Source organism: Saccopteryx bilineata, chromosome 1 (assembly GCF_036850765.1).
Source record: "Saccopteryx bilineata isolate mSacBil1 chromosome 1, mSacBil1_pri_phased_curated, whole genome shotgun sequence".
Classification (NCBI taxonomy): domain Eukaryota; kingdom Metazoa; phylum Chordata; class Mammalia; order Chiroptera; family Emballonuridae; genus Saccopteryx; species Saccopteryx bilineata.
Window position 1 is genome coordinate 28,419,066 of NC_089490.1, and position 1,131,211 is coordinate 29,550,276.

Here is a 1,131,211-nt window from a genome sequence, read left to right on the forward strand (position 1 = left end):
ACATTGATACAGGGTGCTGGGTCACGTGGTATTGACAATATGGGCTTTAGTGAGGAAAACTTGAGTAATGTTTGCAAATACTTTTCCCATAGAAGTTCTGGGAGACAACTGCATCTGTTGGCCCGACGGGAGCGGTACTGCACCCAGAGGAAGCTTAAAGCAGTCCACGGATAAAAACAATTGAGAGAACTCGTTATTTCTCTTCCTCCCGTATCTGAAAACCCTTTATCTGAGTGGACTCAGTGTATTTAGAGGATGGATTCATGAGCAAAAGGAACAGAGCCGAGGATGAAACTCTGAGGGGTGGCCTTTCCTTTGGTTCTTAAACAACTGATATCCATCTATTACAAATGCATTCACACAGAGATTTCAAGGTATCAGTGTGATTTCTAATTTAATTCCGGCGTGTACCCTCTCCATGTCGGTCTTACTCACCTTTCTCTCTCTGACTCTTGAATTATTTAATGTTTTCCCTTAGTTAATCTAAATTAGAGTTGTTTCTTACGGGTGGGGGGAGAAGGAAGAAAACTAAAAATAGTCACTGAAGCCAGGATATATTACACCAACTGCTTTTGCCTCTGGTGGTTGCTGGAGTTTCCTTTGTTGTCTTGTTTGATTGTTTCATTTATATGGCAGGTTAGACAGCAACAGACTTCTGTTATTGCCTTTTTTCAGTGGTGGATTTTTTAAGCTCCGATCCCCCTGAGGCAGCCACTCCCCATCCGCAGCTGCTGACAAGAGGTGCTGTTGCTCTCAATATTTAACACCTACTGGAGAGAGATCAACAGAGATGCTATTATAAGTGGCAGAGGGTGTCTCCATTTTTAACTGTTCAGGACTTTGTTGAGAGACACAGAGAGTGTGTGTGTGTGTGTGCGCGTGCGCGCGCACACACACACACACACAGGGTGACTAAAAAAATGGATGAGAGAGAGAAGTCATTGAAGATGCCACACTGTATCGATTTTTTTCTGTACTCCTGATGCAGATGCTTGATTGTATTTGTTTCTAACTTCCCACCACCACCTCCCATCCTCTCCTTGAAGGATGTTCTGATTTGGCTGCCGTTCTTTAATAATCCCTCAATTTTTTTTAAATCAAATCACAATAGAAATGTGTTCAAACACTTGAAACCATGTTAACACAATAAATTAGAAACTTTAATACAAAATAAAATTTAAAAATACAAAAAAAGTCTAGCAAAGAAAGAAAGAAAGAAAGAAAGAGAGAAAGAAAGGAAGGAAGAAAGGTGTTCAAGAGGAGAAGACATTTGTAAGGGGGAGGGTTTCGCAACAGAGCCAGAGTGTGAGGAACAGAAATCCAATCCCTGGGGCAGGTTTTTAGAGTTCTCTCAGGACACTCTGGGTCAGGAGTGCCTTTCTAACTTTCCATTCCTCTTTTTGTTTAAAGCGCGGCAGAGCGTCATCCTTGGTGTAAAACTGGGGATGAGGAGATTTATGGATGGGGAGGGAGTGAGACTTTGTGAAGTTAAACAGATTCGATGGCTCCAGGCGATAAATTAGCACTGCGAATGGAGCAGGGACCCAAAGAATCTTGGTCATTAGGAGAGGGTTTCTGCCCTCCGGATCCTGTCTCTTGCTGGCTTCTCGGTGCCTTTCGTTTCCTGAAAGTCCATAGAGCAGCAAGCCAGGGAAAAGTTAAATATCCAGTGAAGGGTTTTGTTTGTGAAGGGCACTACGAGCCAGGTGGGGAAGTGTGAGGTGGAGGCATCTCCCCTAGCCTGCAGAGCAGCTGGAGACCAAGATAGCCTTAACCCCTGTGCACAGCGCGGAGGAGGCCTGCACTGCCATGCCCCAAAGAAACACTTTGTAAAAGCTTTTTATTTATTTATTTTTTATTTATTCATTTTAGAGAGGAGAGGGAGAGACAGAGAGAGAAAGAGAGAGGAGAGACAGAGAGAGAGAAGGGGGGAGGAGCAGGAAGCATCAACTGTTGTATGTGCCTTGCCCAGGCAAGCCCAGGGTTTCGAACCAGCGACCTCAGCATTTCCAGGTCGACGCTTTATCCACTGCGCCACCACAGGTCAGGCTAAAAGTTTTTTTTAAAAGAGGGAGGCCCTGGAGCCAGTTACCTGAATTTAAAATCATAACAAAGAGCATGGCAAAGGTCTTTAAGAAGACTACAAGGGAAAGGCAGGAGACCCTTTTGTTGATAACAATGCAAGCCACCAAGTGACTGGCAGCTCGCATTCACTCCTGAGGGTCAGGGAGCAGAGTTGATGCCCTGATGTGGAGATACTGGGAAATCATGAAAGGAGTAGGATTTGGAGAAGTACTCGTATTATAGATAGAAGAAGGCATTCTCAAATGTCTCCCTCCTTTGGAAACCACAAACTACAACCTAAATTTGGCTCCTTTTAGAAAATGGCCCTATATTCTTTCTGGTTGTTTTCTCTTTTGAACAAACCTGATACACTCCCATAAATATTCTGAGCTTCTCCATGAGCAAACAGAGTGAACATATAGCGATGTCTTACTACGGAACACCAGCAGGTTCAGATAGGCCTTTGACAGTCTGTGACTTCAGTCTCATTTCTAGTGTGCACTACCCTGTCATGGGGCTCAGGGAACCCCTGCTTCATTTGTAAATTATTTCATCAAGTGCATGGAAAGGATAAGGAAATTTAAAAAATAAAACATCAATATATTTCATGTAATATTATGTAAATGTAAAACTGTCCACAAAAGGATATTCCAACATAAATTTTAGAATATTTAGGACAAATAAAAGTAATATTTTACTTTTTTCTATTAAGCAAGTATGTGTTGTTTAAATTACTATATAACTATGTCAGAAAAAAAAACCAATACTTGTATATAAATAATTTTTCTTAAAATATGTTAAACTTGGTTTGGGGGCATCTGTATTAAAATGTGAATTGAAAATAAACCATATTTTACAATATCAAAATATTTTTTAATACTATTATAACTTCCTGTTTGGAATTTTTGCACTTTCCACTAAGGTTATTACTAGTTTTAAAACTTTTTTTTTTTCTGTTGCACTTTTAAAGAACAAGATAATATACTGCTCACAAGAATTAGGGGATATTTCAAAATGAATATGAAGCAATAAAGTATCCCCTGATTTTCGTGAGCAGAATAGAAAAGGGTTTGAGCCGCTGTTTTGCATTGCACCTCTGTAAATAATACATCTTAGATATGGATATTTATTCCCAAAAATGAGCGGTCAAACTGGTCATGATAAGAACTGGGTTTCTAATATTTGCTTTGAAGGACTGGAGGCAAGGTAATATAAGAACTCAGGTCAGATGAGAGTACTCTGCGGGTTCTGAGAAGCCTTTACAGAGAGCTAGCACGGTGTGATGGATGTTAGGAGGGGGACCCTGCAACCAGGCACCTGAAATAAATCCACCTTCCCCACATTATAGCTGTGTGTCCCTGAGCAAGTGATTTAATCTCTCTGTGCTTCAATGTCCTCATCTGTACAATTGAGATAATAATAGCGCCCACCCTATGAGATTGTTAGGATTGAATAAATGAGTATTTCTAAAGCAATTAGAATAGTACTTGGCATATAGTTAAGTACATACTATACAGATATTAAATAACCATAATACAGATATTAAGTAGTACATTAAATAGTACTAAAATCAAAACACCAGGAATTTTATATCCATTACTTGTATAAATTATATCCTCATGTCTGAGAATAAAAATGATTTTTAAATGTGTAACGGTTAATTTTACATTGAGTGCTTTCTGTTGTATGACCAATCCCCACTGGCTAGATGGCCTGTATGCTCAGAAAACCTATCAGCCAGCATGCAAATCCCATCCTTATTTGCGTATGTTCAAGCTCCTCCTTCTCTAAGGGAAAACATTTAGGTAATTACATTTTAATTGAAATTGGAATGAATATTATTAGTACCTTTTAAAACATATCCTTCCACTCCTTATGGTTTAGAAAAGCAGGAAGATAATATGTCTAGATCTAAAGGCAGCTCATAGATACTTTAAAAGTTTGATTTGAATTTGGCTTAATATAGAGAACAACTTTCCTTTTAATTTTACACACTCTCAGGGTTGCTTTGTACAGCTGTGCGGGCTGTACACTGCACATCTCCAGGGCTCCCAAGCTATTTCCTCGGTGAATGCTATACCAGAATTGTTCAGCGGGGCAGCCCTGGACGCACTATCCCCTGTGTAATCCCGTGCGATATTAGGACATGCCTCATCCCTCTGTCTCACGACTATCCTCTTTCAAATACTTGGAGACAGCGATCATGTTATTCCTACTCTTCTCTTTCCCAAGTTAAACGTCTTAATGTTCGTCAGTCTGCTTCACGAGACATGTCTCAAAGCCTAAATTTGTTCAACATTTATTGAGTTTCGACTCTGTCAGATGGTAGGCTAAGAGGTAGTGACACACCACACTGAATAAGGTACAACCTCTGCCCTCAAAGACCATGTGTTCCATGTTCCGTGACTCCATTGGTTGACTTTTCCTTATCTTCTGCCTAGGACTCAGCAATCTACTTGGATGATGAAGTCTGCATAGTATCTAGCTTTCTTGATGGCCACAGCCTAATGCTAAGTCGTGAGCACCCAAACACACATATTCTGTACTTAGGCATCTCTCAGTCTGCCCAGGTTTTGGTAGTTTTGTTTGTAAAGTTTTACATGTGGTCCTGCTGAATTTTATCTTCTATGATTTAGTCTGTCAAGTTCCAGTTATCCACATTTTAAAAATATTCATTATATTCATTCTCATTCCAAATGATAAAAAAAATATATATAGACAAAACAAAAATAGATTCATAGAAACAGAGATCAAACTCATGTTTGCTAGAGAGAGAGGATGGGGGTGAGTTCAGGAAAGGGGGCCTGACCTGTGGTGGCGCAGTGGATAAAGCATTGACCTGGAATGCTGAGGTCGCCAGTTCAAAACCCTGCACTTGTCTGGTCAAGGCACATATGGGAGTTGATGCTTCCTGCTCCTCCCCCAGTTCTCTCTCTCTCTCTCTCTCTCTCTCTCTCTCTCTCTCACACACACACACACACACACACACACATACAGTCTCTCTCCTCTCTAAAATGAATAAATAAAAAGAAAAAAAAAGAAAAAACCAAAAAGGAAAGGAGAATATAGTCAGTAATATTGTGGTGATAACTTTGTATAGGAACACTGTTACTAGACTCAGTGTGGTGATCTCATGGTGAGGTATAGAAGTGTTGAATCACTATATTATACACCTGAAACTAATATAATGTTGTACGTCAGCTAGACTTGAAAATATATAAGTAAGTTTAGAAAAAGAGAAAAGATACTGAACAAGGCCGACTCCTGCTGCCCAGCACTATTCCTGCCCCGTGGCCAGTGCTGAAGCTCTTCGCGAGCTGCACACTGCCTATTCCGGCATGTGGAAGCAGTGGCCCTGAAATTGGCTCACAAGGCCTCAAGAGGGTCTTTTCAAATGTTTACCCAAAGTCTCACTTCTATGTTGATAACATTTTCCTAATTCTTGGTCTCGGGATCTTATCGTAGGAACAACAGGAGACTGAAGAAATCACTTGGTTTTGGTGACTCTATGTGGATTCTTTTTGGTTTGTTTTTGTTGTTGGGTTTCTGTTTTGTTTTGTTTTGTTTTAGAGAAAGGCAGGGAGAGAGAGACAGAGAGGCAGGCACATTGAGCTATTCTTGTATGTGTCCTGACCAGGGATCAACCCGGCAGCAACCTCTGCGCTTCAGGACTGCGCTACCACCAGCTGAGCTATCTGGCCAGGGCTTCATTCTATACTTATTGATTGACTGATTTTTTTTTAGAGAGAGAGACAGAGAGAAGAAAGAAGAGGGAAAGGAGGGGGAAGGGAAGCACCCATTTGTTGTTCTATTCAGTCATGCGCTCATTGTTGCTTCCTGTGTGTACCCTGATCTGGGATCTATCGCATAACTTTATTGTTTCTGGACAACACTCTTAACAGATTGAGCTAACTGATCAGGGCTCCATGTTGATTCTTTTTAATTTTTTTATTTTTATTTTATTTATTCATTTTAGAAAGGAGAGAGAGAGGGAGGGAGAGAGAGAGAGAGAAGGGGGAGAAACAGAAAGCATCAACTCCCATATGTGCCTTGACCAGGCAAGCCCAAGGTTTTGAACCAGCGACCTCAGCATTTCCAGGTCGACCCTTTATCCACTGTGCCACCACAGGTCAGGCTCCATGTTGATTCTTAATAATCACTAGTACATTAGAGATTCTTAAGTCAGCCCTTTAATTAAATGTGCTATTTGGTGTGTGTGTGTGGGGGGGGGGAATACTAGAATGAGGGGCCCTAGTATGAGGTATGCAAAAATATTCCTTGATTTCTCTTAAAATCACCCCTGTATCTCCGGGCCGTCAGTTTTCTTGGCATCACGCTTGCTCTGAGATTTCCTAGCCACCTCCATTGCAAATCCTCTCTGCAGAGATAAGGCCGGGGTAGAACTCTCCAAAGCCAACAGGAAACATCCATTGCCTCCGACAGGATCATCCTAATTAATAATAATCACAATAATATTGTGCTTTGCATTTTATCCAGGGACAGCGAATGCTTTATGAACATTATTTAATTAAGCCTTCTGACAATCCCATGAGGGGACCTGGGAAACTGAAAGATCGGCTTCATCTCTGTGGAGGTAAGGAGACCTGTCGGGAGGAGCAGGGCGACAGTGCGGGAGCAGAGTGGGAGGGTGGGAGAGGGGGACACTTACATGGAGAAGGGAGACTGATGGCCACCTTTCCAGCCAGCCACCAGCCATGCACCTGAAGGAAGTCCAGGTATCGGAATCCTTCTGAGACGCTCCTATAGGGTTTCCTGTTTGTCACTCCAAAATTATAGTGATGCTCAACGTGATTCAGTATTCTAGATGTGATTTTTAAATTTGCTGAAGAAAATGCTGATAAGATTACATTTACATTTCCTTTCTCTTGCTGCCCAACCCCCTCTTTCCTTGGCCACCTCTCTGGGGCTCAAGTTTGTCAGCCACGGACTGAATGAGGCACAGTCAGGTAAAGCAAATGACTATGTTCACTGTCAATGCCACTCCCAGACCTTATTCCATCACAGCTGGTGCTCAGAGCCTCGATCAAGGTCTGGCCGGGAGAAAGCCGTTGTGGAGTCATCTGGGGTAGTTCTGTTCTTGCCCAAGAGGTGCATGCGTGTGTGCAGATGTACAGCCCAGGGCACGAACCCGTGTCTGCTCTGTCCCGGGGAATCCAGACTCTTTAAAGGACTTCCCTAATCACCTAGGACAAAAACAGAACAAACAGTTCAACTTCGTCTTTATTAAACTCCCTCAAGAAATAAACTCTGTGTGATATTGGATCATGGAAAAAAATCATCTGAAACTTGGCTCTACTTGACTGAACTATAACATGTAGAAACCACTTCTTTGTAATTGTGGGGACTTTTTAAAATAAAACTTTTACTTTCCCTGAGAAGTGTTTGCTAAGCAAATCGTCTTCACTTTAGCACCCAGCCACAACATCAAGGTGTGTTGCCTTGAATAAAAATAAATGGAATGGAATACTCTTTCCCAAAGGAGTTCCTTGTCTGTCTTCACACGTGACCACTGCCTCATGCTCACATACCCGAAGCCTCGTTTCCCTGGCCGTGGCTTTCCTCTCTAGTAAGACTTCTCCTGATCTGATCTCCCTGGGCCAAATGATGAAGGAGAAGAAATCAGGAAAGGGAACAACTGGTTATTTGGATTAGTAAACATCAACAACCACTCCCTGCTGTGTTGATGACCTTCACTTTGTGGGAAATTGCCATAATTTCTATGTTCACCTTTCCATCAGGGAATAATGCCCATACATCAGCCATCTCTGGATTGAGAACTGTTCATACCGATTTCTCTTTTAGGAAATTTTCATACATACTTTCAGCTGTGGAGAGAGAAAGTGTGCACACACTCAAGTACGTACATATAGGCGATATACAGACAGATAGAGATATCTGTATCTATCCATATACATTCTCATCCCCTCCATTCACTGCCAACGTCAGCCACTTCAGAGATGAGGAAATGAAGTGCTATTTTTGGAGAAAAGACTGATCTTTCATGCAGACTTTTCAGAAAATGACCCAGCCTGCCACCCATTCAGACCTCTAGGCATTGAAGCGCTGCTTTGTTCCCGCACTCGGCTCCACTCAAAGTTCATCCTCTGGGACGGAATGAGCCTCCCTCTGCCAGAGGATCAGGCTCCCCCAGCGTTGCTGCTGCACCCTCCCTGTGTCGGCTGGACATGTAGTGGGAGACAGAATGAACCTGGGCTTTTCAAAACTGGCTGCCCAATTATATTTTTAAAAAGATGTTTTGCTGACATCTAGAGGCATGTGGGTAATAACACTTATTAATAATGGTTCTCTGCACTGATCGGGTGCCTTGCTTCGCGTGCCCCAGCTCTGCACATACATTAATGAAATACCCATCACAGCACCACTGTGAGGTAGTGTAAGTAAGCATTATTATGTGCAAAGAATGTATTGATTTTTTTTTCAAAGCAATATATAGCTGAGGCATCGAGGGAAAACCCATAAGAGCATGAATTAAGGAAGAAAAGCAATACAGTGAATGTAAAAGAAAACAAAACTAAAAATTACCACCTTCCCCCCACCCGTGCTCTTTAGGAAGAAATGATTACTTCACAAGTTCCGAGGGCCTGAACTTTAACTAATTTGGTTGTTAGCCACTTATGCAAAAGCACCTAGGAAATCAAAGAGAGGGAGTCATCAATAAAATTCCAAGTCTTTTTTTCAACCCCATTCACAATGCTCCCTGCTATGGGCTTTCCTCCGCCCAGGCATTCCCAGTAGTTAGTATGGGGCTGGCATGGTAGACAGCGCTTAGATTTATGACAGAGGCATTTTGTTTATGGTGGGGTGGGGGCCTGCGGTGGGGCGCATAGAAAAGGGAGAAGAAACTGTAGCCAAGTTTGTCTGCAAAAATATGCTTGGAGGTTGCGGAATTTAAACTATGCCACTGAGTGTAGCTATTTAAAGCAACTATCTTTTGGAATTCTTCTAGCTTTGTTTTATGGTAGCGGCTCAGTGGCATTTTTATTTTTTATTTTTTTTTAAAGTGGTAACTATTCCAGGTTCTTATTTTCAGCATGCTTCTGATTTCTTTTCATGGAGCTAAAACTTCTGGGGCTTATAATTCATTTCTAAGCTGAAAGGTAACATTCTACTTAAAAAGAAGTGTCATAAAATCACTAGCTTGCAGAGATACCAGGACTTGATAGAGGACTCGAGAAGTGCTTCATATTCTTCCCCAAAGTTATTGCAATGCTTTGCTTTTATGAGGATAACAATAAGTTGCTTTTAAAACAACTTATTCTGCTCAAAACTCATATGCATTGGGTTTGAAAAGAAAATGTAACAGCAAAATAAAGTGAACATGAGTGAGTGAGCCCAAACGGCTGTTGGGGAATCAGGGGTGCTTATGTTTTGGAGTTGATACCGAAATTAAAAACTGCCACCTTGTGCTGCACCCGCCCCCTGCCACACACACACTATTACTTTGTTCCCATACTTCCGGCACATCAGAACCTGACTTTGTCACCATGAACACGGCTGCCTCCATTGAATTTGAAGGAGGGGGATCAAACTTTAGACCAAGGCTCAAAATCAGTGAAAGAAATGCTGAGCAAAGCTCGGCTCGAGTATTATAAGAGCTGCTCCCCGGCACCGTCCTGGGCGGCTCGCTTCTTCCGGTCTCTGCTCACGTGTGAGCGTGTACATTTATTTTCGCTTCCTATTGCCATACTGACAAAAACCCTACCAATTCTAAACTTATTAGCAAAAATATGTATTCTGTTGTTTTGTTTTGTTTTCTAGACTTGATCTATGACGGGTTGATCAAGGCATTTGATCGATTTTCTTGCCGACTTGTTAAGTCCAATCAGATGTCCTGAAGACAGTGGAATTTTGTTTGCGGTGGGGGTGAGAGGAGTCGCTGGGAACTGTGGCTCCTTCTGGGGAGAGGCAGGCCAGAGCGCGCCCTGCAGACACGGGAAGAGGGCCCCTGTGCAAGGGAGGAAGTGTCCACCGGAAGAAGGGCAGCAAATACGTGATACACCATCCATCTCTAAATGTGGCCTGGGTCTGCCTCAGTGATTCTGAAACAACGGAAGAAGCCCTTGCCTCTTCCTCGTCCCCTTCCTCCTCTCCTCCTCTCCTCCTCTCCTCCTCTCCTCCTCTCCTCCTCTCCTCCTGCCTCTGCCCTGCTGGGACCTGCTGTTCCCAGACCTCACGTCTTCACTACACTCCAACTGTATTCTGGGGTAAGGAGGCTTCAGGAGCTGGCCTGGAAACTCACACACCATCAATAATCTGTTTCTCGAGGGGAAATGCCTTTCAAGTTCCAAAGTATACGATAACAAGACAGTTTTGGAAACCACTGAAAAGTTGGAGGCTGCTTCGCCACCAAGCACGGAGTGTGAGAGGGCCGCGGACCCCACCTCCTCCCACACGGCTCTACGGTTCTTGCCGTTTCAGTTCCTGGTTCAGCTCATGGGCGTTGCAAGTTATGCTTGCTGTGATTTTAAGGAAAGATTTTATGATCACATTTTCTGTGTGCCTCCTTTTCCTGTAAACAGATATGCAGCCTCTCGTCCAAGACAGCAATTTATATACCAGGTGAATATTAACAAATTTGCATTTCACTTCTTTTTTAATGGTCATGTGCCCCCTTGGTGAAAAGCAAACTGGAAAGTTAAAATATGATCATGCACTAGTAATATGCACCCATTTGCAAAGTAGCTAGTGTTATAAAAATGTGTAGGTCCTAAAAATTAAGGCATTTGCTAATAAAAAAAAACAAAACGTGTTTTTGGGACTTGCAGCTTTGGAGGGTCATTATTCCAATAAAATATATAGAGTTAGTGGAATCAGTGAATGAAGATAAAAAGGACTTCTTTGCTGCTTGGTTTCATCTACATTTCAGGGATGAGTTAGGGAAAGAGTTGGGAGATACAGAGTGGAGACACGTTGTTGGTTTATACATGGGCATCAGTGTGGAATACAGAGACCAACAAGTTTCTTCCTCATTGTTGCTGCCTCTCACCACTCTTAGGACTCTCAGTTTCTTTTTTTTTTTAATTAAGTGAGATGTGGGGAGGCAGGGAGGTGGGAAGGCAGAGAGACAGACTGTTGCATGTGCTCTCATTCACCTTGCAAGCCCCTTATAGGGCGATGCTCTGCCTATCTGGAGCAGCTGCTCCGTTGCTCAGCAGCTGAGCTATTCCAGTTACTGAGGCAAGGCCATGGAGTTATCCTCAGTGCCTGGGCCAACTTGCTCAAACCATTCGAGCCATGGTTGCGGAGGACCAGGGTGGGGGAGGGGGGAGAAAAGGAGGAGGTGTAGAGAAGCAGATGGTCGCTCCTTCTGTGTGCCCTGACCTGAAATCGAACCCAGGACTTCCACATGCCAGGCCGTGGCTCTACTGCTGAGCCAACTGTCCAGGTGGACTCTCACTTTCTTTTCATGATCCCAGCAGCAACCAATTGGTTCACGAATCTGACTATGAACTGGTCTTTGGTTCAAAAAATTAAAAGATACTCTTAATATATGTCTATTCTTTGTCCAAAACCCTCTAATAACTTCTCTCCAACGTAGAGTAAAAGCCAAAGTCCTAATTGCACCTGACATGCTCCTTGCTGGTCTGTCCCCCTTACCCTTTTGACTTCAACTCCTAAGCTTTCCCAGTCATTCACTCCACTCAGGCTTCCTTGCTTTGCCTGAGGCACTTTAGCCATACTCTTGCCTCAGGGCCTTTGCACTTGCCATTTAAAAGATATCTGCCTGTCTTCCTGTCTCCATTTCTTCAGGTCTTGACTTAAGTGTCACCTTCTCAGGGAGGTCTTCCCAGGCCTTCATCTAATTTTTAACACTTTTCCCTTCTCCATCCTCCAACTCTGCTTTAATTTTCTTTTTGACATTTATATAAACATGATATTGTTTATACTTTACATCTTTATCTTGTTTTTTGTTGGTATTTCTCAAGTAAAACAAAAGCATAAGGTCAGGAATTATTACTGTGCTTACTGCAGTATCCTCAGGACCTAAAACAATATTTTGCAATTACTAGGTACTCAACAGATATGTGTTAAATGGATCTTGGGGATCAAAGGCAGATATTGTTCATAGAAAACTGATGTGTAAATGTGGGAGCACCAGGCACTGAGTTTAAGTATGCAGAGAAATTAACTTTCTTTAAAGTGGACAGTTGAACAAATTGAAATCACAGACCGAATTATGCCAACAAGCCTTTAATGAAACTGCCACAAGTTCATTCAAGGCTGCCCAGATGATTTCAGAAGCAATGTGGCAGTGTGTCTATTTCAGAGTGATATATGCATGTTCGCTGCTAATGTTTCTTTCAGAAATCTTGTGTAGCTTCAGTGAAGCTAATTTATAAACCTTAACTACTGTAGCTCATTTAACTCGCTAATTTTAGACATTGTGTTGAATTAAAATCTGCACTTTATTGTGTATTATTTTGTCTACTGCTAAAATTAATATGCATTCTTTAATGTTTGACTACAAATGTTTCAAATACATATTTAAGCTTTAAGAAGCATTTGTGTCAAGATTTTTTTTTCTTTTGTACATTTTAGAGGCTGCCTTGTGGAATCATACACCTACCAGGAAAAGTTTCTCATGCCTAAGGCCTGCATGGAGCAAGTCAGGAAAGATGCTAGCCTCATGCGCTAAGTCAGTAAACACTCACTTTCATTTCTCTCTCCTATTGAAACAGCAAGAAAATGAGGTTTAGAAAAGTATATGGAAAATACTAGCAATTGGTGTCAACATTCTGGCTAAAGAGATGAGAGCTTACATAGGCAGTAGGCTACATTGCCAAAAAAAAAAAAAGTGTCAAACTGACAAATGGACTCGAGTCAATCAAATCAATGTAACTTAGCCAATTTGTAAGCATGTTTGAAGAGCTAATATGATTATAATCTTTCGCCCTACCTCCATTTACATTTGATGACTGGTTAAAAGCCCTATCTATGTTGATAAAGTGTTTTCACATTTCCACCTGTGTTCAATGTATGTACATTTTTCTCCCCTGCATGGTTCTCACATTCAGGATGGAACTTTTTCTGTCAGTCTTGCCTTCTTCCACTCGCTCCCCATGCCCGACATGCCTTCCTTTCCCATCTTGACACATTCTGGTTCTTAATACAATGCTACACATGTAGAAATAATCTCAATAGATCATGGTTTACAAAAAACAACAACAAGAAAACCTCTTAGCTTTATGCCTATGTGTGTGTGCACACTTACGCTGGACCCTAGATAGAAACATAGTCGTATTACAAGGGATAGCTACATCCCCAGAGAGGTGCTCAGCTGTTACTTTTCAGGCTACTTCTACACATATCCAACTACCCATTTCTTCAGACAGGACCATGTCTTTGTACAACCTACTTCCCGCAATTGTGAGACTGCATGAACGCACTCGATGCTTAGTAGTTTGAGGACGTAGGTTATGTGATCCACAGAGAGGAAAAGACTTAGGCGCCGGGAAGAAGCAGCTCTGTTATTTACAGGGAAGAGTAGTTCCTCATTTTTGAAGCGCAGGTAGTATAAAGAATATTCTTTTTTTTTTCTTTTCTTAAACATAATTGGCATTTTCTTTGAGTTAAAATCTAAAACAACTTTTGAGGTATTGGGCCAAGTTTTAGTCAAAGTTATGACTATAGAAAAGAAAGAATAAATAAAAGGTATGGTTCACAATAGCCCTGGCTAGAAGACAGCGAGGGATGGTGGGAAGAGCATGACACTGGTCAGAACAGCATGGCTTTACGTCTTAGGTCCACCCCTGATGAACTAACTGCGTGTCATCTTTAGTAACTTAGCACTCTGACTTTTAAATGAGTGTTACCATATTTGTTTTATATGGAAGGAAGCAAAGGCTCAGAGGGTTTACAAAAAAACACAAAAATAACATGCAATAAGTGCTTAACACACAGTAGAAGTTTGACAGATGTTGACTCTCTAAAGATAACAATAAAAATGTTACCTGCATTTAGGAAGCTTTCACTGTGTTCTAGCACCGTGTAGAGTGGTTTATCTGTTGTTTCACTTAATTGTCAGAACCTTCTGCACCTTTTTTGCAGGTGGGGAAACTGAGACACAGGAGGCTAGCACAGCTCTGAGCACCATGCTCTTCCCTGGGAAGGACCACAGCAGCCTCACGTTTGCCAAGGACTTTGTCACAGTGCCAACATTGAGAGAGTTTTCCCACTTTTTTAAATTGAATTTATTAGGGTGACACTAGTTAACATAATGAAACACAGACCTAAACCCTTAAGCTCGCCTTACAGAGCAACGGGTAATTACACATCGAGTCAACTTTTTATATCTTCTGAAATAAATCCCATATTTTCCTGCGCTATCAAAACTTAATGAGGTTCATTTTGTTTTGGAGGATCCGATCATAGGTAGTTCCCTACATTTATAAGTTCATTTTCTGCAGCCAAGGACATTTTCCCTAAATTTCATCTTTCTATTAAGAGTAAAAAGAATAAGATCACTTGGCCGTGAGGAAGTGAACCATTTAGATGGTGAGCCATTTCTCATGTTTGGCTAAGACTACCTGGGTGACCCCCATGCCTCTCACGAATAAATCAATCCCCATCTGATGCTCTGTAGCAATTCTGATATCTTTATATCCCCAAATCATAATGTGGGGAAGGGGCTGGAACAAATAATCAGCGCTTTTGAAGGATTTCATAGTCTCTTCCTAGTCAGGACTAGGGCACTGAGAACGTCAGTAGGATATCCTGGAGAGTTACGAATTAGAAGCCCCATAACTTCTTGAAGTTTAAACAGCCCCAAATTCCTGAGTTCAGCACAGAGTCAAGATTAGAGCATGCATGCTTACAGGTGGGAGAATGAAGAGATGGGACTCAGTGGGGGTGTGAGTGACTGAGCGGTGATAGTCAGCATGGGGGGAGGGGAGGAGCAACTTCTACTTCAATTTGATGTAAAATGGCTACCCCACCCCCCCCCCCCCGCCCAAAGGCATCACATTAGAATCAACATGCTTCTCATAGGAACAAAAAGGGAGCACAAAACTGGTTATTGTGACTTTTACAGCAGCTAACAGTTGGTTAGTACTTTACAGTTGACACAGTATTTTTTCAATGAAGTAGCACTTTGAGCCTCCCCAGAACGCAGGGCGATATTATGGGTCATTGCTGTGCTTCACGGATGAGGAGACTGTGAGCTCAAAGGGAAGCGAGTCCTTGAGAAGGTTGGTGCCGCAGGCGGGCAGCATGCAAGCCTTGCCTCCAAACATCAGGACCACTTTGCAAGATCAAACTCCTCATTTTACCAATAAGGAGAAAGAAGTCAAGCAAACCGACTGAAAATGGAGCTGATGAATGACAGAAATGGAATCTGAACTCTGCCCTGCCCAGCTCCAATTGGATCATGACCACAACATTCCGCCATCTCTGGGTGTTTCCTTTCTTTCTTTATGGTCTATTAGCTTCTGTGCACTGTAAGCCAACCCCAGCAGAGCTGCATAAAGACCATGAATGGGAATAGGTAATTGAAGGTCCTTAGATGGGTATCAAGTTGGGTTCCTAGGAGGGTGAAAACTGTGCAGAAGCGAAGTGTCAGCAGAGCCCCTGGTGAGCGATTCCTCACCAAGAACAATGAAGTGGAATGTGTCTGCAACACATGGTCAATGTTCACACAATTACAAGGCACGGTGCAAAAGGTGTACATGCCTTATAAAAAATGTCAGCAAGACAGAAAAGGCACATATGTCAGAAGAGCTTTGGACTCACAGCCTCAGATGGCCACTACACTGTTTCTGTGCTTTGTGATTTCCTCTTACCTGTGTATAAAGTTCAGGGCTCCGGTCAAATCTGAACAACAGGTGTTTATTGGGAATCCACTGTGTATGAGTTACATGAAAATGAAGATATGACCATTAGGAAAAAGCCATGTCTTTCAGCTCCCCTTGAATCTTATCAATGATCTCAAATCACTTCAAAGCACTTTTTATTCCAATTTTCTTAGGCTTTCTAATTTAATAAAGAAATTTCATGAAAATCATCATTGGCTTATTATGACCCTTCTCCCTTAGAATGAGGTGAAATGTGGAATGTGAATATCCATATACCAACATAGGTATATACATCTATCTATGTATATTTATGTCCCTATGTATCTATTTATACAAAGGCACATATATATGCATAATTAAGACTTATTAAAGGTGATAATGGTTTCCATGAAAGTCATTGTTTTGTGAGAACTAGGGAAATATCCTCACAAGCCAAAGGTTTCATTTAATATATCAAAAGTACTCACACAGAGTGCTGTAATAAAGAATATAGTCAATGAGATGGTAATAACCATGTGTGGTATCAGACAGGTACTAAACTTATGGGGTAATCAAGTTATATAAATGTCTAACCACAATGTCACACACCTGAAACTAATATTATATTGTGTTAATTGTAATTGAAAAATTAAGACAGTTATCTTAAAACCTACAATTGTATCAGAAAAAAGATAGGGTACACATATACAAATAATCCTTGAATCCACTTTCTTATCCCTCTGTGTGCTCTGCCTCACACGACTCTTCCTTTTATTTCTCTGGTTCTTCCTCTCCCAAGTCTCTCCCTCTTTTTGCCTTTATTAGGGAGTCTTTGTCCTTTAGCCAGGAGCAAGCCTCCGGGCCATCCCCATGTTCTAATAAAGCAGTCCTTTTGTCAATGGTGGTAATGATTACCTCTTTTGCAGCTGCCCCTGGTGTTGCATTTTGTAACACAATTTGGCCTCTTTGGGCTCTGGTTAGTCCTATTAAACGTAAGGCAGGGGTTCCCTGTTTGATCTCTAATTGATATAATTGACTGGGAATAATTGGCAAGGCTTTATAGATGTTTATTGATAGCTAATTTTCCTTTATCCATTGTTTAATTCGATAAGAGCATAACCTAATTTATTGTCACTCCAATAGGGATCCATTATCCTTTTGATAAATGCTTCTGGGGCCAACTTGTCAGTAACTGATTTCAAAGAGCTGTTTAGTGCACAGAGTCCATCATTAGTTAATGGCAGTTTAGAAAGCTAATGATGTTATAAATTACAATCAATAAGAACATGGAAATTACAGTTGTTGAGCAAGATAATACCATATTATTAAACCAACAGTCAGCCATACCTTTGCTTACTATCTGTGTGGAGGGTTTGTGAATCTATTTAATGATCTTCGTGATTATCCCAGAAAGCCATCGATCAGGAGGGAGGCTGTGGGAATGCTGCACTCATACCGGAACCCCGTTTCAGAAGGACGGGTGAGTTGTGCTAGTAATGGAGGGAATCCGAAGGCCCGGCACACAAGCACAAACATGTTCACAGTCCTCCGTCTTCTCAGTCTGCAATCTGACCCCATCACGCTGGCTCAAAATTCACAACATAGGCACAGGAGCTCCTTGGGATTTATCAACATGCTTGCTTAACCTTGGAATTTCCAGATATCATCATCTAATTTATTCAAAATATCTTGTTGGCAAGCAGCATTGTTTGATTTTTCAGAAAACTTCCCTGTAGTACTTCATGTCACTGTGTTCATACACTTTACTGTATACATGGGAGGCGCGTGCGCACACACACACACACACACACACACACACAGAACACACCACATATGTGCATTGAATTTCTTCCATAAACGGCACCCTGACCAATCTTCTAGAACTTTTGGTGTTCAAGGTTGCCAGCTAGCATGGCACTCTGTCTTAGTGGACCCAGAATTGATTCAAGATACTACTTTGTATGTCTATCCTTACTGGGTGGTGGTTAGGTCTTTCTTAAGTTCTTAATTACTGAGACTGGTCAATTTTTTTGACATAGAACCTAAACAATGGCAGAGTCTTTTTATTTTATTCTCTGAGTCTCATGTGTTCCTGGAAGTCACTCATCTCCCTTGAACACTCATCTGAGTAATAGAGAAAGAAATTCTTCAAATTATGCATTATACTTTCAGCATATAGTTTCTCATCAATTCTTTTCTGATAAATATATATATTTCTCATCATTTCTCTTCTTCTCAACTAATAAGGCAGTGGGCATAGTGAGCCCAAGATGAGAATTAAGTCACCAGCCAAATCTTTTTTGGAGAGGAAACAAATACTTTGTTTTCTAATCCTTTTTCTAAAGCCTTAGTTGGTAGATCATAAAGCTAGAAAAACTAGGAAGGTGTATAAGACTCAGTTCAAAATAGAATTGTCAAATTGGAAGAAAATTAAAATACACATTCTGAAAATGATTCTCAAGAATCAGCTAAGATAAAGGACAAAACTTCTCTCCTAATAAGGATTTATTACCGAAGAATTAAAGCAAGATAAACTAACACAACTTGGGGCTATGTCATACTTATAAGTCCTTATTTACCAAGAGTCTGTAGAACCTGAAGCTACTAATTTCTGCCTTTTGAACTCCTCTTGTAACTCACTGAAATAAGTGAAGGAAGAACATACTAAATATAAAAAAACACTTTCTACTTCTCCTGTGTGAGTTGTTTTTATCGCCATATGGTCATTCTTATTTTCACAACATGCAGTAGTAATTTCTTTGTGAGGAAGAATACAATGTTCAGCTAAAGCAAAATTGATCTTCATAGATATGCTATTTAGATCTCAGTAAAGCATAAACACTCATCAAAAATGTTATCAATGTTTCAATGCTTAAAAGGCATATTTTCTAAGGGGAGAGTTACTGTTGAATGGGTGCAGAGTTTCCAATTGGTATAAAGAAAAAATTATGAAGATAGCGGTGTGGTTGCACAAAAGTGTGAGTGTACTTAATGTCACCGAAATGTACATTTAAAAATGGTTAACATGGCAAACTTAATTTTAGTGCATTTTACCGCCATATAAAAGTAATGCTTTCTAAAGCAATAGTTTTGATATATTAACATTCAATGATCAGAAATTTAACGTGGACAGAAAACAAGAAAAAAAAACCCTTATTGTTTTGAGAAGGCTTAAAATGCAGGTGATTTTATCTGCGTCTGTTCATCTATCCCATCCATACTGGATATTTGAGAGAATTTAGCAAATAACCTTCTTCTTCCTCTCATCTTTGGTTCTGAAGCAGAAATGAGAAGGTCAAAAGCAGAACTAAGACATGGTTGGTGGAGATAGAATGATATCAATTTAATGGTTAGTTTCCACAAGAAATTTTCAAAGAGGATGCAAACATTAGGATTTCCTTTATTTATACAATAAAATTTATTGAGTGATTCCCTGTCATGTGCGTTGTAATAAAGCATGCACTATGAAAAACACAAAAAATATTTCTTGTGAGATCAAATTCTGATTGGAGAGAGAACACACAAGGAGCAAAAAGCATATGAAAACAAATTGAGTTAATGATCTAAATTAACATTGTGCCAAGCAGAATGGGATTATTTGCCAGATGAGCTGTAAACCCAGAGCAATGGGAAGTTATCTGGTCCTGGGTTCAGAGACACCTTTGTGTGGCAGGTGGTGCACAAGGTGCACACTGATACATGAGTGAATTTGGAGAGAGGAGGAGAAACAGAGACGGGAAAGAGCATGAGCCAAGGTGAGGAGATGGCAATGAATGCATAATGTCTAGCAGCCAGGATGGACCCAGAGAGACACATAGTCAGACCACAGTAATTGTCCACATCTCATACAGTAAGTCCATGAACGCAGATAGTGTCAGAAAAAGAAGGGACTCTTAACACCATTTAGTGTGGAAGAATCCCAATTACAATATGGATGGGATAAGATAAAGGAAAAATACAATGCAGCTTTGAAATCTGAAGACCATTTATTAACTATGAAAATATGGTCTTCTAAAACTGTATATTTTACATATATGTGTGTGTGTGTGTGTGTGTGTGTGTAATTTTTTTATGCCTAGCATTACATTAAGAAAGATGAAATGGAATTATGGTTTTGGCTCCAAAAGAGATCAACATTTAATATAAAGTTTTATATAAAAATAAAACAAAATATCACTCATGATTCAAAATACCTTATTTTATCTACTCATTAAAAAATGTAAGTTTTGCAAAGGTAAGAGTTTTTGTCTATTTACTATATTCTCAGCACTTAGAACAACCTTAAAGATAATAGGTACTCATAAATAATTCTTGATTATTCTTGGCCATATTTGTTAAGTGATTTGTTCTACAATAGTACTGATTCAAAGCAATCTCCTACATTATCTCTGTTTCTACAGGGCTGTATAGTTCAATTTTTTTTTCATTTATTCCATTTTTATTTATTTAGCAGTTAGTATGTGCTCAATGAGGATACAATGATGAGAAAACCCAAAGAGTCTTGCTCTCATGGAGATCGTAGTCTAATTAGGAAGATAGATATGAAGAAAATAATCAGACAAATGAAATAGAATGGCAAATGATGTCCTAAGAACTATGGGGATGAGTACCAGGTTCTGTAGATGTGCAACAAGGTGAAGGTCACTGTTCACAGAATAAGCTAAAAGACTCTTAATTATTGTAAATTTTAAAATGCAAGACTTACTTATTTTTGTTTTTCGGCACAGCATTTAGCTTAGGGTTCTGTCCACAATAACTGATCAGTAGACATTATTGATGGAGTTATTTTGAAATTGGTAGTTCAAATATTCCACTCACTAATAAAAATAACCAATTAGCCAGAATACTTTATTACTAATAAATCTAAATAAACAGGTCATTACCCTCATTTATTTTTTTCTTAAAAAGAAAGAAAAATTAGATACACACTTTTCCTCATTATATAACTTTGCATAGTATAAAGTTAAATTCAAATCAAGAGTATAGCAGTGAGTTGTTTCCTGATCATGTTGGCCTATTCCTTAAATATACCAATTGAATCAATGCTGTTTCTAGGGAAAGGCTGAGGAGACTTTACTTAATGATCATGTGTGAAGAGGGTAAAATGTGTAATGTCTACCATTTCGAAATCTTGGGTTTTCACTGAACCACTGTATCTGAGAAATTCTTTTGAACACATTTTTGCTGCACAAAACATGAATATACTATTGTGCATATTTTATGTCTCCCTAAGGCTTTACATTGAGCCATATCTCACAGAATCTCCATTCAGGGGCATAAGGAGCAGTACCAGGAGGAGGAGGGATTTCCCACCAAACACCCGTCTCCCCCTCCCTCTCTGGTTCCTTGAACATCTCTACTTCTTCACTGTCAGGTAGCGTCAGAGTCATCTTCATGGAAACCATTTGTAATCTTGCAAAAACGGATTGTCATACTGGGACGGGGATAAACAGGAGAGCCGATGAAATCTTTAAAAAATAAATGAAATATTCTACATCCAGACATGGGCTGTTAACAATAAGGAAGGGACGACGCATGGCGCAAGTCTTGGGGAGGGAGCGGATTCCAGGAGACGCCCCATCTGTCTTCTGTGAGCCACTGGCTGCCCTTCCAGTGTGCTTTCTCTGTGACTTTGAAGACCCAGCAGAGAAGTGAGAAAGTGAAGGCAGCTGCTGGCAGATCGATTTCCTTGCTCCACTAGCTTCCTGACATGGCCAAGTTTGGCTCCATCCCATTTTCAAATTGAAAATGTATACAGAAATGAGAAAAGCCACCACACCCAACAATGAATTAATAATAGCTACCAACGAGCTGCGAGGGCCGTGATAGTCCCAATGCTCCCCGATTCGGTTGCCATTGCCTGAGAAAGGGAATTTGTCCTTAAGCTGCTTATTTTCAAACTACATGCGAGGACAACAAACTGTATGGCATGCTTATCCAATAAGGCATAGCAAGGGAACTACAGAACCGGATGGGAGGGAGTGAAAAGAAATCTAAATTTAACAGCGAGCCAGCCTGAAATAAAGCAGGCAGGCTTATGAGACACATGTACAATTCTCCACGGTCCCTAAAGTCTCTAGCGGAAAGGTAGAAATGAACTAATTTATTAGTAAAATCACATCAGGGGCAGTAATTTCATGTTAGTGAATTTACATGTAATAACATTAGGCTCCCCACCTCCATTTCACCAGTGTGGCCCTACCCGATGATGAATGAGGTGCCTAAAGAAAGATGATAGTTTGATTGTTTTCACAGCAAACAGATCAGCATTTTAATTTCTTGCCTCTGTGTTTATTGCTTATTTGGCCCCTTGCTCGGCTTGTACAAACTTGGCTAAATGGAAATGAATAAATGTAATTACTGCGGGTGACAGTGGTAATCTGTGTGGGTTTTTCATATTGGCTTTGCCAGCATTAATCTAATCACCAGAGAATGTGTCACTGCACAAATGCACTGACAGAAAGCAGAGTTCTCAGTCAGTGCCAAAGACACGCAGGCTGGGAAGCACAGATGCAGACGGCTGTTCTGCCCCCACGGCTTGCTCTCCCTCTGCTAGAGCCGCGGAAGCTACCCACATATCCTGGAAGGGGAATGTGTGTGTACAAATGGTTCGCAGTTTGTAGTATGGGGGGAACCCGAAAGGAGGCGCGCAGTTGACCCCGAAGCCAAAACAAATGATAACCAATGTTTCCCCTCCTTGTGGCGGACAAGGTGTCCCAGGGCATAGGGGCAATGAAGACTGAAATTTTCCACATCTCCCCAATAATAACTAGATGGCTGAGAGGGCTGTTAATAAGTGGCATCACCTTCCAGGGTTTTGTTTCCATCTAAAAGAGGGACGTGGGACAAGTCAGATTGCTTGATGTTTGCATTGCAGAAGGAGCAGCAGGGGGTGAACCAGGCAATCACTGTGGGGTAGGAAGGATGAAATCAGATAATGTATGTTCAAGTGTCTTGCAAACTACAAAGCAAAGCTAAATGGAGCAGAAGAGAGTCCTCTGTATACAGATTTTATTATATATGAGATTTATTTTTATCAAAGCAGCAGGGAAGCAAAAGATTATTCAGTAAATGGTAGTTGAATGGCTGGTTAGCATTTTGGAAAAAATAATACATCGTCTTTCTTGTGAGTCTGAATATTGGTCAAAAGCAATTCCAGATGGATAAAATAATTAAATGTGAAAAATAAAATGTTAGGGGAACCAGATGAGGGATTTAATAGTCACTGGATTTGGGAGGTTTTAATGGTTTTACACTAAAGAAAAGAAAAAGAAAACAGTAAAAGAAATAATGAAGAAAGAATAAACAAATTTGATGACATTAAAGCAATAAAATTCTTTGGTTAAAAGAAGGTAGCCCAAATGGGAAAGCAGATAATATTTTTAGCAAATAAGGCAAGGGCCAATGATTACATTATATAAAAAGCTCCAAAATATTATTTAAGTAAAATGAGGCCCCATAAATAAATTACAAAAGGAAATGATGAGAAATGTCCAAAGAGAAACTCAACTAATAAATGTATGAGGGGAAAAAAAGTTCAAACTTGCCAAGAATCAAAGAAAAGCATATTCAGACAAATTAGCAAAAAATGGATAATGTCTAGTGCTTTTAAAGGTGTGGACAGACTGGAAATTTATAAAGTGCCAATGGCAGCTTTTCAGAAAAGAAGATACATAAAAGTTATTTAATTTTTACCTAATAATTCCACTCTGGGAATATATACAATGTGAATAATATTTTAAAAGGAGGAAGTGACTAAATCTCTAAAATTATGTATAACAGTAAAAACTTAGAAATAATTAAATGATATAGCTCATTGCTTGACATTTCAATGATTCAGCAAACTGGCTACTTTTTGTACAAATAAATTTTTTGTTAATATTAATTATGAAGACTCAAACAGTGTGTGATTACTTGACAGGCAATAGGTCAAAAAAGAAAAAAAATTTGCGACATTGTGCTTTTTCAGAAACTCACAATGGATTTCTCAAATCTCACAAGCCAGTGTTAAGTCACGTACCTTTTTATAAGCCAATTGTTGACAAGACAAATGAAATAACCATGTTTGACTTACAACAGTAGTTTTGGGTAATGGATACTGGGCAATATTAAAGAGTATATAAAAATGAGGACCACCAAAAGATATTCTTAGGTACAGGGGAAGAGAAACTTAGTATATAACAAAGGTAACTAAAATTTTTATATTTAAAAAATGAAGAATTAGGGGAATAACTCTGGCTTCTTTTTTTATTATTTATTTTTTTTATTTATTTTTAGAGAGGAGAGAAACAGAGAGGGAGAGAGAGGAGAGAGAGAAGGGGGGAGGAGCTGGAAGCATCAACTTCCATACGTGCCTTGACCAGGTAAGCCCAGGGTTTCGAACCAGCGACCTCAGCATTTCCAGGTCGACGCTTTATCCACTGCACCACCACAGGTCAACTCTGGCTTCTTAAGTGAAATACCAAAAATAATATTTGTCCCAAATTTCAGAAAGAGAGAGAAAGAAAAGATAGAATAAATAAGATGAAGGAAAAAAAAAGAAATAAAAACAAAGGAAGAGAGAAAAATCACTTCTACAGAGCATCAATATTGGAAAAGAAACCCTAGTATCTAACCCTTCTATGTAAAACAAAGACTTTCATCATCATGCTTTTAACCTGTAGATGATACCAGGAATATAAGGCCTCAGGCAATCTACTAGGAAGGTGGTTGAAAGGTTTAGAACTTTTTTGTGAGGCCTAAAAAAGCATGACAAAACCAAAGCGAAGCCCTTTCTGAGGAAGGCAACACAAGGCCTAATCTGACCCAAAGTATAGTAGTAAGACCTCCACTCTTTTAAAATGCAGTGTGTGAACTAAGTCAGGATAAGAGGCAGGAACCCGGGAGATACAGCAGTCAGCCAGACTTCTCAACAACAAAAAATCTTCACTTTAGAGAATAAAAACTTAAACAAGAAAGAAAGAGGGGAAAAGGAAGGAAGGAAGGAAGGAAGGAAGGAAGGAAGGAAGGAAGGAAGGAAGGAAGGAAGGAAGGAAGGAAGGAAGGAAGGAAAAGAAGTTAGGAAGGAAAAGAAGGAAGGAAGAAAAGGGAAGGAAGGAAGGAAGGAAGGAAGGAAGGAAGGAAGGAAGGAAGGAAGGAAGGAAGGAAGGAAGGAAGGAAGGAGGGAAGGAAGGGAGGAAGGGAGGAAGGAAAGAAAGAAAGAAGGAAGGAAGGAAGGAAAGAAGGAAGGCAAAAGGAAAGGAAAGGAAAGGAAGAGAAGAGAAAGAGAAAGAAAGAGAGAGAGAGAGAGAAAGAAAGAAGAAAGAAAGAAAGAAAGAAAGAAAGAAAGAAAGAAAGAAAGAAAGAAAGAAAGAAAGAAAGAAAGAAAGAAAGAAAGAAAGAAAGAAAGAAAGAAAGGCTCAGGGAATAGCAAGTCAAAGCAGCTAATCTCCAGGGATGGAATTGAGGACCCCTGGGCAGACAATAGAGTGCCTTTTGCTGGCAGTTTATTTGCAGATGGGATGATAATCCATTTTGCAATCTTTCCACTAGGGCTACATTGCCTAACTGTGTTGTGGTGAGTTGAAATACAAGAGCACTACAGGATTTTTCATTGCTGGGAGAAGAGTCTAGGTCTAGGAACAGTCATAAAAGCTTTGTCCTTGGGCTCCAGGGAGGCTGTGGAGCCATATTTTCTGGAAGAGAGTTTACACTATTTTTATAAAATTTCTACACAATTCTCCCCAGATCAGAAAAATATATTCATTGACCCTCCCAGCAATCGGATTTTCTGGTTAAATCACTGATTTGGGTTACAGAAATGGTTTGCCTCCATTGACACCCAGGATGCTGGGACCAGTGGCCCCCAGGGCAGAGATTTCTGGGTTTTGTTTTCACATCAACAGCCTCCAAGTTGACTAGCAGTGAATGCAATTCACAAAGATTCACTGCCTCCAGTTTTGCATGTGAGAACTGAAATACAAACACAGGACTTGAATTCGACAAAAAATAAAGATGGGGAAAAGTTTCTTTTATGTTTCAGGAAATTATTACATTTTGGTGAAGCGCTTAGAGGTATAATATGAGCTGGATAATTTTCACAGCATTTGATGTAGCGAATGTTGTGGGGCTTTTCCATGACACATAATCAGTATTAAGCCAACATTTATAAAATAAAAAATGAAACCAAGTTTCTCACCAGGAAAATTGGTTTCCGTTCAACAAGATGTCCTACGGCATCTTTATAATTTTTAGGTTTCGTTTTCAGCACTCACTTTTTATCACAGGGAATGACATTTAGAAAATAAAGGATCCTAGGTGTCCCCTAAAAGGAAGTGTACCAAAATATTAGGAGAGTATCTGACCCCAAGAAAATTGATATTTAATTATAATGATCGGTGTGGACCTTTTTGCCCTCTTTCTATTATAAAAACCCCAATGTTGCTGTTAATTTTATTTTTATCTTTGAATAACTTTACAGATCAACCCTCTTCCTGATATTGTACTGAGTATAGAATATTGATTTGAATATATCATAGAACTACATAAATTAGTGCTATTAATATTATTTAAATTTAAGAAATTGAGTGAAATAAAGAGCAGTATAAAATATAATCCCTGCCCTTTAATAGCATATATTGAACAAGGGAAATCAAATATATACATTTGCGAAAGTAACAAGTATATAAAATGTTATGTTGAAACATCTCAAAATACGGTCTATACACAATCTATATTAGATACCATTAGTATGCGTGTTCAAGAATACATAAGTCTCACCCCAGATTTAGTTGAGTCAGAAATTCATGGGCATAGAGTGTAGGAAGCTACGTTTTACAGGCATTCCAATGTTTGCAAAAATTTGCATTTTATGAAACTACCAGAAAGTATTAAGGATTAGAAGTAAGCAGAAGAAAGGAAAGATTAGATAGCTAGTTGAGATGATCAGGAAAGGTAACTGCCTACACGGATGAGATCTGAACTTGGTTTTGAACAACGAGCAGTATTTTTTCAGTGAGGGGATGATGAAACAAAAGGTAAGAATGTAACAATAAAGAATGTGATGGAGAAGGAAAGCCAATTGGTTTGGCTAACAAGAAGTAGGTGTAGAAGAATCTGGAAGATCATTTGAAGAGCTCTTGAATGCCTAATTAAGACCCCCAGACCTTTTCAAACTTTTAAAAAACTAGTGAGGTGAATATTTTGTTATGAGTAATGCTGTCACACTAATGAAGTCTTGCCTAGTTTTAAGGTTATAGACATCTCTGAGCTGTTGGGATAGAGGTGGCCTTGCAGACCACCCGCTACATTAAAAGCAAAATACCGAAGTGAAAAATCTCTCCAAATGACCTTTCCCAAGTATTGTGCCAAGCCCAGAGAGAACGGGAGTTTGGTGGGATTTACAGAAATAATTTCTCATGCTCCTGTAACTGCCCCAGGGGTCAATTGATTCTCCATTTTCTATTTACAGTTCACGGAAGGCGATCTATGTTTTCAGTCCTTCTGTCTCAGATGCATTTTCTCTTTTTCATAAGTGGAATATAGGGAGTATGGTCCAAGAGACAGGGAAAGCAGTTGAAAAGTTAACTATGGGAAATCTGGCCCAGCGAACGCACTTCTTACTCTGGGTCTGTGTTCATAGGCGGAGCCATACTACTGCCTTTCGCTGAGAAGGTGAAACTGGTCCAAGCAGGAGCTCCTCTCTCTCCTGGGGAGTTACACCGCACTTAATTCACAACTGCCTGTCAGGTGGAGGGACAGCACAGCAAGCGCTGGTAAAAGTACGCCAAGCTGTTTGAGAGATCTGGTCCCCGCTGGGGATGCTGCACTAGCTCCGAGAAGGCGAGAAGGCAGAATTTCCTTTGGGGGGGTGGGGTGGGGCAGGGCAGGGCAGGGGGGAGGAGCAAGATTTAAGTAAATGAAGGAGGACAAAAAAATAAATAAAAAAGAGTGAGACTGCAAGACCCTAAAAGAACAAAACAGAAGACAGTAATTAAACTCAGAGAACGCTCTGAGTTGTAGATGAAAAGGACCATAATTAAAAATAGAACACGCCTAGTGAAGTCACAGGATGAGTTATGGTCCAACAGGCAAGATATACACGGGGGGGGGGGGGGTGAGGGGTGGGGCTTAATTTACAACCTGGGGAATATGTCTGTGAGACTTTTTTCTCCTACTAACACGAGAAGACAGAAAAACTCAAAAGGGATGTGGTGGAAGATAACCACAGCCAATGTTTTAAGATAGAGGTAAATGCAATAAAGAGGAAGAATGGCCAGGAACTTGGGCTTCCCAAGAAGATGGACTGGTAAGAATGAGAGTGGGGTGGGAAGGAGGGGGAGGAGCCAGGAGAGTCCTCAGCAACTGGGGAAGCACACCAGCTGGAAATACAAGAAAATGCAGATGAAGAAACAGCTTCTTGAGGTTGCCTCTCTCTCCATTTGTTTACGCTGTTTTCCCTGCACTAGAACATGTCCGCACCTTCATGGCCAAGTCTTTCCCGTCCCCAACTTCCATTATAGTCCAGTTCCACCACCTGCTGCCTTATCCTTTCCCCCTTCCCCTTAAATATTAAGACATACTTGCAATTCTTCTGCAGGTAATTCTCATCCTTAGTACCAGGGATGGGGGGAATAATGACTCTCCCAGGAAAGGTTCTGTACATTTGTTTTTCAGATATACATGCTCTGGATGGAGAGTGTTCATCATCATATATAAAAAAATATTTATTGATATATATTGGCCATATAACTTTGTATGAATTTGTGATATACAACATGTTAATTTGATACATTTATATAGTGCAGTACAATTAGCCTTGTAAAGATAATGAGCACCTCTATCACATTACATAATTATTATTTCAGGGATCAGAGAGCATCATACATTTCATTGAAATGTGTTGCCCACAAATACAGGACATGATGAGAATAATCTTGTCCCTTGATTTTTGTCCTGAACTTTTTTCTGCAGTTCTGTTCACCTACGTAGCCAAAGTGAACTTGAGTCTTCCTTCCCACTCTGGGAAGACATCTTCTTAGGTAAAACAAGCCAACAAAAACAACAGCAAACAACAACTTAAGCTTGTTCTAATTTTTTGTGTGTGTGACATATTGTATGTGAGAGACTTGTGGTATTAGTGAGTCACTGTATCCTGAATCTTAAAATACTAGAGCTGCTATTACTGTATTTCTCTATGCATAAGACACTCCTGTGTATAAAACGCACCTTAATTTGGGGGCCCGAAATTTGAAAAAAAATGTATTACATAAAGTTATTGAACTCAAGTTTTATTCATCATAAAATTCATTAAACTCCTCATCTGCACATATAAGCAGGAAATGCAAGTAAAAAAAAACTACAACCACTGTATAAGACACACCCAGTTTTTAGACCCCAAATTTTTCAAAAAAGGTGTGTTTTATACATGGGGAAATATGGTATATTATGTATCTATTATGCAAGTCAAGTGAAATGATTATGAAAACAATAAGCAACTGTTTTTTAAATCTTATTATGATCCAGGCCCTGTTATAGGTACTTCTCCGTGTTAACACATTTAATCATCAAAATAAAGCTGGAGGTGGCTCTAATAATTATCCTCATTTTAGAGATGTGAAAACTGAATCATAAAAGAGTTAAGTGGTTTGCCCAAGATTACACAACTAAGAAGAGGTAAAGCAATAATTCTAACTCCTGAGCTCACAGTTCTTAAATCCTAATAACTTCAATATTTTTAATTTTAAAAACTATATATATATAAATGAGATAAATTACACCTATATGCCCCAAACTCACAAGGCACATATACATAAAACTTTGTTTATGCAAAAGGAGCACTGTTTGTGTGTCCAAGTGAAAAGGTTAGAGAAAACAGCCATCATACATACGCATGAGGGACTTAACAATTAAGAGTTAGAGAGACTGCGTGCTAGAGTGACAATGCGGCTAAAAAAAGTCCTCCCCAAAGGGTCAGAGACCACATTCTTTTCAGTAGCTCTCATCTGGATGGATGCTCTGTGTGTTCATCATGTAGGCAAATTCATTGAACTGAGAAAATTAGCATTCCAAGAGAGTCCACTTGATGAAGGAGATGCAAGTTGGCCAGGCTTTTCTGCCTGAAATTCCTGGGCAAGGTCCATTGAGTAAGGCTGACTGTTGGGTTCCATGGAACCAGAACTGAGGCTGCGGTGTCTTTTGTTTCTTTAAAGCTTTCACTTTTTTTTTAAACATTGTATTTATTGATTTTTAGAGAGAGAAGAGAGAGAGTGAGAGAGAGAGAGAGAGAAGGGGGAGGAGCAGGAAGCATCAACTCCCATATGTACCTCGACCAGGCAAGCCAAAGATTTGGAACCGGCAACCTCAGTGTTCCAGGTCGACGCTTTATCCCACTGTGCCACCACAGGTCAGGCCAAAACACTGCCATTTTTTTTAATTTTTTTTTATTTATTCATTTTAGAGAGGAGAGGGAGAGACAGAGAAAGAGAGAAAGGAGAGACAGAGAGAGAGAAGGGGGGGAGGAGCTGGAAGCATCAACTCCCATATGTGCCTTGACCAGGCAAGCCCAGGGTTTCAAACTGGCGACCTCAGCATTTCCAGGTCAACGCTTTATCCACTGCACCACCACAGGTCAGGCCTGCGGTGTCTTTTGAATCCTTCTATGCATTAGGGCAGATCACTTCCTGCCCACCCCCACTGCCCAGGGTGAAGGTGCAAGAATAAACTCTTATCTGGGTACTCTATGTCCATGCGAAACTGTCTCCAGTCTTCCTCCCTAAGGTTTCATTGACCAGAAGATAGTGTTAACTGTTCATAGGTTTCAATTTAACATCTGTTCCTGCCAGGTTTATTTCATCTGGCCTGGGAGAAAAAACATAACGCGTCCCCTCTGTCCTGCTCTGCCCCGTGAAATGGGATATAAAACACAAAACCATGGCAAAGAGGGAAACATATTGGAGTTCCTCTACCTTTGTGGGAGCAAGTCTTCAGCCATCAAGGGCAGTATTAACAAAGATTTAATTAGTAGGTAGAGAAAAGTATAGCGGGTGTATCCCCACCTCTCATGGGTTAGAGAAATGGCTTATATGTCATTATGTAACTATCATCAGCCCCCTACTTTATAACTGTACTATAAAGACTACATGAAGGAGGCTTGAAACAAGAAATAAAAATAGTAATTAAAAATAGTAATTAAAAAAATAGTAAACAAGAAATACAAATAGTTATTAAAAATAAAATTAGTTACAAAAATTGTGAATGAAAAGGCAGAAACTATATAATATTTCATTAATCCTTATTCCTATTTCTAACAAATGTTATAGGAAGTGTTCATAGGAATCCTTTAGAGCAGCGATTTTTAGCCTTCGTTATCTCATAAACCAGTTACTAAAATTCTGCGGCGCATCAAAAAATATATTTTTGCCAATCCGACAAAAAATAAGTAAATATAATTTTGATTCATTCTCACTGGATGGTTATTATTGTGTTAAATGTCATCATTTTAATTTGATAATCTGAGGGAAAAAAGGTTAGTGCCCCTGACCAAATAGTTAGGTACTGCATGTTTTAAAAATTTTGGTGGCACACAGATCGAACATCGCTGCTTTAGAGATACAGGAGGACAGCCCCAGAGGTGTCAGACAGGGTACATGGATGGGGCTCTGGCTGACTCTCTGTTTAGATTAGGATTTACATTGACTAGTTTATAAAAACAATAAAAGGAACTGGCCATTAAAAACAGAATTACTTAAAGAAAGTCTTCTTGACCCAAATGCAATTCAAATATCCATAGATTTGGGAAAAGAAGAGAATAGGTTATTGGTTATCTAATTTTTTCTTGCCTGCTCATAAGTCATAGAAGACAGTTTGGGCTCATCTTCTGAGTTTAAACCATCAAGGTTTCACCCAAAAGTTATTTCTCAAACTGTACTTGTTGAGACCACAAACACACAGACACAAATTCTAGGCTGTCTATTTCCAGCTAGTGTACGGCTGGAAGAATAGAAAGAAAAAGGGGAAGTGATAAATTAAAATAGAATGTTTGACATCCTCTAGAAATTTTACCAGTTGGATCTTTCTAAAAATTTTTTTTTTTTTTAAATATGAGGAACAATAAAATTTCAGGTTAAGGAAGAACTTAACATTTTAAAGAAACGAACATGTTCCTCTAAGTCTAGACTCATTTCATACAATAAAAATATCAAACAAGAAAAATCACATTCTCTTGTGAAATTCGAGTACACTCCCTCTTAAGGAGAGGCTATGAGAAATATAATTAAGTGAGACGCTGACTTAAATTGTTATGTAAGTTAATAAAAGTACATACATGATTCAGTGAATTCATTCACAAAGGTTGTTTGAATATATTAGTAATAGGTTCTATATGTCACCATATATGACATCTATATAAGAACTTTGTTCTAAATAGGGATGTGGTCCCCACAAATTGAAAAGCGACTACTCTGTGAATGATTGCACTGGTGAAACTTATTCTAGATAAAAACAAAATTCTGATTCTTAATAGGATGATAAGCCTAACGAAGATCACCCAGAAGATGCAAGGGAATCTAACAGACTGAACATTATTTTTAAAGTAGATAATAAATACATAAAATTATAACAAAGTAAAACATGATTACTTTTTATATAATCAAGAGATCATAAGTGACAGATTGTCTTTCATACATATAGTACAGTCATGGGCCACATAATGATATTTCAGTCAATGACAGACCGCACATTTGATAGTGGTCCCATAAGATTATAATGGAGCCTGACCTGTGGTGGCGCAGTGGATAAAGCATCAACCTGGAAATGCTGAGGTCGCCAGTTCGAAACCCTGGGCTTGCCTGGTCAAGGCACATATGGGAGTTGATGTTTCCAGCTCCTCCCCCACTTCTCTCTCTCTGTCTCTCCTCTCTCTCTCTCTCTCTCTCTCTCTCTCTCTCCCTCTCCACTCTAAAATGAATAAATAAAAAATAAATAAAAATTTAATTAAAAAAAAGATTATAATGGAGCTGAAAAACGCCTACTGCCTAGTGCCTTGTAGCCATCATAACATCACAGCATAGTGCGTTACGCACATGTTTTTGGTGATGCTGCTGAAAACAAACCTAAGTCACTACCAGTCGTACAAAGGTACACTATATAGACTTGTGTATAGTGCATAATACTTGATAATGATAATTAATGACTATATTACTAATTCATGCATTTTTATACTATACCTTTAAACATTACTTTACAGGGTACTTTTTCTACTCATGAAAGAATGTCTGCTGTGAAACAGCATGCCATGGTACACCGGTGGCAGCCTCACACATCTCGTGCTCACTGTGTCTCTTGATTGCATCATATTCTCTTGTGCTTGATTTAATCTTGCGTTTCCTGTTTTGGGTTTTGTTTTTTGTTTTTGTACAGTAATGTACTGTGCAGGCCTCTATCCCAGGAACAATAGGCCTATCTCATAGAGCCTAGGTTTGTAGCAAATTGTACCGCCTCGCTCTATGTCACTGCACTCTGTGATGGTCACACAGGGACGAAACCAACTAATGACACATTTCCCAGGAAGCGTTCCCATTGTTAAGAGATGCCTGACTGTAATTACATTTCTCGGGATCAGCAACAGTTGGAAAAAATTAAATAGAAGTGACATCATAAGGAATGGTATTCTGAAACTGACATGTCTGGGAATAAATCTTTAAAAATATATGTTAGATATTTATGGAGAATGTTATAAACTTTATGGAAAAAAATTAAAGCATAATAAATGGAGACACTACTCTGTTCAAGAATAGTCTCAATATGATGAAGTCAGATTTTCCCCAATTTGACACACAAATTCAATAACATTGCAGCCAAAATAGTAGAAATTTTTCTTTTTTTTTTTTAATGAGAATTTATTGAATGCTTCTAAAATTTAAATAGAAGGGCAAAGTGTATTTAAAAAGTCAAGCACTCTGAAGAAGAAAACTCTAATGTACGGCATGAGGGGTACACGGCTGCCCTAATAATGAGAAACTATTTATTGTAAAGCTATTATAGCAGTGGCTTGGGGATATCTAACCAAGGGACCAAGAGGACAAAAGTTGAGCCACAGAACAGGCCCATATATGCAAGGGATCTTAACATATGACAATACTTTCATTGCATATCAGCGAGAATGGTTATTTAAAACTAGGTATGGGAAAAGAAAACACAACTATTTATTAGAAGAAAAATAAAATTAAATGCCTAGCTCATACTTATCACAAAAATAGATGAGAGATATTAAATCTAATTAGTAAGATTGCCTGTGTAGGCAACAAAATATTTGAAATACATATAACAAATGGATTAGTATAAAGAATATATCAATATAAAGAATTATAAATCAATAAAAAAAGAATGAATAATTACCAGAGCAGGCATTTTTCTTATAAGAAATCACAATTAAATAATAACCATATAAAGAGAGATAAATTTCATTAGTTATAAAATACAAACTAAAAAGCATCATCATTTTATATCCTTTTAAATTAGAAAACAAATAAAGTATAGCAATGACATAGCAAGAATTAATGCAATAAAAGTTCTCATCTTTTCTGGTGGTATTAATTCACTAAGTTAAATAATTACACTCTCTGACACCTGGAAACTTGATTCTGAGGTTTATACCTGGAAAAGCACAGGATGAATGTCCATGGCAACATTATTTATGATAGCAAAAAAACTGTAAGCAACCTAAATAATTGCCAGTGTAAAATGAATCAATTGGTTCTAGTATAATTTGTTCACCAAAATGTAACATCAATAAAAATGTTTCTCCAGAATATGAAATATTAATGAAAATTAATAAAATCAACTCTAATTTTTAAAATTAAGAAATGATAAAAATACGATGTTGTGAGGAAAAAGTAAGTCTAAATAGTAAGTCCAAGAACACCCTATAATGTTATTTATATAAAAACCAAAACAGGCAGAATTAAATAATACATTATCAAAGAATATATATAAATATATCAAAGAATGTAAATTAAAATCATATAAGTTATTAACACCAAAATCAGGATATTATTACCTGAGGAAGAGGCGGGTTCATGAGGAGTTAAGGAGGAGACGGTTATGGTGGGACCCATAGCAGGCTGAAAATGTTTTATTTATTTATTTTAGCTTTTTTTTTTTGACAGAGACAGAGAGAGGGACAGATAGGGACAGACACACAGGAAGGGAGAGAGATGAGAAGTATCAATTCTTTGTTGTTGCACCTTAGTTGTTCATTGATTGCTTTCTCATATGTGCCTTGACCAGGGGGTTACAACAGACCGAGTGACCCCTTGCTCAAGCCAACGACCTTGGGCTCAAGTTGGTGAACCTTGCTCAAACCAGATGAGCCCACGCTCAAGCTGGCGACCTCGGGGTTTAGAACCTGGATCCTCCTTGTCCCAGTCTGACACTTTATCCACTGAGCCACTGCCTGGTCAGGCTGTTTTATTTTTTAAGCTGAACTAAAAAGTTAATAATTTATATAAATTATATCTTTTTAAAAACTATTTTACATGTAGTAGAACTTCAGATTGAGTCTAAGATATATCTATGTCTGAGACTGAGGTAGTTAAGAGATTTCTGGTAAACCAATTTATAGGTGGTGCTGAGAAGATCCTAATGTAATCTTACAGAAAAGGGGGTAGATATGCTACCTTTATTACTGGGAAGAATTAGAAAACAGAGAGGGTAAGTCCTTAATTTTACAGAAGGCTGGAACTCCTTTTAGAGCAGAGAGTAAGAGGGTATTCTACAATACCTACATGTATCTCATTTAACCTCCTTGAAGCAGGTATAAATGTATCTGTTTTGGCAAAATGGACTTGTCATGGGTTCCATAAGGAGATAGATTCAATGATATAACTTATCCTAAGATCACATCAGAGTCAACAGATCTCAGTTCTAATCAGAGTGTCCAGTATTCTTTCCCTTACCCTAGAATTTTATAACTTCTGCACTATTGGCCTCTTGTGCTGGATAATTCTTTGTTGTGGGGTCTGTCCTGTGTACTGTAGGATGTACAGCTAGCTCTCTAGCCTCTACCACTAGATACTGGTAGCATCCGGTTTGTTTGTTTATTCATTTTGCCTCTGACTTGTGATAACTAAAAATGTCTCCAGACATTGCCAAATGTCTCTTGAGTGGCAAAAATTCCTCACTTTCAACCTCTGTGGGAAATCAATGGTCTACTCCATACTTCAAATGAGACCATGATTTTAAGTCTGTAAGCTTGCATCCTAAACATTCTTATAATACTGAGTTTCTGAAGGCAGTTTGTCTTAGTAAGTTCTGTGCCTCTGGAGCTCACACCAAAATTCTTTGTAGCAGATGTTTATTAATATTAAAAGTCTAAATAAACATGCATAGAGACATATCTTGAGAAATATATGTATGATTGTAGCCATCAAAAGAAATACAAAATCCCATCATTTTTAGATGTTGAAGTAGAGCCTTTTTTTTTTAATCTCAAAAAATTTAGATCAAATAAATCCAAATCAGTTGAAATAACTTTAGACAGTATCAAGGCAAAACTAAGGAATTAAAAGGGGTGGCTGATGCATATATTTAATAAATTAGTAAATTTATCACTTCTTGAAGATTTGGCTCATTATAGCAGTGATCATTTTCATACCAACCTGGAGATATTTTCATATCTGTACGCATGGCACCCATTAATTGATTCAAGGTGTTTTGTAATTTGTTAAACTGCAAATTGGAAAATGTACCTCCATGACGATCCACAGGAAGGGGACTTTATCTGAAAATTGATAATGTAGTCTTTTTTTTTTTTTTTAATTTTTATTTATTCATTTTAGAGAGGAGAGAGAGAGAGACAGAGAGGAGAGAGACAGGGGGGAGGAGCTGGAAGCATCAACTCCCATATGTGCCTTGACCAGGCAAGTCCAGGGTTTTGAACCGGCGACCTCAGCATTTCCAGGTCGACGCTTTATCCACTGCGCCACCACAGGTCAGGCCAGTCTTTTACTTATTAAAAAAAATTAGCACCTTTTTAATTTTAGGAACAATACTAGATATTGGCAGAAATGTGATGAATATATTTCAAGATTACTTCAGTGTCGTTTATGCCACTGTTCAATCTATGCATAGGAAGAATGGTTGGATTGGGCTAGTTTGGCTATGGAACAAAAAGCTGCTTCCTGGGGAATTATAATAGCGCACACGTATTTTGAAGCCTAGAGGAAAAGAGACGTTGAAATCTGTTCGTGATCTCCTTATACACTGTGCTTAATTAAAACCTGTTTGCCATTAAAAAACCGAGGCAATATTACCCCCTTTTCTCGTCTTCGCACCAGACCAGTTTTCATCCCACCAAAAGGGGAAGAAAACTGAGAAAGATACAAGCATCCTGCCGTTACTTCGAGGCAGGGACTCTTCCTCATCTGGCATGTCTCTAATGTTTTAGTTCTATTTCTGCTTTCTTAGTATACATATATGTGAACACATTCACAGAGTTTTCTGCAGGAGTCAGAAGATAAGCCTTTTATCTGAGGTTTTAAAAATATTACTAATTACTTTTATTTCCAGTGTAAACTTGAGCCAATGTACCCATGTCTTTCATAAACTTGTGACTGTGTGGACGAATATATGTGAAGAGAGAGGTGTTCTCCGCTACACAAACCGGTAGTTTAATAACAATCTTATTATCACCCACATGAATAGTTTTCTTCTAAAAAATATCAAACTCAGAAAGTGAGATAGGTTTCCCACTTTCCCTGTTTTCTAAAGATTTAAGGCATAACTTATTGTCAAAAATTATCATGGATCCTTTATGAATACTAATTTTATTTGAAGTGTATTAATTAGGCAAACGTAATTTTAAAAACTAAAGTTCTATGAATGAAGTAATGATTTAAATACATTTATATATTTTATTTGTCCTAACATCTACATAGATTTGAATAATAGTAACTATACATGAGAAACATTATTTAGTTCAATGAGAATGCCTGCTATGCAAAAGGAGCTCATAAGAACCCAAACGCATACTATTTATAACCTAGGTGTCAACCAGTCTTCTTGTCCTTTGAGAGCTAGGTAATGTTGGTTCCAACCTCATTCCTTTGCGCTGGATGATCAGAAAGGGTTCTGTACTTACTAGTGAATTTAATTATATTTCTCCCAGTGTTAGTTTATGTGTGTAGGTGAGTGTGTGCGTGCAGGGGTTGTGTGTCCATGCACACATACATGCTTGCGCTTCTGCATGATAGCCAATTCTCTAGTTTTTACAGAAGAATTCATTCACACAACATACGCATTGGTAAAGGCCTTTACAAGCAAGAAGCACAGGTGTAGAGAGAGACTAGAGCAGGGGCTCTATCACAACTATAAATAACTACAAATGGAATATTAGACATCATTGTCTTTATTTTATAACATCCTTTGGTCTCCCCATTAATAGGGAGGTTTCTTTTGGGTTTGTTTTTTTTGTTTTGTTGGGGTTTTTTTTGTTTTGTTTTTTTGTATTTTTCTGAAGCTGGAAACGGGGAGAGACAGTCAGACAGACTCCCGCATGCGCCCGACCGGGATCCACCCGGCACGCCCACCAGGGGGCGATGCTCTGCCCATCCGGGGCGTCGCTCTGTCGTGACCAGAGCCACTCTAGCACCTGGGGCAGAGGCCAAGGAGCCATCCCCAGCGCCTGGGCCATCTTTGCTCCAATGGAGCCTTGGCTGCGGGAGGGGAAGAGAGAGACAGAGAGGAAGGGGGGTGGAGAAGCAAATGGGCGCTTCTCCTATGTGCCCTGGCTGGGAATCGAACCCGGGTCCCCCGCACGCCAGGCCTACGCTCTACCGCTGAGCCAACCGGCCAGGGCCAATAGGGAGTTTTTAATGGCCCTTCACTGTCACCTTCCCAGCTTATTTCAGTTTGTGAATTCTTGGGTCCAATGACAGGTTCATGAAGGAGAGATAAAAACCTAGTCTCCTTGTCTCGACGTGGTCATCTCTCCAGGGCCATCTCAGGTGCGGAGTTCCTGTGAATTGCCTGAGCCCACTGTTGTCGTTGTGCCTGCACCAGAGCCCAACTTCTCTGCCAGCCCCTGCTGCCTTCCCTTCTCCCTCAGGCATTCATCCCGTGAGCGCTCTCCAGTAAACCTCCCACAGACACATTTCCAATGCACACTCTGCTTTCCTCACTTCTGGCTCAGGGTAGGGAGGCTTCACAAGGGACTAGGGCCATAGCAATGTGGAATGCAGGTGGGGCCTCTTCTCTTTTTCTTTCTCTTAGGCTGCTGAATCCTTAGTCTATGTTTTGTTGGTGGTGCTTGTTTGTTCCTATTTTTACTAACAGCTACACCCAACATCAATGGCGGCTGGTTCAGTGTCTATTCTCTGCATATGTTTCCCTTCCTCATTGTAAACAGAACTTCAGTTTTGTTCAGAGAGGCAATATATCTAGCTTTCCCAGGTACCTTTGCAACTGGATGGCTGTGTGACTTTGTCCAAGCAAGCAGAAGTAGAAGTCCCACGGTAGTGAACTCAGGAAGCTGATAAATAAAACAGACTCTGATGGTGTGAACCTTCTTCCTTTCTACTAGAATGCAGGCACCATGCCTGAGGATGGACTAAGTATCATGTGGCCAAGAGGATGAGAGCCACGTATTGGAACAGGACACTAGAGAATTACAGGTACTTTACCAGCCCAGGACTGCCTATCTCTGTACCTCTTATTACATGGAAGAATAAAAAGTAAGCCAAAATAGTTGAGATTCTTTTTCATGAAGCCAACACAACCCTTAATGAATACAACTTCTACTGGATCCTTCTTTTTGGATAAATGACACAGTCTCTTGTTCTAGTCATTGGAGAAAGATGGCTGCCCACATATTTCTAGTTTATATTATCTAAGTGGATGCTGACAGTGCAGCTTAAACTAGAATATCTCAGAAGGTGAACTTCATTAGAGAAAAATCTGCTTAGCCTGGCTGGTTCAAACAACTACATTCAGGGGCAGGATGACTTATACAATAGAGCTGCCAGGGCACTATCTCACAAGCTCTCAGAAAAAAAAGGTCTATCACGAACAGAGAAGATAACCTACCATGTGAATTTTGATCATCTTATTTCAGCACAGTGAATTTAACCATAGCATCTGACTTGCCTAATCACTTCTATTGTAATATACATTCATAGCAGGGAATATTTGTGAGTGGAAAGAACTCTTGGAAATTGAGTTGAGATCAAGTGTACATATAGGATGGCCCTTGACTGGGTATTCATTTCTTGGAATTTCTCTGTGTATGTGGGTGTGTTTTAGTTCATACGTAAGTGAGAACTGAATTCAGCCAGGATACTGTCTATATCATCTACCCTTCAGATGTGTACTACCTACATGCAAGGAGTCAAAGACATTAGCAATATGGGGCATGGCGTCTGCCCTTTGGTAGTTATAATTTACTGAGGGAGGTTGACCATAGACATAAAAGTAACTGATAATATAAATTTCCAGTTATACTGCCCCAAATACAAGATTTAGATTATTGTTCTTATAAGAGATCAGAGGAAGAAGAGAAATTAGCCTCTTGTCATTAAAATTAGTTACAAAAATGACAAATCAACATTTTTTTCCTCAATTTAAGCATAAATTATAATTAGGCAAAAAAAAATTAAATGTGAATTTTACCCATTCAGTTACCAAGTGAGTATCTGACAGGATACATATAAACACAGACGAAAAGAGGAATAATTCACCAATATCTTTTGTAACATGCCATGAAATGACACCTGGTACTCTACAACTGTTTGATAACATGACAGTATGTGAGCATAAACCTCACAACTTAAATTTGCCAATTGTCTGCGAGTATGTTAAGTGAAATAATATCGCATGTCAGATGTACTTCACAACACCAGAGTCTATGGAATTATTCTATAAAATATATCTTATATCATTAGTGTTTACAGAAACATTACAGCAGTGGCCACTCAACACCTTTCTGTAGAATCCAAAGACAGTGAACCCATTATCATCATCTTTCTTTAATCAAAATTTTGATGAGATTCTGTAAGTATCCTCAGCTAAAATTTGTATTATCTTTCTCGGTATAATCTCCAGGCACTTAGTCATAGTTTATTTACACATTCAGTAATTATTTATTGAGTGCTGAATAAAGACCAGGCATAGTACTAGGCACTAGCAATCAAGTAGTAAATAAGACAAATAAAGTTTTCCACCTTTTGAGATTGGTGGGGAAGGTTGACATCAATTAGTAATTACAAATGTAGAAAATGCTACTAAGGAGAAGGTATACAGACTATGATAGACTGACCTAAAGCTAGGCCTGTGGGAGGGAAATTATACTAAATATTTATACCCTTTCCCCATAATTCAAGTATGAAGTGTGAGATTATCAACCTTTGAAACTACCTCTGGCCAGAATGAGATAAAAAAAATAATAAAAGCTAAGTCTGAAGAGCATTTCCACTTTTTGGAATGGTAACTTGGGCCTTTGCTATCATTACAACAGAAATAAATAAATAAACAAACAAACAAATAAATAAGCAAGCAAGCAATGGGACCCATCTATATGCAGCTGTATTGAAAATTGTATTCCATATGTGACAACATATTATTAAAACAACAAAATCATAGCTCCCATCTGCCTGTTGAGATGCACAGCGTCACTCTCTCCCCTATAATATTAGACTTGATTGTGTTTGTTGGCTGCATATTCTATTTTAATATTTGATAAACAGATAGAGGAGAAATTGTTTCAAGCTACAATCCTGTACCGCTTCATCTGTTCACCTCCTTTCTGAAGCAAACTCTCTATCTTCAAACTAATATCTCCCCGAAAGAAAAATCAATTTAAAGTGACTGTGAAAATGTGTTTATTTTTCTACCCTCAGGATTAAAAAGCTGAGAAATGATTAATAATAATTTGTCTAGAAAGATAATGTAGGCATTTTAGGGTGGTTAGTGACTTTGCATCTTTAATTTTCATCGGTTCTAACATTTTATCATTAAAACTGCATGAATAGAGAGAGAGGGGGATAAAAGAAAAGCGGAGAGGTGGTAATACCTCATATCTCTTAGGCGGTATTTCCTATGTTTCAGATTTCTGTGTTGTCTGACCCCGTTTCAGTCAATTTTCCGTAGCCTGCCTGTCTCATATCGGCTGAGGGAACACACTAGTGCTGTGTTTATGCTAATTTTATGCTCTCTGAGTTGTGTCTGTTATTCAAAGCAGTTGAAGCAGTTATTGCCAGTAATCTTATTTCTGCGGGAGCCCCAGGGCAGACGAGGCCTCAAAATCAGGCGTGCAGACCGCGGCAAAGCCATCGCAGCCGGCTGGTAAATGGCAGTTCTTCCCCTCCGAATCTGATATCAGTTACTTCGCAAACACAGTAATAAAATGAAACAAATCAGATTTTCAAGTAAATAAACCAGACTTCAGTGGGAAGCAAGAATGGTCAGGGCAACAGGAGTTTCACAGATGATACGAAGGGGGACAGACAAAAGGACAGGGGCCTGCTTCTCCACCCTCTTTATATAAAACCTCCTCAACACAGAGAGGAGACGGCTGTTGTAACCCGACAGCGAGAACAGGGGGGAAAGTCATGGAAAGCAAGCAGCCAAGTTGATGTCGACTTGCTCTTATCTAAAATCCAGCAACAATCCTGGAAATTGGATTATCTGCTATTGAAGAGTGGACAGGGAGGCATAAACGCGAGATTCGCAAAGACAAATGGACTTGTCCCGTCTCTTCACCCATAAAAACTGACAGCCTTTAAAAAACATCAACAAAATGGAAAGCGGAGCTAACCAGTGTCATTTCCTGTGAAGGGACATTTGTCCTCCAGTAACACAAGGTAACTTGGAGGCTGGGATGTAGCAGGAGCAGTGACCAAGCTCTCTTTGTCAGATCAAAGGATCCCAACTCGCAATAAGTCATATCTGACAACTTTCTCTTTTCCATTATGTTCTTCACTGCCTCCATTCTAAGCGACTCCTCCGTTTCACTTCTCCATTGTTATTACTCATGGCAAGCAATTCAGATGACCTACCAATAACAAATGACGCAATGAGGGGTGTCTAAAACTGACTAAGCAGGGTGACTGAATTCTTCTAGAAACCAATGAGATAGATTCTTGATGAATCTGGATGCACTGCTATGTGGATGAACGTACATTCGTCATGTTTCTCTTTCATCTGCCACAATTTGTCCAGGTCCCGCTTAATTTTCTGTGCTGGTGACTGTGATAGAAACAAGGCACAGAGACTCCAGAGTCCAGAGGGGAGGGAATCACACGGTATTGTCAGTCTGCTTACTCACCTAAGTGGTTGAGTGGGGCGTGTAGAACAAACAGGCTGTGAAAACGCGCAGAGGCTCTGGTGGCAGGAGAGAGGCTCTCAGGAAGAGACTTCTGAGTTGAATTTTAGAAGAATAGAAAGAAAAATTCTAATTTTAGTTAAAAGAATAGAAGTGTACAGGTGATGAAAAAAAAGAAAAGTATTTTCTAGTTAGAGAACTGAATGAATTCATTTGGAAAATACAAAGGGAATTCAAGGAAAAAAAATGAGAAAAAAGCCTAGGAAATTAGATTCATGAAAAACCCAGTATGTCAATTGTACATAGTTTCTTGTGCTGGTGCACTTAAGGGTTTCAATCAGAGTAGAGGCATTTTCAGGATTTGGTTTTATAAAGATCACTTTTCCAAGCAATACAGAAGATGGAAAGGAGAGACTTGAGCTGGAAACAGAGAGGCTGATGGTAAACAGAAGGGGAGCGTAAAATACAATGGTGTCAGAGGAAAGAGGTAAGGAAGGCACAGATCGATGATGTGGTTATGGTGAAGATGTCTAGTTCACACGGCATATTGGACACTTTATCTCTATTCTTCCAGAAACACACACACACACACACACACACACACACACACATTAAAATGGCATAAAGAAGAAAAACTTAAGCCTCCTCATAGACAAAGAGAACAGAAAAAGATATAACAGATGAAAAATATCAAGAAAATGTTGAAGGGGAGAGCAGATGCATATGTGTGTACGAATTAGCAGAGCAAAGAAAGCTAACACCTAACTTCTGTGGGAAGGCAGCGAATTTGATACCTGCATCGAAACCCCAGAAAATCTAGGCGTTGGAGGCACCAGTATCTCTGAAGGATGAATTGTGGTGTGTAGATAAAAATGGGGAGGATTTCTTGATAGTGTATAAAGAAGTAGTCATGCCTTTAGATTCCTTCCCCAGTACCAACAGAATACAGAGAGTTTACTCTTTTTTTTTTTTTTTTTTTTCCATTTTTCTGAAGCTGGAAACAGGGAGAGACAGTCAGACAGACTCCCGCATGCGCCCGACCAGGATCCACCCAGCACGCCCACCAGGGGCGACGCTCTGCCCACCAGGGGGCGATGCTCTGCCCATCCTGGGCGTCGCCATATTGCGACCAGAGCCACTCTAGCGCCTGAGGCAGAGGCCACAGAGCCATCCCCAGCGCCCGGGCCATCTTTGCTCCAATGGAGCCTTGGCTGCGGGAGGGGAAGAGAGAGACAGAGAGGAAAGCGCGGCGGAGGGGTGGAGAAGCAAATGGGCACTTCTCCTGTGTGCCCTGGCCGGGAATCGAACCCGGGTCCTCCGCACGCTAGGCTGACGCTCTACCGCTGAGCCAACCGGCCAGGGCGGGAGTTTACTCTTTACAGAGGCTCAATCAAAGAAAGTTTGGATTCATGAATACAAGTGGATGAAGTAAAAAGCTGCATCTTAGATACTGACATTTCTAAGCATTTTTTCCCTCTTCAGCTCTCAGAAAAATAAAGAATCTATAAATATCAGTAGGATATCTTATAGACAAACTGACCTCATTCAAAAGGAAACAAAACCAGACAGAAGAACCATGCAGACAGAAATAGGTTAAGGTCTCCAATGCAATAGTTAAATCACAGACTAAGCTGATTAACCTATAATAAGCCTGCTGAGCTCAACTCTGCACACAGGGTTTCCAGTTACCTTTTAAATGCTCCACTTTAAATATAGGCAAAGATTACCAGTATTTTAAGGAAGACTTCTAATGTACCAAAAAAACTATAATATACAACTAAGAAGGAAAGAGAACTAGAGAAAAATATGCGTACATGTGAGTATGTGTGTCTGTGTATGTTATATATTAGTATCATAGAAGACATAAGAAAAAAAGACACTACTCTTAGGCTTTAACAAAACAGAACAGGATACTATAAGTAAGAATATTCTGTCCCTGGCAGGTGGCTCAGTGAATAGAGCATTGGCCCTGCATATAGACATCCTGGGTTCAATCCCTCATCAGGGCACACAAGAGAAGCAACCATCTGCTTCTCTCTCCTTCCCTTTCCCCTTCTCTACATCTTCCCCTTCCACAGCCAGTGGCTCAGTTGGTTTCAATATCAGCCCGAGGTGCGGAGAGAGCTTAGTTGGTCTGAGCATTGGTCCCAGACAGGTGTTGGTGGGTGAATCCCAGTTGGGGCACATGCAGGAATCTGTCTATCTCCCCTCCTCTCACTTGGAAAAAAATAAAAAGAATACTCTAAGAATAATGAGGAGGTCTTGGAAATTAAAAATAAGAGAGCAGAATTTTAAAAAAAGTTAATAATAGGAAAACTAAATAGTGTAATAGAAGAATATTCTTAGAAAATAGAAAGACAAAAAGGTTAGTCATTCAATATCTAATAGAAGTATCTAAAAGAAAGAACTGAAAAACAGAGGGATAGCAATCATCAAAGAAATTATTCAAGAAAAATTGTCAGATCTAAAATTCATGAGCTTTCAGACTGAAAGGATCCACTGAGTGTCAGGCATAATTAATGGGGGCAGGGGGAAGATGCACACTAATAAATATGAGAATAACATGGATAAAAAATAATTTTAAAACTTCCTGGAAAAGCGTGAGAATCAGAATAGCATTAGCTTTAAACTTTAATAACAAAAACTAGAAGGCAATTGTTTAACAACATTGAAATCCTGAAAAAAAAATGTGATTTCTAATCTAGAATTCTATACCCACTACAATTATATGTTAAGAGTGAATATAGAATAAATATCTTCAGATATGTAAGCAGTCATAAAACTGACATATGTACTCTGAAATTGATTTAAGAATGTGATCCACCAAAATAAAGAATAAACAAAGTAAGTGGAAGAAGAGGGATCCAGGAAACAGGAAGTCAAACACAAGAGAGGAAATAGATAGCATCATTTCAGAATATAGTGTAGATTGGTCCCAAGGATGGTAGCTGTGAAGATCTATGGAATAATTCAGATTGGAAAAGGGAACAAAGCTTCACAAATTATGGTTTTAAAGTAATGTAGAAATGAAAGATACCTGGTTCGTCAGAGTAAAGGTATTTTACAGTTTTATTAGAAAGTTCAGGGCTAAATTGGTAAGACAAATATAGAAAACTAAGCAAATAAAAATGGTCATTATTAATTTTTACATAAGTAAAAATAGTACAACAAATATTTACTACAAACTAGAATAGCAGTAACTATGTTAGGGTATTTGTTTGAAAACAGGAAGTAATATAACAAATAAGTACTATTTAAGTGCTTACTGTGTCCAACACTCTTCTAAATGCTTAACTGGGATTAGTACATTTAAACCTCAAAGTAATACAATGAAATGGGTACTATTACTGGCCTTATTTTACATTTTAAGGTAAAATGCCTTATCTAGATGCCTTTACAAATGAGGATCTGGCAGAAATTGACAAGATAAAATAAGAGAAAATCTGCAAGGATGATGACATTATAGACTCTTCAAAGATGACCAGTCTGCATTGCAAAATATTAAAAGGGTTACCTAAAAAAATTTACAAAACTTTCAATTATTATTTTGCAAAAATTACCTTCTTTGCCATCATGGCACAACAATCAAGTGTGGGGGATAGTGAATCATAATATTAAATAATTTAGAAATGAAATTAAAGGATCATCTTCTGATCTACAAGCCAGGAAACTGAGAGAATTTAAAATAATATGCCCAGGGTCTCAAATCCACTTTCAAGTAAAGCTACAGAAATAATTTCAAACTCAGTTCTCACTCCAGAGCCAACCAGCTTGACCAAAACCTCATACTTCCTTCCTAAAGAAAAGTAGCTTTATAAATTCCTAATTACTATGTTGTATACCTGAAACAAATCTGATATAATATTGTATGTTAACTGTAGTTGAAAATATTAAAAAAAAAATTTTAATAAAAGAAATAATGGGGAAATAGCCTCAATCAAGACCAAGCTCATTGAGCAAGCAAAAGATTCAGAGAGCAGCAAGTCTGAAATTGAGGACAGGGGAAGAACCCAAAGTGATTCCATGAGGTGCGGAAGTTCCTCTTGTTTCTTGATAATTCGAGTCTTGGCACAGCCTGAGTGGGAAAATCCTGGGCAAAATACAATAATGTCGGTCCTTGAGACTCCAGAGGGTGAGTCTGGAAGATATGGTGACTTACAGAGACCAGACAGAGGAGAGCCAAGGAATTTACTGTTGTCCCCATATTTTGTTCTAGGATTTTGTCTAGAGATAAGGAGCCACAGTCCTGGTCTCTGAAGACAGAAACCGCTGTCTGAGGTTTTCAACACACTTAACACACTGAGCAGGAGCAGAAATATACTTGATAAATAACATCCTTTACCTTATTCAAACAGGCAGAAGCTGGTGCACAGAGCATGCCGTTGTAGCGCTCACCTGCAATGGGCACAGCTGATGCTACTTAGTGGCCAGCAAGTATGTTGGTGGATGATCAGCATGTGAGCAGCACCAGCTGCAGGGACAGCATAGGGCTTAGAGCAGGGGTCCCCAAACTTTTTACACAGGGGGCCAGTTCACTGTCCCTCAGACTGCTGGAGGTTCAGACTATAAAAAAAAAAAACTATGAACAAATCCCTATGCACACTGCACATATCTTATTTTAAAGTAAAAAAAAAAAAAAAAAAAAAAAAAAAAAAAAAAAAACGGGAACAAATACAGTATTTAAAATAAAGAACAAGTAAATTTAAATCAACAAACTGACCACTATTTCAATAGGAACTATGGGCCTGCTTTTGGCTAATGAGATGGTCAATGTCCGGTTCCATATTTGTCACTGCTAGCCGTAACAAGTGATATGACGCACTTCCGGAGCCGTGCCGCGTGCGTCCCGCTTCACTGGAAGTAGTACTGTACGTGAGCGACGCCGTACTTTTCGGTGCCACCACATACAGTACTCTAGGAGCACAGGGTGCGGATGCATCCTGTGCTCTTCTCACTGACCACCAATGAAAGAGGTGGCCCTTCTGAAAGTGCAGCGGGGGGCCAGATAAATGGCCTCAGGGGGCCGCACGTGGCCCGCGGGCCGTAGTTTGGAGACCCCTGGCTTAGAGTCTGGTGCGGTGATTCCAGCCTGAGCCCTGTCACTGTGTGATTTGGGACAATTTATTTAAATTATTTGAGCTTTAATTTATTTAGTTAAAAAATAAAAAGGCAGTAATGACCCTGGCTTGGTGGCTCAGTTTGTTAGAGTCGTCCCCATATGCCAAAGTTGTGGGTTTGATCCCTGGTCAGGGCACTTACAAGAATCAACCAAAGAATGCATAAACAAATGGAACAACAAATCAATGTTTCTCTCTCTTTCTTCCTTTCTCTCTCTCTAAAACCAATCAATAAATCTAAAATAAAAGCAGTAATATATTCCAAGTAGGATTGTTGGTCTATCAAAGGAATATTATACATAAAACACTGTAAGCTATTGTGGGGCAGCTGTGTTAGGCTTGCTTGCTGGTTTACTGGCTGCAAGCCCTTTGCCTGATTAGTGCGTGAGCATGTGGCAGTGCCACGTGTGTATTGCCTATATAAAGCTATGCATGCTTGTGCTGGGGGAGAGGAGATTGCGGTTACACAGATTGCCTGCCCACCACTCTGAAGGGACACTTTGCTTTTTGTCTGCCTGAGAGGCAGTTTCCCTTGCCTGTGTGCTTGTCCGCCATTGTGAGACTTTATTAAATGGAATGGCCCAACCCTTTCTGGCTCTGCAGTTTTTCTACCATCTGCCCAAATTCAATGTGAGCTTGCCTGACCTCAGCCACTGGTATTGTTAGCTATAATACTCCTGAGTGTGTGTTAGATATTGGAAATAGGAAATTAAGACACAATCCTTGCTTTTGGGGAGTTCACAGTCTAATGATATGTAAATATTGGTTATCTTTATTATTCTAAGCCCTCTTTACTTCTAATTATTCTTCTAACCCCTCTATTTGGATATTGTCTTAGTTTGGTTTCTCTCAAAAGTAAATCCGAAGCAAAGATCTGAGTGCAAAGGTTAATAAAAAATATATAAAATAAGTAAAACAAATAATAATTTCTTTAGAAAAATTATGCCAAATTACAATTAATTTATTCATTATTTTAAGAATTAGTGCACTATTGCAATTATAACATTTTGTGATTTATAAGATAAACATTTTCATAAAATAACTGCATTAACTTAGTCCTAAATTAAGTCAACTTAAGTTTTATGTTAACTAAATCAAACTAACCTCTGTGTTCAGGTTTATTTTGCCAGATTGGTAGATTCCATATGTGGTGTTTTTTTAAAAATACATGTACAGTCATGCATCATATAATATTTCTGTCTAACAAGGAACCGCATATGCGAAGGTGTTCCCATTAGATTACTATAACGCAGCTGAAGAACGACTATTGCCTACTGACATCATCATAAGGTCTTTACGCACTACATTACGGTTCTGTGCTGGTCTTCGTCAGTCCAGGCTGCCCATAGTAATCTAACAGCTAGAAATACCTGGGAGATCTCACCGGGGCCCCATGACATCTCCTCTTTCCAAACCAATGTCACATCTGAACCAACCCTTGTGGTTCTTATTACTGTGATTGCAAGACACCCTTCATCAGTAATCATTAGGAAACTTTTAAGAAGAAGAGTTCATTACTTGCAAGTCCTGGAACCTGTAGTGCATGCCAGGGGGCACACAGCAGAGATTGTGGGTAGAGAGGGAGGGGGAGGGCACAGGCCCAGGGTTCTGCTTTTGTGGGTTGTCAAGGGTGGGGAGGCAGGGTTCTGAGGGCTCCCTCTTTTATCTGTGAATTTAAAATCTAAGAGCGAACATATAAAGCTGGGGCAAGAGAAAACAAGTAGCCTAAATGGTCCATTATTAAAATCACCCAGGATCTCTAAAACAAAGGAGCTTCAGTGGAGAGAGGCCTGGCTCTTTGTTCATCCCTGTGGCTGGCAATGTGTTTATTGGAGATAGACTTCCTCAAAGGCGCATGGCTCTTTGAAATGGATAGCTTGACAAACTGTTGGGCTTATATTACAATCACTCACATGTTTGTGGTGATACTGGTGTAAACAAACCTACTTTGTTGCCAGTCCTATAAAAGTATGGCACTGATAATTACAGTAATACGTTACACCATCTAGGTTTCTGTAAGTGCACTCCCTGAAGTTTGCACAATGAAATCCCCTAACCATGCATTTCTCAGAATGTTTCCCTGTTGTTAAGCCGCACATGACTATTACAGTCTTAGTGGTAGTACTCTTTTAAAACTAAGAGGGTCTTAGAAGTAGATATGAGCTGAGTTTGATGACATATGGTGCCAAAGACTCATCTCTGGCTCCCACACCCAAGCAGAGTGAAATAAAAGAAAACATGTTTAATACATACTGAATGTTGAAGAATGCCCAGTGTTATGCCATATGTGTCACATTCATTACCTTTGTCAACGGTGGACTTGAAGGGAGCAAGTGCAGGCTTCAGCAATTATGACTTACTTGTTTAATGGTGAGTGCTGTTGAGTGAGTTTTTATCAAAGAGTTTGTATGTGAGTGGTAAGCTTTTAATAAAAGTCATAAACCATCACGAAGTCCTCATTTTTGAAGCTGAAGTACCACATTATCTCAATTTAACTTTGAAAATAAACACAAGCTCATGTGCTAATGGTCTAAAACAGTGGTCCCCAGCCTTTTATGGGCCACGGACCAGTTTAATGTCAGAAAATATTTTCACGGACCGGCCTTTACAGTGCGATGGATAAATGCACAAAATAAAATTATGCAACCGGCGTAAAAACTGGTATTTTTAAATATAATTGTCGAACTTATGAGACAAGCATCAAGAGTGAGTCTTAGATGGATGTAACAGAGGGAATCTGGTCATTTTTTAAAAATAAAACATTGTTCAGACTTAAACATAAATAAAACAGAAATAATGTAAGTTATTTATTCTTTCTCTGTGGGCCGGTACCAAATGGCCCACAGACTGGTACCGGTCCGCAGCCCGGGAGTTAGGGACCACTGGTCTAAAAGACTGAAAAATAGGTATTTTTAGAAATTAAATACCTTTAAAAATAAAATTCTCTCTATTTTCTTTTAAAATTAATTCTAGTTTAAAATTTAGATAATAAAATTAGCCTCTTTGTACAGTTCAGTGAACTTTAACCCAAGTAGGTGTGTGTGAAACCACCATCACAACCAGGATGCCAAGAGTTCCAGCACCCCCCAAAAACCTTCTCTTGTTCCATCTTGAGAGTGGCATTCTCTCTCACGCTAACCTCTGGCAACTACTGATCTGTTCTCCATCACTGTTCTGTCCTTTTGAGAATGTCATATAAATGCAGTCCTATGGCAGGTAGCCTTTTGAGATAGGTTTCTTTTATTCAGCATAATGGCCTTGAGATTCTTCCTTCCATATTGCATGCATGAATAGTTATTTTCTTTTCATTCCTAAGCAGTATTCTGTTGTATGAATGCACCATAGTCTGCTTGTTCATTCATGGAAGGACATTTAATTTTTTATCCAATTTGGTGCAATTATGGACAGAGCTGCTATAAAAATTAATGTACAGATTTTTGTAGGAACATTAATTTTTATTTCTTTAAGGTAAATACTTAAGAAAAGAAATGCTAGATTATATGGGAAATGTATATGTATTTTTATTTTTATAAGAAACTGCCAAAACATTTCCATAGTAGATGAATGATTTTTTCTTTCCTCCAGTAATGTATAAGATCTTTATTTCCTCCACTTTTACCAACACTTGGTATTGTGCTAGTGTTTTTTATTTTAGCTCTCTGAATGGACCGATAGTAGTTTTAATTAGCATTTCACTAATGGCTAAGGAGGCTAAACATCTCATGTGTTTATTTACCATCCTTTTGCCCTTTTCCTTGAAGTGTCTAATCAAGCCCTTTGTGTCCATTTTTAAACTAGGTTGTTTTACTAATGTAGAGAGCTTTCTATTGTATTTTGAATACAAGTTATTTCTTGGCTATCTGACTGCAAGGCCTTTTTTTTTTTTTTTTTTTTTTTTTTTTTGTCAACCTGTAGCATATCTTTTAATTATGATAGTAAAGTCTTTCTTACAGCAATCTTTTAAAAATTTTGATGAAGTCTAACTTATCAATATTTTCTTTTATGGATTGTGCTTTTACTCTCAAGTCTAAGAAAATTTTCTGTAATTTAAGTCATAAAGATTTTCCCTTGTTTTATTCTAAAATTATTATAATTTTACATTTCACTTTGAGGTCTATGACTCATTTTGAGTTATTTGTAGAAGGAACAAGCTTCAGGTTAAAGTTTACTTTTTTAAAACTATTGATGCCCAATTATGCCAACATAATTTGTTGACAACTTTATTATTTCCTGATTGACTTATCTTTTTATATTTCATAAAAGTAAATGATTATATTTTTATGGATATATTTCTAGATTAGATCCTAGAGAGTCTAAATTGAACAATTTAGAGAATGAAGTCAATTAATTTAAGAATGTGTTTATATCTATATATAAGTTCTTCTGAAATTTTTGATTGATATTAATTTTATTGATCTTTTCAACAACCTAATTTTTGTGTTCATTGACTTTTCTCTATTGTTTTCTTTTTTTTTTTTTTTTTTTGCCATTTGCTGTCTTCTTTATTATTTCTTCCTACTATTTTATTTGGGTCTATCCTCTTTTTTTTTTCCAAATGTTTTCTTATGAAAGTTTAGATCACTGATTTGAGACTTTTTCTTAGTCTAATATAAGCATCTTAACACTATAAAATTCCCCTAAGCATATTTTTAGTTGTATCTCAGAAATTTTAATAAATTTAATATTCATTTTTTTCAGTTCAAAATAATTTATAATTTTCTTTGAGACTTTCTTCTTTGGTCCATGAATTATTTAGAAGTGTGCCATGTACTATCCAAATGTTTGACATTTTTTCTGTTATATTTGTATTTTTTACTTCCTAGTTAACTTGATTCTGATTAGAGAATTATACATTGATTTTGAGGAGCCACTGAGCCACTTCATCCGCAGGTGTTGTAAGGTACCAAAAACTACAGAATTAATATTTTAAGAGGTTTGGAGAACATTTTATTAATTTGGGTTAAGGTGTGCAGAGAAATTGTGAGAGTAGTCTCTGTACTGTGTGATTGGCATGACCAGGATGGCCCTTGGCATTGTATTGTAAATGCAAATGGGAGGAAAACATGGATTCCCAGACATTCCACCATGCCTGTGGGGAAAAGGGTGAATGGCTAGCCAGGTACAGGGAGAGAAAAGCCAAAATAAACCTTTTCTTATAGCAATGAGCCATTCGCGGGAATACCTCTCCCATGTAAATGCGTGTGTGACTCTGGACAGAGAGATAGCAGATAAACACTGGATAATATAGGAATGCCTTTAATATGTAAAGAGACATTTTTCTACCATTGTGTTGGCTTGTAAATTTTGTTTTCTCCAAAATGATGTATGACTTGCAAATTGAACATGGTCCTATCATGTTAAAGGACATATGACTATAACCAATAGTGGTAAAGGGCTCCTAATTACAATTTTTGCTTCTGTACTTCCCACTTACAAAACTATAAAAACTAAGTAGTACAAAGGGCCAGTGCGCTCTCCCTCACATTTCTGTTGGAGCTGCCACTGCTTGGCCAAGCTAGACAATAAAGCTTTGATGTGTAAACGACGGACCTTGTTCCTGTCTTTCATGTTTTGGGTCCCTTCAAGTTTGACTTAACAATTTCAATCCTTCTAAGATTTGTTTTATGACTCACACTGGTGAATATTCCATGTGTACTTAAAAGAGAATGCATGTTCTGCTGTTGCTGAAGTCAGCGTTCCATTAATATCAATTAGATCTCACTCGTTGATGACGTTGCTCAGTTCTATATTCTGTCCAATTTTCTGTTTACAAGTTCTATTATTGAGAGAAGAGTGTTGATGTTTTCTAATACAATGGTCAATTTGTATTATTTTTTTATTTTTGTCAAGTTTTGCTTTGTCCATTTTAAGATTCTGTTGTTAGGTACATAAATATTTAGGATTGCTGTGTCTTCTTCATGAATTAACCCTTTATTAAAATGTAATGTCTCTCTTTTCCCTGGGAAATATTTTTGCTCTGAAATCCATTTTATCTTATATTAAGATAGCCATTTCAGTTCTCTTTTGATTAATGTTTACATTGTATTTTTTCACACACACACTCTTTTTTTTTCTATATTTGACGTAAGTTTGCTTTAGACAGCACATTGTTTTGTCAGGCTCTGTTCATTTTTTTTCAATGTTTTTCTTATTATTATTTAGTAGGTAATTTTTATTGCTCTGTCTTCAAGTTCACTGACTCCTCTGCCATCTCCACTCTGCTCTGGCACCTTGGAGTGAGTTTTAGCTTGGTTATTTTATTTTTCAGTTCAAAAATTTTAGTATGGTAGTCCATTTTTACCTCTGTTTCTTTGCTGATGCTTATAATTGCAATATTTAATTCAAGTGTTTAAATTGCTCATCTGTATATTTTCGAGTCATTTTAAAATCTCTGCCAGAAAAATTCCAACATCTGTATTATCTCATTGTCTGTTGATGATGATTTTGAAGCTCATGGTGACCGGTTCTTTGTCGGCTGGGTAATTTTTTTTCTTTTTGTATATCCTGGACATTTTAAATGTTACATTATGGGACTCTGAATGTTTTATAAACCTGTTGGAGAATGTTGATGTTTTAATTTTTGTAGCAATTGACCTGCTTAGGTTTAGACCACAAGTTTCAGCCTGCTAGCCATGGGCTGTGGTTCCAATGTCTGTTCCATTATCAAAACATTTGCAGCACTACTGAGATTACTCTTGTGCATGTGCCACTATTGAACCTAGGTGAAGGTTTCCTCATTAGCTCAATTCTCAAAGTCTTTGTTCTGTTCATTAGGATCAGATTCAGCATGTGCAGGATGAGGTTGAGCCCTTGAGTTTATGAAATAGTTTATGGGGTTCCTTTTCTTAGCTCTAGACCGGTACTTTCCAGTTCCCTGGACCTCCCTTTTATTTTTGGACCTCTGACAAGAAACTGCTTCTCTGATTGCACCATATCTGGTGCCAATCTGTGGGAGGGCATACAGAGAAACCTCATAATATTATTATCACTTATTGAACAATTCAATGATTATAGCAATAACAATACTATTATAGGGCCTCTTAAATAAAGACCTCTTGTTGCACTTTCTCCCACGGCACTAACATAATAGATACAAGATCTTAGATTGAATGTGAGGAATTTACACACATGTAGAATTTACAGATAAAATGTATCATAACCAGTTCCATAACTCTTGGCCTCTTCTACCAGAAACCCCTGGCTTACAAGAAAATAAAAAGATAAGGAGAGATGTGTGAGTACTTTGCTATAGAGAAAGTTTTTGCTATTTATGAAGCCAAATTTAGGGAGAGATGAGGTTGCTAACTATGAAAATGGCTTATGGGACCACTTGGAGAGCTTGAACTATAAGCACTTCAGAGTAACATGGAGGATGGGAACCTGAGTCATGCCTAGGAGAGTTAGAATGATATATGTCAACATTAGAATTGGCTTGCATTTGCAAAATTTGACAACGTAAGCATTAGAATTTCATGTGCACCAGATGTTGGTCACATGGGAGAGAGAGCTAGTTTGGTGAATTCTTGTTCTATTCTTCCAAGAGTGAACCTGTTTTAACGGGGAGAACATGTGTAGCATAAATTTATGAAAAAACAGGCATTTAAGGGGAGATTAGGGAGTCACAGTGACTTCGTTACCCCCAGAAGAATAGAAATGTAGTATAGAGGTTTCCCAAAGCCGAGGGCTCTGAGGATCCAAAGACTATCCCCTTATTAAGAACTTTAAAGGGTCTGGGATTTTTACCCTTTTCGAAGCTAGTTAGTTTGCTTTCCACAGTTTTGTGTATGATAGCAAAAGATAGAAGATTCCTGGATCAGAGACCAAGGACTTTATACTCACATTAGCAATACTACACAGAAAATCAGCATTTTCTTGCACAGAAAAATCCTGTGGTCTGTCAAATTTTCAACTAATAATGGGAAGTTTTTTTCTGTTCCATATCTATCTATCTATCTATCTATCTATCTATCTATCTATCTATCTTCCACTGTTTGCAATAAAAAACCTCACATTATATAATTTAGGATTAATAGTAGGCACTCTATTAAATGGGTTTGATTTTCACAGTGGATTAGTTTTGATATTGTCAAAACCCCAGTTTGGACATTTGAGATTTCCCAAGCCCCAGTTTCCACAGAGAATTGCAAAAGAGGTCAGATGACAGCAACATGAACTATGGGCTGTAATACAGAAGAAGAACCCTGAGCTCGGGGAATCTAAATCTTTCTTATTTGACAGTAGCATGCTTATTGTTTTATCTGGAGGGAGACATTATTTCGATCTTCTGAGGCTGTTCATTATATTTATACAAACACCTTTGAAAAGGTAGTCTAGACCAAAGGCAGTCAGTGCCTCTGCTCAGAAACAGAAGAGACCCATGAAGAATTACCTTCCAACACCACAAAAAAAATCAGCTTTAAAAATCCACCCCAGGAGAGTGGCCAAGAAAGAGTCAAAGTCAACTTCCAATAGTACTGGGAGCTGTCGCTTGGCCACTAGGTATTTTCCTGTCTTCCTTTAATGTGTCACTTTGGCTCCAACCCCTCTTAAGAGGATTAAGGGATGAAACCTAAGAAAGGAATCTGAAGCCTGTCACCTAAAACATACTGGCCACCAATGCAAGCTAGCAGCGGGGGATGGGGGGTGGGTGCTGATTTCTCAATAGTTGACTGGAATCTTGAATAGAACATCTTTATGTCTTGAATAAAGACTGTTTCTGTATCATAAAGGGAAGATGGAACTATTTAATACTCTGGAAGGACAGAAAAATCCTGTGGTCTGTCAAATTTTCAACTAATAATGGGAAGAGTATTTTTCTGTTCCATAACTATCTATCTATCTATCTATCTATCTCTTCCACTGTTTGCAATAAAAAAATCTCACATTGTATAATTTAGGATTAATACTAGGCACTCTATTAAATGGGTTTGATTTTCACAGTAGATTAGTTTTGATATTGTCATTTATAAAGCTTTTTAAGATGATTATTATAATTATTGTTCTTTATAAAATATAAAATAATACTGTACTTTTAAAAAATCCATTTTCCTGAGTCAAAATGCCTGTATTTAAAAGAAAATATAAACTATCTGATGTCCTATTAAAAAACCCCCAAAAAACAGCAAAGTGAGTATCAGGCAACATTATCATCATAATTTTGTTCCTAAGGTGTTTGGCATTTAATTAACTCTGCCACCTTGCTCATGTGAAAACCTGGAATCAAACTATTTCATTACCATATTTTCATCATTGAAAAATATGTTTATCAAAAGTTGTAATTAGTATTTTTACAATTATTTATACAAAGTATTGTTTAAAAAAGTTATGAACTTGTCAAATTTTCTTTGACTTGAATATTTTGTTTCAAGAAACTTGATAAGTTTTTCTGTATTTATATAAACATTTAGAAAGAGTAACAAGAAAACAAAATCACAGGGGCAATCTAATTATCACCAGCAGCTGTAACCTGTTGCATTCGACGCTGGGACTACCATATAGGCTGCCTCAACCAAATGTTCAAGCATTTAAAAAGCTTCTTTTATCTTTCCTTGTGATTCAAAAGGAAATTACAGAATAAAAGAACTACTAGGATATAAATGTGTTTTCCTACCACATAGAAAAAAATCTTCTTAACCCATTGCCAGTTAGCTTTACCACTTGAATTATGAGGTCACTCCTCTATCAAAAAGTTAATTTCATCTCCTAGAGGTGTCAAGCATCGCATACCATGTAGTTTTCTTTTCTCTGCTCTATGATACAGCATTTTCAAGAAGGTATAATTGCAGGTTGTCTTACTCTACGATAACTGGAATAAATTGCTATAATGTTTCATGAGAGAATGATCTCATTTTAGCCAAACGTGACCAATGAAAAATTCAGATTTGGGTTGATTACAAGTTACATTAAAAATTCTATATATTTTTTCCATTTGAAAACCATAATTTAAAATGGCAAGTTGTCACAATCCATTTAGATATTTTGGTTTATACACATACGTACAGTTAGCATTGTGCTTCTTACAACAATTATTTTATGAAGTAATAGATCCTTTAATGAGAAGGAAATCAAGTTCTATTTCCCTCTCTGGTTGCAACAGGCTGTGTTTTTCTCCCTGAATATATCCCCTTCAATAAGCTTACTCATTGCATACAAGACTAAATGAGTTAATGCTCCTTACAAAAGGTGCTATGTATTATGATTCTCCATTTGCTTTAATAAGAAGAGTTTGCTTCTTTCCTCCAATGGGAAAGGCATGGAACTGAGAAACATAAGGAGGGAAAGGTGGGGAGAGGCCAAAATACTGAGGCTTCCACAGAGAATTCTCTTAGAGGTAATGCAGACAGAAGAAAACTCGTCTTCCTTTGTTTTCATTCAGGTCGTGATTTCTCTTTCTTTGGGCGGGAAAACCTTAATGATTTGTTTCATAGATTTTGAGAAGTAATATTTTTCTTTTCTGATTCCCTATGACTTTGTCAAGAGTGTGATAATGAAAAGTGGTTAGTCTGGAGACATTTTTTCTGTCCCTCCCTCCTTTCTTAAAATAAAGCTTGTCTTGCCTAAGTATCATAAAGCAGAACATGTATGAATGAATTTATTTATACTTTTTTTTAAAAAAGGAACCCTAAATATTTTGTGTGCAAACATTTCTCCCTTCACATGGAGGCTTGGGAAGAATTTAGTGCTAAATAAATGCTGCCTCCAACCCGGCATGATAAAACATAAATCATTGCATTAAAACCTCTAACAAGTCTATCTGCTTTTTGAAATGACTGGGAGATGAAAGCAAGGAGTCTTATTTGAGAAGGCTCAGCGGCTCAGTTCTGCATTTATAGCTGTTATCAAAAGCAATTCATTTGCAGATCAAATAGACTGACAGGACAAGCAGGGGATCACCACTGCCTTCAGGCAGACCAAAGCCAGGAAGCCTCCTCAGCACCATCACTAATACTGAGTCTAGTCAACGCTCCTGTTTATTACCACTTCTATACTCCGCCAGCTTCACGTAAACTCACCCTTCCTCCATCCCCTCTTAGCCAGACTACTGTAAGAATTGTAATAAAAATGACGTTTCCTCAATGGGGTCTGGTGGGAAAAACCCTTTGTTGTACTGTGAAGGAGTACCTTCAAATTTTGAACAAGGGTGACGATGGTGAAGATTATAAGCAGGAAATACGAGAGGCTTGCCGAGGGATGTTGGGCTCTATGACCTACCTCTTCGTGGTTGGCCCGTTCTCTGTGACTTCTATAGGCTGCGCATGATGCTCCCTTCTCTCCAGCTGATTCTCCGACAACGGGCAGGAGGGAGGCACGTCAGTGCAAAGGGAATTTGCACAAGTAGGCATTTGCAAGGTTGGCTCTCATCCCCTTTTAAGTAGAACTTACTATATTTTTATTTGATTAAAGTAAAGGTGTTAATTGTTGAAAGCTCAAATAAAACAAAAACAAAGGAGACAACGAAAATAAAAATAAAACCATCTTTCAGAGAGTACCCTGTTAACACAAACATATCTATGTATAAACATGGGCACAAATACACACACTAAGTTTTGTGAGATAATACTCTATTGGTATCCAAATGTTTAACTTCATATTTTAAAATAAGAATTTCTTATGCAATTATCATTTGAAAACATAATTCTTAATGACTCTAAACCTTTAATTATACTAACTCCCAATCCTGATTTAACTATTTCTCTTTTGTCAATAGTTTAAGGGACTTGTTCTTTTGGTATACGAGAGCAGTATGTATTTGCTTCAGATATTTTTCAATCAATTAGGTAAAACTTTTATTGCTGAATCACTTAAACAAATGTATGCATATTTTAAACTGCCCTTTCTAAAGTTTATACCAACCGATAGCCACAGCAATAATGTGTGAGAATGCTTATTAGGCTGTATTTAGACAGGGTAAAGAGCATACTGAGTATTATAATTTCTTTAAATATTTTCCAATTGGATAAGTGAAACCAGGCATCACCTTGCTCATTTAGATTTTATTTATTGACTTTTAGAGAGAGGGGAGAGAGGGAAAAAGAGAGAGTGGGGGGAGAAGTGGGAAGCATCAACCCGTAGTAGTTTCTTCCTATATGTGCCTTGACCCGGCAAGTCTAGGGAGTTGAACTAGCGACCTCAGCATTCCAGGTCGACGTTTTATCCACTGCGCCCCCACAGGTCAGGCTCACCTTGTTCTTTTAATTTGCATTACAGGAACACCTCATTTCATTACTCTTTGCTTTATTGAGCTTTGCATATACTGCTTTTTTACAAATTGAAGACCCTTCACCAGCAAAAGTATTATGACTCATTTCATTTGATGCTCACTTCACTGCCGTGATCTGGAACCTGGAACAGAACCCACAGTATCTCCGAGGAACGCCTCGATTTAATTACACTGAAAAACAAATAAACAACATTTTATGTGTTTATTTTTTATTGTAAGAATAATGTTTACCAGTTTGAGGGAGAGTTAATCATGATCAATATTTTCTAATTTTTTTTTTAAGTGAGAAGAGGGGAAGATAGAGAGACACTTCTGCAAGTGCCCCAACCAGGATCTACCCGGCAACCCCCATCTGGAACTGATGCTCGAATCAACTGAGCTGTCCTCCATGAAGGGAAGACAGACAAAAGGGAGAGGGGGAGGGGAAGAGAAGCAGATGGACGCTTCTCCTGTGTGCCCTGACTGGGTATCAAACCTGGGACTTCCACACACCAGGCTGATGCTCTATCTACTGAACCAACTGGCCAGGACCCAGTTTTTTCTAAAATTTTATGAGGCTTTTAATTATTCTTTGATTTATACATTAATAATATATTTATATAATGACCAGAGATTTGAGGTAGCATTAAACTGAAATTTTAAAAGACGTGATAATAAAATAGATCTATTATTGACTTTAAGCCATTGTATCTTTACCAATGATTTATAAAGAAATATATGATTATAAGCGCTAAGTTTTAAAACAGTAGTTACACATGGTATATGTATAAAGTACCTGCATTTAATCTGTAGTACTAAGGAGCAGAATAAAAAAGAAAAAGTATTATTGTAAGCATCTTTCTAAACTTGTTTTACATGTGAACTTCCAACCATTTTGGCATAGAATATTCAAGAATAATAAATATAATGCTAAATAATGCTGTTAGAGTGAACCCAGAATTATTATTTTTTCTATGGGACTTAAAGTAACAATCAATTAATAAATATTTACTAAACACTCATTGCCTAGGAGAATTATAAACATTTAGAAATATTTATTTATAAATATGTTAAAAGCACAGAACTTACCTTAAGTCTAACTTTTGAAGACAATTTTTTCCCATACTCATTCATTGAACATTCACATCCACTCTGTTGCTAAGTCACTGTGGTAGGGGTGTGGTGGAGAACTCAGTGACACGGGAGACATGGTCCCTGCTGTCACTGTGTTTATAACCTGATTGGGAAAACAGGCATATTCTCTAAACTGTCAGCAGTCACTTGTCACCAGGGTATGGCCTTGTGTTCTAATGAAGCATCACAGACAATCTCAGGTGAGGAAATGCTACTGGAGCCTGAGAAATCAGAGGTAAACTTGTCTGAGTCCCTGAAAATATATGGTACATGAATCATGGAAGTAAAGAAAGAAAAACTTGTACTCATAAAGAAAAACACAAATATTTTCTCTTGTATTTCTTGAGTTTGTCTTGAGATCCATAGGCTGCAATGCCTTTTACCTTTGTGTCTGTGGTACATTTTCTTAAGTTCTTATACCTCCACCCCAGCAATACGGAGAAGGGGTATTAGAGAGGAGTGGACAGATAGGCTATACTCTATGACTTCTCTATTCTCCCTGTGACAGGGACAGTAGCAGTATATGACGATGGTGGTGATCATCATGGAGGACACCATCCTAAATTATATGCTCAGCTGCTTGCAGCAGTAAGGTTTGTTGTCACCACAGCTTTTCACTCCTGTAGAACCAATCTCAGCCATAGACATAAACAGCCAGAAAGGATATTATTGTGGTAGGCTGAATAATGGCCACTCAAAGTTATCCTCATCCTAATCCCTGGAAACTGGGATGTTCCCTTCCACAGCTGTGATCAGGTTGAGGACCTCTGAATGAGGCCATTATCCAGAATTATCCAGGAGGGTCGTAAATATAACCACAGGGGTCCTTAGGGAGGCAGGAGATCAGAAAAATAATAGGAGATGTGAATCAAGAAGTTAGAGTGAAGTAAACATTGAGGATTCACTTTCAAGGTGGAGGAGGGGCCGCACCACAGGCAGCCACAGGCAGCAGAAAGAAAAGCCACAGAAATTTTACCCTAGAACCCGAAGGAATCAGACTTGACTACTTTTTTACTTTAGCCCAATAAAACTGTTCAGATATCCGACCTCCAAAACTTTAAGAGAATAAAGTTGTGTTGTCTTAAGGCACAAAGTTCGTGGTAATAACAATAGAACACTAATACTATATACAGGTGTCTGGAAAGTCATGGTGCACTTTTGACCGGTCACAGGAAAGCAACAAAAGACGATAGAAATGTGAAATCTGTACCAAATAAAAGGAAAACCCTCCCAGTTTCTGTAGGATGATGTGGCAGCATGTGCGCATGCGCAGATAATGATGTAACACCGTGTATACAGTGGAGCAGCCCACAGCCATGCCAGTCAAGATGTGGATGGTACAGAGGAAAGTTCAGTGTGTTCTGTGGCTCGCTAAATTCGAATCCGTGACCAAAGTGCAACGTGAATATTGGCGCGTTTATAATGAAGCGCCACCACATAGGAATAACATTACTCAGTGGGATAAGCAGTTGAAGGAAACTGGCAGTTTGGTGGAGAAACCCCATTCTGGTAGGCCATCAGTCAGTGATGAGTCTCTAGAGGCTATACGGGATAGCTACCTAAGGAGCCCTAAAAAATCTGTGCGTGAGCCCACATCGAACTGCACTGAATAGGTATGAAACTGGGAGAGTTTTCATTTTATTTGGTGCAAATTTCACATTTTTATCGTCTTTTGTTGCATTCCTGTGACCGGTCAAAAGTGCACCATGACTTTATGGACACACTGTATTATCAAAGATTCTTTTCCAAAATAGCCTTCAGCACTAGTTGGAAACTCATCTTTAGATCCATTCTAAAGGAATCCATTAGAATGAAAATATCCCCTAAGAGATATAATATTTTTAACATTATAACACTGGTGTGAATTATTTGAAGAAATTATTTGGAAATTCTGGAAGAAATGGGTCACTGGGCAGCTAAGTTTGATGGGAAGGTTATAGAAAAAATAGTTCCAGCAGTTCAAAATACTTCGGGGATGAGCTGGTTTCAGCATCAATGATTTGGAGACAAAGATCGGAAGAACTAAAATAGGACAAAGGTCAGGGCAAGCCCCAAATACAGATGTGGATAATTACACAATTTTAGTTTGAGTTAGTCCTGTTTTCATGCTCTTTACATATACAGGGTTGGTCAAAAGTAGGTTGAAAGTTTGTGTGAAAAAATAATATAAAAATTAATAAATAATTATTCAAGAGTAAACTGTGTTTCTCACACTCACCAACTGTAAACCTATATTGCCCCACCCTGTTTAATTTATATTCATTTCTAAAGCAAATTACTCTATATTAATTTACTAGTACATGAAACTACTCAAATTGGAAAAATAATTCAGAAATCAAATACATTTAATGAAGCAACCAGGGACTGTGGAAATATAAGAATTCAATCGATTGCTACTTTACCATATAAGCTCTCTTCTTATGTATAAGTGAGCGTGGCATTATTTTTGAATTCTAAATACAACGCCTTCTCTCTCTGGAGCCACGCTTTTGCTAAGTGAGGAATGATGTACCTCTTTTGGGAAATGATATCCTGTTTAGCTCAACACTTGGTTTACATTTTCGGATCTTAAATGCAGAAAGGCATCTAAGCAGGGTGCTATTTTGAATGAGAGACATTTGTTTAAGCAGTATCAGTTGTGTGCTTCCATCACATCCCTGAGTATCTGAAAAGCAGAACTCAAGTTCCCTTATATTGACCTTTTGTAGCCTTATCAGGAAGAATGTTTTTTAAGCTTAACCACAAGTCAAGGAAAGGAGAGAATAAGAAAGCCATTTTCTCAGATATCAGCAGTAATGCCTGGCTTGTGCCCTCACATATTCCGGAACCCTGAACTGTGTTGACCAGGTCTGACCAAACGAAGGAGATCACATCCAGACACAGCTGTGAGTTCACTCAGCTGAAGACCACGTTCAAAAATACAGTTGACAAAACTAATAAGTTATTGGAGTATGAGGAATTATAACTATATTATTTATAATGGTAATATGTTAGGGCGATTAATGCTCCTGGTTTGACTAGAACTATCTGAGATTTCCTGGGTTGGAGACTGACTGTCCCAAAAGCCAGGAAACTTCTCAGTTTCAGGTAAGTCGGGACAGGGGGTCCAAATACAAATATAATTTGAAACTGTGATTTCAAAAATGGTTTTAACTACTTAAAATGAGTGAATTAAAAATGCAGATGAAATAAATTAATTATTTTTTTAACATAAAGAAGTATTTACAGCTTTTATTTAAATGTATTAAGTGGAATATGGATAAAGGTGGTGTATATCTTAAGAAGTAGCGTTATTTTCAATGTGTTCATTATTGGCTCAGATTTTAATTTATTCTATTTTTTACCTTAATGTGTAAGCAAAATGGTTTTTTATTTTTTTTTACTTTTAAGTTAATCATACTTTTAAGTCCCCTAAGTAAGATGTTGTGGACCTGTCAACACCATCCGTGAAAACCACATACAAGCCAGGAATTGTCCTCATATTCACACCCAGAATGAAGCATCTACTGTATATTTCTAATGCTATTTCAAGGCAGTGTCTCAGATTTAAGATCTTTATTATCTCTGAGACAGGATGGCATGCAGATAAATGTCCTGATGGGCCAAGCTTTCAAAGAATGTTGCCATTTATTCTGTGGCTATGCATCCCTGAGTAGCCACCAGGCGGGACTGCATGTGACACAGCTAAATACAATTCTGTTTTCCCAGCCCCTTTAACTCCCCTTTGGCCCCCGAATCTCTCCTCTTCTCTCTGCTGCTCCCTCCTTCCAGTGTTCATTTTTGAAGATATACTTTTCTCTGGGATTAAAACAGGGTTTGCATTTAAAATTTTCATTTACCAAATAGCAAAATATTTGACTAGAAGGGAATGGTATTAAGGAGAAATGATTTTCCGTGTGCCCTGAGGCCTGGCATATACAGGATTTGATTTGCTGTGTTCGGCTGGAATCTGGGTTGATACGCAGAGATAAGAGAGGGTGTTTAATAAAATTTACATTTCATTTTCTCACTTGACACCAGTCTCTTGTCACTCACGGAACTGATGGGAATGCTGCAAACACCTTTTGTCAGCATCTAGTTGGGGAAACAGACTGGGAAATAAAAAGAAGAGAGAAGGAAAAAAAGAACGATCTGGTTTGTTTCCATCCATCCCGTGGTTCCAGCTGTGGAACAGACCCACTGCGGCTGGACCACCTGAGCACTGGTGCCTCTGCGTGGGAAGACGCGTGTCTGCAGGTGGGGACGCCGGGGGAGGCACCTGGGCACTGATGGGGTCTGGCTGCTTGCCGGGGGAAGTGGCGCTGTCTGAGGGGAACCTATGGGCTGAATGAGGAGTTTAAACTTCTGGAGGACTGGAAGTGATTCATGTCAGCTAAAAAAGAGACCAGAAGCGGTCCTGGCTGGTTGGCTCACTGGTAAAGCATCGGCCTGGCGTGTGGATGTCCCAGGTTCAATTACCAGTCAGGGCATGCACCCATCTGATTCTCCACCCTCCCCCTCTCCTTCCTCTCTATTTCTCTCTTCCCTTCCTGCAGCCAAGACTCCACTGGAGCAAAGTTGGCCCTGGGCGCTGAGGATGGCTCCATGGCTTCTGTCTCAGGTGCTAGAATGGCTCTGGCTGCAAAGTAGCAAACCCCAGATGGGCAGAGCATCTCCTTCTAGTGAGCATGCCGGGTGGATTCTGGCCAGGTGCTTGTGGGAGTCTTGTCTCTCTGCCTCCCCACTTCTCACTTCAGGAAAAAGAGAGAGAGAGAGAGAGAGAGAGAGAGAGAGACCAGAAGCCATGCAAAGACAGCACCATGACAAGAGAAAGGAACTAAACTCTCCACCCCCCTTTTCTTCCCCAGTGAAACCATAGTATTTGTATTAGTTTTTGTATTGCTGAATAACAAGTTACCAGAAACTCTGTGACATAAAACAATATTTATAATGGAATAGTATTTAATCTTTAAAAAGCAGGAAATCCTGCCATTTTCAACAACAAGGATGGACCTGGAGAAGAACATTATCTAAGTGACATTAAGCCAAACATAGAAAGACAAATGATGTATGATCTCACTTATATGTGCAATCTAAAATAGTCATAGTCACAAAAACAGAGGGTGGAATTGTGATTCCCAGAGGCCAGGGGGAGAAAAAAATGGGGAGATGATGGTCAAAGGGTACAGAGTTTCAATTATGCAAGGTAAATAAGTTCTGAAGAATTATTACATAGCATAGTACCTATAGCCCAGTGTTTTTCAACCAATGTGCCGTGGGGAAATTAAACATGGGTCCGCAAACTACGGCCCGCGTGCCAGATACGGCCCGCAGAGGCTATTTATCTGGCCCGCCGCCAGCCGCCTCCATCCGAACATAAACATTCCCCTCACAATCCCTCCAGCTATCAGCAACAGGAAGAGTGGAGGCACAGGGAACACTCACTGACCAATCACCTTCTAGGATTCATCCCAACCACTAGCAATGAACCAATAGTAGGCCGCCTCTCATCCACACCCAGGAAGGTCCCCACTCGGGCTGCCGCGCACTTGTCATTGTGTGGCCACGGCCAGTAGTTGAAGCTGCTACTCCTCCCCATGGTCCCGATTTCTAATCCTGGTCAGGACTGGATGTAAATGTTGCCACCACTAGATGAAGCCTCAGCCTCAGCTGGTTATGTCTATCCTGATGGTGTATATAGATATTTGACCTTTTTCTTTTTAAAAGAGGCCTCCGCAGAGGGTGATATACAATGCATCACAATGTTATCTAACTTTAAAGCTAAAGTTTGCTGATCTTCCTTTAGACAGTTTTTGGTTATCTGTTGCCAAGGAGTTCCCCATTCTGGCCAACAAAGCTATTTTGACATTGCTCCTGTTTTCAACCAGATATCTATGTGAGCTGAGCTTCTCAAGCTTGACTGCGATAAAAACTAAAAACAGAGAGAGACTGAGAACTATTGAGGAAGAGCTTCGTGTGTGTCTTTCTACCATTCCTGCCAGGATATCCCTTCTGTGTTCATCGAAACAGGCCCAGGTTTCACACTGAGTGAGTATAAATACATTTAGAAACTATATTATTAACTATATGTATAATATGTACTGTGTTAGAGTGTCATTTTGTGTCATTTTGGTAGGTGGTGTGCCCCAGGATTTTGTAAATGTAAAAAATGTGCCGCGGCTTAAAAAAGGTTGAAAATCACTGCTATAGCCAACAATACTATATTGTAAACTTAAAATTTTCTAAGGGGGATGATCTTATGTTAGTAGATGTTACTGCTGCTACTGCTACTACCACTAATAGTAATAATGAAGAAGAGGAGAAGAAGGTTGGAGAAAACTTTGGGGGGGGGGGGTGGATAAGTCTATATCCTCCATGGTAGTAATAGTTTCATGGGTGTATACTTTTCCATTAAACATGTAGCTTTTCACACATCAGTTACACTTCAATAAAGTGGTTAAAAAACAACAACAGGACACCACCTGTTTGTTAGCTTTCCGTTGACTAGGTCAAAAAACTAGGAAGGCTCAACGATTTTCTTCTTACGGTCTCACAAGATTTAGGGTGAAAAGCTGAAAATCTGCTTCTCTACTGCTTATTGGGAAGGTATATCCAGTGACATAAGAGGAAGTCAAGAAGTCATCACGAAAACCTAGAGAAAAAATGGTCCAAAAAGAGAGGAAGAGAGAGTCTCGACTAGATGCTCCCCAGATATCATGTAAGATGAAGCTAGAGAACTGTTCTCTGGAACTGGAATAATGGAGGTCACGAGGATTACCGTAAGAGGAGTCTCTGCTCCGCGGAAGGGAGAGAAGGCATAGTGAAGCACGTGGCAGAGTGCATGAAAATCGGGAAAGGAATGAAATGCGTGAACAAAAGTCTTCCAGACCATTTTGTCAGAATGGGTGTGGAAAAATGGGAAGAGATCTGAAGGGACCAATATAGAATCCAAGAACCAATCTTTCACATTACAGTAAATTCTAGAAAGTCCTACAAATGCGTTAAATGAATCTTCTGTCTCAAAACAGAGCAGATTGATGGGCAGAATCTACTTTTTCTTGAATTGTCCCAAGCAAAGAAAGCCCAGTCTTTTTGAAGTCTAAAAATAGCAAATGCTAGAGAAATATCTCTAACAGGCAGGTCTGGGTATTCTACAACTTAAACTTTATTTAACTTTATAAAAATGTTTTACCTTTTTCTAAAAATAAATTACATTCTGAAAATGTGACTTGTCTCTCAAATATATCTGTAATTAGTCACAGTGCTATAGCGTAGGTTGAAATCAACCATTCTACACTCAACAGAATAATTGCTTCTGCTTATAGCTCTTTCTAAGTTGACACTGATACATTATAAATCAGGGGTCAAACCCGCAGCCCGCGGGCCGCATGCGGCCCGCCGAACAATTTTGTGCGGCCCACAGACTAATCCACGTAAGTTCAAAATATTTTGGATAAAATTAAGTAAGCCTAGGGGCCTACTTGTATTTTTCATTTCTCTAGCATCCTAGCTAGATATTAGCTTAGTTAACAGCAGTTGTGATGCGAACTACAGTTCCTGGTCGTTTTGTGACACTGAGTAAACTGCATGTATGATTGTGCTTGTTGTACTGATTATTTTTGTTTTCAACTGCAGTGAGAAAAGTGTTGCGTAACAGTTGCCTTTTGTAGACCTAGTGCAGCCCGCCGAATGGCTGTGATCTTGCTCTCCGGCCCACATGCTGAGTTGAGTTTGAGACCCCTGTTATAAATTCTGGAAACAAAATATGGAATAAATGAGTAAACTTTAAAGACAGATTAATTAAGATCCTTTACTGTTACTGACATATACAGTTGTATAGATGCTTGATTGAGCAATATTTGCATGTGATTTACATTCAACTTCTCCATACTCATTTTTGCATAGAGTTTGCATACATTTCAATGCATATAATTTTATCATTTGTAGTTAGACTGCAAGACAGAAGGGAGTCATTCAACCAAGTAATTATTGAAGGATTGGACCCTGCGGGAGGTAAAGGCTTCTTATAATCTTATTCAGCAATAATATGGGCAAGTCTGCTGCAGGACACAACCTCAGATTGGCTCAGTCTCCCACTCCAAGAGAGACAATGTTCTGTCAAAGTCTGGTATCTTCCCTGAACACGATCCCAAGTGATGTGTAGAAACTACCCTAGTTCCCTTCACTCGCCTTCTCTCAATTTTAACATCTATAAACATTTACATTTTTTTTTACCTCTCTAGAATTTTAGTTTGTTCAGAATCTTGGAGGAAAAGAGTTCACCATACATAGAAAATCAGATATCAGATATGAGAGGCAGAAAGAGATTCTTTGAAATAACATAGAAGCAAGATATTTTTAAATTACTTATTTGAATAAAGGGTTGTTACCACTATGAAATATTTGCTAGGTTACCTATATTAATGGTCTTAATAAGTTTAGGATTGGCCTCGAGTGACACTTGATCTAATCAGCTCATCTCCAGACACTAGTGAGCCAAGAGCTGCTCTATTTGCTTCTAGCATTTACCCAATTCTCCCATTTTTTTTTTTTTTTTGAGAAGGGAAAAGAGGACAGATTTAACTATGCTTTGGGTGATTCTGGCCAGACTCTGAAATTCCATATTCCATACCACATGCTGGAATCCTACAAGTTACTCTGGATGTTTTTTTGGCTGTTGTTCAGGCCCAAAGAATCAATTCGGACCACAGGGATCCTGGGCTTGGCTAGGGGTAGAAGTTACAGTTAATTATAATTGTTCCTAAACAGAAGGATAGAATCAAACTTGCCTTACAGAATGGTGAGTCTTTTGGCACCTGGAGGATGGAAAACAAAGTAGTGAAACTTGGGAGAACGGGAAAGAAGGAGCAGAAATAACAGAGCTGGTAGCTGACCCTTTGGGAAGGGTAAAATAAAACATGGAGTGACAATGTATTTCTAGATTTCTGGGCTGAGCACAGGGATGTGGTGTACCGTGTTAGGGAAAATGTGAGGTGGGGTAGGCTTTAAGGCCATGTGAAGTCCTCGTGGCTGTGGCATAACTTAGTGGGAAGTTCTCAGCAGTCAGCTAACTCTGTGGTACAGAGTTCTGGAAAGAAATCTAAGCTGGAATGGGTGATGGGGAAAGAAGTCGCCAGGGTGAAAGGGAGAGTGTGTAGACAGCGCCTCAGTAGGTAATGCTAAGACTGCTCCCACTCTACAATCAGATGCCTTAACTTCTGAAATGTCTTTGTACAAAAAGATTATAGCTCTTCCAGGACCTAACATATGCCCTAAAGTAAAGACTGCAAACAAAATTACTTCACAGACTATGAAGCCACAAAAATGAGATAAAGAACAGGTTATGGCAGGGACTAGTTAAACCAGAGGAGGTATAGTCTACCTAAGCCGTTCAAGTTCGTCTTTCTGTTGTTATGATTTTAAATACCGTTAGTACCAAACAAACTATGTTTATAAAGGGATTTACCTTTCAGGCAGCCATCTTGTACCTCCAGAGTAAATGTCTACAGGACAATCCTCCTTAAGTACAGATAGTCAGGATTAAAATCTCTTGACATGGTATCTCCTTCAGTATTCAACACCATATCATAGAGAAAGCTGCCTACATCCTTCTGGGGAAATGTGCAAAGGTTTAAGATGTCCATAAGACACCAAAAGAATGGACAAAGAGACTGAGAAAGTTTCTGCCAACTCATGGCAGGGTGACACATTCTTTCCCATTGATACCCTGCTGTGATGACTCTTTGCCAGTATCTTCTATGGGGCTACTTTCAGGGCATCATTATTTAACACTTTGCAATAAAAATGTTTGTCTCCTTCCTCTGTTCTAATTCAAACATATGACAGCCCCTCAACCTTTCAGAGATTAGAAACATCCTGGTTTACATTTAAGAAAAAGGTGAGAGGAAGTTCTTGCTGGAAATGCTCCTCACACCTCTGCTGTTTTGTTTTTGGGTATTTATTTATTTATTTATTTAGCTTTACTCCTTTGGAGCATAAGGTCTTCTAGATTCAGAGCCAACGACACAGTCAGGTTTCTTAAAGTATTCTGTGCAAATGTATGAATTAAGTGAAATTGCCTTGAGTAGCCTTACCCAGCTTAACGCCCCTGGGCTCTCTACTGTGGTCTCCATTGGAGCCTCTATCCCAGCCTAGAAAGGCTTCACATGATAGAACCTCTTCCCCACCTTCTTGGGCAGCTCTATGAATTCTCTTCAAACAGCAGTTCTCTGATGAATGAGTCAGCTGATAATGCATCTGGCCACTTGGTTATCACTGGTCTCCCAATATGGTTTTTATACTCCAGCTGTAAATTTTACCCAGTTACTAACACTAAGAACTATAGAGAAATAACTTTGATTGATGGACAATTGCTTTCCCCAAACTTGCTCTTATTGTATATTTGTCCTTAACTAAAATCTCAGCAAATCCCATCAGAGTATCAATTTTCATGTATCAGTACTCATGAGGTACAACCTTGATATGTTTGCTTTACTTTGGACCCATTGAATTTAAGCCATAAAACGAAATCAGCTTGTACAAAACCAGGAAGTTGTCTTGTAAAGCAGTGGTCCCCAACCTTTTTTGGGCCACGGACCGGTTTAATGTTAGAAAATATTTTTATAGACCGACTTTTAGGGTAGGATGGATAAATGTGTCACGTGACCAAGACAAGCATCAAGAGTGAGTCTTAGACAAATGTAACAGAGGGAATCTGGTCATTAAAAAAAAATAAAACATTATTCAGACTTAAATATAAATAAAACGAAAATAATGTAAGTTATTTTTTCTTTCTCTGCGGACCGGTACTGGTCTGCAGCCCGGGGGTTGGGGACCACTGTTGTAAAGGGTATGTTCTGACAGATATTCTCCTATCATTCAATTGTTTCTATAAGATTAAAAAGAAAATTTTGTTGTTGTTGTTGTTGTAATGCAGAAATAATTGTAGCAGATCAGACCTTCTCATGATTTCATAATAAGAGAAGCCCAAAGCATCGGGGGTGATCATCCTAGAGGAAACCTAATAACAACCCCTACTGGTAAAATGTTATATCATTATTAAGACAGCAAAATCAGGCTTATGTTAAAAACAAGTAAAAAACTAACAAATATTTGGGAACCTATTATTTGATGGGCATTGGCTAGGGCAGTGGTCAGCAAACTCATTAGTCAACAGAGCCAAATATCAACAGTACAACAATTGAAATTTCTTTTGAGAGCCAAATTTTTTACACTTAAGCTATATAGGTAGGTACATTCTTTATCAAGGTAGTGCCCACACGTGGTATTTTGTGGAAGAGCCACACTCAAGGGGCCAGAGCCTCATGTGGCTCACGAGCCATGGTTTGCCGACCACTGGACTAGGGTCATGCTAAATACAAAAGATCTGTCTGACATTGTTTCAATCTACAAGCGTTTAGATGACTGTCTTCCATTTTAAAGTTGAAGAAAAGAGATCTCAGTGTCCATATTCTCTCTTCTTAGTGTCCAAACAGGTCAGCCCTCCCATCCCTTGATCATTTTCCAGAAATACGTTGAACATTCTGACTCTCAACCCGAACGTCCACACTGCCCCTTCGTCACAGCTGCTCGTGAATAGCCTCTGAATGCACCGAATGAAGGCAGAATTCCTCTCTGGCACCACAGACTGCTGTCTTCTCTTGGGAAAGCCCTGCGCTGCCACTGTCCCTGCCCAACCCACTCTGCTCCCACAGTGACTGTTGCGCTTGTCTGAGGTCTGCGCAGAGCAGCAGCCGCTGGTCTTGACCTGCCAGCTGGTATCTCAGCAGCTGCTCTTGGGCCTCCTTCCAGTTTCCAGTTTCCTGCATGTACAGCTGCTGAGCAGGAGGGCCTGGGGTGCAGGTGGGCCCAGGGGCTGTGACTCTGGGAACACTGGGAGCAGGGACAGTCGCCTCCTCTCGGACAGCCTGGCGGCTAACCTTCCTTCTGGACACCCCGTTTACTGACTGGTGGGGGAGCTGGTTCAGCTTGGCCAGCATGACCTTCATCCGCACATCTGTGGGGAAAAGAAGTAGAGAAAGAAATAAATATAGTTCTCCAGTTGATCATACATGTTGCATACTTAGTGTTCCTAAAATGATATTGTCAAATAATTAAAGATCGAGTTTTATCATCTTATCGATTTCCAAATAATTTTGGAAATACACTTGTCCTAAAAGAATCACTTTATCCCATGCCTAATTTATAATGAATATGAATTATCTAATCAAAGTTTGATAATAAATTCTTCCCAGAGAAACACTTTTTTTGATGCTGATGAGTCAACAAGGATTTTTCATGGTAAGCACAACAGGGTAAAACCACATTCTGCCTTGACACATGGGTTAACTAATGCTTGTATTGAGAACTGTAGGCGCTAAAAACATTCTTCTCTAATACTTTGGCTTTTATGACAAATTTATGATTTTATTGTCTTTGATCTTATAAAAAGATGAATATAAACATATGTAGAAATAACAAAAATATATAAATAAACATATATCCATATGAGTAGGGACATATGCGATTGTGTACGAGTACAAATGAGCATTGGATTGAAGTCAAGTTCAAGCTCCCCTTTCCCTGCTAACTGGCTCTGTGACTTTCATCTTGTTGCTTAGCCTCTCTGAGCTTCAGTTGTATAACTTTATATTACTCTCAGGTGCTACTCAACAATTTATTAACATACACATTTTTTTAACAGTCATGTTTTAATGACTGTTTTTTTTCTTTCAACATTTCATTTGCATTTGACTTTTCTATTCAGCAGAATTAATATTTGACTTGGAAGAGTACAACATTGATATTGACTGTGATAAACAGATCATCTGGGCATTTTTGTCTTCATCTGTCCCCAGTTCTTTGAAGGATGTATAATAAAAGCAATCCTACCTCTCGCTTTAACAAATACGATCATGCCATGTGTTAATGACTAACTAGCCTGTCCTGTTAGTTGAATAATAAATGATGATAAACTGAAATTACATAGAATTTTACTAATATAAATGAGGTTAATACCAAAACAGTTTATGATATGAAATATGTGAAAGTCCCTAGAAGCTAGATAGCATAGCAGCTAAGAATACAGACTTGGAATCAAACACACATGATTAGATGTGCTGCCTGATCCCTCACTGACTGAATAAATGTGTAGCGTGACTTACTCTCTGTGTGTTTCAGTTTCCTCATCTGTAACACAGTAATAATGAGAGCATTTACCTCATAGGATTGTTTGCAGGTGAAATAAGATGAATCATCCAAAGTGCTGCTTAGAGCCTGTGATATGGTATGAACTGGATAAATAATAACCACCATAATTCAAACCTCTAATGCTCAGATAGCACTTAACCCTGCCAGGCACTGTTTCTCATGCTTTACATCCACTCATTTAACCCTCAGAGTTACCTGTGATATGATTTATCACAAGAAATTCCTTTCTAGCACAAACTCTTAAAACCCTTGGAATTACCTAATTGAGAAGAGCAGTAAAGATGTCTTTTGTTATGTTACCAAGGTGACTTTTGGACCCCACCTAGGAAGAGGACTGGTAGCCAGGAGAATCAGTCATGTGATTAAAGGATTGATGTCTCCAGGGTGGTTAACTCTTTCCCAGACAGGCATGGTATTTCTGGCAGACTAATGGTTAAAAACTACTGCTTTAAAGTATTTTATATCTGTGTAGTGCCTTAGTCTCTGGCTGCATCCTACTCTAAACCCAAATGTTTTACTTCTTTCCTATAATTACCTTGTTTCCCACCTGTAAGAATGATCTTAAAACACACCCTAGTTCTGAGATATTTTTTAATCCTATCTTTCAAAACTCTCTACCTTCTTTTATTCATGTTGACATCAGGGAAAATGTGGTTCTTGTAGAGTTGCAGAAATGAATTTTACAGAACCCATGTTTAGAGAAACTTAGGCTGTTGCAGAAAGATTTATTCAGGGTTGAAAGACAAGGTTTCCCATAGGTCTTTAGTGTCTTATTTCTGTCTGTCCTGCCCAGGAAAAAGTCTAGTCTTGTCTTCGTTAAGCCCAGTTGTAAAGCCAGTAGCCACGGCCACCATCACAGCCGCCTGGCCCATGCAGGTTCGCATCTGAATTGGACAGACGGTAATCAAACAACAGAGCCAAGAACTGGTGGGCCATTACCTTTAATCCTAGCTTGCACCAGGCAGGCAAGTAAAAACACACACTGGGCTCCAAAACCCACTCACATTCAGTGCTCACAAAGCTACTGACTTATCCGTGTTTCCTAGAATCAAGGGTTTCTAGCTCACCAGCCTTATTCACCTCTGTTCCCATCTCCTTCCTTCTCCCTGCACAAACTCTGCACAAACTGGCTTCTCACTCAACACCCCGCCATCTTGGCTGCTTCTCCTAACCTCCTCCACGTGGCCTTTCTCTGCTCTCCTCTCTAATGCCAATATCAGGAACTAAGAGAGAGCAAGCTTCCGGCCTGCCCCACTTTATAGTGCAGAAATCAAAACCTTTTAATCCAATATACAAAATAGGGAAGTCTCTAATACAAAGTCACTTATCTGAGGCATGATGGGATTGTATCACCCCACATCAAAAAGGGTGGAAAAGGCTTAGTCCTAAAACCAAGCCCCAGGCTACAAGGATCCTGCCTGCCTACAGCCCTCCCCCAACACACGTTAATATCACCTGGGCAACGGGCTTCCATGTGGGCAGCACCATCTTTAACAAAGTGAGCATAATATATTTTATCTGCCCAACAGTCGGACTTTCACTAAGTTTGGCAGAATAAACTTTATAAAACAATTTACTATAGTTAAATCTATCTTTTTATTTATACTTTGGTTGCTCCATTACCGTCCACTATGAAAGCTGGAATGCCCACTAGTGGGCGGTAGGGATCAGGTTGACTACCACTGGTCTAGTCCAGTGGTCTCCAACCCCCGGGCTGTGGACCGGTACCGGTCCATGGACCATTTGGTACTGGTCTGCAGAGAAAGAATAAATAACTTACATTATTTCCGTTTTATTTATATTTAAGTCTAAATAATGTTTTATTTTTAAAAAATGACCAGATTCCCTTTGTTACATCAGTCTAAGACTCACTCTTGACACTTGTCTCAGTCACGTAATACATTTATCCATCCCACCCTAAAGGCCGGTCCGTAAAAATATTTTCTGAGATTAAACTGGCCCGTGGCCCAAAAAAGGTTGTGGACCACTGGTCTAGTCCATGTGTTACAGGGAGGGTGACAAGATCTCAATTCTTGTGTTCTTGAGAGAAAGAATCCAATCAAGAGACAAAGTGCAGCAAGAAAGTTAGAGAAAAGGGGACCCTGGAGACAGGTTCAGGGGGTCAGCCATGGCCGAGCTGTTGCTGCATACCGGTCCTCTGGTTGCAAGTCTCATGGGGACCCTCAGAGCTTGGAAAGAAGAGGGGGAAGCAGAGGGGAAGGTGCAGGATGTTCCCAAAGGGTAGGGAACCCTGGGACCTCTGTCCTAAGGCATTTTAAGGGAGGGAATTTTAGGCGAGGCCCCAGGCAGGATCTCAATAGAATATTCATCAGCTCTCCAGGTGTGTCCCCAAGGGTTGTGGTCTTCATTAATTGGTTGGCACCAAGGCAGTGGGTCATTATTCAATGTAGCTGGACTTAAGGTCAGCTGTGGCTTCCCTTTGTCTTGTTTTGCTGCTTTTCTGGGCCTGGAGCTGAAACACAGCTGAAGCCTAAATGTTATCCCTAGAGGTTAATGCTTAAGGCTATTTGCTGGCTTCTTTGCTTGTTCCTCCTCTAAGGGGATTTAAAACCACATGACCAGCAATGTGCCAGGGGAGGGTCCAACTTCTGTGACCAGAGATATAAAATCAGGGCATCTAAACTGCATGACCAGATATGGGAGGAAAGGTCACCTTAGGGACAAGGTCCGTGTTTTCCCAGTTTTGCCTGTTGGTAGGCACTTGGGGCTTTCTGTCCTGGTGACCTCCTATACCTGGCCTATATACAGTTCTTGCTCTGCTCGTGTCTAACTGCCTACCATATTAGCGCCATTTACCACTCAAAGCCTCTACTTGGGAGACCACTGGGCTACCAGCCCATTCAGAATGGGAGCAAAAGGGGTAAGCATGTGTCTCCAAGCAGAAAGGCAGAGAGATGGGCCAGATCTCTGTTAGGCCAGTGTTTATATTTTGGGGCTGGAAAAGACTACCTTTTCTTTAGGCCAATCTGTCAGTTTCTTCAAAATTTCATGGACTTGCATTGATTCCTCCCACCAGCCAATCAAATAAATACTTCTTGTAGGCTAGACTGACCCACCTCTATGGCCACCATTCTGGCTTCCACTACCCACGCCCAGTAGAAGAATTTTCCTCTTCATCCCCCAGCACTGTGACCTGCAGTGCCTTGTGGAGACCCCTCCCAACCTGCTGGGCATGGAGTCCAAAGGGCTATGAGAACAATGGAGTCCTAGAATGCGCAAGTGGGTCTGTGAACACTATAGTTTCCTAGCTAATTAATCTAAATGAATGCTGAGGCTTCTTACTTAAGCAGGCTTTCCAAGTTTTATTAAATATAGTGTCCAACTCCCTTCGCTTCCTTTCCCCATTGATTCCTAGCTACCTACCTATAGTAACAATCTCCCCAAATACTTTCTTCAGAGAGGATTTCCTAACTCATGAGTTCTTTTTTGTTTCATATTACATTGAGTGTTGAGGAATGAATCAATTTATTTGTTATAAAAAATGCAATTATAGTTTTATTTTAAAAATAATCTTATTCAATTACAGGTTATTTAACAAAATAAAAGAAATTCAAGAGTTTTCTGTTGATGAGTATGTTAACGTTCGCATTCCAATATGTGTTCTTTGGAAAGGCTAATAATAATTTAAAGTAATACACTAATCATAGCAATTATTGGGCACTATCGTCGCATGTTGGGCACTAAGTTTATATATAATTTAATTCTTACAACAACACTCTGGAGTGTTATTATTATCTCTCTTTAAGAAAAAAAATCCATTGCTTTTTTTCAATGGATGAGAGAGATTAAGTAATTTCCCAAGACCGTTTAGAAAGTAGTGACAGCTTGTACTTACAGAATTGTACTTTACAGAATTGAAGATTTTTGGCTTCACAGTCTATATTCTAAGCACCACATAGTATTGTGTTTAAAGACAACAAAGGGAGTTAAGAGGACTGGTTGGGTACATGCCTGGGAGTATTTCATGCATGTGAATGTTATCTTTGTGTATTTTATAGTGAAAAAAATATTGAGAACCACCTAAATGCCTAGAGGGTAGGTGGCAATACCAACTCTGACATTTCTTTATCCTTGCTTTTCTCATAGCTCATCACTAAATTCATTAACCACTGTTTTATATACATACTATGTAAATAATACTTTTTTAAACCTGTGTGTTATGCTTCTCACTTAGTTTACTGAGCCCAGTCTTGGTTTATGTTAGAAAACAGTAATTATGTCTATATCATACTGTACAGCACATTATTGAGTCCAAGTGTACTAATTTTCTATTCATTGTAATCTAACAATGAATAGAAACTGAGGTGAGAAAGAATGAAGAAGGTAACAGCAACAATATAAATATATGTGACACACTGACTTAAAGTAGTAAAATGAGACAAATTGTCATGCTGTTTATAGTTTCCATGGTACATCAATTAATATTCTGCTAAACCATGCTTCTCTTCTTTTCCACAGTCTTTTGCCTAGCATGTATCTGCCATAGCCCCCTAATGATAGGATTATTCTTTGGCTTAGATCTATGCAAACCTTCAGGTTATACCAGTTTCCCTATGGGATCTCAATTCCTCCCAGAACTGTTCCTTGACAGCCCAAAGGACATTGATTTATGCCTTAGTACTTGTTGACTAGAGTTTTTCATTTGACTAATGCAACGGCTTCTATTATTGGTCAACTTTCTTGTATTACAGTCTCGTTTTCCTCTTTGAATTCCCTCAGGGAAGGAACTTTTTGTGCCATCAGCTTTGTCTCCCTATTGTGCCCAGTTCTATGCCAAGTATTGAACTTAGTGTCATTTCCATAATTACTGTTCCCACCAGGAGGAAAAGACATAGTTTACTGAGATTAGCAAATAACCAAAGAACAAGAATAATAAATTGTCACATAGAAACAAGCTTTTAAGAAGAATAAAAGACTTTGAATCTTTATTCCCTAGTAAAAACCAATACCACTCCATATTAGGGGAATCAAACACCGCAAGTCACCTATTTTCAATCCATTGAAGATATTGTTACTCTGCTTTTGAAAGCTCATCATTAGGTATCTGTTACCCCCTGTTCTTCAACTCTGCATCTACTTATAACAGACTAACATCTGTGTAGCTTTCCTTTGCAGGCCTCTAAACATTAAAAAAAATCTCCCATGAATTATTTACATGGCAGCCCCAATCAGCAACATACCTGACAGAATCCCTAGCCGAAATGAAAGTGTGTTGTGTAAAGGTGCCCAGGGAGACTGGCGCCTCCCACTGTGAGGTTATAGACAGAACTAAGTCAGCACACATAATATGTCAGTGCCGACATCAGAAGGAATCAGATCCTTTGATCTCGGACCTCCATAGGAAGCTTAGATCTCAGACAAATTAGATAAAAAATGAATTTATAGCAGATATGTGTCCTAAGGCATTCAGCTGAATGTTTGGGTTTTAGGGAAGAAAGAATATTGAGTATCAAAACAGAGGAATAGGAATGCCTCCTTCCCACCTCCGCCTTGGTGAGTTCCCATTAAGATGGAAAGATGGGATTTCAAATTGCCCCTGTGTACCTCTTAGAGTCCCATGGTTTTGCTCAAGTTTTAGGAAGAATGGCATAAAATGTGGGAACATATATCCTGTCTCTATGAAAAGAAGGACTCAGTGCTTTGGGGGTCCATCCATGTCCTCCCACAGTCAGCTGTCACTTTTTCCATTGTCCTAACCCTCTTTTGTCTTCCAAATGTTTCTTGGGCAATAAATACACGATGCGCCTATGTTGTTTAGTTTGTGTGGGTACTAGTTACTGGCTTCTGTTGCAATGGAACATTAACAATGGCTCTCCCCCCAGTTCCCACCTCACCCCTACCATTCATATTTTCCTAGCTCCATCTCTGTGTTCCGCATTCAGTGTTGGATGACCTGGATTTAGTACAGAGGCCCAATATGATCACCTGCACCCTGGAACCTAAAAACTATCTAAAGCAAAGAGATGTACCAACATAAAGAATGATCAACCAATATAATCAAACAACATAAACAATGTACTCCAACTTGGTTTTTCCTTTGCAGTAAGGACAACACCCCTACCCATATATTGAAGAAAGTATAAGCAATAGTTAATAAATAGTATTAAATTACTAATTATAATTTATTAATTGATAAATACTAATAAACAGCATATTATACCTGCATCTTTTATTTTTGTAAAAATATTTTCTTTTTTATTCATTTTAGAGAGGGGGGAGAGAGAGAAAAAAGGGGGAGAGTAGGAAGTATCAACTCCCGTATGTGCCTTGACCAGGTAAGCCCAGGGTTTCGAACTAGCGACCTCAGCGTTCCAGGTCAACACTTTTACCACTACACCACCACAGGTCAGGCCACCTATGTCTTTTCTAGGTTATTTGTTGAAGTGAAAGATTATCATTTATTTTTAATAAGCAGTGCATGACAAATCAGGAAGGTGTAAAAAATCTAAATAGATAAAGAATAAAAAATGCCTTTGGTCTCTCATTATATCATCAGTGACCTCTATCTTATTGTTTTTGTAATCTCCTAGCAATGAAATGTTTTAGTAAACCTAATTTAACTCATTAATCCATGCAGAGTTTACTTGGATGTACTTTGGGTGAAGTGTGAATCTAGACTGATAAATATTCAAAGTAGTTGAATTTATTTGCTCCATTTATAGACTAATACTTTCATTTTCCTTTATTTTTATCACCTTGATCATTTATTAAATTTCTGGATCTATTTTTATATTTATATTTAATTGAGGTTATTTCCGCTAATGTGTCCATATTTTCTTGTGTTAGTATCACATTGTCTTAAGAATAGTAACCTAAATGTGACCTCTCTGGTTGAGCTCCCCATTCTCACTGCAATAAATCTATTTCTCATAAAAAATTAGCTTTGTATCACTGATCCATATTTTCTGAAGAACTTTACAATCATCTTATGCTGTTCTACTCTGTATAAGATAATTGAAATTGCAATAATCCAAAGTTAACTTAGAAATAACAGGTTTTTGCAATATTAGTAAATCTATATAATCAGAAATATGCTATAATTCTCTATGCAGCCGAGTCTTCTTCATGTTATTCAATAAAATATACTTTATTTTTATATAAGTCTAGTAGATCTTGTTAATTTTTTTCAAAAACAATGTATTCTTTGATCACTATTATATATTTTATTATGTTTCCTAACTGCATACCAGTAAGTTATACAATATTATTTTTGTATAGATTAACATTATATTTGAATAAGTTACTCAAGTTATTTATAAATTATTGCAGTTACTGATTTAGTCTTTTAAGTTATTATTGAATAATATCATCTGCAAATTGTTATGTATTTTATCTAACATTGTCTCTTACTTTTGCTTTATATCTGACTGTAGTTTTAGCATTTCAAAATACATGTGACTTTATTATGGTATGGGTGAATCATGCTTGTCTGAGGAAGAATTCTCCTACCAGCCCATCATTAATGGTGATGCTAGATCTTGGTTGTAAGTAGCATGGGGACTCTCCATCTTATTCAGAATGCAGGCTCTTCTCCCTGGTTATCTTTAAAATGTTTTCTTAAGAAATTAAGTGCTAGATTTTAGTCATATTTTCCAATAAGTTGGTGTTTATATTTTTATCATATAACAAGGACGTCCTATTTATCAGTAATTTCCAAATGTAATTTTACTTCCCACAAACATCTGACAGTTTTTACTCCTGAGATGTTTTTGCTCTTCCCTGATTCCAGACATCTTGTGGCACCCCTCTCTTCCTCTCTCCCTGTCATTTTCAGATGTGTACTTACAAAAGTACAGTGACAGTCCTTTTTATTTTACATTCACAAAACATACCATAGGTCATCAACAGGACTCTGAAGTGGTAGAGAAAAATCCCTGAAGTCGATGGTCATAGTCACACAGGAATAATATTGTGCCATTCTTTCATGCCAGTTTCCATTCCAAATACTGGGTACATGAATGTCACCAAAGGGGAAAAAAAAGGCCAATGGCTAAAGATCAGTGTGAAATTTAGGGAAGGAAGCACTGAGATCCATCTTGTAAAGACACAGGCAAAGTGGTGGCAGGAAGCTGGGAGATGGCACGATGGTGGCCAGCAGGCAGCGGCAGAAAGTATTGTCTGGAAGCAGGAAGTCATGGTATCTCCATTGTTAGGATCCAAAAGGTGTGTGGTCATATCCTGGTATTAATTTTGTAAACCTGAATACACTTCCTATGTCTCTTTTATTGTTTTTTTTTTTTTTCTGAAGCTGGAAATAGGGAGGCAGTCAGACTCCTGGATGCACCCGATCAGGATCCACCCGGCATGCCCATCGGGGGGTGATGCTCTGCTCATCTGGGGCACCGCTCTGTTGCAACCAGAGCCATTCTAGCGCCTGAGGCAGAGGCCATGGAGCCATCCTCAGCGCCCGGGCCAACTTTGCTCCAATGGAGCCTTGGCTGCGGGAGGGGAAGAGACAGAGAGAAAGGAGAGGGGGAGGGGTGGAGAAGCAGATACTTCTCCTGTGTGCCCTGGCCGGGAGTCAAACCCGGGACTCCTGCACGCCATGCTGACACTCTACCACTGATCCAATCTTTTAGAAAAGATAAATTTTGCTTTTTTCCAGCAGTTGACAGAATGGCTGGAACCCAGGGTTCTCTGGACAAGGAAAGAGAAAGAAGGGGGAGCATTTCATCTCTGTCTTCATCATTCACTCAACAATGGTTATTAGAAGTCTAATACTGCAATACTATATGATGAAAATGTAGGGATTAGAAAAGATATAGAATTTATATGAAAGGATCTGGACAAGGTGAATATAATAATTACCTTACATATAAAAGGTGTTAAGCAAATAAGAGGGAAGTGTTACAAAAATTGACAGAAGGTGACTCGTCCCTTTATGTAAGAGAATTTGAAAAAAAGGAATATATTTGACTGTGTTTGTAAAGAATGGGAGATTTTAGATATATAGATACAGAGGGTTTTATAATAATAGACTGTTGATAACTCTTGTTGAGTAAATGGTGAAGATTGAATTTTGAAATGGGAGACCTACGTTGTGTTTGGGCTGTATGCTCCTAGAGGGAAAAGAGAAAGGGTGTGGAGGAGTGGATAACTGTAAGGAGTGCATTAGCTGAGGCTGAATTGAAGATATGTCCGTGAAATGGTCCAGGGGTAGATGAAAACCAGACCTCACAAAGGTAGCATTGATCAAACTCATCAAGCAAAGGCACATAGTGGCAGAGGGAGAACAAAGAGTTAGAGATAACTATAAAGCATCTATCCTAGAAGATGTGGGGGCTCTTCACCAAATTAAGGGAGCAAGGGAAGAATTGAGAACAAAGGGTATAAAATTGATCTTCGACCGAACACAGCTGGACTCCCTTCCTGAGTCTGTGGAGAGTGGACAACCAAGGCCTTAGCAAATGAGATTTGAAACAGCGTGATATGATTTAGGAGCTGGAGGGGCTAAACCCGTAACTTAGGGTAAGGATATTCTGTCTTTCATGTAGTATTTTCTCTCATCTTTAAATTCTTCAAATACACGTTGTTGCTGTGATCGCAATATACTTAATTGTTTATTGCTTGGAATTGTTCTTTCTTTTTTACCTAAAATATTACTCTTGTGTTGCAACCATATTTGAAACTTACAAAGGACAGAAGACCTAATATCACCTCTTTATAATTACACAGAGAGGACCTTATAAGGTACTAAATAAATATCAGGAGGTAAATACTTATATAATATTTAGTGGTAAATAAAATCTAATTGCATCTACTAAGCCATTCCAGCACTCTCTCATCTAATTTGGGCAGCTTTGAAGTCTTGATATGTTTGTTTTCTTAACAGGTGATAGTCTTGTTTACTGATCTCAGCAGGGGGCTTCCTTGAAACTGTATCCAGGAATGCGATGGGTCTAACCTGAGACTCTGAAGGTCTCTTCCACCAACTAATCTCACTGGGGGCAGGGTTTTTTCTCAGCTTCAGTAGGGGGAGGTGTATCTCAGATCTCCATGGAGACCTGAGTTACTGCCCCTCCTCCCCACTTCTTGTTTTCAGCTGTGTCTTGTTGTGCTGATTGGAGCTGGAGAGATGTCCGGAGATCTCTGATCCGGAAGCACTTCAGCTCTGTTTTGTGAAAGGTTCAGTCCCTCCCCCAGCTATGGCCGCCTCCAGCACAGATGAGTCAGCTTTTTTAGTTCATTTCCTGCATTCCTTAGCCCCTCACAGTCTGTCCCTCTCCCTGTCCTTTCCACTTGGGAGATAAGCTAGTCTTTTCAACACACCTCACTCCCTGGTCACCAGGCAAGTGGCTGTGAGCAGTAGTTTCTGCTCTTTTCCCTGTATGAGATCCCTTCTGGGCTCTCAGCCTCACCCCCACCCCTCCGTTCCTGTAAGCAGAGGAGATTCAGTCGCTCCCTACCAGGATTGTTGTGGCTTCTTCTTTGCTCCTTGGTTTTTGAGAGCTGTTATTGCAGTTCAGAGTTGGTTTTTCATGCTGATTTTTCCTAAATTGATTTGTATTCCAGTTTGATGGTGAGAGCTGGGCGTCTGGGCATCTGCCTACTCTGCTGCCATCTTTTTCTCTCAGCACTCTCTCATCTAAATGTTACTAAGCTTTTGCTAGAGTTTCTCAACCTTAGTATAAATATTATTGACAATTTTAAGTCAAGTAATCTTTATTATGTGGGCAGTCCTGTGCATTGTGAGATGTTTGCTGTATCCCTGATAACATTAGATGCCAGGAACATCCCATCCCCCAAGCTGTGACACAAAAATGTCTTCAGACATTGTAAATGTCCTTTGAAGGTAGGATGGCCAACTGTCCCAATTTGCTTGGGACTGATTGAGTTCTTGGGACACAGGTTTTGAAGTTTAAAACTAATAAAGTTCTGGAAAAAATAGGATGAGGTGGCTACCCTACTTGGGGGACAAAATTGCCACTCATTGAGAACCACTGGCCTGGGGAAACAGAGAGCCATCCATGTACAATGAACTCTGAAAGTCATAAATACTACCATGGAGGCACACCTTTAGAATTCTTGGAACTCAAAGAGAAAATACTCATTTTCAATGAGGTGGAAGGGATTGGGGAAGACTTGATTTTCTTAGAAAGCACATTTCAGATGGCACATAAAAGCTTGAGGAGATTTTAACAGGTGAAGACAAATAATATGTTTGGCAACAACTGTTCAAACAAATGGGTGGGAAGGTGTTCAACACGTCCAGGATAAGTTAGCTAGTGTAGTGAGTATGAGCAAGGCGCAGGAAGGTACAATCCAAAATAAGATTAGGAAGATAGGGTGGAGTCAGGTCTTGAAGGGCTTTGAGTCTTAAATAACAGGAAAAGAAAACAACAATAAATAACACATATAACAAAGCAGAAATTTTCCTGCATTCTATCCTGATATTGACTCATTTCATCAGCATGACCACCCTAACTCTAGGCAGTATCATGTCAGCTTTACTGATGAGAAAACCAGAGGACATGGGGAAGACAGCTGACTAGCTGGAGGCAGCAAGGTAAGTCAACAGGAGATTCGAGATGAAACCCAGTCTCTCTACTCCCGAGTGTCATGTTCTGAACTGTCACATTCTCCTGTCTTTCTAATCGACCATGTAAATTCATTAAATCTTCTGAGTAGCAGAGTGACAAAAGCAGATATGAATTTTAAAAGCCAGCTCAGATGGCTCATTAATGTCAAAAATCTAGTTGGTAACAATAAAATATGAGGGCTATATGCTTCACTCCCTTATTACCCCATTGCAATTCGCTACCTCCCTTTCACCGCCCATTTTATCTATACAATTTTGGGTAAAAGCCATAATATGGTGAGTTTACAGTCTAAATAGGCTGGACACTAGTAATAATTCCATCAGCTAAATAATTTTAGTGCTGTGGTAGCACTTAGTGAATGCAAAGGGCTTATGAGAGAGATAGCCAATCACTTCAACAGCAAATCTGGAAGTTTAGAGACACAGAGGGAAAGGGAGACTAAAGTGTTATGGAAATAATAAAATAATACTAAATATCTTTAAGGCTAGCAATAATTAAGTGTTTGGTAGCTGGTAATAATTTCTAAAGAAAAGCAGGAGAAGCCTTATTAGTTGCCTTGGAAATAATGCTGTTCAGATTTGGCAAAGCTTAGAAGAGGAGGAAACAAATCTGCTATGATCCCCAGGGGAAGATTCATAAAAACACATCTTTCTATTTTTAACTTGGATGCCTTAATACAATGGCCTCTCAGATACTCCCATCTCTTCAATCTCAACTGTTCCACAGGAGCCCTGTCCCTTTTCTCATTCCTGATAATTTATTAATAAGCCACCACATAAAAAAAGTTCTCTAATAAAACACCCAGGCATTGTGGGCTGTCTAATATAGTTCCTTTAAGAAGGCAACTGAGATTTATGTAGAGGTGGCCATATTAGATTAGGGGAGAGATTAGCATCACTCCAGCCCTCCCAAAACACAGCCAAAGACACTATTCTTCATTCACAGAGCTGAGTTCATATGACCATTTTCAAATACCTCTCCTGAATTTCATGCAATAATATGAACTTCTAGAAACCAAAGTTAAAGTGGTATTAGATGAAATTTAGAAAAAAATCCTGTCTGCTTCTCTCTCCTTCCATTCTTCCGATTGTCACCCATTCCAAACCCCATATCGCCTTTTGGGGCAGGTATAGGAGCTGGAGTATAACTGGCTAATTCATTGGAAAATATTTTTAATTGTCATTTTCTCCATGGGAAAAGATACAAAAAGGCAAACAAACTGATACACACACACACAGACACACACGCTTGCCAGCATTCATCGAGCTAGTTAGACAGAGGCAGCACAACACTGGACTGCTATTTTTGATTAAGCCTGCACTCAGAACCATTAACATTCATATTCCTTTTCAAGCAGAAAAGATCAGGATAATCGGCTATTACTTAGAACAAATAGGAATATTCTTCTCTTTAAAGCATATGTTTCAGAGCCATGAAAATTATATGACTATTTTTCATATACCACGTCCATACTTGGCACATCCAACTTGTGCTGTGCCCACTACCTTTCACTTTTCTATGTCCTTCAAAGGACAAGGGCAAAGCACTGGCTTGAGGCAAATACCTATCTTTCCTCTGCTTGGCACCAATTCTAATGGCAATTTAACAATATAACAAGCAAAATCATTTGGCATAATGCACAATGTAAGCAAATAACACAGTTTGCTAAAAGAACGACTAAACAACAAAGCGGAGCTTAACAAAGCTGACTCATTTCTTGAGGGGTCTATATTCAATCTAATTTGCATAGTGGATATTTGGCAGATACACTCCCTTCTTTCCCAAATTCAATAATGTTGCCAAACCAGCAGCTCTGCAATAGCTGAGGGAAAGATTATGTGCCTCTGGTCTGGCTTTCCCTTTTTCTGTGTAACACATTCGAACATTAAACTAAGGATCTTCTACTAAGAAAATATAAATAGCAACTTGAGTAACTGGTTAATAGATGAGTGATCAGCTAGACTTGTGTGTTCCTATGTTGGGTGTCTAATTTCCTTGAGAAGTAACAAAGACTAAAAGAAAGGGCTACGAACCGAAATGATTCAGAAAGGGCCATTCAGGGGGAAAGGGCGGCTGTAATTCATCCCCACTTTGCTCCGTGGTAGGGATCACCCCGTGGTCCAAGCTTACCTTCTCCCATCATGGAATCTTCTTTCTTAGTCTCTACCTGTGATCCTTGGTGTTTGGATGAGACGTGGATTTGATTTTTTTGATCATTTGTCTGGGATTCAGAAATATCTTCACTTTTGACTTCTAAATTAATGAGAAAAAGAAGTGAATGTTTCTTGATTTTTTACAGAATAAAATAGCATTTTTATTTGTAAAAGAGCCCTACATGTTAAAATGTTCCTCTTGTATGCCTCCACAAAATGATTGTGAGTGCCATAGAATGCATGTAATGCATCTAGAGTTAATGAAATGAAATCCCATGTACTGACAACTAGCTTTAAGGTATAAAACTGTACTGTCCAACAGCATATGTAGTGAACATGTGAAATGTGACTAGTTCGAATTAAGAAGTGCTTAAGTGTAGAATATACAACTAAACTTTGAGAAAAATTTAAAATTAATATTCATTACATGTTGAAATAAATTTTAATATATTAGTATAAGTGGTTTCTGGAAAATTACATTATATGCCTCATATTTGTGGTTCATGTAGTATTTTTATTGGGCGGAGCTGGCATGGAATATGTCTAATAGTTTTGAACCTTTTATTTGAAAATAATTATAAACTCACAGGAAGGTGCAAAAATATGTATAGGGAAGACAATGTAGTTTTTTTTTTTAATTCTAAAGTAATGAATGTGCCCTCGCTGGTAGGATCAGAGATAGAATGTCAGCCTGGCATGTGGATGTCCTGGGTCCTATTCCCAGTCAGGGCACACAGGAAAAGTGATCATCTGCTTCTCCGCCTCTCTTTCTCTCTCTTTCTCTGTCTCTCTGTCTCTCTGTCTCTCTTTCCCTCCCCCCTCCCACACCCGTGGCTCATTTCAGCAAGTTGGCCAAAGGCACTGAGGATGGCTCCATGGCCTTGCCTCAGGCACTAAAATAGCTTGGTTGCCGAGCAACGGAGCAAAGGACCCAGATGGGCAGAGCATCGCTCCCTTGTGGATCCCAGTTGGGAAACATGCGAGAATCTGTCTTTCTGCCTCCCCGTCTCTTACTTAATAATAATAAGTAACAATAATGATAAAGTAATGAATGTTAATTTTAGCAGTTTGATAAGAAAAATATAAAAAAGATAATATATACAAATTACTTCTACATAATTGATTGCTGTATATAGTTTCTCCCAATTTCTTTACATTTTCTTTTATAGAAAGTTAGGTGTGTGTGTTCACACACACACACACACAAATACAATTAACTTTAGATTTGAAAACAATGACCAAAACCTATGGTTCAAAAAAATCACAGGCAACAATCCAAGGTGATGAGAAATCTCTTTCCTTGAAAGAGACAAGTGATCCTCAGTTTCCTTGTAGTTCATCCAGACCAATCATGACAGAGAAGTGGGGATGTCAGGCTGAAGCCCGATTCCAATACAGAATGAGTCTTTTGGTAGTGTCCCATGCTTCTCCCTTTCTCCTTTATTGTGACTTCCTCTCTTTGTCTCTCCTCATTTTGCCTCTCTGTATAGTCACTCTTATCACTGTGGTTTCACAGGTGTTTCAGTCACTCATTCGAGGGGGAGTGTCCGTGGGCAGAGTAAGAATTTAGCTTCTTTCTCATGTTCGAAGAACAGAGTAGAAAGATAGAAAGAAGCCTCTTTTACAAAACCTCTTTTCCTGATCTGCTTCTGGGAAACTGTCTAAGAACATAATTTCTATGTTCCTAGAGAAAATAAAAAAACAAAACACCAAGCACTCTCTTTTTTTTTTTTCTAAAGGAAAAGAGGACATTTCCCCCCGATTCCTGATCTTACCTTTTGGAGGGTGACCTGTGCAATGGAACATGGACTTCCAGAGTGTGAGATCTGGAGCCAAACTGCCTGGCTGCATGTGACCTTGGGGCAAGTTACTTAATCTTTCTGTGCCTTGTTCTCCACCTCCATAAATAGACATGGTGTTTAGTACCGACTTCATGGGTTGTTGTGAAGATTAGATAAATCCATGTATCTAAAGTACGTAGGACCTGGTCCATATTGAGTGTTCAATGAATTTTAGCTTTTATTATTATTACTATTACTATTTAAGATTAGGCAATCCCCCCCCCCAAAAAAAGATTAGGCAACCCTTGTCTCTACTACCTGAATTAAACAATTTATCTCTGTATGGCTTACTATGCTGTAACAGTTCATAGAAATTTCTCTTTGGGAGAAGAAAAAGAAACATCAATATATTATACATGCTGGCATTTTTCCTTCAAGATTTTCATTCAGAAGAAAAAGCTACATACTTTTGCTTTTGCTTTTCATAAACCAACAGCAAACCAGACAGCACAGAGCCAGCCACGAGGCCACAGAGCACAGGGAGGCAGACAGGATGATGGTCGACTTCTCCGACCTAGTCACAGGTAAGATGGAGAATGGCCTGGATCGAGCCGTAAAATTGGTTCCTGTTTGAAAAACAAAGTCTCAATAATAACTATTAATAATATGCTAATATAATACTGTGGGAAAATATGCTTACAAGACTTAGTAGGTTTAATAAATATTCATTGAATTAAACAAATATATGAACCAAAAATGAATTCAAGATTTGTATTACTGAAGAACTATAAGAATCCCATTCCAACAATAACACACAATTGTTCTTTCCAATTTGTCCAGTACAGATAAGGAATTCTTCCAACTATCCCCCTTTATTCTCTTGCCTTCTCTACCAATGCAAAATTTCAATTTCATTCTAATGTTTCACTAATTAGAACAGAAATGTTCTCAGTTCCAGAATGTGTGAAACTACTTGCTGTGACATATGTATTCTATTTAAAATATGGCATGTAACAACAAAACAGGGGCACAGAGACTCCTGCTACAAAGCCAAAAGAATGTTAATTTCCACGCAAACTTTGTTATCTGGAAAACTGAATGTAGAGCATGGTAGACAGATAGAGCCTCTTGTCTATGAAAGATGAAACAAAACAGGCGATTCTCTTTAAAGAGTTCATCTTTCTAAGATTTCATCTCAAACTCCTCCACTTTTAATAGACTAAACATTTTGGTCCTCATTCCACTATTATTTTTGAAACAAGGCATAAGAGAAAAATCTTGCCTATACACACAAAAAAAATTGTATGCTAATATTTCTAGCATCTTTATTCATAATCACCCAAACCTAGAAAAAAACCCAAATGTTCTTTAATAGGGGAATGAAAAACTCAACTGTAGTCTGTCCAGATGATGAAAAACTATTCATCCATAAAGAGAAAAAGAAGGAAGGAAGGAGAAATGAAGAAAGAGAGAGAGAAAGAGAGAGAGAAACTATTAATGTGAAACAACTGGGAAGAACATCAAAGGCATTATGTGTGAGAGCAGCCCATATCTGAATGGTACATACTGTATGACTCCATTTATATAACATTTTAGAAAAGATAAAACTATAGCAATGGAGACCAATCAGTGGTTTCCAGGAATTAGTGGTAGTGGGAGGGGAGAAAATGAGCACAGAGGAAAGCACAGGAAAATTTGGCAGGGAGCAGTGGGGTGTGTGTGTGGGGGGGTTTCTGTTTCCTGGTTTTGGTGGATTTCATGACTATATGCATGTATGTGAATTCATAAAAATATATACCACAAAAGATAAGCTTTACTCTACATTATTTTTTTGAAATACAAAACTTTTAAATTTGTCTATAATTTGGAAGCTGATAGATATGTTCATTATCTTAATTGTGGGGAGGGTTTCATGGGAGGAGACATTCATCAAAACTTATCACATGACATGCTTCAAGTATGTGTAGTTTATCATGTCAATTATACCTCACAAAAATAAAAGATTTTAAAAAAAAAGCTTGCTTATGAAAATGAGTTAGTGATAGCTGGCATTTTAAAAGTAGTTATTCAAAATTAAAAAATCGACCCCAAATCTCTGCTTTCATTTGAATCACTCAAGCAATAATTGTCTTTATTTTCTCTACTTAAGCAAACACAATGTTTTTCTTTACTGGGCTTTTCCTGGGTTGAACTGGACAATCTGACTGAAAGCCACAGTCAGATTTTTAATCTCTTGACTCCTGGCTGACTCAGTCCCAGTGCTACAATAATAAAATTAGCTAGAAATGGTTCTACTTGAGACAAACTTGGCTTGTGTCTTATCAATTAGTTTCTTTTTATGGGTATCTGAATAAAATAAATCTAGCCTGGATATGGGGAAACGGCTTTTACTAGGGATTTGCAGAAGTAAAAAATAAAATTCCTCATTTTTTAATTCATTTTCCAATGATTGCTCAGTGATTATTTACTTTGCTCAGTGGGTTATTGTTCTCATGCTTAAAATATTTATGAGCTAGTAAATGGAATGAGACACACATGCAAATGTCTGTAATACAAATCAGAATGTGACTCAAGCCACCAGAATGATGCAAATCAATTGCTTTGGAAGGATATTGTCTATTGATATGATAAAATATATATATATATATATATATATATATATACCAGAGAAGGGAAAGCTTAAGTGGGACTTTGAAGATTGAGTAAATAAAGATAGAAAGAAGAAAAGATAGATTGATGTTTAGGAAATTAATGCTGGAAAGTACTGATGGTTAACACTAGAAAGCATTTGAGACAAATTTTGGTGGGCATTAAATGTCAATCAAAAGGCCCTTGGCAATGCAGTGTTGCAGAAGAGAAAACTCTGAGAGCCTTAAATCAGAGAAACCAGCTTATAAGCACAGAGCAGTGACTTGGGTCTAAGGATAGAGACCACCAGCTTTCAAATATTTTGAGCAGCAGAACATTTTAATTTTAATGTTCTTGTATGTGTGTGTGTGTGTGTGTGTGTGTGTGTGTGTGAGTGTGTGTGTGTATGAGACAGAGAGAGAGAGAGAGAGAGAGAGAGAGAGGTGAGGGGGTAGGAGAGAGATGAGAAGCCTTAATTTAGAGTTGTGTCACTTTAGTTGTTCATTGATTACTTTCCATACATGCCTTGACTGGGGAGCTGAGGAGTTCAGGCTGAGCCAGTGACCCCTTGCTCAAGCCAGAGACCATGAGTTCAAGCAGTGTGACCTTGGGCTTCAAGCCATCTACCTTTGGCCTCAAGCCAGTGACCATGGGATTATGTCAATGATCTCACGCTCAAGCTGGCGACCCCACACTCAAGCTGGCAACCTCCAGGTTTCGAACCTGGGACCTCAGCATCCCAGGTTGATGCTCTATCCTCTGCACCACCACTGGTCAGACAGCAGCAGAACATTTTTAAAAAGTGCAATCTTAGACAAAATCTAAATAGACTTACTTATTCACAAACAAATATTTGTGCCTATGACATGCAAGGTTTTTCTACATCCTGAGAATGCAATGCTTAACTAATCAGGATTCCTGCGTCTTTTACAACTTAGGTACTGTAAGGTCGGTGGATGGAGGGATGGTCACGTGGGTAACTCAGACCTGCCCACTTTGGCTAGGACCACCCACAATCAAGCCCGCCAAAGGAAGCTTCCCAGGAACCATTTGGAAAGAAGCGATCGTCTGCCAGCCAGTGAAATTTCACCACGTCATAGTAGCTCCACTTCCCTAGAGGGACTCTTTAAATATCTCCCACGTGGTTTAATCCGTGCAACTTCCCTAGCCTCCATCTTGCACCTCCATCTCTCTCTTTCTTTCCTCGGGGCCAGGGAACCTTGCCGGGCGGGGTGTGCGCTCTGTACTCAACAAAGCTATTTACTTATTCCACACTTTGCCTCCGGCCCTCTTCCTTCCTTCTCGGTGGGGAAAAATACCTTACAGGTACTACTGGGGCACAGAGCATACAGGCAATAGACAAACAAGCCAATGCAGGGAAACTATGAAGCCAGGCAGTGGTTAAGTGCCATGAAGACTGAAGTGCAGGTAGAAGACAGAATGACTGGAAGTGGAAGAAGGGTTGTAGAGTATATGATGCCAAAAAGCCCTCTCTGAGGAGGTGACACTGGGAAGAAACCAGAGTTAAATGATGAGTGAGCCATGTGAATTTCTAGAGGAAGGGCATTTCAGTCATGGGCATGGCAACTGCAGTAGAGTTTCTCTGGGTCAGGTGGCGGGGAGCAGCTTTGATTCCCTCACTCTCTTCCCTGCCCAGAAGCCCCTGGGGACCCCCTACCAACTCTGTGGCTCCAAGAAATGGTTAGAAAAAGTACAGCTGAGACCTTAGTAATGACAGTGAATGTGGAAGGGCTGGGGGGAAGGTCAGTAGAACAAACTTACAGAAACCCTCTTTCCAGGTGGTGTCTTCTTAGGAAGTGAAGAAATGAATAAATGAGCTGGATTTGTCAGCAAAGTAGAAAGACTTGCGAGCATTCCATACACACTTGGTCAGAACCAACTTCTGAGTTCCTCAATGTCTGTGTTTCTAAAACAGGACTAATGATTTGTTCCTATCTCTATTTATTCCTCTCTTGAAAGAAAAGAGGAAAAATGGTAAAAATTATTGTAAGTTTTCTGCTTGATTCGTAGGTGAATGAACCAATAACAACAATATAAATCTTCTTACATTTATGACTTTGGAGCTTGTTATAAATAAAAAAAAATTGTTGATTGGCCTCTCAACATGGGAATGAGAGCTGTGTGCCCAAATGATTCTAGCACTAGAAATTGGTAGAGTTGGAAACAAGGAGTTACTTTCAGTATCTATACTGTTAATTAACAAGATGTCAAATTAAAACTACAATGAAATATCACTGTCCACCTATCAGAATGGCTATCATCAATAAATCAACAAGTAACAAGTGTTAGCGAGGATGTGGAGAAAGGGAACCCTTGTGCACTGTTGGTGGGATTGTATACTAGTGAAGCCGCCACTGAAAACAGTATGAAATTTCCTCAGAAAATTAAAAGATGAGCTTCTATATGATCCAGCAAGTCAAATTCTGGGTATTTGTCCAAAGAAAATGAGAAACACTAATTCAAAATGAAATATTCATCCCTATGTTCATTGCAGCATTCTTGACAACAGCCAAGATACGGAAGCAACTTAGGTGTACATCAATAAATGAATAGATAAGGAAACTGTGATACATATATATATATATATGTATACATATACATATATATATAAATATTAATCAGTAATATAAAAGAATGAAATCTTGACAACTGCAACAACATTGATAGACCTAGAGAGTATCATGCTAAGTGAAATAAGTCAGGCAGAGAAAGACCAATACCATATAATTTCACTTATATGAGGAATTTAAAAACACAAAACAAATAAGTGAACAAAAAAAACCAGAGACATATCTATAGATATAGAGAGCAAGCTGATGGTGCCAAAGGGGAGGTGCAGTGGGGATAGGAATAAAATTTAAACAAAATAAAACATGATGTCAATAAGGTGTCACAGAAATGCAGGCCTTTTAATGCCTTTTCTGATTATCTTCCTACTATTCTCTTCTAATTCAAACTTTTAAAAAAAATTTTATTTATTTATTTATTCATTTTTAGAGAGGAGAGAGAGAGACAAAGAGGGAGAGAGACAGAGAGAGAGAAGGGGGAGGAGCTGGAAGCATCAACTCCCATATGTGCGTTGACCAGGCAAGCCCAGGGTTTCAAACCGGGGACCTCAGCATTTCCAGGTCGACGCTTTATCCACTGTGCCACCACAGGTCAGGCCAAGTTTTGTAATCTAGTTCTGAAAGAACCCCATCTCATAGACTTGGTCTTGAAAATGATAAAGACTGATTTAAGGAAAATGGCTGAAGGAAACCCTCAATTCCTCAGTAGTCTATTTTACAACTTATAGGAGGAACCTAAAATAAAGCAGCGGTCTAGTCAATGTGAATACCAAGCTCCACTCAAAATTCAAGTGTTACTGAGAAGTCTGGTCTATACCACATTCTACATTTGACCTATAGCTTATTCCTTAAAATATCTCAGATAAAATATTCAGTCTTAGGTAACTACTGAGGAAGTTAAAGGACAAAAGTCCCTAGACAAAATATCCAACTCTGCATATGTTACCTTTCAAAATACATCCTTGGGAATCCAACGGTCAAGGACAATGAACATTTCTCCATGAACCTGTACTTAAATTGAGATACCTTCATAGATATTAAAAGAATATCTTCCCAACATAATTAATAATAATATTACTTTACCACAGAAGATAATTCCTTTGTGAAAAAAAAAAAGGGTCCAAAACTTGGAATTAAGGGGAAAAAAATAATTACAAATTCTATCAATGTCATACTGGAGAATTTTCAAATAGGCCCATCTAAGGTTTATCAACTTCTCTGGAACATACCTTTTTATTTACTTAATATTTAATATTCATTAAAGATCAGGCTTAATTAATACAAGTTTGGTAAACTGCAAATAATTTTTGTCCAGAAAAGATGCAAAGGACATCGGTAAACATCTAACTTCAAAGGTTAGTTTTATTGCCCTATATCCAACTTAACAAACTTAGGATAGCAGCTCCTTCCTGGCTTTAGGATCTGTATCTTTCATATGTTATTTAACAGCCTTGCCTTCCTTCTGGCTCCCTCATTATGAGTTCAATAACTTGTTGACAAGTTCTCTATATATTTTTATGAAAGCCATATTTTGAACTTTTTGTAAAGTATACTATGACAATTTGAATTTAAGTTTCCTAAGGGAAGACTAGTATCTGGCTTTAATTAAACATCTGCAGTTGAGCTTCAGATAACCCATATTAAAACATCTGATTTACTTTGCCATTTCCAGTATCTAAGAGTTTTAAATCCAGTAGTGATTGTTCTGATGCATTTTATAAAACTTGGCATTATCACACCTGTACCTAAACTGCTTCCCACAGTTCTATGTTTCAAGTATCAGACTAATTTCCCTGACCAAAATTAATAATTGGTTGTAATTTTCTCATTTTTAGTTCACATGTGATGTCAGGATTTTTAAAATTATTTTAGTTGGAGTTTTTCTTTTTTTGGCAAATCACAATAATGCATGCAATATTAAAATCATTTCTTTTTCCAGTGGTTAGCTTTGTGTTCTTATTGGAGTTCAATCCTTTAAAAGGATGATGTCAAAAATTGGGCATTCAGTTCTACCCTTCATGGAAATGAGAGAGTGGTATTTTACGTAGGCTCATCTGGCTTTGAAGTTTAATTAACATGTTACCCACTATAAAGTTGAATAGCCCTATGCTCTAACAAATCAAAAATTGTCAAGAATATTTCAGAAGAGACATGTCTTAAATTTTTTTTTCAAGAAGAACTTGATCATATAAGCAATTTACACATACTTTATACCTATACTTCTAAAGTACCAAGGTTTTAAATGGATTTGCCATTCATGCATTGGGGGGCAGTAGATGAGGGCAGGAATAAAAGATAAGAATTAATACTGAATTTCCCAGGATTCTCTTTTCTATAAATTAAATTTTTCTAATTGATATCTACTAAATGCTATCAAATATCACAGAAAAAAAATTTTAAAAAGTAGAAAACTCAAAGTAAATGTTAACAACCAGAGGAAAAAGGACATTTGGATTCTTGCTTACCAGGATTCTCCTGAGGCTTAATTTCTACAATGTGTTCCTGCTTCTCACACCTTAATAATATAATGAAGTGATATTTTCTCTGAACTTTGATGATTCCTTATTCATTATAGGAACTATACCCATTATAAAAGACAAGGAGCTATTTTTTAATAAAAGAAACAGATAATAAAAACACACTGTGCTGAAATTACCTGGAGGGAAAGTGACAGTAAAAATAAAGTGCCAATTTGACCCAGAGATCAAAACTGCCAAGTTGGAGAAGCTCACATAACCATCTTGAGTTTCAGCCTGAGTGTGCCCTACAAACAAACACAAAACCGAGAAGGAACTGTTAGTTTTCTACTTAAAAGCAATTTCTTCAAGTCTTCTCTAGAGAGAGGCAATTAGAAAAATAAAGAAAAAGTAGTTTTTTAACTAAAGAGGTTACTAAATTCATCAAGGTTCCCTTAAACAAATCTTGAAACCAAATAATCCAAAACAAAGTAATAATGACAACGAACATAAGTGAAAGCTTCACCAGACCCTCTGTGCTTTATACACATTATAAATAAGCTACCCAACAATCACATAAAATATGTCATTATCTATATTATCAAGAGATTAGGAAATAGGCTCATAAAAGGTAACATTGCTTAGTGCTGGGGTTATAGCCCAAATCTGCCTAATTTCTACATTAGTATTATTAACCACTACTATATCTTCACTATTTGATTATTAAATATCTCTGAGAAAGAAACATTATTGTCTTTCCAGGTGGTCAGTGCTCATCTCTGCCTTTATTCTATTCAAAGGCTCAGGGGACAGACTTAGGCCAAGTGATCAAGACTTTGGCAATGTGTCACAGCACGACTGTTAAAGATTTAGCAACTTGAATTGTTTGGGCTGTGGTTTCCCTGAATAAAATGCAAAATAAAGACGCTCCCATCTTCTAAAAACGAGGCCATCCATTTATAAGGTGAAGGAAGACAATTTAAGCAGGATCACATTCACAATGCCATTAATTAGTCTTCTGACTCTGCTATCCTCAAATTACTTTGCTAATTAACAGCTGCTACCTTCCACTCTGAAAAAGTCACTATGATTGGTATGATGGCCAATGAGTTAGGAGAGTGGTCTTAAAGTTTATAAATTGGTTGGATATCTTTAAGGCTGAAAGGTATCGTAAAGGAGTAACATGCTTTGTGCTACATTTTTCAATTCAATTGCTCAATCCTTTTTGTGAAAACATTGTCTTTCCTCATCAATTTTGCAGAGCTAACTAAACTTCCTTTTTTGGAAACATCTTTCTTTCATCTCTTTAGAGTCCCAAAATAAATAAAATGCCCAGAAAAAATGGAAATAAATAAGCCAAGACTAAAATATATGATAGGCACCCAAGATAAATGCAGTTTATACTCTTTAAAACCTATATGCATCAAAATTATGGTCAATAAACTCTGGCAAACAATGAACTGCATAGTACAGATGTTCAACATGAAATCGTTTGCTGCAGTTTTTCCTTTGACAAATGTCCTTATTGTTCCCAATTTTGGAGGAATACAAAGCAGCATTTAATCGAAATGTGTCCGTGGAGCACAGTGAGTCTGCCTCGTAGAACAGCCGCCAAACTGCCTAATGGAAAGTGCTTTAGCTCCAAATGGGTTTGCTTTTGTGTTAAATACCAGCTTGTCTCAGAGATCTCTACAAAGATGCCCATATATGTCTATGATATTCTCAGATTTGAAGCATATGCACGCAAAAGCTGAGGCCGTCGCTGCCAAGTACAGTGCATTACTCCAGGCTTCAGCATATCTCTGGAATGGTAATTGTAAAATATATAAATGCCATTGACAGGCCCCCTAATCAAGCTGGTCCCCCTGCACAAGCTGAGGGAACTTGGGACGAGACGGAGTGTGGAGCTTGTGTAAAACTGAAACTGATTATATGACTTACCGGGGAATGCTACCTGAGTATGTTTTTACAGGGTATATAGTTTGTTTTTGTTTGTTTGTATTTTTCTGAAGTTAGAAGTGGGGAGACAGTCAGACTCGTGCATGTGCTCCACCGGGATCCACCCGGCATGCCCATCAGGGGGCGATGCTCTGCCCATCTGGGGCTTTGCTCTGCTGCAACCAGAGCCATTCTAGCACCTGAGGTGGTGTCCATGGAGCCATCCTCAGTGCTCAGGCCAACTTTGCTCCCATGGAGCCTTGGCTGCAGGAGGAGAAGAGAGAGACAGAGAGGAAGGAGAGGGGGAGGGGTGGAGAAGCAGATGGGTGCTTCTCCTGTGTGCCCTGGCCGGGAATCGAACCCTGGACTCCTGCACACCAGGCCGCCGCTCTATCACAGAGTCAACCAACCAGGGCCGGCATATGGTTTCTAAAATATTTTTCACTCCCAATTCTCTACCACATTCTCTCTCTCACCCTTAGTTCTACACACTAGCAAAGTAGTGCATGATTAATGTTTAGATATTTATTAAAAATATTAAGATATTTTTCTATAATTAATTAGCATCTATGATTACCAAAGAACTTGAAGGGCTCTTAAATAATAGTCTTTGTATATATAAATCAGGGTTTTTTTGTTAATAACTTCTTTTTCCTGAGGGAAATCAACTGAGACAAAAGAACATAAGGTTAAATTATAGAATAAAAGATTTGGAATAGATACACAGGTATAGTTTTGTTGTTATTTTTCTTTTCCTGAGGAAATACTTAGAATAAGTTATATAATCCATTCCAAATGGATTTGGTTCCATTCTTTTTGAAGTTAAGGAGAGGTATTTCATAATGGTTTTAAAGGATACTTTTATGCTTAATAAATTCAAAAAAATAAAAGATACTTTCAATCATATGAAATAGTATGTTTCAGTAATGTGGGCATTCTAAAAACAGAAAACTATACAAGACTTTTTCTTTCCATAACACACATGCACATATACACACACATACATGCATACATACACACACACGTGTGTGTGCATAGAAGACAACCTTAGCCTGTTCCTCATATTTGATAATGGTAACAATAGTGATCCAAGTGAGTCATCTAAGTATGAGTTGGTGTTAATAGAATAAAATAGCAAATAGTTTCATGCCTTATATATTTTACATGATCACAGTATGATTCTGAGCTAGTCAGTGATCAGATACTTGGTATAACTGAAAGGAAAATAATGAAGTATGTGGGGTGCTAAGGGTCAGGAGTGGGTAAAGTCAAGTATGAGTAAGGTATGGTATGACAGTAAGGTATGGAGTCTTAGTAAGACAGTGGGTGTGGGTGATGTATTTATATAATGGACTGTGAGGGATGAAATGTGGATAAAGTACAGAGTATGAGTAAGGTATGAAGGATAGGCAAGGTAAAAATATGAGTAACTTTTATACATGGAAAAATGGTTAAGAGAGTAAGTTTTATGTTCTGTGTGTTTTACAATATATATTTTTTTAAAAGGAAGATAGGTAATGGGTGGAATATGAGTAAGGCCTAGGTGGGGTGATACGGTGGGAGTAAAGGCATGGAGTACGGGCACAGTGTAGAGTGTGAGTCCAGTAGGGAGTGTGACTCAGGACATGTGATGTGGGTACAGCACGGAGTACCAATGAGGGACTGGGTACAGGTAAGTCATAGAGTACAGGTAAGGTACTGCAATCGACTGAATGTTTGCATCCTTCCCAAATTCAAATGCTGAAAGCTAATCTCCAACGGGATGGGCTTTGGAGGAGAAGTCTTTGGGAGATAATTAGGTCATCAGGGCAGAGCTCTCATGAATTCAATTACGTACCTTTATGAAAGACAGCCCAGAGAGCTCTCTCCCCCATTCTGCCATAGGAGAATTTATTGAGAAGACGGCTACCTATGAACCAGGAGGTGGGCCCTTTCTAGACATAGAATGTGCTGGGGACTTGACCTTGGGTTTCGCAGGTTTCAGAACTGTGAGAAATGAATTCCTTCATTTATAAGCCCTCCAGTCTATGCTATGCTGTTATGAACCCTGAAAGGACAAAGACCAATAAGGATTGTGAACATGGCGTAGAATGTGGGTAAATGACAGGATACGGGGAATGTATGGAGTAGAGGATGGGACAGGTGAGTTTCAGCAGTCAGATGAGGATACTGATATATGTATATATTATTAGAACATGAAAAAAGCTGAAAACTGACATTTTTGATGCTGCTGTGTTAACATCAGTATTACTGCTCTATCTTATGCATTCCAGACCCAAATGCCAGCAACAGCTAAATTGAACTGAAGAATGCATAGAATGACATCATCAAAACAGGCAGTTTACAATGACCTAATAATGCAGTTTTGAATGTTTTAATTTTCACATTAGCTAATCTTGGATAGCTTTGCTTAATTACATTACTTTCTTAATAATGTGGCTTGTTTCTGTAAATTTGTATAGGAAACATCTTGAGATGTCCTCTTCCCCCTTAGGACTTTAAACCCAAGGAGTTTCAGATTTAATTGCTTGGTTTAAAGAAATCACCAAGAAGAGCAAAAATACAAATCAGCAATATGGGTGTTACTTTCACCAAAGTGAGTAAAATATCGACTACATTGAATGAAAGTATGGAAAATATGAAAAGTCTATTAGGTGATTCTCATAAAATAGCAACAACATCTGGGCTTTTTAAATTGGATTATACAAAGAGAAAGTACACAAGGTGATGAAAAGAGTAACAAGACTATGGAAGTTTGGGGGGAAATTATTTTTGTCCCCAGGCAGAAAAGCTTTGATTTCTTAATAAGTAAGTAGATAAAGTAGGAAGTTTATAGGTCAAGATAGTTGAAAGGCAACTTGAAAAGAGATAGCAGTCAAATTTACAACTCCAATAGGAAAACAACTGAATGAAACAAGCTTTAAACAATAAGAGTTTCGAAGTTATAAAATATTTAATCATGAAATGTCGACTGCCTCAAGAACATTTTCAGAAACGTCTGGTTCTATTGCTAGTTCTTTTTGCTTGAGGTATAGCTTAGCACAAAACAAAAACCCTAAGCTAAGTACTAAGTGATTTGTTAAAAAATCCTGGATTTAATTTAAGACTATGTTGAGTGAGAATTTATTATTATTATTATTTTAAAAACTTGATCATTACAATTTTATTGCTTTCCTTTTTTATTTTATTTATTTATTTATTTATTTATTTATTTTCATTTTTCTGAAGGTGGAAACAGGGAGAGACAGTCAGACAGACTCCCGCATGCGCCCGACCGGGATCCACCCGGCACGCCCACCAGGGGCGACGCTCTGCCCACCAGGGGGCGATGCTCTGCCCATCCTGGGTGTCGCCATGTTGCGACCAGAGCCACTCTAGCGCCTGAGGCAGAGGCCACAGAGCCATCCCCAGTGCCCGGGCCATCTTTGCTCTAATGGAGCCTTGGCTGCAGAAGGGGAAGAGAGAGACAGAGAGGAAAGCGCGGTGGAGGGGTGGAGAAGCAAATGGGTGCTTCTCCTGTGTGCCCTGGCCGGGAATCAAACCCGGGTCCTCCGCACGCTAGGCCGACGCTCTACCACTGAGCCAACCGGCCAGGGCTGCTTTCCTTTTTTAGAGACAAGTAACAAAGAATGAAAATACAATATCCTCAGCAGAAGCAGATATTATATACCAGACAACAGAAATAATTTATGCCAAATTAAATACAATTAGCAGTAGGGAATAGATTTAGCACTTCTACGCTGGAGTTATTCCTATACATTTTAGTATTTCATATAGTTTACAGGAGCCATGAGAATAAACTTTGATTCATTGCCTAGGTAGTACAGGAAGTAACTCTAAAGTCATGGCCTTTCTTGAAAACCAGCAATTTTGCAGACATGCTGCTGTTTAAACTGATAGGTGAGTATTTTACAAGTTTGGAAAAAAACATTACAAACAACCCCAAATCAATAAAAATGCCTCAACCAGTTCATGATGTACATAAGAAATAACCAGTTCATGATGTACATAAGAAATCTGATCAGCTAATTTTTAAAAGTTTTCAATACACCCTCTAATTTTGCTTTCATTGCCTGAGCCTTTGATGTCATATCTATGAAATCTTTGCCAAGACCAATGTCAAGAAGATTCCTTCTTTTTTCTTTTCAGAGTTTTATACTTTTAGCCCTGATATTTAAGACTTTAATCCACTTTGAGTTAATTTTTTCTATATAGTGTAAAACAATGGTCTAACTTTATTCTTTTACATGTGGATATCAAGTCTCCTCAATGCCATTTGTTAAAGAGACTATTTTCTCCATAGTGTGTATTCTTGGCTCCCTTGTTGAATACCAGTTGGCCACATATATATGGACTTATTTCTGTGCTCTCTATTGTGTTTCATTAGTCTACAGGTCTGCCATTATATAAGTGCCATACTGTTTTATTACTATAGTTTTGTAATATATTTTGAAATTTGGACTGTGATGGCTACAGCTTTGTTTTCCTTTTTCAAGACTGTTTTGGCTATTTGTAAATTTTCTTAGGTTCCATATGAATTTTATAATTGTTTTTAATTTATGTAAAAATGTTATTGATATTTTGTAGTAATCACATTGAATCTATAGATCGTTTGGGGGTAATATGACCATATTAAACAAAATTAGACAAGTGGGATAACATCAAATTAAATATATTCTGCATAGCAAACAAACAGAGAGGAAAGTAAACTACAAAATGGGAGAAAATATTTGTAAGCTATATTTCTGATAAGGGCTAATTTCCAAAATATATAAGAAACTCCTATAATTTAACAGTAAAACAAACAAATAACCTAATTTAAAAATACACTAAAGACGTGAATAGACATTTTTCCAAAGCAGATCTATGAGTAGCCAACAGGTATATGAAAAAATGCTCAACATCACTAATCATCAGGGAAGTGCAAATTGAAATCACAATAAGATCTTATCTTTCACATATTTTGATGGCCATTATCAAAATACCAAAAGATCACGAGTGCTGATGAGGACGTGGAGAAACGGGAACTCTCGTACACTGTTGGTGGACATGCAAAATGGTGCAGCTGTTATGAAAACACTGTGGAAGTTTCTCACAAAATTAAAAATAGAAATATGGTCCAGTGAATCCACTTCTGGGCACTTATGAAAAAAAATTGAAATCAGGATCTCAAAGATAGCTGCCCCTAGGCCTGACCTGTGGTGGCGCAGTGGATAAAGCATCGACCTGGAAATGCTGAGGTCGCTGGTTCGAAACCCTGGGCTTGCCTGGTCAAGGCACATATGGGAGTTGATGCTTCCAGCTCCTCCCCCCCTTCTCTCTCTGTCTCTCCCTCTCCTCTCTAAAATGAATGAATGAATAAATAAATAAATAAATAAAGATAGCTGCCCCTCGTGTTCACTAAAGAGCTATTCACACTTGCCAAGATATAGAAACCACCTAAATGTCAAGAAAATGTGGTATATACATACAATAGGATCTTATTCAGCCTTTAACAAAGGAAATTCTGAACTATGTGACAACTTGGATGAACCTTGAGAGCACTATGCCAAAGGAATGAGCCAGTCACAAAGAGACAAATAGTGTATGGTTCATCTATATGAGGTATCTAAAATATTCAAACTCATAGAAGCAAAGAATAAAATTTTGTTTTGTTTATTGTTTGTTTGTTTTTATTTTCCCATGCACATGGTCTAGGGAAAGTAAATGAAGCTACGCAATGATATTGAGACTGCACAGAAAGTTAATAGGAGATAAAGAAAGGTGGAGAGGGAATAATGAACTTGAGGGTATGCTCTGAGCTGGGTACATTGCATTTCCCATCGCCATTATTCTTCCAGTCTTTGAGACCCAGTGTTTCTCCATAGAAACCACCTTACGTGGTTGACTTGCTCCTTGGGCCAGTCCCTGGTACTGAACCAAAGAATTATTTGTCTTAGGGAACATGCCCTTCTCCTTACACCATATTGGGGATCTGGGTGTAATAAAAATGCTTTTCATCATGCAAAAGAAGGGAGAAGAGAAGGTGGTTCCTTAAGAATTTGCTACTAGCCAAAACTTTCTTTTCACAGACACTGGCCATGTAGACTGGGAATGAAGGGTGTTTCTTTCAACTCTCCAAAGGCACCGAGTATTACTGACCTTGCTGCGAATGCCTAATGCCTGCAGACGGGTTCTGTGCAAACGCAGCAGTAGCAGGTGTCTGAATGTCGTGGGTACCCACCTTTCAGCACTGAGTCTGATGTCCCTTCCAAGGAGACGGAAACGGCCCAAGGCTCTGACGGCAGCCCCAAAGACTCTACTCTCTGATTCTAAACATAGGGGAAAAAAAAGGAAAAGTTAGAGTCGGAAGAAAATTTTGTGAATTTATCTGAAAAATAAAAAAGAAATTTAGAATAAATTCTTTCATAAAGCACAAATTCAGTATAAATAAGCAAAAGAAGGAAAATGATAAATAAGCATTTTCTTTCTCATGTAAGGACTATATCATGATTATCATATTGAGAGAAGAGAAGGAACATTATTGCAGAAAAAGCTGGGGCAGAGCAGTGACGAGGAGAAAGGGAAGCTATGTTTATAGAAGAGGAGAGGGTGTCATGTGCTGATGGCTAATGACAAGGTGACCAATTTTTTTACAATGAAAAGGAGGACAAAAATAAATTGAAGAAAACAATATTGTAAATAAAAGAAACATTTTATTCATTGAAACAATAATATACTATAATATGATAAACGCATAATAAAAACATTTGTAATATTTTATATTGTAATTATGCTTACATGCCTATTAACTTTTAATAATAATTGTAAGAAAAAAGTACTCATTTAGATACAAATACGTCACATCACACACAATGAATCAACTCTGCATCCACTGAGTATGGACATTTACAGATTAGTCTTCCAATATCAAAAAGGAGGACATGTAGGGGGACACTTTTTGAGGGAGGACGGAACTTACAAAAGAAGGACTGTCCTCCCTAAAGGGGGATGATTGGTCACCTTACTAATAAGGAAGGCGAAGGATTGGGGAAGAAAGCAGGAAGAGAATTAATTGACTGAGAACCAGCCCAGATCACTGGTTTCCATGTATGGACTTCAGTCCTATGGCCTCTGTTCCACTGCAAACGTGTCAGCGGATGCATTTTAAAAACTAAAGAGTAGAAAGCAGATTTAATTATTCGATTTCACTTTGTTTTCCTCAATGACTTAAGTAAATACAGAAAAGTTAACACTGCATCAGAGGGTGTGACCACTGATATGAGAATTAAGCACTGAACCCTCCTTGTAAACGATTTACTTAACCACATCTGAGAGAAAACATTTAAAATAACATAAAACTATAATGCAGATGATGACAGGAGTGGGGGGAAGGTCTAAGGGCAGCAGATGTCACATTGAGGACTCTGTAAGTGTGTACCACAATGCTGGAATCCGCCCTGTGTGCAGGGGACGCGTTACCCAGTTTTTAAGATCGGTACCCATGAACAAGTTACCTGCTTATCTAGAAACACGAGTTGTGGCTGGACTGGAAGTTCTTTTCCCACTTCTCCGTCTGAAGGCTGGACTAGGACTGAAAGAGTGTAGGGTCGAACATATATCAAGTTCCCTGTTTTAAAATCGCTTGTATTTCTGGCACATATAAAACAAAACAGAATAGATTCGTAAGATTACAAATATCACTGAAGCAGATATTTCCCATCATACATTATTACCAGTGAAAATATTTGCTTTTGCATCTAGAAACTTAATAATAGACCCTATCGTGAACACTACTTTATAACTGGAGAATAGTTATATATTTATTTAACATGTTTGCTTAGCCATAATAAAAGATGGACTGGGTGTGCGGGGGTGGGGGAAGAAGCCCAAATTAGGAACCTAGATTTTTATCACAGTTTATTAATATCAGCCCCCAAAAACCCTCAGTGAGGGAACTTACCAGAGTATAATACTTAGACGGTGGAGATGTTTTCAGTAGCATATTAGTAAACCAGATCTCCCCCAAAAGACCCTGATTTGTAGTGGTTCCCAGTTCCCCTGGTATGACTACTTTCCCCATGGCTGACTCTGACACCAAGACGACATCACTGAGAATTGGGAGGAGGTGCTGAGAGCAAGCCCCAGCATGGCCCTGATGAGCATGGAGTTGCTCATTTAGTCCTCACGACAACTCTTCCATTCTTAGACTCTCCACAGTGTGCTTGCACTAAATAAGTTCAATGACTGTGGGATTAATTAATTGATTGATTGATTTTAATTGAATGAAACCCTTGGGGAGAATAATGCTTATAATTAATTTATGCCTAATACTAACTGTGTATCAGGTACTGTTCTAAGATTTCCATGTATAAACTCATTGCATCTCTAAGATGACATTAGAAGGTAGGTACTCTTACTTACACAGAGGTCCAAAAAGGCTAAAGTAACCTGCCAAAGGTCTTACAAATAGTAAGATATGACCAAGGTTTGAGCAGTTAACCAATGAGCTCTATTGTTTTTTACCCCTTTCGAGCACATTAATTGCTGATGTGACTTAGCAATAAAATGGAATAAAATAAAATAAGGTAAAATGGTTATATAATCCGTGACACCTTTAAGCATCTTTTTCCCAGAGCTTTGGAATTTTTGATGACCAGGATAGCTTTATTAAAAGAAAATTATAGATTGTATATCTATTTCCCCAATAAGCCTATTATGTGTTACATATCATAGGCATGTAATAGCTTTTTAGCAACTAAATGGGCATATATAGACAGACATCATATATACATATATTACCCTAATATGGAGTATCCTGTAGTGACACATCATCAGTACAACCTAGGTCAAGTTTAACAAAAAAAGATTTGACTAAAAAAAAAAAAAAAAAAAAAAGGGTAAACTATCCTACCCTCAATTAAATGCTTGTAAGTTAAATACTTTATTCCCCAACCTTTTATTATTTTTTGTGCGAAGAGAAAAGGATAAAATATTTATTTAACATAGATGGTATACAAAAAGTAACAATGAGTCCTAAAAAGAGTAAATAGTGGAGGAGCAAACACAATGGATCATGAACTACAAAGTTTCTGTAGGAAGCAGTTTCCCTCTCCCCCGGGAATCCTGGGAAATGGGGCAGAGTAGTCCTGGAATCCCCTGGGGCCATCTACCAGCTCAGGCTCTGACCCCCGCTTCAGCCGCTCCCTGGGAGTTTAACATGCACTAGCTAGCCGAATCATCACTTCTTAGTTTGCTTACCCTGAATGGATAAGGCTCCCTTTTAATGCTTGAAAGAGAATAATTTAAAACAGACTTTTCAAATCTATGCTATTAATTCTATTCTTCTGCAAGTCCCAGGTTGTTGGAAAATGCTCACATTGTTACCAGATCCTATTTCTCTCCTAACCTGCTTCTTAAATGCTTTCTGATGTGGAACAGGAGCGGGCTAGCAGCACGGGTTAAAGAAACTGAACTGCTCAATCAGAGATCCTGACATAAGTACCTTGCTGTCTAGAGACGAAGAGACGGGAACCAACTGCCCGGACACCCGCTGAAAGGCCTGTCCCCGACACACTTTAAAGTTTATTGTGAGCAAACATCTCTGATTAAATGTAAACAGCATCTCACTGGAGGTCAGACTTGCTGCTGCAGCATATCCCAGGGTAATACCACTTTAAGCTCCACATAAACTCTTAAGCAGTTTCTATCCTAAAACCTGACCGTAGGTGGTACAGTTTTTTACGATATGTTATAATAGTGCAATAAATCTGTTAGCTTAAAATCGAATCTCCGTGGCCTTTTAGAGAAATCATCATTAAATGCAGGGTCCTGTTAATGATGCCATCGAAGTGAAATTGTTTAATCTGCTCAGGGGGTGAAAGGTCACCAAATGAATTTTTTATAATACATCAACTTGACACGCAATAGGGAAAACTGTAATAGATAAAAGCAAAGGAAAAGGGCACTGTCTTCTTCTGATAGGTCGATAGCAGCCAAGAGAGTCACTCATCCACTTTCCTTTCACGATGGGGCTCCTTTTGCATTTAATATGGACACCCAATTAATACCTCAGCACCACAGACAACCTCATTTTAGGTGACTTATAGCAATTTCTCCCCCTTCCCTGAAATGAAAGTGATCACAATACATCATAGCATTGTGCGAATTAACGTTAATTGATTCAAGTTACCAAGCAATGATGGGCCACTTATATAATCTAGGCGTTATTGGGTGCTAGAAGGGATGGAGGGAAGATTAGATTCCAGTGTCCGTTGCTGTGACGACGGGAGTCACCTGACGCCTTGTTAGACAGTTGTAAGGTTCTATTGCTGGCCCCAGTGGGGTCGTCAGTAAACTGGAGTGATGTCCAAACATCATTATATGCTGCTCCAATATTAAAGCAAAGGGATTAGCAACTTATTGCAAGCAACCTGGATTTGTCATTGTGCTGTCCTTATCCAATTTCCAACCGCTAATGTGACTGTAGCCTGCGGGCAGAAAGACCTACAGCCAAACTTTAAAAAATGGGGGAGGAAAGTTCTCTCCAATCCTCCCAGTTCTAACTACTATTTAACAGCTTCCTATACCTAGGCAGGTATGTGAAAGAATTTTTTTCCCCTTCAATGCTTAAGTGAAAACTAAAATAAATAAATAAATAAATAAATAAAAAATAAGATAAAGAGAATACAGAAATTTCCCAGTTTAGAAATCACCACTATTCATCTCAACCCTTGCTTTTCAATTTTTTTTTCAGTGAGAGGAAGGGAGGCAGAGACAGATGCCTGCATGCTCCCTGATGGGGATCCACCTGGAAAGCCCACTAGGGGGCGATGCTCTGCCCATCTGGGGCATTGTTCCATTGCCCTGCAACCAAGCTCTTCTTTAGTGCCTGAGGCAGAGGCCATGGAGCCATCTTCAGTGCCCAGGGCCAACTTGCTCTAGTTGAGCCATGGCAGCAGTTGAAGAAGAGAGACAGAGAGAGAAGCAAGAGGGGGAGGGGTGGAGAAGCAGATGGGCGCTTCTCCTGTGTGCCCTGACCAGGAATCAAACCTGGGACATCCACATGCCAGGCTGATGCTCTACCACTGAGCCAACTGCCCAGAGACCCCTGCTTTCCAATTTGCCAGCTCTAAACTTTTACCTTATAAAGAGAAGGGTGGGGTTGTTTCTATTTGCACTGGCAAACCCAGGATACAAATAAACAAATAAATCTTATTGGTGAAAGCTGGCTCTGGTTAAGACCTACAGTGTGTGCATGGGGGGGGGGGGGGGTAAAGATGGGGGTGGGGTAAAGGTAGGGAGTTAGAAATACTTCCTCACTCAGTCTTTAACCTTTGTCTCCTCAAAGTTTTCAGGCTTCTAGAAAAGAGCTCCATGTTTTAATTAAATGTTTCAGGGTGTCCTGAGCATTTTCAACCATTTTTCATTTAAATTGGCTAGATAGGGCAGAATCTATATATGCCAGGAGGGGACTTTAATTCCAAAGTAGTTTGTAAGACTCTGTAGTGTGGATAAAGATAGTAAGTTCTTTAGTCAATTCAGTTTAACAAACATATGTCAACTTTTCCACTATGCACAAATATTGTCCTAGGCACTGTGAGATATGCAAAGATAAATAAACACCAGGACCTCTATCTTAGAGGAACGTTGTTTTATATGAATGACTTTACTGGCAAAATTTCAGAGTTTGTAAGGCATGAATAATTTTACCGGCTAACTTTCAGAATTGACACATAGCATTTTACTTAGACAACAGTCTCCCCATATCCACAGGGGATACATTCTAAGACCTCCAATGAATGCCTGAAACCAGGAGTAGTACCAAAATCTAGGTATACTATGCTTTAAACACACACACACATGCACGCATGCACGCACACATACATACCTCTTCACTGAAAGGAAGCACTTTATGGCTTCTCTTTGATATAGCTGAATTGCCAGCATCACTACTTTTGCCTCTGGGGCCATTTTTAAGTAAAATAAGAAGGGTGCCTTGAACCCAAGCACTACAGCACCAAGCCAGTCCATGGGATAACCTGGAAGGCTACAAAGTGACTAAAGGACAGGTAGTATACACACTATTGGACACACGGACAAAGGGATGAAGTGAGACAGCGTGAGGTGACATCACGCTACTCAAACAGCACACATTTAAAAGCTATGAATTGTTTACTTGTGGAATTTCCTATTAAACATTTCTGGACAGTAACTGACAGCAAGTAACTGAAATCTCAGAAAGCAAAACCATGACTAAGAGGGGACTGCTATTATTTCACAGTCCTTAAGCTCCTTCCCCATCAAACCTAGCCAGATACCCTTCGCTTCTGTGAACACATAAGAGAGAAGAAATGTCTTATGATATGACTGTTTCTTTCCTGTACGATAGAGCATAGTAGTCCCAGACGTGGCCCATAGTAAGCACCGAATACATGTTACTATAGCAACACTAAAACAAATCGGTATCCAACACGCACTACTGCGGCTCTTAGGTTATCAGATGCCTCTGTGAAGTCATCACCTCCCTCAACCTGGCTAACTTTAATTTGGAACACTCCTCAACTGGGGTGCTTACTGCTCTGCTCCAACACATACTCAACTCTGGAGGTTCTTTGGAAGTATTCGTTTCAAACTGAGATTTGAGGAACCCTAGGTGTGGGCTGCAGTGTCAGGAATACAGAGACACATCTGCCCAAAAGGTCAATACAAAGGTCAAAACCTAAGTATTGTAGTCGGTATATCTTTTAAAATAGTATTTATAATATTAAAATCTAGCATAGATATCTTATCTGGAATAATGGAAACTTTGAACACATTTTAAGGTCATACCCAAAATATTCAAAATTTCCCATTTGTACTGAGGTGTTGCCACAGTCAAAATCTGACCAGGGAAACAGAAATCACTCACGACTGCTCTGATGAAAGAGATTTAATACAAGATATTGATTACATAAGAGTACTGGAAAAGCAGAGAAGCCAAGGAGACTACATTTTAATATTTGCAACTAGTACTTAATGATCATTTATTGTGCATGGCACTGTGCTTCAGTACTCTTGGGAATATAAAAGTCTTGACCACCTAATAAATATTACAAAGATAAAAATATACTCAAGTCACCCTGGCTGGTTGGCTTGGTGGTAGAGCGTCAGCCCTGAGTGTGGATGTCCTGGATTCAATTCCTGGTCAGAGCACACAGGAGAAGCAACCGTCTGCTTCTCCACCCCTCCACCTCCTTTCTCTCTCTTTCTTTCTCTCTTGCAGCCATAGCTCAATTGGTTTAAGCTCATTGGCCCCAGGCACTGAGGATGAATGGTGGAGCCTCTGCCTCAGGTGCTAAAAATAGCTCAGTTCTGAGCATTGGCTCAAGAAAAGGGTTGGTATGTGGATCCCAGTCAGGGTGCATGCAGAAGTCTGTCTCTCTATCTCCCCTCTTCTCACTTGGAAAAGAAGGAATACACACACACACACACACACACATACACACATATATATTTTTTCAAGTCAATTTTACAAAAAACTAAATTAATGGTTAAGCAGATTAATACTGAATCAATTATATCTTTGTAATAGATATAGAATGAGATTTAATACATTTTTATTAAATAGTTGCATACATTTTTTTGCTATCCATTAGCATAAGAGCCATATAATTTTGGGACATAATAGCTGTTCAATTAATGTTTGGGAAATATAAAACATTGAAATGTAAACTTTCATAAGTCTTTATTATATTTACCTAAATGTCACCATCTGTACAAATAGTATAAAATTCTTGATTTTAAGGTAGCGTGTTTCAATTTTGGAATCAGAACTACATGTGTATGTGGGTGGGGAACTGCTGGATATCAACAGCAGCAATAGATTACCATAAACATCCCATTTATAAGGAACATAGTAGAAACAACACAAACTGTGGAAGTAGAATCAAAGAGTTAGTGATCTGGGGCCATTTAGCATAAGAACAGTCGTCCCCAGGGCATCACTGCAGAAATAGGGCTGTGAAATAAATGACAGCTTTGATAATGGCCAAGAATCATCAATAAAAATGTGAATGAGATACATTATTTCCCATTTAATAAGGCTTCATAATATTATTTTTAAGTTTAATAGATGAAAGCTTTTTAAAAGTGTAGCAATTAAAAGAGCAATTTTTAACTAAATGGAAAGTTTGCTCATGTAGAATATCTCATTTTCCCACGAAACCATATATATGAAATACCACTGTGACAATTTGGCCATCCACCCAACTCAACAACGTGGTGAATTTGTATTGTAGGAAAAAGAAAAAATGGTGCAGATACATTCTTCAGGAGCGAAGCCATGATTTTGCCATGAGGGAGGAAAGAAACAAGCTAGCAATTTAGAAATGCGAATTCTGCCAGTCTTGGGAAGAATATCCACCCTTGTTCAGAGAAAGATTTTGCTCCTGCATGCCCCAGACATTTGTCTCCTAGAGAGCAGGTGCTTATACAAGAGAAGGTGCTAAAGGAGGAGTGTCAATAGACTCGTCTCACCCACTATCTCTCCTCACTTTCTTCTCTGCTCCAGGTCAGCCTGAAGGGGTGCTCCGTACACAGAACAGGGAACTTAAAAGGCTGTTCATATGATGGGTACAAAAACATGCAGATGCACCCTTTCAAAGTTTCACGCTTGCCCTCTCAGTATATGTGCATTTAGGGCCCAAGGTTCATAACAATGCCATAGAAAGTGTGAGCATGTATTATTTTTCTTCTAAAAAATTATTTATTTATTATTTATTTATTTATTTATTTATTATTAAGTGAGAGGAGGGGAAGCAGAGAAGGACTCCCACATGCATCCTGACTGGGATCCACTTGAAAGCCCACTAGGGGGCGATGCTCTGCCCTGTTGGACCACAGCTCTGTTGCACTATTTCAGTTTCTGATGCTGAGGCCATGGAGCCATTCTTAGCACCCAGGGCCAACTTTGCTCCAACCATTCGAGTCATGGCTGCATGGCTGCGGGAGGGAAAGCAGAGGAGCAGGCGAGAAGCAGATGGTCGCTTCACCTGTGTACCCTGACTCGGAATTGAACCCAGGACTTCCACATGCCGGGCTGATGGTCTACCTCTGAGCCAACTGGACAGGGCTTGCATATTAATTTTCCATTGCTACATAACAAATTACCACAAACTCAGTGACCTAATATAACACAAATTTATTATCTCCAGGTTGTGGGTTAAGAGTCCAGACAGGCCTGGCTAAGTTCAACGTTTAGGTGGAGGTTTTCAGCAGAATTCACTTCTGAATGCATTCAGATTCCTATAGAGTTTATTTCCTTGTGGCTGTAGAACTGAGGTTCCCGTTTCCTTGCTGGCTGTCAGCCAATGTCCACCCTGTATTCATTTAGTCCACCATCTTTTTCTCAAGTGGTCCTTTCCATCTTAAAAGCAGTGACCTATCACATCCTCTCACATTGTGAATCTCTGCCTTCTTATTTTGCCACATCAAGAGAAAGTTCTCCTTTTAAGGGTTTATGTGCTTAATTAGGTCCACCTACAAAATTCTGGATATGTTTTCTAGTTTAAGGCAAACCGTGCCATATAACATAGTGTATTCATAAAATTGCTATCTGATCATATTCCTGGGTTCCTGGGATTAGAGCAGCACATTATTGGGAGGCCATTCTAGAAATTCTGCCAACCACTAATAGCTTTGGCCTTTCAATAGCTATAGCTAAACTTTCATTAAAAAAATAGATATCTTTCATTTTAGTATATGACAAAAGATATTATTATTATTTTTTAATGAAGCAGGAGAAGTGGGGGGAGGGAAAGAAATTTGAGAGCAAAAACAATCAAGTTTCTACTGAAAGAAAGGGAAGCAATCAATATAAAATATGTCCTCGCAGGATTCCAGACAACAAACAGAATTTAGAACTAAGACCTCCGTGGGGAAAACCCGGTTCACACGGAGCAGATTGGGCATGGGTTTATCTCTGTTCCCTCTACTCCACTGAAATTACTTAGAAGAATGAAAATGAATAAAAAGTGTTAAGTCAACAAGGAAAAAGAAGCCAGGAGAAAACTGAACAACTGACAAGTGAGGTCAACAAAGTTTCGAAAGATGGAGAACAGGTTCATGCAACTGACTTAGCCAAGCAAGGATGCTTAAATCCGGGTACCTCTGGAGGAGGATAAAGACCGGGAGAACCCAACTGACTGTGCATTGTTTAGTTAAAAAGTACACAGCACTACATTTGTCCCTGCAAAGCACGACTTAGTAGCTTTTTGAAAACAGGAAATACTCCCCTTGAAAAGTAGATATTCAAAATGGCCTCAATTTGTTGAGATGTATACAATCCCATTAAATTAATAAGAATAGCCCTGGCCAGATGGCTCAGCGGTAGAGTGTCGGCCTGGCGTGCGGGGGACCCGGGTTCGATTTCCGGCCAGGGCACATAGGAGAAGCGCCCATTTGCTTCTCCACCCCCCGCCCCCCTCCTTCCTCTCTGTCTCTCTCTTCCCCTCCCACAGCTAAGGCTCCATTGGAGCAAAGATGGCCCAGGCGCTGGGGATGGCTCCTTGGCCTCTGCCCCGAGTGCTGGAGTGGCTCTGGTCGCGGCAGAGCATCGCCCCCTGGTGGGCAGAGCGTCGCCCCCTGGTGGGCGTGCCGGGTGGATCCCGGTTTGGCGCATGCAGGAGTCTGTCTGACTATCTCTCCCCGTTTCCAGCTTCAGAAAAATATAAAACAAAAAACAAACAAACAAACAAAACACAAAGAATGAACTTCTCCAGGACATCCTCGGTGCTTTTCACTGAAAACCCTGTGTCCTGAGACTAACTTCTGCTGTCTCAAGGTCAATTCATTAGGTTGCTAATATCTGATCAAAGTTGAAAGACAGGACTGGCCTTCAGGCCTGTACAGGGGTTCAAGGTTGTCTACCATACTGCACGATTCCTAGGACCATGGGAAACCTTGCTAATGCTTGTTCAATCCCTGGGCACATGGCATTTCTCATTTCTGTGGAGATTTATTCAGATAAACTTAAGAAGTAGCTTTTCCCCATCTTCAGATTATTTGCTTTTTTGGCCTTATGTCTAGACAATTTTTCTTAAAATCTAGAGGAATAGTGAGAAATGGAGGATATCATACACCCCAACAGAAAATAATATACATAGTTTCTTATTAAATCAGACAATGGAGGGAAATAGTGGTAAGCTTCCTTCTGACTCTATCTCACTTTCTTATGTTAGAATGATACCCACACACATATGTTGATGTACCTAAACTTATGCTCGGTTGACCCTCTTTGCTGGGTTACTTCAATTATACCTTTATTATTTCTACTCTTTGACATTTCCCTCTTTCTAGTTAAAAGCTAAATATTCACTGACCTTTTTAACATATAATATGAAAGTCAGTCATTTTTAAGTAATGATCTATTAGGAAAGCTCAATACTATACAATATCTAAATAAAATATAGCAAAGGACTAGCTCTTTTTCTCTCAAGTCACCCATACTTATAACACACTTATAAGAACTGAGTGAGATCTCAAAGCAATTGGGCTAAAGGAGAGAAATCATATTTAAACATAAGCTAATATGCATTAGCATAATTTATTCAGTTTCCTGATTCTTATATTATCATGCATAATATCATAATAACATCAACATGGTGAAGCTTTGGTGGTTAGTAAAAATGTCTAAGATTTAATAGATTTTGTACAATTATGCAACCAGGAATATGTTCTAATTCTAAGCTAACAATTCCCCAACTCTGCAAATCAACCAGTATTTAGAAAGAATTGCTTGAATTTTCTTTTCATATCTTCTATACATATTACTATACTGTGGGAAAGAAGACTGCCTATCTCCATTGTAAAGATATAAAATATAATGTAAAAACACTTGCTAAGCTTCCACATGAATATGTTGCTCTGAGCATAAAAATGTAATTAATGTATTAGTTGAATATACCTCAAAATGTAAAGATACTACTTTTTGCTTTTGCTTTTTAAAGTAAATTACGCACTCATTGGAGATTATTGTACAGAAGTAACTAATACCCATTAAATAGTAATTGCTTATTTATTAGCATAGCACTACTCCATATAAGATAAAAAAGTAGTAACAACAGAATAATCTAGAAGGGTATGAATGCTCTAAAATCTTATTGAGTGAGTTAGCTCAGAACCTAAAGGAGTTTACCTATTTCATGGACCCAACATCACCTCAAAATGTGTATGGGTTTGAGCTTATTTTTCCCCTGGTAGTGACAAGTTTTAGGGAATATCCATGGAGCCCATTATGAGCCCTCTATAATCAACCAGCATGCATTTGTGAGGTGAGTAGTTTTATATATTTATTATTTTTTCTTTTTAAGTGAGAGGAAGGGAGAAAATGAAATAGATTCCCACATGCACCACAACCAGGATCCACCTGGCAACCCCCATCTGGCTCAGATGCTCGAATCAACCAAGCTATTTTTAGCACCTGAGACTGACTCACTCAGATCAACCAATTTATCCTCAGCGCCGGGGGCTAGCACTCAAACCAATTAAGCCTCTGCCTCTTGGAGAGGAAGAGGCAGAGAAGAAGGAAAAGGAGAGGGAGTGGAAAAGAAGTAGATGGGTGCTTCTCTTATGTACTCTGACTGGGAATTGAACCCAGGACATCCGTATGCCAGGCCAATGCTCTATCTACTGAGATACTGGCCAGGGCCTATACATTTATTCTAAGCATTATGCCAAGCTCGTATTGTCTATCCACCTGGAGAATCATTTTCGGTTCTTTTATATCTACTAAAAATTGGAGGGTGGGACTCCAACAGTCTTGACCTCATGGCAGATGCCTCATATGAACTTGGGTTTTATTCCTCAGCTAATGTAGTCTATAAATTTGAGAGCAATTTATCCCTGCCTTCCTTAACAGTGTGCTGTACATACTTCATTCACTAAGCTCAGGGAAACATTCAATACACTTATGAAATGTGTATTGAACAAAAATCTGGTGGAGAATTTCCAAATACAAGCTTGTAGAGTCAAAATAACATCGCACAAAAGATATTACAGATCCCACACAGGTCTGTGCCAGAAACATGCTTGGCACCAGTGATGCTCCTGCCTCACGTAATTTGATAAAAGTTTCCTCTCAGAGCTTTATAACCCTACGTTAACTAAAGCCCAACCATGGTCATCGCTTTAGCCTAGTAAACTCCTGGTCATCCCGTCAACATTTTCTAAAGTGCAAGTCCTTCCCCAGTCCCTATAGGCAGGATTATTATCTTCCCCAATGGTACTGAAGTTTTAGCTCAAAGCTCTATGGAATTGTGATGGGTCGTGTTTTTGGTTGTATCTGTTTTATCTTAGCAACCTCAGAATCAAGCGCACTGCCTAAAATTCATTACATGCATACGTAAATAATAAAATGAATTGAAAAATAAGTTGCTTTAGAAAAATATCTTCCTACTTGCTCTTCCCTTTAAGATACCAAAATGTAATGTCTTCAACCACCCAAGGCATAGAACAATCATAATAAAATATAAATTTAATAAAGAATTTTAGAATTGAGAATTTTAAGTCTTTAAAAATGGATCTAAGTTTTTATTCTTCTCTTACAGAGTGGAAAGGTTACGTGATTCAGTATAAATAGATTGACATCTTTATTATATGCAGCTTAAGTGTCTGTTGCCGATAGCTTATTGGTTGCTTGCGTAACTATACTAGCCAATGGGGTGAAGTTGCCACGACATTCAAATAGTCCCGCCTTCTGCCATGCCACCTCACAAACTGAGGTTAAAGATTGGAGCAATTACTATGCTGTTAAGAAATCTTAACACCAGAAGGGGTCTTTGCAATGGTACAAGACTAGAGGTTCTCCAATTGAAAAATAATGTCATAATAGCTAAGTCTTTGACTGGCTCCTCTAAAGGTGAAATACATGTCATTCCAAGAACTGATTTGGCTTCATCTCAAACAGGGTTGCGTTTCAATTGAGACGTAGACAATTTCCTGTAAAACTTGCCTTTGCTATGACCATCAATAAGTCTCAGGGCCAAACGCTTAAGCGTGTTGGCATTTTTTTTACCTGAGCCTGCATTTGGACACAGTCAACTTTATGTTGCCTGTTCAAGAGTTCATGAAAGAACAGACGTAAAATTAAAAATAATTGATGGTCCTCTGCAAGGCGAGCTTTAAAATGATGGACAGATTTACACAAGAAATGTTGTGTACAAAGAGATCTTTGACATGTGAATTAACATTTTATTATTTAAATCACCTTTATTTATTGAGCTAGTGGTGGCTCTTAAGAAATGTACCGCCAGTGGTTTCCTTCATTGCACTCTACTTTAAGCAATTAAGCAAGTAGAAGGGGGAAACCCCATGGGGCAGTAAGCAAAGGGGCGTCCTCGCCGCTTGACCTGGGTAATTCAGTTTGAATTAACAGACACCTTTGCACAAATCATTTTAATTACAATTTATAATATCTAGAACAGCGGTCATTTTGTATGACTGCCGGGCTTTCTAGTTTGCAATATACACCCAAGAAATCAGCCCTAATTTTAGTGTTATTACAATTAGTACTTACCCATAGCCATTGACTTCCTTTGAGTGAGTCACCAGTAAGGCACCAATAGTCACATTCAGAACATTCTCTAGTACTCCAGTCTGTTGAGCAGTGATAACTTGGTGAGCCAAGTTCTGTAATTTGTTACTTGATAAGGACGGAACCAGTCCAGTGCTCCTTCCTGTTGGCAGATCACCAACTTCAATAACCATTACTTTCGAGATAGCTTCCGTGGTGGTTGGTGATGGAATCCTATATGAGCTGATTTCCATCATAAGAGGTCTACGTTGACCCACTCTATAATGACTGGCACAAGTCACAGATGGGCAATTGCGCTTTCTTTTTGCTGTACGGTCAGCAATGGCCTTTAAGGTTGCTTCATTGCCAGGCATGTCATGAATAAATCTAATTTGGTCTTGGCTAACTTGCAAGAAGTCAGTTAGTCTTTCAAGGACCATAATTTCCCAGCCTTTTTCTAGGACTGAAAACATCACAGTGAAGGCCAAATGAATGGAAACACCTGAGCGTATTTCAATGGGCTCCTCTCCTTGTAGAACAACATACAAGAGGTTATCCATGATGTTGAAATAGTTGGAACCAACAGATTTATCCAGCAATGAGGAAGGTGATTGAACCAGAGTAGGTGAAATAAAACATTCGCCTAAGAAAACACGGGGGCTCTGAAGTTCATGGTAGAATACAGCCAACAGAAGCTTGGAAGTACTTTTGATACCCAATAGAAAAAAACGCAAAACTTGAGGAGTCTGATTCACAAAGCAGATCTTGGTAGTTTCCCCAATGGGTAAAACAGTATAGAAAGTAGATACAAACCCCAAAGTAGGGCAGGGAGTATCAGCATTTACACTGCTAAAGGTGTCAACGAAACCACTGGTCACAGACACAACAGGATATGACTTTCTCACTGGCCAGGTGGCATCAGCATTTTCAAGAATTATGATCACGTGGTCAGTCTGTTTGCAAATGTAGCCTTGAATCAGGGGTCGGTATGTGCATTTCTGTTCTTCTCTAAATGTACCTATAAAATGAAGGAAATTAAACAGATGACATATAAACCACAGTATATCAAAGACAATTTGTAGTCCAACACTTTCATCATCATCTGTAACCACATGAAACATTTATTGAACACTTAGGTGTGCTAGAAACTAAAAATGAAAAGAAATCTTAGGCAGAATTTGAAAGATACATCCATTCAATAACAGCTATTGAATATAATTTAAATGTATATGTTACATAATATGCTGCTCACAAAAATTAAGGATATTTTATCATTTTATATTTATTTTTAAATATCCTCTAATTTTTATAAGCAGTATATAGAGTATGTAATTGAATGTTAATCATGGTTGTAATAGTTAAGTGAAAAAACAGTGAATAAATAAAATAAGTAAAAAAGAATAATCACTATGAGCTCTATAATGAAAGAAAACCCAGGAGAGAATGAGGTAATATTTGAGTCAATGGGCAAAGAAGTAAATTAAAGGGTTGGACAGAGAATGTCTAGAGGTATATTAAAAATGAAGAGATATATTCTGACCAGATTATGAAAGAGTTTGACTGTCAAATAATATAATTTTCTCATACTTTCTTTTTCTCTAAGTATAAAGTAAAAATATAAAAAATGGAAAACTAATAAGTTGGGGAGAGTTGGGTATAAAAAACACTAATGAAAACATTGAAAGAAACAGCATTATCCATTAATCCCACCATTTCTAATCCTTCTGTCCATGAACCTAAAGAAGTTATTGTTCTGAATTCAAAAAGATATTTTATCTTCCAGCAAAGAATTTCTTTGATTTGAAACTGATATCTACAAAATTGTGTTGTATTGTTTTCTAGATAGTTAAACTTGCCTTATTGCAAGTTCATCAAAGTCACCTAAGAACTGAAACAACTGGTGCTGGCCAGTTGCTCAGTGGATCGAGTGTTGGCACAGTGCATGGACGTCTTAGGTTCAGTTCCCAGTCAGGGCACCACACAGGAGAAGTGACCATCTTCTCCTCTCTCCCTCCCTCTAGCCCCTCTCTACCTCTTCCTTTCCCACAGCTAGTGGTTCGATTGGTTCGAGGATCAGCCAGGGCACTAAGGATAGCTTGGTTGGTCCGAGCTTGTCAGCCTCGGGTGTTAAAAATAGCTCAGTTGGCCCTGGCTGGTTGGCTCAGCGGTAGAACGTCGGCCTGGCGTGCGGGGGACCCGGGTTCGATTCCCGGCCAGGGCACACAGGAGAAGCGCCCATTTGCTTCTCCACCTCTCCCCCTCTCCTTCCTCTCTGTCTCTCTCTTCCCCTCCCGCAGCCGAGGCTCCATTGGAGCAAAGATGGCCCGGGCGCTGGGGATGGCTCCTTGGCCTCTGCCCCAGGCGCTAGAGTGGCTCTGGTCGCGGCAGAGCGACGCCCCGGAGGGGCAGAGCATCGCCCCCTGGTGGACAGAGCATCGCCCCTGGTGGGCGTGCCGGGTGGATCCCGGTCGGGCACATGCGGGAGTCTGTCTGACTGTCTCTCCCCGTTTCCAGCTTCAGAAAAATACAAAAAAAAAAAAAAAAATAGCTCAGTTGATTTGAGCATTGACCCCAGACAGGGGTTGCCAGGTGGATCCCAGTTGGGGCACATATGGGAGTCTGTTTCACTATCTCTTTTCATCTCACTTAAAAAAAAATTGGAAGAACAACGAAAAGAAACTCAAGTTATTACTAATACATAATGTTTCAAGAGTAAGGCGCATGGTTTACTTGTGCTACACAATAGTATCAACAACAATAGGGTAAATTATAAAAATTGTAAAATATTTTAAACTAAATAACATTTTATCATATCAAAATTTGTGGGATTCAGTGAAAACAGTATTTTGAAGAAAATTTATAATATTAAATGCATATATTACAAAATAATTGTCTAAAAACAATGCCTTAGACCACTACCTTAAAAAAGTTAGATGCCGGCCCTGGCCGGTTGGCTCAGCGGTAGAGTGTCGGCCTAGCGTGCGGAGGACCTGGGTTCGATTCCCGGCCAGGGCACACAGGAGAAGCGCCCATTTGCTTCTCCACCCCTCCGCCGCGCTTTCCTCTCTGTCTATCTCTTCCCCTCCTGCAGCCAAGGCTCCATTGGAGCAAAGATGGCCCGGGCGCTGGGGATGGCTCTGTGGCCTCTGCCTCAGGCGCTAGAGTGGCTCTGGTCGCAATATGGCGACGCCCAGGATGGGCAGAGCATCGCCCCCTGGTGGGCAGAGCGTCACCCCTGGTGGGCGTGCCGGGTGGATCCCGGTCGGGCGCATGCGGGAGTCTGTCTGACTGTCTCTCCCTGTTTCCAGCTTCAGGAAAATGGAAAAAAAAAAAAAAAAAAAAAAAAAAAGTTAGATGCCTGACTGGTGGTGGCACAGTGGATAAAGCGTCAATCTGGGAAGCTGAGGTCCCAGGTTCAAAGCCCCGGGGTTGCCACCTTGAGCACAGGATCACCAGCTTGAGCATGGGGTTGCCTATTTGAGCATAGGATCATCGACATGATCCCATGGTCACTGGCTTGAGCCCAAAGGTTGCTGGTTTGAGCCCAAGGTTGCTGGCTCAAGCAAGAGGTCCTGGCTTGGGTGGAGTCCCCTAGTCAAGGCACGTATGAAAAGTAATCAATGAACAACTCAAGTGCTGCAACTATGAACTGATACTTCTCACTTCTCTCACTTTCTCCATCCTCGCTATAAAAAAAGAGCAAAGCAAACCCCAAATAAGTAATAATAAAAGAAACAAATATAACAGCAGAAATCAATAAAATAGAAAAGAAACAAAAAAACAAATAATATGAGTCTAGCTAAAATTTGTTTCTTAGAAAATATCAACAAATCTAATAATCCCTCACTATACTACTCAAGATAAAATAGAGACAAATCACCAATTTCAAGAATAAAAGAGGATTAATATTACAGAGTTTACAGACAAAGGTTAAGAGACTATTACAATCTTTATGCCAAAAATTTAACAACTTGGATAAAATAGACAAATTCCTTGAAAACTGACATAAGATAAAATATAAAATTTGAATTGTTCTATGTCTCTGAGAAAAATTGAATACTAAATTATTAATTTAAATAGAGATTTAATTATCAAATATAAAAGAATGGCCACTTTTACATAGTGTGTTTTTTTCCCTATGGTCTCATAATATGGAAATGCTGATATTAAATCAAGTATTGAATCATTGTCTTCAAAAGCATGGAACCAGTATGAAGGGAATTAATTGTACAATCTTAATAGCTCAATAACCATTGTGGTTTGAGACCCTAATGCATGAACCTCTACTACCAGCAGTATACCGTTTTCAAATGAGATAGTTCCCCTTTTCTAAACTCTACAGCTCACTCTCTCTTGCACACAATTTTTTCCAACCATGTTGATGACATTGATTAATCATACATATTCTATCTGATTTTATAGATCCCTGACTTGTTCTTCCTGCTTCTCATCCAAAAGATTTAACAATTTTTAAAGTGACTTCTACAGATTGCTAAATTCTTGGAACTGTCCCTTGATAAAATAATTATTCTTAGTCAATATTATTGTCAGTTATTCTCTAATACTAACTAACTATATCTACTTCAGCAAATTACATAAACTTAGTAGGCATCAGTGTCCTCACAGAATTATTTCTTAGAACCCGGGACTATATTCTGTATTTAAATTACTATGGGGCTTAACATACTACCTCAAACACAGTAGATGCTCCTTAAAATGCATTAATTGATATGTAATATCCTTTTCAAAACTCCTGCTTTTCAAGTAATTTTTAAGCTATTTTTGCCAAATGTCTGTCTAGTTGTAAGATTATTATTCTATGACTTAAATTTAAACTGACTCATCAGAACAATAACAGGGTATACTACAAAAGTTTATGAGAACTACCCCCTGAATTGATGCTAATATAACTCAATATTGTGAGAAATTGAGGTATTTCATATGAAATCATATGACTGAAATTACTGCTAACTATATTTATATAAATTTTCTTCTGTTCTTGAATTACATAACTAAAAAAATCACAAAAAATTCTGTTGTGACTTTTTATTCTTGATTAATTTGTTAATTCATTAAATAAATATACATGCAGGAATGTGGCCTTTTTGTTCTTTACTTCTTGTCCACATGTTAGGTGCTTCCAAGGTTAAAATAACAAAAATGGACAATTTATAATGTGAGTCAAACATTATTTAGGAACAATAATGCATAGGAGCTATTCTAGTAGAATGCAGACATTCAAAGTGGTCCAGTAACAGAGTTCTATCTATGTCTGTCTATCTATCTATTTATCTATCTATCTATCTATCTATCTATCTATCTATCTATTATCTTCATATATTCCTCCTATAAGCTAGTCTACTGAGAGGACTGGCCATCTCTGTCTTTAGAATCCAGGCCTTCCATTCTCTTATTTAGCTGACATTTGAGCAGGAGAGTGTGACTGACTACCCGGTATTGGAGGCAGGATATCAAGGGAAAGAATATAAGAAGGGAAGAGAGAAGGGTTTGAATCAGGAAGGATCAGAGACGGTTTGGATGTGAGAGTCTGAGACGGCACAGTGACTGCTGAATGTGTGGCAGAGCATATTTCCAAGAGCAAGCTTCCTTCCCTTCCTTCCTTCCTTCCTTCCTTCCTTCCTTCCTTCCTTCCTTCCTTCCTTCCTTCCTTCCTTCCTCTTTCCCTCCCTCCCTCCTTCCTCCCCCATTCCTTTCTCCCTTTTTTTCCTCTTTTTCATTTCCCTAATAGTCTTCACCTAAAACTTCTTAATGGCAAGTTTAATTATCCTTATTCATAGGTAGAAAAATTGACTCACAGAAATTTTGACTTACATAATTACTTAGTAATAGTAATGAGAAAGAAATAGAAGAGAAAAGCCAACTTTTAAACTTCTACTCATGCTCTGGAAAAATAAATTGTAATCTGAATTCCTTCCCTTTGAGGTTATATTTAGAGGTAGGGTCAGCTGCGGTGATTGACCCTGTGAGAGTGGGGTTCTGACAATCAGGAGTTCTCCTTACACAATCCAGTGAAAGGAACCCATAGAAAGTCTTTAGTTATTTGGCTAATCACATTTTTGATAAGTATGTCATCATATGGCCTTTTTAAAATTTTAGCATACTATCCCAGAAGTATACACGTAGAGCCACAAATTTAACATAGGCAATAGCCTAAAGATTATCAGCAAGTAACATTAGTTATTTAGTTTTAGAGACAAACTTGGAATCCTGTTGTTTATAAATAAGAAATTGTGTCTTTATTTTTCCAGAATTTACCAGCGACTAAGAGAGAGAATGGCTTATCAGTCTCCTACTAACCTTATTCCTGTTCATCTTCTGAGTTAATCAATTCTAGTATGTTAATTTTGCTGCGAAGCAAAAATAAAGCAACACTTTGGGATTCCAGAGTTGCTAATTGGGTCTAGTTTTGAACTGCAGGAGAGAATAGACATTAACTACTTAGGAGAGGGCTATGCACACAGCGAGACAGGTGGCACAGGTCACCCTCCAGCCACCGCTGACAGAAGCCCACAGTGGTGGTCCAGTTTCCTTTCTAAACAGAGTTCTATCTTCTCTTCCTCTGGACTTTGTTCATTTCTCTTTCTTCCAGTTGGGAAAGGTTTTATTTTGAGTAATGATTATCTTTTCTCACTTGTAGTTTGCCTTTTCTTTTCCCACGTCTCCAAATGGGTTTATCTGCCAGTCACAATTTTTGTGGTCTGCAATTCTGATCACTTTTAAATGAAACCCATGCTGGCTTTGGTAATCATAATGTCATTTACAATTTACCACTAAACACGTTTATTCAGTTAGTAGCACACTGGAGAGAGAACTCCGTATGAACTCACCGTGAAAAGCCTAATCTGATTATTTCCTCATGAAAATCCAGGCAGGGGTGCTTGTAAGAGGGGCTGAGAAAAGAAGGGGGGAAAAAAAAAAGAAAAAAGCAAGGTCTGGCCACAGCTGACTTTCATAATCAATGTGAATAGATAAGTGACACAGCCTGTCAGGGGCAGCCACCTAGTCACCCCGGGGCATTCATCTCAAAAAGGCAAGAGTGGACAGGACTTAATAATAAACGCTGAGTGACCAGCAAGTATTGGCTTGGCATACGCTATTGCATTCAAGATGGATAAGAACAGGGATCAAGTCCAGAAGCTCTGCCCTAAGTGGGGGAAATTAGATTAAGCAGGTTGTAGTTATGTGTGCATGTGTGACACATGAGTGCTTGCTTTGTGTATACTTCAACATCCTAAAATAGTAAAACAATGTGCCTTACCCACTGTTCCCCAGACTGGGAACCAGAGACCCTGAAAACTAAGAAAGCAGGCCAGTTAGGCACGTCTGATGGAGGAGGAGAGAGAGGAGACGGTGCACATGTGTGTGTGTGTGTGTGTGTGTGTGTGTGTGTAGACTCAGGTTCCTTCCAGGGTTCTAACACATATTAACTTTGTGTCGATATTTGTCCTTCCTGTCGTGAAATGAGGATTTTCCACCTCATTTCACGTTTGAAAGGAAAATATGCCAAAGGGGTCATCTTTGCTAGAAAAAAAAATTAAGAGAAAAGAAAAAAAAAAGAAACAACTTCTATCCTTTATTTAGAAAAATGGATCGGAAGGAAAGAAAAAAAGTATTTTTAAAATTAATGTTTTGACTCAAAGGCACATAGAATCCTTCCATCTTCCCCTTTCCAACAAAAGAGAAAATTTTATATGTTTAAAATTGAATGAAATCCATCAACATTAATGATTTTATTTTCCTCGAGGTTAACACTACCATTTCCCTCCATAGTTTTTTTAGCCAGTTGGTGATGACTTCACAATTCATGGTATGGTAAAGCATAAGAGATTTTGACAAAAACAAAATATATAATCATTCTTTTATTTTCAGGAAATGAAAAAAAAACCATTTACAATTCTTTTCTGTCAAACACATTTATACCTCATTATTTCTAATTTAACTAATATAAATGGCCATAGATCAAATAAAGTGAAGACAGGTTGAATTTATCCCCAATTCATATATGTTGTCATGGACCCTCAGGGTATGAGAAATGAAACTCCAAAATCTCAAAGCTATGTTCCTAAATATACAAGGGGAGTAACTAAAATCTCGGGGAAAACATTAACCCTTTGAGTAGTGAGTTTTTTGTTAACCCTTTGAGTGAGGACATACATGAACATTTATACTACTCAAAGGGTTAAAAATATTTTTTTTGTTCATATTAAAAATAATAGAGAAAAACAGTCTACTTTATTTAGAATGGGGAGTCAAAGCTAAAATTATTTTTTTTAAACTCCAAAAGTAAAGGAGCCTGACCAGGCAGTGGCGCAGTGGATAGAGCATGGAACTGGGATGTGGAGGACCCAGGTTCGAGACCCCGAGGTTGCCAGCTTGAGTGTGGGCTCATCTATTTTGAGCAAAAGCTCACCAGCTTGGACCCAAGGTTGCTGGCTTGAGCAAGGGGTTACTTGGTCTGCTGTAGCCCCACAGTCAAGGCACATATGAGAAAGCAATCAGTGAACAACTAAGGTGCCACAACGAAAAGCTAATGATTGATGCTTCTCAACTCTCTCTGTTCCTGTCTGTCCCTATCTATCCCTCTTTCTGACTCTCTCTTTCTCTCTGTCTCTGTAAAAAAAAAAAAAGTAAAGGACATGTATTATATTTGTAAGAGGAATTAAATTGAGATTGACATTCTTATGCATAATAGATTCAATACAGATGACAGAAAACACCACCTTGTTAATTTGGAGTCTGGAATTACAGGTTTATAAAGTCTGTTGAATGATCATAATCTGGTAGTTCTAGTCATTATAAGAGAGATAAGGTACATGTATTTGAACATATGCCTATATGCACATATAGTAGTATTATAAGGAAAGATAATTTGACAAACTTGAGTTTATTTAGTTGAAAAAGAACAGCACAGGTTCAAAGTTTAGGTCCTGGAGCTCCAAAATTAAGGCATTTCCAGGCTGGGTTCATAACTTGCTAGACAGTGGCACTTAGGAGAGTAGTCTCAGCTAGTATCATTCTTAACGAGGAAGACGGCACTCTAAGAGCTGGTGGCGGTACAACAGAGCTTGCCACAGGACCAGGGCGTCCTGGATGGATTCATTTTCAAACTAATCTGAGAAAAATGAAAAACCATATAAAACCATTTATTACTTGAAATAAGGATGCCTGTAGACCTTATGTGAAAAGCCTCCATGTCTTAATAACTTGTCTGGGTGAGTATTTTACAGTATCTTTTACCTTTTTCTAAAAGTATTACTTTGCCCTGGCTGAGTGGCTCAGTGGATAAAGCCTTGGACCAATGTGTGGATGTCCTGGGTTTGATTACTGGTCAGGGCACATAAGAGAAGTGATCATCTGCTTCTCTCCTCCTTCTCTCCCTCTTCCCTCCCTGCAGCCAGTGGCTCAGTTGGTTCAAGCATTGGTCCTGGGCACTGAGGATAGTTTAATCTGAGCACCAGCCTTGGGCACTAAAAATAGCTCAGTTGACTTGAGCATTGGCCCCAGTCAGGGCTTGCTGGGTAGATCCTGGTGGGAGTCCATGCAGGAGTATGTCTCACTATCTCCCCTCTGAGAGGAGAGGAGATAAAGTAAAGTAAAATAAAATAAATAACATAAAATAAGCCTGAGCAGGTAGTGGCATAGTGGATAGAGTATCGGACTGGGACACAGGGGATTCGGGTTTGAAACCCTGAGGTTGCCAGCTTGGGCGTGGGCTCATCAGGTTTGAGCAAGGCTAACCAGCTTGAGCCCAAGGTCGCTGGCTTGAGCAAGGGGTCAATAAGTCTGCTGTAGCCCCCCCCCCCAAGTCAAGGCACATATGAGAAAACAATCAATGAGAAACTAAGGTGCTGCAACAAAGAACTGATGCTTCTCATCTCTCTCCTGTTAGGTGTGTCTGTCCCTATCTGTCTCTCTCTCTGTCTGTCTCTGTCACAATAAATAAATAGAATAGAATAGAATAGAATAGAATAGAATAGAATAGAATAGAATAGAATAAATAGTGTTACTTTGAGGGGAAGAAATGATCAGGAGCCAAAGCAAAAATAACTGAGAAAATGACAATGAAGATTGGTGTGGGTGGTAGGGTCAGATATATATTAAATAAACCCTTCTTCTAAATCAACTAATTTTCATTTTTAGTTTTTCTTTTTCTTTCTTTCTTTTTTTTTTTTAGGTGAGAGGAGGGGAAATAGTAAAGCAGACTCCAGTATGTGCCTCGGCTAGGATCTACTCGTCAACCCTGTCTATGGCTGATGCTCAAGTACACAGCTATTTTTAGCACCGGAGACCAATCCACTTGGACCAATCAAGCTATCCTCAGTGCCAGGGGCCACACACGAACCAATCGAGCCACTGGTTGCAGGAGGAGAAGAAGGAGAGAAGAGGGGTTGGGGGGAAAAGCAGGCGGTCACTTCTACTATGAGCCCTGACAGGAATCGAACTCAGGACATCCATATGCTGGGCCGATGCTCTAGCCACTGAGCCACTAGCCAGGGCCCATTTTAGTTTTTTAAATTGCAAAAACTTACCTTTATTGATGAAAGTTTATTCATCAATAAAAGTTTATTTATCATTGAAAACTCCAGAACACTATTTTGTATACTTTTACTATGTTGCCACATCATTGTTTATGTTTTTCTTGACATAAGTGCCTTAGAAAAAAGTGTTTCTATATTTTTGTTGTTTTGTTGTATTATGATGTGACCTGTAAACATCAGTGGGTATGGTCTCAACTATAATTTTTATTCTCTGAAATACCACCTTGAAAACAGCCAAAGCCAATGCAAGTTCAGGAAGTATATAGCTTAGTGGGTGAGAGATCAAGTTTCGGAGTCAGAGAAGCTTGCATTGCATCCTGGTTCTCCTACTGTCCTGCTACTGTCTAGCTGCAGACTCATAGGCAAGTTATTTATCTTCTTTGAGTCAGTTAAACTATTTGTAGAAAGTATTGAGGGTAGTACCCAATTCATAGGCTGAAGAACAGGATTAAGTGAGATGACTGTATATGCAGAGTTAGGAACAAACACATGCTAATAAACACAGGCTATAATGTTTGGTGTAATCACAAAAGGAGTATTTTTTAAAAATGTTTCACACTCTCCTTTTATCTTTTTTGTCATCATCCCCATCTCAAACTAATAGCATTTGCCTTGGAGTTGGAAACAGCACCTGTAAGTACTGCAAGCAGTCATAATGACCAATGTTGAAAGAAGCAGGCTTCAGGTGAGGGAAATTCTGACCGGTGGCCACAAGACTCCTGTTGAAAATATGGCAGGAAATACATATAATACATACATGCATATGTACATGCACACATATGCACGTGTATCTATAAACAGGACAGCTATATTTTTCTACTGATCAAAAAATAAATTAATTAAAAACCTGCAAAATTACAGATGGTTTCCTTTTCCATTTAATCTTAACTTTTTCCTTTATTCCTTTTGTAATACTCTCCAGCCATACCTAACTCTTTCTTTCTACTCTATTTTCTTTTATTTCTTATTTTTTATTTTTATTCTTTTATTTTTTATTTTTGCTAGCCAACCTTACCTGTGAGATTTAAAGAAAGTCATGTTCATGGCTGAGATTAAAGGCAGGGCCAGCCAACAGCATTGCTTACAATACAATTCGGGTGCTCTCTTTCCCCAGAATGATAAACAGATCACCTCTCCAGCCCTCGGTTTGAAGCAGCGGCAGTAATTCTGTTGGATGCCACAACTAAAATGAATGTGTCTGTGCCATGCCCAGCTCTGAGCTGTGGCTGTAATGAGATTTGAATGGGAAGCCCCGGACACAATAAATCTGCGCCATATGTGACCATTTCCTGTGTCAGTTCCTTTCTCATAACCAGTGGAGACTTTTTTTTTTCCCTCTCATGACCCCACACCATGACTCTGAAATCTTTCATGGCTGCTTATGGGCCTCAGGCTTTTTACAGCAGTTGTATAAATAAATGAATTTGACAGCAAACATCATAACAGTTAGCAGTAATGTGTGTTTGCCACAAATGCCTATACTACTCACTGGAGAAATGGCAGAGGAAACAGCTTGTTTCGTTACCTAAACAAAAGGAGTTTCATTCGACAAGTGGTGAAAGAATTAGTCAAATAAACTTGAAATCCACTAGGACTATTTTTGCCAAGTCTCCCTGCCAGTGAAATGTTCCCAGCTCCTCAATGCCCGTGACTCACAAGAGATAAATTTCCCCTTTTAATTCTGAGATAAAGGGCTGGGCTGGGAATAGAAAACCTTTGACGGATATTTTATATTAATCTGCTTTTCAAAGAAACACTGGCTTTTATGGGAACTCAGATACGCAAAGAGTTTCCAGGGGAGCTTGTGGCAGGCAAGCCAAGAAGGATGGTTCTGGTGGGAAGGAGGGGAGGTGGCCATAATGGCCCAACTCGCTGACTACCTGCTGAAAACAAACTGGAGCTTCAAGTGCTTCCTTTTCCTTCATGTTTTCTCTAAGTCTAGAAAGAACGATCTCTACCCCAGTTACTGAAAGAAAGGGAGTTCACATGTTCCCTGGATCCCCCAGGAAAAATGAAGTTCAGCTGCCTATTCGGTGAGTTTGTGGTCATTTAGATAAGCACAAAAAGAGCACACATTTTCCTTAATTACATAGTTAGGTTGCTTTCTGCGTTCTCCCTGGCCTCTCAGTGCCAGTCCCATTGTCCGAGATATAAACAATGGAATAGCACAGCGGTTATTCTTATGTGTTGGTTACATATACATATATGGAAGCTGGTGCAAAGTACCTAGGTTCAAATCCTGGCTCAGCTAGTTACTTTGGGTGAGCTTGCACAAGTAACTTAACTTTACTGTGCCTCAGTTTCCTCCTTTGCAAAGTAGAAAAATGGAATGGTATCAAGCTCCTAAGGTGCCTGTGACAGTGATGTATTTAAAAGCCTCAGAACAGTGCCTGGGACACAGTAAGGGTAGTTGTTGTTATGATGATGATGATGATGATGATGATGATGCCAAACAAAGACAATTGGATAACAGTCTCTTTAAAAATGATAGAGGCTCCACCAGTGGTGGGGCAGTGGATTGGGCACCTACTTGGGACATTGAGGACCCAGTTCAAAACCCCAAGGTGCTGGCTAGGGCTTGGGCTCATTGGCTTTAGTGCAAGGTCACCAGCTTGAGTGTGGAATTGTCAACATAATCCCAAGGTCACTGGCTAGAGCCTGAAAGTTGCTGGTTAGAAGCTTTCAAGGTCGCTGGCTTGAGCCCAAGGATGTTGGCCTGCCACAAGTCCCCTCACCCTTGGTCAAGGTTATCAGAAGCAATCAATAAAAAACTAAAATGAAGCAACTACAAGTTATTGCTTCTCATATTCTCCCTCTCACTCTTCCTGTCTCTTTTCTTCTAAAAAGAATAAAATAAAAGATATTATCAAATTTAAATGAAAAAAAAATGATAGAGGCTCTTTTTTATGATAGCTTGATAGTGACAGCTAATCTGGGAAATGAGATTAAAAACATTTGAGGGAAAGCCATAATAGCACCTTCATAAGCCAATTACAATTAATTCCAAGGTATAGTGTAGCACTAATTTAAATAAAAGTATCATCTGTACCTTGACAATGCTTTTTTAGACGTAGGCCGTTTGCACTTTTTTTAAAGTGGTACTCTTTGTCCTGGTGGAGTAACCATGGTCTCTAGAATCTTCCCATATTCCAGAGAAATATCACTGATGCAGAAGAATGAAGGTTCAGAGCTACACCAACTACTGGCTCTTAGGCCAAGTACAGGTTCTGGCCTCTGTTTTTACCTCTTTCAATTTAATTACAGGCACACCTTGTTTGATTGTGCCTCACTTTATCACACTTCATAAATGTTGTATTTTTTACAAATTGAAGGCAAGACCCACCACCAGCCAAAAGATTACGACTTGTTTTATTGCAATGGTCTGGAATGAACCTGCAATATCTCTGAGGTGTGCCTGTGTTAAAGTGGTTCACTGAGGTGCTCTGTTTGTGTGATAATATGCAAGAGTACCTAAAAACTTTGGAAGGTATGAATTATAATCAATATGAACTGATATTTCAATTAATAGAGAGCCTATTCCTTACATAATAGATTCCTATTTTCTCTCTTTTAACTAACTGATAAATCCACTTGAGCACACATTTCCTTACATCTGGTCAACCTACTTCTACAGCGAAAATCAGAAATATTAATGAGTTGCACCGTGTAAAAATAAACAAACTATTTAGGTTTTGTTCTTAGAGTGGTATCAACAAAACCTGAAAAAGGTGTGTCAACTGAAGGTAAGGAACCATCTCACTTTATAAAACAATGATGAGCCAGGAGAGGGGAAGTGGGGTTGGTTGTAATTGGCGAAAGAGGTGGATTTGTTCAAAAACCAAATACATGAAGTGACATGGTCCCATATTAAAATGGTTTTGAGTAAGACTCCATTTCTGGTAAAATGAACTGAAAATCCCATCTTGTCCCTGCTCCCCGCTGCGCTGCTACCTCCAGGAAACGTCTCCGATTGTCCTGTGAGGAAACGATTTTGTCCCCTAGGCAACTTCACTATTGAGAAATGTCAATCTGACAAAATGCTCTTCTTGCTACTTCGAAATCCTTTCCCAAGATCTGTTTAGGATGCATATCCTGACTTAGGATTCCCAAAGGTGAAGATTTCAAGGAATAAATAACCCCAGCTATTCACACCCAGCTCGGCAACCTAGACAAAGCAGTACACACAGAGCTGAGTACTCTCTTCTCTGATGGACTGGCCACTCCTCCTGCCTCTTACATAGCAAATGAACACTGCCACCTCGTCTGTTTGCCTGCCTGGAAGTGAAAACTCAGGGGGGTGGAAAACCCCAGAAAGATCAATAAGCTTAATTAAGCACTGTGCCGCTGTAAAAACTGCTCGGCGATTTCTTCATTATTTTAGGGGATGTGTGTGGACACATGTAAGGTGAGCCTTACCTGAGGGAGTGACAGGCTTCTACGTCCCCATCTTCTCGTGGTCAAGTAGAATTATTATTTAGTCATTAATCATTGAGCAGAGGTCATAGGTGTCCCTTTTGGATCACACAACTTAATTGAAAAAGTAGGGAAACCACAGGGCATAGGCCAAATCTTGCCCATTGGCTATAGTTGCAAATAAAGTTTTATTGAGACATAGCCTGTATTCAGTTTACATATTGTGAACTAGTGTAAATTCTGCTTTTGCACTGCAATAGCAGAGTTGAGTAATTGTGGAAGAAACTCTACAGCCTGCCCAGCTGAAAATATAAACTATTGCCCTGGCTGGTTGGCTCAGCGGGAGTGTCAGGCCAGCATGTGGAAGTCCCGGGTTTGGTTCTCAGTCAGAGAAAACGGGAGAAGCCACCATCTGTTTCTCCACCCCTCCTACCCCTCTCTATCTCTTTCTCTCTCTTCCTCTCCCACAGCCATGGCTTGAATGGTTTGAGCAAAGTTGGCCCCCAGGGGTGCTGAGGATGGCTCCATGGCATTGCATCTGGCTCTAAAATAGCTTGGTTGCTGAGCAACAGAGAGTGGCCCAGACAAGCAGAGCATTGCCTGGTAGGGGGCTTGCAGGGTGGATCTCAGTGGGGGCATGTGCAGGAGTCTGTCTCTGCCTCCCTGCTTCTCAATAAAAAAATTTAAAAAATAAAAAAAATATATAAATAATCTGGCTGTTTATGGAAAATGTGTGCCGACTCTACAAACGTTAAATTTGTCTCTGAGACAGTGACTAGCAAAGGACAAGGTGAAGGCTGATCCCCTCTAACTAGCAATAGACAAGAAATATAATCAAGAAACAAACCTTTGTTGTTTTAAGCTACTGAGATTTGCAGGTGATCTTTTTGGCATTCTAACCCTGAATAATACAGAATATTTGCTATTCTCAGACATATCCTTTCCTCTGAACATATATCATATGTCCTACTTAAAGGAAGGAACAAAGATCATAAAAATAACTTTTTTTCTTTTGTCCTCTGGTGACAGGATGAGGACATGTAATATTTGAGTTCTCAGTCAACTTTTAGACTGGAATGTTTTCTCTCCTAACATAAATTTTTCTGTCTTTTCATAATTTATTCCAATATTTGCTTCACCTAGTACCTGAGAACCAATTTTTTCTGTTAAAGCTTTTTGAAAAACTAATCCGGTGAATCTCTGCAGATCTGCCTTCCTTGCCATTGTGAAATAAAGGTGACATTTCTTCAATATACTGAGCACAGAAGGTAGCTGAAGTAATTAGAAAAAAAATCCCATATGCCCAGAATTGGCATGCTGAAGTCTCTCCGAATGAGTTCTTGCATTCGGGCTTTGGCAGTTTTAATATGGGTGAAAAATGCATACAGCTAGCTCTGTTTGCTTATTTTGCTATATCCAGATATTTTCCTTTGGAGGAAAGAGAAACAAGTCCACTTTCTGGAGAAAACAACATGGTCACCCTTAGAGAAGGGCAAGTTGAGTGGACAGCCTGCCCTGCTGCTCTTTGAGAACAGGAAGTGAAGGAAACCATAATGAGAGCATCGTGTTCCTGGTATCAGCCAAGGAGAGGTAAGGGGAATCTCTCCAAGTACTATGGTCTAATGGATAGAGACACTAGTTTGATGATGTCCATTCCGATTTATTTTCTCCCTACTTATGGTGACCTTGGACAACAGAAGACTACCGTGTGGCTCAGTTTCCTTACACATACAAAGCAATATTCATGGATATTTATCTACAGGGACACCATTGTATAAAAGTTCATTGTACTAATTTCTAGGAAACATGGCAGGAGAAAATGGGTTGAAAGAGGAGGCAGCCACCCAAACAATCTGCTCACTGAAGGTAATAAACATGAGCTAGGATCATAATCAAGTTAACCAGATACTGCTCAGTCATTTGAACAAATACTTGGTTAGAATTCTTAAAAATAAGATCCTGGGCCAGAGGCTCCTAGGAAAACTAGTTTCAAGTCATCTTTAAGGTAAAGGGCTCAAGTTAAAAACAGGCACAACACAATTCAGCAAGGTGAAGGGGTTTTAAGGACATTTTGGAATTCAATTTTGAGCAATAAAACAACTAAATTACTGAGATGTACAACTGGCACCAAACATCCAAGACACAATGACTTATTATGGAATAGGCTTTATACAAGCTGGGAGGCAAAGCAGTGACTAATGCTATAAGAACAACAGGTACTGTTCTTATATCCACAGATGCCAACAAACAGTATATATAGGCTCAACATGAAAAATAATAACTGATTAAGAAAAATTTTACTTACTGTATTCAACCATATGCAAAATTTAAAAGTTATAAGCAGTTGTGTACTATGCTTTGCATATAAGCTGATCTCTTTATTTTGGATGAAGTCTGGTATAGATTCAGGAAATCCATAGTCACTTTAGGCATTACCGTACCATCTCAGATTTTTGTAAATTCTAGGTTAGGGTGGGTGACGAGGAGAGAAAATAGGAAACAAATTTTCCTATTCTAATCCCTTTATTGTATAATTCTTATACTTTAAGCATTGATTTAACACTATTTATTGAGCATTTATCATTATCCTGATAGTGATCTAGACTTTGGGACTATGATAGTGAAAACTAAAAGGAGAGGCACAGTAGTTGCCTTCACGGAACTTAGAGTTATGTCCCTAGTAACAAATTTGCCTTCTTTTTCAGAGACAGTGAGCTCACGAGCTATTTCAGTACAGATAGCAGCCTTCTTCATCTTGGCATGTCCCTCTCCTCTCCTGCACACTAGCTCCAGCCTGATACACACAATCAGAAGGAAGAAACAACAAAATGTCCTAAGTGTGTACTATGTACCTGGTCCTCTGAGAGTCATTCAATGTGTACTATTTAATTTAATTTAATCATCATGACACACTGAAAGGAGTTTCTTTTTACTTTCATTTCCCAAATAAGAAAACTGGCATTGAAGCTGGACTTAAAGGACCCCAAATGGCAAACCAGGCTTTAGAAGCAGCCTGGATCCCTGAGTCCCCACCAGGAGCTCAGCTGCTAGGGGAGCTACCTAGTTTTTATCAGGTTGAGATGTGAGTGAAAAAGTAATTTTCCTTTTCTTTTTCTATCTTGTCTTATCTTATCTTATCTTATCTTTTTCCTTCCTTCCTTCCTCCCTTCCTCCCTTCCTTCCTTCCTCCCTTCCTCCCTTCCTTCCCTTTCTTTTAATTAAGTGAGAGGCAGAAAGGCAGAGAGACAGACTTATGCATGTGTCCCAACTGTATCCACTCAGCAAGCCCCCTACCAGCTATGCTCTGCCCATCTGGGGCCATTGCTCTGTTGCACAGCAACCAAGCTATTTTTAGTGCCTGAGGCAAGGCCATGGAGCCACTCTCAGCACCCGGGGACAACTTGCTCCACCAAGCCTTGGCTGCTGGAGGAGAAAGAGAGAGAGAAGAGAATCAGATGGTTGCTTCTCCTGTGTACCCTGACAGGGAGTAAAACCTAGGACTTCCAAACACTTGGCAAATGCTCTACCACTGAGCAAACCAGCCAGGGCCTAATTTTCCTTTTCTTAAACAACTGAAATTTGGGGGCTTATGTTAACTGAAGTTAATCCTACTCTGCCTCACACAATATTCATGTTTTACTTTAAATGAAACAAATATAGTGAATAAGCACACAAAGGCAAAGAACAAACAAGGCTAAAGTCCCAGTTGGTTTAGAAGATTGAATGACAAGGTAACCTGGAGATGTTTTCTTTGAACATATGTACCCTGATTTATTGATGTCATCCCATTAAAATTAATAAAAATTTATTTTAAAAAAATTTAAAAATAGATAGAAAAAATGAAAAAAGCATATTTATAATTCTTAAGGGGTAGCTCATGTGCTTTCCATTGAGCCTACTTTGTGTCAAAGGCCAATTTCCATCCATTATGATGCACTACATTAGTCATATGAGTATTTAGTTTAGTGACATTCACACACCAGGTCAGAAGCAAAATTAGACTATATCCGTCATTGAGGAGTTTATCATTTCATCAACTACAAAATTCTTTTTGTTTGGATTCAAGGCTGATTTCCCCTGAAATACAGGGTTTCCAGATAAAACTAGCTACTGCTCTTTCAAGAATGGTTTTCCAGGTCTCCTGGGAAAATCTTACACCCCATAATGCATCTGGCCAATTTTTTGGTGCCATTCAATTGTTAGGGGTAAGAGTGAGAGAATTCCTTCCTGTCCTCTGAGACGATTATTTTATACCCAAAGCTTCCACCTCATTATTCTTATCTTAGGGCATAAGTACAATGTAATTATTGGTCATAAAATTTAACAGATTTTCTTCTCTTTTCTTTTCCTCTCCAGCATTTGACTCACTGACCTTCCTCAGCAGAAAATTCTATGGGTGATTATACAATAAATGTAGAAGTATTTCCTTTTATTTGTTTTGAGTTTTCCCACTGCTAATTTCATTGAGAGCATGCTTGTTCTCATATTATAAAATGGGGTAAAGAAAAAATAGAAGAAAAACTTTTACTATTCCCATGAAATGTGAAACTTTTTAGTCTTGTCTCCCAAAGCTTCTAAAACTGTTCATTTGTTATCTCATCAACCAGAGGTCCTGCTCTGCATTTATTCAACCTGTCAGTACATGGTTCACCTAATTACCCCAGATCCTTAGCCAATTGTTCCTGTGTATTCTATGCAAACTTCATTCACTCCTTTCCATAGCAACTTCTTTTTCTAACTAACTCAAAATGAAGAAAAAAAATGTTTCACTTCAAGGGCTGGTGCCCGTCTGTGGCAGTGGTGCCCAAGTCTTCATGTTTTTTGGGTTTTTTTTGTGTGTTTTTTTTTCTGAAGCTGGAAACGGAGAGGCAGTCAGACAGACTCCCTCATGCGCCCGACCGGGATCCACCCGGCACGCCCACCAGGGGGCGATGCTCTGCCCATCCGGGGCCTCACTCTGTCGCGACCAGAGCCACTCTAGTGCCTGGGGCAGAGGCCAAGGAGCCATCCCCAGCGCCCAGGCCATCTTTTGCTCCAATGGAGCCTATGCTGCGGGAGGGGAAGAGAGAGACAGAGAGGAAGGAGAGGGGGAGGGGTGGAGAAGCAGATGGGCACCTCTCCTGTGTGCCCTGGCTGGGAATCGAACCCAGGACTTCCGCACGCCAGGCCGATTCTCTACCACTGAGCCAACCAGCCAGGGCCTGGTACCCAAGTCTTAAGAAGGATTATGAGCATGTCTACAGACTCAGTTGGCAAAATATTATGGTGGATTAGCAGCCTATTGGGGTGTGGAGTGCTGTCTACAATGGAGCTTCAGTAAAACTTACGGTAAAAACAGACACCTTACACTACATCTGCTATGCAAACACCTTGTTCTATAGCACTTCTATGATCTTTTCATGTCCACATGACCAGTATGCCATTCATATTCCATTATCCGGAATTCCATCCAATTTCCCTCTCACCAATCCACATCTGATACTCTTTAAATTTCTAAGGAGATTTTACACTCCTGTGCTGATCATTGACTAACAAAATCCATCCCATAAATTACTCTAAAGATGAAAACTATAATCACTGAGTGACAAGAATCATTACGTAATTTACTCTAAAATTGTCCCAGATGGATGGATGGCATCTTTGTTTGGCTGACAACACCTAAATCTTACCTAGCCTGAAATTATAAAGATATTGGAGATTCAGGATGAAAAGCCATTTGAACCATTAATTATGCTTCTATTGTGAGAAGGATGATTGCTCTTTGACTTTATATGTTAAGAGAATTAGACTTGCTGACCTTCAAAACCACACCAAAATTTGGAGTTCTTTGCAAAGAACCAGGCTTTTCCTTTGATTTCATCTTTTGCTGCTTACCTCTGGGTCACTATGCTCGGACCACTCACGCCTTTGGGGGCCTCTGCCAAGGCAGAGTTCTCTACTCTTCTCCCTGATAGTCAAGTGGCTCCATTCCACAGCCTTTTACACTTTGTTCACATGTTTTCTCCTCACTGAGGCCCACCTTGACCAGCTTATTCACGCATATGCTCTTATTGCCTCTTTTAATGCTCTACATTTGAAAATTTTGTACATAGTACTCATCACTTTCTAACAGAGTGGATAATTTACTTATTTTTAGTATCCTTCTTCTCTTGAAGGTAAGCTCCAAGAGGCCAAGGATTTTGTCTAGTTTTTATATTTATGTATCCCGGCTAACCAGAAGAGGACCAGAAACACAGCAGATACTCAGTACGTATGTGTTAAATTTAGTAAAAACACATCCATTTATTTCAACTAATAACTCTAGGGTTTTTTGGTGTGTTTTTTTTAATCATTCACATTCATACTGAATGTTATGTTCTGCTTATCTGTAGTTAAATTTTCTTTGTGCATGAAATGTACATATTTGGACTCTACAAGAAAATATTTCTAAAAATGTTTTCAAAGGAGGATGGGATATAAAGTTTACCTAATATATCTTTCAGGTGTCAGACATAAACTTGTATTTTCTCTGATACTCCATTCTCCCTTGGTTTTCAGAGAAGCTGATGTTCTTGGCCTCCTGAGGTCCTAATACCACAAAGGAGCGTGTAAGATAGCTCATTGCTAGTAGTGAATGAGAAGGAAGGGACACACAGAAGCAGGGGGGAAATAGATGATTGTATTTCCAGTATTTACAGGGAGGAAGGAATTGAACATGAAGAAGGAGCCACTAAGTCAGGTGGATGAATTTCATCAGATTGCCTGATTGGCAACATGATTTCAACAGGAATCAGAAGGTAAAAGGAGAAAAAGAACACTACATTTGTGCCACACCTTTTAACATACAAATAATTTTAACTCCTGCAATTGTATGTTAACAACAGATCCTTTTGTGCAACAGATACAATATTTGTTAACATGAGAAATAATGGCTTTATATTTTAGAGGTGCTGAAACTGATGCTCAAAGAGGTTAAACAACCACAGAGGCCCAGCTACTTGGTGGCAGACTTAACATCTGAAGCCATGTTTCAGCCACCATTGCATTTACTTTGCCCCCACTTCACCAGCAATTGTTCACCTTTCAAATAACTATGAAAGGCAGGTATGGGAGGTTGTATTTATATTTGCCTAATGAGAGAATTGAGTTTGATGATTTCATATTAGCTCAAAGATAGACTGAATTGATCAATAATATTATTCTCCCGATATCTTAGTCCAGTGTGCCTGCTATAACATGATGCGCTTTCTGATGGCTATTAAACTATTGTTTCTCAAATAGTAGCCAGACTGATGAATGAATAAATCAGTCAAGGTTGGATCGCATAATCTCCAAAGTGATCCTGAAATTATTTTCATATTTTTCAAACCATGTGGATTAATACTCAAAACATTTCTAATTAGAACATGGAGGATAACTAAACGATTGGACTGAATTCTATAAATAATATTGCCTTGAGGTCCATCTACTTGAATTAACTGAAAAGTACCACTAATTAGCTAGACTTAAGCAAGGGCTGGTGCTAGGCAATGTGACCTTTTTATGTCTCATGTCGCTTGGATTACATTTTCTGTCTGATATATACAAGTCATTGGTCACAGTGGACTGCCAGGATTTGACACCATGAATTTATTTGATGAAGTATACACAACAAGATTGACTTGTTAATCTCTAAACACAATCTCAAATCATTTTATGATAGTGTGTTTCTACCATCACTGAGCAAATCAATACATCACTGTTTCCAATATAAGTATGGTTCACTTAACAGCCCCATGCTGGGGAAAAAAAGGACCTATGTTTTATTAGCAGTTCTGCCAAAATATACTGTTCTTAAACAAGCTGGTTTAGCTCTCAGAACTTCAAACTTACTATCTAAAAAATGAGATTAGACTAAATTATTTATTATTGAGGTCCCTTTCAACATTCACCATGAAAGAATTTTGTCACTTTAGAGATTGCCATGCTAGTATTCATTCTAATGGCCATTCCCAAGCCCTTTTTAATTCTCAAGACCCCTCATCTTAACAAGGAAACTCAGCTTTCAAACCAAACTTCCTACTTTAAAACGATAATATTAATCTCTGTGTATGTATATTCCTGCTAAACCTATTGATATGTCTTTACCTCACTGAAGCTTTAGTCTTGGTTCATCGGCCCTCACCTGACTTCCATTGTTTACCTAATGGCCGCTTTCATCCTCAGCACTCACTGACCATCTCATCAGCACCCGCAGTCCTCCCAATTTCTCACCCCTCATTCTTCTCAAATATCCACATATACAATCCCTCCCGTCCTTGACAAAGCTTTGTATCACCTTCCACCTCTTTAGCTCCTGGGAAGTTAAAAAATTCTGTAGAAAATCACAGAATTAAAAAGAGTTAAGATCACATTTATCAGAACTGTGCCATTTCATGCTATTATGTATACAAATTTTGATTGACTTACGACCTATGCAACTTACGACCATTTGACTTTACGACCACAATCACTAGCCACGACTGCTCTGCATCTGGCAGAGCAAGCGTTGCCCAGCTTGGTGTACGACAGTGCGGACCAGCTCCTGGCAGCACTACCATCTCCACATGCACCGTTTCAACTGTTATCCCAGACTCGGTACAGCAATTTGTGTTTACTGTCTTGGATATTTTTCATCAAACCCCTCCCAAGATGTCTACCAAGAGGAAATTGTCTTTGCAAATATTAAACCAGATGTACTGGTAATGAAGTGTTTTACTTAAACCTGACAAATGTAAAAAATAAGAAGCAAAATGGTGTAGAGATGATACAAATAGCATAAAATGAACAAAGAAAATTATGATATATAACAATAATGAAAGAAAATTATGATAAAATATGACTTAAAGATTTTTATAACATCATTTCACAGTACTGTATATATAGCCTACTCAAGTTGTGACCAAATCGTATTACGGCCAGTCTGTCGGAACCAATTGTGGTAGTAAGTCGAGCACTAGCTATACTTTATCTCCAGCCTTGACTGAGCTTTGAATATTAATCAATCCATCTTCCATTCACCTCGAGTTGAAATTCTCTTCTGTTCACGACCTTAGCTCTTCCAATCCTTCCACTCCCATGCCCAAGGCATTGACATTACAGATAAAATTGGGGACATGGGGAAAAAATTTTCTCAGTTTTACCCTTAACAATTTCAAATATCCACTCTTCATTATCTCCTTCTCATATGATTCAAAGAAATGGATATTTTCCCTTTTCCCAAGCTAACTTCTACAACTTCTGCACAGGTGACTTCGTCCCTGTCTCGCCTTAGCTTCACCAGTTACTGCCCGATCCTTAGATCTTCAAACTTCTTCCCGTCAGCTGAAGCATGTATAAGTTTCTCACATAACAAACAGCACTTTCCTTTCCATATATTCTCAAAGTCCTTGAAAACACAGGTTTTCTTTTTCTTTTGTTTATTGTTTCCATCTTTTAGACAGTTCTCAATCCACTGAAATCTACATTTTGCCCCAATTAATCTACAAATACTCTTCTCAGGGATGTTATTAGAAGCCTAAGTTTCAGTCTCAGTTCTAAGATCTCTTTTTTTTCTGATTTAAACATATTTCATTTAATTATAGCATTTGTTACTGATGTTCTTGAAATACTTTCATCTTAATTGCTAGGACTTCATTATCGCCTCATTCCTTCCTCCCTTACCTCTGTTTCTCTTTATCTGTTATTGTTTTGTTGTTATTGTTGTTCAGGAGACTTCCTTCCCCCAACCCTTTAAACTAAAGAAAGGTGTTGATCAGGAATAAATTTTGACTTCTTCTCAAAACACATATGCCCCCTGGGTAAGCACAAGTGATTGATTCATGTGCTAATGAACCCCAAATTCATCATCTCTCCTGAATGATAGAACTGTAATGTCAGCTATCCTATCAAATATACCCACTTTCCTGCAGCCCCTCTATGCCTCAATAGAAACTATAGATATATTACCTATTACTTCAGAATGATTAGACTTGAGACCCAGGAAAGTCAATAGCTTACTTACATCCTTTATCATATATGTAAGTATATAGGGAGAGGTTTTATATAACTTTACATTTAAGCACTGACTGTGTACCTGAAACAAGGATTGCAGCAGGTCTAATAATCATCACAATAAACCTAAAAATTCTATGCTATTTTTATGTCCATCTAAAGACTAAAGAGAACTTAAGAAATTTGCCAACCATATAAGCGATAGAGACGGGAATCCTATCCAGCCCATCTGGCTGCAGAGTTGATCAGTGTGTGATGTCTCCAGGAGACAAGTGTACAGCTTCATTTAAGACATTGTAGGACAGTACAGTCATAACCTCCTTTGAGCATTGAGAACAATGACAACAATAGCAACAATGCCAGACTACAGTATGTGTATCGAGTGCTTACAATGTGGTAAACACTATTTTAAGTGCTTTTTAAGCATTAAGTCGTTTAATCTTCATAATAGCCCTATGACATGAGTACTACTATTATCCCATTTTACAGAGAAATGAGACTTGAATGAATTTAAGCGTCTTTTTCCTTTTTAAATAGCTTGAGGAAAGTGCACGCTAACCAGTCTGTTGCAAAGTCTATGTCCTTGACCTCTCTATTGTCCTCTCTTGCTATTTAAGCTCTTCATTCTTAAAGGAACAATGAGTGCTGGTTCCTATGCATCCCCTCACTCTTAGCACCACCACCACACCACCTGGCTTTGCCCCAGTAATTAACAGTCCTGTTATGATGCTGATGTTTATTTTTCTTTACTCCCCCTCCCTGTCTTGGTTAGTTTATAACAATGTGTTCAAATGTTTTCATTCTCACCCCCCCCCCAATTCTGCCACATTCTCTTTCATCTTGGATAATCTACAGATCTTCTCCAAAAGCCACACATTCCCATTACCATCACAAGAAACAACCACTCGATACCACTACCCTTCTCTCCCTATAGCCTTCTAAGTTCAGGGCAACCAGACAATTTATTGTTTAAACGAAGATCTTTTTGAGAGGGGTGTATTACAATTATGCTGGGACAGCAAGTATGAACTTGGATTGTCTTAGCAAACCAGGGGCCATGGTCGCATCGCTTCTGACCCACAGAAGACACTGCAGCTGCACCACCACGTTGTTGACTGAAGAGATTTCTAGCTAAGAGCTTCCCTGTTGACAATGACATCATGGCTTCTTCCAACAACACTGACTACCACTTGACTGGAATTCTGCTGGGACCTCTGAATAATAACAAGCACAAAGAAAACAGTCTTGCCAAAATTTTAAAACAGAAAATGAAGAATAAGAGAATAAGAGTTTAGTTTCTGAGCCCATTATTACCAATGGCAAGTAGACAGAACTGAATAAAAAGGGACTTAAAAGTATTTAGTAATATTTCTTTAAATCAGCAGGGTTTAAAGAACAGAGACTTTACTGCTTAAAGTCTTTCCAATAAAATCCTCAGTTTAATCTCATTGAAAACACTCATTTCTTGTTAAATAAACACTATCTAATGAACAAAGGATTTTTACAAAATCCTTTCATATCTTGTTATTCTCAAGTATAAATTAAAGCTTTTAACTTATCTTTATAATGCAACCTCAATATCAACCCTCTAACCTTTCCTCATAGCATTTAATACTGTTATTTCTGAAACATAAACCAACTTGCCAAAAAAAAAAGAAATATAAAAGAAAATCTTAAAGTTCATAATATTAAATTGGTAGTGATAAAAAAATAATGTCCTTATTCAACCTATTTTTAGGGTTAATTTCTATAGTTCTTTACTTGAAATAATGTTGTTATTTACCCGAGTCTCAGAAATTGATACTTGAGAACATTCTTTTTCCATAGGTTGTGAAATTGATAACTGATGTCTACTTAATATCTATCATTGGTTTGAAATAATAACTATATGGGTAGATATGAATATCTCTGGAAGTATATTACTTATAAATTTCTAGGTTTTGTAGAGGCTGTGACATGTATAATGTTCTATTATGTAATGGTGAGTTCTAGACTGGAAATCTTAATCTTTTCTTTCCCCCACCCTACTGTCTGGAATCTGTTGTGCAACTGAATGCAATGAGCAGAAGAAAAAAAATAGCACTAGCCCAAAGTGAAATTTTAAAGTAGGAAAAGTCTGCCTTTGATGGCTTTTGGGTTCTTGGGTAAACAATCACTCTTACTTGTGGGCTCTCAAAACTTTATTCCTACAGAATCAAGAATCTGCTACCCTTACTTGAATTTTGGTGAAAACTTGTCCTAATAAGCTCACAGTCACAGATTGCATTTACAAATTTGAACTTTTAAACTCTCTAGTGGATTTAAAAGTCTATCTTCATGCAAAGAAACTATAAGCACCAAGTTTCAAGGAGTGCTTAAGTTTTAAAAAAGGGACTCCCCTTGTCTGCAAACCCCTCACACTCTGAAGGCTGGTCTAAAGCCAGTTCTGCTTAAGATTCTGGCAGTAGTAGCCTGACCAGGCAGTGGCACAGTAGATAGAGCATCGGACTGGAACGCAGAGGACCCAGGTTCGAAACCCCAAGGTCACCAGCTTGAGCGCAGGCTCATCTGGTTTGAGCAAGGCTCATGAGCTTAAGCCCAAGGACACCGGCTTGAGCAAGGGGTCACTTGCTCTGCTGTAGCTCCCTTGGTCAAGGCACATAAGAGAAAGCAATCAATGAAAAACTAAGGAGCAGCAATGAAGAATTGATGCTTCTCATCTCTCTCCCTTCCTGTCTGTCTGTCCCTATCTGTCCCTCTCTCTGTCTCTGTCACACAAAAAAGTGTCTGGCAGTAATGGAAAGACATTGATGCAGACAAGAATGGCATTACTGATCCCCAGGGAAGGGGAAAACAGGGCTGAAAATTGTAAAAGCCTAATTCTCAAGAGCAGCACGGCAAGGTTCATGAAAGCCATAATATGCACCATACAACTAAGCAAAAATCTGTCCAAATGTCCAGAAAGGGACTTTTTTCAGTCCAAACAAAGGACTGATTCTGTCCCCCATGCACTCTCCACTGGACAACCCACATATATAGTCATCTCCTGGTCCAAACACCCTATTACTTCCACTCTAACTATATAGAGATTATGTTCAAGATCCAGAATTATGCAAGAGAGAGAAGAGAAAAATTAACAGAATTCTTTTATTCCCAAACCTTTCAAGTTTAGAGATCACACAGCTAAAGAGAGGATTAGCAGATTAGAGGTGAAACAGAGCTGTACCCTGGAGACCATCACGGGAGCAAGAGAACCCCAGCTGGCGGGACGCAGCTCCAGACACTGTGTCACTGGCGGTGGGAAACCAGGAAAAACCGATCATTGAAAACTTAACTATAACAGACAAGAGAGCAAAGCAGTGCTCAGAGTCTCAGGTTAAAAATAGTAGTGCTCTTAATGAGGAGTGCATGTGTGCCTAATCAAACGTGCTGTGAAATAACTGCAATACATATCATAAAATTTATGTTAGATTAACATTGCTTTGCAATTTACTTGATTAGAATAATAAATACTCTTCCTCCCAGGGGTCCTCAAACTTTTTACACAGGGGGCCAGTTCACTGTCCCTCAGACCTATGGAGGGCCACCACATATAGTGCTCCTCTCACTGACCACCAATGAAAGAGGTGCCCCTTCTGGAAGTGTGGCAGGGGGCCAGATAAATGGCCTCGGGGCCGCATGCGGCCTGTGGGCTGTAGTTTGGGGATGCCTGCTCTTCACCCTGAGTCTGATTTGAGAAGTCCCTACTGAATAGCCTATCAATATATACTCTGCACCTACCGTGTTTAAGGCACTGTGCTCAATGCTAAAGCATATTTCCCTCACTTTACAGAGTGAGGATTTCTCAATCTGGGCACTATCAACATATTGAACTGGATAACCCTTTGTTGTAGGGGATGACCCATACATTGTAGGATGTTAAAGCAGCAACACTGGCTTCTGTCTACTAAATGCTAGTAAGTACACCCCTAGATCCTCAGTAGTAACAGTCAAATATGTCTCCAGATATTGCCAAATATCCCCTAAGGGGCAAAACCATCCCAGTTGAGGATACAGTGCCGTAGAAAAATTCTCTACTTATCCTATCCTTAGGTTAAAACAGCCCATGTGGCATGGTTGCCTTCCTGCCAATCAGAAACTTCAGCTAGATTCTGCTTTTAAATGACAACAAATAGTCTCATTGAGTACAGTGCCTGAATTCTAACTTCTGAGTGTTTGCAAAGGAATTGTTTCTCACTTGGTATTCACCTAATTTTTTTTTTTATTAAGAAGCTGTAAGTGTTAAATAGCTGTTGGCCCCCAAACTAGACCCATCTATATATTTAACATCTACCTAAGACTCAGGAAGGGAGAAAAGGATCACATTATATTAGCCGATTAAACTGCACCATTCTTAAGGAATTGAAGCAATATATTAGAAATTAAATGGTAAAAAGTAACTGTCTACAGAGTTACCAGTTGTCTACGATTTGGTAACAATTATCTTTGAGACCATAGCACATAGAGCACCGAACAGTCAGAGTACAAGTATGGTGAGGCTCATTTGCTTTTCTTCTTATAAAGTATAGGGCTTCCAGGAGTATAAAACCTTTCGGATTAGATGGGATTTTTATGCAGTCATTCTTGCAGCCTCATAGAGTAGGAAAATCAAGTCTTTAAGAACTAGACCAACTATATCACAGCATTCCTTGTCATTTGGGATCTAGCCAGCGTCATCAAAGTAAAATCAGATTTTAACAAAGGAACTTAGTTCTGCTACATTAGTCGCCTTTTGCCCAGGTTGCTCATCCACATCACAAGTGACACTATGACACAATGGTCAAAGGCTTCGTAAGGAAGATCTGAATGTCCCTCCAAAGCATCCGATAATCATCTAAGCCAGAAGCAAGGTGTCAGACGGGCAGACTAATGATTTGATCAGGATGGGAAGCCACGTGGTTTCTAAGGAGCACTAACAGCAATCATTTAATAAACACATAGTTTCCCCTGGACTTCAGACTGGGTGAAAAGAAATCTCAGTGGTGAGAAAATTGCCCAAGTTTTCCTGGCATATCAGTATACACGTCCCTTAAAGCTAGGTTATTTCTAACATAACACATTGCTAATCCTCCTTTCAAATTCTGTTATTTAATTAATGCCAGAATAAGCAGCCGGAGGGGGAAATCTACATAACTGGACAACAGAGTGATGGTTTCAAACAAGATCTCACAACTCTGCTTTTTGAATCATTATAGGAGTGTTTCCTTTTTGATACTACTATTTTAGTTCTTTTTTAAAAAATTATACTGTAGCTGACTTTTCTAAGCCTTCAACCTCCCAGATAACAATAGCATGGCTTTCAAAACCCCTGGTCGCTGGTTACGATGTACCTAAGAAGATAATTCAGGAGTGTAAGTAAGTCTTACTGGGTTAAACAATTACCTAAATCTTACACGCTGAGAGACTATTTTATTTTTTTTAATTATCATATAATGTTTCTTCTTTTGGTATACAGTTCTATAGAGTTCAACAGCATATGTATTTGTGTAACTACCTTCAGATTCAGATACAAAGTAGTTCCCTCATGCCCCCAGACTCTCTGGACAGTCACTCTCACTACACCACTCCGCTGGCAGCCACCAGCATTTTCACTGTCTTTACAGTTCCCCCTTTTCTAGAGCATCACATAATTGAAATCATACAGTATGCGGCCTTTCAATTGGTTCTTTTCACTCCCAAATGTCTTTGGGAATCATCCATTTTGCAAGTATCAACATCAATATGCATTAATATATAGTTTGTTTCTTTTCACTGCCAAGTAGTATTTTACTACATGGATATACCACAGCTTGTTTACCTACACTCCTGTTAAAGGACACTGGTTTTTTTTTTCAGATTTTGACTATCACAAATAAAGTTGCTCAGAACATTTTTCTACAGGTTTTAGTATGAACATAACTTTTCCTTTCTCTAGGGCAAATAACCAAGAGTAGGATTGCTAGAGCATATATTAAGTATATGTATAACTTAATGAGAAACTGCCAAACTGCTTTTCAAAGTAGCTGTACAATTTTTCAGCAATGTATGAGAGTTCCAAATGCTTCATCTCCTCACCAGTGCTGAGTGCTATAGGCTGACAATTTTTAACTAAGAATTTGAGAATGACTTTATTTAAAAAATATCTGTATCAACTGTTATAGTACATGCTTAGTATAAAGCAGCTAGTGCTCCATTTGGAAAATAATGCTTTTTGTAGAAAGTACTTTGACACTAAATATTAGAAACCATGCCTGACCAGGTAGCGATGCAATGGATAGAGCATTGGATTGGGATGTAGATGATGCAGGTTTGAAACCCCGATGACTTGAGCGCAGGCTCACCAGCCTGAGCCCAAAGGTTGCTGGCTTGAAGTTCAAGGTTGCCAGCTTGAACCCAAGGTGGTTGGCTTGAATAAGGGGTCACTCGCTCTGCTGTAGCCCCCCCACCAGTCAAGTTACACATGAGAAAGCAATCAATGAACAACTAAGGTGCCGCAACAAAGAATTGATGCTTCTCCTCCCTTTCACTTCCTGCCTGACTCTATCTCTGTCTCTGTCAAAAAAAAGAAAAAAAAAGAAAAGAAAAAGAAACCATAATAAAATATTTTATTCAATAATATAAGATCCTCTGAGATTATTTAGATAATTTGTCAGGGAAGCTATAATAGTCTTGAACTATTTGTTTAATTCTTTTTGTATCTATGGTAACCATAAAAGTGTGCTCCATAGGGCTGCTACAAGGACTAGAATCACAGTCATTCACTTAAAAAACTGGGGTTAGCTATTCTATACTAGGAATAGTGATAAATAGGACACATTTCACTTTTGTCCTTATAAGGCATATATAAAAAATAATTGACTTTATATAAGGCAAATATAAAAAAATAAAATACTTTTATTTTTTTTTGTATTTTTCTGAAGCTGGAAATGGGGAGAGACAGTCAGACAGACTCCCGCATGCGCCCGACCGGGATCCACCCGGCACGCCCACCAGGGGCGATGCTCTGCCCACCAGGGGGCGATGCTCTGTCCCTCCAGGGCATCGCTCTGTCATGACCAGAGCCACTCTAGCGCCTGGGGCAGAGGCCAAGGAGCCATCCCCAGCGCCCGGGCCATCTTTGCTCCAATGGAGCCTTGGCTGCAGGAGGGGAAGAGAGAGACAGAGAGGAAGGGGGGGTGTGGAGAAGCAAATGGGTGCTTCTCCTATGTGCCCTGGCCGGGAATCGAACCCAGGTCCCCTGCACGCCAGGCCAACGCTCTACCGCTGAGCCAACCAGCCAGGGCACAATAATTGACTATTATTAAGTGCACACTCATATATATAATAATAATCAATTGTATGAGTAATTATTCAATCTAAAGAGGTGTGTAGGGGTATATAAGCTGAGGATGTTTTAGTAAAAATTGGCCTTGGGTTGGACAATGCCAGTTTCTCATTCATAGGAAGCATAAATAGAAAATATTACCTGTACTTTAATTCTGATTTCATAGCAAATTACAAAACTATTAAGTGCATCTGAGAAATCTGTACAAATTAGAAACTATTCAATACAAATATTGATCGACTTACGACTTATGCAACTTACGACCATTCGACTTTACAACCACAATCGCTAGCCACGACTGCTCTGCGTCTGGCAGTGCAAGCGTTGCCCAGCTGGGCGTACGACAGTGCGGACCCGCTTCCGGCAGCACTACCATCTCCGCGTGCACCATTTCAACTGTTATCCCAGACTCGGTACAGCAATTTGTGTTTTGTGTCTTGGATATTTTTCATCAAACCCCTCCCAAAATGTCTACCAAGAGGAAATTGTCTTTGCAAATATCGATATTAAACCAGTTGTACTAGTAATGCAGTGTTTTATTTGCACCTGACAAATGGAAAAATAAACAAAATGGTGTAGAGATGATACGAATGGCATACAATGAACAAAGAAAATTATGATAAAATATGACTTAAAGATTTTTATAACATTATTCACAGTACTGTACATATAGCCTACTCAACTTATGACCAAATCGTGTTACGACCGGTCTGTTGGAACCAATCGTGGTCGTAAGTTGAGCACTACCTGCAGAGTATAATACAAATTGTGATAACTAAACACAACTCTCAAATTACAGATTTCAGAAAAAAAAGCTGAACTAGAATGCAAATAGAAACAAAACTATGAATGGTACCTTATAGTATCAAACCTCCATTAATAAATAGAGCATTCGAATTTCATCCATAGCTAAACCTCAGTTCTCCTCTCCGGCTGAGGAACATCACCAGGCCCCATCTCCAAACCCCTGTCTCTCTCTGCACGCTCGCTCTTGTCCAGATTCCCAGTTTACCTCTCATTATTACGGATCAGACCAGGGTTTTCAGTCTGTAATCCGTCTGGAGTGCTGTCTCTGGGTTCTCTCTGCAGCTGCCAGTGGGAGGCAACAGCCCATGAGGACATGGCTTTGTCCCCAGTTCAGACACCCTACTGCACTGCACGCAGCCCCTCGGCTGGTCCTCCAGAGAGGGAGTCAGATATTAACAGCCCATCTGTGATCCACTATGGAAAGACTAATATTGCAGAATTATTCTCCCTTCGTGCACTTGACACTGCTTCCTTCGGTAAAATGCCGTTTATTACCTGAACGCCCTGCGAAATTTGCCGGGAATCGAAAACCTCACGTTTATACGAAAGGCTGAGTTGCTTTTTAAAAGTTAGGCAAGTGACTGGAGATATAACTGCTAACAAGATTCTTCAGAAATGAAACTGACGGAACATAATCAGCTCACTCTAGTGATTCCAAACAGTTTTATTACATAACTGATTATTTTAAACCCTCAGCCAGTTAATTTGCCAAACAGAGGTTAAGTCCTTGACTGGTTTATTCAAAACAAATTTCGGCAGGACTTACAGTACAACCCACACTTTATCCAGGCCTCTGAAAAAATGCATTCTTTTAACAAGTGAAATGAATAAGGTCTTCCCTATAAATCAAAAGGGAAAAAAGATGTTTCACCAAATTGCTAATCTTAACTAACCGAGACATCTCCTGCTGGTTTATTTTACCTGATGTGAGTCTTTTTTCTATGCAGTTACCTGACTTAGAGGTCTTTTGAAAACACTTTTATGGTGTTATCACTGTAACGCTGCATTTGAAATTATTAAATTAAAATTGAGCAAAAGATCAGCCTGCTTGGCCTGACGTTTTAAATCAGAGATGTCCGTTAGGTTGTCAGAGTCATCGCTCAGAGTCCCTCATGGATTTTACCAACCCCTAGGGATGGGCAGAGGGCTAAGTCTGAGGGTTCCAGCATTTATTGCTGAGCTTTTTCCCTCAGGGTCCAGACCGGCCATTTAAAGGAATTCACATTGCATGTTTAGGTTTCCATTAATTAAAATTCTAATGGAATAGGGCGAAGTCTTTTCCTAAAACTGACCAGCTAGGAAAATAAGTCAATGACCCCCTTTTAATAAGCACCCTTGTGCATTCAGCCTTGTGCTAAGTCATATAAGGTACAAAGGAGAGTCAGACAGATACAGGTGAGAAGCAGAATTCATGATTTCAATGTCCAGGCTAGTGTTAAATGTTGCATTAGGAAAATTTTTACAACCTAACTGTTTCTTATACATATATGAAGTATTTTACAGGCAGAAGTCAGCAAAGTTTTCCTGTAAGAGATCATCAGATAATGAGTATTTTAAGCTTTTTAGGCAGAGAAAGAAAATCAAGGATATTATGCACATACTGACATAATACAAGAGAAAACAAATTTTCATCATTTTCTGTTGACAAAATTCAAACATATGAGATTCATCATATCTCAGACAATGAAATTAGCTGAAAGAGTTGTTATCTATTTTTTCTTCTAAGACGTCAATAAAAACTAGAGAATTTAAATGTACCAAATTTTCACTGGGACTTGGAATGACCAGAAATCTATTTTGGGCTTGGAGTTGCTTTAATTAGCAGGTATCAATTATTTACTGTGACACTCCTGGAATTTGTGTTGGTGATAAGAACACAAAGAGAAATGGTTCTCTGCCTTCAAAGCATGAAAATTCAAGAGAAGACAAACGAGGTACAATAATGGCATGTAGTGTGTGCTGTAATAACAGTGTGTACGCAGTGCTGCCCAAACATTTGTATAAACACAAATGGAGGACTCATGAAAACACTGCTCAAAGTTTTTCTAAAAATGTCTATTTCTCCCCCTGCAGTCCTAGTAATAAGAACATTGGATCTTCAGAACATTTAATTAAGAATCTCTGTTGCCTCTGAATACTCGTACTGATCCATTTTCATTGGATAACTTTACACAAGCCAGAAGAAAGAGGGGAGAAACTTCAATTTTTGTTTTATCTTTCCAACTAGTATGCCATACCACAGGCAATAAACCACCAAAGTCATACACTTATTTTATAAATTCAGAAAGAAACCCAAGTCTCATGTGTCTTTTCTCTCAGGGAGGCTTGTGTTGAACTGTGACCTAAAATGTGGTGACATGCCTGATTAAAGAAGTAGTGAGGACAGCCTTTTCCTTTTCAGAACTCAGTCGAGTGATGACTCAGCATTTCTCTATCATACACCAAAAGACCCGCCCTCAGTTTTAACCCCTGGAAAGTTTATCTGGCAATAAACATAAATACAAGGGTCTAGAGGTCAAGATGCTCTCCTGCTTCTGAGAAATGCAGGGTCTTTACAGCCCTGTTCTAATGATTCTGGTTTGTAGTGTGTCTGGTACATTTCTGAAAAGTTGTTTCTCCATAGACTCATGCTAGCTAGTCATGCCAATTCTGATGGGAGGCTGTGGTAACCAGATAAGAAATAATACATCCTCTACCTTTCTTTATCCTTCTCTTGACATTCACTTCAATCAACAACTGTAGAAAGAGAGTTTACTACACAATTCCTTCTAGCAGGGAGCCTATTTTCTAGGCAAGTATGTAAGACACAGACACTCATGAAACTAGAAGAGTAATCTAGACATGCTGTCCAAAGGTACAGAGACTTTGAGCAGCATGAAGTGTTTAGCTGTACTGGGAAGGGTCATAGTGGCTGAAGGAGACCAGCAGCTCGTGATGGAGGTTAGATCACAAAGCACATCTGCTGTTATGTTAATGAATTGAGATTTTATTCTGTGAAATCATAGGAAGTCAGTTAACAGCTTTATGCTGACACTTATGTGATCAGATTTGCATTTTAGTAAAAGCACTTCTTCCTGGTGCAGACTGAAGAAGTGTAGAGGCTTAAAGTAGTAAAAGGAATAGCATTTACTGCTATAGCACAAATAAAAGCTCACGCCAAAGCAAAAGTGAAAAAATGGAAAAAGAGGATACATTTAAGAGCTATTAAGAAGATGGATTTGTTAATGAATGCCATTCTGACTGCTGTGAGGTGATATCTCATTGTGGTTTTAATTTGCATTTCTCTAATGATTAGTCATGTTGAACATTTTTTCATCTGCCTATTAGTAACAAAACAACACAGAATAAGTGCTGGCGAGGATGTGGAGAAAGGGGAACCCTCCTGCACTGCTGGGCTGGTGCAGCCTTTGTGGAAAACAGTATGGAGATTCCTCAAAAAATTAAAAATGGAACTGCCTTTTGACCTAGCCATCCCACTTTTAGGAATACATCCTAAGAACACCAAATCACTGATTCAGAAGAAGAAATGCACCCCCATGTTTATGGCAGCATTGCTTACAATAGCCAAGATCTGGAAACAGCCCAAGTGTCCGTCAGTGGACAAGGTGATTAAAAAGCTGTGGTACATATACACAATGGAATACTATGCAGCTGTGAAAAAGAAGAAAATCTTACCTTTTGCAACAACATGGATGGACCTGGAAACTATTATGCTAAGTGAAATAAGCCAGACAGAGAAAGAAAAATATCATATGACCTCACTCATTTGAAGAATCCAATGAACAATGTGAACTGAGGAACAGACAGAGGCAGAGGTGGGTTAAAAGAGACCAGAGAGAAAGTGGACAGAGGGAAAGGGGATGAGAGGATGGGATCAGAGAAGGGAAAGAGATTGGTGAAATTATATATACATAACACAGTGTTATAGAGAGCAGGAAAGCAAATCCTGGAGGGAAGTGGGGAGGGCATTGGGGAGAGGGGGGCAAGGGGGATGTTGAGGGGAACATGGAGGGGGAGTATTTGTTGGGACACTTGAATCTATGTAAACATAATAAATTAAAATCAATTAAAAAAAAGAAGATGGATTTGGCAAATCCTTGTGACTTTATGAAAGAAAAGGCTCAGAAGACAAAGCAGCCAAGGGGGGCTATTCATTTGGGAGACTGGAAAGAGAGTGGAAGGCTAAAGGTAAACCATTCTAAAATAGGTAGAATGGAGATGTCTGAAAGGTACCTGGATATGCAGATATGGAAAGAGGGTGAGTTTAGAATAGAGGTAGAGATTTGTGGCCCAAGAGTCAAAGGTCAGGGCATTGATAAGGAGGGAAAAAAAGAAGAGAATAAATGGTTAATGACAAAACTTTAGAGCTCACTAACTCTGGAGGCAGGGGCAGAAGAGGGTTCAGGTGGAGAGTATGAAGAGGAAGCAAGAGCTGGGGCAGTGGCAGCTACATATTTTCTATTTTGCAAGGTCTCAGACCAGCCATTAGGTTAGTGTAGGGCTTGAACATTTGTTTGCATGGCACTTGATATAAAAATTAAGAAAATGAAACTGTCTTTATTAAAGAATGTGGAATGCTGCTGGACATGATATTCCAATCCCAGACCCACCTGTCAGTTACTCTACTACTAAGAGGGTGGAGAACCAGGGGCGTACATAGCCTTGGAAAGCAAAGGAGAACAGGATTGCAGGAATCAGGGAGCAGAATCAGCGTCAAATTCAGCAGAGATCATATAGATTAGGAGAAAATATTTAACTTACAGTTGCTGATGTTATCCAGTGGAATTTCAGCAAAGTAATGGGGGAAGAAGTCACAGTCCAGTAGGGGAGAGACTGAAGGAGAATCAAGGGTCAACGAGGGCAGAGTTTTCTTTAAAGGAGTCTGACTATGAAGAGATGAAGAAGGTTATGACAGCAGCCCCGGGGGGGTGCAGGGTCAAAGAGCCTCAAGAACAGTTTAAAGACACAAGTAGAGATCCTGTCTCAGAGTCACTCCTCAGAACCCCAGGTGATAGACCAGAAATGCCCACAGTGCAAATTGAAGGCTGCCCTTCCCCAGAAAACGTCTCCCCCAGAGAGACCTATTTCCATCTAAAAGTCCACCAGGAAGGATTCATTTATTCAGACCTTAAAGGCTTTCACTCCTAGCAATTTTCTATTAAAGTGCAAATACCCAAGTAACCACTGATAACAGAAGCCAGGAGAGATGTTTGAAGTAGAAAGTGAGATGGTTAATGCCAAAGGGACTGCCTTCCAATTTTGCCAAGTTGGCCCTCAATTTAATCACTAGGAATTACAGAAGATTATTTGTGTTCTCTATTGAGCCGTAAAGCACTGATCAATCACTGGTACTATTTAGCTGAAGAGACCCTTTATGCCCTACATACAGAGAAGCATCATACATAGGTCATCAATTTCTAGAAATAAAATTCAACTTTATAAATGCAATATTAATTTGGATCAAAATTAGTTTATTAGATGATACAGATGGCATGAAAAAAATGTTAAATGCCCAGGTCAAATTTATAGGGACCAATTATAATTTTTTTGGTTATAGTCACAGATGTAAGGATGTGGGAACTCTAAGTCTGATGGGGATTAGTAGGTAAATTTTAAAAGGGAGCAGAATAGTCCTTTCCAAAAAATTTCACTTTGGCATATTGATTATTTTGAGCTGAAGACAGTTGAGAAGTAGCAGACAAAAGAAAGGCTTTCTGTACTCTCCTATGTGTCTAAATAAAGGATATAAGAACTTGTCTCCCTTTTACTTCCGATCAGGAAAGACTGAAGTTAATCATCAAAGACTCTCGACCCAGATAAGCTCAGAGATAACACCAGATGGATCTATGTAACAACTTTACTATGTAATCATTATCCACTATTAGTTTCTTCTTATATATACCTTCCCACAATTTGTCACCTCTAGAAGCTCAAACTTCTTTCCTTTTGTCTGGTCACTTTTCTACATAATTATATTTTTTGCTAAGATGCTATACAAGCTCAAGTTCTAACCACCCCTTTGAGTTACTTGTCCCTGAGCATTCCCATGTGTATGTATGATGTGCACATTAATAAGTTCTATTGTTGATCTACTGTTAATCTGTCTTACATTGGTCTAATCTGCAGAACCCCAGACAATGAACCTAAAATGGGTAGAATTTTTCCCTCCTCTAGACATTCTCCTTTTGATATTTCTTCAACAACTGAAACAACTCACTGATGCTTTTATCTGTGGGTCTGCCTCTGTCACCATCCCAACTTTTTCTTTGCATCATAGATTTATAGGATCATATTATTCTCTCATATATGGAAGGCAGGTCATTCACAAATTATGTTATGTCCAATATTATATATATATATTCTTACATATATATATATGAGCAACCAGGAAAATGTACTCCTAACCTACATAAGGAGTACTGCAACCCAAGAAGGTACTTCCTTTATATTTCCAGTTGAATGTCCTTTCCCATCCTTATCAAGGACAACTTAATACACCATCTCTAATTCTCACTTCACTCCAAGATTGGTCTATCTTGATAGAAAATATGTAGCATAACCAGTAAAAGAGGGAGAAGAAACAGGAAGAGGAGCAGATGGAGGAGGAGGAGCAAGTGGAGTAGGTGGGAGGTGAGTCATCAAACATCAGATACCATCTCTCATTTGGTCACTGACACTCCTCCCTGGTCCCCAAACTCTGCCCATTTCATCACTTCCCCATTCACGCCTTTTCCCTGTAGTCCCATGCTATGCTAAACTCTTATCAGAAAATGCCTAAAAATTTTAAATTTGATTCTCCATTGAAATAAAAATAAATTTTACTTGCATTTATTGAAAGTCAAAGAATCCCGGTTAGCCTTTCTGTTATGTTACTTTCTCTAAAAGCAATAATTAAGCCCAGGACTTGGCTTTTAGGTCTGAGATGTGGATGAGCTGCTATATATTGAATCCTCAAAATTATTGTAAAGGATTTGAAGATACATATGCTAACCAAGCCTTGTGTAGATTGGAAAAATAGTATTTGGCACATATATGATTCCTACATTTTTTTCATTAACATAGCTGCATAATGATTACTAAAACATGATCATTTAAAAGCCTTGCTGAGTATATGGCAGCCTTATATTGACAAGTATTTTAACCTGTGATATCAATAATTAATAAATTATTACAATTGTGACAGTCTGATAAGTTGATTTTTTTTGTTTGTTTGTTTGTTTTTGCCATTAAAAGGGGAGACTGTCTCTCAATTAAAAAGTTTGGGAGTCACTCTAAGGATGCACGCTGAAATCGATCAGCCTTTTTATTCATTCTTTCTACCTTCTTCTGTCTCACTTGAGATGCTTTTATTCCTTTATAAGGCCAGTTCTGGCTAGGAGGGTACCTTTCTGCAAATGAGAACAGAGAACTCCTGTATGATGCGTCCCGTGCCAGCAAGCATGTCTCAGCAGAGCACCGGCTAGGTGCCGGTGAGCAGCCCTGGTTGGCCTCATTGGCAATCTTGTATTCTTTCACCTGTGTTGTGAATCCCACATCCTCTTAGTTTCTCTAGTAACCTTGCTTGTATCTTTACCTTATGTCTATTAAACTCGTCAGAAGCATTAAAACAGGTTCAAAACTTCCCTATCTTAGCAAATCCCTTCCCCAGTCCCACATCCCGATCTAGCTACTTTCTGTTTCCCTCTTTTTCCTCCAACCTTTCATACTTGCTAAACTTCTTGATAAAAGTTTTTACTTTACCGTCTCTATAGGCTCTCACTCCTCAACCAGTTGCTACATGCCTCCAGCCCTACCACTTCCCTGAAACTCTTTATATCGAGCCAATAATTTCCGCTCAACCTTTATTTTGTTTTCCCTAGTTGTAGTATTTAATACTGGTATCATCACACCCATTTTGAAACACTTTTCTTCCTTGAATTTAGTGACTCTACACTCTCCCAATGTTCCTCTAATATGTTTATCTACCATATTTTCCCATGTATAAGACACACCCTTTTATAAAAAATTTGGGGTCTAAAATCTGGTTGCATCTTATACAGTGGTTGTGACATTTCAAATGCCATAGATGGAACTGAGGACAAGGCAATATATGAAGACAGTGATTTGTTATCAGACACAGATGAGGACAAACTAATGGATGGGAGTTTTGACAGTGATGAGGAGTTGTATGAATTATATAATGAATAAAACTTGAGTTCAATCACTTTATGTAATACTTTTTTTTTCAAATTTTGGGCCCCAAAATTAAGGTGTGTCATATACATGTGGAAATATGGTATTCCTTCTCATATACTTTGTAAAATTCTCCTTGTCTTGCCATCCCTTTAACCTTGGTAGGCTCTTTTCATTCTATGCACATAAATATGATGATCAAACTCTTTAACACATATTGTAAGATATTCTGAGAACAGATCTCTAACCTCTCAATGCCACCCTCGGCCATTCTTGCTAGATTGGATTTCTTTTGATTCTTTAAAGATACGATACAGTCTCTGGTCTTTGTGTTTTTGTACATATTACTTTGCATCTCATATTCCTTTTCTTACAACTCTTTATGTTGCTTATTCTCTCTTTCAAATCTCAGTGTCATTCCAAAATGCTTTCCCTGATCTATTAGGTCAAGAGTTGACTAACTATATCCCTTGGGCCAAAACTACCTGTGTCTATTTGGGGACAGCCCTCAAACTAAGAATGGTTTAAAACTTTTAAGGGATTTGAAAAGAAGAAAAATGGAAGAATAAGACAAGAAAGAGGAAGTAAAACAGAGACCATAAATGCTCCTGAAAGTCTAGAACAATGAAAACCTAGAATACTTACAATTTGGCTCTTTACTGAAAAGTTTGTTAACCTCTGCCTTAGATCATCAGCTTAAGCGTCCCCTACTGTGGCTTCCTGATGCCCTGGAGTTCCTCAGTTATCACACTCATGCTTTATCACAACTAGCTATCTAATGTCTCCATTTCACACTAGACTCCACGCTCTGCAAATTTAGGTACCACGTGCATCTTTGTCACACTATCTCCCCAGCATCCAGTACATGGTAGGTTCTCAGTGAAAATGAAAACAAGTGACAGATTCCATATTGCTCTGTTCACTAATGGGTCCTGAGAGCCCTTTCACGGGCACATGCCTAAGATACTCCATTGCTCTCAGGACAATGATGACTTCTACTTCTCATTCCAGCAACATTATTAGTAGATACCCCTTTCTCTGTGGAAATTTTCCCACTTTGGAGGGAGTTAGGATACTTATAAAAAGTTCACATGTCCTGCTCCCTGGGCAGGGAGAGACTTCCTAAGCCCACTGGAGCAGAAACTATAGTGGCATTGGCACTAAGAGGCAGAACTCTTCCTAGGGGGAAAAAATCATTGTAACAGTATATAGAATCCAGAAAATTACTGGTAAAATACTCTAATTATAAAACTTTATGATTAAAATAGGTTTTTGTTTACTGAATTGTAAATTTGTCTACTATTTTTAACACAGTCATTGAGTAAAAACACATCCCATACTGTAAATTAGTAACTTTTGGAAATCAATCCATCTTAAATTTAGAATAGTCAAATGATATTTAATAATTACACTTATTTTTTTTCTTTTTTAAGTGAGAAGAGGAAAGATCGTGAGATAGATAGACTCTTCCATGTGCCCTGACCGTGATCCACCTGGTAACCCCTGTCTGGGGCCAATGCTCAAATCAATGGAGCTATTTTTTGTGCCTGAGGCTGATATGCTCGGACCAACTCAGCTATCACACTCAGCACCTGGAAAAGATGCTTGAACCAATTGAGCCACTGGCCTATGGGAGGAGAAGAAAGAGAGAAGGGGGACAGGGAGAGAGAATAGAAGCAGATGGTCCCTTCTCCTGAGTGCTCTGACCAGGAATCAAACCCAGGATGTCTTTACACCAGGCTGCTGTTCTATCCAGTGAGCCACTGGCCAGGGCCTAATGAATATATTTATAATAAGCTCTTTTTGTGTGGGTGTATGACACATACAGGTGACTCACTCTTTGTTCTTTTGGCATGACTGGGAAATTAGATATTCTAGCTAGTCAATATTCAGCAATGATAAAATAAGTTATTTCGGAATACAAAAGCTAAGATTTGAAATTAATGTTAGAAATCATCTAGTTCAATGCCCTTCCTTATGGGCATGGATATGGAGGGCAAGGGCAGCACGTGCCCTGCAGTGCATAAGGTTCTTCTGGAATAAGGGACAAGCCTGTATACATTTTTCAATAAATTTAAATAAAATATAAACATACCTGATAATACAATATTATATTTGTATTGTACTCCTTTTGGAATGATTTTGAAATCGCTTTGGAATCTTCATGCCTGAGAGTCATCTTAAAGAACAGCATGTGTACCGGAATCTTACCTATCCAATGAAAGGTAGAAAGCCTACACATTTTAAGCTGTCTTTTTTATCTCTTCTCTGAAGAGATTTTTGCCACCACTGGTCTGAGCTGCAGGTCAAATACATCAAATATATGCCTAATATTAATACTATTAATAATGGTGATAGGGTGCATTGAATATGAAAAATGTACCTGGCTCTAAGCTTATGTGATTGATTCATTTACTCATCACAAAAAACAGATGAGATAATGCCATTAATTTAAAAGTGAGAAAACTGGAGCTAGGAACAAATAATTTGCTCAGGATACACAGCTGGCAAGTAACACAGATGAAACCTCAATGCACAACTTTCTGAGCTGACTGTGAAACACCATCTTATCACCATTTCTTAAGGAGGCTGTGTGGGTACTTCTCTGTGCCACTTCAAATCCTCACAGTCCCATTTCTTCCTCCAGCCACTGATGTGACTCCCTGTTTTGTGTAGGAGAAATCTGACAACGTCTTGCCTTCTGCCCCTGGGCCTCCGATGCTACTGCATGAGATGAACCACTTTGCATTCCTACTTGTACCACCAGGAAGTGTTGGAGTTAGGGCTGCCTTTGACCTTGAACCTGTGTCTCCTTTTGCCCAGGGGCTGTATGGAGAAACATGTCATAAGGGTACTTAGACAGCCTCACGGCTCAAGCATCTCCTGTAGGCATTTTGAATTGCTTCCCTTCTTCCTTCGTTTCATTCATTACTGTTGTCTCCCGCTCCTGCTTTCTGGAACCATCTCTGAAATAAATAACCTAAGTGTAAGCCTTTGTCTCCAGCCCTGCTTTCAGTGCATCCAGGATAAGAAGAAGTCATTTCACCCACCATTTGAAACCATCCTGCCTTACTCCTGAGCTTTCTATCACTAACATGCAATAGCTAACATACTTTATCTGAAGAGGAAATCCCCTGTCTCTGATGGACCTGACTTCTTCATTTCCCTCTCTGCATCTGTAAGGTCTCGGGACAGCACTGAGAATATTTGTCTACCTCTGCTGGAAGCCCTGCTGATTAGTCAGGCTCTTTGAGTTGGAAACATAAGGAATTATAATGAAAAAGAATCACACAGTAAAAACAGAAAGAATGAAAAGAAAACAAACCAATAAAGAACCTATCCTATCATAACATTTGAGGTTCTGGTATTTGCTGGCTTTGGAGGGAGTTCAAAATAAATGAAAGAAATGTGTATTTTATTAAATGCTAATATTTAGAAGATGTGGGGTGGGGGAGGGGAGGAAAAATGCTTCCAATCATATTTGTATATATGAGAACTCTCCTCATCCCTTTAAAATGGTTAGCTGTTTTCCTTGCATTTGAGCCACCTACTCAGTTTTGGAAGTAACTGCAGGGACCAACCAGAAAATTGTGCAAGGAGTAGCCTGCACGTGGACCCAAGCAACAGAGATGGGCACCACCCCGTGTTCCCAGCCTGGACTGGAACACAATTACAGGTCATTTCTAGGCAAGTTGCAGCTGCCCATCTGACTTCCTCCACAGGAAGAGCCTATTGCTCCTGACCCCACATAGATCTGCCTGTAATAAACTCTATCCTCCCCTTGCAACATCTGCTATTGTTAACATGATCTCTGTTTGTCCTGAAGTATAAATAGGCTCGAAGTTTCAAGAGTTCAGAATACACTGAACCGTAACAGCCTAGCTTCTTCCTTTTCTTATTGGTAAGAGCCTTATCCCTCTCTTGGGTTTTGGAATTCATTTTAAGAACAACAATGAAATAAAGTGGAGAGGAAGAAGATTTGAGAGGATCAGGAGTGCTCCAGGGGTTCTGAAATGAAGAGTCACCCTTGCTTTTGTTTGTCCTATATTCGGAGTAATACACGTTGACTATCACTATGAGCCACTTTCTGTTCTCGTTTAGCCATGCTAACGTTAAGTCTTTGGGTAAGAGGGAAAAAAAAACTAATTTTCTGATTAATTAGGATCAAAAGTGTTTTTGTCATGTTCAAATTTACCAATTTTTAAATTTTGCTTGACCAAGACACTTTCTTTTTCCTTATAATGAAGGTACTGGTTTTCAAGAAGAGAAAAAAGGTGAGCATCTGTCCTTTCCTCTGACGGAGAGTATGGTACAGAGCCGCCCGCTGACCCTGACCGCCCCCCCATTGCCAGCCCAGATCTGCCACTGGGCGAACTGACTTCGTTCCTCTGAACCTCAACTGACCCATCTGTAAAATGGAAGAAATGAGTAATTATTCCAAAGTCTTGTTAAAGTAGTAAATGAAATGATGCATGTGAAATGCTTTAGGGCATTTAATAACTAATACATGATAATAATTTTCCAGTAAGTGTGACTTTATCTAACAGAGCAACTGAGAAAGACCTAGGATCCACTTCTCTGAATGCCAGGTAGAGGGGACTCTGTTCCACAGATTTCTCCTGCTGAGGAGTTAAAATAGATAGAAGAGTGTCTAGCAGCTGTAAACGCTCGATCAATGTTAGCTGTTCATCACCATCATTACTAATGTATCATTAATAATGGATAGTTATCCTTATTATTGTAATCAATTCACTGATTGAGCTGGATGCAGCAGGTGCAAGAGAGGAAATTTAGTCTTTCTAACCAATTCTCGTTTAAACTCCTGCTGTCCAAAGATTTTTCTCAAATCCTGATCCTGGATGAAGGCCGAGGTGGCTGACAGCTCTCCTGAGTACTTTCACAGACGCACAGTTCCAGTGCGACCCACTGAGGTCTCAGACCCTTTGGACAGAAGAGCACTTTCTCCCCTCAGCTGGGGTCTGCCGCAGGCTGGGAATCCAGTGCTGGGAAAACCTGCGGTTGACTTTGCACAACTTCCCCACCTGGGTTCCTCTTCCCTCCCTCATTTTGAAGCCCCTGCTTCTCTGGGATTGAACTTGGGCCTGAAGTTGAGGGAAGGAAGAGCAACCTTGGACAGAGAGGACCGCTGTGAGGAAGGACACCTATATTTCAGCATTGATGTCTCTGAGGACTGCGTGTGTCTAAACCTGATTCTTCCCGAGTTAGGTCCTCCTGTGGGTTCCACAGGGAAATACACAAGGATTTTGCACTTGCCTGCCTGACATGGGCGATGCCAGTTCCTCCCCTGTTGCCCAGTTTCCACCTCTTTCTTGAGGTTGCCTCCCACTTCCTAGGTGAGTCTCTGTTAAAATTCTCCATGATATGATCCCCTGGTCTACTGTCAGCCAGGCATTGTTGCTCAGCAAGCTGGGAAGTGGAGCCCTCTTCGGCACAAGTCATTTCAGCCGGTCTCCCACCTGTAGCCTCCTCTTCAGTGTGGCAGACAACAGTCTCTGTCTTAAACCTCTCCTAGTGCTGCTGTAAAAACCAACGCATTTGGAGGGGGGGGGGGGGCAAACACTATGCTCTGCCCCCTGTGAGGAGAGATGGAGAATTCATAGCACATAAAAAATGATCTACAATGAGATCCTTAGAACAGTCTTATTCCACCTTCCAATTAATTCGCATCTTCCTTACACCCCCTGGATGGTCGTGAATGGCTAGCAGAGGTCCCCAAACTTTTTACACAGAGGGCCAGTTCACTGTCCCTCAGACTGTTGGAGGGCCGCCACATACAGTGCTCCTCTCACTGACCACCAATGAAAGAGGTGGCCCTTCCGGAAGTGCGGTGGGGGGCCGGATAAATGGCTTCAGGGGGCTGCATGCGGCCCGTGGGCCGTAGTTTGGGGACGCCTGGACCATTGGTAGTGAACCTGGTCCCTACCGCCCACTAGTGGACGTTCCAGTTTTCATGGAGGGTGGTAGCGGAGCAACCAAAGTATAAATAAAAAGATAGATTTAACTATAGTAAGTTGTTTTATAAAGATTTATTCTGCCAAACTTAGCGAAAATCCAACATAACGTGCTTGGTAAGTAATTATTATTATATGCTTTAACTTGCTGTAACTCTGCTTTGTAAATTTTATAAAGTAAAGTTACTTCCCCACTTTATAAATCACCATTACTGTGGAACCGGTGGGCAGTTAGAAAATTTTACTAACAGAGATACAAAAGTGGGCGGTAGGTATAAAAAAGTTGACTCCCCCTGGGCCAGACAGACAGATGTTGTGCTGGGTTTCAGCTACCTTTTTTCACAAGATCAGCACAGACTGTCTCAGGCTTCACAGTCCAACAAAGTCATCACTTACCACATAGGGTTTATGTAAGTTTACATTTTAATTAATCATAATAAAATAAAATAAAATTTAGCTTCAAAACCTCACTAGTCACATTTCAAGTGATTCATACCCACAGGTGCAGTGGCTCCCACACTGGACAGCACAGACACAGAAAAATTCCCATCCCTGGGGACAGTTCCAAGGACGTCTGGAACTTCACATTAGGTGAAGTTTTGTCATCTATTATTTTGGTTTTAGGCCTTGGAGCCTCTTCTGAAGCTACCATACAAGAGAAAATTCACATTTTCTAGGTTTTTACAGAATCAGTAAGTAAAAAGATTTTGGCCTCTGTGTTCTAGAATGAGAATGTGTCAAAGCAAACAAATTTAAGGCCATTTTTCACAATGTAAAAATCTTATCTAAAATGGAAATAATTAGAGTTTTTTACAAATGGGCCTGAAGTCTAAAAAAATACCTACTCAGGTAGAATAAACCACTCTTGTTTCTGCCCCTGTGATGGAACAATGCCCATCAAAGCTATTATCCTTTACACTTACAGTTCATATATATATTTATGGTTCATGAGCCCCATGAATCATATCATTTTTTTCTAAAAGCAACTGAAAAATAGGCAGAGCAGGTACTGCTGTACATATTTTACAGATGAAGAAATAGGCTAAGGAAGCATAAATGACTTGCTCAAGATCAAGAGCCACTAACTGGGAAAGCCACGTGTACCGAGCTCCTACTTCCATCAGGATTTTTCCTGAAAGGCAGCAAACACTCTACAAACCAATGCTCACTAACACAGAGAGAAAGCAGAAACTTAGAATTGAATCCCTTTAAAAGCTCTCCACATTTTTTCTTTATTAATCTTGTATTTTCCTCTAGATCCCTGCAATGTCTAGAACCAAAGGCACTTCCATCAGCAAGGTGTTGAGACACACCTGGTCTGAGGAGGAGCAGAAAGGACACACAGGGGGTATCTATTCCCTCCACAACCTTGGGAACTGAGCTTTGCTTTTCTTAAGTACATTGCAACTTTGCCTCTTCTCATCCTCTTGTCATTTCCTCAACAATGCCAACAGAGTCAATGCCAAACCTCTTGAAAAGACAGCAGAAGAAATGTATCATCCGACATGGAGAGAGAGCTGAACCCAGATCACAGACAATGGTATGCTGTTATGCAGGGCAGAAGTTTGTTCATTCATTTTTTTTTTTTTTTTTTTTTTTGTAATCAGACTTAATCAGTACGAAAAAGTATGAAGAAATGCTTAGGAATGAGAATCACCAATCCGAAGACCGTTATCTCTGAAAGAGGGCAGAGGAGCGAATTCACCTGAAATCGGGACGGCACCTGATGGGGCTTCACCGGTCTTTGCAAATCTGTGGTATACTACTTCCAAAGGTAAACTGGGTACCTGGGTGTTCATGCAACCTGTGGTATACTACTTCCAAAGGTGGACTGGGTACCTGGGTGTTCATGCAACCTGTGGTATACTACTTCCAAAGGTGGACTGGGTACCTGGGTGTTCATGCAACCTGTGGTATACTACTTCCAAAGGTGGACTGGGTACCTGGGTGTTCATGCAACCTGTGGTATACTACTTCCAAAGGTGGACTGGGTACCTGGGTGTTCATGCAACCTGTGGTATACTACTTCCAAAGGTGGACTGGGTACCTGGGTGTTCATGCAATCTGTGGTATACTACTTCCAAAGGTGGACTGGGTACCTGGGTGTTCATGCAATCTGTGGTATACTACTTCCAAAGGTAAACTGGGTACCTGGGTGTTCATGCAACCTGTGGTATACTACTTCCAAAGGTGGACTGGGTACCTGGGTGTTCATGCAACCTGTGGTATACTACTTCCAAAGGTGGACAGTGCGTACCTGGGTGTTCATGCAATCTGTGGTATACTACTTCCAAAGGTGGACTGGGCACCTGGGTGTTCACGCAATCTGTGGTATACTACTTCCAAAGGTGGACTGGGTACCTGGGTGTTCATGCAATCTGTGGTATACTACTTCCAAAGGTGGACAGTGCGTACCTGGGTGTTCATGCAATCTGTGGTATACTACTTCCAAAGGTGGACAGTGCGTACCTGGGTGTTCATGCAATCTGTGGTATACTACTTCCAAAGGTGGACTGGGTACCTGGGTGTTCACGCAATCTGTGGTATACTACTTCCAAAGGTGGACTGGGTACCTGGGTGTTCATGCAACCTGTGGTATACTACTTCCAAAGGTGGACTGGGCACCTGGGTGTTCACGCAATCTGTGGTATACTACTTCCAAAGGTGGACTGGGTACCTGGGTGTTCATGCAATCTGTGGTATACTACTTCCAAAGGTGGACTGGGCACCTGGGTGTTCACGCAATCTGTGGTATACTACTTCCAAAGGTGGACTGGGTACCTGGGTGTTCATGCAACCTGTGGTATACTACTTCCAAAGGTGGACAGTGCGTACCTGGGTGTTCATGCAATCTGTGGTATACTACTTCCAAAGGTGGACTGGGCACCTGGGTGTTCACGCAATCTGTGGTATACTACTTCCAAAGGTGGACTGGGTACCTGGGTGTTCATGCAATCTGTGGTATACTACTTCCAAAGGTGGACTGGGCACCTGGGTGTTCATGCAATCTGTGGTATACTACTTCCAAGGTGGACAGTGCGTACCTGGGTGTTCATGCAATCTGTGGTATACTACTTCCAAAGGTGGACTGGGTACCTGGGTGTTCACGCAATCTGTGGTATACTACTTCCAAAGGTGGACTGGGTACCTGGGTGTTCACGCAATCTGTGGTATACTACTTCCAAAGGTGGACTGGGTACCTGGGTGTTCATGCAACCTGTGGTATACTACTTCCAAAGGTGGACTGGGTACCTGGGTGTTCATGCAATCTGTGGTATACTACTTCCAAAGGTGGATTGGGTACCTGGGTGTTCATGCAATCTGTGGTATACTACTTCCAAGGTGGACAGTGCGTACCTGGGTGTTCATGCAATCTGTGGTATACTACTTCCAAAGGTGGACTGGGTACCTGGGTGTTCATGCAATCTGTGGTATACTACTTCCAAAGGTGGACTGGGTACCTGGGTGTTCATGCAATCTGTGGTATACTACTTCCAAGGTGGACAGTGCGTACCTGGGTGTTCATGCAATCTGTGGTATACTACTTCCAAAGGTGGACTGGGTACCTGGGTGTTCACGCAACCTGTGGTATACTACTTCCAAAGGTGGACTGGGTACCTGGGTGTTCATGCAATCTGTGGTATACTACTTCCAAAGGTGGATTGGGTACCTGGGTGTTCATGCAACCTGTGGTATACTACTTCCAAGGTGGACAGTGCGTACCTGGGTGTTCATGCAATCTGTGGTATACTACTTCCAAAGGTGGACTGGGTACCTGGGTGTTCATGTAATCTGTGGTATACTACTTCCAAAGGTGGACAGTGGGCACCTGGGTGTTCATGCAACCTGTGGTATACTACTTCCAAAGGTGGACTGGGTACCTGGGTGTTCATGCAATCTGTGGTATACTACTTCCAAAGGTGGACTGGGTACCTGGGTGTTCATGTAATCTGTGGTATACTACTTCCAAAGGTGGACAGTGGGCACCTGGGTGTTCATGTAATCTGTGGTATACTACTTCCAAAGGTGGACAGTGGGCACCTGGGTGTTCATGCAACCTGTGGTATACTACTTCCAAAGGTGGAGAGTGCATACCTGGGTGTTCATGCAATCTGTGGTATACTACTTCCAAAGGTGGACAGTGCGTACCTGGGTGTTCATGCAATCTGTGGTATACTACTTCTAAAGGTGGACAGTGGGCACCTGGGTGTTCATGAAGCTATTTTCATACCACTGAACCATAAAATTCTTCAAAACCAATTTTTAATTAAAAAAAGTCATTAAAGGCATATTTTCTGAAATACAGATTATTTTTATAGGCCCCTTGGGGGCCTATAAAATGTTGACTTTTACTCACTTTGTTTTAACTATTTTTATATAACAAGGCCAACAGAAAGCTGAAAACTAGAACGTTCTTCGATTATATCTGGCTTTGCCCAAATGGGCTGATTAAATGGAATGTGGAATTGGAATGACTTTCTTCTCATTAGTTTGACCACATCCCTTCTCATCGGTCACTATCATACCCTTGAATCCAGGCGGAGGAGCCAAGGGGTGATGAATCAGTTATCTGAAGATAATCCCAGCACCTCAGCAACTTCAGCAACTTGACGGTGTCAACGTATGTAAACACACAAATGCAATGCAATGGTTCAGGCTCATTGAAAGGCTGAGGCATAGGGGAGGGCGGCCCATGCCCAGCACACAGGGTCAGGAAGAGCTTCACAGAGCACCTCCTCAGGGGGGTCTCAGGGTGGAGCCCAGCACTGCACAGCCCATACGTGACTGCCCATGTCTGGCTGCCCATCCTGTCTTTGCCATTTCCCTTCTCCAGAAATGGATCCTGACTTCTGGCCACAAGAGTGGATCCCTAACTGAGTTCTGGTCAATCATATTCCTCCCACTCCTTTGGATTCATTGATTAGTCTTCAAAGAGGTATAAAGGTCAAATAGGAATTATCGGTATTTTCCTGGGCTTGATATATAGAGGTTGGGAGGAAAACAATTTATTTTTCATCTGGGATTACTAAACTGGAATTACTGAGGCAGCATCCCCCCACCCACAACCCCACACCAGAAAGCAAAGGTGTTTGGGCAGCAAGAGAGACTGAGGCTGAGTCACAAGCAGAGACAAGAAGAATAAACAAGGAAAGGGGGTGACAGCACTGGGTTCTTATTCCCAATCCCTGGTCGTCTCAGGTCCCAGGGTCTTCAATTCTGTTAGGGTTTGCGATGTCTTCCCCAGAGGCACAAGCCAAATATTTATATGATGCTTAAGATTCTTAGGCTAGTGATTCACGTCTTTGCCCTGATTAATACTTTGAGTAAACAATCACCCATAGGCAGGGCAGGGAAGTGGATTCTGGGAAGAGAGTGGCAGGGACACGGGCATGAAATCATGAGAAACATTAGAGAAGAAAGTAGCAGGGTTCAAGGGGACCGGGCCTGTTAGGAAACAAAGCCAACGCTGCAGGCAAAGGTCACACCAAGGAGACCCTTACATGCATCAGCCTTGCTATGAGTTCCTACCACGCGTATCTCATTTCCAAAGGTCAAAATACCTCTGCAAGATATTCCAGTAGTAAACACTTTGGTTAAATAAAACCTTGCTGGGTAGTATTTTGCTACTGGATGAAAAATGGCTGCCTCATGCCAGAGCGCTAAGATTTCAATAGCGACCTACTCAAGACAATAAACTTCTTTATTATACTCAATGGTCAATCTTGTCCATTGGAACTTAAGTTCTGAGGGCAGGTGGGTTGAATAGAAGTTATAGGAGGAAGAACAACCTCCATCCAACCAATCATGCCATATGGCCCACTGTCCACTTGCCTAGGCCTCAATCACACTCTCTCTGTGTCCTGACATTGTGCACACCTCACGGCATCCATCCAATGGCTAAACACACTTACTCTATGTTGCTCCCTTCCTCTGGAAAAAAAAAATAGTGGAAGAGTTGTCTTTTTACTACTGAATCATGAAATGTTGTCACCCATGTTCATAGCCTACAAATGTGGGTCTAGTCACTGTTACTTAGGAGGTAAAATGTCTAAAGGATACGGAGGCATATTCGAAACCCCTTTTCAGATTATCTGCTTGAAGTTTAAGCAATAAGGTTATTACTGGCGGAATTAGAAGTTGAGCATGAAAGGAAGATTATGCTATGTCAGAATCATTAAATAACATTATCTGCCATCTGATCTATAGATAAATAGAGATGGTCTCAATGAAAGTGATTTATGATATTTCCAGCTTCTTTCACATAAAACGAGAACAAGTATAAATGGAGCTATAATCAAATAAAAACGCATAGAAACAGCATTTAAAGTTGATAATGCATTTCAGTGGGATGGTGCACGCAAGCAGACTGAATAAGACAAAGAGAAACACAAATGCTGTGCTCGTGTGTATGGAGTTTATTTCTTATTTATGTTGTGAGGAATTATCATTTAAGTATAATATGGCATGGTGGCTATATTTTTTTCTGTGCTTAACCTATTCAGACATTTCATTGCTTTACTTAATTGACAAGACTATGGCCTACATAGGCTTGTCAGCACTCTTCCTCACCAGAACGACCAGGTCTTAACGTATTGACATGCTTGCTTCACAGAAATGAGCAAGAAACAGCTCATTTTAACTACGTCTATGAATACAGATTTAACTTAAATGTCAGTCAGCTACTAAAGCTTCTGAGACAGGTAATGCAGTATAACAGAGAATGTGTCCAATCAGGAGTCAGAGTGTGCTTTAAGCAATTTTTTTTCCTTACAGTCAAAAAAGGAAGTAACTCGGAGCAGTCATTCACCCTCAACATTTCTGAAATATGGAGCTGGGTAATTCTTTGCTGTGGAGATGGGGGTGGGGTGTACTGTGCATTGTAGGATGTGTAGCAACCTCTCTGGTCTCCACCACGGGATGCCATTAGTACTCCTCAGGTTGAGACAACTAAAAATGCCTTCAGACATTGTCAAATGTTCTCTGGGGGCAAAATTAATCACCTCATTGCAAATCCCAGATCTGGAGGATTGTTGTGAGAATCAAAAGAGAATAACTGTTACTATCTTTATAAAGTGGAAATAACCTTATAAATGTTGTAGTAGAATGAATTTCCCAATCTTTTAATTAGATTAATTATACAGTACTATACAATAAATGGCATTGCTTTCTTGTGACAGAATTCAGAAACAAAGAGAGAAACAGCTATTCAAGAGTAGGATCATTCTTTATTTACATTTTTGTCTGCATTGTTTAATACAGTTCCTGACATATCATCTCTCCATATATCTTTTTGTAAGTGAAAAACAGATATTTTTAAGATTGTTTTAACTAGTGAATCCCAATGAATGCCATATATTTGCCATTCCAAACAGTAGGTAAGTTTTCAGGGCAAGGAGGGCATTGCCAGGTGAACAAAATATTCTTAGTTAATACTATTATCAATCATATTTCCATATCTTCTATTGATTATTTTCCAAGTTGTCAGAAAATTCGCAGATTTCCACTGCTATAAACGTAATCCATTTCAACATTTTCTCACCTGGATCATTGCAATCGAATTGCTAATTCACCCCTCTTTTATCCATTCTTGCAAACCTCCACTTATTTATCCATAGTTTTAAAATGCAAAGTAAATTTCACCAGTCTCCAATGGAAGTGGAATAAAATCTCATTTTCTTAAAAAATCTCACAAGACTCCTCGGGGTCTGGCTCGTGCCCACTTGTCCGACATCCTCGCTGGTGACTTCTTTGCCTGCACACTTTCCAACAAAGGCTCCCTCTGCGCCTCGCATTCCCCCAAGTTCTGGCTTCCATTTATTTTCTTTCTCCCTCCTTAGCAAAACTACTTACCGTATTGTTTCACCTACCTTCTATTTCCAGATGATTTTTGATTTTATCTCTAACTGTAATTTATCTTCCAATCTCTAATCTCCGAGATTCTAACCACCAGCTGAATATCTGAATAGCTCCTCTCCCAGTCTCACTAAAGTCATCCTGAACTTACTAGCGGCAAAGGTTAAGCAATCATCCTCTTCTTTCTTACGTCTCCCTGTCTTCTACTGGACACTCCATTCCCCAAGATATCCTGACTGTGGACAATGGAGTCACTGTTGCCTTCTTCTCATCAGTTCCCAACAGTCAGGAGTAGGCAAACCCTTTTTATTTCCTCTCCTTTGTATTTCTTTGATGTGCACCATCCTCTTCATTCTGATTGCCATCAATCTCCTCCAGATCCTCAATGCATTTCCTCTAAATCTAAACAATTGAAACAGTGTCCTAGCAAGTCTTTCCATTTGGTGTGTGCTCTAAACCATTCTTCACACTGCTTCCTGCTGCCTCAATAATCTTTCTAAAATACAGCTTCTACGGGCTCCGCCTCTGTTCTAAAATCTTCAAAGGCCCCTCAGTAGCTACTGAAGTAAACAGAAGTACTTTCGTCTGGCACTCAAGGCTCTCCCGAAATATGGTTCCACTCTCCCTGTCTTCTCAACCTGTTTCCCATACTGCAGTCAAATGGAAAGGCCCCATATTTTGTGATACCTGCTTCCCTTATTCATGCCTCAATATGGAATGCTTTTTCCTTTTGTCAAAATCCCTCCCATTTTCTCTACTCAGAAGCTATTTATATATATTTTCAAGAGTTTATACTCTATTGTTTCATAGTTGGGTACTTGTATTATTTATTACACCATTATCTAGTTGAGGGTCAAAGATGAATCTCACGATCCGCGGAAAGTCTATCTATATAGGAAAGGTCACGGATAATAAGATAAAAGCACAAGCACTGAATTCTGACAGACTTGGATACCAATCCTTGCTTTACTACTTGATATATCATTTGAAACAAAATCCCTAAATTCAGTGAGTCTCAGTTTTGTCACATTTCCAATGATGAAAATATGGTGTATCTTCTAAGTGACTGCAAAGATAGGATACAGAAGGCGCCTAACACAATGGCTGGCATATAAGAGGTACTCAGTAAAAGGAAACTATTGTAATGGTAGCAGCTATTATTACATTGTAATAAAGAATCAATTCATATTGGTTAAGCTCAACTAAAATTAGCATAATAAATCTTTCTTGCCCTCCAGGAAGTTATAATCAAATTGGGAAAAGATGTTACCACCACATACTAACGTAATTAACCATTTCAGGCAAAAAGTAACATGAATGATATCACCAGTACGTTCCAAGGCTGCCTGAGGAGCGAGACTTGACTTCTTTCTAAAGGGAAGAGGACCGTCTGCGACACGGGACAGGCACAGGAATAGGCTTGCTCTGAACAGTCAAGGGTTGCTCTCATTTGTGTTTCTCTTTTAAAAAGGTTAAGCTTATTTTAAATAAGCCATTCATCATTTATTTACATCACTGATGACTGATTTCTTAAATTAACTCTTTATAAGACATTCTAATACTAAGGGTGTGGGGGTGACACTGAAAGGGACTACAAGTTCTGGTCTGATAGGCTATATGGAAAGCCTTTTTTTCTTCCGTCAAAATCCCACCTATCTAGTCCACACAGCATACTATTTATATACTTGTAAGTGCTTATCTTATATTGCTTATAAAGGAGTCGTTTTTAGTCCAGGGATTCCATGATATTATCTGTAAATAGTAAATCCTGGATACATTTTCAGCAGAAACATTCTAGGAAGCAGTGAGGTGCTAAACCCTATTTTATAACAGATTCAAAAGCAGGTTCGTATGGTAAGTGTAAACAGCCTTTCTCCTTATCATAAACAGATAAAATCTTTTTAACGTTCACCTCCTATAGCCGTCATTTCTAGCATGCATGGCCTTATTTAGAGGGGAAAATATGGGGAGTTTACTAGCCTTTCCAATTACCAGGAACTATCAGATAGCCAGTGCCAGAGTTTATAGCTATAAAACCATTGACTCTTCAAGAACAGCTCAAGGTCAAAGGAACAATTTTGAGAGAGACAGAAAAATCAATTCTTGAGAATTTGAAATGCTGTTAAGTTTACCTCCAAAGTGGATGTACAAATAAGAAAGGATATGTAAAAACATTAATGATGAGATACCATTTGGGGTCTATTGCATATGTGTGATCAAGAATGATCCACTGTGGTGGCACAGTGGATAAAGCATCAACTTGTAAATGCTGAGATCGCTGGTTCAAAGCCCTGGGCTTGCCGGGTCAAGGCACATATAGGAGTTGATGCTTCCTGCTCTTCTTTCTTTCTCTCTCTCTCTCTCTCTCTCTCCTCTCTAAAATGAATTTTTTTTAAAAAAGAGAGAATGATTTAGGTGATCCAGGATATTTTCCCCTTTTTCCTTCTTCCTTCTCACGAGGAGAGAAAGGAAAGAAAACATTTCAAACTTCCAAATCTGAATGAATCTTGGAATCTTGGAATCACCAGGTATCCTAGTCTGAATAATGGTCCCAAGAAGTCCACGTCATAGTCATCAGAAACGGTGAATGCTGCTTTCTATGGCAAAAGGGACTTTGCAGATGTGATTAAGGACATGGAGAGAGATGGGGAAAGTAGCTGAGATTACCCCGGTGGGCTCTAAGTATAAGCACTAGTGTCCTCAGAAGAAGGAGGCTGAGGAAGAATGGATACAGAGGAGGAAAAGGCAATGTGGCCATGGAAGTAGAGCCTGAAACGGTGCAGTGACCATGCACACAGCAAGAAGCAAAACATTCCAAGCGCTCAGTGAAGAGAATTAAGATGTGAGGTTGTGGAGAGAAAGGAGTCAGAGAGAAGAAATGCTCAGAGCGCCTTTCCCGCCACGTGACTCGGCTCTTCCTGGTTGGGGTCTTCTGTTACAGAGAAGTCAGAGTAGGTCCAGGGAGAAGGGAACGGGCTTCAGAACTAGTCAGCTCCTGGACAACAGAAGACCTTCCTGTGACCGGCGTGCCCCCCGCTGCGGGAAGGAGCCCTCCTCGGGCCTGTGATGGCAGTTGGCCAGCACACAAGGTGGCTTCCCCGGTCATGGTTATTCAGGAACCTGTGTGGAGGATGAGCACTTACCCATTTGGAATGGGCATCTGGACCTCTTTAAAAGAGGACTAAACAATTGTTCCCTGTTTGTAAAAGCTCTTCTGTTCCTGGAGCTATTTTCACGTCCAAGGCAAATGGAGAGCCCGGGTGAAGGTCTCAGCAGCTGGGCGAAGTGTTGCCCCAGTGTTGGAAGCAATGTACATCAGTGTACTCCTCAAAGGAAGTTCTCACCATGTGCTCTATTATGCCCATAGAGGATGTGGAGAAAAGAGGGAGAGAGGAAGAGAGGGAAAAACACAAAGAAAAAGAAGACAAATAAAACAGGAGCATGGGGGCAAGAAAGTCCCAGGAAGAAAAGAAGACACCATCAAGTGCTTGTGTGTGACTATTCTCTTTCATACGGAATTAATGGTGGTTTAATGGGGTATGAAAGGATGTTTTACTGGAAACAATGAGGAACCATTGTCTAGCTCACGTTTCATTTCACAGGTCATTATTGCATTAAGAAGTAAATCGACCAAGTCCGGTAAATAACAGTCTGCGTATTGCCGAGAGCTTCAAACCAACAATTTTAGCCATTGCCAACTAATATCTCTGTCATTTTAACCCTTGCAGGGTAATGCTAGGGGGCTAAACAATTACAGTCTTCGCCCAGCTCTAGCAGGTGAGCATAATTCATTGCCCCTCTCCTCCCTTCTTCCGCACAACCCAGGAGGACATATTTTAGCGTTGCTGTTTTGTTGATGAGCCAGCCTGAGCCCACTGCCGCTCTGATGGCCTTGAGAAACAATCCCCGTTTTAGACTGCAGGCATCTTTAAACAGACTGCTTCCTCTGCAAAATTAATTGCTGCAGAACGCAGAGCTCCCTCATCTCAGCTTTTGCAAGCTCATCCTTGGCTGTTTGGGCCGTCCATAGATATGTCTGAAGGGCCACGGAAGAAAAACTGCTTTTCTTTATTGTAGAAGTTCACATTGGTGTCACTGAGCATCATCAGGCCCTAAACATCCAGGAGTTTCTGATGCCTAAACTCCGTTTCGCTTAACTGAAGGGTGATTGGTGGGTCAGGCAAATGCTGGCTGTATTTAGAGCAATGGCACAGTAAATAAATCTATCAAAGATAGTGCATAGTTCACACTCATACTTGAAATACAGGATGGGGCAAGAGTAGGTTTACAGGTGCAAGTACACGTAACAGAGTTAGTTCTTGTATTATCATTTATTAATTTTTATATTATCTTCCACACAAACAACTGTAAACCTACCTTTTTGTCCCACCTTGTACATGTAGTGAAATATATATTTAATTGCATATCCAAATAAAATGCTTTCTTGCTTCAACTTGTAGCAAAAATGAGACCAAAATCAGGTTAAGAATCATAATGGGCCCTGGCCGGTTGGCTCAGTGGTAGAGCGTCGGCCTGGCGTGCAGAAGTCCCGGGTTCGATTCCCGGCCAGGGCACACAGGAGAAGCGCCCATCTGCTTCTCCACCCCTCCCCCTCTCCTTCCTCTCTGTCTCTCTCTTCCCCTCCCGCAGCCGAGGCTCCATTGGAGCAAAGATGGCCCGGGCGCTGGGGATGGCTCCTTGGCCTCTGCCCCAGGCGCTAGAGTGGCTCTGGTCGCAACAGAGCAACGCCCGGATGGGCAGAGCATTGCCCCCTGGTGGGCACAGCGTCACCCCCTGGTGGGAGTGCCGGGTGGATCCTGGTCAGGCGGATGCGGGAGTCTGTCTGACTGTCTCTCCCCATTTCCAGCTTCAGAAAAATACAAAAAAAAAAAAAAGAAAAAAAAGAATCATAATGTTACATAATCACAAAAAAATAAGCCACATCATACTGATATTTTTTTACATCAAAACTTGATGGTCAGCCTGCAGAGCAGATAGGGAATCCTCCGCATTTCCCCAATAACTCTGAAACAACATCAACTGAGCCTAGCTTCTGTCTTGAAAAAAGAGAAAACTTTCAGCGATAGCATCAGTCTTCCAATTGAATATTTCTTATTTTTACATTCTTTCACATTCTGCAAATAAAACTAAGGCCTTATAGAGAATTGTGGTAGGCTGAATAATAACCCCCCGCCCCCTAAAGATGTTCATGCCCTGACCCTGAACTCCTGAATATGGTAAGGGACTTTGCAGATGTGATCCAGGTTATAGGTCATAAAATGGGGAGACTATCTGGGTGGAACCAATCTAATATTATTAACCTTTAAAAAGCAAATGACTTTCTTTGGCTGGAGTCAGAGAGATGTGGTGGAAGAGGAAGGCAGGAGAGGTTCAAAGCCCAAGGCGTACACTCTCCCATTGCTGGCTTTGAAGACGAAGTGGGCTGTGAGTCAGGGAATACAGGCAGCCCTAGAGGCTGAGCATGACCCCCACCCCACCATAAGCAAGAAAATGGAAACCCCAGTCCTACAATCACATGAAACTGAATTCAGGAAAAAAACCAAGTGAGACAGGGAGAAGATTCACCCCTGAAGACTCCAGAAAGGAATGCAGTCCTGCCAACACCCTAATTGTGCCCTTGGGAGACGGAAAGATGGTCACCCAGCCAAGCACACTAGACTTCTGACCCGCAGAACTGTGAGATGATCCAGGGATATTGTTTTAAGCTACTACATTAGTTATGGCAGCAATAGAAAACTAGTACAAGAACCAGCTAAGATACGACGCGCAAATGTTCAAGTCACCGCCCCAGTCAGAGCCCTGAGAAGTGGCGCCGAGGGAGCAATGGACCAGTGGCCAGGAGCATGTATTTTAGTCAGGGCTTACCCCGCGCCAGGTGTGGAGCTAGGTATTTTATATGCAAGATGCTTCTATAGTGCAAGGATCTGCTTCCTTGAAGCAGAAAGGGAGAATATGGCCTCCCGAATATGAAGAGGCAGGCTGGTTTCCACACGCTCAATGCTCACGGAAGATGCATCCCACCAATATCAGCCAAAAGGGAAGTTGTTATTACCCTCAGCCACATAAAAAAGATCAGCTTTGACTCCCTTTCTCCATGGCAATTACTTTCAGGAACTTATATTCCATTTTTATTAATATTTCTCCTGCGAGGGAGAAGAGCAAATTGGAATTGGGTCCTACAGGGAGTCCCTAATTCTGAGGTAGAAAGATTGGCTTCTAGGTCTAAGAAAATTTCTTTTCTTCCATCTCCCTTTTCTTGACAAGCTTTACATAATAACCAACTCATTTTCTCAGGATTCCCATTTGTTACGTAAATGAGTTTGACTATCATTATTCTTATTAAAATAATAAGTAATACATATACATGATTTTTAAAAAATGGTAACTTCCCAGTGGCTCCCTCTGAGCCGTGGCACTGAAGATCGGAATCGGGTGGGGAAGGGGGTAAAAGGCAAAGAGTCTTTTCTTTGTCATTGTGTGTGTGTGTGTGTATGTGTGTGTGTGTTACTGTTTCATTTATTCATTCAACGAAAACCGTAAGGGTAATTTTTTTTAAAAGTAAAGTTGCTGTGTCAGAGGTATAGGCCTTTAGATGGGTACCAAATACAAAGAGGTGACATCAAGTGACATTCAAGATCAGGGTTTGAGAACTGTTTCCCCACACCTTCCCTTCACCCTGAGATTATCATACTTTTTAATCATTGCCAATATATGTAATTGGGGAGACAATACTACTAATAATAATTATATTAGCAGTGGTTATCACTGTCTTTGTAGTAGTGGTGAACACTTTTCTTGAGTTTATCTCTTTTAATCCTTACAATTAATTATATGAGTATTTAATATTAATGTCTTCCTAAACAAGGAACCTGAAGCTCAGAGTACTTAAAACACTAGCTTGAAGATACACATCAAGGAAGAGGACACAGTCTAGGCAGCTGGACTCAGCATATGAGCTCAAACCTGTGCTTTGACTGTGAGAGAAATTGGGATATGCATGTGTTTATTAAAACTGAATTTATCTGTGGAAAATTCATTTTGGAACCTTTTGAATAATTTTAATTGGTTTTCTCCTTTTTATGCTTAAGTATTAGTAAGAATATTTTGTATATTAAGTAAATTAGACCTTTTGCTTATGATTTGCAATATTTTTCCTAGCATTTTAGTTTAGTTTGTAATATTCTTTGCAGACATTTTCAATTCTTATAGTTAAACTTTTCTAATATTTATATATATTTTCTAGATCCTGGCTAGGTGGCTCAGTGGTAGAGCATCCACCTGCCTTGTAGAACCCCAGGTTCAATTCCCAGTCAGGGCACACAGGAGAAGTGACTATCTGCTTCTCCAACCCTCCCTCTCCTCCTCTCCTTCTCTCTTTTTCTTCCCCTCCCATAGCCAAATGGTTTGAACAAGTTTGCCCCAGACACTGAGGATGGCACCATAGCTTCACCTTAGGTACTAAAATAGCTCAGTTGCCAAGCAACAGAACAGCGTTCCAAATGGGCAGAGCATCGCCCAGCAGGAGGCTTGCTAGGTGAATCCCAGTTGGGTCACATGTGGAAGTCTGCTTTCTGCCTCCCTCTCATTTCATAAAAAATAAAAATTATTTTAATTAAAAAAAAAGGAAAGAGCCCTGGCCGGTTGGCTCAGCGGTAGAGCGTCGGCCTGGCGTGCGGGGGACCCGGGTTTGATTCCCGGCCAGGGCACATAGGAGAAGCGCCCATTTGCTTCTCCACCCCCCCCCCCTTCCTCTCTGTCTCTCTCTTCCCTTCCCGCAGCCAAGGCTCCATTGGAGCAAAGATGGCCCAGGTGCTGGGGATGGCTCCTTGGCCTCTGCCCCAGGCGCTGGAGTGGCTCTGGTTGCGGCAGAGCGATGTCCCGGAGGGGCAGAGCATCGCCCCCTGGTGGGCAGAGCATCGCCCCTGGTGGGCGTGCCTGGTGGATCCCGGTCGGGCGCATGCGGGAGTCTGTCTGACTGTCTCTCCCCGTTTCCAGCTTCAGAAACATACAAAAAAAAAAAAAAAAAAAAAAAAAGGAAAGAAAGACCTCCACAGCTCTAAGAGCATATACCTCAATAATAATTATAATTTCTGGAAAGTCTAAGGATTGTTTTTGTCTTTAATCTATGTGGAATTTATTTTTGAAAAGAGAAAGATATAAATTTCTAAATGTTTACCCTGATTATTCAAATGTTTCAATATAATTAATTGAATAATTTCTATTTTTCCATGATTTAAAATGTCATCTTTGTTTTTTTAAAGTAATTTTTAAATGTTTATTTTATTAGCTTGATTGAGGAGGGGGTGGGGACAGAAACATCCACCTGTTCTTGTCTGTGTGCTGATTGAGGAAGGAACTGGCAACCTCTGCACTTTTAGGACAAAGCTCTAACCAATCAAGCTATCCAGTCAGGGCAAAATGTCATCTTTGTTATAAACTAAATTCTAAAACACATTCAGCTCTATTTCTGACCTTTAAAAATATTTTGTTCCATCCATATATCTATTTCTGGATATTTTTTAATGACTGCATTCAAACTGTCAAAAAATTGCATTAGTTTTTACATCTAGTGAGTATGCAAATACATGAAGATAAAACTGAAAACTAGATCAAACAATCTTTCAAATCCATAAAGTTGAAATGAGAAGGTTTCAATCACTAACTTCGTTAGTACCTATTGGTAAGGCACAAGCATTTTATTTATCAGTGAGGCTGCTTAAGAATTCCCTTCTATTAAAATGCACACATGCACAGCATGCACATACACAGAAATATAAAATAAACATTCATCTGTCTTAGGTATTACACAAGGTAAAGTTTGAGCTACTGCTTTCTAAATCTTTCAATACTATTGTACCAAAAGAATAAAAGCAGCAGTGCAAGATTCCTCTATTATTAAAATTTGAAAAATGGAAACAGCTTATTATTCAATGAAGTCCTAAAAATAATACTGGGTGGAAATGAAAATTAAAAAAAAAAGAAAGAAAATAAAAAAAAAGAAAGCCAAGTATATTGCAGGTGTTCAAAAAGAACCCTTTGTGGAACACTGATATCACTGTTTCTTGTACAATAAATCATAGAAATGCAAATAGACTTCTCAATAGGGGTCATTCACTTAAGTAGTACATTAGAAATGTCACAAAACCTGGATGCTTTGTTTAGAGCAGTGGTCCTCAACCTTTTTTGGGCCACAAACCGGTTTAATGTCAGAAAATATTTTCACAGACCAGCCTTTAGGGTGGGACGGATAAATGTATCACGTGACCAAGACAAGCGTCAAGAGTGAGTCTTAGACAGATGTAACAGAGGGAATCTGGTCATTTTTTAAAAATAAAACATTGTTCAGACTTAAATATAAATAAAAGAGAAATAATGTAAGTTATTTATTCTTTCTCTGTAGACCGGTACCAAATGGCCCACAGACCAGTACTGGTCCGCGGCCCGGGGTTTGGGGACCACTGGTTTAGAGGACTGGTTATTTACAGAGTAGCTCCTGCTAATGGTAGATAATCCAGGACTAAGCAAACTTTTTTCCTTTACTGAGATATATGTCCGGATACAATTAGGTGATGTTTAGAGTAGTTTCTAATTCTGAGGGTAGTTTCTAATCCTAGAAATCCAAGATGCATCGGTGGCCTATAAAAATGGAATTTAACAGGGATGAATAGGGTCTACCACATAGGTTAAAATAATCTAGTGTCTTTAATACTGTCTTGCCAGAACAAGGGGAGAAAGAGCCCATATGGTAACCATAGTTACATGTAGTTATTTAGCCCTTGAAATATGACTAGGGCAACTGAAACTATATTATAAATTATACATAATTTTAATTATAATTTAAAATACAAAACTGATTAGTTATTCAAAATGATTGGTTATATTTGCAACATGTATATGTGAGTGTACTTTTCAATTGTAAAATTTATGAAATCTAGGAACAGATAAAATATTTCTTATGAAAATGTAGTTTTCAAATTGAGATATGCTACAACTGTAAAACAAAATTTCAAAGATATAAATAGAAATACATATCAATAATTTTATATTGATTAATCTTAAAATTATAATATTTTAAATATTGAATTAAAGTATATTATTAATTTAGTTTCACCTGTTTTTTCAGCTTTTTTTAACCTGTTTACTAGAAGGTTTAAATATACTTTTGTGTTGCATTATTCCCTTCACTTGACCGTGCTCTTCTGGATAAGTGAAGGTTCTGTTTTCTACATTTTGGAAAAATCACTGACAAATTGAAGAACAACGAAAATAAGCCAGTCTAGAAAGTGAAGACCTGAAAAACAATCTGTCACATATTGACTAGTAGATTGAATTTAGAAGTTTTATGCTTGAGAGAGGCATATCATTGTTTTATTGTCTTTAGATATATAAAAGGTTGTCATATGAAAACAGTAAGACTTATAATCTGTCATATCTGAAGGAACACTAGGTCACTGGGTAGAAATCAGAAAAAGAAGATCCCAACAAGAAAAATCACCCAAAATATATTAGGAAGCTTTGTGAGGGAGTGAACACCCACTTCCTGGGGAATGTAGAGGCAGAAGCCATTGATGCTTTGAATGGGCAGTGGAACAGAATGACTTTCAAGAGATCAAGCAAATTCAAGATGCTATAATCTTATTTTTTTCAACTGTCATGTATACTTGAAAATTAATAAATTAATCTTGGGCAATATTTCCCAGATGAATTCTGAAAAAAATACACAATTCCCAAAGGACACTAATGTGTAGTCTAAACAAGTATTCTCTACTTAAAAAGTTTGAGAAAGAAATACTAGATAACACAAATTTAAATCTTTTTTTTTTTTTTTTTAGATAAAGAGAGACTGGTATAGAGAGAGATAAGAAGCATCAACTCGTAGTTGCTTCACTTTAGTTGTTCACTACTGCCTCTCATTTGTGCCTTGACCAGGGTACGGGGTGCTCCAGCTGAGCCAGTGACCTCTCGCTCAAGCGAGTGACCTTGAGCTTCAAGCCAGCAAACTCTGGGCTCAAGCCCACAACCCCACACTCAGGCTGAAGAGCTGGCACTTAAGCCAGATGAGCCCGCGCTCAAGTTGGCGACCTCAGGGTTTCAAACCTGGGTCTTCAGCATCCCAGGTCGATGCTCTATCCATTGAGCCACAACCGATCAGGCTAAACATTATTTTTTAAATTTAATTACAGGACTTACCAGAAGTTTTAATATTTTATGCACAAGATGAATCTCCAAAATGGCAATAGAGTTTTCCAAATTTACTTGGCCAAAAACTTTATTTTTCACAATCTCCTAAGATTAGTGAATAGCAAACATTCTTTTAAAAGACTACAAAAATTATACATAAAATAAACCTATAAAATTTACTTTATAAAACAGTTAACTGACAAAATAATTTCAATTTTTACCTCTTCACACATTTGTTCACCTATTTATTCATTTATTCCCTCATTTAACAAACATTTACTAAGCATATTTTATGTTCAAGGGATTGTACTAAAAATTCAAAGAGTTTTGTCTTCTAGGAATACACAGTCTGTTTGAGAAGTAGGTTCACAAGGTGATGTCAGCAGAGCATGAGATGCGTTAGGATGGAATTAAGTGACAGGTAAAGCAAGGGCATAAAGAGGCAGAGACCCACTGTATGGGGGAGCCAGGAAGCACTCCGCAGGGAAGCTTCTGTACCGCAAAACAGAGGACAGCTCTGGGTTACTGCGTCCAAACACAACTCTTCCACTTTCTTCTTTCACATGCCTTTTAAAGTTTTAACCAACGGTCTTGGCTCCTGGCAAATTCCACTTCCTCCCTCTAGCCTTTGTCTATATCCTCAACTACATATGATCTCTCTAACATACCTTGTGCCCATTTGATACCAAATACTTTTCTTCATCATGCAGCCTGGACCTCCTGCTCCCATGCATGAGGGTAGGAATGGCTTCTTATCTCTGTATGTTGATGTCCCTTCCAGATTACCCCAACAGTGCATAGTGATTTGCTCTCACTAGGCACTCAGTAAATGTTTGTCCAAATAGGAAAACAAAAACACCTACAGAAATTGACTGGGGGAAAAGGGAAGCTACAGAAAAGTCACCACAATAAATGTTTGGCCTTATGACCAAATCTCATACCACACTATTGTCATCATACAACCTCCAGTGGTTAAAACTAGCAACATGCTTTTCTTGGATGTGACAGAGTGTAGTTTGTATATGAAAAATGATTACATATATGTTTTTTTGTGGTTGCTATTATATTACCTTTCAAAAAAAAAGTTACAATAATTGATAGTTCCTTTTAACTGAAAAATCTATTTGCTACCATGTAAATTTGGGAGTTAATCCAGTTTTGAACACATCTCTGGTATAGCACGCCCACCATGTGATTCAAGCCACGCCATGATAATGATCTAGAAGTGCTTACAAGCTCAGACTTTGGAGTCGGGCAAATATAGATATAAATCTTGGTTCTGCACATTCTAGCGGTGGGACCATGAAAAATTGGTTAACTTTTCCAAATCCCTATTTCTTTAAATGCTGAAAGAGCATAACAATCCCTACATGTTAAGGTTGTTGAAAGGATAAATGGGAATGTTTATAAACCACTTACCATAATGCTTGGCACATGGAGTATGCTAGATAAATGGTAACTGCTCTTATTGCTAGTTGGGAGAGATAATTGCTGGAATTATTGCACAGTCTCGATTTGCTTTGTTCTGTGTAGACAGAACTTTCTGTGTGACAAACGCTGATAGAGCTAAGAGAACTAATGCTGGAGAATGCATAAAAAGAAGGAAGAAAACCTGGAAGGAGGGTGCCGTGTACAGTATAGCATAGTGTCAAAACCACAGGTTCAGTTCTGAGTCTTCTATGAATTAGTGGTATGACTTGGGCAAGTTACCTAACGTCCCCAAATCAGTTTCCACATCTACACATGGACAGAATAGCTATCTCATAAGATAGACCCTGTTGATGGTGTTAAATTAGATGGGATAATTTACCCAAAGGTCTTAGCAGAAAGTCAGAAACATGGCGATACTTAACAAGGATTCGTTGGTCCTGGAAGATGTGAGGAGCAAGATAACCTCTAGGATAAAACGCCTGGACTGAATAAAGAGAAAAGGAAGCCGTTCCCATGGATCAGATGCCTTTTCACATCAACCATTAAAAAAAATCACACATGAAACATCATTCCAATGCACAGTATGGACTATTTCAAAATGCAATTAAAAAGTGTTATGCTGTTCACTGCCTGGAGACGAGGCACATCGTGGGGAGTGAGAGGGAAAGGTGAAGGAGAGCAGCTCTTTGGGTCTTAACACATCCGGGAAGCTTTCTCCTCCTCTGCTCGGGAGAAGAATCCCTGCAGCCACATATCCCAAAGATTCTAATATTTTTCGAGGCTCCACTGTGCCTTTATATTTTAATACCCTGACATCTGGAATCCTAAAAGTCTAATGTTTAACCATAAATATCTGCTGAGATTAAAGAGCTATATACCAAGTTTCAATCTTTGGGGCCTGTAATTGCTTGGGAAAAGAGAATGGTATTTCCCCCTCTAGCTAGAAGAAAAAGACCTCTGCAAGCACAGATATTTGCAGACAAATTTTCTAACAACCGTTTCCTCTCTCCATTCTGTCCTCTCATTTCTCCCTCCCTCTCCCTTCTCCCATTTTATAATACCATCTCGCTGTCATTCTCAGGACAAATGGGAAGAAAGAGAAGTCTGGAAAGCTTAAAGAAAAGACACATTTCAAGATCTAGCAGCAAAGAGTTGAGGAAATGCTGGCCACTCTCTACAAAGCGGCTGAGCCTACCATCTCCGCATGGCTGGAGTTTTCCCATTATTCACTCAGAGGCCCCTTCATCACTCCATGAGCTGACAGTCAAATGCCAGCTTTATTTTCTTTTTTTGTCCACCTAATCTTTTATTTTTGATTTGAGGCCAGTCACTTCTAAGGTCTCCACAGTGGTTGATAACTTGGCTTTCTCAAGAGGCGTCCAAGAAATAACACAACTTGAAGAATGTTTCTTACCCTCCTGTGGTAATGAATGAGAAACTCTCACCTGCCCTGAAGGTGAATGTGGTCAGAAATCCTGGTCAAACTCCAGCACTGTGCTGGGAATTATGTCAAGGAAAGTGTGGGAAAAGCTTATCATGAATTTAGGTTTTTAATATAATGATTCAATGTAGAATTGAAAAAATAAACTTAGCATTGTACCCATTTTTACCCAGTGATGTATGGTGAAAGTGACATTTTGAGGTCACCCAACTCACTTTTATACTAAGGAAAATAATCTATATTTTAAGAAAGTTTGGACCCTGGCTGGTTTGCTCAGTGGATAGAGCATAGGCCCAGTGTATGGATAACCCAGGTTTGATTCCTAGTCAGGACACACAAGAGAAGCAACCATCTGCTTCTCTTTCCCCTCCCTGCCTTCTCTCCCTCTTTTCCTCCCACAGCTAGTGGTTCAGTTGGTTTGAGCGTCAGCCGGCCACGCTGATAGCTGTGTTGGTCAAGTGCATCAGCCTCAAGCACTAAAAATAGCTTAGATGATTCAAGCGTCAGCCCCAGACGAAGGTTGCTGGGTAGATCCTGATTGGGGCACATGCTGTAGTCTGTCTCACACTCTTCTTCTCACTTAAATAAGTAAGTAAATAAATAAATAAAAAGGTTTGATATAGTCTTATGTTTCAAAGACTTAATTCAGATAGCAAATAGTTCTATATGTTTTTTTATTTTTACAGAGACAGAGAGAGAGTCAGAGAGAGGGATAGACAGGGACAGACAGACAAGAACGGAGAGATGAGGAGCATCAATCATTAGTTTTTCGTTGCACATTGCAACACCTTAATTGTTCGTTGATTGCCTTCTCATACGTGCCTTGACTGTGGGCCTTCAGCAGACCGAGTAACCCCTTGCTCGAGCCAGTGACCTTGGGCTCAAGCTGGTGAGCTTTTGCTCAAACCAGATGAGCCCTCACTCAAGCTGGCGACCTCGGGGTCTCGAACCTGGGTCTTCTGCATCCCAATCCGACGCTCTATCCATTGTGTCACCGCCCAGTCAGGCTATATATTTTTTAGTTAATGTTCTTTTCCATTTTGGAAACATATTCAGTATGTATATAAGCAAGTATGTTTATGTCCGTTGGTATTTGAAATAGAAATCAATTCTGGATTTTTCATGAGAAAGTAAAACTGCCCTCTTTTTAAAATTAAAGTGTTAATTGTCTTCTTAACATCCTATTTACTTTAAAGGGAGCATATAACTCTAAAATAAGTAGTGACTCTAAAACCTCAGCACAGCGGAATCACATGGGACAGTTTCGTGTGTGTGTGTGTGTGTGTGTGTGTGTGTGTGTGTGTGTGTTTACACAGGAGGGCTCAGACCTCACAAACACCTATTGACCAAAGTCCCTTCAACATTCAAATGCATGTTTATGGTCCCAGGTGATTCATGATGTAGATGCTAAGCCAGCTTTGAAGCCACTTTCCTGAGCACATCAAATGCATCTCCTAAACTGGAAAAATTCTGGCAGAACAGGGTTTTTTGTTTTGTTTTGTTTGTCTGTTTTAAAATTTCCAGTCCTTTGAGAGTCAGTAATTTTAGAAATACAGAGTATAACTTACCAGACAAATTAGACAAACAAAATAAAGCCCAAGCTTTATTTACTAGATTTCACAGACATAAAATTACTCTGTCAGATTGCTATGTTTCTGAATAATACATTTCTGCCCCTATGTCACTGTGGACCGGTGCAGGAGTGTGCACACCAGCACAGCTCACTGACGGAGCAGGGACCGCTCAGCCCCTTCCCTCAGCTTCCTCACAGCACCGCCAGATCCTCCATTGCCCATTCACTCCATAGCAGCCTGTATGCTCCCTTCCGGGAGGGAATAAAATCCTATCGCTGCCTTTCCCAGAGCCCTCCAACACCATCTCATTAGATTACCCATGCCTATAAAGATTCTGGCTCTTGGCTAACTCCAGTTAGTCCCCCTCTTCTTCACTACACACCCCTGGCACTGGTCTCCTCTCCACCCACCCTCAGACAGGTTCAGGCCATCCATGTCTCAGAATCCCTGCTCTGGCTTCTCCTTCTCCCTGAAGGCTCCTCCCTTTGCTCAGAACATTGTGACTCCTTGGTCAGGTCTCATTGGGAATGTTACTCTATTTCAAATAGCAACTTCCTTACACTTCCTTATACACATGTGCACAAACACAAACACACGCTCCTCAAACTACCTCTCTAGTCCAAAACCCTGTCTCATTATTTGTATAACTCTGACCATGATTGGAATATGTTCATAAAGACCACGTGGCCTAACGGATAAGGCGTCTGACTTCGGAATATGTTCATTTATTTGTTCATACATATATGGTATATATATTTCCACTGGAACATACATTTGCTGAAAGCAAGAATGTTATCTTTTTCACAACTACAGTTCCATCTTTAGAAAGGTGCTGGTAGCGTGTAGGTGGTCACAATGCATTCACCAAATGAAAGAAAATGCCAACTTCAGTGCTTAGCATGCCACAGGTGCTCAGCGCATGCCAGCTTCCATTTGATCTCCCCGTCTTCATCACGTCTGGGAAATTATAAATGCCATTGAAACTAAAGCTCGGATTTCTCCCAACACCACCAGTGTGCCACGCCTGCGGACTGGTCTGGGAGGTGGTGCCACCCATTTGTCGTCTGGGGCAGACAGGAAATGAATCAGAAGCAAAGTGGGAGGCTTTGATGTCTACATGGTCTCACGTACATGGGATACCCATTTCAAGACTTTGTTTTCTAAATGATGTTGGGTATTCAGATGATCAGATGCCTCCATATCAAACTAAATCCTTCTCAGAATAAAATGCAAATCATTCCGAGAGGAGCTCCTGCTTGGGATGAGCTGCCTTGCACTCCACTGTCATGCATGTTTCAAAGCTGGCTGCAAATGCAAACTTACAGATAAGTACAAAACAAAATTAACAGCTAATTTTCCTCTGGCTACACACCCTGCATTGCACAGATAAAAAGCCCACTGGCACAGTGCTCCTCAACAGCTGATCCACATGGATAATGTGTGCTCCTAGTGCTGGAGTGTATGACAGGATGTGGGCACCTGTGGATACCTGTATGAGTGGGCAGTCTGCAGGTGAACTTCTATATGCAAATAAAATCTGGATTTTTCAGGTTCAAACTAAACCTCAAAGGCAATGGATTCCTAACTGTCCATAAAATTGAAAAAGGACAGAAGAGTGTGTTAAAACTTCATGCCACTGGGAGAAAATGTGAGAGTTGGTCCCAGTGGTCTTGAATTTCATCTTCACTGCACGGCTGTCGCTGTTTTACAGAAGGTCGTAGATCTTGTCTTAAAGAAGGAAAACACAAAATAGACATTCATTCTCTCAAGATTAAAGTTTTACTTTTCTCATTCACCAGATTATGAACAGGAACTGGAAAGTTGCAGAGAAGAGAATAGTTTAAAAAATAAAAATAGACTTGATTGAGGGAAGGACGGACCTATTCATGTTTGGAAGTCAAAGGAAAACACTACAGATCCATTTCACCATTTACTACATGCCGTGTCCTTCATTGCAAGAGGACACAGACAGTATTTTTAGTGCAGTCCACATCAGATTCTACTGTGGGAATCCTTGCAGTTGGTACCTGTAGCAACCTCATTTAAAATGTTATAAAGCTTTAAAACGACAGGAGTTTAAGGCAGTCAGTCATATATACCTCTTTATATATGTACATTAGTCACTCATGTACACGCTCACGCTTGTCCACACATAGATTGTAAGTGGTAATTAATAGTATAATACTTGCTGGAATTTTACCATCACTGACTCATGTTTCGCATTCAAGACAAGGAGTAATGACAATAGAATATACATCATTGTTACCAGGAGCAAGAACATGTTTATGCCTAGTGTGTTTACAACACATGAGAAGCAATCACCTAAGAGTTCATCTGAAGAACATTATTATTCACCCATGGAGGATTTGACAGACATTTAGAGATCTTGTTTGTAACAGAATTTTCAATGCCACACTCATGTTTTTGGCACTCACCTTCACAAACAAAAGGCTCTTCTACAAAGACCTACAGCTCCCTTCTGAGAAAGGTGTTTTCTGGCCCCAGAAAAGAGTACAGCTGTCCTGTGTTCAGGAAAAGCTAAAGGGATGGACAGGCAACATCCCCAGAAGCAAACCTCAGCCAGAGATGAATAGGGATTTGAATATAAATACCTTAGCTTCTTCATGACTTAGCTGGGGTCCTTCTGAGTCATGTTCCCATGGTCTCCGGAAGTTCCCACCTGACCTGAGCTGCAGCTGTCCACAGGGGTAGCCAATTTGATAGCACACCCTTTAATAGTCTCATCCTTTCCTTGGCTCATTTCTCCCCTTTTCTCCTTTCCTGAGTTCACTGCCCACGTAAACTATTTGGATTCTACACCTTGTGTCAGGGTCTGCTTCCGGGGCAACCCAAGCTCAGACACTGTCCTCAGTCCTTATTGCTTCGTGAGTGTAATTTTTACTAGATGTTCTGGCACACGTAACCCTCAGCACTGATTTCACAGAAATGGGATCCTTACCAAAACCCACAAGTTTAGAAAAACCTCACAATTATTTATGTACTTATTTTAAAGTACAGTGTGTCCGTAAAGTCATGGTGTACTTTTGACAGGTCACAGAAAAGCAACAAAAGACAATAGAAAGTGAAATCTGCACCAAATAAAAGGAAAACTCTCCCAGTTTCATCCCTATTCAGTGCAATCCGATGTGGGCTCACGCACAGATTTGTTAGGGCTCCTTAGGTAGCTATCAATATAGCCTCTACAGACTCGTCACTGACTGATGGCCTACCAGAACGGGGTTTCTCCACCAAACTGCCGGTTTCCTTCAACTGCTTATCCCACTGAGTAATGTTATTCCTATGTGGTGGTGCTTCATTATAAACATGCTGATATTCACATTGTACTTTGGCAACGGATTTGAATTTAGCAAGTGACTTTCCTCTGTACCATCCACATCTCGACTGGCATGGTTGCGGGTTGCTCCGCTGTATACATGGTGTTACATCATCATCTGCACATGCGCACATGCTGCCACATCATCTTACAGAAACTGGGAGGATTTTCCTTTTATTTGGTGCAGATTTCACATTTCTATCATCTTTTGTTGCTTTCCTGTGATCAGTCAGAAGTGCACCATGACTTTACAGACACACTGTATAAGAATGCTATCTCAATAGCCTGCACCTGTAACAGTGGGATGATTCTGAAAACCAACAGAACAACCAACTACAGAAAGCTATTTGGATAGAATTAGCGGTAATGGGTGACTAGCTGCTTATCTTTTTTTTTTTTTTCCATTTACTACTCTGCACATACTTTGTCAGTATGGAAAGTTCCCTGGATTTCATTCTTCTGTTCAAACATGTATTTGCTGTTATATTCGACAGATATAGCCAATATACTTTTTTTTAAGTGAGAGAAGAAGAAATAGTGAGACAGACTCCCACATGCAATCCAACTGAGATCCATCCCACAGCCCCCATCTGAGGCTGAAGCTTGAATCAACTGAACTGTTTTTAGCTCCTGAGGCTGACGTGCTCAGACCAACTGAGCTATCATTAGCACCCAGGACGGCGCTAGAACCAACTGAGCCACTGGCTGCGAGAGGAGAAGAGGGAGAGGGTCGGAGAGAGAAGCAGATGGTCACTTCTCTTGTGTGCCCTTACTGGAAATCGAATCTGGTACATCCATTCGCTTGGCCGACATTCTATCTACTGAGTCAACGGGACAGGGCCACCAATATTTCAAAATGAATATTTACTCAGCATGTTTTACCTGCTCAGCAATGACATTTTAAAACCTATTCTGTAATTCCCAAAGCTTGGTATTCTGTTGCAAAGATAAGGTTTCAACTTATGAAAAAAATTTGAGGAAAATATTAAAAAGTGTTGAAGCATGAAATTGTAATTAAAAGACTTCCGTTAAAATTCTCTAAACGACCAATGCTATAAAGTAATAGTAGTTTAAATGGAAGAAAAGTGAAAACAAGTAAAAAGATACCTGGCAAAGTCTTGGTTCCAGGATTCTATATTAAAGGAAAATCCTTAAACCAGTAACCTGAAGGCCTCAATTTCTTCTGTATGTACTTGAATGGTTTGGGGAAAACAGTGTTAATAGTCTCCTCAGTTATCAATCATTCATTCACTTGATCAGTTCATCAATTAATGTGATCCACTCCACCACCCTCTGCTTGAGTTCTGATGGGAGAGAAGGTCGAGTCAGAAGCCAGAGGGGCTGGCTCTAGGGCTGACACTGTGAACCGCTGAGCCCGAAGAGTGCTGCTTTCGTGACCAAAGCAATGAGAGTATTACTCTCCTCACCTGTGCACAGAGCCTGTGGTGGAAATCTGAACCTCAACAGAGACACAGGCAATCTTGTGGAGGCCACAACAGCGATCAGTGATCACAACATCTCTTAATCACTTAACATTCCTAGGATGAGGGTGAGTTGAGCAGCATATTAGAACTGGCTCCAACTCTAGAACTCAGCTCCTCTTAAGAATACTCTTTTCCCACTAGACAACACAGCCAAACCGGCTCCTTCGCATGCATGCTGGCTCTACTGGAGGCAGCGAGTTCTGTTATAACCTACCTGTGTTGAAGAAGGACCCGGTCCATTCTGCCTCGGTTTTGGGAAACACGGACACTGGTGGAGGTAGACCCAGGGCTCTCCCATCCAGATCCTTAAAGAGGTGTTTTGGACTTTCACAATCTGATTCAGGGCAGACCAGTGTTCCTAAATCTTTCCTGTAAAGACAGACAGAAAGCAACTCCTATTTCATGATAAGCAACAAGAAAGAAAACATATTGGTATTACTGATCTAATAAAAAATAAATTCAACAAGATGTTCTTATTAATAATGAGTTACATTGATAGTAAATAAAACTCTATAGAAAAAGTTATTTCCCAGTTATATGGTCAGAAAGAAAAATATTATTACTCGAATACATATTCTAGATAGAAAATCTTTATATAGATTGCTAATTTTCTAAGCAGTAAAATACAATAAAATGCTCCTAACTCTAATATCTATTAAAATAATGTAATCATTTCTTTATGAAACTCTGGAGACTTGTAGTAGTTTAAGATTATCATTATAAATAAAAATTATATTTGTGCTATATGCAAACACAGCAAAAATAGATGTTCTTATTTATCAAATATCTATTGAAAACCTACCACTTACAGGCTGGGGAGTACTATGGTGATAAACATAAACATGGTTCCTATACTTACAGAATTTAGAACCAGGCAAGATATGTAAATAAATAACAGGCAAGTATAACACTGAATATAGAAAACTTATTTGCTTTCTCCTGGTCTAATACCTTTAGGTACCACTAATAATAATAATAATAAATATTTATTGTATCCCAATCATGTGTTAAGATAGTACAAATAATCAGATGCTAGTATCATTTAGCTTTATAACTATTTCATCCCTTAGGTATTACATGAACCTAAGGAAAATTGGACAGTAGAAGAAAAACAACAGAATAACCCAAATTGCATACCTAATAATGTTTAGGCACCAAAAGTGGCTCAGGAATGGATATTTCAAAGAGATAGGTATTGGGCCCAAAACATCAACTTTCCAATTAGGGTGATTTTTCTTGATTCTTTTCTTCTAACTTAAAGGGTTTTCCCCAATGTTGTGGGAAAGAAAAAGAAGCCCGTTTTTCCCTGCTCCTGATTTTTCCCACTCCCTTTTATGACAAAAATAATGCCTTATCTAATTTTCAGATCCTTGAACAAAACTCTCAGATCCCATATTCCACAGTAGTTACACCTGGTTGGAGTGCCAGTATCAGTCTAAGCCACTCCATTCAGATCCAGGATTCCTGATGGCCCACCCGGGCTCCTCCCCGCCAGCTCCTGCACCAGGGCTCCCAACCTTCCCAGGATTCCTGATGGCCCACCCGGGCTCCTCCCCATCAGCTCCTGCACCAGGGCTCCCAATCTTCCCAGGATTCCTGACGGCCCACCGGGCTCCTCCCCGCCAGCTCCTGCACCAGGGCTCCCAACCTTCCCAGGATTCCTGACGGCCCACCGGGCTCCTCCCCGCCAGCTCCTGCTCCAGGGCTCCCAACCTTCCCAGGATTCCTGACGGCCCACCCGGGCTCCTCCCCGCCAGCTCCTGCTCCAGGGCTCCCAATCTTCCCAGGATTCCTGACGGCCCACCCGGGCTCCTCCCCATCAGCTCCTGCTCCAGGGCTCCCAACCTTCCCAGGATTCCTGAGGGCCCACCGGGCTCCTCCCCGCCAGCTCCTGCTCCAGGGCTCCCAACCTTCCCAGGATTCCTGACGGCCCACCGGGCTCCTCCCCGCCAGCTCCTGCTCCAGGGCTCCCAACCTTCCCAGGATTCCTGACGGCCCACCGGGCTCCTCCCCGCCAGCTCCTGCACCAGGGCTCCCAACCTTCCCTCTGAAGAGTATGACACTCTACTCCATAGAACATGCAAAATTAGGATAAATGTTTTCCAGAAATTAAAAACATCTCAAAGAAGTATCTCTTAAAAAGATTAAATGATAAAACAATATTAATAAAAATTGCACTGCCTCACCTCTGCCCTTTCTGTTAGCCAGAGAAAGTCACACAGCTGAGACCAGACTCCAGAGAGAAGCAGCCTCTGCCTCTTTAGTGAGAGAGACTGCAATCACCACATATCATAGCATATATAGCACACGAACGTAGGAGTAAAGAATGGGGGGTCATCCAATTCATCTAACATATCTTCCCAGAAGGGCTTATTTTTATTTCCATTGATGATTTTATTCTTTTTTAAAACATATGTAAGGATTTGAAGAATTGTCAAATACTTCATCGATATGACTTATTATATATAAATATTTATACTAAAACTAGTAGCACCTTGTTTGTAAAGGAGAAAAGTAGAACTTGTTTCTATCTTTGATCTTCAGCATTTTGGTCCTCTCCGCTGTTATAGGAGGAATGAGTCCAGTGTTCTCTGTGTTGGGCAGAATGCAGACATCTAGGTCATTGCTATAGCAACTCTTCACGAAACTAGAAAAGGTGACATCTGAAAAAAAGGTTTTAAAATATCATAACATTAGATCATGTAAACTACTAACCACAAAAACAGTCTATACAACTAAACAACGTTAGCTACTCTATGTGCAGGAGTTAATTTAAGCTGTCCAGACTAGTTCCAGATATTTATATAAATTTTGACTTAAATATTTGTAATTCTTTAAGACATGAGTGTTATTTGCAAAATAGAAGAAAGAACATGCCAACACATTGATCAGAATCCAATAGGAAGTGACTACGATATTACAAAAGCAATCCAACAGAAGGTCAACTGCATTGGTAGTGGTATAACTTTGATTTTATTCCTAGCTACTCCGGCAACTAGTAAACAACCTCAGTTAGATTCAATTTATGCATCTATGCTTCCTCCTTTGTGTAACAGGAAAAATAATACCTAGGAGAATTTTCATATATAATCAAATTAAATAATTGCTGTGAAAGCTCTTCAACATATATAAAGCAGTCATCTTTTAAAGACATCAGTCACTGCCTTATAAACCATCACTGTGGTTTATCAATACCCAGCAGGTGGTCAATTGTATAACAAGCACTAGATTACACTGCACCCTTTTGTTGATGTAATTCCAGAATGCTATTAACAATTCTACACACAGCTATATAAAGCTACACTGAATAAGCTCAAACATCCTACCTAGAAGTTTCATGATTCCTGAAATTAAACGGCCACTTCTCACTTTGTGCCATGGTTCCTGAGGCCACCGATTTGGTTTGGCAGTGAATACAGGCCACAGAATACCAACTCGACCCCCTCTTGGGTTGGAAGGAGCTCGGTCCGTTAAGGTCAAGTTGGCAGAGCGAGGCTTAACCTTGTCCTGGATGCAGTCAAAAGAGGAGCTAGTGGCCACGATGACTGAATTCCTAAGTACAATCTGCTCCTTTCCGATGGAGTGCTGTGCAACAGAGGACACATATACTGTTGCCAAAAGACCGACAGCATTGTCCACCAGAGAGACGTTCTCTATCTCCACGCTGTTCTCCACATGGAGCATGGCACCGTAGTCAAAGTTCTTGAAAGCCAAAAAGCCAGAGATTCTAGTACAGTTGCCAAGCCCACTTTCCTTATAAAGGTGAAGACCGTGAAGGCTTGAGTGGGCCACATTGTCAGACCAAAGAGCTTCAAGAGAGGAACACCTCTGGCCTCGGAGATGAAAGCCAAGTCTCTCTGATCCTGCCACAACATTACCATGGAGATTGATGTCATTTGCCTGGTTCACTTTGATTCCTGCCACCCAGACAGTGGACCACGTTGATTGTGTCGTCAGAACCACAAGGTTATTAGAGAGAGAATAGGCCTGACCCTCCAAATCAATGCCATGGCCGACTGTGCTAAACACTATAGAGTCATTTAAACTGATTCCGTGGCTGGCAACTGCATGGATGCCGCCGCCGCAGCTCTGGTGCAGAGTAGAAGATATTATCCAGGATCCAGCCGACACGTTAGTGAATTCAACGGAGCAGAACAATGGTGACCCAAAGTTCTGAATTTCTACATTGAAAAGTTGAAGGACACCTGAAAACAAAAGGTATATTATTAGCTACTTTTTTCTTTCCCACAAAAGGCAGAAGGATGGTTTATTTATTGGCAGTAGAATATGTAGATTTTTCATTAAAATGTCATCATTTATTCTCAGCACTAGCACAATAGTTCATGCCAGTGAGTCTCACTAACAAAATAATGCGTCTTTAGAATATGACAGTAATGCCTAACACGGGTTTCATGTGCAGTTTGAAAAGTCTGGTAATGGATGGGGAAAGAGGAAAGGGAAGACAGAGGAAAGGGGGTGGGCACTGGAGCTGGGCACACCTTGCTTAGAGATCCATGCATCTGCCTGCAGGTACAAATGAAGAGAATATGGATTCCTGGGAACTCACCTCAAAATCCTGCCCCTTTCTCTATCTCAGTGACCCATGTGACAAGGTCAGAGTCATCCCCACAAAGATAATGTAGGCAAAAAATATAATGGCCAACTCTATAAAACATTTTTTTAAGTGAGAGGAAGGGAGAGAGAGAGAGAGAGAGAGAGAGAGACTCCTGCATGTGCCCCTACTGAGATCGAACCTAGGATGTCTACACACTGGGTTGATGCTCTATCCACTAAACCAACTGGCCAGCACTAGAATTTTAAACATTTCTCAAGAGTGTGATATAAGTAAAATTTTTACTTCTGTCCAGCATATATGCCAAAATGTGACATTCATGACATGCTTTTTGATTAAGATATGATAGAGAAAATAAAATTTTTTTAAATCATTTTAAGGCCCTGGCCAGTGGATCAGTGAATATTGTCAGTCCAGCGTATGGATGTTCTAGGTTCAATTCCCGGTCAGGGCACACAGAAGAAGAAACCATCTGTTTCTCCTCCCCTCTCCCTTCCCCTCCCCTCCTTCTTCCTCTCTGCAGCCAGTTGCTCCATTGATTCAAGTTTGGTGCCCCGGGACACTGAGGATAGCTCCACTGGAGTGCATCAGCTTCAGGTGCTAAAAAGCAGCTCGGTAGGCACTGGAGCATTGGCCCTAGATGGGGTTGCCAGGTAAATCCCGTCAGGGCACATGTGGGAGTCTGCCTCACTATCTCCCTTCTTCTCACCTAAAAATAAATAAATAAATAAATAAATAAATAAATAAATAAATAAAAAAAATAATTTTAAAATCCTGCGTTTTTATCTTAGCCACACTATATTCTCTGTTTTATCTTCATAATGAAATTTTCTACATCTTTTATATCAGGAAAGGTTCATGAATTACTTAGTCCTACCAGCAATTTTATTTGAACTATTTTAAGTAGAAATTATTAAAACACAGTATAAAATATACCCATAGGTTGATTTAAAAATGTAATGAGCACTAATATGTCAGAGTGTATACTCTTGACAGAATAGATAGTAACATGATTATAGGGAGAAATGGGGTAAATTTGTAACTAGATGTGTAATTTTCATATAGCACTCATGATGTACCAGGCACTGTTTAATTATACACATACAGGGGTGGGTAAAAGAAGGTTTATAGTTGTTCACAGCAAAAACACAATAATTAATAAATAATAATTTAAGAATAAACTCTGTGTTTCATATACTCACAACTGTAAACCTACTCTTGCCCACCTCATACATATAAATTTCCTGACATCAGACATAGCAGACCCCAGGGAAAGAATAATAGAAATTTAGAAAAAGACAAAATGCAAGTGTTCATTACATCATCTACAGTTTCAGAGGGCAGGAAATTTTTCAATTTATATATATTTACTATATTTATATATTTTAGGCACATTAATTTATATATATTAGGCATATAATATATATTATACAGATACCATATAAACTGTTTAAATTTTCACAAAAATCCTATGAGGTAAGTACAGTGTTATCATCATTTTACAGAGAAGAAAACTGAGGCAGAGAGGGTGAAGTAACACACTAGAACTTGGACCGAGGTGTACAGATGGAGAGGCTGTCTTATTAACCCCATGCAGGCACACGCAGGAGAGTGGGGACACAGTGGAATCAAAGGAAGAACTTTACGTTAGGAATCAGGGGACTGCATGGTAGCTACGTGCTGATATTAGTCATGTGCCCCTAGCTACCTTAGACATCAACGCTGCCCCTCACTTCTTTTCTTTTTCTTTCTTTTTAAAAATAGTTTAAAACACTATTGCCCAAGATAAACTCAGAAGTGATTTCTCTCATTAAAAACAGAGGTGTAATAGTGTTTTGGTCATAGTATTGAAAGCTCAAAGGTAGTCCATTCGAAACCCGCCACCTTCCCTACTCCCCTTTCATAGACCAGAAACGGGAACCCTTGCAAATCAGCTGCTGTGAAGAGCCAAGCCCTTGTGAGGACAGATCAAGTGTCTTTCTTTGTGGCTAGACGATAGGATTTCAATATATCTAAATTTGCATGACACTGATTGAGAAGCCATGGCTAGATGGTCTGAACACCATCACCTAAGGATAAAACCCAAAGCTCTCTGTCTGGTGCTGTCACTTTGGAAGTAACTTACAGTGTCCCTCAGCAATAGCGCACAGCTGAAAGGGCTGCCACCCCTGTCTCCATGTAGAACTTTGGCACAAAGGACACCAAAGTTAGTGTGAGTCCACACACAAATCCCTCATTTTGTGGATGGGAACATGGTTTTAGAAGTCAAGGCAATGTGTCAATATTATTTTCATTAGTGTTTTTTTTTTATGTCATACGTGCATAGTTATAATTAATAGTTTTAAATTGCACAAGACTAAAAATGAACACCCCATATGTAAAATGTCTTATGCATTTAGACAGAGATTTCAGCAATGATTTTGTTCACTGCTATTTTTCCTTTGAAAATCACACTTCTAGCCCTGGCCAGTTGGCTCAGTGGTAGAGCATTGGCCTGGCATGCAGAAGTCCCGGTTTCGATTCCCAGCCAGGGCACACAGGAGAGGCGCCCATCTGCTTCTCCACCCCTCCCCTCTCCTTCCTCTCTGTCTCTCTCTTCCCCTCCCGCAGCCAAGGCTCCATTGGAGCAAAGATGGCCCGGGCGCTGGGGATGGCTCCTTGGCCTCTGCAGGCACTGGAGTGGCTCTGGTCGCAACAGAGCGACGCCCCGGAGGGGCAGAGCATCGCCCCCTGGTGGGCAGAGCGTCGCCCCCTGGTGGGTGTGCCTGGTGGATCCTGGTCGGTCGGGCGCATGCGGGAGTCTGTCTGACTCTCTCTCCCCATTTCCAACTTCAGAAAAATACAAAAAAAAAAAAAAAAAAAAGAAAATCACACTTCTGAGTACAAGTTGCTGGATACCGCTGGCCAGAAGGAGACTGACAGAGGGCTTTGGTTTAAAAGCAGGAATTGAAAGCTCTGTTCTGCTTTTCTGCCCCGTGACCACTGAATGCCCATCACTGGCGTCCTTGACCTGCACTGCAGTTCCCATCTGACCCAGACTCTGGCGTACGTTACAGAAAGAGGCAAAGGTTGTTTAAAGACAAACAAACATCTATGGAACACATTTCATCCTAATGACAACCCTGTGAAGGACGCTGCATCATGATTCTCATTTTACAGTTGATGAGAGTGAGACCCAGAGGATTGAGTAACTTACCATAAGTCACACAGTTCATCACAAGTCAGGATTCAAACCTGGAAAGTTTTGCTCCAGAATCTGAAGCAAACATTTATCCATGCTACAAAACCATACAACCCTATGGACATCCTCGTTTTACTGATAATGAAAACGAAGCTCAAAGGGGTTAAGAAACCTGTCACAATCACACAGCTAGCAACTGGTAGAGGCAACATTTGAATCCCAGTCAGCTGGATTTCATGGTCTTTTCACCACTGGCTGCAAGTTCAACCCTGAGGAGGCCAAGAGACTTCAGACAGCTCTCCGCCCCTCAGGGCCAAGGGCAAGAGGGAAGCAAGGATGGTTTACCAACATGCTCACCCTTAGGACTGCTGACCCATCTGCTTGTTTCTTTATAGTATACCAGAAGAGCAGGGGTCTAGGCATGAGTGTAAGTTCTGCTTATTTCACTGTCTATAAATTACTGGACCTCTTCAAGTCTCTCATCTTCAGTTCTAAGACAGAGGTAGGAATACTGTTTTAATCATGGGGATTAAAACACTTAGCACAGAGTAAGGGCTTATTAAATGACTATTAGTGATTATCATTTTAGGTGGTTGCCAAAGCAGACTCTGACCAAAACTTGTAAGTAAACTGAATTTTGCAGCTCTATATAAATAATCTTTTAAAAGACATCAAAACAAATCTCACATTAAAATTTGCATAGGGATTTCTATACCTGATAGGTTAATAGGTTCTTGGGCAAAAATATCACGAGACATTTTGTAGTCCCTGAAATGCAAAGGTTCTTAATACCATGCAGGAGCCTAAACTGGATTCTGGGACAGGTAATAAAACATCAGTGGAAGAGCTAGTAGAATCTGAATAATGCTTAGAGTTCAGTTAACAGTAATGTAACAACATTAATATTCTGGGTTTGACAAATGTACCAGTTATGTCAGATACTAACAATAGGACAGATTGGCTGAAAGGTACACAGGAACTCTCCACACCATCTCTGCAACTTTTCTATAAATCTAAAATATTTACAAAATTAAAAGTTTATTTAACAAGGGCTTCAGAATCGGGATCGAATGTGAATGTCACTTCTGCCACTGTCTAGCTGGATGGCTTTTCTTTGTTTATTGTATTCATTCACATTTATTGAGCATCTAATACATAGCAGTCACCATACTGGGAAAACCTAACCTTATCCTCAAGGAGTAGACAAGCTCATGACAGAATTTTACAAATAAGCAGCCAATTTTATTATCTACTCTGTTTCCTTGTCCATAAAAGTGTCTCTCTCATGGGGATATTAGGATTAACTGAGAGAAAATGGGCATGAAAACCAGCATTGATTCTGGTCCATAAGGAGCATTCAGTCTAGGTTCTCTAGTCTTTCCCCTGGGGATGATTTAAAAAACACCATGGATCACAGAGATCTAGATAACAGGACAGCAAATCCTAGAGCGAAGGGGGGAGGGAGTTAAGAGGAGGGGGGGCAAAGGGGGTACAAAAAAAGACACAGGGGTGGGGGTGAAGGAGTTATATTCAGTGGGACACTTGCATCCATGTAAACACACAGATTAAAATTAATAAAACAATTAAAAATATGGCCCTGGCCGGTTGGCTCAGTGGTAGAGCGTCGGCCTGGCGTGTAGGAGTCCCGGGTTCGATTCCCGGCCAGGGCACACAGGAGAGGCACCCATCTGCTTCTCCACCCCTCCCCCTCTCCTTCCTCTCTGTCTCTCTCTTCCCCTCCCGCAGCGAGGCTCCATTGGAGCAAAGATGGCCCGGGCGCTGGGGATGGCTCCTTGGCCTCTGCCCCAGGTGCTAGAGTGGCTCTGGTTGCAACAGAGCAATGCCCCGGAGGGGCAGAGCATCGCCCCCCAGTGGGCAGAGTGTTGCCCCCTGGTGGGCGTGCCGGGTGGATCCTGGTCAGGCGCATGCGGGAGTCTGTCTGACTGTCTCTCCGTTTCCAGCTTCAGAAAAATACAAAAAGAAAAAAATTAAAAATAAATATAAAAATAAAAACCCATGGATCAATCAGCAATGTCAGAGGTTCAGGACCAAGTCAGTCTTGCTTTTGGCTCACCTCTGGGTTGGTGTTTAACTATAAGAATTGGCCATCTGGCCTGACCTGTGGTGGCGCAGTGGATAAAGCGTCGACCTGGAAATGCTGAGGTCGCCGGTTCGAAACCCTGGGCTTGCCTGCTCAAGGCACATACGGGAGTTGATGCTTCCAGCTCCTCCCCCCTTCTCTCTCTCTGTCTCTCCCTTTCCTCTCTAAAATGAATAAATAAAAAATTAAAAAAAAAAAAAAAAAAAAAAAAATTTTTTTTTTAAAAAAAAAAAAAAAAAAAAAAAAAAAAAAAAAAAAAAAGAATTGGCCATCTGTCCCGCTCCTCTGACCATGCTTCAGCTTGGCCAGCAGTTGAAGTTAAAAGAGGTCCTACCTTGCTCCCCAATTCCCCATGTCCATCAGCTTCAGGATTGTGTCGTTTCCCAGTAAGACCGGGACTCAGACTTTGTTTCAGTCTTCTTGAGCAGAACTTCTCATCTCAACATTATGGACATTGTGGAGTAGATAATCCTCTCTTGTGGGAGCCTGTCCCATACTCATTGTAGGATATTTTCTCACTAGATGCCAGAAGTGCCCACCACCACCACCAAAGTTGCCAAGTGACAAGCAAAAACATCTCTAGATATTGCCAAGTGTCCTTTGGGGTTGGTGGGGGGCAGCAAAATCACTTCTGTTGAGAATTGATGGAGTGACGGCTCATGGAGAGAAGTCTTATTTTATGGACCAGAAATCCCAGACTTTCAATTTAAGGTCCAAATACTGCCCTTTGTCGTTCTGGTGAAACAGGCCTGCCAACAGAAAGTGTTCCACGTTCTGTATATCTGGGAAGTGGTCAGAGCCTTCATGCCAGGCTTTCTTGGAGCCTGTACTGTATTCAAGTGCTAGTGACTTTCTAAGAGCCACAGGGATAGCCTTTCCCAAATTTCTTTGACTACAAAACAAACTTTGAAATAATATTGAAGAAATGCAAGTTTAAAAAATAAGGTACTAATCAAATTATTCTGTGGCATTTCAAGAGCTGGAACGTGGAAAAAAACGAGAGAGAATGAACTGATCCTTAAAGCAGTCTGGAATATAGAAATCATTTTTATTTAAATTTTCACTCTTAATTTATAGCATGAGCTGAGGCCTGCCATCAGATACAGCATGCTACTGGGAAAGCGTAATAGAAATTCAGGAGAGAGATAAAACTCAAGTGGTCATTAAATCATCTATAATTTCAAAGCAGAGGAAATTTCACATCTGCTGAAGATGTTTTCTTTGAGGTAAAAATGTGCATATGCGCTGATCGCTAGTATATTATTCTAACATCACGCTGATAATTAAGCACAGATTAGGACTGAAAATTCAGAGCTTCTCAGAGCACAGCGGAGCCCTCTAACGTGAATATTTTGTTTTATAAAGGAAAATTCTCACCGTTGGAATTTCTAAGTGCCCTAGATGACAAGGAAGCTCCAATTGGTAACACTTAGCAACTTAAAGTTTCATTTACCTGAAAACTTTTCTCCGTTGGACTTCCCGAAGGACCCCACAAGTAGTCTCCCCTTACATGAGGTATCAGGCTGGATTTGTATATTTCGGGTCAAGAGTCCAACCTCAGCAGCCAAACGAATATGTCGGCCATTCTCTAAGACATGTACAGTTCCTGGGGAAAGAGGAGTGGGGGAAAGAAAACCTTTAGAAACCTATTTCAAAACTCACCAGCTGGAGACCCAGGGAACCTGCCAAATGAAAGCACTGCTTTCCCCTCCGTGGTCCTGCCGACATTAAGGGCCGCTTTTCCTCCGGCGTTCTCAGCAAACGTCAGCTGAGAAATGAAAAGCCTGTTTACCTGGGTCTCTTTGGGATCAGAGTGAGTGTGCTTCAGTAAGAATTCACTTCTCCTCAATAACTTTGGGCACTGGGACAGGTTACCAGCTGCGGGGACATCCGGGAAAACCTGTCCAATTAGTGGGGGTCCCCAAACTCCTTCCTTAAATTCATCCGTGTGAGACAGGCTTTGGCTGCACATTGTGCAGTTCTTCCATGAGAGTGAGGAGTCCCAGAGCAGCAGAGGCAGGGACAGAAGTAACGCAGGAATGTGTGGGAACAGAGGGGCGGGCAAGAAGCAGCAGCAGCAGCGTCCTCCCAGTGTGGGTCTCACCTCACGCCTGCGCGGAGGGCGCTGAACAGCCGGTGCTGGTGTGTTTCTCCGCCCTCCACGTGTCCCACCGGGCACTTGGCTGGCAAGGATAGCTGCCGATTTCTCTCTTCTCGGTCATTTTTGTTTTTTTAAAAGAGAAATCATCTTTGGAATTGTGACTTAAATAAACACAGTTTTAGGTATACACCTGTTGAAAACAGGTATTTCCCTTTCTCAAATATAAGAATTCACAAAACAGGTATTTCCCTTTCTCAAATTTCATGTCTTAAAACTTATTAGCTGTATTTCCTATATTAGATGTATTTATATTTATTACACTGAAGTAGGAAACGTATGGTTATGATTATTTACTATTTATGTACAATATATTTTAACTGTGTATTGTGTATAAACATACTCAGCACTTTTTTCTTTTTTTTTCTTTTTGAAAAAAGGCATTAGGCTTTTTTTTTGGCAGCAGTAGTAGTCAAAACATAAAATGACCTTTCTGTCAGGAAGGACACATTCGTAAGTATGGAAAAAGCAGTCGTTATTTACAATAACTTCCACATTCTAAATAGTGTGATTCAGGGTGCCAGGAAATGACCTGGAAACTCGGTTCCCATGAGATTTATTCTGTCCTAGCCATGAAAATGTCCAAGTGACCTCGAACAAGAGCCACAACCCTTCTGCTTGCTTCTAGACTTGCCAGTATAAATGAAAAGTTAAAACACTCCCTCACATTGAAATATGTTTAATTAGTCAATAAAATTAGTGAAGGGATAGAGATAACGTGTTCTAGGATGAGTAGAGGACAACCGTAAGGGACTGGCCGTCTCCTCTGCACGGTGATGGGCTCCAAGGCCCCAGGCGGGAAACGGTCTTCCTGGCTCATTCGTTCCCCTGAGCCCACCAAGCAAAGCGTACCAATGTGCCGATGTCTGAGCCGTTCCTGGATCCTCACATGGTGGCCCTTGACTTCTTTCACAGTGAGGACTTCCGCCTCATGAGGCTCATAAGAAGAGGAGCTAAGGACGATTTTGTCGTGGGCTCGCCAGTCTACCGTGTCTTCTACTATAATTCTGTAACGACATAAAGATGGTATCAAGTAATTTGGCAATGCAACACAGATCACCTGCTTCACTCCAGACTGTGAAGGAAATGCTCTGCCACCAACAATTCCCCCCAGGAAGGTCAAAGAAAAAAGTCCAAGTCAAGACGGAGATCAAAGGCTTTTGCAAAAAGTTTAATGCTAACAGAGTCAATCTTCTGGCTTACATTTACCATATTTCCCCATGTATAAGACACTCCCGTGTATAAGTTGCACCTTAATTATGGGGGCCCAAAATTTGGAGAAAAAAAAAATGTATTACATAAAGTTATTGAACTCAGGTTTTATTCATCATAAAATTCATACAACTCCTCATCACTGTCAAAACTCCCATCCATTAGCTTGTCCTCATCTGTGTCTGACGACGAATCACTGTCTTCAACAATAAGTGCAAAAACAAGTGCGAAAAAGCAGAAAATGCAAGTATAAAAACTACAACTGCTGTATAAGATGCACCCAGTTTTTAGATTCTAAGTTTTTTGAAAAAGTGTGCATCTTATACATGGGGAAATAGGGTATACAATACAGGTGTAGCAAAGATATTCTGTGGCGAGTAAGTATAAGAAAAAGGAACAAGAAAGAATAAAATTTCCAGAGTTTATATATTCCATCTATATGTGATTTCCTAAAATGGAAATCTTCCTCCCTTATCGGCATCCAGTAAAATAATAAAGGTATTTCAGAAAGGATTATTTCTTAAAATTTCTGAAGACCTATACTACAATTTTAAGACAATTTATTATCATCCATTAAAGCTCATACTTTTATGGTCAAACAGATACAGTATGGATCCTACAGGTACCACTTACTAGCTGTGTGACCTGGAAGTCACTAAATTTTTTCTGAGTGTCCTATCTTCATTTGAAAGGTGACGATATGTACAGCCTCCCTCCAACCTCCCAGTGCTCCTGTAGGAATGAAGGTATGCACTCCCTGGATGTTCTCTGCCCTGTGCAAGTACTGTACACGTAATATGCAACAATGAGGTTCTTGTTCGTTTTTGTTTTTTAACTCACATTTAATAAAAATTTGGTTAGTCTTTCACTGTCACCTAGTTTTTCCTAGTGAATATGTCTGTTTTATTCTCAGTTTTCACTTTTTACTAACTTCAATGCCATATGTTTATTTTAATCACCTGCCTCTTTTGCTAATGTCTATATTTTACCAAGTTTTAAAAATAGATTTTCCTCTATCAGAAAATATCCATCCAGGTAACAGGTCCATGTGAAGGCCATTCAATCATGCCACATTTATTGATTGAGCAACTAGTATGCACCAGGCATTAAGGTGGGCACTAGAAATATAATGATATATAAAACATATTTCATTTGCATATAAAAAAGACAACTTAGATTTTAACTAGTAAACATCCTTAAAGATTCTACTATGTGAATGGGGAATTCAGAGATGTCTATTAAATAATATTGACACCAAAACAGAAATAAATTAAAAGGGGTCATTTGTGGGTCAATGGTATGACTCTATTATGAACCAAAGATTATAATTACATCAAAGCTGTGTGCTTGAGGTTAGAAAAAAAGAGAGTCAGAAAGACTTGTTAATTTTAAGGAAAGAATTTGGAGTCTTATTTTTGTTCCTGCTTTTCTATGGCATCCTAGAAAACTCACAGCTATAGAATATTAGAACAACCACTAACTTTTAAAGGCAAGGGAACTAAGATCCAGAGAGATTAAGTAACAAAACTCAAGAACAGATAAATGAATGGTATCAGAGGTTGAACTATGACCAAAGGAAGACTCCTGATCAAGTGCAAATACTTTTAATTAAATAACATTACCTACCTGTCTGACTCTTAGTTCTTCACCGGCTAAATGATAATGAAAAGCAACACTACCACATATCATAATGATATCATGATAATCAATAAAATTATGAAAAGTTTATAACCCATACAGTGAAATATCATTCCATTCAGCCATTAAAACGTACACTGTAGCAGAGCAATGAATTACAAGGAATTCTGTTTATTATGTATTGATTGGGGAAAAAAAGCAGGATATAAAACAATAGACATCATTTAACAAAAATAATACATGCACAGAAAACAGAAGACAAGAAAGATGTTCATTGACATGGTTCATTAAAATGTCAGCTCACCAGCCTGACCTGTGGTGGCACAGTGGATCAGGCATTGACCTGGAATGCTGAGGTCGCTGGTTCGGGACCCTGGGCTTGCCGGGTCAGGGCACATAAGTGAGTTGATGTTTCCTGCTCCCTACTCCCCTTCTCTTTCTCTCTCTATCCCTCTCTCTTTGTCTCTCTTCTCTAAAATAAATAAATAAAAATAATTTTTAAAAATGTCAGCTCACCTATATAACTAAACAAAAAAAATTGTTTTCAAGTATCTGGCTAAGCTTGCTTTGGTAGGTAGTATAAAAAAAAGAGTTTGGGCTTTTATGAAATATTTCCTCTTTATCTTTCACTCTAATGTTCTTCATAAAATATATCAATTATAGACAAATAAATTTAGATCTTGAATTCTGTTGTTAAAAGTTCATAAAGGGGTCTAAGTGAAATCTGCCCCCCCATAACAAAAGATTAGAGAGTTACTAAACTGACTATTAACATAAAGAAGGTTGTAAATTAATGTTTAAAGAAATGATTTGACTATTTCGTTGTTTAGTTACTACTGTACTAATATCAACTTGCTGGATTGGATAATGTTCTATGGTTATAGAAGATAACATCAGGGAACACAGAGCAAAGGATGTGTGAGAACTCTTATTTTTACAACTTCTTGTGAGTCTTAAATTATTTCACAGTTTTTTAAAGGTTCAAAAAGGCTATCTATAAAATGAATACACTATGATAATTATACAGTATTCATATAAACTCATTCAATACTCTTCTGCAGGACTGACACTAAGACATGCTGTTTTTAATATTTATAATATGTAGAGCACAAGCAATAGAATCAAATAAACCAGGGTAAAATCCAGCCTCAGGAACTTCCAGCTTTATGAACTTTAAAAATTGACTTAACTCCTCTAGCCTCAGTTTTCATGTCTGTAAAATGCAGATAATAATAGTTAACTTACAGCACGGAGAGATTTAAATGAGATAATGTATGTAAAATGCTTGGTAGAGGCCTGACATATAGCCAGTCCTCATGATAAGAACTCAATAAATGGTAGCTAGTTAATTACCATGGGTAGTTTTAATTAATAAAATTGAGTTTCTTTCAAAATAGCCTGTAGCTCAGACTCTGGAGGAGGTTTTTTAACACATTCTTATAAGAAAAATCCATTCATATGGTTCCTGCCAAATTCTGACTCGTTAACCTGATAATAACTGAAGTTTCTTATTGATCCCTATTTACCTACCTCACAAAGCCACTTGGGTATGAGAAAGGCACTTCAAACTCAACAAGACCAGATCTGAACTCATCATCTTTTCCCCAGAATTCAGTCCTCTTACTGACTCAGTGCCACCATCTGTCTATACAAACCAGAAACCGAGAAAGCATCTCTACTATAGATTTTATCTCCTGCCTTGAAATCTGCCCACTTCTCTTCCTTTGTCATCTAGCTCCTAACAAGTTACACTTTCTCATGATTGAATCTAAGTGGTGTCTCTAGATCCACTTTTGACTCTGTCTGTTGTCTACGTTATACCTAGAATGATTTCTTTTCTTTTTTAAGATTCAGAAATGTGATTGTGAGCCCTAGCCGAGTAGGTCAGTTGGTTACACTAGCATTGTGCCAATACACCAGTGGTCGGCAAACCTCGGCTCACGAGCCACATGCAGCTCTTTGGCTCCTTGAGTGCAGGCACAAAGGCCAGCTTAGGAGTCCCCTAATTTAGTTAATAACAATGTACTTACCTATATAGTTTAAGTTTAAAAAATTTAGCTCTCAAAAGAAATTTCAATCATGATACTGTTGATATTTAGCTCTACTAACTAATGAGTTTGCCAACCACTGCAATAAACCAAGGTTGGAGGTTTGATCTCTGGTCAGTGCATGTATGAGAGTCAACCAATGAGTGCATAAATTGGTTGGAACAACAAATCAATGTTTCACTCTTTATTTCTCTTTCTCCCTTCCTCTCTAATAAATCAATACATAGATTTTTTTTTTAATGTTTTAAAAACAAAGAAAGAAACGTGATTATAAGTGCTACCTCCCACCCATAGGAACCTAATAAAACTGCATGATGCTCTTAGGAGAGTGAAAACTAAAATTATTGGTATTACCAATGAATCTAGCCCTGACCCCTAACTACTACTGGGAGCCCTATCGTCCTGACTTCTGCTCTCCATATTGGCCACCCTAGCGTTCCTCCACATTCTTTCTGTTCGTCCTTCCTCCCATCACAAAATCTCCTCTCGGGCCTCGGCTTTTCAATCACCTGCCCTTGACTCCTCCGCTATCAACTTCTAAACCAGGGGTCCTCAAACTACGGCCCGCGGGCCATATGCGGCCCCCTGAGGCCATTTATCTGGCCCCCGCCACACTTCTGGAAGGGGCACCTCTTTCATTGGTGGTCAGTGAAAGGAGCATAGTTCCCATTGAAATACTGGTCAGTTTGTTGATTTAAATTTACTTGTTCTTTATTTTAAATATTGTATTTGTTCCCGGGTTTTTTTGGGTTTTTTTGTTTGTTTGTTTGTTTTTTACTTTAAAATAAGATATGTGCAGTGTGCACAGGGATTTGTTCATAGTTTTTTTTTATAGTCCGGCCCTCCAATGGTCTGAGGGACAGTGAACTGGCCCCCTGTGTAAAAAGTTTGGGGACCCCTGTAAACCATGAGGCTAGTCCCAGCGTCATTTCAAGGCTCCAGTTCTCTCCTCTCCGTCTTTTTCAGCAGCAGCAACATCCTCTTCCAGGATGACTCCCTATCTTTTTCCCCCGAGCCCTAAATGACACATTCACTTGTCTCCTTGACAACTCCACTTGGTGTCTCCCACTTAGCATGCCCTTGCCATCCGTCACCCTGATGAATCGTTCCACTCCCAGTCTTCCCACCTCAATGCATGTTTCCATCCACCCCAGCCTTCAACACATCGGCGTGCCCAGACCCCTCAATCTCCACTGCCTCCTCCACAGTCCCAGCCACTGTGATTTTTAGCCTCAACTGGCTTCCTAAACGACACTCAAAGTTTCTACTTCTGTCTCCACAGTTCGTCACCAACATAGCAGCCACAGTGGTTTTTGAAACACAAATCAAATTTCAACCATTTTGCTGCATAAATACTTCTGTGGTCTTTCCATTTGACCTCTCAGAGCTGAACAAGGTCCCCCGTGACCTGGCATCGGTCCTGTCACACAGCTCTCTCCTCTTCTCCTTCTGCTCCAGCTATCGTGAATTCCTGTCTGTCCTCCAGCCCCAAAGGCCACCTCAGGGACAATGCTAGATGTCCCTCCTCCACTGAGCACTCTTGCTCCTTCCACTGAACAGATGAATCCTGCTTCACATCTCAATTCAAATTTCTTCTCTCCAGGGAGATCTAAAAGGGACCACGCTGTAAAGAACATGATTTCCTAACCCCTTTGTCGTACCTCTGAAAGTAATGCAGAATAATATTGAATGTAAACTGTGATGGAAAAATTAAATACATAAATACATACATCAATAATAAATAAAAGGGAACTCTGCATATTCCCAACTAGCTTGGGTCATACTACCCAGTTTATTTCCTTCATTTCATAATTGGCAACTATGCCGTTTCTATTAATATTTCTGTGTTTGAGGATGACCCATCTCTCTCCACTGTGATATAAACTCCTGGAAAACAATGATCCCTTCAAATGTGCCTCTGCCTCTCCTGGGCTTACAACCTAGCACATGGGAAGTACTCGATTATCTGTTGAGTGACTGAATGCTATTCAATCCAGCAGGCGCCCACTTTCCGCACACACCTGCCCCCACTGAGCTTAACAAAGTCCCACTCCTCATTCTGTTCCCGCCTCTGAAACCACTCTTCAGGGAAACCTTCTCTAACCGCCAATACTCCTCAAGTTTCCATATTTGTAATTTTTCAGAATCCTAGAGACCTCCTCCGTAGCATTTATGACATAGGCGATTTTACATTTACTCTCTATTTGTTTAATTAATGTTGATGGCAGAAATCAGGTCAGTTTTTACTTGTTATTATCTCCAGACCATCATTCCTTATTTAGCACAGGATATAATTTGACAAAAATTGTGTTGAATAAATAAATAACAATATTAAAATAATTATAAAAGTAATAACTATGAAGAAATTCTGTACATAAAGTAAAGCACGCCGAAGCAGTAGCTAGCTGTCATCTCGCCACCAGGAGTCCTTGCTGTACTGTGTGTCCTTCTAAACATTTTTCTATCCACACTGATGAATACCTAAATATTTTATACAAAACTAAACTAACATATAATATTATTTCCTGACTAATGTTCACATCACCTCTACTTTGTCTACTTGGAATTCACTTTTTTTCACCTTTGCCAATTTAAAGTTAATAAATGATAAATTTTGTGTTAATTAACATTATTTTAATTTCAGGTTTCTTTTTGTTCTGGGGGAGGTTGTTTGTTTATTTGTTTGTTTCTTCTTTTCCAAGTGAGAGGAGGGGAGAAAGAGAGACAGACTCCTGCAGGCACCTCAACTGGGATCCAACTGGCAACCCCTATCTGAGGCCATGCTCACAACTGAGCTATTTTTAGTGCCTGAAGTGGAGGCTCCAGGGAGCCATCCTCCGTGCCTGGGCTGATGCGCTCAAACCAGTCGAGCCATGGCTACGAGAGGGGAAGAGAGAGAAAGAGAAAAAAGGGGGAGATGGAGGGAAAGAGAAGCAGATGGTTGCTTTCCCTGTGTGCCCTGACTGGGAATTGAACCTGGATATCCACATGCCAGGCCAACACTCTACCACTGAGCCAACCAGCCAGGGCTTGTTTTTTGTTTTATTTTGTTTTGTTTTAAGTAAGAGGCAGGGAGATAGAAAGAGAGACTCCTACATGCTCCCTAACCAGGATCCACCCAGCAACCTCCATTTGTGGCAGATGCTTGAGTCAACCAAGCTATCCTCAGTGCCTGAGGCTAATGCTTGGACTCATTGGCTGCAAGAGGGGGAGAAAGAAAAAAGGAAGAGAGAGAAAAGAGAAGCAAATGGTCATTTCTCATGTGTACCCTGACTGGGGATTGAACGCAGGATGTCCACATGCCAGGCTGATGCTCTATCCACTGAGACAACAGGCCAGGACCTAATTCCAGTTTTAAGAAAAGGTTTTCCATATGTTTATTAGTCAGGTGTATGCCTTCTTTTGTGGCTCATGTATTCAAGCATTTCAGCAATTATTCTTGTGTTCATATTGTTTTCTTTTTATTTCTCAGTTATTTACATATAAAAGAACTAGCCCTTCATCTCTAGTTTATCATTTGCCTTTTCATTTTGGAATTAATAGGCAGAAATACTGATTTTGTTAATTTTACCAAATCTATTATTTCTTGCTAGGATCAGACAGGGCTTTCGTAGTTTATTACATAATGCGGGGGTCCTTGGATTATGACAGTCTTGAATACAACATTTTGCGTTTATGGGGCTCACTCCCATAAAAACTGTAAAAAACTGAGACGTGAGTGTTCTGGCTGTTATGGATGCCCTGCAATGCTAGAGGCAGATTTTGGAAGAGAAGTCATCAACCTTCCAGACTAGCCTGGAACAATTCTTTGAGAAGGTAGAGAGGCCTGAAACAGATCCTGTGCCCTCTGCATCAGCTGCTCCTCAAGAGGAAACACCTGTAGCACAGGTAGAATCCTCTCCAGCGTCTCCTGCATGTTCCTTAGGCAATCCTGGTTCACCTGACCCAGTATCTCCAGCACCTTCTGCAGGTTCTCCTGCCTCTCCAGCTTCCTCCCCCCCGTAGGTCACTCTCTCCCACCTTGCAATGCCCCTTCCAGTGTGCAAGCCAACCACAGGAATAAAGGGGAGAATTTTTTTTTACTCTCTTTTTGTCATTTTTTCTGTTGCTACAGTACGGTGTACAGTACAGTATATTTATGTTCTTTTCCTTCTTCTGTGGCGTAGTTGTGTTTTTATGTTCTAAATCAGTGGTAGTCAACCTGGTCCCTACCGCCCATTAGTGACGTTACAGCTTTTATGGTGGGCGGTAGCGGAGCAACCAAAGTATAAATAAAAAGATAGATTTAACTATAGTAAGTTGTTTTATAAAGACTTATTCTGCAAAAATTAGCGAAAATCCAACAAGAAGTACTTGGTAAGTAATTATTATTATATGTTGCTGTAACTCTGCTTTATAAATTTTATAAAGTAAAGTTACTTCCCTACTTTATAAATCACCATTACTGTGCAACTGGTGGGCGGTTAGAAAATTTTACTACTAACAGAGATACAAAAGTGGGCAGTAGGTATAAAAAGGTTGACTACCCCTGTTCTAGATTATGATTTTACAATTATTTTAGGATAGGTAAGTGACTCGGGTTAGGGTGTGTTTTGACTTACACCAAAATTCAGGTTACGTCACTGCCGTAGGAATGGAACTGTGTTGTAACCCAAGGACTCCTGTATGTATATATTTACTTAAATATTCTTCAAATAATTTTATGATTTTTTTTATATTTAATTTTTAGTCCATTTAAAATTTACTTTAAAGGAAAGCCCAAAGTGAAAAACCTAGTTTTATGTTTTTCCAAAGCATTATACCAGCTCAAGTTTTCAACTAAGTTGAAATGGTAATATGCAAACTCTAGATAACAAAATTTAACTGGGTCTATTGTTAGGTACTGTCTTATATTCTGGTGCTGGTAACAATAAAGTAATTATCACATTAAAGGTATATTTTTTAAAAAAGAACTGATAGTGTTTGGTTATCTTCAAGTGTTTTATTTATCCAAAAGACTTATAATTAATGAGTCAGATTCCAAATGCTTATATTTGGCTTGTGATTAAAGTAGCATTAGGTTTGACATCTTTTAAAATATTGAGCCTTCCCATTTATATTATGCATGACCATTTAGTCTAATCTTACTTTATATCTTTTATTAGTGTTTTATAGTTTTGCTTTTATAGTTCCAATAATTTTTCTTAAGTTTCTTCCCAGTATTCTAAATTGAACTTTTAAATAGAATTTTACATTACAATTTAAAACTTTATTGCTCACATATTAAAAAGCTATTAATTTGTACATTTATTAAATTCAACTGATAGATTTTCAGATGGTTCTCTAGTTTTCTAAGATAAAATGTACATAATCCACACACAAGTGTTTGGATTTCTTTCCATAATTACAACTAATGAACCTTTATTTTTTTTGATGTAACACATTGGCTAAAACTTAATAATAATATATAATGATTTTTGTGATACACTAAGTTTTAAAGTTAGTTTTTCCATAAAATAAAAAACTGATATTTCAAAGAAATTTTTAACAATTTATTTTGTATTATTATTTAAGTAGTGATTCTCAACTAATGGCTAAACACCCTAGTAAAAAAAAAAAAAAAAAAACCATTCATTTAAGGAAGTTCCTTATAGTCCTAATTTGCTGTTTATTTGAAGAATACAAGCTGAAATTTATTAAATGCATTTCTGTTTTACACCAAATGATTATAGTCTTACTCTTTATGCTTATTGTTTAAATTATATTAGATTATTTCAATTTGAATCATTTCTTTTTATTTGGATGACTCACACACAATCATGATTTTATTTTTTCTAATAAATTACTGAGTTTGATTTGTTGCTGTTATGATATTTTATTATCTGCTTTTTGCTTAAAGTTGGATGTTGCCTTCGATTTTGTTAGATTTTTTTTGAAGTTTTCTTTAGCAGCTCTTTTAAAAATTATTTTATGCTTGCCTCCTAAAATTAATTGGAAAGCTTCACATATTTTCCTGTGCTATGGAATAGATTATACAACATAAAAAGTGATAGTTGAATGATTGAAAGAACATGCCATACATTAATTGAACCAACTGTATTCTTGGAAATAAATCTTGGATAACTTTATGTCTTAGATATTATTGGTTCTTCCAGTTTTATTCTTCTTTAGTCAATTATGATAATTTATATTTCTATATATAACCTAAGTTTCAAAATGACTCTATATTGATAGAACACTTTATATTACAATTTTAATTCATTTGGTATATTTGAATTCTCATTTCTGATTTTATATATTTTTGTATGATTACAAAATTTATTAGAGATTAAACCAGTATCTCTAAAAAAAAAATCTAAGTGTACTCAGTTCTGACTTTTTTATTCACCAATTTCTGACTTTATTTTGCACCAAATGATTTCATTTGATCTTTTTGTTTGTTTTTTCAAATTGACAACTTTGTTTAATTTTATTTTTTCTTATTCAAAAGGAAAAGCATTTAATATACTGGCATGTTTGGCCATGTCTCATGCAATATTCTTAATAGTGTTTCTTCCCAAATATTCTATTGATAAAGTTCTGGTCTCTTTAAAACAAAGTTACTTTAAAAGGGATTTTTTTTATGCTTTTCCATCTCATAAGTGATTAATATTTTTGGTTAAGATATTGTTTTTATCTTTATATTTATTTGATTATAACATATTCTATGTCATTTCTGTTTATTAAAGTTTATTAAGGCTTTAATTATATATATACATTCTGGGGTAAGAATACTTATGTATATATGCATACAAATCAAATTGCTTTTATTATATTATTTATATTTCCTCATATTTTCTTTATTAACCTAAACTAAAGATTAAATTAAACTTTAAACCTAATCTAAAGATTAAAAACTGAAAGAGTCTTTTATTACTACTTTTTTCTGTCAATTTCCCCTCATGTTACTTGGAGATTTACTCTACATATTTCTATATTGCTATCTGGTGTAAAACTTCCCTGATATTTGGGTCTCACTGGAGATTAATATCTTTATTAATATAAACTGTATTTATTTGACCAATTTATATATTTAATTTTATTATTCTTATGGATAATTTTGAGCTTTTTGCTCTCATTAATTTTATTCAATATTTAATTTAAAAAATGTTTTCTGAATTGGTTTTGTTTTCCCTCCATAAAAAAGTTATGATATTTTATTATCTAGTTTTTTCTATATAGTGTCATTTTTTAATAAGTATATTTTCTTTTTATAACTGGCAGACATTACTTCTTTATTTCTATATTTTTATGACTTTTTTGTTGTTTTTGTTCTCTTACTTCATTTTCTTCTCTTCTTGTATTTTGTTATTTATTTTATAGGTTTTTGTTTGTTTATTTGTTTCCCTCTGGTGATTTGGAAGGTCTATATCTTATTTGAAACTCTACTAAAACAAATTGAGTTATATTTACTTTCTATGGCATGCTTATGTCTCATACCCAGTTTCTTATGGCTATAGTCCCAGATTGTTAGCTGAGAATTATGACCTGTGATGGTTTTTGTATGCATCCATTTCGGTAGGCTATCAGACCCAGTTATTCAAACACTAATGTAAAGTGTTGCTGCAAAGGTATTTTGTAAATGTAGTTATTTCTACAATCAGTTGACTTTAAGTAAAGGAGATTATACTAAAAAATGGTGGTGGCTGTGATTAATCAGTTGGAATGCCTTAAAAGCCAAACTGAAGTTTTTCCTAAAGAAGAAATCCTGCCTCAGGACTGCAGCGTCAGATCCTGCTCGAGCCTCTGCAGCCCGCTGGCCTGCCTTACAGATTTGGAACTTATCAGCCCTTGTAAGTGTGTAAACTAATTCTTTGAAAAGCATCTCTTTATATACATTCTATCTAGAATGTATACTATTAATATATATATAACCACTATCATTCATACACACAGAACCTACTAGTTATACACACACACACATACACACACAGAACCCTTACTAATATTGATACATTAACTTTTCAAATTTGCAGGAACAATTAGAATTTGCCTTATTATAACAACCATCTTTACAATATTAAATTTAATTTATTGCAATGCCTATTTTTCATGCATATACTTTATATATGTTTATATTTTTTAATGTTATTCTTATTCTTGAATTTTAGATTAGTTTAATCCCATTATTAATCTCTTTTGTGTTTTTTGGTTTTGTTTTTTTTCCAATTCTTGCAGTCAAATGGTATCTTTCTCTTACTTTCACATGTGAAAAGCATCTTAGCAGGATGTTCAATTTTTTGGCCATAATCTGTTTTCCTTAAATATATATTAATTTTTTATGACTATCTTCCTACATTTAATGAAGTAAAATATTCTAAGATTAGGAAGCTCTATGCCCCCTTCTGTGATTCTTTTATTCTTTCACTCTGTTTTTCTTATACTGTGAGAATATGTAGCAATCATTGTTCTTAATGTTGATCTGTTTACATTAAATATAACTATTCCCAAGTTGATTATGTGTATTTCTGTTATAGTTTTCAATATTCTTTCTGTTATAGTTATTCTGGGCTCTTATTAAAAAGAGGAATTATTTGTACATACTTTATAATTTCTGTTTTCTATTTATAATACCTTCTTTTTTATTATTTTTATCTCCTGAGCTTTTATTCTGCATCCACGGAGAGTCCACCAGTTTGTTCTTCATAGTACCTACTCTGTTTATGGCTGTGATTATTTCATTCTTTACTGCCTCCAAAATTCTTTGTTAATTGTGTTTAGAGACAGAGAGAGAAAAAGAGAGAAGCATTCATTTATTGTTCCACTTAGTTTTGCATTCATTGTTCACTTCTTGTATATTCTCTAACCAAAGATGGAACCCCCAACCCAGATGTTTCTGGACGACACTCTAACTGACTAAGCTACCCAGTCAGGGCCCAATATATTATTAAATTCTGTTATCGCATTTTACATTTCATATGATTTTCCATATGCTTCATCTCACTCTTATTTTTTTCCACCTATCTCTTAACCAGCTATCATTTCAACTCAGACTATTATGGTCTACCTTAAACCTTAACTATTATCTCATAGAATTCATATTTTTAAAGATTTATTGATAGCCATAAACATGAAGTATCTAAAATTTATTCCTTAACTAAACTATGTATTTCCCCAGCCTTTTATTTGTTTTTTTTATGTTTTTTTCTGTTTCAGAGATTTCAAAAACCCCTTCACATCACTTATTTTTTTAATTATTTGTATTTTCATTTTAATTATTAATCTAAAATTTAATTGTATGCCATAACAAAGCATCAAGCAGAAGCAAACTAAACCAGAGAATACATTACATTCGCAACTTACTCTCCTGCCTTACCTCTCATTGCCTGAGGCGATGTCAGCTCTAAGCCGTGTCCAGGACTTCTTAGGGTAAGCACTGTGAAGCTGAACTTTCCCATAAACCCCTGAAATAAAATGAGCAAAGTTTGGATAGGAAAATCCTTCAGAGGAATTAAGGAGATATGAGTAAAGCTCATTAGGGAGGTTATTGTGCAAGATATATGATATAGAACTATACATAAAGATGTCAACTTTATCATAAAATGACCATTTAAATGCTCTATTTACAATAGGTCAGATATATCTCACATGGACATGAAATTTATTCTCTCCAAATCTATAGAAAAAGGCATGCTACACCACATCTAGTAATCCAACAGTTGGGATGTAGACCACTGTGATGGCTAACTAGTCAGATTTCCACCAATTAAGTGACTCCCCACTATTTGCAATTCTGTTGGAAGTTAACTAGTTTTGATATTTTGTTATACACTAAATTTTCCAAAAGGCAAGGGTAATTTTATTTCCTGAGGAAAAAGATTTGGTGCTATTGGCTTTGTTGTCAGTGGTTGGACCTCTATTTGTGTGCGTTTGTGCATATTAAAGTTATCAAAGGATAAATCTCTAGCTCCTTTGTTTCAAAATATAATTTATTTCAGACTCATAAATGAAAACCTTGCCAGGGACATGCTTGATGCAGTTCAGTTTTATTCCTTCAGGTCTTTCCTCTTACATGTTTCACTGCCATTTAAAATCACAAAAGGCTCAATCCCTCATCTACTAGTGTTCCAAACGTGTTTTAGGCATGAACCCGAGCAGCAACAAAATTATGAACATACACTCCTAATGCATGGATATTTACTTAAATATGCACATACATATATGAGTATATTCATATATATTTGAATAGAAGTACTAATATTTTTCTTCCTGCGCCCTAAGGATTGTCAGCATACCCCTGCATTGGCACACCCTATTTTGTTGCAAATCATGAATATTGGACTCTAAAGATTTTATAATTTTTAAAGAAAACATATGAATAAAAGAAATAAACACCAGTAAAGTACAAATAACATGCCTTGAGTTTTCCTTTTATGTGAACCAAATAGATCTCAACTGATTGAAACCTAACCACCTATGTCAACTTCCATAATTTTTTCCATATTCTAATTCAAAGAAAAGTCACAAGATAATAAAACTAAAATTAGAATTAATAAAAATGTAAAAAGTACTCATTTTAGTTACATGTCCTGGAATCAATATTTCAAACAAATAGACACATATGTATAAGTTTTAGAAGATATCCTCATTATTATCATTTTAAAAGTTCATCTTTTTTACTATAGGCTAAGTAGGATAGTCAGAGGAGGAACATGAAGTAATTTAGAGAAATTCCCAACAAAAGATTTTAACAAAAACCAGTTTGTTTTCTTAAATTTGAATTATCCAGAAAATTTAATTGACCAGTAAAGGAGACTTATGGATCATTCCCAATCATCAAATGTTTACATTAAAACAACATCATTTCTTATTTGTTTCAAGGAAATTATTATAATTAAAAAGATTAAAATCTGTCACTTATATCAGAAAAATTTAAGCATGTAGCAAAACAATTATTCAATTTAGCATCAGAAAAAAAATCTCAAAAACATTAGTTTGACCATCCAGCTGGAGTTGGGGATCAGAACAGATATTCTTGAATACAGGGGGTCCTCCAGTTATGACAGTCGCGACATACGACATTTCAAGTTTATGATGCTCATTCTCATAAAAACTTAAAAAGATTGAGATGTGAGTGTTTTGGCTTATGCTGTTACCGTCGTCCTACTTACAGACTACATGGGCAAATTAGTTTGGCTTCCTGCGGCGGAAGAATACACAGTAATGCGGCCTATGAGTGAGGTCGTTGGCACCCCCCCCCCTACGTTTACCTCAGCCACTTTGGACTATTAAAAGGGCAAGTGTTCCGTTTGTGTTAGGCTAGGGTGGTGTTTTGACTTGAGCCAAAATTCGAGATACATCACTGTCAAAGGAACGGAGCTGTGTCATAACCTGAGGACCCCAATACGTACTCCTAACACGTTTCAACCAAGGTGGTACTACGTAGGACAGAGTGGACAACACAGGCAAAAAGAGACAATATTCCTGATCTATCTCGTTTGTCAACGTGAAAAAAAGAACTAAAATATCCTTGAACCTCATATTCTTAAAAAGATAAAATAAATAGCATGTATGAAAAATCCTTTGGAAATAATAAAGCACTGTCAAAGTATTGTATGGCAAAGGCTGCACATTATAGACCTAGGTTACCAAATATCTCACTATCTTAACATGATTTCCATTTTACTGAGTCACTGATATCTTATACAATTAGTAATGACATACAGAGTGAGAAAATACTAGAAATCTGATAAACAGCCTCTTATGTCTATCCCTGAAAACTGAGTTATTGTCTGGCTCTGACATCATGATTATACAGGACCAGTCACAGTTTCTGTGCTCTTATGTAGACCAATTTTAAAATAAGATTCAGTATTGTGGCAGTATCAAATGAAGAAACTGTCAATAGTAAATGTTTTTGTTTTTGTTTTTGTTTTTTTTGTGACAGAGACAGAGAGAGACAGAGAGGGGGACAGATAAGGACAGACAGACAGGAAGGGAGAGAGATAAGAAGCATCAATTTTTTGTTGCGGCACTTTAGTTGTTCATTGATTGCTTTCTCATATGTGCCTTAACTGGGAGGCTACAGCAGACAGAGTGCCCCTTGCTCAAATCAGTGATCTTGGGCTCAAGCCGATGAGCCTTGCTCAAACCAGATGAGACCATGCTCAAGCTGGTGTCCTCGGCGTTTCACATCTAGGTCCTCTGCGTCCCAGTCCAACGCTCTATCCACTGCACCATCGTCGGGTCAGGCAGTAAATGTTCCTTAGACATCTCTACCTCTATCAGTTTTAAAAATGTATCTTCTCTCAATATATTTGACCCCCTTAACTGTTTAGTATCCCCCATTCCCATTCACAGTGGTAACCACCAGACTGCTGTTTGTGTCTGTGAGTTTTTGTTTTTCTTATTCGTTCATTTGTTGCTTTCAATCTTATATCTCACATGTGCATGAAATCATATGCTTCTTTTTGTATTGAATTTACTGGTGACACTGGTCTACAAAATTAAACAGGTTTTAGGTACACAATTTCACAACACATTATCTGGACACTGCATTTTGAGTTTACCACCCCAAGTCAAGCTCAGGGTTTATGCCCCTTGTCTACCCCTCCCCCCCAACACCCCACTCTCCAACAATCCCCACACTGTCACACTGTTGTCTGTCCCTGTGAGTTTCTCCTCTCCCTCTTTCTTTTTCTGCAAAATACAGATCATGTGTCATAGAAATGCACAACTTGAAACCTATATAATGTTTTTAACCAATGCCACCCCAATAAATTTAATTTTAAAAACTGAAAATATAATAAAATATGTATCAATGATTACACCATATTTATAGTTGCTAACATAGACTCTTAGTCTAGATTTTGGTGTCTGAACAATCTGGATATGAATCTAAATGCTGACACTATAAAACTGTGTGGCCTTTTCATATTGTTCATCATCTCTGAGTCTTAGTTTTGACATCTGTTAAATGGGCACTGCTTATAGGAGAGCTGGCATATAAAATAACAAATATAAATTATCCGAAAGAGTGCCTGAGCTATAACAGATATTCTATGAATGGTACTTTATCACATACGCACATATCATTTTTAATAAATGTATTAAAAATGTATTTTACTCTTACCAATTGTTCCTGGATCAATATGAATCCCATTGAAACGGTCACAAAAGACTCCCTCTGAGGCTCTAAGGAGAATCAGAAGCTTTTGTTCTTTTCTTAAGGGATTTTCCAGAGTACCTATTTACAAAGAAAAGTGTATCATTTAAATGAATTTGGAATTGAAAGAGAGAGAAATTGTAATGTAATTTAGGGAATGCAAAGTAGATGCTTATATGGATAAGAGTTAAAAGTCATATGGAAGAAATAAAAAAATAAGAAAAAACATGATGCAATAAACTTCTCTAAAGGGATATGGATAACTGTTCAACAAATATTCATTCACTCTTTTTTTTTTTTTAAACTAGGTCAGAGTATATACCTTCCTGTCCTACCAATAGATAGCCTAGTTATATGCTTTGCTTAAGGCAATAAAATTGGGTAGAAGAGATAGTGATGCCAGTTCTGAGTTGGTGCTTGGCTAGTTTTCACCAGGTCACCTGCAATGATGGATTCAGTCACAAAAGGAGTACGTATGCCTTAAATAACCTCTAGTGCCTGACTAAAGAAAACAGACCTAGCAAATCTGAAGAGACTACACGAGCTGGAAGCAATTCTAACTCAGCTCAACATAAATAATTGTGGTGGTACGCCATTGAGGTTTGATGATGACTTGTCACACACTGCGATTATAGCAAAACCTGGCTGATGCATGTCTATGGTGGGGGCCCCAAAGAGCTTTACATGTAGTTTAGCATTTAATCCTCACAACAAACCTGAAAAGTACGTATGATTCTTCGCTCAATTTTAAATGTTCATATATAATGAGGTTTAGAGATTAAGAGACTTGTCCAAATTTTTCCAACTAGTAAGTAACAGAGTCTGAATTTGGACAATGGCCTGTTTATGCTCAGTGTTTTATTAAATAAGGCATTATCTATTTCTAAGCCTAAATTCTCTGAGCAGCATAGGGACACAATTCATTCAGGCTATCTTAGACTCCAGTTGGGAATTACTTTTAACATTATTTCCTTGATATAAACAGCAGAGTTTGGTCACTTTCACAGTATGAGAATTCTTTGGGGGATATGCAGAAATAGTGGTCCTGAGGATGGACCTAACAAAGGTTATTTTTTTTTTCAAAAATTGTATCTTAAAGTATAGTATTACCAAAAAAAAATATCAGCTTTTCAAGAAACAGCTGGTGAAAAGATAGTCTCTAAACCACAGACTGGATCAAGCAGGTTGGCAAAAGACATCTGCTATCAAACAAGACTTTCCAGTTTAGAAATTCTTGAAAATGTAAGCAAACATGAGGTTGCCAAGCACAGTAAGAAGTAAATGGTAAACTTAAAATCGCCCCACTGTCATTTTGGTTAAGTGCCTTTCACGGGGCATCAAATCATTCTCCCCAGTCGGCACTTCCTATATACCTGGTTAACCAAAAGGCTCAGTGTGAGCCGGCAGCTTGCTACCTGCCATATTTCCCCAGGTATAAGGCTATCCCATGAATAAGACGCACTTTCATTCTGGGGCACGAAATTTGAAAAAAAAAAAGTATTACATAAAGTTACTGAACTCAAGTTTTATTCATCATAAAATGCATACAACTCCTCATCGCTGTCAAAACTCCTACCCATTAGCTTGTCCTCATCTGGGTCTGATGACAAATCACTGTCTTCATCAATGGGCGCAAAAACAATTGGGAAAAAGCGGGAAATGCAAGTAAAAAACTACAATCTCTGTATAAGATGCACCCAGTTTTTAGAACCCAAATTTTTCGGGGGAAAAAAAGTGTGTTTTATACAGGGGGAATTATGGTACCTATGTTTATGGTCCAGACTTCAGGGCCATCAGTCCACAAGGGACTGTTACTGGTAAGACTCAAAGAGGTAAGTACACCTGCTTGGAGCTGCACAGTAGGTCCAGGGAAAGCAAGGATGAAACCCCCACAGCCTCTGATCCCAAGGAGACGCCAAGGGACGCAGCTGCCCCATGAAGGTAACGCTGACCCTCAGCTGAGCTACCAGCACAGCCTCTCGGCCAAAACAAAGCTGTGTCAGGGAAGAGAGAAAGGGAGCAGGGCAGAGGAGAAAGCTAAGAAAATGTGTGTGGTGGCGCTCTTATCTTAGCGGTGACAAGTCTGTCCAGTAAGCTGCTTTCCAACTGTGATTTCATTTATTTCACGGAGGGTAGTTTAGATTCTTGGGGGGAAAAATGGCCTAGCACTAAACAGATACCAGAGAGAAAAAAGTAGGACAGTTTTTGCCCTAGAGAAATGTATGCAGCGTGCCACGAAAGGAGTTCAGCGTTCCTCTAAAATCAGAGATTGAATCAATTATGCAACCCAAAACTGCAGCACATGTGGCGTGCTCACAGAAAGTCTGGGCAAAATTAGCTCCATTTCCACCCCCTAACCCCCTGATCTCGTGGTATCTCAGATCACCAGGGTTTGGATTTGTTTCTGTGATGTGGGGGAAGGGAAAGGTGCAGGTTAGGACTGAGCAGAAAGAAGGCAACCGTGGCCTCAGAGAAAGGAATACTGTGTGTGCTGTTTTGACATTAAAAAGGAGTGCACCTAAAATTTGTAAATGTGGCTGAATGGAAAGCCCTTCGGGCTGGACTCTTCATTTTATTCTGAAGCCCAACAGTCAGAGAGAGTGGCAGACTCTCGCCAGCCTTGGCTTTGTCCTTCAATGACAGCCGCCACCTCTCCTAGGAGGAGGCTTTCAGAATAGTACTGTTGCTCTCTGGTTTTCCTTTCTGGGGCTGCTTGGAACTGCTGTAGATTGCAGCAGAAGGCATTCTCCACCTGGACGGAATTTAGATATTCGCAGGGAAAATAATCATCACTTGGCGTTGCAAAGACCTGCCAGGCATTTATGCTTACATCGTTTTATTTCCCTTTGCAACCCTGTGATGGATACTGTTGAGGCACTCATGAAGAAACTGAGGCAAAGAGAGGCTAAGTAGCTGATCAGAAATTACACAGCTAGCAAGTGTGTGAAGCTGGGCTTAGACTTAATAAGTACCATGTTAGGACATGTGGGCATACATGAATAGGAAAGAAGCAAAAGGGACGTGGCCATTACTTAGCATAACGGTGGGCAATGGAGGGGAAACAAAATATGTTCCAGATGCCAGAATCACCTGGGGAGATGGAAGAAAATAAGTTCTGGTGTACGACAGATAACCGTTACAATGGTTTGAGGAACTTGGTACAAATGGATTCCATGAACTTCAAGGGTAAGAAGAAGGGAAAAGACTTTATATGATTTTATTAACTAAACCTTTTGGATGAAATCATGTATAAACCTAGTTTACACTTAAGCCCACTCTCTGAACGGGACTCCCCACACCTTGTAACTAAGCCAGTGAACACCAAGTTACTTCCTGTCCCTTCTGCTCTTTCCTCTGTGCATATGAGATGCCCCAGGCTTCGATGTCACTTAACTTTGTCCTGTCTACATCCTAATCATTCCTCAACACTTAGCTTTGCTGTAATTTATTTCTAAAAGTCTTCTATGATATTAAATGACATGCCCTTTTCAGTGCGTAAAAACGCCATGCCCCTTGCTGCACTAACTTTCCTTCAAGGAGCTTGTCCTAAAGAAATGGCGTAGAATGTGGACAGATTGAGGCCCAGAGTTCAGTACTGCAGTATTATCGACTTATCATCACAAACATTTGAAAATGCTTTGAAGTAGCAAACGATTAGAAACAACTTGGTCTATTTAGAACCCTTTTTTCTCCCCAACTTTTTTGACGTGCTCAATAGCTGAGCCACGTAAGTACCTCAACGAACCCAAACCACTTTATACACCACTTCCTTTGGGTTCATTCCCTGTCAGCTGAGTCTGGGTGAAGTGGCCCTTTCTGGGCTATCACAGCATATTGTGTTTGTTTTACCTCGATACATCTACCCTATTCCACCAGCGCATTTTACCTGACTGCCTCCTTCTCCTCATAAGCTAATGGAGAGAAGTGACTGTGTATCAGCAGCAGAGTTCATTTCTATTTTAAAAACAATTAGAAATAAAGAAGAATACTGCATAGCAAAAAAGACTCATTTCACCAATGTTGTCATAATTTTAAACATGGATGTTCCATGCATCATTGCTTCAGAACAAAGCAATTTTTCAATGAAAAATAATAACAAATTAAACACAACTGCTTATAATATAAACAAAAATAGTAAATATATAACAGCTTTGAATAGTATAATTAATAAATTTGACATAATACATAAGTGGAAAACTAGACTTCTAAAGGATATATATTATTTTTAGGCATGCACAAGATTTTCACAAATATTGATCTCACATGATGACCCTAAAGTTTAACAAATTTAAAAGAACTGAAATTATACAGCATATGTGTTGGGACCATAAGCCAACAGGGTCTTTGCAGTTTAGATTTTGGGGAGACAGAGGTGTGGGGAACTGGCAGCAAGCTGACAGTCTGCCCAATCTCCACCTCACTCGTTCTGTGAAGTGGCTAAAGGCTGTTTTCCTCCACACCACCATGTTAGCTGTGGTGCTGGATTGTTTATACTTGTCTTATCCTCCATGTCCCTCGAAAGACTGGAGGCCATTTCCTTTTTATCTTTTGTTTTGTGAAGTTAAGATGTTATGTATGGTGGGAGTTTTCTGCACTTGGGAGAATTCTTGGGTTGCTTTGGAAATATGACTTTGTTTTAATGATATCTTTGATTTGCTAATAACCTCACTTTGCCCTATAAATAAAGAAGGTAGGGGGGGTGGAGACTCGCTTTTTGCAAGCTTTCTTCTGTGTTGCAAAGAGTCCTCCTGAGCCCATCCTTTTCTCTCTTTAAGTCTATTTTCTTAATTCCACGCCGTACCCGCTCAGGACCTGGAATTACTAGCTGCGCTGGTTTGCGGCACATGTTTGCTGACCATTGTTTAGTCAAAGTGTACAATGCACATTGGAAAACTTTTATAAAATAAACTATTTTAAAATAAAGATTTTCATGTAACAAACAAAAAGTACATTTCAAAACATAAAACTTAAATAAATCAATATAAAATAGATAATTCATCATAAAAAGGATAAAATAAGGTATAAAATAGATACTAAAATTTTAAAAATACTCAATCACATTAGAAATTAGGGAAATGTAAATTATACCAATAATGAGGTCCTATTATCCACCTACTAGAATAGGTTTATAGTGTTTAATTCATCTGCATATTTATTTTATAAGCATTTATGTAAATGGGTATCATATTTTACAATAAATATAAAATTTTTAACTATTATGTTTCAAGGACACTCATCAATAAGTATTTGTAGATCAAAAGAATGAAAACTGAGTAAAAATATATTTATTTTTCTGTTTCTCCATACCATCAACTTTATTTATAGCTTTATTAGTTGATATAAGAAAAACTGCATATATTTATTGTACATTGACCAAAATTTAAGACACATATCCTTAATTAACTTTTTTGCAGGTACTGTTCACTAAATCCAAAGCAACAAATTGTATTTCTAAATAATTTGTATTGCTTGAAATTCCATAAATATCATGATTGCACATAAATGATAGGTTAAGAAATTACCCCCCAAATCAACTTTACACATTTTCTCTGTCCTCAGGAGTAGGTTATAGCGTGATGACTTTAGAAATTGAGTTTCTAATGGGAACTTAACTATTTTTCTCATATCTTGTGGATATTTCCTTCTAGCAGAGATTCCAGAACTTTCTTTCTTATCAGACCTGAACTGGCAAACAGTGCTGAACCAATTACATTGTGAAGCATATTTTATTCTGAATTAGATTTTAATTCCCAGTGTGTACCTGACCTACCTATTTCTAAAACACCCCTCCCCAGTAGAATCAACCACAAATGGGAAAAAAATAAAGAATGAAAAGGCTTACTTACCCAATGAAATAAGAATCTATTAAATAATGTCTAGTTTGGGCTGACAAATTTTTATCATCAATGAGTCCTCTCAATTTATCAACACTCGGTAGGTTATGAAGTAAAAGTTAATACAATTTATTAGTTCACATACTTGCAAAATGTATTTAAATTCTTAAAACTTCTTACATAAGGTTGAGCAAATTCATTTCTGTAAATCTTGGTTTCTGCCACTATAAAATATGCACAAGAGTAGCATCCATTTTGGGGGAAAGTTATAAAATTTAGTGCATGTTAATGACACATGGCACATTGTCTGCATAGAACACCTGCTTTTAAAACTGTTGGCTCTTGGTATGTAACCATACTAAAAACCAGTAGTGGTAACTGTTGCATTCACCGGGTACGAGAACAAACGTCGGAGACTTTCAGGAGTATAGATGTTACTTTATTGGCCAGTTTAACCTGCGCAGGGGCGAATTCCCAAGATGTCCGGAGACACCGTACTCACAAGGAGTTGCAAACGGGAATCGCGCCTGGCGCTTACAACTAAGTCCTTATATAAGTTAGGCAAGCAAGCAGTTCATAGAAGCAAATGTGGTAGTTAGCTATTGGCTAATTCATAGTTGTGCGTTATAACAACCCTAATAGAGAATGGAAATTTTTCAAGTCTAAACACATATATTGTTAATCTCTTGGCAGTAAGTCAACATCTTGAGCAACCCTGGGTAGTGCACCTCTAACGGTCAGGGACAGGACATGCCTTCAACACTTAAGTTCCCTGTTCTGTTAGTGCTTAGCCCGCATCCTGTTATTCAGAGCATTCTTAATTTTTCTTGATCCTTACAGTAACAATGGAGGAATAAAACATTTCAAAGTTAATATTTAATTTGGAAATGAAGAAAAAAGAAGGCAAGCTCTTTTTAGCAAGTAATGTTCTACTCCCAAAGTGCGAGAAACTAAACAATTCGACAGTGAACATACTAGGTGATCACTTATTTGAATGTCCAGTCCAGGAACAGCAGGAAAGACAATTATATTCCTCTCAAACTCACTTTTACAAGAGTTTCAGAACCAAACAAAACAGATTATTCATTCACTCACTGTAGGGAATCACCTCTCTGATCTTGCACCCTCTATAACTTGGATTAAGGAATGTTAGTTAAAAAGCCCTGAGTGCGAATAGTAATGTGAATGTAATTCCCTGCTGCAAACACAGGGAAATAGGTTTCCTGGATGCAAACACCAAGAAACTGTGTGAGTGAGTGACCTTTGTGCAAACACAAAGGAATGCATGTGAAGGGGCTTTAAGAAATTAGCATGGAGGTTCTAGATCGCCCCTTTCCTTTGTGCTTGTTAATTAGCAAAAGGAAAAGAATGTACTGACCAAAACTAGTCCTTTTTCCATATCAACAAGAAGTAGATTAGTGATTCTTTCCCCTTATCACTTGATCTCCCTCCCCTGCTATTCTGTTACCTTTGTTCTGCTTTTGATCAATAGAAGCTCTGGGAGAAGGAGACTTGGGAAGTTAGTGTCTCTTGACTGCCTCTCCCACTTCTCTTGACAACAATGTGTGTCTTGAGCAGTTTTTCCACAGGACACTGGTAGTTTCTAGTGGGCTGGAGGGCTGCAACTCACTTATTCGCCTGTTTGCTTAAAATTATTTAGTTTTTTTCATGCAAAAATAACTAAATTTAACAATTATTTTATTTATTATATAGTTAACCATTTAGTAATTTAAAAATAATAAATTTCTAAGAAATATGTTACTGCAATAGACATTTAAGAGTCAAAATATAGTTTAGGAAACACTCATTTAAAAAATATTGAAATATTAAAGTAAAAATAATTTATGCACATGTGTTTGGTAGAGACTGATAGTCTAACAAGACAGAATGATTTCTTGTTTTAGTGTTTTTTTCTTTATATAGAGAGAGATATGGATGTTTGTCAGAGATAATCTTATAACAAACAGATATTTCTATGCTTAATCTTATTTTTGAAATATATATTATTTCACTGTTGGATGCCAGTCTTTCTTAGAGACTCACAGAAATAGAATTTAGTGTTTACCAAACCTATAAAAACAAAGCTTTTAGACTTTTCCACTTACTGTTAAATATGATATTTAAGTCACATCCCTTTGATGTCAACCTTTTATTTTATCAGCTAACTAGTAGTTAGATTGAATAACTGTTAGTGTAAACAAAAACTGATTTCTTAACTGATGATCCATATTAGCTATTTATAAACCACTTATTTTGCAAATATCTATGTATACTTGGGTTTGCACATTAAATGTGTGGTTATTGTTCTAATTGTTATTAAACTTGAAAGATATATATATTTTTTTAATTTAATGTATTATTTTTAAACAAACGCCACTTCCAGATACAAGATTCTCTCTGGCTACTCAATCAGTCTGACTACTGGGTATTGTGGCGTTAGGCTGGAGGTTATGTTTTAATCTACACTTTTCTCTGGTTTGACTCCTTATTACTTAATCATCCAATGAGTTTTACAGAACTGTCAGTTCGAAAGGCAATAAACTGTGTATGGATTTTTTCTCTTCTTTAGGATTGAGAAAGTCCCAATCATGGAAGCAATGAAAGAAACTTCCATCCACCTAGTACTTCATTTCCTGACAATCAAAGTCATGTGCTAATGATGACCTTAGGCTCCTAGCTACAAATGCGAGATAAACTGACAAATACCCATCACTGGCTCGGCAAAACTATATGTGACAAGTTTTAGGATAAAAAACCAGTTCGAAGCCTAATTACTAAACGAGTAGGCAGCACATCATGTGACCTGGTTGTAACAGGGCAAAGGAAGAGCAAGCTGCTGAGTCCTCAGGGACATTGATTTGTGGGGCATGTCATTGCTTACTTAGAGATCAAGGAGGGTTCTATTAACTTCTAAAGACAAATTAATTATTAATGGTTATCTTTCTCTGAAATCCTCCTACAAACTATCACAAGAGAATTTTCTATTTGCAATTTTAAAAGTATGAGATTAAAACACTCTCTAAATTGAACATTTGGATAGGCAACATGTTAATGTTATTGATATCGAAGATAAGAAGGAACACATATTAAAGCACAGAAATGATGTCTTATCTGAAAAGAGACATTGATGAATGCAATAATGATGATATGAATGAGAGCAGTGCCGCATAGCTTAAACTCAAACCTATGTAATGAAATTCATGTCCACTGTTCACTATTCTCCAGCTACTGTGGCTGCCATTCTGCTTCTCAGCTATGTATAAAAGATGAAGTCAGACAGCTATTCATGAACAAAGAAACACAAACATTAAAAATAATAATAACAAGCCAGAGTCTATTGTACAGGTCTCAAGTCAAGCATTTTTATCAGTTTTTCTCTTTTAGATAGATTAAAAATTGAAAATACTTTGGATTTGTACAAATCACCAACTTTTCCAATATGTTTTTCCCCTTGTTTTGTTCCTTTTATGCAGGGGCAAACTGTAGTCATTTTTATGTTAACACTATAATTCCAACCTCACAGATGTTGACATTTAAATATAGGGAGAGTGATTGTATTATAAGATAAAAGAAATTGAGATGAAAGAGCGATTTATATATGACTGTATACACTAATCAGTCACATAGCACGTTATCAGAAGCCTACTATTCACTAACTAGGTTCTAGGGTTATAAAATATTCTAAAGAAGCCTAGCATCTAATATAGAGAGAATATTTATGAGAAAGTAACAATAGAATGAATACAATAATGATGATATGAGTGAATAGAATGGACCAGATGTAAAGATACACTAAAACCTATTGAATGGAGACAGAAAAGTTTTATAGTAAAGCTAGTCCTCTGGCAAAGGATTAAAGGATACATATTGAAGGTACCTATTATAGCCTCTAATTCTGGTCTTAGTTTTTACCAGCTATGGAACTTTGGAACAAATCAATAATCTCTTTGTATCTCAGTTTCCTTATCCATACCATTAAACAAAGGAGCCACATAATCTCTGAAGTCTATATCACAGTTATAAATCTACTATGGGGGAATTTCCAGAAATTATATGATGAGTTGCTAAACTAGAATTATAATCCAAGTCTCCAGAAATTCCATATTTATTAAGGTCCTAAACTAATTTCTGCCTTGTTAAAGTCATACTCATGAGATTATTGAAAAGTAGCAATTTTCAGCACTAATTGTACTCATTTGTGTTCTTCAATGCTTTAGAGAGCAGTGCTGCATAGCTTAAACTCAAACCTATGTCATGAAATTCATGTCCACTGTTCACTATTCTCCAGCTACTGTGGCTGCCTTTCTGCTTCTCAGCTATGTATAGCACATCCCTGCCACTGCCTCAGGACTTTTGCACTTCCTCTTCCTTCTGTTTGAAACCCTCCTGTCCAAATGTTTGCAAGACTAGCTCTCTTTTGTCTCTATGGTCTAAGGTGACAATGACTCTTGAGAAAGGTTATCACTAACTACTTAATGTATAGTGCCAACATTCATTCTGGATCTCTTCAGCTCACATTCTTTTTTTCTTTCCTTCAGAGTATGGATTACCATCTAAAATCTTCTAGATTGGTCCTGGCTAGTTGGTTTAGTGAACAGAGCATCCGTCTGAGGTGTAGACATCCCAGGTTTGATCTCCAGTCAGGGCACACATGAGAAGTGACCATTTGCATCTCTTCCTCTCACTCTCCCCCTTCACTCTTTCTTTCTCTCCCACAGCCAGTGGCCCAATTAGCCCAAGCACTGGCTCCGGGCACTGAGGATAGCTCAGTTGACTCAAGCATTGGCCCCAGATTGCAGTTGCTGGGTGGATCCTAATCTAGGTGTATGCAGGAGTCTGTCTCACTGTCTCCACTCCTCTCACTTTAAAAAAATATCTACTAGATTGATTTTACTATTTTATTGTCTGTTTCCCCCAATAAAAGAATTCAAGCAGGAATCTCAACTGTCTTTTCTCGTTTCTGATTATTCAAGTTCCAGAAGAATGCTGGGCACTGAGTTAGTATTCAGTGACAGAGAAAGTGAGAGAAAGAGGAAAGAAAGAGGCAAAGACAGGCACAACTATCTAAATAATATTTGGAAAATTCAGCCCTGGCCAATTGGCTTAGTGGTAGAGCACTGGCCCAGTGTGTGGAAGCCCCAGGTTCAATTTTTCTCCTTAATATCTACTTATTTGCTCCATTTTATCATCCAAAAGAAAGTTTGCTACTTGTGAAATCATATAAAGGTTTGATAATATCACTTTTAATATGGACACTGTTCATTTCCAAACATGATGTTTAATATGCTTAGTTGTACTTAAGACTATATTACAGCTAAAAACAAAGTTAAGGAATAGATAAATGGTATCAAACTTATTAGCAGTTACAGTCCTTCAAGTAATGTGTTGAATTTTTTCTGTATTCCACATGCAAAGTAACATTTTGTGTCAAAATTATAATGTTGGTGTCAGCCATTATAAAAATAAAACAAAAAGCTAGAATAGGATGGCCATTGTTTTTTACCTTCTTTGCTTTCTAAACCGTATGTCACACTACTAACCACTCCTTTCTTTGTAAATGCCTACCTTTGTTTCTATATATTACTTTTTTGCCATTTCTTTTACCTGCATAGTAGCTTCTTCTCCTTCTGCCTTTCTGAGCTCTACTTCCTCTACTACTCTCAAAAGGCTGATGCTCCCCAAAATTTCAGCTTTGGTCATTGTTTCTTCTCAGGCTCACAGCTTGGATTTCACATTTTGGCTGATGACTACTAAATAGTATATTTAGCACAGTTGTCTCTTGTGCTTGCTATTTATTTATTTATTTATTTATTATTAAGGAGAAAGAGGGGAGACAGAGACAGATTCCTGCATGATCCCGATGGGGATTCACCTGCAAGTCCCCTACAGGGTGATGTTCTGCTCATCTGGGGCATTGCTTTGTTGCTCAGCAACCAGGCTATTCTTAGCACCTGAGGCTGAGTCCTCAGCACCATAGGCCAACTCACTCCAATCGAGCCATGGCTGCGAGGAGGGAGGAGGGAGAGGGGCAAGAGGGGGATGGGTGGAAAAGTAGATTGTTGTTTCTCCTGTGTGACTGAGAATCAAACCTGGGACATCCATGCTGGGCTGATGCTCTACCACTGAGCCAACCAGCCAGGGCTCTCCTGTGTTTTTTCAAAAATTGTTTTGTCTTCTATATGCAACCATTTACATATCTCACTGAAATCTAAACTTGATGTGTATGAGTCTATGTATTCAACAAAGCACTAAGGGTATACTGTGTGCCAGACAGTAGTCAAGTACTTTAGTATATATTAATTCATTTAATTTTCATAAAACTCTATAAAGTACTATTGTTATTTTTTATTTTTTATTTTATTTATTTATTTATTTATTTTTGCATTTTTCTGAAGCTGGAAACAGGGAGAGACAGTCAGACAGACTCCCGCATGCGCCCGACCGGGATCCACCCGGCACGCCCACCAGGGGCAATGCTCTGCCCACCAGGGGGCGATGCTCTGCCCATCCTGGGCGTCGCCATGTTGCGACCAGAGCCACTCTAGCGCCTGAGGCAGAGGCCAAGGAGCCATCCCCAGCGCCCGGGCCATCTTTGCTCCAATGGAGCCTTGGCTGCGGGAGGGGAAGAGAGAGACAGAGAGGAAGACGCGGCGGAGGGGTGGAGAAGCAAATGGGCGCTTCTCCTGTGTGCCCTGGCCGGGAATCGAACCCGGGTCCTCCGCACGCTAGGCCGACGCTCTATTGTTATTTTTTAAAATTACTAAGTCAGAGTTCATGTAATTTATCCAGAGTCACTCAACTAAGAAGTGCTAGAAAGGAGAGTCTAGCCTGGCGCCAACAATAGCTCATATCTCACAACTTGAAACCCAGGATGTATTCCAAACAATTCTTTCTCCCTCACATCAAAATCAAAATCGCTACTAGGTTCCATGATTTTATTTTCCCAATGTTTCCCTAATTCATTCCTCCTCTTTAACTCCAGTGCTTTAGTCCAGTCCTTCCCAATCTTTTTCCTGAATTACCTCAGTAGCCTTCTACTTTCCACTATGCCCCTTCCAATGCAGCCTGCACACGCCATGGGTGATCTTTTTAAGGCCAAATCTAATCATGTAACTGCCCTGCTTGGCACTACCTACTTCCTTCATCATAAAATCCAAACTCCTTTACATAATATGTAAGACCAAGAAGCTTCACGAGCTAGCACTATTCTATAAATCTTATAATCCTGACTTACCCATTCCCCACAATTTTCTGAAGGAATAATGCTCATCCATAGATACATCCTTTTCCAGATCTATTTCTTTTTTATCTTTAAGGCCCCTTCAGGTTGGAAGAAATGATGCTTCCTTTTATGTTTTTACTTGTTTTGTCTCCATTGCTTTATTGAAACATCTCTTGAGAGTTAGGTTCATGACTTCTGTTTCTGTACATTCAATTTCTCCTATAGTACCTGGATCATAGTAGGCCATGAGCAAAAAGATGATGAAGTCAAGAATGGATACACAAGTGAAATGCTTTAAGCTTATCTTAAGTGTTTTATCAGACTAATGAGATAACTACTGAACAAAGAATGATACTGAGTTTGATGTTTGTGATGCAGCTCTAGCCCTCTAAGCAAAGCTTTGATCTTAAACCTCCCTTCTAATGTTAGCATTATTATTATACTCTACTAAAAAGTCAATTGATACCTTTTGCCAGCACCAGCTGCCTTAAAAGCAGGACCACCAGGAAATATAATTCCACAGTGTTGAGACTTGGATCAAAATGCATCAGATAGCAGGCATACATTGGCAGTGCTCTGTGCCAATGTCCACATCCATTAAGTTTATTTACTAACTAGTGTTATTATCTATTTTATGTTGGGATTTCTTTGGGGTGCGGTAGAATTGGACAGATGGGTTGAAAGTCTTCCTTCAGGCATCATACACATAGGATTGAGCAGATGGGTTCCAATAATCAAACTTTAGGCACAACAAAGCAGGGAGAAAAAAAATATCATTGTCTAGTAATAGATAAAAAAATATATTTGGAAATGAACAAATTTAAAAATAAGATTTGAAATGTAGAAATCCAAACTGAGCATTGGAACGTGGCACCTTCCGTCAAAGGTGTAGCTTTTCAGGTGACAAGTTTTTATTATAGCAATAAGTAACTTCAAAAATGCAAAAGACTAATCATAGCAATAGAAGAGGTCAACTTGAAATAAGTTCTCTAGTAACAGGAACAAGGCTCAGTTTTATATGTACTTTTTAATATTTCTATCAGTTAACTAGGTAGTTTATAGAATATTAAACAAATGACCAAATGGTATTAATCTGGGAGGACAAGAACAGAATCCAAAAGGATTTCTCCATTGTGGAAAGATGGATAAAATAATAAAATAAAGAATGATGTAGAAAAAAATCTTGTATTTGGATCCCCTACAACCCAAGAGAAAACCAAATAATTCCTATACAGTGTAAAATGTAGAGACATGTATTTTAAGTGGCACATATAAAAACTTAGAGTTGACACTGCAGTTGGAAGGACCAACTGTATGGCATGTCTGGACAAAGATGTTAGTTAAGTCTTTGGTTGTATCAGTAGTAATGTGCTAGAGAGCATCCATTATCAAACCCTGCCCTTCTTTACTCTGCTCAGTGCCTCAGGATGCTGCTCACCTGCAAGCACTACATCAGTAAGTTCTCCTTTATCTGGAGTTCCAGTTAGGTTTGGCCAAAATAGTAGCATAAGCAGGAAACAAGAAAGGAAAGAGAGAGATCAGGGAGTTATTCCCATGGGTCCTTCCCAGTACAAATATTGATCAACTTACGACCTATGCAACTTACAACCATCCGACTTTATGATCACAATCGCTAGCCAAGACTGCTTTGCGTCTGGCAGCGCAAGCGTTGCCCAGCTGGGCGTAGGACAGTGCGGACCAGCTTCCGGCAGCACTACCATCTCCGCGTGCACCATTTCAACTGTTATCCCAGACTCGGTACAGCAATTTGTGTTTTGTGTCTTGGATATTTTTCATCAAACCCCTCCCAAGACGTCTACCAAGGGAAATTGTCTTTGCATATAATAAACCAGTTAGTTGTACTGGTAATGCAGTGTTTTACTTAAACCTGACAAATGTAAAAATAAGAAACAAAATGGTGTAGAGATGATACAAATGGCATAAAATGAACAAAGAAAATTATGATATATAACAATAATGAAAGAAAACTATGATAAAATATGACCTAAAGATTTTTATAACATCATTTCACAGTATTGTACATATAGCCTACTCAACTTACGACCAAATCGTGTTACTACCGGTCTGTCGGAACCAATCATGGTCATAAGTTGAGCACTAGCTGTAATGAGTGAACCCCACTCATATAAAAGATTGTGCTGGTGTCTGGCAACCATCTCCACTCTTCTCCTTTGATCTGGGATTTCGGTAATGACTTCCTTTTTCCCACTCCTTTAGGACAAAGGGTGATAAGGATGCTCTGCTGTTACTAGCCCTGGGGCATACTCCAGGCCATTTAGATTTTTGTAAATAGTTTTTTATCTAAATCTATTCAAATCATTCAATGTAATATGATGTCTATTTCCTGCAAGCACTCTGACAAATAGACTAATAATTTATTAAACTCCTATTATTTACCAAGCACTTAGTAGGAGCTTGTTATGTTCAGTGGATTCAACATCCCATTGAGGCCAGGTCTATTGCTGCTGTATACTTGACAGATGTATGAATTGAGGTGTCCGGAGGTTGATTTGCTTTAACTCAAACAGCATATAGATGACCAAGCTGGTTGTGATCCCAACCTGTTTGACTTATAGTCCATGTTTTTATCTGCTATATTGTTTCATTCTGTTCAGAATACGTCAGGTTTTATTCTTACATTCTTTTCTTTTTTTTTTTTTTTTTTTTGTCTTTTTTTTTTTTTGTACTTTTCCGAAGCTGGAAACGGGGAGAGACAGTCAGACAGACTCCCGCATGCGCCCGACCGGGATCCACCCGGCACGCCCACCAGGGGTGACGCTCTGCCCACTAGGGGGCAATGCTCTGCCCCTCCGGGGTGTCGCTCTGCCAAGACCAGAGCCACTCTAGTGCCTGGGGCAGAGGCCAAGGAGCCATCCCCAGCGCCCGGGGCCATCTTTGCTCCAATGGAGCCTCGGCTGCGGGAGGGGAAGAGAGAGACAGAGAGGAAGGAGGGGGGTGTGGAGAAGCAAATGGGCACCTCTCCTATGTGCCCTGGCTGGGAATCGAACCCGGGTCCCCCGCACGCCAGACCGACGCTCTACCGCTGAGCCAACCGGCCAGGGCTCTTACATTCTTATTCAGGGAGAATGGCCTTTCTCCTAGGCTTCAAACTTTCAGAGAAATTAAACAAAACAAGTGTGTTTAGTGACCATCTCATAACTGAGATATGGAGGAAATACAAATGTATAAAATTGTTCTGAAAGCAATTTGACATCATACATTAAGGACCTTAAAACATAAATTTACCCTTAGCCCCATCAATTCCACTTATAGAAGTCTATCCTAAGAAAATAATCAGAGATATGAATAACGATTTAAGTACTAAGATGTTCATTACAGAGTAAGTTACAAGGACAAAAAAAATCTGAAATAATCTTGATGTTCAATAGTAGAAGAATGGTTAACTAAATTATTATACATGTGTGTATATGTATATATTCATATAGATATGGAATATTTAAGCTACTAAAATTGTGTCTTGGGGGTAATTCTCATACCTGCTATGGGAATGTAAATTGATGCAGTCATGATGCAAAATAGAATTAGGATCCCTCAGGAAACTAATAGAGCTACCATATGACCCAGCAACCCCTCTTCTGGGTATCTATCTGAAAAATTTGAAAACACTTATTTGTAAAGATATATGTACCCCTGTGTTCATTGCAGTATTATTCACAATAGTCAAGACATAAAAACAACTCAAGTGTCCTTAACTGGATGAGTGGATAAAGAAGATATGGTACCTATATACATTGAAATACTACTCAGCTATAAGGAAAAGATAAAGTATTGCCATTTGCAACAACATGGACAAATCTCGAGAATATTAGGCTAAATGAAATATGATGGAAAAGGACAAGAACCATATGATTTCACTCACAGGTGGGAGATAAAACAAAAAGCAATAAACAAACGAATAAAATAAACAAAAACCGACACTCATAGTTATAAACAAGAGAGTTGGTGGTAACCAAAAGGGAAGGGAAGTGAGGGGAGGATGAAGAGGATAAAGGGGTCAAGTACAAGGTGACAGGAGATTTGACTTCAGGTGATGAGCACACAATAGAGTATACAGTCGTATTATAAAGTTGTATTATAAAATTGGACCCCTTTATATAATGTTATATAAATTATAATTTATATAATTTTATTAACCGATGTTATCCCAATATACTTAATAAAAAATATGTCTTTGAAATAGAATAAGTTGGGAAAATTCTCATATTGTTAACACAAAATCCAAAATATTATCAAACTATATACCCTACATGTTAAAGTGTGTGCGTACATGTATTCACGTATGTGTAGGAAAAGAAATTTAAGACTATAAAATGTTTACTGTGATTATATTTACATTTGGGAAGGTAATTAGTTGTTCTATATAATTGTCTATTGCTTTCCTGTATTTTCCTTTTTTGTACAATAGACTGAAAATAGAAAAACAATTTAAAACACTATAACTAAATAATAATAATTAAGGTAACTATTATTTAATCATGGTTAAAATAATAGAAACTGTATAACCTGAAAAAGATTCAAGAAAATTGGGAATGAAAGACTATCAACGGGAAGGGAATTTGACATTCACCCTGTATGAATCCAATAAGAACCTGAACCAACAGAAAGTAGAGGAAGACAAAATTTAGCATAATAGGAGGAGAATAATTCTAATGAGACTTTTAAAAGTGGGAACAGATTGTCTCCAAAGGTTTTATTGTCACTGGAACTATTCAGTGAGAGGCCTGCCCACAATTTTTCAGGAATCTTCTTATAGTGATTAAGCTCTGGACAGGTAGTTTTGGTCTAGAATGGTCTCCCACAAGAAGTTTGGGTGTTACCAGAAAAGGTATCTAAATACTTCCTCACCATCAGAGATTTATTTCTCTGGGATAAGGTATTGTTTCTGGGAATTCTCTTTTAATCTCCTTTTGGAGAGCAAATTCTCTTTTAATCTCCTTTTGAGATGCCTTGCTAAGTTCAAAAGTAGTTCTTTAGTGGGGAGAATTTATGTCTTTTCGTTATTGCACCCTACTGCCTACAACAGTTCTGGGTATACAGTCTACCTATCAATGCATGTTTTGTGGGGGGTTTTAATATATTTTTAAGAAAGCCAATGTACCAGTCCTGGTTAGGACAGAACCCCAGACCCACTCCATCCTGCCTGTCCCTCAGTCTCAGCCACATGCCTCCCTTCCTGGGCGAGGAGTCTCCCAGCACTGAGTCTCTTGGTTCTCAACTAGTTGCCTGGTAAGCCACAAAACCTTACAAAGACAGAAGGGCTCATTGCTTCGGGGGTAGATCAGATGAATTATTTGCCTTCTTCCCATCATTCTTCCCTATTGTCCCAACAAGCATGGTTCTATGAGGCTTCCCTCAAGGCAGAGCAAACATAGCCAAGCAAATAGCCATGTCTCCTGGAGAAGCTGTGGCCACCTGTGTTTGTTTTCCCTCCTTTCCCCTTCACTCTCTTTTCCCTCTATCCCCACGCCACCACCATCACTTGCAGCAGTAAAGCATTAGCACCTCAGATGTTTCAGGCCCACTGCCCCATGGCTCTGCACTAGGAATGCAATAAAATTTTACTGTGAGTTAGTTGAGCAAAGGATAAGAAGTCCATCCTATGAGTCTTCTGAAAGCATGAGCTACAGGTGAATTCTTGTACAAAGAACCAAAGAGGAGACTGATCTTTGGCCAGAAGAAGAGAAAAGAGCCCCCAGAACGAGCAGCAACATGAGGAAGTTTTGGTCTAGAATGGTCTCCCACAAGAAGTTTGGGTGTTACCAGAAAAGGTATCTAAATACTTCCTCACCATCAGAGATTTATTTCTCTGGGATAAGGTATTGTTTCTGGGAATTCTCTTTTAATCTCCTTTTGGAGAGCAAAGTAGATGCCTTGCTAAGTTCAAAAGTAGACTAGGACAAGGCTTGGTGTCAGTGGGTGGACAAGAGAGAATGACCAACAAAAGTCGCCTCTGTCTGTGTTGAAAGTTTGCCAAGAAAAAGCCCTATTAGAAACTCAATCTTTGCCTTAGCCCTCCCCAAAAGCCCTTAAGCAACCTGCTGGATGATAGCAGCACTTCCCAAGGCCTTTCTCACAGAGCTTGATTCCCATTACACTCCCAGGCTCCCAGCCTTTGTGCCCCTTACTCACCGACTCTCAGCTCCCCGCCAGCAATGAGCATGCAGGCCACACTCAGAACGTTGCTTCTGTCCACGGGAAATTCCAAAGTCCCCATCACATAGAGGCCTTTGAGGAGTGGAAGATCTGTATCCACAAGTACAGTCCTGTCTGCAGAAGGACAAGAAACTGCTCAGACATGTATCCAAAACAAGAGTTGCCTTTTCTCCTCCAGTGACTCGCTCTGCAGTTCTCCAGGACACCCAGGAGCTGTTGCATTGCTACCTGTGTCAGGACAGGTGCAGCATCTGAAGGCAAAATAGTGTGCCAAAGAGTAGGCCTCAGTAAAGAGGCAGGGGAGGAAAAGAGGTGTGGTTAATAAATTCCACCCTTGCTTAACAAATCAAGTGTTATGGCCAAGAGGCATTGCTTCCGTCCCAAACAGCCACCCCCAGCCTACTTTAGTGCGAAAGTACAGATGAGGTCCCTATACTTTGTCCCTCTTCCCAGAGGTAGATTTAATGGTGGTGCACCGGGCACACACCCTGAGCCCCGACTTCTGAAGGGCCCTGCAAACCCCAACTTTACACTTTTTCTAATGATACCAAGTTTGGTTTCATACGTGCAATTTTAACATTAACAGCACATAAAATTTTTTATTTATTTAAAAATATAGTTAAGACCCTGGCTGGTGGTTCAGTGGTAGAGCATCGGCCTGGTGTGCAGGAGTCCCAGGTTCGATTCCCGGCTGGGGCACACAGGAGAAGCATCCATCTGCTTCCTCACCCCTCCCCCTCTCCTTCCTCTCTGTCTCTCTCTTCCCCTCCCGCAACCAAGGCTCCATTGGAGCAAAGTTGGCCCGGGCTCTGAGGATGGCTCAGTGGCCTCTGCCTCAGGCGCTAGAATGGCCCTGGTTGCAACAGAGCAACGCCCCAGATGGGCAGAGCATCGCCCCCTGGTGGGCATGCCTGCTGGAACCCGGTTGGGCGTATGTGGGAGTCTGTCTGACTGCCTCCCCATTTCCAACTTCAGAAAAATACAAAATACAAAAAAAAATAAATAAATAAAAAATAAAAAATATATATATATATATATTTTTTTTTTATTTATTTATTTATTTTTTTAAGGGGCTCAATATTTTCTTCTGTACCCAGGGCCTCAACTGACCTTAATCTGCCTTGGCCTGTCCCTTAACTTTGTCTCTACTTTCAGAGAGGTAAAGAGAAGTACAGATATGATCTTAGCCTCTGAAGTCAGATTACTTGGATGTTAACGCCCACCTCAGCTCCTTACTGGCTGTGTGGACCAACAATTTTACTTCTCTTGGCCTCAGTTATCTAATCAGTGAAATGGGGATAATAATAAAACTATCTGCTTTATTCATAGGGATTCTGTGAGGGTTAAATGAGTTAATGGATCTGAACTGCTTATTCAGTACTAGTTAGCCATTCTCAATGCCCCAATTCCCACTATGTATAGCAAACTGTCTGGTTTGTGCTGAATGGATTCTGAGTATTCTTATTATTTGTACTGTTGTCCATTAGCTTGGTATGCTTATAGGGCTCATTGGACAACTTGAAACCATCAGTCTTTATTTTTTTCTTTCACAAAAAGTTTCTCACAACTTCAAAAGAAAGAATCACATATTTTAACTAAAAGTAACAATGGAGTAATAAATAAATAAAACAGTAAATATTTTATGAATGCCGAAGTATGGTGTTATTTTCTGAGGCTTAGCAGTAATTCAACACAAATCAAATATATTAAATAAACATTTCTGCTTAAATTTCAAGTCCCATAATCAGTGACACATGTAAACTTTTTAAAGGAATTTTGGTAACATCATCTCATGTTTTAGTTCAGAAAACAATGCACCCCGCTTTTCTTAAGGGTCTGCCCCCCAGATTAGCTTCTTATGGATTATCTTTTCTTGTTCCTGCCTAGTTCTCTAGGTCTAAGAGAGCCACACTGTCCTGTGGAAGGGACAGTAAGGTTGTAAACCAATCATTCCCCTTATCCTCCTAGGTTCCGAGTCAGACCGCCTTTGCCAGCTTTCTTTGTAGTCAAAGAAAGCTCTGTGGCTGGGTTGTAGTCAATAAAATGTAGGCAGAACAGGAGTCTGACATCTCTAGGTCTGGTCCATAAATTCCCCTCTGTAAGCTCTCTCTTTTCCCTTGTCTTTCATTTGGACAGAACAGAGGTTCCTCAGATGTGATCACGATCCAACAGCATCAGCACCACCCACTCATCTATCAAAAGCAACCTAAGTTTGAATCTCACAGCAAGCCATTCCCAGTCCCACCATTGGATCCACCCCCCACCCCTGTGGAAATCTCTCTTTCTCCCACTCTCCAATGAGAACCCTGGACAGTCTTGTGATAGAGCACTGAAACCTATTATTGTAATTGCATACATATTATTGTAGGGAAGGAGGCAACTCTCACTGGGCTGGTCTCAGTGCAATTATGTCTTTCTCTCTCACTCTCATTTCCTTAAGTAAAAAGACCTTTTCATTTCATTTCTAGCACTTTACATGCAAAAAAACAACAACAACAGTGAAATATCTAGAGAATGTTCAAGGTTTAACACACATTTTATGGGTTCATGACTTTACTATGAGTTTAAAAGAAAGACAGAAATTATTTCAAGCAAGAACCTTTGAGTTCTATACAAATGAACTTTATGTCTGCCAACCTATGGCCTATTTTCACAATGTTCGGCTATTGAGCAGGATTGTACAAAACAATTAAGTTGCTTCATTAACAGCTTTCTCTTATCCGCATAGTACTCATAGACACACAAAAGCATAACATTAGCCCTCTTTTGAATATGTGTTTCAATTAAATTATTATAATTACATGGAAGTGAAATTTCTTTTGGTTTTTATTGCACACCCCCTTAGAAGAACTTTTTCTTTACCCTACCAACTCCAAATATACCAACAAATTTCTCACAACTCACAGCCTGACCATAGAAGCTATGGGAACAGAGACCATAGCTGCCATTCTCACTTTGACTTGCTCAGCACTTACACCTACCATATAGTAAGTGCTCAAAAATAACACCAAAGAAGGCATGCATGTGTGCACACACCCACCACACAATAAGATCAAATACCTGGCAGAGAAAAGGAAGAGAAGGAAGACAAGACTAGAAACATTGCTCTTATTTCTCTGGGCCACCTTCCCTCTGGAAGTGTCCTGAATCTCTCTCTCTACCTTTTCCTTTTCCTCTCATTCTTTCTCTGTCATGTGCCATATCTTGATAGGTGGTAGAAATTCAAAGATGAGTAAATCATGATTCCCATTGTCAGATGAAGACAAACAAATAAATACAAATCAATACACTTGAAATGATAATATACTTTTTCATTATGTGGAGGTTGACCCTATCTTTGTTCCTATCTATTTCAAAATGATGTCTATCAATGAGCCTCCTCTAGCAAAATTCTGCCAAAATAAAATAAACATATGCCCTAAAAAGATTTTTATAAAGGAATTCTCTTTTTTATCACTATAACAGAGATTGTAGCTATCTTTGCAAGAGCAAAACCATGTATCCTCGTGTACTCTTGAGAGAGAACAGCTGCAGGTTCAAATTAACCAACCCTCAGCTATAATGACAGGTTTTAGAGGATTTCTCTCTGTTCCAGGTGAAGAAAGTTAGAATCAGTGTGCCACATTCTCTAGAAGTAGCATTCTTTCCATGAAATTACTCAAGACATTTCCGAAAAATATTACTCAGAAAGTTACTTTTGCAACCCACTTAAAAATATGAATGATAAACCACCTCTAATTTAACTGTGTCCCACTGCTCTTCACCTTGTCTTGACTTGGCCAAGACTACTCCATCCTACTTTGTCAGTGACCAATCTATCCTACTTAAGAGAATGAGCACTAGCATATGGAGGGAACCATCTGGAATTTCTGTTGCTCAATGGGAGGCTGATAGGGGAACAGATCTGGAAGGAGATTCCAAAAAGAGTTAATGAGTACCAGATGTAATTAAAAACTGCTTTTACCACCCCAAAGGACCTTAGGACCAGCTATGGAGTGGTGCCTCTTGGTTCTGAATTACACCCTCTTTCTACTTGTTCATCCATCAAATACTAAACGTCCCATCATCTTTATTCTAGCATCATTTGCCAAGAACAGTTTGGCTTTGTTTAAGGAAAGGGTTGTATTTTGACAATTAGAAAGATAAAACTTTAGAAATAATACTTTGAAAGTTAACAGTCAAGAGGAGTCACCTAAATGTCCCCATGTATCAAACACACCAACAAAAACAGCAACAGAGGCTTAAGTATTTCATAAATGCTTTATCTATCCTTAAGACCAGAAAGCCTGAGCCAAATCTAAAGGCAAGTATCTCTGACAGAGAGCTTGGACTGCCTTTGTATCAGGAATAGTCTGACTCCCAGAGTTACAAAGCATTCCATATAATGTCAACACTGGATTTAAACTCAGTGTTTCCACCCAGCAAAGTCAGGGAATCAAGGTCACTATTGTTCAGCATTCCAAGGGTCTGACACTTGTCTAAATCCTGTAGAAATGAGATCAAGGGCGAAGGGCACAGATCTAGGGAATAATGATAGGGTCATATGAACAGGCATAATTTAGAGCAGGCAGACCCACTGCTGTATGGTAGTCACTGTATCAGGCTCCATAACTTAGGTGGTGAAGACAGTTTCCACTACAGCCCTGCTATTGTCAGGAACATAGCCTGCACCAACTTTGGACATAGCTCAGACTTCTGAGGGACAGTGATGGCATGCAAGGGCAGAGCAGGACATACAAGGACATACAAGGGCTAATTGTGGGCTTGTTATTTTCCATTATGTACCTTTCATAATAAACGGGTTTGTGTCTACATTCATTCTTGGCCCTAATACTTTTTCATTAATACGTGAACCAATGGGAAAGTAAGTTTTAATTCCATTGTAATAAATAATGATGTAATCTTCCTTTTTAAAAAGAATACTTTTAGCTCTAAAGGTGACTAGTTTAAATATATATTTATAAGAATAGCATGTGGTGTTTATTTTTTCTTTATAGTCTTGTTTAACTTTTGGTGAATCTAACATTTATCTAAATAGTCTATCACAATTTATGAAAAAGGCTGACATATCCAAAACAAGTGCTCCTAGAAAAGAATGGAAGTTTTCATATGTACACTATTCACTAGTATAAAAGGTACACATGATTAAAAATTAGTGTCAAGTACACTGATTTACAAAGGTGATGGTATTTGTTTATTAAGAATTCATTCTCGCCTGACCTGTGGTGGCACAGTGGATAAAGCGTTGACCTGGAATGCTGAGGTTGTCGGTTCAAAACCCTGGGCTTGCCCGGTCAAGGCACATATGGGAGTTGAAGCTTCCTGCTCCTCCCCCCTTCTTTCTCTCTCTCTCTCTCTCTCTCTCTCTCTTTCTCTCTCTCTCTCAATCTCTCTCTCTCTCCTCTAAAATGAATAAATAAATAAAAATAATTAAAAAAAAAAAAGAATTCATTCTCGACCCTGGCAGATTGGCCCAGCATGTGGAAATCCTAGGTTCAATTCCCACTCAAGGCATATAGGAGAAGTGACCATCTGCTTCTTCACCCCTCACCACTTCTTTCTCTCTTTCTCACTCTCTTTTTCTCCCACTGCTATGACTCAACTGGTTAGAGTGCATTGGCCCTGGGCACTGAGGATAGCTCCATGGCCTTGCTTCAGGTGCTAAAAATAGCTGGATTGCTGAGCAATAGAGCAGCAGCCCCAGATGGTCAGAGCATCGCCTGCTAGGGGCTTGCCAAGTGGATCCTGGTTGGGGCACATGTGGGAGTCTGTCACCTACCTCCCCACCTTTTTAATCACTTAATTAAAAAAAGAATCCATTCTCTAGTAGAAAAAGCAGAATAAAGAAATGCTAGATGATAAGAATGCATTCTTCCTACAACTAAATTCTTATCAAAGTGCCGCTAACTTTATAGCCTGCCTTTTTCATTAAATCCACACAGGTGGTTTCTTTATTCTCATCTGCCTATCATTTTTTTTTTTTGCAAACTGGTTTAAAAATAGGCAGAAGATGCAGTTTTCAAAGTGCCCAGGGGCATATGATTCAACTGAAAGTCGGCTTCCTCAAAACTTAAAGAAAAACCATCTGCCTGCCTGGTGTGTGTGTGTGTGTGTGTGTGTGTGTGTGTGTGTGTGTGTGTGTGTGTAAGAAGGGAGGGAAGAAGAGGAGAAAGGAAAAAAAGCACTCCTCATTCTCACCTCATGGGAAGAGTCTAATTTAAATTCTGAAGAGTAAATTTTCATCACCCTTCCCACATACACTCTCTGAGTACTTTAAAATCACATAGAGATACACATCATTCCCATAGTAGAAACAGCATTGTAAATTATGATATTTTAATTGATCAATAAAATGTTTAACATACAGTGTTTATCTCTTCCTCTAGTCTATACCATCTGTTCTTCAAAATTTTTAAATCTATTTAATAGGAAGGTCTTTAAATAAAATTCCCAATTGTATCCGATAAATCCTCTGAATCCCAAATTCTGAAAACAAACAAACAAACAAAACCCTGAAGGTACTGCTGTTTTCATAAAGACAGAAAACGTCTGTGTCTCCTCTTCCATTCTAGGCTTTCCTTGCTGTGTTTTTAATCTTGAGATGGTATTATGCTGCTGAACTCTCCAGAAACCTCAAAGAATTCAGAATGGCCAACTTGATGTTGTCTTTTTAAAAAACCAACCTTAATGTATGCAAAATATTGATATACAATCAACATACAAAAAGCTGTACAGATTTAGGGTATATAGCTCAGTCAGTTACACCCAAGTAAGCACACTCTGTATACCATGAAACTCTCCACAAGTTTCCTCCAGTCTTTTAATTAATTTATTTAGATTATCATTATTATTTTGTTTAAGAACATTTAATATAATTCTGTTAGCAAACATTTAATTATATAATACATGATTGTTTACTGTAGTCACTACAGTGAACAGTAGATGGCTAGGATTTACTAATCTTGCACAGCTAAACTTTGTACCTTTTCACCATTATCTTCCTATTTCCTTTTCTTCCCATCCCCTGACAACCACTCAATTTAAAAATGTGCAAAGGCCTGTCAACCGGGAACACTGAGGTCACTGGTTCAAAACCCTGGGCTTGCCTGGTCAAGGCACATATGGGAGTTGATGCTTCCTGCTCCTCCCCCTTCCTTTTTTCTCTCTTTCTCTCTCTTCTCTAAAATCAATAAATAAAATCTTTTAAAAATGGACAAAGAGGATGAATAGAAATTTCTCCAAAGAAGGCATAAAAATGGACAACAGGTGCATAAAAATATACTCATCATCACCAATCATCAGGGAAATGTAAACCAAACTGCAATAAGACAGCACCTCACACCTGTTAATATAGCTTTTATCAAAAAACAGAAACAAAAAACCAAGTGTCTGTAAAGGATATAGAGAAAAGGGAACACTGTTATACTGTTGGTAGGAATGTAAATTGCTGCTGCCACTTTGAAAAACAGGGCATAAGGTCCTCAAAATATTAAAACTAGAATACCATATGATTTGGCAATTCCACTATTAGATTCTTTATTTTTCTTTAATGTTATTATTTTTCTCAATCTTTTGATTGATTATTCTAAGAGATAAGAACCCCAAAATATTATTAAATTCCTTAGGAATAAGGTGTTTATATTCTATTTGTTTTTTAAAATTGTATACAGTATTTCATAAATGCATAATTGTTGCTTAAGAGAAAGTTTAAGATATCTGACTAACAAATATTGAATATATAACCTCTATTCTGAATATTAATCTTGCATTAAAATTTATAATTTTGAAGCATACTAGTTTATATTTTATGCCTCTAAACTCATAAAATCCTTATATTCTATATAAATACAAAAATTACTTCTTAGAGGTTTTCGCTATTCTCAACATTTCATGGTTATATATATATTTTTTTTTAATTTCCAAAGCCTTTAACAGTTTTTTTTTTGTTTAATTTCAGTAAATTATATTTATTCAATTCAAAAAGCTCTTTCTTGGGGTTTCCCAAATTAGTTTCTTTTCCCTTGAATACAAATACTTTTCTATGGACCATGAAGGTTCCTAGAACTTTTATTCCCAATTATAAATTTTTTAATAATAATATCCAGATGTTAAAACCTCTGCCGAAAGTTCCATTACTCTAAAATAGTTCTACACTGCCTGGAAGAGATGCTGAAATCTTCATCTTTTTAATCCAGGACACCTAGAAATCCCCTAGAGAATAAAGGGGATCCCTTTTTCATAAAGAAAAGGATTATCACTGACCAACAAATCTAACCTTGGCCTGACCTATGGTGGCGCAGTGGGATAAAGCGTCGACCTGGAACACTGAGGTCGCCAGTTCGAAACCTTGGGCTTGCCTGGTCAAGGCACATATGGGAGTTGATGCTTCCTGCTCCTCCCCCTTCTCTCTCTGTCTCTCTCACTCTTCTTTCTCTAAAAAAATCAATAAATAAAATATAAAAAAAAATCTAACCTTTTATCGGTTTATTCATTTAGAAATTATCAAATTCCTGTCCAATAATGATACATGCCAAAGAAATAAATATAAATAAAACAAGAGAAGTAAATATTTTTATGAGGTTTATCAGGTGAGTTTTTGATGAAAGGAAAAAGCAGATCTCAATCCTTCTTAGTATTTGCTTCTGACACCCACCAAAACAACCATGGCAAAGCAAAGGTGATATTCTAAAGAAGACAGTATCAATTTATCCCTTCCTCTGGTGCCCATTCATTCCTGAGAACCCAGTGTCCTCATTTGCTCCTAACTCCCTAATGACCAGAATCCCTCTGATGCCCCTACCTACATACACTCCTCATACACACAGGGTCTAAGTAGTTTTATAGCTCCAGTTGCTTCTCACTGTGTCCTCATTCTCTCCAACCTCCATTTCCTGATACCTGACAAAGAAAGAATTAGTGCTGGACAAGCACACTGGCCAGTTCATCTATTACTACGTATTTGCCCAAGAAGTAGTTTGGTCCAAAGAACAGTCATAAGATCTAAATTCAGACAAATCTAAATTTTAACCCTAAATAAGACTTTAAAAAAAAAAATCACTTAGTTTCTCTGGTTTTCTGCTCCCCAAGTGAAAAATAAGAAAAATAATATCCATGGAGGTGATAATAAGAATTAGGTAAAATGCTATATACAAAAGTACTGCAATATCTAGCATACAAGAAACATAAAATGATTAGCTACCATTCGCCTAGTACAGCGAACATACATTTGTGCGTGTTTATTCTACATCTGTCACTCTGCTGTCTGATAAGCTAAAGAGACAGTTCTTGCTCTCATGAAACTTAAAATTTTGTTGAAAAACAGACATTTAAACATAATCACACAAATATACACAGGCAAAATTGTGCTAAATGGTAAAGAGGAAAAGGCATAATGTGATGGGGGTTGAGTGCTCTAGAGAGAGGAGAAGCACAGATGAAAAGTGAGAGGTGAGAAGGAGCTCCATACATCCAAAGACTGAAAAGCAGCAAGGTGCCTGGACTAGAGAACGTGGAGGGCGGTGGTTAGAGGCGGGGATGGACAGCTAGGCAAGGGTGCCAATCAGGCCGGACACTGGAGGCTGTGAAACTCACTGGAGACTTTATTCTAAGACACTAAGTCAGTAAAGGGTTTTAAGCAGGAAAATTACATAACCAAATCATATTTTTAAAAGATCACTCTGGCTGCAGTGGGGAGACATAGAGTAGATGAAGGCAAGAATATCAGGAGGCAAATACGAGGCATTCTAGTGTTTCACCCAGATTTGTGATAACACATTGAGTAGGGTGATAAGAGGAGAGATAAAGAAAAGTAGATTTGAGAAATTGTTGGAAACAGAACATACAAGATGGATCGGAGTGTGAAGAACATCACTGAGATGGGGCCATGTACCGAACTGGAGGAAGTTGGAGGAGGACTGAGTCAACAGTTGGAAACGGCAGAATTCTGGGGAGAGAGTAGGAATAGGAGACTCTCACTGAGTCGTTTTAGGTTGAGGTACCTATAAGTCATCCCAGCAGAGATTTCAAGTTGACTGTTAGACGAATGGGTCTAATACTTTGTAAAAGGAAGAAACATCTCCCTGGCTTCAAATACTGTCTGTACGTTGACAACTATCAAATTCATGTTCTCAGTAATCACCAAGGAAGTGAACACAGAATGAGAAGAGAAGAATCATTATCTAGAGGTCAATGAGGGCTCAAGAGAATATGTAAAATTACATGGACATACAAAAAGATGTGCATATTCTGCTAAGAGGTATCCTGTAGGAGAGAAAGGCTGAAGACAGGAAGAAAAAGGAGACAACTGAAGTACTTGAAGATCAGCATAGCATGCAGAGAACACCAGGTGACTCCAACCTTTGAGAAAATACAACACTATCTCTCTTACAAGAGAAAAGAAGGTGGGGCACGTGCAATCTATATGCACTCATCTCCTTTCAAGAAGATCCCGAGGATTGGTAAAAAATGTAAAAATTGAAATACCCTGAAAAGATTGTGACTCTGATTATATAACATCATATTAGACTCCACTTGCCAATGACCGATTATAAATTCTCTCTGTGAGATGAGTCTGTGTATCTGGGCAGTTGGTTTAGTGTCTCCCTAAGAAACTGTATTTACCATACAATTATGTTAAAAGCAATTGATAAGAACTAATACCTATGGATGAGTGACTCATGTACAAACACAAAAAGTAGTTATCGCTATTAATGTATGAGTGTCTATATGTCCACATATCAATCCAAACATGTATTTTACATATGGAGTCTTTTAGTCATTTGTCCACTCTCAAATAGAGACTGGTTACATACTATTATACAACACAAATGAACCTTGAAAATATTATACAAAGTAAAAGAAGCCATTATATGATTTCACTCATAAGAAATTCTAGAATATGCAAATCTATAGAGACAAAGAGTAAATTAGTGGTTGCTTGAGACTGGGAGGGATAGAGAAATTTGGGAGTTATGGCTAAGAAGTGGGGGCAGGGTACTGAAAAAGTTCTAAAAATAATTCTGGTGATGAGTGCATAACTCTATAAATATATAAAAGCCACTGCATTGTACACTTTAAATCAGGCGTCCCCAAACTACGGCCCTCAGGCCACATGTGGCCCCTGAGGCCATTTATCCAGCCCCCTGCCACACTTCCAGAAGGGGCACCTCTTTCGTTGGTGGTCAATGAGAGGAGCACTGTATGTGGTGGCCCTCCAACGGTCTGAGGGACAGTGAACTGGCCCCTGTGTAAAAAGTTTGGGGACCCCTGCTTTAAATGGATGAATTATATGGAATGTGAATTATACCTCAATAAAATTCTTAAAAAACTAAGTACTTAAAGAACTAACATTTTCAACTTGTCTCTTAAACAAAGTGCAGCATGGTTTATAATGCTCTATCATTTGTATAAAGGAAGGGGTTAAGAAAAAATATATCTGGATATGTGTAATTGAAAAAAATACTTTTTTGTATATGCAGCATAGAATATCTCAGGAAGGATACTCAAGGAACTAGTCACATTCCTGTGTCCAGGAAATGAAACTAGGTGGCTGAAAAACAGGAGTGAAGGGAGAATTTTCAGTGAGTATATTCTGTGTCTTTTGAATTTTGAACAATGTGACTGCACCCACTATTTTTTTAAAGTTGTAATTGAAATTAAAAATAGACACTGGTTATTTTTCTTATTTGCTACAGAGAAAATCACAATTTATGTGTGTGTGTATGTGTGTGTGTAAGAGAGAGAGAGAGATTCTTTTCTTAAATTTTCTTCTTGTCTTTGCCAGAATTATAATTCCCTTCCACTGCTAGCAACTGGGTTAGTTGAACTGTCTCCTCTTACTTGACTTGCCTTTTTTGACTTCCTGTTTCTTATGTCCCTTAGTTTACATCTTTGTATGTAACACTGCTTTCCCATTAATCTCCAGCTCTGTCATTTTTACATTTGGATATTCACGTAATGCTCCACACTGCTGAGTGTCTGTGAATCCAGGGATCATCTTGACTGTACATTGGGACTGAAGTTTGGTACAATGTTTTAATCTGTTCTGACTTCAGTTCTTGCTTGCTAAACTAATATTTGAACAAAACCAAACTCGAGTGCCCTGCATAGATTCCACTGCTCTATAGAAAGTTCTATTTGTTGTTTCTTTGCTGTTCTATAGTCATTGGAGACAACTTCATAAAACAGGGATTTATGGGTAGGCAACAAGAAATTATAGACACAAAGATAAACAGAAGACAATACAACCAATGATCAATTCAATAATACCAGAAACTAATATCCAAACACACAAAATTTAAAAAGCAAATAGAAGAATCTAGTTTAAGCATATTTCCAGAGGTATTTTAGAAGCTGTATTTATAAAAAGAAAATAATTTACTACATAGTACTTTTTAAATTATTATCAAAAACAAATTTTAGCCAGTAGATCAAGTAAACAGTAAAATGGATAGTGCTAGTGCTAGAAGTTTGAACTGAAAAATCAAGTTCATATAATCTTCTAGAAACAAAAAGATAGAAAATATGATTTTTAAAAAGTCTGATAAAACAAAGTAATGTACCCTTAAGACCTAATATCTATCTACCTAGGAGTTTCAAAATGAAAAAAAAATAGGCAAAATATGGGAGGAAATCATTAAAGAAATAATTTATCAGGGTTGAAGAAATTATATTTTGAAAATAAAAGCATTTAGTGAGAAAAAGAAAATCCCTAAATTTTTCAAACATTAAAACAAGTTACTTACCAAAAAACAACAACAAATAAATTTCAGTCCTGTGTGTTAGGAAACAATACACTAAACCACCAAAGTTCTTCAGTTGCTCCAAGAATGGATTCCTAAAAGATGTATGTCAGCAAACCAAAAGTCAGTCCAGAAGAAAGGCCGATGTGGGGTGCAGAAAAGGTGGCATGCAGAGAATCAAGTACAGTTTACAGAGAAGTCTAAACAACTGTTAATGTCTAATGTTAAAAACGTAACAATTTCAAGTAAATCCTCATCTATAAATTGTGGATAATAATTGTACATATCCTATAGGGTTATCATGAGAATAAATATGTTAATGTATAAAATGAATATATAACAAACAGCAAATACTTAGTAAGTGCCAACTTTTATAATCTTAATTTGTGCTAACCTGGTGGCCAAAAATGAATATTTACCTTTTTTAAATTAATATTTTTCTGATTACTAATAAGATTAAAATTTTTTTCGCACTGGTTATTACTTTCACTACAGATTTTATCTTTAGTCATTTGTATCTTCATTCAAAAATATACAGGATTTCTTCATATAGTGTACAATAATATGTATTTTCATATACTGAATATTATACATATTTTGTCCCCATGGCTTGAGTTTTATCTTTGCCTAATATTTCTTTGATGATGTTGAGGGGTTTTTTTTGTTTGTTTGTCTGTTTTGTATTTTTCTGAAGTGAGAAGCACAGAGAGACAGACTACCGCATGCTCTCAACCGGGATCCACCCAGCACGCCCACCAGGGAGTGATGCTCTGCCCACCTGGGGCATCGCTCTATTGCAACCAGAGCCATTCTAGTGCCTGAGGCGGAGTCTACAGAGCCATCCTCAGCGCCTGGGCCAACTTTGCTCCAATGGAGCCTTGACTGCGGGAGGGGAAGAGAGAGATAAAGAGAGGGGTAAGGATGAAGAAGCAGATGGGCGCTTATCCTGTGTGCCCTGGCTGGGAATTGAACCCGGGACTTCCATACACCGGGCTGATGCTCTACCACTGAGCTAACCAGCCAGGGCCTGAGGTTAATTTTTATGTACTCAAATATCAATATTTCCACTTTTTTTCTTATGACTTCTAGATTTTCTATCTTGTTCAGGAAGGCCTTCCTCAGGATATAAACAATAATACAAAAATCATCTCCCATATTTCCCTTTAGTTCCTTCCTTTTTTTTTTTTTTGTATTTTTCTGAAGCTGGAAACGGGGAGAGACAGTCAGACAGACTCCCGCATGCGCCCAACCGGGATCCACCTGGCACGCCCACCGGGGCGATGCTCTGCCCACCAGGGGGCGATGCTCTGCCCCTCCGAGGCGTCGCTCTGCTGCAACCAGAGCCACTCTAGCGCCTGGGGCAGAGGCCAAGGAGCCATCCCCAGCGCCCGGGCCACCTTTGCTCCAATGGAGCCTTGGCTGCAGGAGGGGAAGAGAGAGACAGAGAGGAAGGAGGGGGAGCTGGAGAAGCAAATGGACGCCTCTCCTATGTGCCCTGGCCGGTAATCAAACCCGGGTCCCCAGCACGCCAGGCCGACGCTCTACCGCTGAGCCAACCGGCCAGGGCCTAGTTCCTTCCTATTTAACATGGGGCTTTATAGTTTATTTGGCATGATATGACTTGATAACACAACAAAAATAATTTTTAATATATGCATTGATAACTTTTTCAACATAATTTACTGTAATTTAGTCTTTTTGCATGGTTTTAAAATGTTAATCTAACCACCAAGTAAATTCTCACACCCCATGAGTCTGTTTCTGGACCGTTTTGTTTTACTCATTTCTATCTTTCTTTCTATTTGTTTATTCCTAGGACAATACCACTTCAGTTTGGTTGCTGAGCATCTGGAGCAAGCCTCCCTAAACTAACCTCCTCTTTAAAAAGTTCTTGCCTATTTGTTGCTTATTTGTTTTTGTTTTTCTAAAAATGTTAGAATCAGCTTCTCATGTTCTATTATTTTTAATCTAACTCCAACTTTAACTTGTATTACTTGAATTTATAGATTTATAGGGGAGAATCTTTGTAATATTGTTGTCTTCTTATACAGGTACATCAGTTCTACTTATTCACTGAAGTTTTGAGGGTTTTCTTTTAATGATATATGACAGCCTTCAGTTTATATCTAAATTTTTTATCTTTTTTTCTCAAAAGTAGAATCTTTTGTCTATACCTTTTCTAATTGACTATTGTTAGTATATAGGGATGCTATCACTGTACGTTGGTGTTCTGTTCAATCATTTTACTGACACCTTTTGTTTAATAGTTTTTCACTTGCCCCACATATTTCTAAGGAAAAAACAATGTAAGTTTATCAAGAATTGTTTTTCTTTCTTTCTAGTAGTTACACCTTTTATTATATTTTTCTTGTTCTATTGCATTGTCTTGCACTCCAGTAATAGGGATGATGATAAGCATTCGTGTTTTGTTCCTGTCTCTAACAAGGTACAATTAATCTTTCATGGTTATTTGTGATGCTCTCTGTGGATTTATTATAAATAATTTATATCAAGCTAAGAACAATTCCTTCTATTTCTTGCCTAATATTTTGTGTTGTTATTGAGTAGGCATTGAAATTGATCAAATGGTTTCTCTTTTACAGATTAAGAAGGCTTTGGGAAAATCCTCTTGATACTCCTGCAAGTTCCTCTTTCTATCACCATGTAAACATTTTTCCTTTGGGTGAGAAGCAGATACGTTTGACACACCGTGATTTATTAGCTATTGCCCTTAGGTGAGTTATACCAATAACTCTGCTCCTCACTCAAGAGAGAGACTGTATTTTACACTTAAAACAACAATAACAACAAAAATAGAAGATGGAATGCCTTTAAAAATATTGTTTGAACTATATGCTTAGATTTTCTATTTATTTGCTTTAGATGCTTCTATAAAATAACTTGGAGAACATTTTCCCAGTGTCTCATATATGCTGAGAGACCTGTGATTAGATGCCCTAAAACTTATAATTTGTTTACGGTTCATCTTTTCCTTTCAGCCCTTCACATTCCATCTTTCCGAAGTGCCCTAGGATGGTTTTCTCTGCTTACCCACACTTAGTTCCATAAAATAGACATTTTCAATGTTCACTCCTATGACTCAATAGGCTCTGGTACCCTAGGTAGTCTGGGTATTAAGAAGCACATACTCAGGCCCTGCTTGGTTCACTCAATGGTAGAGCACTGGCCAAGCATGTGGATGTCTTGGGTTCAATTCCTGGTCAGGGCACCCAGGAGAAGTGACCATCTGCTTTTCCAACCCTAGCCCTTATCCCTTCTCTCTTTCTTTCTCTTACCTTCCCACAGCCTTGGCTCAATTACTTTGAGAGTATTGGCCCAGGCATTAAGGATGGATCTGCAGAGCCCCCGCCTCAGGTGTTAAAAATAGTTTGGTTGTGAGCACGGCCCCAGATGGGCAAAGCATCAGCCCCAGACAGGGGTTGCCAGGTAGATCCTAGTCAGGGTCTCTCTATCTCCCCTCCTCTCACTTCGAAAAGAAGGGAAAAAAGTATCATATACTCAGAGAAACAGAGGTTGTGTAGGTAAAGACTGGCACTGCATTTAATAAGGGGGAGAGATTTAAACTTTTTTGGCTATTTTCTGGTTTTTCATATAATGAACTTTGTTCCTCATTATAATAAAAGGGAACCAAAGTATAATTTTAGGGGGAAGAGAGAGATAGTTCTAATTTTATCTCAAGGAATTATGTTAATAAATCTTTTTCCTGAAATAGAACCATCCTTGCATTCCTAGAATTAAACTCTATTAATCAAGTATAACTGTTCTAAAGCACAGGTACATTTGATTTGCTAAGACTTCCCATCAACGTTAATTAGATTACCCTCTAATTTTCTTTGTGTTATCTTTGTCTCATTTTAGAATCAATTCTATAGGCTTGAGGTTAAATTGGGATGCTTTCGATCTTTCTCTGGACTCTGTAAGAGGTTAGAATATGATGATTATGTATTCCTTGAAGGTATGTTTTGTATTTATTAAGAAGCATTCTTAGTGATTTCAGATGTAGACAGGCTTTGGAATCCATTTTGGGAATCAACTGGCGTAGAGAAATTCTACCACTTGTACAATAAAGTATAAATATTTTTTATGTTGTATAGTTTGTAAAAGTGAAAAATTAGCGAAAAAAAACCCTTAAGTGTTCATCAGTGAGACTGTGGTTCAATAGGCCATGCTACATTCCTACGCTGGAATGCTATGCAGAATATGATACTACCTCCAAGATAGATTGTAAAAAGTTTAAAAGTCACATATAAATACTTAGAATATAATTTCATGCTGATTGAGGGGCACCTGTGCATTGCTCAGAAGCGCTCAAAAGAGTCAGACCATTGAATGGGCCTAAATTTTGCCCCTCTACCAATGATCTCCAAGTCTCAGCTTTCTCAGCTGATAAAGAAGAATAGTAATAGTGCCCCATAGGGTGGTTATGAGGATTACAAAGTAAATTCATCTAACATGTTTACGATGAAGCCTGACATAAAGTACTCAATTAATTAATATTTTTAAGAGCTACACATCAATAAGCAAACACACATTAAAAACAACAGTGCAATCCCAACTGAGAAGAGCAGATTAAAAGGAAGGGCAAAAAGAAAGGATTAAAAGCTCCTTTGATATTTTGCTTATGAAAATCATGGTTAAATTTTTCTCTCTGGCCTGACCTGTGGTGGCACAGTGGATAAAGCGTCAACCTAGAGCACTGAGGTCACAGGTTCGAAACCCTGGGCTTGCCTGGTCAAGGCACATATGGGAGTTGACACTTCCTGCTCTTCCTCCCTCCCTTCTCTCTCTCTCTCTCACACATGCTTTCTCTCTCTCTCTCTTTAAAATAAATAAATAAAGTCTTAAAAAATTAAAAAAAAATTTTCTCTCTGAGTGAGGCTTAAACTGAGCGTGGTGTGGCAAAAACTGTTACTAAGAGTATCTTCTATTTTCTGACTACCCACCAGTCTCTCCCTCCCCTTTGTTTCCTGTGAATCCTTGGGATGAAGCTACATGCCCCTTTGGTCCTATCCCTTCAGTTATAAATAATTTCCTCACCAGGACTGATTTAGACCTTAACTCTCTTATAAACTGCAAAAGCTAGGCTCCTTCACAGTAGCCAAAGTCATCGCTCTAAGCAAGCACAAATATTTTCTCTTTTACACTCTTCCTTTTATAGTTTCACCAAAAAAGAAAACAAACATAAACAGGTGCATCCACACTATGCAAATGAGTAAAGGTAACCTCTGAAACTATTTCACAGCAAACAGAAGATCGTCAAGCTGCTACTAGCTAAAACCACAGGAGGTGTGTCAAGCTCCTAGATGCTAAGCCATGGGAGGCCTGAGGGCTGGGAAGGCAGTAAATCCCCAGAGAGCTCTAAACTCCTGATTGGCAAGCCACACCAGGCCCTTCAGTTCCTCAGGTGCTGATCCACAGGAGGCCCGTCAACTGCTCCAGTGGAAGGTGCAGGGGGGAGGGGGGAGGCAAGCTGTGTGGAGGAGTAGCTTGAATGAAAGGCCACCAGCTCACCAGGGGAGAAGGGAAATGAGAGGCACCGACTGGGAATACTAGAGTTCAGAGAACTCCATTAAGGAAAAGAATGAGCCGCTCTCTCTTGCATAGAGTGCCTTCTTACCTATGGGAAGCACAACTCACAAAGAGTAAGTTTCTGGCCCAAGGATTCTAACTATCAATAAATGCTGATGTTAAATGATTCCCAGACCACCAGAGCTCCCCAACAAAATCAGCACCTCCTCATTAGCTGCTAAGGTTCTTAGGGGCTCACCATCCACTAACAGGCCCTTGTTTGCCAAGATCCTCAGCATGACAGTGACAATATCTTCAGGTTCCCAAATCCTTAGGAGAGACCGACTGGGCAGTAGCTGGATCTCCCTCTTTGATTTACTCACTGGAGCATTCACTGAGTATCTGTTACATGCTGAATTCTGTGCTTTGTACTGGAGATAGAAAAAGTCAAATAAGGTCTGGCTTCTGTCCTCGAGGTGACATAAAAGTAAATAACAGCTACAGAATAAGGGTAAATAATAGAAATATGTCCAAGGTGTCGCAGGAACACAGAGGAAGGGAAATTACATCAAATGGAATTCACAGACACTTTCTGGAAGAAGTGACGACACCACATCATGTGTTAAAGGACAAAAAGGAGTAAAGAGAAGAGAGTGTTAAAATGGGAAAGAGGAGAAGAACCTGGAAAGAAGGTTGGGAAAAAGTTACAATTAGGCAGAGAGAACAGAAACTCTAAGTGACGGGGAAGGAGCAGTCGTTGACTCCACCCAAGAACAGTCAGCAGAGGACTGTGGCTGGGGAAGGCGGTGCCCAGGGGAGAGGTGAACACTGAGGCCAGGTCATGAAGGGCTGTGCGGTCCAAACAGATGAGCTTGAGGTTTACCCTAAAGGCGTTGGGAAGCCCCTGAAATATTACATAGCATCAACGCACAAGACCGAGGTCTTGGGAAAATTACAACGTGCTGCTTCTGAATGTGAGGTTTCTCAGGTGTCCATCAAGGTTAACCAATCTCCAAAGTAAAACAGGTTACCGAAGTTAATTTTCTAATTTCATTTTTTGTCACTTAATTTAAACAACTTATATGAGTTACACACATATAGAACGATGTGTACCATATATAGCATGTATTTTACTACCAAATACTTTTTAGAGGAGACTCTTATTATAGTTAATAAGCACTAATACGGTATTAAAATTCAAATAAATGCCAAATATTCCTTCTTCAGATGAGTATAATTTTAATCATATAGCCTCAATATTACCCACTTATACTTTTATTAATAAATTACATATGCACACCACAATTCTAATATATTAAATATACCTACATAATAAAACAAAGAGAAAGCTTTCAAAGGCTAGGCTAAAAAAAAATAAAAATGAAGGTTCTAGCATTCTCTATCTGCTCTTCAGCGGATTATCTCTTCTTCCCCATTTTGGAAACCACTGGATTAGACAGCTACCAAATACCTAGATCCAGCTCCCCTACGCGCTTACACAGACGCACGTAGAGAAAGATCAATACGCCATTCATTAAAGCAAATCAATAAGGGAGAAAACAAACAAAGAAAAACAAAGACAAGGAGTGTCATCAAGGACTGTGATGACGTGAAATGCCCGAATCCAGGTAATGGCTAGGTAGTTGATAAAAGGAAGAGGCACTAGGTCATGACACGGTTCTCTCAGTTCCCTGGGTCATTATGAGGATTCAGGATAACACTTCCTCCCCTTTATCATACAAGAACAGCCACCTGGGTGAAGTCAGAGCGGCACAGGCAGGGTTCTCACCTGAGGAGTGAGGGGGCGTCCTGGGGCCCGCAGGACAGCCTCTGCTCGCTCCTGGTACCAGAACCTGGGGATCCCCGAAACAGAATTGTATTTCTAGGACCTAATTTTCCAGGGTGTAGGGGTCAGCAATCTGGGAACTGCTCCACATCAGAGGATGTGTCTGTATTTCAGCATTTTTAAGCTTGAATTCTATTTGTAGGATTTGTCCGTCATGGGTCCTGCCCACTTCCCTTTTCCACAGGGTTTTAGTAAAAACTGCCGCTGTGGTGAGGATCTGAATTACAAATACCTGAACCCGTGGGAGAAAACACTGCTCTAAACACCCGTTGCCCTCGATCTCTCAAAAGGAGAGTGCTTCCACACATTGTCTCCCCCTTGCCCTGTAGTGGGCTGAGGGGAGGGGCAGGGGCCTGGTTTGCCAGGTGAGTGCTCAGACTCAGAACTACAGCTGTGCCCAAGGCACCTGGCTTTACTGCACCAGCAACAACCATTCCTGCTGATGCATCACAGGCCCAGCAATCATGCCAGCAACAGGAATGGAGGAGAGAAGCTGGAATTTAATTAGCTTTCCATTCAATGCACCATTCATACATTCTCTCTCTGACTCACCCACTCACTCACTTAACAAATGTGCAAATTGCATATACTCTGTTCTATTTTTTTTTTTTTTTTTTACTTCTACTCTGCTCTGAAGCTACAGTGAACACTGGGAACAAACATGAGAAGTTCCCTTTGGTACTGGTGACATGCTAGAGGACAGCCGAGTGCCACCTGTCATGTGCACATTGAGCGCAGCCAGGCAGCTCTGGCACAAGCGACAGCTCCCCACCTTGCGCGAACCCCCTGCGTGGGCTTCACAGACTCAGTCTCCCCGTGGAGAAATGCAGTTGGTGCGGGTTAGCCCACTGTTGTGCCACCAGACAGAACCCCAGATCAGTCTAGGGAAGAGCAATGCTTTGTGTTTGTTTTTTCATTGACAAACTAAATTGCCATCAGGTGATGCTATCATGTAAATAAAGTGAGGCAAACAGATGGCTTCAGATGGGGCTCAGGGCTTGCAAAGCATCACTGATGTTACAAATAAAGGAAAGAGAGGAGATGCTATCAGACACAGAGCCGGCCCCGGAAAGCGAAGCACCTGATGGTTCTGGTCTACATACACCATGTAAGCATAACAAAAGGCAGTCACACACCACGTGCTATTCATTTCCAACTATGGGGTTACGTCTCTAAGAAATACAGTCCCGCCTTTCTCTTAAAATGTATTTTACGATGGTGTTACCTGTTTATATCACCATGACGCTTGCTTTCCATCACAGCCTTTCAGAGGCTCTGTGTGATCCCTCCCACGTGTTGATAGAGGGTCAGTGTAAGGAACTAGAGAGACTCCAGGCACGTGGAGGTTTGGATTTGAATCTCTGCTGCCTCTAGATCCAGAGCTCTTTCTTGGTCCTCCCTTTTTGGTCCATATTCCTCAGCTAAAAAATGAGAGAAAACTGTGGCAGAGACCACTAATTGCTTTTCAGTAGTTTTCCTTTTCTTCCTTAGTAACAAGAACTTCCATTTTTATTTTGTTTTTGGGTTGTTTTTTTTTGCATTTTTCCGAAGCTAGAAACGGGGAGAGACAGTCAGACAGACTCCCGCATGCGCCCGACCGGGATCCACCCGGCACGCCCACCAGGGGGCGACGCTCTGCCCACCAGGGGGCGACGCTCTGCCCCTCCAGGGCGTCACTCTGCCGCGACCAGAGCCACTCCAGCGCCTGGGGCAGAGGCCAAGGAGCCATCCCCAGCGCCCGGGCTATCTTTGCTCCAATGGAGCCTCGGCTGCGGGAGGGGAAGAGAGAGACAAAGAGGAAGGAGAGGGGGAGGGGTGGAGAAGCAGACGGGCGCTTCTCCTGTGTGCCCTGGCCAGGAATCGAACCCGGGACTTCTGCACGTCAGGCCGACGCTCTACCATTGAGCCAACCGGCCAGGGCCTAAGAACTTTCATTTTTAGCTGAACACAGAGTCGCTTAGCCAGAAGACTACATTTCCCAGCCTCTCTTCCAGTGAGATGGGCCCTTCAGCTATGTTTGGGCCAATAAGCAGGAGAAACGTTATGTGTGACTTTCTGGAAGAATCCTTTCTACTCCCTGCTGCCCTGAATGTGGCTGCAGTGGCTGGAGCTCCAGCAGACACATTGCACCGGGGTGACTGTGGGAATGGCAACAGCACACGGGGACAAACGGAGTCTAAGTCCCTGACTTCTTTTACATAAGAGAGAATATAAACTTCTGTTTTTCAGGTCTTTGTTATTCACAGAAGACCTAATACATCTGGATACCAAACTTCACAGAGTGGTTGCAAATTAGACTGAGTGTGAGAATACTTTGTGCTCAGAGTGTTTTTGCAAAATCCTGACATGATGAGCTGCTCTTGAATAAAAGGCTCCATGGTTAAACATCTCAGAGAAACAGAACATATTAAGCCCCACCTCTGAAAATTGCACAATTCATATCATCATAGAAAAGGCATTGAAAAGATCAGATGCAAAGAAATCCATTTATCTGTGTTTAGTCCAAAACTTCCCAAACTCATGTGACTTCTTTATCTTACTCCTATGTAATGCTTATAAAGAGCTAGTTTCACAGGAAGCAGTTTGAGAAATTCTGGGTAAATTTATCATTAATTAATATCTAAATGGTTGTTTTTGCATTACAATATGGTTTATCTAATTGAATCTACTTCTATTATAGTCTGAGTCCTTGTGGTATATGCCCTCATAACTCTCTAAATGTTTCCTACAACACACTTGTTAATTCTGTTCTTTATCATCGTATGTGTGATTGCATTGATATCTTGAATGTGGTTTGGATTTGAATAGTAGTATCTCCCTTACTAGGCAGTAAGCTCCAGGTAGGCACGGAAACTGCTTTGTTCACCATTTTGCCCCCAACACGAGGCAAAGTGTCTGGGACACAATAAATCATGTGCCCAGTAAACAGTGGTTCAATATATGCGTGATTTCTGAACTGTGCTTTAGTATCCAGTGCATTGTACAAATGGCAGTGAGGAGTGTTCACTGCATTTCACTCTTAGCATGAACTCTTCCAGGGCCCACGCGGAATCCTTGTCCACAGAACGTTGGAATGGCCCTTCTAAAGGAGCATTATTTAATATACAGAAGAAATCCTAAGTAATATTAGCATAAGGATAAAATAGGGGATTTTTAATGTGTTTACAGATAAAGAAAAATAAAAACAATCTCCGAGTTGTCAGCCAGTCAATATTACGAGCATAGATTGAAGATACTGTAGGTTTGGTTCCAGACCATCACAACAAAGAGGTGAGTGTCGCGATAAAGTGAGTCACAGACTTTCAGCTCGTGGAGAAGCTGGCCTTCATTTTGTAAAATATGCAACATCCTTGAAGTGCAATAAAGCAAAGCACAATAAAATGAGGTATGCCTGTACTGAGCTCAGCTGGCCTGCATGCCCAAGACAGACCACTTGCAGGGCTGGAAGTTGATGTTGGCTACTAGCTAGAGCTTAGCTGGGGCTGCAAACCAGTGTGAAAAATTGTGGCTTCTTTATGTGATTTGAGATTCCCACAGCCTGAGGCTCTGTCCCAAAGGGTACATTCCAATAGCAACTAAGACATAGGGGTCAAAAGAGCAGCTTATGCAAGGGCTTGTGTGCCCCGGCCCTGGAAGGCCCACAGCATCACCTCTACTCCATGCCATAGGTCAGGCAAACTACCTAGGTCAGCCCGGATTCCACGAGAGGAGACTTAGCGCCTCATTTCTCCAGGGAGGGGGAGAAATTCATTTATGGCAGCACTTTTTGAAGAATATCTACAACAATATCATTTAAATTATAATAGTAATTAGAACCAGCACTAGACAGTGTCATTTGATGCTCTAATAAAAAAGCATATATAGGCCCTGGCCGGTTAGCTCAGCGGTAGAGCGTCGGCCTGGCGTGTGGGGGACCCGGGTTCAATTCCCGGCCAGGGCACATAGGAGAAGCGCCTATTTGCTTCTCCACCCCCCTCCCCTCCTTCCTCTCTCTCTCTTCCCCTCCCGCAGCCAAGGCTCCATTGGAGCAAAGATGGCCCGGGCGCTGGGGATGGCTCCTTGGCCTCTGCCCCAGGCTCTAGAGTGGCTCTGGTCGGGGCAGAGCGATGCCCCGGAGGGGCAGAGCATCGCCCCTGGTGGGCAGAGCTTCGCCCCTGGTGGGCGTGCCGGGTAGATCCAGGTCGGGCACATGCGGGAGTCTGTCTGACTGTCTCTCCCCATTTCCAGCTTCAGAAAAAAAAAAAAAAGCATATATATCATTATACTACAAGTTGATTTTAATGTTGATAGCTATTATCAAAATACTAGTTCCATTTATTTATAAGCCTATTCTATTTTATGTATTAAAAGTATTATTCTGAGAGTGAACCTAGGCTCCATCAGAATGCCACAGGGTCCCAGGGCACGTGAGAAGTGAAGAACCCCTGGATTGGGGACAAGTGTGGTGACTGAAGGGTTGACAGTGAGCCACCCATGCTACCCCTGCCCCTGCAGCCTGGGCTGTATCTTTAATCACCACCTTGCTGGGGCAAATTTCTTCTCTTTAAAGGTCTTCATATGAAGACTCAAAGAGCTCCCTCAAGAAAGTGTAACCAACTCAAGAAATGGCAACTCTACTTAACAATAATTGGGAAATCATGAATTATTTAATTCTACATTCCAAAAATATCTTCATGGAAAACAGACCATAAAGCATAGAGGAAAAGAAGTACATAATTCAATTACAGCAAGTGAAAATGCCCTGCTCTATATTAAGGGCCCCAGCCCCAACCAGGAGGGCAAAATACAACATATGCAATCACTCAGATTCCCGTCTTTTGTAAGAAATGCCTGTGTCTCCTCAAAGACTATTAATTCCATGAGACAAATTTCTTGAGGGAAGAAATACAACTTTACGCATTTAAGGCAAGGAAAAGTTTCATTAATTCTCAGCAAATCTGTAGCAGTTTACATCATAGCATATGGGGTTGGTAAGAAATTTAAAAGTGATTTCTTAGTAGAGCGACTAAATCATCCTGGTTCGCCACAGAGTTAGGTTTTATCACTAAAAGACTTATGTCCCAGGAAACCCCTCAGTTCTAAAAAAACAAGAGTAACTGGTCACTCTATTTACTGATGACTTTATAGAGATTAGTTCTTAATATCAATGTCCCAAAAATAAATATTAATGGACACTGGTTTCAGTATTTCAGGGTTGAAAGGAATTAACCAATGTACTCTGACAGACTATTGCTGCATATTTGAAATATGACCTTCAATTCTTACCTCTAGAACTGAACTCATTGTAATAATTACACACAATTCTCTAAATCATTTTTTAAAAATATGTATTGTGCTGTTTTATATTTTTTTAATACTGTATGTTTTTAGAAAATGACAGTGTTAACTTGGAGAATATAGCCTCTTTAATTTTCCCAAACTGACTGAGCTGTAAAAATTGATCAGTTCTGTTGAAATGAACCTACCACATGAGCCTATGAATTTATAAGACTTGGCTGAATGCTAACTAGACAGTGACCAGGGACATCCTGGTTGTCACTCTAGAAGTTCTGCTGTCTCAACAGGGAGTGACACAAAGATATGGGGATCCTTGAAGACATTCATCCCTCTAAGGGTTTTCATAAAGTTCAAATGCAGATGTGAAGAAATGTAAGACAAAGCAAGCATTACATTTGGCATTGATTTTTTAGGAGCCTCCAGAGAGTACACAGTTTATTCTCAGACAATTTCTAAATTACCGTCTTCCTAGTCCTCTGGTTCCATCCCCAAGGCTTTCTTAGTCAACTCTTCGGAGGATGACCAAATCTAAATCCGGATTTCTAACCAGCTTCCCTTCTAAACCGCTGGTCCACAATGTCTGTGACCATCTAGCCATCAACCTAGGAAATTTAGTACACATCTGTAATGGAATTTATTGCCCTTCCTGTTAAACCTATTCTGTCCCCTGCATCCTCTGTCTCTACTGATGGCACTTCTACACGTCCACTCACGTTCAGACGTTCAGAGTCATCTTTTCAGTCTCATTCTCTTTACCCTTTACAATTAATAAAACGTCAGGTCCTGCCAATTCTCATTTCCTATCAAGTTTCTGATACATATTTAAATTTTTACATAGCAACCATCAATGAATTTATTGCTACTATAAAGCTGACAGTTTCTATAGTTAAGGCCAAAGAACACTTAAAAGTTCTGAGGAAAATAATGCATAGTTCTTGTAAAAAAAGAATTCTAAAATGTGCATGGAAGAATGCAAAGACTGTAGGAGAAAGCAGTTGGTATAGAAGAAAAGACATCACACCTACTGCAACTGAAGAAAAGCACCATAGGTGTTTTACGTGTGTACCCATTAGGCTCTGGTAGGGGCTAGCACGCAAGGTGCCCAGAAGAGTCCCACTTCTGCGATACCAGAGTCAGAAATCTGCAGAGTTGTAAAGACAGTGATTTTCTAGGCCGAACTCAGTACCAAAACAAAGCCTGCGTCTCTTACCTATTTCACACTCACCAATATCCACTCCCACCCCAACTATGATCTACAAATCCTGGGGAAAAATGTCCCCTCCTAGAAAACTGCTATGATCCTAATGGACTATGACAAGCAGTATGTTTCTCAGGTGAGTGATGACAGAAAAGGATTTGAAAACACACTGAATTAGAGTAAACTCTAATTAGTTCCAGCAAGTTAGCAAGCCATAAAAAGTGTCAGGGCTAACATGACTTTGGGTCTCAAGAGAAGAGTCTAAGTGAGTTCTAATTAGCCCAGAAACAAACACCATAACTGAGTCAAGCAGAGAATGGCAAACTGAGAGTACAGAAAGGGTATCAACATATTTTAATATATTTTAAAAACTATGTTCCTTTTGTCATTCATAGAAAATAAAAATCTTTGCTGTAGTTTTTGTGTGTGTGTATGTGACAGAGACAGAGAGAGGGATAGACAGAGACAGACAGACAGGAAGGGAGAGAGATAAGAAGCATCAATTCTTCATTGTAGCTCCTTAGTTTTTCATTGATTGCTTTCTCATATTTGCCTTGACCAGGGAGCTACAGCAGAGCAAGTGACCCTTTGCTCATGCCAGCGACCTTGGGCTCAAGCCAGTGACCATGGGGTCATGTTTATGATCCTATGCTCAAACCAGCAATGCTGTGCTCAAGCTGGTGAACACGCTCAAGCCAGATGAGCCCATGCTCAAGCCAGCATCCTTGGGGTTTCAAACCTGGGCCCTCTGTGTCCCAGTTCGATGCCCTATCCACTACACCACTGCTTGGTCAAGTTCTGCTGTTATTTTAATTGAAACATTTTTATGGATAAAATATACATAGTTCTAAAACTACATAGAAAATACTTTTATTGATTTTTAGAAAGACAGTGGAAGAGGCAGGGGTGGGGGGAGAAAGAGGGAAACAGAGAGAGAGAGAAAGAGAGAGATCAATTTGTTGTTCCACTTATCTATGCATTCACTGGTTGTTTCTTGTATGTGCCTTGACCAGGAATTGAACCCCCAACCTTGGTGTATCAAGATGATGCAACAACCAAGTTAACTACCCAGATAAAGTGTAAAAATACTTTAAAAAAATTCAAGTCCTGGCTACCCAACCTGGCAAGGGTACTTTGTCACAGACCTTGGTCACTGGTTAGAGTCCTGTTGTTATTAATTTATAATATAAGAAGCCATTTGAATCATGGTCATTTCAACTAAAAGGGACTCCCTAGTCTCTAAGTGTGTCTTGCAAATATAATCTTATTTTACGGACATAAATCTAAAATTAAAAAAACAAAAGTATTAATTCTTTATCTACTTTAGGAGGCAGTTTGCAACACTGGGTTGAGAATAAGGAGACAAATTCTGTTCTTCTTCTTGGTACAAAACATAATAAAAGTCTTGGTAATAATATTAATACATCCTGTAGCATTTTACAATTTCCAAAACATTTGTATTACCTTAGTTCATTTTAGTTAGGCTAGATAGCCTCTAAATTCCCTACTAGCTAGCTATGTACCTATATTTTTACATATATATTAACATATACTTAATACAAGTAAATATATGTATATAAAGACACTGCAAAATAAAAAAAAAAGAAATTATGAGGTGATCATTCAATTCATCCGAGTACTCCACATTGCAAAGGATTTTGCACCTAGATTGCTTTAAACAGTAAGCTTCTATTGTGAATTTGCAGTCTGTGGATATATCTGCTCCATGGAGCCTGAGCTGCCAACTTTTCCTTCTTGTGGGAAAGACATGGCCTGACCACCCTTCACCATTAAGCAAAGTTCACAGAAAGCTATGTTCCCCTCTAAGAAGCAGCAGTTAAAGATCCTTTGGTTTTAAGTTTTCTTTTTATTTATTTTTATTTGATAATAATGCTGATTAAAGGTTTTGTGTCAAAAGTACCTCCCAAAAACATAATTGTTTGTTCTTCTTTATGAAATCTTAAGGAAAATGTTTCCATTTATATTCTAAATAAGATTAAAGAAAAATTTGACTCTTTTCCTCCAAAAGAAAAAAAATTGCACAAAATATTCATCCTTGACTTCTCCCTTCGCCAAATTACACTCTTTCCTCACAAGAAGTTGTTCCCGGTCATGGATGGAGGGATCTGGCTACAGGTTGCAGCCCAAACACTGTCATCCATCCCATTTTAGAGTGAGCAATCGCAGACTGGGGGCCCGATTCTGTTTGAAGTGTTTAAGAATCCCATATTCAGGCAATTAAGAGGCAATACAGTAACACCAAGCATTATAGGTATTAAAGAATAAAGAAACTCAAATCCTTTGACCAGTCTGTCTCCTGGTGTTCTTCAATTTCTGACTCATATAAGCCAACAGAATCTATCGTCTGCCCAGAGAGGGAAGAACAGAACAAATTTACCAGACCCTGAAACACTCAAACCTTTTGAATTGTCAAGTACATCTGCTCTTAATTACATGTGTGCACACACACTCACACACATAAACACATGTGTTGTGGTAGATTAAAGACAGCTGCAAGTTCTTTGCAGTTCTCCACATCCAGAGTGGAGCCTAATTCCCCTCCCTTATATCTGATGAGCTGGCATCAGTGCTTTGCTTGACCAAGAGAATGTGAGGGTTATGATATTCTGATGCGGTGAAGGCTGGCTCAGAAAGCATGCACTTCCACCCAAGTCTTGAACTGCTCACTCTTAGGGATCCCTTAGGCTGTTTATTTTTGGAATCCAGGTGTCACACTGAAAGAAAGCCTAGAAAGACCCCTAAAGAAACCCACATGGAGAGGAACTGAGGCCTCTTAGCTGACTGCCCTGACTTAGCTCCCAGCCAATAACCAGCATCAACTACCAGTTACATGAGTGAACCACCGTAGACCATGCACCTGAGCCCTTAGATGGCTGTCATCCAGCAAGCATCTGACTGCAATGCATACAAGAACTCAATAAGATATCCCAGCCTAGCCCTATCCTGCAAAATTGTGAACAAAATAAAATGTATGTGTGTTTTAAGCTGTTAAGCTTCTAGGTGGTTCTTTAAGTAGTGATAGATTACCAGACCACACACAACAGTCACCACTCTGTCATGCATCCTACAGAGGACCCCAGGAACTCACACTTAATTTCTCCCCATCCCACTTGCTAGTGACCCAGAATAAACGGGCAATGTTTTGTATGACTCTTCTATTCCATCCAAATGGGACAAGGCCACAATTTTGAAAACTACTTAAGTTACAGAGAGAACACTAATATTTATAATATTTGGTTTCTCATTGATGTCGCAGACCTAAACATCTGCATTCTGTGCATCCTACCCTAAATTAGTTATAATCTCAGGCTTTAAAAAAGTAAATCAAACTAATAATGCTATCTATACAATATTTTGTAGAAATTCCTTCCCCCTTAAAAAATTACTTCCTGATTTATGATCATCTTATATCACCAACCTTAATACCTTGTGACTTAACAGAAGAATGCGTTAAATATTGACATCTTTGAACATCACATGAATTTTATGAGCCTCTCTGCTATTTAAAGCACCCGAATATTAAAAATCAGAACAAACAAAAGAACTATTATGAAAGAAAAACAGGACTCACCCATTCATCTTCAAATAAGGACAGTTCAAAGTAATACAGAAAATGGAACACAGGGAATTCTACCACGCACACACACACACGCACACACACACACACACACACACACTCTGGAGGCTATATGATATCATATCTGTACCCTTCAGAAAAGAATCTTATCGTTTGCAATTATAACACATTTTCCTTTCATTAAGTCTGCCCTGTGTGAAAAGGATGTCATTTTTTCATGGCCTAAATTCCCTCAGAGGAAGCACGAGACGCACGTTACACGAGTCAGAGCAGTCCAGGACAAGACAGACAGTACAAGTTAGCAGGATCAGTTTACCCATTGACCAGCTATTCTTGTGAAGGTTTGAGACCTCTTTTGAGAGGAAGAGAGGCACGGTGAGAGAGAGAGAGAGAGAGAGAGAGAGAGAGAGAGAGAGAGAGAACACTGAACTGCTCCTGTATGTGCCCTGACTGGGGAGTTGACCTGGCAACCTCCACGCTCAGGGAGGATGCTTCACCACTGTCTGGCCACGGCTTAACTTTCACAGATTTGTAGAGAGACATGAGAGGAAGTGAGAAAGAGGGGAGGGGGAAGGGAAGCATTTGTTGTTCCATTTAGTTGTGCATTTTTTGTTGTTATTGCTTCCTGTGTGTGCCCTGACTGGGGATCAAACCTGCAACTTTGTTGTTTCTGGAGGACACTTTTAACCAACTTTCAAAGTTGAAACCCTTCTTCCCATTCTGTAGATGACTAGAATGGATTCAAACAAATTCTCCCACATTTAGGAGGCAAAGACAACCGCACATACTTGTTTGTGTGAAGCTAAGTTACTATAAACTAAACAAGAGCAAATGCTCCATGAATAACCCAGCTTACTCCGTATAATACCACCGAGAGGAATTTTCAGCTCTTTCAAAATCCAGTGTGTCTACAAAGACAGAAGGCCTTGAAGGACAGTGGTGTGATACTAAAGATAGTGATATCTTTTATTAGTACAGTCAAGTCTTATTTTTATGGAATAGGATGGGTCTGAGGTCATTCCATAAAACTGATTTCCCAGAAAATGGAAATAGGCAATTTACCCTAAGAATTTTATTGAAAAATTGTGCTATTCTATTTGAATAATGATGGAAATGTTCTACACATTTCCTTTATTAATGAATTAAAATACACAAAACACCATAAAATTATATTAGAGGTTCAAAAGTATCACTTAAATCTTCTTTACCAGTCACTTTCATTTTATAAAATCAGCAGTTCCATTAAAATCGTATTATGTAAAAATGGGTTTTTACTGTAATAATAGTTATTACCTATTTAGCTCCCAAAGATGTTGTGAAAATTAAATAATAAGCCATTGGAAAGCAAATACAAAGTGTCGCTAATACCAGAGGCCAAGAGGGGGCAGCCAGGCGGAACAATGGAGGAAAGGGACGCTGGAGACATTAAAAATCACAGCTTTCATCTGTAATTCCATTACTGCCAATCCGCTACGCAGTGGGCATGTGTGCTGACGTTATCTCATTTGATCTTCTCATATTACGATATATTAATTGCAGCCCTCATGTTATAGATGAAGGTCAGAAAGGTTTAAAATTTGTCCAGCGTCATCCAGTTGGTATACGTCAGAATCCAAATGTGAACGCAGGTTTACTCTGCCAGGGGTCGTCAAACTTTTTATAAAAACCGCCCACTTTTGCAGTGCTGGTCAACCTGGTCCCTACCGCGCAACGAAACAGCGCTGCGATTGGCCCATAATGAAAGCTGGACCGCCCACTAGTGGGCGGTAGGCACCAGGTCGACCAGCACTGCAAAAGTGGGAGGTTTTTATAAAAAGTTTGACGACCCCTGCTCGGCAGCCCCTCCTCATCTCCTGAAGCATCACTACCCCTCTCTGTGCCCTTGAGTCTCATATTGCCCCGCTCACTCTCACCCTACTTTGCAAGGTCCATTCAAATGCCTCTTCCTCCAGGAAGCCATCTCTCTTCTACTTGCCCAAGACACACTGATTCTAAACACTTCTGTTTTGATTACAGCTATTTGTTATATTATTGTGTATTATGTGTCCTATTAACCCAGCTTAGATGACCAGCTGTTTTGAGATCATGGCTGTATTTGACTTGCGTTTGGAGCCTGGGGTCAGGAGCACCTCGTTCAGTGCCTAAAAACACAGTGAGCGTTCGGTAAATGTTAGTTAAACTGAATGGGAAAGGAGTTTAATTTGAATTGCAACTACATTTGCTACCAGATGCAAAGCAAGTGCTTTCACCAATGGTGCATTACGTCAGACTCCTCCCGTTTTTCCATGTCGGGGGCACCTAAGGAGGCTGTGGTTAGACTGAATTCCTCGAATAAAGTAAAAAGTAGAGTTCTCTTCATTTCGATTCCAGGTGAAAGAAACACTGTGGAGAGCCAACAGAGACATGTGAATCCAGTATAAAATCTAGTCTGATCGGAAGGAACCAGAGGAGGCAGGGATGATGAGCTCTTAAAAACGACATGATCAAGTTAGGGCATTGGAATCCCACTGCCTGACTTCCTGCCCCAGCTTCTCTGCTTACTAGCTGGATGAGACTTGGGCAAGTCACTTCGTCTCTCCATGTCCCAGATTTCTCATCTATAAAAAGGAGGTTAATGCTAGCAGCCTCACCTAAAGTAGTTGGGAGACTAAGTGAAGGAAATCAATGGAGAACACGCAGCACTGTGCACAGCACACACCAAACACTTACGTTATAGTGGCTGCGATCATCGTCATAAAAGTCTTAGTTATTAGGAATCTGTTCAAAGGAGAAGACATTATTTTCCACAGACCTGTAAAATTGTGTAGTTGCACTGCGTCAAACTCAAAGGTATTGATTGCTTCTGGTATTACATTCTGGATGGTAGCATTGACATGTGCACCTCAGTCAAGCAGTACTCACTGAATGTCTATTTTGTGCCAGACTTGGGTGAACAAACAACCTTGATTCGAAGAAGGCTAGGAATAGAATACACCAGGAGAGCCAGGAAAATGTTAAGAATGCAAAGCACAAGTAGCAAGAGGAGGTAAATTAAACTCAAAGGTCCGTTAGAGGTTAAAATATCAGGGTTTGCTAAAACTCGGAAGAAAAAAATAAGCCAGAATAGTCCATTTGTATGATCCCAAACTGAATGGAACAATGAAGTAAAATGCTTCCCACTACGTACAAGATGATTTGTTGGCATTCAGGAAGGCTTATTAGAGGCGAGAGGCAACAGAAAAAGGACTTCACTTATTATATATCCCATATCTGTTCGCATTCACTTATTTTTACATTTGAGCAATAGAAATAATGAACAACTGTTTTAAACATCTTAACTTCTCCGGTTCTCACAATAACCCTCAGGGACTGACTGAAGACACTTTATCCCGTGTCAATGCCCCCACCTACATTTTTCCAAAGCACCAATCTGTGCTACTTAAGAGCAATTTCATGGAGAATTCGCGTCCATTTTACAAGCTGGCCATGAAGACAAGAAGGCAAGAAGGCGGGGTGGTGGAGGAGGCCAGCGGCTCCCGGCTGCCAGGGCCCACGTGGGCACAGTCCACTGAGAGGCCAAGCAAGACAGCAAGATAGCGCTCCTCACTCAGCAGAAAGGGCCCAGAGGATAGTAAAAGCTTGGCAACCTTCAAAAGCTTCTCCTGCTTCCTGCACAGGGTGGGAGAAACAGCTTGCTTAGTGGGAAAAATCATAGCCCAGGGCCAATCCGCTGGCGAGATTCATCAAAGGGATGGCTAAAACAGAACAGGCTTTTCCTTTTCGTACAGGAATGACTCATGAGCTTGTTTACTCACACAGCTTCATCCGCCATTGAGAGAGGTGGAAGACAGGGGCGTTGGATAATGATAATAGTAATAATAAGAGTTCAACTTCCTACTGGTCAGCCCACTTCCTCTTGCATCTTCATCTCTCTAAGCTAGCGATTTTCAACCATCTCTGTCACAAGGCACTCATAAACTAATTACTAAAATTCTTTTAAAAAAAAAAAGGTATAATTTTGATCTACTTTACATTGGCAGCTATTGTGTTGGCTGTTGTCACTTTTTTATTTGACAGTCTAAGGGAAAAGAAATGGGTGACCCTGAACTTATGGATTGTTGGACTCACTTGGCAAAATCAGCACATCATCCCCAGGGCCTGGAACGGTGTGGTTGTGTCCTCCCCAGCCCTCTTCAACACCAGCCCAGGCTTCGGGGAGGGACCATCTCAAAGCTGATTCAGGCACAGAGGTCGAAGCTAGAAAATGAGAGGGAAGTAGCAAAGAGTGACCAAAAATGCGATTCACGGTGATAGCTTGTAAATTCTATTATTTTAGAATGCCGGTGATATTTTCCCCTCCAAAAGAGCTGCTTTGTAATGTTTTATAACCTCCCAAAAAGCATTTATCAGGTACAAACAAGTAATGATTCATTCCTTTGATCACCTCCACTTCTAGGGAAAATACAGTCTATGTTTTTTACTAAACAGTTGTGTTTTGCCTATTACAATTATTACATGTGCTAGTCAAACATTTTTAAAAATGCAAACATAGAAGGAAAAAGAAAAAAGAGTTGCCTATAACCTCACTACTGAGAAAGAACAGCCATTAACCTTTTATTTGTATTTCCTCCCAGAATTTCTCATCATTTTTATATAATTGAGATTATATCATGAATGTAATTTTACATCCAGTTCTTACTTTACTTAGCTTAGTAGTTTTTCATGTGCATTTTCTAATGTGATTAAAATTCCTTGTAAACAGTATTTTAACAGCTATATACTATTGTAACATATAAAAAGTTCATAATTTATTTAATACCTACTGTTTGATATTTAGGCTCTTTCCACTTTTTTAAAAATTATAAATAACTCGCCTGATTAGGCAGTGGCAAAGTGGATAGAGCATCAGACTGGACGTGGAGGACCCAGGTTATAAACCCCGAGGCCACCAGCTTGAGCACAGGCTCATCTGGTTTGAGCAAGGCTCACCAGCTAGAGCCCAATGTCATTGGCTTGAGCAAGGGGTCACTCAGTCTGCTGTAGCCCCCCAGTCAAGGCACATATGAGAAGACAATCAGTGAACAACTAAGGTGTGCCACGAAGAACTGATGTTTCTCATCTCTCTCCTTTCCTGTCTGTCTGTCCCTCTATCTCTCTCAGTCTCTGTCACAAAAAATAAATAATAAATAAATAAATTATAAATAACTCTACACAAATTTGCCGATAATCCTGATTTCTTCTTAAAATAGAATTTTAGCAATGGAATCACTGAGTCAAAAGGTATGATCTTCTCACAGCTCTTAATGACTATGAAAGATGAGAAAATAATCTAGATGCCTCACATTGTAATAATTTGCATAAAAACCAATGGTTTTCATAGATTCTGCCACTGATGATCCAATGGCCTTTTCTTTTCAACCATCCATTGGCCTCTTTATTAGGGAATTGAAACATAAACCTACTCATTTCCAATGAAGAATGGCCAGCATCGTATCACGCACACCATGCTGACTGCACCCACATGTTCTTGTCTGGAATGCGATCCCTGCTACAAAGTCACAGGGCAGAGAGGTTGTCTCCAAGGAGAATGAAAAGATTCACAGATGACTAAACATTCCTTTTCCAGGACAGATCTTCTTTTATTCAGTTATTACTTTAAGCAGCTCAAATTAAACCACAAATGGAATTAATTTTTACACAGGAAATCCATTTGCCCTATGAAAAATGTTTTCTTCTCAGGCTAGAAAAATTTCCTGAGAGTCTCAAGAACTCACATGATGGGAGATCTCAGATGATCGGTGGGAGACAGTTCTGACCACCCATTCCTTGTTACTTTCATAAGCATAAATGAGTAATCAGAGTCTTCTCTATCAGAATTGCCCTAAAAATGCTGGGACACAAAAAGAAATAAAATGCTACATTTTGCCCCAAGGAGTGAAGAGCATTGTGTAAGCTATGTAAGTAAATATTGGGAAGATAGAGTTCTGAAGGGTGTTCTCTTGAAGGGTGCCCCACCGAGGGATGAACTGAGACCTGGCCAGGGGCACATGCAACATCTGGGATGCTTCTGGGAGGCGTAGGAGCTATAAAGGCGAAGGGGGGTAGGGGGTGTGGGGAGGGTGTGCACTCTACACAGAGGGATGACTTAAGCAATGGCAAGAAATAAGAGATCAAGTGGAGGAATTAGTGGCAGTTTTGGGTGCTACCAGAGCTGGAAGGAGCCAAATAATGTGGCTGTGGAAACAATCAGAGGTCAACATGGGAAGGGTAACAAAGAGGGAGGAGCCAAGTATGAGCTTGGGGTTTCCATCATGGGTGGTGACAAGTAGAAATAGAGATGCCCTTTCGGACATACATTGATGAATTCAGTCTGGGCCATACAGAGTCTGGGCAGTCTGTGAGGCCTCCAGGTGAAAGGACACAGCAAGCAGGAAATGAACACGAATGTGGAGGATGGGACAGGGTTCTGAGTCAGAGAGATGGATCTTGGTGTCGGCCCAGGAAGTCATATTTGAAACTCTGAGGATTGTTATGATAGTCCCAAAGGACTATGGTGTGAAAAGCCCACAGTCAGAACCATGAGGAACACCCAATTATTTTGTCCACCTGAACCTAACTTCCTACAAGCCATGGTCTAATTAGGGCCCTGGGATAATTTAAAAGTGTGTGTGTGTGCGCGCGCGCGCGCGCGTGTGTGTGTGTGTGTGTGTGTGTGTGTGTGTAATGGTCAAGTAGAAATCCTAGGCAATTTAATTAGCACAAAACCTACCTCACACCATGAAAATCAGGTAATGTGGTCAAACAAGCCTCGTTCAGAAAGAGGTTTTGTATATATTTTATAAAAACTAGGGCTATCCCACTTTTCTAAATTTCCTCTGAATATTGTCTCCTTCATAGTACTATACCTAAGGTATCCAGGTGAAGAGAGGATGGGGATATTTACTGAAACGGTCACTAACTACCATCACAAGTGTCAGAAAAAGATATCCTAAAGCCTTATTTCCAGTGATATTTTTTGTTTTTTTTTATTTTTTTATTTTATTTTATTTTATCTTATTTTTATTAATTTTAATGGAGTGACATTGATAAATCTGGGTACATATGTCCCAAGAAAACATCTCCAGATTATTTTGACCTTTGATTGTGCTGCATACCCTTCACTCAAAGTCAAATCATTCTCCGTCACCTTCTGGTTTTCTTTGTGCCCCTCCCCTCCCCCCACTCCCTCCCACTTCTTCCTCGCCCCCTCCCCACCCCTCCACCCCACTCCCTGTTACCATCACATTCTTGTCCATGTCTCTGAGTCTCATTTTTATGTCCCATCTATGCATGGGTTCATATAGTTCCTAGTTTTTTCTGATTTACTTATTTTTTTTTTTACAATCTTTTTAAAAATTATTTATTCATTTTAGAGAGGAGAGGGAGAGACAGAGAGGAGAGGGAGAGAGAGAGAAGAGGGGGAGGAGCTGGAAACATCAACTCCCATATGTGCCTTGACCAGGCAGCCCAGGGTTTTGAACCGGCCACCTCAGCATTTCCAGGTCGATGCTTTATCCACTGCACCACCACAGGTCAGGCCCTGATTTACTTATTTCACTCTGTATAACATTATCAAGGTCCATCCATGTTATTGTAAATGATCCGATGTCATCATTTCTTATGGCTGAGTAGTATTCCATAGTATATATGTACCAAAGTTTTTTAATCCACTCGTCCTCTGATGGACACTTGGGCTGTTTCCAGATCTTCGCTATTGTGAACAATGCTGCTATAAACATGGGGGTGCATTTCTCCTTCTGGAACCGTTCTATGGTGTCCTTGGGGTATGTATACTCCTAAAAGTGAGATGGCTGGGTCAAAAGGTAGTTCGATTTTCAATTTTTTGAGGAATCTCCATACTGTTTTCCACAGTGGCTGCACCAGTCTGCATTCCCACCAGCAGTGTAGGAGGGTTCCCTTTTCTCCACATCCTTGCCAGCACTTATTCGGTGTTGTTTTGTTGATGAGCAGCATTCTGACTGGTGTGAGGTGATATCTCATTGTGGTTTTAATTTGCATTTCTCTAATGATTAGTAATGTTGAGCATTTTTTCATGTGTCTATTGGCCATCTGTATATCCTCTTTTGGAGAATATTTCTGGAAATGTCTATTCATTTCTTTTGCCCATTTTTTGATTGGATTGTTTGTCTTTCTGGTGTTGAGATTTACAAGTTCTTTATAAATTTTGGTTATTAACCCCTTATCAGACGTACTGTCAAATATGTTCTCCCATTGTGTAGTTTGTCTTTTTATTCTTTTTTTTTTAAATTTTTTTTCTTTTTATTAATTCATTTTAGAGAAGGGGGAGAGAGAGAGAGAGAGAGAGAGAGAGAGAGAGAGAGAGAGAGAGAAGGGGGGAGGAGCAGGAAGCATCAACTCTCATATGTATGTGCCTTGACCAGACAAACCCGGGGTTTCAAACCAGCGACCTCAGCATTCCATGTCGATGCTTTATCCACTGCGCTACCACAGGTCAGGCGTCTTTTTATTCTGTTCTTATTGTCTTTGGCTGTGCAAAAGCTTTTTAGTTTGATATAGTCCCATTTGTTTATCCTGTCTTTTATTTCCCTTGCCCGTGGAGATAAATCAGCAAATATATAGCTGCAAGAGATGTTGGAGAGCTTACTGCCTATGTTTTCTTCTAAGATGCTTATGGTTTCATGCCTTACATTTAAGTCTTTTATCCACTTTGAGTTTATTTTTGTGAATGGTGTAAGTTGGTGGTCTAGTTTCATTTTTTTGCAGGTTGCTGTCCAATTATCCCAACACCATTTGTTGAAGAGGCTGTCTTTACTCCATTGTATTTCCTTACCTCCTTTGTCAAATATCAGTTGTCCATAGAGCTGTGGGTTTATTTCTGAGTTCTCTGTTCTGTTCCATTGATCTATGTGCCTGTTCTTATGCCAGTACCAGGCTGTTTTGAGTACAATGGCCTTGTAGTATAGCTTGATATCAGGAAGTGTGATACCTCCCCCTTTATTCTTCTTTTTTTAAGATTGCTGAGGCTATTCGTGTTCTCTTTTGGTTCCATATAAATTTTTGGCATATGTGATCTATATCTTTAAAGTATGTCATTGGTATTTTAATTGGTATTGCATTGAATTTATAAATTACTTTGGGTAATATAGACATTTTAATGATGTTTATTATTCCTAACCATGAGCATGGTATATGCTTCCACTTATTTGTATCTTCCTTGATTTCTTTTATCAATGTTTTATAATTTTCCGAGTATAAGTCTTTAGTCTCCTTGGTTAAATGTACTCCTAGGTACTTTATTTTTTTGGTTGTAATAGTGAAGGGGATTGTTTCCTTAATTTCTCTTTCTGACTGTTCATAGTTGGTGTATAAAAATGCCTCTGATTTCTGAGTATTAATTTTATATCCTGCCACCTTACTGAATTCATTTATCAGGTCCAGTAGTTTTTTGACTGAGACTTTAGGATTTTTTATATACAATATCATATCATCTGCAAATAATGATAGCTTTACTTCTTCTTTTCCAACTTGAATGCCTTTTATTTCTTCTTCTTGTCTGATTGCTGTGACTAGGACTTCCCGGACTATGTTGAATAAGAGTGGTGAAAGGGGGCACCCCTGCCTTGTTCCTGATCTTAAGGGGATTGCTTTTAATTTTTGCCCATTGAGTATAATGTTGGCTGTGGGTTTGTCATAGATGGCTTCTATCATGTTGAGGTATGTTCCCTGTATTCCCACTTTGCTGAGAGTTTTGATCTCATGAATGGGTTTTATTAAAAGCTGAATTTTATCAAATGCTTTTTCTGCATCTATTGAAATTATCATGTGGTTTTTCTCCTTCCTTTTGTTTATGTGATGAATAACATTGATAGATTTGGGAATATTGTACCAGCCTTGCCTCCCAAGAATAAATCCCACTTGATCATGGTGTATGATTTTTTCCATATATTGTTGGATCCGGTTTGCTAATATTTTGTTGAGGATTTTAGCATCTATATTCATCAGAGATATTGGCCTATAATTTTCTTTCTTTGTGTTGTCTTTGCCTGGTTTTGGAATCAGAATTATGCTCGCCTCATAAAAGGAGCTTGGAAGTCTTCCTTCCTCTTGAATTTTTTGAAATAGCTTGAGAAGGATAGGAGTTAGTTCTTCTTTGAATATTTGGTAGAATTCACTTGTGAAGCCATCAGGCCTCGGATTTTTCTTTGTTGGGAGTTTTTTGATAACTGTTTCAATCTCATTTGGTGTGATCGGTCTGTTTAGGTTTTCTGATTCTTCCAGATTGATTTTTGGAAGATTGTATGTTTCAAGGAATTTGTCCATTTCATCGAGGTTGTCTAGTTTTTTGGCATACAGTTCTTCATAGTATTTTCTTACAATCCTTTGTTTTCTGTTGTGTCAGTTGTTATTTCACCCCTCTCATTTCTAATTTTATTTGAGTCCTCTCTCTCTTTTTCTTGGTGAGTCTAGTTAAAGGTTTCTCAATCTTGTTTACCTTTTCAAAGAACCAGCTCCTAGTTTCATTGATCCTCTGTATTGTTTCTTTAGTCTCTATGTCATTTATTTCTGCTCTGATCTTTATTATTTCCTTCCTTCTACTACATTTAGGCTTTACTTGCTGTTCTTTTTCTAGTTCTTTTAGATGCAGTGTTAAGTTGTTTATTTGAGATTTTTCTAGCTTCTTAAAGTGTGCCTGTAGTGCTATGAACTTCCCTCTCAGTACTGCTTTTGCTGTGTCCCATAAATTTGGAGTTGTTGTATGCTCATTATCATTCATTTCTAGGAATTTTTTTATTTCTTCTTTGATCTCATTCTTAATCCATTCGTTATTTAACAACCTGCTATTTAGTTTCCATGTGTTTGAGAATATTTGAGCTTTTCTGTTGTGGTTGATTTCTAGTTTCATGCCATTGTGATCAGAGAAAGTGTTTGATATTATTTCAGTCTTCTTAAATTTGTTGAGACCACTTTTGTGCCCTAACATGTGGTCTATCCTAGAGAATGTACCATGAGCACTTAAAAAGAATGTATATTCTGCTGCTTTAGGGTGAAAGATTCTGTAGATATCTATTAAATCGAGTTGATCTAGTGTGTCCTTTAAGTCTGCTGTTTCTTTGTTAATTTTCTTTCTTGAGGATCTATCTAGTGATGTTAGTGGGGTATTAAAATCCCCTACTATTATAGTGTTGCTTTTGATCTCACTCTTTATATCCATCAAAGTCTGCTTTATATATTTGGGTGCTCCTATATTAGGTGCGTAGATATTTATAATAGTTATATCTTCCTGTTGGATTGCTCCCTTTATCATTATGTAGTGGCCTTCTTTATCTCTAACTATATTCTTTGTTTTAAAGTCCATTTTTTCTGATATAAGTATTGCTACCCCAGCTTTTTTTTCATTTCCATTTGCATGAAATGTTTTTTTCCATTCTTTTACCTTCAACCTATGTGCATCTTTTGTTTTAAGGTGTGTCTCTTGTAGACAGCATATGTATGGGTCCTGTTTTCTTATCCATGCAGCTACCCTATGTCTTTTGATTGGATCATTTAATCCATTTACATTTAAAGTTATTATTGATATGTAGTTGTTTATTGCCATTTTATTCTTTAAAGCTGTATTCCTCTTTTGCTATATTCTTTTCCCACTTTGATCTGTTTACACCATGCCCCTTAACATTTCCTGCAGCATAGGTTTGGTTGTAATGAATTTTGTCTGGGAAACTTTTTATTTCTCCTTCAATTTTAAATGATAGCCTTGCTGGATAAAGTAGTCTTGGTTGTAGGTTCTTGTTCTGCATTACTTTGAACCAGTGATATTTTAAAAAGACAGTGACTGTTTCTTTGTTAGACTAAGTCAAGCGTCAAAAACCCTTAATTACTTCAATTGTATTTACAGATATTGGAAACAAATATTTTTTCACTTTCTTTTTTTTATTTGTGACAGAGACAGAGAGAGGGACAGATAGGGATAGATGGGGACAGACAGACAGGAAGGGAGAGAAATGAGAAGCATCAATTTTTTATTGTGGCTCCTTAGTCTCCTTAGCTGTTCATTGATTGCTTTCTCATATGTACCTTCACCAGGAACCTACAGCAGAGCAAGTGACCCCTTGCTCAAGCTAGCAACCTTGGGCTCAAGCCAGCGATATTGGGCTTCAAGTCAGCAACCTTGGGCTCAAGCCAGCAACCATGGGGTCATGTCTATGATCCCATGCTCAAGCCAGCGACCCCATGCTCAAGCTGGTGAGCCCCCTCTCAAGCCAGAGTTGGTGACCTTGGGGCTTCGAACCTGGATACTCCACATCCCAGTCCAACACTCTATCCTCTGCACCACCGCCTGGTCAGGCACATTTTTCACTTTCGTCATCTTCACTCTTATTTATACAAGGGCTAAAAATGTCATTAATTGAACAAAATAAATGTTAAGGTAGCTGAACTAAGGAGAGTTACTATAAATAAATTTGATCATTCTATACCATCCTTTCTTAAGATAAGAACAGTTAATGGATAAGGAGTCACGTTTCAGCCTCCTGCACAGTTATTAGATTTCTACATAATACCTGACTTTTATATGACTCCTATTAATATAGAAAGTAGAGAGACAAAAAGAGCCTATGACAGTTAAAAAAGAAGCAGTCAGAGATATTCAGAGGGAAACAGAAGAGAGGAATGTTTTGGAACCCTAAGAAATAAATGTCCAGAGGAAAAAAGTGATCTTGTTAACAGCAAATTTCTAGTAAGAGAAGGAACAAGAAGTGACTTGAATTTAGTGACTAGTCCATGAGTGATCAGGATGAAAGCAGTCCCTGTGGGGGGCAGGGGCACTGTGGGTTACAGCAGATTAAGGAATGCAGTGGATAGAAGGAAGGGAAGACATTGGTCAGATTATCCACAAAGCTCATTGAGGAACCTTTAAAATTTGAGACTCTCAGCCTTTAATCTGTCTTCCCAAGCTTTAGGTAAACTCAACTTAGCTTGAAACTGGAGTCCATAAATTTTGGTCAGGGCCAACATGGGTCATGACACCGCACCCTACTTTCCTCTACAAGTTTGTCACTTAGTGGCAACCAAAATTTAAGGTAGTCTTGAACTTTCTATCTAAGCTAAATATTGCCCTTTCTATCATAATCTTTTCTCCAACCCAGCTGTTGATGGCTCTGCATCAAGAGAAAGCTGGTATTTAGAAAAGTTTGCAGAACAAATATCAACTAGAGAAGAATATGGTCAGTATTCATAAATTTTATTTTGTTTTAATTAGGAAGCAATCAACAGAAAGGGCCAGTAAAGAATGACAGGTTAACTACACAAGACAAAGAGCTGTTTGCTGATGAGACAAAGTTCAGTAGATTCTGAAAGAGATATGAGCTGTCTACATAGGAGGAAGGGTGACAGATTCTCAGAGACCAGGGGAAAGGTTTGGAAATTTAGGGAGAGACTACCTGATCACCTCAGTGTTCTCATATGACTGTGGACAGCATTTGAAGTTAGCCCCTATTGAAAAGACAACATGACTGAGGTAAAGCCTCTTCAGAAATAGTTTCACCTCCTATCAAAATGGGTGGCTTTACCCAGCCCCTCCCTCCTGTCTTTTATAAATCATTGTGGACATTGAGAGGAAACTAATAAAGCCACAGTGTTAAAGAAGTATAATATCCCTGACCTGGGGTATTAAGAAACTTAGGTACCATCTTGACCCAAATTCACATAAATTCATACTCCAACCCACTCAGCGCCCATACAACAATTTACACCATCACCTCCTCTGTCTCTCTTATACTTGGCCCATATGTACCCTAATTTCTGCTGTCTCTAGAGGTTCCAGTCCATAACTCTCCACAGTGATCATCACAATCTTGAACACAGAATAAGCCCTCAATTAACTGAAAAAGCTAAGAGGCTTTCTCTGCAGCAGGATACTTTAACCCAAAATGTTTCATCTGCATTACATACTCACATTGAATCTCTGAGTAGGTTAACATGTAGCTAGAACTCCATGAATTACTTCCTTCTTGTTTTGTCATAGAATTTTTAATACTGCAATAATTTTACTGTTTTACATAGAGCTATATATTAATCAAAATAAACGCCCATGTTTGTTTAAATTTTCACTTTCACACATATACCCTACACTATTAACATTTGAGTTTCTTTCTAAAGAATGGTAATGTACTATAACTCTGCAACTCCCTATATTTTAGGATAGTTTTTTTGTCCCAAACTATATAGGCTAGGAAAACTGGCTATATATAGTTGATTTTGATCTAACTCATCAATTCACATATGCCATCAAAGAAAATTCAAGCACCTTAGTACATATATGGTTTAACAGAAAAAACACTGGAGTCCACCGGAAAACTGAGTGCCGATCCGGGCTCAAGCACTGACTACTGACGTGACTAAGTAAATGTGCCTCTCTAGGCTCCCATGCCCTCATTGATAAAATAAGACAATTGGGGAGGAGAGCCTGTGATGCTTCTTCCCTTATTAAAATTCCACAATTCCAGAGCATTGGCTTTCTATTTATTCAGCATGTTGTAATTGACAGACCACATGATGCATCTCCCAGTTAAACTGACCCCTGCCGGAAAGTCCTTGGAGGCTGGCCACCCACAGTGCCCTTCCAAAGAGTCCTTAACACAGAAATCTTCACATTCAGTTCTGTGTCATGTCACCCCAGCGACAGCTGATTGAATCAGAACGGTCACCATAAATGGTCCAGTATCCTCTGAAGGGTCCTGGCACGAGAGCTTCCCTAACAGCTAGATTCTCTACAAACTGGGGACTGGCCCAACCGATCTAATCTCTCCTTGGGGATTCTGAACACTGAACTTCCAAAGGCAGAACTGTGAAACCATTTGCCTTGGTAACGGTTATTTTAAACGAAATTTAGTCAGTCATTTGATTCACACCCCAGGTGACCACAAGCCCCATAAAGTCAGGGACCCATTTGCTATACTCTCCTGTACCTCACGTGAGAGGCATTCAGTCAGTGAGTCCTACGGAGCCACCTGAAACCAAACGTAAATAAACCCCTAGAGACAGAGAACAAACTGATGGTGACCAAATGAAAGAAATGTTGGGAAGATGGTAGAAAAAGGTGAAAGGGACGAAGAAGTACAAATTGCCAATTACAAAAATAATCTCAGGGATGTAAAGCACAAAACAGAGAACATAGTGATGCTGTAATAACAAGGTATGGTGCCATGCTAGATTCATCAGGGTGATCACTTGCTAAGGTGTATAAATGTCTAATCGCTATGCTGTACACCTGAAACTACTGGTAATGTAATACTGTACATCAGCTATAACTAAAAAATAAATGTTTAAAAATTTTTTAATTAAAAAAATTGTTTCATGTTAAGAATGCATAGTTTCTTAGTTATTTCAAAAAAGAAAAAGAAAGGAAAGAAATAGAGATCAAGGGCCATAAAGAGCAAGACACTAAGGCAGCTCACAGCTCAGGAACAGTTATGGAAACGAAGGAGGACATTCTTTCTAGTTCCATAAGCATGGCGTGCTAACCATCGGTACTTGTCTTTTATATATGGTCTACTGGAAAGTTCTGTCCGTTTCTATCACAACAAGTTTCGACATGTAAGCACGTGTTTATTTGGCGCATGTGTGCCTCTCTATTTTTATCACTTAGTGTATACATACTGACGTAGCAAATTAACTAAAACAAAGTTGATTCACGTTAGTCTTATGTGTGAAGCGATAGTGTACCCATGGCTACTGATAAAGTTCATTTACGCCACTGTAATTTTTACGAATTTCAACAAGGAAGAAATGCTACAGAAGCATGTCTGTCTCATCCACCATACTCCCCGGACTTAGCACCCTCCGACTATCACTTGTTTTTGTCCTTACAAAATTTTTTAAAGGGCAAAAAAATTCAAAAATGAAGAAGATATCAAACAAGCACTGGTTCAATTTTTCACATCAAAAGATAAAACATTTTTCAAAAATGAGATATACAAATTGCCGTCACGCTGGCAAGAAATCATTAATAATAATGGCAATTATATTATTGTATTTAATAAAGTTTATTGATGGTAAGAAAAATTTGTATTTTGTTTTATTCCAAAAACGAACAGAACTTTCCGGTAGACCTTATATTTTTTATTAAGCACCTTGACATCAGTTATTTATTAATTTCAGTGGAGGAATTACCATTTTCTGATTAGCATGGGTTCTGCTCCGACATATGACAGAAATGCCACTGAAAATCAAAGGAGAACTCAGCCTTTGAAAAGATTTGTTCCGGCTGCAAGTGTATAGTGAGACTGACTCAGAATAAGCAAACAATGAAATACCTTAGAAAGTGCTTATGAGTCATTTAATCTTTGAAATGTTGGCTTTTATGAGGTAGAAAGATCTCACAGAACCATCTGACTTTTGGGGATGCTTTGTTTACCCTGATTTCCTGAAATTACTGGGAACAATTAAAGTTTTAAGATATCCTAAATTTTTCTTTCCATTCGGTGGGGGCCTAATGAGCCATATGCAGATCTGGACTCCTGTGTGCACATATGGTCCATAATTTATAAAATGTGCTTATTTACATGTTATAATTCTTACTTTCCAATGTTTTGAAATGTAGCCTTCTCATATCTTTCTTTGACATACAGACACATTTTAGCTACAGGGCTGGCACAATAGAGAGCTGCTAGGCATGGAAGCATTACGGCTGACACCTGCCTCCTTATAAACAATATGATGGGAAGAATTTGCAGAACTATTACTGGAGGATATCTTGTTGTACCAGGTGCTTCTATTTTGGGGGTCAGTACTCACCTGAAATAGTTGGGGGCACACCTTCCTTCACCTGGAGAGTCACTTGAACTTGACCTTCACCTGAAACTGAACACAAAAACCACAACTTGGAAGTCATGCAAAAGTATCTTAATACAAAAGATATTCATATGTGAGACAGGGCGCTTTATGCTATATTGTCCCCAACATAACTAAATTTTCAAACTAAAAAAAAAAAAAAAAAATGAAGTCCTTGTGAGTTAGTCTAACAATTGATTTCCAACATTTGATTTGATTGCTTTTATTTGATTAAACTTAATTGCAATGAGGTCTCCCAGGGAATTGGCACATAAATAATTAGGGGATAAAAACCTTTAGCCATCTGTTCTTCGGAGGCCAATGCTGGTTGGCAGGGTACACCTCATACCCTATTTCCTCCATCATCCTGAAAGCTCAGCTTTTAGCACTTATGGTTTTCACCAGTGGAGTTCAGATCACCCATGAAATCTATTTGCTTTACCTTTCCCCAAACAAACTGTCCTTTTAATGAAGGCTTTTCTCCACCTCCCCTCTCCCCTTCCATCTTCCAAACCAACTGAGCACATTTAAAAGGCCTGGGGTTCATTAATTTTAAGTGTTCAATAAATTAGAAGAAATAATCAAAAGGCCTGATTCTTTCTGATAATGACAATTTGATGTCAGTATAAACCAGTAGATTAAGCTGGGAACATATGCTCCTTTGCCGAAAGAGGCTGCTATAATTAAATAGTGAATGCATCTACAAGGTGCTCTCATGCCTGATTAATTAGTAATCAGGTGCATGAACTCCACTTTTCAGCAACACCTTGTCTCTTATTGGTTAATTACCTTTCTGCCTTATCAGATGTCACGGGAGGCAGCACCTCCGGACCCCGGAGGGCCCAGCGCTGCTGAAGGCCACTCACTGCCTTGAGACCCTGGTCAAACCCATGCTCTCCATTGGCCTTGCCCAGGAACCCTGAGCCCTTTCCTCCAATGCGAAGTGAAACAGACCAAGGATCATGCCTTCTAATTACAAAGTATAAGCTTCAGAACATTACAAAAAAAAAAAAAAAAAAATCATCCCCAAAGGAATCCATGATGAGACCTCTCCTATTCTTCTATTATCATTTGGATCACTGTTCTCATTTAAATTTCTTCCCCATTATAAAAAGCATGAGTCTGAGGCTTTCTCCTAACACTGTACACATTACGAGACTGACACACGTACCACCGCCCACATGTCTTTTTACATGTTCTACTTTATCGCTGCTTCCAAGACCTCACTTATATTGTTTCTTTATTCCATTACATAGTTCACCCACTTTTCTGTCTCTAATTAGAATAATAATACATCCACTAGCCCAGTATCATACCTCTTTCTTATTCTGGAATGTCTGACTTACTCACTTCTGCTCACAGGGATCTATGCATTTTCTAAAGTTGAAAAGCAATTTAAAATCATACTGTGATACTCATCCTAATCTAACTCTCAATTTAGCAAATATTTATCAAGCGTCAGCTGTAGTTAATTTAGGATTGCATCAACTGCTTCTTAGCTCTGTCTCTAAATCTTTGAGGGAGGAATTTTTCTCATGTACCTCAGGACACTGGACATTGCTGGGTTTCTAATTTTCATGGACCAATCTAGGAATCCTAAGTTTAAAGCACTCTACTCTGGATACCCAGTACTTAACTGACAGTATCAACAAATTAAACAAATAAAGGCAGGAAATAATCTTCCTAAAGGAACCAAAAGACAAAATCGTAAAAAAAAAAAAAAATGAGGTTCAATCAGAAAGAAAATATGAATGAGATATCTAAAAACATGCAAAAGGTTGTAACAAAATAACATTCTTCTATAACAGAGAAACTGAAATACTATGATAGACTCAAACTCTAAGAAAGGTAAATGAGGAAAAGTTCCAGGCACCATTTGGAAAGGGAAATCAGTTCATTTAAAGATGTTATAAAACCATGCTTGTTAACAGTTTCCAGGAAGTTACAGATTTCGGTACATCTGTGCCCTCTTCCTTAGGACACAGCCAATGAGATGAGGAAAGTAAAAGGTTCCACGTAAAGATCTTTTTCAAAGCCACTCTAGTCATTTTACAGATTTATTCAACCCAAAGAAGTATAATTTATACTTAGAAGAGGAATGGTTGGAGTAAGGAAAGAATAAAAACATCACTTTTCCCACTAGCTAGATGAGAAAATTTGAAATAGAGGGGAAATAATCAATGGATCCACAATCCCCTGAAAAAGACAGGGTACGTACCACACATTATAATTATCACTGTGATGAGTAACCCTGAAACTGAAAAAGCTAATCATCAAAATATCCGACTCCCAGTATAGGTTGTTCCCCTTGTCCTTTCATTCACTCAGTCACTTAGCCGAGTCCTGTCCTTAGTGAGCCGGCTTCCTGGCTCAGGGAGCCTTCCCACCTGAACCTCTGGGCCGGCGGCGTCTGGGCTGCGTGGCCACTGATACTGTTCAGCCTCCACACGAGCACACATGGTTCTTGTCTCCCCAGAACACTCTGCCCCAGAACAGACACTGACACTAAAACATACATTGAAAAGCTATTGCTATCTTTATTAAACCAAGTGTGTGACTATCATTCCATCTAAGAAAAGTAGTTTCAGCAACAGAGGACATAGAGAAAAGTGACCGAAAGTAGAAAAGTTTGACTTCCTTTCCCACCGCGCCTTGGCATGCCCATCCACAAACTCGTTGGGAGCCTGTGAGCACTGCTCAGAGGGCTGTCTCTTCCCAGATGCCATTTCTGGGTCACAAGAGTGCTGCTGTAGAGAGTGAAGGGGAAGAAGGGGGGTGCTAGCATCCAACAGCCTAATGTTGAATCCTGAGTCTTTCAGCTCCTAGATGTGGGAAACTGACAAGTTATTGACCATTCCGAACCTCAGTCACTTTATCTGAACAGTGGGAACACTCCTACTATCTACCTCACTGGGTTCGTGGGAAGAAAAGATGAGATAATTTATGCAGTATGCTTAGTGTCATGCCTGGCACATCATGAAAAATACATTTAGCTGTTATCACCACTGTTAGTGTGTCATGCTTCTGACTCTAAGAGCCAGTGAACAAAACCCCAGAAATATGCTTGTATTCTCTTGACTCTTTATACAGCTGTACCTAATCATGATGAGCCATGGTATTCAGAGCTGTAAGCAACTTAACCAGCTCTGCTCAATTTTGTTAAGTGCTTTGACTCTATAAAAGACAGTGTAAATGTTAAGCGTCGTTTCCAATTTGAATAAATACAAAGAGAAATGAAAATCATCTGAGAAGAAAGGTATTGTCTTAAGAAGAGTTTAAAAGCCTTATACAGGCTGTGATGTTGTACATATGTTTTCTCAGTGCTTATGATTTCTGATTCTGTGTCTGTAATACGAGAATGGTTAATCTACTTTGTTTATAAACGGAGCCTTATTGCAGTTGATCCTTCCCAGATCGTGAGAGTTATCTGGTTGGTCCTCAAAAAGAAAAGAAGTCTACAGGTCAATTGTTGCCAAATTATTCTGACAAGTGCTATATGATCTGAGCTTGATATACATACAGACATCTAGGAGGAAAAGAGAAATGTACTCAGAAAATAGCTCCTGGTAAGAGGGAAGAGAGCTACTCAGCTAGAAATAATACTAATGCCTCCCAGAGTTTTGTGCTGTGCCTGGTAAATTCTGACCTCACTAAGGCAGGGCAGAGAAAAATTAATCATTCTCTCCCTGAGTAGGTTTCATTCTTTCCTGGGATTTGGGGGGAATAAATAAGTACCTACATAGAAAGAAAAAACACGTGGCATCTAAGGGGTTTTTTATTTTATTCTTCCTTTCTATCCCCACTCTCACTTTGCCACTGACGTTTAAGGCAAATATATATATATTAGGGCTTCTCAACCAGCCCACATTGGAACAGACTGAGCCAACCATTGACTACACACGGAGAGAACACAACACAGCAACTGTGGTCTGTGTCTGCAGGTTTCAGCTTGGCTCGTACCTTCCTTCTCTGCCTCTGTCTGCCCTGCCCCCGGACTCCTGCTCTGTCTTCATGAGCTAGCTGTTGGATCAGTCCCATCTCTGCGTTGTCAGTTAGCCTGCCCTACCCTCTACCTCCACCTCTTCTGTGGGTCTGCCTCACACACCTGCACACTCCTGCTTCCCCTCCCTACTGGTTCAGTGAACTTGACCTTGCTCCCTGGACAGTAGCCGCTTTCATTTAAGCCACAGGGAATGCTTGCTTGTCACTCGGTCCCTGGGCAGCTGAAGTTGGATTCACAAAACCACATTCCAGATTCTAGCCTCATAGAGACAGTCACAGAGTCACCTTGGCCCTCGTGACACAGGATCTTTTAAAAACCGCCACAAAAACAATCAGTGAAAATCCTGTGATCTCCCTTTGAGTCTTCTATTATCCCCAGTAATAGGCCCTACTGAAAGAGTGTAATTTTCTAAGTGTAAGAGTAAAAGAACTTGATCCAGACACCAACAGATAGATACATCTGCATTAACCACAGTCCCGAGAGTTAGCTCAATTACATCTTCTTAATTAACTCAGAGAACAATAACAATTGTTATCCTGACTCAGTGGGATGTTTGCCACGTATGGGGCATTTGTGATTTCCTGGGCCCTGTGCAGATCTACAGAACCAGAACTTACAGGGAGGGGCCTGATAGCAAGCATTCCAGCTGTTTGCCCATGAGGCACATTTAGAAAGTGCCGAATTGAGGAATGTTACAATTTCTTTCATACCGTACTCTCAAAAATGTGGTTTGTTCTCAGAAGCAGGTGTTCTTAACAAGTGAGGAGACCCAGATAAAAAAAGAGATCCTTGTGTTCACACTTCTTACCTTTAATCACTAATACCAGAAACAAGCAAGCCACATTATATTCCCAAAATATAAAATGTGAGGTAATGACTTTAGTGGCCTAAAAGTTTTATTTTAATAGCTATAAATGTTAAAGTTTTTTGTTGTTTTTTTTTAAAGTCCTAGGTCAGCCCTGGTCAAGTAGATCAGCTTGTTAGAGTCATCCTGATACATCAAGATTGTAGGTTTGATCCCCAGTCAGGGCACTTACAAGAATCAACCACTGAATGCATAAATAAGTGGAGCAACAAATTCATGTTTCTCTCTCTTCTGTCTCCCCCCACTTTCTCTATCTTCCTAAATATCAATTACAAAATATTTTTAAAGAACTAGGGTCATTAAACCCATGATTTTATGAATATTCTTGCTTGAGAACAGGTTAGGTTTCTAAAATAATTCAGTATGAGTCTTGATTTAAGAAAACTCTTAAGTAAATAATAGTCCAGGAGCCATAAGCATATGATAAATTGTGAAGGTGGTACTCAAATATCTAAAGTTTAGGCAGAAGAGAGTTGATTGATAAGGATAGGTTATAGAAACAAACAACCCCTACTCTACTAAACAAGTAAGAAACCCGGGTCAGGAAGCCGAGTTTGAATGCTGGTTGGTATCACCGGAGCTCTGTGCCCCCCTGTGTGAACCTCGCTACCAATGTCCCTGAGTCTTAGCCCCTTCATCTGAGCGATCCCTAGAAAAAAATATTTGATTCTGGCTTCTAAGTGTTCCTTCCTTCTTTCTTTCTTTCCATTCCTCCCCTTCTTCCTTCTTTTTCCTTTTGAAGACGCTGCTTGTAATCAAGAGGCAAAGCCCCTTCCCACATTCCCATCTCCTGCTCCGTTCTCTGTAGTTTCGCCATGAAGTTTAGTGCATTTCCCTGAACTCAATTCTCTATATTACCGCTAAAAGTCCTGGGGGAGCTTTAGGGAATGAGTTTTCTATAAGGATGTAAATTAATTTATTAACTAGAATGCTATAGATTGCCTTAGAGGGACTCAGCATGGAATGTCTGCTGAGTTTCAAAGGGTTAGGATTCTGCTCTGCTGATAAAATCCCCCCAAGAGATCTGAGGAGCCAGTCGAGTCGGCTCTCCATCTGAGATCCTAGCGGAGTTCCATCTCAAGAAGCTGCTTAGGAGCTTCTAGACCAGAAGGGTCCAAGCAGCACTCTGCTCCATCCCAGGCCCTCAGCACCTCGAAATAAGAGAAACCAAAGCCATGTCCATGACCTTCAAACATTGGGAAACCTTCCTTATTTTTGAAGATCTCCCAAGTTAAGCAACCTCTGTGCTGAGCCGTCTGTGACTTGAGTTCTTCAGGGCACCTGGCGCAGACAATAAAGTCCATCTGTCTCTCCCTATCGACAGCCCTTACCCTCCTGGACAGCAGCCCTGGCGTGGTGCCAAACAGCCCGCCTTTATCTTGGTGAAGGGGACACTTGGGGACAAGCGGTGGCCAGCCTGGCCAGACTCGTCTCTTTTCAGTTCCATCAGGGCAAGGTGGTCCGAGGAGCCGGAGCCTCGCAGGCAGACTTGCTCAGCTGCCGCCGCTCACAATGTCCCAGCTTGGAGGCACCCCTGCACGGGTGCGCGGGGGGCTGTGTGAACTGAGGAGGGCACCCGTGAATGACTCGGCATCTGATATGAATTTATCACCGGCTGCTGCTTGGGTGGGGAATAAAGCCAGTGGAAGGGGCCGTGAGTGTTTAATGCACCCTGCCACAACCCAACAGTTTGCCCTAAAGAGCCTTTTACCAGTATGAAAGGACAGGGTCAAAAGTAAGTTGACCCCTGACAGAATGTACAATTATTAGGCGAGGGCTGTGCGGGAGCAGCTGCCGGAACCCCACTGGCTCCGCATCGGGCTTCCAAGAGTCAGAATATGAATAATCCACTCAAGATTGTTTTCTCCGCCCCTCTCAACACCCACCCCCCCCCAACCTTGTCCCCCTGGTTTGGGCAAGTGCGATTATATTTCTACAGGAAGAAGCATGGCCCTCCCTAGCAGCTGCAATAATTGTGTTCCTATTGTGACGAAGACCTCCTCCTGGCCACCCCCTTACAAGTGGCTATTGTCAGCGGAGAGTCAGTGATTACACGCTCCGCCTGATGCTTTGGGGGACCCAGCTGCCTAAGTGCTGACACACGAGTGTGCGGAAGGCCGGGAAGGGGGCTGCTGGAGGTGGAGGCGAGAGGTGGGGGGGTTCCACGTCTGCGAGATGGGACTCGGACATACCAGACCTTTTGCATAAGTCAAGCCCAGAACAAATGAGGCTTTATCAGGCCCCAGTGACGAGGGGTCTCATCTCCCTTTGAAGTGGAGCTGAGCATGGAGCCTCACAGCTTTTCCTCCTTTGGATCAAGCAAACATCTTTCTTTTGATACACTGCATGCTCATTATCTCTGTCCCATTTAACGATTTTTGATTGAAGGGTGGCGGCTGGGATGCCAAGAAGATCGTTAGAGCGGCTCCATCCCGCCAGGCCCGCAAGAAAGGCTTTCCTTGTGCCCGGGCCTAAATTTGGAATTTCTTAACAGTGTGCGCTTGTTCTTCAAGGCAGATAAGGGCTGAGCGTGAAATTCTTAATTAAGCAATAAATAGAGAGTGGGGTGTCAGCAGATGTAGCCAGTAGCCATGGCAACAGGAATCACATGGGCAAGAGAACCGAGACTCAATGTAGGCCTCGGGCCCGGGCCTGACTGACAGCTGAAGAATCCTACAAAGCTTGTAAACCAGATTAATTAGCTGACTAATTATTTCATAGCGTTAATGTAACTAAAAAATAAAAATAGTTCACCATGAACTGAAACATCCCTGCAAGAAAACAGCAGGGAAAAAGGCAGGAGGAAGCGGGCCGACAGGGCCCAGAGCCGCCAGGGAATCAGATCGCATCAACGGGAAAATGGGTCTGCTGGATTTGACTCAGACTTGGAATAGAAAAAAAGAGCAACTTGTTCTACAGCCTTACCCATTCCAAGCATGGCATGGAAGTTACAGTCGGAACCGCCATTCAGAACCATTGATCACACCAAATATTGCCATAGCACACAGGCCTTGACTCCACTTCTGTTTTGTAAGTGGCGCCTTGAGCAGAAGTCTCAGGTACTTTGGAAAGACAAGCTGAACCAATCTCCTTAAAATATATTTCTAAATGAGCGAGGTTATCTTGTTCTGTGGGTAGCAATTGCTTAAGTGGTATTACATTTCCATCATGGGAACAATAAATAGATCACATATGTCCTATTATCATGAAGCTCAGTTATCTAACAAAATCTAGTCAAGGAGAATAATAGGAAACCCTTTCAGAAAGGTTAGGATGTGTTCAAGCCTTGTGACATTGTTGTTAATCTTTCGGGACACAAGAAAAACTCGAGAGAAATAATCTATGGAGAAAATTTGTAGTAAAGTAACACGGCACACCAGTCATACATGAAGATGCTTGGGTGTTTTGTTTCACAATTCCAAGAGATAAGGAAGTATTCCGAACCTCGCTGGACAGATAAGGAGGCACGGAGCATTCATAATTCCACGCCCCAGGTGAAACAGCCTGCCAGCCCCTGATTAAAACCTTGAGCCCTAAGCTGTGACCACCAGCTTTCCAAAGAACCTGCAGTCCACAAAGATGTTTGCTAAACAAAGACAAAACTTGCCTTGATAGAGAAGAGAAATGCAGGGGTCAGACATAGTTTTGACGCAGGGTTTTTTTTCTTTGTCATTGGGGATGGGTGAGAAGTTTCCTCCCATGACCCTGCTGAGCACCCCAGCCCTCCGGGTCAGGGCCCAGTGATTACTGAGCAGGCAGCACACTCTAGTGGAGAGCCCCGGACAGGAGCTAGAATGCCTGGGTCCCGATGCCCCCAGCCCAGCCGGGTCTAAGAGGAGTCGAGTATCTTCAATCATACACGAAGTAGCCAAGTGGAGGAAATGAAGATAATTGTGATTTAAAAATAATTTTTTTCCCTCTCGTGGGGGATGTGGTGAGGTCATGAACAAACAATACAACAAGATGATCCACTTAGAAGTGGTCACCAAAGGAATGAAACCCAGCCAGCGTCCGTCCCTGCGGCGGCTCTGGGCCTGAAACGCCAGCGGGAGACGGGCAGGGCCCAGCACCCGGACGGTCTTCTGAGAAACGCTGGGGCGGAAGGAGCTCCGGAGGCTGCCCTGCCGTGGAATGGAACTCTTACACACACAACTCTCCCCGTGTCCGTTTCCTGCCAGGGTACGGCCATGTAGGGGCCGTGGGCTTGACCTAGGCTTTCTTCTTAGATGAGATGTATTTTATGTAAAACAGCCCAGTGTAGCACTCTAGTGGAATCTTTATAAGGGAAGTGTCTATATAAAACACATTAAGTGGAAATTTATCTGAACTCCAGAGTTGAAAAAGCCCCTAAACAGCAAAAGCATAATCAGGAACTTAGAAAAACCACAAGTTCACAGTTTGCTACCTGCGAAAACCCCTGGAGTAGCAATCTGCACCCCACATCCTGAAGTTGTTTTGCAGCCCTTATAGAAAAACAAAGGTTTTGTAATTTTAAAATTTTCCACCAGGTAAAACCCTTAGTTTCCAAGGCATGTGACAAGAACCCCCATGGGTAAGCCAATCGCTAAACGCCACACTCAGCTTCTGTACAGAGTCGCTTGCTTGCTTTACTATAAAACCCCTAGTTTGTGAGCAAAGGGTGTGACTCCTGGTGACTGCCACCTTGGAGCTCACCCCTGCGCAGGTTTGCATTTTGGCCAATAAATTTTTGTACTCTCCAACGGACTCCAGCATTTGTCTTTGCGCGATTGGGTGTAACATTTGGTGACCCCGACGTGATCTCCCCAAGTGGGAATTTGGCTGGTAAGCCCGGAGGAACAGCTCGAGCTGGTGAGTATTGGAATTCCACTCTTAGTTATTTTGTTTCATTTGTAATCTTGATACCGGTACATTTGTAGTCTGAGGCGATAGACGGGACGCTGTCAGAGACTCGCTCAGACCCTTGGGCAAAGGGCAGGACGCTGCCGGCCGAGGTTTTGTTTCTGTTTGATTTGATTGACTATTCCAAAAGTTACTGAGCTCATACGCGCTGCGCCGCTGGTGTAAATGTTTGTGATAACGAATGTGGTCTATCTGGGAAATTTTGTGTATTGCTTTTCTTGTTTTTGCTGTTTTAGTGTGCGCAGTGTTAGCCTGTGTCCCAGTCCAGTGTGATCAGCAATCTCCTATTTGGATTACTTTGTTTCTCTGTTGGGGTGTCTTGTGTGTTGTTTCCATAGGACTTGAAGGACATCTAGCGGAAAAGAACGGCTACCGCAAGATGGGCAATAATCAATCAGCTCCGCCTTCCCCATTCCCCCTCAATTGCATTTTGGCTAACTTTTCAGACTTCCAGAGACGAGCAGCAAGCTACGGGGGACCAATACCAGATCCAACTACCCTCCGTACTCTCTGTCAGTTAGAATGGCCTACTTTTAATGTAGGGTGGCCTACAGAAGGAACCTTTGATGTCCTCAGAGTTTATGCTGTAAGGGCCATTATATATAAAACTCCCCATCCAGACCAGTACATCTATATAGATGTATGGATTGACATTGCCACCGACAAACCGGGGTATATTAAGAAATGCCAAAAGAACCTCCAACGGACCATTAGGTCCCTTGGTGTCAGGCCCAAGTTTGTTGGTGTCAGTGGCAATCCGGCCCTACAGGACCCAAAGACCACCCCTAGCGCGCCCAAAAAGGAAACCCCTAAGTTGTATCCAGTCATTCAGGAAACTCCTGAAGAAATCCTAGACCCCATTAACCGTCCCCCACCTTATCGAAGGTCAAGAGAGCCTGACACTACTGTCCCTGAGAATGTGCAGAGCCCTCCTCACACCAGGGGAGGGACCCCTTATGCGCAACTTCCCAATGCGGGGGCTGCCCCGTTGTTGCCCCTTAGGGAAATGTTGCCGCCCTTAGATGAGGGGCCTCGGGCCCCTTCCAGAATGGTTTATGTTCCTTTTTCTACTAGTGATTTGTATAATTGGAAGCATCAGAATCCTTCTTTTTCTGAGAAACCACAGGGATTAATATCTTTACTTGAGACTGTGTTTAGGACCCATCAGCCAACTTGGGACGATTGCCAGCAATTGCTGCAAACTCTGCTCACCACCGAGGAAAGACATAGAGTGAACCAGGAGGCAAAGAGAGCCTTTCGAGAAGACGGTGGAACTGAGCAGGAGTTGGCCGAAATACTTCCCGAGACTCCCCCCAATTGGGATCCTAATGTAACCGGGGGAAGGGAGGCACTCATCCAATATCGCCGGGCTCTATTACGGGGTTTAAAGGCAGCCGCTAGGAAGCCCACCAACTTTAGCAAGGTAAGTGAGGTACTCCAAGGGAGGGATGAATCCCCTGCTGCATTTTTAGAGCGGCTTATGGAGGCCTACCGGGTTTATACCCCATTAGACCCTGAAGCAGAAGAAAACCGCAGGTTAGTAAATATTGCTTTTGTCACTCAAGCAGCCTCAGATATTAGGAAGAAACTGCAGAAAATAGAAGGTTTTGAGGGCGAGAATAGGAGCAAATTATTAGAAATAGCTCAGAAGGTTTTTCAAAACAGAGATGATCCTGAATTAGGACGAGCAGCTGTTAAGGTACTTCTAGCCGCCAAAAATTCGGGAAAGAATAAGGGAAAGAAACAATTTTCAAAAGGCCAAAAGAAAACCTTTGCGTCCAGACAACTAAATAAGGATCAATGTGCCTATTGCAAGGAGAAAGGGCATTGGAAGAAAGACTGCCCCAAATTGCAAGGGGAAGCTCAAGGAGGAGAGTCCCAAGTCCTGCTCCAATTGGACTGACGGGGCCAAGGCTCCATTCCTGTTGGCCCCCAGGAGCCTATGGTCACATTGTCAATAGAGGGTAAGCCTACTACCTTCTTAGTTGACACGGGGGCCGCCCATTCAGTTCTTAAGGCACCAATTGGGACTCCACTAAGAGGAACAACCCAGATAGTAGGGGTCACTGGCAACGTCACTTCTTACTCCCGCACCCAGGCAAGAATTACAGACTTATCTCGTGGAACTGTCACTCATTCGTTCCTGGTCATTCCAGATTGTCCTTACCCGCTTCTAGGACGAGACCTGCTGCAAAAATTTCAGGCCTCAATTACGTTTCACCAAGGTGACAATGAGCACGAAAATAAGGTATTAGTAACTGTACCCATCTCTGAAGAATACCTTATTGCCTCTCTCCAAGAAGGTAAGGAGCAAAGTCAGGAATTGCCTGAGAGCATAAAAGATCAGGTCCCTAGAGTGTGGGCGGAAAGCAACCCCCCCGGATTGGCAGTACATCAGCCACCAGTAGTAGTGCTATTGCGAAGTGATGCCACCCCAATACGCATCAGACAGTATCCTGTGCCCGCAAGGGCCAAACAAGGCATAGCACGGCACTTAAGGCGTCTATTGGAAGCCAGAATTCTCCGGGAATGCCAATCCGCCTGGAACACTCCTTTACTACCAGTACAAAAACCTGGAACACAGGATTATCGACCTGTCCAGGATCTGCGGGAAGTAAACAACCGGGTGGAAACTATACACCCTACGGTACCAAACCCCTACACCTTGCTAAGTTCTTTGCCACCTACTCATGCATTTTATTCGGTGTTAGATTTAAAAGATGCTTTCTTCTGTATCCCACTAGCAAAGCAAAGTCAGGAAATCTTTGCCTTTGAGTGGAATGATCCTGAAAATGGATTTTCAGGGCAGTATACTTGGACCAGGCTCCCACAAGGATTTAAAAACTCACCTACTATATTTAATGAGGCATTGTGCAAAGACTTACAGGCTTTTCGAGGCTCCCACCCTGGAATCGCGCTACTACAATATGTGGATGACCTCCTCATCGCTGCCCCGGACTCAAAAACGTGCCAGGAGGCCACATTAGACTTGCTTCAAGAACTTCAGCACCTAGGCTATCGGGTATCTGCTAAGAAGGCTCAACTCAACACCCAAACCAAGCCCTCTGGCTGCCTCAGAAAATAGCCATCATCCACTGCAAGGGGCATCAAAAAGGGGACTCCCCCATTATCAGAGGCAACCATTTTGCTGACCAAGTGGCCCATGATGCAGCAGAAGAGGAGGACACCATGAGTTTGTTGCCACTGATACCGCCTCCAAGCTTACCAAAAGAGCCTAAGTATCAACCTGAGGAAGAAGAGAAAGGTAAGCTAATAGGAGGTAAGAAAAACGTCCAAGGGTAGATTGAATTACCAAATGACAAAATCTTTCTGCCCCAGGCAGTTTTGAGACAAATAATTTCTGAAATACATAGCAGCTCACATCTGGGACAGATGAAACTGGAGCACCTAGTCAAAAAGTATTATGAAGGCTCTAATATTCGGGATCTTGTAAATTCAGTTGTTTCTAGGTGCCAAGCATGTGCAAAGGTCAATGCAATCAACAAGAAGCTCCCTCCTCTTTTCAGGTATCGAGGGAAAACTCCCGGAGAACTATGGGAAATTGACTTTACAGAAATGACTCCAGGAAAATTAGGTTACAAATACTTACTTGTTTTAGTTGATACTTTTACAGGATGGACTGAAGCCTTCCCAACAAAAGGAGAAACAGCTACAACAGTATGTAAAATACTTCTAAGAGAAATAATTCCCAGATATGGGATTCCGGTAGCTGTAGGGTCTGACAATGGACCTGCATTTGTATCCAAGATTTCACAAGAATTAGCCTTAAGACTAGGGATCAATTGGAAATTACATTGTATTTATCGGCCTCAAAGCTCAGGGCAAGTTGAGAGAATGAACAGGACCCTAAAGGAAACTTTAATAAAAATAAGGGAGGAGACTGGCGAAAATTGGGTAGAGTTACTCCCTTTTGCCCTATTTCGGGTCCGGAATACCCCCTACACAGGGAAATGGACCCCTTATGAATTAATGTTTGGACAACCAACCCCATTGGTCCCTCAGCTAACAAGAGGAGAAATTGAAGTCTCTAATCAGAATTTTCTAAAGTCTTTACAGGCATTGCAGTTAATACGTGCTGAGGTACAAGCCCTCAGGGACCAACAGAAGGAAGCTAACGCGGGAGTCCAATTGCCCCCTCAGCCGGAACCAGGACAATGGGTGTACATTCTTAACCACCGCCGCGGGAACCTTGACGCGCGGTGGCAAGGACCGTACCAGGTACTGTTCAGCACACCCACGGCCGTAAGGATAGCTGAGAAGCCATATTGGATTCACCTTTCCCACGTGAAGCTTGCTACCCCCAGTGAGCAAGAGGCAGGCTCTAAGCAATGGAAAGTCCACACGGACCCCAAGGACCCTTTAAAGTTAAAATTTTCATCTGTGCCCTAACTATGTTCCTCGATTTTGCTTGTGGCGGGTTCGGGCCTCCTGTGAGCCCAGAGGAGCTTCTCAGGGCATTATATGGGCCCCCATGTGAATGTAGAGGTGGCCTAAGTGATTTACCCTATGGGCCACCTCAAGAATGGACAAGGTCAGTAGACTGTACTGACAGAGTAGCATACCTCACTTATCAGCACTGGGTACCACTAAGAGAAGTACCAAGGGACCCAGGGGGCCAAGAGAGAAGAAAACAGGGAGGATATTGGTCAAAAGGGACTCAAAGTCAACTACCCACGGGAGGGTTACAGCAACGCTGGACGTGTCTCCCAAAACCTCGTATAGTCCCACCATCAGTTCAGGGAAACAATTCTTGCCCTAAGGAGTGTACTGGGGAAAGCGGAGTCATCCAGGAGCAAATGATAAAGAGGTACAACAGTGTGTTTATAACGACAACACTTACTTTACTGCAATACTTTTAACAACCAGGGCAGGTAAAGCCCCTGAAATAGGGTCTCATCAATACTTACAGGCCCCTTGTATAGGGACTCCCGGAAAGCCAGTTTGTTGGAACCTAAGGGCCCCTCTTCATGTCTCGGATGGAGGAGGACCCCAGGATTCCATCAGGGAGGCCATAGTAGAAGAAAGGCTTGAGCAAATTGTTAAATCCCAGTATCCGCAAATAAATTACCATCCCCTAGTTTTGCCAAAGGGACCAAGCATAGACCTTGATTCACAGACTTCTGATATTTTATCGGCCACCTTTCAAGCCTTAAATATGACTAATCCCGAGTTAGCAGCAGACTGCTGGCTTTGCATGACCCTTGGTACACCTATGCCTACTGCCTTACCAGTAACATTTAACGAATCTGCTTTAACGCCGCAGTCTAGTTGTACTGCCAATATCCCCTTCAGGGTTCAGCCTATAGAATTCTCTAATGTCACTTGCCTCCAGGGCCCAGCCCAGAATAATAGCTTTGACCTAGAAGTAGGATTTATTAGCTTTGCAAATTGTAGTAAGACTATAAACTTTAGTACTTCTCTATGCCCCGGCAGAGGACATATACTAGTGTGTGGAGGTAACTTAGCCTATTCTTATCTACCCACAAATTGGACTGGAATTTGTGTAATAGCTACACTCCTGCCGGACATAAACATCATACCTGGGGACCAGCCTGTCCCTGTCCCATCTTTAGATCTTATTTCAGGACGAATTAAGAGAGCAGTCACTTTAATTCCTTTATTAGTAGGCTTAGGAATTACTGGAGCAGTTGCCACAGGAAGTGCCGGAATGGGAGTGGCACTTCACTCGTATGCAAAGCTTTCTAACAAATTAATTGATGATGTAGAATCCTTGTCTCGGTCTATTCAGGATGTACAAGACCAGCTTGATTCCCTAGCAGAAATGGTTTTACAAAATAGAAGAGGTTTAGATTTATTAACAGCAGAGCAAGGAGGAATTTGTTTAGCTCTACAAGAGAAATGTTGTGTATATGTAAATAAATCTGGAATAGTAAGGGACCGAATAAAAAGATTACAAGAAGATTTAATACGAAGAAGAAAAGAATTATTTGATAGTCCCTTCTTTAGCGGGTTAAATGGAATACTTCCCTATCTACTTCCCTTACTAGGACCATGTATTGGATTCTTATGTCTCTTATCCTTAGGGCCTTTCTTGTTCAACAAACTTATGAGTTTCCTACGGGAACGAATAAACTCAATTAAATTAATGGTCCTAGCCCAGCCCTATCACCGTGTTGGTACAATAGAAGACACCCAATTATAGTTAAGGATTCAACTATATACTAGAAGAGGAGGAAATGTAGCACTCTAGTGGAATCTTTATAAGGGAAGTAGATAGGGAAGTATTCCATTTAACCCGCTAAAGAAGGGACTATCAAATAATTCTTTTCTTCTTCGTATTAAATCTTCTTGTAATCTTTTTATTCGGTCCCTTACTATTCCAGATTTATTTACATATACACAACATTTTTCTTGTAGAGCTAAACAAATTCCTCCTTGCTCTGCTGTTAATAAATCTAAACCTCTTCTATTTTGTAAAACCATTTCTGCTAGGGAATCAAGCTGGTCTTGTACATCCTGAATAGACCGAGACAAGGATTCTACATCATCAATTAATTTGTTAGAAAGCTTTGCATACGAGTGAAGTGCCACTCCCATTCCGGCACTTCCTGTGGCAACTGCTCCAGTAATTCCTAAGCCTACTAATAAAGGAATTAAAGTGACTGCTCTCTTAATTCGTCCTGAAATAAGATCTAAAGATGGGACAGGGACAGGCTGGTCCCCAGGTATGATGTTTATGTCCGGCAGGAGTGTAGCTATTACACAAATTCCAGTCCAATTTGTGTAATAGCTACACTCCTGCCGGACATAAACATCATACCTGGGGACCAGCCTGTCCCTGTCCCATCTTTAGATCTTATTTCAGGACGAATTAAGAGAGCAGTCACTTTAATTCCTTTATTAGTAGGCTTAGGAATTACTGGAGCAGTTGCCACAGGAAGTGCCGGGATGGGAGTGGCACTTCACTCGTATGCAAAGCTTTCTAACAAATTAATTGATGATGTAGAATCCTTATCTCGGTCTATTCAGGATGTACAAGACCAGCTTGATTCCCTAGCAGAAATGGTTTTACAAAATAGAAGAGGTTTAGATTTATTAACAGCAGAGCAAGGAGGAATTTGTTTAGCTCTACAAGAAAAATGTTGTGTATATGTAAATAAATCTGGAATAGTAAGGGACCGAATAAAAAGATTACAAGAAGATTTAATACGAAGAAGAAAAGAATTATTTGATAGTCCCTTCTTTAGCGGGTTAAATGGAATACTTCCCTATCTACTTCCCTTACTAGGACCATGTATTGGATTCTTATGTCTCTTATCCTTAGGGCCTTTCTTGTTCAACAAACTTATGAGTTTCCTACGGGAACGAATAAACTCAATTAAATTAATGGTCCTAGCCCAGCCCTATCACCGTGTTGGTACAATAGAAGACACCCAATTATAGTTAAGGATTCAACTATATACTAGAAGAGGAGGAAATGTAGCACTCTAGTGGAATCTTTATAAGGGAAGTGTCTATATAAAACACATTAAGTGGAAATTTATCTGAACTCCAGAGTTGAAAAAGCCCCTAAACAGCAAAAGCATAATCAGGAACTTAGAAAAACCACAAGTTCACAGTTTGCTACCTGCGAAAACCCCTGGAGTAGCAATCTGCACCCCACATCCTGAAGTTGTTTTGCAGCCCTTATAGAAAAACAAAGGTTTTGTAATTTTAAAATTTTCCACCAGGTAAAACCCTTAGTTTCCAAGGCATGTGACAAGAACCCCCATGGGTAAGCCAATCGCTAAACGCCACACTCAGCTTCTGTACAGAGTCGCTTGCTTGCTTTACTATAAAACCCCTAGTTTGTGAGCAAAGGGTGTGACTCCTGGTGACTGCCACCTTGGAGCTCACCCCTGCGCAGGTTTGCATTTTGGCCAATAAATTTTTGTACTCTCCAACGGACTCCAGCATTTGTCTTTGCGCGATTGGGTGTAACACCCAGGACAGACTTATCAAGTCATGCAATCAAAAAACCTTAAGTGAATGTAAACTAACCACTATGTAACATGCATGGCACAGAACCGGAAGTCCATTGCTGGGGTCTTTTGGGGCACCAGCTACAGCTGCCTCACTTCCATTGAGGCATTAGGGCATCAGCAGCCTCCCTAAAGACGCTATAGCCCTGGCCGGTTGGCTCAGCGGTAGAGCGTCGGCCTGGCGTGCGGGGGACCCGGGTTCGGTTCCCGGCCAGGGCACACAGGAGAAGCGCCCATTTGCTTCTCCACCCCTCCCCCTCTCCTTCCTCTCTGTCTCTCTCTTCCCCTCCCACAGCCAAGGCTCCATTGGAGCAAAAGATGGCCCGGGCACTGGGGATGGCTCCTTGGCCTCTGCCTCAGGTGCTAGAGTGGCTCTGGTCGAGGCAGAGCGACGCCCCGGAGGGGCAGAGCATCGCCCCCTGGTGGGCAGAGCGTCGCCCCTGGTGGGCGTGCTGGGTGGATCCCGGTCGGGCGCATGCGGGAGTCTGTCTGACTGTCTCTCCCCGTTTCTAGCTTCAGAAAAATACAAAAAAACAAAACAAAACAAAAACAAAAACAAAAACAAAAAAAACGCTATAAACTCTACACAAAGGAGATCCAAAATCATGACCAAACCCACACAGCCCAGCGCAGCGGCACGGGACACCACCAAGGAGGAGCAGGACGCGCCTCCCCCGCCCAGTCCTCAGAGACACCTCCCCATGTCAACCCGAATCCACAGTTCCCATCTGCCCCAGGTGCTGAGGGCAATGGAGGCACCAATGACCATGGAAGCCACTACTCGGGAACCCGGGAATCCTCTTCAAGGAACCGGGGTCTCCCATTTAATTTATTAAATATTCAACCATTCCTCTGTGTCTTCTTGTCCCTTTTCCAACTCATGTTCTTCAAAGGTGGAAAGACTAGGGTATTCTGGCACAAAGAATTTTATAAGAAAACTATATATCTATAAAAATGTTCTATACTAAAATATTCATCCACATTTTATATATATATATGTAACATATATATACAGTGGTACATCTACATATGAATATATATATGTATATTTACACAGATGTGTATTTATACCATACATGTGTGAATATATAGGATAATAGTACAATTTGCTATTAATTCAGTAAAAAATATTATCAAAGGGAAAGAAAATTTGTAATTGCATGATTTGTGGGGGGTTTTTTCTTTAAGCCCCAAATATTCCTTTTTTATTTTGGCTTATGTGAGTATTCAAGTTAGTTTGTAGTCCACGAACAGAATCTGACCAATGGACAGGCTTCTGAAGAGCACACGACATAACAAACAAGAATGACTGGAAATTCAATTTTGTTCCAGGATATATACCGAGTGAATAGTCATAGTTAGGGTTAATGGCGACTATCTGCTCTTTCTAATGGCTGTATTCAACTCTAGTGGTAAAGCAGTCACAGGTCCTCCGTCCGTCCTGAGTTTTTATAGTTTTAGGTTACATCTATGGATGAATCAAATAAAAAATAAAGTTTGAATGGTATAATTCAGTGCAAATAAAATACACTACAATCCATCTGGCAAAGACAAAAATACCAGGTCAGTGCCATACTCTCCTCTCTGGTGCTATTAAAATTTAATCAGGCCTGACCTGTGGTGACACAGTGGATAAAGCATCAACCTGGAAATGCTGAGGTCGCCAGTTCGAAACCCTGGGCTTGCCTGGTCAAGGCACATATGGGAGTTGATGCTTCCAGCTCCTCCCCCCTTCTCTCTCTGTCTCTCTCTCCTTCTCTCTCCCTCTCTCTCTCTCTCCCTTTCTCTCTCCTCTCTAAAATGAATAAAATTTTTTTAAAATTTAAAAAAAAAACCCTGATACTTTAAAAAAAATTTAATCATCTCAGGGCTAGATAGCTAGGCACAAGTGAGAGGGACAAGGGACTCAGGACAACTGGCCAGCTCTCTACATCCTGAGGGACAAGTCTGGCTTGTGGCAGGGGCTGGGATTTGAGGTGCTGATGAGTTCTCCTGAATTTGACCAGGATCTTTTAGGCCCAGCTTATAACAAGATTGTCGTTCTAGGGATCCATTTGGACAGATTCTCCTAAAAGACCACACCGAGCTGAAGTCAGTATCAGTGGACACCATGGTGCTCAGAGAGCCCGGTGCTGACGTGGTACAGCAAAGGAATATGAGACAAACACCAGGCAGTCAAAAGAAATCTCCTGTGAAACACGCACACTAAGAAGCTGAGGAAATCCTTTAGCATCTGTTACTCTGCAGCCACAGAAGGACTTCTGGTCCTGTAAGATAAGGCTCCTGGATCCTTCATCTTCATGCTGCATTCTGACACAAGACGACAGCCCACCCCGTCCTCAGACAAGCCCGCCATGCCTTCTCCTCCTCATGACCTCGGGTTCCCTTGCAAAGCTTTCCTTCCCACCTTCCACATTAACGTCACCTTCATTCCTCCTCTCTCTGTACCTGTCACCTGGTACTCTCTGCTAGTATCTGTGGCCATAACTGGTCATCCTGTCTTTCCTGTGCACTTGATCTTTCTGCAAATACAACACTGCCTTAAAATGAGTTGAAAATATTAAGAAAAATGTTTAGTAAGCACTTGCTGTGGGTTAGGAATGCTAATAAAAATGTTTTATGCTATTCTTTATTTAATTTCCTATCCTTTGAGGTAGGTCCCAGTAAGATGTCATTTTACAGATGAGGAGGCTGAGCCTCAGGGAGGAACAGTAGCTGCTGTGTCCCATGGCTAGTAAGTGTCAGGGCTGGGATTCAAACCCAGGCAGCCTGATTTCAAAGCCTACCCACTTATTTTATAACTTCATCTTTATTTTGAAATACCCCTGATTTTTGTGAGCAGTATATAACATCCCCCTCAGTTCCTTATCATTCCACAGCACAAATGTCTGCAATTCAAGAATGAATGGCGGTTTCTGATTGCGTGTCCTTCAACACGCTCATTCAATTCTACTTACCCAAATAGGTGAGTTGCCTCAACTGGCCATTGAAGAACCAGTCACAGCCTTGGTCTTTCCCAGGTGACGGAAGAGACGAAAGGGACCGGCCCACGTGACTCCCACACCTTATGAGGATGTCAGGGTAAGGCCACAGCACTGTGTGCACCAGCAGGAGGTAATTCCCAGAAGCGAAATTGCCAAATGTTGCTGAGTACTTGAAGTGAGAGAAAAGTACAATGGGGCTCATTTAGTAGGGAAGGCTCCCCTCCCAACAGAGCTGCAAAGAATACTGAATAGTTTAAAAATAAGATACTTCATGGCCAAACTATTTTATTGTGGGGAATAGGCTTATTTCAATCCACTCCCTAATAAATGCATAGCCAGAGTTACAAAATCATCCAATATGATGGCTGAAAGAGGTTCTAAGTTTCTTTTGGTTTAACAACTTTACTTAACAGAAGAGAAAACCAAGGCACAGACAAGTGAATTGACTTGTCCTAGGACAAATCGCTAGAAGAGACAGAGCCTGGTCTAGAATTCCTTTAACTTAAGAAGGCAGACAATGATAGCAATGGTGTCCGTTTATAACAGTCAGAGCTAACAGAGCATGTGGTACAGGCTCGAGTACTACTCACATACAGTCATTCAATCCTTGGAAAATCCCTTTGTGATTGTTACTACTACTGTCCCAGTATACAGATGAGGAGGAATGTCGGAGCGGCAGAAGTTCAGGAAACTTGCTCAGATCACAAAGTGGGAGACTGCTGAGCCAGGATGGAAACCCAGGATGTCCATCTCTAGAGTCACCAATCTGCTGCTGCCTCCACTTTATGAAAATAACACGAACACAAAATGTTCTCTTCGGGACCTCCAGGGGAGGAAAGAGCTCTCCGTTCTCAGAGAGATGGCGAGAGGATGAAGAGCGATTCTGCTTTGAACTACGGATCACCTAAAGCAGATTCTACTTCCTAAGACTGCTCTCATGACTTTTAGGGAAAATATGTATAATGAGACAGAAGAAAGAAATGTGTTAAAAGGAAGAAAAGAAGCTTGAGGGAATCCATTTGACAGCTTCTTTTTTTTTTTTTTTTTTTACAAAAAACCACACCAACTTTCTATACAGGACTATTCCTATCTTTGCTCCTTCTAACCATTTGACTCCTTCAACCCAACCCAAATTAAGTCTAGATTGCTAGTTAATCTTTGACCACAAGGTGGCAGTATGCAATGTAAAAAGGCTTTGTTAAGACATTTTTCCCTGACTACAAACACTTCTCTCTAGGTTGTTGGTCTTAATTCAGAATGTAAGAAGACAACTTTATAGATTGCTTAGAAGCTGTTTTTCATTATATTAATAAAGTTAAAATTCAGGCAGAACCGTTTTGCATTCAAGGTGAGATTTAAACAGATTATAAAATTTTCAAGTTAAAAAAACCCAACCATATCTTTCAGGATACAATCAATCATCTGGCCAAAATATTGTGGCAGTTTTCTTTATCAGCACCAGAAGATGCGAATAACTGCAAACCATTATTTCATAGAAGGAAATATGATAACCACTTAGAAATGGGAAACACCATCGAACAAATTACCTGCAGAGATCGGTTGGTCCGAGGTATCTCAAATCTCAGGGAGTAGGTCTCTTGATCCGTGAGCAGAGCCATCCAGCCATAAAGATTAGACAACGTGTCATGCACATAATTGATGGTGGTTGTCTTATTTTTGCTGTCAGTCAGGGTTAAGACATAAGAAACATCTGGAGCATTAGTTCTAGGGTGAATTTAAAAAGAAAAAAAAAAGGACATTAAGTTACTTGTTCGTTCTGGATCTAATGTACTCCTCTTCCGTCAGTTATAACGCATGTTCTAGTCTCTCCGTGTGTGTTGTGGGCCTCCTTTGTCCGGATGTCCATGGAGGTTTTAGCAGTCACCGTGTGGGTCAAAACAGCCCAGTGGGAAGCTGTCATTGGATCGCCTGTGAACTTCACTGGTCTGGTGGGTTGGAGGCGGTAACGCTCAGAACTGATGTCACTAAAATGCTGTCCTAATGAACTGACATGTTCCAGGACTACATACTATTATTTTAACAAGGCTATGTCCGTGGCCAGAACGTTGCAGTCGACCAGGTTTATCTGCAGCAGAAAACATTATAGTTATTAGATATTTTTACTGGGAGCAATGAGTGAGACGCAGAACCCGGTGTACCTAGACTCTCAGAATCCCACCTCCCACTGGCCAGCCGGGATGGCTTCAGTAGCCTTCCCTGGAACGAAGAGGCAGCCTGCCGCTCTCCTGTGTGCCTGCACGGGGCCCGGGGCTCCCACCTGCTAGAGCATCCCAGTGCTCTTGGGTTCGCTTCTGAGCCCAGGTCGTGAGAGCCTTAAGGTGGAGGCATTTTCTTCTTTTGGGTGCCCTGGCTCGGGACCCGTCGCACAGTGGGTGCTCAAATCTGTTCTGTTCCATGAAGAAAGAACGCACGGAAGAACGTTCTCTCCCCAAAGCCGGTGCCAATTTCCTAATTTACATAAAGGGTTTCTAGTGGGACTGCATTTCACCCAACTGAAGAGAGTACGGCAGAAGTGCTGTGTAAATGTCACAGGTAGAACCAGAACGTTTTTCATTTCTGCAAAGTATTCTCTACAGCCCAACCCAGAAAGCGATTTTTCAAATGTCACTAGAACATAAACAGGCTTAACAACATTCTAATACCCTAAAAGAAAGTCAAAGTGGAAAGGAAAAAAAAAAAAAAGCAAAAAAAAAAAAAATCAATACACATTATGACTGTCCTTCTCCCTTTGGTTTAGTTTCATGAGAATCTGTAACTGTGGCATTTTGCTGCAGGCAGATAATTAAAGTCTCAAAGAGGAGGGAAACGAGCTGAGGGATGTTAGCTCTTCAGAGTGAGGTGTGGCGTGAGCAAGTCCACGGCCAGTTTACAGTGCAGGGACGGAGTATAAAAGGAAGCCGTGCTCCCTGTTAAAGGTTTGGGCACGACGGTCAGATGGGTGTAAATTGGAAACCTGTGTCTCACAGGCACTAGGTGTGTGAACTTGGGCAAATTACTAACCTCTTTCAAGCTTTAATTCTCTTTTATTTTTTTTCAATGGAGGCAATAGTAGTATGCAGCTAGCTCCCAGAGATACTGTGAAACGTAAACAGATAATCTACGTGAAGTCGTCAGTGACCGTCACCAAAGCCAACAACATCTACCTCCCGCTCATTTCAGAAACTCAGAGGTGGGCCATCCTGCCAGCCTGCAGCAGTTATTTTAATGTCTAGAGGTTTATCCAGGATATTTGGTCATTCAGAAACACTCAATACCTTTTATGGTACAGAACCTTGCTATATATTTCTAGTAAGATTAAATGCAGTTGTTTCATCTGTTAATTAATTAAAGGGAAGCAAAATGATCGGGGCATTGGGAATTAAAGAACTGTTCTTTTCCAACATTCCCTGTGCTGCACTAACTGAATTTTTAGAAATTGTAGAGTGGGGTGGGGACTTCTTCCTTTCTTTGGGCTTGGGATCCTTAAGTTTTCTTCACATGTGTATCAGATTTAAATGAGAACTAAAGGACCATCCTTAATGCACAGTCATAAAACTAGAATGGACATGAAGGTTGCGGGCTCTGATTTCTAATCCATTGCAGGAATTCCCTCCATGTTTATCCTGTTCATTCTTCCAGCCATGGGGCATTCATATCTTAAAGTTCCTCCTCCATTTATGACATTCATTTTTAAACATATATATCTTTAAACAAGCTTTAGAAAGCTTAATTTTCTTCCTCGTATCTTCTAGCCATTTGTCACCCACCATCATGGCTCCCGCTTCCGTTGTTTGAAACCAGAATCCCAGGAAATCATCCAGCACAATCTGGCCCAGCCAATACATTTAATGAATAAAGAAAAGCTACTGAGAAACAAACGCCAAACAAACGTGATAAAAAGAAGATAAGTTGGAATCAAGAAATACCGAAGAGGTAGATAAGCGGGCCAAAGTAGGAGCCAGGATCAGTATATAAAGGGAGATTCCCTGCAGTGCAGGAACAATTTTGAGTGTTTCAGGTTCTGAAAGTGTATCCTTTCGGCTTTCACGGGAACATACAGGCTCTGGAAAATGAATCACAAGATCTAAATCCAGGACAGACTAATTGAGAAATCAGAATTTTCATTTCATAATTCACAGGAAGAAATAAGACTGTCTTTCACATAGCAGGTATGCTATAAATATGTGTTGAATAAACAAGCACGTGTTAAAGGAACCAGAATCCTCCACTGGCCACTTAATGACGTGTCTCACCAACAGGGAAGTATACTGAGGAAACCATGAGTATTAGGAGATATCTTGTAAATTTTATTAAGATAAGCAGTTTGATCCTAAGTTATCAAAGCTTGATACAGTTAACCTCCATATCAATAGGATATTTGCCAAGAGGACTTAAACACTTAGGTTTAGTGGTCAGAAAACCTCTCCTGGGCATCTACAGGCAGCTTACACGAACAGGGAGCTCTGGGTCAGCAAAATGCTGTTTTCTTATGAAGTTAAATATCTTATTTTTCCAGTCAAGAGCTCTCGATTAAATCACTTTTACAAACAGTTCTTTTTATGTTGTAAAGTACCATTCCACTGGGTTTACATAGAGACACCAAGTCCAAATGATTTTTTAAGGACTTTTATTAAAAGGAGGAGATTTATTAATATGCCGGCCGCATATGACTGACACAGGGCAAAGCTGACCCAAATCGTGTGGTCCAGCACACAGCCCTGCGGCAGGTTATGTACCTTGGATCACACATAGGTTGGTGGGAAGAGGAGGAGTAGGGGAAGATGACACAATTCATTAGCAAGCTTATAACATTGTTTTATAGGATTTATAAAGATATTTCTCTATATTAAAACTTATAAGGTAACACAATAGCAAAAAATGTTGTTATTCATATTAAGACATTTCTAAATTTTTCAGTGTTTATTTGCTATCCCTTTGTCTATACATTAACTATAACCTTCGAGAAGGGGAGGGCAACCTACATGGCCCAGGGGATAGGGGATAAGCGTTTGTGAATGGCCCATTAAAGGAGGAATGAAAGAGAAAGAAAAGGCTTTGCTTACTCTTTTCTCCCCCCCCCCCACCTGGCTGGGTGTTTTGTTTTTTTTTCTCATGGGGTGGGGGTAGGGAGGGTGATCCAAGTTTCCTTTCTACTTCTATTCAAAACTTAGCACAAAATTTCTTTATTTATAACACAATGTTATTGTCCATCCTGAGTTGGTGCAAATCACACACAAGTATAAAAATCATATTCACAAAATCTCTCTATATGCTTAGCCCAAATCATAAAATGCCCTTTAAGCTTCCTAGTAAAAGAAGTTTTCTATACAGTATGTCTCTGCAAGTCAGAAAACTCCCACTTGCCTTTCCTAAAATATTAATATGAGTTTTTCCATTCTTTGGTACCTTACCACATTTACACTATAGACCAAAAGAAGAATTCTATTTTTTTTTATCTACTCATCTGTTTATATTTAATTCCTCCAGCCTATATTTTGTCACTCTTAAGATACCATGCATAGCATCTTGAAAATTATAAAAATATTATCGCAATATGTTACAATATTATCAGTTGGGTAGATATTTCCTGAAATGCTTCTTAATTCCAGCAATATGGCCCCAAGAATCCTCCTGATCACTTTGATGAGTCTGAATTATTTGTCAACTTCCATCAGCGTCACATTTATAAATCAACTTTCAGGATGTAATTTCTCCTGGTTTACTTTCTATAAATTGCAACTTCAATTATCGAAGGAGCCATTTTTCAAACCACACTTCCCAGTTTCAGCAGGGCCTTGTACACCTGACTCCCCTCTTCAATATGGTGAAGCAACTATATTCTAACATTACTTTAATTCTGTTTTTCTTTAGGACCTCTGTTCCTTCCTTGTGACTTCCTTTCCTTTCAACTAGCGTCTAGTAATCTGATGTTAACCCCTTGATCAACCAGAGATCCACACAGCATATTGTGACCCCAAAGTACCCTTTCTTTGCCACGAGCCAGCGCTGCTAGTAATTCCAGGTCCTAAGTAGGAATGGCGTGGAATTAAGAAAATAGGTTTAGAGAAAAGGAGGCCTCTGTGCAACAAAAGAGATAGCTTGCAAACAGCTCCATTCCCCAACCTGCTTTATTTATAGGGCAAAGAGAGGCCATTAGCAAATCAAAGAGAGTATTAATGCAAAGTCACATTTCCAAGGCATCCCAAGAATTCTCCCAAATGCAGAAATCCCCACCTTTATAACATCTTAACTTCCCAAGACAAAAGATAAAAAGAAACTTGCCTCCAGTCTTTCCAAGGGACATGGGGGGTAGGACAAGTATAAACAACCCAGCACCACAGCTAACATAAAGGTGTGGAGAAAAACAGCCTTTAGCAACTTCACAGAACAAGTGAGGTGGGGGTTGGGCAGACTGTCAGCTTGCTGCCAGTTCCCCACACCTCTGTCTCCCCAAAATCTGAACTGCAAAGACTTTGTTGGCTTTCAGGCCCCAACATTTCCTCTTCCTTCTCCATGCCTTGACCTGATCCTTTCAATTCACCCATCTACTCAACCAAGGTGCATTCGGGATGCAAGTTCACAACCACTCAATGCAGCACCAGCTCTCTGTAATGCAACCCAGGTAGACAAGGTAAAGGTGAGGAGCCACTGAGCCATTTCACCCGCAGGTGTTGTAAAGTACCAAAGGCTACAGAATTAGTATTAATATTTTAAGAGGCTTGAAGAACATTTTATTAATTTGGGTTAAGGTGTGCAGAGAAATTGTGAGAATAGTCTCTGTACTGTGTGATTGGCATAACCAGGATGGCCCTTGGCATTGTATTGTAAATGCAAGAGGAGGAAAACATGGATTCCCAGACATTCCACCAACCACACCTGTGGGGGAAGGGGTGAATGGCTAGCCAGGTGCAGGAAGAGAAAAGCCAAAATAAACCTTTTCTTATAGCAATGAGCCATTTGCGGGCATTTGTCCCCACCGAAACTACCTCTCCTATGTAAATGCGTGTGTGACTCTGGATAGAGAGATAGCAGATGAACACTAGATAATATAGGAATGCCTTTAATATGTAAAGAGACATCTTTCTACCATTGTGTTGGCTTGTAAATTTTGTTTTCTCCAAAATGATGTATGGTTTGCAAATTGAACGTGGTCCTATCATGTTAAAGGACATATGACTATAACCAATAGCGGTAAGGGGCTCCTAATTGCAACTTTTGCTTCTGTACTTTCCACTTACAAAACTATAAAAACTAAGTAGAGCAAAGGGCTGGCTTGCTCTCCGTCAGATTTCTGTCGGAGTTCCCGCTGCTTGGCCAAGCTAGACAATAAAGCTTTGATGTGTAAACGATGGACCTTGTTCCTGTCTTCCATATTTCGGTCCCTCCGAATTTGGATTAACAAAGGCAATCACATATATCCGTAACACAGTTTAAAGTGGAAAGAATCATATGAAAAGCAAATCAAAATGTAAAAGACCCATCATCTCCTAGTAGGCAAGATGACCTGTGTGGACCATCACCAGGGGTCAAAAATTCAAATAGCTGCCATCCTTCTAGGACAAATGCCAGCAGTGATAGTGGTGGGCTCTTCCAGAAAGCACCAAAGGAATATCAAGAGTCGAAGAACACCATGAAGAAAATTTACCAACCATAATTACTACTACAATTTTCGCTTGCCCTAAATAGCCACCAATTTCCTCGTGCCCTAAATAGCCACCAATCTCCTTCTCTTTACTGTTAATGAAGCAAAGGAGCCCAAAAGTATTTCTAATTTGGAGGAGCCAAGGGAGTCTGCATGGGCCATTAGCAGCAGAGAGCTTCATTACTAGGGGAAGAAGTCTCTCTCTGAACTTCTCATGGCTTTATGTGTAAGAAATCAGGAGGCAACCAGTCCATTTTAAATTTTAACCCTTAACTCTGCCTCAGCAACAGCTCCGGTGTACAATCAAAAAGACAAAAGAACTGCATACAAGCCTTTCTTTTTTCCTCTCCTGTTCAACAGAGTACCTTAATTTTTGTTGTTTTATTTTAAAACCAAACCTGTTTTTAATTAAACAATATTTTTCTTTAGAAATACAGCACTACCACTTAATAAAGCTTCCAGCCGATGTACCAATTTACAAGACTAGTTTGCATAAACATTATGTAATTTAGTGCCCATATACTGTGTGGATCTGTTGAATGTATACTACCCACAAAGGATTTGTTAGGCAATCAACAATACCAACGAGAACAAATATTAACACCCTGGTTTGTGTTTACCATTAGCTGACTTTTCCTGAGGGTCCATATCTCTGTGTATTAAGACAAACACTGCATTGAGCTCTAAATGCTCTCAATTCAGAACAATTGTGAAATAAACACTCTCTAAATACACATCTCCTAAGCCAGACACATCATAATAACTAGCCTGAAATGGCGCTGCTAGCGTATTAGGGCTTTCTGCTGTTGCTCACGTCTCTTACTTCACAAACAGGATAAAATTAAAATTTGGAGCACAGCCAATATATTTTTGTGGCACTGTCTGGCTTGTGCGTCCTTTAAAAATACACTGGACTCTTTTTTTTAATATTTTTATTTATCCATTCATTTTAGAGAGAAGAGAGAGAAGGGGGGAGGAGCAGGAAGCATCAATTCCCATATGTGGCTTGACCAGGCAGGTCCAGGGTTTTTGAACTGGCAAACTCAGTGTTTCTAGGTCGACGCTTTATCCACTGCACCACCACAGATCAGGCCTCATAACAAGTCCTTGTCAGGAAACCGCTATCCTACCTGCAGACCAGCCACCATCTAGTAATATTGTATATGTAGCAATATGCTTTTAAACTGTACCCGTATTGACTGAGATACACTTAAGTATTTCTCCTTCTGAATAAGAAATCTAAAAAGAAGAAAGAAGCCATAACATTTGGTCCTTCTCTTACACATTTAACAATACTTAAATTCACATTTAAAAATAAAAAACAGGACTGGTGGTAGACAGGCAAAAGCAATATGATTTCATAATACATGTGCCTCTGGCAGACACACTCCTCTATGATTTTGCAAGTGTATGTTTCTATCATTTTTCAGAGTTGGTTAGAGAAATAATAGTTTATTGTAGAGAAGCCCAAGAATACACCTATTACCTCCGCAAAGTAGTGTCTACAGTTTTTGCAACACACCTAGAATAATACTTTTGCTTATTCTAGTCTAATCCATGAAGAGAAGCAACAAATGTCAGCATCCTACCTAATATGATCCTTCATAGGCTACTGCATCTCTTCCCGTAATCTGTTGAATCTAGCATGAATGGCTTCCTCAGAATATGAGAAGACCACCACTGAAGCTACACAACCAGGAGATAGGCAAGTATTTGTCAAGGATATTGAAAAACAATTTTATGCCTGACCAGGTGGTGGCGTAGTGGATAGGGTGTCGGACTGGGATGTGGAGGACCCAGGTTCGAGACCCCAAGGTTGCCAGCTTGAGCACGGGCTCATCTGGTTTGAGCAAAGCTTACCAGCTTGGACCCAAGGTCACTGGCTCGAGCAAGGGATTACTCAGTCTGCTGTAGCACCTTGGTCAAGGCACATATGAGAAAGCAATCAATGAACAATTAAGGTGTCACTATGAAAAACTGATGATTAATGCTTCTCATCTTTCTCCATTCCTGTCTGTCTGTCCCTATCTATCCCTCTCTCTGACTCTCTCTCTGCCTCTGTAAAAAAAAAAAAAAAAAAGAGAGAGAGAGAGAGAGAGGAAAAAAAACAATTTTATACATCAGGTAGGGAGTTAGACTAAGAAGCATGTCTACACACACACACACACACACATACACACACACACACAATACATACACACACCTGGTGCTATGATAGAGCTGAGTGACACCAGCTCACAGCTCATTGACAGCCCCTCTTTTCAATACCATGTTCAGTGATACAATTTGATGATACGCCTCTGTTGGGGGATCCATTATGACTTTTAGCTCTTTTTTCTATTTTACTTCTGTGACTTCAGATGCCAACAGAGGATAATGCTTCTTGGAATTTTTCTGTCTCATCTGGGTATTTATTTGTGTGGTTTTGTTTTTGAGGACTGGAAGGATAGCATTAGTGATGCTATACCTATTTATCCCTAGGAAGGAGAGTTAGGCGATTATTAAAGGAAAAGGTAGGCCAGAATTCCCATTTGAACTCTTCTTTACTTTTGCCTCACAGAGGCAGGGGGTTCCTCGTACTTTGAGCACTGACACATTAAGACCAGTTACATAGCTAAAAACTGAACGCAAGCACTACAGGAGAGGATGTTAAGCAAGATCTAAAAATCAAGGTGATCAACAAGAACATTAACCTTTCCTTTTCCAGGAGAAGCAGGAAGAAACAGAACGTATTAGATAACAAAGAATCAAAGGCTGTGTCCTGAATTCCTGAATGACTCCAGATCCTATGAATACCTGGGTGGTGTTGCTAGATCAGTACAGCATCATGTAACCATTGGGAAGTGTCTTTTTTTTAAGAATTGGATTAAATTACATTTGAGCAAATGCCAGGCATTTGCTTCTCAGAAACATAATAATCTATAGCAATTTAATCAGTTAGCAGTATGTTTATATGTTGTTTTGTAAATTACAAATGTAAAATAGAGACTTCTTAAACACAACATGTATTGAGCACTTACTACATGCCAGGTAATAACCCTGTAAGATAAATACTATTATGTCCATTTTATCGATGTGAGAATGGAAGAAAAAAGAGGTATAGTAACTTGTCCAAAGGAATACACTTAAAAAGTTGGAAGGGGAAGCTATAGCTTGTACCTAAAAATGATTCTTAATTACTTCTCTTATTCTTCAGATTAAAAAAAATAATTTTAAACATATGCATATGTCTAACTTTATTTTATAAACATCCTATAAAAACTCAGAAGGACTGGCCCTGACCATTTGCTCAGTGGTAGAGCATCAACCTGGTGTGTGGATGTCCTAGGTTCAATTCCTAGTCAGGGCACCCAGGAAAGGTGTCCATCTGCTTCTCCAACCCTCCCCATCTCATTTCTCTCTTTCTCTCTCTCTCTCTCTCTTTTTCTCCCTCTTCCCCTGTTGCAGCCATGGCTAGATTAGAGCAAGTTGGCCCCAGGCACTGAGGATGGTTTCATGGCCTCTGCCTCAGGTGCTAAAAAGAGCTTGATTGCTGAGCAACAGGGCAGCAGCCCCAGATGGGCAGAACATTGCCCCCTAGTGGGCTTGCCAGGTGGACCCTGGTGAGGGTGCATATGGGAGTCTGTCTCTCTGCCTCCTCTCCTCTAACTGAATTTAAAAAAAATTTCAGGACTAGTTGGCCAACCTTCAATATCTTTTACACTCTCCTAATTTCCCCCACACTTAGTCCAGTCAATAATTTAAAAACAGATCAAGGTTTGATTTACTGTCATCTGATATATCTGTAACAACTGAAGGAGCTATTGAGTACTTTACCACCACCACCAACAACAATAACAATAGAAATTCCTAGATGGTAATTTTGAGGCTTGACTTCTTGTTCTCCCCATCGCAATTCTATATATCAATACTTCCAGATCAAGAAAACAATTGTAAATGTGGGTAAACTTCTGACTCAATGGGGCAGGGTAGGAGGGAGTAGGGAAAGAATCAGTTGTTAAAATAAATCATCAGGTCAACTGATAGCCCAGGAAAGCAAAAGCCCAGAAGACATTATGAAAAAAAACATTCTTAAATATTAGCTGTTCCTAGGAATTTTAGAACTGGAGATTAGGGACAGCATTTCAATCCTGGGTCTTTTGAAAAAAAGTTGAATGCCATGGCTCATCAAAAATATGTCCTAAGAGAGAAATGAGCAGTAAGAGCCCTACAGAAATATTTTGGGGAGTCCATAAGTTTTTTTTACTTATCTGTATTTTTTCAATACTAATTGTATTGAGTCACTATGTTTCAACATAATATTAGTTACTATAATACAAACACACATACAAAAATAAAGTATTCTCACCCTATGTACAATCTACAAATAGAGATGGACAGTTTTTTAAAGCTGTTTAGGAGCTATGAGTAAGTATTGTTTATTGCAAGTATATGAAGCCAGCACACAGCAGGCACACCAAAACCTATAGAGAAAACTCAGAGAAACATCCTTCATGGCGAGTTCATTGGAAATTGAACCTTATGAATTGAAAAGCACAAAGAAGATGAGTGTGGCTGAGGCATAAAATGCAAGGAAGGAGGGCAGAGTGTTGAGAGATGATGCTAGACTTATAAACAAGGAACAGGTCAGAAAGGGCCTATGAGATACTAAGAATGTTGGACATTCTTCTGGAGACACAGGGAAATCTTAAGAAGTTTCAATGAAGGGAATGAATAAACAACAAGACCAGATCTGCTATAACAAAGTTCAAGGGTGGGAGCACAGCAAGGTGGCAAGCTGAGAAGTATGGTGAGAGATATGATGTGGGGGCCTGGACGGAGGAGGGGAGTTGGCAAGGAGACAAGTAGAAAGACTTAAGAGGAATATGGGCATGAGGTAAAGTGGACAGGACTTGTGGGTGATTTGTGTGTGAAATAAGGTAAGAAGATGGATCAAGCATAACTCCATGTTTCTAGTTTAAACAATTGAAGCATTTCCCGAAACCCCCAGGGGAACACAGATCTATAGATAAAGACCATAAATTCAGTTTTGGAAAGTCGGGGTTTAGATGCCTATTAAACATTCTACTGAAAATATTGAAAGCATTGCTGCTCAATAAAAATATCATGCCAGCTATTAATGTAAGTAAATGACATGAACTTAAATTGTATGGTAGCCATATTAAAAGTAAAAAAAAATGGTGAAATTTATTGTAATAATATTATTTAACCCAAAGTAGCCAAAACATTATCATTTCAACATAATCAATGGAAACAAATTATTGAGATAGTTTACATTTGTTTTTCATACTAAGTCTTGGAAATATAGTGTATAATTTACAATTTCATCACATTTCAATTTTAGATGAGCCGTTTTTTAAGTGCTCAGTAACCATATGTGGTTAGTGGCTACAGCAGTGGGTCTCAAAGTGTGCACCAGGGTGCACTGGTGCGCCCAATGGTATTCCAGAGAAATATGTGCTTGTTGGGGACCAAAAAACTAACAGATTTTCTGGAGTTTAGATTTTTGGGGAACAGAGGTGTGAGGAATTGGCTGTAAGCTGACAACCCTCCATCTCACTTGCCTGACTAGGTTGCAAAAGGCTGTTAAGCTGTGGTGCTGGATTGTTTACACTACCCCCCATGTCCCTCAGAAAGACTGGAGGCAAGTTTCTTCTATCTTTTGTTTGGTGTAAAGTTAAGATGATATGTATGGTGGGGGTTTTCTGCACTCAAACAATTAAGAGTAAAAAGAGAGAAATTCTTCAATGTACTGATGAGAAAATGAAAGTTTGCCTTTCAAATATATGCCCAAACATTGAAGAAATCGTTAGGACACATCAGGCTCATATTTCTCATAAACACAAAAATGAAAAAACTTAACACATTCGCACCGGGACCTGCCGAATTACTAAATCTTACTAAGACTGTATCCATATATATATATATATATATATATATATATATATATATATATATATATATATAACATTTTTAATTTTTAACCCCTTTTTTATGAATTCTAAAAAGCATAACTCAAAAAATGTAACATAAAAATGTTTTCTAATATCAGAATAAATTTAACTTTGTCATATTTATTTCGTTTAATTATAATAAAGGCACGCTTGGACTTTATTTTTTTTCTTTAATATTTGACTTAATTATTATAACATATTTTCAGAAATTTGTATATAGTGCGCCTACAATTATTTGTAGGATTTTAAATGTGCCCCAACTTCAAAAAGTTTGAGAACCACTGGGCTACAGTACTGGACAGGGAAGATACTAAGAGTGGTTGAATAAATGGGTCTGGAGCTCTGTGTAGCTGTGTAGACTACAGGAAGAAAATCTGTGAATGTTAACCGAAGTGGAGAAATAGTCCAGGAAGAGTATGACTTGAGAGAGGAAAGTTGCTCACAGAACCCTAAGAGACACCAGCAGTTAAGGGGCAAGAAGAGCAGTTCACAAAGGAAATCTGGAAGGAGCACACAGAATTTTATTAGGAATATTATGCTTGTTCCATGTAATTGTCCTTATACCAAAGAAAACATTTATCTAAATTTGAGGATGAAGCAATCCAAGCACTATGTTAGGCATGTCATCATTATGGGGCCTCTAGAGAAAACATGTCACTGATGTATTTTTCTGATGAGGTCCTGCCTTACACCAGTGGGGCTAACACCACTGGTCTTATCAGGAAGGATGGGCCTCCCAGATGAGACTGCTAGAATGGGAAGCCAGGGGATGAACTCTATCTGGTACTCCTCCAGAAAGCCTGTGTTCAGAGCTGGCGAGTGACAGGACCAGATCAGCAGCTCTCGCACAGATCAAGAATGATGTCCCTTTAACAAAACATAAAACTAGACTCTGCCTTGGAGAGGCTGGAGATTTTTATTCTTCAACTAAATATTAAATATTATTACCAGCTTCAAATATTTACATGCCTCTGTCAACCCACCTGCTAGGGTGGAGTCAGAGGAAGCTATAGAACAGGAAGTGCCACAAAGGTGGGTACACATCAGACTTCAATAAGATAGTGAGGGCCAGGGACCGAAGGTTGTCAGTGTCAAACAAAGAACTCAGAGTAAAACTGAACCATAAAGGGGGCCTTCCACGGAAGAAATTCCACTCCAACCACTTGGTTGTGAGCCTTGCTTATGCAGCAATGCTAGGCCACACACCCAGCCCTTCGGGACCTCTTGCTGAGGCAGCAGGGTACTTGTGCCATATCAGGTCTCCATCAACATGCAACCCTCCAAGATCATGACTGTGAGAGCTTTGTAAATCAACTCTTAGGGTGCTCGCTCCAGGGCAAATAGCACAACAAATTAATCCTTTCTCCTTGAAATGCAGCAAAGTTTGTATCTACGCTGAATTCAAATTGCTCATTAGTTCTGACATATTCCTAATGAGGTTATTATAATGCTCTGGGACAGAGATCAAGTCACTGAGCACAAACAGCTAAGGATAGAATCATAGAAGATAAAGTTAGAAAGACCTTTGAGCAGTGCTTCTCAAACTTGAATATAAATGACCTGGGGGTTCTGATTCAGGATGTCTGGGGTGGAGTCTTCAAGTCCCCCTTTCTAACAAAACCCCAGGTGGTGGTGTTGCTCTTTGACTAGCAAGTCCCTAGAGGCTATCTAATGGAATCATTTTACCCTAGAGGTGAGAATTCTAGGGCCAACAGACATATAATTGGGAGCATACTGAGACTTCCCTGGGGCTAATTTGGGATAGCTGTGTTTGTCCATAGACCTGTGGGTCAACCTGAAATTTTTTTAATAGAAGCATAGAGTAGAAGAACCAACCATCCTGGTTTTCTCCAAACCGAAGGGGTTTTTGAAACATGAGATTTTCTCTTTTAAGAGCAGCAAACTTCCAGACAAGCCTAGACAAGGTTTACACCCTAGAAGGAGCCTTTTGAATCTTCTTAGAATCTTCTTTCAGGATTATTACTGTCTTGACCTTGTCAGTCCCTAAGTGCTGGGATCATGACCTGCTGCTAAGGTAAGCACTTAAGTATCCTGTCCTAAAGATCTTCCAAGAACAGACACTCAAACAAGATTATTTCTGTTAGAGCCTTCTAACACTGTCACTAAGAGCTTAAGAGACAGTGGGTCTCCCAATAGGTCTCAAAATTAGGCATAAAAAAAGAAGTATAAAGAACACAGAGAAATAAATATCATATAAGCACATAATGTTCTTTTTAACTACAGAAACTTATTTTAATGTTCTTTATTTTAAAAATGCATATAAGAAATAAATCACTAACTTTTATAAATCTGAAAAAACTCATTAAAAACACCTTTGGTAAAAATCATCAAAATAACCATAAAAATCAGGATGCATCTGTGAGAATTAAAAAGAATGCATGCTCTTCACAATCAAAATGATTAAAAATGAAAATCTATCTTTCCACATTGCTATTTTACTCACTGAAATTGGGCCTATTAACATTAGCTAGAATAATAAACAATCTGGACAGCAAAAGTGAAAAAATATTTTCAGACTATTTGATGTTAGCAGTATATTACTAAGGCTTTTAAAACAGAATGTCAAGATACTGATTCCATATGCATTCAAAATGCACACACAGTGCAACCTCTACCACATTAACTCCCTCACTGGAGTTTACGGGTTTATTTATTTATTTATTTATTTATTTATTTATTTATTTATCTTAAGTGAGAATCAGAGAGGCAGAGAGACAGACTCATGCTCCCTGACCGGGATCCACCCGGTAAGCCCCTTACCGGGCAATGCTCTGCTCAACTGGAGCCATTGCTCCTTGCTGACAACTGAGCTATTTTAGTGCCTGAGGTGAGGCCATGGAGCCATTCTCAACACCCAGGGCCAGCTTGCTTCAACTGAGCCATGGCTGTGGGAGTGTAAGAATTAAATATAAAGAGAGAGAAGGAAGAGAGAGGAGGGATGGAGATAGCAGATGATTACTTCTCCTGTGTGCCCGAACTGAGAATCAAACCCAGGACATCCACATGCCAGGCTGACACCCTATGGCTGAACCAACTGGCCGGGGCTGTTTACTGGTTTAGAAAAATGCCAACATTCTCTAGCTGAATAACTTGCCTTTGTAGTCATGCAGTTAAGACATTTAAAAGAAAGGAAGGAAAGAAGTGTGACTAAATGTACACAATGCATTTGAAAGAGATAAAAGAACCCCAGACACTCAGCAGTTATTACCTGGAAATTAAAGAGGCAGAAGCAATCCTATTATGCATTATAAACAGCCCAACTGCAAAATTAATGGTAGTCTGACTAGCATAACCAAGGAGTCCTTGTTCCAATAGTTATAGGAACTGTATTGTACAAATCCAATAGTTTATGAAATTAACAAGAAAAATGAACTGGAGTGGAGTAACTTTGCAAGTAATAGCAAGGCATCAACAATTGCTTCCCTGGAGCATATTGAACACTTAAACAGAGCGTAGGAAGAGTAAATGTATATAAATAAGAGTGGACATTATTGAAATGTTTAGTAATACTTTCCATTTAAATACATTTCAAATTCGCTGTTGGTTGCAAGTCTTTTCAAGAGGAAGCTAGTAGCTCAAGGGTCAATAAGACACGCTGGACTGTGAGTTCCAGTCCAGCGATACTGAAAGTTAGCTGCCATTTGAATCAGCCTAAAACTACCATAAACTTATAATTTGACAGCTGTCAAATTTATTCCCACATCATTTGTGTAGAACTAAATACTTCAAATAGACTCTAGGAAATAATTTCCCTTTTATAAACTGCATCATTGCTTCTTGGCCTTTTGGCTAAGAGGAAGTGCATGAATTTCAACAGCCTGAGTGATAGATGCATGTTCATTAGCAAACTGAAAAGTAAAGTTAATTTACTTACAATCCAATAGACATACGATGAAAAAGAACGTGTTCCCCACAGACACTGCCAGGGACCATCTGACTGAATCCGGCATTGACCAAACAAGAAGCAGAGAGGGTTTCCACAGAAGCAAGAATGTGACTTCCATTTTTCCCAGACAGAGACCCATCCAAGTCTTCCAAAATTGCTGCATGAGGAAATGGAAATGCTACTACGTTTGGAGAGTTTATAAACTTCAACTGGTTGGTCTTCACAGTAAATCCACCTATAATATAGAAGATAGAGTGTTACACATGGCACAGAAGACTGTGATAACAAATAGCAGCTGAATTCACTGGGATGTTTTCAATACTTTAAATTGCATATTTATACAGTTTTGCAACTCAGTACTCATTTATTTAAGAATAAAGTCATGAGTGCTAACTGTATGCTAGACTCTGTGGTCCATACGAGAGACACAGTGGGAAATAAGAGTGGTATTGGTACTGCCTGCATGCAGCCCGGCACGCCCACCAGGGGGGGATGCTCTGCCCCCCCAGGGCATCGCTCTGCCGCGACCAGAGCCACTCTAGCGCCTGGGGCAGAGGCCAAGGAGCCATCCCCAGCGCCTGGGCCATCTTTGCTCCAATGGAGCCTTGGCTACGGGAGGGGAAGAGAGAGACAGAGAGGAAGGAGGGGGGGTGGAAAAGCAAATGGGCGCTTCTCCTATGTGCCCTGGCCGGGAATCGAATCCGGGTCCCCCGCACACCAGGCCGACACTCTACCGCTGAGCCAACTCTCCAGGGCCCAGCCAGGGTCATTTTGTTGTCCACGGACATCTGCCCCTATTTGGAATCATTTGGGTCTGTCACAACTGGGTAGATGGCAATGCTATTGACATCTGGTAGGTAGAGGTAGGGTTACTGATAAACATTCTCAATTCACAAGACAGTTCCCACAGCAAAATACTATTCAGCCCCAAGTACTAATAGTGCCAAGGGTGAGAAACTGATCTATGGGAAACAGAGACACAGAACACTAGTTTACTAATTCCTAAATACTAACAGTGTCTTGGTTTAGCCTTTCAATCTATCTGCTTCAGTTCTTCTGCTTCTTAGGTTTATACTTGAAAGATTTACCCTCAAAAGTAGCAGTCAACCATGTAGACAGATAGTAACAATAACATACTTTTCAAGTATTAGCTCTAGGACTATGCTTCTTAGCAGCCTATCCCATGTACCACCTTCATGGGTTTCATCAGAACTGCTGCTGGTCCAGTTGCCCAGGAAGAAATGATGGCAGTGATCTTTTCATTCACACACTCCATCATTAAAAATTTTAAACTGCATACACATCTCTCAGTACATGTGCAAAGATACTTCTGTATTAAATACATTATAAAATACACAAAAAGGGAAATTAAAAAAGAATAAGATACAAATAAATAGAAGCCGTGATGTTTTCCTTCTGCATCCCAGTAGAATCTGTGCAGCAATTTAAGTCATGCATTCAAGACTTCCTGACTAACCTCTTGCAACCTTTGAAGTTCATCTAATACCACAACCACCAGAAACTCTACAACTCGGTCCTATTGGAATTTTACTTTTTTCATATGCTGTTTTTAATACTTAGAAACTTGTCCTATGTATTCTTCCTTGCAAATTTCCATTAACCTTTCAAAACCCTGCTTAAGAGTCACCTCTTCGAACTCTCAATCTTGTTCAGTTTTCCAAGACTGTACTCATCAGACTCCCGTACAGTGATTGGATTAAATATTTGCTTTTGCACCTAGATCAAGAGCCCCCAGAAGACTAGAACTATGTGTTGTTGTTGTTGTTTTATCTTTGTACACCCTACTTTCTTAAAACAGAACCTGGAATAGACAGTTTTAGAACAAATAAACAATAAGACTTAGCCAAGATAACCAGTGAGAAGGAACTGGAGCTAATAAGGATTAGAGTGCTTTCGTTTCAGCGTCTTCTGAATGGTATGAAACAGGGACGCTATGGAAGAACAGAAGAGCTATGATTTGACGTGAACGTCTTAGGTTATTTTTTATTCCAATTATTGTTTCTATAGTTTTAAACTAAGATGCCGCCCAAATAAAAACAGTCTTTGGCTCTGCCTCTACAGGAAAAAAAAAAAAAGTGAAGTGGAGACTTGCTGATTATTCATTTAATTAAAAAAACAAACAATTATCTAAATTGGTGATTCAAACCACAAGAGCATATTTACTTGAATTACTTGGTTTGGCTGTTTACAATGATCAAATCAACAAGATTGCTCTCTACTTCTTTTCACCTTAACCCATGGGTCCTCCACGGTACTTCTCACCACCTCAGACATGTGGTTAACAAGTTAACAAAAATTCCTAGGGTTCACTATGTGCATACAACAAACCTTGGGCTGTTGAAAACATAAGTTATGAAATTCTGGCTCTTTTGGTAAAGATTGCATATGTGTTAGTTTGTATTCATGTGTCTACCAATTCAACTTCATTCATTAATCTAATCAAATGGACCTATTAGGCGCCAGGCTGCTAGGTAGCTCAGGGTCCTGCAGAGACTTGGCATCATAACAATAGTGTGATAGATCCACTATAGGAAAAGAATGAGGAGCTATAGGAGTCACATTGTGAACAATAGGCCTCTTCTGGGATTTCTATTAGGCAATTTGAGCAGCAGGTTCTACGAATTCAATTTTATAACCAAAAGAAATAATGAATCACAAAGGCTTTGTCACTATTTATCATATTTACTTGAGTGTTGGCCTTATTTACTGTCTGTCTTATCTGTTCAATCAACTTACCCTGTCCTCGGGAACAGCCCGAACAGGTTCTGATGGACACGCAGCCCGGGAGATCAAAATTAACAAAACTTGTGTTAGATACTGTCAGTTCCCATCTTTTGGGAGTCTTGAGACCAGCTGACATACACAGGCTTCCCTGTGAGTTAGAGGGGGGTAAAAGGTAAGAAAAATAAGAAAACCGGCCACATGAAGTACAATCTATAATGCAAAATAAAAACAACTAAGATAATAAAAATACAAGCTACAGACTGGGAGAAAATATTTAAAAATCACATATGAGACAATGGATCATGATAAGATACATTACACATACATTAGAATGATAAATTAAAAAATTGTGATGATACCAAACGCTGATGAGGATAAGGGATGACTGAAATGCTCATATACTAATAGTGACAATGCAAGGTGTCACAGCCACTGCGAAAAATAGTTTGGCAGTTTCTTACAAAGTTACACATACCCTTATCATATGATGTAGCAATTCAACTCCTAGGTGTTTACCTTAGAGAAATGTAAATTTATGCTCATTCAAACACCTTACACAAATGGTTACAACAATTTCATGGGTAATCATCAAATCTGGAAACAATTCAAATGATATTCAGAACTGAGTAAAGAAATTGTGGTATATCCTTATAATAGAATGCTAGCTAAAAATCAAAAGGAATAAAATATTGTTTCTTGAAAAAAGTTTGATAAATCTCTAAGGCATTTGGGAGGTAAAGAAGCCAGTGTCACAAGGTTACATACACACTATCTGATTCCATTTATAAGATAGTAGAAAAGACAGAGAACAGATGAGTAACTCCCAGGGGATAATGTGAGGAGAAGATGTGGCCTCAAGGATGGAGCTCGAGGGAGTTTTGGGGGTTGATGCTGAGGAGCCACTAAGCCATTTCACCCACAGGTGTTGTAAAGTACCAAAGGCTACAGAATTAATATTAATATTTTAAGAGGCTTGGAGAACATTTTATTAATTTGGGTTAAGGTGTGCAGAGAAATTGTGAGAATAGTCTCTGTACTGTGTGATTGGCATAGTCAGAATGGCCCTTGGCATTATGTTGTAAATGCAGAGGGGAGGAAAACATGGATCTCCAGACATTCCACCATGCCTGTGGGGAAAAGGTTGAATGACTAGCCAGGCACAGGGAGAAAAAAACCAAAATAAACCTTTTCTCATAGCAATGAGCCATTTGCGGGCATTTGTCCCCACAGAAACTACCTCTCCTATGTAAATGCGTGTGGTTAACATGTGTGACTCTGGACAGAGAGATGGCAGATGAACACTAGGTAATATAGGAATGGCTTTTAATATGTAAAGAGACATCTTTCTACCATTGTGTTGGCTTGTAAACTTTGTTTTCCCCAAAAGGATGTATGGCTTGCAAATTGAATGTGGTCCTATCATGTTAAAGGACATATGACTATAACCAATAGTGGTAAGGGGCTCCTAATTGCAATTTTTGCTTCTGTACTTCCCACTTACAAAACTATAAAAACTAAGTAGAACAAAGGGCCGGAGCGCTCTTTTTCCTTCAGAATTCTGTCGAAGTAGCCGCCGCTTGGCCAAGCTAGACAATAAAGCTTTGATGTGTAACCGACAGACCTTGTTCCTGTCTTCCATGTTTTGGGTCCCTCCAAATTTGGCTTAACAATGCAACTATTCTGTATCTAGATTGTGGTGGTGTCAATCAACTACACAAGTCTATACATATGTTAAAAATCAGATGCTATACAACAAAAAGTCAGTTTTATTGCCTGTTCATATAAAAATTAAAAACCTGAAAAAAAACATATACAAAAACAAAATTGCTTCCAAGATTTACCACAAAATCTCTTCAACAAACTCCACCTAATCAAGTCATTAGTACATCACAGTTCAACTGTTAAAAATAATTGTACATTTGAGGATCACTGGAAATTTTCAAGGGCCTCCAACAGGAAAGAGTGATAAAGAGAAACCAATAGAGTAAACCCAGTGGAGACAAAGCCAGTGTAGAAATCAGAAAAAAACTTAAACATGATCATAAATAACCTCGGAGAAATAAGTACATTATATTCATGAAACAAAAAGAAGTATAAAAAGAAGGATTTTTCAGAAAGGAAAAGAAAACAAAACAGGAGAGCAGAAGTGACATACTCAATAAGAAAGACGGACAAAATATCCTAGAAAAAATAAAAATACAGCTGGGAAATCAGAGAGAAAATGAAGAAGATTAGAAAAACAATTTAGGAAGTCCAATATCCAAATAATAATAGTTTTGAAAAAAAAGAGAAAATAAAGAGAAGAGAATTTAAAAATTCTCAAAAAATAAAGGCTGAAAGGCCTCACCCAGTGCCTAATACAGTGGCTAGAACAAAAGTCCCACAAGGTACATCATATTGGAGTTGGAAAATACCAGGGACAAGGACAAGATCCTAAAAACTTTCAAAAAGGAAACTAAAAGGTTAAACTGTACATAAGAGACCTAGAATTAGAGAACCTTAAAAGCACTCAACCTCATGACTAGAAGCTAGAGGACAATGGAGCATCGCCTTCCAAATACCAAGGCAAATTGAACTTATCCTGGTATTCTATAACCAACAACCTACTACTAAGGGGCTCTCCATGTGTAGCTCAAAACCTTTACCTCCTACAGAGCGCTCATTCTGTTAAGAAAGTGTCTATAGGCTACACTGTAATATATTAAATCAGAAAGGAGGAAGTCAGGAGCAAGAGTTTCAGTAACGGGGAGACATGAAGGGAATCCTCAGGATACTGGTCAAGAGAATTACCAGGACATAGCTGAAACTCTTCACTCACACGCTAGCGCAAGTATAAACACCTGGGACAATTTTTTGGCGTTATCCACTGAAGCTGAAAAAATATCCTCTGACCGGCAATTTGACAACTTTGTGTCTAGTCAACAGAAATGCATGTGCAAACAGAGACATACAGAAGAATGTTCAAAACATCATCATTTGTAATAGCCCTAAACTACAAATAATCAAATGTCTACCAATAGCAGCCTAGCTTTAAAAAAATTGTGGTACAGTCATAAGGTAGAATATTGCATAACAACTGGAAGAATAAATTCTTGTAACATAAAAAGACATAAATGAATCTCACAGACATAATGTTGTGCCAAAGAAGCCAGGCACAAAAGGGTTACACGCTCAGTGATTCCATCTGTATAAAGTTCAAAAACAGATTCAAAATCAAGCTAGGTCTACAGAAGTCTGAATAAGGGTTGCCTTCATCCTGAGGCCGGGGGGCTGGGTTGAGGGAGAAGAGGCTTGAGGGGCTACAGAGGAGGGCGTAATGTTCTCTTCCTTGACTGGGCGCTATGGACATGGCTGTGCTTTTTAAAAATCCATGGAGCTCTCTCCACTTGTGATTTGTTCACTTTTCTCCATACATATATTTCCGGAAAAATTTATTTTAAAAAGCGAAACAAATACTGGAGAAAAATAGCATTCAAGATAGAAAGGTGAAGAAAGAAGTTCAAAGACACCCTTGCATTGCTCAGGTGAAGTTTAATAGTGCTGATGTCATTCAGACTTTAAGACAAGCAGGCCTGTTAAAAAATTTAAATCCAATAATGAAAATAATTATTCAGAACGAATAACTTGAAAATGAGTAAATATAAGATAAAAAGGTTCTACCCAGTGCAAGAAAAATCAGGTGTGGAAAGTAGAAAAAAAGAAACAAAGAAAACTGGGAACAGAAAGCACAGAATGAGACGGCAGAAATCAACGCAAATATATGGAGACAGTGGCGTGCAAATGGTAATTGAAACCACCAGAGAAAATGAGATTTCTCCCAGGGAGAGCAAGTACATTGAGAAGGGAAGAGGCCCTCCAACCGAATTTAGAGAAACAAAAAATGAAAGGTCTAAATTGAGGAAGACAAATCTACCAGTGAAAAATGGGAAAAACCCCTAGAGAAATAGAAAGAAAAATGAACTAACCCCATCAGCATCTGTCTGAATAAGCTGTTTTTAAAAGTAGTATCACTTGCTCAAATTAATTACAATGACAACTAAAGGCGAGCATGCTACAGATACTTCCAAAGCAAGGTGAACATGTTTTAGGGGATGTTAGTTAGGTGAATGCTAGGACAACCGGATTAACTAAACTATGCCACCAAACTAGGATATACAGTACAGTGATGGTAGGATACACTTCTTTGTCTGAAAGCCATTCTCACTGGAAATTATTCTACCCATCTCAGTAGAAAGGTAATGTTAGGTGTGAGAGTACCAACATATACACAGATATGCTTAATTAGAGGGGAAAATCCTTTCAATACTAACAAGGTCTTCCAGAAACTCGTGTTTGCTTTCCACTGCTAATTGTGTACCACCACTTACAGGTGGATGAAAGTCTAAGAATGGTAGGCCAAATTCTCTGACAGTCTTAATTCCTAAAGAAAAGATAGAGGCGAAAATCCGTTCCAAAACCACAAAAGGTTCCCAAATAAATCTAAGCAATACTGTGTTACATAAAGATTCAGATATGAGTTTTCTTGTTTGTTCTTAACCCTAGGATTCTGCAGAGCCTTTAACATGTTAATATGTGATATGAATTTCAGAGGAAAAGAGGTATGATAAACAGCCTTTCCTAAATGTAATTCAGGATCTTCCAATTCCTAGACCCTTTCTTAGGTCTGGCCTTCTGTGGAAAACCTTCCTGTGTAACTGAAAGGGTATTTGACCAGGAGTAGGAGGAAATTCAGGCAGTCTCAGCTTCATTCTACTAGGCATGGATCTTGGGCTATCATTTGACTTCTTAAAGCCTCTATTTCATCACCTGTAAATTCAAAAGTTCTAACTAGATGAACTCTGAGGTAATGTTTAGCCCTAAAATGACATGGTCTCGTTATTTGGATGCCTAACCAGAATCGAGATCTCTCCTAAAACAAACTGTTTGACATTTTCCATCCAGGGATTTTTGTCCTGCATTTACTTGGTAAGAGGCTAAGAGGCCCTCAGCTGCATAGCATTCCTGGTAAATCACATCCCACGGGGTGTGATTACTTTTCATCATCTTATAATAATCACCCTTTTGTCAAAATTTATATTTTAATTGGTGTCACTCTCCCATTAATTATGAAGTTCAATTAGTATCAAGTAAGAGGTTGTGACATTAATTTACCAAGACAGTTACTCAGTTTGATGGGCATTTTGTTTTCAGCATCCCCTCAAAGGTTATTTTGGAAAAACTTAAGGGCCCTTGATTCTACAGTATTGCAGAATCTGACTCTGGGCTCCATCCTCTCTTGGAAAATGACATGGTCAGAAAAGAAGAGCCATCTGTCATGGTGGCAGTCCTTTCAGGGAAAGGGAAGACTGGAAGGTATTTCCCTCCTGAAAAGGATGGTTCAAAAAAAGATTCAACTAAGTTTGAGAGTTGAATGTAGGAAAATATAGCTTAGTAAGCAAAGGATTTTTTACTCATCTTAATATTTATATCTAAAGCTATGAAATAACCTCCAAGAGAAATATAAATGTCCATAATTATCATTTAAATTTCAATAGGCCAAAGCACTCAGGAACAAACTACAGAGAATGCTCGTTCCTTGGTCCTCAGCAATACCACAGTTCTCTCCCGTCTGTGATTACTACAACAATATTTTAGTAGCATACATGTACCTCTTTCAGAAACAAGAACTGAGGGACCCTTTCTAGGTCTGAAGTCTACTGAGACCAAGAGCACCCATGGGCATCCCTGCAGGAGAAGAGGTACTTCTCCTCTGGGAGGTCCTCTTCGCCTCATCTGCATTCTGGTCACCTGGCCTTGTGCTCCAGAGAAGTTATCTATATAGTCTGCTATTCATCATGTAGAAACACACTGTTAAAAAGAACAACAGGCCAAAATAGAGTCACTTTTGCTTAGCCAAGTCACCAAACCAAAACTCTGTAACTAACCTGAGTGCAGTTTCATTCTCTCCCAAGAAAGGATCATTGCACCAATCAGTCTGGAATTTTCTGATTAACCCTAGGAAGGGAAAACTTGCATGCTAAGTCCCCTGTCCTTTGTTCCCTATCCCCCTTCCAAAGGTGATCTGGATTATCTAAAAATAATCCTTTCTTTTGCTAAAAACTCTACTGCCACATCCTTTTGCCTATAAAAGCCTTCTGCTTCATACAACCCCTCAGACAGAGGCAGATTTAACGTAGGGCACAAGAAGCCCTGGGCTCAGACTTCTGAAGGGCCCCGCAAAACCCAACTTCACACTTTTTTCTAATGACACCAATTTTAAGGGGCCCAATATTTTCTTTTGTGCCTGGAGCCTCAACCGACCTTAATCCACCTCTGCCTCAGGGCTTTGGATGGGAAGCTTCCCAATGCACAAATCACTTAATAAAGCCAATAAGATCTTCAAACTTACTTGGCTTAATTTTGTTCTTTAACAGTACACTTAATGGAATTATATAAAAAAATCATAGTATAGCAAACAATGTATATTTATATTACCTTTCTTGGGGGGGCACCTTACACAAAGACCCTATGCCAGGGGTCCCCAAACTACGGCCCACGGGCCACATGCAGCCCCCTAAGGCCATTTATCCGGCCCCCGCTGCACTTCTGGAAGGGTACCTCTTTCATTGGTGGTCAGTGAGAGGAGCATAGTTCCCATTGAAATATTGTTCAGTTTGTTGATTTAAATTTACTTGTTCTTTATTTTAAATATTGTATTTGTTCTCATTTTGTTTTTTTATTTTAAAATGAGATATGTGCAGTGTGCATAGGAATTTGTTCATAGTTCTTTTTATAGTCCGGCCCTCCAACGGTCTGAGGGACAGTGAACTGGCCCCCTGTGTAAAAAGTTTGGGGACCCCTGCCCTATGCACAAAATATTGATGTTGAAACTTGGCATACCACAGTGCAGAGAGACAATATGGAATCATGCTTCTCTATAATTACTGTGAGGTTAAACTAACCTAAAATTATTAGGTGTATTATTGAATTGGTATGGATAATAATGCTAAATTGTAACAAAATAAGAATTCTGAAAAAAAAAAGAATTCTGCAAGCTACTCATGATTTTTATGATTTCTATTGACATATAACACTGAGTTATAGGGTATACTTGAATTTTATTATAAATATCATCACTCTTACAAGTAAAAATCTCCTCTAACTTTTACCAATTAAATGCAACATTCAGTGAAGAATGTTATTAAAATTACCTATTTTGGATCACTAGGGAGCCTAGCACACATGATTCTGTTCTGATGGACAGCCTAAAACCACCACACGAAGGTACTTACCTTGTGGCCAAAATGACCAAGTAATAAGCTGTCAGTAACTAAAGTATTGGCATCACTTTCCAAGATGTCAATTCCAAAATCTCTGCATAAATAAACTTGGAAGTTTTTCAGGTGAAGATTACTAGTTCTAAAAATCTATATATGAAAAGAAAACACAGCATATGTTATGGAACAGGTCTGAGGCTTGGCTTCTCTTGCAGGCTTCCTGTAACTTCTTCAATTATTAAGTATAAGTAAACATGCTCTACCATATGTAAGCAGCTTTTGACCATCAATATCTGTACAAACATCCCAAAAATGTCACTAACTAGTCCCCCTTAGTAACATCTCCTCTGTACTTTTTATTTCTCCTCATAATAATTGATACATTAAAAAGGTAAATGTGAATTCTTCACACATCTAAAATAAACTTGCTATTTCCAAATCGCAAAAAATTAATGGAGAAAAACATAGCATTCAAGAACTCCAGTACTGCCCTGGCCAGATGGCTCAATGGTAGAGCATTGGCCCAGCAAGCGGATATCCTGGGTTCAATTCCCAGTCAGGGCACCCAGGAGAAGCACCCATCTGCTTCTCCACCCTCTCCCTCTCTCTTCTCTCTCTCATTCTTTCTCTCTCTCTCTTCCTCTCCTGTAGTCATGGCTCAATTGGAGCAAGTTGGCCCTGGGCGCTGAGGATGGCTCCATGGCCTCTGCCTCAGATGCTAAGAAGAGCTTGGTTGCTGAGCAATGGAGCAACGCCCCAGATGGGAAGAGCATCACCCCCTTGTAGGCTTGTGGGATGGCTCCTGGTTGGGACACATACCTCCCCTCCTTTCACTGAATATAAAAACGAAAGAAAGAAAGAAAAAGAACTCCAGTACTTACTATTTTCCTCAGTGTAGTATATATTAACTAATATTGTCAGAAAATTGCAAATGTGAAATAAGTAATTGATCATGACTACAGACTCAAAATGCATTATGTGAACACATATCTGTGACAACAGGCCCAAACAGGAATCAAGTATTAACAAAATTAGCTTTAACAGAGTTTAGAGAATCGCACTGGTTTGGGGGACAAACCCTTCATTTTTACCTAGCACTGGTATTAACTAACTAGGTGATCTTGGAAAAAACATCTAATTTCTCCTTCAGCCTCAGTACACCATTTCTAAAACTAGGGTGGAGCTCAGGACTAACAATTAACCTAACATAGCCATTCCTTATTCATGGTTGTCTTCATATTTTAAAGTGGAAGTCTGCTAATAATTAAGGCCAAGGTAGCCTTGATTTACCCCAGTATCATGCTTCCACCTGTCAATCAGTGTTTGTGCTTGAACTTTCAAAAATTAAATAGCATGAATTTCTTATTTTGTATGCACCAACAGCTTTTATAAAATGATAGGTTTTTGAAGATACAAAGGTTTATTTAAACAAAGAGGTATGATCTTGACACAACTGTTACCCAATTACTGGCATCTCAAGCTCTGGCAAATATTAAAAAGCAACGAACACCTAGAATTTACTGGAGAACCCAATAAAGGAAACTGACACAAAATAACAGAAAGCCCCTACTTGTAGTATAAATACAGCTTGCAGAATGTGTTCTCATCTCTCTCCCCCTTTTCTAAAAGAATCACTGCATTTATGAGACAGAGTGAGAAAAGAGTATTTCTGTCAACTTTGATAACCTACATAAGGATGGGTCAGATTGCCCAAGTTGGAATCCAGCAATTCTTAGCTGAGTGAAATGCACAAGTATTTTATCCCTAGCCCAGAGAGTTTTCTTATCTACAGAAGGAGGATAATAATGATGTTCCCCCAAAAGTTAAGATGATTAAATGAGAAAAAGTACAAAATCTTAGCTATCAATATTACTCACAGTAGATATTTTCCCTACTGGAATATTCTGTTTAAGTATCTATATACATGACACTTACTTCTCTTGACCAGAATACAGTCAGATATATCTAATAATCAAAGTTTACAAAGTTTAAACACAGTGTTCTTTTTATGGTGCAGAAGGCACTTCTGAAAATGTTTCAGTTTTCAGAGACATTATTATCAACAACACTCTATCACCACCCAATCCTGTTTACTAACAATGGAAAAAAGAATAGCTATTATTATACACCTACAAAGACCCAGGCACTCTACTGAGCAATTTACACTCAGGCACTTATTTAACTTGCAGAACAAACTTAGGTACTATTACTATTTCCATTTTATGAATGAGATAGAAACAGGGGATTTGCCTAAGGTCACACAGATAAGAATAGGAAATATTTGAAAGTCTACATGGCTACATATGAAAGAGGTAGTTTAAAAAAACAAACAGTTTTATTAAAATATGCACATTATCAGATTGTTTGTGGTTGAGTTTTATGAGTTCTTTGTATATTTTGGATGTTAGGCTCTTATCTGAGCTGTTGTTTGAAAATATCATTTCCCATTTAGTTGGCTGTCTGTTTATTTTGTTGTCAGTTTCTCTTGCTGAGCAAAAAATTTTTAGTCTGATGTAGTCCCATTCATTTGTCTTTGCCTTCACTTCTCTTGCCTTTGGAGTCAAATTCATAAAATGCTCTTTAAAACCAAGGTCCATGAGTTTAGTACCTATGTTTTCTTCTATGTTATTGTTTCAGGTCTTATATTTAGGTCTTTGATCCATTTTGAATTAATTTTAGTACAAGGGGACAAACTGTAGTCGAGTTTTATTCTTTGGCATGTGGCTTTCCAGTTTTCCCAGCACCATTTGTTGAAGAAGCTTTCTTTTCTCCATTGTGTGTTGTTGGCCCCTTTATCGAAAATTATTTGACCATATATATGTGGTTTTATTTCTGGACTTTCTATTCTTGATAACATTATATGGAGTGAAATAAGTAAATCAGAAAAATCTAAGAACTGCATGATTCCATACATAGGTGGGACATAAAAACGAGATTAAGAGACATGGACAAGAGTGTGGTGGTTAGGGGGGGAGGAGAGAAAGGGAGAGGGGAAGGGGAGGGGGAGGGGCACAAAGAAAACTAGATAGAAGGTGACAGAGGACAATTTGACTTTGGGTGATGGGTATGCAACATAATTGAATGACAAGATAACCTGGAGATGTTTTCTTTGAACATATGTACTTGATTTATTGATGTCACCCCATTAAAATTAATAAAAATTTATTTAAAAAAGATATGCACATTATACAATTCACCTCTTTAATGTTTACAATTGAAAAGTTGTAGTATAGTCACAGATACATGCAACCTTCACCACATTGAGAACATTTTCACTGCAAGAAGAAAACGCCCTATCATTTAATACTAAGCAATCATTCATCTTTTTCTGTCTATAGATTTCCCTACTCTGGTCTTTCATATAAATGGAATGATATAGTACATGGTTTTTGTGACTGGCTTCTTCTACTTGCAAAATATTTTCAAGATTCATCCATGTTGCAGCAGAGTACTTAGCTGTATGGCTGAATAATAGTCCATTGTCTTGCTGTACCACACTATATTTATCCATTTATTTGAATTCTTTCCACCTGTTGGTTATTATAAATAATTCTGCTCTAAATATTTATGTATATATCTCTGTGAGTATGTACGTTTTTATTTCTCTTTGACCTATACCTCAGAGTAAAATTGATGGATCATATGGCATCTTTATGTTTAATCATCTGAGGAACTGCCAGACTGTTTTCCAAAGCATCTAAGCAGTTTATGAGGGCTCCAATTTCCCTACATTTTTGCCAACACTTATGATCATTTTGATTCTAGCCATCCTAGGCGGTATGAAGTCATCATATCTCACTGTGGTTTTGATTTGCATCTCTCTAATACCTATGTTGAACACATTTTCATATACTTATTGGTCATTTGTGAGTCTTCTTTGAAGGAATGTCTGTTCAGATTCTTTGCTCATTTTTTAATTGGGTTATTTATCTTCTCATTGTTGATGTAAGAGTTCTCTGTATGTTCTATGAATAAGCCCTTTTCCAATGTGACTTGCAGATACTGTCTTCCATTCTGCAGGCTGTTTTCTCTTCTTGACAGGATCTTTTGAAACATTCAAATTAATTTTGATAAAGTTAAACTTACCTATTTTTCTTTTGTTGCTTGTTCTTTTGGTGACCTATCCACAAATCCTTTGCTTAATTTAAGATTATAAAGACTTATCCCTTTGTTTCTCATAACAGTTTTATAACTTTTGTTCTAACATATAGACTTTTAAAGCATTTGAAGTTAATTTTTGTAAATAGTATGAGATAAGAATCCAATTTCATTCCTTTGCATATGTCTCTCTATACCATTTGTTGGAAAGACTATTCCCATTAAGTTGACCATTGCTTATTTCTGGTCTCAATTATATCCCATTGATCTCTATTTCTATCTTTGTGTTCATACCACACTATCTTGGTTACAATTGCCTTATAGTATGCTTTGAAACAAGGAAGTGAAAGTCCTCTTACTCCATTTTTTTTTCAGATTGTTTTGAGGGAAGTTACTTCTTAAATTCTCTGCTATCATGTTACTCCTTCACTTTCCTAAGCATTCTCATTATTTGGACTTCAAGTGCACAAGAGTTCAATCTTTAAAGATTTTTTTTTTCAGGAATTTAGCACTTTCAGTTGCAGAACTTAAGAAAACTGACCTAACAATCATCTTTTAATATTTTTGTTTGATTTTGTTCTTTTATCTAGAACAAGGTTATTCAAGAGCATGGAGAGAGAATACAAGCCTCTGGAAGGTGTGATTGTTTCTCTGCATAAGCAGGCACTCCACAGATGTTTCTATTAGATCCTCACCCCTCCATTTACAGTGCTCACGGGAAACAAAGTATGTTACAAAATTAAATGACAACAAAATAGTAAATATAATTGGCAATCTTCCAGTAGCTATCCTAATTATGTTTTGGGGATTTTTCCCATCAAAAATTGTCTTCCTCTTTTAGATATATAAAATCAATGTCTAACTTTCTTATTATGACTTGATTTAATGTCTTTATTCTGTTCCCTGAATGCCCTGTAAACATATTTCTTTGTCTATCATGTATCTTAGACTCCAGATTTCTAAGCAGCAGAGACCAAGCATATGTAATTTTCTCGGTGTAGCACCAAATAGTGACCTTGGATAATTTTTATATGTTGCTGTTAACAGTGCACATGTTAAGCTTCCCTGAAAGAAATCATTGTGATAATGAAAAGTAAATGATTGAACATGAGCTTTTCTCCTTTCTGAACAAAATAGAAAAAAATCTGACCCATTGATAAAGGTAAGAATAGCATCATGTTAAGCTTCCCTGAAAGAAATCATTGTGATAATGAAAAGTAAATGATTTGACATGAGCTTTTCTCCTTTCTGAACAAAATAGAAGAAAATCTGACCCATTGATAAAGGTAAGAATAGCATCTTGAGCTGGAATGTTTGTGCTCCAACGATGAACGGCACTTTCTCTTATGATTGAAGCATGTGTTAGTCAGGTTATTAGGATGTCAAAGGCACGATGTTTGGAGTCTGGATTCTGTACCTGGTTGGGTCTCTACCTATGTGAGCTTTAGCACATTTCTTTGCTATCTGAGCTTCCATTTCTATCTCTAAATAGGCATGGCATGGGAGGAATGAATGACTTCTGTGATCCTTCCTGGTTGTAAATCCTTATAATTCTGTTGTTCCCTGTTACAGCTGCTTAAAAGACACTGTAAAGAGAGTCAATTAACCCTGACTTAGTAACTAAGGATTTGTTCATTCAACAGCTATTCCGCACACACCTATGATGCTGCTGGCTACTTAAAACTATGATGATACTACAGTGCCTCCCAGCAGTAAATCATCTCCCTTCAAATAGTGACATACAATAAATCACCATGAGAAAACAATTTTAATTTAAAAAAATAACACTAAAGAAACTTTACCTGCACACCACCTGCACTTCCCCAAACTGTGAAGTTCTGGAACAGGGTGGGGCCTGTGACATTATCCCAAGGTGGCTGAAATTTAGGGTACACAAAGAGACCATATCTGGAAAGTGAAAAGAGTGGAATGTAGTCAATTTCTGTTTCAAACCTCCTCCTTTTTCTTACTGGAAAATACTAAATTAAAAGTGCTGACTAAAGGTCAATGGAGATGAGACCATGCACTTTCTCTCTGGCTGTCATTGCCCAGCCCCCAGCCTCGCTTCTCTGCTACCCTCCGTGAACCATTCCTGGGTCTCAGACAGATGCAGACCACCGAGATCCCATGCTCTCCCAGCAGCCCCTCTCTACATTCACTCCCTTCTGAAGAGTCCAGACACCTTGTCTAAGCCCCTCAGGACAGGACCCGACCACTCTACCAGTCTCCTTCTAGGCTCACCGCCTTGCAGGGGATGTGGACACTAATATCTGTCATCTCTGTAACTGTCGTTCTCCCCGAAATGCCTTCTTATTTTAGGGTTCTGGACACCTCCTTCCCCACACCCAGGACTGCTGAGAGCTGCTGCAGAAACACTGGATAATCACAGTACTGCTTCCACGGCACGTGGACATCCTAGCCTCAGCTGGCCCTTCAACGTGGCTTAACAATTATTCTGAATCTGTATCATTTTCCATTATAGGAGCATTCCTGCTCCATTGTTTTCATCATTATTTCTCGATTACTGAGTTCCTATGATATTCCAGATGTTCTCTTAGGTACATTACGTAAGCTCTAATTTTCTTTATTATTCTTATCTTTTTTTCTTTGTATTTTTCCAAAGTGAGAAGCAAGGAGGGAGTCAAACAGACTTCTGCATGCGCCTGACCGGGAACCACCCAACATGCCCACTAAGGGGTGATGCTCTGCCCCTCTGGGGTGTTGCTCTGCGGCAACCAGAGCCATTCTAGCGCCTGAGGCGGAGGCCATGGAGCCATCCTCAGTGCCTGGGTCAACCCTGCTCCCATGGAGCCTTGGCTGTAAAAGGGGAAGAAAGACAGAGAGGAAGGAGAGGGGGGAGGGGGGAGAAGCAGGTGGGTGCTTCTCCTGTGTGCCCTGGCCGGGACTCAAACCCGGGACTTCCACATGCCATGCTGATGCTCTACCACTGAGCCAACCAGCCAGGGCCATAAGCTCTGATTATTACATCCAACTTCCAATGTCGATATGTTCCCTTTTTACAAATAAGGGCTCTGACTCTAAAATAAATAAATAAGCCACCCAGTAAAAGTAAAGTCAGGAGTTGAATCAGGCCTGACTGACTGAAGTTCCTCGCTTTCCCATGCTTCTCAAATTCCCTCTGCCATCTAGCTTCCCATGCCCTCGATCTCAGCAGAGGACATAACCCTCTACTTACTGAGCAGTCCCTGCTCATCTCACGATGGGCAAGGACCACGTGAAGAGGCACTTCTCCAAGGCACGTCCTCCCACGCAGGCCCTGAGCTCTGGTGCTCTAGCCTCCCAAACGTTCTGTATCACCAGTGCTTCCGACCTCTTGAAATTGCTCTGTCCTCTTTAATTGCTCTGTCCACTGAACTCTCCCCTGGCTAAAAGGGTGCAGGTCTTTCTGTTCTCTCCAGTGCCTTCCCTCCTCCTTTCCCTTCCCTTCACCAACAAACTTTTATGATCCGAAACAGTTACACAGGCGCATCATCAAATCTCAGTGGGATGTCAAGTGATACCCTCTCTGTGAGTGTTGTATAAAAAAAGGGGGGACCATCAGCCTGAGACCCAAAATATACATTAATCTTCCCAAAGTTACCTTGTACAAGAATGTGCGAGATTCCCCGTGAAGGACAGAAGTGGAGCTTGTGATGTTTGGTTGGTCACAAGATGAAAAAAGTAGCCCAAACCAGCAGCACATACCCTGTTTCCCTAGAGAAATTAGAGATTGTTAAATAACAGTTATCACACATACAATAAGGTTACTGGAAAGAAAGACTCTTCCACAAGTGCTCAGCTCAGCTGCTTTTTCATTCACTTCCTGTTGAAGTATAAGTACTTTTACTCATACATCTCCCATGCCGCCCCAGGAATCAGAAATGCTCTCATTCCTCATCTTCCAGGAAGCTGAGCTAGACTGTGATTGCCCACCTCAGTGACTGGCCTCTTGGGTTAAAGTGTCCTTGTAAATGTTCACTGTGAAGTTTATTTGTATTGTCCAAGCCCAGCTCGTTGGTATATACAAGCATACGTTGTGGCAAAGGCACGCCTTATAGCCTAGTCTACACAAAGTGTTTTCTCCGATGCCTGGAACAGATCAGTGATTTGGCTATTCGCTGAGAGCTAGTAATTGCACGACTAGCCAATGCCTTAGTTCTGAGATACAGGGGCTGAGTTCAAACACAACTCAAATATCCTCAGTGTATTTTTGTTCTGATTAGGTCATTTAAATCACTTTAACATTTCTTTATAGGATTGACTATCTAAATATTTAATATCTTCTATATCTTTAGATAAACCTAAATTCTCCATTAGACCATATGAGTTTTGGACTTTAATTTCATTCAAACTGAACACAATGAGATAGTCTTTATAAATTCAATAAAATGCCTATATTTATCATGGTGAAATACACTTAAGACAGCTTTGAAAACTAACTTCCTAAAAGCTAATATTGTACACAGAAGCGTTTTGCTTGGTCTACCCACTGTTTACAAAATTTTTAAGTTTGTGTGCATCATTTTAAAATCAGGAGAGTTGAAATAAAAATTCAGACTTTCTGACTTTTAGAGATACTGAGTCCAAATATCTATGGAAGAGCCCTGGATTAGCTGGAGGTAAAAAGGGCCTGCCTTCTGAGATTAGGTGTGATTTTGCCATAGTCCCCACCCTTCCTGCTTCACTTCTTTAAGATGCCGGCCTAGAATCTGCAGGCATTTATTTGAACTTGCAACCTCTGAACTCCAGGCAGCGAAGGAAATGACACGTGCTGGCTGCTCTGCCTTTTCCGTGGGAGGAATGCAAGGCCAGTAGATCAAGCTGCTGGACTCCTCTCTGTGTGCGTCTATCCTCCTCCAGCCTGCGAGGCTGGTCCAAGGCCGAGATGCCTCCGTCTGCCTAGAGAATAGAAGTCAAGGAACAGGTCCCTCAGCTACCTCAGGCCTAGGCCTTGTGCTTCAGGGACAAAGGGAGTCCCGAGGGCTTTTGCATGGGTCATCCCCAACCCCCTGAGGTTTTACAGGGCCGGGGGGCGTGAGAATGAGAACATCAGAGCATCCTCTCGGGAGTATGCACTGCGGGACCGGGAAAGCTCGTCCTGAGCACGGGCATGAGGGCCCGAGAAGACGGGAGCGACACTGACCAGACCAAAGAGGCATTAAATACTATATTTTTTTTTTTTTTTTTTTTTTTGCTATTTTCTGAAGCTGGAAACAGGGAGAGACAGACAGACTCCCGCATGCGCCCGACCGGGATCCACCCGGCACGCCCACCAGGGGCGACGCTCTGCCCACCAGGGGGCGATGCTCTGCCCATCCTGGGCGTCGCCATGTTGCGACCAGAGCCACTCTAGCGCCTGGGGCAGAGGCCAAGGAGCCATCCCCAGCGCCCGGGCCATCTTTGCTCCAATGGAGCCTTGGCTGCGGGAGGGGAAGCGAGAGACAGAGAGGAAGGCGCGGCGGAGGGGTGGAGAAGCAAATGGGCGCTTCTCCTGTGTGCCCTGGCCGGGAATCGAACCCGGGTCCTCCGCACGCTAGGCCGACGCTCTACCGCTGAGCCAACCGGCCAGGGCTTAAATACTATTTTTAAAGAGCAAGACTTTAGTGCCATGGTTGCTTCTGTCTTCCTAAAACTGTTCCTTAAAGTTTAGCGTGCACTCCAGGTAGGGCTGCCAGGTTTAGCCAAAAAAAAAAAAAAAAAAGAAAATCCTAGGTATCCAGCCAAATCTAACTCTCAGATTAAAAAAAGAAAACTAATCTCTTTTTTAGTATGTTTCAAATATTGTATGTGATATATTTATACTAAACATTATCATTTTATACCTACAATTTAAATTTAGCCAAGTAAGTATGCTGCACGGTGTCTGGCAACCCTAGCATGGGGTGTATAAAATACAGACTTCTAGGTCCATCGCCAGCTAGTCTGATTTAGTGGTATTGGGGGAGTGGAGGGCTAGGGGACAGAATTCTGCGGTCTTAGGATCCACGGGAGGCTCTAAAGCAGGTGAGAACTACTTCTCTAGAGGTGACTCAGACATTAACATTGTACTGTCTAGTCATGAAGAATCCTGGAAGAGGATCCACGAGGAGAGAGACACTGGGAAGAATTCATTCCCCGGCAAGCAGGCCGTGAGCTGCTTCAGAACCTGGCACAAATGGGAGCCACTGTTGAAAACCAGGCTGGGCCTCTGTTACCAGATCCTCAGCGGAAAGACGGCCCAACTCGGTGCAAGTTATGTTTTATGTTAATTTTTTTCTTTTTCTGAGAAGTATTTATCTTTTTTATCTTCTTAAGTTATGACCAAGTAGGAGAATAATATTCACAGTAAAAATTTATAGGGAAGCTACCATCGTCCAGGTACCAGATGTTAGAGTCTTATTTATTTTCATAATTCTAAGTTACTGTACTATTATTATAGTTTCATAGACAGAGAAGTTGACACTTTGAGATACTAAGTAACTTTCCCAATGTCACAGAGTGAGTAATTGCCTATTTGAATCCAAGCCTGGAAGTATCAGAGATTGTAGTCTAAAACAGAAAAACGAAGGCAAGAACCAGCACTGGGATGCCAAACAGTAGGGTGCAAGTGAAGAAATGGAAACAGTAGGGTGCAATACAGTCATGTTACAAGGTCAAGGACAGAACGAGAGAGTTTGCTATGCCCTCCCTGATAACAGACAAACTACAATGAGCAGCATTCTTTACAGAAGTCAATGTATCCTGATATTCAAGCCAGACAAATTTCAGAGATACCAACTGCCCAAGTGAGTCGTTCTTTGAGGTGTGCGTCTATACAGTAATAGAAAAAAGTGAGCTAGCCCTTCAGGAACCAGGTAGCCTGGTGGACAAGACCGAGGCAGTGGTAATATTTGATATTGCTACATAAATACAGGTTTCCTCCAAATCAGGGAGCATTCTCATCTTGGATTTAACTAAGTAGTTGCTCTCTTCACACCTAAAATCCAACAATATAAAATCTCTCACCCTCATCAAACAAACAAACAAACACAAAAAACATGCTCAGGTCAAAGTGCAGAGAAACATATGGTGGGGATATGGACCGACTCTCAGGAGCAGGCAGGAAAAGACATGACATTTTGAAGAGTATGTTTAATGAAGACAGCAGTTCTGAAACTCGAGCATTATGGAGATTGAAGCTTTGCCAGGCCTAGACATAATTTTAATGAAAAATGGCTATTGACATTGGAAAGTTGGGAGAAGAATAGAATGAGTGTCTACAATTGTTATTTTATACCATTGTTATTTAATAAATGGTATTTAGTTGTTATTTAATAATATTTAAATTGTTATTTAATATATGGACATGGTGAGAGGGACACGGGAAAAGGTTAGAATTGAAAGAGGAAGTTCTGAAAGACTCAAGCACAGAGCTCTTCCTTACAGCCTTTCCTCCAACTCAAGTTTTCCCACATTCCGAGAAAAGAAGGTTTGAGAGTGGATACTCCAATCCTACCCTTTTATTGGTAGCTGTTCTCTATTTTTCCTAAGGTTGAGTAAGCTCATTCTGTCCATAGTTTCAATCATTCCAGATTAGTATTTTATTGACTTTCATTCCTAAATGAAAGGACTTCAGGTATTATTAAAGGTCACTCTCTAAACCTGGGTGACCACCTGGTGTGCATAAGATAGCAGTGTTCCCTGTAGGTGGGGATGCGGACTGGTGCAGCCACCGCGGAAAACAGTATGGAGGGGCCTCGGAAATTTAAAACAAAACTGCCTTAAGACCCAGCAATTTCACTTCTGGGTATACATCTGAAGAAACACAAAAGAGTAACTCAAAATAATATCTGCACCCCTATAATCATTGCAACATTGTTTCCAATAGCCAGGATATGAAAGCAGCTCAAGTGCCCATCAGCAAGAGACAAGTGGATACAAGTGTTATGGTACACATATAAAATGGAAACAAGTAAAAAAAAGAATGAAATCTTAATATTTGTGACAGCATAGATGGTACCTAGAGTGTATTGTGCTAAGTAAAATGAATGAGATAAAGACAATACCATGTTATTTCAGTTATATGTAAAATCTAATAAAAAAATAAGTGAACAAACAAATTGAAACAGGCTCATAGATACAAAGAATAGATTGATAGTTTCTAGAAGGGAGTGGGTTTCAGAGTCTGGGTAAAAGAGGTGAAGGGATTCAGAAGCACAAATTGGCAGTCACAAAATTGTCATGGGGTGTAAAGTACAGCACAGGGAATACAGTCAGTAATATCGTAGTAACTATGTATGGTGTCAATTGGGTACTAGAAATATTAGGGGATGGCGTGCAGGAGTCCTGGGTTCGATTCCCAGCCAGGGCACACAGGAGAGGCGCCCATCTACTTCTCCATCCCTCCCCCTCTCCTTCCTCTCTTTCTCTCTCTTCCCCTCCCACAGCCAAGGCTCCATTGGAGTAAAGTTGGCCCAGGTGCTGAGGATGGTTCTGTGGCCTCTGCCCCAGGCACTAGAATGGCTCTGGTTGCAACAGAGCGACACCCCAGATGGGCAGAGCATCGCCCCCTGGTGGGCGTGCCGGGTGGATCCCGGTCGGGCACATGCAGAGTCTGTCTGACTGCCTTCCTGTTTCCAACTTCAGAAAAATGCAAAAAAAAAAAAATATTAGGGGAAACACTTTATAAAGTATGATTGTCTAACCACCAAGCTGCTGTACAACTGAAAGCAATATAAAATAATATTAAATGTAAACTGTAATTGAAAATAAAATTAAAAAAATAATAATATAGCAGTGTTCCCTCCAGAGGGGACTTCAAAGAGCCTCTTTCTCTCTTGAGTGTGCCACACCTTCCACCAGCAGCCATCACCCAAGTGTGTACACACTCATACACACAGGCACATAGAACCAAGCAAAGTCAATATGAGAAAAACAATGAAATAGGTTGTTTTAAAACCACCAGGACTCAATACAACCTTCACATGAGGGGAAGAACCAATGCCCCCGTGCTCCAGTCCTGGGAGGCCTCCAGTCTCTGTGGAGGTGTGTGGAAGGGCCAGCACTGACCCTGAGATGGAGGCCCGGCCAGCAGGCCCCAGCCAGGACCTGGTGGGGCACCCAGCACTTCCTGACACACTCGCCAGCGCTGTTTCCTTAACCCCGCAGCTGTTACTCACTGTGAGCCCCAAGGCTTTCTTGTCCTGGGTAGTTGTAACTAGCCGGCCATCCCTCATTTTCCATTCAGTTATAGAACTTTTTTCTTCTTTTGTGGATAAGGGGCCCATTCTTTCCTAGATTCTAAATATTTCCCCAATTTCCTGATGCCATTTAATTTTTTTTTTTTTTTTTTTTTTTTTAGGTGAGAGGAGGGGAGATAGTGAGACAGATTCTCACATGCGTCCCAATGGGAACCCACCCAGCAGCTCCGTCTGGGGCCAGTGCTCAGACCAACCAAGCTATCCTCAGTGCTGGGGCTGACACTCAAACCAATCGAGCCAATGGCTGCAGGAAGGGAAAAGGAAGAGCAGGGGGAACAGGAGGAGGAGAGAAGGGGATGGTCACTTCTCCTGTTTTCCCTGGCCGAGAATTGAACCCAGGACATCTATACACCAGGCCGATATTCTATCCACTAAGCCACTGGCCAGGGTTTAAAATTCTAATCACATGTTTCACCTACCACATTGTACTCAGCAAAAGTGATTTTTGGGTATCACTGAATGTGAAGTTGAATTACTACTGAAGATGCTAACTTAACTTCAAGGAACCAGGGCCTTTGCTAAGACTCCACTTATCATGAGGTAGCATAGCCTAGAGAGGTGGCTGTCAATCAGGGGTGCTTCTGTTCCCCAGAGAGAGCATTTGCAAATCTCTAAAGATATTTTTGGTGGTCATAACTCAGGTAGCAGGATGCTACTAGCATTCAAGGGGTTGAGAGCAGGGATGCTGCTATACAGAGACAGCCTCTCGCCACAGTATTACATAACCCCAAATGTTACTACTGCCACAGTTAAGGAACCCCGGTCTATGTGTTCTCAAAATAATTCACATCTCCCTTCCAGTATCCTATCTCCAGATGTTGCTGGAAATACCAACCTAAATATAAAATCATGGTTAATCACAGTAAAAATGCTTTTGACAGTCTCCACTAGGAGGGTATTAATCTCTTTTTAAACAATCAAATCCAGCATTAGGCATTTCCAGAAAGAACATTCATTAGCATTGAACCCACGGTCTCAGTTCTATCCTCCTGCTAGGAAATCGGACATTCACTCATGACTCTTGACTTCAGGAAGAATTGCTGTCACTGGGTTGGCAGACACCAGTACCCACTACATCTCTTCAGCCTTCCCAGGGATGCAAGGAACTAAACAGCTGTTGATTTTCAGTTATGATTACACAACTGGAAACTTCCTCGTGGAATTACATATGAAGCTTCCCCTTCCACGTAGCCAGTTTCCTGTGGCTGTGTCCTCAGCCATACCCATGAGCCATAGGAAAGGTCATGGGTATACAAAAACTGAGGGTTAGGAAGTGGGGGCTTCTTAAACAGCCCCTTTCCTGCATGGATACCAACAATGAGCCAGGCTGAGGCTGGAAGTGATTACCTCAGTTGGATATATACCTCTAGTTTATGACCATTGAAATGGTAGTTCATTACTAAGACTGAACCAGGAGGGGCAACGTTCAAACATTCAAAGTATATATTGCAAGGGCTACCTCCTTATTCATCATCCTTGCCAGACAGGGACTCAAAGAGCACATATTTTGAGTAAATGAATAGATTTGTTGAATTGCCTGCCCTCATGTCATTAGTATTTACAAAGCATCTGGGTGATCATATATAAATGTTTCCCAAGTACATTTATAGATGGGCAGGATACTCCAACCTTGGTCTTCTGTTAGCCGATCAAGAGAAGCTCTCTTACAAAAGAGGCACTTGAACGGTCACATCGCATTACTTCCCAGCCCTTTTCACTCTCCATTGCAATTGGGTATGCTACCAATGATTCATGAGGAAAATCCGCATATTTATGCAGTCAGCCGGCGGCTTGTGGGGAAGGGTTTAAGGCAAGCAGGGAATTTCGTGTGGAAATCAATTTTTTGCGGAAGTCAATGTATTATGGACATTCAAGCAAGAGAAATTCCAGAGAGAAATTAACTGCTCAAGTAAGCCAGCTCCTTGAGGTGTGCATCTATAGTTACTAGGGAGGGGAAAAAAAAAAAAGCAAGTTAACCCTTCAGGCAGCTCTTAAATATACATTAGCTATTGAGTGGGGAGAGCAAGGCCACTGAAAGTGGGCCTTTAAACACAGAGCTCCTTACAAAATTGATTCACAAACCAGAACAAATTCCCCTCAGATTAAATGGGTGTTTCCAAAGGGCTCGTCTTCAGGATTTTTCCGTGGGCTATCCTAAACAAGAGTCTGGTCATAGGAAATTGCCAACGCCGCCATGAACACGGGGTTCTCTGGGGCTCTGGAAGGGGCCAGGCCCTCAGTGTTTGAGAGCACAGATCTTCTAGCCTGAGGCTGACACAGGCGATGCATACTGCAGAGATGGAGGCCCTAGAAGGAGTCAGGGATGCAGAGCTCTGCAGCAGCCTAGGGAAGACAGCTGGAAATGGAGGTACGGGGGCTGCAGGTAATGCATGCAGAACCACCACCAAACTGTGTTTGGAAAGCACAGCAAAGCCCTGTCTGAGGAGTGAACAGAATACCACACGTCCCCAGAGTCCTCACTAGCATGAAAGTACAATGCTTAGCTTTGGCTTCTCCCCGGACTGGGTCAGCTGCAGCCTGGGCAGGGAAGCAGGCAGACCACTTGTAGCTATGAAAACTAAAAGGAATATCACATTTGAAATCCCTCTGTACTATGCAGGGTTGAAGGTGAGTCATCTGTACAGATGACTGACTGGAAGTCAAGGAAAATTTGCTATGCTGTGGCTATGTATCCTAGGCTCTGAGTCAGGGCAACTCGGAAATAACGTCCAACCACAAACCATGGCAAAGGCTTAAGGATCCACTCTGTTTGTTCCCTGCTGCCTGCCCAGCCAGAGAGTGCAGGGGGGACTCGAGTATGCGGGAGAGAGTGCAGGTATTCAGGGCTGGGTGCTCTGCCTGCCCAGCCAGAGAGCGCAGGGGAGACTCAAGTATGCGGGAGAGAGAGTGCACAGGGAGACTCAAGTATGCGGGAGAGAGAGTGCAGGGGAGACTCGAGTATGCGGGACAGAGAGTGTAGGTATTCAGGGTTGGGTGCTCTGGCATTAGGACTGGGCTGTCTTCTTCAAATCTAAATAAGGGCTTTACTTTAGTTAATGACATTGTCCCAATGCCAATTTCTTGATTTTGCTATTGCTCTATGGCAATGGTATGGGTACATTAGCACTGGAGGAAAATGGGTGAAGGTCATACATGAATAGTGACACTTTTTTCTGAGTTTAAAAATTTTTTAAAGAAAAATCCTAATTAATAACAGTAATACAGTGGCTTTAAAAAATATTTTGCCAGACTGTCAGAAAACTGAAAAACAAGGCAGGAGAAGGGATCAAAATACTGCGCACACACAAAGCCTGACTACATTCCGTTAAGAGTCCGTTGGACTCTAAACCACTCACTCAGAAAAGCATAAGAGTCACCATCATAAAACAGTTCCTCAGAACAAGGTGTGTTTCTTGAATACAGAACAACCCTGGAGGAAGGTGCTCTTTTCTCCCACATCTCTTTCTGTTCCACATATTACACACACACATACACACTCACACATGCCACATATCACTGTTAGTGTAGCCTCTTTATTATCACTCTCAATAAAGGTGTATTTCTAAAATATATTATCTAAGTACTCTCTGTATTGTCCACATAGGACACACTTAGTTAACACTAACTTACTGCTTGTCCTATGACTGCAATGACCTTCTTTGGCCCTAAGGGTCCATAGAAGCTCATAATTCTGAGGTTTTTGCCACATATGCCCAGTTATCAACTCTACCCTTGGTAACAGCACGTTCTAGACAATCGACTACAAAAAAGACAGCAGAGCAGAGTACCAGGGACACAGCGGAAAGCCTGGAGTGGACCACGTAAGATTTCACACTGAGAGATGAGGCCCACAGGATTTAAATGCTGTCACTGATTAGATAGCTTCTTTTTCAGATATCAAAATGATTGTAGGATCTTGGAACCTATTCCATACTTTCCTTTTTCTTCCCGCCTCATGCTTTGGTTCTGTAATTATACCTGCATTGATTCATTCATTATATTCAATTAATTTGTACTGAGAAATGACTGTGTTTCCAATTTTGTGTTGGAGTCTAAAAGTGAACAAGCTACTGAAAAGGGGATTACAGAATTTTAAGGTCATTGAAGAAAGTGTCAGCAATACACCTATGACTATACTTAATGAATCTACACTACTGGCTTAAACTGAAACCTCATTCTCAAAACATTTGCACTGTAGTTTTTTAAAAGGAATCTGTAAACAAGAGATAAGAGGAAGAAAGTAAAGGAATGGACGTGGAAGTCACTAATGGGGAACAAAATGTTTGGTCTCAGTTTTTCTATTGCTGAGCTCTGTTTCATAGCTCAGACTGCAAAGGCTCAGGTGACCTATCAGCTTTTTAGATGGCAGCTGGTTCTCTGTACCTATATATCTATAGCCAGTTCAATTCTTCTTATGGTTGGCTAGTGGCCAAGACACTTGCCCAGGAGGGCACTGCTACCCAACAAAGCAAATTCAAATGAATAGCACCCTGTCATTCAATACACTCAGCCTCATGCAGGAAGCTGAGCTGTGGAACCCTGAGGGTACATTGACCTCTAGATAGTTCAATGTAGTCAAGATTCTGCTACCCAAGAATGTACGTAGAAACATCGTTCTGTAGTCTACAAAGCTTGCTGGCATAGCTACACAACCAGCCCTGCAGTCACCAAGTCAAATGCCACTCTCATTGTTCTGGGTCTGGAGTTTGGCTGCCTTCATCCCATGGCGTATCAACTGCCCTCGTTAGGCACCAGCAATGATGTGCAAGCGCTGTGCCTGGAAAGAAATGTAAGAGTCTGGAGAAGGGTTGCAGAGATAACCACAACTTTTATTAGGGGTTATTCAGCTAAATGTAATTCCAAACAGAGGATCAGAGATAGACAGAGATATCTGTTTCCTCAGTTCCTCAGAAACCTGACCTAATTGTGAGGACACGGCAGATGCTCGGAGGCGTGTCCCGGAAGAGTGGGGTGTCCACGGGATGACACCATCGGAAAAGGGAAAACTAACAGCCTCCCCACTGCTCTGATGCACTTCCTCATTCACAGACCTATGTTGAACTGTTCTAGAAAAATTAACTTCTTAAAGTGTTTAGGGAGACATTTACCAAGAAAAGGTAATATTAAGTTGCAGTAAATAATGGGAAAAAATACCAAGGCCACCAGAGTATATGTCATTCATCCTGGAATGTGACATGATTTACACACTTCTTGACTTTATTGACCCTCAGTTTTGAACATACTTAAAGGGCAGCAATGTAATCACATTAATACGGTGATAAAGATTTATTAGGTAATTAACATTGGAACTCAGACAAAAATCAGCACCACAGCGGATAGCTCAGGAAGCTATTCTATTTGCATTAATTTACCCAGAAAAGAATCAGCATCCAGCAGAAAAGAATCAGCATCCAGTTTGTTTGCTCCATATAGATGTTGCTTCAGAAAGCGTTCCCAGGAATTCTGAGAAATGCTTATATTTATCCTAAAGTGCTTGTTTAATACAAAACTCACAGTTTCTCAATACCAGTGCGCAGCAAGTAAACATTTTCTTCCTCAGCACTGATGCTGCCACGCCAAAGAACCTCTGAATCGGGATGCATGCCATCTTAGCTCTGACCTCACTGAGGAAGGTCTTACCTCTATGACATTGGTGGGGCTGCGGATATAAACACCAGACGGTGTCAACATTTCAGGACTGGAGAGTCCTTCGGCGCCAGAAACACTGATGATCACATTATTTCTTATTACAGTTCCTTGTTCTGACTCACCTGATTTAAGAAAAGATCAATTAAAGCCAAGGGATTCACAAGCATAATTTAAAAATTTATACAACTCAACACTCTTATTTCTACTAACACACATTATGATTCACATAATGCATCTATACGTATATATGTATACAAAACTTTTACTATGTTCAACAAATTTAAGCTATCTAACATTCTTCCTTCAAGCCTATCTATAAAATGTACAATAACTTAAATGGATTATAACAGATTTTAGAACAATGAACATATTTACAATCTTTTCTTTTAAGAATAGCTTCCCAAGGGGTATATCTTGTCCCCATGTATGTATCTGAGAACAAAAGACCATGTTATCTCAGCACAATTCAGGCCACCCAGGGAAATGAGGAACAATGCAATACTGTTTTTTCTTTGGGGTATGGCTCGTTTTGATTTTGTTTTTGTGTTTTTATCTATGAACCAAAGAGATACAGATTATATGGACTTTTTAGTTCTAGAGTATTATGGATCAGAAGTTCATTTCAAGGATATTTTACTTCTTAGCAAGACGCTAGGTGAATGTCGTCACAGTTAAATGCCACACACCCTTGTGTCAGCTCCAGACCCATCTCTAGCGGTTCAAATGGGCCACCAGCTACCTATGTGGCCCTCGCTTCCCCTGGAAGATCAGCGATGTCCTGGAGGAACAGGCTGGAGAGTACCTGAGACTTTCACACCCAACCCACTGAGATTTGGAATAAAGGAGAATGAGAGCATGGGCCAGGATACAGATAGAAAGAGATTCGCTACCTACATGGCATCAATAGAAAGCAGCCCACAGACCCTCTTTCTAGGTCTTGAGGTATCCGGCTTCCCATGTCATTTCACAAGTCTGTATTTGCAAATCCCTTTTTTCATGATATGAGTACTTTATCTATAAGGCACTAATAAACAAATATTCTATTTTCTTCCTCTACACTACAATAGATGTCAAGAGCAGCCAATTCATAATATCCAAGCACTAATGACTCAATTCCTCCTGCAGGTTTTCTTCCTTGCCTAGTTCATGTCTATTCCATATCATTGTTTTCTCCTAAGATAATGTCGTTAGGGTTCCTTCCTGAATTTCTACTCCAGGTTTCAGCCAACTTTTCCCTTACATAGATAGAGGCAAGAATAAACAGCCCTGGCTGGGTAGCTCAGATGGTTAGAACATCATCCGGATATGTCAAGGGTGAGGGTTCAATAACAAAACAATGAGTGCATAAATGATTGGACAACAAATTGATGTTTCACTCTCTCTCTCTAAAAATCAATCAATACATTTTTTAAAAATTAAAAATAAAAACTATAAGGGGTGAGGGGAAGAAAGGAAAGTATTTTTTTAAAGTAAGAATTAAAAAAATTAATCCTCCATCTGTTGGTTTGACTATACTGTAGCTGTCTTTTCTCAATAAAAAGATTTTCATATACCTGATCGCTTTTTTTATTTTTGTCCAAAGCTCTTTGCCTTTTAGGGCTGGGATATATTTTAAAGCAAGTTTATATGATCCATATTTTCTCATTTAAACAGTTTCCCTCTCAGGATTAGACCCTTTATAGCGTTTATCTTAAACAGATTGTTCTTAAATGAAACATTTACATTTTCACACTAATGATATCATAGAATTAATTTAAATATAAAACACTATTTAACAAATACAGTTATAGTCTTACTTTTGTGAAAACCTCTGATTTGTTTTATGCTGATGTAACAAAAGATCTTTTGTTCATTAATTCATTTATTTCTTTCAACAAATATAACAACAATGCACTAGTTAATCTGCTTAATGCTAAGGAAACAATGTTCACATGAAATCTGATGGTAAAAGCCATTAATCTGATGATCTAAAATATATATAATTTTTAATCAATAAATAATGATTGGTGCTAAAGGAGCTTAAACTCAGAATCTTGCAGGAGAAAAATAAGTGGCATGAATAGAGGGGGGAAAGCTTGTGCAAAGTCCCTGAGGCAGCAGAAAGTATGGTCTTTTGAAAAAATTAAAATAAAATAGGTCAGTATAGCTAGAGTAGAGAGAGAAAAAAAAGAGCACAATGAGTTTACAAAGGTTAATAAAGGCAAAATTAGGAAGGGAGTCCTTTAAGGTAGGTTAAGAAATTTAGATTGCATTCTAAGGGCAATAAGAAATTCTTACAGGGTCTTAATGAAATAAGTGATATAATGCAATCTGAGATCTTAAAGGATAATTCTGGGTTCTGCAAGGGGAATGAACTTAAGGAGAAAAAGAAGTAGATACAAGTGACCAGTTAGGAAATTCTGAAACATGGGCTTCTTTAGTAAAACACAGGGGCAGCTAAGAACAGAATTCAAGAGTTCTAACTTCTTGTCCAGCACGTAGATTTCACATTCCATGAGATGGTATAAAGACATTTATGTGACTTTAAACTATTGTGAAAATTGCTGACAGTAAATTTTAAAACTGTCCATTATATATTTATTAACCTGAACTAAAATGTCGCCTTTAAATGATCAGTTTTTTATTAGTAAAGCTTAGTCAGCCAATCACTGATAACTAAATTTAAATTTAAAAATTTTAAATATGACTTATTTCGAATGAGCAAAACATAAAGTTTTTGTAAATTGGAAATTCAAATATTGGGATAGCTCTTTTTTTAAAAAACTGTGTCTTACATAGAATACCCAAATTAAACAAGCTCATTTCACTTACCCACCAGCAGTACATGGCCGAAAATATTGTAGAATACATTCCTTTCCACCTTCAGGCCCGAGGTCTGGGACATGCTGAGGCCTCTGCTGAATGAGCCCCACACTGTGCAGCCCTGCATGCAGGAATCTGAATAGGAAATAAGGTTGCGCTGTCCAGTTGGTTCAGTGGTAGAGCGTCGGCCTGGCATGCAGGAGTCCCGGGTTCGATTCCCAGCCAGGGAACACAGGAGAAGCGCCCATCTGCTTCTCCACCCCTCCCCCTCTCCTTCCTCTCTGTCTCTCTCTTCCCCTCCCACAGCCAAGGCTCCATTGGAGCAAAGTTGGCCCGGGCGCTGAGGATGGCTCCATGGCCTCTGCCTCAGGTGCTAGAATGGCCCTGGTTGCAACAGAGCAACACCCCAGATGGGAAGAACATCGCCCCCTGATGGGCATGCTGGGTGGATCCCAGTCGGGCACATGCGGGAGTCTGACTGCCTCCCCGTTTCCAGCTTCAGAAAAATACAAAAAAAATTTTTAATAAATAAAATAAAGGAGGCCCTGGCTGGTTGGCTCAGTGGTAGAGTGTCGGCCTGGCGTGCAGGGGACCCAGGTTTGATTCCCGGCCGGGGCACATAGGAGAAGTGCCCATTTGCTTCTCCACCCCCCCCCTCCTTCCTCTCTGTCTCTCTCTTCCCCTCCCACAGCCAAGGCTCCATTGTAGCAAAGATGGCCCGGGCGCTGGGGATGGCTCCTTGGCCTCTGCCCCAGGTGCTGGAGTGGCTCTGGTCATGGCAGAGCGACATCCTGGAGGGGCAGAGCATCGCCCCCTGGTGGGCGTGCCAGGTGGATCCCGGTCGGGCGCATGCGGGAGTCTGTCTGACTGTCTCTCCCCGTTTCCAGCTTCAGAAAAAAAAAATACAAAAAAATAAAATAAAAAAATAAAAGAAAGAATAAGGTAAAAACCATAAGGGAATCAACGGCTTCACAGATTCTGCTCTCTCTGAAGACCATCTCCAAAGCAAGCTATAATATAACTAAGAACATTCTGTCACACAATGCTGAAACTCAGGAAATGAAAATTTGGAATTAGAAATCAAATTTTTAAAATGGATAGCTTAAGCCAATGCGCCTAAACAATACCAATGAGAAAAATGATACAATCCAAGGGTCAAATGTTGGGAAAGAAGAAGATCTGAGAAAGAGATAGTGAAATGGCTATCACTATCCACAAAAGATGAAATGGCTGTCAAGATTTCCAATTGACTACCACCACGCTTGATATTAATGCTCATCACAACATGGTGGACAGCCGCTAGAGAGAATTAAGGGCGGTGGAAAGAGTACTGCTTATGGACCAACCTTGGTCTTTGAAAATTGCCTCTGGCAGGAGGAGACGTAGTTATTATTTTTTGAGCTGCGAGTAATATTTTTAACTTGCTGGGCAATAATATTTAACCTGTTGGCCTAAGATTACCAGAGATTCTCTTCTGTAAAAACATTAAATTTATGTGGGTAACATTGCTGAATCCCATTACATAATTTTCCAGTGTACAAGGTTATAATTCAACATCAGCAAAGCCAGAGGTTGGCCTGAGTATGACTCATCTCACCTTTGCCTACGGCAGGTGTATGAAGGGCAGGGGAAGTACCCAACACTACGGTAAAAAGAACTGGCATTTGGGAAAATCACCCCCCTGGCTCTGTGGGCATATTTTATGATCTCCAAATCAATTTATACGGACTGGCTCAACAATGAAAAAAGATCGCATATTTCAGAAAGGGGGCATTGGGAGATATAAAGATGAACAAACTAAGTAAGTTCTGCATCTTTATTTCAATCTGATGGAGGAAACTCACATTAAAATAATAAAAATGCATCATTTGGATAATTAAATTATGAATCCTGAAAAAAAGAGTTTTATATTATTTCCAGGTAGTGAAAGATATTAATATGGATGTCAAATTTGTAGTGTTAGAAAAATTATTTTGGTTTATGGAATAATTTGACTTTTAAATTGGGACTGTCCAGAATATTCTCAACTATAATGTCTCCATAGGCAGATGGCCTCCACATTCCTTTGAGCTCAGCTACCCGGTACTAGGCGCTCTCGCTTCAGTGGCCAGTAAGGTAACGCACTCGTCTCCCCTTAGGAAGCCTGCTGGCCTGCTGTAGCCTTCTCCTGGCTCCAAACCACTATAGGATCACTGCAGCTGAACAACCAAGAAGTACGAATGTGATTATAGAGCTATGATGGGTTAAACTTTGGCAGTGGTGGGATTCAAATAATTTAAAAACCTGTTCTCTGTCCTAATGACCATTTTAAGTATAAAAAACGATATACTGAAGGTAGTTTACTATTTCATGCGTTTAATACTTAAGAACAATAAAAGAGGTGTGCAAAACTAGATGATAAGAGTTTTAAAATATTAATGAAAAAATATTAACTAATACCTGACAAAAAGCAGTAACACTATCATTTAAGATGACTGCATCTTGACTGGCATCCTCACTTGCGATCTTTTCCACCCATGGACAGAATGAATGTGATGACAGGAGCTTAGACTACGCTGTTGCGCAGATGAATGTTGAGAAACAGTAAGGAATGTAAATGTGTGATTTCCACAATGGGCGCTGCCCAGGCGCCCACCTTAGAGAGAACCCTGATTACAAGTGCCGGTTTATCAATCAGTTCGCCAAACTCAACAAAAGAGTAGGTAGGTATCGGTTCTGCCTAACTGGTGCAAAGCAGCCGAATCCCACCACTGAATTTGGGTATCGGTAAACCTTTCAAAGTAGGGAGCAAGCAAAGATTCCAGCACTCCCTAACTCGAGTGGTTGGGGGCAAATGGCCACTGACTCATGAGGTCCTGTGGGGTATAAAACAATAAAAGATCTTTGGCAAGCATGCCAGAAGTTTATAACCTCTTTCTGGGTTAATATGTTGTCCCTTCCGAGAAAACACACTTGCATTTTAACAGAGACCTACAAGGGATAACGTATTAACTCAGGGCTTTTCAAACCTTTATTTAAATCACTGAACCCATTTTCAAATAAATCTAATATATAGAAATAGATACGTGTGGCAACTACTCTGCAGCAGAGGCTAGAGGAGGCCAGGGAGGGTTTGAATATGTTCAGCGGGTCCTCTTATGTGACTGCCATCCTTGTTTATGCTGAAGCGAGCCCCACATCAAACACTCTGCATCGTTTTAAGCACTGGGAGACCAAAACACCAGAGAGAAGGGCACAAAGATACCGATCACTGTAATGTACTATGGAGAGAGCCGTGTTAGGAACCGTACCCCTAAATGATGTCAGAAATAAATAAAGTGGGAGAAGTAATGGGACATCAGAATAAATAGGTATTCTCGGTATACAGTTGGTTTCAAATGAGAGGAAAATAATGTTGCTACTGGCTAGCTAGGATTTTGTCTTCAGTGACCTCAAAGATTGCTCTGTCCTTGTCTGCTGAAATTAGCATTTCTCAAGGCCACGAACCACTAGGGGTGTCCTAAGGTCCTTCGTCAGGCACCACCCACAGAGCACCGCCCTTTCCGAGGAAGGCAAAGCTGGAACGTGTGGGTATTGGAGGTGCTGAGGGGTGGGAGGCTAACTCAGATAGGAAGCTTCTGCCCTCGGGACTTAACGTCTGTGCCCCATTCTCTGACTCTCAGCATGTCGGTCTCTGGGCTTGGGTTTTTACCCCCGATTCTAGTATGACCCTGAAACTTTGGCTTCAGCACCGTCATCAGCACATATGATCAGAGTCTTCTTTTCTGACTCTAACCTTGTTTTTCACCTGGTGGTTCCCACCTTCATTTGAGGTTTCCTGCTCTCTTTCTGTCTCTCCAGCTCTGGCCAAGATCTGCACACTCTGCCTGCTCTGTGTTCCCAGGAGAAGTGGCCTGGTTCTCAGCCCAATCCTCCCCAGTTTTCTAGGCAGAGATTCCTCTGAGTTAGGACAGCATCACAGAGAACTGCTCTCGGCTGCGCTGGCCCACCACAGCTTTGACTGTTTATACTACTCAATGTCATTTGTCTGTGGTTGTAGGATTACAGCATGGATTGGTGTGGCTCGCTGCAAATCTGTTGTACCTACAAGAGATGTTTCTCAAAGTTGATTCCTTGGACCACTTGTTCTAGAATCATAAGGCTCACTTGTTAAAAATTCACATCCCTAGGCCAACCTTAGACAGAATTTGTCTTGGTAGGGTCCCTAACTTTAAATTTAAGTCAGCTTCTCAAGGATTTTTCTAGGTGTACTCAAGTTTGAGGAGCATAGATCTAGAGCATAATTATCCAACCCTGACCCCACAGCCCACATATCACCCATCACGACCCTTGGCATGTCGTGCCTTGACATGAGAGAAGAGAGAAAAGTGAGAAGTCATAGGCCTGGACCCCGTTACCTCTCAGAGCTCCCACCAGGGTTAGAGAGTTCAGATGCCTATGGAAGGCTTGCCCCAGGTCCCGGAACTGTACTCCCTTCAACTGCACTCGGCTGGGCCCGCCAGGGGCAGACTGAACGATGACTCTGGCCCCCAGGTCCCTGGATCCCAGCACCTTCTCACTCTTGGAATACAAACAGTGCTGCAAATGACCTGAAACACAGAAGGAAGTCAGTGCACCCGATGCATAGATGACACACTTCTAGGCCCGCATCCCAGGTGAAAGGCACTGATGGTGCAAAAGACAAAGCACTATGGTTTATTTCATTTAATAATACCACTTTCCTTTTACTTTGCTGCTTCTTTTTTGGATTATCAATTAAAACATCCCAAAACTAGGACATGATGTTGCCTTCATTCTAGTATTTTCAGTCCCTACCCCAATCAATCACCTTAATTACTGTCACAAAGATAGCCCACAAAGGCAACCTAAACAGATGCTTTATTTCAATCCAAAAGGTCCCCTGGAGGGAGGGTGCAATAGAATGACCTTCTCGTGGTTGGGAGCTGCAGGGAATGAGATGTGAGTGCTGAATGCATTCTTGGCTCTTTTTAGTCTTAAAACTGTCCAGTGGTCTTCCCCTTTACTTTGCTGCTTTATAGTTTGGTGACAGCAATGCCACTGCAGAAATGGCACAGGGCTCTGGTGAAGTAACTGAGCAGGCCCTGTATCAATGCCTCCTTCCCAGCGAGGACAGCAAACTGCATAAACAAAGCACATAGAGACCATTGCTGCAAAGTGCTGTCACTTCAGGATCCAGGACACCTTCTGCCAACACATGGCCCGTGGAGGTGTGAGCTAAGAAAGCATGTCCTGAATTGACTCCTTATCAGCCATGTTAACAAACCAAACAAGTGCTACCTATATGGAATGACGTACCACTCCACAGTAAATAGTCTACAGCAAATGACAAAGGCCAGCCATTTGCTAGCACCCAGAGAATGAATACATAAGGGGTGAATGAAGAGGCGCTTTACAGGGTTTGATTTATCACAATTTTGATGTCATTGATCTATAAAATGTTTAAGTGGTCAGGATCATATTATTATATTTAGTTATCTTATTCTCATACTTCAACCCCACACAAAGAAGAGGTGAATAACATATTTTTTAGTGGAGGTATGAATTCTGTTTTATTTTGACAATTTTGTAGTATTGCTTAAGAGTTGTGCTGAAATCAGGGATTTTTTTCTCCCATTTTAAGAAACTAAAAGATTTATCATGGCCAAAAGATAAAGCATGGTTTCACTTGCCATATGATCAAATGCAATGCTTTGCACAATTTGATCTGAGAATACCTGTATGAGAAATCCCAAAGTGTTTGAAAAGAACTCAGATCTCAATGCAGCAGAATTGTTAAAGTTGGCGGTCACTGGATTCTAACTCACTATACCCAAATGTTTTTCAGAATGACACATTTGCGAGCTAGAAGACCAGGTGGTGGTGGTAGGGGGGATAGGGTCAAGGTCCTTCTCTCCCAAATACATCCCAGCATTATACCCACATGTATCTATATGTAGAAGTGACTCAAATCTTGAACTCCATTCGACGTTTCGTCCAGGCTCTGGACACTACCTGACATCTCAACTCAGATGCCTGCTATCTCAGACTTGACATGTACAACATTAGACTCACGATTTCTACCCTCCCATCCCCAAATCTGTTCCTCTTCCCATCTCAATAAATAGCCTCATCATCCATCCAGAGCTCATGCCTGGAAGTCATCCTTGACACCCACACCATCCTGGACCAAAGTTGACAAATGATGTCTTCACAACATGTGAAAGCCTCATAATCTACAGCCTGAGAAACCAAAACATAACCTACTAAACTAACCATCCCTGAAATAGATGTTTAATAGGCACATCAGTGTGATTCAGTGCCTGTTATTCTTCTAGAAGATAAATTGGACTTTTTCAATCACTTACTTAAAGTATGTGGTAGTTCACTCAGAAAACAAACTCCAGAAATGGAGGCGGAAGGGAGGGAAGGGGAAGACCAGGCTCATCAGTAAGAATGTGCTCCCTGTATTCATGACAGTTTTCCTGAGAATTTTAGATAGGCCTTGGAGTCAGAGTGAAGACAACACTATAACATCTAACCTTGAAATTTAATTCAACCCTTCAGTTTTGATTCTTTAACAGAACTTTATTTCCAAAAGAAATAACTAATTTCTCAAGGGAAAACTGTTGTCCATCTCTTTCACAAGGTTGTGAGGGCAGGAGATGAAATGGCAATTTGTCAAGAGCGTTCTGAATACTGCAGAATATTATGGACATGCAAACGTGAAGGGTTTACTCTATTTTGAAAAAAGTCAACAATGCCACATATCATTTGACAGGGAGAACATTCTTTTTCACTCATTGGACTTCCCAGGAAAATCCTTTTCTACCTTCTGAAGCGTTCGCCTCCTGGCATGAAGCGAGGCGCTGTGTCCTCTCACTGGTGAGATTTCCCCGGATGGTAATACTCCTGCTGAGCAAGGCCACTGTGCCCTTTGACACACGGTGCTCTCCAGCCACCCAGTCCTCTGTGAAGTTGTGGGAATATCTAAAAAAAAAAAGACAAGAAAAAAGTTGTAGACAATATTCTAAATCTGATTAGGAAGGAATAGCAAACCACTAGACTCACTCCATTGTGGGGGGTCTATTTCTTTAGAAACTCAAATACAGAAGAGTGAACAAGTATATGAAAATCAAGAACACAGGAACTATACTTACTTTGTACTGACTACCTGTTATAATTTGGAAATTCTAGAGTCTTCAGGAGAAACTTACTTAAGAAGTATAAATCTTCAAAACAGTACATGCTTTCTATTTTTTTTGCCAAAATGTCCAGCATTATTTAATTGAACATTTATTATTGAAAGACAAAAGCATGTCCAGACACTAGTTAAGAACCCCTCTCTTCCATCTAAATGGACCCAAACTGTCACTCAGTACCTCAAGGGTGATCGCAGATGGAGGTCTGTATGGTGTACGGTGTCCACAATGACAATCTCTTCCATGGGTTTGGCACCTTCAACACCCATTCCACTGATAATGACAACTTCATCCCCGGAGTGCCAGTCCACGGCATCTTCTAGAGCCACCACTGTGTCCTGAGCATAGGCAGCAGCTCGAAGGTGGGTGACGATGACTTCTGGTAGGGAACCTGAAGCGGTCAGAGGAAAATTCGCCTTTAGATGTTGGAATAGTTAATACAAATGTGGTATTGCTCAGCCAAAGAATCCTGTGGACAAGAACCTGAAAAAGCAAGTTTTAAGCTCGATGAGCAAGAATGCCTTCACTTTTGGGGGTATTTTTTTTTAATCTGTCACATCGTAGCAATCCAGGATTGGGAGTCGCACGGTGCAAAGGAACTGAAGTCAGACTAAACTCCCAACTGGATCGCAGTATTGCCATATTCTAACCATGTTTCTTTGGGTAATAAACTCAAGAGTGGGCTTCAGTTTCCTCAGTTAGCAGAAGTAGCAAGGCCACGCCCAGAGGGTTTTAGGATTCAATAAAGTAATATTTATGAAACATGCAGCTGGATCTTGTCACATAGTAGACCCACAATTTTTGTCTTTGTTCTTCCTTCCCCACATCACTCTGTGTTCTGAGTACGTAATTTTACCACCTCTTTCTTATCCCAAATAAAAACAAATAGCTATTAGAAGTTCATAATGAATTTCTAATCTGAAGACTTCAGACCACTTTACAAATCATGTTAGATTATAAAATCAGAATTACCTCAGACTGGTTGTCCCAAATCATGGTGTATTAAATGCTCCTTTCAAACGCTAAAACTGGGTGTATTCAACACAGGACTGCTGTGCAAAATTGAAAGGTAGCTCTTGTTTCTAGACACCGTGGTCAATGTTCAAGAATCCACAGCCTCCAGCTGGTCCCCCAGACCAATGTGCTTCTTCTTCACGATCAAAGATTCAAGAAGGCCATCAGTCTCTCAATTTACTCCGGCCATTCCCAGTGAGGGTCAAGGCAAAGACTTTTTTCAAGGCATTATCTGACGCAATACTTCGGAAGACACATGGCTAACTCCCCGCCCCTTCTTCCCTCCTCAGTACATTGCCTGCCTCCTTTGCAACAGATCATAATTTACCTTTAGCCCACAGCAACTTGCTGTCCTCCCTTGTTGCACTGGAGTAACATAATAATACTTGAATGTCTAACTACAGAGGTGGCCAACAATAAATCATTTGCAAAGTATTTTAAACTTCTCTATTTATTTGTTGGTGTGTATATGGGCGCTTATACCAATAATGTTGTTCTAGGCTTAGAAAGGTCTCTGGGTTAATGATATAATTTCTAAAGTTTGCTTGGGCAATAATTTTATCTTAAAAAAACACTTATGGAGTTCAAAATTTCTAATTATAGGGCAGGTAAAAATTAAGACATAAATCATCCGATAAGAAAATAATTTAAATTTTATTCTTTGTTTGTTTTAACCTTTGGGAACAAGAAGATGAAATAGTTTATTTATATGTATATGCAAATATGTATATGTGAGTTTCTGTGATTGGTTCTTCAATGTCTACACAGGAAAATCTCTAAAGAGCATAGAAAATATTTATCAAAGGCAAAATGCCATTAAAATCTGTGATCAATTGTTCACAACATTCAGTATGCAACAAACACCTACTACGCACCTACCGATGTATAAGCCACTCACGGCAGAACCAAGGGGGGGGGGGGAACAAAGACATTTCTCAACTAATCATTCTTAATTGAATGAATGAAAAGAAATCAGAGAATATTTGAAGTATATTTTTAGTTATTTACATATCTTCATGTCCTTTCAAATGTTGATAGAATCTCTAGAAAGTAGTAAAATAATCTCATAATTTATTTACTCTAATTGCAAAAATATGACTAACACATCAAGCCTGCATGTTTTATGGGTGTCAGCCTTGTATTTCTAGTTACGTAGTAAATATTGACATTTGGGTGAGCTATCATCACCTTAGATTCAAGAATGTCAAAATAATTATAATAACCAGCTGAGTCCGATTCTCTGCATCTCGCTTTTACTCTTCTGGCTATTCTGCATTGTTTGCTTGTTTTAACTTTGCTAAGGTATTTCAACTACGTCCCTTCTTTGTCTCTTAACAGGAAATATCTGTTTACAGTACTCAGTAACAAAGTGCCAAATTCCCTTCCTGACTTTTAACACCCTCCATAATTTGATCCTACTTTATGGCCTCTGACCCCTTAACACACTCGCCATTCCAGGAAGCCCAGTCTCTTTATCTTTTCTCATTTAAGAGGGTCATTCTTACCTCCATCCCTGTGCTCCTTCTGTCCCTTCCACCTGTGTGCCCAGCTCTCCTGACGTCACCTATTCCTCCAAAACGCAGCTTAAGCTGCGCTGGATTTTGGGCAGCTCTTCAACCCATGCCGATGTCCACCTCCTCCTGTAGACACTGTAGAGCTGTAGAGTCTCACTTATACAAAAGGTCTCTGTACATCTGAGATTTAGGCATGATCAAGCATGTCTGACTAGTTTATGGGCCATTTGGGAGAGTTGTTCCAACACAGGTGAAGACGCTTACAAGGAGCAGTTGAGAAAAAGAGAGAGAAGGAGCACGGGATCTGGCTCAGGGATTGGTTCTCTCTCCTGACTGCAAGGGCCACTGAACCTAAAAAAGAACCTGAAGGAACTCTCCAGATGGATACCACACCCGACGCTCCTCTGTTGGATTCTCTCATCAACTCACTCGCCTCATTCTTCAGAATGATGTTGAACTTGATTCCTCAGAAAAGCCTCTGAGACTTCCTAACTATGTTAAATCCTTCCATCACGATGTTCCTCTCTCCTTTCCAGCACTTGACACACTGCAATTTGACCTTTATTATTCTGTTTGTCTCCCCTGTTAAACATGACAGGAAGAGTTATACCTATATTTGCTAACCATGATAGCACCAATGCCTAACACAGTATCTATCATATAATAGTTGTTCAACAAATATATATATTGGCCCTGGCTGGTTGGCTCAGTGATAGAGTATTGACCTGGTGTGTGGATGTCCCAGGTTTGATTCTGGTCAGGACACACAGAAGTGATCATCTGCTTCTCCACCCCTCACCCTCTCTTTTTTAACTCTGTCTTTCTCTTCCTCTCCCACAGCCATGGTACAGTCGGAGCAAGTCGGCCCCAGGTTCTGAGGATGGCTCCATGGCTTCACCTCAGGTGATAAAATACAGTGTATCCTGGTTGCTGAGCAATGACGCAATGGCCCCAGATGGGTGGAGCATCGCCAGGTAGGGGGCTTGCTGGATGGATCCCAGTCAGAGCGCATATGGGAGCCTTCTCTCTGCCTCCCCACTTCTCAGTTAAGAAAAAAATATAAATAAATAAATATGTATTGAATGAGGAAAATCATGACCAAGTAATTGAGAAACAGCCTCTCCAAAGTTTTGGTGTCCAGGTGATTAGACAGGACCCTGAGTGGCAGAGAGAGGAGGTCACCATGTTACATCGTGGGACACAGCACACTCCTACACCCAAGGGTCAGACCACCTGAGCAGCAACGCAAGCCTACACCCTTAGCACCCATGTGTTCAGTACTCTCATAGCAGGTGTGCACAGAGGGGCTGGGATGAGACAGCCCTCAACCCCTTCCTAAGTGGAGGACAATGACCAAGAAAGCCAAGAAAAGTGCACAAAAGATGCCACATGGTAACTGTGACAGACAGACTAGTTGATGAACATACATGAAATATATATATCAGGAGAATACCTATAACAAGCAGGCAGAAATATTGAAAAAGACGGAAGTTTCTGTGAAAGTTGGGGGAGGCAGGCAGTAAAATTTTGGGGACCACCATTGAAATATCCACAGGCTGAGCAAGCATAAAGAGGCCTGAGGAGATTAAAGTTATGTAACCATAGCACCATATATTTCAGCATTGTTATTCTTTTTTTTGAGAGAGAGAAAGAGGGAGGGAGGGAGGGAGGGAGGAAAGAGATGAAAAGCATCAACTCATAGTTGCTTCACTTTTGTTGTTTATTGACTGCTTCTTATATGTGCCTTGACTGGGGGGCTCAAGCTGGACCAGTGACCCCTTGCTCAATCCAGCACCCTTTGGACTCAAGCCAAGAAGCCCACACTCCAGCCAAAAACTTCCGGGTTTTGAAATGGGGACTTCCGCATCCTGGGTGAATGCTCTACCCACTGTGCCATCACTGGTCAGGCAGTACTAAGCTAATCTATAATTATTACAGTTCATGTATCTTAACCCCTCACATGGACAGTTAGCACCTTGAATATAGGGCCACTGCTTTATGATTTTTTAAAATATATATCACAGTTCCTAACATGGTCCTGGGCTTGTGATTAATATATAATTTATAGAGATTTAAACTATTTTGAATATTATTTTCTGGACATTTATTTGCAAACCTCCATCAGATATATACTCTAATGAGTATATAATATCTAATCTGTCAAAACCACCACAAGAAAACAAAACATGTATTAAGAACTTAGAATGAACCAACTTGTGCTAAGTAGTTTTATTGTAAAGTAAGAATTGTTTCTGTTTTTTATTTTTCTTTTAACAGATTATACAGATTAGGAAGTTAAGATGCTTTGAGGAGGCCTGACCTGTGGTGGCGCAGTGGATAAAGCGTTGACCTGGAAATGCTGAGGTTGTCGGTTCGAAACCCTGGGCTTGCCTGGTCAAGGCACATATGGGAGTTGATGCTTCCAGCTCCTCCCCCTTCTCTCTCTCTCTCTGTCTCTCTCCTCTCTCGCCCTCTCTATCTATCTCTCTCCCTCTCTCTGTCCTCTCTAAAAATGAATAAATAAAATTAAAAAAAAATTAAAAAAAAAAAGATGCTTCGAGGACAAGATTACACAGCAATGAGATGTCAGCACCAAGTTCTGAAACTGACTCTTCTGAATCAAGAACTAAAGAACTAGACACAGAGTGGAATTCCTGGCCTCTGGGGATATCTATATGGAAATTAACTGTATGCAATCATCTGTGCTAGTCAAAAAATTATATTCCTTACTTCCTAAATGTTATTTAAATGCCACAGAAGGTGGACTGACTGCTTCTCTGATGAAGTGCACATTGTACACATTTCACCATGAGTCACCTCACTTCACAGAACTCTTAAGAAACCCAGGTTGAGTGGCTGCTTTTCTTTCCCTACCACAAATCAAAAAACATAAAAATACATTTGAAAAGGCTCAATAATTTATAAATATACTTAAATGAAAAATGGTTATGCTCTTAACTTGTAATTTAGTATAATGTTTAATCACTCTGGGTTTTCAACATTGACCTGTTAACCAACAAACTATTCATTTACTCCCACTAATGACTTCTACTCATAATTGTATTTCCTACAAATTATTGTTCAAGCATTTCAATGCCACTCAGCCATAATTACACAGTCCCAGAGAACCATCTCACCAAATGGGCATGAAGAGAAAGAAAATAGTCTTTCTGTGTTAACGCAGTTTAAAACAACTAATTGTCTTGTGTTTATTTTGTAGGACCTCAATCTTCATTCCAAGGGAGTAACTGCCAAATCATTTAGGAAAGAGAATCATTTCATTAAAATAATGTTTGTATCAGAATAGAAATATCAAGGAGTTCACAAAAACTAGAGATATTTTTCTCAAATATATGCAAATTATTTCCCTCTAATTTTCATATGCAGCTTCAACATTACCCACAATAAAACAGTGAATGCTATTTTTTCTTCTGTGTAGATTAATATCTGTCAAGAACTGGGAAGAAAGGCATAAAGGGAACAGAGTCCCTATCCTCCAGGTGCACGACCAGTACAAGAAACAGACAAATGTCACAATGTATCATGCTAAGTGTTAAGACAGAAGGACACCCAGGTTCTGCTGGCACATAGACATAGAACATCTCACTCATGTCAAAAAATATGGGGGAAGAGGATGATATTCAGAAAAGATGAGCCTGACCAGGCAGTAGCGCAGTGGATAGAGTGTCGGACTGGGATGCCGAGGACCCAGGTTTGAGACCCCAAGGTCGCCAACTTGAGTACAGGCTCATCTGGTTTGAGCAAAGCTCACCAGCTTGGACCCAAGGTTGCTGACTTGAGCAAGGGGTTACTTGGTCTGCTGTAGCCCCATGGTCAAGGCACAAATGAGAAAGCAATCAATGAACAACTAAGGTGCCACAACAAAAAACTGATGATTGATGCTTCTCATTCTCTCCGTTCCTGTCCATCTGTCCCTATCTATCCCTCTCTCTGACTCTCTGTCTCTGAAAAAAAAAAAAAAAAGAAGAAGAAGAAGAAAAGAGATGATAACTGAATGGAGACTTGAAGTATAATCCATAGTGGACCAGGTGACAAAGTCAGCAGAGCACTCTAGGCAAAAGCAATAGCATATATTATACAATGTTGTGGGACAATGTGACACATTCAGATAACTGCCGTATATGTGGCATGACCTGATTGCAAACTTGCGGAGGGGAGGGAGGCTGACAAGAGCCAGCAAAGGTGCACCTGGAAAGGTGAGCAGGGCCCACTCAAGAGGGCCTCACCGGTTCTCCCAAAGAACGTAAAAAAATGTATTCCAAATAGTTACATGATCAAGTTTATGTTCTTAAAGACCACTCTGGATGTTGTATGAAGAACAGATTGCAGGAAAGTAGGTAAAAGTAAGAACACTATGCAGAAGGCTACTGTAGAAGGCTCACACAGTGGGAAGTTTAACAAGGGTGGATCTGTAGAGAAGTGTAAAAAATTGAGATTTCTTTTGGATAATCAAGAAGACTGGGAGATTAAATCGAAAGATAAGAAAGAACATCTGGGGGACGCCTCACAGGCTCATAGCTGAGGTAAGATGGAGGATAAACAGAAATACTTGGGGAAGAAAACAATAAATCCATTCAATAAATATACATTGAGCACCTACTGTGTGCCATGTGCCATTCACTGAGCTAGGTATGTACCAGGAATACAGTAGTGAACAAAACAGTAAAAATAAAATTGCTGCCTCAATGTAGTTTATATTTTAGTGGCATTCAGCTTTAGACATAGTTAACTTTAGATGACAATTTTAAACAGGTTATACATATTAGCTATAAAAAGTAATATCCAAGTGAGAAGATGAGTCTAGAGCTCAGAAGAGAGGTCCAAGGCTAAATGTATAAAGAAATCTGCACACAGAGGTGATCCCATGGGAATGGGTGGGATTACTTGTGAGAAAGTATATAGTCATTCATGAGGAGTCTCTGAGACCATGCCCATGGGAACATGGTTATTTGAAGATTGGGAAGATTGGCCCTGGCTGGTTGGCTCAGGGGTAGAGCGTCAGCCTGGCGTGCGGGGGACCCGGGTTCGATTCCCCGCCAGGGCACATAGGAGAAGCGCCCGTTTGCTTCTCCACCCTCACCCCCCCACCCCCCCCTCCTTCCTCTCTGTCTCTCTTTTCCCTTCCCACAGCCAAGGCTCCATTGGAGCAAAGATGGCCCGGGCGCTGGGAATGGCTCCTTGGCCTCTGCCCCAGGCGCTAGAGTGGCTCTGGTTGCGGCAGAGCGAAGCCCCGGAGGGGCAGAGCATCGCCCCCTGGTGGACAGAGCGTCGCCCCTGGTGGGCGTGCCGGGTGGATCCCGGTCGGGTGCATGCAGGAGTCTGTCTGACTGTCTCTCCCCATTTCCAGCTTCAGAAAAAAAAAAAATACAAAAAAAAATTGGGAAGATGAGAAAAAAGCTAAGAAGAACAGTAGAAAGACGAAAACAAAAAGATAAATATATACACTTAACTATAATTTGAAAAGAGAATGCAGTAGAGAGACAATCTTATCCCTCCATGCAACCACTTGGGGACTCATTTCTCCCCACCCCTTTAGTATTTTTTGTCATTGTTAGGTCTGGGCACCCTGGCCACCATCTCTTGTACCTCAGTCCCATTCCTCACCGCTCATTTCATCCCTTTGTCAATAGAAGGTAAGGTGCACAGTAGCAGAATATGACCTTTGAGGGGAAACAGATGGAGAGAAGTCCTGCCCTTCAATGATTTTTCATTCCCCTCTTCCTTCCACCGGCATGTGGCCCAGATCCTGTGGTCATACACTATTTCTAACAGTAGGAGGTGATAAATAACCAGAGGTTTTAGAGAAGGGTTGATCACTACTGATTACTTCACTTGCATCTAAGCGGACTTTTGCTGCTCCCAGAGCCCACGACTAGGCCCCAAAAGTCACCCACAAGGCAGAGGTACTGAGAACACCCTCTATTGGTAGTACTCAATAAAAAATACATTGAGATAGTAGAAATCAAATGGAGAGAGGTGTGCCCCTGGAATCCCATCCTGGAAATGGACCTGCCTCCCATACAATTAGTCTGATACTCGGTGGTCAGCAGCTCCACCCCCATCAGCATTATACAGCAAGGAGATTTAGGTGAAATAGACTTTTGAGGGCTCACTTAGTTCCTTCACCACAAGGGTTTATCAGAATTTTTTTTTTTTTTTTGTATTTTTCTGAAGCTGGAAACGGGGAGAGACAGTCAAACAGACTCCCACATGCACCCGACCCGGATCCACCCGGCACACCCACCAGGGGCGACGCTCTGTCCACCAGGGGGCGATGCTCTGCCCCTCCGGGGCATCGCTCTATTGCGACCAGAGCCACTCTAGTGCCTGGGGCAAAGGCCAAGGAGCCATTCCCAGCGCCCAGGCCATCTTTGCTCCAATGGAGCCTTGGCCGCAGGAGGGGAAGAGAGAGACAGAGAGGAAGGGGGGGGGTGGAGAAGCAAATGGGTGCTTCTCCTATGTGCCCTGGCCGGGAATCGAACCCGGGTCCCCCGCTCGCCAGGCCGACGCTCTACCGCTGAGCCAACCGGCCAGGCAGAATTTTTTTTGAGAAAAACGTATTCCAAGTTCCAAACAACTCTTTGAACCCAAACCATTTGTGAAATGGAGGCAATCCAATCACTGTACTTCAGAAGAGAAGACTGTGACATTCGCATTAATATAAGACTATCTGGCAGATTGAAGAGATAGAACGGGGGCATTTTTCACAAACCATTTCCCTCTGCCCTTGAGAACCACCTGCTGTGAAAGCTCCCTTGGATGAAAGAAAACCTGGCAGGGCACCACGCGTGAGCTCAACTCTGTGTGTGCCATGAGCCTCTGCATCATTACTGGTTGGTCTCTGGTGGTTCCGACTGAGCAGGGAACATATGCCTGCAGGAAGGCGGAGGCGCAGCAGAGCAATCTGGGTGTGTGTGGCTCAGCGAGCTGTGTCCACAGCTGAGCAGCAAACATTTCTACACTATGATGAAAAGAAGCTGGACACACTGTCTGCTCCCGATGCTGAGAAGCAGCTTAGCATTCTTTTGGCATAAAGGTTTAGACCAAGGCTCACCAAGGCCATTTGGATGGTGCAATGAGCCATACTTTGATTGAAGGCCTTTTCTAGAGGTATAAAAGAAAAGCTAACTTTTGTTTTGACCTCTGAGCTTTATTGTTGCTACTGTGATTAAAAGTAAATGACCAAGAAGATTCAAAATACCCAGGAAATACATAGTACATTGCAAGATAAGCAAACATCTGAAACACAGGACCTAGTTCCTGTGAAGATTTCTGGCCAATTCAACAAATGCCATTTTTAGACCTTACAGAATTATAGTGGAAAGTTCTTTGCTTAGAAGGGCAAAATCCACTTGGTCAGAGCTAAAGTCTTCTGTAGAATGCCCTTAATTCCCACTTCTGTTCATTGTCCAAAAACTATATATGTATAAATTCAGATATATATATATTTCCGACCAGGTAATCATTTTGATAATTGATGTCTTGGAGTGGACGTGACAGGAGAAAAGGGGCTAATATTTAATAACATATTTAATAACATATTTTCTTTTTAGAAAAGCAAAAACGTATAATATTTAAAATAAAAAATGTAGTCAAGCAAAAAAAAGGCAATAAAAGCATCTACAATCTTAATGTAACACATTAAGACAAGGTGGGACAAAATGGGTTTATAGTTGTTCGTATGAAAAATAAAACAATAATTAATAAATAATACAAGAATTAACCCTGTGTTTCATGTACTCACAACTGTACACCTACTTTTACCCCATCCAGTGTATGTCTTTCTTATCCTTTCTCTATGTTCATATATTGGCAAAAATTTATATGTAAACAAAAATGCTATAATTCTGAACATAGCATTTTTATAACTTCTCTTTTCTTACTATAGTAGAAACATCCTTCAGTTGTATTACATATTATTTAACATCATGACGGTATCACAATATCCCATTTAAAATGTATATTTTATATATTAGTGCTTATTCATATTCAGTTTCTTCTATTATTTTGTTCTTGTAAACAATGCAAATGTGAACATACTTGAGCATAATTTGTGTATATACTCATGATCACCTCCTTAGAATAAAATGTGGCATTACTATATCAGGGCATATACCTAATGTTAAGAGTTTTGATTTAATTACCAAATTTTCTCACAGAAAGAGGGAACATACTTCTACACTCACTAGCAGCAGCTCCCCAGACTTTCTACTATGTTTCGTGTTTTGGACAAATAGATTGTTAAGAAAAAATATCACTTCTGTTTTCATTTGCATTTCTTTAATTCTTAATTAGGAGAAGCTAACAGAAAACTCATGAAAACAAAAAGTAACCTCTTACTGTTAGACTATTCCCAAACCCTGTCCACATGCATTCAGATGGACTGGCCATTTGCATTAGTTATACTGATAGGTATATGTACATCCTCTGCTAGATTTTCAATTTGTCCCAAAAAGCTCTTTGTTTATAAAACACATTTATCTATATCTGTATCAAACAAAAATTTAATGTATGAGAACAGTAACATTTAAAATTCCCAGGGATATGTTGCTGTATCAGTTTTCTATTGTTGATATAATAACTTATCATGAAAATATTGTCTTAACTCAAGCATATTATAGTTCTAGAGGTTAGAATTCTGACATTGGTCTCACTGAGAAAAAATCGAGGTATCTGCAGGCTGCTTTCTTCTGAAGGCTCCAAGAAGATGATTCGTTTCCCTGTCTTTGTCATCTTCTAGGGGTGCTTGGGATCCTTGGCTTGGGGCTGGTGGGCCTTCTCCGTCTTCAAAGTGCATCCCTCCTTCCCTTCCTTCCTTCATCACATCACCTTCTCCCCTCACGGACTCCTCCTATGTTCTTCTGATAAGGACCAATGTGATTACATTCGGTCCATCTGGGTAATCCAGGAAACTCCTCAACACAAGACCTTTACTTTAATTGCAAATACCAAGTTCCTTTTGCAAACTGAAGTAAATTTTATGGGCTCCAGGAATTGGGACATGACCATATTTGGGGGCTATTTTTAAGACTATTACAATTGTATTGTTGCATAAGTAGTGTTGAGAAGATTGACTAGCCATCTTAAAAAAAACAATTAACTTATATAATATATCAAAATAAATCTTAAATGGATTAAAGTAGGGGTTGGCAAACTTTTTATGTAAAGAGCTGGAGAGGAAATAGTTTTGAGTTAGGGAGCCATGGCAACAGGAAGTCGCCACAAGTAACACCCTGGATAATACCATAGAGAATGCCTAAACAAATTACCATGGCTGTGCTTCAACAATACCTGTATTTTATTTCTAAAAATGGGAAATGGGCCAGATCTGACCCTTGGGCCATAGTTTGTTGACTGGATTAAAGATATTAATGTGAACTTTTAAAAAAGAGAAAGGGAGAAACAATAAAAGTACCAGAAAACAAATAGGCAAATTTTTATATTGTTATTTGCCATCAAAGAGATCAGAAAATGCCATAAAAATCTGAAAGACCAAGAGCAAACTGGGAAAGAAATAGGTTCTTTGTGCCCTATCAAGAATGTTATCAAGGGGCCCATGAAGAATAAAGCCCCACTCGGGATCCCAAAGTAACCTGAAGAAATTAAAATTAAGAAGACTTCCAGAAACTTGAAAGGAGTACCTTCTCTTTGTCTTTCTGCCACTTGTAAAGATGAGCTATGTACATGCAAAATAGAAACAAGACTGCATACTTTCTAAACCTGTGAAGCAGATGGAATAAATATATATTAGTTACCTCCCCTTTTGAGCTCCAGTCTTAACATTTATGAGATGAAAGTAACAATCCTAGCCTTTCTTCACAGACTTCTTGTAGGTTAAATGAGAGAAAAGTATGGGAAGCAGCTTTGAAAATTATAAAGTGCCAGGATGTAGGTAAAATCCAATTTTAACAAATACTGACTATAATACCCAATTCAATGATACTCTTTCTCTATGACCAAGCTGAAAGAAATACGATTAATAGTTTTGCTTTGATGATACATATGGAAGAATTCATTTTGAAAGAAAAATGACAGGTTTCTTCCCATGTTGCAGTCCATTTATTTAACAAAGTTGAATTTCTTTTTGTACTCAAAAGTGTTTTTAGAAAATGTAAAATCTAGACTTTATTAACCATTTATTAAACCAAAAGAAAGGTACTGAGACCCAGAGCATCACAGGAGATATAGGTAGAGACCTACCTCAGACAGGACATTATAATATTAGAAATTTTAAACTTTATCCTAGAAACAATGGGAAGCCACTGAAAACTTTGAGCTGTGGCAGCATCATCAAACAAATGTTTTTTCAAAGATCGCGTTGGCTACCAGGCAAAGAATGAATTGGAGAGGAATAAAAATGGCAACAACAAAAGATAACTACAAAGCTTAAACAACAGTCAGGCAACAGTTGATGATATCAGGAATGAAGGTGATACTAATGGAGGTGGAGAGAAGTAAATGAGTTACCCAAGAATTAAAATCAAGACTTAGTGATGGACACCACCCAAGGAACAATGGAGGATATCAAAAATGATAACCAAGTTTCTGGCTGAAATACACTGGAAAATAAAACACACCATTCCATCTTTAGAATAATACTGAAGCAGCTTCATCAATCAAAATTGTCCACATAGAATAATAAAATGACAATAACTAACACTTACTGAGTGGTTGTTCCACACCTGTCATTGTGTTAAGAGCTTTACATGTTTTATTTTATTTAAACCACATTACAACTCCATAAAAAATGTTTTTGAAACAGCCCCATTTTATAGATATAGAAACTGAAACACTGAAGAGTTGATTTTTTCAAGGTCCACCATCTAGTTAGCAGTAGAAATGGTATTTGAACCCAAGCAGCCTATTTCCTCTAAGACTCACAAGAGGGAGATGAGTGAGTGAATGCTCCATGACTAAGCAAGGTCAAACTCATCTGGAGAAGATGCAGAATGTGAGCCCAAGATCTTCCTGTCCTAGGAGAGTGAACTATAGAAATCTTGAGAGGAAGAGAAGGATCTTGGAGCTAGTTATTACCCTTTGGGAAGCTTTGTGTCAAGATAAGAGATTTGATATCCTCACAGATTATGTGCCCAAGATGTCATAGAGTGAGCTGTAGAAAATGGGGTCCATTTTAGTGACTGTGATGGTTAATGTTATGTGTCAATTTCACTAGGCTACAGGTACCCAGACATTGGCCAAACATTATTCTCGGCGTGTCTATGAAGGTGGTTCTGGTTGAGATTAACATTTGAATTCACAGAATGAATAACATTGATTGCCCTTTTTAGAGTGGGCTGGCCTCATGCCATCCACTGAAGACCTGAACAGCACAAAAAGCTGAGTCTGAGGGAGCTCCTGCTTAAGCCACTTCCCTGGTCACAGTAGCAATTTCAGTGATGAGATTTATTACCCAAACAGGGCCAAGGTTAATCCTGAGGTTTTTGCTCAAGCTTTTCATTTAATTATTGACACAACAAATATTTCTTAAAAGCTTACTAAGAGTGTAGGCACTGTTGTAGGAAATGGGGACATTGTAAATGAAAAACAAGAAAATTTCTGCCCTCATGATGTTTACCTTCTACTGGAAGAGACACTAGAATATGTACAATAACTAAAATAAATACACTGTAGGTAATATGTTATCAATAAAGGATAAGGGAATAAAATGGAAGCAGGATATGAAATGTTAATGGCAGGAGTGTTAAAATTTGCTCAAACAGCCATTGGAAAAGAGTCACCCTTTCACCTGGAGCTGCAGGGACCCACTTCTGCCTCCATGAGGAAAGAGCTTGATTAAAAACAAAGTCCCATCAGGGGAGAACAGAACCAAGCGTTGCAGAGAAATGAAGTCTTAATGACTTCATCGGAGCACCTGCACTCTGTTGTGCCTCAAGTTTTTTCAGTTATATGAGGCCACAAATGTCTTCATTTTTTGTTTCAATTGGGTTTTCTGTCACTTGCAACCAAAAGACACCTGATGAATGCCAGTGCTTTCAAGTATATATAGAAATGTAAAGTATCTTACAATGTGTTTCTAAGTGGAGTTCCTGCTGAACTTGGATTACTGAATAGCTAGAATTCACTTCTAATGAGCAGAATACATTTATGTGTAAACACCTAAAAGCCTAAACACCTTAAAAACAGCAGGTTCACTTTAATGTGTTTAAATGTGAAAGTTGGATTAGACTCTTAATTTCAGAAACCCTTTTTTATAGATTGTTCCCAGGTCACTTTTGTCCAGATTAAGCAATTACAAATTCTGTTATCTCACTTAACCATCAACGAGATTTCATCAGATATGTTTCTGCTATTGTGCCCAGAATAGTTGTGTTTTAGAATTTTTTGAAACATTATTAGACAGAATGGAGAAAATTTCCACCTTATTTTTTGTTGATAGTGTCATTAGATTTGGGGGACATGTAGTTAAGAACTAATTCTCATCTGCTCTGAACTGAAAACTATAAATCCAGCCATTGGCCCTCCTGCCATGCTGAGGGTTCCAAGTATACTAGACGCATGCTCATTAGTGCTAACTTGACTCATAATGATGACCTGCCACAACATACCAGCTGAATAGAAACCAAGCACTGTACTGAAGAGTGTTTGAATTGAAGGTCAGAGAAAGCAATGAATAGATTTTTAAATTTCTCTATCATTCTTCCTCTATTCCTCCTTTAATTTGATCTTACTTTCTTCTGAACTCTCTATCAACATGAAAAAAAAATACAGCAAAATACACACAAACAAAAAAGTCAATAACTGCTTTCCCTTTTGTATGGCCAGTAGTCGCCACTGTCGCAGCCACACACATGTGGATTCTCATGGGATTCGGTCAGACGGCAAAGAAACAGTGGAGCCAAAAAATGGTGGGCCATTCCTTTATTAAAGTCTTGCACCAGCCGATGAGCAAACACACAGGGAAGATCTCTCTTTCAGTGGCTCTCAAAGCCCTGACACATTATCTAGTTCCACAACCAAGAGAATCTTCTCCAGTTTCTCCTAGAATCAAAGGCCTCACCAGTCTCGAGTAGGGCTCCCAAAGCCCCTCACCTCTGGTTCCCCATCTGCACACCTTCCCTTTCACTGTCAAAATGGCTTCTTCTTCAGCATTCTGCATTCTCTTCTCTCTCGCAGTGTGCAAACCTGTCTTCTTTCTGCCTCTTCTTCTTCTTTCTTTTTTCAAAACTTTCTGGTGCGAAAACCTCTCCTCCAGCAAACATTAGCAAAAACAATGGTCTTTCCCAAGCAGGAAGGTAATTTGCAATTTCACAGAACACATATACCTGGTGCTGCCCAGCCCCCAATGCAAACCATAAGTGAGCAAACATAAAAATTATATTTTACAAACTTTGACCAACACTTTTCAACACAACATTCACATGAGTAGCAAATTGTTGAGCAGGACTTTTCCCCTAAACTAGCCAAGAGGACCCAAGCAGGAAGCAAAGAGATAATAAGGATCCCTCCTTGTACATTAGCCATGAGCAGTTATGGAAGAGACTTTTCCTTGGATTTATTAAAAGAAGGCTCATATAACTCTGCCATTTGAACCATCTCTGGACGGACAGACCCCACCTTAGGTTATATGAATGACAGAAAGAAGACTCAAAGGCACTGTCAGAGGTAGGAGTGGATCCTCAGCCTAGGTGACCTGGCCTCTCCCATGGAGGTCTGTCTGAGAGTACCTCTCTCCACTTAAACAAAGAAAAAGGTTTTGAAAATTACGGCACTGCTCACAAGAAGGGGAGACTGGTTTCTTTCTCCCGGGTGGAATGTCTGCACGTGCAGCATATTTGCTGGCTGCCCATGGCTATCTGTGCAGGAGGAAGGAGAATTAGAGAGAGAATGGGGCAAGGGAAGGGATGGTGAGTGAAACATCTTCAGTGTAGAAAGACCTGTAAGTTCCCTCTGGGTCAAGTGGATCCTGGGGAAGGCAGTTTGGTCTTAGCCAACTTTCTGGTACTCACATCAGGCCACAAGATGAAAGCTAAGGGGACTGCAAACCCAGGGGAAATTTCCACTCTGGGAAACAGGGGGAAGATCTCCTACACAGCTCCAATGATCTCAAGTGGAAATCTTTGGAGAGAGAATCAAGAGTCAGCCAGTATTATCCTGAGCAGCAACAACACCCAGCAGAGGCTACAACTGCCCAGTTCAGCAAAACTCTTGTTAACCTTCCTGCCTTCATCTCTTCTACCTATCTCAACATGGAGAGAATGTAAAATCAAAAGAGGGGAGGACAAGCGGTAAGATGGCAATGGAGTGGGCGGACGTACCAACTCCCACCTCCCAGAACCAAAGTGGATTACAACTTAATTTTAAGAACCATCATCTGGAAAAACCAACTTTGGACTAAACTAAGAGGACTTTTCAACCAAAGAACACTGAAGAAGCCACACTGAGACTGGTAGGAAAAGCAGAAATGCAGAGAGGGCTGCCCAGCTCCCCGGAGCAAACAGCAGCCAGAGAGACTCCCATGGCAGGAAGTGAGTTTCCCTGGAAGGGGCAGAAAACGCCATGGAGCAAGGGCGTGGGGCGCATAGCCTCGCATGGCCTACAGAACCGAGGCTTGCGACCAGAGGTGCGAGCTGGCTCATCCCGTGGGGCTGGGGAAAAAACCCAGAGCAGGTGGAGACCTCCGACTGAGCACAGGTGTGCAGCCCAGCTTGGCCTGCAGATCCAACACTTGCAGCTGATGGCCAGCTGGCTCCTCCCACAGGGGCGAGGCAAAAGCTGGGAAACAGGCAGAGACCCGCAGCTGAGCAAAGGTGATCACTCCTGCCTGCAGTGGTGCTGAGGCTTGCGGCCTGGGCGCAGTGCATAACCCCAGCCTCAGGGGTGGGGTGAAGGCTGAGGCCCCCGAGGCTTGTCCACCCAGGCACATGATCACAGCCCCTCCAGTGGAGGAGAGGCAGAAACTGCAGTGACAGCCCCAATGGGCTGGCACAGGCAATACCTATACCCAAACGTCCTAGGCAGCAAAGGCAGAGGGAGTGGCAAGCCTGCAGACAGACCAAACCTAGGGAAAACAGAGGCCACATCCATTGGACTCCAGTGGCCAAAATCTTCTTGTACACAGACAAAATGAGAAAGCAGAGAAATGCAACACAAATGAATCAAGAGAAATCCCAAAAAAAGAACCTGAATGAGTCAGATATAACCAAATTACCAGATGCAGATTTAAAATAACAATTCTTAGTATGCTCAAAGATCTTAGAGCAACAATAGATGGTCATTACAAACACCTAAATAAAGACATAGAAGATATAAAAAGGACATTGAAATAATAAAAAAGAATCAGTCAGAAATGACAAATACAATAATAGAAATGAAGACCACAATGGAAGGAATTAAAAACAAGATGGATGAAACTGAGGATCAAATCAGCGAGTTAGAGGACAAAATTAATGAAGGCACAGAAGCAGAGCAGAGAAAAGAAAAGAGACTCAAAAAGTCTGAGGAAACTCTAAGAGAGCTCTGTGACATGAAGAGAAATAACATTCACATCATAGGGGTTCCTGAAGAAGAGAAAGAACAAGGTATAGAGACTTTGTTCAATCATATCATAGCTGAAAACTTCCTTAAATTAAAGGAGGAAAAACTCTCACATGTTCAAAAAGCACAGAGAACTCCATTAAAGAAAAACCCAAATAAATCTACACCAAGACACATCATAATTAAAGCTAAGTGAGAAAGAGAAAATATTAATAGCTGCTAAAGAAAAAAAAGGCTATCACCTACAAAGGAGCTCCCATAAGGATGACATCCGACTTCTCAACAGAAACACTTGAGGCCAGAAGGGAATGGCAAGAAATATTCAAAGTAATGCAGAACAAGAACATACAACCAAGACTACTTTATCCAGCAAGGCTATCATTTAAAATTGAAGGAGAAATAAAAAGCTTCCCTGAAAAAAAAACTCAAGGAATTCACTACAACCAAACCAATGCTGTAAGAAACGCTAAAGAGCCTGTTGTAAACAGATCAAAGGGGAAAAGAAATATAGCAAAAGAGAAATACAGCTTTAAAGAATAAAATGGTGCCTGACCAGGCAGTGGCGCAGTGGATAGAGCATTGAACTGGGATGTGTAAGGACCCAGGTTCAAGACCCTGAGGTCGCCAGCTTGAGCACAGGCTCATCTGGTTTGAGCAAAGCTCACCAGCTTGGACTCAAGGTCGCTGATTCAAGCAAGGGGTGACTCGGTCTGCTAAAGGCCCACGGTCAAGAATATATGAGAAAGCAATCAATGAACAACTAAGGTGTCGCAACAAAAAACTGATCTTTCTCTATTGCTGTCTGTCTGTCCCTATCTATCCCTCTCTCTGACTCTCCCTCTGTCTCTGTTAAAAAAATAAATAAAATATAAAATGGCAATAAACAATTATATATCAATAATAATCTTAAATGTAAATAGATTAAATAATCTGAACAAAAGACATAGGGGAGCTGCATGGATAAGAAAACAGGACCCATACATATGCTGTCTAAAAGAGACACACCTTAAAACAAAAGATGTACATAGACTGAAGGTAAAAAGATGGAAAAAAATATTTCATGCAAATTGAAATGAAATAAAAAGCAATAGAGTAGCAATGCTTATATCAGACAAAATGAACTTTAAAACAAAGAATATAGTAAGAGATAAGAAAAGTCACTACATAATGATAAAGGGAGCAATCCAACAGGAAGATATAACCATTGTAAATATCTATGCACCTAATATAGGAGCACCTAAATATATAAAGCAGACTTTGATGGATATAAAGGGCAAGATCAACAATACTATAATTGTACAGGATTTCAATACCCCACTAACATCACTAGATAGATCCTCAAAAAAGAAAATTAACAAAGAAACAGCAGACTTAAAGGTCACAGTAGATCAACACAATTTAATACATATCTTCAGAACCTTTAACCCCAAAGCAGCAGAATATACATTCTTTTCAAGTGCTCATGGTACATTCTCTAGGATAGACCACATATTAGGGCATAAAAGTAGTCTCAACAAATTTAAGAAGATTGAAATCATATCAAGCATTTTCTCAGATCACAATGGCATGAAACTAGAAATCAACCACAACAGAAAAACTGAAAAATATTCAAACACTTGGAAACTAAATAGCATGTTATTAAATAATGAATGGGTTAACAACGAGATCAAAGAAGAAATAAAAAAATTCCTAGAAAAGAATGATCGTGAGCATACCTCAACTCAAAATTTATGGGACACAGCAAAAGCAGTCCTGAGAAGGAAGTCATAGCATTACAGGCATACCTTAAGAACCTAGAAAAAGCTCAAACAAACAACTTGACCCTGCATCTCAAAGAACTAGAAAAAGAACAGCAAGTAAAGCCCAGAGGTAGTAGAAGGAAGGAAATAATAAAGTTCAGAGCAGAAATAAATGACATAGAGTCTAAAGAAACAATAACGAGGATCAATGAAATCAAGAGCTGGTTCTTTGAAAATGTAAACAAGATCGATGAACCTTTAACCAGACCCACAAAGAAAAAAAGACAGAGGACTCAAATAAATAAAATTAGAAAAGGGAGTGGAGAAATAACAACTGACACAACAGAAATACAAAATATTGTAAGAAAATACTATGAAGAAATGTATGCCAAAAAATTAGATAACCTAGATGAAATGGACAAATTCCTTGAAACATATAATCTTTCAAAAATTAATCTGAAGAATCAGAAAACCTAAACAGACTGATTACAACAAATGAGATTGAAATAATTATAAAAAAAACTCCCAACAAAGAAAAGTCCTGGGCCTGATGGCTTTACAAGTAAATTCTACCAAATATTCAAAGAACTAACTCCTATCCTTCTCAAACTATTTCAAAAAGTTCAAGAGGAAGGAAGACTTCCAAGTTCCTTTTATGAGGCAAGCATAATTCTGATTCCAAAACCAGGCAAAGACAACACACACACACACAAATTATAGACCAATATCCCTGATGAATTTAGATGCTATAATCCTCAACAAAATATTAGCAAACCAGATCCAGCAATATATGAAAAAAATCATACATCATAATCAAGTGGGATTTATTCTGGGGAGGCAAGGCTGGTACAATATTCGCAAATCAATCAATGTGATTTATCACATAAACAAAAGGAAGGAGAAAAACCACATGATAATTTCAATAGATGCAGAAAAAACATTTAATAAAATCTAGCACCCATTCATGATCAAAATTCTCAGCAAAGTGGGAATACAGGGAACATACCTCAACATGATAAAGGCCATCTATGACAAACCCACAGCCAACATCATATTCAATGGGCAAAAATTAAAAGCAACCCCTTAAGATCAGGAACAAGGCAGGGGTGCCCCCTTTCACCACTCTTATTCAACATAATCCTGGAAGTCCTAGTCACAGCAATCAGACAAAAAGAAGAAATAAAGGGCATCCAAATTAGAAAAGAAGAAGTAAAACTATCATTATTTGCAGATGATATGATAATGTATATTGAAAATCCTAAAGTTCAGTCAATAAACTACTGGACCTGATAAATGAATTCAGCAAGGTGGCAGAATATAAAATTAATACTCAGAAATCAGAGGCATTTTTATACAGCAACAATGAACTGTCAGAAAGAGAAATTAAGGAAACAATCCCCTTCACTATTACAACCAAAAAAATAGAGTACCTAGGAGTAAATTTAACCAAGGAGATTAAACACTTGTACTCGGAAAATTATAAAACATTGATAAAAGAAATCAAGGGCCTGACCAGGTGGTGGTGCAGTGGATAGAGCGTCGGACTGGGATGCAGAAGGACCCAGGTTCGAGACCCCGCGGTCGCCAGCTTGAGCGCGGACTCATCTGGCTTGAGCAAAGCTCACCAGCTTGAACCCAAGGTCGCTGGCTCCAGCGAGGGGTTACTCGGTCTGCTGAAGGCCCGCGGTCAAGGCATATATGAGAAAGCAATCAATGAACAACTAAGAAGTCGCAACGCGCAACAAAAAACTAATGATTGATGCTTCTCATCTCTCTTCGTTCCTGTCTGTCTGTCCCTGTCTATCTCTGCCTCTGTTAAAAAAACAAACAAACAAAAAAACAAACAAAAAAAGAAATCAAGGAAGATACAAACAAGTGGAAGCATATACCATGCTCATGGTTAGGAAGAATAAACATTATTTAAATGTCTATATTACCCAAAGCAATTTATAAATTCAATGTAATACCAATTAAAATACCAATGACATACTTCAAAAATATAGAACACATATTCCAAAAATTTATATGGAACCAAAAAAGTACACGAATAGCCCCAGCAATCTTGAGAACGAAGAATAAAGTGGGAGGTATCATACTTCCTGATATCAAGTTATACCACAAGGCCATTGTACTCAAAACAGTCTAGTACTGGCATAAGAACAGGCATATAGATTAATGGAATAGAACTGAGAACCCAGAAATAAACCCACACCTTTATGGACAACTGATATTTGACAAAGGAGATAAGAGCATACAATGGAGTAAAGACAGCCTCTTTAACAAATGATGTTAAAGCATCTTAGAAGAAAACATAGGCAGTAAGCTCTCCAACATCTATCGCAGCAATATATTTTCAAATTTATCTCCATGGGCAAGTGAAATAAAAGACAGGATAAAAAAATGGGACTATATCAAACTAAAAAGCCTTTGCACAGCTAAAGACAATAAGAACAAAATAAAAAGACAAACTACACAATGGGAGAACATATTCGACAATATGTCTGATAAGGGGTTAATAACCAAAATTTATAAAGAACTTGTCAAACTCAACACCAGGAAGACAAACAATCCAATCAAGAAATGGGCAAAAGAAATGAATAGACACTTCTCCAAAGTGGACATACAGATGGCCAATAGGCATATGAAAAAATGCTCAACATCGCTAATCATTAGAGAAATGCAAATTAAAACCACAATGAGATATCACCTCACACCAGTCAGAATGGCGCTCATCAACAAAACAACACAGAATAAGTGCTGGTGAGGATGTGGAGAAAAGGGAACCCTCCTGCACTGCTGGTGGGAATGCAGACTGGTGCACCCACTGTGGAAAACAGTATGGAGATTCCTCAAAAAATTAAAAATGAAACTGCCTTTTGACCCAGCTATCCCACTTTTAGGAATATACCCCAAGAACACCATGGAACTGTTTCAAAAGGAGAAATACTGCTGTCTATTCAAGGTAAGAAATGTTCTATTTTTCACCTATAAAATACTATTTGGCCCTTGATTTAATACAGTATTACAGTTAATTTTTTTGTCAAAAATATTTTTTTAATTTATTCATTTTAATGCGGTGACATTGATAAATCAGGGTACATAACTTCAGAGAAAACATCTCCAGATTATTCTGACATTTGATTATGTTGTATACCACTCACCCTAAGTCAAACTGTCTTCCGTCACCTATCTGGTTTTCTTTGTGCCCCTCTCCTCCCTCACCCCCTCTCTCCTTCCTCCCACCCTTTCCACCTCCCCCCCCTTACCATCACATTCTTGTCCATGTCTCTGAGTCTCGTTTTTATGTCCCATGTACTTATGAATTCATATGGTTCTTAGTTTTTTCTGATTTACTTATTTCACTCAGTATAATGTTATCAAGGTCCATCCATGTTGTTGTAAATGATCCGGTGTCATCATTTCTTATGGCTGAGTAGTATTCCATAGTATATATGTACCAAAGCTTTTTAATCCACTCATCCACTGATGGACACTTGGGCTGTTTCCAGATCTTCACTATTGTGAACACTGCTGCCATAAACATGAGGGGTGCATTTCTCCTTTTGAAACAGTTCTATGGTGTTCTTAGGGTATATTCCTAAAAGTAGGATGGCTGGGTCAAAAGGCATTTCCATTTTTAATTTTTTGAGGAATCTCCATACTGTTTTCCACAGAGGCTGCACCAGTCTGCATTCCCACCAGCAGTGTAGGAGGGTCCCCTTTTCTCCACATCCTTGCCAGCACTTATTCTGTGTTGTTTTGTTGATAAGCACCATTCTGACTGGTGTGAGGTGATATCTCATTGTGGTTTTAATTTGCATTTCTCTAATGATTAGTGATGTTGAGCATTGTTTCTTATGTCTATTGGCCATCTGTATGTCCACTTTGGAGAAGTGTCTATTCATTTCTTTTGCCCATTTTTTGATTGGATTATTTGTCTTCCTGGTGTTGAGTTTGACAAGTTCTTTATAAATTTTGGTTATCAACCCCTTATCAGACATATTGTAGAATATGTTCTTCCATTAAGTAGAAACCTACAGGCTCAAAATAATATTGCTGTGCTAAAACCCATGATTTAATACCTGCCCTAATAGTGATTTTTACCTTCATCAGAAATGTAATCTTAATAAACCAGGATAGTATTTTCTTCTGGTCAAGCATGTGTAGTCTGTCACTTAGGCATAATTCAACCCTTATTCCGCAAGGGAAAATAGGTGATCTGCATGATAAAACACCACTATTCCCTTCCTTTTCTTACAAAACAGGACATCCTCAGCAAAAAAATCCTTTATTTTCCTAACAGATCCCTTCTTTCTATAAGAACTTTTCATTTTATATACTATAATCCCTCAGACTGTTCTTCTACTTCCTAGATGTGATGCTGCCCAATTCATGCATCATTTAATAAGATTAGATCTTCAAAAAAAAGGAGAAATGGTTTATGGCAGCATTGTTCACAATAGTGAAGATCTGGAAACAGCCCAAGTGTCCATCAATGGACAAGTGGATTAAAAAGCTTTGGTACATTTAAATATATACTATGGAATACTACTCAGCCATAAGAAATGATGACATCGGGTCATTTACAAAAACATGGATGGACCTTGATAACATACTGAGTGAAATAAGTAAATCAGAAAAAACTAAGAACTATATGATTCCATATATAGGTAGGACATAAAAATGAGACTCAGAGACATGGACGAGAGGGTAGTGGCTACCAGGGGAAGGAGAGAGGGGGGAGGAGAGGGACACAAAGAAAACCAGATAGGTGATAGAAGACAGTTTGACTTAGGGTGATGGGTATGCAACATAATCAAATGTAAAAATAACCTGGAGAGCCCTGGCCGGTTAGCTCAGTGGTAGAGCGTCGGCCTGGCTTGCAGAAGTCCCGGGTTCAATTCCCGGCCAGGGCACACAGGAGAAGCGCCCATCTACTTCTCCACCCCTCCCCCTCTCCTTCCTCTCTGTCTCTCTCTTCCCCTCCCGCAGCCGAGGCTCCATTGGAGCAAAGATGGCCCGGGCGCTGGGGATGGCTCCTTGGCCTCTGCCCCAGGCGCTAGAGTGGCTCTGGTCGCAACATGGCGATGCCCCAGAGGGGCAGAGCATCACCCCCTGGTGGGCAGAGCGTCGCCCCCTGGTGGGCGTGCCAGGTGGATCCTGGTCAGGCACATGCGGGAGTCTGTCTGACTATCTCTCCCCGTTTCCAGCTTCAGAAAAATACCAAAAAATAAATAAATAAATAAATAACCTGGAGATGTTTTCTCTGAACATATGTACCCTAATTTATCAATGTCACCCCACTAAAATTAATAATAATAAAATAAAATTCACTGAAAAAAAAATCAAAAGAGGGAAGGACGAGTGAAAGAGAGGCCATGTCCCTGGCCCTCTAAGCGCCTTAGACTGGAGCCTCAAAGGGGAAGAAGAAAGGAAACATTAAATGAGTAGGAGACCGAGTTTCAGTCTAGGTGACTTAGGACTGGCCTTTTCAATAGCTAACATCCACTGGAAACCCATGGTGCCCGAGGTGTGGTTAAAGGACAGGGGAAAACATTTGTCAGCATATGGATTAATATAGTGCCTAGAGAAAAACAAAGTCTGTTCTGAATCAGCGTCTGTCTAGAAGGGTTGAGTCTCTCCAATATCCCTAAAAATGTACCTATTCCATTTGCATAGCCTTATGGCTGGTTTACACACCACACCAGCTCAAGTTTTTCATGATATTTCAGAAAATGTGTTGGGGCAAAAAGTGCTAGAGGAAGGCAAAAATATTGAGGAAATCCAAGATCCCTGGAAAGGAAGAAGAAAAATCATAGCATATGCTAGAAAATTAGATTCTGTAAGATCCTGGGATAGTGTTCAAATATGCAGGTAACATTAGAAGGGGATGTCCAAACAGAGCAAAATCTCTCAACCGTTCACATCTTTACTTCCTCTGCTCTTGATGGGACTCTCCTAGGTTCTAAGCTCTATGCTATAAACTTAACAGGTATTTTTGTTTGCCTGATTTCATCCACCTGTTTTATTGAGCCTACATGCAGCCTAAATGACAAGTAATTTTAACTTTACATGTTGAATCTATAAAACACTAAGTATTGTACTAGTATATTTGAATATTTCTACCTATGGGTTTCAGGTACCTTGGGATCTCAGAGAGTAAACTAAAAGTCAGAAATCTAAGAATTTAGTTTAATTAGCTTAAAGGACATCTACTCCTCTGCCCTGGCTTCCCTGGTCTCACATGACCTTGTCTCCTTGGCCTTGAAGGTGGGCAAAGTGACTTGAATTGGGGCAATCACAGTGCCCTATCTCCCTGGGCACCATTTGTGACCCTAAGCCTTGTGGGTAGATCCAACTAGACTTGTGAGGCCTTCCCTGACTACTTTTAGAATTAATGACAGAACACAGAGCTCTGCTCACTGGTGGTGAAAAACCAAAGTTCACATGAACCCAGGAAATGCAGTGGTCTCATGGAACTAGCCATTAAGGAGTAGTAGCCAGCAAAGCCAATACGTATAGCGAGACCCAAAAGTCCTGCTGGCACTTGAACCCCTGGAGACAGTCATCATATCCAAGGCCAACTGCCTTCTTGCGCATCCTGCAGTTTGATCAAGAGCTCATAAATCCTGGGTTTTGTCTAAGTTTGTTTGCGCTGGGTTTCCATCCCTTAAAACCAAATAATCTAAGACTAGTAAAGCCACATATAAAAATCCCATGCCACAGCTATGGTTTATATTTCAGCCCAAGGGCATGAGAGACAGAAGGGAAGGAAGACCCATGGTCTAGAAGAAACAGGGAAAGGGCAGGAGCAAGAGGAAATGATCTGAATGTAAGAAACAGGATTAGAGATGATTGATTGGTGATGAAGAGCGGAGAGCAGAAAATTCATGGCCAAACACAGAGGAACTGTTAGAAGAGGACAATGGGCGCTGGGACGTTTCATCCCACATCAAAGGACAGGTGGTAGGGAGTGTCCCTGAGCTCCATCGCTCCTGGGGAAGTAAGGAATCGCACAGACAGAGGCCCCAACCTCCTTGAAAGAATCTACATGCTGCAGTTAAAGAGGATGAGCTAGTGGAATTGCTTTTAATCGCTATTTCAGCAAAGGAACTACTTCCTTCCAATGATATATTATGCTGAATGCAAATATACTACAGAGATATAAACAATAAACTGATAAATTGAACAATTTAAACCTTGTCTGTTTGACCCTCAAATACTTCATTGCTTCTGGAACCCCTGAAACTCCTCCAGGAAACCTTTGGATTTTGGTGAGCACAGTACGGAAACCACTGACCAGTAAACCCCTCACGCACGTGTGTTCCTGCCACACGCGCGACACCATGCTTCCAGGCAGCTTGGGACCTGTTGGCAACCACAGTAACAGTGCCTATGTACAGTCATTTTAAAAAGCATGGAGCCTGAATCCAGATACTTGCTACTTTTAAAAAGGAAAATAAAACATATATAAATTTATTTCTTTAGGCTACTTGTTTTCTCATTTATTCCTACTATATTCTCATGCTCATCATAACCGCACTGGGGCTCTCCTCTGTCGTGCCCCCACATCCTAGCTTTCCTCAGAAACTTCCATTTATATTTAATGCCCATAACTTGTACATTTCTTAAAAAGAACAAAGACCAAAGTGCATTCAAGGCCATCAGATTGCTTTTCCTCCTAAGAAACTGTCAGCCAAATTTCTCAGGGAGGAACTAGAAATGAAGTGAGAGACATTGATAAATTTCCCTGCTGAACAATCAATAAAAGCCCTGCATTCAGGTTCAGACTCCCACTGTGGAAGCAAGGGCCATAATTACATTGTCAAAAATTCAAGCTGCCCTGGCTGACAGCGACCCCCTCGAAAAGTGACATGTGATTGGCACTCGGTTTGGGGTGGTGAACCTGGATTGGCAGACAGAGTGGGGAAAGCAAAAGGCAAGAGTAAAATTTCCTTATTGACTACAACTACCCAAATTCCAGACTGCCCCTCTGGAGGGATCCTGCCACCCTCTGGTCATATTAAGAACCCAAGTGAATCGCTGATGGAACTGACTGAGCCATCTGAACTCCACGAGAGATTCGGAACGTGCCTTGCCCCAGTCCACTCCCAAGCCCCGAGAAGGAGGAAGACAGAGCTGCATAAGTGTGTGTGTTCATGCAGGGTGTGTGTGTGTGTGTGTGTGTGTGTGTGTGTGTTCGCATGCACGCACACATGCATTTTTCTACGTTAAAAGAAAAACATGAAATGTGCTTTCAACTTCATTTTTTTCTTGTGACAGCTGAACAGCAAAGTGTATTTGCTTAGCAATCTTAATCTATGAGAAAAATCAGCCCAAGCAGAAGGGTTACAAGGGGCGGAATGAAGAACGAGATGGGAGAAGAAGACAGGGAACGTGGCATTATCAACCCGCAGACCCATTTGTGTGGTTCTTTATGACCTGAGCTGGACTTGAATGGGTACCCAGCAGTCCTCTAACTGTTGCAAGTGAAGAATAAAATGCCTGCAAAAGGCTTCAGTTGCTCAGCAGTGCTCTGGTTCTGGCTAAGCTCCGGAGCATGACAGTGATTTCCGAGAAGACTTCCTTGCAGACACGCCCAGGAGTGGTGGTTATTCACTGCTGGGAAACAGCTGCACCACGAGAGATCAAAATCAAAAGGTGTTCACTAGGTGCTGGGAACGCAGCAGACCGTGCCTGGGAAAGCGGCTACCTCAGTGATCTTCAAAGCTGGACTCTCTCTCTGGCTTTGAAAAGAGGTAGATAGAAAGTAACAAGGAGAGTAACCTCTAGGCAAAACTGGCCCCACGCCCAATATTGAAATAGAGGCTCCTCTCCCTCCCCCCCTGAAAGAAAACAAGATCATTGGCATTGGGTACTCAGTGCTTTGGGATAAAAAATAAAAGAATATAACCAAAATAGCCATAACTAACATTTTTTAAATGTAACCAAGTACCAGATATTTTGGAACAGTTCACAGGCCATCAAGTCTATGAGGCGAAGATAGTGTTTTCCCGGTTTTATAGAAATTAATTTGCCCAAAATCACAGCTGGTAAGTGCAGAACTGCACTGATTTGTGATTGCTAAACAATAAGCCACTAAACACGGCATTTCTCCACGTGTAGTCAGCAGGCTACGGCCCACCGAGTCAGGCTCTGGGAGTGAGACCCAGAAATCTGCACTGTCAGAATCTCCTTGAGCGGAGTCTTCTGTGCGCTTGGCGAGCCTGCTCACTACAACATCACCCTGGAAGCCGAGTGAATGCTGGGTCACTGCCTGCTGGGTGCAAAGCAGTGAATCAAGCTGCTCGCTGTTTTGCATACATGACAGCCAAAGAAAATTGGTTTTTCCCTAAAGCCCCAGTGTCGCCAGACCCACGTCTGGCCCTGGGAAAAGGCCAGCAAAATTACGTAACGATTTTAACCATGATATACTGCCAAGCCGGAGGGGAAATCTGTGTGAGACCTCAGGTGGTGAGGGAGGGAGATGGAGGGAAGGATTGATGAGCCCTGGGTTGTGCCTGGATCCTCTGACAGAGAGGGCTGGGAAGGGAGTCCCTCTCACCCAGTGCTGAGCTCTTTTCCACATCCCATTTCTTTCAGATGTGTGAGACGTGGCCGCATCACCTCCGAGAGGAAAACAGCTTGGTTTCGCCTGCATTCAGTGTGAAGCTCTGTGGTGCAGGAGAGATCCCCATAGCTCCTGTGTTGGCAGGGCTTTGGGGAAATGGGGAAACAGTGGATGATGACAACCCAACCCTGGGAATACAGGGAGGGAGGGAGAGAAGGAAGAGCAAGGGAGAAGATGGAAAAGGGGGAGCAGAGGAAGAAGAGGTAGGTGTCTGTACTCTCAGCATCTAGTGACATCACATGGCTAAAGTGGCAACATTTTTTTTACTTTCAGAATTCTCAAAACATATTAGAATGTTTTCACTTTTATAGAGCCCAATTGATTATAAGCAATGACACTCAGGATTTTCTTGACATCTCTACTGCTCACAAAAATTAAAGGATATTTTTAAATGAATATGAAGCTATAAAATGTCTCTTAAGTTTTGTAAGCAGTGTATTTCAACACAAAGGCTTAGAAACATGGAGTCCATTTAAAACAGTGGTCCCCAACCCCCGGGGCCGCGGACCTGTACCGATCCATGGGCCATTTGGTACCGGTCCGCAGAGAAAGAATAAATAACTTACATTATTTCCGTTTTATTTATATTTAAGTTTGAAGGATGTTTTATTTTTTAAAAATGACCAGATTCCCTCTGTTACATCCGTCTAAGACTCACTCTTGATGCTTGTCTTGGTCACATGATACATTTATCCGTCCCACCCTAAAGGCTGGTCCATGAAAATATTTTCTGACATTAAACCGGTCCGTGGCCCAAAAAAGGTTGGGGACCACTGATTTAAAATACAGGCGCAGGAAGATACGTTTCTGAACTCTTTCATTGATCCTTTATAACGGCATGTGAAAATGAGAAGGCTCAGAGTGAAAAGAGCAGAGTGAAAGAATTAGGAGTTTTCACTCTTCTTCATTCGAGTGTCCATTTCTAGCAAGAGTTTAGTCATCTGTGTCATGGAGGCCAGTGGCTCTCAAACCAGGGGAGTCCTGCTAAGATTCAGGGTCCTTCAGATGGTCTGTGGGCTGGTGGAAACATGAATCTGTGCCCTCTTCTTCTCCTGCTATGTGTTTTCCAATGGCGAACAATAAAACATTGGGTGCACTCACTAAAGCAAATGTTGGACTAAAGCAAATATTTGAAGATGGTGGCTGATCTGTCAATAGATAGAAGACCTTCACAGACCCTGGGCTACGAGATTAATGTAAGTGCTTGCTGATTAAGAGAGGAGAAAAAAAGTGCCCCTTCGATGTAGGACATAAAAATAGTGTAGGTATTTTGAATCTCTATCCAGATAGACGTGTTTTTTATTTAAACTGATAAAATGTTTTCCCCATGCCTAGCATTCTGGCTGGTCCATCATCAACATTTAGTAAATACTTAATGAAAAGATTTTGCTTCCTCTCAAAAGAAGTCAAAAGAGGGGAAGGCGCTCCTTAGTAGACAGTGGTTGAAGCTCACATTTTATACTAGACAGGGCTTAGACACCACAAAATGACAGCTTCCTTAGCATAGTGAAATGCCCCTGTCTAGAGTTAGTATCCTACGACAGGTAGTATAGAAATGCCAATGTAGACAAGATCATGCTTCCTGGAGACTGGCCACTATCTGGAGACCGTATATATATTTTAATCTGCCTTTGGCTCATGCTATGGAACCAAAAGTATATTAAGTATCCACTGAAAGATACTTAAAGTGCATCATTTTATATTTCTATTTTACAGTTGATATTAAGAATTTTCCTGGCACAGTTAGTAATTTCCTGAATCTCAAGGAAAATAAAAATGTTTGTTTTTCGAAGTGGGGTTAGATGATCGGAAGGCAAATTAAATAGCAGAAACACACTGAGGCCTAACCCCTGTTTTCTCCCAGAAATCCGTAAATACCAAACCCTTTTGAACCAGACACCTAAGAGGAACTCTGACTGAACCCTGTTCACAGGACAGGGACAGAGCCACAACAATAACAACATGACAGTGTCTCTGCTTGGTCTGTGATGCCATCAGGTTATACAGCCATCAGTACACGCTAAGTAATTGTATCAGTTGGTTTGCACCACATTAAGCTGCAATTACAGACACAAATCTCAGTGGCTTATGACAACCAAGGTTTATTCCTCACATATATGAAAGCAGTGGGCCATTATTGGATGTCATTATTCAGGGTCTCAAGCTGAGGGAGATTCCCCTATCTGGGACAGACTATTCTCAAACAGGGAAAAAAGGGCCAAAGCATTGCACCAGCTCTTAAAACTACTTGGCCACTGTGGTACATCATTTCTGCACACATTCTATTGACCGAAGCATGTCCATGGGTAAGGTCAGTTCCATGGGACAGGGAAGCGTACCTCCTGGCGATGGGAAAGGTATAGAATCCTTTTACAGAAAGAGGAGCAAATAATTGAGACCCATAGTGCACTCTGCCACAGGAATCATAAATATCAGTAGTTCTCATTTACGGAAATAGTGCCCGCGCTCTAACTTTGCAGCCGCAGTAACTACCAACCGAAGATCGTGAGTAGCTCTATCACTTCCCCCATTGCTCACACACTGGCTAGACAACCCTATTAGTGCCCCTGGCCAGCTGTCCCACTCACCACGTAGGGAAAGAGTTCCATTCCTCACAGCCAGGAACTTGACTCCATATGGAAAGAAAGGGGTAGAGTAGGAACTCCCGTAAAGTGTGATCTCAGCTTTGCCTTGGAAGGGCTTGTCCTCAGATCCGATCCGGAGCTCTCCGCCATCAGAAACGAGGATGGAGTGCGCTCTGAGCACAATGGTTCCTGGATCCGTGAAAACCAGCTTGCCTCCTAAGGGCCAAGAAGAAGGCTGTCAGTCCTTTTGGCACTTCTGGTGTCGAATGAAATCCTCTTTGCTTATACACTTCGGCTGGAATTTAGGCTTCTTGGTGTTTATCTTGCCATCTCTTCTCAAAGCACAAAAGACTGACTCAAACACCCAGACACACAAGCACTATAGTACCCAGCCAGCTCAGGTTAATTATCGCTATTCATTGATGCTTTATTTGTACCATATTTAATGGCAATAACCGAAATTTCCAGCAATTTAGAACTAGTTAAATAAGTCATGAGGAAGTCACCATTTTTACCATTTAGTATCAGATAAAAGTAGCATGTAAAAATTAAGTTAAAACTGGGAAGCAAGTGGCCCTGGCCAGTTGGCTCAGTGGTAGAGCATCAGCGTGGTGTGAAGGAGTCCTGGGTTCGATTCCCGGCCAGGGCACACAGGAGAAGTGCCCATCTGCTTCTCCACCCCTCCCCTTCTCCTTCCTCTCTGTCTCTCTCTTTCCCTCCCGCAGCCAAGGCTCCATTGGAGCGGCGTTTGCCCAGGCGCTGAGGATGGCTCTGTGGCCTCTGCCTCGGGCGCTAGAGTGGCTCTGATTGCGGCAGAGTGACGCCCCCTGGTGGGCGTGCCGGGTGGATCCCGGTCGGGCGCATGCGGGAGTCTGTCTGACTGCTTCCCCGTTTCCAACTCCAGAGAAATACCAGAAAAAAAAAACAAACAAACTGGGAAGCAAGTGAACAGGAAATAAAAAAAAATGTGCCAAAATTACAATTACAAGAATTGTGGTAAAAGGAAATGTAACTAGGGATTCCATCGAGGCATGCGTAGCGGTTTTAGCTGAGCGACAGCCAGTGCGTTTTTCAGAATAGACTCTAATTTCCTGGAAGGAGCTGCTCTGCTCCATTGAGAAGTGCTGAGTGGGAGAGGCAGCGACAGGGTCCTGAGCTTCCATGGCCACGGTCTGTCCCATACCCAGACTTCAAAAGGAAATCAGAGCAAAGGGGAAGAGGAGACTGGAAATGCTTAGATCTCAGTAATTGTAGTGGTGGCACCTTAACGAGCTGAGAAAAGTTCCTATTTCTGAGGCCCCCACCTGCCAAGTCCCGCCAAATGCCCTGAGTCCTATCTGTGTACATCTCATTTTCCACACTGGCCATCGATTCTGTGAGCTACCCAACGCCTTCTCAATAAATTTTCTTTATCTATCTATTTATTTATTTATTTTCGTTCTTCTCAATTTCCTTCTCCTTTCTCACCCCACCCCCTAACCTCTCCCCTCTGGCAACCATCAGTTTGTTCTCTGTATTGGTGACTTTGTTTCTGCTTCATTTTGTTTGGTTGTTTTGCTTTTTAGATTCTACCTATAAGTGAAATCATATGATATTTATCTTTTCTTTAAAAGAGTTGGTTTCTGTGTCTGGCTTCTTTCACTTAGTGTAATGCTCCCCAGATCCATCCATGCTGTCACAAAAGGTAAGGTTTCCTTCCTTTTTATGCTTGTGTAGCATTTATGATTTCTCTCACATGTGGAATCTAATGAACAAAATGAGCTAACAAGCAAAACAGAGACAGACTCATAGAGAGCAGGCTGGCAGCTGTGTGTGGGGGAAGCTGGGTGAAGAGGATAGAGCAGGGGTTGGGAACCTATGGCTTGCAAGCCAGATGTGGCTTTTGATGGCTGCATCTGGCTCTCAGACAAATCTTTAATAAAAATAATAACATTAAAAATATAAAACATTCTCATGTATTATAATCTATTCATTTCCTATCACTCATGTTCATGGTTGCGGGTGGCTGGAGCCAATCACAGCTGTCCTCTGGGACAACACCAAATTTTTATTGGATAATGCGTAAGGTACATGGGTTGTTGTATGGCTCTCATGGAATTACATTTTAAAATATGTGGCGTTTATGGTTCTCTCAGCCAAAAAGTTTCCCGACCCCTGGGATAGAGGGATTGAGCAACAAGGGGGAAAAAAGAAAAAATCCTCATGGACACGGACAACAGTGTGGTGATTGCGGGGGGGGGGGGAGGGGGAGAAAGAGGACGGTAAAGGGAAGAGAAACAGTGATTGACAAAGACTTGACTTGTGTGGTGAGCACACAATACGATGTACAGAAATGTGTTGTAGGACTGGGTACCCGAAACCTGTATACCTATGTTAACCAGTGTCACCCCAATAAATTCAATTTTAAAAAGTTGGTTTCTGTTATTTGCCATAAAATAACTTTCATTGTTACAGATATTGTTTTGCTCTAATATCCAAATTTTCTGCAAAATAAAAAATAATAATTTTATCATAAAAGCATTTTATATTGTGAGAATAAGCACCTCATCTATTAAAACATACTTTGGTTATTTTATCACTTTTCTTTAAAAAGATTTAGAATATTTGTATCTTAAGCAGAATTTTCTCAATATTGCCAAAATAATTAAAGCATTCTATATAAATAAACATTTTAACCTGAATGAGCTATTAAATTTATTTCCCTCCTGTAACTGGTTTGCAAAAGCACAGAATTAGACTCTTCTATTCCTTAACAGAGTGGTCAGAGTTGTGACTTTATATTGGAAACACCAGGGTCCTCTTTTCTAAACCATACAGTAACTTTCCGTCTCATGCAGAGTAAGTCAAAGTCCTGATATTGGGTTACAAAAAGCCCCTTACTATTTGCCACTCCATCGCCAATACTCCTGTAACATCATCCTCTAAAACTCACTTTTTCATTCATCTGCTCCTAACACACTGGCTTGCTTGTGAGCTCTCAAACGGGTCAGGCTCTGTGCACACGTTCTTCCTACACCTGAAATGGTCTTCTGCAGATATTAATATTTGTGTGCCTTGCAGTCCCTGGTTTCCATTCAAATGTTACCTCCTCATGAAGGCCTTTCTCTCCACTCTACATAAAATAGCCTCTGGTCCAAATATATTTTTCTTCATAACACTCAGCATCAAGCATATATATTTACATGTTCATTGTCTGTCCTCCCCCCCACTAGAATGCATGCTTCATGAGAGCACTAATCTGCTTTGTTCACAACTATATTCTTTTTTTTTTTTTGTATTTTTCTGAAGTTGGAAACGGGGAGGCAGTCAGACAGACTCCCGCATGCCCCCGACTGGGATCCATCCAGCCCACCCACCAGGGGGCGATGCTCTGCCCATCCAGGGTGTCTCTCTGTTGCTACCAGAGCCACTCTAGTGCCTGAGGCAGAGGCCATGTAGCCATCCCCAGCGCCTGGGCCATCTTTGCTCCAATGGAGCCTTGGCTGCAGGAGGGGAAGAGAGAGACAAAGAGGAAGGAGAGGGAGAGGGGTGGGGAAGCAGATGGGCGCTTCTCCTGTGTGCCCTGGCCAGGAATTGAACCCGGGACTTCCACACACCAGGCCGATGCTCTAGCACTGAGCCAACCAGCCAGGGCCTCACAACTATGTTCTTAGTGCTTAGAATGGTGACTGATAGGTAATTAGCACTCAATACATAACTGTTCAGTAAATTAATAAATGATTATTTCTTCTTTAGAAAATCTGGTTGAAGTACCTGAATTTATTCTTTCATGGACAAACATACAGAGACACATACACTCACTCCCATTTTCTCAGAAAGGATGTTATTACATTCAGTTTATAAGTCCATACATTGTCTTAATGAGCTAAAGATAGGCAAAGAATGTGGGGAGGGCCAGGTGTCAGAAATGGCTCAGAAGGTACATTCTACTATAACATGTGAGGGCAGTGAGGGGTAGACACATTTTATCTGCCTACTTTAGTCCCTTATCCAATGTACTGAATCATTGAGTTAGAACGCTGCTGTTTCCCAGGAAAGTACTGGAGGAATGAGAGGCAGTAAAGAGTAAGACCAAGATGCCTTCAGTCATTACCTTCTAATGTTTACCCCATTGGTACAGAGAAGAGTGAGCAAGAGACATCTGACCCAATAGTCAAAAATAGAACCCCCCACCTCCCCAACCTTCTGCCCAATATTTTTTTCACCTTTCTTTGGCCCTCTTCCCAACCCTTCTAGTCGTCAGTCCCAAAGCCCATGCCAGACTCCATCAGTAACAGTCACAGGTGTTGACTTGGACTCAGCATCTTGAAGTACTCTTTCCTTTCAGACACAATTTAGAACACCCCACGCAGGTATCCAGTTTCTCTGTCTGTGAAATGTGGATGGTAAGAGTTCTTCCCTCAGAGATGTACGGTGAGACTTCTTGAAATTATGCTTGTAGCCCCTACTCTTGGCTCTGATCCCATTAGATAATGCAGTGGCATTGACTGCTGTCATCACACACAACTCTACTCCCCCCACTGTTGTGATTACTGTCTATTTCCACAGTTGCTCCATCACTCTCACACTACTAGACCACACCCCTCCAGCATCTCACTGCTGGTAATCCTGACTTTTCTTTTAAATATGGCACATAGAGCACACCCTAATGTACACTATTCAAGAAACAAAAAACTTTCCTTTGGCAACCTACTGGCTTGATGCTAGAGTGGCGCCATCTTGCTTCTCAGGCTTTCAAAAGATCAACTGGAAATTCTGACTTGAACTTTCCTTTCCATTGTCATTACAACGACAAGAGTAACCATTATAAACGCTGTAACACTAATGAATCCTGCTGTGAACACAAGAGGGAAAATGTGACCGGTGCTACAGGTCAGTCTTATGTTTACTAAAACTTTTTTTACTCACAGCCACATGTGATTAGTGCCCCAACTAATTATCTTCAACTGTTGGACCAAGGATTTGCATGGCAGGAATCCTCCATTATAAACAGTCAGGAAATCTGAACTGAACTTGATGAGCAAGTGGTGGAGGCAGGGTATGGAATCGAAGCTCTCATCCTGACTCTCTTATTGGCCTTTGAATGACCCTCAGTGAGCTCCATACAATTGCTGAGCCTCAGATTACTCAGTTCCCAAATTGGTCCTACTCAGTGCCTAAGGATGGTCCCTTTCTCATCAGTGAAGCAGAGAGAAGAGTCATGTACTCACTGAGGCTCCTGCTAGCTCTGGAACACCTGACATCTCTAAGAATTCGGTCAGCTGTGCATTTGACCCTGAGAGAGACATAGAACTCAGGTTTTTCTGACATCACCTATGCTGTGGTCAACTACGAATTTCAGTTGAAAATCATACTGCCTGCACAGTCAGGAATTCAAATAAGACCATGGGGGAAACAAGGGAGCTAACTTTTATTAAGCACCTATCATGGGCCAAAATCTTTAGATACGTTGTATAAAAGGACTCTCAAAACAAGACTACGAGGTCATTATCACTCTCGATGTTATACAGAGCCAGGAGTGGTCTGCAAGAAGAGGCTGTCATTCCTCCTTGAGTCCAGAACAGGCAGAGGAAGCTTCAGAACCCAGGACCACCTGACAGAACAACGCATATCCTATCTACTTCCACAGACCCTCCCAGGTAGCTCTTTCATTAATTAGGTTTGTTATCATAGTTTCACTTAAGGAAGAACATGTGTTAACCTAAGTAAATCTGCCCATGGCTTGTTTATGTATGATTTATTTTAATGTTGTTAGTGTAGATATACCTTGCCTCATTCCAAAAAGGATTTGAGACAGATTACAAGGATTAGTGGGTAAATATACAAACCTGGGCTTTGTCCCTTGTTGCCACCAAGCAAAATATTAAACACACTGAAACAAGTTGATAGACATTTTAAAATGTCACAGGAACTAAGAATGACGCTAATGAAGGGAGAAAAGCTCAGCCCAAAGAAAATGAATGATTTGTGTTGGCAACAGTACTACAAACAGGACTAATTAATTACTATGATAATCGTTATTCTGTGCTGAAAAGCATTCTCCCCTCACTTTAATCAGCGGCAAGTATAAAGAAATCGAGGTAAATTAGGAAGAGAGTTTGATGAGGAATTCAACCATTGTTGATTAAAATCATTAAAAGTGATAACCCGACTGAAAGTTTCTTGGTGTGAAAGAATGGAAAGTTACTATTTAATCCCGCTCTGTGCCCAGGCCCCATGTGTTCTGTCCTCACACTTCATTAGCCTAAAACAAATACACAGTGGGCTGCTTTAAAGGGTAGTTACTCCGGGACAGGAGGGCAGTGGGGGACTTTATTTCTCCACTTTATGGAGCTCGGTCCCATTTCTGAAAGCCAAAATGAAGAGCAGGGCCGAAATCAGCCTTTGGCTGTGACCCTTAAATTGCTTGTTATGATTGTTCATGAAAGTTGAGTATGTCCCACAAGTGACCTTGGGTAATTTTATAAAAATCAATCAACCATCATTATTGTTACTTCCTCTCTAAAATAAATAAGTGAACACAACTTTTTACATGTAATCACTTCTTTCCATTAAACATCTCTTTTATTTCTTTTAAAGGGAAGTGAAGGAGACTTTTAGCAGCTAGCTCATGTTTGCAACATACATCAAAACCTGCTTTTGGCTAACCCTACAATTAGCCATCCTCGGTAATAACCACAAAAAGATTTATTGTGTTTCTTTTTTAAGAAAAACAAATACACAGTTTTAGTTATTGTCCTCCCTTACAGAAAAACGCAGAGTATAAATATTTTACCATGCAATCAGACTCTTCAAAAGAGATGACTGCGCTTTCTATCTTCAATGTTTTTCCTCCATTCCCTTGAAAGCTCCCCAGGCGGGGCCCCGCCTGACCACTCCACCAAAACTGCAACCACGTTGAATCCATGCTGAATCCAAAGCCCGATGCTCGGTCCAACCTTTCCTGAGCGGCCACAGCACTGGGCCCACTTGGTCACACCTTCTTGGAGCTCCTCCCCCTCACTTGCCCAGCATTGTGCCCTCCAGGTCTTCTCCTCCTCCCCAGCCTCCCCGCCCAGCCTCCTCTACCCAATTCCTCTTGATTATCCCAATTACTGACACTGGAGCTCCTCCTGACTCATTCCCTTGACTATTTTTCTTATTCATTGGACACTGCCGTGCTGGTCTGATCTTGTCTTACGGTTTTAAACATCATCATATGCTCATTGCTGCTGATTTCCAAATGTCTATCTCCAAAGCCCACTTACGCCCTCAGATCTAGACTCATGCACCCAAATGCCTGCCCAATATTCCTACTTAGAAGTCTCACAGGCTTCTCGACTTAGCATATCCAAAACATAAACTCCCCTTCCTGCCCTTGGTCGGCCCACAGTCCTCACCATCTGCACAAAGGGCAGCTCTCCTTCCAGTTGCTCAGTCTGAAGACTACAGTCAACTGTCACTGCCTCTCACTCCACCACCAATCTTTCAGGAAAGTTTGGGCATCCTGTCTTCAGCATACTCCCCTGACCCAACTGCTTCTCACCAGTTCCCTGTTTGTGTCTCGGGTCTCAGTCACTTTCAGCTCATTCCTGGATGAGCACCTAACTCAGCTCCCTGCTTCTGCCCTCGCCCCCACCCCACAGGGTCTGCTCTTATATCAGCACCCAGTGTGATTTTTATTTTGTCTAAATCGTATGTGCTTCCTGAGGACACAAACGCCAGGACTGACTGAACCCAGTGAGGCCAACTCGTTTTGAGCAAAGGGAAAGCCAGAGGTCAATGATGGCAAAAGCCAGGGAGGAATCAGAGGACCCCAATTAATTCAATCCATCTGTATCCCAAACTAGATAACTCATTTGCTCAAAGCTTGAAGTATTTATATATTTAGATGTAAATTATCCAATTTACTTATCTAATATTGATTAACCTCCATTCAGCTTTTTGTGTGAACCCTAAATAATTCCTTAAAAAGTTTAAGCCTGTGTATGGTTACCTTTTTAGTCATTAAATCATCAGAGAGGGGAGCCTGTGGGCATTCTCTTTTTCTAGAGAATTATGGATGAGCATCTGTTCAGGACGATGGACCCTCCTCTGCCTGGATAAGAAGGGCTGGCTGAGTGATCTGAGCACAGTTGGGGTGTGTTGCTGGACCCTACTGCGTGGTGCTACTGCGCAGGTGAGCACCAGGAGGAGGTGAGCACCAGGAGGAGATGAGCATCAGGCGGAGGTGAGGCAGAGGGGAGGAGAGTGGCATCCAGGAAAGGCAGCCTGGAGCCTGCGTTGCGAGGGAGATGCCCACCGCTTCTTTCGTTGGCAAGATCCGGATTAGACTTGTGCCTGATCCACTGGAGCAGAGCCTGGAAGCCTTCGAGGTGGGCTTGTCCCCGGCCAGGGAGGCGGAAAATCAATTTGGCTGGCAAACGAGAGCCCCCAAGAGCTCAGTGCACGCTCCATAATCCTATCCACTAGCAGCTCAGGAAATAGATGCCTGAGCCCTCACATATTCATGGGGGATGTGAGGCATAAATCAGGCTTTACGGATTGCGGGCACAGGGAGTGGACTCTCTGGCTGGCTACTAATTAATCAAGCACAGAACACCTACACCTAACAACCTGGGGGCGAGCCACACAACACACAGGCACAGGCTGCTGTGGCGGTGGCTGTTTTCCCGGACTTTTTTTTTTTTTTTTTTCATTTCAATTAAAATAGATATTGAGTGAAATTTTCCCCTTTAGCTGATGCTGCTTATGCATCCCCCTGTTCTTCCTTTAATTAAAAAACATGCTTATTGCAATACTTGCCAGAATCGCTTTAACGGTATTTTAATTGTAATGTCTCTGCCTGATTAAAAAAAGGAAATATGAACTAGAAAGTGTTTGCAAAAATGTACTCAGAATGCAGGGAAAGGATCGCACACTTCCTTGGCATGGATGCCACATACTAACTCCTTAATTAGCCCGGTACGGCCAACAAATGGGCAACGTTGAAGCAAAAAACATGTCTGAAACGAAAGCATGGAACGGACTCAGAGCCGCAGACCACAGCAGCTGGGAGGGAGGTTTTCCCAGCTCAGATTTCCCTGGCAGGAGCGAGAAATGCAGCTAGCTAAGAATGCCACGCTCGGGACAGGTCCATTCAGGGGCTTCAGCCAAGTGTCCCCTGTTCTCTGCAAAGGGTCGAATCACCTTTGGGAGAAGAATAGCTGGACCAGGTCCACTGGCTTCCAGTCCCGACAATTCTGCATGGTTCCCTTAATTGCTTTAGGCTGGCGGGTTCTCAAACTTGAGCGTGCGTCTAAACCTCCTCAAGAAATTAAACCACAGATTGGTGGGCCTCACCCCCAGACAGGTTTACTGCGGGGCTCAAAAATGTGCCTTTCTAGCAAGTTCCCAGGTGATGCTGATGGGGACCACGCTTTGAGAACCACTGCTGTAGGTAAATTAAGTGATCGCTCTAGGTGGCCACAGTCTTGTGAGGTTGGCTACCATCTAACAGGTTGAGAAATGCAGGGCTGGAATTCTGGATTAATTCACTTCATCATTCAACCAACACTTACTGTTATTTCCCAGCCCTTCCGCTAGGTGCCAAGATCAACACATAAAACACGCAGTCCCTGCTTCCAGCAGCTCGCCACAAAGTTTAATCGCTCCAGGTGAATAGAAGTACCCTGGAGCTAAAGAACGAGCCAACTTTACAGATAACTGGGGGGAAAAAAGATCAAGGTTATGACTCAGCCTGTTCCTTTTTTTTCTATAAAACAGGAAATTCAGTAAGTTCATCTTATAAAGAAACTAACTCTGCATCAGTGACAACGTATAAACGTATCTGTGGAAGAGAAACTACGTAGAACTATTTAAAGGAACTCAAATACTAAGATAAGCATAAATGCCTTTGTTGTTATAACTACTGTTATGAATCACTGCTTAACTAAACCTTGATTTGCCCTTTGCCTCCAGAAAACCATTACTTCCTTTCACCAACAAAGTTTCTGGAAATTAAATACTCAAGGCCCTCAGCTGTTCCATGAATTTCTAGAAAGTAACTTAAGACCTCAGAAAGAAAGCTAGTATCGGTAAGGGGAAACAGAAAAGACAAACCAAAAAATTAACAACAACAACAAAAGTCTGTCTTTTCCCCAAAGTCTGTATTAGGCAGGTAGAAATCTCCTTAGCTACCAAATTTCTCATTCATTCAAATAATCTCCTTCATTTTCTTTATCAAAGTCCAGTTAGCATTGACCCAATCACATTGTTGACCAGTCCTGCAATTTGAGCTACTTCTCTGAGCAATTTGTTTATTTGAATGGCTCGAACTATAATTATTCTCTATTATAAACATGATTTTGCTAATAGCATAATGTTTTAGAAATGAAAAGACAACAGTTGTGTCCTCAATAGTATTTATTTACTTAGAAAATGAGAATGCTTCCTACTCCTCCCCTGAATAGTATAGTACATGAGAAATAATAGCAATAAAATGCTCATTCTTCAATATATTTTAATCTACATAAGAATTCCAGATCCACAAGCATCCCAGATTTCTAACTCCACTTCCAGTCTAGAAAAACAGGGTGTGGAAATCATTCATCAACAAATGAGGTAGAGACAGAAGGAGAGAGCAAGTTCTGGAGGGCCTATAAGCCATATTAAGGAGCTCAGACTTGATCTGAAAGGCTAATGGAAGCCAGTGAAGGGTTCTAAGTAAGGACGCCTGAAACATTTATCTTTCCTTACAGAAAATATTATAGTTTCTGTGCTAGGAAGGAACTGGTCCCTTTCATTAGCATTTTTCATGTTACAATGTCCAAGTTGTCAAGACAGAAAACTGTAAATTGTTTAATATCTAAACTGTTTAATGTCTGTCTGCCCATCTATTGAAAGCATGTCCCTTCTCACTGCAATGGCTTATCTGTCATTTAAGGCTAATCAAGTGTGTCTGGGACTGTTCTCTAGAGGTAAATAATGTAAGTCATTGCCTGATTGGGAAAAATAAGGGGTTTCAGAGCCGAGTGTCCCTCACATTATAAAACCTTTGTCTCTGATCTCCTGATACACAAATAGGAAATGAAATTGGTCACTGTCTGGACCCATTCACTAACATTTGAGGATACCAGGAAGGACTCTGATCACAGAGAAATTTACGGCTAACGTTAATCTGCCTCTTCGGGTCAGAAATTCATTCATTAGTTTATTCATTCAACAATTATTTGAGTACCTGCCATGTGCCTGGAGACAGAATGGTCCTAGCAATGGAAACACAGGCAAAAACAGACCTGGCTCCTGCTTTCTTAAACTTGGAGCCCACACTGCACCTTGCCAAAAGGTAAAAAGACACACACACTCACCTTAATATTAAATTTGTGAAGAATAAATCAAGTTCTGAGCTGATTAAAAATTTTATCAATGATACACTTAGCTTTGGATATAGGCAAAAAGCATCTCTCATAAAATAATTAATACCAACTTGTCACCAAAATTAAAAGATTGACACACAAGGTAAAAGGAGTCAAGGGCAAATTTCAAAAAAGGCTAGGTTAATTATTTATCTATTTTTTACTTTTTTTTTTTGCATGTAGATTTTATTTATTTATTTGCTTAGTTCTTTCTGATGCTATCTTCCTAATCAGCCTTCCCTTTCAGATTGTTGCAGAGCCCAGACCCTTCCAGAGTACCAGGCTTGAAAATATGAGAAGCAAGCTCACTACCTTCCTCACCGCACTCCCTCCACAAGGCTGCACATAAAGCAACTTTAGCAACCAGTAGAGGTTTACAGAAGCTGCTCTCTTCCTACAAAGGAAAGGGAGTCACCATCATTTCCATTTTGTGCATTGATTGGAGGACCATAGCCTTACCCAAAGCCACAGGAGAACCTGTGGCAGTCTCAAATTTGAACTCGAGCCCCAAGCTGGCTGGCCAACCTGTGATTTGAGCCAACCTTGATGCATCGTCCGTACATAATCATCCCATCTCCTACCTGGAAGGGTAGCTATGGTTCAACCGAGAGAGGAGGCAATTCAGGTCATCTCCTTTTACAGCCCACTTGCAGATTAATTATTTTAACTTACATATATATGACAAATTTTACTGGCCCACAAAACATGTTGACCAAGACATTATATAGTTATGGAAGAATATTAATGTAGACTATTCACTTTTATTAAAACTTCAGCCTGCCTTCAGACTGATTTCCTTTAAATTCACACTGATATCTGTGAAGTCTTAAAATTGTAGATATGGGGTGATCTGCCTGGTGATCACACACACTCAATGCACAGACCAACTATAAATCATGTTCCAGGAATGGCCTGTCTCAGAGCACGCCCACGTCATTGCAAGGTGAAGCATGCACTACTAACACTGAGGCTGATTCAATGCCAACTACAAGGGACCATATGTATAATCCATGGGGTAAAAATGGCTATGCTGGGTACAGCACTTAATCCCTCACTCTGATATCCTCAAATCCCTGCCAAGGATGAAGAAATTCAACACAGAACTTGGGGGGAGGTCAAAGAGAAGATAACTCATCTCAATAAGCCAAGAATAGGCATTTATATGCCACTGAAATCCCAAATATAATAGACTGACAAGCTCTGAGTGTCCTTGACCCTAAAGAGAGAGAGAGAGAAAGAGAGAAAATGAGACCATATTTCAAACAGCACTAGAGAAGCACATTTCCATGTAGTCAAAATCACAAGGAGAATGGAGGCAGGCAAGAGGATAGACTCTGCTTCTTCCTCCTCTGTAACCTTCCCTCTCCTGTCACAGAAAGAAAAATACTTCAGTACATATTTTGAAGATAACAGAGGCAAAAGCAATCCAAAGTCTTTATTACCCAGCTAATTCTTTGAGTAACCCACTTAGCTTTGTATATAGAAGCGGCCACTATCTGTAAATAAAATTGCAACTTAGGCCTGACATTCAGCTATCTCTTCTGTTATCCCCATCAGTCAAAACATTGAAAAAGTAGAAAACTAACATAAACTGAGTGCTTACTCTGGACCAGGTCCTATGCTAAGAGTTTTACAAATATTCCATCATTTAATACTCAGAACATCCAAGTGAGTTGGACAATACATCGTAGTCTTGCCACACAATAACAAACAATAAATGTTAGCCACTTTGGCTACTGTTGCTGTCATTATAAGAGCCATGACCCACCTGACCAGGCAGTGGCACAGTGAATAGAGCATCAGACTGGGATGCAGAGGACCAGGTTCGAGACAACAAGGTCATCAGCTTGAGCGCGGGCTCATCTGGTTTGAGCAAAGCTCACCAGCTTGGACCCAAGGTCACTGGCTTGAGCAAGGGGTTACTCGGTCTGCTGAAGGCCCGTGGTCAAGGCACATATGAGAAAGCAATCAATGAACCACAAGGGTGTCGCAACAAAAAACTGATGATTGATGCTTCTCATCTCTCTCTGTTCCTGTCTGTCTGTCCCTATCTATCCCTCTCTCTGACTCTCTCTCTGTCTCTGTAAAAAAAGAAAAGAAAAATCCATGACCCTACTGAGAAAGTGGAGGCTTATGGGGGCTATGCAACTGGCCCAAGGTCACAGGGATAGTAAGAAACAGACACCAGATTCAGACTCAGTTCTTTCTGACTCTAAAACCTGGCAAGCCTTTAACAGTGTGGTACACCAAGAAATAGAAAATCACATTAAAGGAAACCAGTGCACTATTAAGCAGCAAGAGAGACTGAAAACAAGTTTCTGTTAAGCGTTTTAAAGCAACGGCATTGTAAGTAGTAAGAAACTATAAGATGTCTTCCTTTTGAAAGCCCGACACCCAGGCAAGAGGGGTTTCTAGAGTTCATACTCCCCTAATCGGCCCTTTCTCAATCATTATCTCTAAGCCACTTCATGATGAGTTGCTTGACCACCAGATCAGAAGATTCATTGCTTCATTCACCAGCTAGGAATGCTTCCCCAACTGCAGCCACAAGCCCAGGATGCATAATGTCTCTGACATGAGGGTAACATTCCTTCTTTGTTATTATGGCTCATCATAATTACTTGGAATAAAATAATAAATTTTAATTCAGCAATGCCTATGGCTGTTGGGCATCTTAACATAAAAGAACAAAAAATATAATTAACCAAATCAAGGCAATATGCCTATTTCTATCCCAGCTCATTAGTATTAATTGATTGGGTTAATTCTCTTTTGTGTTTAACAGTACCCCCTAAAAAACAACTTAAAAAAAAAAAAGAGGAAGAGGGAAATGGAGTGAAGAAGTAGAGATAGTAAGTAAATAAAAATTTTTTCTATTCTGCTAATTGGGGAAAAATAATAATAAACATAGTTGAAGCTTTTATTATGGTCACAGAATAATCTGGAATCAGTTCATAAAGTTCAAGACTCAGTATATGTAACATCATAAATAATAGAAAAACCTTTGTCTCTGGTGCCATTTCCCAATTGCCTCAAAGAAATGAATTTTACTTGTAAGAAAAAATGTTAACTCTATTATACAGATGAAAATGTAAGTATAGCACAGAGAGTTCAAGGCTTCTGAAGGCTACATGTACAAGTGTTGGTTTTTCTAATGTAGGAGCCTGGTGCTCTATACATTAGGACGTTGGCTTCCATGAATGGAAAAATAATATAGAGAATGCAATATTTCCATGAAGTAGTTCTAAATGTAGTTTTTAGGGGATCTAGTTTCACTTTTATTTGGCATTATTCTTTACCAAGTAGGTACATACTTTATTTAGAAAGTATTCTTTGTAATATGTAAAAATGACTGAAAGTATTTCCACTATAATCATTTATATTCTGCTTAAAATCTTTCTAAGACATAGTTTTTTGGCTTAAAATATTTCATGCTTTATCTCAGCCTATTTAGGGTATCAGAAAAAGAAAATTTCACTCATCTGTTTTTCTGATACCATGAATGGGTAGATAGCAACAGACTTGGAGAGACTGACTTGCTGTTGATGATGAGGAAGATAATAATAATGATTTCATCTTGTACTTGAATAGCCTTTTATTATCTGGCAGGTACTTTCACACATATTATAGGCCAAGAGAAGACATCAGAGGGTTAAGGCTGTGCTGTATCAAAAAGATAATTCAGAGTCGGCATCCAGTTTAAAACATCTTCTAGAAACAGAAAAATAACTTACTAATGACTTTTATATTCCTAACAGCTCATAATGACATACATCCATATATAGGTATGTGTATGGGTATATGTATGTGTATTATATAGATATATATTTGTTTATATACACATATTTATATATTATATTTGTGTGTATACATGTGTGTACATGTAATATGTATGTACACATATACCTATAGATATATCAGTAAGAACTAAAGACAATGAAAGTAAATTATTTAGGAAAATTAATATTTAAGAGAGCAAAAGTTTAAAAATTATACTTCTTAAATTTTATCCAAGACCTGAGCCACATACCATTTTATTTGTCCATCTATTCAACCATTAACACATATTCTTCGACTCCTCATTTTGTCAGGCCCTGTCCTAGACACTGGAGAGACAGTAATGAATAAATTGGTGAAGTTCTTTGCCTTTTAGAACTTGTTCCAGCAGAGGAAAGAGAGTGTAAACAAACAAGTACATTTACAGTATGTCATGTGGTGATCAGTACTATGAAGAAAAGTAAAGCCAACTAACAGAACAGGGAATAAGAAGTGGTTGTAATTTAAGAAAAGATGGCCAAGCAAACCTATCTGGTAGGTCGTCATTTTCTCAAAGAGCAAATAAAACAGGAGAGCCAGACACATCTGTAAGGAGACTTCCAGGCATAGGACATCATGTGCAAAGGCCCCAAGGCACGTGTTCCTGGTCTATTCATAGAAGAGCTGGACCAGAGTGAATGAGGAAAACAAGATCAATAGAAATCAGAGGTTTGATATTGGTGAGGACTTCAGATCTTATTTCTAGTGAGATGAGAAGCAATGGGCTGGGGTGGGGTTAAGGGAAGAAGGATGTGAAAAATAAACTATTGGGGGGTTATTTTAGCATATAGCATAAAGTCAAATACCAATGACTTCAACACAGGAAAGCTTGTTTTTCTAATACAAAAGATAACTTAATAGGTGAGCAATCCCAGTTCCCAGAACACTATGGCAACTTCAAAGTCATCAGGACCTGGGTTTCTTCTATTCTTTTTCTTCCCCGTTCTCAATGAGTCACCTCGTGGTCAAAGATGGCAGCTGAAAAGGTAGCTATCACAGTTACATTCCAAAAGGCAAGGAAGAGGAAGAAGGACAAATAGAACATGCCTCCTATTGGGTCAGTTCCACCTCAGGAAATTTCCCAGATGTCCCATACAGCACTTCCCCTTGTATCTCATTAGCCAGCTCTTAGCCACAAAGGAGGCCAAGAATATATAGCATTTGAGCTAGGTAGATTGATGCTCCGGATAAAAATTGGGGCTCTGCTAACATGGAAGACAAAGAATTAGATACATGGGAATCAATTAAGAGGCCATTTGAAATAATTCTGGCTGGAAATTATGTTGATTAGCACTCACTGGTACCAACATAGGTGTTGAGGTCACTGACTAGGAGAATATGAAAGAAGTCTAGGATTCCTCCAAGGTTTTTGCCCTGAGCCACTAGACATGTGCAGTTCCCATAAGTGAGATGAGAAAGTTCCTCAAACTTATACTCTGTGTGTGTATTGATATCGACATGATCAAAATTGTCTCAGACACAAATGATATGCTCTTCTCTATCTCCCCACCATCCAACTAGAATCGTACATCCTGGACGTCCTGACTGCTCTAGATTTCTGGGCTACATGCTGCTTTACTATCGGCAGCACACAGTTTAGAACTGAAAATTTTACTCTTTTATATTTATATGTTCCTTCATTAATTTTTTTCTTTAGGGATACTATACACTAATGACATTAAGTATTAGTCTTCACTTTTTCTTGTATCTCACAGGGATTTTATAGGCCACTTAAGTAGTCACAAGTCATCTTTGAATTAAACTTAATCTGCGTCCTTTCCCTGTTCTCATTCTTTCTGGAAGCTACGGCCCATATTTCTATGATGAAAATCTCAGAGCTTTACTCTAGGCACCCCTGCTCTCTGCCAACAACTCCTGGAACCTATTTGTACAGAAACAGGTGTTCGCTACTTACCCTCGCATTCCTACCAATGGTCCTACTCCTTTCCCTCTCCACAGGATGAGGTTCTGCCCTTCCAAACCTGACTCACTTGTTCTAAATAATATAGAAGCGAAATATCCCCTGAATCAGGAATAGTAAGGAAACTCGCTATTGGAAAGTGACAGGTTGAAGCAAGTATTTGGGTTGCTCAGACCTTGAAATGTCTGAGAGTGAGAAGCCAAGTGTATATATATTCTGCTCATCCCTGCCTTCCTCCTACCCTTTACCCTCCTTCTCATGCCTCTTCTCCGTCTTAAGTCCTTGGCCCTATTAACACCATCCCTTGACTGAACGTTCACCTTGAACTGATAGGACGGTGAGAGACCCAGTCAGGCTAAATCTGAGGACTTTTAGTGGGAAAGCTTCTCCCAAATGGTATCAATATAAGGAAAAAACCCTTGAGTGTCTGCAGGCATTTTATTCTGCAGAAGATTTTACTCCTTTGGGGACAGTCCTGTTGAATATCTCCAACCAGTGTCTTTTCTTTGAGCTGAGGCATTAAGTCTATAATTTTTCTTGTCATTTCTAGTCTATGGACAATCAATGGCTATCAATAAGTCAACACTCCCCATGGCCACTGGTTCCAAACACACACACACACACACACACACACACACACACACACACACACACACAGATAAGCCAAGAGTCTAAGTTGGCACACCATTTTTCCTAAAGGGTACTAATTAAGTGATTTGCCTGAAAACTGTCTCCTTGCTAGTAAATAAAAAACAGCTTCCAGAGTATAGAACGATAAAATGTCTAATCAGAGAAACCTAATTTTATCTGTAAGAGACAAGTATCAAAGTTGTATCAGTTTATCTCTTCAAGACACCATGCTTTTTCTCATGTAGTCTTGCTCTTACTTTAACAAGAACAAATCTTTCTGTGAGTGTTCAATATATGTATAGCAAAAAAGAAGTGTTTTACTTAAGTTTTATATATCTATAACTAATCACATTTCCCAAGCAATTTTTATTCACCAACAAATAGAGTTGCTTTGATGATCATTTGTTATTATCAGTCATTGAAATAGGCAATAATTTTTGTTCTCATTTAACAGATAAGGAAACAATGAGGTAAAATAACTGATTTAGGCACTTGGTGATGTGGCGAAAGAATTGAAATTTGAATTCTTAGTCTCATCCAACTTCCCAGACCCTAGAGCTATGTGGCCGGTTTTGCAGTAAGAACGCTCATTTATGCGACTTTCCACGGGACCAGGAAGTCAAAACCACAACAGGGTCAGAGCGGGAAACATTACTTCCTTGGCAGGGAGTTTCAAAGGCAGCAGCATTAACTGGTTTCAGAGCATTTGGCTATATTGTGGGGGCTGCCCTGGACAAGCATGACTACAAAGCGCTGGAATAAAAAAGCCTATTCTTTGAGAACCCTGGTCACTTCTTTGTATTTAAAAAATTAAAATAATCAAGTTCTGTGCTTATAAGAGTCCACAGAAAGGGCTTGCATTTTGAACCCTATGACCACTTCCTCTTTTCACGGTAAAATCTTAATTTGGTCCAAGAATAAATTGTCAACAAGTGCTGGGACGATATCCAAAATATTCCCCTCCCGCCTTTTCCCTAAAAGTGATAGAATTATTTCTACTGATGTATGACCAATCCCCAAACTCCACAAACCTCTAACATGCAGGAAGTTGAGGAGGCTTGTATTGGTGTCTAGCAGTAGCCACTGGCCGTTCTCCACCGTGACGTTGTCGCCATCTTGTGGCATTCTTTCAGGAAACCAGCTGTAAGCCCTGGACCACCTCCGGCAGAAATGAAAAGAAAAGTTGCCCTGGAAAACAGAGTATTGTTTGATTTGGTTTTAAAGCAGGATTCATTAAAATAGGAACTCCTTAAACTAAAATAAATGTCAATACAATTTTAAATGTCTCAATAAAATCAGCCATCTTCGCTTCTTTATACAGCTAACTGAAAAAGGACGGGCGGAAGTTCTATGTGAAGTGCCTCAGTGCCCAGCCTCCAGTTCTCCAACAACAGGCCTGTCATGTTTCCTTACCTTTTATTTCCAGCACGAGCCCCTTTCTACCTAGCAGATGAAGTTGATTCCGTTTTTTATCTTTACAGAGATGTATTGAGTCTTGGACAAAAAGTCATAAATAGCCTGAAATAGAGAGAATTAAAATGTTCTGCATGATGGGTGGCATTTTGCTTTATGTAATTGGTATCATTTTTCACTGGCTGTACTGCCAAGTGTCTCTCTTTTTTTTTTTTATAGGAATATTCTAAGTGCTCAGATCCAGCCTCCCACAAATAAAGCCCATGCTGAGGTACCATGCCAACTGACTTCAGGTGAGAGCCCAGAACCTCTGAGTGCAGGGCAGGGAGCAAGATAGAAGGGAGCTCAGAGGAGGAGACAGCACTTCCGCCTCCAGCCTTCAGGCTTCCTCTCAGAACACTGGGCTTTCCTATTCATGGTCATGCTGAAGTCATGTGTTTTTCAACAGAAGGGCATTAACATCACAGAGAGCAGTATCTGACTCATGCAAGAGGCCGAGACTATGTCTAAATATCTTGTGCAGTTAAGGCACCATCACGATGATAAATATAATGAAATCGGAAAAGAGAAGGCGATTCCCTTGAGGAGACACATACACCATATATATCCCTCTCTCCACACAGTTCTCTTTCCACCCAGAACCAAACTAACGTGAAGCCCAGGTTCCTATAAAATAGCTGCCTAGAAGGTCCTCTCATGACGTGTCAGAAGCAGATGGGAGAAGATCATTAAGAAGGGAAGGCATGTTTTTAACAACAATAACTACACCTACACAGCAAATAGTGCCCTGGAGGATTTCTGAGAGAGAGAAATGGAAATGTGTGTTGCCAGAAGAGCCAGTAGATTTTCCAGAAGGGGTTACTAATGTCCGGCTCAATAGTTACAAGTTGTATACTCAGCCCAATCACCAGTAACACTTTGGGATAACGAAAAGCAGGATCTTTTTATTTTCCACACTTACAAAGAAGAAAAAAAGTCAGTGACTCATCCCAATTTAAGAGACAGAAAATCATAAGCCATAGTGACAAGCAGCCGGCAGCACAGAAAGAAGCAGGTGTGGTACGTGCACATCGCTATGAGCTCTATGAACCACGTCCCCACCAGCTCATCCAGGGACTCAAAAAGTAAGAGAATTTTAGATCTCTACCAATTTTGCAGACCCTAGGTACAGGGAGGAAAAAAAATTACAAAAAGTGCTCCTGAAAAGACTGTATATTCTACATTTTTATAATCTTTTCTTTACCCCCTCAGAGTGCATAAAGAGGACAGAGGCAAATAGGAGGAGACTGAGTGGAATAAAGTGGTGAGAAGGTGCAAAAGACTGAACCAGATCAAGATGGTAAAGTCAAGTGCAGAGAAGGGTGAACCAGGTTGTCTGTAATGTCAGACCTGAGTTCACCATAAAAGGACATTTGAAAAGCCTGGATTTCTATATAGTCAGAGATAAAGAATGCTAGAGGAACCCTATCCCTTCATTTTAAAAATGATGTTGGCTGGCCCCTTACCTAGAGCTCTCTAATGAGCTCAGTGCTGCCATGTTGGGATCAAAAGCTCAGGAGGTGGGGCCAAGGAATCTCTCATTTTAATGACCTACTTAGGTGACATTTCTTCAAAGTTTGACAACCAAACCAGGGCAAGGGCTACAGGGGAGGAGGATAGATCCAAAAACTGAACCAGAAAGTTTCTTTCAAAACAAACTTTGAAGCTCAGGGTCTCAAGGAAGACTAGCAAGTGGGGTGAGATATTATGCAGATACGCTGTAAGAAGTTTGAATTCAGCAGCATAACTCTTTACTCATAATATTAACCTGGCAATCAGATCCAAAGTTCAACTGCAGGACCACAAAGAACGCCAGAGCTCATGACGGAAATCACAGTGTAAGTATCTCTCTTACCACAGAAAGATCTAGAACACCTAGATATTAATTAGGTATTAGGGGGTCAAAGGAAGAGCATTCTATGATGTCTCCCATTAATTACTTTGAGAACATTTTATGACTTACAATTAGCTCTGATACCTATCTCCAGCTCTAAGTAAATTTTAAAGACTCTCTCTTATTCTGAAGCATGTGTGTATATCATATGCTGATTCCTTGTGCTATACCATCTTGGTCTGGCCTGTCAAACTTCAAACATTGCTGTACTCAGCCCCAAACCAGGGGATAGAAAGGTCTAATATTGTTATGTCCTCTTCACAGTTGATAAAACAAAGGCTCAAAGAGTTTAATTGATGTGTCAAAGGCTACAGGGGTAGAAACCGACTGAACTCATGTGGAGCAAGCTTTTCATTCATGGTTGCCTCTTCTGGAATACTCTTCAATAAGATACCTGCATGGCTTCCTCCCTTACTTGATTCAAGTCTCTGGGCAAATAACACCTTCTTCCCTGTGTCCTTATTAAAACAATACCTCCAATCATTCCTTCTCCCCTAATACAGCTTCATTCAGATATTATATCGTTTAATTCCTTATGTATTTATTATATATTAAGCTTATTCAAATGAAATCGAGGGACTGTGTTTGTTTTAGTCATTACTATGTTCCTAACCCCCTAAAAAGTGTCTGGAACATTATAAGTGCACAATAAAAATCAATGACAGGCCTGACCTGTGGTGGCACAGTGGATGAGGCATTGCCCTGGAATGCCGAGGTCACCAGTTCAAAGCCCTGGGTTTTCCTGGTCATGGCACATATGGGAGTTGATATTTCCTGTTCCTCCCCACTCCCTTTTCTCTCTCTTTTTCTCCCTTCTCTAAAAATCAATAAAATCTTCAAAAAAGATCAATGACATAATTTCTTTAATGAATCATCTACCCGCTAATCCCATGCATGCATTTATTGACTTTACAGACACTGCACACGCGTAAGCACCTTCCTGATACAATAGGTAGACAAGTAGGCAGTAAGGCCTTTAATCCTTAAAAACGCTATATCCTCTAGGTTTCTTGATGTACTGGGTTTGGCCCACATCTTTTCACATTCCTTTCTGTGTTTTCCAGTGCTATTTAAATGTAAACCAAATGATGATGAGTATATCTATCTAAATTAAAATCCAAGACTCAGATTCAGTTTCCCTCTGAAAATTTCCACCAATTATTTTTCAGTTTACCTTTCTCTATTCAGCGTGGTAAATTCCAAAATAATATAAATGCTAAGCATTAAGTTTCAGAGACCTAAGCTTTCTTGAGCCCAAACTTCTCCTTAAAAATAATAAAGATATCTTGATATGTACACATTTTTATTGATCATTCATGCTTTAGTACATGATTGACTAAACACCAAAAGCCCTAGAAAATTCACGCATCTCCACCTATCTAGCAGCTAGCTGGGGAAATAGAAGAGCAATGCATCTCCATGATTACAAGTTGTCAGTGAATCCACGATGCATGCACTTGCCCTAAGTATTTTAGCTCTGCTACATCTTTGGAGTTGACACACTGATAGTTCACTACCTACAAAGGGCAACGCCCCATGAAACTGTGGGCATGGCTCATTTTCCAACATCTTTATCCTCCAGTCCCTATCACTTTGATAAAATCAAGCAAACAGAAATGCTGACCCCATTGTTTAAAAACACCTTGTTAATATATTTGCAAGCCTCTCAGTTGATACCAGCATAATGTTTTTGGTGAAAGACAGACACATTCTGTGTCACCAACCCAGCTTATAGGCTGATGTAGGTCTCACTGCCACTGAACATGCTTGAAGCTCTTTCCACTCTAGTTTGCAAGGTGCTCAGCCTTTAGCTTTAGTTTCCTTCTTTGAGATAAATGAATCACTCAATATCATTTGGCAGATGAAGAAAATCATTTCCCCATGGGCCTATGGAGGTGGATGTGGAAATAGAGATTTCAGAATTATCTAGTACATGCCCTCGTCTTTCCTGCACTAAATGAAGCCTCAAATAAACCAAAAAAGAAAAAAGAAAAAAAAAGAAAAGAAAACACAAGCAAAATCTTTCCTGCTTCAGCTGGAAAGCTTATGCGATTTGTTTTCTTCTTACAGCATGTCAGCACTTCTCTGAACTTTAGGGAATGTGCAGTGTCTGCAAATCTCACATGTCACCCTAAATGTATTAGCTGCACCACTAGAGTTATCTTGAAAGAAGTCATTGATCAGCAAGTTGCAACAACCAGGCAAAGCAAAGACCTTTTTGTGAGCATTATGCGGTAAGCTGGGTGGTGGAGGAGGTAGAACACAGGAATCTCCCTAGTCACGGTGTCTCCTGGATGACAACGACACAGAAAAACTGTTTGACACCTCACCAGAGTGCCTTCCTCAGCACGAAAGCCTTGGAAATAGGAAAAGACAGGTGCCTGTAACCAATATTCTCTCCACTCCTTACCCTGCTTTGTTTTCTCCAAAGCACTTATTATTGCTGAAACACAGTGTGTTTGTTTACAGTCGGTCAACCCCCTGCAGAACGTGAGTCTCGCTAGAGCTTCCTGGTTTCCCGCTGTATCCCCAGTACACACAATGCCTGGAGTCCATGAATGGTCAGCCCTGACTTGAGCTCATAATCACTATGCCATAATTTAAAATATCATTTTTAATAACTAAGGTAACTTGATATGGAGCTGGAAATTCTTTCACTTTCTTCAGTGCTCTTTCACATAGAAACGTTTTTAATTTTTATGAATTCAAACATATTTCTCTCTTATTGTGTGACATCCTCCATTATTTTATGCATAGGACACCCTTTTTGCTTCCTTATGTAAACATCATTTATATGTTCATCTTGATTTGTGGGTTTTATATTTGCATACTAATCCTCACCTAGAATTTACATTGGTGGGAAGGTTCCCAATTTTGCTTTTAGCTTTTGTTTTCTTTTTTCCCCCCAAATAGTTAACTGTCATCACATCATTTATTAAATAACACTTTCTCTTCCAAATAATAATGTTGGCTATTTTAATAATAGTATTATAATGTGGGGTGATATTAAAGTTGTTGGTTAATTAAAATCCCGAGCCTTTTACATCTGACCTGATGCAAAGGCATCTCTCTCTCAGATACATGTGACCTCATACTTATTCTTAAGGTACTCTTGTTATCATTGAAAAAAAAAGACTACTATCCAGACAATTAATATAAAGTATGATAAATTCAATATTAATTAGTCATAACCAAGGTGCTATAAGAGTTCAGAGGATCAGATGACTGACCCTTGTAGAGAGTGCCTTAACAGATGAAATCCAGTGCCTTAATCACCTTTTCAGTTTTAATCTGGCCACTACAGATAAATTTATACAGGCTGAGATTATTTTAGCTGATTATAAAACCAAAAAAATAATAATAATAATGCTCATTGTAGAAAAGCCAAACATCTACAAATCCAAGATTACAAATAGAGCCCCTGACCTATAATCTAATAACTCCTTAGGGAACAAAAAGGAAATTAAATTAGTTTAGCATAATTTGTTCCTATTGAGCTCATGGTGGCTCTCAGTGATCACTTTCTTTTCTTCGGTGCTTATAAAGCCTTCGTGATTATGAGATAACACGAGAAAGGCCTTCCACACTGCCCAGCACTCTGCCTACTCAAAGAAATGTCAACAATGCCTTTCGCAAGAGACTTGCACCTCCTTCAGATATACCCTTTGTCTCCGTTAGAAAACAGGGCAATTCGCTAGTTTGTCTCTTGGTTCTACACACATCTTCTACTCTATGCATTCTCAAAGAATGTTGATATTAGCTCACTGTTTCATACATGCAAGTTATTTTAGCACTCTTGAACTTCATTAGACTATCACAGTCTGCAAACGGAACAAATTTATAGAGTCTTCCTTTATCTTCTCTTCCATTTGAGTCCTCAAAACTCTTCTAACTATGTGTCTTCAGTTATAAACCTGAATATTATTTCACCTGTTAAAGAAAATAATGATGAGAGCTAGACATTTTACTTAGAGCATCACTAGTACTCACAACTGGAACACATACATATAATGCTCTCCAATTTATATTTTTAAATGTTTTAAATGTTTAAAATTAATGGCTAACTTTTTTTTTAGTGCAATTAACAGGTATTATCTCAATCATCACAAATTCTTTCCTTGCCTGGAACTAGGGAGCAAATGGGTCTCTGAATTCAATAAACACTTATTGAGAAACCACTACCCACTAGGCAGTGGTCTAGGCACAAGATGAAACAAATTCCCGACCTGACAAAGCTTATGTTTTAGAGAGGTAACAGCTAAATACATAAGATAAATAATGCGCTCTGGGGGGAAGGGAACAGAGTGAAGTGGATTACAAGCGCCAGGGTGGGAGGAGCTATTTCTATGGAGGGATCAGGGACTGCACCTCTGACAAGGACTGGAGCAGAGAAGTGCGCTGCGGGCCAGAGGGTGTCTGGGGAAGAGCCTGAGGAGAGAGCGCGCTTGCTGTGCTCCCGGTCAGCAAGGAGACAGACAGGGAGGCGGGCAGGAGGGAAGTAATGCAGCACAGTCCTACAGCCTCCCTGCTGATGCAGCGGGCATTCATTTTATCCCACTGACTGAAGGCCCCACGTTCTTCATCTGCCATAGAGAAAAGAATCGTGTAAAATATTCAGTAGTACATAACAAGGTTAGCAAACTATGGCCGAAACCTGGCCCGCCCAATGGTTTGATTAAAATAAAGTTTTATTGAAACATGGCTTCGACCACTCATTTACATATTGCTTATAGCTGCTTTCAGTTTGTGACAGCGATGATACTACCTGCAAAACCTAAAATATTTACTGTCTGGATCGATATAGGAAAAACCTGCTGGATCCTGGTATATCCCAATTCATACTATCAGTGAGAATTGATACGGCCCAATTCTCTACCATTTGCTCAGCACACCACATCTACACTCCATCAATGTTGGAAAATGTTCAAAATAAAACTTTCTAGAATTAAAAATAGATCATTAGAATGCAGCCATCCAAGAGTTTTAGGACTGGCAAGCAAAAGCATTTTTAATAAAGAATATGCCTCGAAATATTAGAAACCAGTTCCTCATTGTCCAGTAAGCAATAAAGCGGGTCTCTGAAGGCTACAGAAAGACAAGTGGAAATGTGGGCACGTGTGTGTGTGCATGCGACACACAGGTGCATGCACACATACACACAGAGAGCCAAATCAGAGATTGACAGATACACGCTAGCCTTTTCCACAGAGCTGACATACTGCCATTTAACCAGCGAGCACAGAGCATGTGTTTCTGTTCCCAGTCACTAGTAGGAGACAAGGTTAACATTTTAAGTGATGGACTACAGCGTGTTATTTCCCCATGCAATGGACCCGTGACTGCACTGCCTTCGAAAACACTTAATTTTAGTGATTGAATACATGGGAGCGCACTCTCCCTGCTATGAACCTTTGACAGCTCTTCAGTTTCATACACCAGGGGAACCTATTTTTTTCCCTCCTGCTCTTTTTCCCTCCTCTTGATACCTAAAGGAAGCACAATGAATCTGCAGTCGCAGAGAGAACAGAAGGAAGTCCAGAGAGTGAAAACCAGTTTATAAGCATCAGTGTATTTTACAATAGAAGTATTCACTGCCAACTGCTCTAATTACTATTAATGTTTGGGCTACCATCTTCACACAAAAGAAATAATGATCTCCTCAAGGGCAAAAAATATATATATTTTAACAAAAACAAATGAAGGGTGATTACAGTTAGCTCCTGGGCTAAATAAAGACAGGGTACTTTGTAGTGAACAATTAGAAAAGTGGGTAGGTCTCTGATTAACACAAATAAATGAGGTTACCCTTAGTTTTTTCCTCGCCCTCTCTCCTTTTCCCGCCTCTCTGGAGGAACCGTGCCCACAGCTCGCAGGGGCAAGGAGCTGACTAGACACTTTTCTGAGTCTGAGGTTGCTCCACATCAATACGGGACCCAAACCAGACAAAGTCAACTTTTCTCCCATTCTCTGTGTTGGCATCAGACATGCCCCAGCCTTGAGAAATACTAACTAGAGCGATGGGTATTCTACCAACAGTAGAGATCTCCTTATGGGCGAGCCCCCAGGAGGCCACCCCAAACCAGAACCCCTAAAACTAACAGCCTAATTAAAGCCTCTAGGCACAGAAATGGTTCAGAGTGTGTCCCGTCCTGGCCACTCCAGGAAAGCCCAGGACTAAGTGAAACATACACATTTCAGGAAGATGTGGAACAGATCACTGCGATGCCAGCAGGACGTTAAATTGCACAAAAGCTGTGTCTTAGAGACCTTCTGAAATCCCCAAAGGTAAGCACACTGCGTAGAGCAAGCATAATTCAGAGATTACCCCCCAGGATTCCTGCCTCCTGGTGTAAATGCCTTGCATAATCCCCTTCCCTTTAGTAGGAGGAGAGCTGGTGACCACCAGGGGGAATCACTTCAATGATCAGGTTTCGGTATGGAGAAGGAATTCTACAAAGGTAATTCAGTTCAAAAATCAACTGACTTGGGTTAGTCAAAAGGAAAATGAACTTCACCTACTCAGATAAGCCCTTAAAAAAAGAGACACTCCCAATGGGCCTCAAAGGAGCAAACTGTCATATTATGTGGACAACCACGCGGCTGGGACCCAAGGAAAACCTTGATCTCCAGGTGAAAATGTAGCCATCAAGGTGTAGGCATGTGAGAACTTAACCAAAGAGTGCAGCTACTTTTACCCTGACATTTAACCTACAAAAACTGTGAGATAACGAACAGGCATTGTTTTTAAGATTGTGGCTACTTGTTACACAGCAACAGAAAATAAATATGCCACCATAATGGCCTTTAACAGAGTAATTTTCATAATAAAATATGTTTGTTTTCTCCCCTTCATTGAAGTCACTGTTCAAAAGGAGAGAGAACAAGCCAGGTTGGGATGGAGACACTGGGCAGAAAGTCCACCTGGCTCTCCCACTACATGAGTGACTCGCCACCCACAGGGCATGCAACATAGAACGTGCTTATTTATGATGCCAATAAGCTTAAATTCAGACCTGACATAGACCTTTAATTTGCTCAGGGGGAGCTAAGACTACTAAAGGTAAACAGCACATGTGACAGGACTGCTCAGTCTTCACAACTTCTCTCTCTATTCCTAATCCTGAACACAGCCACGACACGTGTCCTTTGGGAGACATTAAGAACTTGTATTGAGGCCCTGGCCAGTTGGCTCAGCGGTAGAGCATCGGCCTGGCGTGCAGGAGTCCCGGGTTTGATTCCCGGCCAGGGCACACAGGAGAAGCGCCCATCTGCTTCTCCACCTCTCCCTCTCTCCTTCCTCTCTGTCTCTCTCTTCCCCTCCCGCAGACGAGGCTCCATTGGAGCAAAGATGGCCCGGGTGCTGGGGATGGCTCTATGGCCTCTGCCTCAGGCACTAGAGTGGCTCTGGTCGCAACAGAGCAACGCCCCAGATGGGCAGAACATCGCCCCCTGGTGGGCATGCTGGGTGGATCCTAGTCGGGCGCATGGGGGAGTCTGTCTGACTGCCTCCCCGTTTCCAGCTTCGGAAAAATGAAAAGAAAAAAAAAAAAGAACTTGTATTGAATTTATTAGGGTGACACCAGTTAACACAATGCACAGGTTTCAGGTGACCTGTACAACATATCTCTCCACACTGCATTGTGTGTTCACCCCCCCCCCAAGTCAAGTCAGTCTTCGGCCGGCTCCATTGATGCCCCATATCCTCCTCCACCTCGCCCCCAACTCCAGGGAAGAACTTTTAAAAGTCCACTTGCTGGATCTCCTTCTGAGAATGGCTATTTAAATATAATTGGCTTTATTCCCCCACACAAACAAAAGGGCGACACTTCAATGCTTTGCAGAGGAACACCAAGTTCAAAAATCAAAGAAATCCATCTGGGAACTGGCATCTTCACCAGCCTTGACTAAGTAACTTTTCCCTCATGTTTTAAGCTTCAGAGTAGAGACTAATACACTCTGTAGGGAGGACAAAGGAAACGTCCATTCACGTTTTCATATCTCCCAATACCAAAGTAGCATCAAGGTTTCTCAGGAAGCGTTCATACATGTATTGTCTGGTATTTGATGATGCAAGACTTTATCTGTTTTAAGCCTAAAGTCACAAAATTATCAGTCCTACATGAAGAATGAGGAAACCCAGAAAGATTAAATGATGTGTTTCAGATCTGAGACGAAATCTCAGTAATCTATAATTCGGGGAACTTGCAGTGCAGATGCTTTTTTGTATATACAGCCTGCATTGATTAAATCATCACCACCATCTTTGTGAACATTCACTGGACGCTCTCTATGGACCAGTCACTGTGGTACCCAGCCCTGTACCATGAATGCATAATTGAATTTCTAAGCTCTTAGAGCCCAGTTTCAAATGCATTGTTCCCTTACTCCAAATGCATCTGCCACATTGTCTTTTTTCTGCCAAACCCTGTTTATAGGTTCCAGATGCAATGAATCATCTACTGACTTGAGTGACATTAGAGGTAAACACCAAGGTTAAAATGCAGAGATAATTGAATAACACCAACTACCAGTAACAGCAGTCCAGGCAAGTGAGGAAATAGGCCCAGAGATCTCAGATAGGGCAGTCTGATGGAAACCCTCCACTCCCAGGATCAAAACCACATGCCATTTTGACATGATGGAAAAGACATGTTTTATTTTTCCAAATTTTCATATGCCAGTTATTAGTACGGGTAGGAGTGGCAAGCAGGTGGCGATATGATTTAAACATCTCCATGATTAAAAAGAAAAAAACTCAAACATCAACTGCCATTTATTTAGTATATCAAAGCATATGCTTTAAGCTGTTTTTAAAAATATGTATATATCTAATTTATTGCTTTGACTGCTGATAAATAAGATTTATGAAAAATATGCACTTTCCTTTCTAGTAAACTCTTCTTCAGAGAAAACCCCATAAAGCAAAAATTTTCCAAAGCCTTTCCAAAAATTCATAAAGCTCAATATAATTTCCAGATACCAAAATGTACTTTAATCATGTGCTTTGCAGTCACCTGGAATTCATTATATAAAATGCATATAATGTATAAACATATGCATATAACACATACACATAATTTATACAAACACTTGAAAACTGTCCTTATTATAAGTGTCTTTAAAGACAGAAAGCTCCGAACCCTTGGTGAATACTAAATAATCCACAGGCATAGTTATCACATAAGAGGCTCCAAGTTTGGAAGATTAAAAGCCAAAAAGAATCATATGAAATAAGCCATAAAGCAACAGTAATCAACTACATAGGGATTCAAGGAGGGACTAATTCAGTAAGCATTATTGGAGATTTATTAGAGGACACAACACCTCTCAGAACACCTGCAAAATGGCTTTCTGAAGAAACTTCCCAACTTTGGGGAATTATTCCTTTTCTGAAAATCAGTTCCTCAACTTGATGAGAATTAATTATTCATGTGGCTCTGTTTTGCCTTAAAAAAAATAGAAACTTCTTGTCTCATTTTCCCATTGGAAAGAAGTCTAATTCCCTATAAGTTCCTCTATTAATTCAGGGTTAATGAAAGCTTAGATAACTGTTCCAATATCGCATTTCAAAAGTGTGAACTTAAGTGACTGCTATAAGATGACTCCATATGCATTCCGGTCGCTATGCGCAGGCGACCCCATGAAAGAGCTATGAAGCAGAGGCACGGCTTTCTGTCACCCTGATTTCTTACTATTGGCATCTTTCTGACATCGTATCCTCCAGATGAAGTTTCCCTTGCCTGGCAAATTTTTGGTTTGGGTTTTAAAAAGTTGAGGGGGAAAAAACACTTTGTCTATCAATCACATGAAGCAGAAACAACTCTTCTTCTTACTCCTCCTCTTTCCCACCATACTCAACTAACTGGGGTAGAAGCATCGTTTTTAATGGGCCAGTCTTTCAGTTTCTCCTGTGGGATGACGAAAGCAAGACTAAACTTCATTTAGTTTAAAACATTTTTTTCAATCTTTTGAATACATTGACAACCTTTAAAAATAACGTAGTGGTCCTACACAATCAACACCTTGACTGGTTCTGAAAGCAACCAAGATGATAAGAAGGCACTCAACGCATGTTTAGAGGGTAGAAGGCAAAAGCAGAAAATAGATAAAACTTAATTATGTTCTGCAGACTAAGCAAGAGATTTGGGTTTTAAAGACAGAACTTCAGCCAGCATAATTCGATATTTCTTTGTTTTTACACAGAGGAAATCTTTTAAGACATTGGAGTTGGCCACAATTTCTTGGATATGACACTAAAAGCACAGCCAACAACAACAAAAATAGATAAAGTGGACTTCATCAAATTAAAAACTTTTCATGTATTAAACGATACTATCAAAATGCAGCCTGTACTCATATCATCCTACAATCACATCAAAATTACAACTAACTACAGAAAACCGTGCTTCGGAACTGCCTAAAATCTAGCGGAATGGAAGTCCTAAAACTAAGGCTATAAAAACAAGCCACATTAAGAAGGACAGGAGGGGAAGGGACCTGCAGGGTTGGTCCCACCTCCACATGTGGTGGATAAAATATAGAAGGGATAGCTGAGCTTAGGAGGTCTTCCCTGAGAAGTGACAGGTCCCAGCCCCACACAAGGTCCTCCATACCAATGTTCCAGAACAAGAAATAGAAGTCGCCATAACTTCTAGCTGCAAAAATTAGTGGTGATTGTTGCTGAGCAAGACAGAGGCTGCCTAAGTCCCAGGCATTTCTCTTAAAGAGCCCATGCACAAACTTACTCAGATTCACTCTCTCTGAGCTCCAGTGCTGGGGCAGCAGCTCAAAAGGCTTCAGGGACATATAGGGAGGAACTGAATTTCCTGGCATCAGGACAAGAGCTGGATGGGCAGCTTTCTCCCAGACAGAAGTGTGGGCAGAGGTGACTGTTCCTTTTCTGAGCCTTCCCCCACAGAGTACACATGCAGGTGCCATAGCTGAGTCTCCATCACCTGGCTATCCCTGTTCATTTCACCCTGCTGATTCCCTGAGACCCCAGCCCACCAACTTGCAGGCTTACCCACGCTGTTTCCAGTGGCTTTTCCATAAGAATGCCCTATCCTGGCTCATGCTTCAGACTTTCCTAAAATCTCTCAAACCAGCAGAATCTGGACTCAATAAATCCCATACCTCTTGCTAAGTGGCCCCAGGCCTGGCACTAGGAGCAGCCGGCCTTGGTTCAGTGCTTGGCTCCTCCTGGGCACCACCAAAACCAACACAGGTAGCAGCCATCTGCACATGCCTTTGTAGATCATGCCAGGTGGCTCAGGCAGAGCACAGGCAGTGGCTAACTTTGGCCTGCACCCAGGAGACCCAGAGCCAGTGTACCCAGTGGAAAGCTTCAGACCACATCAAAGCACCACCCAACCACCTTCACAAGTGACACACTCACGAGGCAATTTCTTTGGGCCCAGAGCCCCACTGAAGTAAGCCCAGCTCCATGGGGTAGGCCCTGCACAGCTGCTTCTCCATGATCGCAGCCAGTCCTTGAAGCCGGTGGGCCCAGGGGTAAATCCTCCCATTGACATGCCAATAGCAGTCAAGTCTCAACTACAACAGGAGTGTGTTCACAGCCCACCTATCTGCTGCACTTGCAGTGCCCAGCTAGGGTGAACAGACAGGCTGTGCCACTGTATCTTACAGAGCACCTTCTATGTATAAGGTCACTCTACCAAGCCTGGGAGACAGAGCAGCTCTACCTAACACATAGAAACAAGCGCACGGAGGTTGTCAAAATAAGGGACATCACAAGTGAAAGGACAAAACAAAACTGCAGAAAAAGAACTAAACAAAATGGAGACAAGCAATTTACTAGATACAGAATTCAAAACATTGGTTTAAGGATATTCAATGAACTTAGCGAGAGCATAAAAAAAGGGCATGAAAACCATAAAAAAAGAACCAGTTAGAAATGAAGGCTAAACTAAACTAACTAAAATGAAGAATAATTTATAGGAAATCAAGAGTAGAGTAAATGAAGTCAAGAGTCAAATCGGCTATTACAAATATAAGGAAGCAGAGATCACCAAATCAGAACAGCAAAAAGAAAAAAAGAATCCAAAAACTGAAAATAGTGTAAGGAGCCTCTGGGACAAATTCTAGCATACTAACGTTGACATCATAGGGTGTTGGAAGGAGAGAAGAGAGAGCAAGAAATTGAGAACCTTTTTGAAAAAGTGACAGAAAACTTCCTTAACCTGGTGAAGAAAATAGACATACAAGTCCAGGAAGCACAGAAAGCCCCAAACAAGATGAACTCAGAGAGGCCCACACCAAGACACATCATAAATAGAATGTCAAAAGTTAAAGACAAAGAGAGAGGAATCTTAAAAGCAACAAAAGAACAGCAGTTAATTACCTACAAGGGAGCTTCCATAAGGCATCAGCTGATCTCTCAACAGAAACTTTGCAGGCCAGAAGGGACTAGCGAGAAATACGCAAAGTAATGAAAAGCAAGACCCTACAACCAAGATTACTCTACACAGCAAAGATATCATTAAGAATTGAAGGACAGATAAAGAGCTTCCCAGACAAGAAAAAGTTAAAGGAGTTTATCACCATCAAACCAGTATTACATCAAATGTTAAAGGGTCTTCTTTAATGAGACAAAGAAAAAAAGAAAAGCAAAAAATACGAATAAGATGGCAATAAAGGCCCTGGCCGGTTGGCTCAGCGGTAGAGCGTCGGCCTGGCGTGCGGGGGACCCAGGTTCGATTTCCGGCCAGGGCACACAGGAGAAGCGCCCATTTGCTTCTCCGCCCCCCCCCCTCCTTCCTCTCTGTCTCTTTCTTCCCCTCCCGCAGCCAAGGCTCCATTGGAGCAAAGATGGCCCAGGCACTGGGGATGGCTCCTTGGTCTCTACCCCAGGTGCTAGAGTGGCTCTGGTCGCGGCAGAGCGACGCCCCAGAGGGGCGGAGCATCACCCCTGGTGGGCAGAGCATCCCCCCTGGTGGGCGTGCTGGGTGGATCCCGGTCGGGCGCATGCGGGAGTCTGTCTGACTGTCTCTCCCCGTTTCCAGCTTCAGAAAAATACAAAAAAAAAAAAAAAAAAAGGATGGCAATAAATACATATCTATCACAATAAATACATATCTATCAAAAGTTGAATCTACAGAACAAAATAAACAAACAAGCAGAACAGAAACAGACTCAGACACAAAGAACACTGTGACAGTTGCTAGCCAGGAAGGGGGCAGGGAGCTGGGTGAAAAGGTGAAGGGATTGAGAAGTACAGATTAGTAGGTATAGAACAGTCATGAGATATAAAGTACAGCATAGGGAATATAGTCAATAACGTTTTTTTTTCTTTTTAAAATTATTTATTAATTGATTTTAGAGAGACAGAAAGAGGAAGGGAGAGGGGGAGAGAGAGAGAGAGAGCATTCATTTGTTGTTCCACTTAGTTGTGCACTCACTCATTGGTTGCTTCCCGTATGTGCCCGGACTAGTAATCAAACTCACAACCTCCAGATGACACTCCCACCAACTGAACTACATGGCTAGGTCCAGTCCGTAATATTCTAATAACTATGTATGGCAGTGATTTTCAGCCTTTTTTTAAATCTCATGGCACACGTAAACTAATTACTAAAATTCTGCAGCTCACCAAAAAAAATATTATATTTTTTGCCAGTCTGACAATAATAGGTATAACTCTGGTTCATTCATACCAGACAGCTATTATTGTGTTAGCCATTGTCATTTTTTTACTTGACAATCTAAGAGAAAAGAGGTCGATGCCCCTGACTAAATAGTCAGGGATTGCATGTTTTAAAAATTCTTGCAGCCCACCAGTGTGCCTTTTGTAGCATGCCAGTCAAAACTTGCTGATGTATGGTATTAGATGGGATTAATATTTATCAGGGTGATCACATAGTGAGATATTCAATGTCTAATCACTGGAGTGTACACTTGAAACTAATATAATATTTTATGTCAACTGTAATTAGAAAATACAAATGATTTTAAAGAAAACTATCAATAAAGTGAAAAAACAACACAGAATGAAAGAAAATATTTGCAAATCATTTATCTGATAAAGGATTAATATACACTATGAAGAACTCCTGCAAATTCAACAATAACAGTAAAAAAAACAAAAATGGGCAAAGGACTTGAATACATAGAAGTTTCTTCAAAGAAGGTATACATATGGCTAACAGGCATATGAAACGATATTCGATATCAGTAATTGTTTTTTTAAAAAAAAGGAAAATTAAAAGCACAATGAGATATAATTTCACACCCATAGAAGGTAGCTATTATTTAAAAAAAAGAAAAAAAAAAAAACAGGAAAGAACAAGTGTTGGTGAGATCATGAAGGAATTATAACCCTGAGCATTGCTGGTAGAAATGCAAAATAGTGCAGCCATTTTGGAAACAGTATAGCAGCTCCTCACAAAATTAAACATACAGTTATTATATGATCCAACCCTTCCACATCTAGGTATTCACCCCCAGTAATTGAAAGCAGGGACTCAAACAGATGTTCATACATCCATGTTCATAACAGCTTTATCGACAATAGCCAAAAGATGGAAGCAGCTCAAGCGCCCATCACAGATGAAGGGACAAAATATGGTCTGCTCACACAATAAAATATTGTTCAGCCTTAAAAGAGAAGGAAATTCTGACACCTGCTACAAGATGGATGAACCCCAAAGACATTATGCTAAGAGAAATAAGTCAGTAGCAAAAAGACAAATACTGTATGATTCCACTTAGATGAGGTACCTATGTGTTCAAATTCATAGAGACAAAAGTAAGATGGTGGTTGCCAGGGGCCAGGGGCAGGAGAATGAGGAGCTATTATTTAATGGGTATTGAGGAGCCACTGAGCCACTTCACCTGCAGGTGTTGTAAGGTACCAAACACTACAGAATTAATATTAATATTTTAAGAGGCTTGGAGAGCATTTTATTAATTTGGGTTAAGGTGTGCAGAGAAATTGTGAGAAATAGTCTCTGTACTGTGTGATTGGCATAACCAGGACGGCCCTTGGCATTGTATTGTAAATGCAAAGGGGAGGAAAACATGGATCCCCAGACATTCCACCACACCTGTGGGGAAAGGAGTGAATGGCTAGCCAGGTACAGGGAGAGAAAAGCCAAAATAAACCTTTTCTTATAGCAATGAACCACTTGTGGGTATTTGTCCCCACGGAAACTACCTCTCCTACGTAAATGCGTATAGTTAACACATGTGACTCTGGACAGCGAGAGATAACAGATGAACACTAGATCAGGGGTCCCCAAACTATGGCCCGCGGGCCGCATGCGGCCCCCTGAGGCCATTTATCCGGCCCCCACCGCACTTCCGGAAGGGGCACCTCTTTCATTCGTGGTCGGTGAGAGGAGCATAGTTCCCATTGAAATACTGGTCAGTTTGTTGATTTAAATTTACTTGTTCTTTATTTTAAATATTGTATTTGTTCTCATTTTGTTTTTTTACTTTAAAATAAGATATGTGCAGTGTGCATAGGGATTTGTTCATAGTTTTTTTTATAGTCTGGCCCTCCAACGGTCTGAGGGACAGTGAACTGGCCCCCTGTGTAAAAAGTTTGGGGACTCCTGCACTAGATAATATGGGAATGTCTTTTAATATGTAAAAAGATATCTTTCTGCCATTGTGCTGACTTGTAAATTTCGTTTTCTCCAAAATAATGTATGGCTTGCAAATTGAATGTGGTCCTATTATGTTAAAGGACACGTGACTATAACCAATAGTGGTAAGGGGCTCCTAATTACAATTTTTGCTTCTGTACTTCCCACTTACAAAACTATAAAAACTAAGTAGAACAAAGGGCCGGAGCGCTCTCCCTCAGACCACTGTCGGAGTTGCCGCCGCTTGGCCAAGCTAGACAATAAAGCTTTGGTGTGTAATCGACGGACTTTGTTCATGTCTTCAATGTTTCAGGTCCCTCTGGATTAAGCTTAACAGGTATAGAGGTGAAAATTTTCTATAAGACAGAAGTCATGCATTTAATGTAAATGCATTTAATGCCACTGAGCCATACAAATAAATATAGTTAGAATGGTAAATTTTCTGTTATGCATATTTTACCACAATTTAAAAACTATAGAACCAAAGACTTCTCTTTGTTTTTGGTTAAATCAGTAACCTCCTTGGGTTCCTTAATTCTTTAGACTAAACCAGCAGATTAAAATTAAACTTATGCAAGGTTCTATGCTTCTCTGGTGCCTCGTTTCGAACTGAGGAATTTTAGAGCATCCGGTCTCCTCACTTTCCAGGTAAGAGTACAGAAGCCCAGAGAAGTTAAATAAATTTTTCAAGGCCCTACAACCAGACAAAGAGAGGAAAACCAAAAAAGAAGACAATTCTCTGTATATGGGCTCACTGCATGACCCTGTGGAGTGTGGGTCTGTCCACCGGCTTCTGTGGGTGCGTATCCATGTGGTCCACGGCTCTCCACACTCGAGTCTCTGTCCACCTCTCCACTCTGCTCACCTGTTCCCCAGGTGACACCAGACAGAAATCACCCATAGTTCCCTGGACACACTCTGCAATTTCACATCTCCATGCCTTCATTCAGGGAAGCTATCCTGATTGCCTCCATCTGAGAGACCTTTCAACCCCATCCTACCAGGCAAAGGCTTGCTCGGGCTTCAAAATCGGGGCCAGCTCCCTTTCTCTGTGAAGCTTTGACTTAGTGTCCCCTCACCTTAAGGCAGAGCTAGCTGTCCCCTACCCTCCCTCCTCCGCTTCCACTGGGCATTGCACATACTGCTGTGGTACCTATCCCACACGACTTCACACTATTCAGTACCTTGTGATATTTCCTACCTCCACTCACACCTCACCTAAGCCAAACGAGAAAGGATGCAAGAGGATGAATGGGAGAGCTTCAGGGAAAGGGCACAAGCACATTGGAAGTCTAAAGGCGAGAGACTGTGCCTGGAGCTGGCCCGGCCCAGGAGAGAAGGGGACATGTGGTTACCTTCCAAGGCCTGACTCCATTTCAGACCTCCCTGTGATGACCTTCTCAGGCTCTTGAGCGGTTCTTTCCTCAGTGTTTGCCTGGCACCCTGCCCTTCCTGCTTCTGTGATCTATATTTATATTAATGTCTTCCCTGCTAGGCTGTGAGTTCTGCGAGGGCAGGGGCTCCACCACAGTCACCTGCATATTACAAGTCACTAGCACAGCGCCTGGCCCTTCGTGGGCGCTTACACGTTGGTTAGCCCAGCTATGTGGAATAGGCAGCCGACAAACTGTGGCTTACAGTGACACCATGGAGCTTTCTCTTGACTGAAATGGTAACAATTTCTTTGTCCCTGTTAAAATTACTCCATGTTTTTTGAAAAGATGGCAGCATATATTTATATAACCTCAGAATATATTTGTATATAACTCAAAGGGCTGGTGCCGGGTCTGCCAGCAGAGTGCCTCCATATCTACTAATAGCGCTTACTCGCAAAGTGCAGCTCCTGTTTGCATACAAATGATTAATGTGCAAGGGTCCATAAAATTGATTGTTCTCCTAAGTTAAATATGCCACCTACAGTCTTGTTAGAGAATCAATTAACAAAGTTGTACTATATTCAACCAGTGACCATTTATCTGGCCAGGTACTGTGCGAGGCCCTGAGGATAAAATGGTAACAGAATTCCTTGCTTCTCAGGAAGCCCATGGTCTAGCCCAGCGGTTTTCAACCTGTGGGTCGCGATCCTGGCGGGGGTCGAACGACCAAAACACAGGGGTCGCCTAAAGCCAGGTCGCGACCCACAGGTTGAGAACCGCTGGTCTAGAAGAAACCAACATACAAGCCAACACTCACAATGCTACACATGCTTGTTTCTTTTCTTAGAAGGACAAAATCTGGATCTTTACAAGAGAAGGTAAAGGAGTAAAAGCTAGAAGACAGTAGTCTTGGGAATACTTCCCAGATATGATTCTACCTGCAGAAACATAGAATCACTTGGCTTTTAAAAAGAAATCATGCAAACTTTTTAACACTCTGGACAATACAGCCTATATTATTAAATATTATTATATTATAATAATATTATATAGATCCTATATTATTAAAACCTTTATCTGCGACCCATCAGTCACTGAAATCTATAAACAATAGTTAAACACATCCATTTAAAGACTGTAATGAGATTCCTTTTCATTTCAGGGTGGTGGGCAGTTCACAATTAATGGCCTTTGTTTAGCATACCAACATTCACCCAAATCAGTCAGCTACTTTAAAAATTAAACAAATATGATGATTAAATATAATGATGGGAGAGGAAAAAAAATCCCTTTATTTCAGTGAAAAATGGAAAAAAAACACAGGGCTTACAAAGTTCTGCTTGGGACCTATGCTTGTCCCATGACAGAATGGCCTTAAGCCCTCAGAAGGAACCGCTGACGGCCACTTCCCCATACTCTTCCCACTACTCTCCGCCTCTACAGTGATTGGGGTCACACAAAACTTTCAGTGCAAACCAGTGCCTCAGGAAAATTGTGGCCACAGAGCCCAGTAAAAGCAGCTCTAAGACAGTGGTCAGCAACCTCATTAGTCAACAGAGCCAAATATCAACAGTGCAACGACTAAAATTTCTTTTAAGAGCCACATTTTTTAAACTGAAACTATATAGGTAGGCATTGTTATTAACTTAATTAGGGTACTCCTAAGCTGGCCTTTGCTGAAAACGTCTTCAGTCTGATGGAGCCGCATATGGCTCACGAGCCACGGTTTGCCAACCAGGGCTCTAAGATACCCACACCTGGAGCACCTCTGAGGCATCTGCCCTGGTTCTGTAAGCCTGGGCACACAAGCTGAAATCCTGGACATTGCTTACTTGGTACCCAGGGAGCTTTTGCAAGATTCAGGAAGGGAGCACAGTAAAGAGTGCTACTAGCAAAACCCCAAATCAAAAGGAAGGCCAAATTGACATTGAACTTGTAATTGGTAACTCAATCATTCATCAGTTTGCCATAGACTTTCGCACAGACGCCAACCCACAGTGACCACTGCACCAGAAAATTTTGCCCAGGTTAAAAAATTGTTTTCTCATTTCATTTTCCAGGTAACCACTGTGGTGAGGACTGGTCAGACTACAAATAATAGGGGTGCTTGCTTGTATTCATACTTTAATTTGAGACATCCTTATTGTGGAAACAGAATTTCCTTTCACCTTTGGAGAAAGACAAGGCTGGAAGCAGCCTCTGAAACACAGAATCGTGTCACAGTGCGTTTCGCTCCAACGCTGAGCCTTCCGCCATCAGTCACACTTCCTCACACTCCTCCAGGCCCACTTCAAACAGACAAAACGCTCCTCTGGAAACTCAAAGAAACATCGCAACACCTTTGTAATAGGCCTGTTTCCCAAGGGGGGCATAAAAGGACAAGGCAAATTAAGGGAAATGCCGAGTATAAACTTGGAACCTACTGTCAAATAAAACCAAAAACAAACTCGAAGCGGAGGTGAAGAAAGCAGGGGGAGGAAAAGCAATGTTAAATGGTCATCTTTCTTCTCATTTTATTTGAGGAAGTTACGTTGGCCCAGCTCCTTACAAGCTGTCTTTGGCTAAAATCACTATTAATGAGCTTTGACATTTGAAATTTAACTGAGCATGAGCTAACGGCTTCCAGCACCACACCACCCAGGAAGGCAACTGGAAATATTTTGCTAGGGCCTTACAATGTGTTTATTGAAAAGACACAGCTTTCAAGAGAAAGTGTTTATAGCAACCACTTTACCTGCTAACCCTGCCCTGTGATGTCTGTTTGGTTTCAAGGTTTGGGGGGTCCTCTTTAACTCCTTCTAGTCACTGCTCTAATTGTTTTCAAGTCCGGCAGGAAAATGTTAATCAACTGCTTTGCTCTACAGCAAACTGAGTTATGAGGACAGATTTGAAAACTTTGAGTTATGACAAAGGAACAGGAGACAGGGAAAAAAAAATAATCCCATTCAGCTCACTAGAAAGGTAAGATGAAAATATTTATTTTCGGGGGTCATTACAATTATCCTTTTCCAAATGAGAACTCAGTGGACAGATCGGTGAAGCTAGGAAGATTGCATAGATTTTTCTTAGCTAAAATTCTGGTTCATTGAATGAAAGTGCATTCATTGTTATTCAAGTAGGTTCCCCAAAGAGAAAGGTTTAGAACAGGGGTAGTCAACCTTTTTATACCTACTGCCCACTTCTGTATCTCTGTTAGTAGTAAAATTTTCTAACCGACCACTGGTTCCACAGTAATGGTGATTTATAAAGTAGGGAAATAACTTTACTTTATAAAATTTATAAAGCAGAGTTACAGCAAGTTAAAGCATATAATAATAATTACTTACCAAGCACGTTATGTTGGATTTTCGCTAAGTTTGGCAGAATAAATCTTTATAAAACAACTCACTATAGTTAAATCTATCTTTTTATTTATACTTTGGTTACTCCACTACAGCCCACCATGAAAGCTGGAATGCCCACTAGTGGGCGATAGGGACCAGGTTGATGACCACTGGTTTAGAAGCATATTATTGACTTGACTTCTCACCAAAGAAGGCTTTAGGCACACTGACTTAAGAAAGGAATGCAAAGAAAGAGAGGGAATGAGCTTGAAATGAAAGGATATTCTCACACGCCCTGTTCACACACAGTTTACATGTTGTCAGTCTCCAACTCCATGGCAGAGTAAACCAGTATGGGAGCATCATTCTGAAACTCACGCCATAGTCCTCTGCACACTGCTCTGTGCTCAGTAATCCCGTACAGATTCTCGACCATGAACACACCTGGATGCCAATATCAGTATGACATTTAGAACCACCATCCTTTCCTGAAGCCAGTATTGTGCTGGAGAATTGAGAGAATCCTTTGCCTGAGGCACTCCTGGACTGAGTAAAAGTAAAACCACAAATTCTAAACTAATCTGGAATGCCTCTGAGGAATGCAGACGAAAGCTCAGTTACAAAGAAAAGGAGGCTCAGAATCTGCGAACTAGAAATTACCTATAAATCCGACATTTTTATTCCCCAAACCAAGATTGGGCCACCCCCTAAAATACAAAGGAAGACATGCTCAAGGATGACACAAAATCATGAAGATAATCCAGAGGTGACAACTAGAAAAGTGAGGAGAGAATGGGGTAGGCTCTTTATTGAAAGATATTTTTGTCCTTACTAGATATTTTTTTCCAGAGAAATGCCAAATATTTATGGATTATAATTTAATTTAAAATACAAAAGATGTTCCCTCCTTCTCACATGTTACATGACTACTAAATTATTTCTAAGTTATAGAACAGACAGTATTTTTAAAAAAATAATTTCTAGTCATAATTACTGAATCTAAATAGAGGTATTATTTTCAGAAAGTAAAACTGCTGAAGTTTGTGCTCATGGCTCAGAGGCATCCAGAAGACATTGATTCTTCTGCCTATCCTCAGTCAAAAGGGCAGATAAGCCTTTGCTCTTGTTTTAAAAGATAATATCCAAAATAACAATAGCTTGGTACTTTAAGGAAAAGTTTTGGTTGCCCAGAAAATTAAATCCTCCATTATTCCTCATTTCCCAAGGAGAATAGGAGAGTGAGGAGCTTGTTCCAGGAGTGAGTGCAATTTGGTAACGTTGTTTATTCAACAAATAGTGGTGCAACACCTACTCAACAGCAGACTCCGTGCTCAGTTCCTGTCGTGCCTCCCACGGGCACACAATCACACAGGAAACAAGTAACACAGCAGGTACCAGGTACAGCAGTGGAGATGCAGAATGTGCGGGCACAGTGAGAGAGCACCAGCTGGCGGCACTCACAAAGGCTGGGGACAACGCATGCGGAGGGCACAGTCTCAGCTTCCAAATAAATTCACACTCAGATCCCTCCTATTTTAGTAGCACATTACATTGGTCTGAATTTGGAAAATATCAAAATAAAAACCAAAACAACTAAATTACTCAGAGCTAACAGAAGGCATTGAGGAGCCACTGAGCCACTTCACCCGCAGGTGTTGTAAGGTACCAAACACTACAGAATTAATATTAATATTTTAAGAGGCTTGGAGAACATTTTATTAATTTGGGTTAAGGTGTGCAGAGAAATTGTAAGAATAGTCTCTGTTCTGTGTGATTGGCATAACCAGGATGGCCCTTGGCATTGTACTGTAAATGTAAAGAGGAGGAAAACATGGATCCCCAGACATTCTACCACATCTGTGGGGAAAGGGGTGAATGGCTAGCCAGGTGCAGGAAGAGAAAAGCCAAAATAAACCTTTTCAAAATAACTATGAGCCATTTGCGGGCATTTGTCCCCACAGAAACTACCTCTCTTATGTAAATGCATATGGTTAATACATCTGACTCTGGACAGAGAGATGGCAGATGAACATTAGAAAATATAGAAAGGCTTTTTAATATGTAAAGAGATATATTTCTACCATTGTGTTGACTTGTAAATTTTGTTTTCTCCAAAAGGATGTATGGCTTGCAAATTGAACATGGTCCTATCATGTTAAAGGACATATGACTATAACCAATAGTGGTAAAGGGCTCCTGTACTTTTTTGCTTCTGTACTTCCCCCTAACAAAACTATAAAAACTAGGTAAAACAAAGGGCCGGCACGCTCTCCCTTAGATTTCTGTCAGAGTTGCGTCGCTTGGCCAAGCTAGACAATAAAGCTTTGGTGTGTAATCGACGGACCTTGTTCATGTCTTCAATGTTTTGGGTCCCTCCAGATTAGGATTAACAGCACGAGGCTGGGAGGAATAATAATGATAATAATAATAATATTTTTATAATAATGGTATTGAGCATTTAATAGACTCCAGGCCCTGCATGCGTGAAGACCTTCACTTCAACAACCCTATTTAAATCTCACAATAACTTGGCGAAGGAATCTGTCTTACTGGTCCTATTTACACATGAGAAAACTGAGGCTTGCAGAAGCGGAGTGATACGCCCAAAGACAAAATGCCGGAAAGTGGTGGGGCCAGGACTTAGCTGTTTTCAGATTAGGAGCCTGTGCCCTGAAGAACCACCTAGACCAGTATAAAAACAGATCTCAATGTGGTGACATTTTCAGAAATCTGAAATTATGAGAGAAATAGAACCTCAGAAATAAAAAGTTGTCAAATTAGACTGAATGCCAATCAAAAGTTGTACCTGTTAAGTTTTCTCCTCATCAGAGAGCTCTTTTCCCTCAGACTTTAAAAAAAAAAAAAAAGCAAACTTTCAGCATCTCTGATTCTGTGGAAGACTCTGAGGTCCCCAAATCATAGCAGATGTTCTATTTTACCAATTGAAGAATATAGGCTTTAACAATTCATTGGAATCTCAGCTCACCTCTTACTCACTATCTGACCTTGATTCTCACCTAGTTTCCTTTAAGTTCAGTTCCTGATTCATAAAGCAGAGATTTTTCAGGGGCCACTTTAATAAGTTAACTAATATGTGCAAAGATTAACCCAGTGTCTGATAAATAATAGGTACTTAGTAAGTTTCACTGCCCATTTCTTGCCTTTCTTCTAGTTTTCCTTAAACAAAAACAAGGAAATGATACATTTCTTAGACTCAGTTGTTCCATTTATGGCAAAATAAATAAATAAACAAACAAAATCAATTAAAGCAATATCAACTTTCTTGGTTAATAAAATGTTCCATATCTTGATTTTTTTGAGTGTCGGGTTAACTGTCTTACATATGTCAATGAGCTTTGTAAACTTAATATTTATGCATTTTCTTGTTATATGTAATTTATACCTGAATAAAAAAGATAAATTCTTGACAAAATTAACATTAATTTTAAATTTAGTATCTCAAACGTTAATTTTATGAGCAAACCAAGTTATACAGCATATATTTTATATTGCCATGCTAGGAATTATTAAAGTATACATACTCTATATACTTCACCTTCCACCCTGCTCCCACTTTAAACAATTCTGTGGAAACTTCCAAGACCCACTGTTTCATTCCTCTGCCCTCAAATGCCACATTACAACCAACCACCACCACCCCACACCACGGGAATCCACCTTGATAGAAGAACAGTGCAGTTAAATAGTGCTCTAGTCCTTTCAGGGGGTTTCCCATCTGGAGACTCCTTTAAGTCTCAAAAGCACTGCAAGAGGCTATTGTGAAACACTACTGCCATTATCTGCATGAGGGGAACTATGGTTCTGAGGAAGTAAGCCCTGGACCCAGGGCTCAAAGTAAGATGGTGCTGGCAGGGACTAGAAGCCAAGTCTTCCAGCCTCATGCTCTTTCCAGTCCTCTCATGCCTGGGACAGAGGTAAGGGAGACAAATCAAGTCCTTCAACGTGGACCAACTACGGATGGCCCAGCACATCCCTGGCCAGTGAGCAGGGCAGGGAGTCACATCGTCAAACTCCTCTGGTCTTTGAAAAGTGTGGACTCTGCCTGAAATATACTTTTCTTCTTTCTGGCGTTGCTTTTGGAGACCAATATTTTCCTATCCAATATGATTCTTCTCAAAGGGAGGCATTAGCGTGATGGGTCCCTTCTGCCTTCAGGCCCTTTGTCCTGGATTCAGAATTTTACCTTCTTACAAACACTCTATGCAGGAAAAAAAAATAGATTTTTTCCAGGTCAGTTAAAAAGAGAAAAAGTTATACTAATTAAAGTCATGCTCTCTAGACAACAAAGAAAAAGAACAACTAAGTTTTCCTTCTTTTCTTTTTCCCTGCAAAACTTGTTTCAAGGCTAAAAGGAGGCAATTTAAGTTTCTATTATAATGAAATGGAATTCTGTTGGTACAGCAATATTGAGCAAAAGCAATTATATCCCTGGCTTTCCAAAAGTGTGTATAGGTACTTGTGACAACAACTATGCATCTGAACACACCTGTGTGGGTTGTATGGGTGTGTGAGGGGTGCGCGCTCACACTTGAGAAGGGAAACAGGAGAGTTATCACTGAACTGAATTCACATACCCACCACAAATAAATTAACAATAGCATATTATAAAAGCATATTTTTCCATTATCTAGAGGAATTCGGTTTTGTTTTGAATCTTTCACTCTTGAATTATCATTATTTTACAGACAGCCTGGGGGTGCTAATTAAGGCCTATGATTTTACCTCATCTACAGTTTTTTTTAAATCTTAATAATCCCAGTCAGACCATTAAAAAAGTTTAAGGGAATAACAAAGACTCTAGCTACATCTGCTAAATGCCCCAGCATAACTCAAAGTCTATCAGAATTTAAAAAAAGAAAAGGAAAATGATGGTGGGTGGGGGGGAGAGAAGAAGAAAGAAGAAAAGAGAGGAAGGTGGACAGACAGATAAAAGGGAAACAGCAGTTTTACTTATCCCACCCCAGCACCTCGCAGCTGCTTTTATTGTTATTTATTTATTTCCTCCTCTTTTTCAGCCAGATCCTTTTTTCTCATTTAGTCCGACAGAGATTGTCCTCCCGGAGTGACCTTTTCTTCTTCCCTTTTCCTTCCCCCCTCCAGGCTATTGCCCTCGTGCCAGTAACTAGATAACACACTCTATCAAAGATTTTTTTTAAAAAAAAATCATTGGGAAGGCACCAGGGCTGATAGTGGCATCAATCGTAGCCTGACACGGGCCGGGGTCAACCATTTATCTCTGCGCATAGCCTGTGGTTACTGCAGCGGCCATCTTGACTAGCTACATCTTAACAACTCTGTGCAGATGTTGCCTCTCCCAGCAACGATAATATCTGCTCCGGAGTCCTTTCCTTTCCTTGTTTGGCATATTTCTTTGTTTTAGTCCAGGGGACAGGTTTTCATACAAAATCAGGGAAAGAATGAAGCCCCTCTCCTCATTCAGCGCCCTTCCATATTCCGGGGCCAGGGATACAGTAATGGGCTGTGAAAAAGAATCTTGGTTTTCAAAATAAAATTGCGACACTTTTGTTCCTTAGTCACTCTCACTGAAGTTACATGGAACTCACTTCGAATTGCTCTCATTTTACTAGTTTTGAGATTTTATTGGAAGATTGCTTTAGATTCACTCACATTTATTCGCCACACTACTTTACCCCTTTCCCGTCTCATCTTCTTCTGCCCCCGACATACCATTTGCTGTCACTTTTTATAACTAATTCAGCAGGCGGCATCATGATTAAGGGAAAGTTTAACATTAGCCAGACTGCATTCCTAAATCCCAGCCCCACCACTATTAGTCACGGAACTGTGGGTAAGTATCTCAACCTTCCTAAGTGTCCATTTCCTTACCTGTAAAATGGGGCTCATAGTATCCACTCCATAATGCTATGAAAATAATGCATACAAAATAACCATGTGCCATGAGCCTTTCACATATAAATGGTCGATATACTATTTATTGCCTTCAAGTTAATGAATAGTCAGTTGATGAGGGACCAAGCATGGCCCAACCCATATGCAAAAATTTGCCCTTATCCTTAACATTCCCATTTATAGATTCCCCTTTCAAAGGTAACCCATATTAAGTAGTCTTCAATTAAAAGGTTTTTTTAAAGTAATTAAGTCGATAGCTGTTGAAAGTGAGTGATGGGTATACTGAGTTCATCATGCTATTCCTTCTACTTTCATATGTTTGAAATTATTTAATAAATGTTCAAGGAAATAAACAGGTGCCAGTAAATACAGCACCTCAAATTGCATTGTTCCTCCAGCTGCACCGTGGAAGGGTGTGATACTCCAGTAAAGAAGATAGTCCGTTTTCCACGATGCTGAACAGGATGCTTTCCTAAGATGAAAGCCTTAAATCTGTCTTAACAGTGGATTTTATGGACAGATACATAGTGAGAGATGTCGCATACTGCCCCATACACTGCCAACATTAAACTTACTACACTTCAAATGGATTCATTCAACACACAGAGAACATCCTTTAATTATGATACTTTACCAAAGTACCCTATTTCTGCACTTGATGCCTATAGACTTTGAAGTGAGGAAGGAGTTGCCATCTTGGAACCCTCCAGCCTGAAAATCTCAGGGTAAAGGTGCAGAGAAGGCCTTGCATGGTTCATGACCTCGCTGGTTCATGACCTCACTGGCCAGGATTTCGTTGGCAAGGACCAAAACAACTGAATGCTGAAATTACAGAGGATCTTTTTATTTTTTGTCTCTTTTTATTACCTCTTTTTACATTTTCTACTCCAAGCACATGTCATTTAAAAGGAGTTTTGTCTTGTTTTTTGTTTTTGTTTTGTATTTTTAAAGCACTAAGTGATTATGTGGAGAGGCTAAGTGGAAAGAAGCTGAAATCATGGGGCAGTAGAATATTGGCCGGCACCTAAAACTCATGCAGCTGCATACTGTACCTCCCACACCAGCACCCCGCACCCTTGCCTTGGAAGATGCATTGCCTCATTCTCCAGAGAAGTTCTTCCTTTAGAAAAGGAAGACTAAACTGAACATTTTGAAACAACATATCCGATCTCCTTTCACTTCACTAAAATGAATACAGCAAAGTAAAGAACGAGGCTCTGCCTATACTGCCAAATAAGTCATCTCTACTAAATACTACTCACATCATTAAGACTTGATGAAAGAGTTCAGGACGACACCACGGAAACCAGCTGTGTCAACCACACCTCCACCTCGGCAACCTGCAGGAAAGCCCAGGTAGCGAATGGCAAAGCTTGGTTTTAGAGGCCAAAGGCCTTCCACCAAAATGTGAAGGCCTTCCTGAATAAACCACTTTTGTATAACTTATTTCTCTGGTAAGGGAATGATTCTTTTGAGCTTCCTAATATCTACAGTTCCAACAACAGTTTCTAAAAGAATCACAATAAAAGTTTGGAGACCTGATCTCAATCTAGTGATCCTCCATTTTAATTATTTATTCCACAAAATGTGTTTATGCCACAAAACTTGACCCTGGCACAGAGGAGATGTAAACACCAGGCCCCACGCTGCACATCACCACCCCACCAACCTAAACGGGCACACACACACACAGACACTGCCACCCAACCACTGTCCCAGCGAGACGGCAGGGGCAGCAGACAGTCTCACTGGGAGGATCGAGAACTCAAGTGGTAGGACGACGCTCAGAAGGGCAGGAGCTGGCAGGGCCTGGGCAGAGGAGAGGGGCCAGAACTAGACCCACCCTCACAGCGGAGGTTGAAGCTCAAGAGATGAATTTTAAGACACATGCTCTTTCTCACTTCGGAAAAATACAGGAAAAATAAATAAATAAATAAATTTCAAAAGAAAATTAGCAGTATTAACACATGCTCTAGAATTCTGTTGGAGTCCCTGCCCTGCCGTTTACCAGCTGTGTGGCCTGAAACAAGCTGCTGAACCTCTCTGAGCAATTTCATCTGTAAATGGGAGACGATAATAGTAACTACTTCAAAGCTTCATTTTGAGAATTACATGGGTAGTTCAAGGGCTTCACTCCGTGCCTCACAAGAAGAACCTCTTGCCCATAGTGTTTCTTCACAATCAAAATACAAAATCTACCTCTCTAGATGACGTCACACACAGACTAGAGAAGCACCCTCCTGTGCTTTCTCTTTCACATCTCTCTGCCTTCCCTAAACAGCAATTATATACGTGGTTGTTTTATTTCAATGTTAGAAAACTCTCGATGTATCCAGGGGGCGTGATGAACTCTGTGAACAGAAAGGATTTGGCGAAGGAATAAAGAATCGCCTTTTTTGTCAGGGTCCCTAGATTAGAGGGGACCCAGTGTCAAGAGGAACTGAAGTTCTGGAATGGCTCTCCAAGAGATCCCACACAATCTCCTCTTCCAGCAGCAACCAGTCAAGAACTTTGATGCCAGTTTTACTGCGAGGAAGAGCTGGGAACTGTCCCCCGTGTGCTTTCAAGGTTTCCTTCAGGCGTGAGCACTGGAAGCTTCAATCAGCGTGAGGCCAGAGGACCCAAACGGCCGCCCAGATTGCATGCCACATGGCAGAGTGCGGCTTCTTTCCAGGAGCAAGTGCATCGTTAGCAAGGAGAAAACGGTAATCAATTCCTCTCTCAAATGCGCAGAAACCGCGTGCAGGGAAGCGCGTTTGTCTCCTCACCGGACCGTTCCAGCTCTGGGTTAGGAAGGTACAACTTAGCGTGCTGCCGGTACAAGGGTCCCAGTCCAGGCCTTCATTCAGTCCTCACCCCCATTAAAATTTAAAACCAGATTTGACCCATCACGGAGTGCCACCAGAGGACTGCAGTTTCATCCAGCACGATTTTTATTAGCCTTGCAATTTCTTAATGGGCTCCCCTGAGGGCTGGCTGGTAGAATCCTGCACTTCCAGTCCGGATTTGCTACAGGCGGCTTAATAAACATGGCATCTGCCCCCATGACGATTGTCATCACATCCGACCAGGGTGCAGAAGGCAGAGCTAAAGGTTAACAAAGCCACCACTGGGGTGGGAAGAAGGTGAGCAGGGAGAAGGCTGAAGGAAAAGGCTGCTGGCTGGGTCCGCGGTCCTTCCCGCCCGGCCAGAGTTCCCGGCGGCCCAGCAGGCACTCGCTGCCGCCTGCAATCGGCAAGTTTTACACATCTCATCAGTGTCACCACTCCTGACATCTCATTATGCACCAGAGGTGGAAGTGGACAGGTATGGAACACCCGAACTTTCCCTTTTCTTATTATTTCGCTGTTGCACCATGAAGCTGGGAGTTAATTAAGTCCTGTGGGACAGACAATCAGTGTCTTTTTTGCTAGATTCAATTACATTATATACAGATGCAAAAAGAGAGAGGAGAGAGGGAGAGAGAGAGAAAAGAAAAAAAATAATCCCTCAGCTCTTTCCTGGTTAATAGAGTACGTTAGAAATATGATGATTCCCAACTGGAAGCTGAAGCCGAGAGCTCCTTAGCATACAAAGTTCCTAATGAAGTCGTAAGACAAATCCACCGGGAGTGCTTGCCTAGGATCTCAAAGCGCTTCCACCAACACTTTTAAAGACCTCTTGCCTCAACTCTGAGAGAAAGTTGACTGGAGTCAATCCTGTATTATCGGTAGGAAAAGTCACTCACCCGGACTGGAGGGGCACACTTCCTTCGGATTTATCAAATCTTTCAGGGCTGACCCAGAGAGAATGTGACAGTCGGACTTTTCCCTTAAAATAATCTAGCCCAAACTGTCCAAAGTGTTCCACAGGGAGCCAAGAGGTATTGTGTGGGAGAAACATAAATAAATAAGAGCCTTATGACCAAAGAAGTGTGGGAAAGGCTGAGTACAGCAGAGCAAACTGCCTTCCTTTCTGGAGAACTTGAACCTGTCCCTGGGCAGCGTGATTCCCAGAGCGGAACTGAGTCTGCAGCATTTCCCAAACTTATTTAACCACAGACCCTTTTTTTCTAATGAGACTTTTTTTTTAAGTGAGAAGAGGGAGATAGAAAGAAAGACTCCTGCATATACCCTGACCAGGTTCCACCAGCAACCCCTGTCTGGGGCCGATGCTCAAATCAACCAAGCTATCTTCAATGCCTGGTGCTGACACTGGAACCAACTGAGCCACTGTGAGAGGGGAAGAGAGAGAGAAGAGGGAGAGGGAGGGGAAGAGAAGCAGCTGGTCACTTCTCTGGTGTGCCCTGACCGAGGATTGAACCTGGGACATCCGTACACCAGGCCTACGCTCTACCCACTGAGCAAACCAGCAGGGCCAAGACATTCTGCTTGACTAATTGTCTAGACAATTCACATTGGAGAAATGCTGATTTAGTCCAGTTCCTCATTACAAATAAGGAAACTGAGATTTTTCTCAGGACTTGCCTATAATCACACAGGTGATCGCCTATTCATACCAAGCCTGGGTGATGGGACCAGATCAGCCATTCTCAGACCATTATTTCCCACTGCCTTTCTCTGTAACCCACCAGGAATCCAAAACATCAAGGAGAATCACCTATGCTTTCTGTCACTAAGTCACTTGGTGCTTCTCCATATTATACCTTCCTCTCCTCCACCCTCTTAGCTGCAGATATGAGACACCTCGTTCCCTTACGCTCTTGCCTCTGCTCTGCCTTTTAGCTACTTGTATCTGAGCTCCGACAGAAAGCAGCTGTAGGTGTTAAGACTAACTGGCGTCAGGCCACACTTGAGCCAAACTAGCATTTCAACTCTGATACAAGCTCTAAGGGATATTTCATGAGACAAAGTGGTAGCTGTGAAATTTCTAAGGCCTTCCCAGCTCTGCATTTCCTCCCGGATTAAATTCACACTTCTTAGTTTGACACTCAAGACCTCTCGGGTTCCCCTGCCTTTGTTTCCAGTTACATCGTTCCCCCTTACTTCCTCTCGTTCGTGCATAACCAGCCAAACCTAATTACTTGTCAATAAACCACATTTTCCCACCTCTGGGACTCTGTAACACCCATCTCTTCACTGTTATACCTTTGCTCCTGACCTCCCTTATCTTTATAGCCCTCATGAATTCTGGCCCAGTAGAATGCCATGCTCTCCAGGAAATTTCTGAGATCATTTTTCCCTCCAGGAGATTTTTTTGGCCTTCTCTGATTTTTCACAGTAAACTATAAATATCTTTACTATTACATTTTGCTGATAGCATAGTTATTGGGTTTTTATATCTCCCCCATTGAACAGGACATTCCACAAGGCAAGGCTGTTACCTTATTTATCTGTAAAATTAACACAGCCCTTTCAAAGTTGAACACATCATTTTATTCATTGTTCTTCATAGTTTTATGGTCTTCTATCATCTTGAAAAGTAACCATCTGAAAACAATATAATGACTGGCACCCTGTGAGTGATCTGTACATAGTACTTGAGACAGATTAAAGGACAATAATTTCCCTTTCTGCTGGTCATATTGCTCCGTTCCTTCAATGTCTTCGTGAAGTCATCAGGTGGTGTCCTTCAAACACATATTAATCTGTTCCAGACAGCAACAGAACAAAATACACTTGCTCCTGCTTGGCTGTGCATGCTCTTCCCCTCTGGGAAGGGAGAGAAGTTAACGGCAATGCTCTCGGGTGACTGGTACCTGAGCTGTGAGTCCGAGAGTCGAAGCCCTTATTTTTGCCATTAATTCATGGAAGGACTTTGGTCAGTTGACTCTGTCTACTCCACTCCATAAAAATAGGCATTTATCACAGAGGTATGCTGGGAGGTATAATTAATATCTGTAAAGTGTTTGGGAAGATCCAGTATGAGGAACAAACACCGTAACAGGCCATTTCTTTCCTTGGACTACTCTTTCCTTTATTCCTTTATTATTAGAGGATGGTGGCCTCGCATAGACTGAATGATGGGCCATCGCTGCTGGGTGCTGGTACATCAGAAAAACAACTACCATCATTTTGAATCAGGAAGATGCACATCACAAAAGAAACATATAACTGATTTTGAGGTCCTGTAGGCTACTGAAGGTATGTGCGTGTATGTAGTCATTATGTTTCCTCGTCTGCTTGATTCTTTGTTAAAAGCAAGCACTCTACTAAATTTGAAGGAACCTGTACCAAATTCTTTGTTTCCTTATCACCTGGCCATCTTCCTTATACACAAAAGGCACCTGGTTTTTACCTCTGCCAAATTTCACGCATCAGCAATGACTCTCCTGTCTTAATTTATCAAAAAGGACAGTGAGGAGGAACAGAGGAAGAGGCCTTAGTTTACAGCCATCAAGCGGAAAGCAAGGCCATGCCATGTGGTCAAGTGTTAGCTAATCTCTTCGCCCAATGTCCATTCTTCAACTCTCCTTTACCAAGAGCCACAAGGTTTTCATCCAGGCACCACAACGCTCATCGTCTTAGCCAGGTACTGGGGTCTGATTAGCTCTACTCTAAGGTTCACAGTGAACACTAATTGGCCAAAACAACCAGCAAAGCTTGTTACTCTGAGCATAGGGTAGTGTAGTCAAGGAACTCAGTTTGGACCAATGAATTATCAGGAGACATTTTTGTTGGGGGCTTATGAGAAAGAAACTTCCTACTTTTGAGATCATGCCCGTAAGAGACCTTTCATTCTCATGCAACATCAATAGAATAGGTAACCTGGTAGCTGCTGGCAACCATCTTGTGTCCATGGAAAAAGCAGCCTTAGGTTGAATCTGACCCTATGGAAGGCAGGGCAGAGACATGGAAAGAGCTATCTCAGGAAACACTGAAAGGCTAGATCAAGCCATGCTTACGATTCCTGAGCTTCCTTATTCTGTGAGTCTCTCTTTCATTTAAATCCATTTGAATTGTGTTTTTCCCTTTCTGATTGAAGGGTTCTCAACAAAATATTTAAAAGGTAAAATTTAAAGAGAGAAATGAGAGCTCATGAGTGCATGAAAAAATTATCTATAAATAGATTATACAGAGCTATGGATATAGATATAGACTATAAATATAAATATTTGACCCATCTGAAGAATTTTTTTATGTATATATTCCAGGGTGGCTCTTAGGAGAAAATAAAAAGTCAGCACAGGCAGAAATGCCAGAAATAGCCATGCTTCCCCACAAACTCCCACAGTATTCAACAACAATGCAATGAAAGGTGATTAATTTTTCAACACTAGAAAATTCCACAGAGGAGCTACAGGTCATAGGGACTGTGGGTGAAAATGGAAGCACAAGAGTGGAGGGAAGTGGGAACCCAGAGTTTGAAATGAAGTTGATTTTACCCCACTAAATCCTGTCAGTTCATAATTTTTGCCTAATGGTCCCATCTCATAGTTCAGTTTGCAATACCTGCCACCCAGAACATAAACCAGGTCATGATCCCATGATCCCATTATCCCATATGAACTCATAGGAGAGAATTAAAGATATCATGAAGAATGCGGTGGATTGGTCATGAGTCTAGAGGTTAAAGACACTATCATTAGTCACTATCAAGATTACCACTGTCACTATCTAATCACAGGTTATGTGCCCTAACACACAACCCGGATTCATCATGGGCACAACACAATAAATGCATATTTCTTGCTCAAAGTCCACCACAAATGTTGGCAATTCTCTAGAGCATAACAATTGCCTCTGTAAGTTGACCCCATACTCTGGACCATTTTGGTCATCATAACAAAGGAAAAGAGAGGGCAAAAGAGTCAAGACCTTGATATTAAATGCTTCTACCCACATTCTCAGCAAATCATATAGACCATAACTTCAAAAGGCTGAGGAATGTGAAGCTTCTTTGTGCTCAAAATAGATGGAAATTGATATTGGGCATGGCTATCTATCACAGAGAGGACGAACTGCAAAACTGCTGTATCTTCTCTTAGTTCTGGAAAATTAGTTAAATAGCCATTAACCATAGGAGATGACTAGCACTTATTTGAAAAGGAAATTCTCCACAATGATTCCTTCCGTGTTATAGCTGCTTCTCCATTTAGAGGAGAACCTGGAGAAACTGGCACAGAGATTGCCATGCGTTAGAAGAGCCAGAATTCCTTTGGCAAACCAACAGAATCAAAACATGATCATCGGGGCTTTTTGTTTTGTTTTGTTTCGTTTGGGGGTGTTTTTTTCTGGGTTTTTTGGTTTTGTTTTTTCGCTTCTTTACATTTCCTTTCTCCTTTAGAAAAAACACATTTCTTTCATTTTTGATGTAACTGAGCTGATCTCTTGGTATAAATTTTATGGAAAAGCTTTCCTTATCCATACATGCATCCGTGAACTAGCATTTATGTTCGTTCCATAGTAAAGGGCAGTCAAAGAGATGTCTTGAACCATTGTTGGTATAAGATATTCCTCCGTCAACACCCAGCCAGTAGCCTCCTATCAGCTAACTAAAGTTGCCAAGGACAACAAGGGGCCAGGAGAGATCCTGTGTGACCATCTTACCAGTGGTCAAAGCAATCCAGGAAGACAGTAGAAGGACAGTAACTAAATGAGCCACCAAGCAGAGTAGGGCATATGTATCCTCCTTTTATCTGCCCAGAGTTATTAGTTTAGTCCCCTCAAAGCTGGACCAGTAGAAAGAGAATTTCCAAAAACTATGCCTGAGACATTCTACCGACTTGGTAATAAGCTAACATCAATCCACCCACACAGATGACAATACCATAAAGAGAATCTCCATCTCTGAGTAACAGTTTTTATCAAAGACCCGTTCAATGTTCTCTTAATTCTACCCAACACTTCTGCTTCTCTCCTTCTGGTTCCCCTTCTCTTCTCTAAAGTACCCCTCTCCCCTGACCCAAGAGAAGGGAGTTCTTTCACACTGAGCTGAATGTTCAATTTGATGAAGTCCATTTCCATAACCTTATCAGTGCTTGAATAACCACATCCTCCTTCACTCAAAATGAGATGTTCCTTCTTACTCAGTTTTCCCCCCAAATTTTCACCCACAGGGCTCCAGCTGCTACTGTAGCTATCTAGCTGAGGCTCCCCAGGCTTCTCTCGGGGAGAACGGTGGCTCTTTGAAAGAGAACTGACTTCAGCCTAGTGGTACTAACAGCAAGAACCTTGGACAAGAAGATGAGTGACTGAGCAAACAAGATTTAAAAGAGGAAGCTTCAGCCTGGCGTGTGGAAGTCCAGGGTTCGATTCCTGGCCAGGGCACACAGGAGAGCACCCATCTGCTTCTCCACCCCTCCCCCTCTCCTTTCTCTCTATCTCTCTCTTTCCCTCCTGCAGCCAAGGCTTCATTGGAGCAAAGCTGGCCTGGGTGCTGAGGATGGCTCCATGGCCTCTGGCCTCAGGCTCTAGAATGGCTCTGGGCATAATGAAACAACGCCCCAGATGGGCAGAGCATTAGTCCCTGCTGGGTATGCCGGATGGATCCTGGTCAGACACATACAGGAGTCTGTCTAACTGCCTCCTCGTCTAACTTGGGAAATAAATAAATAAATAAATAAATAATATTTAAAAGAGGAGAGCCCTGCCTGGGGGACGTGGTTGGTTGAAGTGTTGTCCCCATACACCAAGGTTGCAGGTTTGATCCCTGGTCAGGACACATACAGAAATCAACCAAGGAAAAAAAAAATCAACCAAGGAAAAAAAAAATCAACCAAGGAAAAAAAAAATCAACCAAGGAAAAAAACAATCAACCAAGGAATTCATAAATAAATGGAACAAAAAAAAAATCTATGTTTCTCTATATATATATATTTCTCTCTCTCTCTCTCTCTCTCTCTCTCTCTCTCTCTCTGCCTCTTCTTTTCTCCCTTTCTCTAGAATCAATAAATTGGGGGGGGGGGGATTAAGATTTAGAAAACAATATCACTGGGGAGAAAACTCAAGCTATCCAAATTAACTGAATTGCCTGTTGTATTTCAGGATTGAGATAGTTGTTTCTCCTTTCAAATAGAAATGCTATATGTATTAGACTCAAAACTAAAAACATTTCTTAGTTTTAGCAAAAGAAAAAATGTTTTAACATGTCTAGTAAGAAACCACATATCCAGAAACTATAAAACTCATACTGTTCCTTCTCCCAATATAAACAGAACAGCACCATTATCACCATACCATACCTACCACCCCCTAACTACATCTAATTCCCGAATGCATTTAACAGCTATCTGAGATCCTTCATGCCTGGGAAGGGAGCCTACCCTCAGTTAGGTGCTCTTAATTCTCCATCAGGTATCAGGGAAGTGATGAGTTACTGTAATGTCTCAAAGACATGAACTAACGGACCTCCCAAAAGCAAGATTTTTTCTCATACAAAGAATTAAATATACTGATAATAACATATTCACAATTCACAGTTTTCACATTCCATTGCTAAGGATTTCCAGAAAATTCTTCCATGTCACTGATAAAGAAACTGAAACATGAGATTACAAACACAGCTGTCCTAAATCATCAGGAATCAGCAAATTAACTTGAACATTCCTGGTTCTACATTCAACAACCTTTACTATCCCTACAGAATCAAAAGAACCCTCATATGGCTCCACCACCCAGTGCGATTTCATAGCACTCATGCCTATCCGTAGGGTAGCTAAGGTCTGATATTTGGAAAGGCTCAAAAGAAATTTGATCATTACATTCCCACAGTCAGACCGAAAATTCACCCATGCATTAACATTAGCTTTCACTGAAAAAAAACTCCACGTAGTATTTATTTAGAGCAGGATGTCTTCAATTTACAAAGTTGTACTTTGGAAGGAAATACTATAATCATGTCATGTCCCAATGGGACTGCCCTCTGTCTGTCACTAATAGAGTTGTCACAGGGCTAATATACTCATGGTGTGCCACTAAGAACAGAAACTATTATTTTAAGTTAAAAATTAAGAGCAGTTTTTCCTGAAATGGCTCAAACTCATGTAGGATAGTGTAATAATTACTCAGTGATTTTATTCAAATGAGGAGTAATAAGGACTTTTTTTTTCTTTTCTTTTTTTTTTTTTTTTTTGCCAAAACACGACCAAGAGTCTTTGAAACCATAGCCTCAATTGTTGTTCACTAACCTTGGTATGAGGGCAACAGGCTGATTGCATGGACTCATTTAATACAAAGAGTCCCTGAAAAACAGAGAGGCATAATTAATTTGTTCAGATAAACTGAAGCCTGCTTTCATACTAGATATTGCCTGAATTTCCTCTTTTTAAAGAGAGAGAAGCATATGGCATCTTGGGTTTAAAAAATGGCAGTCTCTTTACACAGCAAATTCTGGTTATCACAGCACCACAGTAAAACAATGCCATAAATGTTAACATCTTACCTTTGCCTAACAGTTTTCAGAACACTACACATTTATTACCTTTCTTAATTGCATAACCCCAAAGTTACAGAATAAATAAAAGAATCAGCCTCCAATCCAGCTTTATTCCAGACCACCAGCTCATGACTACTGTGTCACCATGCCTTTGTTGAACGTGTGGGTTCCTACTGCCATACATTTTTCTACGTACTGTCTTCCTCTTTCCCAGAGCTGGAAGTCGGGGAGGAGGACCAACCTTAATCGACTGAAAGGTTAAGTGACTTGCCCCACACTCAAACTCAGACAGGGTCATTGTCAGAACTGGATGCCAAGCCCCCGGAGTCCTGGCCACCTTGTATCCTACTTGTGTCTGCTACCTGCCTAAGTATCCTAAGGAGGTAAAGCCCCTTTCAGATAAGAAACCACTGACTTCTCAACTCCCCATGTCCTTACTACAATAGGGAACTGGCATACACTGTAAGCCTCAGTTCACAGAGAAAGTACAGGCATAGGGACTAAGTTTCCCCCAGGTCAGGGTCCACGGCTGAGTTCCGACATCATAGGTCCCTGGCCCCACAACCAGCTCAACTCTGCTTTCAACAGCCTCTCCTCCACAGACACACAGCCCTGGAGGAACTCACTGAGTAAAAGAGGTGGCTTAATGGGACGGAAAGGAGGAAGGGAGAGAGGAAAGAAGAGAGGAGAGGAGGGCAAGAATGAAGAAGGAAAGGGAAAGGAAAAGAAAAGAAATAAAGGGGGGAAAGGAGGGAAGAAAAAACAAAAGGAAGGAAAAGGGGCAGAGGAAAGTGAAAAAGTGTTTTTAGATTTCAGTAATAGGAGGAACAAAATCAATTAGAGAAGGAAACATAGTTTCAAGTTAGCCTCTAACTAGCTAGACACATTACAGAGGCAATGTAAAATTCTTCCCATCGCTGTATTGCACCAATTTTCTAGGAGAATCTCCTTAAACAAAAAGCGGGGATTAAATTAAAGTAAGCAGTGTGGGGTTTTTTTTTCTTTTTTCTTTCTTTTTTAACAGTAATTCAGGCACTGGAGAGCCAAAGTAAATTTAAAAAGATAAATATTTCTAAAATAAATGGTGATGATTTAACCAGCATAACATCAGCATTGGCTGAAAGCTGTTTTGTAGTCATGGAGGAATGAGTGGGGCGAGAGACCTGTGGAGTCTTCCTCTTGCAGGATCAGGTCACACACTGTGGACCACAGCTCCGATCAAAGCACCTTTACCTTATGAAACCATCCCTAGCACTAATGATAGCGAGTATGAATCTGAGAAGGGGCTGGCCAGCCACCATATTTATCTGCCATCCTTCCTTTCTCTGCCGACTGTGATCCATCCCAGCTGTCTGCATTTACTTGCCACTCACTTTCTCGTAGCCCCGCAACATCTGGTTTTTCTCCTCGCTGACACTGTCCTGCAGCCTGAATGTCACTAAGAACCTCCTGACTGCAGCCCCTTTTGGCGATGCCTCCTCACACCTGCCTTCCATCTCTCCCTTCCCTGGGTTCCAGGATACTGTGCCATGTTTGCAAACATACTTTTAGCAGTAGGACCCTTCTTTCAAACAAGATCATGCCTGGAACTCCTGTTGATGACCATAGCTTTAGAGTAAAATTTGAAATCTGTCCTCAAAATCTATTCTTTATCCAAGGTCGCTTTGGCTGTTTGTTGTATTTCCATATTTTTTTTTTAATCAGCTTGAAACAAAACTGATTTTGTTTGTTTTACCGAAAAAAAAAAATACATTGGATTTTTGTGGGAGATAGGGAGGTTGCATTGGATAAATATTCATGCAGGATTGAAGAAGTGACATCTTAACAATATTGAGAACTCCAGTAACAAATCTCTTGATGTTTCCTCTCATTAGGAGTCATTAAGCTTCTTAGATCTATGGCTTCTTAAGTTTTCATTAAATCTGGAATAATTTGATGACCATTTTTTATTAGATATTTTTCTGCTCCTCCGACCTCTCTCTGCCCTTCCATACCTCCTACCGGAGCAGCCCTGCAGTGCACGCAGTGGGACCGCATCTCTCGGCTTGGGGTCTGTTTCCCTGGGCTCGCTTGGAATAGGGCTTCCAGACTGAAAGCCACTCCGTGTGCTTGCCTCCTCTCAAGGACCACAGCTGGCGCTATCTGTTATATAATGCCTGGAAATTATTTTGACTAGTTTTATAATTGTGTATGGCAGGCGGGTAAGTCTAAAACTCATTACTCCTTTATGGCCAAAGCCAAAAGCCAGTCACATTTAAGAGCAGTATAGTAAAAATCTAAGTGAGCCATCCAAATGGGACTCCATGAGGCTTGCAAATGTCAAAACCTGTGGGTTTTTATTCTGGTGTAACTCCTCCAGAGAAGTATCTCCCAGTTCTCCTTTCTAGAAGGAGTAGATCTTGAGTTGCCAGTGGGGCTGGGGGGAGGGGGGAGGGCAAGGTTGATCATTCTTTAAAGAGTAAGCAGTTACATTAATTCTCCTGATTTTAAGGGTGTTCTTTATTCCTTTCTCCCTGTACTTGGTATCAGATGGCACCTAATTAATATCCCACTAATTCAGTTTGTACAGAAATTGTGGCTCCGCTTCTTTGGGGGGAGGGGGAGGAATACATGACTGACTGGGTCAACCAGGAATAGAGTCCCGGGGATCTCGCAGCTCTTTACAGAGGATACGTATCCTGGTACCTAATTTTCCCTAAATCCAAAGATTTTCTAGGGTTCTCTGGAGAAAATCCTCTTGCTTTTTATCTAAATTTCCCTTCACAGGAACTTAATTTTGACTTTCATCCACCCCATTCATTCATTTGGTGTTCTCTTATTTACTTCTCTCATTTTCACGTAATGTTTGTGTTTGCATTACAAACACCTCCTCATTTTATCAAAGAAGGGATTTATGCCTTTGTTTCTGCTCTCTTTGTTATATCTACTTGAAACAGAAGCTTCCTTAGCTCTGTTTGGTTAAGAGTTCATTCTTAAATATACTAAGCATCACAATCACGTTTTCAACAATTGTAACTCTGTTTTTGTTGTTTTTCAGGTTTCTGGTTTATTACTATTGCTTATATCCCATTTCATCTTCATTCTTGGATTCACTTTACAGGTTTCCAAAATTCATCATTTTTCAGAGAGGGCACAAGGGTGATAAACTGTCTGAATTTTTTCCATCAAGAGACAGTTGGTTAAAGAAGATGTGATACACGTGTACAATAAAATACTACTTGGCCGTATAAAAAGAATGAAATTGTATCCTTGTGAAATGGACCTAGAGGGTACTGTGCTAAGTGAAATAAGTCAGACAATGAAAAATGCCATATGAGTTCACTTATATGGTAATCTAAAATAAATAAATAAAACAGAAACAAACTCCTAAAGAAAACAAATTGATGGACAGTTGCCAGACTGGGGGCAGGGGCCACCAGGACGGGATAAAAAGGGGGAAGGGATTAAGATGTACAAATTAGCAGTTACAAAATAGTTATGGGGACGTACAATGGTGGGCAAAAGTAGGATTACCGTTATGAGTACGCAAAACAAGGAGAATTTATTCTTATACTATTATTTAGTAACTATTGTATTATTTTCCATATGAACAACTGTAAACCTACTTTTTCGCACCCCTGTAAAGTACTGCATAGGGCATAGAGTCAATAATATTGTCAGTAACTATGTACAGTGCCAGGTAGGTATTTTTCAGGGGAGCACTTCATAAGTTACATAAATATCTAACGACTGTGATGTACCCTTGAAACTAATAGTAACTGAAAGTTGTACAAATAAACAGAAAAGAAGGAAGAAAAAACATTTCTGAATTTTGTACAGTGTGTATGTCTTTATTTTCTTACTCCACATCATATTTGACTGGGTACAGGGTTCTAGGTTTTAAAATCATTTCCCAGATGAGCTGCCTTATTTCAGACATTTTTCCCACTGATAGGGGCAGACCAGATGTTTGAAGAAACCTCTTCACATTATCACCACTGAAATTGCTAGGTAAAAATATCTGGGTGGGTGGAGAGATAGGAAAACAATTTTGGAGGCAAAAATGAGAACACTGTGTTCCTGGTCCTTTCTTCCCCCTGGGTCATCCCTGCTGTTCAGAGTCACCTTAGGTTTGGCCATGTTTTGTTTTGTTTTTAATTTTTTTTTTTATTCTGTAAGAGGAAGGGAAGCAGAGACAGACTCCTGCATGTGCCCCAACCAGGATCCACCTGGCATGCCCACTAGGGGGTGATGCTCTGCCCATCTGGAGCTGTTGCTCCATTGTTCAGTAACCAAGTTCTTCTTAGCACCTGTGGCAGAGGCTATGGAGCCATCCTCAGTGCCCAGGGCCAACTAGCTCCAATTGAGCCATGGCTACAGGAAGGGAAGAAAGAGAGAGAGAGAGAAGCAAGAGGGGGAGAGGTAGAGAAAGATGAATGCTTCTCCTGTGTGCCTTGACACAGGAGAATTGAACCTGGGACATCCACACACTAGGCTGATGCTCTACCACTGAGGGGTTTGGCCATGTTTAACACTGGTTCTAAAAACCATAATGGACCAAGCCCATAGGCTATCCCCAAAGAAACTGCCCCTCTTTATTTTATAAGCTGTTCATCAGCCTTCATCTTGAAAGCCACATGTCCAGCTATTGCGAGTGCATAGAAATAGAGAAAAGAAAGGGAGAGAGAGGAGGAGGGGAAATGTCACCCTAACACTTTCCAAGAAAGTCTTTCATTAATAACCCCAGTACCTATGCTATCTAACTCTGAAACTTGAATTTCTTCCAGAGCTCCATTGAAAACTATAGCTGTACTCTCCATACCAGTTCCTCTGAACTGGCTCTGTGTTGTGCTGATTTTACTGCGGTTTCTCTGCCCATCCAACCCAATTTGCTATTTGTCCTTCAAATCCCTCAAAGCCTCTAGCCATCTTACAGCACCTTACTGTGTTTTCTAGCACTCCTTTAGAGTTTTTCTTTTCTGACTATCTTTTCCCTTGTTTCAATGTAGCACAGTGTCTGATACACAGAATAATCAATGTCTTCTGAAGAAAAGAAAAATGGACATGTCTTAAGTGAAAAGATGACCATGATGTATTCATTCATTTATAAATCCGTTCACCCATTCAATATCTTTTAATGAGATCGAGTGTGTACTAGACACAGTTCTAAGCATTAGGAAGTAGCAAGTGATCCTCTTTTCCAAGAGCTTACAGGTTTGTTTAAAAATACACATTGAAGAACAATATAAATAACGTATCATCTTTGTGTGCAAATGAATGTGTGGATACCTGTGGTGTGTGTGTGTGTGTGTGTGTATGTGTGTACTTTCAGACATAATTTCCAGGAGATGGGATTGGAAAAGCAATACATGAGCAGGCTTGTTATAACTGCTTTTATTTGTTTGTGCATTATTGATCCTTAGCACAGCTGAGTCAGGTTCTGTTCTAGGTACTTGGGTGGCACCAGTGAAGAAAGCAAGTAAATATTTCTGCCTTCTCAGAGGTCATATTCTAGCAAGCAAAGTCAGGCACTAAATAATAAACATGATCAGGAACTTATACTGTGTATTAGCAGGTGCTAAGGACTATGGAAAAAATAAAACAGAGTAAGGGAAATTGAAAGTGATCTATGGGGTGAAAAGCATTGGGTGGCAATTTTAAGTATGGTGGTAAAGGTAGACTTCATTGAGGAAGTAACATTTCAGCAAAAACTTAAAGCGAGAATCACTTGGGAAAGGAGGAGAAAGAGTATCCTAAGCGGAAGAAACAATGAATGCGAAGGTGTCATTGCAGGAACAAGCTTGGCATGTTCCAGGGTCAGCAAAGAGATGGTGGGACTAGACAGAACAGGGGGAGTAGGCAGAGTGAGGGGAGAAGCTGGAGAGGAACTGGAAGGGGGGTTGGCACAGAGAGTGACCCTTTCGGTCAGCGTAGGGACTTGGCTTTTATTGCAAGAGAACTTGGGAGCCACTAGGACGTCTGTGAGAAGAGTGAAACTACCTGACATATATTGAGAGAATCACTGGGCTTCCTTAGAAAAGGCTGAAGGGAGGCGAAGGTGGGAGCGGGGATTCTGGTGGTGGGAGCCTGGTAAGGATCAGTAAAGGATGATAGCGGTGGTGGTCGCAGCAGACTTGCCACAAAGTGGTCAGCTTGAAGGCACAGCCGACAGAATTTCCTGAGGGAGGTGATGTGGGATTTGGAAGACCAAGGATGCCTGCCCTTATGGCCCAAGCAACTGGAAAGATACCGCTCCTATCAGTTCAGTTCAAGACTATGGTGTGTGTGTGTGGGGGGGGGGGGCAGGGGCAGTCGCAATCAGGAGTTCAATTAAGAATCTGCTAGAAGAGACATGTAATTTCGATACCTTACCTACCAGAAAGCCATGAGGTTCAGGAATCTAAAGCTCAGGAGAGCTCTGGGCTGGGAGTGATAATTTGGGAGTCACGAGCATGAAAGTATTTTCTTCCCATAAATGTGAAAAGTCAGCACATAATTGTCTTACCCACCTCATCTAATTTTCCATAACTTGAAACCCTTTGTCTAACACAAGCTGTCAACTGCTATTGTCTGTGCTCCCTCCTATCCATTTTATCTGCCACTTCCCCAGTTGAGTTATCTCTGGCCCAGTTGAGAGTTCCTGCCTCTGCTGGGTTTCCCAAGGAATCCCACCCAGGCACCAGATCAATGTGACTAAAGCACACTGTGATTCTACAGTGACTCCTCAAGGATGATTCGTCACCTGATGAATTAAAGAACCAGACACTTAACCTGCCATCACAATCCTACCCCAGCCTACCGTCCCAAACCCACCACTCACTCATCCCTTCACACACACCAGGTCTTTGCACTATTCTATGGCTTCTTGTGTCATTGCCCATGCGTACTGGTTCCTCCACCAGAAATCCCTCTTCTCCACACCCTGCCCATTCCTCATGGAGTGACACAACCACCTACTTTAGCAGTATTCAGTTGACTGCCCCAACTGAAGATAACCCTTTCCACCTCTGATCCGCCATGCTGAGAGGGGGCAGAGCATGGCATGGGGCAGAGAGGGGGCAGAGCATGGCATGGGCAACACTGTCCACAGTGAGGGCAGCAGAGCAGATGCCAGCCCCAAGAGAGATTCTGGGCATAAAGGGTTCCACAGATAAACAAGTTTCGGTAATATTTCACACTACAGCCTTCTCTTAGAAATTCACACTATGCACTCACATGCTAAATGTTCTCAAAAGTCCTTTGATAATATATATATGTGTGTGTGTATATATATGTGTGTGTTGAAGCCAGCTTTCACAGATGTATTTGGCTTGGGATCCCTTTAATCACAGAGCGCTTACTAACATTCTATGAAACCACTGTTTCAAGGTTCTCACATAATACTTGAAGCTGGAGACCTGGATTCTAGTTTTAATTAAGCACCTGTCAGCTGGTTTTCCCCAGGCCAGGCCCAGATTAGGCATTTGTGTATCCCAACGCAAGTGACATATCCACTGGCCAAGCAGGAAAGCCAGACGTCCAAAAATCTGTAAGGTAACAACATCCCAGGACTGAAGTCTACTGGCACTAGCCTAGTAGGTTTTGATAGACATGTACCTCTGGTTCCTAAAGATTAAATGGCTTACTTCCCCCACAATGTTTATGACCACATGGGTTATGATACTAAATTACCAGCTGTGACCTCTTTCAGGTACCTTTCTTTATGGACCATGGTTAACTACAGCTCTCCAATTAGAAGCTTGTCCAGATGGTATCCAACATTTCATCCCCCTGTGATGAACTCACTCTCTGCGTCCTTCTTTGAAGCCACCGACTTGCAGACATGGCCTCTCTTCCCTACTGTCTCCTAAAGGTGGGGTCTCTTTCCACGTTATTGTTGTTGTTGTTTTATCTCCTTCAGAGGACCTTGAGTGTGGTTAGAACTCCATAAAACATAAAGGATAAATATCTAAGGATGACTGAGGCATTTAAACCTCAAAAAATTCAAAATTAGTCTTTGAGGTTATAAAAAAAATTAGATAAAATCTAAGAAGGAAAGTGATCTGGTCAAAACAGAAAGCAATACAGAGAAATAATTCTGTATCACTCTCTAGAACTGTGACTAGCAAACTAGCACCGCCAATAAAGGCTAATAGTAGACATTTAAATTGTGCTCGGTACAGTTCTCAGTGGCTCATGTGCTAGAATCCTCACACCAACCCTATTAAGGTGGGTACTATTCTTACCCTATTTTACAGATGAGAAAACAGAAGCACGGAGGGGTTAAGGAACGAACCGGAAGTCCCTCAGATCACAAGTGATATATTCAAAGCCCAGCGGTTCCATTCCCACACTTAACCACTGTGCATCCCGCCTCTTCCTCCCTCCCTTTCACCGGCATTTGCTCATGTGAGCATCCCAACAACCCCAGGTTATGACCCAGGGGGAGATTGACACTCCACAAAGCTTAAGGTTGCTCCGCGTCCAACAGCTTCTTTACAGCCCACAGCTCTCGTTCCCCAACACAACGCTGATCCAGCAGTGCCCTCGCTGCGATAAACCTTGCAGCCATCCCTGACAGCCCACTGCCGAGAACGCAGCACAGGGTGAAGCAGGGGCTGCAATGAAGAGACAATCGTACCGGAGATGAAGAATGAGAATCGGCCAGGAGTTCAGAGGAAGAGGTGTGTGGGCAGGCGTTAGGAGGGGACACGGGGAAACAGTGACAGCCCGATGCGACCACCTGGAAGGAAGGTAAAGGGGCGAGAAGCCTGAGGAGGTGATAAAATGGGCAGGGACGCCCCGGAGGAATGGGAAGGCAGACAAGAAATAGTTTAGAAAAGACGGAAAAAGCCTATGATTTTGGAACTGCATACACTTTCAGCGCTAGTCCAAACGCTGGCAAACAACCCGCCTCGCGGACTCAGGAAGTCAGCTTGGCGTTTGGACCGTTTCACCGGAGCAGCTTTCACAAGAGACTCCGGGACGAGGTGGGGCACATCATAGGCACTCAATAAACGTGTGTTCCAAATAAGAGAGACAAAAGGGGAAAAGTAGGAGAATTGCTTTCATAAAGGGAAAGGCACCTCGGGGAGCAGGCGCTCCAGAAATACCATGTTTTCCTACGTGCGCCGCGAGGAGCCGGGGAGCTGTGGGAGACGATCCGGTCTGATTCGGAGGAGCCCTCGGTCTCGGATCTCAGTGGACGGAAACCCCAGGGAAGGCGTGCAGTCTCTCACAGGGAACTTTTAAGAACCTGTCTCAGCCACTGGCAGGGGGTGGGATTTCAAAACGGATGAACTGAGGTAGAGAGGATGGACCAAGTGACCCGACAGACCTGTGCAGTTTCCATTTTCACGTCATTTCTTCAGAAGCCGAAGTGTCCCCTCTGCTCCCTGCAGAACAGAGATGAACCCGACGGACCAGCAGACACTGCCAGCCAACTGACCAAAGGGTGGCTGAGTCATTTGGAACCCTTCCATAAGTGCTTGGTAAAGGGTAGGCTATTTGTCTCGTGGAGAAATAAGCCACAGAAAGCCCCTTTGAAACATGCACACAGAAAGCAGGACGAAACGCTGAGATTATCTGTTCAGAATTCGCTTTAAAAGGGCCCAGGCAGCACTCATTTATTTTTGAGAAAATATATGATTAACTATAGTTAACTATGAATTCAGATGCTGTGCATTAGACCAGCTCCTCAAAGTTTGAGAGCATTTAATATTATATATCGCTGCCATTTGGACTAAATTGTTTTTTTAATGTACACAATATTACAAATTTAATTTGAGCTGTTTGAATCAGTCTGTAAAAAAGATTTGATTATACCTGAGTGTTCTGGCCCCGGCTTTTCCGTATCTCAGTAATCTTGGCGGTAATTGGCTGATTAGGCGTCTCACACTCCATCTTTGCCTCAGTTTCCATGGTAATGTTACAGGAGCTATTATAGATGAGAACTTCATCTCTTTCCACTTTAGGGCTGAAACGAGAAGGGAGGTTAAATGGGGTGTCATCAATCTTAATGAAATGCAATTATTTTTACTCTTATTAATCATTGCAAGCCATTAGCTTGTGGCAACTACAGGCTACCATTTGTCAAATTTTGCAAATTTCTGTAATTTTGTTTCCATTCTTTTATTGTTTATTTGTTTTCCTTTTATCTGCACACCCTGCAATGAAAACGCACAGTGGTAAATATCTTTCACTGAGGCCTTTCTCCTTTCCAAATCTATTAGGAACATCAGCAAAAGCTTCTCCAAGCCCAACTTAACAAGCAATCTGCAAACAATCCTTCCAGTTCCCAAAAAGGAAGCAAATGTTAGGGAGGTTTGTTTGGTGGTGGTGTTGTTTTTTGTTTTTTTCTTTTCCCTTTCCCTCTTCCTGTTCTTACTCACACTTAGCGTTGGGGGAGTGAATTGCCTAAATCCCCCCGGGGCAGATGGAGAAATTGGAAAACCCACACAACTGGCTAACTGGTCCCTAATTCCAACTGTGAAAAAATGAGCTCATTTAGGCTTTCCATTCCCTCTCCCCAGCGGACGGCAATGAGGCTCCGTTGCTAGCAGTGGAACATTAACTTAGTAAATTAATTAAACTTACTTAACAGCCCAGACTAAGGAGATTCGATATATGTGCCAGTCATACTTCCAGCCACTCGCTTTAAAAGTCCTCTTGCTTTAAGGAGAGAAGCCAGACTGTGTTTAAAATGAAAGACAGCCTACGGGAAGCCTAAGAATAAGCAGTCTAGGGGAGATGAGAGCATGGAGAGGCCGAGGATTGTCCCCAACAGGTGTGGTGTTCCTGCAACAATAATCCTGGCCATCGGCCTTGTTACAACTAACTCGAAGATTATTAATGCGTGATATATTAAACTTTTCAACGATTTTATAGGTATGATCTCATTTCAGCCAGTTAAGTAGGTAGAGGTGTAAAAATATATAACCCAACATGATCAGGGGATTTGCATAAAGACAAACAGAAAAGTATGGCAGCTCCGAGATTGGAACCCAGGCGTCCTGTCTCCTAAAGCAGTGTTCTCACAGGTTTTGAGATGTTGATTGAACATCAGCCATGAAGATTACAGATCCCAAAGGAAGACCAGGAAGAGTGGTAGAAAGGGCAAGAGGTCACTGCTTGAGAAACTAAATCATGTCAAACTAGAGCATCTTTTTTAAAATCAATGTCAAACTCGTTGCTCCCACAATTTGCTAAAAATAATGAGCAGGATGACTACCATGTTCACTTAATCTTCTTTTCTTTCTGCTACAATATTCCCAGCTCTGTATCCACCAAACGCATGACTTCCAGGCCCACTCTACTCTCTATCTGCTATGAATCGTTAGTATTTTAACACCACAGGGCCCAGAACTAAAGCATATGGTTGGAGCTGTTGTCTCCCTTTATCTGCACCCTCCCTCCCATGGCACCTCACACCGTGTTGGTTTGGTAGCCCCCATGCCTAACTTAAGATGATGGTAAACTCAAAGCCTCAGCTGCAACTGCCTGAGGATCTCCCCATGCTTGTATAATATATTCACCTAATTTTCTGAGAAGTGTTAAGCATACAGAAGTTAAGCTTAAAAGCAGCTAGATTTGAATCCACAAGCAGATACTTAAAATACTGTAAAGACATAACTCTCTAAGCTTTGGTATCCCTGTTTATAAAACAGAGTGACAACCCTGACCTGTCATGGCACAGTGGATAAAGAGTTGACCTGGAATGCTGAGGTTGCTTGTTCAAAACCCTGGGCCTGCCCAGTCAAGGCATAGATGAGAAGCAACTATGAGTTGATGCTTTCTGTTCCTCCTCCTTCCTTTCTATCTCTACTCCCTCTAAAGTCAACCAATAAAAATATACTTGACCAGGCAGTGGTGCAATGGATAGAGCGTCAGCCAGAGACTCTGGGACTCTAAGGTCCCAGGTTCGAAACCCCGAGGTCACCAGCTTAAGTGTGGGCTCATCCAGCTTGAGCACGGGGTCACCAGCTTGCGTGCGGATCATAGACATGACCCCATGGTCACTGGCTTAAGCCCAAAGGTTGCTAGCTTGAGCAAGGGGTCACTGGCTCAGCTGAAGTCCCCCCATCAAGGCATGTATGAGAGAGTAATCAATGAACAACTAAAGTATCACAACTATGAGTGGATGCTTCTCATCTCCCTTCTTGTCTTTCTGTCTCTCTCTCTCACTAAAAAAAAAAAAAAGAAAAAAGAAATTTAAAATTAAAAAATAAAATAGAGTTGACTAATTGTCAAGTGTCTGTTTTATAAAACTATTGAGGGAATGGAGCAAAATGATGCCTACAAAATGATTTGTACAGAACCTGCACACATTAAATGTCCAATAAGGCAGCTCTTACTATAGTTTGTTGGTGTTAATAGTGTTGGTGGTATTATTGTTAAAATGTAAATGTGTGAATTTACATTCATTATTCTTACATGTCATCTCCCTTATGGGAACCAATTACTCAAATGCGTTTTGAACCAGGAGCCTATAATGTAGCTACAAATGCACTGAGCTGAGCCGTCATCAAGGGGTAGACAAAGCCACAGGATAAATACCGATCTGGAGTGTCAGCTGCACTCAAAGATTCAGAAAGAAAAAGCAAAGTAATTTAATTTTTAAATTAAACCGTAATGTAATATTTAGACAACTAAATATTTAGATGATCCAAACAAGGATGGACTAGAATGCAAACTTCACATGGGCTATTCAAACAAAACACCTAACTTCAAACCGACTGGATGACTGCATCAGGTCACCTTGGGCATTTGGCTAGGATCTTTCTTCTGCTCCTGGGGTTCGGAGGATATTTGGAACAGTTGAGGAAGAAAATGAGGTTGGTTGACCACACCATCACATTCCTTGTGACCTGATTTCCAGATAGCTACTTCCATTTCTGAAAGACTCACAAATCTGGTGAATAATTTATTCTAGAAATCTGTCAGGGATAACACAAGCCTAGTAGTCTGTATTTCTAGAATTCCCCTTTTTCCCTTTTTTAGGAAAATCACAGAATGCATGCCCATCATCTCTCCCTGTTGTGTGCCCTCCTCTCACATTCATCACCAATCACATGGGCAAGGTTTTTGTATTCAGTATGTGAATGGTCTGAAATACCGACGTGAACTCAGGAAAGGAGTGACCGCTTCCTTTACAAGCTTTCTTGATCTTCAGCTGCTACTCCTCTCCCCTAAGGAGCTTTCTTCTGCCCTTTTTAGGCTCTTTGTCAGCAGAAGTTCAGGACAAGGGGTAAGCTGCTTCTTCCCTCTTTTGTTTACTTGAGCCACCACTGTCTTCCCTAATCGTGTTCTTGCTCCGAAGGAGTTCAAACTCTTTTCTAGTAGCTTAAACTTTTTCCCCAAGCTTTTGTTCATATTCCTTTTTGTATTTGTTTCTGATTATTCTCACTGGATATTTTTTTTTTTTTTTTTATCAAAAAGCCATCATCAAAATTAGCGGACACTTGAGAACTGATACAAAACTTCTGAGTTTCTTAATAGCTATGATTCTGTTTTCTTCCACAATAGTCCTATGAATTAGGTAGTGCAGTTGGCCCGATTTAAATATAAATATAAACATGTGTATATAGAGAGATACATGGATATAGACAATACAGACATTCAAGTGTGTGTGTGTGTGTGTGTGTGTGCACGCGCGCACACACACACACACACACACACACACATTTATTGTGAGGGAACATGGTAAACCTTTTTGGTCCCAAGAATAGCAAAAAGGGCTCTATAACATAAGTTTCCTGACCACTAACCTATTGTCCTTTCAGTTGGTCTAATCCAGGGGTCTCAAACTCAACTCAGCATGTGGGCTGCAGAGCAAGATCACAGCCGTTTGGCGGGCCGCACTAGGTCTACAAAACGCAACTGTTACGCAACACTTTTCAGTGTCACAAAACGACCAGAAACTGTAGTTCGCATCACAACTGCTGTTAACTAAGCTAATATCTAGCTAGGATGCTAGAGAAATGAAAAATACAAATAGGCCCCTAGGCTTACTTAATTTTATCCAAAATATTTTGAACTTCATGGATTAGTCTGTGGGCCACACAAAATTGTTCGGCGGGCCACATGCGGCTTGCGGGCCACAAGTTTGAGACCCCTGGTCTAATCAGACCCAAAAGTAAGACAGTTAGTTTCTTGTATACACGCGTGAGGATAGGCAATAGAACACTCACATCACTCTGTCTTCCTCACTTAGTTTGAAATTGCTCCCTGAGGCTCTGAAGTCTCAGTGCACCCACCCAGCTCTCATCACTGCTGCTGACAGCATGGCGTCGTGCTGAGGACACTGTGGGTCAGAGCCCTGGGTTCCAGTCTGGGCACTGCCGAGGCTCATCTCTGTGACTTCGGAAAGAGACTCAGCCTGTTCTTAGGATGGAATCTAAACTCCTCACTGCCGCCTTCAAGGCCTTACATACACCCCCATCCCACCCCCGAGTTCATCTACAGCCACTGACCTCCCTCCTCACTCTCCTGCCCTCTGGCCTCTGACAGCTCATCACACTGGCCTTTTTATGATGGATCTTTTGTATTTGCTACGCCCCTCCCTGATTCTCCATAATGATACTTCTTCTCCTTAGCTCAGTATTAAAGACACTTCTTCAGAGAAGTGTCCTCTGAGCACATAGTATAAAGCAGCCCCATCATTTCTATCCCTTTAGAGTCCTTATCATAACATGGGATCATCTTGTTTATTGTCTGGTTTTCTCCTCTCCCCTGAAGGGCAGGGACTTGGCTGCCTTATTCACCGTGGGTTCACTAGCTCCTGATACAGTACCTAAAACATAGTAGCAACTTAAAAAATACCAGATAGATGGATGGATGGATGAATGCATGCATGCATGCATGCATGGATGCATGGATGGATGGATAGATGGATGGATGAACTAGGCATATTTCCATTGCAGATATGCCTGTCCCTTTGCCAACTGACATCAAATCCATAGTGGCAGTAACTGGCAGGGGGACAAAGCATTTTAATAGAAATGGGTTTCCTGCTAAGATCCTGGAAACTGGTTCTCTGGGTTTACAGGTGTAATCTTAACAGAGACCCAGGTAAGCCATTTGGCATATGATTTTCTTAAGGCCTTTTGTATAATTTACAATATGTTTTCTGGCTATTAAATTAGTGCATATTTGCTGAAAATAAATACACAAAAACTCAAAGACTAAAATAAATATGATCAGTAGTACAATCCCTAGGAGCGGGCACTATCAATGCTGTTGAATACATCCTTCCAGTTTTTTTTCTAACCACCTGTTATGTGTGTGTACAAATAGATGCACTATATATACCACTAGGAGTAAATAATACACTATTTTGTGACTTATGCCTTTCACGTCCCTCTTTAGTTAAATATTCTACAAAATGATTTTTTAAAGGTGTCTTAGTATGTTATCATTTGTATGCATTCTTTTTATTATTGAACAATTATTTCAAATTTTTGGTTATGATACTCAAAACTTCAAAGAACATAGTTTTTTCCATAAAAATTACATATTTCTAACTGCTTTCTTAAAATAAAAGCCTAGAAATGAAGTTGCCAGGTCTCCAAATTTGCTGACCTCTGCATATTGTTCTCACTTTCCTTCTCTCGGGCAGCAAGAGCAGTGCTGGTTCCCTTCGCTCTCAACACTACAGGTATGCTTTGTTTTTCTAACTCACAGGGCACTTATTTTCATTCTTACTCAAGAAAACACATCCAATTTTGCCTGCTGCAATATCTGGAACTTTGAGTAGCACTTTCCAAATAATAGCTAAGGGTATAATTTTCAATGGGGTCAGAGGCTCCATTGCCCCAGCCACTTCCAATAGTGAGGAGGAAGGATGTAGAATAACTCCACAGCAATAGCTCCAGGGATCCAGATAAAGTCCAGGAATTCTGTGGAGCCAGAACGGCAACAGGTACATCTGGGTGTACAGCAGCAGTGAGCTTGGAAACCCAGCATCACTTGAGTATAACTTCTAGGACCCATTTCCTGTGTGACCTAAACAGAGTTCTTCAAGTTCTCTTTCCTTCCTTCCTTCCTTCCCTCCCTCCCTCCCTCCCTCCCTCTCTCCCTCCCTCCCTTCCTTCCTTTCTCTCTCTCTCTCTCTTTCTCTCTTTCTCCTTCCTCCCTCCCTTCCTTCCTTCCTTCCTTCCTTCCTTCCTTCCTTCCTTCCTTCCTTCCTTCCTTCCTTCCTTTCTTGAAGTAGGGAGGCAGAGAGACAGGTTCCCACCTGCTCCCTGAGTGAGATCCACCCCACAAGCCACCCTACCAGGCGGGTGATGATCCACCCATCTGGGGCTGCTGCTCCGTTGCAGAGCAATTGAATTATTTTAGTGCCTGAAGTTAGGCCATGGAGCCATCCTCAGCGCCCAGGGCCAACTAGCTTGAACCATTCAAGCTATGGCTGTGGGAGGGGAGGGGAAGAGAGAGAGAAATAGAGAAGGGGTGGGGGAGAAGCAGATGGCTGCTTCTCCTGTGTGCCCTGACCGGGAATCGAACCCAGGACTTCTACATACCAGGCCAATGCTCTACAGCTGAGCCAACCAGTGAGGGCCTTCAAGCCCTTCTATAAAGCAACCAGCCAACTCCCTGATGAAACACAAACCTCGGGTGGCAAATTCAAACTAAAACACAGACATCTCAAGACATTGAGAAGTCAAATTGTCATGAAAAGAAGTGGGTATCTCTTTAATTCTGAGTAATTGTTCTTGTTAAGTTTTATTTTTTAAATGGGAAAATAGGCCTTCATTAAATAATCAGCTGTAACCACGCCATCTAGATAAAAAGTAAAGAAGGCCCTGGCTAGTGGCTCAGTTGGTTAGAACATTGTCTCGACATGACAAGGTTGTAGGTTTGATCCTTGGTCAGGGCACATATAAGAGGCAACCAGTGAATGCATAAATAAGTGAAGCAACCAATCATTGTTTCTCGCTCTCTCTCTCTCTCCCTTCCACTCTCTCTCTCAAATTAATAAATTGAAAAAAGAAGAAAAGAAAGAAGGGTGCAGGGCCATGCTGAGCGATGCAAAACCATACTGCACGGTAAAGGAACTGCTGTGGAAATTAAGGCCATCCAGATTTACCTACATGGTCGCACCTTTTTTATTAAATTTCTTTAGAAAAGGGGGTTTACCCAGAAAGTTGTGGTATGTGTTTGTTTGTTTTTGAAGTTCAAAAAGTCCTTATAAGCTATGGCTTCAAAATCCTAGGTCTACAGTAATTCCGCCTGTACATACCACCCCCTCCTTCTTTTGAATAAATATTGTCCAATCTGCTGGATTTCTCTACAACTTTTTTTTTTCATATTTGTGAATCTGTTTGGAAAGAAAAGAAAAGGGAAAGGGGAAAAGAGCCTTCTGTTTTTCATAATGTCTAATCTTTTTCCCCATTGGCATTCACCAGATGTTGCTTTGGATCGGAAGATAAATATTAAAATCTAAGCAAGAACAAAGCAGGCTGTTTACTGGGCAGATTTTTCAGATGTTCCCTTGAACACTTGAAAAGACGGGAGATGCTTTGATATGCAGGCTGGCAGGAATCCACAATGGACCAGTTCCTCCAACGAGAATGGTGGGACCCCTGGGCCACGTCCACCCAGCCTACGGTTCCTGATGTTTCCATTTGTTCCTTGGCCATGCATTCGTGGGGAAGGTGAGGGAGGGAGAGCACAGGGTTGGTTACCTGATGAAGAGGCCTGAGAAAGATGGAAAGACCAACTCTGTCCAGTGATCTACTGTAGAGAGGCATTGGGAATTTTCTTCACAAATGTAGAGGTAAGGCCATGAGTCGGGCAGTCTCTTGGTTCCCGCGGTGACAGTCAGATCACACTGCACATAGGTGCGGCTGGAGGCTTCACAGCTCTGCTCCTCAGGCTTCAGGTCACACAGGGAAGCCAAGGACACTACAGGAAATGGTCACCACTAGGTTAGGCAATAACCACGGAAAGAACTGAAGGCCTCACGTTGCTACACAAATAAAGTTCATGTGTTGTCCTTTGAACGATAGGAAAATAATCAGCTTACTTTTTTTAAAAAAATGTATTATGCAAATATCAGTAACATCTTTGTAAAATGCGACTCACCATAATAAGAAAAATTCATGTGAAACTAGCAGCCAACACAAAGTCTGGAAGAACTATGATCTTCTCAAATCCGCGAGCTGCTCGCCAAGTTCACTCCGTTCCTCCTCAGTCTCAGAAATAACCACTTACATTTTTAAAACAGTTTTTTCACATTGCTTTTGATTCCTAAACAAGAGATTGTTGAGTTCGCTTGTTTTTGAATTTTATAAAATAGAATATGTGACATAATATTCTTAACCTGATTTTTTTACTCAATATTGTATGTCCAAGACATATCCATATGATCACATGTAACTGTTCATATATTTTCACTGCTGTTCAATACTGTACTATGTGAACATATATATAGCAATGTATTTTTTTCTCTTACCTATAAACTTTTGAATATTTCCTATTTTTTGCTATTACAAGCATGTAAAAAGATTTCTCTAGGGAGCATACCTTAAAATTGCTTAGAGGATATATACAAGTTTAACTTTACAAGATAGAACAATATTGTTTTCAAAGAGGTTGGGTCATGTTACATTCCTACCAGCCATATTTTTGAGTTTCCATTACTCTATATAATTGTCAGCACTTGGGATTATCAGACTTTATTTATTGGCCAGTCTTGTGAGTATACAATGTCACCTCACTGCAGCCTTAAATTGCATTTTCATCATTTTTTATTGATAGATCAAACAACTTTTACGTGTTTAGTAATAACTCATCTTTTCTCTTCTATGAGATTCCGATTTCTGTCATTTGCACTTTTTCTGTTGAAATGTTTATTTTTTTCTTATTGATTTGTGTTCTTTATATATTCTGTGTACTAGTCCTGTGGAAGGTATATCTTTACTGATACCTTCTTTAAGTTTGTGGCTAAACTTTTCTTTCTCTTTATTGGATCTCTCGATTAAAAGAAGTCCTTGATTTTCACATAATTATGACTATTAACATTCTGTAGAGAAGAAAAGCAATTATTTGAAGCCCTTTGAGGGGTCATGAGACACAATGTTAAAAGCATCAACAAGGCAGGCTGACAATAACCTTTAACAGGAAAATAAACAAATCTCTCTGTGAGATGATTTTGAAGTAGCTCTGTCTGAAAATCTTAATAAAATAAAGAAGAAATAAGAAAAATTTCTCTAGCCTTCTATCCCTGCAGCTAGCCTGTTCATGTAGGTGCATGACAAATGTTATCAAGAACTGTGGGTTTGCACCTGAGCCCTGCCTACACCACACTGCTGCATGCAACAGGGAGAACTGAGGTAAGCACATATGGAGGGTTTGCACTTATTCAATCACATACAAATATTATTATTGTTGCTGTTGTAGTCCAAATCATCTGCCACATAGCAGGTTCTCTGTGAATGTGTTATGAATGAATCAGCAATTACAATGGCTGACAAGTAAGCCTCCGATGGGAAGACGAAACATGAGAACTTCCCAGTTAGTAAGCCCTAGGGCAAATAAAAGCAGACTCAACACCTATAAAATAATGAACTCATTACGAGCGATTAGGTGGATGCAAACTGACAAGGTGGATTATGGAAAGGACGCAGGGCTGGGCTCAGAATCCATGGATTTTACCCAAGGTTCTGCCACTAAATAGCAGTGTGACCTTAATCACTTTGGCTTTTCATTCCTCATGGAAAAACTAAAGTTTCCATGAAAAAGTTGTGTAGTATATATAATTCAAGGTATAAATGCAAAAAATCTTGCTGATCTTATAAATACAAAGTACAAGTTTCACCTGACAAGATGTTTTAGCAACCCATCACGTGAAAAAATATTTTTTTGTTGTTAGAAGCACAATTTTGGGAAAAGGTAAAGATAGATGATACTAAAAGCAGAAAGGAAAAGAAAAACACTTTTTTGAGCTGCATCTTTAATGCCCCTTGACCCACAGATGAAAAGAAAACACATTTGTACTGTGGTATCAGAATAAGCAAAACAATAATTAAGAAAGTTTGTGTTCTAAGCCATCATCTGCATCCCGGAATTAGAAACATCGTTTTCTTCACTGTGCAAAGTCAAACTAAGAAATGAAACTCAAAGCAAGGTCAGAATTCAAAGTCACCTTAGCAAATTAGAGAAGTTAAGAGAAATAAACAAAAATCTAAATGAAAATAATAAGGCAGTAAACAGAAGGCAACATAAATTACATAAATATAAGATGAGGAAATTCCAGCTGTACACAGTTATGTTGAGAGAAAGAAAGAAAGAAAGAAAGAAAGAAAGAAAGAAAGAAAGAAAGAAAGAAAGAAAGAAGGAAAGGAAGGGAGGGAGGGAGGGAGGGAGGGAACACACACCCTGGAATAATAGTAGATAACAGAGATTATAAACCAGCAAAACAGCAGTATAATTTTAAAAACAAATATGAGACCAGATTATATGTAGGTATTTTATGATTCTACCCAATATGGTCAGAACTTGCTTACCCAGAGGAGCTACCTAGTTTTGGGGTTCAAGTCAGAAAGAAATGCCCAAGTTCAGAGAGGACTCGGAAGTGAAATGTTTCCTCGCTGGAATGTTTCCAATCCAGTAGGTCCCATGAGTTTCTATTTCTAACGAAACTCCCAGATGCTGCTGCTGTTACTGTTCTAGCAAAAGTAATAACAAGATTATACTCTCAATCATCCTCAGTAATAACTTAATTCTCAATAGTAATACTACTGAGAACCATTGCATGAGGACTGAGATTATTCCGCTTTCCGAAGGGCTGCCAGCCAATAAAGGTTGGAGAAAGCAGAGTGAGGAGAGCATTAGTTTCACAAAAGGATGCATTTCTCTGAGAATGGCAACTATGAAACACTTACTTATAAGGGTTGCTGCTTGTGAAGTTCTTCTCTTAAAAAAAAAATCTCTTAAATATATAACAAAATTAATTGACTGATTACTAGCTATCTGAATCCCATCTGAAAGTAGAAAAATTAGTAGTAGTTTCTAATAATTTGTGAGACACTCCCTTTGACCATGTGATGTCCATTATAGACCTACTTCACACAATCACATACTCAGAATGGTTTATTCAGTTTCAGGGGGTTACTAGTTCTTCTCTATCTTTGGACACAATAATTAAGAGGGTTGTTTTTTTTTAACACTTTTCTTTTTTAATGAAAGAGGAAAGTCAGTCCACTTATCCATTTCCCTAAATAAGCAGTTCTTGCACAATCAATGAGTGTTTGGTGACACCTTGTGGCAATAATAAGAGATACAGCCTTCAACTCCTTTTCCTCTTAAAAATCACAGAAGTTTGAGAAGTCCTTTTCTAAAATTTAAATATCTTAATATAAAATGAGTTCTGTTATTCCTCTCCTAGGAGCTGTAAAACTTCCACTACTACAATTTACCTGACCCTGTAACCTCAGTGATTCTTATCTTGTACATGTAGTTGAAATCAAACGTCTTGAAACAAAACCAACAGGCTTAAAAAGTTAAGCAGTGTATATATAAAAGCTTGTTTTAAAAACATGTAGCAGAATTAGTTAAATATTAAATCTTAGAAATGTGGTGTCCTGTTTTTCTGTTTCCACAATTTCCTAATTCCATCATTTATTCCCTTATCAAGCATTGATTTTGCACACACCCTGGGCCAGCACTGTTCTGTGCACAGGAAGTAGAGCAAAAAATGAAACAGACATCTTAAATTTAAATCTCTTACTGTATTGCCTGACCAGGTGGTGGCACAGTGAATAGAGTGTCAGAATGGGATGCAGAGGACCCAGATTTAAAACCTCGAGGTCACCGGCTTCAGCACGGACTTATCTGGCTTGAGTGTGGCCTCACCAACTTGAGCATGGGGTCACTGGCTTGAGCGTGGGATCATAGACATGACCTATGGTTACTGGCTTGAGCCCAAGGTCACTTGCTTGAGTAAGGGGTCACTCGCTCTGCTGGAGCCCCCTCCCCCAACAAGGCACATATGAGAAAGTAATCAATGAACAACTAAGGTGCCACAATGAAGAATTGATGCTTCTCATCTCTCTCCCTTCCTGCCTGTCTGTCCCCATCTCTCCCTCTCTCTATCTCTTTCTCTGTCTCTGTTGCTAAAAAAATTAAAAATAAAATAAAAAAATAAAGATTTAAATTGTTTACTGTATCTTAAGTTTTCTATTGAAAAAATTATAATTAAATTTATTGGGTTTCTTATTGTAGAATTTTAAGTAGAATAGGTCACTCTCCCACAATGTTCTGCTTACATACATGATGATAACAGAAAACTCAATTTCTAGTATTTTAAATAAAAATTATTTCTCCTTTTCATTCTCTCCCTCATCCTTTTTCTTGTCTAAGACAATCCAATTCAAACCGACATCACAGTAGAACTGTTTATCATAGAATTTTTGTTCCAGCTCAGATGAAGTGATGCTTTGTAAACCCTTCACCGACATTCAACTTGCTGACACATATTCAGACTCTAACTTAAAGCACTATACCGAGAGCATGCGTGCAAACTCATGCTTTTTTAAGTACACAGGTATGGTACCTATGATCGTGCAAACAAAATAATCACCTGGCTAAGCTGTTCTTATAGTGATACTGGCAATTTCTTCCCTTTGACTTTCTGTCTTGTTTTTGTTTTTTTTCCTGAAGCTCCATGTGTAATTACAATGTCTTGTAAAGTCCCATCATGGGACTATCAAAGTTTCACACCTTCCTTTCTAAGGAGCTCAACCTTTCAGTAGTATGAATGTTCATGTACGTCCTCGTGCCTCCTGACCATCCAGAGTGCGATCAATTTATTTTAAAAATGTGTAAGGCAACATTAAAAAAAGGCAAACATATGTTGTTCTTGTTTCCATAAACTGGTTATCAAACATGATTTTAATTTAATGAAACTGTTACTGAAACTAATTTCATTTAAAAAAAAAAAAAACTCACTGCCAGAGGTCAGGGAGCATGAAAAGAAGTCACTACTCAAAGGGTTAAAGTAGTGAGAGATCGTGGTGTTTTACTGAGTAAGGGTTCCAGTATTACTGGAGCATTGCAGAATAAGAGGATGACGTTAAAGTTGGCTCTTTTGCCTATACTAAGAATTCAAGAACTGAACAAATAGGCAAATATGCAAGAAATAGCTTGATGATCTAATCCCTTTACTAGTATCTCAGGTAAGCAGGTGTTTGTGGCAGCCCCAACCGAGAAAAACACCAAGAGATAGTTTTCTCCATGATGCCTGAAGCTGTCATTGAAACCAATATTTAGTAGTCAGAATTATTTTCTCCATCACCCTATGATTGCAGTCAAGAACACAGGCAATCAATTCTCATTGCCATCTCTATGACAAAAGTTACTATGTACCATTTTAATCTAAGGTCCTTGAGTCTATCATTTTAGATGGACAGTAGAGAAATTCTTTCCCCAGGACCACATAGCAAGATTAGGGGTCAGCATTAATCACAAACAAATGGAGCTAACCAAAGAATACCTTTTCGTATACACTCTTTTAAAAACACAACGGCATCTGTACTGACCATCCAGGGGAAGAACCATGCAGCTGAAGGCGGTCACCGTGGCGTTAGCCAGGATGTGGCAGGGGGCGCCGCACACAGCAGCTGAGATGTTCCCTGGGGAAAACCCCGCTCCGGACACATGCACGAGCCTTCCACCCAGGCAGCCTTCAACACAAAATTACAAACTCGTGGTCAGAGAAGCAAATCTCTCTTCCTTCAGCTCAAGATTCAAGTTACGCTTCCTTGATGCCCATCATTCTCTCTGGGCCCTCCAGAGTCACACCGCTGGCTGCGGGCCCCTGAGAGCCAGCCTCAGTATCTCCTCACGAAGCTCTGGCCGCCAGAGCTCGAGTTCTTGGGTGTCTGATCCCAATCATATTCAACTACCTATAAAAATGTAATAATTTTTATATAGAAAAGTAATGCTAATTTATAGTTCTTAAAATTTTTATACAAAAAATGTTTTCCTAATTACCCATCTGCCTCCCCAGAGATAGCCTTAGAGAGAGTGTCTTGTGAATCCTTCCAGAATTTTCTAAGCATACATATTTTTTATACAAAGAGATCTTTCTACACTAATTTTTATATAACATGTTTTTTCAAGGTATAGCCATAAATTATCTCTTCAAGTCTAGTTGTATATAGACCTAATTCATCACTTTAATAGCTATTTAGAATTTGTTATACGATTATGCCAATAATTTATTTAGCAAATTTCTGATTGATTGATTGATACTTTAATTATTTATCCTCCTTGCCATAATTCACAGTGCTGCAATGAACTTATTTGAATGAAACTGTTGCAAATTCTTAGAAGTGGAATTTGTAGGCCAAAGGAAAAGTAAATTTTTAGTTTTGCTCTATACTCTCATATTTCTCTCCAAAATAATGTAGCACCAGCTTCCACTCCCAGCCACCAGCACCATATGAGGGTGCCTGTCTCTGGCGGGTAAAAGTATGACAATTCCAAACAACCATATTTTGCTTCAGTCTGAGAACCAATCAGGTAGATGTCACCAGGACTCTCAGACATGTGCAGCCCCTAGTCCACACTGGGGTAGGGTTCCAGTTTCTACTGCCCTCGTAGCCAGTCTAGCTGGTGATGACACAGCCGCCTAACAAACTCAGAAATAACACTTTGCTTAGGATGCATCTCAGACCTCCGCTTGCTCGCCATAAAAGCCACAGAATCCTAGAGAGTAGAAAGGGGGTCTAGGGGGCATCCAGCCCAAACCCTTTATCTAGTACGGAAGCTGAGGCTTAGAAAGTTACCCAGCTAAGTTGCTGGCATCCTAGGGACCAAAATCCCACTCCTGATAGCATTTGACCAGCTGACATAAGAATAATTTGTTCTAAGAAAGGCTTGGGTAGTACTTCATCCATCTAAGTTTCCAGTCTCACAATTACCTCTATGCTTTCTGCATCACAATCGAGTTTGGGCTATCTCAGTGCATAAAGGCTTTAAGAGAACAGAAACCAGAACCACCATTGGAATAAAAGGCAAAGGCAAACTTCAGTTTGTCTAAAGAGAGAAAAAAAAACTTCTACCAATGCAATCAGAGTAGGCCTATTATTGGTAGAGTGTGAAGCCAGTTATAAAATATTACAAAATAATAAAAATTAATCACATTGAATAAGTTTAAAATCATTTAAATTGCCACCTAGGTATAAAGATAGGTGCCAGCAATTATGCTCTACTTAAACGATCAAATTATGATAGGGTATCAACTCTATATAGGGTATAATTTGATTTAAAACACAAATTGTGTAAAAGCATCAAATTAAAATGCAATCACACACTTAGAGAATATGCACAACTTCTCTGATGAAAAGGAAAGCCCCAAACACAGATCACGATAAGGCAGCTTTAGGGAGAAACGAGGACTGTCAGAGGCCCGCCAGGCTTCTCTCTCTTTCTGTCGTTCAGCTCAACGTTGATTCCCTGCCTCCCCGAGACCTGACCATAGCTATCAGTCCACTTATGTAAAGAAGGCTCTCTGGCCTGACCTGTGGTGGCACAGTGGATAAAGCATTGACCTGGAACACGGAGGTCACTGGTTTGAAACCCTGGGCTTGCCGGGTCAAGGCACATATGGGAGTTGATGCTTCCTGCTCCTCCTTCCTTCTCTCTCCCTCCCTTTCTCTCTCTCCTCTCTAAAATGAATAAAGTCTTAAAAAAATAAAACAAAAAAGAAAAAGGCACTCTCTCTGTCTTACTGCTTGGCTTACCGAAGTTCTCCGTCACTGCGGTGACAGCAACTCGCGACGTGAACACCAGCTCCGAGGAGGCCCACCCCCTGGTGCGGTCATACCCTCGGACCCCGTACTCCCCGGCAGGAAGGAGTGGGGCCGCGCACTGGAGAACCGTGAGGTTGCCGGAGACACCCACGCAGGGTGACATCCCGATAAAAATGTCCACGTCCTCGGCTCGCGAGATCTGGGCCACCACCAAGGTTAAGATGTCATCAGTGTGAGAGACAGAGAGCAGTTCCGGGGTAAAGCTGCGGCTGTAACCAATGAGTCCCGTCTGGGAGGCACACGCGTCCACGTCCACGCGCAGGGCGGCAGAGCCCGCGCCCGCGGGAACCACGCAGCGGAGGCGCTGGGCGCTGACGCTCACCAGCGCGCAGGCCTGCGGGCCGATGGAGACCCGCGTGCCGTTCTGCCCCCGCAGGGCGGCGCCCGCGATGGTCAAGACGCCTCCACCATGTAAGCTGAAATTCTTGGGGAAATAATCAAACACCTGAGGTAAAACGTGGAAGTGTCTGGAAATGTTGCCAGAACAGGCGTACCCATGTCCTGAATGAAAAACTGACAGGTAGTGGAGCCCTGGCGTCAAGTCGCTCACCCAGCACGCTACGTGGCTTGCATTGAAGAAAGTGACCGTGCAAAGAAGATGGTCATCCACATACACCACTGGCTCACTGGCTGTGGTGCCTAACCTCTGACCTCTGATCAGCACGGACGTCAGAGACCCACGGGTGTCAGTGGTCAAGGCATCCACGACAGGTGTTGTCTCTGCGCTCAAGAAGAGAGTGCAATTACCCTGACATTCGCTGGGCAGCCCGTTGACCAGCACTGTGACGTTCAGGGTGAAGGAAGCACCAGGCAAGGAGTCACCCGCCAGGTTAATCCGGCAAAGGAGTGTCCGGTCCCCCGAGCTGAAAATCACACAAGCGAAAGGGCCCGACAGATCAACCCGAACCGACTTCCTCCTGGAGTTGAGAGCCCAGCCGCTCACCGTGAGCACTGTCCCGCCACATGCAGACCCGTCCGCCGGGAAGATGCCCGTTACCCGGGGCGTCACCACAAACGGCTGGGGCACCGCGGACATGTCAGCAAAGCCCATCCGCTTCTGCCGTACTTGAAGGTGATAGACACCCGCCTCCAGGCTGGGAAGAGGAAAGGAGCACCCAAGCGGGCTCCCCTCGCCCCAGAAAGGCTGTGTCTCAAGATCGCAGCTCAAGCCCCCCAGAAGAATCACTGAGTTGGAGAGGCTATGTCCTTCCACGTAGAAGTGCAGGCTGCTGTTTGTGAATTCTCCCCGCACCGCGGTGACCACTGGCGTCGCTGCCACCCCATACATGAAGGTGAAGCCCTTCCCCACCAGGCTTGGTGCCGCTGGTCCCCGGGTGAAGGACGCGTTGCCAGCCCAGACCTCCACGGGGGCTGGGACAGTGAGTCCGTCTGCCTCAGGCCGCAGGAGCGTGGGCGCGGTCTCACACCAGACGCTTGACTCGGTTAAGTGTACAATGTCACAGGACCGGTTGCCCACAAGCACCCAAATTAAAGCTGGGTCCCTGCTGAACCCTGCTCCTGAGATGCTGAGGATGGTACCACCTAAAGCATGAATATACAAAACAAAATCTTAAAGCTGATATTCAGGACGAAGAACTCACAACACCCGTGTGAGCCCTGGCATAATTAAGTGGAGGGTGAGGTATAGTGGCACCTCAGCCCATCGATGTTAAATCTGTGCTCATTTTGGAAGGAGCCATATAGGCTGAAATTCACACATAGAAAAATAGTATAAATTGTTCTGTATGAAGGAACTGTTATCACATTTAAGACAAAAATTTTAAGTATATGTATAGATCCTAGAAGCCACCACTTCTATCAACTTATAACTAATAAATAAAAGCAAATGTATTCAAGTGCTCTTGTTATCTATTACATCATCTGATGTTAATCTATATTATTATATATTTTATTCTGTAGAGAGTATATATGTATATTTATATAAACATATAATTTATATATTAATGAAAAAATCAGATTTCTTAGTCTTATCATTTGCCTTATTATCTGACATAATATTTCATATAATTCTACATGTTATTATGTGAAGTATATGTATATTGTTCTATATATTCAACTCACACACTAATGAAAAATCAAATCTGTTGAAGTCTTCTACTTATCTTCTATATTATTTTACATAGTTCAGTATTTCGTATATTATTCAGTCACATGTGTTCATATAAATGACATTTCAAGAACCCCTGAAACATGCTTATGACTTTACTGCTATATTCATATTCATAGATAGGCTTTGTCTTGCATTCTAGCTGAGAGACAATCAAACCCATCTTCAGGACAAGGGTTGGAGCAATGTACCCCAATCATTACCAAAGCTGTGGGATAGCCAAGCAGCTTCAGAAAGGATTTTACTATATTCAACCAGAATAATGTACACTATCACAATGATTATTCACATGCAAATATAAAGCCTTCAATCTTTTCTGATAATAAATAGTTGTCTAGATTTCTGTTTGCCTTGTCCTCACCTTTCCCACGTGGACTTTTGTGTTTCTGACTACTTCTGAGTCCTTTATCTGCACCCCTAGAGGAGAGTGAAGGCCCCTAACCCCATCCTCCCCTCCCTATAGGTACAGGGTCCAAAAGGCTAACACAGGAAGTATTAGCCCCTATTTTTCTAATATCCAGTCGAGATGTGCTACATGAGATGTTCCAGCCTCTTTCTGTTGCGAAAAAAAACAAAAACCCAAAACCAGGCACATCTCCTTTCCATAAGAATTCTTTAATTTCCTGAGCTGCCTGAGATGAGGAATCCTCAAGTTTTCACAGCCTTCCAAGTGCACCACCCGGTTCCTGGAGCACAAGGAAACTCCTCTCCTGGTGCCCGCTTCTGACCTCACTGGCTAATGAGTCCAGGAACCCAATCTGAACATCTAGTGAGTTACAAACGCTGGGTAAATGATACCGGCCTCCTCAGAGCCACTCACCCAGAAGGGACCCACAGCAAGGCTCGATGCTGAACACTTCTGTGGTGTACTGGATGTGAAGGTCGACCCTGCAGAAGAAAATGGGGAGATTGGTAGGAAGTAACTGAGAGACTTAGGAAAAGACTCAGAAAGGAAGGAGCAAGACAGAAGAGGTGCATGCACTTGGGGGAGACGGAGAGAGCCGTGATGGAGAGCCGGAGGGGACACACTGCCTAACAGTGAGGAGAAGACATGGAAGGGGAAGGTGTTGGGTGGGACATTTTCCTGGGCCAGTCTCAGGCGGTGGTGTCAGCCCCATGCAGTTTAGCTAACTTTCTGGAATGAGGAGATGGAACTTCTGGAGAAATACCAGGCAGAGGGACTTCTGGGAGAATAGGATAGGAAAATGGCTTGTGCAATAATTGCAAGCCATTTATTCAAAGCTCAAGACACGATTTTATAAAAGGTCTTACTTAAATAAGACTTTTATTCAAGAATAGACTCTTCCCCTTTCACATATAGATGTTTGCCCCACTTAAAGAGCCATGCTATCTTAGTTCCAGAAAGTTCTCTGCTCCCCAATTAGTAAGTGAAAAATTCCCCCTGAATTGGTCTCAAGATGAACTGCCCTGTAAGGTTTCTAAGATTTGTTCAAATGTTATGGCTCTCTCATCTGTTTATCCCCTAACTTCAGGAGAAGAAAAATTAAAGTCCTAACTCAAAACCAGAATTCCTCACCTGAATCACTAGACCATCAGACAGACCTAAAACTAATGGCAAGTGTCCATCTCACCCTTGAGAGCGAATGCTGACCCCATTGATGGTCACTGAGATGCGGTGCAGGCCAGCCGGCAGTGGGGGCAGCGCCACCTCCAGCCTCTGAGCAGTCTTCGCCTGAACCCGGGCCAAGGAGTCCCGGACACGAACTTCCACCTCCAAACGCGTCGAGTCCACCCGCGGCGCCATCCCAATAGAAAGGGTCTCGCCTCCTGTGTTGAAAAGAACTCCTTAGCCTCTGTGATGTGGCTTTGTGGCCCCAACCTCCTACTCAATTCAAACAGTCCTATTATTAAATACATGGTCAGCCCTGTGCATAGCACACAAAGCAAATTTGTCAGAACAATTGGACTCAAGAGGCAAACTAATTATCTTTGTGCAGAGGCAAATTGAGAAGGGGTTTGGAGGGCTGAGGGCCTTTATGACCAGCAAATAGCACCCCATGTCCATTTTCTTTCACCTCTGGGTCTCCACTGATAGAAGTCTGAGATTGTGTCTTCAGTTGGCACTGAACCCCGTAAGAACGCTGTATGTGAGTAGAGCACTTACACTGTATAGCGCACTCTTATGTGCACCCTTTCATTTGCTACCCACACTATCCTGATGCTCTATTTGACACAGTTAGTAGGACTGGAATTCAGCTATTGAAAAAACTAAGGCTCAAAAGCCAAGGTTTTATAGCTAATTAATGGAAATGTCAAGGCCTGGGCCCAGTCTTCTCTGACATTTAAATACCTTTTTTAGTTTAATTAGCAACTCTACTAGAATGCTCTGTGTATTATAAATGTTCGACTTCAACTCCTTTCACCTGAAATATTATTGAGCACCAAGAGCAGTCTGTCATAAGGAGCACAAAAATAACTTGCACATAGACCCTGCCCCTCTAGAAGATCTCAGGTAAGCTAGGTGCCAGGATGGCTTCAGTTTTAAGACCTGCCATAAGAGAGGTGAACGTTTAGCGGTGGTTGTTCAAGGCAGGGAAATGTTTAAAATAGCAAGAAAGGCCTTAAGAGCAAGATGGTGCTTGAAATTCACGTTGAAAGCACAATTCCAAGAAGCCATGACAGACCAGAGGAGATTTACAATTCAGTTCTAGAATCTTCACTGTTTTACCCAATGTCTTTTCTGGCACTTTCTCATTTTGTCATCCAGTGACTTTGAGAAAAGAAAAGAGAATGGAAGGCCAGACAAACGTCCATACAATCAGGGACTCTATTAGAGTAGGCCAAGCTGATGGTGGCCCTATGGCTGGAGACCAAGAAAGCCAAATCTGATGGGTCCCTACTTAATTCAGTGGATAGTAGAGGCCTCTAAAATTTTCTACACAGAGGAAGAATATGATTAAAACTATCATACCAGGCCCTGGCAGGTTGGCTCAGTGGTAGAGCACTGGCCCAGCATGTAGATGTCTCAAGTTGGATTCCTGGTCAGGGCACACAAAAGAAGCAGCCATCTACTTCTCTATACTTCTCCTTCCCCTTCTTTCTTTTTTCCCCTCCCATTGCCATGGCTCAATTGGTTCTAGTGCATCAGACCCTAGGTGCTGAGGATGGCTCCATGGCCTTGCCTCAGGTGCTAAAAATAGCTCCATTGTGAGCATGGCCCTAATGGGTAGAGTATTAGCCCCAGACACGGTTTGCTGGGTGGATCCCAGTCAGGGCTCATGCGGGAGTCTCTCTCCCCTTCTCTCACTCAGAAAAAGAAAAAAAATACTATTATCCCAATTTATAAGATAAATTGAAGAAACAAGGAATGGGAAATATACTTTGCAGAGTCTTAACAAGAGCTAGAACTGGAGTGTGCAAATGGCTGGAGTGGAAATAACTACATATGCCCTTCTTGCCTCTCACTGTGTCCACAGAGACACAGCTTGAGCTAAAGCATCTCTACAGCTCCTTTGGCCGCTAATGTTTGAGAACTGCTGCAGAGCTGGCATCTAGAGAACACTATAGACAATCATATGAGGAGGAGAAGAGGTTACTTGAAAGAAAAATGTCAAAGAGGAGAGGCGGTGGCATGTTGAGAAGACTGAATCTATGTTTAAAGCCTTGCTCTGCCCTGTCACTTTTTGTGTGACTCATGTTGGGTTCTCAAAGCCTTGGCTGTTTCATCAGTTAGATAGTAATGGAACCCACCTGTTAGTCAAATAAGTTTGTAAATATGATATATATGTTTGCTCGCTTATAGTTTGCATGGGGTGTGGTAGACAGGCTATAAGCTGAAAAAGTCATTAAAGCCTAAGGCTTAGTTTTAAGACTAAGCCTTTCCCACCTCTTTAATATACTAAGATCTTTTCAACATCCTTCTAATATTAAGATCTTCTCAAAACTAAGCTATTTCCCACTGTTGCATGATGTGGGGTGGTACACTCTTATGAGGAATCTCATTTATGCCTCAGATAAGTGGCTTTGTATCAGAGACTTTGGTATTTGTATATTGGCTTAAAGCCTTTAATTTCTACACTATAAGATAAGCAAACCGGGGGCACTCTCTCTCTGAGATCCTGTCATCAGCATTGCAGGGGAGAGGCAGCCAAGATGGCGGAGTGCTGAAGGAGAAGCCAGTTTGTGCAGAGTTTGTGCAGAGAGGAGATGGGGAACAGAGGTGAATAAGGCTGGTGAGGTAGAAACCTTTGATTCTAGGAATAATGGGATAAGACAGTGGGTTTGGGAGCCCTGAATGGAAAGGGAAGTGATTTCCCAATGTGTGTATTTTCTCACCCGCCGGGTGCAAGTTAGGATTAAAAGTAATGGCCCACCAGTTCTTGGCTCCGTTGTTTCATTACCGTCTGTCTGAACCAAATGCAAACCTGCATGGGCCAGGCAGCTGTGATGGTGGCCGCAGCTACTGGCTTTACACCACCCCACATGGTTTGCTATAAGGATTAAATTAGATATTCTCGGATAGCCTCTGGTGCAGTATGATATTGAAAAGCCCTCAACTAACTTAATCCATATCCTTTTTACTTTTTCCTGTCTTCCACTGTGAAGTCTGAAGTGTTAGGATGGAGGAAGAAAAAAGATATGACCACAAGGTGGCAGAGCACAAAAACAACAACAAAAACAGCTTTATATGGGTGGTGCTTTGGCAGATTTACATTGATGGAGAAACACTAAGGGAGCCCCATCCAGAAGTGGAGAAAGGCAAGAAAACTCCTAGGGAAGAGAGGGATTAGAGAGGGGCTTATGTGTCTAGATAGTGTCACTCAACAGTGTGGTGGGTAGTTTGGGGGTCAGAGAGTTCCTAAGGGCATCAGTGGCTTAGAGTTCTTTATGACTTCCAGGTTTATCTTCTCTATGTCTAGCAGAGGTTGGGTGCAGTTTTACAGGGCATGCAAAGCAGGCAGGCTCTAAAAGGTTAAAAAAGCTAGTTTAGGGGACTATATTTAAAATACTTAGGTATGTAAAAATTTGAGTTTGACACTGGCAGGCATGAGCTAATGGCTCCCAGCCTACTGTGACAAAGCAAACAACATAGGTGCCAATATACAGGGGCCATCTTTGGCCCATTCTAATGTGTAACACAGTATCTGGCAGAAGGATGGCATTCATTTCAACAAAGCATTCGTGGGATGCTTACTCCATGTGAGCTTCTGAGCCAGCTACTTTTACCTCCTTTATTTCCAACTTTTACAACAATCTTGAAAGAATGATTCCCATCTATCACTTAAAGGAACTAAAGATAAGGAATGTTAAATATCTTGCCCAAGGAGTGGTTGAGCTGGGATTCATTTGTACTTAGTGCTAACTGACTGAAAAAAAATGCTCTAATGGTCCTGCACTTCAAATTCTCTGCCCCCACCCATCCGCATCCTCTCTTTCTTTGATTTTATCTTGATTTCATGGTCACCATCAGTATAATCATCTCCTAGATGGAAATATGTCACACTCCAGCTTTCAAAGAGACTTTCCCAATAGGCTACCACTCTTTGTGGATTGTATAACATGTTCTTTATTCTGCCTGTAGAAAGATTTAAATGCAAGTGTAAATTCTGCAAATAATGCATCATGTTGTATATATCAATAACATGAACTCCTTGGGCTCTTGGTCAATTGTCAAGCTAATCCTAGATACCTCTGAGGCACTGATGCAACATATTTATTCTTTTCATTATAGGTAGGAAATTTTATTAAAAGCCCAAATCAACTGATATCTGAATAGAACACAAAGCTCCCTCCCCCCTCTTCTACTTTGTTGGGAAGAATCTATACCACTAAGGAATTTTACGCACTTTGGTGCCTAAGGCAACTTCTTTTCGCGCTATCTGAGATAAATAATATTGAGAAGCTAAAGGACACTTCCCTTTATTTATGTACTCTGGAGGAATTGAAAATAAAAATAGTACCAGAAAAACTGATTCCAGACTTCTTTGTGTGTGTGTGTGTGGGGGGGGAATTTGATGGTCTCTTATCATAAACACTTAGATATGGCTGTAATAAACCCTCTGTTATCCAGCATTCAATTAATCAGAAAGATGTGTTACCTGGTATTTTTTCAAATCTATATGGACTGACATGGTTATAAATCATTATATTTTCATCCTGTCATATCATCTGAATTATCAAAGAAAGGTTAAACTGTTTCATGTAGTTGTGTACTAAAGAATTCATTCTTATTATATATAATATGTCTCAAGGAACAAGAAGAATTCTTGGTTAATCAGAACACCCTATTCTCTAATCATGTCAAATAATTGCTATAATAGAATATGATGCCAAAAACAGTATTTTATAGTAAATTATACAAGTGGCTAACTGCTTGGAATGGGCAACTAGCTCTGTTACTTATTAAAGGTCACATCTTAGACAAGTTACTTATTCTTTCTATTTCTTAGTTTCCTTGTCTTTCAACTGAAGCTAATAACTGTGTAAATTAGTTACAAGAATTTAATTCTATTATATGTCTCTGCTATTGACACACAGTAGGTGCTCAATAAATATTTGTTGAAATGTTACCTTTAAATGCCCATATCATTTTCATGCTAGAAATAGTCCCAATTTTACAGAGTGAAAATAGACACAAGATTTATACAAGGATGGCTAATATAAGAATACCAGTCCCCTACTTTTCAGAAAAATAACTTCCATTTGAAATATAATACTAAATAAAGCTCAATAAAATGTGTAAGATATTGTTTTCCTTTTTATACGATCAACAGTTTAAAAACAAAATGATTCTTCCATATCATATTTTTACCTGCTATGTTACTTCTGTTTCTGCTCAGAGACAAGATCACTGGATTTAAAGAGGAGACATATGCAAATGCCATGGAAAGAACAGCAGAATGGTCCCCACTGATCACAGTCACGTTCACAGTGGGTCCATCTTTTCCCTGTAAAATCAATTTTTAAAATCAACCTCAGTAAATATGACTGACTTGAGAGAAGTTCATAGAGAGTTAGCCTAAAAGATTAATTTTATGAAGATTGATTTTTTAAAAATTTTTACATTGATGTTAGAGAGAGGGAGAAGCATCAACTCATTGTTTCCCTTAGTTGTGTGCTTATTAGTTTCTTCTCATATGTTCCCTGACTGGGGGTCAAACCCATGACCTCTGTTGCACCAGGTTGATGCCTTATCCACTTAGCCACCTAGCCAGGGCCTCATGAAGATTATTTTTAAAGAGTATATTTGCTACTTTCAAGCCACACACACACACACACACACACACACAGAGTGACAAATGCTTATAATAGGCAAGTACAGCATCCAACTGATTAAAGGGTAAATAAGAATTCTTTTCTGCCCTGGCCAGGTAGCTCAGTTGGGTAGAGTGCCCTTCCAATATACTACAGTTACAAGTTCAACCCCCAGGCAGGGCACATACAAGAATCACCCAATGAATTCATAAATAAGTGGAACAACAAATTGATGTTTCTCTTGCACTGTCTTTCTCTCTCCTTCCTCTCTCTCTAAAATTAATAAATAAAAAAGTTAAATTATTTTTAATTAACATACTAATTCATTCTGCAAGAAAATAGTGATTTCAAATAAATATCCATACCTAGCTAAATTATCCATCAAGTGTGAGAATAGTTTCAGATATGTAAGTACTCAGAAAACTTCCCTCTAACATATTCTTTCTTAGGCTGTTTCTTAAAGCTATAACTTCACAGAATAAACAATAACTGAAAAAGAGAAAGATAGGTACTTCAAGAAATGACTACACAGGAGAGCAATTAAGAAAAGTACTAAGATAAAACTTGTAGAATAAACCTAAACAACATCAAGTTTGATTGAAGCAGGAAAAGAGAGATTCAAGAGAAAAGAGTAACTAATATGATGGATTTTTTTTCTTAGAGTATTTTTATTATAAAGAAGTCATGTTTTTTTTTCTTTTTTTGTCCCTCCCCCTCCTTCTTCCCTCTTCCCCCTCCCCCTAGTAACCACTGCACTCCTATTTCTTGTCCATGAGTCTTAATTTTGAGGAAGTCATGTTTTAAAAAGGCTCTAAGATAAAAATTAACTGTAATAGAAAAAAAATGTATGTCCCCTGATTCTGCCAGCCTCATTTAAATAGTTATAATGATGTAAGCATGGTTTATTAATTTAAAAAGTCATAGTATTAGAACTATATTCAAAGAATTAAAAGTGATTGTCTCAGAAAGGGGGACTTGAAGAATGGGGGGTGGTAGGAGAGCATGACCGTTCTACTTTTAAATTTTCCATGTATTACTTTGATCAAAATTTAAAATTTGGGGGTCTTTTTAGTGTTATTCTCTTTAGTAAACAAAACCCAAACAGTACAAAATTTACCCATTAGAATGTAAATATATATTAAAGTGATAATACCCAGTGTTAGCCAAAAAAACAGAAACCAGATACTTGTACAGTGATAGTAAAAGTATAAATTAAAAAGGAATTTCAGGCAAACTGAATACTACATATCCTGAGAAAACATAGTTATTGGAATGATAAAAGCTCTTTTGTTTAAAATAGGAAATTTTGGGGATTATCTTAATGTCCACTAATAGGGAATATTTAAACAAATTACAATACAACCATATATGGGAATTACATGCAGTTTATATATAAAAGCTCACATTTCATAATATTTGAGTAACTAGATAAGATAACAATGTGGAACCAGAGATCAAAGATTAGTCTGACCCCTGTCTTTTATTTGCTCAGTAAACAACCAGCTTTTGCAGTCATGGATGTGCTAGAAATGTCAGTGACATTGAAGCCAACTCTGAATGGAAAATTCAGCCTGACTGAATTTTGAGCGTAACTCTCACTAACAGCACCAGGGAAGGATCTGGAATCAAATCTATTAATAGTCTATGGAGAGAGTATTAACAAAAGAAAAGAAAAGATAGCTAAGGGAATTCTTTTTAAGGGAAAAGGGAAACAGTGGGAAATAACTAAGAAGATATTTTATAAGAACAGAATATTCTAGAATTGTCTAAGTTCCACTATTCACATCCATCCCAGAAAACAAAATTGCTGGAGAAACTAAGTTATTTGTTTGCTTATGATAGAAGTGAGATTACAAGATATGTAAGTTTTACAAACCAACACTCAGAATGTTCACTAAGTAAACTTATTTCTTATGTGGCACTAATACTCATTGAGCACGTGGACTTGGACTTCTTTTTTTTTGTCTGCTTTTAAAGAAAATAAGTGATGTTAATTAGAAGCCCCATTGGGGGAGTCAGCTTCCCACTTCATAGCAGAACAGGCAATATAGACAATATTGGCATTTTCTCGTGATGAAAAGGTCATGTCAACTAATTTAGTTCGAAGAAATGACTCACTGACAACCTTACACTGCACATTAATGGTCACCCACACAGAGAGAAGGAGTTGCCAGAGATTACACTTACTCTGGGTGGAACCTGGCATTGAATTCTTCGAGAATTGCTGTTAGTGACATTGATGGCACAAGGCTGAGATCCAAATAACACCAGGCTAACATCTTCTAAACCAGAGCCTCGGATGGTGGCCCAGAGCCCCCCTGTATCAAAAACAGCACTTTCAGGTGGGGTATACAGGCAGACAAAAACTAATTATCCACAAGAGAGATAAAATCAAATCAAAATATGAAGCTCCTTAGTCAAAATGCAAGGCTCGCTTGCACTGCAGAAAAAGAGTGAAGTTAATACATAAACTACTATAGAGAGAGTAGAAATGGTGGTTACAGGGCAGAGGAGCAGTGATGTTCCCTGGAGTTAAACAGAAAGACACAATACTGCCACAAATCACAAAAGGAAAGTAGATGGTCCCTGAAAAGCCTTTCCTGCCCTAGATTTTTAAATATTATCCCTGCCAATCCTATAAAACTTACTTTTTTCCAGAAATATCACATAGAAGGGAGCATGATGATGGAAAAAGCAGTGGGCCCAGAGTCGGGGCCACAGGTCACCGTGCCACTTAAAGCAGCTTGTTTGTGGTATTGTCCCTGAGGTCACTGGTTCTCACGTCCCTCACCTTTGAAACCAGCTTTAGCCCCTCCAGCTTTTATGATTTGATACCACACGTCCTTGGTTCTAGTCTCCATGATGGTGTAGAAGTGACCGACGTCACAGCCCACTGCCATCAGGATTTCTCTGCTGATCTCTGAAGAGCGACCACAGAACCCCACCCCCTCACTGTAGACGTGAATGAGAAGAGGCATGGCATCAGTCATGCCAATATCAGGACACACTCTCCCATCTGAAGGAGCAGCCCTTAACCTAACCGATAAGCAGAAATCTCCTTATTACTGATGAGGGCAGTGAAGCTGGCCTGCCATCTCCCTAGAATGGGATACAAGAGTGGCAGTGGGGCCACCAAGCAGAGACATGCACCCCCTTGAGAGCGGGAAGTGGGTGCAGGGGCAAGGTTCTCGAAGCATGCCAGGGTGAGGGAGGGAAGTCTCGAAGCATGCCAGGGTGAGGGAGGGAAGCTTACACAACCTGATGAAAACCTTCCAGGAGAATGTGACTGTGAGAAATAACACCTGACATTAAATTCACAAACTGAAGAGTTAGGGCAAGACTACAATAGATTCAAATTTAGAGAGAATAAAGTAGAAGAAATAATCATTTAAAATAGCAACATAAAAGATACAACATCTGCCCTGGCCGGTTGGCTCAGTGGTAGAGCATCGGCCTGGTGTGCAGGACTCCCGGGTTCGATTCCCAGCCAGGGCACACAGGAGAAGCACCCATCTGCTTCTCCACCCCTCCCCCTCTCCTTCCTCTCTGTCTCTCTCTTCCCCTCCCGCAGCGAGGCTCCACTGGAGCAAAGATGGCCCCCGGGCGCTGGGGATGGCTCCTTGGCCTCTGCCCCAGGTGCTGGAGTGGCTCTGGTCGCAACAGAGCAACACCCCGGATGGGCAGAGCATCGCCCCTGGTGGGCAGACATCGCCCCCTGGTGGGCGTGCCGGGTGGATCCCGGCCGGGTGCATGCGGGAGTCTGTCTGACTGTCTCTCCCCATTTCCAGCTTCAGAAAAATACAAAAAAAAAAAAAAAAAGATACAACATCTGAAAACAGCCTTGACAAGAAAAACTCAAGATAAGAAATTGGAAGAAAACATTGAAATGCTACTGAGGAACATAACAGAGAGATTAAAACTTAAATTAAAAAACTAATATAAATGGGTAGAAAGAGTAGATGTCAGAATGGTTGCATATCTTTCTGAATTAAACCAAAGCATCAATGCAATCCCAATAAAAATATAATCAGGATTTTCTATTTAAATTGGACAAGCTGATTTTAAAATTCAATGGAAAATAAACAATAGCCAGAATACAAGTTTCAAAAATAAGAGTAAACAAGTCTTCTGCCACATGTTAAAATATCTTAATAAAAAATAATAATTAAAATGCAATAATAAAGCATGAATAGCCAGACAGATCAAAGGAACAGAGTAAAGTTCAGAAATAAACCCAGAGAAATATAGGACTATAGCAACCATAAATATGGAATCTTATGTGAGTGAAAATACATGGGTTTTTTATTTAATAAATGAAAAAAGTGAACAGTATTGAAAAAAATTAAATCTGAATTCCTACCTCACATCTCTCCCCAAATAACCCAAATTGATAAAATATTTTAAAATAAAACATTTAAAAAGTAGAAGAAAAATGGCAGAATTTTCATTTTTATATAACTTTAGAGAAGAAAAGCCCACCCTAAGTATTTTATAAACCTAGAAGCCATAAAAAGTTGATACATATACTGCATATAAAATTAAAACATGCCTGACGAAGCGGTGGCGCAGTGGATAGAGCATCAGACTGGGACGCAGAGGACCCAGGTTCAAAACCCCAAGTTTGCTTGCTTGAGTGCGGGATCACCAGCTTGAGTGCAGGGTCACTGGCTTGAGCATGGGATCATAGACATGACCCCATGGTCACTGGCTGGAGCCCAAAGGTTGCTGGCTTAAAGCCCAGGGTTGCTGGCTTGAACAAGGGATCACTCACTCTGCTGTAGCCCCCCAAGTCAAGGCACATATGAGAAAGCAATCAATGAACAGCTAAGGTGCTGCAGTAAAGAATTGATGCTTTTCCTCTCTTCCTCCCTGTCTGTCCCTATCTGTTCCTCTCTCTGTCTGTCTCTGTCACAAAAAAATTAAAATATTTATGAATTACAAAAATAGTAAACAAAGAGACAAAGAATAAAACATAAAGTTCTAATATCCTTAATATATAAAAGCTCTTTAAAATCAACAAAAAAGGACAATAACCCAATTGGAAAAAAAGAGTAAGCTGAGGACCCGAAATAGTTTACTGAGAAAAAATAAAATGTTTCTTAGAGATATGAAAAGGTATTCAATTTCTCTCATATAAATAAATGCTAAGTAAAAATACAGTGTAAGAAAAAACAAATATTATTTTTCTTCTATAAGACTGGCGCCCTGGCCGGTTGGCTCAGCGGTAGAGCGTCGGCCTAGCGTGCGGAGGACCCGGGTTCGATTCCCGGCCAGGGCACACAGGAGAAGCGCCCATTTGCTTCTCCACCCCTCCGCCGCGCTTTCCTCTCTGTCTCTCTCGTCCCCTCCCGCAGCCAAGGCTCCATTGGAGCAAAGATGGCCCGGGCGCTGGGGATGGCTCTGTGGCCTCTGCCTCAGGCGCTAGAGTGGCTCTGGTCGCAACATGGCGACGCCCAGGATGGGCAGAGCATCGCCCCCTGGTGGGCAGAGCGTCGCCCCTGGTGGGCGTGCCGGGTGGATCCCGGTCGGGCGCATGCGGGAGTCTGTCTGACTGTCTCTCCCTGTTTCCAGCTTCAGAAAAATGGAAAAAAAAAAAAAAAAAAAAAAAAAAACAAAAAAAAAAAAAAACAAAAACAAGACTGGCAAATATCAAAAAGTTTGGTAACACACTGTGTTAGTAAGATGTGATAATACAGTGTGTCCGTAAAGTCATGGTGCACTTTTGACTGATCACAGGAAAGCAATAAAAGACAATAGAAATGTGAAATCTGCACCAAAATAAAAGGAAAACCCTCCCAGTTTCTGTAGGATGATGTGGCAGCATGTGCGCATGCGCAGATGATAACATAACACCGTGTATAAAGCAGAGTAGCCCATGGCCATGCCAGTCGAGATGTGGATGGTACAGAGGAAAGTTCAGTGTGTTCTGTGGCTCGCTAAATTCGAATCCGTGACCAAAGTGCAACATGAATACCGGCGCGTTTATAATGAAGCACCACCACATAGGAATAACATTACTTGAAGGAAACCGGCAGTTTGGTGGAGAAACCCCGTTCTGGTAGGCCATCAGTCAGTGACGAGTCTGTAGAGGCTATAAGGGATAGCTACCTAAGGAGCCCTAAAAAATCTGTGCATGAGCCTACATCGAACTGCACTGAATAGGGATGAAACTGGGAGAGTTTACCTTTTATTTGGTGCAGATTTTACATTTCTATCGTCTTTTGTTGCTTTCCTGTGACTGATCAAAAGTGCACCATGACTTTACAGACACACTGTAGATACTCATATACACTGCTGCATAGAAAATAAATTATACAACCTCTAAAGAGACTATTTTGGTATTTTCAAAATGTCAGATGTATACCATCTCTTAACCTAGAAATTCCAGTTATAAGAAGTTATACACATATGCAAAATGGAACAATTGCAGATCCACATACAAATGAATGAAGTTAGATCCTGTTTTGGATTCAATTGTGTCCCTCTAAAAATTCAAATGTTGAAGTCTTACTTGCTAGTACCTCAGAATGTAGCCTTGGTTGGGAGTCGGTTCATCACAAATATAATTAGTTAATATAAGATAAAGTCATACCGGAGTAGAGTGGGCCCCTAATTCACATCATATCTTATTAAAAGAGAACATTTTAGCATAGAAAGGTCACAGCCAGAACACCATATAAGATGAAATGTCAGGGGATGTTTCCATAGCCAAGGAATGCCAAAGATGGCCAGGGAAAAACCAGAAGCTAGGGTAGAGGCATGGAACAGATTCTCCCCCACGGGTTGATTCCGAGTCAACTCTTCTGACACCTCGATCTTTAACTTCTAGGCTCTGGAACTGGAGGACAATAAATTTCTGTTGTTAAGCCATCCAGTTTATGGTACCTGAATAAGCAGTCCTAGAAAACCACATAGTACAGACCCCTACCTTATACTATATGCAAAAGTTAACTGAAAATGAGTCAGATACCTAAATTTAAGAGCTAAAACTGCAAACAAAACTCTTAGGAAAAAAAAACATACCACATGCACAAATCTTAGAGACATTGGATTAGGCAATTGCTTCATAGATATGATACCAAAGTATAAGCAACAACAACAATAAAACATACACTGGACTTGATCAACATTTAAAACTCTTGTGCCTTCAAGACTACTAGAAAATAAAAGGACAATCCATAGGTAAGGAAAAATATTTGTAAATCATATATTTCACAAGAGACTCATCCAGATTATATAGAGACTTCTTATACCTCAACAATAAAAGGACAAATAACCCAACTTTTTAAATGGGCAAAGGATTTGGATGGGCATTTCTCCAAAGAAGATATACAAATGGCCCTTTGTGGCCTCCCTGATATTCTTGGAACAAGCCAAGCTCATTCTGACTTAAGATTTTATCATTTGGTGTCTCCTCTGGCTTGAACTCCCTCCCCCAAGACTTCCCCAGGATGCATTCCTTCACCCCACCCATGTCTTCATTCTCCGGTGCCACCTACATTAATCCTCCAATGCCAGTGGCCTTCCTAGCACAACCGCCACCCCCCATCCTTCACCTCACCCATGTCTTCCTTCTCCGATGCCACCTACATTAATCCTCCAATGCCAGTGGCCTTCCTAGCACAACCACCACCCCCTCTGACAGACTTGTCCTGCTTGACTTTTCTCTACCACAATTAACCATCACCTCCATGAGAGCGAAATCTTTGTTTTCATTTACTGTACCCCCAGAATGAATAGCCCCTGGCATGTAATAAGCGCTAAATAAATTGTTGTTGTTGTTATTTTTGATGTTAATAATTTAAAGTTGTAGCGGTGGCCCTACTTTGCCATTTCCATTTGAAAGTTGAAGTGCCTGACAAAATTTCATAACTAAAGAAAAGGCAACTCTATCTCAGCAAGAAATGAGCCAAGGAAGTATGTGCGCCATCACCAAGAGTTCCCCGTAAAACCTGGTTGAAGCCATGGCTGGTTTGCTCAGTGGTGGGGCATCAGCCCAGTGTGTGGATGTCCTAGGTTTGATTCCTAGTCAGGGCACACAGGAGAAATGACCATCTGCTCTCCCCCCCCCTTCTCTTACCCTTCCACAGCCATGGCTGGATTGGTTCCAGTGCAAGGGCCCCCTGGCCCCCCAGGCACTGAGGATGGCTCCCTGGAGCCTCTGCCTCAGGTGCTAAAAATAGCTAAGTTGCAAGCACAGCCCCAGATGGACAGAGAATCAGCCCCAGACGAGGTTTGCCAGGTGGATACCAGTTGGAGCACATGAAGGAGTCTATCTTCCCTCTTCTCACTTAAAAAAGAAAAATAATTTTTTTAAATAAACCCTGTTGGTATGCTTCTGCATATGAGGAAGTGGTGGCTTAGAGTATTATTTATCACATTATTATATGTATTTATTACATACTAGATTATTCAGTAAATTCTTTGCTGGTAGGCCTCAGCAAACCCTCTATCTAATACAACATTGCTTACCTGCACTATTCATAGAAATTGCCTGAAGATCCTGTTAAACTGCAGATTGATTAGGAGGTCTGGTATGGACCCTGAGACTGCATTTCTAGCAAACTCCCAAGTAATGCAGATACTACAAGTCCAGAACCACACTTTGAGTGGCAAGGTCTTCAGCAGGTAGCATGGGGCTTTACACAGGGCGGCTCCATCAGTGTTGAGTGAGCAAGTGAGTGGACAAGTGAGTGAGTGATCAAGTGAGTAAGTGAGTGAGTGAGTGAGTGAATGAGTGAGGCCAGTTGATACTGCGTAGGGGGCAGAGTGGAGGGAATGCTTAAATCCACTATAAGGATAGTAGTAACTAGAGCCTCTCCTTCTCTCCCTCGCTTTCCCTTAGTTTTTACTAAAAGTTAATTTGTACCTATCCAACTCAGATGGAAAACATCTGAGTTTTCCATCTTTTGCTACAGTATAAAGAGAGTATGTACAATATCCCAGACAAGTTATTTCACTACATATTGTCGGAACAGCATGCCTTGATTAGGGGATAGAATGAGGGACCCACTTATTCATTTGCTGGACCTTTCTGAATTTTAACATGAAAAGTTCCATGATCCAGTTTTCTGTTTGTTTGGTTGGTTGGTTGGTTGGAAGTATGGTTGGTTTTTTGTTTGTTTGTTTTTAGCGAGAGATAGACAGGAAGGGAGAGAGATGAGAAGCATCAACTCATAGTTGCAGCACTTTTTAGCTGTTCATTGATTGCTTCTCAGACATGCCTTGGCTGGGGGGCTTCAGCTGAGCCAGTTACCTCTTGGTCAAGCCAGCGACCTTGGGCTCAAGCCAGCGACATTTGGGCTCAAGTCAGCAACCATGATCCCACCCTCAAATCAGTGACCCGTGCTCAAGCCTGTGACCTTGGTGGTTCAAACCTGGAACCTCAGTGTCCCAGGTCAATGCTCCATCCACTGCACCACCACTGCTCAGGCCCATGACCCAGTTTTAAGATTGAAAGTCTTTCACGTTGAGCAACCACTCAGTCCCAGGAAAACCAGGATAGTTGGCCACCCTGTCTGTGCAAGGCTATCTGGAGGAAACAAAGATGACGGAGTCACCTGTCTGCCACTGAGGTGTCTGCAGTATATGGGGGGAGTTAAAGATTTGTGTAGCCTGGTCCCCAAAGGTAACTTTATATGATCAAAGCCCCTTATAAATCTCCTGGGAAGACTATCATATGTCCTATACTCAAACTAATAATTATTGGGTTAATATAGACTATGATCTTTCATGGTGAGAATGTATCATCTGGCTCTTTCCTTAAATCACTGAGAAATAAAAGAAAGCTTGCTCTATTTTATGTGCAGAGATAAGGTAGGATTGGCCTCATAATTCACTCTTCTAGGCAAAGTCAAATCAGAAACAAGATGTTCTTTTGAATAATGCATTTGTGGCCAGGAAACACTGCTTCAAAAAATGTTCTAAGCCACAGGTATTTGTTCGAGGGAATAAGCAATGACAAATATCCAAGGCATTAAGGAAAGAGTTTTATGTTCCAAAAATCATAATTAACATATATATAAGCGTGAGTATTCCTAAGATTCTTGCAAGTTGGTTGGAGGGTTTTTAATTGGTCATGTCCTCCAGAAAGCACAGAGAGGTCCTTGGTTTCCACGGCTCTAAGATCCCATCCATGGGGCTGCCATTGACCACACCCACTGCCCTCTGCATACCCACTAATCAAATGGCAGTTGGCTTTGCATGCTAGCCAAGTGTCTACCAGTTCACAAACATTTGTGAACACCCAATGAGTGCAAGGCTTCTAGTGGGCAAGCCCTGTCACATATACTTTTCCTTTACAAAGGGCTTTCCCACCTGTTGACTCATTTGAATTTCATACAAAATGAGGAGGCCTGTAGGTTAAGCATCATTAGGCATTCTGTATAGCTAAGACAGCATGGCAAGCTGAAGCCTTGGCATCTGACAATCCCAGTTGGCATCTTAAGTCCACCTTCTTCCATTGGAAAGCCTGAGACAAGGTGGTTTCTCCAAACCACCATTATCTCATATGAAAAAAATGTGGCTAATAACTCCATCTTTCAGGCAGCTATAAGCACATACGGTCTGTGATTACTTAGACGAGATACTCAATAAGTGGCACAATGCCTGTCATCATCATTATTGGGAGAGTAAGTCCCCTAAAAGTAATTGACATTTCTAAGGTCACATATCTGACTTTGGCATCATGAAAACCCATGCACATATGTCCTAACACCCAATCTAGTGTTGTTTCCACTAAACCAAATTGTCCCAGTGACGCAATGCCTCACCCAGTTCTACCTAATACCATCAGCCAAACCATGTAGCAAGTGAGTTCATTGAAGGGCTCAAATATCTGTTGCTCCATTAGAAGAAATACTGGTGGCAGAAAACAAAAAGCTATGAATCACAATGGATACAGAATTTATTGCACAGCAGGACTAGATTCCTGCAATATCAGCAAAAACGCTCCCTTCAGAGGTTCAGATGCCATGTGCAATGTGGGGTCCGCCCCATATTACCAATCTCTGCAGCTCTTGAAGGCTCCACGACTTCCAGTCTAGGTTCCACGATCAGGAAGAGGCTTTCTCCGCTGGCATTGATGGCCCGACCAGAGGGTCTCACCAACATTGAGATCCGATGCACTCCAACTGGTAGCAGGTTTGTCCGACAGGCCACATTCGTTTGGTTTGAGAAAATAACTTTGCAACTTGTTTTATTCACTGTAATCTGCAAAGCCTGGGAGTCACCCGAGAAACTAGTTCCAGTGATATAAACCAGTAAGTCCATGTCACCATCTTAAAGGAGAAAAGAAATGAAACAAACAAAACCAGTGGTATCGCTCCATTTAAGACAATTCTAACATCAAATGTTTCTTTCCTCTCACCTCCCCTCACAGAATGCAGGGAGTTGAGTGCTGACAAATGTTGAACACGGGCACTTGTCATTGTGTCCTACAACCCCCACCTTAATTTCTCAAACTAGGAATAAGAGATAAGTAGTCAATAAAAATGGGGGGGGGGAACAAAGTAAAGAATATTTCAAAACAAGGACTAAGGAAATAAAATATTTTAAGTCATCAAAATTCTACTTGTCTCCATTTCTAATCATGACCATAATCAGTTACATTGACCAAAAATGACACTTTTCTGCCACATCACTAAACATCCACTCCATATACTGAGGCACCTTCTACCCACCCATCACCAGGTACATGGCTTCTAACAAATCCCTCTGAGTCTAAAAAGTTCATGAACATCTTGCCTGCCAGTGGTGGCACAATGGATAGAACATCAACCTGGAATGTGGAGGTCTCCAGTTCAAAACCCCAAGGTTGCTGGCTTGATCCCAAAGGTTGCTGGCTTTAGCCCAAGGTCCCTGGCTTGAGCAAGAGGTCACTGGCTCATTTGAGCCCCTCCTCCTACATCAAGGCATGTATGAAAAGCAACAGATGAACAACTAAAGCGAACCAAGTATGAGTTATGCTTCTCACTCTCTCTCTCCTCCCTCTTCTCTCTCAAATCAATTAAAACATATAAAAAACAAAGTGCATGACCATCTCAATGCCAAGTAAAAAAAATCATACCAAGGGAATACCACACAGAGTGAACCCGGGGAGTTGACCCTTCAAGATACTGGAAAGAACAGGAGCCTGAGCAGTTAGCTGGTATGTCATTCACTCTCACAACCACCTGAAAAAAGGCAGAAGAATTAAATCCAAATGTATGCATTTTATGTACTCAACGGTATTCCTAAGGTACTTGTGAAATTTGTCCAAATTAAAGTGTGTTAATGATTCATTTATTTTCTTTCTTCCATTTCCCAGGAATAAACCCTAAATTGTAATGAATGGCTCAAAATCTGCCAGACTTTTTAAAATTGATGGTAGGCATGCTAAAACTTCACATTTCTACAATTAAATGTGCTAAATCTTGAGTAAATGTCCTCTCTGTCATATAAAACTAAATTTAATAAAATACAAACTGTACAAGGACCTTTTATCACTCTGTTTTTTTTTTCAACTGGGTAGGTATTTCCTGTGAAAAAGCCCTTTGTTTGCTGGTAAATGCCAATGAAGTATGCACCTTCCTTCCACCTTTACATGGATATATAACTGAACATTAGAGTATTTGAACACTTAATTTGAAGTCTTTTTTGTCCTAGAATGGTAAGCTCTTAAGAAAAGACTGTAGCTGACCCTTGAACAACATAGGTTTGAACTACACAGGTCTACTTATACACAGATTAATTTTTATGAATTCTTTAAATGTATATTCTCTTCCTTATGATTTTATTAATACTTTCTTGGCTATGGCTGGGTAGCTGAGTGGGTTAGAGCCTCATCCCAAGATGCCAAGGTTGAGGGTTCAATCCCTGATCAGGGTACATGCAAGATTCAACCACTAAATGTATAAATAAGTGGAACAATAGATTGATGATTCTTTGTCTCTCTCTCTCTCTCTCTCTCTCTAGCTCTCGCTCTCCCTTCCTCTCTCTCTAGAAAATCAATCAGTAAATAAAAATTTTAAATAATATTTTTCTCTAACTTACTTTATTATATATAGTGTATAATAAACATAACATGTAAAATATGTGTTAATTCACTGTTTATGTCATCAGGAAGGCTTCTAGTCAACAGTAGGCTACTAGTAGTTAAGATCTGGGGCAGTCAAATGTTATAGACAGATTTTTTGCTGTGAGAAGGTCAGTGCCCTTAAGCCCTGCATTGTTCAAGAATCAATTTGTACGTGTCTTTCACTCTTTCTGAAACTAATGTTAATCTAATAGAACTCTGCAATACTCGGAGATGAGGAAGGTGAAAAAGGTATGCTCACTGGACTCGACATATGAAATATGGATTAAAAGTACACACTCTATGTTGGGCAGATAAAATATATTATGCTCACTTTGTTAAAGATGGCGCTGCCCACATGGAGGCCGTCACCCAGGTGATATTAATGTCTGTTGGGGGCGGGCTGTGGGCAGGCAGGATCCTTGTAGCTTGAGGCTTGGTTTTGGGATTAAGCCTTTCCCACCCGTTTTGATGTGGGGTGGTACAATCCCATCATGTCTCTGATAAGTGACTTTGTGTTAGAGACTTCCCTATTTCGTATATTGGATTAAAAGGTTTGATTACTACACTATAAAATGGGGGCAGAACGGGAGCTTGCTCTCTTAGTTCCTGAGATTAGCATTAGAAAGGAGAGAGCAGAGAAGTCAGCAAAGTAAGGCCACGTGGAGGAGTCTAGGGAAAGCAGCCAAGATGGCGGAGTGTTGAATGAGAAGCCAGTTAGTGCAGAGTTTGTGCAGAGAGAAGGAAGGAGATGGGGAACAGAGGTGAATAAGTCTGGTGAGCTAGAAACCTTTGATTCTAGGAAACTCGGATAAGTTAGTAGCTTTGTGAGCACTGAATGTGAGTGGGTTTTGGAGCCCAGTGTGTGTTTTTACTTGCCCGCCAGGTGCAAGCTAGGATTAAAGCTAATGGCCCACCAGTTTTTGGCTCCATTGTTTTTTTACCGACTGTCCGAATCCAATGCGAACCTGCATGGGCCAGGCTGCTGTGATGGTAGCCATAGCTCCTGGCTTTACACTCTATGTTTATGATACTGTTTGTTTATAGAAGAAAGGGGTATTGTGATGGCATGAAGCACAGTTGATAAAGAACACTTAGATTCTTTCCATGTTTTACTTTATTTATAAAGACAAAAAAGATGAAGTGTATCGACATGTTGATGATTACTAACCCTCAGTGTAGGTACCCTGATGTTGTTATATTATTCCTTATAGTTTTGTATATTAAATTTTTCTCAGATTAGAAGATAACATAACAGGATTGTGAACAGGTAGGAAGGAGAAAAAGACAATTTGAAGAAAAAAGGAGTTGACTTTGCTCATATACTTTTCAATACCACTCTGTGGAAGTCTAAATCATATGTCATCACAGAGGTTCTCTATTTTTTTATACCATAACGATAACATCAATAATTATAATAACAAGATATTGTGTGAACACTTACAGAGTCCTCTGCATATCCTGTGCAAGTAGAAAGAGGGCAGCTGTAATTGTCTCTGGGTCATGGATGCTCCTTGGGGTTGGTCCACATTACTAGGCAAGGAGGGGCTGAGAGAGACTTAAAACTAGTACATGCATTTTGGGGGGCCCACCCACTCTCACCTGAGTGTGCTGGTTGGCAGTACCCAACATGTCTCCAAATATGGGTGCCAGAAAAACTCCACCATCATATACCACACGAGTGATTGCAGCAGGGTTCACTCCAGTTAGATTTTCATCAGAGACCTATGACAATTTCATTTCTGGTGAATTCTGTCCTGGAATAGCAGTCTAATCTTGATTAAAATAGATGGTAATGAGTCTTTTCACATTCTATTTAAGATAATCAGATAGCTAGAATGTGAAAATGGAGTGGTGGGGATGGAAAACTAGAAATCTGACAAAAGTATTGGCTAATGAAAGCCCCAGTAGATTAGGGCAATATTTATTTGCAAGTAGTGTTGCTTAAAAGGGTATAAAAAATTAATTGGTTTTCTAAGTCTTCAGATACTTTGTGTTTCTATGTGCTTTTCTATTTTATATGTTTGCAATCCAAAATATTAAAATAAAACATAAGGAAAAAGGGCTATGAGATGAGTCCTGTCCTTCCTCCATCTCCACCCAAGTACTTTGTTTGAAAACCAGATGAGCCACAATACCATAAAACAGGGATCAAATTCCATCTTAGATTTCATTTTATAATAACCAAATGCTAGATGATTATTAGATTATTTTTAAAACTTCAAATATGCAAAAGCATCTGGTTTTGTCATTACCCAAAGACAGCAAATCCTTTTCTAGACTTCCTTCTGCTGTGCCATCTGCCTCCCTGGGAATCTTAGTCAATCACATCTGCTTAAATTGTCCAATAACACATGTAGAACTATTGTATGGTGGACACTGACCAACAGCTCCTCAACTTACACTGAGTCAGGAAAGGAGACACTGAGTTCAAATTGCTTTATCGGAGATATGACATACAAAATACAGTTCGAAAATTTCCAGAAAGATCATTGAACCACCTTATTTGAATATTCCAACCATATTAATCCTTCAAGACAGTTTTCATTCATATCATTCTGACATGTTTCTTCTTTACAATATTGTTCCAGGGCACAAAATCCATACTACCTAAATGAACACCATACATACCCTGATGAAATTGGGCAAATCCCCAACCTGGGTGGACCAGGCAAGGGTCCATACATGTTCGTAGCAAGACTTCAGGCCCTCCATCACAGTGAAGTCACTGACATTGAGGTACTTGGATGTAAAGTCGTCAGCATTGTTCCGTAAGAGCTCCTGAAGGTGACCAGCTGAAATGTGTACAGGGACACCTGTGGGGAAAGGTTTTGATACAGAAAATACCAGACACTAATTACTCCACCTCACAGGGTCTCATCATGAAGATAACAGAGAGTAAATGTCGAGACACCTAATCCATATGCAGAAGACCCTCACATTCAAAATGTAACTGTAGGAGAACCCCCAGCCCCATTAAACCATTTTCTCCTAAGGCGGAGAGAAGTCGATGCCCACTTTTTATATTGTGACACCTTTCATCAAGTGTCACATCTCGTAGCAAGCAGAGAGCCCAGTCACAGCAGACAAATCTATGGGAAATGTCAACTCAATGTATAAACTGCAGACACCCTGGTAATACCTGAAAGTCTAATTAAATGTTGGGTTTTCCCTGGAAAAAATTTAGCTGGCTCTGTGAAGAGAGAAAAGTTGGCCACCTTTCACAGGGCGTGGAGGGAGGCACACAGCAGCTGACACCCGTAAAAACATAGCCAACCCAGCTGAGGAATGTTGCCATTTACCTTCGGTTTCTCTATTAGAATTTCCTTGAAGCCCAACCACCAGCTTCCCCGCTCCACACCCCCACAGAGAAATAACACTGTACTTAAGCCAACTGTTTCATGCTTTACCAAAAGTTTCCATTTCATTAGCTACTCCCAACAGCCCTGTGAGGTGGGTCATTTGAGTACCCTAATGCCTCCTTTACACATGAACAAAATGAAACCCAAAGAGATGCAGAAACTTGCCAACCAAGTGAGACAGGTTTCGATTAAAAATCCAGGTTGCCTTCTACAGAGTCAAGAGACTTCCACCTAAACCCCCACACTGCCTTGAAGTGTTAATAAAATACGACTCTAGTTCTAGGATGCGAACAACATTCTCATCTTTAAAAAACAACAACAACAAAACCATTGTTCTAAAATAAATAAATAATACATTTTAAAAATAAAATTAAAAAGGAAAGGGTTGCTTCCTCATTTACATAACTGGAGGTCCATTACCATTTCAAAAGGCCAGGTTAAGGCTGGCTTCCCCCTGTTCTGCAGGCAACGGTGAGAGGAGCATCCTCAGGCAGGAGGAGGTGGTGGCCGCCCTGTGTCTCTACACTGAGGCTGCAGCTGTCTCAGTGTGATAAGGGAAACAGCAAGTGATGGACTTCCCGGAGGCAGGACACTGTTGGCGTTCATTCACCCCCTTATCACACTCCAATAACAGTAGACTCCAATAGCCTAGGGACCCTCAACTTTCCCTAAGTTGCCCTATTAGAGCAGAAACGCAACTCCATCCCTCCTACTCAAGAAGGTTCTTTGCAAGCCCAGCATCTTTCTGCCTGGGAGGGAGGAAGGCTTTGAACCTTTCGCCAATGTTTATACAGCCACTCTTGCGTTCTCCTGAGCCTCCTTTCCGATTCCCCCTTGTTGATACCAACTAAATAACGCACCGTAATCATTTCTAATCCTTATCTTTTGTGAACTGTGTACGTTATTGAAGACTTAGAAACTATTCATATCTGGAAAGTTCTTTCTGCCTTTGTTATAACCACGATGATCCTCAACAGCATGTGTTGTCACCGTGGAAGAACCACAGCCACCGTGGGTCTTGGCCCCGGAAACTCTAGAGAGGAGGACTGACCTGAGAATCAAAGACCAGAGTCCATACCTGGACCCTGTCATCAACTATCAATACTTGTTGGCTCTTTGGGCACACAGCAGTGTAGTCGGCTGAAGAGTAGTCCTCAAAGAGATATGCCAATGTTCTAGTCCTCAGAACCTAGGAATGCTACCTATCAGGCTAAAGAGTTCATATTACCTTATAAAGAGCACAAGATGTGGTTAAGTTAAGGATTTTGAAAAGAGTTTATGTGGGATTATTAGGAGGGGCCTTGAATGCAATCATAGGTATCCTTGTGAAAGAGGCAGAGGGGCTTCTGAGGCAGAAGAAGAGACAACGTGACGATGGAGGCAGGGGTTGGGGTGATGTGGCCATAGCCCAGGGATGGCGGCTGCCTCCAGACGCTGGAAGAGGAAGGAATGGGTTCTCCCCACGAGCCTTCAGAAAAAGCACAGCCCTGCTGACAGCCATCTTACACATGATCTTAGCCAAAAAGCCAGGAAACAAAACAACCTGATTTTGGACTTCCAGCCTCCAGCCTGTGAGAGAACAAATTTCTGTTATTTTAAGCCACCAAGTTTGTGGTCTTTTGTTATGACAGCCCCAGGAAGCTAATCTACTTAGTTTCCACATCTATAAAATGAGAAGGTTGCGATTACAGTAACAATGATATGTAATTGTTACTGTCCAGATATTTAATTTCAATGAGGTCATTTTCAGACGCTAAAAAAAAAAAAAAAATACCTTTAAGTCTGTCACCCTGCCTGACAATCTCATGCGTGTTGGTTGCCTAGGAATGCCCCTGGAAACGTCAATGAGAAATGTTGTACCCCACCCTTAGCAGCCCCTTTACCAGGAATCACAGTATTAGGAAGCTGGATGCGGAAGTGTCCTCCTAAAGGTGGACTTGCTCTCTGTAGTCTCTGCGTTGTCACCTGGACCATTCCGGATTCTTCTACTCTTTCAGTGGGCACAGAGCTGTGACACATCAAACACTGAACATTAGCCACAGTAATCTTCCAGAAGGCGGCTCCAGACAGAACATAGCTCCACAAAGAACAGCTAGTCTCCCACCATTCCAGACTGTGGGCACCAGCTCCCAAATATCAGGTGCCCCTCTCCCGTCCCAGCAGCAAAACTGTGATGTCACCCGGCCCCAGAGTGAAGACCGACGCGGCCGGCCTCCACGGCTCTGGCCCTGAGCATAGAGTGGACGGGGAACTTGGTATCCTCAACCCCATTTGCAGAGCCAAATGCAAAGTCAGTGTCAGATACTGCCCCGTTCCCCAAATCTCCAGCTGAAACACGGGCCAGGCCAGCAGCCAGGTTCTTGCCTAACACCCCTGGACAAACACACTGACTATCTAATTCTGCTTTTAATACAATAAATGGTCCAAATAAACTGTGACGCACCATGAGATGGAATACCATTTACCCATTCAAAACTATATTATAGAGGAATGTTGAATGAAAGGGGGCCAATTTCAATGTATGCCATTAGGTGAAAAGGACATGTTACAAATACAGTATGTTATTTTTGATCCCAATAAAAGGTTTAAAATTAAATCCACACATGTATATATGTAAACCAAAACTTCTTGGGGGCGGGGGGTAAGGTGGTCAGAATATAGGTCCAATAAGTTAATAGATCTCTGAGTAAAGAGATTGAGTGATTTTTATCTTCTTCTAAGTGTTTGGCTATATTTCCCAAATTTTCCACAATGAGCATATCTATCTCATGTCTGTCAGCAGCATTAAGTACTTACTACCTGCTGACGTGCACGCATACAACCAGACAGAAGCAGGCAGAGTGATACTGTCTGTGTTGGGACAGGAATCTAAGAGAGGCCAGTCTGTAGGCTGTCCTGCCTCTTCCAGGCTGGAGACTTCTGGAAGGAGCTAAGGGACTCGAGGAATCATCAGGAAAGAAGGTTGTGAGGCCTACTCTAAGTGTGAACCTATTCAAAATAACCTAAAGTAGCCCCTGTCATTTCAGAGTTAACGACTTCACCATTTGGAGCCCAGGCCTGCAGGCTGGCCGACATGGTGGCTGCCCCCTCTCTACCACAGAAGTTCTCTTTAATTCTGTTGATAAATTTCACTTCTTTCCTGCCCCAAGAACCACGTCAAGGAAAGTGGAGCACAAAGTCAAGCTTTCTGCACCAGCCACTGTCTGAAGCATGATGTACGTGTGAGCACTAATTTTGGAACTTACTAGAAATAGATGGGAGGGGGAGTTGGGGAAAAAAGAAATTTTAAAGGCAGAGCATCTCAATTCTTCCCATCCTACTTCGCTTCTAGTGAAAAATGGAAAAAAAAACAAACCACAACGAATTAGAGCATACAGGTGTTCCAGGAGCTTAGAGGAGCCTGATCCTGTTACTGCTTTGTAAACCTGGCTACCAAGCGGGACTATTTAAAGGAGAAGCCGTGTTTATGGGGCTCTAGTGCCATCTGGTGGTCAGTTCTCAGAAATCGCTGTTTTTGTTCCTGATCTTTCATTTAGCCTCAATGAATTCCTGGAAGATGACTACACGAGGAATGGAAGGAAAAGCACGAACAGAAACTAGTGGTAATGTGAGCCCCTAAACAGCATAAACATACAACTGCTTTTAAACAAATCCACTTACCAGTAAAATCAGCACTGCCTGAAAACTCATAAGGAATGCAAATTCTCAGACCCTGCCCGAAACCCACTGAATTAAAGATGTTATGGTTAGGGCTCAGCGATTTGTTTTAACAAGACTTCCAGGTGTCTGATAGTGCATTCTTAAGAGTGAGAAGCATTGCTTTAAGCATCAAAACAGGTGGCTTTTCCTAATAAAAGTCCCACTTTTGTGTCCTTCAGGGCCAACTAGCAACCCTAACGAGGGACAGGTGAGCAGAGTCGGCTCCCTACCTTGCGGAAATGAGCGGAAGCTCCCAGCCACACCCCGCCAACCAGGAGGTTACACTGTAGACTGGAGGGGATCCCACCACAGAGAGCGATTCCACCAGGTGGCCACCAGGGCGAGCTGTTCCTGAATCAGCCTGAGAAACTAGAGACCAAGGATCGAATTATCACCAAGTAACTCAGGAGGGAAGACCAGCTGTGAGGAAAGTCCCAGCTGAAGATGCTGAGTTACTTAGATCTCAGCACGCTGTCAAAGCTGAGGTTCCTACCATCTGCTGGATGCAGAGCAAAGTTAGAGGAGGCAGGCATTTAGTACCAATAAAAAATAAATAAATAAACAAACAACTGCAAGGTCATGATATAAGGAGACAAAGTCTAATTTCACAGCAAAATTCAATAACCCCTAACCCAGATGATCATCACTCCCTAGGCCATAGGAGGACCCCTTACACAGATCATCTATTACAGTGGGAAGGGCTACCCTGTTCTCCTTTCTTTTCCAAGGCCCCTCGCATCTCCAGAAAGGTACAGTTGACCCTCCTCAGAACAGCGAACACACAAGGCACGTACTGGCGGCGCTCACAGCTCATCCACAGCGTGGAGGCAGGCCACGTGCAGACAAAGTGCAAGCGTTAAGGTGGACCACTGTTGAGATCCTGATTTCCCACTTCTGTTAGATTACCATCTGGCTAACCAACCTAACCTCTCTGAGGCCATTTCTCATTTGTAAAACGGGAATCTGTGTGGCAGTGAGAGTTTCGTGGGATGGCAGATTGTAATGAAATTACACCAGCACAGTGTAATTTCATATCCTCCCCCTCCCACTAGGCACTGTGGAAAAGACAGCTTCTTCCCCACGACAGCACACTGAGACGGTAAGCAGTTTACAAGGCAGCATCTTTGCAGAACCAATGCTCAGTGCAATACTGGGCACAGAGCAGGTGCTTCGTAGATGTTGATTCACTGAGCTGGACACGGAGTCACTGAAGCTTTGGCTCCCACTAGGCACTGTGGAAAAGACAGCTTCTTCCCCACGACAGCACACTGAGATGGTAAGCAGTTTACAAGGCAGCATCTTTGCAGAACCAATGCTCAGTGCAACACTGGGCACAGAGCAGGTGCTTCGTAGATGTTGATTCACTGAGCTGGACACGGAGTCACTGAAGCTTTGGCTTTGGTATCAATCACCTCTAGGTTCTAATCCCCTCCATGTCTCAGCTCTGGGATTTGGGACAAGATACTCAACCCCTTGTAGCTTTAGTTTCCTCATCTGCAGGATGGGGATAATAGGACCATCTCACGGGGCTCTAAAAGTAAGTGAGAAATAAATGGCAGCTACCACTAGATGAAAACAACTTCCGCGGGGGACATTTAGGTGGGAGAATATAATCAAGTGTTATTTTGATCAGATACACGTCACACAATTAACTATGAATATCGAGTCCAGTTGTGTGGAGTTTATGTTTGCCATTAAATAGTCCTCAAAGCAAAGTCGTTGCTGGCAGGGGAACCAGTCAAAGCAGGAAATGTGGTTTCACGGGAGCCGCTGCAATGTTCTTTCCTGTCTCTGCCCTCCCCGCTCTGCCTCCCTCCTCTCCTCACCCCTACAGGGTCCCAGATCCTGGAGCATTTGGTGGCAGGGACGTGGGGGCAGTGAGAGAGGGCCCTGGACCTTGTGCTTTGAGGGTTTGGAGGTGTAAGGTGACAGTTAAGGGAAAAAAGGAAAAAAAGGGCAAAGGCACCCATTACATTCTAGTCCTGAGTTTCCCAATCAGTGAGTTCAAGTGTATGAACGAGTGAGGCCCTCAGTTGTCCGGGAATCTGGGCAGCACCTGAAGGTCACTGAAGGCCCCAGCCCGGTGTCTGAGACACCATTTGAATATTATCTTCTGTACGCTGGAACATAAACAGTTTAAAGTAAGCAGTGCCTCAGTCTGACCCAGATGCCCACAAAACACTTAAACCCCTGAAACAGAGAGGAGACAGAATTTTGATTAAATCAGCTATGATGTCATTTCAGGGCTAAAAGGGGGTCCTCTCGCTTGCCACGCCCAAACACCTGCCCTCAGCGCTGCGATGCTATAGGAGAGGACTGAAAACATTTTGTGAATCAAAATGTAAATGACTGATTTCTTTCTTTTTTTCTCCTGGGAGAGAGAAAAGAGCTACTTAAGGGGGAACACTGAGCCCCAAAGTCGCAGGGATTTGTTGGAAAAAGGAAAGTAAACAAAACTTGGAAGCCTGGAGGCCCCGGTAGCCTGCGGCACCATCTGCCTGGCCTGGGGGCTTCCCTTCCCCTGGTGTGGCCAGTCTCAGAAGGACCCTGACGAGCACTTTGTCCTGAAGACCAGCGGATCGCTGTGCCTACGGGAGGTCAAGTGACTTGGTGGAGAAAGAGGCCAGGCCTGAGCTCTAAATGATAAGTGGGAGGACTCCAGATAGACAGAAGGACGCGGCGAGTCTCCTGAGGATATGTTTACCCTCTAACTCTCGGTCAGTCTGTTGTCAATCAGACCATTAGCCCATTTACTTGGCCAAACATTGCCGTGTTCTTCCAGCCCTTTGTGTGACAGATATTAACTTGATGGAGAGAGAGAGAAATCCTGCCCGCCTAACAGTAATAATAATGTTAATAGTAATAATAATTTCTCATGTTTACTGAGCACTTACTATGGTCAGGACCTAGGATGAGTGCTTTACATTATATCTCAGTTAATTTTTGCAGGGACCTCAGTATGCCCATTTTATGGGTGAAAAAAAAAAACAAGGCTCTTCAGCCAGGAAGTAGTAAAATTGGGGCAAGAACACAAGTACCAGAAGCAAGAATAGGTAATTCAGTGAATAGGAAAGAAGAGGAACAAACTAGAGAAACACAGGAGCCAAGCGCACACAATACCAACCCCATCTCTGTAGAGCTGAGGCAGGTGAGGTGGAGAGTGTCACCCGTTACCTCTTCATTAAGAGAACAGCAGCCCCTGGCAGAAAAGTTTAAAGTTGGCATAGGATGGGCAGGTCCATGGAGGAGAGAGGAGTCGATGATCACCTGTTAGACTGGTGTCTGCAATGAGAATTTCATCCACATAGAACACGCCCGCCTCCTGAGCCGAAGGAAAGAGGTGAATCTGATGAGCCCGCGTTTGGGAGTTTGCCAGGTGCGTCTGGAACCGCGCGGAGCGAGGCACACAGGTCTTCCAGAGGTTCATGCAAGTGAAGTTCCAGCTGAAAATCAAGCTCACCGTGAACATGGCCTGTCCCTGTGCATCTGCCATCCTCCTCCACGAGAGCCCCAGTTCTCGAAAGTGGGGGCCTGAGCACTAACTATGTGTCCAGGAGAGAGGCCCCGCAAACTCCGGCATCCTGACAGTCCGGGATGCCAGGGGTACAAAGATCCAAGCCAGGCTCGGCTCAGCTTGTGACAGCACATCAGTGAACCGCATTTGAAGGCGATCATTCATTCATGACACTCGATTTCAACATCTTTTTTTCAAATTACAATATACAGTCACTGTGTGTCTTAAGCAGATCACGTTAGTCTCTAACGACGAGGAAGATTAATACTCCTGGATATTACCGGACGATTTAGGCTTAAAATCACTTACAAAACCCATAAGAGACATCCAGAAAGAGCAATGAATCCAGGGATCAAGACGCTTGATTTCTATCCCGGGGTCTTGTTCACTTGCTAAGTGAATTTCAGTGAATCACAGATTCTCTGAGACCCCATTTTTCTCATCTGAATGTCAAGGAAAGTTCTCTAACACCTCTTCCAAATACTAGGTTCTATGACTTTATCCCTATGAGAAATGTCAGATTTCTTCTAGGAAGTATTATATTTCTAATAACTAACTGCTCTTAAGTCAAACTTCTCTGGGCTGCATTTTTTTCTCCTCTCTGTTGAACCCCAGGTTAGTTAATATCTGAGGTTTAAATATAAGGTAGGCCACCGTCCGCAAGAGAGCTAACCATCCCAGTTGGCACAATTCCCACCATCCCTCCCCGTAGATTATCTACCTTTCAGGACTGGTCCTCATGAGATTCCAGTCACAGGTGATGTTCTTCTTACTGATGTTTTGAAGGTCGGTTGTGAAGGACAGAGTCACCTTCAGGATCCTATTCAGGTGGCCTTTGTATGCAATGCACAGCTACGGACACCAAATAAGGGCTTCAGCTCTATTTGAGCAGGAAGCAGCCACTGAAGCAATGTGTAGTGAGGAGAGCCCGCCTCCCAGGACCCGGCCACATGCTGCGAGGGGGTCAGCCCAGTCCCCGTTCTGCTGGACCTCACCAATCTGGCTGGAGGGACAAGTCATCTCAATAAACTGTTATTTGTCCAAAAGAGAGTTATTGAACACCTCACACATTGTTTGACGATGACGATTTTAGTGTCTCAATTAGAAGAAACCCTGTCCTGTCACAGGTACCTGTGCAACCTTCAGCAAGTCCCTCACGTTCTCTGTGCTTCAGTTCCTGAATTCTGACCCCCCCCCCCCCAGTGTTCCTGGTTTCTAGCTCTGAGTTAAGCAAAATCGTCTGGCTCATAAAGTCTTTAGAACAGATTTTTTTTTTTTTTTTTTTACTTCAGCACTGCTGACATTCTGGATTGTATAACTGTTACCTGCGAGGGGGCTGTTCTGTGCGTTGTGGATGTTTTAGCAACATCCCTGGAACCGAGCCAGCGGATGCCAGCAGCACTAACCTGGTTGTGACAACCGAAAATGTTTCCATAAATTGCCAGCTCTCCTCTAAGAGGCAAACGTATGCCGACTGGGAGCCTCTGCTGTACAGGAAAGGCGGGGAGACAGTGCCCGGCCTGAACCACTTAGTGCTGGCTTCCGCTGCCACTGGGCTATGAAAGGACTGCGAACACAGCCCTGAGCGCGGCCACCCAGGAAGGCTCACTCCGGTTCCCGCGGGGCAATGAGATCATGACATTGACACAAAGGGTGTTGGGATTAAAGAAACGTGTCGGTCAATCAATCCATCAGTAATAACAGTGACTATAATACATTGCAATATCTAGCCTTAGCAGAGGGCTAACCACTGCACAGACAAGTTACTGGATGAACTCACTACATCGGCACCAAAATACTCAGAGGCAGACAACCTTGTTACTCACTTCTCAGACCAATAAACTAAAACCAGACACTGAGGGCACACAGGGTATAGAATCTGAATTCAAAGTCAGATAGTCTGACTGTAGAGCCTGCACTCACAGCTAGAGAGCAAAGACAATACAGGGTAAAGGAAGAGTAGGGTTATAGTTGTTCGTGTAGAAAATAATACAATAATAAACAAATATCAATGCAAGAATAAAGTCTGTATTGCATACTCAAAGCTGCAAAACTACTTCTGGTACCCCTGTCTAGAGCATATAAAAAGTTCCATAAGTCTCGCAGCCAATTCAAAGGCATTTCTACATAACAAGTAGCCGGTGGAGGACTGGAGGTGTCTGTTTAGCCCTGAGACAGCACTGGGAAACCTAGAACCTCAGCCCTAAGCGCTGTGGGCACATCACAGTCACCACTCATTGGTGCTTCTGTTTCTTCATCTCAAGACCTGAGAGTAACAGCAACCCCTCCCTTCCCACCTCGCCTGGAAGCATGCACGCTGTTACTTACATGTGTGTCCTGATCCAGCCAGGAGCCCTCCTGGGCAGCCGGGGGTGTTAGGACAAGGTGTCGAGGCTGACGGAGGCTGAACCTCCCACAGAAGGGCTCTGTCCCGCTGGTGAGGTCCCCATCAAAGCTAGAACCTTCTGGGCCTGAATGCAGTTCAAATAAAATTAAAAGAGAAGATGTTAAATAGACAGAGTTTCCTAACATGTGTCCAGAGAATAAGTTATGGGTTCACCGTGATATTGGCCCCCCAGCCCTTGGGTAAGCTGGGCAGGGCTTACGGTATCCGGCAGCCCCCAGGTTGGAGGCTCCAGCTATGAAAAATCCATTCCGTCTACCCTGGAACATTAAATATATACAGGAGGTTCCCATCAGCGTGCTTTCACTCTCCACAGTTTGTTACCAGCAGTCAGCAGTGGTCCAACAATAGTAAATGGAAAATTCCAGATATAAACAACTAATAAGTTTTAAATTGCATGCCACTCTGAGTAGCATGATGAAATCTCACGCTGTCCCCCCCCCCCAGAGGGGGCTCATTTCTTTGTCCAGTGTCACCGCAGTGTAGACATGCCCCTCCTGGTAGTCACTTAGTAGCCATCTGGGTTATCAGATCCACAGTAACCTTTATCGTACTTTAAAATGACCCCAAAGCACAGGAGTAGTGATGCTGGCGGTTCAGATATGCCAAAGAGAAGCTGTAAAGTGCTTGTTAAATATCAATATGGTCAATAGTAGCCTAACATCGTGTCATAGTGTGTACGTTACTCACCTCACTTCATCTCATCACATAGGCATTTTATAATATCGCATCATCACATAAGAATAAGGGTGAGTACAGTATAAGATATTTTGCGAAAGAAAGAAACCATATTCACATTTTTATTCTAGTATGTCATTATAATCATTCTATTTTATTCTGTTATGGTTGCTAATCTCTTCCTTGCTTAATTTATAAATTATACTTTATCATATAGAAAAAAAATGGTATATGCCAGGTTTCAGGCATTGAGTGGGGATTTTGGATAAGGGGGAACTACTGTATTACCGTTTTCTGTGGGTACCATGACACATAAAACTGTTGAGAAGCAAAAAGACAAGGAGTATCGACTGTAACTTAGTTCACCTTAGTCATTTAAAAATATACCCTCTCATTGTTATAATTTGCTGAGATTACTGGTTTATGTAGTAATTTCTTTATTCAAGATGCAATTTAAATTAGATACGATTTGTACTGTTTTGCCACTTCCCACCTATATCTCCTGCCCTTTTCCCACGGTGTGGCTGGAGATACCGTTCCTCAGTTCCCAGCAGGCTTGGTTTCTAACCTGACGGCTCAGGAGGGTGCGACACCAAGCAGCTCCCTCCCCAGCCGGCAGCCCCTCTGGCTGCTCAGTGTCCAAATCCAGTTTCTGTGTTTCCACTTGACTCTGTTAGTAGCTTGGAGGGGAAATAAAGATTGTTCCCATTTTACATGAGAGAGAGAGAGAGAGAGGGGAGACAATGATAAAGACAAGGGTCAGAATTTGTCAAACCAGGGACAGCACCTTGTTCAAATCCAAGTCGGAGTAGGATATTAGCCGAAAGGGGTTCCAGCAGGCATTTGACTGCAAGTAACTCTTCAATGGCTGTTTGAATCTGTTGAAAAACTACCAGGAGGTCATACCACGGGCATAAAGACAACCCCAAGTTCCCCCACCTCCCATCGTTTAGAGGAGGTTCCCACCTGATGGGCTGTGGCATTTGCAGGGATTGGCTGGCTAGAGACATTGTCCCACGTAAGGAAGAAGTTCCCTCTTCCAGACACAGTTAGCCTCTGAAAAGTCAAGAGTAACAGGATTCAGTGATGTGTGTTAAGTAAGCCAAAGAGATCATCTAAGAACAGACTTCGCTGGCTTGCTATTTTCTTTTTATAATCATTTCGATTTCTTTTTAACTCTCATCTAGAAATATCTGGAGAACACAGTGTTATCACCTGAAAAAAAGGAAAAAAAGAAAAAACTTGTCTTGCAATAATGTATATGTCTGTCTCCCTATTTATCTATGCAACCTCCCCTCTTTCTTTTTTTATTATTATTTTATGTGACAGAGAAAGAGAGAGAGACAGATAGAGGGACAGATAGGAAGGGAGAGAGACGAGAAGCACCAATTCTTTGTTGAAGTTCCTTAGTCTCCTTAGTTGTTCATTGATTGCTTTCTCATATGTGCCTTAACCAGGGGGCGACAGCAGAGCAAGTGACCCCTTGCTCAAGCCAGTGACCTTGGGTTCAAGCCAGCAACCTTGGGGTCATGTCTATGATCCCAGCTCAAGCTGGTGAGCCTGCACTCAAGCTGGTGACCTCAGAGTTTCAAACCAGGGTCCTCAGTATCCCAGTTCAACACTCTATTCACTGTGCCTCTGCCTGGTCAGGTGGAACACTCCCCTTTCTTCAGAGTGTGAGATTTAAATGTTGCCCCTGATTGGCCCGCTTTCAGCTCTTCTCACTGAGCAACCTCTCCCAGGGTAGCGTGGCAGAGAAGCCGCCTCATGGCACGTCCCTCTCAGAGTCTTATTCAATCTCTGCTCTGCTTCCAATACATTCCCTGTCAGGCACCTTACACTCTTACTATGGGTAGAACCCATCCTCTTATATCACTTCTTATTTCTTTTTCCTGTGGCTGTTTGTGCACATATTTTTCCATTAGACTATGACCCTACAAGGCAGAGCCCATACCGACTCATCTTTGTACATCAAAAAACGAACAACAACAAAAATGCACCAAAATTGTTTAACACAAATATGGGGCACAACTGTGAGACCCGAATGCCTTGAACTTTATAAAGCAGACTTAGTAAACACAGCATGTATGGAAATAGGAACTGACTCAGTCAAAAGGCTATGAAATCTGGTGTATGCACAAGCTTTAGCATGCACAGTGGGTGTGGACGTTTGGAGGACCTTGTCTCTTCTCCAGGGAGCAAGCTTCCAAAAGAATATTTACCTGGACCTTAAATTCCTGAAACTAAGTCCATGAATAAGGTCATCTCAATAACAAGACTCTGCCCTTTTTTTTGAACATCCATGTAGCCTTATGGGATAGATACCCTATTTCTTTAGCAGCAGAGTTACAATTACAACTCAACTCTTCTGGATCCCAGCTAGTGATCCTTCCACTAGGCAACACTACATCCATTTAGGAATTCAGCCCCTGAACCTAACTAAGCCCATGGGATGGGGAACAGAGGCAGACCTGGATCTCTGGGAGTCTCTGAGCACGGACTCGGATCTGATGCTTCTCCCGAAGGTAAGTGCTGACCACATCAGGATTCAGCCAGGTGTTGTGGATCTGAACGCCAATTCTCATCCCCGTGCTGGGGGCATTCCCATGATGCTCTGCCTCCAGGTAGTACGTGGCTCCACCCAACAGCTCCAGCTTGGGGGTCTTCTGTTGCCAGGTCCCTTCATCCCCTTTCTGCTCCCAGAAGTCAAACCAGTCAGCCATTCCCCCCCTGATGGAGGCCACCATCACCTGTGCCCCAGCAAACATGCCACAATCAACACTGTGAAGTTGCTGAGCATTTCTTTCTCAAACAGCGAGTGTCTGGACAGCTATTAACAGGGATTTGAGGATGGGTGTGCCTTTTCCAACAAGTTAACCCAATCACACTGGAGCCTGTGGGTGTTTATGCTTCCCCATCCCTTCTTCTCTTTCTCTTTCTCAATTGAACAGCCACATGTGGGCAGGAACAGCCAACCTGCACCTTTAGGGCTACAGGATGCTGCAGATAACCTCATAGGAAGCCCTTCGAGAAATCAAGAATGACTTGATCACATCAAAATCCATGTTTCTCTAGCCAACTAGCAAAATAATTGAATAGAAGCATACTAATAATTTGAAAAAAAGATATTTTGGTTTTTTGTCAGTAGCACTAATGAATTTGGCTGTTTGTTAAAGTCACCTTTTCTTATCCTTCAAAACTGATTGGTAAATTCCTACAGAACACTGGTCATATCCCCACCTAATATTAATGGACAAGGCACAAGTATTGAAGCCAGAGAAATCTGAGTTTGAATCCTAAATACATCTCTTATCATCCAAGCAGCCTTGGATTGGCCATACAATCCTTCTAAATCCCAATTTTCTTACCTGGAAAATAGGGATAACTCCACATAGCTCACAAAAACGCTAGAGACGCAATATATAAAAAATGTTTCATCGTGCCTGGCTTACAGCAAGTGCTCAATAAAGAGTAGTTGCCAACACATTCAACCAAATTCTTTATCCACAATTAAAAGCATGACAATTATATATCAACTTAAAAAAAAAACTTTTTTAGTAAACCCCTCCGCCCACCAAAAAGAATATATATTAAAATTTCTTGTTGCTTAATGGAATATTACAACTATTAGTAGAACTTAAGAGTTTTAGTTTTGATGCTTTTTTTTTTAATGATTGAAAGACTGGGGATAAAGAAAAGAAAAAGAGGAAGATGGGGAATACCTTGGCCCTGGGATCCTCTGAGTGACTGAAGTGCAGAGAAGCCTGGCTATCCGCCCGGATCCAGAAAGTGTAGTTATTTGTCTCTGGGGCCACAAAGAACCCACTGAGCCGAGCTCTGCAAAGCAGAGGAACACAGCATCAAAGGAGAGCACCCAAGCCCTGAGTCACTGACCCTGTGAATGGCTGCCCTTGTTCTTCGTTTGTCTTTATGGGAATGAGGAAGAAACACTTGACTCTTGCACCACATGAGCGGCCAGAGCACTCTGGAAACAGCTGGGGCGCCCATCTAGTCTCCGTATCTCAACCCATCTCTTCACACCAGCCACAGCGCCCCCTGCAGGCATGTCCTCCTTGGGAAAGTGGTAGCTCCAGCATAGGGCTCTCTGGAGGCTTAGCTGAGAACCTACTTCACACAGCCAGCGAAGGGACTGATCCACGGCAGGAACTCAATCAATAGTAAATATTATTCTCATCATTAGAAATAAGGGGAGATCACTGATCAGAAATTGCTCTGACTTGATCTAGAACCTTTGTTCCTTGTCTCCTTATCTCACACATTCATACATCACAAGCTGTATTAGATCACCCTTCTGACTGATGTCAGACATTAGCCACATCGTATTCGGTCTGTGTGTAGTTGCCACTGTATGTGGATAATCATGTATTAGCTAGTATGCTTCCTGCCAAATAATCTCACTTGACTTCTAGACCATACTGTGCAGTTCTTTAGGAAGAGTAAAGTGACAAACCAGACATGACCCCAAATGACATCAAGAGAAATGTCTCTTTCCTCTCCCGCATGCAGACATTAACTTCATAGAAACAGGTGCTTATTTATGTGAGGCTTTACAATGCTAGTGTGTCCTCTTTAAGACACCACATTCCCATGGGGAAAATGGACAGGTGCCATATTGTGGCCTACGTAGACTTAGGGAGAAATCACAAGCCTTGAAGTCAGAAAACTTCAGAGCTTGGTTTTGCTACTTGATAATTGTACGGTATTTAAAAACACCATGTTAGCTATTAGCAACTATGGTTCTTTATCTGAAAATTACAAATATTTCCTCAGTTGTTGTATCACATGAGGGAATTTATTTTAGAAGGCCTGGGACATAGTAATAACACAATATGTATCAACTGAGCTGAGTAAGAAGATCAGGAGATACACGTGGATACCGTGAGAGATTTCAGTGCACGCTCTCTTGTCCTGCTCTGTGGCTGTACACGTGCATGACGAAGGTGCTCACTCCTCAAGGATAATGACCTTGTTCTAGACCTTCTAACCCTCACAAGACTGAACACAATGTTGTATTTAACATAGGTGACCAGGAAATTGTTTTTAATTGTTTGGGGTTTACTAATTAAATTATATTTCACATACACACACACACACACACAGAGAATTTGCTCTGAACTTACCAGATACCTTGACACCTGCAGAAAGGCCCTTTTTTATTATAAAGATACATGGTCCACATGTTAGCAATTTCAAATTAAAATACATAACCTTTAAAGAAGATTGCAGGCAATGTTGCACGGTCATATTTTTTAAATGTTTAATATAAGTTCTAGTGACTTAGTATTCAATACAGATATGGCTAAGAAAATTATTAAACTACTCTAACAAATATCAAGAATATTTGCTGAAATAGTTTTGAAAATAATTATTTTAAAGGTTCATCAATATAATTAATTTATCAACTAATGATGATCAATTAATAAATATTCCAATATTCTGTTTAAAATATTTGAACTATTTTTAAAAAAATAAGAGAGAGAGAAAGAGGGACAAGTAGGTACAGACAGACAGGAAGGGAGAGAGATAAGAAGCATCGACTAATAGTTGTGGCACCTTAGTTGTTCATTGATTGCTTTCTCCTACGTGCCTGAACCAGGGGGCTCTAGCCAAGTCAATGACCCCTTTCTCAATCCAGAGACCTTGGGCTTCAAGCTAGCAACCTTTGGGCTCAAGTCAGCAACCATGGGATCATGTTTATGATTCCACATTCAAGCCAGCGACCCCACGTTCAAGCTGGTGAGCCTGCGTTCAAGCCAGTGACCTTGGGATTTCAAACCTGGGTCCTCAGCGTCCCAGGCCAACTTTCTATCCACTGCATCACTGCCTTGTCAGGATAAAATATTTGAATTTTCAAGAAATGGATGACAGAAACAGGAGTTACTCTTTGGTTTATGGCTCCTCAAAATGTCAGTTAAAAAAACATACCCTACAAGTTGTACCATATATTCAAAATGCTCTTTTGTCTTCTGAGTTGGTTTGTCTCTCTCAATACCCCTCAGACACTAAATAGCTAAAAGCTAATCTTCACCTTTGAACGTTATTGATGGTCCTCAAAAACTATGATAAAACTGCATTATTAGATGTCATAAAAGATGACAATTGCCATTTTAAAGTCATATATTGGTAGGTAAGTAGTTAGTAAGGCTTCTGGGACAAAGAAACTCTACTCTGTTCATTGAGTTCCTTCCCTGCTTGCTTTGTTCTATGTCTGAAATTCCTGAACAGGGAACAAAGTCTTTCATTCCCAATTGAATTAAAATTTAATATGGCCAAATTCTTGGAGCAGCTTACAAAATGGCTGGAATTCACACTCAAGGGTCATGACCAACTTCTTTCAAAAGAGTAAAGGATCACACAGTACAGGATCTATGCCTCTATATATGCGCTGAGAATACATTTGGGAAATAGTGTGTCTAAGCAATTCTGAACTTTTTATACTTTTAAGCCCACTTAAAATAACTAGAAATTTTGGGCAATATCCTTGAAGGAATTAAAAGAACTTAATCACAGTGCAGTCACTGCTACTGAAAACAACGTCTCACAGAACCTACAATAGCTTCCCCTGCTCTACACCAGCCATTGCATTGACTTTTGACACTGGGTGGCTGTCCCAACAGAACTGTTTGCCTCTCAGCCTTTGCTCCTCATCCGACCAAGGGGTAAATCCTTGCATCTTTCTTTGGCATCATTCAGATGTGAGTTCAGCTCCTAACCACGTACCTGCCACAAATTTTACCCTGCTCCCTTTAAAGTCTCTTAGCCTACTCAGCTCAATATTTCAACTGATAGTCATTCCAAAGCAGACAGTAAACTAAGTTGTATAAAATGTGAAATCTATCTTTTGATTCAAATTTTAGCACGCACCTATAAAGGGCCTGGAGTATACTAGCATGAATAATACTGGTGGATAACACACCAGTCAAACTCTGTTGTTGTGAATTTGGTAGATGTTATAAATATTACCTTGGAAACCTTATTGCTTACTTATCTGTCTCCTAGCCTCACCTAGGCCACTAAAGATGCTTTTGATATGGACTCCCACTTTTCTTACAGTGTACCTGAAAGGTTGCCCTTCCTTTGACCAAAATCCAAATGGAGAACTGGCATTAGGGACAATCTGCCACCTGTACCCAGGGGTAGCTTCAGTCAGGTCCAAGCCCTCAGCAGCGTCTCCAACTTCAAAAAGAAGCCCACGGTTGCCTGTAAGACACATATACTTCATAAACACCAGACAGCATTCCCCCCTAGGTTGAGTAACTGTTTTACTTCAGATAATGGGATAAGGATGACCCACGTGCTAACCAGAAAGGTGAGTCAACTGAGACCCAGATGAAAAAGCCATGTCAGAGCCTCTACAGAGAGTACAAATGTTCTGGAAAGCAGAAAATACTGCTTGGTGTAGGAATTAGCCTCCTGCAAAGAGAGGCTGGAATAGGAATGGAAAGGGGACATAGTTTCAGAGGACCAGAGAAGGGTAGGAGGCCCTTCTTAACGGGAGTGTCTGGAGAAGGAAACCAAGACCCAGAGAAAATGTAAACGAGCAAATACTGTGGTTGAGTAAAGGAAACGATGTGATCGTGTGCTTGGGACTTAGTGGTGAGGAGTGGACTTCAGTGTCTTTTAAGGGTCAGTTAGCCTGGAAGGTCTTATCTCTAAAACCCTTTCATTCCCCAAGAAAATGGGCAACCCTTCCACTTTCACACATCAGGGCCTCAGTTTGTGGACTTGCACATAGAACAAATTATATGACATGCAGCTACTGTGTGGCATTCTCAACGACGTTACACTTGTTGATTTGTGTTTTCTATTATGCAAACCCTGAGATCAAGGGCATGCATGCAATCAGTATTGGAAAAAAAATTTGGATTGAGGGTAAAAGCTGTGAAATCATATATTCTTGCATTCAGATTCCAGTTCTACCTTTTACCAAATGTGTAGCTTCCAGCAAATTGTTTAATGCCTTTATTTTCTCATGCATGGGATCAAAAATAAATAGAGATAACACAGAAAAGACCAAGGGACTTGATATATATGTGAATCATATCATAATAAAGCTGGAAGGAAAGTGAGTCAATTTGACAATTCTGTCAAAAAAAAAAGAGAGAAGACTAAGGGAGCTTGAACTGCATACACAAAGAACATAAATACTAAGTATTCAATAAAGGACAACTAGGGTAATTATTATTTTAAACTACTACTATTACTCTTCATTAGTCTGTAAAGGGGGGAAATAGGTAAGGAATAAGCAGAAAAATAAGAGCATATTTTAATACATTCCTTGAGGTTTCTCAGCCTCAGCACTAGAGACATTCTGGGCTGGATAACTGTGATGAAGGCTGTCCTGGACACTGAAGGACATTTAGTGGTACCTGGTACTCTAGCCACTAGAGGACAGTAGCACCACCACCACCTTCCCAGCTGCAACTGTCACATGTTGCCAATGCCCCCTGGAAACCACTGAGAACCTCTGCTTTACATCATATGGGCGAGATCGGGCGAGTTCAGGCTGGTACGGCCGTAGACTTGACATAATAATTTGCTCTACTACCAGAAATTTTCAAGCATCTTCACAAAGGACATTGTTAACTTTCAGGAACCTGCATTCAGGAAATTATCCTACCACTACCCAAGTAGCTAAAGCAGGACCCCCACCCCCTCACCCCAAGCAGGGGACAGTTCTCCATTTCCTGACTCAATATACACACTGTCTCTAACACTTGCTTCGGTAGATCCCTTGGATGGGAGCTGTCCCTGAGAAAAAATACTGCAGGTCTGGGACCTGGGGAATGCCCGTGCCAAAGCTGTGCGTGCATTGTCACACCTGAATGGCCTCTCTTTAGAAAGGTTTCTCCACCCTGCTGGGTTACTGTCCCTCTAAGTGCTGAGCTTCCGGAGCTGAGTTCACTGCCCCTAGTTTGATCATAGAGTCAGCCCCCCAGGGGACAGGGGACAGGTAAGAGTCACAGCTGTGCGGCCTGTGGTTCCAAGCTACATAACAGGCCAGCTGCCCTTACGGCTACCGGCACTGAGCCTCTGGTTCTAATGCTTACCAGAAAGGGGCCCCGGTGGGGTATTTTAAACAAGCAGCTAAGCAGTAGAAGCTTTACACGGAGGAAGAGAGGTGGAACCTCGCCTTCTCCATTTCCGCTCACTTCAGCCACAAACTGGTGGCAATGTCACAATACATCCCTACTTTTCAGAGGAGCAGACAGACGCCTCAGGGAAAGGAGAAACAATACTTGAATGCATCGCATTGTGCCCCATGCTCTGGCCTTGTCTGATGCTGTCGTTATGAGTGCGCCTGAGTGCTCCCGATAACAGTGCCTTGGCTGCAGTTATGCTTCCTGGACCCAGGCCTCCACCGACCCCCTTGGCCATCTGGCTGGCCAGAACGAGGAGTGCAGTGTCAGTGTCATGGAGCGTCTGAAAAAAGCGAAGAGCCCCGCCCCCGAAATGGAAGCCCTGGGTCCTGGTATCATGGACCCAGAACTCACTGAGCAAACCAATCAAAAGCTGGGACAGAATGCGAACAATTCCATTCGTATTTCCAAGCCCATCATGGTTAGAATGTAACCAGAGGTCACTGAGCAACCCCAGCGACTCCCTTACCTGCCTGAGGGGCGGTCAGCCTTGCTCCAGCCGCGGGAGCCCAGGTGGTACACTCAATCTTCCGGGGAGACACGTGTCTAACATCACATGGGATGCCTGAGGAGAATTTTTAAAATTAGACAGATATTTAAAATTAGATAGAATTTTTAAAATTAGAAAATTAAATAGATTTTTTTAAATTAGATAGATATATTTGATATTGGAAAGGAAAGGAAAATGTAGTCACTCGGGCTATAGATACAGGTACAGCCATCAGTATGTAGGTTTGATGGCCAGGCGACAGGACCACCCTGAAGTGGACAGGCTCCTATTCTAAGGCAAAGGGCTGACTGTATGTAAATAGTGCAGCAAAGGCGCCACCCAACTGGGCCAGGCGGGAGAGGGAGGGAACCGAGCAGCAGAGCAGAGGGCAGCTCAGAGTCAGGGACAAAGCCTGCAAGGCCATCACGGAGGATGGGCTGGGGCCTCAGCTGAGCCTGGGAGGGTAGTGTAACCACGAGCGCCAAGGACATTTTCCTGCATCCCTGAGGTCACCAACTAGGTCAGGGGTCTCAAACTCAACTCAGCATGTGGGCCGCAGAGCAAGATCACAGCGGTTCGGTGGGCCGCACTAGGTCTACAAAAGGCAACTGTTACGCAACACTTTTCAGTGTCACAAAACGACCAGAAACTGTAGTTCGCATCACAACTGCTGTTAACTAAGCTAATATCTAGCTAGGATGCTAGAGAAATGAAAAATACAAGTAGGCCCCTAGGCTTACTTAATTTTATCCAAAATATTTTGAACTTCGTGGATTAATTAGTCTGCGGGCCGCACAAAATTGTTCGGCGGGCCGCGAGTTTGAGACCCCTGAACTAGAGAGCATCCCACCCGGCAGGATGCTTCCATAGAGATAGGTCCTGCGAAAGGATTTGCACTGGGGTCTCCAGGGGGATCCGCAGAGAAATTCCTCCCTCTCCATAACGAGAGGCCTAAGGCGGGGAAGAGGGAGGGGCTTGCCTCTTAGCGGGAGCAGACCTTTGTGAAGAGGCGGTTGTACTTTTCCCTCTCTTTACTCCCAGGATGGGGACCCCCGAGGGAAAGGCCCATGAATTGTGTGTCTGCAGGACATCCTATTCCTGTTAGATGTTCGCAGAGCTGCAGGACCACAGTCCCACCTGGTCTCAACCGAGCACAGATAAAATACCCGAGAGTGGGGTGGGGTGTTGGGGGGGTGTGCCTCCGAAGAGACAAAGATAGCTTCCCCCAACCTCCGCACCCCCACGCTGTAAGAGATACATATGCTCCTACAGCCTTTAAAACAGTGACCTATTTTCAGCTGTTTCAACTTAGTTACCTGCGATGGTAACCTGAGCAGGAGTGTCAAAGTAGTCTCCTGTAATTGTGATGTCTGTTCTTCCCCCAAGGCTGCCGGTCTCTGGGAACACAGACAGTACTTCTGCAAGTGGAAAAAGGAAGGTGAGCTTCTGAATATAGACCAGGATGTGACCCAGATAGTAATATAATAATAGAAACTATCAATAATTTATGTCTTTCCATAACTTTCTAAGACTAAGCCATAGTTGAAATTTTTTTCTAGTAATAGTCATTTTTAAATGTGTGTAATAAAAAAAGGACTCACATATAACAATATGGGTAATAGCATATATTATACGGGATCAATATTTGAAAGGAAAGAATAATGCAGGCACTCGAGCTGTCGGCAAAAATACCTATATACCTAATGCTTTCCTAGGGAATCTGTCATCTGACTGCAAGGACTCTATTTACAAGTCACAGAACAGGAAGTTATACTCAGTGGTAGGATTCAGCTGGTTCACACCGGTCCAGCACTGATACATAATTTTTGTTGAGTTTGATGAACCAGTTGTTAAAATGACACTTGTAATCACGGTTCTCTCTAAGGTGGGTGCCTGGGCAGCAGCCCAATGTGGAAATCACAAATTTACATTCCTTACTCTTTTTTAATGTTCATCTGCACAACAGTGTATTCTAAGCTCCTGTGGAAATGTCTATTCCATCTATAGGTGAAAAACATTGCAAGTGAGGACATCAATCAAGAATCAATATGGAGCCCTGGCTGGTTGGCTCAGCGGTAGAGCGTCGGCCTAGCGTGCGGAGGACCCGGGTTCGATTCCCGGCCAGGGCACACAGGAGAAGCGCCCATTTGCTTCTCCACCCCCCCACCCTCCTTCCTCTCTGTCTCTCTCTTCCCCTCCCGCAGCCAAGGTTCCATTGGAGCAAAGATGGCCCGGGCGCTGGGGATGGCTCTGTGGCCTCTGCCTCAGGCGCTAGAGTGGCTCTGGTCGCAACATGGCGACGCCCAGGATGGGCAGAGCATCGCCCCCTGGTGGGCAGAGCTTCGCCCCTGGTGGGCGTGCCGGGTGGATCCCGGTCGGGTGCATGCGGGAGTCTGTCTGACTGTCTCTCCCTGTTTCCAGCTTTAGAAAAATGGAAAAAAAAAAATTAAAAAAAAAAAAAAAAAAAGAATCAATATGGAAATAGCTTAAATAACAGTTCTATTGTTTTTTGTCAGGTATTAGTTAATATTTTTTCCTTAATATTTTAAAACTCTTATAATCTAATTTTGTGTACCTCTTTTATTGTTCTTATTTAAGTATTAAATGTATGAAATAGTAAACTACCTTTCAGTATATCTTTTTTTATACTTAAAGCGGTCATTAGGGCAGAGAATCGGTTGTTGAAGTATTTGAATCCCACCCCTCGTTATACTTTATGGAGGAATCAACTTTGCACGCATCAGGCAAAGCCTCAGCTCGTCCACTTGAGTCTGCAGTGTGCTCTGAACCAAAGAAGGGGTCACACTGTCCTGGGGACATTTGCTCTCCTCCCAGCCTACGTGCTCCCTCACCTCCCGGCTCACCACTCCACGCCCACTTCTTTCACGCGCCTCCTGACTGCTTCACAACCCTGCAGGAGTATGTCACATATCCCGAAGGGTTTCACTTTTCCTGACCCCTTCCTCTTCCACGATCAAACTTTGACAGTTCTAAATGTCATTCCCTCAAGGGGAAGGAGGAGCTGTGATCTATGATAAATTGAAGGGCCGCAGAGCTAATTATGAATGGTTACCACTTCCAAACGTGAATTTTATCAGGGCATTTCCTGTGCAGCACTTTTGTCATTGACACAAAGCAGAGGAGGCATATGGGGGGCAACGATGGATCCCCCCATTCAAATATCAATGTTCACCACATAATAATAACTCCTTTCTTTTTACCAACTATTTTATAATTCTTTTCAACATTCACAGAGCACCTACTGTGTGGTGTGGCACAAGGGATGGAAAGATGAATTCAAAACAGTTCCCATCCTCAAGGGAAGCGGAAGGATGAGGAAGGGCACGTGCCAGAACATATCATTATCATACCTCGGCTCCGTGAAATCAGAGCGAGGAGATGAACGGGCCTAGGAGAGGTTTACGTGAGGGTGGTAGATACGGTAGAGTAGAAAGAAATTTCTAGAAATGATATCTGAGCTGAATGTTAACAGATACATTCGAACTGGCCAAGTGAAGGGGAAATAATGGGGAAGGGCGTTTTCAGGGTGTGTGTGGACAGAGGAGGCGCACAGTGCATTCGAGTGTCCCTGGAGCAGGAGAGAAGGTGGAGCTGCGACAGCAGACAAGGGGGGGGGGGTGTCAGAGCGTGGGCGTTCCCTGCAGGGGGTGGGGAGCCTCTGGTGAGCAGGGGAGAGGCATCAGGTGTGCAAATGGTGGTGGCTCTGCTGCGCAGGGATCCTCAGGGACAAATGGCAGGTTGGGGCCCCTTAGAAACTTCTGCAGCATTCAGGCAAGACATGATGAAGTCCTGAGTCAAAGCAATGGTCATAGAGGCAGAGTGGATACATCATATTTAAGAAATATATGGGAGGTAAAACTGGTGGAGATTGATGATCGCACTGATGTGGAGATAAGCCCTAGATTATGCTCATCTGCTTCTTCCAACAACTTTTAGAGTTAGAAGGACAAATAACATTTTGTCCACTCCATAGATGGTTGGCTGGGGTTCAGAAAGGCTGATGATGACTTAACCAACCTCAACTCAGCTTGGGCCCTTGGCACTGGCCACATTCTCTCTCCCCAGAGCCTCCTCTGCTAGGAAGATGTTCTGGCCTGAGACTCCACATCCCAAGAAGACCCTGGTGCTGGAACTATGTATGAAATAGCTGTATGATCAGAGGTACCGTCAGCCTGTCTGACAGTCAGGGTTCGATACTGATGGGCAGGCTCACAGTGGAGCTTGGGGGGGGGGGGCGGGAGGCGAGCAGTCCTCCCATAGTATGTTGATATGTGCACAAGGCTTGGAATTAGGTCTGCCCATTCTAGCACTAGGCACTTTGCACAGATTTCTTTGCCTCTCTGAGTCTTTCTTCTGCATAATTAGGCTAGGATCATCTATCTTATAGTTAAATGAAATAAATATTGAGATTGTAGGTAACCCATTCAGGAAGGGCCTTCCCATCATGAAACTCCTTGTGTTGCTGCTGTCACTCTCTCCACCACCTCTGTGCTCCCTCAAACTTACTCCAAAAGGGACTAGTTACCCCGTTTAAAGGACTAAAGGGCAAGGGTAGAAATCCTGCTTTTGCAGAATTACGCTATCAAGGGTGTGAATAGCATTTGCACCATGACCTTCAAAATGTCTTGTACTTTTGGCAGAAGTAGATTCTGCTGCCTCTGGATTCTGAGCCTCCTCGCAGCCATTTCCCCAGTGGCTTTGGGATTGTATTCAAGCCTAAAATCTAAGGTCTTTAGGTCCAGCGTGCTACCACTGAATGGAGTGCACAGTTTCATGCAACTTTCTAATTCTCAGCATTTGTTTCTTCAAATGGAGGTTTACTCATCAATAGCAACACGGTAGTTTAGCGTTGGTGAACGCTAAAATCATAAAACAGCAAATCATAAATTGCTGAACGAATGCTCAGAGGTGAGATGCTAAAGGAACCGGAAATATGTGCTTTTAGATTGTTCAGGGCTCCCTCTCTTCTGTCATTTTTCAGAACAAGAATGGCCACCCTCTTCCTCACCAGTCTATCCCCAGAGGCTTTTATGGGAGTCTAGGATGGAGCCTTTCTAAGATAGCAACTAAAACTGACCCTCATACAAGCAACTCATTCTCACCCCAAACCAGAGGATCATCCATGATGGCCAGGACAGCTTCCCGTGTTAATGGTCATAGAGAAATGGCCAAAAGGAAGGGAAGGAGGGTCCAACCCTCAGTGAGGCGTGAAGAAAGGAGTGAGGGCTTCAGGTAAAGGGAACAGTACCTGAGAACGTCTGGTACAGGAAGAGGTCCTGCTTAGCGCTGACCAGCCATGCATTCTTGTGTACCACTGACCTTCAAGAAAGACAAAATTGTGTTTGGGGTGAACATATCATCTGAAATTACATTTTAAGAAAATGGTTGCCAGAAGGAAGATTGTAAACTAACTTCCAGTGATCTTTAGAACAGTTTAAATACCAGCTCCTTTGATGGCTAGAGGATGATAGAAACAGGAAAAAGTGTGTATTCACATATAGAAAATGATTGTATGAAAATAATAATACCAATTTCACAGAAAGCATGAAATGGAATGATGGATGTGGAAGGGCTTGATATGGAGCTGGCCTATAGCAGATACTCAGTAGATATTCGTTTTATTTCCTCCTCCTTGAGAGGAGAGGAGAGGAGAGGAGAGGAGAAGAAGAGGAGGGGAGGAGAGGGGAGGGGAGGGGAGAGGAGAGGAGAGGGGAGGGGAGGGGAGGGGAGGGGAGGAGGGGAGGGGAGGGGAGAGGAGAGGACAGGAGAAGAAGAGGAGAGGAGGGGAGGGGAGGGGAGAGGAGATGAGAGGAGAGGGGAGGGGAGGGAAGGGGAGGAGGGGAGGGGAGGGGAGGAGGGGAGAGGAGAGGAGAGGAGAGGAGAGGAGAGGAGAGGAGAGGAGAGGAGAGGAGAGGAGAGAAGAGGAGAGGAGAGGAGAAGAAGAGGAGGGGAGGAGAGGGGAGGGGAGGGCAGAGGAGAGGAGAGGGGAGGGGAGGGGAGGGGAGGGGAGGGGAGGGGAGGGGAGGGGAGGGGAGGGGAGGGGAGGAGGGGAGGGGAGGGGAGAGGAGAGGAGAAGAAGAGGAGAGGAGGGGAGGGGAGGGGAGAGGAGACGAGAGGAGAGGGGAGGGGAGGGAAGGGGAGGAGGGGAGGGGAGGGGAGGAGGGGAGGGGAGGAGGGGAGGGGAGAGGAGAGGAGAGGAGAGGAGAGGAGAGGAGAGGAGAGGAGAGGAGAGGAGAGGAGAGGAGAGGAGAGGAGAGGAGAGGAGAGGAGAGGAGAGAGAATACTCCTACTGTGGACTGTGTAGCTATGGGTAAGTGTCACTGTCATCACTATGAAATCAATATTATTTAGACAATGAATTTTTAAGGAAAAAACCTGCCAAATTATATAGTGAAAGAACATGAGGTAAAATACAGAAAAAAAAATTAATTCTAATTTACTCTGCATAGCTCTATGAAATTTACACCCTTTCCATCATGAAGTTCCTGGAATAGTATAATGTATTTTATTGAATTGTGTACTGTTTTAAATTTACAGTGTTACAAGATTACTCATGAGGTAATTCTCAAAATGCTGTATGTTCGGTAAAGAAGTGTGTTTAGGTTGGCTCGCTTGTATTTTGCACTGGCGTGGGCAGCGCTGCTCTGTGTATGTAGTCTGTGCGAGGTTGTGGGTGCTGCCTCAGGGCGGCAGATTGCAAATTGCAGGATGCCTCCCTCCATGGAGAGGGGCCATTGTTTGCTACTGTTTGCTGGAGAAGGGTTATTTCTGCCCAGTCTGTTTTGCTGGAGGTTCCAGAGAGAGAGAAAGAGAGAGAGAGAGAGAGAGAGAGAGAGAGTGCTGAGGGGCTTGGGAGCCCTGAGATTTCAGCCCGGCCTGTTTTGCTGGGGAGTGCTGAGGCTGGTGGGGGCTAGTGAGTCCAGAGAGTGAGTCCAAAGGGGGTCAGGGCTTGGGAGCCCTGAGTGAGAGGGAAGCGATCTTCCCTGCCTGTTTGCTTGCCCACTGTTACGAGACTGTAATAAACGGAATGGCCCACCATTTTCTGTCCCCACAGTTCCTTTACCATCTGCCTGAATCCAATGGGAACCCGCATGACCATGGCGGCGGCCACAGGCCGTACACTGTACCATCATCACATTAATGTAATTACATTGCCTCAAGATGAGTGCACAGGATACAATTGTATTCACCCAAATAAAAGAAATCAAGTTGGTACACAGGGTTTCGTTATTCTATTCTGTTCATGTGTATTTGAAACTTTTACTATACAAGGTTTAAGAAAGTAAGCAAGATAAGAGAGAGATAATGCAGAACAAAGATAAATTTGGTTACTCTTGTACTTACTTTCCTTTGTTAAACACGGAGAAACTAACATTCTGGGAACCTGTAACAAAAAGAGACAGACATTAGCACAGGAACATGCAGGAATCTCCTGGGCCAGGCCGTTGCTACCATCAGCCCAAGGACACCAGACACCATCAAGTTATGATCTAAGCCTATAATTTCCTCAAGGGTGCCCCAACCAAATCCCTCCAAGATCTGTCCCATCAGCAATGTTGACATCCAACAAGAAAAGGAGAAATGTAATTGCAGATGGCAGGGTGGAGTTCAGGCTTAGAGAGACCAACTGAGAAACCCTACTCCACTGATGACTAGCTTCGGTTTTTATCACTTGCAAAGTGAAAATAATTCCACCAACCTCACAGGTTTATTGTAAGGATTACATTAGTTTATTTTTAAACTGCTTTACATAGGGTTTTTCAGGGAGTACTCAACAAATGGTAGCTACCATTATCATTCTCATGAGAACCAATTATTGTCATAGTTTTTTTTCCCCAGACACAGAGAAAGAAATAGATATGACTTTAAAATGGATAGTTCTCAAACATACCGATATAGTTTCCTTCCACACGGCACTGCAGAGTGCCAAGACCGTGGTCTTCCTGAACAGGGTAGCTAGGGAAAGAACCAAAAGTCTGAGATGACAATCACCATACAACTCAGTGCAGAAGTTCGAACTCCTTAGCCATAAGATAATAAGAATAAGAATAAAAGAATAAGACTAAGAATAAAAGAATAAGATAATAAAAGCAAATCAGAGAATATTGGTAGATTCTGAAGGTCTAATGAGGTCATTGGAGCAAATGCTTAGGGTAGTGTTAACTAGAGTTGCCATCTCATTTGCCACCAGTCAAAAACACAGTGTGACAGACAACATTTCATGTACTCTTACCCTCTATTCAGTCCTGTTTTTCCAAAATCTATGTTATGACAAGGATAGCAAAATTCTTATTTAAAAAAAAAAAATCTGTTAGTAAGTTTGAACCCAAAACAGGACAATTCTGAGCAAACAAACATAAGACACCAGGAAGAAACCACATTTTAAAATTTGACTCTAGAAAATGCCAGTCCTAGAAAGCTGAGCCATGGAGTATAATTCTTATGATGACCCCAGAGGAAGGTTAATCCACTTAGTCCAGAGCAAAGTGAAAAGCCAGCAGAAGTGTTGTTTATCTGAACTGTAAGCATGTGCACACACACTTGTTTTTTTAAATTTCATTAAAATAAATAACAAATAAATACATTTTATTGCTTTTTTTCTTTAGCTAATCATTATAGAAAAGTGGTTAAGTGTATGAACTCTGGAGGCTGGTTAGTCAGTTAGAGTTCACATCTTAGCTCTGCCACTTTCTCTTTGTGAGACACTGGGCAAGTGACTTAACCTCTGTGCCTCAATTACTTTACCTATAAAATGAGACTAATAACTATGTACTGATGAGGTTACTGAGTGGCTTAAATATAAGGCATTGAAGCAAGGCGTGGCTCTCTGTAAGCACTTAGTAAGTTGTAGCTATTGTTTTTAAGAAAGGTTTTAAAATCCCCTTCAGTTTGCATTTTGAATCAATTACTGTGTCTTTTCCAGTAAGTCTAAAGATAAAGCATTCAACAGTATGGGTAATTTTAATTAAAAAATAGCTCTGTGTTTGTGTGTGTGTGTGTGTGCGCGTGCGCTCCACCCAAACAGAAGAACCAAAAAGTACATATGTTAACAAGAAAGACACTCACCAACTTCCAGTCCGCCTGTTTACAAGAGAGCAAGGAGTGACCCATTTGTCTCCTTGAGCTTCCAAGATCAATGGGCTGGATGAAAAATGAGGAAAAAGACAAGAGACAACAATAATACAATGCCTCTAGCAAGCATTCCAGACAACACTCAGGAAACACTGTCAAGAACTTTCTCCTCGGATTGATGGGACATTACTGCAGGTGGGTGACGCCTGCCCCCTGGGGAGATGTATCCAATTCTCAGCCTGAAGGTAGGGGTGCACAGCACCGTCTCATGGTTCATCCTTTCACACCTCAGAGGGAGTTTTCTCTCCTGAGAAATCTTCATCACCTCCACACTGGCTAGAGTGGGCCTACACAAAGTTACAGCAGACTTTATGCCTTTGTTCCCCCTTTCAAAGGTAGTATCCCAGACCAAGGCTGAAGTGGAGACCAAGTAGTGAATATGGTGCGTTGCCAAAGGTATGCTTTGGGCTTATATCCTACACACACACACTCACACACACACACACACACACACACACAATTCCCCTTCGAGACAAGTTGACCATTACTTAATGCTAGAAATGCAGATCTTGAGAGTTGTCAAGTTCTGCTATCTTCAAGTAGGGAAGAATCAAAGAGAAGAAGCAGAACAGAGGAGGATGCCCCATCCTGCCCAGGGGTGGAGGAAAAATTAGACACAGTATATAGAACCAACTGCACCGAGCGTATGGTAAGATTATGTTCCGTTTACTTCATAAATTTCTCACTATAATTGTTTCAGAGGTTGAATAACCACCATTGCTTAGAGCTTCCCACAAACATCACAACTTCAACACTTCCTTCTTTTTCTCCTCTCTTCTTAGCCTGGATGGCTTATCATGTTCCATTTATTTTTTTTAATCTCCAATGAAAAAAAGTTATGTTGACATCCTAATCACTCCCAGAAAACATTAAAGTCTTTTCCTGTATCGTCTTTCGTATTTCCCCTGATCACACTCAGAGAATCTCTAAATGCATCAACCACGCAAGGAAGTTAATGGTCTTTGGGATTCACACATCATATTATAAAGAATTCATTTTTCCTGACAAACAGAAGATAGAGGGTAAGAATCAAAAAAGGAAGTCCGCAGAGGCAATTCCAGTACAATTCACACTGAGCCCAGAGTTACTAGTTGTCAGTAAATAAATGCACAAACTTAATCGACCAGTCACAATTACATTAACGAAGTTTGCTGAAGCCCAGCTCACCAGGCACCATAAACTGCAAAGAGGAAAATAGAAATTCCGTGCCAACTGCTTACAATTTATTGCTATCAGGGAAGCTGGCCCCAGGAAACAAGGCAGCATCTTTGTAACTAGCCGTACATCGAAACAAACACGCACTTACCTGTCGATGTATTCAGCATCCAAATCAAAGGTTTCCAGTCTTCCTGTGATAATCCAGCCATACACATGTATTAGTTGTCCTGTTTTGAGAAGATTTTTTAAAATGTAATATACTTAGCTGAAACTCTAAATGTATAACATAAACTGTATTTCTTTTTTATACATCTACTCAAGATGGCTAATTTGGCCATGACTCAGAATATTTATTTTTTTATAAACTGTCCAACAGGAAAGGATCCTAAAATATGATCCAGTGATTATATTACAGCTTACAAAGGCTAAGGTAATCAATTATTGCAATCATAGATTTAATGGTCTATGTATGGAGCACAGAAGGAAGAATGAGTCTCCCTCACATAATGAGTACCATGAAGCACGAGGCTTTTAAGAGGTAGAGGCAGGTTTCCATACACAGCCATGTTCCATTAGCTCGCCTGTGCGTAGACCATCTACCCAGCATGCCTTGGGGTTCTCCACACTCCATAAGACTTTCCTCTGGACACTTACTAATATGAACACCTGTGATATGAGGAGGCTTGTACCACCTGATATGGATGAGTATTCAGAGACACTAAACTTTTTTCCATATCTCAGAGTATACAAGATAAATCTCATGATTGACGCAAATGGATAGAAAGAAAAGAGAGAGCATGAGACAGCAGCAGAATGATGGCTTAAAGGATAGCATTTCATGCTCATTTCATAAATGCATTCATGTTCTAAGGTCGAGCAGATTGGGGATCCACAAACAGCTGGTGTGTGCCTTGTCTGCTAAAATTCGGAAGACTTCTGCTGGGTGTCCTCTCTGTGACTTGCTAGGCTTTCCACTGGGTATTAAGTTGTCTTTCAATACTCCCCTCTTCTGAGTTCATAGAATGAGGTTATAGGCATCAGCCATCTCCTGTCAGCATGGTGCACTCGGTACTACCCTGAGCCCCTCTGCCTATAGGAGTTGGGAACGAATCTAAACTAGCCCCTTGCCAGAAAGAATTTGGGGTCCCCTACATGAGCTGACCACTTCCGTGGTTGAAAAATACCTACACTTACTTCTGTGGAATGGCACAGAGCAAGTTTTTCAGCAAATGCACCGCAGCAAGGTAATGATGTTACAGATAACCACAGAACGCCACAGCCTGGGAAAAGGTGCCTTCCAAACAATGACAGAATTCAAGCATCTACGCTGCAATCTTTCAGCGTCATATACCATGTTTAGAGATGAGGCATAGTCAAAAGTGAAGTGGTTACCAGAGGGAAGGGGTGGGGGGAGGGGAGTAAAGAGGGCCGAATATACAGTGACAGAAAGTGCTTTGACTTTGGGTCATTGACACATGCAAACAATAGTTCACATGCTGTGGAGATGTATACTTGAAACCTATGTGCTCCTGTGGACCAATGTCAATCCATTAAATTTAATTTCTAAATTTAAATATATATATATATATATATATATATATATATATAGTGACAGAGACAGAGAGAGGGACAGATAGAGACAGACAGGAAGGGATAGAGATGAGAAGCATCAATTCTTTGTTGTGGCTCCTTAGTTGTTCATTGATTGCTTTCTCATATGTGCCTTGACTGGGGGGGGGGGGGGCTACAGCAGACCAAGTGACCCCTTGCTCAAGCCAGTGACCTTGGGTCCAAGCTGGTGAGCCTTGCTCAAACCAGATGAGCCTGTGCTCAAACTGGCAACCTCGAGGTTTTGAACCTGGGTCCTCTGCATCCCAGTCCAACACTCTATCCACTGTGCCACTGCCTGGTCAGGCTAAATCAGGGGTCGGGAACTTATGGCTCGCGAGCCAGATGTGGCTCTTTTGATGGCTGCATCTGGCTTGCTGACAAATCTTTAATAAAAAAAATAATAATGTTAAAAATATAAAACATTCTCATGTATTACAATCCATTCATTTCCTACCGCTCATGTTCATGGTTGCGGGTGGCTGGAGCCAATCACAGCTGTCCTCGGGGACAACACCAAATTTTTATTGGATAATGCATAATGTACACAGATCGTTGTATGGCTCTCACAAAATTACATTTTAAAATATGTGGCATTCATGGCTCTCTCAGCCAAAACCCCTGACCCCTGGGCTAAATTAATATATTTTTTTTTTAAGAAATTGTCCCCTTCACATTGTGCTTGTGTTTTAATAATGAGAAATGACTTTCTTCTGCAGTCATTAAATGACTGGCACTAAAACAATGGGAATCTTCCAGGAAGTATTACCACCACTTTACAGGTGAGTGGATAGAAAGAAAGGGAACCTAATGACTTAGACAAAGGTTATTGTCTGAAGCAAAAGCCCATTGTCTGATGGTCTGCTACTGCCAACAATCTGATGGTCTACTGCTACTGACTTTGGTGGACATGATTTCTGGCTTTGACAAGCACAGTTTTAGAAACTATTGACAGGTCATAGAAATTAAGAATTCTTGTGAGTTTCTGTTTTGTCTCTAACAAAAAAAGCCCAACAGAAATCTGACAAATGGCTAAGGCAGATCATGATGCTGGAGGAGTCTGCGTCACAGTGAACAACTGTTGACCACATATAGAAATTCAGCTGCTCATAAAACATCGTCTCTCCTGTCCCCACCACCTCCCCCGTCTCCTGGCTGCAACTCTGGGCAGGCTTCCCAGATGAAATGAGAGTAATCGTCTGGAAAGTGATTGCAAAGATGCAGCCGGGTGGATCCTGCCCGGGGGGACCACTCCAAACAGGCCAGTCACCGATTGTTCCCCCGGAAGGTGGAGGAGACAGTGTGTGGAAGTTAAACCCAGTGGGAGAAATGGGCTTGACAGATCCGGGTACCAGCTGACATCCCATTTCACACTTCTAAGGGTTGCCTCTGTCCTCATCTTTCACTCTAATGAGACTGCTGCCATCTCAACAGGAGCTTTTCAACATCAGAGCGGCAGGGACCAAACGTCTGCCTGTGATTTTCATAGGACCACATCTCTGTTTCTTTCTCCCTCTCTGTCTCTCTATCTCTCTCTCTTTAGTATGTTCATATGTGTGTGTGTGTGTGAGAGAGAGAGAGAGAGAGAGAGAGAGAGAGAGAGAGAGGAACAGACAGGAAGGGAGAGAGAAGAGAAGAATCAACTCATAGTTGTTGCTCCTTAGTTGTTCATTGATTGCTTTCCCATCTGTGCCTTGATGGGGGAGGAGATCCAGTTGAGCCAGTGACCCCTTGCTCAAGCCAGAAACCTTGGGCTTCAAGCCAGTGACCTTTGGGCTCAAGCCAGCAACTCTGCACTCAAACTGGTGAGCCCACGCTCAAGCCCACGACCTCAGGCTTTCAAACCTGGATCCTCAGTGTCCCAGGTCAACACTGTACCCACTGCGCCATCACCTGATCAGGCGGACCACATCTCTTTTTAATAAAACATCATGTCTTGATTATTCAGGCAAGTTGAAAGAAACAGATCCGTGAATAGCCCACATTAATAAGATAAAGCTGAATTTATATTCCTTAGGATATAATGTAAATACACACATACACAATCTGTGTCTATATACACACAGAAATGTAAAAACACTTTTTAGTAACTCAGATCCTCATTTTGACATTCTTGAGCAGTCAGGCCATTCAAAACAACCAGTCAGATTATGCAGTTAGACACAACCACATATAAAAATTTGGCAACTTGTATTCCTACACTTATACCATCTGGAAAACATGAACAAATGAAAAACCTAAGAATTTGCCAAGAATCAGGCAGCAAACTATATATTTATAACCCTCACTGTGTTTACGACGTGGTTTTAAAGCGGGTTTAGCAGTTCCCACATCTCTTGGTTGTGATCCCTTCTTTAATGAAGTCCCTCCGCTTTCTCCTCTTCTCTGCTATCCCTGTGGCCTTTGCTTACCTCTGAGCTAAGTCATGAGCAAACCCCCAGGATAAGGATCAGGGTTAATGGCCTTTATGTGGAATCCAACACAACACAACACAGGAGAAAATGTTGGGCATATGGGCTCACTCTGGCTTCTGACTGTGTAGGTTCAAATCTCTGCTGTATACTTATTAGCATATAACTTTAGGCAAGTTACTTAACCTTTTGGTATCTCATTTCCTCATTTGTAGAATGGGAATAATAATAGTTCTTCTATCATCAGGTTCTTGTGAGGATATAATAATACAATATAGGCCAAATGCTTGAACAGAACCTGGCTCACAGTAAGTTTCATTAAGCTTTGCTGTTATGTGGACAACTATATATAGTTAAAAGCAATGACAATTCTATTTCCTCCATTCTCTAGCAGCACTTGAGTTGATTTTGTGGCCTCTTTATTTTTCCTCCGTGTTTGGATTCCTTTTGTTATCAGTGAACTAATAGAGAAAAAGTGCCCCACAGGTGAAACTAAACCAGGTTAAAAATAAACCAGAGATTGATGCTTATTTTCAAAACAGTATCAGAGAAGAAGCTAAAATTTTCCATTTGTGGAGATTACCCAACCTGGGTAGGAGAGTTTCAACAACTTTTGGTACAAATATTCTTCATTGTCCCTATTTTAATAGACGATTTCTTACCTGGAATGCCACTGGGTGGATGAACTTGGTAAACAACGGGTGTCTGTGCCCTGGAAAACTGTTTTGAAATGTTATCACAAGTGAGCATTTCATTAGAATATCCCAAACACAAACACAGGAAAGACAAGTCATTCCTTATACAGCATTTGGCTGAGGCACTAAATGATATGGCTCTTCAAATCACCTCAATCTACTTTTTTTATCTTCACAATATTTCTGTGGAGCAGAAATGGCAAATATTATGATAGCTCTTCCATAGATGAAGTAAAGGAATTCGATGAAGGTCACATAGGAGCTTGCTCTTGTACCGTAATGTCGAAACCTTAGCAGACCTCTTTCCACCTGCCAGACCCAGGGACACGTGTTACCAGAAGGAAAGCTAGGCGAGCCACACTTTAAAACACAAACCATTTAATGCCATAATTATAATTTGGCATTTGGGGTCTGGAAAGTTGTGTTTTTTTTTCCTACACAATAATTTGCTTATTTAAATTGAAAGGATTGCAACTTAAACTATTACCAGCCAGCAGGATGGCCGGGATTAGCAAACACAAAACAATTGGCAGTTGGAGAGGCACCCAGGCGAGGTGTCTATTGGGAAAATGAAAGGTGCCTGTTGGGAGAAAAACTATTCAAATGGATCAAGGAATGGAAGCAGCATTACTCCTTAAGTAGAAAGAAAGCACTGATGGAGGGGTGGAAGCCTGGAAAGCCGGGCCATGGCACCCCGAATCTTCTGGCAACGCCCCTCCCTCCAAAGTACTTCATCTGCTGACCACAAACTTCAAAAGTCAGGTGCAATGTCTGACTCGGTCACGGTTGTATCCCGGTACAGAGCCTGGGAGGCAGAAGGCATTCAAGTTTTCGTAAATGAATGGAATGGCCCCGTTTGAGATGACAGACTGTGTGCACAGAGAGAAGGAGGCACAGAAAGTTCAGTCTCACCTGTAGGTATCTGGGTTAGTCTCAGATCATCGCATTTCATAGTCACGGCCCACACAAAGCAACAAAGAGGTGCAAGACCTGACTGCCCAGGCCCAGGTGTGACCATTTAGCTAATGACTCTCCCAGGAAGACCAGGACCCCCAACTCCTCCAGCTGCCTAAACCACCACCACCATTTCCCACAACCTGCAGTGCTTCTCATTTGCAAAACAAAGACTGAAAATTATTTTGCCTGGTGTGCTTTCTGCACCCCAGGAGTCCACCTACCCAGGGAGAACATTACCAATGAATACTGCCTCGTTAATCAACAACTTTCATCAGACATCGAGAATCAACAGACATTTTCAGAAAGTTGAGGACCCCGCTTGGCAAATGCTGTTTTAAGTATTGATCCACACAGCTGCGCTGTCTACCATCAAGACTAATTTCCTCCTTTTCTAAAAGAGAGGGTTAGAAAATAGTTCACAGAAAATATGTAGAGTCAGGGGTCAAAATAAGAATCCTGTGACCTCACCAGTTGGGAACTGGCTCGAAACTCACCAAAAGATAGATTGATGCCATTGCACAGACATCTGCCAACCATATAACTCCCACAGCAGCCCCCGGTCTCTTCCTGCACCCGAGCCTTCACCTCCCACTGGGCGTCCTGCCTGCCATGGTCACTTCCACCAGAACTTTATCATAGGAGCCTCATGAGGTAGACCAATGGTTATTGCTCCTTTTCACGGATGTTAGGGAACATAATTCTTGATTTCTAACTTGCAGTCTAAAATCTAGCCATGTGTAAGCCTTCCACTGGAAGTGGCGTGGGGGTGGACAGGAAGATAACGATTCCTTTATCACCCCCTCCCAATTCCTCGGAGCATGATGGGGCACAGTCCAACCTCAAAAAAGGCTTCACTTGTAATTTTTTTTCTGAGCTGACACAACATAAAATGGTAGATTTCTAAGAGAAACAGTGCCCTGGTCACCCACCAAGCTAGAGACATGACAAAGTGAAAAATTAATGAGCTTCCAAACCGAGCTTCCCGCATGCTGATTTCTGAGACAAGACGGGACCAGCAGCAGCGAGATGGGGGTGGGGGTGGGAGGAAAGCAGGGGATTAGAATGACAGAGCCACAGCCACCAGCTGCTTGATAAACCTTGTGTGAGCTGTTGAACTTGTCGGTGCCTGCAGGGGACTCTTTGGAGTGGACCAAGGAGATGGAAATTAATTGCTCATATTCACGGTTACCCCAGTCCCAGTCCCAAAACTAAGAGTCACACTGTGTTTTATTTAGCTTAGACTGCCTCTCATTAACTGTGTCCCCTGTGGTTACTCGTCACCACGCCAAGCTGGTTGAACCACGGAAACACTTGTTTTCTTTGATGTGCAATTTTAGGCCCTGTTTTTCTTCTTTCCCTTCACTCTCCTCTCCAATCTCTAATAACGGAGAAATCTACTATCTGGGGTGAAAGGACGTCAAAAGCCCAAAGCAGCATGGTGATGAAGGAGCATGCTCGGCCATCCCTTTTCTGTCACACTCACTGCGACCCTGCGGAGTGGCTGTGCGGGACTTTGTAGGAAAGAATGACTTTTTCCATGCTGTGCCTTGACATAGAAGCAAAACTCCGGAAAAGAAGATTCTCTTGGCGTGAGAAACAAGTGAGAAAATGAGTATTGACAGCCAATTCCAAAATGGAAAAATGAGTTGCCTATAGAGAATGTGGATCATACTAGAGATGAATGTAGAAGATGGAGTCTTGTTCTAAAGGAGCATTAATTAGTGACTCAACTGTACTTTTACAAATGGAGGCACCCTATAAGAAGTGCAATCGTGTCAAAGAAATGCTTTTTGTTTTTTGTTTTTTTTTATTGATTTTTAGAGAGAGGGGAGAGAGAGAGAAGGGGGAGGAGCAGGAAGCATCAACTCCCATATGTGCCTTGACCAGGCAAGCCCAGGGTTTCGAACTGGCAACCTCAGTGTTCCAGGTCGACGCTTTATCCCACTGCGCCACCACAGGTCAGGCAAGAAATGCTTTTTATGAGAAGTCTAGAACCTACGTGTTCCGAAATTATTTAGGTGTAAAACTAATCTGAAATGGACAGTAGACTGAAACAAACAGAAAATGAAGCCCCACGATGCATATCAAGTCTCCAAAATAAGTTAGGCATTAGCTCATAAACCCTCCCCCCTTCCCGTTTCCTTTTAGCTCTGAGCTTGAAGGAGAATTCCATCAGTAAATGCCCATTCAGGAAGGAGGCAGATAGGTCCCTGAGACCCTTTACCGTACTGAGACTCAGGATGATCGCAGCTATAAAAGGAAACACTGATGCACACTGGTGGTCTTTGTGGCTCTTTTGTGAGCTTCAGTTTAGGTGAGGACCAGAATCAGATGCAGGTTCAAATCCTAGTTCTGCCATTTAATATCTGAGCAAATTTTTTATGGCACGAGCAAATTATTTAATCTCTCTGAGCCTCTAGTTGCTCATCTGTGAAAACAGTATAGTAAGTAGCTACCCCATAAAGTGGCTGTGATTATTAAATTAACGTGCATAAAGCATGGAGCTTGATACACAAGCGCTTTAATGCTTATCTTTCATTAGTATAGTCTGAGAAACCTTGTAAAGATCACCCACCTTTCCTCTTACCTGGCAAGACTCCCTGCCTCATTCATAACTTGCTTGTTGATAGCATAAACGCAGCCTCAGACCAGGCAAACATATCCCCTCATCCTAGAACTCACCTTGAAAGTACAGCTGTCTGGCAGTCCTGGGGTTGGGCTGCCTACCACCTGTCCCCCAGAGTATACTTCCAGCTGGTACGTGCCCTCATGTGCTTCGGACAGCAGAGACCTGAGGGGAGAAAGTGGAAATCCTTGGGAATTAAAAAGTGAAAAATGCCAACACTAGCCTTCCTTGAACACTTCAAATTCCCTCCCTGCACCTGTAAAGCAGAACTGATCAAGGATTCTTCTATTTTACTTTTGACCTCCTAGATTCACTCATCCGCTAGACCAGCGGTTCTCAACCTGTGGTTGAGAACCGCTACACTAGACTCTAGAGCAGGGGTCCCCAAACTACGGCCCCGCAGGCCACATACGGCCCCCTGCGGCCATTTATCCGGCCCCCACCGCACTTCCAGAAGGGGCACCTCTTTCATTGGTGGTCAGTGAGAGGAGCATAGTTCCCATTGAAATACTGGTCAGTTTGTTGATTTAAATTTACTTGTTCTTTATTTTAAATATTGTATTTGTTCCCATTTTGTTTTTTTACTTTAAAATAAGAGATGTGCAGTGTGCATAGGGATTTGTTCATAGTTTTTTTTAAGGTACGGCCCTCCAACAGTCTGAGGGACAGTGAACTGGCCCCCTGTGTAAACAGTTTGGGGACCCCTGCTCTAGAGACTGGATCCTTCAGCAAAAGAAGTTATGATTTTTTTTAATTGAAAGTTGCTAATTTTTTTTTAATCTGTTGTTTCTTAGAATCATAGGTTCACAGGACTTTAAGAGTTGATAGACATGTTGATAGATAATCTACTCCTTTTCATTTTTTAAAGAAATGACAGCTCCAGTCATATTAAGAGACTTATAGGTGAACATAGCAGGTTAAAAACAAAATGGGACTTGATTTCCAGGTTTTTTCTGACAAAAGGCATTGACTTTACTTGTTGCCCCTCCCCCTAAATTTTTTATTTCATAATCATCCAAGCAGTCCCAAAACACTTTATAGATCCATCAGGAGAACCCTAGACCTTCTCTCCTCTTTTCATGAATATTACAGCAATTTCTTTGCCTCTTTGAGGCTGCCATTTATGTTGATTTTTATAAGGGGAAACCTGATGAATAAGAAGCTAGATTTAAGAAGTGCCTTCCAACTACAATGAGATACCACCTCACTCCTGTTAGATTAGCTATTATCAACAAGACGGGTAATAGCAAATGTTGGAGAGGCTGTGGAGAAAAAGGAACCCTCATTCACTGTTGGTGGGACTGTAAAGTAGTACAACCATTATGGAGGAAAGTATGGTGGTTCCTCAAAAAACTGCAAATAGAACTACCTTATGACCCAGCAATCCCTCTACTGGGTATATACCCCAAAACCTCAGAAACATTGATACGTAAAGACACATGTAGCCCCATGTTCATTGCAGCACTGTTCACAGTGGCCAAGACATGGAAACAACCAAAAAGCCCTTCAATAGAAGACTGGATAAAGAAGATGTGGCACATATACACTATGGAATACTACTCAGCCATAAGAAATGATGACATCAGATCATTTACAGCAAAATGGTGGGATCTTGATAACATTATAAGGAGTGAAATAAGTAAATCAGAAAAAAACAAGAACTACATGATTCCATACATTGGTGGAACATAAAAATGAGACTAAGAGACATGGACAAGAGTGTGGTGGTTACCAAGGGTGGGGGGGGGGAGGGAGGACATGGGAGGGAGGGAGGGAGGGAGAGAGTTAGGGGGAGGGGGAGGGGCACAGAGAACTAGATAGAGGGTGACGGAGGACAATCTGACTTTGGGCGAGGGGTTTGCAACATAATTTGATGACAAAATAACCTAGACATGTTTTCTTTGAATATATGTACCCTGATTTATTAATGTCATCCCATTACCATTAATAAAAATTTATTAAAAAAAAAAAAAAAAAGAAGTGCCTTCCTTCCAAACCTCACCAAAGTCTTTAGTATGAACCTAACTATTTAAATCTGTACTGTCCAACGTGTTGGCCACTAGCCCTATGTGTTCATTGAGCACTTACAATGTGGCTAATCCAACAAAGATGTGTTCCAAGGGTAAATGACACACTAAATTTTGAAGATTTCATATGCAAAAAAAATGGATAGTTTCTCATTAATAATTTATACATTGACTACACATGAAATAACAATGTGTTGAGTTATTAAACTTAGTTTCACTTGTATCTTTTGACTCTTTTATGGGCTATGAGAAAATTTTAAATTACAGTTGTGGCTCACATTACATATTGAACGGGCAGTGCTGATTTAGATGTGACAATGCCTGGTTTTGTGAAAGCAGATATGTCTTTTAATGATAATGAGGATAATGAGAATGACAGTATTCCATTGATGATAAATTATATATTTTTATATTTGAATGTTAATTGAACTTGATAGTCATCTTCCAATGAATGAATATTTTTCTTTCTCTAAAAAGATGATGTAAAATCAATGGTGCATCTTAAAATTATTCATTCGTTGGGATTGATAAGATAGAGGTAAATCTTCGGAGCTTTCACTTATTTCTTGGTAAGTTCTTATAGAAATATATATTCCCAAATATATCATAAAACCTAAGGAAAATATAAAACCCAGTGTTAAGACTAACGGTAGTGCTATCAGGATGTCAACAGATATCTACTGAGCATCTTCAATTTGCAAGGTATTGTCCTAAGCATCATAAGGACTACAAGGGTGAGGCTAAAAAGATCCTTTGTCCTCAAAGCACTTAATTCTAGAAGGAGAATCTAACAAATTGGCAACTGACATAAGTGTCATGAGAAACACAGGGTTGAGGAAATAAGGTCACTAGGGCTACATATGTTATGCTTTTGCTTAAATTATAAAAAGGTCCCGGTTCAGAAAACAAGTCGTGCATGCACACACACATCTTTTGGATGAATTACTAAAAGGTGCTCCTTCCTCAAAGTTGTTGCAGCCATAGCCTGGATTTCAACCCCTACTTGTCTCCCTTTCAAAGAAAGGAAAGATCATATTCAACTGGATGTACAGAGAAGAGGTGGCCTTTGGAATATGGTTGGTTAGAATTTCAATAGAGATGGAAAAGGGGGAGCCTTTCTGGAAGAGGCAACAGAAAGTGAAAGGAAGTGACAAGTTTTTTCCTCTCAGCCAATGATCCACTTTCATGCAGCAGCTCTAAGACATGAGTAGAGAAAGAATGAACTAGTGTAAACTTTACAGGTCAACAAAAACTTAGAACAACCGATTATCTGTAATGCTATACAAAGCATAGCAAACTCAGCAAACACACTGAGGACTAAAGTAAATTTTCTTTCTAGCTGGCTTTGAGATTATGCACAATTATTACAATTATGCTATTCCAAAAGATGAGTTCTTTAAATGACAAAATAGTACCATATATTGAAATCTTAATAGATATAGAGCTCCTTGAAAAATAAAAAAAAAAAAAGCTGAAAACACAGTATAGCCCCTCTTTATAAATCTCAAAATTCTTAAAATTCTTCACCATATTTTCATCCCCCCTTAAGCCCTGATAGGGATCTTTTAAGAAGGATATTCACATGGAACATTTTAAAGGACTATAGCAGATAATTGCAGCCACAGCAAGAGCAGCTCTAAATTGCCTCTTAAAAACCACTGAGATAAGCAAAGCACTTGTCCTGTCTGATTTCATTCCGGGGCAGGCGTACCTGGTCCTGCACATCACCACCGGCAAATCCGAGAAGACAGGAGAGACGTCGCAGGGGATGCCGGGCAGCGCCGGCACAGCCACACTCACCAGGTGTACTTCCAGCTGAGAGCCGTTGCTGGGGTAAAGGAGACTGGACTCCAAATCTAAGCATAAGGAAAAGGGCAGAGTTGTGATCCATACAAGAGAATACAAAAACATGGCCACACGGGGGCAATGTGAGACACTGAGTTTGCCTAAGGATTAAATTAATACTCCTCGTTTCCAAAGGCATTTATGACTGCTACATAAACTCCTGTTTTCATTTATAAGTTTATTTCAAAGGTTTTATCTCTTCAAGTCCATCCACTTAAACCCAGGGAAGAATATTTCAACCCTCGAAATTATTCTTTACTGTGGTAGAGATGGACACAGTAAGCTATGGCTTAGGAGCTCCTGTAAATTTATCTAAAAGAGAGCCAAGATTCTGTGGAGGGCACACATTGCCGAGTACTATGCTAAGTGCTTCCGTATCTCACTTAGGGTTCCTAGAGTCCCGTCCCACAGCCTGGGATAAGGAAGTAGACATATAATGTGCTCTGTTTCTGTGACATTAGCAAGTGAGCATCTGGAAACAGAAGTTGGTCACCTCTTTCAGTGGGTTGACTCACCTCTTTTCAGACTCTCTTTTACACGTGTCCTTAGACAAGGAAGAAAACCAAAGACTTACACTCTTTAGGACTTTTCAAATTCATAATTGAAAAACTTGCATTTGGTAAGACACAAACCTACCATCAAAAATGACCTTGATCCATGTTCCCCCCGCAAGGCTACCTTCCTCGGGTTCCATGTGGAAACTCAGGCAAGACACTGCAAACAGGTGAGGAAAACACTGGTTTTGAAGGTCAGTTTTAATCCACCAGCTTCTCCGGTTGTATGAAGCAAAATCGAGCATTTATCAGAATTGCCAGAAGGGTTTGACAAAGCACAGGTTGCTGGCCCCACTCCCAGAGTTTCTGGGTCATAACACAAGACTTACACTTCTGACTAGGTGTTGCTGGTGCAACTGATGTAGGGATCACATCTTCAAAACTCCTATTTGAAGGAAAGTTTTGACTGATTCTCTCATCTTAGACATCCAAAAGCCCAGTGTTCACCAGAATAATCCTGAATTTCTACTCTCTCCAGAAAGAACTTCAAGGGCACCGTTAGTACCTACTTCAACCCATAATATCTCTTCTCTCTTGATCCCACCTTTTAATAAGGTAGTCATATTTCATTGTAAAGTCAGCACTCATTTCTCGTATTTCCACTTCCCGGAGAAGTGGAGAAAGTTCTAGACGCTGTCTCTATTTCAATCCTCCTGCTCAGTATACCATCTCTGGTTTCCCTTTAGTTTTGAATACATGATCAGAATGACTCTCCAAATAGCTACAAAATTCTCTAGATTTTTGCCTTGTCTTTACAGAAAGAGGCTGAAGCATGAACCAGTGCTGGAATTTCCTTAAAATAAAAGATTAAAAGAAGCACTATAGACTTCCCATGCTAGGATAGATTGGGTCTCCCGTAGAAACTAATGGCTAAACATGACCTTAATTAATCATTCATTTTCAAAGATTTTCCTGAATATGCTGTGGCCAAGAAAACCAATAAAAATCAGTGAGGTCATAGATAAGAAAAGTGTTATCTACAGAACACTTTTTAGTTTCTGTGTCAGAAAAGTTAAGTGGTAATCCAGGCCACCCTAACTCTGGCTAGCCTGGGGCTTCCACATGCAGCTACATGGGTGGTACATTGCACAACCAAGGGTGATGGGGAATCAGTCACAACAAAGCAATTTATTCATGGCAGCCCCAGTAAGACCTGTCCATGCTTATACCTCAAAGGTGCATTAGATACTTCTCTCTAAAGAACAGAGGATAACCAAATTCACAGAGAAAATTAGAGACATCATTTTTAAAAAAAGAGATTTTAATGCATGGTCATTAATTGCTAAAACAAGACAAGTTACTCCCTTTGGGAAGATAAAACAATAAAACCTAGAAAGAATTACATCATGTGACCCAAAAAAAGAATTAAAGAAAGAAAGTTATAAGTTATCATTAAAAGCTCTAGATTATAAAAGAAACCTTCACTGGTCATTAAAAATTGAAGGATATATTCATAACTATTTAATATATAACCTCAACTACTAAGCAGAAAAGGATTATTAAGCAGAGAAAATTTAAACCCAGCACAGATACTTTAATGCTTCCCCCCCCAAATAATATTGTAAGAATAAATAAACTAGTTTTGAAGGTACATTGTTGTTTTCTATCTATAATTCCTTCAAAATACATCCTACTTACCTGCCAAAAGTAGTATTTCAACACTTTTCAGAAAGATCAGCCAAGCAATCATCATTTCGTCCATTTAAGTCAATCCTCTCAAAATTGCTCAAACATGAAAAGCATTTTCAATTTTGATTGGAGCAGCATAGCGTTTGTGCTTTATAAAAAATAAAATTAAAAATTACTATAATTTGCTGCTTATTTATTATTACTGTGCTATATTAAAACTTGGGAAATTAAGGAAGCGATACCAATATGGCCCTAGAGTATTCTAAGGGACCCACTATCTTCCCAAGCTCTGGTGAAAAAGATAATCTATGAATTGTATATGAAATCATCCATTTCACCCCATTCCCTTGTCCCACAAACTTATTTTATGCATGTATAAGTTGGGTATATAATAACCTCTCTCATTAATTCATAATTGAACTAAAGCTTAATTTTAAAAAGTAAATAAGTTCTAGATATCTATTATATCTAGATATAAAATAAAATACTAGTTAATGGTGAGTCAGTGGAGAAGGTTTTGTTTGTTTGTTTGTTCAGTTGCTTTTTGGAAGAACCTATCTTCCAAGAAACAATCAACATAAAAAGTAGCAAGCTTAGGCCCTGGCCGGTTGGTTTAGTGGTAGAGCATCAGCCTGGCATGTGGGAGTCCAGGGTTCGATTCCTGGCCAGGGCACACAGGAGAGGCGCCCATCTGCTTCTCCCCCCTCCCCCTCTCCTTCCTCTCTGTCTCTCTCTCTTCCCCTCCCGCAGCCAAGGCTCCATTGGAGCAGTTTGCCCGGACGCTGAGGAGGGCTCTGTGGCCTCTGCCTCAGGCGCTAGAATGGCTCTGATTGCAGCAGAGCAAAGTCCCAAAGTGGGCAGAGCATCGCCCCCTGGTGGGCGAGCCGGGTGGATCCCGGTTGGGTGCATGCAGGAGTCTGTCTGACTGCCTCCCTGTTTCCAACTTCAGAAAAGAAAAAAAAAAAAAAGTCGCAAGCTTAACATAGTAAATGTTAGGTATAGTATCGGGTTGAAAAATATGGTACTAATGGGAATTTGGAGAAAATTATGTTATCCTCACAGCAGAGGAGTAAGGGAGGGAAGAAACAGAGGAAGGAAGAAAGAAACAGAGGAAGGAACAGCTGGACCCTCCAAACTAGACCCCATGACCTCACTGTTTCTGTATCCACTCCACAATGTCCAGTATGCCAGACCTATTTTTCTTAAACGTTGCCTTCTTTGTGCTCTTTTTCTGTTTAAAGCTTTTAATTCAACACAAAACTTCTGTCACTTGTAAAATGATGATAAGAATACTTCTTAGGAATTTTTTCAAGATCGATTGCAGTGGTACATATAAAGAAATAACAGGGTCTGGCACAAAGGAGCCACTCAACAAAAGTTACTTTTTCTTCCACGGGCTTTGTGTTTCCGTTGGAAAGCCCTCTCTCTGGCTATACAGTCTTGCTCTGACCTGGCCCCACTCCCTTTGCAAGCTGCTCCAAGGTGAGCCCAGCACTGCTGTTACCGCACCATCTCTCAGACAAGCCTTCCACACATCAGCCTCTGTCTTGGCTCCTGCTAGTTGCTTCCTAGAGTGAGGAGGCCCTGATTGCTCAGATCCAGCTCCCAGGTCAACCACTGGTCACTTTTCTCAATGACATCCTCCAATGCTCCATCTCTTTATAATCTTAAACTTCCTCTTCTGCAACTGAGCAGCTAGAAGGGGTGGGTCACTAGCATGGACGTGGTCCGTTTGGAGGCCATGAGGCTGCACTGGAGACAGATACCGCAGCAACAATATAGGCACATGCTAGTGAAAACATAGATTAAGATAATATTCCCCAAATACAATTGAGCCTGGAACAACGAGGTAGTTAGGCGCACCAAACCCTTGTGCATTGAAAATGCATGTTTAACTTCTGACTTCCCAGAAACTTAACGATGGTCACCCTTTGCATCCACAGATTCAACCAGCCTCATATTGGAAATAGCACCTTCAATCTACAGTTGGAATCTTCAGTTGAGAATATGAAAATACTGTTTTTGATCCCAGGTTGGTTAAATCCATGGATTCCAAACCCACAGATGTGTGAAACTCACAGTTACAAACTGTCAACTGTATTTATTTAAAAAAAAATTCACATATGGTGGACCCATAAGTTCAAATCCATGTTGTTCAAGAGTCAACTGTAATTAAATTTTTCTATCAAATACCCCATGCTCAGAACCAGTGATTTATTAAGTCCCCTAGACTGGGGATCAGATCACTGAGGTCATTCGCCTGTGTCCTCATTTGATTAAATAAAAATGATACATTAGCAGACTTATCAGTTATGCAGGAACATATAATGTCCTGCTTGGAGAACGGCACAGGTGCCTCCCTGCAAGGCAGTTATAATGCCCAAGGCCATCCTATTTGGAGGACTGTTTGTCTAATTAGAGATATTTCAGCGTTTAGTAGGGACAGGCTTTGCCAGCCATCATTTGAGGTTTGCTGGGTAAATTGAGTAAGAGCTTCTGTGTGTGCTATAATGTCCTCCAAGTCAGTAGAGGGAACAAAGATGGCGGTTAAATGATCTACCAGTGGAAAACGGAATGTGCCCACCTGGCCTTGGGGAGGTTGACAGCTTTGAGAGCCTGACCAGGTTGTGTATACCATACATGCTGACTGGGAGAGGCAGCACTGTCGGACATGGGGAGATGCACTGGAAGTGGGAAATGCCATCCCAGGACCCCTAATTGTTCCCCTCTTTCAATAGTGCATGTCCCATTCCAGGTATAGTGCGTTTCTATAGGTCCAGTGTACAGCAGGACATTGGAGTCCTAGTGGAGATTAATTCCCCCTCACCCATTGGGGTGTCCCATTGTAAATTCCAGTAGATAATGCCTTTTCCAGGCCTGAGGGGGCTTGCTGCTCTCAGCAGCGTCGCATGTTGATCCACAGTAAAAGCAGGGCAATGTCTATATCTTGTGACACCCATACCTTCACTGTGTTGGGTGTCCCAGTAGAGGTTCCCAGCCTCTATGAGACCACACACTCTACTGCTTGACCATTCCAATGTATTAGAGCCTGGGATAGCTCTTTAGTCTACCTGGCCACTGTGTTGTTTTTTGTTTTTTATACCTGTTAGTAATTTAATCTGCTGCTCTTATATTCCATTTTTCCTTTCTACTAACCCTGCTGCTTACAGGTTATAGAGGAGGTGGGACCTCCATTCAGTGTCATGCTCTTTTGTCCAGTCTTGTACATCATGACCGTTGAACTGTATCCTCCAATCACTGTCCATGTGACAAGGGTATCTGTACATGCTACTCAGCTTCTCTAGTCCCCTCCTGTGGCAGCCTGGTTTGTGTAGCCACAGGGAAACTCGGGTATGCCAGACGCAGTGTCCATAAAAAGCAAGGCATATTTAGAACCCTCACTGAATATAATCGATTTGCCAAGCTTCACCAGTTGGGAACTCCAGTGGATGGTCCCAGACTTCTTTGATAGTGTCCTTGGATATTGTTTAGAACACAGGATTTGCTATTACGGCAGGAACCAAGTCACTGTATTTCAAGGACAAGCCAGCACTCTTGGCAATATGCCCTTTCCCATGTGCTGTGGTGCCCACTCTGCCTGTGCACCCAATGTGCTGTATCTACTGCAGGGTCCACTGCCCAGGCTCACGCGCAGGCTAGGGCATCCTTTCCTCGTTGCCGGTGGTCAGTGCCTTATGAGCTGAGACATGGAAAACAGTGAGGACTGCCTCAGGCTCCTGCAGGTGAACCCAATGTCTTTCCATTCACCCTGACCCCACAAGTGCTTATTCATGACCATTTACCTCCTGGCTTCCCATTATCCAATCCAGAGGGTTAGTCTCTTTAGAACAGCCCAACTCTCAGAGCAAAAGGGTAAAAGTCAGGCCTCAAAGTGAGCACCATCCAAACCTCTCTGAGTTCAACCCACTGGCAGTTATGGTTCTTTCCTGTTTCTATCCAGATGGTGTCAATCCTGGGCTGAATAGTGACTGCAGTCCATGCAGGCCAGCTGCCCTGACTAGACCCAGGTGTATACCAGCCATCAGCAGAAAGTCCCCCCATTCCTCTCTACAGACTACAGGGGCCACCACAGGAGTAGAAGTGGGGGCACTTGGAAGATCTGCCTTCTCTCCTGGGCTGAGTAGCACCTGCCTTTCTAGAGAGAGGGCAGTGGTAGACGCCGGGCTCCTCTACTGCAAATACACATGCCACTTAGTCAAAATGGGGGGGGGTTGAGCTATGGTAGGGGTGGCTTAATGGAACATAGTCTCAAACCACCCCTTGACAAGCAAGAAAGATCTTCCCATGATCTGCTGTTTCTTCAGGAGAGGCTTACATGGGGGAGTGCTGTGTGCACAGCTAGAGCTGGTGCTCTATGGGGCTATATCACGTTTCTGCACCTTCCAGGGCTGGGACCAAAATCCTCGGGGTGCTCTCTCCTTCTGTTGTCTCTGCCACAGCATCCAACCCATATCTTCTGGAGCCATAGATACATCTAACTCAAATAGTAGTCCTGCTTGGGAGAGGCCCTGCACCGTATCAGTCATAGCTTCTGGGACAATGAGCATTTTACAACCAAATGACTTCCCAAAACTTGATGCTAGTGCCTGGGTTTTGAATTTTCTGTGGGTTCACTGCCAGCCTCTCCCTTGCAGATGGTCCTGCAGAGTCTGCAGAGTGTCCTGCAGCAGAGACAAGTCTTCACATGTGAACATTATGTCATCAATGCAATGAGCCCAGTGTACTGACGTGGGGAAGGAGAGCAGGGACAGATGTCAGGTTACCATTCCACGACATATTGTGAGAGGTTGTGCAGGTAGCCTTACGGAAGCACTTGAAATGTCCATTGTTGTCCTTCCCACGTGAAGTCACATTGATCTTGCGACTCAGCAACTAGGGATATACTGAAAAAAGAGCATTGTCTATGTCCAGTAGAGCGTGGTACAGTTCTAAGGTCACGGTCAAGGTATCTAAGAGGGCAGCAATGCAGGGCACAGCTGAACGGATGAAAGGCACCACCTTTCTTAATTCTCGGTGACCCATGGTCATTCTCCATGAGCCACCGGCATTTATACTGGACGTACCAAGCTGGAGAAAGCACTATGGGCAGGACATGCAAGACTCATTCCAAGTTATTCCTATTTCCTTATGCCCTCCCAGGCAATGTATATTGTTTGACAGTTACCATTCTTCCACGGGGTGACAGACTTATTGGTCCCCTCAGCACTGGTTTGATTATTCTAACTGGGGGCAGAATTCACCATAGAGGTTTGCAGAGTTTGACCATATAGGATATCAATGCCCAATATGTTCTCTGGTATTGAAGAGATAAAAATCTTGTATTCCTAGGCCCTCCGGTTGGCTCAGTGGTAGAGCGTCGGCCTGGCGTGCAGAAGTCCCGGGTTCGATTCCTGGCCAGGGCACACAGGAGAAGCGCCCATCTGCTTCTCCACCCCTCCCCCTCTCCTTCCTCTCTGTCTCTCTCTTCCCCTCCTGCAGCGAGGCTCCATTGGAGCAAAGATGGCCCAGGCGCTGGGGATGGCTCCTTGGCCTCTGCCCCAGGCGCTAGAGTGGCTCTGGTGGCGACAGAGCGACGCCCCGGAGGGGCAGAGCATCGCCCCCTGGTGGGCAGAGCATTGCCCCCTGGTGGGCGTGCTGGGTGGATCCTGGTCGGGCGCGTGCGGGAGTCTGTCTGACTGTCTCTCCCCGTTTCCAGCTTCAGAAAAAATACAAAATATATATATATATATTGTATTCCTGTGGGGCAGAAAGCCAATCTGCAGTATCCAAATGACCTTCCTGACCATAACCATCTGTCCTCTGTAACCATTAATAGTGCTGAGGCAGGCAGAAGATCCTGACAATTACCATGTGTTAGAGTACATTCAGGGCCAGTATCAATCAGAGCTATGACCTTTTGTTTATTTCTGGGGGACCCGTGAATAATGAGCTCAACAAGAGGCCTCCAAACAGCTCTCCCGGCCCTCACCTGGAACGCAGGCTTGGCCTGTACCTTATACCTGGGGCCCGGGAGGTTTCCACCCCTATGGGACTGTATCCCTGAGACTTCTGCTGGAGCAGACAGGGCATCAGGGATGGTAGGGGCAGGTGGGCGCATCTGTACTGCTGTTCAGGTTTGCAGGCTGACCAAACACCGCATTAGGTAGCCAGTCTATCTTTTCAGATGAGCAGCAAGAAGATCAAACCTCATTTCCTACCATGTTACTTTCATTGGATCCTTTACAGCCAATTGGAATAGTCTTTTGGGTCGAGTTCCCTCTCAGTCACAGGTTTCCTCATAGCCAGTGCCCATTTCCAGGACTTGTCAGTTTCACCCAGCTCAGCCCAACATCATAAATGTCTTGTCCCATGACGGGGCTCAGCATGGATATCAGCGCCCCCAACAGGTGCTGGGGGCTATCTTGGCTTCCATTCCTGCAGTGACTGTGGCTCAGTCAGGACCTTTAGAGACAGAGGCATAGATGGCCTGTCTTATTCTCAATTCCCTAGGAATTATTTGTACCTCCTCTCTAGATTTCCCGGGTGTGATATGCTTAGGGAGATTCCCCTCATTGGGCAATCTTCTCTGCAGGCTTGAATAATTTAATTATAAGGGAGTAAGGTCCTGAACTCCAACCCCTTCCTGCACAGCACCCTGCAGGCTCTACCAAAGGACAGAGTGTTTGGTGATGTTGCTCTCTTTTTTTCTTTCTCTTTCTGCCTCCTGCCAGATTAGAAAAATGCCACATCACCACTATGCCCCACTTCATTCCTTAGTTGCACTGACTACACTGGATAGCAAGGCCTTTTGCTGGAACTGGAAGCTGTATCAAGAAGCTCGCTGGGCCTATATTCCCTCTTCATGCACGTTTCCTGAAGTGGGGGCTGCCCGCTTGACTGGGGTGGTGTTTGCTTAGCTTTGGCTTTCCTTGGTACTAAAAATCGGACAGCCTGGGGCATTTCTTGCATTCAGCTGTCAATCACCGGGACATCTTCCCCTTTGTTCCTCTCACTTCTCCAGGGATAGAGTTCCCATCAGGTTCTGTCACAGACTTCAGATCTTAACTCAAGTCAGCACATGTCCTCCTAGCTTGCAAAACAGCATGCTAAGCTCTCCAACTTACTGTCCTGCTCACACATTTGTCCACCAGCCCCGAGGTGGACAACTGCGAATTCTTCTCCAACCTCTGTTCTTCTCCCAACTTTCTAACTTGAGTTTCAGCCCCCAGTTGGACATTGGTGGCCTGTGGAACTGCACACAGAACATTCTTAAGGACAGGGGATGGGTGAAAAGCCCGCGACAGCTGGGTCCAGCTCTGGGGACCGTCCCACAAGTCCAGGCCATTCCAGCCTCCTCGTCCTTTCCTCCCTGGACCTCTTGTTTGTGTCCTGTGCAGCCTGGACCAGATGGCAGTGCCACATGTGCCTATTCTCCTGACTGTCCCTTCCTCGGAGAGGACTTCTGTTTCTACAACCGTCTTAGTGGAAACGTCCCACACAGCACTCAGTAATTCTAACACTGGTGAATACACATTTGGATAATCTAAGCTTGGGCTCACCTAATTTGAAAGAAATAACTTACACACACTTGGGACGGGCAGAATTCACGGGAGCCGAGCTGAGCAGCCAGGGGCCTTACGTAGCACCCTGATGCCTGCTCTCTGCCCAGCTGCACTCCCAGGCACTCCCAAGTCAGAGGGCACGGATATAATACTATGAAAATCACTGGCTCTAAAATTTTCGGAAAGTTAAAAAATGTACAGAATTAAACACATGGACATATTACTAAAGATATGTTTAATTTTTATTTTTAAGAAATGCCAACACTAGCAAAAATAGTTACACCATTTCAGAGAATAGATATGCCACAATTAATGTCCGGAAAAAGAATATTTGACAAATAACTTAGAATTAATTTACAGATATGTCCTGATTAAGACAGTCTAATACTATATAAAATCATCTACATTTAATTCAAATCACAAACATTTATTGTATGCCTAATATACGCTGGGCACTGGGCCCGGAGCTGGGAAAACTGAGGCAAATAACCTGCGTTCCTGCCCTCAAGTCCCTAGCTGATGGTGTCTTGCGTTTATGAAAGGAATATTAAAATTTCCAGGTTGATTTGGCATGTGTATCTTTGAGCTGCAATATGCCCTACATGCTTACATCTATTTGGAATACAATTCATTTTTGAAACATTCCATTTTCAGAAATGCACTTACTACATAGAGAAAGGTACACAGTAGTATATGCTACTTAGTCCGAAAGAACGGACTCTAACTTGCTTGTTACACGCAACAGAATACCCCCCCCCCCATGGGAGAGTGCACTTCCAGCCTTGCTGTACGATTTTCACATTTCATCTCGGCAGTCACGCCCCAGCCTAGAACAATGGAAGTAGGTATTCACACACTGGTTTTCTTAAAGCCTTCTGTTCAAACTTGTATCTTTTCCTCTAGAGGAGAGCAATCAAGTCAATAATAAGTGTAACTTTTCTTAATATGGTTAATACACAAATTCTTCCTAAGGATAAATTCAGCCTCCAGTCAATTCTTTAAACCAGAACATTTTCAGCCAGAAGAGCACTGTGTGCATTTGGTCAAGTATATTCTCTCTCCTGTCACTCTCTCTTCTCTCACTGCTCCCATCCTCCTCATCCTCTCTTCCTCCCTCCCCAAAACGGAGCTGCAAGATGCCCATTTCCCTTTGTTCACCACGACCTTGGCAAGAGATGCGATACCAAGAAAACAGACAGCAGAGACATTTTTGATCAAACAGTACCTTTTTCCTGTTTCTTTCTCAAGACTCAAGGGAGAAGTTGTCTTTCTTTTCCAAATGATCTTGTTCCTCTATGTCAAGAAACGATGGCCGTGTTATCTGGTTAGAGCCCAGCCTGCAGCTACCGTGCAGGTAACTCACGCTGGACTGTAACTCACCTAACTTGTTTGTCCTGGCCAAATGTGTGCCAAAGTAAAAGTTCAGAGCCAGCCCTCAGGCAGGTTTAATGATTAACACAAGCCATTTGGGATTTTTCCTTAGGACCCTTTACTAATGACCAAAGAAAGGGTGTCTTACATTTTTCTCCACTTACTGCATGTGCCCCAGACAAGAATTTTAAGTAAAAGTCCAGCTAGTAAGTCAAACAGGCATTCAAAGATTGAAAGAATTTGCCAGTAAATCAGTGACCAAACACAGGATGCAGGAAGAAGGACCCGCGGAGGGCAGGTCCCCCTTCACGAGAGGACTCTGGCTTTTCTTCCTGAGGAATGACTCAGAAGGACCTTGCTATGGGCTGACACTCTCACCACAGGGGCATGAATCTGAAGAAGCAGAAAAAGGAAGGGGCTTCTTCAAAGTTTTGTTAAGAAAGGACTAATTAGCCTTCCTTGTTGTTTCACTTTCCTCTCTCACCCCTGTCCTTGCTTTCTTGACCAGGAAGAAGTCTTTGACTTGTATCCATTATCTTCTACTAGAACCCAGACCATCGGTCTTAGTTATTGATTTGACTCCCTCTTGATAAATAATCTGAGAAGCAGAAGGCCTAAGATGGCAACACAATCTTCTTACTTGGACTACAGCTGACTTTTCTGCCTTTTTTCCTCCACCCATTTCAATTTCCATTACCAACACCCTGGTCATGTCGGTTTATGCCAGTGGTCCCTGACCAGAAGAAATCCTCTTCTCCTTTCTTTTGGGAGAGGAACCTTTCCAGTAGAAGTTGATAGCCCTGCATCTACACCACGAAGGACCACCAGGAGTCCTGTGAAGCATCCCCAGCAAGGCCAGATTTAATACGTGGAAATTCAGCACAACTCTGAGGAGAGTAGTGGAATTGGCCTATAGAAAGTATGGAATTTGCCTGACCAGGTGGTGGCGTAGTGGATAGAGCGTCGGACTAGGATGCGGAGGACCCAGGTTCAAGATCCCGAGGTCGCCAGCTTGAGCACAGGCTCATCTGGTTTAAGCAAAGCTCACCAGCTTGGACTCAAGGTCACTGGCTCGAGCAAGGGGTTACTCGGTCTACTGAAGGCCCCTGGTCAAGGCACATATGAGAAAGCAATGAATGAACAACTAAGGTGTCACAACAAAAAACTGATGATTGATGCTTCTCATCTCTCTGTTCCTGTCTGTCTGTCCCTATCTATCCCTCTCTCTGACTCTCTTTCTGTCTCTGTGAAAAAAAATAAAAAAATTTAAAAAAACTAAACTAAAAACAAACAAAAACAACAAAAAAAGAAAGTATGGAACTTGATACCAAATTTTCTGTATATCACAGCTTGGCAACTAGTGACAAGAAGAATGATTTTTCTAGCTGCAGCCAGTAGTGTAGAAAGAGGGTGCCTGGCCAGGTGGGGCAGGTAGGATGTCAATCACCCTGCCTCCCCACTGAAACAATATGCACTCTAGATTCCTCCAATGCAGGTCAACAAGCATCTGCTGAGTCACATTTGTGTGCCTAGTGCATGAGGAATGGAAAAGAAGGGATAGACCACATTTGGGTTTTCAAAATTATTGGAGATGTTTTTTTTAATTTTGTGAAGAAAATCATAATCATGAATCACTTAGATGATTTTTTTAATTATTATTTTTTAAATCTAATACAGTTTCTGCCCTCAAAGTGCTTGCTATCTGGCAGGGAAACAGATTCGTTATCAGATCAGTTGCCCAGATTGAAGTTAAGTCTCCTGATGAAGACGTGACTTGTATTTTATTTCTTGCTACTTTAGGAAGAGGTTGCCAAAAATTAACCTCATCTATCCTTGGGGTAAAAAGCCTGTAGTGAATATTTATAATATATTTTTGGTAGCCTAGATGGCAAGACTTTATTCTAAAAACACCCCAATTTTCTTTTAGGTAAATTTACCTCTCCATTCTTGACTAAAAGAATCTTAATGATACTCAAGCCTTTGGTTTCTGGGCTCTAAGAACTTCCGGGTGGGCAATGAAACTTTACTGTTACAGAAATGAAGCAGAATGAGCCATTTCATGCTCCAAGGCCTGAAAGGAGAAGTTTAGAACTCTACAGACAGTGGCAGTGCCACATATCAGCTAGGGGAGACTCAGGTACTGCCTTCTTTGACCTCCCTTATCCACCTCAAGACCCCCAAATATACACATACATCTAAGTTTGCCACACAACCTCCAGACTAGCCTCCCTTTCTCATATAGATATCCTAAATAAATTCTTGAGCTCAGGTCTCTGACCAGTAGTAATAAAGACAAACACTCCCCAGAAGGCCATCTAAGCATAGTTCCCCTGCCACCCTAAAACAGGTAGCCACGCCCACCACTGAACAGTGACACTATTCCACAGGAAGCTATTTCATGAAAGTTTATGAAATCTCAACACAAAAACTACTGCTCAGGCCTATAACACAAACTCAGGGAGAGCAAGGAGGAGGTCCAAGACCACTTGGAATTCCCAGGGACCAGCAGCTTTAGGAATTTGGGGAAGGAATGGTATGAAAATCTACCTCACAGATCTCTCCAATTATAGCAAGAATTAAGGGTCCAGTTGCTGTGCTCTGAAATTTATTGCCACATTTGGACCAAGGCCATACTTCTACAGGCTGCTTCCAATAAAAGACTGAACATGTCAAGAGTAAGGCAGGTTCATTCAGAGATGACGCAGGACTCCCCTGATGGTGGCTTTAGTTTGAAGAACCCTTGACAAGCTTGCAGAACCTTCCTTAGAACTACATGGCGAGTTAGGATGCGTCTATCCCTATCTCCTTCCCTCAGGGTCAGTCTGACAGCTCCCCCAGCTTCTCTCTCAGGCGGGTCTCCTGATAAAATCCTTGCACTTTAAACCCTAAATCAGCTTCTGTTTCTCAGAGGACTCAGACTGACACAGGTACAGTGGAAGAGAACACCACTGGCCAGGACTACGGACTTTCTAGTTAGTGGCCCCATGAGCAGCAGCTATGGTGAAGATCCTTTAGATAGCTTTGCAGATCATGGATATTAAACTAGAAAGCCAGAAGAGAAGAGGAAGGACATCCTCTAGGAACTCTCTAAAATCAGCGTGCTTCATATCTCCTAGCTGACCCTCCCAATCTACTCTCTACTCTTCTCCACTCTGCTCTATGCCCTGGAATGGAGACCCATGGAAACTGTGCCAGTGGGTTTTGTTGCCCATTGGTCTCTGATTGGTCTCACAACTGGCAGACACCACTAAGAGTTGAGAAGAAGGTGCAGAGAGGCAATTTTCCCCCTGGTTTCATCCCTACTAATGTCAGCTTTGGGCAAGGGACGCTTTCCATAGAGCATACTCTCTTGCTCTCTCTGCAAGTTCTGGTAACCCTTCCGCTCTTTGCCCCTTCAGGCCCAAGGGTAACAGCTCCTGTTGATACTATTCTGCTGACAAAAATTAGGGGATATTTCATAGCTTCATATTCATTTTGAAATATCCCCTAATTTTTGTGAGCAATGTAGCTTGTATGTACTGCACCGTCCCTTACTACTTTTTCCCAAATCTTGGCCATACCTCCTCGAAATGGTCTCTTTATTAATGTTTCAGCCTGAATGTGTCATCTCTTTCCTTCAGGGGCCCTAACTGATATATAAGCTCTAAGAGATAACTCCCAAATGGGCAAATGTAGAGTTCCAGGTCATCAAAATTTGGGAGCTACTCTAATTGTGACCTCATGAGAATGCACAGGCTGGTGATGGCCGGCTACATCTGAGTTATCAAGTTATCCACAAACTATATAGATGCTGCATTTCTTTCTCTTTTAAAATTATTTTTTCAATTACAGTTTACATTCACTATTATTTTGTATTAGTTTCAGGTATACAGCATAGTGGTTAGACAATCATATGATTTACAATGTGTTCCTCCTGATATTTCCAGCACCCCAGTGGCACCATCCACAATTACTACAGTATTACTGACTATAGTTCCTATACTGTACATTACATTCCTATAAACATGCTGCATTTCTTAAGGAAAAATATTATCATTATCACTCATATTCCCAGAATATTTTGCACTATACCTTATACAGAGAAAGCACAAAATAAAATGGATAGTAATGCCTCACGAATTCCTTTAAAAAAAAAAAAAAAAACTTCCTGGAATGGATGAGGGTAACGAAAGACAAAACTAGGCTTTATATCAGAAACAAAGAAAGTCCAATGCATTTTTTCCTTTTTTATATTAAAAAAATCAATTTCTAGAAGTTAGAGAAGATATAGATAGAAGGCAGACCTGGAGCAGGAGACTGAATGGCCCTTCCTTCTAGGTAAGAACATCACTGGGCAAGAGGCACTCTGGGGCAGCCTCTCTTTCCTGGCAGGTGCACCCCTTGTGCGCCCAGCCAAAGAGTGGCGCGCCCCTTGTGCGCCCAGCCGGAGAGTGGCGCGCCCCTTGTGCTCCCAGCCAGAGAGTGGCGCACCCCTTGTGCGCCCAGCCAGAGAGTGGCGCGCCCCTTGTGCTCCCAGCCAGAGAGTGGCGCGCCCCTTGTGCGCCCAGCCAGAGAGTGGCGCGCCCCTTGTGCTCCCAGCCAGAGAGCGGCGCACCCCTTGTGCGCCCAGCCATAGAGTGGTGGCCCAGCTATGCAGCTCAGATTTTGTGTTGCCTGTCAAGGACTGACCCAACTTTTCTTCCTTTTCCTCAAATCTTTTTAGTCTTCCTTTTTCATGGAAAAGCAAAAATAAAGCAATTCTATTCTCTCTGGTTTAATATTATATTCTTGATTAAATTGACATCTTAAGGATAATGAACATGCGGACTCACATTTGGAGGTTTAATTAATCTGTTCCACTAGAGGTTTAAGCTATGGGTGAAATATGTACTTTATAGTTTCCTTAGACACGTAATTTGTCATTACTGCCTTTTTTCTAAGTCAGCTTTGCTCATTAACTTATTTTGGTAACAATAACTCTTCTTATCCAGAAGCAAAACTGTGGTGACTGCTATCACCCTAATGAGAGTCCTGGAAACCAATTAGGCCCCCGTGTGATGCAGGGGACGATCAATAACTTATAAAATTCACATACTTGAGAGCAACACTGAACTACAGGTAGTTCCTCTCTTGGATGAGCAGAGCTGATTGGCTACTCTAGCATTATACAGTCTGGGGGCATACGGTACTCTCAGCCCCAGTCATCCCGAAGACATCATTGAATTACAGCACTCAACATAACGGGGTTCACACCAACACATAGAGTAATAACGAAACAGTGGAATCAAGCTCATGTGTAACTGTCAGGTGACAAACAGTCCAATCTACCTGGCCTAGGAGCTTTCCCAGGATGTGGACTTTCAGTACTAAAACAGGACAAGTCCCAGGCAAACCAGGATCGTTTATCATCCTACATCTAAGAAAACAGGGAAATATGTGTAATGCACATTATGTATAGATCTTATTCCAGAGAAATTAAACATTTTCTAAAACACATTGGTGCTCAAGGGTGGTAGATTTTGGTTGCTCAAGAAAGTCACTTCCGTGGAGTAACCTGATTCCTACCATATCTGATAAAATAGATGTTGCCTTATCCAATGTCTTCCAGACCACAGAAACGTCCTTTCCTTTGAATTTGGACCATCTGTGAGATGTGGGCAAAACAGCATAAGTCAGTTTCTGCATTACAGTACAGCTTCTTCTCCCAGGGTTCAGCAGAATTTAAAATAAATCACACCAGCAACAACACAAAGGCAATTAATTTGTTCTACTCTGATATGTTCACGTTACTATATGAACCCAGGAGCCCAGCTGAGATTTCGGAAGTGTGTCTCACCTCTAGTTTTAAAATTATGATTGCCACTGAAGTCCCCATTTCTGCAGCCTGGCAGAATGCTTGCTTTCGCAGCAGACTGTTATGGCACTGCCAAGTTCTATAGCTTAGAGGAAATTGTTGTAAAAATGAAGTGTTTGCCCCTTCTCTGTTCTTGATGTTGCACAGCTGTTCTTGATACGAGGAACGTAGAGGCAATAAAAATGAGTGGACTCCAAAAATCTAGAAATAAGATTACCTTCAGAGTTAAATAATGAAAACAACAAGCAATGGATCAAATTATTCAGTAAGACTTAAAGCTATAACTAGGTATCAAGAACACCATTCAGATGGCTTATTTGCAAAGACACACGGAGGGCCAATTTTCTAAAACTTGTCACAGATTTTTTGTCAATTATCTCATTGAAATGAGGGTCTGTGTTGCCCTACTTCTGAAGCTGGGTGGGCTTGTGACTCGCTTAAAACTAACAGCTGTCAGAAATGATGCTGCCCCATATCTGAGGCTAAGTCAAAAAACACAATCTGTTTTGTGGTCTGTGTTGGGACATACACGTGGTGCTGGCACCCACTCCCTGAGATGTCCGACTCCCCAAGGCCACCGTGCTGTGAGGAAGCCTCCTATAAGTCCTCCTGATGGCAGCCTGAGGACATTGTCACCGTGAGTGAATGGGCCCTCACACTCTTCCATCCAGCCCAGCCCACCCCACCCCCAGTGCCCAGTCACCAGCAGCCGTCACATCCTTCCACTGAGACCTCAAACACCATGTTTTAAAGACAAGCCTTCTCTACTATGTCTTTCCCAAAGTCTCGACCCGCAGAACTGATGAGTATAATAAAATAGTTAGGGTCTAATGCCACTCATCTTAGGGTGGTTTGTTATGCAGCAAGAGTAACCACACTCACTCCTGAATGCTTAGAAATAGGAGAGACTCGGGACAAATGCTTCTGTGATCTTCTAAGCTCTGAAGTAAGGACCACCCTGCATTCCTGTTACCAACTGTTAGCTCCTCCTCATTCTGAGACCTCTAAGTGACTGTCTTCTCCAGAGCTTTCCACTTAGACCAGATGAGGTTCCCTCACTAGATACTCTGGTTAAATCTTTATTTCTCCATTGTCGCACTTAACCCAAGTGTACTTAGTTATTACTGCTCTAGTACTGAACTCCGTAGCTATCATTACTGAGGGAGGTGCAATGGATTTATATTTCTCTGATCACTGCCTTCACCCACGCTCATCAAATCTCTCTCTTTTTCAATAATACCTCAGGCAAATCTCATAACCTGCAGCTCCTTCTACCTACTGAAACAAGTCCAGTCACGATGAAATGTGAATACGGAACACAGCTGAGCGAGTAGTACTGTACCAATGTCAATTCCCTAATTTTATAAGGTACTGTGGTAATGTAAGGTATGGCCTTAGGGGAATCTGGCTGAAGAGTACACAGGAACATTATAATTTTGTAATTTCTTGCATTTTAAACTATTTTAAAATAAAAGCATGTTTCTAAAACATGGAGTCTATCTTAGCGTGTTCCCGTCCCCACCCGCTCAAGTTCTGCCTCTGGACCCAGGGCCCTCACAGAGGGGAGAAGTGGTCCTTGCTTGTACTCCTTTCCTCTGCGATCCTTTCTGAGACCCCCGAAGTGTCAGGGTGAGGAGCAGGTCGGGGACAGGGACTCACATACGTCCTTCTCATCCGGCTGGACGTCCTCTCAGAATCCTCACCGGCTCTGGCTGCGCCCCCTGGCGGGCGGCGCTGGCCTGCGTACCTCGTGCGAGATGAACGAGGAATATGGGAGTTCTTCCAGGGCCCCAGACAGGATCTGCACTGCAGTCCCCTGACCTGGGTGTCTGACCCCAGCCTGCGTTCCAGCCCATCTCGATCCTTTGTTCCTGGCATTCCTTTCCAAAGCTCCTTCCTACTGGGGCCCCCACACCCCACAGAGGAGAGAAAAAGTGACAGGTCAGGTCACCAGTGTGATAAATCCTCCACTTACCTTTGTCAGTTGCTTATATAGAGGGGAGGGGGAGGGGACGCTTAGCAAGGCCTGTTCAGCCATATTAATTCGGCCTGAGGAGCCACTGAACCCGTTTCGTGAAGGGGTCCTTTGAACATGTTGACTATTTGACTTTTCCTCATTTTTCCTTTACTTCTCAGTCACAGCAGTCAAATGCTGGGCAACAGAAATGACCTCATTCAGTGTTCTGTTACATATCTCCTTATTTGTTTAAAGTCTATCTCCTCCATTATACTGCAGTCTCCATCAGAGGAAGGACAGTGTCCTCTTCTTCACAGGGACTAGCACATAGTAGATACTTAGTAAATGTCTGTTGAATGACTGAGTTAATGAATATGATCATTGTGCACTCACGTCAGGTAATTTATACCAATAAATAACAATGGCTAGCCTCTACTGAGCGCTCTGTTAACCTTTTCTGGGATTACTTTATTTAGTATTCACAACCTCTCTACCAGGTAGGCTTTACCATTCTCCTCATTCTCCACAAGGGGGAAATGGGGCACAGAGAAGTCTTGAAAGGAGTCCAAGGTCACCCAGCAAGCAAGGGGTTGAACTGAGCTTGGGAACCACCTCTGTGTGGTTCCAGTCCCCCGAGACACCTTTCTATGGAGAAGCTTGCATCAGGAATGTGAGCTGAGTGCCTTTAAACATTGAATCCTACAACGAATGCCGTGTCCTGATTCCGGGGCAGCCAGCAAGCATCTGGTTACAGTGTGATTCTCAGTACAGGTGCAGCAGGATAGCCACAGCAGCCAGGAGTCCCCAGATCACAAACAAATCAGTGAGCAGTGGAGAACAACAAATCAGTCTCTTAGAATTTGGCGAAGGAGAACTTACCTGAGAGGCAGCGCTTCCTTGGTATGCTGGCCAATCAGGTTTCTGAGCCATACTTCATCCTGGAGTTGGGTAATTTGCCTGGGAGAGTACTGCCACCTATGAGGATTGTCTGAATGCCAGCCAGTCTTCCCTGGGTGGGAGGGACACCCAGTATCACCATATGCTGAGTGAGCTGTTTTATTTTGGTACAACATGTTTAGCACATTATGATATCCAACAAAAGAAATAATGAGTGGATGGATGGACAGACGGACGGACGAATGGATGGGTTAATAAAGTTCTAAACCATGAACAAGATTTATAGCAAGGCATTTGGTATATTGACTATGTTCTAGACACTGAGATACCATGCTAGAAATAGTCACATCCTAAAATAACACCTAATATTAGAGTTTTCAAGATTTTCTTTTTTTTGTACACATTAACTCATATAATCCTTATTCCAGTTTTATGGGTTGTTGTACCCAATTATTGAGACACCCAGAAATATCAATCATCTCTTCTAAAGCACAGTTAATTAATGTGGGGTCAGGACTAGAAACCAAATCCCTGGAGCACAAACCCAAATGTGTTGTGTGGGCTGTGACTGGCACATGCATCCTGAGTGTGGACTAACTGGGCACCAGTGCCGCAGCTGAACTTGGGTTCTAACACGGAGAATGGAGCTGTACTTCGGAAGAAACCTCTCTCTCAGCCCCCACGAATATGCCCAGCATAGGTGGGCCCAGCATAGGCGAGCCCAGCATAGGCGAGCCCAGCATAGGCGGACCCAGCATAGGCGGACCCAGCATAGGCGAGCCCAGCATAGGCGGACCCAGCATAGGCGAGCCCAGCATAGGCGGACCCAGCATAGGCGGACCCAGCATAGGCGGACCCAGCATAGGCGGGCCCAGCATAGGCGAGCCCAGCATAGGTGGGCCCAGCATAGGCGAGCCCAGCATAGGCGAGCCCAGCATAGGCGGACCCAGCATAGGCGGGCCCAGCATAGGCGGACCCAACAACAGTCCTAAGGAACCGACCTACCTCTAAAATGTGCTGTCATTCATTGCATTTATTTATTTATTTATATTATTTTGTTCTTAATGCAGAAACTGCATTAGGAAATGGGAAATCAAAACTCTTGAGTTTTGGCCCTAGGCAGTTGGCTCAGCAGTACAGCATCAGCCCGGCCTGTGGAAGTCCCGGGTTCGATTCCCGGCCAGGGCACACAGGAGAAGCACCCATCTGCTTCTCCACCCCTCCTCCCCCCCCCTTCCTCTCTGTCTCTCTCTTCCCCTCCCTCAGCCAAGGCTCCATTGGAGCAAAGTTGTTCATGGCAGGTTAGCTGTTTGATTTGCTCACAGAAACCTGACAATGCATAGGGCTGTGGATTGGACCTTAAGGCCACAGGAACCAGCTTTAACGGCCACATTCCTAACCCTCCCATTCCGGCCTTGGGCCAGTGGACCCTCCTCTAGTTCTGCAGCTTTATTTTGCTCTGTTTCCTAGTACGTGGCTTTCATTTGTATTTCCATTCCTGCTTTGAAAAAGAGAAAAAGTCTTTCTCTTCTTTCCATCCATAAGAATCTCACCCATCCTTCAATATCTCTTAGACATCTGTTAGCTCCTCCAAATTCCTCCCTGATGATCTCCCAGGCGCTGAGGATGGCTCCATGGCCTCTGCCTCAGGCGCTAGAATGGCTCCAATGGCAGCAGAGCAACGCCCCAGAGAAGCCATGGCTGAGCATCGCCCCCTGGTGGGCATGCTGGGTGGATCCCGGTCAGGCGCCAGGCGCATGTCTGCCTCCCCCTTCCCTAGCCCACCACCTGCTTCTCACTTCAGGGAGAAAAAAAAACAACAACAACAAAAAACAGCTATTGATTTGATCCAATTAAGCAAGAAAGCCAACGTTGATTGAAGGCCTAAGATGCTACGCTGGCTGCTGGGAGGCCACAGTGTAACTCCTGCCCTCCTGAGCTTTCCAATCAAGTTCAAAATATAGAACATTTATGAACAAGGCAACATGAGGCAGGGTGTAGGAGGTACCACAGAAAAGGAACACATACACAAAAAAGGAATAACTATGTCATTCTGAGATCATCAGGGAGGAATCTGGAGGAGCTAACAGATGTCTAAGAGATATTGAAGGATGGGTGAGATTTTTATGGATGGAAAGAAGAGAAAGACATTTTGTCTTTTTCAAAGCAGGAATGGGAATACAAATGAAAGCCACGTACTAGGAAACAGAGCAAAATAAAGCTGCAGAACTAGAGGAGGGTCCACTGGCCCAAGGCCGGAATGGGAAGGTTAGGAATGTGGCCGTTAAAGCTGGTTCGTGTGGTCTTAAGGTCCAATCCACAGCCCTGTGCTTTGTCAGGTTTCTGTGATCAAATCAAATAGCTAACCTGCCATGAACATTACAGCTATATGTGCAGCAAAAAGAACCAAAAAGACATCTATTTATGAAAAACAATTAACATACAACATTTTGAAATAGTAGGTTGCCATATATGGAGAAAGAGATCAGGGTAACCCAATTCAGCTCTGGACCTGAGACAAAGGCTACAGGTCCCCTCAGCTAAAGTTTTCCGGATTCTGCGCTCCTTGGTCTCCACACACCTGTTCTCTCTGCCCACCTGTCTCTGGTTGCAGACTTAACTCGGATTGGTTTTCACTCCCTGGTCACATCAGGGCAAGCCTGCACTTGGATGGCTCGTTGGACACTGGATCCGCCTTTGGGCAGCATCTTCCTAGAGTCACCCACTGAGCTCCTCAGCCCGGCCCACCCACTCCTACCAAAGCTCCAGGAAAGCACGTATACTTGGCTCTGTATTCTGTTCTTGCCTGAGTACCAGTAGCGTCCCCTTGAGAAATAAGTGATTTCCCCATATCTTTTCAATCGACATATTGACAAACCAACTTGGATCCCCAAAATAATTTGAACAAAATGAGTTTCCGGTGGGGTAGAAACAGAGCCTGGGTCGATTCAAAATAGGCAAGATTCTGATCACTATAAGATATTCTCTATACTTCTAATATTTAAAACGCCAACAAGCAAAGAAGCCTTAATCAGGTAAGACACTCACTAGGTTATTTCAAGTGAAAACAGGTGGGACTTGTGAGAGGGTAGAGTCCATGCCGTGGTAACATGTTTCAAACCTAGGGGTAACAGCAGAGTGCTCCATCTCATCTCCCGATTCCCAGACAGTCCCTCAGAAGCTAGTATTAAAAATAAAAAATAAAAAGGAATCTGGAATCAAGAATCAGACAAACATGGACCCAAATCTATGACTTGCTGGCCTTAGAGTCTTGGACAAGTTTGGGTGTGCTGGGTTCTCACTCTCTTCAGCACACAGGTAGGTGAGACCCGAGTCAGCTGGAGACCAAGACCATTACCTCCACCTTGAGTAGCTCTATCAGTTTATCTGAGGGTAAAGTTCAAATGTTTCCTGTGTATGCCTAGAAGTGAAAATTTAGGGAAAGTACTGCTAAATTCCTCTACAGTCCTAGTCCCCCATCTGTGACATGGAAAGTCTTATACTCCATCTCTAGGGGGCAGTCATGAGACTGAGATGAGACACTCTAGTGCAATAGAGTCAAGAATAAGTGCCAATAAATGTAGTCATTATCAGAGTTGCTGCCCGCGGGATGTCCAGGAGACACTGCTGCTCAGGGAGAATCTGAGCTGATGTGGGCTCCTGCGCTCCTATTCAAATGCTCCTTTCTTTCTTCTTCCTTCTTGTTAATTTTTTTTTTTAGTTTATTTATTCATTTTTAGAGAGAAGGGGGGGGGAGAGACAGGGGGGAGGAGCTGGAAGCATCAACTCCCATATGTGCCTTGACCAGGCAAGCCCAGGGTTTTGAACCGGCAACCTCAGCATTTCCAGGTTGACGCTTTATCCACTGCGTCACCACAGGTCAGGCCCTTCTTCCTTCTTGTTAAATGGAAGCAAGAAAGAGTCTGTCAAGTGTTACACAGCTTTGACGATTTTCTCCGGGGCCTTCATGTATTTTTTTCCATGAAGTTGGAGGTGGGAGGATTGAGGAGAGGTGGGGGAAGAAGAATGAAACTAGGATGTGTCCCTAACACTGTCCTGCACTTTCTGTGTTCTTGTAAGTGCCCTTCATCTCAGAACTTTGATGGCACTGGGCATGCCTTATTTACAGACAACAACTGCTACAGGACTTCAAAGGGGCACATAGCCAAGCCAGAGACATGGAGGGAACACTTTGAAGGACTCAAATGCAGAATGGAAAGGATGACACACAACAGTTTCTGGGATCTAGCTCTGAACCACGCCAAGAATGCCCAATTGTCCCCAGTGCAGTAGATGGCCAAGCCCTCTATGTCAATCCCAGAAGTGCAGCTTTCAACCAGTGTAGGTGATCCAAGTGGGCTTTATTTGACTTTCTGCCACCATCTGTCAAACTTGCATATTTCCAGATGAATCTATGACCTTTAAGTATCATGACTTCCAGAAAATGAATACTTTTTTCTCACCTTAATTTTTTAAAGAGAGAAAGAGGGAAAGAAAGGAAGAAGGAAGGAAGGAAAGAAGGAAGGAAAAGAAAAAGAAAAAGAAAGAAGAAAAAGCCAGTGTGATATACTAAATAATGGCCCTCCCAAAGATCCCTAATCCCCAGAACGTGTTAATATATTACCTTACATGGTAAAGGAAACTTTTGCAGATGTGATTAAATTATGATTCTGAGATGAGGAGTTTATTCTGGATTATCCAGGTGGTTTCAATATAATCACAAGGGTCTTAATTTGAGGGTGGCAGGAGGATCTGAGTCAATAGTAGGAGGTGTGATGTCAGGCCAAAGTGTGATGTGATACAAGAAAGGGGCCACAAGCCTAGGAATGGAAGGGTCCCTGCATTTCCTGCTGAAAAAGGCAAGAAAAGAGATTTTTTCCTTCAGAACCTCCACCAGGAACCAGCCCTGTTAACACTTTGACATTGGCCTGTGGGACTGATTTTGGACTTCTGATCCCCCGAACTGTAAGAGAAGAAGTCAATGTTGTATAAGCCACTGGGTTTGTGGTGCTGTGATAGCAGCCTCAGGAAACTAACACAGCGGGAAAGCTCGTCGTTTGCACCAGTGAAGTGCGTCAAGTTCCTCTTCGAAGACATCGGTGCAATTAACCATAAGGCAGAGCGGCTTCCTTAGCTCCTGAGTTACCCTTTAATACTTCACCCTCTCTCCTGCCTCCTCCAAGGAAACAAAATACTCAAGGAGAGCGTTTTTCATTGAAGTTCAAATAAAATGGCAAAAAAAAAAAAAGTCTGGGAAAAAAATTTAGGAGCATGTGAGGTATAAAAAAGACAAAGTATACACATGTTGAAATTATAATAGTTAATTGTCGAGTAGTAAGATTATGGGTTGTTTTTTTATTTTTTTTATATTGATTACCTTTATTTTTTCATTCTAAAGCAAACACATATTATTGTATCATAAAGGCTTCCAAGTGATATCATATATGATAACAATGTTACTTTTTTTTGTAAATTTAAAAGATTTAATTTTGTAGAAACTGCCAAGGTCATCTTTCAAGTTTAGGATAATTGCACAGTAGATTCAGGATCTGACTGGACCCACTAGGGGGCAATATTGAGCCCTCGAAGCTAAACGCAGAACCAGACTACTATGAGCAAATACTAATTAGGGGAAGAGGGACACCCAGAGTGTAAAATTTACTGCACCTCACAGCCCAACCTGGACAAAACATCTCCCCATCAGTCAACTTCACAGAGTAGCATTAGAGCAGCTTCTTTCGTTTGAACAGATTTTAAAAAGCATATTCTGTGCAACTGAATAATTTAGAAAGACATTCCATGAAGAAACAAGTTCTGTGGCCAAATAAAATTTGAAAATGCTAAGAGCTATTCCCTTCCTTAAAGACTTACAAAGCATACTGGTTTATTAAAGCCCCCTAGGAGCCCTGCGGCGGAAAGGAATCCTATTTCAATATGTTGCAGTATTTTCCCAAACACTTCATCAGAGATCCACCATCCTGACTGGACCTAGTGTTTCTGAACATTCTTTGGAAAATTGTATTGTACTGTGACTTAGAATATGAAATGCATATTTGGTCTTTGTCCCATTTGTGACATAGTGCTCCAGAAACCCTTGGAATTTCCTAAGTGAGAAAAGCAATCAAGATGAATTTTGATAGTCATAATAAACCTCTTTTAACCACACTTGAGCTTATGTTAATAAGTTAACGATTGTACAGCACCTAAGGATGGGTGCTGGTTGCCAGGGGAACTGACCACGTGATTCTGATTCATAGGTTGAAACTTTTGGCCCCGCCCTCCCAACCACCTGGGAGAGGTGAGGGGCTGGAGGTTGAGTTCAATCACAATGGCCAGTGATTTGATCAGTCATGCCTATGTGATGAAGTCTCCATAAAAACTCAGAAGGAAGGAGTGTAAAAAGCTTTCAGGTTGCTGGAGATTAGTGGGAGAGGGAGAAGCTCTGCCCCCCTTCCCACATGCTTTGTCCTAGACATCTCTTCCATTTGGCTCTTCCTGAGTTATGTCCCTTTATAACAAATTGGTGATCTAATAAGTAACCTGTTTCTCTGAGTTCTGTGGGCCATTCTAGCAAATTATTTAACCCAAGGAGGGGTTATGGGAACCTCTGATGTACAGCCAGTTAGAAGTACTAGTAACAACATGGACTTGTAATTAGCATCTACAATTCGGGCAGTCTTGTGGGACAGAGCCCCTTAACTTTGTGGGATCTGATGCTCTTTCCAGGTAGATAGTGTCAGAATTGAGTTACATTGTAGGACACCCAGCTGATATGTGAGAAGCCCACACATCTAATGTCAAAAGTGAAGCAATGTTATAGTATTAAGAGTAAAGGAAATACCCAGGAGAGAGTTTTTTGTTTTGGGTTTTTTTACCTCTGGTTTTGAGAGTTGAATGCAAAAAAAAAAAAAAAAAATGTTACCTGAGAGAAGCAACATATTCCATAAACACCAGTTGGAATTTTAGAAATTGATTTTTGAAGTAGTTAGGTTAATTTCAATCATTTCCAGAGGAACTGGCTACCTGAGCCATGACGTTCACCGTTTGACCACTGGTGTTACCTTTTTCACCTAAGAACTTGTGGGATGGGCTAGGAGCAGAGAAACTTGATCTTAGAAGTTTTGCCAGGTAGGACCAATGGAAGAGCTTAGAGACACTCTGAGAAGTAAACAAGGGCACCATTGTTTCCACAGATAGAACTCTTCTTATGGAACTCTGAACTCAGGGACCCCACGTGTTTAAACATGCTTCCCCAAAGATGTAATCAAAGGTGTGTGTGTCTCTACTCCAACATGTGTTTCCAGATCATCCTTCTCAGTCACGTGGAGGAAACTGAGGCGTTTCAGCACGGTCATGGCCACCAGGTGGTCCATTAGCAGGATGATTTTCTGAGGATCCTGCTGATGGGCATCAGAATGAAGGCAGTGAGGTCTGGAAGGGAAACAGGTGTAGATGGCTAGGTCTGTACTGCTGAGGAGCGGGAGAGAAAGGGAGCCTGGGAAAGGGGGAGCAGGGTGTGCAAAGCAAAATGGAGTCTTACTGATCTCCTGGGCTGGGAGGCCTTCCATTGTGCATCAGAGGGTTAGAATTATCAATCTATCAATCATTAATACCAATGTTATCAATACTGATCATCTAATCCAATCCCCTCATTTTAAAATGAGGAGACTGAGGCCTAGAGATAGAAAATGACTTGTACAAGGTCACAGGGCTGTGGGGGCAGAGCCAGGCCCAGCGCCCAGCCCCCAGGATTCTCTATTGCACCTTAACTTTACGTTAGATGTGCCTCCTTCCCCATCGGAGACACCTGACAACTGAAAACACTAAGGCACATTGTAGGTGACTTTTCTTTGGCTCCTATTACAAACCCAGGTCTCTGTTCACCCCGTGTTTTAGGGAGAAAACCTTTCCCCCAGGGACAATGAGAGTTAATTCTAGTAGATTAAATATCAGGATAGGGAGCAGACTGTAATCAAACCAAGGCCCCTCAGCTCACGCTCAGCTAAGCCCCAAAGGATGGCATCCAGGTAAGCGTGGCCCCTTTCATAGAGTGCAAGGCCTAGAATAAGCCGGTCTGTTAGTTTTGCCCTCATTAGCCCAAAGTCTCCCTAATAACATGTTTACGCACATGAAATATGAGTAACATGAGTTCCAATTACTGACTTAACTCAAAGACACAACGCAGCCCTCAAGGGGAATGGGTGGAAGTGGGGAGAGGCCATCTCACCTGTTGGTTTACCTTGATGAGGGTGGGCTTCGTGGAATTAGAAAGGGAAGGAGAGTCCTAGGTGTGGAACATTTGTATCATTTCACAGGGTTTGTTGCTTGTGAATTTGTTGTTGAGCTCTACCTGGCTGCCTCCTTAAATCACTGGACATCCCTTTGGTCACCAAACCGATGCCCACCCCCACCACCACCAGTATGAGATCTAAGACAGCCATTTGCGGGAAGTGGCTGTAACAGTGTGAGGAGCCACACCGAACCCCCCGGGCAGTGAATGAAGATCACTGAGCGAAATAAGGATGAGACCAGATTTGCTTTCTGACCTCCCACCTGCTAGCAGGCCACCTTCTCGCTCTTCCTCCATTCCCCTTGGCCCACACTAACTCTAGAAAAGTCTGCCAGTAAGGGCTGTTCTCCCAGGATCTTTCAAAAGCTATGCAGAGAGCACCCTTAGCTGAGACCCATCTAGTAAAAGACCTCCTTTTGCCCCATCCCAGTCTCTGCGACCGCCCCCCCCCCCCGGGGGGTCTGGTCCTCTGCACACATCACATGGAGGTGGGGATGCTAATGAAGAGAAAATAAAAGATGTGCTTTTGACTCCTGCTTCAGCGTAGACATGGGCAAGTCTCTGTCTCTCTGCCTTTTCGGTTCTTCCTCTGGCAGACAAAGGGAATTTCCCTTGAAGGTTTCCTTTGAAGGTTAGATGAGAAACTAATTGTGAATACCCTATATAAACTGTAAAGTGCCCTCAAATGCAAAACAATGGTATTATTTGAATACTTTACTAAGATGTGTTCGTGCGTAACATGTCATTGTAAAAGACAGAGATGGATAGTATTGGGAATGAGGTCTTAACAATATGTTTCCAAGTCACATGACAACAAGGGAAAATGAGTCTACATTGCATATGTGCTTGATAAATTTTAATAAACTGTTAAATTTAAATAGGTTTTATAACTGAAAGTACAAAATAATTCCATAATTATTTCATATTTTATAGTTATGAAATATTTCCTTCATGCTGCATAATTTAAATTTAAATAGATTCCATCTGTTTTTAATTGGATTGGAAACTAAATTGAAATTAAATGGAAAAAGTTACAACAGAAAGGAAAATTAAGATTAAATGGAACAAACAATTTTCTTAAGTGAGTTATTCTGATGATTCACGACCATGAACAGTTTAAGTGAAAGCTGACCTTGAGAACATTATACTGAGTGAAATAAGTAAATCAGAAAAAGCTGAGAACTGTCTGATTTTGCACATAGGTGGGACACAAAACTGAGACTCGTGGACATAGATAACAGTGAAGTGGTTACGGGGGGGGAAGGGTGACAGATAATATGGTGACAAAATGATCTGACTTTGGGTGATGGGCCCACAACACAATCAATAGTTCAAATAGGATAGACACGTGCCCCTTAAACCTGTGTATCCTTATTGATCAATATTACCCAGTTAAATTTAATTTTCTAAATAAAATTAAAATAAAAAGAAAGCTGGCTGCCCTCCACGCCCCATCCCGCCAGAAGGCCCCCTGTCCCCTGTCCCCTTCTCCCTCTCCTTCCAGTTCCCCATGACTCATCACTCTGCATGGAGCCGTCTCACCCCCCGCAGCACACTTGACAACCGTCCACGCGGATTCTCAAGGGCAACAGGAGATTCCTGAAACGTGATGCCGGATCGCTGTCCCGGGGACAGTTGTTCACAGTGGAAAAACCTCCCAGTGGTATTCAGCCTGATTGGCAGCCTCTGCTGAGGAAATCTACAAGGGATTTGGTGGCATGTGGCCCTCAGGCCCCACCTGCTCCCTCTTCTCCCGGAGGGAGGCAGCTGCGTGTCCTCAGAGCATGACATCTCCCGCCCAGGAGTTAAGCGATCTGACTGGGCTCCCAGGTGCTTTGCAGTCAGAAGCTGCTTGGAGGACCCCGGCACAAGCAAGATATTCATTCATGACCAACAGCTGCTATAGAGAAACCCCAGTGAAACCAGAGTGAATCACGCTAAGCGGCTGACCCCAACCAAACATGAACGTCGCACAACAAGATTTAACAGGATAATCAACTGAATCAGTTTCAAAAGGAAAAAGAAAGGGGAGAGGAAAAAAAAAAAAAGAGAACCTATATTGTTCACTTATACCCTTCTCCACTGAACTTTACAATAAATACATAATTTTTAAAAATACATATTAAATAGAGAAAGGGTGGGGGGAAACACGCCAAAAATAAATGCATAATTTCCTACAACTATTAATTTCAGAATACAACGAAGATGTGAAGTTAGCAAAATGGTCACGGAACTCTCCGAAGATCTCCGCTCAATGTAAGGCACTTCTACATATCCTGCACACCTGCTTCTTCAGCTGCCTTTCCCCCGATCCCGTGTAATGCTGAACGACCGTGGTCTGAGCACAGGTCCACAAGCTGCAGGCAGAAATTTCTCCCCTTTGCGGCTGGGTTAAGTGACTGTCGCCATACCCTCACACTCTCTCCACAGTCAACCAGGTTGTTGCGGAAGACTCAGGGCTGAGACACAGAAGGGAAACCCGAGAGAAGAACTGAGTCAAAAGACAGGGTCTCAATAACGTCCAGAATAACCCTGATGGGAGGGTGGCATGTCGGACTCAACAGAAAGTTTAAGGTTCCCGTTGGAGATGGTGAGAAAACCGACATCGGATATAAGCGTGATTTAGCAAATGCGTCTTCCCAGAGAGAAACGGCCATTCTAGAACCATAAAAATGTTTGATGAATTCTGGTCTCACAAGAGCAAACTGATATATATATATTTTTTATCATCCAGTTCCATGGCTTCATGTACTATCTATGTGCGGATGACTCTAACCTTCTGAGCTCCTGACCTAAATATCCAGCTGCCAACACAGTATTTCCACTCAGCTCTCCGTCAGACACTCGAAACTCAGCAAGTTCAAAGATGCTGAGCCCTTGATCTGCCTGAAATCTCCTCCTCATCCAGTGATTTCTGTCCCCAGGAATAGAACAGCCATCCGTACAGGTATGCAGACTAGAAATCTTAGATTCACTCTTGAGACAGCTTAGCTTTCCATTTCTAATAAATCACCCAATCTTACACATTCAGCTTTTTAAATCTTCTCAAATCCCCCTTTCTCCACCCCCAATGCCACAGCCCTAACCCAGGATACCTCTCCCTCCCTCCCTCCCCCTCTCTCTCCCAAATAATCAAAAATCCTCCTGGGTCTGTTGCTACTCAGTATCCACAGTTATTTTACATTTGTCCCAAGTCTCCAAAGCAATCTTTTTTCAGTGGAAAACTGACACTTTTACCCTTAAAAACATTCAGTGGCTTCCTAATAAAGTTCAGAATATGCAATGGGATCTACCAGGCTCTCCATAATCTTCCATTTATTTGATCAGTGTTTACTGGGAACTGTTGTGTGCCAGGTACTGTTCAAGCACTGAAATATAATAATGAATATAACAGATTTTAAAAAAGAAAACCTATCCTCATAGAACCTACAGTCTAGTGGGAGAGAGGGAAAATAAACAAGAAAAGTAAGTAAAATGTATAACCAGTTAGATTGGGCTAAATGCCAAAAATAAATGAAGGAAGGAAGGAAGGAAGGAAGGAAGGAAGGAAGGAAGGAAGGAAGGAAGGAAGGAAGGAAGGAAGGAAAGAAGAAAATGTTGGAGGAGAGACTGAAATTTGTGATAAGAAAGTGAGAAAAGTCCTTAGACAAAAACATAAATGAATGAAGGACAAGGCCACAGACAGCTCAGGCGAGGGGCATCTGCTTGGCATGTCCACCCTTCACTGAGCAGCCCGGTGTGACCTGAGGGGAGTAAAAAGATGAGCTCAGAGAGGTGGCGGTTTGGGGCAGGGAAGGGGAGCAGATTATATAGTATCTTGTAGGTCAGTGGTCCCCAACCCCGGGCCATGGACCAGTACTGGTCCGTGGGCCATTTGGTACCGGTCCGCAGAGAAAGAATAAATAACTTACATTATTTCCATTTTACTTATATTTAAGTCTGAATGATGTTTTATTTTTTTAAAAATGACCAGATTTCCTCTGTTACATCCATCTAAGACTCACTCTTAATGCTTGTCTCAGGTCACGTGATACATTTATCCGTCCCACCCTAAAGGCCAGTCCATGAAAATATTTTCTGACATTAAACTGGTCCGTGGCCCAAAAAAGGTTGGGGACCACTGTTGTAGGTCATCAAAATTACACGACCTTGCCTGGCTTGTGGTGGCACAGTGGATAGAGTGTGGACCTGAAATACTAAGGTCCCTGGTTCAAAACCCTGGGGAATGCCCGGTCAAGACACATATGAGAACTGTTTGTGCTTCTCCCCGCCACCCCCAATCAATAAATAAAATGTTAAAAAATATATTACAAGACTTTGACTCAGCCTAAGATCAGCAGAGGAGTGACTTCCAAGCACCCACTATGTGCCTTTGTAGGCACTGAAGGGACTGAGCATTTAATAGGCAGGTAAAATGTGTGTTTCCATGAAGCTTATATTCTAGTAGAGGAAGACAGGCAATATACAATAAATAAATGAAAACAATTTACAATAAATAAATGAAAACAAACTAATAAAATATAAAAAAAAGAATGTAATGGCGATGACAAGGTTGCCTTCCACCTTCAGATATTTAAGGAAAGCCATTTTAAAAAAGAAAACCTATCCTCATAGAACCTACAGTCTAGTGGGAGAGAGGGAAAATAAACAAGAAAAGTAAGTAAAATGTATAACCAGTTAGATTGGGCTAAATGCCAAAAATAAATAAATAAATAAATAAATAAATAAATAAATAAATAAATAAATAAATATTTATTCTGAGACAATGATGTGTCAGCTGAGACCAAAATGTTCAGAAGGAAGGAGATAGCCGTGTGAATGTCTGGGGGCAGAGGATTCCACAGCACAGAGCAGCAAGTGCAGGAGCCTAAACTGGGCACAAGCGAGAAGAGTGTCTAAGGAGCCTAAACTGGGCACGAGCGAGAAGAGTGTCTAAGGAGCCTAAACTGGGCACGAGCAAGAAGAGTGTCTAAGGAGCCTAAACTGGGCACGAGCAAGAAGAGTGTCTAAGGAGCCTAAACTGGGCACGAGCAAGAAGAGTGTCTAAGGAGCCTAAACTGGGCATGAGCGAGAAGAGTGTCTGACGAGTAGAAGGGAGGTCACTGAGGCTGAGGAATACTGCATTGGTGGCAGTGAAGGAGGCTGACGTGAGAGAGGCTGACAGGGTTCACATCATTTAGGGACGAGGTCACAGGAAGGCTCTTAGATTTCATTTTAAATTAAATGGAATTCTCCTAGATGGTGTGAAACTATAAAATAATTAATAACATGATTTGGGGTTTTGAAACTCTTATGGCTATTTAGGTACAAATTGATCCAAGGGAAGCAAGAAATATTGATGGCATAGAATAAGGCGGTGAGGGACAGAAGGAGACAGATATGGAATGTATTTGGGAGTATTTGCTGAAAGACAAAATGTGCAGAGTGAAGGAAATAACCAATCAAAGATGACACAGACAAGGAGGGAGGGAGGGAGGGAGGGAGGGAGGGAGGGAGGTGGGGCACAAGGAATTATGTAAGATATTAAATCACTGCCCTTATCATAGTTCTCATGACCCATCTGAGTTTCTGTATGTCTTCTTTCTTTAAAACTCCTCAGTAACAGGAAGTAATCTAAAGTACTTGTTAAAAATCTTAATTTGTTAATAACCCACCTCTTCTCAACACCCACAGTACCCACACAAAATCCACAATTTATGTATGGTGTACGACCCTTCCTTAGAGACAGGCAGGGGACCCCCACTTGACTGGTCAAGGTTTTTATTTGTAATCTGCAAGGGAAGAAAAGGAAGCAGAGGCAGGCTCACGGGATGGCTTCCCCTCGTGTATAGCAGACGCCTATGACGCCATAGAGACCACCATGATGCAAAGCCCCTGGAAGGCCTGGAGAACGGATGCTTTGCCGTCGACCCCCCAAGGGGGAGATTCTGCACTGAGCCTCGAGGAGGGGAGTGAGCCCAGGGACAGAACCACCCCCCAGGGTGCTGGAGCGCGCCTGCCCCACCCTGATTCAGGGAATCTAAAGGAACGCCCGTGGATTTTTGTCTCCCAGAAAGAACCTGGAATCCTGCAGCTCACAGAGGGATGAAGAAACCGAGGGGAAATCTACCCTGACTGTCGCTGCTCCTGTTTCACTCCCTCCCCTCAGAAAGCCGCTGGGTCTGCTTCCACAGGCAATTTATGGCTCACGCAGCTGCTCTAATGACAGGTTTGGGGCCTCTTCGGTTTCAGCCATCAGCTCAGCCCCGTGCTGCCCTCCCGTATCTGTGGGGGCTTACAGAGTGTGCGACTGCCACCCTCACCACAGCGCAACAACACATGTCCTGCGTGTGGGGTGGGGCGAACCTGATGGGTCTCTCCCTCTCCACCTTTGCCGTCCAAAGAGCATGAGTATCAACTTTGACTTTTTGCAGGGATGGTCAATAAGCCAGGAAAATGGACTTATGCCCCTCAGTAGCACACACAGTGCTCCTTACACTTTCGTTTATTCTGTAACTGCCCTATGGAGGAAGGAGGACCAGCCAACTTCCTCACCTTGCAGTAAAACGAACATGTTACCTGTTTCTAAATACGCATCTTCCGTCAACTTACTCCCCCACCCCTGTCATGACTCATACCACTTATCAAGCATCAACTGGATTTATCACAACATGTTAAACTGAACCTCTAATCTACCCTCACAATCCCCCACTCCCCCACCGAATGGGCATTTCCCTAAACTTGTCCTTTCCCTCCAATGCCCCCCCAGCAGCCAAGTCTGAAAGTCCCTTCCGCTGTCTCGCCAACCCAGCCACCTCTCACCTTCTCAGTCACCATCCCCGTTTGCCTGAACTGCCCTCTGGGTCTCCTAACTGGTCTCACTTCCTCAAGCCTGTCTCTTTTGGACACTTCTCACCCTGTTGACAGCATGGCCTTTTCAAAGCACAGAGAAGACCTTGGCTCCCCCAGCTTCAACCTTTCAAACAGCTCCCGGAGCCCTCGGGGTGAAGTTCGGTTTCCCTGAAATGCCAGGGTTGCTCCCCCGCTTGACGGCGCCGGCACTCTGTCCGGAGCTCCTGTTTTCCCATTCTCTCCTCTGTCCCTGGCTAATTCCCACTAACCTTTGGTTCTCTGCTTAGACAACCCCTCCCTGTCCCCCTGAGGTCTAACTGCTCCCCTGTGGTCACCCTTAATGTTCTCCATTCCTACTGCCTTGCACTTGTCAGAGTCTATTCTAATTTCTCATTTGCTTGCCTGTAAACTCAGCAACCAGCACAGAGCAAAATGGACACAGTTTCTGACATGAATGAATGAATGAATGAGCTAGTCTACCTGTTCTCTAAAACCAGAGGGTCAGCAAAACATGCTCATCCATTTCGTGGTCAAAACATGGCTGGAATAAAAAGGAGTAAAGATTAATAAATTAAATAAAAATTTATTTATTAAAAAAAAAAAAGGAGTAAAGAAATGTAGGAATGTCTTAGCACCTGAAAACCTTCATAAAGCCCCAAACTGATATGGCATCATCCACCTGTGCTCTTAATCCCTCATGGAGGAGTTTGTTCTATCAATTGCCTGTGTAGTGTAATTAACTGAGGAGCTTCTTTAAAATATATACTAACTGACTGGATAGCGCAGCTGGTTAGAGCATCGTCCCCATAGGCAGAGGTTGTGGGTTCGATCCCTGGTCAAAGCACATACAGAAACAAATCCATGTTTCTGTCTCTCCCTCCCTTCCTCTCTCTCTAAAATTAATAAAAAAAAAAATTAAACAAAATAAAAAAATACAAATTCCCAGGACACACACCAGACACATTGCATCAGAATCTATAGGACTGATGTGCCTTTAGCATAATGAACTTTGAATCTGGCTTTGTCTTCCAAAACCTTCACGTCTCTCTTCCTTTAGACTGATCCTGCTCCACTGACAGCCATGCTCAGATCTCATCCAGAGTAAAACAGAACTCTGCTGTCTCAGTGCTGTTCCGCCACTGGTGCATCTCTGCCCTCTTCTCATTCAAGTTTATTTTTAGAGTAGTTCGTGCTGGCCAGCACTTTTTCCTTTGTCTTCCCGACCCAACTTCTGCTCCCCCTGAGTCTGGTCAAACAGCTTCAGTAATATCCCTACTGCCAGTGACCCATACTGCCCGAGAGTTTCTCACTGGAAATCTCTGCATCCTCCAGGACTATGGCAGACACACCCTAACGTGACCACAGTGCACTTGGATAATATGTGTGCAGAACCTAGAACTAGTTTTTAACTAATAAAATCTGGTAACAGTGACAGGATGTCACTGCACGGCATTATGTATAAAGCCATCTAAGCAAACAGAAGTAATTGAGGCTCACAATGACTTTGAAGAAGAAAACAGCTATACTGTGAACTGCAAAGGGAGAGGGCTACCTGGCATGGAACTGTGGGTGGCCTCTAGGAAAAGAGCCAGAAAGAAGCAGGACCCTCACTCGGATAGCAGCAAGGCAATGAATTCTGCCAAAACCCCAGATGAACCTGGAAGCAGACTTTTCCCCAGCGAAGCCTCCAGAGGGGACTGAAGGCCAGGCGACACCTTGATGGCAGCCTGTGAGACACTGAGCAGAGGACCTGGTGAAATCGTGCTTCCCCTGTGAGATTATAAATGTACATTGTTTTAAGCCAATAAGTTTATGGCCAAGTGTTGCACAGCACTGGAAACTACTGACCAGTTAGTTCTTCAAACCCCTTATTCCTTTGACTCTTCCCCAATCTATTCTCCAGCTCAGTGAGAGCTCCTCCTTCAGCACCCATCACTGAAACACCCCGACTTCGTTCTCGACCACTTCCCTCTAGCTCTTCGGATTCTCCTTAATCAGCATCATCTATTCCCCCTACCTTTGTGATGATGACTCTCAAATTCTGACTTTGCCTTGAGCTGCCTGCTGGATATGTCCAGCTAGAGGATCACAGGCCCACCAAATTCAGCCTGTCCAAAAGTAAAGTTACCCTCTTTCCTGCTCAGCCTGTTCTTATTCTTTATTTCCCCTTTCCAATGTATGATCAGAACCTAGAATCACCCTAGACGCTTGGCTCCCCTTCACGCTCATGTCCAGCCCCCCACCAAGACCTGCCTGTTTTACTTCTATTCCTCCAATGTCTAATGCATCTGTTCTCTCCACATCTGTTACCCTTGCTCTGGTTCAGGTCTTCATTCCCTCTGGTCAGTCTGATGTGAAAAAAATAGTATCTTATTGCTAAAATTATACTTCATTGCTCATTAGTGAACTCAAGTTTTAAATAAAACAAATGTTTACTAGGTATTTTTAAACCGTGAATTCTTATTTATGACTGTCCTGGTTATTTTCTGCTCGCCACCTCCCCCGTCCCAGATCCAAACCCCATATTTCTATGCCCTGCTTTTCACCAATTCTGAATCACTCAGGCTCAGATCCAAGAGGGAATGACCCCCATGCAGGACTCCAGCTCTGTCCAAATTCCAAGAAGACATTCCTTCCTCTGTGCCTCCAGACCTAGGATGGTAATGGCTCTCTGACTTTGTAGGACCTTTATTTGTCCTCAACCCTGGCCTCACCTCTGTGAAATAGTCCCTCCATTGAACTCTTCTTCATTGAAATTTTTGAGTAAGCCATTGTTTTCTGCTGGGAACTGACTGAGACAAAAATCATTGCCTGGTTTTTTTGGGGTTTTTTCATTGCCTGTTTTTACATTGTGGTTCTTATTTACTTGTAGGAGCTTTTTATATATTATGGATATTTTATCCCTTTGCTAATATGTTGCAAATATTTTACCGCAATCGGTAATTCGTCTTTTAAGTTTATCTTTGCATTTCTCTATCATATATAAGCTATTTTTTTCCTCGAGAACTAGTTTAATGGTTGCAACAATAAACCTAAACACACCCTGAATGTCTTCCAGATTTTATTAGATAACTTTGTAATATATGAGGCAGGAATGTTATCAGTTAGAAGAAGAGGTAGAATCAACTTCTAGTTATTTTTTACTGGGAAAAGGCTAAGATAAGGGGCATGAGAGACATAGCCTGGAAGTTATGGAGCAAAGCCCTGGGGAAGCAACTACTATGTGAGCCCCACATGTCCAGAGCTATGTCCATCCCATCTAAGAGAAGAGCCATTCATTTCATAAACACAGTTCTAATCAGTTAAGAAACATCCATGAACAAAGCATGGGATTTCTATTTTAGCCATCATTTAACTTGGGCACAGAAACCTTGCCTACCCACTCTCCAGATACTGCCTATGTAAGAACATGACCATAGAGGGCAAAGTCCTACAGTCACTATTCATTTGTCTACCTGTGGGGTCAACCCTTTATCTACCCCAGACATTCCTAAACCCAAAAAAGACCACCTCTAGACTTCTGGCAGAGTAGGGAAGGGAGGATAGCCATGAGTGGTCGGCTAGGGCACCCCACACTGGGGAAGAGGGAGTGTGGACACTCCTATTATCTATTCTTTTATTCTTATCAAACAGTTCAAAGTTAAACACTGTTTATTTCAGTAGAGCTCTCATCACCTCCTCTCCTCCAGATCACAGGCTGAATGTCAAACATTTACTTGGTTCTCTTCTCTTGTTGCCCACATTAACCGCCTTTAATCAAAATTCCAAAACATTCTTCCATGCAGTTAGGGCTGGCTAATGATTGCCTTATCACACACACACACACACACACACACACACAAAGCTGAGAGAATGGTCCTCTCAGAAACCACTCTGACTGACTCTTCCACTGAACACCCAGCTGTCCTGTAGACCTGCCTCACGGCCAACCACGGGCTGGTTCGGGCTCAAAAAACTCAAGACCCTCTTCTGACCACACTGGTGTCCAGAATCCACTCATCTCAGTGTCCCTTCACCTTGCCCTAAAATTCTAGGCCCGTCATCAGAACCTTCTTTTTTCCCAACCTAACAAATGCTAATAATATTCTTCCCTGAGGAGCTGAAATGCTATCTCATCGAATATTATTTGAGATGAATATGTAGCATTTTCTGCCCAGGAGAGATTTCCGAGGGTTTTGGCGTGAAGGTTTTTGTTCTATGGGGGATTTTGTTCTGTGCAACAGGTTTTGTTTTAAACATTAACTAGACAGCTTGCCAGTGTTGGGCGCGGAGGGCAGGGTTAAGCTGAGGAACAGGTGGGAGTGCTGGTTTCTGTGGGTAAAGAGGAGCCAGCAGCTTGCACTCAGCATTCTCCAGTCACCACTGTGAGGACCACCCTCTCTTTTCTCCTTCAAGTGATTCCCAGGAGACCCAGGAATCTGTCTCGGCTAGTCCATCACAGGGCTCAGATGGGAGATTCCAGTTTTGCTTTGGGGAAAAAAAATCAATAAAGACTTACTTCAATCAGAATCATAAAATAAAATTTAAAAAAAGCCAGGCCTTGGCCCTGGCCAGTTGGCTCAGCGGTAGAATGTCAGCCCAGCGTGTGGATGTCCCAGGTTTGATTCCCAGTCAGGGCACACAGAAAGGTGCCCATATGCTTCTCCACCCCTCCCCCTCTCCTTCCTCTCTATCTCCCTCTTCCCCTCCTGCAGCCAAGGCTCCACTGGAGCAAGTTGGCCCGGGCACTGAGGATGACTCTGTGGCCTCCACCTTAGGTGCTAGAATGGCTTCCATTGCAATGGAGCAACACCTCAGATGGGCAGACCATCGCCCCGTAGTGGGCATGCTGGGTGGATCCTGGTCAAGTGCATGCAGGAGTCTGTCTCTCTGCCTCCCTGTGTCTCACTTCAGAAAAATACAGAAAATAAAAATAAAAGCCAGGCCTTTTTTGGAAAGAGGGAGGACGCAGGAGGTAGAGATCCAGAGGCAGCTGATGGGGAAGAAGGGGAGAAGATTGCTAATTGTGGCTCAAAATGCGCTAAGGTTTTGCTAGATAACCCGAGTTTCCACTGGACTCTCTCATACATTGGAATGTGGTGACAGATGAGGTGTCATGAACTCAAATGTCATGATACCTGCCCTTACCCAAGGGCTCAGCAGGAGTTTTGCTTCCTACAATTCTCCCCCAAATATGTCAAAATTTCTGAGAATCCTCAGGGAGGTGTTTATTTATTCATATATAAGTGCACCAGCTACTGACGGCCTCTGCTAGGTGTGACTGACACTTCTTCGGGTGCTGCAGACCAAAAAACTGATGTTACACCACTTGGAGTACAATATAATTACATACCCCCTCTGGCTGAACCACTCTCCAAACCATTTCTATCCATCGTACATACATACATTAAATAGTAATGAAATGCTTACATACATACATAGAAATGTGATAAGTCTCTCTGATGGAATTAGTGATATGTGAGACTATCACTCCATTACTGAGAGAAAACATAATTCAAAACAATGGAATCCAACTTAATGTTTAGAATAAAGTAGATTTCTTGTTGAGCCTGACCTATGGTGGCACAGTGGATAAAGCATCAACCTGGAATGCTAGAGGTCACCAGTTCAAAACCCTGGCTTCCCTGGTCAAGGCACATATGGTAGTTGATACTTCCTGATCCTCCCCTTTTCTCTCTCTCTCTCTCCTCTATAAAATGAATAAAATCTTTAAAAAATAGTAAATAAATAAAGAAAAGATTTTGGGTTGTGAACAAAAAACATGACAGGCAGCCAGCCAGCCAGATTCTCCCTCCAGCTGAGTCCCCGTGTGCATGGCTTAGTGCCCTTGGGTATTTTCTACCGGAGAAGACTTATCTCCCCGTTTTATATGCCACTGCATTGAATGCTACAGAATCTGTGACTCTCAAATTTCATGCGCTCTGAGAATGATATACATTCTCTTCACTTAGCACCCTGCCATAATGGTGTGAGCCTTAACTTGAAGGAATTCAGCCCCAAATCCTATGAAGTAGCCACTGGGCTCCTGACCCCTTCTCTGCCCCACCCCAGCCCCAAGAAAACACTCCGGAGTTGCTCTGAGAAGTCTCCTGGAAGCTGAGGGTATCCCACAGGCAGGTGAACATGTGGGTCAGGAGCTTAGGAAACAGCATTCCTGCAATTAAACTGATTCTCTAGTCGGACATCCTTGCACTTCACTGAAGAGTCACTCAGCAGATTGTGGTTAATGGACAAAATGTTTGCCTCATGGATTGGTAAATGCAGGGGTATTTCCAACCATTCCCAATTAGTAATTTATATATACCATTATAGCACTGGAAATACAATTACTGTTAAAAATTATAGGATTCAAAGACTTTTCTAGTTTTATAATGAGGAAAGTGATTTTTAATTTTCCTGTGTGTGTGTGTGTGTGTTGATTGGGCTCTGCTTGGAGAGAGTGAATAAGAATGTCTATCTACGGAGCTGTTGTCATGCATAGGCACAGGACTTATGCTTTGAACCTTAATTAAAACCCTGTTTGACTCATGAACAAGCTTGAGTTGCTAAAAGATTGAGTCTGCCTTTAAGATGGAGACTGTTATGAAGTAAGGGGCACTAGATTCCATTTTTCTGAGATGTTCAAGGTAATGCCCATTTGTGGCTGCATTCAGAAATAAAATGAGATGTCTCAGAAAGTCATCATAACATGCTTGTTTGGACTGAAAAAATAAAAGCAGGTACATGGTATTGAATATGTTTATTTTGGCTGATTGGTTTCAGTAGGAAGGCTGGTTTTGCCAATCAGGTTATAACGGCAGACACTCCAAAAAAATGAGTGAACTATATCTACAATTCCAAATTTTTGATGACTATATATTTAAAGTAAAATGTAAGTTTCGCAAAGTATATATATTTCAAAAATATCTTATTGACAAGGGTGGATGTCTTGAGATGAACAATATTTAGATTTTTTCAACACTTCGCTTGTATTATAGTAAACAAGGGCCTCCATGTGGAAGACCAGTCGCTACAATTAATAGTCATTCAGTGGGCCATAGTGATAATGCCTTCTTGGTATTCTTCCCAGAAATTAAAAACATAACTATGTCATGTTCTGTGAAGGATCTGGAATTTTACCCTGTTTAAGAGCTAATAAACTAATCTGTTAAGGTTTCATGGATGCAGGCAAAAGATATGAAGCCTGTGGGTCAGAGACCATGACCTTTGTTAGTCCTGGCACGCTGGCACGGCGAGAAGCATGAACATGATACGGGTTCGCAATGGTTCCTCATGTCCTCCAAGTCCCGTGGGGAGAACGCAGGTAGAGGTATGGACATATATAGGTGCCACGTACACTGTGGGCTTGTACACACTAATCTTGGGGGATGCAATGCTCTTATAGCAAGCAGAAGCAAGCCTGGTCTTTGTCTGGGGAGAGAGGTTACTTCGTCTCAGGGACGCCTGCCGCTCTGAGAAATGGCGCAGATAAAAAGCAGCCGGAGCCTTGCATTCTCAGCATACTCAGCAGGAATGTGTAGGGACACTCAGGCCCAGGGCGGAGTGCCTCTCCCATCAAAATACTCTCACAACTGTAACAAGCTCTTCTGCAAGTCGTGTAGTCCCCATTTCTTAGCTTTCACCAAAATTGCAGAAGAATCTCATCACGTTGTTTAATTGAAGATGATAAATACTTTCTTCACTGAGGCCATGAAATCTGAGAGTCACAGATCATTAATAATAATTTTGATAATAGAGTACTATATAATTCCTGGCATAAAATTCAGATGTGGATCAAAGAATTTTGAGAAATTGCCATCATCAAATTCCTTCCATTCCCATCTTCTTATTTATGTGAACAAGTGCTCTCAGCGGTCATATCTATAAATGGATAAAAGAAGAGAGTTGGTGCCAAACCTCCGCCCTAACAATTAGCAATATCCATTCGTGGATGTATGAACTCATGAAAAAGTTTTAAAACTCCTATCAGTTTCATAAGAAATATTTTTTATGTTGAGATTTTTATTTATTGATTTTTTTTTTTAGAGAGAAAGGCAGGAAGGAGCAGGAAGCATCATCTCAACTTTTTAAAGATTTTATTTACTGATTTTACAGAGAGAAGAGAGAGAGGGACGGGGGGCAAAAGTATCAACTCCTAGTTGCTTCACTTTAGTTGTTCATTGCTTTGCATGCTTGTTGTATGTGCCTTGACTGGGCAAGCCCAGAGTTTTGAACCGGCAAACCTCAGCGTTCCAAATAGATGCTCTATCCACTGTGCCACCATAGGTCAGATATGTTTCAGTAAATGTTAATTTTTATGTCTAATAATTATTATTTGCAACATATTTAGCTATTTTTAGTAAATGGATACTAGTAATAATTACAATAATAATTCAATTCAAAAAATTTTAAAACTTAGCTTGTAGTCACAAAAAAGTGCAATTTTTATTTTTATTTTTAACTAGAAAGCTTTTATCTTAAATTTAATATCATTCTTCGTACATTTCTTTGTTGTAGCAAAATTTGATAGGGCAATAAATAAACCTTTCAAACATAATGCACTCATTAGGATCAAAGTTTTTTGTGAGAAATAAAATGGGAGCACCACACATTCCAAATAAAAAGGAACATTATTACAAAATTCCAACTCTTTAGAAGAGCTTGACTTTGTATTTCTTTGGATTTTTCCTAGTTTTCCACATTTTTATTTTGTTTTATATTATTTTTAGAGAGAGAGAGAGAGAGAGAGGAAGGGAGAGAGATGAGAAGCATCAGTTCCTAGTGGCTTCACTTCAATTGTTTACTGATTGCTTCATATGTGCCTTGACTGGGGGCTCAAGCGTGAGCCCTCGCCCCAGCTGGCAAGCCCATGTTCCATCTGGGGACCTCGGGGTTTCCAACCCGGGGCCCTCAGCGTCCCAGGCCAATGCTCAATCCACTGCAGCATCACCGGTCAGGTACTTCCATATTCCCTTAATGAAAGACGGCAAGTGTCAAATTACTCTGGATGAGATTTTATTAAATACATCTAGAAAAAAAGGACATAACAGTTTAACTTAAAATGCCAATGTATATACTAGACCAAAAACTATCTTTCAAATAAGTATAATTTAAAAACCCAAATATAAATGTTTAAATGTGTTAGGGAATATGTCCTTTTCCAAAATTATGATGGTGCACAGACAAAAAACATAGGCTATATTTTATAAAAGAATCTAAATGCAGAAAGCTGTCACAAACTATTATAAAAACAAAAAAGACAACCCTGACACTAAGGAGTTTAGTACCTGCTGGGATTAAGAGCAGTTTTGTGGGGATTAAATGAGAAAATGTGCATGAAAGCCCGGAGCTGACCAGGCCAGGAGACCGAGAAAAGGTAGTTTCCCTTACCTTCAACTATTTCTCTGTGTGTGTGCATTCAAATCCCGTCTCCTTGTTATAGAACAGGAAGAAAAACCACATGGCTGGTAATCAACTTTCATTTAATACAAGCTAAAGAAGTTAAATCACTTTTGTAGTTTCTTTTACATTCTGAACCAGTTCAAATGTTAATTTAAAAAAAAACAAAAAACAAGAGCCTGGCCTGTGATGGCCCAGCAAGCAGATAGAGCAAGGACCTGGAACACGGAGGTCGCCAGTTTGAAACCCTGGACTTGCCCAGAAAAGGCACATATGACAAGCAACAAGCAATCAATGAACAACTAAAGTGAAGCAACTATGAATTGATACTTCTCACTTCCTCCACTCTGTAAAATCAGTAAATAAAATCTTTAAAAATAAAATAAAAAAGAAAACAAGAAAAGGAATAGAGGAGGAGAGGGAGAGAGAGAGAATAGAAGGAGGAGGAGGGGGAAGGAAGGAAGGGAGGAAGGAAGGGAGGGAGGGAGGGAGGGAGGGAGGAAAGGAAGGAAGGAAGAAGAGGAAAAAAGGGAGGGAAGGAGGGAAGAAGGGAGGGAGGGAAGGAGTAAAGAAGCCTCTAAATCCTACACGCACTGTATTCTCAAACCAAGCAACTGGAATGACTTTTGTGTTGATCTAAGCACACATTTACCCAAATGAATTTTCCATTGTTCCCACCTGTTTCCCAAACAGCTTCAACTGTTCTGCCTTTGACCTGCTTTGGCTCAGTCCTACATGGAATCTGCGTTCTCAGAATCCCCAGTCTTGGGCTCCTCCACCACAGCGCTGGCCTGAGCAGCAGCTGGGAAAACCTCCTGGGAACAGCTGGTGTCCGCAGCCGCACGCTGCTGCCATCACTGAGGGTCAAGGGTAGTTTTCTGTGATAACGGTATTTGGGGGACACATTTCATTAAAATACCACTTTCTATTTAGGTGGTATTTTTCCACTGACAGATAAATCTCATAGTCATTATCTCATCTGGACCCACTTGACCTTCAGAACAAACCTGGCAGACTCTGTCCACATTATAAACAGGAGCCAAAGCTCTGGGCTCGGGTTCTGCTTCTTGCTCTGATGCTCAGTCCAGGAACGACTTCCGTTTTACCTCCCAGGACTCTGTTTCCTCACTGCAGAATGAGAAGACTAGACTAGACGGTTTCCCCTGAAAATGAACATATACATATATGGACAAAGGCCTCAAAGCAACCTTTGCCCCAGTCAACTCCATCTACTGCCGAATGAAAATAAATCATCCATTACCTTTAACACCACTTACTGTTTACTCACTCAAATACGACTAAAATAAACCAGACCACCTTGGGATGTGTCATAGCAAGTAAGCCCCTTCATTTAATCCTTCCAACATAACTCCTAAAGGAGGAAGTTTAGGAATCATTACCTCTAGTTTCTAGATGAGGAAACTGAGGTGAGAATCAGTGATTTCTGGCAATCACACAGGAGGTAGCAATGTTTCTACCATCTTGGGAATGAAACAGTTAACACTACCTTCATTGGCATCCTGTTTCACAATGCTGACAATTGTCAACCGTTTGGCTAAAAAGAATATCATCAACTGGTACATAGGATACTTATATGATCTCTGATCCATGCAAGCCAGCTCATGGGGCCATGAGTACTTTGCAATCAAACTTGATATATTGAGCACATTTCCAAATTGCTAGCTCCTTAAGGGTGGTTGAAGATGGGATTTAAATGAAAACTTTCACCTCCAAGTGGCTCTGCTCTGCGTGTGTTCTGTGTGTGCCCTGCACATCCTTGTGTATTTGTTTCTCCTGTATGGGGTGGGTCTCTCCTTGACAACTGGGGGCCACATTTAGCCAAGCAGCTGCCCATTGGCGTCTAAAGCCTGCAATGTGTAGTTCTGGCAGCATCTCAAAGGATTTATTATTATCACTCTATGATTTCATTATTATTATTATCACCCTTAGGAAATTTGGTAGCGGAGCCCACTACAAAGCATTAAGCCTTAGTTTAACATGAACAGTCTGTCTTCTGCATTCCTTCCATAGTTGAGGGATTCCCCCGACCCCAGCCCCAGCTTCTGTGGGAGGGCTCTCAGAGGTAGCCTGCAGCCCTGGCTAAGTCGGCCTGAGTATCCCCTTCGCCACCACTGCCCTGCCCCAGCATCTCTTTGAGGGCTCTTTACCAAATAGAAGGCAATTAGAATGTGATACAAAGAGCACTGAGCGGGGGGCCAGGAGACACAGGGTCTGTGACCAAAGACAAGTCTCTTAGCTGACTTGGACTTTGGCCTCCTAGCATATTAAATGAATTAACCAAGTGAGATGATTCTGAAGGTCAGTCTTGAGATACCCTTGCTCAGAACAGCTCTAAGTCCCCCCCCCCTTGCCCTGGCTTCTGGAGATTTACGTCGGGAAGAGCACCTCCTTAGGAAGGATCTCAGGAGAAGACCCCCCCTCACTCCTCACTTCCACTCTACTTCACTCAAAACCCACCTGGTCTGCACGAGACTTCAGGGGAAACAAACGTAGCTCCTCATCAAGGAAATCAGAACTCTTCGTCTAAAACAGGGGTCCCCAAACTACGGCTCGCGGGCCGCATGCGGCCCCCTGAGGCCATTTATCCGGCCCCCGCCGCAATTCTGGAAGGGGCACCTCTTTCATTGGTGGTCAGTGAGAGGAGCATAGTTCCCATTGAAATACTGGTCAGTTTGTTGATTTAAATTTACTTGTTCTTTATTTTAAATATTGTATTTGTTCCCGTTTTGTTTTTTTACTTTAAAATAAGATATATGCAGTGTGCATAGGGATTTGTTCATAGTTTTTTTTATAGTCCGGCCCTCCAATGGTCTGAGGGACAGTGAACTGGCCCCCTGTGTAAAAAGTTTGGGGACCCCTGGTCTAAAATGTGCCAAGGTTAAAAAACAGAAAAGGAACTAATTGGGCATCCTAAAACTTGGATTTCCTCTCAGCTTTTGTGATTCCCTAGCCACGTAGCCCTCAGTGAGTCCTCTCTGTGCCTCTGATGGCTCATCTTCCAAATTCAAATCTCAATACCTCTGTGGCTTACCTACCCCAAACAGTCTTCGAGACCCACGAGAAAATCTGGCTTGAAAATGGAAGGGCCCTGGCCAGTTGGCTCAGTGGATACAGCCCTGCATGTGGATCTCCTGGTCAGGGCACACAAAAGCAGCAACCATCTGCTTCTCTCCCTCCCTCTCCCCCTTCTCTCCCTCTTCCCCTCCCATAACCAGTGACTCAACTGGTTCAAGAGTAGGCCCCGGGCGCTGAGGATATGTCAGTTGTTCTGAGTGTCAGCCTCAGGTGTGAGAAATGTCTCAGTTGATGCCAGCATAAGCCCCAGACAAAGGGGTTATTGGGTGAATCCCAGCTGGGGCTCATGTGGAAGTCTGTCTCACTATCTCCCTTCCTCTCACTTAAAAAAAAAAAGAGAGAGAGAGAGAATGTAAAGTATAACCCGAAGGTCACTTCCCTCCTTTGACCCTAAATCTCAGAAGAACTACAAGATGGATACAACATTATGAAGATGCTTATCTTCCTATCAGTAGGAGAGCTGGTAGGTTGAAATTGTATTGTCGAGGTTGCACAAACCCCCTTCCATTGTGACTTCACAAACACTTATTAGGAGCCCGCTGTATGCTTTATATTACTCTGGAGACAAAAAGAAAAGTACCAAAGTCAGTATAAACTTGACCTCTAGCCTCTAGGAGTCTGTAAAATAAATCTTAAAGCAGTATAATGACACGTTAAAGTGTAGACAGACCTATAACAAATGCTTAATCCACCCTAACTGGGATCTGAGCCGTCAGCAGAGGGGCAGGTCGGTGTTCCCTCCTGTGTGGGGCGGCTGCATACAGCAGACAGGACTGGAGACAGACGGTGCCTGAATCAGACCAGCGGTTTTCTACACTCACAACAACACACCCTCAGTCACCAATGCCAGAATTCAATAAGAAAAAGAATTTTAACATTGACAATTGCACAGAAATGTTTATTTCTCTATATTCAGAAGCAACAAATTTCAGACCATAATTTTTCAGGTGATAATTATCAAAGAAGCCAAATTCATATTTTTTTTAAGATATAGACATTATAACTCTATATTGTTATGTGTTAATGTGACTCTTTTTCAAAACTGATGTCTCCTGTGATGAGTCTATGTTCTCAAGATGGCGGCTTTGTGTCCACAGCCTTCCAGGCTGACACCTTCACCAAGCAGTGAATCAGCCACAGACCAGTTAGTACTCCCTGAACACTCTGCACGTCCCTGCTTCTGTCTTTGCTCAAGCCGTTCTCCCGTCTGGAAAAGCCCTTCCCTCGCCTGTCCAGGTATGTGAACTCTCCCTCTCTAGGACCCAGCTGAAACCCAGCGTCCTCCATGAAGCTTTTATTGTCTGGTCCATCACTTATTAATCCCTGCTTCTGAATATCAAAAGTGATTATTTTCTGTACTATCAATTTTTTGTATATTTTTTCCAGATACAGGTCCTGTCCTCCCAAGAACCTAAGTGTCTCAAGGCATGGAACATAGTCCCTTCTTTGTATTTCCAGGGCTTGATATGGTACACCACAATTTGGCAGGCACTCGCTAAATATATATTATTAAGAATCTATCTAGTCAAGTCCCAAACTAGCCATGTTTTCCATAACTCCGCCACAACCACCGTCCCATTAAAAAATGGGCAGAACATGTTAGAGATGAGCTAAAAGGGCTGTCACGGAGGTGGTCTATATTGACATGACCTAAAAGAAACCCAGTGTCCTAAAAAATATAAAAATTAACGCCCTTACTCTTTAAAAAAAATAACGCGTGCATTGTTTCAGTACATTCCAGAAACGGAAGCATTCGTATCGATTTGCCTATCTGAAACAGGATTCGGCAAAGGCCATCTCCCCTTGCAAGGAGACAGCTGAAGAGGTGTAATTTAACAGCTTGCAGAGGCCCGTCACTGCGGTGATTGAGGTGGACAGAAGGCATGGACATGACCAAGGCCCTTAAAAGACACAGACAGGTGGGAGGATGTGCTGGGTGTGGGCACAGGGCCGCAGAGTACAAAAAGGAGGAGGCTCGCCTTCAGAGGGCCGGGCCATGGGGAGGCAGAGCGAGACTGCCCGAGCAGTGGGCAGAGAGGAGGGCAGGCCCACAGCTGTCTGTCTAGCAGCTAGGTCACAGCCAGACGGGACCCCGTGAGAGGTAAAGCCAGGGCAAATGCCGGAAGTCGAGGAATGAAAGACAACTAGGGAGAGAGGATGGACTATGGAGACGGGGGATGCCCAGGAGGGAAAGACAGCTGATTTTTCTGTGTGAGCAGAAGGAGAGCGATGAAAACAATCAGAATGGCAGAGAGGAGGGGAAAAGGAAACGGGAACAGGCAAGGAGACAAAATAAGTTGTAAGCGCACAAGCGCTAGTTAAAACGCTTAGAAAATCACCAGGCAGTTCAGCTGAGCTGGGAAGAGAGTTCCCAAGAGGGGACCATCAGAAAGACAAAGGCAGGCGAGTTAAGTAACTAGTGACTAAGGTAAAAGTGACAAAAAAGAAAGAAGAAAGGAAGGAAGGAAGGAAGGAAGGGAGGGAGGGAGGAAGGAAGGAAGGAAGGAAGGAAGGAAGGAAGGAAGGAAGGAAGGAAGGAAGGAAGGAAGGAAGGAAGGAAGGAAGGAGAGAAGGAGATAGGAAAGGTGAGAAGCAGGAGAGGGAAAACCCTAAGGAGACACTGGCCCAGAAACCTTTTTAACTTTCTGTAAAAATCTTCAAGGCCCCAAACTAGGCCAAGATGCTGACTGACATTTCTGAGCTCACCAGCTGCCGTTTCCTTGAGAGAATTCTGACAGGAAGGCACAGAAATGCCAGGCAACAGTGCCAGCTCTGGAAAACAATAATGATGCGGGCACTCCCTGCTCTCAGCACCTCGGTGGCGGGCCGCCTCCCCCCAGGGAGGAGCACACGCAGGAGGAAGACGCCAGCAACTTTTCCCCAGGTAAGCACGCAGCCGCGCCTCCATGCTGCTGTCTCCTCTAATTGTCCTCTGGCTGTTCCTGCCTTGCCCATCTGCCTTTCTTTGTGAGTTTTTGGGGGAAGCCCTGCAGGGGAGCGGCTTCTGTCATCTGGAGCCAGCGCAACGGTGTCTGTGGAAGCAGGTGGAATTCCACGTCCTGCACAGGTCAGGCGGGACCCACTAGAACCCTGATCCATCTGGCTGCGCTGCCCGTGTTTTCAGCCTGTGAGAATGACTTGTGGGCTCGTGTTGGCAATGGACTTGTTTCTGTGCGCTGGGGCTGGGAGCAAAGGCAGAGGGGAAGGGTAGGGGTGGACAACTCCTAACAAAAGCAGCTCCTGGCAGAGATCTTGCAGAGTCAGCCTAGGTACGGGCTGGGCGATTACCTAAAGAAGAGCTAGGGTGTAAGGAGTGGTGGATGAGAATTTGACAGCAGATGACCTTGACCTTGGGGCTTGCCCTTCCAGGGCCTTGGTAAAATATGTTGAACGCACGCTGAAATTTTCTTCAAAGCAATTCAAAGGAATTTATTTCTAATATACAATCATTGAATAGGAATTTTTTTCAGCTAACCCCACAGATGTCCCAACTAAGACAATATGAAGTGTTACATCTTTAAAAAGAAACAAAACACAAAGAAACTAAGTTCACTAGCAATGTATTTATTTCTTTAGAAAACTAGGACAAGCGCCAGAGTCTCTGACTTGTTCTCTGGACCTTAAGCAATTCTTAATTCTCACTCAATTTCATAGGTCCACTAAAAAGAGAGAGAGAGATTTCAGAGCTAAAGAGCTTTATTATTATTCCATATTATTATGTTATATTATCAATATGATCCCTCTGCAAATATGACAGGAGGTTGTATGAGTCAGTAGATCCTCTGCTGGGCTATCTTCTTAAGAAAAACATTCACTTTTCAGTAAACATCCACTTTGCACCAAACCCCACTAAAGGTTTATTGGTAAGAAATGGAAGCCTTCCTAGCTGGATTGCTTGGTTGGTTAGAGCAAAGTCCTGAGATGCGAAGTTTGCTGGTCTGAAAATAGATCAATGTTTCTCTCTCTCTCTCTCTCTCTCTCCCCCCCCTCCCTCCCTCTCTCCTTCCCTCTCACTCTTTTCCTCTCTCTAAAATCAATAAATAAAAATTAAAAAGAAAAAAAAGGAATTGGAAGCCAACAGCGTGATTCCCAGTAGTGTACAACTCTTAGAAACTTCACAGCCAGGGTTCCCCGTATTTGGAGTGTAGCCTGTCTGTCGGCATCCTCACTGGTGAGAGCCCCTCCAGCCTCCCCCTTGAAGAGCCACCTTCCTGGCTCCAGTCTGGCTTCGCTCCGCTTCCTCACCTTCTCATTACGTATTAGGAAGCTCAGAATGCGAGGGCCTGTTCCCTGCCCTTGAGCTGTGGAGCGTCAGGACCCCTGAACGTGTAGTCCCCCAGGCGAGCAGCATTAGGTGCTGTTTCCTTAACCCACGGAGCTCAGGTGTCCTTACACGGGGGACTCTGGCTATCTACAGGGCTACAGCTTCTAAAGGAAACCCTCCCACAGACAACAACCTCTCGGGGCCTGTGTCCTTCACCTGTAAAATATAAAAAGACTGTCACATACAGGCTCCTTGTAACGGCACTGAGAACAGTGCTGGCACACAGTAAGTGCCCTTGAAGTGTGGCGGTGGTGGCTTTCTCTGCTTCACCCTCACCGCACGGAAGGCCTTCACTAAGGCAATGGGTGGTGTGAGAAATCCAGACTGAAGCTGCCGGGGCCCCAGCCCTCGCCAGACGAGCTGCACGCATCCCAGGCAGGAACACAAGGCATCGCACAGCAAGGTGAGCTGTGGCACGGGCCCGGGTACAGGTGCAGACAAGAGGAACTAAGAGGAGGAAGAGCTCCTCCTGGGAGGACGCTTTGTGGAGAAAGCATCTTTCGAACTGAGCCTTAAAGGGAGTCATGTTTACCAGTGACGATGGGACAAGGGACAGGGACATGATGGGGGGGGATGAGTACCCAGGACATGGCAGAGATAAGACATTAGGGGTCAGGTGTGGACAAGAGTGCCCGCGCCCCTATCCGTTACTAGCATGCTCACTGTTCATGTGCGAAGAGGCATCACCCTGTTCCCAACCATTTGTCACCATGTTTGCTGAAATTCTTCTTTTAATCCAAACTAAATAATTTCCCTTCGACTGCTGTAAGATGAGTATTTTCCAGTATTGATCTCATTGCTCGAGCATCCATACCCCTCTGTCGGGTTTAATGTTAGATCCATGTACTTCAAAGTCCTCTGCTCACTGGAAACAGGATAAATCAGGAGTGGTCACAAAAATGCAGGTTCCTGGGCCCTGGACCAGGTGGCTTATTTCAGATCTCTCAGAGCAAGGCGGAGCATCTGCATTTAACAAGCTCCCTCTGAGTCTAATGTTCTCTCAAGTTTGACAGCGACTCTCCTAGAGCTGCTTTTTTTTTTTTTCCTCCAAATTTGCTGAACATAGAAATCAGCTGGGAGTGCTTGTTAAAAATATGGCTACCAGGCCAACCCGTGGAGATTTCCGTGGCATGGCTTGGCTCCGGAGCGCAGCTAGGGAGAGGGGTTTTATATAAGCGTGGTGCTAAGGATCAGACGAGTTCGGGTAACTTCGGGTATTAGAATGGATGTGAGTTTTGTGTTAGAGAGATGCTGGAAGCCATACACTGGCCATGTGATTGCGTGAATTTCTCAACCACTCTGTCTCTGAATTACTTCACCTGCTGGAGACGGTTTCATCCTGTGTAATAAAATGTCCTTCACAGAATTGCTGGACGTGTCAATAAGTCCACAGCTTAGTATCGTGTAGGCTCCATCTCCCTGCCCCTTCCTCCCTAGGAGTCCCAGCTCCAGCTCTCCGGCCCTGAAGAGGGGCGGGTGAGGACATCAGTGAGGGTTAAATGCCACTGGTACTCCCCTCTTCTGAGCCTGGGGGCAGAATGCAGCAGGGACAGAAGACAGGCTCAGGGAGCTGGCCTTGCTCTCTGCTGCTCCTGGGAAGTGAAAACGGGCCTCCTGCCTATGATTGAATCAACCTTCAGAACTGGCCAGTCCTCTAAAAATAGCAAGATGTTCTGGCTGAGCCTTAGGAAAAAGAAGGTCCTATCCCAACATACTACCCCAAGCTTGCCTTAAAAGGAGGAGCCTCTGCTTTATTTCCTACCTCCCTGGCCAGAGGATGGTAAGCCCCGAATAATTTGGCCTGTATCTGGTGAACTCCAGAATAGCCTCAGGTTTTATGGGCAACCACCAGGAGCACCAGCAGAGATGACAGAGCATAAGGTCACAGGCGCTTAGATCTGGGGGTGGATACCTCTGCGTTGGCCGCTCCTCCTGCAGACATTAGCTGGATCCTAATCCCCAGAAGAATATGTGATTCTGGTCGCATTGTATGAAACCATTATTGATTGTTTTAAACTTCCAAGCCTGATTGGGGGGGGGGGGGGGAGTAGAAAAGGAACTAGGAGACCTAAGATGCCTCAAATAGATAGAAATTCAGACGGCAAACACAAGAACACAAGTGAGCTTCCTGCGGGGAGCCCCGGTTTCCTCTCCTCCTCCAGCAGAGGGCTGGCTAACCACGGTCAGATCCGTCATCAGAAGCAGAAGCCTCGTGGTCCATAAAGAGACGGTCTGAGTATCTGCCCATATATATCTTTTCACAGAGGTCCTGAAAATGAGACAGGGCTTTGGATATTCAGAACCTTTAACGATTCTTGGCAGAAACAATATTGATGAATCCCTTTTCTGCACAATTCCTTTTCAAGCATATTAAAATAGTAATGTGTTTTTTTAAATGTGAAATATATTTTTTATACAATCTAAACTTTTCCAAATATCTTAGAACCACCCCTTGTATAACAATTGTCAGGTGAATCAAATTCATTAAAGCAGATCAAATATAAGGACTTCCATGCAGTGAGTACATTCAGTGGCTGTATTAATATAAATTAATATTAAATATATATTTATATTAACTAATAGTGATAACAGAGACCATTTATTAGACATTTAATACTGTATTTACAGCACCTTACATAAATCTATCTCATTGAAACCGTCTGTTGAGTAAGCGTTATTATTCCCACTTTATAGATGAGGAAACTGAGGCTCAAAGAGGTTAAGTGGTTAGCTCAAGGTCACACAGCCAGGGTGCACAGATGCCTAAGCCATGCTCTTCCCTCCCTGCACCCCTCTGCTGCCAATAACCTTGAAGATGATATTATATTAGCCTATAATTCAGACTTCCCCCTGTCTTAACCCATCCTTGACTTTCCCCTAATGAAAGAGTCTTTCTGAGGACCATTCATGAGTATGTACCATCCTCACTTCTCTGTAATATTGTGTCTGAGTCATTTATGTTCAAATCCTGCCCTGCTCAGTGACAAAACAAGGAAAAGAATGATGCTGGCTGTTTATGTTTGTGATGATACCTTTACTGCTATTATACTTAAGTTCTGAATGCTCTATTAATAAAATGGTACTTGCTTCTTAGGAATAAGAAAAAGCACAGTTTATAAATTAAGGCTTTTGAAAAATTGATTACAGGGCAGAGAGAGGGAAAAACAAATCTTGTTCTCAATAACCTGTTGAATGACATCTTGTATTGCCAGCAGCCTCTTCTCCTAAGAAACACATGATTCTCCCACAAGTTATCACATTAATCTTCAACCCACCCATCCTGTGGTGGGCAGATGCAGTTACACAACCGCTACAGGACTGAGGGATAGAAAGGTGGTAATTTTGTCAATATCATACAACACACGAGTGTCCGGGTGACAAACACATCATACCTCCCGTTCTTTCTATTAACCCACCTGCCAAATTCAAAAGATTTTGGTGGATGAGAAACAGAATAAATAATCTGAGGAAACCTACATCCAATGGCCATATGAATGTCCTTTGCCCTGGATAAAATGGAGAGGAATCTTTGTTTAAAAGGCAAAAGATTTATGCAATCTGAAGAGAAACCAGAGTATCAACATGTCTTTATATTTCCCATTCTAGATGTTTCCTTTCACTTACACCTGGTCTGAAATGCTTTGGTTTTGTTTTGGTTGTTTCTTTTATATTGTTTTTTCAGCCTACCTCTTATTCTATTTTCTAATCTGTTCCATGAATTTCCTTCCTGGCATCTTAAGTTAGATGACCAGAAAAAGGAGGAGGAGACTCAAAAGCAGTCAAGTAATTGGTTATTAAAAGTTTCTCATTGTTGTTTTTATTTCCCCGCAGATTTTAAAGCAAAGTTTTAAGTAAACTTTTGACCATGTGAGGTTGGGCTTGATAAAAAGACAAAAACATTCTCACCCAAATCTGGGAAGAGTATCCCGGGATGGTTAGTGCTATCTTGGTTATATCACAATACTTTCTCTCTCTCTCATACTATTTCTTCTGTATTCTTACACGAGTTAATCACCTTCTGGACCTCAGCTGTCTCAAAATGGCAAGTGTCTCAAAGCTGGCGCTTCCTAGTACTCTGGACCAAAAACCTGGTGGTCTCTCCCTTCTATGCAAACTCTCACATCTGGAACTCAAATGCCAAAAACATTTTGGAGATCTTGATCTGACACATTTAACCAGATACAATGAACCTTTCCCCAGCTCTTAAGTTTCCTGCAGGGTTCCCTGGGAGAGAGAGGACGCTCTCACTTTCCCCGAGGTCCAGCCCCGTCTTCCCCGTGGCCCAGCTGCCTCTGCTCCACCTCCGCTTCTGCTTCTGATCCATCACAGCCCCCACGGGCGGGGGAGGAAAAGCAGCCCCACACTCTTACTGCCTGGAAGCTTGCACTTGGCAATCAGGAGAACCGTGGTTTCAGAGAAGCTTATATGCAGCAATTGAATTGGATTAAATGAGCTATTGGAGGATTCTAAAGTCAGGTTTTGACTGGAGGGCCAAGGACATTCCCTGCGTTCCCGAGAAAAGAATGGTTTCTAAGCCGTCAGTCACCTCAGCAGCACCCCACGTGCACAGCTGCAGAAGGGCGAGTGTCAGAGCCCAAACCCCACGTGCTCTCTTCCCTTCCTTCCTTCTCATCTCTTCCTTCCTTCTCATCTCTTCCACTCTAAGCCTGTCGCTGCGGGCTGATCCAAAACTGACCCTCCAACCTGATTCGGTTTTTTTCTTGAAGGATTACTATTCACATGTAAGAAAACCTCTTCGTTTCTGTGACCCTCATCTGTAAAACCAGATAAAAACAATGGCTACTTTCTAGAGTGGTGGATTTAAGGGGCTTGTCTATGCAAAGCCCCCAAAATGACCCCAGACACAGAGTGTAAACTTGAAAAAAATTTTCACTCTTCTTTTAATTACTTTTACCATTAGGTTTCATTAAGCCCTTGTCAGTGCTGTGAGCCTCAAAGCTCCTTTGCGGGGCAATTCTTCTGTTGTCCGCTTCCTGGTAGGGAATCAGAGGTCGTGAAGCTGACAACGGGGTTGCCCTACCGCCAGGGTGGCCTGTCCAGGCCCTGAGCGGCTCGACAGCTGCCCGTGTCCCTCATTCTCCCGTGGCTCCGGCCTCACAGCTTGCGGGGCAGGTGACAGGCTCGGGGGAGCAGAAGCCGAACACAAAACCCTTCCCACAATGAACAATCGCGCCTGGAATGCCGCCGGCAGCTGCAGGCTTCAGCACACGCGCGCGGCGGCCTTACAGGCGGAGACCCAGGAGGGCCCGGCTGCGTTTCTAAGTGGGGTTTGTTCTCTGTGCAAGGGCAGAATATTTCTCTGTGGGGTTCCCTCGCTCTTTCTTTCTTTTTTATTTATTTATTTTTTTAATTTTCCCTTCATGGGAATGCAAACATTAAAAAAAAAGAATCATGTTGAAATGTATAAAACAGCGGCTATTAAATTGATTATCATAACAAAGGTTATAACGGCACCAAAATAAGCCAGTGAAACTTGGGTGCTGTTTATTTCTGAACAAACAAGCCGAGGAGGAACAGGGTCCCCCGAAAAGCACAGCCATGCCTCACCACAGGTATATTCCAGAATGGTTCGGGGACAGTGAGGGGATGGATGAGACAAGGTCCTGGTGGTCCTGCGCTCTGAGCGGTTCCCACCTCGAGGAGGAGAGGGGGGCGGTGGCCGCATCTGAGACGCCGGCTGGAGCCGCGTCTGGACTGCCCGGTGGACGGAGCCGGGGCCGAGACTGCTTCCCAAGGCCACATGCTTCTTTATATTCCCATACGGGTTACTTTGCTATGGAATGTAAGGAAGTGTGTGGTTTCGGGGAGTGCCTCTTCACTGGCCCCGGGTCCCCCCCCCCCAGAGAACAGGTCTGAGCCGCATTCTCCCAGGGGCTTTGTGCCAGCCCGTGGCTCCCTTACCACGACCTCCCAGCTGTGCCTGGGCCGCTCTCCTGGTGCTCTTCCCCTTCTCCACAGGTCCCACCACGCAGCTGGGGTGCTCCCCCAGCCGCCCAGGCCTCAGGCCACGTCACCGAAAGGCTTTTCCCGGGGTCAGCCCCATCCCTCCAAGTGCCCCCTCCAGTCATTTCTCCTGAAGAGAGGCGTTTCTACTCCCCAAACAGAACGGCAGTTCTTGCATACATCCCTCCCTTTCCGTTATGATCATCAGTGTCCGTGCCGTGTGCGCACTTCACAGGCCTGTCGTTGCAGTTAGAGAGGCAGGTGCTACGCGTCCAGCAGGCCACAGCCTGGGTCACACAGGCAGGCTCCTGACCCTGCTCTCTTTCCCACTTCACGTCCCAGCTCTGTGGCCAAGCAGCACTCTGGAGTAAGGCTGTTTGTTAGGGGGAAGGTTGAGGTGCTAAAATAGTGATTCAGATTGGCTACTATGTCCCTCTCTCCTTTTTTCTCCCTCTTCCTCCCCCCCCACCCCCACCCCCTGTCTTCCCAGCCCCCACCTTAAAGTGCTGAACCCACACCAGGAAGGAGGTGGGCTTTGGCAGGGGACCTCCGACCATGAGGAGGAGCTGCTGCCACCCACAGCTCAGTCCACCCCCTCCCCAGCGTCTCAGAATGAGGCAGGAGGCTGTGGGGTCTCCCTCCCTCACCCAAAGCCACCAGCCCGGCTGCCTCCCTGCTGTCAGCCTGAGTGTGTGAGCGCTGAGGGCCAGGGCCTCCCTGCCTGTGCACTGGGCAGTTCTCAGGCCGAACCCCCCAAGGATTTGACAGGTGCGTGCCAAGATGCAAGGAGGGGGCTGTAAAATAGAACTGGAAGCAGCAAAATGAGGACGTGAGGTGAAGAGGGAAGGGCAGGACAAAGGAGGGTGCACGTATATTTAAGGCAGATGGCAGATGATGGCGGCTCCGTGGCCAGAGACAAAGGGCGCCTTTCCCTCAGAGTGAAGGCACCCAGAGTGCAATGGGCCAAACCCCTCGCCAGGCTTCAGCAATGCAGGTGACACCAACCACCTACTTCATCCAGACGCCACGCCGGGCAGCCGTCTATTGGCCTTCAAGGACACACTGGCCTGTACTCTTTGGGGAGTGAGGAGTACTTAAAAAGAGTCTTGGAGAATCACTAGAGATGGAGTAGCTATAAGACTGAACATAGAAATTGATAGCTTTAAATCAGTGATTCTTAATCGGAGGTGATTTTTTTTTCTTCTTTTTCAAGTCAGAGGAGGGGAGACAGAAAGACAGACTCCCGCTTGTGCCCAGACCAGAATTCACCTGGCAACCCCTGTCTGGGGCCGAGGCTCTGCCCATCTAGGGTCATGCTCACAATCGAGCTATTTTTAACACCTGAGGTAGAGGCTCCACGGAGCCATCCTCAGCACCCAGGGCTGATGTGCTCAAATCAATTGAGCCATGGCTGTGGGAGATGAAGAGGGGGGGGGGGGGAGGAGAAGGGGAGAAGCAGATGGTCACCTCTCCTGTGTGCCCTGACCAGGAATCAAACCCAGGACATCCACACACCAGGCCAACGCTCTACCTCTAAGCCAACCAGCCAGGGCCATCAGAGGTAATTTTGCCCCCAGGGCAGATTTGGCTAAGTCTGGGACATTCGTAGTTGTCACACTAAGGGGTTCTGCTGGCATCTAGTGGGGACAGACCAGAGATGCTGCTACACACCCTGCAAAGCACAGGACAGCTCTCCACAGTAAAGATGTATCTGATCCAAATGTCAAGATGCCAAGGTTGCGAAACCCTGCTTTAGAGCATCATGTTTTACACGAATAAGGTTTCTGACATCCGCCTATTAGAGTATACTATCTTCTAAAGAAAATTAGTTTCCTTATCTTATGGACATCTGTGCCTGTGAGACAGGCAGCTGCCTTGAAGTCATGCTTCTTTCTGATGACAGCACCTTTCCTTTTCTAAATCGCCTTTGCTCTGAAGGTTGGTTTCCCTTTGTTACCCTGGAGGTTGGTGTCACCCTGTCTGCTCAGAGACAGACGGCGTGTTGTGTGGGCGGGGCAGGATGTGAGTAATGAAGAAGAGAGAGATGATGAAGAGGAACGCCCTGAATTGAAGAAATTACACTGAAAGAGGCATGACATCCTGGCTGAGAGCTGGACCCACATATGTTTTCCGTCCCGTCCCGGTAACAGACTGCCTGGGTGACCTGCTCCCCACATCTGCCTCCTCCCTCATTCCCCAGAAGGAGCTGAGGAAGGATGTTAGGTGGGGCGAGGTGAGCCAGAGGAAGCACTGGACCAGCCACAGCAGTCCTCAGACCCCTGTCATTGGTCAGAGGAAGGGGCAGGGAAGGCGCCTGACTGCTGAGCCGGCAGGAGGCAGCCCAGGAACGAAGCTTCAACATCACTTTGCACAGACCATTCTAGAATCCAGCCATAGTTGGCAGGGGCCCCCTGCTTTCCCATCCGGACCATCGCAGTGTGTTTTTACCTCGTTGTTATTTCTATGGAGCCTTGTGGAGTTCTTTGATTTCTGGAATATGTTATTTATTCCAGACGGAGCTCCAAAGCGGGGGTCCAGCTGGCAGAAGTCAGCTTGGCTGGGAAATCAGTTCTGCTTTGCCTCAGCCCTGGTTCCAACACTTCAGAGATGAAATGCAAATACGTGCAGCGGAGGGAAGGACAACATGGGAGGGCAGGAGTTGAGAGTGCCCCCTCTTGGCCTGGAAAGCAATCAGAATTGTCCCTAGGACTCCGTAAGCCCTGGACGCGCCCACTGTGCCCACCAGGGACTCAGTGCTGGCTGCCTTTCCTTTGTTTTCACTAAGCCTTACGAGAAGCAGGCAAGGCAGGTATGTGCCCCCACTGGACGGGTGTTGGAACGGAGGTTTAAACATGTTGTGCAGCCTCCTAAAAGTAAGCAAGCCAGGAAGCATCCGTGGGATTGGAACCCAGGTAAGTGTGACACCAAGGCCACACGCTTCCCACTCGATTACACTTCTCTTCATCTGGGAGAAGAAATAAAAGATGGGCAAAGCCTACCCCAAGTTTGGCATCATTCAAATGACCTTTTCTTCCTACCTCTTTCCCTGCCTGCTCAAATATGTCATAAAGACAGCCAGGCCACCTTTCGAGGGAGAGTCTTCTTCCTAATCAGCCCCTGCCATCTTGATCACACAATAGGAAGAAAACAGTGGGTCTCTCTCGAGTCTGGTGGTTCTCAAACACTGGCTGCACCAGAATCACCCGAAGAACAGGCTACGACATAAACTTCTGGCCCCACCTTCAGATGTGGTGGACTAGGAGCTGTCACTTTTCCTTTGCAAGGTCAACCTACAAGTTCTCACACCCTGGAATCCAGCTTTCTCCTTTAAAACCTATAAGAATCAGAAAACTTTCCCACTTTACTAATTTGTCAAGCCAAACAATCTCACAATCTCAATGCCTATCGCCTGGAAAATGACTCAATAAAATGTAGTATAGTCACATAATAAAAAAAAACAACTATCAAACAATAAAAATTAATTAACTACAGCTGTCAATCACTGTAAATGAAGTTTACAGATATCATCTGAAGTAAAAATGTCAAGTCACAGAAGAATGAGTATGATACCATAATATTTTTAAAAATGAGCAATATATTAGTTAGGAATATATGTATAAATGGTAAAACTATTTTAAAAAGACCATTTAAATTATATTTCTAAAAGGAACTCAGAATTATAGTTACCTCTGAGAAAGCCTCATGGTATTAGTAAAGTTCTTTTTCTAAATATATAGTTGTTTGTGGATATTGGTTTTATCATTATGTGTCACAATGTACATTATACATATATTCTTCTATACATGCATCACATCTGAATAAAAAATTATGACTTTTAATTTATTTTAAAAATTAAAATGTACAATATTCAAAGAATATAAACCAAAACAATAAATTTCTTTTGGAAGAGGGAAGGAGAGAGAATTGAAGAGGGACTTTCATTCTCCATATCCTACCACTCTATATCCTGTAGTTCTTCACCATGTTCCTATTTGGAAAAAGAATAAGGATCAAAGAAAGAAAATGAAACAAAATCATGCAATTCAAAATAAAAACTCTGTATGTTTTTCACAAATCCTGTGAAACGATGTTCTGGGCAAGACAAGCTGCTGGGGTTTGATTCCTGCTAACGCTGGTCCTCTTGTGTTGCAGGCTTGGCCCAGCGGTGCTTGGAATGGACCAGGAGTCCTCACACTGGAGGCCACCTGCAGCCACCTCCCCACGGAGCTGCCTCCTGCTCTGGCTGGTCAAACGGAACCAAGTCCGTCTTCCTGAGAGGTTTGGTCCCCTTCAACCAGCTACAGCAGGGTTGGCAATGCCTAGCCCTTGAGGAGCAGAAGAGAGCCGCGTGTGGCTGAAACTGCATACTAACCGTTAAGATCATCACTCTGATTTTATCGTTTACTCTCACACTCTCAGGGAGGAAGAAAAGAGGAACCTTGGGTTCAAAAGTGTACAAGATGTTCACTCTCAACACACGGAGCTCTGTGGCTTCACACCCACAACCAGACACGCTCACGCACTCTTGACACACAGAGTCAATTAAGATTTTTAGGATGGGATTTTTGCCAGCTCGGGGCCTGCCAGGGTAAGAACACGAGATCTCAAAGACAGGACTCCTGCTCACAAGGGGCTTGAGTCTAAGTAAAGAGACTGGATGTATGAATATGGCACAATTCGAGGGAATTGCAAGTCAGAGCATGGCTAGTTCCTAGACATAACACTTCTTACATAGCACACCAAATAGGCCTGGCACATTCTGTACCATCACGGCTTTACTGACCCTGTCAGCCCAAGATACTTATTCACTAAGCAATAGACACTGCTCACAAAAAGTAGAGGGTATTTCAAAATGAATATGAGGCGATAAAAAAAAAAAAAAGCATTTGATCTTTTTTTTTTTCTTTTTCTTTTTTTCTGAAGCTGGAAACGGGGAGAGACAGTCAGACAGACTCCCGCATGCGCCCGGGATCCACCCCGCACGCTCACCAGGGGCGACGCTCTGCCCACCAGGGGGCGATACTCTGCCCCTCCGGGGCGTCGCTCTGTTGCGACCAGAGCCACTCTAGCGCCTGGGGCAGAGGTCAAGGAGCCATCCCCAGCGCCCGGGCCATCTTTGCTCCAATGAAGCCCCGGCTGCGGGAGGGGAAGAGAGAGACAGAGAGGAAGGGGGGGGGGGTGGAAAAGCAAATGGGCACTTCTCCTACGTGCCCTGGCCGGGAATCGAACCCGGGTCCCCCGCACGCCAGGCCGATGCTCTACCGCTGAGCCAACCGGCCAGGGCCTGATCTTTTTTTTTATTAAACAAGAACATCAGAAAAGCAAATGGCAAGTCAAAGATAGTTGTTAAATTATGCAAATGAGATGCAAAACCAACTTTTATTTCATTGGTGAAAATGCACTGTACAAAAGGCTGAAAGTATTGGAGTATCTACACGTTCCCTGATCCCCTCGTTTTTGTGAACTGTACATGGGACTCAGTTTCCTGATCTGTAGAATGATGACAGTAATCCTTGCACCTAGCGCTTATGCTTTTGTGTGGAATGAAATGAGAATACATGGGAAAGGAGTTAAAAAGCTCTCAGTAACGGTTACCTATTATGAAGGGAGAATTTTCACCTAACGTTCCAAATTCTCTTTCAAAATTTTTTTTTTATCTTTGACAGTATACCTAGGACTGTGCTCAAAATGTAGCTAGTGCTCACTGACAGGTGCTGTTTGCCTTCCCAGAGCACCTGTGTTCACACGCTGGACTCTGACGTCACTGTGGTCTCCTGATGCCTGAGGCGACAAGTCCACACACAGAGAGTGTGGTGCTTACCCACACCTGCCTTGGAGGCAGGGAGACCTGGGTTTGGATCCTATCCTTCTCATTTGCTAGTTCTGATACATCCTCAGTTCACATTGTACAGACTTTGATTTCCTTATCTGTACAATAAGAACAACAACACTTAAAGTTGATTTGAAGATCTAAAAAGATAACGTATGTGAAGAGCTAAATATAAGCTCTCAAGAAATGGTAGCTATCGTTCCTGTTTTGCTACTGGTCTTGTGAATACCTTAAGACCAGGGTTATATCCACGGGCACCAGAAAAATAGAAGACTAGATCTTTAAAAAATATAAAATAAATAAATAACCAAACCTCACGATAGGGTATTTCTGTACTCCAACGACTAATTCTACTAGCATGCATCATGCATTCATCCTTGTATGTGTTGCTAGTATATAATAAATGTTATTTTAAAAAAACATGGTTCATACATGAGACTGCCAGTATCAGCTTAAAGAAATATCCTGCCCAGAAAGCCTTCATTTGTGAGCACTGTTGAAATGCTAGTCTGTGACCACATGTCCTCCCAAGTCCATGGAGGCCACAGAATGTATAACCCCAAAGCGTGGAGTACAGATATAGGCCCTGGATGGAGCCTGCCTGTCTGGGATCAAACCCCGGCCACCAGGAGCCCACTAGCTCTGCCATTTGGGAAAGTTGCTTGCCCTTTTTGAATCGGAATTTCCTTATATGTAGAATGAGGATATTAATAATAGTATCTACCTCATAGGGTTTTCCTGAGGATGAAATAAAAATGCATTGTAAAGTGCTAAAACGGGGGCTGGGTACATAACAAGCTTTTAAGAGGTTTTGTCTTTGACAATGTACTTGAAATATTTTGAAAACTAAATTGGGGTTCAATAAAACTGTATTTAATAAATGCTCACCTTTATTTATTTATTTTTTGTTTGTTTGTCTGAACACAAACTACGGATTCAAGTATTTGGGCTTATCTCTTTCCATACAGTGCACCGGTGCCAGCCCGCAGTGAGAGGGGCAGGGGGCTGGCCTGCCTCTCCCTGCCTCCCCGGTTGGACAGTGTGATGAAGCTTCCCTGAGAGCTAGATATACGCCCTGGGGGTAGAGGCGGGGTGTGGGCGCCTCACACAGCACAGAAACAGAGCCTTCAAGCAGACACCTGGGAGAACAGAAGGGTTAGATGATGTGAAAATAATTGTGGTGGTCAAAGGCTAGACGTACTTCACAAGGAGGGATGTTTTGCATCTGGGAGAGCAGGGCTCATGTGGGTAAAGGTTAGATTAACAGCAGCAGGAGCACATAGTAGGAGGCTAAAGGAAAGGTCACTTTCACATTTGGGATTTTAGAGCTAAAGTACCTGATGAAATGGGTCAGACCACATAAGTCTACAAACAGTATCTTCCTCTATGTTAGGAAAAAGCCTACACACAGCTTGACTTGGAAGGCACCTAGCCACTCAACTGGGTAACTGTGGAAGCAACTTTGTATCTGTGGCGGTCACAAAACCTGGATAAACCTTATCATCCAAATTCCCCCGCCCTTGCCCTTGAACTCTCTGTCTTGCTGAGGGCCACAGGACGGAAGCAGTTCTAGCCACAGCCTGTATCCAAACTTGAGATACTGTACTGGTCCTGCATGCTCAAGTTTCTGTTTGATTTTCATTGCCCAGAAGAGGATCCAATGTATCCCTGTCCCCGCTAGTCACTAAAAAGAAAGGCAGAACCCTTCAGAAAATGCGTGTGTTCTGGTAAGTTTGAATGATCTTGATATCTCTGTCCAAAAGCCCCGAAAGACCAAGCTCAACATTTTCGTAAGGGATCAAGTTCAACCAGAGAGTCGGGCACTCTGCCCAAGGGCTGCTCTTGCTCATCCTGCCACCACCCCTTTTCAGGGCAGAAATCTAGGTTAGGCCACCCAGCGGGGCATGTGGTTTTGCTATTGCTGCTGTGTCCCCTCGGGTGTGTTCCTGTATCATCATCATTCCTGTGCCAGGAAGAGCAGCGTATGACATCAGAGTGGTCACAAACAACAATGCTGTGTCATCTTCAAAATGGATTCCACCCCCCTATCTGGGGAACATTGTCCGTAAGAGGGAGAAGGAACGCTGAGGGTGTTCTTCCTGGAAGGAGTTAATGGGAAAGAGTCTTGCAGAAATTAGACTCTTAATTTTTTCCTTGGCCCTTATTTCCCATGTCCTTTCTTGGAAAGGAGGTGTAATTGACAGATAATATTGTATTACTTTCAGCTACACAACATGATTCAGAAATTTGTATACCCTGCAAAATGACCACCACCGTAAGTCCAGTTGACAGACAACACCATACATAGTTTCAACTTTATTTTTCTTGTGATGAGAATGTTTGAGATTTATTCCCTTGGCAACCTTTCAATATGTGACATTTTTCCTGTCAAGGTTTAACATTTATATTTTGTCGTAAAACAATTATGCCCGTATTTTTTTCTTAGTTCTATGTCTAAACTGATTCAATGCTCATCAATAAACTTTTCTAGACGCAGGAATTCAGAACAAACAAGAAAAGCCCATTAGAGAAATTAACCAAAGGTTTTCTTTTTGATGATAATTTCCAGTGCTGACGAGACTGTTGGGACACAGGCACCTCGCACACTGCTACAGGGAGTGAATATTGGTACATACTCTCTAGACTATAATTTATCAACACCCATTCATTGAGGATGCTATTATTTCCTCTGCAACAAATTCTCTCTTCCTCTATTAACCACTCAGGCCCTCTGCCTTGGCCATTCCTCTTTAAATTCTTTCTCCACTTAAAAGTTTTCCTCCACTCCCTTTGCCAGGTTTCACAAGTACCTCTACTGACCACACACTACTAGAGGATCTAAGCGTAAGCGATCCTAGCGAGCTCTTTTGTGGAAACGTGGACCTGTGGTCTATAAAATCAAGGATAAGTTTCCTTGGAGAGCTAAAATGGAAGTTGTGAAGCTTCACCACTAGCCCTAGAGTTTCCTGAAAGTGTTCAGTAAGAGAGAAGAATGAACCAGTTACATAAAAAGAAACCAAAAAGAGAAGAAATACAGAGTCCTGGAGGCACTTAAGTATTGGAATCCACTTATTCCCAATGCCCAGTTTTATATCCTGTTTCCCTGAGTCATATATATGCTATCAAATACATACTTTTTTGAGTTAGAGTTTGTTCTAAAGATATAAGTGACAAAAGCAAAATATTATTACATGATTCAGTTTTGTTTAAAAAAATATATCTATGTATATGTTGAGAAAAATATGGAAGAATCTAGAACAAAGGTCAATAGTAAATCTTGGGAAAAGTTCTCAGAAATTTCTAAAATTTTGCCCCATGAGCATACATTAGAGTAGTCCCCCAATCATTTGCTGTTTTGCTTTCCACAATTTGTTAAACACCATCAACCACAGACCAAAAGTATTAAATAGAGAATCCCAGAAATAAGCAATTCATAAGTTTTAAATTGCACTGAGTAACATGAAACCTCTCTCCATCCCAGTCCATCCACCTCAGGATGTGAGCTGTCCCTCTGTCCAGCGTATCCATGATGAATACACCACCTTCCTGTTAGTCTCAGTTACCAGGTCGGTTGTGTTGGTATCACAGTGCTTGTGGTTAAGTGATTCTTATTTTACTTAATAATGCCCAAAAGTGCAAGAGTAGTGATGCTAGCAATTTAGATATGCCAAAGGAAAGCAAGCCATAAAGTGCTTCCCTTAGGTGGAAAAGTAGATACGTATAGGAAAAAACCACCTAGGGTAGGCAGAGTTCAGTGCTGTCCCTGGCTTCAGGCCTCCACCGGGGGCTTGCGATGCGTCCGCCTCGGATAAGAGGAGACTACTACTGTACTTGTATCACTAAAAGTAAGCAGCAGAGATTTTTAAGCTATTTTTCTCAAAACTACACATGTACAAAGCTTAATTTTTTTTAAGTTTTTAAAGAAAATCAGTAGTCCTCTGCCCCATCCCCAATCTCCACCCTCCAGTGGTATCCACATTTAGAACAATAAAAACATTTAGGAGAGAACAGAGGCCACAACTGGAAATGGAGTTTGGGGACCTACTGCGAGTCAGGTCATGTCATCCTTGCTCTAAACATGACTATGACTTAGGGTAACAGCCTGACGGCTGCTTGAAAGCCAGTCTGAGTCTTCACACTGACTGCAACAACATCTCCCCCACCCTTCCGTCCTGTCCTGTCCAGTCCCGTCCGGTCCTGTGGAGAGCCCCTGAATCCCTGCAGGTGGAGGGTGGGTGGGGCCACGGCAGAGGCCGCTCTGCTCATTGGCCAGTGTGAACCCTGCTCAAACCATCCTTTGTCCCAGGGAACAAGCTTCACACACAGCTTGGACAGAACCCTACTGCTGCAAACTCTCCTTTATGTCCACATAAATCCCCCATTTCCACTTGAGATTTTCTCTGAAGAGACCAATAATAGCCGCATTTTCTTCTTCTCGCCCTCCCCTAAAAAAAATATTTTTTCTGTTCGTTTTTCATAGGAGGTCAATAAGTGGGTCTCATGTATTTATGGAGTTTTCAGCTTACATATCAGGAATTCGTGCTCTCTTCAAAGAAAAGCATGTTATTGTAAAATAATTTTGTCAAAGTCTAAAAAAAGGAAAATGTATTGTTATAAGTAAAAAGTGCACTCCCTGACTGGTGGTGGCGTAGTGGATAGTGTTGACCTGGGACGCTGAGGTCCCAGGTTCACAATCCTGAGGTCGCTGGCTTGAGCACTGGATCATCAACATGACCCCATTATCGCTGGCTTGAGCACAAGGTCCCTGGTTCCAGCAAGAGGTCACAAGCTTGGCCAGACCCTTCCCCCCTTCAAGGCACATATGAGAAAGCGATCAATGAACAACTGAAATGATGCAACTACAAGTTGATGCTTCTCACCTCTCTCCCTTCCTCCCTCTCTCTAAAAATTAAAATGACAAATGAAAAAATAAAAGGGCACTTATGGAACCGCATGCACAGAACACAGAAACACATGTATGCACACCCCACACTTGGCCGTTTGGGCAAAGCTGTTTTGACCTCAGTGATGGTTGGCTATCCGTATCTGCTTCATGGCTCTTTGGAAACGAATCATTAAACAGTCAACATTTTTTCTCCCTACCAAGTTTCAGGTCACAGCTGCTTCTACCCAATATTTAGGGTGTGTATTTATCATATCTTTAAAATATGACAGAGAGTTTTTTGTCCATGGAAAGAACCTCAGAAGAAGACTGTTTTGTATTTGGAATAGGATGTAGATTTTTACAGGCAAAACTTTTACTTTAACACCTTTTAAAACTTTTTCTTTAGAAGGGATTTCATTCAACAAAAGCAGAAAAGAAATAAAGCAAATCGTCATGCATTCTTAGTCTTAACGGTCCCAGTGATTTTTTGACTACCGAAACTGCATTACTGATTATGGGCATATTTATATCTCCTTTTATTTTATGCTGTATTACCTCGGTTACGCTACAGTTTGGTGGCTTATAGGATATCCATTCTCTGGAAGTTTTGGTCCTGAATAGTAGATTTTATTTCAAATGCTGAATCTGTGCCCATTCCCAACACAGAGCCTAGTGCATGATAGATGTCCAGTAACTACTGAAGGAATATCACTGTCCTTGCACAAAGGAACATGCTACATTGAAAACTACCCGATTTAATTCTTTAGTGTTTGGGCTTCTGAATATTCATTGGCTTGTCAATTTTTTCCATTTACTGGTTTCCCCCATTTTATAGATTAAAAACTAGAGCCAAGAAAATGACATTGTTCCAATGTTTTACGGAAATTCAGTCGAAGAAAAATTAGACCCTACATTTTCCTAATGGCTCTGTCAGCTCTCCAACAATCAATTTTCTGAAAGCTAATCCATTAATTGATCAATGCACCACATTTTCTTGTTTCTTTTTAAGTACTTGGTTTTGGGTGGCCTACTTCCATACCTGCATTTTAAGGAAGGTTAAATTTGCCCTTGTCCCAGCTCCTGCTGCTGTAGTTGGATGTTGAGCGATACAGGGAGGCAGAAGATGGGTGGCTGTTGGTTTATTCATAAAAAGAAAACCATAAGGCAGGCGTCCCCAAACTACGGCCCGTGGGCCACATGCAGCCCCCTGAGGCCATTTATCCGCCCCCCGCCGCCCTTCCAGAAAGGGCACCTCTTTCACTGGTGGTCAGTGTACTAGAATACTGTACATGGCGGCCCTTCAATGGTCTGAGGAGCAATGAACTGGCCCCATGTAAAAAGTTTGGGGACCCCTGCCATAAGGAAATCTTTATTTTCAAGAGTATATTAATGATTCTTTATGAATATTATTTTTTCTTCTTTGGATCATAGAATTTACCATTTACTAAATATTACTTTGGTTAGCCAAGAATTATGGACAAACACCTTATATTTTTGAGAAATATATTTTGGTCATCTGAATGATCAAATATATGTTTTATTAGTCACTATATTGCATGCATCGAACAGTGTTCTGTGGTACGCACTGCGCTGGGACCCTGGGGCCCAGAAGAATGAGTGCTCAGAGAACTATGAAGACCCTGGACCCCAGAGAGGCCACTCCCAAAGCAAGGCTGCTATAGCTGACTCGTGTATTGGAGATGTAATTGCAGCCAGCCGTGGGCAAAACACCGGCAATATAATCACTTGGGGGCTCAGAACAAAATCAAGGGTTGTATAGACAGCATGGCTCTCATGGCAGCCAGACCTAAATGTAAAGTCTAGTCTCTTCTAGTGACAGAGAAAGGGAAATGTCTCCCGTCCAAGATGGATTTAGCCGCTGAGCCGCGAGAGGAAATGCCCACAAGGCAGGGCCGCGCCCTTCACGGCCTCCAGCTCTGCCCTCCAGCTCCGCCCCAGGGCCATCCCAAAGCAGGGCAACCACCCCTCCAGCCTCTGCTTCTCTGAAAACATCTCCAACTTCAGCTGCACCTTGCAGTCAAAGACAACAGCCAGTGGCCCGCGGAGAATGGAAGAGCCTGAGGGCATGCTCAGTCTCCAGGCGGACTTGTCATCAACAGAGTCTGAAGTTTACAGGACGCTTCCGGAGAAACAGAAGTTAAACAAGCCCCCTGAACAGTCCACTACATTCCTGTTTCTGCAGGAAACCCTGGGATCTGAAGAGGAAGGGATCCCAGCAAGCCCTTGGAGTTCGGAAGTGTTCAGATTCTGGTCACCAAAGTGGCTGCATGGATTGGAAATGCCCAGAAGTTGCCCACGTGGGACAGATGTGGCCCTGGCGCTGTCGGTGTGCTTGTGGAGCTGCGCCACCATCACCGCCACCCTGAGGGCTATGTGTGCACCGACGATGGCACAAACCTGAAGCCGAAGGGACATTTCTTTGTGGAAGGTCAAGTCTACTGTGAAAAGCCCACCCAGGAATATGTCATCCCTCCCAAAGGCTAGGACGTGGTCACTGTGTTCTCCAAGCGCACCCGCAGATCTGCACCCAACACTGTCCTCCAGCCAGCCGCCGTGGCAACTTGTTCTCAATGCTCAGGCTTCTCAGAAGCTCTTGCTTACTTTGGGTTTAGCCCTGCTCCTTTGTTAAACGTGTGTCACCCACCTTTGCTAACTGACTCACGCTGCTCTGATGATCATAATAATAAGTGCGAGGTTGTTCTGTGCAAGGTCCCCTTGCCAGCATTGCTGTGTCTTCTATTCACCTCAATTTATCTTTGCGGCAAATGGACACCAGCCAAATTTGAACCTAACTGAATTTAATATGTCTGCCATTGATTTTGTTTTACTCAATAAATTTATAGACTCTGGAAAGAAAATTATCATTGATTAACTCAAAGAAAGCCTCTATCTCTCTCTCCCTCTCTCATTTTATTCTCACTTCCTCTTCACAGCTTCCCCCACCCCATCCCAGGCAAGCATTAAAATGAGCTTAATGTGCATCTTTTGGCTCATATGTTTTCTTGCAGAATGAACATTTGTGCACGTGTATTTTCAACTTCACCTAATGATCCTGTGTTATCGCACTCATTCCCTTTATTATTACTCCGTTCACTCAGAACTCTGTTACAAGGGCCATCCACATTGTTACAAGCTCAGCCTGATCATTGTTTCTGACCTGTGGTGGCCATGCTCCACATTTCAGTCCCTCTGCCAGTGATGGGCATCAAGGTCACAGCCAACTCCTCTCTGTATCAATAAATATCCTGCCATAAATATTCTTGTACATGCTCTGCTACAGATCTGCTGGGAATTTCTTTGGGTTATGTACCCAGGGGTGGAAATTCTGAGTCACCAGGTACAGTCATATCTGCTTTCCCAAGACTTGCCAGGACCCACTTCAGCCTTCACTTCTTCTAGAAGAACATGAGGGTTCGTATACCCCATTCCAAGTGTTTTACAAATCTAAAGTGTCTTCATTAGCACATCTCGTTTTCTTTACAACAACTCTGTTCAGGCTTGCTAACATTTCAATTTCTTTATTTTCTTGTTGAATGTATAGTATAATATACTTGTTTATTATAAATATTAGTTATTTAGATTTGCAATGCTTCTTTTATACTTTGTGAAGCACTTTGCTGAATCTATTATCTATTTGTCAGTGTTCCCATGGTATCCCCTAATGAATCCCACAATTCACCCACACCACCACCCGCCTCTTTTCGTTTTATGCTTTGAGATTTTGTTTAAGAAGTATTTCTCCATCCTAGGTATCAAGGGTGATGTCCTCTATCTTCTTCTGTTAAGTTCAAAGCTTTCTTTTCAGCATTTATATCTTTAATCTACTTGAAGTCTACCTCCAGGTAGGAATTCCATTTTATTTCTTTCTAGAAAATGAGTTAGTTTTCTCTACACCATCTTTTTTTGTTTGCCCTTTGAATCTATTTTTTCCTATGTAGATGGGTCTGTCTCTAAGTTCTGTCATCTGTTTCATTAGTTTACTTTTCTGTTTTGCATTAGACACTACACTAACTATGGTTATAGAATTCTAATAGATCATTTTTTACCATTCAGCTTTAATAAAGTATAATTGACATAAAATATTGTGTAAGTTTAAGGTACACAACATGATGATTTGATGTATGTATATATTGTGAAATTATTATCACAGTAAGGTTAGTTAACACATCCATCACCTATCACAGCACACGTGTGCGGGTGTGTGTGTGTGTGTGTGTGTGTGGTGAGACCATTTAAGATTTACTGTATTGGTGGAGGAGGGTAGAGGGGGGAGAACTGGTGATGGATGGAGACTTGACTTGGGGGAGTGAACACACAATACAGTGTACAGATGATTATGGGATTGGGCACCTGAAAGCTGTATAATTTTGTTAACCAGTGTCACACCAATAAATTCAATAAAAAGGAAGAGTAAATAAAAACAAAAAAAAGATTTACTCTAGTAGCAACTTTCAAGTATATGATATACTTATGTTGTTAACAATAGTCACCATGCTGTACATTAGACTCTCAGAACCTACTTATAACTGAAAAAATTGTACCATTTAAGCAACACCTTGTTGTTCCCTCCAATGCCAACCCCAAACAACCACTAAACGCCCAGTTACTATGAGTTCAAACTGGTAGATCCTAATATCTAGTAAGGCAAGATACCTCTCTTGATTTTTAGGTTGGCTTAACCAGCTGTTAACAATTATTCTTTCATTAGTGTTTGACCAATGTAATTGGTTCCTAGAAAAATAAGAAACTCAAGTGTAATTTCACTTGGAATTACATTAAATGTATAGGTTGATGGGGAGAAGTGCCCTCTATATCAGTGGTCCCCAACCCCCTGGGCCGCGGACCGGTACCGGTCTGTGGGCCATTTGGTACCGGTCCTCAGAGAAAGAATAAATAACTTACATTATTTCTGTTTTATTTACATTTAAGTCTGAACGATGTTTTATTTTTTTAAAATGACCAGATTCCCTCTGTTACATCCATCTAAGACTCACTCTTGACACTTGTCTCGGTCACGTGATACATTTATCCATCCCACTCTGAAGGCCAGTCCGTGAAAAAGTTTCTGACATTAAACCGGTCCGTGGCCCAAAAAAGGTTGGGACCACTGCTCTATATGAGATCAGCCATTTAGTTCAAGAGCAAAGAATGAATCCCCACTCATCAAAATCATTCTTTATGGCTTTTATTGAGCTTAAATTTTCAGAGAACACTGCTCAGATAAGACATTGGATAGTTTTATCACAATTCCAAATGGTATCTTGTTTTTGTTTTTTTGTTTTTTTAGATTTTATTTATTTGTTAGAGAGAGAGAGAGAGAGAGAGAAGGGGGAGGAGCAGGAAGTATCAACTCCCATATGTGCCTTGACCAGGCAAGCCCAGGATTTGAACCAGCAACCTCAGCGTTTCCAGATTGACACTTTATCCACTGTGCCACCACAGGTCAGGCCAAGGTATCTTGTTTTAAAATGAATTTTGCAGTTGGTTATTGCTGATGTTGAGAAATGTTGCTATTTGTTTTTCTTCTTTTTAATGTTTATCTTATCTCCTGCCACCCAGCTGAACACCTTTTTTTTTTTTTTTCAAATAGTTGGTCTGATTCTGTCAGTACTTATGAAGGAAATAATCATATCATCCAGTGGTGGGATTCAGCCAGTTTGCACCGGTTCAGCAGAACCGATACCTAATATTTTGAGTTCAGAGAACCATTTGTTAAAATGGCGCTTGTGGCCCTGACCGGGTTAGCTCAGTGGTAGAGCATCGGCCTGGCGTGCGGGAGTCCCGGGTTCGATTCCCGGCCAGGGCACACAGGAGAGGCGCCCATTTGCTTCCCCACCCCTCCCCCTCTCCTTCCTCTCTGTCTCTCTCTTCCCCTCCCGCAGCGAGGCTCCATTGGAGCAAAGATGGCCCGGGCACTGGGGATGGCTCTGTGGCCTCTGCCTCAGGCGCTAGAATGTCTCTGGACTCAACAGAGTGACGCCCCAGAGGGGCAGAGCATAGCCCCCTGGTGGGCATGCCGGGTGGATCCCGGTCGGGCGCATGCGGGAGTCTGTCTGACTGCCTCCCCGTTTCTAGCTTCGGAAAAATGGAAAAAAAAAAATGGCACTTGTAATCAGGGTTCTCTCTAATGTGGGTACCTGGGCAGCCGCCCAATGTGGAAATCACAAATTTAAATTCCTTATTCTTTTTTAACATTTATCTATTCAATAGTGTATTCTAAGCACCCACAGTAATGTTCATTCCATCCATAGATAAAAAAATTTGACAGAACTATGCTTATACTGTCTATTCATTTCACAAAACTCATTATACTTTTCATGAAATACTACATTTTAGTTCCCTCATGTTTGTTACTTCAGTAAAGAAACATATGACATAAAGAGAAAAAGTGCCAAACAGCCAGGGGGTGACAACTTGTATTGTTTTTTGTCAGGGTATTATTTAATATTTTCTCATTAATATTTTAAAACTCTTTCTTATAACACACTCTAATTTTGTGTACCTCTTTCGTTGTTCTTATTTAAGCATTAAATGCATGAAATAGCCCTGGCCGGTTGGCTCAGTGGTAGAGTGTCGGCCTGGCGTGCAGAAGTCCCAGGTTCGATTCCCGGCCAGGGCACACAGGGCTTCTCCACCCCTCCCCCTCTCCTTCCTCTCTGTCTCTCTCTTCCCCTCCCACAGCGAGGCTCTATTGGAGCAAAGATGGCCCGGGCGCTGGGGATGGCTCCTTGGCCTCTGCCCCAGGCGCTAGAGTGGCTCTGGTCGCAACAGAGCAATGCCCCGGAGAGGCAGAGCATCGCCCCCTGGTGGGCATGCCGGGTGGATCCCGGTCGGGCGCATGCGGGAGTCTGTCTGTCTCTCCCCATTTCTAGCTTCAGAAAAATACAAAAAAAAAATGCATGAAATAATAAACGACCTTTCGGTATATCATTTTTTTTATACTTAAAATGGTCATTAGGGCAGAGAAGTGGCTAAGTTATTTGAGTCCCACAACTGATATCACCCACAAATCATCAGAGCCTCATCTCCTCCCTGCCAATCCTGCTTCCACTCCCCTCCACCTCTCTCTGTGCTCTCCGGGAGCTCTAACACCCCATTTGATCGCAGAGCTGGAGGTTTCTTTGCCTTATTCCTGACCTGGAAAGAAATGCACCAGTTTTTCCATGAGGTGCTGTTTGCTGCTGGGTTTTGGTATATAACTTTTACCAAATTGAAACATAAGTCAGTGTATTACAAGTTTGTTTTTGTTTTTGTTTTTTTCGTTTTTCCGAAGCTGGAAACGGGGAGGCAGTCAGACTCCCGCATGCGCCCGACCGGGATCCACCCGGCATGCCCACCAGGGGGCGATGCTCTGCCCCATCTAGGGCGTCGCTCTGTTGCATCCAGAGCCATTCCAGCGCCTGAGGCAGAGGCCACAGAGCCATCCCCAGCGCTCGGGCCATCTTTGCTCCAGTGGAGCCTTGGCTGCGGGAGGGGAAGAGAGAGACAGAGAGGAAGGAGAGGGGGAGGGGTGGAGAAGCAGATGGGTGCTTCTCCTGTGCGCCCTGGCCAGGAATCGAACCCGGGACTCCTGCACGCCAGGCCGACGCTCTACCGCTGAGCCAACCAGCCAGGGCCTATTACAAGTTATTTTTAAAGTTATAACTAGTTGATGAAATCTACCAAATGCCTTTTCTGCACCTATTAAAATAATCAGATGATTTTGCTTTTTTGCTCTGTTAATGTGGTAAATTATATTGATAAATTTTTTAAATGCTGAACTATCCTCATATTCCTTTTGAAGAGAAGTCTGCCTAATCATGATATATTATTATAGTTTTTTACTCTTTGGATTTGCTTAGCTAATGTTTTACCCAGGATTATCGCATTCATATTCATAAATGAAATGATAGTTGAATTCTATTTGTACTGTTCATATTGTACATGGTTTTAGAATCAAGATTACACTAGTCTCATAGAATGAATTGAATAACATTTGCTCTTTTTCTATTTTCTGGGCACTCTTTAAAGTGATAATTAACTTTGCTTCGGTAATGTTCAACTATAAAGTCTTCTGGGCTTTCTGGTGGCCTTAGACTATCATTTCTATTTTGTTTCATGATTGTGTTCATCACAAACATGTTTATAAGAAAAATGTATTCATAAGAAGAATTATTCCTTGGAGATTTTTGTAATTATATGGCATGTTGAAGATTGGTGAATTAGCCTGTTTCTTTTCTTGAATGTCTATTGAGTTTTTTTGGTTTTTGTACATTTAACACCGTTACTATTTTTAATGAAAACAATATTTCAAAGGTAGTTCTTTTTTTACTGTTGGGAACAGAGGTTCTGGTTGTACTGATGTAGTCATATAAGGTCAAGAGTGGGATTTTCCTACTGGATTTCAGTGAATTGGGGAACTTTTCACTGGGATGGTGTCCTGCCTCTTTGAAGAGATTCCTTTCAGCACATCCCTATCTAACAACCAAATACAGATGACACTAAAGCAACAGCAGGACGATTGAAATGTTCAGCTGTTTAGTCTGTTGAACTTGGTTGTATCTCCCCCTCGCCTTGGCTACCAGGGTGCCTCAGGCAGAGTTTCTGTCTGGCTGTAGTGACCATCATGTCCCACTTCCGGTTACGTCCTTCACACACAGATTTCAGAGCACAGGCTCTGACTCTAGAACCTGTGAGTTTACCTAGCTCTCCAGTACCTGATAATCACATTTGATTTCGCAGTCTCATCATCTAAAAATGGAGATCAAGACACCCATCTTACCTCATTGTCGGGAAGATTATAGGAGACTTTGGATGAAATGAGAAGCTCCAAAGCAGAGGGGCGGGTGCAGGGCAGGCCCCTGGGCTCCCCCACTTCCTAATGAGTCACTCCCACACACCAGCCTCCCAGGGAGCACTAATTCCTGTCTCAGCAAAATACTATCAATTATGGCCCTGGCCGGTTGGCTCAGTGGTAGAGCGTCAGCCTGGCATGTAGAAGTCCCGGGTTCGATTCCTGGCCAGGGCACATAGGAGAAACCCTCATTTGCTTCTCCACCCCTCCCCCTCTCCTTCCTCTCTGTCTCTCTCTTCCCCTCCCGCAGCCGAGGCTCCATTGGAGCAAAGATGGCCCAGGCGCTGGGGATGGCTCTTGGCCTCTGCCCCAGGCGCTGGAGTGGCTCTGGTCACTGCAGAGCAACACCCCGGAGGGGCAGAGCATCGCCCCCTGGTGGGCAGAGTGTTGCCCCTGGTGGGCGTGCTGGGTGGATCCCGGTCGGGCGCATGCGGGAGTCTGTCTGACTGTCTCTCCCCGTTTCCAGCTTCAGAAAAAATTCAAAAAAAAAATACTATCAATTACTGCGTCATGGGCTTTTAGAGTCACTTATGAAGAGTCAGAACAGCACATGCTGGATGTGCTCGGTGGAGGAGAACGGGAGAGTGCGACAGCCATAAATGATAAGCAGACATGTGTCCCTGCGGAGAGCTGTGGGCCCTCTGCTGAACAGTCCGTGAGTGCTCGCCTCAGCTCTTGCCCCAGAATGTTCGTGGCTTCTCCTGACTTATCCTTATTTGTCCTCCTTCTTCTTCAAGCTGATGTAGGGGAAAGACTTGCTGGCTGAATCCACTCCTGCAGTCAGCTTGAAGCTTGACATCTCTGACTTGAGGAACTCAATGACATTCCTGCAAATCACTGAAGGGGAAGGTCAGGTGGCACCCTTGGGGGTGACACTCACATTCTCAGCCCCACCAGATGAGACTGTAACCTGTTAGCATGTGCAGAATTAAGGCAGGGGCCTCCCGGGAAGCCAGAGGAACACAAAGGGCAGGAAGCAGGGAGGGGTGGAGAGAAGCAAGACAAGAAAATAAAGCAACAAAGAGAAATATCTGAATTTTCACTGGATTTTTCTTTTCTAAATGTCTGCTTCTTCATAATTCCCCAAGTCAATGCCCCTGGAGATCTCTTTAAAATCCTTCTTCCCCATCAGTACCTCTGTGGATTAAATAAAAATAACGCCACATTGGTAGAGTTTGGGAACTGGAGTTTGAGAGGAGTTATCACTTCTTATTGAGAAATGTCCCAACATGCAATGACTTATTTGGAAGATACACAATTCAGGAATACATTATTTGCTCTCAGTATTTAAAACAAAATCCTCTTCCTTTTCCCTGCATACTCTCTCCATCTTTTTTTCTTTTTCTTTTTTTTTTTTTATTGATCTTGAGAGAGAGAGAGAGAGGGAGGAGACAGTGAAAGCATCAATTTGTAGTCGTGAGTGACACTTGCTTTTCATACACGCCTTGGTGAGGTGGGGAGTGACTTTTGCTCAAGCCAGTGACCTCGAGCTCAAGCTAGGGGCCTGTGGGCTCAAGCCAGAGACCTTGACATGACCCCATGCTCAAGCTGGCAAGCTTACTTGAGCTGGTGACCTCAGGGTTTCAAACCTGGGACCTCAGCATTCCAGGTTGAAGCTCTATCTACTGAGTCACCAGCAGTCAGCCTTTCCATCTTTCTTTCTTTACTCTTTTGCAACTCTTTTCATACTCTCATGTCTGGCACACCCATCCTCACACACAAGTAAGTGGTGGTGAATAAAGCACATTGACATGTTTAATGCAGAATGACTACAAGCGTTATTTGACGGTTGGAAAGCATGGGAGCAAAAGAAATGTCTATAACTCAAGAAGTTTATGTTTTTAAGAATTCCCTTTCTCTTCCCTTCTCCAAACTCTACTTCCCTACGCATGTGCATGTGTGTGTGTGTGTGTGCTTGCGTGCATGCGTGCAAGCCCAATTGTGTGCGGTACCCACGGCCACAGGCAGAGATTTCCTTTGTTGTAGAGTACAAGTGTTTTATTTTGGCGTGTGTCCCTAAGCACCGTGGCACATTCCAGTTTGAACAAGTCAAGGGGAACAGTGGGTCACTCGGTGGTTTTACTGAGTGTCCTTGCTCGGGAAAGGAGTAACACCCAGGAAAAGCCAGGGGGTGGAGTGGCATTTTTTTCATTTCTCTAAGGTGCTCACAGTCGTTGCCTGCATAAGAGGATATGACAGGAGGAGGGTGGGGGGGAGACAACAGCTGTAAGGGTGTCACATACGCTGAACAGCCGAGTCCAGCAGTAACGGGAACATCACTATGAGCTGAGGCCACTGGGTAGGATTTCTCTGACTGGTCCTTCCTTGGAAAGCCATGAAGAAAGGAACACTATGCCAGTTCCCTCAGAGGGCACCGCTATTCACTGCACCTGTGCTCCACGGGCTATCGAACATATTGAGACCTCTACCTTTGGGCACTTCCTGGGGTACAGAAACTCAACCCAAGCTCTCAGGTGTGGCAACTGAATAAGTATTGTTTTTATTCATTTTAATGGGGTGACATAGATAAACCAGGGTACATAGGTTCAGAGAAAGCATCTCCCGGTTATTTTGACATTTGATTATGTTGCATACCCATCACCCAATTTGACTTTGGGTGATGGGTATGAATAAGTATTTTTAAAAACCATTGTGATGTGGCTTCTGGTATATTTCAATGAGAAGTGAAAAATGAGCCATGAACCTTTAGCTCTTTTTTTTTTTGTTAAAAACCTTCCCACATCACCTTTACTACATCCCTTTTCCACACAAGGTCAGAAGTCTAGTTGTGGAGGAAGTCAGGGGATAGGGTGAAATCTGAGGTTGACAGAGGCTTAGAAAGGGGTGAGTATGGCCATACCTGTTTCAGAATGCTAAGCTAGAAGCATCCACATAGGAATAGAGTCTCCATCGCTTCTCTCCTGAAAAATCTATGGAATCCGGTCTCAGTGACTCTCCCCACCCACAACTGTTGAGCCCAGTTCTCTCCACCAAGTATTCCTGGGAATCCCCAGAAGAGTCTGGCCCTGTTGTTTCTAAATTTCTTTCTATGAGAAGACTACCACGTAGAAGAAATGAGGAGGTAGCAGGGGTAGGAGTGAGGGTTCCCAACCTCACCAACCAAGCACCCCTCTCTTGCTGACCCCAGGTATGTGGAACCACTAACACACTGGAAACCAACGAACCTGTTTAATCTCATGATTTTACAGGAGAGGAAAGGAAACCCAGAGACGGGAAATGTAACCAAAGTCAGACACGTGCTGATGTCATTCTTTTTTGAAACAAAGACTTATTATTAAACAGGAGGTAATAGAACTAAAATCCATTCCCAAATCTCCCACTTCCAGTGTCTTCTCTCTTTCTGGCTGTTTATTGAACAGCAGTGGTGAAAAGTGTAGGCACAGGAAGTGGGTCTCTTGGATTACAATTCTAGCCCTATCACTTATCAACAGTGTGATTTCAGTGAATTGTTCAACCTGTAGGGGTCTCAGTGGGATAAAATGAAGATAATAATGATATCTACCCCATAGAAAACTTATAAATATTAAATAAGATGTTCCATGTAAAGCACTTAAAATAGGTCCTAGTTTATAATACATTCTCAGGAAGTATTGATTATTACTCTTATAATCTGGAGAAAGATGACCTAAGGTATTCATTTATAATAAATGCTAGTTTTGTCAAGAATCACTCAATTTGATCTCATGCTAGAGGAAAACACAGTAAAAATACTGGATCCACTTTGCTGAACAAATGAGAAAATGTGCACAGCAGAAACTCATTTTAGAAGGTTTCTGCTATTCTTCCAGTCTGCCACCAGATGACAGCAGTTGATAAAAGGCCACATAGTTCAGGAAACCAATTGAACGCTTCTTCTTCCTGCAAGGTCAAAGAGAGCATCATTCAACAGCCTTCATTGAACCTCATACCTTTGTAAAGCCCCTTTCAGGAGTATGGCAATTTCCTTTCCTCTCTAGGACTTCTAAAATGCATGTTGACAAGGTTTTAAATGTAGAACACACTCTAATATATATGTAATTACTCGTCATTTGAGGAAGCAATGCCAAAATATTTAGAAATTATAGGACTTACATTAAACCAGATTTTCACAGTGAATAAGCTATGTCCAAGCCAACAGAAGCAGTTGTTCACAAAATAAGATCCAAAGCATCTTTTAAAAAGCACAGATTTCAGTTCTATTTCACTTTTGATTGAAGCATTGAAGAGTCAGTGGTAGTCTGTGTAGAACCGACATCTGCATGAATCTGATTAAACCTGAAGAACTGACTTGCCCAGTTCCTTCCTACCTAAATTATAATGGAGAGTGAGCCAGAAGGAGCCAGAAGGATTGCTTTGGAGGGTTAGTATAAAGAAGTAAAATGTAGCCTCCTGAGTACTTTGGACCAGAAATGAGGACTTCTACTCTGACAGGTTCAAGGCTCTGCTGAAGGGACCGTTCATGGATACCTACTCCAGATGGCCCGCCGACAGTATGAGCACAGAGCCAGACAAGTTGGGTTCCAACTCAGGCTCTGCCGTCGGCTATCTGGCCGTCTCTGAGGAATATATTTCACCGCCCTAAGCCTGAATCACCTGATTTATGAAACGGGAATGTAGCAGCTTCCTCACAAACATATCACTGAGATGTGTGTGAACTGTAATTAGTGAGCGCTCAGGAAATGTTAGCTACCATTTCACAAATCTTTTACGCCAGCCTCTGAGGGTACAATGGAGAATAAGGTAGAGGTGCACCAGCCTGGGTCAGACACAGACAAGAAATAAACACATATTGAGTGATAAGGGCTATAAAGGGAGAGAGTAGGGCACCGTAAGAACCCGCAGCCACTACGCCAGTCAGAGAAGTAAAGGAAGGGTTCTCTTGGAGACGTGAACTCTACACTGGAAACCACAGGATCATATATAACAGGGGTCCCCAAACTTTTTACACAGAGGGCCAGTTCACTGTCCCTCAGACCGTTGGAGGGCCGGGCTATAAAAAAAACTATGAACAAATCCCTATGCACACTGCACATATCTTATTTTAAAGTAAAAAAAAAACAGGGACAAATACAATATTTAAAATAAAGAACAAGTAAATTTAAATCAACAAACTGACCAGTATTTCAATGGGAACTATGGACCTGCTTTTGGCTAATGAGATGGTCAATGTGCTCCTCTCACTGACCACCAATGAAAGAGGTGCCCCTTCCGGAAGTGCGGCGGGGGCCAGATAAATGGCCTCAGGGGGCCACATGTGGCCCGCGGGCCGTAGTTTGGGGACCCCTGATATATAATATATATCATTGTCCAGGTGGAGTGTCCGCAGCAGAGAGAATAGAACCCACTAAGCCCTGAATTTCAGAGATTGCGTTTAGCTTGTAACTAGTAATAATAAAAATAGCTAACACTTTCTGAGAGCTTAGGATGTGCCGTGTATATACATACCTTACATGGATAAATGCCTTTACTCTTCATAATAACCCACATAAAGTATAATTGCAATCCTCATTTTACAGATGAGAAGAGTGAGGCGTAAAAAGATTAGGTCACGTGCTCAAGGTCAAATATCCAGTAAGTGGCAGAGCTAGGACATGTATCCTGAATCTTGACTTTAAAGGAATTACTAGGCTTTTGTCCAGAAAGAACCAATTATAATGGAGTTTTCTCTAAAGTAAATTGGGAGAGATCTCAAAAAGGCACACCAGCTAAAAAAAAAAAACAGATCTCCAACTCCATTAAACAGTACTCAAGAATCAATATTAACTCCCTGACGTCCTCAGGTCTGAGAATGAACAAGGGATTGTCCAGACAGGATCCCAGAACATCTACACATCAGACTAGCTCCAAAGGAAATGACAAGAGCCATCTCTCATCACAAAGACCTCCTACATTGAGTTCTTTAAAACTATACTATCCCATGTCATAGCCACCAGCTAAGTGAGCACCGAAATGTGGACACTGGCACTGAGGAACTGAATCTTAAATTTTAATTAATTAAGATTTAAATTTAAAAATCAAAGCGGTATAAAATATTTCTCTGTTAAACACAAATTTAGTGTTTGCAGAGCTACATTTTTCTTTAACCACTGCATCACATAAACATTATATTGTTGCCTGGCCTGTGGTGGTGCAGTGGATAGAGCACCGACCTGGAACGCTGAGGTTGCTGGTTCGAAACCCTGGGCTTGCCCGGTCAAAGCACATACGACAAGCAACCAATGAACAGCTACAATGAAGCAACTACTTCTCATCTCCCCACTCTTTTCTCTCTGTAAAATCAATAAATAAAATCTTAATAAATAAATGAAGCATTCATACCTTTAAGAAAAAAGACATTTACTGTAGTGTACGTGCTGGCACATCCTGTCTTTTCTTGCATCTTATCAACGATTGTTTTATGTTATTGCATGCTAAAATAATAATGTTTTAGATATATTGGTTAAATAAGTATACTAGTAAAATTCATTTCACCTGGTTTTTTTTTAACTTTATTAAAAATTTTTAAATTATACATGTGGCTGACATGATAGCGCTATTTCCCAGTGCTGACCTAAAGGAACCTGGAGGTTACACTCAGAGAGTCATCAGGGAAGAGTCTGAGACGGAGAATTTGGTCCCTTACACACACTTCTTAGTGCTGTGCCCTTGTGCTTTGAATGTGTGACTTCCTTGAGCTTGAACTAGAAAAAGACACAGAAGAATTGGCTTAAATTTTTTAACACAAGTGATTAAACCCATGTGTGGAAATGAGAAAAGCGCTGAATGGGGACTCAGACAGCAGGAAGCTCATAAATTAAGCTTGACTTTAACCAAATTCTTTGATCTCACACCTGCTTCCTCACTCTGGGCAGGCTAGATGCTTCTTCCTAAGAGCAGTTGGCACTATAGAGTCATGATTAAATCAAGTTATCAGGATCCATTCTGCTCCCCATCAGAGAACAGGCTGTCCATGCTCACAGAGTCAGCAAAGTCACATCAGAAATGAGCCCTTGGCAATGGAAAGGAAGAGAACGGACAGAGTGTGGGAGGAACCACACGGGCCCCTCACCTACAGAGAGGACAAGCCCGCAGCCGATGCAGGGGCCGTTCTCATACCCTCTCCCCACCACTTCCACACACAGATGTCTGCCTGGCTCTCAGTCAAACATCCGCTAAAAGACGATACTAATGTATTTAGTGTATATACAGGCACATGATAGATGCTGGGGATATAATATTAGTAAGACGAAAAGAAATGTATTGCATGGATAATTATTTAATTTAGTACAAAGTATAAAGAAGAAACACTGGGTATAAAGAAGGCTCAGAATAGGACCACATACCTTGTGTAGGTAATATTTCTGACATGCATGGTAAGCCAATGTAGCTTAGTGGTGAAGAAATCAGATGGTATGTGCAGACAGTTGGCTTCAATGTCCAACTGTACAGCCTACTAGAGGTGTGACTCTGAGCATGTAGTCTAGCTACTCTATTCTTTATTTTTCTCATTTGAAAAATAGGGATGATCATAATAGTATCTACCTCTGAGAGTGGTTGGAAAGAGTTAGTTGGTCGATACAGAACACTAAGTTCTGCTAGTAGGAGTACAAATTGGAACCCAGGTTTTCAGAAAGTAATTTGACAATATGTAATATGACTCCCAAAAATATTCATAACCTGGACCCTGGTCGGTTGGCTCAGTGGTAGAGCATCAGCCTGGCGTGCAGAAGTCCCGGGTTCGATTCCCGGCCAGGGCACACAGGAGAAGTGCCCATCTGCTTCTCCACCCCTCCCCCTCTCCTTTTTCTCTGTCTCTCTCTTCTCCTCCCATAGCCAAGGCTCCATTGGAGCAAAATTGGCCCTGGGTGCTGAGGATGTCTCTATGGCCTCTGCCTCAGGCACTAGAATGGCTCTGGTCGTGACAGAGCGACGCCCCGGATGGGCAGAGCATCGCCCCCTGGTGGGTGTACCTGGTGGATCCCGGTCGGGCGCATGTGGAAGTCTGTCTGACTGCCTCCCCATTTCCAGCTTCAGAAAAATAAAAAAAATAAATAAAATAAAAAAAAATAAAAAAAAATTAAAAAAAAATATATATATAGTCATAACCTGTACATTTCACTTTCAGGGTCCAAATAAAATAATACAAAGCAGATACAAAGATTGATGAGCAGAAATGGTAATCACAGTATTACACAGCAGAATACATGAAATAGTCTAATTACTCAATAATATAGAAATATTAACTAAATTATGGCATATCCACAAAAAGACAATTTAGGTTTCCAATAAAAATATATACAAAGATTTTTTTTTTTCTTTTCTGAAGCTGGAAACAGGGAGAGACAGTCAGACAGACTCCCGCATGCGCCCAACCGGAATCCACCCAGCACGCCCACCATGGGCAACGCTCTGCCCACTAGGGAGCAATGCTCTGCCCCTCCGGGGCGTCGCTCTGCCGCGACCAGAGCCACTCTAGCACCTGGGGCAGAGGCCAAGGAGCCTTCCCCAGCGCCCGGGCCATCTCTGCTCCAATGGAGCCTTGGCTGCGGGAGGGGAAGAGAGAGACAGAGAGGAAAGGGGGGGGGTGGAGAAGCAAATGGGCACTTCTCCTATGTGCCCTGGCCGGGAATCGAACCCGGGTCCCCCGCACGCCAGGCCGACGCTCTACCGCTGAGCCAACCGGCCAGTGCCTATACAAAGATTTTTAATCATGTGGGAAAGTATGTATCATACAACTTTAAATTTTAAAAATGTCATCTATAAAGTTAAATATCCAGGCTAATTTCAGCTGTATATGACAATAGACATAAAAAGGGGGGAAATATGGGCCCTGGCCGGTTGGCTCAGCGGTAGAGCGTCAGCCTGGCTTGCGGGGGACCCAGGTTCGATTCCCGGCCAGGGCACATAGGAGAAGCGCCCATTTGCTTCTCCATCCCCCCTCCTTCCTCTCTGTCTCTCTCTTCCCCTCCCGCAGCCAAGGCTCCATTGGAGCAAAGATGGCCCGGGCGCTGGGGATGGCTCCTTGGCCTCTGCCCCAGGCGCTAGAGTGGCTCTGGTCACGGCAGAGCGATGCCCCGGAGGGGCAGAGCATCGCCCCTGGTGGGCAGAGCGTCGCCCCTGGTGGGCGTGCCGGGTGGATGCCGGTCAGGCGCATGCGGGAGTCTGTCTGTCTCTCCTCGTTTCCAACTTCAGAAAAATAAAAAAAATAAAAAGGGGGGGGGAATATGCAAAAATAGAAGGATATTTATTGTGATGTTTTTATGAGGCAATGGAGTAATGGGTGAATTGTATTTATCACATGAATACATTTCTACAGGTTCCGGTTTTTCGAAATGTGCCGGGAAACACAATGTTCCCCTACGCCAGCAGCAATCGAATGGGCATGTGAGGAGAGCCCCAGGGTTGCATTAGAAAGAATAGCTGCAGGTCATGAGTCCCTAATCAAGCCTGCAATCCCAGGGTTTAGGATACAAAAGTCAGGTCTCTGAGCACAGGATGAAATCAGAAAATTGATCTTTGTTCCTTCAACATTTCTCTATGTACCCTTTCCTCATCCCACCCTTACCCCCTTCCTAGGTGACCTTGGACTTGGCCAGTAACCCATACTACCATGTAATTGATTTAACATCTCTTATTCTAATAAAGAGTTCAGGAGAATGGGCAAAAGCTTTACTGTAGGCAACAAAGTATACCTTTGGCAATGGCATTTCAAGCATTACAGTAACTGCCTGGTGAGATAAATGTGCCCAAGACCCTGTTTTGAAGATGGGTGTGCATTCAGCCAGCTGGAGCTTCAAACATTCTGTCTTTTTTCCCTGTGGGCAATAAAGAGGTATCACTCTCCCACTAGGGCTATCAATCTTGACCCTGATCCTTATGACCCACCCACATGTGGAAAATCTCATTAAAAACTAACTGTATCGGTTTTCCTCAATCCCCACCTCACTGCAGGCTACTTCTTACAGCATCAGACCTAAAATCCTTGCATTTGATCAAGCATGTCCACAACAAAGTTTCACTCATGGGCAGCTACATAAGAGTCACAAAGATGAGTGTGGCTTTTCAAGAGAGCTCCCATCATCTCAGAAGACTTTTTTTTTTTATTCTTATGGAAGCATGTAGTCTGATGAGGAGGAATGCTACAGGCAAACCACAGCCTCTGGGGCCTGGTGGTCCTTTGCTCAGATGCCTCAGGGCAGCCCAGGGTGTGCTCATATGCTGGTACTCTGCAAAATCCTACATAGGAGGCATCTGGGAGAGGGGAGAAGGGCGAGGTGGAGGAGGGTATGGGGGATAAATGGTGATGGACAGAGACTTGACGTGAGGTGGTGAACATACAAAACAGTGTACAGATGTGTTATAGAATTGTGTACCTAAAACCTGTATTTTGTTAACCAGTTATCACCCCAATAAATTCAATAAAAACTTTTTAAAACATTAAATTAAATTTTTAAAGAACAAATAAAGTAGTCATTACATTGTCGATGCTCACCTAAAAAATAAAAAAGATATCTAGAGAACAAAGCTCACAATTATATCTACATATTTTCATAAAAGATTCTTAAATTTTTGAAAAAAATGAATTATTGCATGACCATTTTCCCTTCCATTTGTATTGACATTAAATATTTTAAATTTTATTGAAGATAAATAAGAGTATTTTTATCGTTCTAAGAGTGAAGATTTAATTCCAGTTACAATTTCATTCCAACATTTATCTTCGATGTGTTTTCCAGGCTGTCTTTTAATCGCTATCTTGTTGCAGACAAATTCAGAATCATTAGATTCTTTTTATTCAATATCTTTCCCATTACATGCTGTTTTTCTTATACTCACAAGTTGTTAAAGCCTCTAAACCCACCTGCTAACTTTCATCAATATAAATATTTGATTCTTGTAGGGATTGAATGGTTAGATTTTTAACTTCAGTAGGAAAATCTTTTTGTAAGGAAATTACAATTCTTTTACAAACTGTTCTGTCTGTTTGTCATTTAGTTACAATCTCTTTCATTTGCATAGTTTCTGTAAGTAAACGTGAAACTTTATTTCTTTAGAAAATACATCATAAAATAATCTTAACTGAATTTATATGTTTTACTAACATTCAAAAATTATCATATTATAATCCAGCATTTTAAATTACAATATTTATTTAGTAACAATTGACCTTCCTGCTAAGAGATACAAACTATAGATTCTTCTTCATGTAACTGAAATATAATAACTCTTAATAAAGAAACTATATATATATTTTCTCCCTTTATTTAGACTTGATTGCCTGAAACTATTAGACATGCTCTTATACCTTATAGTTCTAACATCAGATCTAATTTACCAAAGAATTCTACTTAAATTTGGATTCATTTATTTCTGGTTTCTCTTTTTTAAGAAATCCTTACATTTTAATAATATTTAATAGAGAATTCAGTATACATTGTTTCATATACTTCAGCCTTAAGTATGTTCTTTCTACCCTTAAAGATTATTAATCTCTATTTTCCTTTGTAGCCAGTATTATTTTTAAATGCCTGTAATGGCCCTGGCCAGTTGGCTCAGTGGTAGAGTGTCGGCCTGGCGTGCGGGAGTCCCGGGTTCGATTCCCCGCCAGGGCACACAGGAGAAGCACCCATCTGCTTCTCCACCCCTCCTCCTCTCCTTCCTCTCTGTCTCTCTCTTCCCCTCCCACAGCCAAGGCTCCATTGGAGCAAAGTTTGCCCGGGCGCTGAGGATGGCTCTGTGGCCTCTGACTCAGGCGCTAGAATGGCTCTGATTGTGGCAGAGTGATGCCCCACATGAGCAGAGCATCGCCCCCTGGTGGGCGTGCCGGGTGGATCCCAGTCGGGTGCATGCGGAGTCTGTCTGACTGCCTCCCTGTTTCCAACTTCAGAAAAGTACAAAAAAAATAAAAATAAAAATAAAAAAATAAATGCCTGTAATGAATTTGACACTTTACCATCTTTTAGCAATTAATCAATTAAAGATGAAGAACCGTGTATTTAGCAAGGTTGTGTACTTCCATTAAATAGCATAGTTTTTGAAGAGCCAGGATTTCAATCCACATGCCTGACTCTAACAAGTGCTAAAAGAACTGTATCCCTGGGGAAGATAAACCACATGGAAATGAATGACAAATCATTTTTTTAACAATTGGTACACACAATTTGTGTCCTCAATTAAACTGTATGGTGGAGTTTATTTTATAAAAGCTCCTCATCTCTTCCCTGGTTAAAAACCACTACTCTAGGGAAAGAAAGATTGAGAGATTTGTCAGAAGTTCCGTAGGGAACGTTAGCCTCATACATTTGAATATGATCAAAGGACAGTTAGGTTTACATATTTGAGGGTGGGGGTGATGTAAATGAAGGACCCACTTGGCTTACAACAACCACAGCTGCAGAAAGGGGGTCTCCTCACTAACAGCTAGACAGACACGTTTCCCATCATCTAGTTAAGATGATACCTATTACCTTCCCCCCAAACCTATCGCTTTGTGTTCTTTCCTCCAAAACAGATTAAACTTAACACCCTCAAAACAACTTTACCAAAAACTAAAAGGAAAAACTACAATGAATAGAATATGAAAGAAAAAAAAAGCCGAAAATACAAGATAACAGTTAAGAAACTTAGATATAGCCAAACTCTAGTCATAAATTTCTATATCAACAAAATGTTTTTCATACATATAGGTCCCTATTCTTCTTTTCATCTTCAAGGATACTCCTACAAGAAAATCATTTAGGATCACCCAGACATTTCCTTCCTACTTCCCAAATCAATGCTCTTAAATCAACCCAACCCATGGTTGCCTTATCTCTGACTTCCTTAAGTGAGAAGAACCCCTTTCCAATCTGGTCCTCCAGTTTGAGCACTCTGCCACTCTGGAGATTCTAGCATCACCTTGTGTATATTTCTCCTGGCTAGTGCTAGTGCTTGGCTCAGCCTTTGGTGACATTTGGTTTCTTCTTCTTGAATTTCCCCATAGTATCAAAGCAATGATTTCACAATGGTTTGACAAGTCTCATCTTGGCCTGGCTTAGTTACAACTTCATCCTACCTTCTTTTGGCCCATCAGAGCCCCAACTAAATCTTCTTGTTGTTAAATGCCTTGTTTCTCTTAAGGAAACCAGTGGATCTTCCCTCCTGAAAACAAAAGAATTTTTCGTACACATGAATTTTTACTTGTAATTTTAATAAATCCACCGGTCTTTTGTATCCCATCCATAGACTTTCTAAAAATCCATGGACCCTAAATTAAGAATCCCTAACTCAAAACCTTCTGTCTTTTCCCAGTTCTAGTCTGAACAAACATGGTTCCCAGCCCATGTGTAAACAGAGCTGACTAACATCCAGAAATCCTACCATCTGTTTAACCTCTCTACTCTTCTCTCGTACAATGAGTTGCTTGCAAAAGTTTAAACCTTTATAATTGTACAATTTTCAAACCATTTAGCCATACAACAATCAAAAAGTGAGAGGTTATCTAGTTTCTACAGAAATACTTTACAGAAGCAAAGACCTGCTGAAATGGGAGCATTATGTTTGCAAGACAAAAAGCTAGCTGGAACGAAGCAAAGCCGGAAATTATGAAGGATGGGGCTGGAGAAGAGGGGCAGTACCACATGTGGAGGAACTTGATATCCAACAAAAGGGTCTAAACCTTATCTGTCCTGTAATAACTTTCCACAGGAAAACCTTTGGGGACAGCAAAGGCTAAGGAAGATGGATGTGGTTTTAGTGAACAAGATCAATTTCAAGGAGGAGAGTCTGAAAATGGGGAAGTCCACAGTGGGAAGTGATGACTATGGGAAGAGCATGAGGGAATGGGGACCTGAGGAAGGTGAAAAGAACTCCCATTCCCTAGCAGAACACCAGGGAGTCAATAGGGTACAGGGCTCACTCAGCAACGAACTGCAGTAGGTGTCGGAACTCAGAAGGGAGGTAGCGAAGGACGAGAGAAAGGCAGTGAACAGTCAAGAACAATGAAAAGGTTTGGGAGTTCATTAGTTTGGAAGATACTACTTAAAGATAAAACAACCAAATTTACAAATGGGGAAAGTTTGGTTAGAAATAACGATAAATTTCCAAGACAGTTAACAACATCTCTTTCTCTGAATGTGTTTAAAGTATAGACACTTAGGCAAATTTTTAAGAACACCTATTGATTGGATAAGCTCTCCAGGCTATTTCCATATTTTTATTTTCTAGATCTATCACTTAAAGCCATGTCTACACACTGTCAAAACCTACAGATAAAAAGTCAAAAAATTAAGCTCTGGCTGAATAGCTCAGTTGGTTAGAGCACTCTCATGATATGCAAAGGTTGAGGGTTCGATCCCCGGTCAGGGCACATGGAGGAACAGAGGAACAGACTGATGTTTCTCTCTCTCCCTCTCTCGCTCTCTCTAAATCAATCAATAAATTTTTAATGAAAAAATTAGCCCATATGGATATAATAGTGCATAAAGAAGAAATAAGTTATATTTGGCAGCAAGTAGACAAAACATTCTGTCTTTCTTCATCTGTTTTGTTTTGTTACACCCTACATGAACCAATAGCCTTAGACTGACAGCTTATTTTCTTTTTATACATCCTCTTTCTATAGATTACAGACTGCATGAAACTTTGAGCTTCTACAAGAACTCATTGTAGTCAATGATGAATATGATTGTGATGACTAAAAATAAAAATACATAATATGTATGTCTCTGTGCAAAAAATATTCCCATCTTTACAATAACTTTATGATGTAAATATTATTATATGATTGCCATTTTAAAGATCAGAAACTTGAGGCCTAGAGAACACTAAGTAGTTTAACTGAGGTAACATAGCTAATCGGCAACAGAGTGGATCCAGATATGTCAGTTTTCTTACGAATAGAAATATTAGATGAACTCTTCGAGTTTATTTCAACCAGTGCTTCTCCTGAAATGGTCATTTTTACTGCTTTTTATATAATAGTTGTTCAATAAATGTTTATGGGAAGGATGACTGGATGGATGGAGATGTTTAATGAATTAGGACAACCAGTAGGAAACATATTTCTACTGAGTCCAGGTTCCCAAACAAAAGCATTTCTATAGTCTTCCTAGGTGCACACCATGCACCCTGCTGAAGCATCTCTTCTGGCAACAGCATAAAGACAGATGAGCAAGTTTCCCAACTCAGGCAAATGGTCTGTCAACCACTTCCTTGATGGCTGTTTACTCATCATGTCTAGCAGATGCTGTGTTTAGCCCACGTAGGACCTTGGCTTGCTATCACTCACTTTCATGTGTTAAGCTCACCACATTTGATTTTCATGCTTATGCAGCAGATGCTATCAAAGAAAGGTTTAAAAACTACATAGGTTCAACAGGATTCATATAAAATTACATAAAACACATAGCTATTTTTAAAAGTGGCAAATAATGGGTCCCTCTCTAGCCTTTTTAGACAAGGAAACCACCTTGAAAAGATTAATAAACAAGCATATATTAAACATCTTCTATATATATATATATATATATACACTTGGGACAACGCTAAGAACTGCAACTTAACAAGTTTAACTCTAATGGATAAACAAGAAATTTATATGTAAATATACAGATAAATATTCAAATATACTGTACATATAAATTACATAATATATAGAACATACAGATATAAATAATATACATATACATATTTAAAATACAGGGTGAGGCAAAAGTAGGTTTAGAGTATTTATAGGTAAAAATAATACAATAATTAATAAATAATAATACAAGAATCACTCTGTTTTCATATTCACAACTGTAAACCTGCTTTTGTCCCACCCTGTATAATGCTTTAAAAAACTATAAACCATCATATCACCCAGGTTGAGGAAGAAGAATAAAGCTCAAAGAGCTAGAAGCATCCTTGTCAAGATTTGACAGTATGGAGGAAAGAAATTACTTTGCCACCTTTTTTCTTTGTAGCAGAAGGAAATTTACTTAGAGTACACACATCAGTGAGAGTGTCTTCCCAACCCACACTCCTATGCTTCCAGAACATGGCTAAATTAACCACGAAGCTGGATCTCCAGCAGTCTTGTTCGTACTACATGATCCCGCCTCAACCAAAATTGGTTAGTCATGTGACTCAAGTTAAGCCAATCAGGTTCTCCTGAATCCATGGCTTGGAACTAAGAAATTCCTACCAGTGAACTCAAGAAACAATGCACATGGAAAAGCCAGAAGCCCAGAGAAAAGGAATTCACAGAGAGAGCAATAACATCACTCAGAAAAGAGGGAGTTTGAGAAATTGAGGAAGCAACTGCCTAAGACCTCTTTGTTGTTCAACTCTTATTCCAGTATCACTGAATTCCTACTGTCATGCTTACTTTTGATTTCATGGAACCATCTTTATAGTCCTATAACTAATTGCACTTTTTTGCTTAAGCTAGCTCAAATGACTTTCTAGTACAAAGAAAGAAACTATATAATCTTCAAATTTTCTTAATAAAACCTAAACAATAATACAAAACCCTTATATATCCTATCATAATAATATGTATTTGACCAAATATCTAATTAATAAGATACTGGTCACTGTATTGATTAATAGTGTATAAGTTGAAATTAGTTTTAAATGCATTAATAGGAGACTAAATAAATGATGACATATTCATACAATTAAATTTTTACCAAATACTTAAAGATGATATGTACATCAGAGTTTTCAAAATCAATTGCTTTTCAACTCCTATCATCTTACACGAAACACTGGGTTCACAAGGTTTAACTCAATACTGGTCTAATGTTTAAAACCCTGACTTACGGCCCTGGCCGGTTGGCTCAGCGGTAGAGCGTCGGCCTAGCGTGCGGAGGACCCGGGTTTGATTCCCGGCCAGGGCACACAGGAGAAGCACCCATTTGCTTCTCCACCCCTCCGCTGCGCTTTCCCTCTCTGTCTCTCTCTTCCCCTCCCGCAGCCAAGGCTCCATTGGAGCAAAGATGGCCCGGGCGCTGGGGATGGCTCTGTGGCCTCTGCCTCAGGCGCTAGAGTGGCTCTGGTCGCAACATGGCGACGCCCAGGATGGGCAGAGCATCGCCCCCTGGTGGGCAGAGCGTCGCCCCTGGTGGGCGTGCCGGGTGGATCCCGGTCGGGCGCATGCGGGAGTCTGTCAGACTGTCTCTCCCTGTTTCCAGCTTCAGAAAAATGAAAAAAAAAAATTAAAAAAATAAATAAATAAATAAAATCCTGACTTACACAGTTTTTCTCCATAGCTAAAACGCATTATGACTGTAATGTCCTAGTTCTTCAGATGAAAGAGAAAACCAGTCTGATTCATAGCCATCATATAATATTCTCCTAGGTAGTTCTCATGCTTAAAGTCTACTTCTTCCAACCCCCCCACCTATTTTTAGAAAAACAAAAAAGGTTATTAATCTTCTAATCCAGACAAGAAATTAAGCACTAACCCTTTTACCTCAATCCTCAAACAAAGACATGTAAACACCCTTATCCGCTCCTTCCTTATTTATTTATGTGGAAATCTCCAGTTAGAGGGGATCACAAAATAACTATATGTTGGGTAATGTTTTAGTCTAGACATAGTCACAACACTAGACAAAGAGGAATTGTTAGTAAAACAGAGATAATGGACAATAAAACAGAGTAAATGAAAGAGGTGATACCTTTTAATGGATGAATAAAAGATAATTTAATAAGTTTTAAGAATTTGAAACTTCAAAAATATCAAAGTCAACTTCAAATAATTGGAAAATCGATCACAAAGTAAGTTTTTAAAATGTTTTCAATATCAATGTTTTCAATTTGTCACAGTGAAAAGTCTTGAGAATCAAATACATCTGAGATTCATCTCTGGGCTATGATCAGTCAACTAGATAATCTTGGACAAGTTACTGAAACCTTCCAAAACTTGGGGTTTTTTTCTGTAAAAATTTTGATAATAGCATCCTATAGGGTTATTACAGAGACTAAATTAAATAAATAAATGAATAAATATAAAATAAGTCCTGCTGTTACATTACAAAATTTATATAATTCACATTTATTTAACATCTGTCATGTCACAGACCACTATTTTTATATCTTCATAGACCTTTCTGTTGTAAATATTTTTGATATTTTTAATGTTTATTGTCCATGGAATAACATTACCTAGAATTATTAAAAAGCTTCATAGATATCTGCCAATTTAACTTAAGCATTATTTTTATTGTTATAGTTGACTGTCATGCATCTGTGAGTAGACTACAGTACATTATATTTATGCTCTTGTGGACAAGATAGCATATTTTCCTTAATAAAACTATTGACATCAACACAATTTCTATTTATTCTTACCAAGCAAAAATTGGTAGGGAAGTATTTTGAAGCAAAGCATTTATTCCTATGCACCACAGGAAAGTAAAAACTATAAAATTGCAACTTAGAGATGCCTCAACAAACAAATAAATCTTTTTGTTTAATAATTTATTTCCTACAAATTTAAAATATTGAATATTCCCTGTTACAATTAAAATTTTTATAGTAATATAACCACACAGTCAGCTTTTTCCTCCTAACCCTCTGTTAGGCCTTGTTACTAAGTTTTTTTAAAAACTCTTAAGTTGGAGTTGCTTCCTTCCAAGTCAAGTCATCATTGAAAACAGTTGTAACTTCCCAGTGTTATGAATTCACAAAGTTCCCTCTACTTGCACAACCAAGCATATGGAATCCTGCCGGTCTTTTTCTTTTCTTTTATATCTTGACATTGCTGCTCTTCAGCCAAATTCAGTCACTTTGCAAATGCAGAACTCTTCAATAATTCTACTGAGCACCCAGGTATTACAATTGTTGTTGCTATGGGGACATGATCTGAAGAAGTCAAAGAGATATTAGAAACTTGGAAGCAATAAAAATATTTAACAATGTGCAATTGGCTAAATGTTCTGCTGTTTACCTATTTCTCAATTTGCTAAGTAGCCTATTTGTTTCAAATGTACAGTGTGGGGCGAAAGTGAGTTTACAGTTGAGAATATGTGAAACAGTTTATTCTTGTATTATTATTTATTAATTGCTGATTGTATTTTATTTATATGAAGAACTGTAAACAAACGAAAAGCTTTAAAAAGGCAAAGTGTTTAAAATATATTGTAAGGAAAAAAATACGTTACAAAACAGTATTATAATATGGCCCAATTTTATAAAATAAAACACTTACTAGTTTTTTTAAATATATTTTTAAGACCCAAAACAATGCACTTAAAGTCATCGCAAATCTGTAAAATACAGCAGTATAATCCAAAAGCTTATTTCTAAGAACCAGCACTATGGATTAATTCTGCTTTCTTCCTTTTGCTTTTCTCCTACCCCACCCCAGCATTTTGTATTACAAATGAGAAGCATATGTCACTTTCATGGTACGAAGAAAAACTCTGTGTGTGTGTGTTTGTGTGTGTGTGCACATATGTACATGTGTGTAGATGGAGATACAGAAAATATATGTGTACACACATTCAGAGTGGCAGTTCTGGGTTAAGTTCAATGCAATAAATGATAAACCTTGAAATTCTTTATTGTCATTGCAAAAACATATAAACCAGAAGGACAGAATAATAATTTGTAGCTATCCTTTTAATAATTAATAATTTGGGACTATCCTTTCACGCATCAGAATATTTGGTTTACAGGTTATCTAAGTAACTAAGAAGACTCCTTTGTTATCAGCAGTTTGGTTAACACAGAATAAGAGTAAAAAGCCTGGATTACAATGAATGTCAGCTCCTTGAAAGCAGAGCTTCACCTGCTTACCTGCTGCTGTATCCCCAGAGCCTAGCCCAGTGCCTGGCACATACTAGGTGCTCAAGAAGCTTTTGTTCAATGACTGGCTATTTTATCCAGGCCCTGTGGAAGCTTGAAGGAATTTCCTTACTCCTACACAGCTGGACAAAATGAACAGATAACTAGTATCCGTCAGATCCAAGGTCTCTTCTCAAAAAAGGTTGACAAACTGACAGTCTTATACCCTGACATCCCCATAAAAGTTAATACTTTATCAACATTCACTGAGCAGGCAATACATGCCACACCGCATGTTTTACTGAAGTCACTCCTCACTGTTACCTATGAGTCGTGTTCTCTAGTATCCATTTTATAAAGATGGAAACTGAGACGTAGTGATAAAGTCTTCCCAAGGACACACGGCAGCTAACGTGGAACTGAGATACGGTTATGGGAATGTCTGATGCTGAAAGTGTATTCTTCATCTCTATTCTCAATAGAAGCCCTTTTTAAGTCCTTACTTCAAAATACAGTGATAGGAAAAACCCCATCTCCTCTAAGGAATTAACCAGCTTTCTGATCATGAGAACTGTGTCACTGAGTGTACGTGCCTTTTTCTTGGGCTTCCAGGAAGGTCAGAGGCAAACGTAGACCTCAACTGGAGTAACTACGTCAGTCGTACGGACAGTGACTTTTGGTTCTATTTTTCTGGATCTTAACTTTTGCCTCTGTGTTCCCTACGCCTGATTCATATGTTTACGTCTACTTTCTGTTATAAGTCATCTCAAATTTTAAAATGAAATCTCTATTTTGGAATAGAGGAACATAGCAACATTATGGATTAATTTTACTCTATTTTCACATCCTCTATATGGGCTAATGAAGAAAAACCAATTAGAGATTTGTTTCAGATTCATATGCTATAATCATTTGATTTAATTACATTCTGTGGTTGCCTCTAGATCAGGGGTCCCCAAACTACGGCCCGCGGGCCACATGCAGCCCCCTGAGGCCATTTATCCGGCCCCCGCCACACTTCCGGAAGGGGCACCTCTTTCATTGGTGGTCAGTGAGAGGAGCACATTGACCATCTCATTAGCCAAAAGCAGGCCCATAGTTCCCATTGAAACACTGGTCAGTTTGTTGTTTTAAATTTACTTGTTTTTTATTTTAAATATTGTATTTGTTCCCGTTTTGTTTTTTTACTTTAAAATAAAATATGTGCAGTATGCATAGGGATTTGTTCATAGTTTTTTTTTTTATAGTCCGGCCCTCCAATGGTCTGAGGGACAGTGAACTGGCCCCCTGTGTAAAAAGTTTGGGGACCCCTGCTCTAGATTATATTAACTTCAAAGTTGCTGAGAAGAAAATGAAGCTGATAACTTGATAGCCAACCTCAGTGTGTGGTTTAGTTTGCTTTAGGCCTTACTTTTCGGTGACATCCGTTCAGACTTGAAACTTCAGTCATCTGCTGACCTTGATTCTCAAGGTACCAGATGAAGTCAGCATTACCAAAGGGAAGGCCACCCGTAAGACAAATTTGCATGTGCCTGCTATGGTCTAGGTATAGAATTCTAAACTTAGGTGCTTGAAAATAAAATGGAAAGTTTTCTGACCCAATTTAAATCAGTGTTTCAGTAAAAGGCTAGTGAGAAACCCAACCAAGGAAGAGGCTTGGTTTCCATGAGGTTAGTAGCTATTACTCAAAGGAGAAATTGACATGCTCTCGTATGATGTGTTTGATGGTGGATTCCAATGTAGGGATTGGGGAAACACTGAGGGATTGTGGTTGTTTTACAGAAGATGACATGATGCAATGTGTCTTCCTTTTTGCATGGCTAGGTCCCTCACACAGCTTCCAGGCACTATCTCAGGGCTCTGGGGCTGGGAAAGATGTGTAAGAGCAAGCCTCATTTACCCAAATGATGAAGGCATTATGCGCTATTTGGAAGTCACCAGTTACAGAGTGTCTTTCAATCTAATACATCACATAATATAATAGTTGTTCGATGTTCTTTTGACCATATATGTCAGGAATGGTGTTTAAAGAAGTCCAAACAGTTTTGTGATCTGATTCTATCGGTAAGAATAATTTAGTATGGATTAGGTAAAGGCAGCATTAAAAATCTATAGTCCAAGAAAGAAAAGCAGTTTCGCAAAGGAGCCTTTCATAGAGGACCTTCCTCTAGGAATATTTCCCAGTCTCCATGGCCTGTCCTCTCCCCTCTGCACGCAGCTTCCAACTCCCAACTGGCACTTTCCAGTGACGTACTTGTGGATATCTGTTTCTCACGCCTTCGAAGAAGCAAAATGGATAAACCTGAGGAAAATCACGAAGCAGAATAACCACTCTTAATTTACTGCTCCTATTTAAATGTTCTTTCTCTAAAAACTTTAGAAATAATTAAAGGCTACCTGGCGCAAAAAAATTCATGTTTTAATTTTTTATTTTATTTTTCAATTAAAGTTGACATTTATTATTATTTTATATTAAATATTTTACATTAATTATATATTAATATAGAGTATAGTGATTACATAATTATATATTTTACAAAGTGATCCCTCTAATAAATCTAGTACTCACCAGGAAGAATACATAGTTATCACAATATGATTGACTCTTTTTCCCGTGCTGTATTTTACATCCCTGTGACTGTTTGGTAACTGCCAGTTTGTACTTAATCTCCTTACCTTTTTCACCCAGTTCCCATCCCCCAAACCACTCACTTATCTGGCAACCCTCAATTAGTTCTCTGTATCTGTAAATCTGTTTCTGTTTTATCTGTTCATTTATATTGTTCTTTAGACTCCACATATAAGTGAAATCATATGCTATTTGTCTTTCTCGTCTGACTTATTTCACTTAGCGTGACACCCTCTAGGTCCATCCACTGGGTCTTATCATAAATGGTAAGATTTCATTGTTTTCTATGGCTGAGTAATAGTCTATTGTATATATGTACCACATCTCCTTAATCCATTTCTTGATGGCCACTTGGGTTGCTTTCATATCTTAGCTATTGTCACTAACACTGCAATGAACATAGGGATGCATAAATCTTTTCAAATTAGTGTTTTTGTACTTCTTCAGATAGATAACCAGAAGTAGAATTGCTGCATTATAAGGTAGTTCTATTTTAAATTTTTTGAGGAACATCCATACTGTATTCAATAGTGGCTGCAACAATCTGCAATCCCACCAACAGGGCACAAGGGTTCCCTTTCCTCCACATCCTCAACAATACTTATTCTTTCTTGATATATTGATGATAGCCTCCTGACAGGTGTGAGGTGATACAACACTGTGGTTTTAATTTGCAGTTCTCTAATGATTAGTCAAGTTGAGCACCTTTTCATATGTTTATTGGCCATCTGTATGTCCTTCTTGAAGAAGTGTCTATATAGGTCCTCTGCCTATTTTTAAATTTTTTTTAATGTTGAGTTGTATGATTTCTTTATAAATTTTGGATATTAACCCCTTATCAAATATCTTCTCCCACTCAGTAGGTGTCTTTTCATTTTGTTGATAACTTCTTTTATTGTACAAAACTTTTTAATTTGATGTAATCCCAAATTTATTTATATTTTCTTTTGTTTCACTTGCCCAGGGAGACATATCAGAAAAAAAAATCACTAAGAATAATGTCAGAGGGTTTACTGCCTATGTTTTCTTCTATGAATTTTATGGTTTTAAGACTTAGATTTAAGTCTTTCATTTATTTTTAGTTTTTTCTTATATATAGAGTAAGAAGGTGGTCTAGTTTCATTTTTTTGCATGTATCTCTCCAATTTTCCCAATGCTATTTATTGAAAAGACTGTCTTCACCCCAGCGTATATTCTTAACTCATTTGTCATATAATAATTGACCATATAGGTGTGGGTTTATTTCTGAGCTATCTATTCTGTTTGTTCCATTAATCTGTATATCTGTTTTTATGCCAGTACCATGCTGTTTGATTACTATAGCCTTGAATAGTTTGATGTTGGGTAGCATGATATTTCCAACTTTGTTCTTCTTTCTCAACATTATTGTGGCTATTCTGGGTATTTTCTGTTTCCATATAAATTTTACAATTATTTGTTCAAGTTCTGTGAAAACTGCCAATGGTATTTTGATAGGGATTACATTGCATCTATAAATTGCTTCAGCTAGAACGGTCATTTTAATAATGTTATTCCTAGTCATGATCACAGTATATGTGTCCATTTATTTGTATCTTCTTCAATTTCTTCAATGTCTTATAATTTTCCTAGTACAAGTTTTTACCTCATTGATTAAATTTATCCCTGGGTATTTTATTTGTTTTGGCGATTGTAAATGGGATTTTTTTTTAAATTTTGCTTTCTGATAGTTCTTTATTGGTGTATAAAATGTAATCAGTTTCTGGATTTTAATTTTTTATCCTGCTACTTTACTGAAGTGATATATCAGTTCTAGTAGTTTTATTGGTGAAGTCTTCAGCATTCTGTATATACAGCATCATGTCATTGTAAATAATGACAGTTTAACTTCTTCCTCTCCAGTTTGGATGCCTTTTGTTTCTATTTTTTTAATTTATTGATTTGAAAGAGAGAGAAAAAGAGAGGAAGGGAGAGAGAGGAGAGATGAGAAGTATAAACTTGTACTTGCTTCACTTTAGTTGTTCATTGATTGCTTCTCAGACATCCTTGACTGAAGGCTCCAGCAGAGCCAGTGACTTCTTGCTCAAGCCAGCGACCTTGAAGCCAGTGACCTTTGAGCTCAAGCCAGTGATCTTGGGATCATGTCTATAATCCCACGCTCAAGCTGGTGACCCCGCGCTCAAATCAACAGCCCAGCCCACACTCAAGCTGGTGACCTCAGAGTCTTGAAACAGGGACCTCAGCATTCCAGGTCAATATTCTATCTACTGCACCACCACTAGTCAGGCTGGATGTCTTTTATTTCTTTCTGTTTTATATCAAATTGCTGTGTCTAGGAATTTCAATACTATGTTGAATAAATAACAGTGGTCAAAGTAGAAACCCTGCTTTGTTTCTGATATTAAGGAAAATGCTTTTAGATTTTCCTTGTTGACTATGATGTTAGCTGTGAGTTTGTCACATGTGGCCTTTCTTATGTTGAGGTATGTTCCCTATAATCCCAATGTTCTGGGAGTTATCATCATAAATGGATGCTGGATTTTGTCAAATTCTTTTTATGCTTCTATTAATATGTTTATATATTTTTATCCTTTATTTTGTTTCTGTGATGTATTATATTAATTAATTTGCAGATATTGAACCAATCTTGCACCCCAGAAATAAATCTTTCTTGATCATGTTGTATAATCTTTTTAATGTATTGCTTACTTTGGTTTGCTTATATTATGTTAAGGAATTTTGCGTCTATGTCCATCAGAGATACAAGTCTGTCATTTTCTTTCTTTGTAATGTCTTAGTCTGGTTTTGGAATCAGGATTCTAGTGGCCTCATAAAATGAGCTTGAAATATTTCCCTCCTCTTGTATTAAATAGTTTGAGAAGAATAGGTGCTAATACTTTTTTAAATACTGGTGAAATTCATCTTTGAACCCATCTGGTCCAGAACTTCAGTTTGTTCGAAGATTTGTGATTTACTGATTTTATTTCATTAGTAGTAATCCGTCTGTTCAGATTTTCTGTTTCTCCTTGATTCAGTCCTGCAAGACTATATGTTTCTAGGAACTTATCTATTCCTTCTAGATTGTCCAACGGGTTGGCATATAACTGTTCATAGTATTTTCTTATAATTCTTTGTATTTCTGTGGTGTCAATTGTCACTTCTTTTTCATTCCTGATTTTATTTATTTGGGTCATCTCTCCTTTTTTGTTAATGAGTCTGGTTAAAGAGTTATCAATCTTACTTATCTTTTTTAAGAACCAGCTCTTAGTTCTATTGATCATTGGTACTTTTAGACTTTATTGTCCACTCACTCTGATCTTTATTCCTTCCCTATACTCTCTTTGAACTTTGGTTTGTGTTCTTTTTCTAGCTCCTTTAGGTGTAAGGTTAGATTGTTTACTTGAGATTTTTCTTGTTTCTTAAGGTAGGCTTATATTGCTATGAATTTCCCTCTTAGGACTAATTTTGCTGTGTCCCATAGCTTTTGGAACATTATGTTTTCATTTGACTCAAACTATCTTTTGATTTCTTCCTTGAAGTCTTTGTTAACCTATTCGTTGTCTAGTAACATGTTATTTAGCCTCTCTGTGTTTGTATGTTTTCCAGGAGTTTCTTATAATTGATTTATTGTTTCACACTCTTGTGGTCAGAGGAGATATTTGCTATGATGTCAATCTTCTTAAATTTATTGAGACTTATTTGGTGGCCTAACGTGTCAATTCTGGAAAATGTTCCATGTGCACTTGAAAAGATGTATATTCTGTTACTTTGGGGTAAAATGCTCTAAAAATATCAATTAAATCCATCTGATCTAATATGTCATTTAAGGCTGCTGTTTCTTTGTTGATTTTCTATCCAGAAGATGTATCCGGTAGAAGATTTACTACCCCAGCTTTTTTTTATTACCATTAGCATGAAATATCTTTTTTTCATCTTTTTATTTTCATTCTCTGTATGTCCTTTAATCTGAAGTGGGTCTCTTATAGACAGCATATATATGAGTCTTGTTTTCTTACCCATTCAGTTACCATATGTCTTTTCATTGGAATGTGTAATCCATTTACATTTAAAGTGATTAATTATAGATACATAGTTATTGCCATTTTATTATACATATTTAGGTTCTCTCTTTTTTTTTTTTTTTTTTTTTGTATTTCTTAAAGGAGTTCTTTAACATTTCTTGCAATATTGGTTTAGTGCTGGTGAATTTCTTTAGGATTTTCTTGTCTGGGAAGCTTTTCAATTTTAAATGATAGCTTTGCTAGATAGAGTAGTCTTAGTTGTAGGTCCTTGCTTCGTATCACTTTGCATATTTCATGCCAATCACTTCTGGCCTGAGAAGTTTCTGTTGAGGAATAAGCTGACTGTGGTATGGAAACTCCCTTGTTAGTATCTAACTGCCTTTCTCTTGTTACTTTTACATTTTTTCTTTGTCTTTAAGCTTTGCCATTTTAATTATGATATGTCTTGGTGTGGGCCTCTTTGGGTTCACGTTGTTTGGGATTCTCTGTGCTTCCTGGACTTGTATGTCCTTTTCCTTCACCAGGTTGGAGAAGTTGTCAGTCATTATTTCTACAAACAAGTTTTCAACCCCTTGCTCTCTCTTCTCTTTCTGGTACCCCATGAAGTGAATGCTGTTACTCTTGATATTCTCTCAGAGGTCTCTTAAACTATTCTCATTTTTAAAAATTATTTTTTCTTATTGCTGTTCTAATTAAATGTTTTCTGCTACCTTGTCCACCAAATTGCTGGTTTAATTTTCTGCTTTATCTAATCTGTTATTGATTCCTGCTAGTGTGTTCTCCATTTCAGTTATTATACTCTTCATTTTTGACTGGCTTTTTTTGTTGTTGTTGTTATTTCTATTCCCTTTTTATGCTTATAATTTCTTTATTGACATTCTCACTGAGTTCATTTATTCTTTTTCTAAGTTCCTTAAGCACTCTTTAACCACTGTTTTGAACTCTGTACTTCGTAGATTGTTAGCCTCCATTTCATTTAGTTCTTTTTCTGGATTTTTGTACCGTTCTTTCATTTGGTGTTGTTTCTTTATCTCCCCATTTTGGCTTCCCCTCTGTGTTTGTTTCTATATAGTAGGTAGATTTTCTGTCTCCCACTCTTGGCAAGGTAGTCTTTCATAGTATGTGTCCTGTGGAGCCCAGTGGTGCAGTTTTCCCAATCACCTGAGTTAAGTGCTTCAGCAGTGTATTTTGTGTGGATAGTATATGTCCTCTTATTATAGTTGAGCCTTGATTGCTGTTGATATGTCAGTGAGTGGGACTGTCCCTCAGGCTAGATGACTGTGAGACTTGTCCATGACCATACTGTATGAGCTGCTAAGTAGGGCCTGACCGCACAGAGTGGGAACTGCCCCAGCAGGGCCTAGTGCTTGTTGAGATCTCTCTTTGAGTGGGCTACATGGAGCTAGCTAATTAGGTGCTGCTCTGTTGTGGTCTGAAGTGGGCCACTGGCTGTGTTGTTTCTGGGGCCTCTTGGGAAAAGGTTCCAGTGCAGACCAAGGTTATCTGCTGCCTGTCACTGGACTGATGCCAGCAGACAGAAGATACAGAGCAATCCACAGTTGGTAGCTTTCTGTACTAGGCCTAAAGGCCTGTAGGAGAGGTAACACTGTGAACCAAGCCCTGCTGCCACCCGTATCAGTCCTGGGACAGCTCAGCAAAAGGGACCCCTGATGCCTACCACAGCCTGTTGGCTTCCCATAAGGCTCAGTTTCAGAAATAGACTCAGGTAGAGTCTCAGGGAGTCATCAGGATGGGGCAAGTATTGTCCATCAGGTTAACACAGATTCAGATTTACTGTGTGCAGGGAGGACTTAACAGAGGAAAATTGGCACCCACCTGCCTATTGTGTTGGAAGAGGACTTAATATAGAGATAATAGTGGTTGTCCCTCCAGCCCTTGTCCTTAAGCTATGCAACTCAGTTTTATCCCGAATGTCTCTGGCACTGCTGTCCCCCCTCCTGCAACTGCTGTTTCTTCTCCAGAGCCCAGGATGAATTCCTATGAGCTGCTGAGTCTGTGCATAGGCCCTTTAAGAGGGTCCCTGGGTTTCCAGCAGGCTCTGTCTCACCAAGACAGATGAAATCCCTGCTGATTTTTACCAGATATTGTGAGGGCCCCTCTTCCTGGGATTGGTATTCTATGGTATGGATCCTGGTGTGGGATGAATATTTTTATTTTGGGGGGGACTTCTATAGCTGAGATATCCCTCCCAATTCTCAACTGCCGCAAATGGGTGCTGGACCAAACCGATTGGTGTCTCTGTGCCCCTATCTGTCTCCACATGGCTTCTTTACATCTTTAGTGATAAGACTACTGTTCAGCAAGTCTTCAGATGGTTCTCCAAGTTGATTGTTCTATAATTTAGTTGTTATTTTGATGAGATTATGGCAGGAGTGCAGCTTCCAACCAACTTTTCTATCTTGACTAGAACTCTCAAAATTTTAAAAACTCATTTTATGAAGAAGAAAACTGAGCCTTGAGGATATGAAGTACCCAAGGTCGTGGGTAGTTAATGGCAACTCTACAATGGAAAAAGAAAGTGCCCTCTCATCCAGTGTTCTAGACACCTTAATTCTTAGTCCAGCATTCCTTTTTTCTCAACAGACCGGGATCTAAACCTGAGCCAGCTGCTTCTGTAGACAGATTCAGAGGAAGAGACCCACTTTATTCTCCACATCCTCTTTATGCTTCTGATTATTCTTCCAGGAAGCATAGGTTTCAAGTTCAAGTATACATCTGGAAACTAATCCTACTCAAGGCTGAGCACTGCCAGCACATCCATCACTCAATCTTATCATTTTTATACTTTTGAAAAACTCATCCTGCTTCCCCATTCGTATTTTAAAGCAAGGGCTGATATTTCCAAGAATGGCACACAGGCTGGATTTTATTGGAACAGGAGGTAAGCACAGGTAGATCAGCTAGAGTCAGCTTTTCCTCCTTGGCCATCAACCAAAAGAACTGGCAGCAAATAAATCCTCCTCCCCTTACTCATGCCAGAAAGCAACAAGCAAGGAACGCTTTTATCCACTGCAGGTGGTCTAAAATAGGTTACAACCTTGTTACACTACTTTTGAAAGTATCACGATAGAGAGTCAAGATATTAGACAGCTCAATATAGTCACTGGAATGCAATTGAATCCCAAAAAGAATATTCAGGATTCTGAACTCTCCAAATAACATTACTCATACTGTCAATCAGTAAAAATATTGAGCACTTCCTATTTACTAGACACTGTATTAGATGATACAAACACTAATAAGATGACTACCTGTCTCCAGGTATTTTAGAGTTTAGCAAAAAAAAAAAAATCAGATATGTAAACAAATTACTTGCAATAACTAGAAGTATGCATGTACAGCTCTATATCAGAGAGAACCAGCAACACAAAAGCGGATCTGTGAAGACCTGTGTTATATAACGCTTGACATTAGGCACCATGGGAGTTACAAAGATGAATAACACACTGGCTTTGAAGGATCACAGTAAAATCTAAAAATAGAAATAGACATATATCTTAAACATACTTCTTCCAGCCAAATAAAACCCATACAAAATGAAACAGAAGTTACTAGAGAAGTGGGTATAAAGTATGTGTCATGGGAGCCATTTATTCCAAATAAAATAATCAGGAGAGACTTCCAGACCTAGAAGACACATTTGAACAGGAGCTAGACGGACAAGTAGCATTTCAATAATCTGAGTATGGGGGAGGGCATTTCAGAGACCGTATGTTAACAAACACTATGTGGGCATTAGAAGAAAGATAATCAGGACCCATGAGCCCAGGTTATGGATGATGTTAGGATGTGAGGTTGGAAAGGTTGCAGATCTCAAATAGTAACTCAAATGCTAAGGGTTTTGCATTTTATTCTGTACACAAACTAATGGGACAAGAAAAGGCAGAATGAAAGCCATACTTGGAGAGTCATTGTTGAAAGTGAATGAGAAGGAGCAACTGGGAAGAGAAAGGTGGCTGTTAAAACAGTTCAAGTGGATGAGAATGTAAGTTAGAGAAATGGCAGGAGTTCTGGGAAGAGGTAACAAATGTGAAAGACACAGTAGCTTCCAAGATTATTACCTGGTCACGTGTAGAGGAGGGACTGGAGAGCTCAGTGACTTCGTGCCTTCAAGAATGGATAGTGATATCAACACCAGAACTGGGGGAATCATGAGAAGCTGCCTCTCACTTTCCTCTCTATCTGAATCTGCCTTGCCATCAATATTATCTACCATCGCCTCTGAGATTCAGTTGCTCATGGGCTCCCTCGCTGATCAGTCAGGATCTGTCTAGGCAGTAGACCAGTAGTAACTTCAGGTATTTGTGACAGAGGAAATTTAATGCAAGAAACTGGTTACCATGGTGTTTCAGATTGGCATCAGCAAGAGGCTGCTACCATCTCTAGGCCAAAAACACAAAAGGAGGTAGTAATGCTCCAGGAAACAGTGAGGAGACCCCTGGATTCCCCCTTCCCTCCCTTCTCTCCACTCCTCTTCTTCTGCCCTCAGGCTAAACACAGCTAAAAGCCAACTGATGGGGAGTCTGAGAAGGGTCACTTGAAATACAGAGTAAATCACGGCAAGGAGGAAAGCATCTCAGGATGAACACACCCAAATTCAGCAAACTTCTTATATACCCCAACTGTTGAGTTAGAACTGCTAGTCAGCCTCCTGAATTATATGTGATAGCAGCCTTGTGAATAATATGAAATACCAGCTGAGAGGACCTGGGAGCCGTGGTAAACTTACTAGGGAAAAGGGGCAGAGAGACAGTAACATGTATCCAACATCATCTGTATCCACTTATCCTTCATCTTTATCATCCTGTGCTGGCCCACAGTGTTCCTGAGGAGGAGCTATTCTCAAGGACATGAAATCAACGTTCATCTCACTTAAACAGTGAGCAGAAAACTAAGGATAAAACCACATCCTCTCTAAATCCTTCTTATCCCCCCTCACTTTTTCTCTCCCTTCTTGTTTTAATCATTATCTACTCTTCATTGCTCTCTTCTTCTTTCCTTCCATCACCTTTCTCCAGACTCTATTTCCATTTCCAATTCCTTCCATTGTCTGTCTACATCTCCTCCCTCCACCTTCATCTCATTCCTCTGGAAGAATTGCATGTGTTAACAAGTTGCTTGGTTAGATATACCTAAATAGTAAATCTCATCTCTCTTAAACCTAGTTATTAAATTGTTCCTTAGCAGAACAAACATTCAACAACACAGGTGTTAAGTCAATAAAATAATGTATCCTGTCATCATTAAATTCTTTATTCCTTTTTTGTTTGTTTGTATGGTGATATTTTAAATAGTTTCTGAAATGGCTTCCATAACACCTGGTTAGGGAATATGATGAGGAAAAGAATTATCAAATGGGAATTCAAGGTGCATGACACCAGAAGACTTGAATGTTATGTCAAATTTTTATTTTGGCCATTAAAATAAAACAGAGCTCTTACAGCAGCTTCATGTATGCCCATTAATTAATGATATAAGCTCATAAGTAGAGTATCCTTGCTCAGCGTGCAACAAATAGTTCCTTGAAAGATGAAGAGAGGGAAAGTCTTTGGAAACATAAATTTCTGTCCTTCCCAGTTTCCTTCATGATATCAAACAGATGTTACTTGCCGTGAAGGGGAGGTTCCTCTCTGACCTCATTTGGGGATGGAACTTTTAACCAAAATGGTGTCACTCCTGAACCCACTCTGACATGATAACGTAAGTGACCACAGAAGAAGCAAAGTCCTATAAAAAGACAGCAGGTAGCACTACTCTTTGTCCATCTCACAACAGGCACAAGCTCATCTACCTCTAGTGGCTCGAGAGAAATTACGATGGCTCCTCTGAGAACCTCTTCCGTGGTGAGTCCTGCTCTAACGTGCAATGCTCTTCTTGATTCGAACCAGAGAATACTTCTGGACTGTGGGTATGAAATTCTGGATTTTGACTATGTGGATATAAGACTACTGATCGTGTAAAGTAGAAAATGCTTTGGTAGATACTTGCCCTTGTATAGCATTTTCAAGAACTGATACAGATCAGTTTGAAGGAGGAGATTAAAACTGAAAGATAGCTAGATTGGGGCTAAACCACATAAAGAAGTGTCACAATGCTGTACAGTGAGAAAGAATATTTATTGAAAATCTACTTTTCTGAGTACAAGCAATGTAGTATATTTCTCCTACCGCACTTTGCTTTAATCCAAAATAAGATGGGTCACTATCCTTGAGGATTTACTAAGTTGTGGCGATGACTTTTACTTCCATCATTTTATTATTATACCATAGTCTTGGTACACCAAGCCGATCTATTCTCATCCGATACAGCGTAACTGTGGTTTAGAATAAATGCTTTTTATATTTGTAAAATATCATCTTTGAAATGTAACTGGAACATAGAATTAATATATGTAAATTTAGAAAACTGTAAACTACACCTAAGAAAACAGAAGGGGATCCTGTTTTTAGCTGGATGTTTAGTAGTGGCACCAAGAGCATTTCTAATACCAATACTGACACCACATGGGTTTTCTATAACCCGTTCTTAAGTACACATTTGCCTTCACATAGGATTTCACAGAATGCTAAGACAGAGAACAATGGCGCAGGAAGACATTTCCTCCTAGAAAATCAAGGTCAATATTATCTGATGACCTGGCCATGATACATGTACTGACAGGATGATGACTCAGCATTTTTTACTAAGATTATTGCCAGCCAATAAATAATGTGCCTTTCCCAAATCAAAAGATGAATGTTCAAGACTGATAAAAACTTTGTGGTCTTAACATTATTTTTATCTCTTAACCAGTTTTTTATTTAAAGTGATCTTAAAATTTAGAATAGATTGTCCTGGAGCATAGTATGTTTTCTATGATTAGCAGTACAATTGTTATCACAATTTGTTATCAAAAACCCCATACTAATCCAATCTCCCACCTGTCTCTCCTTTCCCATTCAGTTCCAGTCACTGCTGCTGCTCTTGCTGACTCTGGTGGCCATAGTGAAGGCAGGAATACCAATAACACGACATCCAGGATGCCCAAACACCGAGGACAAGAAGTTCCTTTCGACTGTGCTGGTCAACCTAAACATCCATAACCGGAATATGAATTCCAGAAGGTTCTCAGATTACCACAACCGATCCACCTCACCTTGGAATCTCACGTAAGAGCCCCAGATAAAAATCTTTGTATTCTTTTACCTTTTATGCATCAGACTGCCAGTTAAAGCACCTTGAGGAAAATTTTACTCACTCAGAATCATCAGTCAAAACTGGAAGGGCCATTGTGCAAAACAATGATTCTCAAACTTTCATTCTATAAACTTATTGATAGAGCACAGAACATCCCCACCCCTGACACCTATCCTATTAGAAATCATTGTCACAGACACCAAAACGCACCCAAATTAATGGTAGTCATTATTCTAATATTTATGATACTCCAAGTCTATTATTTATTTTAAAAAGACATTCAATTTGAGGAATTAATGCCTGAATTCTCTTTCTTCACAAGAGCTACCACTAAGAAGATTTCTTGTAAAATACTAGCAATTAAACATTTTGTGTGCTTCTTTTTTTTTTTTTTTTTTTTTTTTTTTGTCTTTTTAGCAATGGGAAAAACATAGCTTGAGTCCCAGTAGAGAAAGAAATATCATGTTGGGTATTTCTACCACTTTGTAAGTTAAATAGTCTTGATCTACATTCCCAACAGACCTGCATTTGCTGGGTCCTCAGTACATCTAGGATTTAGACCCCATGAAGAATTAAATAAAAGATGTATTTTGATAATTTGATTTTATGCAAATAAACCTCAATTATGATTCACCTGATTGTAGGGTTTCTTCTCCTCTTCTCATTACTAAGAATAGTTATACAAATCAATTCAATCTCAAAGCAAATCATTCCCTCTGCGGGAGGAGAGAGACTTTCAGAGGGGCTTAAGCTTCTGTTCCCAGTCCTTCATCTCAGCTCTGGGCTCTGTTCCAAAAATGTGCTGTCAGATAACATTTTGATGCATTCCATGTTTCAAAGACAAGACTTCACTCAGTCAGGCTAATGACTATCCTATTCATAGATGATTCCCTTGGTCTTTGCCCATCTATCAAACATACTCTAAAAAACATCCTCTGCGTCAAACTTAAATCCCTTCTGTAGTCTCAGTCTATCCTTTTGTTGTTGTTGTTGTTCATTCTTCAGAAAAATTGGGAAAAGCTAATCATTGCCTTTTTCTATAACATCTCACGTGCACAAAAACCCAAGTTACCTTGAAACTACCTCTTTTTCAGCCTAACAGCCCTTAGAGGATTTGCAATGCCTCTAATGTGACCCCCTGCGCATGGGTCTCCCTGCATTGATTCCTGTTTGATTTCCTTCCTGCTTTACCAGGAATTCACTCTCTTCCTGGCTTTTGTCTCCCCCTGCAGCCTCAATAAGGACCCTGAGAGATTCCCCGCTGACATCTGGGAGGCAGAGTGCCGCAACTATTTCTGTGTGGGTCCTGACGGGAAGCTGGACCACCACCTGAACTCCGTCGCCATCCAGCAGGAGATCCTGGTCCTGCGCAGGTTCCCTCGGCACTGCCAGCACTCCTTCCGGATGGAGAAGATGCTGGTGAAAGTGGGCTGCACCTGCGTCGTCCCCATTGTCCGCCACGTGGCTTAAGAGTTTCCGTCTGACCCCAGCTCCCCGAGTCAGTTAGACATGCCGGGGAGTAAACCCAGGCCATTTCTGATCAAACTCAGTAGGACTCTCAAATGAGTTCATTCTCATTTAACGGAAGTTTCAGAAGTAACAACACTCTGCTTCCGAGACTGAATCTGAATCATCTTCGCCTCTCCCCTAGGAGGAAGGTTTAGCCTGAGAACCACTTGGCTTTTTATTTGTTTTTCTAAGGGCTTTAGGTTATTTATGTATTTAATAGGTCCTGAGTTAACTTTGGGGCCTAAGATTCCATTTTAATGAGTTGTGTGCCTTATTTTGTATTTGTTTTAAGAAGATAGTATTCCAGATTTAAGAATTCCATTATTTAAAAGGTAAAACCTATATTTATATGAGCTATTTATGGATCTATTTATGTTTCTCAAGTCTTTAGAGCAAGGTGAAATAGTGTGATTGTTCTGCCTCAGGAAATCCTAGATAAGAATAAATAGCAGGTGTGATTTTCTGAGTTTGTACTACATGTGGATACAAGATTTTCTCCTCTTTGTCTCCTAGGAGTGCATAACATGGCTGGGGTGGGGGAGGCTGTAACTAATTTCATATTTATTAACTGAATTTTTAAATTGTTGAGGTTTCACCAAAGACAACAAATCAATTCTCTGCTCTGTTAAACCCTTGTAATAAAAACAATTTACAATAATAAAGTTTGGGAAGATAATTTGCTTTCTTATTTTTTCTTATTAAAAGTACTTCAGCCAGAACACAAAATTCTCCAACAGAGCGAAACAAAGTATGCCCTGACTTACAACACCCTTGACCCACCCAGATCCAAGTTCCCTATTTTTCATGCCTTTAGGATCATGTAGGGCCCAGGTTCTCATACTATTAACCAATGCTGTGGACACAAGAATTCCAAAACAAATTAAGCAAATAAAACGGTAGCCCAGAGAAAATGGCATGTTATTATTAACGATCACACAGGAAAAAGAAACTCCCAAAATATGACCTGAGGTCTGATGGGAAGGGAGAAAGTTCTTGGAGGAGACATAGTTTTCGGACTAGAGTATTCAGTGACTCCTCAAACTCAGGCTACTTTTGAAGGTTAGGCCAACCAGAGATCCAGAAAGAAACATTTTTCTCTTCCTCAGGCCACACCTTTGATCCAACGCATCCCAGGACACAGGAAGGGCCACTGAGGCTAAACAAACTTGAAGTATGAGAAAAGTTCAGCCCAAGTAAAATAAAAACTGAATCATATTCAATTCCATAGTGTCAAGTTTCAAGTCAACCATTTTTCCATGCTTTGTATGGGCCCAGTGTGCTACATTGCCCTACTGCTGGAGGCCCCTGAAGATTTTTTTTTTTTTTTTTTTTTTTTTTGGCAGAGACAGAGTCAGAGAGAGGAACAGATAGGGACAGACAGACAGGAAGGGAGAGAGATGAGAAACATCAATTCTTCATTGCGGCTCCTTAGTTGTTCAATGATTGATTTCTCATATGTGCCTTGATGGGGGGGGGGGGGGGCTACAGCAGCCTGAGTAACCCCTTGCTCGAGCCAGCGACCTTGGACTCAAGCTGGTGAGCTTTGCTCAAACCAGTTGAGCCCGCGCTCAAGCTGGCGACCTCGGGGTCTTGAACCTGGGTCCTCCGTGTCCCAGTCCGATGCTCTACCCACTGCGCCACCACCTGGTTAGGCTAAGCTCCCTGATTCTTGGCAGACCATCGTCTGCACTTCTGCGTTCTCTGGTATGCCCCAGCTCCATCCAGAGGTTCATAACTTCTTGCGGCTTCTTCATCAATTCCAAACCCAGGGGTTGGCTTCTCCAGCCCCTCTCCTTCTATTGTCATTTGTGCACTTACGTCTTCATTCTCATGGCCACCTGCTGTCTCAGTCTTTCTAAAGGAGAGCCAGAAGTAACTGCCACTGAGAGCTTCTCAGAGCCTCTGAGCTTTAAAACCTCTCGCTAAAATCCTGCTGCTCAGTCCCCAGTTTTCCGAGTGCTGGTGGGGAAAATAAAAGCTGGGTTGTGTTTTGAGATGGAGGGCAAGCAAAGGGCATATCCCTCCATAGTCCTGAACCTTTACTTCCCACTAAATTGTATTTCTGGCAACTCTGTGGTGGGAAGAGGCAGTTCGTTGCCTTCCATCTCTCCCCTCCCTTGGTTTGCATTGCTTTCATTCTGTCTTCATTTCCCCCAGTCAGCACCATTATCCACCGGGTCATCTATGCTAGAAATCTCTAAGTATCCCCGACTCTTCTTTCTCTTCCTCACTCCTCACACATCACCAAACCCATTCAATTTTGCCTCCTGAAAGTGTTCAAATAAACCCCCTCCCTGCCCAGGTTTGGGACTTGATCTTTTCTCATTTCTCTCCTCAGTTATTGTGACAGCTCTTGCCTGCCCTTGCTGCTGTAGCTCCTGTCCTCCTCAATCCATCTTCCAATATCGGTGGCATGAAATGAGACATGACAAAATGCACCCTCTGTCATCTGGCCCTGATTCTGCTCCAGCTCCATCTTGTGCCACTTTCTTCTTGATGTTTACCCTACAGTCAGTGAAGTCCTTGTTGTGACCATCATACTGTTTTTGCCCTCAGTACCTGTGTACTGTGGTCCCTTCCACTTCGAATGCCTTTATCACCTTCTCCCCTCCTGTTCTTCTTTCCTACCTTGTTATGGTTTTAATATTTGTGTCCCCGAAAAATTCATATGTTGCAACCTTACTCCTAAAGTGATGAGATTAGGAGCAGCCACAGGTTGATTAGGTCATGAGGGCAGAGCTCTCATGAATGGATTAGTGTCTTTATAAAATAGACCCCAGAGAGCTCTCTTATCCCTTTTGACAGGAGAGGATACAACAAAAAGTCTTCGACTAAAAGAAAGTCCTTACTCAGTTATGTTGGCACCTTAATTTCAGACTTCCAGCCTCCAGAATTGTATAAAAATAAATTTCTGTTGTTTATAAGCCACCCAGTCTGTACTATCTTCATTTTAGCAGCCCAAACAGACCACGACACCTGCCCTCCCCACTCTGTCCTACCCCACTGCTCTGCTCATGCCGTAAGACTCTACTTAGGTATTGTTTCTTCTCGAGAGCTTCCCAGACCCATCCATGAAGTGAGCTCAGATTAGCTTCCTCTCTTCTGGGCTCCAAGAGCACTGTGGGTCTCATTGATTACTACTCTGACATGCTAAGTTGCCTTTATCTAGTTAACCAGTTTGTAGTCCCTTGAGAGCCAGACCACCAGCAGCTGACCTGACACACAGCAGACAGTCAATTGAACTAAACTGTGAAACAAGAGTCTACAGACACTTCAAAGTCAACAGAGAGAAGACTAAACTCACCAGCTCTACTCCCACTTGTGTTACTGTCTAAAAGAGATCCTCAGGGAGCTTTGCTCCACTTAGACATACAAGGATCCATTCTGACAAAGGTTTGGGTTCTGCTTTCTTGTAGCAGGACCATCAAAAATTGCATTGTCTAATACAGTTGCTACTAACCACATATGGCTATTGAGCACTTGAAAAGTAGCTATTTCCAAATGAGTTTTGTTATAAACATAAAATACATACCAATTCCAAATATTACACTGGGGAACAAAATTTTGTTGCATCCACAAAAACACTTGTTCTTACCTAATTCGAATGTGCTGATCTCAAATCTGACTTTAGTTTTTCTCTGTAAGCTACAGTATTTTTGCAATTCAAGATTTTAGGTTTTTATCTTATTGTAAAATTTTCAACATTTAGTTTAACATAATGAAGTAGAATGTCTTCTTGGGCATCATCTTTGTGAAAATATGTATATATATTATAATAATTTATATAAGGCAGTAAATACACTAATACACTAAAAGATATGATTGCATCAGAATCTGTCTACAACTTCAAAATAGAACATATTAAAACATTTATTTTAATCATAAAATTTGCGCAAAACTTATTTAAATTTTATTCAGGCAAAAATTTGCGTTTGTAGGTCTTGCGTTTGTGTACTTGTTGAGGACAATCTTGTTTGATGCTCCAGCAATAGTCTGCTCATCACTAACAGCTCCAAGATTTTTGGGAAACTTATCAAGGTGACTGTTCAGGAAGTGAATCTTAACACTCATGTTACACCCAATGTCGCAGAAAGCCAACAGCATCCTTTGAACCAGAAGTTCATAGTTTTCTGCTTTTTTGTTGCCAAGGAAGTTCTTTGTAACTGCCACAAAAGACTGCCATGCCACTTTCTCCTCCTTATTCATCTTCCTGGCAAATTCTTTGTCATGTATGAGGGTTCCAATTTGAAGTCCATCAAATACACCTGCTTTTATCTTCTAGAAAGACAAGGGAGGAAAAGCAGAAATAGTATGTTGAAAGCATTCATTTTCTCTATTCAAAGCCTGAACAAACGGCTTCATTAAGCCAAGTTTGATGTGAAGTGGGGGGAAAATGATCCTGTCTCATTAACTACAGGTTCATTCACAATATTTTGCATCCCTACTTCCAGAGCTTCATGTTTCAGCCATTCCTTCTGTGTCCAGTGTTTCTCCCGAGCTCGGCTGTCCCAAAGACACAGAAAGCAAGGATATTTTGTGAAACCTCTCTGTTGTCCTAGCAGGAAATTAACCATTTTAAGATCCACACAAATGATCCAGTTAAGTTGAGGACAGTTTTTATGTCATTATAATCTTCTCACTGATGAGTTGAATAATGAATTGGAACCGCTGAAAATAGGCAATATATGCACGTGTCACAAATGATGAAATATTGCGCCTTTGACGTTGAAGTGTGTAAAAGCCACATATATAACAGAAGTTGTCAGGACTATTCTTACATTTACACCTACTCAAAGAAGCCCTGATTCAATCTTAAAACAAACTAAGAGGGTGTTTTTATCAGATAATAATTTTTTACATTTAAAAACAACTACAATTATGTAAAAGTGATGTTTGTAAAACATTAATTGTCTTGTGGTTATGTTCAATCCAAGAGTCGTTGCCCTTTAACTCCAATTTAAAAACCAATGCATGCCATTAACTGTAACAAAAATAAATTAAAATTGCATAAAAACTGGAGCATGCACCAAAAAAAGGATTTCAGATTTGGAATCAGTAGTGCAGAAATATATAGAAACAGTTCTAAAACCTCATGCAACCGAAAATGGAAAAAAATTATCCCCCAGTGTTATTTATTGTTATATTTTAGAGTAATTCTTTGAAAGAGCTCAATTATTAGTTGTGAGGGTCATAATTTTAATGTGTGGTTCACACAGACAGGGTGCTACCAGTAATGCATTTTACCCAAGTACAAAGCCTGAGCAATCTTATTAGTGACAGGCAGGATATAAGATATTATGGAGGTTGTGGAAAACATATTCTAAATATTTTGAGAGGGTTGGAACAGTCAAACACTGAAATGTTTGTTTTTTTTCTGGGTCCTTATTTCTGGAGATTCAGTTATTTTCTCTCTTTAAAAAAAAACACAGAGATATAATTGACATACAACATTGTATTAATTTTAGGTACATAAGAATGATTTGATATAAGTATATATTATGTAGTGATTACCACAATAGATTCAGTTAACATTCCTTATCATAGTTATAACTTTCTTTTCTTGTGATAAGAACTTTTAAGTTCTACTTTCTTAGCAACTTTCATGTATTCAGTATTCATCATGCTGTACATTACATCATCAGGACTTATTTTACTTTATTCTGGGAAATCTGTACCTTTTGATCATTTTCACCTATTTCAATATTTTTAAAATATAAAATACCCTGCTAATTTTTATATTGATAAATGTTGAGATGATAATGTTTTGGATGTATTGAGTTAAATATAATATCAAATTTTAAATTACTAGAAATCCACTGGTATTTTTTACTCTTTTTGGTATGGTTACTAGACATTTCAAATTAAAATGTTGCCAGCATTCTATTTCTGTTGGACATGAAACCAATGAGAGAAAAGGAGAGGCTGAAGATTATATGTGCAGCTCTTAAGAGAAAATCTCATAAGCCAGAACTCAGTCACACACACCCAAATTAATACCAGTGAATGCAGGGAAATGTAGTCTTTCTGTGTGTCAAAAAAAAAAACAAAAAAGAAATGGGATTAAGTGAGCACATAGCATTACCTCTGCTACAGGCCACATGAATGAAGGCTCATGTAATTCCCACAGTTACACAATTCCAAATGGTCGAGCAGTTACATGGCCACTTTCTAGTATAAGCCCAGGTTATACTTGAGAGAAATAGTATAGTAAGAATACCCTTGAGTTTACTTTAACTTTTAAAAATATTAAACCTTTGGAATTTTAATACACTATAAAACAACTTGCTTGTGACTTACTTTACAAGGAACTAGAGCACACTACTTGTGTTTTGTGATCATGCAATAATGTATTCTCTGTTCCATCTCCGTGTTTCTCTCTAAAATGTAAACCTTACCACATAACTCCCCGGAATCACTTCTCAGTAATTCTCCATGCCTTAGGATAAAGTGCTAACTCTCTTGCACGACATAAAGCTACTCCATGACCTAGCCCAGCCCACCTCTCACAAAGCTCCAAACCACATTAGAGGCTTGGTTTATGCTTCTTGTTTAGCTGGAATTTCCTCTCGGTCTCCTCATTTCTCTTTTTTGTTTTGTTTTTTGTTTGTTTGTTTCTTTATCAAGTGAGAGGCAGGGAGGTGGAGAGACAGACTCTTGCATGCGCTCTGACTGGGATCCACCCAGCAACCCCAGTCTGGGGCTAATGTTCTGTCCATCTGGAGCTGCTGCTTCATTGCTCAGTAACTGACCTATTTTAGCACCTGAGGCAAGGCCATGGAGCCATCCTCAGCATCTGGGGCCAACTTTCTCATTGAAGCCATGGCTGCAGGAGAGTAAAAGAGAGAAAGAGAGAGAGAAAAGAGGGAAAGGGTGGAGAAGCAGATGGTCACTTCTCCTGTGTGCCCTGACCAGGAATTCAACCCAGAACTTCCACATGCCGGGATGACGTTCCACCACAGAGCCAACCAGCCAGGGCCTCCCCGTTTCTCATTTCCATTAAATGAGTACAAATATCTCTGGAGTTCAGTAACAAGCTCACTGGGTAACTTTGGCGCATTCCATCTAGCAACTACCAACAGACTTACTGGAGAGGACTCACTTGAGAGGGACTCGTGGATTGCAGATGAAGAGTAGCAAAGGAATAAATGGATGATATAAAAGGATGGTCATAGACAAAATATGCATGAAACAGAAAATTCAAATTAGAAACCTTCATACATTAAAGAGATACAAAAATGTTATAATAAAAGAGTCCTGGTTTGAAGAAGTTATTTTTTAGTTAATGTGAAAATTAGGTTTAGGCCAAACTACTTAAAAGAGACCATATTTAAATATATTGAGCCTTTTCTTTTTTTTAACAATAAAGAAGATATAAGACTCCTAGGAGAAAAATATAAAACACCAAATCAGGAGCCAAAATTATATTGATGTAAGACTTTTCCACCAAGAAGTTAAAAAGAAAAAAAGACTGAAAAAAATAAAGTACAGGTGTGACAGCACCTGCTCAGGCAAGTCTTCTTGGACACCAAATAATATATTTGTCTGCTTAGCAGTTGCATATTTCTTGTATGTATGTGATGGTTCAATATAAATTTTGCTTAAGAAAAAAAACAATGTTTAATACATGTAGGTTCTCAGTCAATATTTGTTCAATAAAACAGTAAGTGATTCAACCAAAAATTCCCTATCCTATAACATTTAGTGAAGAGGAAAACTTTTCCAAGCATGTGAAAAAAAGGGAGAGAACTGATAGGTGAGCACCCTTCTTTGTAGAAATAATATTCAGAGGTATATACTTTTGCTGACCAAGGGATGACTCAAAGCTGAGATTTCCATACTGGGCATGTTATTATTTATATTCTTTATTACCTAGAACCTCTATGTGAATTAAAACTGGGTATACATGTAAGTATGGTTTAAACAATAATTATAAATGACCTTTATATAAATACAAAAGCCAAAAGAAAATTTTTTTAAGTGAGATATAAAAATAATAAGCTACCCTGGCTGGTGGCTCAGTTGCTTAGAGCATCATCCTGAAGTGCAGAGGTTTCTGGTTCCATCTCCAGTCAGGGCACATACAGGAACAGATTCATGTTCCTCTTTTTCTTTCTCTCTCTTTCTCCCTCCCTTTCTCTCTTGCAAAAATCAGTAAATAAAATTTTTGACCCTGGCTAGTTGGCTCAGTGGTAGAGCATCAGCCCAGTGTGTGGATGTCCAGGGTTCAATTTCTGGTCAGGGCACACAGGAGAAGGGCTATCTGCTTCTTCATCTCTCCCCTTCTTACTTCTCTCTCTCTCTCTCTCTCTCTCTCTCTCTCTCTCTCCCTCTCTTTCCCTCTGCAGCCATGGCTTTACTGGAGTGAGTTGGCCCCAGGTGCTGAGTATGGCTCCATGGCCTTGTCTTAGGCACTAGAATAGCTCAGTTGCCAAGAAATGGCCCCAGATAGGCAGAGCATCACCCCATAGGGAGTTTGCTGGGTGGATCCCGGTTGGGACGCATGCAAGAGTCTGTCTCTCTGGCCTCTTTGCTTCTCACTTAAGGAAAAGAAAAAGAAAAGATGCTCTTAGAAATTAAAGCCATGGAGCAGAGATAAAATGTGGGAAGAGAAAACTGAAAATATCTTCTTTGAAGTAGAGCAAAAGGATGAAAAGTAAAGGAAAAAAGATAAGAAAAGGGACCAACCCAGGAATAACTATGTCAAATAGAAAGAATAGTGAACAGAGCAGGAGAAGAAACCAATAAAAAACAAAACAAAAACAAAAATGAAAATTCCCAGAACTGAAGAACATGAGCTGCCAGAGAAGGACTCGTCAACTGCCCAGTCCGAATGAAAACAGACTCACATCAACATACATCTCAGTGAAATTTCAGAATACTGAAGACAAAAGAAAAATCTACAAGCTTTCTAGGAGTAATAAAAAGATCAAGTATAAAGCATAAGAAATCAAAATGTCTTCAGAATTTTCAGCAATGACCCTAGACTATAGAACACAATAGAATAATACATTCAAAATTCTGAAGGAAAATCTTTTCTGACACAAAACTTCGCAGTGAAGGTGTGTTATGAAAGAAGGAAAAAGACATTTCTTTTCAGATATGCAAGACCTCCAATAATATGCCTTCCACGCAACTCTTCTCAAGAAACTAAGTGTGCACTCCATCAAAACAAGAGTAAACCCACCTGACCAGGCGGTGGCGCAGTGGATAGCGCATCGGACTGGAATGCAGAGGACCCAGGTTCGAGACCCCGAGGTCGCCAGCTTGAGCGCGGGCTCATCTGGTTTGAGCAAAAGCTCACCAGCTTGAATTCAAGGTCCCTGGCTCCAGCAAGGGGTTACTCGGTCTGCTGGAGCCCCCCGGTCAAGGCACATATGAGAAAGCAATCAATGAACAACTAAGGTGTTGCAACGCGCAATGAAAAACTGATGATTGATGCTTCTCATCTCTCTCCGTTCCTGTCTGTCTGTCCCTGTCTATCCCTCTCTCTCTGACTCACTCTCTGTCTCTGTAAAAAAAAAAAAAAAAAAAAAAAAAAGCGAGAGTAAACCCAAACATAGGAAGATATGGAGTATAGGAAAGACACATTTCTGGCGGGATGGCACAGGATTTCCCAGGGTAATGGCTGTGTGCACCAAGGTAGCAGGTACCCAGTCTAGATTGGACCCGTATGATTACGACATGCTGACAGCAGACATGCCGAAGACTGAGACTGTTATCAGAAACAGCTCTGCTGCCATGAGCTCTCCTGAACGAGCGGGGGGGGGGGGGGGGGGGGGGGGGGGGCAGAATGGCCATGTAAGCCTACCCCAGATTCTTTTTTGCGCTAGGCCGCACTTGGCTATGAGCTAATGAATTGTCCCTTGTCTACTCCTTGCCCTGCCTCCTGAACGAGTGTCAGATTCTCATTTCCATGCCACCAGAATGTCTGTTTTGACCTACCATTGCTGGAAATTGGGCATATCGGACTTATAGAGACAAAAGATACAGAGCAGCTTGCTCACCTTGGCTATATTTCTGCTGGACATCGAAGACTGAAGAATAGACCCAAAATGTGTAATTGCAGAACAGAAGTTTATTTCTCACTCACATGCTATATAGACTGAATGTTTGTGTTCCCCCGAAGCTCACATGTCCAAACCTAACTCCCAGTGTGATGATATTTGGAGGTGGAACTTTTGGGAGGTGTTAAGGTCACGAGGGGAGTTCTCATGAGTGGGATTGATGTCCCTATTAAAAAGGCCCCAGAGAGCTCAGCTGCCCTTTCTGTCATGTGAGGACACAGCAAGAAGGTAACTGCCTATGAACCGGGAAGCAGTCCTCTGCCAGACCTTGGTCTGGGTCTCCCCAAGCTCCAGAGCTACAAGAAATAAATATAAGCTAAAAATGTGCTAAATTAAGCAACTATTCACTGCTAGTAAGTGTAAATGCATACAACATTCTGAAAAGCAATTTTGTAAGTTAATTCAAGAACCTTAAAATCATTCATGCTCTTTGGACTAGTAACTATACTTCCAGAAAGTTATCAGAGCAAACTAATGTAAAAATATATAAACCAAACTCTGTGTACAAAATTATTATATCTGATCATAAAATATTATGAAAACATTTTATGTGTTTAAAGTGTAGTAAAAATTCTTGGGTAAAATAAGATAATAGTTCAACTATTGGAAATAAGGCATTTACAAACAGAAAAAAAATATTTAAAAATACTAACAGGAATTTCTCTGGTTCATGGGGAATGGATAGTTTTAGTGTTTGCTTTATAATTTCTAATTTTAAATAAACATCTATTTCTTTTGAAACGGGAGTGCCTTTACGATGTGAAAATTGGAAGCTTTTAAAATAATGGTTGTTTGCAGTTGCCAGATAGGAGTGAGATTGGGGGGCTGGGTGAAAAAGGTAAAGGGATTTAGAAGTACAAATTGATTGGTTGCTACTGAATAGTCATGAGGAGTAAAGTATAGTCAATAATATTGTAATAAGTCTGGCCAGGCAGTGGCACAGTAGATAGAGCCTCAGCCTAGAACACTGAGGACCCAGGTTCAAAAGCCCAAGGTCGCTGGCTTGAGCAAGGGGTCACTTGCTCTGCTGTAGTCCCCCAGTCAAGGCACATATGAGGCAGCAATCAGTGAACAACTAAGGTGATGCAACTATGAGTTGATGCTTCTCATCTCTTTCCCCCGTTTGTCTGTCCCTGTCTCTCTCTCTCTCTCTCTCTCTCTCGCTAAAAAAAATTAAAAATTAAAAAAAATAATACTGTAATAATTTTGTATGGTGTTCAGATGAGTACTAGACTTTTGGGGGCGATCACTTTGTGAATTATATAAATGTCTAATCACTGGGTTATATACCTGAAACTAATATTATATGTCAACTTTAATTGAAAAATGAAAAATTATATTTTTAAAAAACCAAGCAAACAAAAGTGTTTGGTAATTTGAAATAGTCATTTACATTTTTAATGAAATACTATAATGAGTGGAAGATATGAAATTAAATAAAAGTGGCTCTAAGGAAGTCAGTATCTGAAACATGGAACCTCAGACCAAAATAAAAACACAGGCCACGATGCTTATGGCTTATTGCACCCCCTTGTGGCAGCATAACCCAAGTAGACAAACAGGAACGTGAGAATCCACCCAAGTAGGGGAAAAGATATAAAATCCAGCAAGTAATTCACTCTAAAAAAAAAAAAAAAAAAGAGCTTTATATTCAAAACATAAGAAATATCTCATCCACAAAAAGAAACACTGAAATAAACATACTTTTATCCTTTTCATGTTGTATCAGTTCTGTGGGATTAAGACCCGCAGCCATATAGATTGTGTTTTATACCAGTAAGAAGGAGCCATTCATGATGAAGGGCTCCATAAGTCTCTTTGGGGCATAAATTATTCAAATGGACTATTTAACTTGATCAAATTAGGTCATCACTGCCACATCTCCAACAGCTGCTCAGCTTTGTGGTATCTCAGATGAAAAATAAATTCAGCAGGATTGGAAACAAGTTGTAGTGGCAGTTTAGGCAGAGGTGGGCAAACAGGACGAAATTGGGTTCAGAAGCTTTTAAATAACAACATAACCCAAATTGAAATGCTAATGTAGTAATAATGGGTTTTTTTACCTCTCACACTGGGAAATATTTTCTAATATCACCAAACCCATTGTAATCAAGCCCCTCCCACCACCACACACACACAGAAAGGTTTCTGCTGCCGACACTGTTGCCAAGTTCCATTGGCATTTCTGTCTTCATCTTGGTCCACTTCTCAGCAACATTTGACACATATGAATATTTCCTTCTCTTTCTTTTTTTTTCCAGCTCCCATTCCAGGCTGACCTTTCTGCGAGTTAAGTTTTCTTCAGGTATAAAAGCACTAAGACCAGTGATGGGATTCAAATAACTTAACAACTGGTTCTCTGCCCTAATGACCATTTTAAATATAAAATATATATATATATATATATATATATATATATATATCCAAAGGTAGTTTATTATTTCATGCATTTAATACTTAACTAAGAACAACAAAAAAGGTACACAGAACTAGGTTATATTATAAGAAAGAGTTTTAAAATATTAAATAATACCTGACAAAAAACAATGAAACTGTTATTTAAGATATTGCCATATTGCTTCTTGATTGGCATCCTCACTTGCAATTTTTTTCACCTATGGACAGAATAAACATGACTACGATGCTTAGAATACGCTGTTACACAGATTAATGTTAAAAAGAGTAAGGAATGTAAATTTGTGATTTCCCCATTGGGCGGCTGCCCAGGGGCCCACCTTAAAGAGGACCCTGATCACAAGTGTCATTTTAACAACCGGTTCACTGAACTCAACAAAAAATTAGGTATCGGTTCTGCCAAACCAGTGTGAGTGGACTGAATCCCACCACTGACTATGATCATAACATGAAGGACAAATGGGAAGATAAATAAAGTAAAAAATACTGCAACATATGCCAATGGTGCTCCTTCGGTCACCACATTTAATTCTCACAGCTACCCTGCCTCCATCTTCAATGTCAAGAAATTCACCCTTGCTATGAGTACTTGAGTTAGGGGCCAAGCCAACCTTCTTCCCCAGACTTCCTCTTCAGGCTGCACTGTTGGGCTCCTTTTTATGATGCTAGTAATGTCTGAGCTAATTGCTCGAAAGGAAAGCAAAGATACCCCTTGTAACCTAGTCCTAAAAATCTAAGGAAATTCATGTTTCCCACATTTCTAAGTCGTTGATGGTTTCCTGCAGTCCACCTTACCTTCGAATGTGGCTCATATTCTCACTTTTTAAGCCAGTGCACTGGGCTGGACTTCGTGCTGGAAAGAACACTTACGTTCCTGGAGTATCTGTTGTCAAATACCTTGGGCTCTGAAAGGTGCGCAAAGTGTTTCCCAAAAAGCTCTGTCTGTAGCCCCTCAGTTGGCTGCCTCTGCACAGATTGTGAATGAGATGAAATCCGGCTCCCCCTTGGTCCATTTAAAGACCTTTCTCGCCCTGCCCGGTTGGCTCAGTGGTAGAGCGTCGGCCTGGCGTGCAGGAGTCCCGGGTTTGATTCCCGACCAGGGCACACAGGAGAAGCACCCATCTGCTTCTCCACCCCTCCCCCTCTCCTTCCTCTCTGTCTCTCTCTTCCCCTCCTGCAGCCAAGGCTCCATTGGAGCAAAGATGGCCTGGGCGCTGGGGATGGCTCCATGGCCTCTGCCTCAGGCGCTAGAATGGCTCTGGTTGCGGCAGAACAATGCCCCAGATGGGCAGAGCATCGCCCCCTGGTGGGCATGCCGGGTAGATCCGGTTGGGTGCATGCGGGAGTCTGTCTGACTGCCTCCCTGTTTCCAACTTCAGAAAAATACAAAAAACAAACAAACAAACATAAAGACCTTTCTCCCCTGTTGCTTTCTCAACAGGCTCCAACTGCCGTTCCCCATGCTGATGATGGTGACCCTGTTTCCAAAGCAAAAATACATCAAGACACAAGGTCTCAAACAAATCTATGTGCCACTTCTGTGTGGAAGAAGAACTTGGGACAAAGAAGTGTAAACTCTAAAGTGTTGCCGTCTTCAGGACAGATGTGACGGTTTGGGAAGCCCTGGAAAGAACGTTTAAAATTCCAACTGCAAGGCTCTTTCTGTGTTCCACATGGTCCTGTTTCCCTCTCCTCAACTAACCTTTCTACGTTCTCTATCCTTTTCTCAGCTGCCTTTCAAGAGGGTTTTTAATCCATACTGAGACATGAGAGGTACACAGTAGCACTCCGTGCACATTTTTATTTCATTTCCCTATTGACTCGAAAGGCTCACTCCAACGGTGGCATCAGCAGGGGCGGCAGAGGGGCCTCTTCTCCCCAAACCAGAGGCCACGGAGCATAGGATAACGGGCCTGAGCTTGCCTTTGACAGCTCTGCTTGGCACCTGGCCTCAGCTTCAGTAGTTTTATGAATTTAGGCAATTTTCTAGATGTCCCTAAACCTTGATTTTTACACCTGGAAAATGAGGGTAACAATAGAAACAGCCCACCAGCTTGTTTTGAGCATTAAATGAGCTAATGCTCATTACACTATTAGCATGGTGATAGTGCCTGGGGTGTAGAAAAGTTTCAATAAACCTGTGTTTTATGTGTTTATTTACTTTTTTATCTGCTAGGCAACTGGCTCTACTGTGTATAAATGTGGGCAGCAGGAAATTCTGAGTCACCACAACCATCGTGGTGGAGTATGTACAGGTTGCTGACCAAGCTAAGAGAGAGCTGAGTCAGCACGAGCTGCCTTACGCTTGGTCTTGTTGCTGAGCAGGGCTTCCTCTGCTGCTGCAGTGGCCTCTCCACACGTTCTGCTTGGATTTGGGTCCCATAGGGGATCACTCTGCACCATGGCTGCTGCCCTCTAATTAGCCCTAATCAAACTCCAGTGGGAGGAACTAGGAGAGTCAGTATAATATGTTTTTAACCAATTCGATGAGTTTTCTCATTCTTTTGAGCATTCACTAGATGCTTAATCTGTGCATATTTTTTAACTAGGCCCTTGTGACAGTAAAAAAGAAATATCAGACCCTGGCTGGTTGGCTCATCAGTAGAGCATCAGCCTGGCATGTGGAAGTCCTGGGTTCGATTCCTGGACAGGGCACACAGGAGAAGTGTCCATCTGCTTCTCCATCCTCCCCCCTCTCCTTCCTCTCTGTCTCTCTCTTCCCCTCCTGCAGCCAAGGCTTCATTGGAGCAAAGTTGGCCCGGGCGCTGAGGATGGCTCCATGGCTTCTGCCTCAGGCACTAGAATGGCTCCAGCCACATTGGAGCAATGCCCCAGATGGGCAGAGCATCGCCCCCTGGTGGGCATGCTGGGTGGATCCCAGTTGGGCTCATGCAGGAGTCTGTCTGCCTCCCCACTTCTAACTTCAGAAAAATACAAAAAGAAAAAAAGAAATATTAAGCCATCTCCCTAAGGAAGATGGGACTTACCATTTCCTCTTTTTTCTCTTCTTACTCCGTCCCATCCCATGATTATCCTTTCCCTCTCACACTTCTCCCGTTCCTCCTCATCATCATCATCTTCCTCCTCTTCCTCCTCCTCTCCTCCTGTGTTTCCTGAAATAAAAGTTCTCTGACAAAGGCAAAAGGAACAGTTTCCCTAAAGGTTAGACTGCATAGATAGGTCCTTCTATAACTTTCCTACGCTTTAGACAATTGTCCTTTTAATGTCCACCACACATAAGCCCTAACCTAAAAATGTATCTATAGCCAACATAAGCATGACTTATATATAATGGTTTGAGTTGAAAAACTTACATCTGACTAATTGATAATGATATTTGATCCTGTGAAAACATAAACTATAACTTTGTTTTTCTTTTCTCAGTTTCCTACAGCATGTTGGAGCCTGTCAACCCCCTTTTCATTTCTCAACCATTTTTTAGGCTCTAAAAAATTTTATAAAACTTGTGCATTTGAGCTTAAATGACAATGGCTGGATTACGTTTCAATCCCAGCTCCATTTGTTATTTAGCTATGTGAGTTTGGGCAAATTACTTAAACTCTCTGGGCCTCAGTCACCCTATCAGTCAACGAAACCCATTCAGGCATCCTCAGCAAGCTCCAAGCCAAGTACCATCCTTGGGAAGCAGCTTGGTAACTCACTGTTTTTCCGTATTTTCTCAGGCAGAGTCCTAGAGTGCAGAGTCCCCAGCCAAGTTACTCTGAGCTAAACCGAAAGTGTGCTATAGATCGAGACTGAAATGGTCCTGCATAAATATAGCACCCCTCTAAGTTTCAATGCTAAGTCGCTAAAGATCTGAGCAGACCGTGCTGAAGGGAAATCTCAAAGGCTGTTCTGAGAAACACTCTTGTGTTGTTTTTGTTCATTTTTACTCTCGCTCTTCAAGCCTCGTGCCCTGTGTTCTGTAACAAGTCTTTCCTTCACATTCCTGGGAGCACCCATCCTCGGAATCCAAATCTCAGACCTCTTTTGAGTGCGTGTTTTGGTAGGGAGGGGGCTGCTATGAGGGGACAGGGATGGTGACAGGCTCACAGGTGCGCCCCGGCATCTGACACGGGTGGTGGAGGAGAGCTTGCAAAGGGGCAGAGAACAGCTGGCTTTATCAACTGGACAGTTGTTCTTGGTTGTCGTCTATAGAGGCAAACCCAAATGACCAAAGATGGTGGGCTTTTTTTTTTCCCTCAGATATAACAATTGTCATCCACAGAGCCATGGACCAAATGCAAGATGAATCAACTATTTTCATTATAATGAGCTCTTATTTGGAGCAAAGCATCATGGCAGAAGCTATGGAGATATTCAAGGAATAATCAAGTCCTCATTGTCTAGGACCCTGCAGAATAACAGGGTCAGGGAGAGGTTATGTAGGGAAAATGAACTGAGGTCTCATGGCAGGATACACGGTAACTTAGTGGGACAGATTGTAAGTGTCAAAGGCTTTCCAGAGGAAGGCACTTCACTTTTGGATGGGACGGTAAGGAAGAGCTCCACGCAAGGAAGCAGCACTGTGCCCGGGAAAAGTTCAGAGGAGCTGGGGACAGTGATAAGAGTGATCGGATGTTTAGAAAACTAAGAGAGAGCAGAGAAATTGCATGTGTTTCTCCTGCTTCTTCTGAGTCTACAGAGGCTCAGTGAGAATCTAGGCTCAGAAGCTCAGAGTCTGGCACAAAACCCTTTAGGAAGGATGACACTAATACTATCAAGAGAGGCCTAGAGGCACCTGACCTGTGGTGGCACAGTGGATAAAGCATCAACCTGGAATGCTGAAGTTGCTGGTTCAAAATGCCAGGCTTGCCTGGTCAAGGCACATGTGGGAGTTGATGCTTCCTGCTCCTCCCCTAGCTCTCTCTCTCTCTCTCTCTCTCTTTCCCCCACCTCTCTAAAATGAATAAAATTTAAAGGGGGGGGGCTGGATTCTTCCAGTGTGGCTGCTGCTTGTCCTTGTGCCTCCTCACACCCTCAGGCACCAGGTCGCACCATGTGTAGAATTTAAGGCAGAGCTCACAAGGTGAGCCTCTATGCCTGTAACTCACTGATGGTACTGTAGGGGAAGTCCGTATATGTCTGTGGTTAAAAGCAAGCAGCCTTAAAAGTCTCATATCAAAGGTGACTTATATTTCACATGCCTCGTGCTGGAATGCTACGGTAGGTTACTCGCATGAGTTCCTGGAAGGACTCACAATGCACTGTGGTTTGCACATACCCAGGTGTGAACCCAACGTGGATGATGGTGGTAACAATGATGGCAATTAAGACTTGGTCTTAAACTAACATTTACTGAGGACACCTGTGTCATTGATCCTGTGTTAATCACTGGGAAGCAAAGGTAAAAAGGCTGGCTCATTCACCCTTATCCGGCTAAAGCCTTCCTGGGGGAACGGGGCCTTTTCTGAGTTTTATCAGGTCTGTATAGAGATAATTATGAAAGTTTATACTGGAAGAAAGTTTGATTAGTCTTACAGTCCATTTCTCTTTCAAAATATAAGATAAAGTGATAACATGCATGAGCAAAAACATTATCAAGGTTAGTTTTAGTTTTATAGAACTTTAAATACAGAAATATTATAATCTGTTGACTCATTACCCCAAAAAGCAAGACACCCTTCTTATATTCAAGTGAGATCTTTCTGTTTTGAGTTTGGATCATGAACTATTGTATAAAAATCTATTGCAACTTTTACCATGTTAATGGGGAAGATATGGAATATCAAAGAAGCCATAATAACCTTACTTTTTAATTAAGAAAAAAACTCACAAACTTGATTTAAGAATAAAGCAGCCTGACCAGGCAGTGGTGCAGTGGATAGAGCATTGGACTAGGATGCAGAGGACCCAAGTTTGAAACCCCGAGGTCGCCAGCTTGAGCACGGGCTCATCTGGTTTGAGCAAGGTTCACCAGCTTAAGCCCAAGGTCACGGGCTTGAGCAAGGGGTCACTCGGTCTGCTGTAGCCCCCCAGTCAAGGCACCTATGAGAAAGCAATCAATGAACAACTAAGATACCACAACAAAGAATTGATGCTTTTCATCTCTCTCCTTTTCTGTCTGTCTGGCCCTATCTGTCTGTCACAGAAAAATAAATAAATAAATAAAGTAGCATTGGTCATAATGACATCAAATGCTGATATGATTTTCAATGTTAAACTCTAATCCATATATTGCAATGTAGCATTGCCCTTTGGGGGAGATTTATGGTAACTGGAATGAAGTAAGAATGTAAGAACTACAAACATTTCTCAGTGGGGAAGAATTCTGGAGCTCTAGGCTTGAGTAGGGGTGAGAGGATGGAAGGCAATGATCAAATGGAGGGGTCGTTCTTAGCCCCAAGTATAGTCAGGGCATCCAGAGCAATAGGAAAGGAGGCAGGTCCTTGTGGGCAAGTATATGTATAGGACTCACAGAATCTCTCTTCTAGCTGCTTTTATTTTCTAGAATAAAATAAAAAGCAAGGTCACTTACCAAGAGTGAAGGTGGTAGAGGAGGTATTAGAAATTTGAGGAATATATCAATCAAGATAGATTTTGATATGAGAGGCAAATGGCCCCAGGACATAAGAGAAAAGATGAAATAATCATGTAGGAAGGTGGGGGAGCCCAGTTGAGTGAAGGGTATTACATTTAAAGTAAGATTAGTCAGCAGAGTTATAGATTTTTTCCCCACCCACATTCAGCATTGTAGGTTCAAGCACAGAATAAGTGGAGGCTTGAGTTTAACTGGGGTTTGCTTAGAGTCTTACCAATTGAATATGACCGGTTAATAGGGGTCAGACATTGACATCATGACCAAAGAAGTGCTTGCAATTGGCCAAGGGGTTTAATCTGGGTAAAAAGGGAAATCAAAACAAAAGGGCAAAAGACAGTGAATTGATGGGAGGGTTTAGCAGGCATGAGAGAACAGATGTCAAAGGTTGTTGGATTGGCCCTGGCCAGTTGGCTCAGTGGTAGAGCGTTGGCCTGGCGTGCAGGAGTCCTGGGTTCGATTCCCAGCCAGGGCACACAGGAGAAGCGCCCATCTGCTTCTCCACCCCTCCCCCTCTCCTACCTCTCTGTCTCTCTCTTCCCCTCCCCCAGCCAAGGCTCCATTGGAGCAAAGTTGGCCCGGGCACTGAGGTTGGCTCTATGGCCTCTACCTCAGGCGCTAGAATGGCTCTGGTTGCAATAGAGCAATGCCCCAGATGGGCAGAGCATCGCCCCCTGGTGGGCATGCTGGGTGGATCCCAGTCGGGCGCATGCGGGAGTCTGTCTGACTGCCTCCCCGTTTCCAACTTCAGAAAAATACAAAAAGAAAAGGTTGTTGGAGTTGGGTTTCGCAACCCTCACATCTACTCACCAATGACTATTAATTTCTCCATTCCACTTGCACTTCGCTGAGGTGCAATTTAATCTCCTTCTAATTGGTGTATCTGACTCCAATGCATCATGGAGAGTAATGGATTTTAAAACATTCAAAGTAGCCAGTTTGGGGAATGGGGCGAGTTGGGAGTAGAGGAAAGATCAGTTATGGTTTAGAATCCTAATACATGGTTTACTGAGGAAGCAGTCAAGAGGAAGTGTCCAAGGTGAAATAAAACACTTGATGACAAGCTGATACTACCCTCTTTTACCAGTAATTTGCATATAACAAATAGCTGCTCAATGTTCAGAGAACTAAACTGAATGGATAAATGAGTGGCATTCTCAGCATGAAGGAAGATATGATATAATTTTCCAGCGGCAGAGAATAAGTAATGGCAGTAGAAATGCTGAGAGGGGGTAAATTTGAGAAATATTGAGGATAAAATCAGTAGGACTTGATAGGGAAGCTGGGGGGACAAGCAGAAGTGAGAAAGCCAAAGTGGCTTCCAGATTTTTGATTTGGTTAATGAAGTGGATGTCAATGTCCTTCAGTATGATAGGAATGGAAGAGAGACTATTAGGTTAGCAGCCAACGGGAGTGGTGAATAAACTTTGAGCCTATGGAATCAAGGTATCTGGGGGACATCCACATGGAGATGTTCAGTGGGAAAATGGAACCCTGAGCTCAGCAAATGTGTGAGAGCTTGAGGGATTTGGAGAGTAAAACCCCTCAGACAAAAGCGGGTAGGAGCCAAAATACAGCATGGTGCGTGCGTGTGATGATCAGAAGTCATGTGCTCATTGGTGTCCCTTAAAGAAAAGTTACAGGGGGCCCTGGCCGGTTGGCTCAGCAGTAGAGCGTCAGCCTGGCGTGTGGGGGACCTGGTTCGATTCCCGACCAGGGCACATAGGAGAAGCGCCCATTTGCTTCTCCACCCCCCCCTTCCTCTCTGTCTCTCTCTTCCCCTCCCGCAGCCAAGGCTCCATTGGAGCAAAGATGGCCCTGGCGCTGGGGATGGCTCCTTGGCCTCTGCGCTAGAGTGGCTCTGGTCGTGGCAGAGCGACGTCCCAGAGGGGCAGAGCATCGCCCCCTGGTGGGCAGAGCGTCGCCCCTGGTGGGCGTGCCGGGTGGATCCCAGTCGGGCGCATGTGAGAGTCTGACTGTCTCTCCCTGTTTCCAGCTTCAGAAAAATAAAAAATAAAAAAAAAAAGAAAGAAAAGTTACAGGGTGAAAGGATCTGGTGGCTAAAGGTTGAATCTTGCAGAAGACTCATTGATGTCTCAGAATCAAAGAGAAGAGTCCGTAAAGGAAACTAAGAAAGAGCAACCCAAGATTACAAAGAAAAATCGGAAAGGGATGCCAACAAAATAGAGAACTTAAAGTTGAGGAAGTGGTCAACAGACTCAAATACCAAAATAATGTCAAAGAAGTGTGACCTGAAAAGCATGTTAGGTATAAAACAAAGTCATTGAGCTCTAGATGAAGATGCTTCTTTGGAGCGGTGGGGGCCAAAATCAGATTAGAACAGATCAAGGAGTGAATGGAAGGGGAGGAAATGGAAGCCACAAGAAAAGGCTCTTTTCAATGTAACTTGACCAGAAAACAAAGAAGGTAATAGAGTAACTGCCATGGGAACTTTTGACTTATTTGTAACTTCATTTGGTTTTGTTTTTTGAAGACTGAAAATTGTTGCGTAAATAAACTGAGGGAAAAAATGACCAGAATTTGAAGAGATAAGAGAGAGCTCAGGAGAATAGTGTTCCTCGGGCAAGGGCAGGTAAAACCTAAAACAGAAAGATATACACTTTCCACGATTGAAGGAGCAGTGGACGGCACAGGTGGGGGTATTTATGTCTGCCATGCTTATTGAAAGATACATCCGTTCTTGTTTCTTCCACTTTCTCATTACATAATTCTATGCATTCTGGCTCTGACTCTACTGCTTTGGGAAAACTGCATTTTCCAAAGTCTCAGATAACCTCCCAATTTCAAATCCAGTGGCATCTACTCAATTCTCTCCTTTTAAGCCACTGTGCAGTATTAACCCTATTGACCACCCTTCCCTTTCTAAAGCTCTTTCTTGCCTTGGTTTTCATGACATTACGACATTCTACCTCCTCTTCCTATTAATTTCTCCTCTCCCCACACTGGTCTCAGTTCTTTGCCTTGTGCCTTAAATATTGGCACACCCCCAAGATCTGTGGCTTTAACTCTCATCTTTATAAAGATGGCATTCAGTGTTATATTTCCAATACTTACTATATGACTTCGATTGTCCAGGACTCTGTTGTTCAAGCCTCCATCCCAAGATACTTGTTTAAAATGGAGCAAGTCACTCCGAATCACTGGGCATTAGGTATAACACCAAGTAAGTAAGGAGAACCAGTGATGACTGATCAATGTTTTCAATATATGACTATGGGGGAGTGACTGTGGCACAAATATGAAAGCCAGCACAACCCAGTATCACCTGGTGTGGTTTCAGATGCCAATGTACCAGGATATAAGAGAAAGGCAAAAGGTGATCTCATGCTAATGAAAGATAAAACCAGAACCAGATTACTCGCTGTTGGATATGTGACAAGATGCAATATATTCTGTGAAGAGAAGCCCAAAAGAATGTCAACTATACCAGGACAAGCTGACATAAAAAGACGGGTGAAAAATCAACTTTTCATATTAAGCATTGCTAATGCATGGGACTGCCCACTTGAATGTGCCAGCTTCAAATAGTAACAAATAATGAAGGAACAGAGCTCTTTGGTGTCACAAATGTTTAAAACAATATAGTACAACATGCAAATTAAAAGCACATGGAGATACTTTTCCTCACTCGCTGGAGTGACTAAAATTTAAAAGTAGGCAGTACCGAGAGCTAGCAGAGATGTGAGAGCAACTGGAATCTTCATACGTTTCTGAAGGGGACACAAAATGACATGGTCACTCTGGAAGATAGTTTGGCAGTTAAATATACACTTATTGTAAGCCTCAGCAATCCTACTCTTCGGTGTTTACCTAAGGGAAACAAAAAAGTATATCCACACCAAAAAAACTATACGTAATTTTTAGTCACAACAGCCCAAAACTGCAAACAATTCAAATGCCCATCAACTAGTATAGGAATAAATAAATTTTAACACATCTAGGCAACTATTCAACAATTAAAAGAAACAAACCACTGACACCCAACAACCTGATTGAATCTTAAAAGTATTATGCTGGCTTGGCCTGTGGTGGCACAGTGGATAAAGCGTCGACCTGGGATGCTGAGGTCGCTGGTTCGAAACCCTGGGCTTGCCTGGTCAAGGCACATATAGGAGTTGATGCTTCCAGCTCCTCCCCCTGCTTCTACCTTTCTCTTTCTCTTTCTCTCTTCGCTCTAAAATAAATAAATAAAATATTTTTAAAGCATTATGCTAATGTGAAAGAAGCCAATTGCTAGAAAATATAATCTCAAACTACTTGCTGCTCAAAAAAATTTTTTTTATTAAAGATTGAACAATTTTTATGTAACCAGCACACAGATCAAGATATAGGACATTTCCAGCATCCTTGAAGGCATTGACCTTGAGGGGCTTTCTCATGCCCCCTTTTTAGTCACTACCTATCCTTTTTTTAAATTCTAAAGTAATTTTTTATTTTTAATTACAGTTGATATATAATACATTAGTTTTAGGTACACACCTAGTGATTAGACATTTATGTATAACTTACAAAGTGATCATACCAAAAAATCTAGTACCCATCTGACACCATACATAGTTATTATAATATTGACTATATTCCCTATGTTGTACTTTACAACCCCGTGACTATTCTGTAACTACCAATTTGTACTTCTTAATCTCTTCATCTTTTCACTCATTTCTCCCAAATGCTCCCTTCCCCCATCAGGTAACCATCAAAATGTTCTCTGTATCGGCCCTGGCCGGGTGGCTCAGCGGTAGAGCATTGGTCTGGCGTGCGGGGGACCCGGGGTTCGATTCCCAGCCAGGGCACATAGGAGAAGTGCCCATTTGCTTCTCCACCCCCCCCCTCCTTCCTCTCTGTCTCTCTCTTCCCCTCCCGCAGCCAAGGCTCTATTGGAGCAAAGATGGCCCGGGCGCTGGGGATGGCTCCTTGGCCTCTGCCCCAGGCGCTGGAGTGGCTCTGGTCGGGGCAGAGCATCGCCCCCTGGTGGGCAGAGCGTCGCCCCTGGTGGGCGTGCTGGGTGAATCCCGGTCGGGCGCATGTGGGAGTCTGTCTGACTGTCTCTCCCCGTTTCCAGCTTCAAAAAAGAAAAAAGAAAAAAAAATGTTCTCTGTATCTATGAATCTGTTTCTGTTTTGTTTTTTATATTGCAGATGTAAGTGAACTCATCTGGCATTGTCTTCCTCTGTGTGACGTATTTCACCTGGCACAATACCCTGTAGGCCTATCCACTCTCCCACTTATGGACACTTAGATTGCTTCCACATCTTGACTATAGTAAATAATGTTTCAGTGAACATACGGATGTATATGTATTTTTGATTTGGTGTTTTGGGTTTCTTTAGGTAAATACCCAGAAGTGGAATTCCTATTCTTCAAATTTAGCAAAATCTCTGTTATAAGAAATTATATTTATATTTGAAAAAAATACATTCATTCTAACATTTCACTATATCAGTGGGATGAACAAACAATTGTGCTACCAAGGGCAAGTTCCAGAAAAGAACAAAAATATTTGCAGGCTACAATTTATTACATATACATACATGCATATACATATATATATGTAATATATATTATATATAATATATATTATATATATGTAGCATATTGGCAACTGGGCTTAAGCATTTTTTAAATATTTCTTTAATGAAGCATTTCAGATTACTTGTCAAAGTTTTTGAAATGACAGAGGAGCACAGTACACAGTAGCTAGTTTTAACTCTTGCCCTGGGATAGATGTGCTGTTGAGTAGAGTATTCATGAACCACAGCACTGTCCCACATCACCTAGTCTTTATCTCTGCATCACATCCAACTCAGCTGCCACAAGCCCTCTCCTCTATAGAGTCTAAGCAAGCCATGCGGTTAACCAGACTGTATAGCCTCTCAACCAGTTGATGGCTCACCATGGTGATACTTAAAACAAAAATGTCACCCTGGTTGGTTGGTTCAGTGCATGGAGTGTCATCCTGGTGTGTGAACATACCAGGTTCGATTCCCAGTCAGGGCACACACAAGAAGTGACCATCCTCTTCTCTAACCCCCCCATTCCCCCTTCTCTCCCATTTCCCCTCCCATACCCAGTGGCTCAATTGGTTTGAGCATCAGCTTCAGGTGCTGAGGATAGCTCAGTTGATTCAAACATCAGCCCCAGGTGGGGGCTGCCAGGTGGATCTCAGTCAGGTTGCATGCAAAGAGTTTGTCTATTTCCCCTCCTCTCACTTAAAAAAAAAATGTAATAACCCTGTCTTTCAGATCCAGAGCAGAATTTTTAAAAAGTCTGTTCTTTTCATTGCAATAATAGAGAAATTTTCATGTTGAGTAATAGTGAGTGAATTTAGCACACATAGAAAGAAAGCTACTCCAAAGCCATTTTCTTTGAAGATTTTTCCCCTTCCTCTTAAGCCCCTTTGTGGGCCCTTGGCATCAGCTTCAAGATCAGGACTCGGCCCTGGCCGGTTGGTTCAGTGGTAGAGCGTCGGCCTGGCGTGCGGAAGTCCCGGGTTCGATTCCCGACCAGGGCACACAGGAGAGGCGCCCATCTGCTTCTCCACCCCTCACCCCCTCCTTCCTCTCTGTCTCTCTCTTCCCCTCCCACAGCCGAGGCTCCATTGGAGCAAAAGATGGCCCAGGCGCTGGGGATGGCTCCTTGGCCTCTGCCCCAGGCGCTAGAGTGGCTCTGGTTGTGACAGAGCAATGCCCCGGATGGGCAGAGCATCGCCCCCTGGTGGGCGGGCAGGCCGGGTGGATCCCGGTCGGGCGCATGCGGGAGTCTGTCTGACTGCTTCCCCGTTTCCAGCTTCAGAAAAATAAAAAAAATAAAAAAAAATAAAAAAGATCAGGACTCAAAAAAAACCAAGCAGAAAACAATTTTCTTTACTTCTAGAAAAAGTGAAATACTCCACAGTCATTCATGCTCAATCTGAAATGCTCCTTAGTTGTTACTATGGTTGTAATTTTTCTAAAATTTTTCAAACCCTTGGCAGATCAGCAAGTTCAAATAGGTTGTAAATGAAATGGAAAGAGAAAGGAAGGAAGGAAGGAAGGAAGGAAGGAAGGAAGGAAGGAAGGAAGGAAGGAAGGAAGGAAGGAAGGTGAGAGGAGAGAGAAGGGAAGGAAAAAGAGCTTCTATGGAGCAACTACTGCTCAGCATACATATTTCTAAATGCTTATTTTTAATTATTCCTGCTGAATACTCAGATATGTCTAAAAGAATCATGTTTAGACTGACCAGGTGGTGGCACAGTGAATAGACCATTGGCCTAGGACACAGAGGACACAGGTTTGAAACCCTCAGGTCACTGGCTTGTGTGCAGGCTCACCAGTTTGAGCACCGGGTCACTGGCTTGAGCATGGGATTATAGATGTGACCCCATGGTCACTGGCTTGAGCAAGGGGTCACTGGCTTGGCTGGAGTCTCCCAGTCAAGATACAGAGGAGAAAGCAATCAATGAACAACTAAGGTGCCACAATGAAGAATTGAGGCTTCTCATCTCTCTCTGTTTCTGTCTGTCTGTCCCTCTCTGTCCCTCCCTCTGTCTCACTAAAAAAATAAGAGAATTATGTTTATCTTAGCAGCACATACTAGAAATCTGGGTGCATCCATTATATTCATAAGCATGATTTGGTCACAATATCCTTCCATGTTCTTGTTCCCATTCAGATCAGTAGAAATCAAATATAAAGGGTAAACCTCAGAGATGCTTCTCATGCCCCATCTTACAGGGTGATTTTTAATAGGCAAGTGCATATGATTACATATTATTTTTATAGTATGTATTTTTATACATTTAACCAAACATAATGTCTAAATAATGTAAACTTAAAATAGAAAAACATATAAAATTGAAGCAAATACTATTAAAAAGAGATAGTAAATTCATCAATATCTCTCAATGACTCACAGAGAAGCCATGATTCCTGGGTGTTCTGTCACTTAAACAAGTTTGGAAACATTTGTCCCAGTAATCCCTGTGTCTATTACACCAAGTTTTTCACTGTCTTCGAGACATCACCTCCACTCTCCTTCCCCTCCTGCTCCACAGGTGCCGTCCTGAGCCAAAGGCCTGCAACATCTACACCCTTCCTCAGTTACAAGCTTTCCTTCCGCCTTAGACAAAGCACCTATGGGATGCAGGTATTTATAGTTGTATTTATCACATTGTATTGGGATTATTTGCCATAGCTATGGAAAAAACAAACTATCAATTTAAAGCCACACCTCACCTAATCGTTTTTGCCCTAAGGAAATGGAATTTCTGCCCAGAGAAGGAGTATCAGCAAAGCACTTCGAAAGGCAGCATTTGACAAAAGGCATGGCCGCCAGGACCTTTATATAGCTAGGTGAACTATACTGCAAACGGAAGACACTAGGAGAAGGTAAGGGGCAGTGGTGGGAGGGTGAGATCTGAGAGAGAAGGAAGGTGGACTCAGGGCAGCACTACTCAGAGGCAGGGAGAAGTGCTTGCCCCTGAGAACTCCCCAACGCCAGTGGTGGCTGAAGAATGTTTTAGGGCAGGCGTCCCCAAACTGCAGCCCCCTGAGGTCATTTATCTCCCCCCCCCCCCGCACTTCCAGAAGGGGCACCACCTTTTTCATTGGTGGTCAGTGAGAGGAGCACTGTATGTGGCAGCCCTCCAACGGTCTGAGGGACAGTGAACTGGCCCCCTATGTAGAAAGTTTGGGGACCTCTGTAGAGCATTGAGTGTTGAGTTTATTGGGTCATGATGGTGCTGGGTACTCCATCACCCCACATCTTCAGAGCCAACGGCCACACATTCAAACGCCCGGTGGGATTTGCTCATGAAGTTAAAGCCTCCAAATCAGCTGTGAGCAGAACCACCTCAAGCAAACCACCACCTTCAGAACCCGGGAAACTATAATCAACGTAAGATTGATTCCCTCCCTCCAGGAATCCCACGGAGATGACTGACGGCCCTCTCGCTGGGTGAACCAGCTGGTTGTCTTTGCGGGGCGTGCTGTTGTTTTAGGAAAAGCTGCCTCCTTCACCTCCAGAGCCTCTCACTCTTTGCTGTCATCCTCACCTGGGATTCTCCCAGGGAGGTCAACTACAGCTGGGTATCAAGCTTAGCCCGGCAGACCATGGTCTAACGTGACAGGCTGCGTAGGGCGCTTTGTCTATTAAATTTCAGTAGACACAGACCCCAGCTACAAGGGTTATATCTGCTGATGTTTTTATCATCTCCCCTTCTCGATCATGAGCCTCACAATGGAAAGAACTGAGCCTGCTTAACCTTTGATCTCCCGGGTGACACAATGTAGGACACTTTTTAAAAAGTGTTTTCACAGGGACTCTAGAAAACTGAATCTACCTCACCAGCTCAATGTGTCAACCTCCGAGAGGTGTGTATTTTTCCAAAAAGCCCTCAAAAATAATGTTTCAAGTTGAGGATTTCAGTAGAATAGAACGATCATATCTTAGAGGGAGAATTTCTTCCCACTACCCTAGGAAGTCTATCACATAGGAAATGGTGTGTTTTGTTACGCTTGAGACCCAGAAGAATCCCAGGGGAGGATGGCGGCAAAGGGTGCGAGGCTCTGGACGTAAGGGAGGCAGCTCTTCCTTAAAAAACAAACAAAACAAAAAAAACACCAGTACATTCACAAAGATAAATAATTACCGGCTCAACTATTTGCCCTGTTGCCCTTCAATATATCAGAGGGTTTGATGAAGCCAAAAAATTTCAAATAATCTTTATATCAGATATGACTGTCATATAATGTTTACTTTAATGCATTTAACCTTGAACCGCTAGGAGTAAATAAAGGTCATTTTGGAGGCTGAAAATGTAGGTCAGACATCTGGGTTTAAGTTCGTGGAAGGAGCACTCCACCAACACCGACTTCCTTCCCCTGAGGTTACTGTAAGAAGTGACCTGTTTTGTTCAGATGGTGAGAAGCCAGCACTGGGTCCCACAGTGCTCGCCGACGTCTCCCACACAGCACACACAGCAGTCAAACGGAAACAGCATCCTTCTGTGTGCTTTCAGACCCACCACAGGCGTGAGTCAGAGCCCGGCCCAGCCCACACCTCTCGCAGTCACCAAAGATGTTGTTCAGCTGGGCTGGCCACTAGATAAAGCACATTGTCTGGGATAGACTAAAAAATGGGCTAAAAATAATACATCTCATTACTGCTCTGTGGAAGGGACAGTGGCCCAGAGAGATTAAACATGAGTAGATCATGCTGAATAATTCCTAGGGTGAATGCTCTTCCCACCTGGGGATGCAATGCTGAAGCTAATCAAATATCTGAGCTGACGAGACCGAAAGATTTTCAAAGAAAGCTATCAGACACACTCAGCATTTTACAGTGGTACCTTGAGGTATGAGTTTAATTTGTTCTGTAACCGAGCTTGTAAGTCAGTCAACTCGTATATCAAACAGATTTCTCCCATTTAAAAATAACTGAAATAGATTTAATCCATTCCAGCCCTGTGAAACATCCCCAAACCATCCTAAATTATGAAAAAAGACATGTTTTTTAATTAAGAAACACACATGTATACTTTACCAATGCATAACAAAATAAATGAAATAAAAGAAAAAAAGTGTTATTTAGTACTATATTCTTACCTTGGAGACAGACGAGTGTGGTTAAGGGAGGTGAATGGTGGAGGAGGAGGGAGGGAGGAAGGGATGCAGGCACTGTAGACACGTAAACTAAAACTGCATTTTCTTTACTTTAAACAAAAGTAAAACTGCACTTTCTTTACTTAAAATGAAAACACAAAAACTTAATTGTAAAAAAATGCACTTTCTTAACTTTGAACTTAACCTAAGTTTAATATTACAAATATTTCATTTAATCATCACCTGTTTTTGCCTTTTTGGCTACACTTTCAGCACTTTCACTTGCAGGACTTTTGAATAAAAATTTATCCAAAGAGGTTGGCTTTTGCCTGCCTTTTAAAATGTTACGGAAATGTGACAAACAAGTGTCATTAAAAAGTGCTGAAGCACGACCTGTTGAAACTTTTTCTGGGTGTTTCTTTTCAGTGAAACTTGAAAGCTTCTCCCACATTGCCAGCGTGTCTTTAATTTCACTTGTAGAAATCACTTCCTCCGACTCTACCTCCTCCTCACTACTAATCTCTTGCAGAAGCTCCGTATTTTGCATCATCTGTAGCTCCTTTAACTCCTCAGTTGAGAGTTCCTCCTCATATTCTTCGACGAGCTCATTTACGTCACCCTCATCTACCTCCAGACCCATCGACTTTCTGAGGGACACAATCTCCTCCAACGCTTCTACCTCAGTCTTGGTCTCTGGTTCAAATCCTTCGAAGTCCCTGTCTGCAACAACATCAGGCCATAACTTTTTCCATGCCACGTTCAAGGTTCTTCTTGTAACCTCTTGCCATGCCAAGTCAATAATGTGTAAACATATCACAATGTTGTAGTGATCTTTCCAAAACTCTTGAAGGATTAGATTTCTATTCTCAGTCACCTTAAAGCAACAGCGGAACAAGTGCTTTGTGTAAAGCTTTTAAAGTTGGAAATGACCTGCTGATCCATAGGTTGCAAGATTGAAGTCATGTTGGGTGGGAGGTAGAGGACTTTCACGAATTTGAACTCATCGAGAATGTCATCTTCAAGACCAGGTGGGTGGGCTGGAGCATTTTCAAGGATTAGTAATGCTTTCAGAAGGAGTGTATTTTCTTGAAGATATTTGTTCACTGCACGAGATTTATCCATTCAATTAAAAACTGCCATGTAACCCATGCCCTAGCATTGGCACGCCACATAACCTGCAGTTTTTCTTTAAGAATTTTGTGAGTCTTAAAGACTCAAGGATTTTTAAAATGATACACTAGCAGTGGCTTTACTTTACAGTCACCACTAGCATTTGCACACAATACAAGGGTCAGGCAGTCCTTCATGGGTTTATGGCCTGGCAGCTTCTTCTCCTTTGCAGTGATGAAAGTCCTCCCGGGCATTTTTTTCCAAAACAATCCTGTTTTGTCACAGTTGAACACAGTTGGAGGATGTAGCCTTCCTTTGTGATAAGCGCAGCAAAACGTGCGATGTACTCCTCAGCTGCCTAACATCAGCACTCGCAGCTTCACCATGCCTCACCACCGAGTGGATGCCAGATCTCTTCTTGAAACTTTCAAACCAGCTGTGACTTGCCTTAAACGTATCTTCTGCTGCCCCTTTTGAGGTTGATGGTTCTTTCTTCTTCAAGTCACCATAAATACATGCCTTTTCGCATATTACAGTCTCCGTCACTGTATCTCCTGCCAGCTCTTTCTCTTTCACCCACACCAGCAGAAGCTTCTCCATTTCTTCACGGATATTTGTCCTTAATGGGGACAGAATTGTAGCTCCTTTCACTGGATTTGCACTTCTGATTGCATCCTTTTGTTTAAGGATGGTACAAATTGTAGATGTATTGCGGTTGTACAGCTTTACCAGTTCAGTCACTCGTACTCCATGCTCATGTTTTTCTATTATTTCTTGCTTTACTTCTATTAACATCATTCTCTTCTTCTTCTCACCACTGTCCTTTACACTCACTTTCTTCAGCCCCATGATAGCACACACAAAAAAGTTAGTAAAAAATGCAAAAATGATGCAAGAACAAGTACAGTGCATGAGATTCCACTTGATTCTGCAGGTAACACGTGAGAAAAAACAAGATGCTGGTGTTGTGCTGCCGATACTGGACCCATGTGCCAACGCACCAACTAGCGGCAGCTTCCCCAATCACAACTTGTATCTCAAAATTTCGCTCGGATCTAGAACAAAAATATGGACTGAGTCGCAGCTCGTATCTTTAAAAAAAATGCATGTTGGTCTACTTGTATCTCAAGGTATCACTGTATTTTCTATCACTGCTATAACAAACTAGCACAAATTTCGTGACTTAACCAGCACACTTGTATTCTCTCCAAGTTCACTAGGCCAAAATTAAGGTGCCAGCAGGGCCATGGTCCCTCCAGAGGATCTAGGGGAGAACATTTCTTTGCCATCTCCAGTTTATAGGGCTGCATTCCTTGACTGGTGACCTCTTCCTTCATCTTCAGAGCAGAACACTCCAACCTCCATTTTCGTCATCACATCACATTGCCCCCTTCTGTCTTCAAAGCTCCCTCTGCCTTCTTACACAGATGTGTGATTACTCTCGGGGTCTACACTAATAGTCCAGGAGGCTCTCCCCATCATATGTACAATGGCTCTTTTCCCATTTAAGGTAACTTGCCTGACTAGGCAGTGGCGCAGTGGATAGAGCGTCAGACTGGGATGCCGAGGACCCAGGTTCGAGACCCCGAGGTCGCCAGCTTGAGCGTGGGCTCATCCGGTTTGAGCAAAAGCTCATCAGCTTGGACTCAAGGTTGCTGGCTCGAGCAGGGGGTTACTCAGTCTGCTGAAGGCCTGTGGTCAAGGAACATATGAGAAAGCAATCAATGAACAACTAAGGTGTCGCAATGCACAACAAAAAAACTAATGATTGATACTTATCTCTTCATTCCTGTCTGTCTGTCCCTGTCTATCCTTCTCTCTGACTCTCTCTCCATCTCTGTGAAAAATAAATAAATAAATAAGGTAACACAACGGAACATGGTATTTTCTTGATTACTTAGAAAACAGTTTCTGATTGTTCTCGTTATGAATATCAGTTCATTGCTCTGCTCTAGTGACACACGGGTGCTTTTAACAGAGCTTTGGCAAATAAACGAAACCAGAGATTCAGCTGTTTCAGACTTCAGAATAAACTGCAAGGCATGAGATCATTTGCATTCAGTAAGAATGCCCAGTAATCTTTGAAACCTTAATGCAAACAGTAGAATTTTTTTTTTTTTTTTGGGTATTTTTCTGAAGCTGGAAATGGGGAGAGACAGTCAGACAGACTCCCGCATGCGCCTGACCGGGATCCACCCGGCACACCCACCAGGGGGCGATGCTCTGCCCCTCCGGGACGTCGCTCTGCTGCGACCAGAGCCACTCTAGCGCCTGAGGCAGAGGCCAAGGAGCTATCCCCAGCGCCTGGGCCATCTTTGCTCCAATGGAGCCTTGGCTGCGGGAGGGGAAGAGAGAGAGACAGAGAGGAAGGAGGGTGGGGGTGGAGAAGCAAACGGGCGCTTCTCCTATGTGCCCTGGCTGGGAATCGAACCTGGGTCCCCCGCACACCAGGCCGACGCTCTACCGCTGAGCCAACCGGCCAGGGCCAAACAGTAGAATTTTTAAATGTACATTTCCAAGAAGCAAGCTTTTCCTTTTCTTGCCTGGCACTTAGATGTGTCTTAAAAACCCTTATTTTTTTCTGAAAAACATACATTTGGGTCCTTTAATTATATAAAATACAGAGGTTGGCAAAAGTAAGTTTACAGCTGTGAGTACATGAAATAGAGTTTTTTCTTGTGTGTTATTAATAATGAGTGCATTATTTCTTATTATTACTAACTTACTTGTGCCCAACCTTGAATAAAGTGGAGCAACTTAGAAAGCTGCAGTTCTCGGGGACTTAACGGCCTTGTAAAAGGTGATTTTAAAGGTCATTTACACAGTAGGCAGAGTCGCCCCTCTGCAGAATACTTCTTTGTAGAAAAATGCCTATCTAACTATCAGTGATACGGAGGTTTCTCAAAAAATTAAAACTAGAACTACCATATGATCCAGCAATTCCACTTCTGGATATTTCTGAAAGAAACGAAATTACTGTCTAGAAGAGATATCTGTACCTTCCTGTTCATTGTGCTTTATTGACAAGAGCCAAGATATGGAAACCATCTAATTGTTCACTGACAGGTAATTAGATGCAGAAAATATGGTATATATACAATGGAATATTATTCAGTCATAAGAAAGAAGGCAATCCTACCATTTGTGACAGGACGAACCTTAAGGATATTACTCTAGGTGAAATAAGTCAGAAAAAAAGGCAAAAATAGTGTTTGATCTCACATTTGGAATTTAAAAATGTTTTTTAATTTAAAACACCTGAACTCATAGAAGCAGAGAACAGGCAGATTGGTGGGATTGCCGGAGGTGAGGTATTGGGTGGTGGGGTGGGAAAAATGGGTGAAAGAGGTCAAAAAGTACAAACTTCCAGTTATAAAGAAAATAAATTATGGGGATTTAATGTACATCGTAGTTACTATAGTTAACAATACTGTAATGCATATTTGAAAGTTGCCAAGAGAATAAACCTTAAAAGTTCTCATCATAAGGAAAACAAATTTTTTGTAACTCTGCCTGGTAACAGATAACTAAACTCACTGTGGTGATCACTCTGCAATACAATATAAATACCAAATCATTGTTGTATACCCGAAACTAGTATCGTAGTATATATCAATCAAACTTCAATTGTTTAGAAAGGTATCACCTTACCATTATAAAGATAAATAAGTTCTGAGGATGTAACATACAGCATGGTGACTACAGTAGACAGCACTCTATCTTATATTTGAAAGTTAAGACAGTATCTTAAAAATTCTTATCACAAGCCTGACCAGGCGGTGGCGCAGTGGATAGAGCATCAGACTGGGACACGGAAGACCCAGGTTCAAAACCCCAAAGTCGCTGGCTTGAGCACGGGCTCATCCAGTTTGAGTGTGGGGTCGCTGGCTTGAGCATGGGATCATAGACATGACCTCATGGTTACTGGCTTGAGCCCAAAGGTCACTGGCTTGAACAAGGGGTCACTCGCTCTACTGTAGCCCCCAGTCAAGGCACATATGAGAAAGCAATCAATGAACAACTAAGGAGACTAAGGAATCGCAATGAAGAATTGATGCTTCTCATCTCACTTCCTTTCTGTCTGTCTCCCCCTATCTGTCCCTCTCTCTGTCTCTGTCACAAAAAAATTTCTTATCACAAGAAAAAAAATTGTAGCTATGTGAGATGATGGGTGTCAACTAAACTTATTGTGGTAATCACTTTGCAATATATTTATATATCAAATCATTATGCTGTATACCTTAAACATATATGTAACTACAATATATATAATTATATATGTAATTGCATCTCAATAAAACTTGAAGAAATAAAACAACCATTCTATCTTGATCATCAAAATTGGGGAAGAGCTCACCTGGACAGGTCTCTTTTGGGCTCTCTTGAGCAGGCTGGCTTTCATGGTATACAACCTGTGCAGTCTCATAGGACCCTGTACTTAAACGGGTCCCAGGCTTGGATTAATGCTCTGCCTGGCTTTTTTTTTTTTTTTTTTTTTTTTTTACAGAGACAGAGAGAGAGTCAGAGAGAGGAATAGATAGGGACAGACAGACAGGAACAGAGAGATGAAAAGCATTAATAATTAGTTTTTCGTTGTGCATTGCAACACCTTAGTTGTTCATTGATTGCTTTCTCATATGTGCCTTGTCTGTGGGCCTTCAGCAGACCGAGTAACCCCTTGCTCAAGCCAGCAACTTTGGGTCCAAGCTGGTGAGCTTTTGCTGAAACCAGATGAGCCCATGCTCAAGCTGGCGACCTCGGGGTCTCGAACCTGGGTCCTCGGCATCCCAGTCCGACACTATCCACTGTGCCACTGCCTGGTCAGGTCTGCCTGACATTCTTAATAAATTTTTTTAAACAAGAAATTACACACTTTAATTTTTTACTAGGCCCCCAAAATTATGTAGCCAGTCTTGCTATGAAGTTGCATTCAGACATTGGGTGGGGCTACATTCAGCTGAAGTCCCAATGTGGCTGAGTGTCCGGATGGCTCCCTCACTTGGCTGTTGACTGGGAGATCACTGAGAACTCTCAACCGGAGTATCTACAGGCCATTTCCCGAGAGCCATTCTCAGAGAAGCTGGACCTCTTGCACAGCCGTCGGCTTCCCCTAAAAGCATCCTAAGCAAACTAGGTAGAAGCTGCATAACCTTTTGTGACCAAGTCTTGAAAATCCTAGAGCCTAACAGAAGTTAACAGGTGTCTACCTGCAGGTTGCTGAATGGGGCAGGAATTTGTTGTCCAGTACCAGATGGTTGACCAAGGCAGCGAACAGCCTTAAGACAAATGAAAAGGAAATAAGGATGTTGCTCAGAGATTTACAGAAACCTATTGGGAACAGAGCCTGGTAAAGAACTGGTCTTCTACACAGCAAAATGAAAGCCATTACAATTTAAGGTGTTTATGGAAGCTAGAGAAGTCAAGGACGTATTAGTTATACATCTGATGAGCTTTCCATAGAACTTAAAATTATAATTGTAGGATTAAGCAAATATCAAAAGTAATGTGTTCCCACTGATCAATCACTGAGAAACTGATCCTCAAAAAATATTCCACCCTGGCCAGTTGGCTCAGTGGTAGAGTGTCGGCCTGGCGTGCAGGAGTCCCGGGTTTGATTCCCAGCCAGGGCACACAGGAGAAGCGCCCATTTGCTTCTCCACCCCTCCCCTGCTCCTTCCTCTCTGTCTCTCTCTTCCCCCTCCTGCAGCCAAGGCTCCATTGGAGCAAAGTTGGCCCGGGTGCTGAGGATGGCTCTGTGGCCTCTGCCTCAGGTGCTAGAATGGCTCTGGTGCAACAGAGTGACGCCCCAGATGGGCAGAGCATCGCCCCCTGGAGGACATGCCGGGTAGATCCCGGTCGGGCTCATGCAGGAGTCTGACTGCCTCTCTGTTTCCAACTTTAGAAAAATACAAAAAATATATATATATATTCCATGGTTCAGGGACTCCACCAGTACACACAAGCAATTTTTGGTAGACAGCCCACAGAAAGGTAATATCACTCAGTGACAAAGGTCAGTCCACAGATGACTATTGTAACCTCAAGAAAACTACGAACTCAATCTGTGCCTTAATATTCTCATCTATACCATGACATTAATTAGTAGGCCCTAAATCACAAAGATACATGACAATTTAATGACTGAAGGCATGAGTTAGAATATTGTCTATTCTAGCCTGACCAGGCAGTCGCACAGTGGACAGAGCATTGGACTGGGATGTGGAGGACCCAGGTTCGAGACCCAGAGGTCTCCAGCTTGAGTGCGGGCTCATCTGGTTTGAGCAAAGCTCACTAGCTTGGACCCAAGGTCACTGGCTTGAGCAAGGGGTTACTTGGTCTGCTGTTGCCCCACAGTCAAGGCCCATATGAGAAAGCAATCAATGGACAACTAAGGTGTCACAATGAAAAACTAATAATTGATGCTTCTCATCTCTCTCTGTTCCTGTCTGTCTGTCCCTATCCATCCCTCTGTCTGACTCTCTCTGTCTCTGTAAGAAAAAAAAAAGAATATTGTCTATTCTATTGTAACCATTAAACAAGTGTTGGCTTTCATTACAAAGGTTCCAGCTCTGACGAGAATAGGAAATCCCTTGGCTTTCACTTCCTGTACAGTAAGAGTAATTAAATCATCTTTGCCCAGTAAGCAGACTTTTATATGATAATAACTCCAATTCCTCTATATTCTTAAACCCAAATTCTAGTACTTAGCAGATTGCAAAGCTAAGCAACATAGGTCCAAAAGATCTGTTTTCTTTTACACTTAATTCTATTTTCTACGTGTTTCAAATATACTAACCCGAAGTTTGCCATCTCATGTACAGACACAGTCAAAAGCACACAGCAGAGGCAAACCTTGCTTTCTTAATGGCTCTCACTTGGGGTTTGAGGTGACCGCGAAAGGCAGTCATGTGTTTGACAAGTGGTCTGTGGGAAATCTGGGTTTTTTTCTCTTTGGTGTTGAAAAGCCAATGAGTATGGAATCAGCAGATGCCTAAGACCCCAGGAAACTTGTCTGATGGACTAGTGTTTGAAGAGTGCTCCGTGAGTGGCGTGTGCCATCCAAGGAGGCCAGTCACACTCCAATCCCACTGCCACGGGCAGCACACGCGGCCCATCCTGAGCTGGGCCTCCCTGATCTGGCTTCTGTCGGTGTAAAGCCAGTAGCCACGGCCACCATCACAGCCGCCTGGCCCGCAGGTTCGCACTTGATCCAGACAGTCAGTAATGAAACAACAAAGCCAATAACTGGTGGGCCATTAGCTTTATCCTAGCTTGCACCCAGCGGGCAAGAAATACGCACAGTGAGAAAACACTTCCCTTTCCATTCAGGGCTCCCAAAGCCACTGACTTATCCAAGTTTCCTAGAATCAAAGGTTTCTAGCTCACCAGACTTATTCACCTCTGTTCCCCATATCCTTCTCCTTGCACAAACTCTGCACTAACTAGCTCCTCCCTCAGCACTCCATCATCTTGGCTGCTTCTCCTCTCCTCCACATGGCCTTTCTCTGCTCTCCTACAGCATGGGCTTCTCCTAGAACATAATCATTCTTCTCTCCTCTAATGCTAATCTCAGGAACCGAGAGAGAGCAAGCTCCCAGTCTGTCCCATTTTATAGCGTAGAAATCAAAACCTTTAATCCAATATACAAACAAGAAAGTCTCTGATACAATGTCACCTATCTGAGGCATGATGGGATTCCTCATGAGAGTGCACCACCCCACATCATGCAATCAGTCAAGTGTGGAGGAAAAGCTTAGTCTTAAAACTAAGCCATAGGCTATAACCACCTGCCCTGCTTACAACCTGTCCCCCACACCCAATACAAACTATAAGCGAGCAAACAAATAAATCATATTTACAAACTTATTTGACCAACAGTTGGTCATGGGACTGTGGTTGTGGAGAATGGTGACATAACTGCTGCTGGTCTCACCACTATAAATAAGGTGTGGTCCTTGCCTCCAGGCCATGCAAAGGGCTGCAATGTTTCACTACAGACTGCATGTGAGGAAACCACAGAGGTAAGCCAGGAGAGAAGGAAGTCTCTGGGTTTTGTGACAGCCACAACCCAAGATGTAAGGCCAGGAGACGCCATCATGGCCATTCACATGCAGGTTCCCATTGGATTCGGGCAGACGGTAAAGAAATGGCGGAGTCGGAGGATGGTGGGCCATTCTGTTTATTGATGTCTCACCAAGACAGGCAAACCACAAGAGAAGACAGGTGATATTAACCTGCTTTTCCCATGGAGGGCAAGGAATCAGGGAGGCCCCTGCAATGGTGATAGTAGGAACTGAGAGAGAGCAAGCTCCCGGTCTACCCCACTTTATAGTATAGAAATCAAAACCTTTAAGCCAATATACAAACAAGGAAGTCTCTGTTACAAAGTCACTTATCTGAGGCATACTGGGATTCCTCATGAGATTGCACCACCCCACATCATGCAATCAGTCAAGGGTGTGACAAAAAAACTTAGTCTTAAAACTAAGCCTTAGGCTATAACCACCCTGCCTGCTTACAGCCTGTCCCCCACACCCAATACAAACTATAAGCGAGTGTTGAGCAAATAAAATATATGTTAAAGATGGCTCTTCCCATGGGGAGGCCCGTTGCCCAGGTGATATTAATGTGTGTTGGGGGCGGGCTGTGGGCAGGCAGGATCCTTGTAGCCTGGGGTTTGGTTTTAGGACTAAGCCTTTCCCACCCTTTTTGATGTGAGGTGGTACACTCTCATGAGGAATCCCATCATGCTTCAGATAAGTGACTTTGTATTAGAGACTTCCCTATTTTGTATATTGGATTAAAGGTTTTGATTTCTACACTATAAAATGGGGGCAGAACGGGAGCTTGTGCTCTTAGTTCCTGAGATTAGCATTAGAGAGGAGAGCAGAGAAAGGCCATGTGGAGGAGGCCAGGAGAAGCAGCCAAGATGGCCGAATGTTGAGTGAGAAGCCAGTTTGTGCAGAGTTTGTGCAGGGAGAAGGAAGGAGATGGGGAACAGAGGTCAATAAGGCTGGTGAGCTAGAAACATTTGATTCTAGGAAACTCGGATAAGTCAGTAGCTTTGTGAGCACTGAACATGAGTGGGTTTTGGAGCCCAGTGTGTATTTTACTTGCCCGCCGGGTGCAAGCTAGGATTAAAGATGATGGCCCATCAGTTTTTGGCTCCATTGTTTCTTTACGGACTGTAAAGCCAGGAGCCACTCCAGGGCCACCACTACAGCAGCCCAGCCCATGCAGGTTCGCAAAGAATGATTAATTGGATTTAGTCAGTCGACAAAGAAACAGCAGAGCCAAAAACTGATGGGCCATCATCTTTAATCCTAGCTTGCACCCGGCGGGCAAGTAAAAACACACACTGGGCTCCAAAACCCACTCATTCAGTGCTCACAAAGCTACTGACTTATCCGAGTTTCCTGGAATCAAAGGTTTCTAGCTCACCAGACTTATTCACCTCTGTTCCCCATCTCCTTCCTTCTTTCTGCACAAACTCTGCACTAACTGGCTTCTCACTCAACATTCCGCCATCTTGGCTGCCTCTCCTGGCCTCCTCCACGTGGCCTTTCTCTGCTCTCTGCTCTCTCCTCTCTGCTAATCTCAGGAACCAAGAGCACAAGCCCCCGCTCTGCCCTATTTTATAGTGTAGAAATCCAAATCTTTAATCCAATATACAAAATAGGGAAGTCTCTAATACAAAGTCACTTATCTGGGCCATGATGGGATTGTACCACCCCACATCAAAAGGGTGGGAAAGGCATAATCCCAAAACCAAGCCTCAGGCTACAAGGATTCTGCTTGCCCACAGCTTGCCCCCAACACACATTAATATCACCTGTGTGATGGCTTCTATATGGGCAGCGCCATCTTTAACAAAGTGAGCATAATATATTTTATCTGCCCAACACCGACTGTCCAAATCCAATGCTAACCTGCATGGGCCAGGCTGCTGTGATGGTGGCCTTGCCTACTGGCTTTACAGTGAGCAAACATATATATCATATTTACAAACTTATTTGACCAACATTCCACCCCTTTTGCTCGCTTCACAATTTAAACCACGGGTATCTTCCATGATGGTCACTGTGCAAGGAGTGGGATACATTGCATAAACAGAAACAGTACCAACTACAGGAATAGGATTAACAAATCTAAAGCTACTGGCGAAATGAGAGAGCTGTCAGCGCCACCAAGAGAGGCAAATCTTTTCCCCCTGGCAGAATACAGGCCAGAGTTTTGTCTGCAGACAGCACCATAGCTGGCACCAGAGGCCACCCTGAGGGGGCATAACAAACCTTATTGGCCAATACACCAGCATCTGCTGGTTCTGTGTGTAGTAAAATAGGGGAACTCATTATTGGCCATAAAGAAATTTAAAAGGTGCCCTTCAAAATGCTGTCCCCTTGAGCACTCAAGGGATAATACACTTCTACCTTAGGTGGCCAGGTGCTGGTTGCCCAAGGAGTTAACTGGAGGTCCACCTCTAGCCCCTTTCCCCATGGTGCCAACAATACAGTCCAGGGCCAAGTCCACTGAAGCTGCTGGCTTTTAAGAAGGGCTGTGGGGGCAGGAAAGAGCACATTGCCCTGCTGTCCGAAACCTGGCTTGAGTAAAATGTCCTTGGTGCGTATCTGCAACTGAATGGGGGCAGCTGCCCGATGCAGGAGGGCCTCTACTGGAGCTGGGCTCCCCTGTTGAGGTCTTCCATTCAAAATCTGGATACTGTCCATAAGCGGCGTGTCCATCCAGTAAGAGAGCCGGTGCCCCCCTCCTGTCGCAGTCCCTGCTTTAAGGTTCTATTATACTGCTCAATGATACCAGCAGCCTGGGGGTGGCAGGGAACATGGTACTTCCAGTCTACCCCCAGCTCTTGAGCCCATTGCCTCACCATTGAACTAGTGAAGTGGGTACCATTGTCACTTTCAAGGATCAGTGGTCACCCATTGTTGGGCAGATAAAATGTATTGTGCTCACTTTGTTAAGGATGGTGCTGCCCATGTGAGGCCGTCACCCAGGTGATATTGATGTGTGTTGGGGATCGTTGTAGCCTGAGGCTTGGTTTTGAGATTAGGCCTTTCCCACCCTTTTTGATGTGGGGCTGTGTGATCCAGTCATGCCTCAGAGAAGTGACTTTGTATTGGAGACTTCCCTATTTTGTATATTGGATTGAAGGTTTGGATTTCTGCACTATAGAATGGGGGCAGAGTGGGAGCTTGCTCTCTTGGTTCCTGGGATGATTAGCATGAGAGAGCAGAGGGAGCAGAGCAGAGAGCAGAAAGAGGCCATGTGGCCAGGAGAAGCAGCCAAGATGGCGGAGTGCTGAGTGAGATGCCAGTTTGTGTAGAGTTTGTATCTGGGATAAGGAAGGAGATGGGAAACAGAGGTGAATAAGTCTGGTGAGCTAGAAACCTTTGATTCTAGGAAACTCGGATAAGTCAGTAGCTTTGTGAGCACTGAATGAGTGGGTTTTGGAGCCCAGTGTGTGTTTTACTTGCCTGCCGGGTGCAAACTAGAATTTAAGATGACAGCTGTTGGGCAGATAAAATATATTATGCTCACTTTGTTAAAAATGGCGCTTCCCACGTGGAAGCCGTTGCCCAGGTGATCTTAATGTGTGTTGGGGGTGAGCTAAAGGCAGGCAGAATCCTTGTATCCTGGGGCTTGGTTTTGGGATTAAGCCTTTCCCACCCTTTTTGATGTGGGGTGGTACAATTCTATCATGCCTCAGAAAGTGACTTTGTATTAGACTTCCCTATTTTGTATATTGGATTAAAGGTTGTGAAGCTACACTATAAAATGGGGGCAGAACGGGAGCTTGCGCTCAGTTCCTGGGATTATTAGCATTAGAGGAGAGAGCAGAGCAGAGAGCAGAGAAAGGCCACGTGGAGGAGGCCAGGAGAAGCAGCCAAGATGGCGGAGTGCTGAGTGAGATGCCAGTTTGTGCAGTGTTTGTATCTGGGATAAGGAAGGAGATGGGGAATTGAGGAGAATAAGTCTGGTGAGCTAGAAACCTTTGATTCTAGGAAACTCGGATAAGTCAGTAGCTTTGTGAGCACTGAACGTGAGTGGGTTTTGGAGCCCAGTGTTTATTTTTACTTGCCTGCCGGGTGCAAGCTAGAATTAAAGACTATGGTCCATCAGTTTTTGGCTCCGCTGTTTCTTTACCGACTGTCCGAATCCAATGTGAACCTGCATGTGAATGTCCACGATGGTGGCTCCTGGCCCTACACCCATATGCAGCACTCAGGCGGTCCAGAGCCTGTATGACTGCCCTCTGGTCAACATTACGAGCGGGGTAAGCAGCAAGCAGACAGATGGCGGTATCTACACAAGTGACTGCACACTGGTACCCTTCTAACTTTGGTAAGGGTCCAGTGATGTCTATCTGCCATCGTGTCAGTGGAACATGACCCCTCTGGACCTGTCCAGGTGACACCAGTGGTCTCCGAGGGTGCTCCTTGGAACATACCGCACATTGCTCACAGGCTGCAAGTACCTCTGCATAGGACACAGGCAAGTTCCACATCTAAACCGTAGCCCACATAGTTTCTGTCCTGCATGGAGCAGGCGCCGGTGGAGCCACTGTGCCACATCACCTGCAGGTGCAGTCTCCAACCATCGCACCTTTGCCAACGTATCTGCCTCATCATTCCCAGGATGGGCTAGAGGGGCATGCCCCATGAATGATATACTGTCACCTGCTTCTGGTGTCCTATTTCCCATAAGTCCTGCCACATAGCCTGACCCCATAGTGGACAGTGCATTACCATCCACTGGTTAATGTGCCAAGTAGCAATCCAAAGGTCAGTTCACAATAGACAGCCCAGCTGTCAGTACAGATCACCAGAGGTGAAGGTTCATTATGGGCAACTAGCCAAACAGCTCTTAATTCTGCCCATTGGCTGCTTTGGCCTGTATCCATGTCCATCCAAATAGTCTCAGTGGCCGGATGGAAGGTGATAGCCATCCATTTGGCAGTTGGCCCCTGCTGGAACCATCAGTATACCAGGCATCCTCGGGGATGGGCACCCACCCCTCCTGGTAGGGACTGACTTCAGGTTCTGCCTCCTGAGCCCCAGCTGCACCTGACTCTAAGGTCGCCTAGGTGACTGGACCCAAGACTTCCTGCAGTTCTGCCCTCAACAGGCTGGTGCTAAGAGCACAGTGTTGTTGCAGGTAGGCACCCCGCTTGTCCAGGGGTGCACATTTGGGCCATACCACTACCTGGTTTGGTCGCCCAATATCTCCCCATCCTGCAATAGGGTATGTTGTCTTGACTGTAACTGGTGTTGTGGTTAATACTCTCAGTGGCCAGAAGGGCAGCATACATAGCTGCCAGCTGCTTCTCCACTAATGCGTAATGAACTTCAACACCTTTCCACAATTGGGACCTGTAAAGCCAGTTGCTATGGCCACCATCACAGCCACCTGGCCCATGCAGGTTCGCACTGGATTTGGACAGATGGTAATGAGACAACGGAGCCAAGAACTGATGGGCCATCATCTTTAATCTTAGCTTGCACCCAGTGGGCAAGTAAAAACACACACTGTGCTCCAAAACCCACACATTCAGGGCTCACAAAGCTACTTACTTAATCCAAGTTTCCTAGAATCAAAGGTTTCTAGCTCACCAGCCTTATTCACCTCTGTTCCCCATGTCCTTCCTTCTCCCTGCACAAACTCTGCACAAACTGGCTTCTCACTCAGCACTCCACCATCTTGGCTGCTTCTCCTGGCCTCCTTCATGTGGTCTTTCTCTGCTCTGCTCTCTAATGCTAATCTCAGGAACCGAGAGAGAGAGCAAGCTCCCGTTCTGCCCCCATTTTATAGTGTAGAAATCATCCGGCCACTGAGACTTTAATCCAATATGTAAATAGGGAAGTCTCTAATACAAAGTCACTTATCTGAGGCATGATGGGATTGTACCACCCCACATCAAAAAGGATGGGAAAGGCTTAGTCCTAAAACCAAGCCCCAGGTTATAAGGATCCTGCCTGCCCACAGCCTACCCCCAACACACATTAATATCACCCGGGTGACAGCTTCTACATGGGCAGCGCCATCTTTAACAAAGTGAGCATAATATATTTTATCTGCCCAACAGTATGCTTGGATCTTATCTGTAACTGTGTCAGGGATAACTTTCCTCTTACCCGACCAGACAACTCCCAAGAATTTAACAGATAATCCAGGTCCTTATAATTTGTTCTTGTTGACTGACCAGCCACATGCTTTCAAATGGGATAGCAGGGTAGGGACTGCTTGCTCCAATTCTGGAAGAGAATCACTAGTTAGCATAATATCATCAATATAATGGTACATGCGAACTGCCTCTGGCTGTTTCCATTTAGCCAGGTCAGCAGCCTCCAGCCCATGGCACAAGGTGGGGCTATGCAAATAGCCCTGGGGTAACACTGTAAAGGTCCATGGTCTCCCTTCCCAACTGAAGGCAAATCAGTCTTGACTCTCTGCAGCTATATCAATAGAGAAAAAAGCATTGGCCAAGTCTGCCACAAAGTGGTATGTCCCCAACTCATGGCTTAGTCAATCCATCATGTTAGCTATTGAGGGAACAGCAGCGTGCAAAGGGGGAACAACTTTATTAAGTTCTCTGTAATCTACTGTCATTCTCCAGGTTCCCTCTGGTTTGAGCACAGGCCATACTGGGGAGTTGTAAGGACTGTGTGCTGGCCAGATGATCCCCCCCCTTTTCTAGTTCGAAGACTGTCCCTGTGACTTAACACCAGGTGGTACTGCTTGGTGTTAGTCACACGCCGAGGTACGGGTAACTGCAAAGGGGAATGTGATGTGTGTCCCTGCAATACGGCCTTCACAACCCTGATCCACAGCCAGAACTCCCCAGCTGTAGTTTCCAACCACAGTCCTTGCAAGACATCTACCCCCAAAATATATTCAGGAATAGGAGATACATACACCTTATATGGCTTAGGAGGCAGTCTCCCTATCCCCAATGGAATGTTTGGCCTCCATAACCATCAATGGCCTCTGGGGTCCCAGCAAACCGCTCTGGGTTCCCATAGAGGAGGGAACATTCTGCACCTGTATCCACCAAGGCCAACCCCCATTGTACATTGATAGGGGACCAGTGGATCGCCAGTTCTATGTGTGGCCTCCAGTCCCCGCCCATCCCCATTAGACGGTCTTAGGTTTCATTTCTTTAACCCTGCCAGTAAGTCTCATTTCAGGGCTCACAGCAGATGACCAACCACAAAGGAATGTCTGATGTCACAAGCCAAGAAGTCCTGGATGATTGAAAATCCCACAGCCCTTCCTACTCTCCCTCCCCTAACCCTTGAAAAGGCATGGTCCTGTCTGTGCCTAGCACGACACTCCCTTGAGAGCCAGCCCACAGGTTTCCTTTCAATAAAGCCTGTTACACTGGTCTTTTTGGACTCCCATGGATTCTAACATTTGGTGCCAAAACCCGGGACAGGGTACCAAATGCCTGGATGATCCCCTTCACCTGCCAAACTCACTACCAGGGAAGTAGTGGGCAGTGGCAGCTCATCCCGGGCTAACTCCCTGATTCTGTTTGGCTGTGTGAACATAGGTTGATTGGCTGGCTACCCGACCCTGTCTCGAACCCCCGCCCCCCACCGGACCAGGAAGTAAGGAATTTCTGCCCTTTCCCATCTCCGGTAGGCCCCTATTCATCCCTCACCCTCTCTCTCTCTCCTCTCAGGGTCGCTGATTGGGAGGTCTCTATTCCAGGCAGCCTGTTCACACGGACTTCCTCGAAAGTCTAGGCGCCTAGCCAGGTTGCTCCACTCTCTTTTGAAAGCGAGATTCCCGGTGACGATCAGCCTTCTTGTTTTCCATGCACAGTATAAAGAATAGTTGAAAGAGTCAGAGGACGCTCTTCTCTTTCTCTGTTCTCCGCCCACATGGGCTCCTCCCAATCTCAGACCTCAGAGACTACTCCTTTGGGATGCCTCTTAAAAACCTCACCAAATTCGGTCTCTCAAATCTCATACCGAAAAAACTAATCTTCTTCTGTAACTCGGCATGGCCTCAGTACAGACTAGATAATGGCTCCCACTGGCCCAAAATGGAACTTTGGATATTAACATTCTCTAGGACCTAGATAATTTCTGCCACTGGACTGGGAAAACCTCAGAAATTCCTTATGTGCAGGCTTTCTTCTACCTTTGCTCTCTCTTGCCTTTCACTCTGTGTTTCTTGCTCTACCTATCAAATTCTCCCCACAGGCTGCTGGTCTGCCTTTCTTCTCCTCACCCCAACCCCCTCCTCACAGGCTCTGCCTCTCTCCTCTTCGACCCCTCCTCCCTCCTTACAGACTGCGGCTCTGCCTCTCTCCTCTTCGACCCCTCCTCCCTCCTTACAGACTGCGGCTCTGCCTCTCTCCTCTTCGACCCCTCCTCCCTCCTTACAGACTGCGGCTCTGCCTCTTCTTCATCTTCGACCCCTCCTCCCTCCTTACAGACTGCGGCTCTGCCTCTTTCTTCTTCGACCTTTCCTCCCTCCCCACCGGTTTCAGCTGTCCCTTTCTCTTCTTCGACCCATCCTCCCACCCCACTGGCTGTGACTGTGCCTTCCACTCCTCCTATTTCCCCTCCCTTCTCCTCACAGGCTCTAATCTTTTTAACTCCTCTAACCACGTGGTACCACCACCAGCACTTCAACCTCCTCCTCCTGCTGCTGCAGATTCTGACCCTCCTTCTTTCTATCCAGCTGTTCACGCTGCCTGTCCGTCCGCTTCCTCTCTTCTTCCCCTCTATGCTGTCAACTCCCTGCCATCTCAAAAAGCTTAAAAAGGCAGAGTTGCCTATTAAGCTGTGTGAGTAAGTAATCTGTTTTGTCTATTTGTTTGTTGGAAAATCTTAAATCAAGGCTTACTCATCCCCACGGACTCTCCCTGCAATACCCCCATCCTTCCTGTTCGAAAACCTTCAGGAGCTTATCACCTCATACAAAACTTACACCTAATCAATGAGGCGGTAATTCTCCTCCATCCAGTAGTCCCTAATCTCTACAAGTTACAAATATTGATTGACTTATGACCTATGCAACTTACGACCATTCGACTTTATGACCACAATCGCTAGCCACAACTGCTCCACGTCTGGCAGTGCAGCATTGCCCAGCAGGGTGTACGACAGTGAGGACCAGCTTCTGGCAGCACTACCATCTCTGTGTGCAGCATTTCAACTATTATCCCAGACTCGGTACAGCAATTTGTGTTTTGTGTCTTGGATATTCTTCATCAAACCCCTCCCAAGATGTCTACCAAGAGGAAATTGTCTTTGCAAATATTAAACCAGTTGTACTGGTAATGCAGTGTTTTACTTAAACCTGAAGAATGTAAAAATAAAAAACAAAATGGTCTAGAGATGATACAAATGGCATAAAATGTACAAAGAAAATTATGATATATGACAATAATGAAAGAAAATTATGATAAAATATGACTTAAAGATTTTTATAACATCATTTCACAGTACTGTACATAGAGCCTACTCAACTTATGACCAAATCGTGTTACGATCAGTCTGTCGGAATCAATCATGGTCGTAAGTCGAGCACTAGCTGTACTGTCACACATTCCCTCAAACACCACTCATTTCACAATCCTAAACCTCAAGAATGCCTTCTTTACCATTCCTCTACACCCTGACTCTTACTTTCTGTTTGTCTTTACTTGGACTGACCCGGACACTGATACAGCCCAGCAACTTACATGGACTGTCTTACCCCAGGGGTTCAGTAACAGCCCATACCTGTTTGGGCAGGCACTAGTTCAGAATTTAGCAACATACAATCTCAATACTAGTACTCTCTTACAATATGTAAATAACCTACTCCTCTGCAGCCCCTCCCTGCCTGCCTCAAGGAGACACATTGCCACCCTTCTTAACTTCCTCACCATGAAGAGATATTGTGTCTTCTCTGCTAAGGCTCAACTTCACTCTTAGTCCATAGTCTATCTGGGCATCGCCTTAACCCCCACCACCTGAGGTCTCACCCTAAATCGAACTCAGACCCTCCGCAGTCTCCAACCACCTACCACCGCAGATCAAATCCTTTCTTTCCTTGGTCTGATAGGCTTCTTTAGACACTAGATTCCCAATTTTGCTCTCTTAATCAAGCCCCTCAGTGAGATCTTCTGAGCATGGCTTTTAAGGTCTATAATGGCCAATAGAGTAACAGAAAAGGCAAATAAGGCCCAAAAGAAGTCAGGAAATACCAGCTTTTTGCATACGCTCTTAAAGGCTCCAGCACCCTAAAGGGCTTCATAGGATTCCATAAGGGCCCTGCTTCAAGGGTGGAAAGAAAGGTCATTGAATTAAAGCCTGCAAGGCTTCTTGGCCCCACCAAGGGACACATCTTTGCTGTGAAAAGAGGGACACGAGAAGGTAAGCTGCCCCCTTGCTCCATGGAGGGAGGGTTCAGTCTCTTCTAGCCCTGCTCCAGCTACCTGTGACATGACCTTGACCAGCGTGCTGGGAATTGCCACTGAAGGCCCAAGGACATTATTCACGAGCCTAAGGTATTTCTTCCAAGTAGCAGATTAACTAATCTCATTTCTTTTAAACACAAGGGCCATCTACTATGCCTTGCCTGAATATTTGAGTTTTATTTATCCCTCAAATATCTCTACTGTGGATATCGACAGTCTAATTTTGTTGCTTTCTCCTTTATTCCTCTTGTCTCAATGCCCCATGCCTATTGTAGGCTGGGACCTACTGCTAATTCCAGCTAGAAGCAGTGGTCACTAGGATTTAAACTCTCACTGCAAAGTAAAAGAAATGTAACCACCCTTTCCCTAAGTACTAGCAGGATTTACAGGTTACTCAGCAAACTGTTCAAAGACTATCCAAGAGGCACTTTCAGCATTACATCACCCAAGGACTGACTTTCACATGGACAGGTCCACACACCGTGATCCTGACAACTCCTACTGCTGCTAAAGTAGAAAAATGGCATGCATTATTCCAACCACAAACCAGAAGCTGGTTGGTCTAAATATGGCAAATATATGAAAAAACTAAGGACTCTTTTAATCAGACTTTGGGAAAAGGGAAACTAGGGTAAAAAGAAGGTCAACTTAATTGTCACTAAAGGTTAAAGATTTTAAATCAAGAGTTCTGACTAGAAAGGAATTGTATGGTTTGGGGGGGTTTTTTGTATTTTTCTGAAGTTGGAAATTGGGAGGCAATCAGACAGCCTCCCGCATGCGCCCAACCAGGATCTACCCGGCATGCCCACCAGGGGGCGATGCTCTGCCCATCTGGGGCATTGTTCTGCCGCAACCAGGGCCATTCTAGCACCTGAGGCAGAGGCCATGGAGCCATCCTCAGTGCCCAGGCCAACTTTGCTCCAATGGAGCCTTGGCTGCAGGAGGGGAAGAGAGAGACAGAGAGGAAGGAGAGGAGGAGGGGTGGAAAAGCAGATGGGCGCTTTTCCTGTGTGCCCTGGCCAGGAATCAAACCTGGGACTCCTGCACTCCAGGCCAACGCTCTACCACTGAGCCAACCGGCCAGGGCGAATTATATGGTTTTGATAATAGAAGGTATAAGGTATAGAAATACTTTTGAAAGAAAAAGAAAAAAGCAAGTTGTTATGAAAGCCAGTTATTTCTGGATAAGAAAGTTCATGAAAGCTGAGGGTTTATGTAAGTTGTAAAAGGTTTGTGCAGGTTGTAGGAGGTTTGTACAGAGAAAAAAAAATTTGAACAGTCAGAAAACTGGTTTTCAAAGGATGTTGAATTAGTCACCCTAGCTAACAATCCTCTATTCTCCTCACTTATTGGGACAGCTCTTTCTTCCACCCTGACCATCTGGAGCTCAGAAACAGAGAAACAAAACCAACCCCTTGTCCATTAATTCTCTATTCATCTCTCAACCTGTATCACACAATCAGGGACTTTCTACTTGTGTAAGGCCAACACCTATATGTGTCTCCCTACTAATTGGACATAAGCCTGTACCTTAATCTATCTCACCCCAAATATCAACCTAATTCCACCCCATGAGCCTCTTCCAGTTCCTAGTATACTACCCATCAATCTAAGGACCAAACGAGCTATACAGGTAATTTCTCTTCTTGTTGATTTAAAATTTTCTATAAAAATAGGTCTAGGGGTAGGGGGCCTGGCCACTGCCCTGTCTTGTTCCCTCTCTCTCTCTCTCTCTCTCTCTCTGAAGCCCAGCGAATTTGTAAAAAACAAACCGAGTCATGGAATCAGTGGTTTCGCACAAACTGGGTGTCTTGACTATTGCCTTTCATTGGTCCACTCACTCTCCTATTCATTTTTCTAACTTTTGGACCCTACCTCTTACAGAATCACATGCAGACCTTTGCCAATCAGAAAATTGGAAAAATCTACCTAACCCTACACATCAACCCTGAAACCTGCCCTTGTGAAACAGAAATATCTGGATCCCTATAAATACACCCCTACCCAACAAGAAGCCATTACTGTATCTCTCTACCCTTCATTGAGAGTAATCATTACCTTGGAGAGGCCATAACTCCTCACCGCCCCTACTCAGCAGGAAGAAGTTACAGAAGATAATGACCTCCATCCCTCTCCCTTGAGACCTCTCTAGGAACCACTCTCTTTCCTTTTATATATATATATATATATAGTCGGGAGTCTTAGGTTTCATTTCTTTAACCTTCCAGTAAGTCTCGTTTCAGGGCTCGCAGCAGATGACCAACCACAAAGGAATGTCTGACGTCACAAGCCGAGAAGTCCTGGATGATTGAAAACCCCACAGCCCTTCCTACTCCCCCTCCCCAACCCTTGAAAAGGCACATCCTGTCTGTGCTTAGCACGACTCTCCCTTGAGAGCCAGCCCGGCAGGTTTCCTTTCAATAAAGCCTGTTACACTGGGCTTTTTGGACTCCCATGGATTCTAACAGACCGGTCCCTCGGCCCTTTTCCTATTCAAACTGGTACAATGGGTCTTGGGAGTTCTCCTCTTCCTCGGCCATCTCTATCATATAATCTTGTAACCAAACTGCCTGTGCACCAAATGTTTTATTGGTAGCTGTTGGGGCCTTTCGTCTCAGTGGCTGGAACTTCTGTTCTGGTTTAAGCTGCCGCCAAAGCTCCAAAAGAATTTTATTAGACTGGCCATCCAATTTCCCCTTATCTGCTCCAGCCGCAATCAAATCTACCCACATCTGTTCAGGTAACCTTTATAGGCCTGTTTCCCTTGTTAGTTGTGGGGGGGGGGCAACATAGGTAGCAGCCCTCACTGCTTTATGATCCTGAGAGGCCTCCAGCTCTCCCAAATCTGCTACCATCTGTGTAACTGCATTGATGGGCTGCCCCACATAGGGGCCCAAGAGAGCTGTGAGCCAAAAAGGGCTGACAGGGTGCTAGCAAGGACAAATTCCCTCATTTTTGCCATAAACACTTCCTCGTCTGGCCCATGGGACCCAGGGTTGAACATAGCATTCTTCATACCTAGTTCCCGAAGGACCTTTATTAACTCACTGTAGCACTGCCACCGACTCATTGCCCCTGGCAACTCTCCAGCATTCTGCCAGACCATACGAATGGCAGCCATCACCCATTCTAATAGGGTATGGTCTCCTGGGTTGCCATGGCAGTTCTGAAGACGCTGCCTCAAGGAGGAGTGTGTGGTAATGGCGGCCAATTTCTCCATCTCTGTTCCAGAGAGCATGATGCCATCCACCCCTATATCCCATAATCGTAGTAACCAGGCTACCAGGGATTCAGTAGGTTTCTGTCTAAATTGTGCCCCCAACTCCATCAGCTCTGCCTGGGTATAGGGCCCGACCACAGAGTGTTCCATTACCTGGGCAGGAGGCTGTGGCTGCCCCTGAGGGACTCTTCGCTGCTGGGTTTTTACCTTCTTGGCGACCACTGGTCGGGCTCTCAGTGTGCATATGGAAGCTTCAGCCTGAGCCTTCTCATCCTCAGAAGAGGAGTTTCAAGAGCTTGCTCCCGCTGACTCAAAGCCGATCCACCAGCATGGATGCTGCTGCTCCTTTGGCGACAGTTTAGGCTCCTGTGGCTGCTGGCTTTTGGCCAGAAGCTGAGACTCAAGCTCTTGAATCCACCAGTGCAAACGTTCAGCTTCCAGGGCAAACTGCAACTCGTGAACCCATAGTTCCTTCTCCAGTGCTCGCTCCAATTCCAGCCTTTTCTGCCATTTGATTTGCAATTCATACTGAAGCTTCTGACCTCGGGCAGCTTCTTGCACAAAGCTCCTGGTTTCCTCTTGAGTAAAAAACGCGTAGCCCACGGCCCGTAAAAGGACAGCCGTGGGGAACCAGAACAGCAACAAGTCTTCTATCCCACCCCTCAAGGGTGGCGGCCCCATAGTGATCTCCGAATCCTGCCACTAACTACGCCAGTTATAAGACCAGGAGCCACCATTGTGGCCATTCACATGCAGGTTCCCACTGGATTTGGGCAGATGGTAAAGAAATGGCGGAGTCGGAGGATGGTGGGCCATTCTGTTTATTGGTGTCTCACCAAGACAAGCAAGCCACAAGAGAAGACAAGGGAAAAGCAGGTTTTCTGCTTTTCCCATGAAGGGCAAGGGATCAGGGAGGCCCCTGCAATGGTGATAGCAGGAACCGAGAGAGAGCAAGCTCCCGGTCTGCCCCACTTTATAGTATAGAAATCAAAACCTTTAATCCAATACACAAACAAGAAAGTCTCTGATACAAAGTCACTTATCTGAGGCATAATGGGATTCCTCACCAGAGTGCACCACCCTACAGCAAAAAGGGTCGGAAAGGCTTAGTCCTAAAACCAAGCCCCAGTCTATAAGGGTCCTGCCTGCCCACAGCCTGCCCCCAACACACATTAATATAATCACACCCATTGCAAGCAAGAAGGGCAATTAATAGTATCACCTGGGCGACGGGCTTCCACGTGGGCAGTGCCATCTTTAACAAAATTAACATAATATATTTTATCTGCCCAACAGAGGTGAATAAGCCTGGTGAGCTAGAAACCTTTGATTCTAGGAAACTCGGATAAGTCAGTAGCTTTGTGAGCACTGAATGAATGGGTTTTGGAGCCCAGTGTGTGTTTTCACTTGCCCGCCGGGTGCAAGCTAGGATTAAAGGTAATGGCCCACCAGTTCTTGGCACCATTGTTTCATTACCATCTGTCCAAATCTAATGTGAGTCTGCATAGGCCAGGCGGCTGTGATGGTGGCCGTGGCTACTGGCCTTACAGATGATTATCATTCTCACTTTGTAGCTGAAGAAACTGAGGGTCAGAGATATTAGGCACCTTGTCCAAGGAAGACCATAGAGACGAAAACACACACAACAAAATTTTAACACAGAAGGCAACTGTGAAGACATAAAGTCTTCTTTCTACATTATATAGTTCACAATAAAAAAATTAATCAAAACAGCAACAAGCACTATTTATTTTTTATAAATAGAAATAGAGGTCCAAAAACCAATTAATTAATTAATTAATTCTGATTCATCAACTTGAAAGAATAGTATAGTCACACAAAAAATCATTGTGAATACTATATGGAAACATAGAAAACATACAAAATGTAAGGTTAAGTAATAAATTACCAAATACAGATTGCATGTTCGCTATGATTGCAGCCTGATAAAGCACGTGTCTATGGGACAGATGAGCAGAAGAGGGAGGAAAATGTTAAGAGTTACATGTTATTGTGGTGGGATAGTGGATGACTTTTCCTTTTAATACACTAGACAATATGTCAGGTGCTATTCAAAGTACCTTAGATATATATTCTTATTCTACCATCTCAACAACCTGTAAAGTAGGAACTATTATCCTCACCACTTAACAATAGAGAAAAGGGAGGCTAGGTGACTTGCCCACGATCATTAGTTATTGGTACAGTTAGTGAGTTCCAGAGCTGGCATTTTAACTTGGCATTTGGCTTTACCATCCACATGCCGTGATCTCTGATAATGCTATGATGTCTATACGGTTTCAGAGTAGAGATAACCATTTTGCAGGCAAAATATCTTGATGTTCAAATCAAATTCATTCTTTTTTATCGTAGTTTCAAAATATTTTTTCTTCACTACTGAGCAATGTTATGTTCACTAATAGCTGCTCGTGAGCCAGCTATTACTAGTCACAATAGTGTGAGCTACTACTAGGTCACAATTTTCAAAGCACAGACTTCACATAGCCCCTATTGTAAAATGACAAGACCAAGTTCATGCACCTGGTACTAGTAAATAAAGCTGTGTTTCTGGAAGTGCAGTGAGAGGTGGGTTTTCCGTGCTCTTTGTAAATCCAGAGTTAATCCTGGGAACCTCAGTGACCTATGTAAGAAATATTTTAATTAATGTTCAGATACAAAAATATTCTGGTGAAGAAATGTTAGGTACCTTACCCAACTTTATGCAAATATGCTGATTAGATGATCAAGCAATAAAGGTCTGCAATCCAAGAGACCGGAATTTAAACCTTAAGGCTAATATACACTAGCTCTTGTGACCTTAGGCAAGTGGTAAGTTCTCATTTCCCTCATCTGTACTGTGGGGATAATAATTTTTCCAAACTCATGGCACTGTTGTGACTAAGATGCACATAAGATATCACAGTGCCTGACACACATAGCCAACGTTCAGTATACAGGAGCTGCAATTATTATTATCATTTTTATTATTTTTAACAATTCTCAATGGAATTCTTACTGAGTTTAGCTCCCTGAGTGACATTAATACTCCAATTGCTGCAAATGCAATTCTATTGCAAATATAAGAAGATGCAGAATTATGACTTGGTAAGTCATAAACTTCTGTGATTATCAGATTCACAAATATAAGAAACACAGGAAGGAAAATTTCCCATATATAAATATTTCTCCCCACCACCCCACACCTGAACTCGCTCACTGCCTGAAGAAATTTTGTTTTTCTGGGTACTTTTTAAAAAATAAAGAACTTTTTTTTATAGTCTTTTTTCACACTTGGAGATGCACAAGCAAGGTTTAGAGCTCATCAGCTGCAGAAGCTATAATATTTTTTATTCGATGATCCTTTCCTTGGCACCAAACATAGTGCAAAAAACAACCCCCAAAATTCAGTCTTTGAGAAAATGTGTGTGCTCCTTTTTACCCTGAGAGGAACTGAACTGAACATATGCCACCTCTGTGATTTATTGAATTAAAACTAATTTTCTTCTAATTTATCCCTGTGGGATAGGCTACAATGTTTTTGGCCCCAGAGGAAATTTTTTTAATGTATTAAATCTACAGTTTCCTTTACTCTTTTCAAATTAGTTTAAGATTATTTAAACAAAATACCTGTATCTGTATCTATATAATAATAACATATTGACAATATATAGATCTTTTATTTACACTACTTTAAATTACAATAGCCCTCCCCACCTTATCCGTGGTGGACATGGTCCAAATGAATGCCTGAAACTGCAGATTGTACCAAACCCTAGGTATACTATGTTTTTTCCTATACATATATATCTATGATAAGGCTTAATATATAAATTAGACACAGTAAAATATTAAAAACCAACTAATTTAAAAATAGAACAATTATAACAATATACTGCAATAAAAGTTATGTGAATGTGATCTCTCTTCTCCCAAAATATCTTATTATTTAAAATATCACCTCTTCACTTAAAGGAAGCACATTACAGCTTCTTTCTGGCATATCTGAATCACCAGTATCACAACTCTTACACTTTGGGGCCGTTATTAAATAAAATAAGGGTTCCTTGAACACAAGCACTTCAGTCCCTTCATGTTGATCTGAGAGCCAAGGACTACTAAATGGCCACCAGCCGGGAGCATCTCAGTGCGCAGGTGCGAAGAGCCACCTCTCTCGCAAGGGAAGCAGGGAAGCGTGAGATTTCATCAGGCTACTCAGAATGGCAGCAAACTTTAAAACAGGGGTCCCCAAACTACGGCCCGCGGGCCACATGCGGCCCCCTGAGGCCATTTATCTGGCCCCTACCGCACTTCCAGAAGGGGCACCTCTTTCATTGGTGGTCAGTGAGAGGAGCATAGTTCCCATTGAAATACTGGTCAGTTTGTTGATTTAAATTTACTTGTTCTTTATTTTAAATGTTATATTTGTTCCCGTTTTGTTTTTTTACTTTAAAATAAGATATGTGCAGTGTGCATAGGGATTTGTTCATAGTTTTTTTTATAGTCCGGCCCTCCAATGGTCTGAGGGACAGTGAACTGGCCCCCTGTGTAAAAAGTTTGGGGACCCCTGCTTTAAAACTTATATGAGTTGTTTATTTATGGGACTTTTCCCTGTAATATTTTTGGACCACAGTTGACCCCAGGTAACTGAAGGCACAGAAAGCAAACCCACATGTAAGGGAGCAAGGCGAGGAGAGTATATAGAGAGTAAATGGACAGTGTACGTTGAATAACTGTGAGGAATAACTATAGCTGTAGTGTTTAAGCATAAAAGTTGGTTGTGAGTTTCCTGGAGCCAAGCAAAATGGGCAACTTAAGTTCTGTACCTCTTGGGATAATGACTACCAGTTACAAATTGCCTGCCATTTCCTGGGTGCTGGACTGAGTCTCTCACGTTTTTATTCCAATCACATTACATACCACTCTTTAAAAGAGATCTTATCCCCCAGTTAACATACGAGGAAGCTGAGTCTCACTCAGGATTAAAGTGCCTAAACTCTTACAACCAAAAAAACGGTAGAACCAGAATTCAAAGCCAAGAGCTTTCTAAATATGAAATACATTTTTTTCTACCTCTCCTGTTAGAAACAAAAAAGGACAAACCTATTTAATAACCACTTTTCTCACTGTAAATTACCTGTGAAATTTCCCTCGTGAAGCATGATAAATATGACTTTGTCCGGATTTGAAAAGAGGAGGATAGGGAGAGAGGGAGAAAGGGAGATTAAGAACATGTTTTTCCCCACAGCCAAGCCTCCATAAATAAGAGCTGGATATCAGAAGAAAGGCTCTCTGCTGTCAAGTTTCCGTGTGGAAAGAGACGTTCCTGAGTTCACGCGTTGTGATGGTGTTGTATCTGAACATGTGAACCCCTCAACTTAGACCCTTTGTCCTACAGGCCAAACAAAGCACTGCTGAGCCCCAGAAAACTGAAAGGAAAAACAGAGCCTGCTCATTCAGGGTCAGCAGTGTCTTAAGTGGCTGCCAAAGAAGATAGCTTCCCATAAGAAAACTATTTGTATCTGTTTCCTTCTGGGAACAAATGGTCCCAGTGTGCCACCTTGTGAGCGGGAGAGGACCTACAATTTCCTGAATGACACAGTCAGCCCTTAGCTCAAGCCAACAAAGAAAGCTGTGATTCAGGGCCCCAGACTCCAGGGGAAGCCACGTACAATGTATTTGGAAATGTGGGCTGTGGAGGAACTTGGGTAGCGCTCTCAGGGCCAGCCCTAAGCCACATAGAGAAATCACCAAAATGGGTCTTTATGAAAACAAAACCAATATGCAAGAAAAGTCATGACCTTGAAGTCAGTAAACCTGTTTCCACCACTAACTACCCAAGTAATACCCCTGGGCCTCACCTGCCAATGAGAAAGGCTGGCCAGGTGACCTGCAGGGGCAATTCAGCTCGAACAATGTGCCTTCTAGCCGATCTTCTAACTGACCTTCAGGTTTCTGACTCTTTTTGCCCACCAAACTTATCTTATGAAATACAGCTGTGTTGTTATTGCATCTGCAAAAGGGCACACAAAACCAACCACAAGAGGTGCACTTGCCTCTTGCCAGGTTAATTCACTCATTCATTTTATTCAATCATTCTTTCAAGAAATATTTTGTATGTATCCCCCACTGTGTCCCCATGTCCACACTACCTCGGGCACATGGAACTACTTGCTGTTCCCCCTAGCATACCAAGCTTTTTTGTGCCTCTGTTGCTTTTGCAGTTACTGTTCCCTTTGCTAGGAATGCCCTTCCCCCACTTTCCTCTAGAGCAACTCAAATTCATCTCAGCGTAAAAGTCATGTCCTTTCTGAAATCTCCTGGTGAGCTATCTCCTTAACATTTCATACCTTACCTATTGTACTTAGCACATGTTTTGGAATTATATGTGTATGTGTGTAACAAAATAATATTCTGATATATTCAGGGGTTTAATTTTCCTCTGCAATTTCCTTCATCCCTGTACCTCTCCCACCACTCAGGCAGGGGCTTTCTATATGTATTACCCTCAGGGAAAGGCTGTTACTGCCAAAATGAATAGAGAAAGGAAGACTCATTGCAAAGTTTTGAGCACCTAAATGGACTTGAGAGATTCACGGCAAACTTAGGAAGCTGATATCCGTGACAGAAAATGTTTTTTAAATTGCAAGGCCCTGGACATTTTAAGTACAAACATCAGTGTTCATACCACAAGCGAAAGATTCTGAAGCAGGGAGATGAAGAGCTAGCCTAGCAACCTACTCCATCCCCACTCTTACCAACAGACTAGGTAAAAGTTCCCCGCACCAAAGGAGTAAACATGAGTGCCAGGCTCAAGCCAGGAAAACTGCCTCTCTCTGGGGTCTGGAAGACAGCAGCAATGCAGATGTGCTCTGAGCCAGTGGTACGGTAAAAGAAAATGTCATGTGCCATATCTGGGCAAGATAGGGATAAGAAAACCTCTGAATGTCATGGAAACCAGAATATGGAAGCTCTTATATCCCTAAGAAGCATTAGAAATCGATGAAAGACAACTAGTGACCTAAAAGAAGTCAGAACAAGGACAAGCAAAGTGACCACTATGACCCTAATGACCAGGGGCTCCGTGGATGGCTGTTACCAGTACTGTGGCCCTTCCATATGCATTTCTTACTCTTCTTTGTATCTTTAGTAGCTATCACAGTGGTCAATAAATGTTCACTTTGTAAAATAAAGTAGCTAGAGATCAGTCAAGAGTTACCCGGGAACATGGCAACTGTACTGTTTTCCTTAGCTCTCCATGTAAACCCAAGAACCATTAATAATACTACTCTGCAGCTCATGGAAACAGAGTAGATGGGTGGTTGTCAGGGGCGGGGGTGAGGGAAATGAGGAGATGTTGGACAAAGGGTGCAAACTATCACTTCTAAGGTGAGTGAGTCTTGGGGATCTAACGACCAGCATAGCGCTGTATTGTATATTGGAGCTTTGCTAAAAGAGCTCGTCTTAAATGTTCTTACTACAGATACAAAGGGGATGGGGGTGATAACTAACCTGATTGTGGACATCAGTTCCAATATATTCATGTATCAAATTATCACATTGTACACCTCAAACTTGTACCATGTTATTTATCAGTTATATCTCAACCAAGCTTAAAAAACTAATATCACTAAGCTCACATGAAATAATAATAATTATAAAACAATTCTAACACTAGTGCTCTGATGAGAAACTATGGAAAATAAATGGCGGGTATATAGAATTTCAAAAATTTTTACGGCTACAGGGTCTGTGAGTACAATCTGAGATGAACGACTACAGTATTTTTTAATCATTAATATTTTATTATATTAGCACTTGATATATTAATTTTTCTTCTAAATTTTCATATGATCAGTACATCATTAAATACATGGACAACTTCTTTACAAATATAAATATCAGATCAACCTGGTCTATATTTAGCGAATGCTTAATAAACATATGTGTTAGATCCTTACCCCCATCCCTCCCAGCCCACCCAGCTTGCGCAGCTCTTCCTGCAATCTTCCATTGTGGATACATTTTCTGGGTTTTCATCCACGCGAACACGAGCCCGTTTTACCACCAAAGCTCCCAGGGAATCGCACTGCATCCCTGGGACCTCATGGCTGGTCATCACAGCGCATGAGCAGAGAAGATCAAGGACTCCTTTGTTCGCCTCCATTCATTTTCAGGGAGTTGGGACGCTGAAGCATCCCAGGACTCTATTAGGATTGGGAAGCGCCCCAGAAAGTGAATACTGTATCTAATACAAAGCTTTGAGAATTCCCTGCAGACCTCATTAAGAGCCCTATAAAGTGGGAGACTCGGGGACCACACGGGACTGTTGCAGCGCGCTGGGTGAGGAGTGCCACTTCCACAGCCTCCTTAGCTAAGCTGAGGTGCAGCTCTCAGGTCACGCGCATAGCGCACGATGGGGGTGACGCAGGTGCAGCCAACAGTCACCCTCAGCTTCTCCAGCCGGAAGGAGCGAGAGCAGCCCTGGGGCTCCCTCCGGAGGACCAGGAACTCTTGCTGGATGGGGACGGAGTTCATGGAGCTGTCTTCCTTCCCCTCGGCGTTGATGCAGCCGAAGTGCCTGCACTGCGCCTCCGCGATCTCGGAGGGGAACCGGTGGGGGTCCTTGGTGACGCTGTGGGAGGAGCAGGCAAACGCAGGGGGTGAGACAGGGCGGGGAAGAGAGACGAAGGGCGCGGGGCACTCCCTGAGGGAGGTGGTTCTGAGTGACTCAGGGCTGCAGCGCAGGCTCCGGAGCAGACCGCCTGGATTCATACACGGCCCTCTGGCGGGGTTTCACCCCCTAAGCCTCGGTTTCCTCAACTGTAAAATAGGGATTCTCGTAGATCTATCTCATTATTGAGAACATTCAGTGATGCGAATGCATATGAAATGTCACACTGTAAAATGCTGGCATTCAATAAATGTTAGATCTTGTATTTTTCTTTACAATGTTATTAGTATAATTATTATTTATCCTTTGCTTAGAGACTAAAATCAAGAGTAGGTCTCCCAATATACAGCCTACAAAGCCTGCTGCTTAGAAAATAAAACCAAAGCCCAGAGGTTTGTAAATCCAGTGCCTTCTCTCAATTTCCCCCACAAAAGCGGCCTCTTCCAGGAGGCCTAGAGACAGCCACACCAATCCAGCCAACTTGCCACCAGACACACTCCCAACACGTGGGAAGCATTACAGGCCGCCTAGGAGCTCTTCTAATTATCCTGGGATCTGTTTTTATACTTAGATTGGGAGGATGGAAATGAGTGCTTGATATTTCAGGACCACACCTAAGACAAAATCACAAGACTGCTCCCTGAACATTCCCACCTGGGATCCCACTTCCCAAACAGGCCCCGCCCCCATCACGCTGCTCTCTTCCGCACTCCTTGAAAACCAATGTCTAATCTGAGTGGCTCTCTCTAAACTGACTTTTCTGATGGCTACTTATTCCTGTGCAGTGATAACTATGTGGGCTGCTTTAAAGAGACCTCTCTTCCTGCACAGAAAGCTTGTCAACTCCAATCCAGGGCTGCAGGAAGCAGAAAAAGGCAGTCCGTGAGCAGTTAGTTGAAAGCAAAACAGTACGACTTTCGACCACCTATCCCAGAACAGCGAGACAAAGGTGAGCTTCCAGCTAACGTGGGGTTTCTGTTTTAAAGAATAAGTGTGAGGGCTTTTGGTTGTTCTATTTTTTGCTGAATTGTCTACTTTCCAATTAGAATAAATTAACGTTTTTTGTTTTTGTTTTTTTCAAAAGAACGTGAAGATCAGTCTCTTTTGCACTTACTTGTAATCCCAGGGGGAGCTGGAGCGGTTCTGGAAGTCATGTGAGAGGGAAAGAGCCTGGTTTTGACTGAGGATCCGAATGTCAACCCTCACGCTGTTGTCCTCCAGAGGAGGGCAGAGGGCGGCATCCCCTGCTGTGGAGCTTTTCCGAGCTTCCCCCTCCCTCAGGAGGGTGAGCCCCAACACCAGCAGCAGCAAACCCTTGACCTGGAAAACAGAGGAGGTTGCAACTGATTAGGGAATCCGATGTCATTTGTTGCCCCAAAACATCCCATGCTTTATCTGAACTCAGCATTCTTGATCTTTTATGAGATCAGGGCTTCTCTCCGAACCTCAGATCCTCACCTAGAAGTGGAAACAGTCATACATGAAGGTATCAGGGCACCAAACTTAGACCGAAGGTCATCAGCCTGGTGACCAAGCCGCCAGAGTGTGAGAGCACCTCAGCAGGGAGAGAGAGAGAGAAAGAACAGGGTCTGGGACTCAGTTTCAGTCTTGCACTGAGCCTCTTGTCTCTCTTCTTTCCAAATGAATTATAATACTCACTTTATCATAATAGTCACAAGATTAAAGGAAATGCTCTGTGTAAAGCACCTATAAATCTGTCTAGCAAAAATAGAAGCTTACTAAATGATTGCTTTTGTTTTTATTTCCAACCTCATATCCCAATATCCCATGAATCCTCCACAGAATCCTTCCTCTCAGTCATTCCTTCATCTAGGACACATTGCCCACTTCCATCTCTCCATACCCTGCTCTTCCAGTAAGGACCCGCTTCTGTGTGGTCTCCTCCAGAAACTGTCCCTAAAGTAGTTCAATTACAAGTATGTTAATTATCCTCAAGTCAGGAAGCATGTACCATCTACCACTCAAGCAGCAGTTCTTTACTGTCTGGAAATGCACTATTTCTGTGTCAGATCTACACCTATTTGCAAGTGGCTGAAGGAAAATGTGTCATAGAACAGGTGTTCCGTGAATACTTTCTGGACGAATGGAAAAGCGGGTGAGTGAATGAATAAACAAAACAATACAGCTAAATTAGCAATCTAGTTCATCGCCCACAATCCACAAATTAAGAAAAGCAATATGCAAAACCGACCACAGCAAATTCCAATTATTCATGCTCATTGGAGAAGCAGGTGACGCACTGATGACGCCCAACAGCAGACTGTGGAAACCATTTCTCTTTCATTCTGGAACATAGATATGTATTTACTTACATTGAAAAATTGGTGTATCTGGTGTTACAAGAAAGCACAAAATAATAATAATAATAAGTGCCCTGTGAAGACTTAACTAAAATAAAAGAAGAGCCAAAAATCTCTCCAGCTTTCCTTTGTCACAACACTGCTTTTCTCACTTCCCTGTCACCACAGGCCCTTACTGGGGATGGACCAGGCCCACGGCCGGCTCTCAACACAATGCAGAACTGATGCTGCAGCTCAGCTGCTTTTGCTCTCTGGGCTGTGCTGTTCAGGCTCATACTCCCCATGAGAGAAGGTAGGTAAAGCAATCAGACATATTGGCTAAAACAGGGGTCCCCAAACTACGGGGCCGCGGGCCACATGCGGCCCCCTGAGGCCATTTATCCGGCCCCCGCCGCACTTCCGGAAGGGGCACCTCTTTCATTGGTGGTCAGTGAGAGGAGCATAGTCCAATTGAAATACTGGTCAGTTTGTTGATTTAAATTTACTTGTTCTTTATTTTAAATATTGTATTTGTTCCCCTTTTTTTTTTTTTTTTTTTTTTTTTTACTTTAAAATAAGATATGTGCAGTGTGCATAGGGATTTGTTCATAGTTTTTTTTTTTATAGTCCAGCCCTCCATCGGTCTGAGGGCCAGTGAACTGGCCCCCTGTGTAAAAAGTTTGGGGACCCCTAGGCTAAAAGGACCTCCGTTTTTTATGTTTTGCAGATGCTGGAGACAAGAAATGATGAATAAACAAAAAGCTAATGGTATTAACATGCTATACCAAGATAGTTGATATTATAGAGAATTTGAAATGGAGATTTGCCCAGGAAAGACCCTAATGAAACTGATTTGCCTTCAGACAATCAGCAGTTATCTACTTTCATCTCCCACAATCATTATTCATTCGATAACCTTCTTGCCTCTATAGTGTGGTGATTCAGAACACAGGCTCTGGAATCAGATGTCCTGGGTCCAAATTCAGTTTCCTCCACCAAGAAACGTAAAGAACAAATGATATGATCATGGCCCTGGCCAGTTGGCTCAGTGGTAGAGCATCGGCCCAGTGTGCAGATGTTCTGGGTTCAATTGCCCATCAGGGCACACAGGAGAAGCGTCCGTCTGCTTCTCTACCCCTTCCACTCTCTCCTCTCTCTCTCTCTTCTCCTCCTGCAGCCATGGCTCTATTAGAGCGAGTTGGCCCTGGGCACTGAGGACGGTTCCACTATGCCTCAACTACTAAGAAGAACTCAATTGCTGAGCAACAGAGCAATGTCCCAGATGGGCAGAGCATCGTACCCTAGCAAGGTTGCCAGGTGGATCCAGGCAGGGCACATGTGGGAGTCTGTCTCTCTGCCTCCTCTCCTCTCACTGATTTTTTAAAATTAATAAATAAATGGTATGATCCATAAAAAGCATGAAGAGTGCATCCAGCACATGGTAAATATTCAGTACAGGTGACGATTATTAAGTTGACATTATGCTGATGAAACACAGTGGACAGGAAAGATGTGAAATTTGCCCTCATGCACCTTCTGTCTAGACACAGCATTATGGAGTTTTAAAAAGTAAAAGTGGGGGGTGGAGAACAAAGGAGTAAAGAGAGACATATATATCCCACATAGATGGGATATAAAACTGAGACTCATGCACGTAGAAAAAAATATTTGTACATCATTGGGTTGATGAGAGTCTCCGAGGTGAAAGCAATATTATTAATATTAATATTTAACACTTATTGAATACTTTATCTTCTTTGATTGTTGTATTAAAATAGTCACGTTTACTAAAAACTACACATGCATTAATCTACTATTTCAAAGTATAGATTTAGGCATTTGCAATATCAATTAACCCCCCCCAAAAAAAATCCCAGGAGGCAGATGCCATTATTATTACCCGATACTGATAAGGGGAATAATAATGCACAGAGTGGTTAAAAACTTACCGCAAAGCTCGCATTAGTAAGGAGTGGAGCCAGGTCTGGCTCCAAAGCCTATGCCCTCACACGCTACCCTTTGCTGCACTTCTTGTCATCTCCAATACAATATGTGAACATAATACAGTATTATCATCACCGTATGCCATGACCTTTTATGAAATCCAAGCTCTTTGAAGTTGCATGGCTTATAAACAAGGGTGGGGGGGGTGGAATATTTAAGCTAATAATATGGCGAGTCATTTTACAAGCCCTGTTTTTATGCTCTTCTATATTAAAATTCTTCCCTGGTCTCCCCTAATGACTGCCAGGCAAGATTCTAGACCCTTGGGAGGTAGATTTCTGTCACACTAACATCTCTTTCTCTTCAAAGAGGAATGAGACAATGCAAAAACAAATCAGCACTCAGGGACATGGCATGTTTCCTTCCTCTAGATCCTAGGAGCTGTCCAAAGTCCGTCGCCGGGTGCTTTCGCTTCCTCCATCCAGGGCAGTCCTCTGACTGTAGTCTTGGGGAAACCATTAAACCTCTTGGGACTCCAACTTTCTTGAAATATATACACACATCCTAACAGGCTGGCTAAGCTCCCACGTGAGATTAGAGTGGGCTTTTTTGTGGGTTTGTTGTTGTTGTTGTTTTATGGTAAAGACTGCTTTATTGATGGCAGTTAGTGCAAGTCAATAAATATTGATCCCCAAAGAAGAACTCAGTTATTTATCAGCTTACTGGTCTATAGAGAGCTGAATGAAATTGAATCAATTGATTGCTGGGAGGATAAATTGAAGTCAATCCTGCTTCTTAGGAAGTGAAGCCATAGCCCCTGATATATGGCGTATGCAGTCCCACCTGCTGTAAGAATCATGGTAGCTCCATACAGGAGGGCATCAGCTACTCCACCCTTTGGATGCACTGACATTCCGTTACCCTCCTTGTACTTTTTCATGGCTACTAGCATTCCACTGAAATAGCTTTTGTTTCTCTGGAATTTTATTTTCAATCTGCCTGCACGAAGCAGTACTTATGGTCCTCTGGACAATCTGACGAAGAGCCAGCAGATTCCGCAGCACGGGCGCTCAGTTAACGCCCACTGAAGATTAGAGTTTCAAGCCAGTCTCACTCTATAATGGTGACCACAAGAGAGGCTGTAGTTGGTGACACCAAGAGCCGCTCAAGTTAAGACCAACGATACAAAAGCCATCAGGTAAAGAGCTGTTTTACACCCCATTATAACTTCTAGTTATTTTTTTCTTTCTCTCCACGAGACAGGAGTCAAAATTAAAGTCAGCTCTGTCTTTAAAAGAAATAACCCCAATCAAGCCTAATTCCTTAGCAATCTGTCTTTCAAAAGTCCTAGCAGGGGTCTCCAAACTTTTTACACAGGGGGCTAGTTCACTGTCCCTCAGACCGTTGGAGGGCTGCCACATACAGTGGTCCTCTCACTGACCACCAGTGAAAGAGGTGCCCCTTCCAGAAGTGCAGTGGGGGCTGGATAAATGGCGTCAGGGGGCCACATTGCGGCCCACGGGCCGTAGTTTGGGGACGCCTGTTAGGGTATGATTACGCCTAAACAGAAATTATTCTGACGACTCACCATGGCTGGGTTCTGCAGGACGGTCATTGTCGTTCGGCTCTGGTTGTTGCTTCCTGCAGTGAGCTCTTCCTGGGCATGCCCTGTGTGTGCCTGCGTTGTGTCAATGACAGTACCTGTTGGTTTTTATAGCAATCACTGCCCTTGTTTTGAATGACCTGCTTACTGTCTTAAGTTGTGGTTGCCCCAGAGACTGACGAACGTAGGTTTTTTTTTTTTCTATTCCACTTCCTGAAGGGGAATCAAAGGGGAACCCTAAAAAGGGATGACAAAAAAGGACCCAACTTTTTCTGTTCTACCCCAGTTCCACCCCCATTTCCCTCAAATTACAGAAAAATTCTTAACTAACTTGGTACAGAGATGAACCAAGTTACAAACTGCTGTCATGGTCTTTTATGCTCTTCCACAAATAGCTAAGGATTCTTGACACCCACCACATGTTATACTTCCAGTCATCGGTGTGAACCATGATTTAAGTGGCAGGTAAGTCACCCTGAGAGAGGCCTTGGCATTAAGTGGCAAGTCTCTCTATAGTTCCATTTTATAAATGGGAAAACAAAAATAAAGAAATGAATGACATCAGAGATTCTGAAATTTCATCCTCAGGTAATTTCAAAATAACCTGAACTAATTCTATTTTAACCCCATGGTTAGACTCCTACTGGTGCTTAATAAATGATCATTATTGATACAATACATAAATGACCACTATCTGATTGAGGATGATTTTTTTTTATCAGAGACAGAGAGAGAGTCAGAGAGAGGGATAGATAGGAACAGACAGACAGGAACAGAGAGAGATGAGAATCATCAATCATCAGTTTTTCGTGGTGACACCTTAGTTGTTCATTGATTGCTTTCTCATATGTGCCTTGACTACGGGCTTTCAGCAGACCGAGTAACCCCTTGCTCGAGCCAGTGACCTTGGGTCCAAGCTGGTGAGCTTTGCTCAAACCAGATGAGCCCACACTCAAGCTCGCAACCTTGGGGTCTCGAACCTGGGTCCTTCCACATCCCAGTCCGACTCTCTATCCACTGCGCCACCACCTGGTCAGGTGAGGATGATTTCTTTTTTTAACCAAAATGGGTTAGCAAGTAGAGCCTTTAAACACTCTGATGTGTAATTTTAGATTTTTTTTTTTATTGATCGATTTTACTAAGGGGTTGGGGGAACAAGAAGTAGTTGCTTCACTCTAGCTGTTCATTGGTTGATTAATATATATATATATATATATATATATATATATATATATATGCCTTGGCCTGGAAAGCCCAGGGTTTCGAACTGATGACCTCAACATTCCAGGTCAGTCAGCACTCTACCCACTGCACCACCACAGACCAGGCTCTGATGTATAATTTTAAATAACCTGTGAAAAGTTCACTTGTCTTCGTTAACTTCAGGTCAACCAACACTTATTAAGCACATGCTATGTGTCAGAAATACACATGCTGTGTGTCAGAAATACACATGCTATGTGTTAGAAATACACATGCTATGTGTCAGAAATACACGGGTATTTTCAAAATAACAGCAACTTACTTTCTTATGTCTCCATTAATATTAGGTGAAATTACACATGCCTTTTTAAAAAGGGAGGACACATTCTAGTAGGGCCGACTTACTTTCATCGATCACATGTTTGAAACCCCTTCCTCCATGTTCTTCAACAGAAGGAAATGAAGAAGCAGCTCTTGGGTTCATTGGAAGACCTTCCTAATGTGATCAAACTTTCCTGGGATCACGGGCTCTTCACGCATGTCTCTACTCTTCCTGCCCATGGATTCTTCCCTGCCTCTCGTCTGGAACCATCAAAAGTTTAACTCCCATAAGACGACTTCCTTAAAGCATTCTCTCAAGCATCATGCCCTTTCTCGTTACCTCTCTTCTCATAATTAGTTTATTTCACACTTGCTTTTATGTTTTAGGATGAGTCTCTGGGGTCTTTGTGAACTTGGGTAACTTTAGTTCCCCCTCCCATAATTTCTACCAGTCTCCTTCTAAAATACACAATCTAAATTATAACAGTACATTTTTTATGTATACACAGATTCAAGACAAGTCTCCTAGCCAACCCAATCTAGCTGGACTGAAATCCTTAAGCTCATCTTGTAGAAAACGTTCAAACTTCATCAGATATATCCTTCCATGTAAGCTAACACCATAAAATCAAGAGCCATATTTTCATGTGTCACTCATGTTACCAAAGCAATCAATGCAATAGACCCTTAAAATAATATTAAGGCCCTGGCCGTTTGCCTCAGTGGATATAAAGTGTCAGCCCAGGGTGCTGATGTTCCAGGTTTGATCCTCGATCAGGGCATACACAAGAAGCAACCATCTGCTTCTCTTCCCTTTCCACTCCCCCTCTTTCTCTCTTCCTCTCCTGCAGCCAATGGCTCAGTTGGTCCAATCATCGGTCCCAGGTGCTGATGATAGCTCAGTTGGTCTGAGCACGTCAACCTCAGGTGCTGAAGATAGCTCAATTGATTCAAGCATCAGCCCCAGATGGGGGTTGCCAGGTAGATCCTGGTTGGGGCACATGCTGGCCTCTGTCTATCACCTCTCCTCTCACTTAAAATAAAAAGGTTATGGTGGTACTGGAGAGGGGGTACTGGAGATGGGGCACTGAGCTGTTGAGTATGAATTGTAATGGAGTAGTCTTTACCAGCTGAAACTGCTGCTTCAAGTTCATATCAAGCAAAGAACACACCTTGAAACAACCAACAAGACCAAAGAAGAGTATACTTGAGTTGAAGACACAACACTTGATCTGAAACAGGAAGTTTGTGCCTATTCAACAGCTTTAAAAGAACATGTCCCCAATACTGCTTTGAAAAAGCACTTCCCAATGCTGTCTCTTCAGTGCTGTGCTGAGAGGTTGTCCAGTGCAGCAGCAGCTGGACACCTTATTAGCTTGATAGATCATTTTCTCTCCCTCTTTTTTTTTTTTAATACTAGCAATTTTCATCCTTTGAAATGTGTGCTGGAAATGAAAAATCGGCAAACACTACTGAAAGTGCAATATTTGATTATCACTGTGAGACGAGCTTTGATCCAAACCTTCTCCACAACAATGGACACAATGGGTACCCAGTGGCACTTCAGCAGCTCAGCGTAACACTGGGGTTATTGAAAAACTGCTATCCTCTTATGGATTTATTCAGTGTTCAGGACATCAAGCTAGACTCTTCTTCTGTTCACAGTTTAATGGCAACCTGCAGGACTTAAAAGTAGGAGATGATGTTGAATTCAAAGTACTATCTGACCGGCGGGCCGAGAAACCCATCACTGTTAAACTGGTGAAGAGAAAATCAGAAATCCTCCCTGAAGACCAAATGGATGGACAAGAAGTGTTTTATCTGACTACTACCCCTGACAATGTGGAAGGGGACGTTCAGCTGAATACTGGAGATAAAACAAACTTTGTGATGGATAACGATAAGCATCCTGGTGCTGTAAGTGCTTGAAACGTTATGCTGTTGAAAAAGAAACAGCCTGACCTGTGGTGGCGCAGTGGATAAAGCGTCTACCTGGAAATGCTGAGGTCGCCGGTTCGAAACCCTGGGCTTGCCTGGTCAAGGCACATATGGGAGTTGATGCTTCCAGCTCCTCCCCCTTTCTCTCTCTCTGTCTCTCCCTCTCCTCTCTAAAAATGAATAATAAAAAAAAAATTTAAAAAAAAAAAAAGAAAAAGAAAAAGAAACAAACCCAGTAGAGGGATTGCTGGATCATAAGGTAGTTCTATTTGCAGTTTTTTGAGGAACCACCATACTTTCCTCCATAATGGTTGTACTACTTTACAGTCCCACCAACAGTGGATGAGAGTTCCCTTTTCTCCGCAACCTCTCCAACATTTGCTATTACCCGTCTTGTTGATAATAACTAATCTAACAGGGGTGAGGTGGTATCTCATTGTAGTTTTGATTTGCATTACCCCAAAACCTCAGAAACATTGATACGTAAAGACACATGTAGCCCCATGTTCATTGCAGCACTGTTCACAGTGGCCAAGACATGGAAACAACCAAAAAGCCCTTCAATAGAAGACTGGATAAAGAAGATGTGGCACATATACACTATGGAATACTACTCAGCCATAAGAAATGATGACATCAGATCATTTACAACAAAATGGTGGGATCTTGATAACATTATACGGAGTGAAATAAGTAAATCAGAAAAAAACAAGAACTACATGATTCCATACATTGGTGGAACATAAAAACGAGACTAAGAGACATGGACAAGAGTGTGGTGGTTACCAGGGGTGGGGGGAGGGAGGACATAGGAGGGAGAGGGAGAGAGTTAGGGGGAGGGGGAGGGGCACAGAGAACTAGATAGAGGGTGACGGAGGACAATCTGACTATGGGCGAGGGGTATGCAACATAATTTAATGACAAGATAACCTAGACATGTTTTCTTTGAATATATGTACCCTGATTTATTAATGTCATCCCATTAACATTAATAAAAATTTATTAAAAAAAGAAAAAGAAAAAGAAACAAACCCACTGTAGGGAGTAGTTTGTGCCATGAAGGAGGCATTTGGCTTTATTAAAAGAGGTGATGTTGTAAAAGAGATATTCTTACACTATAGTGAATTTAAGGGTGACTTGGAGACCTTACAGCCTGGAGATGATGTGGAATTCACAAAGAGAGAAATGGTTGGTAAGGTAATTGCAACAGATGTCAGATTATTGCCTCAAGGAACTGTCATTTTTGAAGATATCAGCACTGAACATTTTGAAGGAATTGTAACCAAAGTTATCTCAAAAGTACCCAGTAAAAACCAGAATGACCCATTGCCAGGACGCATTAAAGTTGACTTGGTGATTTCTAAAGAACTTCCTTTGGAGACAAAGATACAAAATCCAAGGTGACCCTGTTGGAAGGCGATCGTGTTAGGTTTAATATTTCCACAGACCTACGTGACAAATTGGAATGAGCAACTAACATACAAGTCCTATCAAATACATTTCATTCACTGATGAAGCCGGAGAAATGGGTATAATTGCTACCATGAGAGATGGTTTTGGATTCATCAAGTGTGTGGACCGTGATGCTCATATGTTCTTCCACTACAGTGAGATTCTGGATGGGAACCAGCTCCACATTGAAGGTGAAGTACAGTTTACTATGGTCTCTGACATGCTCTCTGCCCAAAGAAATCATGCTATTAGGATTGAAAAACTTTCCAAGGGCATGCTTTTGTTCTTTTCCCATTCAGACATCATTTTTTGGGCACTGTAGAAAAAGAAGCCACTTTATCCAATCCTAAAACCACTAGCCGAAACAAAGGCAAAGAAGAGGAGGCTAAGGATGGTGTTATTGCTTATAACTGTGGGGTGAAACTGACTATTGCTTTTCAAGCCAAGGATGTGGACAGATCTATCTCTCCTCAAATAGAAGATAAGTTTGAATTTAGTATTAGTGACAAGCAGAGACCTGGACAGCAGATTGCAACCTATGTGCAACTTTCAGGTCGTAACTCTAACTCTAGGAGGCTCTTGAGTTACGCGGCAACTCTCAAGGATAATATTGGATTTATTGAAACAGTTAATCATGATAAGAAAATTTTTTTGTTACAGTAAGTTCTCTAATGATGTCAATAGCCTGGAACTGCAGGACATGATCAAATACACCTTGTCCAAAGGCAAAGGCAAAAAAGTCAGTACCGAAAAAGTCAACAAAATACCCTCGGTGAATTACTGAAGACGCTGATCCTACATCTACTCTAGTAAAGTCATTCACTCCTTGAGGAGTGTTGATCCAGCACAGACTGAGTACCAAGAAATAATTGAGATCGTGGACAAAGGGGATATGAAAGGCGACGTCTATCCATTTGGTGTAGTTGGAATGGCCAAAAAGGGGGTTGCCTGCAGAAAGGGGAGAGCATCAAATTTCAATTGTGTGTCCTGGGCCAAAATGCACAAACCATGGCCTACAACATCACACCTCTGCATAGGGCCACTGCGGAGTGTGTTAAAGATCAGCTTGGCTTTATGAACTATGAAGTGGGAGATACCAAGAAGCTCTTTATCCAAGTGAAAGAATTTCAGGATGGCATTGCGCTACAGGCTGGAGATGAGGTAGAAGTCTCAGTGGGTTTTTTTTTTTTTTTGAGTGAGAGGGACAGACAGAAAAAAGAGAGGTAAGAAGCACCAATTCTTTGTTGCAGCACCTTAGTTGTTGTTAGTTGTTCATTGATTGCTTTCTCATGTGTGCCTTGACTGGGGGGGGAGGCTACAGAAGAGTGAATGACTTCTTGCTCAAGCCAGCGACCTTGGGCTTCAAGCCAACAACCATGGAGTTATGTCTGTGAGCCTGTGCTCAAGCCGGCGACCTCAAGGTTTTGAACCTGGGTCCTCTGCATCCCAGTCTGATGCTCTATCCACTGCGCCACCACCTGGTCAGGCTCTCAGTGATTTCTTAATCAGCGCACTGGCAGGTGCAGCCCTTCTGTTTGGTGAGTCTGCAAGGCCCCATGGCTGTTGCAGCTCCACGACCTGATAGGTTGGTCAGTCACTTCAAGAACAGCTCCCTGGATGATTCCTAATGGCTCTTCATCAGCCAAGGGGACCAGAGAGCTCAATGGGACTTGGTGCAGAAAGAAAGATCCGTCAGGCTGGCGTCACTGACTAACCACATCCACAAAGCACATCATTAATCCATTATGATCAAGTTGGGGGGATTCTGGTGAAGGGTTCTGAGTATCTCCCTCTTCATCCTTCCCCCCAAATCTGGAATAGTTATTCTTTTGAGATATTACACCAGTTTTTTTTTTTATTACACCAGTTTTAACACCTTCTTCGTGTGATGTTAAAAAAATAAATACAGTATATTTAAGAAAACCATTTTAATAGTATGCACAGTTGCAGCTTGGAAAACTTAAGGTGGCATCTTGTAGTATCAACTTTAGGAGCTTTATTTGGTGCATTTAACACGTCTGGTAATTGCAAAATCCACCCTTGTAAATGAAAAATATAGACAGTTACCTTGTTGGCCCTATGAAATTCTGCACTTGATATTTAGTATATACTCTACTTTCATTGCTTCTGGTAAGACGTCCTGCCTTAGCACTCAGCTGCATTCTTCTCCTTTTCTTTCCTGTTCATTATGCTTTAATTCTGAGGACCATAGGAGAGTACACTATATTAAAAATAACAAAAATTTGTATAAGCGAACCATTTTCTTAAGTTGATGGCCAAATGTTAAAATGTTATTTTTCATATCATTTATAATCTTGTCACAGTCCACTGAATAAAGTTTGGTTATATTTCGATGAAAATTATCTTCCAAAGTAGTCTTATTTTTCCCCTGGGCTGGGGTGAGGGAGGGGGGGTAAATGTACTACAATTAGTATGTATGGTGCAAAATTCCATGCAAACGAGGTGTGCCAGCAGTGTGGTAATTGAAACATATTTAAACAAAAAGACAAATGCACAAACTTGCTGCTGCTTAGATCACTGCAGCTTCTAGGACCCAGTTTCTTTTTTTTTTTTATAAATAAATTTTTATTTTAATGGGATGACATCAATAAATCAGGGTACATATATTCAAAGAAAACATTTCCAGGTTATCTTGTCATTTAGTTCTGTTGCATACCCATCACCCAAAGAGAGATCGTCCTCCATCACCCTCTATCCAGTTTTCTTTGTACCCCTCCTCCTCTCCCTCCTTCCCTCCCCCCACCCCCTGTAACCACCACACTCCTACCATGTATCTTATTCCCGCTTTTATGTCCCACCAATGTATGGAATTCTGCAGTTCTTGTTTTTTTCTGATTTACTTATTTCACTCCGCATAATGCTATCAAGATTCCACCATTCTGCTGTAATTGATCCGATGTCATCATTTCTTCTAGCTGAATAGTATATCATAGTGTATATGTGTCCCATCTTCTTTATCCAGTCTTCTATTTTTTTTACAGTGATTAAAAGCCTTTAAGCAAACTCTTGGCCAATACAGCAAGAATCCATAAAAGAGTAGTGTTCTTAACATGTTCACCAAGTCCAAGTTGGCCCCATCACCATGCCAAATCCCTGAAAAATGCAACCCAACCACATTTCAGTCTGTTAGGAGCTGTCACAGGGAGCAGGAGTCCAGGAAAAGTCCACATCCAGGAAAAGTCCACATGGCACTGGAATTGTTGTCACCATTCTATACTTTGCAGCTCATGTCCAAGTCCCAATGACCGCTGCTTCTAGCTGGTAATGATTCAGGTAGACTGGAAAAGCCATTTGCAGCATGCATGGATATGGAGCTTCTGTTCTCCTCTGTCTGGAGAGATGAGACCAGGTTGCTCTTCCCTGGAGCTCTGCGACTATGGCATGGTAAAGAGAACCTTGGGGTACACTAAGCTGGGTGGCAAAGGTAGATTCATAATAGAAGTTGGCAAAAGGGGGAAAGAGAGCTCTAAATTAGGAGTAGGTCCCAGCTTGAACTATGAGTGGGGCATTGAGGTAGGAGGGATAAAAGAAACACTATATATTAAGCAAAGCAGCAGAAAATAGGACTATCAACACCCACAACAGAGATCTTTGAGGGAAGAATAAAAAACCTGACTATTCAGGCAAAACGTAGTTAAGTGGCCCTTGTGCAAATGAGATCAGTTTACCTGCTTCTTGGAAGAAATACCCTAGGCTCATCCACAGTGTCGTAGATGGGGCCAATGGCCCTGGGCACCTTCAGCTTTCAGTGGCAAACCCCAGCTTTCTGGGCAAGGATAGGTCATATGTGGCTGGAGCAGGGCTGGAAGAGACTGAACCCTCCCTTAGAGGAGCGAGGGGGAAGCCCACCTTCCAGTGTCCCTGTTTCCTCACAGCAGAGTAGGACCCAGTTTCTTTTACTGATTTAAAACAAAACAAAATAATAAAAAACGTTGTGCCTGAAAAAAAAAAAAAGCATATTAAATTGAGTGGTTGAGTCACTCACCTTCTTCAGTGGTCTATTATCCATTCAGAGTCAGACTTCCACACAGAGAAGACTACACCAGCTCTTTTGAAAGAAGAAAAAAGTAAATCACCTTGACTTAGAAGTTTCTAATTTAGGCCCTGGCCAAATAGCCTGGTTGGTTAGAACATTGTCCCAAAGCACAGAGTTTGCTGGTTCAATCCCCGGTCAGGGCACATACAGGAACAGATCAATGTTCCTATCTCTCTCTCTCCTTTCCTCTCTCGCTAAAATAAATAAATAAATTTTTAAGTGCCTAATTTAATACAAGAGGATTTTCTGGAATGCTAGGGAGAATTAAATGGCCTTTAATGTAAGAAAGAAGCGACACTGACATTTTGCATCCAGTGGTCACAGTGTTTTTTCCATCAAGATAAAAATAGCTCACTTATCAGAATGTCAAACTAGTACCAAGCTTTCACTGAGTTTGAACTGAATCAACAGATTCAGATCATTAGTTCATCTAACACTTACTGAGCACTTTTATTTACTTATTTATTTTTATTTTTTTGTATTTTTCTGAAGTTGGAAACGGGGAGGCAGTCAGACAGACTCCCGCATGCGCCCAACCAGGATCCACCCAGCATGCCCCCCAGGGGGCGATGCTCTGCCCATCTGGGGCGTCGTTCTGTTGCAACCAGAGCCATTCTAGCGCCTGAGGCAGAGGCCATAGAGCCATCCTCAGCGCCCCAGCCAACTTTGCTCCAATGGAACCTTGGTTGCAGGAGGGGAAGAGAGAGACAGAGAGGAAGGAGAGGGGGAGGGGTGGAGAAGCAAATGGGTGCTTCTCCTGTGTATGCTGGCCGGGAATCGAACCCAGGACTCCTGCATGCCAGGCTGACACTCTACCACTGAGCCAACCGGCCAGGGCCAGCACTTTTATAGTGTAAATCACGTGACAGTACTGGGCACGCAAGGATGACTGTATGACGAACACTTAGCTGAGGACAGTGGAAGCCCTTCTCTAAGTGGTACTGTATCACCCATGACCCAATGTGTCACCAGCTGTAAGAGTTTCCATAGTGCATATGGAGCCTCAAACAACACAGTGACAGCTAGGACACTCGACACACAATTCAAGAGCCCACAGAAAGAGACAGATGAGACCCCATAGTTCCAAGAATGAGTTAATTATACACAGCCTCACATGAAGTCAAATATTACAGCTGCTCAAACATGCAAGTTAACAAGATTTATTTAACACCCAACTACATGTTTGTTATCCCTATTACAAGTAATAGACTGTACTATTATATTCCCCACATTAATTAGTTTAAAATCTTATAATGGAAACAAAGCAAACACATGTATGATATATTGACCAAGAACTAATAACATGAGATTATTGGAGATAATTATAGTTAAATGTACACATTTAGGGGTTTATTTATTTATTTATTTATTATCTATGTCTCCTCAGGAAAACATAGCACTATTAAGTATGTATTAGAGCCTATGGAGAACTTCATTCTTACGTCACATTCTTACATCCTGGTTTTGGTCCCATTAACTCTCTTTGAAATGACCTATAAATTAACATCTTTTTTTAATGTGTACATACCATTTTTTCCCAATAATTTTTTTATTTATTTAGAGAAAAAAAGAGAGAAAAAGAGAAGCATCAGCTCATTGTTCCATGTAGTAGTGCATCCATTGATTGCTTTCATATGTGACTTCATGGGGGATTGAACCAGTGACCTCGGGCTCAAGCTGGTGACCTTAGAATCCAGTCAATGACCATGCATCCCAGCCAGCAACACTCGGATGAAGCCAGCAACCCAGGACCTTGAGTCAGCAACCTCAGTGCTCTGGGTCTATACTTTATTCACTTTGTCATCACCTATCAGGCAAATGTGTACATACATTTTAAAAATAATTATTTTTCATTCCATTTGTCATGTCCATCAGTACTATATAACAGGAATAGAGATAATCATGTGATCACAAACTATCTGGTCACTAGCAACCTAGGGTTGGCTGGACAAAAGACATCTGCAAGACTCCAGAGATCTAAGACAACTACTGCAAAATCTCATTATTACCAATAGCTATTACAAAATCACATATAGTTTGTGTTGTATTTATTTATTTTTATTTTTACAGAGACAGAGAGAGAGAGAGTCAGAGAGAGGGATAGATAGGGACAGACAGGAATGGAGAGAGATGAGAAGCATCAATTATTAGTTTTTCGTTGCAACATCTTAGTTGTTCATTGATTGCCCTTTCATATGCGCCTTGCCCGGGGGGCTACAGCAGACTGAGTGACCCCTTGCTCAAGACAGCGACCTTGGGTCCAAGCTGGTGAGCTTTGCTCAAACCAGATGAGCCCGTGCTCAAGCTGGCGACCTCGAGGGGTCTCGAACCTGGGTCCTCCGCATACCAGTTTGATGCTCTATCCACTGCACCACCACCTGGTCAGGCAGTTTGTGTTGTATTTATATTGGACATTGCTGATCTTGACAATGAAAATAAGTAAGGGTTAATAAAATGTTCCCATTAAGCTGAATGCTAGCAGCACAGCAGAAAGAAAACTTAGTAGTAACACACATTTAGTTTTAAATATCCAACCTTCAAAACTTTTAATGGCGGGGGTGTGTGGCTGGGTGAAATAGGTGAAGGAATTAAGAAGTGCTAATTGGTACTTACAAAATAGTCATGGGAATGTAAAGCACAGCATAGGAAATATAGTCAATCATACCATAATAACTATGCATGATGTCAGCTGGGTCCTGGAAATATCAGGGGGAACACTTTGTAAAGTGTATCATTGTCTAACCACTCTGCTATATACCTAAAACTAATACAAAATAATATTGAAGATAAACTGTAATTTTAAAAAATGTTTATGTTCACTCAAAAAAAAAAAAAAGGGTGAATCTAATGAAGGAATGCTGCCCTAATCTAGCAGTATATATATGTATAGATACGGAAGTTGATGCCCAGAAGTGAGGTGCCACCACAGCAAAAGGCTAAAACAGTGGCATTGCCACAGAGGCCAGGTGGCAGGCTGTGATGACAATGAAATTGTAAGCTAGTTATATGATGGTGTAATGGCAAAACGTGGTAAAATTATGGCCTGCAATAACCTAAGAAGCAGATTTCTTTTAATTTTTTTAATTTATTTTTTGATTGATTTTTAGAAAGGGGGGGAACATTGATTTGATGTTCCACATATTTATACATTTATTGGTTGATTCTTGTATGTGTGTGCCCCAACTGGAAATCAAACTAGCAGCCTGGGCCTATTGGGATGATGCTGTAACCAACTGAGCTACCTGGCCAGGGCCAAAAGGCAGACATTCTACCCAGAAGTACAAAAGCTCTAGAGGAAGAGGCTAGTTGTGTGTTGGATGCTATTGTCTGCCTTTGGCAAGGTAATACAAAAAGAAGATGAGTTCAGGGAAGAGGTAGCAGGTTTGCAAACAAAAGTGCAAGAAAAGCCTGACCTGTGGTGGTGCAGTGGATAAAGCATCGATCTCAAATGCTGAGGTTGCCAGTTCGAAACCCCAGGCTTGCCCTGTCAAGGCTCATGAGAAGCAATTACTACAAGTTGATACTTCTCACTCCTCCCCCCACTTTCTCTCTCTCTCTCCTTTCTCTAAAAAAAGAATCAATAAATAAAATATTTTTTAAGAGAGAATAAAGGAAGTCTAGAAATTCAATTCAAGAAGTTTTAATTCTTGAAAGATTAAAACAAGAACATTTCTATCCTCCAAAGACAAACGATTAGATTGCAAAAAAAGCCTTTGAGGGAGAAATGCCCAGTAAATTTTTTCAACCAAATAAATTTCCTATGGGCAAGAATCAAAGTGAAGACTCTGCACATTCCTTTAATTGAATGGAAGGACTTAGAATAAAGAGGGCAAGGGTATACTTCCAGTAAACTACCATTAAGCGAACAGAGAGTGTTGTGGGAATGAAAAGCACAGAAATAGAGAAATTCTGCGAATTATGCCACAAAAAGAACCAATTTAGGTAAGAGGTTTACTAAGTTTTTAAGAGAGCTTTTGAAATTAATCATGAACCAACCCTCAGTCCCCTAACCACCTCGGAGCAGAAACTAAGGCACCGAGGAAGGTATATTTTCCAACACTATTTCAGATGTGGCAAAGAGTTTATTGCAGGGGGGTGGGAGGAATCACCTCCCAGAAGTAGAGCCAGGGATTGCAAAAATTTCCTGGGAGCTGGGCCCTTCTTCAAAAGTAGAATCAGCCTTGGCTGGTTGGCTCAGTAGTAGAGTATCAGCCCAACATGTGGATGTCTTGGGTTCAATTCCCAGTCAGGGCACACAGGAGAAGCATCCATCTGCTTCTCCACCTCTCCTCCTCCTCTTCACAATGTCTCTCTCTCTCTCCCCATCCTGCAGCCATACTCAATTGGTTCCAGCAAGTTGGCCCCAGGCGCTGAGGATGGCTCCCTGGCCTTGCCTCAGGTGCTAAACTAGCTCAGTTGTGGAGCAATGGAGCAATGAATGCCCCAGGTGGGCAGAGCATGGCTCAGTAGGGGGCTTGCCAGGTGGATCCCGGTCTGGGAGCATGTGGGAGTCTGTCTCTCTGCCTTCCCACCTCTCTCTTAATAAATAAATAAGTAAACAGAAAGATGATAGATGATAGATAGATAGATAGATAGATAGATAGATAGATATAGATGATGATGATGATGATGATGATAGATAGATAGATAGATAGATAGATATAGATGATGATGATGATGATAGATAGATAGATAGATAGATAGATAGATAGATAGATAGATAGATTAAAAAAAGAATGAAAGAAAAGTAGAATCTAGGTCTGATCAAGGAAAATTCCACATGTCTTGGGTGTGGGATCCCCACAATGTCAGCCAAGCAGAATATCAAGGTTGCCACAGACCAAAATTACTGTGCATCTCCTTTCATTTTTCCAAATTGCTATTTTCCTGCTCTATTGTACCCATTCAGATATTCTGCAGTGAACTGTAGTATACCATTTAGAAATTCTAGACTTTGAGCTGCATCTCTGATAGGGTGGGACTTTCGGGTACTCTTCCTTAGGGAGAGGGTGAAAATACCATGTATGCAAGGAGAGTGAACCAAGTATTTGGTGAACAGAAGGGTGGACTATGGTTGACATAGTGATTACAAAAGCACTGTTCTCAACTTCCAGGAACCCAAGGATTATACTGCTTTGCCTCCTTACTATGTGGCTTGACTTGGCGAAAGAAAAGTAAGTGGAAATAAAGCGTTTCATTTCTAGGCAGAAAAATCTCAGATTCATTTGTCATTCTCCATGACCTGTCCTCCCCTGCCCCGGGAAATATGGTAACATGTGGGGAAATGATGGCATAGCAAGGCGATCTGGATCTGAGTGAGCACAATGAGTTGAGCCTCCCGGCTGACCTACTTTGAACATGTAAGCATGATAAAGAACAAGTCTCTGTTCTTGTAAACCATTGCAATTTGTTACTGGGGCAAACCCTGGTCTAAACTGACTGATAGAAACATTAAATGATTTTATAGGCTTTTCTGTTCATTTTTACTTTTCATCAGAGCTCTGACCCCACTCCACCCCCACTAAATTAGCCAGTTAAACAATATTATCCTGTATTTGGTTTGAAGAATATTAAGTGCCTAAATAAATAATAAAATGAGACTCATTCACTATCTTATCCACTAAACAAAATCTATTAGTCTATAATTTACTTTCACCCCTGTATTATCTCCAAATAATATTAAAACACTTCTAATTTCCCTGAACACTTACTTATATTAGGGCCAGACCCTTCCAAATAAAGGGTTAAGAATATTAAATCAGTCCATGGCTGGATAGCTCAATTGGTTAGAGCAGTGGTAGTCAAACTGGTCCCTACCGCCCACTAGTGGGCGTTTCAGCTTTCATGGTGGGCGGTAGCGGAGCAACCAAAGTATACATAAAAAGATAGATTTAACTATAGTAAGTTGTTTTATAAAGATTTATTCTGCCAAACTTAGCGAAAATCTGAGATACAGTACTGGGTAATTATTATTATATGCTTTAATTTGCTGTAACTCTGCTTTATAAATTTTATAAAGTAAAGTTACTTCCCTACTTTATAAATCACCATTACTGTGAAACCAGTGGGTGGTTAGAAAATTTTACTACTAACAGAGATACAAAAGTGGGCAGTAGGTATAAAAAGGTTGACTACCCCTGGGTTAAAGCATCGTCCCAAAGCACAGAGGTTGCTGGTTCTATCACCAGTCAGGGCACATACAGGAAGAGATTTATCTTCCTGTCTCTCTCTCTCTAAGAATCAATAAAATAAATAATTTTAAAAAGAAAGAGATTGCCTGATCAGGTCATGGCACAGTGTATAGACTAGGACACGAAGGATCCAGGTTTGAAACCCTGAGGTCACTGGCTTGAACCTGGGCTCATCTGGCTTGAGCGCAGGCTCACCAGCTTGAGCGCAGGCTCACTGGCTTGAGCAAGGGGTCACTCGGTCTGCTGTAGCCCCCTGGTCAAAGCATGTATAAGAAAGCAGTCAGCCTGACCAGGCGGTGGCGCAGTGGATAGAGCGTCGTATTGGGATGCGGAAGACCCATGTTCGAGACCCCAAGGTCACCAGCTTGAGCGCGGGCTCATCTGGTTTGAGCAAAAGCCCACTAGCTTGAACCCAAGGTCACTGGCTCCAGCAAGGGGTTACTCGGTCTGCTGAAGGCCCACGGTCAAGGCACATATGAGAAAGCAATCAATGAACAACTAAGGTGTTGCAACGCACAATGAAAAATTAATGATTGATGCTTCTCATCTCTCTCCATTCCTGTCTGTCCCTGTCTATCTCTCTCTCTCACTCACTCTCTGTCTCTGTAAAAAAATAAAAAAATTAAAAAATAAAATAAAATAAAAAAGCAGTCAATGAACAACTAAGGTGCCGCAACGAAGAATTGATGCTTCTCATCTCTCTCCCTTTCTGTCTGTCCTCATCTGTCCCTCTCTCTGTCTCTCTGTCTCTGTCACATAAAAAATAAAAAATAAAAAAGAGAGATTGATGTCTCTCTCTCCCCCTCTAAAATAAATAAATTTTTTTAAAAAAAGAATATTAAGTCAGAATGGCCTCAAAGTGTGACAGCTTTTGTTCCCAACCTGCACGCCTCTTGCAGCTCTTTTCCCCCAAGCACAAATATTCTTCCTCTGCTTAGTCTATTCAAACCTATCATATATATAATTTATCTACCTTTTTAGTCCCTAGATCATTTAGAAAGTCCATGTCCCATTCCCTTTCAAAATCTCACCTGTCTCTTATTGAAGAAAAAAATGTGGTCACACGACAGCACCTGTTGCTGCCACGTTACAGACCCCACGTTACAGACCCCACGTTACAGACCCCACGTTACAGACCCCACGTTACAGACCCCACGTTACAGCTCAGACCCCACGTTACAGCTCAGACCCCACGTTACAGACCCCACGTTACAGACCCCACGTTACAGCTCAGACCCCACGTTACAGCTCAGACCCCACGTTACAGACCCCACGTTACAGACCCCACGTTACAGCTCAGACCCCACGTTACAGACCCCACGTTACAGACCCCACGTTACAGACCCCACGTTACAGACCCCACGTTACAGACCCCACGTTACAGCTCAGACCCCACGTTACAGCTCAGACCCCACGTTACAGACCCCACGTTACAGACCCCACGTTACAGCTCAGACCCCACGTTACAGCTCAGACCCCACGTTACAGACCCCACGTTACAGACCCCACGTTACAGCTCAGACCCCACGTTACAGCTCAGACCCCACGTTACAGACCCCACGTTACAGACCCCACGTTACAGACCCCACGTTACAGACCCCACGTTACAGCTCAGACCCCACGTTACAGCTCAGACCCCACGTTACAGACCCCACGTTACAGACCCCACGTTACAGCTCAGACCCCACAAGCTCCACATTACCCCTTTCCCCACCCTTTCAGTGCAAAAGACGATTGCCGGGTTCAGGATCTTTGTGCCTATTCATTAAGTTTTACCTATTTGAGCCAAATATTCAGACCCATTTTGTACTTGTTGGACTCTCCATAAACTCACACTTCAGATCAGTTAACTCCTTTTAGTAAAGGTCAACATATTTCCACAATGAAAAGATTTTCAGAAACAGAACAACATTACTTTTGGCATTAAAAGTTAATGCCTGACCTGTGGTGGCACAGTGGGTAACAAGTTGACCTGGAACGCTGAGGTCGCCGGTTCAAAACTCCAGGCTTGCCTGGTCAAGGCACATACAGGAAGCAACTACGAGTTGATGCTCCCTGCTCCCCTCTTCTCTCTCTCTCTCTCTTTCTGTCTCCTCTCTATAAAAGTATGAATAAATATTTTTTTAAATGTACAAGAGAGATCAGTATAATGGTTTTTTGTCAGATGAAAATACCAGGGTCTTCCTATGCTAATGTTTGCAGGATTGGGAATTACTTGGGGCTGAGGGCAACAAGGGATAAAAGACACAGAAGTTGTTTCCTTTCTCCATCTGTAAACTGCCTTCCATCCTCCTCAGTGTGTGTGTGTGTTGTGCGTGTGTGTGTGTGTACACACACACGAGTCTGTCTCAAAGAGCATAATTCCTGGTGAAAAATTAATAACCTACAAAAAGAGCCACAAGGATGAGAAGTAAAGAAAGGGTATTGGAGCAAAAGCTGAAAAAGAAGAAAAGTAAGGGAGGAGAGGAAAACTTAAGAAAGGATTTTCCCCAGAGTACTGTGTGAGAGGCCTGGGAATAGGGTTGAGGTCACTGGAGAAAGTTCCAGATCAAATGAGGGAACCCTTCAATTCTAAATCTATTCACGGAGCCTTTTGCACCAGTTTTACCTCCTTGTTAACCAAAACACCATCTATAGCTGAGGTAGCAAGGGAACTTTTCAGTCATGAGCTTAGCATTCAAATTGTTCCCAGGTTTGCCTTGTGCTTTAATTCTCTTCCAGTACTTCCATGTCTAAGGGAAAATTCTTTAGATACAAACAGTCTTATGATGTCTCCATAGCAGCAAAGTGATGCAGAGAGAAAACAGCAGCCTCAGAAAGGGAGGCAGCAAGAATGGTCAAGCAAGGATTCACGATGAGAAGGCAAGCGCCATCCCCAAGCCGGCCCATATAGGAGTGCAGCGTTCTTGCTGCTCAGTTTGATAATGGGATTAGCAGCATCTAGCTTGTGAGCACTTGGAAGCTTGTTAACAATACAGATTCCTGGGCCCCCACCCTAAGCCTATTGCATCAGACTGTATTTTCACAAGACTCCCAAGTGATTCACATAATATTACACAAAAGTCTGGGATGCAATCCTTTAGGGAACAGAAAAGAAAGGGTGAGACTACCCATAAAATTACAGTGGGGCTCACTAGATTTGTTACATTTTCTGAAACTGAGGAATTGAGAGCCAGCCCTTAATTTTTTATTCTTTGTTTTCCAAGTGAGAGGAGGGGAGAGAGAAAGACAGACACCCGCATGTGTCCCGACAAGATCCACCCTGCAACCCCTGCCCATGTAGGTCCATGCATGCAACTGAGCTATTTTTGGTGCCTGAGGCAGAGTCTCAACAAGCCATTCTCAGTGCCTGGGGCTGATGTGCTCGAACCAATTGAGCTATGGCTGTGGGAATTGAAGAGAGTGAGAGAGAAGAGGTAGAGGAGAGAAGTAGATGGTCACTTCTCCTCTGTTCCCTGACTGGGAATTGAACCCGGAACATCCACACGCTGGGCTGACGCTCTACCACTGAGCCAACTGGCCAGGGCCAATAGTCCGTTCTTAAAAGTAATTGGGATAAGCCAACAGGAGCCTTACATCTCACAGCTGCACCCCCTCATAGCTAAGAACCATAGCAGCTCTCCTGCTCTGGAGGGCTCCTTGGCAAGAGCAGGGATGGAGGGAAACTATAGGAAAGTGAGTTGTCTCCACGTGAAAATTCAGCTGCAGCAGCTCTGAGCTGGCCTCCCAGAGCCACCCACAGGCTGGCGACAGGCAACCCAAGGTTCCGTGCAGACCTCCACTTCCTCAGCAGCCAAGCAGGTTTCCTGTATCAAGGTGGATGGAATTAGTCAACATATTACCAAGTGCCGATGCCTGGGGAAAGCCCACACGTGAGTGTCTGCCAAACACTGTCGAATTTTCCTGGCTCCCTCCCACCAAAATTGCTCTTGAGAAATTTTCCTACTGGGTCATACAGGAACTCATAATCAGCACCATTGGCTCCTGGACTGTCGTAACACTGACAACCCACAAAGGTGTAGGTTAGGGAGCTGGGGTGGCCAGGCTAGCCCCCAAAAGATGACCTCATACTCCCTTCTTGCCTCTAGATTAAGCAGCCAATTCCTTATACACTGACCCAAATCAATATGTGGCCCCAGCCTAGCTGATTGAAGAAAGTCACCATCCCCCAAGCCCTCCACATCAATTCCTTTCCAGCTTCTGAAAGACACTGCCCTTTGTGCTGCTGAGCCCTCGTCCTCTCCGTCCCTTTTCCCTGGAATGAATGCCCTTTCAGTTCGACCACTTAGGTTTTACCCAGATGCCTGGTCTCTCCTTGAAATCTATTTCCTCCGAGTGGCAACACACTTGTCTTTCCCGCTTCTGGGCTCTCCACCAGCTCTCATGGCATCTTATTGAGCAACGCCTTTCCCGGTGGTGGGACTCAGCCGGTTCGCACCAGTTCAGCAGAACCCATGCCTAATTTTTTGTTGAGTTCGGCGAACCGATTGTTAAAATGGCACTTGTCATCAGGGTTCTCTCTAAGATGGGTGCCTGGCCAGCTGCCCAATGTGGAAATCACACATTTACATTCCTTAATTTACTCTTTTTTAACGTTCATCTGAATCCCACCCCTGTACTTTTCTACTGTCCATTTGAGTGACTACTTGTGTGTGCTTTTGCTTTTTAAGTTTTCAGGTGTTTATTCCTAATCTGCTCTTGGGATCTTAAACGCTTAGACAACGGTGACTTCTGTTTTTTTTATATTCCCACCACTCCCACACCCCGTTATCGCTGGTGCTCAGGGAATATTTATTCACTTAATCTGGCTTACTTTGATATTGAAACTAGTTAATTTCTTCTCCCACCTGATTTCTTGCTAATAAGGGGATTGGAGTATGTCACCACAAAATATGCCCAGTGGGCATAAGGATCAGTTTAAGCTGAGGGCAATGAGAAACAGCAGACTCAGGGAAGGGTGCCCTCCGCCTTGCCATCTAAAAGCAGGGCAGAAATTCCCCTTTGTAAAGGTGTCTCCTCCTCTTATTAGAAAGAGGATGATGACTCAACCACCAGAGGGAGAAATTTTCTCAATGGAATGGGCACCAACTTGAGTCCTCATAACAAACCCTATAAATAACACTTAGCTTCTACTAATTTCCCCTAATATATCCTTTCCTGTGATTTACTTCAGCTAGAAGTCCCAACCCCTCTCTGTCTAGTTACTTCTGAGTGTTTGTGTGCGTAAGTGGGGATGGGGGTGGGGCAGGACCAGAGAGAAAGCACTGAGACAGCCACACTTGTGAGAAATGTCACTTTCACTCTTGCGGGGGACTGACTCAGAATGATAAATCTCAGGTTCTCCTAATTTTTGTAGAAATGCTTTAAAATAACAGGATGAGATCAGTTTCCTGTGAGGGACAGTTCTTTGCAAGAGGAGGCATTGGCGGACGAATGGAGAAGGGTGGAGGGGAAAGGAAATAAAGAGAAAGACGGGAAGGGATGTGGGGGAGCAGAGAGGTGTGCCCAGTTCATCAGGTATCACTCCACTGCTCTCCTGCTGCATTTGACCTGGGGGGTGGGAGTGGGGGGGTGGTTGGACACCAAGGAAGAAATGGAGCCTCTGAAATGGTTCTCGGCGCACAGACCCCAGCACCCGTTTATTTGGAAGAGAAAGCTTCCTGCAGGTTGCACACGTTTATGTCCATTACACAGGTTTTGTGATGAGCCAATCACCCAGAGGAGAATGTCACTGAGGACGTTTTTATCCCGTGACGCCTCTCACACTCTACAGGTCCACAGCACCTCTTCACCTAGGACCCAAGTGAGCCAGCACGTAGGACAGCGTGGACTTCTCTTCACCTCTCCTCCCGCAGAGGTTTCAGGAGCTGTGCAGGTCTCTAGAGATAATCTGGTCCAGTCCTCTGGGCCAATGACAGAGGCTGGACGGCTCTCCTCCAGGCAGCACGCAGGGAGGAGCCCAGCCTGACCCAGGCCTCTGGCTCCCACTAGTCTCCATCTGCAAAGAAGGGGGACCCTCTTGCCAAGTCTTCCGGGGCCATATTTCTCTTTAACGAAGGGCAGCCAAGGGAGGAAAGTGATTATAATATTAATAGCCTTAAATTGTAAATGAAGCCATACAGCTCACAAAATATTTTCATAGACATTATTGTATTGAATTCTCACAACAATCTCAAAAGAAAAAGGTGATAAATCTCTCCATTTCACAGATTAAGACACCGAGACTTAAAGTACGTGGAAACTGTCCAAGCCACACAGCTATTAAATAGCAGAGTTGAAACTCAAACCCAGGGCCTCTGACTCCACGCCCAGAGAAGAGAAGGAAAAACAGAGGCAGGCTGGAGAATACTTGAAACAAAGATGCCCAGGGGATGATGGAAGGATGACAGGTTGTCAGAGGTCAGACGTGCAGAATGCGCAACAAGTTCTAAGTGGTGTCGGACTGGAGTCAGGGCACCTGAGTGACTCTGCCTGTTCTCTGGAGATCGTAAGAAATGAAACCAGTCTTGTTATTCTGAATGCTTTTTAGCCCTTTCACATTATCTTGTACACATTTGTCTGCATGTTAACAAGATAAATGGAGACAAGTTCTAGCCAGATGGTTCCGATGACAGTTCATAAGATGTCTTGCCCTACCAACTTTTCCCTCTCACATATTACAGGTAGTGAAAAGCTGCCTTTTCTAAACTTGCTACAGGTTTACTACAGGAATTTCCAAACCACTTCCACAACTCTGAGTTCTAGTGAAGTATGTGGCAGTATGTGGTATCTTAAAAATAAGCTTAAAATCTTAACCAGACCAGTGGTTGTGCGGTGGATAGAGCATTGACGTGGGACACTGAGGTGCCAAGTTTGAAACCCTGAGGTTGCCAGCTGGAGCAAGGGCTCACCAGCTTGAGCATGGAGTCGCCAGCTTGAGCATGGGGTCACCGGCTTGAGCATGGAGTCGCCAGCTTGAGCATGGGGTCACCGGCTTGAGCATGGAATCACAGATGTGATTCCACAGTCACTGGCTTGAAGCTCAAGGTTGCTGGCTTGAGCAAGGGGTCACTGGCTTGGCTACACCCCCCAGTCAAGGCACGTATGAGAAGCAATCAATGAACAACTAAGGTGCCGCAACTACAATATGATGCTTCTCATCTCTCTCCCTTCCTGTTCTCTCCCTCTCTAAAAAAATAAAATAAAATCTTAACCAGACTGAATATGGCAATTTTAAAAAGAGATAGTGCTAGAGCTGCTATTAACTGTTAGCAAGGATGTAGGACAAAGGGCATCATTTATATGTACACATGGGGATATAATTTGGTAATTTAGTGAAATATATCTAAAACTTGAATAATGTTCATATTTTTGGTCTCGCAATTACCCATCTAGAAACTCATCCCAAGGATACAAATAAGCAAGTACCAATTATATATATGCATATACAGAAATGTATCTGGGGAAAAACATCAAGGTCTGTTTTCTCTGGTAACCAGATTTAGGTGCTTCTATTTACTTCTTGTAGTAATTTTCTAGTATTTCTCTAATGAAAAGATACTCTTTTTGTAATAAGAAAAAAATTATATTTAAGTTGGTTTTCATTATAAAATTTAAACAGGTTCCAGGAGCACAGTTTCCTGGTAACTCTGGTGCCCACCCTGCTATGTGGGATGATACGAAATAGCAAATACCAGTCATTGCCAAGTAAGCTTCTTGGCCTTTAGGGTAAATCGCTGAGATTACGCAGAGTATTACTGGCTTTGGAAGGTCTCCAACTTCATCTCTGCACACTGGCAACCACAGACCTTCCCACCCACTCATAGCTGTATGTAGCTCTGACCACGTCCAGCTCCCAACACAATCTCAGTACTTTGAAGTCCTATAAACGGAAGCACACAGTATGTGGTTGGAACAGTTAAAAATAAAAACAGCCCTGAGTGAATCTAGAGTCCAACCTGACTGGCTGAGACCCTAGACAAACTAACCCATAGAACAAGCCTCTTTCCTTGTCCATAAAAATTGAGAAAACCCACCTCACAAAATTATATAGAATGTTTAATGAGATAATTTATGATGCTTAGGACTTAAATAATGGCTACTAGTAGGACCACAACGGTGCCCTTGCCCAATCACTAGGTGTATGAAGTTGTTTCTGGGAGTCAGTTTGCTGGGAGCTTGAACTTTACACAGCATTCCTGTTAACTCTGATCTGTTTGGTTTTTTATTGTCCATTAAAATGAAATGTGACATGTGAATGCATTTCTTCTGCCTTTTCAGAATTCTGACTTGAAGTTCAAAGTTTTGGAAACATTCCTACTCCCTAAATGGCTGGAGACTCTCGTTTAGTAATCTCAGCCTCGAATACCTAAGCTATAACTTGTTGATGCAATGGCTATATTGTGAAGTGTCACTTTGAAAACTGGTTTTCAAGTTTGCCAAAAATAAATTAGTTTTATTAGGGTAATAATTTTGTTCTTTATAGACATAGCAATACTTAAAAATGAGAACCTAAGCCCATAGTTAAATACAACTTCAGGCTGTTTTTGGACATACGTACACCAAATGAAGGCACATGAAGGCGTGGAGGCGCCAGGAGAGGGGGGAGGGGGCTGGAAGCTACTGATGGGGCCCTGGTGTAAAGAAAAGCCAGGGGCTTCCAGTGGTCTCAACTGACCTGTTCCAGAAAGGCCACCTGTTCTGTCAATAGGAATCTTGCTCTGTCCTTCATTCCTGGGGAAACTGAGGCACAGAATGGGAGAGTAACCAAGTGCACCCAGTGCTGTGGTAGCACCTGTAATACCAATGCTGACAGTTCAGCTCTTGGCAAGCTAAGAAATACAGAAGAGAGTTAGGGAACTGGCTATTGGCAGCTCCAATAGATATTCATTGTATTAAAATAACACTTATAACACTTAGGAGCTCAGTGAATCTCTACATTGAGTTTTTAAAAATGTGTATGTGTTATTTCCCAACTTAGAAAAAAAACATAAAAGAAGTTGGACACTTAAATAGGTTCTTTTTTTTTTTTTGTATTTTTCTGAAGCTGGAAACGGGGAGACAGTCAGACAGACTCCTGCATGCGCCTGACCGGGATCCACCCGGCACACCCACCAGGGGGCGACGCTCTGCCCCTCCGGGGAGTCGCTCTGTTGCGACCAGAGCCACTCTAGCGCCTGGGGCAGAGGCCAAGGAGCCATCCCCAGCACCCGGGCCAGCCATCTTTGCTCCAATGGAACCTCGGCTACAGGAGGGGAAGAGAGAGACAGAGAGGAAGGAGAGAGGGAGGGGTGGAGAAGCAGATGGGCGCTTCTCCTGTGTGCCCTCGCCGGGAATCGAACCCAGGACTTCTGCACGCCAGGCCGATGCTCTACCACTGAGCCAACTGGCCAGGGCTTTAAATAGGTTCTTATTCGTTGTCAAGAGCTCACGGTCACTGCTGCAGGACCCTGAAGGAGGCAGCCTGGGGTGGGGGGCTGGGGGGGCCTGAGGTCAGTGGTCCCAGGGGGCCTCCCTGAGGCCACCCTGTGCTAAGATCATGGTGATGACCTCAATTCATCAGGGGAAAAAAAATACATGTTTTTGTCCCAAAAGATAAGTCTTTACATTTAGGTTTGCCATCTGAAATAGTTAAAATAATTTGCAGGACTTAAGAGAAATGCATTCTATCTTGAAAAATTATGCTACTTTATTCTTTAACTCTCCTGGAAAAATGAGTGTCAACATGAAAGGATTGTTTAAAAAAAAAAAAAAAAAAGACAATTTGGCTTGTGTTGCTGGAATTGAGTCACCTCTGTTACCAAGTAACTCCAGCTAACTTTCGTGTGGCTTGTTACATCTGTAAAATGGGATAATTCCTGCCTTGTGGGAGGCTGAGACGTCACTGAGAGCAGGTGGTTCCAGGTTGCTGGCGTGAACCCACTCCTTGATATTATCACTAATACTGAAAATTACAAGTTTCCCCAACAAAATGATTCATTTGGATTTTTTTTTTCTTTTTAATGATCTCTGATTAAAACCAAGTAACATGGTTTCTCCCTTGTTGAGTTCCCAAACTGTTCCCTTCCAAGCCATCCCTGTCCTCAGGTCGTGTGACTCTGACTCCAGCTCTTCTCACAGGGGGCACCCTTCCTTCCACCCATGGCAATGGGTTCTTCAGCTGTCTCCAGAGGCCCGAAATCTGCCCAATGTGGGCAGGGTCACCTTAACCCTCACAACAGCCCTGGGAAGGTCATTAAGACAACATGGAGGAGGAAACAGAAAGGCTCCCAGAAAGCAGAGAATCCATAGGTTACCCCTCTCTCATTTTTCCTGTTTTCAAACCACACCAATTGTCCCAGTGACTCTATAGACCTTTTCTGAGCTGACGTCTACCCAAGGGCGTGGTTAGTGGAGTAAGGCAGGTGCCAGTCACCTATGGAGCAGCTGCCTCACAACTCGGTCCTCACAGCATCCGCGGGAGGGCTCCCCTTCCCTGCCTTCTCCCCTGCCCTCAGGGCCAGGGATCTCCACCCAGGCTGCACAGGCAGGGAGGCGGAGGGGCGGCACGCCCTGCACTGCTTGCACAGAGAGCAGAAGCCTGGCAGAGGGAAACGAGCCCTGCTCTGGGAAACCAGGGTGCTGGCCTCAGTCCCGTTGCTGACAGCACGTGGCTGTGTTAACTTTCCAGGCTGGGCGAGCTACTTCCTCAGGGAGGAGCACTTGGTTTCCTTCTCTGGAAGAGGAGGAGGTTGAACTAGGTGACCGCCTGAGGTCCCTTGTGGTTACCGTGCATATGACTGTACCGCCAGCGTGGGTTTGACCCAGGAGACGTGTTAGCTGCGGCCCAACTGGAGCCAGGTCAGAGTGAATCTTCCATCACTGTTCAGTATTTTTCTCAGGGCACCAATGCCTGCAGTTCTCTATTTTGTGAGTAGAACTCTAGGATGTTTCCAGTTTCCTCAAGAGATTTAATTCCTAGAAAAATCTTAGGGCCAAATTAATTTTTGTTAAACTCCTCTTGACTTGTCTGAAATATAGACTTGCTTCCCTTCCTCTCTCAGTGATGAGGGCTGGTTTCCCCATCCTGCTATTAACCAGCAGGTAACCCTAGCTCATCCTCTTGTCTTTCCTCAAGGGAGACAACGAACATTCTTGATTCTTTTCCTAAACACAGGGCAGGCCAAAAGTAGTTTACAGTTGTGACTTCATAAAAGTTGACTGCTGTGTCGTCATTTGGCAATTATCGTATTATTCTCCGTATGAACAACTGTATGCCACTTTTGCTGCACGCTGTATCATCTGGCTTTATTAGAGCTCCGATTCAGGGCTTCATCCACTTCAGTGACTAGAAGAGCAATACAGATATATGCACAAAAGCTGGCCTGTGTCAAAGTTAAAGGTAGGAAGGCTTAGCTTGCTACGAGTACCTGGTGGGAGAATTATTATCGGAATGGTCAATCTCAGAAAAGGCTAATATCCTTCGGCACACTAGAAAAATACTCAGGATTTAACTGTAAAATCACAGGGATGGGCAAAAGTAGGTTTACAGTTTGAGTATACAAAACAGTTTGTCCTTGTATTATTATTATTATGGTATAATTTCCCATATGGACCATTGTAAACCTAGTTTTGCACACCCGTCTAATTATACTTGCCACTTGGGGGATCCTGACATACTAGACCTGCACCTCCTCGGTCTGTAGGCCTCAAAGGCACGAACCCCCAGCTTTGCGCCGACTGTTGCATCTAGCACACAGACTCATTACCACCGCTCAGTGCCCACTCCTGATACTGCCGCCTCCTTCCCTCTGGAACTGCGTGCTCTAGACCACTCCCACTAGACTTAGATGTCATGTCTGTGCAAGTTAACCATGAAGATGAAACTGAACTCCCTGACAATTCTGTCTGCCCCTCTGAACAGCGTCTGCGTCCTGGCTCCAGAGGGAGGGTCCTCCCAGCACAGGGGAAGAAGAAGTACCACAGCAGTCCTAGCAGAGAACCAGCAGAACCTTCTCATCACAACATCGTCCAATACATGTGACCCAGGCCCCCATAAAGTCACATTTTAAAAATTTATTTAAAGAACCTTAAACATTGTTTAGAAGCTATTCAAACCATAGAACAGAAGAGCCCTGCCCTGGCCCCTCTACACACTTCTCTGCAAACAGGCTTAACAAATTGCGAGGCTGGACACCCAAGTGCAAGTGGCTTCACAAGGACCCTGTAGGAAAATCCTTTTATGGCAAAACACACGTGATTCTGAGGCATCTGATCCATCAGTTATTGTTTCTTCACGAAGGGGATTTGCCTCAGGCTCAGAAGAGCCAGGCAGAGGGTCAAGTCTCCTCCTGGACTTCGACTCACGGGCCTCCTGTGGCCGTTTAGCTATTTCAAATCAGCAGGGTTTGGTTTGCACAATGTGATCAGATAAATGCTGGCGTTCCTGAGGAAGAAAACTGCCTGGAACTAATCCCCCCAAGTGCACAACAGCCTGCTGCCACCTTGTGGTAGCCTGGGGCAAATGTGCGCACAGCATGTCTTGAAGGGCAGAGCTTTGAAGGAAAACAAAATTAAATGTGTTTGTAACAGCAGACAGTAGTAAGGCCATATGCATAGTATAAAAATGGGTATGTCTATTCAAAGCCTTGAATATTCAGGTCAAAACAGACTAATATTCACATTAGTTTTAACTGGTGCTTCTGCAAAGAAAGCTTTCTGGGCCTTCATGACTTGGTGCCGGAGCTGCTCTCCACCAGCGTAAAACCACCCAAAGCCTGCTCCAGCCCCACGTGCTCGGGGCAAAGTAAGAGCCAGCCCACAGAGAGGATGAACTCCACCGTGCCCCCAAAATACTCCGAATTCACACGGTATTTACAGCCAGCAGTGGTTTCCACCCGAGACGGAAGTAGGAGTAGGATCCGGTCTCCTAGCACGAGAGGCCCCCGCTGAGTCCTGCCCACCTCACCCTCACCAGGCCTCGGGGCAGCAGTGGTTTCCGCCGGAGATGGAAGTAGGAGTAGGATCCGGTCTCCTAGCACAAGAGGCCCCCGCTGAGTCCTGCCCACCTCACCCTCACTGGGCCTCGGGCAGCTTTCCTGCCCAAAGCTCCCGCCAAGTCCTCCCGCAGCTTCAGCACGTGCCCTCAGCTTCGCTTCAATTACACACTGTTCTTCAAGAGTAGAGGTAAAGAGGATGGGGGGGAGGGTCTAATAGGAGCTTTCTTGGCTGAGCCCCGAAGTTCAGACACAAGGCCTCCTCAGATGAGGAAGATGATGCCCTCAGACACCATGACCTGGTTGTTGTCCTGCATCTTGCTCAGCGCGGCCTGGACCTCCTCTGAGGAGAAGGGCTCTTCTCTGTCCCGGTTGATGGATTCCGTGAAGCGATTCATGCCCACCGACTGGGCATGGACTGCCTGGAACACCTCCAAGAGGGCCGCCTTGAATGCCTTCAACCTGCCCAAGCAGGAACAAAGGATGAAGGAGTAAACAGACCCAAATGCTCCCAGGCAAGATCTACGCTGGGGAAATTTACAGTTAACGTAGTATAGCCATGTGTACACACACACACACACACACATGCACACGCACACACACACGCACACACACCTCTCACAGCTGCTCCATGGCCAAGTTTCCCCCCTTTGAGGCTAAACTGTTGTATTATAGAACTTCTTGAACCTTGGGTTTGAGCACATTGAGGAACAGCATTTTAAAATAAAAGGCCTTTGAGGGTACAGGAACTGGCCTCCCAACACACTGTGGGTGGAAGTGTAAACCGGATGGCATCTTTGGGAGGCAATTTAGCACCACGTGCTAAACGTTTCAAGTGCATATCCTTTGACCCAAGGAGTCTGTTTCTAGAAATTAACCTTACAGCTAGCTACACTTGCCCAAGTGCACAAATAAATGAGAATGTTTGCTGTAAACAGATTTATGGTAACTAAATTAAATGTCCATCAATAGAAAACACAAATGAAATTCCACACCTCCACACTGGAGACCCTGTGGCCATTAGAGAGCTCTGAGCTGTACAGCTGACTTAGCAGTGCTTCCAGGTACTGCTAGTTCAGTGGTTATTTCTGGGAGTGGAATTATAACTGATTTTAATACTTTTTTTCCTAAATACTTTTCAACATTTTCAAATTTCTCCATTAAACATACTGTACTGTGCTTTGTGTGTGTATTAAGATATTAAAAAAGCCAACAGCCACGAGCTTTCTTGATTCCCAGTAACAAGAGTTACAGATGAAAATGTTTCTAAAACTAATGGTAAAGCTCTTCACCTCAAAAAAAAAATGACAATTCAGTGAGGGAAAAACAAATATGAATATGTAAACACATTAAATATGTAAATTATATCATTATGTTTACATAAATGGATATAGAACTGTACGTAAGTACACACACACACACACACGTTCTTTCCTTGCTGAATTCTCATTTGTTTTAAGATGAACTTTCATGAGTAGTTTCAGAAAGTTTTACCTATAAATTATATATGCATTTATATTTTTATGTATAACTTTTTATACTTATATATAAATATATCTATATCTCTCTCCTATTGAGAACCGAAGGTTGAAAGACACAAAGGTTGTCGTTGCTCTAAGACTCTCACAAGGACTTGAGATTTAAAAATCCCACAGAAAGAGAATTATTTAGAAAGCAGATGGTAAAGTGTAAACACCTAGGAATATGAGTAAAGAGTATACAAGAGTTCTTCACAAAATATTTCTGCAACTTTTTAAATTTAAAATTATAATCAGAATATAAAATGTTTTTAAAACTGCCTGGGCATCTGGTTGTGAGCTCCGCTGATAAGCAGCTTGTTTCCTGCCCTCTGCCCAGGAAGAAGTCCGTGCCTCGAAGGGACTTGTGGAATCACTTCCTACTCACCTGGATTCACTCAGCTCCACCTTCTGGGACTCCGAGGCCCCCTGGGAGGTCTCCTGGGAGGTCTCCTGCGAGTCCCCTGCCTTTGGCGTTTGCACTTGAGAGAAGAGGAGGCAGAGGGTGAGGAGACAGCGAGGGGAAGCCGCCTGCACACACCAGGGCAGGCTGCTCCCACCTCACCGCGCCCGCCTAGCACTGTTTCCCGGGGCTCTCCTGAGGCCAGGCAGGACAGTCAGGAGAAAGAGAAATGTCCAATGAATGACCACCGTCAGGACTGTCAGGCAGGACGCCCGCAGCACACATTATCTGGAATGCCGATGCCAGGCCTGGCAAGGAGACAGTTCATCAAGGAGGCTGGCAAACAGCTGAGCAAAGCGTATTTTCCAAAGTTTTACTATGAGTGTCCTGAGGCTCTCTTGGGACAAACCTTAGACACAGGGTCCCAAGCAGAACCAAATGAGAGCCCCCATAAAATGCGGTGCCCAGGGCAACACGCGGGAGTCAGGGGACCACCTCGTTGTCGGCTAGGGGCGCTTTTACCTTGAGGCATTTCCTTCTCCGTGTCACTGAAGTCATAGGGGTCATATGAGTCCCCGTCCCTGGCATCTGAGTGACGAGTCTTCCTCCTAAAATACCCACAGCAGTTAAGAAAAGTTTTAGGGAGCCCTGCCCCATGCCTCTGACCAGGGAGAAAAGGAACCAGAATCTTCTACAATCCAAGTGGAACACCCAACCCAGGCCAGTCAGTGTACACTGTTCCTTTTGGTGCTTCCCAATGCTTCCCCCATCCCTCAACTTCACACACTCAACCACTGGACCAAGAGGAATAAATCATCCTGAGCAAAAAGACTCTGAACTTTTTCAGAGTTTGAGGCATACTCAAAACTTCCGAGTGAGTTACTGCTCCTGCTGAGCAGCATGGCTTTAGCAGGAAAGGACAGAGCATCATACACAAGACAGCGAGGGCTCGCTCCCTCTCTCCTCTGCCCCCCACCCTGCAGGTCCGGCACCCGTTCCCTGAAGGGCCGATGTCTCCCATGTTGATCCACCCTCTGGTCCTCCCCAGCCCTAACTGAAGTCTTTGTCCCTCATTTCCTTTGCCCCACCTCACCTCTTCCTCCTCGGTTCTTGGTCCTCTTGGCCTCTCTCCTCTTCATCTTCTGTCTCTGATTCATCTTCATTTTGCTTCTTACGTTTCTTCTCCTTCTCCAGAACCTAGGACCACACCAAGTGTGTATGGGTGGGCGGGAGGGGTCACTGATAACAGGGAACCGAGTGAGAGTCCTTTCTGCACCATCAGCAGAAATGACGTCCATGGGTCTAATGATTCACCCTAGATCCTCTTGTCACTAAGTCCCAGGATCAGGACAGAACCAGAACCAGGACCAGGGAAGAGGCTGTTACCCATCTTTAGAAATGCTGGGCCCTGACCAGTTGGCTCAGTGGTGGAGCATCGGCCCGCATGTAAATGTTCTAAGTTCAATTCCAGTTAGGCACACAGGCATATAGAAGCACTCATCTGCTTCTCCACCCCTCCTCCTCTTGCTTCTCTCTCTTTTCCTCTCTCTCCCTCTCTCCCCCCTACCCTCAGGTGCTAAGAAGAGCTCAGTTGCTGAGCAATGGAGCAATACCCCAGATGGGCAGAGTATCGCCCCCTAGTGGGCTAGCCAGGTGGATCCCAGTCAGGGTGCATGCGGGAATCTGCCTCACCGTCTCTCACTGAATACAAAAAAAGAAAAAAAAGAAACGCTGGGTGATATCTTCAATGCTTTTCATAAAGTAGGTACTCAATAAATAAAGAAATAAATGAAAAGAGAAAATGCCCAGCCCATAATGGTTAAATGGGAAATAATTCATTTTTTTTATAAATCAGGTGTTCAATTAAAATTTAAGATTACCCCCACCTTAGCAAGAGAAATAGCCAACCGCTAATCAGACCAACACCTGAACCCCAAAGAGCTACAATTCACCAGCCTGGGGGACAGAGTTGAGGGGTGGGGGCAATGAGAAAAGGGAGTCAAAGCTTCGAGGCTTGGTGTCCAAAATAGCAGAGGTGAAAGGTCACAAGTTTGAGAAGCAAGTTGGAGAGTTCAACTTTTGACGAGTTTTTGAGGTGCCAACAGGTCACCTGAAGAGGCTGCCAAGGGAAAAAGTCTAGAAGGGAGAGGAAGGTTTTCAAGGTCAACCCTTTGGAAACATCTCCTTTTTGCGGAGGCAAAGGAAGCAGAGGAGGCAGAGCCAGCATGAACCCAGAGCCCCCGGGCCCAGCACGGCTGTTGTAAAGCTCTCCAGCTGGTCCTCACACGCGGCCAGGACTGAAGCACTGGTGCTGCAGGTCCCAGAGACAGGAGGCAGGCCACCTGGACATGGGGCACAGCTGCTGCTTCCTGCAGGTCAGAGCCGGGGCTGGGAGCCCCAGCACGGGCGACTTATTCTGAGCCTCTCACCAGGCCCCCGAAGCGCACCTTTTTGAAGTAAGCGTACTGCACCAGCTCCACGGCTTCCTCTGCGTCCTGCAGGTCCACGGTCTTGCTCATGCGGGCCTTGGCGTGGGCCGTGGCCAATCGAATCAGGGTTTCCAGTGTCCGGGCTGTCACTGGAGATGTCTGGGGAAGAAAACAAAAAAGGCTTACTCAGCCAGAATCCCACAGGTTCTTCAGGCATGCCCATCACTCCCACTGCACCACAAAGAAAATAATGGCACTACAGAAAGGCTCTGCGAGGTCCAAGCAAAGGATTCCGAGCTCTGTATTCTGTCTGTAACTACCGAGTCACTTTCAGGAAGGTGAATGTTACCGAGGAAGTATGTGTGCACCAGTGCTGAGGGAGGGAGGAGCAGGTGAACAGGAAAACAGAAAACCAGGCTTCTTACAGCTGGGAAGAGAAAAGCGCCTAGAAAGAGTGCAAACGTGAAGGGAGAAAAGAATCCCTCCTGCAGGGCTGCAAGGCACTGAGTCTGCTCTCACATTCCTTGTGTCAGTTAAAGCTCTTAATTACTTGGAAAGTTTTACTGTGAGAAAAATGGGACTCTAGTAATTCGTCCAAGGTCACACTAAGGGCAGGTGTGAAAGAGGAGGACACATCTTTAAAAGCTGGGTAAACTGAGTCCAGAGGAGAACTCCAACATGTCCTTACCGAACGGTTCTCACAGGGTGGGTGCACGCCACATGGGGGCGCCTTCATCTTTTTTAACTGCTCCTGTCTGAGTACCTCCCCCCACCGCCGAAGCGGTCGAAATGTCTAGTTCAGGACTAGATATGACTTACTTTAAGTTCCAGGTGACTCTGCTGTGCCCTCCTGGTTAAGCATCCCTGACCTATCAAACCTTCCCATTTTACGGGAAACCTGTGACCTGAGTACAAGGATGTGTGCACGGCCCTGCACGACTGAAGACCTGGGACCAGAACCCAGCTGGTGCCCCCCCATCTCCCCCTGCAGTACCGGGACCCGAACCCAGCTGGTGCTCTCCCCCCACTTCCTCCTGCAGTACCGGGACCCGAACCCAGCTGGTGCTCCCCCCCCCACCTCCCCCTGCGGTACAGGGACCCGAACCCAGCTGGTGCTCTCCCCCCACCTCCCCCTGCAGTACAGGGACCCGAACTCAGCTGGTGCTCTCCCCCCACCTCCCCCTGCAGTACCGGGACCCGAACCCAGCTGGTGCTCCCCTCCCACCTCCCCCTGCAGTACCGGGACCCGAACCCAGCTGGTGCTCCCCCCCCACCTCCCCCTGCAGTACCGGGACCCGAACCCAGCTGGTGCTCCCCCCCCATCTCCCCCTGCAGTACCGGGACCCGAGCCCAGCTGGTGCTCTCCCCCCACCTCCCCCTGCAGTACCGGGACCCGAACCCAGCTGGTGCTCCCCCCCCACCACCCCCTGCAGTACCGGGACCCGAACCCAGCTGGTGCTCCCCCCCCCACCTCCCCCTGCAGCACCGGGAACCGAACCCAGTTGGTGCTCCCCCCCCCACCTCCCCCTGCAGTACCGGGACCCGAACCCAGCTGGTGCTCCCCCCCCCATCTCCCCCTGCAGTACCGGGACCCGGGCCCAGCTGGTGCTCTCCCCCCACCTCCCCCTGCAGTACCGGGACCCGAACCCAGCTGGTGCTCCCCCCCCCACCTCCCCCTGCAGTACCGGGAACCGAACCCAGCTGGTGCTCCCCCCCCACCTCCCCCTGCAGTACCGGGACCTGAACCCAGCTGGTGCCCCCCCCATCTCCCCCTGCAGTACCGGGACCTGAGCCCAGCTGGTGCTCTCCCCCATCTCCCCCTGCAGTACCGGGACCCGAACCCAGCTGGTGCTCCCCCCCCACCTCCCCCTGCAGTACCGGGACCCGAACCCAGCTGGTGCTCTCCCCCATCTCCCCCTGCAGTACCGGGACCTGAACCCAGCTGGTGCTCCGCCCCACCTCCCCCTGCAGTACCGGGACCTGAACCCAGCTGGTGCTCCCCCCACCTCTCCCTGCAGTACCGGGACCCAAGCCCAGCTGGTGCTCCCCCCCACCTCTCCCTGCAGTACTGGGACCTGAGCCCAGCTGGTGCTCCCCCCCCACCTCCCCTTGCAGTACCGGGACCCAAACCCAGCTGGTGCTCCCCCCTCCACCTCCCCCTGCAGTACTGTAGCCATGTGTCTGGTTGCTTCTACTTTCAAGCCTTCAAAATTATCATTTAAACCCAATCTGACATTCAAAAACAAATACATTCCCACTTATATAAGTTAACCAAATCCTTTAATTATTCAGAGAGCTACCTGAGCTCGGGGGTTAAACATTCCAGGATAAGCTCTTCCTAGTGTATTATGTCCAGTGAGGCCTCTGACCCATCAGAACGTAGTCACGTGGCGGGAGAAACTTAAAAAATAATTAAATCTGAATATAAATCATAATCTCCAGAAAACAAAACTGAGACCCATGGGTAGACATCACAGGGAAGCAGGTTTAAGCTCAGTAAGTAGAGGAATGTTCTAACATTTCAACGCAGCAGATATACTAGGCATGTTTCCACTGGGAGTGTCAAAGAATTCTAGAAAATGGAATTCCTGTCCAGGGTGTGAAGCTGGGGTAGATGATCTGAGATCATGTCCAAATCCAAGAGTCTGTGTCTGTATCGCATAATGAGGGTTTGGGTTTGGGTTTCTTTGTGAAATCTTGTATGAACTAAACTGCCCCCCAAAAGATTTAGATAAACTCATGGGCTGGTATGTAAGGTTTTGAGAAACAGCTTTGGAAAACCATCACAGTTGCCCAACTCCATTTTACAAAGCCCAGCGCAAATATCACATTTTGGGAACCCTCTCCTGATAGTCATGCTCTTCTAAAAAGGCTAAAGGAAAAAGTTAACAGCACCTTCATCTGTCTCAGGCAGTCTTCCACATCATTCTCAGGTACCACACTGCAGTATATAAATCTGTACATACACTCTTCCTAGCCACCTTCCGGCCTCCCCACCTCAGATCTGAGCTCTTTGAGGACAGCTCTTATTTTAACACTGCATGCAAAAACAGAGACTGACTCAGCTCACAGACGTTGCTCATGTTTGTTAAACAGATCACAGCTTCTGGAGGCCAAAATCATCTGAACTGATCAGACACATAGTATCTCTGGGGTTCTGGTTTCATATTCCTCTGCAAAAAGAAATAACTCAAATTGTGTGAAGACCAGAAAGAAAAAAAAATGAAGAAGAATCACTATGGCTCCCAGAACCAAAGTGGATTACAACTTAATTTTAAGAACCATCATCTGGAAAAACCAACTTTGGACTAAACTAAGAGGACTCTTCAACCAAGGAACATTGAAGAAGCCACACAGACTGACAGGAAAAGCGGAAACGCGGAGAGGGCTGCCCAGCTCCCCGGAGCGAAAGGCAGCCGGGAGAGACTCACGTGGCCGGAAGTGAGTTGAGCAGAGAGGGGAGGGTCCTGAGTCCCAGGAACAAAGCCCCAGCCTGCAGCCCAGAGCCTAGAAGAGGCGTATGGACAGTATTTAGCTGCGAAACAAGTCAGGATACTGTTTGTGAGAATGAGACAGATTTCTCAGACCCAGGATTCTTCTTAAAGGGACTGTGCAGAAAACCTCTCTCACAACCACTCACCCGGGGCTCCGGGGGACGAGGAGAGAGGAGAGGACCAGAGCAGCGGGAAGAGAGTGTAATCTAGGAGGCACAAGGAGAAACACCTGAGGGACAGCCACCCTGACCCCTGGGCTGAGTCATTCCCCAAATCTGAAGTATTTCCCCTGAAACCAGTAATACCAGCAAAGGGAAGCAGGACACCAGCCAAACAAGCTCTCCCACGGCACTCAGAGCAGAGTCGCTTAGAAGGAGGGAGCTTTCAGGACTACAGTAGTGAGTGTCAGGGTCTGGGCGGCAGCGCCCCCACCCACATGGCTGAGAGCTAACCCAAGGGCGGGTGGCGGGATGCAGAAGCATGGTTCCACAGGCAAGAGTAGAAGCCGGCTGGCCACGACAGAGGCCCAGGTGTGAGCTCAGTCTTGCTTGGTGAGGGCGCAGGAGATGCGCGAAAGTGGTCAGGCTCAGCTGCAGCCCGCCTGCAATCCTGCCTGTGGGAGGAAGGGCGGGAGCCCCGGAAAGGGGCAGAGACACACCACGGAGCAAGGGCTGCAGCCTCCCCCAGCCCATGGAACTGTGGCTTATGGCCAGACACACGAGCCAGCTCCTCCTGTGGGGGTGGGGCAAAAGCCCAGAGCAAGCGGAGACCCACAGCTGAGCAAAGGTGCTCACCCTGCCTGTGGTGCCCGGTGGAGGCAGGGTGAAGGCCAAGCCAACTGAGGCTTGTAGGCCCCGGGCATGTGATCACAGCCCCTCCCGTGAAGGAGAGGCAGACACCGCAGTGACGGCCCCAGGAGGCTGGCATAGGCAACACCCATACCGGAATGTCCTAGGCCTGCAGACAGACTGCACCTAGGGAACACAGAGGCCACACCCATAGGACTCCAGTGGCCAAAACCTTCTTATACACAGACAATGGGAAGGCAGAGAAATGTAACACAAATGAATGAAGAGAAATCCCCAGAAAAGGACCTGAATGAGTCAGATAAAACCAAATTACAAGATGAAGAGTTTAAAATAACGATTGCTAGGATTCTCAAAGATCTTAGAACAATAGATGGTCATTACAAACACCTAAATAAAGACATAGCAGATATAAAAAGGACATTGAAATAATAAAGAATCAGTCAGAAATGACAAATACAATATCAGAAATGAAGATCACAATGGAAGGAATTAAAAGCATGATGGATGAAGCTGAGGATCGAATCAGCGAGTTAGAGGACAAGATAAATGAAGGCATGAAAACAGAGCAGAAAACAGAAAAGAGACTCAAAACGTCTGAGGAAACTCTAAGAGGGCTCTGTGACGACAAGAAGAGAAATAGCATCCGCATCACAGGGGTTTCTGAAGAAGAAGAGAAAGAACAAGGAATAGCTGAAAACTTCCCTAAATTAATGCAGGAAAAAGTCTCACAAGTTCAAGAAGCACAGAGAACTACATTAAAGAGAAACCCAAGGAAATCTACACCAAGACACATCATAATTAAAATACCAAAGCTAAGTAATAAAGAGAAAATATTAAAAGCTGCTAGAGAAAAAAAGGCTATACCTACAAAGGAGCCCCCATAAGGATGACATCTGACTTCTCAACAGAAATACTTGAGGCCAGAAGGGAATGGCAAGAAATATTCAAAGTAATGCAGAACAAGAACCTACAACCAAGACTACTTTATCCAGCAAGGCTATCATTTAAAATTGGAGAAATAAAAAGCTTCCCAGATAAAAAAAAACTCAAGGAATTCACTACAACCAAACCAATGCTGCAAGAAATGTTAAGGAGCCTGTTGTAAACAGATCAAAGGAGGGAAAGAATATAGCAAAAGAGGAATACAGCTTTAAAGAATAAAATGGCAATAAACAACTACATATCAATAATAACCTAAAATGTAAATGAATTAAATGATCCAATCAAAAGACATAGGGTAGATACGTGGATAAGAAAACAGGACCAATACATATGCTGTCTACAAGAGACACACCTTAAAACAAAAGATGCACATAGACTGAAGGTAAAAAGATGGAAAAAAATACTTTATGCAAATGAAAAAAAAAAAAAAAAAAAAAAGCTGGGGTAGCAATATTTATATCAGACAAAATGGACTTTAAAACAAAGGCTATAGTAAGAAATAAAGAATGTCACTACATAATGATAAAGGGAGCAATCTAACAGGAAGATATAACCATTATAAATATTTACATACCTAATATAGGAGCACCTAAATATATAAAGCAGACTTTGATGGATATAAAGAGCGAGATCAACAGCAATACTATAATAGTAGGGAATTATTTTAATACCCCACTAACTTCACTAGATAGATCCTCAAGAAAGAAAATTAAAGAAACAGCAGACTTAAAGGACACAGTAGATCAACTCAATTTAATACATATCTTCAGAACCTTTAACCCCAAAGCAGCAGAATATACATTCTTTTCAAGTGCTCATGGTACATTCTCTAGGATAGACCTCATATTAGGGCACAAAAGCGGTCTCAACAAATTTAAGAAGACTGAAATCATATCAAGCATTTTCTCTGATCACAAAGGCATGAAACTAGAAATCAACCACAACAGAAAAACTGAAAAATACTCAAACACTTGGAAACTAGCATGTTATTAAATAACGAATGGGTTAACAATGAGATCAAAGAAGAAATTTAAAAATTCCTAGAAACGAATGATAATGAGCATACATCAACTCAAAATTTATGGGACACAGCAAAAGCAGTCCTGAGAGGGAAGTTCATAGCATTACAGGCATACCTCAAGAAGCTAGAAAAAGCTCAAATAAACAACTTTGCATCTAAAAGAACTAGAAAAAGAACAACAAGTAAAGCCCAGAGGTAGTAGAAAGAAGAAAATAATAAAGTTCAGAGTGGAAATAAATGACATAGAGGCTAAAGAAATAATATAGAAGATCAATGAAACCAGGAGCTGGTTCTTTGAAAAGGTAAACAAGATCGATAAACCTTTAACCAGACTCACCAAGAAAAAAAGAAGACTCAAATAAATAAAATTAGAAATGAGAGTGGAGAAATAACAACTGACACAAGAGAAATACAAAATATTGTAAGAAAATACTATGAAGAACTGTATGCCAAAAAACTAGACAACCTAGATGAAATGGACAAATTCCTTGAAACATACAATCTTCCAAAAACTAATCTGGAAGATTCAGAAAACCTAAACAGACTGATTACAACAAATGAGATCGAAACAGTTATCAGAAAACTCTCAACGAAGAAAAGTCCTGGGCCTGATGGCTTCACAAGTGAATTCTACCAAATATTCAAAGAAGAACTAACTCCTATCCTTCTCAAGCTATTTAAAAAAATTCAAGAGGAAGAAAGACTTCCAATCTCCTTTTTGAGGCGAGCATAATCCTGATTCCAAAACCAGGCAAAGACAACACAAAGAAAGAAAATTATAGGCCAATATCCCTGATGAATTTGGATGCTAAAATCCTCAACAAAATATTATCAAACTGGATCCAGCAATATATGAAAAAAATCATACACCATGATCAAGTGGGATTTATTCTGGGGAGGCAAGGCTGGTACAATATTTGCAAATCAATCAATGTGACTCATCACATAAACAAAAGGAAGGAGAAAAACCACACGATAAATTCAATAGATGCAGAAAAAGCATTTGATAAAATCCAGTACCCATTCATGATCAAAACTCTCAGTAAAGATGGAATACAGGGAACATACCTCTACATGATAAAGGCCATCTATGACAAACCCACAGCCAACATCATACTCAATGAGCAAAAATTAAAAGCAATCCCCTTAAGATCAGGAACAAGGCAGGGGTGCCCCCTTTCACCACTCTTATTCAACATAGATCTGGAAGTCCTAGCACAGCAACCAGACAAGAAGAAGAAATAAAAGGCATCCAAATAGGAAAAGAAGAAGTAAAACTATCATTATTTGCAGATGATATGATATTGCATATAGAAAACCCTAAAGTTTCAGTCAAAAAACTAGTGGACCTGATAAATGAATTCAGCAAGGTGGCAGGATATAAAATTAATACTCAGAAATCAGAGGCATTTTTATACACTAACAATGAACTGTCAGAGAAATCAAGGAATCAATCCCCTTCACTATTGCAACCAAAAAAATAAAGTACCTAGGAGTGAATTTAACCAAGGAGATTAAAGACTGTACTCGGAAAATTACACAACATTGATAAAGGAAATCAAGGAAGATACAAACAAGTGGAAGCATATACCGTGCTCATGGTTAGGAAGAATAAACATCATTAAAATGTCTATATTACCCAAAATACTTTATAAATTCAATGCAATAACCAATTAAAATACCAATGACATACTTCAAAGACATAGAACACATATTCCAGAAATTTATATGGAACCAAAAAAGAACACGAATAGCCCCAGCAATCTTGAAAAGGCAGAATAAAGTGGGAGGTATAACACTTCCTGATATGAAGGTATACTACAAGGCCATTGTACTCAAAACAGCCTAGTACTGGCATAAGAACAGGCATATAGATCAATGGAACAGAACAGAGAACCCAGAAATAAACCCACACCTTTATGGACAACTGATATTTGACAAAGGAAGTTAAGAGCATACAGTAGAGTAAAGACAGCCTCTGTAATAAATGTTGGGAAAATTGTACATCTACCTGCAAAAAAATGAAACTAGACCACCAACTTACACCATTCACAAAAATAAACTCAAAATGCATAAAAGACTTAAATGTAAGCCGTGAAACCATAAGCATCTTAGAAGAAAACATAGGTATAGTAAGTTGTCCGACATCTCTCGCAGCAAAATATCTGCCGATTTATCTCCACGGGCAAGTGAAATAAAAGACAGGATAAACAAATGGGACTATATCAAACTAAAAGCTTAAAGACAATAAGAACAGAATAAAAAGACAAACTACACAATGGGAGAACATATTTGACAATACGTCTGATAAGGGGTTAATAACCAAAATTTATAAAGAACTTGTAAAACTCAACACCAGGAAGACAGTCCAATAAAAAAATGGGCAAAGAAATGAATAGACACTTCTCCAAAGAGGACATACAGATGGCCAATAGGCATATGAAAAAAATGCTTAACATCACTAATCATTACAGAAATGCAAATTAAAACCACAATGAGATATCACCTCACACCAGTCAGAATGGCACTCATCAACAAAACACAGAATAAGTGCTGGCGAGGATGTGGAGAAAAGGGAACCCTCCTGCACTGCTGGTGGGAATGCAGACTGGTGCAGCCACTGTGGAAAACAGTATGGAGATTCCTCAAAAAATTGAAAATCGAACTGCCTTTGACCCAACTATCCCACTTTTAGGAATATACCCTAAGAACACCATAGCACTGTTTCAAAAGAAGAAATGCACCCCCATGTTTATGGCAGCATTGTTCACAATAGCAAAGATCTGGAAACAGCCCAAGTGTCCATCAGTGGACAAGTAGATTAAAAAGCTTTGGTACATATATACTATGGAATACTACTCAGCCATAAAAAATGATGACATCAGATCATTTACAACATGGATGGACCTTGATAACATTATACTGAGCGAAATAAGTAAGTCAGAAAAAACTAAGAACTATATGATACCATACATAGGTGGGACATAAAAATGAGACTCAGACATGGATAAGAGGGTGGTGGTTACGGGGGGAGGGGCACAAAGAAAACCAGATAGAAGGTAACAGAAGAAAATTTGACTTTGGGTGAGGGGTATGCAACATAATCAAATGTCAAAATAACCTGGAGATGTTTTCTCTGAACATATGTACCCTGATTTATCAATGTCACCTTATTAAAATTAATAATTTTAAAAATATAAAAATGAGAGTAATAAAAAAGAAAAGAATCACTGTTAAAACGGTCCCAGAGCTACCAGACAGTAGGGACGCCCCCCCAGCCACATATTCAGGGGCTCCTAGGCCCACTTGCCCTCGCGGACTCACCCTGGCTGTGTCTGAGCTCATGCTGTCCTGGCTGCGCAGCCGTGAGTACTCCTCTGCGATGTAGGCAGCCGACTCCTGGGTCAGGACGGGCTTGATGATTTTGGCCACGTGGATGTACTTCTTCATGAAAGTTGCACTCACCATCTTCTCCCTGGACCCACACAGTGAATTCCATCTACTTCCCTGCCACACCTCAGCACCCGCCTGGGATAGTGGCTCTGCCTCTCCTCAGGGAAGTCAAGGTCAAAGCAAATGCAGCCTAGAGCCCATTATCATCAGTCTCATATGGAATAAAGTACAGGCCCTTTCACATATTTCCATTTAATTCTGCAGGCATTACTTAGTTATTATTTGCCTTATCTTACAAGTGGGAAATACTAGGGCTCAGAGATGCTTACGTTTTCTGACTGGGTAGTGTATGCTTTAAACCAACAGGTTTGAAGAGTATGTTATGCTTCCTACTGCACCAGGGCCAAAAATAGAGGTATAAGATTTCACATTTCATGCTTTGAGCATCTGATCACAACTTTCCTTTCTCCAAATCCACCTGCAAAGCCTCCAGTGCTTGCCAATTACGGACCCTCACCACAAACTCAACATAAATAGCTCCGTCACTTGTTCAATCCTTTACATAGCAGAATAAGATCACACAGTCACCATCAGTTAGGCATGTCATCAAGCAGTCTATTTTAGGAAAAGATCAGAAGCTAAGCTTAATCACTCACAAATATTTACTAGGCAACGGGCCAGGAAAAAGGGTGTATCTATGGATCCAGAAGAAAAGAAAATAGGCCCACGTGGTTATGACTCCAAGCGTAACCTCAGCCCAGGCAGCATATATACATGCACCTGCCCTAATATGACTTGATACTGGATACACACACACTCTAAGATGACACACTCTCAGGCTCCCTTGAGGGAGAGGCATGAGAAATGCTCACTTTTTCTTCCTGCTCCCATGCAGAAGGTTGTCATGCTTTTCATAAATCTGGGTGTCCTGCTGGTCTTCCTGGATGAAGTTGGGATCATCTGTGGCCAGGATATCCACAGCACTACCTAAAGGCATAGCTAGAAACCCAAGTTGAGAGAAAGGAGAGTAAGAAAGAGCTTACACCAGGGGAAACCGCTTCTTCTATAGCATACCAAGGGAGAGAGACAAGACTCACAGAGCAAGGACCCACAGGAAACAGCTAAGAGGAGGCCATAAGGATAGAAAGGGGTAACAACCTGGCCCACAGGAGACGCTCCGAAGTGTTCCCAGACCCAGAAATGGACAAAAGACACACCTCAGGACAACCTTCCGTGAGCAAGAAAGGGAGGTGGCCAGGCAGGGAAGGGCATCTTGGACATCCACCCAGACACCCCCACCACCTGGGCGGGGCCTGACAGCAGGGCCTGCTCAGGCCCCTTCCCTTCCCTCCCTCCCTCCTCTCATGGTCTCACCGTCGCCATCCTGCTCCCCTGGCATCCTGTAACGGTGCATCCTAAGGACATGGTCCGAGATCTCCCGATCCTGCTCAGGGTCCATCTGATCCAGCATGATGAAGAGTAAGTCAAATCGGGATAGCAGTGAGTCCTGCAGCCCGATGTTCTCCATAGGGGTCTTGTACTGATCATACTGGGAACACAAGAAAAAAGGAAGTGGAGGCAGAAATCGACAGAAAGGACAGGAGGCTAGCTTGACAGGGAGTAAGACAAAAAGACTAGACCTTAGGGAACAAGGCAGAAGGAGTAGAGTATTTTAACACTACTAAAACACTTCATTCATCTCTTCTGCCTACAACCCTTCTCTAACTGAAGCTCAGGGGGCCTGAGTGACTCAAGGCCCACCACGCACACACGCTTCACTCAGAGGGCCTAACAACCTTGTAGGTAAGAGTCATAATCATTCTGACCATGTTCTCATTTCAGAACTGGCCATTTACTCCCATTTCCCTACAACATAATTCTTCAGAATGATGTAAACACATGTTAGCATTAACCTAAAAACATCTGTATCTCAACCCACATTATGCATTAGAAGCAACCTAGGGAGCCTTTCTAAATCTGTTACCAAGAGCCCCAACCCAGATTTGGATTCAGAAAGTCTTGGCTAGGAATCAGGCACCTGGATGTTTAAAAAACACCACCAAAACAGGTTTTCCCACATGCTGTGTGATGAATTGCCAAAGCATAGCCTGGGCTCTGGGTTCAAATCCTGACTTTGCCATTTTCTAGTTTGTGATTCTTGAGCAAGTTAGTTTAACTTTTATGCCTCCGTTCACTCATCTGTAAAATTAGGAAACTACCTACACATCTCAGGGGTTATTGTGAAGATGAAAGGAGTTGATACATATCAAATACTTATAAGTATTAGTCAATAGTATTATTATGACACAATCTTTAAAAGGGCAATTCGGCATTCTCTACAAAATACAAATGCATATAACTCAATCCAATCATTCTATTGCTAGGTACTTAGCAGGTAGGCATATTCCCAAATGAATAGCAAAGCACATATAAAAGGAAGTTCACTGCAGCTTCATTCATAAAATCAGGAAGGAAAAAAAGGGATAACAGCAAATGCCCATCCAATGGAGACTAATTAAATTTAGTATAAATACATACAATGAAATACTAGACAGCTGTTTAAAAAAAATGGCAAAACTCAGCAACCCCCAACAGAATAAATATAAGATTACATCTAAGCACATCATAATCATACTAAAAACCAAAGGCAGATTAACTCTTAACAAGGAGACAGTGCATTGTCGGTACAGGCTTAATTTTTGTGTCCTGAAAACACTCCAGAGCTGCTGGCAGCTAGCTCTCGGGAAAGAAACAGGAATGGGCCTTTAATATCCACGCTGTATCTCTCTGTTCTGTTTACAAATCCTTCTACCATGTGGTACTTTCACCTAACTGTCAACACAGGTTATCTGGCAAGTGAGACTGCAGGTCAGTTGTTTTCTTCTTTGTAGTTCTGAAAAGTTACTTTAAATAAATAACTTTCCAGGGGAGTCTCATGTGCATGAATGGGTTAGGAACCATGGCCCTAAATCAAGGACAGTAAGATGATAAGTTTCCTTTGGTCTTTGGCCTGTTGTTCCCCTGGGTCACCTACACTAAACTGCTCGGCCCAGTTAATCAGCAAAACTGAATGAAGGTGAGGACAATGGTAAGTGCCTGAATCCACTGACCCTGCCATAGACGGGGTTGGCTGCTGCCAAAACACTGCAGCGGGCGTTCAGTCGGGCATGGATGCCCGCTTTGGCGATAGTGACGCGGCCCTGCTCCATCACTTCATGGATGGCAGTGCGGTCCATGTCAGACATCTTGTCAAATTCATCGATGCAAACCACGCCGCGGTCAGCCAGCACCATGGCCCCCGCTTCCAGACGGCGTTCCCCTGGGAAGTAGGGAGGTAAAAGTGTGTTACAGTCCAGGTTTTAAAGGACAGAGGGAGGGATTTCAGTCTCCCTCCTAGCACCTCTCAATGTCACACATGAGAACACAAAGAAGTCAGCGCCAGAAGACTAGGAGGAATCCCTGGTGGGTCACGTTTCCAAGCTCTACCCTTAACAGCCTCTCCTTGTCCCACTTTGGCCCCTAGGCAGCTAGCCAGCCAACTTCCTTTATAGATAATCTCTTTCTCTCTTCACCTTCATCCCCAACTAATCTCCTAATTAGATCTCTCTTCTCTTCTCACTAGTCTTCAAACTCCTTCCTCTAATTTAAGAAACAGTACAATCTTCCCTTTCATTTCCCTTCCAATTTGCTTTTTCCTTCAAACTCTTTAAATGGCCTCCTGGAGACATTCTTGTCAACAGAGGGCCACCCAAACTTAAATAATTCATCCACTACTGCCAAATGCGCAGTCCTGTACAACCTGGCCCACTAATGTCTCAAGTGCATCTTCCCAACACAAGCCAGTACCTACAGCAAGCACAAAGGATCATGCTCCATCTCACTGCTGGCCATTGGCCAAGGACCCTCACACCTCCCCTTACCCGTTTCCTGGTCTGTGGTGACAGCGGCCGTCAGACCCACGCCGGAGGAGCCCCGGCCAGTGGTAGGAATAGCCCGGGGCGCAGTACAAAGCACATACCGCAGGAGCTGGGACTTGGCGACCGATGGGTCCCCTGTAATTGGATGGAAGAGTGGTGACTTTCTAAGAACCCAACCCCACTCCACCCCCAGCAAGTTCTGCTTTTGTTAGAGCAGCTTTGGCATAACAGAAATACACAGTAATAGGTGATTCCCATTGTTTTCTTCACTTTCCCTTTTCCATTTATGGAAGAATATATATTAGATATATAAACTAGGAGATCTAGAAATAATAATAAAAAGATTCATTTTAGCTTTTTTCCCTTTGATGGAACTGAAATACAGCCAGGTACAGAATATACCACTGCCAGTTGGCTCATTGGTAGAGTGTCGGCCTGGCATGTGGAAGTCCCAGGTTTGATTCCCGATCAGGACACAGAGGAGAAGCACCATCTGCTTCCACCCACCTCTTCCTTCCCCTCCCGCAGCCATGTCTAGAATGGTTTGAGCAAGTTGGCCCTGGGCACTGAGGATGGCTCCATGACCTCTGCTTCAGGCACTAAAATAGGTCAGTTGCCCAAGCAATGGCGCAGTGGCCCCAGATGGGTGGAACATCACCCTATAGGGGGCTTGCTGGGTGGATCCCAGTCAGGGTGCATGCAAGAGTCTGTCTGTCTGCCTCCATGCCTCTCAATTAAAAAAAAAAAAAGTTATGAAAATGCAGAATATACTATCATATACTTTAGAAGAGTCCCACAGCCATACGCCATAAGGGAAAACCAAGAGTCTAAAGAAAACCCCCAATACCATACCTATTAGAAGAACATTGATATCCCCACGGATGTGGCTGCCGTTTTCCAGGTCGCGCTCGACCCCTCCCAAGAGCAAGCAGAGGATTGCCTTCTTGACGTAGTCATGCCCATGGATACTGGGGGCCAACGACCTGGCCAGCTGGTCAAAGATATCCTACAGGAGGAACAGCCAATGGCGTGGAAAGACGAATGAGAGTCAGGAGGTTCTGCTGAGCTCCAATTTATACTGTAGCTCATATGAAATGCTTGAAGAATTACACAAATGCCTTTTCTAATTATAAAAGCCTCCTTTCTCATTGATCAGATCATTTTCAGAACAAATACAGAGGAAGCCTGGATTCCAAAACTTGTTTAGATTTAATCTTTAAGAAAAAAAGTGATCCCTGATCAAAACTAAAATCTGCTTATCTTTATACTCTCCATTGATATTAATCAATAAATAATCTTGCCCAACCTGGTGGCAGCACAGTGCATAAAGCATTGACCTGGGACGCTGAGAACCCAGGTTCGAAACCCTGAGGTCGCTAGTTTGAGAGTGGGCTCATCCAGCTTGAGCACAGGCTAAAGAGCTTGAGTATAGGATCATAGACATGACCCCATGATCTTTGGCTTGAGCCCAAGGTTGCTGGCTTGAACAAGGAGTCACTGGCTTGGCTAGAACCTCCTGGTCAAGGAACATATTAGAAAGCAATCAATGAACAACTAAGGTGCCACAGCTACGAGTTGATGCTTCTTATCTCTCTCCCTTCCTATCTGGCTTTGTCTCTCTTTCTCTCACAAAGATAAAAAACTTAAAGAAATATGAATGAATGAATGAATGAATGATCTTAATTTTTAAGCCACAAAAAGTGTTTCCAGGTTCCAGACATTTTAGGTTTAATGAGAATGCATACTGTGCTTTAGCAGTAACCTTTATCAGACATGCATAATATTTTGTTCAGTTCTAAATGTAAGCATTCTTTAAAAAGAAAAAAATCAAATTTGAGAACTAAAACAAAAATGACACAGTATTTAAAATTTAAATAACAATGTAACCCCAATGTCTTCAGTAAAGACTCATTGGTATAGCAATACTCTAACTCCTGTTCTTTATTTATATTAGCTTTACCAGCAGCCCAGCTGGTAGCACACCCGAAATATTAAAGAACAACAAAACAACCTGGGTGCTGACTGGGGCAAAACTAAAAGCTAGCACCAAATACTTCAGAAGAAAAACCTCGACTTTCCTCCTGATCCAGTATAAAGATGGCCATGTCCAAACACAACCCGTACAAATCCATCCCCACCCTCAAATCCCGAACGACAACCAGACCTTGGAACGGGTTTTGCTGAACTTCTTGATCTTGGCTATATCCTCAGCAGAGAAAGAAGGCTGAATGTCCTTGCTCATCTGCTTCACATTACAGGCAATCAGAACCGTCCTGGGACAGAGAGGAGAAGTAAGAGAACCCCGCTACTTCAATTCCTAACATCAGAGCCTTTCTGGGTTAATAATCTAGAACAGCAAACTGAAAAACAAACAAAAAAAGCTGTTCTGAATTAAACAACTGATTTTCTCTTCCTGTACGACCTAACCATGCTGACAATGCCTCAACTCAGGAATTCATCTCCTGCCGACCCCCAGGGCTTCAGGCAGAGAAGAGTACATGGGAAGGAGGGGGGAATCCGTGAGCTACTCCCAGGTAAGCCAGGAGGCTCTAATCATATTGCCAGTACCTCCCCCTGTCAGCACAAGACAGTTCCACCAATTCTATATGGTAGGAAAGAGATACCCCTCTCCCAGGCAGGTGGAGTGCTCCAAACACTTCAAAGCTTTACCTGAAGGTCCCAGAGGTATAGCCTCCCTTCTTTCCAGGAAGGCAGCGGTAGGTCCCCACCACCTGGACTCGGTCACCAGGCTTCACTTTATCCACCAAGTCATCATCCAGAATGATATCCACAGAGCGAGGAAGCTGGCCGGCTGGGGCCTTCTCCGGCATCTCCTGGATGGTGATGATCTGATGGTCCTTGTAGACAGAGAGTCCGTATTCTGTCTCAAGGGGATTGTTTTCCTCGTCCTGGAAAAGGCATACAGAAAAGGAGGGTTATCTCAGCCCTGTTCCAGAAATACCATGTTTATTTGTAATGGGAAACAGATATAATTTGAGGATGACTTCATGATATTTTAATATCCAGAAACAAGTAAACAAAAAAGCCAAATATCTTCTCCAGCTTTTCCAACCTTATCTCTTCTAATAACAAACCAATCAAATGGAAGAGGCAGTCTATAATCTGAAGGGCCCAGGGCCATACCAACATCTAAACTAAGATTCTTCCCCTATTGATACTGAGTATCTGCTTTCATAATGACACAGAATTTCCACCCCTAGGTAATACCCAACATAAACTCCCCTAGAGCCTCATACTACAAAGTTCACAGCAGCACAATTCCTAATAACCAAAAATTAGACAATATCCAAATGCCAACAACAGAATGGTTAAATAAATGTGATATACTCACACAAGTGAATTGTACAATGAAAATGTATAAAATGCACCAATACACAACATGGATAAATTCCACAAACAGAAGCCAGCACAAAAGACTATTTATTTAGAAAAAAAATAGGCAAAAAAAAAAATCTATGTTGCTAGGTATCAGGATAGTCTAACAAGGCAGTGCGGTCCCTCAAGAGGGACTTCTGCTTGCTGGTAAGGTCCTGCTTCCTGTTTCAGATGCTGACTTTACAGGTATTTATCAAGTTGTACGCTTCTGTCAGCTTTCCTGTATGTATATTAAATTGCAGTAAAAACATTTCTTTAAAGATTTTATTTATTGATTTTAGATAAAGGAGAGAGAAAGAAGGGGGGAAGAGTGGGAAGCAATCATAGCTGTTGCCCCTCTCACGTGCCTTGACCAGGCAAGCCTGGGGTTTCAAACTGGCAACCTCAGCATTCCACATTGACGCTTTATCCATTGTGCCAACAAAGGTCAGACAGTAGAAACGCTTTTAAAGTTTTACTTCCCTGCATTTGATTTTATCCAAAAACACACTTACTGAATGCTTACTATGTACAAAACACTGTGCTATATTTCATAGAATTATCTCATAGTCATCACAACTACCCAGTAAAACAGGTATTTTTCACGTTTTACAACAGATTAAAAAAATCTAAGGCTGAGAGAGGTTAATTAAGTTCCCTAAAAACACATCATAAACAGCAGAGCCAGGACTCAACGCAGGTATAACTTCCAAGCCTAAGCTCTTCAGCACCACACTAGACACACCTCGAGAGACCCAGTCCACCATACTTCATGGTTCAAGCAAAGACGCTTGGCCAGTCATTGGCAGAAGAGTACCCTTGAGTACTTCCTGGAGAGGAAATTCCAGAATGTAGGACTCCAGAAAGCAGGGTAACTTAGAAAATGCAACTGGCCTAAAATTAAAAAGACATGCATGGGTCCCAGTCCTTAAGGTCATTACTCACTGAGACCATAAGCAAATCCTTAACCTCTTCAAACCTCAACATATCATCTGGAGGTAAACTAAATGATTCTCAAGTAAACTGCAGTTGTAACCCTAAGATACTCATTCATGTTTTAGTTGTTTATTTGTTAAGACTTTTCCACTAGTTGATAAAACTGAAGACAAGGACTAGGGTCTTATTTAAACCTGTGTCGTCCACAGTGCCTCATAATTCTTTGAATACAGTAGCTCTCAATTAAAATTAATGGTGGGGACAGGTATCCTTTGATAGAATAAGTTCAGACATCAAGTAATCAATATTAATCATGTTCTTTTGTCTTATTAAGTAAGGCTTCACATTATCCCCAATGCAGACCAACCTGCACACTAAGAATAAAGCCAACTTTCTCTCAAACGCATAGTAAAATACAGCACCTAGTAACATTATAGCGTATCTTTCCATATTACTTTTAGACTATAAAATTACGTAAATTTGCTAAAAGATCAATGAAGATTAAATGACTTTTTTCCTTCTTTCAACCCTTCCATAATTTTCTAAAGTTAATATTTATTCTTCTTAAAAAATGAAAATTATAGCCTAACCAGGTGGTGGCACAGTGGATAGAGCATCAACCTGGGACACTGAGGACCCAGTTCAAAACCCCAAGGCTGCCAGCTTGAGCACAGGCTCATCCAGCTTGAGCGCAGTGTCACCAGTTTGAGCATGGGATCATAGACATGACCTCACGGTTGCTGGCTTCAGCCCAAGGTCACTGGCTTGAGCAAGGGATCACTGGCTCAGCAGGAGACCCCATCCTTCAAAGCACTTATGAGAAAGCAATCAATGAACAACTAAAGTGAGGCAACTATGAGTTGATGCTTCTCATCTCTCTCCCTTCCTATCTGTGACCTTGTCTGTCCCTCTCTCACTAAAAATAAAGATATTTAAAAAAATTAAAATTGTAAACTTTCCATATTTTCTGGCTAGCTATCAATCTTTAGTTTAATCTTTAATCCTTACTTTTCATCCTATTTACTTTGAGAAGACTTCAGACATTACCCAGGTACTTGCATTAAAACAGATACATTTGACAACAACCTCCAAAGAGGCCCAATCACCTTACTCCCCTCACCTTGGTGGGATAGACAGAGCTGGAGGGAAAGGCCACCAGGGTGGTGAGGTCAGAGTAACGTCGCTCTATGGTCTTCTTGGTAGCAGGACAGTAGTGAACACTGCGGACAACTTTGGGACGGACTAGGGAGCCTAGGCCGTGGAAAACATGTACAAGTCATCCCACTGGACACGGTCAAGGTGGGTCCTAACCCAGGCAAGCCCACGATGACTCCAATACTACTGTTCCCACTAGTTTAAGGTATTTCAGTAATACTTGTCATTTCTTCATCTTCATACACAGAACTTTTACTCCATACCCACGTAGAACTTTTAAAGACTACCAACTCCAGCTGAGAAATAGTACATCAGGGTTAGAAAGAGGAGATGACCAAGAGCCAAGACCCCCCCACTCTCAGCAGAATTCATCGTTCTGCTAGCACAGGTGATACTCAAGGTCCCCCCAGCACTGGGCGCTCGGAGCGCCTCCAAAACTTCACCCTGTAATTGCACACTCCCCCCGTCGGATGCCCCAGGCTACCCAGCTCCCCTCTGCCTCTCCTGCTTTCCCAGCCCCACTCCCGAAGACCCTTCCTTCAACCCACTCACACTTAGTGACAATGCCCTCCACACAGACCACACAGCTGAGGAAGCAGGAGGTGAGAGTCCGCGGAGAGACATGCTTGGAGCCAAAGCTGCCCTCCAAGCCTATGTAGAACTCCTCGTACTGCTTGGCGTAGGTAGCATCAATGGAGGCCACAAAATCCTTTAAGGCCCGCTGGAAGGCAACCAGCTCCTCAAAGGCATTGTTCAGGAGGCTGCGTGTGGACAAGAGAAAGAAGAATTAGGCAGACAGGGCAGAACTGGAAAAAAAAAAAATTAACCCTCAAAACAGAAGGAGACATTTTTAAAAGATGAATGTCAAGGAGTGAAAATCTAGCTCCTACTTTCTCCAGCCATCCTACAAGACTCAGGAAAATACATCAGGCTGACGTCCAACTTTAATTCAAGTAATAAGCAAAGATGTAGAAGTGATACCCAGCTAAACATGGAAGGAGGAGCTACTGAGAGGAAAATGCCTACCACCTACTTTTGGAAGATAAAAACACAGGAGCAAGTCAGGCAATGAGGGCTTCAAGGTCAAAATCGGTTCATCGAGGTCCCCTCCTGGGAAGCCAGTTCCAACGTGGGGCGGAGAGAAGGGAGACATTCTCCCCCAGAGCCAGATGTCCCCGTGGAAACCATAGCCCAGGGGTCCCCAAACTTTTTACACAGGGGCCAGTTCACTGTCCCTCAGACCGTTGGAGGGCCGCCACATACAGTGCTCCTCTCACTGACCACCAGTGAGAGAGGTGCCCCTTCCGGAAGTGCGGCGGGGCCGGGTAAATGGCCTCAGGGGGCCGCAGTTTGGGGGTCGCCTGCCCTAGCCACTCACCAGTTAGCCCTCTTCTCATTTTTTCTGCGCAGGTCATTGATGTTAACAATCAGCCGGTATTGGTTGTCACTGATCAGCTCCCGAACTTTGCTCTGATAAATTCCCTGGTCTTCCTGCAAAATAGCCACCACCACATATAACAACAGCCACAACTCAGAAATGTTTTTCAACAAAGGCAGCCCTCATAGCAAGATAAATAAGTCAATCTGCAACAGAAATGAACACCAATTTCTCCCAAATTTTCACTCACCACCCTTAGATTTCTTATATACCCAAGGGGGCCAGTGGGGGGATTAGGACTTCCTCAAGGTCCCTGCCACTATGCTTATTATCAACAGCTCTTCTGTAGGCAGTCAGTTCCCGACCTTCAATGGGGAATTAAAATGAGCTCGTAAGGAGTCTAAAAGTGCAATAATGGCCAACCTTGTTAAAATGTTAAATTAAACGGGCTTTTGATATTCATATTGAAATGAACTTTTATTTTAAAAATTGTATACAGAATTAAAAGATTCACTCCCGATCATCTGTGCATACAGAACGAGTTCTCACACCGAGACCCGCAGGAGTTGGGCGCCTCGGCGATCTGTTCACAGACACCGCATCCGCAGCCCGTCCAGATGCCCTGCGGCCGACAGCGGCTCGGGCTCGGGGTGCACGCCAGACCCCCGGACCTGCACAACAGCCACTGTTCTCTGCCTCTCACTTGGTACTGAAAGGGAAGGCTGCCAAACGGGGAAGTCGTCTCCCCCCAGGAAGCCAGACTCTAAAACCTGGGGGCCCTAAAGGCGGCGGATCACCACCATCCCGTCTATAACAGTGCGTCCCCCACCGAACCCCCCCCCCCCAAATTAATGGAGCCGAGAACGATTTCCAAAAGGTCCAAACGAGCTTGGCCTTTTTTTTTTTTTTTTTTTGCACTTGAAGGAAGCCTGTCAAATTTCGCGCGACCCGGCCTTCCCCTGTACTTAGAAGAAAGCTGCAGGGCCGCTCTCTGAAACAACTAAGGGCCGACTGCTCAGCGAGAAAATGAAAAACTCAGGGGGTCAGGCCCCTGCGGGCCGGGCGGGCCTCTGCCACCCCGACCCGGTCGCAGCTCCGCGTGGGGCGACGTCTCGCGCGGCCGCTATCGGCCCGTGCGCCTCCCCAGGCTCCCAAGCTGGCGACCCAGCGCCTCCCTCACCTCGTCGTCCAGGAAGTCCAGGTAGTCTCTCTGCGCCTCCCGCAGCTCCACATCGTCCAGAACCACGGTCCCTGCCATGCTGGTCAACCTGGAACTACCTCCTCCACAGCCGCGCAGATGCTCTCGGAAGACCCCGCCCCGGCGCGAAAACACCCGAACTTTTCCCGCCACCAGTTACCTCCAGGAAGGGGCGGGGTGTCTGGGAGAAAATACACATTCTGATTGGCTGATTTCTATGATCCGGACCAAACACTATCCAATCGAGAGCTTCTTCTTCCTCGCGTTTACTAGCGGCGCCTCGCGGCAGCGGAAAATATGTCAGCCGGGGGGCTCAGCTTCTCCCATCCCCGCTCCACCCTCGCGAAACCGGGAAGCGATGCTTGCTGGGAGTCGTAGTCTTCTTCTTTGACCAGCTGTTACGGGAGGCTTTTCCCCATCAGCTGTATCAGAGGCCACAAACTGAGTTAGCGAATGGGGGTTTATAACGCAAGGAGGTGAAAACAAAAACAAGTAGTTTTTAAAATATATATTCAAATCAGGTATTCTGCATATCTTTATTAAGCAGCATCCAGGTAAATAAAGTGAATTTTGAGAATGTGCGACTGAGAATCACAGCATCTGGAAGATTATTTAGTTCAGCGACCCACATGCTATATGAATGCCATAGCCTTATGCACCCCATAAAAATATAAGGCCATGGAGGAGTGTGAAGTGAAAGAGAAATTATCAGTAGGTGCCCGCAGCTCTAGAGATGCCCTTGTGTGTCATACAAAACTTTGGACATAATTACTACACCATCTTGCAAACAGATTTAGTTAAAGGATTTCTCACCTTGTAAGATGACGAGATCTTTTAAAATAGCAGTTTATTGGAAGATAAACACAAGGAGAAACAAAAAGAAAGTGTATCCAGTCACCCTGAAGTTTACCAGTCAGTAATTAAGATAAAGCAAATCTGAAATTAAATAAAAGAGAGCGATTGCATTTCCAAGTTTTGTTTTTAGTCATAATTTATTTACATACAGTAAAATGCACAAATCTTAAGTGTACAGATCAATGAATTTTTATATATACACTCACGTAACCACTAGTGCACAATAAAGAAAGTCTCATTGCCCCAGCATGTTTTTAATTTTACAGAACAGAAAACAAAAATATCAGATTGCCCAATACTAGACACCTGGTAATTCTAGGTGTCCGTAAAGTCATGGTGCATTATTGACCGGTAACAGCAAAGCAACAAAAGACGATAGAAATGTGAAATCTGCACCAAATAAAAGGAAAACCCTCCCAGCTTCTGGAGGATGATGTGGCAGCATGTGCGCATGCGCAGATGATGATTAACACTGTGTATACAGCGGAGCAGCTCAGGGCCATGCCAGTCGAGATGTGGATGGTACAGAGGAAAATTCAGTGTGTTCTGTGGCTCGCTAAATTCGAATCCGTGACCAAAGTGCAATGTGAATATCAGCACATTTATAACGAAGCACCACCACATAGGAATAACATTCCTCGGTGAGATAAACAGTTGAAGGAAACCGGCAGTTTGGTGGAGAAACCCTGTTCTGGTAGGCCATCAGTCAGTGACCAGTCTGTAGAGGCTATACGGGATAGACAGGATAGCTACCTAAGGAGCCCTAAAAAATCTGTGCATGAGCCCACGTCGAACTGCACTGAATAGGTATGAAACTTGAAGAGTTTTCCTTTTATTTGGTGCAGATTTCACATTTCTATCATCTTTTGTTGCTTTCCTGTGACCGGTCAAAAGTGCACCATGACTTTACAGACACACTGTATATCTGAAATTTTGGTCAACAACTTATTAGCTTGTTTGAAGGTCTCCAAGGTCCACTGTGCCCTGACAAGTATTCTAAGCACAATCTGCATAAACTAAATATGTCATCTATTTGTATGTGTATATGTATTTTTAATTATTATACAGCTTATAGATTTGTGTCATCCTAGCAAACAGGTAAATCTATCCTTAGAGACAAAAGACCAGTCATCTGACTTCCTTTCTTTAACAGGAAAAGAAAAAGAAAAATATTCTAGAATGAGGATTTTGTTTGCAATTCTATAGTAGGGATAATTATAGCTTAAGAGTGCCTTTATCACTTGATCATAACAGTCATGTTATGGATTTATTGGGGATAATAATGACAATATTTTCTGTTCTGGAAACAACTTGAAATTAACACTAAAAGAACCAGGAAGCTTAGTTCAAAGTAAAATCAAATAACTTGCTATGGAAAGTCCAAAGAGTGGGAATATGAAAACCAAATCTTTAACTCTTAAACACACTTCTCTGAGCCTCAGTTTCCACATATAAAATATGAGGGGATTGGAAAATGCCTAATGATCTATTCCACTCAAGAACATTCCCTGAGACTATGGTGAATTTGGAAACCAAAATAATTCTATTTATCAAGTCTTTAATATTATCATCTTTAACTATGAGGGACATACAGATAGTTAATTGGTGCTTCTCCCTTCCTTCATTGGGGCATGAGATTTTTTTTCTGTGTTTTTATTTTATTTTATTTTATTGATTGATTTTAGCGAGAGAGGAAAGGGGAGGGAGAGAGGAACATCGATCTGCTCCTGTATGTGCCCTGACTGGGGATGGAACTGGCAACCTCTGAGCTTCCGGATGATGCTCTAACCAACCAATCTATCTGGTCACGGCAGGGTATGAAATGTTTGAGCAGAAAAAGGATGCTTCTTTTTGTTATCTCCTACTACTTCCAACTGCAGAGAAAAATAATTAGTCAGATTGTGGCTTTTAAAAAGTTAGAGGCATTTATACATATCTCATACAGAGTTCAGCTGAGTTTATACAATGGCTCTCCTCTACTTCTTACTCAAAAATGAAGAAGCATGTGTAGCCTGATAAAGTAGTATATCTGTGATTTTCTTTATTTGTTCACATTCTTGCTTTCCCTCTCTATTTTCTCTACACCCTAGGCCTTGACAGACCTAGGCCAATCTGCAAACCTAAATAAACACCAGGGAGCTCCCTGAAAAGCAGAAGTTTGCAGGAAGACCATGGAAAAGAAATTGTCAAGCGTATGTAAGACTTCCACTTTTCTGGCCCTGGCCAGTTGGCTCGGTGGTAGTAGAACGTCGGCTTGGCATGTGAATGTCCTGGTTTTGATTCCTGGTCAGGGCACACAGGGGAAGCGCCCACCTGCTTCTGCCTCTCTCTCTATTTCTCTCTTTCTCCCCTTCTTTCCGCCATGGCTCGACTGGAGCAAGTTAGCCCCGGACACTGAGGATGGCTCCATGGCCTCTGCCTCAGGTGCTAAGAAGAGCTAGGTTGCTGAGCAATGGAGCAATGCCCCAGATGGACAGAGAATCGCCCTCTAGTGGGCTCACCAGGTGAATCCCAGCTGTGGAGCATGGGTGTGGGGCTCTGTCTTTGTCTCTACCTCCCCTCCTCTCACTGAATAAAAAGAAAAGACCTCCACTTTTCTGTGAACTTAGGGACTAAAAAGTACCCAAAAAGCACAATACAATTTAGAATTATTTAATAAATATTATTAAGTAAATATTATTTATGCTTACTAAATTATATATATTCACGTCCAAACCAATGAACAATATTATATGTTGCAAAACTTTTCAAACAATACCCAAATACCCTATTATTAGTAACTAGCTTTCAGCATGGAGGAAAGTGTCATAGTCCATTATAGTCCTTTGACACTCAAAGGCTACAAAAGCTTGGAAGTCAAAAACTCTGCATCTCAAGTACCAGAATAGTCTAGGAATAACTTGCAGTCTTGCCCTGGCCAAGCGGATCTGTTCTCTTCTGTGATGTGGACTAATTGGAATTTTCTGCTGATGCTGTCGTCTAGGTTCATGAGCACCAAGACAATCAAACTTCCTTACTCTTTTGGCTGCTCTATTTACTAGCTGCATGAATGTGAACAACTTACTTAACCACTCTGTACCTCAGTTTCCTCACCTGTAAAGTTAGGATAGATGTAGTATCTAGTTCAAAGAGATACTATGGGGTTTGAGATTCCATGGGGTAATAACTGATATAAAATATTGAGAGAAGTCCGTGGCATGTAGTAAGCATTAAATAAATGGTGTTTATGGTGATGGTGGTTTAACAGGGGTCAAGGGATGTTGGAGAGAAAAGGGAGGAAGCATTCTTGAATAATTCAGACAACCAAATTCAAGCCCTTCCTCCCACTCCCACCAAAAGTTGATAATAGAGCCAATCTAGACGCTTTTTTGAGAGACCTTGTTTTCTGCAAACTCAACTGGCTAAAGGAGTAATACATTCATAGGATATTGTCTGGCTCCAATTCTGCTAGTGGTGAAAATCATCAAAGGCATTTGATTTCTGCTTAATGGAAAACCAAATGGTCCCTGGAGTTAGCCAGTGTGTCTTATAAAGACAGGAGAGCCCCATAGCTTCTGCCCTCATCTTTTGCTTTCTAGAAATCTCTAGGTTAGATAAGCTAAAAACAGCAGGAAAATCCAGGAGCCAGAGAGCATTAGTGATCCTGATTTGTCCATTAAACTTGACAACATAATTTAGCCCACCAACAGCTTGTGATTCATTTTCATTCTCCGAGGTTAATTTCACAGTCAGGTTTCTTAGTCGCTGAAAAGCCATCCCCATTTGTAGGTGCAGAGTTTCGCTGTGCTCTGTTTGAAGAACTTAGCTTTAATGGTTAGAGCCACAGACTTGCAGGAGGAAATTACCAAAAACTTACTGAGTGAATATGAATACAGTATATGAGATTCTCTAATAACTTTATCCTGTAAATCTGTCTAGATATGAGTGCATTTTTAAAACTATAGTCCTTTAATTCTTTGTATTAGACCAATGTAATGAAATGAAAGGACTTAGCCATATCAATCAACCAAACAAATATTATTTGAGCATCTAGGTACCTAATTCTGTCCTTGACTAGAGACTCTAAATCAGTGCTTCCCAAAAGAAATATAATACAAGGAAACTTGACTTGGAGTGGTGAACTCAGTGCATTATACAGATGATGTATTACAGAATTGTACACTTGAAACTAAGATAGTATGTATTATTAACTGATGTCACTCCAATAAATTCAATAAAAATGTTTTTTAAAAGATATAATACAACTCACATATATAATTTTAGATTTTCTAGTACCTACATTTATAAAGTAAGAAGAAACATGTTAAGTTCATTTAGTATATTTTATTTAACTCAGTATACCCAAATTGTCATTTTAACATGTAATCAATATTTTAAAAGTATTAATAAGATATTTACCTTCTTTTGTCCTAAGTCTTAAAAACTAGTATGCTTTTTATACTTACCTCATCTTAATTCAGAATAGGTATATTTCAAGTGTTTAACTGCAATATGTGGCTAGTGGCTACCATATTAACACAGTTTTAGAGTATAAAAATCTATCTCTTGCAGTAGCTATGATTTAACATAAAATAATAACAACCATTTATTGAACTTGTACTCTATGCCAGATATTATGCTATGCTTTCTCCCATGCAATCTTATTGAATCATATTTTAAGTGGGTGGAGAGAGAGGGACAGGGATAGATAGACAAGAAGGGAGAGAGATGAGAAGCATCAATTCTTCGTTGTGACACCTTAGTTGTTCATTGATTGCTTTCTCATATGTACCTTAACTGGATGGGGGGGGGGGGCTCCAGCCAAGCCAATGACCCCTTGCACAAGCCAGCGACCTTGGACTCAATCCAGCGACCTTAGGCTTTAAGTCAATGACCTTTGGCCTCAAGCCAGCAGCCATGGGGTCATGTCTATGATCTCATGCTCAAGCTGGTGACCCTGCACTCAAAGTGATGAGCCCACACTCAAGCCGGCTGAGCCCACACACAAGCTGGCAACTTTGGAGTTTCAAGCCTGGGTCCTCAGCATCCCAGGCCAATGCTCTATCCACTGTGCCAACATCTGGTTAGGCTCGTTTAATCTTTACAATACCTTGCAGTATTATTTGTGATTATTTTTAATCAGAAAAGTTTAAAAGATTATTTTAAAAATTATAGAATCCTATATCAATAAGGGACAGAGGAAGGTTTTCAACCCAAGTTTATATGTCTATATTGAATAACATTTAAAAACAAATGAGTAAAAGCCAGATAGCTGGCCCTGGCCAGTTGGCTCAGTGGTAGATCATCTGCCTGGCATGTGGATGTCCTGGGTTTGATTCCCCATAGGGCACACTGGAGAAGCGACCTTCTGCCTCTTCATCTCTTCTCCTCCCCCTCTCTTTCTCTCTCTTCTCCTCCTGCAGCCAAGGCTTGATTGGTTCAAATGTATGGGGCCCCAGGTGCCGAGGATGGCTCATGGAGCCTCAACCTCAGGCAATAAAAATAGTTTGGTAGTGAGCATGGTCCTAGATGGGGATTGCCAAGTGGATCTGGATCCGGGCACATGTGGAAATCTATCTCTCTATCTCCTCTCCTGTCACTTGGAAAAGCTGGATCGCTCTGGTCAGCTGGCATGGCTGGGAGAGAGCCAGTGCTCTTTGAAGTAGACTGAATATTAATTTCATTGGCCTTGTGCCATTTGACTAAGAAACTACAGTTCCTGTCCAAAGATTTCACCATTAGTTAATAGAACAGAAGCCAGGGTTTGGGAAGACAATCTCATTGCATCCTCCGCTCACTGAACAATTGACAATATGGGAGCAGAGTCTGAAAGATGCTTTGAGGCACCTCAGGATACAAGCTCTGGAAATGGTTGTAACGATCCCTTATTTACCCTTTAATAAGAATATACTAAGATCACCCCCACAGTGATCTACTCCCCACTCCACCTCGTACCCACAGTTCACTTCGGCACCCTCCTATGTTATTCTAGCTCAACTGCGGGAATCTTTAGGGAAGAAGAAATCCAAGCCTTTATTATCCTCCGTCAGCCCTCCAATATGCTGTTGCTTTTAGAGAGTGCAGAAAACCCGTTAGCACTCTAATTTTGTATTTTAAGTTCTATAAAAATCAAAACACACATTTATGATTTGCTGAGAGGTTTAGTTTTTACCCCTTCTCTGTACCCTTTCACTGGATTCTTTGATGAGCATCCAAAAAATAACTCTGATCTGAAACCCAACCCAGATGGATATTTTTCCTGGCCTGTGTTCATCTGGTTAGCCACCTGCTTCTCTCTGTGCTCATACAGGGAGGGGATATATTTTAAAATGCACAGAAGGTGTTGGCTGACAGCCCCAGAGGTCTGGGGAAGGTGGCTTTTAAAATAACCATTCTTTATTCACTGCCATGCTCCAGTGCCACCTTCATTAACTGGAAATGCAAAGTCAAACAACAATGTTCATTTTAAAATATTAATAGCAGGGTGCATTCTAAAATTTTGGTGCTGGAAGTCACCATAAAGACCATTTTGTATAAAGCTCCATTTCATAATCTAGATGATTGAAGTCCCGAGAAATTCAGTTAGATCCCAACATTGATATATTTAAAATAAATAAAGAGGATTTTTTTAATGTAAAGAAATACTCAAGACACAAGATCCTGAAAGAAAGATAGATTTGAGCAAATCAAACTTTTAGAATTGAAAAATACAGTTCTTGAAAGGATAAATTAACAGACTGGTTACAAGCAGAACAGATACATTTGGAAAGAGAATTAGTAAACTAGAATATAGAGCTGAAGGAAGTGCCATAATGCAGCAGAGTGGGGGGAATGAAAAATGTAAAGAGAAGTTAAGAGGAATGAATGATAGAATGATAAGGTTCCAGTAGATATAATGGGGATTCCAGATGGATAAAAATAAAGAAAAGAAAGAAATAATAGGTAAGAATTTTTCAGAATCGATCAAAGACAAGAATCCTCAGATTAATGAATTATAATGAGTCCTGAGCAAGGTATATAAAATTAAACCTTTGCTTAGGCATACTGTACTGAAACTCAGAGCGCCAGAAATATTGGGGGGGGGGGGAAATATTCAAATCAATCCAAAAGAAAAGAGGAACAAAATTTTAGACTGACAGCTGATTTTTTACCTATAACAACAAAAATCAGAGAAGAATGAATAATATTTCAAAGGTCCAAACAAAATAACTGATGACCTAAGATTATATATCTTGCTAAACTATTGTTAAAGGGTTGGAGAAAAATAGAAGTCTTTCAGAATAACACTCCAGACCATATGTGAATTGACTCTTTGCTAGGACCACCAAAACAAGATACCACAGGTTGGGTGGCTTAAACAACAGAAATTTAGTTCTCACAATTAGGGAGGCTGGAAGTCCCAGGTCAAGGTCTGGCAGAGCTCAGTTTCTGGTGAGAACCTTCTTTATGGCTTGCAAATGTCCATCCACCCTTTTTGAGTCCTTGTACAGCCTCTGCTTTGAGTACATGCAGAGAGAGAGGAGAAGAGAAAGGAAAGAGAGAAAAGGATCTCTCTTCCTTTTCTAATAATGCCTATTGGATTATGGCCCCACCCTTACAACCTTAGTTAACCCTAATTACCTTAGAAAGATGTTATCTCCAAATACAACCATGTTGAGTGTTATGGCTTCAACATTTGGATTTGGGGGGACACGATTCAGTCAATAGTCAACTCCTAAAGCAGGGGTCCTCAAACTTTATACACAGGGGGCCAGTTCACTGTCCCTCAGACAATTGGAGGGCCGGACCATAAAAAAAAAACTATGAACAAATCCCTATGCATACTGCACATCTTATTTTAAAGTAAAAAAACAGGCCCTGGCCGGTTGGCTCAGCGGTAGAGCATCGGCCTGGTGTGCGGGGGACCCAGGTTCAATTCCCGGCCAGGGCACATAGGAGAAGTGCCCATTTGCTTCTCCACTCCCCCCCTACTTCCCTCTCTGTCTCTCTCTTCCCCTCCCGCAGCCAAGGCTCCATTGGAGCAGAAATGGCCCGGGCGCTGGGAATGGCTCCTTGGCCTCTACCCCAGGCGCTAGAGTGGCTCTGGTCGCGGCAGAGCGACTCCCCGGAGGGGCAGAGCATCGCCCCCTGGTGGGCAGAGAGTCGCCCCTGGTGGGCGTGCTGGGTGGATCCCGGTGGGGCGCATGCGGGAGTCTGTCTGACTGTCTCTCCCCGTTTCCGGCTTCAGAAAAATACAAAAAAAAAAAAAAGGAAAAAAAAATAAAGTAAAAAAACAAATCCAATATTTAAAATAAAGAACAAGTAAATTTAAATCAACAAACTGACCAGTATTTCAATGGGAACTATGCTCCTCTCACTGACCACCAATGAAAGAGGTGCCCCTTCCAGAAGTGCAGCGGGGGCCGGATAAATGGCCTCAGGGGGCCGCATGCGGCCCGCAGGCCATAGTTTGGGGACCCCTGTCCTAAAGCATACATTTCAGGAAAAGTGAAATTAAATACACAAGTAAGGAAAAAAACAATGGTGAGCAAAGAAATTGGTAAACACAGGTGAATCTAAAGTGTTGACCTTAAAAATCAACACTAATAATAAAGACTAATTTGGAGGGAGGTTAAAAACTAAATGGAAATAACTAGCTTTGTCTACCAGCACTTTCTGCAATGACAGAAAGTTTCTATATCTGTTCTTTCCAGTATGGTATCCATTAACCACATGTGGCTATTAATGCAACCAATGAAATGAATGTTTAATTTTATTTAACATTAATTAAATTTGAATTTATGTTTTGAAACTTTATGTATACTGCACAAATATATCAACTATAACAATATGCATGGGAATGAATAATGCACCCTAACTTCAGGATAGTGACTTCTCCGGGAAAAGAGGCAAAGGTAAAAGGAATAGGTCTATAGCTGAATCTAAATATTTTATTTATTTTTTATTTTTTTATTTTTTTAATATTTTTCTGAGGTTGGAAGGTTGGAAACGAGGAGGCAGTCAGACAGACTCCCGCATGCGCCCAACTGGGATCGACCCGGCACGCCCACCAGGGAGAGATGCTCTGCCCATCTGGGGCGTCGCTCTGTTGCAACCAGAGTCATTCTAGCGCCTGAGGCAGAGGCCACAGAACCATCCTCAGTGCCCGGGGCCAACTTTGCTCCAGTGGAGACTTGGCTGCGGGAAGGGAAGAGAGAGACAGAGAGGAAGGAGAGGGGGAGGGGTGGAGAAGCAGATGGGCGCTTCTCCTGTGTGCCCTGGCCAGGAATCGAACCCGGGACTCCTGCACACCAGGCCGACACTCTACCACTGAGCCAACCAGCCAGGGCCTGAATCTAAATATTTTAAAGAAAAGATTTGAAGCAGCACTGGCTGGATAGCTCAGTTGGTTAGAACATCATCCCAATACACAAAGGTTGCTGGCTCGATCCCAGGTGAGGGCAAATACAGAAATAGATCAATGTTTCTGTTTCTCTCTCTCTCTCCTTTCCTCTCTCTGCAAAAAACAATCAATGACCTGGCCTGTGGTGGTGCAGCGGATTGCCTGGTCAAAGCACGTACCCGGAGTAACTACTACGAGTTGATGCTTCTTGCTTTTACCCCCTTTCTCTCTCTCTTTCTCTCTTCTCTCTCTCTAAAAGTGAATAAATAAAATCTAAAAACTATTTTTTTAATTAATCAATAATTTTTTTCATCGAAAGAGAGGGACAGACAGACAAGAAGGAAGAGAGATGAGAAGTATCAACTCATAGTTGTGGCACTTTAGTTGTTCATTGATTACTTTCCCATATGTGTCTTGACTGGGGGGGTCCAGCCAAGCCAGTGGCCCCTTGCTCAAGCCAGCAACCTTTAGGCTCAAGCCAGTGACCTTGAGGTCATGTCTATGGCCCCACGCTCAAGCTAATGAGCCCGCGCTCAAGCCAGCAACCTCAGGGTTTAGAACTTGGATCTTCAGCATCAAGCCAATGCTCTATCCACTGTGCCTTCACCTGATCAGGTCAATTAAAAGGAAAAAGTTTTAGGCCCTGGCCGGTTGGCTCAGCGGTAGAGCGTCGGCCTGGTGTGCGGGGGGACCCGGGTTCGATTCCCGACCAGGGCACACAGGAGAAGCGCCCATTTGCTTCTCCACCCCCCCCTCCTCTCTCTCTTCCCCTCCTGCAGCCAAGGCTCCATTGGAGCAAAGATGGCCCGGGCGCTGGGGATGGCTTCTTGGCCTCTGCCCCAGGCACTAGAGTGGCTCTGGTCGCGGCAGAGCAACCCCCTGGAGGGGCAGAGCATCGCCCCCTGGTGGGCAGAGCGTCGCCCCATGGTGGGCGTGCCGGGTGGATCCCGGTCGGGCGCATGCAGGAGTCTGTCTGACTGTCTTTCCCAGTTTCTAGCTTCAGAAAAATACAAAAAAAAAAAAAAAAAAAAGAAAGAAAAAAGAAAAAATTTTAAAGCATCATATGAAAAGTAATGTTAGAGGCCTACCAGTTGATTTGCTCACCCCCAACATATCCCTGTAGAAGAAAGTGGATAGAATGACTTCATCTCTTGGCTTTGATATTCTTCTATTGCTTTTTCTATTATATTGCAATTATTATAGACGTATCTGTGTCCCCCACTGGACCACATCTTATTCCACTTCTTACTCACAGCACATTGCCTGGCACTGAGTAAGCTTTAACAAATGTCTGTTGAATTAATATTGAATATACAACTTCAGATCTTGAATGATTTCCTGGCATCCTGTTTAAGCCTTCCAAGACTTTCTCTTTTGCTTTACCACCTTCTTGGGTCCCCTTTCAATCCCTCACAAATTAGAACTCTTCAAGTCTTTTCTATCACCATCTCTGTGCTGGGACACTCAACCAGCTTGTAGGTGTCAGAGAGTGCTTTGTCAGCAAGGCGAGGAAGACAGACTGAGGACGGTGTCTGGAAATGGGAACTTTCTGTGGTGGTGGGGGGGCGGAATCTTGAACCTGACCGTTTCACTTTGTGGGAGCTGTAGCAGGGCACTTTTGTCAGGAGGATAGAGGAGAGGGATGTGGCAGTTCCTGATACCTAGTGTTCGTGTCCTTTCTTCCTTGTGTCCCAGGCTAAAGCATGGGGCCCCCAACCACCTTCTCTTTCCCAGTCTTGGCCTTTCAAAGCCATCCCTGGTCTGATAACGACCCTTTCAAGAGCAACCAGCCGGCTCTTACAGCCATGGGTGGTGCTATCTTCACAGAAGCAGCAGTCTGGCCCCACAAGATACTTCTACTAACTGTGTCATGGGAACTGATCTGTTCTGTTTGGTTGCCACTGAAGGGATTTTCCAACAAAGGCACTGGTGTAAATGGTCTGTTGGAGGATGACTAACCCCACCCCTAGCCTGCTCATTCATTGGACATCGGCGTGGGAGCCGTGCTGGCCACGCAGCGGTGAGCTGTTCTGCAGCCACGCTGGAGTGGAGGCCTGTAAGCAGGAAGTCTAAATGAAGCGCAGACATTTGCATACTTGGTGAGTCAGTCAGGAGGAGGCAAAGCCACCTGTGGCTCGCTTAGAGGAAGCCTGCCATTGCTTCAAGAGGAGACAGGACAGCAGGTGCATATTTACCTCTCCCTGTCACAGATTGAGGTGGCCCTGGCTGGCCAAGGAAATGACAGCCAATCTTGTTGGGCACTGGGCAGGTCTGTGGTTCTGGTGGGTCAGCCTGGGTGGATGACCGCCACAGCGCTCGGGGTTGTCGCTCCCTGCCGTAGGCTCTAACCTGAGCAGAGCAGCGCAGAGCACACACGCAGCAGCCAGCTGTGTTACCTGGAACCTCCACAGCATCATCTGTTGTACCAGGTCCATCCCTGATCATCTCCAGCAGCTAAAGGAGCACAGAAGCAGTGGCCACAGCCAATTCTGCAGCAGTGGGTCTTCCCTGGGGTCCGTTCCTCAACAGCATTGCCCCTCGCCTATTGCCGTTCCAGCTGCTCTCTGCACTAGAAATAGAAACAGAGTACAGGGCCCTCCGTGTTAAGCTGGCCTAGGTGTGGTCCACCCTGACCCTCCCATCACCCACTGGGCTGTAAAGGAAAAAGGGGAATCCCAGTCTGACTGGCCCACAGCCTCCAGACCGCTCCAATAGGGAAACTATGCACCAGGAAGGAACTGTGAACTATTATTGTACTTCCGACTCGGCGCAAAGGACTGGACACAGCACCGTGCCAAGAGATTTGACCAAACGTTAGCCTGACTTCCTCTGCACTAAGCTGGGTCCCTAAGGGTGACCCAAATCCTGTGCTGAGTCTTTTTTTTTTTTTCATTTTTTCATTTTTCTGAAGCTGGAAACGGGGAGAGACAGTCAGACAGACTCCCGCATGCGCCCGACCGGGATCCACCCGGCATGCCCACCAGGGGCGACACTCTGCCCACCAGGGGGCGATGCTCTGCCCATCCTGGGCGTCGCCATGTTGCGACCAGAGCCACTCTAGCGCCTGAGGCAGAGGCCACAGAGCCATCCCCAGCGCCCGGGCCATCTCTGCTCCAATGGAGCCTTGGCTGCGGGAGGGGAAGAGAGAGACAGAGAGGAAAGCGCGGCGGAGGGGTGGAGAAGCAAATGGGCGCTTCTCCTGTGTGCCCTGGCCGGGAATCGAACCTGGGTCCTCCGCACGCTAGGCCGACGCTCTACCGCTGAGCCAACCGGCCAGGGCTGTGCTGAGTCTTCATTCAAGAAATCACAACTCTGCCATAGTGCAAAATGTGCTTTGTCTCAAGCCACATTGCCGAACTGTTTTCAGAAATTTCCCACTCACCCACCTTCTGTAATTTTTCATTTCCCTTTGGCCCCTTTTCAGATGCCCATAGTCTCCCCTGGCCCTTTTTTGTCCTCCTCTTTTCACTCTCCTCTAGTCTCTTTCATTTATTCTAACAAGGCTAACTCCCTTTAACCCCTTAATAGCCCTGAGTCACCTTCGACTCAGTTGATGTTGAGTTCGCTTTACTGGAGTCTCTTCCCTACTGCAGTAGTCTGAATAAAATCTGTGTTGCCACCTAACAAGTGTCCAGTGCCGTTTCTCTTTGGCAGGCCCAGACCAGCACTTGCAGTGATGCCCTCAGCCCTCATGTTCCCAGGCCTGGAGCCCGCGGGACCATCCCAGGCACCTCACCAGGATCCATCTGGGGTGCCCTGGGCTCCGGCAGAGACCCAGCACCTGCTCAGCGTCGCGGAGAAGCCTGACATCAGGAGGTGCCTAGAGGCAGCTCACCACAACATTTCAGTCTATGAAGGTGTGGCCAGGTGCCTTCAGGAGCAGGGATATGTCCAACATGCATACCAGTGTTGAGCCAAGTTCAAGGCCCACAAGGTAGCCTGTAACAATGGCCACTGGCCATCCTGCACTCTGGGAGGGCCCCCAGGGCTGCCCTCTACAAAGCAGATCACAGACTACAGCAGCCCAGACCACCTCAGGGTGCAGACCCAGCCGTGTTATGTGAACCACAGCCCCTGGCTGACCCAGGGAAGGAAAAAGGTAATGAGCACAAAGGTGGATGGGTAAGCAGAAGGGTCCTCTCCCCAGCAGCAGCCGCAGCAGGAGCCCCCAGAACCAGAGATGGAGATAGAGACAGAGCACCATCTTAAGCTGAAAGTGGAAACCTTAGAGCTGTCCAGTGGCCTCAGACCTGAAGGCCCAGCTGGTACCCAGGTTGCCATGACAACTGAGATGGACATTAGCCAGGATATCCAAGGGACTGGGACAGATAAGTGGCCAAATGTGTTCTACCAAAGTCCTGATGCCATGGAACTGGGAGGAGAAGGAGGTCATAAATGATAAAACCAAGGTCAGGATCCCCTCAAAGCTCCTGAAAATTTAAGAAAGCATCGTTTCATTGCAGGTGTTAGAGTCAGCGTATTTAAGCTGAAAAAAACAGCTGGAGACCATCTTCCACCCTTGCATTTTATAATAAAGAAAGTAATCCATAGGAAAGTAATTAGCAGAAGGTGACACTGCCACTTAATGCGAAGGCTGGCACTGGGACCCAGGCCCAGTGATCCATCCACTGGCTTATAACTGGCTCTTGCCTTAAATGTAGTTGATAACTGGCCATCTTCTCCACTCCTCATTTCCAGGGCCTGGAAAGAATAGGGTCAGGAGAGCAGCTAGAATGTTGCTTTTTCTTTTCTCCAACAAAAGTTCTGAGGGGCCAGAATCTCCGGATGGAAACCAGCCTCAGCGAGAGACTCCATCATCAGCCCCCAAGGCTCCAAGGGGTCTCTACGGCGTCCCCTGGAGCCAGGCAGACCAGGCCTGCCAGTTCCAGCCCGGAGCCAGGACCCTCAGGCCCCCGTGGGCTGCTCCTGCCTTACTGCAGCTGAAATGGCAGAGAGCAGGTGCCTGGTCAGCAAACTGGACCGGGAATCAGCTGCCCGGCCCCTGTGCCACCTGGACTAGCACAGTGCCCACATGGCAATCCTGGTCCAGGCAGCCGAAGACAGTTGCACCAACGCCGGGAGGAGGCCACCATTCCTCAGGCCATTGTTGATGACGTGCATGAGGAGGTAGCCCCCTGAGGTCATCTCTAGGTCACCTGCGGGGAGAAGGAGATCTACAGCCTCTGCCATACCCTGCCGCCCCAGGACCTCGCAAGATTCTCTACTGAGACTGGGTTGGTTGCCTCTCTTTGCTCCTCCTTTTATTTATTTTTTTTTTTAGGAGAATTTTTGGAATTCAATAGAAGAAAAGCATAGATAACAAGGTGAATAAAAGGCAAGGGAATTTAGGATTTTAATAAAAAGATCTTCACATGAAATCAGATGGTATTGGGTTTTTATTATCCTTCTTTCTGCCTCAGCCCTGTCATAAAGGATGAATAAGTCTCTGTAGCAGGGCTTCTGATGATTACAATCAGGCCTTAGTCAGGAGAGGCCACGTTTGAGAGGCCTCTGTCTGCTTCTCATTACCCCTGAGGCCCTCTTGTTATAATCCGTACATTCAAGAGACATTAAAAAGTCTACTGATGCCCAAGCATTCTATTAAAGACAGGGTATGGTATTCGTTAGTAGTAAAAATGCAGACTGTCTCTGGAAAACAGTATGGCAGTTTAAAAAAAATTAAAGCTAGGACTAGTGTATGATGTAGCAGTCCCACACCTGGGTATACATCCAAAAGAATTGGAAACAGGATGTCAAAGAGATATCTGCATACCTGTGTGTATTGCAGTATTATTGAGAGTAGCCAAGAGTAGAAGCAAAATAAATGGCCATGGATGGATGAATGAATAAACAAAATGTGCTAACATGTATACTACAATGAAATATTATGCAGCCCTAAAATGCAAGGCAATCCTGACACCCGCTGCAACATGGACGGACCTTGAGCACCTCGTGCTAAGTGAAATAAGCCAGGCACCGAAGAACAAATACTGTGGGATTCCACTTCTGTGAGGCAGCTAAAGTCAAATTTAGAGGTACAGAGAGTGAACAGGTAGTTACCAGGGGCTGAGGGAATGGACTTACTGTTCTGTGGGTAAAGTTTCAATTCTGCAAGATGAAAAGATCCTGGAGCTCCATTTCACAGCAATGTAAGTTTACTTAACACTACTAAACTGTTCACTGAAAATGGTGAAGATGGGCCCTGGCCGGATAGCTTAGTTGGTGAGAGCGAAGTCCTGAAGCACAGAGGTTGCCGGTCAGACCCACTAGCACATCTACCTCTAAGGATTAGTTGGAGTGTAGGAACAGCCCCTACTCTCTGAGCAAGACTGTCGATGAGATACCAAAGATGCTTTGAAACCCTAAGGCCTAAAATAGGCGATATCCACGCTTAAAAGACTGAAGGAATTCATGCACAGAAGACTCAGCGCAGTACCACACTCCAAAAAGAACGTGCCGGAGTAGGCCCAGGTCTAGAGGTTGCCCCCGTCGGGCATATATAGGAACAGATCCATGTCCCTGGCTCTCCCTCTCTCTCTCTCCCTCCCTTCCTCTCTCACTATAATCAATCAATCAATAAAAAAATTTAATGGTTAAGATGAAAAATTTTATGATTTTTTTTTTTACCACAATAAAAATGTACTCATTATCTGTGCCTTCATGGTACCTGATACCATATTTACCCATGTATTAGACGCACCTTTTTACGAAAAAATTGGGGTCTAAAAACTGGTTGCGTGTTATACAGCAGTTGTAGTTTTTTACTTGCATTTCCCACTTTTTCGCACTTGTTTTTGTGCTCATTATTGAAGACAGTGATTCATCATCAGACACAGATGAGGACCAGCCAATGGGTGGGTGTTTTGACAGTGATGAGGAGTTGTATGAATTTTATGATTAATAAAACGAGTTCAGTAACTTTATGTAATACATTTATTTTTTCAAATTTCAGGCCCCAAATTAAGGTATGTCTTATATAAATACATGGGAGCGTCTTATACATGGGGAAATACAGTAATTTAACGGGGAAGGTAATCATTAAATAAAGCTGCAAATAAATAATTAGCACTCTAAAGGAAATGAACAAAAGAGCGATTATGTGAGGCTAGGGATCAGACCTACAGTGTGTCCTTAAAGTCATGGTGCACTTTTGACCGGTCACAGGAAAGCAACAAAAGACGACAGAAATGTGAAATCTGCACCAAATAAAAGGAAAACCCTCCCAGTTTCTGTAGGATGATGTGGCAGCATGTGCGCATGCGCGGATGGTGACGTAACACTGGGTATATAGCGGAGCAGCCCACAGCCATGCCAGTTGAGATGTGGACAGTACAGAGGAAAGTTCAGTGTGTTCTGTGGCTCGTTAAATTCAAATCCGTGACCAAAGTGCAATGTGAATATCAGCGCGTTTATAACGAAGCACCACCACATAGGAATAACATTACTTGGTGGGATAAGCAGTTGAAGGAAACTGGCAGTTTGGTGGAGAAATCCCATTCTGGTAGGCCATCAGTCAGTGACGAGTCTGTAGAGGCTATACAGGATAGACAGGATAACTACCTAAGGAGCCCTAAAAAATCTGTGCATGCGTGTGCTCAACAATTACACCTAAGCAAGACTACAGTTCATAAGATGTTAAAGAAACCTCTCTGTTTTACGGGGTACAAATTGCGGCCGTTGCACGCTATCAAACCGGCAGATAGACCCACACGATGCCCGTTTGCTACAGATATGCTTCATGAGATCGACAATGATGCAAGATTTTTGCAGAAGATTGTGTTTAGCGATGAGGCAACCTTCCATATCTGTGGACATGTTCATCGCCATAACCTCCGAATATGGGCTGCTGAACATCCTCATGCCTACATTGAGTATGAACGTAACACCCCTAAAGTGAACGTGTGGTGTGGCCTGATGCATGATAAGGTGATAGGCCCTTTTTTTTTCGCGGAGCAGTCTGTGAAAGCAAAGTCCTATCTTGACTTGTTGGAATTGTATGCTACAATTTCCAGAAGGTGTCATCTTTCAACAGGACAACGCTCCTCCACACTACACCACCATTGTTCGTGAGTTTCTGGACAGAACATTCCCCCGGCAGTGGATAGGCAGGGGTTCTGTCAACCCATGGCCACCACGATCCCCGGATCTGACGCCCTTAGACTTTTACTTTTGGGGTTATGTGAAGCAACATGTATACATTGAACGTATCAATGACATTAATCACTTAAAACAGAGAATCACAGATGTTATTCACTCTGTTACACCAGACGTCCAACCCATGTGTGGCAAAAACTTCACTATTATTTGGATGTGTGTAGGGCAACAAATGGAGCCCACATCGAACTGCACTGAATAGGTATGAAACTGGGAGGGTTTTCCTTTTATTTGGTGCAAATTTCACATTTCTATCGTCTTTTGTTGCTTTCCTGTGACCGGTCAAAAGTGCACCATGACTTTACGGACACACAGTACTTGATGTGATCCAGGAAGGCCTCCCTGATTTTGGCCCGAAGTAGGTATCCGTAGGCTCCTCAGGGAACACCACGCTCTCCCACTCCCCACCCAAACATCAAGTGGTCTTGGAAGTGATCCTCTGACAACTCAGTTGCAGCCCCTGCTCTGGTCACTGCAGTAATAAGGACTGTGGTGATGAGTGCCCTTACACCAACTCACACGCTCCAGCTCTTCTCCCCCCTGGACTCCTTGCATGGTATGGGCTGAGGGTGGCGGCTGCCTGAGCCCACTCCACCGCATTCGTTTTGGAATGTGGTGCTGTGTTAAGTCTTCTGTGCGTGAATTGCTTTAGTCTTTTAAGCGTGGATATCGCCTGTTTTAGGCCTTAGGGTTTCAAAGCATCTTTGGTATCTCATCTACAGTCTTGTACAGAGAGTAAGGAGCTTTACACACACTTAACTCATAAACACTCATCTACAACTAATCCTTAGAGATAGGTGGTCTAGTGCAGTGGTCCCCAATCTTTTCTGGGCCACGGACTGGTTTAATGTCAGAAAATATTTTCACAGACTGGCCTTTAGGGTGGGACATATAAATGTGTCACGTGACCGAGACAAGCGTCAAGAGTGAGTCTTAGACGGATGTAACAGAGGGAATCTGGTCATTTTTAAAAAATAAAACATCGTTCAGACTTAAATATAAATAAAACAGAAATAATGCAAGTTATTTATTCTTTCTCTGCGGACTGGTACTAAATGGCCCATGGACCGGTACTGGTCCATTGCTCGGGGGTTGGGGACCACTGGTCTAGTGAATATTTTCAAACTCCTGGAAAGGGCGTGTCCTTCTTCATGGAGGGAAGAGGGTTATCTCTGATTCTCTCTCACCAAATTATGGCAAAGCCATTGCTGAGGATTCTCTCCTTCTGTGCCTTTGGCTGTCTCAACCTCTGCTCAGTTGCTCAACTCCCTCCTCAGCCCGGAGTCTTGCTGTAGCCATAACCAAGGCCTCTGCATGGGCATCTGCTTTCTGTGATATCAGAAGGTTAAGAATGGCAAGTCTTCCCTGGTCAGATAGCTTGGCTGGTTAGAGCAGTGTCTTGATACACAAAAGTTGTGGGTTCAATCCCTGGTCAGGGCACAAACGGGAACAGATGAATGTTTCTCTCTTTCCCTCCTTCCCTTTTCCTCTCTCTCCCCCCACTTCTTCTTTCTCTGAAAATAAAACATAAAATTTTTAAAAAAGAAAGAAAGAAAAAGAAGACAGCAGGACAGGAGAAGCAGGGCCCCCTTCCTCTTCTTTCCCAGCGCTGCCCAGCTCATTGGTCCCCAGCCAGGAGCTGGGGCCAACTCTGATACTCTGATCTTCTTTCAAACGTGTCTGAGGCCTCGGAGGCTGCTGCTGGGCCTGTAGTGAGCAAGCGCAAGGACAGCCTTCTCCCTGTGGAAGTGACACAATGCTGGAGCGGGCAGCAGCCTTGGAGATCAGTGGGGCTCTCACGTTACAGAGAAAGAAGCTGAGGCCTGGAGAGGTTCCAGGACCCAGGGTCCTGGGCTACCACCCCCTAGTGCAGAACTTTCCAAGTCTAGAGTTCACACAAAGGTCGCCTTTATCTCAGCAGACCCCCACCCACTGTCTCTTGGCAGAATGCAGGGGCAGGTGAAAGATGGGCCTGAGGTTGGTGTTACTCCTTTGATGCAAGGGTTGGGTGCCAGCCCCTCTCTGCTGGTCACAGGTCCCAGCTGCTTAGATTCTCTGGGCCCTGAGATGAGCTTTTCTCTTACCCCAAGCCTGAAACAACTTCAGGCACAAGGCTTATCCCTCTTCCTTCTCACCCCCAAATCAGCAAATAATTAAACACTTGCCCTATCTCAACAGGTCCCCTCACCAAAATAACGGCTTCCTTCTCTGCCTTTTTTTTTTTTTTTTTTTTGGTATTTTTCTGAAGCTGGAAACGGGGAGAGACAGTCCGACAGACTCCCGCATGTGCCTGACCAGGATCCACCCGGCACGCCCACCAGGGGCGACGCTCTGCCCACCAGGGGGCAATGCTCTGCCCCTCCGGGGCATCGCTCTGCCGCGACCAGAGCCACTCTAGCGCCTGGGGCAGAGGCCAAGGAGCCATCCCCAGCGCCCGGGCCATCTTTGCTCCAATGGAGCCTTGGCTGCGGGAGGGGAAGAGAGAGACAGAGAGGAAGGAGGGGTGGGGGTGGGGGTGGAGAAGCAAATGGGCGCTTCTCCTATGTGCCCTGGCCGGGAATCGAACCCAGGTCGCCCGCACGCCAGGCCAGGCCGACGCTCTACCGCTGAGCCAACTGGCCAGGGCCCCTTCTCTGCCTTTTTATTACCATTGATATTAAAAAGCATTTATCAATTGCCAATCGCCTCCCCCCAGGTAACCCATAAATCTTATAATTTTTAAATTTTTTAATTCATTTTAAAGAAGAAAGAGAGGGGGGGGGGAGGAGCAGGAAGCATCAACTCCCATATGTGCCTTGACCCAGTAAGCCCAGGGTTTTAAACTGGCGACCTCAGCGTTCCAGGTCGACGCTTTATCCACTGCGACACCACAGGTCAGGCGACCCATAAATCTTAAAGGAGATAAAAAAGACTAAGCAAAACTTTTTTCGATTACAGTTGGCATACAGTATTATATTCGTTTCAGAGGTGCATCATAGTGCTTAGACATTTATATAACTCACAAAGCGATCACTCTAAAAAGTCTGGTACCCATCTGACACCATACATAGTTGTTACAGTATTATTGACTATATTCCCTATGCTGTACTTTACATCCCCGTGACTATTTTTAAAATGGGCAATTTTTACTTCCTAATCCCTTCACCTTTTTTTCAGCTCTCCTCCCAAGCCCCTTCCACTCGGCAACCATCAATTTGTTCTCTGTATATGTGAGTTTGTTTATTCGTTTTGTTCCACAACCTTGGTGCACCGGAATGATGCTCTAGCCACTGAGCAAACCTGCCAGGTCCAGAAGGCAGACTTTTTATTGCATATGTAAATACAAAGCAATCATTCCTCTCTCGACCTTGGTTCCTGAAAGAAGGGAACTGTGTTTGTTATCTGGCCAACCCTGTTTGTAATTTGTAACCATTTTCCATTTGTGCAAACTCTGTAAATATGTGTTTTAAAATGTAACGTTTTACACAAGATACACTGGAGAACAAAGGGAACTCAAGATTTTTCCACCCCCCATGTTATCCTTGAGCAGGAGTTACTTCCCCAGAGTACAACTGCCCACCTGCTCCTCCTGCTGGGGGCTCATGGCATTCTGCATACTGAACAGGGTGTACAAATTTGTTTGAAAAAGAAAAGCAACTCCTTGAATAAAAGAAATTTCCTTTTTAGGTTTCACATTTTAAGTGAAATCATATGGTATTTATCTTTGACTTATTTCACTAAGTATAATACCCTCTAGGTCCATCCATGTTGTCACAAATGTTAAGATTTTATTCCTTTTTTACAACTGAGTAATATTCCATTGTATATATGTACCACACACCTTCTATCCATGTGGCTATCAATTGGCAGTTGGACTGCTTCTATATCTTGGCTATTGTAAATAATGTGGCAATGAGTATAGAGTGCATGTATCTTTTTGAATAGTGTTTGGATTTCTTTGGATAAATACCTAAAAGTGGAATTACTAGGTCATGTGGTAATCCTATTTTTAATTTTTTAAAGGATCTCCATTCTGTTTTCCATAGTGGCTGCAACACTATTCAATCCACAAACAGTACATAAACATTCCCTCTTCTCTGCACCCTCACCAATACTTGTGTTTAGTAGCAATTCCAATATGTGTGAAGTTATATTTCATGTGGTTTTGATTAGCATTTCCCTGATGATTAATGATATTGAGCATCTTTTCATATGTCTATTGGTCACCTGTATGTCCTCTTTAGAGAACTGTCTATTCAGGTCTTCTGTCCTTTTTTATTTTTTTATTTATTTTTTTTAAAAAATTTTTATTTATTCATTTTTAGAGAGGAGAGAAAGAGAGACAGAGAGAGAGAGCGAGCAAGGAGCGAGAGATAGAGAAGGGGGGAGGAGCTGGAAGCATCAACTCCCATATGTGCCTTGACCAGGCAAGCCCAGGGTTTTGAACCAGCGACCTGAGCATTTCCAGGTCGACGCTTTATCCACTGCGCCACCACAGGTCAGGCCTTCTGTCCTTTTTTAATCAGATTGTTTAGACTTTGTTTTCTTGTTTTCATTTTTTTGGTGTTAAGTTGTAGGAGTTCCATGTATAGTATTTTGTATATTAACCCCTTACCAGATGTATCATTGGTGAATATCTTTTCCCTTTCAGGAGGTTGTCTTTTCATTCTGTTGATAGTTTTCTTCTCTGTGCAAAAACTTTTTAGCTTGATGTAGTCCTACTTATTTTTCTTTTGTTTCTCTTGCCCAATGAGACGTATCCAAAAACAATATTACTAAGAACAATATTAGAGAGTTTACTGCCCATGTTTTCTTGGACTTTTGTGGTTTTAGCTCTTTCACTTAAGTCTTTAATCTATTTTTAAGTTTATTCTTATATATGGTGAAAGAAGGTGATTTAGTAAAAAATTTTTTGCATTTATCTATATAGTTTTACCAATGCCATTTATTAAAGAGACTGTCTTTACCCCATTGTATAATCTTGCCTCCTTTGCCATAGATTAATCAATCAAATATATATGGGTTTATTGCTGGGCTCTATATTCTGTCCCATTCATCTATATGTCTGGTCTTGTGGCAGTACCATGCTGTTTTGATTACCAGAGCCTTGTAGTATAGTTTGATATCAGGTAGCATGATACCTCCAACTTTGTTCTTCCTTCTCAAGCTTGCTTTGACTATTCAGGGTCTTTTGTAGTTCCATATACATTTTAGGATTATTTGTTCTAGTTTTGTGGAAAATGCCATTAGTATTTTATAAGAATCGCATTGAATATGTAGATTGTTTGGGGTAATTTGGATATTTTAACAATGCTAATTCTTCTTATCTATGAACACAGTATATCTTTCCATTTATTTGTGTTTTCTTCAAAGTCTTAGAGTTTTCTGAGCACAGGTCTTTTACCTCCTTGGTTAAATTTATTCCTAGGTATTTTATTCTTTTTGGTGCAATTGTAAATGGGATTTTTTTTTTCTTGAAGGCAAGGACTGTAAATTTTTTGCCTTTGCATACCTAGCGCCTAGTACATAGCAGGCACAAAAAAAGCTTAGTGAATGAATGATCTCGAGGATATGCATTACCCAGGAAGGAGAGGTTGGGAGGGGACTTCTTGCCTTGAAGGATTCCTTGAGCATACCTGTATCCTCTCCAGTTGTTAAGCACTTTATCTGAGCTGGGGAACATGGGGTCGTTAACTGTCAGAGATGGAAGGGAGTTCAGAGCTCAAGCAAAGCAGGGTGGGGTAGCAGCTGGGAAAGCAGGGAGGAAAGGGTGTGACAACAGAAGCAGAGGTCAGAAAGGAGAGAGGATGCTATGCTACTGGTTCTGAAGGTGGAGAAAGGGGCCACAAGCCAACGAATGTAGGTAGTGTCCAGAAGTTGGAAAAGGCTCACAGTCAGCCCTAGAATCTTCAGAATAAACATAGTCTTGCCCGCATCGTGGCATTAGCACACTGAAACTGACAGGGGACTTCTGACCTCCAGAATTACAAGATCAGAGGTGGATTTAATGGCAGGCACACCGGGCACGTGCCCTGGGCCCTGACTTCTGAAGGGCCCCACAAAACCCCAACTTTACGCTTTTTTTCTAATGTAAGGGGTCCAATATTTTCTTCTGCACCCAGGGCCTCAACCCACCTTAATCCACCTTTGTACAAGATATAAATATGTGTTGTTTTAAACCACTAATTTTGTGATGATTTGTTACAGTAGCAATAAAAAACTAATATGGGTTATTAGAATTTGAATAGGGTTGGTTCCGAGAAGGACGGGTGTGTGTGTATGTGTGCAAATGTAAATGTAAATGTTTACAAAAATGCCTAGGACTTTATGAAGGATAAAATCTGCATCTGCACTCAGGAAATTTAAAGTAGAAATAAGATGAGTCAATCTGCCACGGTAAACCGCTCAGGTTGTAAAGCGGCCACACACCTGCAGCCTGCTTCTCACCGGCCTCCTGCCAGTGCAGACAACTTGTCCCGCTTCTGTTGGGGATGAGCAGCCTGCATACCCCTTCCATGCACTTTATTAAAAGGCCCTGGCTGGTTGGCTCAGTGGTAGAGCATCAGCCTGGCGTGAAGGAGTCCCGGGTTCGATTCCCGACCAGGGCACACAGGAGAAGCGCCCATCTGCTTCTCCAGCCCTCCCCCTCTCCTTCCTCTCTGTCTCTCTCTTCCCCTCCCGCAGCCAAGGCTCCATTGGAGCAAAGATGGCCCGGGCGCTGATGGCTCTGTGGCCTCTGCCTCAGGCACTAGAATGGCTCTGGTTGTGACAGAGCAACGCCCCAGAGGGGCAGAGTGTCGCCCCCTGGTGGGCATGCCGGGTGGATACCGGTCGGGCACATGCGGGAGTCTGCTTGACTGCCTCCCCGTTTCCAACTTTAGAAAAACACACACACAAAAAAAGATATAGTGCACTCAGGGAGTGCATTGACCTCAGCGCTTTCTTCTCAGGAAGGGAGAGGGGAGAGGGTTTACGTGGAAAGAAGAAAGGAGGCCGGAAGGAGGAATTTAAGTGAAAAAGGAGGATGGACAGTCATCACCCTGAGCTGGCTGGGCCTGGAATGACAGGTGCCAACCGATGGCTCGGCGCACCTGGAACCCCAGCAGCCTCTGCGCCCTGCGCCGCTCTGCAGGCCGGTCCTGCTCCATGTCACAGGCAAGGCGGAAGCTCTGGTCCCCCTCCAGGCAGGAAAACCCCACCTCGGGCGCTACACAGATAGTGGAGCAAGCAGCGGCCAGTGACAGCCTCCGAGATGCGCTTTGCCCGACATGGTGCCTGTCCTGGAGACACTGCCACTGGCCTCTTGGAGGCCGGCTCAGTGGTGCCCAGGCACCCAGGGGCCACTGGGGGAAGCACGGCTCCTCAGGGGTGTGGGGTTGGTGGCACGACGGAGAGGGTACGCTCCCTCACCAATGAGGACAGGCCTCTAGCATGGCCCCTGTTTCTTTTTGGATGGGAGTAAGAGAGTGCCTTACCTCCCCATGGCAAAGGGGGCTAGCCTCCAATATAGGTGCGTTGTGGCTGAGTCCTGGGATGCCAGCAGACACCTGAGTGAAATGAAGGGCAAGACCAGCCAATGGCGTGAGGAGTGAGGAGTTGCTGAAAAGTACTGACACCCGTTCAGATAGTTCTTTTCCTGCCTGTTCGGGCTGGACCCCTCACTATGAGTGCCTCCAGGAGCGCCAGCACACGTCAGGAAGCCAGATTCAGTCCAGAGCCTCTTCATGACCTCCTCCTGGTCAGGCCGGTTTCCCTGGAAGAGCTGAAATACAGGACAGACGGCACCCACCACCTCATGGGAGGCACGCCCACCGCTAGATCTGCCTACCCCGATGAGCCCGCCACACGGTGCAGACGCTCCGGGGAGCCAGCCGATAACATTCCGCTCACTGCTGTCTGAGGCACAGAGAGGGGCAGCTGCGTGTGGGCGCCTTCCCTTTGAAGATGAGTGCTCAGCTTTCCTGCAGATAGAGAAAAATGTCTCCTGAGCCATCGAAAGGCTTGCTTTCATCTGTGGTGGCCAAGTCTACCGATTCAGAGGGCCTCCCCAAAATGAGACGGTGGAGGTTGAGCCCGGTCCTGTGGGCTCCTCTTCCAAGGGAGAGGGACACAGAAGGCACCTCTGCTCTATAAGCAGAGAGTGGATGACCGTCTGGATGCTCAGGTGCAGAGGACAGATTGATGCCAGCGAACCTGCCTGGCCTGAGCCAGGATAGGCACTTTCTCAGCCACAGGCATGGAAGCAGAAGCTCCCATCTGCACGGCGGTCTGTGCACCCCACCCCTTCCCCGATGGATCCATAGGGCATGTGTTGGAAGTCAAGGGAGCCATTAAGTGGAGTTGGGCAGAGTGGTGTGTGGGTGTGTACGCCTTTCCCAATGATGGGCAATGACATACTTCTCTCCTAGGCAGCTGTGGGCACCAGAAAGCTCAGAGCTGAGTTAGCTGATGCGTATCAGGCCTCTCATTACAAACCAGCCAAAGGTATAAACGTAATTACACCTGTGTAAACCGTACATCAGCAACCTCTGTCCGTTTCCTTACCGAGTCAGTCAGCAGTACAAGAGCCAGGATAAAATGGCTCAGAGCAAATAAGACGAGGTTCTTAGTGTGGGTGTCAGTTTGCCTTCCTTTCTTCACAGACTGCTTCCTCTTTTTTTTAATGACTCCTTCTAGAGGACTTTTAATTTCACTTGGCTTTCTGTCTTCACCAAGCAAACACATGGGTGAAGTCCCCTCCCACACACTAAAATCAAGAAATACCCGGAAAAAAAACCAAACTATTCCACCAGTCAGTTTTACTTGCCCTGGTCATGTGGTGCCCTCACCAGGAAGCATGTGAAGAGATGCTTAGTTAGTTTGCACTTTTTTGGACAGAAGACAAGATCTTTTTCAATCTCAAGCACCTGGCTTTTAGTTTAAAAATTCATTCTGGATTTGAACTTCTTTGTTATAAAGAAGGACCAACCTCATAAGAGTGCATAAAAAGGAAAGATCAATTATTCCTTAGAGTTTTCAGAACAAACAACCAGAAGGCAGAATAGACTTGATCATCAGCCCTCAGAGTTCCAGGTCTCAGAGTGCCGACATTGCCAAGTCACTCAGAACGCCCTGTTGCCTGAAGCCAGAACTAAGACGTTGCAAAGAACTTCTCCACACTCTGCCACGGTGCCTTTCCTGGTGTTCTTTTTCTTAAATAAAATGTACTTCTAGCCTGACTAGGCGGTGGCGCAGTGGATAGAGCATTGAACTGGGATGCGGAGGACCCAGGTTCGAGACCCCAAGGTCGCCAGCTTGAGCACGGGCTCATCTGGTTCGAGCAAAGCTCAACAGCTTGGACCCAAGGTCTCTGGCTCAAGCAAGGGGTTACTCAGTCTGCTAAAGGTCCACAGTCAAGGTATATATGAGAAAGCAATCAAAGAACAACTAAGGTGTCACAACGAAAAACTAATGATTGATGCTTCTCATCTCTCTTTGTTCCTGTCTGTCCCTATCTGTCCCTCTCTCTGACTCTCTCTCTGTCTCTGTTAAAAAAAAAAAATCTACTTCTACAATATCATGTGTCCCTTGGGCTTCTCTTTCTGTAAGAGTTGGTGTGTATCCTAGGCAGGACACAGACTGTTCATACCCTGGCTCCATAGGCTGGGCAACCTTAGGAAGGTTACTTTCTTTTTTTAAAAAATTTTTTTTTTTTGTATTTTTCTGAAGCTGGAAAGAGGAGGCAGTCAGACAGACTCCCGCATGCGCCTGACCGGGATCCACCCGGCACGCCCACCAGGGGGCGACGCTCTGCCCATCCGGGGCGTCGCTCTGTCACGACCAGAGCCACTCTAGCGCCTGGGACAGAGGCTAAGGAGCTATCCCCAGTGCCCGGGCCATCTTTGCTCCAATGGAGCCTCAGCAGACGGGCGCCTCTCCTGTGTGCCCTGGCCGGGAATCGAACCTGGGACTTCCGCACGCCAGGCCGACGCTCTACCACTGAGCCAACCGGCCAGGGCCAGGAAGGTTACTTTCTTAAGAGAATTCTGTATCTCAGGCATTCTCCTTGTAAAACAAAAGATTAGACTCACCTCAGCCTAACGCTGCTCTAACATCTGAGATTAATTTAAAACACCAGATCCCACAGGATGTCAGCCAAGGTGGCTGAAACTGCATCTCAGAGCTTATTTATAATGTAGCCTAATAAATATACTGTGGTAAACATCATGAACTCGAAAATGCATTCCACAAATAGTTGTCTTTTGTGTATGTATGTGACAAAGAGAGGGACAGATAGTAACAGACAGACAGGAAAGGAGATGAGAAGCATCAATTCTTTGTTGCGGCACCTTAGTTATCCATTGATTTCTTTCTCATATGTGCATTGCCTGGCGGGCTACAGCAGAGCAAGTGATCCCTTGTTCAAGCCAGCAACCTTGGGCTCAAGCCGGTGACCTTGAAATTTCAAACCTGGGTCCTTGCATCCCAGTCCAACACTCTATCCACTGTGCCACCACCTGGTCAGGCAAATCTTATGTGCTAGGTAGGAATTGTGATAGGCACAACAGATGAAATGTGATAGCCATCAAAGATGCTAAATTTCATGTGGGTTACTGGATCAGGAGCTTGGAGAAAGAAAACATAGTATTTAGTCATCTCATGCTAGGTAGCTGTTTCTAACTGGAAAGTCTATGCTTGCCATTGGTGGCTGGTTCTTGACTTGGGCAAGACTAAACACTTTGGCACTTAGGCCTTTAAGGATTTAGGGGAATCCTTTCAGGTAGTAAACATATTTTCTAAAACTCTATCTGGGTGAGGAAGAGTTTATAAGTTGCTGTCATAACGTTGGGCTTATTGTAGCCTCACTATAATCGTATATTCCCCACCCACCTGTCTGGAAGATTATTCTCTTACTAAACTTTCTGGTATCTTCCACTGGGAAATGACAACTTAGGCAACCCCCACTTATCACGAGGAAACATGAGTTTCTGTCCTGCGTTGTTTGCCTTATGACTTCCTTTGATGCTAGACATCTTTGTGACTAGTCTTTAGTAAGGCCTCCTCCTATTCAGAACTTGCCTAGGGAGTCCACTTCCTCCTTAGGTATTAACTCAAGTTACCATCACAGATGTCAGCTCTTTTAAGTCTTTTAAAGTTCCTCTAAGCAGCTATAGACGGATCAGCCTGGGCCCCATGGGGAGAGACGGAGGCAAAGGGAGCTTCTGTCTGTTTTTCTCCCCAACCTATTGCCTACTGATGGGCGACTCCTTCTGCTGCCAAAAAGCCACTGTTTTTGAAAAACGAGAGGTTCTAGCCATCACCATCCCCCAACACACATCTTTAAAACAGGAAGAGAAAGGGATAAAAACAGTTAAAGAGCTTTATTTTTCTCAGCCAGGTTTGAAGCTTCTCTCCCGCAAGCCGGCCCCAGCCCACCTTTACCAGCTGCTGGCATCCCTCCACTCTCCCATGGGTTTGCTCTCCCTCTCTGCCTGCCCACGTCGCCCCCTCCAGGGAGTGTGCAAAGGAAAAGCAAGCTGTGTTTTGTTCATCCTGAAAACCTGCAATGCACCCATGCAGCACAGATGCAGATGGCCCCGGGCTGACCTGAAATGCTTTGCTTTCCTGACTGCCCGGTTCACCTCGGAGAAGGGCTTCTGTCCACCGAACCTGAACTTCTGTCTGGGCGGGGGCGGTGAGAACAAGTGGTTCCTGCCCCCCCAACTCCTCCCTCCATGGGGGACACTGGATGCCAGTGGCCTGGAGGTACCCACTTCCAACCCGCACCCACCCTGCAGCCCTGCTAACTAGTAAGAGAAAAGCGAGAGGAGAGAGAGGGGGGAGAAACATTCAAACTAAACGTTACAAAACCTACATCCAAGTTCTCACTTCCTCTCTTTGCATTAAAGATTTCCTTGAGTGATTACAAAACAATATTCACCGAAATGACAGTCCTTGGTGCAAGAAGTTGGCCCTTAGAGATCTTTGATTGCTAGAGAAATTAATGCTTGAGTTCAGCCTATGACAAGATTCCTCTGTTGCTTGGACAACCAGCACTGGGCCTTCCAGGGTTCCTCGTTTCCTCGCTGAGAGGAAGCATGAGAAGGCTGGGGGCCGTTTCCTCCTGGAACACTGAACACCTAGCTCCGGCCTCATGGCCCCCGTGGGCTCAGTCCTGCCTGCAGACTTGTTTTAAGTTTTTTTTTTAATTAGTTGCGAGCATTAAAATATTAGATTTCTTATAAAATCTGAATTTCTAGTTTTTTGGGAAAGAAAAGACTTATACTTTCTATCAACACTGGACCGACTGTATTTCCCCATGTATAAGACGCTCCCATGTCTAAGAAGCACCTTAATTTGGGGGCCTGAAATTTGGGGGGAAAATGTATTACATGAAGTTATTGAACTCAAGTTTTATTCATCATAAAATTCATACAACTCCTCATCACTGTCAAAACTCCCATCCATTAGCTTGTCCTCAAAAATGAGTGTAAAACCAATCATGAGAAAGCGAGAAAGGCAAGTAAAAAATTCTACAACCACTGTATAAGACACACCCAATTTTTAGAACCCACATTTTTTGAAAAAAGGTGTGTCTTAGACATGGGGAAATGTGGTATAGTTTCCACATGTCGGCAGAAGACAGTTGTTACATACTTGGATAAAGTTCCTACCAAGCATGATCCACACACTGCTTCTTGCCAGTTCCCCGATGGCATCTGTGTGAGGGCTTTGGCTCCACCCCGGGTCTAACCACCTGCGGCACCCCTTCCATAAGGGTGACCCTCATCCTCACTCACACCTCAGAGGGACTCCGGAGCCTTCATCTGCCTCTCTCAAGCATGAGAAAATATTTTGAGAAACCAAGTTGAAGCCTATGCAAACTTATGCAAACTGATTAGCTAGAAAAAGAAGTAAATTTGGTCATAGAAAATTGAATTACTTGAGTACAAATGAAAAGGAGCTAATAAAAGAATATCAAAAGACAGATGAGCCCTGGCTGGTTGGCTCAGCGGTAGAGCGTCGGCCTAGCGTGCGGAGGACCCGGGTTCGATTCCCGGCCAGGGCACACAGGAGAAGCGCACATTTGCTTCTCCACCCCTCCGCCGCGCTTTCCTCTCTGTCTCTCTCTTCCCCTCCCGCAGCCAAGGCTCCATTGGAGCAAAGATGGCCCGGGCGCTGGGGATGGCCCAGGCGCTAGAGTGGCTCTGGTCGCAACATGGCGACGCCCAGGATGGGCAGAGCATCGCCCCCTGGTGGGCAGAGCGTCGCCCCTGGTGGGCGTGCCGGGTGGATCCCGGTCGGGCGCATGCGGGAGTCTGTCTGACTGTCTCTCCCTGTTTCCAGCTTCAGAAAAATGAAAAAAAAAAAAAAAAAAAAAAAAAAAAAGATAAAAGACAGATGAAAGGATACGGTTGTGATCACAATTGAGATATTGTGCTGCTTTCTTTCCTTCTTCTCTAGTCTCATAACTCATAATAATTTATGGAAAATAACAGCCATATTTATTGAATACTTACTGTTCACAGCCAACTCTATGAGGTTAGTACGGTACTGCTATTATCCCCATTTTATGGATGAGAAAGCTGCGACGTAGAGAAATTGAGTTACTTCCATGGTTCACAAAGCCAGTGAGCTGGTGGAGCTGGGATTTGAACCCAGGATCTGTTTCCAGAATGGGAGCTCTGTTGTCTGTATGACCACCTTGAGGTCAGGCAGGTGAATCTGCCTTTCATATCCCTCCAGATAGATATAGATGCCAAAAACTATTGAATAATAGGGAAGAAAGGAGGAAGGGGAAAAAAAGAAAGAAGGAAGGAAGAAAGGAAAGGTGGAAGAAAGGAAGGAAGGAAGGAAGCAAGCAAAGAAAGAGGGAGGGAGGGAGGGAGGGAGGAAGGGAGGGAGGGAGGGAGGGAGGGAGGGAGGGAGGGAGGGAGGGAGGAAGGGAGGGAGGAAGGAAAGAAGGAAGGAAGGAAGGAAGGAAGGAAGGAAGGAAGGAAGGAAGGAAGGAAAGATGGAAGGAAGGAAGGAAGGAAGGAGGGAGGGAGGGAGGGAGGGAGGGAGGGAAATAAGGAAGGGAGGGAGGGAGGGAGGGAGGGAGGGAGGAAGGAAGGAAGGAAGGAAGGAAGGAAGGAAGGAAGGAAGGAAAGAAGGAAGAAAGGAAGGAAGGAAAGAAGGAAGAAAGGAAGGAAGGAAGGAAGGAAGGAAGGAAGGAAGGAAGGAAGGAAGGAAGGAAGGAAGGAAAGGAGAGAAAAACTGGTGGGGATAGATGTAAAGCAGGGGTTGGGAACCTATGGCTCACGAGCCAGGTGTGGCTCTTTTGATGGCTGCATCTGGCTCGCAGACAGATCTTTAATAAAAAAAATAATAACGTTAAAAATATAAAACATTCTCATGTATTACAATCCATTAATTTCTTACCGCTCATATTCATGGTTACGGGTGGCTGGAGCCAATCACAGTGGTCCTCTGGGACAACACCAAATTTTTATTGGATAATGTGTAACGTACACAGGTCGTTGTATGGCTCTCATGGAATTACATTTTTTTTTTTATTCATTTTTTTTAGAGAGGAGAGGGAGAGACAGAGAGAGAGGAGAGACAGAGAGAGAGAAGGGGGGGAGGAGCTGGAAGCATCAACTCCCATATGTGCCTTGACCAGGCAAGCCCAGGGTTTCGAACTGGTGACCTCAGCATTTCCAGGTTGATGCTTTATCCACTGTGCCACCACAGGTCAGGCCTGGAATTACATTTTAAAATATGTGGCGTTCATGGCTCTCTCAGCCCAAAAGGTTCCTGACCCCTGATGTAGAGTTATCTCAGAGTATGTAAAGCTGCCCTAAGTTTCCGTTTTTTTCTAGTTCTGATTGATTACCTGGTAAATACCTACCCTTGTTTCCAGTCCCAGTCTCAATGGCATCTTTTTTATTAACCCTTTTCTGACTCAGATGTTAAGTGGCTGTCAGCCTTGCACCTAGCTCATGCATCCATTATTGCACTTTGTGTACTTACTGTAATTTTACGTGCCTGCCTCCCACACTCAGCTCTGAGTTATTTGAAGATAGGGTCTCTTGGTGGCTTCCTGATACTTAATGCGGACACAACTCTGTACCATCACTGAGTAGGTTTTTTTTTAAGCCTGATCACATACCATATTAACAAATAATGCCCTTCTATCTTTCACGGCTCGGCTCATGCTTTTTGTATTGTTTGAAGTGAAATTCAGGAAACCTACGCAGGAGTAATGATGGACCCCCCATTCTATTTATTTATTTAGTTAGTTAGTTAGTTATTATTGATTGATTTTAGTGAGAGAGGAAGAGAGAGAGAGCGAGACAGGAACATGGATCTGTTCCTGTGTGTGCCCTGACCAGGGATCAAACCGGCTACCTCTGGGCTTCGGGACGATGCTTTAACCAACTGAGCCATACTGTCAGTGCCCCCCCCTTTATATTTCTTCTGAACCCATGAAGTCAGAGGGAATAGGAAGGAAAAATAAGAAGAATGCCAAGATCAAGGAAGCTTCAAGGTGGTACCTGCCACAACTTCCCCAGCAGCTTCTTTATTCATTCAACAACTATGAAGCACCCCTGTGTGCTGCTGCTTCTCTCAGCAGGGAGATACAGCAGTAAGCAACACAGTCAAGACTCCCCTTCTCATAAACGCTATGTAGAGGAAAAGAAATAATAAACAAGTAAACAAACACCTAATTTTTTTTTTTTTTAAATAATAAGTGCTATGAAAATAATAAAGCAGGGGGCTGGGGTAGAGTGAGCAGGGCGGGCACTCTAGGATGGGTGATCAGAGGCTTCTCGGCAGAGGTGACCTTTCAGCTAGACTTGAATACTGCTACGGGTCCAGACCCGAGTATCTGGAGAGGAGGGAACAACAAGTACAAAACATGGATGCCGCCTGACCTCTGGTGGTGCAGTGGATAAAGTGTCGACCTGGAAATGCTGAGGTCGCCGGTTCGAAACCCTGGGCTTGCCTGGTCAAGGCACATATGGGAGTTGATGCTTCCTGCTCCTCCCCCCTTCTCTCTCTCTCTCCTCTCTCTCTCTATCTCTCTCTCTCCTTTCTAAAAATGAATAAATAAAATTAAAAAAAAAACATGAATGCCTCTTTGCATCACTGGCCACGAGGATGAACATACGAGTGCCCTCTAAGAGGTAGGTGATACACTATTTTTAATCTGAGTGATATGGTCCCTGATGCTCAAGGCCATTTATAACATGGCTACGCATCTGATCTAACCTAATAGCCTCTTCCATAATTTAGCAATCTTTCCCTTTAATAGCATCAGTGCCCTCTCCCACATCTAATATTCATCCATGCCTCTGATTCTCATTTTGCTCTTCACTCACTTGAAATATTTTTTCCCCTCCTTTGGCCTTTAAGGCTTAATTAAAATTTTACCTCCTCAAGTCCTGGCCAGGTAGCTCAGTTGGTTAGAGCACTGTCTGGATACATTAAAGTCACAGGTTTGATCCACAGTTGGTGCACATACAAGAATCAACCAACGAATGCATAAATAAGTGGAACAACAAATTGATGTTTCTCTTTCTCTTACTCTCTCTCTCCCTCTTTTGCTCTTGTTCTCTCTCTAAAAATGTATTAAAAATTTTATCTCCTCCCTTGAAAATGATTTCTCAGTTAGAGCTTTTTAATAACATGATGTGGTGGTGAATATGTAATATTACATAGTTGATAAAATTGTATAGATTTTAATACACACACAAGAAGAATCTGAATAAAATCAGTTAATTACATCACTGAGGATATCCTGATTGTACCATTATCCTATAGTTTTGCAAAATATAACCACTAGAGAAAACTGGGCAAAGTGCACACAGGATTGCCCTCCCTTTTACTTCGTATAACTTACAATTGTCTCAAGTTTAAAAAGTGAATAACCAAAATATTATATTCTTATGGAAACAATGAAATTTTAAATTCTTTCTTAATTTTTAAAAAAAATGAAATTTCAACTTGTTATGAACCCATCTGTCTACCTTCCTGTCTATACATTTCCAACTCGCTCATTATAATGAACAAAATGCATTGTCTAAATAAAAAACATACCAGTCGTTTACCTTATCAAAAAGGAGAGCGATGTGCATCTAGAGTAGTTTCTTCTCAGTGAACATTTGTTAGCACCTAGTAATTATTATTTCCTCCTCTCTTGTTTTATGTTCACAAATTGCCCTTCCAGAGCTTTGCCCAGGACTGGCATCTCTGTTTGGTTTGCAGAATCAACTTTCTTTCCCCTTTCACAAATTGGAACAGCGTGTACCATCCACAGTCTTCTGGCATCCCTTCCTGGCTCCATAGTCCCTGAAAAACTGCCAACAGTCTTCTCATATATAAATTCTATTGATACCCCAGCCAGAATTTGTCCAAGTTCGGAGACATAAGCTCATTCAAAGCCAAGCATTCTCTTACAATCTACTCCCCACCCCCCCGATATTTTGTATGACCAACAAGCAACCTCACGAAAGTTGGAGCAGGGAAGCTGCTGTTTTGAGCTAGAAACCCGTAAGTCCTGGTTGCAAATCCAAAGCCTGTCATTCTCTAGCAGTATGATCTTGGGCTACATTATCCAATTCTTTGAGCTTCCGTTTGCACATCTTTAAAATTTCAAAACCCTTGCCTACCCTCTTCTTCCCCGTATAAAAAGGTTGGCTGGGGATAGGGGGCTCAGACGATATGGGAATGTAACACCCACCCCCATCTCCCCAGATTGTCGGCCATCTGAGTAAAGCACTCATTGAGATTCGATTCCTGTCTCTCCTTTTTTGGCCGAATCAGTGACAGGTAGCATGACTCCGATATTTTCTAGTGTCAGTACTTGAAACCCTCTATCTTGTAATTCTTACAACAACCCTATAATGTGAGCATTTTTATTTATTTTTTTTATTTTTATTTATTTTATTTTTATTCATTATAGAGAGGAGAGAGAGAGAGAGAGACAGAGAAAAGGGGGGAGGAGCAGAAAGCATCAACTCTCATATGTGCCTTAACCAGGCAAGCCCAGGGTTTTGAACCGGCAACCTCAGCGTTTCCAGGTTGACGCTTTATCCACTGCGCCACCACAGGTCAGGCTAATGTGAGCATTTTTATTGGCATTTTACAGCTGCGGAAACTGAGTCTCAGAGATGTTAAGTAGTATGTCCCAGGCCGCAGGGTTAATAAGTGGGATTCAGCCCAGGTCTCCCTAACAGGAAGCTCCTGCTCTTCCCTACACTATTATTACAGTGCTGTTTCAAAAAAGAATTATGTTTTTTTTCCTCAAGTCTTGGGTCAGTCCCTTGTTTCCCTTTTAGGTGTATCCTTCTGCTATAGACTGAAGTATGTTCCCTCAAAATTCACATGTTGAAGCCCCCACTCCCAGTATAAAAGTATTTGTGGATAGGGCCTTAGGAGGACTTAAGGCTCAATGAAGTCATGAGAGTGGGTGCCTCCCGATGGGATTAGTGCCTTTAAAAGAAGTCCCAGGCCCTGGCCATGTGCCTCAGTGGATGAGGCATCGACTCTGTGCGCCAGAGGTCACAGGTTCAAGCACGAGTCAGGACACGTATGAGAGGCAATCAGTGAGTGCACAACTAGATGAAACAACTAAGGGAAACAATGAGTTGATGCTTCTCTCTCTCTTCCCCCTCTCAGATCACTGGAAAATTTAAACAAAAAAGAAGAAGAAGAAATACAGAGAGCTAGCATACACTCTCTCTCTCCCCTGTGCCCACAAAGAAGAGGTCATGTGAACACACAGTGAGAGGACAGCCACCTACAAGCCAAAACAAAAGGCCTCAGAATGAAACCTAGCTTGTCGGCACCTTGATCTTAGACCTCTCAGCCTCCAGCGCTGTGAGAAATAAACTTCTGTTGTGAGGCCACCCAGACTGTGGCATTGTGTTCTGACAGTCTGAACAGACTAGGAGGCTCTCATTCTACCAACGCCCTCCTTTTCCCAGTGCAGACTTTTCCAAATCTGACCTCATTAAGGAATTTGCATTCTGGCCTGCCCTGTCTCTCCAGCGCTCAGCTTCCTGCCTTCCCATTGTGCATTGTGTCCTCGGTGCTGGGTTTTTGTCGGTCTCGTCCTGTGCAGTGTCTCAGGCCAGGTAACCAGACCTAGGCTTTTTTTCCCTGAATGGCTTGACGTTTGCTTTCATAAAATCTGACTGTTCTTGGGCATTTCAGACTTTAAAAAGACATGGTTACCTTTTACCAACACTCCTAGTGCTGCAAATTGACCTACTGTAGACAAAAAAAGGGGCCACATGCTGAACCTGATAAGCTCAGGGGAGGCTGGAATGGTGGCCTTGCAGACTCAGAGACCTAAAATGGTCTGAAATTAAAACTTTCTAACTAAAAGCAGTTCATGGAAGGTAGTCATGTCCTAAGCCAGTATTTTTATTTTTCTTTTTTTTTTAAAGCAAGAAAGACAGAGACAGAGAGAGGGATAGATAGGTACAGACAGACAGAGAGGGAGAAAGATGAGAAGCATCAGTTCTTTGTTGTGATACCTTAGTTGTTCATTGATTGCTTTCTCATATGTGCCTTGACTGGGGGCTACAGAGCACAGCGTGTGACCCCTTGCTCAAGCCAGTGACCTTCGACCTTAAGCCAGCCACCTTTTGGCTCAAGCCAGGGACCATGGGGTCATGTCTATGATCCCACGCTCAAGCCAGATGAACCCACGCTCAAGCCGGGGACCACAGGGTTTTGAACCTGGGTCTTCTGTGTCCCAGGCAATGCTCTATCCACTGCATCACTGCTTGCTCAGGCTAGGCTAGTATTTTTCTCTAACAAAGGTCCATGCTTACCTTAATTGAGCCTGTCAGTGGTTGTTTTGCACCTACAATAAGTACCTGATAACATGCCTTTAAAATGTAAGAGCAATTTTCTTTTCCTGCCTCCTCAGGGCGAAACCACCCCACCAGAGCAGAAACCACAAACACCCTCACTGTTATTATTGTCACATTAATTGTTAACTATCTTATAGCTGCCTATGTCAAAGGAGTGTGTGTCTATATATTTTATTTTTTACCCAATCACAGAGATTTCCTGCTTTACTTTCTCCCGCCTCCCTAATCTACCACCAGTAGATTTCCTGCAACCCCCTTCCTTCTTCCCCTTTGATTCTGTTGTATAAAATAAGTGGTGAAACTGATGTTTTCCAGAGCATTTGCTTGATCTGTTGAGATTTTGCTTCCCGGCAATTCTCAACAGTTTGGCTCAAATCATCTCATATAAAAGTGTTTTCAGGTTTGGACATTTCTTACATCGACACTACTAACCTGTGCTTTGGTGTCCGAGTTTGACCAGACTGTGATAAGGTGCCGAGGAACTGCAAAACTGTTAATATTAGTATTTCAAAAAGAAGAGTCAGGCCTCCTTACCCCTCCTTTCTGAGGAAGAAAAAACAAGAAGAATGCAAGAAGAAGAGCTTGCAGGGCAAAAGTCAGCTAGTCATAGTGTAACTGTTTCATATAGCTCTCTGGGAGGACTGATGCCACTTGCTAGACAGAGCAAAGAAGATAGAACCTATTTGAAAACCCCTTCCTCTTTTCCTTTCTTAAAAGCCTTTAGGAAACAATGTTTACGTACCTTAATTAAAAAGTCCTCCACTAATCCTGACTCACCCTCCCATCCTGGAGTCATAAGAGTGATGTATACCTCTAGACCAGTGGTTCTCAAACTTTTTGAAGTCGGGGCGCATTTAAAATCCTACAAATAATTGTAGGTGCAGTATATACAAATTTCTGAGAAATATGTTATAATAATTAAGTCAAATATTAAAGAAAAAAATATATAAAGTCCAAGCATGCTTTTATGGTAATTAAAATAAATACATCAAAATTAAATTTATTCTGACATTAAAAAACATTTTTATGTTACATTTTTTGAGTTATGCTTTTTAGAATTTGTAAAAAAAAGGGGTTAAAAAAACAACAAAAAAGTTATCTTTTTATATAGATATAGATATATTCTTAGTAAGATTTAGTAAATTCGGCAGGTCCCAGCACGATTGTGTTAAGGTTTTTTATTCTTCTGTTTATGAGAAACATGAACCTGATGTGTCCTAGCGATTTCTTCAATGTCTGGGCATATATTTGAAAGGCAAACTCTCATTTCCTCGTCAATACATTGAAGAATTCCTCTCTTTTTACTCTTCATTGTGTTAAGGGTAGAAAATCCTAATTCACATAAATAGGATGTTGAAAATTATAGTAAAGTGTTCAAAGCTTTTTTAGATATTGCCACGAATTCTTCTTTTATAGAAATCCAAAAGGCTCAAGAGACAATTCCTTATGTTTAATCATCAATCCAAAATCCCCACCATACATATCATCTTAACTTTACACCAAACAAAGCATAGAAGAAACTTGCCTCCAGTCTTTCCGGGGAACATGGGGGGTAGTGTAAACAATCCAGCACCATAGCTTAACAGCCTTTTGCAACCTAATCAGGCAAGTGAGGTGGGGGGTTGGGCAGACTGTGAGCTTACAGCCAATTCCCCACACCTCTGTTCCCCAAAAACCCTGTTGGTTTTTTGGTCCCCAACAAGTGCATATTTCTCTGGAATACCATAGGGCACACCTGGAAATCTTCTAGGGCACACTTTGAGAACCACTGCTCTACACAAAAGAATCACAAGCTCCCTCTCCCCCTTGATGTATTCTGTAACATTTTATATGCTTTCTAATAATCATCACTTTGAAATTCTTTGTATGTACAAAACTTGTAAACTAAGCAAGTGGGAACTAGCTCTAGACTTCCTAACAAGCTAACCCCAACACTCTTAGCAAAAGTATGATAACTTCATTTAGCTGCTCTCCTTATCCTAAACTAAACATTTCCCACTATTGTGGCGACAGGGAGAGGTTGTAAATCCTAGAAGGTTTGGGAATATCTTTGTCAGGTATGTAAAATATTCATCACTGCTATGTTATCTCATGGTCTTAGTGTGTAGGACTGGTTTTTTTTTTTCCTTTTGATAGATCCTATAGATAAATGTTGTAACAAGACGGCAAAAATTCAATAAGCTTGTTAGTAAATGACTTTTGTACCCTGCTCCCCCTCTCTTTCCCCCAAGCAGTATGTGATTTTGTCTATAAAAGCAGCCTCAGAACTGTGATCCATACTGCGTGATTGGGGATTATGTCCTATGCATGTCGCCGGCCTTAACAATAAAGCTCCTCCTAAAATTTCTTCTATAACCATTTACCAGAGCATTTGCTTGATCTGTTGAGATTTTGCTTCCCAGCAGTTCTCAACAGTTTGGCTCAAACAATCTCATATAAAAATGTTTCCAGGTTTGGACATTTTTTACATCGACAGTACTAACCTGTGCTTTGGTGTCCGAGTTCAGCCGGACAAACAGCGCCCTCCGCCTTCCTCTGTTTCCTAGGAGCCGCCATTGTTGGCCGGTTATGAGGTTCACAGTGTGAGAGGCTCCTGCTTCTCTTGATGTCTCTTTTCCCTGAATCCTTGTAGCGTTCGTTTCTTCGTCTCACTTCAGCCCTTGATTCCAGAGCCTTGTGCCTATCGGGCAAAGTGCTTGGGACCCATAGTTCTTTCTAAGGTCTAAAAAAATGTTTGAGAGCTGAAAGAAAAAAATGGACTTAAAACAAACTTTGCAAATAAAAATTAATATATGTATTTTTAAACGTTCATAATGAAAAGCAATGAACTGCAACTCCACTCTGAGGTAGTAACATATAAATAATGTTTGGTGTGAACTCTGGGTTCATTTTAGCATGTTTTGGTCCATGTGAGCATGGTAGGGCATTCTAGGTAAGAGTCCTCAGGACCTAACAGAGTTATAAAACTGCTCTGCTTAATTATAAATTATTTCATACTTTAGTCTAATTTCTTCTGTCAAGTTTGATGTCTTTTTGAGATTGCCAATGAACAGGTAGTCCAGTCCTTTAACTTAGTGGTATATTTACTGAGTGTTAAGTATTATGTTCAATACTCAGACCATTCGGGTCTAATTTAAAAAGATAAAATGGTACACAAATGATAAAATGGGGTCCCCAGGCTTAAGGAATCCTGGTGTCGCTGGTTAGAAGGGGTTCATCTTTCCCAACACTCCTCTGCCTCTTCTGTTTCTTTCAGTTCCTCATGTTCACTGAGCTACTTCCTTCCTACCCCAGGGCCTTTGCAGATGCTGTTCCTTAGAATATATTCTTCCTGCCACCCTTCTTCAGGCTGCCTCGATCCTATCCACTCATTAAAACAGACATTTATCTGTTTAAATGTCACTTCCTCAGAGACCTTCTTTAACCGCACCCTGCCCCACCTTCCACCCCATTTCACTTAGGTCCCCTCTGTTATTCTTGGATGGCTTTCTAACGTTTTTCTGCCTTTGCAGCACTTAGCACGTGAAATTACTTTACGTTTGTTTTTTTGTTTGCTTCCAGTCTATCTTGCCTTACCCAATCATAAAGCCTAGGAGGCTAGAAACCAGCTGCGTTTTGTTCACTGCTGTATACCCAGTGTCAATCGCATGGTCTGGCAGACCACAGGTTCGTTAAACATTTGCTTAATAACCGAGACAGGAAGGGCACACACTCCTAAAGCAGGTAACTAGCAATCCAGGCATGCCTAGAATTAAAAGGAAATCCCAATACCCTCTACAAGACTGTAAGGGTGGATACATGTCATTATACATTTGTCCAAATCCATCAACTACACACTAAGAGTGAACACTAATGTAAATTATGGATTTGGGGTGATAAGGACGTGTCAACGTAGGTCCATTAATTCTAACGAATGTACCACTCTGGTGGGAGATGCTAATGATGGGGGAGATCGTGCACGTGGGGGGCAGGGGTATGTGAGGAATCTCTCTACCTTCATCGCAGTTTTGCTCCAAACTGAAGACCACTCTAAAAAAAGTAAAGTCTTCACAACAAAAACAAGAAATCAGAAAAGAGACATGGCCTTGGAAGGAAGGAGTTGAGAGCATTTCAAGGAGAAAGAGGGAGAGACAGGGTTTGGATAGCTGGAGAAGGGGGCTGGGCTTCCTGAGTTGGGGGAGCAGCAGGAGGAGAAGCCAGCTGTAAGACAGGTCTGCTGGCTGCAGGAAGCTGAAACACTACCCCGGCTAACGGATTCCCACTTGGAAATGGTGGCAGACCAGATGAGACAGGTAGGTTCAGACCAGATTATGGAGGGCCTTGAAAGCTGTTCTAATAATCGTGGGGGGGGTCGTTGACAATTGTTGGTGGGAGATGGTGGGAGCAATGGGACCAGGACTGCAGGGGGGACAGGTTGGACAGTGAGCTGGGCAGAGAACAGAGACGAGTTTCAGGAGATCAATCTGTGGACCCTCACAGTCATCCATGGTGAGATTCTAAGGGCTCTTCAAAAGCAGGGATCCTAGTTATTACTCTTTTATGTCCATCATTGCACCCTATTAAATTCGAAGTCGTCAAAGTTTGAGACACAGCTGACATAGGTGAGAAAACATAGAGATTCTACTGTGAATACACTAAATAATCTTGACTTGGAAAAAGCAGTGAAAACATAGACATGCATTTTCTTCACAACTCCGGAACAATTTGAGCCTTGAGTTTCTTTTGTATTATTTTTTATCATTGAGAATCTGAGGCAATTAGACCATGAGTGTGCATTTTTTTCTCTCTGAGGACACACTTATTCCTTCTCTATTCCAAGGATGAAAAATAGGGGCACCGAGGGAGAGAATGAGGACTATGTTTTATGTTTTTTTGCCCAAATATTGTCTTTTCCCTCCTGCTGCCTACAGCACTACCGGGGCTCTGAGTGCTGCTGGATTTACAATAGCGAGGTTTCATTTTCTTTTTATGGCTGCATAATTCTGCACTGACTCTCTCTAACACGTTTTCTTCATCCTATCATCCACTGGTGGGCACTTGGCTTGCACCCAGAGCTTGGCTATTGTAAATAGTGCTGCACTGAACATGGGGGAGCAGAAACTTTCGAGTCAGTGTTTTCTTCAGATAAATACCCAGGAGCAGAATTGCTGGGTCAGATGGTAGTTCTATCTGTAAGTTTTTGAGGACCCTCCCTGTTGGTTGCCACAGTGGCTGCACCAACTTGCAATCCCGCCAACAGTGCACAAGGGTTCCTTTTTCTCCACATCCTCGCCAACACTTGTGACTACTTGTCTTATTGAGGACAGCCATTCTGACAGGTGTGAGGTGATATCTCACTGTGGTTTTGCTTTGCATTTCCTTGATGATTACTGATGCTGAGCATCTTTTCAAGTACCTGTTGGCCATCTGTATGTCTTATTTAGAAAAATGTCTTTAGGATTTTCTGTGGTAAGCAACAGAAGCCAACCCTGGCTGATGGAAGCACAAAAGGGATTTATTTTTTAAATATTGGGAAGGTCATAGAATTCTCCAGGATGTGAACCCAGACTTAGAGAACACTTTGCAGAACTGACATCCCTGATGAAATTCAGGTTTGATGGACTTCCAGGTGGAACCAAACAGTAGAAACAAAATGTCCTGGGTGGGCAAAGGCACAGTTTGGTGATGTTGGCATGATCTTGAGGGATAAAGGCACACTCAGCTATAAAAATAGAAAAGTATAGGCTTAAAGTCTAAAATAAGTGTACATGATAGATGATGTCCACTGTTTTTATTAACTCAAGTAGAAATATATCCACCAGCTCATAAATCTTACAAAATTGAATTCACAGAACATTTTAAATAATGCATCTCATCTATTATATTACAAACGCAAATCAACATTCCCAATATTAAATAGCCAATTCATTTATTTGTGCATATTCGACTTAAAAAGTTGCTCCCAAACTCTCACAGTCATTGAAGCTGCTATTAAGAATGTAAACGGGGTTAGAATGGATTCCCGGCCACAGTTGAGGTGCAAGGCATGGAGCCATCCTGGCATCCTGACGGAGAAGTTCGCGGCACAAAACAGCTCACGGATTCTTCCTCTGAGCAGAGCAGAAAGCACCTTTGTTCCCTCCGCAGATGGCTGTAACAAATCACCAGGCTGCCTTGACTTTGGCTGGTTTCAGGATTAGAGAGACAGGGTGAGAAATAGACAGTCTTTGGATATCCATGCCTACCGATTCTGGTCACACCCTTCAGTTTCTCAGGGCATCCATGAGGAATGTGGACACCACGTGTGGTTTAACTATTACTTTGACTTGTAGAAGGGACAATATCCATGGATGTTCCCCATTCCACAATCTCACTACTTTTTTTTCTTACGGAAATAAACATTTATTATCTTACAAACTCTTTGATCTCAGCCAACCTAGTAGGTATAAGGTGGTATCTCAATGTAGTTTGAGTTATATTGTTCTTTACAAGTTAAGTCGAGCATATTTTTATATCTCTCCGAGCCATTTTTACTTCTTCTGTGAGTTTTCTGTTCCTATCATTTTCCTATTTTTCTATTGTGCTTTGGGTCTTTTCTTTATTGCTTTGTACATAAATTAACCCTTTGTTCTGATAGAAGTTTCAGATATTTTGTTTCTTTTCACTTCGGTGGTTTTGCCAAACAGAATTTTACTTACTTCTTACTGTGGGTAAAATAGAAATAAAACATCAAAATTACCATTTTAACATTTTTTTTTTCTGAAGCTGGAAACGGGGAGAGACAGTCCGACAGACTCCCGCATGCGCCCGACCGGGATCCACCCGGCACGCCCACCAGGGGCGAAGCTCTGCCCACCAGGGGGCGATGCTCTGCACCTCCGGGGCGTCGCTCTGCTGCGACCAGAGCCACTCTAGCGCCTGGGGCAGAGGCCAAGGAGCCATCCCCAGCGCCCGGGCCATCTTTGCTCCAATGGAGCCTTGGCTGCGGGAGGGGAAGAGAGAGACAGAGAGGAAGGAGGGGGGAGGGGTGGAGAAGCAGATGGGCGCTTCTCCTATGTGCCCTGGCCGGGAATCGAACCCGGGTCCCCCGCACGCCAGGCCGACGCTCTACCGCTAAGCCAACCGGCCAGGGCCTTAACTATTTTTAATTATACAATTCAGTGATTAAGATTAGTTACCAAGGCCTGACCTGTGGTGGCGCAGTGGATAAAGCATCAACCTGGAAACGCTGAGGTTGCCGGATCAAAACCCTGGGCTTGCCTGGTCAAGGCACATATGGGAGTTGATGCTTCCTGCTCCTCCCCCTTCTCTCTCTCTCTCTCCTCTCTCTCCCCTCTCTATAATGAATAAATAAAATCTTAAAAAAAAAATTAGTTACCACATTGTGCAACCTTTGCCACTGCTTATTTCTAGGACAAAAGTCCCTAGCAGAAACTGTGTGCCATTAAATACTAACTTTTCATTCCTCCCTCTCCCTAGCCTGGTAATGACCATTTCACAGTCTCTATGAATTTAACTCTACTAGGTGTCTCGTATACATAGAATCAGACAGTATTTGTCCTTCGTGTCTGGTTTATTTCAGTTAGCATAATGTCCTTAAGATTCATCCACATTGTAGCATGTATCAGAATTTCCTTCCTTTTTAAAGCTGAGTAAATTCCATTTTATATATATGCCATACTCGGTTTATCTATTCATCAGAAGTTTATTTTAATGTGGAAAACTCCATCTTTTTTTATAAAATGGGTTCTAATATGTCAGACAAACTCAAAAAGAGTCCGGAGGCTTTGCTAGAAAATAATGATAGAGATTTATTTAAGCGTCTTATAGTTTGTAAACTGGACGCAGTATAGCTATGCAAAAGCGCAGAAGCATTCCAAAGAAGAAAGAAAGGTTAAAAGTTCTTAATCCAAAAAAGACATTCTTGAGAATAATCAGTGCTGCATTCTTAGCCCTAGGGCTGGTCCAAGATGGTTATCAGTCAAATGACAGGCAGTCAGGATGTTGGAGGCCATGTGATCTCATCACCTGCTGGTGGCCTGGATAATGAATGCCAGGTGAATGTATGCTTGCATCCTTCAGAAAGTAATCAGGTGGCTTGGCTATGTGAGTACTTGGGGGTAATTAGAGGGTTACCTGGATAGATATCCCGGCATTGATGCAAGACTAGAAAATTCAAAAACACTTAAGTTTCCAATCTAGTTAGGGCAAAAACAGAGTTTGCTCATGACTCCACTTCCATAACATTAATACTTTTAGCAGCTTGGTTAAAGTGACTCCATTTTATTTTATTTTATTTATTAATTTTAATGGGGTGACATTGATAAATTAGGGTACCTATGTTCAGAGAAAATATCTCTAGGTTATTTTGACATTTGATTATGCTGCATTCCCATCACCCAAAGTCCAATTGTCTTCCGAGTGACTCCATTTTATATATTCCATATCTTTACTCTTTCCTCAGATAGTTGGACCAATGAAGGGTATAAAAAATTCTTTTCCAGTTTCTTCCACTACATGTGCAATTTAATTGTTGTTGTTGTTTCTTTCTTAAACAGCAGAAATCTATTTTCTCACGGTTCTGAAGGTTGGAAAATCCAAGGTCAAGGTGTGGGTAGGTCTGGTTTCTTCGGAGCCTCTCTCCTTGGCTTGTAGAATGGCCACGTTCTCACTGTGTCCTCACATGGTCTTTCCTCTGTGTGCATTGATGCTTCTGGAGTCTCCCTGTATGTCTAAATTCCCTCTTCTTTTTTATTGTCTAATTTTTTTTTTTTCATTTTTCTGAAGCTGGAAACAGGGAGAGACAGTCAGACAGACTCCCGCATGCGCCCGACCAGGATCCACCCGGCACGCCCACCAGGGGCCATGCCCTGCCCACCAGGGGGCGATGCTCTGCCCATCCTGGGCGTCGCCATGTTGCGACCAGAGCCACTCTAGCGCCTGAGGCAGAGGCCACAGAGCCATCCCCAGCGCCCGGGCCATCTTTGCTCCAATGGGAGCCTTGGCTGCGGGATGGGGAAGAGAGAGACAGAGAGGAAAGCGCGGCGGAGGGGTGGAGAAGCAAATGGGCGCTTCTCCTGTGTGCCCTGGCCGGGAATCGAACCCGGGTCCTCCGCACGCTAGGCCGACGCTCTACCGCTGAGCCAACCGGCCAGGGCCTATTGTCTAATTTTTAAAGATTTCATTTAGAAGCTTACATTTAATGAGGTGACATCGACCAATAAGAGTACATAGGTTAATTTTTAAAAATTTTACATTCGAAGCTTTGATTCAGCTAAAATGTATTCTAGTTGATGACGGGAGGTTTGCCTCCAACAAAAGAAGAAAGAAAACACTTTGAAGATTGAGTTCCCAAGAGACAGGTTCTGAGATGGAAATATGAGATAAGTTTGTTACGGAGTACTCTCAGGAATCATGTCTGTCAGAGAATGAAGGAAGCAAGCTTGGGTGGAGGGAGAAGTCTGATTGAAATGTAGTGACAAGGAAGTAAGCAAAGAGAAAAATGTATAGACACAGGTAACAGTGTGGGGTTTGTGGGTCAAATAAGTTTGCAAATACGATGTATATGTTTGCTCGCTTATAGTTTGCATTGGGTGTGGGGAACAGTCTGTAAGCAGGCAAGGCTTAGTTTTTAAGACTAAGCCTTTCCCACCCTTCTAATACTAAGATCTTCTCAAAACTAAGCTTTTCCCCACACCCTTGATTGTTGCATGCTGTGGAGTGGTGCACTTTTATGAGGAATCCCACTTATGCCTCAGATAAGTGGCTTTGTATCAGAGACTTCTTTACTTTTTTTTTTTTTTTCATTTTTCTGAAGCTGGAAACAGGGAGAGACAGTCAGACAGACTCCCGCATGCGCCCGACCGGGATCCACCCGGCACGCCCACCAGGGGCCACGCTCTGCCCACCAGGGGGCGATGCTCTGCCCATCCTGGGCGTCGCCATGTTGCGACCAGAGCCACTCTAGCGCCTGAGACAGAGGCCACAGAGCCATCCCCAGTGCCCGGGCCATCTTTGCTCCAATGGAGCCTTGGCTGCGGGAGGGGAAGAGAGAGACAGAGAGGAAAGCACGGCGGAGGGGTGGAGAAGCAAATGGGCGCCTCTCCTGTGTGCCCTGGCTGGGAATCGAACCCGGGTCCTCCGCACGCTAGGCCGACGCTCTACCGCTGAGCCAACCGGCCAGAGCTAAGACTTCTTTACTTTTATACTGGCTTAAAGGCTTTAATTTCTACACTACAAAATAAGGGAGACCAGGGGCTCTCTCTCTCTCGGTTCCTGAAATTAGCATTGCAGAGGGGAGGCAGCCAAGATGGTGGAGTGCTGCAGGAGAAGCCAGTTTGTGCAGAGTTTGTGCAGAGAGAAGGAGATGGTGAACAGAGGTGAATAAGGCTGGTGGGGCCTTTGATACTAGGAATACTCTGATGAGTCAGTAGCTTTGGGAGCTCTGAATGGAAAGGGGAGGGTTTTCCCGCTGTGTGCATTTTATCACCCATGGGGTACGAGATAGAATTAAAGGTAATGGCCCACCAGTTCTTGGCTCCGTTGTTTCAATCCCATCTGTTCGAATCAAACAACCTGTCAACCTGCATTGGTCAGGAGGCTGTGATGGTGGCTGTGGCTTGACAGGGTTGCAGGAAAGGGGGGTGGGGAGAAAAGAGGAGGGTAGAGGGAGGACAGATAGAGGTGGAGAGACATTTGACTTGAGGTGGTGAACTCGCAATGTGACCTACAGATGATGTATTTTAGAACTGTGCACCTGATACTTGTATAGTTTTATTAACCAATGTCACCCCAATAAATTCAACAAAAAAAATTTTGTTTAATAAAAGGAAATGCAGTGGCAAAAAAGCTTCAGCCAATTCCGTGAGGTCTGGACTGAACTGGCCTTTCGGAGCTGTCTTAAACTGAGACAAGGCCAGGCATGTGTACTCCTGCATCAACCTGTCCTTGGACACGGTGACCCTGGGAGTGTCGTTTTGGATGAGGCAGTCTCCCTGCGCTGACGACAATTCCGTGGCAGGCACTCAGCCAGGGGTCTTCCGCAAACAGCACTCCCAGCAGCCCCAGGGGGTGGGAATGAACAGTGCCTTTGTCCTGATATGATGGCGGATAAACTAACATAATGATACTAATTCTAAAGAATGTCTTCAATTTTCAGTCCAGTAGTCCAATTATCAGTGTGGTAACGATAACAAACAGTTGTTTCAGATGCAACACCATTTCAGGCCCAGCCCAAAGGTTATTTTGCCCTGTTTTAACATTCCAAAGGTCTGAGGAGTACATGCTGCAAGACAGTCCCTCTGGGAAGGCGCTCCAACTCCAATGGGAAATAGATTATATTTTACATCCCGGTAAAACCCCAGGCCCATGCTCACCCTCTCTATGAGCAACTTTGTGTGCATGCCTTATATGCTTTAGGGCAGGGGTCCCCAAACTACGGCCCGCAGGCTGCATGCGGCCCTCTGAGGCCATTTATCTGGCCCCACCGCACTTCCGGAAGGGGCACCTCTTTCATTGGTGGTCAGTGAGAGGAGCATAGTTCCCATTGAAATACTGGTCAGGCCCTGGCCGGTTGGCTCAGCGGTAGAGCGTCGGCCTAGCGTGCGGAGGACCCGGGTTCGATTCCCGGCCAGGGCACACAGGAGAAGCGCCCATTTGCTTCTCCACCCCTCCGCCACGCTTTCCTCTCTGTCTCTCTCTTCCCCTCCCGCAGCCAAGGCTCCATTGGAGCAAAGATGGCCCGGGCGCTGGGGATGGCTCTGTGGCCTCTGCCTCAGGCGCTAGAGTGGCTCTGGTCGCAACATGGCAACGCCCAGGATGGGCAGAGCATCGCCCCCTGGTGGGCAGAGCATCGCCCCTGGTGGGCGTGCCGGGTGGATCCCGGTCGGGCGCATGCGGGAGTCTGTCTGACTGTCTCTCCCTGTTTCCAGCTTCAGAAAAATGAAAAAAAAAAAAGAAATACTGGTCAGTTTGTTGATTTAAATTTACTTGTTCTTTATTTTAAATATTATATTTGTTCCCACTTTGGTTTTTTTACTTTAAAATAAGATATGTGCAGTGTGCATAGGGATTTGTTCACAGTTTTTTTTATAGTCCGGTCCTGCCACGGTCTGAGGGACAGTGAACTGGCCCCCTGTGTAAAAAGTTCAGGGACCCAGCTTGAGGGATTGTAAATAATGACTTTTCTGTCCTTCATTTTCCTGGTGGTTGTTGCTGAAGGGCGTCTGGCAATCATAATAGGAACTGTGAGGATTGACCTGACATTGGTTTGGAAAAGGAGAGACACCGGTAGGAAGCACACCGGGGCGTAGGTATTTCTAGCTACTATAATAGCATTATTATTGATAGGCTGAGACCCACACAGAACACTCCTGAGCAAGTTATTCCAGTGCCCTATCTGGGCAGTGCGGGGATGGGCCAGCGAATCCCGCAGCTATGTACTCACTATCTCATTTGCTACCAAGTGTATTTATTTTTCCAGTCTGATCCTTTGTAGGATCCCCTGTACTTGATCAAACCCATGGAAAATGGAGCTGTCAGGGGCCCTGTAAACAGGAAAGGCAAACTCAGAGCTGGAATATTTGTTGGTTTCAGTCAGGATGACAAGGTGAATTATTTATTGCCCCTTGCAGGGTTCGAAGGAGTTCAATGAAGTCAACTTGCTACTAAATGCTGGTTGGTCTGCCCTAAGGGATGGGGCCATTCTAAGGACAGAGAGTAGTCTCCCGCCTGGCAGTTTGGGAGTTTGGGAACAGCAGGAGCTAGAGCCCTCTCAGCGAATGGGAGCCTGCTTCGTTGAGCCCATGCCTGTCCTCCACCCCCGTCACCAGGGCTGCTTTGTTTCCGTGACAACACCGAGGCACAACACAGAGGCGGGTCAATGTCGGCTGGTTGTGACCTTCTGCCTGCCTAGTACTTAGTGTCTCCTGTGGCTCAGTCAAGAGTTCGGGTAGGAAAACTGACTCAAATCTGCAAACTGAGCGAAGGACGGTACGTTTTTATGAGGACAGCTGCCCTCAGCTTCTCAATCATTCATCCTCGATCATTTTGATTAAAGAGATTGAACAATGCTCTTGTTGGTTGTCCATCTACACTGCCCATAAGATGCTGTGTTCTTCACCATCTCCATAGCCCCTCTTGCTGCCTCTCGAACCTTGTGTCTTCCTGCAGTAATTAAACCCACATGCCCTTTCTAATGGTTAAGCACTGCCACCTGACCTCTAATCTGTCAGGCTATTATCATCCTCATTATTATCAAAGAGCCCAGTTCTGTGATGACATCTCTTCCCATGAGCTCTGGACTGTAAAGGACAGCCACCATGTATTTGTCAGTGAATCTGAGTCCTTCTTACTAAGTCCTTATAGTTTTGATAAAATGGAGTATCTGCTGAGCCTTCATGCGAAAAATAACCCTCTGGTGGGTTTACAGCCTCATATAATAAATCCATTTATGCCTGTCTCCCTTCTATGAAACTTTTTTTTTTTTCACCATCTACAGGAGAGTTCTGGCATTTACTCTTTTCTGAGTGTGGACCTCACATTCCACAAGTGTCTAAGAGTCATCCTAGCAATGTGTGCTGGAGTCCAGCCAAGATTTAATAATCCTATTGCCCAGGAGAATGTTCCCATATCAATCAACATTCCCTTGGCCAAATTAATGTTCTCCCTAGCGTGCGGAGGACCCGGGTTCGATTCCCGGCCAGGGCATACAGGAGAAGCGCCCATTTGCTTCTCCACCCCTCCGCTGCGCTTTCCTCTCTGTCTCTCTCTTCCCCTCCCGCAGCCAAGGCTCCATTGGAGCAAAGATGGCCCGGGTGCTGGGGATGGCTCTGTGGCCTCTGCCTCAGGCGCTAGAGTGGCTCTGGTCGCAACATGGCGACTCCCAGGATGGGCAGAGCATCGCCCCCTGGTGGGCGTGCCGGGTGGATCCGGTCGGGCGCATGCGGGAGTCTGTCTGACTGTCTCTCCCTGTTTCCAGCTTCAGAAAAATGGAAAAAAAAAAATTAATGTTCTCCTTCCCCCTGATCCACACGCCAGAATCCAATCCCACGCATGCTCTCCTCGCTCTGTGTACCGTGGACCAGGCGCTGCAGCTCCTTCCAGGGACTGTCCTTTTCTCCTTTAGCAGACCCAGTGGACCCCTGGCTGAATTTGTTGTTACTTACTGAGTTGTGTGATTAGTTACAGTGGATTATAATGCGCCTACTGGCAGAAAGGGAAATGAAGGTAGCAGATCTGATGGTAGCATATCTTCTTGCAAGGCAGAGACCTAGCCACCATCAAGGGAGTGTTGAGTACCGGCCTTTGACAGGGAGAAATGGGTGTCCTCTGCAGGCCTGGAGGCTTCTGGGGAATATGCAGATACAAGACTTTCAGTGCATCCACCCAGACCTCCACATTCCACTTTCAGTGTCCCTCTCTTTCCCGGTGAGAGCCTGAATCTACGAGCAGCACATCTGCCCCTGAATTCAATCTTTTCTGGAACTCGGCTACTATATGGCTGAATCCTGAGCCTTCAGCTCTACCAACCCTCCAGCTGTGGGAGAGAGTCTCACTGTGCTCTGCCCCAGGCCCCCTGGCTTTTACACTTAGCCTTTCTTTGCTGATTGATCACGCTCACAGAACCTCCCCTTGTCTTTCTCCAGATAAAATGGCTATCTCCCCCTCAGCGACAGCGATCTCATACCATTGTCCTTGTAATTGCTAAGTCCCACATACTTCTCAAACACTGGTTCTATTGCCCCAACCAGTGCACCCCCTTCCAAAGGTATGCCAACAATCTCACGGCTGCTGTGTGCCTGGCTTTGTCCATGCTCTGCCAACCACCCACAATGGAGGCCTTATTTCCAGACAGCTGCTGGGTGGCCCAGCCCTAGCATCTGCTTGCTGGGTTTCCCGGGAGGCAGAGTCTGCAGCAGAGTTTAACACAGAGAAGTCTTATGGGAGGATGCTCTTGGATCAACACCCACAGGAGTGTGAAGGAACAGGATTGAGCGGAGAGGCTCAAGCCTGGTTGTGGTGCTGTCACAACATCAACCTCAGCAGGTTCCATGAGGGTCTCTGGAGCAGCGATGGCCCTGATAAGTTTTCCCCAAATTGAGAAAGTTGACCGTTGAATGCAGGCAGCCCCTGGGAAGAAAAGTGGATAAAATGACTCGCATAAGCAGAGGATAATCACAGGGAGGAAGCTAGCACAGGTCCAGCAACTGAAGGAATACAGACCTGGGTCTGGGCAGAACACAACAGTGTCCACTACAAACATTTCTGAAGTTGTTATCATCATATTTCGATAGAAAAAGGAACCAACTCTTTTTCTAAAAATGGCTCAGGAGAAAACGGCGACACCCTTTGTGTTCTTTTTTTCCAGAGACTCAGTGCTTCTTCCTGGGGAAGTCTCCCTACCTGAAGAATGCCCTAGAGCTCCCACAAAACAAACAGAAACTCGGGAGCGGCTTGGTCAGTGGAACTGCGGATAGGGGATCAGTTAGCTTCTCATGACTCACCTCCCCTCAGACTACCAAAAATAGGTGTGGCGGGTGAAGACCTCAGGCTGCTCCACAGCAGAGCAAACAGGTGAACCTGTGTAACCTGAACCAATAAACAGACCTGCCCGCTTCTGCCTGGAGGCTTATTGACACAGGCACCCACGCTGAAAAGGAACAGAAATCTGACATCCAGGACCTTGAAAAACAACTTATGTCTTTACCAAAGCCTGGTGGAAATGTGGCCAAGGACATTTCATCACACTTCTTAAGAGATTAAACTTCCTAAAAGCCCCGTTTGGACAGCTCATTCCTCGAATTCATCCTTTGTGTCTGCTGCATTCTGAATCTCTCTTCTCTCCTGGCAAAACTCCCCGCTGGGTTCAGGCCTTTCTTTCACGTATGTATGCAAATAAGTTTTGTGTATGCAAATTAGTTTAGTCACTCTATGCAACTTTTCAATTCTCCTGTCTTCATTACCCTCCACGGCAGGCAAAGGGCAAACATGGGACTCCTTAACAGAGATGAATGGAAATGTAAATTTTGACCCTGTCATACTTGATTTGGTAAATATATTATATATTTTTTAATGCTGTATTTGGTGGTGACACACTTCACTAGATGACGAGAACCCAAAAATAAATTGAAATGTATGAATGACCCCTTCTCTGGAGCTGCCATCTTATTATTCCTATGACTACCTAACTCGTCCTCAGTCTCTTCAACTTCCACGGGAGTGTTCCCACACAGTTTTTCTGACACGGTCCCGGCTGCGTTCCACCCATCCTTGCAGAGAGAGAGCCCTGTGGAGCTGCCTGGTAGGGAAGAGCATAGGGTGCAGGGTGAGGGCTTGTGCACATGCCCACAAACACAACCCTGCAAAAGACTTCAGGGAGTTCACGGGCCCCCGACTGAGTCCCAGTTAATAACCGCTTAAGGAGTTTCCTTGCCTGACTCTCAGTTTCTGAAATCCTGACCCCAAAAGGTTAGCCAAAATAATAATACATGTCCCTGTCCATGTTAGGATGCAAAGTCTATTTTCTCGTGTTCTAGAGAAGCCAAATGTGTATCGTTCATTCCTCCCTTTGTTTGTTAGTCATTCATTGATTTAGCAAACATTTGTTTGCTAAGTACTTACTGTTTTAGAGTAATACGTTTATATAAAATCAATCTTCAACTTCAAAAGTCACACCAGTCCATGGAGAGAACTGAATGTAAATAGACAATGACAATAGTGTGTACGACAGAGGATGCCTAGGAGGCTCAGGGAAGAGAGGGTGAAGAGAGGGCCATGGGGGGGGGGGGGTGCCTAGTTCAGCCGGGGAGTGGATATGGCTGAGAATGGTAATGGTTTCAGGGAGAGCTTTTTGGAGAAGGTGACACATGAATTGTATCTGGAAAAATTCTTAGTTTTCAGAAGGCAAAAAGGGGAGGAAGATGTTCCCTTCAGAAGAGATAGCCTTTGCAAAGACCGGGAGGCAGAAGGGAGCCTGGTGCTTTGGAGAGCTTGTCCCTTGTTTGAGGGCCTGGGGGAGTAGAGTGTGTACGTGGAGACTGTCACAAGAAGGGAAGCCAGGGCCAGTTCACAGAGGGCCTGGAATGCTGCTCTGAGGAATTTACTCCTTAGCCTTGGAGCCTTGGGAAGGTAGTCAGCAGGGTATGACTTCATCAGATTTGTATGTGGCACAGTGAGGTGAGATGGTGACACCCTTGCATGAAGGATGTTTCTATCTGTAGTTGCATTTAAAATTTGAAAATAATAAAGAAAGAATTGAAACGATAAATGACTTGCTTTTAATAAATTAAAACAAGTGCTTGGTTGTATCTTCATAAAATGACACTCTGAGCGACTTACTTCTGAGTGTTATTTTGAATGGAGCGGTGGAAACAGCACGCGTAAGTCACATCCCAGCTTATCTTTGCCCATGCTTTTAGGGAGGCATCATGTAACCTCTTATACCAGCGGGGATTAAAATACTGTGTTTGCTTATAGTTTTATGTTTATTTCCACTTTCTTTGTTTTTTTCACAGTGACCGCATTTTTCATTTAAAAAGGAGAGGAAATATAAAAGAAGATACCATGCACAGAGCATCAACATCATTAGATGGATACTTTACTTACTCACATATTATAATATGCTTTTATGACTATAATAGCCCTTCCCCGAGTAGTCTGTGGTCTAGCTGCCGTACTTTCCAGCTGAATTTATGTTAGAACTTGGGTAAACTCAAGGGAGTAGGTAATGTATGTGAACGTCATGTGTTATGATATACTGCAATATGAAAAAAGAAGTTTAAATCTAGGCAATTCTGGGGTAGTGAAAAGAACACAGATTATTCTAACAGATCTGGGTTCAAATGTAACATTGGGTAAGATTTTTAACCTCTCTAAATTAGTTCCCTTTAAATAAAATAGAGCTAATAATTATTTCCTTGCAAGACTGTTGTGATAAATGAAAAGGCATGTATGTATTGTATCAGAGTTTAAGAATTGGTGGTTAGTAGTAGAATGATTACTGTAAAGGTAGTGGAAGTGGATTCTAAAGCTGGGTTGCTGACCAAGACCAGATGCAAAAGGTGGATAGTTAGTTCAGGAGGCCTAAACTAGTGCAGTTGCAAAGAGGAGAAAGAATAGGGTAGGCTCACTACTGGAACAGAAAACCTCCGCAAGTCTCTAGGTTTAACATGTGAAAAGTTTCTTTTTTATTAATTTATTGTGTTTACATAGATTCTAGTGTCCCCCCAAATACAGCCTCCCCTCCCCCATGTTCCCCAGTACATCCCCCCGTCTTTCTCCCTGTAACGCCCTCCCCCCTTCCCTCCAGGATTAGCTTTTCTGCTTTCATCCCATCCTATCACTCTATCATCCCCTTTCCCTCTGTCCGCTTTCCTGAAAAGTTTCTTTCTCGCCCTGTGGTAGTTCAGTCTTTTGAGAGGCAGAAACCAGGATGAGAATAGACATGCAAGACATTTATTGGGGGAAACCACCTGTGAAGAATAAACAGGAGGATGCTAAGGGAGGTGAGACCACAACAGAGGTGAGGAACAAGTAAGGAGGACTGGGTGGGAAGAGTCCTGGACTGCACTGAAATTCCTAGAAAGATCCAGCCAACCCAGTGGAGAAGTCATGAGTGCAGGTCACCTTCTGGAGGCACCCAGTGTGTTGCAGGAATGAGTCTGGGTTACAATAGTATCTTCTGCCTGCTCAGTCACTGGCTTGAAGAGCCCATGGGAAGTGTAGCCTTGGATCAAGCACAATCAAATGATATACCCAGTGGGGCAGCAGCTAGGGCAATAGATCCGAATGGCACACTTTTGTGACCCCATGCGCCCACTTCACAATACAATGTAGATCAGTTCTGGGAGCTACAGGGCTCCGTTGAGTCTTATAAGTGGTCAAAAAAATATCTTTTGGGGAATAATAATCATCGCTGCCTTCCTCACAGGGGAACTGGCCAAACGAGATGAGGTACAAGGAATCAAAATGAAAGTCCTGTTACTAGAATAAAAATACGCCAGAAGAAGGCCCTCCCTTCCACCAGAAATTGATTGATTTCCTTGACAAGTCGGATGTGCTACGGAACTGGTGGGGAGGGCAGGGCCAGGAGAAAGAGGAGTTGAAGATTAATTTCAACTGTGGCATGGTTTTACCCAGCCCTTGTTGCGATAATAGACACTCCACTGTAAAGGGGCCATTGATTGACGTATACCAGTTGGTAAAGACAGAAACTCTGTGCCTGTAGACCAGGGTAAGTGGAAGGAGTAAAGAGAGCAGATGTATTTGCTTGAAATTAGGTAAAAGATTCATAGATCAAGAGCTTCCTTCGGGCTGGTTCCAAATGCCAATCTTCCCTCTCCTCCCTTCTGGGCCTCAGCAGAACACACACACGAACTCTGTGCAAAGTAAGAAGCCAAAATAGCTCCATGGAGATGAGCCACCTGCTAGTACAACCAGGAAGACCAGACATCCTGGGAGGTGAGCAGTGCGTTTCCGATTCCCTGCCTCACCCAGCCTGCCCTTGGCCCTCCACTACCACAAAGAGGTGAAAATAAACTCCCTTCCCTCCAGTACCCTTCCTTTGTCCCCCCTCCAATTAGAACACATCCATAAAGGGGCCTACTAGTGACCAAAAGGGACCTACTGATGCCACCACCTCACCCTCACCATTTACCTTATCCTATGCCTGTTGGTGATTAAACACAAACAAGGGAGTGAGTTGGGTTTCGGGTTCGTTTTTTTTTTTTTTTTTTACTGTGGCTTATTTTTTCAGTTCACCATTGTTCTAATAAGTAGTCATCCATCTTTCCTGTTACTTCATTCTATGAGGTGAGTAATTTCGAGGGTTTCAGAGTTCAAGGTCAGGTGACCTTCTGCGGCTGGAGGCACCACCCCCAGCAGCCCTAGGCTTGACTCACTGGGCGGCTATCAGGGGCCCTTAGGGAGTGGGCAGAATGGGCATGCGGTCAGAGGGGTGTGGTCAGTTTTGCCGCCCGCTGAACCGTGCCCATACTGGCTGAGTCAGTCTGCTGAGCACTGGCTCACCTTGCCCATTGCTAACCTCCGAGATCTCGGTTTATCATGTCCCAAGACAGACTTATGATAACAAACAGCCTAATAATAATCACTACCCAAGCCCACGTGTTCTGAAGAAGGGGGTTGTCAGCGTGTGTTAGAAAAGAAAACAATAAGAAGCTATTTGCTCAGCAAAGCATCTGCAGAGCCGGTCCCGTGCACACAGTGCACTGCCCTCCACCTTCCCACAGCCCCCTGCAAGCCCAGACTACAGTTCTACTGTGGCCGTCCTTTCTGCAGGCGGTGCCCGAATTTTTACAGAAGAGGATTTTATTCTACTCAACCTGTTGAGTTTATACACTGCTTTTAGAATTTCTTTGTGCCTTGGGATTGTAGGAGTGAGGCATGGAATGAAATATGGCGGCTGTCTTGAAGGTATATTTAATTGAGCTAGAGAAATAAGCACCTTCGCTACTTCACAGTGAAGGCTGAGGACGGTAGATGAGAGTGCTTTTGGTCTTCCTCCCTTCGTCATTGCCTCATTGCCGTTCAGAAGCTCACAGCCCGCACTGTCCTCCCGCCCCCTTGCTGTGGGGGAGGAGGAATTACAACCTCATCCAAGGCTCATTCCGCCACGGGATCTGAGCCTCACAGGGGACTTGACTTCCTTCATCAAGTTTTCTTTCATTTTCAGCCTCTTTATCCTTGCCCTAGAAATGTATTCACATTAACCTAGCTTTGCCTTTCTTTCTCTGTCTTCCTTTCTTAGGATATAGTTTTTCTGCCTCCATTCATCCAATCACTGATTTCCTTATTAATGGAACAAATGCCTAGTGATAGGCACTGCGGGCAAGACCTCGCCTAGGCTGGAGACAGAGATAGGCATGGGAGGCAAGGTTAGGCCCCCGCCTTCGGGGTGCCTGGGGGCGCGCTGAAGCAGGTACAAATCGCCTGGCCTTCCTCCTCATCGTCAGTCTTCCTGGAAAAGCACTCCCCGGCTCGCTCCCCAGTCCTGGAGCCCCTCGCGGCATCTGAAATAACCAGCATCAAAGTCAGCTGCTGCTTCCTATTTCAAATGTCCAGTCCTCATTTTAGTGCTGATCATCTCAGGGCTCTTGCCAGATTAAACATCGTGCTGAACTCTTGTCACAACATGGTTCTTTGAAGAGAGAACGCCTGTTTCAGCTCCACCACTGACTGAGTCTCCAAGACTCAGTTTACCCTGAGACTCTGTCAACAGGAGATTTAAAAAGGCTAGCAGCAGGGTTATTGTGAGGATTAAATGAGATAATGTATGACAAGTTCCTATCACGTGGTAGATTCTAAACAAAATTAGTCTCCTTTTCTGGATGACACTATACTTTTTCTTTCTTTTTTTTTTTTTCAGTTCTTTGCCTATTTCACTTAGAATTTTTGCTGGGTCTTCACCCTTACTAAAATTCCAGGGAAAGTTCTAGATTTCTGTATGAAGAGTCTAGAACTTCCCAACCTCTAGATCCATCCTCTACCCCCCAGTCTGAGTGATTTCTTGGAACATATCAGGGTATGGCATGTGACCTGGGCCTAACCAATCAGAGTCTTGCATTCTCCCAGACAAACATTGATTGGTTCAGGAATGGACAGGGACACCTCTCCCAGAATCACTGAGACTCCAGGAGACTTCTACCCAGATTTCAGGGACTGAGGCACTTTTTCCCACTGGGACTGAATGTGGAAAGATGTATGACCAGGTGCAAATGCAACCATGCTGCTATGATGAGGGCGACCCAGCCTATGAGTGAAGCTAAGCTAGGGGAAGGAAAGCCAAAGAATGGGGAAAGAAACCCTGAGGACATTATGTAGGCCTCTGCATTGCATTACACCTGAAAGCAACATAACTTCTGGACTTCTTTGCTTATATGAGCCGTCGCATCTCCTCTCTGCTTCAGCATGAATTCCTTTTTGGATTGAGTTTTCTGATAGTTTAAGCAAATAAGTTTTGACTGAGAGAGAAATATGTTAACATTCACTCATTCCTTCAACAAATGCTTATAAAGCATCTTCTGTGTCCCAAGGCCTGTGCTATGACTAGACATATAATTGTGGGCTAGACCCCATGTCTACCTGCAAGAAACTTACAGTCTAGAAAGAGACAAGTAAATAAGTGATGACAATATTGTGTTATTAGAACTGCAGAGGGGTGGTACAGCATGCTCCGGAAGCACAAAGGAGGGATACCTTCATTATCTCAGGGAATCGTGGAAGTCTTTCTAAGGTACATAATCTACAAGGAGATTCAGAAAATCCATAGCCAGGCAGTGATGGGGGAAGAGATGACGTGTTTCCTGCGGGGGGACAATGTAGGGAGTGGAATAAAGTTCCAGGGAGAAGGTCTACCAAGAGCGTAGAGAGGCAAGCAAGAGCTAACCCGTGGCAGACCTTGTAAGCTCAAGGAGTTTGAGCGGGAATATGAAAGGCTTTGAGCAGGAGAATGTGACAAAGTGGTTACCTGCTGCTACCTCCATAAATGTTGTCATCCATTCTCACACCTATAAATGTCATCTACTTCGAGGTCAGTGGTTTTCAACCTTTTTACACTTGGGAACCAGTAGTGATCTAGCTGACTGGCAATGAAAACACGTAACGAATAGTTTTATCTTACCATAAGCATAAACAGTGCAACACGGTAAAAACTGGTGCCTGATTTCCAAACTCCATGTGCACAATGCATTGAACACTGCATAAGTTTTTCTGAATGCTTTTTGTGTATTGTACATGATTTGTAAATGCTCTGCACGGTGCAAAAGGTTGTTCAAACAAGCTACAGGTTCGAGAGATAATCTAAGACAACCTCAATAGTATTTTCATCGATGATACAGGCTGATAAGTGGCAGTCATCCTGAGCATAAGCAAATTTGACTATGAGCATTGGGTCTATAATCCTCATACAAGATCAGGGTGGTTAACTCTTTTGCAGACCGGCATGAAATTTCTGGTGGACCAGCAGCTGAAAAACATTGTTCTAGGTTGATGATATCCGAATCAGTGCCTCAGGCTCCATCCTTATCTCTCGATACACAACTCTAGGTGGACATCTTATGGAAACTTCAAATAAACCTCTTCTTCTTCCTCCTTTCTCACTCATTCCGCCTGAGTCCCTATATTTAGTAATAACATTGTCCTCTTTCCAGTCACTGGCTCTAAGCCCTGAGTCACCTTTCTCTCTCCCATTTCCTACATCATACCCAACCGTTGCCAAATCTCAGCAGTTTTATTTTCAGAATGTCTCTTTCATTTTCGTGTAAACTGAAGGAACTTACATTTTATTTCCCAGAAAGCTTCCCCATCACCATTTTTCAGATCAATGGTTTGGGTATATGCAGACCCGATTACACATGGTGTTTGTGGCAGGTGACCCCTCATGATCCCCACTTCATGGTGTTTATGCCCTTCTCATTGAGTGGGAGTGGGATCTATAACCAATGGCAAAGGCAATGGTTGTCACTACTGTGTTTATGTTATACTTGCTATGTAAGACCTGTTTTGATAGATTGCTCTAGAAATTCTTTCTGCTGGTTTGATGAAATTAAGTGTCCATGTTGGGGAAGTTCACCTGGTAGGGAGCTAGGGGCAGACTCTAGAAGCTGAGGGCAGCCAACAAGAAGTCAGGGACCTCAGTCCTACAATAGGAAGAAAACAAATTCTGCCAATAGCCTGAGCTTAGACCCTGTCCCAGTTTAGCTTGTAGATAAAAACCTAGTGCTGTTTGGGCAGACAATCGCAACCTTGCAAAAACTATTTATTTTGTGCCCAAACTCTTTTATTTCCCCCCCTGAGTAATATTATTATTTAGCAGTCTATGAATTAATAATTGAGTAACTAACAAAATGGTACCATTTATCTAGATTGCAAACATCATCTCCATAATTAACTACCTTCCACCATCAACACCATGACAGGTGTGTGACTTGATGTCCACCCTGAGGACAAATTTGAAGTGCTTTGTGCCCAAACTCATTGTCATTGCATGGCAGATAATGTTAATTGTTTATCTACTGACCGTTTTCCCCTATGTTCTTTCTATCAGAACACTAACCGTGTTTTAGATATTGGGCACCCATGTGCTTCATGAGCACCTGAAACTCTAAGGGGTATAGGTCAATTGGTCTAGCCCAGTGGTCGGCAAACTCATTAGTCAACAGAGCCAAATATCAACAGTACAACAGTTGAAATTTCTTTTGAGAGCCAAATTTTTTAAACTTAAACTATACAGGTAGGTACATTCCTTATCGAGGTAGCGCCCGCACGTGGTATTTTGTGAAAGAGCCACACTCAAGGGGCCAAAGAGCCGCATGTGGCTCGCGAGCCGCAGTTTGCCAACTAGTGGTCCAGCCCAGTCTCGTTTATCCTATTTGCCTCATCAATGATTGGCTGAACATGGGTATATGGCACAATCACAATTAATGAAATTTAAGGGGACATTTCCTGAGAACTTTTCCTTATCCTAAATATGGATGCAAGTCAAAGACATGCTTTTTCCTTCCCTGGAGCTCTTTATGTGAGGAGATGATTCTTGGAAATGCAGCAGCCATCTTGCCTTGGAAGGACAAGTCAGGAGAACAGCAGAGCAGCACCCCCTCTGATCCTGACTTCACTGAGTCACTATTTTAATCAACAGTAACCTTCTTGGACCTTCTTATAAGCAAAAATATTACATTGTTTTCATTATTTAAACCACTTCTAAGTAGGTGTTCTATAGCTCCCAGCCAAAAGCACTCTAACCTTGTAAAAAGTTCAGAACAAGGAATGGGCATGTGACCAGAACAGGGTCTCTCAGAGTCAGTTACTGGGTTTGATTGTCCCAATTCAGGACTAAGTTCAGGAAGCTTGCTAAGGGGGAGGAAATGAATCCTTAACTGCTGGAAGCTGTCTTTACCACCACACTCAGAGGGCCTCTGTGCAGCAAAGAATAAAGCCAAATTCATGGAGCGAGGGAGAAATGTAGCTCCAATGAGTCCCCATATTGTCACCACAGCTCTGGTTTCCTGCAGCTCATTTCATTGGTTCTCTAAAGTAACCTCACATTCTTCCTCGTTATGTCAGCCAGTAAATAAACTCCTTTGCTTGCCTGGGTCTGAGTTGAATTTCTATCACTTTCACTGAAAGAATCCCAGCGAATACACTCTTCCTTCTGCCCTTCTAATACCTATGGTACCCTTGTCTAGTGTACTAATAGTTGGTCTCCCTCACCCCTTCATCTATTCTTTCTCTGTATCTGGTTATATCATTTCCCTCCTGAAAAGTCCCCAAAGCACCACATGGAAAGAGCTCCAAGCCATAACCCCTCAGACTGACATCCACAACCTTGCCCCATTCTACTTCTTTTTAGTCACCATCTTCTATTACACTGCTTCTTAAACTTCTCACTTTCTTACCTTTACCCACAATAAGATGTCAATGAAGCACAAAAGAGTCAGGAGGATTTGACTTGAAATAAATGACAAATATTTATTCAAAGACCTTAGGATTTGAAAACTGAAATACAAGTAAATAATACCCAGAGTGTTCTAAGGAAGAAAAGCTGACGATTTTTATAACAAAAAGTACATTTTTTTTTTTAAGTGAGAGGAGGGAAGATAGAGAAACAGACTCTTGTATGCTCCCCAACCAGGTTCCACCTGGAAACCCTGTCTGAGGTTGATGCTTGAGTCAACCAAGCTGTCCTCGTTGTCTAAGGCTGACACTCAAACCAGTCGAGCCACTGGCTCTGAGAGGGGAAGGGGGAGAAAAGGGGTATAGAGCAGGGGTCTCAAACTTGCGGCCCGCAGGCCGCATGCGGCCCGCCGAACAATTTTGTGTGGCCCGCAGACTAATCCACGTTCTGCGGGCTGCACAAAATTGTTCGGCGGGCCGCATGCGGCCTGCGGGCCGCAAGTTTGAGACCCCTGGTATAGAGACAGGGAGAGAAGCAGATGGTCATTTTTTATGTGTTCACAGTGGCCAAGACATGGAAACAACCAAAAAACCCTTCAATAGATGATTGGATAAAGAAGATGTGGTACATATATATATACTATGGAATACTACTCAGCCATAAGAAATTATGACATCGGATCATTTACAACAACATGGATAGACATTAATAACATTATAGTGAGTGAAATAAGTAAATAAGAATCAGTTGTTTAGTGATTACTACTAACTATTTTTAGAAGAGTCTCTCTCACCTGACCTGTGGTGGCGCAGTGGGTAAAGCATCAACCTGGAAACGCTAAGGTTGCCGGTTCAAAGCCCTGGGCTTGCCTGGTCAAGGCACATATGGGAGTTGATGCTTCCAGCTCCTCCCCCCTTCTCTCTCTCTGTCTCTCTCTCCTCTCTAAAAATGAATAAATTAAAAAAAATAAAAAAAAAAGAAGAGTCTCTCTCTTTTTTTTTTTTTTGGTCTTTTACATTTATAGGCAGGAAATAAAATTAGCATTTTTTTTAAATTTTTTTTATTTATTTTTTTTTACTTTTATTAATTTTTAGAGAGGAGAGAGAATGGGGGGGGAGGAGCAGGAAGCATCAACTCCCATATGTGCCTTGACCAGGCAAGCCCAGGGTTTTGAACCGGCAACCTCAGCATTCCAGGTTGATGCTTTATCCACTGTGCCACCACAGGTCAGGCCTAAAATTAGCATATTTAATATAAGTCAATGTACTTGTAGGTTCAAAGTTTTCCCCAAGAAGAGCTCACTTTATAATTTAATTCAAGGGGAGCCAGTAGAAATTGTTCTGTTAAGTTGCCTGAACTACAATGGAACAGAACAGAGAACCCAGAAATAAACCCACACCTTTATGGACAACTGATACTTGACAGAGGAGGTAAGAGCATACAGTGGAGTAAAGACAGCCTCTTTAACAAATGGTGTTGGGAAAATTGGACAGCTACTTGCAAAAAAATGAAACTGGATGACCAACTTAAACCATTCACAAAAATAAATTCAAAATGGATAAAAGACTTAAATGTAAGTAGTGAAACCATAAACATCTTGGAAGACAACATAGGCAGTAAATTCTCTGATAACTCTCATAGCAATATTTTTGCTGAGTTATCTCCACGGGCAAGTGAAATAAAGGACAAGATGAACAAATGGGACTATATGAAACTAAAAAGCTTTTCACAGAGAACTTATAAAACTCAACACCAGGAAGGTAAATAATCCAATCAAAAAATGGGCAAAAGAAATGAATAGACACTTCTCCAATGAGGACATACAGATGGTCAATAGGCATATGAAAAAATGTTCAACATCACTAATCATTAAAGAAATGCAAATTAAAATGAGATACTACCTTATACCTGTCAAAATGGCTCTCATTAACAAAACAACACATAACAAGTGCTGGCGAGGATGTGGAGAAAAGGGAACCCTCCTGCACTGCTGGTGGGAATGCAGACGGTGCAGCCACTGTGGAAAACAGTATGGAGATTCCTCAAAAAATTAAAAATGGAACTGCCCTTTGACCTAGCTATCCAACTTTTAGGAATATATCCTAAGAATATCAAATCACTGATTCAAAAGAAGAAATGTACCCCCCATGTTTATGGCAGCATTGTTTACAATAGCCAAGATCTGGAAACAGCCCAAGTGTCCTTCAGTGGACGAGTGGATTAAAAAGCTGTGGTACATATATGTAATGGAATACTACACGGCCATGAGGAAGAAGGAAATCTTACCTTTTGTGACAACATGGATGGACCTGGAAACTATTATGCTAAGTGAAATAGGCCAGGCAAAGAAAGAAAAATATCATATGACCTCACTCATTTGAGGAATCCAATAAACAATGAGAACTGAGGAATGGAACAGAGTCAGAGATGGGATCAAAAAGACCAGAGGGAAAGCGGACAGAAGTAAAGTGGAAGAGAAGATGGGATCAGAGAAGGGGAAGAGATTAGTGAAATTATATATACATAACACAGCATTATAGAGACCAGGACAGCAAATCCTAGAGGGAAGGGGGGAAGGCATTAGGAGGAGGAGGCAAAGGGGGTGACACAAGGGTGGGGGGAGATATATTTGGTGGGACACTCGAAACTATGTAAACACAATAAATTAAAATAAAAAAGTTGCCTGAACTATAACAGGGCCTTGAATACTTTAAATAGAATTTAGTGAATTTGAAGAAAGCATGCAGTCACTTTGGTACAAATTTTGGTTGAAATGGGTTGGCTTTCCATATACCTAGGTGCTCAACGGCTATGAACACATTCCTCCATGTTTCTTTAATATCTTGTCTTCTTTTCTCATAGAACCTGCCAAGCTCAAGCTAACCTTTTTCTATATATTTTTAACTTTTTATTTTCAGATACTTGAAGATTCACAGGCAATTGTAAGAAATAACTCAGAGAGAGCTCATATACTCTATCAGTCTCTCCCAATAGTAACATCTTACATAACTAGACTGCATTATCACAATCAGGAAATTGACATGAATACAGCCTACCCACCTTGTGCAAATTTCACTAATTTAGTGCGCTCTCATTTGTATGTGTGTGCATTTTGTTCTTTATAATTTATCACAGATGTAGGTTGTACATCCACTACCCCAGTAAAGGTACAGAATAGTTCCATTGCTACCCTCTAAAAAACTGTATTAATTTTGATAGAGAAACACTGATTTGTTGTTCTACTTATTTATGCATTTAGTGGTTATGTGCCCTGACCAGGGATCAAACCGGCAACCTTGGCATATCAGGCTAATGCTCTAACCAACTGAGCTACCCGGTCAGGGCCCTTCTTGTGCTACCTTTTTAAAGGTACAATCACCTCCTGCTCTTTCCCCCACCCTAACTCTTGGCACCTACTGAGCTATTCTCCATCCCTATAATTTTGTCATTTCAATAATGTTATATAAATGGAATCATTCAGTGTGTAATCATTTGAAATTGTCTTTCTTTTCACTCAGCGTAATCCCTTGAGAGTTATTCAAGCTGTTGCCTATTTCAGTGGTTCAGTCCTTTTTATGCTGAGTGTTAGTGCATGGTAGGTATGTATGTATGACAGCTTGTTTAAACATTCCCCAGTGAAAGAAAGGCATTTGGGTTGTTTCCAGTTTGATACTATTATGAATAAAGCTGTTATGAACATTCATGCCAAAAATAAAACCATGCTAAACAAAGATTGGTTGCAGCCCACTGAACTGATTTTATGACCCACTAATGGGCTATGGCATACAATGTTTAAAAGAAGTCTTTAGTAGTTAGGCTCTACTAACCTTGTTGGCAAGCCACACCAGAGGTCTTTCTCACACAAGCCTCCTAAATTCTGATTTCTCTACTCCTGGTTAGGTATTATACTTTGTGTCAAAAATGCTCTCCTTGAAATGTTTTGTTTAGTAAAGTCTTACACTTAGTATAAATTAGGAATATGTTTAGCTATAAATCACAGGAAACTTGACTATAATATCTTTTTAGAAAAAAGAAGTGTTTTTTGTTTTTGTTTTCCTGCTTCATAACGAATATTGTCTAGAGCAGGGGTAGTCAATCTCTTTATACCTACCGCCCACTTTTGTATCTCTGTTAGTAGTAAAATTTTCTAACCGCCCACTGGTTCCACAGTAATGGTGATTTATAAAGTAGGGAAGTAACTTTACTTTAAAAAATTAATAAAGCAGAGTTATAACAAGTTAAAGCATATAATAATAATTACTTACCAAGTACTTTATGTCGGATTTTCGCTAAGTTTGGCAGAATAAATCTTTATAAAACAACTTACTATAGTTAAATTTATCTTTTTATTTATACTTTGGTTGTTCCGCTACAGCCCACCATGAAAGCTGGAACGCCCACTAGTGGGCGGTAGGGACCAGGTTGACTACCACTGGTCTAGATCAAGGACTGGCTGGCAAACTTTTTCTATAAAGGGCCAGACAGTATATATACTAGACTTTGTGGGCCAAGAGGCAAAATCAAACATTCTGTAGGCATTTCTGTAGCAGAAGAGAAAAGTCCTGTCCTGCCCCATTAGCTTGGGGTGGGTCTTCTGGGTGGTGGGTATGCTCTGTTCCAGTTCCTTTCTGCTACAGATACTTTGGGGAGAAAGATCTTAGGACCCCAAAGAGGAAGGGCCTGGCCTAGTAGTGGGGACAGACATGTCAATTCACTCTCTGCCTCAGAGACATTCCCAGTCCATTGCATCCTATTCTCCTGTCAAACCTGGCATATCAACTTGGTTAGTGGGCCTGAGACACTAGGACTCACACGGTCCGAACCCCCACACTGAGTCCACCACTCAGTCTCCATCAGTTGCCAACAGTAGAGTGATCACATGTTGGTGGTAACCAGCTAGCCCTTAAGCACCGGAGATCCTGTGGAGGTAGTTGCTTGCTGGCCTGGGAGCCATGTACTGAGAACAGAGGGGCAGCAGGGACAGAGGAGGATTCCCTGGCTTGGTCCCTTGGCTCACAGTGCTAGCCTGTTGAGGCAGTGCCCCTGAAGCATACAATCACAACTTTGGCCTGGGGGTCGTAGTTGGCCAGTGCTTGGTTTGCTAGAGTTAGGGAGGTTTGCAGATGTCAGACTGACATCTTTGTGATTCTCTTTGTCTTTTCCATGGTCCCAGATGGCTGTTTCAGCTCCAACCATGTAACGTCTGCATTGAAGTCCTAAGGGAGGAAAAATTAAAGGGACTATGACTGTCTCCTTTATTAACAGAAATTTTCCCAGAGCCAAGTCTAGCAGGTTTTCTTTAAGTTGCATAGACCCAGACTGGCTCTATAGTTTCACTCTCAGGCAATGTCTTTCAAGGTGGTCATCAGTTTCTCAATGGCAGCACTGAATTGACCTGGTCCTTGCTAAGCAGATGAAGCTGGGAAAAGTGTGTCTCTAATAATAATTCCTGTCAGTCCCAAAGAACACACCAAATGGTCCAGTTTGGGTTACATATTCATTTCTGTTGCCAGGGGTTTTGGAAACTCTGATTGGCCAGCTGCCATCCCTGACCTGCAGGCCAGGCGGATATGGGCAATGTGATGGGGAGGCCGGTGAGTTCCTACAGGAAAAGATGTCAACAGAAACAGATATCCGCTACAGAAGGGATCAATACATTGCTGCTAGATGGATTATATTCAAGGTTTTAACAAAGTCTTAAATGTTACTATCCCGGCAGCATTTTGGGCAGTATACAAAACAATTAATAGTATTTGCTTTTAAGAAATGTACAGCATTGGGGTGACAATGGTTAGTTGGCTAAATATAATTTTTTTGGTAACAAATTTAGAAAATATTTAACCAAATAAGTAGCCTCGACAAGGCTATGAGATTCTGAATACCTGACCCGGAAGTAAGTCAATGGTGTCCTTTTGCATAAACAAACTGAAAAGGAGAAGAGTGTCATCCGTTTATAGACGCAATGAGAGCAGTAACTAAAGTGGGGTCAAAATACAGACTGTTACCCTGGGAGGGTCGATCAATCCTCCTGAGTTCATCCAGCTTGGCTTTTCCGACTATTCCCTTAGATGAGAAAATACTCCATCGGGCACACATGGGGAGTATCTGCAGACTGTGATCTTGTCTCGCCTGGCATGCTCAAAGCATCTGGCCAGGCAGAGGCCCTTAACTGTGCCAGGCGTACACACGCTACCTGATGCCTTGCTGGGACTCAGCCAGTCAAAGAACCTTTTCACAACCAGTGATACAGGACATCCTTGATGACTCAAAACATTCACGTTCCTGTGCTAAATTTAGACTAGGACAGAGGAAGCAGAGAGTGAAAGTGGAGATCAGAATGAGGAAGGAAGATAGTTGCTAGGTGTGTGTTATAGAACACGGTAGAGTTAGCAGGTCGGAGTGGTCAGAGGGCTGGGCCTCAGCAAGGCAAAGAGCAGGAAATCCTTTCCAAGTGTCCTCGCTAGTGCAAGGCTGTCTTGATTGGATTTGCTAATTACTAAGTTAAATTGCCATACTACAGCATCAATTCCTGCGGGTCAGCCACCATCAAAATCTCCTAGCCAGTCAATGTGGCAGTACACACACCTTCCTTAAAATACAGTTTAATTGATGAGTGACAGTAATCAGGGTAAATAGTACAAGCACTAATTAATATTTCTGCTGCCATTTAATAATGTGTCCATATTTGCAAAATGACAAAGGTGTGAGGCTGAGAAGGAGAGAGCATGTTGAAGGGGAAAGACACTTGGACTGAATACGAGGAGACTGAAGCATCTGTCCAACACATCTGTGTGATATCAGACAAGTTTCCTGAGCTTTCCGTATCTCAGTTTTCCCATCTGTCAGATGATGCAGTGATTTCTAAAATCTCTTCCAATTCAACTTGTAAAGAATTTTAGCCTCTCTACTGAAAGCATTCTGAATTAGAACTCTTGGTTATCGATAACAGACATTCACTCGAGCTAACTAAAGTTAAAAGGAGACATTCATTAGACACTCTAGTGTGCAAGGAATGGCACATTAGTAAATTTCCTTCGACTCAAACAGAACCTGATTCTGACCCTCCAATACTCTCATGGTGGCAGGAATGTGCAGCAAAGGGTATGTGCAGGTACAGGGATGAGGTTTTGAACAGTAGGAGTGATGTTCAAAATATTTAACAACTGCTGCAGTCACCAAGGTGCATACCTGCTGAGCATCAGCCTGGGTGAATGGAGCTGGGAATTGATAGAAGGACAGGGGGAGGAAAGAGGAGCAAAGAACAAAACACAAGTAGCTCTTCTCCTTTCTGATTCTCCCCCCCCCCATAAATGAGAATATTAGTGCCTCAATAAATTAACTCAACACATAACACACATAGGCATTTAATGGAAGTCAAGGGCAGAGATGCAGCCAGCCTGCAAGATGAGTTGGAATCAGAGGCTTGAATGGCATGAAGACTGTAGACCCACCTCTTCAAGCTTGCTTTTCTCTGAAGGGCTCCTTCCTTGTTTTCTTCTCTCGTCTGCTCAGACTGGCTTTGTCTGTTTTTCCAGTTTGCATGCTCCTGAATTTACTTTTTTTGTTGTTCAAAATATCACATAGGCCCTGGCCGGTTGGCTCAGCGGTAGAGCGTCGGCCTGGCGTGCGGGGGACCGGGGTTCGATTCCCGGCCAGGCACATAGGAGAAGCGCCCATTTGCTTCTTCCTCTCTGTCTCTCTCTTCCCTTCCTGCAGCCAAGGCTCCATTGGAGCAAAGATGGCCTGGGCGCTGGGGATGGCTCCTTGGCCTCTGCCCCAGGCGCTAGAGTGGCTCTGGTCGCGGCAGAGCGACGCCCTGGAAGGGCAGAGCATCGCCCCCTGGTGGGCAGAGCATCGCCCCTGGTGGGCACATGCGGGAGTCTGTCTGACTGTCTCTCCCCATTTCCAGCTATTAAAAAAAAAAAAAAAAAAGAACAAAATATCACATAAATGCTAGAAGAACCAAACCCAAGTTCCTCTTGAAAGGGGTCTAATTGGCAAAGTTTGGGTCAGATGCCTTTTCCTGGACCATCTAGCTGTGACGAGGGTGACCATAGTCATATTGGAAAAAAAATAATTGCTGGGAGCCTATTGCCTTTACAGCATGGATGGTGACACAGGAATGATATTGAAAATATTGAACAATGAGAATGGAACAGGCATCGGTCATTGAGAACTGGACACCAGCCCGAGAGAACCAGTACAGCTGGCCGGGACATTCTAGCTGGCTGTCAGCCTGTGATGGGAAAGAGGACTAGTTCCCAGAAAATAGGAAATAATGGTGAACTGGACAGTTAATCCAAGCGTGATCTAAGAAAGTAGTAGTGTTCCTGGAAACATTGTAGGTATTAGAGGGATTATTTATGTGTCATTTTGGTTTTATTTGGTTGTAGAAGAGATTGCCATAGAACAGGGTGCTGAGTATTGTGACAGTGAAAGAAAAATACAGCACAGGACATCCCCTCCCTCTGTCCACTTTCGCTCTGACTTGTGAAAGAAAACGTAAGAAAAGGTTACATAACCGGACGTTGACTTGTGTACTGTACCTAGTAAGTGCGCTCGGAGTCTGAGAATGGAGAGGTTGAGCCCTGTGAACCAGGGAGTTGTCAAGGATTCTTGCTACGACTCCAGTCAATGTAAAGACTTTTTAAACTTTATGTGTTAATGAAGGACTTTGGGCAATGAACTGAAAAGGTCTTAGATAGCTTCATAAGTCAGGGTGAGACTGCAAGGAACTTCGTCAAAGATGAAAAACAGCAGCCCTCTGAATGGAGTACTGAGACATGCTACAACATGGATGAAAGAAGTCAGACAGACCCAAAAGCCACACATTGTATGATTCCGTTTATATGATATATCCAGAATAGAAAAATCTGTAGAAGCAGAAAGATAACTTGTGGTTTCCAGGATCTGAAGGGAACCGGGAATGAGGAGTGACTGCTAACAGATTTGGGGTTTCTTTTGAGGATGGTGAAATGTTCTGGAATTAGATAGTGGTCATGGTTGTACAACACTGAAAATACACCTTAAAAAATTTAACTGTATACCTTAAAATGGTGAATTTTATGATATGTGAACCATATCTATAACATGTACATCATATATATAAACAAATACAATAGCAAAATAAAAACCCATCAGCTTGGTTAACAATAACGTCTTTGTACTCTCTGCTTCACTCTATGTACTTGCCTACACCTGTAATGAATATATCCATCTATTCACCAATGACTCCCTAACCTATAAATGCCAGACTGAAACTCTCCCCGGGCCTCCAGTCGCAATTGAACATCTTCCCTGAAGGTCCCAGAGGCATCTCAAAACCAACAAAATAAAATTGCATTTTGGTCTCCAATCTTTGTTCCCTTTTGTTCTTACTCCCTTAGTTGATAGCTCTCCTGACCATTCATTTATTAAGCCATCCACGTGTGGGTCATTCTTCAAGTCATTCATTCATTTTTTTGTTTATTCATTCATTCAGCTGATCTTCTTTAAAGGCCTATTGTACATCACACACTGTACTACGTGCTGGAAACATGGTTGTGAGCAAGGCGCCCGTGGTTTCCCCCTTTATGAAGGATGCTGGGAAGACTGATCAATCATTTCAACACAGTGAAGCAAGAGCTGATGTGGGGCATAAGGAACTGTATCTACATGCAAGCACACAGCACGGGGACCCAGCCTCCTACCTCCAGTCAGTCACCAGATGCTATTGGTCTTGCCTTCTGATGCCTCTTGAATGCAGTGTTTGCTCTTTGTCACGACTCCCCTGCCTTCCTTCAAGCCCTGATCAGCTCTCCCCTGTGTGCCTGCTACTGCTCCTTAACCCATCTCCTTGTCCCAATTTCTCACGCCTCCAGCTTGACTAGTTTCAAACCCTTCTCCCACACGATTGCCAGAAAGATCTTTCAGAAACAAAACATCTGCCCGTGCAATTTCCTTGTTTACGATTATTTTTATCTCCTCTAGTGACCCGACACACCTGCTCCCATCAGACCGAGAGCCCCTGGCAGCAGTGGTTGATGACGTGAGATTTGCCCGTCTTCACCAGCTCTGGTGCAGAATCACAGCGCAGCACAGGCTACTTCCTAAGACAAGTGAAGTCCTTCGCAATGTGAACCCTGCTTACTTTCTCCAATTGGGTGCCTGGCCATGGTCCCTCCTCTAGAGTAGGATGGATTTTTTTTCTCCGACTTTTCCCTCTCCCCTGGTCTATACATCACCAAGTTAAGAATGCTCCCCAAGGCAGAGAAGTCGATACACAACTTACCGAAGCTTTGTTAACAAATATATAGCTAACCTTAGCCACAGGAAAGGTCTGAAGGTCTTTCCAGTCTTTGACCTTGAGGCCGGTTCATGGGCTTTCTTCCTAACCCATGTGATTTAAACCCCTGGACCCAGTCCGGTAGCAGAAGTGGGCTAAACTTAAGTGACTGACAACCTCTGGAAGACTGGACACAAAAAGAGGTGGGCAGAGCGGGAAGTAGAGGGAAGAAAAGAGTCTAATGGACCAAAGAAATGGGGCAGCAGGGAGGAGACAGAGAGTCCTAAGAGAAGAGAAACTCCTGCCTTTGCTCACTCAGGGTGCAGCCCACATGGCCGCTGTGAATGTGGGCTCTAGCGGGAGGAACCGGTGGGGCAAGAGGAACTTCTGAATGTCTCCTCCGCAGAGGATTTTATATGAGTCACAACATGTACTTTCTTTTATAATCCTCGTGTGTTAAAAGTGACTAAGAGTGCCTGACCGGGCGGTGGCGCAGTGGATAGAGCATCGGACTGGGATGCGGAAGACCCAGGTTCGAGACCCCGAGGTCACCAGCTTGAGCGCGGGCTCATCTGGTTTGAGCAAAAGCCCACCAGCGTGAACCCAAGGTCGCTGGCTCCAGCAAGGGGTTACTCAGCCTGCTGAAGGCCCACAGTCAAGGCACATATGAGAAAGCAATCAATGAACAACTAAGGTGTTGCAACGCGCAATGAAAAACTAATGATTGATGCTTCTCATCTCTCTCCGTTCCTGTCTGTCTGTCCCTGTCTATCCCTCTCTCTGACTCACTCTGTCTCTGTAAAAAAAAAAAAAAAAAAAGTGACTAAGAGTAAAACCCTGTGGTTATGAACTGTGCCATCTCTTCCTTTCATATGGAGGGCTCTACGCAGCGGTTGCACCCATACGCACCCTACTCAGTGGCTACTGTCATTTCCTGCGAGAGTCATGCTGTTGTGTGCCTCTGAGCTTCTGAACTTGCTGTTCCCTGACCTGGAATGCTTCACTCCCTTCTTGTCTCCTTCTTAGGCTTCATCCTTCATGACTGACATTGGAAACTTCTGCTAGCCTTCCCAACACGAAAAAGCCAAGTGATTAGAGAACTAGCCTTCAGTTTTTCCATAACACCCAGTGTACCTCTCTCGCAACCCCTGAAGCACTCTCTTGTATAATATTGTACATCTAATTGTGTATCTATAATAAATCTTTTCTGAATAGATGAGCAAATTAATAATAGAATACTGCACATTGAACAATAGCCTCATGTCCCTGTGTCCCCAGACTAAATCTTATTTAGTGTCCTCATAGCCTCCTAATAAGGTGCTTTGCTTCTGACCTAAACAATTTGCTGACCCTCTTGTCAGAAATGTAGAGGGATCGGGCTAATTGGGTTTGTCTAAAGAGAAAGACAGAGAGAGATATAAAGCAGCCAGGCCTCATGTGGCTGCAAAGTTTACTGACATCGATCCCAATAAAATTGGATCAGCTGCACAGTTCTCTTCCAGCCCTGATTCAATAGAGGGAACAAGCGATGTTGAAGGCACCATTAAAGAGGAGCGTGGGAGGAAGAGAGACGGCTCTGATCCGAAGCAGCCAGCCATGCCCATTAGTGGCTGTTAAGAGAAGGAGCATAGTGCCGATGACACTCCACGTCCTCCCTAAGAACCCCAAGTTCCTGGGATCTGAGCTCGTGGAGTCTGCACCGCAGATGATGGAGTGACCCTGCCAGGTTTATGGTTGCCTTGAGCAGGCTGCCTCTTTCAACATGTATTTTTAAAATAGACTAACGATCCTTCTTTGTTGTTATGAGAACAGAAGCCCAGGGTGCTCACAAAGCACCACACACATCACAGTTGCTGTATCTTACTGCATTATATTTTCACCTGCCATCTTCTAGGTAATTATACTTCGTGGGAATTATACGTAGGTACAGGACAACGAACAGCAGGCATTCATGTTTACCTACTTTATTAAGGATATTTTCAAACACATTGAAAATTTAAAAAATAAGATTAAGCTCTCCTGGAATATCATATCAACCTCTAGAAATAAGCCTTGTGAATGTACAGCTCCTTTTTTCTTTGTTTTTGTTTTTTTTTTTGTTGTTGTTGTTCAAGGCATATATTTCTTTTTTTAAAATTTGGATCACGCTGCAGGTGGTCTCTGTAGTTTTAAAAGACCATACAGTATTCCCTCCCATGCCTGGACCCTAGCTTACCTGGTCAGGCTTCAGTCACCGTATCATACCCAGGGCCACGTAAACTTCCTGCTGGAGTTTCCAGTTGGCACTGCCAGGATTCTAAGGCTCTGGTCAAAACTCCCAAGCTGTTAGGTAATTCTTGGAGGCTCTCAGGAACATTTGGGTGGAAAGACCGAATAAGGTTGGCTCCCCACACCCAGAGTCGTTTCCAGAGTCTTCCCTGCTTGTCCTCTGAGCTGAAGGATCCCGGCGCTGGTGGGAAGGACAATCAGAGATTTTCAATTTAATTGGGAGGGAGAATGCAGGGGGCGAAGAGTTCACTTCAGTGTGAACTCTGCAGTATGCCCCGTCCACAGGCCAGATTCCTGCAATTCAGTGTGGACTTCAGTTCAATTCATTTTCTACTTAAAAATTGAGTGGTCTATTTCTGCAGCACATCCTGCGGGAACGCAGAATTACCCCTGTCCATCTTCTTTCTTTCTCTCTCCCCTCTCCCAGATGGGAGAATGTGCTTCTCCTCTACTGCTTTTTTGTATCCTTGTTTTTTCCACCCATCACATATTTTGTTCTAGTCCATTTCTAGATTATTCTAGCATCCTTTAAAAATTCTGGAGTAAATGACCCTGGACTCCTGGAATAACTGAGATCCTGGACTCCTGGAATAACTGAATTGCAAATATGCTAAGCATTCATATTACTAGGTTTACTTATACAACAATATTTTTAAATCACGTACTACGTACTAGGTCATACAGGTATGGCAATAAATAGCATGTCCACAAACTTTGCTTTCCGGGTGTGCTTGCAGTCTAGTAGAGGAGCCAAAGAAGTAAGTGGGGAATTGCAAAATGATGATATGATGTGACAGAGGTCAGCTCAAGATGCTATGTCCCATCAGAGTAAAGGTCACCCTTGACAAACTAAAAATTAAACCTAGCCCATCATCTGTGTCCCTGAGCTCATTCAGAGAAAGATCTAGATATGACCTGGAGAGGACCCCAGTTTGTCTCTCCCTGTCCTGAGGTCTGGGTCGGGGGGTGGCCCAGGTCACATCTATTCTGACAGGCTGCAGATGGCCACAGGGACAGCTGGAGCTGGCCCCCTAGCTGACCCCAATGCAGTGAAAACAGGCTCGGTCAACATGGGCTGAATTAAACTGGTCAATTGTTAGATTGATTTTTTTTTCAATTATTAAAACCCTGAAACCAAGCCAGAATCAAGCATGAATAATGCAGTTGTTACTCATGGTGTCCAAGACTGCCATTTTCATTTTTCCACCCTAGTTAAAGAGACTGAGAGCCAAGATAGGTCTCCTCCAGACAAACACCAACTAAAGAGCTACGGACAGAACACTCCGTCCTACTGGGGGAACGCTTGCGGCCCCACAGAGGACAGTCTCTACCCTTCCTCACTGACCTAATGGGGATGATAGATGACAGAAGAGAGACTGAAATGAGCTGTAAGGAGCCATATAGCTCCTTCAGCAACACACCAATGGGGATTGTGGCGAAGTCCAGAGGTTCAAGCTGCGGTTTTCCATTGAGCGAAAAGAGTTTACCGCCCCAAAACATGTCCTCCTGAGATATTATTTTAAGCTGGTTAGTAAGAAACAGGAGACTTAGAAAGAACCTTTCATCCTTCCCCTTACTTGCCTAGGAATACAGCTAGAAAAAAACCTGTTTAAAGAAGGGAGACATCACCGAAGCATAAAAAAACGAAGAGTGGCAGATAGGGAGGAACCTAAAAACGTGTGTACTGGACTTCCCTTTGTGCTCCATTGTGTCCGGGTGGCCCGGCAATGATTTGTTTACCAGATGTTTGCTCTTTCTCATCTGCCTGTGAACTTCCTGCTTTCCCTTTGAAGCCCAGAACCCGGCCTCCCTCTCCTTAGTCCAGAAGGGTATATAAACCTTAACGCCCTATTTTTTCTGGGGTCCCCTATTTTTAAGAAACCACCATATACAAACACAATAAATTTGGTTATTTTTTTCCTGTCAATGTATCTCATGTTAATTTGAATATTGGATAAGCAGAAGAACTTAGAAGGGTAGAGGGAAGATTATTTTTCTTCCCCACACCATCCTGGGCCACCTTGCATGGCTCTTCTTCTCTAGCCCTAAATCTGAGAAATTTCCCTTCAAAATTTTCCTTTAGATTATAGTCCAGATTGAATCGGAGTTGGGCAGACTAAAAAATGGTTACTTCCCCAAATTTTTTTTTTTTTTTTTCTGAAGCTGGAAATGGGGAGAGACAGTCAGACAGACTCCCGCATGCGCCGGACCGGGATCCACTCGGCACGCCCACCAGGGGCAATGCTCTGCTCACCAGGAGGCGATGCTCTGTCCCTCCGGGGCCTCGCTCTGCCATGACCAGAGCCACTCTTAGCGCCTGGGGCAGCGGCCAAGAAGCCATCCCCAGCGCCTGGGCCATCTTTGCTCCAATGGAGCCTTGGCTGCGGGAGGGGAAGAGAGAGACAGAGAGGAAGAAGGGGGGGGGTGGAGAAGCAAATGGGCGCTTCTCCTATGTGCCCTGGCCGGGAATCAAACCCAGGTCCCCCGCACTCCAGGCCGACGCTCTACCGCTGAGCCAACTGACCAGGGCCATTTCTCAAAATTTTTGACATCAGTCTTGGGAGTTTAATTCTTTTGATTTTCTATATGCTCAGAGATTGACCACACTGCCTCCCGCCCAGGACACAATGACTAAGAATCAGGGGCAGAGTGAAAGAAATAAACAAAATTGTCAGGACCTGTGAACAGGAAGGAAAATAAAGACCATTTTATTGAGGATTTTTAGTTGCAAATTTCTGCTAAAGAATAAGGAAATGCCTCATATTTTAATATCCACACTTTTATTTACTGTTAAATTGCTAGGATACAATTATTTATTTTCTAAATTTAGGTCTTGTTTAGGAAAAAGTGTTAAATTTAACACTTTACATGTCAGATGTTTTTGGAATTTAGACATTATATCATTTGGTTAATAATATAAAGGCTTCCTGGTTGGTCATGTTGTCATTGACCCCTACAGTTTGCCGTCTGAAGCTCTTCCATCAGGAGCTAGTGACCTCAGAGAACAAGATGTCAGCCACAAGGCAACACAGCCTCACACATGCCCAGGTTTGCTGACGGCCCAGGAACAATTTCTGCCATTTGTCTCTCTTGTCTACACGTGTTAATTGGTTTGCTCCCTGAATTGTTAATTAGTTATTAAGAAATAAAATGTTGTGCTGTGGGAAGGAGAAAGGGATTTGTAAACCGCGGAATGAAATTCTGCCCACCAGAGGCTGTTGCTTTGCAGAGACCTCCAGGGGAAGCCACCATCACCATATCAGACCAGGAGGCAAAACCTTCAGCTGAGGACTTGGGAGATAAGAAGGAATGAGAATAGGCCCTGGCCGGTTGGCTCAGTGGTAGAGTGTCGGCCTGGCGTGCAGGAGTCCCGGGTTCGATTCCCGGCCAGGGCGTACAGGAGAAGTGCCCATCTGCTTCTCTACCTGTCCCCCTCTCCTTCTTCTCTGTCTCTCTCTTCCCCTCCCGCAGCCGAGGCTCCATTGGAGCAGGCGCTGAGGATGGCTCCATGGCCTCTGCCTCAGGCACTAGAATGGCTCTGGTTGCAACAGAGCAACGCCCCAGATGGGCAGAGCATCGCCCCCTGGTGGGCATGCTGGGTGGATCCCGGTCAGGTGCATGCTTGAGTCTGTCTGCCTGCCTCCCCGTTTCCAACTTCGGAAGAACGCAAAAAAAAAAAGAAGGAATGAGAATACATAAAGTCAGAGTCATTGGACAGGATAGCAGTGAAATTCACTTCGAAGTGAACATGACAGCACATCTCGAAAAACTCACAGAGTCATCCTGTCAAAGACAGGGAGGTCTAGTGAATTACCTTGGGTTTCTCTGTGGCCAACAGAGAACTGCTGATAATCCCACCCTGAACGAACTGGGACTGGAGAGGGAGGTGTGACTGAGGTATATGGGGAACAAATAGGGGTCATGCAACAGTTTAAATATTCTTTTTATTTTCCTTCAATCCTTTATTTAAAAAAATAGCTCTTTTCTAATGTGGTGCTCAAAATGGAACTGAAAACTGATACCCTTCCTCTTTTTTATTTTTTTCATTGATTTGAGAGAGGGGGAGAGAGAGGAAGGGAAAAGAGGGGGCAAAGGAAGAGAGAGAGAAGCATCAATTCACTGTTTCACTTAGTTGTTTCCCTTAGTTTTGAACTCACTGATTGCTTCTTGAATGTGCCCTGACCAGGGGTCAAACCTGCAACCTCCGGAGCATCGTGTTGATGCTTTATTCACTGAGCCACCCGACCAGGGCCTGACCCCCCCTAATCTTTTAAAATACCTAATAATTTGAATTCTAGCACCCATTATTCACTATTGTTTGTCTTCATTTTTCTGACATTTGGTGATCAAACCTCAGGCCCCTTCACATCGCCCTCTCCTTTTTAAATATCACATGTGTGTGCAGGGAGACCACCTGTGCAGGACTGCGCATTTTCAGGCTTATGCTTAGTGAGGTCGACCAACGCAAGTGTTCACCGTGACTTCCTAATTGGCCCTGAGGTCCAACAGGGGACTGCATCACTCCTGACTATAACTTCCAGTGGGAGATGGGAGTGTTTCAGAGAACTGAACTGCGGGAAAGTGACCTTTCTTCACCTTGAAGCTACTTTTAAAATCTGCAGGTCTGGATGGAACGAAGAGAAATATCAGGTTAGAGTAAGATGACAGATCAGGTGAGAGCAAGGACTAACTCTGAAGATGGCTTCACTGAAGAGAAAGCACTTGAAGAGTAAAGAAAATTTTTGTCACAAGAGCTCAGAAAAGTTCTCATTTTCAGTTATTTATGCAGAAGAGTCTACAACAGAACACTGCCCTTTTTATCTTGTTTGTATTTTTTTTTTTGCCTGAGATATGGGATTTAAATGGACATTGTCTGTACCAGTTTCATCAAAATGAACAATTATTAGTAAAATAAAAAAAAATAAAATGGAAAAAATTTAAAAAGAATGAACCACTCCAGATGGAATCAAGTTACCCTTCAATGAACCCTTGTCATTTCACCATTAAAATGAGACAACATAGACATACAACACAAGAAAACCATTATTCTTATTTTTATTTTGAACCTGATTCAATTACAGTTCATTAGCGTCCTGTGGGTGAAATTAATGTCATAGTTGCTTTCCCGGTTGGCCAACTGGCAAAGGTGGTCTAAATAGATACGCAAAGTACAGATGGCTATCTTGTGATGAAATGTTAAGGGACGGAGAGCCTTGGCCAGATAGCTCAGTTGGTTAGCATAATCCCGAAGCGTAGGGGTTGCTAGTTTGATCCCTGGTCAGGGCACATATAGGAGCAGATCAATGTCCCTGTCTCTCACTCTCTCTCTTCCCCCCCTCTCTAAAATCAATACAATAAACATTAAAAGTAAGTAAATAAAGGAATGGCAAAGGTTGGTTTAAGGGTTAGAAAAATAAATCTTCAAGGTTCTCCAAATGCCTCCTGTGCAGTTTGCAGGCTCCTATAAGCAACCACTCACTAGAAGCCAGTAAAGCCAGTACCTCTGCACCCACTTTTATCAAGTCCTCATTATGTGATAGCATAATGCTGAGTGCTTAATATGTATTATTTTCTTTAATCCTAGAAATAATAATATGAAGTGGGTATGATTATAATTTCTATTTTACAGATAAGGAGCCTGGAGCACAGAAAGATGAAACAACTCACCAAAGCCCTAAGTGGTGGTGCTAGGGCACAGACTCAAGATGATCTGACTTTCAAGCCCTTCATGCAAAGTTCTCACCTTTTCTCTGCCAAGGTAGTGACAAATGGCCCTCAGTCTTTCCACGAGATGTAAAAAGAGAACAGTAACAAGTAGCAACTCAGACTTTTAAACAACTGGTTCTTATATGAGTTTTCACAAGTCAGTCTTCTTTTAGGATAGACCAGTATCAACCAGTATACCGAGGTGTTTTAGGAAAATGTTTTAACTCCTTTCACGCTGCCATTTTTCCATATTTCAGCCAGGCTAACAGTTTCTATCTACCCCTTCCTTCTTCACATAAAACGTGTGAAGTTTTGTGATATGATGTCATCACACACACTTTGAGCTCCTTGAAAAAGAAATGCTATGTAAATATGCAGCCGAGGAAATAGATAAACTGTCAGTGTGGTATGTATACAACATAAAAATGGACCAAGTTATTTTGTTAGAGTTTGGGACAAAAATAGCTCATTAATCTTACATGTCTATTTTTTAACCATGTTACATACTGCCCGACGTCTACGGCTTTCGAAGGCAATCTGAAAGAGAAAAGTATCTGATAGCATGTTGATTGGGTTAGCAGGTCAGCATTCTCCTTTTAGAGGAAATATTGCAATATCCAAGATCTTTCCCGTTCCCAGCTTTTGAAAGAAACACAAGTCAAAACTGTGTTGCCAGATGAGAGCATTTCATGGAGGGAAGTTGGCTGTGAATTTCTGTATACCAAAAACCATCCTGACTGTCCTTATGAAAGACCCAAGAGCCTTTTATTACGATTCAAAAACAGTAAGGTCACTTCAGGACTCTTTTTTCCAGAGTCGCCAAAATATCATTTGTACCACCCAAACTGAAGTAGGCCACCACTTCAGAGTAGAATATTAAAGAAGCTAGTGAGAGATTCAAGTAGTTTTATATGGCACATATTTAAAAATGGTTTAGGGGGTAAATTTTATATTCTGTAACTTTGAAAAGTTAATATAAAATTTATGATTTGTGTATTTTACCACAGTTTAAAAAAAAAGCATGAAAGATAAGAAACTGCCCCTCAAATCTAGGTGGCCCTGGACAGCACCCTCCCCCAACAAGCAAAAATGCCTAATATCCATTACACTTTCACACCTCTTCCGAGAAGTTTCCTTGGAATGAAACATTTACTGTTTTCTTACTGTGACAATGAAACAGCATTAAAAGACTCGATCATCTTTTATTTTAGTTGTGTTTTTTTTTGTTGTGTTTTTTTTGGGGTTTTTTTTTGCGTTTTTTTTAGCAAAAGAGACAGAGACAGAAAGAGAGAGACAGACAGGAAGGGAGAGGGATGAGAAGCATCAATTCTTTGTTGTGGCACACTAGTTGTTCAATGACTGCTTTCTCATATGTGCCTTGATGGGGGTGGGGGGTGGGCTGCTGCAGAGCCAGGGACCCCTTGCTTAAGCCAGCGACCTAGAGCTTCAAGCCAGCGACCCTTCGGCTCAAGCCAGCAACCATGGGGTCCCACGCTCAAGCCAGTGACCCCCGCTCAAGCTGGTAAGTCTGTGCTCAAGCCAGATGAGCCCATGTGCAAGCCGCCGACTTCCGGGTTTTGAACCTGGGTCCACAGCGTCCCAGTCCAATGCTCTATGCACTGCGACACTGCCTGGTCAGGTGGTTTGATCTTTTAAAACAGGGGAACCCTTCTCCCCACTCCAGGCAGAGGATCTCGCTCACAGGAGAAAAAAGCTGCAAGAATAATCAACATGTACTTCACAGACTTATCAGCTCACACCCAACAGCTCACTTCAGCTGGATTGAGGCTGTGGTTGGAACCTTGTATTTACTGACCTGTAATTTTGCTTGGAGTGGCAGAGAGAGGAAGAAAAGGGACTTTCCACTCCCTCTCAGACAGCTCTATTGCATGATTACTATCTCGGGCTGGAAAATAAAGGCTTGTTAATATTGGTGGCTCAAGATTTTGTGAATACAGTTGAATTCACTGACATCTTTGAGATGGAGAGGGCAAATCTTTGAAGGCCTGCTGGGACATTTCCACCAGTATCTGTGTGTGCTGGGTCATGATTCTCTGGGAAGAGCAGGGGGCCTGAAGACCAAGCCCTTGACTCTTTCCTGGTAGAATAACCCCCACTGGATAATCTGCTATCTTTGCTATGATGTGTGTTTTTTTTTTTAATTTTTATTTATTGATTTTAGTAAGAGAGGAAAGGAGAGAGAGACAGACAGACAAACAGGAACATCTACCTATTCCTGTATGTGCCCTGACCAGGGATCAAACCGGCAACCTCTGAGCTCTGGGAAAATGTTCCGACCAACCCAACTATCCGGCCAGGGCTTTGCTATGATGATTAGCTGAGATAAATAAAATAATGAGTTTTCAGATGTTTTGAAAAGTGAAGGCACTGTACAAATGTGAGGTGCTGTTAGACATGTCACTGAAGCAGTGTGGTTCAATGAAAAAGTGCCAGGTATCAACAGGCCCAAAATAGGGCTGATTGTCTCAGGAAAGAAATTAAATGAATTAAACGAACCTCTTAAAACAGCACTGTTGTTGGCCATCTTCCCGGAATCTGATCGGTTTCTCTTTTTTCCAGATAATGAAGATTGCTTTTTTTTTTTCAACACCATAGACAATTTGATTTGTTAATTGAACCTCCTACAGCTTAAGTGTATTTTTTTTCATGGTAAAATGTACTCTGTGGGTCAGGAGCAAGTCTGGGACCAGATGTAGAGTTTCTTCTTCCTCCCTGCTGCTTGTATGTCATTGCTATATAAGGACTGGCTAGAATGCTGTGGAATGAGAATATAGTGGCACAGAAATGGGTGCCCAGCATGTCAGTGTAAAAGAGGTGTGTTTGTGTGGTTCCATAAGTCACAGGAGAGTTTTTCACAAGTGAATCCCAGGGGTGCGAAAGCACGTGTGTTTGCAAGGGCTTTCCTGGCTGTGTTATCACATGACTTCATAAGCAGAAAGACCCTGCACGGGCAGATGGAAGTGGAGAGAAGAGGCCAGAAACTGAATCAATCTTGAGGTCAAGTTTGCTATTGTTTGTCCGTCCCATCCCACCCCCTACCACCTCCAAAGACTTGGGAGAGGTCCCTGGGGTGAGCTCTTGTTAAGAACTGGACAGCGGTTAATGCGTCTCTTTCTCTCGCAATCCCTTAGGCTCTCATCAGCTGTAAAAAAGGCTGCGCTGGTCTGAGCCCTGGCTGGAAGGAAGAAGCGTCAGCCAACTTCCTCCGCGGCGGCTGCACGGGACGCAGCGGACGGCGGAGGGGTGTACCCAGGTCTGCGCATCCCGCCCCCGGGCCGGGAAGGGGCGGAGCCTGGGAGTGACCGCCCTCGCCCGTCCCCTTTTCCCGGCCGCTCCCCAGTGCATCGCGGGCCGGGGTCACAGCCGCTTGCTGGAAGCTGGTAGACGGAAATCGAGTGGGACTGCGGGCTGGGCCGGACTAAGCTGCGCGCACAGAGGACCCAGCGCTGCCCACGACAGTGAGTCCCACAGCGAGAGGCGCGGAGCGGGTCCCAGGCCGGGGCACAGGACCGCGTTACTGGGTAGCGCCGGGGGCGAGCACGCCGGGCGGGGATGTCAGGATCGCGGCATAGGGGAACCCCAGGACCCGAGCCCCTAGGGGCGTTCGGAACCGCGCTGTTGAGGAACGCGAGCCCGGGGCGGAGTGTCAGTGCCCCAACCGCGAGGGCGAGGGGGCGGGTCAAGATCGCGACGGTAGAGAGTCTCGGAACCCGAACTGAAGGACGGAGGGGTCAGGACCGCGACCTAGGGGATCTCCCGTTTGGGAACCCGGGAGTCGCAACCGGGAGTGCTTATCCGCATTCTTGGGGCGCCCTCCGTGGGGCGTAGAACAGAACCCGGGAGGGGAGTGCGGAGTAGAGGAAACCCGCGGAGGGCGGGGCGGGGGGGGGGAGCCGGAGGGAAGGGAACCCCAGAAAGGACAGGGGCGAGGCTTGTGGCTGCTCTGGGGAAAGATGGAAGGGGCTACTTCGAGAGGGGGCCGCTGGGAGCCGTGGGGTGTGGAGAGCCTGGGAGCAGCCTGTTACGTTATGAAGAGGTGGGGGTTGGACGGATGGAACGCCGCGGGGATCCGAGATGGCCCGGTGGGTGGTGGGCAGGGGCTTGGACAACGTCTCAGCTACGGGAACGCGGCCCCCTCGGTGGAATGGGGTCGTGGACACCTCGACCGAGCAGCCACTCGAGAGAGCAAGACCGGGCAGCCCCAGATGGGGCAGATGGGCACTCCGCACCCAAGCAGGCTCGTTGGCAACTTGGGCGGGGGAGACTAGGGAGGAGACCTTTCGCTGACCTGACGCGGACGCCTGAAGGCAGCCGGGGACCTTCAGCTAACGGCTGACAAGGGGGAGACCGCGACGGGCTCTTTGTTGCACCCTTATTGCTGAACTGGGTTAAAAGCGATTTTTGTCAGACACCAGATGAGAAGAGTCTGGGTTCAAAAAAACAGTTAAGGAGTGAGATTTCAGAGGTACAGGGAAGATCTACCTATATGTGTGCCTTAGACATAACTCATAACAAAGGGGTGTGTAATTTTTAGATCCACCTGTGCTACTTGCTCTCCACTCCTCCCTTGCACTCTGAGAGACTGTTTCTGAGTAAAATCTGGAGGAAAATCAAATGTGCACACACTGCACAGACGCACATTTGCACACACACACACACTGCACACAAATGCACTGCATTCCTCAGCCAAATAAACACCAGGAGTGTTGTACAGTTTTGGGATTGTTTGTGCTGATGAAGTTGTTACTGAAGATAACTTCCTACTTGGAAAGTGGACTGCCTTTGCTTTCTTAAGATGTTCACAGTCTGTAGCCACCCCTGAGGTGTCCAGGTCACCTGGCAGGGAGCTTGGCTGCTCACTTAGAACCTCAGTGGATGGCTATCTAACTGTGTGTCTAAGACAAACAGATGACAAGGGCAGTGTCTGCTTTTTTTGTTGTTGTTGTTGTTTTTTGGGGGGGGTTGGTTGTTTTCTGTTGTTTGCCCTGCGTTCCATCTCCCCTTCTGTATGATAATTAGTTTGGTGTAAGAGCTAATTCATGACCGACCAGGTGGTGGCGCAGTGGATAGAGCATTGGACTGGGACACGGAGGACCCAGGTTTGAAACTCTGAGGTCAACAGGCTCATCTGGCTTTAGTGTGGGCTCACCAGCTTGAGTGCGGGGTCTCTGGCTTGAGCTTGGGACCATAGACATGACCCCATGGTCACTGGCCTGAGCCCAAAGGTCACTGGCTTAAAGCCCAAGGTCACTGGCTTGAGCAAGGGTCACTTGCTCAGCTGTAGCCCCCCAGTCAACGCACATATGAGAAAGCAATCAATGAACAACTAAGGAGACTAAGGAACCACAACAAAGAATTGATGCTTCTCATCTCTCTCCCTTCCTGTCTGTCTGTCCCTATCTGTCCTTCTGTCTCTCTCTCTCTGTCTTGTCACCAATTTTTAAAAAAATGCTAATTCAAGAAGATCCAGGGCCCAGGATTCTGTTATATAGATTTCTCTCCTGGAAGGATCTTGGGCTTTGGGGAAGCAGGAAGAGGTCGATGACCCCCAACTCCTTCTGTCCTGGATATAAGTTCATCTTGTGACACACACTGAGATTTGAGCGTCCTTGGAGGATCAAGGACCACGTTGGCAACTGGCATTAGTTGGACCCTGTTTTCTTCTTCTTGAAAAGGGAATCTCCTCAATAATTATGTAAATTAACAGGAAACTGGTTTATCCATTTTATAAGGACAAGCTTGTTTTCATTAAGGGGCTGGTCAAAACCTTGAACACAATCTGCATTATCATTATTGCAGCAAGTGAATATTTATTCACTTGGACGGAAAGCTAGCCGATTCTTCCAATTCCTTATCCAAATGTTAAAAGAAATATGCCAGTATTTATACATTCAAGTGAGTATCCCTCCCCTTCAAAAGCCTCGTCTTGGCAAGCTGTGTACTAATTCTGGAGATGCTGTCATTGCTGAGAATAATTTTGGAGCTCGTGCTTTGGCACTGCCTTCAGAGTTCCAAAGCATTTAGCTGAATTACTGCCTGATGGCAAACCTTCCGAAGTTGGGAAAGAGCCAAACACATGTGGGGGCCAACTGTGGCTTCTGAAGTGGGGAGTCAAGGTTGTAATAGGAAGTATGCCCATTAGAGTAATGCGAGTCCTCTTGAAGTACCCGCAGTTGCGAGGTGAGCATCCAGTGAAGGCCTGTGTATGTGTTTAGGGTTGGAAGTAACTGAAGTGCAACCTTCTTTTGGGTGTTTATGTTCTGGTACGTGTGTAAATATACTGGACCTATTGCTTTATTATGGTACTTCGTGGCCTGTTGAACTGGAGAAAATACTTTCTCTTCCTTTGCAGGTACTCTTTACCAGGCCCTTTTCATCACTGCATTTTTACAGAAAACTAAATAAACGAAAGAGTCCCTTTCTCACCAAACAAAGGTACCCAGAAGGTCACCTCACCTGTGTGTGTAGTTAATGCTGGTACTTGAGCTTTTGTGTGGAAGGACCTATGTAGAAGCAAGGGTTAGAGAACATGTTCTGAAAACTGTTTCACTCTTGGGATTTCCTGGCATCCAGTGTGAAAAAGTGACGTAACATTTCCCTTTTCTTCTACTGTTTTCCTAAATCCCCCCCCCCTTTTTTTCAGGTTCTATAACCTAAAACTTCTTACAGCCATTCCTTGACTCTCCATCTGGTTGTGATCTTGGGCAAGTTAGTTCATCTCTTTTGGCCTCAGTTTTCTTACCTTAAAACGAAGATGCTAATAAGTGTGTACTTCATGGTCCTGGAATGAAGATTTATGCATGTAGAACACTGAGTTCAGGGCCTGAAACAATGGTGCTCCGTGGAATTCTAGTTAGTTTTGTTATCCGTATTGTTTATGGATGGCTATGTTAAAATCCCTTTGAAGCCATGTACAGATTTGTCATTTCCCAGGTAACGCTATTCCCTTCTGCTGGGTTTGCACAAGGCTATGTGAATGAGAACATTATGCTTTTACTTTTCTGGTCTCCTAGAAGTATTTGAAGAGTGCCTTAAAAGCAGCTAGAGCTAGCTACTTTATTTTTTAAATCAGATGTTTATAAAACCAAACATTCCTGTTTTGATTATGTATTAAGTATAGTAGAGTTTAGTGAAAATCTGAATGGAAAAGTTTAAAAGCTTTTCCTATAGCTTTTTTCCCCTTTGATCCAATAAAATACTACTCTAATGAAATAGCTACAGTTCTCTTGGCCCGCATTAAAAGGGATGATTCTGGTGAACATTTGTTTTAACTCAAGTTAAACTTGAGTTTTGCTCCACTTTGTTTTTTCAGTGATGGGGAAGAAGAACCTGGTACTAGGTTTTTATAAATAGTTCTTCCATTGATATCGCCATTGATTTTTTTTTCAGAATGTAAATTTTGTATTAAAATATATACATAGCCTGACCTTTGGTGGCACAGTGGATAAAATGTCAACCTGGAATGCTAAGGTCGCCTGTTCAAAACCCAGGGTTTGCCTGGTCAAGGCACATGTGGGATTTGATGCTTCCTGCTCCTCCCCCTTCTCTCTCTCTCTCTCTCTCTTCTTCCTCTTATTCTAAAAATGAATAAATAAAATCTAAACAAAAATACTAAAATATATACATCAATTAGGAAGATACAAACTGTGGGAATATAATTTTAAGTTTGTTTTTATCAAATGGTTAAGGGTTGCTATGAAGTAATTGTCCATGCAATGTTTGACATTTAGTGAGAGTTCTCTGTGTTTTAGGCAAGTATGTGCAGGAGATAGATGGACAGGAAACAGACTTTGTGTTCCAGAAATTCACATCGCGTGCTCTCATAGGACTCACATCGCGTGCTCTCATAGGACTCACATCGCGTGCTCTCATAGGACTCACATCGCGTGCTCTCATAGGACTCTGCATTAGCAAAAGTTGTTTTTTTCTCTTCCCAAGGGCTTGTGGGGCCAAAGATTAAAAGGATTTCACTTTTTTTTTTCAATTTCTTGGAGAAGACTAAATTTATAGGTCTCTTAATAGTGTTCATAATTTTGAGGTGGATTAACACTTTCAGAATTAAATCTTGCCATGCATTCAAATGCCATGAAAGGAGAAAATGACTATAACAGTACGTGGTGAATTATAAAATGATATCTAACAATAGGATAGGGTGATATTATTGTTGCACTTATAAAGCACCAGGATACAATACAGCATGGTGGGTTAGTCTATATCAGTGGTTCTTAATGCAGAGGAGAGATGATTTTGCCGCCCACTACCAGAGGACATTTGGCAATGTTTGGAGACATTTTTGATTGTCCCCACTGGGGGGGGAGGTATTACTGGCCATCTAACGGGTAGAGATGCTGCTAAGCATCTTCAGATGCACAGGACAGGCCTGCACAACAAAGACTTAATCCAGTCCCAAATGTCTATAATGCTGAGAAACCTTGGACTAGAGCATGGGGTCTGGAGTGGGGATCAACCAGCGTTAGCATCCTAGCCCCACCCGTTATTAAATGCACAGCCCTGGGTAAGTACCTTAAACCTCAGAATCTATCAAATGTATGTCTGAAAAGATACGATGGAATTAAATGAGATACTTAGCACACTGAAGGCACACAGTAAATGGTAACTCTTGGTATTATTATGTTAGGTTAGTAAATTCAGGGACTGTATATATGCCTTAAATAGACAGAACTTTGGTTTTCTTAACTAATTGTGTACAGAACCACTACAGGTTTCTTGATCCCATCTGTGTGTCCAAGAAAAGGGCAGGGACGTAGATTGACAACCTTCAGCATTCATGGGACCTCCTGCTTTCTGCCCAGGTTCTGCCCTGGTTCTGCTAGGCAGCTAAGTATAGATTACAGCAACCCGGTGAACAGGACAGTCCCCCACACCTCTCTTCTGTAGGGCAAAGATGAGCAGAGGACCGAGGAGTTTCTGCTCCATCCGGACCACACCGAGGAGACAGCCTCGCCATGAGGCCCTCTTCAACTGAACTTACTCCGAGCTCTATGGAAACCCCTGTCTCTGCAGGGTCGGAGCAGACAAGGAGGTCTGGCAGTTTCCTATACTTTTCCTTAGCCCCTCCTACTCAAGCAAAAATTTCTTGTAGGGGGTCTCTTCACTTTTAGCAAAATCCTCCAAATGCATTCCAGATTTGGGCCTGCATGGAGTTACCCAGCCCCTGGGAGGAGAAAGGAGGCCCCCCCCCCCGTAAAGCTCAGGCTCCCCTTTGATCTTCATTCCTTTCTCTGTTTTCCAGGAGCACACTGAAGCCTCAGGGGCGAGTAATCCCTCAGTCACCAGAAGAGCTTCTGCCGCTGGGAGTGGGACGAGGGACAAGGGACGAGGGACGAGGGACGACACCCCGGGTGCAGAGAGTGTTTAGCAGACAGGGATGTAAATGACTTGCCCAGTGCTGTTTTAGCTGTGAGCTAGATGGAAACCATTAGCTGTGTGGTGCTCGGTCCTGGCTGTGCAAGGGAACCACCTGGGGCTTCCAAGAATGCTGATGCCCAGGCCTGCTCCAAACCACTGACTCAGAATCCTGGTGGGTAGGGCCCTGGCATCAGATTTTCAAAATGCTCCTCAGATGATTCTGATGCCCAGGAAGAGCTGAGGGTCAGGACTCTGCCTTGTGGAATGAATGACCTGCATTAAGAAAGCAACAACAAAAAAAGGAAGGGAGAACCAAGTTAAAAATCTCAAAGTAACATTGTTATTTTGATAAGCTTATGTTTCAGTGAATGTATGCCTGTTTTCAATGTAAAATACGTTTCTTCTAGTGGATTACAGTCAAAAAAGGTTAAAAACATTGTTGTAGAGCCTTAGTGGTGTTTAATTGATATTGGCAAACTTACCTCTTGCAGTATTTCTGTGCACACAGCCGCAATGTGACTTTTGCAACCATCCTGTGAGAGGCGTGGAGAGCCAATATCATCATACTGATGTTTTTTTACAGATGAAGCAGACTTGGAGTTAGAGAGGCTAAGAAATTTGTCAAACTCACTGCGAACAAATGGCGAAAACCAGGCCTCAAACCCAGGGCTTCAGGTCGCTGCCCCAGGGCTCTGTGGGCCGCTTCTTTAGGTCTGATCTACCAGATCCTGTGTAAAGAAGCTGCAGCTGGAACAGGAGGCCGCCTCAGCATTGTAAAAATAATGGCCGATGGGCCACTTAATAGTGCCAGGAAATATGTTTATATTACCTCATTTAATTCTCAGCACAACTCAAGAAGAAGACAATACTGTGATTAGCCCCCTTTTAGAGATGAAGAAACCATGGTGCAGAGAGGTTGGGACTTGCCCAAGGAGCAGAGTTCTGATGGCAAGGTCACATTCCTTATTTTGTGCTCTGTTGCCCCAGTACTTGTCTGTGGGCATGTCTCTAAGATTCTAGGCTCCTATCTCTAGGGACAATTTAAATGTCAGGGAAATGGCCCTGTGTCTGAGTCAGCTAGGGCTACCATAACAAAGTACCACAGACTGGGTGCCTTAAACAACAGGGCTTTATTTCTCATGATCCTGGAAGATTGGGAAGTGCAAGATCAAGGTGCCAGTACGTTCAGGTGCTCTGAGGGCCCTCTTCCTGGTTTGTAGATGGTCACCTTCTTGCTGTGTCTTCATGCAGCAGAGAGAGAGAGAGAGACCAAGAGACAGACAGTGAGTGCTGAGTGAATGCAGCAAGAAAGCTCTCTGTCTTTGCTCTCTACTAAACCCTAATGACCTCTTCTAAACCCAATTCCTTACCAAAGGTGCAGACATTCAATTTATAACACCCTGGTAGCTGTAGCTTCCACTCACCTTCCCTTATGTGTGTGGCTCGAAATTCTCACCCCCACGCACCCAGTAATTAAGGGGGGAAAGTCCTGTCTTCTGTCCAGACCTACTTTATGGAAACTTGCTCGGGCTGTTGGTGATACTCAGTGGCGTGAATTACTGAAATTCATGGTGTGGCTTGGTTAGGCCTGGCTGAGGAGGAAACTGAACGCTAACCCTTGTGGAGTGAGATCTGGATGGGCTTCTCAGTGGTCTGGGGACCAAATGATATCATGTTTGTCCGTCCATCCATCCATCTATCCATCCATCCATCCATCCAATATTAAGGGCCAGGGTCTGTGCTATACAGTAGGGATAAAATGATGGGCAAAAATGCAATTCCTACCCTTATGGAGGTTATAGTTTGGAAGTAAATTTCAGAGGTGACCCTCCACTTCAAAGATAGGCAGGGGAAGTATTTACCACGGCTTTTAAATACTTGCACATCGGACCAAAGCTCAGGCCCCATGTCAATCGGAGGACACGGGTTGGCTACCTGTTCAGAAGATTAGAGTGAAAGAATTAGACTTCACATTGTTACACATGATGGTGAAAAACCACAATTCCCCAAAGGTGGAGAGCTGCTCTCTGCTTTAATAAGTCAGTGGGTCGGATGACCAGGTTGTTGTTAAGCCTGGGACTTCAGGAGGAGATTTCCTCTTTGCCTTTCTGGGAGGGTACAAATTTTCAAGCTGTCTAGATAACTACTATAATAACTGTCCCTATTGTCTTACATGAGGAAGATTCAGTACTATATCAGATTGCTATTTGTCAGTTGAGTGAATTAGTAGTAATTATGAATGTTCATGTAAAGCAGAGGTGGTCAGCAGGGAGATGTCCGGACTCCAAGATGAGCACTCCCCGAGGAGATCCCAGGCTAGCTCTGCCCTTCCCAGGCTGAGCCGGACTCCGAGGTGAGCACTTCCCTCTCCCAGGCTGAGCCGGACTCTGAGATGAGCACTCCCCGAGAAGAACCCAGGCTAGCTCTGCCCTTCCCCAGGCTGAGCCGGACTCTCCCCTTCCCCAGGCTGAGCTGGACTCCGAGATGAGCACTCCCCGAGAAGAAGCCAGGCCAGCTCTGCCCTTTCCCAGGCTGAGCCGGACTCCGAGATGAGCACTCCCCGAGAAGAAGCCAGGCCAGCTCTCCCCTTTCCCAGGCTGAGCCGGACTCCGAGATGAGCACTCCCCGAGAAGAAGCCAGGCCAGCTCTCCCCTTTCCCAGGCTGAGCCGGACTCCGAGATGAGCACTCCCCAAGAAGAACCCAGGCCAGCTCTCCCCTCTCCCAGGCTGAGCCGGACTCCGAGATGAGCACTCCCCCGAGGAGAACCCAGGCCAGCCCTCCCCTCTCCCAGGCTGAGCGGACTCCGAGATGAGCACTCCCCGAGAGGAACCCAGGCCAGCTCTGCCCTTTCCCAGGCTGAGCCCACTCCTGGCTGTGACCAGTCCGCCCTTCCTAGGACTGGAAGAATTTGAAGGAGATCAGAGATAGGATTATTGATTTAAGACTTTTTTGTTAGCCTTGAGACAGAGCTAACATTAGAGGTGGTGACATTTATCCTTCTAGAGCAGGGGTCTCAAACTCGCGGCCCGCCGAACAATTTTGTGCGACCCGCAGACTAATCCACGAAGTTCAAAATATTTTGGATAAAATTAAGTAAGCCTAGGGGCCTACTTGTATTTTTCATTTCTCTAGCATCCTAGCTAGATATTAGCTTAGTTAACAGCAGTTGTGATGCAAACTACAGTTTCTGGTCGTTTTGTGACACTGAGTAAACTGCATGTACGATTGTGCTTGTTGTACTGATTTTTTTTTGTTTTCAACTGCAGTGAGAAAAGTGTTGCGTAACAGTTGCCTTTTGTAGACCTAGTGCGCCCGCCGAACGGCTGTGATCTTGCTCTGCGGCCCACATGCTGAGTTGAGTTTGAGACCCCTGTAATCTAGAGTGACGTTGACCAAGATTTAGAAGAGCAAAGAAGAAAATAATAGAGATTTGCTGCTTTTCATCAGTAGCTTGAAATTATGTATTTGCCCCGTCTTTAGTCCCTGCTCTTTGGAGTCTCAGATAATACCCAAGGCCCAGTATGAGTCTACAGTCAGGAAATTGGATGAAGGCCACACTTACCCAAACCAGTTGAAGATGGAATTAAAAGACAGTCACTCTGTTGAATATTGCTGGTAGATCATACTTATGTAAGAAATGAAATTTTTGCTGGTGAAACCTATCTTTTTTTTTCATTTGAGGCTCATTCTAAAGAGAATGGATAAAATTGTATAAAATGTGAAAGAAAAGGGAAGATGATATAAAATCAGCATTGGAGTATAATGGCTCTTGAATTCAAAAATTTATATTCTCCATGGTGTATTTAACTCCGTCCACAGAATTCATTCCAGGAGTCCCATCTTAGATTTTCTGTTCCTCCGCTTGAACAAGGTAAAGGCAGTAATCTCCTTCTTTTGGGTTGCCAGGAATCCTGAGCGCTTTAGAAAGTGGCGTTAGTCTCATGTCTGGCTAGTGCTGAGGTTGGAATTGGCTACAGTACTCACATGTCCCCAGGTGGGCAGGTCCAGACAAATCTCTAAGAAGGACATTGAAACAGGACAGCATTTCAGGGAGTTGAAACAGATTCATCAAATCTCAGTTTGGTGCCGAGGTTTAGGTTAGTTCATAAAGTGCTGTCAGTATTTCTTGGATTGCCTGGCCTTATTTTCCCTTTCTCTCTCTCTCTAAAACATACTGAACGGTGACTAGTTGTTTATGGCTTACGTCCCTGGAAGCAATGCCACCTTTTTAGTTGCTGCCATCAATTCACAGGGTCCCTGATAATGTCTCATCGGAGGTGTCAATCATTTTAGGTCTTTGCAGCTGGAGAGTCACTCTGACAAAGTTGTACTTGAGAGGAAAGGAAGAAAAAAGAAGTAGGTGTTCTTGGGACGCAAATGGAATCATACCAGCATGGCAGAGGTGGGGTTCAAATAGGAAATCCATCTGTTTATCTAGGGATTTGTGTCGATTATTTAATCGCCCCACACTGTTAGATAAGCAGCATAAAGTATGGGTTCTGAGCATAAGGAGCCTGGAATACATTTGAAGCATCAGGTTTTTCTCACATGGAAGAGAACTTCAGACTGTTTACAGCTGCAGGCGGTAGGTGAATGTCACTCAGTTCAGAAAAGGGTCAAGTCAGTGGAAGCTCTGACCATCAGGGTGTAGATGAGGTGAGTTGACCTGCATGAGATCTTGAAAGAGGGCTGTTTGGATAGAGAGGTGGACATTTCTCACGGAGGAACAACATAGGCAACAGCACAGAGGCAAAAATCAGAACGGCATACGTGTATGAGGCCCGAGGGAGTGGCTTCATTCCGCTCGCGTCTCTCCGTGGTGCAGGCGCGGCTTCACGTAGGACGTGGGGATTTCTTATGCTCTGTCTTCCGCAGGGGGTCGTGGGGATCAGCTACATAAGGAATACGTACAACAGGATTTCAGACTTAGATTTCTTTTTGCAGTTGACTGTTTGGAGAAAAGGAAATGAAATCATTAATTAAAAATAATTTTTGGCCTGGCCAGGAGACTCGGTTGACTGGAGCATCATCCTGAAGTGCAGAGGTCGCTGGTTCAATCCCTGGTCAGGGCACATTCAGGAACAGATCGATGCTTCTCTCTCTCTACCCCTCTCTCACTAAAATCAGTCAATGAAAAAATTTAAAAAATATTTTCAAGGGCCTTCCTTGGCACAGTTTTATGTGTCGGAGACCCAGAGATGCTCAAGATCCCTTCTTTTTTTTTGGATTTTTCTGAAGCTGGAAACGGGGAGGCAGTCAGACAGACTCCCGCATGCGCCCGACCGGGATCCACCCGGCACGCCTACCAGGGGGTGACGCTCTGCCCGCCAGGGGGCGATGCTCTGCCCCTCCGGGGCGTCGCTCTAGCGCCTGAGGCAGAGGCCAAGGAGCCATCCCCAGTGCCCGGGCCATCTTTTTGCTCCAATGGAGCCTCGGCTGCGGGAGGGGAAGAGAGAGATAGAGAGCAAGGAGAGGGGGAGGGGTGGAAAAGCAAATGGGTGTCTCTCCTGTGTGCCCTGGCCGGGAATCGAACCCAGGACTTCCGCACGCCAGGCCGATGCTCTACCACTGAGCCAACGGGCCAGGGCCTCAAGATCCCTTCTTTTCTGTAACATTATTCCCTTGGGAAGAGATGGACAATAAAAACGAAGTTAGGAGATATATAACTTTAGGTAGTAAAGTGGTATGAAGAGCAGTAAATCATGCCTCACCTGTGGTGGCGCAGTGGATGGAGTGTCGACCTGGAGTGTTGAGGTCGCCAGTTCAAGACCCCAGGATTGCTGGGTCGGGACACATATGAGAGGCAACTACTGTGAGTTGATGCTTCCTGCTCCTCTCCTCCTTTCTCTCTTTCTAAAAAAATCCATAAATAAAAATCTTAAAAAATAAAAAAGGAACAGTAAATCAGAATAAAGTCAGGGAGAGCCATTTTTTAGAGAAGATTAAGGATAAAGAAGGATAAAATTAAGACTTTAGATTAGCCCTATACTTCCCTAGAGAAGCCTGGTTACTACTGGATTACCACTAAAGTCTTTGCTAATGGATTTCTGCTTTATTACTTACACCTGTCTCACCCATTGATCCTCTTAGCAATATGTATACAGTGGACGTTCAGCGAATGTCTCACAATGGTAATGAGAATGGCCTTGATAGAACTGAACTCGGCCATATTTTTCTCCTGACTTTCTACTTTCCATAATTTTCTTTTTTTAATTTAAAAGATGTTGTCAGGGGGTACTTACGGAAGGTGAAGCTGGAACCACGTAGGGGAGTACATGTAGGTACTGATGACAGTAACATAGTGATCTATACATCAGCTCTCTGAAAAAGGTGGAATATCTTCATTAAAATTTTTTCACATTAAAAAAATGTAAACTGTTTATAATTATGTGTCTCTGATATGTCTCATGATCTGAAGAACCACTGGGTCTAAATTTATTAGCCAAAGTCAAAAGGAAAACCCTGGCCCGATAGCTTGGTTGGTCAGAGCATCATCGCAAAGTGCAGAGGTTGCTGGTTTGAACCCCCGTCAGGGCACATACAGAAGCAGATCTGTGTTCCTGTCTCTATCTTTCTCTCTCCCTTCCTCTCTCTCTAAAATCAATAAATAAATGCTTTTTATTAAATCCAGAGGAGGTAATTATAATAATATATCCATGCATACAAGAAGGAATACAGAGATGTAAAATGGCTACTATGTATTGAGCAATTACTATGTGCCACGCATTGTGCAACGAATACATTCTATTTGCATTCTCTCTAATCCCTGAAACAGCCTTAGGAGGGAGAGACTGCAGTTTACCCAGGAGAAAACAAAAATGAAGTGGCTAGCCCAAGGCCATTACAGCTAGTAAGCGTCAAGCCTGGGATTGGAAATTCCTTGTCTGTGGGAGGGCACGGGGCAGATAAGTTTGGATTGAATTAAGGGCTCCCGTAGAATGCAGGTCTAACTTGGAGTTGGTGCAGCGTGGGATTTCCTGCCCCTCCATCTCATCATCTTGTCTAAGCGATTTCGGAAGCTGGAGTTTCTGGGACTGACTTTGGCTTTACCTATATGGCTCCCTGAGCCTATTGACCTGTTGGAGGCATAGACTCTGGCGGCAGGAGTTAGGGATGGGGGGAGGCACGTTGAGCTATTTTTTATTATTTCATATGCCTACGGATCTACCTATGTGTGGGCCAGATAGCTGCACAGGTCATTAAAACTTGGAAGTGTTTTGCTTTCAGCTAGAGCTCAATGTGGAGCCACCTACCAGCTCATTTAAACTCTGACTCAGAATTCTGACATGTGCTTATGTGTATCTGACTAAAAGATATAGGATAATGAATATTTGATGGATGTGGTTGATTTAGGAAACTTTAAAAGCATAGAGAACTAAAAATAATTTAAAACAGGCTTGATGGTGAAAGGTTGGACAGTAACAGCTAGCCTAGAGTGACAGTGAAGTTCTCAGTGCAGTCCCCACCGCGACACCCCTTGCTGGCCCCTGAACCGTCTCGATCTCTAGAGAGCCAGGCTACCTTTGAGGTGCCTTTCCTACCCAGGAACAATGCCTTCGGGATCCTCCTGGTTTATAAAATTACATGTGTTGAACACATGCTTTATACTAGTAGTATTACCTCTATTTTCTTCTCTCTCTCTTTAGATTTTCTGTTATAGGAAATTTTGAACAGACAGAGATAGATAGATAGAATGGTATAATAAACCCCCACATGTTCATCCCTCAACTTCAACAATTAACTTAGGGCGAACTTCTTCGTGTATATACCTTACCTCCAGATGATTCTGAAGTAAACTGAAGACATCCTTATTTGTGAAAATTTCAGAATGTCCTTCTAAAAGATAAAGACTCTTTTATGATGATTCTTTAAACATCACAACATTCCTAACAGATACCGTTATATCCTCATAGATGAAGATAATGAGACACAGGAGGTTAAAGTAGTTGGCCAAGGTCACAGCACTTCTAAGTAGCAGAGTCAGGATTCAAACCCAAGTTGCCTATCTCCAGAACCCATCCTCTTAACCACCGTGCTGGATGGTGCAACCAACGCCTCTGTTGTAGCTGATCCCACAGAATGGAATTGGATCCTGGAGTGAGAAGTGCACACTACCAGGAGTACAACTGTTGGTTTCTGTAAATTCACCCATCCAACCATTGCAGCAGATTGGATCTGTTTAGGTACAGAGGGACAGACAAAATGGCTGTGACTGACTTGGAATTGTCATCTCCGAGAATGAAAAGAACAGCCTGATATTAGTGGATCCTATTTGGGCAGCAAAACTGACAAAGTACCACAGTTGTGAGAGTGTTTGAAATGCTGGAGAAACCCGCAGTGAAAAGGACTTTGACAGAAAATATGACAGTCACTGGGCCGTGGCTGCCAAGGGAAATAAAAGGCTTCTTTTAAAATGATTTTTTTTCTTTGGTTTTCTCTCTTGGCAGAAGGAATCGGTCTTCCCACTGGGTCTTTTCAGTTGGTTTCTAGCACAGCTAATTGTGTTTATTTGCCTCCAGAATCACATGTCTTCCTCCTCTCCCTTGCCTTTTCTAAGGTCTCTTGCCTGCTGTGTACTCCTGTGACTACCAAAAATGTCCTCCTCACCTGGGAGCCGGTGGGCTGACACAGTTGGAGTAGATGTTGAGAGGCCAACTCTTGTCTCTCCAAGAGATCTGATCTGGCCCCTGCTGTCCCAGCCCACCTCGGGGGAGAGGGAGAGCAGTATCATAAGCTTGCTGTGAAAGGAACCGTGTCAATCGCCTTGTGTGCGCCCACTGGGTTTGTCAGTGTTAAGAACAAAGCAGAAAGCAAGTGAATACTATTGATTGATCCAGAGAGCTTTGCTAGTTCAAGTTCAAGAAACTGAGTCTCCATTTTTTCCTAACAGAACAAGCATCGCATTGACTTTTGCTTAACACTTCCCTTTGTCTTTGGGGTCACTGACATCTGCTTGTTTCTCAAGCCTCAGTCTCTTTTTCCTTCCCCCTCCCTCATGCAGTCCCAGAAGCCCTATAACTGCTGGAGAATAAGGCAGCTTCTTCTCAACCCTCTTGCCCACGGAACACCAAACGGTGGTACTTGTGATGTGCTGTGGAGGAAGAGCTTTAAAATTCCTCCTTTGGCTGTCTCTGGAACATGCCATTGAGGACCTCAGCTGTTGTCCTTTTTCAGCGAGTGTGTACTTTTTTTAAGCATTCATTGTAAAGATTTCAAAATAGTTTTGGTGTTGTTGTTTTTTTTTTGAGAGTGAGAAAGAAAGAGAGAGAGAGGAAATGAGAGAGAGAGAGAGAGAGAGAGAGAGAAGCATCAACTCATTGCTCCACTTAATTGTGTATTTATTGCTTCTCATACATGCCTTGCTGGGGATTGGACCAGCAACCTCAGGCTCAAGCCAAGCCAGTGACCCCTGCTCAAACCAGTGACTTTGAGCTCAAGCTAGCAGCTTCGGGATTCTGTCAATGACCCTGCAGTCAAGCCAGTGACTGATCCTGTGCTCAAGCTGGTGACCTCATATTCAAGCCAGGGCCCTTGGATTTTGAACCTGCAACCTCAGTGTTTCTGGTTGATGCTCCAATCTAATATGCCACCACCAGTCAGGTTCAAAATAGTTTTTTTTGTGATGATGTGACTTCTACTTTTTTAAAAAGTCAAGGGGGAAAATGGTAGATAGCAAGTTGCTTAGAACTTCATAGTAGAGTTTGCTCAGGAATGGCAAGTACTGTATAGGGCTCTGCGCAACAGCTCTCTCCTGAGTCCGGTGTCCCTCAAGAGCCCGGGGTAGACATAGAAAATGCACCACAGCACCTCTCTGACTAAATTTTGCCTAGGCCTGGAATGCCTCTCAATACATGACTGCAGTAAGCCTTTATCAACCAGGTTGGCATGAAGGTTGAAATCTATTTGCTGTTTCCTAAGTAAGTAGGCTGTAAAAGCCCTTCCTCCCACACTAAAACCCCCTGAGTCTTTTTTGTGGCCACATTAGGTAGATAATAGCTAGGGACCAGCTCTCCTCTTTCACCAAGAATCGGGTCAGAGGGAGGAGGAATGTTACCACCCAAGAAGGCGAAGCCCTTCTGGAAAGCAGATGATGGGGGAGAATGTTTGAAATGTTGATGATTCTCTAGGAAGATCTGGAGGTCGGGAGACTCGCCCTTTTCAACTCACAGTAGGTCTGGAGATTGGTTGGTTAGTCAGGAAGACTAATGACATTCATTCTTTTCTTGGGAGAAATGGAATGCTTAATGCTTAAGAGGAATTTAAGAAAATGGCCCAGAGCCTGTCCCAAGGAGTTCCTAATCTGGTATAGCAGTTATATTAAGCTGACTTTAGATTCAGTGTCGTTCAATGAGATGGTGAAAGCAAGAAACTTAGTGCCTCGTTATAATGAACTCACTCTCAGGTAACTAACAATTCTCTTTACTTTTGAAGAGATTTGGAGGGTATTAAGATATGCCTGTGAAGCAGCAGGAGTTTCTTGACAGAAGATGTTTTAAGTATTCGTGACCACATTACAGATGGTGCACTGTGCTATAGAAATGGCTTGGGCCAGTCTGGAGTCACCCGGAATCATTACCTTCTGATAAATGGTGCTGGCTGACTGTGTGGGCTGCCCCCAGCCTGGCTGTCCCCAGGACCATTGATAGAGGGTGCCCAGGCTGCTGTTGGAGGCTTAGGGTTAGGCTGTGTGTGCACAAGTGTGGTTTCTCTCTCTCTCTTTGGTTTGGTTTCCTCTTGTTTTAATCGACAGAACATTTCTTTGCCAAAAAAAAAAAAAAGTTAAATCAAGGCTCATTTTGGAAAACCAGCACGGGCCAGTTGAGGTACTTTTCCATTTCAGAAGTCTCCACTGGATGTTGGGGGTGGAGGAAGATGGGAGAGCCATGTAGGCAAATAAGCATTAGATTGGCCAAGTATTTTAAAGGTATTTTTTAAGAATTAGGTTAGATATAGAGTCCCCGCCCCTTCTTTTTAAGTGTGTACTCTTATCTAAAAATCATAATGTAAGCGGAAATCACTTCTTTTTATTACTCATTACTTTCTCTATCTTTTCGGATGTCATATGAAAAGAAAGCAAAAAGTAAAATAAAAAAAAACACATCGTTTGCTGTTGTTATTTTGCTATAACAAGTGGTCAGAAGAAGTCGAATTCTCTAAGGGGGATGAATGGCTCTGAGGCTGAAATAGCGAGTTGGAGAATAATTGCAACTTTCAGTCGAGACTGCAAGGCTTCGTCCCAGGGAACGGCAGGGTGCTGGAACTGAAACTGGAAGTACTGACCTTGAGTTTCCTGGTAACAATAAGTGCTTGTCTCTTCCAAGACCGTAGGATCTGTGGAACTTGCCAGAGTAGCTTCTGGTTGATACTGTATCTTTTGTTTTCTAAAGATACCCTGGCAACTTTAAAATGCACCCTTTGGCGTTAAAAATCATCTTATTGAAAAGCATCTTATCTGAACGTTAACTTCATGGTGAATTTATGTAATGTCAGCTTTTACATACTAAAAGAGCTTAAAACTTATAAGTGACACTTTCTAGACCTGCAGTCAGTCATCTTGTTGTAGGCTTGTAATTACATTTCTTTTTTTCAGTTTTAATTCAGAAATCTTACATTGTTGGCCGTTGTTATTCTCAGTTTACAGATGGCACTGCTGGTGCCAGAAGGATTGCGGTTTATTTTTAAGTATGTGATTCATTTAAATTGATGCGAGTGGGATGGGGACCTTATGCCTTCCGGCTCGCTTTGCCTCCAAGATCAATACAACCTCAAAGAAGAAAAAGTTGTCCACTTTTAAATGTCATTTATAATGGATGTGCCTTATTGATATTAATTACGGTGTCTCTACTACAGCATAGCTTTGATTAATCAAAGTCTTCAGTTAAGCTAATTTTTACTGATATAGTCCACTATGGGGGGAAAAAAAGCACATCAAATCGCAGGAAAATATAAAGTCCTACTAAAATTGTTGTTTAAGATCAACTTCCCAAGAGGACTCTAGACTGTCCAGAGACATTATCCAATCTTTCTGACCGATGATATCTCTGTTATCCATGCTGCGTGGTGATCAGTGATACCCAGAAGGAGATGATGGGCTTGGATAGACCTGAATTATCAAGATTATTTTCACTTACATGGTTAGCACAGTAAACAAATGCATTTTAGAGTGACTTTCAATATATGAAGCCGAAACAGCATTTCCTGAAAAGTTTAGAAGTTCAGGTCGTTTGCTGTTGGAGCGAGACTTCCTGTGTGTGGATTCTGGCTTCAAATCCTGGCTGGGTGACTTTGGGCAAGGGACTGAACCTGCTCCCTCCTCTGCACTCTGTGGGGGAGGAAGAAACGTTCCTCTGCTTTTCTAGCTTTCTTCAGCTGCTCTAGTAATTAAACCAATCTGAGATAGTTTAGTAAGAGAAAATAATCAACGTTAACTGCATAAGTATGTATGGGAAGCCCATATACATAAGAAGTTCATGCAGCATTATTTACGACAGCAAAGATATGGAAGCAACCCAAGTGTGTATCAATAGACAAGTGCATAAAAACACCGCAGTGCATACATATGTACAATGGAATATTAGCCATAGAAAAAGAATGAGATCTTACCATTGGTGAGAGCATGGATGGACCTAGAGGGTATCATGCTAAGTGAAATAAATCAGTCAGAGAAAGCAAATACCATATGATTTCACTTGTCTGTGAATCAAAAGAACAATATAGACAAACAAAGAAAACAGAAATAGACTCATAGACACGGAGGACAGATTGATGGTTGTCAGGGGGGAGGGAGGTTGGGGGACCAGGTGTAAAAATGTGAAGGTGTTGAGAAATACAGATCGGGAGTTACAAAATAGTCACAGTGATGTAAAGCACAGTGTAGGAAATGTCCACAATATTGTAATAGCTAGGTATAGTGTCAGGCGGGCGCTGGCAGTATCGGGGACACTGCGTACTGTGTATGATTGTCTAACCACTGTGCTGTACACCTGAAACTAATACAAAATTATATGAAACGTTAACAGTAATTGAAAAAATTTTTTGTAAAGTTGCAAGTAACCTCTATGAACTGTGTATATGTATAAAAAAAGAAGTTCAGAGATGGAAAGGTAAACATGTGGTGTATATGACATACTGAAATGAGGTAAGGTGCCCTGGGCTTCAGCAGGGTGGAGGATAAGCCCAGGACTATAAGAAGAGCCGATGATCAGCAATTAGGTGTTTGCCCTATAGATAAGTCATAAGAACCATATAGATAAGTCATAAGAAGTTAATTTTGAGTTAAATTCTTTTATTTATCTATCTATTTATTTATTGTAAAGATTTCACTTATTGATTTTACAGAGAGAGGAAAGAGAGGGGTGGGGAAGCGAGAAGTATCAGCTCATAGCTGCTTCACTTTACTTGTTCAGTGATTGCTTACGGTGCGTACCTTGAGCAGGCAAACCCGGGGTTTCGAACCGGTGACCCTTTATCCGCTGAGCCACCATATGCCAGGCCTGAATTTAAATTCTTTAAGAGAGATATAAAAGTTTCTCCTGAGCTCGCAGGGTCTTGGTTTCCTTTAGCTCAGAATGTTCAACATGCAGAGTAACGTATCTTGGGACAGCCTGTTCTGAACACCTTCCACGCACTCCGTTTCATAGCGTTGTGAGGAATAAATTATTTAACCCTTTGAGTAGTGAGTTTTTTTCATGCTCGTTGACCCCTGGGAGTGAGTGGGTTTGTTTTTTTTTTCAAAAAATAAAATTAGTTCCAGTTCCAGTTAAAATCATGTTTGTTTGATAACCAATTTATGGAAACAAGAAGAATATACATTTACCTTTTTTAATGTTGCCTTACACATTATTAAAATAAAAAATTTTGTATGATTGTACTCTGGATGGTCAGGAGGCACGAGGACGTGCATGAACGTTCATACTACTCAAGAGGTTAATAACATACAAAGAACTTGGAGCTGTTCTTAGCATAGAGTAAGTGCTCAATATATGTGAGTCATTATCATAATATCGGTGACTAGATAGAGAGGTGTACCGGGTTAAGATAAAAAAGAAAAATGTATCTGTCTGGCCTCTGGCTTGAGCACCTGGGTGCTGCCGTGGACTTGGGAGGAACCAGGAGCACAGGGCAGAAGCAGGCTCAGTGAGGGAAGCTCAGCTCGCCTTTGGTTGTGTTCATATGGAGGCATCTTTGTTACCAATGAGCAGATATGGAATGGGCATTGCCATACCCCAGGCCAGGGAATAACTCGGTTTTCTGTGCACTACAGATTCTCTCCTTGGTTTTCTTGTGAGCTCTCAAAACAAACAAAAGTCCTGATTTCCACATGCTACAATATTATTCCATCTGAATAATATTGAACATCATAATGGCACACAGCAGCCAGCCAGCAACTATTTGTTAAAGGGATAATTGCTTTCCTAAGGTCCTAAGTAGTTCAGGTAAAGATAACATATGTACACACGTGTTGGGCACACACACATCTTAGTTCACAGACAGATTGAGATTTTGACATAGAAACAGGGAAAGTAAAGGCCAGTTTACTTTCAGTGCGTCTTTCTTTTACCAATTCATTTATTCATTTTTACATGAATATTTACTGAGTGTTTACCATACGCCAAGTACTGTACTAGGTGCAAGGGATGTAACAGTGAGCAAACAGACAAAAATCCCTCTGCCAGTGGGGCTCATATTCTAGACCAGCAGCAGTACTGGGTAGGACAGATAATAAACAATAAATAGTAATGATATATTAATATCACATGCATTAGGATGGCTACAATAAAAAAACAAATAATTACAAGTGTTGGCAAGGGTGCAGAGAAATTAGCACTCTTATGCATTGTGATAAGCATATAAAATGGTGCAACCACTATGGAAAACAGTATGACAGGTGCTCAAAAAATTAAAAAATAAAATTACCAGTGATCCAGAAATTCTGCTTCTGAGTATATACCCATAAGAATTGAAAGCAGGGTCTTAAAGAGATACTTGAACACCTGTGTTCAAAGGAAGGAAATTCCGACCCATGCTACAACGTGGGTGAACCTGGTGGACATTATGCTAAGTGAAATAAGCTAGTCACAAAAAGACAAATGCTGTAGGATTGGTTTTACTACATGAGGTATTGTGAGAAGTCAAATTCACAGAAACAGAAAATAGAAGAGTGTTTGCCAGGGGTTGGAGGAAGAGGAGAGTGGGGAGTTGTTTAATAGGTACAGAGTGTTAGTTTTGCAAGATGGGAGTTCTGAAGACTGCCTGCACAACAACGTGGATGTCGTTAACAGTACTAAACTGTTTCTTAACACGTAAAGGGGTTAAGAAGGGAAACTTTGTTAGGTGTGTTTCACCACAAGATTCTAGAAGTATGAGGAAATAACTCACAGGTAAAAAGCACTACAGAAAACAAAGAAAAAGCTAGTAAGGGGGTTCTCGAGTGCTGGGGAGGAGGCAAATGCATTATTAGATCAGTAGGGCTGTTGCGAAGGTGAGATTTGAGCAAGGACTGGAAGGAGTCTGATCTCTTGGCTGCTCTTACAATCAGAGTCTGAGTCTCCCGGGGCCCACAGGTTTTGTGTGGCAGTGCCGAGGCAGTGGGCAAGGACTGTGTATCTTTCAGCTTTATGTTGGTGGGCAGCTGATGCAGAAACCGTGGCCGTGGCACTTCAGCTGGAAACAATCTGGGCACTCAGGTGGCCCTTGCACAGATAATCCGATGTCATCTGAGACTGGAGGTTATGTTACAGTGAAGAGAAATGGCTGTTCTTATACTTGGCCCTTTCTAAAGTGAAACTGACCTAGAAACCTCAATCAGGAGTTTGACTTTTTAGTTAATCCTAAATTTGCCCATTGTTGCTTAAGCCATTTCCAGTAGGAGTTTTAAACTCCCTCTTAAGACAAGGATGTTCAAGGCTTCTGCTGACCTTTCTGTCAACCCGTAACGAGGCAGGGAAGCTGGAGGGTACTTAGTTCAGTTATTCTCCAAGTGGTAGGTCATATAGCATGGGGTGGCGAGTTGCTGAGAAACATCCTGCAACCCGGACATGTTTTATTACTAATTTATGAGGCTAAGATAAACACCAAGTTACCATCATTCAAACCAGTACTTTGTACTCATGAAGAAATTGAAAAACGTTTGCAGTTCTGAATTCTTGAACTGATTTTTACACATCTCATTTTGTAACCTGTTCCACATCTAATAAGAAAGAAGTATAGCCTGACTAGGCAGTGGTGCAATGGATTGAGTGTCGACCTGGGACACTGAGGACCCAGATTCCAAAGTTGCTGGCTTGAGCGCAGGCTCCTTGGGCTCACCAGCTTGAATGCGGGGTCACCAGCTTGAGCGCAGGGTCACCGACTTGTGAGTGGGATCATAGACATGACCCCATGGTTGCTGGCTTGAGCCCAAAGGTCACTGGTTTGAAGCCCTAGATCGCTGGCTTGAGCCCAAGGTCGCTGGCCTAAGCAAGGGGTCACTCGCTCAGCTGGAGCCTCATAAGAGAAGGCACATATGAGAAGCAATCAGTGAGCAACTAAACTGCTGCAACCACCAGTTGATGCTTCTCATCTCTTTCCCTTCCTCTCTGTCCCTGTCTTGCTAAAAAAAAAAAAAGAAAGAAAAGAAAAAAAAGAAAGTGTAATGTGCATGAATCTCTCCTTTGGAATCAGGAAGCAGTCTCTTGCCATGCCCCACCCCTACTCACCAAACACCTGCTGGTAGAGGCACTTTGGGCCTCTGCAAGCCTGTCCCTGGCCGAGGATTCTGAAGCTACACTATAGCCATTAAACACACACGACTCTTTGTGACTCTGGCCCCAGGCTACAGTTGTATAATAATTGCTAAGGTCACAGGACGAAGTGGAGTGAGGAGGAATGGATTTCCTCTTTAAGTCCTCTCTACGCTGATGGCAGTAAACATTGGTTGACTAAACAAGCACAGCACTGATCTTGGAAATGCCCCTCCCACCTCCACGCTGTTTTTAGTAACATTCTTCTCTGCCCAATATTGGACTTCTTATAGTTCTGAACAGAATTCTTCTAAAATTACTGCCATAAATATAATATCATGGGTGCTTCGACAATAAAGAGGAGGAGGAATGTTTTCCTGGATCCTGACGCAGAAGCAAGTGCCTACAGTCATTTAGCTCCAGGGGGTCTTCGAGCTGAGTGTATCCCCCTGGACCTCCGGTTTCTCCCAACACAGTGTCTGTGAAGAGACAGGCTTCTCCTTTCCCCCCTGGTGACACACTGTTGTCATGAGATGTATGTATAGAGGTGATAACAGTGCTTCTAGTGGAAGAAGGCAAGCTCCAGGCCCAGTCTGTGTTGAGAGGGCAGAGGGGCCAGATGAGGCACGTGGACTGAGAGAGAAGAGGTGCTGGAGGAGTAGAGGTGACGAGGAGCCCGAGTGTGTTAGCAGGTGTGAGAAAACACCACGGGTCTGAGTCAGGAGTGTTGTGATCGGGAAGGGGGAACTTCCAATCGGAGATCTTGGCGCGAAAGTAATCCTGAGCAATGAGTGGTAACGGCCGCGGTAGAACTCACAGGCTGGGCCGGTGGTTGTAATGCCGTGGAGGTGAACGCTGCAGCTGTGTGACAGGTCCTGGTTATTGACCTGACTGAGTAGAACAGAGCGCCTCTGGTCTGACTAATGCTTTGCAGCCAGATCAGGGGCTGATTAGGAATTACTACTTCCCATCGTAGAAGAGGCCACGCTGGGAGGAGGAGCGAGGTTGTCAGGGATGCCCTACAGGAGAGCCTCCTGGAGTGATTGGGAGTGGTCGCTTGGATAATACACTTAAGATGTTACAGCAAGCCAGGATTCCCGTCTGTCAGCAGCTCAGACGCGGCCAGGCACTCACTTCTCAGCGATCTCCTTCACCGTTCATGTTTGGTGGACTTTCTCTTTCTGAAGCACAGGTGGCTGGGCTCTTGGGACACCGAAGTCAGAAGCAGATTGGCCTGCCCATCCTTTATGGCTGACTGGGATTAGGGCTTTGAATAGGTCATTTAAATTCTCTGTGCTTCAACTTTTCTCACAAACTAAAAAAAAATTTTTTTTTAATATTCTAAATTTTGTAAAGGAAGAAGCATGCACAATCATTACAACACAATGCTGGGAGGTGCCAAGGCTGTGCTTAATGCAACAGGATGTGCTTCACTCAGCTTGAGGCTGTTGCTAAACTTCACAGAGGAGATTATATCTCGGCCTGAATGCGAAAGAGAGGCAGGCTTTGCCAGGCATAGAGGGGTACAATTAACATTGGCAATGTGATGTGTGTGGCTTGTTCAGAGAACCAGGACAGTCCATTCTGCCTTCTTCTGTGCGACAAGAATAAAAAACTAGGTCTTCTGACTCCTGCTCCAACGTTATTTTACTCTTTTAGCCTGCCTTGCCTCTCTATTTCCTGCATCTCCGCTTGGACATTCTTGAGGACAAAAGTACCAATGGTAGGGGGAAACGGACCAACAGTGAGCTGAGGATTGGCGATCAGTTAGCAATTTAAATACTGTTAAAGGATACCTACCACTTAGATGAACCACACGCTGATAAGCATCCAACTCAAATGGTGTTTCCTTTTGAAAAATGCCTCGCATTTTCGTTATCTCAGCTCTCACCAGTTTTACCTTTAGAAGCAAGGAGGGCCAAAGGAGAGTCTTGTTTCACTTTGTGTTTGAACCACTTTCTATTGACACATTCTGGGGCACCCTTACTCGGATAGTTGCCAATAGGAGAAACAGAGAATGGGAAAGTCAGTGTTCCTGTCTCAAGGAGCTTGCAACCCAATCCATAGGAGAGAGAGGGCTCGCCACACACATCCGCGAAGTAGCACATGAGTCTGTGTGTTCCAATACCAAACGTGTAGAATAGACAGGTAAAGAGTCAGGGAGAAGGTGGCTTGGAGAAGACCTCTTCATGGCCAATGTGGAACAGAACCAAGGCCTTGAGGCTATCTGAAAGGAAACTGAGAATGAAGTGATCCTTTCTTAGCAGCGAAGAAAAAGCCCTAGCCCGGGGACCACCCAGCGAGAGCACTGCATTTGCTGCAAAAGGGTTAACTTTTCATGGCTAGGAAACCACATTCCTTACATAGCGCTCCCACCCAGACTCAATTTGTTATCTGATTATTCTGCTATGGAAAGTACATTTCCAAGATTGATTTCCTGCCAGTGGAAGTCTGCAGGTCTCTTCAGGGTTCACCTGGGCTGGCCCGGGTCCCAGCAGGTATTCCGATGGGCGATGGAGCTTCCTGCCCGAGAAAGGCTAGAACAGGCCCAGAGGCTGTGCTCCTGACGCCAGCCCGCATGCATGAGGCGGAGGCTACACTCTTAGGAACAGTCCAGGGAGAGTCCTCTCCCTAGGCTTTCATTACCAGGCATTTCAGGTAGCAGAGCTTGCCTTTACCTAAACGAGAAGTCTCTGAAGAAAAATGATCATCAAGTCCAGCTAACCTGTTGATTGATGTAGTAGACTGCTTCTGTGCGTTCCAGACTTCCCAGCTCCTCCGAATTCTCCCACTAGAATTAAACACAGATACTGTTTATTGCATGTGGAAGGTGCGTTCTGGGTTTACATGGCTGCGTTTGGAAAATAGTACCACTGAAGTGAGGAGATTAGCTGGGATGTGGAAAGTACAGGAGGTAACAAGGAAGAAAATTCAGATTCGGCAAGCATGCTCCTTGGTATTTGCCCAAGTGAGTTGAAAACTGATGTACGCAGAAGAACCAGCACATGGATGGTTATGGCAGATTTCCTCATAATTTCTAAAATTTGGAAGCAACCAAGATGTCCTACAGTAGGTGAATGGATACATAAACTGGTAACTTTAAATGAATATTACTAGAAAGAAGCCAATTTGAGAAGGTTACAAACTATATAATTCCAACCAATGCCATTCAGGAAAAGGGAAAAGTGTGGAAACAGTAAAGAAGATCAGTGGTTGCCAGAGGTTAGTTAGGTGGGAAGATAGGGAGCGCATAGGATTTTGGGGGAAGTGAGACAGTTTTGCATGATATTATACACATTTATCTACACCCATAGTGTACACCACCAAGGTTGAAGCCTTGTTTAAACTATGGACTTTGGATGTAATGATGTTTCAGTGTAGCTTCACTGATTGTAACAAATGTACCGTCCTGGTGGGGATGTTGATAGTGAGGGAGGCTTATGCATACATATGTGGAGACAGGGATATATGGTAACTCTCTGTGCTGTTTCAGTTTTGCCAGGAACCTAAAAAATAGTCTATTTTAAAAGTATATTCACATGCCTGACCAGGCGGTGGTGCAGTAGATAGAGTGTCAGACTGGGATGCAAAGGACCCAGGTTTGAAACCCTGAGGTTGCTGGCTTGAGCGTGAGATCATAGACATGACCCCATGGTTGCTGGCTTGAGCCCAAAGGTTGCTGGCTTGAGCCCAAGGTCACTTACTTGAGCAAGGGGTCACTGGCTTAGGGCACATATGAGAAAGCAATCAGTGAACAACTGAAGTGACGCAACTACAAGCTTCTCATTTCTCCCTTCCTGTCTGTCTGTCCCTGTCTGTCCCTCTCTCTGTCTCTCTCTCTCTCTCTCTCTCACACACACACACACACAGTGTTATAAAGTACCGCACCCCAAATTCTGAAAGGCACTGTACCTCACTCTATCGGGTTCATGCAGAGATACCCAGTCCAGATGAATTTTGAAGACTTTTATTAAAGGAAGAGATTTATTAAATATGCCGGCTGCATATGGCTGACACGGGGCAGTAGACCCTAATTGCGCAGTCCCAAAAATAGTTCAGGGGCTGCTTATATACCCCTGACCACACATGGGCGGGGGAGAGCATGACATCATGGCACAAGCTGACAACATTTGTTTAGAACAGTGGTCCCCAACCCCCCGGGCCGCGAACTGTACCGGTCCGAGGGCCATTTGGTACCAGTCCACAGAGAAAGAATAAATAACTTACATTATTTCCGTTTTATTTATATTTAAGTCTGAACAATGTTATATTTTTAAAAAAAGACCATATTCCCTCTGTTATATCCATCTAAGACTCACTCTTGACACTTGTCTCGGTCACGTGATACATTTATCCGTCCCACCCTAAAGGCTGGTCCATGAAAATATTTTCTGACATTAAACAGGTCCATGGCCCAAAAAAGGTTGGGGACCACTGGTTTAGGGGATACACAGAAACATTAAGACTTTCAAGGTAACACAATCAAAGATGTTTACAAACCTTTTAGGGTGCATCTTCCCTCACTAGCGTAGAGGTATTTTACTCTCAAGATTCCAGGAAGAGGGAGGTACCTCAATCAATGCAAGGTGGTATGTAAGTTCTGTCTCCCATTGAAAGAGAAGAAGTTTTTCCATTAACTTTTATTTTAGATTTAAAACTAAATGACCCATTGTTTCTTGCAAGCCAAAAACTTCTACATTCTTCTCCCTCCTTTCCCCACAGGAAGGACAGGACAGGAAAGCCTGACCTCTTCCTCCTAGAATATCAATATTACTTTTGCAGCTTTTTGGTACCTTACAACAAAAGTACATGCACATGGAAAAAGGGGAGAAAAGAAAGAAGGAAACAAGAAAGAAATGAAGGAAGGAAGGAATTAAGGAAGAAAGAAAAGAATTTCAGATATCCCAACTAGAGAATTCCAGTTGGAGAAAGAGAAAAAGGCACTCAGAGGACAGACGCCCCAGGCCCAGCAGCAAAATAAAATTGTCTTTTCTTTCTACTATCAATATTATGGGAAGTTAGGGAGGAAAAAATTCAGAGGTGGAAAGGTCACTGAGCCCAGAAGGCCGCACGTGTTCCTGGCACATCTGTGGCACATAGGGGCAACGTGCCTCTTTTAGAGAGAGGGTTTGGCCATGTCAGGCGCCCACATGGTCAGGGATCGACTCGCTCATTAAGGCCATTGGGTTTGTGTGATTATGACAATATTGTGTATAGAGGGTCCTCGGGTTATGGCACAGTTCTGTTCCTACGACAGTGAATAACGCCAGTTTTGGTGTAAGTCGAAACACACCCTAGCCTGTCACTTACCTATCCTAACACAGTTCAGGAGCCATGATAAGGACCAAAAAGTTGCCAAACAAAGCAACACAAATGGACCACTCATGCTTTTAACAGTCCAAAATGGCGTAGGTAAGTGTTCTGGGGGACACCAACTCCCTCACTCATACACGGTGTTACTGCGTGTTCTTCCGCCGTACACAGCCAAACCAGTTCCTCCATGTGGTCCGTAAGTACGATGCTAACGGCATAAGCACGATGCTAACCCCCTGTACTGGCTTTCCCAGCCTAAAGGAACACACAATTGCTGCCTTAACAGTAGGAGTTGCATGTTTTATACCCTTCAAACCCCCATGACCATTAGCTTACCTCATGGCAGGTTACTAGGTTACTCTTAAAAATAATTTTATTAGTATGGTATGCTAACTAGTTGAGCTCAAAATGCACAGGATAATGCAAATAAGTATGTATTCCTTTATAATGCTGAAGGTTTTTTGTTTTGTTTTGTAGCAGGGAGTATCTTCATATACATTATACTAATTAATCTTGTTTTTCCAAGTTTTACATATTTATCATATTATATTTATATTTATGTCATATATTTCTATTTGCAGAATAGCAATAACTATTTTTCCAATCACGAAGGTAGTAAATGTTCTTTGTTTAAAAGTACTATAATGATAGTATCCACTCCAGAAGAAAAGAAAATTCCCCGTAATCTTCCCACGTACCAATATCGATGTTAATATTTTGATTATATGCTCTTCCGTACTTTCTCTGTGCCTGTGTTTATGAACACAGAACACGTACTTTTAATTTGCCTCCTCATAACAGTGTCTTCTATTCCTCTATTTATTCAGGAAATCTTTGTTGAGCATTTACTGGGTGCTAGTTACTCACTGCTCTGAGTGCAGGGAGACTACAGTGAGAAAACAGTGGAGCAGACACATATATAGTTCACGTGCATCTTTCTATAGCAATAAATGTTAATATATCTACACTGTAGTTATTTAGATATGTGTGTCACATCCTATTTTATAGGTTTATCATAGCTTATTAAATCAGATCTCCCATTTGGGGATATCAAGATCCTATTTATGTTTGTTAGGTTTTCTTACTTAGAGAGAGGAGACGTGTGGACCATGGGCAAATCTGAGTCCATGTTAAAATTATCTCTGCTAATAATAGGATTCTGCCCGTGGTGCTGCTCTTGAAAACATGACTGTATAAACGGTGATATGCTTGGCAGGTGTGGCTCCAAAGGTTGGTGTGGGCCCAGCAGCCTCTCCTCTGACGGATGACTGTGGGGACCCCCGGAGCGTCTGAGGCTGTTGGCAGCCCCACCCTCCACCTCTGTCTCTGGTTCGACCAGCGGCTGCTCGAAGCGTGGGTCCAGTCCTCAGGGACGGACACCAGGTTGGCATTCTGACGGCTGTTTTTTCTCAGCCATTTATGGTTAGGCATGGCTGTGTGAGCTGGGCTTCTGTGGATTCTGGACGCATTTCTTCTGCCTTCTTTCATGGAAGTTGCTGCCCTTTTGTTCTCTGTCCAACGAGCAGCAGGCCACCTTCCTGCCATCTGTGGAGCCCCCACACGGTGACACGAGGCAATGTCACAGGATCCGTCTCTCGGTGATTTTCGCACACGGCTTGATCTTCTGTACAAAGCAGAAGAACATAGCCCAGGTGAATTCTAGAATTTTAGAGTATCCAAGTTTGTTGAGATTATACTCTTATTTTATGGACGAGACCACTGAGGCCTAGAGAGGTTGAGTGAGCTGCCTAAAGCCCCATAGTTAGTGGTAGAGCTAGAACTAGACGTCGGGACTTTCAATTCCTCATCCAGTGCTTTTCCAGGGAACCAGCTAAGCCACGTTTGTGGTCCGTACAGGTAGGGTCCTTGCCGTACACCAGGGAACACCATCGCTTTGGAGCGCTTCTCTTTGGCCTTCAGATCAGTACCAAGCCATGTCCATTTCCCAAATAAGGAGCTTTTAATTCAGTTCTCTACTTTGTTACCCAGGGAAAGGCTTTCCAGATAGCATGCTATGGGAGCCGCAGAATCAGTGCCTCTCCTCATTGTCGGCCTGCTTTCTTCCAGCGGGCTGATAAGCAACCTTATCTTTGGGTTTATGATTAGAATGTCTCACTGCACCAGCTCTGCAAAGCCAGCCGCTGCAAGTCCCACTCTCTTTGAGATGAAAGAGGCCTGTGGGGTTTATAAAGCACTTTCCATCTGGTTACACCCACTTGGATTATCTGATAGATTCCACTCAGATTATGTGGCTGTCGTGCTTCCTTCTCTTAGAGAATACCGCAATCTGATTCACAAATAAACTCAGTGGCAAAGAACTGAAAAGCTTTGCGATACTGATTGCTTTTATGGGGCCAGCTGCAAATTATCTTTGTTAATGGAGCAAAGCGGTGTCACAGTAGCATATCTGACATCGCTCGTTTTCGAAAAATATTTGAGTTTAGTCTAAAAGTGCTTTTTTTGAAGGCATAATGGTTAACAGCCCAGGCTTTAGGGCCAACTACTTTGGGTTACTTCCTGGCTCTGTGATTTACTGTGTAGCTTTGGGCACGTTAATGAACCTCTCTGTGCTTCTGTTTCATCATCTGTGAAGTGAGAATGATGATAGGAAATAGTGCCAATGCCAGGTAGTAGTTGTTGGGAAGTTTAAATGAGTTAATACTTGTGAAGAGCCTCTAGGACACTGCCAGGCATGTGAAACACCATCCATATAAGTGTTTGTTGTTATTATTCTGACATTTTCATTTCGTTCGTTCATTTATTCAACAGCAGTTGATTGGAACATCCGCTGTGTGCTGGGCACGGTGGTAGGTGAGGAAAGATTCTCGGGCCTCAGAGGGTCTCTCCGGGTTACAGGGCAGAGACACATGTAGTGTACACAGGAGTGTGGTAGCTGTACGGTAGGGACATTGCTCTAACAGAGGACCGCAGTGCGGCGGGCAGCGTAGGCGAAGAGAGACCTAACGGGAAGGCTTCCCAGGGCACTCTGAGCTAGGACATGAAGAGGAACAGAAGGTGTTCCATGGCATAGGCCCTCCAGGCATTTACAGAAGCACAAAGGCCCGAGCGACAGCAGAATAACTAGGGCAGGGGTGGAGGATGGCTGGGGACGGTGGTGGAGACGTGCAAGAAAGGACCAGGGGAAAAGCCCGCATCCTACAGAGGTGCCTGAGGGAGACGCGAGGACAGGAGTGGGACCATCACCATGGAGCTCCCACTGAGGGGAAACCTAGCGAGTGGAAGAGGTTTCCAGGAGTAGTGAGGGCAGTGGGCATACCTGCTGTACGCAGTTAACTCTGTTGCTAAGAGACGGGAGACAGGCTGCTCTGCTGGTCCACACAGCTCTTCTCTGAAAGCTAAAGGGTTATCTGTGGGCACTTAACATGTTTTTACTGTGTTTTCAGGGGTCCACAACCGTCACCAGCAACAGCCGTTTCATTGTTTCATTGTTTTATTAACCTCATTATGAAAAGAAAATACATTCTGGGTAGTTTTCATCAGTCAAAACGAGGTAAACAAAGCCAGACTTTTAAAATGCATGCTTTAGTTTTGATTTAAAAAGAAAATCTAAATACACAGTTTTAGGCAAAAATGTAAAATTATTGCCACGAACAGAGGTCTTACCTTGCTTTTTTCTCTTTCCATTTTAGAGTAATTGTCTTTATTTTTTTTAAATAGTTTTAAAGGAGCACTTGAGATAAAAAATTTTAAGATTGGACCCTAAATAGTCCAAAGCATGCTGTAACATTTTATGACACTTTCTTATAAATGTTAATAGAATTCCTGGTACAGATATCACACTCATATTAGTAAAAGAGTGAAATACTAGTTTATATTAAAATAGAACTTTTAATTCCAACTTTATTATAATCTGAGTCTACTGGAAACTCTCTATAAAGTAGTTGGGCTGGGTATTAAGAGGATTAAATTAAATTCCTGTTCCATTTTGAAATAATGCACTAAAATCAATTATAAAGCAGAAAACGCATACATTACTAATTTGTAATCTTTCTGTGAGGTCTCCAGTTCAAATAGTACTAGCACTTTAATGTGCATGTTTTGCCTCTTCCAAGTGGTATCCAACTACTTCTCATTTTATTACCATTTCTTCTTTTTATTCTCTTTTATTCCCGAGAGGTAGAGAGACAGGTGGTCACCTGCTCCCACCCACCCAGAGTTACGGGGAAACGGACGCCGAGTCGTTGAGCACCCTGGCCAGGCCACACAGCTAACTAAGTAGAGCCAACATGAACCACCAAACCTCCCAGCTCCCAAGCAATTATTTCTTTTATCCCTCAATCTTGCCAAACAGAAGGAAATCGGCGCCATATGTCTGGGCTTACAGAATGAATTCACTCAGTAAATAATTATTAGTGTGTAATTATTTTATATGCCGCATACCATTTTAGACATGGGAAGTTATGTGCCCCACAGTTTCTGTCCCTGAAGGAGCTGGGGGAGTGAGCGGAGTAAAGCAGTGATCAGGGCCCAGGAGAGAAATGTGCGGGGGCGGCCGGACGGGGGTGATGGTCGCCAGGGGTTAGGAAAGCCTTCCTGGTGAGCTGGCTCCTGCACAGAAGGTTGAGGAGCCAGGGTTGAGGGCCAGAGGGTGCTGAGGCCGTCACTGTGTGCAGAAGCACACACGGGAGATAGAGTGGTGCTTTGGAAAACTCCCAGGATTATGATCCAGGTATCAAAGTGACCTGCGGGTACAGCCCCTCTCCTGGGAAAGGGGGCCAGGATAGGATGGGAGTCAACAGAAGAAGGGCCTGTGTGCTCTTCAGGGCTTACAGTCCGTGTTGTAAACAGTGGGGAGCTATTGAGGAATTTGGAGGAGGGGAGTAGTGATCAGATTTCTATTTTTAAACTGTCACCCTGAAGTGGTTTGGAAAAGTGAGGGTTTGGAGGACATGAAGCAGGGGAACCATCTGCTGAGGAAGGAAGGTCAGTTATGAGACTGCTGTTTTCATTGTCTATATTTGTTCATTTTAAAGGCCTGAATTAAGGGACAGCAGTAGGAATGGAAAGGATGAATGAACTCTAGAAACACTGAGATAAACTCAGCAGGCCTAGCTGACTGATTAGATGTAAGGGGAGGAGGGTTGAGTGTGGGCTGAAGGAGGAGGGTGAAGATGTAGCGTTTGAGGTGCCGTGGGATATTCAGTTGGACAAATCCAGAGCCGTTGGATATTTAAACCCAAACCTCAGGAAAGATCTGGGTGGAGACATATGTCTGGAATCATCTGATACAGGTACTGGCCGAAGCCAAGGGCGTGGGAGAAGCTTGTGTGAGGAGTACCATGGGTGTGGGAAAGGGGGCAGAGGCTGGAACCGTGGGAACGCCAGTGACAGGGATGATGGGAGAAGAAAACAGGTGAGACCAACAGGGGAGTGTCATTCAGGGTTCCTTCCAGCCAAAACAAATAGCATTGGTCGGCAGTAGGAGCCCCCTGGAGCTCAGGTGAGAAAAGGACTGAACAAGCTCGAAGCTTCAGAGATGAGGAATGAACTCCCATCTTCCTCCTGGAATAACAGGTGTAAACTCCTTCCACGGATGCCGTGCCTTCTACCCCACTCACTTCATGGGTCCCTAACCGCCCCTCTGCTCAAGGGCCCACGAAGAAGCCACACCACTCCCAGCTCATACTTTGCCTTTTTCCTGGAACATCCCACAACTCACCCCTTCACCTGTCTAAGCCCTAACCAGCCTTCAAGGCCTAGCACAAGTCCCCCTTCTCCCCCAGCCATCCCAGTGTGCCCTGGGCGTGCTCCGCTCTAGAGAGACCTATTTGTATTTCACTCTGTGTAACACTTGATCATGCGCAGTCGGTGATGTTGGCTGCGCAGTCGGTGATGTTGGCTGTTGACCCAGGAAGCCTGACTCTTCTTATAAGCTGTTTGAGGTAAGGGGTCTTATTCATCCTCTGGCACATTGTTGAGCAGATAATCCATGCTCAAATGATCAAAATGATTTAAGACCTGAGCTCCTCCAGTTCATGAGGGTTCTTCTTCAGGACGATTTACATCTCAGCTGTCTCACTCAGCAGAGGGGTTGGTTGTGCTCTCTGCCAGGGAGCATCTTAGCTAGCTGATGGCCATGTGAGTGTGAGAAGAGTGCACGGGCACAGAGGCCCAGAGTGAGGGAGGAGCCCTGACTCAGGACCACACAGGGAAGGCTGAAAGGTGTGTTTCTGCACCAACATCATGATACCAATATGTGTGCTTCCTTCAGAACTTCCTCCAAAGGCTCTCGGACTTTATAGCTGGCCCTTTGAGGCCTGTCTGGAAACACCGCTCACTATGGTTTGGGGGAAGTAAGGCCCATATAGGGGTGTGGTCAGGCCCCACCGGACAGCAGCTTCTCAAGTTAATGATGACAAAGAAGTATAACCTATCACCATCGTGGTGGCTCGCAGACAAAGGGAGAATTCTATGGCCAGGGGAGAGCTAGTTGCTAAGCAAAGGACTAAGAAGTAATTCCCTCTCATTAGTTTAGCAGTTTTTTATGACCCCGGCCTTCCAAAGGGAAATTGAGGTCCGTTTCATCTGCAGGCAGAGGACCTAGACCAGGCATGGCCAACACACAGCCCGCGTAATGAGTTTATGCAGCCCGCGATTAAATTTTTAATATTCTCCGCTACTTTAAAATCTCAGCTACTCAGAAGCAGAAGCGTCTTTGATTATTGGAAATCGAGATATTTAAGAAGATAGTGATACACAGAAAAGAATTCCGCGTGTGACTAATCTAGGGTTAACTTCCAATAATTGGTTGAATGAATTCGCGATACTTCTTTTAAAAAAAAATTCCATTATAAAGATTTACAATTTTTGTACTCATCTGTACTCGATATGAACTGTTTGACGTTTAGCAGCGATGTGAAACCCACATTCTTTTAGGCGGAGTTTGCCAGTGCACACCCAAGGTCAAAGAATTTGTTATTTTTGTGGTCAAGTGTGCTGAATCAAGTGGCATTGTAGCACAGACAATAGCTGCAGTTGATAACTGAAAACGTGTCCAGGCTGTTTGTAAAACGAAATAATTATTTTATTTGCGATATAACCCCTTCAAGCTCATTCTATTAATTAAATATTGTTTTGATTGATTGCAATACAGTTTGGATATTTCTAGGGTATGTAATTATATTTTTATTAAAATAATATTGTATATTAAAAATATTTTCACTCACATTTATTCATAAACAAATTACATAATAAAATTTTATTTACTTAAATGAATCATTTTTGTATTTAACATTTTTTAATTTTAATATTTTGTCCAGCCCGTGAAAAAAGTTTTCTTTCTAATCTGGCCCGGGGGCAAAAACTGTTGGCCACGCCTAACCTAGACATTTTTGTCATCCTCATTGCTGAGGGAGATGACCGATCATGTCCTGAGTCGAGGCCATGCTGGTCATGTCCTTGCAACTTCCAGGTCACACAGTAGGAGTCGGGTTGCAGAGGACTTTCTAGTAGATCTGAAGTTCACCTGAGGATTTTGTGCTATATAAGTTTTCATAAGAAGTAAAAGAAAAACATGAAAATTATTAAATCTAGCTAAGAATTAAACAATGAGAGCAATATGAAAATTAGTCACCAACCACTACCCACCAAGTCTCTCTGGGAAACTGGTTTTATTTTTAAAATTATGGAGCACTAGAAAATTGGGGTGACGTTCTTCCCCCGTTTTAACTTTTTCATAGAGCTTCTCTGATGTTGCAGTATATATTTATTTACTTTTAGTATGTCTCTTTCACCTAACTAGAAATTCACCTAACTAGAGGACTCCAGAGGATGGAGTCAAGGAGACCCTGAGACTGGTGTGATGGCACTTTTAAGGATTCCTGACAAAGGAGGCCTTGTTTGCAAGGGAAGGGAAGATTCTGCCAATTGTTTTTTCTCGTGCACCTTTTCCTTTGAGGTTAATGTGAAGATTCTTTTGGTCTTATACTTCTCTGCTTCTTAGTCCTAGAAACCTCTTTCTAGTTTAGTTTCCATAAGTCAGAGAAGTCAAAATAATTCTCTGGAAAGAACTGGTCTACATAAAACCCTGAGGTCAGGCTGGTGACACGAGGGCTGGAGGAACTTCGGGTCTGAGCTCTGCAGATGGGTTTTCTGGAAATTGACAATAAAGCAGCATCATGATCTGTCCTTTCTTCATAAGAACAGACAGATGCCAGCTGGCTCCCAGGTCTGAACTGGATGTGGTTCCAACTGATAGCCAAGCCAAAGCCACGGATTTCGTCTGTAGAAACTCGGTTGTGTCATCAGTCTGTAAGAACCTGCTGTTGTGCAAGGCTCCCAATTCCACAGTCGGTCCACCTGACCCCGGGGCCGGCTGTACCCTACGTGTTCCCACCTTCCGGTGTCCCCCTCCCTTACCTCTGCTGTGCAATGTCACCAGCTGCCACCAGGGCAGTTGGAGTCTCCATCTATAACTGAACTGCCAGGCTCCTGGGTGCAGAGAGGAGCGGAAATCGTGCAGCCTTGTGCTATTTCACTCTGGATGCAGAACTGTCTCCAGGTGCTCTGGGTGCCCGGAGGTGATTGAAACACCCTTGATCAGTGCAGGTAGGGCGTACCAGGGAATGTCCTCAACGAGTCCTGCAGCTCCTATCCCCAGTGACTCACCTGTTTCACCCAGCCACGGAATCAGACCGGCATTTTTATCTGATTTCCCTCTGTGTTTCACAAGAGATGGTGGAAGCCTGTATCTAAGGAATAGAGCCCATTGAGTCCCCAGAGCCCCAGGCAGCCCAGCTCCTCAAGATCACGCGTTTCTCAGCCACCAGCAACAGGACAATTTGACATGTCATCTCGTGTCCCAGGCCCAGCTCCACAGTGGGTCCACCTGCTCCTAGGGGCCGGCTGTACCCTACATGTTCCCACCTTCTGGTGTCCCCCTCCCTTACCTCTGCTGTGCAGTGTCACCAGCTGCCACCCTGGGCAGTTGGAGTCTCCATCTGTAACTGAACTAACTCTCAGGCTCTTGGGTCCCTCTGGTGGCGGAAAGCAGAAACACTGCTTAGCTTTTTCTTTTTTTTTCTTTTTTCTTTTTGTTCATTTTTAAATGAATTAAGGTATTCTAATGACAGGTTTTTTTTCTCTTTCCTATCCTTTCTCTGTCTTTCTGACTGATACAGTAATTCTTAATACATTTCTCTAATTTTTATATTGAGCACTAGTTCATGGCCCATTCCTGGTAGGGGACCACTGGTCAGTCCTGGCTAAACAAAGAACTCAGTACAAGGTTACGGGGACCGCCATACTATATAGTAGGTACAAGGTACCTACTCTAAGAGGGCATTAGGTTGACTACTCATGAACTGGCCCTCATCTCCCACGGGGATGGTCATAGTAATTAGCAGATGTTTTTGCGGACTTGGAGCCAAGCACTCTGTCAAATGCTTTACAGACATTATGTCATAGTGGTCCTTCCATCCGCCTTATGAGGCAGCTTCTCCTATCGTTAGCTTTGTTTCTCAGATGACAGAGCCCAGGCTGGAGCTCATGGCTTGTCGAGGGTGGGGCACAGGGCTGGAGCTCAGGTCCCTGCTGCCAATGTTCTACTTCAAAGCACACCAGTGTGACCTCCTCAAGTGTGCCAGGCTTTATGGGTCCTTCTTTTGGCAGAAGTGCTTTGACCTTGCTCTCTGCCTAGAGATCACTTTCCTTCTCATGTTTTCCTGGGAATTCTGATTTTCCATTGAGACCCAGTTCAGGGGTCGCTTAGAGGAGCTTGCACACCCCTCCCTGTCCTACTTGCTATTTGGCTTGTGTTTGCAGAGCCCCCGTGAGCCAGTGCCCACCTCCAGTGGAGCGCTCACCCTGTGTTCTGGTCATGACTTCCCTGCTTGTCTTCCTTGGCAGGCTCTGACCTCGAAAAGCAGGCAGCATATCTTATTGGTCTTTGTTTTCCTAACACAGAGCCCAGCTTATAGGAATAAAAATAACAGCAATGCTTACTATTTACTGAACACTCATCTTGAGCCAGGCAGGGTGCTAGGCACTTTATAGTTTAGATTCTCTCATTCAGCCATCACAGCCACCCATGTGATACATAAACTGATGACTCCACTTTTACAGACGAGGAAACTGAAGCTTACTGAGTTCTGGCATTTGCCCAAGGTTACCTAGTAAGTGGCCAACAACCAGGGCTGTACTCCAGGTCTCCTCAACTCTTTTTACATTTTATTGATTTCCCATGCCCTACAGTTTAGACATGATTATATATTTTTTTCCTTTTCTATGTTGATTAAGATGTGTGAGTAGGATGATTAAATTTTCTTCACTAGAATTAGTAGTGCCCTGAGAAGCCCTTGCTGCGTCTCATTCAGCACAAGGGCTCTGATAGAAGAGGGGCCATTTAAGTAATTCAAGTTTGGCACTTTTTTGAGGAAAAGCACCTAGGAAGTATGAAGTACAGAGGGAAACTGTAGCTATGCTAAAAATCCACTTATTGACTCAGTAACTTCACATGAAGCTTTGCAGCTGCTTTATGAAATCTTTTATGAAATAATCGCTGCATTTAACTGTCTCATCTGCCAGCCAAAAATTCCAAGTTGTCAGTGAAGCATTTTTGAGGCCTGAAATTCACTGAGCACAGATTTAGGTACCCAGGACATACAAATCCGAAAGTACCCCCTTTGCAGAGCATAATTTTAAAGTAAAACCACAATCTTTGCAACTCGATTTGATATTAAACTTAGGCCACGTGTTAATTCTGTTTAACTGTTAAAAATATTTCCCAGAATATACATAGGTGTTTACCAACCTAACTGATGATTCACTTGTTTGTCTTTACTTTGAGGTTCAGGTTACTATGGCTTATCTCAGATTTTCAAGTTACCAGTGAAATCCGTGAATAATTTAAGATTAGGTGCTTGAGAAATGTAGGCTGTTATTAGTAATAGAAGATTTGTAATTTTTATATTTCAATATATTTCATACTATTAGAACCTGTCTGATGATTATATTTTAATAACATCTAGAAAACTCCAAAGCCTTTAAAGTTCCCCTTACTTTCTAAATATCATAAAAACAGGGTGGCTAACATTCCCGTTTTATAAAATGTGACTTCGCCTTAGGCTGTGGTGGGTATTGGAGGTAAAATCAGAATGTTAGGATAATGAGGGATTTGATCCAGCTCTATCATTTGACAAATGGGAAAAGAAAAAACGGTTCAAAGACGCTGTCTGCAGCTCCCTGCCTCCGCGATAGCACTAGGAAGCCACGTTTCCTTAAGCAAACCCACAGTTCCCTAGCTCTGTTAGCTCAGTCCCGCCCTCGCTGCGCTGTTGCTGATTTTCCTTCCTTTTCTCTAGGCTGCAGCATCCCCGCCCCGCCGCGCCGGGCGCCATGACGACCGCCATCCTGGAGCACCTGAGCACCCTGTCGGTCAGCGGGCAGCAGCTGCGCCGCCTGCCCAAGATCCTGGAGAACGGGCTCCCCAAGATGCCCTGCACGGTCCCCGAGACGGACGTGCCGCAGCTCTTCCGGGAGCCGTACATCCGCACGGGCTACCGCCCCACGGGACACCGCTGGCGCTACTACTTCTTCAGCCTCTTTCAGAAGCACAACGAGGTGGTCAACGTCTGGACGCACCTGCTGGCGGCCCTGGCCGTGCTCCTGCGGTTCTGGGCCTTCGCCGAGGCCGAGGCCCTGCCCTGGGCCGCCGCCAGCACGCTGCCGCTGCTCCTCTACGTGCTGTCCTCCGTCACCTACCTGACCTTCAGCGTGCTGGCGCACCTGCTGCAGTCCCAGTCGGAGCTCGCGCACTACACCTTCTACTTCGTGGACTACATCGGCGTCAGCGTCTACCAGTACGGCAGCGCCTTGGTCCACTTCTTCTACGCCTCCGACCAGGCCTGGTACGAGCGCTTCTGGCTCTTCTTCTTGCCGGCCGCCGCCTTCTGTGGCTGGTTATCCTGTGCCGGCTGCTGCTATGCCAAGTATCGCTACCAGAGGCCTTACCCGGTCATGAAGAAGATATGTCAGGTGGTGCCCTCGGGGCTGGCCTTCGTTCTGGACATCAGCCCCGTGGCGCACCGAGTGGCCCTGTGCCACCTGGCTGGCTGCCAGGAGCAGGCCGCCTGGTACCACACCCTCCAGATCCTCTTCTTCCTGGTCAGCGCCTACTTCTTCTCGTGCCCGGTCCCTGAGAAGTACTTCCCAGGATCCTGCGACATCGTGGGCCACGGGCACCAGCTCTTCCACGTGTTTCTGTCGGTCTGCACGCTCTCCCAGCTCGAGGCCATCCTCCTGGACTACCGGGGGCGGCAGGAGATCTTCCTGCAGCGCCACGGCCCCCTGTCTGTCTACATGGCCTGTCTGTCTTTCTTCTTCTTGACCGCGTGCAGCGCGGGCACTGCAGCCTTCCTGAGGCGCAAAGTCAAGGCCAGACTGATGAAGAAAGAGTCCTGAGGCTGGCAGGTGGGGCGAGAATAGAGGCACCCCACTGAGATTTGGGGAAAAGGAGAGAAAGAAATAGGAGTTGACTTTTTGTGTTTTGAGAGTTGGCTTTTACATTAATACGTATTTCCAAGGATGTGCTATGTGGCAATGGCCTTGGGAAGCCAAAGGATTCAAGAGTTATGTTGTTATAGTTGTTAATCAAAGGAGCGTTCCTTTTCCGTCTAGATCATAGTCTTTCAAGACACAGGAAAGGAGGAGACCTTGGCTACGATTCATGGGACATGGGATTAAGAACCATCTTCATACCTGAAAATTCTGTAGAATTCTGCCTATGGCCTCCAGGGGCAAGTCCTGGGGCTGAAGGGATGATCAACTTGGACTGGCAAACAAGCAGGTGGCTGGTCCACACCGCACTGGAATGGCCACCCTTCTGTGCTTGTCTTTGGTAATTGAATAAATTGACCCAACGACCCAATTTCCTTTGGATTTCAGATTGTCCGGGGTGGAGAATTCAGGGTCTTCAAGATTCAGTGAAACCCTTCGACAATGAATTATCCAGTTCGTCTGATTTCTGGTTTCTGCTCTCTCTCACTCTAACCCTGACCTTTTCTCAGGATGACATCTCTCTGTCTGTTTTCTCTAAAGCACTGTTCACTCCCATCTGTACCTTGGTAATATACAGGACTGTGAAGCAGTCATACTTTCGGTCATTGCTTGGATCCATGTGGACATCCAAGAAATTTATTCTCGTGTGAGACTAATGCAACCAGTACTAGGAGGTACAGTACCAAGAGCCACCAAGAGACCCAGCCAACAAGTAATGATACTGTTTGGTATCATGGGACCTTTTGATTTTATGCCTGTGAACTGAAGGATTACCTGAGATCTAGTAGGGCTGCCTTACAGGCCAGAAGATCTGGGGCTTGCTCCAGGGAATCTTCTCTGCATTTTAATAGCGTGTTTAAAAAGCCCCTGGTAGAGTGAATTGGTTCTAAGGGTCCTTCTAGGGATCTGCTTATTTCAAGATGAACCCAAGGTCCAGCCTTTTAAGTATATATATGCCAGCCCAAGAAGGACCCATATTACTAACTAGTTCAGGGCACTCATGCAGACTCATGCCTCAACTTAGAGCTGAGCCCTTAAAGTAATCAAGCCCCAGACAGGTGAGCATGGCTTACTGCAGGTCCATCCCTGAAGGCTCCTTTGGGTAAGAATGGTGAACTGGGCACTCTGTAGCTAGAAAGTTGTGTTTAGGACATCACTGCCCAGGAGCTACTGTGGGAGAGGTGCTACTTGCCATGGACGTGTTCTGGCCACGTAGCTACTTGGAGGGCTGACTTCGCACTGATCTCATGAGAGGGGCTGCGTGGATCGAGGAGCCATGGACGCCTTCTCAGAGGCTCCATTTCCATTCAGTACAAGGTTCCTAGTTACTGAAAAGGAAGTGGTTTGCTTTCACTCCACTTTGATGAACATCTTCTATTACTAGATTATTCTGTTGTCTTTAAATCTTTGGGGTTTTTTTTTCTTTCTCTGAGAGATTTGTGGGTTTTGTGCCTTATAAATGGAAATGTATGAACACTACTTAATGTACGGCCATGTGGAATTTGCAGTTTTTGGTTATTGAGATAAGAAAAAAATGTGTTGCTTCTCAACCAGTGGATGAAGCAATTGCTTGTCAATCAAAAGACTCTTTGAACCTCTTATTCGGGGGACGGGAAGGAAGGAAAGAAAAAAAAATTAGTGGAAGCTTTCCTATAACCTTTATATCAAGAAAATACATGTCTTGTCAGCTACATAGTTCTCCTAGATGAGTTTCTTTGTTGATCTCAAATATGTCAACTTCTGTGCTCCCCAAGTGTCTTACACAAGACAAGCTTCTGGTGTCTAGGCCAAATTCACCACGGACAGTGAACTGAACGGGATCGAACTAGACAAGGGAACGTGGAGTTGTGCAAACGCATTCCAAGAAGAGGGTCAGTTTCAAACGGGGACTGGAAAGTGGTTGAAATGTTCATTAGTGTGGTTCAAAGACCCACGCGCTTTTAAAAGTTGGAAGGAAGATGCAGGTCTAGCTCTTGAATGTAACTGTGGTGGCGGAGATCTTGAGGCCAAATTGCAGGAATTTTTTTAAAAGAGAAAACAGGAAGTAGAGCAGTGATATCCAAGTGTAAACCAGTGCCAGCCTACACCCTGTAAACAGCTGTAACAAAATAAGTACAAGATAGACTAAACGTTTAGATATTGCCATAACTTTTTTTTTAATTTACACAAGTGTTGGTCCCTCAACTGATTGAAAAAAAAATTTTTTTAATGTTTTTCACCAGAGATATTTGAGAAGCATTGAGGTAGGGGACAGTATCTCATTAGCGACATACATAAACACAGGAAACACAGATGTTTATAACCACTGAGACTTTTAAGGGATTAAATACTCTTTTTAAAACACTTTCATTAAAATGAGTGTATTGGTAAGGCACAGACGTACTTTGTTTAAAGGGAATAATTGAGTTTTTGATAAAGGAGATGATTATCTCCCCACCATACCGCCTCCAACAGTTGAAATCTACCGGAAGTCCAGCTCGTTATGTCTCTCTCTTTTTAAAACTAATACGTTCAACCTATTAAAGTGTAAATGCCTCTGAAAAAAACTCAACTGTCAGTCACTGACATCTTATGAGTACAGAATCTGATGGATCCACACGAGGCCCTCCTCAGAGTAGGGTGAGGAGACAGCGGGGCGCACAGACAGGGCATGCATTTGCCTGCTTTTCTCTGGCCTCGTATGTCCTGACCTGTACTTAATTAACGAGCTGAAGTGGATAGATACTCTTAGGATGTCAGGATTTTATTTTGTACCTCGGCTGTAAGTACCTCATTCAATAACAGCATTCTCAGTTCCCTACTAGAAGCTTGAAAAATAGCAGGAGCTCAGACCACGGTGAAGTCTGTTCATTCCTGCCTGTGTTGCCCAACTGTTCACAAATTGTATTTTGATGCTTAAAACCATGAGGTTCTATGGTTGCACTGTAGTTCCTAGTGGGCCCTCCAGGTGGCACTCGTGTCTGACTCAGAGAGGGCCCAGCCACTGTCAAGGTATCTATCTGCCTACAAATTGTGTTGTGCCTAGTGGTTTGCTTGATTGCTTGGCAAGAAAAAATTGGAACTGTTTTCTGTTTATATAAATCTACTTACAGAAGTGACTATTAAACTGATTTTATATATGGTTTGTTGTATTGTCAACATCTACCTCGTTTCTGTGACACAGCCTTGACAAAGGTTACTTTGACAATCATGGCCAGGAGAAAGGAGGTCATGACACTTAATATCCACCTGAAAGTAGGAAAGTATGAAAGAATTAAAAATCTCCAAATCCCCCAAAACTATGCACATACCCCAAATCCTCACTTGTAAGCATATCAGATATTCCCCCCAGAAAAGCTTTAGAGTGGATTTCCCTGAGGATTTCAACCTAATTGAATAAATACTCTTAGTTTCATGGATAATAGTGTTAAAGATTTCAAAATCTTGGATTCATAGACTACATATTTGAAATTTAAAAATTAGGAATTATAATTATACTATCCCAGGTACTATAACATATGTGTTGTGAAATGTAGCATCTACCAGCCAAAGGATTTTGTAGCCTATTAGATTTAAATAGCTATAAAAAAAAAAAAAAAAAAAAAAAAAAAAAAAAAAAAGGTGTTTCTCTAGGCTGCTCCAGCTTCTGGTCCAGCACTATCACAATACTAGTAAGAAAATGACATTGCCCTGGCTCGAGGCTCCACTGGTAGAATTATGAATGTCCCTCTTGGGTAAACCAATCCCTTTTCCCTTTTTATTATCAGCAAGGGCACTAGGCAGCTTGCAAATGCCTCTGTTGTCGCTGTTAATAGTGTAAGCACTCTTCGGTTATTGAGTCCTCAGGTATTCGTGAGCACCTGTTGGTGGTAGGCAGCATGTTGGCTGGAGATACTGCAATGAGGAAAAAGCAAGAAAGCACAGGGAGGCAGCACATGGGGAGGTGGCAGTCTGTTGACTGGACATCAGCATCTTCCCACCTTGGGCTATGACAGGGCCCCCCTCTGCAGCTCTTGGCCCAACCACAGTCTGGGAGCCAGGTGGCTGCGGCATCCAGGGGAAGCTGGGATCTGCTTTGGGCCAGACCCTTTTACCCCCAAAGGCTAGAAACACCTCCCCACCAGCAAAGTTGTCACTTTGTGGCCACGTCAATCCTTGTTATTCCTGCTGCTTCCCTAGCCCTTCTTACTGTCCTCTAGTGTTTTTATTCCATTCTGGGTATTCTTGATCATCCAGACACAGAGAAGCCCTGTATTTCCATCAGCAGTCTAAATCCCCAGGTACGTAAAGTCTCATCTTCCGGAAAGGCCCTGTAGGGGCCCGTGAGGTTCCTGATTCAGTAAACCAGAAACAGCGCACTGCACTCTGTCTGCCTTGGGGGGGGGGGGGGGGGAGGACAACCTACCTTCTCCATTAAAGAATATTGTTTTGGAGATAATGTGGAAGAAAAATTATTGCATTAAAAAGAATTCATTTAAATACTAACTTTGGGAGCATATTTATCTAAAGTGCAGGCTTTTCTTACCTAAGGTGGTTGTCATGGGAAGCGGTATGCATTGTATTTTGGACTCCAGGAGGCCTTGACCAAATCAAAACCTACAAAATACCACCTCAGATCCTATCACGCTTTCCACAGCCTTTCCACTTTTGAGCTTCTAAATAATCGTGTGAGGTAAGGCCAAAATGATCTCCATCAAACTAGGAAACACTAAAAAAATCCAGTGACTGGTTCAAAGGCACATAACTGGTTGTAATGTTCAAGCCCAAACTCATTTATTTTTCAGAGAAATTGAGGGCTCAGCTAATCAGAAACATCAACACCAAATATTTGCAGAGCCCTTTACAGTACATAAAAGCACTCCTATGTCTTGTTTACACTTGAACCTAATCTCATTTTAACTTTTGATCCTAAATAACCTCATGAATCGCCAGGGTTGTATCATTTCTTCTCAAGGGAAGGTGAATTCACACCATCTCCTTGGATGCCAAATAAAGCATTCTTTGCGCCTCACAGTCTTAGAAGCCCGAAGTTCCACTGGCCACAGGCCCTTGTTGGCCTAGATTATAAAGTCAAATCTCTCTCTTCACGGCTTCTGGTTAATACTATTGAGTCCCTGGATGAGAAACTTATCTAGTATTAATAATCTTGCCAAGATTATGCAAGCCCTTTCTCATCTTTCACTGGGATAGTCAGTTCTTCAAACAATTGGCTCTCAAGGGATTTTGACAACTGATAAGACTTTGAATCTGCGATTTGAAAAAAAAAAATTTTCTCTGCCTTATAAAGTAGTTATATCAGGGGTCCCCAAACTTTTTACACAGGGGGCCAGTTCACTGTCTCTCAGACCGTTGGAGGGCCGGACTATAAAAAAAACTATGAACAAATTCCTATGCACACTGCACATATCTTATTTTAAAGTAAAAAAACAAAACGGGAACAAATACAATATTTAAAATAAAGAACAAGTAAATTTAAATCAACAAACTGACCAATATTTTAATGGAAACTATGCTCCTCTCACTGACCACCAATGAAAGAGGTGCCCCTTCCAGAAGTGCAGTGGGGGCCGGATAAATGGCCTCAGGGGGCCGCATGTGGCCCGCGGGGCCGTAGTTTGGGGACCCCTGAGTTACATAGACTTAGAACCGCCCCCAAGTCATTGGTTATTTCTCATTTTCAAGTAACATGCTTATTAAAGAAAATGCAGAAAAAGAGGGAAAAAGTTATCCATGGACTTATCACTAAAATACCTTCAAGAGAAAAAAAAGGCTATGTCAAAATATTGCCAATGATAGGTAAATTAGCAGTGTCATACAAAGCTTCCTGAAAAGCCAGAAATTGAGAACTAGAAGCTTTAAGCAACCTAATTCTTTTCATTGTAGAAAGTGCAAATCAACAGTCTCCGGCTCAGTTTACAGGAATACCAGGATGGATCCATTACACTCTGTTCGGACATTGCATTTCTGTAGGCAATTTGATAATGCTGTGGTTGAGGCACCGGCTCATGAAACAAAGCCAGTGATAACACTATCTCATGTTGAGAGAATTATTTGAAATGCCTCTCCTGAATTAAGCCCTCTGAGAGTGCTGTACTAGAAAGACCTGCCCTGGGGGCAAGGCCCAGCCTGTTGAACTGGTGTGTGAATTCACTGACAGTCACACCACAAACCCTGAACACAACTATAGTAGATGCCAGTTTCTGTTCTAGGCACCAGGAATACAACAAGGGACAAAGCACGGACCGTATTTCCCCATGTATAAGACACCTTTTTTCAAAAAAGTTGGGGTCTAAAAACTGGGTGCATCTTATACAGTGGTTGTGGCATTTCAAATGCCATAGATGGAACTGAGGACAAGGCAATATATGAAAATAGTGATTTGTCATCAGATGCAGATGAGGACAAGCTAATGGATAGGAGTTTTGACAGTGATGAGGACATTTTATGATGAATAAAACTTGAGTTCAATAACCTTATGTAATACTTTTTTTTCAAATTTCGGGCCCCAAAATTAAGGTGCATCTTATACATGGGGAAATATGGCAAATCCCTGCCCTTAGAGAACTTATACTGAGGTTGGGGAGGGGATGAGACAATGAACCAAATAATATAGTATGTTAGAGGGGGTGATGCCAAGGAGAAATTCAGAGCAAGGAAGAAGGATAGGTCAGAAAGGTAGGGTGATTGTACAGTTTTAAACAGGATAAGGGAAGACTACAGACAAAGGTTAGGGAGGGAGCCAGCTCTGTTTCTTTCCCAAGCAGAGGAAAGAAGTGCAAAGGCCCTGAGGCCAGCAGGAACAGGTGGGGAGCAGAAGAGATGAGGACACATTATGAGAGCCTTGTAAGGACTAGCTTTAGCTGTGACTTCAGGATGAGGTGTGCTGGGGGAGAATTCTGCCCAAGGAAATTCAGGATAGCTGTTTATCTACATGGGCGAATTATTAACTGCATATTACCTTTCCTTTGGAAAATAGAGCAAATTCTGCTCCCTGCAATCTACACAAGACCAGGTTATCATCCGTGAGTCTGGCCCTGTGGACACACTCCTATGTTTGCAGGATTTTTCCTAGATTCTAATCAGAGGGCATTTTTAAAGAGTCCAGGATGCTGACTTTCATCCTCCAGATAAGCAAATGTTTCCCTGTTCTGCTGACACAAGTTTGTCCTCTGGGTAATCCTCTGGGCAAAAATGCAACCAAGCATCCAGGGTAGAGTCTATAAACTAGGAATAAAAGTAATAATAACGCTTTACATTATCTAGTGCTCACTCCTTGCCAAGTCCTCCACTGAGCTGTTTTCTTGGATTCTTTCATTTAACTCTCATACAACCCTCCGAAGCAGGTACTATTATCGCCCAGTTTTACCAGTGGGAATACTGATAGGTAAATTTTCCCAAGACTACCTGGCTAGTGAGTCATGGAATCTCACAGAAACTCAGGCCTTTGAATTCAGAGTCTATATTCTGTAGCACCAAAATTAAGTGATTATGGAAGGTGCTTTGGTCTAACTTTTCCCTGGCCAATTATGTGAATTAGAAGTTGTAGAAATTAGAGGGAAATGTAATGTGATTTTTTCCCCCGATAAATAAAATAGATGTAAAGATGCGTTTCTAGACATTTTGATCAAGCAAAAGTCCTTAGGCTGTTACTTTTGAAGCATTACCAATGAGGAGATTCTTAACTGTATTTTGTGCCAGATGCTAATGTGAACCTAGTCACGTTACAAACATTAGTCCCAGAGGCCACCTGTCACCATCTGAAAGATCTTCAAGGACTCAAAACCAGTTTTAAGAACCATTGACTATCCTCAAATTACTTCCTTACACTTCTCTAGTGAGTCTTTCCTCCTCTTCAGGACCTATTAAATATAGCCTATTCTTCATTAAGGTGAATTTGAGCACCATTCCAGGCTCAAACAATTTCTTTTTTATTTTTTTTAATAGAGCGAGGGAGAGACAAACAAGAAGGGAGAGAGATGAGAAGCATCAATTCTTTGTTGTGGCACTTTAGTTGTTCATTGATTGCTTTCTCATATGTGCCTTGACTGGGGTGTTTCTGCCAATCCAGTGACCCCTTGCTCAAGCCAGCAACCTGAGGCTCAAAGCCATTGGCCTTTGGGCTCAAGCCAGTGACAATGGGATTATGTCTATGATCCCACACTCAAGCCAGTGCCCCATGCTCAAACCGGAAGAGCCCATGCTCAAGTTGGATGAGCCTGCAATCAAGCCGGTGACCTTGGGATCTCAAACCAGGTCCACAGCATCCCAGGCTGACGTTCTATCCACTGTGCCACCACCTGGTCAGGCTCTAACAATCATTTAAAGGCAGCTATGGCAACATGCAAAACATCTCAACTCTGTTGATTCTTTTTCAAGCAAGAACAAATGATCTCCGATCTGACTAATTTTACTGTGGGGATATACCTCAGCACAAAGTTTGTGTTCCATAAGTGCACTGGCAATCATTGTCATTATCATTATTATTTCTATCACTTTATTTCAAGCAGGGTACTGTGGGTTTTATACAGACACATCCGACCTCTCTGATGGCTCCCAGAAGTCACTCACCAGAGTTGGGGCTCTCTGCCCTTGGAAGGGATTTCTCTTCCCTCATCACAGATTATCACAGGTTTTATTTGCCAGGGTTCTGCATGGGTTTGGGTGAGGAATTTCTTGCTCTCCTCCACATTGCTCTTTCAACACTCTGTCAGCCTGTCACAGACTATCCCCAGGTGTCAGCATCAGCAGACACCTTCCCTATCCTTCATTAAAGGGAGGAATGGCATTTGCTCATCTCAGACATAACCTCAGAGGACATACTGATGGGATGTGAATGAAGCGGAACCTCTGTGGTAGGATGTTAAATACAGACAAAAAATCAGAATGGTCAGTTTCAGTGTGGTTAAAAAAAAAAAGTGTTTCCTATCTGACATCACCCTGTTGAAGCAGGTGCTCCTGGGACTCACCTGGCAACTGCCAGCCTGGATTCTTGCCTCCACTCCTCAGCTCTGACAGCTGACTCAGGTAAAGCCTGATAGGCTTTTTCAGCGGGAAGAGAATTCTAAAGGAATCAGCTCAAGCCATAGAATGGGGAGTTGACTGAGGGAGGAAAGAAGCAGCAAAACACACACGTTTTCAAACACTTGACAGGAGCCCATGGCAAGACTAAAATAGTCTAAATCCAAATGATGTGATTTTTGTGTCAAATGAGCGTTCCCTGTGGGGCCTAAATCTGCTCCACAATCTGCTTGGAAATCACTATGGACCTATACTTTGCAAAAATCAAAGTGGTTTGCTGGCATTGCTTTTAGATAAGAAATTCCAGAGACCGAAGAGGGATGAAAATGAGCAGGAGAGAGCACTCTGACTTAGGGACGCTCCCCTGCAAATTCTTCTCTCCGTACTCAAAGCCTAGCCACACGCCCAACCCTTCACACTTACCGGTGTGAGAGTGGGTTCTTTAGAAACCACGCTGTACCATTTCACCCAGCAGAGGGAACTAGAGCGCCAAATCAGTGCAGAAGTATTCAGGACCCCATTGTGCGCGCGAGCACACACAGACACAGACACAGGCTCACACACGCTCACACACGCTATTCGGCTTCATATTTGCCCTGTGATTTTTAGATACTGAAGAATAATGTCACAGGATTGAAAATAAATTCTGAGTAAAGTCAACTCCGGGCAAATACTGAAAAAGGAGATGTTTTGTAGGTAAGTGTGTGTAGTAGCCGCTGCCACGCCTCAGAAGTCCCTGCGATACGTCAGCATGATGCCTTGTTTTAGGTTTGGCCTTCTGGCAGTCTGATGCTTCCATATTTCCCATTCCCCAAGCTTCGAAACAACCTGCTAAGGTCATACTACGTCTCTGTGGTCTTCTGAGTCCAGGCTTTACACACAGTCTTCAAACCATGGGACTTTATATTGATACTTAAGCAAACAGGGATGATCCGGTTCCTGCCCTCTCCTGTTTGGTCCACAAAGTAGGAAATGGTGAGTTTAGACTGAAGTACAATCCATCTCAGCAGTCATGTTTGGGAGGAATGGGATATGAACTGCTAATCATGCCAAACCCTTCTCAGGGCCCAAGAAGTTTTCTGAAGTGCCATCACTTTTTCTCTCTCTTTCTTCACAGCCCTGGACCTGTGCTTCTTAGCACTGGTGCAACGCTGCCTGCCTTCCCTGCATCGGAAGGCATTTTAAGGTCATATGCTTTTCTAGGGTCTGAAAGTAGTTAAATGCATTCCATTAACCATTTAACTAGTGCTCTTTTCTAGGAAAGCAAGGCTTTTGGGCAGAGTGCACTCCTCAGATAAAAACAGATGACACAAGAGACAATCACAGCCTTAGGCATGACTCACCCTTTCCAGCAGCCATGGGTTTCTTCCTTACCCAAGGCAGGGAATATAGACCCCAAATGCAACCACCCAGTTAGCCCAGAAGGGCTCCTCAAAGTGTATCCTGATGCCATGGATTTACTTTTATTAAAAGAGAGGAGAGAGGGATTATATAACAGATAAGGGTTTAAGATCATCATGAAGTCAGCAAGGATTCTAGTGACCAGTCATTCTGGTTGTGCAGCATCAATGACGTAGAGGGAAGTGGGAGAGTCTCTTCTTTGAAGTTTGAACTTGCCAACTTGAAATGTCTCCCAGTGGCTGGCTGGCTTCCATCCTCGGTCAGTGAGATATAACGCAATGGACAGAAAGTTTTCAGTAACTTCAACAATGCTAATAATTCATTAATATTTTTTAAATAGCCTAACCTGTGGTGGTGCAATGGATAAAGTGTCAACCTGGAATGTTGAGGTCACTGGTTCAAAACCTTGGGCTTGCCTGGTCAAGGCACATATGGAAGTTGAGGCTTCCTGCTCCTCCCCTCCTTCTGTCTCTGTATCTGTCTCTGTCTCTCTCTCCTCTCTCTAAAATGAATAAAATCTTTAAAAATATTTTTAAATGTATTAAATGCCTGCATTAAGATAATATACCAATAGAAAATTAATATTTAGACAGGTTAAAAAAGGGGGGGGACAAGGACAAGAAACAGAGTAGTAAGGGGAGAGGAATAGTTAGTAGAAAAGAAACTCTTTGGGCAGGGTGTGGCAGATAGCCACCAATAACTGTTTCAGGTGCCACTGGTGGATTTCTCCTGGATCCCTGAACTTGATGCCCATTAGTGAAACCCAACAGGGATTTGCTCTGACAAGCAGCAATACAACTAAAGCATTGTCTGTATTCGTAGTAGCCTACTCAAGACATGGAGATATGCCTTCTGTGTCAGGCTTGCTACTCTATCATGTTCCTAAATTGACTCATTATTGTTAATCTGAAAATAAAAAGGCCTTTCGAGGTGAGATTCGACACATTTATTGAGATCAATAAGAGCACTATTCAGGATCATTAATTGAGACAGAACCCAAATAATGTTCCGATTAGGAGACAAAGGCAATGGGTATTTATGAGAAAGAGAAGGGGAACAATTACATCAATAGAAGGAAAGCATTTCTCTTGGTGCAGAAGACATAACATAGTGATGTTTATTCTAAATAGTGTTTTTAATTTTTCAGTCCAGTAAGTCAGCAGTTCACTAGTCATAATAATTGCTTTCTTATCTTTGCAAACGGTTCTTTTGCAAGGCACACATTTGCTTAGGCCCAATCCAAAGGTTATTTGGTCTGTTTCATATTACAAAGATTTGAGACCTAAGACCTGCAAAGTAGTTTCTCTGACGGGTAGCTCCCGCTCCGTTTTGTGTTATTGTTTACATGAACCAAAACAGCTGTTATAAAAATCAGGTTCCTGGACCCCATCTCAGACTTAATGATTCCAATGTCTGGGCACCAGGGTTTTGTTTGCTTTTTATTTTCATTTTTAAGCTTCTTGGTGCTAATGAATCCTTTTTCCTTCTTTTTCAAATGTTTCAGGAAGAGGTTTACATTTTCTCTTAAGGAATAATAATTTAATCAAGTTCTGTAAAAAGCACCAAAGTGAGAACACCTACGGTCCTGAGAGTCTTTCGGTTCACTTATTTGTAGTCTTCCCACATAGTTTTCTCTTGAAGGAGCTGTGGTTCCCCTTGGTTCTGCTCTTTTCATTGTCACTGCAGGTAGGCATAATAAACTAGAGATCAGCATCCTGTAGGTCTTCGGTCAACAAATATAGAGTGTTCGGATGGAAATATGCAAAGCCCCGTCTGCAAGAACTGAGAGGGTGTAGAACTGCAAGTATTGACAATAAAATAAACTGAATATGGAAAAATAGATAATACAGTAGATTAGGGACAAGATGGTTGCATTGGCTCATTGAACATCCATAAAAAACAGAGAAATAACCATGAATAATTCTCAGCTCCTGTCCCCAGAAGCAGTATACGGGTAGGTAGGTAACGTTGTTGTTGTTCTTGTTTTTAATATTTCAATTACAGTTCACATTCAATATTATTCTGTATCTGTTTCAGATGTACAGCATAGACAATCATGCACTTTACAGGGCGGTCGCCCATACTTCAAGAACCCACCTGGCCACATCCATCGTTATTACGATATTACTGACTATATTCTCTGAGCTGTAATTTACATCTCTGTGACTATCCCGGACAGAGCCCTTTCCCAGAGCTGGGAGAAAAGCGCGCTTGAGCTCAGGACACCAGCGGGGCGGTGAGGGCTGCGGTGGAGGGAAGAAACGAGCTTCCCTTCTACTTCAGTACATCCAAGAGCCCCTCCCGACCTCAGGACAAACTGCTAGAACCGCAGCCTCCATTCAATAACCTCCTCCTACCCCGCCCAACAGTTCCCACGTCCCAGCGTCTGCAGCCGAGAGGGGCGGAGCCAGTTCCGCAACGCCCACTAACCGCGCCCCTTTCTTCGCGGTCTTCTTACCGCGAGAACACGAAGTCCCGCTCGCGACGCAAGCGTAGACCTGTCACTCGGGCACCTCAGGCCCCTCCCACCACTCGCGGGGGCTCGGGATGTTTGGCGTTACCATGGAGCTTCAGGTGGCCAGAGAAAGCAGCTGGTCGCCTAGGCAACCAGAGAGCGACAAAACCTGTCCCAGCTGGCAGCGGCGTAGCGGCTGCGATGGTGTCCAACCCCGTGCATGGCCTGCCCTTTCTCCCTGGCTCGTCCTTTACGGACTGCACGGTGAGGACTTATCCGCCCGACCCCCACCTGCCTTGCCTGTCCTCACCCTCGGGAGGCTTCGGGGGGCTCGCCGCTTAGTGCACCTCCTCTTTCCTCCACCCAGGAGTGTTCTCTCTCTCTTCAAACCCGTCCTCTGCACCGACCGTTCTCTCTTCCCGCCGCAATTCTGTCGTCCTCCCCCTCATCCTCTCCCCTACCCATTATCCTCCGCTCCAGCCCTTTCTATAGTAGTTTTTCCACTCCACCCTGGCAGTCTGTTGGCCTCATTACTTAGTCTGTTGGCTTAGCCGTGTTTTTCCTTGCTGCTCCATTCTGCTCTAGCCCCTGCTGCTTCTCCCTCTGGACCACTGTTTCCCCACCTTACTTCCAAAACTCTCTGTCTCTAGATCCTCTCGCAGAATCCTCTCCCACACTATACTCCTTGCTGCCCGACTCCATCTTTAACCACTTACCACCTCCCCACGCCTCGGCCCTTCTCCCGCTCTGCATCTCTACACCTTCATCCTCGTTCCCACAGCTGCATCCCACCCTTATTCCCCAGGCCCGTCCATCTCTCCCTGCCTCCCTCTCCTACATCCTGGACCCAGCAATCTTTCTCACTCCCAGCCCCGGTTTCTGTCTGATATTTCATTTTTTCCCCCACCAAGACCTTTTCCACAGTGTGCATCCTTCTTATTTATTTTTTTATTTAATTTATTGTGTTTACATAGATTCTAGTGTTGCCCCGATTGCATCCCCTCTCCCCCGTGTTCCCCTCAACATCTCCCTTTCCCTCCTCCCAAAAGCTCCCTCCCCCTTCCCTTCAGGTTTAATTCCATTCCTCAATCCACATTGTTCCTTGGATTCCTCAATTTAGTGAGGTCATATGATATTTTTCTTTGCCTGGCTTATTTTACTTAACATAATAGTTTCCATATCCATCCATGTTGTTGCAAAAGGTAATATTTCCTTCTTTTTTGTGGCCCCATAATATTCCATTGTATGAATTTACCATGGCTTTTTAATCCACTCGTTCACTGACGGACACTTGGGCTGTTTCCAGATCTTCGCTATTGTAAACAATGCTGCCCTAAACATGGGGGTGCATTTCTTTTTTTGAATCAGTGATATGGTGTTCTTGGGATATATTCCTAAAAGTGGGATGGCTGGGTCAAAAGGCAGTTCGATTTTTAATTTTTTGAGGAATCTCCATACTGTTTTCCACAGAGGCTGCACCAGTCTGCATTCCCACCAGCAGTGCAGGAGGGTTACCTTTTCTCCACATCCTCGCCAGCACCTACTTTGTGTTGTTTTGTTAATGAGCGCCATTCTGACTGGTGTGAGGTGGTATCTCATTGTGGTTTTAATTTGTATTTCTCTAATGATTAGTGATGTTGAACATTTTTTCATCTATTGGCCATCTGTATGTCCTTTTTGGAGAAGTGTCTATTCATTTCTTTTGCCCATTTTTTGATTGGATTGTCTTCCTGGTATTGAGTTTTACAAGTTCTTTATAAATTTTGGTTAACCCTTTATCAGATGTATTGTCTAATATGCTCTCCCATTGTGTGGTTTGTCTTTCTATTCTGTTCTTGTTGTCTTTAGTTGTTCAAAAGCTTTTTAGTTTGATATAGTCCCATTTATTTATTCTGTCTTTATTTCACTTGCGCATGGAGATAAGTCAGCAAATATATTGCTGTGAGAGATGTCGGAGAGCTTACTGCCTATGTTTTCTTCTAAGATACTTATATTCACGGCTTATATTTAAGTCTTTTATCCATTTTGAGTTTATTTTTGTGACTGGTGTAAGTTGGTGGTCCCTTTTCTGTCCAGCACTACTGCCTTGTCTACAATTTGGTATCGCCTTCTCTCCATTGTTTTATCTTCTTTCTCAATTGTTTCTCCAAAAAATTAGACTTTCGATACAGACCCATCTTCCTCCCAAACTGTCCTTCCCAGCTTTGAAAAAGATAATTTCATTCCAGTACCTTCAACCACAATTTTCTCCCTATCCCTAACCCTATTGTTTTTGCTCTAATATTTTAATAAAAGATTCATGTTGAGTTTGTTTTGCCCTTTTCTGACCTTAAGTGTGTTTGGTTGCATTTTCTAGACAAAATTGAAGAGAGAAAAATGCTTTTTCCTCCTAACATAGGTTAGCCCTTGAAAAATTATTTGGCATTTGTTTTAATTCTAACAGCATTACCGAAATATATTTTTGAAAGATCAATATTGAGATTCAGTAGGCTGATTATCATAGATGAGACAATAACAATTTATATTTATATAGGGTAATAATTTAAGCTATAAATTCCTCTCCGTGGTCATTAAGGTAAGATAAAATACATAGTCAAATTATTAAGGAGGGGTGAAATTAAAAGTTTGTTGAGAGAATTTGGATTCTGAATCTCTTCTTCAAATTATTCCTGCATTAAGACCCAGCATCACAGATTTTTCACTTCAGTGGACTTTTCAGTTTTATGTAATTTAGAAAATGTGGGCACATTCCTGCCCTTTGGAGGAGCAGCCTAAACGTCTGAGGTTGGTGAGTGTGAGTTACCCACAAGCAGGGGTGAGTTGATATGGGAATTATAGCGGTGTGGACGGGAGGTGCCAGGCTCTAAGAACATACTGCTCGACTACAAGTAAGATGAATTATGCATTGGACATTTTTCATATTTTTAAGGCATTAGGCAAGTATCAATTGACTTGCCTTATTTGAAATTTGAAAAACATGGTCATTAGGTCCTCCAGCGCTGAAGGACTACATATGTATAACACTCACAGGATTAGGAACCATAATGACTAAGAAGGGTGGGAGGCCTTAGATGGCCTTATCTGGGGTGCTCATAGCAATCCACTAATAAAGGTCATATGCTGAATGACGATGGCAATGTCTGTCTCAAACAAGGAAAGCAAATGAAGCAGCTGCTGATGCTTCTGTTTTTAGAGGTGGAAGAGGAAGAGCTGGAAGTTACAGATGACCCAGTCAAGAAGTCCGCTCAGCCATTTTGTTCTGTGTCACGTGTGTTGTGCATCTGGAGCAGCACTTGTCAACTAGCTTGTGCCCCTGAATGTGTGACCCTTAAAAAAGAATCCACAGTTCCTAATTCTTTTAGCAAAAGAAGTTTATTTTATATTAGTTCGGATCTTGAAAGGTGGTAGATTGGGCTGCAAACAAATTAGGTAAATAAGACATTTTTTCATAAAAATATATATTTTATGATTTATCCTAAATTTTATGTACATATGTATACATGTATGTGTATTTGTAGGTCTGTGTATATATACATGCATATTCACATGATTTTGAAAGTAACCTCCCATTACAAAGGACATCAAAAGGAAAAATATTTCATCAAATAAACCTCTGATCTTTTCTTTCCATTATCTTTTCCAGCTTTATTGAGATATAAATGACATACAACATTGTATAAATTTAAAATGTACAACTGGTAGATTTGATACACATATTTTGCAAAGTGATTAAGACTACTGTTTTAATTACTATAGCTTTGTAACATACAAACTACAGTTGACCCTTGAACAACTCAGGGGTTAAAGGCGCACACCTCCTGCACAGTTGAAAATTTGCATATAACTATAGTTGGCCCTCTGCGTGTATGGATTTCTAACCACATAATTGATGCTTGAACAACACTGGTTTGAACTGCAAGGGTCAATTGAAAAAGCTGCATGAGTAAGTGGACCTGTACATTTCAAACCTGCCTGTGTTATTCAAGGGTCACTATAGTTTGAAATCAGGAAGTGCGATGCCTGCAGCTTTGTTTTTTCTCAGCATCACTTGGCTAGTCAGGGTCTTTTGTGGCGCCATACAGATTTTAGGATTTTTTTCTATTTCTGTAAAAACTACTATTGGGCCTGACCTGTGGTGGCACAGTGGATAAAGTGTCGACCTGGAAATGCTGAGGTTGCCGGTTCGAAACCCTGGGCTTGCCTGGTCAAGGCACATATGGGAGTTGATGCTTCCAGCTCCTCCCCCCCTTCTCTCTCTCTCTCTCCTCTCTCTCTCTCCTCTCTAAAATGAATAAATAAAATAAAATAAAAATTTAAAAAAAAAAAACTACTATTGGAATTTTAGTAGAGATTGCATTGGATATATAGGCTGCTTTGGGTATTCTGGACTTTTTAATAATATTAAATCTTCTAGCTATGAACACAGGTTATCTTTCCATTTGTTTATATGTTCAATTTCTTTCATCGAAGTCTTATAGTTTTCTGTGTACAGATCTTTCATCTCATTGGTTAAATTTATTCCTAAGTGTTTTATTGTTTTTCATGATATTGTGAATGGGATTGTTTTATTTCTTTTTTCAGATATTTCATTGTTAATGTATAGAAAGAGAACTAATTATGTTAATTTTGTATCCTTAACTTTACTGAATGTGTTGATAAGTTCTGAGGGTTTTTTGGTTTGTTTGTTTTGTTTTTTGTGGAGTCTTTAGAGCTTTCTAAGTATAAGATTATGTTATCTACAAACAAAGGGAGTTTTATTTTTTCCTTCCCAATTTGGATGCCTTTTCTTTCTTCTTCTAGTCTGATTGTTCTGTCTAGGAGTTTCAGCACTCTGTTGAACAGGACTGGGGAGAGTGGGCATTTTTGTCTTGGACCTGACTTGAAGAGGAAAAGCTTTCAACCTTTCACCATTGAGTGTGATGTTAGCTATCTATGGGCTTGTCATATATGTCCTTTACTATGTTGAGGTATGTTCCTTCTATACTCAATTTATTGAGGGTTTTTATCCTGGGTGGATGTTGTATTGCTTTTTATTCATCTATTGAGATGATCATATTATTTTTATCTTTTCTATTAATGTGCTGTATCACATTTATTGATTTGTGTATATTGAAACATCCTTGCATTTCAGGAATGAATGCCACTTGATCATGGGATGTGATCCTTTTAACAAGCTGCTAAATTTAGTTTACTAATATTTTTTTTATTATTTTTGCATGTTATTCCATCAGGGATATTGGTCTGTAATTTTCTTTTCTTTTTTTTTTTTTTCATTTTATTTTGCATTTTTCTGAAGCTGGAAACAGGGAGAGACAGACAGACTCCCGCATGCGCCCAACCGGGATCCACCCGGCACGCCCACCATGGGGCGATGCTCTGCCCACCAGGGGGCGATGCTCTGCCCATCCTGGGCGTTGCCATGTTGCGACCAGAGCCACTCCAGCGCCTGAGGCAGAGGCCACAGAACCATCCCCAGTGCCCGGGCCATTTTTGCTCCAATGGAGCCTTGGCTGCGGGAGGGGAAGAGAGAGACAGAGAGGAAGGTGCGGCGGAGGGGTGGAGAAGCAAATGGGCACTTCTCCTGTCTGCCCTGGCCATGAATCGAACCCGGGTCCTCCGCACACTAGGCTGACGCTCTACCACTGAGCCAACCGGCCAGGGCCGGTCTGTAATTTTCTTGTAGTATCCTTGTTTGGTTTTGGTATCACGGTAATGCTGGCCTTTTAAAATGATTTTGGGAGTGTTCCCTCCTCTTAAACCTTTTTGGATGAGTTTGAGAAAGATCTGCTTGATTTTTCTTTACAAGTTTGGTGGACTTTGCTAGTGAAAGTATCTGGTCCTAGGCTTTTCTTGTTGATTGATTTTTGATTATTTATTCACTTTCCTGTTTATTATCGGTCAGTTCAGATTTTCTATTTCTTCACAATTCAGTCTTGTTATATTGTATGTTTCTAGGAATTTATTCAGTTATTTTCAGTTATACAGTGCGTTGGCGTATACCTGTTCATAGTAGTTTCTCGTGAATCTTTGTATTTCTGTAGTATCAGTTATGTATCCTATTTCTGTTTTTATTTTTTTGAATCTTCTATTTTTTTCTTAATTTATCTAAATGTTTATAAATTTTGTTTATCTTTTCAGAAAACCTACTCTTAGTTTTGTTGATCTTCTCAATTGTTTTTCTAGTCTTTATTTCATTTATTTTTGCTCTGATCCATGTAATTTCCTTCCTTCTGCTGTCTCTGTGCTTAGTTCTTTTAGTTCTTTTTCTAGTTTGTTGAGGTTTATTTTTTATTTTATTTTTTATTTATTTTGGGGGAGAGGGCCTTGATCAGAAGGACTTGGGCCCCCCACCAGCGGCGCCGGGGAGTGGGTCTTCCGTTCGCCCCATTTCCCGCGCCCCACCGCGGGGCGGGGATTCGGCGCTGGGCTCTTCCCGGTTCACTTGCCATTACTGAGGGAATCCTGGTTAGTTTCTTTTCCTCTGCTGACTAATATGCTTAAATTCAGCGGATCGCCAGGTTTGTTGAGGTTTAAAGTGAGGTGGTTTATTTGAGTTTTTTTGCTCCTTTTTAAAAATGTTTTTCAATTACAGTTGGCATGCAGTATTATATTAGTCTCAGATGTGCAACGTAGTGATTAGACATTTATATACCTTATGTAGTAATTATCCTGATAAATGTAGTACTCTTCTGACACCATACTTACAGATCTGTTGTGTTTCATAATGCATGACTTAACGGCTATAAAAATTCCCACTTAGAACTGCTTTTGCAGCATCCAAATGGTTTTCAAATGTTGTGCTTCATTTTTGTTTGAAGGTACTTTTTTATTTCCCTTTGCTTTCTTTGACCCTTTGGCTATTCAGTAGTGTTTTGTTTAATTTCAACGCATTTTTGAATTTTCCAGCTTTCTTTCCGTTACTTCATATCATTGTGGTCAAAAAAGATACTTGGTATAATTCCAATCTGCTGAAACTTGTTTTGTGGCCTTTCATATGATATATTCTGAAGAATATTCTATATGTACTTAAGAAGGATGTGTATTCTACTACTGTTCTATTTATGTCTATTAAATTCATTTGATTTAAGTGTAGTTCCAGTTCAACATTTCCTTGTTCATTTTCTATCTGATTGATCTATCTATTGTTGAAAATGGAGGATTGAAGTCCCCTATTATTATTATTATTATTATTATTATTTTTGTATATTTCTCTTTTCAGATCTGTTAGTATTTCCTTAATATATTTAGGTGTCTGATGTTAGGTGCACATATATTTTGATTTATATATATATATTTTATTATTATTATTATTTTCATTTTTCCGAAGCTGGAAACAGGGAGGCAGTCAGACAGACTCCCGTGTGTGCCCGACCGGGATCCACCTGGCATGCCCACCAGGGGGCGATGTTCTGCCCATCCCGGGCATTGCTCTGTTGCATCCACAGCCATTCTAGCGCTTGAGGCAGAGGCCACAGAGCCATCCCCAGCGCCCGGGCCATCTTTGCTCCAATGGAGCCTCGGCTGTGGGAGGGGAAGAGAGAGACAGAGAGGAAGGAGAGGGGGAGGAGTGGAGAAGCAGATGGGCGCTTCTCCTGTGTGCCCTGGCCGTGAATCGAACCCAGGACTCCTGCACGCCAGGCCGATGCTCTACCGCTGAGCCAACTGGCCAGAGCTATTATTATTATTTTTAATGGAGTTAAAACACTTTTTTTAAGCAGACAGGAAGGAAGAGAGGTAAGAAGCATCAACTCAATGTTGTGTCATCTTAGCTGTTCTTTGATTGCTTTCTCATATGCTCCTTGAATGGGGGGCTCCAGCTGAGCCAGTGACCCTCTTACTCAAGCCAGTGACCTTGGGCTCAAGCCAGAGACTTTGGGGTCATGTCCATGACCTCACACTCAAGCCGGCGACCGTGGGGTTTCAAACCTGGGTCTTCAGTGTCCCAGGCCACTGCGCCACTGCCTTGTCAGGCTATGATTTTTATATTTTCTTGATGAATTGACTCCCTTATTATACAATGATTATCTTTGTCTCATATTACCATTTTTGGTTAAAATCTATTTTGTCTGATATAAGTACAGCTTCTCCTGCTTTCTTTTGGTTTCCACTTGCATGGAATATCTTTTTCCATCCCTTCATTTTCAGCCCATGTGTCGCCTTAAAGCTGAAGTAGGTCTCTTGTAAACAGCATATGGTTAGGTCTTTTAAAAAAAATCATTCAGCTTGCCTTTTGATTGAAGATATAAATTCATTTACACAGAGTGTAATTATTGAGAGGTAAGGACTTACTAGTACCACCTCTTGTTTTCTGGCTGTTTTGTAGTTCCCTTGTTCATTTCTTCTTCCCTTGATGTCTTCCTATTGATGATTTTCCATAGTGGTATGCTTTGATTCCCTTCTCTTTATCATTTGTGAATCCACTGTAGGTTTTTGCTTTGTGGTTACCATGAAGCTTACATAAAGAATATATATATATATATGTCTGTATTACACTTCTAACCACTCATCTTTGATCATGTACAAAAACTTTACGCTTTTGCATTCTTCCTTTATGCTTTTCATGTCAACATTCACATTTTTTTACATTCTGTATTCATTAACAATTGTTGAAGCTATAACTGTTTTTACTACTTTGTCCTTTAACCTTTACACTAAAGTTGAGTAATTCACGTATCACCATATTATAGTATTAGGGTATTCTGGATCTGACTATATGCTTACCTTTACCTGCATGTTATATATTTTCATGTTATAAATTAATGCCTTTTATTTCAGTTGAAGAACTTCTTATAGTATTTCTCTTAAGTTAGGTTGAGTGGTGATGAATTCTTTGTTTATTAGGGATAGTCTTTATCTCATATTTAGTATTAAAACACAACTTTTTTGGGTAAAATATTATTGGTTGGTAGTTGTTCTTTTTAGCACTTTGAATATATCCTCATTATCTCCTGGCTTGCGAAGTCTCTGCTGAGAAATCTGTGATAGCCTTATGGAGGGGCCCTTGCATGAGAGATTACTTTTTCTTTTTTTTTTACTGTTTCTAAAAATTCTCTTTGTCTTTGAATTCAAATAGTTTTATTATCTGTGTTTTGCAGAAGATTGTTTGTTTGTTTTTTGTGACAGAGACAGAGAGAGGGACAGACAGACAGGAAGGGAGAGAAATAAGAAGCATCAATTCTTTGTTGAAGCACCTTAGTTGTTCATTGATTGCTTTCTTAAATATGCCTTGACTGGGAGGGGGGCTACAGTAGACCAAGTGACCCGTTGCTCAAGCAGTGACCTTGGGCTCAAGCTGGTGAGCCTTGCTCAAACCAGATGACCCCACGCTCAAGCTGGCAACCTTGGGGTTTCAAACCTGGATTCTCCGCGTCCCAGTCAAACGCTTTACCCACTGCACCACCGCCTGGTCAGGCATGCAGAAGATTAGTTTGATTTGACATTTTGAAGTAACCCCATTAGCTTCATGAACTTGGATATCCAACTTTCTCCCCAGGATTGGAAAGTTCTCAGCCATTATTTCTTTAAATAAGCATGCTACTCCTTTCTTCTTCTCTTCTTGTTCTGGGACTCCCAAGAGGCATACATTATTTCTCTTATGACTGTCCTATAAGTCGCATAGGCTTTCTTTGTTCATTTTCATTTTTTTTCTTTTTGCTCTGCTGATTGTATTAATTTCAATTGATTTGTTTTCTAGCTCACAAGTTCTTTTTTTACTAGTTCAAGTTTTCTGTTAAAGCTACTATTGAATTCTTCAGTTCAGTCATTTTATTCTTCAGCTCCAAAATTTCTATTTTTTAAAAATATTTTTTATCTCTTTTTTTTAACCTCTCATTTTGTTCTTGTATTGTTTTCCTGATATTGTTAAATCATTTATTTGTGTTCTTTTCTAGCTCTCTAAACATATTTAGGACAATTATTTAGAGGTGGGTTTTTTTTTATTAGGCAGTTTTTGTTTCTTCATTTTTGGGGACCAGCAAGCACTATAGATTTACTGTATTCTTTTGGTAGAGTCATATTTGTCTCATTTCTCATGATCCCTGTAGTCTTGGACAGATATCTTCACATTTGAAAAGACAGTCACCTCTGCCAATCTGTATGGACTGACTTGGGTAACAGTAGTTTTACCTGCTGGAAGGGGTATGCTGCAGCATTCTGTGATCCCGAGTCTAGTGCTGCAGGGGCACCGAGTGTCAGGGTGGGTAGCAGAACTAGGTCTGGCAGGGTTGTGGGTGGGGATGATGTGTCTTTGGCTCTGGCTCCTGGGGTCTACAGCATTGACAACTGTGTGGTCCTTGGCAAGTACTGTAGACATTCTGCAGTGGCTGCAAGGCTGTGAGGGTCTTCCATGGCACCACGGCATCTCTAAGTTCAGCACCTAGGGACTAGGCCAGCCAGCCCTCGCGACTCAGAGCCAGTGGTGTGCACACGCTCAGCTGCAGGGGGACCAGATGCAGGTGGCAAGGTAGTGGCAGGGGCTGTTTGCAGACACATGCATAGTGGTGGGGGCTAGAGTAGGCAGCAGGGTCTGGGGCAAACGATGCACTGACTGGCAGCTACAGAGGCCCTGGTTATCAGCATGCTCTCCTGTGGCTGCACACCTTCTCCAGGCGCACACTCTCCCCTGGGCGTGCACACTGCAGTAGAAGCCTGTGATGGGGGTCAGGATAGTTACATGCAGGTGCATAGCAAGAGAGGCTAGCTCCAAGCTCATGCAGCTGTTCTTGCTACTGGCTTCAGGTAAGTGACAAAATCTACTGCATTTGTGCACTGAGCAGCTCTCTGTGGACCACAGTCACTCCCACTCAGGGCCAGGTGCCCCTGCTTTCCTTCCTCGTTCCTAGCTGGCTTTACACACATCAGCTTTGCTGGTCTGGGGGGGGGGGGGTGAAACTGAAGCGGGACCTTCGTGTTATGCCCCAAAGACTAGCACAGCTGGTTGCTAGCCCTCTCTTTTTTTCTTGGCAAGGGAAACTCTTTCTAGCTGGCAGCTCCCTCTTGGCGCTGAGCAGTGCGGCCTGGGATAGGAGGATGCTGCCAAAATAATGAAGTGGTCTTCCTTCTCTTTCTGTGAGATTATTGCCATATTTTTTGTTCTGTGTTGCTAAAAACCTCCTAAGCAGACTCCAGAACTCTTCCAGAGCTGTTTTTGTTTGTTTGTTTGTTTATGGATGGTTGTCTCATCATTGGTCTTTGTGAAGGGATGGGAGACAAGGGCCTCCTATGTTACCATTTTGGTCTCTGTCTTCAAAATTATTTCTTTTACACATTTTTTAATTTAATCTTTTGGTTTCTTCTAATAAGAATGAGTTCATTGAGGGGAAAAAAGTCAACATAATTCAGAAATGTATAATATGGACAGAGAGCAGTCACCAAACCTAGTCTCTGTTCAGGCACACGTGTGCATGCTTGTAATTGTAGTGCACATATAATTTCATATGCTGCTTTTGGGGGCTTATTAAATCAAGTATTTCCCCCCCCCCAGACTGCCACATAGTCTTTAAAACCAGTATTTTAATGACTGCATAATAGTCCACTAAGTGAATTTCCCATTTTTCATGTTTGTCTTTTCAATTGTTTCTAATGTTTTTACTGTTGTAATTAACATTTTAATGGTCAACTTTAGGCATATTGTTTTTTTCCATAATTTTGGATTATTTCCTGAAAATAAAAAATTGAGCTGGAATTACTGAATTCAAGACTTTAAATATATAATATCTACTTTCTTTCCAAAGAGTTGGTGAATGTATCAGTGTCATTGTAACAAGAAAGGTCTTTTCATTTCAGGTAAAAATTGATTTCACAGAACCAGTTCTTCTAGGTTCAATGGTTTCTGACCACTGGGTAAGATGAAAAACATGGGAAGACTAGTGAAAAATTAGTATTTTAAGAAACTAAATTTAGACCTGTGGTGGCGCAGTGGATAAAGCGCCGACCTGGAAATGCTGAGGTCGCCAGTTTGAAACCCTGGGCTTGCCTGGTCAAGGCACATATGGGAGTTGATGCTTTCAGCTCCTCCCCCTTCTCTCTCTCGGCCTCTCCTCTCTCTCCCTCTCTGTCTCTCTCCTCTCTAAAAATGAATAAATTTAAAAAAAATTAAAAAAAAAAGAAAGAAAGAAACTAAATTTAATGTTTCAGTTTTTTAAATGAGAAGTGAGCTGGTAATTAGTTGGGTATTCCAGAGCAGGGCTTTATGTCTTAAACTCATGATGATGCTTTCCTCATTTTTGGCCAAATATTTTAGCTTAAAATACAAGAACCTTATACATACTGTAGGTAAACTTTTTGATACAAGGTTTGCGATGTCTATAAGCAAAGGTTTAAGTTATATTTTTGAAAGTTAGCCCTTTTACCTAACAATTTGTATTAATGACACACTTCTTTTCTTCTTCTTCAGAAAACAGCATTTCATAGAAGCCAGACACTGGGCTACAGGAATGGCTATGCAATTGCCCGACGTCCAACAGTTGGGATTGGCGGGGACCGGCTCCAGTTCAACCAGCTATCCCAGGCGGACCTGGATGAGTTGGCCAATAAAGTGCCACTTCTAACTTATGGCCCACCCAAGCCGGCCCCACCTTCAAATTTTATTCCTGCACATGTGGCTTTTGACAAAAAGGTATCGTCTGGGATTTTAGGGCACCCCTTGAATTCCAATTTCTGAGAGCCAGCTGTTTCCAGAGAAGTCGACAATAAACCACAGGTTTTCCAGAGTGCTCTGAGGAGAAAATTGTTCGAATGCCTCAACCCTTAGTCATAGACAGCTGAGCTCAAGATTGAAAGAGCCTTTCTTTAGGCAGGAAGCCGATTACAGAGAATAACTCCCCATAGACTTCACTGAAATACTTTCTAAATACAGTTAAAGAAAAGTTGGGTGAGTTATGAATTCTTGAGTTCATATTGCTCTATGCTCACCTGCTGTGTGTTTTCTACTTTTTAAAAGTTTTACATTCTGTAATGTGACAAATCCTTAGTCACCATGAAATGCAAAATGTCCTCATGACAACTCCATCTAGTGTCAGCTCTCTCTAGGCTGTCTGCATAACCTTTTGTTTTTCTGGGACCATTTCTGGTTTGGCATAACATAACCAAAGGGTGGTAAGACATTTCTGTTTGTTTCTCATTTACCCTTACACTTTTGTGATGTGGGTTTCCTCATTTCCATCTGCTGATGCTTCCACATCATCCTGGATTTTCCTTGTCATTGTCTCTTGTTCACTAAGGTGAGGGCGTCCTAACTCCGGCCGTGCAAGAGAAGTACTCATGGCACTTTTAAGAAACTCAGATGCTTCCCTGATCCTCAGTGATTCTGAGTTCCAGATGATTTTTATGTATAACTGCATCTGAGAATGACTGACCAGTTTTTATGTTGTCTTTCCTGATTTACTCCCAGCCAATTTTTTTTTGTCTTTTAATTTTATCATTTTCATTCAGCTAGTCTATTGATTACATATTGAAGCTGGAGGTTGGAAGATACAAAATAGTCTGGTGGTAGAACTAAGCCATTGACATTAATAACCACTTTATTTAAACAATGTTTTTAGTGTATCGGCCAGGATCCATGTAACTCCCTCTTCCCCACCTGAACATATTTGAGAGGACCAGGGCACATCTCTGTTCACAGACCAAACTTAAACATCCACTAACTGGTATCAGTTACATGACTGGATATTTCTTTACCTTTTTCTTGTTTCTCTTCTCTGTTTAGAGCTGCGACAGGCACTACAGAATCAGTAGATTAGGGAGAGGGGTGAGAATTCAGGAGAGGAGCGGGATAGCTATTTCATAGTTTATCAAGATCTAAATCCTGGTGGGGTCGATTTGTATTGAAAAGAATAGCAAATAACTACTATAAACTAGAAAGCGTTAAAGTTATACATGTTATGAAAAAGTATTATTAAAATACAGAGAGGGAGAAATTGTGCCTGAGTAGGAAATAGCCTTCTTTTTTATCTATGTTATTTTATGCTAATTGTCTTGACTTAATTTATGCTTTTAACATAGTATTCATTATTCATTTTCATAATGTGCATGCAGGAAGTATACTTATATTTTAATTTTTCTATTTATCTTTCTCAAATCATCAAAATTTTTAGATAAATGATCCTTACTATAGATAATGAGGTAGAGAATAGGTAAATGCATGGTTTTGAAACTAAGATTTTTTTTTTTTTTGCAATAGGGAATTATAATTTTCCTGAATTAAATCTGTTTAAATTTGTTAAGGAATACCCAGAGTCTACTTATTAGCCAACATATACTGCCTGTATGTATATATATATTTGTTGTTGTTTGTTTGTTTTTGAAAGAAAGGAACGGAGAGAGAGGGAGGAGAGTTATAAGAGGCATCAACTTGTGGTTACTTCACTTTAGTTTCCATATTCTGGGCATCCTTTGTACTGGCTCTCATCTTCAGCGTATAACTTCATGTCTTGTGCAGGTGATAACGACAGGATCTCTGCTGTGTGCACCCTCAACCTCCTCTGTGCTCCGGTACAATTCTCAGTTTTCTTCGTGGTCACCCACTGCATTTTGCTTCCCAGGGTCATGTCTCACTCTGTGTTCCTGATGTTATTCTTCCTTCATCTCATTCATCTTTAACTTTCATACTATTTTTATTTCAAACGTGTAAGTATTTCTTTACCTAGGGCTGTACTATCCTGCCCTAAAAAACCTTTCTACCTTATGACCCTTTAAACAACTTGCGTTTTCACTTGGCTGTTAGATCACTCACAGTCTGACTTCTGTCTGCGTGAGGCCTCAAGCCCGAGCTGGCCTGTGTCTGTCTCTGCCAGCGCTCTCTTGCCCTGGTTGCAGTATTTGCATGGTTGACCCTCTCTTCCTTCTTGAAACCTGGCTTTTCTCTTGCTCCACTGATTCCTCCTTCTCCTGATTTTCCTCCCTCTGTAGCTGGTTGCTCCTACTTTGGCCTCCTTTGGTCTCTCACTTTTAACTGTAAGCCTTTTTTTTTTTTAATTTTTGAAGCTGGAAGTGGGGAGAGACAGTCAGACAGACTCCCGCATGCGCCCGACCGGGATCCACCTGGCACGCGCACCAGGGGCGACGCTCTGCCCACCAGGGGGCGATGCTCTGCCCCTTCAGGGAGTCACTCTGCCGCGACCAGAGCAGCTCTAGCGCCTGGGGCAGAGGCCAAGGAGTCATCCCCAGCGCCCGGGCCATCCTTGCTCCAATAGAGCCTTGGCTGCAGGAGGGGAAGAGAGAGACAGAGAGGAAGGGGGGGGGGGTGGAGAAGCAAATGGGCGCTTCTCCTATGTGCCCTGGCTGGGAATCGAACCTGGATCCCCCGCATGCCAGGCCGATGCTCTACCGCTGAGCCAACCAGCCAGGGCCTTAACTGTAAGCCTTTTAAAGGGTCTGTTCTCATTCTTTATTTTATATTCTTCAGAGACCTCACCCATTCGTGGTTTCCAATTCTGACCTTTTTAAAACTGCCATGGGATATCTTCACCTGGATGAACTGTTGGCAAAAGCTGAGCTGTACCTTATTTATTTTTTGGCTTCAAAGGGATATTTTTGATTTTTCAAAATGATTACATGGTCACAATTCACTACTGTAGAATCACAAAGATAGGAGATTAGGATTCATCTGTAACAATCAGGATTTGTTTTTAAATAACTCATTTAAATATTTTTAAATAGCACTTAAGAAATTTGGGTATTTATTCTTTAAAGTGTGTGTGTGTGTGTGTGTGTGTGTGTGTTTCCTCCCTGCCTCCCATTCTAAGGCCAAGACCAAGTTCCTGTTGCCAAAGGCACCCTCCCCCTCCCATCTTGGAAGGCAGATGGCCCAGGAAAGGGCTGAGCTGCAGGGCCAGTCTTCTGTCTTCTTTCCTTTGTACTCGCTCCTTCGGTCCACACTCATGGCTTGAAACTCCTTTACACGCCGATATGCTGTGTCCCAAATTTGTAATTGCCTATTTGACATCTCCTCTTTAGTGTTTAAAAGACATCTAAATTAAACATGCTCAAAACTTCGCTCCTGATTTGTCTCCTACCCCCCAAGTCTGCTCCTCGACAGTCTTCCCCATATCAGTATGAGAGCAATTCTGTCCTTCCACTTATTTGGGTCAAAATGTTTGTGTCATCTTAATTTTTCTCTAATATTGACTTCTCTTCAGACCCAGGCCTGCGTCCCAAATTAACCCCTGCTGTATCAACTTGTATTGTCACCTAAACTCAGCAAGTCTAAACCTGAGCTCACCATCTGCCCTACCAAAATTATCTTCTTAATGTCTCCATTTCTGTGAGAATCATCCCTATATTCCCAGCCCTGTGTTTTCTCAATACTTCATCTGGCTCCCATCCTCCTATCAACCCAGCAACCTCTCTTTGTTTTTCCACGGCTGGTCATTTATTACTGTAGACTGGAACCATTGGAGGGGCTTTCTTTTTGTGTGTGCGTGTGCGTGTGCGTGTGTGTGTGTGTGTGTGTGTGTGTGTGTTTCTAAAGCTGGAAACGGGGAGAGACAGTCAGACAGACTCCCGCATGCGCCCGACCGGGATCCACCCGGCACGCCCACCAGGGGCGATGCTCTGCCCACCAGGGGGCGATGCTCTGCCCCTCCGGGGCGTCGCTCTGCCGCGACCAGAGCCACTGTAGCGCCTGGGGCAGAGGCCGAGGAGCCATCCCCAGCGCCCAGGCCATCTTTGCTCCAATGGAGCCTTGGCTGCGGGAGGGGAAGAGAGAGACAGAGAGGAAGGAGAGGGGGAGGGGTGGAGAAGCAGATGGACGCCTCTCCTGTGTGCCCTGGCCGGGAATCGAACCCGGGACCCCTGCACGCCAGGCCGACGCTCTACCACTGAGCCAACCGGCCAGGGCTTGGAGGGGCTTTCAGTCTCATGGCCATGCCCAGCACCCTGCTGCTCCCTCATTGCCTGCGTACTGTGCTGGGTTCACATCCTCTGCTTCTGTTGCTGGAATCCACTCCTGTCCCCTTCTCTTAAGCTTTCTCTGACCACTTTAGCTCACACAGATTCCTCTTTTGAACCACTGCAGCCCCTGTTATCTAAGAAGCAGTGAGGTGTGTGGAGAGAACTTTGGGCTTTGAGTCTACAGACTGAGCTTAGCTCTGGCCCTAACCCCTCCTGTGGCCTCAGACAAGCCACTCTGCCACTCTGAGCCTCAGTTTCCTCCTTCCTAACATGAGGGAGGTTTAAATAGCTGATTAATTCTGGTTCTTACATTTTGTATATTTATGAACCTGCAGCTCAAATACAGGCCCTTTCATGTATGAATTACTGATGCTGTCCTCCCTTAGTGACCATGTCCCCATTTCAATTCTTTGTAGTTGATCTAAAATGTTACTTTAATGTGACTTTTATATTTTGCTTTTATCATATTTTTTCCTTTAGACATTCTATTACATTGACCCTTTTATCTTTTTATTAGGAGTTTTAAGACCTTCACTCTATTCCATTCATGTTTCTCTTGTTCTCTTGTGGTTTTTACCTTGTTCTTTCACAGTACACTCTATTCCTTTTTAGCAATAACATTTATGTATAAAGTTATTTTATCTTTTCATTCAGCCATATTTGTATCTCCACTAAAGGGTCTCTTTGTTTTGTTGCTTTTATTCTAGTAGAATTTGCCTACTTAGAACATTCTTCTAATACTTTTTATCCCTGAGAAAGATATTAGAAACAGAATACTAGAAATTTAAAAATCAATCCCAAAGCATGCCAACATAAGCTTTTTATAATATTTTTAACTTTGAAAAGATGTCCCCGGACAAGCCATTTGGACTTCACAGCAACGCCGTTGCTCCCCAGAGGACTAGGGTTTGCTCCGTCATCTCTGTTTCTGAGCACAGTTCTCCGGCCGCCCATGGTGGATTCTGTGATAGATTGATGATTTGAGAGTGATTCCTGTAAAGCTTCTAGTAATGAATATGTCAGTGGTATGTATTTACAAGGGGCTCCACTTCTAAACAAATGGACTTGAGCCTTTCTTTTTCATTTTGAAACCAAAAGTCATAGTCTTGTCCAAATTTCTTACTCCTTCTACAAATTCTTAGAGGGATTTTTGATATGGAAGTGAAGCAGCAGAGTTAAGGTCTTTAAGCCATCTCATGAAGGAACACATTAGTAAATAGTCTACACAAAGCGTCAGTATTCAAATCAAGATCAGCGAACGTGTCTGTATAGGGCCAATAGAAAATACGTTGGGCTTTGCAGCTATCTGGGTTTGCTTGAACTGCTGTAATAATATACCACAGAGTAGAGGCTTAAACAATATAACTTTCTTTTCTCAGTGTTCTGGGGGCTAGAAGACCAAGATCAAGCTTCCTGCCAGTTTGGTCTCTGGTGAGGGCTCTATTCTGACTTGCAGACCGCTGCCTTCTTGCTGTGACCTCACATGGCCTTTCCTCCGTGTATGCTGGGGGGGCAGGCAGGGAGGAATGCCATTATTTCTATTGGATTAGGACCCTGCCCTTAGAGCCTCATTTAAGCTTAATTGTCTCACAAAGACCCTATCTCCAAATATAGTCACATCCAGAGTTAGGGCTTCAACATGAATTTTTGAGGAGGACACAATTCAGACCATAGCAGCAGCCCAAACGACGTCAATTACTACTACCCACAACTCTGCCCTTGTGATGGGAAAGCAGACATTAGCGAACAAGTGTTCATTATTTATGTAATTATTTGTGGAGACTGAAATTTGAATTTCATATAATTTCCATGTCTTGTGAAATTTTATTCTGTTAATTTTTTTTAACCATTTGAATATGTAAAAAACCATTCTTAGCTTATATACAAAAACAGGTGGCAGGGGTGGATTTCTCGCATGGGCCATAAATTTGGCAATCTTTGATTTTGAAAGTAAGAGTAACAAATAGTCAAAATCCTTGAGTGATTCTGTTTGCAAGAGAGTACCTGATATTTTTTGGATGAGAAACTAATATACCACCATTTCTTCTTCCCTTATGTGTAATAGGTGCTAAAATTTGATGCCTATTTCCAAGAAGATGTTCCTCTGTCAACGGAGGAGCATTATAGGATCCGTCAGGTGAACATATACTACTACCTAGAAGATGACAGCATGTCAGTCATAGAGCCCGTTGTGGAAAACTCTGGGATGCCTCAGGGCAAGCTCATCAAACGCCAGCGGCTACCCAAGAATGACCGGGGAGACCACTACCACTGGAAAGACCTAAATCGAGGGATAAACATTACAATTTATGGGAAAACTTTCCGCATTGTTGAATGTGACCGATTCACACAGGTATAACACATAGTTTTGGAAGCTGTGGTGTCTGATGCATTCTAATTTATGGAAGGATACATTTTATTTATTAGGGTAAGGTAAGCTGCCTTGTATGGATCATTTTATAGGTTGATTTGGTATTTGTATATGCGCTGATCTGTGCCAGAACTGTTCAATGACATTTTTTTCACAATGATAGTGAGACATATCCATTCAAATAAAATTAAAATTCCATCATAGCTGAATTATTTGATAAAAAAAATCCAGTTCACATGCCAGTTCAAATGGAGAGTAGAGGAGGAAGTTTGAGTTCACTAAAATAGTACTACCTCTATTAGCAGTTATAAGCCTGAAATTTTTTGTACAATTTATATTTTTTCTGTAAATCCTACTTGCTATATGATAGGGAAACTTACTACCTAAAGAATTCCTGAAATAAAACCATTTTTAAAGGAAAACACTTTTTTATACTGACAAAAGTCCTCCACTGTCTCTATTTTATACATATGGATTTTCTTATCATTGAAAGAGAGAGAGGGAGACCTGTTTTTTTATAGCACAAACTGTAGGTAATAGGCAATTGATTCTAAATTTGTCTTAGTTAAAAATTTTTCTAGAAGCAAAGAGTTTCTGAATTACAGTGGTACCTTGAGATACGAACAGACCAACATACAAACTTTTAAGATACGAGCTGCAACTCGGTCCATATTTTTGTTCGAGATCTGAGCGAAATTCCGAGATACGAGTCATGATTCGGGAAGCTGCTGCTAGTTGGCGCATTGGTGCACGGGTCCAGTATCGGCAGTTTGATATACGAGTTGACTGACTGAGTGAGCTCAGTTACAGAAAGAATTAAATTCGTATCTCAAGGTACCACTGTATCTCATGCCTTTAAGCTCATGTTACCTAATGCCAGATGAGGTTAATTTTTACCATGCACTGACCTTCTATGAATTCATTCATTTATTTTCCTAATTTAGTAGTTTACTTAGCAAATACTTATCAAGTGCTGCTCTGTGCCAGGCACTGTTGTAGGTGCCACATATGAAGAATTGCGCTTACGGAGGTTATCACATTCTGGTTGGAGGAGAAAATGATAAACCATTTATAATACATCAGATGCTGATAAGAGCTATAGAAGAACCTAGCGCAGAGGAAAGGGATTGGGAGCTGGAGGGGGTTGCAGTGTAGAAAGGCTGGTGCTAGACCGTCATTGAGATCTTGTCCCCTTCGTACACGTTGTGATCTGTCATTACTTAGGTTTCTGAGGTGCTTTTAACCATAGGCAGTTTCAGAGTTGTACCAACAATGAGAAATTATAAAATGGTACATGAAGTTAAGGCATTAAATTTATTTTTACAGTTGTGCCTTTATGGACAATCTGAACATTTGCAACTTGATCACTGAGCAGTTGTTCTAAGCCAGTTATAGTCTAGTCTTCTTACTCATGGTAGTTATGATATATAAAATTGCCACAGACACTTAATGAGCAAACATTGCACTATGGATCCTAGGAGAAATACAAGGTTAGGTTCCTACAAGTTTCTGGTCACAGTATTTTCATCAACTAATTAATACATAAATATGTGTGTTTCTGTTTCAAGATGCCATATTTAAAATATATTGTTGTTTCATTAACATGGACCTCATGACCACAGCACTGTAACTGACAGGCATCCTCAAACTACGGCCCCCTGAGGCCATTTATCCGGCCCCCCGCCGCACTTCCGGAAGGGGCACCTCTTTCATTGGTGGTCAGTGAGAGGAGCACTGTATGTGGCGGCCCTCCAAGGGTCTGAGGGACAGTGAACTGGCCCCCTGTGTAAAATGTTTGGGGACCCCTGCTGTAACACATACCTGAATGAAACTTATCTAATATATGCATTTTCTCCTTCTGGGACATCACACCTGCCTTTTAAAAATTGTGATAAAATATACATAACATTAAATTGACCATTTTAACAATTTATAGATGTTTAGATTAGTAGCATTAAGTACACATCACAGCCTCTGTCATGTAGAATATGAGAGCACTACAGCACTCAGGTTGGGGCCATTTCAAACACCAACAAAAAGCACAAAGTGAGAAAAAGTGGCACCAATAGACTACAAAAAGGACACTTTTTTTAGTGCAAAAGCTGCAATATGGCATAATGTCACTTTGTTCAACCTCAGCTAGGAATGTATGCATTAGGCCACTCACATTTTCATCACTTTGTGCTCATCTGTGGAGGAGCCCATAAGCGCCATGAGTATTGACTTGGGGGTTACCGATAAGTTTTAGCCTGTAGGTGAATTTGCAAATACAGAATGGGTGAGTAATGAGGACCAACTGTATTTTCATGACTGATAATAGACTAAAGCTGTGTATTTCAGGCACTGATTAGCTTGAATTACGTTTTCAACAGTTGATCTGTTAGGTTAGAAGTTGGCTCCTTTAACCATTTAAAATTTGTGTACAGCTGATCTAATGTGATGGTTCTCACTAGAACTGTACCTGTGAGTGAATAAGGAAGACAGCTATCTTTAGGATGTGATTTGAACAAGGAACCTTAAATATATCACCACCACCAATACCCATCTTACCCCTCCTCATTACTCTGATTGGATGTTTGGTCCTATAGACAGGATGAACTGAACACATTAAACAAACAAAGCTCCAGAAATCAGAGATCTAGAATTTATTATCTTCACTGAAGTATTACCACTATGTGAATCCTACTCCACAAATGCAGGTATGCAAAAACTATTATTTTAAAAAATGACTTAAACTCTACTTGAGCCCCAATCCTGGTGAGCTTATATTTTCTATTCATCCTCAGCTTTACCAAGGATTACAAGCCTTAAGAACCAGGAAGCACTCCCAGACCTAAGGGGCCCTGTAGGCAGGTCTCCCAGGTTGTCCAGTGCCCCGGGGTGCCACCCTGATGTTTTGGTGGTGGGTAAGGCACTGGGACGCCCAACGCCTGAGGCCAGCTCTGACTGACTGGCTGCTCGTGTGCTCGGAGCACCCCTGCCGTCACGGGCAGAGGCTTGCTCTTCCAGACCCACCAACCTGTGTACGTTTTCCAGTTTGAGGGATTCTCCCCTTTCTCTCCTCTTGTCCTCAAAAACATTCCCTTCCCTCCCCTCCTCTGGGACACTTCAGAATAATCTCTTCAAAGGCTTTCTGTAAGAGACAGGAAGAACAGTCAGCATAAGGAAGCTTTGACATTCCTGCCCAGATCCCTACGGTAAGGTTAACAAAGGGCCTGGTTATCTGTTGAAAGCAACAGAAAAGAGCAAAACCCCCATTAAATACCTCAATCAATAACCCTGCAACACTTACACACCAGCTTAAGGGAGAGGAGAAGTTTTATTGCTAATCATTATCTCCAGCTCAGTAGTTTTAAATAGACATTAAAAATTATAATATTTTAAAATTGAAAAGATATTAGAGGCTGCTTAGTAAAACTTTAAATATTAAGATTGCAAGCTAGTTAGCAGCAGAGCTAATACTAGAATCCAAATACTTTGGCCACGAGTTCTGTATACTTTCTATTAAATTCTCCAAAGGCAAACCACACAATTCCCAGAAGAAACCCAGATTGAAGGTTAATTTCCCATTCTAGAATGTAAACAGATCCCATGAAACAGTTCTTTTCTGATTATCAAAAAAGGTATAGTTGATTGTGGTGCTTTTAAGAAGAAGAAATGTCAGATTCAATTAAAAGATATAATGACTCTGAAAATATTTGTTCATAATTAGCAAAATAAAATTCAAGATCATATCAAGTTCAAATGCTTTTCTTAACATTTACTAATGAGATTTGAATACTTGATTCATCTTTTCTATTTTGCTAGAATATTTTCTGTTCTAAACCAGTGGGTATACTTTAATTTGCAGAGGAGACATAATCATACACTTGTTTTAAATGAGTTGGAAAATTGGGAATTTTATTTCAGCTTGATTTTGTGACTGAGCAGCTTGTCCCTATACCTGATGTGAATTACATATTGTCTAAAACTATGGTTAGGTTTCAGACCTTGTGTATGTAAGTAATCCTAGACCTTACTCTGTGCTTGGGCACCTAAATAAATTTCATTGATCTCAGTTCATATTTGGAGCTTACCAAACTGTCTATCAGTTTTATAATATAGAACACTTAGAGTAATTATTAGTTATCTACATTATTGAGTTGAATCAATTGGAGGCTCAGTACTATTAAGACATGTTCAAGCTACAAATTAATGGTTAACCTGATCAGTGGTATAGAAATTATTACACTTACTTTTACTCCATCAGTTAATACTTACTCTAAGACGCTTCAAGAAGGATGATCAGTATTAATTTTTAATTATTTAGGAATATTTGGAAAGTCAAGGTATTGAATTAAATCCACCTGAGAAGATGGCTCTTGATCCTTACATTGAACTCCGGAAACAGCCTCTTCGAAAATATGTCACTCCATCAGACTTTGATCAATTCAAGCAGTTTCTCACCTTTGACAAACAAGTGAGTGACCTAGGCACCTTGGTAAGTTTACTCTTCTCCAAATGTGGCAGTGTTCATTCACAAGTTATTCTGGTGGATGTATGTTTTGAAACATTGCAACTGTCATGTAACCATTTGGATACTGTGCTCTTTTTCTGGTTTCATCTAGAGTTAAAGGTATAGGAATGCCTAAATTTTGTATTCGAGATCCAAAGAAGCTGGTGGAGTTAAGTCTGGTGAGTTCCACCGAACTTTTAAATGCTTTCCAATCTTGAAGCATTGCTGAATTACATCTGCTTCCCACTTTACATTTCCAACCAGCGACTTCTTTCCCAAATATGAGTTAACCTCACAGAATCCTTTGGGAAACCTTAAATGAATTATTGGGCAATTTCAAAGCTTTTGCCTATATATAGGTTTCTAATGTTAAAATAGTCATTTCTATAGAGGTCCCGTTGCAGATGCTTTCTCGTTGAATTTTATACTAATGTATGAGTACGGAATGTTCTGGGAGTTTTCCAGCTCCGTGCTAGCCTTCCTGCCCTCCCCCGCGTGGGCTTGTGTGTAGAGGCAAATTTCAGTCTTCCTTTGTGTACTGAAGGGAAAGAGAAAACAGATCAACTTAGTACTTCTTTGTTTTTCTTTTCTCAGAAATGTACCTTTTATTCAGAAAATTTTACATAGCACTACCATGGTCTTTTATATGTTCTTTATGGCAGTCATATGTCTGTTATTTTGTATTGAAAGATTGGTTGTTGATACAGTTACTGGAAGATATATGTTGATGGAACTAAACAGAAGACAAATAAATGAAAATTCTTTCCATACTATTTATATATAAAGCATTCTTACATACCTTTATTAATACGTATCAGCCACTGTATGAAGGACCCATTGCTCTTTCCATTAGCTTCTCTTTCACTGACTAATATTTTGGATCAAAGTGAATTCTTTCTCAGCACAAATTTATGAGCCTATTAATATATTCCAGCTGTTGACATCTGACATATAATTTCAGATGTTTTTGTATGTTTGGTAAATATTTCTTTTTTTTTTAACCATTGAGGTTGCTCTGTTGTTTTTCCAGCTGCTCTTTTCATTATCGTCTGATATATGAAGGCCAAAGCAGCTAATCTCCTCTTGCAGAACTCATAGTTAAGTCACTACTTTGGGTTTTTCAAAGGTTCTTCGATTCTACGCGATCTGGGAGGAAACAGACAGCATGTACAGTGAATGTCGGAACTACGTCATCCATTACTATCTCATGGATGATACAGTGGAAATTCGGGAGGTTCACGAACGGAATAATGGACGTGATCCCTTCCCACTCCTGATGAACCGCCAGCGCATGCCCAAGGTTTTGATGGAGAATACAAGTATGTTTGACTCAGTTTATCTTCTGATAATTGGGACCTTTTTGTTGGATCTGAAAGGAGTTACTTAATCAGTGTGGTCATTCCCTTTACACTTAGGAGGCTCTTGCTGTGTTCTTGTGGGGACTCAAAAAACTGCTATCCTTAATTTCTCCTCTTTACTTGACCCTTGGTCCAGGCTTGCCTCTGAAATGTTCTAGTGGAGATGAATGACACCCACATCAGGAAGCAGAACCAAAACAGCAACAGGAGATTCACTAGAGTGTGGAAGAGCAAGGCTTCTGAACTGAGGCAACTTAATACGGATCAGATTTTTAGTGCATTCCTAAAACAAGCTTGTTATTCAGAGATATAGCTTACCATTTCCTTATGTGCTTTCTGGACTTTGCTTTCGGCCTCCACTGTGTGGCAAAGCAAGTTTCTATGTGGGCTCACTTAAGGTCGGAAAAGGCATGGCTGTGCCTCCTAGAGATGGAGCCCCACTGTGCCAGTACTTGCTCGCTCTTCATTGGTATAAAATAACCTACTGGACTGCGGAGTGAGAGTACAACAAGATGCAGGTGGCACCTGCCATCCATCGGTATTTCTGTAGGGTAGGTAGGCTGGCTTTGGTTATTGACATAGTAGTTTAAGAATGTTCTCTTACAAAAATGTCATCTTGGTGGCATGTAAGGACATCTCTGGTGCTTGGCTGGCTGAAAGAACTCTGTACATTTTTTTTATTGATCTTTTTCCCCCTTTACTCTGTTTTTTTGGAGCAAGGAGATAAATTCCAGATATTGAGCAAAAGGTTTGTCTTAGAGGTTCTGAATACATTGTGATGAGAGGTTACAAACAAAGTGGCAGTTTGAAGGCTAAATTCAACCTACCCACATGTATCTCTTGGTCTGCATAGTGTTTTAAAAAAGTGTCCTTGGGGGCAAGGAGTTGGAGATTTCTATCATTAGGAGAGTGTATAAACAAAGTGGGATGAAGGTATACCTTGATGAATGTGTAGTAGTTAGAAGCAATAAGCAAAATGTGCAGGAAAGCAAATGGATACATCTTAAAAACATAGTGCTGTGTAGAAAAAAAGTAAAAGGAAATGTATAATGCAAAAACGTTTACATAAAGTGAAATACACAAAAAAACAATGTAGATAATACATGTAATCAGAAGGTTGTACATTCAAATAATTGCATGTGAGGTAGAGGAGAATGAGATTAGCAAAAAGAACAAAAGGGAATAAAAAATGTCATTTTAAATTAAGAGAGTTAAGCCTGACTGGTGGTGGCACAGTGGATAGAGCATCGACATGGGATGCTGAGGTCCCAGGTTCAAAACCCCAAGGTCACTGACTTGAGCATGGGTTCATCGGACTTGAGCACAGACTCACTAGCTTGAGCGCAGGGTCACCAGTTTAAGCGTGGGATCATAGACATGACCTCATGGCCACTGGCTTGAGCCCAAGGTCATTGGCTTGAGCAAGGGGTCACTGGCTTGGCTGACACCCCCTGTTGAGGCACATATGAGAAGCAATCAATGAACAACTAAAGTGCCATAACTACGAGTTGATGCTTCTCATCTCTCTCCCTACTTGACTCTCTCTCTCTCTAGCAAAAAAAAAAGAGTTAATGTTAAAAATCTGTTTTTCAAAAAATAAGAATAATTGCTAACAGCTTGCATTCTCAGCTAGCAACGCCTAGGTCTGTGCCCTAGTTCAACATAGTCCAGCTGCTGCCTACCATGTTCTTATACTTAGTCTCCTATATGACCTTCTTAGAGTTCTTAGACATTGGGACTGATATACTAATTTTGGCCTTCCAGGCTGCTTAAATTCCTGCCATCTGGAGCTAATAAGAATTGGATGTATAGTAGATTAAAAGAAAGAATGGGAATGTATTCAGGGTAACATGAAAAAAGTGTCATTAAAACTGAACTCCTTGATGTCTTGGCTCCATATTTGTCTCTGCCTCATCAATGGGGCCTATGTCTAAAATTTTCAATATGTAATCATCCTGTTCTATAACTTCCCAAACTTTAACAAAATCAGTTACATGAAGAGGCAGCATGGTGACATATGTAGGGTTCTTTTAAGAGGTAGGAAACATCTTTTTGTGAAAGTTACTATTAGTCATGCAGTAGTGGGGCTAGAAAGACTAAGCTTTCATCAGCTAAATAATTCCTTTAACTAGAACTGCGGTATTAAGGGGCTGGCATGTAATTGACTCTCAAAGGCATGTATCCAATGGATGATTCTTATTATATTCACTTAAACAAGAGTTAAATGTCTGCCGTGGGAACTAGTTCAGGTGCCAAGTGCTGTGGAGGATAAAATGAAAATATGCCTGCCAGAAAATGTACCTCTGTCCCTTCTTTTAAGTCCCTTGTCATGACTGGGGAGACAGGTCACATAAGTACACAAAGCTGTTAAACAATACCACAAGGTTCCACACTGTGAGATTATGTAACTAGTTATGCCATGTAGACAGAGCCCAGAAGAAGAGATGTGAGCTAGAATGAGTAAAGAAGGCTCTGTGGCGGAGCTGGAACTGGACCCAGATTTAGAATGGCAGAGAACAAAGGGAAAGAGTGATTTAGAAGAATAAGAGTAAAAGGTTGGAAAGTAAGAACAAGTATGGTATGTTTGGGGCTGTCCCAGAGACAGTGACCAGGCAGAGAGTTTATACTGGACAATAATGGGAAATTATGGGAGTATTTTCCCAAAGGCACTAGGCTCTGAAAGTCTGTTCATTATCCTTTAGACTGATTTTCATTCTTTGATCTTGCCTTTTCCTGGATAAATATATATGTCAAACAGCATCACAATTTACACTCTAAATATGTACAGCTTTTATACCTCAGTTAATTATACCTCAAGAAAATTGTAAAAATATAAATCCACATCCGCATATAATATAGTCAAACATAAGAACACCAAATTGAAAAAGATCGTCAACACAGCCCCAAAGAACAAAATTTCCTCTACAGAAAGGCAGTTAGAATGACAGCTGATTTCTCAGTCACAGTAGTAGTTACCAGAAGACAGTTTAATAATATCTTTAAAATGCTGAGAAAAAATAGATTTTAATATCTGGAGAAACTATCTTTCAAGAAGAAGAAGGTGAAATGCATTCCCAGACAAACAAAACAGATTTTAATAACAACAGGTCCTTACTAGGAAAATTCTTGAATGCACTCAGGGAGAGAGAAAATGATTCCAGAAGTAAGAGCTGAGATAGAAGCAGTGATAAATAAGTAAAATGGCAGAGTATGATAAATCCAAATAGACACTGAATATACAAACTAAACTAAAGTAACAATGCTGACTTTTGGGGGGTTAAAAATATCAAGGTAGAATTAAAATATATTAAAATAATGGCATAGGAAGGGTTATAGAATTTAAAAACATTTTAAAAGTTAAACTTATTAGGGCAACACTGGCTAGTATCATTATACGTTTCAGGTGTACAGTTATAGAATACATGTTCCGTACATCGAGTGCTCACCACCCAAAGTGAACTCTCCTTCCTCACCATGTATGTGAGCCCCTTTACCCCCTCCCCCTCCCCGCACCCCTTCCCCTCTCGGAACCACCATACTGCTGTCTGTATCTATGAGTTTGTTTGTGAAAAACAACACACTTTGAAACAGTTGTTGCCTGACCTGTGGTGGTGCAGTGGGTGGACCTGGAACACTGAAGTTGCCAGTTCGAGGCCCTGGGCTTGCCTGGTCAAGGCGCATGTGAGAAGCAACTACAAGTTGCTACTTCCCGCCTCTCTCTCTCTTCTTTGTAAAATCAATAAATAAAATCTTTTTTTTTAAAAAAAGAAACAGTTATTTTAAGAACATACTTAAGATATAGAGACATAGAAAGGAAAAAAAAATAAGTACATGCAAATAGCAAAAGAAACTGATGAGACTATTATTAGTATAATACAAATAGAATTAGGGCAAAACTATTGCTAGAGATGAAGAGGATCATTACATATAGCAAGAATCATATTTACTAGGAAAATGCAGTAATTCTTAAGAAGTTAGAGTAGAAACAGCATAATGAATCTAAAGAAATTGGAAGGGTGGAAATAATAAAATAAAAGCCTGGAAATAGGTCCTGGCTGGCTGGCTCAGTGGTGGAGCATCAGCCTGGTGTGTGGAAGTCCCAGGTTTGTTTCCTGGTCAGGGCACATAGGACAAGCGCCCATCTCCACCCTTCCCCCTCTCCTTCCTTTCTCTCTCTCTCTTCCCCTCTGGCACCCAAGGCTCCATTGGAGCAAAGTTGGCCCAGGCGCTAAGGACGGCTCCATGGCCTCTGCCTCAGGTGCTAGAATGGCTCCTGCAGCAACAGAGCAACACCCCAGATGGGCAGAGCATCGCCCCCTGGTGGGCATGCCGGGTGGATCCTGGCCGGGCACATGCAGGAGTCTGTCTGACTGTGTCCCTGCTTCTAACTTCAGAAAAATACAAAAAACAAACAAACAAACAAAAAACAACCTGGAAATAATAAAATTGAAAACAAAAGTAATAGAGATTTGTCAAGTCAAAAGTTGTTTTTTTGAAAGGACTAAAGTGATAAATAACTGACAAATTTACATACAATATTAAAAATAAAAGAAGGAGGCGATAGGAATTAAGCAAAATAATAGAATTACAGTATATCAACAGCCTTATACCAGTACATTTGAAAATTTAGGTGACATGAACAAATTTTTAGAACTTGTTCAAGAAGAAATAAAAATCAAATGTCTTTAACATGAAACAAATGGAATCAGTTAAAACTTTTCCCACAAAGAAAATACCAGGTCCAGGTAATTTTTCAGTTTTGCCATATATTTAAAGAACATATAATTTCAAGATTAATACAGACTCTTTTATAGAAAAGAAAAAGAACTTCATGAATTTATTTTAAAAGACCAATAAAACTAAAGATGCCACGCAAAAAAAGAACTACAAGTCTCACTCATGAACATACATGCAGAAAACCTAAATATAGTATCAGGAAATGAAATCTGGCATTATATGAAAAAGATCATCGTTGAGCAAAGAAAGACAAAGGGCTAGAAGACATACACACATGCGTGGGCGCTCACACACACACAGCAGAGGGTTAGGCTCTAGACACTGGGAAGTAGGGCTTTTAAGCTGCATGATTGGGAAAATACCAGCCCTTCATTTAGCATGATTAAGGGCTGGCGTTCATGCTTTTTATGTGATGCAGCAGAGTCATAGCCTCCTTTCTCATTTTTCCATCTCAGCAATTAACAGGAGAATACCAGCCTACCTCTCATGGCCCCTGAGATCAGAATTCCAGGGCCAAGCTTGTGGTTAAAGCTATACAGTGTGGCACATTACCAGGATTGACTGAGTATCTTATGTTTTCCAACACTTAGTTCTCATAAAACAGTGTGACAAAATTGGATATATTCCAAAAATGTAAGGTTGATTCTATATTTGCAAAGCATATTGATTCCCCAGATGTACGGATAACTGTAATCATCGTGCTGACTGTCCCTGCCTCCAGCCACAGGACCAGGTCAGACTGCCCTAATAAGCAGTATCGCAATGGAAATGACACCATTATTTGTGTAATTGTTCATGTCTGTCACCCCAAACAGAATGTTTGCTTTCTTCCTCAAGGCAGGAATGTTATATATATTGTTAACTGTTGTAATTTCAGGACTCAGTAGTGCACTGAGTACATGATATATGTGTCACTAAATGTTGTTGGATGAAGGAATAAATGGGTGGGAAGTTGAACTAAATGACTTGGATCCCTCATAGGTCTAATACTCTACAGAGGGACGTTTATTCTTTCTGCTGTGATTAGTGACCTGTAGTGATGGTTGGAGCTGGCTGTGGGAGAGACACTTTACAAAAACCATCTGGGATATTATTTGTGTGTCCTGTCAACAGGTGGAAATTTACAGCCATGTGTTCTTCTGGGAATGTAGAGGAGGCGCTGGCCCTTGGCCAGAGCTAAGGACTGCGCTCCTTCAGGTGCTCAAGAATGTCCTGCTGTTAGTGTCCCCTCCTCATTCCTTCTTCTCTCCTCTCTCCCTGCTGTCTGATGTTAGAGAACTTCCCTCAGTGTGTGCTGGAAATCTCTGATCAAGAGGTGTTGGAATGGTATACTGCCAAAGACTTCATCGTTGGGAAACCAGTCACTATCCTTGGAAGAACTTTCTTCATTTATGATTGTGATCCATTTACTCGACAGTATTACAAAGAAAAGTTTGGAATCTCCGATTTACCATGTATTGATGTAAGCAAGAAGGAGCCACCTCCGGTAAAACAGGTAATGGAACCCTAGTTCTGAGTGTAGTGGAGAATTCATCTTTTGATGTAAAAGTTTAAGAAAGAGGAAAAAAGAAGACTCACATGAATATCCAATTTAAAAAAAGTGAACAAAGCATATGAAATAGAGTAGTTCCCAAAAGAAGAAATACAATGGCTAATGAACCAATGAAAAGACCCTCAACTTAACCGATAAAGAAATAGAATGAAAAGAATGAGGTTTTGGATCTATTTGACTTTAAGAGTCGCGATCGCTGATGTTTGCCCTGGTGTAAAGCAGTGGGCACTTTCCTATCCTGTTACTCGGAGAGCCGGTAAGGAAACCTTGCTGAAGGGCAGTTTGTCATCATTCTGTTCTTTTTCAAAATAAAATATTACATATTTCTTTACCCAGAAAATCTGGTTTCGGGACTATAAAGAGAGATATGTAAGGATGGTATTGTAATATTATTTATGATGAGGTATAAGGAGATCAACAGAATAAATTATAGTATATCCATCCATATAATTAGAAGACCATAAGACCAGTAAAAAGAGAGAGAGAGAGAATAAGGCTATGAATCTTAATACGAAAAAGTGTCTGTAACATTTTAAAGTGAATGTATATACATGATATGGTGCTAGTTTTGTAAATTACTATGCACGATATCTGCTTAGATAGATTGACTGAAGAAAAAGCCTGGAAGAATATCCACCCCTAACATTAATAGGGTTAGTTAAAAATGGGGCAGGGCCCTGGCCTGATCGCTTGGTTGGGTAGAGTGTCCTCCCAAGACAAAAAGGTTGCAGGTTCAGTTCTCAGTCAGAGCACATACAGGAACAGAAAGATGTTTCTGACTCTCTCTGTCTTCCTTCCTCTCTCTCTGAAATCAATAAATTTAAAAATAAATAAATAAATAAAATGTGGAAGTGGGAGCTGACAAGGGACCTTTGTTTTTCTCTGTATGGTTTTAATTTCTCTTCTTATACCAAATCTTGCATTACTTTTATGATATTTTTTTTCTTGGCTTTTAAAAGACAACTTGTAAAATTCCAGACCACCTAGGGCATTTTATGACTCTTGCCTGTTTATCAAACCCTTTCACATAAAAACTGGTTGACAGCAAAGCAAAAACTGATTAATCGTAGATATTGGAGACAACTTCCATTGCATCATAGCTTTCCGTAGAATTACACCGAATCACGAGATTCAGTTCTGAGCACCGCAAAGTCTACGGCGATCTGAGAGTGAGTTCATGGGGCTTTTAGTGCACCAAAATAGTCAACTGTTAAACTTGAGCCTTCAGAATGGCTCAACCACGTATTTTAGAGTTTCAAATGAGAATTGTAAGTTTTAAAAATTACACATTACACTACAAATTCAAGGAGTATCTGAAGTATTAAGGTAGCACAGTATCAAGGACCAGAAGCACTGTCGTTATACCTCTGTGGGTCAGGAGCTGCTCATACAATCTCTTTGTTGCCTACGTATAAGGCAGGGTATTAATACCTGTGGCGCATCTCCATGTTGTCACTGTGTGTGAACAATCATGTCAGTGGGCTCTACATGAACAGAGGGTGAAATAATTGAGTTGCTCCAGCCCAGACCCCACCTTCTCCCCACCTGCTGCCGGTGCCGCGGGCACCTAGCCTCCATTCCACTGAATTCTGTGTGGCTCTGCAGGTGCCGCACCCACTTTTACTCCCCTGGACTTTTACTGATTCTTTTTCACCTGTTTAAACCACATTTCCACTTAATTTTTCACATGGCTTTTTCTTATTCTTCAAGACGCAGTTTAGGCTTCCTGTCTTCTGAAGCTCCAGGCAGCAGCACTGGCGCCTCCTGTGTTCCTGGGGTGGTCTGTGCCTCTCTCCACTAGCACTTGTCTAGTATACTAAAGTATCTGTTTATGAATCTTCTCTACATCTCTGTGCTCCTAGCACCTAACACAGTGCCCAGCAAAGAGGAGATAGGTATAGGGCATGTCTGCTGAACGAGGCTGAAGAAGATCACCTGTGAAGTATGTATTTGCTCCCCTAAAACATGAGTGATATCTTAGGCAAGGCTTTTAGAACCAACATTTCATCAAAACAATTAGAAAGAAGAATTTTGAGATTGCTATGAGTGCCCAGGGGCAGTAAAACTTCTGGAAGCAAGTATGGGTAGAAATACAGTCATGTGCTGCACTGTGACATTTGGGTCAACAGTGGACCATGTGGCCAGCAGTGGTCTGCTAAGATCATGAGGGAGGTGAAAAATTACTATCGCCTAGTGATGTCATAATCATCATAATGTCACAGCGCATTACTCACATGCTTGTGGCAATGCCGGTGTAACCCACTGCACTGTCAGTCACATGAAAGCAGAGCACATACAATTATGAACATAGCATATGATCCCTGATAATGCCAGTGCGTACCTATGTCACTGTTTTAAGTATTCACTCTACTGTACTTATGTTAGAGTGTATTCCTTCTACTTATTTTTAAAATATTTGTTGTGAAACATTGTAATACTAGCAGCAGCCTGATACATTTTGTGTTTATTGCGTCTCTTAACTGCATCATATTCTCTTGTGAGTAATTTGATCTTGTGTTGTTAATCAACTCAGCATACACATCCACTGCTAATGTTGCCGGGAAGAGGCCATGTTGAGGGACTGGTCTGGAAATGAAATTAAAAATGATTAAGGACCACAGAGATAAAAACTTAGAGATGGTTACAGCTCTCCAGTCAGGCATGGCCCAGTCCATCATAGCTCAATCTTGAAGAACAAGAACAAAGGCAGCAAGACTAACAGAATTTGAGAAGGGCCTTTATTTAGGACACGGAGAAACGGCTCATGACCTGGATGGAAGATCAGACACAGCAGTGGGTCCCTCTCAGCTCCATGAGGCTCCCAGCCAAAGCCAAGGGTTCGTTTGTGATGTTGAAATAAAAGGTTGAATCCAACTGCAATGTTGAATTTACTTCCAGCCCTGGATGGTGTAAACAATTTGATTTAAGTATTGCTATTTATTACATAATGTGAAAGTGAGTGTTGAGTCTGCAAGTGCTGATGTGAAGGCAGCTGAAGAATTTTTGGAAACTCTAGATGAGCTGCTTACAGAGGAAAATTACCCACCAGAGCAAATATTCAATATGGACGCAACCTCCCCATTCTGGAAATGGGGTCATTAGAAGGACTTTCAATCCCTCAGGAGGCCAACTCAACACAAGGTTTCACGGCTTTTAAGGACAGGATAACAGTCTTTTTTGGGTGCATTGTTGCAGCTACAGATAGAAACACTTGTGATCTGGCACAGTGGGAACACGCTGCCAGTGTCTTACAGGGGCAGCCAGAAGTCACGGATGGCCCAGCTCCTCTTCCAAGATGCCCTCTTAAATTGTTATGCCGGTGAAATGGAGTACTATTTGGAGCAGGGGTCCCCAAACTTTTTACACAGGGGGCCAGTTCACTGTCCCTCAGACCGTTGGAGGGCCGGACTGAGAAAAAAAACTATGAACAAATCCCTATGCACACTGCACATATCTTATTTTAAAGTAAAAAAAACAAAACAGGAACAAATACAATATTTAAAATAAAGAACAGGTAAATTTAAATTAACAAACTGACCAGTATTTCAATAGGAACTATGGGACGGCTTTTGGCTAATGAGATGGTCAATGTCTGGTTCCATATTTGTCACTGCTAGCTATAACAAGTGATATGACGCACTTCCGGAGCCATGATGCGTGTGTCCTGCGTCACCGGTAGTAGTACTGTACGTTAGTGACTCTGTGCTTTGTGGCGCCACCACATACAGTACTCCAGGAGCACAAGATGTGGATGCATCCTGTGCTCCTCTCACTGACCAGCAATGAAAGAGGTGCCCCTTCCGGAAGTGCGGCGGGGGCTGGATAAATGGCCTCAGGGGGCCGCCTGCAGCCCGTGGGCCATAGTTTGGGGACCCCTGATTTGGAGAGGAACATACCCTTCATGATTTTGTTTATTGGTGATGCTCCTAGACAGCCTCCTTTTTTGGAAACCTTCATCCCAACATCCAGGTGGTGTTTGTCCCTCTAAAACCTTCTTTTTGATGAAACCAATGGATCAAGGACTACTCCATGAGGAGGACCCTTGCCAGGCTGTTGCTGCCTCCAAGGGGGATCCTGCGAGGACACCGCTGCAGTCCTGCAGGGATCACAGCATCTGTTGCTGCATCAGGACCCCTGAGGAGCCTGGGGCGATGTCACCAAAGAACGTATGAATGGCACCCGGGAGAAGTTACTCAAGAGGTTCACCCGTGACTTCAAAGGATTTGCCAAGGATGAGGAGGCTGTAAAGTCAACAGGGCTGTGGTTGAGGTGGCGAACAACGTCCACCTGGGTGTGGATGAGGATGCCATTGAGGAGCTCCTAGAGGTGGGTCCCGAGGGAGTGGCCCATGAGTAGCTGTTGGAACTGGAGCCGGAATGCATAGGTGAAGAAGAGAGGCAAGAAAAAGGAAACTGCAGGAGAAGAAAAAGAATAATCCCCAAGAAAATTCATGGTGAAGGGGTTAGAAGCTTTTGCAGACTTCAGCAAGCTCCTTAAAAGTTTAAAAACATGGACCCCAACATGAAAAAGTTTTTATTAGTAGAGGGTAATGTTCATGATTGTAAGTATTATCTGCTTATAAGAAAATTTATGATGTAAAAAAGAAACAAACCAAGCAAACCAGCTTGGACGTATTTCTGAAAACAGTGATGCCCCCTCAAGGAGAGCCTCCGGCCGGCGCTTCCGGAGGTTTCCAGGAGAAGGCACTATTGTCACAGAAGACTTTCCAGTGGGACGGGAGGTGGCGCGGGAAGACAGTGGTACTGATGACCTTGACCCTGTGTGGGCCTGGGTCAATGTATGTGTTTGTGTCTTCATTTTTAACAAAAGAATTCTAAATAAATTAAGAAAAAGCTTATGGACTAAGGGCATAATGAAAAAAAAATATTTTTCTACAATTGTACCATGTGTTTGTGTTTTAAGCTGTTATTACAAAAGAGTTGAGCCCTGGCCGGACAGCTTGGTTGGTTAGAGTATCATCCTGATGTGGAGAGAAGTTGCAGGTTTGATCCCTGATCAAGGCACATACAGGAACAGAGAGATGTTCCTGTCTCACTCTCTCTCCCCCTTCCTCTCTCACTAAAATCAATCAATAAAAATTTTTAAAAATTTGAAAAGACAAGTTGAAAATTTTTTAAAAATCAAGTTGATAAAGTAAAAAAGTTACAGTAAATTAAGATTAATTTATTATTGGAGGAAAACATGTTCTTATAAATTTAGTGTAGCCTAAGGGGACAGTGTACATAAAGTCTTGGAGAGCGTACAGTAGTCCCAGGCTCTCACCACTGACGTACGGTAGTCCCAGGCTCTCACCACTGACTCACTGACCCACCCAGAGCGACTTCCCGTCCTGCCAGCTCCATTCTTGTAAGCACCCTACACAGGGTTACTGTTTTATCTTTATACCGTATTTTTACTGTACCTTGTCTATGTTTAGAGAAGTTTAAATACACAAATACAATTGTGTTAGGATTGCTGACAGTGTTCAGTACAGTGTGCTGCGCAGGTCTGTAGCTTGGAGCGACAGGCTACCATGTAGTGTAGGTGGTTGTTGGCTGTGCTGTCTAGGGTGGTGTGAGTGCTCTATGATGTTCACACAATGCTGAAGTTGCCTGGTGATGCACTTCTCAGAAGATATTTCTGTTCATAACAATACATGACTGTACCTCTTGCTATCAGTTTTTTTTTTTCCCTAATAGAACTCTTTACCTATGAATGTGCTCACTGAGAATTGTAATAAAATCCTTGCCTCACCCTCACATATTTTGGCAGCATTTGATGGAGTATAAAAGAAAAATAGTATGGGAACAGATTTAGTTTTTTTTTTAATTTGTAGTTGATTTTTAGAGAGAAGAAGGGAGAGAGAGAGAGAGAAACATCAATTTGTTATTTCGCTAATTTATGGATTCATTGGTTGATTCCTATATGTGCCCTAATCAGGGATTGAACCCACAACTTTGGGGTATCAGGATGATGTTCTAACCAACTATGCTACTGTGCCAGGGCCAGATCTAGATTTTAATCAAGCAAACTGTTCTGCCAACTTTAGTTCCTAGATAAGTATCATGTAAGGTAGCCGCCCAAGGTCCTACTGCAAAGCGCAAGGGTAATGCTATTAAATGTCAAGGAGTTTTACCTAACCAAGAGGTAGGATGGGGAGGGATGCAACAGAGTGCGCACCTTTTTTGTGAAGGGGCTTTGATCCATCTTATGAGCTGATAAAAGCTTTTGAGTCCTAGACTACTTCTTCCCATCCATTCTCATTAGCATAATCATAATCTTGTTTCTCCTAACCTGTTTTCCAAAGAAAGAAACGGATGGGAAGGCTTGGGTAGGGAGCAAAGAATAGTGAGGAACCACTGTAGCTTTTGGTTTGTTTTGCCCTATCTCAGCCACTCTGTATGATGAAACAAATGTGCCACCTCCATACATGTGGCACATTAACTGTAGTGTTTGGTCGGTTCTTTCCTTTATTACAGATAAATTCTCTCTGCCTATTCACAACAGTCTGTGTTGGAAATGAGTAGGAGCACTCCACTTATCAAACAGCAAATGCATTTTAGCTCTCCTTAGTCTGTAGACTTTAGTCATTTAAACCCTGAACGATGTAGTTGTAAAGCAGGGATGGGACACTAATAGTCTAGAGGGACAAAGCTATAGCCTAGCTAAGGGTCAGGGACAGAAGTGGATATATGCCATTTGACAATCATGACACTCACAACTGCTCAATTAGGAATAAGTAAGCATGGGTCCAGTGGCCAGATGTGTTCTAACAGACTGGCTCTGTCTATGTGGAGATGTGCTGGTAGGGAAGAGGAAGATACCGGGACTGGGAGAGCTAGCCTGCTATGGAGCTGGCCCCTAAAAGCAGTGTGAGGAGGATTATGGGACTTTTTAAATTGAATTCATTGGGGTAACCCTGGTTAACAAAATTACACAGGTTTCAGGTGCCCACTTCTATAATCCATCATCTGTACACTCGATTGTGTGTCTATCCCCCCACCCCCAAGTCAAGTCTCTATCCATCACCATGTGTACTTGCCTTGTTAAGAAAGCCTGGGCAGAAACCCTGGTGGGTGGGTCATATGAGCAGGAGCATCTAGGAGTGATAATGCCCATAGTCAGGGAGGTGGTTCATCTGGATTGAAAGAGGACCCAGGCTGTAGCTTGGTGTGTGAGAAGGCTGGTGCCAGGACTCCGGGCCTATGGGCTGATATTTAGGGAGGACTTCATTCCAAGCAGGGCAAGGGAGGTGCGATCCAGGAAAGGCAGGTAGAAGCCTGTTGAAACAAAACAGGAATTCAAAAGGAAGGTGCTAGAGCCTTACAGCTACATCCCTATTTCAAAATCCCCCAACCTCCCCTGCATCGCCCAACCAGGCTGCCGTCCTTGTGCGGATGCAGGTGCAGTGCGAGTTTCGATCCCACCACTGTGCATTTCTCCCTAGGCTCCAGAGTAAGGTGAAGCTCGTTAGTATTCAGTGTCTCACCCCAGGTCCTTCTGTCCGTGGCAGCTTGTATAGTATATTCACTGAGCTGTGTGTTGCCCTTGGAGCAAATTAGGATGTTGCCCATCCACTGGGCCCACTGGTTATATTCTAGCCATGACAATCACATTACTACCACCCTAGAAAATGGGTGCAGGGTCACAGTTCCAATCACTACACCTTGAATGAACATAGCAGTCACTGATTTTTGAGGGAGTATCCTGTTACCTACCAATAGACCAGGGAGCATATGGACTAATACATACACTAAAGTGCCTGAATAGAATTTTTAAAGAGATTTGGGGAAAGTATCTATAAGTGAAAAGCAAGGTCCAAGCTGAGTTTGCTAAGAAAGCATAGCAAAAAGGAATCAGAGGAAAAGAAGTCCGCTGCATTCTAGCCAGCAGTAACGAGAGAGGAAGACAGCCTCTGAACCACTTAAGTTTTGAGACAAACAAATCCTAGCATCCTGGAGTGATGCTTCCAAGCTCTTCTTAGAACTTGAATGAGAACTATATACATAAGCTCATCTAATACTTCTACACTACTCACCGAAGAACCTTTGCACCTGCAATTTGTTTTGAGTTTGCTCTTCACAAGGAATGGAGAGTTCTATATGAACAAGGAATCTGAGTTTTCAGTACATATGGCTGTCATCCCTCTTCTGTGAGACAAAACTCAAGAAATAAAAAGATTAGAAATATGCAAGTAAATAGGAAAAATGAACCAAGTCATGCTAAGATGATCGCAAGGGCCAGGGTTGGGGCTGGGAGTGTGACCGGCGCTTCGGCAGTAAAGGGGTCAGTTGACATCAGCAATGGTTTCCCTGTAGCCCTGAGAGTTACTTTGTAGCAACATCGATCACTTCTCTAAGGAATGATCCTGGCATAAAAAATCTATAAATAAAGAGGAGAGAAATATGCTGTTACTTTTAGTATATTTGTAAATATTAAAATTTCTTTTAAATAAAAGTTTTCTAGGTTTTTTTTTCCCCAAAGAAACTTACTTTGTAATTTTTAAACACAAGCAGCAGCATCTTTAATTCTTGCTTCCTGTGTGTTTTCAGGAATTACCTCCTTATAATGGTTACGGGCTAGTTGAAGACTCTGCTCAGAATTGCTTTGCTCTCATTCCAAAAGCTCCGAAAAAAGATGTTATTAAAATGCTGATGAATGATAACAAGGTGCTTCGATATTTGGCTTCACTGGTGAGGAGAATTTTAATATACTAAGATTCTGTCCTGTCTCAGTGCCATGCCTGCAGGCAGGTGGATGAGGTTAAGTATGGTGTCCCTGAACCAAGACCTAGCTCAAGTCCTATCTCGCACAGAAATCCTTTTAGATCATTAATCTCTCCACTGCAACCCTCAAGTTTTGACAGATATTTTTTTCCTTTTTTTATTAAGTAGTTATGAAAGCCTGATTTATATTCAATTTATTTATGTATGTGTGCCTTTCTGGTGCGCTGTGATTTCCTTGAGGGCTGGGACCATGTCTGTCTTTTTAGCATTACCTGTGATGTCTAACTTGATGTGTTTTATGTTTATTAAACATAATAAATGGAATCATTTATTGACATCAGTTGAATAGGTGTTGCCTTTGAGAGGTCATACAGCTAGTGGTTGAGAGCATAGGTCTGGAAACACACAAATTCAAATTCCGAGTATTCCCCACTCACAGCATGAATTTCCTTAGGCAAATTATTGACAGGAATTCAAAGGATAATGTCTTTTAAAATGTAGAAAAAGCTTGATCGGGTGGTGGCACAGTGAGTAGAGCATTGGCCTAGGATGTAGAGGACCCATGTTCAAAACCCTGAGGTTGCTAGCTTGAGCGCAGGCTCACCAGCTTGAGCACGGGATCTCTAGCTTGAGCGTGGGATCATAGATGTAACCCCATGGTCACTGACTTGAGCCAAAAGGTTGCTGGCTTGAAACAAAAGGTTACTGGCTTGAGCAAGGGGTCACTGGCTCAGCTGGAGCCCCCCCGCCCCATCAAGGCATATATGAGAAAGCAATCAATGAACAACTAAGATGCTGCAACAAAGAATTGATGCTTCTCATCTCTCTTCCATACTGTTGACCTGTCCCTTCTGGGAATAGGAATTGGGAGTGGGGAGGGGTAGGTCAGGTGGTTGTTCAAGCTCCAGGCAGATGTTGGGGGCACTGTGGGAGCACTCCAGACCACTGTGGTAAAGCCAGTATCACAATAAAGTGAGCTGTAATCATTTTGCTGGTGACAGGTCTTGCCTTCAAGCTGTAAAAACACAGCTATAAAGTGCAATGTAGCAAAGCACAGTACAATGAAGTGTGCTGTATATGGTGTGTGTATGTGAAAAAATAAACATTAAGTGAAAATTGTTGACTAATATATTTTATTTATTTTTTTTAATGAGAGAGAGAGAGACAGACAGGGACAGACAGACAGGAAGGGAAAGAGATGAGAAGTATCAACTCATGAGCACCTTAGTTGTTCAGTGATTGCTTTTTCATATGTGCCTTGACCAGGCGCCAGTCACCCTTGCTCAGGCCAGGGACCTTAGATCAAGCCAGCAGCCTTGGGCTTCAAGCCAGCGACCTTGGGGCTCCAGCCAGTGACCATGGGGTCATGTCTATGATCCCACACTCAAGCCAGCAAACCCCATGCTCAAGCTGGTGAGCCTACGCTCAAGCCGGTGACCTCAGGGTTTCGGACCTGGGTCCTCTGCATCCCCGGCTGTCCCAGGCCAACCCGACGCTCTAGACACTGTGCGACCGCCTGACCAGGCATTTTGGGGAAGGTGTTTTCCAGGTTCTGTCAGTGTTGTCTCTTGACTCCAGTGGTGGTTACATGGATGTTCACTTTATGAAAATTTTTTGAACTGTACATTTTGTGGGGTTTTTTTGTAGCTTTCTCTCTGTGTTAGAGTTCACAGTAAAATAATATTTGAAAGGACACCAACAGGACTATTTAGTAAAGAAGTAGTGTGTATCTTCCTATGGGCAAGAAAAAAAAAGTGATATTCTGGTCATGGTCATTTCCACATGTTTTTCCCTGACCCGTTTGCACTCCCTGAGTGCATAGAGGGTGTATGCACTCAGCTCATCACCAAAGCTCTGAGTGATGAGCCCCAATGCCTTCGGTGCGCCTCTGCCTGGAGCCCTGCTCAGAACTCTGTGTTTTATTCGAAGTGGGGTGGGAATGCTTGGAGGTTTGAGAACAGAGGAGTGATGTGGTTTGATTTTTATTAACTATATTGTGGATTTAAAAAAATTTTTTATTGGGGTGTTCGATCAAAAAAATTTGGACACTTAGATTAGGGAATGATATGAGGAAATTATTTTACTAAGAGGAAACGCAATGTCTTTCTTTGATAAACAAAAAATTATTACACAAATACTTCCATGGTCTGAGTGAGAAGATATATGCTGAAGTTGCAATACGAGAAGACTTTAGTCAAGAATAAGCATGTCTGTATTTAAGCTTGTTCAATCTGGAATTTGTGGCTTAAGGGTTATGTGATCACCCTCAGCGATTTGATTTAGGAGAAGTCTTATCTACAAGATAGTTCTCAGAATCATTTTCAGCTCTATGAGACCTCCCATCTTAAATTTTCTTTTTAAAAATATGTATGTAAATGGATATGTTTAAAAAACCAAACTTTGCATAATCATCTTAGTGTCCACGAAGTTGAACATGTCAGCCAAGAGGTTTCAAATTGGCAGCCTGTGGGCCGAATGCAGCCGACGTACTTGCTTTGTTTGGCCTGCACAGTGCTTTAAAAAGGTTGAAGTCAACATAAAATCAGTTTTATACAGTAATCTAGATTCCCATCTCCTCGTGATAAATTGGAAGATACAGTAACATTGGGCCTACATGCCCACAAGGCAGTGATGGACTGGAGTTGAGCTGGGGCAGCCCCCTCGGATGAGGCATGCCCTTTCCAGGCTACCAGAGCCCCCAGCCCCGCCCTGCCCTGCCTCTACTGTTCATTTATAGTATAATGTATGCAGCAGATTTACATTATAAACCTAGTCTCTGTAGGTATTTAATTTGGGGGTGTCTGGATAATTCATGTACCTACATGATATCCTTTATTTTATTTTATTTTTTTAGGAATCCCCCATCCCAGAAGACAAAGACCGCCGATTTGTCCTGTCTTATTTTCTAGCCACTGACATGATCAGTATCTTTGAGCCTCCTGTTCGCAATTCTGGTATCATTGGGGGCAAATACCTTGGCAGAACAAAAGTTGTCAAACCACACTCTCCGGTGGAAAACCCTATCTACTATGGCCCTAGTGACTTCTTCATTGGTGCTGTGATTGAAGGTAGGTCTACTCATAGTTTAGGCTTTCTGACTAGCCCGGGGAATTTAATTCAATTAACCCCTATAAGAGGCCATTAGGCTGCATTCCAGCAGAGATAAAGCTAATAGTCCTGCATATGTGGTCCAGTGCCTTAATCTCCTCCCTTATCAATTAAACTGTAAAGTGGTTGTATCTTTTGGCTATAAACGTAGACCCTGAGCTTCCTGCCTCTCTAAACCATTGCATGTGAGTTTAGAGAGCTACTGAAAGTTCATTAGTCTAAGTCACAAATGCATGTCTGTGAATTTCTCACTGGAGGATCAGTATTATTTCACTCCTGATAGCATGATAAAAACATAGTCAAGCTATGTGTATTTCTACCCTCTCCCAGTGTTTGGCCACCGGTTCATCATCCTTGACACAGACGAGTACGTTTTGAAATATATGGAGAGCAATGCCGCCCAATATTCACCAGAAACACTCTTGTCAATTCAGAACCATATTCGAAAGCGAGAAGCCCCTGCACCAGAATTGGAAAGGTATGTTTGATCGTCTGGGGTCCATTTTGGCTTTGGCACATGTGAGATATTTAGAAACAGTTCTTAATAAAATGAGCGGTTAATCACAGTTTAGATTTTCAGATTTCCTTCACCAAGGAGTTATTAGTCATACATATAAGGTTTTCTGGGTCCAATATAACAATTAGTAACTTAGAACATTTTCAACTTTATTTAGCAAATAAGTATTGAATGCCTAATATGGGTCAGATACAATCATTAGGGCCTTGGGCTTTTTCTGTAAACAAAATAAAAAAGAAGTTGCTTCCATCACAGTATTAACCTTCTAAGCAGTGGGAGATAACCAACGAAAAACACAAGTAAATTATACAGTTTATTAGGTGAAGAGTGCTATGGAAAATTGGAGCAACGTCAGGGTAGGTGTTCCTGGAGAGCGGTGATGGATGACAGTTGATCGAAGGTAAAGGAGTTAGCTATGTGGGTATCTGTAGGAAGAGTTTTCCGGGAAGACGGAATGGTGAATGCTGAGACCCTAAGCAGCAGCGTGCCTGGACGGCTCAGCTACACTGCTGAGAGGTGGCCAGTGAGAGGGCAGCAGCGTGCCCGGACGGCTCAGCTACACTGCTGAGAGGTGGCCAGTGAGAGGGCAGCAGCGTGCCCGGACGGCTCAGCTACACTGCTGAGAGGTGGCCAGTGAGAGGGCAGCAGCGTGCCCGGACGGCTCAGGTACACTGCTGAGAGGTGGCCAGTGAGAGGGCAGCAGTGTGCCCGGACGGCTCAGTTACACTGCTGAGAGGTGGCCAGTGAGAGGGCAGCAGCGTGCCCGGATGGCTCAGCTACACTGCTGAGAGGTGGCCAGTGAGAGGGCAGCAGCGTGCCCGGACGGCTCAGGTACACTGCTGAGAGGTGGCCAGTGAGAGGGCAGCAGCGTGCCCGGACGGCTCAGGTACACTGCTGAGAGGTGGCCAGTGAGAGGGCAGCAGCGTGCCCGGACGGCTCAGGTACACTGCTGAGAGGTGGCCAGTGAGAGGGCAGCAGCGTGCCCGGACGGCTCAGGTACACTGCTGAGAGGTGGCCAGTGAGAGGGCAGCAGCGTGCCCGGACGGCGCAGTTACACTGCTGAGAGGTGGTCAGTGAGAGGGCAGCAGCGTGCCCGGACGGCTCAGTTACACTGCTGAGAGGTGGCCAGTGAGAGGGCAGCAGCGTGCCCGGATGGCTCAGTTACACTGCTGAGAATTGGCCAGTGAGAGGGCAGCAGCGTGCCCGGACGGCTCAGTTACACTGCTGAGAATTGGCCAGTGAGAGGGCAGCAGCGTGCCCGGATGGCTCAGTTACACTGCTGAGAATTGGCCAGTGAGAGGGCAGCAGCGTGCCCGGACGGCTCAGGTACACTGCTGAGAGGTGGCCAGTGAGAGGGCAGCAGCGTGCCCGGACGGCTCAGGTACACTGCTGAGAGGTGGCCAGTGAGAGGGCAGCAGCGTGCCCGGACTGCTCAGGTACACTGCTGAGAGGTGGCCAGTGAGAGGGCAGCAGCGTGCCCGGATGGCTCAGTTACACTGCTGAGAATTGGCCAGTAGAGAGGGCAGCAGCGTGCCCGGACGGCTCAGTTACACTGCTGAGAATTGGCCAGTGAGAGGGCAGCAGCGTGCCCGGATGGCTCAGTTACACTGCTGAGAATTGGCCAGTGAGAGGGCAGCAGCGTGCCCGGACGGCTCAGCTACACTGCTGAGAGGTGGCCAGTGAGAGGGCAGCAGCGTGCCCGGATGGCTCAGTTACACTGCTGAGAGGTGGCCAGTGAGAAGGCAGCAGCGTGCCTGGACGGTGCAGTTACAGCTAAGAGGTGGCCAGTGAGAGGGCAGCAGTGTGCCCGGTCTGCTCAGTTACACTGCTGAGAGGTGGCCAGTGAGAGGGCAGCAGTGTGCCCGGACTGCTCAGTTACACTGCTGAGAAGTGGCCAGTGAGAGGGCAGCAGCGTGCCCGGACGGCGCAGTTACACTGCTGAGAGGTGGCCAGTGAGAGGGCAGCAGCGTGCCCGGATGGCTCAGGTACACTGCTGAGAGGTGGCCAGTGAGAGGGCAGCAGCGTGCCCGGACGGCTCAGCTACACTGCTGAGAGGTGGCCAGTGAGAGGGCAGCAGCGTGCCCGGACGGCGCAGCTACACTGCTGAGAGGTGGCCAGTGAGAGGGCAGCAGCGTGCCCGGATGGCTCAGGTACACTGCTGAGAGGTGGCCAGTGAGAGGGCAGCAGCGTGCCCGGACGGCGCAGTTACACTGCTGAGAGGTGGCCAGTGAGAGGGCAGCAGCGTGCCCGGACGGCTCAGGTACACTGCTGAGAGGTGGCCAGTGAGAGGGCAGCAGCGTGCCCGGACGGCTCAGCTACACTGCTGAGAGGTGGCCAGTGAGAGGGCAGCAGCGTGCCCGGACTGCTCAGTTACACTGCTGAGAGGTGGCCAGTGAGAGGGCAGCAGCGTGCCCGGACTGCTCAGTTACACTGCTGAGAGGTGGCCAGTGAGAGGGCAGCAGCGTGCCCGGACGGTGCAGTTACAGCTAAGAGGTGGCCAGTGAGAGGGCAGCAGTGTGCCCGGTCTGCTCAGTTACACTGCTGAGAGGTGGCCAGTGAGAGGGCAGCAGTGTGCCCGGACTGCTCAGTTACACTGCTGAGAAGTGGCCAGTGAGAGGGCAGCAGCGTGCCCGGACGGCGCAGTTACACTGCTGAGAGGTGGCCAGTGAGAGGGCAGCAGCGTGCCCGGATGGCTCAGGTACACTGCTGAGAGGTGGCCAGTGAGAGGGCAGCAGCGTGCCCGGATGGCTCAGTTACACTGCTGAGAGGTGGCCAGTGAGAGGGCAGCAGCGTGCCCGGATGGCTCAGGTACACTGCTGAGAGGTGGCCAGTGAGAGGGCAGCAGCGTGCCCGGACGGCTCAGGTACACTGCTGAGAGGTGGCCAGTGAGAGGGCAGCAGCGTGCCCGGACTGCTCAGTTACACTGCTGAGAGGTGGCCAGTGAGAGGGCAGCAGCGTGCCCGGACGGCGCAGTTACACTGCTGAGAGGTGGCCAGTGAGAGGGCAGCAGCGTGCCCGGATGGCTCAGGTACACTGCTGAGAGGTGGTCAGTGAGAGGGCAGCAGTGTGCCCGGACGGCTCAGTTACACTGCTGAGAGGTGGCCAGTGAGAGGGCAGCAGCGTGCCCGGACGGCTCAGGTACACTGCTGAGAGGTGGCCAGTGAGAGGGCAGCAGTGTGCCCGGACGGCTCAGGTACACTGCTGAGAGGTGGTCAGTGAGAGGGCAGCAGCGTGCCCGGACGGCTCAGGTACACTGCTGAGAGGTGGCCAGTGAGAGGGCAGCAGCGTGCCCGGACGGCACAGTTACACTGCTGAGAGGTGGCCAGTGAGAGGACAGCAGCGTGCCCAGACGGCTCAGGTACACTGCTGAGAGGTGGCCAGTGAGAGGGCAGCAGTGTGCCCGGACTGCTCAGTTACACTGCTGAGAGGTGGCCAGTGAGAGGGCAGCAGCATGCCCGGACGGCGCAGTTACACTGCTGAGAAGTGGCCAGTGAGAGAGCAGCAGCGTGCCCGGACGGCGCAGTTACACTGCTGAGAGGTGGCCAGTGAGAGGGCAGCAGCGTGCCCGGATGGCTCAGTTACACTGCTGAGAGGTGGCCAGTGAGAGGGCAGCAGCGTGCCCGGACGGCGCAGTTACACTGCTGAGAGGTGGCCAGTGAGAGGGCAGCAGCGTGCCCGGATGGCTCAGGTACACTGCTGAGAGGTGGCCAGTGAGAGGGCAGCAGCGTGCCCGGACGGCGCAGTTACACTGCTGAGAGGTGGCCAGTGAGAGGGCAGCAGCGTGCCCGGACGGCTCAGGTACACTGCTGAGAAGTGGCCAGTGAGAGGGCAGCAGCGTGCCCGGACGGCTCAGCTACACTGCTGAGAGGTGGCCAGTGAGAGGGCAGCAGCGTGCCCGGATGGCTCAGTTACACTGCTGAGAGGTGGCCAGTGAGAGGGCAGCAGCGTGCCCGGACGGTGCAGTTACAGCTAAGAGGTGGCCAGTGAGAGGGCAGCAGTGTGCCCGGTCTGCTCAGTTACACTGCTGAGAGGTGGCCAGTGAGAGGGCAGCAGTGTGCCCGGACTGCTCAGTTACACTGCTGAGAAGTGGCCAGTGAGAGGGCAGCAGCGTGCCCGGACGGCGCAGTTACACTGCTGAGAGGTGGCCAGTGAGAGGGCAGCAGCGTGCCCGGATGGCTCAGGTACACTGCTGAGAGGTGGCCAGTGAAAGGGCAGCAGCGTGCCCGGATGGCTCAGGTACACTGCTGAGAAGTGGCCAGTGAGAGGGCAGCAGCGTGCCCGGACGGCTCAGTTACACTGCTGAGAGGTGGCCAGTGAGAGGGCAGCAGTGTGCCCGGACGGCTCAGGTACACTGCTGAGAAGTGGTCAGTGAGAGGGCAGCAGCGTGCCCGGACGGCTCAGGTACACTGCTGAGAGGTGGCCAGTGAGAGGGCAGCAGCGTGCCCGGACGGCGCAGTTACACTGCTGAGAGGTGGCCAGTGAGAGGACAGCAGCGTGCCCGGACGGCTCAGGTACACTGCTGAGAGGTGGCCAGTGAGAGGGCAGCAGCGTGCCCGGACGGCGCAGTTACACTGCTGAGAGGTGGCCAGTGAGAGGGCAGCAGTGTGCCCGGACTGCTCAGTTACACTGCTGAGAGGTGGCCAGTGAGAGGGCAGCAGCGTGCCCGGACGGCGCAGTTACACTGCTGAGAAGTGGCCAGTTAGAGGGCAGCAGCGTGCCCGGACGGCGCAGTTACACTGCTGAGAGGTGGCCAGTGAGAGGGCAGCAGCGTGCCCGGACAGCGCAGTTACACTGCTGAGAGGTGGCCAGTGAGAGGGCAGCAGCGTGCCCGGACGGCTCAGGTACACTGCTGAGAGGTGGCCAGTGAGAGGGCAGCAGCGTGCCCGGACGGCGCAGTTACACTGCTGAGAGGTGGCCAGTGAGAGGGCAGCAGCGTGCCCGGACGGCTCAGTTACACTGCTGAGAAGTGGCCAGTGAGAGGGCAGCAGCGTGCCCGGACGGCGCAGTTACACTGCTGAGAGGTGGCCAGTGAGAGGGCAGCAGCGTGCCCGGACGGCGCAGTTACACTGCTGAGAGGTGGCCAGTGAGAGGGCAGCAGCGTGCCCGGACGGCTCAGGTACACTGCTGAGAAGTGGCCAGTGAGAGGGCAGCAGCGTGCCCGGACGGCTCAGCTACACTGCTGAGAGGTGGCCAGTGAGAGGGCAGCAGCGTGCCCGGATGGCTCAGTTACACTGCTGAGAGGTGGCCAGTGAGAGGGCAGCAGCGTGCCCGGACGGTGCAGTTACAGCTAAGAGGTGGCCAGTGAGAGGGCAGCAGTGTGCCCGGTCTGCTCAGTTACACTGCTGAGAGGTGGCCAGTGAGAGGGCAGCAGTGTGCCCGGACTGCTCAGTTACACTGCTGAGAAGTGGCCAGTGAGAGGGCAGCAGCGTGCCCGGACGGCGCAGTTACACTGCTGAGAGGTGGCCAGTGAGAGGGCAGCAGCGTGCCCGGATGGCTCAGGTACACTGCTGAGAGGTGGCCAGTGAGAGGGCAGCAGCGTGCCCGGATGGCTCAGGTACACTGCTGAGAAGTGGCCAGTGAGAGGGCAGCAGCGTGCCCGGACGGCTCAGTTACACTGCTGAGAGGTGGCCAGTGAGAGGGCAGCAGCGTGCCCGGATGGCTCAGGTACACTGCTGAGAGGTGGCCAGTGAGAGGGCAGCAGTGTGCCCGGACGGCGCAGTTACACTGCTGAGAGGTGGCCAGTGAGAGGGCAGCAGCGTGCCCGGACGGCGCAGTTACACTGCTGAGAAGTGGCCAGTGAGAGTGGCTGGAATGGAGTGAGTGAGAGGCAGAGGAGTGGGAGATGGGGTTAGAAAATTAACAAGGGTTAGATTGTGTGGGATCCACTAGGTCTTTAGAAAGATGTTGACTCTTCTCTGAGTGAAATGGAGAGTCAATGTGGGGCTCTGAAAGAAATAATAAGATTTGACATATGTTATGAATTGATTAGGAGAGAAATTAGAAAATATTGCTGCCATCCAGGCAAGAGATGACAGTATATGGACCTGGATAATATCAGTGAAGTTTGGGAGAAGTGGTCTGATTTTGGATATATTTTGAAGGTAGATAACAAAGGGATATAAGAGAGAGAGTGTAGTTAAGGATGATTGCAAGGTTTTTGGTCTAAACAGCTGGGAGGAAGGAGTTGCCATCATCTGAGATGAGGAAGATGTTCATTTGGGGTAAAGGGGGTCTTTTGGGGAGGGGAAGATTTCAGTTTTGGGTATACAGGGTTTCAGATAACTATATATTAGATATCCAAGTAGAGATAGCAAACAGGCTGTTGGATAGGCAAGCGATCTGGGCTGGAGATGGAGATGAGGGGTTGTTGGCGTACAGAGGATATTTTAAGCCACGAGACTGGGTGAACTCTCTAAGGGAGTCAGTGTAGATAAGGAAACGTAGAACTCCCAGGACGGATCTCTGGGGTCCTCCAGCACTCGGAGTTGAGAAGAGGAAACTGAGTAGGACGGCTAGTGAGGCAGGAAGAAAACCAAGTGGGTGTGGTATCCTGGAAATGAAATGAGGAAAGTAGTCTTCCCTTTGCACAGGACTGTGGGACTATACAAATGACTGTGCAGAAACAATCTTAATAATTCGTGGGATATTTTACTGTTGTTCTGTGATCTTTAAACGTGATTATATAAACTTTAAAAACACCGATGGTTAGAAATATATAGGAAAATGAAAAAACAGTAAAACTAGTTTTCATTTCGTACACTGTAATTTAAAACATTGGCAACATTGAGAATTAAAGTGTCTTATTTCTTTGTAAAAGGAAAACTTATCAAGAATAGTTTGAAGAGTGCTTGCCTTTTTCTCATTGTATAACTTATGATATAGCACAAACATCTTTTCTATGCCTTGGCAAATTGTCATATTCTTTTCTAAGTTTGGATCAGCTTTTCCAACATGTTATTATTTTTGCTTTCAATGTTGTGAAACGGCTCCGAGAGTTCCTTTAATGACGGTGAAATCCCTCTGAAAGTTCTTTCACAGCGCACTTTTCCCCGGATAAGTTGGCCTTCACCAAGGGAGTCAGGTTGGCTGCACCAAGAGTCCCCTGAGTGGCAGCAGTGTTCACATCCCCACAGGCAGCTGTTTCTTCTCTAACTCCATGATGTTTGATTGGAATTTTACTTGTAGCGTTATCACTTTTCCTTTGCTACACTTTCATCTTTATTGGCCAAGTCTCTCTTTTGTCAAACATCTTATGGGTTTATCACTGAAAGACAAGGAGGCAACTTAGCTGCACACTTTGTTGTCTACATGTGAACTGAAAAACAGATTCCCAACAGACTCTGGAAGAAGTGCTGTGATTGTCACTGGTGATGATACGCACCTGTTACTTATGCAGTGATTCAGTGGGCTGAAAACCTGACAGTGAATTTGTACTTTATGCAATTACTCACAGTTAGTAAACTGTAGTTAACTGAAGTTTGAACCATGTTGAGAAACTGGGTTATTTAAACAGCGGTAACTGAGAGTCATTTCTGTTGAAACTGTGCAAAGCGAGGATTACCTGTAATATAAAGGGAGACAATAATTTATTTTGTCAAATGGGGACTTAACAAGGGAGGGCAGACTGGGGACCTTAATGGAGAGTTTCAGCTAAGTGAGAGGGTGGGAAACCCTGATGGGAGTGGACTTAAGAGAATGGGAGCAGAGGAATTCAAGGATGGAAGGACAGACAAATCTTTTGAGGAAGCTACGTGCAAAGAGCAACAGAAATGGGGCAGGAGCTGGTAGAAGGAAAAACGGAGTTAAGAGCATATTGTTTGTTTTTAAGATAGCATGTGGGTGTGTAAATGGCGATGATTCTGTAGAGAAGGCAAAGCATTGCTCAGTGTGTGTGAGAGGGAGATCTGTGGAGTCTGCGAGGGCGGGGCTTAGCATACAGGGGAGGAACCGCCTCAGACACGCACCAACTGTTCATCTCAGGCAGTAGTTCTCCAACTTTTAGTCTCAGGACATCTTTATAGTCTTGAAAATTATTCAGAACCTGAAAGCATTTTTATTTATGTGGTTTGTCTTTATGAATATGTACTATATTAGAAATTATAGTTGACATTTAAAATATTTATTAATGTTTTTAAAACAACAAACTTATTTAGCCCTGGCCGGTTGGCTCAGCGGTAGAGCGTCGGCCTAGCGTGCGGAGGACCTGGGTTCGATTCCCGGCCAGGGCACACAGGAGAAGCGCCCATTTGCTTCTCCACCCCTCCGCCGCGCTTTCCCTCTCTGTCTCTCTCTTCCCCTCCCGCAGCCAAGGCTCCATTGGAGCAAAGATGGCCCGGGCGCTGGGGATGGCCCTGTGGCCTCTGCCCCAGGTGCTAGAGTGGCTCTGGTCGCAACATGGCGACGCCCAGGATGGGCAGAGCATCGCCCCCTGGTGGGCAGAGCGTCGCCCCTGGTGGGCGTGCCGGGTGGATCCCGGTCGGGCGCATGCGGGAGTCTGACTGTCTCTCCCTGTTTCCAGCTTCAGAAAAATGAAAAAAAACAACAAACTTATTTCATTTTAATGCATATAACATGATTTTATGAAAAAATATTTTTCCCCAACAAAAAAATTTAGTGAGAAGAGTGGCATTGTTTTACAAATTTTTTTTTCAAATCTCTTTCATATCTGAAGAAGAAAGATGTATTTTCATCTGCTTCAGTGATGAGCAGGCCTATTGTGATATCATTCATCATGGAACCTTTGAAAAACTCCACTGTGCATTTATGAGAAAACAAATTTAAAAAGCAAATAACGATTTAGTATTACTAAGAGTTTTGACCTCACAGAGCCCTGAAAGGGTCTTAGGAATTACTTAGGTCTGTGGGAGCAGTTAAGAAGCGGAGTGGGCTGGTGGGTGGGCAGATGTGGGTGAGGGTTTTGCTGATTGTCTCACTGTTTTCACTGCAGTAGGACAGTAGGAAGCATGAGGTTGGGAGATGTTGGAGGGTTCAGGAGAGAGGGAAGTTGCAAAATACTCTGTTCTACTGACCACAGAAATTAAATGAGTATAAAAATAAAATGAAAATAAATATATTGTATTATTTTATCTACTAAGGAAGATAAACAACTGTCCACTTATATAATTGATATTCACCATCAGTTAAAAAATACATCCTGAATCCAGAGATGTGAAAAAGGTGAAAAAAACCTTGTCTTAGCCAGAGGAGATGTGGCAGCTGTCTAGGGCAACGGGAGGGCGCGTGGGCTGGGGCGGCATCGTGTGGTGCCGGGGCCGCGCAATGGGAGGGCGCGTGGGCTGGGGCGGCATCGTGTGGTGCCGGGGCGGGGCAGCGGGAGGGCGCGTGGGCTGGGGCGGCATCGTGTGGTGCCGGGGCGGCACTAGGGGCTGAGCTGGGGTTCGTCGTCACACGTTTAATTCAACCACTTTTCAGAAATGGTTTTTTGTACTTTTTCCATGTCTATGCAAATACCAGCAACACTGGAAAGCTGCTTGCTTTGAAATACTACCAGTAGAATTTTTCCAGTTTTTTTCTCTGATTTAGTAATGACAAAAAGATGGTGCTGTGGCGCTTAGAATGAGCTGCCAGCACAAAGAAAGAGGGATTCACGTTCTGGGTTAAGAAATCCATTGCTGTCCTTAGTTTGATCCCGGGAGTCAGCTAGAAGAGAGAGAGAAAATGCTTGGAATCAGGTGTCACCCCTCCATGTCTTCTAGCCCTTGCCTCCTTGGCTTCTAACTCCCGCCATCTGGTGAAGAACCCATCAGCTCTAAGGAAGCACAGACCTTTTATTTGATCTCTGTGAAGAGTCCTAAAAAGGGGAACCCCAGTATTTGTCAGGCCTAAGCACTTTTTATATCAAGGGTCAGTTATAGGATGGTGAAATTTGGAGTTACACATTTTCTTTTTCTGAGCCCGAAAGTAAAATAATGAATAGGTAATGGAGTATCTGAAGTTCTCTTTGGGGTTTGGGTCCCCAGTGCAATTCACTGAACTCAGACACCTATCAAGTGCTCTCTAACCCCTCTGTAGGGGATCCACACGTGTGACTAGCATAAAGACACACATGTTCACGTACATTACTCTTGTTCGTTTAGCATTCCCATGTGTGTGCTTCAGCCTCAAGGGGACCCTCTTCCCCTGATCTAGGATTCTTTTAATCCTCTTTCACTTCCATTCACCTTTTCCATATAGACATTTCCAAATATTCTCATTTCTTTTCCATCTTCTTTATGCCCCAAGCTCTTCTGCATTCCCTTAGCAGTTGGTCTCAATATGAGAACAAACGCTCCAATGTGAGCTTCTCCAGTTTTCCCACTCTTCACATTAGAATGTTTTGTACACTCATTTTCTCTTTAGCTTGTTGTCAAAGGTAAGTAGCTCCCATCGCTCCAAGATTTATTCTTCTCTGTTATGTTTGTAACTGCCTCCTTTCTGGCTGTTCCTTATAACTCTTCATAAATTGTTTTCCTAAAGGCTATTGAATGTTTCCAAATCTAATGGTCTCTTGTCATTTATTTATTAATTCAACAAATAGTTGAGTTTGCTCCATCTGCCAGACCTCAATAAATGCTTACGCAAATAGATGAGAGAGCAGGGAGCTCATAGTCTAGGACCAGAATTGGCAGATATTTTGTAAAGAAGTAAGTAGTGAATAACTTGAGTTTTGTAGGCCACACCGGCTCTGTTGTAAATATTCAACTCTGCTTTTGTAGGGTGAAAATAGCCATTGACAAATACAAATCAGTGGGTATAGCTATATTACAATTAAACTTTATTTAGAAAAACACGCTGGCTGGCTTTGGCCTGTGGGCTATAATTTGCCAACTCCCTGGACTAGTGTTTAGACTTTTTCATCTACTTATATATTTATTACTCTTTACTACTTCCTTTTTGAAACCCTCTCTCTTGAGTTCTAAGAAGTCAGAGCCTCTGTAATTTTTGCTACTTCCCTGGAAGCCTGTTCTTTGTATCTTTTTTTCCTACTTCTGTCTTCTAGGTTGGTGTCCCCGAAGGTCCTGTTCTTGGTCCTGTGTAGTTTGCTTTCTCTAAACTCTCTTGAAATCTCCTCTCCTCTCATTGCAGGTGTCTAAATGAGTTGCTTTAGATCCTGACCATTCACTGATTCTATTCCTATATTTCTTTCTGCCTGCTGGGTGTGTCTTCCTCCAGCTGGACAAGTCTTCTTCCATTCGTACAAGTAAGAATGAAACCATTGTTTTCATCTTTCTAGCACATCTGCTCTTCCTTGTCTTTATTCTTCTTGTTTCTCTGTCTCATAGAGTTGTAATAACAATGAGATGTGATAACATATGTAAAGTACTAGCATAGTGTCCGGCACACAGGGGCAAATGATGAATGTTAATTCCCCCTCTTTCTCTCCGTCAGAGCAGAGTTCCATTTGCCTTGATGTGAGACCTTGGCAATACCTTTGACCTCTTCTATTTTGCACTATATTAAATAAGCTGCTCATTTAATTTTATTCTACAATATGTCTTGTCTCTGGCTTCTCTTTTTCATTTTCACCACCATTTCCTAATTTAAAGAATTCAATTAGGCCCTGGCTGGGTAACTTATTTGGTTCGAGTGTCATCCCAATATATGCAAAGGTTGTGCATTCGATCCCCAGTCAGGGCACATACAAGAATCAACCAGTGTGTGCATAAATAAGTGGTACAACAAACTGATGTTTCTCTCTCTCTCTCCCTCTCTCTCTCTAAAGTCAATTTACAAAAAACGAACTCAATCATTAGGCGATGCATTTGTGTGCACATAATAACAACAATAACAACAGAAGCAGATTGACATTAGCTTAACCCAGCGAGTGTTCTGTTTCTTGTGGAACGCAGCGCCTGGAGGTGAGCAGTCCAGAGCTGGTGTGGTGGCTTCACGATGCCGACGGAGATCTGAGCTTTTCTACCTCTCTTCTCAGACATCAGCAAGTAGCTTTTGTCCTTATGCTTTTTCACACTGTGGCCACAGAGTGACTGCTTCGTTTTCAGCACTGCGTCTATAGTCTAGTCAGGGGGAAGGGGAAGCACAAAGGGTGAAAGACTAAAGAGCCAATCTCACCATGTCTTTCCTCTTTTTAAAGGACTTGTCCAGAAGCCCCACCTAACAACTTTGGATTCCATCTCATTGCGTGGCCCGTATCATGTGGCTGCTCTGATTGCTGCCCAGACAAAACAGGAGCTCTGTTAGGAAGAAGGAGAGGAGGGATATTGGGCAGGTGGCTACCAGTGTCTGCCATACTCCCATTACTGTTCCCCTGGGCTCGCACAATGCCTCCTAACTCACCCTCCCACCTCCACTTTCTTCTTAATCCGCTTTACACACTGTTACCAAAGCAGTCATTTTGGAATTTGACTCCAAATTCATCATAGCCCTCACTCACCAATTTCACTGAAGTATAATTGACAAATAAAATTGCATATATTTAAAGTGCACAATAGGATGATTTGATACACATATACATTGTGAAATCATTATCACAATTAGCAAATTTTAAGTACACAGCACAGTATTATTAACTATAGGTACCATACTGTACATCAGAGTCCCCAGCACGTTTTCATCTCATATCTGAGCCTGTAGCCTTTGACAAGCTCCTCCCCTATCCCCGCAACCCCCAGCCCGAGGAAACCACGCTTTTACTCTCTGTTTCGGTAAGTTTGGCTTTTTCGAGATTCCACATGAGATCATAGTATTTGTCTTTCTCTCTGAGCTATTTAATTAAGCATATGTCCTTTAGGATCATTCATGTCACAAAGGGCAAGATTTTTCTTTTTCATGGCTGAATAATATTCCACACGTTCCATTATATATATTACATACATGCACACATATATCATCACATTTTTTAATCCATCAGTGAACACTTGGGTTGTTTTCATATAGTATTTTGGCTATTGAGCATGAGAGTGCACATGTCTCTTTAAGATACTAATTTTGCATATTTCAGATATATTTCCAGAAGTGTGACTGCTGGATTATATGGTAGTTCTATTTTTAATTTTTTTTTAATTTTTATTTATTGATTTTAGTGAGAGAGGAAGGGAGAGAGAGAGAAAGAGACAGGGCCATCAATTTGTTCCTGTATGTGCCCTGACCAGGGATCAAACCGTCAATCTCTGCACTTTGGGACAGCACTCCAACCAACCAAGCTGCCTGGCCAGGGCTATTTTTAATATTTTAAGGAACCTACATACTGTTATCCATAATGGTTGTGCCAATTTGCATTCCCACCAACAGTGGAAATATACAGGGTTCTTTTTCTTCACATCCTCACCAACTTGTTGCCTCTTGTCTCTTTGATAATAACTATCCTACCAAATGCAAGGTGATACATTGTGGTTTTGATCTGCATTTCCCTGATGATGAGTGATGTTGAGCATCTTTCCATGTACCTGTTAGTCATTTGTGTGTTCTCTTTGGAAAAATGTCTATTCAGATCTTTTGCTCTTTTTTAAGTCAATATTTTTTATTGAGTTGTATGAGTTCTTTGTACATTTTAGATATTAACTCTTATCCATAGATGGTTGTACTGTTGTCTGAATTGTTTGTGTGCCTTTAAAATTCATGTTGAAATTCTAGGCCCTGGCCAGTTGGTTTAGGGGTAGAGAGTCAGCTTGGTGTGTGGATGTCCAGGTTTGATTCCTGGCACACAGGAGAAGTGAACATCTGCTTCTCCACCCCTCCCACTCCTCTCTCTCTCTCTCTTTTTCTCTCCCTCCTCCCACAGCCATGGTTGATTGACTTGAGTGAGTTGGCCCCAGGAGCAGAAGATGACTCTGTAGCCTCTGCCTGAGGCTCTAAAAATAGCTCAGTTGCTGAGCAACAAAGCAATGCCCCAGATGGGCAGAGCATCGGCCCATAGGGGGCTTGCTGGGTGGATCCCGGTTGGGACACATGTGGGAGTCTGTCTCTCTGCCTCCCTGGCTCTCAATTAATTAAAATAAGATAAAAATCTGATACCCCATGTGATAGTATTAAAAGGTGGGGACTTTGGAGGTGATTAGCTCTTGAGGGCAAATCCTTTGTGAATAGAATTACTGCCTTCATAAAAGAGGTCCTAGAGAGCTTGCTAATCCCTTTCCCGCATGTGAGATATAGGAAGAGAACTCTCAGTAGCCACCACATGGAACACAGCACCATGATCTTGAACTTCCAGCCTCCAGAACTGTGAGAAATAAATTTCTGTTGTTTATAAGCTACCTAGTCTCTAGTATAGAAGCCCAATGGACTAAAAGAGTTTGTAAATAAATTCTCCCATTCCTAGGTTGCCTTTTTATTTTGTTAATTATTTATTTTGATGTGCAGAAGCTTTTTAGTTTGATGTAATAATAGTTTATTTTTGCTTTTATTGCCTGTACTTTGGGTATCATATAAAAAAATCACTGCAAAGACTTATGTGAAGGAGCTTTTCTACTATTTTTCCTTCTAGGAGCTTTATAGTTTTAGGTCTTATACTTATGTCTTCAGTCCATTTTGAGTTATTTGTTGTGATTTGCAAAAAAAATAGGGATCCAGTTTCATTCTTTTGCATGAAGATATCCACTGTTTGTTGTGAAGAGACTGTCCTTTAAACATTATGTGTTCTTGGTTACCCTGTCAAAAATTAGTTGACCAAATATGCATGAGTTTATTTTGGGTCTTTTTATTCTGTTCCATTGGTTTGCATTTCTGTTTTTATGCCAGTTCCATACTGTTTTGATTACTATAACTTTGTAATAGTAATAGCTTGAAATCAGAAACTGTGATACCTCCAGCTTTGTGAGTTTTTTTTTCTTTTCAACATCACTTTGGCTATTTGGAGTCTCCTATGGTTTTATATGAATTTTTAGGGTTCTTTTTTCCTATTTCTGTGAAAAATGCCTTTGGAATTTTGATAGGGATTGCATTCAATCTGTAGATTGCTTTGGGTAGCATGGACGTTATAACAATATCAATTCTTCCAACCCAGGGCACAGGTCTTCTTCAGTTTCTTTTATTAATGTCTTATTGTTTTCAGTGTACAGTTCTTTCCACTTCATGGTTAAATTTATTCCTAAATATTTCATTGTTTTAGATGCTATTGTAAACGGAATTATTTTCTTAATTTCTCTTTCAGATAGTTTACTGGTTTTTGTGTGTTGATTTTGTATCCTGAAATTTTATTAGTTCTAACAGTTTTCTGGTGGAGCCTTTAGGATTTTCTATATATAAGATCATGTCATCTGAAAACAGATGCAGTTTTACTTTCCCTTTTCTATTTCAATATATTTTATTTCTTTGCCTTGCCTAATTGCTCTGGCTAGGTTTGTGTTGGATAGAAGTGGTGTTGTCTTGTTCACTGTGAGGTATGATCTTAGCTGTAGGTTTGTGATATGTGGCCTTTATAATGTTGAGATACATTCTTTCTTTACCTAATTTATTGAAAGCTTTTATCTTGAAAGGATGTTAGATTTTGTCAAGTGGTTTTTATGTATCTATTGAGATCATCATGATTTTATCCTTCATTCTATTAATGTGATATACTTATTGATTGATGCTGAAACATCCTTGATACAAAGGTTAAATGTTACTTGATCATAGTGTATGATCCTTTTAATGTATTGTTGAGTTCAGTTTGTTAGTATTTTCTTGAGGATTTTTGCTTCTGTGTTCACCAGGAATACTGGCCTGAATTTTCTTTTCTTGTAGTGTCTTTGTCTGGTTTAGTATTAGGGTAATACTGGCCTTGGATTATGAATTTAGAAGTGTTCCCTCCACTTCACTTAAGATTGGTATTAATTTTTCTTTATTTTTTTTTAAATTTTATTTTTTTAATGGGGTGACATCAATAAATCAGGATACATATATTCAAAGATAACAAGTCCAGGGTATCTTGTCGTTCAGTCATGTTGCATACCCATCACCCAAAGTCAGATTGTCCTCCGTCACCCTCTATCTTGTTTTCTCTGTGCCCCTCCCCCTCCCCCTTTCCCTCTCCCATTCCCCCCTCCCCCCCGTAACCACCACACCCTTATCAATGTCTCTCAGTTTCACTTTTATGTCCCACCTACGTATGGAATAATGCAGTTCCTGTTTTTTTCTGATTTACTTATTTCGCTTCGTATCATGTTATCAAGATCCCACCATTTTGCTGTAAATGTTCCGATGTCATCATTTCTTATGGCTGAGTAGTATTCCATAGTGTATATGTGCCACATCTTCTTTATCCAGTCATATATTGACGGGCTTTTTGGTTGTTTCCATGTCCTGGCCACTGTGAACAATGCTGCAATAAACATGGGGCTGCATGTGTCTTTACGTATCAATGTTTCTGAGTTTTGGGGGTATATACCCAGTAGAGGTATTGCTGGGTCATAAGGTAGTTCTATTTTCAGTTTTTTGAGGAACCACCATACTTTCTTCCATAATGGTTGTACTACTTTACATTCCCACCACCAGTGAAGTGATCTGGTCCTGGATTTTTCTTTGTTGGGAAATTTTTGGTTCAGTCTTCTTCTTCTCCTTCTCCTTCTCCTTCTCCTTCTTTCTCCTTCTCCTTCTCCTCCTCCTCCTCCTTCTCCTTCCCCTTCTTCTCCTCCTTCTCCTCCTTCTCCTCCTTCTGCCTCCTTTTTTTTTTAGATGTTATTTAATGATTCTACAGAGGGAGGAGAGAGAGGTAGGGTGGAGAACAAGAAGTACCAACTCATAGTTGCTTCATTTTAGTTGTTTGTTGATTGCTTATTGTATGTGCTTTAACCAGGCAGGGCCAACATTTCGAAATGGCAACCTCAGCGTTCCAGGTCAATGCTTTACCCACTGTGCCACCACAGGCCACACCAGTGATTCAATTTTCTTGTTATGGTTTGTTCAGATTTTTTATTTCTTGATGATTCAGTTTTGTAAGTTGTGTGTTTCTAAGAGTTTTTTTGTCTGGTTTATTTCTAGAAATTTACTCATTTCCTTCAGGTTTTCCAATTTGTTGATGTATAATTGTTCATAGTAGTGTCTTATGATCCTTTGTATTTCTGTGGTTATCAGTTGTAATGTCTCCTCTTTCATTTTTGAGTCTTTTCTTTTTTTTCTTAATTAGTATAGGTAAAAGTATGTCAACTTCAGTTATTTTTTCAAAAAGCCAGCTGTTAGTTTTGTTGATCTTTTGTATCATTTTTCTAGTCTCTATTTCATTTGTTTCTGCTCTAATTTTATTTTTTGCTTCCTTCTGCTAACTTTAGGCTTAGTTTTCTTCTTATTTTTTTTCTCTAGTTCTTTGAGGTATAAAGTTAGGCTGTTAATTTGAGATGTGTTATTTCTTAATGTAGGCATTTATTGATATAAACTTTCCTCTTGGAACTGCACTTGCTGCATCCTATAAGTTTTATTATGTTATATTTCCATTTTCATTTCAAGATTTTAAATTTTTCTCTTCTGATTTGATTTCTTTGTCATTCTACTTTTGAGAAGTTTCTATCACTTAAAAACAAAACTAATGTTCTTAGTCTGGTATTCAAGAACCTCCTTGTGTGGCTCCAAATGACCATCTAAGATTGAGTTCTAGCTTACCTTTCTCTACACTCTTCACTCCAGACAAACAGGTCTGTTATGTTAGCCTCAAGCATTCCTTTCTTCATGCCTTTTCACAAACTGTTCCCATTGTCTGTAGTTTTTTTAGTTTTTTCTGAAAATTCAAGCTCTCATATCTTTCAAGGCCTACGTCATATGCCATCTCTTAGTTTGGTCCTTCCTGGTCCTCTCATTATTGTACATTTCTTAAATGGTAATGGTAATTTTTTTTCCAGTTGTTAGTGAATTTAAGTCTGTGTCTTAAATCCCCTTCTGGAGAGCCAGGGACTAGAAACAGGTTCTTTGTTGTAGTCAACAGTTATTCTAAAGCTATCACGGAGCCATACATAGTCAGTACATAGTGGTTAGGTGAGTGAGTGAATATTGATACTAGGACTGTCGAGAGAACTTGGTTAAAAACTAACATTTGAGTGTGTTTGCTATGTCAGGTACTGAGTGTTTTATATATGATAACTCATTTAATTCTCACAACAATCTTTATGAAGTAGCTTCCTTTAAAAACTTCCATATTACAAATAAGGAAACTGAGACATAGAGCAGTTACGTAATCTATATACTTAAGATCATGTAGCCTTTAAATGACAAAGTTGAGATTTTGAATGAGGAAGTCAGATTCTAGAGCCCATTTTCTTAATGAAAGAAAATTTCATTTTGTCTGGTTCTCTAGAAGGCTCACCTTCAGTGGGACAGAGCAGGGGCCTGGATCATGGATCAAGAGCTAAGGGCAGGCCAGGCGGTCACTGCTGAACCTTTGCTACTGCAATGGCCACATTTGAAAGCCTTAGCACATTGTTGGTATCAATAAAATGCTCATGACCAAAAAATCCTCAAAAGTAAAAAAACAAAAACATCTAAGAAGGAAAGGACAAGATTGCCGATTGTTTGCTATATTTTAATTTAGTTTTTAATTGATTTTATTGGGGTGACACTAGTTAATATAATTATACCGGTTTCAGGTGCCCAATTCTACAACACATTTCTTTACACCGAATTGTGTGTTTACCCCCCAAGTCAAATCTTCATCCATCACCTTTTATCCCCCCCATCCCCATATCCTCTTCCACCTGTGCCCCCCAAGTCCCAGGCAGTCATCAGACTTGTCCATGTCCATGAGTTTTTTCTTTCTAGATATTTTTTTCTCAATCTCTTCACCCCCCTCACCCAGCACCCCCCCCAACAGCTGCCAGCCTGCTCTTTATATGATTCTGTCTCTATTTTGCTTGTTAGTTCATTTTGTTCATTAGATGACATATTGGGGGAAGTCATACGAAGGAAACTATCAACAAAATGAAAATACAAACCACTGAATGGGAGAACATATTCAATGACACATCTGGTAAGAGATTAATATCCAAAATTTATAAAGAACTTATAAAACTCAACCCCCCAAAAGTAATCCAGTTTAAAAATGTGCAAAGGACTTGGACACATTTCTAGAGAAGACATACAGATGGCCAATAAACATATGAAAAGATGATCAGCATCACTTATCATCAGAGAAATGCAAATTAAAACTACACCTGTCAAAATGGCCATCATCAATAAATCAACAAACAGCAAGCTTTGGCGAGGATGTGGAGAAAAGAGAACCCTCGTGCACTATTGGTGGGAATGCAGACTGGTGCAGCCACTGTGCAAAGCAGTGTGGAGTTACTTCAAAAATTAAAAATGGAACTGCCTTACGATCCAGTGATTCCACTTCTGGGAATGTATCCGAAGAAACCCAAAGCACTGATTAGAAAGAGTATTTGCACCCCTATAGTCATTGCACTGTTATTTACAACAGGCAAGATCTGGGAACAGCCCAAATGCCCATCAGTAGATGAATGGATAAAAAAGCTGCAGCACATTTACCTAACAGAATACTACTCAGCTGTAAAAACTAAGGAAATATTACCTTTGCTACAGCATGGATGGACCTCGAGAGCATTATGCTAAGTGAAATAAGCCATCAGAGCTTGTTTGCTTTTTAAGAAAATAAGTGAATTTTGTTTAGTTTTTGCTAAGTGGAGGGCTTTGCCAGAGTGCTCATAGCAAAATATTCTAAGACCAGACTGAAAACCATGACATCTCTTACCTGTGGGAGATTAATCACCCTCTAAAATCATGTGCTTTTATAGAAGGTAAACGCAGGGAAAAAAGAAAAAAAGTAAAGGTAGGGCTTTGGAGGGCTTAGCACAGAGTCTACACAGCATGTTGGGAGCCCAGGCACCTCCCTCAGTTGCCAGTTGCTGTTAAGGATAATCAGCAGCCCTTGTGTTCCCTGTTAACCCACAGAACAAACCTTACCTTGGGGCCCTTGGCTGTAACTTGAAGTAGCTTTGTCTTAAACAGTGTCACCTGTTGCCAGCTCTCTGCATGTACTCCATCTTACTCAAAGGAGCAGATGTCATGGGCATTTCCCTTGTCCTTTGAAGCAGTATGCTTACCTGGTTTCTTCAGTGAATGGGGAGTTATCTTCTCCTCCTCCGAATGATTGGATGATCACATTTTAGATTTTATTTATTCATTTTTAGAGAGAGAGAGAGAAGGGGGAAGGAGCAGGAAGCGTCAACCCCCATATGTGCCTTGACCAGGCAAGCCCAGGGCTTCGAACTGGTGACCTCAGCATTTCCAGGTCAACACTTTATCTGCTGCACCACCAAGGGTCAGGCTGGATGATCGCACTTTAAATGTAGATGCTCCATGGCTCTTCTGTAACTGGGAAGATATGGAAGCTTGAGGTTTGACTGCGTTCTGCCACTAAAATAGCTCCCTGGCAATCTTTCATAACTTAGTATATAGGATTGGAGCTAACCCATCAGATGAACATATTCTGCTTCTATAATAATTCCAGATCGCGTTTACATACTGAAGATTTTTATTATAATTTTATTGTTTTTGTCTTACTGTGAAAGTAACACCTGAGCTGAAGAAAAATATTCAAGTAGTAAAAATTTAGGAAATATAAATAGAAATGAGCAAAAATATTTCTTAAAATCCTAAAACCTAGAGATGATGACTTCTAATATTTTGTTTTATGCATATAAAATGGAGTAAGTCTGTAATACAATTTACCAGCTTTCTTCACTTGATGGTATATCATAAACATTTCCAATATCAAAACATTTTATGGTATATTAATAGTTTACTTATTTGAGTAGGTATTGTACTCATATGGGAGATATACTCACACGTATGTATATGTGTGTGTATGTGTGTGTGTGTACATATATATTGAAGGGACCAAGGAGAATTTTGTTCCCATCCCATCTTCCTTCTACCTACACGCTGCCCTCTGTTTGTAGTGTCTTTGCACAATATTAGCAAATTTAAATACATATTCCTATTCCCCCACAACTTTTACACAAAAGGAAGCATTCTAAATACACTTTTGCACCTTGGTATTCTCACTAACAAGATATCTTTCTACTCTTTCTACAACATTAGCAATACTGCGTTACTACTACCTTGCCTGCTTGTTGTGTATATTATTTAACCACTTCTGATTTTAGGACAAATTTTTTTTTTTTTTTTTTACATTTAGGCTGTCTCAAAATAGCTTTATAGGTGTATCTCTCTATATAATCCGTGACTATTTCCTTAGGATAAATTATTTGAATATTTTTTTTCTGGGCTGTTGCTTCGTGTTTGCAAACTGTTCCTGAAAGGTTATACAATTTATACCTCTTCCAGCAAGGGTCACCTCCAGGATAAAAGGGAAATAAGTTAAAAGGCTATGTGGAACAGTGAACTTTGTGTGTGTGTGTGTATTTTTCTGAAGCTGGAAATGGGGAGGCAGGCAGACAGACTCCTGCATGCGCCCGACCTGGATCCACCCGGCACACCCACCAGGGGGCGATGCTCTGCCCATCAGGGGCGTCGCTCTGTCGCGACCAGAGCCACTCCAGCGCCTGGGGCAGAGGCCATGGAGCCATCCCCAGCGCCCGGGCCATCTTTTGCTCCAATGGAGCCTTGGCTGCGGGAGGGGAAGAGAGAGACAGAGAGGAAGGAGGGGGGGAGGGGTGGAGAAGCAGATGGGCGCTTCTCCTGTGTGCCCCGGCCGGGAATCGAACCTGGGACTTCCGCACGCCAGGCCGACGCTCTACCACCAAGCCAACCGGTCAGGGCCGGAACAGTGAACTTTTAAAAAATTATATAAAAGACAAAATAGGTACAAAATACAGTGGTGGGTTGGTATTGTGACGTCCCGGAAGGAGGGGGTTGGGTGAGACTGACTGGGCACACCTGAAGCAGCATGTGAGGACCCGGGTGAGGCGTCGGCTCCGGTCTCGCCTCTGACAGGAGAGCTGCATCTGGGACAAGGCACTTAGATCTTCCTAATTTTCCCCCTTCTCCCCCCTCCCCTTTGGTTTGTCACTAAGATCTTCCAGTCTGTTTCCTCATCATTAGAAGGGGGGGGGTGCTTACTGAGTTTGTTTGAGCCACCTTTTATTCCAAAACGGGTCTGTGAAGATGAAACAGGAGACTTTCTTCATGCTCTAAAATCCTTTAATTTTATAACTGTACCTTTGTGTTCAAGAGAAATAGAAATCAGGCTCCTGCTTCTCCTGTTGTGATTGGAAGGGAGAGACCGCCCTTCTCCCAATGCTCTGGGTTCCTAATCTCTCTTCATTTCAGTAAATGCTAAGCCTTTTAAACTTCTCAACTCGCCACGTACAGCATCTCTTACCTTCACAGATAACCTTTCACAGAGTTCAGGGTGAACTGGAGAGGGCCTGTTAAGAGGACAAGAGATCCCTGACTGCACAGTTATAGATAAACATTTTAAAACTCAGACGTTTATTTTTAGATGATGTAATACGGCTGATGTAGATCATACAACTCCCACAAACAAGGAACTGGGCTGGTGGTGGTGTGAGACTTGGCTCAGTGTGGGCAGTGATTTAACAGATGGCAGCAAGGGAGGCCAAACTCCAGTGCAAAAGCTGCCCGTCAGGCTGTCCTGAAGTGGAGGTCACCCACCGGCCAGCCGCTGCAGGCTAGGGTACCACTTGGCCAGCTCCGCGTCGAAGCTGTTTGTCATTAGAAGCTTCCCTGACTGCACCTACTGAGAACTGTGCTCACTGAGATAAGACTGGCGAGGAATAAATTCCATGTTCCGTCATTTCCTTCCTTCCTCCACAGCAAACAAACCGAAGTGGACGCAGAACAGCAAGAACTGGAGGCACTAATCAACACAGTCCAGGAGCGGCTGAAAGACCATCCGTGCAGAGACAGCATCCACGAGGTCTTTCAGACCCATGACAAGGAGGCCTCAGGGTTTGTGGACAAAGAGGTGTTCTTTAGTATCTGTGGCTCTCTTAACGTCCCAGTTGACGATTCCTTGATTAATGAGGTCAGTATGAGTTGTTCTCCTGGGCTGATTGTGGGGGCCAGCCACTGTGCGTTCTCTCCTAAAGACAATTACATGTGTATTTCACTGTAACCGGGGAGATCTGGGGTCTTCACATCAGATCTCCTGTCCGGTCCTGATTATGGTTTACCCACTAGATTCATGTGCAATCTTTTCTAATGGCTGTTGTCGGGATCTCTTTAAGTGGTATGGGGCTAGACATCTCAGAGGGGCTGGTAAGATGTGTCAGGGCCGACGAAGGGCCACGGAGGTTGTCCTGTAGGGGCACTGCCCAGGGGAAACCCAAGGGCACCTGGATTGAGTGGGTTGGTGGGAAGTCTTTGACACCTTTCACAGCGATGGTACATTAGCCTATGAGTAGAACTAGCATGGGAGGAGGTGTGACCACTACCCAGGGACAGTGTTATCCGTCAGGCGGGGTTGCATGGCAACATGGACATTCTCCTGTAATTTTCATGAGTCAGTTGGAGAGGGTGTTTGTTGGGTCTGGGTTCAGAGGCAAGGGACAGAAGGGTGCAAGGGGCCAGAAGCTGGAAGAAGACGCGCAGGCCGTAGGCTTTATTGGGTGGTGGCAGCCTGACGCAGTGCACAGTTTATAGTATATCACACAAAAGTGGCACCAAGCCATAATTACAAAAAGTGGGGGTAACATTATCAGTTACATAAGGTGGGTGCTCATGCGTACCCACCTGTTTCCCTTAGTCATGCATGGCCGGATCTGATGTAGACCTCATCTTGTGCAGGCTGTCTACCAATTCTGGGGAGACCAGCTTCCCCACAGCATTTCATGCCTTTTTTTTTCATTATAAACCCCATTAGCCAGGGTTCCCTGGTTGGCAAACTGCGGCTCACGAGCCATGTGCGGCTCTTTGGCCCCTTGAGTGTGGCTCTTCCACGAAATACCGTGTGCGGGCGCTACCTCGATAAGGAATGTACCTACCTGTATAGTTTAAGTTTTAAAAATTTGGCTCTCAAAAGAATTTCAATTGCTGTACTGCTGATATTTGACTCTGTTGACTAATGAGCTTGCCGACCACTGCCCTAGAAGTCAGGCAAAATTCCTCCCACCTTGCCAATGACTGTGACTTGTTATCATTGAGACGTTCTCATTGGTTAAGAACACTGGGGTGCTGCAGACCTTAAAGATCTTCTAACTAAAAGCAATGTTCAGAGTTTCGATTCATTTAGGGAAGACTTTTGTTTAGGGCTAGAGTGACAAGGTGGGAGACAATGACATTTTACAGACCAGAACATTAGCAAGGAGTGGGGGAGGCAGACGAAGGGTATTTGTTCATATGGACCAAGGCCCATTTGACTTCCTGGGTCTCTGATTGACATCATGCCCAGATTTTGATTTTTAAGTCATTAGTACTGTGTGTGGCCTGACATGAGAGAGGGCTGTGGTCAGTGGGAAGTGGGATGGGGAAGGTGGGTGGGATGGATTTTCATGTGTCTTATGAAGGCAGCCACACAAACCAGATCGCTACCATTCACACCTGAGTTTTAGGGGACATGGCTTGAGCAGTGACATAACTAGATTCTTCTATGAGACCATGATAACAGCAACCTGCTATTTTAAGAGTCTTACTCTATACAAAGAGGGTGGACAAATTATTGAATTTGAATGTAAAAGCAATTAAAAGTTCTTAAAAAGAACAGTTTTAAAATGACACTGCCCTTATAAATGCAAATGTTAGTCTTGAATTCTTGGGCAGGCCGTTTACTCCATGTGAGGCTTGATTTTATTAATAGAGGAGATAATATATGACCTACCTACTGGGTGCACAGTCTCATTTTAGAACCAACTGAGGATATAAAGACCCTGAGCTGGCCTACAAAGGCTGGGTCGTTACTGACATGTGCACTCTGGAGTCAGGCCATGCGCCTGTCTCACCTGCTCTCTGTTTTCTTCCACAGTTAATCAGGATGTGCTCTCATGGTGAAGACAAGATTAACTACTATAACTTCGTTCGTGCCTTCTCAAACTGACCTGGCTGATGAGAGATTGGACTTACACTTTGAAACGTACCTTGTATTCTTCATAGAGGCATTTACAGAGCTCTTGAAATTATATTTTCCTTTCTTTTTGTTTGGTTCTTGCATTTCACTGCTTCTGAAGTCTAAATGGTATCTTGTAGGAGCTAAGATTGGTGCTTTATTTAGGGAAGCAGGGGTAGGGGTGTTGTGATGGCTAATTTTATGTGTCAAGTTGACTGGCCCTTGGGATACTTAGATATTTGCCCAGTTATTTCTGGGTGTCTGTGAGGGTGTTTCTGGATGTGATTGACATTTGAATTGGTAGACTGAGTAAGGCAAATGGCCCTCCACATTGTGGGTGGGCTTCCTCCAACTCATTAAAGGCCTAAATAGAACAAAAAGGCTGACCCTTCTCCAAGTAAGAGTGAATCCCCCCCTGTATACCTTCAAACTGTGACATCATCTTTTTCCTGCCTTCTGACTCAAACTGAAATATCCACTCTTCCTGGGTCTTGGGCCTGCTGGCCTTCAGACCAGAGCTCCACCCTCAGCTCCCATAGGTCTCCTCCAGGTTGCTGACTGCAGATCTTGGGACTCGTCAGCCTCCATAATCACATGAACCAATTTCTCATAATAAACCTCACTCTCTCTCTATTATACATCCTATTGGTTCTGTTTCTCTGGAGCACAGAGTAATACAGGTAGATAACGACTAAGAGCAGAAGAAAGATGGAAATTGCTAGGAGAAGCATCATTTGCGGTTTTGGAAATAAGTTTGTGGTACTAGTGTTGCTGCTAAGCCAATGCCCTGCCCCCCACCTGCCTGTGTGCCCCAGTATTACAGGGAAGCACAACACATGTGGTTTCAGGCCCATTAGTAGACCTGCATCTCTTTTTCTCTGAAGTGAGAAGCGGGGAGGCAGACAGACAGACTCCCGCATGTGCCCGACCAGGATCCACCCAGCATGCCCACCAGGGGGCGATGCTCTGCCCATCTGGGGCCTTGCTCCATTGCAACCGGAGCCATTCTAGCACCTGAGGCAGAAGCCATGGAGCCAACTTTGCTCCAATGGAGCCTTGGCTGTGGGAGGGGAAGAGAGAGACAGAGAGGAAGGAGAGGGGGGAAGGGTAGAGAAGCAGATGGGCACCTCTCTGTGTGCCCTGGCCAGGAATCGAACCCAGGACTTCCACAGGTTGGGCCAACACTCCACCACTGAGCCAACCAGCCAGGTCTGTATACCTGCATTTTTTAAAAAATGACATAGAAGAGAAACTATCAAAGTGTGGTGCACATAGCAGGGTGTGTACTGTTCATGAAACCTTCACTTCAATGGAGTGTGTATTTACTGTGTCAATACGTAAAATCTATTTCTTGATGAGGTTTGTGGCTAAAAACAAACAGACCAAAAAATAAATAAAAAAAGAAGAAAGAAAATTTAGAAAAACTCTGCTTTTAGAGAGCCTGCCTTAAGGTAGGAGAAAAGACTAGTAGCAGTTACTGGTTTTCAAATGAACTTGGATAGACTTTCTAGAATCAGAGCTGTACCCTAGTTAAAGTTGGCCGCTAACTTCATCCTTATAAATGCTCTCCGAGATTCCTCTCTGCTGCCTGAAAATGCTATAAATGAGGATGGAGTTTTATATGGTTAGGATGCCTGGCGCTCTCTGAACTAGTGGGAACTTCCCTTGGCTTCACCTCTCCCAACGAGCTGAGCCACCTCTAACCAGCTCATTAAAAGGGCCAGAAATGTGTTATGTTGACGCTCCCTTTTCTGATCCAGGTTGATATCTCAAAGAGAATCTACATTTCATTTTGTTTTTCCCAGTCACTTATAACTATAAAAAAGTCTGATTTTCAAGGATTTAAAAGTCACTTACATGAAGCTCTGTCCCGCCTGCCCCAGCTCAGTCCTGCCCCAAGCTTGGCATCTTGCACTGTGTGTGGGTAGGTGGCAGGCGGGGGCACAGGGCAGGTATAGTGGGTTTCTTCTTCCTCCTGGTTTCTCTTCCTTTTGCCCCCATTCAGCCATAGTGCTGTCTCTGGCCCTTCATGACTCTGGAAAGGGCAAAGCCATGAGCTGGGGTCAGGACCTAAAGGCTGGCTTGCTCACTCTCCCAGGTCACCTTGATTATGAGCTCAGAGGGCGCTTTCCCACAGGATGCTTCCCAGTGTGCACTCCCGATGCAGACGGCCGCTCCGGCTGACTCCGTCCTCCCGTCCATCCTCACACTGCTCATCCCTCAGACGGACGGCCCGCTCCGGCTGACTCCGCCCTCCCGTCCACCCTCACACTGCTCATCCAGCTGACTCCGCCCTCCCGTCCACCCTCACACTGCTCATCCCTCAGACGGACGGCCCGCTCCGGCTGACTCCGCCCTCCCGTCCACCCTCACACTGCTCATCCAGCTGACTCCGCCCTCCCGTCCACCCTCACACTGCTCATCCAGCTGACTCCGCCCTCCCGTCCACCCTCACACTGCTCATCCAGCTGACTCTGCCCTCCCATCCACCCTCACACTGCTCATCCCTCCGACGGCCCTTTCCGGCTGACTCGCCCTTCCAGGGCGTCCACCCTCACCCAGAATTCCCATCCCAGCAGCTCTGCAGGCAGAGCAGTTAGGCGGCTCAGCCAGTCTCTTCCCTTGAGACTTATTTTAAGTAAGAATCCTGTGCTCATCACACTCGCTCCAGAGGACCCATGTCAAGCCCTGATCTGTTAAAGCGCCGCCATCACTTAGCTTGGGGACCTGCAGCACCCCGATGGCCCCTCTCAAGGAATCGTGCTCTGCAGCAAGTTCCCGTCACCCTGCCTCCTGGGGAAGGGAGAAGCTGGCGAGAGCCTTGGGCGCCTCTTCAGCAAGTCTCCACGGAGCTGCCTCCGTCTGCAGCGTACGGTGATATTTGCCAATTTTTGTCTTTAGTTAAAATGGAGACATTACGGAAAAAGTCTCATTTAATATCCTTCATATCCTTCTACCTACCCTTTGAGAAACAAGTGCTCAGAGTCCTTCTCAGTTCTGACATCCTTTCCTTTTTTATTCTCCTATCTTTCCCACTGTAATGGGGACCAGGATTAAGCTGTCAGCCCCACTGTGTTAGAGAAGTGTCTCACAGTAAAGTTGGCACCACTCCCATATAGGCCTTAAGCTTGCTGTCCACACCTCATCTTCCGAGTTTCCCAAGACGGAGAAGCCAAGGTCTGCCAGCACCATCACAAGGCTCAGAAGCTGCTTCACCGGAGACCAGAGCCAGCAGGCCACTGCTGCGGCGGCCACGCTCACTGCTTTCCGCTGCCAGATCATGCAAGGCATCAAAGTGGAGGAGCCGCGAGGCGGGTCCTAACAGCAGTGCCACCGCTGGGTGTCATTTGTGCAACCTTATGCCACAGCCACACCTGGCCTGCATCTGGCATCCTGGCTCAGATGCTAGGGAGAGAACTGAGCATTAGCCTGCAGCAAGCTTTGTGGAGGGAAGAAGAAATAACCATCCTCAAATCGGGCCACCAGGGAGCTGAGACAGAAGAAGCTGGCATCACCTAGTAGCGTCCGCTGCAGAGGCACACAGTACGCAGGACTGCAGGATCTACCTGGAGGGTGTGTGTAAGAGGGCTCAAGGTGGCTCACAGCTTTAGGGCCAGTGTATCTGTCTCTGTGTATTAGCTGCAAGTTACTGCTCCTCTGGCCCTAGGTTTGTACTTTCTGTACCACCAGGGGGCCTTGAAAATACCATCTCATTAGGGTATATCAAACTATCTACAGGCTTTGAGGGTATTAGGGACCAACAGGTAGAGAAGACATTTCTGTTTTCTCGAGAGGATCAAGGGTCACTTGGGTGAATGACTTCTGGCGACCCTGCTGGCACCTGAGTGACTATGTTCATTAAAAAAATAATTTGAGTGCGATATATGTATATAAACTTGACATCACTATCCCTAAATCTTATCACTACCACTTCCGGCACAAAGAAGCAAGCCAACTAACCAACCCCCAAAACTGTAGAACACAGGTGAGCAAACAGGCTCAGAAAGGTTAACAGCTCGAGGTCACCTAGCTTCTCACGCAGAGCAGGGCAGCAGCCTGAGCCTGTGCCCGAGCCTGTCTCCACCAGCACCACTCACCTGCACCCCCAGCACACGTGTCCTGTTAGTCCTCCAACCTGGGGGTGTCCTTGCTAACTGCCCCCTGTGACTGCACTCTTCTCCTGAGCTGAGCTATCTCTGAAGATGGCTCTGGAAAACACAGAAGACGGCTGCAGGCAATAGGCCATCTAACTGACACCAGCAGTCCCCACTGCCCACCATTGTTACTAATAGGCAAACATCTACTCATTACCAACACAAATGTGTGGTGGCTTTTACTTGCTCCCATCTCCTGCTCCTCAGATGACTTCATGATCTAGTGGATGTCTAGTATGGGCTTCCGACCCACAAACCCCATGTCAAAACTCCTTTCCACGTTTGTACTTCACTGTGATACTCAAAGAAAAATGATGGTTGCTATTACCTCATATTTATACAACTCTCTCCACCCTTAATTCCAACTCACGAGCAAAATTAATATATCTCAAAAGATATACAAGAAATGACTAATATAGTGAAAACTATTAGAAATTAGACTAAAATTGACTCATTTTTCACATAAAAGCAAAGGTAAGCATCCAGATCAAAAGGGAATCAAAGGAATTTTACCAGAGACAATTAGACTGATAATTCTATGCCTTTTATTCAGTTATTTCAAAAATACTTGCTGATCATTTGTTTCAAAATGTACATTTAAAAAATTCATACAAAACTGTAATTTGTTTTCAAACCAGACAGAAACAGTGGAAAAAGGATTTTGAAAAAAGTTCACCAAAAGTAAAAAGACATCCCCCCCCCAAAAAAAAACAAACCTTTTACATGAGCATAAATACGGCAGGTACAAATTTTCCTTGAGTTCCTTGTTGAAATTTGGTCCATAACATGAACAGGCTAAAACAGAAAAACAAAAAGACACTTTTTGTCCACATTTGCATTGAGTTGCTCAGGGCACCAGCAGCCTCAGCTCATCCTTCAGATGTTTATTGAACAAGAGGAACGGAAAAATGAGGTGTAGTCTCATCACATGAACACTCGAGTCTGTGCCCAAGGAGATGGTGTACTGAGCCACAGCCAGCTTCTGTCAGGTGGACGGGCTGTCACACACGTGGCCGACACCCAGAACACTCCCCCTCCTCTCTACGTGAACAAGACTCGAGAGTGCCCTTAGGCAGTGATGGTGACACTTCGGGAGTCACAACAGATCTTATCCCCAGACATCTTACTAATGCCCCATCATGAGGATAGCTTTCCTTTTCAACAGGTTTCTTAAATTCATACGGACTTCTAAGATGATGCTACAATGTTCAACTAGTGCCACAGAAACCCACCCAGGATCACAGAATGACAGCGACAGAGGGGAAGTGGCTAATGTTTCTTCTGTAGGGGATGACGACTGTCCCTCCCGTGGGTCCCTTGCCTTCCCCACTGCAGGGCGTTGTAAGGGACAGCAAGGCCTGCGGACGACCACTGGCCGGGAGGGTTATTGCACAACCCGGAAGAGCGAGGGAAAGGGGGGGGGGGTGCTGCTGCGTACACCAGGTAACACTGAATTAGGAGCTCGAAGGAGTTCTGCCCCAGCCGACCTAGACCCACTGTCCAACGGGCGTCTGGGAGTTAGCACTTGTGACCGGGAAGTAAACACTGCTATCATAGACACTTTGGGTTGAATGGGAAGCAAACAGATTAGAAGAAGTTATAGCAAGGGTACCTCTCTTTATAATCGGGGGTGGGGTGCACTGGAAGAGCAGGGCTGCCTGTCTCGGGGCCACAGGCACAAAGGGGCTTAGCGCTCCTGGGCCTCCGAGCGCCCTTCCCTTCGCGACACGAGGCGCAGGGCCTGCATTGGCCTGAAGCTGACTCAAGGAGAAACCAGAAACAAAGCAGAGAACACACCACAGATGCCGGCAAAATGGGGGAGCGGAGAGGGTTTAGACAGATGAGGCAAAACTGTCACAATCTGTGTCCCTTTTTTTTTTTTTTAACATGTGACTATACCGGGGCCCAGTGTCCTTGGCTGCACGTGACACACACGCCCAGAGCCCTGGCAGCTGGGGGCTGGCCATGCGGCTCAGGGAAGGCCAAAGGCCACACGGCAAGTAAGGCACCTCTTATACAAAGAGTAAGAATCCGCTAGGACAGAACTGGCGCAGGCTGCCGAGTCCTGGGCCACACACAGCCGGTAGCCCCGTGGCCCGTGCTTGCCTGACACCTCTATAAAGACGGAGTGGAGGCTGGGGGGACACACGGCAGCTGAGGACGACGGCGTTTTCAGCCTTTGGGGAGCACAGGGGGTGAAGTCAGTCAAGGCTTCCTCACTGGACCAGGAACGGGCCAGAGAGGGATTCTATTTAAGTTTCAAGTCAGCTGACAATGACCCAATTCTCTAGTCGTGCCCAATGTTCCTCCAGACAAACGGGCGTGAGCTGGAGAGGCCGTGGGCAGGAATCAAGACCCCTCAGCTATCCTGACTCCCACGCCTCCCACACGCTCCATTAAAAACAGAGGCCTACGAGGACCAGGAACAAAGTCTGTTCACCTGTGACACGAGGCCCCAGGCAGGGAGGGAGTTAGGTCCTGACCCCCACCCAGCCCAGGAGACACCGCCGGGGAAGCCGAAGCCTGTGACAAAATCCAACCTAAGCTTCCACGGCCGCACGGCTGGGAGCCCCCTCGCGTCAACAAGGCCTCCGGTGCGGGGTTCTCGGCCATGGAATCTCGGGAGGGGATGCTCTCTCCAGCCCTACCTCTCATTCACCGCGTGGAATAAAAGTCAAAGACTACCGAGGAAGAGGCCCCCCAGGAGAGCCAGCAGCAGCCCAGCATCAGGGGTTTCTAGGGGCCAGGGGTCCCAGTCAAGAGCGGCCTCTGCAGAGGTTACGGAGCACAGGTGACTTGTGGCTTCTGAAATGTCGGTAAGTTCTGCCTCCAGACGGAAAGAGAAAAGGTCCTTTCGGCAACAATTTCAGTCTGGTGACCCCAACACACAAGGTTGGCTCTCCTCCTGGCTCGGCCTGCTCCCCCCGCCCCAGAACTGTCCCCTACCTTCAGAAGGAGCACATGGAACTTATTAATAGTGCAGCTCTCAGAGCCTGGATGGTGAAAACAATGTTCCCATCACCGAGCCTGCAAGGAGGGGGTCGGCAGCATGGGTCCTCATGGCCCACCCACACGGCCGCCACGGCCCTCTCCAGCCACGATGGTGCCAGTCAGAGAGGCTGACAAGCAGTGGTTGCTGAGGTAGATTAGCACGTGTCCTGCTCTGTGGATGGTGCTGAGCTGGCCTCTCGCTCGGGGAGGGGTCTGATGGGCCTGCACAGATGGCTTGCATGCTGGGGACAGGAGAAAGTGTTTAAGATGGAAGAAAATAGCCACAGGGGCCAGGTCAGGACCGGCCAGCCCCACAAGCTCACAGGAAGAAGTGGAAGTGGGTAGTTCCGGCCCCTGGCAACGCGCCTTGTGCCAACCTGCCAAAGACGTAGCTCTACTCTGAAAGAAGTGTGCCTGGGACGCCAGTGGGGTGACAAGGTCCCTAAAATGACCTCACTCCTTTCCTCAAATGGTTCCGGAAGCCCGGCTGGTGAGCTGCTGGCCCTCCTCACGCCTCCAGTTTTCTCCCAGCAGAGCCTCTGAACAGACCCGGTGCTTCAGGAAACAGAGCCCTGGCCTGCCTGGTCCCTGGGGCCGCTGCACTGCGGCACGGGAGCCCGCAGGCGGCCTAGGGGACACAAGCCCGTGTGGTCTCTGGGGCAAACACCGAGGCCACCTCTGCACAGAAGGGAGGCCGCCGGCGGGCAGGACCGAGCTGCTGCTTGGCGCCCCAGCCCGCAGTGCACGTGGGTCTGCTGAAGCTACGACCCCACAATTTAACGGGCTCACCCGAGGCAGCAAACTGCAGGGAGCAGAAACGCGCTGCCCGGGACGCAGCCTGGGAACAACCCTGCCAGCAGCCACCAGGCCACCCTTCCACCAAGGTTCTGCTCTGCAGCCCGGAGAGCTGTCAGAGAAGGACGGGAAAGATGCCCGTTTTCAAAAACACAGACCCACTTCCTAAGAGCAATCAGACGAAACCAAGGGCAGTTCCTCCTTGTCAGCCACCGGATCCTGACAGAGATGAGAGTCCACAGTGGGGTCAGGAAACGCATCCCTTAATCTCTAGATAATTAAAATTGATCTCTGATGCAAGTGAAGCGAGGAAGGAGTGTTCCCCGTCCCCCCTTCTTGGAGAATACGCCAAGGCTTGGCTTCAACAGGGCTGTCAGAAAGAGGACCAGCCCATCACGACACTAACATTCCTGTGCCCACCGAGAACAGCCCACCACTGCAGCACCGAGCTCAGGCATTCTGGCACAGGACCTCTGAAAGCCTAACTCTTCTGCTGACGTCCTCACAAGGCTCCACGGAGACAGGGAGGCCTCGTGACGGGGGAGAGAGAGGAGAAGACTAGGGAGGGACAGGGCAGAGCCCGAGCCTGGCTGTGCTGCTCACCCATGCGGCCTGGCCTGGCTCAGACCGCCTAAAACGCTGTAGGTGTGCTCCACAAACATCAGCAGATGACAGGACAATTGCAAAGAATACTCAACAAGGGAGGCTGGGGGAGAGAGACACAGGCACCCCCGTGGTGGGGCGGGGGCTGGCGGGTAGAGATGAAGTCAGGCAGCAGGGCAGGCCCTCCCAGGACTGCCTGGGTCTGGGGCTTAGACCAGCACATGCCCAGCTGGTCTGACGGCTGTTGGATTTGGTTCTGAAAGCTGGTGAATGGCTGACAAAGCAGGTGCAGCTGGGGCCACGGAAGACAGGCCTGGGTCGACTCCACTGCTACCGCCTTCCCGGGAGAGCCTGCCGCTCCCTCGACCCCGCTCCTGCTCTGGAGCGTGGGAGGACGTGTCCTGTCCCCAGCACTTCCCCGGCAGACAAGGGCAGGCTGCTTCCCAATGCAGGACCAGACACTGGCGAGCGATCTCGAGTCACGGGGCCCAACACAGTCATCGCCATCCTTCTGGACCGAGCTGCCAGGTCCCAAAGCCCAGCGCCGTGGTGCTGACGAGGAGCAGCGGCCCTGCTGGGCCTCGGGACCGTGCGTGCAGGGTCGGAGCCACACATCTCGTCCGTCAATCAGCACCTCGGAGGTCGGGATCCAGGGGAGCCGGTCTCTTCCTCTCGCCCGTCCGTCCGCGCAGGGACCGCCCGGAGGCCTGCTGCCCCGGCCCCTGGTGCAGGCTCCTCAGCACGCGGCGTCCGACTCCGACACGTCCTGGGGACCGATGCGGGGGCTGGGCGACCAGGACTGCAATCTTAGCTCCCTCTCATGGTAAAAATCAAGACACAGAAAGATTGCACAATATGGTAAAAGAAGTAAATAGAGAAAGAAGCAGTCGCAGAGGGCGAGAAAGAGGAGGCAAAGCAGAAAGGTCACTGTGAGAACCTGGGCTTCTAGAAAACCCAGCACAGGACAGAGCTGAGCAGATGAGGTGGCTTGAGGGAGAGAAGGAGGAAGATTTTTGGTTTTATTGAGAATGGTGTATGAGCATAAGAGCCAAGAAGGAAGAAAGGAAAAGCCCGTTTAAAGACAGGTTCCTGCTGTCCGAGGTGGAGCGTGGCGAGCAGGAAGGGGAGGCAGTGACGGAGGCCTGGGCCCCCCGCTGCCCTGTGGGGCACCCCCACGAGAGGATTCCTGTTCTCAGCACTTTGGCCTTAAGGAGACTTGAGTTTCTTAGTCCGTGGGGAGGTTCCATTCTCTGCTTTCACCACTCCGTTTTCGTGGTAACCTAGGAGACAGAGGGAGACAGGCGTGGTGTTTCTGCTGGGACTGGAACAGGAGAGGCGGTCCGGGACCCAGGCGGCCTGGCCCGGCCACGGCCGCAAGATGTGCCATGGGGACCCAGCAGGCTGCCCCCGGGGCCTGGCTACCAGGAGCTGTCTGAGGGGGCTGGTCTCTGACCATCCTTGACGAGAGGGGCTGCGATGACCCCAGACCCCGCTGGGCCAGGTCCCTGCTGAGATCTCTCAGCCTTGCCAGGGCCCTCAGTCCCTTTCAGGCCCTTGCCAGCCGCAGCCCAAGCAGCAACACCTCCAGGAGGTGAGGGCAGAGGGAAGGAGGTGGGGTGGCTGTCGGGACAGGCCTTACTCGGATGCCCCACTCCGCTGGCAGAAAACTGAGGGCAGAGAAAAATCTTTTTATTGTTGTCAAAAACAGTCCCGGTGTTTGCTCTAAGTCCAGGGGCACCCCAGGGCCGCCTCTGGCTCCCTGCCGCACACACCCCAGGCAAGCAGGCAGGCCTGGGTCCTCGACACACCCAGCTGCACACGTGTGTGGCTGTAACACACATGAGCCCTTGGCAAGCAGGCCACACCTGGAGAAAGGCAGGTGAGTCAGAACACAGCCTGCTGCAGCCGGGCCTCCAGGCAGGGCAGAAAGCGCAGGCTGGCAGTGCCCCAGGAGCCGGGGCGGGCGGGGCTTGCTGAAGTGTGGCAGGCCCAAAAGAGAAGTGGGTGTCCCACCCCCGCGGCCCACCTGGCACCGTCATCTGGAGGCATTCCTGAAGGCAGGAGAGGAGCCGACAGCCTGGGAGGCTGGGGGGGTGGGGTGGGGGGGAGGGCCCGCAGTGGGGCTGAGGGCAGGTGAGGACAGAGCAGCTGTGCGGCCCAGAGAACAGGCGCGGAGCTTGGCCGGGGTCCAGAAGCCACCCCGAGGACACGTTTCCTGCCCAAGCTCCCCACCCACCATATGCCCTGCCCCGCCCAGCCAGGGCCGGCCCCGCCCACTGCCTGTCCCGGGGCCGCAGCCAGCCACGTGCCAGTCAGTCCCTGCCGGGACGGGAGGGAGAGCCCAGGCTCAGGAAAGGAGTCCCGGCAGAGGGCCGCAGGCTGGCCGGGTCGGGGAAGGCCCACCGTCCCAGACAGACCCCGCCGCCCGCCTGCCGCCTGGCACTCACCAGATTCCCTCTTGATGAGCCGGGTTGGCAGTCTGGGGGCAGCCGGGGCTCTCCGCTTGGCGCTCTGCTCGTTCCAGTACTCCCGCCAGTGCCGCAGCTGGGAGTGGATGAAGCGCCACATGAGCCAGGCCTGGGTGGTACACAGCAGCAGCAGCACGCAGAGCCTGCGGAGGGCAGAGCGGGGGCTCAGGGGACTCGGGCCCATGGGCTCCGAGCAGGGGCCTTGAAGGAAGCAGCCCTGATCCCCCCATGGCCCATCGCCCACCGCGCAGCAGGCCCCTGCCCGCCACCCGCCAGGACGACGAGCACGGGGTTCGGAGCCCGTCTCTGCTCTAGCACGCTTCAGGGGTGCTGACGGGGGCCTAGGGCTCAGGAGACTCGGAAGGAGGCAGCGACAGATGTACACCCAGCTCCACGGTCACACTGTCCCTGTTCCCGGCTGGGCCCCACGGCCTGGCTCTTCCATACCCACAGCACAGCACACAGCCCATGTCAGCATCATACATACTAGAAGAATTCAAACGAACTGAACTACGATATAGCGGGAACAATTCTAGAGTGGCTTCTCATCCGGTGTGGCGCATAAAAGATGTAGCACCTGGAGCAGTCACACATCCCCCCAGCCACAGAGACCCATGGAAACGCAGCAGCTTCCCCGCTGCTGTGGGAGGCCACCGGCCAAGCAGCTGAAAACACGGCTATACAGAGTCCAAGCCTAGCTGTGATGATCACCGATAGGCTGGGTAAAAAACCTATTCTATTGTGCGCCACGGAGGTGACGGGGACTCCAGTGTGGACTGAGGCCCTGACTCATCTTCTTGGGCCAGGGCCAGGGCCAGGAAGTGAGGATGGTGTTGGTGGAAAGAGAAGGCTGGTGTCTCTTCTCCCCTTAGGCCCAATGTCCAGAGAGTTTCATAAACGTCAACACACAGCACACTCAGGGGTCTGCTGCCTCCCGACCTTTTTGCAGAAGTCGGGCCAAGTTCAGGAGGCTGCTGGTGGCTCTCAGGGAGCCCCAATTTATTGCCATGCCCTTCTGCCCAACTCACCTGCAAAGCAAGGTGTTGAAGTTCCCTTTCTCGGGGTCAAAAGCTTGGTTTTCCATGCGAGCAAGTCCAAAGCCGATGGCCAGCACAGCGAGGGTGAGGATGAAGAGGCGGGTGACCCCAAAGACAGCAGCCCAGGCATTAAACCTGCTCACAGAGGCAGAACAGGGACTTCAGCCTTTAGGGCCCGAGAGGGAACCTTCACCCACTTGTCCAGAAGTGACCCCACGCTGGGAAAAGGTTCAAGGGTGGCTGAGGGATGAGTTATCTAGACTAAGAGGCTCCAAGAAAATAAGAACCTCGGGACGCTGCCTGCAGGTAGGGAGGCAGCTGACACCCAGCGCAGGACCTGCCCATCAGGGGAACCCCCTGCACGCTGCCCCTGCGGCAGGCCAGCCTCCCCACACACCCCACCCCTCCCCCGCCTCCCCACTCACAGCTTCTCATTGTTCTCGTCCGCAAAGTAGAAGAGTCGCGCCATGTGGAAGAGGAACTCGGTTGAGTACTGCAGCAGCAGCAAGATCAGGCCCAGGCGGCTCAGGCTGGGGAGACAGGGACGAGCCTCACAGTCCCCCCCCCACACACACACACCTGGACCCACCGGCTCAGGCTGGGGAGACAGGGACGAGCCTCACAGTCCCCCCCACCTGGACCCACCGGCTCAGGCTGGGAAGACAGGGACGAGCCTCACAGTCCCCCCAACACACACACACACCTGGACCCACCGGCTCAGGCTGGGGAGACAGGGACGAGCCTCACAGTCCCCCCCCACCTGGACCCACCGGCTCAGGCTGGGGAGACAGGGACGAGCCTCACAGCCCCCCCCCCCCACCTGGACCCACCAGGAACAAGGAGAGGGGCTCGCTGCCTGGGGCCCTGCTCTCTGCTCCTCTTCCCCAGCTAGCCCCGCCTCACCCTTCAGGATTCAGTTCTGCTATCACTCCTCAAGTGCTTTTCTTACGCCCGAACCCCCTGGCCCTCTGCCCGCGCTGTCTGGGGCAGCTCCGCTACCGGCTCCCACAGCGGCCCCAGCCAAGGCTCTCTGCGGCCTTCCGCACCATGCGTTCATCCCCTGGCCAGGGACCAAGCACGTGAACGGGCGCTCCGAACAAGCTGCTGAGCTTTGCACAGAGAATCAGGGATTCCCACCGTCTCGTCTTTCCTTATCCAAGTCTGTGAAGACAGCTAAGAGGTACACAGGGAAGCCAAAAACTCAACACAACGCAGAAATCTATGCTAGTGGACTGAAATCTTTAAAAAACAGCATTCACTCTATAATCCCCTCTGCTCGGTTCCAGGCTTGACGCTGCTGCTGACTTTCTTAGGTGGTTTGCGGCAGATGGGCAGCTGTCATCCAAGTGCAAAGTGGAATTACAGACCCCGCGGAACGTGCAGGCCTCAGGAAGTCAGTGAGAAAACGTGGAGCCCTCCCACTGGTGTGAGTGAGTGAGTGGGGGTGTGTGTGGGGGGATTAATAAATACGGAGCCGGCCGACTCCACCCAGTGAGACCAAAGATGCGCACAATCAACTGCAATGGTCACGGGATCCTGAGAAGGATGTGAAAACGCCCCCGTGTCTTCACGTGGCCTGGAAAGCCCACCACGGCCTTGCCCACGACCTGGTCTCAAACCTTTCCTGCACTCCAGCCACCTGGGCTGTCTGCCCACTCCCACCGCAGGGCTGTGCACCGGCTTGCTCCCGCTGCCTGTACAGCTCTCCCACCCCCATGTCCGCGGCCCAAGCTCCTGTCATCTGTGCCTCAACCTGAGTCAACCCTGGGAGAGGCTTCCCTCTCCACAGCGGAGGTGCCCAGCGCGTGTCGCCGCCACCCCGCCCTGCTTCCTTTTCCTCACTGCCCCTGCCGCCTGGCCAGCTCGACTCCCTTCCTCCTCCGTGGTCTGCCTCCTGCTGGAGCGGACCCCTCGGGAGGGCGGGCGGCCTGCCTCACCCAGCGCAGCTGCAGCTCCTGGCGCAGCGCCGGCCCCCAAGGAGGGCTCAGGTCTGTGCTAAGTGAGCAAAGGCCTCCAAAAACCAAGCTCTTCACCAAAACAAGACCCCCGCACCACTCGGCATTTGAAAGGGCTGTCCTCCTTGGGAAATCCTGCAGCCGAGGGCCACCCCTTACCCCGCACGCCCTCCGGAAAGCCAGAGCAAGGCTGGAGGGGATAGGTGCTTGTGTCCCGCAAGCGAGCAGAGCGGCGCTGGACCCTGGAGCCGCACCAGCCTCCCTGGGAACGCGGTGGCGTGATTACGGAGGATCTGCTGCCCCCTGCCCGCCTGGTCCTATTCTCATTCCAAAACGAGAATTCAGGACTCGGTACAAATGGGCAGACACCTGCCCTGTCCTTCCCTGAGACCCATCAGATGCAGAAAGAAACCAATCTCACATCTTTGGGAGAAAGAAGGGGCCCAATAATGGCAGGAAGTTCTCCTACGTGTCCTGCCTGTACCTTCTCACCCTGGCCTCATCACACACTGCTGGGGTGGCGGCACAGACTGGCTTCCTCGGACCCTTACTGCATGTGACACCTGAGCATCCAGCTCACGAGCAGGGCAGCCCGCCACACCGCCTCTGCCTCTCAGAACCGGGCTGGAGTCCTCCCTGCTCTGGGCCGCCCCGACAGGAGAACAGTTAACTCTGAGAGCTCCCCGGGCCCATCGCTCTCACAGGGGGCCTGCTGTGAGGACCTCCGTGTTGCTTAGCAGGAAGCCACACAACACAAACTCGCAAAATGCCAGCCCAGAGAAAGTACAGGTGTTCTCCTGCACTACGCGGGTAACGCTCAAGAAAAACCCAAATCGGCAACGACACACCCTGTTCAGCAATATGACTCTTTCATAAGAGACAAGGCCAAACATTCTAGCAACTCTTCTGACTTCTGGACAACCAGCAGCAACTGTTCTGTATTTGGTTACACACCAGGGGGAAAGGGCGGTGCCAGGCGGTGAGCTCTGGCAGCTTCTGCCACCAGACGCCCAAGGCAGGAGCCCAGCTGTAGGCTTCCTTCCACCTGCAGAGCCACAGCCCAAATGCCAAAAGCCCTGGAAGCCTTCCCCAACTGTTTCGGGTTGGGGTGGGCGCTCTTCTGGGTTCCCCTGGCAGATGACACCTCAGAGTACAGTGTGCATCACACAACACTATTGGTGTAACTGTCTCTCCTGCTACGCTGAGAATGCCCCACCGAAGACAAAGGAATCTTTTATCATCTATCTCTGCATTCCCAGGTCTCAGCCTGGTGCTCGGCACCCAGAAGGCATCGGATAAACGCCTGCTGACGGAATGAACACACGTGGAGAGGCGCGGACACAGGGAGCCCGCTCTCTCACTCACTTGAGGAGGTACGCTCCGGCTACGTGGACCAGGTACAGGCAGATGTACTGGAGCTGGCGGGGAATCTCCTCCTGCAAACGGGGAGAGCCGACAGTGAGTGTGCTCGCTCCCTGACGGGAGGCACAGGGATGTCGGGCAGTCGGAGGGCTGAGGGCGGCCCGGGCCACCTCCCCCGTGGCTGCAGGGCTGGGCTGCCGAACACAGGCCGTCCGTGGTCACGCCAGAGGCCCGCACACCAGGCCACTGAAAGCCTGAGGGCGAGGCAGCAGCTTCAGGTCCATGTCAGAGGGCGGGGCCGGGTGTGGAGAGAAGGGAAGGGACAGGGAGGGACAGGGACTGGGGTACAGGGCTTCTGGAAATCAGAGGGAAGCTACTAAAAAAAAAAAAAAAGACTGTGGGAAAGGCATAAACCTCTCCACCCATCCAGAAGAGGAGAGTTAGATTTCCTCCAGAGCCACAGACATGTCAAGTGTGGGAAGCAGGCAAGAGACTGACGCTGGTGGCCAACGCTCAGGGAGGTCCCCCTGGGGACTTCGGCGGGGGCTGACTCAGCACTTTAGTCAACCGGCCAGCACACCCCCATTGCCACCAGTGCCGTGAATCCAGGGAGGGGCCGGGGGCCAGCTGGGGCCAGCGGGGGGAGGAGAGAACACAGGACGGTGTCAGGAGGGGAAGGAGTACTCACCTTCCGTACCTTCTGGAAGTAGAGCTCAGGAAGTGCGTGCAGCCAGTAGGCCAGCTGGCACAGGTAGAAGAACTTCACCTGGAAACTGGAGACAAGGGAGCGAGTCACACGGGAGGGATGGAGAGAAATGTCCCCGCGGTGCACGCCACGCACAGGAGGGGGGCCTTGGGCGGGTGGGGGGGGGGGGCGACCAGGAGCGAGGGACGGAGGGAGCTGGCTGGCACCGTGCTCCTGAGCCTGGGGACCTCTCGGAGGGATACAGAAAGTCTACGGGAAGAGGTAAAAGAGGTCAGAAGAGCACAGAGGAGGGTCTTCAGCATGGAGAAGGGGCGGAGGAGGGCGCTGATTCTAGAGAACTGCGCGCCCACGGAGAAGGGGTGGCGGGAACACGCGTACGTGTGAATGGGCCCAACAGCAGAGGGAGGAGCTGACTAGCTGAAGTCCTCTGCCTGCTCCACAGGGCCTCAGGCCAGGCCAGGAGCGGCCTCCTGAGAGACGGGGCCCAGCGGCTGCCCTCCCGGTGTCCCATCGGAGCAGGACAGGACAGGGACGCTGCCCTCCCGGTGTCTCATCGGAGCAGGACAGGACAGGGACGTTGCCCTCCCGATGTCCCATCAGAGCAGGACAGGACAGGGACGCTGCCCTCCCGGTGTCCCATCAGAGCAGGACAGGACAGGGACGCTGCCCTCCCAGTGTCCCATGGGAGCAGGACAGGACAGGGATGCTGCCCTCCCGGTGTCCCATCGGAGCAGGACAGGACAGGGATGCTGCCCTCCCGATGTCCCATCGGAGCAGGATAGGACAGGGTCGCTGCCCTCCCGGTGTCTTGTAGGAGCAGGACAGGACAGGGACGCTGCCCTCCCAGTGTCTCGTAGGAGCAGGACAGGACAGGGACGCTGCCCTCCCGGTGTCTCATCGGAGCAGGACAGGACAGGGACGTTGCCCTCCTGGTGTCTCATCGGAGCAGGACAGGACAGGGACGCTGCCTCTGGCAGGGCTCCGGCCACAGGAGGTCAGAGGGGAGACATGCCCTGGACATGAGTGGGTCACCAAGGAGGTACAAGCCAGAGGACGTTGTGGAAATGCTCTGCTTCTGTGTCCCATGTGGTTCAGACCTGCTACAGACTAAATATGTGTGTCCCCTCAAAACCCTTCCATGGCCGTCCTCATCCCCAGTGTGACGGTACTGGGGGTCGGGGCCTTTGGGAGGTGACCTGGTCACCGGGGCAGAGCCCTTGTAAGTGGGAACAGTGTCCTTATGAACAGGCCCAGAGAGCTCCCTCTCCACTCCTGCCTTATAAGGACCCAGAGAGATAAATACTGTCTAAGGATAGGAAGTGGGTCCTCCTAGGATACGGAGACTACGGGCACCTTGATCTCAGACTTCCAGCCTCCGAGACTGTGAGAAATAAGTGTCCGCTGTTTATACACCATGTAGTCCGGGTGTCCCCGCGGCCCGAGCTGGGACCGCGCCTCTGTGACAGGGGCCAGTGCGGACAACACTGTCTCGGGGTTCTCCAGCGCCGCGGACTGGGAGGAAGAGGCACCCAGACAAGCCTGTCTGCCACAAGCCTGCGCCCGATCAGGCTCAGGACAGGAGTGTGCCCAGCCAGCTGGCTCCGTGCTGCTTTGGCCACAGTCTGGGACGAGGAAGCCAGAGTACCGGCTGGCTCTTCCCTGGAGACCCAGCCATGAGAATACTCACGGGAGGTACACGTGGGGGTAGTCTTCCCAGAGGCTTCTCGGGTTTGTTAAATATCCTTCCTGTAGGAGGCGAGAAGAGACAGCATTGAGAGATGTGACTGCCTACCTGCCGCGGCCCTGGCCAGGCCCAGGGGTCAGGGGTCAGGGGCCAGGGGCCAGGGGTCACGGGTGCACCTCATCCCCAGCTTCCAGAAGGAGGAAAGAGCAGGAACCGCGGAGAGGAAGGCCCCTCCGCGAGGGGCCCGCGGGCACTGGCAGCATCTGTGCCGTGGAGGAGCCGGGACAGAGGCCAGGGGCGGCCGCAGAGCAGCGTCCAAACACGGGCCTGGCGCTGACTGGCTGCCTCCACGCCGGGGCTGGTCAGTCCCTGAGCTTCAGCCGGCTCGTCCGCCACGTGAGAGTGAAAGTACCTCCCCTCCCAGAGCCACCGTTAGGATCAATGTGCCAGTTTACGTGTACGTGATGGTGTCTACTATTATGCTTGGCATGTGTCACTCAGGAGATGCTTGTAGAATGAATAAGCAAAGGGACCCCAGGGTCACCGTTCACTGGAAAAATGGGACGCCTCATATGGCTTGTCACACCGCCATGAATGAAAAGAACAGCAGGACCCCGCGGGCCTCCTCAGTGTGACACTGACCCCACGGTGTCACGGCCGGGGCCACCTCCATTACTCTGCAGCCTGCGGGCCCCCTCAGTGTGACACTGACCCCACGGTGTCACGGCCGGGGCCACCTCCATTACTCTGCAGCCCGCGGGCCTCCTCAGTGTGACACTGACCCCACGGTGTCACGGCTGGGGCCACCTCCATTACTCTGCAGCCCACGGGCCTCCTCAGTGTGACACTGACCCCACGGTGTCACGGCTGGGGCCACCTCCATTACTCTGCAGGCACCTTCGGCCTGCGGCCATTTCTTGCCCTTCCTGAAACCTCTGGCATCTCACCCAGGCCTCTGACAGAGCGGGCACCCAGGGCCTAACCCCAAAACCTTCCCCTCACAGAACGTCTAGAAACAGTGGATGAAAGCTAACAAGTAGTCTTTTAGATGCAAAGTTGAGCTCACAATAAGAAAGGGGGAACCCCTGGGACCCCAAAGGGAGCCGGGAGCTAAAAGTGCAGCAGTAAGGTGAAGCTGTGGGGCCAGGTGTTCGTGCCCAGGTGGGAGCAGAAGAGGGGCCTTGGGAGGTGGAGCCTGAGACCCACGTGTAAAACGAGGACCCTTAAAGGGCTCCACCCTCAGAGCACGACTAGACTAGAAAGAGTGTGACGACCAACACAGATAAAGATGTCTGCTTCCTCTGGGCTGAGTATGAAAACAAAAATTACCCCTCGAAAATGTATAACCTGAAGTTTGCTTTCATATGGCCTTGGAGTTCAAATTCATACCACCTGTGTGGTCCCAGGAGCCAGCAGGCTCGGAAAGCAGGATTAACAGGACTGTGGGCCAGTGATACCATTGGGCGTACTCTCATCCAAGGATAGACAGGACTCTCAGACATGAAACCTCACCCAAGTGAGTTTATAATCCAAGATCACAAAACACAGGAGAACACAGTCCACGATGAGCAGGAACTGGCTGGCACCACAGAGAAGGGAGGGGAGGGGCAGATCGGTGTGACCTCATTTCAGACACAGGGAAATGGAGGAACAGACAGGAAGGATCTCCTGAAACGAGATGGTTTTTCAGTCCCACAACTACAATCTGAGCTGGGCCACCGACCTCCTGGTCTGACCACCTCGGCCCGGCTGCCTTAGTGAGTCAGAACATGAATGGAGCTGGTGGCTCTGATGAGCAGGCTGAGCCTCCCAGTGCTGACCCGGGGCCTAAGGGCAAGGGGGGAGCAGTGCTCGGGAGGAGGCGGCCAACATGCTGTGCTGGGAAGCACTCGAGGGTACTGCCTAGTCAGCTTATTGCCAAGTAGGGGCCGTTGCCCCACCTTCCGGCACTGCCTGCCCTGGGACATTCCGGGTCTGTCCCTCAGCCCCAGCTCCACAGCCCGGGGCCTCCGCAGCGCGATGCCCTAACTGACCAGTCCAATCAGGCACCTGCACCAGGGTAGCCATGGGAACTCAGATGGGAAGGAACCAGTCTCACCCCAAACTCTCCTGCCTCTTTTCACTGCCCCCGCCTTCCTCCCTCGGTCACACACAGATCGGGGCACAGATGGAAGGTTCTGGGGCTGTATAGGGGTGGGAGAAAGGCTTATCCTGAACCCACGTGGCTGCTATCCACTCCTGCCTTCACTACCACGTCAGACCTGGGCCACCACGAAACGCAGTCTTCCACTCTCTCATCCCACAGAAATCAGAGGGGAGAACGCTCCTTTCTGGAGGGAACAGCAATGTATTTAAGGAGGGACGTGGCACTCTGGGATTGAGGCAGGAGAGTAGTTTCTGACCCCAAAGGACTGGACAAGAGAGGCAGCGCTGAGGATGAAGTCGCTGAGCCTGTGATTTTAAACAGGAACCCTCCTCAGCTTGGCCCCTCTACTTAGGAGACCAGGAGGTCAGAACTTTGAAGCCAACAAGCAAAGAAAAATGCTGCCTGCTTGCAAACGTCCAGTCCTCAGGGACCGAGCAGGAGGGTGGGGGAGGAGCGCGGGGGAGCCAGAGGACAGATGACTCACTGCTTCGAAACAGCCTTTTCCAGACCTCGGGCCAGGCAGCTGGCTGAGGGGGCCCGGGGCCGAGCACCCTCAGAGCTCAGGCCCGCCCAGTGCCCCAGAGCCCGGGGCTCCGAGCGGGGCACAGGGGGCACCTGCAACCCACCCCGAACCCCACCCACCAACAGGCACCGGCACAGGTCCGGGGAGCGCTTCTGCAGTCCTTTGTCCTCTCCTGGTTCTACAAATGGACCCAAGAGCTAAGCGAGGCCTGAGCCGCTGGGACCTCCCTCCTCCCCCCTCCCCCCTCCCCCGCAGCCATCCTTTTTGCTGCACAAATAAAAAGAACCGAAGGAGCCAGAGAAACAGCGCAATCCAGTCATAACACAGCCGGTTACTGACTTGTAAGACATACCTCCTAACTCGGGTCCTCCGCACTGAAGTGCCCCTCTCAGTGAAGAGCCCCCAGCAGAGGTCCCCCTGGCCCAAGCTCCACGTTACAGGTGTCCCCTCTAGCAGGTTCTCACTGAGCACTGGACTGGAGGTTTTAAAATAAGAAGTAAGGCTTTCCACGGAAGTCAGGTAGGGACCAAATGTCCACCTACCCTGCTTTCCTCAGTAGAGAGAGAGAGAGACAGAGGAAGGAGAGAGAGAAGGAGGGAGAGAGAGAGGAAGGGATAGGGGGGAGAGAGAGTGTATGTGTGTGTGTGTGTTTATGTGTTTTGTCCTGACCAATAAATAGCCCAAAGGTAAATTAAAAATCAGAGGTTGACATTCTTATAAAATTGTGGGGTGGTGCAGCCACACTCCCATCACTCTGCTTTTACAAATGTAGAGAAACGGCTGAATCAAACACCCAAATAAAACGAGTAATTTCTGGAGGTAGGAATTGGGGGTAAATTTTTGCCTTTTTTTCTTTCCAGCTTTTCTGTATTGCTTACTTTTTAAAATACGATCATCTATGATGTTTATAAAAACGATCCATTACTTAAAACTGTTGAAAGTTGGAGCAAGAAGATGCACTACAGCTCATTCATTTGCATAACGAATATTCGGTGAGCCGCTCAGGGTCTAGTGGGAGAGACAGAGAGCAGAGAATACTCACATGAACAGGAAAGACCCCACAGCTGCGGCACAGTACAGAAAATACAAATGGGGGGGGGGGTCTCCGAGGAGGTGACATTTAGGTGGAGACTTGGATAGCAAAAAGGAGCCGGCCGTGGGAGGTCAAGGGATGCAGGGTTTGAGCAGGACCCTCAAGCCACGAGAGCCCGGGAGGGAGGCAGGAGTGCTGGGGAGCTGGGGCAGCCTGGGGCAGGGCAGGGCCGCCGGGGCCCGTGAGGCCAGATGGCCAGGCCGGCTGGGTCCAGCACACAGGAGTCGGGGAGAAGACGGTTTCGCTGCAAGTGGGACGGGTTTTTCAGCAGAATAATGCATGACTTGATTTCCGTTCCGGAAGGATCTGTGTGGCTGAGCAGAACATGGGCTGGGTGGGTGGGAGGGTGCAGGAGTGACGACAGCCTCCTTCCAGAAGGAAGAAGAGCCGCGGCCCAGACAAGACCTGCCGGTGGCCTGGACTACAGCTCGGGGCTCCTTGGCAGTAATGTCACCTGGGGCCGGGGGAGGCTCTGTTGTCAGGGCTGCAGGGCATCCAGCAGCATCCCTGACCTCTATCCACCAGACACTGGCAGCACAGTGACAGATGTGCCCCGGGGCGCCCCCCCCATGGAACCACTGGATGGGGGGGTGGAAAGCAGGTGCCAGGACCCCTGTGTGCTGTGCAGGGAGGGTGGGCAACACCTGCTGATGACCCGACCATGGAGGGCGAGAGAGAAGAGTCAAGGAAAATGTGCCTCGTAATATAAAAAAATGATTAAAAAAAAAAGAAAAGGAAAAAAAACCTGGCTGCTTTTCACTCCTTTTACAAAACCGCCCCCTCTTCTCAGCCACCCACCCCACGCAGCAGGGCGCAGATGGGGAGGGCGGGCCAGGAGCTGCACCGTGTCAGCGGGTGCAGTCCTGCAGCTTTCCAGGGTCCCCTTGGCCTCCATTTCCTGTGGAAGATGCTGACTGGGGCACTGGCTGTCACCACAATAAAAGCCGGTTACCAGCTTCCCCCCCAAAGTGTTACGTACTCCCAGACTAATTAGCATCATCATTTTCAAGCCCTTGAAGGCTGGGAGAAGCAAAGACGAAGGGAGCCACTGAGCGGTTCACACTCGGGAAGGGGTGTTAAGTCACTTGGCTGTCAGCCTCCAATCTGGTCTGGATGTGTCACAGCTGTGTGGGACGTCTGGGGGTGAGGTAGAGAGGGTAACAGTGATTCATTCTGGGATGAGGCAATGCTTCTGCTGAAACACCCGCTCAATATGGCCCCTCATGGCAGCCTGGGCTCTCCAGAGACACGAGCCAAACACCAACTGCTGGGGAGAGGCCTGAAACCCAGAAGGACCCAGACTTCCTAGGGCCAGATGTGTGCTGCGCAGCAGCAGGGGGCACTACTCACACAACCTCCCGGAAGTCTGTCCCTGGGACAAAGTAACATGGCCGCCCTGCTTGGGAGAACAGAAGTCTTAGTTCCCGCATTTTTTTTTTTTTCCCAAAGCCAGAAATGGGGAGGCAGTCAGACAGACTCCCACATGTGCCCGACCAGGATCCACCCCATACGCCCACCAGGGGGCAATGCTCTGCCCATCTGGGGCGTCCGTTGCTCTGTTGCAACCAGAGCCATTCTAGCGCCTGAGGCAGAGGCCACAGAGCCATCCTCAGCGCCCGCACCAACTTTGCTCCCATGGAGCCTTGGCTGCGGGAGGGGAAGAGAGAGACAGAGAGGAAGGAGAGGGGGAGGGATGGAGAAGCAGATGGGCGCTTCTCCTGTGTGCCCTGGCTGGGAATCGAACCCGGGACTCCTGCACGCCAGGCCGACGCTCTACTGAGCCAACCGGCCAGGGTAGTTCCCGCATTTAAAATTCTCAGTGTCCTGTTAAGGACAGCTGTTCTGTGACTACATGACCATGGAAATAATAGCGATGTAGAAAAAACATGTTGACTTCTTTGAGAATGTGAACTGGGCGTTCATGTCTGGAGGAAGAGAGCCACTTAGGATGTGAAAGTTCATCACTGTCACTGAAGGAAGAAGAGGAAAGGGGAGTCAGCAAAGGAAATCTCTAAAAGGTCACAGGGCTGCTGAATTCCCCAATCCCAGGCCTGGATTTCTCACTGGACAATTCTAGCTCCTGAAAAAGAGACCAGGTTACAGACAGGTGGTGCTCCAGGCTGGTGAGGTGGGGTGGGGGTATACTAATGAAACACTTCCTAGCAGGACAGGGCGAGTCTTGTTACAGTGAACCCCAAAGGACTGTCCGCATTCCTTTGTTCTAAGGAATTCTGCTGTATCAAAGGTTGCTTGAAATAAGAGTCCTATTGTGTAGCAATGGGGAGGCAGGTAACTCGTCTGGCCCGCCAGGCCTTTGCGGGAATGGCATTGACTCTCACAGGATTCGATGAGCAGTCCAGGGGATGAGGGCCCTGCTTGCAGGAGCCAATGCAGTTAAACAGAAAGTGCGCTGGGCCTAGAACCAGCCCCCGAGGCCAAGCCCCATCCTCGCTACTCTGAAAGCACGTGACCGTGGGCACACTGTAAAACTTGAGCTTGGCTTTCTATAATCCATAGCGCAATTAGGGATCCCCGAATGAACAGAAGCCTGTCTCCTGGGCTAGTGTTTGTATGAGGGCCCTGTAAAATGATACGAGGCTATCCAGATATACAGTACCATTATTGTAACCTCATACAGTAACTATTAACAAGTGTTTATTTTTTGACAAGAAGACTCCAGCTATAAATCGGCATTTATATCATTTGGCTTCTTTCACAATACTGTGAGGATGTAAAATTAGCTTCAGTTCTAAGAAATGGCCCCAAATTTCCACACCACTCATTACTCTTTTCCTTCCCTAAGCCCTTCGCAGTTATCTTATTAGCAACCCAAGAAGGGCCGCGAGGACCACTCACCGTCACCACCACGTAGAAGCACCATATCACCGAGCTGAGATGAAAGACCACCAGCTGTCCAGACTCGTTGAACTTGCTGTGTTTGACCTTAGAGAGATGAAGCCGTTTGCTGATTTTCTAAAGAATAAAGAGAATCCTACATGTTAATATACAAGTGCATTGGTAACGGACAGGTTTCAAATTCCTGCTTCTTTGCACAAAAAAGGCTCCAGTTTGAAGCCAGTCGTAATCTAAGTTATATAGTGTAAGCCTACTGTGTGCATACAGTGCTTAGCCTAAAGCAAGCACTTGGAGAAAGCAAGATTAATGTCCTCAGCCTAGATGTAAAGAAAACACCCCCTGCCCAACCAGGCAGTGGCGCAGTGGACAGAGTGTTGGCTTGGGATGCTGAGGACCCAGGTTTAAAACCCTGAGGTCGTTGGCTTGAGTACAGGCTCATCCGGTTTGAGCATGGGCTCACCAGCTTGAGCGCGGGGTTGCCGGCTTGAGCATGGGGTCATAGACATGACCTCAGGGTCACTGCCTTGGCTGGAGCCACCCCCTCCCCCCGGGTCAAGGCACATATGAGAAAGCAATCAATGAATAAAGTACCACTACTAAGTTGATGCTTCTCATCTCTCTCCTTCCTCTCTCTCTCTCTCTCTCTCTCTCTCTCACGTACACATGTGCTAAAACAAAACAAACAAAACAAAAAGAACACCCCCCAAACAAACTATGTATGACAGCCCATACGGACACTGTCCTGTCACTTCAGGCAGCTCTCTAGGGGCAATAACGACTGCCGTCTCGTGTGCTGCCTAAAGAGAGGGACAGAGGCCGAGGTGTGGTGCGAGACATCCAGTCAGGGGGACCATCTAGGGCATGAAAGTTAGGGGTGAAGAGGTTCAGAGCTCCTGCAACCCAAGGCATTGCCCCAGTTTCTTATGTCGGGATCTAGACATGTCACTTACGTCTAAAATGTACTCCTGAACCACAGCGTGCAAGATGATGGTGATGAAGATGTAGAACAGGATTGTGACCAGGTCCTTGGGCCCGTAGTGGTAGTGCACGGTCTCGCTGTCTGAGGAGGTAACGAGAGCCCGTCAGCACCCGGGGCGGGAGACGCCGGGGCCCAGAGGAGAGGAGAGCGAGCAGGAGCTGCCACCACGGCCTTCCTTTCACAGCACACTCTAGACGCGGAAGAGCGTCTGCCCCGAACCCCCCCTTTGGCCTTGACTCTTGAAGAGTGCCCATGGAGAGGGCCGAGGAGAACCCAGCACACCCCAATTTGTGAAGGCTCCATCTCCTGAGCCTGGGCAGGAGAGCAGAGTGGTCACAGGCCAGGGGCTGGAGACAACCAATCTCGATCATTCCCTGGCTGTGTGAACGGAGACAGACCGACCTCTCTGAGCTGCAGTCTCCTCCCCTGGGAAACGCAGCGACACTTCATCAAGGGAGCAAAGCGCAGGGGCTGAGAGTGTGTCTCTCTGGGGAGCCTCTAATGTGTCATCTTTCTGTGCCTCAGTTTCCTCATCTGTACAATGAGGATAACGGCAGTTTCTATACCGTAAGGTTATTGTGAGAATTAGGTGACAATAAACACAAAGTGCTTAGAATAATGTCCGGGGCAAAGTAACTTCTATATATATGTATTTGCTATTATTTTTGTTGTTGATATTGAGAGAATGTACATTACTGTGAGAATACAATCAGGTATTTCGTAAAGCAAGGTGCTTATCACAGTGTCTGTGACCTCGGTAAGCCTGCAATAAATGGTAGTTTATTAAACATTTTAATAGTAATCAATTAAAATCCCAGATGTGTAAGTTTTGCAAACTTTGGCCAGTAGTCCCCTTCCCCGTGGAGGGGATTTACACCCGCAGGTGTGACAGGTTGCAGGAGTTTGCGAGGTAGGGCCTGGACCGTGGTGCTCTGTGAACCCCTCCCGCCAGCCGTCCCTGGGGCCACCTTCCCAGCCGTGCTGCCCTCGCCCGGAGTCACGCATGCGTCATCTCTTTGCTGGGATGTAGTCACCAGAAGCAGGTGGGCTTCAGGGCGGCCCGGGAACAAAGGAGAGCTGACTAGGTCACTTTGAGAGTCAACCCACAGCTCCACCGCCCTGAACAGGAAGACTGTGACCGTGGGCAGGCGTGAGGGGGTGGCAAGGACGTGAACTCTGAAATCAGACATTCCTTTTTCCTCTCCCTCCTCCTTTCCACAAAGCGTCGTGCTGTGAGAGGCACTGGGCTGGCTGCTGAAACATGGACCAAAGACGCTGCCCCAGCTTCAGAGCGCACAGACCCGCAGGGACACTGATGAGCAAGTGTGCCGTTACCTAAAGACAGGCACGCGGTCCTGTGGCAGACAGCCACACAGGAGCCAAGGCAGGTGAGGACGGAGGAGGTGAGGGAGCAGGTCAGGGTGGACAGGAAGCCCAGGAACAGGCAGGAGTGGGGGGGCCGGTGGGGAGGGGACATCCTAGGCAGACGCGGCGGCACTGGCAAAGGGTGCAGGGAACGAGGCTGGACTGGGGGCGGCAGCCGCGGCAGGTGATGAGGTTATTGTGAACGGCCCGGATGCCACGTGAAAGGGCGGAGACTTTATCCTGACGGCTACATGGAAACATCCAGAAATTCAAATTCAATAGGCAAATGGCAAAATTGGGGTTTGGGGAAGTTTACTGGGGATGCAGTGAACGGCATCGTGCTTGGAGGTGAAGACACCAGTGAGGAAGCAGTCACGTGATCCAGGTGAGGCATTACAAGGACAGGAGAAGAGACAGGAAGGAGGGAGAGGGCTGTCAGGGAAGAGGAGGTTACGGACCCTCCGAAGGGGCTGAGGTCTGGGAGGGGGAGGCAGGCACTGAGGACAGGAGGAAAAGACCCTGATGGAGGCGGAGAGGTGGTGTGGGACTCAGCCTCCCCTCTCTGGCCCACATGTGAAGCTCTGATGGCATTTTCTCTGCCTTCTTCAGCGGGAGGATCAAAAGGCACTAATTAGATGGTGGCATATTCTGAAACTATAAAATTACTAAACACATGCAGTTTCATCATCAGACCAGCATTATTAGCAAGATGGGAGTTGCACTGAACCAACACTTAGCACAGTCCAAAAGCAGGGAAATCACACCTGTCAGGACTTTCGAGATCCATATTAAAGCCTAGTCACCTGCCACTCTTCACCCCAAGTGCCATGGTCCCAAAGAGGTGTGACCACAGCCTTAAATCCTTCTTGAAAGAAGAATGTATGAGTCAATACATTCTTTTTTTTCTTCGCTGTTGAGAGCTACCCATATGTTTGAGCGTCAACCAATAAGCCATGTCCAAGGCTCCATGCTGGGCACTGAGGGGGTGGCAATGAACAAGGTGGGCACACCCATCTGGAGCTTACTGGGTACATATCAAATTCTCCTATACTGAAAAACCAGAGGCCAAAGAACTCTACAACAACAAAAACTAGCAATTACTTTAGAAGATGGCAACGGCCTTGAACAGGTATTTCTCCAAAGACATGCCGATGGCCTACAGACACATGAAGAGGCCTTCCACATCACTATCATTATGGAAATACAAACTGAAACCACAGTGAGACACCACCTCAGACGCTTTAGGACAGCTACAATTTGGGGACGAATAAAAACAGAAAATAACAAGTGTTGGCAAAGATATGTACAAATTAGAATCTTTGTGCATTGTATGTGGGAATATAAAATGATACAGTGATTGTGTAAAACAGCATGGTGGCTCCTCAAATTAAAAATAGAACTACCAGCCCTGGCCGGTTGGCTCAGTGGTAGAGCGTCGGCCTGGCGTGCAGGAGTCCCAGGTTCGATTCCCGGCCAGGGCACACAGGAGAAGCGCCCATCTGCTTCTCCACCCCTCCCCCTCTCCTTCCTCTCTGTCTCTCTCTTCCCCTTCCGCAGCCAAGGCTCCACTGGAGCAAAGTTGGCCCGGGTGCTGAGGATGGCTCCATGGCCTCTGCCTCAGGTGCTAGAGTGGCTCTGGTTGCAACAGAGCATCGCCCCCTGGTGGGCATGCTGGGTGGATCCCGGTCGGGCGCATGCGGGAGTCTGTCTGACTGCCTCCCCGTTTCCAACTTCAGAAAAAAAAAAAAAAAAATAGAACTACCATATGATCTAGCAATTCCACTTATGGATATAGACTCAAAGCGGGATCTTGAAGAAATATTTGTACACCCATGTTCACAGCGGCAGTATTCACAACAGTCCAATGGTAACACACACAAATGTCTTCTAGGGGAAAACATGGTAAACACATAAAATATTATTCAGCCTTAAAAAGGAAGAAAACCCGGTCATATACGACAACATGGATGAAGCTGGAGGAAGCTACGCTAAATAAAATAAGCCAGCCAGAGAAAGACACCGGGCTGTCAGGCTCCAGCTGCCTCGGGCAGTCACATTCACAGAGACAGGCAGTAGAGCCGCAGTTACCAGGGGCTGGGAATGCAGAATGCAGAACTGATATATAATACAAGACTGGTTGCCCAACAATGTGAATGTACTTATCACTACCGAACTGGACACTTAGAAATGGTAAAGACTGTAAGTTTTATATTATGCGTATTTCACCGCACTGCAAAACAAACACCAGCAGCCAGATGGGACGAGTGCTCTGACATGGAGTGGAGGCTGAGGGGAAGTAACCAGGAGCAGAAGCGGCCGGGAGGGCGGTGGAGGGGGGGACCGGGAAGCGAGGAAGGCAGGGGAGAGAGCTGGTGAGGGCAGGGGACTGAGGCACTGAGTGAGGCTGCAGCGTGCAGGGCCATGCGACCAAGGGCGCCTTACGGGTCACAGCAAAGTGTCGGAAAGACCATGGCAAGCTGCTGGGGGATGTTAGTCACACCCGTCTCTAGAACGACCCCCTTCCGCTGTGTGATGCTGAATGGGTCAGAGAGGCAGGGAGAGCAGTTAGAGGCACCTGCAGGGGTCCTAGGCCAGGGGGTGGCGGGGGTGCCCTGCGCTGGACGGCGGAGAGAAGACACTTTAGCAGAGATGTGGGTGGTGGGATCCACAGAACCAGCTGACGGACTGGCAGGCTGCGGGCATGGTTCTCGAGTTCCCTGTGCAATCTCATCTGCCATCTGCAGCCCTCCGCGTTTCACAATTCTTCAACGTGTGCTGTCTTGCTTGCTCCTCAGAACCACCCCATGAGATAAGCAAAGAAAGCAGATGAAGAAACCGCATTCGGAGAGTTAAGGGACACGGGCCATGTCTCAGGTTGCCCAGTGTCCAAAAGCTACTTTGGACCAACCTGACCCCCTCCTGCCGTCCCCAGGCCCCCAATCCTTGCTGGTAAGCAGCCGTGCCCGACCTCCCTCTCCTACGGTCCTAACAGGCAGCATCCCAGACACCACCCCAGAGCTGTGCTCTGATTCCTACACATTGTCTCTGCGCCTCCCCCATGCGCTGTCTCCCTTCCGGCCAGAGCAAGAAAGTACATTGGTTTGATCCTGTCTGCTCTCTAAAGAATGACGGCGACGGAACTTCGTGTTCTTCTAGGAGGCTGTAAACAAAATTGATGTTTTTTTTTTTTTTTTTTTGTAATTTTTGGTTGCTCACTAAGTCTTATAAAAATCCCCTCCCTACCCAAGTTCCAGCTCCTGCTCTTTCAGCACTGCCCCCGTCTCAAAGGAGTTCTCAAATAGAACGGCAATAGTTTGGTGGTACCCTGTGATCATGTTTTACAAGAGAAAGTGTCAGCATGTCTCTGAGCTATTAGACCAGAGAGGTGATTCTGGTCACGAGTCACAGCACAATGCCTACAGAGACCAAGCGGGGGACACAAATGAGCAGAGTGGCCCAGGTGTCTGGAGGGAAAGCCTTCCACACAGGGGTCGCCGCCTTCAACAGGGACAGCTTCACCTCCAGAGCAGACTTTCCCCGTGTTTTCCCTTCAGTGGATCCCCCTCTTGGTCTCTCTCATGATTCCACCTGGAGAAATACATCTGAGAGACACCCACTTTCCTTTAACCTCACTAAAACTAAAACAACAGTTAAAACTAGGATAAATGGCGACCGACAATCTCGATGTTAGGGACACACTACAGAGGAGCGGCAACTGCGGAAAACTACAGAGCATGTATCCCCAGGGGGTGAAGGAAGGGGAAGGAAGGAGCTTCTCAGCCAACTGTGGGTGCCGCCAGTGTGGCCAGATTCCCGATATTTCAAAAGCAAAGAGAAAGATTTAAAAATATTGGTGACTAATTCAAGAATTTTAAAACACTTTATGGGCCAACACCAAACTGGCCAAAGAAAACACGTCTGAAGCCAACTCTGACCACAGGCCAGCAGTTTGCACTCCCAGCCTGGATGTCCCGACACTTTGCCAACCTGCACCACCCCCATGGAGGATGTCAATGTGCCCTACCTAGAGGTGCATCTAGGACCGCGGTTCTCAACCTGTGGGTCGCGACCCCAGCGGGGTCGCCTAAAGCCATCGGAAAAGACATAATGCATATCAGACATTTACATTCCGAATCATAACTGTAGCAAAATTACACTTATGAAGTAGCCACCTAAATTATTTTTTGGTGTGGGGTCACCGCAACATGAGGAACTGTATTGCGGGGTCGCGGCAGTAGAAAGGTTGAAAACCACTGCCCTAGGATGAAAGCAGCACCTTCAATTTCAGTAACGAGCTTCCCACTGTAGAGGCGTTATCCCATCTCTCATCAAAAGTGGCACTTGCTTCTGCTCATCTCTGATCACAGTTCTGAAAGACAGCTAAAATACCCAATAAGGAGGTTGTTTTGACAACCTCCGTTACAAGCGGCCCCTTTTCAGGAGAAACGTACTTACTGACCTCCTGTTTTGCTTCTTATGACTAAGGTATTTTTCTGTTCCCTTTGGTGTCACCTCTAAGCCCTTCTCCTGCCTGCCCGTACATGTGCCGATCCTGTCTCCACACTGCTGTGCAGGCTCTGACCTCCCCCCTTCTCCGTGTCCTGAGCTGGTCAGTGACCACTGGTGCCTCTCCTGTCTTCTTAGAGCCTGAGCGCCTGCCCACAAGACTTCTGCCTCCGTCTGAAAAACCACATCCATATATAACTTAGATGCTTCTGTCTTACCCAATTTCCTATCGAACCCCTGCAAATCAGCATTTGTAAAGTTTACTTTTTACTGGTACTGTGCTTATAGCCAACTCTACATATTATTTCAAATCTTTTAATATATATATATATATATATATATATATGAATCTGAACCTAAGTATTAAAAAAAACTGTCATAAGCCAAATCAAGAGGCAAATGATCACCTAAGGAGAAGCAGTTATAATTTGGATCATATACACAAAGGGCTCATCTTGCTAATATGTAAAGAACTCCTAGAACTTGAGGATAAAAAGATGGCAAATGGCAAAGAATATGAACAGATAATTCACAGAAAGAAAAAAAAAACACAGATGGCCCTTTGAAATTTAAAAAGATTCCCAACCTTACACAGATGAGAAATGCAAATTAAAACTATCACGAGACACCTATCAGACCGGCAAGAACCTGGAGCTTGACTGTGAGCTCTCTCTCACACGCTGTTGGTGGGAGTGCACTCCCTGGAAGGGCCATGTGGCAGCATCTATCAAGATTACCAATGCATCGACCCCTTGATGCGGAAATTCCACTCCTAGGAATTCATCTTACAGCTAATACCTGCCATGTTCAAAATAACATGTGTACAAGGTCAGGCACTGCAGCCCTGCGTTGAACAGTGGACTACCGGAAACAACCCCGGTAGTTTTCGTCTATGGGGGACTAGTTACACAGGCCCTAGTTATAACACACCATGGAGCATCAGCACCATCGGGGAGCTCAGAGACGTCCATTCGTGCACACCTCCCCCAAGCCTATCGAATCAGAAACTCAAAATACAGCCCTGGGCCCTGGCCGGTTGGGTCAGCGGTAGAGCGTCGGCCTGGCATGCGGGGGACCCGGGTTCGATTCCCAGCCAGGGCACATAGGAGAAGCGCCCATTTGCTTCTCCACCCCCCCCTTCCTCTCTGTCTCTCTCTTCCCCTCCCGCAGCCAAGGCTCCATTGGAGCAAAGATGGCCCGGGCGCTGGGGATGGCTCCTCGGCCTCTGCCCCAGGCGCTAAAGTGGCTCTGGTCGCGGCAGAGCAACGCCCCGAATGGGCAGAGCATCGCCCCCTGGTGGGCAGAGCGTCGCCCCTGGTGGGCGTGCCGAGTGGATCCTGGTCGGGCACATGCGGGAGTCTGTCTGTCTCTCCCCGTTTCCAGCTTCAGAAAAATACAAAAAAATATATATATATACAGCCCTGAAATCTGTGTTTAACCACTCCAGGTGATTTGGAGGCGCGCTAAAATTTAGAAAGCTCTGCTGTAAACAATGAAGCTGCTTTAAAAAACTAGAGAGAAAGGAAGACCAAGAACAGGTAAAACTAACCAGGAGACAGCGCGCAGAGCAGCGGCTGCTGAGAGGGGGCCCCTGACGAGGAGCAGCCCGAGAGCTGGGGGGGCTGGGCCTCGATTGGGTGACAGCGACTTTCAGGGGTGTGCACATGTGTAAAACGTCATCACGCTATACTCTTAAGAAAGACATGTGTTCTACTGCACGTGTTCCAGGCACTTCAATAAAATGTCTGAAGAAAATGGGGACGCTCTCTACACAGTCACAGGAAACAGTATGCAGCACAGTCTCTGGCGGGAGAGAGCAGAGCCTGGAGCAGTCTACTTGCTCTGTGAGCGAGGGGAGAGAAGCAGCCCTGGGTCTCTACCTGCTTGGAGATGCCCTGGGAGGTGCCGGCAGAAACCCTGTAAGGGCTCAGGGAAGGACGGTGGCTGCCTGCGGGGGGTGGTGTGAGGGGAGAGAAGCAGCCGTGGGTCTCTACCTGCTTGGAGATGCCCTGGGAGGTGCCAGCAGAAACCCTGTAAGGGCAGGGAAGGAGGTGGCTGCCTGAGGGGAGTGGCGCGAGGGGAGAGAAGCAGCCGTGGGTCTCTACCTGCACGGAGATGCCCTGGGAGGTGCCGGCAGAAACTCTGTGAGGGCTCAGGGAAGGACGGTGGCTGCCTGCAGGGGGTGGCGCGAGGGGAGAGAAGCAGCCGTGGGTCTCTACCTGCACGGAGATGCCCTGGGAGGTGCCGGCAGAAACTCTGTGAGGGCTCAGGGAAGGACGGTGGCTGCCTGCGGGGGGTGGCGCGAGGGGAGAGAAGCAGCCGTGGGTCTCTACCTGTGTGGGGATGCCCTGGGAGGTGCCGGCAGAAACCCTGTAAGGGCAGGGAAGGACGGTGGCTGCCTGCGGGGGTGGCCGTCGCAAAGGCAGGTGGGAACAAGAATTTCACTCCAGTTTTTTTGTGTGTGTGTGCAAATTTTATTTGAACCACGTGTGTGTGTGTTTTGTACTTTAAAAAAATTTTTTTAATACGTAACTCTTCAAATTCTTCCTGCCTTGTACAAGAAACATGTTAAAAGTGGTGTCTTCCCTGCTTCTCTGGTCTTGTTTGTTTTGGTTTGGTTTCTTCCTCCCAGTGTGGCCCAGACCAGACATGACAAAACCTGAAGCTCATGCCCGGAGCTGCCAGTCACCTCTCCTGTGAGCCGGAGCCTCCTGCCTCAGTTACCCTTTCTGAACAATGGGGATAATACCATCTGCTTTTCTCTCGAGGCATTACTGACTTTGGTACTGTAAAATAAAGTGCCCCACAAATAGATGCGTACATTAATGACTGCTTCCAGCAGAGAGAATCTGAACTAAGGGGACAGAACAGTCACCGGCCAGCACACACACACAAACATTCCCACAGGAGTGCTCCTGCAGGATAATAACACAAACAACTGGGGGCCGTTCACTGAGCACCTGCTCTGAGCCAGGCCCAGTGGGGAACACGTCTTGTACGTGACATCGTTTACTGCTCAGAGGAACTCTGAGTATCAGCTTACGTGACATCATTTACTGCTCAGAGGAACCATGAGTATCAGCGCCTCTACAGAATTGGCAGCTGAGGCCCGGAGGCCTGCAGCAACTGTACCCAGGACTCAAACACGCTGCTGCTGCCAGGGGCCAAGGCCCATCGTCTTCCCACCAGGCCTCTCTGCTTCCTGACACCCCTTCAACTCATGCAGAGAGGGCTCTCATTCAGCCTTGAAGGCCTCAGGGGCTGAGGACAGGCAGGGGGCACACGGCCGCATCCTGGCCTGCACCGCGCCCTATCTCCCCAGGCCGCCTGGCCACGTCCTCCCCACCCGGATGACCGGATGCTCCGGCCGGCAGCATCTGCACTCTAAGCAGCATCAGGTTCTCGCATGCACGCATATTGTTAGGGGTGAACTGTGGTTCTTCCCAGCCCAATGAGGAAAAAGATGCACTGGAGTCCTAATCCACAGTACCTCAGATATGACCTTATTTGTAGATAGGGTCATCAAGTTAAAATAAGGTCATTGGAGGACCATAATCCAATATGACTGGTGTCTTTATAAAAGGACAGAGGGAAGGCGGTCACCTGTAAGCCAAGGACAAAGGCCTGGAACAGACCCTTCCCTCGCAGCTCTCAAAGGAACTAACCTGCCAACACTTCGATTTTGGACTTCCAGCCTCCATAAATGTGAGGCAGTAAATGCCTGCTGTTGAAGGCGCCCTGTCTGCAGTACTGCATCACAGCAGCCCAAGCAAACTGACACGTCACAGAAACCACAGCCCCTCCCTGGCTCCCCGGAGAATTCAAGATACCACCGAGGAGTCTTCAAAGTTTCCATTTTAACCCCACGCTGCATGACTGGAAGAGATTTCCTCCAGTTTTACAGTAAGGTAGGAAGACAATGAAAGGATATTTTCATCATGTAAAAAGATGTAGCAAAAATAAGAGCAGCGTTAAAAAGAACTTAGAAACAAAAGTGCCTGGCTTCTGAATTGTTTTCTTGATGTATCATTCCTTTTTATAAGGTTGTAACCCTCCATGTTGCCTTCAAGAAAGAAACACCACGAATCTGAGGGGCCAGAAACACCCCCTCCGACGGCCTGGGCAGACCGCGTGCGGCGGTGAGAACGTCCACCGTGGGGGACGGTGGGAACTTCGTGTTGTAATTCACTGAAAACCACCAAAGAAAAGTAATTCCTGAAGATCACATGCCAAAGAAGTCTAAAATTTTGGCTATTTTTTTTTTAACTTGGATAAAAATAATGTAAAGAGGCCTATTGCTACATTAAGGACAAAATTATTTCAGAAAAAACAGCTAAGAAAAATTGTCCTACCTAGATAGAAGAAAAGATCTGATCAGGAGAAATGGGTATGTGAAGAAGTAAAACTATGGGGTGGATTCCAGGTCAGAGGTCGTGTGGGGGAAGGGAAGGAGCAAGCTGAGTCAGCAGAAGAAGGAGAAAAGGCAGCCCGAGGCGCAGTCACAGATGTCACCACCCGGTTCCTGGCCACACTGTTCCTTCCACCACTTCAGTCTGGTTAATAGTGAGTCACAGCAACTCAGTGGTTCTCCTTCCTTAAACCTCTAGAAGTTCTGCACTGAATGGGATAAATTCTCTGGGCTGTAGCAGGGAATCATATACAATCAAATACAGCCTTTGATTTTGATCCATTCTGAGGGGTCACTTCTGAGGACTGGTTACATGAATAAAGATGTGTTCCTTTGGTGACAATTCCTGGAACTGACCTCTGATGGTTTGTCCCCTTTTCTGCGTCATTGTTAAGACTTAAATAATAAGTTCTGTGGTCTGAATTTTTGTAGTCCAACCACCCAAATTCACATGTTGGAATCCTAGCACCCAATGTAATGGTGTTAGAGGGTTCTTTCGGGAGGTGCTTAGGTCATGAGCGTGGAGCCCTGAAGAATGAGATTAGTGCCCTACAACAGACCCACAGAGCTCCCCGGCCCCTGCCACCACATGAGGGTATAACAAGAAGTCTGTGGTCTGAAACATGGCCTTCACCTAACCACTTCGGCAGACTTCCAGCCCCCTGCACTGCAAGAAACAATTTTGTTGTTGATCAGCCACCCAGCCTGACATTCTGTTTCAGCAAACTGAATGCACTAAGACAGGAAGTTTACTGGAAAAATAAAATAAAATCAAGTCCGGAGCTGGCTGCAGGTCCTGCACCTCCCGCTCTCTTTCCAAGGGCCTCCAATCGCACCAGGGACACCGAGGTTGCTGGTCTCTCTTATTTGCACAGACAGAACTTCAGGGCCAAAGGGGATCTCAGCGGCTGTTTGGTCCAAGGGACCAAGGCAGAGCCAGATCTCTGCCTCACTAGTTGGGTTCCCCTCTACCCACCAACCTATTTGGCAAACCTAAACTTCTCACAGCTTCCCTGGGCCCCAGGGCTGCATGTGGTGTGAGCAGCCAGCCCTTCCACAGCCCGTACTGGGCAGTCCTGGGACTGTCCAGCAGCGCTCCACACTGCGGCTCCTGTCACAGTAAAGGAGGGGCGGGGCCGGCCTCCGTGAGCTCAGTCTCCTCCAGCTGGGCAGGCCGGCTCTGGGTTGGGCAGTTTCATCTGTAATCAAGTAAGGGCCACTGTTGCCCACCTGTCTCTGCCCTTTTTCGTCCCTCACAAGCTCATCTTACAAAGAGGGGCTCAGTCTGATACGTGATGCCAATCTTTCGAGTACATGATACAAGCACAAGACAAGACTAATTCCTGCCAGCCAGCACAGGGAACAAAAAACACACTCTGAGCCTTGGACAAAGGCCTTCGGCTGAATGAGGCTTTCAAACCATCTGTCTGAGGTTGTTTTTACAGGGCAGAGAGTACAGCTAGAAGGGGCCGTGAGAACAATGGCCAAGCTACCGTGTGGGAGTTCCTGGGCTTTTCATCTCTAGCTGCAAAATGCCACACAGCAGCTGGTGGCCATAAAACCAAGTGGGACCAACAGAGCCCAGGATGGGCCCTTGTCACCTTTCACTACTGCAAAACAAACCTTCCTCTGGAAGAGATCCCCAACCTCCACCTTTTGTTCTAGGTGTGCGGCACCAGGCGGGCTCAGGAGTACCAGAGCTACCGCGATTCCTACCCACACTGCCTTGCAAACACGTAGCATCTGTGGCTTCCAAGGCAGCGGGCAGCCCCAGCCTGAAACTGCTCCCACCCAGGGGTACTCTCCACCTCCCCCACACTCTCAGACCAAACACTTAATAGAAAACCACGATTCAAAGAGAATCGAAAGATGCAAATGAGTCAGCAGATATTATGGGCTGCCCTGTCATACCTTTGAGGTTAGAAGGATGGAGTCACTGGGAAGCCTACTAACAGCTTTCTGTCCAGGACGCTAAGAGCACCGCTTCTCAGACTTTGACCGAGAGTCAGTTGACTCCTGGTTGAAAGGGCAGCTCTGACACCGCAGGTCTGCGGTGGGGCCCGAGAGGCTGCCTTTCTAACAAGTTCCCAGGGGAAACTGCTCCCACCCAGGGGACGGCTACAGTGAAGGTCTGTGAACAATGGGAGTGGCAAGCGCTTGGGAGGCCTCCCAGGGTTTCCTGTCCTCACGAAACACTGGGGTCGAGACAGGGACCGTCACCTTCAATTCTGCGGATGAGAGATGAAGATCCAGATGTTAAGTGGTTTGCCCAAGACAGTTCAGCAAATTAGTGACACAATGCCAAACCACCTTGTACATACACTTAGCCTGTCCGAAGTCACCTGTTCTCAATCAGAAGGGAAGCCAGCAGGCCTTGAGTCTGTGTAAAGAACCAAACCTCCAGCCTTTGCTGACCTTTAACTGTCTATATCGCTTGCCATAATACCAGATGCCTTGTGGTATTTTAATCAGAAAGAAGGACTCAAGAGTGTCTAATGGTGAGACCAGAAACCTGACATTTTGTTCCTTGCCAGAGCTGGGCAGGGCGTATGGTAGGCAGACAAAATACAGGACAGCCAGCTACACTTCAATTTCACATAAAGAATCATTTTCTAGCATAATTATGTCCCGTGCATAGAGATATTCTTACAACTGACCAAAAAAAAAAAAAAGAAAAAATTATTTGTTGTTTATCTGAAATTCAAATTTAATTTGTTTTGGCTATTTATCTCCTACGTCTGGCAACCCTCGCAGGGTTGCAGGTGGGAGTGGGAGAGTAGGGATTTGGTCACAAGGAAGATTTCCTGCTTCGTTGCTGCTGACGTTCAAGAACCACAAGGACGCTGGTGTGGCAGGCCCTCGCCAGGAGGCACACGCCCTGCTGCAGAGGCTGTGCCCGTCTCCTTTCAGTTCTTACAATGTGACGAAACCCTACATTTAGAGCTGGTTTTAAGGGTTGTGCCCCCCCTCAAATTCATATGTTGAAGTTCTAACCCCCAGCACCACAGAATGCGACCTGATTTGGAAACAGCGTTGTTGAAGACGTCATTGGCCGAGATGAGGTCACAGTGGAGCAGAATGGGCCCCTGCTGCAGTATGACTGATGGCCTTAGATGAGGGAGACTGGGACACAGAGCCCGACACGCACGTGAAGTCTGGTGGCCTCCTGCTGCCACGGCCAAGGAACGACCAGCAGCTGGGACGGAGGCCCGAACAGACCCATCCCGAAAGCCTTCCCAGGAGCACGGTTCTGCTGACTCTGAGCTTGGACTTCCGCCTCCAGAACTATGAGACAATACATTTCTGTTGTTTAAGCCACTTTGGTTTGTGGTACTTGAGTTACCGCAGCCCCATAAACAAATGCTGGGAGCTGGGAAGGAGACCATGGAGAGGAGGGGGAACAAAACAAGCAGGAGAACTCATCCCCATTACCGTGAGCTACTGGCCGGGGAGCCGGAAAACCTCCGCTGAGAAAGACAGGGATCTAGAAGCGGGAAGCCACGCGGCGTGAAAACACTCCCTGCTCTACTGCAAGTCAAACTCTAAACACCGAGTTGAACAAGTTACACGCTATAGGAAGAAGAAACCTTAGAAATCAGACTTCATCCCGGTTATACGAAAAGGATCCACGCCCAAGCACCGCCAAGCCTTCAAGAGATTTGGAGGGAGGGTTTCAGAATGCGCAGCCTCAAAAGACCAGTTATTGTGAACTGAGCTTTTTCCCACGAGAAGTTTGCTTTCCTCCAGTACTGACTAACCAAACATTACTGGATTGGTGATTAAAGAGCTCAGAACAAAATTAAGCAGGCTAGTCTGAGTTCATTGTCTCTCTTGATTATTTGCTTGTCTAATTTCAAACAGTCCCAAAATGGCAAGATTTAAACACAAGATTGGCTATTTAACAATAGCTGATCCTCCCTTTCTAAAGTAACTGAAACCTCTTTAATTCAGTATGAATTTTAATGTACCCTCACCTCTACCCAGGCCTTGTTCTGGCCAGGAGTATTTCAGGGGCAGAATTCAACAGCCCTACCCTAGAAAAATGCCAAAGCTAGCTGGCTCCAGTGACATGGGCCTTCCTTTACTCAGCATACCCAGGTGTTTGTTTCTCTGGAGGCCTTTGCACATGCTGATCCCTCTGCCTGGAATACACTTTCTTCTGTACAGACCCTCCCCCACACCCCCAACACTCAGCATGCCCAGGTGTTTGTGTCTCTGGAGGCCTTTGCACATGCTGATCCCTCTGCCTGGAATACACTTTCTTCTGTACAGACCCTCCCCCACACCCCCAACACTCAGCATGCCCAGGTGTTTGTGTCTCTGGAGGCCTTTGCACATGCTGATCCCTCTGCCTGGAATACACTTTCTTCTGTACAGACCCTCCCCCACACCCCCAACACTCAGCATGCCCAGGTGTTTGTGTCTCTGGAGGCCTTTGCACATGCTGATCCCTCTGCCTGGAATACACTTTCTTCTGTACTGACCCTCCCCCACACCCCCAACACTCAGCATGCCCAGGTGTTTGTGTCTCTGGAGGCCTTTGCACATGCTGATCCCTCTGCCTGGAACACACTTTCTTCTGTACAGACCCTCCCCCACACCCCCAACACTCAGCATGCCCAGGTGTTTGTGTCTCTGGAGGCCTTTGCACATGCCGATCCCTCTGCCTGGAACACACTTTCTTCTGTACAGACCCTCCCCCACACCCCCAACACTCAGCATGCCCAGGTGTTTGTGTCTCTGGAGGCCTTTGCACATGCTGATCCCTCTGCCTGGAATACACTTTCTTCTGTACAGACCCTCCCCCACACCCCCAACACTCAGCATGCCCAGGTGTTTGTGTCTCTGGAGGCCTTTGCACATGCTGATCCCTCTGCCTGGAATACACTTTCTTCTGTACAGACCCTCCCCCACACCCCCAACACTCAGCATGCCCAGGTGTTTGTGTCTCTGGAGGCCTTTGCACATGCTGATCCCTCTGCCTGGAATACACTTTCTTCTGTACAGACCCTCCCCCACACCCCCAACACTCAGCATGCCCAGGTGTTTGTGTCTCTGGAGGCCTTTGCACATGCTGATCCCTCTGCCTGGAATACACTTTCTTCTGTACAGACCCTCCCCCACACCCCCAACACTCAGCATGCCCAGGTGTTTGTGTCTCTGGAGGCCTTTGCACATGCCGATCCCTCTGCCTGGAATACACTTTCTTCTGTACAGACCCTCCCCCACACCCCCAACACTCAGCATGCCCAGGTGTTTGTTTCTCTGGAGGCCTTTGCACATGCTGATCCCTCCACCTGGAATACACTTTCTTCTATACAGACCCTCCCCCACACCCCCAACACTCAGCATGCCCAGGTGTTTGTTTCTCTGGAGGCCTTTGCACATGCCGATCCCTCTGCCTGGAACACACTTTCTTCTGTACAGACCCTCCCTCACACCCCCAACACTCAGCATGCCCAGGTGTTTGTTTCTCTGGAGGCCTTTGCACATGCTGATCCCTCCACCTGGAATACACTTTCTTCTATACAGACCCTCCCCCACACCCCCAACACTCAGCATGCCCAGGTGTTTGTGTCTCTGGAGGCCTTTGCACATGCCGATCCCTCTGCCTGGAACACACTTTCTTCTGTACAGACCCTCCCCCACACCCCCAACACTCAGCATGCCCAGGTGTTTGTTTCTCTGGAGGCCTTTGCACATGCTGATCCCTCCGCCTGGAATACACTTTCTTCTATACAGACCCTCCCCCACACCCCCAACGCAACTTCCTACACATATGCCGCTCAAATGTCAGCTTCTCAGAAACATCTTCTACTGCCACCCTTTTATTTTTCCTTACCACATCTCCTTCATTCCTCGGCCACCCTAATTGCAACTATAGTTATTTATTGTTTGCTTGTTTATTATCGATCTTTCTTTAATCAAATGGTAAGCTCCATGAGACAAGTATCAGCTGTGTTGTATAAGTTACACCCAGGGCCTCGGGCCTGGTACACGGGAGGCACACAAATACTCGTCTGGCTTGATCAATTAATTAATGATTTAAAACAAACAAATAAAGGCATGATCCAATCAACACTGGCATACTCCCCAAAACGCAGTGAGAGGCTCCCATGCTCAGAGGCTCTGCGCTCAATCCTGGAGCGTGAAGTCTACACTGCTCATCCTGGCTGTGAAAGGGATGCTCTCAGGGGACCACTTGTCTGCTCATTTCTCTGAGAAGGTTTTCAAACTTCCAAAAGCAACAACCCTCTGATCATGACCTGGCTTTACAAAGAGCCCTTTCCTATATGAAAGGTGTGCCTGGTCATGTGCACATCAGCGGCTGTGGTCCCAGGACACTCCTCACGGTCAGTTCATAAGGCTGCGTTGGGTCATGATCTGGCATCCTATATAAACTGACTTCAGGGAGAAATGAATCAAAATACAAGTACAGACTTTGAGAGCTGAATATCTCTATAAATTGCCATGAGAGAAGGGGGTTGAGGGGATGAGATCAGAGAAGGTAAAGGGATTAGTGAAACTATATATATATATATATATATATATATATATATATGACACAGAGATATAGATAATAGGACAGCAAATCCTAGAGAGAAGAGGGGGAGGGAGTTAGGGGGAAGGAGAAAAGGGGGTATAAAAGGGACAAAGGGGTGGGAGGTGAGGGAGTTATATTCAGTGGAACACTTGAATCCATGTAAACATAATAAATTAAAAATTAATAAAAAAATTTTTTAAAAGCCTATGTATTTTATTTATAAAAAAAACCATCTTAAGATTTATGGGTCCTAAGAATTAGATGGCAGAAGGTATGTTGGTAAAACATATATAAAACCTTTAAAATCTACATACTGCCTGACCAGCCAGTGGTGGCACAGTGGGTAGAGCTTCAACCTGGAATGCTGAGGTCACAGGTTCAAAACCCCAAGGTGGCCAGCTGAGCATGGGCTCATCCGGCTTGAATGCAGGGTCGCTGGCTTGAGTGTGGGATCATAAACATAATCTTATGGTCACCAGCTTGAGCGCAGAGGTCGCTGGCTTGAAGCCCAAGGTCACTGGCTTGCTTGGCTGGAACCCCCAATCAAGGCACATATGAGAAAGCAATCAATGAACAACTAAGGTGCTGCAAGTACGAGTTGATGCTTCTCATTTCTCTCCCTGTCTGTCTGTCCCTGTATCTGACTGTCTCTCTCTCTTTCTCGCAAATTCACAGAAACAGGAAGTAGAATGGTAGTTGCCAGGGTCCGGGGTCAGAGAAGAATTGTGAGTTATTATTTGATAGGTGCAGAGTTTCAGTTTTGCAAGATGAAGAGTTCTAAAGATGGACGGTAGTGATGGTTGCAGAGCAATGTGAATGCACTTAATGCCACTGAACTGTATTCTTAAAAATGATTAAGACAGTAAATTTTATGTTCTCTGTATTGTATCACAATTTTTAAAAACTTGAACATTGTAAATCAGTAAGTCATAAGCTGAGCTAAGTCTAGAGGTGTCTTCATTACTAGGATTTTTAAGAGCTAGAAGCAGAGAAGCCTGACTGTGACTTTGGGCCACATGGCACTGAGCAAGACAATCCACTGTGCCCACCAGGCCTGGAGTGTGCCTTGAGGTGGGCAGGCATTTGCCTGGTTTCCTGTCTCCCGGTGCTGGCCATGGCATTTCCTGTCTCTTCTTTCATGAGCGGGGAGTTATGCCCTCTCTTGCCAGCATCCCTTAGTTGGTTCTCATAAGATGAATTGATGTGGTGGCCTCAGAAGCATGACTTCTCCCAGAGTCTGGCTACAGGGATTGCAGGGGGCAGGGAGGTCCAGAAAAGATCCAAAGCTACATCCTCCATAGGCCATGGGTCAAGGGATTTGCCCCCAAAGTCCTTCGTACAGTCATCAGCGGAGCCAGGCAATGCAAGGAATCTCACCTTAAAGTCCAGACAACTCGCCTCCCTACCACAGAGGAGAAAATTAGCTTCAACTAACAAAAATTCTTCCTTCATTCATCAAGGGGGTGCCAAGCACTTTGCAGTGACAGAGAGGAGTGTGCCTGGCTCACAGTGGTGGGACTGAGAACCCCAAATCTGCAGCGCTGTGGCCGGGGTGGGGGGGACTGTGGCCTGCAGCTGTACCTTAGCAGTGGCAGCATGTTGGATGCTGTGGGTAAAAATGTATCAAGGTCACACGTCCACACAGGAAACAGAAGTTCCGCAAGTCCTTCCGAGTTCACAGGGCCAGGGAAAGACAGGGTCTAGTGCTTTGCTTACCTGCTGCAGGCACGCTCACGTTATACTGAGGTAAAATAAATAGGAAGGCAGTCTTGGCAGTGACCTGTAAAATAAAGACAAGAAGTTCCAATGAGTCTCTTGGTCACATCAAAATAATCAGGGGGAGCCTGCCAGCAGCCCCCAGGCCCACCCCTTCTACATCTCAGACCACAGGTCTCTCCAGTGAAGGGTTTACCTAATGCAGTTAGACTGACTTCTTTTCTCTCCCATTTAATGACATCGTTCCCAATATCTACACTAAAAACAACTGAGATAATCCTGGGCCCTGCATGGCATCTGGACTTGTACTCACTGCAGATGAAATGAAATAAGTTAGGCTTGGCCAACTGAGAACTCACAAGCGAAAGGTACAAATTTGTCTGCCATTCATTCATTCCTTCATTCAAATCAGTTTAGACACTCAGCACCGTGGAAGACAGAAACTAACAGAAGGTGAGGTCCCCGTCTCCGGCAGCCCCGGACCAAGCCGAGGCTTCCCCAAGCACGCTGGTTAACTACACAGGGGACAGCAGCCCCCAAAAGTCTAACCCTGAACTTCAGAAACAGAATTCCAGCTGCTGGTTTCACATCTACCCGACTGCAGGGCAGGGGGTAAGGCACAGCACCTCACACTGCTGGTTTGTTTATCTCAAAAGCTGCCTTTCAAGTCTTCGATGTGCTGTTAAAAAGCTGTGGTTGCCACCTGGCAAATCAGGACTCTGGCAGCTGAGCCTGCAGGGGGAGCTTCCAAAATGCGGGGATGTGAAGCTTGGGCTCAAGGACCCGCCTGGGTCCCAACGCTGCCTCTGCCATCGCTGGCTGGTCGTGTCACCATGAGCAGGTCATCTTACACCTCGAGCCTCACTTTCCCTGTCTACAAGATCAAGGAGAGCTGTCGTACCCCAGCTGGTCTGGGAGACCTTGTCTAAAGCTCCCCAGATGTTTCTAACGTGCAGCTGGGGCTGGGAGGCACCACCCATACTGCTCTGGGGCGTGTGGCAGGCCAGAGGAGGAGGCAAGACCCAGGCCGTTCCCAGGAGCCCCTGGCAACACCTCATCAGTAAAGAGCTACTGCTTCTCCTCTAAACAAACATGTCTAAAGGAGGCACCCGGGTGAGGGGAAACACGCTGGGCTTGGCAGTCGCAGCGCGGACACCAGGAATGATGCATCACAGCCCCTCTGCCTGCGTCATGACACTCCTGACTTGCCCAGGGACAGGTTACTGACCTCAGCCTGCTCTATCCATTGAGCAAAACTTTCCCCACCAGCCAGACCCGTTTGTCCACAGGGGATGTCATTTGCTCTTTGTACGCACTGAGGCCGGAGCCTTCCCCTGTGTGCTATTATCTCAGACATGTTCCGTCAAGCTCGCCGGGAAAAGACGATGAGCCCAGGTATGAGAAGACGCGCTGGAAACCAGAGCCCCATCTGAATACACGGGTGTCTCCCACCTCCACCCCCACTCTGAGCACTGCTGTCCCAACACCCTTTCCAGGGCGCTCCTGGCCTCCTCTCCGGTCCAATCGCCTCTGCCTCTTTCGAACAGGCGTGTGCACTCTATTTCAGGAAACACATGCCGCTCACCCCTTTCTTTGGGGGGTTTTAGTCCCGCTCACTTTGTATCCCACTCCCCCAAAAACCTGTGGATCAGAATCTCGCCCACCCTTCCGAACCCAGCTCAGCTGGGGCCCCTCGAAGCCCTCCCCAGCCGCCTGCACGGCGTGATTCCTTCCTCAGGAAGTGCCCTGCCCGCACCCCTCTCAGCCCTCGTCCAGTTCTCCTCAGGTGGCATTCCGCGAGGCAGGGGCTGTGCTGTCCCGTCTGTCCTCACAGCCCAGCCACATGCCACAGCGAGTGCTCAGTAACTGCTCACGGGGTAGGATGAAAACCCAACAGCTGAGTCCGTGCTGGCCTGCTGCATTCAGCTGTATTTGTTCCCCGGGGCTGTCACTCAAGCTGTCCCCGGTCACCTGTCACCTACAGCCTTCTCCTTGAGAGCTGTCTAGCTGCTAGAGCACCGGAACCTCGCCGCCGCCCCCCCACCCCCACCCCGGGCCCTGCGCTCTGCTCGCACTGGTCAGCCTGGACCCGACCATCGGTCCACAGCCTCTGCCACGCCTCCTTTGAAGGTGAACCTTGTCTTTTCAGGGTGAAACCCCTGTGAGGGGAGACCAGAGGCAGCTGGACAGAAGGAGGGAAAGGAAGGAGAGAGGAGAAAGGCAAGCAGGCAGGCGAGAAGAAAATATTCACCTAACATTATATGTATACTATGCTCGAGGTGCAAATCTCTCACTCGGTCTCATTCTGGAAAGACACCCAAGTTTGTGGAGTGGAGTGGAGTGGACCTGGTACGGTTATGCTGACCAGCATCTGTCCCCGCTTCCTAATGGCACCTGAGTTTCCTGAGGAAACACTTCTCCCTGGCTGTGTGATAACAGGGTGTATGTGGGGGTCACTCTAGTGACCACCTTCCTCCTGGAGGAATGAAGGGGTCAGACCCTCTCCTGGGCTTGGAATCTTGGGCAGGAAGGAAAAACTGCTGTTCAGTGTCGTGTACCGACCCAGACTGTTCTGCTGTGGACCCATGGCCGCGCCCCCATCAACCATGTGACACCCGCCCCCCAGCTTCCTTAGGTTGACCAGAGTCCATTTCTAAGACACATTATAATTACATGTACAGACAGCTGGTGTTCAACCCTGATTGTACATTTGAATCTGTGGGGGAGCTTTTGAGATCTCTATGCCTAGGACACCCCCAGCCAGTGAAGCCTGACCCTTTGGGACACCAGCATGTCGGCAAGCTCCCCAGGACACGCTAATGTGCAGCCAAGTCTGAGAGCCACATGGGCACGGCCTGGCCCTCCCCACCGCGCACAGCAGGCCTCTGTCCAGTCTGTCTCAAAACCTTTCCTGTGTCCTTCACGGAACTTACTGAATTTATTTTAAGTAAATTTTATTTCAACTTCGAAAGAAATATACATCATTTTAAAAAGTGAAACAATTTAGAACAATGTAAAACAAAACAAACAAATATTCACTATACGTTCTTTGTTTTCCTTCCTTTTCCTGGCCATAGTCATGTCTCCTTCACGTGTTTGGGGCCAATTCTCAGAGCTCTTCCTGTGCATTTATCCATTCAGGATTTATTTCGTTTTATCTTGACATCACAACTTGAACTGTGACTACACAACTTGACCCAAAGGATTAAAAACTAAAAAAAAAAAAGTTTTCAGAGCTACAACTTATTTAATATTTAAATCATTTTTTTTTAGCTCTGTAAATCAAATGGTTGTTGCATATCATAGACCCAGGTACAAATGGATTCAATGTAAGTGATGGTATTCAAAGTACAGTTACATGGAAAATATGCACGCCCACTTTTTGTTTACTAACTCCAACGTTGAAATAAGTGGTTATATAAGAACATATTCCTCATACATACGAGTGCTTTTCATTAAAACTTCCCACAGAGTTTCCCTTAAGGGTAAATATTGACAAGCTCAGCCAAATAAAACAAGCTCTCTGGGAGAGTGTATATAAATGTATAGGGCTCGCTACTCTTAACTCCTGAAAGAATAATCCCACATCTTTTTTTAAAGAAAGAGAGACATTTGTTATATGGGCTGCATATACATTCTTGCCCAAGCCCTGTACAGACAGTCAATTCCTGGTATTCACAGTAGTTCTGCCCTGCGACATCGCTATGGATGCCGAGTTCGTGACTACGGACCGTTGCTGCTAGGGGAATAGAGAGTGAGGGCTCTGCAAGCCTCCGCTCACAGCACTTCCACCAACGCATCAATGCACGGCCTTACTGCGTGTGCGCGCGCTTGTTTTAAAGATGATGTACTTAATACATATTGTTGAAGCGTGAGCACCGAACTCATCACGGTCAACCGCGCAGCAACTGATGCCCGTAGGGCACTTAATCTAATGCATGTGTGTCCTCTGTAAGGCGCATCACAGCCCTGGGCTTAGGGACAGGAGTCAACACGAGTGCCACGTGCGAGGGCCATTTTAAACAGCAAAATCACCAACAAAAAGCACAAAAATGCAAAAAAAAAAAAAAAAAAGTGGCACTAAATAGATCACAAAAGGACATCTGCTTCCAGCAGTGCTGAGACGAGTAGGCCAGCGTCACCTCGTTGGCCCTCAGTGGGAACATGCTCATCAGGTGACTAACTTTTCACTGCTCTGTTTGTGTCCACGAGTGACCCCGGAATCCTGGGGAGTGTTGGCCTGGGGTTACAGAACAACGTGACGAGCAGGAACACTGGGAGACGCAGGGACCGCAGGGTGCGGACCGACAGGTTGGGGCAAACCCGAAGGCCGGCCCCGTGAGGGCCACAAGTCTTTCCCTCTTCACACCTTCTTCACGGTGTAATTTACACACACATGAAACACACCCACTGTAAGAACCCGGCCTTATGGGGCTCATCTTGTCTGGATTCTAAACTCTCCCTTCACTAGACTACAAGTTCTAGGCAGTGGTAATCTTCCCTGCCTTGGTGCTCCTCAACTCACAGCCTGAAACAGGGCCTAGAACCTGGCCAGCCCTCCATAAACACTTGTTGAATGAATGTAGCGATTATGGAGGAGAGCCAAGATTGTGCTCAGTCCCCCGACCCTCAGCCCGTCACCTGTCCACATGCACACGCCTGTGTGTGCCCGCTCACTCTGGCTCCCTGCCAGCACCGAGCATGTAGCAGGTATCTCAACAACAGGCACTTGATGAGTAACACTGCAAGCAGCTACAGTATTTAGTAGCCACAAACGAATGGTTAACAAATGTTTTCCCCACATGATTCTGAAAGACTCGGATCCAGGACTCTGATTTAGACAAAAGCACGGGATTCCAGTACTTTTCCAGCCCTACCTCCTGGTACTAGCAGCAGAAACCATTCCAACCCACGCATCTTCCTTTGTAGGCAGCCATGGCCGCTCCCGCCTGACCGTGTCCAGAGCCAGATGCTGTCAGTTTCCCTGTTCTACAGAAGCAGCAGCTAAACCTGGGGCACAGAGAGGTAAACTGGCCTCCCGAGACCTCACAACCTTACAAGCAGAAAAGACAACACTCAACTTGATTTTTTAAATCTGTTCCAAAACCAAATGTAGGGTGCACACAATATGTCACATAAAATGGAAGGGCAACATAAAAAAGAGGCAGGAGAAGACCAAAAAATATATATATACTGAAGGCAAAGAGAAGGAGCAAGGAATGAGACGAATTCACAAAAATGCGTTCCAGAAAGTCCACTCATTGGCTAAAGGTGGCCAGAAATTTGGCACCATGCTTTCTCAGAACTCTCTGAAGGAGGAAGGAGGAATCAGCTCCCAGGTTCACTACAAGACTATCAGAAAAAGCGAAAACCACTCTGTATGTTTTATTTATTTATTTATTTACTTACTTACTTACTTTTGTATTTTTCGAAGCTGGAAACGGGAGGCAGTCAGACTCCCGCATGCGCCCAACCGGATCCACCCGGCATGCCCACCAGGGGGCGATGCTCTGCCCATCTGGGGCGTTGCTCTGTTGCAACCAGGGCCATTCTAGCGCCTGAGGCAGAGGCTGTAGAGCCATCCTCAGCGCCCGGGCCAACTTTGCTCCAGTGGAGCCTTGGCTGCAGGAGGGGAAGAGAGAGACAGAGAGGAAGGAGAGGGGGAGGGGCGGAGAAGCAGATGGGCGCTTCTCCTGTGTGCCCTGGCCGGGAATCGAACCTGGGATTCCCGCACGCTAGGCTGACGCTCTACCACTGAGCACTCTGTATGTTTTAAAAGGCCCCCTGCATCCCCAAAATTCACTCTATAACCCTCTCCCAACCTCTGACCAGGGACAAAGCACCAAACAAGCTCTCTCAGCAAGCACAGAGGGCTGGGAAACAGGAGCCTATTAAAAATGTCATTCCAATTATTTCCCACTCCTCTACGGCTGTTTATAGGAAACATTATTGAGTTTAATAGCATTTTAAATGCCAGGCTCAGTGGGTGAAAGGTTAAAAGTGACAAAAGTGACAATGTGCTAATACTCTAATGCAAAGGGAGAACACTAAATTATGTAGACGGGGTCTCTCTCTCTCTCTCTCTCTCTCTCACTCACACACACACACACACACACACACACACAGCTTCACTGAACTTTTAACTAAAACAGAGCATCAAGCACAAAGGCAGTGACACTGAGCGGCATGTGTAGCCGTAAGAAAAGCCAAACCGTTCCACATGCAGTGTTCTATTAGGGACACATGAATCCGAGCTCTTGGTTACAGGGAGACCAATGCTGGTCAAACAGCTGCTTCCTGCAAAGCACAGTGAACTTGGACTCCCAGTCTAAGTTCAGCTGCAGGGCAGCTGGGTGACCTCAGGCAAGGTATTTTACCTCTCTGGATCTATTTACTCATCCCTTAACAACAACAACATTAACAACAACTACAAAGTGAATGTCATCAAGTGCTCAGTGCCAGGCATGGCTCTGGGAGCTTTATAAATGATCTCATGTAGTTCTCACAATGACTCTACAAGGCAGATACTAATAATATCCCTATTTGCAGATACATTATTGGAAGGACCAGGCCAACTGAGGTGGTCAGAATAGATGTCCTTAAAGGTCCGCTTCAGCTTCAGCTGCAAAAGGTTCTCCTTTTGTGATTCCACTTATTCATCAACCCCTAAAACACAGCCTCACCCAGAGGTCTTCCTAAAAGTTTATCCTCCTGCTTCTCCGTCTTATGAAGACAAGGGCTGGGTACCATCTCCATCTGCCAGACTGAGGAAGTTAGCCTCTCCAGCTAACCGCCGGTGTGCCAGCCACGGGCACAGGGCACGCCTCGGGTTCCAGGTGGCCCAGTCCGCTCTCTTCCCACGGCAAGCTGATACCTGGGCACCACAGAGAAAAGAGAAGAACTGCGGTGGAAGCAGTCCTGTCCCTTTCCTTTGAGGCAGCCTTCGGTCCTCGGGTTCGGTTTATTCTGTTTCTTTCTTGGCTGAGCCGGCCACGCGCTGGCACTTGGCAAGGGCCGGGCTGCAGGGCTGCCACGGAGAGCAGGACACGCACGAGACCATGCTGTCTCCGGGACAGCTCTGCTCCGGGCGCTTCTGTCCCAGGAGCAGGACCGCGGGGCTGACACGGAGAGCAGGACACGCAGGAGACCGTGCTGTCTCCGGGACAGCTCTGCTCCGGGCGCTTCTGTCCCAGGAGCAGGGCCGCAGGGCTGACACGGTGAGCAGGACACGCAGGAGACCATGCTGTCTCCGGGACAGCTCTGCTCCGGGCACTTCTGTCCCAGGAGCAGGGCCGCAGGGCTGACACGGAGAGCAGGACACGCAGGAGACCGTGCTGTCTCCGGGACAGCTCTGCTCCGGGCACTTCTGTCCCAGGAGCAGGGCCGCAGGGCTGACACGGTGAGCAGGACACGCAGGAGACCGTGCTGTCTCCGGGACAGCTCTGCTCCGGGCGCTTCTGTCCCAGGAGCAGGGCCGCAGGGCTGACTCGGTGAGCAGGACACGCAGGAGACCGTGCTGTCTCCGGGACAGCTCTGCTCCGGGCGCTTCTGTCCCAGGAGCAGGACCACGGGGCTGACTCGGTGAGCAGGACACGCAGGAGACCGTGCTGTCTCCGGGACAGCTCTGCTCCGGGCACTTCTGTCCCAGGAGCAGGACCGCAGGGCCGACACGGTGAGCAGCATGTGGCCAGACCGGCACCCGGGGCTGCCCGTGGGGACACCGTGTCCCCTCCCTCCCTCAGAAGCACAGGCAGAGTCAAGGGGAACCTCCCCTCCCGGCGCAGCCGGTTCTCAGGAAGCCGAACAGCCTCAGCCCGGCTTCCGCCAAAGTGATTCTGCATCCCTCTGCTGAGGTGGTGGATAGGAAAATTTCGGTCAGACAGGAAAACATTTGAAAGTTACGCCCAATTGGTGGGGAAGAGGGTTTTTTTTTTAAATAAAAGAGTCTTTCAGCCCTTCTTTCCTGGAGTGTTGGCTCCCTGAACTTGTCGCCTCAGGAGCAGCCCATGCCTCCGGCTGGTCACCTGCACGAACGAGTCTACGGCGGGGACTCTGTGCACACAGTATACAGCCCCTCCATCACCCAACAAAAGGCAGTCACGACTCAAACAAAGATGCTTTTCACTCCTGCTTTCGGAAGTTCTCCGCTCGGGACGACCAGAAGCGGCCGGGAGGGCCGCACACCGACGCGGGGACCGGGTTCTGACAGGACCGTCTGTGTGGCATCAGCAACGCCAGAGGTTCTGGTCTCCTCACTTGGAAAAATGCCTTGATATCGAAATTAAGCTACGATAAACAGACACACAACAGATTCCCTACAAGCCTACGTTCACAATGCTGAATAGACTCGCTATTAACGCCATGATTACAGCTATAGATGAGAGTCAAAAGTGACAACGTATATTTACGAGAAAAACCCATAGTCAGGATAACAACAACACAATATTAACTCGCTTTACTATAATTCATCAGTCTCAAAATCTACACTTTATATTGGGATAAAGAAGTATCCGATCATACAGTTTTAAACATCTCTGAACTTGGGCTTTCAAGGTATATGACGATGAACTTGCCATGCTATTCATCCCCGATCTGGGATTTGAACAAGGCACTGAAAAGCAGGTGGTGGCCTGGGGACAGCCCTTCCCCACTAATTACACATCTACAAAGTAGTGATGCTTTTAAGGAGACTGGATATTTACACACTCTATATTTGCATAGACCGAACTTGACCTACTACATGCCTTACGACCTTCGATAAAACACACATATTCTCATTAAATATTCCCCTCAGAAAACCAGCCCTGGATCAATATACCCAACACCTTACTTGATTACACACTTAACTTTTCTCCACCCCCCACCCAGGAGCTCGCCCCTTATTTGAGAAGCACAGCATACTCACAAACCATTCCTCACCGAAGCCAAGAAAAAGAAAAAAAAAAAGAAATTAAAATAAAGAATTGTTCACACAAAATAATTTTTAAAACTATCAGTGTTTTTAAAATGTATTTCTCCTGCACCACACGGCAGAGTTCAGATTACTGGTTGCTTTGTGGATATTTGTAACACACACACACACACACACACACACACACACACACACACACTGGTCAGGACAAATTATTTTTACTTTTGGCCCAAAGCCACCTGTTCAGATGCAGTATCGTATCTTAAAAACAAATTAAAAAGCAAAGACAGAAAAAAGGGGGGCGCTTTCAGAGTGCAGAATTTTGGTTTGCAAGTGATTTTTGGAGTTCAGATTTAGGTAGGTAACCATTTAGACCTGATTTCACCAACGCGAGGCAGTTCTCTTTGCTGGTTTTAAAGAAGCTTTAGCTCCATAAGGCAGAAGACACAAAGCGAGGGGGGAATTCTAATCACCACAGATGTGTCTGTGGCAGCCAGTCACTGATCACTGGCCACCAGCAAGAGTGGGTGCCAGAGTCCAAAGTACTTATGGCGTGTCCTGATATTTGGGGAAATGAGAGGATTATTCAGGGGCTCTGAAGACCCAGGGTAGCTGGACCAAGCGGGTACATCTGCCTTCGTGTGCTTGTTTACACGTCAGGAAGGAAAGAGTAGGCAGACAGTGATCCACTGCGACCACTTTTAATTATTCTCCACCATCTGGGAAGTTTCCTACTCACAACATCAGCATATCGATCCCCACATTTTGACTGAAGGCCTAGGCACGTGGATTAGAGCTTGCTGGAAAAATGAACTTTGAGTTCACAGAGGTGGAGCAAAGCACCGCTGCCTACGAGGGCTGCAAACCAGGTCTGTTAGCACAGGGAGCCTTCACATCCCTCTGAGTGTCTGTGCCGGCCCCGCAGACAGGGGTCCTAACCCAGGGTGTCCACCTCTGCTCATATTTAACAAACAAGGGCTGGAAGGCAAATAAGCAAGTTCTGAAAACACAACATTCGGTAGGAATGTTCGGCGTGCAGTCTGTCCCCTTTCCACACACCCCTCCCTGCTCCATGACGGAGTTAATGAAACAGATTGAGTGATGGCTCCCACGAACTGGCTACCACGGTACCATCCTAATACCACCAAGAGCCTTCCTCTTCCACACACAGCAGGAAGGTGGGGTCGGGCCCGGAGCTCTGCTCCGTGTGTCTTGGTTCTGACTTGCCTTTATTTACTTCCCAGCACCCTGCCCAGCACCCTGCCCAGCCACGCACCCATGCAGCGGTGCACTCTGCACCCAGGGCCAGGCGTCAGAAGCCCGTTCCGGGCTGGCATCCGGCCCGGCTGCATGAGTTCACCAAGACCTGCCAAGGACCACCTGCATGGGGGCACCTGAGAAGTAAAACTTAATGATGAAGATTTGATTCAATTGAATTAAATCAAAGCTGAAAAGGTTAATGAAAAACACCCAACACTCAAATATCCCTGTTCGTCAGCAAATAATATTCACAAGGGGATATTCCAAATTGTCTTCAAAGTGGAGAAGAAAAATAACAACATAAGAAGCAAGAGCTGCCAGAAAAATATGCTCCAGATAAACAGAAAATACAATTCTAACCCCAAAGGCACAGCCTGAGGTAAACACTACCCACACTTGGCTACAAACCAGCCCCTCCATACCCCTAAACTGAATAAACAAAGTCTGGTCAAATGTCGAGATTTGTTCAATGCTGCATCACAAGATCTCTGTCTCTCTTACAAACAGATATAGCAATACACATTACTACAAAATTTCATTTTACTGACTGAAAGTGGTATTTCAAATATCAAGTAGGCCCTGGCCAGTGGCTCAGAGGACAGAGCGCTGGCCAGCATTCGATTCCCAGCCAGGCACAGAGGAGACGCAACCATCTGCTTCTCCCTCCACCTTTTCTCCCTCTTCTCCTCCCACGGCCAGAGGCTCAACTGGTTCGAGCATGGCCCTGGGAGCAGAGGATAGCTCCATCAAAGCGAAATAGTCTCGGGCTCTAAAAATAGCTCGGTACTCAAGCATTGGCTCCAGATGAGGCTGCCGGTGGATCCTGGTTGGGAAGCATGCAGGAGTCTGCCTCACTATCTCCCCTCCTCTCACTTAAAATAAATAAATAAAAATAAATAAATACTGTAAAAATGTGTGGTGCTTCCTCTCAGCCTCTCAGCACCCCAAGGAGGCTAGGTGTGACCTCCCACAGGAGAAAGGCAGCCCACAAAGAGAACCAGAGGGCAAGGCTGGAACTCAGTCTGAACCCACAGCTGGTCCTCCACGGCTGACAGCTGTGAACAGACATCCTTACCCATGTTCACCGTGCAACAACCCCTTGCTGATGAAGCCAGGCCTAGGAGCGAGGGCCTGGTGGCCAGCTGTCCCCCCCACCCTCCAGACCTAATGGGCAACTCTATTTCAGGGATCCCTCTGAACAAGGACAGGAACTTCCTGGGGCACCAATGACCTTAGGCTTTGGCCATGAAGCACACTCTTTCTGCAGAAGGGGAGGACACACACGGACCCACAAGAGGGGTCTTGTAAGGGCAGGGGAAGCGTGGGCCTGCTCCTTTCCCTCTCCAGCCGCTGCTCTGTCCCCCACTGCACTTGCACCTTGAGGCAGACACCAAGGCCATGGCCTGCAGAGGGGAGACGAAAGCACTCTCCTCAGGTGCTGTCTCTGCCACCTTCACTGACTGCTTAGGAAAGACTAGGAACCATCTTTCGAAAACACCTCAGACCCTGTTCCGCAGTCTGTCCTGACTCCCTGTGCCTAGGGGAGAATCAGGACCCCTGCCTGGCATCCCTGGACTCCACAGGCATTCAACCATGCCTTTCCATGCTCTGCCTCCCAGCTCTCAGACACAGGAATACCCTCTGCCTTTCCACTGCAAACACCATCTCAGGCAGGAAAGGTACCACAGACATTCAGAGCCCAGTCAGATAAATCAGTAAGCAATCGCTCATTTAAAACCCAACGAAACCGTCATTGCTGGAGGGCACACACAGGAAGTTCAGAGGACCACAGGGGTCCCACTGACTGAGAGAGGATTGAGTCCTCTCCACCCTCATAGAGAACATCACCAAGGAGGTCCTGCCTGACCTACAGCCTGAAGGGACAAACAAGACAGAAAAAGGCAAGAAGGGGACTGCATGCACTAAGTCAGAGACAGGAGAAATATGACACCCAGCGAAAAGGAATGGTTTGTGGCCTGACTGGTGGTGGTGCAGTGGACAGAGCATTGACCTAGAATGCTGATACCAGGCTTGAAACCCTGAGGTCCCCAGCTTGTGTGCGGGGTTGCTGGCTTGAGTGCAGGATCATCAACATGATCCCAAGGTCGCTGGCTCGAGCCCAAGGGCACTACCCTGACCTGACTGCCCCTACCCCCATCAAGGCATATATGAGAAGTAATCAATAAACAACTAAAGTAAAGCAAATACAACTTGATGCTTCTCATCGCTTTCCTCTCTCTCTCTCTCTCTCTCTCTCTCCCCCTTTCCTTTTCTTTTCTTTCTCTAAAAGGCGGTGGGGGGATTAATACGTGTATGTGAAAGGTAATGCGGCCAGAAGGCTGGTAGGAACCAGGTCTATGAAGGGCCCTTTAGGGCAGGGAGCCCTTCACGATCTGGGGCAGGGAATAACACAGTGAGGTTTCACTGCCGAGAGCCCATCCTGCTCAGGGTGGAGAAGACAGGCTGGGGAAGGAGAGGCCAACAGGCAGCATGGAGACCTGCTAGGAAGGAGGCTGCAGCAAGAAGGGATAACCAGGCTGGATGAAGGCAACGCCAACATACACAGGTGGTGCCAGGCGGCTTGCAGAAGACTCAGTGGCACAATCAATTCAGGAGAGGGAGCGGTCAAGTGTGGTGCTCGGGTCTTGTTCAGGAAACAGATGCACAAGCATATCATCTAAGTAAAATGTGTTGTGATGGTTATTCAGGGAGTGGTGTGGATGGTGGGATCATCAGCCCGAGAGAGGCAGCAGCAGCAGTCCCGGGATAGAGGGAGAAGGCAGGGGAAGACTGAACGGGACCAGTCGGAGAGGAGGAGGGTGGGGAGGAGCCTGTGCTCAGAGCCTGTCCTCCCCACTCCAGGGAGGACCTGCCAACCTGACTGACAAGTGGGCAGCACCGGAGGAGTGGTCCTATGATTTTTTTTTCCGGATGGGTCCCAAGTGGCTAGAATGGTAATTAGCACACAGTGGGGCCTCAATAAATATTTGCAGAATAAATGACAGCGTGAAGAGTCCGTCAGATTCAGGAACCAAAATTCCCCGGGGACCTTGCAAAGTCTACGCCCGAGGAAAGGAGAAAGCAGGAGCTGGTGTGGGTGGTGAACTGGAAGTGGCAGGGTGGGACAGGGGTCTGGACCGCTGGTAGGCGGCTGGAGCTGGGGGGAGGGAGGTCAGGGAGGAGGGGTGAAGCCCAAACCTCCGTGTGGTGAAGAGAAAGACCTCAAAGAGAGTGAGTGGGGAACGAGGGAGGAATACATCAAGTCAAGGAGTGCTTCTCAGAAGTGAGATCGAGGACCACAGGAGAGGGGTGTCCACGGGGGAGCACTGGCCCTGGACAGCGCCCTGTCAGGCCCCACTGCGCCCTGGTCCCCAAGGCCTCTGCTCCCTCTGAAGTTCCGACACTTGTCTAGACAGAGAAGATGCTCAGTGCATCCCTCCGGAACCGATGTGACTCCAAGGAGGAAAACAGGAAGAGGACTACAGGAGACTTACGGGAGAGGCAGACACAGAATTCACAGTCCCTGCCCCTCCACACTCACAACAGGACAAGGAAATGTTTCTGCTGTGTACTTAATGAACTCTTCCGAACCAGGCCCACACTCCCCTCTCAACTCGACTTTACAAGTCCCAGGAGGGACAGGCAGGGCGACCAGGATGGACTGCGAAGAGGATGGCTGTTCTGCAGGTTCCGTGGCAGAAACGGTCAGGGTGCCAGCCAGAGGCCACCGGGAGGCTCCGGCTTCCTGTCCGTCTATCAGCCGTGGCTGTCTCTGGCCAAACGGGTGGGGCTCAGAATCAGAACCCGGAGACATGCAGATAAGCATCTGGCCAGGGTCTAAGGCTGCAGTGACAGCCACCACAGCCAAGGGGTGACTCCAGGCCTCTCTCTTGGATCTTCAATGGCCGCACTGGGACTGCAAACAGATGTGTCAAAGAAAGCATCAGGTGTATGTGCGTGTGTGTGCATGTGTGTGCATGTGTGTGCACGCACGTGTGTGCTCACATAGCTGGCTGGTAGGACACTTTCACACCCCAGAAATATGTCTCTGTTTAGTACTGCTTCTAGAAAAACAGAATTTTTAAAATAAATAAATTCCTCAATTACATAATGCAGTATTTATTGAGCACATGCTGTGGGCAAAGCACAATGGCACAGGAGATGCCCAAAGTCGTAAGTTCCACTTTCTCCCTCAAAGGCTCAGAAACCAAATCCAAAGCTCTCAATCTAGTCCAACACCCGTATGATAAAACTGACCACCCATCCTCTATTGAACACTGACTGCAAGCCAGGCAAGGTTGAGGCACTTTGTATGATTCCTTCATGTAACCCCCAACTGGCCCATAAGAAATAACTATGGTATGAGATCTTACATATTAATTGTCTAAACACCAAACACTGGACTAAACACCAAACAACATGACCTCATTTAACCTCCAACTCTAGAAGCAATTACTATTTCCTGACTCCTACCATGTGCCAGGAGCTGCTCTAAACACTTACAGAAACTATCTCATTTAATCCTTTCAGAGGCCCTACTATTCTGAATAAGTGAGGCTCAGAAAGGCTACGACACTTGCCAAAGGCACACAGCTAGCTGGTAAGCCCGAGGTAGGATGGACTCACGAGCCATTGCACTGTGCTGTCTGGATTCCGAGCCACCGTGCTACCTGAGCACTGCGCTTAAAAATAAAAAACAATCCAAGTGAGACTTTGACACATGAAAAGTTTTAAGACAAGATATCATGATTCAGGACACAACTGGGCAAGGGATAAGTAAAGGCTCTTATCCCTTCTCAAAGCGGAGACCATGGCTCTATACATCTCTGCACCCTCCTCCCCGGAGTCCTTGTTAAGTGCTCAGGGTTTGGAGGCCTATGGATTTCCTCCAGGAAGACTTTTGGGAAGGGGTGAGGGTTAGGACAGAACCATTAAGGTGCTTAGGAAGTACAAGAGGAGGCCTCCAGATGGAACCATCTAGCTCAGCGATTTTCAACCTTCTTCATCTCACAGCACACGCAAACTAATTATTAAAATTCTGTGGCACACCAAAAAATTTATTACATTTTTTGCCGATCTTACAGGAAAAAAAATAGATATAATTTTGATTTATTCACATCAGATGGCTAATGTTGTGTAGGCTGGTGTCTTTTTTGTATTTGACAAACTAAGGGAAAAGAGATCAGTGGCCCTAACTAAACAGTCAGGTATTGCATGTTTTAAAAATTCTCGCGGTTCCACGGTGGAAAATCGCTGGTGTAGTTTTAATAAAGTCATGGAGGCTTTGGGGGACCATCCACTGTGGGCCCACTTTAGATCTCAGCCGTCTCCACATGTTTCAAACAGGCTAGTCTAAAATGGGAAGAAGGAAGGAAACCCAGCCTTCAGACCCCTTAAAGCTTTTGTTCATTCATCCATTCATTCGATTATTCTAAAGCTACTGGGCCCAAAGTCAACTGTCTTTGTCTACTGCGCTCATGGAGATGTCCTCTATTCCAGCAGAGTCTGCATTTCAAATCTTGCTTCCCAGAATGATTCAAGCTCAGATAAAGAAACAATGGCTTCCTGCAAATAAGAGAGGGCAATGCTGTAACATAAAAATTCAAAGTCTTGGTTTCCAGCCACAAAACTCTAAAAGTCGTCCCATATTTCATAACTTACCAATTAAATTTTATCAGTTACCTAATGGACAAGTGAGTCTAAGCTCCTCCAAGCGAAAACTGTCAAGAAAGTAATTTCCTGTTGGATATAGACATTCAAAGACTAGTGGTAATTGGACCCAGTGATTAGAATCCCATTTATGCTACACTGGAAACTCCACTTGGTCCCTGAGGGCTGAGTGTGCAAAGCACTAGGGTAAGAGAAGGAAATAGGTTTAAGTGGTACTTGAGTATTATGTGAACTAGACCCAAAAGGTGGAAGCGGAGGCAGTTAATGTGCTGCCACGTTTAAGGAGCAAGGGTGATCCTGGTCTCACCAGAGATCAGGGCAATGCGTAGCTTCAAGTAGCTGTGTTATACTCTGTGGCTTATTGCAATCAGGGAACATCTGTCTAACAAGCCCGTATTTCAGGAACACCAGGCTCACTGTGCCACCCTTTCTGACTGCCTGAGGGAGTGAATGAAGTAGGCTTCAAAGAGGAGATAAAACAGAAGCTGTAGGTGCTACTGGGCTAGGTAATTCTGCACCCTGCTCTGCACCCAGAGCAAGGGCGGATGACCTTTGTGAAGTGCATCCGTGGCCTCTGGGTCAGCCCCCTCGGCAGGAGGTTAGACAGCAGGGGTGTCCCCCACCTGGCACCCAGAGCAAGGGCGGATGACCTTTGTGACGTGCATCATGGCCTCTGGGTCAGCCCCCTCGGCAGGAGGTTAGACAGCAGGGGGTGTCCCCACCTGGTGCCCTCAGTGCGGGGCAGGTGCGGCAGGGACGTGCACCCTAGCAAAGGTCCTGTCCTTCTCCTCTGGCTACAGCTCGCTTGCTCAATCGCGCCCTCATCCCCTCTCCTCTCTCCCTGACAGCTGAGAAAGTTCTATATCCCCTCGACCCCTGTCCCTTCAGGCTTAGGGCTACTGCCCCATTTTTGCAAGAGCTGGGCTGTTTTACTGATCCCTTACCTGTCTCCACCCTTGTTAACAGGGCCTTTGGCTTTCGGTAACCTTCTCTGAAGGACCCCATCTGTGTCCTGTGGGACCGACTCGTGCAGTTGTGCTCCTCACATAAAAGGCTTAATCCTAGCGCCACCTGATAATGATTAACCTGGTCTATACCACCTCTGGGAACAGGGCACTTCAAGTCAGCCAAGATCCCTCCCATCCTGGGAAACCAGTGAGAGGTGGACAAACAGCCCCTCTCTAAGGGCCAGCTAAGTTCCAAATGACCAACAGTGTTGACAACGGGGATCAGAAAAGGCTTTCTTTGTGCAGGACACCCTGACACTGTCTTCTCACAAACTCGGGTCCAGACAAACCCCATGAAGGGTTAGTGACCACCTGTCTGAGTGTCTCAAGGGACCTATACAAAGGGCACAGTTGGGGGACACAGAGACTGGAGGACAGCACTGACCTGAGACTAAGGTCATGAACTGCAGGCCTGGCTTCATGAACATTTGGCCACATAGCTTTCAGGACCGATTTTGGAAAAGCAACACCCACTAACTTTATACTGACAAACATTGTCTTTTAAAGAATGTTCTATCTGCTCCCGCGAAGTGAGAGGTGCTTCCTCTGTGTGCCTGACGGGCTGGGACCTAAGGGGTTCCGTGGGGCAAGGATGCGCCAGGGGGTCCCTAGCCCAGTGCTCCTGCGACACAAAGAGATGATTTTCTCTTTTACTTTATTTTTTTCAGGATAGAGCAGGAATCAGAGTGAGGATGGGCATGGGGGTGGGGGTGAATGAGGGGGGGGGAGTCTGCAAACAAACAGGCCACTTATCTCGGGGTGTCCTTCTACCTTTCCTACAGCTGAGTGGCCTGGGGGCAAGCTGTCTGCCAAGCTCCCCCGCCCGCCCGTGTAAACACTCCGGCACCAGCTGGGGTTTGGAATCCACTGAGTCTCTGCCAGCTGGGGACCTGGAGATGGGTCAGATTAAAGGAATGCGTAATGAGAGAGGGGGCGGGAGACAGAGGCCATATTTACACAGTGGGGGTCCGCAGGGGGTCAGTAAGGCGCTGGCCAAAGGGGCCTCTGGAAGTGGATAAGTAGGAAGGGAAGAGGAAAGGGCTCTCAATGCGCCCAAGCACCAGCCCCACCCAAATGGCCCAAGGCTGTTATGTTCATTTATTTTTTTCCTTCTAAAAACTGACTTCTTTGTCCCCATCTCAGTCTCCCGGCCCCCTCCCCCCTTCCATCTCCCAAACCAATTACACACAGCCCTTTGAAAGTTTCACAGCTGGCTGCTTGAGAAGGCTCAGCGTGATCAGACAGCACGGACACTCAATCCTCTGCAATCCCAGTTTGGGAACGTTAACACGGAAACCCAAGCCACGTGCTGACAAGCAGGCCCTGGGCCACGTTCGGCCCCAGACCGAGGCCAGGGCGGGGAGAGCACCCACGGCCAGCAGTCCCAGGCTGTCGTCCTGCCTCCAGCCTGACAGGCAGAGACTGCAGGCTCCCTCCATGCAAAGCCCAGAGAGCAAGGATTCCTAGGGGACAGCCCATCGGACAAGACCACTGGGCCACGGGACCTTTCTGCCGGCCTGCGGAGACTACAGGGACGGGGTGGAGGTGGTGGGAGCAAAGAACAGAATGCAGTCAGAAGACCTGAGGTGCACTAGTGGCCACACCTGCTAGGAAGGCCACCTGCAGCCTACTGAACCACCTGCACTATCTGAATCCCAGCTGCTATAGATACTACAAAGAGGAAGTAGGCAGCAGGAAAGAGCAAAAGAACAAAAGCACCTGCAGAGAGCAGGAGACCTTTCCGGGCAGCTCAGCACCAACCAGATGTGGAGCCTCAGGCTGCTGCACCTCCGCCCCAGGCCTCGGGTTCTCATCTTCTCAGAGGTGTTATCTGAAGTCCTCCACCCACTTCCAGGGACGTGGACTCCCCCTGTGTGGGCACAGACTTCAACCTGGCCCTTCGCGCTCCCTTAGAAATCCCTGCCAGGATGGCTGTCGCTACTTCAGTGACACCCCAATCTCCTTCCCCCACTCAGATCTCACTTGCGGGGGACAGTCCTGCATCCTCACTTAGAGCATCATCAGCCCCGTGCAGCACGCCGGAAATCAGTCTTTGCATCGTTTTTAAAATGAAATTTGGGGCGGGTGACGTTGGTTACTATCATTACACACGCAAACTTCAGGTGCCCAGGAGACATTCCTACCTTTGCCCAGGTCCCAGGCTGCCGTCACGGACTCCCCACCTGTGGGCTTTTTTCTTTATTATTGTATTCAATGCCTTATTCCACTTGCTGTGCTATTAGAGAGCTTCCCACGGTCACCTCTCAGCCATCTGTGGAAGAGGCTTCTAACTGGAGTCTCTGCCTCAGGACTCAACTCTCCTTCCTTCCTCCCACCTCCTAGACAGGCCAGCCAGGCTGTAGGTAACACAAACGACCAGACACTCCCTGTACGGGTCCCCCACTGCTTACAGGATTCTAGCTCTTTAATCTGACATCACTGAACCTCCTTCCCCCTCCACCCTTCATTATCACAACTCCCAAAGGAACTCAGTACAACAGCCCTGGCTGTCCTAAAGGACATTCTAGAATATTAGTCCATGAAATACTCTCCAAGGTCAACAGATAGGTTTTGTGCAGATACACAATATACATTACTACTATATTAAAAGTCCTGCAGTAAATAAACCAGTTTAGCCTAGCATTTCCTAAGCCTGTCTGGCCCAGGAACTTTTTGTAGCATTTCATCTGTTAATTATTTTCTTAGATCCTCTGAATGCCTTTTCTTCCCTGGAACAACAGCCCTCTGTTCTGCCTTCATTTGTGTCTCTACCTGGACTTTCCTTCGAGGGCCAGCTCTGGCCTCACTCCTCTGGAAGCCTCCCCCGCCCATCCTATCATGGGTGCTCATGCTGCCTCCTTCCCTCACCTCTGAAGCACCAGCTACCTAAACCTCCTTGCTGAGAGGCAGGGGAGCACAATGGTTAAGAGCCTAGATTTTGAATTCAGAAAGACGTGTTGAAATCCCAATTCTGCCCTCACTAAATCTGAGATGGAGTTGTTCAGCTTGCTGGGTGTAGACAGAGATAACAGAGTCTATTAAAGAAGACCGTTGAGGGGAAATTGCGGGATTAGAAGGTCAAGTCTAGCACAAGGCCTGGCACACCACAGTCTTCAGTAGGTAACAATGAGTTATTTTTCTTACTTTCTCATCTTGGCTTTGTCACTTATCATTATGTACCTTCCAGGTGGGCAGCCGCCAGCGGCCCCAGGACTAACAAGCACTGTCCTATCCCCACCCACCACCTACGTTAACTCCACCAGCAACAGCGGCCCCTTCCGCCGGGCAGCAGGTGAACGCAGAGCCGTCTGCTCGAGTTCATCGGCGCTGAGCAAGAGGCTGTCGGTCCAAAGACTATGCAAGGCAGTCATGTCCTATAACATCACAGAAGCTCCCAAATGTTCCTCACCCACCCTACCCCCACCACCTGCTTGCCGCAGCCCTGGAAGGGTGGGAGGCCCCTTGGAGACCAGGATGAACAGGTTCCACCCAAAGGCAGACCGGGTGACCCACTGCCGCAGCCCCACCACGGAGCCACAATGGGGTGGCTGCCGTGTCAGGGTTTACACGTGGCACTCTCAATTGCTGTGTTTAAAAGTTTAAATTTTTTACCACAGGCCATTGCATTCCTGTAACTAGCTCAGTTACTATCTGGAACTGAGAAGTTTCATTTCCGTTTCTAGTCAATCCTGACTTGCGTTTTTCTTGAGGCTTTTTTTTGTATATCGTCTTCTCTGGTTTAAAATACACCCGTTTCACCCTGTGACCCACTCTTCCAAAGGCTGCTGAAAAGCACAGCTTTCATGTATAATCGGTGGGAATGGCCTCTCTAAGGTCAGGGGCACAGACCCATCCTCAGAGCATCTCCCGGTCCAGCTGCTCTGCGCGCCCCCCCCATTCCCCACCCCCGCCATCCCCGCTCCTGTTCTCGCGAGCGCTCCCCCGCCCCCTTCCATCCCCGCCTTCACCCCGTTCACCTTTCCTGCTCTCCAAGCCAACAGTCTGTCCCTACTCCAAACCATCTTTCCACGTCCAAGATGAAAACCGCTTTCACGTGCCTTTTCTGATCCTCAAAATGCTGTCTCTTTTGTTGGCTATCTATACACACACACAAGATACAAGCATGGAGAAAAAAATAAAATATATTTGAAACTCTCCCACACAGAGAAAACCACTGATTATATCTTGATGATTATCCTTAGAGATATCTTTTTAGAAAAATGAAACAAATCCAAACTTCTACAGAAAAAGGCCCACACAATGTCATTCGGTAATCTGCATTTATAAAAAAAAAATTACAACCATATGATTTGGACATCATTCTATGACATTGCATATGGAATTATGTCACCATTTTAAATTGACCTAAGAAATCTTTTAATGGTAGGCATTTAGGAACAACCTCATCTTTTCAAAATACTGACATCTCAAAATATTTGGATATAATATTGAAGGGGGGGGAAAGCAGAATTTGGTCTGTGCATTTTTATTACAATCTTGAAAAACCATAATGTGCAGGCATAAGAACAGGAGAAATTAAATCAGCTGTGCTAAGTGGAAGAGCTTGGAAAAAAAGTCTGTTTATAAAACTGGTATTCAAACAGAAAAGAAAGTCCTTCATCAAAAGTAACTCGGAAAATGCAAAGATCCCCATTATTTTTTCAAAATGTAATGACCGTGAGATCACATATCGGAGTCAAGTATTTCAAGCAGCTGATCTTCACTTAATTTAACCATTTTCTCCCAAGCAGGAAAGGGAGGCGGCAGTACCGACGGCATTTGATCTTTGAGGAAGGACAGAGGTGGGTGAGAGGTAACTCTGGGGCTGGCGGCACCTGAGGGAGGACGTTCAGGGGGAGAACCATGAGCTAGGGGCTCAGGCGCAGCACGCACCAGGGAGAAGGCAGCAGATGAACTCACCCTGCACGGTGCTGAATGGTCTTGGTGGCCCCGACAGCAATGTCGGAGTGTGAAAGGTGGATCTGGGCAAGATGGACACACAGACTCTACCTAACCATTACATGAAAATGAGAGGCACAGAGAAATGGCTGCCTAATGATGGCTGCCATAGTCACGCAGTTAATTACCATCCACGAATAACCAGCGTCGACAGAGTCCTTCCACGCCGTCAGGCTCTGTGAAAGTGCTGCACATGCGTTGTCACTTGATCCTTCCCAAAACTCAATGACAGAGGCACAATTATTTTCATTTCCATTTTCCTGACCAAAAAATCGGGGCATAGTTACCTAGCAACGATCAGTAAGATACATATCTGTAATCAGGCAATTTGAATTCAGAGCCTGCACATCCCACCTGTACCTCCTTGACGGTATTTATGAGCCCAGTACAATCTGGCACGGTGACATGGAGAATCAGGACACACATCCAGATGGCGACGGCCTCCAGTCTGCAGTCTGGTTTTCAGAGAAAAAGAGAGCTTGCGACTTAATCATCATAATAAACCTCCTTCTCCATAAGGAGCTCTATGTACTATACAAGAATACCACGACTGTCTTTCACTTTCAAGAGGTCTCCATGGAAATGCACAAAACCAAATGCGACCTGGAGCCGGTCCTCTCCAATCTGCTTCGTTTTCCACAGGCCCCCAGTCTGGGACATGGGCCACGTCACCACGGTCATTTTTTTTTAGAAGTAAAAGGGACTGACAGCCCTGAGGAGTAATCACAGAAGGCAGGCATTCCTGCAGGAAGCCGAGCTTGCAGGCTGAAGGACAGTATATTTAGCTTAAACGTGACGGGTGGAAGGTCTAGGATACTATATTTGGGCAAACGGTTGATTTGGGGTTTGGTGAAGTCCTGGGTTTGGCAGCAGCCGCCTCTCCTGTCGTCCTCCACCCTGCCCCCGCCCCAGGCCACGTGGGCGCGGCTACAGAGCTCGGCCTGGCTCTCACAGGGGGAAAATCCACTGACTTCTCCCGGGCTCTGGAAAGCAGAGGTGGTGCAGCAACTCCAGGGAGTGACAGGCGAGGAACAATCAGCAAAGAGCCAGCAAGAAGCCAGGAGAAAAGGAGCCCTGAGGCACTGGGTGGTGATGGGGGCCCCGCCTGCAGGGGCAGAAGCCCCCCCCCCCCCCCCCCCGCCTCACAACACAGGCCACACTAAACTGCAACTACTATAACTACTGTTTTTCTTCTTCCTCTCCCTCATTAGCCTGAGCAGGGAGGGCACCTTAATTAATCATCTCGGTGTCCCAGGTACCTGCAGGAGTAGGTGTCCGATAAATGTTTGTGGAATGAATTTAAGAGTTACGGAGATTGGTCGCAGAAACAATGTGAACGTCCTTAATAGTACCAAACTGTACACTTATAACATGGTTAAGGTACTAAATTTCACGTTATGTATATTTTACCACAATCAAAAAAATAATAATAGCACATATTACAGAATAAAAAAGACGAGGTGGTGGCACTTGGAAACTTCTGACACTCACCGTACGAAATTTGGTGAAGCATGGGTTGAATACAGTAATTTGAGTTTAATGCCTGACCAGTGGTGGTGCAGTGGATAGAGCATCCACCTGGAATGCTGAGATCCCCAGTTCAAAACCCCAAGGTTACCCACCAGCTTGAGTGTGGGCTTGCCAGCTTGAGTGCAGGGCTGCTGGCTTGAGCACAGAATCACTGACATGATTTCAAGGTTGCTGGTTTGAAGCCCTAGGTACACTGCCTTGAAGCTCAAGGTCTCTGATTTGAGTAAGGGGTCACTAGCTCGACTAGAGTCCCGGGTCAAGGCATGTATGAGAAGCAATCAATAAACAACTAACGTGCTGCAACTACAAGTTGATACTTTTTGTCCCTCTCCCTTCCTGTCTCTCTCTCAGTCACTCTCTCAAATCAATTTTTAAAAATAGCATCCTTAAGAAAAAATGAGAGGAAGATCTTAATTACTAACTATTATCAACAGTGAACTATGATTTACTGAGACAGGGTCACAGAGATGGCAAATACTGTATATGTTCCCCTTTAAACATTTTTATAATAGGTGTGCATAGCATTTAAATTTATTTAACTTTTCCAATTCTATTTTGGAAAAAAAGGAACTTGAGATAAGAATTATATCGGAATCACTAGATACCAACAGAGGATATAATACTGAGTATCATATGGTAATCTGAAAAGGTAAAGTCTTCCTTAATCTACCTCCTAGAAACATAACGCTAACAGTCTTCTGTAAGCTTTCCAGATTTTGCCTGCATGTATATAAACAAGTTCTTCTTATTAAAATGGGTTCCTCCTATACATACTAATCTACAACCTATTATTTTCCAAACATCAGTTCATGTCAATACATAAAATTGACTTTATCTTCTTTTAAACAGCTATACAGTATCCTATTGTATGGCTATACCATAATTCATTTAATTGGTTCAATACAGATGGATACTTAGGTTGTAATGGATGAATGATGACTACAGGACAAGAGTTACGTCCTGTATATTTTGGCATCTCCACAGAGTTAGCACAGTGCATATGGTAAAAAGTCAGTAAATTCTGTTGCATCAACTCTGACAATATTTGCCTCTGAATCACAGATGATTATCAGGCCACAGTCTATTAACTATGTCTCAAGAGCCAGCTACGTTGTGTGAAGCATAGATAACAATGAGGGGTATATGCGTCACTGGCCTGAAGACAGAACTCTTAGATCGAAAAGACAAACTGTTCAACATAGTTTCAATGCTGGCTTCTTCCTCACAGTAAAAATATCTGCTGACCCAGCAATTCCACTCCTAGGTATATCCCCGAGAACTGAAAATACTATGCCCACACAAAAACCTGTACACAGATGTTCACAGCAGCATTATCCATGCAGCGGGGTGGAAACAACCTGAATGTCCACCAACTGACAAATGGATAAATGAACTGCGGCATTTGCAGACAGTGGAATATTACTCAGTCACAAAGAGGCAGGAAGTACTGTACATGCTACGATGCACATGACTCTTGATGACATGCTGAGTGAAAGAAGGCAGTCATAGAAGTCCACACATTTTATGATCCTATGTACCTGCAATGTCCAGAACAGGCAGATCCAAAGAGACAGAGAGAGTGGGTGGGAGGGGAGGAATAATGACAAGTGACTGCTAACCAGTTTCCTGAGGGAAACTTGAGCAAGGGGTCACTGGCTCGACTAGAACCCCGGGGTCAAAGCATGTATGAGAAGCAATCAATGAACAACTAAAGTGCTGCAACTACAAGTTGATACTTTTTGTCCTTCTTCCTTCCTGTCTCTCTCTCATTCACTCTCTCAAATCAATTTTTGCTTCAAATCAATTTTTAAAAATAGCATCCTTAAGAAAAAGTTCCATTTTCCATTTGGATGATGGAAATATTCTGGGATTAGATAATGGTAATAGTTACAAAACATGGTGAACTATACTAAAAACCACTGAACTGGACACTTTCAAGGGTGAATTTTATTATAACATATGAATGATTTCTCAAATACATATGGAAAAAATTCTTTGGAAACTGGTTGTCAATTGGTAATTCCGTTTTACCACTTAGTGACTGAAAGAATATCACAGGAGAACCACCAGAATGCCGAGTGCTGCGCGGGGTGCTGGAGACTCGTGGTGAGCAAGGCCTTCTCCTGCCCTGGAACCAGGCTGTGAAGGGTGACCCGGCTGGGCGCCCTGGAGGTGGGCCACTAAGGACGGTGACAGGGAGGCACAGGGAACCGGGACTGCTGAAACACCACAGAGGACTGAAAGGTAATCAACAGGGAAGAGCTCCGTCACCCAAACATGCCAAACAATGTAATTTTAAAAACCCAACAAGTACTTGACGCCCGTTGCGCCGGGCGCGGTGCCCGAGGCTGAGAATACCACAGCAAACAAGACCAGTGCAGACCCAGGGACAGCTTTCAGTCCCGACCTGCATGTTTTCAAGGATACGTGATAAATAGTCCCCGGCTCCTGATTCCTTGGTTTCAACGTGGTATTTTAAAAGGACAAAGACAATTTGTCAATATAAAGGTACTTACGCTTGGAGGCAATCAGCCCACTTTTGGGAAAATATGTTACAAGATATGCCTGCATTGGTACAAAATGTCAAAATGTCGTACACACCAAGCCATTCATCATAGCATTGTTTGTAAGAGCAAACTGAAACAACCCAAGTGTTCATCAAAAGGGGACTGGTTAAATGAATTACAGTGAATCTGCACAATGGAAGACTGTGAAACCTTGACATGAATGAGGAAATGCTCTGTGTACTGACAGGGAGAGATCTCTAGGATATTTTGTTAACCAAAAAAGGCAAGTAGCAGTATAGTATAGATAATACATTTCATTTTGGCTAAGAAAGAAGATAGGAATACATACACACATACACACACACACACACAAAATCCATCATACATTTATAGCTGCTTGTATCTGCATAAATAAACCCAAGAAGGATGTAAAAAAATTAATAAAAGTGGTTACCTGGAGGCAGAGGAGGGGAACTGGATGAGAAGAGGTGGGGAGGGAACAATTCTCAGTATGTTCTTTTCTAGACATTTTTGATTTTTGAACAATGTGACTGTATTGCCAAAGATTACCTATTCAAAAACTTCTTTTGTAAGTTTCAAAAGGCCAAGATGATAGGTTCTGTATCTGTATGCACATGCTCAAGGGGCCAGCCTTCCCAATGCGCTCACAGCATCTCTTCCTGGTCACCTGGGACCCAAAAGAGACGGGGCGGCCAGAAAAACTGCACCTGAACAGCAGCAGCAGAGGAGACTCAAGCCACCCACTGTCCTGAGTGTGCCCTGGGCCTCCCTCGGCCACGTGTGCCCCGGACCTTCCCCGACCACGTGTGCCCCGGACCTTCCCCGATCACGTGTGCCCCGGACCTTCCCCGACCACGTGTGCCCCGGACCTTCCCCGATCACGTGTGCCCCGGACCTTCCCCGACCACGTGTGCCCCGGACCTTCCCCGACCACGTGTGCCCCGGACCTTCCCCGACCACGTGTGCCCCGGACCTTCCCCGACCACGTGTGCCCCGGACCTTCCCCGACCACGTGTGCCCCGGACCTTCCTCAATCACATGTGCCCCGGACCTTCCTCGACCACGTCTCACCCACTACATGTCAGGCACAGGGGATACCAAGAAAATGGGACGCAACTCCTTCCTTTTGAAGGGCTCACAGCAAGTGCAAGGAGCCAGCCTCGGCCCTGGTGCCTCTGACCTTCCTAGCTCAAATCTGAGTGAGTCCCTCCCATGCTCAGAAATCCTCAATGGCTCCTGATTGCCTAAGCTTAGAAGCAAATCTAAACTTCTGAAATAGGGCCTCCACGGTCCAAGCTTTCCTGTATGTAAGTTAGGATTCCTCATCTTCCACCATTTTCTTCCTCACCCCCATCCCCCCGCCCCCCACCCCTTCACATCTCTGTCTCGCACATGCCCTCCCCCTGCCTGACACCCTCTCCCCAGCATATCTGCCTGGCCAGCGCCCCTCAGGCCTCAGGCCCAGCCTAAACTGCTCCTTTGGAGAATGACCTGCCCGTCCCTAACTCTCCCAGGGGTGTTACGCTCCCTTCCCTGACACTCACACTGTACCTCATACACAGAAGAACAGCAATGACACTGTCGCCTCCCTAAGGACTCTTGGCTCCGTGATGGCCGAGTCGTCCCCTTTTCATCTTTTATCCTAGCCCCAAGAACAGAGCCTGGCAGGGAGCACACGCTCACTCTGGTCTGGCTGGATGAATAAACAAGAGACACACACAGAGGCCGGCGGAAAGCGGGAAGATGGACTCGCTCAGGGAGGGGGCGCCAGTGGGGTGGCAGAGGTGGGCACAAGAGGAGAAGTTAGAAAACGGACAGACAGACGGGAAGTCGTGGGGGTGGCGCCCAAACGCAGGCACGGACGGAAGGGGTCAGGACAGGGGAGGGCCTGAGGGAGGTGCAGAGGCTGGGGGAGCCCTGAACGCCACACAAGAGCAGCCCAGGCGTTAGGTGGGCAGCAAGGAAGGACTTACAGGAAGGGAGACCCATGCTCCGCTCAGGGTCTGAGGGCAATCGGGGGTAACTGCGGGGAAAAGCGACCAGAGAGGAGGTGAGAGGCTGAGGACCAAGTTAGGATCCACCGTGACCGTTCAGGTACGACACAGTGGCCAGATGTGGGGGACGAGGTGAAGGAGAAGTGACAACTGCGGGTTTCTAGTCTGACAATGCGCTTCCTTTCCCTCTTCCGAAGACCACGTAAACCAGAGTTGCTCATGAAGGTCCAGGTATTTAATGAAATTGTGGATGATCACCAGTAGGGTCTGGTAGGAAGACGCCTTAGGCGTGCGACGCCTCCCACGAGGGTGTGAAATCAGCCGAGGGGAAAGTCTCATTGCATCTGTTTCCAGGGGTCTGGACAAAGTTTACAGACAGAAGGTGTGTGACAGATCAGCTGGCCCACATTTCGTCCAACACACGCCGAGAGTCACTCCCTGACACCCCGAGTCACTCACTGACACCCCGTCAGGCACTCCCTGACGGAGCACAGGTAGACCCTCGCACACAGGGAGTGCATGCCAGCTTTGTGAGTGCATGCTGCAGAGGCCATGCCTGCATTACTCACCCACCAGCCAACCCCATGGCCCTCCTCATCCCACCGACCTCTAGGAAAGCCTCCAGGAAAGGAGGCCCCACCCTCCACCTCCTCTGAACACTGAAACAAAGCCAGCTTCCTCAGATAAAGCCACGATACCTGACTGCAAGCCTCTACATGGCTTATTTAGCTTTAAAAAATGAAGAAATAGTAAAAGGTGGAGAGAAAGATATTCCATCTGAGGCCCTACTTTTTAAAAAATTAAAAATCACATTTGACGCAAAAGATACCTTTTCAGTAAGCCCGCAGGGTAAGACCACGCAAAGGTGACACAGCACTGCAAAGCACAGTGATACGCGTGTTTAGGGCAACACCACCTCACGGACGCCCTCCAAGTTACATGAGGGTCTAAGGAAAAGCTGTTTCTCTCTCCAGCGTTAACTGTCCTTGCCAGCCCCACACAGCTGCCTTGGTGCTTGCCTGGGTCAGCTGGAGTGTCCTGATGGGGGTAGCGTGGGGGAAGGAGGCCTCACAGTACCAGCAGTCTCTGAACCAATACCCGGGAATCCAGACGTGGGGGCATACTTCCTGGCTGGTGTCGTGGGGGGTCGGGGGAGGGGCTGAAATTTGGGAGGAGGGAGTTCTCATGTGAATCAGTGCCACAGCTTCCTGACCACACTCCTCAACTCCAAGAACACGGTCCACAAAGCGAACTCAGCATGTGGCTGTCCTGTCCAAAACTCCCTCCTCATTGCCTCCAGGATGAAGTCTCAGCTCCTTGGTGTGACCCTTCAGGGCTTCTGTGATCTGGCCCTTACCTTTCTCTTTGCCTTTCCTTCCCCCCTCTGCCCCACCTGCAGAGTGTCCTATGACGCCAGCCCGCTGAGTGCCCTAATGCTGCGCACCAGCCCCCAGCCCCGTCACCTGTGTGCACAGGGACAGGCTGAGACCTCTGTCTGGGACATCCCAGCTCCTCTGCTCTCCCTGGCCTTAGCCAGCATCCACTCACCCCCGTTCTGAGCTGGGAGCCATCTCTAGCACACCACTACTTAGTGGGCGCAACTGTGTGCCGGACCCACAGAACCAATATGGCAGCTGTGCTGGAACACTCTTTGTCAAGGGACTGTACTTGTGGCCTTTTATCTGTCTCCCTTCCTGGATGGAAGGTTGTTCCCTGTCATCGGGGGACATTTCCTTTTCCTATGTTCCCAGAAGCTGGAACAAGGCCTCGCACGAAAACCCTTATTTAATCAGTATTCATAGAACGAGGGGGCAAAAGGTTAGACTCAACTCAGACTCATACCCCTTGGGCCGTGTGAGTAACAACATCGGTGGAACTGAAAAGCCAGTTACATTGGTTAAGTTACACTTGGCCACAGTTGCAGGCTAAAGGTGTGGTCAGTGGCTAGTGACAAGCTGACAAGACCATAGTTGTCATGCCTGAAGTATGTGGACCCAAAGCAATTCAAGAGTGTCTGAGAAGTGCCTCATTATCTTGCTTCTGAAACTCCAAAGATGACAATAGTACAACTCATGTCCACATATATGTTAGCTGGCTTCCAGCTCAGATTTGAGAGTCTTGCACAGAGCAGGTATTATTTACTGAATGATTAAAAAAAAAAAGAGCCTGACCAGGTGGTGGCGCAGTGGATAGAGCGTCAGATTGGGATGTGGAGGACCCAGGTTCAAGACCCTGAGGTCACCAGCTTGACCACAGGCTCATCTGGTTTGAGCAAAAACTCACCAGCTTGGACCCAAGGTCGCTGGCTCAAGCAAGGGGTTACTCGGTCTGCTGAACGCTCATGGTCAAGGCACATATGAGAAAGCAATCAATGAACAGCTAAGGTGTCACAATGCGCAACGAAAAACTAATGATTGATGCTTCTCATCTCTCCGTTCCTGTCTGTCTGTCCCTGTCTATCCCTCTCTCTGACTCACTCTCTGTCTCTGTAAAAAACAACAACAAAAAAAAAAGAAAGAAAGAAAAACAGTGAATGGCTGGGTCACTGACTAGAGTTGAATGAAGCTATTTCCCAGGCTGGATAAGACTGTCGAAAAAATATTTCATTCCCATTTCTTGGGTTAAAAGTACACTGCATAGCAGACTGACTCTGCCTTATTTCCAGGACTCTGTAACTATGGCTCACCAGAAATTTCTGGAACTGAATCAATCTGGGTAGCTGAATTTTCCATATTGCTAAAGATTTAGGTATTAAAACTTCAATATTAGTCATTGTGGGTGGAAATATTTCTAAAAAAATCTTTGAGTATACAGCATACCTTTACTTTTCGTGAAATGACAGACAACCATTGTGACCAAGCACTATACCGTAGTGGTCTATCATAACCCCAAACTCCACTGAAGCTGTCTGTTCACACACCACTTGGAATTCATGTTTTGTTTTGTTTTGTTCCATTTCTTAAGACTTTTAAATATTTAATAATGAATAGCCCTCCCAGCTGTCAGCTACCACCCCACTACCTACCCCAGCACTTCTCCCATACTAACTTCTTCTTTCTTCTGTAATCTTTGGAACCAGATGAGTAACTCTCATAGAACTCTACCTAAAGAACTGCTGGTGGGCCTGGAGCAAAGGCCTGGGAGAGCAGCCTAGGAGTGACACACACAGGGTTAGGGCCACAGTCGGGCTGCTCTGCGACACCCACCCCTTTGCTCCTGCTTCCCAGACGCACCAAATGGATATATGTACCCCAAATCCATATAGTCGAGGTGTCACTCCAACCCTTTCAAATGCAGTGAGCACAATAGGTCTGGCGCTCTTACCCTGTACCAGGCCTTCTTTGAAGTACTGTATCTGTATTAACAGATCTAACACATTTTATATTAACCTTTCTAATCTTCTCAACTACTCTACGGCAAAACTGACCCCCATTTTACTGATGAGGAAACAGAGAGGTTACATAATTTACCCAGATGACACAGCTAGGACATGGCAAACCGGAATTTAAACTCAGGCAGTCTGGCTCCAGGGCGATGACCTTCGCCACTAGAAACCATGGCCTCTAGTGAGTCCCTAACAAAATCATACCACCAGGATCCCTTACTATTTATTTCCATAAAAACAAAAAAATACCCAGGAAAAAAAAATATTTAGACCAGTCTGGTCCAATAGAACCTTCTGCAGTGATGGAAATACTCCATTATCTACCCTTCAGAGCACTTGAAATGTGGCTCATGTGACTAAGGATGGAATTTTTAATTTCATTTCCTTCTAAAGAATTAAGAATTTACATTTAAATAGTCAACTATGGTTAGGAGCTACCTATTAGATGACACAGGTGAAGACTACTTCTGGTGAGTCAAACACTATAACGTGTCAAACACTAAATATAACAAGCAATTATACTTGAAAAGGCGCTTCAGAAGAATGTGGTTAAGTACTGATGCATCTCTTCTCCACAGCTTCTCCTCTCCTGTACCGTTTTTAATTCATTTTCATAATTTTGAGGAAGAAAGCATGCCATTTGGTCAGAGCAGCTGAAGAGGACTCCAGGTGCGGTGGAGCTTGGAGAAGCCACAGTATGAGCTGGCCAGGCAGAGCCTTAAGAACACTGTGGGGTGTGGGGTGTGGGGTGTGGGGTGTGAACACTGCGGGGTGTGAGGTGTGGGGTGTGGGGTGTGAACACTGCGGGGTGTGAGGTGTGAGGTTGGCAGATCACAGGTCCGGTTTCAGACACCAGGTTCACCCTATTGTCTTTAAAAAAAGCCACAGGTAAGGGTTGTGTGTGTGATGCACATATCACTGAATATGACAATATGCTCAAGCCCGGGTCCCCTGGCTTGGCAGAGCAGAAGGCATGGGCCATTCTGCCCAGGGCAGTGACATCTTCTTGCATATCCTGGGTCCCCTGCTCAGCCCTGCAGAGAACGCAGGACCTCTGATATGGAAGTCACAGACCAAGCTGACCCCCTCCCCTCCCCTCAATGATTTCTTTTTAATTATATGGATTTCTTTCGCCTTCCCCACCACTGGTTCCGCTAAGCTGTATTACACATCAAACCCAAATTTAAGCTAGAAACTGATTACGACTCAAATAAGAAATGAAACCAAGGGGGAGGTAGTGGAGGATATAGGGCAAAAACGGAGATGAACGAAAACCTGACTTGGGGGAGGGCGGACACACAATACAGCGTACAGAGAGGTACTGCAGAAGCGGGCACCTGAAACCTGTACAATTATGTTAACTAGTTCACCCTAATAAATTCAATAAAAAAAATAAAAATTTATAAAAGAAAGAAAGAAAGGAAACGAAGAGTTGAGGCTGAGACGCTGATCCAATGGAGGTGCAACTTGACTCGGACTCGTCTTAACCCTCTACAGCTGGGGGAGAGGTGCCCCCTCCCCCTTCCTCCCAGGTTCTGAGGGGCAACTTCAGTTTTATACTCATTGTCCAGCCCAGGTCTTCATAACCATGCCAAGAAGGCATGACTGAGCCATTAGACCGGTGACACCCCCAGGAAGCAAGTGGGGGCTGAGAGGTCCGGAGGCTGCCGTGGGCCACACAGCTACTCAGTGGCAGAGCCTGGGGAAGAGCCAGCTCTCACTGACCCCAGTCCTCTCCCCTGCTACCGCACAGCTCCCTGCCCAGGCCACAGCTCCCGCCTCGAAGACTCTGGAAGAGGAGCACACGCTCACACCTCAGGCCAAACCAGAGACCTAACCGCAATTAAAAACAAAATCAGCTAGCCACCATTCCTTCCCACCTCAACACCCCTCTTGCAAACAGCCGTCACAAAATCCATACAAACAGGTTACTCCTTGCCCACGGAGGTCAAAAGTTGATCCCGTGCAAAGTCACACTACAAACTAAACACACTCAGAACTCCAGAAGTGTTGGGTCTGCGAAGTTCCGTTCTGCTCCAAGGTCTGAGGAATTCTCAGCAGGAAACCGGGCATTGTGAAGTGGGCCCACACAACTTCCTATAGGACTCCAGGAATCGCTGGAGGGTAGGCCTGTTTTTCCAAGGAATTCCCCTCCAGGTCAGGAGCCCCAGACAGCTCCCACCTTCAGAACAGGAGCTGATAAGGCACCCCTGGCATCTCTAAACCCAGAGCCAGCTCCTACATTCTCCCTGACTCTCAAGGCTATCTTTCTGCAGATGCCAGCGGACACACACAAACCTCACATAAACACTTGTTCACTAACTAGTATGGCCCTGTGCAATGCTCAAAGCAAGCAGGGAAGTCAACAGAGGAAGAAGGGGCATGTTTGTGAAAATGAGATCTCTACCCTTTATACCAAGTAAGCACACCATTCTCCCTCCCCAAAAGCCTTATAAGTCTTCATAATTGAGGTGAGTCACCTAAAAGTCTCTCTTTTAAATATCTGTAAAGCCCTGGCTGGTTTGCTCAGTGGTAGAGCATCAGCCTGGTGTGTGTGGAAGTCCCAGGTTCGATTCCCGGCCAGGGCACACAGGAGAAGCGCCCATCTGCTTCTCCACCTCTCCCCCTCTCCTTCCTCTCTGTCTCTCTCTTCCCCTCCAGCAGCCGAGGCTCCATTGGAGCAAAGTTGGCCTGGGCGCTGAGGATGGCTCCATGGCCTCTGCCTCAGGCACTAGAGTGGCTCCGATTGCAGCAGAGCAACCCCCTAGATGGGCAGAGCATCACCCCCTGGTGGGCATGCCGAGTGGATCTTTGTGGGGCACATGCAGGAATCTGTCTGTCTGCCTCCCCACTGCTTCTCACTTCTGAAAAATACAAAAAAAAAAAAATCTCTGTAAAAAAAAAGAGTATCTACACATTTATAATAAGCATGAAGGAACAACGGATTAAACTAATAATACTCTGCCCTGGCAAAACTCAGGAGCGCCTGACCTGTGGTGGCGCAGTGGATAAAGCGTCGACCTGGAAATGCTGAGGTCGCCGGTTCGAAACCCTGGGCTTGCCTGGGCTTGCCTGGTCAAGGCACATATGGGAGTTGATGCTTCCAGCTCCTCCCCACCTTCTCTCTCTCTCTCTCTCTCTCTCCTCTCTAAAAAAATAAAAAAAAAAAAAAAACTCAGGAGCTTTATTAAGAAAGTCTCTCCCTATTTCAAAGGCAGGGCAATTAAGGCTCAGAGGATTTTGCCCTTCCCACCCCAGGTGTGACTGTTACCTCCACCAACCCAAAGGAAACATTATAGATCATGTTAGAGTTCGATGGCATAAAGATCTTAAGAAACCATATGGAAGAGTTCTCCTAACCTCACCCAAAGTTTCAATCAATAAAAGCCTCCTAATACTAGAAATTGCACCTGTGCATGTGCCCATACTCACACACAGACACACTGCCTTTGGTCAGTTCACTTGTTCGCAAAGCTATAAAGTACAAGAGTATCAGCGAGCTGTGCCTCACAAGATTTCTAGGAGTGCCTGACCAGGCGGTGGCGCAGTGAATAGAGCTTCTGGAATAAGGAGGACCCAGGTTCAAGACCCCAAGGTTGCCAGCTTGAGCGCAGGCTCATCTGGTTTGAGCAAAGCTCACCAGCTTGGACCCAAGGTCACTGGCTTGAGCAAGGGGTTACTCGGTCTGTTGTAGCCCCACGGTTAAGGCACATAAGAGAAAGCAATCAATGAACAACTAAGGTGTCGCAACAAAAAACTAATGATTGATGCTTCTCATCTCTCTCCATTTCTGTCTGTCTGTCCCTATCTATCTCTCTCTGACTCTCTCTCTGTCTCTGTAAAAAACAACACCAAAAAAACATTAAAAAAAATGATTTCTAGGGGTGACCACCACTCTTGTTCTCTATGACAACCCCACACTTGGGGTGTTAGGTCTCAATTCAATAAGCCACATCCTTTCCACCAATAGCAATGGTTTGAGGTTAAGGTCCAACAGTCTGTAAACTGCACCTGCCACTTACATCAAATTCAAGACCTGACTCCTATTCCAAAATAGTTTATCAGCTTGAAGCTACTACACGGTGACCTCTGTGAGGACAGGGACTCCACCTTATTCACCGGTATTCCCAGAGCAGAACACAGGCACACAGCAGGCACTCGAGAAACTGCTGCCAAATAAATGAATGCAGCACACTTCAGAAAGACCCATCATTTTCCAGGCTCCTCCACATACACTGGCATTTAAAGATAGCATCTAGAATTCCAGGGGGCAGAGGTGTAGAAATGCGCTGGAGTCGAGCCAGAAGATGTGGGTTCAAGCAACAAGTGTGCCAAAAATTCCCTCTACTGATCTAGGCAAATCTCTCAACCTGGGGGGGGAGAGGGAAAGTCCTAATTTACTCTTCGGTAAACACAGTTGACTTCTAGGTTTCCCCCTTCAGCCCTTAAAAGTTGTAAACCTTGGAAGAAAAGCTGTGTGTGCCCTTGAGCTATCCATAATATTAACCTGGTGATAAGGGAAGTGAAAATAAAACAGCCAGAGGCACTTATTCTCACACAGATGTTGGCTAATAACAGGAGGTAAAGCCTCTGCACCATTTGCCTGGGTTCACATGTGATACACACATCTGGGTCATTTTCTGCAGTCTCTTTCAGGGAGATGCAAATTTCAGTGATTGTTCCAGGCAGAAAAGCCTCCAAGTGGAACAATGACCTGCAGACTTTACTTCCAGGTAATAAACAGATTCCACTCAGACAAAGAAAAATAAAGCAGCCTGTGGCCACATTCCGTAGACGCCCCATTCGAGGAAGCACGGGCTGAGCTTTCAATGTGAGCCAGACGTGGCTGAATTCTTATTTTGGCTCCGACTTGAACTCCTAGTGGATGGTCCTTGGCCAAGTCTCTCCGCTAGAAGCCAGGTTCCGGATGGGCATGACAACCCCCATAAACCATCCAGATTACAGGGTGAAGCTAGTACAGCATTTCACAGATGTGAAGTGTTGCCAACCCCTTACGACAAATGAGGGAAGCTGTCAAGAGGCAACGTGGCCTGGGCGGAGAGCCACAGAACAGCGCCTAACCCTGGGAGGGCTATGGCGGACTCCAAGCCCCCCACTCACAATCTGGCTACATTTCCTCTGCTGAAAATCAAGGGAAGCTATGTGAACCCACACAGCGCAGAAGGGCCCACTGCAAAGCTCTTTCAAGCACACAGTGAACTCATAGCGTTAACCAGCGGTGATTAAGTTAGGTTTGGTTTTCTTGTATGAGGGATATGTGAGACAGCAGAGGTAAATCAAGGCAAAGCATTAGACTATATAAAAGACAAAGGCCGGCTCATGAAATAAGAAGCTGTGTCAGGAGCCACATTAGTAGTGTTACTGTTTTCTTTTCCTTTCTTTAACCATTAGGTACCCATGGATACCAGATACACAGCGCTGGATAAAAAGGTTAAGAGATAGTATCAGGAAAGTTTCCCAGTAAAGCCTACTAATAGCACGCTCACTGATTAGAAAGCACTTCTGTAGTTTGGAAACTCTAATCCAGTCTTATCAACCCTCTGGCTTCGTCATTTATCAGGGTGGGAATGGGAGGTACATCAGCTGTGCCACAGAGTGATTTCTGGGGCCCCTGCCCATTACCAAGCAGATCAGAAAGGAGCTCGTGCCTGCCCGAGCGAAGTTTTCACCATAGCAACACGTGTTGCCCTGCAAACAGTCAGGACTACGGCGCTCCGCAGCGGCCCGTCTGGATGGTGCCCCTGAGAAACGAGCCACCGAGGGCGCAGACAACAGAGGAGCAGGAGAAAAGTGGCCCTCGTTAGCTTGCGAGGCAGCCTCCCGTGGCTCTGCCTCCTCCACACAGTGGACAGTGGCAGCACTAAGACCCGCCAGCATCCACAGCCCGTGTTCTCGTAAGACGGACGGCAGAGAAAACAGAGGCGGAGCAGCCAGGCCACAGGCTCCCCGGGGAAAAGAGGAACCCAGGGTACAATAAATGGCACCCTTTGGAAAGCAGACGGCGAGCTCTGGAGAACTTGTAGGAAAGGTCTCGGGGCCCAGTATGTCACCTGTAAAATGAAAGACAGCTGATGGCAGAAGGCATACTCACAGACCCGACAATGAAGCCAATACTAATCAACATCAGCGTGGTTGCTGAGACCATCGATTGAGCGTCCGTGTGCCAGGCACAGTGCAGGGCATTTGGACAAGTATCGGTCTTCACCCTGCAGTTAGGACCAAAAACTCACTAACTGATTATCGCTACTTTTCTGGATATCACATTTTTACCAAGAAAAGAAACAGGGATGACCAGAGTGCCTTAGATCCCAGCAGGATAGGGTGACACTTGAAGGTTGACCAGGAGAGAAACTAGTTGCAAAGTTCTGCTGTTGCTCAGATCACTGAGTGATACATGCAGAACTCTAACCACAGAACAAGGGCGCCCACGGTAATCAGGGACCCTTCCCGGTTTCCTCTGACTAATTTCTCTAGAGTGTTACTGACGGGCCATATCAGAGGCTGGAGAGGAAGATGCATAAAGCCAGGAACTATAAAAGCTGGCAAAGGAACGTCTTTGCATCCGAAGTTAGTATAAGAAAGACAACATATGTCCACAGATGCCAGTCTGTGCCATTGACACACCCTTTTGTATGAGCACAATGTAAGCGGGACTATTTTATAACACCAGTGTTAGGAGACAGGACCAGCAGGCTCACTTCGGGTTATGATGCCTGGAGGTACGTCTGGGAGGATGTGAACCAGTGCCACGGAAATCATGTGCCAACAGGTGTGACGCAATGGGTTCCCACTGTACATGTTGCAAACACGTCATCCCGTGTCAAGTACAGTCAAGTACAGGGAAGAAGGTAATTCCTGGAGAAAGGGAAGCTCTGCCACACCTGACTCTGAAACAAAAACCAAACACCAGCCACTACCCAAAAATTCCTCCAAGTCCCAAACCCTGAAGTCATCACAGATCAAACAGATGACAGGCCCAGAATTTCAGAAACATTTCCCTGCTGCAGGGCCAGCAGAGCCTGCAAATGAGCTTTAAATAAAATAAACAAAGTTTCTGTCTCGAAATGACATTTTCGAAGCAATGTACAAGTTGCTTTCTCTCTGTTCCCTGCACCCCCTCTCCTCACTCTCCATTCACTGATGAGCGTTTCTCTCTTCCCCTGACTGTTGCAGTTTGAAACGTGGCACTGAAAGGAACACTGGAAAGTGAAGGGCAAGGGGGTGAGGGCAGACTGCTTTTAAATCTGACACACACACCACAGCCGCCCCAGCTGGCCGCCCACACCCTGAAGGACTAGCAGGCCCGACACCCCCTAAGTCAGGACGGAAGGGCCAGGCTGTGGAGTAGAAAACTCCCCTCGCACCACCTCTCGGGAAGGCAGAGTTAAGAAAGAAAACTGGAAGGGAAGGAGGGGGAAAATAAAGCTCCACATTCCTGACATTTTTTAGCCAAGTGCTGTGGCTGCACAGAACAGCTCTATTCCAAACAGCCTGCAGGACAGAAAGAAAACCCGAGTTCTGGGGAAGGAGCCTGCCCCTCGCCTTGGAAATGGGATGAGGAATCTTACTTAGGAGGGCCCAAAACTAAATCAAAAGGATGAGGGACAGTCACCCTTTTATGTGTGTTCCCAAAAGGAAGTGATCCCAAGGGAAGGAATTTGGAGCCATCATCTCCAGGGGACAAAACTGAAGTCCTAGGGTCTCTGAGGAGGAAACCAAAGTCCCTCTGCATGATGGTAAGGTGACTCGTGAGCTGGGGAAGGGGGAAGGCAGGAATGAGATGGAGACCGGGCAGGGGACCGCAGATGGAGGAGTGGCCAGTAGACTGACTCTGTGGGAAGAATTATAAATGAGTTTTCTTGACTCAGCTTCTGAATGAAGGAATCCTAGCTATGCCCAAGTTAGAAACCCAAGAGCCTCCTGTCCGCTCCTCTCTCCCTGTCTCCCCCTTTCCTTCCTGCCTCCTTCTGTCCTCATTTCTAGGAAAAAGTGTTTAGTGCTGGAGTGTCCTCCCATACGCATCCCCACATACAGACAGTACATATCGCACCTGCAGGGGAGAACCCAGAAGACCCTGGTGGCATCTAGTAAGTCCTGGGCTGGGTCATGAGGTGCCACCCCCCAGTTTTGCTCCAAATGTGAAGATGCCCGCGTGTGCTTCTCTGAGATCCCAAAAGTAACTGAGCTGTTTCTGCTCTCATCTGGTAAGGAGAGCAGAGGTCCAAAAATCTGAGTTCCCCACAACACTTCTCTCCCTAGAGATCCGTTGGTAGGCACAGACAATGAGGGTCTACTTACTTGCACCTAGCACAGGAGAACACACAGCCTCCCTCAGGGAGGTTCGGCACAGCCCTCCTCCTCCCAGACTAGCACACACCAGCAATCCCACAGTGCACCTTCTATGCACCTTCCAGAGAAGAGACCCTTGCCCTGTATGCCCAGAGGGGCAGGTCTGAGGTTGAGGGTGAGGGTGGTAGGAAGCCTGAAGGCACTTCAGCCAAGGTCCTGTCCATACTCTCCAGTCCATGGGGGAGGAGGGGTGTTTCTTTTCTCTTCTGTCAGGTCCTGGGAGTAAGGGCTCCTAACATTTCTCAGCTCTCACAGAATGCCTGGTTTAATAATACATAGAACTACCCAAGTCTATAGGTAGAGAGGGCAGTAGGTCCCAAGTTCAAACACTAGGCAGCTCCCTTTGAGCAAAGATAAAGCAGGTAGAGCCACAAACCTCAACAAATGCCAGAAATACAACCAAAAGAACCATAAGGCCACGCAAGAGACTTCGCTGGCTGCAGAGCTTGTGGGTATGAGGTCTACAGCTGTCACGTGCGTCTTTCCAACCACACCCTCCAAGACTGGTGACACGGCACTGGGAGGCCTCTTAGCATGGAGGACAGCAAATAGACACAAATAAGACAGAGGGTATTGGCTGGACAAACCAAATTCTCTCTTATTTAGTTAAGCTATTATTATGATAAATAACAACAGGGTTTTGGGAACAAGAGACTTGCTTTCACATTTATAGAATCTGTTGTGGGCTGTTGCGTACATGGTCCCAGTTACTTAATAACCCCATAAGGAAGATGTGTTTTCCTAACCTCTTTCATGATGGGGAAACTGAGGCTGCAGTCACTTTTTTTAGTCGGTCTAGTGACAAAGCAGGGACTAGGCCACAGGGATGACACTAGTAGGTAGAGCCCTTTCCAATACACCATGAAATCTTGGGGTGGGAGGGTAGGTTGAAGTAAAGAAGTACTGTACCACCAAAAGCTGGTGTGCGAACCCCAATCTTATACTCAGGTTTATTTCCCAGACACTGAAGCCCAGCCAAGGTACATTCACACATCTAACCCTCACTTGGCCACCACAAAAATGTCCCCAGTTTGAGGGCAGCTTCGCCAGCCAATTAGGACCCATATCATCCTTAGAGAGGAGAGTCGGACCACCAAGACAGGGAGACACAGGAGAAATTAGCCCCCCTAGGAAGACTCCACCCCAAGGCAGTTCACAGATGGTTACAGTTTCCTATCCCATTCCTGGGAATGCAGATAAGCAACCCTACCCAGAAAGGCAGACCAGGCGCTGCCTCACTGGGGACCACAGTTGAGAGTGAGGGGAGTGTCACTATCTCACCTTGAGACAAGATATACCAGTAAGCCCTACTGTGCTAACTTTCCTCCAGTTCTTCTCACTTTTGAATATCACATTTTTCTCCTCCTGTCTCAGGTGTTGAGTCCTTCCCATCAGAACTCCTGGATCCTGACCAGGTGGGGCTTACTACAAGTCCCTTTTCCGGGAGGCCTGCACCGGGGCATTGCTGAGGGAGTAGAGTGGGCAGCGGTAGGACCCCCTCCACTTCCCCTATCTCTCTCCCTACCACCGCAGCTATGAGAAAATCACCTTGCCACTAAATGCACTAGGTATCCCCTGTCCCTCTCCTTGGCTCTGTAACGGGGAGATGCTGAGTACACCACAGATGGAGCTGAGTGGGTATGAAAACTGGCCTTTTAGGCAAGGGCAGAAAGGGGGAAGGGGCCGGCGGGAGGCCAGATGATGGGCACCCATAGGATGGGGCCAGTCCTACATCTGAACGCCCAGAAAATCAGGTGCGAGGTGGACAAGGGTCAGGGTCCCTCCCACTGGAAAAGCCCAGAAGAGCTGGCAGCCGCTGCTTGGGAGAGGGAGTTAGTTGTGCAATGACTCCGGGTCTGGGAGTCTCCGGACTTGGCTCCCGAACGCCAGAAAGGAAACCCCACTGGTCGGGCCAGGGTGGCAGCACTGCGCTTGGTTCGAGGCCAGGCTTAGAATTCAGGGCTGCGGAGAGCGCTGCAGGATATGGTGGGTGCCCAGGGGGGCGGCAGAGCGGGCACGGCTGCCAAGGCGCAGAGCTGGTGTGTGTGTGTGTGGGGGGGGGGTTCTGGGCTGACTCGGAGACCAAAGCGGGTACGGGGTACAAAGCCGGGGATGCAGATAACGTACCAGGCAGCCCCGAGCCCCAGCTCTGACGAGGACCCCGGGGATCCGCCGGCGGCGCACGAGAAAGGGCACCCCCTCCCCAGCCTCGCTCACCTCGAACATAAGCCCTATGAGGACGCAGAGCACCAGGCAGAAGCCGATGTCCGCATGGTTGTGGATGACGAACTCCTGGCTGAAGAGCGGGTAACTTTTCGTCCTCCTGCGGAAAGCCATGGCAGCGGGCGCGCAGCGGCCGGCGGGGCCCGCACCCTGCGCTCACGAGCCGCCGCGCAAACTTCTCCAGCCCCGGCCCGGTCCGCCCGCCGGCCCGCCGCCCGCTCGCCCTCCCGCCAGCCGGCCTAGCGCCCAACAACTTCTGGGGCCCGCCCCCTTCCTCCGCCCGCCCCCGCCCCCGCCGCCCGGAACCGCCCCCGGCCGCAGCCCCCTCCCCACCCCGGGCCGCTCTCGGCGCCGGGCTCGGCCCGGCCCCGCCCCCCGCGCGCTTAACCCTCTCGCGGCCGAGGACGCTCCGGGGGCGGCGCCGGCCAGCGAGGCCCGGGTCCCGCTCGGCTCGGGTGCCCCTCGGCCCGGGCTCCGCTCTCTGCGCGCCCGCGCCGTGCCCCGCCGCATTCTCGGCTTTGCGGCCCGGCCGGTCCCCGCGCTGGCCGAGCAGGCCGCGAGGGACGCGGATGCCTGGCCCTGTCCTGCCCGGACAGGAAGTGGGCCCGGGTTTCCCAATCGCCGGCGCCCGCTTCTTCCTCCGCGGGAAGGAAAGGGCCGGAGAGGCCGCACGGGTCACCCGGGCCGCCCGGGGTGGGCCGGGCAGCCGGAGAGTCCCAAGTTGCGGGCTGCGGCCCTGGGGCGCCGAGAGCAGCGCAGGTTCAGTGGAGGGAGAGAGGCCGCAGGCCGGCCTTCTCGCTGGCCACAGCGCCCGGCACGGATGATAAATGAATGGACGGTTGGTCAAGTATTGACTGGGATCTTACAGTGGGCTGGGCATGGTTCTATTGCTGAGGGGATAGTTATGCAGCAAACAAAAAAGACCCTGCCCAGGGGGAGCCTTGGTTCCATAGGAGAGCAGGGAATGGATGGGTGCAGTTTTTGCTCGTAACTTTTAAGACCCTTGGCGCAAGCGAAAATTACTAGTTTTACAAGTCTTACCAAAAGTCTGCCTTCGTTATTACTTGATCTGAAGAAGTGGAAGAATAAACATTGAAGAATTTTCTCATTGAAAGTGTCTATTTAGTATTAAGTTTTAAAAGTACTTGGGGAAAGCACAAAAGGTTTTTAATAAATCTATATTGGCAAATATTCTATTTCTTCCCATCAGTAATGGAGTCAACTAATCACTTTTTAGATGTACAAAAATACAAAACGAACAAGGAACTCTGAAAATGGCACAGTATGAAATGTGATTGAGACCGGACTTATCGGGGTTCATAGATACATTTTACATCTTAAGTTTCTTTATTCCTCAGCGTTTAGCATATTGTCTTTGGTCTTTAATTCTTTTAAATAACTTAAGGAAATGCGAGAGTGTTGCCTGTATTGGACGAAAGCTCATTTAACTTAAAGACGGACCTGTCTTAAAATTGGACCTTAGTGTTATCAGAAGTGGAAAGATCAAGAACTCTGGAGCATCTCAATTTTCCATCTATGAAAAGGTGTTGTCACCTGATCTTAAACGACTCAGGAGGCTTTGACTAGAAATCAATGATAAAGATTTATTCAAAGGTCTTAACGTTTGCAAACCAGAAACACAGGCAATACCCAGAGTGTGCTCGCAAACGAAAGAAAAGCTGAGGGTTCTTATGATAAAAAGAACATTCTTGAGAAGAATCAGTCCTGTATTTTTAGCCTCCGATGGTCCAACATGGTCATTCTCTAGATCAGCAATTTTCAGCCTTTTTCAACTCACGACAGACATATACTACTAAAATTCTGCAGCACACCTAAAAATATATTTTTTGCCAGTCTGACAAAAAAAATCTTTTAATTTTTATTCATTTATACCAGATGGCTATTGCATTGACTATTCTCATTTTTTATATGACAATCTAAGGGAAAAGAGGTCAGTGCCCCAACTAAATAGGTAGTGCATGTTTTAAAAATTCGTGCAGCACACCAGTGTTTCTCTTGTGCACACCTTTTGAAAATTGCTGCTCTAGATGATAGGTGGTCTGCATAATGGATGCCAAGTGGTCTGAATATGTGAATATTCTTTCCTTAGTCCTTCAAGGGGTAATCAAAGGGTTATCTGCAGATTTCATGTATATCCAGACATTGATATGGGACTGGAATAATCAAGAGTTTAGGCCCTGGCCGGTTGGCTCAGCGGTAGAGCGTCGGCCTAGCGTGCGGAGGACCCGGGTTCGATTCCCGGCCAGGGCACACAGGAGAAGCGCCCATTTGCTTCTCCACCCCTCCGCCGCGCTTTCCTCTCTGTCTCTCTCTTCCCCTCCCGCAGCCAAGGCTCCATTGGAGCAGAGATGGCCCGGGCGCTGGACATGGCTCTGTGGCCTCTGCCTCAGGCGCTAGAGTGGCTCTGGTCGCAATATGGCGACGCCCAGGATGGGCAGAGCACCCCCCCCCTGGGGGGCAGAGCACCGCCCCTGGTGGGCGTGCCGGGTGGATCCCGGTCGGGCGCATGCGGGAGTCTGTCTGACTGTCTCTCCCTGTTTCCAGCTTCAGAAAAATGAAAAAAAAAAAAAAAAAAAAAAGAGTTTAAGTTTCCAGGCTAATTAAAACAAGAATAGAATCTCTTTCTCATGCTTCAATGTACTACATTTTAGTAATTTAGCAACTTGGCTATAGCGACTCCATTTTTTTTCTTCACGCTTATTCATCAGTATTCAAAATTTCAAACTTCAGCCACATCTATTAGATTGAACCCTATGAAATGGTTTCATTATAGATCAAAACTGGAACACCAGCGTTTCAGATGATTCAACCTAATATACATAGTTACCTACTGTTTCCCCATGACCATTTCTAAAGGATGTTGTGGTAGGAATTTCTTGCATAAGGTAGGATCTTGTCAACCTCTTAACATTGAGATTTCGGCTGAAAGTCCTGGAAGATGGGTATTATACCTCCACATTTATGAATGCGAAACCTGAAGGGAATGGCTTAGTCGGTGCTCACACTGCTGACTGCCAGCCCTGGGCCCTTACAAATATAATTGAACAATTAGACATGGGGTTCCAAAGGCATGGTTTGGTATTTCATTATCTTGAAACCCCATGGAGGAGGAAGTATTAAATGCCTACTCCAGCCATCACAGCCATCTCTAAGTCCCAGTTTCAAAACCATCTTCAACCCTAAGTGGGTCTCTTCCCAACCTCTCTCACCCAGTCATGGAGCCTATGAATTCTTACCTCAAACTATCTCCCACGAGTTCCCACCTCCACCATTCTTCACCCGGCCCACACTCGTTACCATGGATGCCCTGCCTCCTATACCTCCACCTTTAACATGTCATTTTATTAGAAACATTTATTAGCACCTACTAAGTGCCAGACAGTCTGCTAGTCCCTGAAAACAGGTAAGACAGCCCATGTGATGGTTTTAAAACATGTCTTCAAGTTGTTTGATACTACTCTCTTTGAGAATTGGTGGTTCATACCCCCTTCCCCTTGAGTGTTGGCAGGACTTAGTAGTGCACTGCTCACAAATAGAACGTGGGATAAGTGATGGTGCAACTTCCAAGACTAGGTCATAAAAAGCCCTTTGATTTTCTCCTTTCTCTCATCTTTAATCACTTGCTCTGGGAGAGCCAGCTGCCTTGTTGAAAGTATACTCAAAGCAGCTTTATGGAGAGGTCCTCATGGCATGGAACCAGGGCCACCTGCCAACAACCAGCACTAGATTGCCAGGCTTGTGAATGAGCTACCTTGGAAAAAGATTCTTTAGCCCCAGTCAAGCCTTCAGATGACTGCAGACCCAGCTGACCTCTTGATTGCAAGGTCATGAGAGACCCTGAGCCAGAACTAGCTGGGTAAGCTACTCCCAAATTCCCAACACACAGCAATGGTTAGATAAGGAACTTTTGCTGTGTTAAGTCATTAAATTTCATTGTCATTTGTTATGTGGCAAGAGATAATAACCCTGCTGGAGCTTATAATCTTAGAAGAAACAGAGGCATCATTACAGTTCAATGTGATGATGGTAAATATAGAAACAACTTGAAATATATAACTGATGAGTACAAAGAAAAGGTAACTGAATTCTGTCTGGGGTATAAAGAAGAGGCTATTTGGGCTGGACCTTTACCTAGAAGGATTTTCCAGACAGAATGCAGAAGAGGGGTAGGAGATGAATTATGAAGAGCTAAGGATTGTACTGGGTGTTGAATGTCCTGATAAAGAATTGTGACTTTTAATGTATACGTATTTCAAGTCATCACATCATATACTTTAAATATCTCACAATTTTATTTGCCAATTATAACTCAATACAGCAGAAAAATTTTTTTTAAAGATCTGTGACTTTATTCTGCCAACAATGGGGAGGAATGGGAGGTTTTTAAGCATGACCAAATCTGTCTTTGGAGAGAGAACAATCGGGAATATGAAACATCATTTTGATTTAAACAAAGTGGTGTCAGGAGGACTACTTGAGAACCAATTATATCAGTCCAGTAAAAAAAAAAAACACAACACTTCACAAAGAATAGTTCAATAAGAATCAAAAGGAGATGAATTATTTCAGAGACATTTCACAGATTAATTAATTGAATTTAATGACTGCTTTGCTGTAAGAAATACAAGAATAGGAGGAGTCAAAATTTTAGGCTAGGATGTTTTAAGCTATGATGCTACCTTAAAAATAAAATGGAAGAAGCCCTAGCCGGTTGGCTCAGCAGTAGAGCATCAGCCCGGCGTGTGTGGAAGTCCCAGGTTCGATTCCCGGCCAGGGTGCACAAGAGAAGCACCCATCTGCTTCTCCATCCTTCCCCCTCTCCTTCCTCTCTGTCTCTCTCTTCCCCTCCTGCAGCCAAGACTCCATTGGAGCATAGTTGTCCTGGGCACTGAGGATGGCTCCATGGTCTCCACCTCAGGTGCTAGAATGGCTCCGATTGCAGCAGAGCAACGCCCCAGATGGGCAGAGCATTGTCCCCTGGTGGGCATGCCAGGTGGATCCTGGTTGGGTGCATGTGGGAGTCTGTCTTCTGCCCCCCACTTCTCACTTTAAAAAAATACCAAAAAAATGGAAGAACAGAGAAAAAGAAGAGAGCATGAGAGAGAAGAGAATGGCCTCACTGGGCTTGAGGAGTCACAGGACATTCAAATCAACACGTTGCAGGTCAATTGGAAACTGTTGGGTTGGATTTAGGGAGGGAAACCCAGAATTAAAAGTATCTGTGGTGCATCTACACTGTGACTGTTGAAGCCATGAGCTTAAGTAAGTGTTCCCCAGAGAGTGTGCTGAGTGAGGGGAAACAAAACCCAAGGTCAACAGAACCCTAGGGAACCCCAACACTGAGAAGGGAGGAGGAGGAAAAGGAAAGGGTGGGGTGGAGGAAAGCATGACACAGGCAGTGCACAGGGCAGGGGGAACAGGCAGAATGAGGAGAAAACAAAGCTGCTAGATGCGGCATCATGGCCTCTCAGTGGGACATGGAATGGGCGTAGCAGTGGGTAGAAGAGGAGAAAAGGGGGAGAGAAGGCAGTCTATTCTTTTAAGAAGTTTGGTAAGAAAAAGGGAAATGGATGATTTTGGGGGGAGATAGAAGTTCTAAGGATCTTTAAATTATTTTTTTTTAAATAAGGATTGTCCTTTTTGTTTTTTTTAATTAATTTTTTTTTTTTTTTTACAGAGACAGAGAGAGAGTCAGAGAGAGGGATAGACAGGGACAGACAGGAATGGAGAGATGAGAAGCATCAATCATCAGTTTTTCATTGCGACACCTTAGTTGTTTGTTTATTGCTTTCTCATATGTGCCTTGACTGCAGGCCTTCAGCAGACCGAGTGACCCCTTGCTTGAGCCAGCGACCTTGGGCGCAAGCTGGTGAGCTTTTGCTCAAACCAGATGAGCCCTCACTCATGCTGGCGACCTTGGGGTCTCGAACCTGGGTCTTCCACATCCCAGTCCGATGCTCTATCCTCTGCGCCACTGCCCGGTCAGGCTATTTCTTTTTTGAGATTAGAGCATATTTGGAGACAGAGAAGAAATGGGAGAGACAGAGAGAAAGGACTTGAAATACTGAAAACACTAGAAACATAGGAGATCATTGATGAAACTAAGGAGGAGACTAGAGGGTGGCTCTGACAACAGGAGTGGGGACAACTCAGAGGCTGGGCAGGGATCTAGGAATGGGTGAGTGCATAGTTATGACTAAAGGTGGATGAGATAATAACCTCTCACATTTATTCTGCACTTCATGGCTGCCCTGTGAGGGAGGCCAGACAGTTATTCCCACCCCCTTCTGGGAGCTGTTCTGAGACACATGAGTGACCCAGGACCACATGATTACTGGGGAGCTGAACGCAGACTCAGTCCTGCAGGTCAGCACAGGGTTCCCTTTGCTGGACCATACTGTAGCCTTCAGGGCTTCCTAAAGTATGGCACTGATCAGGTAGCACCATCTGCCACACGTAGCATCTGTATTCCACTCGCAAGGCCCTTGTACCAGGTGCTTTTGCCTAAAAGGTAACTATCCTTCAAGAAAAAGAGCATGTCGTGGCCTGACTGATGGTGGCATAATGAATAGAGTGTCAACCTGGGACGTTGAGGTTCCAAGTTCATAACCCCAAGCTCACCGGCGCAGGCTCCCCAGCTTGAGCACAGGGTTGCTGGTTTCAGTGTGGAATCATCAACATGATCTCATGGTCAATGGCTTAAGCCCAAGATTGCTGGCTTAAGCCCAGAGTCGCTGGCTTGAGCAAGGTAGTCACTGGCCTGGCTCGACCTTCTCCCTGGCTCCACAGTCAAGGCACGTATGACAAGCAATCAGTGGAGACCTAAAGTGACGCAACTACGAGTTGATGCTTCTCATCTCTCTGTCTCTCTCTCACCCACTACAAAGAAAAAGTATGTACCTCTTCCTTGGCAAAGCTGTCTTCAAGGCACTAGTGTGCACACAGCCCCTTGTGCACAACTCTCAGTAGCAGTGGGTTCTCTTGCAATCAGTGTTTGTCTATGAATTGTACCCCCCCCCCTTTGGATGGCAGGATCCTTCAGGGCAGGAATCCAGCCACTCACCCTCATATTCCAGCAACACCAAGTGTCCCACATAGTGTGTTCTCATCAAGTGTCAGTTGACTAAGTGATTGAATAAGAGATGCTGTGCTTTGGTTGTCATAAATGTAACCAATATCCCCAAAAGTGGAAAACATATTTTCTTACATAACAAGATGTCCTGAGTTAGTGCTCCCAAGGGAAAGTGATTCCTTGAACACTAAACACTAGCATCTTAATATCCTCCCACTTTGATACTCTGTGTTTGCTTTTGTCTGAGGCTTGTCCCTCATGGTTACAAAGTGGCTGCAGAAGCTCCAAGCATTCTATCCTTCATATAAGACCTGAAATTCAGACAAGAAGAGAAGGTGCATTTTGAAGTATGAAGAAAACTTTCCCAGAAACCCTGGAATCCCCTCATGTCTCATTGGCCAGAATTGCATCCCATGACCATTCGTAAATGAGCCATTAGCAAGGTGAGTGGAACTGAGGTGATTGGATAACTTCACCAAGAAGGCATCCTCAGAGGGACTAAAGAGAGTTCCAGCCTTTTTTGAAGACCCTTGGTATCCCTTACCTCAGTGTTTTTCAACCGGTGTGCTGCTGTGCCGTGAGACATGGTCAGGTGTGCTGTGGGGAAATTAAACATGGGTCCCCAAACTACGGCCCACGTGCCGGATACGGCCTGGGGAGGCTATTTATCCGGCCCACCACCAGCCGCCTTCATCCGAACATAAACATCCCCCTCACAATCCCTCCAGCTATCAGCAACAGGAAGAGTGGAGGCACAGGGAACGCTCACTGACCAATCACCTTCTAGGATTCATCCCGACCACTAGCGATGAACCAATAGTAGGCCGCCTCTCATCCACACCCAGGAAGGTTTCTGCTCGGGCTGCCACGCACTTGTCATTGTGTGGCCACGGCCAGTAGTTGAAGCTGCTACTGCTCCCCATGGTCCCGATTTCTAATCCTGGTCAGGACTGGAGGTAAATGTTGCCACCAGTAGATGAAGCCTCAGCCTCAGCTGGTTATGTCTATCCTGATGGTGTATAGATATTTGACCTTTTTCTTTTTAAAAGAGGCCCCCGCAGAGGGTGATATACAATGCATCACAATGTTATCTTAATTTTAAAGCTAAAGTTTGCTGATCTTCCTTTGGACAGTTTTTGGTTATCTGTTGCCCAGGAGTTCCCCATTCTGGCCAACAAAGCTATTTGACATTGCTCCCGTTTTCAACCACATAACTATGTGAGCTGAGCTTCTCAAGCTTGACTGCGATAAAAACTAAAAACAGAGAGAGACTGAGAACTATTGAGGAAGAGCTTCGTGTGTGTCTTTCTACCATTCCTGCCAGGATATCCCTTTTGTGTTCATCGAAACAGGCCCAGGTTTCACACTAAGTGAGTATAAATACATTTAGAAACTATATTATTAACTATATGTATAATATGTACTGTGTTAGAGTGTCATTTTGTGTCATTTTGGTAGGTGGTGTGCCCCAGGATTTTGTAAATGTAAAAAATGTGCCGCGGCCCAAAAAAGGTTGAAAATCACTGCCTTACCTGAACAAAATAAGAATTCCACTGGCACAATTGCTATAAGACTTCTCATAGGTGCATGTATGAATTAATATCTACAACAAGCTCCACGGGTGGCTACTGGAAGCACACTACAGGCTTAAATGTGAACTTGTCCTTGTGCATGGATAGCTCCCACACTCACGTTCAACACACCCTGTGATGAAACCGAATTCAGCTCCATCCTGCGTGAACTCAGGTTCCAATTGCAGGGTTCTTTGTGTTGTTTCCATCAACAGTGCCTAGAATAGCACCTGTAAAATAATAGTGTTCAATGAACATTAATTTTTTTAAATTCCGATGGCAAGCAAAAAGAGAAGAATTGGGGAGGAGCAGGCATCCCAAAGCATCTGCACTGTGATATTTTTTCAAGGCTTTTTACTCTACACTTTTGCTTCTTTGCCTCACAGGACACACAACACTTTTGCCCCAAACAATCCTTGCTGTCTGGTTTCTATACACTCAGCACATGAGCCTTGCCAATGTCACAGAGCCAGCAGTCACTGTTGGAGTGTCTGGCTGAAGGATCCCCAGCTGGACAAAGTGGAGTGTGGGGGTCTGGCAGTCCAGCACATTACGTCAGGCTCAGCCACATCTTCCGCCAAAGGATGAAACCTCCTCGCAGTTACCAGATCTCCTCATCCCTACACGCAGTCTAGTGGACGCAGTGGTATTCCAAGGGTGGGGTGGTGGGCATGGTAGCCGTGGGGGCGGGCACCAAAGGCTTGCATGATCTGTAAAGAATTTTAAAACAATGATAAACCTCTAAAGACAATGTGGTGTCCTGGATTGAACCCCGGAACAGAAAAAAGGACAAGAGTGGAAATACTGCTAAAATCCAAATAACGTCTGCAGTTTGGTTAACAGCATTGTATCTGTGTTAATGTCTGTGCTTTGATAAATGTCCTGTGGTTATATAAGATGGGTGAAAGGTATAGGGAGACTGTCTATACGATCTCTGCTACTCTCCTGTAAATCTAAAATTATTTCACAATTTAAAAGATTTTTAAATGATAAAACTGACTAAATATTACTCTACTTTTTTATTATCACCATGACAATTCTAAATGATGTTAGCGATAAAAACACTTTCTTCTCCCCCAAAATCATTTGGTCTAAGTTCTAAACAATTGTAGTTACTATTGAGTCTTAAATATATATGTAAGGCTTGACGTAGCACATCTTTACCATTTATGTTTTAATAAACATCACATTCTATAAGCAAGTTAATCCTAGGAATGCCTATATGTACAGTTGACCCCTGACATTTGTGGTCTCAGATGCACACATTTGTTCTGAATAAGTTCCTATCCAATGGTATTGGCTTATTCCCAGCAGTCATGTCTCCAACTCTAATATACATACTACACAATCTTGCATCTGAACCGAAAAATCTGAAACAATGATAGCACAGTGATTTTAAAGATGAAGAACCAGAACTTGTTACTTTAATTCTGTCATTCTAGTGACCACTTGTAACTTCTATTGTATTTAAATTTTAAACCAGTGGAACTGAGTGCAAAATGCCATATCATGTGTCATCACGATTTGGGGAATTTTCGTCTATAGGAGCAGGTTGTTAAAAATGATCAGCTCCGTGTATTAAATATGCTAAGTACCAGAGCGAGTGGAATTAAAATTTCAGATATGAGAAACTACAGCTCATCTCCCCTCATTGTACAAATAAGGGAGGGAAGCTCAGTGACTCACTGCCGTTAGTAAGGGTTTGGGGAGTTGGGGTGAGGACAAGGGCTTCCTCCCTCCTGACCCAGGGCTCCCGGCACCAGCTCGCAGTCCCGTGCCTGCTCTCCTTTAGCACGCAGTCAGTAACTCAGTAACCAAGTCCCCTGTCCAACATCAGCTGGTGGCTCAGTGACAACCTAAGACGTGGGAACCAGACAGCGGAGGGCTCTAACCACTGATCCCTGCTTCCTCTTTTCAGCTCTGTCTCAGCGAGAGACAGATTAATTCTAGACGACTAGCGACTGTGCCACCTGGCATTCCGATGGGAAGAAGGGAACATTTTTAAAAAGAGACACAGCTCTCATTGACATTAGAAATGAGTACATTTCAGTCAGAATTCCCACAAGCAGGAAAACCACTGAAATACAACATTTTGAAAAACAAAGGAACAATCTCAGGTATTGATTTCCACAGAGTCCTCCAACTTGGGGGTTATCTGTTAATGGACAGATTAGAAACTCAACTACCCCCAAAATGTTTATCCTTAGTTTTTTTAATGTCCACAGATAAAGCAATAATTTTCAAAATGGCGCCTTTGTGATGCAATGGGCCGTCATTTCGAGGAAAAATTCTTACAGCAAGAATTCAGGCGAAGGAAGGTTGGTCACGAAACGCAGCATTACCTGACTGCAGTACCTACTTCCCTGGACAAGGGTGAAAGGTAGACACTATCTTGATGAAATTTAAGCACCTCCCTGTGAACCTTTGTGACCAGCCCTTGAAATCCATCCTATCTCTGTTTCTCAGATCACAGCCCAGTGTTCAGAAACCATTCCCATGTGACTTGTCAGGCATGGACACTAAATGCAACTAGTGAGGTTCTGTCTCTGCCTGGCATCCTACCACGATATGTAATTGGTTAGGTGAGCCCTGCTTCCCACTGTGGTAATTAACCTCCTACCGCGTGCTCGAAGGATGAGGGATGCATGGATAAATAGATCGAGGGATGGATGGTAGGTAGGTGGGTGGGTGGATGGGTAGATGGGTGAATAGTTAGATAGGTAGGTAGATAGTTAAGTGATGGATGGGTGGATCAGTGCGTAGGTGGATGAATTGATGGGTGAATGGAGTATAGAAAGGGGATGGTTGGATGTGTGGAAGAGCGGATGAGTGGTTGGACTGATGGATCAATATGCAGGAATCTCTACCATCCCATCTTTATATCGGTGCCCAAGATAATTCCATAGTGAAGCATTCCCAAGGGTATTCTGCTTGCACACAGAAGAAATGTTCATAACCAAAGCTGTATTAGGTTGTATAGAACTTTGCCTTGGAGTAGATTTTAAGGCCCCAAAAGGCTGGAGTCACAGCTTTCCATCTCTGAACCTTAGTGATGTTTTGATTCTGTGCCACACAGTAGATGTTGAATGAATATTTGTTGATAAAAATGAGTGAATGAATGAATGATTTTAAAAACACAAGGAAAGCTCTTCCTGACCCTGAGAATTATCCACTTATTCTGATTTTTTGTGGTTATATTCTAACATTAACATTTAATTCCTTCATAAATCAATTATGTACCCAGAAAGTGTCCAGTTATGATGTAAAACATTCCTGGATGTTAAATGCATTAAACCCCTTCCATCTGTTGTTTGTTTAGCAGGGATTAGCTGGTCACATTGCTGTCTCTCTTGATTCTTTGCTGATGAGGTTGGACATGGGGCAGGTCCAGATGTTTCTGAGATTGGGCTGAAGTCAGAAAGGGCCCTTCACAATAGGATGCACCAGGGCTGTGAGGAGGGACCCAAAGACTGTCCTCTCTCCTGAGCTCGGCAACTGGACCCAGGCCACACCACACCGCCTTCTCAGCAGTCCCTCCTCCTGAAGTGAGGGGAATCCCTCACTTAGTCCCACAGGTTTCTATCAGTTGGGCCAGGCACTGAGGTGAGGAAAGGAATAAAAAGAGAAGAAAAAAAGTGAGAGCAGGAAGGTAAACATGAACCCTGGCTGGGTAGCTCAGTTGGTTAGAGCATCAATCTGATATACCAAAGTTGTGGGTTCAATCCCTGGTCAGGGTACATACAGGAATCAACCAATGAATGTATAAATAAGTGGAACAACAAATTGATATTTCTTTCTCTGCCTTTCCCTCTCTCTAAAATCAGTTTTTGAAAACTAAAAAAAACAAAAACAAAACAAAAAAAAGGAAACATGAGAGGAAAAACACCAGGACAAAGAGAGAAAAAAGAGAAGGTAGGCTGGGGATGGGCAGGAGGTAGATTGTGTTAGCAGCGCAATGCCTCTAGTTATAGTATCATCATCGTCTCGCTGAACAGGTGTGCGAGGACTCCATCTACTCATTAAACCACATGAAAATGAAACACGTTTCTATCAGCCTCCTCGGAAATCTTGGCAGATGTTGTCAGAAGGTGCACACTGCTTCGAGAAGTGTTTTTCAATAGTGTGTGCTGTACTTTTTGATTGGGGTTGGGGGAAAAGGAAAAGGGCATTGGCTGTGCTTTTTTAAAAATCATTTTGAAATTCTTCCCTCTGAGTGGGTTTTGCCTCCGACCACACTGAGCTCCTTGGAATAACCACGTCAGCACAAGCCACGGTCTGGGGCTGCCTGAAGTCCTGGAGCCACCCTAAAGCCCCGTGCCAAGGACGTGCTTCTCTGAAATAGCCCCCTCTGTTCCATCCTGAGGGCACGCCCTTTGTGGCCCTCCCATCCCCTTACCTCAGCATTATTCATATTCTGTTCCCTTCTACCCCACTTCTGCTGTGACCTCAGTGTCCCTGTCTTGCACTAAGAGATCTGAAGTGTGTGATTCAAGCAAAGAGCATTTGTTCCCGGCTGAGCAAGGCTCGGGGACACCGGCAGTGCCAGAGACAGGGGTGGGCAGCATTAGTCACTGAACTAAAGCTGGGCAGTGTGCAAGATCCTCACGACAAACACCACCTTTCCCTGGGAAGGCAGCCAAGGCCTGGAGCCCTGTGTAGGAAATCCCCCATGAGAGGCCCTTCCTGAGCACCGCAGAAAATGGTTCTTTTCATAGGCACTGAGTCCCCTTCCTTTCCAGCCGTAAAGGCCCACATCACATCCCCTGTCCTGGCCCTGGGCACTGCGTTCTGAGCCAAGTGCCCCCACCCCGGCGCCTCCTGGCTCCTGCACCTTTCTCCTTCCCCTGCGCGCTCAGCTGGCTCCACCCCCCACCCCTGCCCGCAGAAAGCCTCCTCCTTTCGCAGCTGGACTGCTGCCCCTTCCTCCATCCCGTGCTTCGTGCCTCCCGCATGAAACCGTTTTATGTCATGACCTAACATCTCCAGAGGCTCCTCGGGATTAAACAGAAATGATTTGTTGACTTTGCCAGATTAGCAAGGGGAGCAAATTCCACAGATGCCTCTGTCCCTCCACAGATGCCTCTGTCCCTAAGTCCCCGAGTTCAGCCCTCCAGTTTGAAAGCAGGAGCGAGGTGCTGGGGGCAGCCTAAGGTCGCACGGAATAACTACAGACACAATCGCTCTTTGTGGAGCAATGACACCTCTGGCTGGCAGGCCATTGTCTAAGCCTGTCCCGTGGATTTATGTATTTAATCCTGTCAACAACAGTGATAGTCCCGTTTTACAGAGAAGGAAAGGGAAGCCCAAAGATGGCAAGTGACTTGCCAAGGCCCCAGGCTGGGAAGAGGCAGACCCAAGACGTGCCTGGGGTGGGGTGGGGTGGGGGGCACCTCTCACTGCGTGCCTGCCTTGGCGGTGGCAGGACCCTTGGATTCTCTGCCACTCCCTGGGTGGGTCTCTTTCAGGCCAGCCATACTCATTTTTCAAGTCTGCATTTCCTAATCAAAGGTGATTTCGTGGGGCACTTTCTTCAGGTGACGCTGTGATATTTTCCCCCCTAATTCTAAAGGTACACAGAAGATTTCCACAAACCGTCCGGGCTCAGGGCCAACCCTAGGTAAAGGGATGAAGTAGGTGGCACAATTGATCTTCAGTGACCCCTAAAGCCTCCATCTATGCAAAGTACTCCTCTATATAGACCAGGCCTTTGGGGTCCCAAAGCAGAGCTCTGGGGTGGGGTGGGGTTTGGGGGTGTGAGAGGCTGGTTGGTCATTTGGTGACTTGGAGAACACACAGACTCTGCCGGAAAGGAGGAGTAAACCTGAGCCCTTTATTTATTTGTTTTTAAATGTCAATAGTACTTTTTAAAACTTGAGGTATAATTGACACATTATATTAGTTTCAGCTGTACATTGTAATAATATTTGTATACATTGCAAATTGACCTCCACAATAAGTCCAGTTAACATTCACTACCGTACATAGTTACAAAATGTTTTTTCTCATAATAAGAACTTGCAAGATCCACTCTCCTAGCTGTTTTCAAATATACCATACAGCAGTGGTTCTCAAACGTTTTGAAGTCAGGGTGCATTTAAAATTCTATAAATAATTGTAGGTGCACTATATACAAATTTCTGAAAAATATGTTTGCAAAGCCAGTGGCCAGGGCCACCATCATAGCAGCCATTCACATGCAGGTTCGCATTGGATTCGGACAGTCGGTAAAGAAACAACGGAGCCAAAAACTAATGGGCCATCATTTTTAATCCTAGCTTGCACCCGGCGGGCAAGTAAAAACACACACTGGGCTCCAAAACCCACTCACATTCAGTGCTCACAAAGCTACTGACTTATCCGAGTTTCCTAGAATCAAAGGTTTCTAGCTCACCAGACTTATTCACCTCTGTTCCCCATCTCCTTCCTTCTCCCTGCACAAACTCTGCACAAACTGCCTTCTCACTCAACACTCCGCCATCTTGGCTGCTTCTCCTGGCCTCTTCCACGTGGCTTCTCTCCCCTCTCTTCTCTGCTGTCTCCTCTAATGATAATCTCAGGAACCGAGAGAGCAAGCTCCTGTTCTGCCCCCACTTTATAGTGTAGAAATCAAAACCTTTAATCTAATATACAAATAGGGAAGTCTCTAATACAAAGTCACTGAGGCATGATGGGATTGTACCATCCCACAACAAAAAGGGTGGGAAAGGCTTAATCCTAAAACCAAGCCCCAGGCTACAAGGATTCTGCTTGCCCACAGCCTGCCCCCAACACACATTAATATCACCTGGGTGATGGCCTCCACGTGGGCAGCGCCATCTTTAACAAAGTGAGCATAATATATTTTATCTGCCCAACAATGTTATAATAATTAAGTCAAATATTAAAGAAAAATAGAATCTAAGCGTGCTTTTATGGTAAACAAAATAAATATGACAAAATTAAATTTATTCTGACATTAAAAAACATTTTTGTTATATTTTTTGAGTTATGCTTTTTAGAATTCATAAAAAAGAGGGGTTAAAAAATTAAAAAATGACAAAAAAGTTATCTTTTTATATATATATAGTTACATTCTTAGTAAGATTTAGTAAATTTAGCAGGTTCCGGCACGAATGTGTTAAGTTTTTTCATTCTTGTGTTTATGAGAAACATGAGCCTGATATGTCCTAGCGATTTCTTCAAGGTTTGGGCATATATTTGAAAGGCAAACTCTTATTTCCTCGTCAATACCTTGAAGAACTCCTCTTTTTTTTTTCTTAATTGTGTTGAGGGTAGAAAGTCCTAATTCACATAAATAGGATGTTGAAAATTGTAGTAAAATGTTCAAAGCTTTTTGAGATATTGCCACATATTCTTCTTTTATAGAAATTCAAAAGACTTCAAGAGACAATTCCTTATGTTTACTCATCAATCCAAAACCCCCACCATACATATCATCTTAACTTGACACCAAACAAAGGATAGAAGAAACTTGCCTCCAGTCTTTCTGGGGAACATGAGGGATAGTGTAAACAACCCAGCACCACAGCTTAATGGCCTTTTGCAACCTAATCAGGCAAGTGAGGTGGGAGGTTGGGCAGATTGTCAGTTTACAACCAATTTCCCACACCTCTGTCCCCCAAAAATCTAAACTCCAAAAACCCTGTTGGTATTTTGGTCCCCAATAGGCACATATTTCTCTGGAATACCATAGGACGCGCCTGAAAATCTTCTAGGGTGCACCAGTGCGCCCTGGCGCACACTTTGAGAACCGCTACCATACAGTATTATTAACTGTCGTCACCATGCTGTACATTACATCCCCATGACTTATTCATCTTCTTACTGGAAATTTATAGTTTTTGACCCCTTTCATTCATATCCCCCACCCCCCACCCCCTGCCCCAGGCAACCACCAATCCATGCTCTATATCCATGAACTTAGTTTTTTGATTTTTTGGGTTTTTTTTAGGTTCCACATATAAGTTAGATCTTATGGTATTTATCTTTTTTCTTTGACTTATTTCACTTAGCATAATGCCTTTGAGGTCTATCCATGGTGTTGCAAATAGCAAGATTTTATTCTTTTTTATGGCTGAATAATATTCCTATATATATGCAAAATCACATATTCTTTACCCATTCACCCACTCATGGATATTGTAAAGCCAGTAGCCACAGCCACCATCACAGCCACCTGGCCCATGCAGGTTCGCATTGGATTCAGACAGACAGTAATGAAACAATGGAGCCAAGAATTGGTGGGCCATTATCTTTAATCCTAGCTTGCACCCGGCAGGCGAGAAATACACACAGTGGGAAAACACTTCCCTTTCCATTCAGGGCTCCCAAAGCCACTGACTCATCCGAGTTTCCTAGAATCAAAGGTTTGTACCTCACCAGCCTTATTCACGTCTGTTCCCCATCTCCTTCTCTCTGCACAAACTCTGCACAAACTGGCTTCTCCTTCAGCACTCCACCATCTTGGCTGCCTCTCCTCTGCAATGCTAATTTCAGGAACCAACAGAGCAAGCCCCCGGTCTGCCCCATTTTATAGTGTAGAAATCAAAATAAGCCAATATACAAACAAGGAAGTCTCTGATAAAAAGCCACTTATCTGAGGCATAAATGGGATTCCTCATAAGAGTGCACCACCCCACATCATGCAACAGTCAAGGGTGTGGGGAAAACCTTAGTTTTGAAAAGATCTTAGTATTAAAAGGATGGGAAAGGCTTAGTCTTAAAACTAAGCCTTAGGCTATAAGGACCCTGCCTGCTTACTACCTTCCCCCACACCCAATGCAAACTACAAGCGAGCAAACATATCCATCATATTTGCAAACTTATTTGACCCACAGATATTTAAGTTGTTTCCACATCTTGGCTATTGTAAATGGTGCTGCAGTGGACACGGTAGCTCAGGTATCTCTCTGAGTTAGTATGTTAATTAATACCCACTAGTGCAGTGGTCCCTGTAAAGCCAGCAGCCATGGCCAGGGCTACCATCAAAGCAGCCCAGCTCTTGCAGGTTCGCATTGGATTCGGACAGTCGGTAAAGAAACAACGGAGCCAAAAACTGATAAGCCATAGTCTTTTAATTCTAGCTTGCACCCGGCGGGCAAGTAAAAACATACACTGGGCTCCAAAACCCACTCACATTCAGTGCTCACAAAGCCACTGACTTATCCAAGTTTCCTAGAATCAAAGGTTTCTAGCTCACCAGCCTTATTCTCCTCAGTTCCCCATCTCCTTCCTTCTCCCTGCATAAACTGCACAAACTGGCATCTCACTCAGCACTCTGCCATCTTGACTGCTTCTCCTGGCCTACTCCACGTGGCCTCCTTCCGCTGCTGGCTCTACTCTCTCTGCTCTCTCCTCTGATCATCCCCGGAACCAAGAGCGCAAGGTCCCACTCCGTCCCCATTTTATATTGTAGCTTCACAACCTCTAATCCAATATACAAAATAGGGAAGTCTCTAATACAAAGTCACTTCTCTGAGGCATGATTGGATTGTGCCACCCCACATCAAAAATGGTGGGAAAGGCTTAATCCCAAAACCAAGCCCCAGGCTACAAGGATTCTCAACATACATTAATATCACCTGGGCAACGGCCTCACGTGGGCAGCGCCTATTTTTAACAAAGTGAGCATAATACATTTTATCTGCCCAACAGTCCCCAACCTTTTTTGGGCCACGGACTGGTTTAATGTCAGAAAATATTTTCACGGACCGGCCTTTAGGGTGGGACAGATAAACGTATCACGTGACGGAGACAAGCGTCAAGAGTGAGTCTTAGACGGATGTAACAGAGGGAATCTGGTCAGTTTTTAAAAACAAAACATCATTCAGACTTAAATATAAATAAAACAGAAATAATGTAAGTTATTTATTCTTTCTCTGTGGACAGGTACCAAATGGCCCACGGACCAGTACCAGTCCACGGCCCGGGGGTTGGGGACCACTGCGCTAGTGCACGTCCTGGATTATATCTGAGCTCCTTATTAAAAGAGAACTGTTCTCTGAGTGCATTCTCATTTGTAACAGGGGAACATACTGACCAGTGCTAAGCAAAGTTGGGCTCAGCTGTTGCCCCAGTCCACCTCCCTTGAGCAAGAAGACAGTTCATGTTTTTGATATGAGATGTGTGGATGAAAAAAAAAAAGGCTCTGCAATAAATCTGACAAGTTTAGTAGTGGCAGAGAGTAACTTCACAGTGTGATCTGATCATCAGTTCCAAGCTGGGCAGGTCATGGGAGGTGGTCATGCCCCAAGCCTATTATGGTACTTCTTTAGTAAAGGGTTTATCTATGCCTTGAGCCAGCCAGGTCCATTGTTCTCGTGCACCTATGTTAACATATCTTTGAAATGTGAAGTAATCCCCCTTTCAGAGCCCTCTGAGGCACAATTACACTCAAGGAAGCACACAATCTTGTTACCTATCCTGTACCTTGCTCTCTCCCACTCTCATGTAATCTTCCTGACTTCCCTCCTTCATTCCAAATGTACTGTATAAAACACACTGGAAAACTACTCTTCTCTAGAGTAGAGGTAGTCAACATTTTTATACCTACCACCACTTTTGTATCTCTGTTAGTAGTAAAATTTTATAACCGCCCACCGGTTCCACACTAATGGTGATTTATAAAGTAGGGAAGTAAATTTACTTTATAAAATTTATAAAGCAGAGTTACAGCAAGTTAAAGCATATAATAATAATAATTATTTACCAAGTACTTTATGTCGAATTTTTGCTAAGTTTGGCAGAATAAATCTTTATAAAACAACTTACTATAGTTAAATCTATCTTTTTATTTATACTTTGGTTGCTCTGCTACCGCCCACCATGAAAGCTGGAACGCCCTCTAGTGGGCGGTAGGGACCAGGTTGACTACTACTGCTCTAGAGCATTTGAAATCTTGCTTCCCGGAGTGTAGTTTGGTGCAAATAACCTCTTATAAAAACTCTCCGCTGGTTTGGACATTCTTACACCTACAGATGAATTCATAAGTATACTGCTCACAAAAATTAGGGGATATTTCAAAATGAATATAAAGCTATAAAATATCCCCTAATTTTGTGAGCAGTATACTATTTCAGGTACCAGGGGCCATAAGATCAGAGATGTCATACTCCTGCCAGGAGCCCCTAGTGATGGCCTACTGCCTGTAGGAGGAAGCCCACATCCCTTAGCTTGGCTTCGAAAGGCTCCACGAGCCCATTCTCACCTTCCCCCTGGGCACCTCCATCTTCCTTTAAACTCCTAGGTACCTCCTCCACCACTTTTGACTGGTTTGGCAGCTTCTTAAGAGTTAACCTTTACCTTTGGTGGGAGATTTGTAGTATCATATTTGGTTGATTCTAAGATACACATTTTTTCCTCATTTTAACGTCTTATTGATTTAACATTGACCTTAGAATCAAAGGCATGTCGTTGTTTATTTGGCAGCATGCTTTTTCTTTTTTGTTTTTTTCTTTTAGCTTTTTTATTTATTGACTTTTGGAGAGAGGGGGGAGAGAGAGAGAGAGAGAAGGAGGGAGAGAGAAGCATCAGCTGGTAGTAGTTGCTTCCTGTATATGCCTTGACCAGGCAAGCCCAGGGATTTGAACCGGCAACCTCAGCATTCCAGGTCGATGCTTTATCCACTGCGCCACCACAGGTCAGCAGCACACTTTTTCTTTAATAGTGGCTCATGAGATCATGGTTTACCTCACAAGTAAAGGCACCTCAGTTTTCTGTCTGTTTATTTGGGGTTTTATTTGTTTATTTGTTTGTTGTTTTTGGAGAGAGGAAGGGAGAGAGAGAGGGAAACATTGATTTGTTTTTCCACTTATTTATGCATTCATTGATTGATTCTTGTATGTGTCCTGACTGGGGATCGAACCTGCAACGTTGGCATATTGAGACAACGTTCTAACCAACTAAGTAAGCCACACAGCCAGGGCATATGCACCTCAGTTTTTATGTTGTTTTTGTTTTTGTTTTGTTTTGTTTGTTTGTTTTCTGAAGTGAGAAGCAGGGAGGCAGAGAGACAGACTTCCACATGTGCCCGACGGGGATCCACCTGGCATGCCCACTAGGGGCAAAGCTCTGCCCATCTGGGGCTTCGCTCAGTTGCAACCGGAGCCATTCTAGTGCCTGAGGCAGAGGCCATGGAGCCATCCTCAGCGCCCGGGGCCAACTTTGCTCCAATGAAGCCTTGGCTGTGGAAGGGGAAGAGAGAGACAGAGAGAAAAGAGAGGGGAAAGGGTGGAGAAGCAGATGGTGCTCCTCCTGTGTGCCCTGACTGGGAATCAAACCCAGGTCTTCTACACGCCAGGTAGACGCTCTACCACCAAGCCAACTGGCCAGGGCCTGATGTCATTTTGATGAAGTATGGTAAGTAGCATTTTCCCAATTTGAGCTCTAGCAGCTCAGCCAGAGGCTGGGAGCCTCCGTGCCCTTCTTTGAGTTTTTGCCTCTCCGCCAGGCCTGCGTCCTGGTAAAATGGGGGTGGTCTCTGAGGGGAGAGGCTGTATGGCCCGCCTGCTTATAACCATGGCTGATGCGTAAAATGTTAAAACAACTGACACATCTGTCCTGGAGCTTACCTGATCCCCACCCTGATTGGAGTGTCACGGGTCAGTAAGTGACAAATTCGGGATGCTAATGTAGATCTCTCAGACCTCAAAGCCCATGCCTTTTAATTTTCCTATTGGGCATTTTAGAGGAGACACTGCTCAACTCAAATCTTCCCACTTGATCTTAGCCAAAAGGCCAAGAAGCGATCCAACTCAAGTCTTGAAGGACTTGTCTTTCTCACTGCGTTATAAGCACCCTGAGGGCAGGGGTTGAGTGAGTCATTTTATTGACCCCTTCCCCCTACCTTTGAGACTGTGTGCCGGTCAAGGTTAACAACCAGCTCTGGAAACGGCCATCGTGTCTGATCTCCAGCTCCCAGTGTGACGTCACTGAACAGGGAGCTGGGAGACAATGGGGAGGAGCACGCTGTCACGTGACATTCCCACCATGCAGGCACAATGGATGTTGACTAACCTCAAGGGCGCAGAGAACAGTGTAACCAATTCGGAAGGGAATGAGTTTTTATTATTACCTTTGTTTGTTTTTTTTGTTTTTGGTTTTTTTTTTCATTTTTTCATTTTTCTGAAGCTGGAAACGGGGAGAGACAGTCAGACAGACTCCCGCATGCGCCCGACCGGGATCCACCCGGCACGCCCACCAGGGGCGATGCTCTGCCCACCAGGGGCGATGCTCTGCCCACCAGGGGGGATGCTCTGCCCATCCTGGGCGTCGCCATGTTGCGACCAGAGCCACTCTAGCGCCTGAGGCAGAGGCCACAGAGCCATCCCCAGCGCCCGGGCCATCTCTGCTCCAATGGAGCCTTGGCTGCGGGAGGGGAAGAGAGAGACAGAGAGGAAAGCGCGGCGGAGGGGTGGAGAAGCAAATGGGCGCTTCTCCTGTGTGCCCTGGCCGGGAATCGAACCGGGGTCCTCCGCACGCTAGGCCGACGCTCTACCGCTGAGCCAACCGGCCAGGGCATTACCTTTGTTTTTAATGGAATTTTTCCCATTTTAATTTTATGTAACTTCATCTTTGATAATTATTGTGTTGAACCACTGGCTTGCGAATTTCCTGAAAATGTAACCGTTAAGTTCATGCCCGTTTGAGCTGGCTGCCGCACATCACTGCTGGAATCCAGTCCAAGGTTTTGCTTTCAACAGGCGGGAAACAGCGGTGAGGATGCTAACAAAAAGAATGTGGTTAGGTACTGATGAGCTCTGAACAGAGCTGGTAACCGAGATTTCAATATTCCTCCTTGTGTCTGAAAACTTCCTAGTTCCGTTGCTCATACTTAAAAGAAGGCCAAATAGATAAAAAACTGTCTGAGGGTGGAAACCAAAGGAAAGTCAAGGCTCCAGCGAAGGGCTGTGTCTGGGTGGGGCCCTCAGAATACTTCCTGTTCAGAACAGTCCTCTGCTCCTCTGCCACGGCGCTTGAACTGGTCTCTGAGCTCTGTCTTCTCTCCTTGCCTCCCACAACCAGCCCCCAACAAGAGAAGTACTAAAGAAAAAGCACCAAGCCGGCTATTATTCTGTGACATTCCAGAAAGGAGAGCCTCCCAGGAATTGGGGAGCCGAGAAGTCCAAATCACAAGTATATTGCAGCTTCCCGAAGGCTCAAAGAAGTCCTGCGCTTTGGCTATCCTAACCTTTTGTCACGGGTGCACAGTGCTGATGTCACTGGAAACTGGAGTGGGCAGCACAGCTTAGGGAGGGAGAGGAACAGCTGGTGAATCAGCTGCGTGCACTCAGCACTCTCCCTGTAGTGGTGCAGGGATTGTACCATATATGGACTGGGGCTCAGGACTGGCAGTTCTGCTGATTTGCATCGGGGCTCCTTTAAAATTGCATTTTGGGATTAGGTCATTGTTACCAGCAAAAGGGATACCCCAGAAAGATTGGTCAGCATGAAGAAATCAGGGCCGAGTGTGGTCTGGCAAGGAAGAAATGAAAGAAGAGGGTGCAGCCCCTTCCAGCCGAGCTGCTCTTGGGAATGAAGGCCAGAGCCTGAGAAAACTGTGGGAGTGACTCTTAGCAGTGGCTGCAAGGGGAGGGACTCCGCGGAGGGGGGTGGGGGGGGACACCAGCCTCCTTCTGCAAAGGCCATGCTGCCTCTGGCTGGCCTGGGGCTGCAGGAGCTTTATCCCGAGGGTGATTCAGACAAAGGAAATAACTCCAAAGTCTCAGCTGTGAGAGGCCGCTTCCCTGGCTCTGCATGCATGTGGTGGCTACGATGCTACTGAAGGTACAGAAATCCTAGTGGCCAAGTGAGTGGCAGCCCAGGCTTGGGTGATTCTGCGGTCAAGATGGGTTCACCCAGGTAGGACACGGCTGCTTAGCCTGCAGCCCCGTGTCCTCAGTGCAGACCGGGCCAGGCCGCTGTGACACAGCTGGGGCTGTGCGAATGCAGGCAACAGAGAAGGAAGGGGGTTGGGGAGTGATCTGGGAAAGCCGCTTTTAATAGATGGCTAATAAAGGGGACCCGATTTGTAAAGATTAATCGATTTGTTGTTGTCGTCGTCTCAGCAATTTGATTCCTTTAACTTTTATTTTTATTTTTTGTAAGGGAAAGCTTGAATGATTTCAGGACCCCTCTCTCTTCTGTGGACCTCTCAATTCGATTCAAAAGACCAGAAGTATGGAGTACTCCACCACAGTGAGAATAAACTACTCCATATGCAACACACACAGAGAAATCTCACCAACGTGGTGTGGAGGGAAAGAAGGCAGACACAAAAGAGTCCTGTGAAATCCCATTTATATCAAGCCTAAAAACAGGCAAAATCAATCTGTGATGTGAGAAGTCAGGATAGTGGTTCCTTTGTTGGCCTTGGTGACTGGGAGAGGCAGGAGGGCTTGGGGAGGGGGGGGATGTGGTGATTCTTTGTCTGGGTGCTGCGTACACAGATGTAGACACATTGAGCTGTTCCACGGATGATCTGTGCACACTTCTGTAGATTATATTTCAATCAAAAGTTTCCTTAAAAAAAAACAAAAAACACAACAGAACCAAAATGTCATCTTGCGAAATAAGCTGTGACAGGAAGAGTGAATTTCTATGTGCCGACCGACAGTAAACTTCTGAGGGACAGTGTGGCGGGGTGGCTCGGCCAGAGGACTGGGAGGCAGAAAACCCGATTCCCAGCCCCACTTCTCTTATTCGCTGGCGCGGGGTCCAGGAAACATGGCCCCCCGGCTTCTCACCTCCTCGCAGCAGGACAAAGGGGCTGGGCTCAATTACACAACTTAAGGAAGAAGATTCCTCTCGCCCACCTGTTTCAGGGGAGATGGAAGAGGAGGTAATGTTCCGTTTTGCTTCTCGCAAGATCTTCTTAGAGAGGCAATGCCTCCAGGCTTGCTGAGCTCACAGATCAGTTTCCACACTGTCAAAACGATACACACACGTGTGTGCACGCACATACCTAGGAGAGTCTGGCCTTCTCGGCATCCTCTTATTACCCATCAGCAGCCGTGCCTTCCCCACTCACCTCTTTCACCTTTATCTTTACCTTCCTTGATCGCAGTGGATGCATTTCCTAGAGCTGCCCGGCGGAGTGCCGCACACGGCATGGCTTAGAGCAGCAGACACTTTCTGTCCCATGATTCTGGAGGCTAGCGGTCCAAACTCAAGGTGTTGGTGGGGACATGCTCCCCCTGAGGGCACTGCGGATTTTGTCCATGCCTCTGCTCTGGCTTCTGGTAGCCTCAGGTGTTCCTGGGCTCAGAGATGATCTCTTCAATCCTCCATTTTTTTGTGGTGTTCTCCTGTGATTTCACATGGTCTTCCTTCTCTGTGTGTTTGTGTTCGAATTTTCTCTTTTTATAAGGACACCAGTCATTGGATTAGGGCCCATCCCAATGACCTTATTTTATCTCAATGACCTATTTCGAAATAAAGTTCCATTCTGAGGTACTAGGGGCTAGTACTTCAACATATATTTCCGGAGAGACAGAATAACAGCCAGCGATGAAGAGGTTTCGGGAATGCCTAACGTAGCCCCCCAAATTGACGCCCTATTTGGAAAGGTTAAGGATCCCAGCTGAAGACCAAGGCACTTGGATAAATAGCAACACAGTCATCTCTTATGTTTGCACAGTGCTTCCCACTGCCAAAGCACTTTCGTCACCATTTCTACTGTTCCATTCCTCACAGTAAGGAAGGTAGACACATTGCTCTGGGGCCACATTGCCTGGCTCAGAATCTCAACTTCACCTGTCCTGGCTGCTTGACCGTGGGCACAACACCTCTGTGCCTCATCCATCAAACAGGGATCTATGGTAAGGAGCTGATGAATTAACACCAGAAGCCCTTACAACAATGCCCAACACATGGTCAGCATTTGATAAATGTTAGATACAAGGACAAAACACCAGATAGTGTCATTTTACAGATGAAGAAACTGAGGCACACAGACTAGCACAGGGCTAATTCAAGGCAGGCCCAGAACTAAAAACCAGGTCTTCTGGGTTATCTGGCATGACCTGCTGTCCATTTCTAGGTAATAATAACAACAACGCCAGCTACCTTTTACCAAGCAGTCACCGAACGCCAGGCACGGTGTTGAGTGCTTTGCACACAGCGTCTCATCTACCTGTGATGCAGGTGTTGTTTTCTCTATGTCAGCGAAACAAAACTGAAGGCCTAAAAATTCAGGAGGCAAAGCTGGACCACCCAGCTAGTGACAGGAAGCCAGGATTTGAATGCAGGTCTCTCCAAATCCAGGGCCGGGATTGACTTTTCACTCACTTATGCTCCATAACCTCCGGAGAAAAAAAAAGACCACCATGCTTGCCTGCTTCGTAAACAGCTAGGGTTGCCAGAATGGATTGAGTGATGTTTGTCAGTTCCCCCAGGGCCAGGCAGGAGCCACTGTTAACCATCCTTCATCTCTCATCCTGCAGCACCAGGCACTGTTGTCCCGTGTGCTCCTATGGAGGGATTTGCAGATCTTGAGAAGCCAGACCCACAAGAGGCGCCAGATGAGTGCTTGATAACCAAAAGCCAAGGCTGGGCGCCAGGACTGTCTGCTGCTGTCCAAGAGAGAGGAGGACCCAGTGCCAGAACCCAGAGGGAGCCACGGGGCCCCAGGCACAAAGGCTCTGTGATACCTATCAAGTTTGGGGAAAGAAGAGAGAAAAGAATGATAATTCACATGGTGCCACTAGTCCTAGAAAGGGGAATGCTGCTTTTCCCAGGTGGCTACGGATGGCTGTCTGGGAACACCTTCCTGATCTGAGATTTCAAGTGAAGGCCTAATGTTAGCAGCTCTTTGGGGGGAGGAGGGGGGCTTTGCCCAGGCTGGAGTGACATACATCCTGACTCATATACATGGCTGTGGCTGGTGGCAGCCGGGATAGACAGGAATGTTTTGGCTTCTGTCATTTCTTTCCCTGCCTTACGGGAAGCAGTGCACCCAGCCAGTCTGATTAGGGTCGTCACTAATCCGTGTGCCTTGCTTGTGCCTCCTGGGGTTCCCTGGTGGACAAGCAGAGGTTAAATGAATCATCTGAGGTCAGAAATAGAAGCAGGTATGGCGGTAGAAATAGAAGCAGGTATGGGCATGAAGAGGATTGTTGATTTTTTTTCCCGACAGAGTTGAACGAGCTCTGTTGTGAATCTGTCTCTTGTTCCCCGACTGGGTGAATGAGTTACTAGGACTGAAGGGGCTGCAAACACACAGCTCTGAGCCCAGGCTGGACTTTGAGGCAGAGACAGTGTTAAGGGTGGACCTCCTCCCTTCACTGCCACGTGGAATGCCCCTGCAGCTCTCCAGGCATTTTGAAGGCAACACATTAAGAGTTTCCCCAAAGGACAAGGGCTGTGGTTTGAGCAAAAGGTGTTTACTCCCAGGGAGGTGGGATTTTTATTGCTAGTTTCAACATCAAGGAGGTGTGAACGTCATGTACAAATCCTGACAATCAATACCACCTGAGAAAGGCCAGGAAGGGGCTCCACAGGCCCGGGCTTCTCACACTTAAGGTACACAGTTGAGAGGCACCCGGGGTCTCGTGAAAAAGCAGATTCTCAACCAGCAGGTCTGGGATAGGGTCCAGATTCTGGGCCTGCCCCGCTGCTTGTTGTGAGGCCACTCTGGACTAAGAAATACTACTGTACCTTTCTGGACATCCTCCTCCACACATATCTCCCCGCACCAAAAACACAAAATAAAACACAACAGGGACATTGCATGTCCTGAAAGTGACTTATATAATCCCAAATAACTGGGAAGGGACTATGATACCGTATTTAGAATCTGCCCCCTTCCTTTGCCGAGAACGGTCTCATACTTGATTGGGTCAGGGTAAGGCAGAGGATGAAGAAGGTTTCATGGAGAATCTTAGGCAGTCATATAGCACAACAGTATTAAGACCACTTTTTCATTTTGCTCTAAAATCCATTCTTAAAGGTGGCATATATGTATATGTAAAAATACACACACACACACACACACATATGGTAAAAATTACCAGATGATTAAAGCCAATTTTTATTTGTTCTTTGTGCTTTTCTGTATTTCCCAAATTTTCTAAGAATGAACCTAGGTAGGTATTAATTTTTAAAGGCTAAATTTGAAGCATACTGTCTTGTCAGAGTTCCCAGGCCCTTTCCCTGGTGCTAGCAGCCAGAATGGGATCTTTCCCATCTCAGGGCTGATGCTGTAGCTACAGGCACAGGCTGTAGATTACGGAGCCCTGGGATGGGGGCAGGACAGTCTTCCGGGGTTGAGGAGACCAAGCTCCCAGGGCAGGCCAGTGTTGAATCACTGCTTGGCATTGAAGGAAGGATAGAGCCGACCGATGAGGAACATCCAGTCTCTGCCTCTTGAGGTCACACTGACCTCTTGCTGGTCCAAACATGGTCTGATTCATTTTAGTTTCTATGTCTGTGGGCAAGGCTACTCTGCATCAATGATGTCCTAACCTCTTGATCAATGTTTACAAATCATCAAGCAGATGACCAAAATCAATGAACTGTGATCTTGTGCATCTCATAGTTGAGAAAAGGCAAGTCAGGGGAGGGAGATTGCAGAGGGTGGAAGTAATCACGGAAATGGAACTTTCATAACTCAGTATTCCATCCCGTGATATTTCCTGTAAATCAGGGATTCCCGATCTTCAGAAGTGCTAGCGCAGCACATGTCTGGGTAAACACAGCCTTCTCTTCTCAGCACACTGCTTGTACACAGTACGCACTTATCTTTTTCAGTACAGACTGGTGCAAAGGTAGGTTTACTGTGGTGAGTACTCAAAACACAGAGTTTATGCTTGTATTATTATTTATTAATTATTGTATTGTTTCCCATACAAACAACTGTAAACCTACTTTTGACCCACCCTGTACACTAATGTTTCTTGCATAATGGTCTGAGCAGAGAGCACAGAGACATTTTAGGAAATTGCCATTTACCCACTAGTAGCAATAGATTTTGCACATGCAGTCAGCCAATAACTCTTTGATAAATAGAATAAAAGAATACTGTAGTGGCCTGACCTACGGTGGCGCAGTGGATAAACCATCAACCTGGATAACCGAGGTTGCTGGTTCAAAATCCTGGGCTTGCCTGGTCAACGCACATATGGGAGTTGGTGCTTCCTGCTCTTCCCCCTCTTCTCTCTCCCTCTCCTCATCCCCCTCTAAAATGAATAAAATTTTTTTAAAAAATCTTTTAAAAAGCATTAAAAAAAGAATACTGTAGCAACAAGATTCAGGAGTACTGGCACAGTAAGGCAGATGACTAAGAAACAGGAAGAATGGACAACTCTAAAAGTAGCAATTTTTTTTTTAATTATTTATTTATTTATTTATTTATTTTTACAGAGGCAGAGATAGACAGGGACAGACAGACAGGAACGGAGAGAGATGAGAAGCATCAATCATCAGTTTCTCGTTGCGCGTTGCGACTTCTTAGTTGTTCATTGATTGCTTTCTCACATGTGCCTTGACCGCGGGCCTTCAGCAGACCGAGTAACCCCCTGCTGGAGCCAGCGACCTTGGGTCCAAGCTGGTGAGCTCTTTGCTCAAGCCATATGAGCCTGCGCTCAAGCTGGCCACCTCGGGGTCTCGAACCTGGGTCCTTCCGCATCCCAGTCCGACGCTCTATCCACTGCACCACCACCTGGTCAGGCAGCAATTTTTTTTATATGCTAAGATATAAGATGGCTTTACAGGTATCAAGCATGTGATTTCTAACGTTTGAGGAAATAAAATTACCGGAGGGTCCCGTCTAGTCCCCCCACCCCTGTTGGGGAATCAGTCCTGCCTTCTGTTACTAAGTTGACGGAGCATCCTGCTGCTTTTCTGCCAGTCCCACTCGGTTAGGAATAATCTTTATCTGCACGTCGTGGGCTGCAGAGGTAAATACAAACACATGTGGACTTTTTGTGTCCTCATTCCTCTGTGTCTCATATTCACCCTTCCCATCAGGTGTCCAGTACTGCTATAGCGTCCTCCATTTCAAAGGGAAGGCTCCTTTACAGGGAGGTACAAACAACTGACAACAGTATGAAGCAGCACAGATAGGTCCTATTCTAGGCCAAACGGTGAGCAGACAAAATCTGTTTCCTAAGGATCCACTCAATTATTTTTGTTTTCAGTGTCAAGATGCCCCCATTCCAAGAGCTCCTTTCTGAGGTGCTCCATCAGCTCAAGGAGGGCTCCCTGTCTGCAACCTTTCCCTAACACTCTCACCTCTCCTTCCCTTCCCCGCTCATCAAAGCCTACCCTACCTTGTCCCGTCCTCGGCATCTACCATAAATTGACCAGCTGTACCAATAGATCCCTTTAAGAGTGAGATTTAGGAGCAAATGCATTTTTGATATGATAGAAATTCAAATCACCCAGTCAAAGCAACCCTGCCCTTTGGTCCAGGGGCCCAATAAAGGATGAAGACAGAGGAGTTCAGACGTGGCCTAGGTGGTCTTCCCTCGATTCCACTGCACCTTCTTCAAGGCCCTATGGACTTCAGTGACTCATCAGCAAAATGGAGGACCGCACTGCTCCCTAAGTAAACCAGATTAAGATATAAACACAGGTGGAATTTGCTGGGGTGGATCACGGCTCTTTCAGCGTGTTTGCATTTTCTGCTTCCGATCCAAGGTCCTGGCTGAGCAAATTGAGACTTGACCTTCCCCAGCAGTGGGTTCAGCCCATGCCCACAGCCTTGGTGGTAAAGAAGTGCGCGCCCTGACCTCCTGGCTAATGGTAAGTGGGCTCTGCAGCATATACACCTTCTCCGGAGAACCAGGAGGCCAGACGCGGGGCTCGGCACCCCACCTCCTCAGCAAGAAGCAGCCCTGAGTGCCCAGGAGTTGGCCGCAGCTTACCGCGGTCCCACACCAAGCTCTGTAATTGACCGTAGGGAAGAGCAGCTGGGGAGGCTCTCCGCACCTTGACTTCTGGGCTGTGTGAGCCCCAGCAGCTGATGAACCCAGGGCTTCCCTCATTGCTGCTGGAGGCAGCCTGAGCTGGAGTTCTCTCGATCTAATGGAGAATATTCTGTTGGGGCAATTGGAGAAACTGTGTTCCTGCAACATGAGAAATGGGGGGATGGTGGACCATTTACAATCTGATCCGAGAGTAAATGTAATTAAATCAGAAAAGACTCCAGGATGGGCAAGTTATAGGCAAACATAAATGTCATCAATTTACCTCTTCAATAGTTATCAGCCTAAACTTGGGGGACCATATAGAAACATACAGACATTAACATAGTGGTGAAACTTTGGCATCTGACAGATCTGGGTTCAGATTCCAGCCGTACTCATTGTGTGGCCTTGGGCAAGTTACTTAACTTTTCCAGGTCTTGCTTCCCTTTTATTAACAAGATGGAGATGATGACTGTAAGGTATTTTTCCCCCGCCAAGAAGGAAGGAAGAGGGCTCGAAGCCACAAAGTGTGGAATAGCAAAAGGCTTTATTGAGTACAGAGCGCATCCTGCCCGGCAATGTTCCCTGGCCCTGAGGAAAGATGGAGGCCAGGGAAGTTGCACGGATTAAACCTCGTGGGAGATATTTAAAGGGGTCCCTTTAGGGAAGTGGAGCTAACATGACGTGGTGAAATCCCACTGGCTGGTAGACGGTCGCTTTTTTCCAAACAGTTCCCGTGAAGCCTCTTTTGGCGTGCTTGGTTCTGGGCGGTCCTAGCCAAAGTTTACGGGTCTGAGTTCCCCACGTGACCATCCCCCATTATCCACCGACCTTACATTCTGACCTTTTGTGTTAAATAGAAAAAGGGGCACCGTTTATTCATCTGGCTACTTCCTGCTGAATAGGGGCGTCGTGGGGAGGGGGAGATCGGAAGGTGGTGGCTTTGAGGGGTGTCAGGAGGAACATCTGTGTGGCTGTGAGTTGAGAAACTTCAAGGATGTGGTCCTGTAAAATTTTTTTAAAAAAGAGTAATAGGGGGATTTGTAGGGTGCAGCCTTTTGGTGAGCTGGAGATGAATGGAGTCCAGTGGTTCCGACTGCCAGTGGTCCTGTAAGGAGGCAAGCTTGAGGCAAAACTGCATGTCAGGAGTGGCGTAAAAAGGGGAAAGGAAGGAGTCCAATCCATTCCCATAACCGAGACCTGTGACGGAACTAGAGGTCCAGAGTGTGATGGCAAAACAGAGAAGGTAGCCCCCGTGTCCACAAGAAATGAGATGGACTTACCGACTTGTTGCAGCTTACCCTAGGTTATCTGTGTCCAGGCCGTGTCCTAGGAGTTTGAGCGATGCACCCACCTGGCTGGATTGACCTTCCCATTCAAGCGGCTTGTCCTCCACGTAGAGGTGCCAAGGAAAAGCCTGTTGCCCAAAGGGGCAATCACTCTGCCAGTGACTGGGCTGCTTGCAGTCAGGGCAGGGCTCAGTGGGCAGCCACCGGCAGGGGCCCTGCCAGGACCAGTGGTCCTGCTTGCCACACTTAAAACAAGCTGCTGGTGGCTCTGCTGGTCTCAGGGTTGCCACAAGAGCCAGGGTTTGGAGCATTACCTTCTGCTGCATGCGGGCCTGGTGAACAGCCTTGGCCTGTTTCTACTAGTTGGGACCGTTTAAAACTTTAAATATTTTATTTATTGATTTTTTAGAGAGAGAGGAGTGAGAGAGAGAGAAGGGGGAGGAGCAGGAAGCATCAACTCCCATATGTGCCTTAACCAGGCAAGCCCAAGGTTTCGAACCGGCGACCTCAAGTGTTCCAGGTCGACGCTTTATCCCACTGCACCACCACAGGTCAGGCCCGTTTAAAACTTTAAATGCTGTGTTCACAGATCCTGGATAGGGGTTTAGGGGGATTGAGAATAAGAGGAGAGGGGCTCATGCAAAGGCCGGCACCCAGATCCTACAGGAAATGCTGGAGCCAAAGGCAGGACAGGGCAGGAACTTCCTGCAAGAAAATTGAGGTGGACGTCCTGAAAACCAGTGTAAGAGCCAATGCCAGGCTGAGAATGGCCTGACAGAGGAGGGGTTAAAGAACACAGTGAAGGGAGGGGCCCCTGGCCAGCAGGGGAGAAGAAAGAGATGGTAGTGGTGAACAAGAAACAGGTTTTTGAGAAGGGAGGGGAGGGGGCTCTCAGAGGGAAGAGACCCGAGCACAAAAGAGGTCTGCAGAGGGACCAGATAAAAGTCCCGAGAGAGGGGCGCCCCCGGGGGTCAGACAGGAGGGAGAGAGAGTTGGAGTCCGCGGAGAAGGAAAGATTAGGAGTGGAGGTTTTAGGTGAGGTTTTTCTGGCCAGAAAAAGGCCTGTGCGGTGGAACAGGCAGCACAGAGATTAAGGACGGGTGCACAAATAATTAGAAGCCGTGTATGTAAGAGATCTCCAATCAGTTCTCAACTTTTTTGGCGATAGTTAAATTAGTGAGGGTGTTTAAACCGAAAGTCCCTTCAGGAGGCTAATTGAGTAGGTTCTGTGGCCTGGCCACAGTGGAGAAGAAGAACGGTTTCTTCTTCTTTAGGGAGGGAGATTCCTGTGCCCCCACAGCTGCCCTCAGTCCTCAGAGTGGTCAGATTTGAGTATTAGCATCCTAAAATCTCAAGGTCCGACCACGGACGGAAAAGGTAAAGTGGATGTGTTTGGGGACAAGCACACGCACTCGGACAGACGGAAAAGACTTCCCTGATGTAGCTACGGTTTCGGACAGGTAGTCTCGGAGGAAAGAACTAAGGGGAAGGCTGGAGGCAGGGGACTTACCGCACCGTGCACCGAAGTCGGTGGAAGGTTGGAGATCCTGGTTCTTTCTCCTGGTTCTTTCTCAGAGGGGACGAGGAAGAGGAGTGGTCCTTGCGGACTTCTAACTCCTTCCGGGTTTTCGGCACCAAAATGTAAGGTATTTTTCCCCGCTGAGAAGGAAGGAACGGGCCAGAGCCACAAAGTGTAGAATAGCAAAAAGGTTTTATTCAGTACAGAGTGTGCATCCCGCTCGGCAAGGTTCCCTGGCCCCGAGGTAAGATGGAGGCCAGGGAAGTTGCACGGATTAAACCACATGGGAGATATTTAAAGGGGTCCCTCTAGGGAAGTCGAGCTAACATGATGTGGTGAAATCCCACTGGCTGGTAGACGGTTGCTTTTTTCCAAACGGTTCCTGTGAAGCCTCTTTTGGCACGTTTGGTTCTGGGCGGTCCTAGCCAAAGTTCACGGGTCTGAGTTCCCCACGTGACCATCCTTCATTATCCACCGACCTTACAATGACAATAATAGTACCTTCCAAATACGGTTATTATGAGGATTGAATGAGCAAATGCAATAAAGTGGTAGAACCTGCATTATTTAGTAAGTGTCCATTCTAATCTTGGGAATGTGAAAGCTTATCATTTTCAAAAGCAAAGGTCAGATTTCTTTAGGCGTCATTATGTATAATAAAATTCACCCCTTTGGGTGTACATTTCTCTAAGTTTTGACAAACAGATACAGTCGTGTCACCACCACCACCATTACGATGCAGAACAGTTCTATCACCTGCAAAAAGTTCCTCATGCCCCTTTATTGTCACCTCTCTCTCCTTGTCCCTGGCCTCAGGCAAACAGCAGTCTCTCTTGTGTCCCTATGGCTTTGCCTTCTCCTGAATGCCACGTAAATGGAGCCATACAGTGTGAAGCAAAAAGCCCATTGTTTTCAAAGGCTGACATATATTTGGCATCCAATAAATTTCTAAGTGTATTTCTTTTTTTTTTTTTTTCCAGAGACAGATTGAGAGTCAGAGAGAGGAATTGACAGGAACAGACAGACAGGAACGGAAAGATGAGAAGCATCAATCATTAGTTTTTCGTTGCGCGTTGCGACATCTTAGTTGTTCATTGATTGCTTTCTCATATGTGCCTTGACCGGGGGGCTACAGCAGAGTGAGTGACCCCTTGCTCGAGCCAGCAACATTGGATCCAAGCTAGTGAGCTTTGCTCAAGCCAGATGAGCCTGCACTCAAGCTGGCGACCTTGGGGTCTCGAGCCTGGGTCTTCCGCATCCCAGTCTGACACTCTATCCACTGTGCCACCGCCTGGTCAGGCTCTAAGTGTATTTCAAGAATCAAATTACAATTTTCATTCCAAATCAGGTGAAATATTTCCAGTTGACTCACAGAAGATGTGTGTGTGTGTGTGTGTGTGTGTGTGTGTGTGTATATATATATATATATATATATTTGTATTTTTCTGAAGCTGGAAACGGGGAGACAATCAGACAGACTCCCGCATGCGCCCGACTGGGATCCACCCGGCACACCCACCAGGGGGCGATGTTCTGCCCATCCGGGGCATCGCTCTGTCGTGGCCAGAGCCATTCTAGCGCCTGGGGCAGAGGCCAAGGAGCCATCCCCAGTGCCCGGGCCATCTTTTGCTCCAATGGAGCCTCGGCTGCGGGAGGGGAAGAGAGAGACAGAGAGGAAGGAGAGGGGGAGGGGTGGAGAAGCAGATGGGCGCCTTTCCTGTGTGCCCTGGCTGGAATTGAACCTGGGACTCCTGCACGCCAGGCCGACGCTCTACCACTGAGCCAACCGGCCAGGGCCAAAGATGTACTTATTTTTGAAATGCGTCCTGAATTAGTTCCTTTGCGAGTAAGTGGCTATTCCTCACATGCTCTATGCCATCGCATGAGTCTCAATGTTGAGGCTGGAGTTGGCAAGGAGAAGGAGAGGACATGGAGGAACTCAAATATTCAGAAAGGGAAGAGAAAAGAAAGGCCCCTTCTTACCTAGATGGATAGTGGGAAGAGGAGATGGAGTCATGTGAGGAAGGAAGTGAATGACACGGTCCATTCTTTGGGAAGTCAGGGGAGGTGTGGAGAGAATGCCAAGGGTGGGAACATCTTGTTGGTGTGTGTTGTTTTCTTCCGGTCCACGGCTTGGACTCTGAAATCAGATGGCCTCACAGCCTGTCCTGGAGCAAACCTAGGATGTGACCACTCCTACGTAAACTTTGTGGCCCAGTGACTGTCTCATTTCCCGTATTGTATGGAGGGGCTCCTGAAGTTCCTTCACAGAGTGAGAGAAGAAAGCGAAGTGGAGAGTGGCTTGCTATGACAAGAGGAGACAACACCATGGCAGAGATCTTGGGCTAATTATCTAGACCAGGGGATAGACAGAAGACACAGTTATAAGGGGTTTAACAGGAACAAGCAGCTGGGGGAATGCAGGAAACCAGGAACCAGCATAACTGCTACAGTAAACTTACCTGTACGCAAAGGTCAGCAGGGAGGGGATTGGAGCATCAAGGGACACTTTTTGGATTCTAGAACTTCTCTACTCTAGTCTCATGAGGACTCAGTTGATACACTCCTCCCCAATCCCGTCTTGTGGACGCAGAGAGAAGGCAACGAGATACACAATTCCCTCCAGTACTGTGGAAGTACTGCAGCAGATCAGGTGACTCGGTGGGTAAGGGTGTGTGAGAGTGTCAAAGCTGTTTTCTCAGCCCCCGGAGCATAATATGTGTAAATCTAAATCGCCAGCCCCAGCACACTCCCATTCCAGCCTCACAGCTGCTTTACCTTAGTTTTGAATTAATAAATCATTACATCTTGACAGTGGCCCCTAAAACTGCAGCTTTAAGAATTCTGGTCTTGAAACTTCTGCAGAAGCTGAACATTTTAAGGAATTGTGCAATGCATCACTCCGCAAATAATGACGTTTAAAAGTTTGTAACTCGCCTGACCAGGCAGTGGCGCAGTGGATAGAGCACTGGACTGGGATGCAGAGGACCCAGGTTCGAGACCCCGAGGTCGCCAGTTTGAGCGTGGGCTCATCTGGTTTGAGCAAAATCTCGCCAGTTTGGACCCAAGGTCACTGGCTTGAGCAAGGGGTTACTCGGTCTGCTGAAGGCCCGCAGTCAAGACACATATGAAAAAGCAATCAATGAACAACTAAGGTGTCGCAAGGAAAAACTAATGATTGATGCTTCTCATCTCTCTCCGTTCCTGTCTGTCTGTCCCTATCTATCCCTCTCTCTGACTCTCTCTCTCTGTCCCTGAAAAAAAAAGAAAGAAAATCCTTAATAAAAGCTTGTAACTCATCACAGGAATGTAAAGTATAGCATAGGAAATATAGTCAATACTACTGTTATAACTGTGTTGGCTCACCTATGGTGCCAGGGGTGAGCACTTCCTAAGTTATATCAATGTCTAACCACTTTTTTTTTTTTTTAAGTTTGTATCTCACATGACCTGTGGTGGTGCAGTGGATGAAGCGTCGACCTGGAACCCTGAGGTTGCTGGTTTGAAACCCTGGGCTTGCCTGGTCAAGGCATGTGCCTTTTCCTCCCCTGCTGCCTCTCTCTCTCTCTCTCCCCCTCTCTTCTCTAGAAAATGAATAAATAAAAACCTCTAAATAAATATCAATAAATAAATAAATAAATAAAAGTTTGTAACTCAAATAGGCACTCTATAACTCATCTTTAAATTTAAGATTTTACATTCAGATTTCTTCAAGTAGGTTTCTCTTTTCCTTTTTGGATACACAGAAAGGTACATCATGCCATTAAATGCATTTCCAATGAGCAAACATGAGCTTTCTCTAATGAGCACTTGGAATGGGATTTGGTTGCCAGAAGAGGATTAAGAAAATGATTATAAATAACAGTAAGAACAAATGCCCTTTATTTGAGAGCAAATAAACTTTAAATGTTAGGGCAGATTATAATGCCATAGTGCTAAAGTGACTAGTAGTTTCTTTTGATGCTTACCCCAAGGGAAACTCCATAACCAATTATATTTCCCATGAGTAACTGGGCAGAAAAAAATGCATGAGATTTAAGAAGATAGGAAAGGGACTTCTTCTTAGAACTTCATTAAAATTGGATGTTGGAACAAGAATGCTCTCTGATGTATATTATTATTTTTCTAACACCCTTTTGTCATTCTAAAGCAAGGAAACCAATCTAGGAAAAAGGAGAGAGTTTGCATTTTGAAATTATTTTGAAATTATGAGAGCTTTGATAAGGCTAGTATTTATAGCTCTATCAAGACTTTACGTTATTTACATGTGGACTACATGACAGATTCAATTAAAGCCCACTAACCTATACCAATTTATTAATACTTGTTTCTATTTTCAAAGTCACATGAGACTCTTGTTGCAGCCAAATAGGATGAGACAGAGAGGGTCTGAGAGGGTCACTCAGATCAAGATGTAAAACATAGCCATTTAACATAAAGGCCTCCCAGGCCAGACTGTACATTTTGACATAAATTTGATCCAGTTTGGCATCACTGAAGATGTATTTTTAGTATTTACCTACAAACACATACATTCTTACAGGTGATGTCAGATAGTGCTTGGGCATACAAAATGCCCACTGATCAGGGGAATTTATGATTCTGAAAACTCTGGAAGTCTTTCCCTCAAATTCCCCCCTTCAGATTCTGTGGCTGGTAGAAACATAAATGTAAAGCCAGTAGACACTGCCACCATCACAGCCACCTGGCCCATGCACGTTTGCATTAGATTCGGACAGACAGTAATGAAACAATGGAGCCAAGAACTGGTGGGCCATCATCTATAATCCTCGCTTGCACCCGGCGGACAACTAAAAACACACACTGGGCTCAAAAACCCACTCATTCAGTGCTCACAAAGCTACTGACTTATCCGAGTTTCCTAGAATCAAAGTTTCTAATTCACCAGACTTATTCACCTCTGTTCCCCATCTCCTTCCTTCTCCCAGTACAAACTCTGCACAAACTGGCTTCTCACTCAGCACTCCACCATCTTGGCTGCTTCTCCTGGCCTCCTCCACATGGCCTTTCTCTGCTCTCCTCTCTAATGCTAATCTCAGGAACTGAGATAGAGCAAGCTCCTGGTCTGCCCCACTTTATAGTGTAGAAACCAAAACCTTTAATCCAATATATATACAAACAGGGAAGTCTGATACAAAGTCACTTATTTGAGGCATAATGGGATTCCTCATGAGAATGCACCACCCCACATCCTGCAATCAGTCAAGGGTGTGGGGAAAGCTTAGTCTTAAAACTAAGCCTTAGGCTGTAACCACCCTGCCTGCTTACAGCCTGTCCCCACACCCAATGCAAACTATAAGTGAGCAAACATATATATCATATTTACAAACTTATTTGACCAACAATAATCAATCAGGAAGCATTAACAATTATCTTTGTCTTAGCACTTCAGTACACTTCCCCCAAGTCAAAAGTTCTTGTTTGGTGAGGTCTTCTGTATCATTCATTCACTCATTCATCCATTCACTCATCCACTCATTCATTCATTCATTCATTTATTCCTCTTACTAATTATCTACTGCTGTATAACAAATTGCCCCTAAGACTTAGTGGCTTAAAACTACAAACATTTTTATTTCTTAGTTTCTAAGGGTCAAGATTCTGGCCTTGGCTTAGTTGAGTTGTGTGCTTTAGGGGTTCTTGCAGACTGTAACCAAAGTGTTGACCAGGCTGAGGTCTCATCTTAAGGATAACTGGGGAAGCATCCACTTTCAAGCTCATGTGGTTGGTGGTAGGAGTCAGCTTCTTGCATGTTGTTGGACTGAAGGCCTTCACTCCTTCTGGGGTTTCTCTCAGTTGCTTGCTACATGAGCTTTTCTCACTTGGTAGCTAGCTTCATCAAAACAAGCAAGTTAAAAAGGCTACTAACAAGATGAAAGTTACTATCTTTTGTAACCTAATGGAAGTGACATACCCTCCACATTGCTGTATTCTAAGGCTTAAAAGAAAATGGCCAGGAAAGAGGACAAGATGGCGATGAAGTAGGCAGACATACCAACTTCCACCTCCCAGAACCAAAGTGGATTACAACTTAATTTCAAGAACTATCATCTGGAAAAACCAACTTTGGAGTAAACTAAGAGGGCTCTTCAACCAAGGAACACTGAAAAGGCCACACCAAGACTGGTCGGAAAAGAGGAAACACAGAGAGGGCTGCCTAGCTCCCTGGAGCAAACAGCATCCCAGAGAGACTTGCGTGGTGGGAAGTGAGTTTAGCAGAGAGGGGAGGGTCCTGAGTCCCAGGAAAAAAACCCCAGCCTGCAGCCCAAGAGCCTAGAAGAGGTGTATGGACAGTATTTAGCTGGAAACAAGTCAGGATACTGTTAGTGAGAAAGAGACAGATTTCTCAGACCCAGGATTCTTCTTAAAGGGACCACGCAAAAAACCTCTCTCACAACCACTCACCCAGGACTCGGGGGCACGGGGAGAGAGAAGAGGATTGGAGCAGCAGGAAGAGAGTGTAATCTAGGAGGCACAGGGAGAAACACTTTGAGAGACAGCCACTCTAACCCCTGGGCTGAGTCACTCCTAAAAATCTGAAGTGAATATTTCCCCTGGAAACAGCAATACCAGCAAAGGGAAGCAGGACACCAGCCAAACAAGCTCTCCCGCGGCACTCAGAGCAGTCGCTTAGAAGAAGGGAGCTTTCAAGACTACAGTAGTGAGTGTTAGGGTCTGAGCTGCAGCGCCCCCACCCACACAGCTGAAGGCTCAACCGAGGGCGGGCAGTGGAGGGATGCGGAAGCGCGGTTCCGTTGGCAAGGGTCAGCAAGGGCCGAAGCTGGCTGGCCACCACTGAGGCCCAGGTGTGAGCTCAGTCTTGCCCAGCTGGGGCGGAGGGGACACGTGAAAGTGGTCAAGCCCAGCTGCGGGCCCCCTGCAACCCTGCCTGTGGGGGAAGGGCAGGAGCCCCGGAAGGGGCAGAGACCTGCCCTTGAGCAAGGGCACAGGAGCACAGCTTTGCCCCGCCCATGGAACTGAGGCTTGCGGCCTGACACAGGAGCCAGCTTCTCCCGCAGGGGTGGAGCAAAAACCCAGAACAGTCGGAGTCCTGCAACTGAGTATGAGCATGCAGCCCTGCCTGGCCCATGGAGACAAGGCTTGCAGCCATCCTGTGAGCGGGCTCCTCCCACAGGGGCGGGGAAAAAGCCGGGAATCAGGCAGAGACCCGCAACTAAGCAAAAGCGCTCACCCCTGCCCTCAGGACCGAGGTTTGTGGCCCCGGAGAAGCGTATAACTCTACCCACAGGGGCGGGGTGAAGGCCGAGGCCACTGAGGCTTGCACGTGATCACAGCCCCTCCCGTGAAGGAGAGGTAGAAACCACAGCAAGAGCCCCAGTGGGCTGGCATGGGCAACCCCCATACCCGAACACCCTAGGCAGCAGCAGGAGAGGGAGTGGCAGGCCTGCAGACAGACCACACATAGGGAACACAGAGGCCACACCCAGTGTACTCTAGTGGCCAAAACCTTCTTTTACACAGACAAAATGTGAAGGCAGAGAAATGCAACACAAATGAATCAAGAGAAATCCCCAGAAAAGGACCTGAATGAGTCAGATATAACCAAATTACCAGATGCAGGAGTTTAAAATAATGATTATTAGGATGCTCAAAGATCTTAGAACAACAATAGATGGTCATTATGAACAGCTAAATAAAGACATAGCAAATATATAAAAAAACATTGAAATAATAAAAAATAGTCAGAAATGACAAATACAATATCAGAAATGAAGAACACAATGGAAGGAATTAAAAGCAGGATGGATGAAGCTGAGAATCGAATCAATGAGTTAGAGGAAAAGATAAATGAAGGCATGGAAGCAGAGCAGAAAAAAGAAAAGAGACTCAAAAAGTCTGAGGAGACTCTAAGAGAGCTCTGTGACAACATGAAGAGAAAAAATATCTGCATCATAGGGGTTCCTGAAGAAGAAGAGAAAGAACAAGGGATAGAGACTTTGTTCAAACATATCATAGCTGAAAACTTCCCTAAATTAAGGCAGGAAAACATCTCACAAGTTCAGGTAGCACAGAGAACTACATTAAAGAGAAACCCAAAGAAATCTACACCAAGACACACCATAATTAAAATACCAAAGCTAAGCGATAAAGAGAAAATATTGAAAGCTGCTAAAGAAAAAAGGCTATCAACTACAAAGGAACCCCCATAAGGATGACTTCCGACTTCTCAACAGAAACACTTGAGGCCAGAAGGGAATGGCAAGAAATATTCAAAGTAATGCAGAACAAGAGCTTACAACCGAGACTACTTTATCCAGCAAGGCTATCGTTTAAAATTGAAGGAGAAATAAAAAGCTTTCCACACAAAAAAAAAAACTCAAGGAATTCATTGCAACCAAACCAATGCTGCAAGAAATACTAAGGGGCCTGTTGTAAACAGATCAAAGGGGAAAAAGAATATAGCAAAAGAGGAATACAGTTTTAAAGAATAAAATGGCAATAAACAACTACATATCAATAATAACCTTAAATGTAAATGGATTAAATGATTCGATCAAAAGACATAGGGTAGCTGCATGGATAAGAAATAGGACCCATACATATGCTGTCTACAAGAGACATACCTTAAATCAAAAGATGCACATAGACTGAAGATAAAAGGATGGAAAAAAATATTTCACGCAAATGGAAATGAAAGAAAAGCTGGGGTAACAATACTTATATCAGACAAAATGGACTTTAAAACAAAGGCTATAGTAAGAGATAAAGAAGGTCATTACATAATAATAAAGGGAGCAATACAACAGGAAGAGATAACCATTATAAATATCTGCACACCTAATATAAGAGCACCTAAATATATAAAGCAGATTTCATGGATTTAAAGGGCAAGATCAACAGCAATATTATAATAGTAGGGATTTCAATACCCCACTAACATCACTAGATAGATCCTCAAGAAAGAAAATTAACAAAGAAACAGCAGACTTAAAGGACACACTAGATCAACTCAATTAAATAGATATTTTCAGAACCTTTCACCCTAAAGCAGAAGAATATACATTCTTTTCAAGTGCTCGTGGTACATTCTCTAGGATAGACCACATGTTAGGGCACAAAAGCAGTCTCAACAAATTTAAGAAGATTGAAATCATTTTGAGCACTTTCTCTGATCACAATAGCATGAAACTAGAAATCAACAGAAAAACTAAAAAACACTCAAACTCTTGGAAACTAAATAGCATGTTATTAAATAACAAATGCGTTAACAATGAGATCAAGGAAGAAATCAAACATTTCCTTGAAACAAATAAAAATGAACATACAACAACTCAAAGTTTATGGAACACAGCAAAAGCAGTCCTGAGAAGGAAGTTCATAGCATTACAAGCATACCTTAAGAAACTAGAAAAAGCTAAAATAAACAACTTAACCCAGCATCTAAAAGAACTAGAAAAAGAATAGCAAGTAAAGCCCACAGGAAGTAGAAGGAAGGAAATAATAAAGATCAGAGTGGAAATCAATGACATAGAGCGTAAAAAAACAATACATTGGATCAATGAAACCAAGAGCTGGTTCTTTAAAAAGGTAAACAAGATTGATGAACCTTTAACCAGACTCACCAAGAAAAAAAAGGAAAGACTCAAATAAATAAAATTAGAAATGAGAGTGGAGAAGTAACAACTAACACAGCAGAAATACAAAATATTATAAGATAATACTATGAGGAACTGTATGCCAAAACACTAGACAACCTAGATGAAATGGACAAATTCCTTGAAACACATAATCTTCCAAAAACTAATCTGGAAGAATCAGAAAACCTTAACAGACCGATTACAACAAATGAGATCGAAACAGTTATCAGAGAACTCCCAACAAAAAAAAGTCCTGGGCCTGATGGCTTCACAAGTGAATTCTACCAAATATTCAAAGAAGAATTAACTCCTATCCTTCTCAAGCTATTTCAAAAAATTCAAGAGGAAGAAAGACTTCCAAGCTCCTTTTATGAGGTGAGCATAATTCTGATTCCAAAACCAGGGAAAGACAACACAAAGAAAGAAAATTATAAGCCAATATCCCTGATGAATATAGATGGTAAAATCCTCAACAAAATATTAGCAAACCGGATCCAGCAATATATGAAAAAAATTATACACCATGATCAAGTGGGATTTTTTCTTGGGAGGCAAGGCTGGTACAATATTCATAAATCAATCAATGTGATTCATCATATAAACAAAAGGAAGAATAAAAACCACATGATAATTTCAATAGATGCAGAAAAAGCATTTGATAAAATCTAGCACCCATTCATGATCAAAACTCTCAGCAAAGTGAGAATACAGGGAATATACCTCAACATGATAAAGGCCATCTATGACAAACCCACCCACAGCCATCATCATACTCAATGGGCAAAAATTAAAAGCAATCCCCTTAAGATCAGGAACAAGGCAGGGGTGCCCCCTTTCACCACTCTTATTCAACATAGTTCTGGAAGTCCTAGCCACAGCAATCAGACAAAAAGAAGAAATAAAAGGCATCCAAATTGGAAAAGAAGAAGTAAAACTATCATTATTTGCAGATGATATGATATTGTATATAGAAAACCTAAAGTCTCAAAAACTACTGGACTTGGTAAATGAATTCAGCAAAGTGGCAGGATATAAAATTAATACTCAGAAATCAGAGGCATTTTTATACCCTAACAATGAACTGTCAGAAAGAGAAATTAAGGAAGAAATCCCCTTCACCATTGCAACCAAAAAAATAAAGTACCTAGGAATAAATTTAACCAGGGAGATTAAAGACTTGTACTTGGAAAATTATAAAACATTGATAAAAGAAATCAGGGAAGATACAAACAAGTGAAAGCATATACCATTCTCATGGTTTGGAAGAATAAACATCATTAAAATGTCTATATTACCCAAAGTAATTTATAAATTCAATGCAATACCAATTAAAATACCAATGACATACTTCAAAGATATAGAACAAATATTCCAAAAATTTATATGGAACCAAAAGAGAACATGAATAGTCTCAGCAATCTTGAAAAGGAAGAATAAAGTGGGAGGTATCACACTTCCTGATATCAAGTTATAATATAATGCCATTGTACTCAAAACAGCCTGGTACTGGCATAAGAACAGGCATATAGATCAATGGAACAGAACAGAGAACCCAGAAATAAACTCACACTTTTATGGACAACTGATATTTGACAAAGGAGGTAAGAGCATACAATGGAGTAAAGACAGCCTCTTCAACAAGTGGTGTTAGGAAAATTGGACAGCTACCTGCAAAAAATAAAACAAGACCACCAATTTACACCATTCACAAAAAATAAACTCAAAATGGATAAAAGATTTAAATGTAAGCCGTAAAACCATAAGCATTTTAGAAGAAAACATAGGCAGTAAGCTCTCTGACATCTCTTGCAGCAATATATTTGCCAATTTATCTCCACGAGCACGTGAAATAAAAGACAGGATAAATAAATGGGACTATATCAAACTAAAATGCAGCTAAAGACAATAGGAACAGAATAAAAAGACAAACTACACAATGGGAGAACATATTTGACAATACATCTGATAAGGGGTTAATAACCAAAATTTATGAAGAACTTGTAAATCTCAACACCAGGAAGACAAACAATTCATTCAAAAAATGGGCGAAAGAAATGAATAGACACTTCTCCAAAGAGGACCTACAGATGGCCAATAGGCATATGAAAAAATGCTCAACATCACTACTCATTAAATAAATGCAAATTAAAACCACAATGAGATATCACCTCACACCAGTCAGAATGGTGCTCATCAACAAAATAACACAGAATAAGTGCTGGCGAGGATGTGGAGAAAAGGGAACCCTCCTTCACTGCTGGTGGGAATGCAGACTGGTGCAGCCTCTGTGGAAAACAGTATGGAGATTCCTCAAAAAATTAAAAATCGAACTACCTTTTGACCCAGCTATCCCACTTTTAGGAATATACCCTAAGAACACCATATTACTGTTTCAAAAGGAGAAATGCACCCCCATGTTTATGGCAGCATTGTTCACAATAGCGAAGATCTGGAAACAGCCCAAGTGTCCATCAGTGGACGAGTGGATTAAAAAGCTTTGGTACATATATACTATGGAACACTACTCAGCCATAAGAAATGATGACATCAGATAATTTACAACAACATGGATGGACCTTGATAACATTATACGGAGTGAAATAAGTAAATCAGAAAAAACTAAGAACTATATGATTCCATACATAGGTGGGACATAAAAATGAGACTCAGAGACATGGACAAGAGTGTGGTGGTTATGGGGGGGGGAGGGGGCTGGGGATGGGGGGGCACAAAGAAAACCAGTTGGAAGGTGACAGAAGACAATTGGACTTTGGGTGATGGGAATGCAGCATAATCAAATGTCATAATAACCTGGAGATGTTTTTTCTGAACATATGTACCCTGATTTATCAATGTCACCCATTCTAATTAATTTTTTTTAAAAAGAAAGTGACCAAATGTAAAGAGATTATGCAAAGGCTAGGAATACAAATAGGTGGGGATCATTGAAGGCTACCCTAGAGGTAGCCAATCACGCTTGTCAGGCTTGGCCCTGTGCTAGGTGCTGGGAACATAGAAATAAACATTCTGCTCTCATCAGAACTCACAGTATATCTGGGGAAAAGGGAGCAGACATTAAATAGATGATTGCAATTATGATAAGTGCCATACCTTAGAAATATGGGGAATAAAGGAGCTATCCTGGTCTAGGTAGAGGGAGATAGGATGTCAGGCAGGGACATTTCAGTGGATACTTGAAGAAGGACTGGCCCAGAAAAGGAAGAAAAGGTTTTTCAGGCATAGGGAAGGGCCTGTCCCACATCCTGAGGCAAGAAAGATCATGCAGTATTTGAGGGAAGAATGGCTACAGCCTAGAATGAAAGAGGGGAAGGCAAGAGGGGGAAGTGGGTGGGGCCTTACCTGGAGTTTAATCCACAGCCAATGACCAAAGAGATGCCCTTGAGAAATGGCTCAGAAGATCTCTTTGTTCACCTTTCTTCTTCTCCTTCCAGCCTTTTCTCTACTGGCCTGCAATCAGTCTTAAGCCTATGACCATGTTTGGATACCCCTGGGTAGCCTGACTCCTTTCCATCCTACAACAATATTCTGCTAATATTGTACCATATAGTCCCAAAGGCCTTTCCTCCTTCCACCTACAGGATTTTTCTAGCAGTTTTCAAACTGTTTTCAAATAGAACTAGATGTAGGCCCTTAATAAATAAAACAGACAAAAGCAGAACCACTTGGATCAAAGACAGTTACCGGAGAAGAAGAGACAACTGGAAGCACCCTTCCCTACAATCCCATGGGGTCCCAAAACAATTCTCTGAAGCTCTAGGACACTGAAAACCCCAGTTTGAGAAACAGGTCCCTAGGCCACAACTTTGCCAGCTGTTATTCCCAAGGACTGATTCTTTCAATAGCTTTATTGAATCCTGACAATGAATCAGACGTGAAGTAGGCACCAAGAATACGAAAGTGATTAAGACATGAACACCCAGTCTAGAGAAGGACTCATGTGGGTGATTGACTCATTGCATTGCCATGTGGTGTGCAATTACACAGGGTTGGGCAGGCAACCATGGTGGCTCAGAGGGGACACAGATAGGGAAGATTTCAAGAGAAGCAGAAGCTGGAATGAAGAGACATTTGCAGATAAACAAGACGCCTGGTGGTACCTGTCTGAGGATTTGCCCTCTGTCTGCAATCATTCCCTTCTCTCTGTCTGTCTCAGGCCGCTCTGTCTAGGTGAGGTGCTAAAACAACAGTCCTAGGCTTTAAATAGGAAGGCCTTGATTCATCTCCCTGGTTCTACAACAACCACTGCATCTGAAAGCTCGTGTCGGATTTTACTTTCTCACGGTTTCTGGATTGGAATAGAAGATGAGCAACTTTACACAGTTCTATACCCCCAATTGTCTTTCCATGGTTAGCGAAGAAAGGACTGAGCAGAGAACCTTCCTCATATCTCATTTCAGAGTGTTTCCTCCTTACCAAGGCTCTGCACAGAAGAGGCAGCCGCAGCCTTTGACCCATCTGGGTTCAGAGTCTTAGACTGGGGTTCCCCATCAGGCCAGGTGCGCTCTGTTGTTCTCTGGCATTTTCCCTGATGTACCCTGACCACCCAGAATTCTAGAGTGAGATGGCTTCCACTGGCTGAGTAATAATTGAACTAATCATTCTTAGTGACAACCAAAAGCTCACACCAGTCCTAAAACAGCAAATACAGTAACTCTAAAGTCATAAAACAGTGAAGGGTGCAAAAGTAAAGGCCGAGGCTACACAATATCCAAACAACTGGTCATTCAGAGGAAGAGGCTTTCAGACCGGATGTTGGGTTGTGCAAGCCAGCTTGTTTGTTCTTTCACTGTTTTATCTCTCGGTGACTCATTCAACATCTTTCAGCTCAGCCTCGGGCCAGGTTTGGCAATAACAGCAAACAGTCCAGCTCAACTTTTTCTTCCCTCTAACAAATTGTGAGCTCTGTCTCTGTCCTGCAATCTTCAATCACTTCTTGATTTTCCACACATTGTAGGGCAGTAGCGTGGTATCTTGGGACACCTGCACCTCTCATCACATTGTATTAAAATGTTATATTGTCTTTCTTCTCAGGTGTTGCACTTTGTCTGCCAGAGAAGACTGTAAGCTCTGTTCAGGCCCAGGGGCTGCTTGACCCCCGTTGGTATTTATGGTCCTCTTCCACCTCTGGTGGACTTAGCACAGAGTCACACGAGTCGCCGCTCTATAAATATTTGTGTGTGAATGAGTAACCATGGCCTGCCCCCTCTCCTGTGCAGCCAGTTTCACTGGCGTGAGGGTGACCTAGCCAGGGCATTTGTGGGGGGAAGAAGTCCGTGAGGCAGTCTGGGTGGGCTGCATATGGTTCCCAGCTGGCAAGCAACCTCGGCGGACCCCAGGCTAAGTACATGTGAAAGTAAACATCTCTATGCCTTAAAAGAAAAGAAAGGTCCCTGATGAAGCCTGGGTGGAGGGGAAATTCCATCTACTTCACCCCAGCTTGGACCACATGTTACCAGTCTTCACTTATACCCTCTCTTTTAGTTGTAAGTTAACCTTTTCACCATATTTTACTTCTTTACCCAAGAAAGTATTCTCTACAAAACAAAACAAAACAAAACACAACAAAACAAAAAACCAACCTGAGGACTCTACTAAGAGCAGCATGGTTTTTATTTACTTTCAACTACTGCCATGTCCCCAGACTACAGCCCGTTATGGCTTCATCTCCTTCCAGCTCGACGCAAGCTGAAGAGGGGCTGTGCGGAGGGCCATGATGCTCTTATTCAAAGACTGGATTTGCTCTGCAGAGCAAGTGAAAGTGCCTGTTCTTAGTCCTCGATAACCGTGACAGAAGGGGGTTAGGTTTCTGTGCCCAGGACATTCCCACCTGGCGTTATGGCTAGAGGTGACCCTTTCAACTACCTGGCAACTATCTTCCTGCCATTAAAGATAGGAAGGAGGGTGGGGAATATCCTGAATTGCTTGTCAGGCTTAAGAATATTATGAGAATGGATTGCTTCTTGTCTATCCCTTCAAGAAAAAGGCACACAAAAAGTGTGAATTCCTGGACTCACCTTTTCTATAAACTGGATTCTCTTCCTGGATCCCTTATTTCTAGCAACAGGACTGCTTTCTACCTGGCACCTTGTTAGAGGATACCAGTCAAGATTTAGCAAGTCTTTCTTTCCAAAACCTGTGCATCTATCCTTTTCTATATATTCATTCATTCACTTGGTGACTGTTACTGAACATCACATTATATTGCTTGCGATGGATCGAAATAAGATAAGGCTGAGAAATGTACAGAAATAAGAAATAAGACAGTTTTCACCATTAAGAAAGTTACAAAGCTTCTTATGGGTCACAACTATCAACTAATTTAACCAGGTTTTTCCTCACATGTGAGAAATTGAAGTTCCCAGTCTAATCTCACATTGAATCTCTTATTCGTTTTATCAGGCATTCCAATACCAAATTAATATTCCTAAATAGACATTTTAACATGTCATCTTATGGAGTTCAAACTTTCAATAGCTCTTCATTGTTCACAGGATAAAGATCAAACACTTAATTTACCTCTTAAATTCAAGAGCTTCTAAAAATTTGAATGAACTTATTTCCTGCTCTTACTTCCCACGACACCTCATTACAAACTGTCTGCTTGGAAAAACTGATCAGGTTAAAATACTGAAAGTATACGTTCTTTCCCCACTGCTATCTATTTATTCATGGATTCGGGAATGGCCTGGATATCTTCCCTGTGGCAGTGCTGTGGTAAGAGAGCGCGAACCAAGTTTCTGCACTCAAAGAGCTTCTTGTGTGGTTGAGGATACAGACAAATGAAATGACCGTGGCAATGACAGAAGGAGCACTGGATGTGATGGGAGCGCACAAAACCACACCTGACTCAGCCTTGAGGAGGCCAAGGACGTCACTCAGAGAAAAGAACTCCTCACGTGAGTAGAAGTTAGGCAATAAGTTGAACAAAGTGTGTCCCAGACAGAAAAAGCAGTGTGTGCAATGGCCTGGTGATGCGAACATGTTGGGTTTGAGTCTTTGAGTCAGAATGGAGTGGCAGATACAGACAAATGAACCCATGTGTATACTTATGTAATGAGCCCAGATCTTGTGAGATTTCACAAACCAGGCTAACAGTATTAGGCTGGACGGGGTTGAAGCAGCAGTATTGTACCTAGCTTTGGCTGGCATAGACAATGCCATACCCCAGTCCCATAAATCATGAATGGAGTGTTTGAGAGCCTTAGTAAGTAATGTCTTTTCTTTCTAGGATTATTGGTAACAATCTTGTTAAGATATTTGATCAATTTTCCTGCATTCATCCTGAAAGTAGGAGAAATCCAACTGGACCATTCTTTGAGAAACCAGGCTCCAGTAGGATCTTATAAGAATGATATGGAAGATTTGTCTAAATTAGCAATTTTCAACCTTTTTCATGTCATGGCACACATAAACTAATTACTAAAATTCTGTGGCACACCAAAAAATATATATATATTTTTTACCAACCTGACAAAAAGTAGCTATAATTCTGATTCATTCACCCCGACGTCTTTTGTTGTGTTGGCTGTTGTCTTTTTTTTTTTAATTTGACAATCTAAGGGAAAAGACATCAGTGTCCCTGAGTAAATAGCCAGGTATTGCATATTTTTAAAATTCTGTAGCACACCAGTGTGACTCTTGTGGCACACCAGTTGAAAACCACTGGTCTAAATCAATAGAGAGACAAGTATATCACCTGGAGGTATTTCCCATCAAATACTTGTCATACAGATAATAGTACCACTGCTTGAGTGCTCAGTACATGCTCAAATTACTCATTTGACTTTGTGTGAGAGATCCCTCATTATACCCATTTTGGCA

At 42.9% G+C, this 1,131,211-nt stretch overlaps 7 protein-coding genes and 2 pseudogenes across 15 annotated transcripts; 4 read left to right on the forward strand and 5 right to left on the reverse strand.

Moving 5' to 3' along the window:
- Positions 1-69,386: 69,386 nt before the first annotated feature.
- Positions 69,387-565,189, reverse strand: PKHD1 (PKHD1 ciliary IPT domain containing fibrocystin/polyductin). 6 transcript variants are annotated; one of them, XM_066252514.1, is made up of 67 exons: positions 565,030-565,189; positions 556,252-556,390; positions 554,696-554,773; positions 553,926-554,070; positions 550,244-550,352; positions 546,572-546,629; positions 542,039-542,117; positions 540,667-540,741; positions 539,492-539,556; positions 538,945-538,984; positions 536,849-536,919; positions 532,896-532,997; positions 531,559-531,654; positions 529,008-529,149; positions 525,651-525,765; positions 524,400-524,678; positions 522,895-522,984; positions 522,716-522,806; positions 521,175-521,317; positions 519,568-519,698; positions 518,600-518,775; positions 515,563-515,701; positions 513,517-513,641; positions 510,903-511,087; positions 509,874-509,996; positions 507,285-507,390; positions 506,221-506,496; positions 497,405-497,535; positions 494,775-494,910; positions 489,595-489,790; positions 488,823-488,890; positions 485,806-487,416; positions 483,598-483,741; positions 477,742-477,961; positions 469,883-470,033; positions 459,852-459,905; positions 420,273-420,429; positions 401,503-401,715; positions 369,681-369,891; positions 369,131-369,288; positions 366,699-366,890; positions 362,311-362,436; positions 359,491-359,621; positions 348,234-348,346; positions 346,435-346,540; positions 340,550-340,684; positions 333,291-333,426; positions 330,522-330,768; positions 314,578-314,755; positions 313,004-313,199; positions 292,259-292,324; positions 279,575-279,703; positions 245,256-245,393; positions 225,996-226,109; positions 222,240-222,327; positions 208,860-209,014; positions 207,303-207,455; positions 199,321-200,199; positions 198,489-198,657; positions 196,209-196,363; positions 120,444-121,458; positions 107,407-107,542; positions 106,134-106,221; positions 98,173-98,280; positions 90,768-90,926; positions 88,497-88,619; positions 69,387-73,612 (listed from the first exon to the last, which is right to left on the reverse strand). In XM_066252514.1, the coding sequence occupies exons 2-67, from the start codon at positions 556,313-556,315 to the stop codon at positions 73,176-73,178; spliced, it is 12,225 nt and encodes a 4,074-aa protein (XP_066108611.1). In that variant the 5' UTR covers positions 556,316-556,390; positions 565,030-565,189; the 3' UTR covers positions 69,387-73,175. The 6 variants fall into 6 exon arrangements, 5 of the variants coding, with proteins under 5 accessions (XP_066108611.1, XP_066108620.1, XP_066108638.1 ...); XR_010728191.1 differs by having other exon boundaries at positions 73,584-73,612; positions 88,497-88,616; positions 90,764-90,926; XM_066252523.1 differs by lacking the exon at positions 459,852-459,905.
- A 98,288-nt stretch (positions 565,190-663,477) lies between these two features.
- Positions 663,478-666,345, forward strand: IL17A (interleukin 17A). 3 transcript variants are annotated; one of them, XM_066252972.1, is made up of 3 exons: positions 663,478-663,542; positions 664,642-664,847; positions 666,108-666,345. In XM_066252972.1, the coding sequence occupies exons 1-3, from the start codon at positions 663,516-663,518 to the stop codon at positions 666,343-666,345; spliced, it is 471 nt and encodes a 156-aa protein (XP_066109069.1). In that variant the 5' UTR covers positions 663,478-663,515. The 3 variants fall into 3 exon arrangements, with proteins under 3 accessions (XP_066109069.1, XP_066109070.1, XP_066109071.1); XM_066252973.1 differs by having other exon boundaries at positions 663,516-663,542; positions 664,648-664,847; XM_066252974.1 differs by having other exon boundaries at positions 663,516-663,539; positions 664,648-664,847.
- Positions 666,346-727,135: 60,790 nt separating this feature from the next.
- On the reverse strand, positions 727,136-733,298 carry IL17F (interleukin 17F). The gene is made up of 3 exons (XM_066252975.1): positions 733,272-733,298; positions 728,554-728,759; positions 727,136-727,400 (listed from the first exon to the last, which is right to left on the reverse strand). The coding sequence occupies exons 1-3, from the start codon at positions 733,296-733,298 to the stop codon at positions 727,136-727,138; spliced, it is 498 nt and encodes a 165-aa protein (XP_066109072.1).
- On the reverse strand, positions 732,466-732,905 carry LOC136320972 (cytochrome c oxidase subunit 7A2, mitochondrial pseudogene; annotated as a pseudogene).
- A 2,950-nt stretch (positions 733,299-736,248) lies between the features above and the next one.
- On the forward strand, positions 736,249-739,914 carry LOC136319177 (cold shock domain-containing protein E1-like; annotated as a pseudogene).
- A 21,728-nt stretch (positions 739,915-761,642) lies between these two features.
- Positions 761,643-787,545, reverse strand: MCM3 (minichromosome maintenance complex component 3). 2 transcript variants are annotated; one of them, XM_066252558.1, is made up of 17 exons: positions 787,351-787,540; positions 786,171-786,283; positions 785,345-785,553; positions 784,758-784,888; positions 781,997-782,235; positions 781,491-781,599; positions 780,179-780,332; positions 779,330-779,461; positions 778,520-778,728; positions 776,784-776,958; positions 776,282-776,408; positions 775,341-775,491; positions 765,769-765,909; positions 764,415-764,518; positions 763,844-763,929; positions 763,307-763,400; positions 761,643-761,863 (listed from the first exon to the last, which is right to left on the reverse strand). In XM_066252558.1, exons 1-17 carry the CDS (start codon positions 787,426-787,428, stop codon positions 761,665-761,667), a joined length of 2,451 nt encoding a protein of 816 aa, XP_066108655.1. In that variant the 5' UTR covers positions 787,429-787,540; the 3' UTR covers positions 761,643-761,664. The 2 variants fall into 2 exon arrangements, with proteins under 2 accessions (XP_066108655.1, XP_066108660.1); XM_066252563.1 differs by lacking the exon at positions 786,171-786,283 and having other exon boundaries at positions 787,351-787,545.
- Positions 787,546-872,526: 84,981 nt separating this feature from the next.
- PAQR8 (progestin and adipoQ receptor family member 8) lies at positions 872,527-916,249 on the forward strand. Its single transcript, XM_066252568.1, has 2 exons — positions 872,527-872,668; positions 911,936-916,249. The coding sequence occupies exon 2, from the start codon at positions 911,970-911,972 to the stop codon at positions 913,032-913,034; it is 1,065 nt and encodes a 354-aa protein (XP_066108665.1). The 5' UTR covers positions 872,527-872,668; positions 911,936-911,969; the 3' UTR covers positions 913,035-916,249.
- A 9,798-nt stretch (positions 916,250-926,047) lies between these two features.
- On the forward strand, positions 926,048-996,018 carry EFHC1 (EF-hand domain containing 1). Its single transcript, XM_066252571.1, has 11 exons — positions 926,048-926,247; positions 938,378-938,599; positions 944,939-945,226; positions 949,554-949,703; positions 950,866-951,058; positions 957,109-957,329; positions 965,939-966,079; positions 968,967-969,180; positions 969,551-969,698; positions 992,418-992,628; positions 994,564-996,018. The coding sequence occupies exons 1-11, from the start codon at positions 926,185-926,187 to the stop codon at positions 994,633-994,635; spliced, it is 1,923 nt and encodes a 640-aa protein (XP_066108668.1). The 5' UTR covers positions 926,048-926,184; the 3' UTR covers positions 994,636-996,018.
- Positions 996,019-999,320: 3,302 nt separating this feature from the next.
- TRAM2 (translocation associated membrane protein 2) lies at positions 999,321-1,080,627 on the reverse strand. The gene is made up of 11 exons (XM_066252574.1): positions 1,080,367-1,080,627; positions 1,038,536-1,038,599; positions 1,019,968-1,020,077; positions 1,019,018-1,019,134; positions 1,012,403-1,012,461; positions 1,010,698-1,010,782; positions 1,010,013-1,010,083; positions 1,007,118-1,007,222; positions 1,006,684-1,006,827; positions 1,005,635-1,005,798; positions 999,321-1,004,467 (listed from the first exon to the last, which is right to left on the reverse strand). Exons 1-11 carry the CDS (start codon positions 1,080,484-1,080,486, stop codon positions 1,004,394-1,004,396), a joined length of 1,113 nt encoding a protein of 370 aa, XP_066108671.1. The 5' UTR covers positions 1,080,487-1,080,627; the 3' UTR covers positions 999,321-1,004,393.
- Positions 1,080,628-1,131,211: the final 50,584 nt, after the last annotated feature.

Bases quoted from the DNA above. Each gene is read 5' to 3' on its own strand.
- PKHD1 (XM_066252514.1), bottom strand. From the start codon at position 556,315: ATGGACGAAATGATGATTGCTTGGCTGATCTTTCTGAAAAGTGTTGAA. The intron at 366,891-369,130 runs GTAGAAAAGGAT...TCTGTGTTTCAG, and splicing joins GGAGGCGAACGCTTCAGAAG to GTCATTTGCAGCACTGTTTG. The intron at 98,281-106,133 runs GTGGGTACCCAC...GTTTGTTTGTAG, and splicing joins ATCAGACTCAGTGCTGAAAG to GGCACACTCAGGCTGAAACT.
- IL17A (XM_066252972.1), top strand. From the start codon at position 663,516: ATGGCTCCTCTGAGAACCTCTTCCGTG. The intron at 663,543-664,641 runs GTGAGTCCTGCT...TTTCCCATTCAG, and splicing joins CTCTGAGAACCTCTTCCGTG to TTCCAGTCACTGCTGCTGCT. The intron at 664,848-666,107 runs GTAAGAGCCCCA...CTCCCCCTGCAG, and splicing joins ACCTCACCTTGGAATCTCAC to CCTCAATAAGGACCCTGAGA.
- IL17F (XM_066252975.1), bottom strand. From the start codon at position 733,298: ATGACCGTCCTGCAGAACCCAGCCATG. The intron at 728,760-733,271 runs GTGAGTCGTCAG...TCTGTTTTCCAG, and splicing joins TCCTGCAGAACCCAGCCATG to GTCAAGGGTTTGCTGCTGCT. The intron at 727,401-728,553 runs GTAAGTGCAAAA...CTCCTCCCACAG, and splicing joins AGCTCCCCCTGGGATTACAA to CGTCACCAAGGACCCCCACC.
- MCM3 (XM_066252558.1), bottom strand. From the start codon at position 787,428: ATGGCAGGGACCGTGGTTCTGGACGATGTGGAGCTGCGGGAGGCGCAG. The intron at 781,600-781,996 runs GTAAAGCTTTGA...TCTCTGTCCCAG, and splicing joins TATACCTCTGGGACCTTCAG to GACGGTTCTGATTGCCTGTA. The intron at 776,409-776,783 runs GTGAGACCATGA...TTGGGTTTCTAG, and splicing joins AGGGGAGCAGGATGGCGACG to CTATGCCTTTAGGTAGTGCT.
- PAQR8 (XM_066252568.1), top strand. From the start codon at position 911,970: ATGACGACCGCCATCCTGGAGCACCTGAGCACCCTGTCGGTCAGCGGG.
- EFHC1 (XM_066252571.1), top strand. From the start codon at position 926,185: ATGGTGTCCAACCCCGTGCATGGCCTGCCCTTTCTCCCTGGCTCGTCC. The intron at 938,600-944,938 runs GTATCGTCTGGG...TATGTGTAATAG, and splicing joins ATGTGGCTTTTGACAAAAAG to GTGCTAAAATTTGATGCCTA. The intron at 969,181-969,550 runs GTAGGTCTACTC...ACCCTCTCCCAG, and splicing joins CATTGGTGCTGTGATTGAAG to TGTTTGGCCACCGGTTCATC.
- TRAM2 (XM_066252574.1), bottom strand. From the start codon at position 1,080,486: ATGGCTTTCCGCAGGAGGACGAAAAGTTACCCGCTCTTCAGCCAGGAG. The intron at 1,012,462-1,019,017 runs GTGAGTGGTCCT...CGCCTCCTACAG, and splicing joins GCTTCTACGTGGTGGTGACG to GAAGGATATTTAACAAACCC. The intron at 1,010,084-1,010,697 runs GTGAGTACTCCT...CCCCGTTTGCAG, and splicing joins ACTTCCAGAAGGTACGGAAG to GAGGAGATTCCCCGCCAGCT.